Source organism: Scyliorhinus torazame, chromosome 20 (genome assembly GCF_047496885.1).
Source record: "Scyliorhinus torazame isolate Kashiwa2021f chromosome 20, sScyTor2.1, whole genome shotgun sequence".
Lineage (NCBI taxonomy): Eukaryota > Metazoa > Chordata > Chondrichthyes > Carcharhiniformes > Scyliorhinidae > Scyliorhinus > Scyliorhinus torazame.
Window position 1 is genome coordinate 109,767,340 of NC_092726.1, and position 1,153,433 is coordinate 110,920,772.

General features: G+C 50.3%; 1 non-coding gene and 1 pseudogene across 1 annotated transcript; both read right to left on the reverse strand.

Annotated features, from left to right (window-relative positions):
• Positions 1-699,142: 699,142 nt before the first annotated feature.
• Positions 699,143-699,333, reverse strand: LOC140397300 (U2 spliceosomal RNA). The gene has a single exon (XR_011936805.1). It is a non-coding gene; the product is annotated as a U2 spliceosomal RNA (small nuclear RNA).
• Positions 699,334-700,118: 785 nt separating this feature from the next.
• LOC140397152 (U2 spliceosomal RNA) lies at positions 700,119-700,292 on the reverse strand (annotated as a pseudogene).
• Between the last annotated feature and the right edge of the window lie 453,141 nt (positions 700,293-1,153,433).

A 1,153,433-nucleotide genomic window follows, 5' to 3' on the forward strand; every position in this document is an offset into this window, starting at 1 on the left:
GCCCGCGGGGCCGAGCACGGCCGTTTTGAGGCCTTGGATGGCACTGGCCGGGCGCCGGACAGACACCGCCCCACGCTCAGCGAGCTCGTGGGGTGTCAGCCAGCCCGGCCCTCCGCCACCCAGCCCTGCCCACGGCACCCACAGCCCGGCCCTCCGCCACCCAGCCCTTCCCACGGCATCCACAGCCCGGCCCTCCGCCACCCAGCCCTTCCCACTGCACCCACAGCCCGGCCCTCCACCACCCAGCCCTTCCCACGGCACCCACAGCCCTCCGCTCCACCACCCAGCCCTTCCCACGGCACCCACAGCCCGGCCCTCCGCCACCCAGCCCTTCCCACAGCATCCACAGCCCTCCGCCACCCAGCCCTTCCCCCGGCACCCACAGCCCGGCCCTCCGCCACCCAGCCCTTCCCACGGCATCCACAGCCCTTCGCCACCCAGCCCTTCCCACGGCACCCACAGCCCGGCCCTCCCCCACCCAGCCCTTCCCACGGCACCCACAGCCCTCCGCCACCCAGCCCTTCCCACGGCACCCACAGCCCGCCCTCCGCCACCCAGCCCTTCCCAAGGCACCCACAGCCCGGCCCTCCGCCACCCAGCCCTTCCCACGGCACCCACAGCCCTCCGCTCCGCCAGCCACCCGAATGGAGATTGGCGGAGGTGCGGATTCCTGAGCAGCGGCTCCCTTACGACAGCCGCCACTCCTGACGGGGGAGAGCTGCGGCGCGTGGCGACCGTGTTCCAGACTTTGAGGAGGTCCTGGTACAAGACGGGCAGCGCCAACAGAGAGTTCCGCAGACCCTGCTGGTCAACGAACAGGAGCTTCGCGTCGTAGTTCAGGCCGAGCACCTGGGGGAAGAAATCCGTCGCCAGGGCACCACCGTGGAGGAGGCTCAGCGTACAGGTAACGCTGCAGAGTCTGAGGGTGGAAAGTGGCAGTCTGGGTGCGGAGGCAAACCAGCGCCTGACCGCCCTCCGCCATCGGGAGACTCCAGACCTCCGCAGCGACCCCGTGCAGTCGATTGTCCCAGAGGAACCGAAGCTGGGCTCTCTGGATGGTGTGACAAAGCCAGGGGGAGGGGTCAGTGACCAGCCGGGACCACAGCATGGAGGCGATCAGCTGGTTTATGACGAGAACTCGACCCCTGTAGGACAGCTCTCGGAGCCGTCCTGTCCAGCGTTCCAGGCGAGCGGTGACCTTGGTCTCCAGCTCCTGCCAGTTCGCCGTTCAGGCTCCCTCTGCCGGGCAAAGATGGACTCCCAAGTAGAGGCTGTTAGTCCGACTCCAGCTGAAGGGCCCGAGCTCCTCCGGGAGGGGGTCCATCTGCCACGGAACGACCAGGAGTCCGGAACATTTAGCCCAGTTAATCCGTGGGGAAGACGCGGCGGTGTAGACAGCTTGGCTCTCTCGCATCCTCCGCAGGTCACCGGGGTCAGTGACCATGAGGAACACGTCATCAGCGTACACCGAGAGGACCACCCCCACGTCCGGCTCGCGCAGAACCAGCCCCGTTAACCTCCTCAGCAGGAGGCACAGGAAAGGCTCCACGCATAGGGAATAATGTTGACCGGACAGGGGGCAGCCCTGACGCACTCCTCTCCCAAAGCGAAGGGGCGCCGTCAGTGACCCGTTAACCTTAATCAGACTCTCCGAGGCGGCGGACAGTAACCGGATCCGGGCGACAAAATACCAGCCGAACCCGAAAGCTCGCAGAGTCCCGAGCAAATCCCCGGGCCCCATCCTGTCGAGCGCCTTCTCCTGGTCAAGAGACAGGGAGGCGCTCAAAATACCAGTCCCCTGGGTAAAATGAATAATGCCCCGGACCAGGTGGATATTGTCATAGATTGTGCGGTCCGGGACTGTGTAGGACTGGTCAGGGTGGATCATGTGGTCCAGCTCGGGGCCAAGGCGGAAAGTCTGCACCTTGCAAAGATTTTATAGTCCGTGCTGAGGAGGGAGACCGGTCGGCAGTTCTTAAGTCGGCTAATATCCCCTTTCTTGGGCAGCCGGGCAATGACGGCCCTGTGCCACGAAAGGGGCATCTCCCCGGTCGCGATACATTCCCCCAGGACCACCGCATAGTCGCTCCCCAGGACGTCCCAGCACGCCCTGAAGAACTCCACGGTCAGCCCGTCCAGCCCTGGGGATTTGCCCCGTGAGAGGCTGTCCAGGGCGCCGGTCAGCTCTTGGAGGTTGATGGCATTATCGAGCTTCCCGGCGCCCTCCGGGCCGACCTGCGGCAGGTCCTCCCACAGAACTCTGCAAGCGTCCTCGCTGGACGGATCCGGAGAGAAGAGATCGGAGTAGAAATCCCTGATCAGGGTCCTGACCCCCTCCGGATCCGAGACGAGGGACCCGTCGTCGGCCAGCAGCGTAGAAACCTGCCGACGGGCCCCGCGTCCTCTTTCCAGCGAGTAGAAGAAGCGGGAGCCGCGGTCCATGTCCGTTAGGAGACGGATCCGCGACCTCACGTCCGCGCCGCGGGACCCGGCGAGTTGCAAGTCCCGCAGTGCGCCCCTCTTATCCCTGTACACCAGCCCCAGGGCGGGGCCTCATCGGGCTGAGCGAGACGTGACTCCAGGTAGTGGAGTTCCCCAGCCAGGTTGATGATCGTGGAGTTCCGCCCCGCCGTAGACCCCTTCATGTACCCCTGACAGAAGGCACGGATCTGGGCCTTGCCCACATCCCACCGTAGCCTCAAGGAGGGGAAGCCACCCCGCTTCCTTCTCCAGCCGGCCCAGAAACGGCGGAACGAGTCCAGGAACCCGTCCTCCAGCAGCAGGTTGTTAAAGTGCCAGTACGCGGACCGTGTCTGAGCGCGGGACGGGGCGAGACCCGCCCACACCAGGTGGTGATCCGAGCTCGGCACCTGCTCCATGGAGGCCGTCGGAACGCTGGGCAAGTACGTCTTGGAAATGTAAAGACGGTCGATTCTGGACACTCTGAACGGGGGCCGCACAGAGGTGCGCACCCGCAATTCAGGGTGGAGAGTCCGCCAGACATCCACCAAGTCAAAGGACCTAACCAGGTCCCCCAGCTTCACCACCGCCCCCGGGCTGCGCTGGACTCCGCCACGGTCCTTGTCCCGGAGGATGCAATCACAATCCCCTCCGAGGACGATGCACTCGCCCACCGGGATGGTGCCTAGAAGAGTGGACTCCTTTTGGAAGAACGTCGCCTGCTGCGGTCCGGCCACGGGAGCGGATACATTTACAAAGTGAATCACCACTGCCCCGTCCCGGGCCTTTAGGTGCAGCAGACGGCCTGGCACCGGCTCCTTGACCCCCCCCAAGATCTCCGGCTGAAAATGTGGAGCCAACAAGATAGCCACCCCGCCCGAATGTGGGGCCAGGTGACCCATGAAGACTCCTCCTTGCCCCTCCAGGGTCCACTGAGCTTCGTCACCCGGATGGCGCGGGTTTCCTGCAGGATGCACACCCCGCACTTTTCGTCCCGGAGGATAGACAAGAACTGGAAACGGTGCTGAGCGTTGCTGCTGCCGTTGGTGTTTAGGCTGGCCATGGTTAACTATGTGTCAGTAGTATTGTCTATCCGTCACCAATATCTTCAGTGCTCAGAGGGAGGTTCAACGCCCCTTCCACTCCCTCAGGAGTCCCACAAGGAACTGATCAGCTTGGCGCTGCTCCTCCTGGTCTTGATCGAACTTCGGGGCCTCTCTGGCACAGGCCCGGGCGGAGCCAAGGAGCAGCCCCAGATTTCCCCAGCTGCCCGGGGCCAGCCGCACACAGTCTGGGTGACCGTGATGTTTACCCAGAAATGTTTGGAGTTCCCCTGAGTGGATGAGGGGAGACTCGGTGCCGGGTGTGAGTGTGCCCTCTGCCTCGCTGCAGAGAGCGTCTAAATCCTTCTCCTCACCCGCCACCGAGCCGCCTTCCTCCTCCGAAGGCCACCACCTGAACTCGAGTCCCCCGCCAGATGGAGTGTGGGCGGGACGGGCCCACAGGCTAACCCTAGGCCGGGTAGACCCCAACCCCAGGGTCGTCCTTAGGCAGATCCCTCGCAGGCCGCTGGCCTTGGTTTTCTTATTCTGTGCGCAGGGCTGGGTGTCAGGGATGGGAACCAGCACGGTAAACCCCCGCCACCCCCTCACCCGGGGTGGGGGCAGCAAGAGAACCCTCACCGGGGAGGGGGCAGAGAGACCCACCCCCCTCACCCGGGGATGGGGCAGCAAGACCTACCTACCCTCAGCTGGGGAGGGGGCAGCACGACCCACCCCCACTCACTCGGGGAGGGGGCACGAGACCCACCCCCCTCACCGGGGGAGGGGGCAGAGAGACGCACCCCCCCTCACCCGGGGAGGGTGCAGCAAAATCCACCCCCCTCACCCGGGGAGGGGGCAGCAAGACCCACCCCACCCTCACCCGGGGAGGGGGCACAGAGAACCCGCCTCACCGGGGGAGGGGGCAGCAAGAGACCCCTCACCGGGGAGGGGGCAGAGAGACCCACCCCCCTCACCCGGGGAGGGGGCACAGAGAACCCGCCTCACCGGGGGAGGGGGCAGCAAGAGACCCCTCACCGGGGATGGGGCAGAGAGACCCACCCCCCTCACCCGGGGAGGGGGCAGCAAGACCCCCCATTCAGCCGGGGAGGGGGCAGCAAGAACCCCAACTCAGCCGGGGAGGGGGCAGAGAGACCCACCCCCCTCACCCTGGGGAGGGAGCAATGAGACCCACCTCCTCACCCGGGGAGGGGGCAGCGAGACCCACCCCCCTCATACGGGGAGGGGGCAGCGAAATCCACCCACTTCTCCCGGGATGGCAGCAGCGAGGCCCACCCACCTCACTCGGGGAGGGGGCAGCAAGCCCCATCCCCCTCACCCGGGGAGGGGGCAGCGAGACCCCCAGTAGGTTGGGATGGGGAGGAGGAGCTGAGTGGGGAGGGAGGGCGGGACGTTTGATAGAACAACACGTTCTGCGGTGGCCTCCAGCGGCTCCACCGCCACGTGTGTCCCGGCTACCGCGAGCCCCGTTTCCAGGGCCCGGTGGGCCGCCTGCTCGGCCCGCAGGAAGAACCCGGCCTTGCCGTACATCCGCGAGGCGGCTACGATGGCCGAGGGGCCGACAGCCCCGCCCATCGCACGGGTGCACGCCTCAATGGTCATGGTAGGGTGGGCATCGCACTTCACCCCCAGCTGCCGCGTGAGCTGGCGGGAGGGCGAGGACGCCGCGGAGGCAGCTGAGTGACGGGAGGCTGCCGCCCCCGCATAATGTCTTGGCCGCCCTGCCGCCGGCAGGTTGGAGGATGCCCCCGAGGTGCTGGCCATGCCCACCCCTGGTACCACCCGGCCGTGTAAAACGGCAAAGGACAGGGGAGGTGGGGAGGTGGCAGCCTAAATGCAGGAACCACAAGGGAAGGCGCCGCAGGGCAATAGCAGAGCGAGGCAGCATTCTTCAGCCCTGGGGGGGCTTAAAATAATGTCCAAAGCTGCCCCACACCCGCCGCAGGTGGTAAAGCGGGCGGACTACACTCTTCAGCTCTGCCGGAGCCCAAAACAAAGTATTTCGCTGCAGCCCCAGGTGGTCCAACTCCCACCTCAGGCAGAGGAGTGGGAGGACAGGAGGCTGGGCCTGCTGCCCTGAATGGTCCCACTCCCACCTCAGGCAGAGGGGTGGGAGGACAGGAGGCTGGGCCTGCAGCCCTGGATGGCACCACTCCCACCTCAGGCAGAGGGGTGGGAGGACAGGAGGCTGGGCCTGCTGCCCTGGATGGTCCCACTCCCACCTCAGGCACAGGGGTGGGAGGACAGGAGGCTGGGCCTGCAGCCCTGGATGGCACCACTCCCACCTTAGGCAGAGGGGTGGGAGGACAGGAGGCTGGGCCTGCAGCCCTGGATGGCACCACTCCCACCTCAGGCAGAGGGGTGGGAGGACAGGACGCTGGGCCTGCAGCCCTGGATGGTCTCTCTCCCACCTCAGGCAGAGGGGTGGGAGGACAGGAGGCTGGTCCTGCAGCCCTGGGTGTTCCCACTCCCACCTCATGCAGAGGGGTGGGAGGACAGGAGGCTGGGCCTGCAGCCCTGGGTGGTCCCACTCCAACCTCAGGCAGAGGGGTGGGAGGACAGGTGGCTGGGCCTGCAGCCCTGGATGGTCCCACTCCCACCTCAGGCAGAGGGGTGGGAGGACAGATGGCTGGGCCTGCATCCCTGGATGGTCCCACTCCCACCTCAGGCAGGGGGGTGGGAGGACAGGAGGCTGAGCCTGCAGCCCTGGATGGTCCAACTCCCACCGCAGGCAGAAGGGTGGGAGGACAGGAGGCTGGGCCTGCAGCCCTGGATGGGCCACTCCCAACTCAGGCAGAAGGTAGGGAGGACAGGAGGCTGGCCTGCAGCCCTGGATGGTCCCACTCCCAACTCAGGCAGAGGGGTGGGAGGACAGGAGGCTGGGCCTGCAACCCTGGATGGTCCCTCTCCCACCTCAGGCAGAGGGGTGGGAGGACAGGAGGCTGGTCCTGCAGCCCTGGGTGGTCCCACTCCAACCTCAGGCAGAGGGATGGGAGGACAGGAGGCTGGTCCTGCAGCCCTGGGTGGTCCCACTCCCACCTCATGCAGAGGGGCGGGAGGACGGAGGCTGGGCCTGCAGCCCTGGATCGTCCCACTCCCACCTCAGGCAGCGGGGTGGGAGGACAGGAGGCTGGGCCTGCAGCCATGGATGGTCCCACCCCCACCTTGGGCAGAGGGGTGGGACGAAAGGACGCTGGGCCTGCAGCCCTGGATGGTCCCACCCCCACCTCAGGCAGAGGGGTGGGAGGACAGGAGGCTGGGCCTGCAGCCCTGGATGGCACCACTCCCACCTCAGGCAGAGGGGTGGGAGGACAGGAGGCTGGGCCTGCAGCCCTGGATGGCACCACTCCCACCTCAGGCAGAGGGGTGGGAGGACAGGAGGCTGGTCCTGCAGCCCTGGGTGGTCCCACTCCCACCTCAGGCAGAGGGGTGGGAGGACAGGAGGCTGGGCCTGCAGCCCTAGATGGTCTCTCTCCCACCTCAGGCAGAGGGGTGGGAGGACAGGAGGCTGGTCCTGCAGCCCTGGGTGTTCCCACTCCCACCTCATGCAGAGGGGTGGGAGGACAGGAGGCTGGGCCTGCAGCCCTGGGTGATCCCACTCCAACCTCAGGCAGAGGGGTGGGAGGACAGGAGGCTGGGCCTGCAGCCCTGGATGGTCCCACTCCCACCTCAGTTAGAGGGGTGGGAGGACAGGTGGCTGGGCCTGCAGCCCTGGATGGTCCCGCTCCCACCTCAGGCAGGGGGGTGGGAGGACAGGAGGCTGAGCCTGCAGCCCTGGATGGTCCAACTCCCACCTCAGGCAGAGGGGTGGGAGGACACGAGGCTGGGCCTGCAGCCATGGATTGTCCCACTCCCACCTCAGGCAGAGGGGTGGGAGGACAGGAGGCTGGGCCTGTAGCCATGGATGGTCCCACTCACAACTCAGGCAGAGGGGTGGGAGGACAGGAGGCTGGGCCTGCAACCCTGGATGGTCCCTCTCCCACCTCAGGCAGAGGGGTGGGAGGACAGGAGGCTGGTCCTGCAGCCCTGGGTGGTCCCACTCCCACCTCATGTAGAGGGGTGGGAGGACAGGAGGCTGGGCCTGCAGCCCTGGGTGGTCCCACTCCGACCTCAGGCAGAGGGATGGGAGGACAGGAGGCTGGTCCTGCAGCCCTGGGTGGTCCCACTCCCACCTCATGCAGAGGGGCGGGAGGAGAGGAGGCTGGGCCTGCAGCCCTGGATCGTCCCACTCCCTCCTAAGGCAGAGGGGTGGGAGGACAGGAGGCTGGGCCTGCAGCCCTGGATGGTCCCACTCCCACCTCAGTTAGAGGGGTGGGAGGACAGGTGGCTATGCCTGCAGCCCTGGATGCTCCCACTCCCACCTCAGGCAGGGGGTGGGAGGACAGGAGGCTGAGCCTGCAGCCCTGGATGGTCCAACTCCCACCTCAGGCAGAGGAGTGGGAGGACAGGAGGCTGAGCCTGCAGCCATGGATTGTCCCACTCCCACCTCAGGCAGAGGGGTGGGAGGACAGGAGGCTGGGCCTGCAGCCCCCTGGATGGTCCCAGTCCCACCTCAGGCAGACGGGAGGGAGGACAGGAGGCTGGGCCTGCAGCCCTGGATGGTCCCACTCCCACCTCAGGCAGAGGGGTGGGAGAACAGGAGGCTGGGCCTACAACCTTGGATTGTCCCACTCCCACCTCAGGCAGGAGGGGAGCGGGGAGGACAGAAGGCTGGTCCTGCAGCCCTGGAAGTTCCCACTCCCACCAGGCACAACATAAGCTGGGGCAGGTAGGATACGCGAACTCCACTTCCTCACACCACCAACAGCTCTCGCTTCAAGCTCTCTCACTTCAAACTGAAGCTCCACTCAGCAACACACACAGACACACACCGAACAAGAGGGCAATGTTTTCAGTGAAGTGGGAGGATTGGTTTGAGATCTGAATTCCCTCAGACTCATATTTATCCTCAGTGAGCTGTGTGCAAACTCCAGCCCTAGTCTCTGACACGTGTGGAATGTCTGCCTCTGCGGACAGCTCACTATTGACATGTGAATGACTGACAAGAGATACCAATCTCCTTACTGTTGATAAATGACACAGCAATGAAACCAGCAAGCTGCTGTCTTAACACAATCATCCCACATGGACCACAATTCTGTACAACTGTATAATTGAAGCATAAGTTAAAATTCTATTGGAAAATGATTAGAAACAGTATTGGTTGGGATCTCCTCAGAGATCTGTGTGCAAACCGACCCCCTGACTTTCTGTCATGAATGTTTTCAGTCTGTCCGCTGTGATTGTTTACTAAAGATGTGTCTTCACAGGAGAGGCCAGTGGTATTTGTCCTGTCTGTGGTTATGTTAATTCAGGGGACCGCAACAGATCTAGCAATGTCCTGTCCTTACTTCAGTTTTGATGTTAATATTGACACAGGGCTGTGGGGAGAGTGGGATTAGTTTGGGGATTGACACAGGGCTGTGGGGAGAGTGGGATTAGTTTGGGGAGTGACACAGGGCTGTGGGGAGAGTGGGATTAGTTTGGGGATTGACACAGGGCTGTGGGGAGAGTGGGATTAGTTTGGGGATTGACCCAGGGCTGTGGGGAGAGTGGGATTAGTTTGGGGATTGGCACAGGGCTGTGGGGAGAGTGGGATTAGTTTGGGGATTGACACAAGGCTGTGGGGAGAGTGGGATTAGTTTGGGGATTGACACAGGGCTGTGGGGGAGAGTGGGATTAGTATTCGGGATTGTCACAGGGCTGTGGGGAGAGTGGGGTTAGTTTGGGGATTGACACAGGGCTGTGGGGAGAGTGGGATTAGTTTGGGGATTGACACAGGGCTGTGGGGAGAGTGGGATTAGTTTGGGGATGGACATGGCTGTGTGGAGGGTGGGATTAGTTTGGAGATTGACACAGGGCTGTGGGGAGAGCGGGATTAGTTTGGGGATTGACACAGGGCTGTGGGGAGAGTGGGATTAGTTTGGGGATTGACACAGGGCTGTGGGGAGAGTGGGATTAGTTTGGGGATGGACATGGCTGTGAGGAGAGTGGGATTAGTTTGGGGATTGACACAGGGCTGTGAGGAGAGTGGGATTAGTTTGGGGATTAACACAGGGCTGTGGGTGAGAGTGGGATTAGTTTGGGGATTGACACAGGGCCGTGGGGAGAGTGGGATTAGTTTGGGGATTGATACAGAGTAACAGGGAGAGAGTGGGGCAGTGGGATTAGATTGGGTATTGATACAGGGCAATGGGGCGAGAGCCGGGCAATGGGATTAATTTGGGGATTGAAACGGGGCTATGGGGAGAGAGTGGAGCAGTGGGATTGATACAGGGCAATGGGGCTAGATCCGGGCAATGGGATTCGTTTGGGGATTGAAACGGGGCTATGGGGAGAGAGCGGGGCAGTGGGATCAGTTTGGGGATTGAAACGGGGCTGTGGGTAGAGAGCGGTGCAGTGTGGTTAGTTTGGGGATTGATAAGGGGCTATGGTGAGAGAGTGGGGCAGTGGGATTAGTTCAGTGATTAATACAAGGCTATGGGTAGAGAGTGGTGCAGTGGGATTAGTTTGGGGATTGATACAGGGATATGTGGAGAGAGTGGGGCAGGGGGATTAGTTTGGGGATTGATGCAGGGCTATGGGGAGGGAGTGGGGAAGTGGGATTAGTTTGGGGATTAATACAGGGCTGTGGGGAGGGTGGGCAGTGGGTTTAGTTTGGGGATTGATACAGGGCTATGGGGAGAGCGGGGCAGGGGGATTAGTTTGGGGATTGATACAGGGCTATGGGGAGGGTGTGGCAGTGGGATTAGTTTGGGTATTGATACAGGGCTATGGGGAGAGAGTGGGACAATGAGATTAGTTTTGGGATAGACAAAGGGATATGGGGAGATGGGATTAGTTTTGGGGTTGACACGGGCCAATGAATAGAGTGGCACAGTCAGGTAAAGTCGGGAATTGATAAGGGCGGCACATGGCACAGCGGTTAGCAATGCAGCCTACGGCACTGAGCACCCGGGTTCGAATCCCGGCCCTGGGCCCCTGTCCCTGTGGAGTTTGCACATTCTCCCGGTGTCTGCCTGGGTTTCACCCTCGCAACCCAGAGATATGCAGGGCAGGTGGATTGGCCGCGCTAAATTGCCCCTTAATTGGAAAAATAATGATAATTGGGCACTCTAAATTTAAACAAAATAATTGGGGGAATTGATAGAGTGACTTGGGGAAACAGCGGACAGTGGGATTAGTTTCGGGATCGATCTTGGGCTATGGAGAGCCCAAGTGCCATGGGGAGAGAGCGGGACAGTGGGATTAGTTTGGCGATTGGTACAGGGCGATGGGGAGAGAGTGGGTCAGTGGGATTAGTTTGAGGATTGATACAGGGCTATGGAGAGAGAGTGGGGCAGTGGGATTAGTTTTGGGACTGATACAGGGCTATGGGGATATAGTGGGGCAGTGGGGTTAGTTTGGGGATTGACACCGGGCTACGGGAGAGTGGAGCAGTGGGATTAGTTTGGGGATTAATACAGGGCTATGGAGAGAGAGTGGGGCAGTGGGATTAGTTTGGGGACTGATACAGGGCTATGGGGAGATAGTGGGGCAGTGGGGTTAGTTTCGGGATTGACACCGGGCTACGGGAGAGTGGAGCAGTGGGATTAGTCTGGGGATTGATACAGGGCTATGGGCAGAGAGTGGGGAAGTGGGATTAGTTTGAGGATTGATACAGGACTATGGGGAGAGAGTGGGGAAGTGGGATTAGTTTGAGGATTGATACAGGACTATGGGGAGAGAGTGGGGAAGTGGGATTAGTTTGAGGATTGATACAGGGCTATGGGGAGAGAGTGCTGCAGTGCTTTTGGTTTTGAAATTGACACAATACTATGTGGAGAGTGATATTAATTTGGGGCTTGACACAGGGCTATGGGGAGAGTGGGGCAGTGGGATTAGTTTGAGGTTTGATACAGGGCTATGGGGAGAGAGTGGGGCAATGGAATTAGTTTGGGGATTGATACAGGGCTGTGGGGAGAGACTGGGGCAGTGGGACTAGGTTGGGGATTGATACAGGGCAATGCTGAGTGAGTGGGGCAGTAGGATTAGTTTGGGGATTGATACAGGGCTATAGGGAGAGAGTGGGGCAGTGGGATTAGTTTGGGTATTTATACAGGCAAATGGGGAGAGGGCGGGGCAGTGGGATTAGTTTGGGGATTGATACAGGGCAAAGGGGGGAAAGTGAGGCAGTGGGATTAGTTTGGGATTGATACAGTGCTATGGGGAGAGCGCACAGTGGGATTAGTTTGGGAATTGATACAGGGCGATGGGGAAATTGTGGGGCAGTGGGATTACTTTGGGTTAATACAGGGCTATGGGGATAGCGTTGGGCAGTGGGATTAGTTTGGGATTGATACGGGGCTAAGGGGAGAGGGCGGGGCAATGGGATTAGTTTGGGATTGATACAGGGTTATTGGCAGAGAGCGGGGCAGTGGGATTACTTTGGGGATTGATACAGGGCAATGAGGATATTGTGGAACAGTGAGTTTAGTTTGGGATTGATACAGGGATGTGGGGAAATAGCGGGTCAGTGGGATTATTTTAGGGATTGTTGCACGGCTATGTCGAGAGAGTGCGGCAGTGGGATTAGTTTGGGATTGATACAGGTCTATGAGGAGAGAGTGGGACAGTGAGATTAGTTTGGGATTGATACACGGCTATGGGGCCAGGCCGGGGCATTGGGATTAGTTTGCGATTGAGACAGGGCTATGGGGAGAGGATGGGGCATTGGTTTTTCTTTGTGATTGATACAGGGCTATGGGGAGAGAGCGGGGCAGTGGGATTAGCTTGAGATTGATACAGTGCTCTGAGGGAGATAGTAGGGCAGTGTGATTAATTTGGGGATTGATAGGGCTATGGGGAGATAGTAGGGCAATGTGATTAGTTTGGGGGTTAATTCAGGGCTATGGGGAGAGGACGGGGCAGTGGGATTAGTATGCGATTGATACAGCGCTATGAGGATAGAGCGGGACAGTGGGATTAGCTTGGATTGATACAGAGCTATGGGGAGAGGACGGCACAATGGGATTATTTTGTATTAATTCAGGGTTATGTGGAGGGAGTGGGGCAGTGAGATGAATTTGGATTGACACATGGCTCTGGGGACATATTGGGGCAGTAGGATGCGTTTGGATTGACACAAGTCTATGCGGAGAGAGTGGGGCAGTGGGATGAGTTTGGTATTGATACAGGGCTATGCGGAGAGAGGGGAGCAGTGGGATTAGGTTGGCATTGATACAGGGCTATGGGGAGAGAGTGGGGCTGTGGGCCAATTTTGGGATTGTTAGAGAGCTATGTGGAGAGAGAGGGGCAGTCGGATTAGTTTGGGATTGATAGAGAGCTATGCGGAGGGAGTGGGGCAGTGGGATTAGTTCGTCAAACACAGACATATGCGCGAGCACACACTGACAGATACATACACGTGTACAGATACATGCGTACACACACATACACTCCTACATAGACAAATGTGTGCATGCGCGCACACACACACAGTTTTGCTGTGTACATTAGCCCTTTAAGGCAATTTGATAGAATGCTACACATCCTATTTTGCCAATGACATCAAACATTAGACAGCATTGTAAGCAACATTGCTGAACCAAACTGCAGAGAGGTATTAATATTTTGGCTGAAGACTGAACTGGTGGACGCTTTTCAGTGCAGGGAAATGTAAGATGATGTACTTTAGACTTAAAAAGGATAGAACTATGTTCTTTATAAATGATGAGAAGGCAGAAACAGTGGAAGTTTAAACTGTGCAGATATTTCACAGCTGGATTCACACAATACAGACAGCAATGTATCGGAGATTTTGGAAGTGCCACAAATGTTGTCAAATGCAGTACGTGGGGTTCCTCAATGTTTCAATCTTGCTGAGAAACTGTCAGCCCACAGGGACAACATTTCTGTTCAATAGGACTGATGCACAATTTAAAATAGTTCCGTTTCAAAGTTTAAAATAAGCAGTCATTTTTCTGTGCAGCTTTCGGAATCTGTCAGTGGAATTTACTTCATACAGGCAAGTGTTAACAAGTGTATGGGGAACTGATTAGAAGTTTTGATGGAGATATTCCTGTTATGGCAATGTGTGAGATTATTTAGGGTTGGGAAATGGATTGATGATCAAAGGATGCAGTTGTTTGTTAACTACATTAGACTGAGAGCCTTGAAGATTCACAACTTCCATGTGCTGTGAGAAAGGATTGATTAACCAAGGCCTATTATTCAAATACTTCAGACAAGTGAAAAAGCTCCAGGAACATTGCATAGACAGACAGAGACAAGCAGACACCTGTAATCTGAGCTTAAACTTCATGTCTAAATATGAAGGGCTGAAATAAACAAGAGTCCATCCTGGGATTCTGTGCAATTTAAGTTCTGCTTTTCCAAAAAATAAAAATAACTATCTGCAATGAAAAATTCCTTGGACAGGACAGAGGGATTTTGACTCTGTATTTAACCCCAGACAGTATTTGGGTTGTGAGTGTTTGATGGACAGTGTAGGTGAAGCTTTACTCTGAAACACTGGAATTTAGTCTCAGGGGTGATTTAATCAAATACTTCAGAATAATAATTGATGTTGTATATCTCGTGTGTGTCTCAGTGACAGCTCTGAAACATGTACAGCACAATCTCATCCTGTTTCTGTGTGTGTCTTTCTCTCTCTCTGAAAGAAGCTGCTCCATTTCCTAAATTACCACTTTCAAAAGGGATCCATTGCCTGTGAAACAGTTTGTGATACCCAAAGGTTATGAAGTGCATTAGAAATGCCTGTCCCCAAGCTGCTGTGAGGATGTTCAGAGTCAGTGTGTGTCTTGTGTCACACACAGGCCAGGTACACATCTCCAAGTTAAAGGTGGAGAGGTGATCACTCTCCATTTGAAAGATGTATTGACCCAGCCTGTCTGTTTGTGCCTGTGTGTGTGTGCCTCTGTGTGTGACTGTGTGTGTTCCTGTGTGTGTGTGCCTGTGTGTGTGTGCCTGTGTGTGTGTGTGCCTGTGTGTGTGCCTGTGTGTGTGCCTGTGTGTGCTTGTGTGTGTGTGCCTGTGTGTGTGTGTCTGCGTGTGTGCCTGCGTGTGTGTGCCTTTGTGTGTGCCTGTGAATGTGTGTGCGCCTGTGTGTGTGTGCCTGTGTGTGTGTGCGTGCGTGTGTGTGTGTGTGTGCCTGTGTGTGTCCCTGTGTGTATGCCTGTGTGTGTGTGTCTGTGTGTGCCTGTGTGTGCGTGTGTGTGTGTGTGCCTGTGCGTGTGTCTGTGTGTGTTCCTGTGCGTGTGTCTATGTGTGTGCCTGTGTGTGTGTGCCTTTGTGTGTGCCTGTGTGTGTGTGCCTGTGTGTGTGTGCCAAATTGAGTATGTGACTGTGTGTGCGTGCGTGTGTGTGTGTGTGCCAGTGTGTGTCTCTGTGTGTATGCCTGTGTGTGTGTGTGTGCCTGTGTGTATCTGTGTGTATGTGTGTGCCTGTGTGCGTGTGTCTGTGTGTATGTGTGTGCCTGTGTGTGTGTCTGTGTGTTCAGGTGTATCTCAGTTTGACTTTGTTTGGTACTGATTGAAGATAATGAAATAGAAAGTTTGGTAGAAGGTTTGGCAGCATTGTAGGTGAAAACAATAATGACAGAGACAGTGTGAACCCTGAACAGAGCGCCGTACCTAGGCCCACTCCCCTACCCCGCCTCTGTCACCCCACCTAACCTGAACATCTTTAGATACTGTGGCCAATTTTGGGATTGTTAGAGAGCTATGCGGAGAGAGTGGGGCAGTGGGATTAGTTTGGGATTGATGGAGAGCTATGCGGAGGGATTGGAGCAGTGGGATTAGTTCGTCAAACACAAACATATGCGCGTGCACACACTGACAGATACATACACGTGTACACACACATACACTCCTGCATAGACACATGTGTGCGTGCGCACACACACACAGTTTTGCTGTGTACATTAGCCCTTTAAGGCAATTTGATAGAATGCTGCACATCCTATTTTGCCGATGACACCAAACATTAGACAGCATTGTAAGCAACAGTGCTGAACCAAACTGCAGAGAGATATTAATATTGTGGCTGAAGACTGAGCTGGTGGACGCATTTCAGTGCAGGGAAATGTAAGATGATGTACTTTTGACTTAAAAAGATTAGAACTGTTCTGTATCAATGATGAGAAGGCAGAAACAGTGGAAGTTTAAACTGTACAGATATTTCACAGCTGGATTCACACAATACAGACAGCAATGTATCGTAGATTTTGGAATTGCCACAAATGTTGTCAAATGTAGTAGGTGGGGCTCCTCAATGTTTCAATCTTGTTGAGAAACTGTCAGCCCACAGGGACAACATTTCAGTTTAATAGGACTGATGGACAAGTTAAAATAGTTCCGTTTCAAAGTTTAAAATGAGCAGTCATTTTTCTGTGCAGCTTTCGGAATCTGTCAGTGGAATCTACTTCTTACGGGCAAGTGTTAAATTTTGATTTATCTCGGCTAACCCACCTAACCTGCACGTCTCTCGACGGTCGGAGGAATCCGGAGCACCCGGAGGAAACCCACGCAGACACGGGGAGAACGTGCAGACTCCGCACAGACAGTGACCTAAGCCGGGAATCGAACCTGGGACCCTGTAACTGTGAGGCAGCAGTGCTAACCACTGTTCAATACCGGCTCTGAGTCACAGTCCGTGTGGAGTTTGCACATTCTCCCCGTGTTTGCGTGGGTTTCACCCCCACAGCCCAAAGATGTGGAGGGCAGATGGATTGGCCACACTAAATTGCCCCTGAATTGGAAAAACTGAATTGGGCATTCTGAATGTATTGAAAAATCTTTTTACTGCCATTTTCACAATTCTGTGCATTGCGGTTTGCTGCCAATTATCAGAGAGTGAAAAGGCTTTCTCTTACCTTTCTTTACTTACAAACTGTTGCAGTTCAGTTCGGCGTCTCTCAACCTCCGCCCCCCCCCCACCCCCAAGCTCCCCCCAACTCCCCTTTCCCTAACCCTTCCCCTCTCTCCCCCGCAGACCCTCCGTGATGCCATTCCTGGCCGACCTGGTGTGTGAACCTCCTGCTCCTTGTTTACCCCCTTACCCTCCCTTTCTTTTCTCCCTCCATCGGTTCAAACTGTGTTCTGTCAGTGGATTGGGGGATTCCCCCCTCTCCATCCCTCTCGCTGGGGGAGGGGGAGACTTGGAGTTTCAGCGGGAGCGGAGTGCAGAGGCTGCTGGTGGGTGAGTATTGAAGTTTAAAATAACTTACCTTGCAGGAGCATCTCTTGGAGTTCCAGCGGGAGCGGAGTGCGGGGGCTGCTGGTGGGTGAGTATTTAAGTAAACACTTACCTGGTCCCGTTTCTGTTCCTCTTTGCTGTTGTTTGTTTTTATTTTTTAAAACGGGAACAGGAAGTTCGACCCGCGGACTTCGAAGAAGACCCTCACCAATAAATTCTGGTGGAGAGGAAACCCGAGTCACTACACGTGTAGTGTCTCCCACCCGCCCTCCTCTTCTAACCTAATAATAAAACCCATTGGTGTGAGGTAAGTGCCATATTGTATTATTATTAATTTTAAAATTTAGTTGTTAGCCAGATCTTGGTTGAAAGTCAGAGGGATGGCAGGGAAGGACGTGCAATGTTCCTCCTGCACGATGTTTAAGGTGAGGGGTGCCGTTATTGACCCTGCTGATTTTACCTGCAGGATGTGCTGCCATCTCTAGCACCTCCAAGACGGAGTTAGGGGACTGGAGATGGAGTTGGAAGAACTTCGGATCATTCGGGAGGCAGAGGGGGTCATAGATAGCAGCTTCCGGGAATTAGTTACACCACCGATTGGGGATAGATGGGTAACTGTAAGAGGGGCTGGGAAAAAGCAGTCAGTGCACGGATCCCCTGCGGTCGTTCCCCTGAGAAACAAGTATAACGCCTTCGATACTTGTGGGGTGGGGGGGACTTACCAGGGGTAAGCCATGAGGTACGGGCCTCTGGCACGGAATCTGTCCCTGTTGCTCAGAAGGGAAGGGGGGAGAGGGGCAGAGCATTAGTAATTGGGGACTCGATAGTCAGGGGCACAGATAGGAGATTTTGTAGGAGAGACTCACGTTTGGTATGTTGCCTCGCAGGTGCAAGGGTACGTGATGTCTCGGATCGTGTTTTCCGGGTCCTTAAGGGGGAGGGGGAGTAGCCCCAAGTCGTGGTCCACATTGGCACTAACGACATAGGTAGGAAAGGGGACAAGGATGTAAGGCAGGCTTTCAGGGAGCTAGGGTGGAAGCTCAGAACTAGAACAAACAGAGATGCCACGTGATAATGAGATCAGGAATAGGGAGAGAGAGCAATTAAACACGTGGCTACAGGGATGGTACAGGCGGGAGGGAGTCTGATTTCTGGATAACTGGGGCTCTTTATGGGAAAGGTGGGACCGCTACAGACAGGATGGTCTACATCTGAACCTGAGGGGCACAAATATCCTGGGGGGGGGGGAAGATTTGTTAGTGATCTTGGGGTGGGGGGGGGGGGTGGGGGGGGTTAAACTAATGCAGCAGGGGCATGGGAACCTGGATTGTAGTTTTAGGGTACGGGAGAATGAGAGTAATGAGGTCAGGAGCACAGATTTGATGTCGCAGGAGGGGGCCAGAGTTCAGGTAGGTGGTTTAAAGTGTGTCTACTTCAATGCCAGGAGTAGACGAAATAAGGTAGGGGAACTGGCAGCATGGGTTGGTACCTGGGACTTCGATGTTGTGGCCATTTAGGAGACATGGATAGAGCAGGGACAGGAATGGATGTTGCAGGTTCCGGGGTTTAGGTGTTTTAGTAAGATCAGAGAAGGAGGCAAAAGAGGGGGTGGTGTGGCGCTGCTAGTCAAGAGCAGTATTACGGTGCCGGAGAGGATGCAAGATGGGGACTCATCTTCCGAGGTAGTATGGGCTGAGGTTAGAAAGAGGAAAGGAGACGTCACCCTGTTGGGAGTTTTCTATCGGCCTCCAAATAGTTCTAGGGATGTAGAGGAAAGGATGCGAGGATGATCCTGGATAAGAGCGAAAGTAACAGGGTAGTTATTATGGGAGACTTTGACTTTCCAAATATTTACTGGAAAAGATATAGTTCGAGTACATTAGATGGGTCGTTTTTTGTAGTGTGTGCAGAAGGGTTTCCTGACACAATATGTTGACAGGCCAACAAGAGGCGAGGCCATGTTGGATTTGGTTTTGGGTAATGAACCAGGCCAGATGTTGGATTTGGAGGTAGGAGAGCACTTTGGGGACAGTGACCACAATTCGGTGACGTTTACGTTAGTGATGGAAAGGAATCAGTATACACCGCAGGGCAAGAGTTATAGCTGGGGGAAGGGCAATTATGATGCCATTAGACGTGACTTGGGGGGGGGGGGTAGGTTGGAGAAGTAGGCGGCAAGTGTTGGGCACACTGGATAAGTGGAGGTTGTTCAAGGATCAGCTACTGTGTGTTCTTGATAAGTATGTACCGGTCAGGCAGGGAGGAAGGCGTAGAGCGTGGGAACCGTGGTTTACCAAAGAAATGGAATCTCTTGTTAAGAGGAAGAAGGAGGCCGATGTGAAAATGAGGTGTGAAGTTTCAGTTGGGGCGATGGATAGTTACAAAGTAGCATTGGGACAGCACGTTAGCATTGTGGGTAGCACAATTGCTTCACAGCTCCAGTGTCCCAGGTTCGATTCCGGCTTGGGTCACTGTCTGTGCGGAGTCTCCACATCCTCCCCGTGTGTGCGTGGGTTCCCTCCGGGTGCTCCGGTTTCCTCCCACAGTCCAAAGATGTGCAGGTTACTGGTGGGGTTACTGGGTTATGGGGATAGGGTAAAGGTGTTGACCTTGGGTAGGGTGCTCATTCCAAGAGCCGGTGCAGACTCTACGGGCTGAATCGCCTCCTTCTGCGCTGTAAATTTTATGATCTATGAAAAGGTAGCGAGGAAGGATCTAAAGAGAGAGCTAAGACGAGCAAGGAGGGGACATGAGAAGTATTTGGCAGGTAGGATCAAGTAAAACCCAAAAGCTTTCGAGAGCTATGTCAGGAATAAGCGAATGACTAGGGTAAGAGTAGGACCAGCCAAGGACAGGGATGGGAAGTTGTGTGTGGAATCTGAAGAGATAGGCGAGATACTAAATGAATATTTTTCGTCAGTATTCACTCAGGAAAAAGGCAATGTTGTGGAGGAGAATGCTGAGACGCAGGCTATTAGAATAGATGGCATTGATACGTAGGGAAGAGGTGATGGGATTTATCCTTGGATTCTCTGGGAGGCCAGGCAAGAGATTGCTGGACCTTTGGCTTAGATTTTGTATGTCATCATTGGCTACAGGAATAGTGCCAGAGGACTGGAGGATAGTAAATGTGGTCCCTTTGTTCAAAAAGGGGAGCAGAGACAACCCCGGAAACTATAGACCGGTGAGCCTCACGTCTGTAGTGGGTAAAGTCTTGGAGGGGATCGCAAGAGACAAGATTTATAATCATCTAGATAGGAATAATATGATCAGGGATAGTCAGCATGGCTTTGTGAAGGGTAGGTCATGCCTCACAAACCTTATCGAGTTCTTTGAGAAGGTGACTGAACAGGTAGACGAGGGTAGAGCAGTTGATGTGGTGTATATGGATTTCAGTAAAGCGTTTGATTATGTTCCCCACGGTACGTTTTTGCAGAAAATACGGAGGCTGGGGATTGAGGGTGATTTAGAGATGTGGATCAGAAATTGGCTAGCTGAAAGAACACAGAGGGTGGTGGTTGATGGGAAATGTTCAGAATGGAGTGCAGTTACAAGTGGCGTACCACAAGGATCTGTTCTGGGGCCGTTGCTGTTTGTCATTTTTATAAATGACCTCGAGGAGGGCGCAGAAGGGTGGGTGTGTAAATTTGCAGACGACACTAAAGTCGGTGTTGTTGTCTGCAGTGTGGAACGATGTAGCAGGTTACAGAGGGAAATAGATAAGCTGCAGAGCTGGGCTGAGAGGTGGCAAATGGAGTTTAATGTAGAGAAGTGTGAGGTGATCCACTTTGGAAGGAATAACAGGAATGCGGAATATTTGGCTAATGGTAAAGTTCTTGGAAGTGTGGATGAGCAGAGGGATCTAGGTGTCCATGTACATAGATCCCTGAAAGTTGCCACCCAGGTTGATAGGGTTGTGAAGGAGGCCTATGGAGTGTTAGCCTTTATTGGTAGAGGGATTGAGTTCCGGAGTCAGGAGGTCATGTTGCAGCTGTACAAAACTCTGGTCCGGCCGCATTTGGAGTATTGTGTACAGTTCTGGTCACCGCATTATAGGAAGGACGCAGAGGCTTTGGACGGGTGCAGAGGAGATTTACCAGGATGTTGCCTGCTTTGGAGGGAAAATCTTATGAGGAAAGGCTGATGGACTTGAGGTTGTTTTCGTTGGAGAGAAGAAGGTTAAGAGGAGACTTAATAGAGGCATACAAAATGATCAGGGGGTTAGACAGGGTGGACAGTGAGAGCCATCTCCCGCGGATGGAAATGGCTGGCACGAGGGGACATAGTTTTAAACTGAGGGGTAATAGATATGGGACAGAGGTCAGAGGTAGGTTCTTTACGCAAAGAGTGGTGGGGCCGTGCAATGCCCTAACTGCAACAGTAGTGAACTCACCAACATTGAGGGTATTTAAACGTTTATTGGATAAGCATATGGATGATAATGGCAGAGTGTAGGTTAGATGGTATTTGTTTCGGTGCAACATCGTGGGCCGAAGGGCCTGTACTGCGCTGTACCGTTCTATGTTCTATGTTCTATCTCTCTCGTTATCTGCATCTCTCCGTCTCTCTCTCTGGGAATCTGTCAAAACAAAATCCACAATCAGCAGTCGGCCATTTTATATCAGTTCACGGGGGCCATTTTATGTCAGTTCATGGCGGCCATTTTATGTCAGTTCACGGTGGCCATTTTACGTCAGTTCATGGTGGCCATTTTATGTCGGTTCACGGTGGCCGTTTTATGACGGTTCACGGGGGCCATTTTATGTCAGTTCACAATGGCCATAGTGTGTCAGTTCACAATGGCCATTTTATGTCAGTCAACGGGGTCTATTTTATGTCAGTACACGATGGCCATTTTATGTCAGCTCACGAAGTCCATTTTATGTCAGTTCACAATGGCCATTTTATGTCAGTTCACGGAGGCCATTTTATGTCAGTCGACGGGGGCTATTTTATGTCAGTTCACGGTGGCCATTTTATGTCAGTTCACGGTTGCCATTTTATGTCGGTTCACTGGGGCCGTTTTATGTCAGTTTACACAGGCCATTTTATGTCAGTTCACGGTGGCCATTGTATGTCAGTTACCAATGGTCATTTTACGTCCGTTCATGGTGGCCATTTTAGGTCAGTACACGGTGGCCATTTTATGTTAGTTCACGGAGGCCATTATATGTCAGTCAACGGGGGCTATTTTATGTCAGTTCACGGTGGCCATTTTATGTCAGTTCACGGTTGCCATTTTATGTCGGTTCACTGGGGCCGTTTTATGTCAGTTTACACAGGCCATTTTATGTCAGTTCACGGTGGCCATTGTATGTCAGTTACCAATGGTCATTTTACGTCCATTCATGGTGGCCATTTTTGGTCAGTACACGGTGGCCATTTTATGTTAGTTCACGGAGGCCATTATATGTCAGTCAACGGGGGCTATTTTATATCAGTTCACGGTGGCCATTTTAAGTCAGTTCACGGTGGCCATTTTATGTCGGTTCACTGGGTCCATATTATGTCAGTTTGCAATGGCCATTTTAGGTCAGTACACGGTAGCCATTGAATGTCAGTTCACAATGGCCATTTTATGTCGGTTCACGGTGGCAATTTTAGGTCAGTTCACAGTGGCCATTTTAAGCCAGTTTACGGGGGCCATTTTATGTCATTTTACGGTGGCCATTTTATGTCTGTTCACGGCGGCCATTTTATGTCAGTTCACGGTGGCCATTGTATGTTAGTTCACGTAGGCCATTTTATGTCAGTCGATGGGGGCTATTTTATGTCTCTTTGCGGTGGCCATTTTACGTCATTTCATGGTGGCAATTGTATATCAGTTCACGGTGGCCATTGTATGTCAGTTCACAATGGACATTTTATGTCGGTTCACGGTGGCAATTTTAGGTCAGTTCACAGTGGCCATTTTAAGCCAGTTCACGGGGGCCATTTTATGTCATTTTACGGTGGCCATTTTATGTCAGTTCACGGCGGCCATTTTATGTCAGTTCACGGTGGCCATTGTATGTCAGTTCACAATGGCCATTTTATGTCAGTTCACAGAGGGTATTTTATGTCAGTGCGCGGTGGCCATTTTAGGTGGCCATTTTATGTTCGTTCATGGAGGCCATTTTATGTCAGTCGACAGGGTCAATTTTATATCAGTTCACGGTGGCCATTTTATGTCAGTTGACGATGGCCATTTTATGTCAGTTCACAATTGCCCTTTTATGTCAGTTCACGGTGGCCATTGTATGTTAGTTCACGGAGGCCATTTTATGTCAGTCGACGGGGGCTATATTATGTCAGTTCGCGGTGGCCATTTTATGTCAGTTCACGGTGACCATTTTATGTCGGTTCACTGGGGGCCTTTTATGTCAGTTTGCAATGGCCATTTTCTGTCAGTTCACGGAGGCTATTTTATGTCAGTGCACGGTGGCCATTTTATGTCAGTTCACGGAGACCATTTTATGTCAGTCGACGTAAACTGACATTTATGGCGATTTTATGTCAGTCGATGGTGGCTATTTTATGTCAGTTCACGGTGGCCATTTTATGTCAGTTCACGATAGCCATTTTATGTCACTTCACAATGGCTATTTTATGTCAGTACACGGTGGCCATTTTATGTTACTTCACGGAGGCCATTTTATGTCAGTCGACAGGGGCTATTTTATGTCCGTTCCCGGTGGCCATTTTAGGTCAGTTCACCGTGGCTATTTTATGTCCGTTCACGGGGGCCATTTTATGTCAGTTCACAGTGGCCATTTTATCACAGCTTATGGCGGCCATTTTATGTCAGTTCACAATTGCCCTTTTATGTCAGTTCACGGTGGCCACTGTATGTTAGTTCACGGAGGCCATTTTATGTCAGTCGACGGGGGCTATATTATGTCAGTTCGCGGTGGCCATTTTATGTCAGTTCACGGTGGCCATTTTATGTCGGTTCACTGGGGGCCTTTTATGTCAGTTTGCAATGGCCATTTTATGTCAGTTCACGGAGGCTATTTTATGTCAGTGCACGGTGGCCATTTTATGTCAGTTCACGGAGACCATTTTATGTCAGTCGACGTAAACTGACATTTATGGCGATTTTATGTCAGTCGATGGTGGCTATTTTATGTCAGTTCACGGTGGCCATTTTATGTCAGTTCACGATAGCCATTTTATGTCACTTCACAATGGCTATTTTATGTCAGTACACGGTGGCCATTTTATGTTAGTTCACGGAGGCCATTTTATGTCAGTCGACAGGGGCTATTTTATGTCCGTTCCCGGTGGCCATTTTAGGTCAGTTCACCGTGGCTATTTTATGTCCGTTCACGGGGGCCATTTTATCACAGCTTATGGCGGCCATTTTATGTCAGTTCAGGGTGGACATTTTATGTCAGCTCACGGTGGCCGTTTTATGTTGGTTCACGGGGGCCATTTTATGTCAGTTCACAATAGCCATTTTATTTCAGTTCACGGTGGGCATTTTATGTCAGCTAACGGTGGCCATTTTATGTCAGTTCGCAATGGCCATTTTATGTCAGTTCCCGGCGGCCATTTTATGTCAATTCACAATAGCCATTTTATTTCAGTTCACGGTAGGCCATTTAATGTCGTTTCACGGTGGCCATTTTATGTCGGTTCACGGTGGCCATTTTATCAGGGGATTCAATCGTAAGGGGAATAGACAGGCGTTTCTGCGGACGCAAACGAGAATCCAGGTTGGTATGTTGCCTCCCTGGTGCAAGGGTCAAGGATGTCTCGGAGCGGCTGCAGGGCATTCTGGAGGGGGAGGGTGAACAGCCAGCTGTCGTGGTGCATATAGGCACCAACGATATAGGTAAAAAACGGGATGAGGTCCTACAAGCTGAATTTAGGGAGTTAGGAGTTAAACTAAAAAGTAGGACCTCAAAGGTAGTAATCTCAGGATTGATACCAGTGCCACGTGATAGTCAGAGTAGGAATGACAGGATAGCTAGGATGAATACGTGGCTTGAGAGATGGTGCAAGAGGGAGGGTTTCAAATTCCTGGGACATTGGGACCGATTCTGGGGGAGGTGGGACCTGTACAAATCGGACGGTCTGCATCTGGGTGGGACCGGAACCAATGTTCTCGGGGGGGTGTTTGCTAGTGCAGTTGGGGAGGGTTTAAACTAATGTGCCAGGGGGATGGGAACCGATGTAGGAAGTCAGTGGGGACAGAAACAAAAGGCAGGAAGGGAGAGTGTGTAAAGCATGACCAGAGAAAGCAGGGCAGAGAGCAAGGAAGGTCTACATTAAACTGCATTTATTTCAATGCAAGGGGCCTGACGGGCAAAGCGGATGAACTCAGGGCATGGACGGGCACATGGGACTGGGATATTATAGCTATGACTGAAACATGGCTAAGGGAGGGGCAGGACTGGCAGCTCAATGTTCCGGGCTACAGATGCTATAGAAAGGATAGAACAGGAGGTAAGAGAGGAGGGGGAGTGGCGTTTTTGATTAGGGAGAACATCACGGCAGTACTTAGAGGGGATATATCCGAGGGTTCGCCCACTGAGTCTATATGGGTGGAACTGAAAAATAAGAAGGGAGAGATCACCTTGGTAGGACTGTACTACAGGCCCCCAAATAGTCAGCGGGAAATTGAGGAGCAAATATGTAAGGAGATTACAGATAGCTGCAAGAATAATAGGGTGGTAGTAGTAGGGGACTTTAACTTTCCCAACATTGACTGGGACAGTCATAGCATTAGGGGCTTGGATGGAGGGAAATTTGTTGAGTGTATTCAGGAGGAATTCCTCATTCAGTATGTGGATGGACCGACTAGAGAGGGGGCAAAACTTGACCTCGTCTTGGGAAATAAGGAAGGGCAAGTGATAGAAGTGCTAGTGAGGGATCACTTTGGGACAAGTGACCATAATTCCATTAGTTTTAAGATAGCTATGGAGAATGATAGGTCTGGCCCAAGAGTTAAAATTCTTAATTGGGGCAAGGCCAATTTTGATGGTATCAGACAGGAACTTGCAGAGGTAGATTGGGGGAGACTATTGGCAGACAAAGGGACGGCTGGTAAATGGGGGGCTTTTAAAAATGTGTTAACCAGGGTGCAGGGTAAGCACATTCCCTTTAGAGTGAAGGGCAAGGCTGGTAGAAGTAGGGAACCCTGGATGACTCGAGATATTGAGACTCTGGTCAAAAAGAAGAAGGAGGCATATGACGTACATAAGCAACTGGGATCAAGTAGATCCCTTGAAGAGTATAGAGATTGTCGAAATAGAGTTAAGAGGGAAATCAGGAGGGCAAAAAGGGGACATGAAATTGCTTTGGCAAATAATGCAAGGGAGAATCCAAAGAGATTCTACAGATACATAAAGGGGAAAAGAGTAACTAGGGACAGAGTAGGGCCTCTTAAGGATCAACAAGGGCATTTATGTGCAGAGCCACAAGAGTTGGGTGAGATCCTGAATGAATATTTCTCATCGGTATTCACGGTGGAGAAAGGCATGGATGTTAGGAAACTAAGGGAAATAAATAGTGATGTCTTGAGAAGTGTGCATATTACAGAGGAGGAGGTACTGGAAGTCTTAAAGCGCATCAAGGTAGATAAATCCCCGGGACCTGATGAAATGTATCCCAGGATGTTGTGGGAGGCTAGGGAGGAAATTGCGGGTCCCCTAACCGAGATATTTGAATCATCGGCAGCCACAGGTGAGGTGCCTGAAGATCGGAGAGTGGCGAATGTTGTGCCCTTGTTTAAGAAGGGCAGCAGGGAAAAGCCTGGGAACTACAGACCGGTGAGCCTAACGTCTGTAGTAGGTAAGTTGCTAGAAGGTATTCTGAGAGACAGGATCTACAAGCATTTAGAGAGGCAAGGACTGATTCGGGGCAGTCAGCATGGCTTTGTGCGTGGAAAATCATGTCTCACAAATTTGATTGAGTTTTTTGAGGGAGTGACCAAGAAGGTAGATGAGGGTAGTGCAGTAGACGTTGTCTACATGGACTTTAGCAAAGCCTTTGACAAGGTACCGCATGGTAGGTTGTTGCAGAAGGTTAAAGCTCACGGGATCCAGGGTGAGGTTGCCAATTGGATTCAAAATTGGCTGGACGACAGAAGGCAGAGTGTGGTTGTAGAGGGTTGTTTTTCAAACTGGAGGCCTGTGACCAGTGGTGTGCCTCAGGGATCGGTGCTGGGTCCACTGTTATTTGTGATTTATATTAATGATTTGGATGAGAATTTAGGAGGCATGGTTAGTAAGTTTGCAGATGACACCAAGATTGGTGGCATAGTGGATAGTGAAGAAGGTTATCTAGGATTGCAACGGGATCTTGATCAATTAGGCCAGTGGGCCGACGAATGGCAGATGGAGTTTAATTTAGATAAATGTGAGGTGATGCATTTTGGCAGATCGAATCAGGCCAGGACCTACTCAGTTAATGGTATGGCGTTGGGGAGAGTTATAGAACAAAGAGATCTAGGAGTACAGGTTCATAGCTCCTTGAAGGTGGAGTCGCAGGTGGACAGGGTGGTGAAGAAGGCATTCGGCATGCTTGGTTTCATTGGTCAGAACATTGAATATAGGAGTTGGGACGTCTTGTTGAAGTTGTACAGGACATTGGTACGGCCACACTTGGAATACTGTGTGCAGTTCTGGTCACCCTATTATAGAAAGGATATTATTAAACTAGAAAGAGTGCAGAAAAGATTTACTAGGATGTTGGCGGGACTTGATGGTTTGAGTTATAAGGAGAGGCTGGATAGACTGGGACTTTTTTCCCTGGAGCGTAGGAGGCTTAGGGGTGATCTTATAGAGGTCTATAAAATAATGAGGGGCATAGATAAGGTAGATAGTCAACATCTTTTCCCAAAGGTAGGGGAGTCTAAAACTAGAGGGCATAGGTTTAAGGTGAGAGGGGAGAGATTCAGAAGGGCCCAGAGGGGCAATTTCTTCACTCAGAATGTAGTGAGTTTCTGGAATGGGCTGCCAGAGGTAGTAGTAGAAGCGGGTGCAATTGTGTCTTTCAAAAAGCATTTAGATGGTTACATGGGTAAGATGGGTATAGAGGGTTATGGGCCAAGTGCGGGCAACTGGGACTAGCTTAATGGTAAAAAACTGGGCGGCATGGACTGGTTGGGCCGAAGGGCCTGTTTCCATGCTGTAAACTTCTATGATCACAGCTTATGGCGGCCATTTTATGTCAGTTCACAATTGCCCTTTTATGTCAGTTCACGGTGGCCATTGTATGTTAGTTCACGGAGGCCATTTTATGTCAGTCGACGGGGGCTATATTATGTCAGTTCGCGGTGGCCATTTTATGTCAGTTCACGGTGGCCATTTTATGTCGGTTCACTGGGGGCCTTTTATGTCAGTTTGCAATGGCCATTTTATGTCAGTTCACGGAGGCTATTTTATGTCAGTGCACGGTGGCCATTTTATGTCAGTTCACGGAGACCATTTTATGTCAGTTGACGTAAACTGACATTTATGGCGATTTTATGTCAGTCGATGGTGGCTATTTTATGTCAGTTCACGGTGGCCATTTTATGTCAGTTCACGATAGCCATTTTATGTCACTTCACAATGGCTATTTTATGTCAGTACACGGTGGCCATTTTATGTTAGTTCACGGAGGCCATTTTATGTCAGTCGACGGGGGCTATTTTATGTCCGTTCCCGGTGGCCATTTTAGGTCAGTTCACCGTGGCTATTTTATGTCAGTTCACAGTGGCCATTTTATCACAGCTTATGGCGGCCATTTTATGTCAGTTCAGGGTGGACATTTTATGTCTGCTCACGGTGGCCGTTTTATGTTGGTTCACGGGGGCCATTTTATGTCAGTTCACAATAGCCATTTTATTTCAGTTCACGGTGGGCATTTTATGTCAGCTAACGGTGGCCATTTTATGTCAGTTCGCAATGGCCATTTTATGTCAGTTCCCGGCGGCCATTTTATGTCAATTCACAATAGCCATTTTATTTCAGTTCACGGTAGGCCATTTAATGTCGTTTCACGGTGGCCATTTTATGTCGGTTCACGGTGGGCATTTTATGTCAGTTCAAGGGTGCCATTTTATGTCAGTTGATACGGGCCATTTATGTCAGTTCACGGTGGCCATTTTATGTCAGGACACCGTGGCCATTTTATGTCTGTTCGCGGGGGCCATTTTATGTCAGCTCACGTTGGCCATTTTATGTCAGTTTACAGAGGCTATTTTATGTCACTACACAGTGGCCATTTTATGTTAGTTCACAGAGGCCATGTCATGTCAGTCGACGGGGTCTATTTTATGTCAGTTCACGGTGGCCATTTTATGTCAGTTCACGGTGGCCATTGTATATCAGTTCTTGGTGGCCATTGAATGACAGTTCACAATGGCCATTTTATGTCAGTTCACGGTGGCCATTTTATCACAGTTTATGGCGGCCATTTTATGTCAGTTCACGGTGGACATTTTATGTCAGTTCACGGTGACCGTTTTATGTTGGTTCACGGGGGCCATTTTATGTCAGTTCACAATAGCCATTTTATTTCAGTTCACGGTGTCCATTTTATGTCAGCTAACGGTGGCCATTTTATGTCAGTTCGCAATGGCCATTTTATTTCAGTTCACGGTAGGCCATTTAATGTCGGTTCACGGTGGGCGTTTTATGTCAGTTCAAGGGTGCCATTTTATGTCAGTTGCTGGGGGCCATTTATGTCAGTTCACGGTGGCCATTTTATGTCAGGACACCGTGGCCATTTTATGTCTGTTCACGGGGGCCATTTTATGTCAGTTTACGGTGGCCATTTTATGTCAGTTCACAGAGGCTATTTTATGTTAGTTCACAGAGGCCATTTATTGTCAGTCGACGGGGTCTATTTTATGTCAGTTCACGGTGGCCATTTTATGTCAGTTCACGGTGGCCATTGTATATCAGTTCTCGGTGGCCATTGAATGTCAGTTCACAATGGCCATTTTATGTCAGTTCACAGAGGCCATTTTATGTCAGTACACGGTGGCCATTTTATGTTAGTTCACGGAGGCCATTATATGTCAGTCGACGGGGGCTATTTTATGTCAGTTCGCGGTGGCCATTTTATGTCAGTTTACCGTGGCCATTTTCTGTTGGTTCACTGGGGCCATTTTATGTCAGTTTGCATTGGCCATTTTATGTCAGTTCATGGTGGCCATTGTATGTCAGTTCACAATGGCCATTTTATGTTGGTTCACGGTGGCCATTTTAGGTCAGTTCACGGTGACCATTTTATGTCAGTTCAATGGGGCCATTTTATGTCACTTTCCGGTGGACATTTTATGTCAGTTCACGGTGTCCGTTTTATGTTGGTTCACGGTGGCCATTTTATGTCAGTTCACTGAGGCCATTTTTTGTCAGTTCTCAGGGACCATTTTATGTCTGTTCACGGTGGCCAATTTATGTCAGTTCACAGGGGCCTTTTTAGGTCAGTTCACCGTGACCATTTTATGTCAGTTCGCGGGGGCCATTTTATGTATGTTCACGGTGGCCATTTTATCACAGTTCATGGCGGCCAGGAATGGATGTTGCAGGTTCCGGGGTTTAGGTGTTTTAGTAAGCTCAGAGAAGGAGGCAAAAGAGTGGGAGGTGTGGCGCTGCTAGTCAAGAGCAGTATTACGGTGGCGGAGAGGATGCTAGATGGGGACTCATCTTCCGAGGTAGTATGGGCTGAGGTTAGAAACATGGAATGAGAGGTCACACTGTTGGGAGTCTTCTATAGGCCTCCAAATAGTTCTAGGGATGTAGAGGAAATGATGGCGAGGATGATCCTGGATAAGAGCGAAAGTAACAGGGTAGCTATTATGGGAGACTTTAACTTTCCAAATATTGACTGGAAAAGATATAGTTCGAGTACATTAGATGGGTCGTTTTTTGTACAGTGTTTGCAGGAGGGTTTCCTGACACATTTTGTTGACAGGCCAACAAGAGGCGAGGCCACGTTGGATTTGGTTTTGGGTAATGAACCAGGCCAGGTGTTGGATTTGGAGGTAGGTGAGCACTTTGGGGACAGTGACCACAATTCGGTGAGGTTTACGTTAAGGATGGAAAGGGATAAGTATACACCGCAGGGCAAGAGTTAAAGCTGGGGGAAGGGACATTATGATGCCATTAGACGTGACTTGGGGGGGGGGGATAAGGTGGAGAAGTAGGCTGCAAGTGTTGGACACACTGGATAAGTGGAGCTTGTTCAAGGATCAGCTACTGCGTGTTCTTGATAAGTATGTAACGGTCAGGCAGGGAGGAAGGTGCCGAGCGAGGGAACCGTGGTTTACCAAAGAAGTGGAATCTCTTGTTAAGAGGAAGAAGGAGGCCTATGTGAAGATGAGGTGTGAAGTTTCAGTTGGGGCGATGGATAGTTACAAGGTAGCGAGGAAGGATCTAAGGAGAGAGCTAAGACGAGCAAGGAGGGGACATGAGAAGTATTTGGCAGGAAGGATCGAGGAAAATCCAAACGCTTTCTATAGGTATGTCAGGAATAAGCGAATGACTAGGGAAAGAGTAAGACCAGTCAAGGACAGGGATGGGAAGTTGTGTGTAGAGTCTGAAGAGATAGGCGAGAAACTAAATGAATATTTTTCGTCAGTATTCACTCAGGAAAAATATTATGTTGTGGAGGAGAATGCTGAGCTCCAGCTAAATAGATTAGATGGCATTGAGGTACGTAGGGAAGAGGTGTTGGCAATTCTGGACAGGCTGAAAATAGATATGTCCCCGGGACCTGATGGGATTTATCCTCGGATTCTCTGGGAGGCCAGGGAAGAGATTGCTGGACCATTGGCTTTGATTTTTATGTCATCATTGGCTACAGGAATAGTGCCAGAGGACTGGAGGATAGCAAATGTGGTCCCTTTGTTCAAAAAGGGGAGCAGAGACAACCCCGGAAACTATACACCGGTGAGCCTCACACCTGTAGTGGGTAAAGTCTTGGAGGGGATTATGAGAGACAAGATTTATAATCATCTAGATAGGAATAATATGATCAGGGATAGTCAGCATGGCTTTGTGAAGGGTAGGTCATGCCTCACAAACCTTATCGAGTTCTTTGAGAAGGTGACTGAACAGGTAGACGAGGGTAGAGCAGTTGATGTTGTGTGTATGGATTTCAGCAAAGCGTTTGATGAGGTTCCCCACGGTAGGCTATTGCAGAAAATACGGAGGCTGGGGATTGAGGGTAATTTAGAGATGTGGATCAGAAATTGGCTAGCTGAAAGAAGACAGACGGTGGTGGTTGATGGGAAATGTTCAGAATGGAGTTCAGTCACAAGTGGAGTACCACAAGGATCTGTTCTGGGGCCGCTGCTGTTTGTCATTTTTATCAATGACCTAGAGGAAGGCGCAGAAGGGTGGGTGAGTAAATTTGCAGACAATACTAAAGTCGGTGGTGTTGTCGACAGTGTGGAAGGAAGTAGCAGGTTACAGAGGGATATAGATAAGCTGCAGAGCTGGGCTGAGAGGTGGCAAATGGAGTTTAATGTAGAGAAGTGTGAGGTGATTCACTTTGGAAGGAATAACAGGAATGTGGAATATTTGGCTAATGGTAAAGTTCTTGAAAGTGTGGATGAGCAGAGGGATCTAGGTGTCCATGTACATAGATCCCTGAAAGTTGCCACCCAGGTTGATAGGGTGGTGAAGAAGGCCTATGGAGTGTTGGCCTTTATTGGTAGAGGGATTGAGTTCCGGAGTCAGGAGGTCATGTTGCAGCTGTACAGAACTCTGGTACGGCCGCATATGTAGTATTGCGTACAGTTCTGGTCACCGCATTATATGAAGGACGTGGAGGCTTTGGAGCGGGTGCAGAGGAGATTTACCAGGATGTTGCCTGGTATGGAGGGAAAATCTTATGAGGAAAGGCTGATGGACTTGAGGTTGTTTTCGTTGGAGAGAAGAAGGTTAAGAGGAGACTTAATAGAGGCAAAAAAAATGACAAGGGGGTTGGATAGGGTGGACAGTGAGAGCCTTCTTCCGCGGATGCAAATGGCTGGCACGAGGGGACATAGCTTTAAACTGAGGGGTAATAGATATAGGACAGTGGTCAGAGGTATATTCTTTACGCAAAGAGTAGTGAGGCCGTGGAATGCCCTACCTGCTACAGTAGTGAACTCGCCAACATTGAGGGCATTTAAAAGTTTATTGGATAAACATATGGATGATAATGGTATAGTGTAGGTTAGATGGCTTTTGTTTCGGTGCAACATCGTGGGCCGAAGGGCCTGTACTGCGCTGTATTGTTCTATGTTCAATGTACTTTGTTCTATGTCAGTTCACGGTGGCCGTTTTATGTTGGTTCACGGGGGCCATTTTATGTCAGTTTACAATAGACATTTTATTTCAGTTCACGATGGTCATTTTATGTCAGCTAACGGTGGCCATTTTATGTCAGTTCGCAATGGCCATTTTATGTCAGTTCCCGGCGGCCATTTTATGTCAATTCACAATAGCCATTTTATTTCAGTTCACGGTAGGCCATTTCATGTCGTTCTACGGTGGCCATTTTATGTCGGTTCACGGTGGGCATTTTATGTCAGTTCAAGGGTGCCATTTTATGTCAGTTCACAATAGCCATTTTATTTCTGTTCACGGTGGCCATTTTATGTCGTTTCACGGTGGCCATTTTTAGTCGGTTCACGGTGGGCATTTTATGTCAGTTCAAGGGTGCCATTTTATGTCAGTCGATGGGGGACATTTTTGTCAGTTTACTGTGGCCATTTTATGTCAAGTCACGGTGGCCATTTTATGTCTGTTCCCGGGGGCCATTTTATGTCAGTTCACGGTGGCCATTTTATGTCAATTCACAGAGGCTATTTTATGTCAGTATCACAGTGGCCATTTAATGTTTGTTCAGAGAGAACATTTTATGTCAGTCGACGGGGTCTATTTTATGTCAGTTCACGGTTGCCATTTTTATGTGAGCACAGGACGGATAGACCCTGTGTCCTCAGCGCCGGAGGAAGCAGTGCTAACCCCTGTCCCACGTGCCACCCATATTGAGACATTTCGGACAGTTGTACACGTTGGTGTAACAGACATTGAAGGAAAGAGTCATATTAAAAGTCATTTGTTGGGATATGTGAAGGGACTGAGGGATCTGGGTGACCTTGTACACCAGTCAGTGAAAGTGGAGAGGGGGTGCAGCAAGCAGTTAAGAAGTCCAATGATATGTTGGCCTTCATTGAAAGAGTGATTTGAAATCAGGTGGAGATGTCTTACTGCAGTTATACTGGGCCTTGGTGAGACCACACCTGGAGTACTGTGTACATTTTCGGCCTCCCGAACAAAGAAAGGATACAGTTGCCAGAGAGGGAGTGCAGCGGAGGGTCAATCGGCTGATAGGGAGGTTACCGGACTGTCCTGCAAGAAAATAGTGCTCCCCACACAGCCAGCACTGTCAGTGCCGCACCACAGCGCTGCCAATTCTCCCCCACAGCCAGCCCTGCCAGTGCTCCCTTCCCCAAAAGCCAGCGCTGCCAGTGCTCCCTTCCCCAAAAGCCAGCACTGCCAGTGCTCCCCACACAGCCAGCACTCCCAGTTCATCCCCCACACAGCCAGCACTGACAGTGCTCCCCCACACAGCCAGCACTGCCAGTGCTCCCTCACACAGCCAGCACTGAGAGTGCTCCCACCACACAGCCAGAACTGCCAGTGCTACCACCCAAGGCCAGTACTGGCAGTGCTTCCCCACACAGCCAGCACTGTCACTGCTCGCACCACACAGCGAGCACTGTCAGTTCTCCCCTCACAGCCAGCACTGCCAGTGCTCCCACAATAAAGCCAGCACTGTCAGTGATCCCCTCACAGCCAGCACTGCCAGTACTCCCAGCACACAGCCAGCACTGCCAGTACTCCCCTCTCAGCCAAAACTGCCAGTGCTCCCTCACATAACCAGCACTGACAGAGCTCCCACCACACAGCCAGCACGGCCAGTCCCCCCACCACACAGCCAGCACTGCCAGTGTGCCCTTACACAGCCAGCACTGTCAGTGCACCCCCACACAGCCAGTACTGCCAGTGTTATCCCACAGAGCCAGCACTGACAGTGCTCTACCCACACAGTCAGCACAGACAGTGCTCCCGCCACACAGCCAACACTGCCAGTGCACCACTCCACAAAAGCCAGCACTGCCATCACTCCCGCCCAACGCCAGCACTGCCAGTGCACTTCCCATAACTAGCACTGCCAGTGCGACCCCCATAGCCAACACTTCCAGTGCTATCACCCAAGGCCAGTACTGGCAGTGTTCCCCTCCACAACCAGCACTGCCAGTACTCCCCACACAGCCAGCACTGCCAGTGCTCCCACACACAGCCAGCAGTGCCAGTGCGCCCTCACACAGCAAGCACTGACAGTGCTCCCCACAAAACCAGCACTGCCAGTGCTCCACACACGCAGCCAGCACTGTCAGTGCTCCCCTCAAAGCCAGCACTGCCTGTGCTCCCCCACACAGTCAGCACTGCCAGTGCTCCCCTCACAGCACTGCCAGAGTTCCCCTCACAGCCGACATTGCCAGTGCTCCACTCACAGCCAACACTGCCAGTGCTCCCTCACACAGCCAGCACTGCCAGTGCTTCCCACACAGCCAGCACGGCCAGTGCTCCCCCACACAGCCAGCACTGCCAGTGCTCCCCACACCGCCAGCTCTGACAGTGCTCTCCCCACACAGACCGCAGTGTCAATGCTCCCACAATACAGCCAGCACTGACAGTGCTCCACCAGACTGCCAGCACTGTCAGTGCTCCCCCACACAGCCAGCACTGTCAGTGCTCCCGCACACAGCCAGCATTGCCAGTGCTCCCCTCACAGCCTGCACTGCCAGTGTTCCCTCACAAAGCCAGCACTGCCAGTGCTCCACCACACAGCCAGCACTGCTGTGCTCCCACCACACATCCAGCACTGTCAGTGCTGCCCCACACAGCCAGCACCGCCAGTGCTCCCACCATACAGCCAGCACTGTCAGTGCTCCCTTCACAGCGAGCACTGCCATTACCCCCACCACACAGCCAGCACTGCCAGTACTCCACTCACAGCCAACACTGCCAGTGCTCACTCACATAGCAAGCACTGATCCCACCACACAGACAGCACGGCCAGTGCCCCCCCCCCCCAGACAGCCAGCACTGCCAGTGTTCCCTTACACAGCCAGCACTGTCAGTGCTCCCTCACCCGGCCAGCACTGCCAGAGCTCCCCACACAGCCAGCACTGCCAGTGCACCCCCACACAGCCAGTACTGCCAGTGTTCCCCCACAGAGCCAGCACTGACAGTGCTCTACCCACACAGTCAGCACTGCCAGTGCTCTCCCACACAGCCAACACTGCCAGGGCTCCCTCACACAGCCAGCACTGCCAGTGCTCCCCCACACAGCCAGCACGGCAAGTGCTCCCCACGCAGCCAGAACTGCCAGTGCACCCTACACAGCCAGCACTGTCAGTGCTCCCCACACTGCCAGCACTGCCAGTGCTCACCCACACAACCAGCACTGCCAGTGCTCCCCTCACACAGCCAGCACTGCCAGTGCTCCCCCACACAGCCAACACTGCCAGTGCTCCCTCACACAGCCAGCACTACCAGTGCTCCCCCACAGAGCCAGCACGGCAAGTGCTCCCCACGCAGCCAGCACTGCCAGTACTCCCTACACAGCCAGCTTTGATAGGGCGCTCCCCACACAGACAGCAGTGTCAATGCTCCCACCACACAGCCAGCACTGCCAGTGCTCCACCAGACTGCCAGCACTGTCAGTGCTCCCCCACACAGCCAGCACTGTCAGTGCTCCCGCACAGAGCCAGCATTGCCAGTGCTCCCCTCACAGCCTGCACTGCCAGTGCTCCCTCACACAGCCAGCACTGCCAGTGCTCCACCACACAGCCAGCACTGCCACTGCTCCCCTCACAGCCTGCACTGCCAGTGCTCCCCTTACAGCCAACACTGCCAGTGCTCCCTCACACCGCCAGCACTGCCAGTGATCCCCACACAGGCAGCACTGTCACGGCTCCCACACACAGCCAGCACTGTCAGTGCTCACCCTACACATCCAGCACTGCCAGTGCGCCCTCACACAGCCAGAACTGCCAGTGCTCCATCACACAGCCAGCACTGCCAGTGCTCCCACCACACAGCCAGCACTGCCAGTGCTACCCCCACGCAGCCAGCACTGTCCGTGCTCCACCCACACAGACAGCACTGCCAGTGCTCCCCACACAGTCAGCACTGCCAGTGCCCCCTCACAGCCAGCACTGTCAGTGCTCCCCACACAGCCAGCATTGTCAGTGCTCCTCCCACAGCCAACACTGCCAGTTCTCCCTCACACAGCGAGCACCGTCAGTGCTCCCCCACACAGCCAGCACTGCCAGTGCTCCCTTCACAGACAGCTCTGACAGTGCTCTCCCCACACAGACAGCAGTGTCAATGCTCCACCCACACAGCCAGCACTGCCAGTGCTCCCCACACGGCCAGCACTGCCAGTGCTCACCCACACAGCCAGCACTGTCAGTGCTCCCCACACAGCCAGCATTGTCAGTGCTCACCCCACAGCCAACACTGCCAGTGCTCCCACCACACAGCCAGCACTGCCAGTGCTACCCCCACAGAGCCAGCACTGTCCGTGCTCCACCCACACAGCCAGCAATGCCAGTGCTCCACTCGCAACCTGCACTGCCAGTGCTCTCCTCACAGACAGCACTTCCAGTGCTCCCCCACACAGTCAGCACTGCCAGTGCCCCCCTCACAGCCTGCACTGCCAGAGTTCCCCTCACAACAAACACTGCCAGTGCTCCCCTCACAGCCAACATTGTCAGTGCTCCCCCCACAGCCAACACTGCCAGTGCTCCCACCACACAGCCAGCACTGCCAGTGCTACCCCCACATAGCCTGCAATGTCAGTGCTCCCCCACACAACCAGCACTGTCCGTGCTCCACCCACACAGCCAGCAATGCCAGTGCTCCCCTCACAACCTGCTCTGCCAGTGCTCCCCTCACAGACAGCACTGCCAGTGCCCCCCCACACAGTCAGCACTGCCAGTGCCCCCCTCACAGCCTGCACTGCCAGAGTTCCCTCACAACAAACACTGCCAGTGCTCCCCACACAGCCAGCACTGCAAGTTCTCCCTCACACAGCCAGCACTGGCAGTGCTCCCCACACAGCCAGCACGGCCAGTGCTCCCCCACACAGCCCGCACTGCCAGTGCTCCCTTCACAGCCAGCATTGACAGTGCTCCCCCACAGCCAGCACTGCCAGTGCTCCCCTCACACAGCCAGCACTGTCAGTGCTCCCCACACAGACAGCAGTGTCAATGCTCCACCCACACAGCCAGCACTGCCAGTGCTCCCCACACTGCCAGCACTGCCAGTGCTCACCCACACAGCCAGCACTGTCAGTGCTCCCCACGCAGCCAGCATTGACAGTGCTCCCCCACAGCCAGCACTGCCAGTGCTCCCCTCACACAGCCAGCACTGCCCGTGCTCCCCACGCAGCCAGCACTGCCAGTGCTCCCTACACAGCCAGCTTTGACAGGGCGCTCCCCACACAGACAGCAGTGTCAATGCTCCCGATACACAGCCAGCACTGCCAGTTCTCCACCAGACTGCAAGCACTGTCAGTGCTCCCCCACACAGCCAGCACTGCCAGTGCTCCACCAGACTGCAAGCACTGTCAGTGCTCCCGCACAGAGCCAGCATTGCCAGTGCTCCCCTCACAGACTGCATTGCCAGTGCTCCCTCACACAGCCAGCACTGCCAGTGCTCCACCACACAGCCAGCACTGCCACTGCTCCCCTCACAGCCTGCACTGCCAGTGCTCCCCTCACAGCCAACACTGCCAGTGCTCCCTCACACAGCCAGCACTGCCAATGATTCCTACACAGCCAGCACTGTCACGGCTCCCACACACAGCCAGAACTGCCAGTGCTCCATCACACAGCCAGCACTAACTGTGCTCCCCCACACATCCAGCACTGCCAGTGCTCACCCACACAGCCAGCACTGTCAGTGCTCCCCACACCGCCAGCATTGTCAGTGCTCCCCCCACAGTCAGCACTGCCAGTGCCCCCTCACAGTCTGCACAGCCAGAGTTCCCCTCACAACAAACACTGCCAGTGCTCCCCTCACAGCCAACAATGCCAGTTCTCCCTCACAAAGCCAGCACTGCCAGTGCTCCCCACACAGCCAGCACTGCCAGTGCTCCCCACACAGCCAGCACTGCCAGTGCTCCCTTCACAGCCAGCTCTGACAGTGCTCTCCCCACACAGACAGCAGTGTCAATGCTCCACCCACACAGCCAGCACTGCCAGTGCTCCCCACACAGCCAGCACTGTCAGTGCTCCCCACACAGCCAGCATTGACAGTGCTCCCCCACAGCCAGCACTGCCAGTGCTCCCAACACACAGCCAGCACTGCCAGTGCTACCCCCACACAGCCAGCACTGTCCGTGCTCAACACAAAGCCAGCACTGTCAGTGCTCCCACCACACAGCCAGCACTGTCAGTGCTCCCCGCACAACCCGCACTGTCAGCGCACCCGCCACACAGCCAGCATTGTCAGTGCTCCCCTCACACAGCCAGCACTGTCAGTGCTCCCCACAGCCAGAAATGCCAGTTTTTCCCCACACAGCCAGCACTGCCAGTGCTCCCACCACACAGCCAGCACTGTCAGTGCTCCCCCACACAGCCAGTACTGTCAGTGCTCCCCCACACCCCACTACTCTCAGCAGCGGCTGGAGCTCCTGATTGGCTGAGAGGCTGCCAGTCGGAGACTGGTGCTGCTTTTTGGCTGAGAGGTTGTCAATCAGCTGCTGTAGCTCCTGATTGGCTGAGAGGCTGCCAGTCGGCGACTGGAGCTGCTGTTTGGCTGAGAGGCTGTTACTCAGCGGCTGGAGCTGCTGATTGGCTGAGTGTCTGTGAGTCACCGGCTGGAGCTCCTGATTGTCTGAGAGGCTGTCAGTCAGCGTGTGGTGTTCCTGATGGGCTGAGAGGCTGCCAGTCAGTTTTATTTTCACATTAATTTAATAATTGATGTCATCGGATATTTTACCGCGATCTTGATCTGCTCCCTGAACCTGGACTGAGTCACCACATAAATAAATGTGTTTGTGCAGCAATTTAAATCCAGCAGCATAAATCCGACTTGTTGTAAATTATATTGAGGAAGGGTGAGGTAATAAAAATCTGACAAATCGATATAGAAAAATGTAATAACAGACACGGTCCAGAGGAGGATGAAAGTTCCGGAGATGCTGAAGAGTAAAATCATTGACTTCCTTCTGCTCTCCATCTCGGGGTCGGTGCGATTGTCTCCCTGTCTCTGAGCCCTTAGTGCCTTCCGGACCTGACTGCTGAGTAAAATGTGTCGGACTGTCAGAGCGTTGGTCAACAGGATTGAGAAGAACGGGATCAATGGGGTTAAAACCTGAGAAAACCAGTTCTATCCAACCCATCCCGGGTCAGTGAAATAGCTGCTCTTTGTGACGCAGCCCCACTGGACATTGTCGATTATCTCCCAAACGTCCAATGTAAAGTACCCGGGGATGTTTTTCACACAGAGCAGGAGGCCGCTTGTGGACAGAACCACAGCCGCAGTTTTCCCGGTGCAATATTTAGTTTTCAGTTTCTGGCAGCGAATGGCCACAAATCGATCAAAGGAGAAAGTGAGGGTGAACCAGACAGAACAGTCCCTGGCTGCAAAGAGCAGAACAGCGTTAACACGGCACACAGGGGTAAGGGACAGGAAACTCCAGGGGAAATAATAAACATTGATCTTGTTCAGTATGGGGTTAGTGATGATATACAGCAGATCTGCCGTTGCCATAGCCACCAGGTAGCGAGTGGTGCAGGTAGAGAGGCCACACTTCCCCCGACTCAGAATCACAATTCCCAGTAAATTAACTGTCAGAGAGAGAAAGGAGATACGCGGGAAATTATGGGTAATGAATCTCCCTGTCTGAAACAGGACATACAATCAGCATCAATGTAATGGACAGTGGGTGGGTGGGGGTGTTGGGAGAGGAGTGGGCACAGAGATTAACATTGCAGAGAGGGAATTAGGAAATGTAGCTCGAGTGTTAAAGATGGGGAATGGGGGGAAAGTGTGAATTGCAGCCCTGTCAGTTTGATGGCAGTGGTAGGAAAATGTTTATAATTCAGAGACCTTTGGGAGAGGTTACATTTCTCATTTAGTCTAATTTACAGAATTCACTCAGGCCGGCCAGGTTTCCCAAAACGGATACAAACATACCCGAGATTGTCATCCCTGCTCAATTATTGGACCACACCCCGGATTGGACCGTTCCCTGTGCTGGATTTCTGATGGGGTTGAACACCACTCCTGGTTTATTTGAATACTCCAAGACGAATGGAAGAAATAAAACAAACGCAGGACCTTCCGACTTCATAATCATGGGAGGAATATAGAATGTACAGTGCAAAAGGAGGCCATTCGGCCCATCGAATCTGCACCGGCCCTTGGAAAGAGAAAACCAGTTCAGCCCACCCCATCCCCAGAACCCAGTGACCCCATTGAAATTGTTTGGACTCTAAGCACAATTTATCTTGGCCAATCCACCTACCCTGCACATCGTTGGACTGTCGGAGGAAACCGGAGCACGGGGGAGAAAGTGCAGACTCCGCACAGACAGTGACCCAAGCCGGGAATCGAACCTGGGACCCTGGAGCTGTGAATCAACTGTGCCAACCACTGTGCTACCGTGCAGCACAGCCTATCCAGCATCGCGCCTGTCCAGTCTCCAGAAAATTCCGAGGGCGCACCCCTTCCAGGTTTAGTCATTCGTAAAGCACCCGCTCCCAGGAATCCCCCATTGCCATGTCTCGAACATCCCAACATCACTGTTCCTAGGAATCCATCCTCTCCCTCTTTGAAAACAATCCCTGCCAATCTTTTCTCAGGAATATTCCCGCTCCGGCATTGGACATTCCCCAGGGTTCACTTGGCCGGAATAGACTCTCTCCCGATTCGGACTCATTTCATTCGACAAAAAAGTTGTAAATTCCAAAACAAGGGCGTTAAGATGGAGGAGAAAATTCCCAGACTAATGTTGTTTAAATTAAAGTTACGTCCTACGGGCTGTAACATGCTAATTGGACAATGAGATGTTCCTCCTCCAGCTTGCGTTGGGCTTCACTGCATTCTTGCAGCAGGACAAGGACAGACATGTGGGCCTGAGAGCAAGGTGCTGAGTTAACATGGCCACAACAGGAAGGCGGGGGCCATGCTGTGGGCTGAGTGAATGTGTTCCACAAAGCAGTCTCCCAGTCTGCGTTTAGTCTCTCCAATGTACAGGAGACGGCATTGGCAGCAGCGAATACAGTAGAACAAATTGAAGGCAGAGAAGTGAAACGCTGCTTCCCCAGAAAGGAGAGTTTGCTGCTGAGAACCATGAGACGCGAGGAGGGAAAGGGACAGTTGTTGCACCGTCTCTGATTGCAGGGGAAGGTGCTGGGGGAAGGGAAAGGGGTGTGGGGTGTGAGGGGGAAGTGGACAAGGGGGAGGGAGCGGTACCTGAGGAATGCAGAAATTGAGGGTGGTGGTTGGAGAGAGGTGAAGATGTGTTTGGTGGTGACATCATTCTGGAGTTGGCAGAAATGGAGGAGGATTTTCCTTTCAATGGGGAGACTGATGGTGTGGAAAGTGAGGAGTGGGAGACACTATCATGTTACTGGGAGGGAGGGGGATGTGTGAGGACAGAGGTGTGAGAAGTGAATTGAACACGATTGAGAGCCCTGTTAACAAAGGAACGTTGTGGGGACAGCTGGGTAAGGAAAAGACAGACATGCCAGACGGGCTTTTTTCGAAGACGCCATCATCAGAACAGAGGCGATGGAGGCGGAGAAAATGGGAGAATGAACATAGAACATAGAACATTACAGCGCAGTACATGCCCTTCAGCCTCGATGTTGCGCCGACCTGTGAAACCACTCTAAAGCCCATCTACACTATTCCCTTATCGTCCATATGTCTATCCAATGACCATTTGAATGCCCTTAATGTTGGCGAGTCCACTACTGTTGCAGGCAGGGCATTCCACGCCCTTACTACTCTCTGACTAAAGAACCTACCTCTGACATCTGTCTTATATCTATCTCCCCTCAATTTAAAGCTATGTCCCCTCGTGCGAGACATCACCATCCGAGGAAAAAGGCTCTCACTGCTGTCCACCCTATCCAATCCTCTGATCATCTTTCATGCCTCAATTAAGTCACCTCTTAACCTTCTTCTATCTAACGAAAACAGCCTCAAGTCCCTCAACCTTTCCGCCTAAGGTCTTTCCTCCATACCAGGCAACATTCTGGTAAATCTCCTCTGAACCCTTTCCAATGCTTCCACATCCTTCCAATAATGCGGCGACCAGAATTGCACGCAATACTCCAAATGAGGCCGCACCAGAGTTTTGAACAGCTGCAACATGACCTCATGGCTCCTAAAATCAATCCCTCTACCAATAAAAGCTAACACACCGTACGCCTTCTCAACAACCCTCTCAACCTGGGTGGCAACTTTCAGGGATCTATGTACAAGGACAGCGATATCTCTCTGCTCATCCACACTGCCAAGAATCTTACCATTAGCCCAGTACTCTGTCTTCCTGTTATTCCTTCCAAAATGAATCCCCTCACACTTTTCTGCATTAAACTCCATTTTTCACCTCTCAGCCCAGCGCTGCAGCTTATCGATGTTCCTCTGTAACGTGTAACATCCTTCGCACTGTACACAACTCCACCAACTTTAGTGTCGACTTTAATCAGATGCAGTCTTTACAGGAAGCAGGGTATGAGGATCTGTACACAACCCTGCTGTTGGGGAATGGATGTGAAGAGGAATTGGACATCCATTGTGAAGATTAGGCGGTTAGGGCCAGGGACATGGACCTTGTTTACGGCCCCAGAGGAATCAGGAATCATTGAATCCCCACAGTGCAGAAGGAAGTCATTCAGCCCATTAAGTCTGTACCAAACCTCTGAAAGAGTACCTCAACCAAGCTCACTCCCCTGCCTATCTCATTAACCCCTTAATCTAACCTACACATCTTTTTTGACACTGCGGAGTAATTTAGCATGGTCAATCTACCTCACCTGGGCTGTGGGAGGTAACTGGAGCTCCCGGAGGAAACCCACGCATACACGGAGAAAAAGTGCAGGCTCCACACAGACAGTCACCCAAGGTGGGAATTGGTCCGGGGACCCTGCTGCTGTGTGGCAGCAGTGCAAACCACTATTTCTCTGTGCCACCAATGTCTTTGGGAAGGGGCAGAACATGGTAAAGCGGATGGAATCAAGGTAGGAAGAACTTATCTTGATGCGGCTGTAATAGGCCGAAATAATGGGTGTACTGGGACTTTCCTATTTGTGGATTTTGGGAAGGAGGTAGAAGCGGGAGGTTGATGCAGGATGTGTGGGATTGTGGGACTATGATGTCCGAGGCTGTGGACAGAAGATATCCAGAGTCAATAAGGTCAGTGAAAGTCCTGGAAACAATATCATGATGTTTGGTGGTTTGCTGCTGGTCCAGGGGGAGGTAGCAGGATGGGCCTGCTAGCTGACGGTCAGCCTCTGTTGGGAAGAGGTCAGTACACCAGACAATAATGGCACCACCCTTGTGAGCAGCTTAGATCACCAGGCCAGGGTTGGATATTCGAGAGAGGATTGGAGCAAGTTCAGGGTGAGTCAGTATAGAGTTGGTGAGAGGCACAGATCAATTGAGACGGTCGATGTCGCACTGACAGATCTCAATGAAAAGATCAAGAGCTGATAGACTTACGGTGACGGCGGGCGGGAGGCAGCCGCGCGTTGGAGGGCTCCCGTTCTGTAACGGCATTGTCGGGAAGTAACGTCCGGTCCTAGGACCAGCGACGGCAGTAAAAGTCGGGAGACAGCGCACAGAGAAGAAGGATGTCAAAAAACAGTAAAAACACGGACGTGAAAAAAGTGGCTGAAAGTCCGTTGGGAAGTGGAAAGGTCACCGCGGGGTCAGCAAAGAAAATGGAGGCTGGAGCACCAGGAGATGCCGCAGTGCTGACGGCTGAAGAAATGACTACGGTGATGGCTGCGGAATTCGAAAAGCAGTTGGAGCAGATTGCGAAATACATGGAGACGGTGAGGAAGGAGATGAGGGAGGTTTTGAGTGTGCTGGTGGAGGAGGCGGTTTGCCCGGTGAGGAAGGAGGTGGCGAGCGCAGTGGCGGAAGTGCGAGAGCAAGGGGAGGCGCTGAAGGAAGTGGAGGAGACGTTATTGCAGCACGGTGATCAACTTGCCTCGATGGGGAAGGAGATTCGGAAGGTGATGGACACTAACAAGGATCTGCGAGGAAAAATGGAAGTCCTGGAAAACAGATCCAGGTGACTGAATTTGAGGATTGTGGGGCTGCCAGTAGGAGTTGAAGGTCCGAAGCCGACTGAGTATTTTGCCGTGATGCTGGCAAAACTACTGGGGGAGGGGGAGGATCCCCCCGATATGAACTTGATCGGTCGTGGAGGCCTGTAACAAAGGCGAGTGAGCCGTCAAGGGCAGTGACTCTGTGCTTCCGTAGGTACAGGGTGAAGGAGAAGGTCCTGAGCTGGGCCAAGCAGAAGCGGGTGGTGCAGTGGGCCTAAGCTGGCATACGTGTATACCAGGACTTTACGGTGGAGCTGTCGAGGAGGCGGGCTGCCTTCAATCGGGTGAAGAGAGCACTGCACATTAGCAAGGTGCAGTGTGGCATTGTATATCTAGCGAAGGTGAGGGTGACTTACAAGCTCAAGGACTTTTATTTTGGAAATGCGGAAGCAGCGGAGGAGTTTGCGAAAACAGAAGGACTGTGGCAGAACTGAGAAATTGAGGAATGGCCATGTGCCGATGTAACCTCATGACTGTATTTTCTTCTTTTTTTGTATCACTGCGCGCGGGTGTAGAGGCTAAAGGAGCCAATGTTGTATATATTTGGACAAGGGAAGGGACGGGAATTTCACTCGAAATGAGGGCTCTTTGGGGTGTAAATGTAATGTAAATGTAAATTGCTTATTGTCACAAGTAGGCTTCAAATGAAGTTACTGTGAAAAGCCCCTAGTCGCCACATTCCGGCGCCTGTTCGGGGAGGCTGTTACGGGAATTGAACCGTGCTGCTGGCCTGCCTTGATCTGCTTTCAAAGCCAGCGATTTAGCCCTGTGCTAAACAGCCCCTAGCTGGATATGCGGGGTTTGTGTGCTAAAAGGGGATCTTTGGACTTTCCTCGGGCCGGGCAAGGGGGAAAGGGACCGGGGCGCGGGCCTCCACGCTGGCCGGTTTAAGCCGGACAGTGAACGGGAGTGAGGTGGGGGAGGGGATGACGCCATCGGAACCTGGCAGAACAGGGTCCGAGTGGTCTAGCCGGGATGGAAAGTTGGGGTGAGGGAACCGAGGTTGGGAGGAGGAGTTTTACAAGAGGCAGTGGATGGGAGGTGCTGGAGACTTGGGGTGGGGGGGTTCAACTCTGGGGTATCATGTACGGTTACTCTCTCAGAGGCTGGGTGGCGTTGGTTGGGGGTGGGGGGGGAGGGAGCTGTGTAGATTAAGGGTGACTCTGGGTAATCCCTGATTCCTTTTTGTCATTTGTTTATGTAAACATGCGGGCTGATGTTTGGGGGTTGGTGGGCAGATGGGATCGTTGTTGTTATGGGGATTGACATATCTTGCTGATTATTGTTTATTGTTGATGGGTGTAAATGTGGGAGAAAATGTGAAAAAGGAGGAGAACAAAACATTTTTTTTAAAAGAGTGATCGGAGGCCAGAGGGTGGGGTCCAGGTAGAGGGAGATTACTGGAGGCGGGTGGATTTCAACAACAAATATTTATAAAGTAGGCAGTGAGAAACAGCAGAGACAATATTATCTATTCACTGATCACCATCAGAATAATTACCAAAGAATTGAAAAGCAGAAGTCGGTCTCTGTTATTCTTGAATTTAGAACAGAATATAATCAAATCTTCCAGTCACAATGTCAACAATTGGAAAAATGGAATTTGAAGCATGAATTAAAGAAATCCAGTAACAAAGAGTAGACTAAATAGACGGCACATATGCCAAAGCCAACATTATTCCTGACACAATTCATCCAATTATTTCAATAACTACCAGAAATAATTGATCTGAGTAGTATGATGGATGTTAAACAATTTGATTTTCTAAAGGCCGTCAGTAACATCCAACATAACAGACTGATGAGTAATCTCAGAGCCAGTGGAGTTAGGGGACACAGCAGCAGAATGGACACATGCTGGCGACACACACAGAAAACAGGGAGAGGAGTTAAAGGGATTTAGGCTGATTGGTGGAAGGTGGGAAGTGGTGTTCCACAAGGATCAGCACTGGGATCACTCTCCTTCACCATTCCCATCAACAGTATGGGATCGGGAAACAGAATGATAATTACACAATTTACAGACAGGATCAAATTGAGAGTGATAGTGAATACAGAGGAAGAATACAACTAATTACAGGCACACGTCATCATTAATGATGAATTTGCAAAGTGGGTATTTCAATGGGAAATTAATGTTCCGACAGATCAGTGTCCGCTGCTGCATTTTGTTCAGAACAATAAGTCCCCCAATCACTCCTTGGAAAACAAGTATGTGAATGGACTGGAGGGGTTTCTGGGTTCAGGTGAATAGATTCATAAATCGTGTGAAGCAGAAACACAGTTTATAAACACCCATAAAAATTGATCAAACATGTGATTTATTTCAGGATGAATAGAAATGAGAAAGTATCACAAAACCTATTGGAAAGCTGCACTGCTGTGAGTTTTATGAAATATTAGAGTGTGGGTGATATCTGTTCCTGTTGGAGCAGATCAATAGAAAACAGAGATAGAGACATTTCACTTCAGACAATAAATATCAAACATCTTCAAAACACAGCCAAACGCTTCCTGTTTTCAACCTATTCCAAAGTTAAAACACACAGAGAGGACTCCACAGAATGGAGCGACCACTCCCCAATAAAATACATCATTTCAAAAAAGAACCAACTAATTTCAGTCCAGTTACTGACCCACACGCAATACAATTCCACACGGACAGATAGTCCCTGTAATAGATAGATAAATGGATCTGATATTCCACTCTGGTCAGAGACCCAGATTCAGTACAATTCTACACTGACAGATACTTCCAGTAATCCTTGTTCACCACTGTCAGATATTCCACTCTGGTTAGTGATCCACACTCAGTAAAATTATACACTTGCAGTTACTTCCATTAATCCTTGTTCACTGCTGTCAGATATTCCACTCTGGTCAGTGATCCACACTCAGTACAATTCTACATTGACAGATAATTCCAGTAATCCTTGTTCACCGCTGTCAGATATTCCACTCTTGTGTGGGACCCACACTCAGTACAACTCTAAACTGACAGACACTTCCAGTAATACCAATTCACCGCTGTCAGATATTCCACTCTGGTATGGGACCCACATTCAGTACAATTCTACACTGACAGGTACTTACAGTTATCCTTGTTCACCGCTGTCAGATATTCCAATCTGATTAGCGATCCACCCTCAGTGTGATTTCATTCTTACTCCCACTACATCTTCCGTCAGAGAGATTGCCTTCACTGAGATCCAATGTAACATGATACAAGATGGCACTCAATATAACAACTTTATTGATCAGAGATCCGTGAGTTACAAACAGGTTCATTGTTAGTTGATGAAATGGATTCAAACCATAGACATTATGAACGAGATCTGAATTCAGTGAATTATATCGTTGACCAGGTGTCTGTGTAACAGTGAGCACGAGATCAGCGTTAAACATTTTCAGTCCCAGTTTACAATCAGAGAGCCGCTCACACACAGATTTACACAACTTCAATGGTAATAGTCACTTACCAGGAACACCAACAATAGCAAGGATTGGGTAGAATATTTTCTCAGCAATATATATTGGGCCAAGCATTTTCACTGTGAAGTGATCTGTCCCTTCCTGCGATTGGCAATCTCTATGTCTGAAACTCTGAGGTTATATATTCCACAAGCTTTTAATTAATACCCTGTGGAACCACCTCAGGGATATTGAGGTTGTGACATCGTTTAACTTATTTTTCAAAGATGTGAACAAACAGATTCCGATATTTGGTTCAGTGAAAGTAAATATTATTTTAGTGAGTGAGTGACCTCTTTCCAAACGCTGGACTGTGTTGATCACATTGTTCAGCTAACATTAACAGAAAGGATGCTGTCCACTCAGACACCATCAGTCCCATCTCTACATCTCAGATTGTTTCAGTGATATCCCTCACTCCACTGTGACCATTCAGTGATTCAGTACCAATTGTCAGTGTGTTTCTCTGGGTGGGTCCACTGCACTCTCGGATGTAGCTGCCTCTGTAACTGTGACCATTCAGTGATTCAGTTCCAATTGTCAGTGTGTTTCTCTGGGTGGTTCCCCTGCACTCTGGGGTGTAGCTGCCTCTGTAACTGTGACCATTCAGTGATTCAGTTCCAATTGTCAGTGTGTTTCTCTGGGTGGGTCCACTGCACTCTGGGGTGTAGCTGCCTCTGTAAGTGTGACCATTCTGTGATTCAGTTACAATTGTCAGTGTGTTTCTCAAGATGGTTCCACTGCACTCTGGGGTGCAGCTGCCTCTGTAAGTGTGACCATTCCGTTATTTAATTTCAGTAGTTTCTGTTTGTGCATAAGTACCAGATTTCAATGGCTCCACAATCTGGAACTATTTCAAGCGCAAGTATGTGATCCCATATCTAAATCTGATTCAGCCCCTCAAACAAAGAAAACATTTAGCATCATTGGAACCTCAGAAAACTCAGAGGCTGCAGCAGATACAAACTCGTCGCCTCAGAGAGCAGCATTAAAACATATTCAGCTGTGAAAACTAATACCCCGTCCTAACTGATACTGGCCGTCCATCTGATACACACACTTCAACTGGGAGAGAGGCGGTGTGAGAAGTGGAGGAAGAGAGAAATGCTCTGTGAGATGTGCTGATAGAAGACAGGCTGAGAGAGAAAGAGAGTGGGAGGAGATATATTGGGAGGGAAAGAGGGATGGAGAAATAAAGGATAAAACGGGAGAAGGAGATAGATTGTCTGAGAGAAAGGGAAGCAGAGAGTGGAGACCGAGCGGGTGTGGGTGAGGGAGGCAGATTGGGCGAGAAGGATGGTGTATAAAACACTAACATAATCTTAGACATACGTACATGAGAGAGCGACTGAGTGACTGAGGGAGTGGGAGAGGGAAAGATTGTGATAGAAAGTGTGAGGGGGGAAAGAGAGTGAGAAAAAGTGTGAGAGAGGGAAAGAGTGTGAAAGAAAGTGTGCGAGAGGGAAAGAGTGAGAGAAAGTGTGAGAGAGGGAAAGAGGTGAGAGAAAGAGTGACAGATGGAAAGAGAGCGAGAGAAAGTGTGAGAGAGGGAAAGAAAATGAGAGAAAGTTTGAGAGAGCGGAAGAGTGTGAGAGAAAGTGTTAGATAGGGAAAGATGGTGAGAGAAAGTGTGAGAGAGGGAAAGAGAGTGAGAGAAAATGTGAGAGGGAAAGAGTGTGAGAGAAAGTGTAAGAGAGGGAAAGATTGTGAGAGAAAGCGTAAGAGAGGGAAAGAGTGTGAGAGAAAGTGTGAGAGAGGGAATCAGTGTGAGAGAATGTGTGAGAGAGGGAAAGAGAGTGAGAGAAAGTGTGAGAGTGGGAAACAGTGTGAGATAAAGTGTGAGAGAGGGAAAGAGAGTGAGAGAAAGTGTGAGAGACGGAAATAGTGTGGAAGAATGTGTGAGAGTGGGAAACAGTGTGAGAGAGGGAAAGAGTTTGAGAGAAAGTGTCAGTGAGGGAGTTGTGTGAGAGGGAGGGAGGCATGGAGGGAGAGAGATATAGGGATGGAGAGAGAGAGAGAGAGACAGAGTGTGAAAGTGTCTGACGGAGATGTGAGAGAGGGAGGGAGGGAGATATGGAGCAGAGAGAGAGAGAGGTAGGGGGAGAGTGTGAGAGAGGGAGGGAGTGTGAGAGAGGGAGAGAGTGTGAGAGAGGGAGAGAGTGTGAGAGAGGGAGGCAGTGTGAGAGAGGGAGGGAGTGTGAGAGAGGGAGGGAGTGTGAGAGAGGGAGAGAGTGTGAGAGAGGGAGTGAGCGTGAGGGATTGTGAGCGAGGGAGAGTGTGAGAGAGGGAGAGTGCGTGAGACAGGGAGAGAGTATGAGAGAGGGAGAGAGTGGGTCAGAGGGAGGGTGAGTGAGGTATGGAATGTGCCAGAGGGGGAGAGTGTGAAAGGGGAGAGTGTGAGAGAGGCTGAGTGTGCAAGAGAGGGAGAGAGTAAAAGAGTAAAAGAGAGAGAGGTAGTGCGAAAGGGGGAGATTGAGAGACAGTGGGAGAGAGGGATAGAGTGCGAGAGAGGGTGAGAGTATGAGAGAGGGATAGAATGTGAGAGAGTGTATTAGTGGGAAGAAATTTGAGCGAGGGATACTGTGAAGGATGGAGTGTGAGAGAGGGAGGGAGTGTGAGAGAGTGATAGTGTGAGAAATGGAGGAAGAAAGAGGGAGAGAGAGGGGGAGAGAGTGCGAGAGAGAGGGGGGGGTGTGAGAGGGAGAGAGGGGGAGAGAGTGTGAGCGAGGGAGAGAGTGTGAGAGAGTGGTAGCGTGAGAGAGTGAGGATGAGAGAGGGAGAGAATTCAAGGTAGAGATAACGTGCGAGGGAGTGTTCTTGGAGCTATGGGGAACTGGGTATCATGTGGGAAACACAATCCGGATTAATACATTTGCTGAATAAACAAACTTGTTCCAAAATTATAAACTCAGATCCTGGATAAAGTAAATGTCCTTCATGCAGTATTGCACCATTTAAGTTGTGAATAACTGACAGAGTGTGACAGGTCAGTTATTGTGCAGAGCTGGAATAGAACTTGTCTTTCCCCAGTGAGAGGCCAGAAAGCAAACACGTGGCACAGCCGCTTTTAAAAATAATTGTAAAGCAACCTGAAAAAAGATAGACCTCCCTCTAATTATTAAATGTGCGTCTGCTTTTATTGGGAGCAACACAGATGTTTTCAATATTAACAGCACAGGCAGCGCCCAGGGTGAGGCAGATTGGAACTTACAATGACGTTGATGCTGTGAAGTAAGCAGTGAGCTAAAGCAGACGGTGAGTTCACACATGGACACAGTGAATAGAAAGAATTACAGTGAGAATACTCGCGGTGCTGGGGAACTTGGAGGGAACCTGCAGGTGTTGGTCCCATCATCTCACAGCCAAACCACATCCAAAGCCTTGAAAGTGCGTGAAGTCCCGTAGGAGGACATTCAATCCTGGGACTGGTTTAGCACACTGGGATAAATCGCTGTCTTTTAAAGCAAACCAAGGCAGGCCAGCAACACAGTTCAATTCCCGTACCAGCCTCCCCGAACAAGCGCCGGAATGTGGCGACTAGAGGCTTTTCACAGTAAATCATTTGAAGCCTACTTGTGAGAATAGGGGATTTTCATTTCATTTCATTCCGTTTGACCTCAACGGCTCTATAGATGAGCAGATCATTCAATCCGACTGCACCGCCCTTTCCCTGGAGACATACATTTGATTTCTGTCATTCCTACCATTCCCTGTGAAACCACTGTTGTATCTGCCGGCACCAGTGTCCCAGGCCGTGCAGACCAGATCATAACCACTCGCTGTGTAAATCCATTAGAAGCAGTTTTCTCTTCGGGATGATTGGATTGGCTGGGGCTGGGTTATTGGGATTAAAAGACGATGATGTCGGATTCGTTCCACTCATTTAAGATGATATATGTCTTGGATAATCTGGATATAAATGAACTGTTTCCATGAACAATATAAATATCTGTTGGAAAGATGTAACTGAAATATATAATCATGCAGCTACATTCATCAGCGAGTAATGCAGAGCCGGAACTGATAACAAATGACAACTTGGGGAGACTATACGGTCACTCACACCTCCTCCACCATTCAATTTAATCACTGCTCAGCTTCTGCCTCAATGTCATTTCTCGTTTGTTCCTCGCATCCGTTCATTACCTCATTTTCTGTAAGAATAATCGAGGCAGACACCCAAAGCCACATTTCAAACCGAGTTGGACATTTACGGCCATAAGACCATAAGGCACAGGAGCTGAACTTGGTCACTAGGCCGAGCGAACCTGCTCCGCCATTCAAACATGGCTGATATTTTTCTCATCGTCATTCTCCTACCTTCACACCTTCTCCCCATAACCCCCGATCCCCTTATTAACCAAGAACCTATCTGTCTCTGTCTTAAAGACACTCAGTGATTTGGACTCCACAGCTTTCTGCAGCAAAGAGTTCCACAGATTCACTGCCTTCTGGCTGAATACATTTACCCACATCTCTGTTTAAAAGCATCGTCCCGTTAGTCTGAGATGGTGTCCTCTGGTTCTAGTTTTTCCTACAAGTGGAAACATCCTCTCCACATCCACTCTGTCCAGGACTCGCAGTATCCTGGAAGTTTCAATAAGACCGCCCCCCCCCCCCATCCTTCTAAATTCTAACGAGTACAGACCCAGAGGCCTCAACCGCTCCTCATACGACAAGCTCTTCATTCTAGGAATAGTTCCAGTGAACCTCCTCTGGAACTTTTCCAAAGGAAGCATACCCTTCTTCAGATACGGGGCCCAAAACTGCTCGCAATACTCCCAATGGGATCTGACCTGAGACTTATACAGCCGCAGAAATACATCCCTGCTCTTGTACTCTCGCCCTCTCGACATGAATGCTAACATTGCAATTGCCTTCCTAACTGCCGACTGAACCTGCACGTTAACCGTAAGAGAATCGTGAACAAGGCCTCCCAAGTCCTTTTGTGCTTCTGACTTCCGAAGCATTTCCCCATTTAGAGAATAGTCAATTCCTCCATTCCTCCTTCCAATGTGCATAACCTCACACTTTTCCACATTGTATTCCATCTGCCACTTCTTTACACAATCTCCCAGCCTCGTAGACCTTCTGCAGCCTCCCCCCCGCCCCGCCCCCCCCCCACCCCACGCTTCCTCAATACTACCTGTCCCTCTACAGATCTTTGAATCATCTGCAAATTTAGCAAAAGTGCCTTCAATCCCTTCTTCCGGATCATTAATGTATATTTTGGAAAGTTGTGGTCCCAGCACAGACTCCTGAGGCACGCGACTAGACACCGGCTGCCATCCTGAAAAAGACCCCTTTACCGCCAGCCAATCTCTGCCTACTGCCAGTCAGCCAATTCTTTTTCCATCCCAGGATCTTACCCTGAACACCATGGGCTCTTAACCAATTTAACAGTCTGTAATGCGGCACTATGTCAAAGGCCCTCTGGAAATCTAAATACATCACGTCCACTGGTTCTCCTTTATCTAACTTCCTTGTTACTTCCTCAAAGAACTCTAACAGATTTGTCAGACATGACCTCCCCTTGACGAAGCCGTGCTGACTCAGTCATATTTTACCATGCACTTCCAAGTACTCCGCAATCTCATCTTTAATAATAGATCTAAAATCTTACCAATGACCGAAGTCAGGCTAACCGGCCGATAATTTCCCGTCTTCTGCCTCCCTCCCTTTTTAAACAGCGGTGCTACATTAGCCACTTTCCAGTCCTCTGGGACCCTTTCTGCCTTCAGTGATTCTTGAAAGATTCCCGCCACTGACTCCACAATCTCCTCAGCTATCTCTTTTAGAACCCTGGGATGTAGTCCATCCGTCCAGGTCATTCATCCACCTTCAGACCTTTCAGTTTCCGCAGAACTATCTCCTTAGTGATGGCCACGGCACTCCCCTCTGTTCCCTGGTTCTCCTGGAGCTCTGGCATCCCACTGGTGACTTCCACCATGAAGACTGATGCAAAGTAACTATACAGTTCGCCTCCATTTCTTTGTTGCCTATTATAACTTCTCCACTCACATTTCCCAGTGGTCCAATGTCTGTTTCTTGTCTCTCTCTTACCTTTTATATATTGAAAAGAACATCTTCTTATCGCCTTTTACATTACTAACTAGCTTGCACTCATATTTCATCTCCTCCTCCTTGATAGTTATTTTCTGTTGTCTTCTGCTCGCTACTAAAGGCTTCCCGATTTTCTGGCATCCCACTATACTGCGCCACATTGTCTGTTTTTTATTTTGCTGTTCTGCTGTCCTTGACTTCCCTCGTGGTCATGGACTCCTTGTCCTCCCCTTGGTATGTTTCCTCCGCCTTGTGATGAAATTCTGTTGTTCCTCCCGAATAACCCCCCCAAAATCCCTGCCATTGCTGATCCACTGTCTTCCCTGCTAGGCTCCTTTTCCAATCAACTCTGGGCAGCTCCTCCCTCATGTCTTTGCAGTTGCCCCTATTTAATTGTAACACAGTTAATATGAAAGGGGGTGGGAACCAGAGCGGTAGCTCAGCAGGTGTAATAACTGAAGGGGAAATGGAGAACACAAATACCTGAACAACATCACCCTCAGGCAGAGCAAACAAGGTGACACGTGTGAGAAGGGAGGTGCTCAATGCAGGATTGAGGGTGATGGATCTAAATGTGCGCAGTATACGGAACAAGGTAAATTTGCATGTTGCGCACATTGAAATTGGCTGGTACAATGTTGTTGGAATCAGAGACGTGGCTGCAAGCTGATCAGGGCTGGGATCAAAATATGCAAGGACATGTGTTCTATCGAAAGGACAGGCAGATGGCATAGGGGGCGTGGTTCCATTGTTAGTAAGGAATGAAGTTAAATCGATAACAAGGAGCGATATCGGATCAGGAGGCATAGAATCCCTGTGGGCAGAGTTGAGGAATCGAATCGATAAAAAGACGCTGATCGGAGTTATTTGCAGGACCCCGAGCAGTAATCAAGATGTGGAGCAGAAAATAAATCACAGATAGAAAAGGCATGTAAAAAAGGCAATATTACAATAATCATGGGGGACTTCAATACGCAGGTGGACAGGGAAAGTCAGGTTGGTCGTGGATCCCAAGAAAAGGAACTTGTGGAAAGTCTGAGGGATGTGCTTTGTTCTTTATTCTAACTATTTGTATCAGGTATTGCTGAGTCAGGTGTCCAAAATCGCAATCAAGAGTCTATGTTACAAATGTCTGTCTTGAACAACGAACACGAGGTAATGGGACTGAGAGTCTGGAGGAGATAATCCCACACCTTCTGGGCCAGACAGCGGAAGACAAGGCATCATGTGTTCAACAATTAATTTAATAATAATAATCTTTATTAATAATAATAATCTTTATTGTCAGGAGTAGACTTACATTAACACTGCAATCAAGTTACTGTGTTAAAAGTCCCTAGTCGCCACATTCCGGCGCCTGTTCGGGTGAACAGAGGGAGATTTCAGAATGTCCAACTCACCTCACAACACCTCTTTCGGGACTTGTGGAAGGAAATCAGAGCAGCCGGAGGAAACCCACGCAGGCACGGGGGGGCGGGGGGGAACGTGCAGACTCCGTACAGACAGTGGCACAAGCCGGGAATCGAACCTGGGTCCCCGGAGCTGTGAATCCACTGTGCTAACCACTGTGCTATCATGCAGGCCTTCAAATCTGCAATCCTCATGAATTGGGAGAGGGTTGCTATCACGGAGAGCTATGGATCTGCTGTGTAGTACTGAGAAATAAATCAGCAAGACCATAGCAGGGTTTGATTCTCCGACAATCCGCCAGCTCCAATCTGAACCATTACATTAGACCCTGAGAAATCTTAATCCTTTACCCGTCAGCCTGCCCTCAATATAACTCGAGATGGATTTGCAGGCATAGCATTAGTTATTTTTACTTGACTTGCAAGTCTGATTCGTTTCTCACAGACACAGGACACAGAACCAGTCACCTGGACCCCTGGAAAACGAATGAAGGAGACAAAGGGATTTCTGCAATACATTCAAATGGCATCAAGTTTCACATACGCGATTCCCATAGGTCATCCTATACCCCTCCTGACCTGGCCATACATCCTGATTGGCTCACTTCTCATCCCTTCCCCTGGGCTCCTATTACCCAGCATCCTTTTCTCCTCCTTAGCTGGACACCCCTCCCCTTTGCTTTGCCATGTGTCTGTGAACTAATAAAATCAGACCGACCTATCTACATTACAGTAACTAATATCTCAAAAGTATCTATTTTATATCAGATTCGTCAACCCCGGCATTGATTAGTCCATTAAATCTGGGAAACAGACTCTAATTGATGAATAATGAATGGAAACAATGGTTGATCACTCTCTTATTGTGAAACAGTCAGTATTTTCCCGAGGAGAAGCACTAGAGGATACAGAAGGGAACCAAAAGGACCAGTCTCCCCAACAACACCAGCGATATTTCTAGTAATTAATGGAATTAAAACCTGAAAGATAATTGTTGGTACTCATATACATTTCTAAATGCACATTATTGTGAAAAGTATAAAGATTTCTAGATATATTCATTAATCATTGGACTGAAAATAATCATGTTCCCGGCATGATGATTCTATAGAAAGATAATCACAGTTTAGTTAATTGTGAGCAGAAATGTGCATGTTCAGTTTATTGTGTTATTATAGGAAGGTCAGGAATTACTGACTCTCTTTGAAAGAACAATCTTATTATGATTATTGTCTGAACAATATATTATTACGCCTCTGATTACTGGAATAATCAGTCCTTCAATAATCACTTTCAAAGTTGCAATTAAATGTTTGTTCGTTATTTACTGTGTTCAATGGACTGAAAACGAATGTGATGCTTTCTATCAATGTGTGCAAACATGATGGTGTGATATATGTCATCCTGCCTTCCATCATTGGATTTCAGAGATCATAGAATTTACAGTGCAGAAGGAGGCCGTTCGGCCCACCGAATCTGCACCGGCTCTTGGAAAGAGCACCCTACCCAAGCCCACACCTTCATCCTATCCCCATAACCCAGCAACCCCATCCAACCTGAGGGCAATTTCGCGTGGCCAATCCACCTAACCTGCACACCTTTGGACTGTGGGAGGCAATCAGAGCACCCGGAGGAAACCCACGCAGACACAGGGAGAACGTGCAGACTCTGCACAGACAGTGACCCAAGCGGGAATCGAACCTGGGACCCTGGTGCTGTGACGTCGTAGTGGTAACCACTGTGCTACCGTGCTGCCCGATTTGCTCAGTTTTCTTTGGTGGAAACAGGCAGAGAGCATTCTCACCCTATTCAGCCATGGCACAACTATGATTAATGAAATTAAATCCTGAGATATAAATGCTGGTATCCTAGACATGGAAAATATTTCCCAATACATATTATTGTGGGAAGTTAAAAAATTTATTCATACCGTTAGTGATCAATGGATTAATCAGTATCTTGACATGATTTGCTGTGTTTAATGGACTGAAAACTAATTTGTTATTTTATCTCAATGTTGCACAAATAATAATTAGTTGTGTAATGCTTGTTGGACTTTAACATAACGAGCTGTTCACTGATTTAATTCAACCTCGCAATGAATGAATGAGATAATTGTTTATTGGACCAAACAATCAATTCAAGTTCACTCTGATTATTGGGAAGAACTATGTTAACAGGTGATTAATCTTCCACAGAAAATAATTAAATAATTCAAGTAAAAAACACCAGATCCGTCAGACTTTCACCAGTTTAAAGACATTTAATGTTGGGACTCTGGGAATCATTGATTAAAATATCTGAGCCATTTTAACAGCTAGTTCTTCCATATTCGCTTTGATTATTGGGTGTAATGATTAAAAGTTAGTTTATCTAACTCTTGGACTGATGAAGAATTTGCTCTTCACTTTTATACGGAATCCAAGCAGTATAAAAAGTGTTGGCCCTCAGGACAATCTCAACGAAAGGACATTTGAAAAGGGACCTGTTGCAGTGACTGATGTTGTCTCCAAATCCCGCAGCCAACTCACCACTCTCTGGGGTTGGGTGATATCTGGGCTTGGGTGAGATCTGACGTTTGTTGATATCTGGGGTTGGGTGATATCTGGGGTTGGGTCATCTCTGGTGTTGTGTGATATCTGGGGTTGGGTGATATCCGGTGTTGGTTGATCTCTGTGGTTGGGTGAAATCTGGGGTTGTGTGATATCCGGTGTTGGGTAATCTCTGGGGTTGGGTGATATCTGGGGTTGGATGATATCCGGGGTTGGATGATCTCTGGGGTTGGGTGATCTCTGGGGTTGGGTGATATCTGGGATGGGTGATCTCTGGGGTTGGGTGATATCTGGGGTTGGGTGATATCCCGTGTTGGGTGATCTCTGGGGATGGGTGATATGTGGGTTAGGGTGATATCTGGGGTTGGGTAATATCTGGGGTTGGGTGATATCTGGGTTTGGGTGATCTATGGGTTTGCGTGATATCCGGGGTTGGGTGATCTCTGGGATTGGGTGATATCTGGGGTTTGGTGATCTCTGGGGTTGGGTGATATCTGGGGTTGGGTGTTATCCGGTGTTGGGTGATAGAACATAGAATATAGAAAATACAGCACAGAACAGGCCCTTCGGCCCACGATGTTGTGCCGAACCTTTGTCCTAGATTAATCATAGATTATCATTGAATTTACAGTGCAGAAGGAGGCCATTCGGCCCTTTGAGTCTGCACCGGCTCTTGGAAAGAGCACCATACCCAAACTCAACACCTCCACCCAACACCAAGGGCAATTTGGACATTAAGGGCAATTTATCATTGGCCATTTCACATAACCCGCACATCTTTGGACTGTGGGAGGAAACCGGAGCACCCGGAGGAAACCCACGCAGACACGGGGAGGACGTGCAGACTCCGCACAGACAATGACCCAAGCCGGAATCGAACCTGGGACCATGGAGCTGTGAAGCAATTGCGCTATCCACAATGCTACCGTGCTGCCCTCAAGAACAAATAATTCTACACTATATCATTTTACCGTCATCCATGTACCTATCCAATAGCTGCTTGAAGGTCCCTAATGTTTCCGACTCAACTACTTCCACAGGCAGTGCATTCCATGCCCCCACTACTCTCTGGGTAAAGAACCTACCTCTGATATCCCTCCTGTATCTTCCACCTTTCACCTTAAATTTATGTCCCCTTGTAATTGTGTGTTCCACCCGGGGAAAAAGTCTCTGACTGTCTACTCTATCTATTCCCCTGATCATCTTATACACCTCTATCAAGTCGCCCCTCATCCTTCTCCGCTCTAATGAGAAAAGGCCTAGCACCCTCAACCTTTCCTCGGAAGACCTACTCTCCATTCCAGGCAACATCCTGGTAAATCTTCTTTGCACCTTTTCCAGAGCTTCCACATCCTTCCTAAAATGAGGCGACCAGAACTGTACACAGTACTCCAAATGTGGCCTTACCAAAGTTTTGTACAGCTGCATCATCACCTCACGGCTCTTAAATTCAATCCCTCTGTAAATGAACGCGAGCACACCATAGGCCTTCTTCACAGCTCTATCCACTTGAGTGGCAACTTTCAAAGATGTATGAACATAGACCCCAAGATCTCTCTGCTCCTCAACATTGCCAAGAACTCTACCGTTAACCCTATATTCCGCATTCATATTTGTGCTTCCAAAATGGACAACCTCACACTTTTCAGGGTTAAACTCCATCTGCCACTTCTCAGCCCAGCTCTGCATCCTATCTATGTCTCTTTGCAGCCGACAACAGCCCTCCTTACTATCCACAACTCCACCAATCTTCGTATCGTCTGCAAATTTACTGACCCACCCTTCAACTCCCTCATCCAAGTCATTAATGAAAATCACAAACAGCAGAGGACCCAGAACTGATCCCTGCGGTACGCCACTGGTAACTGGGATCCAGGCTGAATATTTGCCATCCACCACCACTCTCTGACTTCTATCGGTTAGCCAGTTCGTTATCCAACTGGCCAAATTTCCCACTATCCCATGCCTCCTTACTTTCTGCATAAGCCTACCATGGGGAACTTTATCAAATGCCTTACTAAAATCCATGTACACTACATACACTGCTTTACCTTCATCCACATGCTTGGTCACCTCCTCAAAGAATTCAAGAAGATTTGTAAGGCAAGACCTACCCCTCACAAATCCGTGCTGACTAACCCTAATCAAGCAGTGTCTTTCCAGATGCTCAGAAATCCTATCCTTCAGTAACCTTTCCATTACTTTGCCTACCACCGAAGTAAGACTAACTGGCCTGTAATTCCCAGGGTTATCGCTAGTCCCTTTTTTGAACAGGGGCACGACATTCGCCACTCTCCAATCCCCTTGTACCACCCCTGTTGACAGTGAGGACGAAAAGATCATTGCCAACGGCTCTGCAATTTCATCTCATGCTTCCCATAGAATCCTTGGATATATCCCGTCAGGCCCGGGGGACTTGTCTATCCTCAAGTTTTTCAAAATGCCCAACACATCTTCCTTCCTGACAAGTATTTCCTCGAGCTTACCAATCTGTTTCACACTGTCCTCTCCAACAATGTCGCCCCTCTCATTTGTAAATACAGAAGAAAAATACTCATTCAAGACCTCTCCTATCTCTTCAGACTCAATACCCAATCTCCCGCTACTGTCCTTGATCGGACCTACCCTCGCTCTAGTCATTCTCATATTTCTCACATATGTGTAAAAGGCCTTGGGGCTTTCCTTGACCCTACCCGCCAAAGATTGTTCATGCCCTCTCTTAGCTCTCCTAATCCCTTTCTTCAGTTCCCTCCTTGCTATCTTGTATCCCTCCAATGCCCTGTCTGAACCTTGTTTCCTCAGCCTTACATAAGTCACCTTTTTCCTCTTAACAAGACATCCAACCTCTCTTGTCAACCATGGTTCCCTCACTCGACCATCTCTTCCCTGCCTGACAGGGACATACATATCAAGGACACGTAGCACCTGTTCCTTGAACAAGTTCCACATTTCACTTGTGTCCTTCCCTGCCAGCCTATGTTCCCAACTTATGCACTTCAATTCTTGTCTGACAACATCGTATTTACCCTTCCCCCAATTGTAAACCTTGCCCTGTTGCAAGTACCTATCCCTCTCCATTACTAAAGTGAAAGTCACAGAATTGTGGTCACTATCTCCGAAATGCTCCCCCACTAACAAATCTATCACTTGCCCTGGTTCATTACCCAGTACTAAATCCAATATTGCCCCACCTCTGGTCGGACAATCTACATACTGTGTTAGAAAAGCATCCTGGACACACTGCACAAACACCACCCCATCCAAACTATTTGATCTAAGGAGTTTCCACTCAATATATGGGAAGTTAAAATCGCCCATGACTACTACCCTATGACTTCTGCACCTTTCCAAAATCTGTTTCCCAATCTGTTCCTCCACATCTCTGTTACTATTGGGGGGCCTATAGAAAACGCCTAACAAGGTGACTGCTCCTTTCCTATTTCTGACTTCAACCCATACTACCTCAATAGGGTGATAGTCCTCGAACTGCCTTTCTGCAGCTGTTATACTATCTCTAATTAATAATGCCACCCCCCCACCTCTTTTACCACCCTCCCTGATCTTATTGAAACATCTATAATCAGGGACCTCCAACAACCATTTCTGCTCCTCTTCTATCCAAGTTTCCGTGATGGCCACCACATCGTAGTCCCAAGTACCGATCCATGCCTTAAGTTCACCCATATTATTCCTGATGCTTCTTGCGTTGAAGTATACACACTTCAACCCATCTCCGTGCCTGCAAATACTCTCCTTTGTCAGTGTTCCCTTCCCCACTGCCTCATTACATGCTTTGGCGTCCTGAATATCGGCTACCTTAGTTGCTGGACTACAAATCCGGTTCCCATTCCCCAGCCAAATTAGTTTAAACCCTCCCGAAGAGTACTAGCAAACCTCCCTCCCAGGATATTGGTGCCCCTCTGGTTCAGATGCAACCCGTCCTGCTTGTACAGGTCCCACCCCCAGAATGCGCTCCAATTACCCAAATACCTGAAGCCCTCCCTCCTACACCATTACTGCAGCCACGTGTTCAACTGCACTCTCTCCCTATTCCTAGCCTCGCTATCACGTGGCACCGGCAACAAACCAGAGATGACAACTCTGTCTGTCCTGGCTTTCAACTTCCAGCCTAACTCCCTAAACTTGTTTATTACCTCCACACCCCTTTTCCTACCCATGTCGTTGATCTCTGGGGTTGGGTGATATCTGGGTTTGGTGAAATCCAGGGTTGGGTGATCTCTGGGGCTGGGTGATATCTGGGGTTGGGTGATATCTGGGGTTGGGTGATCTCTGGGATTGGGTAATCTCTGGGTTTGGGTGATATCTAGGGTTGCGTGATATCTGGGGTTGGGTGATATCTGCGTTTGGGTGATCTCTGGGTTTGGGTGATATCGGGGGTTGGGTGATATCTGGGGTTGGGTGATCTCTGGGGTTGGGTGATCTCTGGGTTTGGGTGATTTCGGGGGTTGGGTGATATCTGGTGTTGGGTGATATCTGGGGTGGATGATATCTGGGGTTGGGTGATATCGGGGATTGGGTGATCTCTGGCGTTGGCTGATCTCTGGGGTTGGGTGATATCTGGGGTTGGGTGATATCTGGCGTTGGGTGATATCTGGGGTTGGGTGATCTCTGACATTGAGTGATATCTGGGGTTGGGTGATATCTGGGGTTGGCTGATCTCTGGGGTTGGGTGATATCTGGGGTTGGGTGATAGCCGGTGTTGGGTGTTATCTGGTGTTGGGTGATATCCGGTGTTTGTTGATCTCTGGGGTTGGGTGATATCCGGTGTTGGGTGATCTCTGGCGTTGGGTGATATCTGGGGTCTGTGATATCTGGGGTTGGGTGTTCTCTGGGGTTGGGTGATATCGGGTTTTGCGTGATCTCTGGGGTTGGGTGATATCGGGGGGGGGTGATATCTGGAGTTGGGTGATATCGGGGGGGGGGAGTGATATCCGGGGGGGTGCAGATAGCCGTTATGAGGTGATGTTTTGCGGGGGGCATGAATTCCAGGCTTGGTTCATATCCGAGGGGGGGGGGGGTTGGATATGATATATTAAGAATAATAATCTCTTATTGTCACAAGTATATTTCACTGAAGTCACTGTGAAAAGCCCCTAGTCTCCATAGTCCGGCGGCTGTTTGTGTACGCCGGCACGGGAATTGATCTCGCGCTGCTCGCTCTTTTCTGCATTGTAAGCAAGCTATTAAGCCCACTGAGCTAAAGCATCCCATGTTGGGTTGGTTTGGGGGTGTGGGGGTGTCATCGGGCGAGTGATCCCCTGCTGGTGTTAATCAGAGTGATAATATCGAGTGTCATTATATCTGGGGGACTGACATATGAGGGTGCGGTGATATTTAAGGGGGTGATATCCGGTTGGGCGGGGTGACATTTGGCGGGCGGCGGTGATCTCTGGGGAAGGGGCGGCGTTGATATCCAAGAGTAGTGACATCTGCCGGTGGGTGATATCGGGGTGGGCGTGATATCGGGATGGTGGTGATATCGGGATGGGGGTGATATCGGGGATAGGGTGATATCGGGGAGGGGTGATATCGGGGAGGGGGTGACATCGGGGTGGGGTTGAAATCGGGGAGTTAGTGATGCCGTGGAGGGGGTGATGTTCGGGAGTCGGTGATATCGGAATGGGGTGATATCGGGCAGGGGGTGATGGGCTAGGAGTGATATCGGGGTGGGGGTGATATCGGGGAGGGTGTGATATCAGGAATAGGGTGATATCGGGGCGGGGGTGATATCGGGAGGGTGATACCGGGGAGGGGGCGATATCGGTGTGGGGATTATATCGGAGAGGGGGTGCTATCGGGGCGAGGGTGATATCGGGGCGGGGGTGATATCGGGGCGGGGGTGATATCGGGAAGGGGGTCATATCGGGGCGGGGTGATATCGGGGCGGGGGTGATATCGGGGAGGGGGTGACATCGGGGTGGGGGTGATATCGGGGAGATGGTGAATTCGGGGTTGGTGATATCGGGGAGGCGGTAATATCGGGGAGGGTGTGATATCGGGGTGGGGGTGATATCGGGGGGGCGATATCGGGGCGTGTGGCAGATAAGGGTGGGGCTGATATCGGGGCGTGGTGATATCGGGGAGGGGGTGACATCGGGGAGGGGGTCAAATCGGGGCGGAGGTGATATCGGGGAGGGGGTGATATCGGGGTGGGGGTGATATCGGGGAGGGGGTGGTATCGGGGAGGTGGTGATATCGGCGCGGGGTGATATCGGGAATGTGGTGATATCAGGGAGGGGGTGATATCGGGGTTGGGGTGATATCGGGGCGGGTGTAATATGGGGGAGGGGGTGATATCGGGGTGGGGGTGATATCGGGGCGGGGGTGGCATCGGGGAAAGCGTGATATCGGGGAGGGAGTGATATCGGGGAGGGGGTGATCTCGGGGTTGGTGATATCGGGGAGGCGGTAATATCGTGGAGGTGGTGATATCGGGGGGGTGATATCGGGATGTGGGTGATATCGGGAGGGCGATACCGGGGCGTGTGGCAGATCAGTGTGGTGCTGATATCGGTGCGTGGTGATATCGAGGAGGGGGTGACATCGGGGAGGGAGTCATATCGGGGCGGGTTGATATCGGGGCGGGGTGATATCGGGGAGGGGGTGATATCGGGGTGGGGGTGATATCGGGGAGGGGGTGGTATCGGGGAGGTGGTGATATCGGCTCGATGTGATATCGGGGATTTAGTGATATCAGGGAGGGATGATATCGGGATGGGGGTTATATCGGGGCGGGTGTGATATCGGGGAGGGGGTGATATCGGGGTGGGGGTGATATCGGGGCGGGGGTGGTATCGGGGAAAGCGTGATATCGGGGAGGGGGTGATATTGGGGAAGCGGTGATATCGGGGAGGGTGTGATAACGGGGAAGGCGTGATATCGGGGTGGGGGTGATGAAAAAATGAAAATGAAATGAAAATCGTTTATTGTCACAAGTAGGCTTCAATGAAGTTACTGTGAAAAGCCCCTAGTCGCTATATTCTGGCACCTGTTCGGGGAGGCTGTTGCAGGAATTGAACCGTGCTGCTGGCCCGCCTTGATCTGCTTTCAAAGCCAGCGATTTAGCCCTGTGCTAAACAGGCCCGTGGTGGGGGTGATATCAGGGAGGGGGTGCTATCGGGGAGGGGGTGATATCGGGGAGCGGGTGATATCGGGGAGGGGGTGATATCGGGTAGGGGATATCTGGGTTGGGAGAGGGGCAGTGTTCCTGTGTCTATTGAGACACATCAATCCCGAAGACCCCCAATGGGGCCAATGGGCAGCAGAAGCCGCCACTGCGCCTGTGCCAACCCATCCCAGCATGCCCTGCGTGCTGGCGGCAGCCATTTTGTGTTGCCAGGGGTATCCCCGACAGCCATCTTGTGTTGCCAGGGGCGTCTCCCGGCAGCCAACTTGTGTTGCCAGGGGACACACCACGCGACCATCTTCTGTTGCCAGGGGAGACTCCCCACAGCCATTTTGTGTTGCCAGGGGAGACCTCCCGCGACCATCTTGTGTTGCCAGTGGAGATTCCAGGTGGCCATCTTTTGTTGCCTGCGGCGAGGGGACAGCGGCCTCTGGCGGCAGGGCGGGGGGACAGCAGCTGGTGAGCAGTGTGTGCGGGTGGAGCTGAGTCTGTCTCTGTCTGTGTCTCTGTCTGAGTCTTTGTGTCTGTCTCTGTGTCTGTCTCTGTCTGTGCCTCTGTCTGTGTCTGTGTGCTTGTCTGTGTCGCAGCCTCTGTGTCTGTCTGTGTCTCAGTCTCTGTCTGTGTCTCAGTCTCTGTGTCTGTCTGTGTCTGTCTGTGTCTCTCTGTACCTCTGTATGTGTCTCAGTCTCTGTCTGGGGCACATTCTGCAGAACAGACTGTGTTTGAGTGTGAGGCACACACCCAGCTGATCGGCAATGGGGGAGTCACACACACCCAGCTGATCGGCAATGGGGGAGTCACACACACCCAGCTGATCTGCATTGGGGGAGTCACACACACCCAGCTGATCGGCATTGGGGGAGTCACACCCACCCAGCTGATCGGCAATGGTGGAGTCACACCCACCCAGCTGATCGGCATTGGGGGAGTCACACACACACAGCTGCTCGTCAATGGGGGTGCTATAACCTGCCTACTGACGATTGGCTGGGGACTAATGATTATCCCACAATCCTATGGGAGTATGAACTTCCCCAATGAGGGGGGCGGAGAAACTACCACTATAAATAAGCTGGCCAGTCCAGGAACCAAGAGGAAGGAGAAGGTAGCAAGGGAAGTTACTGCTACGACTATGTATATATTGTTATAGTAAATAAACTTTATTATTTTGTATCCTTAAAACTCGTGCTGGATTCTTCGGGGCCTTTACAAAACTGGCGACGAAGGTAAAAGTGAATAGCTGTCTACACTGCTGAAGCCACCTCCCTGGATTTTTGTTGGATACAGGTTGGAAGTTGTTTTCTATTATACCATGCCTCTGTACGGACGTTTGGATGTTTTTGATGCTGCGCTGGAAAGCTGGAACCAGTACACGCAACGGATGCGTTACTATTTCCGGGCAAACAATATCACTGAAAACGAGCGCCAGGTGGTCATATTGCTCACCGCCTGCGGGCCGCATACGTTTGGGGTGATTAGGAGCCTTACGTACCCAGCTGCGCCGGACACCAAAACGTTTGACGAACTTGTGAATATAGTGGGGCAACACTTTAACCCAACCCCGTCCACGATAGTCCAGCGTTACCGGTTTAATACCGCTGAGAGGACCCCTTGAGAATCCCTTGCCGATTTTTTATCCAGGCTACGCGGGATTGCGGAATACTGTGACGATGGTGAGACCTTGTCAGAAATGTTACGCGACCGTTTGGTTTGCGGTATTAACAATGTGGCCACCCAGAGAAAGTTGTTAGCGGAGCCAACATTGACTTTTCAACAGGCAATACAAATAGTCTTGTCCCGAGAGAGCGCAGAGCGAGGAGTACAGGAGCTACAGGGAATGGAAGTGCATGCCTTGGGGCGAAACCCTTTCCGCCCAAAAACGTCCCCCCGCACTCCTGCGGTACCTTGGGCGAGGCAACGACCAGACCGACGCCAGTGGCCATCGGACATTCCTCGCCGAAGGGAGCCTTCTCCAGAGCCAATGGATGAGGAGCCATGTCCGTGTCAGACTTGTAGGCGCCGACCCCGTCGCGGACGGCAGTCCTGGGGACGCCAGAGGCGCCGTCGTTCCGACCGAAACTGGGACCAGCCCAGGGGCCGTAACTGGGACCAGCCCAGAGGCCGTACCTTCCATGTGGATTAACCTGCGGCGACCACCCCTGAGGACGTGGAGACGGAGGACGACTGCCTGCAGCTGCATTGTGTGGCAGCTCCCCGTGTGGCCCCCATTAAGGTGACAGTACGGGTCAATGGCCACCCGCTGGAGATGGAGTTGGATACTGGCGCAGCGGTCTCCGTGATCGCCCAGAGGACATTCGACCGCATCAAGCAGGGTATACAGACCCTTACACTAACTGACTCACAGGCCAGGTTGGCCACCTACACGGGGGAACCACTGGACATTGCAGGAACTACAATGACTCCTGTTGTCTATGGACGCCAGGAGGGGCGTTTCCCACTTATCGTAGTGCGTGGCCATGGGCCCAGCCTGTTGGGTCGGGACTGGTTGCGCCATTTGCGGTTGCAATGGCAGCACATCCTCCAAACAGTTTCTGGAGGGTTGACTGAGGTGCTAGGACGATACCCAGAGGTATTCCAGCCTGGTCTGGGGAAAATAAAATGGGCCGTAGCCCGTATCCAAGTTGAACCAGGAGCCACACCGCGCTATTTCCGGGCGCGCCCAGTGCCTTACGCTTTGCTCGAGAAGGTAGAAGGGGAGCTCACTCGTTTGGAGAGTTTGGGTATTATCAGGCCTGTCCGTTTTGCTGACTGGGCAGCACCAATTGTGCCAGTAATGAAGCCAGATGCCACAGTTCGCTTGTGTGGCGACTATAAACTTACAGTGAATACAGTTTCCCGACTCGACCGATACCCAATGCCTCGCATAGAGGATCTCTACGCGAAACCTGCAGGCGGACTCTCATTCACAAAATTAGATATGAGTCACGCCTACCTGCAGTTGGAGCTGGACCCTGCCTCCCGACCATATGTAACAATTAACACACACCGGGGCCTGTATGAATATACACGGTTGCCCCTTGCAGTATCCTCTGCCTGCGCAATTTTTCAACGTGTTATGGAGGGCATTTTGAGAGGTTTACCACGTGTGGCTGTCTACCTAGATGACGTGTTGATTACAGGGACGTCGGAGAAAGAGCATTTGGAAAATCTGGAGGCTGTCCTTAAACGCCTTTCGGAGGCTGGAGTCCGTTTACGTCACACAAAGTGCGTATTTCAGGCAAAAGAAGTAGTCTATCTAGGTTATCGGGTGGACTGCGAGGGTCTGCACTCCGTCGCAGAGAAGGTGCGTGCAATTCAACATGCCCCCACCCCGACTGACACTTCGCATCTTCGTTCTTTTCTCGGTCTCGTAAACTATTACGGGAAGTTCCTCCCCAATCTGGCAACTACGCTGGCCCCCTTACACCTGCTGCTAAAGAAAAATCACACCTGGGTTTGGGGTCAGCCGCAAGAAACCGCTTTCCGGCGGGTAAAGCAACAATTGTCGTCGTCTGGGTTACTAACCCACTATGATCCGGGAAAGCCTTTGCTCGTCACATGTGATGCATCCCCGTATGGTATTGGGGATATCCTGTCCCAAAAGATGGAGAACGGGGCCGAGCGACCGATAGCTTTCGCCTCCCGCACATTGACTGCAGCGGAGAAGAAGTACGCGCAGATCGAGAAGGAGGGCCTGGCAGTGGTTTTCGCGGTGAAACGCTTCCACCAGTATGTGTACGGCCGCCATTTCACTATCGTGACTGATCATAAGCCCCTGCTGGGACTCTTCAGAGTGGATAAGCCGATACCGCCCATTGCTTCTGCACGGATCCAGCGCTGGACTTTGTTGCTTGCTGCATATGAGTATTCTCTGGAGCACAAACCAGGTACGCAGATAGCAAATGCCGACGCACTGAGCCGATTGCCTTTATCGACTGGCCCCATGTCGACCCCCACGACCGGTGAGGTGGTCGCAACCCTAAATTTTATGGACACCTTGCCTGTCATGGCATCACAGATCCGTGAGTGGACCCAGACGGAGCCAGTCCTGTCAAAGGTTCGGCACATAGTCCTGTATGGTGGGCAGCATAGACAGCTCCCAGGCGAGTTACGGGCATTTTCCTCCAAGCTGTCAGAGTTCAGCATGGAAGACGGCATCCTCTTGTGGGGGACGCGTGTGGTTGTCCCGGAAAAAGGCCAGGAGCTGATATTATCAGACTTGCACAATGGGCATCCGGGCGTGACCGAGATGAAAATGTTGGCCCGGAGTTATGTCTGGTGGCCAGGCCTCGACACCGACATTGAGAAGGTGGCCCAAAACTGCTCCATTTGCCAGGAGCATCAGAAGCTTCCGCCGGCCGCGCCCCTACATCACTGGGAATGGCCAGGGCGGCCTTGGGCACGCTTACATGCAGATTTCGCAGGCCCTTTTCAGGGATCCATGTTCCTCCTACTAATTGACGCCCAGTCCAAATGGCTGGAGGTGCATAAGATGCAGGGGACAACGTCCTGCGCAACAATTGAAAAAATGCGTTTATCATTTAGCACGCATGGCCTCCCCGAGGTGCTGGTCACGGATAATGGCACTCCATTCACGAGTGAGGAGTTTGCTCGGTTTACAAAGATGAACGGCATCCGCCATATCCGCACTGCCCCTTACCACCCGGCTTCAAATGGGTTGGCAGAGCGTGCAGTGCAAACATTCAAAAGAGGCCTAAAGAAGCAGTCTTCCGGATCAATGGACACGAGACTGGCTCGGTTTTTGTTTACGTACAGGACCACCCCCCATACAGTGACTGGGGTAGCTCCCGCAGAACTCCTAATGGGCCGGAGACTTCGCACCCGCCTTAGTATGGTCTTCCCGGACATTGGCGCAAAAGTACGCCGCACACAAGACCGGCAGGGACCGGGATTGTCTCAGCATCGTCCGATTCGGCAGTTTGCGCCCGGTGACCCAGTATTCGTGCGGAATTTTGCTGGTGGTGCCCAATGGGTTCCTGGGATTATCTTTCGCCAAACGGGCCCTATATCGTACCAAGTGCAAGCCCAGGGTCGTCTCCAGCGAAAACATGTAGACCACGTCCGGTCCAGAAGATCATCCCCGCAAAAGATTCCCCGCCCCCGGAGCGCAGTTCAACAGCGGCAAAGACCAGAAACAAGGGAAGGTAGTCCTCCAAATCTTCCACTGGTGCCTCACTCAAAGCCTGCGCAGGTCATGACGGGACCGAATGGGGACAGAGACGCTGACATGACGGAGGCAGCAGACTCTGACTCCGAGATGGAGACACAGGATGAATCAGAGGGGGAATCCTCGGGTCCACAGGCCGTGGATGTACAACCGCGCCGTTCATCACGGAAGCGCCGGTCTCCGTCTCGTTATACGCCGCCTGATCCAGCGCCGCGTGCAAATGGCGTCCGGCCTGCGGCCAAACGAGTTCGACGCCTTCCTTCGCCAGGGCCTACGGTGGATTCCTTGGACTTTGGGGGGGGAGGGATGTTATAACCTGCCTACTGACGATTGGCTGGGGACTAATGATTATCCCACAATCCTATGGGAGTATGCACTTCCCCAATGAGGGGGGCGGAGAAACTCCTACTATAAATAAGCTGGCCAGTCCAGGAACCAAGAGGAAGGAGAAGGTAGCAAGGGAAGTTACTGCTACGACTATGTATATATTGTTATAGTAAATAAACTTTATTATTTTGTATCCTTAAAACTCGTGCTGGATTCTTCGGGGCCTTTACAAAAGGGGGAGTCACACCCACCCAGCTGATCGGCATTGGGGGAGTCACACACACCCAGCTGATCGGCAATGGGGGAGTCACACACACCCAGCTGATCGGCATTGGGGGAGTCACACACACCCAGCTGATCGGCATTGGGGGAGTCACACACACCCAGCTGATCTGCATTGGGGGAGTCACACACACACAGCTGATCTGCATTGGGGGAGTCACACACACCCAGCTGACCGGCAATGGGGCAAGCACACACATCCAGCTGATCGGCATTGGGGGAGTCACACATCCTGCTGATTGGCCATGGCGGAGGCACACAACCCGCTGATGGGCAATTGGGCGAAGCACACTCCCAGCTGATCGGCAATGGGAGGAAGCACACCCCCAGCTGTTCGGCAATGGGAGGAAGCACACTCCCCGCTGATCGGCAATGGGGGGAAGCACACTCCCAGCTGATCGGCAATGGGAGGAAGCACACTCCCAGCTGATCGGCAATGCGGGGAAGCACACACACAGCTGATGGGCCATGAGGGAGTCACATTGAACCAGCTGATCGGCCATGGGGGAGTCACACTGAACCAACTGATCGGCCATGGGGGAGTCACACTGACCAGGTTGACCGGCCATGGGGGAGTCACACAGACACAGCTGACCGGCATTGGTGGAGTCACACTGACCCAGCTGATCAGCCGTGGGGGAGTCACACAGACCCATCTGATTGGCCATGGAGAAGTCACACTGACAAGGTTGATCGGCCATGGGGGAGTCACACTGAACCAGCTGATCGGCCATGGGGGAGTCATTCTGACCCAGCTGATCGGCCGTGGGGGAGTCACACAGACCCAGCTGATCCGCCATGGGGGAGTCACACTAACCCAGCTGATCCGCCATGGGGGAGTCACACCGACTGCAGAATGGTAAATCTCTGCCTGTGTCCCTGCCTGTATCTGTCATTCTCTCTCTCTCTGCCTGTGTTTCTGTCTGTTTCTCTGTCTGTATCTCTGTCTGTGCCTGTGTCTCTGTCTGTTCCTGTGTCCCTGTCTCTGTCTGCGTCTCTGTTTGTGCCTATGTCTCTGTCTGTGTCTCCGCCTGTGTCTCTGTCGCTGTCGGTGTCTCTGTCGCTGTCGCTGTCTCTGCCGGCGTCTCTTTATGTGTCTCTGTCTGTGTCTGTCTCTGGCTCTGACTGCGTCTCTGTCTGCGTCTCTGTCTGTGTCTCTGTCTATATCTGTGCCTGTATCTCTGTCTGTGCCTGTGTCGCTGTCTGTGCCTGTGTCCCTGTCTCTGTCGCTGTCGGTGTCTCTGTCGCTGTCGCTGTCTCTTTCTGTGTCTCTGTCTGTATCTCTGTCTGTGTCTCCGTCTGTGTCGGTGTCTGTGTCGTTGCCTGTGTCTCTGTGTCTGCCTGTGTCCCTGCATCTGTCTGTGTCTCAGCCTGGGTCTCTGTCTGTGTCTCTGAATCTGACTGCGTTTCTGTCTGTGTCTCTGTCTTTTTCTCTCTCTCGGTCTGTTTCTGTCTCTGTTTCTGTCTGTGTCTCTGTCTGTGTCGCTCTCTCTGTCTGTGTCTCTGTCTGTGTATCTGCCTGTGTCCCTGTATCTGTCTGTGTCTCAGCCTGGGTCTCTGACTGTGTCTCTGAATCTGACTGCGTTTCTGTCTGTGTCTCTGCCTGTGTCTTTTTCTCTCTCTCGGTCTGTGTCTGTCTGTGTTTCTGTCTGTGTCTCTGTCTGTGCCTGTGCATCTGTGTCTCTGTCTGTGTCTCTGTCTGAGTATGTGTCTGTGTTTCTGCCTGTGTATCTGTCTGTGACTTTGCCTGTGTCTGTGCCTGTACCTGTGTCTCTGTCTCTTTCTGAGTATCTGTTTGTGTCTGTGTCTTTGTCTGTGTCTCTGTCTGTGATTCTTTCTCTGTCTCTGTCTGTGTCTCTGTCTCCGTCTGTGTCTATGGCTCTGCCTGTGTCTCTGCCTGTGTCTGTGTCTATGCCTGTGTCTCTCTCTCTGTGTCTGTGTCCCTGTTGTGTCTGTGTCTATGTCTCTATCTGTGTCTCTATCCGTGTCTCTGTCTGTGTCTCTGTCTGTGTGTCTTTTTTCTGTCTGTGTCTGTCTCTGCATTTCTGTCTGTGTCTCTATCTGTGTCACTACCTCTGTCTCTGTTTGTGTCTGTGTCTCTGTCTGTTTCTGTGTGTGTGTATCTATCTGTGTCTCAGTCTGTGTCTGTGTCTCTGCCTCTGTCTATGTCTGTGTTTCTGCCTGTGTCTCTGTCTGTGTGTGCGTCTCAGCCTCTGTCTGTGTCTATGTCTCTGTCTGTGTCTCTGTCTGTGTACCTGTCTCTGTCTGTGTCTCTGTCTGTGTCTCTGTCTGTGTCTCTCTGTACCTCTGTCTGTGTCTCTGTGTCTGCCTATGTCTCAGTCTCAGTCTCTGTCTGGGGCACATTCTGCTGCACAGACTGTGTTTAAGTGTGAGACACTCACTCAGCTGATAGGCATTGGGGGCGTCACACACATCCAGCTGATCGGCCATGGTGGAGTCAGATACCCAGTTGATCGGCAATGGGGGGAAGTACGCACCCTTCTGATCGGTAATTGGGAGAAGCACACTCCCAGCTGATCGGCAATGCGGGGAAGCACACACCCAGCTGTTCGGCAATGGGGGAAGGACAGACCCAGATGATCGGCAATTGGGGAAGCACACACGCAGCTGACCGGCAATGGGGGAAGCACACACAATAAGCTGATTGGCCATGGGGGACTCACACCCACCCACCCATCGTCCCTCCTGGTAAAGCAGAATGGTAAATCAGGGTGAGGCTGGCTGGGGATGGTCAGTTTTACCCGCAGTGCGAGGAGAGAGATGCCGTGTGGGCGGGGTTTCCTCTCAGGATTCAATGAATTCAAGAATTGAACTGAAGGGACCTTTCATCACATTCTTCAACTGCTGCCTGAACTGAGTCTGTGTCACGGGGTAAATCGCAGTGTTTGTGCAGCAGCTCAGGAGCTGCAGAATGAAGCCCAATTCCATAACATAATAATCTAACCATACAGAGTAATACCCTAGAAGCCACATCCGGCTCCATATATAATAAACCATTACCGTTGACCATAACAGGATGAAATTGGCGGGGATAATGAAGAGTAAAATGATGGATTTGCTCCGACTCTCCATCTCTGGGTCTCTGGGACTGTCCCCACTGCTGTGAGCCCGGAGTCTCCTGCGAGCCCTGCTGCTCAGGACAATGTGTCTGACGGTGAGAACATTGAGCAGCAGAATCAGGGCGAATGGAACAAACGGGGTTAGAATGTTGTGGAGGAACTCGATTCGTCCCCAGACCAGAGAGTACTGAACACCCATTGTGACATCACAAAACCAGGGGTCGTTCCACAGCTGATACCCACCGGACAGCATAACCCCCCCCCCAAGGAAATGTGCTCCAAACAGCTCAGCGCAGCCACTGTTCCCAGAACCACAGCCGCAGTTTTCTCGCTGCAATATTTACTTGTCAGGTTCGGGCAACAAATGGCCACAAATCGATCAAAGGTGAAAGTGACGGTGAACCAGACAGAACAGTCAGTGGCTGCATAAAGCAGGGCGGCGTGGATATTACACACGGGGATGGAACGCAGGAAATAAAACTGTTCAATAAAAACAATGGGAATGTGTCTCAATATCAGGTCGAGAATAACGACCAGTAGATCCCCCACTGCCATGGCCACCAGGTAACAAGTCACACATTTGTACAGCCCACAGTTTCTTCACTTCAGGATCACAATTTTGATAAGGTTCACTGTGAGGAAGGGAAATAAACAATGAAATTATACATCAGCCTGGGAAAGACATCACAAGTATGGTCCACGTGGTGTTGAGGAAGTCAAATAAATATATACACATACACGCATACACACACAGACAGCAACACACTCATGCACATAGAACATAGAACGATACAGCGCAGTACAGGCCCTTCGGCCCATGATGTTGCACCGAAACAAAAGCAATCTAACCTACACTATGCCATTATCATCCATATGCTTATCCAATAAACTTTTAAATGCCCTCAATGTTGGCGAGTTCACTACTGCTGCCGGTAGGGCATTCCACGGCCTCACCACTCTTTGCGTAAAGAACCTACCTCTGACCTCTGTCCTGTATCTATTACCCCTCAGTTAAAAGCTATGTCCCCTCGTGTCAGCCATTTCCATCCGCGGGAGAAGGCTCTCACTGTCCACCCTCTCTAACCCCCTGATTATTTTGTATGCCTCTATTAAGTCTCCTCTTAACCTTCTTCTCTCCAACGAAAACAACCTCAAGTCCATCAGCCTTTCCTCATAAGATTTTGCCTCCATACCAGGCAACATCCTGGTAAATCTCCTCTGCACCTGCTCCAAAGCCTCCACGTCCTTCCTATAATGCGGTGACCAGAACTGTACGCAATACTCAAAATGCGGCCGTACCAGAGTTTTGTACAGCTGCAACATGACCTCCTGACTCCGGAACTCAATCCCTCTACCAATAAAGGCCAACACCATAGGCCTTCTTCACAACCCTATCGACCTGGGAGGCAACTTTCAGGGATCTATGTACATGGACACCTAGACCCCTCTGCTCATCCGCACTTCCAAGAACTTTACCATTAGCCAAATATTCCGCATTCCTGTTATTCCTTCCAAAGTGAATCAACTCACACTCCTCTACATTAAACTCCATTTGCCACCTCTCAGCCCAGGTCTGCAGCTTATCTATGTCCCTCTGTAACCTGCTACATCCTTCCTCACTGTCGACAACACCACCGACTTTAGTCTCGTCTGCAAATTTACTCACCCACCCTTCTGCGCCTTCCTCTAGGTCATTGATAGAAATGACAAACAGCAACGGCCCCAGAACAGATCCTTGTGGTACGCCACTTGTAACTGAACTCCATTCTGAACATTTCCCATCAACCACCACCCTCTGTTTTCTTTCAGCTAGCCAATTTCTGATCCATATCTCTAAATCACCCTCAATCCCCAGCCTCCGTATTTTCTGCAATAGCCTACCGTGGGGAACCTTATCAAACGCTTTACTGAAATCCATATACACCACATCAACTGCTCTACCCTCGTCTACCTGTTCAGTCACCTTCTCAAAGAACTCGATAAGGCTTGTGAGGCATGACCTCCCCTTTACAAAGCCATGCTAACTATCCCTGATCATATTATTCCTATTTAGTTGATTATAAATCTTGCCTCTTATAATCCCCTCCAAGACTTTACCCACTACAGATGTGAGGCTCACCGGTCTATAGTTGCCGGGGTTGTCTCTGCTCCCCTTTTTGAACAACGGGACCACATTTGCTATCCTCCAGTCCTCTGGCACTATTCCTGTAGCCAATGATGACATAAAAATCAAAGCCAAAGGTACAGCAATCTCTTCCCAGGCCTCCCAGAGAATCCTAAGATAAATCCCATCAGGCCCCGGGGACTTATCTATTTTCAGCCTGTCCAGAATTGCCAACACCTCTTCCCTACGTACCTCAATGCCATCTATTCTAATAGCCTGGGTCTTCTACACTAAGACCCCCACACAGACTAACCATCCCTGCACACACTAACCCCCCCACACACACACTAAGTCCCCACATACACACTAACCCCCACACACACTCTAAGCCCCCCACACACACTACCCCCCAAATAAAAACACTAACCCCCCACACAAACTAACACCCCCCCACACACACACAGAGCCCCCCGCCACACACTGACCCCCCACACACACTAACCTCCCACACACACTAACTCCACACACATACAGTAACAGCCCCAACACACACACACTAACCCCCCCCCCCACACACACACACACACTAACCCCCTCACATACACTAACCACCCCACACACACTAAACCCACCCCACTCCCACACTACACCCCCATACCCACACTAACACCGACCCCCACACAAACACACACACTAACTCCCCCCCACACACTATCCATACACACACAGTAACCAACACACACACTTACGCTCGCACACGCATTAGCCATCGACACACACACTAACACCCCCCCCACACACACACTGACCACCACCCCACACAAACACACTAAACCCCCACACAAACACACACTAACTCCCCAACACACACTAACCCACCCACACATATAAACCCTCCCCACACACTGACACCACCCACACACACACTAACCACCCTCACACACATATTAATCCCCCACACAAACGAACACCCCCCACACATACCGATCCCCCACACACACTAACCCCATCAGACACACACTAACCCCCCACCCCACACACACACACTAATCCCCCGCACATACACAAACCCCCACACACACTAACCCCCTATCTCACACACACACTAACACCTCCCCCCACACACAAACACTAACCCCCCATCACGCACATTAACCCTCCCCCTACACACACACTAACCCCTCAACACACACGCCAAATACCCCACACACACTCTCACCCCCACAAACACAACTCCCCCAAACACACTAACCTCCCACACACACAAACCCCCCCACACCCACACTAACCAAACCCACACACACTAACCCACCCCACACACACACAACCCCCACTCCCACACACACACAACCCCTCCACCACACACACACTAACCCCCCTCACACACTCACTAACCCCTCACACATACTAACCCCCCCCCCAAACACTAAATCCCCCTACACACACAAACACCCCCAAACACAAATAATAATCCCCCACACACACACAACCCCACCCCCCCACACACACACACTAACCCTTCCACACACACTAACCCACCCCACACACACACACACACTAATCCGCACGCACACTAACCCCACTCACACACACAACCCCCCAAACACTAACCCCCACCACACACACAAACCCCACCCACACACAGTCACTAACCCCCCCCCCCACACACACAAACGCCCCCATACACACACTAACCCCTCCACACACACTAACCCCCCCTCACACACACTAACCCCCCACATACACACTAACCCCACACACACACACTATCCCCCACACACTAACCCCCACACCCACACTAACCCTCCCACACAGTAACACCCCACACACACTAACCGCCACACACACTAACCCCCCACACACACACTAACCCCCCAATCACACAGTAACCCCACACACACACTAACCCCCCCCCCACATCCACACTACCCACCCACACACACTAATCCCCCACACACACTTAACCCCCACACCTACACTAACCCCCACACGCACTAACCCATCCCCACTCACACTAACCCCCACACACACTATCCCCCCACACACGCAAACTAAACCCCACACGCACGCACTAACCCCCACTCACACTAACCCCCCACACACACTAACCCCTGACACACACACTAAACCCCACCACACACACTAACCACCCACACACACTAACCCCCCCCCCACACACACACACTAACCCTCACACATACAAACCCCTCCACGCACACTAACCCTCACACACACTAACCCCTCCACACACACTAACCCCCAACACACACTAATCCCCCCCACGCACACTAACCCCTCCACACACACTAACCCCCACACACTAACCCCTCCACACACACTAACCCCCCCACACTCAAACTAACCCCCACACACACTAACCCCCCCCCCACACATACTACCCCCCACTCAGACACTGATCCCCCCACACACACTAACCCCACCACACACACTAACCCACCCCCACACACACACTAACCCCCCCACACAAAAAAAACCCTCCACACAAACTAACCGCCCACACACACTAACCACCCCACACATACTAACCCCCCCCCCCACACACACTGATTCCCCCCCCATCCACACTAACCCCCCCCACACACGCACTAGCCCCCCCCCACACACTAACCCTCCCACACACACTAACCTCACCCCACAGACACTGACCCCCCCACGCACTCACTAACCCCCACACACGCACAGTAACCACCCCACACACACACCAACACCCCACGCACCCACTAACCCACCCACACACACTAACCCCCCCCCCACAGATGCAACCCCTCCCCCCCCACACACTAACCCCCCTCACACACACACTAAGCCCCACACACGAACACCCCCCACAGACACTAATCCCCCCCCCCACACACACAGACACACACCGATTCCTCCACACACTATTACCCCCCAGACACTCTAACCCCCCACCACACACCAAACAACCCCACACAAATTGACACCCGAAATACACTAACCTATGCACACACACACTAACCCCCCTGACATACACTATTCACCCACCCCCCACACACACTAACCCCCCTTACACACACACTAACCCCCCTGACATACACACTAACCCCCCTCACACACACACTAACCCCCTCCACACACACTAACCCCCCCCCACACACACACACACACACGAACGCCCCACACACATTAACCGCAACTCACAAACACTAAACCCCACACACACTAAAACCCCTTACACACGCTAACCCGCCCATACACACACTAGCCTCCCACGCACAGACTGACCCTACACACATATTAACACCCCCACACACAGGCACACTAACCCACGTCCCACACACGTACACTAACCCCCCCAACACACACTAAACCCCACACACGCACTGACCACCCCACACTATCCCATCCACACACGCACACACACACTAACCCACCCACACACACTAACCCACCCACCCACACACACTAACCCCTCCCACATACACATGAACCCTCCCATACATGCTAACCACAGCCTCACAAACACACACACTAATCCCCACAGATACTAAGCCTCCACACACATTTGCACCCACACACACACACACTAAACGTAGCACCACGTGTAGCACGTGGCTACAGGGATGGTGCAGGCGGGAGGGTTTCAGATTTTTGGATAACTGGGGCTCTTTCTGGGGAAGGTGGGACCTCTACAGACAGGATGGTCTACATCTGAACCTGAGGGGCACAAATATCCTGGGGGGGAGATTTGTTAGTGCTCTTTGGGGGGGGTTTAAACTAATGCAGCAGGGGCATGGGAACCTGGATTGTAGTTTTAGGGTAAGGGAGAATGAGAGTATAGAGGTCAGGAGCACAGGTTTGACGTCGCAGGAGGGGGCCAGCGTTCAGGTAGGTGGTTTGAAGTGTGTCTACTTCAATGCCAGGAGTATACGAAACAAGGTAGGGGAACTGGCAGCGTGGGTTGGTACCTGGGACTTCGATGTTGTGGCCATTTCGGAGACATGGGATAGAGCAGGGACAGGAATGGATGTTGCAGGTTCCGGGGTTTAGGTGTTTTAGTAAGCTCAGAGAAGGAGGCAAAAGAGGGGGAGGTGTGGCGCTGCTAGTCAAGAGCAGTATTACGGTGGCGGAGAGGATGCTAGATGGGGACTCTTCTTCCGAGGTAGTATTGGCTGAAGTTAGAAACAGGAAAGGAGAGGTCACCCTGTTGGGAGTTTTTTATAGGCCTCCTAATAGTTCTAGGGATGTAGAGGAAAGGATGGCGAAGATGATTCTGGATATGAGCGAAGGTAACAGGGTAGTTATTATGGGAGACTTTAACTTTCCAAATATTGACTGGAAAAGATATAGTTCGAGGACAATAGATGGGTCGTTTTTTGTACAGTGTGTGCAGGAGGGTTTCCTGAAACAATATGTTGACAGGCCAACAAGAGGCGAGGCCACGTTGGATTTGGTTTTGGGTAATGAACCAGGCCAGTTGTTGGATTTGGAGGTAGGAGAGCACTTTGGGGACAGTGACCACAATTCGGTGACGTTTACGTTAATGATGGAAAGGGATAAGTATACACCGCAGGGCAAGAGTTATAGCTGGGGGAAGGGCAATTATGATGCCATTAGACGTGACTTGGGGGGGATAAGGTGGAGAAGTAGGCTGCAAGTGTTGGGCACACTGGATAAGTGGGGCTTGTTCAAGGATCAGCTACTGCGTGTTCTTGATAAGTATGTACTGGTCAGACAGGGAGGAAGGCGTCGAGCGAGGGAACCGTGGTTTACCAGGGAAGTGGAATCTCTTGTTAAGAGGAAGAAGAAGGCCTATGTGAAGATGAAGTGTGAAGTTTCGGTTGGGGCGATGGATAGTTACAAGGTAGCGAGGAAGGATCTAAAGAGAGAGCTAAGACGAGCAATGAGGGGACATGAGAAGTATTTGGCAGGAAGGATCAAGGAAAACCCAAAAGCTTTCTATAAGTATGTTAGGAATAAGCGAATGACTAGGGAAAGAGTAGGACCAGTCAAGGACAGGGATGGGAAATTGTGTGTGGAGTCTGAAGAGATAGGCGAGATACTAAATGAATATTTTTCGTCAGTATTCACTCAGGAAAAAGATAATGTTGTGGAGGAGAATGCTGATCCCCAGGCTAATAGAATAGATGGCATTGAGGTACGTTGGGAAGAGGTGTTGGCAATTCTGGACAGGCTGAAAATAGATAAGTCCCCGGGACCTGATGGGATTTATTCTAGGATTCTGTGGGAGGCCAGGGAAGAGATTGCTGGACCTTTGGCTTTGATTTTTATGTCATCATTGGCTACGGGAATAGTGCCAGAGGACTGGAGGACAGCAAATGTGGTCCCTTTGTTCAAAAAGGGGAGAAGAGACAAACCCGGCAACTATAGACCGGTGAGCCTCACGTCTGTAGTGGGTAAAGTCTTGGAGGGGATTATGAGAGACAAGATTTATAATCATCTAGATAGGAATAATATGATCAGGGATAGTCAGCATGGCTTTGTGAAGGGTAGGTCATGCCTCACAAACCTTATTGAGTTCTTTGAGAAGGTGACTGAACAGGTAGACGAGGGTAGAGCAGTTGATGTGGTGTATATGGATTTCAGCAAAGCGTTTGATAAGGTTCCCCACGGTAGGCTATTGCAAAAAATACGGAGGCTGGGGATTGAGGGTGATTTAGAGATGTGGATCAGAAATTGGCTAGCTGAAAGAAGACAGAGGGTGGTGGTTGATGGGAAATGTTCAGAATGGAGTACAGTCACAAGTGGAGTACCACAAGGATCTGTTCTGGGGCCGTTGCTGTTTGTCATTTTTATCAATGACCTAGAGGAAGGCACAGAAGGGTGGGTGAGTAAATTTGCAGACGATACTAAAGTCGGTGGTGTTGTCGATAGTGTGGAAGGATGTAGCAGGTTACAGAGGGATATAGATAAGCTGCAGAGCTGGGCTGAGAGGTGGCAAATGGAGATTAATGTAGAGAAGTGTGAGGTGATTCACTTTGGAAGGAATAACAGGAATGCGGAATATTTGGCTAATGGTAAAGTTCTTGAAAGTGTGGCTGAGCAGAGGGATCTAGGTGTCCATGTACATAGATCCGTGAAAGTTGCCACCCAGGTTGATAGGGTTGTGAAGAAGGCCTATGGAGTGTTGGCCTTTATTGGTAGAGGGATTGAGTTCCGGAGTCGGGAGGTCATGTTGCAGCTGTACAGAACTCTGGTCCGGCCGCATTTGGAGTATTGCGTACAGTTCTGGTCACCGCATTATAGGAAGGACGTGGAGGCTTTGGAGCGGGTGCAGAGGAGATTTACCAGGATGTTGCCTGGTATGGAGGGAAAATCTTATGAGGAAAGGCTGACGGACTTGAGGTTGTTTTCGTTGGAGAGAAGAAGGTTAAGAGGAGACTTAATAGAGGCATACAAAATGATCAGGGGGTTGGATAGGGTGGACAGTGAGAGCCTTCTCCCGCGGATGGATATGGCTGGCACGAGGGGACATAACTTTAAACTGAGGGGTAATAGCTATAGGGCAGAGGTCAGAGGTAGGTTTTTTACGCAAAGAGTAGTGAGGCCGTGGAATGCCCTACCTGCTACAGTAGTGAACTCGCCAACATTGAGGGCATTTAAAAGTTTATTGGATAAACATATGGATGATAATGGCATAGTGTAGGTTAGATGGCTTTTGTTTCGGTGCAACATCGTGGGCCGAAGGGCCTGTACTGCGATGTATTGTTCTATGTTCTATGTTCTATGTTCTAAACACCGCACACACACAATAACCCACTCGCACACACTAACTCCCCCACACACGTACTCTAAACCCTCCTCCCCACACACACACTGCCCCCTCAAACACACTAACCTCCCACACACACATTAAACCCCCCCCCCACACACAAACGCTAGCTACCCCACACACAATAACCCCCCACACACACTAACACACCCACACACACGTACCACTCGCCAAACACACTTACCCACCCATACACACCACCGAGAACACACACTAAACCCCCCCCCCCACGCTAACTCCCCGCACACACCAACCCCCCACACATACAGTAACCACCCACACACACTAACCACCCCCCACACAGACACTAACTACCCACACACACTTACACCTCCCCCACACACTAACCCACCCACACACACTAACCAACCCCTCCCACACACACTAACCCACACACACACTAACCCCGACACACACACTAACCGCCCACACACACGAACACCAACCCCACACATTATTACCCCACCAGACACACTAACCCCCCACACACTAAACAGCCCCACACACACTGAAACCACACAGACACTAACGTACACACACAGACGTACCCCTCTCACACACAATCTAAACCCCCTTACACACACTAACCCCCTCACACACACGAACCCCTCCCACCCCACATACATACTAACCCCCCTCAAACACACGAAAGCCCCTCACACATACACTAACCCCCTCACACGCTAACTCCCCGACACACACTAAGCCCCGCCAGACACACAACCCTCCCACACACACTAACTCGCCGACACACACTCAGCCCCCCACACACACAACGCCCCCCCCCACGCACACTCACTAACACCCCCACAAACACTAACTCCCCACACACACTGACCCCCCCCCAGACACTACCCCACCCACACACTAACACCCCACACAAACTACCCCCCCCCAAACACACTAACCACCCACACACAAAAAAAACCTCCGCACACAATAACCCACCCACACACACTAACCCCCCGACACATACTATCCCCCCACACACACTGATTCCCCCCCACACAGACTCACCCCCCCCACACACACACTCACCCCCACACACACACGATCCCCCCCCCACACACACACACTAACCGCCCCACACACACTAACCCCACCCCACACACACTAACCCCCAACACACACACTGACTCCCCCATACACACTACCCCCCACACAAACACTAACCCCCCACACACACTAATCCCCCCCCACACACTAACCCCCCTCCCCCCACACACTGACACCCACACACACTAACTCGCCCCCACACACACTAACGCCCCCAAACACAAACCCCCCAAATCATTATCCCCCCACTCACAAAAAAAAACACACACACTAATCCCCCACTCACGCTAATCCCCCACACATACTAACCCCCTCCCCCAGGCACTGAACTCCCCATGCACACTAACCCCCCCCCCCACACACACACACACTAACTCTCCCACACAAACTAACCCCCCCACACACACTGACCACCCCAGACACAGTAACCCCCCCCCCACACACTAAACCTCTCCCACACAAACTAACCCCCCTCACACACTAACCCCCCCCCACAAACACTAACCCCCCTCACACACACACACACTCTAACCACCCACACACACTAACCCCCCACACACACTAACGCCCACACACTAACCTCTCCCCACCCATACTACCCCCACACACACACTGACCCCCACACACACTAACCCCCCCCCCACAGACGCTATCCCTCCCACACACACTAACCCCCCACACACACAAATTTCCCTCACACTCACTAACCCCCCCCCCCACACAGACTAAGCCACCCACAAACACACTACCCCCCCTCACACTAAACCCACACACACACTCTCCCCCACACACACTATCTCCCCCACACACACTACCTCCCCACACTCATACTACCCCCGCCACACACTGACCCCCCACACACACTAACCCTCCCACACACACTAACCCCCCACACACACAATTCCCCCATGCACTCACTAAACCCCCCACACACACAGTAACCCACCCACACACACAAACCACCCCCCACACAGACACTAACTCCCCACACACACTTACACCTCCCCCACACACTAACCCACCCACACACACTAACCAACCCCTCCCACACACACTAACCCACACACACTAACCCCGACACACACACTAACCGCCCACACACACGAACACCAACCCCACACATTATTACCCCACCAGACACACAAACCCCCCACACACTAAACAGCCCCACACCCACTGAAACCACACAGACACTAACCTACACACACAGACGTACCCCTCTCACACACAATCTAAACCCCCTTACACACACTAACCCCCTCACACACACGAACCCCTCCCACCCCACATACATACTAACCCCCCTCAAACACACGAAAGCCCCTCACACATACACGAACCCCCTCACACGCTAACTCCCCGACACACACTAAGCCCCGCCAGACACACAACCCTCCCACACACACTAACTCGCCGACACACACTCAGCCCCCCACACACACAACGCCCCCCCACGCACACTCACTAACACCCCCACAAACACTAACTCCCCACACACACTGACCCCCCCCCCCAGACACTACCCCCACCCACACACTAACACCCCACACAAACTACCCCCCCCCCAAACACACTAACCACCCACACACAAAAAAAACATCCGCACACAATAACCCACCCACACACACTAACCCCCCGGCACATACTATCCCCACACACACACTGATTCCCCCCCACACAGACTCACCCCCCCCCCACACACACACTCACCCCCACACACACACGAACCCCCCCCCCCACACACACACACACTAACCGCCCCACACAAACTAACCCCCCCCACACACACACTAACCCCCAACACACACACTAACTCCCCCATACACACTACCCCCCCACACAAACACTAACCCCCCACACACACTAATCCCCCCCCCACACACTAACCCCCCCACACAGACACTATCCCTCCCACACACACTAACCCCCCACACACACAAATTTCCCTCACACTCACTAACCCCCCCCACACAGACTAAGCCTCCCACACACACACTACACCCCCCTCACACTAACCCCCCACACACACAATTCCCCAATGCACTCACTAAACCCCCCACACACACACTAACCCCCCCCACACACACACACACTAATCCCCCCACACTCTAACCCCCCCACACACACTAACCCCCCCAACACACACTAAACCCCACACACGCACTGACCACCCCACACTATCCCATCCACACACGCACACACACACTAACCCACCCACACACACTAACCCACCCACCCACACACACTAACCCCTCCCACACACACATGAACCCTCCCATACATGCTAACCACAGCCTCACAAACACACACTAATCCCCACAGATAGTAAGCCTCCACACACATTTGCACCCACACACACACACACCAAACACCGCACACACACAATAACCCACTAGCACACACTAACTCCCCCACACACGTACTCTAAACCCTCCTCCCCACACACACACTGCCCCCTCAAACACACTAACCTCCCACACACACATTAAACCCCCCCCCACACACACAAACGCTAGCTACCCCACACACAATAACCCCCCACACACACTGACACACCCACACACACGTACCACTCGCCAAACACACTTACCCACCCATACACACCACCGAGAACACACACTAACCCCCCCCCCCACACTAACTCCCCGCACACACCAACCCCCCCCCCACACACAGTAACCCACCCACACACACTAACCACCCCCCACACAGACACTAACTCCCCACACACACTTACACCTCCCCCACACACTAACCCACCCACCCACACACACTAACCCCTCCCACACACACATGAACCCTCCCATACATGCTAACCACAGCCTCACAAACACACACACTAATCCCCACAGATACTAAGCCTCCACACACATTTGCACCCACACACACACACACTAAACACCGCACACACACAATAACCCACTAGCACACACTAACTCCCCCACACACGTACTCTAAACCCTCCTCCCCACACACACACTGCCCCCTCAAACACACTAACCTCCCACACACACATTAAACCCACACATGCACTCACACCCACACACACGAACCCCCCCCACACACACACACTAACCGCCCCACACACACTAACCCCACCCCACACACACTAACCCCCAACGCACACACTAACTCCCCCATACACACTACCCCCCCACACAAACAGTAACCCCCCCCACACAATAATTCCACCCCCCACACACTAACCCCCCTCCACCCACACACCGACACCCACACACACTAACTCGCCCCCACACACACTAACGCCCCCAAACACAAACCCCCCAAATCATTATCCCCCCACTCACAAAAAACACACACACACTAATCCCCCACTCACGCTAATCCCCCACACATACTAACCCCCCCCCCAGGCACTCAACTCCCCATGCACACTAACCCCTCCCCCACACACACACACTAACTCTCCCACACAAACTAACCCCCCCACACACACTGACCACCCCAGACACAGTAACCCCCCCCCACACACTAAACCTCTCCCACACAAACTAACCCCCCTCACACAATAACCCCCCCCACAAACACTAACCCCCCTCACACACACACACTCTAACCACCCACACACACTAACCCCCCACACACACTAACGCCCACACACACTAACCTCTCCCCACCCATACTACCCCCACACACACACTGACCCCCACACACACTAACCCCCCCCCACAGACACTATCCCTCCCACACACACTAACCCCCCACTCACACAAATTTCCCTCACACTCACTAACCCCCCCCCACACAGACTAAGCCACCCACACACACACTACCCCCCCTCACACTAACCCCACACACACACTCTCCCCCACACACACTATCTCCCCCACACACACTACCTCCCCACACTTATACTACCCCCGCCACACACTGACCCCCCACACACACTAACCCTTCCACACACACTAACCCCCCACACACACACAATTCCCCCATGCACTCACTAAACCCCCCACACACACACTAACCCCCCCCCACACACACACACTAATCCCCCCACACTCTAACCCCCCCACACACACTAAGCCCCCCCACACACACAACCCCATCCACACACACTAATCCCCCCCCACACACACATACACACACTAACCCCACCCCACACACTATTACCCCCAGACACACTTTTTTTTATTCAAAAAAATATACTTTATTCATAAAATTTATCATAAGCATTACAGTACATTTCGAATTGTCTTGACTGTACGTTTATGTCAGAGTAACACATTGCCTTGACTTTCTTCCATTCAATTTTGATAATATTACACAGCCTTTACATTACAATTCCTTCTCATATATTAACATTGTCATGTTTATTTTATACATTGCAGTGTTGGTTGCCCAGACCGAGGGGAGTTTACACTGTTACCCGCCACTCGGTCTACATTTGCTGGAAAGACCTTACACAGTGGTCTTTCCCCATTGCGCCTTGGCGGCAGCTGGCCCAAGCTTGAGTGCGTCCCTCAGCACGTAGCCCTGGACCTTGGAATGTGCCAGTCTGCAACACTCGGTCGAGGACAATTTTTTGCACTGGAAGATCAGCAAGTTTCGGGCAGACCAAAGAGCGTCTTTCACCGAGTTGATAACCTTCCAGCAGCAGTTGATATTTGTCTCGGTGTGTCCCCCTGGAAACAGTCCGTAGAGCACAGAGTCCTGTGTCACAGAGCTGCTCGGGATGAACCTTGACAAATAACACTGCCTCTCTCTCCAGACCTTTTTTGCAAAGGCACATTCCACAAGGAGGTGTGTGACCGTCTCATTTCCCCCACAGCCACTCCGAGGGCAGCGTGCATTGGTGCAGAGCCTTCGGGTGTGCATGAAGAATCTGACAGGGAGGGCCCTTCTCACCACCAGCCAAGCTCGGTCTTGGTGCTTGTTTGAAAGTTCTGGTGATGAGGCGTTCTGACAGATGACTCTGGCAGTCTGCTCAGGGAACCATCCAACGTCCTCCACGGTCTCCTTTTCCCTGAGGGCCTCGAGGACATTACGTGCTGACCACTGCTTCATTGCCTTGTGGTCAAAGGTGATTTTCTTCAGAAACTTTTCCATGAAGGACATTTGGGACGGTACGGTCCAACTACTTGGAGCGTTCCGCGGCAATGAGGCCAGGCCCATCCTTCGTAACACCGGGGACAGGTAGAACCTCAGTATGTAGTGACACTTGGTGTTTGCATACTGGGGGTCCACGCACAGCTTGATATGCTGGACACAAAGGTGGCCAACAGGGTGAGGGCCGCGTTGGGTATGTTCCGCCCTCCCTTCTCCAGAAGTTTGTACATGGTGTCCCTTCGGACACGGTCCATCTTGGATCTCCAGATGAATTGGAAGATGGCTCGGGTGACTGCTGTGGCGTAGGGTCGGGTTATGGGCCAGACCTGCGCCACGTATAGTAGCACCGAGATTACCTCACGCCTGATGACCAGGGGTTTGCCCGCAATGGAGAGGGAGCGTTGCTCGCACCAGCTCAGTTTCAGCCTTGCCTTTGCTAAGCGCTCCTCGCAGGTTTTGGTGCACGCCCCAGCAGCTCCGAACCATGTCCCCAGCACCATCAGGTAATCTGACCTAACAGTGAAGGGGACAAAGGACCGGTCGGCCCAGTTCCCAAAGAACATGGCCTCACTCTTGCCATCATTATCTTGGCTCCCGAGGCCAGTTCAAACTGGTCGCAGGTGGTCAAGAGCCTGCGCACAGACGCACGATCCGAGCAGAAGACGGCAACGTCGTCCATGTACAGGGAGGCCTTGACTTGCATGTCTCCACTGCCTGGGATCGTCACTCCTCTTATACCCGGATCCCTCCTGATGGACTCGGTAAAAGGTTCTATGCAGCACACAAAAAGGGCAGAGGAGAGAGGGCAGCCCTGCCTGACTCCAGATTTGATCTGGACTTTTCTGATTCCACCCATTGATTGAGACTGCGCTATAGATGTTGGTGTAGAGCAGTTTGATTCAATTGAGAATTCCCTCCCCAAACCCCATTTTGGAGAGCACATCCATTATGTAAGTGTGCGATATTCTGTCAAAAGCCTTCTCCTGGTCAAGGCAGATGAGGCAGGTGTCCACCCTCCTGTCCTGCACGTAGGCGATCTTATCCCTGAGTAGCGCGAGGCTATCAGAGATCTTCCTGCCGGGTACAGCACAGGTTTGGTCAGGGTGGATACCCGAATCCAGAGCAGACCTGACCCGATTGGCGATGACCTTGGCTAGAATTTTATAATCCACATTCAATAGTGAAATGGGTCGCCAATTTCGAATTTCTTCCCTTTTTCCCTTCTGCTTGTAGATGAGGGTGATGATGCCTTTCCTCGTGGACTCTGAGATGCTGCCTTCCAGAAGCATACTCTCGTACACTTCCAGCAGGCCTGGGTCCATCCAGTCCCACAGAGCCGAGTACAACTCCACCGGTAAGCCGTCGCTTCCGGGGGTTTTCCTCGTCTCGAAGGACTTGACGGCCTTTGTCAGCTCGTCCAGAGTTAGTGGTTTGTCCAGGTTTTCCAGCTCGCTGTCGCCCATGACGTCCGTGATAGTCGACAGGATGGCCTGGGAAACAGTGCTATCTGTTGGCTTCAGATAATACAGTCCGGCATAAAAGGATTGGCTGATCCTCAGGATGTCAGACTGCGATGACTTTTCAGAGCCATCTTCTTCCTTCAGGCTGCTGATCACAGAGGTCTCTCTGTGCACCTTTTGGAAGAAGAAGCGTGAGCACTTTTCGTCCTGCTCCACGAAGCGGACTCTGGAACGGAAGATAACCTTGGAGGCGTCCGAGGTGTAGAGCGAGGCTTGCTGGCTCTTCACCTCTTGGAGACCCTCCTTGACATCGACCCCCATCGACTGCAGCTGGAGCAAATTCTGCATACTTTTCTGGAGCCTGGACATGACCCCTCGTCCCTCTCTCACCTTTTGAACGCCCTTGAGGATGAAAAACCTCTTGATATTCCCCTTGGTTGCTTCCCACCAGAGATGTGGAGACTCAAAGAGGGGTTTCGCTGTTCTCCAACCTTTGTAATCTCTCCTGAGTTCCTCGAGGTTCTCAGGGGTCAGCAGTTTTACATTCAGCTTCCATGTCCCCCTGCCTACCCCCTGGTCTTCCTGCAGGTGGCAGTCGGCCAGTAGGAGGCAGTGGTCAGAGAAGAATACCGGCCTTACATCGGTGGTCCTGACAGTGAAAGCTCGGGACACAAAGAAGAAGTCTATCCTGGAGCCGACGGACCCGTCTGGCCGTGACCATGTGTATCTACGCTGCGCTCCGTCTGCAGGCTTGCTGCAGACGTCGAGCAGCTTGGCGTCTTTTACCGTTTCCATCAGGAGTCTGGACGTAGCGTTTAGTTTGCTGTCGGCTCTGCTGGATCGTCCAGCCGCATCGATGATGCAGTTGAAGTCACCGTCCAGAATGACCGGCTTGGAGGTGGCCAACAGCAGTGGGAGTTGCTGAAGGACTGCCAGCCGCTCGCCTTTTACGGCCGGGGCGTACACATTAATAAGTCTGAGAGGGGTGCTGTTGTATTTGATGTCTGCTACGAGGAGGCGCCCGGCCACCACCTCCTTAACGTCGGAGATGGTGAAGTTGCCTCCCCGCAGCAGAATACCCAGGCCGGAGGAGCGGCAGTCGTTTCCTCCTGACCAGATGGATGCCCCGTGGGACCACCAGCTCGACCAGCCCCTGTAGTTACACATTGCCTTGACTTTCTTCCATTCAATTTTGAAATTATTATACACATATCACTCTTTACATTACGATTCCTTCTTAAATATTTACATTGTCGTGTTTGTCTTCTACATTGGAGTGTTAGTTGCCCAGACCGAGGGGGGTTTACACTGTTACCCGCCCCTCGGTCTACATTTGCTGGTAAGACTTTACACAGTGGTCTTTCCCCATTGCGCCTTGGCCTCAGCTGCCCCAAGCGAGAGTGCGTCCCTCATCTCGAAGTTATGGACCTTGGAATGTGCCAGTCTGCAACACTCGGTCGACGACAATTATTTGCACTGGAAGATCAGCATGTTTCGTTCAGACCAAAGTGAACTTTCACCGAGTTGATGACCTTCCAACAGCAGTTTATGTTTGTCTCGGTGTGTGTCCCTGGAAACAGTCCGCAGAGCACAGAGTCCTGTGTGACAGAACTGCTCGGTATGAAACTTGACAAGTACCACTGCATCTCTCTCCAGACCTTCTTTGCAAATTGCATTCCACAAGGAGGTGGGTGCCCGGCTCATTTCCCCCACAGCCACTGCGAGGGCAGCGTGCATTGGCGCACAGCCTTCGGGTGTACATGAATTATCTAGCGGGGAGGGCCCATCTCACCACCAGCCAAGCTAGGTCTTGGTGCTTGTTTGAAAGTTCTGGTGATGAGTCGTTCTGCCAGATGACTCTGACAGTCTGCTCAGGGAACCATCCAACGTCCTCCACAGTCTCCTTTTCCCTGAGGGCCGCGAGGAAATTACGTGCTGACCACTGCTTCATTGCCTAGTGGTCAAACGTGTTTTTCTTCAAAAACGTTTCCACGAAGGACAGGTGGTACGGCACGGTCCAACTACTTGGAGCGTTCCGCGGCAACGAGGCCAGGCCCATCCTTCATCACACGGGGGACAGGTAGAACCTCAGTATGTAGTGTCACTTGGTGTGTTGCCTCCCTGGTGCAAGGGTCAAGGATGTCTCGGAGCGGCTGCAGGGCATTCTGGGGGCGTGGGGGTGAACATCCAACTGTCGTGGTGCACATAGGCACCAACGATAGAGGGAAAAACGGGACGAGGTCCTACAAGCTGAATTTAGGGAGCTAGGAATTAAACTAAAAAGTAGGACCTCAAAGGTAATAATCTCAGGATTGCTACCAGTGCCACGAGCTAGTCAGAGTAGGATTGTCAGGATAGAGAGGATGACTGCGTGGCTCGAGAGATGGTGCAAGAGGGAGGGATTCAAATTCCTGGGACATTGGAACCGGTTCTGGGGGAGGTGGGACCAGTACAAACCGGACGGTCTGCACCTGGGCAGGACTGGAACCGATGTCCTAGGGGGGGGGGGGTGTTTGCTAGAGCTGTTGGCGAGAATTGAAACTAATGTGGCAGGGGGATGGGAACCGATGCAGGAAGTTGGAAGGTAGTAAAACAGGGACAGAAATAAAAGGCAGTAAGGGGGAAAGTGTAAGGCAGAGAAGCCATAATCACTAATCAAAAAGTGCGACAGTACAAGGTACAGTGACTGAGGGGAGCTCAGTGAATAGGACCAGGAATACTAAAAGAAATAAAACGGGAAGTGAAAACATTAATGGTAAGCGACGCGGCAGGTTGTTACAGGAAGATGTGGGTTTGACGACAAGTAAAATTAGGAGAAAGGTTAAGAGGAATTATAACTTAGCAGAGGTTACTGATTGAGGTGTTAACATTCAGAACAGAGGTAAAAAAAAGCCAACATAAGTGTACTTTACCTGAATGCTCGTAGTATTCGTAATAAGGTAAATGAGTTGATGGCGCAAATCATCGTGAATGAGTACGATTTAGTGGCCATTACTGAAACATGGTTAAAGGATGGTCACGACTGGGAGTTAAATATCCGAGAGCATCAAACTTTTCGGAAGGACAGAGTGGATGGTAAGGGAGGTGGTGTAGCTCTGATATTTAAGGATGACATCCGGGCAACAGGAAGGGATGACATTGGTGCTATGGAGGAATAGTTTGAATCCATTTGGGTGAAAATCAGATATAGTAAGGCGAAAAAGTCACTGATAGGAGTAATCTATAGGCCACCAAATAATAACATTATGGTGGAGCAGGCAATAAACAAAGAAATAACAGATGCATGTAGAAATGGTTCAGCAGTTATCATGGCGGATTTTAATCTACATGTTGATTGGTTTAACCAGGTCGGTCAAGGCAGCCTTGAGGAGGGGTTTATAGAATGTATCCTCGATACTTTCCTAGAACAGTATGTAATGGAACCTACGAGGGAACAAGCGGTCCTAGATCTGGTCCTGTGTAATGAGACAGGATTGTTTCAGGATCTCATAGTTAGGGATCCTCTCGGAAGGAGCGATCACAATATGTTGGAATTTAAAATACAGATGGAGGTTGAGAAGGTAAAATCAAGCACTAGTGCTTGTGCTTAAACAAAGGAGATTACAATGGGATGAGAGAAGAACTAGCTAAGGTAGACTGGGAGCAAAGACTTTATAGTGAAACAGTTGAGGAACAGTGGATAACCTTCCAAGTGATTTTTCACAGTGCTCAGCAAAGGTCCATACCAACAAAAAGGAAGGACGGTAAAAAGAGGGAAAATCGACCTAAGGAAATAAGGGAGAGTATCAAATTGAAGGAAAAAACATACAAAGAAAAGATCAGTGGGAGACTAGAGGACTGGGAAAGCTTTAGGGGCAACAGAAAGCTACTAAAAAGCTATAAAGATGAGTAAGATAGATTATGAGAGTAAACTTGCTCAGAATATAAAAACAGATAGTAAAAGTTTCTACAAATACATAAAATACATACAACAAAAAAGAGTGGCTAAGGTAAATATTGGTCCTTTAGAGGATGAGAAGGGAGATTTAATAATGGGAGATGAGGACATGGCTGAGGAACTGAACATGTTTTTTGGGTCGGTCTTCACAGTGGAAGACACAAATAACATGCCAGTGACTGATGGAAATGAGGCTATGACAGGTGAGGACCTTGAGAGGATTGTTATCACCAAGGAGTTAGTGATGGGCAAGCTAATGGGGCTAAAGGTAGACAAGTCTCCTGGACCTGATGGAATGCATCCCAGAGCGCTAAAAGAGATGGCTAGGGAAATTGCAAATGCACGAGTGATAATTTACAATAATTCACTAGACTCTGGGGTGGTCCCGGCGGATTGGAAATTAGCAAACGTGATTCCACTGTTTAAAAAAGGAGGTAGGCAGAAAGCGGGTAATTATAGGCCAGTGAGCTTAACTTCGGTAGTAGGGGAGATGCTGGAATCTATCACCAAGGAAGAAATAGCGAGGCATATGGATGGAAATTGTCCCATTGGGCAGACGCAGCATGTGTTCATAAAGGGCAGGTCGTGTCTAACTAATTTAGTGGAATTTTTTGAGGACAGAAACAGTGTGGGAGATAACGGGGAGCCACTGGATGTAATATATCTGGATTTCCAGAAAGCCTTTGACGAGGTGCCACACAAAAGGCTGTTGCATAAGATAAAGATGCATGGCATTAAGGGGAAAGTAGTGGAATAGATAGAGGATTGGTTAATTAATAGAAAGCAAAACGTGGGGATTAATGGGTGTTTCTCTGGTTGGCAATCAGGAGCTAGTGGTGTCCCTCAGGGATCAGTGTTGGGCCCACAACTGTTCACAATTTACATAGATGATTTGGAGTTGGGGACCAAGGGCAATGTGTCCAAGTTTGCAGACGAAAATAAGATAAGTGGTAAAGCAAAACGTGCAGAGGATACTGGAAGTCTGCAGCGGGATTTGGATGGGCTAAGTGAATGGGCTAGGGTCCTGCAGGTGGAATACAATGTTGACAAATGTGAGGTTATCCCTTTTGGTAGGAAAAACAGCAAAAGGGATTATTATTTAAATGATAAAATATTAAAACATGGTAGTGTACAGAGAGACATGGTGTGCTAGTGCATGATTCGCAAAAAGTTGGTTTTCAGGTGCAACAGGTGATTAAGAAGGCAAATGGAATTTTGTCCTTTATTGCTAGAGGGATGGAGTTTAAGACTAGGGAGGTGCTGCTGCAATTGTATCAGGTGTTAGTGAGGCGACACCTGGAGTATTGTGTTCAGTTTTGGTCGCCTTACTTGACAAAGGACTTACTGGCACTGGAGGGTGAGCAGAGATGATTCACTAGGTTAATCCCAGAGCTGAAGGAGTTGGATTACGAGGAGAGGTTGAGTAGACTGGGACTGTACTCGTTGGAATTTAGAAGGATGAGGGGGGGGGGCGGATCTTATAGAAACATATAAGATTATGAAGGGAATAGATAGGATAGATGCGGGCAGGTTGTTTCCACTGGCGGGTGAAAGCAGAACTACGGGGCATAGCCTTAAAATAAGTGGAAGTAGATTTAGGACTGAGTTTAGGAGGAACTTCTTCACCCAAAGGGTTGTGAATCTATGGAATTCCTTGCCCAGTGAAGCAGTAGAGGCTCCTTCATTAAATGTTTTTAAGATAAAGATAGATAGTTTTTTGAAGTATAAAGGGATTAAGGGTGATGGTGTTCGGGCCGGAAAGTGGAGCTGAGTCCATCAATGATCAGCCATGATCGCATTGAATGGTGGAGCAGGCTCGAGGGGCCAGATGGCCGACTCCTGCTCCTAGTTCTTATTTCTTATGTTCACACAGCCAGCACTGTCAGTGCTCCCACCACACAGCCAGCACAGTCAGTGCTCCCACCACACAGCCAGCACTGTCAGTGCTCCCCCACACAGCCAGCACTTTCAGTGCCGCCACCACACAGCCAGTACTGTCAGTGGTCCCACCACACAGCCAGCACTGTCAGTGCTCCCCACACACAGCCAGCACTGTCAGTGCTCCCACCACACAGCCAGCACTGTCAGTGCTCCCACCACACATCCAGCACTGTCAATGCTCCCCCACACAGCCAGCACTGCCAGTGCTCCCCCACACCGCCAGCACTGTCAGTGCTCCCCCACACAGCTAGCACTGTCACTGCTCCACCACACAGCCAGCACTGTCAGTGCTCCGACCACACAGCCAGCACTGTCAGTGCCCCCACCACACAGCCAGCACTGTCAGTGCTCCCCACACAGCCAGCACTGCCAGTGCTCCCACACACCGCCAGCACTGTCAGTGCTCTCACCACACAGCCATCACTGTCAGTGCTCCCCCACACAGCCAGCACTGTCAGTGCTCCCCCACACAGCCAGCACTGTCAGTCCTCCCCCACACAGCCGGTACTCTCAGTGCTCCCACCCCACCGCCAGCACTGTCAGTGCTCCCAACACACAGCCAGCACTGTCAGTACTCCCACACACAGCCAGCACTGTCAGTGCTCCCACCACACAGCCAGCACTGCCAGTGCTCCCACCCCACAGCCAGCACTGTCAGTGCTCCCAACACACAGCCAGCACTGTCAGTGCTCCAACACACTGCCAGCACTACCAATGCTCCCACTAGTCAGCCAGCACTGTCAGTGCTCCCCCCCCCCACAGCCAGGACTGTCAGTGCTCCCCCACACAGCCAGCACTGTCAGTGCTCCCACCACACAGCCAGCACTGCCAGTGCTCCCACCACACAGCCAGCACTGTCAGTGCTCCCCCCCACACAGCCAGCACTATCAGTGCTCCCCCACACAGCCAGCACTGCCTGTGCTCCCACCACACCCCACAACTGTCAGCAGCGGCTGGAGCTGATGATTGGCTGAGAGGCTGTCAGTCAGCGGCTGGAGCTCCTGATTGGCTGAGAGTCTGTGATTTAGCGGCCGAAGATCCTGATTGGCTGAGAGGCTGTCAGTCAGCGGCTGGAGCTCCTGATTGGCTGAGAGGCTGTCAGTCAGTTTATTTTTCTCATTAATTTAAAAATTGATGTAACCGGATATTTCACCGCGATCTTGATCTGCTCCCTGAACCTGGACTGAGTCGCCACATAAATAAGTGTGTTTGTGCAGCAATTTAAATCCTGCAGCATAAACCCGACTTGTTGTAAAGTATATTGAGGAAGGGTGATGTAAAGTAATCCTCTCACATCGATATAGAAAAATTTAATAATAGACACGGTCCAGAGGAGGATGAAAGTTCCGTAGATGCTGAAGAGTAAAATCATTGACTTCCTTCTGCTCTCCATCTCTGGGTCTGTGCGATTGTCTCCCTGACTCTGAGCCCTCAGTGCCTTACGGACCCGACTGCTGAGTAAAATGTGTCTGACTGTCATGGCGTTGGTCAACAGGATTGAGAAGAACGGCATCAATGGGCTTAAAACCTGATCAAACAACTTATATCCAACCCATCCCGGGTCAGGGACAAAGCTGCTCTTTGTGACGCAGCTCCACTGGACATTGTCCATTATCTCCCAAGTTTCATATGTAAAGTACCAGGGGATTTTTTTCACACAGAGCGGGAGGCCGCTTGTGGACAGAACCATAGCCGCAGTTTTCCCGGTGCAATATTTAGTTTTCAGTTTCTGGCAGCGAATGGCCACAAATCGATCAAAGGAGAAAGTGAGGGTGAACCAGACAGAACAGTCCCTGGCTGCAGCGATCAGGGCACCCTTAACACAACACACAGGGGTGATGGACAGGAAATTCCAGGGGAAATAATAACCATTGATCCTGTTCAGTATGGGTTTAGTGATAATAAACAGCAGACCCGCCGTTGCCATGGCTACCAGGTAGCGAGGCCACACTTCCCCGACACAGAATCACAATTCCCAGTATATTAACTGTCAGAGAGAGAAAGGAGTGACGCGGGAAATTAATGAGTAATGAATCTCGCTGTCTGAACCAGAACATAATTTCAGCATCAATATAATGGACAGTGGGCGGGTGGGGTTGTCGGGAGAGGAGTGGGCACAGAGATTAACATTGCAGAGAGGGAAGTAGGAAATGTAACTCCAGTGTTAAAGGTGGGGAATGGGGGGAAAGTGTGAATTGCAGCCCTGTCAGTTTGATGGCAGTGGTAGGAAAATGTTTATAATTCAGAGACCTTTGGGGGAGGTTACATTTCTCATTTAGTCTGATTTACAGGATTCACTCAGGACGGCCAGGTTTCCCAAACCGGATACAAACATACCAGAGATTGTCATCCCAGCTCAATTATTGGACCACTCCCCGGATTAGACCGTTCTGTGGACTGGATTTCTGAAGGGGTTAGACACCATTCCTGGTTTATTTGAATACTCCACGATCAATGGAAAAAAATGAAACAAACGCAGGACCTTCCCACTTCATAATCATGGGAGGAATAGAAATACAGAATGTACAGTCCAAAAGGATGACATTCGGCCCATCAAGTCTGCGCCGGCCCTTGGAAAGCGAAAACCAGTTCAGCCCACCCATCCCCATAACCCAGTGACCCCATCTAAATTGTTTGGAAACTAAACACAATATATCTTGGCCAATCCACCTAACCTGTTCATCTTTGGACTGTGGGAGGAAACCCGGGCACACGGAGGGAACCCACGCACACACGGGGGAGAAAGTGCAGACTCCGCACAGACAGTGACCCAAACCGGGAATCGAACCTGGGACCCTGGAGCTGTGAATCAACTGTGCTAACCACTGTGCTACCGTGTAGCCCAGCCTGTCCAGAATAGGGTCTGTCCAGTCTCCAGAACATTCCGAGGACGCACCCCTCCCAGGTTTAGTCATTCGTTAAGCACCCTCTGCCAGGAATCCCCCATTGCCATGTCTCGAATATCCCAACATCACTGTTCCCAGGAAACCATCCTCACCCTGTTTGAAAACAATTCCTGCCAAGCTGTTCTCAGGAATATTCCCGCTCCGGCATTGGACATTCCCAGAGTTCACTTGGCCGGAATAGACTCTCTCCAGATTCGGACTCATTGCATTCGACACAAAAGTAGGAAAATTCCAAAACAAGAGCGTTAAGATGGAGGAGAAAGTTCCCAGAATAAAGTTGTTGAAATTAAAGTTACGTCCTGCGCGATGCAACATCCGAATTGGACGATAAGATGTTGCTCCTCCAGCTTGCGTTGGGCTTCACTGCATTCTTGCAGCAGGCCAAGGACAGACATGTGGGCCTGAGAGCAAGGTGCTGAGTTAACATGGCCACAACAGGAAGGCGGGGGCCATGCTGTGGGCTGAGTGAAGGTGTTCCACAAAGCAGTCTCCCAGTCTGTGTTTAGTCTCCCCAATGTAGAGGAGACGGTATTGGCAGCAGCGTCTACAGGAGAACAAATTGAAGGCACAGAAGTGAAACGCTGCTTCTCCAGAAAGGAGAGTTTGCTGCTGAGAAGCATGAGGCGGGAGGAGGTAAAAGGACAGGTGTTGCATCGTCTGTGATTGCAGGGGAAGGTGCTGGGGGAAGGGGAAGGGGTGTGGTGTGTGAGGGGGAAGTGGACAAGGGGGAGGGAGCAGTACCTGAGGAATGCACAAATTGTAGGGGGTGGTTGGAGAGAGGTGAAGATGTGTTTGGTGGTGACATCATGCTGGAGTTGGCAGAAATGGAGGAGGATTTTCCTTTCAATGGGGAGGCTGATGGTGTGGAAAGTGAGGAGAGGGAGACACTATCATGTTTCTGGGAGGGAGGGGGATGTGTGAGGACAGAGGTGTGAGAAATGAATTGAACACGATTGAGAGGCCTGTTAACAAAAGGAAGGCAGCCAAGAGACAGCGCGGTTAAGGTAAAGACAGACATGCCAGGCGGGCTATGTTCGAACACGTCACCATCAGAACAGAGGCGATGGAGGTGGAGAAAGTGGGAGATTGAGATGCAGTCTTTACAGGAAGCAGGGAATGAGGATCCCTACACAACCCTCGTGTTGGGGAACGGAGGTGCAGAAGGATTGGACATCCATTGGGAAGATTAGGCTGTTAGGGCCAGGGAAATGGACCTTGTTTACGGCACCAGAGGAATCAGGAATCATAGAATCCCCACAGTGCAGAAGGAGGTCATTCGGCCCATTAAGTCTGTACCAAACCTCTGAAAGAGTACCTCAACCAAGCTCACTCCCCCGCCTATCTTATTAACCCCTTAATCTAACCTACACATCTTTTTGGACACTGCGGAGTAATATGGCGTGACCAATCCATCTAACCTGGACGGTGGGAGGCAACCGGAGCACCCAGAGGAAACCCACGCAGTCACGGAGAAAAAGTTCAGTCTCCACACAGACAGTCACCCAAGGTTGGAATTGATCAGGTGACCCTGGTGCTGTAAGGCAGCAGTGCAAACCACTGTGTCACTGTGATACCAATGTCTTTGGGAAGGGGCCGAACAGGGTAAAGCGGATGGAATCAAGATCGGAAGAAATGGTCTTGGTGGGGCTGGAACAGGCCGAAATAATGGGTGTACTGGGACTTTCCAGTTTGTGGATTTTGGGAAGGAGGTAGAAGCGGGAGGTTGGTGCAGGATGTGTGGGGATGGGGGACTATGATGTCCGAGGCTGTGGACAGAAGATATCCAGAGTCGATGAAAGTCCTGGAAACAATATCATGACGTTTGGTGGTGTGCTGCTGGTCCAGGGGGAGGTAGCAGGATGGGTCTGAGACAATAGTGGCACCACCCGTGTGAGCAGCTTAGATCATCAGGCCAGGGTTGGATATTAGAGAGATGATTGCAGCAAGTTTTGAGTGAGTCAGGATAGAGTTAGTGAGAGGCACAGAGAAATTGAGACGGTCGATGTCGCACTGACAGATCTCAATGAAACGATCAAGAGCATTTAGGAGGCCAGAGGGTGGGGTCCAGGTAAAGGGAGATTACTGGAGGCGGATGGATTTCAACAACAAATATTCATAAAATAGACGGTGAGAAACAGCAGAGACAATATTATCTACTCACTGATCATCATCGGAATAATGACCAAAGAATTGAAAAGCAGAAGTCGGTCTCTGTTATTCTTGAATTTAGAACAGAATATAATCAAATCTTCCAGTCCCAATGTCAACAGTAGGAAAAATGGAATTAGAAGCATGAATTAAAATAAATCCAGTAACACAGAGTATTCTAAATAGTCGGCACATATTCCAAAGTCAGCATTATTCCTGACACATTTCATCCAATTATTTCAATGACTACCAGAAATAATAGATCTGAGTAGTATGATAGATGTTAAACAATTAGATTTTCTAAAGGACGTCAGTAAGATCCGACAATACAGACTGATGGGTAATCTCAGAGCCAGTGGAGTTAGGGGACACAGCAGCAGAATGGACACATGCTGGCGACACACACAGGAAACAGGGAGAGGAGTTGAAGGGATTTAGGCTGATTGGTAGAAGGTGGGAAGTGGTGTTCCTCAAGGATCAGCACTGGGATCACTCTCCTTCACTATTCCCATCAACAGTATGGGATCGGGAAGCAGAATGATAATTACACAATTTACAGACAGGATCAAATTGGGAGTGATAGTGAATACAGAGGAAGAATACAACTAATTACAGGCACACGTCATCATTAATTCTGAATTTGCAAAGCGGGTATTTCAATGGGAAATTAATGTTCCGACAGATCAGTGTCCGCTTCTGCACTTTGATCAGAACAGTAAGTCCCCCAAGCACTCCTTGGAATACAAGTGTGTGAATGGACTGGAGGGGTTTCTGGGTTCAGGAGAATAGATTCACAAATCGTGTGAAGCAGAAACACAGTTTATAAACACCCATAAACATTCATCAACATGTGAGTTCATTTCAGGATGAATAGAAATGAGAAAATATCACAAAACCTATTGGAATGCTGCACTGCTGTGGGTTTTATGAAATATTAGCGTGTGGGTGATACCTGTTCCTGTTGGAGCAGATCAATAGAAAACAGAGATAGAGACATTTCACTTCAGACAATAAATATCAAACATCTTCAAAACACAGCCAAACTCTTCCTGTTTTCAACCTATTCCAAAGTTAAAACACACAGAGAGAACTCCACAGAATGGAGCGGCCACTGCCCAATAAAATACAGCATTTCAAAATAGAACCAACTAATTTCAGTCCAGTTACTGACCCACACACAATACAATTCCACACGGACAGGTAGTCCCAGTAATAGGTAGATAATTGGATCAGATCTTCCAGTCTGGTGAGAGACCCACACTCAATACAATTCCAGACTGACAGATACTTCCGGTAATCCTTGTTCACTGCTGTCAGATATTTCAATCTGATTAGTGATCCACCCTCAGAGGGATTTCATTCTTACTCCCACTAAACCTTCCATCAGAGAGATTGCCTTCACTGAGATCCAATCTAACATTATACAAGATTCCACTCAATATAACAACTTGATTGATCAGAGATTCCGTGAGTTACAAACAGGTTTATTGTTAGTTCATGAAATGAATTCAAACCATGCACATTATTAACGAGATTTGAATTAAGTAAATTATATCATTGACCAGGTGTCTGTGTAACAGTGAGCACGAGACCAGCGTTAAATATTTTCAGTCAGAGTGTAAAATCAGAGAGCCGCTCACACAGAATTCCACAACTTCATTGGTGAAAGTCACTTACCAGGAACACCAACAATTGCAACGATTGGGTAGAATATTTTCTCAGCAGTCTCAACTGGGACAAGCATTTTCACTGTGAAGAAATGTGGCAATCTCTCTGTCTGAAGCTCATAGGTTATATATCCCACAAGCTTTTAATTAATACCATGTGGAGCCACCTCAGGGATATTGAGGTTGTGACATCGTTTAACTTATTTTTCAAAGATGTGAACAAACAGATTCCGATATTGTGTTCAGTGAAAGCAAATATTATTTTTGTGAGTGAGTGACCTCTTTCCAAACACTGGACTGTGTTGATCACATTTTTCAGCTAACATTAACAGAAAGGATGCTGTCCACTCAGACACCATCAGTCCCATCAATACTTCTCAGATTGTTCCAGTGATATCCGTCACTCCACTGTGATCATTCAGTGATTCAGTTCCAGGTGTCAGTGTATTTCTCTGGGTGGTTCCACTGCACTCTGAGATGTAGCTGCCTCTGTAACTGATCATTCAGTGATTCAGTTCCAATTGCCAGTATGTTTCTCTGAGTGGTTCCACTGCACTCTGGGATGTTGCTGACTCTGAAACTGTGACCATTCAGTGATTCAGTTCCAATTGTCAGTGTGTTCTCTGGGTGGTTCCACTGCACTCTGGGGTGAAGCTGTCTCTGTAACTGTGACCATTCACTGATTCAGTTCCAATTGTCAGTGTGTTTCTCTGGGTGGTTCCACTGCACTCTGGGGTGTAGCTGCCTCTGTAACTGTGACCATTCAGTGATTCAGTTCCAATTGTCAGTGTGTTTCGCTGGGTGGGTCCACTGCACTCTGGGAAGTAGCTGCCGCTGTAACTGTGACCATTCAGTGATTCAGTTCCAATTGTCAGTGTGTTTCGCTGGGTGGGTCCACTGCACTCTGGGAAGTAGCTGCATCTAAATGTGAACATTCCTTTATTTCATTTCAGTAAGACAAATGAGCTGAACTTGGTCACTCGGCCCATCGGCTCTGCTCCGCCATTCTATCATGGCTGATATGTTTCTCATCCTCATTCTCCTAATTTCTCTCCTTCTCTCCTTCTCCCCATAACCCCTGATCTCCTTATTCGCCAAGAATCTATCTGTCTCTGTCTAAAAGACACTCAGTGATTTGGTCTCCACAGCTTTCTGCAGCAAAGAGTTCCACAAATTCACTACGTTCTGGCTGAATACATTCCCCACATCTCTGTTTAAAAGCATCGTCCCGTTAGTCTGAGATTGTGTCCTCTGGTTCCAGTTTTTCACTCAAATGGAAACACCCTCTCCACAACCACTCTATCCAGGCCTCGCAGTATCCTGGAAGTTTCATAGAACATAGAGCAATACAGCGCAGTACAGGCCTTTCGGCCCACGATGTTGCACCGAAACTAAAGCCATCTAACCTACACTATGCCATTATCATCCATATGTTTATCCAATAAACTTTTAAATGCCCTCAATGTTGGCAAGTTCACTACTGTAGCAGGTAGGGCATTCCACGGCCTCACTACTCTTTGCGTAAAGAACCTACCTCTGACCTCTGTCCTATATCTATTACCCCTCAGTTTAAAGTTATGTCCCCTCGTGCCAGCCATATCCATCCGCGGGAGAAGGATCTCACTGTCCACCCTATCCAACCCCCTGATCATTTTGTATGCCTCTATTAAGTCTCCTCTTAACCTTCTTCTCTCCAACGAAAGCAACCTCAAGTCCATCAGCCTTTCCTCATAAAATTTTCCCTCCATACCAGGCAACATCCTGGTAAATCTCCTCTGCACCCGCTCCAAAGCCTCCACGTCCTTCCTATAATGCGGTGACCAGAGCTGTACGCAATACTCCAAATGCGGCCGTACCAGAGTTATGTACAGCTGCAACATGACCTCCCGACTCCGGAACTCAATCCCTCTACCAATAAAGGCCAACACTCCATAGGCCTTCTTCACAACCCTATCAACCTGGGTGGCAACTTTCAGGGATCTATGTACATGGACACCTAGATCCCTCTGCTCATCCACACTTTCAAGAACTTTACCATTAGCCAAATATTCCGCATTCCTGTTATTCCTTCCAAAGTGAATCACCTCACACTTCTCTACATTAAACTCCATTTGCCACCTCTCAGCCCAGCTCTGCAGCTTATGTATATCCCTCTGTAACCTGCTACATCCTTCCACACTATCGACAACACCACCGACTTTAGAATCGTCTGCAAATTTACTCACCCACCCTTCTGCGCCTTCCTCTAGGTCATTGATAAAAATGACAAACAGCAACGGCCCCAGAACAGATCTTTGTGGTACTCCACTTGTGACTGTACTCCATTCTGAACATTTCCCATCAACCACCACTCTCTGTCTTCTTTCAGCTAGCCAATTTCTGATCCACATCTCTAAATCACCCTCAATCCCCAGCCTCCGTATTTTTTGCTATAGCCTACCGTGGGGAACCTTATCAAACGCTTTGCTGAAATCCATATACACCACATCAACTGCTCTACCCTTGTCTACCTGTTCAGTCACCTTCTCAAAGAACTCAATAAGGTTCGTGAGGCATGACCTACCCTTCACAAAGCCGTGCTGACTATCCCTGATCATATTATTCCTATCTAGATGATTATAAATCTTGTCTCTTATAATCCCTTCCAAGACTTTACTCACTACAGACGTGAGGCTCACCGGTCTATAGTTGCCGGGGTTGTCTCTGCTCCCCTTTTGAACAAAGGGACCACATTTGCTGTCCTCCAGTCCTCTGGCACTATTCCTGTAGCCAATGATGACATAAAAATCAAAGCCAAAGGTCCAGCAATCTCTTCCCTGGCCTCCCAGAGAATCCTAGGATAAATCCCATCAGGTCCCGGGGACTTATCTATTTGCAGCCTGTCCAGAATTGCCAACACCTCTTCCCTACGTACCTCAATGCCATCTATTCTATTAGCCTGGGGCTCAGCATTCTCCTCCACAACATTATCTTTTTCCTGAGTGAATACTGACGAAAAATATTCATTTAGTGTCTCGCATATCTCTTCAGACTCCACACACAATTTCCCATCCCTGTCCTTGACTGGTCCTACTCTTTCCCTAGTCATTCGCTTATTCCTGACATACCTATTGAAAGCTTTTGGGTTTTCCTTGATCCTTCCTGCCAAATACTTCTCATGTCCCCTCCTTGCTCGTCTTAGCTCTCTCTTTAGATCCTTCCTCGCTACCTTGTAACTATCCATCGCCCCAACCGAAACTTCACACTTCATCTTCACATAGGCCTCCTTCTTCCTCTTAACAAGAGAATCCACTTCCTTGGTAAACCACGGTTCCCTCGCTCGACGCCTTCCTCCCTGTCTGACCGGTACATACTTATCAAGAACACGCAGTAGCTGATACTTGAACAAGCCCCACTTATCCAGTGTGCCCAACACTTGCAGCCTACTTCTCCACCTGATCCCCCCCCCCCAAGTCACGTCTAACGGCATCATAATTGCCCTTCCCCCAGCTATAACTCTTGCCCTGCGATGTATACTTATCCCTTTCTATCATTAACGTAAACGTCACCGAATTGTGGTCACTGTCCCCAAAGTGCTCTCCTACCTCCAAATCCAACAACTGGCCTGGTTCATTACCCAAAACCAAATCCAACGTGGCCTCGCCTCTTGTTGGCCTGTCAACATATTGTTTCAGGAAACCCTCCTGCACACACTGTACAAAAAACGACCCATCTATTGTACTCGAACTATATCTTTTCCAGTCAATATTTGGAAAGTTAAAGTCTCCCATAATAACTACCCTGTTACTTTCGCTCATATCCAGAATCATCTTCGCCATCCTTTCCTCTACATCCCTAGAACTATTAGGAGGCCTATAAAAAACTCCCAACAGGGTGACCTCTCCTTTCCTGTTTCTAACTTCAGCCCATGCTACCTCGGAAGAAGAGTCCCCATCTAGCATCCTCTCCGCCACCGTAATACTGCTCTTGACTAGCAGCGCCACACCTCCCTCTCTTTTGCCTCCTTCTCTGAGCTTCCTAAAACACCTAAACCCCGGAACCTGCAACATCCATTCCTGTCCCTGCTCTATCCATGTCTCCGAAATGGCCACAACATGGAAGTCCCAGGTACCAAGCCATGCTGCCAGTTCCCCTACCTTGTTTCGTATACTCCTGGCATTGAAGTAGACACACTTCAAACCACCTACCTGAACACTGGCCCCCTCCTGCGACGTCAAATCTGTGCTCCTGACCTCTATACTCTCATTCTCCCTTACCCTAAAACTACAATCCAGGTTCCCATGCCCCTGCTGCATTAGTTTAAACCCCCCCCCCAAAGAGCACTAACAAATCTCCCCCCCAGGATATTTGTGCCCCTCAGGTTCAGATGTAGACCATCCTGCCTGTAGAGGTCCACCTTCCCCAGAAAGAGCCCCAGTTATCCAGAAATCTGAATCCCTCCCGCCTGCACCATTTCTGTAGCCACGTCTTTAAATGCTCTCTCTCCCTATTCCTCATCTCACTATCACGTGGCACGGGCAACAACACAGAGATAACAACTCTGTTTGTTCTAGTTATGAGCTTCCATCCTAGCTCCCTGAAAGCCTGCCTGACATCCTTGTCCCCTTTCCTACCGATGTCATTAGTGCCACTGTGGTCCACCACTTGGGGCTGCTCCCCCTCCCCCTAAGGACCCGGAAAACACGATCCGAGACATCACGTACCCTTGCACCTGGGAGGCAACATACCAAATGTGAGTCTCTCACGCTCCCACAAAATCTCCTATCTGTGCCCCTGACTATAGAGTCCCCAATTACTAATGCTCTGCTTCTCTCCCCCCTTCCCTTCTGAGCAACAGGGACAGACTCCGTGCCAGAGGCCCGTACCCCATGGCTTACCCCTGGTAAGTCGTCCCCCCCACAAGTATCCAAAGCGGTATACTTGTTACTCAGGGGAACGACCGCAGGGGATCCCTGCACTGACTGCTTTTTCCCAGTCCCTCTTACAGCTACCCACCTATCTCCAATCTTTGGTGTCACTAATTCCCTGAAGCTGCTATCTATGACCCCTTCTGCCTCCCGAATGATCCTCCACCAGAATTTATTGGTGAGGGTCTTCCCAGACGTCCGCGCGTCGACTTCCTGTTACCGCCTAAAAAACTAATTTAAAAAAAAGAAAATAAAAATTCTCAGCTCCTGCTGAAATTGACTAACCAGCCAGCTCCACTCCCGCCGAAATCGACTGGCCTGCCCCTGCAAAGACAAGTGCTTTTAAAGGCCAGACTTACCTCCCAGCAGCCACTTCCGCACTGCTCCCGCTGAAACTGACTCACCAGCTGTTCTCCTGCCGAAATCGACTGGCCTGCCCCTGCAAAGACAAGTGCTTTTAAAGGCCAGACTTACCTCCCAGCAGCCACTTCCGCACTGCTCCCTCTGAAACTGACTCACCAGCTGTTCTCCCGCCGAAATCGACTGGCCTGCCCCTGCAAAGGCAAGTGTTTTTAAAGGCCAGACTTACCTCCCAGCAGCCACTTCCGCAATGCTCCCGCTGAAACTGACTCACCAGCTGTTCTCACGCCGAAATCACGCTTTCAATAAGATCCCCCCTCATCCTTCTAAACTCCAACAAGTACAGACCCAGCGTCCGCAACCACTCCTCATAAGACAAGCTCTTCATTCCAGGGATATCATAGATTATCATAGAATTTACAGTGCAGAAGGAGGCCATTCGGCCCATCGAGTCTGCACCGGCTCTTGGAAAGAGGACCCTACCCAAGGTCAACACCTCCACCCTATCCCCATAACCCAGTAACCCCACCCAACACTGAGGGCAATTTTGGACACTAAGGGCATTTTATCATGGCCAATCCACCTAACCTGCACATCTTTGGACTTTGGGAGGAAACCGGAACACCCGGAGGAAACCCACGCACACATGGGGAGGATGTGCAGACTCCACACCGACAGTGACCCAAGCTGGAATCGAACCTGGGACCCTGGAGCTGTGAAGCAATTGTGCTATCCACAATGTTACCGTGCTGCCCATATATAAAAAATGTTTTTTTATAATGGTCTATTTTGGATTTAATATATGTCCAAATCAAGCACATGTCAACCCCTTGGAAGAATTAGCCATGTAAAAATCCACCATGACTTTTGGCCGAAAAAGTTGGTCTCAAAAATTAGACTTTGACATAATTATAGACAGCACCTTTATCATTTATATAGCAATCCCAAATTAAATTTCATGTTGCAAGAAGATAATAATGAAAATAACATGTTATGTATCGCTATTATTTTATACTAGGTACTGAAAAATAAATTTGGAGGCAAATAATTACAAGGAGTATGAAGCGTTCAGTCACTCAAAGCCAAAAGTTCGGATTTTAAGAAAATCTGGCAGCATGCTGGACTTTAATATCGGAATACTAAGCTACATTCCTGCACAAATAGGATTGAAGAGAGATAAACATTTTTAAAAATGTATCCTTTTTATTCTCAGGGGGGATTATTATTATTTTTTTTTTTCTAGTTCTAGTGAACCTCCTCTGGACCCTTTCCAAGGGAAGCATATCCTTCTTCAGATACGGGGCCCAAACCTGCTCACAATTCTCCAAATGGGGTCTGACCAGAGACTTATACAGCCTCAGAAATACATCCCTGCTCTTGTACTCTCGTCCTCTCGACATGAATGCTAACATTGCAATTGCCTTCCTAACTGCCGACTGAACCTGCACGTTAACCGCAGGAGAATCGTGAACACGGCCTCCCAAGTCCCTTTGTGCTTCTGATTTCCGAAGCATTTCCCCATTTAGGGAATAGTCAATTCCTCCATTCCTCCTTCCAAAGTGCATAACCTCACACTTTTCACATTGTATTCTATCTGCCACTTCCTTGCACAATATCCGAGCCTCGAAATCCTTCTGCAGCCTCCCCCCCACCCCCCCCACCCCACCGCCCCCCACCCCCCGCTTCCTCAATACTACCTGTCCCTCTACAGATCTTTGTATCATCTGCAAACGTAGCGACAGTGCCTTCAGTTCCTTCTTCCAGATCATTAATGTATAATGTGGGAAGTTGTGGTCCCAGCACAGACCCTTGAGGCACACGACGAGTCACCGGCTGCCATCCCGATAAAGATCCCTTTATCCCCACTCTCTGCCTTCTCCCAGTCAGCCAATTCTTTTTCCATCCCAGGATCTTACCCTGAACACCATGGGCTCTTTCCCAATTTAACAGACTGTAATGCGGCACCGTGTCAAAGGCCCTCTGGACATCTAAATACATCACGTCCACTGATTCTCCCTTGTCTAACGTGCTTGTTACTTCCTCAAAGAACTCTAACAGATTTGTCAGGCATGACCTCCCCTTGACGAAGCCGTGCTGACTCAGTCCTATTTTACCATGCACTTCCAAGTACTCCGCAATTTCATCCTTAATAATGGATCTAAAATCTTACCAATGACCGAAGTCAGGCTAACCGGCCGGTAATTTCCCGTCTTCTGCCTCCCTCCCTTCTTAAACAGCCGTGCTACATTAGCCACTTTCCAGTCCTCTGGGACCCTTTCTGCCTTCAGTGATTCCTGAAAGATTCCCGCCACTGACTCCACAATCTCCTCAGCTATCTCTTTTCGAACCCTGGGATGTAGTCCATCCGGTCCAGGTCATTCATCCACCTTCAGACCTTTCAGTTTCCGCAGAACCTTCTCCTTAGTGATGGCCACGGCACTCCCCTCTGTCCCCTGGTTCTCCTGGAGCTCTGGCATCCCACTGGTGACTTCCACCGTGAAGACTGATGCAAAGTAACTGTACAGCTGGCCTGCCATTTCTTTGTTGCCTATTATTACTTCCCCAATCACATTTTACAGTGTTCCAATGTCTTTTTCTTGTCTCTCTCTTACCTTTTATATATTGAAAAGAACATCTTCTTATCGTCTTTTACGTTACTAACTAGCTTGCACTCATATTTCATCTCCTCCTCCTTTATTGTTTTTTTCAGTTGTCCTCTGCTCGCTATTAAATGCTTCCCAATCTTCTGGGCATCCCACTGCTCCTCGCCACATTGTATGTTTTTTATTTTGCTTTACTGCTGTCCTTGACTTCCCTCGTCAACCATGGATGCCTTGTCCTCCCCTTGGCATGTTCCCTCCTAGAACATAGAACATAGAATAATACAGCGCAGTACAGGCCCTTCGGCCCACGATGTTGCACCGAAACAAAAGCCATCTAACCTAGACTATGCCATTATCATCCATATGTTTATCCAATAAACTTTTAAATGCCCTCAATGTTGGCGAGTTCCCTACTATAGAACATAAATAAATTTAGAGTATCCAATCATTTATTTTTCCAATTAAGGGTCAATTTAGCGTGGCCAATCCACCTAACCTGCACATCTTTGGGTTGTGGGGGTGAAACGCACGCAGACATGGAGAGAATATGCAAATTCCACAGGAACAGTGACCCAGGGCCGGGATTCGAACCTGGATACTCCGTGCTGCAGTCCCAGTGCAATCCACTGCGCCACATGCCGCCCTACTTGGGATGAAATTATGTTGTTCCTCATGAATAAGCCCCCACAACTCCTGCCATTTCTGTTCCACTGTCTTCCCTGCTAGGCTCTATTTCCAATCAACTCTGGCCAGCTCATCCCTCATGTCTTTGTAGTTACCCTTATTTAATTGTAATACTGTTACTTCTGATTGCAGCTTCTCCCTCTCAAACTGCAGGGTAAATTCTAGCATATTGTGGTCACTGCCCCCTCAGGGTTCCTTCACCTTATGTTCACTAATCAAGTCTGCTTCATTACACATCACCAAATCCGGAATTGCCTGTTCCCTAGTCGGCTCTGTCACAAGCTACTAAAAAAAAACATCTCTCAGACTTTCCACAAATGCCTTTTCTTGGGATCCACGACCAACCTGATTTTCCCAGTCCACCTGCATATTGAAGTCCCCCATGATTATTGTAATATTGCCTTTTTTACAGCCTTTTCTATCTCCTGATTTATTTTCTGCTCCACATCTTGGTTACTCCTCCGGGTCCTGCAAATAACTCCGATCAGAGTGTTTTTCTCTATTCGATTCCTCAACTCTACCCACAGAGATTCTATGCCTTCTGATCCTATATTGCTCCTTGCTATCGATTTAACTTCATTCCTTACGAACAATGCAACCCCTCGCCCTTTGCCCATCTGCCTGTCCATTCGATAGAACACATATCCTTGCATATTTTGATCCCAGCCCTGATCACCTTGCAGCCACGTTTCTGTGATTCCCACCACATCGTCCCAGCCAATATTAATGTGCGCAACATGCAACTTTACCTTGTTCTGTATACTGCGCACATTTAGGTCCACCACCCTCAATCCTGCATTGAGCACCTCCCTTCTCACACTTGTCATCTTTTTTGCTCTGCCTGAGGGTGATGTTGTTCAGGTATTTTTGTTCTATATTTCCCCTTCAGTTATTACACCTGCTGAGCTACCGCTCTGGTTCCCACACCCTTTCATATTAGTTTCAATTCTCCCGGGTGACACTAACAATCCTCCCAGCGAGGATAGTGATGCCCCTCCAGTTTAGAAGCTACCCGCCCTTCTTGTCCAGGTCCCACCTGTCCCGGAAGATAGCCCAATGGCCCAGAAATCTGAAATCCTCCCTCCTACACCACCAGTTTAGCCACGTGTTTAGCTGTACCATCCTCTTGTTCCTTGCCTCGCTGTCACGGGGTACAGGGAGTAATCCTGAGATTACAACCCGAGAGGTCCTGCGTTTTAGCTTACTGTCTAACTTCCTGAACTCCTTCTGCAGGACTTCATCTCTCTTCCTGCCGATGTCGTTCGTACCTCTGTGAACTAAGGCCTCTGGCTGTTCACCCTCCCTCTTCAGGACGTCCTGTGTTCGTTCAGCGACAACCTTGACCCTGGCACCAGGGAGACAACATACTAACCTGAAGTATTCTTCCTGTCCACAGAAGCGCCTATCTGTGCCCCTTACTATAAAGTCCCTATACCTATCGCTTTCCTGCACGTTGCCCTCTCCTGCTGAATAACAGAGCCAGTTGTGGTGCCACTGTTCTGGCTGCTGTTGTTTAACCCTGATAGGCTATCCCCTCAACTGTATCCAACACAGTATACATATTAGAGAGGGAGAAAGCCACATGGGATTCCAGCGCTGACAGCCTTCTCTTTCCAGCAGTCATCCACCCAACTATCTGCCTGCACCTTAGATGTGACCACGTCTCCAGAACGTCTGTCTATGATGCTTTCCGCCACCTGCATGCTCCTAAGTGCGTCCAAATGCTGCTCCAACCGAACCACGCGGTCTGTGAGGAGTGGACATCGGCTACATCTACTGCAGACGTAGTCGATCAGAACGCTGGAAGCGTCATGGTTCTCCCACAACTCACAGTTAGAGCACTGCACCCCGCTGAATGACATTTATGCACTGGTTAATTTATTCAATATAATCATTTAATTGTTATCAGATTAAGTTACAATTAACGGTATGGTCCTGGCGCTGGATTCTTACTGTAAATTAAATGTTAAATTCTAATCCCTGCTCTCAGGTTTAGTTACTCCTCTGCCCATTTAATGAATTAGTTGCTGCAGTTGTACAGAACCTTAATTACATGAGTAATACATGAGTAGAATGGGAATACCGGGATACGCACCACAGCAAGTGCAGAAGATTATAGGTTAGATGGGCAGCATGTTCAGCACAGGCTTGAGGGCCGAAGGGTCAATACCTATGCTGTACTTTTATTTGTGCTTTGTTCTTTGTTCTAACTATTTCTATCTGGTATTGCTGAGTCAGGAGTCCAAAATCGCAATCAATAGTCTATGTTGCAAGTGCTTGTCTTCAACAACGAACACGAGGTAATGGGACTGAGAGACTGGAAGAGATAATCCCACACCTTCCGGGCCAGACAGTGGAAGGCAAGGCATCATGTGTTCAACTATTAATAGAATAATAATAATCTTTATTCACAATAAAAATATTTATTGTCGCAAGTAGTCCCACATTGCAATGAAGTTACTGTGAAAACTCCCTAGACGCCACACTCCGGCGCCTGTTCGGGTACACAGAGAGACATTTAAGAATGTCCAACTCACCTCACAACACGTCTTTCGGGACTTGTGGAAGGAAATAAGAGCACCCAGAGGAAACCCACGCAGACACGGGGGACCGTGCAGACTCCACACAGACAGTGACACAAGCCGGGAATCGAACCTGGGACCCCGGAGCTGTGAAGCCACTGTGCTAACCACTGTGCTATCATGCCGGCCTTTAAATCAGGAACCCTGAAGAATTGGGAGAGTGTCGGTATCACGGAGAGCTATGGATCTGCTGTGTAATACTAAGAAATAAATCACCAAGGCCATGGCAGGGTTTGATTCTCCTCCAATCCGCCAGCTCCAATCTTAACCATCACATTAGACCCCGGCATTGCTCAGTCCATTAAACCTGGGGAACAGACTCTAATTGATGAATAGTGAATGGAAACAATGGTTGATCACTCTCTTATTGTGAAACAGTCAGTATTTTCCCTAGGAGCTACACTAGAGGATACAGAAGGGAACCAAAAGGACCAGTCTCCCCAACAACACCAGCGGGAGTTTGTAGTTATCCAGTTGTGGCAGTCAGATAGCCTCAATAATTTAAATAAATATGTAACACAATATATAATAGTTTCTCAGCCCATTACTTCCCGGATTCCATCATTTAAATTGCTGAGACGTCTTCAGTAGAAACAGGCAGAGAGATCACATTGTATTCCACCACATAGCAGCGATATTTCTAGTAATTAATGGAATTAAAACCTGAAAGATAATTACTGGTACTCATCGACATTTACAAATGCATATTATTGTGAAAAGTATAAAGGTTTCTAGACATATTCACTAATCATTGGACTGAAAATAATCATGTTCCTGGCATGATGATATCGGGGAGTGGGTGATATCTGGGAGGGGGTGATATCGGGGATGGGGTGATATCGGGGAGGGGGTGATATCGGGGAGGGGGTGATATCAGGGAGGGGCTGATATCGGGGAGGGGGTGATATCGGGGCGGGATTGATATCGGGGTGGGGGTGACATCGGGGTGGGGTGATATCGCGGAGGGGGTGATATCGGGATGGGGGTGATATCAGGGCGGTGGTGATATCGGGGAGGGGTTATATCGGGGAGGGGGTGATATCGGGGTGGGGGTGATATCGGGAATGGGGTGATATCGGGGATGGGGTGATATCGGGTAGGGTGTGATATCGGGGTGGGGGTCATATCGTGGAGGGGGTGATATCGGGGAGGGGGTGATATCGGGGAGGGTGTGAAATCGGGGAGGGGTGAAATCGGGGAGGGGGTGATATCGGGGAGGCGGTGATATCGGGGAGGGGGTCATTTCGGAGAGGGGGTGATAGAGGGGACGGGGTGATACCTGAGTGGGGGTGATATCGGGGAGGGGGTGATATCTGGGAGGGAGTGGTATCGGTGTGGGGATGATATCGGGTAGGGGTTGATATCGGGGTGGGGTGATATCGGGGCGGGGGTTATATCGGGGAGTGGGTGATCTCGGGGAGGGGGTGATATCGGGGCGGGGATGATATCGGGGAGGGGGTCATATTGGGGAGGGGGTGATATTGGGGAGGGGGTGATATTGGGGAGGGGGTGATATCGGGGAGGGGGTGATATCGGGGAGTGGGTGATATCGGGGTGGCGGTGATAGCGGGGAGTGGGCGTTATCGGGTTGGGGTGATGTCGGGGTGGGGGTAATATTGGGAGGGGTGATTTCGGGCTGATGGTGATATCGCGGTGGGGGTGATATCGGGGAGGGCTTGATATCGGGGAGGGGGTGATATCGGGGAGGGGGTGATATCGGGGTTGGGGTGATATCGGGGAGGGGGTGATAACGGGGTTGGGGTGAATTCGGGAAGAGGGTGATATCGGGGAGGGGGTGATATCGGGGAGGGGGTGATATCGGGGAGGGGGTGATATCGGGTAGGGGTTGATATCGGGGAGGGGGTGACATCGGGGAGGGGGTGATATCGGGGAGGCGGTGATATCGGGATGGGGTGATATCGGGGTTGGGGTGATATCGGGGAGGTGGTGATATCGGGGAGGGGGTGATATCGGTGTTGTGTTGATATCGGGGAGATGGTGATATCGGGGAGGGGGTGATATCGGGGTGGGGGTGACATCGGGGAGGGGGTGATATCGGGGACGGGGTGATATCGGCGAGGGGATGATATCGGGGAGGGGGTGATATCGGGGAGGGGGTGATATCGGGGTGGGGGTGATATTGGGGTTGTGGTGATATCGGGGAGGGGATGATATCGGGGAGGGGGTGATATCGGGGTTGGGGTGATATCGGGAAGGGGGTGATATCGGGGTGTGGGTGATATCGGGGAGGGGGGTGATATCGGGGAGGGGGTGATATCGGGGAGGGCTTGATATCGGGGGGGGCTGATATCGGGGAGGGGGTGATATCGGGGTTGGGGTGATATCGGGGAGGGGGTGATATCGGGGAGGGGGTGATAACGGGGTTGGGGTGAATTCGGGAAGAGGGTGATATCGGGGAGGGGGTGATATCGGGTAGGGGTTGATATCGGGGAGGGGGTGACATCGGGGAGGGGGTGATATCGGGGAGGCGGTGATATAGGGATGGGGTGATATCGGGGTTGGGGTGATATCGGGGAGGTGGATATCGGGGAGGGGGTGCTTTCGGTGTTGTGGTGATATCGGGGAGGTGGTAATATCGGGGAGGGGGTGATATCGGGGTGGGGGTGATATAGTGGAGGGGGTGATATCGGGGACGGGGTGATATCGGCGAGGGGGTGATATCTGGTAGGGGGTGCTATCGGGGTGGGGGTGATATCGGGGTTGGGTGATATTGGGGAGGGGGTGATATCGGTTAGGGGGGGATGTCGGGGCGGGGATGATATCGGGGAGGGGGTGATTTTCGGAGGGGGTAATATCGTGGAGGGGGTGATATCGGGAGCGGTTGATAGCGGGGAGATGGTGATATCGGGGAGGGGCTGATATCGGGGATGGTGTGATCTCGGGTTTGTGGTGATATCGGGGAGGGAGTGATATCGGGGAAGGGGTGACATCGGGGTGTGGGTGATATCGGGGAGGGGTGATATCGTGGTGTGGGTAATATCGGGGAGGGGGTGATATCGGGGAGGGGGTGAAATCGGGGAGGGAGTGATATCGGGGAGGGGCTGATATCGGGGAGGGGGTGATGTGTGGGAGGCGGTGATATCGGGGCGGGGTTGATAGCGGGGTGGGTGTGATATCGGGAAGGGGAGATATCGTGGTGGGGTGATATCGGGGAGGGGTTGATATCGGGAGGGGGTGATATCTGTGAGGGGGTGATATCGGGGAGGGGCTGATATCGGGTAGGGGGTGATATCGGGGAGGGGGTGATATCGGGAGGGCGTGATATCGGGGAGGGGATGATATCGGGGAGGGACTGATATCGGGGAGGGGGTGATATCGGGTTGTGGGTGATATCAGGGAGAGAGTGATATCGGGGAGGGGGTGGTATCGGAGAGCGGGTGATATCGGGGAGGCGGTGATATCGGGGAGGGGGTGATATCGGGAGGGGGTGATATCGGAGATGGTGTGATATCGGGGAGGGACTGAAATCGGGGAGTGGGCGATATCGGGGAGGGGGTGGTATCGGGAGGGGGTGATATCGGGGAGGGGGTGATATCGGGGAGGGGCTGATATCGGGGAGGGTGTGATATCGGGTTGGGGGTGATATCGGGGAGGGGGTGATATCGGGGAGGGACTGATATCGGGGAGGGGGTGATATCGGGTTGGGGGTGATATCAGGGAGGGAGTGACATCGGGGAGGGGGTGGTATCTGGAAGGGGGTGATATCGGGGACGGGGTGATATCGGGGAGGGACTTACATCGGGGACGGGGTGATATCGGGGAGGGACTTACATCGGGGAGGGGGTGATATCGGGTTGGGGGTGATATCAGGGAGGGAGTGATATCGGGGAAGTGGTGGTATGGGGGAGGGGGTGATATCGGGAGGGGGTGATATCGGAGATGGTGTGATATCGGGGAGGGACTGAAATCGGGGAGTGGGTGATATCGGGGAGGGGGTGGTATCGGGAGGGGGTGATATCGGGGAGGGGGTGATATCGGGGACGGGCTGATATCGGGGAGGGTGTGATATCGGGTTGGGGGTGATATCGGGGAGGGAGTGATATCGGGGAAGGGGTGACATCGGGGTGTGGGTGATATCGGGGAGGGGTGATATCGTGGTGTGGGTAATATCGGGGAGGGGGTGATATCGGGGAGGGGGTGAAATCGGGGAGGGAGTGATATCGGGGAGGGGCTGATATCGGGGAGGGGGTGATGTGTGGGAGGCGGTGATATCGGGGCGGGGTTGATAGCGGGGTGGGTGTGATATCGGGAAGGGGAGATATCGTGGTGGGGTGATATCGGGGAGGGGTTGATATCGGGAGGGGGTGATATCTGTGAGGGGGTGATATCGGGGAGGGGCTGATATCGGGGAGGGGGTGATATCGGGGAGGGGGTGATATCGGGAGGGCGTGATATCGGGGAGGGGATGATATCGGGGAGGGACTGATATCGGGGAGGGGGTGATATCGAGTTGTGGGTGATATCAGGGAGGGAGTGATATCGGGGAGGGGGTGGTATCGGAGAGCGGGTGATATCGGGGAGGCGGTGATATCGGGGAGGGGGTGATATCGGGAGGGGGTGATATCGGAGATGGTGTGATATCGGGGAGGGACTGAAATCGGGGAGTGGGCGATATCGGGGAGGGGGTGGTATCGGGAGGGGGTGATATCGGGGAGGGGGTGATATCGGGGAGGGGCTGATATCGGGGAGGGTGTGATATCGGGTTGGGGGTGATATCGGGGAGGGGGTGATATCGGGGAGGGACTGATATCGGGGAGGGGGTGATATCGGGTTGGGGGTGATATCAGGGAGGGAGTGACATCGGGGAGGGGGTGGTATCTGGAAGGGGGTGATATCGGAGAGGCGGTGATATCGGGGAGGGGGTGATATCGGGGACGGGGTGATATCGGGGAGGGACTTACATCGGGGAGGGGGTGATATCGGGTTGGGGGTGATATCAGGGAGGGAGTGATATCGGGGAAGTGGTGGTATGGGGGAGGGGGTGATATCGGGAGGGGGTGATATCGGAGATGGTGTGATATCGGGGAGGGACTGAAATCGGGGAGTGGGTGATATCGGGGAGGGGGTGGTATCGGGAGGGGGTGATATCGGGGAGGGGGTGATATCGGGGACGGGCTGATATCGGGGAGGGTGTGATATCGGGTTGGGGGTGATATCGGGGAGGGAGTGCTATCGCGGAGGGGGTGGTAACGGGGAGGGGGTGATATCGAGGAGGCGGTGATATCGGGGCGGGGTTGATTTCGGGGAGGGAGTGATATTGGGAGGGGGTGGTATCGGAGTGGGGGTGATATCGGGGTGGGGGTGACACCGTGGGGAGGCTAATATCGGGGAGTGGTTGATATTATGGAGGGGGTGTTATCGGGGAGGGCATGATATCGGTGAGGTTGTGATAACGGGGAGCGGCTGATATCGGAGAGGGTGTGATATCGGGGAGGGACTGAAATCGGGGAGTGGGTGATATCGGGGAGGGGGTGGTTTCGAGAGGGGGTGATATCGGGGAGGGGGTGATAACGGGGAGGGCCTGATATCGGGGAGGGGGTGATATCTGGTTGGGGATGATATCGGGGAGAGAGTGATATCGCGGAGGAGGTGGTATCTGGGAGGGGGTGATATCGGGGTGGCGGTGATATCGGGGCGGTGTTGATTTCGGGGAGGGAGTGATATTGGGAGGGGGTGGTATCGGAGTGGGAGTGATTTCGGGGTGGCGGTGATACCGTGGTGAGGCTAATATCGGAGAGTGTTTGATATCATGGAGGGGGTGATATCGGGGAGGGGATGATATCGGGGAGGTTGTGATATCGTGTTCGGGGTGATATCGGGGAGGGAGTGATATCGGGGACGGGGTGGTATCGGGGAGGGGGTGATATCGGCGTGGGGGTGATATCGGGAAGGGGGTGATATCAGGGTGTGGGTAATATCGGGGAGTGGGTGATATCTGGGAGGGGGTGATATCGGTAATGGGGTGATATCGGGGAGAGGGTGATATCGGGGAGGGGCTGATATCGGAGAGGGGCTGATATCGGGGAGGGGGTGATATCGGGGAGGGGGTGATATTGGGTAGGGGGTGATATCGGGGAGGGGGTGATGTCGGGGAGGGGGTGATATCGGCGGGGGAGTGATATCGGTGTTGGTGTGATATCGGTGTTGGTGTGATATCGGGGAGGGGGTGATATCTGGGAGGGGTGATATCGGGGTGATATCGGGGAGGGGGTGATATCGGGGAGGGGATGATATCGGCGGGGGAGTGATATCGGTGTGGGTGCGATATCGAGAAGGGTGTGATATCGGAGAGCGGGTGATATCGGGGAGGCGGTGATATGGGGAGGGGGTGATATCGGGGTGTGGATGATATTGGGGAGGGGGTGATATCGGGGAGGGGGTGATATCGGGGAGGCGGTGATATCGGGGTGGGATTGATATCGGGGTGGGGGTGATATCGGGGAGGGGGTGATATCGGGGAGGCGGTGATATCGAGGCGGGGTTGATATCGGGGTGGGGGTGATATCGGGTGGGGGTGACATCGGGGTGTGGCTAATATCGGGATGGGGTGATATCGGGGCGGGGGTTATATCGGGGAGGGGGTGATATCGGGGAGGGGTCGATATCGGGGAGGGGGTGAAATCGGAGAGGGGTGAATCGGGGAATGGGGTGATATCGGGGAGGCGGTGATATCGGGGAGGGGGTCATTTCGGAGAGGGGGTGATATAGGGGAGGGGTTGATATCGGTGAGGTGGTGATATCAGGGAGGGGGTGATATCTGAGTGGGGTGATATCAGTGAGGGGGTGATACCTGGGAGGGGGTGGTATCGGGGAGTGGGTGAAATCGGGGTGGGGGTGATATTGGGGAGGGGTGATATTGGGGAGGGGGTGATACCTGGGAGGGGGTGATATCGGGGAGTGGGTGAAATCGGGGTGGGGGTGATATTGGGGAGGGGTGATATTGGGGAGGGGGTGATATCGGGGAGGGGTGATATCGGGTAGTGGGTGATATCGGGGTGGCGGTGATATCGGGGAGTGGGCGTTATCGGGGTGGGATGATGTCGGGGTGGGGGTAATATTGGGAGGGGTGATTTTGGGCTGATGGTGACATCGGGGAGGGGGTGATATCGAGGAGGCGGGGATATCGGGGCAGGGTTGATAACGGGGTGGTAGTGATATGGGGGAGGGGTGATATTGGGGAGGCGGTAATATCGGGGAGGGGGTGATATCGGGGAGGGTGTGATATCGGGGAGGGGGTGATATCGGGGAGTGGGTGATATCGGGGAGGGGGTGATATCGGGGTGGGGGTGATATTGGGGTTGTGGTGATATCGGGGAGGGGGTGACATCGGGGTGGGGGTGATATCGGGGTTGGGGTGATATAGGGAAGTGGGTGATATCGGGGTGTGGATGATATCGGGGAGGGGGTGATATCGGGGAAGGGGTGATATCGGGGAGGGCTTGATATCGGGGAGGGGGTGATATCGGGGAGGGGGTGATATCGGGGAGTGGGTGAAATCGGGGTGGGGGTGATATCGGGCAGGGGGTGATATCGGGGAGGGGGTGATATCGGGTAGGGGTTGATATCGGGGAGGGGTGACTTCGGGGAGGGGGTGATATCGGGGAGGCGGTGATATCGGGATGGGGTGATATCGGGGTTGGGGTGAAATCGGGGAGGTGGTGATATCGGTGTTGCGGTGATATCGGGGAGGTGGTGATATCGGGGAGGGGTTGATATCGGGGTGGGAGTGATATCGGGGAGGGGGTGATATCGGGGACGGGGTGATATCAGCGAGGGGGTGATATCGGGGAGGGGGTGCTATCGGGGTGGGGGTGATATCGGGGTTGGGGTGATATTGGGGAGGGAGTGATATCGGGGAGGGGGTGATATTGGGGCGGGGATGATATCGGGGAGGGGGTGATTTTGGGAGGGGGTGATATCGGGGAGTGGGTGATATCGGGAGGGTTTGATATCGGGGAGGATGTGATATCGTGAAGGGGCTGATATCGGGGATGGTGTGATATCGTGTTGGGGGTGATATCGGGGAGGGAGTGAAATCGGGGATGGGGTGACATCGGGGTGTGGGTGATATCGGGGAGGGGGTGAAATCGTGGTGTGGGTAATATCGGGGAGGCGGGTGATATCGGGAGGCGGTGATCTCGGGGAGGGAGTGATATCGGGGAGGGGCTGATATCGGGGAGGGGGTGATGTGTGGGAGGCGGTGATAACGGGGCGGGGTTGATAGCGGGGTGGGTGTGATATCGGGAAGGGGGTGATATCGTGGTGGGGTGATATCGGGAGGGGGTGATATCTGAGAGGGGGTGATATCGGGGAGGGGGTGATGTCGGGGAGGGGGTGATATCGGCGGGGGAGTGATATCGGTGTTGGTGTGATATCGGGGAGGGAGTGATATCTGGGAGGGGTGATATCGGGGAGGGGTGATATCGAGGAGGGGGTGATATCGGGGAGGGGATGATATCGGCGGGGGCGTGATATCGGTGTGGGTGCGATATCGAGGAGGGTGTGATATCGGAGAGCGGGTGATATCGGGGAGGCGGTGATATGGGGAGGGGGTGATATCGGGTGTGGGTGATATTGGGGAGGGGGTGACATCGGGGAGGGGGTGATATCGGGGAGGCGGTGATATCGGGATGGGATTGATATCGGGGTGGGGGTGATATCGGGGAGGGGGTGATATCGGGGAGGCGGTGATATCGAGGCGGGGTTGATATCGGGGTGGGGGTGATATCGGGTGGGGGTGACATCGGGGTGTGTCTAATATCGGGATGGGGGTGATATCGGGGCGGGGGTGAAATCGGGGAGGGGTAATATCGGGGAGGGGGTGATATCGGGGTGGGGGTGATATCGGGGATGGGGTGATATCGGGGATGGGGTGATATCGCTGAGGGTGTGATATCAGGGTGGGGGTCATATCGGGGAGGGGGTGATATCGGTGAGGGGGTGATATCGGGTAGGGGATGAAATCGGAGAGGGGTGAATCGGGGAGGGGTGATATCGGGGAGGCGGTGATATCGGGGAGGGGGTCATTTCGGAGAGGGGGTGATATAGGGGATGGGGTGATATCGGTGAGGTGGTGATATCAGGGAGGGGGTGATATCTGAGTGGGGGTGATATCGGTGAGGGGGTGATACCTGGGAGGGGGTGGTATCGGGGTGCGGGTGATATCGGGGAGGGGGTGATATCGGGGTGGGGGTGATATCGGGGAGTGGGTGATATCGGGGAGGGGGTGATATCTGGGCAGGGATGATATCGGGGGGGGGGTGATATTGGGGAGGGGGTGATATTGGGGAGGGGGTGATATCGGGGAGGGGGTGATATCGGGGAGTGGGTGATATCGGGGTGGCGCTGATATCGGGGAGTGGGCGTTATCGGGGTGGGGTGATGTCGGGGTGGGGGTAATATTGGGAGGGGTGATTTTGGGCTGATGGTGATATCGGGGAGGGGGTGATATCGAGGAGGCGGGGATATCCGGGCAGGAGTGATAACGGGGTGGTAGTGATATGGGGGAGGGGTGATATTGGGGAGGCGGTGATATCAGGGAGGCGGTAATATCGGGGAGGGGGTGATATCGGGGAGGGTGTGATATCGGGGAGGGGGTGATATCGGGAAGTGGGTGATATCGGGGAGGGGGTGATATCGGGGTGGGGGTGATATTGTGGTTGTGGTGATATCGGGGAGGGGGTTATATCGGGGAGGGGATGATATCGGGGTTGGGGTGATATCGGGAAGGGGGTGATATCGGGGTGTGGGTGATATCGGGGAGGGGGTGATATCGGGGAGGGGGTGATATCGGGGAGTGCTTGATATCGGGGAGGGGGTGATATCGGGGAGGGGGTGTTATCGGGGAGGGGGTGATATCGGGGTGGGGGTGATATCGTGGAGGGGTGATATCGGGGAGGGGGTGATATCGGGTAGGGGTTGATATCGGGGAGGGGTGACATCGGGGAGGGGGTGATATCGGGGAGGCGGTGATATCGGGATGGGGTGATATCGGGGTTGGGGTGAAATCGGGGAGGTGGTGATATCGGTGTTGCGGTGATATCGGGGAGGTGGTGATATCGGGGAGGGGTGATATCGGGGTAGGGGTGATATCGGGGAGGGGGTGATATCGGGGACGGGGTGATATCAGCGAGGGGGTGATATCGGGGAGGGGGTGATATCGGGGATGGTGTGATATCGGGTTGGGGGTGATATCGGGGAGGGAGTGATAACGGGGATGGGGTGACATCGGGGTGTGGGTGATATCGGGAAGGGGGTGAAATCGTGGTGTGGGTAATATCGGGGAGGCGGGTGATATCGGGGAGGGGGTGATCTCGGGGAGGGAGTGATATCGGGGAGGGGCTGATATCGGGGAGGGGGTGATGTGTGGGAGGCGGTGATAACGGGGCGGGGTTGATAGCGGGGTGGGTGTGATATCGGGAAGGGGGTGATATCGTGGTGGGGTGATATCGGGAGGGGGTGATATCGGAGAGGGGGTGATATCTGGGAGGGGCTGATATCGGGGAGGAGGTGATATCGGGGAGGGGGTGATATCGGGAGGGGGTGATATCGGCGAGGCGGTGATATCGGGGAGGGACTGATATCGGGGAGGGGGTGATATCGGGTTGGGGGTGATATCGGGAGGGAGTGATATCGGGGAGGGGGTGGTATCGGGGAGGGAGAGATATCGGGGAGGCGGTGATATCCGTGAGTTGGTGATATCGGGAGGGGGTGATATCGGAGAGGGTGTGATATCGGGGAGGGACTGAAATCGGGGAGTGGTGGTATCGGGAGGGGGTGATATCGGGGAGGGGGTGATATCGGGGCGGGGCTGATATCGGGGAGGGTGTGATATCGGGTTGGGAGTGATATCGGGGAGGGAGTGGTATTGCGGAGGGGGTGGTATCGGGGAGGGGGTGATATCGGGGAGGCGGTGATATCGGGGCGGGGTTGATTTCGGGGAGGGAGTGATATTGGGAGGGGGTGGTATCGGAGTTGTGTTGATATCGGGGTGGGTGTGATACCGTGGTGAGGCTAATATCGGGGAGTGGTTGATATCATGGAGGGGGTGATATCGGGGAGGGCATGATATCGGGGAGGTTGTGATATCGCGTTCGGGGTGATATCGGGGAGGGAGTGATATCGGGGATGGGGTGGTATCGGGGAGGCGGTGATATCTGCGTGGGGGAGATATCGGGAAGGGGGTGATATCAGGGGGTGGGTGATATCGGGGAGGGGGTCATATCGGCGACGGAGTGATATCGGGGTGGGGGTGATACCGGGGTGCGGGTGATATCGGGGACGGAGTGATATCGGGGTGGGGGTGATATCGGGGACGGAGTGATATCGGGTTGCGGGTGATATCGGGGACGGAGTGATATCGGGGTGGGGGTGATATCGGGGACGGAGTGATATCGGGGTGGGGGTGATATCGGGGACGGAGTGATATCGGGGTGGGGGTCATATCGGGGAGGGGGTGATATCGGGGAGGGGGTGATATCGGGGAGGGGGTGAAATCGAGGAGGCGGGGATATCGGGGCAGGGGTGATAACGGGGTGGTAGTGATATGGGGGAGGGGTGATATTGGGGAGGCGGTGATATCAGGGAGGCGGTAATATCGGGGAGGGGGTGATATCGGGGAGGGTGTGATATCGGGGAGGGGGTGATATCGGGGAATGGGTGATATCGGGGAGGGGGTGATATCGGGGTGGGGGTAATATTGGGGTTGTGGTGATATCGGGGAGGGGGTGATATCGGGGTGGGGGTGATATCGGGGTTGGGGTGATATCGGGAAGGGGGTGATATCGGCGTGTGGGTGATATCGGGGAGGGGGTGATATCGGGGAGGGGGTGATATCGGGGAGGGCTTGATATCGGGGAGGGGGTGATATCGGTGAGGGGGTGATATCGGCGAGGGGGTGAAATCGGGGTGGGGGTGATATCGGGGAGGGGGTGATATCGGGGAGGGGGTGATATCGGGTAGGGGTTGATATCGGGGAGGGGTGACATCGGGGAGGGGGTGATATCGGGGAGGCGGTGATATCGGGATGGGGTGATATCGGGGTTGGGGTGAAATCGGGGAGGTGGTGATATCGGTGTTGCGGTGATATCGGGGAGGTTGTGATATCGGGGAGGGGGTGATATCGGGGTGGGGGTGATATCGGGGAGGGGGTGATATCGGGGACGGGGTGCTATCAGCGAGGGGGTGATATCGGGGAGGGGGTGCTATCGGGGTGGGGATGATATCGGGGTTGGGGTGATATTGGGGAGGGAGTGATATCGGGGAGGGGGTGATATTGGGGCGGGGATGATATCGGGGAGGGGGTGATTTTGGGAGGGGGTGATATCGGGGAGGATGTGATATCGTGAAGGGGCTGATATCGGGGATGGTGTGATATCGGGTTGGGGGTGATATCGGGGAGGGAGTGATATCGGGGATGGGATGACATCGGGGTGTGGGTGATATCGGGGAGGGGGTGAAATCGTGGTGTGGGTAATATCGGGGAGGCGGGTGATATCGGGGAGGGGCTGATCTCGGGGAGGGAGTGATATCGGGGAGGGGCTGATATCGGGGAGGGGGTGATGTGTGGGAGGCGGTGATAACGGGGCGGGGTTGATAGCGGGTAGGGTGTGATATCGGGAAGGGGGTGATATCGTGGTGGGGTGATATCGGGAGGGGGTGATATCGGAGAGGGGGTGATATCGGAGAGGGGGTGATGTCGGGGAGGGGGTGATATCGGCGGGGGAGTGATATCGGTGTTGGTGTGATATCGGGGAGGGGCTGATATCTGGGAGGGGTGATATCGGGGAGGGGTGATATCGAGGAGGGGGTGATATCGGGGAGGGGATGATATCGGCGGGGGAGTGATATCGGTGTGGGTGCGATATCGAGGAGGATGTGATATCGGAGAGCGGGTGATATCGGGGAGGCGGTGATATGGGGAGGGGGTGATATCGGGGTGTGGGTGATATTGGGGAGGGGGTGATATCGGGGAGGGGGTGATATCGGGGAGGCGGTGATATCGGGATGGGATTGATATCGGGGTGGGGGTGATATCGGGGAGGGGGTGATATCGGGGAGGCGGTGATATCGAGGCGGGGTTGATATCGGGGTGGGGGTGAAATCGGGTGGGGGTGACATCGGGGTGTGGCTAATATCGGGATGGGGTGATATCGGGGCGGGGGTGATATCGGGGATGGGTAATATCGGGGAGGGGGTGATATCGGGGTGGGGGTGATATCGGGGATGGGGTGATATCGGGGATGGGGTGATATCGCTGAGGGTGTGATATCGGGGTGGGGGTCATATCGGGGAGGGGATGATATCGGTGAGGGGGTGATATCGGGGAGGGGGTGAAATCGGAGAGGGGTGAATCGGGGAGGGGGTGATATCGGGGAGGCGGTGATGTCGGGGAGGGGGTCATTTCGGAGAGGGGGTGATATAGGGGATGGGGTGATATCGGTGAGGTGGTGATATCAGGGAGGGGGTGATATCTGAGTGGGGGTGATATCGGTGAGGGGGTGATACCTGGGAGGGGGTGGTATCGGGGTGCGGGTGATATCGGGGAGGGGGTGATATCGGGGTGGGGTGATATCGGGGAGTGGGTGATATCGGGGAGGGGGTGATATCTGGGCAGGGATGATATCGGGGGGGTGATATTGGGGAGGGGGTGATATTGGGGAGGGGGTGATATCGGGGAGGGGTGATATCGGGGAGTGGGTGATATCGGGGTGGCGGTGATATCGGGGAGTGGGCGTTATCGGGGTGGGGTGATGTCGGGGTGGGGGTAATATTGGGAGGGTGATTTTGGGCTGATGGTGATATCGGGGAGGGGGTGATATCGAGGAGGCGGGGATATCGGGGCAGGGGTGATAACGGGGTGGTAGTGATATGGGGGAGGGGTGATATTGGGGAGGCGGTGATATCAGGGAGGCGGTAATATCGGGGAGGGGGTGATATCGGGGAGGGTGTGATATCGGGGAGGGGGTGATATCGGGGAGTGGGTGATATCGGGGAGGGGGTGATATCGGGGTGGGGGTGATATTGTGGTTGTGGTGATATCGGGGAGGGGGTGATATCGGGGAGGGGGTGATATCGGGTTGGGGGTGATATCGGGTTGGGGGTGATACCGGGAGGGAGTGATATCGGGGAGGGGGTGGTATAGGGGAGGGAGAGATATCGGGGAGGCGGTGATATCCGTGAGTTGGTGATATCGGGAGGGGGTGATATCGGAGAGGGTGTGATATCGGGGAGGGACTGAAATCGGGGAGTGGTGGTATCGGGAGGGGGTGATATCGGGGAGGGGGTGATATCGGGGCGGGGCTGATATCGGGGAGGGTGTGATATCGGGTTGGGAGTGATATCGGGGAGGGAGTGATATTGCGGAGGGGGTGGTATCGGGGAGGGGGTGATATCGGGGAGGCGGTGATATCGGGGCGGGGTTGATTTCGGGGAGGGAGTGATATTGGGAGGGGGTGGTATCGGAGTTGGGTTGATATCGGGGTGGGGGTGATACCGTGGTGAGGCTAATATCGGGGAGTGGTTGATATCATGGAGGGGGTGATATCGGGGAGGGCATGATATCGGGGAGGTTGTGATATCGCGTTCGGGGTGATATCGGGGAGGGAGTGATATCGGGGATGGGGTGGTATCGGGGAGGCGGTGATATCTGCGTGGGGGAGGTATCGGGAAGGGGGTGATATCAGGGGGTGGGTGATATCGGGGAGGGGGTGATATCGGGGACGGAGTGATATCGGGGTGGGGGTGATATCGGGGTGCGGGTGATATCGGGGAGGAGTGATATCGGGGTGCGGGTGATATCGGGGACGGAGTGATATCGGGGTGGGGGTGATATCGTGGTGGGGGAGATATCGGGGACGGAGTGATATCGGGGTGTGGGTGATATCGGGGACGGAGTGATATCGGGTTGCGGGTGATATCGGGGACGGAGTGATATCGGGGTGGGGGTGATATCGGGGACGTAGTGATATCGGGGTGGGGGTGATATCGGGGACGGAGTGATATCGGGGTGGGGGTCATATCGGGGAGGGGGTGATATCGGGGAGGGGGTGATATCGGCGAGGGGGTGAAATCGGGGAGGGGTGATATCTGAGTGGGGGTGATATCGGGGAGGGGGTGATATCTGCGAGGGGGTGGTATCGGGGTGGGGGTGATATCGGAGTGGGGGTGATATCGGGGTTGGGTGATATCGGGGATGGGGTCATATCGGGGAGGGGGTGATATCGGGCAGGGGGTGATATCGGGGTGGGGCTGATATCGGGGAGTGGGTGATATCGGGGAGGGGTTGATATCGGGGTGGGGATGATATCGGGGAGGGGGTCATATTGGGGAGTGGTGATATCGGGGAGAGGGTGATATCGGGGAGTGGGTGATATCGGGGTGGCGGTGATATCGGGGAGTGGGCGTTATCGGGGTGGGGTGATGTCGGGGTGGGGGTAATATTGGGAGGGGTGATTTCGGACTGATGGTGATATCGGGGAGGGGGTGATATCGAGGAGACGGGGATATCGGGGCAGGGGTGATAACGGGGTGGTAGCGATATTGGGAGGGGTGATATCGGGGAGGCGGTGATATCGGGGAGGCGGTAATATCGGGGAGGGGGTGATATCGGGGAGGGTGTGATATCGGGGAGGGGGTGATATCAGGGAGTGGGTGATATCGGGGAGGGGGTGATATCGGGGTGGGGGTGATATTGGGGTTGTGGTCATATCGGGGAGGGGGTGATATCGGGGAGGGGGTGATATAGGGTTTGGGTTGATATCGGGAAGGGGGTGATATCGGGTGTGGGTGATATCGGGGACGGAGTGATATCGGGGTGGGGGTGATATCGGGGTGGGGGAGATATCGGGGACGGAGTGATATCGGGGTGGGGGTGATATCGGGGACGGAGTGATATCGGGGTGCGGGTGATATCGGGGACGGAGTGATATCGGGGTGGGGGTGATATCGGGGACGGAGTGATATCGGGGTGGGGGTGATATCGGGGACGGAGTGATATCGGGGTGGGGGTCATATCGGGGAGGGGGTGATATCGGGGAGGGGGTGATATCGGGGAGGGGGTGAAATCGGGGAGGGGTGAAATCGGTGAGGTGGTGATATCAGGGAGGGGGTGATATCTGAGTGGGGGTGATATCGGGGAGGGGGTGATATCGGGGCGGGGATGATATCGGGGAGGGTGTCATATTGGGGAGGGGGTGATATCGGGGAGGGGGTGATATCGGGGAGTGGGTGATATCGGGGTGGGGTGATATTGGGGTTGTGGTGATATCGGGGAGGGGGTGATATCGGGGAGGGGGTGATATCGGGTTTGGGGTGATATCGGGAAGGGGGTGTTATCGGGGTGTGGGTGATATCGGGGAGGGGGTGATATCGGGGAGGGGGTGATATCAGGGTGGGCTTGATATCGGTGAGGGGGTGATATCGGGGAGAGGGTGATATCGGGGTTGGGGTGACATCGGGGAGGGGGTGATATCGGGGAGGCGGTGATATCGGGATGGGGTGATATCGGGGTTGGGGTGCTATCGGGGAGGTGGTGATATCGGGGAGGGGGTGATATCGGTGTTGTGGTGATATCGGGGAGTTGGTGATATCGGGGAGGGGGTGATATCGGGGTGGGGGTGATATCGGGGAGTGGGTGATATCGGGGACCGGGTGATATCGGCGAGGGGTTGATATCGGGGAGGGGGTGCTATCGGGGTGGGGGTGATATTGGGGTTGCGGTGATATTGGGGAGGGGGTGATCTCGGGGAGGGGGTGATATCGGGGCGGGGATGATATCGGGGAGGGGGTGATTTTGGGAGGGGGTGATATCGGGGAGGGGGTGATATCGGGAGGGGTTGATATCGGGTAGGGTGTGATATCGGGAAGGGGCTGATATCGGGGATGGTGTGATATCGGGTTGGGGGTGATATCGGGGAGGGAGTGCTATCGGGGAAGGGGTGACATCGGGATGTGGGTGATATCGGGGAGGGGGTGAAATCGTGGTGTGGGTAATATCGGGGAGGGGGTGATATCGGGGAGGGGGTGATATCGGGGAGGGAGTGATATCGGGGAGGGGCTGATATCGGGGAGGCGGTGATGTGTGGGAGGCGGTGAAAATGGGGCGGTGTTGATAGCGGGGTGGGTGTGATATTGGGAAGGGGGTGATATCGTGGTGGGGTGATATCGGGGAGGGGTTGATATCGGGAGGGGGTGATATCGGAGAGGGGGTGATATCGGGGAGGGGCTGATATCGGGGAGGAGGTGATATCGGGGAGGGGGTGATATCGGGAGGGGGTATATCGGGGAGGGGGTGATATCGGGGAGGGACTGATATCGGGGAGGGGGTGATATCGGGTTGGGGGTGATATCGGGGAGGGAGTGCTATCGGGGAGGGGGTGGTATCGGGGAGGGGGTGATATCGGGGAGGCGGTGATATAGGGGAGGGGGTGATATCGGGAGGGGGTGATATCGGACAGGCTGTGATATCGGGGAGGGACTGAAATCAGGGAGGGACTGAAATCGGGGAGGGGGTGGTATCGGGAGGGGATGATATCGGGGAGGGGGTGATATCGGGGAGGGTGTGATATCGGGTTGCGGGTGATATCGGGGAGGGAGTGATATCGCGGAGGGGGTGGTATCGGGGAGGGGGTGATATCGGGGAGGCGGTGATATCGGGGCGGGGTTGATTTCGGGGAGGGAGTGATATTGGGAGGGGTTGGTATCGGAGTGGGGGTGATATCGGGGAGGGGGTGATACCGTGGTGCGGCTAATATCGGGGAGGGGTTGATATCGGGAGGGGGTGATATCGGAGAGGGTGTGATATCGGGGAGGGACTGAAATCGGGGAGTGGGTGATATCGGAGAGGGGGTGGTATCGAGAGGAGGTGATATCGGGGAGGGGGTGATAACGGGGAGGGCCTGATATCGGGGAGGGTGTGATATCGGGTTGGGGATGATATCGGGGAGAGAGTGATATCGCGGAGGAGGAGGTATCTGTGAGGGGGTGATATCGGGGTGGCGGTGATATCGGGGCGGTGTTGATTTCGGGGAGGGAGTGATATTGGGAGGGGGTGTTATCGGAGTGGGGGTGATATCGGGGTGGCGGTGATACCGTGGTGAGGCTAATATAGGAGAGTGTTTGATATCATGGAGGGGGTGATATTGGGGAGGGGATGATATCGGGGAGGTTGCGATATCGTGTTCGGGGTGATATCGGGGAGGGAGTGATATCGGGGACGGGGTGGTATCGGGGAGGGGGTGATATCGGCGTGGGGGTGATATCGGGAAGGGGGTGATATCAGGGTGTGGGTAATATCGGGGTGGGTGATATCTGGGAGGGGGTGATATCGGTAATGGGGTGATATCGGGGAGAGGGTGATATCGGGGAGGGGGTGATATCGGGGAGGGGCTGATATCGGGGAAGGGGTGATATCGGGGAGGGGGTGATATCGGGTAGGGGGTGATATCGGGGAGGGGGTGATGTCGGGGAGGGGGTGATATCGGCGGGGGAGTGATATCGGTGTTGGTGTGATATCGGGGAGGGGGTGATACCTGGGAGGGGTGATATCGGGGAGGGGTGATATCGGGGAGGGGGTGATATCGTGGAGGGGATGATATCGGCGGGGAGTGATATCGGTGTGGGTGCGATATCGAGGAGGGTGTGATATCGGAGAGCGGGTGATATCGGGGAGGCGGTGATATGGGGAGGGGGTGATATCGGGGTGTGGGTGATATTGGGGAGGGGGTGATATCGGGGAGGGGGTGATATCGGGGAGGCGGTGATATCGGGGTGGGATTGATATCGGGGTGGGGGTGATATCGGGGAGGGGGTGATATCGGGGAGGCGGTGATATCGAGGCGGGGTTGATATCGGGGTGGGGGTGATATCGGGTGGGGGTGACATCGGGGTGCGGCTAATATCGGGGAGGGGCTGCTATCGGGGTGGGGTAATATCGCGGAGGGGATGATATCGGGATGGGGGTGATATCGGGGCGGGGGTGATATCGGGGAGGGGTAATATCGGGGAGGGGGTGATATCGGGGTGGGGGTGATATCGGGGATGGGGTGATATCGGGGATGGGGTGATATCGCTGAGGGTGTGATATCGGGGTGGAGGTCCTATCGGGGAGGGGGTGATATCGGGGAGGGAGTGATATCGGGGAGGGGGTGAAATCGGAGAGGGGTGAATCGGGGAGGGGGTGATATCGGGGAGGCGGTGATATCGGGGAGGGGGTCATTTCGGAGAGGGGGTGATATAGGGGAGGGGGTGATATCGGTGAGGTGGTGATATCAGGGAGGGGGTGACATCTGAGTGGGGGTGATATCGGGGAGGGGGTGATACCTGGGAGGGGGTGGTATTGGGGTGCGGGTGATATCGGGGCGGGGCTGATATCGGGGAGGGTGTGATATCGGATTGGGGGTGATATCGGGGAGGGAGTGATATTGCGGAGGGGGTGGTATCGGGGAGGGGGTGATATCGGGGAGGCGGTGATATCGGGGCGGGCTTGATTTCGGGGAGGGAGTGATATTTGGAGGGGGTGGTATCGGAGTTGGGTTGATATCGGGGTGGCGGTGATACCATGGTGAGGCTAATATCGGGGAGTGGTTGATATCATGGAGGGGGTGATATCGGGGAGGGCATGATATCAGGGAGGTTGTGATATCGGGTTCCGGGTGATATCGGGGAGGGAGTGATATCGGGGATGGGGTGGTATCGGGGAGGGGGTGATATCGGGGTGGGGTGATATCGGGGAGGGACTGATATCGGGGAGAGGGTGATATAGGGGTGGGGGTGATATCGGGGAGGGGGTGATATCGGGGAGGGGGTGATATCGGGGTGGGGTTGATATCGGGGAGGGGTGACATCGGGGAGGGGGTGATATCGGGGAGGCGGTGATATCGGGATGGGGTGATATCGGTGTTGGGGTGAAATCGGGCAGGTGGTGATATCGGTGTTGCGGTGATATCGGGGAGGTGGTGATATCGGGGAGGGGTTGATATCGGGGTGGGGATATCGGGGAGGGGGTGATATCGGGGACGGGGTGATATCAGCGAGGGGGTGATATCGGGGAGGGGTTGCTATCGGGGTGGGGGTGATATCGGGGTTGGGGTGATATTGGGGAGTGAGTGATATCGGGGAGGGGGTGATATTGGGGCGAGGTTGATATCGGGGAGGGGGTGATTTTGGGAGGGGGTGATATCGGGGAGTGGGTGATATCGGGAGGGTTTGATATCGGGGAGGATGTGATATCGTGAAGGGGCTGATATCGGGGATGGTGTGATATCGGGTTGGGGGTGATATCGGGGAGGGAGTGCTATCGGGGATGGGGTGACATCGGGGTGTGGGTGATATCGGGGAGGGGGTGAAATCGTGGTGTGGGTAATATCGGGGAGGCGGGTGATATCGGGGAGGGGGTGATCTCGGGGAGGGAGTGATATCGGGGAGGGGCTGATATCGGGGAGGGGGTGATGTGTGGGAGGCGGTGATAACGGGGCGGGGTTGATAGCGGGGTGGGTGTGATATCGGGAAGGGGGTGATATCGTGGTGGGGTGATATCGGGAGGGGGTGATATCGGAGAGGGGGTGATATCGGGGAGGGGCTGATATCGGGGAGGAGGTGATATCGGGGAGGGGGTGATATCGGCAGGGGGTGATATCGGGGAGGGGGTGATATCGGGGAGGGACTGATATCGGGGAGGGGGTGATATCGGGTTGGGGGTGATATCGGGAGGGTGTGATATCGGGGAGGGGGTGGTATCGGGGAGGGAGTGATATCGGGGAGGCGGTGATATCCGTGAGGAGGTGATATCGGGAGGGGGTGATATCGGAGAGGGTGTGATATCGGGGAGGGACTGAAATCGGGGAGGGGTGGTATCGGGAGGGGGTGATATCGGGGAGGGGGTGATATCGGGGCGGGGCTGATATCGGGGAGGGTGTGATATCGGATTGGGGGTGATATCGGGGAGGGAGTGATATTGCGGAGGGGGTGGTATCGGGGAGGGGGTGATATCGGGGAGGCGGTGATATCGGGGCGGGCTTGATTTCGGGGAGGGAGTGATATTTGGAGGGGGTGGTATCGGAGTTGGGTTGATATCGGGGTGGCGGTGATACCATGGTGAGGCTAATATCGGGGAGTGGTTGATATCATGGAGGGGGTGATATCGGGGAGGGCATGATATCAGGGAGGTTGTGATATCGGGTTCCGGGTGATATCGGGGAGGGAGTGATATCGGGGATGGGGTGGTATCGGGGAGGGGGTGATATCGGGGTGCGGGTGATATCGGGGACGGAGTGATATCGGGGTGCGGGTGATATCGGGGACGGAGTGATATCGGGGTGGGGGGATATCGGGGACGGAGTGATATCGGGGTGGGGGTGACATCGGGGACGGAGTGATATCGGGGTGGGGGTCATATTGGGGACTGGGTGATATCGGGGAGGGGGTGATATCGGGGAGGGGGTGAAATCGGGGAGGGGTGAAATCGGTGAGGTGGTGATATCAGGGAGGGGGTGATATCTGAGTGGGGGTGATATCGGGGAGGGGGTGATATCTGGGAGGGGGTGGTATCGGGGTGGGGGTGATATCGGAGTGGGGGTGATATCGGGGTTGGGTGATATCGGGGATGGGGTGATATCGGGGAGGGGGTGATATCGGGCAGGGTGTGATATCGGGGTGGGGGTGATATCGGGGAGTGGGTGATATCGGGGAGGGGGTGATATCGGGGCGGGGATGTTATCGGGGAGGGGGTCATATTGGGGAGGGGGTGATATCGGGGAGGGGGTGATATCGGGGAGTGGGTGATATCGGGGTGGCGGTGATATCGGGGAGTGGGCGTTATCGGGGTGGGGTGATGTCGGGGTGGGGGTAATATTGGAAGGGGTGATTTCGGGCTGATGGTGATATCAGGGAGGGTGTGATATCGAGGAGGCGGGGATATCGGGGCAGGGGTGATAACGGGGTGGTAGTGATATTGGGAGGGGTGATATCGGGGAGGCGGTGATATCGGGGAGGCGGTAATATCGGGGAGGGGGTGATATCGGGGAGGGTGTGATATCGGGGAGGCGGTGATATCGGGGCGGGGTTGATTTCGGGGAGGGAGTGATATTGGGAGGGGGTGGTATCGGAGTTGGGTTGATATCGGGGTGGGGGTGATATCGGCGTGGGGGTGATATCGGGAAGGGGGTGATATCAGGGTGTGGGTGATATCGGGGAGGGGGTAATATCGGGGACGGAGTGATATCGGGGTGGGGGTGATATCGGGGTGCGGGTGATATCGGGGACGGAGTGATATCGGGGTGCGGGTGATATCGGGGACGGAGTGATATCGGGGTGGGGGTGATATCGGGGTGGGGGAGATATCAGGGACGGAGTGATATCGGGGTGGGGGTGATATCGGGGACGGAGTGATTTCGGGGTGCGGGTAATATCGGGGACGGAGTGATATCGGGGTGGGGGTGATATCGGGGATGGAGTGATATCGGGGTGGGGGTGATATCGGGGACGGAGTGATATCGGGGTGGGGTCATATCGGGGAGGGGGTGATATCGGGGAGTGGGTGATATCGGGGAGGGGGTGAAATCGGGGAGGGGTGAAATCGGTGAGGTGGTGATATCAGGGAGGGGGTGATATCTGAGTGGGGATGATATCGGGGAGGGGGTGATATCTGGGAGGGGGTGGTATCGTGGTGGGGGTGATATCGGAGTGGGGGTGATATCGGGGTTGGGTGATATCGGGGATGGGGTGATATCGGGGAGGGGGTGATGTCGGGGCGGGGATGATATCGGGGAGGGGGTCATATTGGGGAGGGTGTGATATCGGGGAGGGGGTGATATCGGGGAGTGGGTGATATCGGGGTGGCGGTGATATCGGGGAGTGGGCGTTATCGGGGTGGGGTGATGTCGGGGTGGGGGTAATATTAGAAGGGGTGATTTCGGGCTGATGGTGATATCGGGGAGGGGGTGATATCGAGGAGGCGGGGATATCGGGGCAGGGGTGATAACGGGGTGGTAGTGATATTGGGAGGGGTGATATCGGGGAGGCGGTGATATCGGGGAGGCGGTAATATCGGGGAGGGGGTGATATCGGGAAGGGTGTGATATCGGGGAGGGGGTGATATCGGGGTGGGTGATATCGGGGAGGGGGTGATATCGGGGTGGGGGTGATATTGGGGTTGTGGTGATATCGGGGAGGGGGTGATATCGGGGAGGGGGTGATATAGGGTTTGGGGTGATATCGGGAAGGGGGTGATATCGGGTGTGGGTGATATCGGGGACGGAGTGATATCGGGGTGGGGGTGATATCGGGGTGGGGGAGATATCGGGGACGGAGTGATATCGGGGTGGGGGTGATATCGGGGACGGAGTGATATCGGGGTGCGAGTGATATCGGGGACGGAGTGATATCGGGGTGGGGGTGATATTGGGGACGGAGTGATATCGGGGTGGGGTTGATATCGGGGACGGAATGATATCGGGGTGGGGTCATATCGGGGAGGGGGTCATATCGGGGAGGGGGTGATATCGGGGAGGGGGTGAAATCGGGGAGGGGTGAAATCGGTGAGGTGGTGATATCATGGAGGGGGTGATATCTGAGTGGGGGTGATATCGGGAAGGGGGTGATATCGGGGCGGGGATGATTTCGGGGAGGGTGTCATATTTGGGAGGGGGTGATTTCGGGGAGGGGGTGATATCGGGGAGTGGGTGATATCGGGGTGGCGGTGATATCGGGGAGTGGGCGTTATCGGGGTGGGGTGATGTCGGGGTGGGGGTAATATTGGGAGGGGTGATTTCGGGCTGATGGTGATATCGGGGAGGCGGGGATATCGGGGCAGGGGTGATAACGGGGTGGTAGTGATATTGGGAGGGGTGATATCGGGGAGGCGATGATATCGGGGAGGCCGTAATATCGGGGAGGGGGTGATATCGGGGAGGGTGATATCGGGGAGGGGGTGATATCGGGGAGTGGGTGATATCGGGGAGGGGGTGATATCGGGGTGGGGGTGATATTGGGGTTGTGGTGATATCGGGGAGGGGGTGATATCGGGGAGGGGGTGATATCGGGTTTGGGGTGATACCGGGAAGGGGGTGATATCGGGGTGTGGGTGATATCGGGGAGGGGGTGATATCGGGGAGGGGGTGATATCAGGTAGGGCTTGATATCGGGGAGGGGGTGATATCGGGGTTGGGGTGACATCGGGGAGGGGGTGATATCGGGGAGGCGGTGATATCGGGATGGGGTGATATCGGGGTTGGGGTGATATCGGGGAGGTGGTGATATCGGGGAGGGGGTGATATCGGTGTTGTGGTGATATCGGGGAGGTGGTGATATCGGGGAGGGGGTGATAACGGGGACCGAGTGATATTGGCGAGGGGTTGATATCGGGGAGTGGGTGCTATCGGGGTGGGGGTGCTATCGGGGTTGCGGTGATATTGGGGAGGGGGTGATCTCGGGGAGGGGGTGATATCGGGGCGGGGATGATATCGGGGAGGGGGTGATTTTGGGAGGGGGTGATATCGGGGAGGGGGTGATATCGGGAGGGGTTGATATCGGGTAGGGTGTGATATCGGGAAGGGGCTGATATCGGGGATGGTGTGATATCGGGTTGGGGGTGATATCGGGGAGGGAGTGATATCGGGGAAGGGGTGACATCGGGGTGTGGGTGATATCGGGGAGGGGGTGAAATCGTGGTGTGGGTAATATCGGGGAGGGGGTGATATCGGGGAGGGGGTGATATCGGGGAGGGAGTGATATCGGGGAGGAGCTGATATCGGGGAGGCGGTGATGTGTGGGAGGCGGTGATAATGGGGCGGTGTTGATAGCGGGGTGGGTGTGATATTGGGAAGGGGGTGATATCGTGGTGGGGTGATATCGGGGAGGGGTTGATATCGGGACGGGGTGATATCGGAGAGGGGGTGATATCGGGGAGGGGCTGATATCGAGGGAGGAGGTGATATCGGGGAGCTGGTGATATCGGGAGGAGGTATATCGGGGAGGGGGTGATATCGGGGAGGGACTGATATCGGGGAGGGGTGATATCGGGTTGGGGGTGATATCGGGGAGGGAGTGATATCGGGGAGGGGGTGGTATCGGGGAGGGGGTGATATCGGGAGGGGGTGATATCGGACAGGGTGTGATATCGGGGAGGGACTGAAATCAGGGAGGGACTGAAATCGGGGAGGAGGTGGTATCGGGAGGGGATGATATCGGGGAGGGGGTGATATCGGGGCGGGGCTGATATCGGGGAGGGTGTGATATCGGGTTGCGGGTGATATCGGGGAGGGAGTGATAACGCGGAGGGGGTGGTATCGGGGAGGGGGTGATATCGGGGAGGCGGTGATATCGGGGCGGTGTTGATTTCGGGGAGGGAGTGATATTGGGAGGGGGTGGTATCGGAGTGGGGGTGATATCGGGGTGGGGGTGATACCGTGGTGAGGCTAATATCGGGGAGTGGTTGATATCATGGAGGGGGTGATATCGGTGAGGGCATGATATCGGGGAGGTTGTGATATCGGGTTCGAGGTGATATCGGGGAGGGAGTGATATCGGGGAGGGTGTGGTATCGGGGAGTGGGTGATATCGGCGTGGGGGTGATATCGGGGAGGGGGTGATTTCGGGGACGAAGTGATATCGGGGTGGGGGTGATATCGTGGTGCGGGTGATATCGGGGACGGAGTGATATCGGGGTGCGGGTGATATCGGGGACGGAGTGATATCGGGGTAGGGGTGATATCGGGGACGGAGTGATATTGGGGTAGGGGTGATATCTGGGACGGAGTGATATCGGGGAGGGCGTGATATCGGGAGGGGGTGATATCGGGGACGGAGTGATATCGGGGTGGGGGTGATATCGTGGTGCGGGTGATATCGGGGACGGAGTGATATCGGGGTGCGGGTGATATCGGGGACGGAGTGATATCGGGGTAGGGGTGATATCGGGGACGGAGTGATATCGGGGAGGGGGTGATATCGGGAGGGGGTGATATTGGGGAAGGAGTGATATTGGGGAGGGGGTGATATCGGGGATGGGGTTATATTGGGGAGGGGATATCCGGGGTGGGGAGGGGCAGTGCTGCGCTGTCTATTGAGACACAACAATCCCGAAGACCCCCACTGGGGCCAATGGGCAGCAGGAGCCGCCAGTGCGCCTGTGCCACACCCATCCCAGCATCCCCTGCGTGCCGGCGGCAGCCATATTGTGTTGCCAGGAGGACCCTCGGCAGCCATCTTGTGTTGCCATGTGAGACTCCCGGTGGCCATCTTGTGATGCCAGAGGAGACACCAGGTGGCTATCATTTGTTGCCAGCGACGGGAGGACAGCAGCTGGTGAGCAGTGAGTGCGGGTGGGTCTGAGTCTGTCTCTGTCTGTGTCTCTGTCACTGTATCTGTCACTGTCTCTGTCACTGTCTCTGTCTGTGTCTCTGTCTGTGTCTCTGTCACTGTCTGTGTCTCTGTCTGTGTCTCTGTCACTGTCTGTGTCACTGTCTGTGTCACTGTCACTGTCACTGTCTCTGTCACTGTCTCTGTCTCTGTCTGTGTCTCTGTCACTGTCAATGTCTCTTTCTCTGACTGTGTCTCTGTCTGTGTCTCTGTCTGTGTCTGTGTCTCTGTCACTGTCTGTGTCTCTGTCACTGTCTGTGTCTCTGTGTCTCTGTCACTGTCTGTGTCACTGTCTGTGTCACTGTCACTGTCTGTGTCTGTGTCACTGTCTGTGTCTGTGTCTGTGCCTGTGTCACTGTCACTGTCTCTGTCTGTGTCTCTGTCACTGTCTGTGTCTGTGTCACTGTCTGTGTCTGTGTCACTGTCTGTGTCTGTGTCTGTGTCACTGTCACTGTCTCTGTCACCGTCTGTGTCTGTGTCACTGTGTCGGTGTCTGTGTCTGTGTCTGTGTCTCTGTCTGTGTCTGTGTTTCTGTCACTGTCTCTGTCACTGTCTCTGTCACTGTCTCTGTCACTGTCTGTGTCTGTGTCACTGTCTGTGTCCGTGTCTCTGTCACTGCCTGTGTCTCTGTCTGTGTCTGTGTCTCTGTCTCTGTCACTGTCACTGTCTGTGTCTCTGTCTGTGTCTGTGTCTGTTTCTGTTTCTGTGTCTGTGTATGTGTCTGTGTCTGTGCCTGTGTCTCTGTCTGTGTCTCTGTCTCTGTCACTGTCTCTGTCAATGTCACTGTCTCTGTCTATGTCTCTGTCTCTGTCTCTGTCACTGTCTCTGTCACTGTCTGTATCTCTGTCACTTTCTGTGTCTCTGTCAATGTCTCTGTCAATGTCACTGTCTCTGTCAATGCCACTGTCTCTGTCTGTGTCTCTGTCTGTGTCTCTGTCAATGTCACTGTCTCTGTCAATGTCACTGTCTCTGTCACTGTCTCTGTCACTGTCTGTGTCTGCGTCACTGTCTGTGCCTATGTCTCTGTCAATGTCACTGTCTCTGTCGCTGTCTCTGTCTCTGTCACTGTCTCTGTCACTGTCTGTGTCTGTGTCTGTGTCACTGTCTGTGTTTGTGTCTGTGTCACTGTCACTGTCTCTGTCTGTGTCTCTGTCACTGTCTGTGTCTGTGTCACTGTCTGTGTCTGTGTCTCTGTCACTGTCTCTGTCTCTGCCACTGTCTCTGTCTCTGTCACTGTCTGTGTCTGTGCCTCTGCCTCTGTCTGTGTCTGTGTCTCTGTCTCTGTCTCTGTCTGTGTTTGTGTCTCTGTCTGTGTCTCTGCCTCTGTCTGTGTCTGTCTCTGTATCTCTGTCTGTGTCTCTGTCTGTGTCACTGCCTCTGCCTCTGTCTGTGTCTGTGTCTCTGTCTCTGTCTCTGTCTGTGTTTGTGTCTCTGTCTGTGTCTCTGCCTCTGTCTGTGTCTGTCTCTGTATCTCTGTCTGTGTCTCTGTCTGTGTCACTGCCTCTGTCTCTGTCTGTTTTGTGTGTGTGTCTATCCTTGTCTCTGTCTGTGTCTCTGCCTGTGTTTCTGCCTGTGTCTCTGTCTGTGTGTGCGTCTCAGCCTCTGTCTGTGTCTCTGTCTCTGTCTGTGTCCCTGTCTCTGTCTGTGTCTTTCTGTACCTCTGTCTCTGTGTATGTCTGAGTCTCAGTCTCTGTCTCTGTCTGGGGCACATTCTGCTGCACAGACTGTGTTTAAGTGTGAGACACTCACTCAGCTGATCGGCAATGGGGAGAGCCACACATCCGGCTGATCGGCATTGGGGGAGCCACACATATCCAGCTGATCGGCCATGGGGGAGGCACATACCCAGCTTATCGGTAATGGGGGGGGGGGGGGAGGACACACCCAGCTGATCGGCAATGGGGGGAAGCAGGAACCCTGCTGATCGGTAATTGGGAGAAGCACACTCCCAACTGATCAGCAATGCGGGGAAGGACACACCCAGCTGGTCGGCAATGGGCGGAAGCATTCTCCCAGCTGTTCGGCAATGGGGGGAAGGACACACCCAGCTGTTCGACAATGGGGGGGAGCCCACACCCAGCTAATCGGCAATGAGGGGAAGGCACACTCCCAGCTGTTCGGCAATGGGGGGAAGGACAGACCCAGCTGACCGGCAATGCGGGGAAGGACACACCCAGCTGATCGGCAATGAGGGGAAGGACACACCCAGCTGATCGGCAATGGGGGGGAAGCACGCACCCTGCTGATCGGTAATTGGGAGAAGCACACTCCCAACTGATCGGCAATGCGGGGAAGGACACACCCAGCTGGTCGGCAATGGGGGGAAGCACTCTCCCAGCTGTTCGGCAATGGGGGGAAGGACACACCCCGCTGTTCGACAATGGGGGGGGAAGCACACCCCCAGCTGATCGGCAATGGGGGGAAGGCACACTACCAGCTGTTCGGCAATGCGGGGAAGGACAGACCCAGCTGATCGGCAATGGGGGGAAGGACAGACCCAGCTGATTGGCAATTGGGGAAGCACACGTCCAGCTGATCGGCAATTGGGGAAGCACACATCCAGCTGATCGGCAATGAGGGAGGCACACACCCAGCTGATCGGCAAAGGTGGGAAGCCGCACCCCCCAGCTGATCGGCCATGGGGGGAGTCACACCGACCCACTGATAGTCCCTCCTGGTAATGCAGAATGGTAAATCAGGGTGAGGCTGGCTGGGGATGGTCAGTTTTACCCGCAGTGCGAGGAGAGAGATGCCGTGTGGGTGGGGATTCCTCTCAGGATTTAATGAAATGAAGAATTGAACTAAAGGGAACTTTCAGCACATTCTTCAACTGCTGCCTGAACTGAGTCTGTGTCACGGCGTAAATCGCAGTGTTTGTGCAACAACTCAGGAGCTGCAGCATGAAGCCCAATTCCTGAACATAATAATCTAACCATACAGAGTCATACCCCAGATACCACATCCGGTTCCATATATAAAAAACCATTAACGTTGACCATAACAGGATGAAATTGGCGGAGATAATAAAGAGTAAAATGATGGATTTCCTCCGACTCTCCATCTCTGGGTCTCTGGGACTCTCCCCACTGCTGTGAGCCCGGAGTCTCCTGCGGGCCCTGCTGCTCAGGACAATGTGTCTGACGGTGAGAACATTGAACAGCAGAATCGGGGCGAATGGAACACCCGGGGTTAGAATGTGGTGGAGGAACTCGATTGTTGTCCAGACCGGAGAGGTCGGAACATCCCCTGCGACATAACAAAACCAGGGTTCGTTCAGCTGCGAATACCAACCGGTCAGCATAAACCCCCAGGAAATGTCCTTCAAACAGCTCAGCACAGCCACTGTTCCCAGAACCACAGCCGCCGTTTTCTCGCTGCAATATTTACTTGTCAGCTTCGGGCAACAAATGGCCACAAATCGATCAAAGGTGAAAGTGACGGTGAACCAGACAGAACAGTCAGTGGCTGCAAAAAGCAGGACGGCGTGGATATTACACACGGGGATGGACCACAGGAAATAAAACTGTTCCTCAAAAACAATGGGAATGTGTCTCAATATCAGGTCGAGAATAACGACCAGTAGATCCCCCACTGCCATGGCCAACAGGTAACAAGTCACACATTTGGACAGCCCACAGTTTCTTCTCTTCAGGATCACAATTGTGATGAGGTTCACTGAGAGGAAGGGAAATACACAATGAAATTATACATCAGCCTGGGAAAGATATCACAAGTATGGTCGACGTGAAGTTGAGGAAGTCAAATAAATATATACAAATACACTCACACACAAACAGACACTAACACACTTACACATTCAGACACTGACACACACACACACACACACATACAGTAATACACTTACACACACACAGACACTGGCACACACTCACACACACAGACAATAATACACTTACAAACACACAGACAGAGACAGTAATACACACACACACACACAGACACTAACACACTCAAACACACACACACAGACAGTAATACACTCACAATCACACAGACACTAACACACTCATAAAGAGACAGTAATGCACTCACACTCACACAGACACTAACACACTCACACACACAGACAGAGACAGTAATACACTCACACATACACTAACACACTCCCACATATACAGAGACAGTAATACACTCACACACACACAGACACTGGCACACAGACACACACATACAGTAACACACTTACACACACACAGACAGAGACAGTAATACACTCACACACACACACAGACACTAACACACTCACACATACAGTCACTGACACACGAACACACATATACAGATACAGTAAACCACTCACACACACAGGCACTAACACACTCACAAATACAGAACTGACACACAAACACACACATACAGAGACAGTAGCACACTCACACAGACACTAACACACTCACACACACATACAGAGACAGTAATACACTCACACAGACACTAACACACACTCACACACACACATACAGTAATACACTTTTACACACACACAGAGAGACAGTAATGCACTCAGACACACACATACAGTAATATACACACACAGACAGTAATGCACTCACACTCACACAGACACTAACACACACACATACAGTAACACACACATACAGAGACAGTAATACACTCACACTCACACAGACACACACACACTCACACACACACACATTCAGAGACAGTAATACTCACACACTCACTGACAAACACACACACACACACAGACAGAGACAGCAATGCACTCACACAGACACTAACACGCTCACACACACATACAGAGAGTGATACACTCACATGCACACAGACACTAACACACACACACACACAGACAGAGACAGGAATACACTCTCACACACACACACACACAGACGTATCTGATGGGGGTGTGGTACAGCGGCAGTAATGCACTGTACTGTCAGTGGTGTGCGGTGTGCTGGGTGCCTGATGGGGGTGTGGTACATTGTGTACTGTCAGTGGTGTGCGGTGAGCTGGGTTTCTGATGGGGCAGTGGTACATTGTGTACTTTCAGGGGTGTGCAGTATGCTGAGTGTCTGATGGGGCTGTGGTACATTGTGTACTGTCAGTGGTGTGCGGTGTGCTGGGTGTCTGATGGGGCTGTGGTACATTGTGTACTGTCAGTGGTGTGCGGTGTGCTGGGTGCCTGATGGGGGTGTGGTACATTGTGTACTTTCAGTGGTGTGCGGTGTGCTGGGTGTCTGATGGGTCTGTGGTACTTTGTGTACTGTCAGTGGTGTGCGGTGTGCTGGGTGTCTGATGAGGTTGAGGTACATTGTGTACTGTCAGTTGTGTGCGGTGAGCTGGGCGCCTGATGTGGGTGTGGTACATTGTGTACTGTCAGTGGTGTGTGGTGAGCTGGGTGTCTGATGGGGGTGTGGTACATTGTGTACTGTCAGTGGTGTGCGGTGTGCTGGGTGTCTGATGGGGGTGTGGTATATTGTGTACTGTCAGTGGTGTGCGGTGTGCTGGGTGCCTGATGGTGGTGTGGTACATTGTGTACTGTCAGTGTTGTGCGGTGTGCTGGGTGTCTGATGGGTGTGTGGTACATTGTGTACTGTCAGTGGTGGGCGTTGACCTGGGTGTCTGATGGGGGTGTGGTTCATAGTGTACTGTCAGTGGTGTGTGGTGTGCTGGGTGTCTGATGGGGCTGCGGTACATTGTGTACTGTCAGTGGTGTGTGGTGTGCTGGGTGCCTGATGGGGCTGTGGTACATTGTGTACTGTCAGTGGTCTGCGGTGAGCTGGGTGTCTGATGGGGCTGTGGTACATTGTGTATTGTCAGTCGTGTGCGGTGTGCTGGGTGTCTGATGGGGGTGTGGTACATTGTGTACTGTCAGTGGTGTGCGGTGAGCTGGGTGTCTGATGGGGCTGTGGTACATTGTGTACTGTCAGTGTTGTGCGGTGTGCTGGGTGCCTGATGGGGGTGTGGTACATTGTGTCCTGTCAGCGGTGTGCGGTGTGCTGCGTGTCTGATGGGGGTGTGGTGCATTGTGTACTGTCAGTGGTGTGCGGTGTGCTAGGTGCCTGATGGGGGTGTGGTACATTGTGCACTATCAGTTGTGTGCGGTCAGCTGGGTGCCTGATGGGGCTGTGGTACATTGTGCACTGTCAGTGGTTTGCGGTGTGCTGGGTGTCTGATGGGGGTGTGGTACATTGTGTACTGTCAGTGGTGTGCAGTGTGCTGGGTATCTGATGGGGGTGTGTGACATTGTGCACTGTCAGTGGTGTGCGGTGTGCTGGGTGTCAGATGGGGGTGTGTGACATTGTGCACTATCAGTTGTGTGCGGTCAGCTGGGTGCCTGATGGGGCTGTGGTACATTGTGCACTGTCAGTGGTGTGCGTGCGCTGGGTGTCTGATGGGGGTGAGGTACATTGTGTACTGTCAGTGGTGTGCGGTGAGCTGGGTGCCTGATGGGGGTGTGGTACATTGCGTACTGTCAGTGGTGTGCGGTGTGCTGGGTTCCTGATAGGGGTGCGGTACATTGTGTACTGTCAGTGGTGTGCGGTGTGCTAGGTGCCTGATGGGGCTGTGGTACATTGTGTACTGTCAGTGGTGTGTGGTGGGCTGGGTGTCTGATGTGGGTGAGGTACATTGTGTACTGTCAGTGGTGTGCGGTGAGCTGGGTGCCTGATGGGGGTGTGGTACATTGCGTACTGTCAGTGGTGTGCGGTGTGCTGGGTTCCTGATAGGGTTGCGGTACATTGTGTACTGTCAGTGGTGTGCGGTGAGCTGGGTGTCTGATGGGGCAGTGGTACATTGTGTACTTTCAGGGGTGTGCAGTATGCTGAGTGTCTGATGGGGCTGTGGTACATTGTGTACTGTCAGTGGTGTGCGGTGTGCTGGGTGCCTGATGGGGGTGTGGTACATTGTGTACTTTCAGTGGTGTGCGGTGTGCTGGGTGTCTGATGGGTCTGTGGTACTTTGTGTACTGTCAGTGGTGTGCGGTGTGCTGGGTGTCTGATGAGGTTGAGGTACATTGTGTACTGTCAGTGGTGTGCGGTGAGCTGGGCGCCTGATGTGGGTGTGGTACATTGTGTACTGTCAGTGGTGTGTGGTGAGCTGGGTGTCTGATGGGGGTGTGGTACATTGTGTACTGTCAGTGGTGTGCGGTGTGCTGGGTGTCTGATGGGGGTGTGGTATATTGTGTACTGTCAGTGGTGTGCGGTGTGCTGGGTGCCTGATGGCGGTGTGGTACATTGTGTACTGTCAGTGGTGTGCGGTGTGCTGGGTGTCTGATGGGTGTGTGGTACATTGTGTACTGTCAGTGGTGGGCGGTGACCTGGGTGTCTGATGGGGGTGTGGTTCATAGTGTACTGTCAGTGGTGTGTGGTGTGCTGGGTGTCTGATGGGGCTGCGGTACATTGTGTACTGTCAGTGGTGTGTGGTGTGCTGGGTGCCTGATGGGGCTGTGGTACATTGTGTACTGTCAGTGGTCTGCGGTGAGCTGGGTGTCTGATGGGGCTGTGGTACATTGTGTATTGTCAGTCGTGTGCGGTGTGCTGGGTGTCTGATGGGGGTGTGGTACATTGTGTACTGTCAGTGGTGTGCGGTGAGCTGGGTGTCTGATGGGGCTGTGGTACATTGTGTACTGTCAGTGTTGTGCGGTGTGCTGGGTGCCTGATGGGGGTGTGGTACATTGTGTCCTGTCAGCGGTGTGCGGTGTGCTGCGTGTCTGATGGGGGTGTGGTGCATTGTGTACTGTCAGTGGTGTGCGGTGTGCTAGGTGCCTGATGGGGGTGTGGTACATTGTGCACTATCAGTGGTGTGCGGTCAGCTGGGTGCCTGATGGGGCTGTGGTACATTGTGCACTGTCAGTGGTGTGCGGTGTGCTGGGTGTCTGATGGGGGTGTGGTACATTGTGTACTGTCAGTGGTGTGCAGTGTGCTGGGTATCTGATGGGGGTGTGTGACATTGTGCACTGTCAGTGGTGTGCGGTGTGCTGGGTGTCAGATGGGGGTGTGTGACATTGTGCACTATCAGTTGTGTGCGGTCAGCTGGGTGCCTGATGGGGCTGTGGTACATTGTGCACTGTCAGTGGTGTGCGTGAGCTGGGTGTCTGATGGGGGTGAGGTACATTGTGTACTGTCAGTGGTGTGCGGTGAGCTGGGTGCCTGATGGGGGTGTGGTACATTGCGTACTGTCAGTGGTGTGCGGTGTGCTGGGTTCCTGATAGGGGTGCGGTACATTGTGTACTGTCAGTGGTGTGCGGTGTGCTAGGTGCCTGATGGGGCTGTGGTACATTGTGTACTGTCAGTGGTGTGTGGTGGGCTGGGTGTCTGATGTGGGTGAGGTACATTGTGTACTGTCAGTGGTGTCCGGCGTGCTGGGTGTCTGATGGGGCTGTGGTACATTGTGTACTGTCAGTGGTGTGCGGTGTGCTGGATGCCTGATGGGGTTGTGGTACATTGTGTACTGTCAGTGGTGTGCGGTGTGCTGGGTGTCTGATGGGGGTGTGGTACATTGTGTACTGTCAGTGGTGGGCGGTGACCTGGGTGTCTGATGGGGGTGTGGTTCATAGTGTACTGACAGTGGTGTGTGGTGTGCTGGGTGTCTGAGGGGGCTGCGGTACATTGTGTACTGTCAGTGGTGTGCGGTGAGCTGGGCGCCTGATGGGGCTGTGGTACATTGTGTACTGTCAGTGGTGTGCGGTGAGCTGGGTGTCTGATGGGGCTGTGGTACATTGTGTACTGTCAGTGGTGTGCGATGTGCTGGGTGCCTGATGGGGGTGTGGTACATTGTGTACTGTCAGTGGTGTGTGGTGTGCTGGGTGCCTGATGGGGGTGTGGTACATTGTGTACTGTCAGTGGTGTGCGGTGTGCTGGGTGCCTGATGGGGGTGTGGTACATTGTGCACTGTCAGTGGTGTGCGGTGAGCTGGGAGCCTGATGGGGCTGTGGTACATTGTGCACTGTCAGTGGTGTGCGGTGAGCTGGGTGTCTGATGGGGGTGTGGTACATTGTGCACTGTCAGTGGTGTGCGGTGAGCTGGGAGCCTGATGGGGCTGTGGTACATTGTGCACTGTCAGTGGTGTGCGGTGAGCTGGGTGTCTGATGGGGGTGTGGTACATTGCGTACTGTCTGTGGTGTGCGGTGTGCTGGGTGTCTGATGGGGGTGTGGTACATTGTGTACTGTCAGTGGTGTGCGGTGTGCTGGGTGTCTGATGGGGCTGTGGTACATTGTGTACTGTCAGTGGTGTGCGGTGTGCTGGGTGCCTAATGGGGGTGTAGTACATTGTGTACTGTCAGCGGCGTCCGGTGTGCTGCGTGTCTGATGGGGGTGTGGTGCATTGTGTACTGTCAGTGGTGTGCGGTGTGCTGGTGGCCTGATGGGGGTGTGGTACATTGTGCACTGTCAGTGGTGTGCGGTGAGCTGGGTGCCTGATGGGGCTGTGGTACATTGTGCACTGTCAGTGGTCTGCGGTGAGCTGGGTGTCTGATGGGGGTGAGGTACATTCTGTACTGTCAGTGGTGTGCGGTGTGCTGGGTGCCTGATGGGGCTGTGGTACATTGTGTACTGTCAGTGGTGTGTTTTGAAGGGTGACTGATGGGGCTGTGGTACATTGTGTACTGTCAGTGGTGTGCGGTGTGCTGGGTGTCTGATGGGGCTGTGGTACATTGTGCACTTTCAGTGGTGTGTGGTGTGCTGGGTGTCTGATGGGGGTGTGGTACATTGTGTACTGTCAGTGGTGTGCGGTGTGCTGGGTGTCTGATGGGGCTGTGTTACATTGTGTACTGTCAGTGGTGTGCGGTGTGCTGGGTGTCTGATGGGGCTGGGGTACATTATGTACTGTCAGTGGTGTGCGGTGTGCTGGGTGCCTGATGGGGGTGTGGTACATTGTGTACAGTCAGTGGTGGGCGGTGACCTGGGTGTCTGATGGGGGTGTGGTTCATAGTATACTGTCAGTGGTGTGTGGTGTGCTGGGTGTCTGATGGGGCTGCGGTACACTGTGTACTGTCAGTGGTGTGCGGTGAGCTGGGTGCCTGATGGGGCTGTGGTACATTGTGTACTGTCAGTGCTGTGAAGTGTGCTGGGTGTCTGATGGGGGTGTGGTACATTGTGTACTTTCAGTGGTGTGCGGTGTGCTGGGTGTCTGATGAGGCTGTGCTACATTATGCACTGTCAGTGGTGTGCAGTGTGCTGGGTGTCTGATGGGGGTGTGGTACATCGTGCATTGTCAGTGGTGTGCGGTGTGCTGGGTGTCTGATGGGGCTGTGGTACATTGTGCACTTTCAGTGGTGTGTGGTGTGCTGGGTGTCTGATGGGGGTATGGTACATTGTGTACTGTCAGTGGTGTGCGGTGTGTTGGGTGTCTGATGGGGCTGTGGTACATTGTGTACTGTCAGTGGTGTGCGGTGCGCTGGGTCCCTGATGGGGCTGTGGTACATTGTGTACTGTCAGTGGTGTGTGGTGTGCTGGGTGCCTGAGAGGGGTGTGGTACATTGTGTACTGTCAGTGGTGTGCGGTGTGTTGGGTGTCTGATGGGGCTGTGGTACATTGTGTACTGTCAGTGGTGTGCGGTGTGCTTTGTGCCTGATGGGGGTGTGGTACATTGTGTACTGTCAGTGGTGTGCGGTGTGCTGGGTGTCTGATGGGGCTGTGGTACATTGTGTACTGTCAGTGGTGTGCGGTGTGCTGGGTGCCTGGTGGGGCTGTGGTACATTGTGTACTGTCAGTGGTGTGCGGTGTGCTGGGTGCCTGATGGGGTTGTGGTACATTGTGTACTGTCAGTGGTGTGCGGTGTGCTGGGTGTCTGATTGGGGTGTGGTACATTGTGTACTGTCAGTGGTGGGCGGTGACCTGGGTGTCTGATGGGGGTGTGGTTCATAGTGTACTGTCAGTGGTGTGTGGTGTGCTGGGTGTCTGAGGGGGCTGCGGTACATTGTGTACTGTCAGTGGTGTGCGGTGAGCTGGGTGCCTGATGGGGCTGTGGTACATTGTGTACTGTCAGTGGTGTGCGGTAAGCTGGGTGTCTGATGGGGCTGTGGTACATTGTGTACTGTCAGTGGTGTGCGGTGTGCTGGGTGCCTGATGGGGGTGTGGTACATTGTGTACTGTCAGTGGTGTGTGGTGTGCTGGGTGCCTGATGGGGGTGTGGTGCATTGTGTACTGTCAGTGGCGTGCGGTGTGCTGGGTGCCTGATGGGGGTGTGGTACATTGTGCACTGTCAGTGGTGTGCGGTGAGCTGGGAGCCTGATGGGGCTGTGGTACATTGTGCACTGTCAGTGGTGTGCGGTGAGCTGGGTGTCTGATGGGGGTGAGGTACATTCTGTACTGTCAGTGGTGTGCGGTGAGCTGGGTGCCTGATGGGGGTGTGGTACATTGCGTACTGTCTGTGGTGTGCGGTGTGCTGGGTGTCTGATGGGGGTGTGGTACATTGTGTACTGTCAGTGGTGTGCGGTGTGCTGGGTGTCTGATGGGGCTGTGGTACATTGTGTACTGTCAGTGGTGTGCGGTGTGCTGGGTGCCTGATGGGGGTGTAGTACATTGTGTACTGTCAGCGGCGTGCGGTGTGCTGCGTGTCTGATGGGGGTGTGGTGCATTGTGTACTGTCAGTTGTGTGCGGTGTGCTGGTTGCCTGATGGGGGTGTGGTACATTGTGCACTGTCAGTGGTGTGCGGTGAGCTGGGTGCCTGATGGGGCTGTGGTACATTGTGCACTGTCAGTGGTCTGCGGTGAGCTGGGTGTCTGATGGGGGTGAGGTACATTCTGTACTGTCAGTGGTGTGCGGTGTGCTGGGTGCCTGATGGGGCTGTGGTACATTGTGTACTGTCAGTGGTGTGTTTTGAAGGGTGTCTGATGGGGCTGTGGTACATTGTGTACTGTCAGTGGTGTGCGGTGTGCTGGGTGTCTGATGGGGCTGTGGTACATTGTGCACTTTCAGTGGAGTGTGGTGTGCTGGGTGTCTGATGGGGGTGTGGTACATTGTGTACTGTCAGTGGTGTGCGGTGTGCTGGGTGTCTGATGGGGCTGTGGTACATTGTGTACTGTCAGTGGTGTGCGGTGTGCTGGGTGTCTGATGGGGCTGGGGTACATTATGTACTGTCAGTGGTGTGCGGTGTGCTGGGTGCCTGATGGGGGTGTGGTACATTGTGTACTGTCAGTGGTGGGCGGTGACCTGGGTGTCTGATGGGGGTGTGGTTCATAGTATACTGTCAGTGGTGTGTGGTGTGCTGGGTGTCTGATGGGGCTGCGGTACATTGTGTACTGTCAGTGGTGTGCGGTGAGCTGGGTGCCTGATGGGGCTGTGGTACAGTGTGTACTGTCAGTGCTGTGAAGTGTGCTGGGTGTCTGATGGGGGTGTGGTACATTGTGTACTTTCAGTGGTGTGCGGTGTGCTGGGTGTCTGATGAGGCTGTGCTACATTATGCACTGTCAGTGGTGTGCAGTGTGCTGGGTGTCTGATGGGGGTGTGGTACATCGTGCATTGTCAGTGGTGTGCGGTGTGCTGGGTGTCTGATGGGGCTGTGGTACATTGTGCACTTTCAGTGGTGTGTGGCGTGCTGGGTGTCTGATGGGGGTATGGTACATTGTGTACTGTCAGTGGTGTGCGGTGTGTTGGGTGTCTGATGGGGCTGTGGTACATTGTGTACTGTCAGTGGTGTGCGGTGCGCTGGGTCCCTGATGGGGCTGTGGTACATTGTGTACTGTCAGTGGTGTGTGGTGTGCTGGGTGCCTGATAGGGGTGTGGTACATTGTGTCCTGTCAGTGGTGTGCGGTGTGTTGGGTGTCTGATGGGGCTGTGGTACATTGTGTACTGTCAGTGGTGTGCGGTGTGCTTTGTGCCTGATGGGGGTGTGGTACATTGTGTACTGTCAGTGGTGTGCGGTGTGCTGGTTGCCTGATGGGGGTGTGGTACATTGTGCACTGTCAGTGGTGTGCGGTGAGCTGGGTGCCTGATGGGGCTGTGGTACATTGTGCACTGTCAGTGGTCTGCGGTGAGCTGGGTGTCTGATGGGGGTGAGGTACATTCTGTACTGTCAGTGGTGTGCGGTGTGCTGGGTGCCTGATGGGGCTGTGGTACATTGTGTACTGTCAGTGGTGTGTTTTGAAGGGTGTCTGATGGGGCTGTGGTACATTGTGTACTGTCAGTGGTGTGCGGTGTGCTGGGTGTCTGATGGGGCTGTGGTACATTGTGCACTTTCAGTGGTGTGTGGTGTGCTGGGTGTCTGATGGGGGTGTGGTACATTGTGTACTGTCAGTGGTGTGCGGTGTGCTGGGTGTCTGATGGGGCTGTGGTACATTGTGTACTGTCAGTGGTGTGCGGTGTGCTGGGTGTCTGATGGGGCTGGGGTACATTATGTACTGTCAGTGGTGTGCGGTGTGCTGGGTGCCTGATGGGGGTGTGGTACATTGTGTACTGTCAGTGGTGGGCGGTGACCTGGGTGTCTGATGGGGGTGTGGTTCATAGTATACTGTCAGTGGTGTGTGGTGTGCTGGGTGTCTGATGGGGCTGCGGTACATTGTGTACTGTCAGTGGTGTGCGGTGAGCTGGGTGCCTGATGGGGCTGTGGTACAGTGTGTACTGTCAGTGCTGTGAAGTGTGCTGGGTGTCTGATGGGGGTGTGGTACATTGTGTACTTTCAGTGGTGTGCGGTGTGCTGGGTGTCTGATGAGGCTGTGCTACATTATGCACTGTCAGTGGTGTGCAGTGTGCTGGGTGTCTGATGGGGGTGTGGTACATCGTGCATTGTCAGTGGTGTGCGGTGTGCTGGGTGTCTGATGGGGCTGTGGTACATTGTGCACTTTCAGTGGTGTGTGGCGTGCTGGGTGTCTGATGGGGGTATGGTACATTGTGTACTGTCAGTGGTGTGCGGTGTGTTGGGTGTCTGATGGGGCTGTGGTACATTGTGTACTGTCAGTGGTGTGCGGTGCGCTGGGTCCCTGATGGGGCTGTGGTACATTGTGTACTGTCAGTGGTGTGTGGTGTGCTGGGTGCCTGATAGGGGTGTGGTACATTGTGTACTGTCAGTGGTGTGCGGTGTGTTGGGTGTCTGATGGGGCTGTGGTACATTGTGTACTGTCAGTGGTGTGCGGTGTGCTTTGTGCCTGATGGGGGTGTGGTACATTGTGTACTGTCAGTGGTGTGCGGTGTGCTGGGTGCCTGATGGGGCTCTGGTACATTGTGTACTGTCAGTGGTGTGCTGGGTGTCTGATGGGGCTGTGGTACATTGTGTACTGTCAGTGGTGTGCGGTGTGCTGGGTGCCTGGGGGGGCTGTGGTACATTGTGTTCTGTCAGTGGTGTGTGGTGAGCTGGGTGCCTGATGGGGGTGTGGTACATTGTGTATTGTCAGTGGTATGCGGTGTGCTGGGTGTATGATGGGGCTGTGGTACATTGTGTACTGTCAGTGGTGTGCGGTGTGCTGGGTGTCTGATGGGGGTGTGGTAGATTGTGTACTGTTAGTGGTGTGCGGTGTGCTGGGTGTCTGATGGGGGTGTGGTACATTGTGTACTGTCAGTGGTGTGCGTAGCTGGGTGCCTGATGGGGGTGTGGTACATTGTGTCCTGTCAGTGGTGTGCGGTGTGCTCGGTGTCTGATGGGGCTGTGCTACATCGTGTACTGTCAGTGGTGTGCGGTGTGCTGTGTGTCTGATGGGGGTGTGGTACATTGTGTACTGTCAGTGGTGTGCGGTGTGCTGGGTGCCTGATGGGCTGTGGTATATTGTGTACTGTCAGTGGTGTGCGGTGTGCTGGGTGTCTGATGTGTCTGTGGTACATTGTGTACTCTCAGTGGTGTGTGGTGTGCTGGGTGTCTGATGGGGCTGTGGTACATTGTGTACTGTCAGTGGTGTGCGGTGTGCTGGGCGTCTGATGTGGGTGTGGTGCATTGTGTACTGTCAGTGGTGTGCGGTGAGCTGGGTGTCTGATGGGGCTGTGGTACATTGTGTACTGTCAGTGGTGTGCGGTGTGCTGGGCGTCTGATGTGGGTGTGGTGCATTGTGTACTGTCAGTGGTGTGCGGTGTGCTGGGTGCCTGATGGGGCTGTGGTACATTGTGTACTGTCAGTGGTGTGCAGTGTGCTGGGTGTCTGATGGGGCTGTGGTACATTGTGTACTGTCAGTGGTGTGCGGTGAGCTGGGTGCCTGATGGGGGTGTGGTACATTGTGTACTGTCAGTGGTGTGCGGGGTGCTGGGAGCCTGATGGGGCTGTGGTACATTGTGTACTGTCAGTGGTGTGCGGTGTGCTGGGTGTCTGATGGTGGTGTGGTACATTGTGTACTGTCAGTGGTGTGCGGTGTGCTGGGTGTCTGATGGGGGTGTGGTACATCCTGCATTGTCAGTGGTGTGCGGTGTGCTGGGTGTCTGATGGGGCTGTGGTACATTGTGCACTTTCAGTGGTGTGTGGTGTGCTGGGTGTCTGATGGGTGTGTGGTACTGTCAGTGGTGTGTGGTGTGCTGGATGTCTGATGGGGCTGTGGTACATTGTGTACTGTCAGTGGTGTGCAGTGTGCTGGGTGTCTGATGGGGCTGTGGTACATTGTGTACTGTCACTGGTGTGTGGTGTGCTGGGTATCTGATTGGGTGTGGTACATTGTGTACTGTCAGTGGTGTGCGGTGTGCTGGGTGCCTGATGGGGCTGTTGTACATTGTGTACTGTCAGTGGTGTGCGGTGTGCTGGGTGTCTGATGGGGCTGTGGTACATTGTGTACTGTCAGTGGTGTGCGGTGTGCTGGGTGCCTGATGGGGCTGTGGTACATTGTGTACTGTCAGTGGTGTGCGGTGTGCTGGGTGCCTGATGGGGGTGTGGTACATTGTGTACTGTCAGTGGTGTGCGGTGTGCTGGGTGTCTGATGGGGGTGTGGTACATTGTGCACTGTCAGTGGTGGGCGGTGACCTGGGTGTCTGATGGGGGTGTGGTTCATAGTGTACTGTCAGTGGTTTGTGGTGTGCTGGGTGTCTGATGGGGCTGCGGTACATTGTGTACTGTCAGTGGTGTGTGGTGAGCTGGGTGCCTGATGGGGCTGTGGTACATTGTGTACTGTCAGTGGTGTGCGGTGAGCTGTGTGTCTGATGGGGCTGTGGTACATTGTGTATTGTCAGTGGTGTGCGGTGTGCTGGGTGTCTGATGGGGGTGTGGTACATTGTGTACTGTCAGTGGTGTGCGGTGTGCTGGGTGTCTGATGGGGGTGTGTTAATTGTGTACTGTCAGTGGTGTGCGGTGTGCTGGGTGTCTGATGGGGGTGTGGTACATTGTGTACTGTCAGTGGTGTGCGGTGAGCTGCGTGTCTGATGGGGCTGTGTTGCATTGTGTACTGTCAGTGGTGTGCGGTGTGCTGGGTGTCTGATGGGGGTGTGGTACATTGTGTACTGTCAGTGGTGTGCGGTGTGCTGGGTGTCTGATGGGGGTGTGTTAATTGTGTACTGTCAGTGGTGTGCGGTGTGCTGGGTGTCTGATGGGGGTGTGGTACATTGTGTACTGTCAGTGGTGTGCGGTGAGCTGGGTGTCTGATGGGGCTGTGGTGCATTGTGTACTGTCAGAGGTGTGCGGTGTGCTGGGTGCCTGATGGGGGTGTAGTACATTGTGCACTGTCAGTGGTGTGCGGTGAGCTGGGAGCCTGATGGGGCTGTGGTACATTGTGCACTGTCAGTGGTGTGCGGTGAGCTGGGTGTCTGATGGAGGTGAGGCACATTCTGTACTGTCAGTGGTGTGCGGTGAGCTGGGTGCCTGATGGGGGTGTGGTACATTGCGTACTGTCAGTGGTGTGCGGTGTGCTGGGTGTCTGATGGGGGTGTGGTACATTGAGTACTGTCAGTGGTGTGCGGTGTGCTGGGTGTCTGATGGGGCTGTGGTACATTGTGTACTGTCAGTGGTGTGCGGTGTGCTGGGTTCCTGATGGGGGTGTGGTACATTGTGTACTGTCAGCGGCGTGCGGTGTGCTGCGTGTCTGATGGGGGTGTGGTGCATTGTGTACTGTCAGTGGTGTGCGGTGTGCTGGGTGCCTGATGGGGGTGTGGTACATTGTGCACTGTCAGTGGTGTGCGGTGAGCTGGGTGCCTGATGGGGCTGTGGTACATTGTGCACTGTCAGTGGTGTGCGGTGAGCTGGGTGTCTGATGGGGGTGTGGTACATTGTGTACTTTCAGTGGTGTGCAGTGTGCTGGGTTACTGATAGGGGTGCGGTACATTGTGTACTGTCAGAGGTGTGCGGTGTGCTGGGTGCCTGATGGGGCTGTGGTACATTGTGTACTGTCAGTGGTGTGTGGTGGGCTGGGTGTCTGATGTGGGTGAGGTACATTGTGTACTGTCAGTGGTGTGCGGTGAGCTGGGTGCCTGATGGGGGTGTGGTACATTTCGTACTGTCAGTGGTGTGCGTTGTGCTGGGTACCTGATAGGGGTGCGGTACATTGTGTACTGTCAGTGGTGTGTTTTGAAGGGTGTCTGATGGGGGTGTGGTTCATAGTGTACTGTCAGTGGTGTGTGGTGTGCTGGGTGCCTGATGGGGCTGTGGTACATTGTGTACTGTCAGTGCTGTGAAGTGTGCTGGGTGTCTGATGGGGGTGTGGTACATTGTGTACTTTCAGTGGTGTACGGTGTGCTGGGTGTCTGATGTTGCTGTGCTACATTGTGCACTGTCAGTGGTGTGCAGTGTGCTGGGTGTCTGATGGGGGTGTGGTACATCGTGCATTGTCAGTGGTGTGCGGTGTGCTGGGTGTCTGAAATGGCTGTGGTACATTGTGCACTTTCAGCGGTGTGTGGTGTGCTGGGTGTCTGATGGGGGTGTGGTACATTGTGTACTGTCAGTGGTGTGCGGTGTGCTGGGTGTCTGATGGGGGTGTGGTACATTGTGTACTGTCAGTGGTGTGCAGTGTGCTGGGTGTCTGATGGTGCTGTGGCACATTGTGTGCTGTCAGTGGTGTGCGGTGTGCTGGGTGTCTGATGGGGGTGTGGTACATTGTGTACTGTCAGTGGTTTATGGTGTGCTGGGTGTCTGATGGGGGTGTGGTACATTGTGTACTGTCAGTGGTGTGCGGTGCGCTGGGTCCCTGATGGGGCTGTGGTACATTGTGTACTGTCAGTGGTGTGTGGTGTGCTGGGTGCCTGATAGGGGTGTGGTACATTGTGTACTGTCAGGTGTGTGCGGTGTGTTGGGTGTCTGATGGGGCTGTGGTACATTGTGTACTGTCAGTGGTGTGCGGTGTGCTTTGTGCCTGATGGGGGTGTGTTACATTGTGTATTGTCAGTGGTGTGCGGTGTGCTGGGTGTATGATGGGGCTGTGGCACATTGTGTACTGTCAGTGGTGTGCGGTGTGCTGGGTGTCTGATGGGGCTCTGATACATTGTGTACTGTCAGTGGTGTGCGGTGTGCTGGTTGTCTGATGGGGGTGTGGTACATTGTGTACTGTTAGTGGTGTGCGGTGTGCTGGGTGTCTGATGGGGGTGTGGTACATTGTGTACTGTCAGTGGTGTGCGGTGAGCTGTGTGCCTGATGGGGGTGTGGTACACTGTGTCCTGTCAGTGGTGTGCGGTGTGCTGGGTGTCTGATGGGGCTGTGCTACATCGTGTACTGTCAGTGGTGTGCGGTGTGCTGTGTGTCTGATGGGGGTGTGGTACATTGTGTACTGTCAGTGGTCTGCGGTGTGCTGGGTGCCTGATGGGCTGTGGTACATTGTGTACTGTCAGTGGTGTGCGGTGTGCTGGGCGTCTGATGTGTCTGTGGTACATTGTGTACTGTCAGTGGTGTGTGGTGAGCTGGGTGTCTGATGGGGCTGTGGTACATTGTGTACTGTCAGTGGTGTGCGGTGTGCTGGGCGTCTGATGTGGGTGTGGTGCATTGTGTACTGTCAGTGGTGTGCGGTGTGCTGGGTGTCTGATGGGGGTGTGGTACATTGTGTACTGTCAGTGGTGTGCGGTGTGCTGGGTGTCTGATGGGGGTGTGGTACATTGTGTACTGTCAGTGGTGTGCAGTGTGCTGGGTGTCTGATGGTGCTGTGGTACATTGTGTGCTGTCAGTGGTGTGCGGTGTGCTGGGTGTCTGATGGGGGTGTGGTACATTGTGTACTGTCAGTGGTGTGTGGTGTGCTGGGTGTCTGATGGGGGTGTGGTACATTGTGTACTGTCAGTGGTGTGCGGTGCGCTGGGTCCCTGATGGGGCTGTGGTACATTGTGTACTGTCAGTGGTGTGTGGTGTGCTGGGTGCCTGATAGGGTGTGGTACATTGTGTACTGTCAGTGGTGTGCGGTGTGTTGGGTGTCTGATGGGGCTGTGGTACATTGTGTACTGTCAGTGGTGTGCGGTGTGCTTTGTGCCTGATGGGGGTGTGGTACATTGTGTACTGTCAGTGGTGTGCGGTGTGCTGGGTGCCTGATGGGGCTGTGGTACATTGTGTACTGTCAGTGGTGTGCTGGGTGTCTGATGGGGCTGTGGTACATTGTGTACTGTCAGTGGTGTGCGGTGTGCTGGGTGCCTGGTGGGGCTGTGGTACATTGTGTACTGTCAGTGGTGTGCGGTGAGCTGGGTGCCTGAAGGGGGTGTGGTACATTGTGTATTGTCAGTGGTGTGCGGTGTGCTGGGTGTATGATGGGGCTGTGGTACATTGTGTACTGTCAGTGGTGTGCGGTGTGCTGGGTGTCTGATGGGGCTCTGGTATATTGTGTACTGTCAGGGGTGTGCGGTGTGCTGGGTGTCTGATGGGGGTGTGGTACATTGTGTACTGTTAGTGGTGTGCGGTGTGCTGGGTGTCTGATGGGGGTGAGGTACATTGTGTACTGTCAGTGGTGTGCGGTGAGCTGGGTGCCTGATGGGGGTGTGGTACACTGTGTCCTGTCTGTGTTGTGCGGTGTGCCGGGTGTCTGATGGGGCTGTGCTACATCGTGTACTGTCAGTGGTGTGCGGTGTGCTGTGTGTCTGATGGGGGTGTGGTACATTGTGTACTGTCAGTGTTCTGCGGTGTGCTGGGTACCTGATGGGCTGTGGTACATTGTGTACTGTCAGTGGTGTGCGGTGTGCTGGGTGTCTGATGTGTCTGTGGTACATTGTGTACTGTCAGTGGTGTGTGGTGAGCTGGGTGTCTGATGGGGATGTGGTACATTGTGTACTGTCAGTGGTGTGCGGTGTGCTGGGCGTCTGATGTGGGTGTGGTGCATTGTGTACTGTCAGTGGTGTGCGGTGTGCTGGGTGCCTGATGGGGCTGGGGTACATTGTGTACTGTCAGTGGTGTGCGGTGTGCTGGGTGTCAGATGGGGCTGTGGTACATTGTGTACTGTCAGTGGTGTGCGGTGAGCTGGGTGCCTGATGGGGGTGTGGTACATTGTGTACTGTCAGTGGTGTGCGGTGTGCTGGGAGCCTGATGGGGCTGTGGTACATTGTGTACTGTCAGTGGTGTGCGGTGTGCTGGGTGTCTGATGGGGGTGTGGTACATTGTGTACTGTCAGTGGTGTGCGGTGTGCTGGTTGTCTGATGGGGGTGTGGTACATCCTGCATTGTCAGTGGTGTGCGGTGTGCTGGGTGTCTGATGGGGCTGTGGTACATTGTGCACTTTCAGTGGTGTGTGGTGTGCTGGGTGTCTGATGGGTGAGTGGTACTGTCAGTGGTGTGTGGTGTGCTGTATGTCTGATGGGGCTGTGGTACATTGTGTACTGTCAGGGATGTGCGGTGAGCTGGCTGTCTGATGAGGCTGTGGTACATTGTGTCCTGTCACTGGTGTGTGGTGCGCTGGGTATCTGATTGGGTGTGGTACCTTGTGTACTGTCAGTGGTGTGCGGTGTGCTGGGTGCCTGATGGGGCTGTGGTACATTGTGTACTGTCAGTGGTGTGCGGTGTGCTGGGTGTCTGATGGGGCTGTGGTACATTGTGTACTGTCAGTGGTGTGCGGTGTGCTGGGTGCCTGATGGGGCTGTGGTACATTGTGTACTGTCAGTGGTGTGCGGTGTGCTGGGTGCCTGATGGGGGTGTGGTACATTGTGTACTGTCAGTGGTGTGCGGTGTGCTGGGTGTCTGATGGGGGTGTGGTACATTGTGTACTGTCAGTGGTGGGCGGTGACCTGGGTGTCTGATGGGGGTGTGGTTCATAGTGTACTGTCAGTGGTGTGTGGTGTGCTGGGTGTCTGATGGGGCTGCGGTACATTGTGTACTGTCAGTGGTGTGCGGTGAGCTGGGTGCCTGATGGGGCTGTGGTACATTGTGTACTGTCAGTGGTGTGCGGTGAGCTGTGTGTCTGATGGGGCTGTGGTACATTGTGTATTGTCAGTGGTGTGCGGTGTGCTGGGTGTCTGATGGGGGTGTGGTACATTGTGTACTGTCAGTGGTGTGCGGTGTGCTGGGTGTCTGATGGGGGTGTGGCACATTGTGTACTGTCAGTGGTGTGCGGTGTGCTGGGTGTCTGATGGGGGTGTGGTACATTGTGTACTGTCAGTGGTGTGCGGTGAGCTGGGTGTCTGATGGGGCTGTGGTACATTGTGTACTGTCAGTGGTGTGCGGTGTGCTGGGTGCCTGATGGGGGTGTGGTACATTGTGTAATGTCAGTGGTGTGTGGTGTGCTGGGTGCCTGATGGGGGTGTGGTGCATTGTGTACTGTCAGTGGTGTGCGGTGTGCTGGGTGCCTGATGGGGCTGTGGTACATTGTGCACTGTCAGTGGTGTGCGGTGAACTGGGTGTCTGATGGGGGTGAGGTACATTCTGTACTGTCAGTGGTGTGCGGTGAGCTGGGTGCCTGATGGGGGTGTGGTACATTGCATACTGTCAGTGGTGTGCGGTGTGCTGGGTGTCTGATGGGGGTGTGGTACATTGTGTACTGTCAGTGGTGTGCGGTGTGCTGGGTGTCTGATGGGGCTGTGGTACATTGTGTACTGTCAGTGGTGTGCGGTGTGCTGGGTGCCTGATGGGGGTGTGGTACATTGTGTACTGTCAGCGGCGTGCGGTGTGCTGCGTGTCTGATGGGGGTGTGGTGCATTGTGTACTGTCAGTGGTGTGCGGTGTGCTGGGTGCCTGATGGGGTTGTGGTACATTGTGCACTGTCAGTGGTGTGCGGTGAGCTCGGTGCCTGATGGGGCTGTGGTACATTGTGCACTGTCAGTGGTGTGCGGTGAGCTGGGTGTCTGATGGGGGTGAGGTACATTCTGTACTGTCAGTGGTGTGCGGTGTGCAGGGTTCCTGATAGGGGTGCGGTACATTGTGTACTGTCAGTGGTGTGCGGTGTGCTGGGTGCCTGATGGGGCTGTGGTACATTGTGTACTGTCAGTGGTGTGTGGTGGGCTGGGTGTCTGATGTGGGTGAGGTACATTGTGATCTGTCAGTGGTGTGCGGTGAGCTGGGTGCCTGATGGGGGTGTGGTACATTGCGTACTGTCAGTGGTGTGCGGTGTGCTGGGTTCCTGATAGGGGTGCAGTACATTGTGTACTGCCAGTGGTGTGAGGTGTGCTGGGTGTCTGATGGGGGTGTGGTGCATTGTGTACTGTCAGTGGTGTGCGGTGTGCTGGGTGCCTGATGGGGCTGTGGTACATTGTGTACTGTCAGTGGTGTGTTTTGAAGGGTGTCTGATGGGGTTGTGGTACATTGTGTACTGTCAGTGATGTGCGGTGTGCTGGGTGTCTGATGGGGCTGTGGTACATTGTGTACTGTCAGTGGTGTGCGGTGTGCTGGGTGTCTGATGGGGCTGTGGTACAATGTGCACTGTCAGTGGTGCGTGGTGTGCTGGGAGCCTGATGGATGTGTGGTGCATTGTGTACTGTCAGTGGTGTCCGGTGTGCTGGGTGTCTGATGGGGATGTGCTACATTGTGCACTGTCAGTAGTGTGCGCTGAGCTGTGTGTCTGATGGGTGTGTGGTACTGTCAGTGGTGTGTGGTGTGCTGGGTGTCTGATGGGGCTGTGGTACATTGTGTACTGTCAGTGGTGTGCGGTGAGCTGGCTGTCTGATGAGGCAGTGGTACATTGTGTACTGTCAGTGGTGTGTGGTGTGCTGGGTATCTGATTGGGTGTGGTGCATTGTGTACTGTCAGTGGTGTGCGGTGTGCTGGGTGCCTGATGGGGCTGTGGTACATTGTGTACTGTCAGTGGTGTGCGGTGTGCTGGGTGTCTGATGGGGCTGTGGTACATTGTGTACTGTCAGTGGTGTGCGGTGTGCTGGGTGCCTGATGGGGGTGTGGTACATTGTGTACTGTCAGTGGCGTGCGGTGTGCTGGGTGTCTGATGGGGCTGTGGTACATTGTGATCTGTCAGTTGTGTGCGGTGAGCTGGGTGCCTGATGGGTGTGTGGTACATTGCGTACTGTCAGTGGTGTGCGGTGTGCTGGGTTCCTGATAGGGGTGCAGTACATTGTGTACTGCCAGTGGTGTGAGGTGTGCTGGGTGTCTGATGGGGGTGTGGTGCATTGTGTACTGTCAGTGGTGTGCGGTGTGCTGGGTGCCTGATGGGGCTGTGGTACATTGTGTACTGTCAGTGGTGTGTTTTGAAGGGTGTCTGATGGGCTGTGGTACATTGTGTACTGTCAGTGATGTGCGGTGTGCTGGGTGTCTGATGGGGCTGTGGTACATTGTGTACTGTCAGTGGTGTGCGGTGTGCTGGGTGTCTGATGGGGCTGTGGTACATTGTGCACTGTCAGTGGTGCGTGGTGTGCTGGGAGTCTGATGGATGTGTGGTACATTGTGTACTGTCAGTGGTGTCCGGTGTGCTGGGTGTCTGATGGGGATGTGCTACATTGTGCACTGTCAGTAGTGTGCGCTGAGCTGTGTGTCTGATGGGTGTGTGGTACTGTCAGTGGTGTGTGGTGTGCTGGGTGTCTGATGGGGCTGTGGTACATTGTGTACTGTCAGTGGTGTGCGGTGAGCTGGCTGTCTGATGAGGCAGTGGTACATTGTGTACTGTCAGTGGTGTGTGGTGTGCTGGGTATCTGATTGGGTGTGGTGCATTGTGTACTGTCAGTGGTGTGCGGTGTGTTGGGTGTCTGATGGGGCTGTGGTACATTGTGTACTGTCAGTGGTGTGCGGTGTGCTTTGTGCCTGATGGGGGTGTGTTACATTGTGTATTGTCAGTGGTGTGCGGTGTGCTGGGTGTATGATGGGGCTGTGGCACATTGTGTACTGTCAGTGGTGTGCGGTGTGCTGGGTGTCTGATGGGGCTCTGATACATTGTGTACTGTCAGTGGTGTGCGGTGTGCTGGTTGTCTGATGGGGGTGTGGTACATTGTGTACTGTTAGTGGTGTGCGGTGTGCTGGGTGTCTGATGGGGGTGTGGTACATTGTGTACTGTCAGTGGTGTGCGGTGAGCTGTGTGCCTGATGGGGGTGTGGTACACTGTGTCCTGTCAGTGGTGTGCGGTGTGCTGGGTGTCTGATGGGGCTGTGCTACATCGTGTACTGTCAGTGGTGTGCGGTGTGCTGTGTGTCTGATGGGGGATTGGTACATTGTGTACTGTCAGTGGTCTGCGGTGTGCTGGGTGCCTGATGGGCTGTGGTACATTGTGTACTGTCAGTGGTGTGCGGTGTGCTGGGCGTCTGATGTGTCTGTGGTACATTGTGTACTGTCAGTGGTGTGTGGTGAGCTGGGTGTCTGATGGGGCTGTGGTACATTGTGTACTGTCAGTGGTGTGCGGTGTGCTGGGCGTCTGATGTGGGTGTGGTGCATTGTGTACTGTCAGTGGTGTGCGGTGTGCTGGGTGTCTGATGGGGGTGTGGTACATTGTGTACTGTCAGTGGTGTGCGGTGTGCTGGGTGTCTGATGGGGGTGTGGTACATTGTGTACTGTCAGTGGTGTGCAGTGTGCTGGGTGTCTGATGGTGCTGTGGTACATTGTGTGCTGTCAGTGGTGTGCGGTGTGCTGGGTGTCTGATGGGGGTGTGGTACATTGTGTACTGTCAGTGGTGTGTGGTGTGCTGGGTGTCTGATGGGGGTGTGGTACATTGTGTACTGTCAGTGGTGTGCGGTGCGCTGGGTCCCTGATGGGGCTGTGGTACATTGTGTACTGTCAGTGGTGTGTGGTGTGCTGGGTGCCTGATAGGGTGTGGTACATTGTGTACTGTCAGTGGTGTGCGGTGTGTTGGGTGTCTGATGGGGCTGTGGTACATTGTGTACTGTCAGTGGTGTGCGGTGTGCTTTGTGCCTGATGGGGGTGTGGTACATTGTGTACTGTCAGTGGTGTGCGGTGTGCTGGGTGCCTGATGGGGCTATGGTACATTGTGTACTGTCAGTGGTGTGCTGGGTGTCTGATGGGGCTGTGGTACATTGTGTACTGTCAGTGGTGTGCGGTGTGCTGGGTGCCTGGTGGGGCTGTGGTACATTGTGTACTGTCAGTGGTGTGCGGTGAGCTGGGTGCCTGATGGGGGTGTGGTACATTGTGTATTGTCAGTGGTGTGCGGTGTGCTGGGTGTATGATGGGGCTGTGGTACATTGTGTACTGTCAGTGGTGTGCGGTGTGCTGGGTGTCTGATGGGGCTCTGGTATATTGTGTACTGTCAGTGGTGTGCGGTGTGCTGGGTGTCTGATGGGGGTGTGGTACATTGTGTACTGTTAGTGGTGTGCGGTGTGCTGGGTGTCTGATGGGGGTGAGGTACATTGTGTACTGTCAGTGGTGTGCGGTGAGCTGTGTGCCTGATGGGGGTGTGGTACACTGTGTCCTGTCTGTGTTGTGCGGTGTGCCGGGTGTCTGATGGGGCTGTGCTACATCGTGTACTGTCAGTGGTGTGCGGTGTGCTGTGTGTCTGATGGGGGTGTGGTACATTGTGTACTGTCAGTGTTCTGTGGTGTGCTGGGTGCCTGATGGGCTGTGGTACACTGTGTACTGTCAGTGGTGTGCGGTGTGCTGGGTGTCTGATGTGTCTGTGGTACATTGTGTACTGTCAGTGGTGTGTGGTGAGCTGGGTGTCTGATGGGGATGTGGTACATTGTGTACTGTCAGTGGTGTGCGGTGTGCTGGGCGTCTGATGTGGGTGTGGTGCATTGTGTACTGTCAGTGGTGTGCGGTGTGCTGGGTGCCTGATGGGGCTGTGGTACATTGTGTACTGTCAGTGGTGTGCGGTGTGCTGGGTGTCAGATGGGGCTGTGGTACATTGTGTACTGTCAGTGGTGTGCGGTGAGCTGGGTGCCTGATGGGGGTGTGGTACATTGTGTACTGTCAGTGGTGTGCGGTGTGCTGGGAGCCTGATGGGGCTGTGGTACATTGTGTACTGTCAGTGGTGTGCGGTGTGCTGGGTGTCTGATGGGGGTGTGGTACATTGTGTACTGTCAGTGGTGTGCGGTGTGCTGGTTGTCTGATGGGGGTGTGGTACATCCTGCATTGTCAGTGGTGTGCGGTGTGCTGGGTGTCTGATGGGGCTGTGGTACATTGTGCACTTTCAGTGGTGTGTGGTGTGCTGGGTGTCTGATGGGTGTGTGGTACTGTCAGTGGTGTGTGGTGTGCTGGATGTCTGATAGGGCTGTGGTACATTGTGTACTGTCAGGGATGTGCGGTGAGCTGGCTGTCTGATGAGGCTGTGGTACATTGTGTCCTGTCACTGGTGTGTGGTGTGCTTGGTATCTGATTGGGTGTGGTACCTTGTGTACTGTCAGTGGTGTGCGGTGTGCTGGGTGCCTGATGGGGCTGTGGTACATTGTGTACTGTCAGTGGTGTGCGGTGTGCTGGGTGTCTGATGGGGCTGTGGTACATTGTGTACTGTCAGTGGTGTGCGGTGTGCTGGGTGCCTGATGGGGCTGTGGTACATTGTGTACTGTCAGTGGTGTGCGGTGTGCTGGGTGCCTGATGGGGGTGTGGTACATTGTGTACTGTCAGTGGTGTGCGGTGTGCTGGGTGTCTGATGGGGGTGTGGTACATTGTGTACTGTCAGTGGTGGGCGGTGACCTGGGTGTCTGATGGGGGTGTGGTTCATAGTGTAATGTCAGTGGTGTGTGGTGTGCTGGGTGTCTGATGGGGCTGCGGTACATTGTGTACTGTCAGTGGTGTGCGGTGAGCTGGGTGCCTGATGGGGCTGTGGTACATTGTGTACTGTCAGTGGTGTGCGGTGAGCTGTGTGTCTGATGGGGCTGTGGTACATTGTGTATTGTCAGTGGTGTGCGGTGTGCTGGGTGTCTGATGGGGGTGTGGCACATTGTGTACTGTCAGTGGTGTGCGGTGTGCTGGGTGTCTGATGGGGGTGTGGTACATTGTGTACTGTCAGTGGTGTGCGGTGAGCTGGGTGTCTGATGGGGCTGTGGTACATTGTGTACTGTCAGTGGTGTGCGGTGTGCTGGGTGCCTGATGGGGGTGTGGTACATTGTGTAATGTCAGTGGTGTGTGGTGTGCTGGGTGCCTGATGGGGGTGTGGTGCATTGTGTACTGTCAGTGGTGTGCGGTGTGCTGGGTGCCTGATGGGGCTGTGGTACATTGTGCACTGTCAGTGGTGTGCGGTGAACTGGGTGTCTGATGGGGGTGAGGTACATTCTGTACTGTCAGTGGTGTGCGGTGAGCTGGGTGCCTGATGGGGGTGTGGTACATTGCATACTGTCAGTGGTGTGCGGTGTGCTGGGTGTCTGATGGGGGTGTGGTACATTGTGTACTGTCAGTGGTGTGCGGTGTGCTGGGTGTCTGATGGGGCTGTGGTACATTGTGTACTGTCAGTGGTGTGCGGTGTGCTGGGTGCCTGATGGGGGTGTGGTACATTGTGTACTGTCAGCGGCGTGCGGTGTTCTGCGTGTCTGATGGGGGTGTGGTGCATTGTGTACTGTCAGTGGTGTGCGGTGTGCTGGGTGCCTGATGGGGCTGCGGTACATTGTGTACTGTCAGTGGTGTGTGGTGGGCTGGGTGTCTGATGTGGGTGAGGTACATTGTGATCTGTCAGTGGTGTGCGGTGAGCTGGGTGCCTGATGGGGGTGTGGTACATTGCGTACTGTCAGTGGTGTGCGGTGTGCTGGGTTCCTGATAGGGGTGCAGTACATTGTGTACTGCCAGTGGTGTGAGGTGTGCTGGGTGTCTGATGGGGGTGTGGTGCATTGTGTACTGTCAGTGGTGTGCGGTGTGCTGGGTGCCTGATGGGGCTGGGGTACATTGTGTACTGTCAGTGGTGTGTTTTGAAGGGTGTCTGATGGGGTTGTGGTACATTGTGTACTGTCAGTGATGTGCGGTGTGCTGGGTGTCTTATGGGGCTGTGGTACATTGTGTACTGTCAGTGGTGTGCGGTGTGCTGGGTGTCTGATGGGGCTGTGGTACATTGTGCACTGTCAGTGGTGCGTGGTGTGCTGGGAGCCTGATGGATGTGTGGTACATTGTGTACTGTCAGTGGTGTCCGGTGTGCTGGGTGTCTGATGGGGATGTGCTACATTGTGCACTGTCAGTAGTGTGCGCTGAGCTGTGTGTCTGATGGGTGTGTGGTACTGTCAGTGGTGTGTGGTGTGCTGGGTGTCTGATGGGGCTGTGGTACATTGTGTACTGTCAGTGGTGTGCGGTGAGCTGGCTGTCTGATGAGGCAGTGGTACATTGTGTACTGTCAGTGGTGTGTGGTGTGCTGGGTATCTGATTGGGTGTGGTGCATTGTGTACTGTCAGTGGTGTGCGGTGTGCTGGGTGCCTGATGGGGCTGTGGTACATTGTGTACTGTCAGTGGTGTGCGGTGTGCTGGGTGTCTGATGGGGCTGTGGTACATTGTGTACTGTCAGTGGTGTGCGGTGTGCTGGGTGCCTGATGGGGGTGTGGTACATTGTGTACTGTCAGTGGTGTGCGGTGTGCTGGGTGTCTGATGGGGCTGTGGTACATTGTGATCTGTCAGTGGTGTGCGGTGAGCTGGGTGCCTGATGGGGGTGTGGTACATTGCGTACTGTCAGTGGTGTGCGGTGTGCTGGGTTCCTGATAGGGGTGCAGTACATTGTGTACTGCCAGTGGTGTGAGGTGTGCTGGGTGTCTGATGGGGGTGTGGTACATTGTGTACTGTCAGTGGTGTGCGGTGAGCTGGGTGCCTGATGGGGGTGTGGTACATTGCATACTGTCAGTGGTGTGCGGTGTGCTGGGTTCCTGATAGGGGTGCAGTACATTGTGTACTGCCAGTGGTGTGAGGTGTGCTGGGTGTCTGATGGGGCTGTGGTACATTGTGATCTGTCAGTGGTGTGCGGTGAGCTGGGTGCCTGATGGGGGTGTGGTACATTGTGTACTGTCAGTGGTGTGCGGTGTGCTGGGTGCCTGATGGGGCTGTGGTACATTGTGTACTGTCAGTGGTGTGTTTTGAAGGGTGTCTGATGGGGCTGTGGTACATTGTGTACTGTCAGTGATGTGCGGTGTGCTGGGTGTCTGATGGGGCTGTGGTACATTGTGTACTGTCAGTGGTGTGCGGTGTGCTGGGTGTCTGATGGGGCTGTGGTACATTGTGCACTGTCAGTGGTGCGTGGTGTGCTGGGAGTCTGATGGATGTGTGGTACATTGTGTACTGTCAGTGGTGTCCGGTGTGCTGGGTGTCTGATGGGGATGTGCTACATTGTGCACTGTCAGTAGTGTGCGCTGAGCTGTGTGTCTGATGGGTGTGTGGTACTGTCAGTGGTGTGTGGTGTGCTGGGTGTCTGATGGGGCTGTGGTACATTGTGTACTGTCAGTGGTGTGCGGTGAGCTGGCTGTCTGATGAGGCAGTGGTACATTGTGTACTGTCAGTGGTGTGTGGTGTGCTGGGTATCTGATTGGGTGTGGTGCATTGTGTACTGTCAGTGGTGTGCAGTGTGCTGGGTGCCTGATGGGGCTGTGGTACATTGTGTACTGTCAGTGGTGTGCGGTGTGCTGGGTGTCTGATGGGGCTGTGGTACATTGTGTACTGTCAGTGGTGTGCGGTGTGCTGGGTGCCTGATGGGGGTGTGGTACATTGTGTACTGTCAGTGGCGTGCGGTGTGCTGGGTGTCTGATGGGGCTGTGGCACATTGTGTACTGTCAGTGGTGTGCGGTGTGCTGGGTGTCTGATGGGGGTGTGGTACATTGTGTACTGTCAGTGGTGGGCGGTGACCTGGGTGTCTGATGCGGTGTGGTTCATAGTGTACTGTCAGTGGTGTGTGGTGTGCTGGGTGTCTGATGGGGCTGCGGTACATTGTGTACTGTCAGTGGTGTGCGGTGAGCTGGGTGCCTGATGGGGCTGTGGTACATTGTGTACTGTCAGTGCTGTGAAGTGTGCTGGGTGTCTGATGGGGGTGTGGTACATTGTGTACTGTCAGTGGTGTGCGGTGTGCTGGGTGTCTGATGAGGCTGTGCTACATTGTGCACTGTCAGTGGTGTGCGGTGTGCTGGGTGTCTGATGGGGGTGTGGTACATCGTGCATTGTCAGTGGTGTGCGGTGTGCTGGGTGTCTGATGGGGCTGTGGTACATTGTGCACTTTCAGTGGTGTGTGGTGTGCTGGGTGTCTGATGGGGGTGTGGTACATTGTGCACTGTCAATAGTGTGCGCTGAGCTGTGTGTCTGATGGGTGTGTGGTACTGTCAGTGGTGTGTGGTGTGCTGGGTGTCTGATGGGGCTGTGGTACATTGTGTACTGTCAGTGGTGTGCGGTGAGCTGGCTGTCTGATGAGGCTGTGGTACATTGTGTACTGTCAGTGGTGTGTGGTGTGCGGGGTATCTGATTGGGTGCGGTACATTGTGTACTGTCAGTGGTGTGCGGTGTGCTGGGTGCCTGATGGGGCTGTGGTACATTGTGTACTGTCAGTGGTGTGCGGTGTGCTGGGCGTCTGATGGGGCTGTGGTACATTGTGTACTGTCAGTGGTGTGCGGTGTGCTGGGTGCCTGATGGGGGTGTGGTACATTGTGTACTGTCAGTGGCGTGCGGTGTGCTGGGTGTCTGAAGGGGCTGTGGTACATTGTGTACTGTCAGTGGTGTACGGTGTGCTGGGTGTCTGATGGGGGTGTGGTACATTGTGTACTGTCAGTGGTGTGCGGTGTGCTGGGCGTCTGATGTGGGTGTGGTGCATTGTGTACTGTCAGTGGTGTGCGGTGTGCTGGGTGCCTGATGGGGCTGTGGTACATTGTGTACTGTCAGTGGTGTGCGGTGTGCTGGGTGTCTGATGGGGCTGTGGTACATTGTGTACTGTCAGTGGTGTGCGGTGAGCTGGGTGCCTGATGGGCGTGTGGTACATTGTGTACTGTCAGTGGTGTGCGGTGTGCTGGGAGCCTGATGGGGCTGTGGTACATTGTGTACTGTCAGTGGTGTGCGGTGTGCTGGGTGTCTGATGGGGGTGTGGTACATTGTGTACTGTCAGTGGTGTGCGGTGTGCTGGGTGTCTGATGGGGGTGTGGTACATCCTGCATTGTCAGTGGTGTGCGGTGTGCTGGGTGTCTGATGGGGCTGTGGTACATTGTGCACTTTCAGTGGTGTTTGGTGTGCTGGGTGTCTGAAGGGTGTGTGGTACTGTCAGTGGTGTGTGGTGTGCTGGGTGTCTGATTGGGTGTGGTACATTGTGTACTGTCAGTGGTGTGCGGTGAGCTGGCTGTCTGATGAGGCTGTGGTACATTGTGTCCTGTCACTGGTGTGTGGTGTGCTGGGTATCTGATTGGGTGTGGTACATTGTGTACTGTCAGTGGTGTGCGGTGTGCTGAGTGCCTGATGGGGCTGTGGTACATTGTGTACTGTCAGTGGTGTGCGGTGTGCTGGGTGTCTGATGGGGCTGTGGTACATTGTGTACTGTCAGTGGTGTGCGGTGTGCTGGGTGCCTGGTGGGGCTGTGGTACATTGTGTACTCTCAGTGGTGTGCGGTGTGCTGTGTGTCTGATGGGGGTGTGGTACATTGTGTACTGTCAGTGGTGTGCGGTGAGCTGGGTGCCTGATGGGGGTGTGGTACATTGTGTACTGTCAGTGGTGTGCGGTGTGCTGGGTGTCTGATGGGGCTGTGGTTCATTGTGTACTGTCAGTGGTGTGTGGTGTGCTGGGTGCCTGATGGGGGTGTGGTACATTGTGTGCTGTCAGTGGTGTGCGGTGTGCTGGGTGTCTGATGGGGCTGTGGTACACTGTGTCCTGTCAGGGGTGTGTGGTGAGCTGGGTGCCTGATGGGGGTGTGGTACATTGTGTACTGTCAGTGTTGTGCGGTCTTCTGGGTGTCTGATGGGGCTGTGGTACATTGTGTACTGACAGTGGTGTGTGGTGAGCTGGGTACATTGTGTACTGTCAGTGTTGTGCGGTGTGTTGGTGTCTGATGGGGCTGTAGTACATTGTGTACTGTAAGTGGTGCGTGGTGTGTGGTGTGCTGGGTGTCTGATGGGGCTGTGGTACATTGTGTACTGTCAGTGGTGTGCGGTGAGCTGGGTGCCTGATGGGGGTGTGGTACATTGTGTACTGTCAGTGGGGTGCGGTGTGCTGGCTGCCTGATGGGGGTGTGGTACATTGTGTACTATCAGTGGTGTGCGGTGTGCAGTATATAATTAACCATTTACTGTTCAAAAATCCCTGGGAGCAGGGGACAGGCAGTGCGGTCCGGGAGCCCCCAATTAAAAATCTATTTCAGTGACGTCTGTGCTGTATCTTGTTAACCATTTACTGCTCAATAATCCCAGGGAGCAGGGCCAGGCGGTGTGGCCTCGGGACCCGCAATTAAAAAGCTGTTTCAGTGACCTATGTGCCTATATATATAGTTAACCATTTGCTGCTCAATAATCCCTGCGAGCAGTGGACAGGCAGTGTGACCTCGGGAGCCCCCAATTAAAATGCTGTTTCAGAGACCTCTGTGCCTGTATATAGTTAACCATTTACTTCTCAATAATTCCTGTGAGCAGAGGACAGGCAGTGTGGTCCGGGAGCCCACAACTAAAAAGCTGTTTCAGAGACCTCTGTGCTGCATATAGTTAACCATTTACATCTCAATAATCCCTGGGAGCAGGGGACAGGCAGTGTGGCCTCGGGAGCCGCCAATACAAAAGCTGTTTCACAGACATCTGTGCCTGTATACAGTTAACCATTTACTGCTCAATAAACGCTGGGAGGAGGGGACAGGCAGTGTGGCCACGATAGCCCCCAATTAAAAAGCTGTTTCAGAGACCTCTGTGCGGTATATAGTTAACCATTTACTGCTCAATAATCCCTGGGAGCAGGAGACAGGCAGTGTGGCCTCGGGTGCCCCCGATTAAAAAGCTGTTTCAGAGACCTTTGTGCTGTACATAGTTAACCATTTACTGCTCAATAATCCCTGGGAGCAGGAGACAGGCAGTGTGGCCTCGGGTGCCCCCGATTAAAAAGCTGTTTCAGAGCCTTTGTGCTGTATATAGTTAACCATTTACTGCTCAATGATCCCTGGGAGCAGGGGACAGGCAGTGTGGCCTCGGGAGCCCCCAATTAAAAAGCTGTTTCAGAGATCTCTGTGCTGTATATAGTTAACCATTTACTTCTCAATAATCCCTGTGAGCAGAGGACAGGCAGAGTGGTCCGGGAGCCCCCAATTAAAAAGCTGTTTCACAGACCTTTGTGCTGTATATAGTTAATCATTTACTGCTCAATAATCCCTCGAAGGGGGACAGGCAGTGTGGTCCGGGAGCCCCCAATTAAAAAGCTGTGTCAGTGACATCTGTGCTGTATATAGTTAACCATTTACTTCTCAATAATCCCTGGGAGCAGGTGACATGCAGTGTGGCCTTGGGATCACCCAATTTAAAAGCTGTTTCAGAGACCCCTGTGCTGTATATAGTTAACCATTTACATCTCAATAATCCCTGGGAGCAGGGGTCAGGCAGTGTGGCTCCGGGAGCCCCCAATTAAAAAGCTGTTTCAGTGACCTCTGTGCTGTATATAGTTATTCATTTACTTCCTCTCCATAATACCTGGGAGCAGGGAAAAAGCAGTGTGACCTCGGGAGCCCCCAATTAAAAAGCTATTTCAGAGACCTCTGTGCTGTATATAGTTAACCATTTGCTTCTCAATAATCCCTGGGAGCAGGGGACAGGCAGTGTGGCCTCGGGAGACCCCAATTAAAAAGCTGTTACAGAGACCACTGTGCCTCCATATTGTTAACCATTTACTGCTGAAGAATCCCTGGGAGCAGGAAACGAGCAGCGTGATCCGGGAGCCCCCAATTAAAAAGCTGTTTCAGAGAACACTGCTCCGTATATAGTTAACCATTTACTGCTCAATATTCCCTGGGAGCAGGGGACAGGCAGTGTGGCCTCGGGAGCCCCCAATTAAAACGTTGTTTCAGAGACCTCTGTGCTGTATATAGTTAACTATTTACTGCTCAATAATTCCTGGGTGCAGGGGACAGGCTGTGTGGCCTCGGGAGCCCCCAATTAAAAAGCTGTTTCAGAGACCTCTGTGCTGTATATATTTAACCATTTACTGCTCAATAATCCCTGGGAGCAGGGAACATGCAGTGTTGCTACGGGAGCCCCCAATTAAAATACTATTTCAGTGACCTCTGTGCTGTATATAGTTAACCATTTACTTCTCAATAATTCCTGGGAGCAGGGGACAGGCAGTGTGGTCCGCGAGCTCCCAATTAAAAAGCTGTTTCAGTGACCTCTGTGCCTGTATATAGTTAACCATTTACTGCTCAATAATCCTTGGGAGCAGGTGACATGCAGTGTGGCTCTTGGATCCCCCAATACAAAAGCTGTTTCAGAGACCTCTCTGCCTGTATATCGTTAACCATTTATTGCTCAATAATCCCTGGGAGCAGGGGACCGACAGTGTGGTCCGGGAGCCCCCAATTAAAAAGCTGTTTCGGAGACCTCTGTGCTGTATATAGTTAACCATGTAGTTCTCAATAATCCCTGGGAGCAGGAGACAGGCAGTGTGGCCTCGGGTGCCACCAATTAAAAAGCTGTTTCAGAGACCTTTGTGCTGTATCCAGTTAACCATTTACTTTCTCTCAACAATCCCTGGGAGCAGGGGACCGACACTGTGGTCCGGGAGCCCCCAATTAAAAGCTGTTTCAGAGACCTCTGTGCTGTGTATAGTAAACCATTTACTTCTCAATAATCCCTAGGAGCAGCGGACAGGCAATGTGGTCCGGGAGCCCCTAAGTAAAAACTGTTTCAGTGACCTCTGTGCTGTATATAGTTAACCATTTACTGCACAATAATCCCTGGGAGCAGGGGACAGGCAGTGTGGTCTGGGAGCCCCTAAGTAAAAACTGTTTCAGTGACCTCTGTGCTGTATATAGTTAATCATTTACTTCCTCTCCATAATACCTGGGAGCAGGGAAAAAGCAGTGTGACCTCGGGAACCCCCAATTAAAAAGCTATTTCAGAGACCTCTGTGCTGTATATAGTTAACCAATTGCTTCTCAATAATCCCTGGGAACAGGGGACAGGCAGTGTGGCCTCGGGAGACCCCGATTAAAAAGCTGTTACAGAGACCACTGTGCCTCCATATCGTTAACCATTTACTGCTGAATAATCCCTGGGAGCAGGAAACGGGCAGTGTGATCCGGGAGCCCCCAATTAAAAAGCTGTTTCAGAGACCTCTGCTCCGTATATAGTTAACGATTTACTGCTCAATATTCCCTGGGAGCAGGAGACTGGCAGTGTGGCCTCAGGAGCCCCCAATTAAAAAGTTGTTTCAGTGACCTCTGTGCTGTATATAGTTAACAATTTAGTTCTCAATAATTCCTGGGTGCAGGGGACAGGCAGTGTGGCCTCGGGAGCCCCCAATTAAAAAGCTGTTTCAGAGACCTCTGTGCTGTATATATTTAACCATTTACTGCTCAATAATCCCTGGGAGCAGGGAACAGGCAGTGTGGCCTCGGGAGACCCCAATGAAAAAGCTGTGTCAGTGACATCTGTGCTGTGTATATTTAACCATTTACTTCTCAATAATCCCTGTGAGCAGAGGACAGGCAGTCTGGTCTGGGAGCTCCAAATTAAAAAGCTGTTTCAGTGACCTCTGAGCCTTTATATAGTTAAGCATTTACTGCTCAATAATCCCTTGGAGCAGGTGACATGCAGTGTGGCTCTGGGAGCCCCCACTAGAAAAGCTGTCTCAGAGACCTCTGTGCCTGTATATAGTTAACCATTTACTGCTCAATAATCCTTGGGAGCAGAGGACAGGCAGTGTGGTCCTGGAGCTTCCAAATAAAAAGCTGTTTCAGAGACATCTGTGCTGTATATAGTTAACCATTTAGATCTCAATAATCCCTGGGAGCAGGGGCCAGGCAGTGTGGCTCCGGGAGCCCCCAATTAAAAGACTATTTCAGTGACCTCTGTGCTGTATATAGTTAACCATTTACTTCTCAATAATTCCTGGGAGCAGGGGACAGGCAATGTGGTTCGGGAGCTCCCAATTAAAAAGCTGTTTCAGTGACTTCAGTTCCTTTATATAGTTAACCATTTACTGCTCAATAATCCCTGGGAGTAGGGGACAGGCAGTGTGGCCTCGGGAGCACCAAATTAAAAAGATGTTTCAGAGACTTCTGTGCCTGTATATAGTTAACCATGTAGTTCTCAATGATCCCTGGGAGCAGGTGACATGCAGTGTGGCTGTGGGAGCCCCCAATAAAAAAGCTGTTTCAGAGACATCTGTGCCTGTATATAGTTAACCATTTATTGCTCAATAATCCCTGGGAGCAGGGGACCGACAGTGTGGTCCGGGAGCCCCCAATTAAAAAGCTGTTTCGGAGACCTCTGTGCTGTTTATAGTTAACCATGTAGTTCTCAATAATCCCTGGGAGCAGGGGACAGGCAGTGTGGCCTCGGGTGCCACCAATTAAAAAGCTGTTTCAGAGTCCTTTGTGCTGTATCTAGTTAACCATTTATTGCTCAATAATCCCTGGGAGCAGGGGACCGACAGTGTGGTCCGGGAGCCCCCAATTAAAAAGCTGTTTCAGAGACCTTAGTGTTGGGTGGGGTTACTGGGTTTTGGGGATGGGGTGGAGATGTTGACCTTGGTTAAGGTGCTCTTTCCAAGAGCCGTTGCAGACTCGATTGGCCGAATGGCCTCCTTCTGCACTGTAAATTCTATGATAGTCTATGATAATCATTTACTTCTCAATAATCCCTCGGAGCAGCGGACAGGCAATGTGGTCCGGGAGCCCATAAGTAAAAACTGTTTCAGTGACCTCTGTGCTGTGTATAGTTTACCATTTACAGCACAATAATCCATGGGAGCAGGGGACAGGAAGTGTGGTCTGTGAGCCCCTAAGAAAAAACTGTTTCAGTGACCTCTGTGCTGTATATAGTTAATCATTTACTTCCTCTCCATACTACCTGGGAGCAGGGAAAAAGCAGTGTGACCTCGGGAGCCCCCAATTAAAAAGCTATTTCAGAGACCTCTGTGCTGTATATAGTTAACCATTTGCTTCTCAATAATCCCCGGGAGCAGGCGACAGGCAGTGTGGCCTCGGGAGACCCCAATTAAAAAGCTGTGACAGAGACCACTGTGCCTCCATATAGTTAACCATTTACTGCTGAATAATCCCTGGGAGCAGGAAACGGGCAGTGTGATCTGGGAGCCCCCAATTAAAAAGCTGTTTCAGAGACCTCTGTGCTGTATATATTTAACCATTTACTGCTCAATAATCCCTGGGATGCAGGGAACAGGCAGTGTGGCCTCGGGAGTCCCCAATGAAAAAGCTGTGTCAGTGACATCTGTGCTGTGTATAGTTAACCATTTAGTTCTCAATAATCCCTGGGAGCAGAGGACAGGCAGTGTGGTCCGGGAGCTCCAAATTAAAAAGCTGTTTCAGAGACCTCTGTGCCTTTATATAGTTAACCATTTCCTGCTCAATAATCGCTGGGAGCAGGTGACATGCAGTGTGGCTCTGGGAGCCCCCAATAGAAAAGCTGTTTCAGAAACCTCTGTGCTGTATATAGTTAACCATTTACTGCTCAATAATCCTTGGGAGCAGAGGACAAGCAGTGTGGCCTCGGGAGCCCACAATTAAAAAGCTGCTCCAGAGACCTCTGTGCTGTATATAGTTAACCATTTACTTCTCAATAATCCCTGAGAGCAAGAAACAGGCAGTGTGGCCTCGGGAGCCCCCAATTAAAAAGCTGTTACAGAGACCACTGTGCCTCCATATCGTTAACCATTTACTGCTGAATAATCCCTGGGAGCAGGAAACGGGCAGTGTGATCCGGGAGCCCCCAATTAAAAAGCTGTTTCAGAGACCTCTGCTCCGTATATAGTTAACGATTTACTGCTCAATATTCCCTGGGAGCAGGAGACTGGCAGTGTGGCCTCAGGAGCCCCCAATTAAAAAGTTGTTTCAGTGACCTCTGTGCTGTATATAGTTAACAATTTAGTTCTCAATAATTCCTGGGTGCAGGGGACAGGCAGTGTGGCCTCGGGAGCCCCCAATTAAAAAGCTGTTTCAGAGACCTCTGTGCTGTATATATTTAACCATTTACTGCTCAATAATCCCTGGGAGCAGGGAACAGGCAGTGTGGCCTCGGGAGACCCCAATGAAAAAGCTGTGTCAGTGACATCTGTGCTGTGTATATTTAACCATTTACTTCTCAATAATCCCTGTGAGCAGAGGACAGGCAGTGTGGTCTGGGAGCTCCAAATTAAAAAGCTGTTTCAGTGACCTCTGAGCCTTTATATAGTTAAGCATTTACTGCTCAATAATCCCTTGGAGCAGGTGACATGCAGTGTGGCTCTGGGAGCCCCCACTAGAAAAGCTGTCTCAGAGACCTCTGTGCCTGTATATAGTTAACCATTTACTGCTCAATAATCCTTGGGAGCAGAGGACAGGCAGTGTGGTCCTGGAGCTTCCAAATAAAAAGCTGTTTCAGAGACATCTGTGCTGTATATAGTTAACCATTTAGATCTCAATAATCCCTGGGAGCAGGGGCCAGGCAGTGTGGCTCCGGGAGCCCCCAATTAAAAGACTATTTCAGTGACCTCTGTGCTGTATATAGTTAACCATTTACTTCTCAATAATTCCTGGGAGCAGGGGACAGGCAATGTGGTTCGGGAGCTCCCAATTAAAAAGCTGTTTCAGTGACTTCAGTTCCTTTATATAGTTAACCATTTACTGCTCAATAATCCCTGGGAGTAGGGGACAGGCAGTGTGGCCTCGGGAGCACCCAATTAAAAAGATGTTTCAGAGACTTCTGTGCCTGTATATAGTTAACCATGTAGTTCTCAATAATCCCTGGGAGCAGGTGACATGCAGTGTGGCTGTGGGAGCCCCCAATAAAAAAGCTGTTTCAGAGACATCTGTGCCTGTATATAGTTAACCATTTATTGCTCAATAATCCCTGGGAGCAGGGGACCGACAGTGTGGTCCGGGAGCCCCCAATTAAAAAGCTGTTTCGGAGACCTCTGTGCTGTTTATAGTTAACCATGTAGTTCTCAATAATCCCTGGGAGCAGGGGACAGGCAGTGTGGCCTCGGGTGCCACCAATTAAAAAGCTGTTTCAGAGTCCTTTGTGCTGTATCTAGTTAACCATTTATTGCTCAATAATCCCTGGGAGCAGGGGACCGACAGTGTGGTCCGGGAGCCCCCAATTAAAAAGCTGTTTCAGAGACCTTAGTGTTGGGTGGGGTTACTGGGTTTTGGGGATGGGGTGGAGATGTTGACCTTGGTTAAGGTGCTCTTTCCAAGAGCCGTTGAAGACTCGATTGGCCGAATGGCCTCCTTCTGCACTGTAAATTCTATGATAGTCTATGATAATCATTTACTTCTCAATAATCCCTCGGAGCAGCGGACAGGCAATGTGGTCCGGGAGCCCCTAAGTAAAAACTGTTTCAGTGACCTCTGTGCTGTGTATAGTTTACCATTTACAGCACAATAATCCATGGGAGCAGGGGACAGGAAGTGTGGTCTGTGAGCCCCTAAGAAAAAACTGTTTCAGTGACCTCTGTGCTGTATATAGTTAATCATTTACTTCCTCTCCATACTACCTGGGAGCAGGGAAAAAGCAGTGTGACCTCGGGAGCCCCCAATTAAAAAGCTATTTCAGAGACCTCTGTGCTGTATATAGTTAACCATTTGCTTCTCAATAATCCCCGGGAGCAGGCGACAGGCAGTGTGGCCTCGGGAGACCCCAATTAAAAAGCTGTGACAGAGACCACTGTGCCTCCATATAGTTAACCATTTACTGCTGAATAATCCCTGGGAGCAGGAAACGGGCAGTGTGATCTGGGAGCCCCCAATTAAAAAGCTGTTTCAGAGACCTCTGTGCTGTATATATTTAACCATTTACTGCTCAATAATCCCTGGGATGCAGGGAACAGGCAGTGTGGCCTCGGGAGTCCCCAATGAAAAAGCTGTGTCAGTGACATCTGTGCTGTGTATAGTTAACCATTTAGTTCTCAATAATCCCTGGGAGCAGAGGACAGGCAGTGTGGTCCGGGAGCTCCAAATTAAAAAGCTGTTTCAGAGACCTCTGTGCCTTTATATAGTTAACCATTTCCTGATCAATAATCGCTGGGAGCAGGTGACATGCAGTGTGGCTCTGGGAGCCCCCAATAGAAAAGCTGTTTCAGAAACCTCTGTGCTGTATATAGTTAACCATTTACTGCTCAATAATCCTTGGGAGCAGAGGACAAGCAGTGTGGCCTCGGGAGCCCACAATTAAAAAGCTGCTCCAGAGACCTCTGTGCTGTATATAGTTAACCATTTACTTCTCAATAATCCCTGAGAGCAAGAAACAGGCAGTGTGGCCTCGGGAGCCCCCAATTAAAAAGGTGTTTCAGCGATCTCTGTGCTGTATATAGTTAACTATTTACTGCTCAATAATCCCTGGGAGCAGGGGACAAGCAGTTTTGCCTCGGGAGCCCCCAATTAAAAAGCTGTTTCAGAGACCTCTGTGCTGTATATATTTAACCATTTACTGCTCAATAATCGCTGGGAGCAGGAGACAGGCAGTGTGGCCTCGGGAGACCCCAATTAAAAAGCTGTTACAGAGACCACTGTGCCTCCATATAGTTAACCATTTACTGCTAAATAATCCCTGGGAGCAGGAAACGGGCAGTGTGATCCGAGAGCCCCCATTTAAAAAGTTGTATCAGAGACCTCCGCTCTGTATATAGTTAACGATTTACTGCTCAATAATCCCTGGGAGTAGGGGACAGGCAGTGTGGCCTTGGGAGCCCACAATTAAAAAGCTGTTTCAGTGACCTCTGTGCTGTATATAGTTAACAATTTAGTTCTCAATAATTCCTGGGAGCAGGGGACTGGCAGTGTTGCCTCGGGAGCCCACAATTAAAAAGCTGTTTCAATGACATTTGTGCTGTATATAGTTAAACATATACTGCTCAATAATCCCTGGGAGCAGGGGACAGGCAGAGTGGCCTCGGGAGCCCCAATTAAAAAGCTGTGTCAGTGACATCTGTGCTGTATATAGTTAACCATTTACTTCTCAATAATCCCTGTGAGCAGAGGACAGGCAGTGTGGTCCGGGAGCCCCCATTAAAAAGCTGTTTCAGTGACATCTGTGCCTTTATATAGTTAACCAATTACTGCTCAATAATCCCTGGGAACAGGTGACGTACAGTGTGGCTCTGGGAGCCCCCAATAGAAAAGCTGTTTCAGAGACCTGGGTGCCTGTATATAGTTAACCATTTACTGCTCAATAATCCTTGGGAGCAGAGGACAGTCAGTGTGGTCCTGGAGCTCCCAAATAAAAAGCTGTTTCAGTGACCTCTGTGCTGTATATAGTTAACCATTTACTGCTCAATAATCCCTGAGAGCAAGAAACTGGCAGTGTGGCCTCGGGAGCCCCCAATTAAAAAGCTGTTTCACAGACCTCTGTGCTGTATATAGTTAACCATTTACTGCTCAATAATCCCTGAGAGCAAGAAACTGGCAGTGTGGCCTCGGGAGCCCCAATTAAAAAGCTGTTTCACAGAGCTCTGTGCTGTATCTAGTTAACCATTTACTGCTCAATAATCGCTGGGAGCAGGAGACAGGCAGTGTGGCCTCGGGAACCCCCAATTAAAAAGCTATTTCAGAGACCTCTGTGCTGTATATAGTTAACCATTTACTGTTCAATAATCCCTGGCAGCAGCGGACAGGCAATGTGGTCCCCGAGCCCACAATAAAAAGCTGTTTCAATGACCTCTGTACTGTTCTATTGAACCATTTACTTCCTCTCCATAATCCCTGGGAGCACGGAACAAGCAGTGTGACCTGGGGAGCCCCCAATTAAAAAGTGGAGACCTCTGTGACTCCATATAGTTAAACATTTACTGCTGAATAATCCCTGGGAGCAGGAAACAGGCAGAGTGGTCTCCGGGGGCCCCAATTAAAAAGCTGTTTCAGAGACCTCTGTGCCTGTATATAGTTGACCATTTACTGCTCAATAATCCCTGGGAGCAGGGGACAGACAGTGTGGCCTCGGGAGCCCCCAATTAAACAGCTGTTTCAGTGACCTATGTGCCTATATTTAGTTAACCATTTACTGCTCAATAATCCCTGGGAGCAGGGGACAGGCAGTGTGGTGCTGGAGCTCCCAATTAAAAAGCTGTTTCAGAGATGTCTGCTCTGTATATCGTTAACCATTTACTTCTCAATAATCCCTGGGAACAGGTGTCAGGCAGTGTGGCCTTGGGAGCCCCCAATTAAAAAGCTGTTTCAGAGACATCTGTGCTGTATATAGTTAACCATTTACTGCTCAATAATTCCTGGGAGCAGGGGACAGGCAGTGTGGCCTCAGGAGCCCCCAATTAAAAAGCTGTTTCAGTGACCTATGTGCCTGTATATAGTTGACCATTTACTGCTCAACAATCCCTGGGAGCAGGGGACAGGCAGTGTGGCCTCGAGTGCCCCCAATTAAAAAGCTGTTTCAATGACCACTGTGCTGTATATAGTTAACCATTTACTTCCTCTCCATAATCCCTGGGAGCAGGGAACAAGCAGTGTGACCTCGGGAACCCCCAATTAAAATGCTGTGTCAGTGACATCTGAGCTGTATATAGTTAACCATTTGCTGCTCAATAAACGCCTGGAGCAGGGTACAGGCAGTGTGACCTCGGGAGCCCACAATTAAAAAGCTGTTTCAGAGACCTCTGTGCTGTATATAGTTAACCATTTACTGCTCAATAATCCCTGAGAGCAAGAAACAGGCAGTGTGGCCTCGGGAGCCCCCAATTCAAAAGCTGTTTCACAGACCTCTGTGCTGTATATAGTTAACCATTTACTGCTCAATAATCCCTGAGAGCAGGGGACCGGAAATGTGGTCCAGGAGACCCTAATTAAAAAGCTGTTTCAGAGACCTCTGTGCTGTATATATTTAACCATTTACTGCTCAATAATCCTTGGGAGCAGAGGACAGGCAGTGTGGTCCTGGAGCTCACAAATAAAAAGCTGTTTCAGAGACCTCTGTGCTGTATATAGTTAACCATTTACTGCTCAATAATCCCTGGTAGCAGGAAACAGGCAGTGTTGTCTCCGGAGGCCCCAATTAAAAAGCTGTTTCAGAGACCTCTGTGCCTGTATATAGTTAACCATTTACTGCTCAATAATCCCTGGGAGCAGGGGACAGACAGTGTGGCTTCGGGAGCCCCCAATTAAAAAGCTGTTTCAGGGACCTCTGTGCTGTATATAGTTAACCATTTACTGCTCAATAATCGCTGGGAGCAGGAGACAGGCAGTGTGGCCTCGGGAGCCCCCAATTAAAAGCTGTTTCAGTGACCTATGTGCCTATATTTAGTTAACCATTTACTGCTCAATAATCCCTGGGAGCAGGGGTCAGGCAGTGTGGTGCTGGAGCTCCCAATTAAAAAGCTGTTTCAGAGATGTCTGCTCTGTATATAGTTAACCATTTACTTCTCAATAATCCCTGGGAACAGGTGTCAGGCAGTGTGGCCTTGGGAGCCCCCAATTAAAAAGCTGTTTCAGAGACCTCTGTGCTGTATATAGTGAACCATTTACTGCTCAATAATTCCTGGGAGCAGGGGACAGGCAGTGTGGCCTCAGGAGCCCCCAATTAAAAAGCTGTTTCAGTGACCTATGTGCCTGTATATAGTTGACCATTTACTGCTCAATAATCCCTGGTAGCAGGAAACAGGCAGTGTTGTCTCCGGAGGCCCCAATTAAAAAGCTGTTTCAGAGACCTCTGTGCCTTTATATAGTTAACCATTTACTGCTCAATAATCCCTGGGAGCAGGGGGCAGACAGTGTGGCTTCGGGAGCCCCCAATTAAAAAGCTGTTTCAGAGACCTCTGTGCTGTATATAGTTAACCATTTACTGCTCAATAATCGCTGGGAGCAGGAGACAGGCAGTGTGGCCTCGGGAGCCCCCAATTAAAAGCTGTTTCAGTGACCTATGTGCCTATATTTAGTTAACCATTTACTGCTCAATAATCCCTGGGAGCAGGGGACAGACAGTGTGGCTTCGGGAGCTCCCAATTAAAAAGCTGTTTCAGAGATGTCTGCTCTGTATATAGTTAACCATTTACTTCTCAATAATCCCTGGGAACAGGTGTCAGGCAGTGTGGCCTTGGGAGCCCCCAATTAAAAAGCTGTTTCAGAGATATCAGTGCTGTATATAGTTAACCATTTACTGCTCAATAATCCCTGGGAGCAGGGGACAGGCAGTGTGGCCTCGGGTGCCCCCAATTAAAAAGCTGTTTCAATGACCACTGTGCTGTATATAGTTAACCATTTACTTCCTCTCCATAATCCCTGGGAGCAGGGAACAAGCAGTGTGACATCGGGAACCCCCAATTAAAAAGCTGTGTCAGTGACATCTGAGCTGTACATAGTTAACCATTTACTGCTCACTAAACGCCTGGAGCAGGGTACAGGCAGTGTGGCCTCGGGAGCCCACAATTAACAAGGTGTTTCAGAGACCTCTGTGCCTGTACATAGATCACCATTTACTGCTCAATAATCCCTGGGAGCAGGGGACAGGCAGTGTGGCCTCGGGAGCCCCCAATTAAAAAGCTGTTTCACAGACCTCTGTGCTGTAAATAGTTAACCATTTACTGCTCAATAATCCCTGAGAGCAGGGGACCGGAAATGTGGTCCAGGAGACCCCAATTAAAAAGCTGTTTCAGAGACCTCTGTGCTGTATATAGTTAACCATTTACTGCTCAATAATCCTTGGGAGCAGACGACAGGCAGTGTGGTCCTGGAGCTCCCAAATAAAAAGCTGTTTCAGAGACCTCTGTGCTGTATATAGTTAACCATTTACTGCTCAATAATCGCTGGGAGCAGGAGACAGGCAGTGTGACCTCGGGTGCCCCCAATTAAAAAGCTGTTTCAGAGACCTTTGTGCTGTATCTAGTTAACCATTTACTGCTCAATAATCCCTGGGAGCAGGTGACAGGCAGTGTGGCCTCGGGAGCCCACAATTAAAAAGCTGTTTCAGTGACCTCTGTGCCTGTATATAGTTAACCATTTACTGCTCAATAATCCCTGGGAGCAGGGGACAGACAGTGTGGCCTCGGGAGCCCCCAATTAAAAGCTGTTTCAGTGACCTATGTGCCTATATTTAGTTAACCATTTACTGCTCAATAATCCCTGGGAGCAGGGGACAGGCAGTGTGGTGCTGGAGCTCCCAATTAAAAAGCTGTTTCAGAGATGTCTGCTCTGTATATTGTTAACCATTTACTTCTCAATAATCCCTGGGAACAGGTGTCACGCAGTGTGGCCTTGGGAGCATCCAATTAAAAAGCTGTTTCAGAGATATCTGTGCTGTATATAGTTAACCATTTACTGCTCAATAATCCCTGGGAGCAGGGCACTGGCAGTGTGGCCTCAGGAGCCCCCAATTAAAAAGCTGTTTCAGTGACCTATGTGCCTGTATATAGTTAACCATTTACTGCTCAATAATCCCTGGCAGCAGGGGACAGGCAGTGTGGCCTCTGGTGCCCCCAATTAAAAAGCTGTTTCAATGACCTCTGTGCTGTATATAGTTAACCATTTACTTCTTCTCCATAATCCCTGGGAGCAGGGAACAAGCAGTGTGACCTCGGGAACCCCCAATCAAATAGCTGTGTCAGTGACATCTGAGCTGTATATAGTTAACCATTTACTGCTCAATAAACGCCTGGAGCAGGTTACAGGCAGTGTGGCCTCGGGAGCCCACAATTAAAAAGCTTTTTCAGAGACCTCTGTGCCTGTACATAGTTAACCATTTACTGCTCAATAATCCCTGGGTGCAGGGGACAGGCAGTGTGGCCTCGGGAGCCCCCAATTAAAAAGCTGTTTCAGAGACCTCTGTTCTGTATATAGTTAACCATTTACTGCTCAATAATCCCTGAGAGCAAGAAACAGGCAGTGTGGCCTCGGGAGCCCCCAATTAAAAAGCTGTTTCACAGACCTCTGTGCTGTATATAGTTAACCATTTACTGCTCAATAATCCCTGAGAGCAGGGGACCGGAAATGTGGTCCAGGAGACCCCAATTAAAAAGCTGTTTCAGAGACCTTTGTGCTGTATCTAGTCAACCATTTACTGCTCAATAATCCCTGGGAGCAGGAAACAGGCAGTGTGGTCTCCGGAGGCCCCAATTAAAAAGCTGTTTCAGAGACCTCTGTGCTGTATATAGTTAACCATTTACTGCTCAATAACCCCTGGGAGCAGGTGACAGGCACTGTGTCTGGAGCCCACTATTGAAAAGCTGTTTCAGAGACCTCTGTGCTCTATATAATTAACCATTTACTGCTCAATGTTCCCTGGGAGCAGGGAACAGGCACTGTGGTCTCGGGAGCCCCCAATTAAAAAGCTGTGTAAGAGACCTCTGTGCTGTATATAATTAACTATTTGCTGCTCAATAATCCCTGGCAGCAGGGGACAGGCAGTGTGTCCTCGGAAGCCCCCAATTAAAAAGCTGTATCAGAGACCTCTGTGCTGTATATAGTTAACCATTTACTGCTGATTAATCCCTGGGAGCAATTGACAGGCAGTGTGGCCTCGGGAGCCCCCAATGAAAAAGCTGTTTCAGAAACCTCTGTGCCTGCATATAGTTAACCATTTACTGCTCAATAATACCTGGGCCCAGGGGACAGGCAGTGTAGTCCGGGAGGCCCCAATTAAAAAGCTGTTTCAGAGACCTCTGTGCTGAAAATAGCTAACCAATTACTGCTCGATAATTCCTGGGAGCAGTGGACAGGCATTGTGGCCTCGGGAGCCCCCAATTAAAAAGCTATTTCAGAGACCTCTGTGCTGAAAATAGCTAACCAATTACTGCTCGATAATTCCTGGGAGCAGTGGACAGGCATTGTGGCCTCGGGAGCCCCCAATTAAAAAGCTGTTTCAGAGACCTCGGCGTCTGAATATAGTAAACCATTTACTACTCAATAATCCCTGGGAGCGGGGGACAGGCAGTGTGGTCTGGGAGCCCCCAATTAAAAAGCTGTTTCAGAGACCTCTGTGCTGGAAATAGTTAACCATTTAGTGCTCAATAATCCCTGGGAGCAGGGGACAGGCAGTGTGGCCTCGGGAGTTCGAAAATAAAAAGCTGTTTCTGTGACCCCTGTGCCTGTATGTAGTTAACCATTTACTGCTCAATAATCCCTGGGAGCAGGGGACAGGAAGTTTGGCCTCGGGAGCCCCCAATTAAAAAGCTGTTTCAGTGACCTCTGTGCTGTTTATCGTTAACCATTTACTGCTCAATAATCCCTGGGAGCAGGGGAGAGGCAGTGTGGCCTCGGGAGCCCCCAATTAAAAAGCTGTTTCAGAGACTTCTGTGCATGTATATATTTAAGCATTTACTTCCCAATAATCCCTGTGCGCAGGCGTTAGGCAGTGCGGCTGCAGAAGACCCCAATTAAAAAGCAGTTGCAGAGACCTCTGGGCCTGTATATAGTTAACCATTTGCTGCTCAATCATCCCTGGGAGCAGTGGACAGGCATTGTGGCCTCAGGAACCTGCAAGTAAAAAGCTGTTTCAGAGACCTCTGTGCTGTATATCGTTAACCATTTACTTCTCAATAATCGCTGGGAGCAGGGAACACGCAGTGTGGTCCGGGAGCCACCATTAAAAAGATGTTTCAGAGACCTCTGTGCCTGTATATAGTTAACCATTTACTGCTCAATAATCACTGGGAGCAGGGGTCAGGCAGTGTGGTCCGGGAGCCCCAAGTTAAAAAGCTGTTTCAGAGACCTCTGTGCTGTATATAGTTAACCATTTACTGCTCAATAATCCCTGGGAGCAGGGTACAGGCAGTGTGGTCAGGGAGCCCCCAATTAAAAAGCTGTTTCAGAGACCTCAGTGCCTGTATATAGTTAACCATTTACTGCTCAATAATCCCTGGGAGCAGGGGACAGGCAGTGTGGCCTCGGGAGCCACCATTAAAAAGCTGTTTCAGAGACCTCAGTGCATGTATATAGTTAACCATTTACTTCTCAATAATCGCTGGAAGCAGGGAACACGCAGTGTGGTCCGGGAGCCCCCATTAAAAAGCTGTCTCAGTGACCTCTGTGCATGTATATAGTTAACCATTTACATCTCAAAAATCCCTGGGAGCAGGGGTCAGGCAGTGTGGTCCGGGAGCCCCAAATTAAAAAGCTGTTTCAGAGACCTCTGTGCTGTATATAGTTAACCATTTACTGCTCAATAATCCCTGGGAGCAGGTGACAGGCAGTGTGGCCTCGGGAGCCCCCAATTAAAAAGCTGTTTCAGTGACCTCAGCGCCTGTATATATTTAAGCATTTACTTCTCAATAATCCCTGGGAGCAGGGGACAGGCAGTGAGGTCCAGGAGCCCCCAATTAAAAAGCTGTTTCGGAGGCCTCTGTGCCTGTATATTGTAAACCATTTGATGCTCAATAATCCCTGGGCGCAGGGGACAGGCAATGTGGCCTCGGGAGCTCCCAATTAAAAAGCTGTTTCAGTGACCTCTGTGTCTGTATATAGATAACCATTTACTTCTCAATAATCCCTGGGAGCAGTGGACAGACAGTGTGGTCCGGGAGCTCCCAATTAAAAAGCTGTATCAGAGACCTCTGTGCCTGTATATAGTTACCCAATTACTGCTCAATAATCCCTGGGAGCAGGGGACAGGCAGTGTGGTCCGGGAGACCCCTATTAAAAAGATATTTCAGAGACCTCTGTCCTGTATATGGTGAACTATTTACTGCTCAATAATCCCTTGGAGCAGGGGACTGGAAGTGTGGCCTTGGGAGCCACCAATTAAATAGCTGTGTCAGAGACCTCTGTGCCTGTATATAGTTAACCATTTACTGCTCAATAATCCCTGGGAGCAGGGGACAGGCAGTGTGGCCTCGGGAGCACCCAATTAAAAAGCTGTTCCAGTGACCTCTGTGCCTGTATATAGTTAACCATTTACTGCTCAATAATCCCTGGGAGCAGGGGACAGGAAGTTTGGCCTCGGGAGCCCCCAATTAAAAAGCTGTTTCAGTGACCTCTGTGCTGTTTATCGTTAACCATTTACTGTTCAATAATCCCTCGGTTCAGGAGACAGGTAGTGTGGCGTCGGGAGCCCCCAATTAAAGAGCTGTTTCAGAGACCTCTGTGACTGTATATAGGTAACCATTTACTGCTCAATAATCCCTGGGAGCAGGGGCCAGACAGAGTGGCCTCGGGAGCACCCAATTTAAAAGCTGTTTCAGAGACCTCTGTGCCTGTATCAGTTAACCATTTACTGCTCAATAGAACATAGAACATAGAACAAGACAGCGCAGTACAGGCTCTTCGGCCCACGATGTTGCACCGAAACAAAAGCCATCTAACATACACTATGCCAATATCATCCATATGTTTATCTAATAAACTTTTAAATGCCCTCAATGTTGGCGAGTTCACTACTGTAGCAGGTAGGGCCTTCCACGGCCTCACTACTCTTTGCGTAAAAAACCTACCTCTGACCTCTGTCCTATATCTATTACCCCTCAGTTTAAAGTTATGTCCCCTCGTGCCAGCCATATCCATCCGCGGGAGAAGGCTCTCACTGTCCACCCTATCCAACCCCCTGATCATTTTGTATGCCTCTATTACGTCTCCTCTTAACCTTCTTCTCTCCAACGAAAACAACCTCAAGTCCATCAGCCTTTCCTCATAAGATTTTCCCTCCATACCAGGCAACATCCTGGTCAATCTCCTCTGCACCCACTCCAAAGCCTCCACGTCCTTCCTATAATGCGGTGACCAGAACTGTACGCAATACTCCAAATGCGGCCGTACCAGAGTTCTGTACAGCTGCAACATGACCTCCCGACTCCGGAACTCAATCCCTCTACCAATAAAGGCCAACACTCCATAGGCCTTCTTCACAACCCTATCAACCTGGGTGGCAACTTTCAGGGATCTATGTACATGGACACCTAGATCCCTCTGCTCATCCACACTTTCAAGAACTTTACCATTAGCCAAATATTCCGCATTCCTGTTATTCCTTCCAAAGTGAATCACCTCACACTTCTCTACATTAAACTCCATTTGCCACCACTCAGCCCAGCTCTGCAGCTTATCTATATGCCTCTGTAACCTGCTACATCCTTCCACCCTATCGACAACACCACCGACTTTAGTATCGTCTGCAAATTTACTCACCCACCCTTCTGCGCCTTCCTCTAGGTCATTGATAAAAATGACAAACAGCAACGGCCCCAGAACAGATCCTTGTGGTACTCCACTTGTGACTGTACTCCATTCTGAACATTTCCCATCAACCACCACCCTCTGTCTTCTTTCAGCTAGCCAATTTCTGATCCACATCTCTAAATCACCCTCAATCCCCAGCCTCCGTATTTTTTGCAATAGCCTACCGTGGGAAAACTTATCAAACGCTTTGCTGAAATCCATATACACCACATCAACTGCTCTACCCTCGTCTACCTGTTCAGTCACCTTCTCAAAGAACTCAATAAGGTTTGTGAGGCATGACCTACCCTTCACAAAGCCATGCTGACTATCCCTGATCATATTATTCCTATCTAGATGATTATAAATCTTGTCTCTTATAATCCCCTCCAAGACTTTACCCACTACAGACGTGAGGCTCACCGGTCTATAGTTGCCGGGGTTGTCTCTGCTCCCCTTTTTGAACAAAGGGACCACATTTGCTGTCCTCCAATCCTCTGGCACTATTCCTGTAGCCAATGATGACATAAAAATCAAAGCCAAAGGTCCAGCAATTTCTTCCCTGGCCTCCCAGAGAATCCTAGGATAAATCCCATCAGGTCCCGGGGACTTATCTATTTTCAGCTTGTCCAGAATTGCCAACACCTCTTCCCTACGTACCTCAATGCCATCTATTCTATTTGCCTGGGGCTCAGCATTCTCCTCCACAACATTATCTTTTACCTGAGTGAATACTGACGAAAAATATATCCCAGGGAGCAGGGGACAGGCAGTGTGGTCCGGGAGCCCCCAATTTAAAAGCTGTTTCAGAGACCTCTGTGCCTGTATATAGTTCACCATTTACTGCTCAATAATCCCTGGGAGCAGCGGACAGGCGCGTGTGGCCTCGGGAGCCGCCAATTAAAAAGCTGTTTCAGAGACCTCTGTGCCTGTATGTAGTTAACCATTTACTGCTCGATAATCCCTGGGAAGATGGGTCAGGCAGTGTGGTCCGGGAGCCCCCAATTAAAAAGCTGTGTCAGAGGCCTCTGTGCCCGTATACAGTTAATCATTTACTGCTCAATAATCCCTGGGAGCAGGGGACAGGCAGTGTGGCCTCGGGAGCCCCCAATTAAAAAGCTGTTTCAGTGACCTCTGTGCAGTATATAGTTAACCATTTACTTCTCAATAATCCCTGGGAGCAGGGGACAGGCAGTGTGGCTTCGAGAGATCCCAATTAAAAAGCTGTTTCAGAGACCTCTGTGCTGTATATAGTTAACCACTTACTGCTCAATAACCCCTGGGAGCAGGGGACAGGTAGTGTGGCCTTGGGAGCCCCAATTAAAAAGCTGTTTCAGAGACTTCTGTGCTGTATATAGTTAACTATTTCCTGCTCAGTAATCCCTCGGAACAGGGGACAGGCAGTGTGTCCTGGGGAGCCCCCAATTAAAAGCTGTTTCCGTGACCTCTGTGCTGTATATAGTTAACCATTTATTGCTAAATAATCCCTGGGAGCAGAGGTCAGGCAGGTTGTACGGGAGCCCCCCCCCCCATTAAAAAGCTGTGTCAGAGACCTCTGTGCTGTAGATAGTTAACCATTTGCTGCTCAATAATCCCTGGGAGCAGGGGACAGGCAGTGTGGTCTCGGGACCCCCAATCAAAAAGCTGTTTCAGTGACCTCTGTGCTGTATATAGTTAACCATTTACTTTTCCTCAATAATCCCCTTTCGTGTGATACAAGGAGCCCCTGCAGTGTTGCCTCAAACCACCACAGTGTAATGGTCACCATTAATGAGACGAGTTTTTAAATTCCGGACACAGAAACGGACAATGGAGCTGTGACGTTAACAGCCACTGACAGGACCATCCACAGCCTGGTGTCAGGCTCCAAGCCGTGCTGAAGGAGGCGACACCGTTCTGTAACCAGCTCCTTGTTATATCAGATTTGACAGGACCATCCACAGCTTGGTGTCAGGCTCCAGGCTGTGCTGAAGGAGACGACACCGTTCTGTAACCAGCACCTTGTTATATCAGATTTGACAGGACCATCCACAGCCTGGTGTCAGGCTCCAGGCCGTGCTGAAGGAGGCGACACCGTTCTGTAACCAGCTCCTTGTTATATCAGATTTGACAGGACCATCCACAGCCTGGTGTCAGGCTCCAGGCCGTGCTGAAGGAGGCGACACCGTTCTGTAACCAGCTCCTTGTTATATCAGATTTGACAGGACCATCCACAGCCTGGTGTCAGGCTCCAGGCCGTGCTGAAGGAGGTGACACCGTTCTGTAACCAGCTCCTTGTTATATCAGATTTGACAGGACCATCCACAGCCTGGTGTCAGGCTCCAGGCCGTGCTGAAGGAGGTGACACCGTTCTGTAACCAGCTCCTTGTTATATCAGATTTGACAGGACCATCCACAGCCTGGTGTCAGGATCCAGGACGTGCTGTAGGAGGTGAGACCTTTCTGTAACCAGCACCTTGTTATATCAGATTTGAAAGGACCATCCACAGCCTGGTGTCAGGCTCCAGGCCGTGCTGAAGGAGGCAACGCCGTTCTGTAACCATCACCTTTGTATATCAGATTTGACAGGACCATCCACAGCCTGGTGTCAGGCTCCAGGCCGTGCTGAAGGAGGTGACACCGTTCTGTAATCAGCACCTTGTTATATCAGATTTGACACGACCATCCACAGCCTGGTGTCAGGCTCCAGGCCATGCTGAAGGAGGCGACACCGTTCTGTAACCAGCACCTTGTTGTGACAATTTGACAGGACCATCCACAGCCTGGTGTCAGGCTCCAGGCCGTGCTGAAGGAGGCGACACCGTTCTGTAACCAGCACCTTGTTGTGACAATTTGACAGGACCATCCACAGCCTAGTGTCAGGTTCCAGGCCGTGCTAAAGGAGGCGACACCGTTCTGTAACCAGCATCATGTTATATCAGATTTGACTGGACCATTCCAAAGCCTGGTTTCAGGCTCCAGGCCGTGCTGAAGGAGGCCACACCGTTCTGTAACCAGCTCCTTGTTATATCAGATTTGACAGGACCATCCACAGCCTGGTGTCAGGCTCCAGGCCGTGCTTAAGGAGGTGACACCGTTCTGTAACCAGCTCCTTGTTATATCAGATGTGACAGGACCATCCACAGCCTGGTGTCAGGCTCCAGACCGTGCTGAAGGAGGCGACACCGTTCTGTAACCAGCACCTTGTTATATCAGAATTGACTGGACCATCCACAGCCTGGTGTCAGGCTCCAGGCCGTGCTGAAGGAGGCGACACCGTTCTGTAACCAGCTCTTTGTTGTATCAGATTTGACAGGACCATCCACAGCCTGGTGTCAGGCTCCAGGCCGTGCTGAAGGAGGCGACACCGTTCTGTAACCAGCTCCTTGTTATATCAGATTTGACAGGACCATCCACAGCCTGGTGTCAGGCTCCAGGCCGTGCTGAAGGAGGCGACACCGTTCTGTAACCAGCTCCTTGTTGTATCAGATTTGCCTCACACTTTGCCCCTGGGTTAGGACTGGGTTGGTGTGATGACCGGTTACTGGAACACATTACCCTTGTCATCATGTAAGGTGATGTCCCCTTTAAGACCGGACTTGGAACCCTGGGAGACTCCGCCTCCGGCTCCGCCATTCTGGGAGCCGTATATAAGGGGCCGCCTTGTGGGCAGTGCAGCAGTTAGCACACGTCTTAGCTCCAGCCTAGTTCTTAGTTTATTAAAGCCTCCTTTACTGTTTACACTCTCAGCGTCGTTATTGAGCGTACCACAATTTAATAGACTTAACTGGATCAGGATGGACACAGGCCTAAAACCAGAGAAGCTCAATCTGGAAGCACGGACACCGGAGGCAAAGGACATTTTTAAATACTGGCTGCGGTGCTTCGAGGCCTACCTGGACTTTTCAGAGACATCATCCTGGGGCCACGCGAGCTGCGCCTACTCCACGCCCGGGTGAGTCACAGAATCTCCGCCACGCTCGCAAAGGCGACAACTTATGAGGAAGCGATCGAGTTACTCCGCAAGTGGTTTGTCAAACCGATCAATGAGGTTCACGCCCGGCATCTGCTCTCTACCTGCCGGCAGCGCTCGGGGCAATCGCTAGACGAGTTTGTTGAGAAACTCACCGCGCTTTCCAGGGGCTGTGACCACCAGGATGTGACAGGGGAAGTATATATGAACCTGCATATCAGGGACGCTTTCGTGTCCGGCATCCGCTCGACCTACATCCGGCAGCGGCTGCTTGAAAACGGGGCAAACGACCTCCAGGACATGCTAACGCTCGTCTCCTCGCTGGTGGTGGCCCGACAACTTGGGTACGTACCCCGCAGACTCTGCGAGCCCCCCCGGACTTCCTCAGACTCAGCTGTATTACAGGCCTGCGCCACGCGGCGACCCGCTCACCATGGGGGCACACCGTGCTACTTCTGTGGGAAGGGCCAGCATCCACACCCACGCTGCCCAGCACGCTCCGCGATCTGCAGCGACTGCGGGAAGAAAGGGCATTTTGCGAGGGTCAGCCAGACCCAGGGGCCAGAAGAACAAAGAACAGCCGGCCCGAAAATCAGGCTCTCAGGCCCGCAGGTCTCGCAATGCTACTGCCCACCGACCCGACACGCCCCCTTCTGACGCGTCATCAGCCTCGTGCGAATCATGCGAGTGGCCATCTTGTCGGCGGCCATCTTCTCAACCCGACACGTGCGACCGACGGTGGCGGCCATTTTACGAGTCCGACTCGCCTGAGGACTCGGACTACCCTCGAGTGGGTGCGATCACCCTCGACCAAACTCGGCCAAAACACCTGCAGAACTCCATGATGCAGGGCCAGGTCAACGGGCATGACACTGCATGCCTCTTCGACTCCGGGAGCACGGAGAGCTTTATCCACCCTGAAACGGTAAGGCGCTGCTCCTACTCACCCATCCTGCATCCCAAACCATAGCCCCCGTATCCGGGTCCCACTCAGTACAAATCACGGGGTACTGTATCGCGGATCTCTCGATCCAGGGCGCCAAGTACACCCGTTTCAAATTTTATATCCTCCCTCACCTCTGTGCCCCCCTGCTGCTCGGACAGGATTTCCAGTGCAGCCACCGAAGCCTGACACTGAAGTTCGGCGGACCCTTGCCCCCCCCTCACGGTATGCAGCCTTGCGACACTGAAAGTCGCACCCCCCTCGCTATTCGCGAACCTCACTCCCGACTGTAAGCCCGTCGCCACCAGGAGCCGGCGCTACAGTGCCCAAGATATGGCTTTTATCAAGTCAGAGGTCCAGCGTTTACTGGGAGAGGGGGTCATCGAGGCTAGCAACAGCCCTTGGAGAGCGCAAGTAGTGGTGGTCCGGTCCGGGGAGAAGAAACGGATGGTCGTGGATTATAGCCAGACGATAAACCGATTCACGCAGCTTGATGCGTACCCCCTTCCTCGCATCGCGGAAATGGTAAATCGGATCGCCCAATACCGAGTCTTTTCCACGGTCGACCTCAAATCCGCCTACCACCAGCTCCCCATCCGACCAAAAGACCGCCCCGATAGTGCCTTTGAAGCAGCCGGCCGGCTCTTCCACTTCCTCAGGGTCCCCTTCGGTGTCACAAATGGGGTCTCCGTTCAAAGGGCGATAGACCAAATGGTGGACCAGTACGGTTTGCGGGCTACATACCCGTACTTGTACAATGCTGAGACTGCTGAGTAAAGTAAGGGCCCATGGTATTCGAGGCAAGGTACTAACATGGATTGACGATTGGCTGTCCGGCAGAAGGCAGAGAGTTGGGATAAAAGATTCTTTTTCGGAATGGCGACCGGTGACGAGTGGTGTCCCGCAGGGTTCAGTGTTGGGGCCACAGCTGTTCTCTTTATATATTAAACATACAGATGACGGGACTGGGGGCATTCTGGCAAAGTTTGCCGGTGATACAAAGATAGGTGGAGGGGCAGGTAGTATGGAGGAGGTGGGGAGGCTGCAGAAAGATTTAGACAGTTTAGGAGAGTGGTCCAAGAAATGGCTGATGAAATTCAACGTGGGCAAGTGCGAGGTCTTGCACTTTGGAAAAAAGAATAGAGGCGTGGACTATTTTCTAAATGGTGACAAAATTCATAATGCTGAAGTGCAAAGGGACTTGGGAGTCCTAGTACAGGATTCTCTAAAGGTAAACTTGCTGGTTGAGTCCGTAATTAAGAAAGCAAATGCAATGTTGTCATTCATCTCAAGAGGCTTGGAATATAAAAGCAGGGATGTACTTCTGAAGCTTTATAAAGCATTGGTTAGGCCCCATTTAGAATACTGTGAGCAATTTTGGCCCCACACCTCAGGAAGGACATACTGGCACTGGAGCGGGTCCAGCGGAGATTCACACGGATGATCCCAGGAATGGTAGGCCTAACATACGATGAACGTCTGAGGATCCTGGGATTATATTCATTGGAGTTTAGGAGTTTGAGGGGAGATCTAATAGAAACTTACAAGATAATGAAGGGCTTAGATAGGGTGGATGTAGGGAAGTTGTTTCCATTAGCAGGGGAGACTAGGACCCGGGGGCACAGCCTTAGAATAAAAGGGAGTCACTTTAGAACAGAGATGAGGAGAAATTTCTTCAGCCAGAGAATGGTGGGTCTGTGGAATTCATTGCCACAGAGGGCGGTGGAGGCCGGGACGTTGAGTATCTTTAAGACAGAAGTTGATAAATTCTTGATTTCTCGAGGAATTAAGGGCTATGGAGAGAGAGCGGGTAAATGGAGTTGAAATCAGCCATGATTGAATGGTGGAGTGGACTCGATGGGCCGAATGGCCTTGCTTCCACTCCTATGTCTTATGGTCTAATGTCACCATCTGCGGCCATGACCAGCAGGACCATGACGCTGACCTCGAAAAGTTCCTCCAGACCGCCCGAGCCCTTAACCTGACCTATAATGAGGAAAATTGCATTTTCCACACAACCCGGCGAGCCATCCTCGGCTATGTCGTGGAAGACGGCGTCCTCGGTCCCGACCCCGACCGCATGCGCCTCCTAAAGGAACTCTTCCTCCCCCGCAGCCTCAAGGTCCTCAAATGGTGCTTGGGGCTCTTCCCCTACTACGCCCAGTGGGTCCCCAAGTATGGGGACAAAGTCCGCCCACTCATAAAGACCACCACTTTTCCCCTCTCGACTGAGGCTCAATTAGCCTTCAGTCGCATCAAGGCCGATATCGTCAAGGCCGCCATGCACGCGGCGGACGAAACTATCCCCTTCCAGGTAGAGAGCGATGCATCAGACATCGCCCTGGCTGCTACCCAGGCAGGCAGACCAGTAGCGTTCTTCTCCCGGACCCTCACCGCCTCCGAGGTTCGACACTCTGCAGTCGAGAAGGAGGCACAAGCCATTGTGGAGGCTGTGCGGCGCTGGAGGCACTATCTAGCCGGTAGGAGGATCACCCTCATCACCGACCAACGGTCGGTCGCCTATATGTTCGATAACACGCAACAGGGCAAAATAAAAAACGATAACATTTTGAGGTGGTGGATTGAGCTCTCCACCTACACGTATGATATCAAGTATCGTCCAGGGGAGCTCAATGAGCCCCCAGATGCCCTGTCCCGCGGCACATGCGCCAACGCGCATGAGGACCGCCTGCAAGCCATCCACAATGACCTCTGCCATCCGGGGGTTACCCGGCTCGTCCATTTTATCAAGTCCCGCAACCTACCTTACTCAACCAAGGAGGTCAAGGCCATGGGCAGGGCCTGCCAGATATGTGCGGGGTGCAAACCGCACTTCTACCGGCCAGACAAGGTTCGGCTCGTGAAGGCCTCCGGGCCCTTTGAGTGACTGAGAGTGGACTTCAAGGGGCCCCTCCCGTCCACCAATCGTAATGCATATTTCCTCACCGTGATCCATGAGTTCTCTCGTTTCCCATTCGCCGTCCCCTGTCCCGACATGACCTCGTCCACGGTGATTAAGGCACTGCACAGCACCTTCACCCCGTTCGGTTTCCCCGCTTATATCCACAGCGACCGGAGTACATCGTTCATGAGCGATGAACTGCGTCAGTATCTGCTCAGCAAAGACATCGCCTCGAGCAGAACGACCAGTTATAACCCGCGGGAAAACGGGCAGGTGGAGAGGGAGAACGCGACAGTGTGGAAGGCTGTCCTTCTGGCCCTGCGGTCGACAAATCTCCCAACTACCCGCTGGCAGGAGGCCTTGCCCAATGCCTTACACTCCATTAGGTCGCTCCTCTGCACGGCCACGAATGAGACCCCTCACGACCGATTGTTTGTCTTCCCCAGGAAGTCTACCTCCAGGGTCTCGCTTCCACCTTGGCTGACGGCTCCGGGACCTGTTCTTCTCTGGAGGCACACGAGGAGCCATAAAACGGACCCCCTGCTCGAAAAGCTCCGACTGCTCCACGCCAACCCCAGTTACGCCTACGTGGAGTACTCCGACGGCAGGCAACAAACGGTTTCCCTCCGGGATCTGGCACCCGCTGGATCCCTCACTACAGACGCCCCTTCCCGCGCCGCGCCCCTGCAGGACCTGGCGCCCCCTACAATACACCCCCTCCCGGCCCCAACCCCCATTGGTGAGCACCTACCGCGCGGGGCCCCCTCTTTACACACCCCGCCGGCGCCGGCACCGCTACCCCGGCCCCGCCTATTCTCGCTGCGCCATGTTCCCCTGCCCCGACCCGGACCGAATCTCCGACCGCCGTGCTCCCGGATGTACCCTCAACCAGGACGTCCGTGTCCGCCGCACCACCACCCGAACTGAGGAGGTCGATGAGGATGATCCTGCCACCGAGCCGGATGGACCTATGATGGCACTTCACCCCCGCCGGACTCTTTTCTAAACAGGGGGTGAATGTGATGAATGGTTACTGTAACACATTACCCTTGTCATCATGTAAGGTGATGTCCCCTTTAACACCGGGCTTGGAACCCTGGGGAACTCCGCCTCCAGCTCCGCCCACCTGTGACCCGTATATATGGGGCCGACTTGTGGGCGGTGCCTCTGTTAGCACACGTCTCAGCTCGAGTCTAGTTCTTAGCTTGTAAAAGCATTCTTTACTGTTTACACTCTCAGCGTCGTTATTGCGGGTACCACAGTTGTTAAAGTGTTCTTGTAAATCCCCAAGATGCTGGTACAGAGAACTTCCCCCTCTCTCTTTCCAGCCTTTCCCCTCTCTGCAGACTTTGCTCCATTTGTTGGTCATGTTACAGACCCAGATTCAAAGTAACTGCAGTCCCCAGACCTCGTCCAGAACACCGTCACCAAATTATCTGTTCTCACTTAATGTCTGCAGTTACCCATTCTCATCACCTCCACTAATTTCTGTTCTGGGCGAGGCGTTTTCAGAACCCCAAAATGTATCATGGAGTTCAACCAACCTCTTCCTCTAATGGATTTGTTGCTTTTCCGAGCACACGGCTTTTTTCCCAGGTGTGGGATTACAATTATGGACACGTGGGTTTTTAAACACAAAATAATGTTTATTCCATAACTCAACTTAACATCTGAAATAAACATTGGTCTCTAAACACCCCTTACTTCAAAGATAACTCAGAAAATATTGCAACAGTAAATAATTCCTTAAACTGTTCCTTCAAACTTCCAAGAGAATTAATACCTTTAAACAAAATCAGACAGGCTAAAGGCTTTGCAATTATGAGTTTAAATCACCCAAATGATCCAGAGATAGTCTTTCATGGCAGAGATCCAGCTCACTGCAAAACACAGACACACACCCAGCTCTTTTCCTCCAAACAGCAAAACTAAACTGCAAAATGGCTGACCTGACCTCAGCTCCACCCACTCTCTGACATAAGAACATAAGATACGGTTGTATACGGTTGTCTCAGATACAGATCACTGTGTTCTTAAAGGGACATTGTTAAAACATCCATATCGTAAAAGTACTCTCACATGTCACTTCCCAATAACACAACCTCCAGAAACCCATCCATAGCAACTCCAATAATTCCCAATAACACAACCTCCAGAAACCCATCCACATCACCTCGATTTACTTCCCAATAACACAACCTCCAGAAACCCAACCACAGCATCTTCACTAACGTCCCAATAACACAACCTCCAGAAGCACATTCACTTCACCTCCACTAACTTCCCAATAACACAATCTCCAGAAACACATCCTCATCACCTCCACTAACTTCCCAATAACAAAACATTCAGAATCACATCCTCATCACCTCCACTAACTTCCCAATAACAAAATCTCCAGAAACACATCCACATCACCTCAAGAAACCTCCATCTAACACAAACTCCAGAAACCCAACCACAGCATCTCCACTAACGTCCCAATAACACAACCACCAGAAACACATCCTCATCAACTCCACTAACTTCCCAACAACACAACCTCCAGAAACACACACGCATCAAGTCCACTAACTTCCAATTAACACAAACTCCAGAAACACATCCACATCATATCCACTAACTTCCCAATAACACATCTCCAGAAACACATCTATAGCACCTCTGCAAACTTCACAATAACACAAACTCCAGAAACACATCCTCATCACCTCCACATTCTTCCCAAGTACACAACCTCCAGAAACACATCCAATTCACCTCCACTAACATCCCAATACCATAACCTATGATAAAACATCCACATCACCACCACTAACTTCACAATAATACAACCTCCAGGAGCCCATCCACATCACCTCCACTAACTTCCCAATAACACAACCTCCAGAAACTCATCCTCATCACCTCCACTAATTTCTCAATAACACAAACTACAGAAACACATCCACATCACCACAACTAACCTCCAAATAACACAACCTCCAGAAACACATCCACAGCACCTCCACTAACTTCCAAATAACACAACCTCCAGAAACACATCCTCATCACCTCCACTAACTTCCCAGTATCACAACCTCCAGAAACACATCCTCATCACCTCCACTAACTTCCCAGTATCACAACCTCCAGAAACACATCCTCATCACCTCAACTAACTTCCCAATAACAAAACTTCCAGAAACACATCCAAATCACCTCAACTAACCTCCAAATAACACATCTCCAGAAACACATCCACAGCACCTCTGCTAACGTCCCAATAACACAACCACCAGAAAAACATCCACCTCACGTCCACTAACTTCCCAACAACACAACCTCCAGAAACACATCCTCATCTCCTCCACTATCTTCGCAATAACACAACCTCCATTAACACATCCTCATCACCTCCACTAATTTCCCAATAACACAACCTCCAGAAACTCATCCTCATCACCTCCACTATCTTCCCAATAACACAACCTCCAGAAACCATCCACATCACCTCCACTAACTTCCCAATAACACAACCTCCAGAAACACATCCTCTTCACCTCTGCTAACTTCACAATAACACAATCTCCAGAAACACATCCTCATCACCGACTCTAACATCACAATAATACAAACACGAGAAATATATCCACTTCACCTCCGCTAAAGTCCCAATAACACAACCTCCAGAAACACATCCACTTCACCTCCAAAAACTTCCTAATAACACAACCTCCAGAAACTCATCCTCATCACCTCCACTATCTTCGCAATAACACAACCTCCAGAAACAATCCACATCACCTCCACTAACTTCCCAATAACACAACCTCCAGAAACACATCCTCATCACCTCCACTAACTTACCAATAGCACAACCTCCAGAAACCCATCCTCATCACCTCCACTAACTTCCCAATAACACAACCTCCAGGAAAACATCCACAACAGCTCCACTAACTTCCCAATAACACAACCTCCAGAAACCCATCCTCATCACCGACTCTAACTTCACAATAATACAACCTCGAGAAATACATCCTCATCACCTCCACTAATTTCCCAATAACACAACCTCCGGAAACCCATCCTCATCACCTCCACTAACTTCCCAATAACACAACCTCCAGAAACTCATCCTCATCACCTCCACTAAATTACAAACAACACAACTTCCAGAAACACATCCTCATCACCTCCACTAACATCCCAATAACACAACCTCCAGAAATTCATCCTCATCACCTCCACTAATTTCCCAATAACACAACATCCAGAAACTCATCCTCATCAAGTCCACTAACTTCCCAATAATACAACATCCAGAAACTCACCCTCATCACCTACTCTAACTTCCCAATAACACAAACTCGAGAAATACATCCACTTCACCTCCACTAACTTCCCAATAACACAACCTCCAGAAACACAGCCACTTCACCTCCAATAACTTCCCAATAACACAACCTCCAGAAACACAGCCACTTCACCTCCACTAACTTCCCAATAACACAACATCCAGAAAAACATCCTGATCACCTCCACTAACGTCCCAATAACTCAACTTGCAGAAATACATCCACTTCACCTCAACTAACCTCCAAATAACACATCTCCAGAAACACATCCACAGCACCTCTGCTAACGTCCCAATAACACAACCACCAGAAACACATCAACCTCACGTCCACTAACTTCCCAATAACACTACCTCCAGAAACACATCCACTTCACCTCAACTAACCTCCAAATAACACATCTCCAGAAACACATCCACAGCACCTCTCCTAATGTCCCAATAACACAACCTCCCGAAACACATACGCATCAAGTCCACTAACTTCCCAATAACACAACCTCCAGAAATATATCCACATCACGTCCACTAACTTCCCAATGACACAAACTCCAGAAACACATCCACCTCACGTCCACTAACTTCCCAACAACACGACCTCCAGAAATACATCCACATCACCTCCACTAACTTCCCAATAACACAACCTCCAGAAACACATCCTCATCACCTCCACTAACGTCCCAATAACATAACCTCCAGAAACACATCCACATCACCCCAACTTACTTCCCAATAATACAACCTCCAGACACACAATCTTCATCACCTCCACTAACTTACCAATAACACAACCTCCAGAAACACATCGACATCACCGCCACTAACTTCCCAATAACACAACCTCCAGAAACATATCCACCTCACGTCCACTAACATCCCAATAACACAACCTCCAGAAACACATCCACATCACCTCTGCTAACGTCCCAATAACACAACATCCAGAAACACATACGCATGAAGTCCACTAACTTCCCAATAATACAACCTCCAGAAATACATCCACATCACGTCCACTAACTTCCCAATAACACAATCTCCAGAAACACATCCTCATCACCTCCACTACCTTCCCAATAACACAAACTCCAGAAACACATCCTCATCACCTCCACTATCTTCCCAATAACACAACCACGAGAAACACATCCACCTCAGGTCCACTAACTTCCCAACAACATAACCTCCTGAAACACATCCACATCACCTTCACTCACCACCAAATAAGTCCACCTCTAGAAACACATCCTCAACACCTCCACTAACTTCCCAATAACACAACCTCCAGAAACATATCCACATCATCTCCACTAACATCCCAATACCACACCCTCCAGAAACACATCCTCATCACCTCCACTAACTTCCCAATAACACAACCTCCAGAATCACATTCCTCATCACCTCCACTAACTTCCCAATAACACAAACTTCAGAAACACATCCACATCAACGCCACTATCTTCCCAACAACACAACCTCCAGAAACACATCCACATCACCTCCACTCACCTCCCAATAACACCACCTCCAGTAACCCATCCGCATCAGCTCCACTAACTTCCCAATAACACAACCTCCAGAAACTCATCCTCATCACCTCCACTAACTTCCCAATAACACAACCTCCAGAAACTCATCCTCATCACCTCCACTAAATTACAAATAACACAACTTCCAGAAACACATCCTCATCACCTCCACTAACTTCCCAATAACATAACCTCCAGAAACTCATCCTCATCACCTCCACTAATTTCCCAATAACACAACATCCAGAAACTCATCCTCATCAAGTCCACTAACTTCCCAATAATACAACATCCAGAAACTCACCCTCATCACCGACTCTAACTTCCCAATAACACAAACTCGAGAAATACATCCACTTCACCTTCCCTAACTTCCCAATAACACAACCTCCAGAAACACAGCCACTTCACATCCAATAACTTCCCAATAACACAACCTCCAGAAACACAGCCACTTCACCTCCACTAACTTACCAATAGCACAACCTCCAGAAACCCATCCTCATCACCTCCACTAACTTCCCAATAACACCACCACCAGAAACTCATCCTCATCACCGACACTAACTTCACAATAACACAACCTCCAGGAAAACATCCACAACAGCTCCACTAACTTCCCAATAACACAACCTCCAGAAACCCATCCTCATCACCGACTCTAACTTCACAATAATACAACCTCGAGAAATACATCCTCATCACCTCCACTAATTTCCCAATAACACAACCTCCGGAAACCCATCCTCATCACCTCCACTAACTTCCCAATAACACAACTTCCAGAAACACAGCCACTTCACCTCCAATAACTTCCCAATAACACAACCTCCAGAAACACAGCCACTTCACCTCCACTAACTTCCCAATAACACAACATCCAGAAACACATCCTGATCACCTCCACTAACGTCCCAATAACTCAACTTGCAGAAATACATCCACTTCACCTCAACTAACCTCCAAATAACACATCTCCAGAAACACATCCACAGCACCTCTGCTAACGTCCCAATAACACAACCACCAGAAACACATCAACCTCACGTCCACTAACTTCCCAATAACACAAGCTCCAGAAACACATCCACTTCACCTCAACTAACCTCCAAATAACACATCTCCAGAAACACATCCACAGCACCTCTCCAAATGTCCCAATAACACAACCTCCAGAAACACATACGCATCAAGTCCACTAACTTCCCAATAACACAACCTCCAGAAATATATCCACATCACGTCCACTAACTTCCCAATGACACAAACTCCAGAAACACATCCACCTCACGTCCACTAACTTCCCAACAACACAACCTCCAGAAATACATCCACATCACCTCCACTAACTTCCCAATAACACAACCTCCAGAAACACATCCTCATCACCTCCACTAACGTCCCAATAACATAACCTCCAGAAACACATCCACATCACCCCAACTTACTTCCCAATAATACAACCTCCAGGCACACAATCTTCATCACCTCCACTAACTTACCAATAACACAACCTCCAGAAACACATCGACATGACCGCCACTAACTTCCCAATAACACAACCTCCAGAAACATATCCACCTCACGTCCACTAACATCCCAATAACACAACCTCCAGAAACACATCCACATCACCTCTGCTAACGTCCCAATAACACAACCTCCAGAAACACATACGCATGAAGTCCACTAACTTCCCAATAATACAACCTCCAGAAATACATCCACATCACGTCCACTAACTTCCCAATAACACAATCTCCAGAAACACATCCTCATCACCTCCACTACCTTCCCAATAACACAAACTCCAGAAACACATCCTCATCACCTCCACTATCTTCCCAATAACACAACCACGAGAAACACATCCACCTCAGGTCCACTAACTTCCCAACAACATAACCTCCTGAAACACATCCACATCACCTTCACTCACCACCAAATAAGTCAACCTCTAGAAACACATCCTCATCACCTCCACTAACTTCCCAATAACACAACCTCCAGAAACATATCCACATCATCTCCACTAACATCCCAATACCACACCCTCCAGAAACACATCCTCATCACCTCCACTAACTTCCCAATAACACAACCTCCAGAATCACATTCCTCATCACCTCCACTAACTTCCCAATAACACAAACTTCAGAAACACATCCACATCAACGCCACTATCTTCCCAACAACACAACCTCCAGAAACACATCCACATCACCTCCACTCACCTCCCAATAACACCACCTCCAGTAACCCATCCGCATCAGCTCCACTAACTTCCCAATAACACAACCTCCAGAAACTCATCCTCATCACCTCCACTAACTTCCCAATAACACAACCTCCAGAAACTCATCCTCATCACCTCCACTAAATTACAAATAACACAACTTCCAGAAACACATCCTCATCACCTCCACTAACTTCCCAATAACATAACCTCCAGAAACTCATCCTCATCACCTCCACTAATTTCCCAATAACACAACATCCAGAAACTCATCCTCATCAAGTCCACTAACTTCCCAATAATACAACATCCAGAAACTCACCCTCATCACCGACTCTAACTTCCCAATAACACAAACTCGAGAAATACATCCACTTCACCTTCCCTAACTTCCCAATAACACAACCTCCAGAAACACAGCCACTTCACATCCAATAACTTCCCAATAACACAACCTCCAGAAACACAGCCACTTCACCTCCACTAACTTACCAATAGCACAACCTCCAGAAACCCATCCTCATCACCTCCACTAACTTCCCAATAACACCACCACCAGAAACTCATCCTCATCACCGACACTAACTTCACAATAACACAACCTCCAGGAAAACATCCACAACAGCTCCACTAACTTCCCAATAACACAACCTCCAGAAACCCATCCTCATCACCGACTCTAACTTCACAATAATACAACCTCTAGAAATACATCCTCATCACCTCCACTAATTTCCCAATAACACAACCTCCGGAAACCCATCCTCATCACCTCCACTAACTTCCCAATAACACAACTTCCAGAAACACAGCCACTTCACCTCCAATAACTTCCCAATAACACAACCTCCAGAAACACAGCCACTTCACCTCCACTAACTTCCCAATAACACAACATCCAGAAACACATCCTGATCACCTCCACTAACGTCCCAATAACTCAACTTGCAGAAATACATCCACTTCACCTCAACTAACCTCCAAATAACACATCTCCAGAAACACATCCACAGCACCTCTGCTAACGTCCCAATAACACAACCACCAGAAACACATCAACCTCACGTCCACTAACTTCCCAATAACACAAGCTCCAGAAACACATCCACTTCACCTCAACTAACCTCCAAATAACACATCTCCAGAAACACATCCACAGCACCTCTCCAAATGTCCCAATAACACAACCTCCAGAAACACATACGCATCAAGTCCACTAACTTCCCAATAACACAACCTCCAGAAATATATCCACATCACGTCCACTAACTTCCCAATGACACAAACTCCAGAAACACATCCACCTCACGTCCACTAACTTCCCAACAACACAACCTCCAGAAATACATCCACATCACCTCCACTAACTTCCCAATAACACAACCTCCAGAAACACATTCTCATCACCTCCACTAACGTCCCAATAACATAACCTCCAGAAACACATCCACATCACCCCAACTTACTTCCCAATAATACAACCTCCAGGCACACAATCTTCATCACCTCCACTAACTTACCAATAACACAACCTCCAGAAACACATCGACATGACCGCCACTAACTTCCCAATAACACAACCTCCAGAAACATATCCACCTCACGTCCACTAACATCCCAATAACACAACCTCCAGAAACACATCCACATCACCTCTGCTAACGTCCCAATAACACAACCTCCAGAAACACATACGCATGAAGTCCACTAACTTCCCAATAATACAACCTCCAGAAATACATCCACATCACGTCCACTAACTTCCCAATAACACAATCTCCAGAAACACATCCTCATCACCTCCACTACCTTCCCAATAACACAAACTCCAGAAACACATCCTCATCACCTCCACTATCTTCCCAATAACACAACCACGAGAAACACATCCACCTCAGGTCCACTAACTTCCCAACAACATAACCTCCTGAAACACATCCACATCACCTTCACTCACCACCAAATAAGTCAACCTCTAGAAACACATCCTCATCACCTCCACTAACATCCCAATAACACAACCTCCAGAAACACATCCACATCATCTCCACTAACATCCCAATACCACACCCTCCAGAAACACATCCTCATCACCGCCACTAACTTCCCAATAACACAACCTCCAGAATCACATTCCTCATCACCTCCACTAACTTCCCAATAACACAAACTTCAGAAACACATCCACATCAACGCCACTAACTTCCCAACAACACAACCTCCAGAAACACATCCACATCACCTCCACTCACCTCCCAATAACACCACCTCCAGTAACCCATCCGCATCAGCTCCACTAACTTTCCAATAACACAACCTCCAGAAACACTTTCACCTCACCTCCACTAATTTCACAATAACACATCTCCAGAAAGACATCCTCATCACCCCAACTAACTTCCCAATAATACAACCTCCAGACACACAATCTTCATTACATCCACTAACTTCCCAATAACACAACCAGCAAACAGCATCCTCATCACCACCACTAAGGTAGCAATAACACAACCACCAGAAAATCATCCTCATCACCGACACGAACTTCCCAAGAACACAACCTCCAGAAACCCATCCTGATCACCTCCACTAATTTCCCAATAACACAACCTCCAGAAACTCACCCTCATCACCGACTCTAACTTCCCAATAACACAACCTCCAGAAACATATCCACATCACCTCCACTAACCTCCCAATAACACAATCTCCAGAAACACATCCTCATCACCTCCACTAACTTACCAATAACACAACCTCAATAAACACATCCACATCACCTACTCTAACTCCCCAATAACACAAACTCCAGAAACACATCCTCATCACCTCCACTATCTTCCCAATAACACAACCACGAGAAACACATCCACCTCACGTCCACTAACTTCCCAAAAACACAACTTCCTGAATCACATCCACATCACCTTCACTAACCTCCAAATAAGTCAACCTCTAGAAACACATCCTCATTACCTCCACTAACTCCCCAACAACACAACCTCCAGAAACATATCCACATCACCTCCACTAATATCCCAATACCACAACCTCTAGAAACACATCCTCATCACCTCCACTAACTTCCCAACAACACAACCTCCAGAAACATATCCTCATCGCCTCCACTAACTTCCCAATAACACAACCTCCAGAAACACATCCACACCAGGTCCACTAACTTCCCAATAACACATCTCCAGAAACACATCCTCATCACCCCAACAAACTTCCCAATAATACAACCTCCAGGCACACAGTCATCATCACTTCCACAAACTTTCCACAAACAAAATCGCCAGAAAAACATCGACATCACCTCCACTAACTTCTCAATAACACAACCTCCAGAAACACATCCTCATCACCTCCACTAACTTCTCAATAACACAACCTCCAGAAACACATCCTCATCACCTCCACTAACTTCTCAATAACACAACCTCCAGAAACACATCCTCATCACCTCCACTAAATTCCCAATAACACAACCTTTCAGACACACATCCTCATCACCCCAACTAACTTCCCAATAATACACCCTCCAGACAGACAATCTTCATCACCTCCACTAACTTCCCAATAACACAACCTCCAGAAACAGATCCGCTTCACCGCCAATAAGTTCCCAATAACACAACCTCCAGAAACTCATCCTCATCACCTCCACTAACTTCCCAATAACACATCCTCCAGAAACACATCCACAGCACCTGCACTAACTTCGCAAAATCATAACCTACAGAAAACCTTCCACGTCAGCCCCACTGACTTCCCAATAACATAACATTTGGAAAAGCATCCAAATCACCCCCACTATCTTCCAAATAAGTCAAACTCTAGAAACACATCCACATCACATCCACTAACTTCTCAATAACACAACCTCCAGAAACACATCCTCATAACCTCCACTAACTTCCCAATAACACAACCTCCAGAAACACATCCTCATCACCCTAATTAACTTCCCAATAACACATCTCCAGAAACACATCCACTTCACCTCAACTAACCTCCAAATAATACATCTCCAGAAACACATCCACAGCACATCTGCTAACGTCCCAACAACACAACCACCAGAAACACATCCACCTCACGTCCACTAACATCCCAATAACACAACCCCCAGAAATACATCCACTTCACCTCAACTAACCTCCAAATTACACATCTCCAGAAACACATCCACATCACCTCTGCTAACGTCCCAATAACACAACCTCCAGAAACACATACATAGAACATAGAACAATACAGCGCAGTACAGGCCCTTCGGCCCACGATGTTGCACCGAAACAAAAGCCATATAACCTACACTATGCCATTATCATCCATATGTTTATCCAATAAACTTTTAAATGCCCTCAATGTTGGCGAGTTCACTACTGTAGCAGATAGGGCATTCCACGGCCTCACTACTCTTTGCGTAAAGAACCTACCTCTGACCTCTGTCCTATATCTATTACCCCTCAGTTTAAAGTTATGTCCCCTCGTGCCAGCCATATCCATCCGCGGGAGAAGGCTCTCACTGTCCACCCTATCCAACCCCCTGATCATTTTGTATGCCTCTATTAAGTCTCCTCTTAACCTTCTTCTCTCCAACGAAAACAACCTCAAGTCCGTCAGCCTTTCCTCATAAGATTTTCCCTCCATACCAGGCAACATCCTGGTAAATCTCCTCTGCACCCGCTCCAAAGCCTCCACGTCCTTCCTATAATGCGGTGACCAGAACTGTACGCAATACTCCAAATGCGGCCGGACCAGAGTTCTGTACAGCTGCAACATGACCTCCCGACTCCGGAACTCAATCCCTCTACCAATAAAGGCCAACACTCCATAGGCCTTCTTCACAACCCTATCAACCTGGGTGGCAACTTTCAGGGATCTATGTACATGGACACCTAAATCCCTCTGCTCAGCCACACTTTCAAGAACTTTACCATTAGCCAAATATTCCGCATTCCTGTTATTCCTTCCAAAGTGAATCACCTCACACTTCTCTACATTAAACTCCATTTGCCACCTCTCAGCCCAGCTCTGCAGCTTATCTATATCCCTCTGTAACATGCTACATCCTTCCACACTATCGACAACACCACCGACTTTAGTATCATCTGCAAATTTACTCACCCACCCTTCTGTGCCTTCCTCTAGGTCATTGATAAAAATGACAAACAGCAACGGCCCCAGAACAGATCCTTGTGGTACTCCACTTGTGACTGTACTCCATTCTGAACATTTCCCATCAACCACCACCCTCTGTCTTCTTTCAGCTAGCCAATTTCTGATCCACATCTCTAAATCACCCTCAATCCCCAGCCTCCGTATTTTTTGCAATAGCCTACCGTGGGGAACCTTATCAAACGCATGAAGTCCACTAACTTCCCAATAACACAACCTCCAGAAATACATCCACATCACGTCCACTAACTTTCCAATAACACAAACTCCAGAAACACATCCTCATCACCTCCACTAACTTCCCAATAACACGACCACGAGAAACACATCCACCTCAGGTCCACTAACTTCCCAACAACATAACCTCCTGAACCACATCCACATCACCTTCACTAACCACCAAATAATCAACCTCTAGAAACACATCCTCATCACCTCCACTAACTTCCCAATAACACAACCTCCAGAAACACATCCTCATCACTTCCACTAACTTCCCAATAACACAACCTCCAGAAACACATCCACATCATCTCCACTAACATCCCAATACCACACCCTCCAGAAACACATCCTCATCACCTCCACTAACTTCCCAATAACACAACCTACAGAAACACATCCACAGCAGGTCCACTAACTTCCCAATAATACAACCTCCAGGCACACAATCTTCATCACTTCCACAAACTTTCCAAAAACACAATCTCCAGAAAAACATCGACATCACCTCCACTAACTTCTCAATAACACAACCTCCAGAAACACATCCTCATCACCTCCACTAAATTCCCAATAGCACAACCTTTCAGACACACATCCTCATCACCCCAACTAACTTCCCAATAATACACCCTCCAGACATACAATCTTCATCACCTACACACACTTCCCAATAACACAATCTCCAGAAACACATCAACATCACCTCCACGAACTTCCCAACAACACAACCTCCAGAAACACATCCTCATCACCTCCACTAACTTCCCAAGTACACAACCCCCAGAAACACATCCACATCACAACCAGTAACCTCCAAATAACACATCTTCAGCAACACATCCCCATCACCTCCATTAACTTCCCAATAACACAACCTCCAGAAACCCATCCTCATCACCTCCACCAACTTCGCAATATCTCAACCGTCAGAAACACATTCACATCACCTCCACTAACGTCCCAATAACACAACCTCCAGAAACAGATCCACTTCACCTCCACTAACTCCCCAATAACACAACTTCCAGAAACACATCCACCAGCCCTTCCACTAACTTCCCAATACCACTACCTCTGCAAAAACATTCATATCACCACCACTAACTTCCCAATAATCCATCATCCAGTCACCCATCCACATCACCTCCACTCACTCCCCAATAACACAACCTCCATTAACACATCCTCATCAACTCCACTTACGTTCCCATAACACACCCTCCAGAAACACATCCTCATCACCTCCACTAACGTCCCAATAATACAAGCTCCAGAAAGACATCCACATCACCTCCACTAACTTCCCAATAACACAACTTCCAGAATCACATTCCTCATCACCTCCACTAACTTCCCAATAACACAACCTCCAGAAACACATCCACATCACCTCGACTCACCTCCCAATAACACCACCTCCAGAAACCCATCCGCATCACCTCCAGTAACTTCCCAATAACACAACCTCCAGAAACACTTTCACCTCACCTCCACTAATTTCCCAATAACACATCTCCAGAAAGACATCCTCATCACCACAACTAACTTCCCAATAATCCAACCTACAGACACACAATCTTCATTACATCCACTAACTTCCCAATAACACAACCAGCAAACAGCATCCTCATCACCACCACTAAGGTAGCAATAACACAACCACCAGAAAATCATCCTCATCACCGACACTAACTTCCCAATAACACAACCTCCAGAAACATATCCACATCACCTCCACTAACCTCCCAATAACACAATCTCCAGAAACACATCCTCATCACCTCCACTAAGTTCCCAATAACACATCTCCAGAAACAGATCCACAGCACCTCCACGAACTTACCAATAACACAACCTCCAGAAACTCTTCTTCATCACCGACACTAAATTCCCAATAACACAATCTCAATAAACACATCCACATCACCTCCTCTAACTCCCCAATAACACAAACTCCAGAAACACATCCTCATCACCTCCACTATCTTCCCAATAACACAACCACGAGAAACACATCCACCTCACGTCCACTAACTTGCCAACAACACAACCTCCTGAAACACATCCACATCACCTTCACTAACCTCCAAATAAGTCAACCTCTAGAAACACATCCTCATCACCTCCACTAACTCCCCAACAACACACATCCAGAAACATATCCACATCACCTCCACTAATATCCCAATACCACAACCTCTAGAAACACATCCTCATCACCTCCACTAACTTCCCAGCAACACAACCTCCAGAAACATATCCTCATCACCTCCACTAACTTCCCAATAACACAACCTCCAGAAACACATCCACACCAGGTCCACTAACTTCCCAATAACACATCTCCAGAAACACATCCTCATCACCCCAACAAACTTCCCAATAATACAACCTCCAGGCACACAGTCATCATTACTTCCACAAACTTTCCAAAAACACAATCGCCAGAAAAACATCGACATCACCTCCACTAACTTCTCAATAACACAACCTCCAGAAACACATCCACATCACCTCGACTAAATTCCCAATAACACAAACTTTCAGACACACATCCTCATCACCCCAACTAACTTCCCAATAATACAACCTCCAGACAGACAATCTTCATCACCTCCACACACTTCCCAATAACACAATCTCCAGAAACACATCGACATCACCTCCACTAACTTCCCAATAACACAACCTCCAGAAATCCATCCTCATCACCTCCACTACCTTTCCAATAACACAATCTCCAGAAACACATCCACATCACCTCCACTAACTTCCCAATAACACAACCACCAGAAACAGATCCGCATCACCGCCAATAAGTTCCCAATAACACAACCTCCAGAAACTCATCCTCATCACCTCCACTAACTTCCAAATAACACAACCTCCAGAAACACATCCACATCACCTCCACGAACTTCCCAACAACACAACCTCCGGAAACACATCCACAGCACCTCCACTAACCTCCCAATAACACAACCTCCAGAAACACATCCTCATCACCTCCACTAACTTCCCAAGTACACAACCACCAGAAACACATCCACATCACCTCCACTAACCTCCAAATAACACATCTCCAGAAACCCATCCTCATCACCTCCACCATCGTCGCAATATCTCAACCGTCAGAAACACATTCACATCACCTCCACTAACGTCGCAATAACACAACACCTGCTAAAACATTCACATCAACACCACTAACTTACCAATAATACCACCTCCAGGAACCCATCCACATCACCTCCACTACCTTCCCAATAACACAACCTCCAGAAACACATCCTCATCACCTCCACTAACTTCCCAGTAACACATCTCCAGAGACACATCCTCATCACCCCAACTAACTTCCCAATAATACAACCTCCAGACACACAATCTTCATCACCTCCACAAACTTCCCAATAACACAACCTCCAGAAAAAGATCCACTTCACCTCCACTAACTTCCCAATAACACAACTTCCAGAAACACATCCACCAGCCCTTCCACTAACTTCCCAATACCACTACCCCTGCAAAAACATTCATATCACCACCACTAACTTCCCAATAATACATCATCCAGTAACCCATCCACATCACCTCCACTCACTCCCCAATAACACAACCTCCATTAACACATCCTCATCACCTCCACTTACGTTCCCATAACACAACCTCCAGAAACACATCCTCATCACCTCCACTAACGTCCCAATAACACAAGCTCCAGAAAGACATCCACATCACCTCCACTAACTTCCCAGGAACACAACCTCCAGAATCACATTCCTCATCACCTCCACTAACTTCCCAATAACATAAACTCCAGAAACACATCCACATCAACTCCATTAACTTCCCAACAACACAACCTCCAGAAACACATCCACATCACCTCCACTCACCTCCCAATAACACCACCTCCAGTAACCCATCCGCATCACCTCCACTAACTTCCCAATAACACAACCTCCAGAAACACTTTCACCTCACCTCCACTAATTTCCCAATAACACATCTCCAGAATGACATCCTCATCACCCCAACTAACTTCCCAATAATACAACTTCCAGACACACAATCTTCATCACCTCCACAAACTTCCCAATAACACAACCAGCAAACAGCATCCTCATCACCACCACTAAGGTAGCAATAACACAACCACCAGAAAATCATCCTCATCACCGACAGTAACTTCCCAATAACACAACCTCCAGAAACCCATCCTGATCACCTCCACTAACTTCCCAATAACACAACCTCGAGAAACTCACCCTCATCACCGACTCTAACTTCCCAATAACACAACCTCCAGAAACATATCCACATCACCTCCACTAACCTCCCAATAACACAATCTCCAGAAACACATCCTCATCACCTCCACTAACTTCCCAATAACACAACCTCCAGAAACAGATCCGCTTCACCGCCAATAAGTTCCCAATAACACAACCTCCAGAAACTCATCCTCATCACCTCCACTAACATCCCAATAACACATCCTCCAGAAACACATCCACAGCACCTGCACTAACTTCGCAAAATCATAACCTACAGAAAACCATCCACGTCAGCCCCACTGACTTCCCAATAACATAACATTTGGAAAAGCATCCAAATCACCCCCACTATCGTCCAAATAAGTCAAACTCTAGAAACACATCCACATCACATCCACTAACTTCCCAATAACACAACCTCCAGAAACACATGCTCATCACCTCCAATAACTTCCCAATAACACAACCTCCAGAAACACAACCTCATCACCCTAATTAACTTCCCAATAACACATCTCCAGAAACACATCCACTTCACCTCAACTAACCTCCAAATAACACATCTCCAGAAACACATCCACATCACCTCTGCTATCGTCCCAATAACACAACCTCCAGAAACACATACGCATGAAGTCCACTAACTTCCCAAAAGCACAACCTCCAGAAATACATCCACATCACGTCCATTAACTTCCCAATAACACAAACTCCAGAAACACATCCTCATCACCTCCACTAACTTCCCAATAACACGACCACGAGAAACGCATCCACCTCAGGTCCACTAACGTCCCAACAACATAACCTCCTGAACCACATCCACATCACCTTCACTAACGACCAAATAATCAACCTCTAGGAACACATCCTCATCACCTCCACTAACTTCCCAATAACACAACCTCCAGAAACACATCCACATCATCTCCACTAACATCCCAATACCACACCCTCCAGAAACACATCCTCATCACCTCCACTAACTTCCCAATAACACAACCTACAGAAACACATCAACAGCAGGTCCACTAACTTTCCAATAATACAACCTCCAGGCACACAATCTTCATCACTTCCACAAACTTTCCAAAAACACAATCTCCAGAAAAACATCGACACCACCTCCACTAACTTCTCAATAACACAGCCTCCAGAAACACATCCTCATCACCTCCACTAAATTCCCAATAACACAACCTTTCAGACACACATCCTCATCACCCCAACTAACTTCCCAATAATACACCCTCCAGACATACAATCTTCATCACCTCCACACACTTCCCAATAACACAATCTCAAGAAACTCATCCTCATCACCTCCACTAACTTCCAAATAACACAATCTCCAGAAACTCATCCTCATCACCTCCACTAACTTCCCAATAACACAACCTCCAGAAACAGATCCGCTTCACCGCCAATAAGGTCCCAATAACACAACCTCCAGAAACACATCCACATCACCTCCACTAACCTCCCAACAACACAACCTCCAGAAACACATCCTCATCACCTCCACTAACTTCCCAAGTACACAACCCCCAGAAACACATCCACATCAACTCTACTAACCTCCAAATAACACAACCTCCAGAAACCCATCCTCATCACCTCCACTACCTTCCCAATAAGACAACCTCCAGAAACACATCCTCATCACCTCCACTAAATTCCCAATAACACAACCTTTCAGACACACATCCTCATCACCCCAACTAACGTCCCAATAATACAACCTCCAGACAGACAATCTTCATCACCTCCACACACTTCCCAATAACACAATCTCCAGAAACACATCGACATCACCTCCACTAACTTCCCAAAAACAAAACCTCCAGAAACCCATCCTCATCACCTCCACTAACTTCCCAATAACACAACCTCCAGAAACACATCCTCATCACCTCCACTAAATTCCCAATAACACAACCTTTCAGACACACATCCTCATCACCCCAACTAACTTCCCAATAATACAACCTCCAGACAGTCAATCTTCATCACCCCACACACTTCCCAATAACACAACCTCCAGAAACCCATCCTCATCACCTCCACTAACTTCCCAAAAACACATCTCCAGAAACACATCCACTGCACCTCAACTAACCTCCAAATAACACATCTCCAGAAACACATCCACAGCACCTCTGCTAACGTCCCAATAACACAACCACCAGAAACACATCCAGCTCACGTCCACTAACATCCCAATAACACAACTTCCAGAATCACATTCCTCATCACCTCCACTAACTTCCCAATAACACAACCTCCAGAAACACATCCACATCACCTCGACTCACCTCCCAATAACACCACCTCCAGAAACCCATCCGCATCACCTCCAGTAACTTCCCAATAACACAACCTCCAGAAACACTTTCACCTCACCTCCACTAATTTCCCAATAACACATCTCCAGAAAGACATCCTCATCACCACAACTAACTTCCCAATAATCCAACCTACAGACACACAATCTTCATTACATCCACTAACTTCCCAATAACACAACCAGCAAACAGCATCCTCATCACCACCACTAAGGTAGCAATAACACAACCACCAGAAAATCATCCTCATCACCGACACTAACTTCCCAATAACACAACCTCCAGAAACATATCCACATCACCTCCACTAACCTCCCAATAACACAATCTCCAGAAACACATCCTCATCACCTCCACTAAGTTCCCAATAACACATCTCCAGAAACAGATCCACAGCACCTCCACGAACTTACCAATAACACAACCTCCAGAAACTCTTCTTCATCACCGACACTAAATTCCCAATAACACAATCTCAATAAACACATCCACATCACCTCCTCTAACTCCCCAATAACACAAACTCCAGAAACACATCCTCATCACCTCCACTATCTTCCCAATAACACAACCACGAGAAACACATCCACCTCACGTCCACTAACTTGCCAACAACACAACCTCCTGAAACACATCCACATCACCTTCACTAACCTCCAAATAAGTCAACCTCTAGAAACACATCCTCATCACCTCCACTAACTCCCCAACAACACACATCCAGAAACATATCCACATCACCTCCACTAATATCCCAATACCACAACCTCTAGAAACACATCCTCATCACCTCCACTAACTTCCCAGCAACACAACCTCCAGAAACATATCCTCATCACCTCCACTAACTTCCCAATAACACAACCTCCAGAAACACATCCACACCAGGTCCACTAACTTCCCAATAACACATCTCCAGAAACACATCCTCATCACCCCAACAAACTTCCCAATAATACAACCTCCAGGCACACAGTCATCATTACTTCCACAAACTTTCCAAAAACACAATCGCCAGAAAAACATCGACATCACCTCCACTAACTTCTCAATAACACAACCTCCAGAAACACATCCACATCACCTCCACTAACTTCCCAGGAACACAACCTCCAGAATCACATTCCTCATCACCTCCACTAACTTCCCAATAACATAAACTCCAGAAACACATCCACATCAACTCCATTAACTTCCCAACAACACAACCTCCAGAAACACATCCACATCACCTCCACTCACCTCCCAATAACACCACCTCCAGTAACCCATCCGCATCACCTCCACTAACTTCCCAATAACACAACCTCCAGAAACACTTTCACCTCACCTCCACTAATTTCCCAATAACACATCTCCAGAATGACATCCTCATCACCCCAACTAACTTCCCAATAATACAACTTCCAGACACACAATCTTCATCACCTCCACAAACTTCCCAATAACACAACCAGCAAACAGCATCCTCATCACCACCACTAAGGTAGCAATAACACAACCACCAGAAAATCATCCTCATCACCGACAGTAACTTCCCAATAACACAACCTCCAGAAACCCATCCTGATCACCTCCACTAACTTCCCAATAACACAACCTCGAGAAACTCACCCTCATCACCGACTCTAACTTCCCAATAACACAACCTCCAGAAACATATCCACATCACCTCCACTAACCTCCCAATAACACAATCTCCAGAAACACATCCTCATCACCTCCACTAACTTCCCAATAACACAACCTCCAGAAACAGATCCGCTTCACCGCCAATAAGTTCCCAATAACACAACCTCCAGAAACTCATCCTCATCACCTCCACTAACATCCCAATAACACATCCTCCAGAAACACATCCACAGCACCTGCACTAACTTCGCAAAATCATAACCTACAGAAAACCATCCACGTCAGCCCCACTGACTTCCCAATAACATAACATTTGGAAAAGCATCCAAATCACCCCCACTATCGTCCAAATAAGTCAAACTCTAGAAACACATCCACATCACATCCACTAACTTCCCAATAACACAACCTCCAGAAACACATGCTCATCACCTCCAATAACTTCCCAATAACACAACCTCCAGAAACACAACCTCATCACCCTAATTAACTTCCCAATAACACATCTCCAGAAACACATCCACTTCACCTCAACTAACCTCCAAATAACACATCTCCAGAAACACATCCACATCACCTCTGCTATCGTCCCAATAACACAACCTCCAGAAACACATACGCATGAAGTCCACTAACTTCCCAAAAGCACAACCTCCAGAAATACATCCACATCACGTCCATTAACTTCCCAATAACACAAACTCCAGAAACACATCCTCATCACCTCCACTAACTTCCCAATAACACGACCACGAGAAACACATCCACCTCAGGTCCACTAACGTCCCAACAACATAACCTCCTGAACCACATCCACATCACCTTCACTAACGACCAAATAATCAACCTCTAGGAACACATCCTCATCACCTCCACTAACTTCCCAATAACACAACCTCCAGAAACACATCCACATCATCTCCACTAACATCCCAATACCACACCCTCCAGAAACACATCCTCATCACCTCCACTAACTTCCCAATAACACAACCTACAGAAACACATCAACAGCAGGTCCACTAACTTTCCAATAATACAACCTCCAGGCACACAATCTTCATCACTTCCACAAACTTTCCAAAAACACAATCTCCAGAAAAACATCGACACCACCTCCACTAACTTCTCAATAACACAGCCTCCAGAAACACATCCTCATCACCTCCACTAAATTCCCAATAACACAACCTTTCAGACACACATCCTCATCACCCCAACTAACTTCCCAATAATACACCCTCCAGACATACAATCTTCATCACCTCCACACACTTCCCAATAACACAATCTCAAGAAACTCATCCTCATCACCTCCACTAACTTCCAAATAACACAATCTCCAGAAACTCATCCTCATCACCTCCACTAACTTCCCAATAACACAACCTCCAGAAACAGATCCGCTTCACCGCCAATAAGGTCCCAATAACACAACCTCCAGAAACACATCCACATCACCTCCACTAACCTCCCAACAACACAACCTCCAGAAACACATCCTCATCACCTCCACTAACTTCCCAAGTACACAACCCCCAGAAACACATCCACATCAACTCTACTAACCTCCAAATAACACAACCTCCAGAAACCCATCCTCATCACCTCCACTACCTTCCCAATAAGACAACCTCCAGAAACACATCCTCATCACCTCCACTAAATTCCCAATAACACAACCTTTCAGACACACATCCTCATCACCCCAACTAACGTCCCAATAATACAACCTCCAGACAGACAATCTTCATCACCTCCACACACTTCCCAATAACACAATCTCCAGAAACACATCGACAACACCTCCACTAACTTCCCAAAAACAAAACCTCCAGAAACCCATCCTCATCACCTCCACTAACTTCCCAATAACACAACCTCCAGAAACACATCCTCATCACCTCCACTAAATTCCCAATAACACAACCTTTCAGACACACATCCTCATCACCCCAACTAACTTCCCAATAATACAACCTCCAGACAGTCAATCTTCATCACCCCACACACTTCCCAATAACACAACCTCCAGAAACCCATCCTCATCACCTCCACTAACTTCCCAAAAACACATCTCCAGAAACACATCCACTGCACCTCAACTAACCTCCAAATAACACATCTCCAGAAACACATCCACAGCACCTCTGCTAACGTCCCAATAACACAACCACCAGAAACACATCCAGCTCACGTCCACTAACATCCCAATAACACAACTTCCAGAATCACATTCCTCATCACCTCCACTAACTTCCCAATAACACAACCTCCAGAAACACATCCACATCACCTCGACTCACCTCCCAATAACACCACCTCCAGAAACCCATCCGCATCACCTCCAGTAACTTCCCAATAACACAACCTCCAGAAACACTTTCACCTCACCTCCACTAATTTCCCAATAACACATCTCCAGAAAGACATCCTCATCACCACAACTAACTTCCCAATAATCCAACCAACAGACACACAATCTTCATTACATCCACTAACTTCCCAATAACACAACCAGCAAACAGCATCCTCATCACCACCACTAAGGTAGCAATAACACAACCACCAGAAAATCATCCTCATCACCGACACTAACTTCCCAATAACACAACCTCCAGAAACATATCCACATCACCTCCACTAACCTCCCAATAACACAATCTCCAGAAACACATCCTCATCACCTCCACTAAGTTCCCAATAACACATCTCCAGAAACAGATCCACAGCACCTCCACGAACTTACCAATAACACAACCTCCAGAAACTCTTCTTCATCACCGACACTAAATTCCCAATAACACAATCTCAATAAACACATCCACATCACCTCCTCTAACTCCCCAATAACACAAACTCCAGAAACACATCCTCATCACCTCCACTATCTTCCCAATAACACAACCACGAGAAACACATCCACCTCACGTCCACTAACTTGCCAACAACACAACCTCCTGAAACACATCCACATCACCTTCACTAACCTCCAAATAAGTCAACCTCTAGAAACACATCCTCATCACCTCCACTAACTCCCCAACAACACACATCCAGAAACATATCCACATCACCTCCACTAATATCCCAATACCACAACCTCTAGAAACACATCCTCATCACCTCCACTAACTTCCCAGCAACACAACCTCCAGAAACATATCCTCATCACCTCCACTAACTTCCCAATAACACAACCTCCAGAAACACATCCACACCAGGTCCACTAACTTCCCAATAACACATCTCCAGAAACACATCCTCATCACCCCAACAAACTTCCCAATAATACAACCTCCAGGCACACAGTCATCATTACTTCCACAAACTTTCCAAAAACACAATCGCCAGAAAAACATCGACATCACCTCCACTAACTTCTCAATAACACAACCTCCAGAAACACATCCACATCACCTCGACTAAATTCCCAATAACACAAACTTTCAGACACACATCCTCATCACCCCAACTAACTTCCCAATAATACAACCTCCAGACAGACAATCTTCATCACCTCCACACACTTCCCAATAACACAATCTCCAGAAACACATCGACATCACCTCCACTAACTTCCCAATAACACAACCTCCAGAAATCCATCCTCATCACCTCCACTACCTTTCCAATAACACAATCTCCAGAAACACATCCACATCACCTCCACTAACTTCCCAATAACACAACCACCAGAAACAGATCCGCATCACCGCCAATAAGTTCCCAATAACACAACCTCCAGAAACTCATCCTCATCACCTCCACTAACTTCCAAATAACACAACCTCCAGAAACACATCCACATCACCTCCACGAACTTCCCAACAACACAACCTCCGGAAACACATCCACAGCACCTCCACTAACCTCCCAATAACACAACCTCCAGAAACACATCCTCATCACCTCCACTAACTTCCCAAGTACACAACCACCAGAAACACATCCACATCACCTCCACTAACCTCCAAATAACACATCTCCAGAAACCCATCCTCATCACCTCCACCATCGTCGCAATATCTCAACCGTCAGAAACACATTCACATCACCTCCACTAACGTCGCAATAACACAACACCTGCTAAAACATTCACATCAACACCACTAACTTACCAATAATACCACCTCCAGGAACCCATCCACATCACCTCCACTACCTTCCCAATAACACAACCTCCAGAAACACATCCTCATCACCTCCACTAACTTCCCAGTAACACATCTCCAGAGACACATCCTCATCACCCCAACTAACTTCCCAATAATACAACCTCCAGACACACAATCTTCATCACCTCCACAAACTTCCCAATAACACAACCTCCAGAAAAAGATCCACTTCACCTCCACTAACTTCCCAATAACACAACTTCCAGAAACACATCCACCAGCCCTTCCACTAACTTCCCAATACCACTACCCCTGCAAAAACATTCATATCACCACCACTAACTTCCCAATAATACATCATCCAGTAACCCATCCACATCACCTCCACTCACTCCCCAATAACACAACCTCCATTAACACATCCTCATCACCTCCACTTACGTTCCCATAACACAACCTCCAGAAACACATCCTCATCACCTCCACTAACGTCCCAATAACACAAGCTCCAGAAAGACATCCACATCACCTCCACTAACTTCCCAGGAACACAACCTCCAGAATCACATTCCTCATCACCTCCACTAACTTCCCAATAACATAAACTCCAGAAACACATCCACATCAACTCCATTAACTTCCCAACAACACAACCTCCAGAAACACATCCACATCACCTCCACTCACCTCCCAATAACACCACCTCCAGTAACCCATCCGCATCACCTCCACTAACTTCCCAATAACACAACCTCCAGAAACACTTTCACCTCACCTCCACTAATTTCCCAATAACACATCTCCAGAATGACATCCTCATCACCCCAACTAACTTCCCAATAATGCAACTTCCAGACACACAATCTTCATCACCTCCACAAACTTCCCAATAACACAACCAGCAAACAGCATCCTCATCACCACCACTAAGGTAGCAATAACACAACCACCAGAAAATCATCCTCATCACCGACAGTAACTTCCCAATAACACAACCTCCAGAAACCCATCCTGATCACCTCCACTAACTTCCCAATAACACAACCTCGAGAAACTCACCCTCATCACCGACTCTAACTTCCCAATAACACAACCTCCAGAAACATATCCACATCACCTCCACTAACCTCCCAATAACACAATCTCCAGAAACACATCCTCATCACCTCCACTAACTTCCCAATAACACAACCTCCAGAAACAGATCCGCTTCACCGCCAATAAGTTCCCAATAACACAACCTCCAGAAACTCATCCTCATCACCTCTACTAACATCCCAATAACACATCCTCCAGAAACACATCCACAGCACCTGCACTAACTTCGCAAAATCATAACCTACAGAAAACCATCCACGTCAGCCCCACTGACTTCCCAATAACATAACATTTGGAAAAGCATCCAAATCACCCCCACTATCGTCCAAATAAGTCAAACTCTAGAAACACATCCACATCACATCCACTAACTTCCCAATAACACAACCTCCAGAAACACATGCTCATCACCTCCAATAACTTCCCAATAACACAACCTCCAGAAACACAACCTCATCACCCTAATTAACTTCCCAATAACACATCTCCAGAAACACATCCACTTCACCTCAACTAACCTCCAAATAACACATCTCCAGAAACACATCCACATCACCTCTGCTATCGTCCCAATAACACAACCTCCAGAAACACATACGCATGAAGTCCACTAACTTCCCAAAAGCACAACCTCCAGAAATACATCCACATCACGTCCATTAACTTCCCAATAACACAAACTCCAGAAACACATCCTCATCACCTCCACTAACTTCCCAATAACACGACCACGAGAAACACATCCACCTCAGGTCCACTAACGTCCCAACAACATAACCTCCTGAACCACATCCACATCACCTTCACTAACGACCAAATAATCAACCTCTAGGAACACATCCTCATCACCTCCACTAACTTCCCAATAACACAACCTCCAGAAACACATCCACATCATCTCCACTAACATCCCAATACCACACCCTCCAGAAACACATCCTCATCACCTCCACTAACTTCCCAATAACACAACCTACAGAAACACATCAACAGCAGGTCCACTAACTTTCCAATAATACAACCTCCAGGCACACAATCTTCATCACTTCCACAAACTTTCCAAAAACACAATCTCCAGAAAAACATCGACACCACCTCCACTAACTTCTCAATAACACAGCCTCCAGAAACACATCCTCATCACCTCCACTAAATTCCCAATAACACAACCTTTCAGACACACATCCTCATCACCCCAACTAACTTCCCAATAATACACCCTCCAGACATACAATCCTCATCACCTCCACTAACTTCCAAATAACACAATCTCCAGAAACTCATCCTCATCACCTCCACTAACTTCCCAATAACACAACCTCCAGAAACAGATCCGCTTCACCGCCAATAAGGTCCCAATAACACAACCTCCAGAAACACATCCACATCACCTCCACTAACCTCCCAACAACACAACCTCCAGAAACACATCCTCATCACCTCCACTAACTTCCCAAGTACACAACCCCCAGAAACACATCCACATCAACTCTACTAACCTCCAAATAACACAACCTCCAGAAACCCATCCTCATCACCTCCACTACCTTCCCAATAAGACAACCTCCAGAAACACATCCTCATCACCTCCACTAAATTCCCAATAACACAACCTTTCAGACACACATCCTCATCACCCCAACTAACGTCCCAATAATACAACCTCCAGACAGACAATCTTCATCACCTCCACACACTTCCCAATAACACAATCTCCAGAAACACATCGACATCACCTCCACTAACTTCCCAAAAACACAACCTCCAGAAACCCATCCTCATCACCTCCACTAACTTCCCAATAACACAACCTCCAGAAACACATCCTCATCACCTCCACTAAATTCCCAATAACACAACCTTTCAGACACACATCCTCATCACCCCAACTAACTTCCCAATAATACAACCTCCAGACAGTCAATCTTCATCACCCCACACACTTCCCAATAACACAACCTCCAGAAACCCATCCTCATCACCTCCACTAACTTCCCAATAACACATCTCCAGAAACACATCCGCTGCACCTCAACTAACCTCCAAATAACACATCTCCAGAAACACATCCACAGCACCTCTGCTAACGTCCCAATAACACAACCACCAGAAACACATCCAGCTCACGTCCACTAACATCCCAATAACACAACCTCCAGAAATACATCCACTTCACCTCAACTAACCTCCAAATAACACATCTCCAGAAACACATCCACAGCACCTCTGCTAACGTCCCAATAACACAACCTCCAGAAACACATACGCATGAAGTCCACTAACTTCCCAATAACACAACCTCCAGAAATACATCCACATCACGTCCACTAACTTCCCAATAACACAAACTGCAGAAACACATCCTCATCACCTCCACTAACTTCCCAATAACACGACCACGAGAAACACATCCACCTCAGGTCCACTAACTTCCCAACAACATAACCTCCTGAACCACATCCACATCACCTTCACTAACTTCCCAATAACACAACCTACAGAAACACATCCACAGCAGGTCCAGTAGCTTCCCAATAATACAACTTCCAGGCACACAATCTTCATCAATTCCACAAACTTTCCAAAAACACAATCTCCAGAAAAACATCGACATCACCTCCACTAACTTCTCAATAACACAACCTCCAGAAACACATCCTCATCACCTCCACTAAATTCCCAATACCACAACCTTTCAGACACACATCCTCATCACCCCAACTAACTTCCCAATAATACACCCTCCAGACAGACAATCTTCATCACCTACACACACTTCCCAATAACACAATCTCAAGAAACACATCGACATCACCTCCACTAACTTACCAATTCCACTACCTCTGCAAAAACATTCATATCACCACCACTAAATTCCCAATAATACATCATCCAGTAACCCATCCACATCACCTCCACTCACTCCCCAATAACACATCCTACATTAAGACATCCTCATCACCTCCACTAACTTCCCAATAACACATCTCCTGAAATACATCCACAGCACCTCCACTAACTTCCCAATAACACAAGCTGCAGAAACACATCCTCATCACCCCAACTAACTTCCCAATAACACAACCTCGAGAAATACATACACTTCAGCTTGACTAACCTCCCAATAACACAACCTCCAGAAACACATGCTCATCACCTCCACTAACGTCCAAATAACACAACCTCCAGAAACCCATCCTCATCACCTCCAATAAGTCCCCAATATCACAACCTCCAGAAACACGTCCACTTCACCTCCACTAACTTCCCAATAACACATCTCCAGAAACACATCCTCATCACACCAACTAACTTCCCAATAATACAACCTCCAGACACACAATCTTCATCACCTACACACACTTCCCAATAACACAATCTCAAGAAACACATCGACATCACCTCCACTAACTTCCCAATAACAAACCCTCCAGAAACCCATCCTCATCACCTCCACTAACTTCCAAATAACACAATCTCCAGAAACTCATCCACATCACCTCCACTAACGTCCCAATAACACAACCTCCAGAAACAGATCCGCTTCACCGCTAATAAGTTCCAAATAACACAACCTCCAGAAACACATCCTCATCACCTCCACTAACTTCCCAAGTACACAACCCCCAGAAACACATCCACATCAACTCTACTAACCTCCAAATAACACATCTCCAGAAACCCATCCTCATCACCTCCACCAACCTCGCAATATCTCAACCGTCAGAAACACATTCACATCACCTCCACTAACTTCCCAATAACACAACCTCCAGAAACCCATCCTCATCACCTCCACTACCTTCCCAATAACACAACCTCCAGAAACACATCCTCATCACCTCCACTAATTTCCCAATAACACAACCTCCAGAAACCCATCCTCATCACCTCCACTACCTTCCCAATAACACAACCTCCAGAAACACATCCTCATCACCTCCACTAAATTCCCAATAACACAACCTTTCTGACACACATCCTCATCACCGCAACTAACTTCCCAATAATACAACCTCCAGACAGACAATCATCATCACCTCCACACACTTCCCAATAACACAATCTCCAGAAACACATCGACATCACCTCCACTATCTTCCCAATAACACAACCTCCAGAAACAGATCCGCTTCACCGCCAATAAGTTCCCAATAACACAACATCCAGAAACTCATCCTCATCACCTCCACAAACTTCCCAACAACACAACCTCCAGAAATACATCCAAATCACATCCACAAATCTCCCAATAACACAACCTCCAGAAACACATCTTCATCACCTCCACCAACTTCGCAATATCTCAACCGTCAGAAACACATTCACATCACCTCCACTATCGTCCCAATAACACAACACCTGCTAAAACATTCACATCAACACCACTAACTTACCAATAATACCACCTCCAGGAACCCATCCACATCACCTCCACTACCTTCCCAATAACACAACCTCCATTAACACATCCACATCACCTCCACTAACTTCCCAATAACACATCTCCAGAAACACATCCTCATTACCTCCACTAACTTCCCAATAACACATCTCCAGAGACACATCCTCATCACCCCAACTAACTTCCCAATAATACAACCTCCTGACACACAATCTTCATCACCTCCACAAACTTCACAATAACACAACCTCCAGAAACAGATCCACATCACCTCCACTAACTCCCCAATAACACAACTTCCAGAAACACATCCACCAGCCCTTCCACTAACTTACCAATTCCACTACCTCTGCAAAAACATTCATATCACCACCACTAAATTCCCAATAATACATCATCCAGTAACCCATCCACATCACCTCCACTCACTCCCCAATAACACATCCTACATTAAGACATCCTCATCACCTCCACTAACTTCCCAATAACACATCTCCTGAAATACATCCACAGCACCTCCACTAACTTCCCAATAACACAAGCTGCAGAAACACATCCTCATCACCCCAACTAACTTCCCAATAACACAACCTCGAGAAATACATACACTTCAGCTTGACTAACCTCCCAATAACACAACCTCCAGAAACACATGCTCATCACCTCCACTAACGTCCAAATAACACAACCTCCAGAAACCCATCCTCATCACCTCCAATAAGTCCCCAATATCACAACCTCCAGAAACACGTCCACTTCACCTCCACTAACTTCCCAATAACACATCTCCAGAAACACATCCTCATCACCCCAACTAACTTCCCAATAATACAACCTCCAGACACACAATCTTTATCACCTCCACAAACTTCCCAATAACACAGTCTCCAGAAACACATCGACATCACCTCCACTAACTTCCCAATCACACAACCTCCAGAAACATATCTACTTCACCTCCACTAACTTCCAAATAACGCAACCTCCAGAACCACATCCTCATCGCCTCCAATAAGTTCGCAATAACACATCCTCCAGAACCACATCCTCATCACGTCCACGAACTCCCCAATAACACAACCTCCAGAAACAGATCCACTTCACCTCCACTAACTTCCCAATAACACAACCTCCAGAAACTCATCCTCATCACCGACACTAACTTCCCAATAAGACAACCTCCAGAAACTCATCCTCATCACCGACACTTTCTTCCCAATAACACAACCTCAAGAAACACATCCACCAGCCCTTCCACTAACTTCCCAATACCACTACCTCTGCAAAAACATTCATATCACCACCACGAACTTCCCAATAATACATCATCCAGTAACCCATCCACATCACCTCCACTCACTCCCCAATAACACAACCTCCATTAACACATCCTCATCACTTCCACTTACGTTCCCATAACACAACCTCCAGAAACACATCCTCATCACCTCCACTAACGTCCCAATAACACAAATTCCAGAAAGACATCCACATCACCTCCACTAACTTCCCAATAACACAAACTCCAGAATCACATTCCTCATCACCTCCACTAACTTCCCAATAACACAAACTCCAGACACAAATCCACATCAACTCCACTAACTTCCCAACAACACAACCTCCAGAAACACATCCACATCACCTCCACTAACCTCCCAATAACACCACCTCCAGTAACCCATCCGCAGCTCCTCCACTTACTTTCCAATAATACAACCTCCAGAAAAACATCCACCAGCCCTTCCACTAACTTCCCAATACCACAACCTCTGCAAAAATATTCACATCACCTCCACTCACTCCCCAATAACACAACCTCTAGAAACACATCCACATCACCTCCACTAACGTCCGAATAACACAACCTCCAGAAACCCATCCTCATCACCTTCAATAACTCGCCAATATCACAACCTCCAGAAACACATCCACTTCACCTCCACTAGCTTCCCAATAACTTACATCCAGAAACACGTGCACCTCACCTCAACTAACTTCCCAATAACACATCTCCAGAAACACATCCTAATCACCTCCAATAAGTTTGCAATAACACAACCTCCAGAACCACATCCTCATCACGTCCACAAACTCCCCAATGACACAACCTCCAGAAACACATCCACCAGCCCTTCCACTAACTTCCCAATACCACTACCTCTGCAAAAACATTCATATCACCACCACTAACGTCCCAATAATACATCATCCAGTAACCCATCCACATCACCTCCACTCACTCCCCAATAACACAACCTCCATTAACACATCCTCATCGCCTCCACTTACGTTCCCATAACACAACCTCCAGAAACACATCCACATCACCTCCACTTACTTCCCAATAACACAACCTCCAGAAACACATCCTCATCACCTCCACTAACTTCCCAATAACACAACCTCCAGAAACTCATCCACATCACCTCCACTAACGTCCCAATAACAGAAGCTCCAGAAAGACATTCTCATCACCTCCACTAAACTCCCAATAACACAACCTCCAGAAACACATCCACATCACCTCCACAAACTTCCCAATAACACAACCAGCAGAACAACTTCCTCATCACCACCACTAACGCAGCAATAACTCAACCTCCAGAAACTCATCCTCATCACCTCAACTAACTTCCCAATAACACATCTCCAGAAACACATCCACATCACATTCACTAACTTCCAGTTATCACAACCACCAGAACCACATCCTCATCACCACCACTAACATCCCAATGCTACAACCCCTGCTAAAACATTCACATCACCACCACTAACCTCCAAATAACACATCTCCAGAAACACATCCACTGCACCTCTGCTAACTTCACAATAACACAACCTCCAGAAACACATTCGTTTCACCTCCAGTAACTTCACAAAAACACAACCTCCAGAAACACATCCTCATCACCTCCACTAACTTACCAATAACACAACCTCCAGAAACACATGCTCATCACCTACACTAACGTCCCAATAACACAACCTCCAGAAACCCATCCTCATCACCTCCACTAACTTCCCAATAACACATCTCCTGAAATACATCCACAGCACCTCCACTAACTTCCCAATAACACAAGCTGCAGAAACACATCCTCATCACCCCAACTAACTTCCCAATAACACAACCTCGAGAAATACATACACTTCAGCTTGACTAACCTCCCAATAACACATCCTCCAGAAACACATTCGCTTCACCTCCACTAACTTCCCAATCACACAACCTCCAGAAACAGATCTACTTCACCTCCACTAACTTCCAAATAACGCAACCTCCAGAACCACATCCTCATCACCTCCAATAAGTTCGCAATAACACATCCTCCAGAACCACATCCTCATCACGTCCACGAACTCCCCAATAACACAACCTCCAGAAACAGATCCACTTCACCTCCACTAACCTCCCAATAACACAACCTCCAGAAACTCATCCTCATCACCGACACTTACTTCCCAATAACACAACCTCAAGAAACACATCCACCAGCCCTTCCACTAACTTCCCAATAAAACTACCTCTGCAAAAACATTCATATCACCACCACGAACTTCCCAATAATACATCATCCAGTAACCCATCCACATCACCTCCGCTCATTCCCCAATAACACAACCTCCATTAACACATCCTCATCACTTCCACTTACGTTCCCATAACACAACCTCCAGAAACACATCCTCATCACCTCCACTAACGTCCCAATAACACAAATTCCAGAAAGACATCCACATCACCTCCACTAACTTCCCAATAACACAACCTCCAGAATCACATTCATCATCACCTCCACTAACTTCCCAATAACACAAACTCCAGACACAAATCCACATCAAATCCACTAACTTCCCAACAACACAACCTCCAGAAACACATCCACATCACCTCCACTAACCTCCCAATAACACCACCTCCAGTAACCCATCCGCAGCTCCTCCACTTACTTTCCAATAATACAACCTCCAGAAAAACATCCACCAGCCCTTCCACTAACTTCCCAATACAACAACCTCTGCAAAAATATTCACATCACCTCCACTCAATCCCCAATAACACAACCTCTAGAAACACATCCACATCACCTCCACTAACGTCCGAATAACACAACCTCCAGAAACCCATCCTCATCACCTTCAATAACTCCCCAATATCACAACCTCCAGAAACACATCCACTTCACCTCCACTAGCTTCCCAATAACACACCCTCCAGAAAGACGTGCACCTCACCTCAACTAACTTCCCAATAACACATCTCCAGAAACACATCCTCATCACCCCAACTAACTTCCCAATAATACAACCTCCTGGAACCCATCCGCTTCACCTCCACTAATTTGCAAATAACGCAACCTCCAGAACCACATCCTAATCACCTCCAATAAGTTTGCAATAACACAACCTCCAGAACCACATCCTCATCACGTCCACGAACTCCCCAATAACACAACCTCCAGAAACACATCCACCAGCCCTTCCACTAACTTCCCAATACCACTACCTCTGGAAAAACATTCATATCACCACCACTAACGTCCCAATAATACATCATCCAGTAACCCATCCACATCACCTCCACTCACTCCCCAATAACACAACCTCCATTAACACATCCTCATCGCCTCCACTTACGTTCCCATAACACAACCTCCAGAAACACATCCTCATCACCTCCACTACCTTCCCAATAACACAACCTCCAGAAACACATCCACATCACCTCCACAAACTTCCCAATAACACAACCAGCAGAACAACTTCCTCATCACCACCACTAACGCAGCAATAACACAACCTCCAGAAACACGTGCACCTCACCTCAACTAACTTCCCAATAACACATCTCCAGAAACACATCCACATCACATTCACTAACTTCCAGTTCACACAACCACCAGAACCACATCCTCATCACCACCACTAACATCCCAATGCTACAAACCCTGCTAAAACATTCACATCACCACCACTAACCTCCAAATAACACATCTCCAGAAACACATCCACTGCACCTCTGCTAACTTCACAATAACACAACCTCCAGAAACACATTCGCTTCACCTCCACTAACTTCACAATAACACAACCTCCAGAAACCCATCCTCATCACCTCCACTAACTTCCCAATAACACAACCTCCAGAAACACATCCTCATCACCGACACTAACGTCCCAATAACACAACCTCCAGAAACCCATCCTCATCACCTCCACTAACTTGCCAATAACACATCTCCTGAAACACATCCACAGCACCTCCACTAACTTCCCAATAACACAAGCCGCAGAAACACATCCTCATCACCCCAACTAACTTCGCAATAACACAACCTCGAGAAATACATACACCTCACCTTGACTAACTTCCCAATAACACATCCTCCAGAAACACATCCTCATCCCTTCCACTAACATCCCAATAACACAAACTCCTGAAAAATATTCACATCTCCTCCACTAACTTCCCAATACCACAACCTCTGCTAAAACATTCACATCACCACCACTAACTTCTCAATAATACAACCTCCAGTAACCCATCCACATCACCTCCAATAACTCCCCAATAATAGAACCTCCGGAAAGACATCCTCATCACCTCCACTAACCTCCCAATAACACAACCTCCCTTAACACATCCTCATCACCTCCACTAACGTCCCAATAACAAAACATTCAGAATCACATCCACATCACCTCCACTAACTTCCCAATAACACAACCTCCAGAAACTCATCCTCATCACCGGCACTATCTTCCCAATAACACAACCTCCAGAAACTCATCCTCATCACCGACACTAACTTCCCAATAACACAACCTCCAGAAACACAGCCTCATCACTGACACTAACTTCACAACAACACAAACTCTAGAAACACATCCTCATCCCTTCCACTTACCTCCCAATAACACAACCTCCAGAAACACATCCACACCTCCTCCACTTACTTTCCAATAACACAACCTCCAGAAACACATCCACCAGCCCTTCCACTAACTTCCCAATACCACAACCTCTGCAAAAACATTCACATCACTACCACTAACTTCCCAATAATACAACCTCCAGTAACCCATCCACATCACCTGCACTAACTCCCCAATAATAGAACCTCCGGAAACACACCCTCATCACCCCCATTAACCTCCCAATAACACAACCTTCAGAAACACATCCACATCACCTCCACTAACTTCCCAATAACACAAACTCCAGAAACACATCCACATCACCTCCACTAACTTCCCAATAACACAAACTCCAGAAGCACATCCACATCACCCCAACTAACTTCCCAATAACACAACCTCCAGAACCACATCCACATCACATCCACTAACTTCACAATAACACAACCTCCAGAAATCCATTCTCATCACCACCACTAACCTCCCAATAACACCAACTCCAGAAACCCATCCTCATCTCCTCCAATAACTTCCCAATAAAACAACCGCCAGAAACACATCCTCATCACCTCAACGAACCTCCCAATAACACAACCTCCAGAAACTGATCCACATCACCTCCACTAACTTCCCAATTACACAACCACCTGAAACACATGTACATCACATCTAACAAATTCCCAATAACACAAACCCCAGAAACCCATCCACATCACCCCAACTAACTTCCCAATAACACAACCTCCAGTAACTCATCCACATCACCCCAACTAACTTCCCAATAACACAACCTCCAGAAACACATCCACATCACCTCCACTAACTTTCCAATAGCAGAACTGGACATGGAATGAAAATTTACTGTTTTCACTTTCGTTGGAAATGGTATAAATTATTTGTAGAATTTAAATCACAGAATGAGAACATTGATATTGAGAGCTGCCAGATTGGGAACCAATGTAGATCAGTGAGCAGAAGGATGGTACGTGACTGGCGTTGTGTGTTTGTTAGGATATGGACAGCAGAGTTGGGGGTGAACTGTGCTACAGGAAGATTTATAACAGCAATTGGGTGACTAGAAAGTAATCGCAATTGTCGAATCTGGATTTAACAGAGACACAGATGATGGATTATTCTGCAGCTGTGATGAGGCGATGGCAAGTGGGTAGGATTGGGAATAGAAAGAACATCTGGATATAAATAATTTCACTGTCAAAGGGAGCGCGGAGATTGTGACGCCAGTCTCCGATTTCAGCCAGAGAGCGGTGTGTGGATACTGGATAGGGACTGCGATTAGCGACTGGAACTGACGTACATCAGAACATAAGAACTAGGAGCAGGAGTAGGCCATCTGGCCCCTCGAGCCTGCTCCGCCATTCAATGAGATCATGGCTCATCTTTTGTGGACTCAGCTCCACTTTCCGGCCCGAACACCATAACCCTTAATCCCTTTGGTCTTCAAAAAACTATCTATCTTTATCGTAAAAACATTTAATGAAGGAGCCTCTACTGCTTCACTGGGCAAGGAATTCCATAGGTTCACAACCCTTTGGGTGAAGAAGTTCCTCCTAAACTCAGTCCTAAATCTACTTACCCTTATTTTGAGGCTATGCCCCCTAGTTCTGCTTTCACCTGCCAGTGGAAACAACCTGCCCGCATCTATCCTATCTATTCCCTTCATCATCTTATATATTTCTATAAGATCCCCCCTCATCCTTCTAAATTCCAACGAGTACAGTCCCCGTCTACTCAACCTCTCCTCGTAATCCAACCCTTTCAGCTCTGGGATTAACCTAGTGAATCTCCTCTGCACACCCTCCAGTGCCAGTACGTCCGTTCTCAAGTAAGGAGACCAAAACTGAACACAATACTCCAGGTGTGGCCTCACTAACACCTTATACAATTGCAGCATAACCTCTTTAGTCTTAAACTCCATCCCTCTAGCAATGATGGACAACATTCCATTTGCCTTCTTAATCACCTGTTGCACCTGTAAACCAACATGCATTCAATCTTTCCAAGATGGAAATGTCCCGAGCAATAATACACTTAAAGTAGTTTGTACAATAAATAACTGGATAGTGAGACCTACCAGGGACACCAACAACAGCCAGGAGGGGATAATAACCCGCCTGAATTATCCAGAGTACATCTTGGATCCAACCTGCTGAAAGGAAAGGATCTTGAGCAATCCAATCAAGACCTGCGGAAAAACTCCTGTCCATTGCTGTGACGTTCCTGTGGGTAGTTCCCAGATCCTGATCCATTGTTGTAACGTTCCTGTGGGTAGTTCCCAGATTCTGATACATTGCTGTAACATTCCTGTGGATAGTTCCCAGATTCAGATCCATTGCTGTAATATTCCTGTGGGTAGTTCCCAGATTCTGATCCATTGTTATAACGTTCCTGTCGATAGATCCCAGAATCTGACCCATTGCTGTAAGGTTCCTGTGGGTAGTTCCCAGATTCTGACCCATTGCTGTAACGTTCCTGTGGGTAGTTCCCAGATTCTGATCCATTGCTGTAACGTTCCTGTGGGTAGTTCCCAGATTCTGATCCATTGCTGTAACATTGCTGTGGGTAGTTCCCAGATTCTGATCCATTGCTATAACGTTCCTGTCGATAGATCCCAGATTCTGATCCATTGCTGTAACGTTCCTGTGGGTAGTTCCCAGATTCTGATCCATTGCTATAACGTTCCTGTCGATAGATCCCAGATTCTGATCCATTGCTGTAACGTTCCTGTGGGGTTTTCCCAGATTCTGATCCATTGCTGTAACGTTCCTGTGGGTAGTTCCCAGATACTGCTCCCTCCTCTCGGTCTCTCTGGAGCCGCTGATCTCTGGCAGTGTTGGAGTTGACGCTCCCGCTGACTGTTTGGGATAACACAATGAAAGGAATCGCTCATTAATAGCAGAGACAAACCCTCCAGGGACACGGTTAGATCCATAGAGACTGACATTAATCACAGTCACTAAACAAACAGGCTCAGTTAACCCCTTTCAATCCAAAACTCTTTCTATCACAATGAAATAGAAGATTAACTGGGTCTGGATTGGCTGTGTGACAGTGACTGAGGGATGGAGTGTGGAAATAGTGGACACACTGACCCTGATACTCAATCCTCATTGATATCTGAGTGGTTCCAGGGGACTGGGGCATTTTCAATGTCCCATCCTGTTTATAAAAGGAGAGAGAGGGATAAACCCAGCAGTGACAGAGCAGTCAGTATTATGATAGTCACCAAGACATTTCTAGGGGTCAGAACGGAGGCTGCGAGGAAATATTCGCAAGGAGGAAATGGAGCCATCCGTGAGCAGCAGAATCAGGGACTGCATTTCTGCGTGTCTCTGACTGTGTGTATTTGTCTCTGTGTCTGTCTCTGTTTCTCTCTGTCTGTTCTCTCTCTGTCTCTCTCTCTCTCTGTATCCCTCTCTGTATCTCCCACTGTGACTCTCTCTGTGTCTCTCTCTGTATCTCTCTCTGTATCTGTCTCTGTTTCTCTCTATGTATCTCTCTCTGTCTCTCTCTCTGTATCTCTCTCTGTATCACTTTCTGTAGCTCTCTCTCTATCTCTGAATTTCTCACTGTCGCTGTGTCTCTCTGTATCGTACTTTGTATCGTTCTCTCTATCACTCTCTATCTCTCTGTATCTCTCTGTATCTCTCTGTATCTCTCTCAGTATCTCTCTCTGTATCTCTCTCTGTATCATCTCTGACTCCCTCTCTGACTCCCTCTCTGACTCTCTCTCTGTATCTCTCTCTGTATCTCTCTCTGTATCTCTCTCTCTGTCTCTCTCTCTCTGTCTCTCTCTCTCTGTATCTCCCTCTGTACCTCCCTCTGTATCTCCCTCTGTACCTCTCTCTGTATCTCTCTCTGTATCTCACTATGTATCTATCTCTGTATCCCTCTCTCTCTGTATCTCGCTCTGTATCTCACTCTGTATCTTACTCTGTATCTCACTCTATATCTCACTCTGTATCTCACTCTGTATCTCTCGCTGTATCTCTCGCTGTATCTCTCGCTGTATCTCTCTCTCTATATATCCCTCTGTATCTCTCTCTCCATCTCTCTCTGTATCTCTCTGTATTTCTCTCTCTGTATCCCCCTCTGTATCCCCCTCTGTATCCCCCTCTGTATCCCCCTCTGTATCTCCCTCTGTATCGCCGTCTGTCTCTCTCTCTGTCACTCTCTCTGTCTCTCTCTCTGTCTCCCTCTCTGTCTCTCTCTCTGTCTCTCTCTCTGTCGCTCTCTCTGTCTCTCTCTCTGTCTCTCTGTCTGTCTCTCTCTGTATCTCCCTCTGTATCTCTCTGTATCTCTCTGTATTTCTCTGTATCTCTCTGTATCTCTCCCTGTATCTCCCTCTGTATCTCTCTCTGTTTCTGTAACTCTCTGCATCTCTCTCTCTATCTGCAACCATCTCTGTATCTCTCTCTGTATCTCTCTCTGCAACTCTCTCTGCATCTCTATCTGCATCATATCTGTATCTCTCACTGAATCTCACCCTCTCTATTTCTCTCTGTATCTCACTCTGTATCTCTCACTGAATCTCTCTCTCTGTATCAAACTCTGTATCTCTTTCGCGTTGTATCTCATTGTGTTCCTCTATGTATTCCTCTCTGTATATCTCTCGCGCTCAATCTCACTCGCTCTCTGTATCTCTCTGTATCTCTCTCTGGTATCTCTCCTGTATCTCTCTCTGTATCTCCCTCTGTATCTCTCTCTGGATCTCTCTCTGTATCTCTCTCTGTATCTCTCTCTGTATCTCTATGTATCTCTCTGTGTATCTCTCTGTGTATCTCTCTCTGTCTCCCTCTCTGTCACTCTCTCTGTATCTCTCTGCCTCTGTATCTCTCTCTCTATCTCTCACTGTATCTCTCTCCATACCTCTCCCTGTGTCTCTCTCTGCATCTCTCTCTCTCTCTCTCTGTATGTCATTCTGTATCGCTTTCTGTAGCTCTCTCTCTATCTCTGAATCTCTCACTGTCGCTGTGTTTCTCTGTATCGTACTCTGTACCGTTCTCTCTATCTCTCTGTATCTCTCTGTATCTCTCTCTCTATCTCTCTCTGTATCTGTCTCTGACGCCCTCTCTGTATCTCTCTCTGTCTCTCTCTCTGTATCACGCTCTGTATCACCCTCTGTATCTCCCTCCCTCTGTATCTCCCTCTGTATATATCTCTCTGTATCTCCCTCTGTATGTATCTCTCTGTATCTCCCTCTTTATCTCCCTCTGTATCTCCCTCTGTATCTCCCTCTGTATCTCCCTCTGTATCTCCCTCTGTATCTCCCTCTGTATCTCTCTGTATCTCCCTCTGTATCTCTCTCTGTATCTCCCTCTGTATCTGTCTCTGACTCCCTCTCTGTATCTCTCTCTGTATCTCTCTCTGTATCTCCCTCTGTATCTCTCTCTGTATCTCTCTCTGTATCTCCCTCTATATCTCCCTCTGTATCTCCCTCTGTATATATCTCTCTGCATCTCCCTCTGTATCTCCCTCTGTATCTCCCTCTGTATCTCCCTCTGTATCTCCCTCTGTATCTCACTATGCATGTCTCTCTCTCTGTATCTCTCTCTGTATCTCTCTCTCTCTCTGTATCTCTCTCTGTATCTCTCTCTGTATCTCTCTCTGTATCTCTCTGTATTTCTCGTTATCTCTCTCTGTCTCTGTATCTCTCTCTCTGTCTCTCACTGCATCTCTCTCCTCCCTCTCCCTGTAACTCTCTCTGTATCTCTCTCTGTATCTCTCTCTGTCTCTCTCTCGTCTCTCTCTCTGTCTCTCTCTCTGTCTCTCTCTCTGTCTCTCACTCTTTCTCTCTCTCTGTCTCTCTCCTCTGTATCTCCCTCTGTATCTCCCGCTGTATCTCCCTCTGTATCTTCCTCTCTGTATCTCTCTCTGTCTCTCTCTCTGTCTCTCTCTCTGTCTCTCTCTGTATCTCCCTCTGTATCTTCCTCTCTCTAGCTCTCTCTGTATCACCCTCTGTATCACCCTCTGTATCACCCTCTGTATCTCCCTCTGTATCTCCCTCTGTATCTCCCTCTGTAACTCCCTCTGTAACTCCCTCTGTATCTCCCTCTGTATCTCCCTCTGTATCTCTCTGTATCTCTCTGTATCTCTCTCGGTATCTTTCTCTGTATCTCTCTCTGTATCTCGCTCTGTATCTCTCTGTTTCTGTCTCTGTATCTCTCTGTATCTCTCTCTCTATCTCTCTATCTGCAACCCTCTCTGCAACCCTCTCTGCATCTCTCTCTGCATCGCTCTCTGCATCTCTCTCTGCATCTCTCTCTGCATCTCTCTCTCTATCTCTCCCTCTATCTCTCTCTGTATCTCTCTCTGTATCTCTCTCGCGTTCCTCCCTGTATACTTCTCGCATTGAATCTCTCTCACTCTCTATCTCTCTCTGTATCTCTCACTGAATCTCTCTCTCTGTATCAAACTCTGTATCTCTTTTGCGTTGCATCTCATTGTGTTCCTCTATGTATTCCTCTCTGTATATCTCTCGCGCTCAATCTCACTCGCTCGCTGTATCTCTCTGTATCTCCCTCTGTATCTCCCTCTGTATCTCCCTCTGTATCTCCCTCTGTACCTCCCTCTGTTTTTCCCTCTGTATCTCCCTCTGCATCACCCTCTGCCTCTCTCTGTGTATCTCTCTGTGTATCTCTCTGTGTATCTCTCTCTGTCTCACTCTCTGTCACTCTCTCTGTATCTCTCTGCCTCTGTCTCTGTATCTCTCTCTCTATTTCTCACTGTATCTCTCTCCATACCTCTCCCTGTATCTCTCTCTGCATATCTCTCGCTCTCTCTCTGTATCTCTTTCTCTGTACTCTCTATGTCTCTCTATCTCTGTATCTCTCTCTGTATTTCTCTCTGTCTCTCGCTCTGTCTCTCGCTCTGTCTCTCTCTCTGTATCTCTCTCTGTATCTCTCTCTGAATCACTTTCTGTAGCTCTCTCTCTATCTCTGAATTTCTCACTGTCGCTGTGTCTCTCTGTATCGTTCTCTCTATCTCTCTCTATCTCTCTGTATCTCTCTGTATCTCTCTGTATCTCTCTCTGTATCTCTCCCTGTATCTCCCTCTGTATCTGCCTCTGTATCTATCTCTGTATCGATCTCTGACTCCCTCTCTGTATCTCTCTCTGTCTCTCTCTGTATCTCTATCTGTATCTCCCTCTGTATCTACCTCTGTATATCTCTCTCTGTATCCCCCTCTGTACCTCTCTCTGTATCTCTCTCTGTATCTCTCTCTGTATCTAACTCTGTTTCTCACTCTGTATCTCTCTGTATCCCCCTCTGTATCTCCCTATGTATCTCTCTCTGTATCTCTCTCTGTCTCTCTCTCTGTCTCTCTCTCTGTCTCTCTCTCTGTATCTCTCGGTATCTCTCTCTGTCTCTGTATCTCTCTCTCTATCTCTCACTGCATCTCTCTCCTCCCTCTCCCTGTAACTCTCTCTGTATCTCTCTCTGCATCTCTCTCTGTATCTCTCTCTGTCTCTCTCCCTGTCTCTCTCTCTGTATCTCTCGGTATCTCTCTCTGTCTATGTATCTCTCTCTCTATCTCTTACTGCATCTCTCTCCTCCCTCTCCCTTTAAGTCTCTCTGTATCTCTCTCTGTCTCTCTCTCTGTCTCTCTCTCTGTCTCTCTCTCTGTCTCTCTCTGTCTCTCTCTGTATCTCCCCTCTGTATCTCCCTCTGTATCTCTCGCTGTATCTCCCTCTCTATCTCTCTCTGTATCTCCCTCTGTATCTCCCTCTGTATCACCCTCTGTATCTCTCTGTATTTCTCTGTATCTCTCCCTGTATCTCCCTCTTTATCTCTCTCTGTTTCTGTATCTCTCTGTATCTCTCTCTCTATCTGCAACCCTCTCTGTATCTCTCTCTGTATCTCTCTCTGCAACTCTCTCTGCATCTCTATCTGCATCTCTATCTGCATCTCTATCTGTATCTCTGTATCTCTCTCTGAATCTCTCTCTCTATCTCTCCCTCTATCATTCCCTCTATCTCTCTCTGTATCTCACTCTGTATCTCTCTCGCGTTCCTCCCTGTATACATCTCACGTTGAATCTCTCTCGCTCTCTATCTCTCTCTGTATCTCTCACTGAATCTCACTCTCTCTATTTCTCTCTGTATCTCACTCTGTATCTCTCACCGAATCTCTCTCTCTGTATCAAACTGTGTATCTCTTTCGCCTTGTATCTCATTGTGTTCCTCTATGTATTCCTCTCTGTATATCTCTCGCGCTCGATCTCACTCACTCTCTGTATCTCTCTCTGGTATCTCTCCTGTATCTCTCTCTGGTATCTCTCCTGTATCTCTCTCTGTATCTCCCTCTGTATCTCTCTCTGGATCTCTCTCTGTATCTCTGGGTATCTCTCTCTGTATCTTTCTCTGTATCTCTCGGTATCTCTCTCTCTGTATCTCTCTCTCTGTATCTCTCTCTCTTTATATCCCTCTGTATCTCACTCTGTATCTCTCTCTGTATCTACCTCTGTCTCTCTCGCTCTGTATCTCTCTCTGTATCTGTCTCTCTGTATCTCTGCCTGTATCTTTCTCGGTATCTCTCTCTATCTCTTTCTGTATCTCTCCCTGTATCTCACTCTGTATTTATCTCTCGGTATCTCTCTCTCGGTATCTCCCTCTGTATCTCTCTCTATAGCGCTCACTTTATCTATCTCCACACCTCCCTCAGTAACTCTCTCCGTATCTCTGTATCTCTGCCTGTATCTTTCTCGGTATCTCTCTCTCCCTATCTCTTTCTGTATCTCTCCCTGTATTTCTCCCTCTGCATCTCTCTCTGTATCTCTCCCTCTGCATCGCTCGCTGTATCTCTCACTTTATCTCTCACCACACCTCTCCCAGTAACTCTCCCTGTATCTCTCTCTGTCCCTCTGTATCCCCCTCTGTATCTCACTCTGTATCTCTCTCTGGATCTCTATCTGGAACTCTCTCTGGATCTCTCTCTGGATCTCTCTGTCTCTCACTCTATGTTTCGCTGTCTCTCTCGATCTCACTCTCTGTCTCTCTCTCTGTCTCTCTCTTTCTCTCTCTCTCTTTCTCTCTCTCTGTCTCTATCTCCGTCTCTCTCTGTCTCTCTCTCCCTGTCTCTCTCTCTGTCTCTCTATCTGTCTCTAGCTCTCTATGTCTCTCTGTGTCTCTCTGTGTCTCTCTGTGTCTCTGTGTCTCTCTGTGTCTCTCTCTGTGTCTCTCTCTGTGTCTCTCTCTGTGTCTCTCTCTGTCTCTCTCTCTGCCTCTCTCTCTGTATATGTCTCTGTATCTCTCTCTATCTATCTCTGCATCTCTCTCCGTATCTCTCTCTGTATCTCTCTCTCTGTATCTGTCTCTGTATCTCTCTGTTTCTCTCTCTGTACCTCTCTATGTCTCTCTCCTTCTGCCTCTCTTTCTCTGTATCTGTCTCTGTATCTCTCTCTATATCTCCCTCTGTATCTCTCTCTGTATCTCTCACTCTCTGTATCTCTCCCTGTGCCTCTCCCTGTACCTCTCCCTGTACCTCTCTCTGTACCGCTCTCAGTATCGCTCTCTGTACCCCTCATTGTCTCTCTTTCTGTATCTATTTCTCTGTATCTCTCTCTGTACCTATCTCTGTACCTTTCTCTGTCTCTCTCTCTCTGTATCTCTTTCTCCCTATCTCTCTCTGTATCTCTCCCTCTGCATCTCTGTCTGTATCTGTGGACCTCTCTGTGTACCTCTCTCTGTACCTCTCTGTGTAACTCTCTCTGTCTCGCTCTCTGTCTGTCTCTCTCAGTGTCTCTCCCTGTATCTCTCTCTGTATCTCTCTCTCTGTATCTGTCTCTGTATCTCTCTGTTTCTCTCTCTGTACCTCTCTATGTCTCTCTCCTTCTGCCTCTCTTTCTCTGTATCTGTCTCTGTATCTCTCTCTATACCTCCCTCTGTATCTCTCTCTGTATCTCTCACTCTCTGTATCTCTCCCTGTACCTCTCCCTGTACCTCTCCCTGTACCTCTCTCTGTACCGCTCTCAGTATCGCTCTCTGTACCCCTCATTGTCTCTCTTTCTGTATCTATTTCTCTGTATCTCTCTCTGTACCTATCTCTGTACCTTTCTCTGTCTCTCTCTCTCTGTATCTCTTTCTCCCTATCTCTCTCTGTATCTCTCCCTCTGCATCTCTGTCTGTATCTGTGGACCTCTCTGTGTACCTCTCTCTGTACCTCTCTGTGTAACTCTCTCTGTCTCGCTCTCTGTCTGTCTCTCTCAGTGTCTCTCCCTGTATCTCTCTCTGTATCTCTCTCTGTAACTCACTCTGTATCTCTCTCTGTATTTCTCTCTGGATCTCTCTCTGTATCTCTCACTCTCTGGATCTCTCTCTGTAACTCTCTCTGTAACTCTCTCTGTCCACCTCACTCTGTCCACCTCACTCTGTCGATGTCTCTGTAACTCACGCTGTATCTCTCTCTCTATCTCTCTCTGTATCTCTCCCTGTATCTCTCCCTCAGCATCTGTCTCGGTGTCTCTCTCTGTATATCTCTCTGTATCACTCTCTGTACCTCTCGTTGTATCTCCCTGAATCGGCCTCTGTATCTCCCACTCACTGTATATCTCTCTGTATCACGTTTTTTATCTCCCTCGCTCTGTACCCTCTCTGTCTCTCGGTCTGTATCCCTCTCTTTCGAACACTCTCTGTCTCTCTCTCTCTCCCTCTCCCTCCGTATCTGTCTCTGTCTCTCTCTCTCTGTATCTTTCTCTCTGTCTCTCGCTCTCTGCCTCTGTCCCTGTATCTGTCCCTGTATCCGTCTCTGTATCTGTCTCTGTTTCTCTCTCAATATCTGTCTGAATCACTCGCTGCAGCGATCACTACATCTGTCTTTGTATTGCCCTCTGTCTCCCTACCTCTGTCGCTCTTTCTGTCTCTCTCTCTGTATCTCTCGCTGTATCTCTCTATATTTCTCTCTCTTTGTATATCTCTCTGTATCTCTCTCTCCATCTCTCTCTGTATCTCTCTGTATCTCTCCCTGTATCGCTCTCTGTATTTCTCTCTGTATCTCTCTCTGTATCTCTCTCTGTATCTCTCGGAATCTCTCTCTGCCTCTGTCTCTGTATCTCTCCCTGTATCGCTCTCTGTATTTCTCTCTCTGTATCTCTCCGTATCGCCCTCTGTATCTATCTCTGTCTCTCTCTCTCTGTATCTCTCGGTATCTCGCTCTGCCTCTGTCTCTGTATCTCTCTCTGTATCTCTCTCTATCTCTCACTGTATCTTTCTCCTCCCTCTCCCTGTAACTCTCTCTGTATCTCTCTCTGTCTCTCTGTATCTCCCCTCTGTATCTCCCTCTGTATCTCTATCAGTATCTTCCTCTGTATCTCTCTCTCTGTATCTATCTCTGTACCTGTCTCTGTATCTCTCTCTCTGTATCTCTCTCTGTATCTCGCACTGTATCTCTCTGTATCTCTCTCGGTATCTCTCTGTATCTCTCTCTGTATCTCTCTCTGTATCTCTCTATCAGCATCCCTCTCTGTATCTCTCTGTATCTCAATCTGCATCTCTATCTTCATCTCTATCTGTATCTCTCTCTGCATCTCTGTCTCTCAGCATCTCTCTCTGTATCTCTCTCTGAATCTCTCTCTCTCTCCCTCTAACTCCCTCTGTATCTCTCTCTGTATCTCTCTCTGTATCTCTCTCTGTATCTCTCGGTATCTCTCTCTGCCTCTGTCTCTGTATCTCTCCCTGTATCGCTCTCTGTATTTCTCTCTCTGAATCTCTCTGTATCTCCCTCTGTAACTCTCTCTGTCTCTCTCTCTCTCTGTATCTCTCGATATCGCTCTCTGCCTCTGTCTCTGTATCTCTCTCTGTATCTCTCTCTCTATCTCTCATTTTATCTCTCTCCTCCCTCTCCCTGTAACTCTCTCTGTATCTCTCTCCGTCTCTCTGTATCTCCCCTCTGTATCTCCCTCTGTATCTTTCTCTGTATCTCCCTCTGTATCTCTATCTCTGTATCTCTCTCTGAATCTGTCTCTGTATCTCTCTCTCTGTACCTCTCACTGTATCTCTCACTGTATCTCTCTCTGTATCTCTCTATCTGCATCCCTCTTTGTATCTCTCTGTATCTCTCTCTGCATCTCAATCTGAATCTCTATCTTCATCTCTATCTGTATCTCTCTCTGTATCTCTGTCTCTCTGTATCTCTCTCTGTCTCTCTCTCTCTGCATCTCTCGATATCTCTCTCTGCCTCTGTCTCTGTATCTCTCTCTGTATCTCTCTCTCTATCTCTCATTTTATCTCTCTCCTCCCTCTCCCTGTAACTCTCTCTGTATCTCTCTCCGCCTCTCTGTATCTCCCCTCTGTATCTCCCTCTGTATCTTTCTCTGTATCTCCCTCTGTATCTCTATCTCTGTATCTCTCTCTGTATCTGTCTCTGTATCTCTCTCTCTGTACCTCTCACTGTATCTCTCACTGTATCTCTCTCTGTATCGCTCTATCTGCATCCCTCTTTGTATCTCTCTGTATCTCTCTCTGCATCTCAATCTGAATCTCTATCTTCATCTCTATCTGTATCTCTCTCTGTATCTCTGTCTCTCTGTATCTCTCTCTGTATCTCTCTCTGAATCTCTCTCTCTCTCCCTCTATCTCTCTCTGCATCTCACTCTGTATCTCTCTCGCGTTGTATCTCACTGTATTCCTCTCAGCATTCCTCCCTGGATACATATCGCGTTGAATCTCTCTCGCTCTCTATCTCTCTCTGTATCTCTCACTGAATCTCCCTCTCCATCGCTCTCTGTATCTCTCTCTGTATCTCTCTCTGTATCTCTCTGTGTATCTCTATGTGTATCTCTCTGTGTATCTCTCTGTGTATCTCTCTCTGTATCTCTCTGTGTATCGCTCTGTGTATCTCTCTGTGTATCTCTCTCTGTATCTCTCTCTGTATCTCTCTCTCTGTATCTCTCTATTTCCATCCCTCTCTGTATCTCTCTCTGCCTCTGTCTCTGTAGCTCTCCCTGTATCGCTCTCTGTATTTCTCTCTCTGTATCTCTCTGTATCTCCCTCTGTATCTCTCTCTGTCTCTCTCTCTGTATCTCTCGGTATCTCTCTCTGCCTCTGTCTCTGTATCTCTCTCTGTATCTCTCTCTCTAACTCTCACTGTATCTCTCTCCTCCCTCTCCCTGTAACTCTCTCTATATCTCTCTCGGTCTCTCTGTATCTCCCCTCTGTATCTCCCTCTGTATCTCTCTCTGTATCTCCCTCTGTATCTCTCTCTCTGTATCTCTCTCTCAGTATCTCTCTCTGTATCTGTCTCTGTATCTCTCTCTCTGTATCTCTCTCTGCATCTCCCTCTGTATCTCTCTCTGTATCTCTCTCTGTATCTCTCACTGTATCTCTCTCTGTATCTCTCTCTGTATCTCTCACTGTATCTCTCACTGTATCTCTCACTGTATCTCGCTGTGTATCTCTCTCTGTATCTCACTCTGTATCTCTCTCTGTATCTCACTCTGTATCTCTCTCTGTACGTCTCTCTGTATCTCTCTCTGTATCTCTCTCTGTATCCCCCTCTGTATCTCCCTCTGTATCTCCCTCTGTATCTCCCTCTGTATCTCCCAGTATCTCTCTGTATCTCTCTGTATCTCCCCCTGTATCTCCCTCTGTATCTCTCTCTGTTTCTGTCTCTGTATCTCTCTGTATCTCTCTCTCTATCTGCAACCCTCTCTGCATCTCTCTCTGCATCTCTCTCTGCATCACTCTCTGCATCTCTCTCTGCTTCTCTATCTGCATCTCTATCTGCATCCCTATCTGTATCTCTGTATCTTTCTCTGAATCTCTCTCTCTATCTCTCCCTCTATCTCCCTCTGTATCTCACTCTGTATCTCTCTCGCGTTCCTCCCTGTATACATCTCGCGTTGAATCCCTCTCGCTCTCTATCTCTCTCACTGAATCTCACTCTCTCTATTTCTCTCTGTATCTCACTCTGTATCTCTCACCGAATCTCTCTCTCTGTATCAAACTCTGTATCTCTTTCGCATTGTATCTCATTGTGTTCCTCTATGTATCCCTCTCTGTATATCCCTCGCGCTCAATCTGACTCACTCTCTGTATCTCTCTGTATCTCTCTCTGGTATCTCTCTCTGTATCTCTCTCTGTATCTCCCTCTGTATCTCTCTCTGTATCTCTCTCTATATCTCTCTCTGTATCTCTCTCTGTACCTCTGTGTATCTCTGTGTATCTCTCTCTGTCTCACTCTCTGTCACTCTCTCTGTATCTCTCTGCCTCTGTCTCTGTATCTCTCTCTCTATCTCTCACTTTATCACTCTCCATACCTCTCCCTGTATCTCTCTCTGCATTTCTCTCTCTGTATCTCTTTCTCTGTACTCTCTATGTCTCTGCTCTGTATCTCTCCCTGTATCTCCCTCTGTCTCTCTCTCTGTATATCTCTCTGTATCTATCTCTGTCTCTATCTCTGTATCTCTCTCAGTAGCTCTCTCAGTAGCTCTCTCTGTATCTGTCTCTGTATTTCTCACTGTCGCTGTTTCTCTCTGTCTCTGTATCTTACTCTGTATCATTCTCGCTATCTCTCTGTATTCTCTCTGTATCTCTCTGTATCTGTCCCTGTATCTCTCTCTATTTCCCTCTGTATCTCTCTCTGTGTCGCTCTGTATCTCTGTGTATCTCTCTCTGTATCTCTCTCTGTATCTCTCTCTGTATCTCTCTCTGTATCCCTCTCTGTTTCTCTCTCTGTATCTCTCTCTGTATCGCTCTCTCTCGGTATCTCTCTCGGTATCTCTCTCTGGATCTCTCTCTGTATCTCTCTCTCTGTATCTCTCTCTCTGTATCTCTCTCTGTATGTCCCTCTGTATCTCTCTCTCTCTGAATCACTCTCTCTCTCTGTATCACTCTCTCTGTATCACTCTCTGTATCACTCTCTGGATCTCCCTCTGTATCTCTCTCTGTATCTCTCTCTGTATCTCTCTCTGTATCTACCTCTGTCTCTCTCGCTCTGTATCTCTCTCTGTATCTGTATCTCTGCCTGTATCTTTCTCGGTATCTCTCTCTATCTCTTTCTTTATCTCTCCCTGTATCTCACTCTGTATTTATCTCTCGGTGTCTCTCTCTCGGTATCTCCCACTTTGTCTCTCTCTATTGCGCTCACTTTATCTCTCTCCACACCTCTCCCAGTAACTCTCTCTGTATCTCTCTCTGTCCCTCTGTATCTCCCTCTGTTTCTCTCTCTGTCTCTCTCTCTGTCTCACTCTCTGTCACTCTCTCTGTATCTCTCTGCCTCTGTCTCTGTATCTCTCTCTCTATTTCTCACTGTTTCTCTCTCCATACCTCTCCCTGTATATCTCTCTGCATATCTCTATCTCTCTCTCTGTATCTCTTTCTCTGTACTCTCTATGTCTCTCTATCTCTGTATCTCTCTCTGTATCTCTCTCTGTCTCTCGCTCTGTCTCTCGCTCTGTCTCTCTCTCTGTATCTCTCTCTGTATCTCGCTCTGTATCACTTTCTGTAGCTCTCTCTCTATCTCTGAATTTCTCACTGTCGCTGTGTCTCTCTGTATCGTACTCTGTATCTCTCTCTGTATCTCCCTCTGTATCTGCCTCTGTATCTATCTCTGTATCTATCTCTGACTCCCTCTCTGTATCTCTCTCTGTATATCTCTCTCTCTGTATCTCTCTCTGTATCCCTCTGTATCTCCCTCTGTATATCTCACTCTGAATCTCCCTCTGTACCTCTCTCTGTATCTCTCTCTGTATCTCACTCTGTATCTCACTCTGTATCTCTCTGTACCACCCTCTGTATCTCCCTCTGTATCTCCCTCTGTATCTCTCTCTGTATCTCTCTCTGTCTCTCTCTCTGTCTCTCTCTCTGTATCTCTCTCTGTATCTCTCGGTATCTCTCTCTGCCTCTGTCTCTGTATCTCTCCCTGTATCGCTCTCTGTATTTCTCTCTCTGTATCTCTCCGTATCGCCCTCTGTATCTATCTCTGTCTCTCTCTCTCTGTATCTCTCGGTATCTCGCTCTGCCTCTGTCTCTGTATCTCTCTCTGTATCTCTCTCTCGATCTCTCACTGTATCTTTCTCCTCCCTCTCCCTGTAACTCTCTCTGCATCTCTCTCTGTCTCTCTGTATCTCCCCTCTGTATCTCCATCTGTATCTCTATCAGTATCTCCCTCTGTATCTCTCTCTCGGTATCTCTCTCTGTATCTGTCTATGTATCTCTCTCTCTGTATCTCTCTCTGTATCTCTCACTGTATCTCTCTGTATCTCTCTGTGTATCTCTCTGTGTATCTCTCTGTGTATCTCTCTCTGTATCTCTCTATCTGCATCCCTCTCTGTATCTCTATGTATCTCAATCTGCATCTCTATCTTCATCTCTATCTGTATCTCTCTCTGCATCTCTGTCTCTCTGCATCTCTCTCTGTATCTCTCTCTGAATCTCTCTCTCTCTCCCTCTATCTCCCTCTGTGTCTCTCTCTGTATCTCTCTCTGCATCTCTCTCTGTATCTGTCTCTGTATCTCTCTCTCTGTACCTCTCACTGTATCTCTCACTGTATCTCTCTGTGTATCTCTCTCTGTATCTCTGTATCTCTCTCTGTATCTCTCTATCTGCATCCCTCTTTGTATCTCTCTGTATCTCTCTCTGCATCTCACTCTGTATCTCTCTCGCGTTGTATCTCACTGTATTCCTCTCAGCATTCCTCCCTGTATACATCTCGCGTTGAATCTCTCTCGCTCTCTATCTCCCTCTGTATCTCTCACTGAATCTCCCTCTCCATCGCTCTCTGTATCTCTCTGTGTATCTCTCTGTGTATCTCTCTGTGTGTCTATCTGTGTATCTCTCTGTGTATCTCTCTGTGTATCTCTCTGTGTAACTTTTTGTGTATCGCTCTCTGTATCTCTCTCTGTATCTCTCTCTGTATCTCTCTATCTGCATCCCTCTCTGTATCTCTCTCTGCCTCTGTCTCTGTAGCTCTCCCTGTATTGCTCTCTGTATTTCTCTCTCTGTATCTCTCTGTATCTCCCTCTGTATCTCTCTCTGCCTCTCTCTCTGTATTTCTCGGTATCACTCTCTGACTCTGTCTCTGTATCTCTCTCTGTATCTCTCTCTCTATCTCTCACTGTATCTCTCTCCTCCCTCTCCCTGTAACCCTCTCTGTATCTCTCTCGGTCTCTCTGTATCTCCCCTCTGTATCTCCCTCTGTATCTCTCTCTGTATCTCCCTCTGCATCTCTCTCTCTGTATCTCTCTCTCAGTATCTCTCTCTGTATCTGTCTCTGTATCTCCCTCTGTATCTCCCTCTGTATCTCTCTCTGTATCTCACTCTGTATCTCTCTCTGTACGTCTCTCTGTATCTCTCTCTGTATCTCTCTCTGTATCTCCCTCTGCATCTCCCTCTGTATCTCCCTCTGTATCTCCCTCTGTATCTCCCAGTATCTCTCTGTATCTCTCTGTATCTCCCCCTGTATCTCCCTCTGTATCTCTCTCTGTTTCTGTCTCTGTATCTCTCTGTATCTCTCTCTCTATCTGCAACCCTCTCTGCATCTCTCTCTGCATCTCTCTCTGCATCACTCTCTGCATCTCTCTCTGCTTCTCTATCTGCATCTCTATCTGCATCCCTATCTGTATCTCTGTATCTTTCTCTGAATCTCTCTCTCTATCTCTCCCTCTATCTCCCTCTGTATCTCACTCTGTATCTCTCTCGCGTTCCTCCCTGTATACATCTCGCGTTGAATCCCTCTCGCTCTCTATCTCTCTCACTGAATCTCACTCTCTCTATTTCTCTCTGTATCTCACTCTGTATCTCTCACTGAATCTCTCTCTCTGTATCAAACTCTGTATCTCTTTCGCATTGTATCTCATTGTGTTCCTCTATGTATCCCTCTCTGTATATCCCTCGCGCTCAATCTGACTCGCTCTCTGTATCTCTCTGTATCTCTCTCTGGTATCTCTCTCTGTATCTCTCTCTGTATCTCCCTCTGTATCTCTCTCTGTATCTCTCTCTATATCTCTCTCTGTATCTCTCTCTGTACCTCTGTGTATCTCTGTGTATCTCTCTCTGTCTCACTCTCTGTCACTCTCTCTGTATCTCTCTGCCTCTGTCTCTGTATCTCTCTCTCTATCTCTCACGTTATCACTCTCCATACCTCTCCCTGTATCTCTCTCTGCATTTCTCTCTCTGTATCTCTTTCTCTGTACTCTCTATGTCTCTGCTCTGTATCTCTCCCTGTATCTCCCTCTGTCTCTCTCTCTGTATATCTCTCTGTATCTATCTCTGTCTCTATCTCTGTATCTCTCTCAGTAGCTCTCTCAGTAGCTCTCTCTGTATCTGTCTCTGTATTTCTCACTGTCGCTGTTTCTCTCTGTCTCTGTATCTTACTCTGTATCATTCTCGCTATCTCTCTGTATTCTCTCTGTATCTCTCTGTATCTGTCCCTGTATCTCTCTCTATTTCCCTCTGTATCTCTCTCTGTGTCGCTCTGTATCTCTGTGTATCTCTCTGTATCTCTCTCTGTATCTCTCTCTGTATCTCTCTCTGTATCCCTCTCTGTATCTCTCTCTGTATCTCTCTCTGTATCGCTCTCTCTCGGTATCTCTCTCGGTATCTCTCTCTGTATCTCTCTCTCTGTATCTCTCTCTCTGTATCTCTCTCTCTGTATCTCTCTCTGTATGTCCCTCTGTATCTCTCTCTCTCTGTATCACTCTCTCTCTCTGTATCACTCTCTCTGTATCACTCTCTGTATCACTCTCTGGATCTCCCTCTGTATCTCTCTCTGTATCTCTCTCTGTATCTCTCTCTGTATCTACCTCTGTCTCTCTCGCTCTGTATCTCTCTCTGTATCTGTATCTCTGCCTGTATCTTTCTCGGTATCTCTCTCTATCTCTTTCTTTATCTCTCCCTGTATCTCACTCTGTATTTATCTCTCGGTATCTCTCTCTCGGTATCTCCCACTTTGTCTCTCTCTATTGCGCTCACTTTATCTCTCTCCACACCTCTCCCAGTAACTCTCTCTGTATCTCTCTCTGTCCCTCTGTATCTCCCTCTGTTTCTCTCTCTGTCTCTCTCTCTGTCTCACTCTCTGTCACTCTCTCTGTATCTCTCTGCCTCTGTCTCTGTATCTCTCTCTCTATTTCTCACTGTTTCTCTCTCCATACCTCTCCCTGTATCTCTCTCTGCATATCTCTATCTCTCTCTCTGTATCTCTTTCTCTGTACTCTCTATGTCTCTCTATCTCTGTATCTCTCTCTGTATCTCTCTCTGTCTCTCGCTCTGTCTCTCGCTCTGTCTCTCTCTCTGTATCTCTCTCTGTATCTCGCTCTGTATCACTTTCTGTAGCTCTCTCTCTATCTCTGAATTTCTCACTGTCGCTGTGTCTCTCTGTATCGTACTCTGTATCTCTCTCTGTATCTCCCTCTGTATCTGCCTCTGTATCTATCTCTGTATCTATCTCTGACTCCCTCTCTGTATCTCTCTCTGTATATCTCTCACTCTGTCTCTCTCTGTATCTCTCTCTGTATCCCTCTTTATCTCCCTCTGTATATCTCACTCTGAATCTCCCTCTGTACCTCTCTCTGTATCTCTCTCTGTATCTCACTCTGTATCTCACTCTGTATCTCTCTGTACCACCCTCTGTATCTCCCTCTGTATCTCCCTCTGTATCTCTCTCTGTATCTCTCTCTGTCTCTCTCTCTGTCTCTCTCTCTGTATCTCTCTCTGTATCTCTCGGTATCTCTCTCTGCCTCTGTCTCTGTATCTCTCCCTGTATCGCTCTCTGTATTTCTCTCTCTGTATCTCTCCGTATCGCCCTCTGTATCTATCTATGTCTCTCTCTCTCTGTATCTCTCGGTATCTCGCTCTGCCTCTGTCTCTGTATCTCTCTCTGTATCTCTCTCTCTATCTCTCACTGTATCTTTCTCCTCCCTCTCCCTGTAACTCTCTCTGCATCTCTCTCTGTCTCTCTGTATCTCCCCTCGGTATCTCCATCTGTATCTCTATCAGTATCTCCCTCTGTATCTCTCTCTCTGTATCTCTCTCTGTATCTGTCTATGTATCTCTCTCTCTGTATCTCTCTCTGTATCTCTCACTGTATCTCTCTGTATCTCTCTGTGTATCTCTCTGTGTATCTCTCTCTGTATCTCTCTATCTGCATCCCTCTCTGTATCTCTCTGTATCTCAATCTGCATCTCTATCTTCATCTCTATCTGTATCTCTCTCTGCATCTCTGTCTCTCTGCATCTCTCTCTGTATCTCTCTCTGAATCTCTCTCTCTCTCCCTCTATCTCCCTCTGTATCTCTCTCTGTATCTCTCTCTGTATCTCTCTCTGTATCTCTCGGTATCTCTCTCTGCCTCTGTCTCTGTATCTCTCCCTGTATCGCTCTCTGTATTTCTCTCTCTGTATCTCTCTGTATCTCCCTCTGTATCTCTCTCTGTCTCTCTCTCTCTGTATCTCTCGATATCTCTCTCTGCCTCTGTCTCTGTATCTCTCTCTGTATCTCTCTCTCTATCTCTCATTTTATCTCTCTCCTCCCTCTCCCTGTAACTCTCTCTGTATCTCTCTCCGTCTCTCTGTATCTCCCCTCTGTATCTCCCTCTGTATCTTTCTCTGTATCTCCCTCTGTATCTCTCTCTCTGCATCTCTCTCTGTATCTGTCTCTGTATCTCTCTCTCTGTACCTCTCACTGTATCTCTCACTGTATCTCTCTGTGTATCTCTCTCTGTATCTCTCTCTGTATCTCTCTCTGTATCTCTCTATCTGCATCCCTCTTTGTATCTCTCTGTATCTCTCTCTGCATCTCACTCTGTATCTCTCTCGCGTTGTATCTCACTGTATTCCTCTCAGCATTCCTCCCTGTATACATCTCGCGTTGAATCTCTCTCGCTCTCTATCTCTCTCTGTATCTCTCACTGAATCTCCCTCTCCATCGCTCTCTGTATCTCTCTGTGTATCTCTCTGTGTATCTCTCTGTGTATCTCTCTGTGTATCTCTCTGTGTATCTCTCTGTGTATCTCTCTGTGTAACTTTTTGTGTATCGCTCTCTGTATCTCTCTCTGTATCTCTCTCTGTATCTCTCTCTGTATCTCTCTCTGTATCTCTCTATCTGCATCCCTCTCTGTATCTCTCTCTGCCTCTGTCTCTGTAGCTCTCCCTGTATTGCTCTCTGTATTTCTCTCTCTGTATCTCTCTGTATCTCCCTCTGTATCTCTCTCTGCCTCTCTCTCTGTATTTCTCGGTATCTCTCTCTGCCTCTGTCTCTGTATCTCTCTCTGTATCTCTCTCTCTATCTCTCACTGTATCTCTCTCCTCCCTCTCCCTGTAACCCTCTCTGTATCTCTCTCGGTCTCTCTGTATCTCCCCTCTGTATCTCCCTCTGTATCTCTCTCTGTATCTCCCTCTGCATCTCTCTCTCTGTATCTCTCTCTCAGTATCTCTCTCTGTATCTGTCTCTGTATCTCTCTCTCTGTATCTCTCTCTGCATCTCCCTCTGTATCTCTCTCTGTATCTCTCTCTGTATCTCTCACTGTATCTCTCTCTGTATCTCTCTCTGTATCTCTCACTGTATCTCTCACTGTATCTCGCTGTGTATCTCTCTCTGTATCTCTCTCTCTATCTCTCTCTGTATCTCACTCTGTATCTCTCTCTGTATCTCTCTCTGTATCTCTCTCTGTATCTCCCTCTGTATTTCCCTCTGTATCTCCCTCTGTATCTCCCTATGTATCTCCCAGTGTCTCTCTGTATCTCTCTGTATCTCTCTGTATCTCCCCCTGGATCTCCCCCTGTATCTCCCTCTGTATCTCTCTCTGTTTCTGTCTCTGTTTCTGTCTCTGCATCTCTCTGTATCTCGCTCTCTATCTCTCTATCTGCAACCCTCTCTGCATCTCTCTCTGCATCTCTCTCTGCATCTCTCTCTGCATCTCTGTATCTCTCTCTGAATCTCTCTCTCTATCTCTCCCTCTATCTCTCTCTGTATCTCACTCTGTATCTCTCTCGCGTTCCTCCCTGTATACATCTCGCGTTGAATCTCTCTCGCTCTCTATCTCTCTCACTGAACCTCACTCTCTCTATTTCTTTCTGTATCTCACTCTGGATCTCTCACTGAATCTCTCTCTCTGTATCAAACTCTGTATCTCTCTCTCTGTATCTCTCTCTCAGTATCTCTCTCTGTACCTGTCTCTGTATCTCTCTCTCTGTATCTCTCTCTGCATCTCCCTCTGTATCTCTCCCTGTATCTCTCTCTGTATCTATCTCTGTCTCTATCTCTGTATCTCTCTCAGTAGCTCTCTCAGTAGCTCTCTCTCTCTATCTGTCTCTGTATTTCTCACTGTCACTGTTTCTCTCTGTCTCTGTATCTTACTCTGTACCATTCTCGCTATATCTCTGTATTCTCTCTGTATCTGTCCCTGTATCTCTCTCTATTTCCCTCTGTGTCTCTCTCTGTGTCGCTCTGTATCTCTGTGTATCTCTCTCTGTATCTCTCTCTGTATCTCTCTCTGTATCTCTCTCTGTATCCCTCTCTGTATCTCTCTCTGTATCTCTCTCTGTATCTCTCTCTCTCGGTATCTCTCTCTGTATCTCTCTCTGGATCTCTCTCTGTATCTCTCTCTCTGTATCTCTCTCTCTGTATCTCTCTCTGTATGTCCCTCTGTATCTCTCTCTCTCTGTATCACTCTCTCTGTATCATTCTCTGTATCACTCTCTGTATCTCCCTCTGTATCTCTCTCTGTATCTCTCTCTGTATCTCTCTCTGTATCTACATCTGTCTCTCTCGTTCTGTATCTCTCTCTGTATCTGTATCTCTGCCTGTATCTTTCTCGGTATCTCTTTCTATCTCTTTCTGTATCTCTCCCTGTATCTCACTCTGTATTTATCTCTCGGTATCTCTCTCTCGGTATCTCCCACTGTATCTCTCTCTATTGCGCTCACTTTATCTCTCTCCACACCTCTCCCAGTAAATCTCTGTATCTCTCTCTGTCCCTCTGTATCCCCCTCTGTTTCTCTCTCTGTGTGTCTCTCTCTCTGTCTCTCTCCCTGTATCTCTCGCTCTGTATCTCACTCTGTAACTCTCTCTGGATCTGTCTCTGTATCTATCTCTCTGTATCTCTCTCTGCATATCCCTCTGTATCTCTCTCTCTGTATCTCTCACTGTATCTCTCTCTGTATCTCTCACTGTATCTCTCACTGTATCTCTCACTGTATCTCGCTGTGTATCTCTCTCTGTATCTCTCTCTGTATCTCTCTCTGTATCTCACTCTGTATCTCTCTCTGTATCTCTCTCTGTATCTCTCTCTGTATCTCCCTCTGTATTTCCCTCTGTATCTCCCTCTGTATCTCCCAGTATCTCTCTGTATCTCTCTGTATCTCTCTGTATCTCCCCCTGTATCTCCCTCTGTATCTCTCTCTTTTTCTGTCAATGTTTCTGTCTCTGTATCTCTCTGTATCTCGCTCTCTATCTCTCTATCTGCAACCCTCTCTGCATCTCTCGCTGCATCTCTCTCTGCATCTCTGTATCTCTCTCTGAATCTCTCTCTCTATCTCTCCCTCTATCTCTCTCTGTATCTCACTCTGTATCTTTCTCGTGTCCCTCCCTGTATACATCTCGCATTGAATCTCTCTCGCTCTCTATCTCTCTCACTGAATCTCACTCTCTCTATTTCTCTCTGTATCTCACTCTGTATCTCTCACTGAATCTCTCTCTCTGTATCAAACTCTGTATCTCTTTCGCATTGTATCTCATTGTGTTCCTCTATGTATTCCTCTCTGTATATCTCTCGCGCTCAATCTCACTCGCTCTCTGTATCTCTCTGTATCTCTCTCTGGTATCTCTCTCTGTATCTCTCTCTGTATCTCCCTCTGTATCTCTCTCTCTGTATCTCTCTCTGTATCTCTCTCTGTATCTCTGTGTATCTATGTGTATCTCTCTCTGTCTCACTCTCTGTCACTCTCTCTGTATCTCTCTGCCTCTGTCTCTGTATCTCTCTCTCTCTATCTCTCACTGTATCACTCTCCATACCTCTCCCTGTATCTCTCTCTGCATCTCTCTCTCTGTATCTCTTTCTCTGTACTCTCTATGTCTCTGCTCTGTATCTCTCCCTGTATCTCCCCCTGTCTCTCTCTCTGTATATCTCTCTGTATCTATCTCTGTCTCTATCTCTGTATCTCTCTCAGTAGCTCTCTCAGTAGCTCTCTCTCAATCTGTCTCTGTATTTCTCACTGTCACTGTTTCTCTCTGTCTCTGTATCTTACTCTGTATCATTCTCGCTATCTCTCTGTATTAGAACAAAGAACAAAGAACAAAGAACATAGAAATGTACAGCACAGGAACAGGCCCTTCGGCCCTCCAAGCCCGTGCCGACCATACTGCCCGACTAAACTACAAACTTCCTGGGTCCGTATCCTTCTATTCCCATCCTATTCATATATTTGTCAAGATGCCCCTTAAATGTCCCTATCGTCCCTGCCTCCACTACCTCCTCCGGTAGTGAGTTCCAGGCACCCACTACCCTCTGCGTAAAAAACTTGCCTCGTACATCTACTCTAAACTTTGCCCCTCTCACCTTAAACCTATGCCCCCTAGTAATTGACCCCTCTACCCTGGGGAAAAGCCTCTGACTATCCACTCTGTCTATGCCCCTCATAATTTTGTATACCTCTATCAGGTCGCCCCTCAACCTCCTTCGTTCCAGTGAGAACAAACCGAGTTTATTCAATCGCTCCTCATAGCTTATGCCCTCCATACCAGGCAACATTCTGGTAAATCTCTTCTGCACCCTCTCTAAAGCCTCCACATCCTTCTGGTAGTGTGGCGACCAGAATTGAACACTATACTCCAAGTGTGGCCTAACTAAGGTTCTATACAGCTGCAACATGACTTGCCAATTCTTATACTCAATGCCCCGGCCAATGAAGGCAAGCATGCCGTATGCCTTCTTGACTACCTTCTCCACCTGTGTAGCCCCTTTCAGTGATCTGTGGACCTGTACTCCTAGATCTCTTTGTATTCTCTCTGTATCTCTCTGTATCTGTCCCTGTATCTCTCTCTATTTCCCTCTGTGTCTCTCTCTGTGTCGCTCTGTATCTCTGTGTATCTCTCTCTGTATCTCTCTCTGTATCTCTCTCTGTATCCCTCTCTGTATATCTCTCTGTATCTCTCTCTGTATCTCTCTCTCTCGGTATCTCTCTCTGTATCTCTCCCTGGATCTCTCTCTGTCTCTCTCTCTCTGTATCTCTCTCTCTGTATCTCTCTCTGTATGTCCCTCTGTATATCTCTCTCTCTGTATCACTCTCTCTGTATCACTCTCTGTATCACTCTCTGTATCTCCCTCTGTATCTCTCTCTGTATCTCTCTCTGTATCTCTCTCTTTATCTACCTCTGTCTCTCTCGTTCTGTATCTCTCTCTGTATCTGTATCTCTGCCTGTATCTTTCTCGGTATCTCTCTCTATCTCTTTCTGTATCTCTCCCTGTATCTCACTCTGTATTTATCTCTCGGTATCTCTCTCTCGGTATCTCCCACTGTATCTCTCTCTATTGCGCTCACTTTATCTCTCTCCACACCTCTCCCAGTAACTCTCTCTGTATCTCTCTCTGTCCCTCTGTATCTCCCTCTGTTTCTCTCTCTGTGTGTCTCTCTCTCTGTCTCTCTCCCTGTATCTCTCGCTCTGTATCTCACTCTGTATCTCTCTCTGGATCTGTCTCTGGATCTCTATCTGGATCTCTCTCTGGATCTCTCTCTGGATCTCTCTCTGTCTCTCACTCTATGTTTCGATGTCTCTCTCGGTCTCACTCTCTGTCACTCTCTCTCTCTGTCTCTCTCTGTCTCTCTCTCTGTCTCTATCTCTCTCTGTCTCTCTGTGTCTCTCTGTGTATCTCCCTGTCTCTCTCTCTGCCTCTCTCTCTGTTTATGTCTTTGTATATGTCTCTGTATCTCTCTCTATCTCTCTCTGCATCTCTCTCTCTCTATCTCTCTCTATACCTCCCTCTGTATCTCTCTCTGTATATCCCACTCTCTGTATCTCTCCCTGTATCTCTCTGTTTCTCTCTCTGTACCTCTCTATGTCTCTTTCTCCCTGTATCTCTTTCTGTGTATCTCTCTATGTGTCTCTCCTTCTGCCTCTCTTTCACTGTATCTGTCTCTGTATCTCTCTCTATACCTCCCTCTGTATCTCTCTCTGTATCTCTAACTCTCTGTATCTCTCCCTGTACCTCTCCCTGGAGCTCTCTCTGTACCGCTCTCTGTATCTCTTTCTCTCTATCTCTCTCTGTATCTCTCCCTCTGCATCTCTGTCTGTATATCTCTGTGGACCTCTCTGTGTACCTCTTTCTGTACCTCTCTGTGTAAGTCTCTCTGTCTCGCTCTCTGTCTGTCTCTCTGTGTCTCTGCCTGTATCTCACTCTGTAACTCTCTCTGTAACTCTCTCTGTAACTCTCTCTGTCCAACTCACTCTGTCGATGTCTCTGTAACTCACTCTGTATCTCTCTCTGTATTTCTCTCTGGATCTCTCTCTGTATCTCTCACTCTCTGTATCTCTCTCTGTAACTCTCTCTGTAACTCTCTCTGTCCACCTCACTCTGTCGATGTCTCTGTAACTCACTCTGTATCTCTCTCTCTATCTCTCTCTGTCTCACTCTCTGTCACTCTCTCTGAATCTCTCTGCCTCTGTCTCCGTATCTCTCTCTCTATCTCTCCCTGTATCTCTCTCTGCATCTCTCTCTCTCTCTGTATCTCTTTCTCTGTACTCTCTATGTCTCTGCTCTGTATCTCTCCCTGTATCTCCCTCTGTCTCTCTCTCTGTATATCTCTCTGTATCTATCTCTGTATCTCTCTCTGTATCTCTCTCAGTAGCTCTCTCAGTAGCTCTCTCTGTATCTGTCTTTGTATTTCTCACTGTCGCTGTGTCTCTCTGTCTCTGTATCATACTCTGTATCGTTCTCGCTATCTCTCTGTATTCTCTCTGTATCTCTCTGTATCTGTCCCTGTATCTCTCTCTATTTCCCTCTGTATCTCTCTCTGTGTCTCTCTGTATCTCTCTGTGTATCTCTCTGTGTATCTCTCTGTGCATCTCTCTGTATATCTCTCTCTGTATCTCTCTCTGTATCTCTCTCTGTATCTCTCTCTCGGTATCTCTCTTTGTATCTCTCTCTGTATCTCTCTCTGTATCTCTCTCTCTGTATCTCTCTTTCTGTATCCCTCTCTATATATCTCTCACTGTATCACTCTCTCTGTATAACTCTCTGTATCTCCCTCTGTATCTCCCTCTGTATCTCTCTCTGTATCTCTGCCTGTATCTTTCTCGGTATCTCGCTCTATCTCTTTCTGCATCTCTCCCTGTATCTCACTCTGTATTTATCTCTCGGTATCTCTCTCTCGGTATCTCCCACTGTATCTCTCTCTATAGCGTTCACTTTATCTCTCTCCACACCTCTCCCAGTAACTCTCTCTTTATCTCTGTATCTCTGCCTGTATCTTTCTCGGTATCTCTCTCTCCCTATCTCTTTCTGTATCTCCCCCTGTATCTCTCTCTGAATTTCTCTCTTTGTATCTCTCTCTCAGTATCTCCCTCTGTATCTCTCTCTATATCTCTCAATTTATCTCTCTCCACACCTCTCCCAGTAACTCTCTCTGTATCTCTCTCTGTATCTCTCTCTCGGTATCTCTCTCTGTATCTCTCTCTGTATCTCTCTCTGTATCTCTCTCTCTGTATCTTTCTTTCTGTATCTCTATCTGTATATCTCTCTCTGTATCACTCTCTCTGTATCACTCTCTGTATCTCCCTCTGTATCTCCCTCTGTATCTCTCTCTGTATCTCTGCCTGCATCTTTCTCGGTATCTCTCTCTATCTCTTTCTGTATCTCTCCCTGTATCTCACTCTGTATTTATCTCTCGGTATCTCTCTCTCGGTATCTCCCCCTGTATCTCTCTCTATAGCGCTCGCTTTATCTCTCTCCACACCTCTCCCAGTAAATCTCTCTGTATCTCTGCCTGTATCTTTCTCGGTATCTCTCTCTCCCTATCTCTTTCTGTATCTCCCCCTGTATCTCTCTCTGTATTTCTCTCTTTGTATCTCTCTCTCAGTATCTCCCTCTGTATCTCTCTCTATATCTCTCACTTTATCTCTCTCCACACCTCTCCCAGTAACTCTCTCTGTATCTCTCTCTGTCCCTCTGTATCTCCCTCTCTATCTCCCTCTGTTTCTCTCTCTGTCTCTCTCTCTCTCTGTCTCTCTCCCTGTATCTCACTCTGTATCTCTCTCTGGATATCTCTCTGGATCTCTCTCTGGATCTCTCTCTGTCTCTCACTCTATGTTTCGATGTCTCTCTCGGTCTCACTCTGTCTCTCTCTCTCTGTCTCTCTATGTCTGTCTCTCTCTTTCTCTCTCTCTGTCTCTCTCTCTGTCTCTCTCTCTCTGTCTCTATATCTCTGTCTCTCTGTGTCTCTCTCTCTGCCTCTCTCTCTGTATATGTCTCTGTATATGTCTCTGTATCTCTCTCTATCTCTCTCTGCATCTCTCTCTCTGTATCTCTCTCTATACCTCCCTCTGTATCTCTCTCTGTATCTCTCACTCTCTGTATCTCTCCCTGTATCTCTCTGTTTCTCTCTCTGTACCTCTCTATGTCTCTTTCTCTCTGTATCTCTTTCTGTGTATCTCTCTATGTCTCTCTCCTTCTGCCTCTCTTTCACTGTATCTGTCTCTGTATCTCTCTCTATACCTCCCACTGTATCTCTCTCTGTATCTCTCACTCACTGTATCTCTCCCTGTACCTCTCCCTGTACCTCTCCCTGTACCACTCTCTGTATCTCTTTCTCTCTATCTCTCTCTCTGTATCTCTCCCTCTCCATCTCTGTCTGTATATCTCTGTGGACCTCTCTGTGTACCTCTCTCTGTACCTGTCTGTGTAACTCTCTCTGTCTCGCTCTCTTTCTGTCTCTCTGTGTCTCTCCCTGTATCTCTCTCTGTATCTCTCTCTGTATCTCTCTCTGTAACTCTCTCTGTAACTCTCACTCTCTGTATCTCTCTCTGTAACTCTCTCTGTCTCTCTCTCTGTCTCTCTCTCTGTCTCTCTCTCTGTCTCTCTCTCTGTCTCTCTCTCTGTATCTATCTCTGTATCTCTCTCTGTATCTCTCTCTGTATCGCTTTCTGTAGCTCTCTCTCTATCTCTGAATTTCTCTCTGTCGCTGTGTCTCTCTGTATCGTACTCTGTATCGTTCTCTCTAACTCTCTGTATCTCTCTGTATCTCTCTGTATCTCTCTGTGTATCTCTCTCTGTATCTGTCTCTGTATCTATCTCTGTATCTATATCTGACTCCCTCTCTGTATCTCTCTCTGTATCTCTCTCTCTGTCTCTCTCTCTGTATCTCCCTCTGTATCTCCCTCTGTATCTCCCTCTGTATCTCCCTCTGTAGCTCACTCTGTATCTCACTCTGTATCTCACTCTGTATTTCCCTCTGTATCTCTCGCTGTATCTCTCTGTATATCTCACTCTCTGTATATTTCTCTGTATCTCTCTCTCCATCTCTGTCTGTATCGCTCTGTATCTCTCCCTGTATCACTCTCTGTATTTCTCTCTCTGTACCTCTCTGTATCTCCCTCTGTATCTCCCTCTGTATCTCTCTCTGTAACTCTCTCTGTATCTCTCTCTGTATCTCTCTGTCTCTCTCTCTGTATCTCTCGGTATCTCTCTCTGTCTCTGTATCTCTCTCTCTATCTCTCACTGCATCTCTCTCCTCCCTCTCCCAGTAACTCTCTATGTATCTCTCTCTGTATCTCTCTCTGTCTCTCTCTGTATCTCCCCTCTGTATCTCCCTCTGTATCTCTCTCTGTATCTCCCTCTCTATCTCTCCCTGTATCTCTCCCTGTATCTCCCTCTGTATCTCTCTCTGTATCTCACTCTGTTTCTGTCTCTGTATCTCTCTGTATCTCTCTCTCTATCTGCAACCCTCTCTGTATTTCTCTCCGTATCTCTCTCTGCAACTCTCTCTGCATCTCTATCTGCATCTCTATCTGCATCTCTATCTGTATCTCTGTATCTCTCTCTGAATCTCTCTCTCTATCTCTCCCTCTATCATTACCTTTATCTCTCTCTGTATCTCACTCTGTATCTCTCTCGCGTTGTATCTCACTCTGTATCTCTCTCGCATTCCTCCCTGTATACATCTCGCGTTGAATCTCTCTCGCTCTCTATCTCTCTCTGTATCTCTCACTGAATCTCACTCTCTCTACTTCTCTCTGTATCTCACTCTGTATCTCTCACTGAATCTCTCTCTCTGTATCAAACTCTGTATCTCTTTCGCGTTGTATCTCATTGTGTTCCTCCATGTATTCCTCTCGGTATATCTCCCGCGCTCAATCTCACTCGCACACTGTATCTCTCTGTATCTCTCTCTCTGGTATCAATCTCTGTATCTCCCACTGTATCTCTCTCTGTATCTCTCTGTGTATCGCTCTGTGTACCTCTCTCTGTCTCACTCTCTGTCACTCTCTCTGTATCTCTCTTCCTCTGTCTCTGTATCTCTCTCTCTATCTCTCACTGTATCTCTCTCCATACCTCTCCCTGTATCTCTCTCTGCATCGCTCTCTCTCTCTCTGTATCTCTTTCTGTATCACTTTCTGTCGCTCTCTCTCTATCTCTGAATTTCTCACTGTCGCTGTGTCTCTCTGTATCGTACTCTGTATCGTTCTCTCTATCTCTCTCTATCTCTCTGTATCTCTCTGTATCTCTCTGTTTCTCTCTCTGTATCCCTCTCTGTATCTCTCTCTGTATCTCCCTCTGTATCTCTCTCTGTATCTGTCTCTGTCTCTATCTCTGACTCCCTCTCTGTATCTCTCTCTGTATCTCTCTCTGAATCTCCCTCTGAATCTCTCTCTCTCTCTCCCTCTATCTCTCTCTGTATCTCACTCTGTATCTCTCTCACGTTGTATCTCACTGTATTCCTCTCAGCATTCCTCCCTGTATACATCTCGCATTGAATCTCTCTCACTCTCTATCTCTCTCTGTATCTCTCACTGAATCTCTCTCTCTATCTCCCTCTCCATCGCTCTCTGTATCTCTCTGTGTATCTCTCTGTGTATCTCTCTGTGTATCTCTCTCTGTATCTCTCTCTGTATCTCTCTCTGTATCTCTCTCTATACCTCTGTGTATCTCTGTGTATCTCTCTCTGTCCCACTCTCTGTCACTCTCTCTGTATCTCTCTGTATCTGTCTCTGTATCTCTCACTCTGTATCTCTCTCTGTATCTCTAACTGTATCTCTCTGTATCTCACTGTGTATCTCTCTCTGTATCTCTCTCTGTATCTCTCTCTGTATCTCTCTATCTGCATCCCTCTCTGTATCTCTCTCTGCATCTCAATCTGCATCTCTATCTTCATCTCTATCTGTATCTCTCTCTGTATCTCTGTATCTCTCTCTGTATCTCTGTATCTCACTCTGTATCTCTCTCGCGTTGTATCTCACTGTATTCCTCTCAGCATTCCTCCAAGTATACTTCTCGCATTGAATCTCTCTCTCTCTCTATCTCTCTCTGTATCTCTCACTGAATCTCTCTCTCTATCTCCCTTTCCATCACTCTCTGTATCTCTCTGTGTATCTCTCTGTGTATCTCTCTGTGTATCTCTCTGTGTATCTCTCTCTGTATCTCTCTCTGTATCTCTCACTGTATCTCTCACTGTATCTCACACTGTATCTCTCACTGTATCTCTCTGTGTATCTCTCTGTGTATCTCTCTCTGTATCTCTCTCTGTATCTCTCTATCTGCATCCCTCTCTGTATCTCTCTGTATCTCTCTCTGCATCTCAATCTGCATCTCTATCTGTATCTCTCTCTGTATCTCTCTCTGAATCTCTCTCTGAATCTCTCTCTGAATCTCTCTCTCTATCTCTCCCTCTATCTCTCTCTGTATCTCACTCTGTATCTCTTTCGCGTTGTTTCTCACTGTATTCCTCTCAGCATTCCTCCCTGTATACATTTTGCGTTGAATCTCTCTCGCTCTCTATCTCTCTCTGTATCTCTGACTGAATCTCACTCTCTATCTCCCTCTCCATCGTTCTCTGTATCTCACTCTGTATCTCTCTCGCGTTGTATCTCACCGTATCCTCTCAGCATTCCTCCCTGTATACATCTCGCGTTGAATCTCTCTCGCTCTCTATCTCTCTGTATCTCTCACTGAATCTCGCTCTCTCTATTTCTCTCTGTATCGCTCTCTGTATTTCTCTCTGTATCTCTCTCTCTGTATGTCCCACTGCATCTCTCTGTGTATCTCTATCTGTATCTCTCTGTCTCTCCCACTGTATCTCTCTCTGTAACTCTCTCTGTCTCTCTCTGTATCTCTTGCTATATCTCTCTCTGTATCTCTCTCTGCATCACTCTCATTATCTGTCTATGTATCTCTCTCTGTCTCTCTCTGTCTCTCTCACTGTATCTCTTTCTGTATCACTCTCTGTCTCTCTCTGTCTCTGTATCTCTCTCTGTCATTCTCTCTGCATCTCTCTGTCTCTCTCTTTGTAACTATCTCTGTAACTCTCTCTGTCTCTGTATCTCTCTCTGTATCACTTTCTGTATCTCCCTCGCTCTGTATCCCTCTCTGTCTGTCTCTCTGTCTGTCTCTCTGTCTGTCTCTCTCTCTCTGTCTCTCCCTCCGTATCTGTCTCTGTATCTGTCTCGGTATCTGTCTCTGTTTCTCTCTCATTATCTGTCTCTGAATCACTCGCTGCAGCGATCATTACACCTGTCTCTGTAATGTCGTCTGTCTCTCTCTCCCTCTATCGCTCTCTCTGTCGCTCCCTCTGTATCTCTCTCTGTAACTCTCTCTGTCTCTCTCCCTGTATCTCTCGCCCTGTATCTCTCACCCTGTATCTCTATCTTTATCTCTCTCTGTATCTCTCTCTCTGCATGTCCCACTGCATCTCTCTGTGTATCTCTATCTGTATCTCTCTGTCTCTCCCACTGTATCTCTCTCTGTAACTCTCTCTGTCTCTCTCTGTATCTCTTGCTATATCTCTCTCTGTATCTCTGACTGAATCTCACTCTCTATCTCCCTCTCCATCGTTCTCTGTATCTCACTCTGTATCTCTCTCGCGTTGTATCTCACCGTATCCTCTCAGCATTCCTCCCTGTATACATCTCGCGTTGAATCTCTCTCGCTCTCTATCTCTGTCCACCTCACTCTGTCTCTCTCTCTCTGTATTTCTCTCTGTATCTCTCTCTGTATGTCTCTCAGTATCTCTCTCTGTATATCTCACTCTCAGTATCTCTCTCTGTATCTCTCACTCTCTGTCTCTCTCTCTGTATCTCTCACTCTCTGTATCACTTTCTGTATCTCCCTCGCTCTGTATCCCTCTCTGTCTGTCTCTCTGTCTGTCTCTCTGTCTGTCTCTCTCTCTCTGTCTCTCCCTCCGTATCTGTCTCTGTATCTGTCTCGGTATCTGTCTCTGTTTCTCTCTCATTATCTGTCTCTGAATCACTCGCTGCAGCGATCATTACACCTGTCTCTGTAATGTCGTCTGTCTCTCTCTCCCTCTATCGCTCTCTCTGTCGCTCCCTCTGTATCTCTCTCTGTAACTCTCTCTGTCTCTCTCCCTGTATCTCTCGCCCTGTATCTCTCACCCTGTATCTCTATCTTTATCTCTCTCTGTATCTCTCTCTCTGTATGTCCCACTGCATCTCTCTGTGTATCTCTATCTGTATCTCTCTGTCTCTCCCACTGTATCTCTCTCTGTAACTCTCTCTGTCTCTCTCTGTATCTCTTGCTATATCTCTCTCTGTATCTCTGACTGAATCTCACTCTCTATCTCCCTCTCCATCGTTCTCTGTATCTCACTCTGTATCTCTCTCGCGTTGTATCTCACCGTATCCTCTCAGCATTCCTCCCTGTATACATCTCGCGTTGAATCTCTCTCGCTCTCTATCTCTGTCCACCTCACTCTGTCTCTCTCTCTCTGTATTTCTCTCTGTATCTCTCTCTGTATGTCTCTCAGTATCTCCCTCTGTATCTCTCACTCTCAGTATCTCTCTCTGTATCTCTCACTCTCTGTCTCTCTCTCTGTATCTCTCACTCTCTGTATCACTTTCTGTATCTCCCTCGCTCTGTATCCCTCTCTGTCTGTCTCTCTGTCTGTCTCTCTGTCTGTCTCTCTCTCTCTGTCTCTCCCTCCGTATCTGTCTCTGTATCTGTCTCGGTATCTGTCTCTGTTTCTCTCTCATTATCTGTCTCTGAATCACTCGCTGCAGCGATCATTACACCTGTCTCTGTAATGTCGTCTGTCTCTCTCTCCCTCTATCGCTCTCTCTGTCGCTCCCTCTGTATCTCTCTCTGTAACTCTCTCTGTCTCTCTCCCTGTATCTCTCGCCCTGTATCTCTCACCCTGTATCTCTATCTTAATCTCTCTCTGTATCTCTCTCTGTCTCTCACCCTGTGTTTCGATGTTTCTCTCTCTCTGTCTCACTCTCTGTCTCTCTCTCTCTGTCTCTCTCTGTCTGTCTCACTCTTTCGCTGTCTCTGTCTATCTCTCTCTCCCTGTATCCCTCTCTGACTTTCTCTACATCTCTCTCTCTATGTCTCACTCTCTGTCTCTCTCTGACACTCTCTCCCTGTCTCTCTCTCTGTCTCTCTCTCTGCCTCTCTCCCTGTCTCTGTCTCTCTGTGTCTCTCCCTGTATTTATCTCTGTATCTCTCTCTCTCTGTATCTCTCTATGTCTCTCTCTCTGCCTCTCTCTGTATATGTCTCTGTATCTCTCTCTATCTCTCTCTGCATCTCTCTACGTATCTCTCTCTGTATCTCTCTCTGTATCTTTCTCTGTATCTCTCTCTATACCCCCCTCTGTATCTCTCTCTGTATCTCTCACTTTCTGTATCTCTCTGTATCTCTCCCTGTATCTCTCTGTTTCTCTCTCTGTAGCTCTCCCTGTTCCTCTCTATGTCTCTCTCTCTATGTATCTCTTAATGTGTATCTCTCTATGTCTCTCTCCTTCTGCCTCTCTTTCTCTGTATCTGTCTCTGTATCTCGCTCTATACCTCCCTCTGTATCTCTCTCTGTATCTCTCGCTCTCTGTATCTCTCGCTGTATATCTCTCCCTCTATCTCCCTCTGTATCTCTCTCTATACCTCCCTCTTTATCTCTCTCTGTATCTCTCACTCTCTGTATCTCTCCCTGTACCTCTCCCTGTACCTCTCTCTGTACCCCTCATTGTCTCTCTTTCTGTATCTCTTTCTCTGTATCTCTTTCACTGTATCTCTCTCTGTATCCCTCCCTCTGCATCTCTCGCTGTATCTCTCTGTGTACCTGTCTGTGTGCCTCTCTGTGTAACTCTCTCTGTCTCGCTCTCTGCCTGTCTCTCTCTGTGCCTCTCTCTGTATCTCTCTCTGTAACTCTCTTTGTAACTCTCTCTGTCCACCTCACTCTGTCCACCTCACTCTGTCCACCTCACTCTGTCCACCTCACTCTGTCTCTCTCTCTCTGTATTTATCTCTGTATCTCTCTCTGTATGTCTCTCAGTATCTCTCTCTGTATCTCTCACTCTCAGTATCTCTCTCTGTATCTCTCACTCTCTGTCTCTCTCTCTGTATCTCTCACTCTCTGTATCTGTCTCTGTATCTCTCACTCTCTGTGTCTCTCTCTCACTGTATCTCTCTCTGTATCACTCTCTGTACCTCTCGTAGTATCTCCCTGAATCGGCCTCTGTATCTCCCACTCACTGTATATCTCTCTGTATCACGTTTTTTATCTCCCTCGCTCTGTATCCTCTCTGTCTCTCTGTCTGTATCCCATTCTTTCTAACTCTCTCTGTCTCTCTCGCTGTCTCTACCTCCGTATCTGTCTCTGTATCTGTCTCTGTATCTGTCTCTGTATCTGTCCCTGTGTCTGTCTCTGTGTCTGTCTCTGTATCTGTATCTCTCTCTGACTCTCTCTGTCTCTCTATCTCCGTATCTGTCTCTTTCTCTGTATCTCTCTCCCTGTCTCTCGCTCTCTGCCTCTGTCCCTGTATCTGTCTCTATATCTGTCTCTGTTTCTCTCTCATTATCTGTCTAAATCACGCGCTGCAGCGATCACTACAGCTGTCTCTGTATTGCCCTCTTTCTCTCTACCTCTGTCGCTCTCTCTGTCGCTCCCTCTGTATCTCTCCCTGCAACTCTCTCTGTCTCTCCCTCTCTGTCTCTCTCCCTGTATCTCTCACTGTATCTCCCTCTGCCCACCTCTCACGTTCGATGTCTCTATAAATCACTCTGTATCTCTCTCTGTATCTCGCTCTGAATCACTCTCTATATCTCTCTCTGCATCTCTCTCTGTATCTCTCTCTGTATCTCTCTCTGTATCTCGCTCAGTACCTCTCTCTCTATCTCTCGCTGTATCTCTCTCTGTATCTCGCTATGTATCTCGCTCTGTATCTCTCTGTACCTCTGACGAATGTGATATAAAATAGTTACTTTAGAGATATTAGTTCCTGTAATGTAGAGATAGGCCAGTCTCATTCTGGTGAGTTCACAGACAAAGGATTTCAGACCGCATGGCAAAGCAAGGAAGAGGTGTGTCCACCAAAGGAGGAGTAAAGAATGCTGGGTAATAGGGGCCAGAGGAAGGGATTGGAAGTGAGCCAATCAGAATATATATAGAACATAGAATATAGAACAATAGAGCGCAGTACAGGCCCTTCGAAATCGACTGGCCTGCCCCTGCAAAGACAAGTGCTTTTAAAGGACAGACTTACCTCCCAGCAGCCACTTCCGCAATGCTCCCGCTGAAACTGACCCACCAGCTGTTCTCCCGCTGAAATCGACTGGCCTGCCCCTGCAAAGACAAGTGCTTTTAAAGGACAGACTTACCTCCCAGCAGCCACTTCCGCACTGCTCCCGCTGAAACTGACTCACCAGCTGTTCTCCCGCCGAAATAGACTGGCCTGCCCCTGCAAAGACAAGTGCTTTTAAAGGTGGACTTACCTCCCAGCAGCCACTTCCTCACTGCTCCCGCTGAAACTGACTCACCAGCTGTTCTCCCGCCGAAATCGACTCAACAGGTCAGGAGGGATATAGGATGACCTATGGGAAACGTGTATGTGAAACTTGATGCCATTTGAATGTATCAGTACGGACTCCTTTGTTCTACAGCCTCACTTCATTCCAGAAGTCTACGAAGCAGGATGTGCTTCGTGCTCCTGAGAATTGAGGAAAGCTTCCAAGCTAAATAAAATAACCAATGCTGTACCTGCAAATCCATCTCGACTTTTATTGAACCCAAACTGACGGGTAAAGAAATTTGGGATTTGTCACCTCTCTCTATCTCTCGCTGTATCTCGCTCTGTATCTCTGCTCTGTATTTCTCTCTGGATCTCTCTCTAACTCTCGCTGTATCTCGCTCTGTATCCCTCTCTGTCTCTCTCTGTATCTCTCTCTGTGTCAATCTCTCTCTCTCTCTCTCTCTGTATCTCTCTCTGTATCTTTCCCTGTATCTCTCCCTGTATCTCTCCCTGTATCTCCCTCTGTATCTCTCTCTGTATCTCTCTCTGTTTCGCTCTCTGTATCTCCCTGTATCTCGTTCTGTATCTCTCTCTGTTTCACTCTCTGTATCTCTCACTGTATCTCTCTCTGCATCTCTCTCTGTATCTCTCTCTGTATCTCTCTCTGTATCTCTCTCTGTATCTCTCTCTGTATCTCTCTCTGTATCTCTCTCTGTATCTCACTGTATCTCTCTCTGTATCTCTCTCTGTAACTCTCTATGTATCCCTCCCTCTTTATCTCTATTTCTGTCTCTCTAGAGTTGATTTCTCTCTATCTCTCTCTGTATCTGTCTCTGCATCTCTCTATCTGAATCTCTCTCTGTATCACACTCTGTATCTCTCTCTGTATCTCTATCTGTAACTCTCTATGTATCCCTCCCTCTTTATCTCTATTTTTGTCACTCTCTGAGTTGCTTTCTCTCTGTCTCTCTCTGCATCTGTCTCTGGATCTCTCTATCTGAATCCCTCTCTGTACCTCTCTGCATCATTCACTGCACCTCTATCTGCATCTCCACCTGTACCTCTATCCTTATCACTCTCTGTATATCTCTCTGTATCCCCCTCTGCATCACGCTCTGTATCTATCTCTGTATCTCTCTCTGTATCTCTCTTTCGGTCTCTCTCTGTCTATCTCTCTGTATCTCTCTATTTTTCTCTGTGACTCTCTCTCTCTCTGCATCTGTCTCTGTATCTCTCTATGTCTCTCTCTCAGCCTCTCTATCTCTCTCTCTCAGTCACTCTCTCGGTCTCCCTCTCTCTGTCTCTCTCAATTTGGGTCTCTCTGTATCTCACTCTCTGTATCTCTCTCTGTATCTCTCTCTGTATCTCTCTCTGTCGCTCTCTGTCTCTCTCTCTGTATCTCTGTCTCTGCATCTCCCTCTGCATCTCTCTCTGTACTCTCTCTGTATCTCTCTCTGTATCTCTCTATGTATCTCTGCCCTGTATCTCTGTCTGTGTTCTCTCTCTGTATACCTGACTTTGTATCTCTCTCTGTATCTCTCTGCCTCTCTCACTCTCTATCTCTCTTTGTATCTCTCTCTGTATCTCTCTCTCTGTATCTCTCTCTGTATCTCTCTCTGTATCTCTCTCTGTATCTCTCCCTGTCGCTCTCTGTCTCTCTCTCTGTATCTCTCTCTCTGCATCTCCCTCTGCATCTCTCTCTGTATCTCTCTCTGTATCTCTCTGCCTCTCTCTATATCTATCTATCTCTCTATCTGTATCTCTCTCTGTATCTCTCTCTGTATCTCTCTCTGTATCTCTCTCTGTATCTCTCTGTCTCTGTCTATCTCTGTATCTCTCTCTGTATCTACCTCTGTATCTCTCTCGTGTATCTCTCTCGTGTAATACTCTCTGTAGCTCTCTATGTATCTCTCTGTCTCTCTCTGTCTCCCTCACTGTATCTCTCTCTCTGTATCTCCCTCTGCATTTCTCTCTGTATCTCTCTCTGTATCACTCTGTATCTCTCTATGTATCTCTCTCTCTGCATCTCCCTGTGCATCTCTCTCTGTATCTCTCTCTGTATCTCTCTCTGTATCACTCTCTGTATCTCTCTATGTATCTCTGCCCTGTATCTCTGTCTGTGTTCTCTCTCTGTGTACCTGACTTTGTATCTCTTTCTGTATCTCTGTCGCTCTCTCTCTCTGTCTCTCTCTCTCTGTCTCTCTCTCTCTGTCTCTCTCTCTGTCTCTCTCTCTCTCTGTCTCTCTCTCTCTCTCTGTCTCTCTCTGTATCTCCCTCTGTATCTCCCTCTGTATCCCCCTCTGTATCTCTCTCTGTATCTCTCTCTGTATCTCTCTCTGTATCTCGCTGTCTCTGTCTATCTCTGTATCTCTCTCTGTATCTCCCTCTGTATCTCTCTCGTGTATCTCTCTCTGTAATACTCTCTGTATCTCTCTATGTATCTCTCTCTGTCTCTCTCACTGTATCTCTCTCTCTGTATCTCCCTCTGCATCTCTCTCTGTATCTCTCTCTGTATCACTCTGTATCTCTCTATATATCTCTGCCCTGTATCTCTGTCTGTGTTCTCTCTCTGTATACCTGACTTTGTATCTCTCTCTGTATCTCTCTCTGTCTCTCTCACTGTATCTCTCTGTTACTCTCTCTCTGCATCACTCTTATTATCTCTCTGTGTATCTCTCTCTGTCTTTCTCTCTGTATCTCTCTCTGTATCTCTCTTTGTAACTATCTCTGTAACTCTCTCTGTCTCTGTTTCTGTATCTCTCTCTGTATCACTTTCTGTATCTCCCTCGCTCTGTATCCCTCTCTGTCTCTCTGTCTGTCTCTATCTCTGTCTCTCCCTCCGTATCTGTCTCTGTATCTGTCTCTGTATCTGTCTCTGTTTCTCTCTCTGTATCTGTCTCTGAATCACTCGCTGCAGCGATCACTACACCTGTCTCTGTATTCCCGTCTGTCTCTCTCCCTCTATCGCTCTCTCTGTCGCTCCCTCTGTATCTCTCTCTCTAACTCTCTCTGTCTCTCAGTCTGTCTCTGTCTCTGTCTCTATCTCTCTCTGCCTCTCTCTCTCTGTCTCTCTCCCTATATCTCTCTCTGTATCTCGCTATGTATCTCGCTCTGTATCTCTCTGTACCTCTGACGAATGTGATATAAAATAGTTACTTTAGAGATATTAGTTCCTGTAATGTAGAGATAGGCCAGTCTCATTCTGGTGAGTTCACAGACAAAGGATTTCAGACCGCATGGCAAAGCAAGGAAGAGGTGTGTCCACCAAAGGAGGAGTAAAGAATGCTGGGTAATAGGGGCCAGAGGAAGGGATTGGAAGTGAGCCAATCAGAATATATATAGAACATAGAATATAGAACAATAGAGCGCAGTACAGGCCCTTCGAAATCGACTGGCCTGCCCCTGCAAAGACAAGTGCTTTTAAAGGACAGACTTACCTCCCAGCAGCCACTTCCGCAATGCTCCCGCTGAAACTGACTCACCAGCTGTTCTCCCGCTGAAATCGACTGGCCTGCCCCTGCAAAGACAAGTGCTTTTAAAGGACAGACTTACCTCCCAGCAGCCACTTCCGCACTGCTCCCGCTGAAACTGACTCACCAGCTGTTCTCCCGCCGAAATAGACTGGCCTGCCCCTGCAAAGACAAGTGCTTTTAAAGGTGGACTTACCTCCCAGCAGCCACTTCCTCACTGCTCCCGCTGAAACTGACTCACCAGCTGTTCTCCCGCCGAAATCGACTCAACAGGTCAGGAGGGATATAGGATGACCTATGGGAAACGTGTATGTGAAACTTGATGCCATTTGAATGTATCAGTACGGACTCCTTTGTTCTACAGCCTCACTTCATTCCAGAAGTCTACGAAGCAGGATGTGCTTCGTGCTCCTGAGAATTGAGGAAAGCTTCCAAGCTAAATAAAATAACCAATGCTGTACCTGCAAATCCATCTCGACTTTTATTGAACCCAAACTGACGGGTAAAGAAATTTGGGATTTGTCACCTCTCTCTATCTCTCGCTGTATCTCGCTCTGTATCTCTGCTCTGTATTTCTCTCTGGATCTCTCTCTAACTCTCGCTGTATCTCGCTCTGTATCCCTCTCTGTCTCTCTCTGTATCTCTCTCTGTGTCAATCTCTCTCTCTCTCTCTCTCTGTATCTCTCTCTGTATCTTTCCCTGTATCTCTCCCTGTATCTCTCCCTGTATCTCCCTCTGTATCTCTCTCTGTATCTCTCTCTGTTTCGCTCTCTGTATCTCCCTGTATCTCGTTCTGTATCTCTCTCTGTTTCACTCTCTGTATCTCTCACTGTATCTCTCTCTGCATCTCTCTCTGTATCTCTCTCTGTATCTCTCTCTGTATCTCTCTCTGTATCTCTCTCTGTATCTCTCTCTGTATCTCTCTCTGTATCTCACTGTATCTCTCTCTGTATCTCTCTCTGTAACTCTCTATGTATCCCTCCCTCTTTATCTCTATTTCTGTCTCTCTAGAGTTGATTTCTCTCTATCTCTCTCTGTATCTGTCTCTGCATCTCTCTATCTGAATCTCTCTCTGTATCACACTCTGTATCTCTCTCTGTATCTCTATCTGTAACTCTCTATGTATCCCTCCCTCTTTATCTCTATTTTTGTCACTCTCTGAGTTGCTTTCTCTCTGTCTCTCTCTGCATCTGTCTCTGGATCTCTCTATCTGAATCCCTCTCTGTACCTCTCTGCATCATTCACTGCACCTCTATCTGCATCTCCACCTGTACCTCTATCCTTATCACTCTCTGTATATCTCTCTGTATCCCCCTCTGCATCACGCTCTGTATCTATCTCTGTATCTCTCTCTGTATCTCTCTTTCGGTCTCTCTCTGTCTATCTCTCTGTATCTCTCTATTTTTCTCTGTGACTCTCTCTCTCTCTGCATCTGTCTCTGTATCTCTCGATGTCTCTCTCTCAGCCTCTCTATCTCTCTCTCTCAGTCACTCTCTCGGTCTCCCTCTCTCTGTCTCTCTCAATTTGGGTCTCTCTGTATCTCACTCTCTGTATCTCTCTCTGTATCTCTCTCTGTATCTCTCTCTGTCGCTCTCTGTCTCTCTCTCTGTATCTCTCTCTCTGCATCTCCCTCTGCATCTCTCTCTGTACTCTCTCTGTATCTCTCTCTGTATCTCTCTATGTATCTCTGCCCTGTATCTCTGTCTGTGTTCTCTCTCTGTATACCTGACTTTGTATCTCTCTCTGTATCTCTCTGCCTCTCTCACTCTCTATCTCTCTTTGTATCTCTCTCTGTATCTCTCTCTCTGTATCTCTCTCTGTATCTCTCTCTGTATCTCTCTCTGTATCTCTCCCTGTCGCTCTCTGTCTCTCTCTCTGTATCTCTCTCTCTGCATCTCCCTCTGCATCTCTCTCTGTATCTCTCTCTGTATCTCTCTGCCTCTCTCTATATCTATCTATCTCTCTATCTGTATCTCTCTCTGTATCTCTCTCTGTATCTCTCTCTGTATCTCTCTCTGTATCTCTCTGTCTCTGTCTATCTCTGTATCTCTCTCTGTATCTACCTCTGTATCTCTCTCGTGTATCTCTCTCGTGTAATACTCTCTGTAGCTCTCTATGTATCTCTCTGTCTCTCTCTGTCTCCCTCACTGTATCTCTCTCTCTGTATCTCCCTCTGCATTTCTCTCTGTATCTCTCTCTGTATCACTCTGTATCTCTCTATGTATCTCTCTCTCTGCATCTCCCTGTGCATCTCTCTCTGTATCTCTCTCTGTATCTCTCTCTGTATCACTCTCTGTATCTCTCTATGTATCTCTGCCCTGTATCTCTGTCTGTGTTCTCTCTCTGTGTACCTGACTTTGTATCTCTTTCTGTATCTCTGTCGCTCTCTCTCTCTGTCTCTCTCTCTCTGTCTCTCTCTCTCTGTCTCTCTCTCTGTCTCTCTCTCTCTCTGTCTCTCTCTCTCTCTCTGTCTCTCTCTGTATCTCCCTCTGTATCTCCCTCTGTATCCCCCTCTGTATCTCTCTCTGTATCTCTCTCTGTATCTCTCTCTGTATCTCGCTGTCTCTGTCTATCTCTGTATCTCTCTCTGTATCTCCCTCTGTATCTCTCTCGTGTATCTCTCTCTGTAATACTCTCTGTATCTCTCTATGTATCTCTCTCTGTCTCTCTCACTGTATCTCTCTCTCTGTATCTCCCTCTGCATCTCTCTCTGTATCTCTCTCTGTATCACTCTGTATCTCTCTATATATCTCTGCCCTGTATCTCTGTCTGTGTTCTCTCTCTGTATACCTGACTTTGTATCTCTCTCTGTATCTCTCTCTGTCTCTCTCACTGTATCTCTCTGTTACTCTCTCTCTGCATCACTCTTATTATCTCTCTGTGTATCTCTCTCTGTCTTTCTCTCTGTATCTCTCTCTGTATCTCTCTTTGTAACTATCTCTGTAACTCTCTCTGTCTCTGTTTCTGTATCTCTCTCTGTATCACTTTCTGTATCTCCCTCGCTCTGTATCCCTCTCTGTCTCTCTGTCTGTCTCTATCTCTGTCTCTCCCTCCGTATCTGTCTCTGTATCTGTCTCTGTATCTGTCTCTGTTTCTCTCTCTGTATCTGTCTCTGAATCACTCGCTGCAGCGATCACTACACCTGCCTCTGTATTCCCGTCTGTCTCTCTCCCTCTATCGCTCTCTCTGTCGCTCCCTCTGTATCTCTCTCTCTAACTCTCTCTGTCTCTCAGTCTGTCTCTGTCTCTGTCTCTATCTCTCTCTGCCTCTCTCTCTCTGTCTCTCTCCCTGTATCTCTCGCCCTGTATCTCCCAGTATCTCTCTCTGTATCTCTCTCTGACTCTCTATGTTTCGATGTCTCTCTCTCTCTGTCTCACTCTCTGTCTCACTCTCTGACTCTCTCTGTCTAACTCTCTCTTTCTCTCTCTCTCTCTCTCTCTCTGTGTCTCTCCCTGAATCTCTCTCTGACTCTCTCTCCGTCTCTCTCTCGATATATCTCTGTCTCACTGTGTATCTCCCAGTATCTCTCTATGTCTCTCTCTCTGCCTCACTCACTGTATATGTCTCTGTATCTCTCTCTATCTCCCTCTGTATCTCTCTCTGTATCTCTCTCTCTGTATCTCTCTCTGTATACCTCTCCCTGTATCTCCCTCTGTATCTCTCTCTATACCTCCCTCTGTATCTCACTCTGTATCTCTCACTCTCTGTATCTCTCCCTGTATCTCTCTGTATCTGTCTCTGTACCTCTCTCTGTACCTCTCTCTGTCTCTCTCTCTGTCTCTATCTCTGTCTCTCTCTCTGTGTCTCTCTCTATGTCTCTCTCTCTCTGTCTCTCTCTCTATGTCTCTCTCTCTGTCGCTATCGCTCTCTGTCTCTCTCTGTCTCTCACTGTATCTCTCTCTGAATCTCTCTCTGTTCCTCTCTCCGTCCATCTCACTCTGTCGATGTCTCTGTAACTCAGTATGTATCTCTCTCTATCTCTCTCTCTGTATCTGTCACCCTGTACCTGTCTCTGTATCTCTCTCCGTATCTCTCTCTGTATATCTCTCCCTGTATCTGTCTCTGTCTCTCTCTCTATTCCAGCCTCTGTATCTCTCCCTGCATCTCTCTCTGTACCTCTCTCTGTATCTCTCTATTTATCTCTCTCTGCCTCTCCCTCGCTGCCTCTGTCTCTCTGCATCTGTCTCTGTCTCTCTGTATCTCTCTCCGTATCTCTTTCCGTATCTCTCTCTCTGTATCTGTCTCTGTATCTCTCTCTATACCTCCCTATGTATCTCCCTCTGTATCTCTCACTCCATGTATCTCTCTGTTTCTCTCTCTGTACCTCTCTCTGTACCTCTCTCTGTCTCTCTCTCTGTATCTCTTTCTCTGTATCTCTCTCTTTCTCTCTCTCTGTATTTCCCGCTATCTCTCTCTCTGTATCTCACTCTGTATCTCTCACTGAATCTCTCTCTCTATCTCTCTCTGTATCTCACTCTGTATCTCTCTCGCGTTGTATATCTTTGTGTTCCTCTCTGTATTACACTCTGTATTCCTCTCTGTATACCTCTCGCGTTGAATTTCTTTCGCTCTCTGTATCTCTCTGTCTCCCTCTCTCTGTATCTCTCTCTGTATCTCTCTCTGCATTTCTCTCTGTATTTCTCCCTGTATCCCACTCTGTATCCCTCTGTGTATCCCTCTGTGTATCCCTCTGTGTATCCCTCTGTGTATCTCTCTGTGAATCTCTCTGTGTATCTCTCTCTGTCTCACTCTCTGTCTCTCTCTCGGTCTATCTCTCTCTCTATCTCTCTCTCTGTCTCTCTCTCTCTCTGTATCTCTCTCTGTATCTCTCTCTGTATCTCCCTCTGTATCTCTCTGTGTATTTCTCTCTGCATCTCTCACTGTATCTCTCTCTTTGTATCTCTCACTGTCTCTCTCTCCCTCTCTGTATCTCTCTCTGTATCTCTCTCTGTATCTCTCTCTGAATCTCTCTCTGTATCTCTCTCTGTATCTCTCTCTGTATCACTCTCTGTATCTCTCCCTCAGCATCTGTCTCTGTGTCTCTCTCTGTCTCTCTCTCTGTCTCTCTCTCTGTATCTCTCCCTCTGTCTCTCTCACTGTATCTCTCTCTGTATCTCTCTCTGTATCACTCTCTGTACCTCTCGTTGTATCTCCCGGAATCGGTCTCTGTATCTCCCACTCACTGTATATCTCTCTGTATCACGTTCTTTATCTCCCACGCTCTATATCCCTCTCTGTCTCTCTGACTGTATCCCTCTCTTTCTAACTCTCTCTGTCTCTCTCTCGGTCTCTTCCTCCGTATCTGTCTCTGTATCTCTCTCTGTATCTCTCACTGACTCTCTCTGTCTCTCCCTCCGAATCTGTCTCTGTATCTTCTATCTGTATCTCTCTCTCTGTCTCTCGCTCTCTGCCTCTGTCCCATTATCCGTCACTGTATCTGTCTCTGTTTCTCTATCATTATCTGTCTCTGAATCACTCGCTGCAGCGATCATTACATCTGTCTCTGTATTGCCCTCTTTCTCTCCACCTTTGTCGCTCTCTCTGTCGTTCCCTCTGTAACTCTCTCTGCAGCTCTCTCTGTCTTTCTCCCTATGTCTCTATCTCCCTCTGTCTCTCTCTCTCTCTGTCTCTCTCTGAACCTCTCTCTGTCGCTCCCTCTGTATCTCTCTCTGTCACTCTCTCTGTCGCGTTCTCTGTCTCTCTCTATATGTCTCTATCTCTCTCTGTCTCTCGCTCTCTGTCTCTATGTCTATCTATCTGTCTCACTCTCAGTCTCTCTCTCTGTCTCACTCTATGTCTCTCTCTCTGTCTCTCTCTCTGTTTCTCCCTCCATGTCTCTATCTCTCTTTGTCTCTCTCTCTCTCTGTCTCTCTCCCCGTATCTCTCACTGTATCTCACTCTGTCAACCTCTCACGTTCGACGTCTCTATACCTCACTCTGTATCTCTCTCTGCATTTCTCTCTATACCTCCTTCTGTACCGCTCTCTGTTTCTCTCTCTCTGTATCTCTCTCTTTGTAACTCTCTCTCTGCATCTCCCTCTGCATCTCTCTCTGTATCTCTCTCTGTATCTCTCTCTGTATCTCTCTCTGTATCTCTCTGTCTCTGTCTATCTCTGTATCTCTCTATGTATCTCCCTCTGTATCTCTCTCGTGTATCTCTCTCGTGTAATACTCTCTGTAGCTCTCTCTGTATCTCTCCCTCAGCATCTGTCTCTGTGTCTCTCTCTGTCTCTCTCTCTGTCTCTCTCTCTGTATCTCTCCCTCTGTCTCTCTCACTGTATCTCTCTCTGTATCACTCTCTGTACCTCTCGTTGTATCTCCCGGAATCGGTCTCTGTATCTCCCACTCACTGTATATCTCTCTGTATCACGTTCTTTATCTCCCACGCTCTATATCCCTCTCTGTCTCTCTGACTGTATCCCTCTCTTTCTAACTCTCTCTGTCTCTCTCTCGGTCTCTTCCTCCGTATCTGTCTCTGTATCTCTCTCTGTATCTCTCACTGACTCTCTCTGTCTCTCCCTCCGAATCTGTCTCTGTATCTTCTCTCTGTATCTCTCTCTCTGTCTCTCGCTCTCTGCCTCTGTCCCTGTATCCGCCACTGTATCTGTCTCTGTTTCTCTATCATTATCTGTCTCTGAATCACTCGCTGCAGCGATCACTACATCTGTCTCTGTATTGCCCTCTTTCTCTCCACCTCTGTCGCTCTCTCTGTCGTTCCCTCTGTAACTCTCTCTGCAGCTCTCTCTGTCTTTCTCCCTATGTCTCTATCTCTCTCTGTCTTTCTCTCTCTGTCTCTCTCTGAACCTCTCTCTGTCGCTCCCTCTGTATCTCTCTCTGTCACTCTCTCTGTCGCGTTCTCTGTCTCTCTCTATATGTCTCTATCTCTCTCTGTCTCTCGCTCTCTGTCTCTATGTCTATCTATCTGTCTCACTCTCAGTCTCTCTCTCTGTCTCACTCTATGTCTCTCTCTCTGTCTCTCTCTCTGTTTCTCCCTCCATGTCTCTATCTCTCTTTGTCTCTCTCTCTCTCTGTCTCTCTCCCCGTATCTCTCACTGTATCTCTTTCTGTCAAACTCTCACGTTCGACGTCTCTATACCTCACTCTGTATCTCTCTCTGTATCTCTCTCTATACCTCCTTCTGTACCGCTCTCTGTTTCTCTCTCTCTGTATCTCTCTCTTTGTAACTCTCTCTCTGCATCTCCCTCTGCATCTCTCTCTGTATCTCTCTCTGTATCTCTCTCTGTATCTCTCTCTGTATCTCTCTGTCTCTGTCTATCTCTGTATCTCTCTCTGTATCTCCCTCTGTATCTCTCTCGTGTATCTCTCTCGTGTAATACTCTCTGTAGCTCTCTATGTATCTCTCTCTGTCTCTCTCTGTCTCTCTCACTGTATCTCTCTTTGTAACTATCTCTGTAACTCTCTCTGTCTCTGTTTCTGTATCTCTCTCTGTATCACTTTCTGTATCTCCCTCGCTCTGTATCCCTCTCTGTCTCTCTGTCTGTCTCTATCTCTGTCTCTCCCTCCGTATCTGTCTCTGTATCTGTCTCTGTATCTGTCTCTGTTTCTCTCTCTGTATCTGTCTCTGAATCACTCGCTGCAGCGATCACTACACCTGCCTCTGTATTCCCGTCTGTCTCTCTCCCTCTATCGCTCTCTCTGTCGCTCCCTCTGTATCTCTCTCTCTAACTCTCTCTGTCTCTCAGTCTGTCTCTGTCTCTGTCTCTATCTCTCTCTGCCTCTCTCTCTCTGTCTCTCTCCCTGTATCTCTCGCCCTGTATCTCCCAGTATCTCTCTCTGTATCTCTCTCTGACTCTCTATGTTTCGATGTCTCTCTCTCTCTGTCTCACTCTCTGTCTCACTCTCTGTCTCTCTCTGTCTAACTCTCTCTTTCTCTCTCTCTCTCTCTCTCTCTGTGTCTCTCCCTGTATCTCTCTCTGACTCTCTCTCCGTCTCTCTCTCGATATATCTCTGTCTCACTGTGTATCTCCCAGTATCTCTCTATGTCTCTCTCTCTGCCTCACTCACTGTATATGTCTCTGTATCTCTCTCTATCTCCCTCTGTATCTCTCTCTGTATCTCTCTCTCTGTATCTCTCTCTGTATACCTCTCCCTGTATCTCCCTCTGTATCTCTCTCTATACCTCCCTCTGTATCTCACTCTGTATCTCTCACTCTCTGTATCTCTCCCTGTATCTCTCTGTATCTGTCTCTGTACCTCTCTCTGTACCTCTCTCTGTCTCTCTCTCTGTCTCTATCTCTGTCTCTCTCTCTGTGTCTCTCTCTATGTCTCTCTCTCTCTGTCTCTCTCTCTATGTCTCTCTCTCTGTCGCTATCGCTCTCTGTCTCTCTCTGTCTCTCACTGTATCTCTCTCTGAATCTCTCTCTGTTCCTCTCTCCGTCCATCTCACTCTGTCGATGTCTCTGTAACTCAGTATGTATCTCTCTCTATCTCTCTCTCTGTATCTGTCACCCTGTACCTGTCTCTGTATCTCTCTCCGTATCTCTCTCTGTATATCTCTCCCTGTATCTGTCTCTGTCTCTCTCTCTATTCCAGCCTCTGTATCTCTCCCTGCATCTCTCTCTGTACCTCTCTCTGTATCTCTCTATTTATCTCTCTCTGCCTCTCCCTCGCTGCCTCTGTCTCTCTGCATCTGTCTCTGTCTCTCTGTATCTCTCTCCGTATCTCTTTCCGTATCTCTCTCTCTGTATCTGTCTCTGTATCTCTCTCTATACCTCCCTATGTATCTCCCTCTGTATCTCTCACTCCATGTATCTCTCTGTTTCTCTCTCTGTACCTCTCTCTGTACCTCTCTCTGTCTCTCTCTCTGTATCTCTTTCTCTGTATCTCTCTCTTTCTCTCTCTCTGTATTTCCCGCTATCTCTCTCTCTGTATCTCACTCTGTATCTCTCACTGAATCTCTCTCTCTATCTCTCTCTGTATCTCACTCTGTATCTCTCTCGCGTTGTATATCTTTGTGTTCCTCTCTGTATTACACTCTGTATTCCTCTCTGTATACCTCTCGCGTTGAATTTCTTTCGCTCTCTGTATCTCTCTGTCTCCCTCTCTCTGTATCTCTCTCTGTATCTCTCTCTGCATTTCTCTCTGTATTTCTCCCTGTATCCCACTCTGTATCCCTCTGTGTATCCCTCTGTGTATCCCTCTGTGTATCCCTCTGTGTATCTCTCTGTGAATCTCTCTGTGTATCTCTCTCTGTCTCACTCTCTGTCTCTCTCTCGGTCTATCTCTCTCTCTATCTCTCTCTCTGTCTCTCTCTCTCTCTGTATCTCTCTCTGTATCTCTCTCTGTATCTCCCTCTGTATCTCTCTGTGTATTTCTCTCTGCATCTCTCACTGTATCTCTCTCTTTGTATCTCTCACTGTCTCTCTCTCCCTCTCTGTATCTCTCTCTGTATCTCTCTCTGTATCTCTCTCTGAATCTCTCTCTGTATCTCTCTCTGTATCTCTCTCTGTATCACTCTCTGTATCTCTCCCTCAGCATCTGTCTCTGTGTCTCTCTCTGTCTCTCTCTCTGTCTCTCTCTCTGTATCTCTCCCTCTGTCTCTCTCACTGTATCTCTCTCTGTATCTCTCTCTGTATCACTCTCTGTACCTCTCGTTGTATCTCCCGGAATCGGTCTCTGTATCTCCCACTCACTGTATATCTCTCTGTATCACGTTCTTTATCTCCCACGCTCTATATCCCTCTCTGTCTCTCTGACTGTATCCCTCTCTTTCTAACTCTCTCTGTCTCTCTCTCGGTCTCTTCCTCCGTATCTGTCTCTGTATCTCTCTCTGTATCTCTCACTGACTCTCTCTGTCTCTCCCTCCGAATCTGTCTCTGTATCTTCTATCTGTATCTCTCTCTCTGTCTCTCGCTCTCTGCCTCTGTCCCATTATCCGTCACTGTATCTGTCTCTGTTTCTCTATCATTATCTGTCTCTGAATCACTCGCTGCAGCGATCATTACATCTGTCTCTGTATTGCCCTCTTTCTCTCCACCTTTGTCGCTCTCTCTGTCGTTCCCTCTGTAACTCTCTCTGCAGCTCTCTCTGTCTTTCTCCCTATGTCTCTATCTCCCTCTGTCTCTCTCTCTCTCTGTCTCTCTCTGAACCTCTCTCTGTCGCTCCCTCTGTATCTCTCTCTGTCACTCTCTCTGTCGCGTTCTCTGTCTCTCTCTATATGTCTCTATCTCTCTCTGTCTCTCGCTCTCTGTCTCTATGTCTATCTATCTGTCTCACTCTCAGTCTCTCTCTCTGTCTCACTCTATGTCTCTCTCTCTGTCTCTCTCTCTGTTTCTCCCTCCATGTCTCTATCTCTCTTTGTCTCTCTCTCTCTCTGTCTCTCTCCCCGTATCTCTCACTGTATCTCTCTCTGTCAACCTCTCACGTTCGACGTCTCTATACCTCACTCTGTATCTCTCTCTGCATTTCTCTCTATACCTCCTTCTGTACCGCTCTCTGTTTCTCTCTCTCTGTATCTCTCTCTTTGTAACTCTCTCTCTGCATCTCCCTCTGCATCTCTCTCTGTATCTCTCTCTGTATCTCTCTCTGTATCTCTCTCTGTATCTCTCTGTCTCTGTCTATCTCTGTATCTCTCTATGTATCTCCCTCTGTATCTCTCTCGTGTATCTCTCTCGTGTAATACTCTCTGTAGCTCTCTCTGTATCTCTCCCTCAGCATCTGTCTCTGTGTCTCTCTCTGTCTCTCTCTCTGTCTCTCTCTCTGTATCTCTCCCTCTGTCTCTCTCACTGTATCTCTCTCTGTATCACTCTCTGTACCTCTCGTTGTATCTCCCGGAATCGGTCTCTGTATCTCCCACTCACTGTATATCTCTCTGTATCACGTTCTTTATCTCCCACGCTCTATATCCCTCTCTGTCTCTCTGACTGTATCCCTCTCTTTCTAACTCTCTCTGTCTCTCTCTCGGTCTCTTCCTCCGTATCTGTCTCTGTATCTCTCTCTGTATCTCTCACTGACTCTCTCTGTCTCTCCCTCCGAATCTGTCTCTGTATCTTCTCTCTGTATCTCTCTCTCTGTCTCTCGCTCTCTGCCTCTGTCCCTGTATCCGCCACTGTATCTGTCTCTGTTTCTCTATCATTATCTGTCTCTGAATCACTCGCTGCAGCGATCACTACATCTGTCTCTGTATTGCCCTCTTTCTCTCCACCTCTGTCGCTCTCTCTGTCGTTCCCTCTGTAACTCTCTCTGCAGCTCTCTCTGTCTTTCTCCCTATGTCTCTATCTCTCTCTGTCTTTCTCTCTCTGTCTCTCTCTGAACCTCTCTCTGTCGCTCCCTCTGTATCTCTCTCTGTCACTCTCTCTGTCGCGTTCTCTGTCTCTCTCTATATGTCTCTATCTCTCTCTGTCTCTCGCTCTCTGTCTCTATGTCTATCTATCTGTCTCACTCTCAGTCTCTCTCTCTGTCTCACTCTATGTCTCTCTCTCTGTCTCTCTCTCTGTTTCTCCCTCCATGTCTCTATCTCTCTTTGTCTCTCTCTCTCTCTGTCTCTCTCCCCGTATCTCTCACTGTATCTCTTTCTGTCAAACTCTCACGTTCGACGTCTCTATACCTCACTCTGTATCTCTCTCTGTATCTCTCTCTATACCTCCTTCTGTACCGCTCTCTGTTTCTCTCTCTCTGTATCTCTCTCTTTGTAACTCTCTCTCTGCATCTCCCTCTGCATCTCTCTCTGTATCTCTCTCTGTATCTCTCTCTGTATCTCTCTCTGTATCTCTCTGTCTCTGTCTATCTCTGTATCTCTCTCTGTATCTCCCTCTGTATCTCTCTCGTGTATCTCTCTCGTGTAATACTCTCTGTAGCTCTCTATGTATCTCTCTCTGTCTCTCTCTGTCTCTCTCACTGTATCTCTCTCTCTGCATCTCTCTCGTATCTCTCTCTGTATCACTCTGTATCTCTCTATGTGTCACTCTCTGTATCTCGCTATGTATCTCTGCCCTGTATCTCTGTCAGTGTTCTCTCTCTGTATACCTGACTTTGTATCTCTCTCTCTGTATCTCTCTGTCGCTCTCTCTCTGTCTCTCTCTCTCTGTCTCCCCCCCTTCTGCCTCACTCTCTCTGTATCTCCCTCTGTATCTCCCTCTGTATCTCCCTCTGTATCTCCCTCTGTATCTCCCTCTGTATCTCTCTCTGTATCTCTCTCTGTATCTCTCTCTGTATCTCTCTCTGTATCTCTCTGTCTCTGTCTATCTCTGTATCTCTCTCTGCATCTCCCTCTGTATCTCTCTCGTGTGTCTCTCTCTGTAATACTCTATGTATCTCTCTCTGTCTCTCTCACTGTATCTCTCTCTCTGTATCTCCCTCTACGTCTCTCTCTGTATCTCTCTCTGTATCACTCTGTATCTCTCTATATATCTCTGCCCTGTATCTCTGTCTGTGTTGTCTCTCTGTATACCTGACTTTGTATTTCTCTCTGTATCTCTCTCTGTCTCTCTCACTGTATCTCTCTCTGTAACTCTCTATCTGCATCACTCTTATTATCTCTCTGTGTATCTCTCTCTGTCGTTCTCTCTGTATCTCTCTCTGTCTCTCTCTTTGTAACTATCGCTGTAACTCTCTCTGTCTCTGTTTCTGTATCTCTTTCTGTATCACTTTCTGTATCTCCCTCGCTCTGTATCCCTTTCTGTCTCTCTGTCTGTGTCTATCTCTCTGTCTCTCCCTCCTTATCTGTCTCTGTATCTGTCTCTGTATCTGTCTCTGTTTCTCTCTCTGTATCTGTCTCTGAATCACTCGCTGCAGCGATCACTACACCTGTCTCTGTATTCCCGTCTGTCTCTCTCCTTCTATCGCTCTCTCTGTCGCTCCATCTGTATCTCTCTCTCTGTCTCTCAGTCTGTTTCTGTCTCTGTCTCTATCTCTCTCTGTATCTCTCTCTCTGTATCTTGCTATGTATCTCTCTCTGTATCTCTCTCTGTATCTGTCCCTGTGTCTGTCCCTGTATCTGTCCCTGTATCTGTCCCTGTATCTGTCTCTGTATCTGTCTCTGTATCTCTCTCTGACTCTCTCTGTCTCTCTGTCTCTCCCTCCGTATCTGTCTCTGTATCTCAATCTGTATCTCTCTCTCTGTCTCTCGCTCTCTGACTCTGTCCCTGTATCTATCCCTGTATCCGTCTCTGTATCTGTCCCTGTATCTGTCCCTGTATCTGTCCCTGTATCTGTCTCTGTATCTGTCTCTGTATCTCTCTCTGACTCTCTCTGTCTCTCTGTCTCTCCCTCCGTACCTGTCTCTGTATCTCAATCTGTATCTCTCTCTCTGTCTCTCGCTCTCTGACTCTGTCCCTGTATCTATCCCTGTATCCGTCTCTGTATCTCTCTCTGTATCTCTCTCTCTATCTCTTGCTGTATCTCCCTCTGTATCTCTCTGTCTGTATCTCTCTCTGTCTCTCTCTCTGTACTTAGATCTGTGTAGTTCTCTGTATCTCTCTCTGTAACTATATCTGTGTAGTTCTCTGTATCTCTCTCTCTGTATCTGTTTCTGCACCTGTCTCTGTCTCTCTCTCTGTCTCTCTCTCTCTATGTCTCTCTCTCTCTCTCTCTGTCTCGCTCTCTCTGTCTCTCTGTCTCTCTCTGTCTCTCTCTCTGTCTCTCTCTCTCTCTGTGTCTCTTTCTCTGTACCTCTCTGTTTCTCTCTCTCTGCCTCTCACTCTCTGCCTCTGTCTCTCTGCATCTGTCTCTGTATCTCTCTCTGTCTCTCTCTCTGTATTTCTCTCTCTATCTCTCTCTGTATCTCACTCTGTATCTCTCTCGCCTTGTATATCTTTGTGTTCCTCTCTGTATTACTCTCTGTATTCCTCTCTGTATACCTCTCGCGTTGAATTTCTCTCGCTCTCTGTATCTCTCTGTCTCTCTTTCTCTGTATCTCCCTATTTCACTCTCTCTGCCTCTCTCTCTCTGCATCTCTCTCTGTATGTCTCTCTGTATCTCTCTTTGCATTTCTCTCTGTATCTCACTCTGTATCTCTCTGTGTATCCCTCTGTGTATCCCTCTGTGTATCTCTCTGTGTATCTCTCTATGTATCTCTCTCTGTCTCACTCTCTGTCTCTCTCTCGGTCTCTCTCTCTCTATCTCTCTCTCTCTGTCTCTCTCTCTGTCTCTCTCTCTCTCTGTATCTCTCTCTCTGTATCTCCATCTGTATCTCTCTGTGTATTTCTCTCTGTATCTCTCACTGTATCTCTCTCTTTGTATCTTTCTCTGTCTCTGTATCTCTCTCTGTATCTCTCTCTGTATCTCCCTCTGTATCTCTCTCTGTATCACTCTCTGTATCTCTCTCTGTATACCTTACTTTGTATCTCTCTCTGTATTTCTCCCTGTATCTCTCCCTCAGCATCTGTCTCTGTGTTTCTCTCTGTCTCTCTCTCTGTCTCTCTCTCTGTATCTCTCCCTCTGTCTCTGTCACTGTATCTCTCTCTGTATCACTCTCTGTACCTCTCGTTGTATCTCCCGGAATCGGTCTCTGTATCTCCCACTCACTGTATATCTCTCTGTATCACGTTCTTTATCTCCCACGCTCTATATCCCTCTCTGACTGTATCCCTCTCTTTCTAACTCTCTCTGTCTCTCGGTCTCTTCCTCCGTATCTGTCTCTGTATCTCTCTCTGTATATCTCACTGACTCTCTCTGTCACTCCCTCCGTATCTGTCTCGGTATCTTCTCTCTGTATCTCTCTCTCTGTCTCTCGCTCTCTGCCTCTGTCCCTGTATCCGTCACTGTATCTGTCTCTGTTTCTCTCTCATTATCTGTCTCTGAATCACTCGCTGCAGCGATCACTACATCGGTCTCTGTATTGCCCTCTTTCTCTCAACCTCTGTCGCTCCCTCTGTGTCTCTCTCTGCAACTCTCTCTGTCTCTCGCTCTCTGTCTCTATGTCTATCTCTCTGTCTCACTCTCTGTCTCTCTCTCTGTCTCACTCTATGTCTCTCTCTCTGTCTCTCTCTGTTTCTCCCTCCATGTCTCTATCTCTCTTTGTCTCTCTCTCTCTGTCTCTCTCCCTGTATCTCTCACTGTATCTCTCTCTGTCCACCTCTCACGTTCGACGTCTCTATACCTCACTCTGTATCTCTCTCTGTATCTCTCTCTATACCTCCTTCTGTATCTCTCTCTGTTTCTCTCTCTCTGTATCTCTCTCTCTGTATCTCTCTCTGTATCTCTTTCTGTGTCTCTCTCTGTTCCTATCTCCCTAGACCTCTCTCTGTGCCTCTCTGTCCCTCTCACTCTCTGTCTCTCTCTCTCTCTGTCTCTCTCTCTCTGTATCTCTCTCTCTGTCCTTCTCTCTCGCTCCATGTCTCTCTGTCCATCTGTCTCTGTCCATCTCTCTCTGTATGTCTCCGATTCTCACTCTGTTTCTCTCTCTCTGTATCTGTTCCTGCATCTCTCAGTACCTCTCTCAGTATATTGCTCTGTATCTTAACTCTGTATCTCTACTGTATCTCCCTGTATCTCCATAAGACCATAGGAGTGGAAGTAAGGCCATTCGGCCCATCGAGTCCACTCCACCATTCAATCATGGCTGATTTCAACTCCATTTATCCGCTCTCTCTCCATAGCCCTTAAATCCTCCAGAAATCAATAATTTATCAACTTCTGTCTTAAAGACACTCAACGTCCCGGCCTCCACCGCCCTCTGTGGCAATGAATCCCACAGACCCACGCTCTCTGACTGAAGAAATGTCTCCTCATCTCTGTTCTAAAGTGACTCCCTTTTATTCTAAGGCTGTGCCCCCCGGGTCCTAGTCTCCCCTGTTAATGGAAAGAACTTCCCTACATCCACCCTATCGAAGCCATTCATTATCTTGTAAGTAATCTCTCTCTATCTCTCGCTGTATCTCGCTCTATATCTCTCTCTGTATCTCTCTCTCTGTACCTTTCTCTGTACCTCTCTCTGTACCTCTCTCTTTGTACCTCTCTCTATCTTTCGCTGTATCTCGCTCTGTATCTCGCTCTGTATCTCTCCTCAGTAACTCTCTCTCCGTATCTCTCTATGTAACTCTCTCTGTACCTCGCTCTCTATCTCGCTCTGTATCTCTCTCTGTATCTCTCTGTACCTCTCTCTATCTCTCGCTGTATCTCGCTCTGTATCTCGCTCTGTATCTCTCTCTGTATCGGTCTCTATCTCTCGCTGTATCTCTCTCTGTATCTCTCTCTGTCTCTCTCTCTATCTCTCTCTTATCTTTCTCTGTATCTCTCTCTCTGTCTCTCTCTCTCTTTCTTTCTCTGTATCTCTCTCGCTCTCTCTCTCTGTATCTCTCTCTGTATCTCTCTCTGTATCTCTCTCTGTATCACTCTCTGTATCACTCTCTGTACCTATATCTGTGTAGTTCTCTGTATCTATCTCTCTGTATCTGTTTCTGTATCTCTCTCTGCATCTCTCTGTACCTCTCTCTATCTCTCGCTGTATCTCGCTCGGTATCTGTCTCTGTATATCTCTCTGTATCACTCGCTGTATCTCTCTCTGTACCTATATCTGTGTAGTTCTCTGTATCTCTCTCTGTACCTATATCTGTGCAATTCTCTGTATCTCTCTCTCTGTCTCTGTTTCTGCACCTTTCTCTGTCTCTCTTTCTGTCTCTCTCTCTGTCTCTCTCTCTCTGTCTCTCTCTCTCTGTCTCACTCTCTCTGTCTCTCCCTCTCTCTCTGAATCTCCTTCTGAATCTCCCACGCTGGAGCTCTCTGGCACTGTCTGACTCTCTCTCTGTATCTCTCTCTGTTACTGGCTCTATATATATCTCTGTATCTCTCTGTGTATCTCACTCTGTATTTCTCTCTGCATCTCTCTCTATATCTCTCTCTGCATCTCTCTCTGTATCTCTCACTCTGCATCTCTCTGTACCTCTCTCTCTCTGTACCTCTCTCTCTGTACCTCTCTCTGTATCTCTCTCTGTATCTCTCTGTACCTCTCCCTATCTCTCGCTGTATCTCCCTCTGTATCTCGCTCTGTATCTCGCTCTGTATCTCTCTCTGTATCTGTCTCTATCTCTCGCTGTATCTCTCTCTGTATCTCTCTCTGTCTCTCTCTCTATCTCTCTCTTATCTTTCTCTGCATCTCTCTCTCTGTCTCTCTCTCTCTTTCTTTCTCTGTATCTCTCTCGCTCTCTCTCTCTGTATCTCTCTCTGTATCTCTCTCTGTATCTCTCTCTGTATCTCTCTCTGTATCACTCTCTGTACCTATCTCTGTGTAGTTCTCTGTATCTATCTCTCTGTATCTGTTTCTGTATCTCGCTCTGTATCTCGCTCTGTATCTCTCTCTGCATCTCTCTGTACCTCTCTCTATCTCTCGCTGTATCTCGCTCGGTATCTGTCTCTGTATCTCTCTCTGTATCTCTCGCTGTATCTCTCTCTGTACCTATATCTGTGTAGTTCTCTGTATCTCTCTCTGTACCTATATCTGTGCAATTCTCTGTATCTCTCTCTCTGTCTCTGTTTCTGCACCTGTCTCTGTCTCTCTTTCTGTCTCTCTCTCTGTCTCTCTCTCTCTGTCTCTCTCTCTCTGTTTCACTCTCTCTGTCTCTCCCTCTCTCTCTGAATCTCCTTCTGAATCTCCCACGCTGGAGCTCTCTGGCACTGTCTGACTCTCTCTCTGTATCTCTCTATGTTACTGGCTCTATATATATATCTGTATCTCTCTGTGTATCTCACTCTGTATTTCTCTCTGCATCTCTCTCTATATCTCTCTCTGCATCTCTCTCTGTATCTCTCTCTCTGCACCTCTCTGTACCTCTCTCTCTCTGTACCTCTCTCTCTGTACCTCTCTCTGTATCTCTCTCTGTATCTCTCTGTACCTCTCCCTATCACTCGCTGTATCTCCCTCTGTATCTCGCTCTGTATCTCGCTCTGTATCTCTCTCTGTATCTCTCTCTATCTCTCGCTGTATCTCGCTCTGTATTTTGCTCTGTATCTCTCTCTTTATCTCTCTCTGTCTCTCTCTGTATCTCTCCCTCTGTATCTCTCTCTCTGTATCTCTCTGTATCTCCCTCTGCATCTCACTCTGCATAATCTCTCTGCAACTCTCCATCTCTTTCATCATCTCTCTCTCTCTGTATTTCTCTCTTTCCTTCCCTATCTCTCTCTCTCTGTACACCTCTCTGCATGCCTCCCTGTGTACCTCTTTGTATTTCTCTATGTATCTGTCTCTGTATCTCTCTCTATATCTGTCTCTGCATCTCTCCAGGTCCCACTCTGTATCTCCCTTTATCTCCCTCTGTATCTCTCTCTCTGTATCTCTCTCTGCATCTCTCTCTCTCTCTCTCCCTCTGTATATCTCTCTCTGTATCTCTCTCTCTGTATCTCTCTCTCTGTCCTTCTCTCTCGCTCCATGTCTCTCTGTCCATCTGTCTCTGTCCATCTCTCTCTGTATGTCTCCGATTCTCACTCTGTTTCTCTCTCTCTGTATCTGTTCCTGCATCTCTCAGTACCTCTCTCAGTATATTGCTCTGTATCTTAACTCTGTATCTCTACTGTATCTCCCTGTATCTCCATAAGACCATAGGAGTGGAAGTAAGGCCATTCGGCCCATCGAGTCCACTCCACCATTCAATCATGGCTGATTTCAACTCCATTTATCCGCTCTCTCTCCATAGCCCTTAAATCCTCCAGAAATCAATAATTTATCAACTTCTGTCTTAAAGACACTCAACGTCCCGGCCTCCACCGCCCTCTGTGGCAATGAATCCCACAGACCCACGCTCTCTGACTGAAGAAATGTCTCCTCATCTCTGTTCTAAAGTGACTCCCTTTTATTCTAAGGCTGTGCCCCCCGGGTCCTAGTCTCCCCTGTTAATGGAAAGAACTTCCCTACATCCACCCTATCGAAGCCATTCATTATCTTGTAAGTAATCTCTCTCTATCTCTCGCTGTATCTCGCTCTATATCTCTCTCTGTATCTCTCTCTCTGTACCTTTCTCTGTACCTCTCTCTGTACCTCTCTCTTTGTACCTCTCTCTATCTTTCGCTGTATCTCGCTCTGTATCTCGCTCTGTATCTCTCCTCAGTAACTCTCTCTCCGTATCTCTCTATGTAACTCTCTCTGTACCTCGCTCTCTATCTCGCTCTGTATCTCTCTCTGTATCTCTCTGTACCTCTCTCTATCTCTCGCTGTATCTCGCTCTGTATCTCGCTCTGTATCTCTCTCTGTATCGGTCTCTATCTCTCGCTGTATCTCTCTCTGTATCTCTCTCTGTCTCTCTCTCTATCTCTCTCTTGTCTTTCTCTGTATCTCTCTCTCTGTGTCTCTCTCTCTTTCTTTCTCTGTATCTCTCTCGCTCTCTCTCTCTGTATCTCTCTCTGTATCTCTCTCTGTATCTCTCTCTGTATCACTCTCTGTATCACTCTCTGTACCTATATCTGTGTAGTTCTCTGTATCTATCTCTCTGTATCTGTTTCTGTATCTCTCTCTGCATCTCTCTGTACCTCTCTCTATCTCTCGCTGTATCTCGCTCGGTATCTGTCTCTGTATATCTCTCTGTATCACTCGCTGTATCTCTCTCTGTACCTATATCTGTGTAGTTCTCTGTATCTCTCTCTGTACCTATATCTGTGCAATTCTCTGTATCTCTCTCTCTGTCTCTGTTTCTGCACCTTTCTCTGTCTCTCTTTCTGTCTCTCTCTCTGTCTCTCTCTCTCTGTCTCTCTCTCTCTGTCTCACTCTCTCTGTCTCTCCCTCTCTCTCTGAATCTCCTTCTGAATCTCCCACGCTGGAGCTCTCTGGCACTGTCTGACTCTCTCTCTGTATCTCTCTCTGTTACTGGCTCTATATATATCTCTGTATCTCTCTGTGTATCTCACTCTGTATTTCTCTCTGCATCTCTCTCTATATCTCTCTCTGCATCTCTCTCTGTATCTCTCACTCTGCATCTCTCTGTACCTCTCTCTCTCTGTACCTCTCTCTCTGTACCTCTCTCTGTATCTCTCTCTGTATCTCTCTGTACCTCTCCCTATCTCTCGCTGTATCTCCCTCTGTATCTCGCTCTGTATCTCGCTCTGTATCTCTCTCTGTATCTGTCTCTATCTCTCGCTGTATCTCTCTCTGTATCTCTCTCTGTCTCTCTCTCTATCTCTCTCTTATCTTTCTCTGCATCTCTCTCTCTGTCTCTCTCTCTCTTTCTTTCTCTGTATCTCTCTCGCTCTCTCTCTCTGTATCTCTCTCTGTATCTCTCTCTGTATCTCTCTCTGTATCTCTCTCTGTATCACTCTCTGTACCTATCTCTGTGTAGTTCTCTGTATCTATCTCTCTGTATCTGTTTCTGTATCTCGCTCTGTATCTCGCTCTGTATCTCTCTCTGCATCTCTCTGTACCTCTCTCTATCTCTCGCTGTATCTCGCTCGGTATCTGTCTCTGTATCTCTCTCTGTATCTCTCGCTGTATCTCTCTCTGTACCTATATCTGTGTAGTTCTCTGTATCTCTCTCTGTACCTATATCTGTGCAATTCTCTGTATCTCTCTCTCTGTCTCTGTTTCTGCACCTGTCTCTGTCTCTCTTTCTGTCTCTCTCTCTGTCTCTCTCTCTCTGTCTCTCTCTCTCTGTTTCACTCTCTCTGTCTCTCCCTCTCTCTCTGAATCTCCTTCTGAATCTCCCACGCTGGAGCTCTCTGGCACTGTCTGACTCTCTCTCTGTATCTCTCTATGTTACTGGCTCTATATATATATCTGTATCTCTCTGTGTATCTCACTCTGTATTTCTCTCTGCATCTCTCTCTATATCTCTCTCTGCATCTCTCTCTGTATCTCTCTCTCTGCACCTCTCTGTACCTCTCTCTCTCTGTACCTCTCTCTCTGTACCTCTCTCTGTATCTCTCTCTGTATCTCTCTGTACCTCTCCCTATCACTCGCTGTATCTCCCTCTGTATCTCGCTCTGTATCTCGCTCTGTATCTCTCTCTGTATCTCTCTCTATCTCTCGCTGTATCTCGCTCTGTATTTTGCTCTGTATCTCTCTCTTTATCTCTCTCTGTCTCTCTCTGTATCTCTCCCTCTGTATCTCTCTCTCTGTATCTCTCTGTATCTCCCTCTGCATCTCACTCTGCATAATCTCTCTGCAACTCTCCATCTCTTTCATCATCTCTCTCTCTCTGTATTTCTCTCTTTCCTTCCCTATCTCTCTCTCTCTGTACACCTCTCTGCATGCCTCCCTGTGTACCTCTTTGTATTTCTCTATGTATCTGTCTCTGTATCTCTCTCTATATCTGTCTCTGCATCTCTCCAGGTCCCACTCTGTATCTCTCTTTATCTCCCTCTGTATCTCTCTCTCTGTATCTCTCTCTGCATCTCTCTCTCTCTCTCTCCCTCTGTATATCTCTCTCTGTATCTCTCTCTGTCTCTCTCTCTCTGTACCTGTCTCTGTATCTCTCTCTGTATCTCTCTCTGTATCTCTCTCTTTATCTCTCTCTGTCTCTCTCTGTATCTCTCTCTGTCTCTCTCTCTCTATCTCTCTCATCTTTCTCTGTATCTCTCTCTCTGTCTCTCTCTCTCTGTCTCTCTCTACCTCTCTCTTAAATCTCTCTGTATCTCTCCCTGTATCTCTCCCTGTATCTCCCTCTATCTCTCTCTGTATCTCTCTCTGTCTCTCTCTCTCAGTCTCTCTCTGTATCTCTCTCAGTATATCGCGCTCTGGTTGTTCTGATCTATATCTTTGTGTAACTCACTGTAACTCTCCCTGTCTCTCTCTCTGTATCAGTCTCAGTATCTCTCTCTGTCTCGCTCTCTGTCTCTCTGTCTCTCTCTCTGTCTCACTCTCTGTCTTTCTCTCTGTCTCTCTCTCTCTGTGTCTCTCTCTGTATCTCTCCCTGTATCTCTCTCTCTGTATCTCTCTCTGTATTTCTCTCTGTATCTCTCTCTCTGTATCTCTCTCTGCATCTCTGTATCTCTCTCTGTATCTCTCTCTGTATCTCTCTCATATCTCTCTCTGTGTTTCTCTGTATCTCTCTCTGTATCTCTCTTTGTATCTCTCCCTCTGTATCTCTCTCTCTGTATCTCTCTGTATCTCCCTCTGCATCACACTCTGCATAATCTCTCTACAACTCTCCATCTCTTTCATCATCTCTCTCTCTGTATTTCTCTCTTTCCTTCCCTATCTCTCTCTCTCTGTACACCTCTCTGTATGCCTCCCTGTGTACCTCTTTGTATTTCTCTATGTATCTGTCTCTGTATCTCTCTCTATATCTGTCTCTGCATCTCTCCAGGTCCCACTCTGTATCTCTCTCTATCTCCCTCTGTATCTCTCTCTCTGTATCTCTCTCTGCATCTCTCTCTCTCTCTCTCCCTCTGTATATCTCTCTCTGTATCTCTCTCTGTCTCTCTCTCTCTGTACCTGTCTCTGTATCTCTCTCTGTATCTCTCTCTGTATCTCTCTCTGTACCTATATCTGTTTAATTCTCTGTATCTCTCTCTCTGTATCTGTTTCTGCATCTCTCTCTGTCTCTCTCTCTGTCTCTCTCTCTCTGTCTCTCTCTCTCTGTCTCTCTCTCTCTCTCTGAATCTCCTTCTGAATCTCCCATGCAGGAGCTCTCTGTCATTGTCTGACTCTCTCTCTGTATCTCTCTATGTAACTTGCTCTGTATCTCGCCTGGTATCTCTCTCTGTCTCTCTCTCTCTCTGTCTCTCTCTCTGTCCCTCTCTCTGTCACTGTCTCTCTCTCTCTCTGTCTATCTCTCTCTCTCTCTATCTCTCTCTCTCTGTCTATCTCTCTCGCTCTGTCTCCCTCTGAATCTCCCGCGCTTCATCTATCTGGCACTGTGTGACTCTCTCTCTCAGTATCTCTTTCTATGTATCACTCTCTCTATCTCTCTGTGTATCTCTCTCTGTCTCTCTCTCTGTATCACTTTCTCTATCTCTTTATGTATCTCTCTATGTATCTTTTGTCAGGGCCACGAAGAATCCAGCACAAGTTGTAAGGATACAAAGTAATAACATTTATTTGCAATAAACTATATATATATATAAAAGCAGCAAAAACTTCCCTTGCTACATACTTCTTCCTGCTGGTTCCAACGTGGCCAGCTTTAAAAATACATGGGGTTTACTAATGGTTTATCCGCCCTCCTCATTGGGGAAGCTCATACTCCCACAGGATTGTGGGATTATCATTAGTCCCCAGCCAATGGTAAGCATGCTGGTTATAACATCCCTCCCCCCGCCCCCCCCCCCCCCCCCAAAGTCCAAGGAATCCACCGAAGCCCCTGGCGAAGGAGGGCGTCGGACTCGTTCTGCCGCAGGCCGGACACTATTTGCACGTGACGCTGGATCAGGCGGCGTGTAACGAGACGGAGACCGGCGCTTCCGTGATGAACGGCGCAACGGTTGTACATCCACGGACCGTGGACCCGAGGATTCCCCCTCTGACGCATTCTGTGTCTCCATCTCGGAATCAGAGTCTGCTGCCTCCGTCATGTCAGCGTCTCTATCTCCATTCGGTCCCGTAACGACCTGCGCAGGCTTCGAGTGAGGCACCAGTGGAAGATTGTGAGGACTACCTTCCCTTGTCTCTGGTCTCTGCGGCTGTTGAAATGATCTCCGGGGGCGGGGAATCTTTGGAGGGGATAGTCCTCTGGACCGAACGTGGTCTACTTGTTCGCGCTGGAGACGACCCTGGGCTTGCAGTTGGTAAGATATAGGGCCCCTTTGGCGAACAATTACGCCAGGAACCCACTGGGCACCACCAGCAAAATTCCGAACGAATACTGGGTCACCGGGCGCAAACAGCCGAATCGGCCGATGCTGAGACAATCCCTGTCCCTGCCATTCTTGTGTGCGGCGTACTTTTGCCCCAATGTCCGGGTAAACCATACTAAGGCGGGTGCGAAGTCTTCGGCCCATTAGGAGTTCTGCGGGAGCTACCCCAGTCACCGCATGGGAGGGGGTGTGTGTGGGGGGGGTGTCCTATACGTAAATAAAAAGCGAGCCAGTGTCGTGTCCATTGATCCGGAAGACTGCTTCTTTAGGCCTCTTTTGAATGTCTGCACAACCCATTTGAAGCAGGGTGGTAAGGGGCAGTGCGGATATGGCGGATGCCGTTCATCTTTATGAACCTCGCCAACTCCTCACTCGTGAATGGAGTGCCGTTATCCGTGACCAGCACCTCGGGGAGCCATGCGTACTAAACGACAAACGCATCTTTTCAATTGTTACGCAGGATGTTGTCCCCTGCATCTCATGCACCTCTAGCCATTTAGACTGGGCGTCAATTAATAGAAGGAACATGGATCCCTGAAAAGGGCCTGCGAAATCAGCATGCAAGCGTGCCCAAGGCCGCCCTGGCCATTCCCAGTGATGTAGGGGCGCGGCCGGCGGAAGCTTCTGATGCTCCTGGCAAATGGAGCAGTTTTGGGCCACCTTCTCAATGTCGGTGTCGAGGCCTGGCCACCAGACATCACTCCGGGCCAACATTTTTATTTTGGTCACACCTGCACGCCCATTGTGTAAGTCTGTTAGTATCAGCTCCTGGCCTTTTCCGGGACACTCACACGCGTCCTCCACAAAAGGATGGCGTCTTCCACGCTGAATTCTGACAGCTTGGAGGAAAATGCCCGCAACTCGCCTGGGAGCTGTCTTTGCAGCCCACCAGACAGGAATATGTGCCGAACCTTTGACAGGACTGGCTCCGTTTGGGCCCACTCACGGATCTGTGATGCCGTGACAGGCAAGGTGTCCATAAAATTTAGGGTTGCAACCACCTCACGGAGGTGGGGGTCGACATGGGGCCGGTCGATAAAGGCAATCGGCTCAGTGCGTCGGCATTTGCTCTCTGCGTACCTGGTTTGTGCTCCAGAGAATACTCGTATGCAGCAAGCAACAAAGCCCAGCGCTGGATCTGCGCGGAAGCAATGGGCGGTATTGGCTTATCCTCTCTGAAAAGTCCCAGCAGGGGCTTATGATCAGTCACGATAGTGAAATGGCGGCCATACACATACTGGTGGAAGCGTTTCACTGCACAAACCACTGCCAGGCCCTCCTTCTCGATCTGCGCGTACTTTCTCTCCGCTGCAGTCAATGTGCGGGAGGCGAAAGCTATCGGCCGTTCGGCCCCGTTCTCCATCTTGTGGGACAGGACAGCCCCAATACCATACGGGGATGCATCACATGTGACGAGCAAAGGCTTTCCAGGATCATAGTGGGTTAGTAACCCAGACGACGACAATTGTTGCTTTACACGCCGGAAAGCGGTTTCTTGCGGCTGACCCCAACCCAGGTGTGGTTATTCTTTAGAAGAAGGTGCAAAGGGGCCAGCGTAGTTACCAGATTGGGGAGGAACTTCCCGTAATAGTTTACGAGACTGAGAAAAGAACGAAGATGCGAAGTGTCAGTCGGGGCAGGGGCCTGTTGAATTGCACGCACCTTCTCTGCGACGAGATGCAAACCTTCGTGATCCATCCGATAACCTAGGTAGACTACTTCCTTTGCCTGAAATACGCACTTTGTGCGACGTAAACGGAGTCCAGCCTCCAAAAAGCGTCTAAGGACAGCCTCCAGATTTTCCAAATGTTCCTTCTCTGACGTCCCTGTAATCAAAATGTCATCTAAGTAGACAGCAACACGTGGTAAACCTCTCAAAATGCCCTCCATAACACGTTGAAAAATTGCACAGGTAGAGGATACTCCAAAGGGCAACCGTGTATATTCATACAGGCCCCAGTGTGTATTAATCGTTACATATGGTCGGGAGGCAGGGTCCAGCTCCAACTGCAGGTAGGCGTGACTCATATCTAAGTTTGTGAACGAGAGTCCACCTGCAAGCTTCGCGTAGAGATCCTCTATGCGAGGCGTTGGGTATTGGTCGAGTCGGGAAGCCGTATTCACTGTAAGTTTATAGTCGCCACACAAGCGAACTGTGGCATCTGGCTTCATTACAGGTACAATTGGTGCTTCCCAGTCAGCAAAGAGGACGGGCCTGATAATACCCAAACTCTCCAAACGAGTGAGCTCCCCTTCTACCTTCTCCAGCAAGGCGTAAGGCACTGGGCGCACCCGGAAATAGCGTGGCGTGGCTCCTGGTTCGACTTGAATACGGGCTACGGCCCCTTTTATTTTCCCCAAACTAGGCTGGAATACATCTGGGTATCGTCGTAGCACCTCAGTCAACCCTTCAGAAACTGTTTGGAGGATGTGCTACCATTACAAACGCAAATGGCGCAACGAGTCCCGACCCAACAGGCTGGGCCCATGGCCGTGCATCACGATAAGTGTGAAACGCCCCTCCTGGCGTCCATAGACAACAGGGGTCATTGTAGTTCCTGCAATGTCCAGTGGTTCCCCCGTGTAGGTGGCCAACCTGGCCTGTGAGTCGGTTAATGTAAGGGTCTGTACACCCTGCTTGATGCGGTCGAATGTCCTCTGGGCGATCACGAAGACCGCTGCGCCAGTATCCACCTCCATCTCAAACGGGTGGCCATTGACCCGTACTGTCACCTTAATGGGGGCCAGACGGGGACCTGCCACACAATGCAGCTGCAGGCAGTCGTCCTCCGTCTCCACGTCCTCAGGAGTAGTCGCCGCAGTTTCATCCACATGGAAGGTACGGCCCCTGGGCTAGTCCCAGTTACGGCCCCTGGGCTGGTCCCAGTTTCGGTCGGAACGACGGCGCCTCTGGCGCCCCCAGGACCGGCGCCCGCGACGGGGTCGGCGCCTACAATCTGACAAGTACATGGCTCCTCATCCATTGGTTCTGAAGAAGGCTCCCTTCGGGGAGGAATGTACGACGGCCACTGGCGTCGGTCCGGACGTTGCCTCGCCCAAGGTACCGCAGGAGTGCGGGGGAACATTTTTGGACGGAAGGGGTTGCGCCCCAAGGCATGCACTTCCATTCTCTGAAGCTCCTGCACTCCTCGTTCTGCGCTCTCTCGGGACAAGACTATTTGAATAGCCTGCTAAAAAGTCAATGTTGGCTCAGCTAACAACTTTCTCTGGGTGGCCGCATTGTTAATACCGCAAACCAAACGGTCGCGTAACATTTCTGACAAGGTCTGACCATAGTCACAGTACTCCGCAATCCTGCGTAGCCTGGATAGAAAATCGGCAAGGGATTCTCCAGGGGTCCTCTCAGCGGTATTAAACTGGTAACGCAGGACTATCGTGGACGGGGTTGGGTTAAAATGTTGCCCCACTATATTCACAAGTTCATCAAACGTTTTGGTGACCGGCGCAGCTGGGTACGTAAGGCTCCTAATCACCCCAAACGTATGCGGGCTGCAGGCGGTGAGCAATATGACCACCTGGCACTCGTTTTCGGTGATATTGTTTTCCCGGAAATAGTAATGCATCCGCTGTGCGTACTGGTTCCAGCTTTCCAGCGCAGCATCAAAAACATCCAAACGTCCGTACAGAGGCATGGTATAATAGAAAACAACTTCCAACCTGGATCCAACAAAAATCCAGGGAGGTGACTTCAGCAGTGTAGACAGCTATTCACTTTAACCTTCGTCGCCAGTTTTGTGAGGGCCACGAAGAATCCAGTACGAGTTTTAAGGATACAAAGTAATAACATTTATTTGCAATAACATATATAGAAACAGGAGCAGCAACTTCCCTTGCTGCACACTCCTTCCTGCTGGTTCCAAACTGGCCAACTTTATTTATACTAGGAGTTTACTAATGGTTTCTCCGCCTCCCTCATTGGGGAAGCTCATACTCCCACAGGATTGTGGGATTGTCATCAGTCCCCAGCCAATGGTAAGCAGGCAGGTTATAACAGATACCGAATACAGAGAGTAGCAGCAGAACGGTGCTTTTCTGAATGGAAGGCTGTGAGTAATGGCGTTCCACAGGGATCAATTGTGGTGCATTTGTTGTTTGTGGTGTACATCTGAATGATTTGGAAGGAAATGTAGCTTGCCTGATTTGTATGTTCGCAGACGACACAAGAATTGGTGGAGTTGCGGGCAGTGAAGAGGATTGTCCGTGGGTACAGCAAGATATGAACTGGTTGGAGTCTTGGGTGGAAAAATGGCAGATGGACTTCAATCTGGGCAAGTGCGAGGTAATGCACTTGGAACGTCCAATGCATGTAGAAATTTCACATTAAATGGTAGAACACTTGCGAGTACTAACAGGCAGAAAAATCTGTGCGTGCATGTCCACCGATCAACAAACATGTGGATAAGGTGGTCAAGAAGGCTTACGGCATGCTGGCCTTTATAGGTGGAGGGATTGAATATTAAAATTGGCATGTCATGTTGGAGTTGTAAAGGAACTCAGTTAGTCGTCATTTGGAATTTGTGTACAATTCTGGTCGCCACACTACCAAAAGGAGGTGGATGCTTTGGAGAGGCTACAGAAGCGGTTTACTCGGACGTTGTCAGTGATAAAGGGCATTAGCTGTAAAGAGAGAGTGGATAGACACTGTGCTCTCACTGGAATGACTGAGGTTGAGAGGCGAACTGATTGAGGTCTCGGAGATTGAGTGGCATCGGCAGAGTGGACAGTCAGAGTTTTTATTCTAGGGTAAGAGAGTCATGTGCGTGGGGACATGGGTTTAAAGGGCGCGGGGAAACGTTTAGAACAGATGTGCGAGGGAATGTTTTTACACAGATTGAGGTAAGTATATGGAACATGCTGCCTGGGAAGGTGATGGGAGCAGGTACGATAGCGGCATTTAAGGGCATCTAGGCAAATATATGAATAGTATGGGAATGGGCGGATACGGACTCTGTAAGTCCATACGGCTTTACCTTCGGCAGGTATCATGTTCGGCACTGACTTGGAAGGCCAAATGGCCTATTCCTGTGCTATATTGTTCTTTGTTCTTTGGTACCTTCCATCGTAAATACTGATGCAATGTACACTTCAGTTCCTCTGTCATTTTAATGTTCATCATTACCTCTTCTCCAGCATCATATTCGAATGGTCCAATATCCATTATTAATTCTCTCTTTTCGTTTAAATATCCAAAACTACCGCAATCTTATTTTACATTACTAGCTGGCTGACATTTCTGTGCCACCCTATCCCCACTATTGAATATAAAGTTGATCCCTACAGATTTGTATTCGCCCCTTCGGTTACCAACTGCTCAGCTGTCAACTGTCGGTTATCAACAGTCTCCATGTTCTGATCTTGCATTACTTATCTTTTTATCATCCGCCGAATTTTACTGTGAGTATGATTCATCACCCGCTCTCGTGGGTGAACCACATCTATCCTGGTTTACTCGGGGTGAGTCCTTGTCTGGTCGATTCCTCTGAAGACTACACACTGGTTATTAGAACCTCATGGACGTTTAACGCGATGCCTCTCATGTTTTAATCACTAGAATAGGCCGATCAAGGTAACATCTGTTTTCATTATTAAATAATCTCTGTCTAACCCAAAATATACCTCCAACTTTTATCTACCTGTGGCGTTATTTGTCAAATTGTTCCCTGAAAAAACGTTTTGGAATCAATTCTCCTATCTCCCTTTATCTATTATCATGTCCATTTTGTCACGAATTAATTCAGGCTGATGACAGGTATTTGAGGGGTTATCCAGATGTTGGACTTGGGAGCGTCTATGCAGTCAGTTTTCCATGTTCAAGTTGGTGCTTCATGGGAAAAGGTGGCAATTAAGGATACACAGAGCATCGCAGCCGAGGAGGTGGTGCAGAACGTCGCACAACATCTTCGTCCAATCCACTAGCTGGACGATGAACTTCCGATTCTTTCTCAGTTTCATTCTCCACCTTGCTCCAACTCCGACCTTCCGTTCCATGGTCTTCTGGACTGTTCCAGTCAAGCTCAAAGGAAGCTCGATAATCATCGTTATTGTTCAGACTCGGCAATCTCCAGGCTTCTGCCACCAACACTGAGTTCAACAACTTTATCTCATAACCTCGGTCTCCATCTTGTTGCATGTTTTCGATTTCTGTTTGACTTTTTGGGGTTCTTGTATTGTTTTGTTGATTTATCTCATCCTATTACATTCGAATCGGTTCCACCTATCAATAACACTTCGTTTAGACACAACTTGTTTCGTTATTAGTTCTATGACCATTCCCTCTGGCGTTGTATCTTGAAATACTTTGTTCTCCAATGGTTGCTGGTCCCACTCTTTCACAGAGCTTCTCATTTCTCCACCCTGATCCCTCCTTATTTCCACCAGTTTATTAACTCTGACACTTATATCATTCTTCAGTTCAGATGGAAGGATATCTTAAACTGAAATGTTAACCTGGTGTATCTTCATCGATGCTGCCTGACCTGCTCAACTTCCCAAGTATGTACTGTTCCTGTGTCAGATTTCCAGTCCACACAGGATTAGGTTTTGAATTTAATCTTTATGATTAAACCTGACCCGTGCAGTGGAACAGCTCAGTTCACCCGTCTCCATGTTGTTATCTCTGGGTTGTTGCCCGTGCCACGTGATAGTGAGATGAGGAATAGGGAGAGAGAGCATTTAAACACGTGGCTACAGGGATGGTGCAGGCGGGAGGGATTCAGATTTTTGGATAACTGGGGCTCTTTCTGGGGAAGGTGGGACCTCTACAGACAGGATGGTCTACATCTGAACCTGAGGGGCACACATATCCTGGGGGGGGGGGGGGAGATTTGTTAGTGCTCTTTGGGGGGGGTTAAACTAATGCAGCAGGGGCATGGGAACCTGGATTGTAGTTTTAGGGTAAGGGAGAATGAGAGTATAGAGGTCAGGAGCACAGATTTGTCGTCGCAGGAGGGGGCCAGTGTTCAGGTAGGTGGTTTGAAGTGTGTCTACTTCAATGCCAGGAGTATACGAAACAAGGTAGGGGAACTGGCAGCATGGGTTGGTACCTGGGACTTCGATGTTGTGGCCATTTCGGAGACATGGATAGAGCAGGGACAGGAATGGATGTTGCAGGTTCCGGGGTTTAGGTGTTTTAGTAAGCTCAGAGAAGAAGGCAAAAGAGGGGGAGGTGCGGCGCTGCTAGTCAAGAGCAGTATTACGGTGGTGGAGAGGATGCTAGATGGGGACTCTTCTTCCGAGGTAGTATGGGCTGAAGTTAGAAACAGGAAAGGAGAGGTCACCCTGTTGGGAGTTTTTTATAGGCCTCCTAATAGTTCTAGGGATGTAGAGGAAAGGATGGCGAAGATGATTCTGGATATGAGCGAAAGTAACAGGGTAGTTATTATGGGAGACTTTAACTTTCCAAATCTTGACTGGAAAAGATATAGTTCCAGTACAATAGATGGGTCGTTTTTTGTACAGTGTGTGCAGGAGGGTTTCCTGACACAATATGTTGACAGGCCAACAAGAGGCGAGGCCACGTTGGATTTGGTTTTGGGTAATGAACCAGGCCAGGTGTTGGATTTGGAGGTAGGAGAGCACTTTGGGGACAGTGACCACAATTCGGTGACGTTTACGTTAATGATGGAAAGGGATAAGTATACACCGCAGGGCAAGAGTTATAGCTGGGGGAAGAGCAATTATGATGCCATTAGACGTGACTTGGGGGGGATAAGGTGGAGAAGTAGGCTGCAAGTGTTGGGCACACTGGATAAGTGGGGCTTGTTCAAGGATCAGCTACTGCGTGTTCTTGATAAGTATGTACCGGTCAGACAGGGAGGAAGGCGTCGAGCGAGGGAACCTTGGTTTACCAAGGAAGTGGAATCTCTTGTTAAGAGGAAGAAGGAGGCCTATGTGAAGATGAAGTGTGAAGTTTCGGTTGGGGCGATGGATAGTTACAAGGTAGCGAGGAAGGATCTAAAGAGAGAGCTAAGACGAGCAAGGAGGGGACATGAGACGTATTTGGCAGGAAGGATCAAGGAAAACCCAAAAGCTTTCTATAGGTATGTCAGGAATAAGAGAATGACTAGGGAAAGAGTAGGACCAGTCAAGGACAGGGATGGGAAATTGTGTGTGGAGTCTGAAGAGATAGGCGAAATACTAAATGAATATTTTTCGTCAGTATTCACTCAGGAAAAAGATAATGTTGTGGAGGAGAATGCTGAGCCCCAGGCTAATAGAATAGATGGCATTGAGGTACGTAGGGAAGAGGTGTTGGCAATTCTGGACAGGCTGAAAATAGATAAGTCCCCGGGACCTGATGGGATTTATCCTAGGATTCTCTGGGAGGCCAGGGAAGAGATTGCTGGACCTTTGGCTTTGATTTTTATGTCATCATTGGCTATAGGAATAGTGCCAGAGGACTGGAGGACAGCAAATGTGGTCCCTTTGTTCAAAAAGGGGAGCAGAGACAACCCCGGCAACTATAGACCGGTGAGACTCACGTCTGTAGTGGGTAAAGTCTTGGAGGGGATTATAAGAGACAAGATTTATAATCATCTAGATAGGAATAATATGATCAGGGATAGTCAGCATGGCTTTCTGAAGGGTAGGTCATGCCTCACAAACCTTATTGAGTTATTTGAGAAGGTGACTGAACAGGTAGCCGAGGGTAGAGCAGTTGATGTGGTGTATATGGATTTCAGCAAAGCGTTTGATAAGGTTCCCCACGGTAGGCTATTGCAAAAAATACGGAGGCTGGGGATTGAGGGTGATTTAGAGATGTGGATCAGAAATTGGCTAGCTGAAAGAAGACAGAGGGTGGTGGTTGATGGGAAATGTTCAGAATGGAGTACAGTCACAAGTGGAGTACCACAAGGATCTGTTCTGGGGCCGTTGCTGTTTGTCGTTTTTATCAATGACCTAGAGGAAGGCGCAGAAGGGTGGGTGAGTAAATTTGCAGACGATACTAAAGTCGGTGGTGTTGTCAATAGTGTGGAAGGATGTAGCAGGTTACAGAGGGATATAGATAAGCTGCAGAGCTGGGCTGAGAGGTGGCAAATGGAGTTTAATGTAGAGAAGTGTGAGGTGATTCACTTTGGAAGGAATAACAGGAATGCGGAATATTTGGCTAATGGTAAAGTTCTTGAAAGTGTGGATGAGCAGAGGGATCTAGGTGTCCATGTACATAGATCCCTGAAAGTTGCCACCCAGGTTGATAGGGTTGTGAAGAAGGCCTATGGAGTGTTGGCCTTTATTGGTAGAGGGATTGAGTTCCGGAGTCGGGAGGTCATGTTGCAGCTGTACAGAACTCTGGTACGGCCGCATTTGGAGTATTGCGTACAGTTCTGGTCACCGCATTATAGGAAGGACGTGGAGGCTTTGGAGCGGGTGCAGAGGAGATTTACCAGGATGTTGCCTGGTATGGAGGGAAAATCTTATGAGGAAAGGCTGATGAACTTGAGGTTGTTTTCGTTGGAGAGAAGAAGGTTAAGAGGAGACTTAATAGAGGCATACAAAATGATCAGGGGGTTGGATAGGGTGGACAGTGAGAGCCTTCTCCCGCGGATGGATATGGCTGGCACGAGGGGACATAACTTTAAACTGAGGGGTAATAGATATAGGACAGAGGTCAGAGGTAGGTTCTTTACGCAAAGAGTAGTGAGGCCGTGGAATGCCCTACCTGCTACAGTAGTGAACTCGCCAACATTGAGGGCATTTAAAAGTTTATTGGATAAGCATATGGATGATAATGGTATAGTGTAGGGTAGATGGCTTTTGTTTCGGTGCAACATCGTGGGCCGAAGGGCCTGTACTGCGCTGTATTGTTCTATGTTCTATGCTCTATGTGGTCTCCAACTCTAGCAACTGTCCAGATGGATTGAGGATTGTTGTGGGATGGATGTGACTGGAATTGGAAAATAATGAGCTGTTTTTTCTGTTCATTCCGCCATGTGCCACCTCACACAAGGCTAGCATGATTTATCCTTCCCTAGATTTCCCATGAATGCAGTGTCTAACTCGGCAATTTCATAGGGAAGGTCATATTCATCCAGAATTCTGTGGATATTCGGTCACATGTAGACCAGAGCAGGAGCGAATCATCACGCCAAGAAGTAAGGATAGAAATATTTCATCGGCACGGGGCTGACTGCAGTTTGTGTTTCAAAGAACAAAGAAAGAAGAACAAATAAAAATTACAGCACAGGAACAGGCCCTTCGGCCCTCCAAGCCTGCGCCGCTCCAGATTCTCTATCTAAAACTGTCGCCTATTTTCTAAGGATCTGTATCCCTCTGCTCCGTGCTCATTCATGTATCTGTCTAGATACATCTTAAATGGCGCTATCGTGCCCACCTCTACCACCTCCTCCGGCAATGCGTTCCAGGCACCCATCACCCTCTGTGGAAAGAACTTTCCACGCATATCTCCCTTATGCGTTTCCCGTGTCACCTTGAACTCGTGACGCCTAGTAATTGAGTCCCCCACTCTGGGAAAAAAGCTTCTTGCTATCCACGCTGTCTATACCTCTCATGATTTTGTAGACCTCAATGAGGTTCCCCCCTCAACCTCCGTCTTGTACTCAATACCCCTTCCGATGAAGGAAAGCATGCTGTATGCCTTCTTGACCACTCTATCGACCTGCGCAGCCATCTTCAGGTACAATGGAACTGAACACCCAGATCTCTCTATACATCAATTTTCCCCAGGGCTTTTTCATTTACCGTATAGTTCGCTCTTGAATCGGATCTTCCATAATGCATCACCTCGCATTTGCCCGGATTGAACTCCATCTGCCATTTCTCCACCCAACTCTCCAATCTATCTATAGTCTGCTGTATTCTCTGACAGCCCCCTTCACTATCTGCTACTCCACCAATCTTAGTGTCATCTGCAAACTTGATAATCAGACCACCTATACCTTCCTCCAGATCGTTTATGTATATCAGAAACAATAGTGGTCCCAGCACGGATCCCTGGGGAACACCACTGGTTTCTCCATTTTGAGAAACTCCCTTCCACTATTACTCTCTGTCTCCTGTTGCCCAGCCAGTTCTTTATCCATCTAGCTAGTACACCCTGGAACCCATGAGACTTCACTTTCTCCATTAGCCTACCATGGGGAACATGATCATATGCCTTACTGACATGTATATGATATCTACAGCCCTTCCCTCATCAATCAACTGTGTCACTTCCTCAAATAATTCTATTAAGTTGGTAAGACATGGCCTTCCCTGCCCAAAACCATGTTGCCTATCACTGATAACCCCATTTTCTTCCAAATCGGAACAGATCCTCTCCCTCAATATCTTCCCTCGCAGCATGCCTACCACTGGCGCCACGCTCACCGGTCTATAATTACCTGGATTATTCCTGCTACCGTTCTTAAACAAGGGGACAAGATTAGCAATTCGCCAGTCCTCTGCTACCTCGCCAGTGTTCAATGATGCTGCGAAGATATCTGTTAAGGCCCCAGCTATTTCCTCTCTCACTTCCCTCAGTAACCTGGGATAGATCCCATCCCGACCTGGGGACTTGTCCATCATAATGCCTTTTAGAATACCCAACACATCCTCCCTCCTTATGCTGGCTTGATCTAGAGTAATCAAACATCTATCCCTAACCTCAACATCCGTAATGTCCCTCTCCTCGGTGAATACCGATGCAAAGTACTCGTTAAGAATCTCAACCATTTTCTCGGACTCCACGTATAACTTTCCTCCTTTGTCCTTGAGTGGGCCAACCCTTTCTCTAGTTCTCCTGTTGCTCCTTATATAGGAATAAAAGGCTTTGGGATTTTCCTTAACACTGTTTGCTAAAGATATTTCATGACCCTTTTTAGCCCCCTTGATTCCACGTTTCAGATTGGTCCTACATTCCCGATATTCTTCCAAAGCTTCGTCTGTCTTCAGTCGCCTAGACCTAATGTATGCTCCCTTTTTCTTCATAGCTAGTCTCCCAATTTCACCTGTCATCCATGGTTCCCTTACCTTGCCATTTCTATTCCTAATTTTCACAGGGTCATGTCTGTCCTGCACTCTAATCAACCTCTCTTTAAAAGCCTCCCGCATATCAAATGTGTATTTAGCTTCAAACAGCTGTTCCCGATCCACAATCCCCAGCTCATGCCGCATTTTGGTATAGTTGGCCTTCCCCAATTTAGCAATCTTGCTTTAGGACCCTTCTCCTCTTTGTCCGTGAGTATTCCAAAACTTACGGAATTGTGATCGATATTCCCAAATTAATCCCCGACTGAAATTATAACCACCTGGCCGGGCTCATTCCCCAACGCTAGGGCCATTAATGCCCTTTAACGAGTTGGACTATTTACATATTGCTGTAGAAAACCCTCCTGGATGTTCCTTCCAAATTCTGCTCCATCTAGATCTCTGACACTAAGTGTATCCCAGTCAATGTTGGGAAAATTGAAATCTCCTATCACTACCACCCGGTTGCTCCTACATCTTTCCATAATCTGTTTCCATATTTGTACCTCTATCTCACGCTTGTTGTTGGGAGGTATGTAGTACAGCCCCAACATTGTTACCTCACCCTTCCTATTTCTGAGCGCTGCCCATATCGCCTCACTGCTCGAGTCCTCCATAGTGCCCTCTTCAGCACAGCTGTGATACCCTCTCTGTCTAGTAATGCAACTCCTCCACCCCTTTTACCTCCCTCTCTATCCCGCCTGAAGCATCGATACCCTAGGATATTTAGTTGCCAGTCATGCCCTTCCCTCAACCAAGTCTCAGTAATAGCAATAAGATGATACTCCCTGGCACGAATTCAAGCCCTAAGTTCATCTGCGTTACCTACAACACTTCTTGCATTAAAGCAAATGCACCACAGACCACCAGTCACTTTGCGTTCATCATCTGCTCCCTGCCTAATCTTCCGCTTATTCACGCTGACTTCATGATCTAATTTCTTACAGTCTTTAGTTAAACCTCCTTACTGTCCACTAACCTCCTCATTTGGTTCCCATCCACCTGCCGCAATAGTTTAGAACCTCCCCAACAGCGTTAGCAAAAGCACCCCCAAGGACATTGGTTCCAGTCCGGCCCAGCTGTAGACCGTCCAATCTGTAGTAGTGATCCCATGTCCCAAAAATATGAACTCCTTTCTCCTGCACCATCTCTCAAGCCAGACTTTCATTTTGCCTATTCTTTCAGTTATATTCTGTCTACCACGTGGCACTGGTAGCAATCCTGAAATTCCTACCTCTGAGGTCCGACTTTTTAACTTGGCTCCAAACTCACTAAATTCTGCTTGTAGGACGTCATCCCGTTTTTTATCTATATCATTGGTGCCTATATGCACCACCTCAACTGGCTGTTCACCCTCCCCCTTCTGAATATTCTGCAGCCAATCTGAGACATCCCCGTGCACCTGGGAGGCAACATACCATTCGGGAGTCTCGTTTTCGACCACAGAACCGCCTATCTACTCCCCTTACAATTGAGTCCCCTATGACTATAACCCTTCCACTCTTTTCCCCGCCCTTCTGTACAGCAGAGCCAGCCAGGGTGCCATGAACCTGGCGACTGCTGCCTGCCCCTGGAGAGCGATCTCTCCCAACAGTATCCAAAACTGTTTACCTGTTTTGGAGGGAGATGACCGCAAGGGGCACTTGCACTGCCTTCCTGCTTTTCCTCTGCCTTTTGGTCACCCATTCCCTTTCTCCCTCAGCAATCCTAATCTGTGGTGTGACCAATTTGCTAAACGTGCTGTCCACGACCTCGTCAGCATCGCGAATGCTCCAAAGTGAGTCCATCGGCAGCTCCAGAGCCCTAATTCTGTCTAACAAGAGCTGCAGCTGGACACACTTCCCGCACGTGAAGGAGCCAGGGACATCAGCTATGTCCCTGAGCTCCCGCATTGAGCAAATGGAGCATAACATGGGGCTGAGATCTCCTGCCATTTTTAATCTTAAGCTTAACTTAATCCAACTATAATATCAAATAATAGATAAATGAAAAAGGAAAAAAAAGAAAAATTGTTACCAATCACACGATGAAAAAAAAATTGAAATAGAAAAACCTTATCTTATCAACACACCTCAGAGAATAGAAAAACTACTCACCAGTCACCAGCCAATCACTTTCCAGCTGTCTGTGACGTCACGGTCCAACTTCTTTCTACTTCTACCTGCTCTCGAGTCTCCCTCTTGATCTTTACTCGGCTGGATCCTTACAGTGATTGGGATTTTTTTGGCTAGAGGAGAAGGTAGGGAGTGAAACATTGAAGAAGTGTTTAGGGTTTAACTGTCACTTGACCAGAGCTCCTCCACAACCACCTTCTGGATACAGTGACCGCAATGCACTGATGCAAATCTTCTCCGCAACAGTCACTCAGCGGCTCCGCTCTGTTGCCCTCTGCTGGATGCTTGCCTTCACTTGAACATGGAGGGTATCTTGCTCAGGTACACCTTCTGGATACAGTGACCGCAATGCATGATGCAAATTTTCCCCGCAACAGCCAATCAGCGGCTCCGATCTGCTACCCTCTGCTGGATATCCATAAACCATGTCAGTCAAGTTACAGCACAGGCCACATATGTGGGCATAACTATCCCATAGTTTCATTGCTTCTCTCTGAATGTTTCAGAGCGAGCTGTACTGGGACTACTCAGGTCAGTCAGATTTACTGGACAGGCAACGTGTAATTATCTATCCCATGATATTATTGCGTCTCTCTGTCTGTTTCAGATAGAGCGGTACTGGGCCAGAACAGTCAGGTAGAATTACAGGTCAGTCTCTGTTCAAATAGACGTGCATTGTATCATTGCTTCTCGCTGTCTGTTTCAGAGGGACCTGCACTGCGACACCGCAGTTCAGTCAGAATTACTGGACTGTCTCCGTGGAGATATCTCTCCCAGTATTAAATGGCTTCTCTCTGTCTGTTTAAGAGGAGTCCATCAGGTTCAGCACGGGTGAGTGAGAATTACTGGACAGTCTCTGTGATAATATCTACTGCACGTACAATTGCTTCTATCTGACTGTTCCAAAATGAACTGTAATTGGGACAGCAGAGGTCAGTGAGAATTATTGGACCGTCGATAACTGAGCAAATATCTATCCCATGGTCTCATTGCTTCCCTCTGACTGTTTCAGCGGAAGCTGTATTATCACAGCACAGGTCAGTGCGAATTATTGGACAGTCTGCCACTGTACAAATATATATACCATGATATCATAGCTTCTATCTGAATGTTTCAGAGGCAGCTGTGCTGGAACAGGAAAGAACAATGAGAATCACTGGACAGTCTCATTGTAAGTATTTATCCAATGGTATAATTTATTCTCTCTGGCTCTTCCAGCTGTTTTGGGACAACACCGGTCAGTGAGAATTGCTCGACAGTCTGTAAGTGTGTAATTATCTATCCCGTGATATAATCCGGTATGAGCAGAAGAAATGTGAGCAACATTGGGCCATTCGGCTGCTGGATTTTCTTATTAATCAATAACCTATTCATGTCTGTAAAAAGGACACTCTCTGAGTTGGCCTCCAAAGCCTTCCCTCGAGGGCTCTAAAGGCCTCTTCTAGAGACACAGATGCTCACAATATTCCATATGGAATCTGACAACAGTCTTATGCAGCCTCAACAATACATTCCTGCTGTTATAGTCTAGGCCTCTCGCCATGAAATCTAACATTACGTTTGCTTTTTGACGACCAACTGAACCTGCATGGCAATTGTGTCTTGAACAGAATCTTGAAATGAGACTTCTAATTCCCATTTTGTCTCTGATTGCCAAAGCCTTTTCCCATTTAGAAAATAGTATATGAAAGTCTATTTCCCACCACAGTGCATAGACGCACGATTTTCCACATCACATTCTTTCTCATTTCTTTGCCCACTCTCCCAGCCTGCAAACGTCCTTCTGCAGCCTCCGAACTTACCAAAAACTATTTTTCCCTATAAATATATTGGTACCATCAGCAAACGTAGCAATAGTGCCCAGAATTCCTTCTTACAGATCGTTAATATATATCGTGAATAGCTGTGTTCCCAAAACTGACCCGTGCCGAACACTCGTCACGAGCTGCCATCCTAAAATAGAGCAATTCATCCCCAAACTCTGCCTTCTGCCAATAACCAAAGCATATATCCGTGCCAGCAATGTGCCTTAACGCAATGTACGTTCCATTGCCAACGGCCTTCTGGAAATCCAAATCGATCATGTCCACAGGTTCTGACCTGTCTAACTTACTCGTTACTCTTAAAATATAAGAAATGTGTCAGTCATCACTTCCCATTACCGAAACCATGCGGACTCAGCCCTATTTTCACATGCAAGTACTTCACAATATAATTCTTAATAATAGACTCTAAAATCTTACCAGCAACCGAAGTCAGGCCGACCGGCCTATAATTTCCTGTCTTCTGTCTCCGTACCTTCTGAATCAGAGTGTTACATTTGCCATTTTCTGCCCTCTGTGGCCCTTCCAACCGACAGTGATTTCTGAAAGATCACCACCGATGCCGGCACAATCGCGTTACCTAATCCCGTCCAAACCCCGTTGTGTATTGCGCCTGGTCCGGTTGACTATTCAATCTTCAGACCTTTCTTTTTCCCCAGCACGTTATCCTTCGAAAGAACCCTTCACCTACTTCTGCCCCGGACACTCTGGACGTTCTGGTACACACTGCGTCTTCCACCGAGAGGATTGATGTCAATTACCTATTCAGATTCTCTGCCATTTCCATTTCCCAATTACTACTTCCCCAGCCTCATTTTCCAGTGGTCCAATGTCTATTTTCGGCTCTCTCTTATCTTTTATATTTCGAATAATACTCCCGCAATTTTCTTTGACATCACTAGCTAGCTTACACATTTTCCATGTTCTCCCACCAAAAGAATATAAAATTAATCGTTTTATATAACTCAGTAGTCACTTTAGTTATCACCTACTGAGCATTGTTTTCATATTTTGTTGTTCTTTTATGTCAGTTTTCATCATCTGATACCTGTCAACGTCTCTCACCCGCATCTGGCATGGTGAGCCACTACATCCTGGTCAGCTCGGGGTGAGTTTTAGTCGATTTCTCTGAAGACTACACACTGGCCATCAGACTCGCAAGGACGATCACCGGGTGACTCTCATGTTTTGATCACTGAACAAGATGACCAAGGTAGCAAGTGTTATTATTCTTACTTAATATCTGTCTAACCCAAACTAATTCTGCAATCCCTCTCCACATGTGGTGATATGAAGGGCAGCACGGTAGCATTGTGAAGCACAATTGCTTCACAGCTCCAGGGTTCCAGGTTCGATTCCGGCTTGGGTCACTGTCTGTGTGGAGTCTGCACATCTCCCGGTGTGTGCATGGGTTTCCTCCGGATGCTCCGGTTTCCTCCCATAGTCCAAAGATGTGCAGGTTAGGTGGATTGGACATGATAAATATCCCTTAGTGTCCAAAATTGCCCTTAGTGTTGGGTGGGGTTACTGGGTTATGGGGATAGGGTGGAGGTGTGGACCTTGGGTAGGGTGCTCCTTCCAAGAGCCGGTGCAGACTCGATGGGCCGAATGGCCTCCTTCTGCACTGTTAATTCTACGATAACTATGATATTTGTCGAATCGTACTCCGAAATAATGTTTTGTAATTAATTCACCTAATTCCCTTTTTCTTTTACATTGTCTATATTATCAGTTATAAATTCAGGCGAGACCAGAGGGCTTATCCATATTCTGGGGTTCGGAGTGTGTATGCCATTAAGCAAGCGTATTTAAATTGGTGCCTCGTGGGTAAAGGTGGCAGCTGAGGATACATCGAGTTTCGCAGACAAGGAAGTTGTGGCAAAGGCACACAATTCATCTAAACCTCCACAAGCTTGGCCATGAGCTTCCAATTCTTTAAACTCTCCACCTTGCTCTAACTGTAACCGTTCTGTTTTTTGTCCGCTTCAATGTTCCAGTGATGCTCAATGCAATCTCGAGAATCAGCTCCTTATCGTCCAGACTCCCAATCCTCCTATTTGGATGGAAAAGAAACTGGCTTGGCTGTAGAACACAGAGAGTAAGAGTGGACGGGAGTATTTCAGAATGGAGATCTGTAGCCTGTGGTGTTCCACAGCGATCAGAGATGGGACCACTGTTGTTTGCAATACATATAAATATCTGGCCGAAAATGTAGATGGTCTGATTAGTAAGTATGCAGATGGCATTAGGATAGCTAGAGTTGCAGATCGTGAAGGGTCTCTCTGGGAATACAACAGAATATAGATAGATTGGACTGTTAGGCAGATAAATAACAGATGGCGTTCAATCCGGAGAAATGCGAGGTGATGCATTTTGGAAGAGCAAATGGCACAATCCTTCATCATTGACATACAGAGAGATCTGGGCATCAGGTCCATAGTTCCAAGAAGTTAGCAATGCAGTTGGATAAGGTGGTCAAGAATGCATACGGCATGCTTGCCTGAATCGGGACTGGCATTGAGTACAAGAGTTAGCAGGTGATGGTACAGTTGTATAAACTTTAGCTGGGCCACATTTGGAATATTGCGTGCAATTCTCGTCGCCACACGAGGTGGTTGCTTTGGAGAGAGAGCAAATAAGGTTTTCCTGGATGTTGGCTGGTCCGGTGCGTGTTACCTGTGAGGACAGTTTGAATAAACTCGGACTGTTTTATTGTAAAGACGGGAGCTGACGGGTGACCTAACTGATGCCTGTAAAATTACGGGTGATATAGACAGGGTGAATAGTCAGAAGTATTTTTCCCAGGGTGGAAGTCTCAGTTACGCGCGGCGGGCACAGGTTCATGGTGAGAGGGTGTAAGGTTAGGGAGGCTGTGCGGAGAACACATGTATCTTGATAGACGGATGAACGGGTGGGTAATGGTGGGGTACAGATCGTTTGGGCAATATGTAGTAGGCCGAAATAAGGAATCTGGATAGGCGCAGGCTTGGTGGACAGAGGAGCCTGTTCCTACGCTGCAATGTTATTTGTCCTTGGTCCTTTGTATTTCTGGACTCAAAATTGAGTGAAACAACTTTACCCCGGAACCTCTGTTTCCATCTTTCTTTCTGTGTTTGATTTGTGTTTGACTTCGCTGGTCTTGTTTTGTTTCCTTCGCTCATCATGTTACATTCAGATTAGTTTCGTGTATTAATCAGACCTCATTTCGGCACAATCTTTGTTTCATGACTCCATCCATTAACAGTCCCCCTGTCTTTCCATACAGAAATGTATTGTTCTTCAATATTTATTGGGTTCCACCCTCACACACAACTTCTCGGCACGGCGACAAGGTGGCACAATGGCTAGCACTGCTCTCCCACAACTCCAGAGAACCCCAGTTAATTTCTGGCTCGGTTGACTGTCTGTGTGGAGCTTGCACTTTCCCCTCTCGTCAGAGTGGGTATCGTCCAAGTGCTGCGGTTTCATCCCAAGTTCCTTAGGTGTGCAGGTTAGATGGATTGGCCATGCGAAATTGACCCTTAGTGTACACAAAGTGACGTGGGGTTACTGGTAAATAGGGTGGAGGCCACGACATAAGTAGGGCGCTCTTTCCAAGCGCCGGTGCAGACTCGACGGGCCGAAGAGCCTCCTTCTGTACTGTAAATTTATGATCCTGTGATCCTTTTTTAAATTCTTACCACTCCTCACATCCCCTGGTTTGTTAACTCTCACATTTCTATCGGCCTTCAGTTCTGATGGAAGGCCATCTTAACTGAATCCTTAACTGGGCTTATCGTCACCGATGCTTCCAGACCTTCATAACGCCTCAAGTATATAACATTCCGGTTTAAGATTTCCAGTCTACACTGTATTTGGTTTGAATTTAATCTTTGTGATTAAACGTGAGCCGTGTCGTGGAACAGGTCAGTTCACCCGTCTCCAGGTGGTCTACAATTCTAGTATTGTCCAGAGAGTTTGAGGATGGTTGTGGGACAGATGAGATTGGAACTATATATATTTAATTTGAATACTTTGTGTTTGATTGACTGGTATTTTTCTACAGTTGAGCGCTTGGAGAATTGCATGAGCAGGGCTCCAAGGGCAGTGGTATGTTTTTCTATTCGTGTTGTGAACGTGATCGTGTGATCGTGTTTTGGGGCTGGTTTAGCACTCTGGGCTAATTCGCTGGCTTTGAAAGAAGACCAAGGCAAGACAGCAGCAGGGTTCAATTCCCGTACCAGCCTCCCCGAACAGACGCCGGAATGTGGCGACCAGGGGCTTTTCACCGTAACTTCATTGAAGCCTACTTGTGACAATAAGCCATTTTCATTTTCATTTCACAAGAATATGATGAGCTGTTTTTTTGTTCCTTCTGCCATCTGTTATGTCACACAAGGCCAGTATGAATTATCCATCTCTAAATGTCCCCAGAACTCAGTGTCTAACTCGGCAATTTCAGACGGAAGGTAATATTTATCCAGAATTCCGGGAAACTGCAGTCAAATATAATCTATAAGCGATTTTCTTTTCATTTTCATTTCATTTTATTTCATTTCTAGAGCATAAGCCAATGATCAATTTAAACAGGCAAGGTAGAGAGATTTTCTCGGCACAGGGGCTAAGTGCGGCTGCATTTAAACCATAAACTAGGTCATTCCTGTTTCACCAGAGTCCCACCTGTGGAACTCTGATGTAACACGGTATCATCGGCTCTTTTGAATGATTTAGAGGGAGTTGTACTGGGGAAGCATAGGTCAGCCAGAATTACTGGACAGTCTCCGTGTAAATATCTGTCCCATTATTTCACTGCTTCACTCTGTCTTTTCAGGGGGAGCTGTACGGGGTCAGCATAACTCAGTGAGAATTACGGGATAGTCTCTGTGCAGATATCCACCCATGGTATCATTGCTTCTCTCTGACTGTTACAGAGGGAGCTGTGCTGGGATCACAGAGGACTGTACGAATCACTCGATCGGAGATGTGTAAATATTTATCCCAGTTTAGCATTACTTCGCTCTGGCTGTTTCAGAGGGAGCAGTTTTGGGACAGCACAGGTCAGTGAGAATCACTAGACAGTTTGTAACTGTTTAAATATCTATTCCGCAATTTAACCAGGTAAGAAATATGAGCTGTATTGTCAATTCTGCCGTCGGTCTCGTTATTTATCAATAACATATTCATCTATGTCTTAAGGACACTCTCTGAGTTTGCCGCAGAGCCTTCTGCCCTAAAGGATGGTCTTTTAGACGCCTAAAACTACTCACAATATTGCAAATGGAGTCTGAGCAGAGCATTATACAGACTCAACAGTACATCCGTGTCTTGTATTGTAGCCACCTCAACATGAAATCTAACATGTACATTTGCCTTCCCAACTACCAACTGAGCTTCAATGGTAACTTACACAGAATATTTAACTGGGGCTTCTCTTTATGCTTCTGATAGCCAACGATTTTTCCCATTGAGAAAATGGTGCCAGAAAATATTTGCCCCGCCAATGTATTTAAAAGCACGATGTTACATATCATATTTCATTTGCTTCTTCGTTACCCACTCTCCCAGCCTGGTAAAGTCCTTCTGCAGCCTCCCACTTAGAAAAAGTTACTTGTCCCTTTCTATATATTGGAATCATCAGCAAACGTTGCAACAATGCACGCACTTCCTTCTGAAAGATCGCTTGTGTATATCACGAATAGTTGTGGTTCCAACACTGCCCCCTGCGGAACATGCGTCATCACCATGTGCCATCCTGAAAAAGATCACTTTGTCCCCACTCTCTGTCAATGCCAACTATCCAAGCATCTATCCATGCCAGTAACTTGCCCTAATGACATGGGCTCTGATTTAGCGGCTTTCTGTACGGCACATTACCTAAGGTCTTCTGGAAATCTAAATGGCTCAAGTCCTAGGTTCTCTTTTGTCTAACTTACTTGGTGCGTCTTATGAAAATATAAGAGAATTGTCAGGCATGATTTCGCACTAACGAAGCAATGGTGACTCAGTCCTATTTCCCATGCAGTTAGATTGGATTGGATTTGGTTATTATTATGTGGACCGAGGTGCAGTATTTTTCTACGAGCAGCTCAACTAGATCATGAAGTCCATAAGAAATAAAGTAAAAGAAAAGAAAATACATGATCGGGCAACACACGATGCACATGTAAATACATAGACACCAGCGTCGGGTGAAGCATACAGTGGTGTAGTGTTACTAAGTTCAGTCCATCATAGGGCCGTTTAGTAGTCGGTAACAGCTGGGAAGAAGCTATCTTTGATCGTGTTCGTGCATGTTCTCAGATTCTTGTGTCTCCTGCCCGATGCAAGAAGTTGGAAGATTTGAATAAGCCGGGTGGGCGGGGTCTTTGTTTATGCTGCCCGCATTCACCAGTCAGCGATAGGTGTGCATAGAGTCAATGGATGGGAGGCAGGTTCGTGTGATGGACTGGGCTGTCTTCATGACTCTCTGAAGTTTCATGAGGTCTTGGGACGAGCAGTTACCATACCAGGTGTGAGGCAGCCAGATAAGATGCTTTCTATGGTGCATCCATAAAAGGGGGCAGCACGGTAGCATTGTGGATAGCACCATTGCTTCACAGCTCCAGGGTCCCAGGATCGGTTCCGGCTTGGGTCACATGTCTGTGCGGAGTCTGCACATCCTCCCCATGTGTGCGTGGGTTTCCTCCGGGTGCTCCGGTTTCCTCCCACAGTCCAAAGATGTGCAGGTTAGGTGGATTGGCCATGATAAATTGCCCTTAGTGTCCAAAATTGCCCTTAGTGTTGGGTGGGGTTATTGGGTTATGGGGATAGGGTGGAGGTGTTTACCTTGGGATGGGTGCTCTTTCCAAGAGCCGGTGCAGACTCGATGGGCCGAATGGCCTCCTTCTGCACTGTAAATTCTATAATAATCTATGAGTTACTGTGGACATGCGGAATTTCCTTAGCTTTCTGAGGACGTATAGGCGCTGTTGTGCTTTCTTGGTGGTAGCCTCGATGTGGGTGGACCAGGACAGATTTTTGGTGATGTGTGCCTCTAGGAATTTGAAGCTGTTAACCATCAACACCTCGGTCCCGTTGATGCTGACAGGGTTGTGTACAGTAATTTGCTTTCTGAATTCAATGTCTAGCTCTTTAGTTTTGGTGGCATTGAGAGATAGATTGACGTCGTTGCACCACTCCAGTAGGTTCTCAATCTCCCTCCTGTATTCTGACTCGTCGCTATTCGCGATCCGGCCCACCATTGCCGTGTCGTCAGCAAACGTTTAGATGGAGTTTGAACCAAATTGTGCCATGCAGTTGTGTGTGAACAGAGAGTATAGGAGGGGGCTAAGTACACGGCCTTGCAGGGCCCCGGTATTGAAGACCGGTGTGGAGGAGGTGTTGTTGTTTATTCTTACTGATTGTGGTCTGTGGTCAGAAACTTGAGCATGCAATTGCAGAGTGAGGAGCCACGTCCTCGGTTTTGGAGCTTTGATATGAGTTTGGCTGGGATTATGGTATTGAAGGCGAAGCTGTAGTACTCCTCAATGTTATCCTTAATAAATGACTCTAAAACCTTACAAATAACCGAAATCAGGCTAAACGGACGATAATTTTCCGTCTTCTGCCTCCCTCCCTCCTTATTCAGAGTGTTAAATTTGCAATTTTAACCTCCGCAGTGGACCTCACTGCCAATAATAATTCCTGAAAGATCACCACCAATGCCTGCACAATCTCCTCAACTGTTTCCGTCAGAAAGCAAGTGTGTGGTGGAAACGGTCTGGGTGACTAATCCGTCCCCACACCTTTTCTTTTCCCAAACACTGTATCCTTAGTAATGGCCCCTCACTCACTTCTGCCCCCTGATTCTCTAGCCGTTCTCGTGTCTCATTGGTGTCTTCCACTGTGAAGACGGATGCCAAGTAATTGTCAGATTCTCTTCCAATTCCTTTTTCTCAATTAGTACTTCCGCAGCGTCATTTTCCAGTTGTCCAATGTCTATTCTGAGATCTCTTATCTTTTATATTTAGAATAAAACGCATGCAACTTTATTCTATGTTGATAGCTAACGTACACTCATATTAAGTACATAACAACATAAGAACTAGGAGCAGGAGTAGGCCATCTGGCCCCACGAGCCTGCTCCACCATTCAAAGAGATCATGGCTGATCTTTTGTGGAGTCAGCTCCACTTTCCGGCCCGAACACCATAACCCTTAGTCCCTCTATTCTTCAAAAAACTATCTCTCTTTATCTTAAACACATTTAATGAAGGAGTCTCTACTGCTTCACTGGGCAAGGAATTCCATAGATGCACAACCCTTTGGGTGAAGAAGTTCCTCCTAAACACAGTCCTAAATCTACTTCCCCTAATTTTGAGGCTATGCCCCCTAGTTCTGCTTTCACCCGCCAGTGGAGACAACCTGCCCTCATCTGGAAACTCTGGCACCTGGAAAATATTGTATCTACTCCTTCCAAATAAATATGAAATTAATAGTTCTACATATTTTAGTAGTGAATTCAGTTCACAGATACTTAGCATTGTGTCCGTGTTTTGTTCTTTTGTTATTCATTTTTTATCATCTGCTGAATTTTACTTTAAGTGTTGTTTTTTCGCCCACATCAGGTTGGATGAACCACATAAATCATGGGCAGCTCGGGTGAATTTTTGTCTCGTAGATTTCGCTGAAGATTACACATTGGTCATCAGACTCGCAAGGACGATCACGATGATGACTCATGTTTTGATCACTAACGAAGATGACCAAGTTAGCAAGCGAAGAACCTATTCTTTAAGCCACTCTTCACCCGTGGTGATATTTGACGAATCTTTCACTGAACGAACGTTTGGAATCAATTCTCCTCAATCCCTTTTTGTTTTCCACATCTAAGTTATCAGGCATAAATTCACGCGCATCCAGATTTTGAGGTCTGCTCCAAATTTTGGACGTGGAAGTCTGTTTTCAGTTAAGCATCCGTGTTTAAATTGATGCTTCTGGGGCAGAGGCGGCAGCTGAGGATACACAGTGTATCACAGTCGTGGAAGTGGTGAAACGGCACGCAACACCTCCATTCAGACCACAAGCTTGGCTGTGAGCTTCCGATTCATTTAATTCTCTACCTTGTTCAAACTGTGAACTTCTCTGCTTTGCCTGCTGCCCTGTCTCAATGAAATCTCGGGAATCAGCTCCATGTCGAAAAGACTAGGTAATCTAGAGGTTTGGATGAAGAAAGAACTAGATTGGATGTAGAAAACAGAGAGGAACAGTGGAAGGGAGCTTTTCTGAATGTGGATCTGTAGCCACTGGTGTTCCACAGGGATCAGTTTTGGCACCACTGTTTGTAATACATATAAAGAATCTGGAGGAACATGTACAAGGTCTGATTAGAAAGTTTGCAGATGGCATTACATAGCTTGAGTTGAGTCTTTAACCAGGTTTATCTTCACCGACGTGCCTGACCTGCTGAACTGCTCAAGTATGTGTTATTACTGTGTCAGATCTCCAGTATGTGGGTTTGAATTGAACCGTTATTATTAAACCTGCTCCGTGCAGTGGAAAAGTTCAGTTCACCCGTCTCCATGTGCTGTGCAAATCTTGCAATTGTCCAGAATGTTTGAGAATTGTTGTGGGACAGATGAGTTTGGAACTATATATATTTGATTTGAATACATTGTGTTTGATTGATTCTGGTGTTTTTCTACAGACTGGCGCTTGGAGAATTGCATCACCAGGGCTCCCAGGGAAGAGGTGTGTTTTCATATTCGTGTTGTGAAAAAGAATATGATGAGCTGCTTTGTGTTCCTTCTGCCATCCGCTGTGTCACGCAAGCCAGCATGACTTGTCCATCCCTAAATTTCCCGAGAACTCATTGTCCAACTCCGCTATTTCAGAGAAAAGGAAATATTAACCAGGATTCTGGGAATCTGCACTCAAATGTAGTCCAGAGCAGGAGCCAATCATTACTTGAAACAATAAGGAAAGAGAGATTTTCTCGGCACAGTGGCTAACTGCAGTTGCGTTGAAGCCCATAAACTAGATCAGTCATGTTACAGGAGATTCCCCCTTGTGGAACCATCTATCTCATGGTATCATTGTCTCTGTCTGAATGGGCTCCCAGAAAAGAGTTATTTTTATCGTTTACTGCTGTGAACAGAATATAACGAGCTGTTTTTTTGTTCCTTCTGCCATGTGCCATCTTACACATGGCCTGCATAATTTATCCATCCCTAAATTTCCCTAGACATCAATGTCTAACTCGGCCTTTATCTGCGTCCACATTCTCCTGTCACTCACCACCCTCTGTGCAAAATACCTGCCTCGCACAGCTGCTGTAAAAATTGACTCACCCACATTAAAGCTATGACCCCTGGTGACTGACCTCTCCACCCTGGGAATGAGATCCTGCAAGTCCACTCTATCGATGCTTCTCATAACCTTGTAGACCTGTATCAGGTCACACATCAACCTCCGCCGTACTAATGAAAACAATCCGAGTCTATTCAGCCTCTCCGCTTAGCGACCTGCATTGTACACAATATTCCAAATCGGCCATACCAAGTTTCTGGACAACTGTAGCATGACTTGCCAGTTTTTATATTCGATGACCCGTCCAATGAAGGAAAGCATTTCATATGCTTTCTTGACTACCTTTCCACTTGTTTTGCCACTTTCAAAACTCTCTGAACTTTAAGACAGAGATGGAAAGATAATGAAGTCGTTGGGATGATTGGTTCTATGAAGCTCTTATATTTTATAGTTTTAGCGGGTTATATCTCGCGATAGATATTTGCACAGTTACAGGCTGTCCAGTAATCTTCACTGTCTTCTGCTGTCCCAAAACAGCTGTCCATGAGACAGCCAGAGAGAAGCAATGATACAATGAGATAGATATTTGCACATGTAGTGTCAAGTGCTTCGCACTGTCCTCTGCAGTCCTGGTACAGATCCCTCAGCAATAGTTAGAGAGATGCAACAATGCTCTGTGATAGATATTTACACAGACGTTGCCCAGTATTTCTCACTGTCCTGTGCTGTCGCGGTGCCTCTCTGTAACAATAAGAGTGAAGCAATGATACCATGTGATCGATATTTACAAAGTTACAGACTGTCCAGAAATTCCCACTGCCCTTTGCTGTCTCAAGTCAGCTCCCCTGAGGACAACCTGCGAGAAGCAATGGTCCTGTGCGATAGATATTTACACAATGACTGTCCAGTAGTTCTCACTGCGCTGTGTTACCCAGTACAGCCTCGTCTGAAACCGGTACTGCTCAGAGGGATATTTACTGGCACAGCACTGGTCAGTCAGAATTACTGGGCCTTCTCCGTCTTCCATTGCTTCTCTCCGTCTGTTTCAGACGCGCAACAACGCAGAATCGCCGAGCAGAAACTTATCGCCAAGTTCCGCACACATGAGTGCGGCCTCAACCGGGACCTGGGATTCATGTCGCATTACATTCATCCCCCACCATCTGGCCTGCGAAATCCAACCAACTGTCCTGGCTTGACACAATTCACACCTCTTTAACCTGGGGTTACCCCATCTCAGGATCAGTAAAGATTTAATCACCTGCTAATGCTCGCATTCCAAGCATTGCCTGGCATCTTTGAATTTGTCTATAAATGTGTTTCTGAAACATACCTCTTCATTCATCTGAGGAAGGAGCAGCGCTCCGAAAGCTAGTGACATCGAAACAAACCTGTTGGACTTTAACCTGGTGTTGTAAGACTTCGTACTGTTTCAGAGGGGTATTTGCTGGGACAGCACATGCCATTCAGAACTACTGCGCATTCTCCGTGTTCCATTGCTTCTCTCTGTCTGTTTCAGAGGGGTAGTTGCTGGGACAGCACATGCCATTCAGAACTACTGCGCATTCTCCGTGTTCCATTGCTTCTCTCTGTCTGTTTCAGAGGGTGCTGAACTGGGTCAGCACAGGTCAGTGAGAATTACAGCACAGTCTCAGTCTCTATTAAAACATCGAGGATTCTGCGAGGCCTGCATAGAGTGGATTTGGAGAAGATGTTTCCACTTGTACGAAAAACTAGAACCATTGGACACAATCTCAGACTAAATGGGTGATCCTTTTAAACAGAGATGAGGAGGAATTTCTTCATCCAGCGGGTGGTGAATCTGTGGAACTCTGCAGCAGAAGGATGTGGAGGCCAAATAACTGAGTGTCTTTAAGACAGAGATGGATATGCCCTTGATTAATAAGTGGATCACGGGTTCTAGGCAGAAGGGAGGAGAATGGGGATGAGAAAAATAGCAGCCATTCTTGAATGGCGGAGCGGACTCGATGGGCCGAGTGGCCTAATTCTGCTACTATGTCTTATTGTCTTATAGCAAGAAGTCTTATAACACCAGGTTTAAGTCCAACAGGTTTGTTTCGAATCACTAGCTTTCGGAGCGCTGCTCCTTCCTCAGGTGAATCAAGGAGTTGCGCTCCGAAAGCGAGTGATTCGAAGCAAACCTGTTGGACTTTAACACGGTGTTGTAAGACTTCTTACTGTGCACACCCCAGTCCAATGTTGGCACCTCCACATTATGGTCTTATGGTTTTATGCTGCCTCAGGAAACTAAGGAAACTCGGCATGTTGACTCTTACTATTTTTTGCAGATCCATCATGGAAAGCATCTGGTCTGGCTTCGTCACAGCCTGGTATGGCACCTACTCGGCCTAAGACCATAGAAAACTACAGAGAGTCGTGAACACAGCCCAGTCCATCACACGAACCTGCCTCCATCCATTGACTCTGTCGACAGCTGCCGCCTCATTGGCGAAGTGAAGCGGGCAGCATAATCAAAGATCCCCGAGTGGCTTACTCACTCTTATAACGTATTTCACCGGACAGGAGAGTCAGAAGTCTGACACACGCGCTAACAGATTCAAAAACAGCTTATACCCTCAGTTATCAGAATCATGGATGACCCTCTGTGGACTGATCTGTTCTCCTCACACATCTTCTCTACTGAGCAGCACTGCACTCCTGGATACTTCACCCGATGCCTGTGGCTATGTATTTACATTGTGTATTTATGCATGCTCTCTGTTTTTTATGTCTGGAATGATCAGTCTGCACTGTACGCAGCATAATACTTTTCACTGCACTTCGGTACACGTGACAATAAACAAATCCAATCCAATCTCAAGCCACTCTTACACGGCTAAGCTACAGTATGATGTCTTACAGCACCAGGATAATGTCTAACAGGTTTGTTTCCAATCACGATCTTTCGGAGCGCAGCTCCTTCCTCGGGCGTTCTGAACGCCAGTGATTGGAACCAAACCTGGTGGAGTTTAACCTGGCATTGTAAGCCTTCTTACTGTGCAGACCCTTGTCCAACTCCGGCAGCTCCACATCATGGCTCAGCTAGACCGGGTTAATATTCTACTTCATTGTGATGTAAAAAGTGTTGGATTGAAAGGGGTTGGCTGACCCTATTTGTTCAGTGACTGTAATTTATGTCAGTCTCCATGGATCCTAATTGTGTCAGTGGAGGCTTTTCCTCTGCTATTAATAATGGAGTCATTTCAATGTGTTCTCCCAAACTGTAGTGTGGGCACCAGCTTCAACACTGACAGAGATCAGTGGCTTCAGAGATACCGAGAGGAGGGATCCGAATCTGAGATCGATCGAGTGGAATATTCCAGCAATGGACCAGAGTCTGAGAACAATCGATCGGATAGTTACAACAATGGACAGGTGTTTAGCCGAGGGTCTTTTTTTTCTCAAGATTGGACTTTTTTAGCATTCAAAGTTCAATGTGCACTCTTGTGGAAAAAACTAGCCAAAACTTCAAGGTTTCTCAAAGGTCTTTTATTATAACACGAAGTTCGCGGAGGGAGTTAGAGTGACCACCGTCCTTCTAATTGTCCCCACCTTACAAGAGTATAGCAGTACTTTATATGGTTTAATAAGCAATATTTAGAAAAAACGAGGCATTCCTTTGATAAGCCCAGACACAGAAAAGCGAGCAGGATTAAACAACAGGCCTTGAATTCCCAGCCTAAGAACAATAATAATTGTCTACTCTCAGCAAAATGGGCAGCTGTGCACTTGTTTAGATAGTCTGACCTTCTGCCTATTACATGCAGAAATTCTTGACTGAAATAAAGCTAATATTGTCCATCATGCTTTGCCAAGTGCCTATTGCCATGAAATATAGTCAAGCAGCCGGTTAAGAAGGAACACAGGGTACTAAGGCAATTAATCCGCCAACTAAAGTTCCTTCTACAATTCCCTCCTTGTTGATCATATGATCAACGCATTGTTAGTACATCACAGTGTCCTCAGCAGCAAAGGGTGGGTTATAATGTACGGGGAATGGGCGTATGATAGACACCTGTTTGTTAAGAGGCTGGGACCATGGAGGCAAAGCTGACATCCGCGCCCCCATGTCCTGACAACATCCTGAGCAACATTTAAACAGTAACCATACGACAATCAGCATTACAATAATGATTACAATCTAAATCACAAACATCTGTCCGAATGTTCCCAACCATCCAAAGCCAAAGTCCCATCCCTCATCCTCATGCAATCGTGCTACCTCTCGACGAATGTGATCCACCAGGTTATCAATTTTCTCTGAGTTATCAGGGATGTATGTGCAGCAGTCACTGCCAATCAGGGCACAAGTACCTCCTTTCTCTGCTAACAAGAAATCAAGGGCCATCCTATTCTGTAGGGCAACTGCTCTTATAGCAACCATTTCAGTCTCTATTTGATGAACAGCTTCCGCAGTGTCATTAGCTACCTGCTCAAGGATGTCTCTTAATTCACGTAGTTCGTATGCATTCCTAATGGTAGCATCATGATTCCCAGCATTTGTGCCCATGTCATAACACTGCGTGTCGTACTGTGATGTGGATGGTCCTTTAGTTGTTGGACGTGATGTACATAAGGCCCTACGTATCCCAAATAGCAGGAGCCCTCCCAATTTTCTGGTAACCATGGGTACGCCTTGCGTCCACAGATAAAGTATGTGCTGTTATATGCTATATGTTATATGTTATATGTTATATGCGGTCAGTCTAATCGGATCCCCTCCCAGAGGCCTCCATTAGTACGATTTTCAACCGCTAACCAGTCAAAGACGAATAGCCCTTTAACTGTAAGGCGGGGCAGAGGGGGTTGCCAATTCAAGGTCTGGCCGCACTGACTTGTGCCGACTGGGTAGGTCCCATATGTTTTATGTTTCCTAAAGCATATGCTACCTTTTGGAACTCCAGTATAATTGGGAAGGATCAAACAGGGCGGCTGGCGTGTCACATTAAATCTAGGCCACCACCATCCTTTAAACCTAATCACCTCGTATCCAGCTGATCTCCAATCTAACATATCTGTGTATCTTCTCCACGTCCTGTACTATTTTGTCTTAGAGTCCATTCTGCTATCTCTTTACTGCCGAAGGGGATAGGTCGCACAGGGAAGCCCTCCTCCAAGCATCTGGAAATTTGTGTACAAGCCCAACAACTGAATTTATTTACCCTCTCTGTGTATGAGTGAGACATGTATATTAAGGTGACAGTATGCAATTTACCCTCTACGTGATGTTGGAGTAATATGATAATATAAAAACATCAACGCCGTCATTCTCTTCAGGTTAGCGTCTCACTAGTACTCTGAAAGTTCTGTATGATGTAGTTTACACGAGTTGCGTGGATCCCATCTGGCTTTTCTTTTACTTTAACGGCTGTTCGGGTTGTTAGCAGCACTTGGTCGGGTCCATTCCACCTGGGAGAAAAATAATCTTTGTTTAGTGCTTTCACATACACTTGATCTCCAGGTTTTCAGGGTGTCTATTTCACTCTTTTGGACGCATCTGAACCTTTTGCACCTTTTCATGTTGTTGTTTTTCAACGGTTTCACACATGGCCTGGGCATACTTTAGTGATGCCTCATCTGCCCATATTATGGGTACTGCCGCTGGAGTCATTGGGGGTTTAGTTCCAGTTGACATGGGACGTTCCAATTATTTTCTCATCCGGGGTTAAACCCGTATTACGATTTCTCTGATTTCTCAGGGCATACATTACTATGGGTCTGGCATCTGGCCACAGCAGCCCATTTTGTTGACACACTTTTGTAACTGCAGTTTTAATTATTCCATTTGCCCTTTCCACCGTTCCTGAGGATTGGGGCTGATTGGGGATATGCAATTTCCAGTCAAATCGCATGGCTTCTGTTCGGGCTTTGGTCAATTTGCTAGTGAAATGAGTTCCCTGTCACTGTTAATACAATCGCAGGATATTCGACCTTTAACACTTCAGTTGTCTGATTTTCCATTGGCTTATCAACTCCCACCTGCGATCCAGCTCTATCATTACCCAAGATAAACTGTATTCCTGGACACGATAATTTCTCTATTCCTCCTACTACCACTTCGCCACTCTTCGCTGGACTTTCCAACCTCACCTTATATAATGGAACACTACTCCCCTCATCCTGAATTCCACATATTACCACCTTTTCTGGCAACATTGATTCCAGACTACATAACTCCTCATCTCTTACCATCAAATATTGACTAGTTCCCGTATCTCTTAAAATTGTGACTTCTTTGCCTACAGCACCTGATACACATGAGTAAACTTTACCCACACAAGTAAATTCTTTAAAAAGATCTGGCACCTTCTTATCAATCACCTCTTGAACAGGCTGTACAATATTTTGCACCTCCTTCGCTTCACTTGGGCTTTCCTTTACCACTTTATCAAACCCCACTGTCTTATCCTGTTTTACCATATCAGCCTTCCTAGTGCTTTTCTTCAACCACCAACACTGTGACTTCACATGGCCTAGTTTATTACAGTGAAAATAATTGAAACTTTTCACTTATGTTCCACCCTCCTGGATTTCTTTTTAAATCTGAGGTACACTCTCTTTATTGTCTCCCATCACATCACCTTTACCTTTGCCACTTGAGTATTTCTCATGTCCCCCGTTTCTATCCCTCACCAGCTGAAATTGATGTCGGAAGCCAAGCTTTGATTTATGAACTAATTCATAATCATCTGCCATTTCTGCTGCTAATCTCGCAGTTTTAACCCTCTGTTCTTCCATATGAGTTCTCACTACATCAGGAATTGAATTTTTAAACTCCTCCAAAAGTCTAATTTCTCTGTGAGCTTCATACGTTTGGTCTATTTTCAAAGCCCTTAACCATCTAACAAAATTGTCTAGATAGCAACCTGCTTTTAACCAAGAGTGATGCTCCTGTAGGGAGGCTTGCTCCTGTGTCTGTTTTAATTTTGGTTCTGTTATGGTGGATGGAAGTTCAATTACAGCCGCTTGCAGTTGTGGCTGATGTTTGAGAGCCCCTTCCTTTGCTATGTTATAGCAAATCTATTGCCGCATGAGACTTCATCGTCTGCGATAGTATGAGCTTCACACTTTAAAACGGCTATCTTGCTGGGCAGCTGAACCGCATCTAGTAAATTTAAAACCAATTTAGCATGTTTAATAGGTTGGCCGGAGGAAGTTATGAATCCCCTATTTTTCCATAACTGGCCAAAATCATGTACTACCCCAAAAGCGGATCGGGAATCAGTATAACTATTGACTGTTTTATTTCTAGCTCGAATACATGCTTTAGTAAGGGCAAACTATTCGGCCGCTTGAGCAGACGTTCCCGAAAGCAGAGCAAAAGCTTCCACAATCTTGAATGGAGTTACTATTGCGTCACCGGCCAGGAGGGTCATATCATTTGCTCGGTTTGCTGACCCATTGGTGAGAAAGATGAGGTCTGCATTTTCTCGTGGGTGACTCAATAAATCAGGTCGAGATGTTGTGGTGGCTTCAACCAATAGTAAACAGTCATGATCATCCAATTGTTCTGTTTCCGAGGGCGCGGGTAAGAGTGTAGCAGGGTTGACAGCTGGCGCTCGCTTGTAGGTTAAGTTGGTTTTAGAGAGGATTACTTCGTACCCAGTGTGTCGAGCTGCAGTAAAATGCTACGTTGTGGATGAATTAAGCAGCAGCAAAACTGATTTTCTTTCTACTATGGCCGCTGTGGCTGCTACTGCTCTTAAGCAATTTGACATACCCTTTACCACACCGGGTAATAGGCAAGGCGTCTTTTCCCTCCTCAATGCTCTTGCACCAGGACCCCTGTTGCAAATCCCCCTGCTTCATTCACATAAAGAGTAAAGGGCTTGCTGAAAGTAGGAAGTCCCAAGGCAGCGGCGCTAATCATGGCTTGTTTCAAATTACGAAATGCTTGCTCCCTCTCTGGGATCCAGGTAACAACTGAAGGGGCATCCTGTAGGGTAGCCTTTCGCAATACTGTGTCCATCGCTCTATAGTCCGGTATCCACTGCCTGCAATAGCCCACCATTCCGAGGAAGGTAAAGGTTTCATTTTCCGTGCGTGGTGTTGGTACCCTTGCTACAGCCAGTATTCTTTCAGACCCAAGCCTCCGCTGTCCTTGCTGCAGCTGAAATCCAAAATACTGAACTGTCTCCTGACAGAATTGCAGCTTGTCCATTGAGACCCTATGCCCTCTTTCTGCCAGATGTGGCAGAATAACACAAGGGTATTCTGTTGACAAACTAGCCCTCCCTCTGAGGCTATCAATAAACTGTCATCATATTGAGGGACTGTTGAGCCTGCAGACAACTGGCACTCGTCCAAGTCACTTTTAATACTGTTAATTCCGATATGTAGGGCAAAGTGATGTTGACTTTCCGGGTGCAATGGTATGGAGAAAAAGGCTGAAAAGTATCCTTGTTGGTGGTATAGAAGACAAAATGACATTTATGTCCGGCACCAATGGAAAATAGTGATAACAATTTTATTGATGGCTCAAAGATCTTGCACAGACCACCTCTCGTTGGGTCTTCCTACCTTTGGAATGGGGAGTATATGCGTGTTACAAGGGCTTTGTGTTCTCTTCAGCACCCCTTGCTGTAATAGTGCATTGGTCACTCCCTCTATCTCTTTTTCTGCTTCCGGTGCCAACCTGTATAGTTTTAGGCAGGGCAGGGCAACGTTCTTCTGTAGCTGCACCCTATGCGCTGGGGCAGAATGTACTTTTCCAACATGATTTTTATGTTGGGGCCCGTAGATGTGCCAGTACCTGGGCCAGGATTGAAGGGAGCAAATGATGGCTCTCTCGGGGAGGTTGTTGTCTTTCAAATGTAGTGGGTCATTGCTCCTCTTTCAAGGTCACTTTGCCCTCCTGTTTGCCATCAAATTCTATCAGGCAATTTCGTCCGTCCATTTCAATATAAATCCCATGTATTACTTTTGTCCTTTGGCCTCTTTGATCACTTCTCCTATTTGCTTTGTCTTACGGCCAATGTTAAATGGGGTTCTGAAGGTAAACCCATCCTAAAAAGGTCCCTCTGACTATAGGTCAACTGTACTAACATTCCTAATCCCACAACACCGAAAAATAAAAAGGAGTGACATGTAATGAGGTCTGCTTTCCTAAGTGACTTTGTGTTTGTAAATTGTATGCGTGTTCATCCTCACGAGCATACCAAGCCGTGCAATGGGTCACTATATTCTCTCATCTGGACTCTAACAAGTGTTTTAGTAGCTGTGCCCAAGGGCCATTAATCTTTTGTAAGACTTCCTGCAGTTTTTAATTTTTTTTTTAACAGTGGTACTGTAAGGGTTCAAGTTCAGCTTCCAGCATAGAACACAGACACAGAGCGATCGGGCGCAGTCTCAGAAGTTATTACATTTTTCAGCTGATGAGCTCATATTTGAGACAGTTCTATAAACATTCCATTACCAATGCGATGTATTACCCTTCCTAATTTGCAGAGTGCCTGTCTGCCTAATAGGGTCAGGTGTCGCTAGTTGCGGTACATCCTTCCTGGGGGTTAATTGCTCCTTGGCCCCTTGCACGATAGCCTCTTTCCCTTTATTTCCAACCAGTGTTCGAGGGACTCATTTCCTTCATTCAAACGATTATCATTATTGGGAACCCAGCCCCCATTTATGTCGCGTGGGACTGCAATCCCAAAGCTTCAAAGCAAAGATGCACCATAAGAGTACTTTAGAAGCAGCAACACATCCCCTGGGAGGAGGCTATACATAGTACACATTTAAGTCAATTTCCAATGATTGATTTTATAGGCATTACCTAGTCTTCGAGGCGTATATTTTTTCTTTGTCAATTCAGAAAAGATCAACTGTCTGCTGAAATGGTTAATGTTTCCAGCAGAATCTAAGGGGCAGAGAACTTGGCATGATGCCATTTACGTTTTTTCACGTAATCTAAAAACGTATTCATATTCAATTACTTTTATTCGTAAAGGCACTTTCTTTCTTTTAAACTGATCGTAATTTCCAATGTTTCCGTTCATTAGAGAAATCTCAACAAAAATCACTTAAATTATAATCTCTGACTCTGACTCACAATGACAAACGATAAAAAATACAACCCACTTCATGCTTTGACTAAACTTAATTGGTTAAACAAAACACACAGATCCTCACAGCTCACAAATATCACAGTTAACCGTTAGCCTTATCTCACGGCGACAGACAAATCTCGCTTTTACCTTAATCTTCGATTTACTTTTACTCCCCTGTTTTTTTCTCCGAAAGGGGGTCAGCTTCATTAGATTCCGATGCGGGACATATAGGTTCACCTACCTCATTCCGTTGCTTTACGATTGTTTCTTTTCATTGTCTTACTCATTTTGACTCCCTTATCTGTCCTCTTTCAGGAGTTCACCTTCTTTCTCGCTCCGGATATCTTTACCGAGGCTTTGGGACGACCTGTGAGGGAGCGGCGAGTTTAGTGCTCATCGTTCGTTCTGCAAAATGCTTTAGAACATATATATAACAATAACAACAACCGCGGAAATCGGAAATCATTCACAAATACTACAGGGAGCGCACACCGCTGTTTATCATTTCTCGAACCTCGAAGTCTTTTTTTATTTTATTTCAGTCTCTAAGGCACGTTTTTCTTCCCATGCAGCTGTCATTAATTCATTAACTAAGATAACTCTCCGAGCATGAGTCACTGGCCGGTAATTAAGGCTGCCGAGCCGCAGACCCCCCTTTCAGCTGGGGTCGCGCTGTAGCTCTCTCCCTTTCAGCTGAGAGAGTCCTGTTTAGAGATTCGTTTCGGGGTTCACGTCCGGTTAAATTAGGAAAACTGCAATTCTTTTCTGAATTGACAAAGAAAAAATATACGTCTCGAAGAATAGCTAATGCCTATAAAATCAATCATTGGAAATTGACTAAATTTGTCGTGAAAATCATAATAAAGATAAATTCCTCGAGGTTCGATTTAAGGACATTTATTTACACAAATATACTTGTGGAGAGAGATTGTTTCAGCTGCAAAGCCAAGACACTGCACTCTGAGTTCTGCAGTCAAAAACCATTATATTTATAGGTTGAAATAAACAACTTTGAAGAGATAAAGCTTGGGAACATACGCAAGAGGAAATATGAATGTTTTGCCCTTGGTTTAAAAACAATCCGAGTCCGCATTTTGTTGTCCTTCGGAAGAATAACTTATTATCATAATAAGGCCAGTACCACATACTAAGCAGTATTTGGTTTACATTACTTGACCTCCTTATTTTCGCTCAAAAATAGTGTTAAAATATAGTTAATATTCCCAGCATGCTTCTAAATTGGTAACTCATTAACTTCCCTTCCACACTTACCAACACACGAAGAGTTACGTTTCTCCCAGCTACTGCTAATTGGAGCACTTTCCTTCCCAGCCAATCAGGTCACTGCTTTGCTGTGATGTCACTCTTCAAGGTAGGATTTTAAAGTTTTGAAAGAGGAAAACTTACCTTCCTGACAGACCCCTGGCCACTGCTCCTGCCGAAAATCTGACGGCCACTTCTCCGGCAGCTGTGTCCCCGCCGCACTCCTCGCGCTCTTGTATCCTCTCTCCCCACTCCCCTCCTCGGGCCCTTTGATCTTGTGTACCCGCCGCTCTCCTCGCGCTCTTCCACTGTCTCCCCGCCGCGCTCTTTTATCGTGTGTCCCCGTAGCTCTCCTCGCCCTCTTTCCCTGAGTCTCCGCCACTCTCCTCGCCCTCTTTCCCTGAGTCTCCGCAGCTCTCCTCGCGCTCGTTCACTGAGTCTCCGCCGCTCTCCTCGTGCTCTGTCACTGAGTCTCCGCCGCTCTCATCGCGCTCTTTCACTGAGTCACCGCCGCTCTTCTCGCGCTCTTTCACTGAGTCTCCGCCGCTCTCCTCGCGCTCTTTCACTGAGTCCCCGCCGCTCTGCTCGTACTCTTTACCTGAGTCTCCGCCGCTCTCTTCGCGCTCTTTCACTGTGCCTCCGCCGCTCTCCTCGCGCTCTTTCACTGAGTCCCCGCCGCTCTCCTCACGCTCTTTCCCTGAGTCTCCGCCGCTCTCCTCGCACTCTTTCACTGAGTCTCCGCCGCTCTCCTCGCGCTCTTTCACTGAGTCCCCACCACTCTCCTCGCGCTCTTTCACTGTGTCCCCGCCGCTCTCCTCGCACTCTTTCCCTGAGTCTCCGCCGCTCTCCTCGCCGCCCTCTTTCACTGAGTCTCCGCTGCTCTCCTCGCGCTCTTTCACTGAGTCCCCGCCGCTCTCCTCGCGCTCTTTCACTGAGCCTACGCCGCTCTCCTCGCGCTCTTACACTGTGTCCCCGCCGCTCTCCTCGCGCTCTGCAGATCTCCTCGCGCTCTTTCCCTGAGTCCCCGCCATTCTCCTCGCGCTCTTTCACTGAGTCTCCGCCTCTCTCCTCACGCTCTTTCACTGAGTCAACGCAGCTCTCCTCGCGCTCTTTCCCTGAATCTCCGCCGCTCTCCACGCCCTCTTTCACTGAGTCTCCACAGCTCTTCTCGCGTTCATTCACTGAGTCCCCGCCGCTCTCCTCGCGCTCTGCAGATCTCCTCGCGCTCTTTCCCTGAGTCTCCGAAGCTCTCCTCGTGCTCTTTCACTGAGTCCCCGCCATTCTCCTCGCGCTCTTTCACTGAGTCTCCGCCTCTCTCCTCACGCTCTTTCACTGAGTCCCCGCAGCTCTCCTCGCGCTCTTTCCCTGAGTCTCCGCCGCTCTCCACGCCCTCTTTCACTGAGTCTCCACAGCTCTTCTCGCGTTCTTTCACTGAGTCCCAGCCACTCTCCTCGCGCTCTTTCCCTGAGTCTCCGCCGCTCTCCTAGCGCTCTTTCACTGAGTCTCCACAGTCCTCCTCACGCTCTTTTATCCTGTGTCCTCGCCGCTCTCCTCGCGCTCCTTCACTTAGTCTCTGCCGCTCTCCTCGCGCTCTTTCACTGAGTCCCCGCCGCTCTCCTCGCGCTCTTTCACTGAGTCACCGCCGCTCTCCACGCCCTCTTTCACTGAGTCTCCACAGCTCGTCTCGCGTTCTTTCACTGAGTCCCCGCCGCTCTCCTCGTGCTCTTTCCCCGAGTCTCCGCTGCTCTCCTAGCACTCTTTCACTGAGTCTCCGCAGCTCTCCTCACGCTCTTTTATCCTGTGTCCTCGCCGCTCTCCTCGCGCTCCTTCACTTAGTCTCTGCCGCTCTCCTCGCGCTCTTTCACTGAGTCACCGCCGGTCTCCTCGCGCTCTTTCACTGAGTCTCCGCCGCTCTCATCGCGCTCTTTCATTGTGTCCCCGCCGCTCTCCTAGAGCTCTTTCACTGAGTCTCCGCCGCTCTCCTCGCGCTCTTTCACTGAGTCCCCGCCGCTCTCCTCGTGCTCTTTCCCTGAGTCTCCGCCGCTCTCCTCGCGCTCTTTCACTGAGTCTCCGCCGCTCTCCTCGCGCTCTTTCACTAAGTCCCCGCCGCTCTACTTGCGCTCTTTCCCTGAGTCTCCGCTGCTCTCCTCGCGCTCTTTCACTGTGTCCCCGCCGTTCTCCGCGCACTCTTTCCCTGAGTCTCCGCCGCTCTCCTCGCCGCCCTCTTTCACTGAGTCTCCGCTGCTCTCCTCGCGCTCTTTCACTGAGTCCCCGCCGCTCTCCTCGCGCTCTTTCACTGAGCCTCCGCCGCTCTCCTCGCGCTCTTACACTGTATCCCCGCCGCTCTCCTCGCGCTCCGCAGATCTCCTCGCGCTCTTTCCCTGAGTCTCCGACGCTCTCCTCGTGCTCTTTCACTGAGTCCCCGCCATTCTCCTCGCACTCTTTCACTGAGTCTCCGCCTCTCTCCTCACGCTCTTTCACTGAGTTCCCGCCACTCTCCTCGCGCTCTTTCCCTGAGTCTCCGCCGCCCTCCTCGCCCTCTTTCACTGAGTCTCCACAGCTCTCCTCGCGCTCTTTCACTGGGTCCCCGCCGCTCTCCTCGCGCTCTTTCCCTGAGTCTCCGCCGCTCTCCTCGCCCTCTTTCACTGAGTCTCCACAGCTCTCCTCGCGCTCTTTCACTGAGTCCCCGCCGCTCTCCTCGCGCTCTTTGCCTGAGTCTCCGCTGCTCTCCTCGCGCTCTTTCACTGAGTCTCCGCCGCTCTCCTCGCGCTCTTTCACTGAGTCTCCGCCGCTCTCCTCGCGCTCTTTCACTGTGTCCCCGCTACTCTCCTCGCCCTCTTTCACTGAGTCTCCGCAGCTCTCCTCGTGCTCTTTCACTGAGTCTCCGCCGCTCTCCTCGCGCTCTTTCACTGAGCCTCCGCCGCTCTGCTCGCGCTCTTTCACTGTGACCCCGCCGCTCTCCTCGCCCTCTTTCACTGAGTCTCCGCAGCTCTCCTCACGCTCTTTCACTGAGTCTCCGCCGCTCTCCTCGCGCTCTTTCACTGCAGGCTGTGACGTCAAAGTTTAACTCCTTTCCACTTCTTCCTGCCCTCGATTCCCCCTCTTGATCTTTACTCGGCGAGGATCCTTACAGTGATTGTCTTTCTTTCGGTGAGAGGAGGAGGTAGGGAGGGAAACACTGAAGAATTGACTCGGGTTAACTGTCACTTGACAACAGCTCCTCCACAAACCACCTTCAAAGTGTACAGAGCTGGACTCGAACTTGTGTTTCCGCAGTGTGAGATCAGAAAGTAAACACGTGGCGCAAGCCCCTTTTCAAAACAATGAATGCAACCTCTAAACAAAATACACCCACTTCTAATTATAAATGTGCTGCTGCTTTTATTTATGCAACACATGTTTTGGAAATAATAAAATCTCCAGGCAGCGCCCACGGTGAGACAGGTTCGAACTTACAATTAAGTTGATGCTGTGAAGTAACCAGTGAGCTAAAGCTGACGCTGGTCACAAGCATGGACACATTGTATATGACGGATTACCGTGATCACACTCGCCGTGGTGGGTAGCATTGACGGGAACTCCAGTGTGTTGGTGCATATCATCTCACAGCCAGACGTGACTAAAAACTTAAAAGTGCGTGAAGTACCGACAGAGGCCATTCATTCCGATTAACCTCAGCGGCTCTGTAGATTAGCAGATCATTCAATCCCACTCGGCCGACCTTTTCCCAGAGGCATGCAATTGATTGCTGTCGTTTCTCATATTGACATTTGAAAACCACTGTTGTATCTGCCTCCACCAACCTCAGAGGCTGTGCAGACAAGATAACTGAACTGTATCCCCGAACATTGAATTAATTGATGGAAAGATGTAACTTAAAAATCTTATCGCGCAGTTATAATCATCTGCGAGTACTGTGGCAACTGAAACTGGTAGTAAATGACAACATAGTGAGACGACACGGCCACTCACTCCTGCCCCAACATCCAGTTTGATCGCAGCTGAGCTTCGGCCTCAATGTCATTTCCTGCCTGTTTCTCAGATCCTTTCAATCACTCAGGGATCATTGTCCATGAGAAAGATAGAGGCAGACGCCCATAGGAAAATTTCAAAATCACTTGGACATAGAGATGGAGTGCTCGAATCTGCAGCGTGACAGAGCTGGAAGATGGGATAGGGTCACAGAGTGCGAGAGATTTACAGCATGGAAATAGGCCCTTCGGCCCAACTTATCCATGCCGCCATTCTTCTGCATTCTCCCCATAACCCCTGATCCCTTTAATAAGACAACATTGTACCCGCTTTTATTACTTCATCTGGAAACTCTGTCCAGACACTCAGCGCACTATTTGTGAAGACATTACTCTCTGGAGCCTTTTGTGTGCCTCCTCTCTAACTTTAAACCTACACCCACTTGTTTTACTCTCCCCTATCTTTGGGAAAATAAGTTGACGATCTACATTACCTCTGCCCTATTAACTTGATAGACCTCGAGAATTTCTCCCCTATGCCTCCTACACTCCAGGGGAAATTGTCCCAGCGGACCAAACGCACCTTATAACTCAAAATATCAATTTCCGGTAGCATCCTGGTAAAACGTTTCAGCACTATTTCTAGTTGAATAATATTATCTCTATAATAGTGAGACCAGAACTGTACACAGTATTCCAAGTGTAGACTTACTTATGTCTTGTACAACTTCAACAAGGCGTCCAAACTCCTATTTCCAATGTTCTGACCATGTGTCTGTATAACAGTAATGATGGGCACAGACGCTGTAATGATGGAGCAAATACCCACCTTCGTGTCATGTAGTGCCAATTATCCTTCATGTTTGCAATGGTTCCACAAAGTAACAAAGTCGCAAAATATGTCTTACTGAACAGAAAATATGGTACAATATTCTGCTCAACATAAACCTTTTCCCGAAACCAAGAGATACAAAACAGAAACAGAACAAAGGAGTGTGTTAAAGAGAGAAAGGGGGAGAAAGTGTTTAAATCCATGATAGATTGCACAACACTCCGTTCCACCTTACTGCCGCAACCGCATTGTTTCTGTTTTCCTGGATTCATGCTGTTAGAAATACCTTAGATCCAGGTTCCTCTGAAGCAGAAGATATATGATGAACTCTACCGTAATAATGGGAATCAGTTCATCCCATGTTCCAGAAATTCAAAGCATCAATGCTATAAAAAGTTTACTTTTACGGGATTTGCGAGTTTCTGGTTCGGGCAGCATTTAATTCCCATCCCGAATTGCCCTTGAGTCGGTGGCGGTGAGCTGCCTTGTTGATCCGCTGCTGTCAATGAGGTGAGGGTACACCCAACGTGCTTTTATGGAGTTCTTGTCCTTCAAGATGATAGTGTTTGTACGATTGGAAGTTGATGTCTAAGGAACCTTGGTGAGTTACTGCAGTGCATTTTGGGATGGTAAACAGGGCGTTTGTGGTGCAGGGATTGATTGTTTCTGGAAGGGGGAGCAATCAAGCGGGATACTTGGTCCAGGATGGTGTCGAACTACTTGAGTGCTTTTCGTGATATGTGGAATACTGTATCACGTACAAAACACAAAATAGATAATTGCATTTGCCTGAGTAAATAATTGTTATAGGCCAGGGTTAAGAAACTCCAAACAATGTTATGAAGTCCAACTGACCGACAAGCTTTATGTTGAATTTGGCTAGGATGAACAAAAGAGCCTTCCCTTCAGGTGTGATTCAACAGTCTTCCTAAACACTTTAATCAACACAAGCTTTATTCTAAAAACCCGTGGGGCAGCACGGTAGCATTGTGGGTAGCATAATTGCTTCAGAGCTCCAGGGTCCCAGGTTTGATTCCGGCTTGGGTCACTGTCTGTGCGGAGTCTGCACATCCTCCCCGTGTGTGCGTGGGTTTTCTCCGCGTGCTCCGGTTTCCTCCCACAGTCAAAAGATGTGCAGGTTAGGTGGATTGGCAATAATAAATTGCCCTTACTGTCCAAAATTGTCCTTAGTGTTGGGTGGGGTTACTGGGTTATGGGGATAGGGTGGAGGTGTTGACATTGGATAGGGTGCTCTTTCCAAGAGCCGGTGCAGACTCGATGGGCCGAATGGCCTCCTTCTGCACTGTAAATTCTATGATAATCTATGCAGCTTAGTTAACATATGTATATAAACAAACACAGCAAGAATGATTATCAATTACAAACAGAACGATACCATATACCTACAGTAACCTATGCATAATACATAATGAAACCCCCCTTAACTGTTCCAAATCCAAATCCAAATCCCATGAACGAAAAACCAAATTTCAAGGCCGTGGCAGCACTCTGCATTCTCACCTGAATAAGACTGATTTTTCCTGAGAATTTAATTTCGTCTCACCAGCAGGTTTAAAACCATTCCGGAGAGAAAACTATATGTTTTTGATTTACCAAAGCAGATAACTATAACCAATGTTTTTCTTGTACTAAGTCCGATCTTAACAGTGAAAATAGATAAACTGACGAAAACACTTCTTTTCTCTGTCTGAGTCCACAATAATCAAAATTGAAAGCGAAAGTAAAAACATCACACAACCACAGCTCAGCTTCACTCACAAAATGACATCACTGAAGCCATGTGATGAGGCAAAAACCTTTATTAAAGGCACACTCCCACGACATAATATTGTTTCTCAATGATAAAATCAGATAATCAATAAAGTAAGTTTTGCTCATGCACATTTCCTCCATTTAAGTTGTGAATAATTGATAAAGTGTGATAGAGAATATGGTAAACTGGTGCACGAAAATAATCTTTCCCTCAATGTCAACAAAACGAAGGAGATTGTCATCGACTTCAGGAAGCGTAGTGGAGAACATGCCCCGGTCTACATCAATGGGAATTAAGTACAAAGGCTTCAATCATTTAAGTGTCCAGATCACCAACATCCTGCCCTGGTCCCCACATGCCGATACTGTAGCTAAGAAAGCTCACCAAAGACTCTACTTTCTCGGAAGACTAAGGAAATTTGGCATGTCAGCTGCGACTCTCACCAACCTTTACAGATGCACTATATAATGCATTCTTCCTGGTTGTATCACAGCTTGGTATGGATCCTGCTTTTCCCCAAGACAGCAGGAAACTACAAAAGGATGTGAATGTAGCCCAATCCATCACGCAAACCAGCCTCCCATCCATCGACTCTATCTATAATTCCCGCTGTCTTGGAAATGCAGCCAGCATAATTTAGGACCCCACACACCGCGCACATACCATCTTCCACCTTCTTCCGGCTGTAAAAATATACCAAAGTTTGAGTTCACGTACCAACCGGCTCAAGAACAGCTTCTTCCCTGCTGCCATCAAACTTTTAAATGGACATACCTTGTATGAAGTTGATCTTTTCTCTACACCAGAGCTATAACTGGAACATTACATTCTGCAGTCTCTCCTTCCTTCCATATGTACGGTATGCGTTCTCTGTACAGCATGCAAGAAACAATTCTTTTCACTGTAGAGTAATAATGTGAGACTAATAAATCAAATCAAAGAGCTCAGTTATTGTGCAGAGCTGGAATCGAACTTGCCTTTCCTCAGTGAGAACCAGAAAGTAAACACGTGGCACCAGCCGCATTAAAAAATAATTATAGTGCGACCTCTAAAAAACACACCTACTTCTAATTTAGAAATCTGGGTCTGCTTTTAATCGTTGCAAACACGTGTTTTGGAAATATTAAAAACGCCAGGCAGCGCTCATGGCGAGACAGGTTTGAACTTACAATTACGTTGATGCTGTAAATTAGCCAGTCAGCTAAAGCTGACCCTGGATTCCGGCACGGATACAATGTACATAAAGCAGGCATTTTCAAAGTCGAGGTGGCAACACGCAGGTGGGTCGCGGGCAGGTGTCGGGAGGGTCACGGGGCCAGCCGTTGCGGCGTTCATCAGTGCTCATGCGGCCCGGAGTGTTGGGACCTGAACCTGGGGTCAAAGTGCGATCGCGGATGGTGGCAGCTGAAGGCGCGGTGATCACTGATGATGAACAAGGCTATTATCTCGATCTTTTTGGCATCCCTAAACATTACTCAAGTGATCTGGAGAGAGTCTATATCCCTCATAGTCTCACCATGCACTGAACTGAACGTTTGGCAAGGGATATAATGAGAGCCATTGGAATTCATCACATCGTCGCCCTCGAAGGATGGCTGAAAGTGTTTTGCTGACCATTAAAACTACATTAAAGCATTGAATAGATACAGCGATCAGTCAAACACAATGACGGTTGGCATCATCCGCTTGAAGAGTTACTGTAATGATCACTGAACAAGGGAGATATTCTGAGTTTACGAACTGAGGTCCGAATTCCACACTTTCCTCCTCGAGAAATTGTCCTCTCTGCTGATTCGATTGCTGATGAAATTTGGAGGCTAACTATCATCTTTTCAATTCTAAATGAACTGAACCTCAAATAGCAAGAGAAGGATGGTGATTGCTTTCGGCTCTGTGAATAAATCGCAGCTTTCCAAAACCCATTGAAAGTTTGGAATTGCGATGCAAAGCCAAAATCACCAGATGTCCCCCCCACTGCACCGGGACATCAAAGAAAACAGCATTAGTAAGGAAAGTGTAGATGGACTGGATAGGCTGACTCCAAATGAAGCTGACTGGACTTCTGCGCCTCAGTTTTGACAGCGCATTAAAAACACGGCACGATTCAATCAAACTGTCAACATTTTGGAGTAGCATCTCCGAGGAGTATCGGGATCTGAGTAAAACAAGCATTTTGTTGCTTTTGCCCTTCACAACGACCTCCGTGTACGAGGTTGGATTTTCCGTCCTCACTAAGATGACGGCGCAAAGGGGCAGCACGGTAGCATTGTGGATAGCACACTTGCTTCACAGCTCCAGGGTTCCAGGTTCGAATCCGGCTTGGGTCACTGTCTGTGCGGAGTCTGCACATCCTCCCCGTGTGTGCGTGGCTTTCCTCCGGGTGCTCCGGTTTCCATCCACAGTCCAAAGATGTGATGATTGGGTGGATTGGCCATGATAAATTGCCTGTAGTGTCCAAAATTGCCCTTAGTGTTGGGTGTGGTTACTGGGTTATGGGGATTGGGTGGAGGGGTTGACCTTGGGGAGGTTGCTCTTTCCAAGAGCAGGTGCAGACTCGATGGGCCGAATGGCCTCCTTCTGCACTGCAAATTCTACGAAAGGACCCGGCTGAATCCAGCACCCGGAATGTGCAGAGCCCTCTCCCCCTGTGAACCTGCTTGGAGTGAGATTGTGAGGACCAAGCAGGCTCAGCTCTCGCATTAAAGGTAAGCACAAATGGTGGGTCACGAATGACTGCCTTCCTGGGTCACGAAGGTCGGCCGGAGTGGGTCCCGAAGGTTGGTCGTTTGCTAAAAATGAGTCCATGTATAAAAAGTTTGAAAAACAGTTAAGAAGGCAAATGCAATGTTAGCATTCATGTCAACAGGGTTAAAATAAGACCAGGGATGTACTTATGAGGCTGTATAAGGCTGCATTTCGAGTACTGTGAGCAGATTTGGGCATATCTAAGGAAGGATGTGCTGGCCTTGGAAAGGGTCCAGAGGAGGTTCACAAGAATGATCCCTGGAATGAACAACTTGTCGTATGAGGAACGTTTGAGGACTCTGGGTCTGTACTCGTTGGAGTTTAGAAGGATGAAATGTGATCTCATTGAAACGTACAAGATACTGCGAGGACTGAATAGAGTGGACGTGGAGAGGATGTTTCCACTTGTAGGAAAAACTAGAACCAGAGGACACCATCTCAGATTGAAGGGACGATCCTTTAAAACAGAGATCAGGAGGAATTCTTTCAGCCAGAGGGTGGTGAATCTGTGGAACTCTTTGCTGCAGAAGGCTGTGGAGGCCAATTCACTGAGTGTCTTTAAGGCAGAGATAGATAGATTCTTGTTTAATAAGGGGATAAGGGTTATGGGGAGAAGGCAGGAGAATAGGGATGAGAAAAATATCAACCATGATTGAAGGGCGGAGCAGACTCGATGGGCCGAGTGGCCTAATTCTGCTCCTATGTCTTATGGTCTTATGGTCTCATTGCCGTGATCATACTCACGTGGTGGATAACATCGAGGGGAAACTCCAGGTACTGGCCCCTACCATCTCACAGCCAGGCGACACCTAACAACTTAAAAGTGCGTGGCGTAGCTACGGAGGACATTCATTCCGTTTGACCTCAGCGCCAATATAGATTTATCAGATCATTCAATCTCATTCGACCGCCTTTCCCCAGAGGGATGCATTTTATTATTGTCACTCCCATTCCCTTTTGAAACCACTGTTGTATCTGCCTCCACAGAAATCCCAGGCCGTGCAGACCAGATCAGAACCACTCGCTGTGGGAATCGGTTAGTCGTTCCCCGTTCGGGATGCTGGGATACGCTGAGGCTGCGTTATTGGATATAAAAGGTGAAGATGTGAGATCCCTTCGACACATCTAAAATGACGTTAGGTCCGCATAATGTGGCTCTAAATGAACTGTATCCATGAATATAGAAATAACTCTTGGATGTAACTTAGAAATCTTATCTTGCAGCCATATCCATCAGCAAGTAATGTGACAACTGGACTGATAACCAATGACAACATGGGGAGACTACACGGCCACTGACTCCTCTTCCACCATTCAACTTGATCATAGCTGTGCTTCTGCCTGAATGTCATTTCCTGCCTGTTCCTCAGATCCTTTCATTCTCTTAAAGATCATTGTCATAAAAACATTTCAAACCGATTTGGCCAGACAGAGGATGTGCTCGAATCTGCTGCATTCCAGAGATGGAAGGTGGGATAGAGTCATACAGGTTTGCAGCATGGAAACAGGCCCGTAGGTTCAACTTGCAAATGTCGCTCAGTTTTTCCCACTAAGCCTGTCCCAATTGCCCTCATTTCGCCCATATCCCGCTGTACTCATCTTACCCATATAACTATCAAAACGCTCTGTAAAAAGCAAAATTGTAACCGCCTCGATTACTGCCAATTACAGTTCCAGACACTCACCGCCTTCAGTGTGAACAAATTGCCGTCTGTACACTTTTGCATATCTCCCGTCTCACCTGAAACCTATTCCCTCTAGTTGTCACATCCCTCCCTCTGGGGGAAAAGTGTTGTCTATGTACCTTATCTATGCCCTTCATTATTTTATAGACCTCTGTATGTTCACCCCTGAAACTCCAAAGATCCTCGGGAAAAAGACCCATTCGATCCAGTCTTTCCTGACAACTCAAACCATTAAGTGCCGATAGCGCCCTTGTCAATCTTTTCAGCCCTTTTTCTGGTTTAATAATGTCGTTTGAATAAAAGAACTATACACCGTATTCCAAGTGTGACCTTACTAATGTCGTTTAAAACTTCAACAAGACGTCCCAATCCTGTATTCAGTATCCTAACCATGTGCCTGTATCACAGTAATGATGGGCACAGACACAGTAATGATGGAGAAAATATCCTGTTGTGAAATTCCAAGTACACTTCATGTTTGCAGTGGTTCCAAAAAGCAACAATGTCACAGAATGTGTCTGACTGGAAAAAGATGTGGAAGAATATTCTGCTCACGAGAACTGCAGCAAATCAAACCTTCACCCGTTACCAAGAGAAAGAAAACAGAAACAGAAACAGAACGAAGGAGAGTGTTAAAGGGAGAAAGGGGGAGAGCGTTTGAAGCCAGGTTAGATTGCACCCCACACCCTTCCACTTTACTGCATCAAGCACATTGTTTCTGTGTACCAGGAGTCCTGTTGTTAGAAATACCATAGAACCAGATTCCTCCGAAGCTGAAGTAACATGATGCACTCCACCGGAAGAATTGAGAACAGTTCATAATAATAGCAATCGCTTATTGTCACAAGTAGTCTTCAATGAAGTTACTGTGAAAAACGCCTAGTTGTCACATTCCGGCGCCTGTTGGAGGAGGCCGGTTCCAGAATTGAAGCCGCGCCGCTGACATTGTTCGGCATTAGAAGCCAGCTGATTAGCCCACTGTGCTAAACCAGCTCCCAGAAATTCAAAGACTTAGAGAGATCACTGTTCTGGGATTTGCGAGTTGCTGGTTTGGGCAGTATTTAATTCCCATCTCTAGTTCTTCTCGAGAAGGAGGTGGTGTGCTGCCTTCTTGAACCGCTGCAATCCATGAGATGCAGGTGCACCCACCGTGCTTTTAGGGGGGGAGTTTCAGGAAGTTTTCCCGGTGCCGTGAAGGAACGATTCTATGATCCCAAGTGGGAGTTTTGTGTGACTTGAGGGAAGACCTCCACCTACGGCCTTTTGCTGTCCTTCCAGAGGATAGTGGTTGTGGATTTGGAAGGTGCTGGCTCAGGAACCTTGATGAGTTACCGCAGTGCATTTTGGGATGGATTGCAGCGCTGCTACTGTGCGTCCGCGGTGGAGGGTGTCAGTGCTTCCGGAAGTGGGCGCAATCAAGCGGGATGCTTGGTCCTGGATGGTTCAGGGGCTGATTACCACAGGGCTAAATCGCTGGGTTTGAAAGCAGACCAAGGCAGGCCAGCTGTGCGGTTCAATTCCCGTAACAGCCTCCCCGAACAGGCGCCAGAATGTGGCGACTAGGGGCCTTTCACAGTAACTTCATGTGAAGCCTACTTGTGACAATAAGCGATTTTCATTTTTTTCAATTTTCAGAACGTCTTGAGTGTTCTTGCAGATATGGGGTAGAGTGTGTCACGTGAAAACACAAAATGGATTCATTAATTTGCTTTAGTAAACGTCCCCTTCTTCAATTAAAAATTAGGGAATCTCCTTAATCCAAACAAAATTGCATTCGCCCAAGCTTTTACAATGCCTAATTGCTTTTCAACCTAAGATTTTTCTTTCTCCATGACTGCAGCAGCAGCGCACATCCTGGACCCCAGGCTTTTGGTTATTGGGCAGAGATGGATTGGATTGGAATGGTTTATTGTCACCTGCTCCGGGGTACAGTGACAAGCATTGTTCTGCGTACAGTTCACACAGATTATTCCGGAAATGAAAAGAAAATACATCGGGTAAACATAAACTACACCATGTAAATACATAGACACTGACATCGGGTGAAGCATACAGGTGTAGTACTGCGCAGTAGAGAAGCGTGCGAATAGATCAGACCAGTCCATAAGAGGTTCGTTTAGGAGTCTGGTAACAGTGGGTAAGAAGCTGTTTTTGAGTCTGTTCGTGCGTGTTCTCAGACTTTTGTACCTCCTGCCAGATGGAAGAGGTTGGAAGAGTGAGTAGACCGGGTGTTAGGGGGATCGGATTCTGCTGCCCACTTTCCCAAGGCAGCGGTAGGTGTAGACAGAGTAAATGGACGGGAGGCGGGTTTGTGTGATGGACTGGATGTGTTCACGACTGTTTATAGTTTATTACGTTCTTAGGCCGAGTAGGTGATATACCAGGCTGTGATGCAGCTAGATAGGATGCTTTCTATGGTGTATCTACTAAAATCGGTAAGAGTCAGTTTGGACATTCCGAATTCTCTTTGTTTCCTGAGGACGTATAGGCGCTGCAGTGCTTTCTTGGTCTTAGCGTCAACCAAGGACATATGATCTGTATGTGCACACCTAATGATTTGAAGCTGTCAACCATCCCCACCACTGCTTCGTTGATGCAGAGAGGGGTATATAAAATACTTCACCTCCTGAAGTCAATGACCAGCTCTTCAGTTTTGCTAACATTGAGGGTGAGATTATTGTCGTTCAACCACACCACTGGGTTCTCTATCTCCGTCCAGTATTCTGTCTCATCGCTGTTCGAGATCCTACCCACTACAGTTGTATGGTCAGCAATCATGTATGGCACTGTTTACGCAGACTCTTTTTACAGCAGGGTGCGGTTCACATAAACACTGTTTACAGTACGCACTGTTTGCATATACTATTTATAGCAGTGTACGGTTTATATAAACACTGGTTACTGTAGGGCACTGTTTACGTCGACTTTACAGCAGTGTACGGTTTACATACACACTGTTTACTGCAGTGCGCTGTTTACATAGACTATGTTTACAACAGTGGTACGGTTCCCATAAACAATGTTTACTGCAGGTCCAGTTCACATAGACTCTGTTTACAGCAATGTCCGGTTTAAATATTGTTTACTGCTGGGCACTGTTTAAATTGACTCTGTTTACTTTAGGCACTGTTTACATAGACTGTTTGCAGCAGTGTACGGTTTACATTAACACTGTTTACTGCAGGACACTGCTTACGTAGACTATTTACAGCAGTGTACGGTTTACATAAAGACTGTTAACTATCCGGCACTGTTTATATAGCCTGTTTACAACAGGGCACTGTTTTCTAGACTGTTTCCAGTGTGTACCGTTTATATAAACACTGTTTACTGTAGTGCTATATTTACATAGACTCTGTCTTCAGTAATGTACGGTTTACATAAACACAGATAACGTAGGTCACTGTCTACAGAGACAATTTACAGCAGTGTACGGTTTACAATGAGACTGTTTACTGTACGGCACTGTTTCCATAGCCTCCGTTTGCAGAAATGTACGGTTTAAGTATAGTGTTTAATGCAGGACACTATTTAAATAGACTATATAAACTACAGGGCACATGCACAAAGATTGTTTGCAGTAGTGTACGGTTTCCATAAACATTGGTTACTATAGCGTACTGTTACGATGACTGCTTAGTGTGGGGCACTGTTTACATAGTCACTGTTTACAGCAGTGTCCGATTTACAGAAACACTGTTTACTGTAGGCCACAGTTTACATAGACTCTGTTTACAGAAGTGTATGGTTAACTTTCACCCTCTTTGCTGTAGGACACTGTTTACATAGACTCTGTTACTGTCGGGCACAGGTTAAATTTTGTTTACGTTAGTGCACTGTGTACATAGTCTTTGTTTACAGCAGTGTACGGTTTACATTAACACGTTTTACTAGAAGGTACAGTTTACAAAGGGTCTGTTCACTTTAATGTAAGGATTACTTTCAATCTGTTTACTGTATGGTGCTGTTTAAATACTGTTTACTGGAGGTAAGTTTTACATAGACTGTTTCCAGTAGTGTACGGTTTAATTACTCTGTTTACTGTAAGGCACTGTTTTCACTGACTTTCCTTCCAGCAGTGTACATTTTACATACACACTGACTTCCGGGTGCGGCGATGCAGAGTTAGGTCGCATATTCGGCAGCTCCCGCTTGGAACGGACTTTTGGGCTCTTTTCCAGGGCCCCCATGGCATTTGTTTGACATTTCCCGGCGTGGGAAGAAGACTGCAGCATTCCCCTGACAGTGTCCCCCAGGAATGTTAAGCCTTTTGACTACCAGACCCGGCAGAAACAGTAAAAGATTTGGCTTGAGCTGCAGCAATAGACAAAGGCCTCTTCCAGCATGCAGGCGGGGGAAGGGCAAGCTTAAAGCTGCAATCTGACTTGACTCTATCAAAGGTGAATCCTAGCAGCAGAGGGAACAACTGTGAAAAGATCTACCAAGGCCATTGAAGAAGCAGGGACGAGGCTTCTGGTCGTGGCCATGGAGGAGTAGGTCGCGCATTTGGCAGCTCCCGTCTGGAACCGACTCTCAGACCGTTTTCAGGAGTTTCCATAGACTTTTTGGGGCAGACTGGTGAAGCAAACACTGCCAACTTCTATGAAAAGGACCAGAAGTGTAACGGCCAAAGGAGCGGCACTGGAGCAACGGGAGAAGCGAGGGAAAGAAAACAAAATGGCGGCGACCAGGGACAAAGGGGAGCTGCAGGAGTTCATCAAGCGCTGATTCGAGGAGCAGCGCGAGGAGATGCGCAAAGAGATGTTGGCGCCTATGCTTTCGGCAATTGAAGGTCATGGGATCACGCAGAAGGCCCACGAATCTAAGATCCAGGCGGTACAGAAAAGAGTCAGTCAGAACGAGGACGAGCTCGTGGGCCTGGCGGTGAGAGGGGAGCAGAACGAGGCGCTACACAAGAGGTGGGCGGGAAGACTCGAGGACCTGGAGAACAGGTCGAGGAGAAAGAATCTGTGAATCCTGGGTCTCCCTGAGGGAGTGGAGGGGGCTGATGCAGGGGCATACACGAGCACGATGCTCGAGGCGATGATGGGCACGAAGGCCCCTTGGAGGCTGCTGGAGTTGGACGGGGCACACCGGGTGCTGGCCAAGAAGCCCCAGGCAAATGAGCTGCCAAGGGCGATGGTGGTGAGGTTCCACCGGTTCACGGACAGAGAGTGGGTCCTGAGATGGGCCAAGAAGGAGCGGAGCAGTAAATGGGACAATGCAGAGATCCGACTATACCCGGACTGGAGCACGGAGGTTGCAAAGCGGAGAGCGGGTTTCAACCGGGCCAAAGCGGCGTTGTACCGGAAAGAAGTGAAATTCGGAATGCTGCAGCCAGCGCGGCTGTGGGTCACATACAAGGGCCAACACTATTACTTCAAAACGCCTGAAGAGGCGTGGACCTTTGTACAAGCCGAAAAGTTGGACTCTAACTGAGGGTTTGTGAGGGTGGGGGGGATGTTTTGGGGTTTGATGTGTGATGGTTGTTGTATATAGGGGGTCAATCATGCGCAGGAAATGTTACATGGGCTGGGGGAGAGAGACAAGGCTGCGACAGGAACTGCACCGGAGGGGGTGGAGCGAGCTTTGGAAAGTGCGGGTTTTTTTCCCACGCGCGGGAAGAAAGGCGGGAAGGGGAACAAAGGAATGCATATGGATTGGGAGACTACCACGTGGGGAGGTCAATGGGACGGCGGGGGAAGCTGGGGTCATCAGGCGTCAGCTGACTTATGGGAGTGACATGGGGGGAGCAAAAAAGCTAGACAGGGGTCTAGCGGGGGGGGGGGGGAGGGGAGGGGGGGGAGGGGGAGAAAAAGGGTTGCTGCTGCACTGGACGAAAGGGAATGGGACACAGAAGAGGTAGACGGGACCGGGGTCCCCCCTCTGGGGGACTGGTGGGTGAGGGAGGCGTGGACACGGAACTGGCCCAGAAAAGTAGATGGCTAGTCGGCGGGGCGTGGGGGGGTTGGGGGGGTGGGGGGTGGGGGTGGTGAGAGCCCCTCCAATCCGGCTGATAACGTGGAACGTGAGGGGCCTCAATGGGCCGGTGAAGAGGGCTCGAGTGTTCGTGCACTTAAAGGGACTGAAGGCGGACGTGGCCATGCTCTAAGAGACACATCTGAAGGTGGCGGACAAGGTCAGGCTAAGAAAGGGATGGGTAGGACAGGTATTCCACTCAGGAATGGACGTGAAGAATATAGGGGTGGCAATATTGGTGGGAAAGCGGGTGTCATTTGAGGCCAAGACTATTGTAGCGGACAATGGAGGGCGATATGTAATGGTGAGCGGTCGGCTGCAAGGGATGATGCAGGATTCATGAAGCGCATGTTGGGGCGCATTCCGGACCTGGAGATAGGAGGCCTGATAATGGGAGGGGACTTCAATACAGTGTTGGATCCAGCACTGGACCGCACCAAATCAAGGACTGGAAAGAGGCCAGCGGCAGCCAAGGTACTTAGGGTTTTTTTTGATCAGATGGGGGGAGTGAACCCATGGCAGTTTGCAAGGCCGCAGGCCAAGGAATTTTCTTTCTTCTCCCATGTACACGAAGCCTACTCCCGGATAGACTTCTTTGTTCTGGGTAGGGCGCTCGTCCCGAGGGTGGAGGGGACGGAGTATTCGGCTATAGCTGTTTCGGACCATGCCCCGCACTGGGTGGAACTGGAGCTGGGAGAGGAGAGGGTCCAACGCTCGTTGTGGCGGCTGGATGTGGGACTGCTGGCGGACGAGGTGGTGTGTGGGAAGGTGAGGGGGTGTATCGACAGGTACTTGGAGGCCAACGACAATGGGGAGGTGCGGGTGGGGGTGGTGTGGGAGGCGTTGAAGGTGGTGATGAGGGGGGAGCTAATTTTCATTCGGGCTCACAGGGAGAAGACAGAGGGTATGGAAAGGGAGCGGTTAGTGGGGGAGATTTTGAGAGTGGACAGGAGATACACAGAGGCCCCGGAGGAAAGATTACTTGGGGAAAGACGATGGCTCCAGACGGAGTTTGACCTGTTGACCACAGGGAAGGCGGAGGCACAGTGGAGGAAAGCGCAGGGGGCGACCTACCAGTATGGGGAAGAGGCTAGTCGGATGCTGGCACACCAGCTCCGTAAGAGGATGGCAGCGAGGGAAATAGGGGGAGTCAAAGATGGAAGGGGAGCCACGGTTCGGAGTGCGACGAAAATAAACGAGGTATTCCAGGCCTTTTATGAAGAGCTGTACAGATCCCAGCCCCCAGCGGGGGAAGAGGGGATGAGACGATTACTAGATCAGCTGAGATTCCCGAGGGTGGAGGAGCAATAGGTGGCTGGTTTGGGGGCTCCGATTGGGTTGGAGGAGCTGAGCAAGGGTTTGGGGAGCATGCAGGCGGGGAAGGCCCCGGGACCGGACGTATTCCCGGTGGATTTCTACAGGAAGTACGCAGACCTGTTGGCCCCGCTACTGGTGAGGCAAGAGAAGAGGGTACCATGCCCCCGACAATGCCGGAAGCGACAATTGCGTTGATCCTAAAGCGGGACAAGGACCCACTGCAATGTCAATCGTACAGGCCGATCTCGCTCCTCAATGTGGATGCAAAGTTGCTGGCAAAAGTGCTGGCCACGAGGTTCGAGGACTGTGTCCCGGGGTTTATCCACGAGGACCAGACGGGATTTGTAAAGGGCAGGCAACTAAACACCAATGTGCGGCGGCTCTTAAACGTGATAATGATGCCATCGGAGGAGGGAGAGGTGGAGATAGTGGCAGCTATGGACGCGGAGAAGGCCTTTGACCGAGTAGAGTGGGAGTACCTCTAGGAGGTGCTGCGTAGGTTTGGGTTCGGGGTAGGGTTTATCAATTGGGTTAAACTCCTTTATTGAGCCCCGATGGCGAGTGTAGTGACGAACCGGCGGAGGTCGGAGTACTTTCGACTGTACCGAGGGACGAGGCAGGGGTGCCCCCTGTCCCCCCTGTTGTTCGCATTGGCGATCCAACCATTGGCCATGTCATTGTGGGAGTCTAATAAATGGAGGGGAGTGGTCCGAGGGGGAGACGAGCATCGGGTGTCGCGATATGTGGCTGACCTGTTGCTGTACGTGGCGGATCGAATGGAGGGGATGGTGGAGGTCATGCAGACTCTATGGGAGTTTGGGGAGTTTTCGGGCTATAAGCTCAATGTAGGGAAGAGTGAGCTCTTTGTATTACAGGCGGGGGACCAAGAAAGAGGGATAGGGGACCTACCGCTGAGGAGGTTGGAGGGGAACTTTCGGTATCTGGGGATCCAGATAGCCAGGAGTTGGGGGACCCTACATAAACTGTATCTGACGAAGTTGGTGGAGCAAATGGAGGAGGATTTCAAAAGATGGGACATGTTACCGCTCTCGCTGGTGGGTAGAGTGCAGTCGGTCAAAATGGTGGTCCTTCCGAGGTTTCTGTTTGTGTTTCAGTGCCTTCCCATCGTGATCACTAAGGCCTTTTTTAAGAGAGTAGGCAGGAGTATTATGGGGTTTGTGTGGGCGAAAAAGACCCCGAGGGTAAGGAGAGAGTTCCTGGAACGCAGTAGGGACCGAGGAGGGCTGGCGCTGCCAAACCTGGGGAGCTACTACTGGGCAGCAAATGTGGCGATGATCCGCAAGTGGGTTATGGAGGGAGATGGAGATGGCGCCCTGTAAAGAACGAGCATGCCGCTCTCGCCGACAAAGTATACAACGAGCCCGGTGGTGGCGGCAACGCTAAGGATCTGGGGCCAGTGGAGACCGCACCGGGGTGCATTGGGAGTATCGGTGTGGTCCCCGATCAGGGGTAACCACCGGTTTGTCCCGGGGAAGATGGACGGAGGGTTCCAGAGCTGGCATCGGGAGGGGATTGGAAGAATGGGGGACCTGTTCATCGATGGGACGTTTGCGAGCCTAGGGGCACTGGAGGAGAGGTTCGAGTGACCCCCCGGGAAATGCCTTTAGATATATGCAGGTGAGGGATTTTGTGAGGCGACAGGTGAGGGAATTCCCGTTGCTCCCGGCACAAGACGTTCAAGATCGGGTGATCTCGGGTGTATGGGTCGGGGAGGGCAAGGTGTCGGAAATACACCAGGAGTTGAAAGAAGAGGGGGACGCGCTGGTAGAAGAGTTGAAGGGTAAATGGGAGGAGGCGCTGGGGGAGGAGATGGAGGAAGGTCTGTGGGCCGATGCCCTAGGTAGGGTTAATTCCTCCTCCTCGTGTGCCAGGCTCAGCCTGATACAATTTAAGGTGGTCCACAGAGCGCACTTGACGGGGGCGAGATTGAGTAGGTTCTTTGGGGTCGAGGACAGATGTGGAAGGTGCTCAGGGAAACCGGCGAACCATGTCCATATGTTTTGGTCATACCCGGCACTGGAGGGGTTCTGGAGAGGAGTGGTGGGAGCAATATCTCAGGCGGTGAAAGTCCGGGTCAAGCCAAGCTGGGGGCTAGCAATATTCGGAGTAGTGGACAAACCGGGAGTGCAGGAGGCGAAAGAGGCCGGCATTCTGGCCTTTGCGTCCTCAGTAGCCCGGCGAAGGATCTTGCTAATGTGGAAGGAGGCGAAGCCCCCCAGCGTGGAGGCCTGGATAAATGATATGGCTGGGTTCATAAAGTTGGAGAGGATAAAGTTCGCCTTGAGAGGGTCTGCGCAGGGGTTCTACAGGCGGTGGCAACCGTTCCTAGACAATCTCGCGGAGCGTTAGAGGAAGGTCGGTCAGCAGCAGCAGCACTGGGGGTGGGGGGGGTGGAGGGGACGTCCGGAGAGGGGGGGAAGGGGGGGGGAAGGGGTGACTGCCTGGGTGGGTGTGCATGAGCAAGAGATAACATGAAGGGTTTGGGAAACTGGCACGTACGGGTGAGGGCCAGTGTACAAAGCTGTGTAGATATATCATTTTGCCATGTTTCTATCTTGCTTTGCGCGATTTCTCGTTTTTTTTTGTTCCGGGGTGGGGGGGGGGGCGGGGGGGGTATTGTTTGTAAGGGACAAAAACTGTGTTAAAAAATGTAATGAATATATTTTTTTAAAAAGATTGGGATTGACACAGGACAATGGGACTGGGGCCGGGAAATGGGACTAGTTTGGGATGGAAACGGGGCTATGGGGGAGAGCGGGGCAATGGGATTAGCTTGACATGGATACAGGGCTATGGGGAGATAGCGGCTCAGTGGGATTAGGTTGGGGATTGATACAGGGCTATGGGGAGAGAGCGGGGCAGTGGGATTAGTTTGGGATTGATACAGGGGTATATGGAGTGTGTGGGGAAGTGGGATTAGTTTGGGGATTGATACAGGGCTATGGAGAGAGAGCTGGGTAATGGGATTAGTTTGGGATTGACACTGGACAATGGGGCGAGAGCCGGGCAATGTGATTAGCTTGGGAATGAAACGGGGCTATGGGGAGAGAGCGGGGCAATGGGATTAGATTGGGGATTGAAACGGGGCTATGGGGAGAGAGCGGGGCATTGGGGTTAGTTTGGGATTGACACTGGACAATGGGGCGAGAGCCGGGCAATGGGTTTAGCTGGGGAATGAAACGGGGCTATGGGGAGAGAGCGGGGCAATGGGATTAGATTGGGGATTGAAACGGGGCTATGGGGAGAGAGCGGGGCAATGGGATTAGATTGGGGATTGAAACGGGGCTATGGGACGAGAGCGGGGCAATGGGATTAGATTGGGGATTGAAACGGGGCTATGGGGCCAGAGCGGGGCAATGGGATTTGATTGGGGATTGAAAAGGGGCTATGGGGAGAGAGCGGCTCCATGGGATTAGTTTGAGGCTTGATACAGGGCTATAGGGAGAGAGCGGTGCAGTGAGATAAGTTTGGGATTGATACAGGGCTATGGGAGAGAGTGGGGCAGTGGGATTAGCTTGGCATTGATACAGGGGTATATGGAGAGTGTCGGGAAGCGGGATTAGTTTCGGGATTGATACAGGACTATGGGGAGAGAGCGGGGCAGTGAGATTAGTTTGGGATTGATACAGGGCTATGGGAGAGAGTGGGTATGTGGGATTAGCTTGGCCTTGATACCGGGGTATATGGAGAGTGTCGGGAAGTGGGATTAGTTTCGGGATTGATACAGGGCTATGGGGATAGAGCGGGGCAGTGAGATTAGTTTGGGATTGATACAGGGCTATGGGAGAGAGTGGGGCAGTGGGTTTAGCTTGGCATTGATACAGGGGTATATGGTGAGTGTCGGGAAGTGGGATTAGATTGGGATTGATACAGAGCTATGGGGAGAGAGTGGGGCAGTGGGATTAGTTTAGGATTGATACAGGGCTATGGGGAGAGAATGGGCCAGTGGGATTAATTTGAGGATTGATACAGGCTATGGGGAGAGAGCGGGGCAGTGAGGTTAGTTTGGGATTGATACAGGGCAATGGGACAAGAGCCGGGCAATGGGATTAGTTTGGGGATTGAAAAGGGGCTATGGGTGGAGAGTGGACAGTGAGATTAGTTTGGGATCGCTATCGGGCTATAGGGAGAAAGTGGGGCATTGAGAATAGTTTGGGCTAGACACAGCGTTATGGGGAGAGAGCGGTGCAGTGGGATTCGTTTTGGGATTGATACAGGGGTATGTGGAGAGGGTGTGGCAGTGGGATTAGTTTGGGAATAGATACAGGGATATGTGGAGAGAGTGCGGCAGTGGGATTAGTTTGGGAATTGTTACAGGGATATGTGGAGAGGGTGGGGCAGTGGGATTAGTTTGGGGATTGGTACAAGGCTATGTGGAGAGAGTGCTGCAGTAGGATTAGTTTGGGAATTGATACAGGGCTATGTGGAGAGAGTGGGGCTGTGGGATTAGTTTGGGGATTGGTACAGGGCTATGAGGAGAGAGTGGGGCAGTGGGGTTAGTTTGGGGATTGGTACAGGTCTATGGGGAGAGAGTGGGGCAGTGGGATTAGTTTGGGGATTGACACTGGGCTATGTGGAGACAACGGGGCAGTAGGATTAGTTTGGGGATTGATACAGGGCTATGGGGAGAGCAGGGCAGTGAGATTAGTTTGGGATTGATACAGGGCTATGGGGAGAGAGCGGGGCAGTGGGATAAATTTGGGGATTGATACAGGGCTATGGGGAGAGATAGCGGCAGTGAGATTAGTTTGGGGATTGATACAGGACTGTGGGGAAAGAGCGGGGCAGTGGGATTAGTTTGGGGATTGATACAGGGCTATGGGGAGGGAGTGGGGCAGTGGGATTAGTTTGGGGATTGATACAGGGCTATGGGGAGAGAGTGAGGCAATGGGATTACTTTGGGGATTGACACAGGGCTATGGGGAGAGAGCTGGTCATTGGGATAAGTTTGAGGATTGATACAGAGCTATGGGGAGAGAGCGGGGCAGTGTGATTAGTTTGGTACTGACAGAGGGCTATGTGGAGAGAGTGAGGCAGTGAGATTAAGTTGGGGATTGATACAGGGCTATGGTGGGTGAGTAGGCAGTGATATTAGTTTGGGGTTGACTCTGGTCTACGGGAAATGTGGGGTAGCGGATTAGTTTCGGGATTGATACAGGGCTATGGGGAGAGTGACAGTGGCATTAGTTTGAGGTTTCGTGCAGGGAAATGGGGAGAGAGCGGGGCAATTGAATTAGTTTGGGGATTGAAACGGGGCTATGGGGAGAGGGCGGGGCAATGGAATTAGTTTGGGGTTGATACAGGGCTTTGGGGAGAGAGCGGGGCAATGGGATTAGTTTGGGGATTGAAACGGGGCTATGGGGAGAGAGCGGGGCAGTGAGATTAGTTTGGAGATATATACAGGGCTACGGGGAGAGAGTGGAGCGGTGGGATTAGTTTGGGAATTGATACAGTGCTATGGGGAGAGAGCGGGGCAATGGAATTAGTTTGGGGATTGATACAGGGCTATGTGGAAAGCGCGGGGCAATGGAATTAGTTTGGGGATTGAAACGGGGCTATGGGGAGTGAGTGGGCAGTGAGATTAGTTTGGGATTGATAGAGGGCTACGGGAGAGAGTGGGGCAGTGGGGTTAGGTCAGTGATTGTTAGAGGGCTTTGAGGAGAGTGCGGGGCAGTGGGGTTAGTTTGGGGATTGATACAGGGCTATGGGGAGAGAGCGGGGCAGTGGGATTAGTTTGGGGATTGAAACAGGGCTATGGGGAGAGAGTGGGACAGTGGCATTCGTTTGGGGATTGATACAGGACTGTGGGGAGAGAGTGGGACAGTGAGATTAGTTTGTAGATTGATACAGGGCTATGGGGAGAGAGCGGGGCAGTGAGATTACTTTGGGGATTGACACTTGGCTACGGGGAGGGTGGGATTAGATTGCGGATTGATGCAGGGCTACGGGGAGGGTAGAATTAGTTTGGGGATTGACACCGGGCTATGGGGAGGGTGGGGCAGTGGGATTAGTTTGGGGATTGATACAGGGCAATGAAGAGAGTGTCGCAGTGGGATTAGTTAGAGGTTTGATATAGGGCTATGCGAAGAGAGTGGGGCAGTGGGATTAGTTTTGGGATTGATACAGGGCTATGGGGATAGAGTTAGGCAGTAAGATTAGTTTGGGGATTGATACAGGGCTATGCAGAGCATGGGGCAGTGGGATTAGTTTGGGGATTGATACAGGGCTATGGGGAGGGAGTGGGGCAGTGGGATTAGTTTGGGGATTGATACAGGGCTATGGGGAGAGAGTGAGGCAATGGGATTACTTTGGGGATTGACACAGGGCTATGGGGAGAGAGCTGGTCATTGGGATAAGTTTGAGGATTGATACAGAGCTATGGGGAGAGAGCGGGGCAGTGTGATTAGTTTGGTACTGACAGAGGGCTATGTGGAGAGAGTGAGGCAGTGAGATTAAGTTGGGGATTGATACAGGGCTATGGTGGGTGAGTAGGCAGTGATATTAGTTTGGGGTTGACTCTGGTCTACGGGAAATGTGGGGTAGCGGATTAGTTTCGGGATTGATACAGGGCTATGGGGAGAGTGACAGTGGCATTAGTTTGAGGTTTCGTGCAGGGAAATGGGGAGAGAGCGGGGCAATGGAATTAGTTTGGGGATTGAAACGGGGCTATGGGGAGAGGGCGGGGCAATGGAATTAGTTTGGGGTTGATACAGGGCTTTGGGGAGAGAGCGGGGCAATGGGATTAGTTTGGGGATTGAAACGGGGCAATGGGGAGAGAGCGGGGCAGTGAGATTAGTTTGGAGATATATACAGGGCTACGGGGAGAGAGTGGAGCGGTGGGATTAGTTTGGGAATTGATACAGTGCTATGGGGAGAGAGCGGGGCAATGGAATTAGTTTGGGGATTGATACAGGGCTATGTCGAAAGCGCGGGGCAATGGAATTAGTTTGGGGATTGAAACGGGGCTATGGGGAGTGAGTGGGCAGTGAGATTAGTTTGGGATTGATAGAGGGCTACGGGAGAGAGTGGGGCAGTGGGGTTAGGTCAGTGATTGTTAGAGGGCTTTGAGGACAGTGCGGGGCAGTGGGGTTAGTTTGGGGATTGATACAGGGCTATGGGGAGAGAGCGGGGCAGTGGGATTAGTTTGGGGATTGAAACAGGGCTATGGGGAGAGAGTGGGACAGTGGCATTCGTTTGGGGATTGATACAGGACTGTGGGGAGAGAGTGGGACAGTGAGATTAGTTTGTAGATTGATACAGGGCTATGGGGAGAGAGCGGGGCAGTGAGATTACTTTGGGGATTGACACTTGGCTACGGGGAGGGTGGGATTAGATTGCGGATTGATGCAGGGCTACGGGGAGGGTAGAATTAGTTTGGGGATTGACACCGGGCTATGGGGAGGGTGGGGCAGTGGGATTAGTTTGGGGATTGATACAGGGCAATGAAGAGAGTGTCGCAGTGGGATTAGTTAGAGGTTTGATATAGGGCTATGCGAAGAGAGTGGGGCAGTGGGATTAGTTTGGGGATTGATACAGGGCTATGGGGATAGAGTTAGGCAGTAAGATTAGTTTGGGGATTGATACAGGGCTATGCAGAGCATGGGGCAGTGGGATTAGTTTGAGGATTGATACATGGCTATGGGGAGAGAATGGGGCAGTGGGATTAGCTTGGATATTGATATAGGGCTATGGGCAGGGCACGGGGCAGTGGGATTAGTTTGGGGATTGACACAGGACTATGGGAAGAGCGGCCAGTGGGATTTGTTTGGGGATTGATACAGGGCTAAGGGGAGAGAATGGGGCATTGGGATTAGTTTGGGATTGATACAGGGCTACGGAGAAAGAGTGGGGCAGTGAGATTAGTTTGGGATTGGTACTGTCTATGGAGAGTGAGTGGTCAGTGGGATTAGTTTGGGGATTGATAGATGACTATGGGGAGCGGGAGGGGCAATGTGTTTAGTCTGGGGATTGATACAGGGCTATGGAGAGAGAGAGGGGCAATGGGTTTTATTTGGGGATTAATACTGGGCAATGGAGAGAGAGAGGGGCAATAGGTTTAGTTTGGGGATTGATACAGGGCTACGGGGAGAGAGCAGGGCAGTTAGATTAGTGTTGGCATTGATACATGGCTATGGGAGAGAGTGGCGCAGTGGGAATAGTTCAGTGATTGATACAGGGCTGTGGGGAGAGAGAGGGGCAATGGGATTAGTTTGGGGATTGATAGATGACTATGGGGAGCGGGAGGGGCAATGGGTTTAGTCTGGGGATTGATACAAGGTTATATAGAGAGAGAGGGGCAATAGGTTTAGTTTGGGGATTGATACAGGGCTACGGGGAGAGAGCAGGGCAGTTAGATTAGTGTTGGCATTGACGCAGGGATATGGTGAGATGGGATTAGTTTTGGAATTGACACAGCTATGGGGATATGGATTTCGTTTGGGATTTGACACAGGCCTGTGGGGAGAGTGGGACAGTCACATAAAGTTGGGATTGATAAGCGGCACGTGGCACATTGGTTAGCACTGCAGTCTACGGTGCTGAGCACCTGGATTCGAATCCCGGGCCTGGGTCACTGTCTCTGTCGAGTTTGCACATTCCCCCGGAGTCTGCCTGGGTTTCACCCCCACAACCAAAAGATGTTCTGGGTAGGTGGATTGCCCACGCTAAATTGCCCCTCAAATGGAAAATAATGATAATTGCGCACTCTAGATTTAAACAACAAAATTGGGGGAATTGATAGAGGGACTTGGGGAGAGAACGGACAGTGGGATTAGATTCGGGTTCGATCGACGGCTATGGAGAGAGTGGGCAGTGGGATTAGTTTGGGGATTGATACAGGGCTGTGGGGAGACTGGGATTAGATTGGGGATTGACACAGGGCTGTGGGGAGAATGGGATCAGTTTAGGATTGGCACAGGGCTGTGGGGAGAGTGGGATAAATTTGGGGATTGATACAGGGCTATGGGGAGAGCGGGACAGTGGGATTAGTTTGTGATTGATACAGGGCAATGGGGAGGGAGCTGGGTAATGGGATTAGTTGGGGAATTGATACAGGGCTATGGGGAGAGAGCGGGGCAGTAGGATCATTTTGGGATTGATACAGGGCTATGGGGAGAGAGCGGGGCAGTGGGATCATTTTGAGATTGATACAGGGCTATGGGAAAGAGCGCGGAGGTGAGATTAGTTTGGGGATTAATACAGGGCTATGGGGATAGTGAGGTAGTGAGATTAGTTTGGGGATTGACACAGGGCTATGTGGAGCCAACGGGGCAGTAGGATTAGTTTGGGGATTGATACAGGGCTATGGGGAGAGAGCGGGGCAGTGGGATTAGTTTGGGGATTGATACAGGGCTATGGGGTGAGATAGCGGCAGGGAGATTAGTTTGGGGATTGATACAGGGCTGTGGGGAAAGAGCGGGGCAGTAGGATTAGTTTGGGGATTGATACAGGGCTATGGGGAGAGATCGGGGCATTGACATTAGTTTGGGGATTGATACGGGGCTGTGGGGAGGGAGTGGGGCAGTGGGATTACTTTGGGGATTGACACAGGGCTATTGGGAGAGCGGGTCATTGGGATTAGTTTGTGGATTGATGCAGGGCAATGGGACAAGAGCCGGGCAATGGGATCAGTTTGGGGATTGAAAAGGGGCTATGGGGAGAGAGAGGACAGTGAGATGAGTTTGGGATTGATGCAGGGCTATGGGAGAGTGTGGGGCAGTGGAAATAGTTCAGTGATTGATACATGGCTAAAGGGGGAACTGACATGAAAATCGCTTATTTTCACAAGTAGGCTTCAATGAAGTTACTGTGAAAAGCCCCTAGTCGCCACATTCCGACGCCTGTTCAGGGAGGCTGTTACGGGAGGCTGCCTTGGTCCGCTTTCAAAGCCAACGATTTAGCCCTGTGCTAAACAGCCTCTTAGAGAGTGGGGCAGTGGGATTAGTTTGAGGTTTGATACATGGCTATGGGGAGAGAGTGGGACAGTCGGATTAGTTCAGTGATTTATACATGGCTATGGGGAGAGAGAGGGGCAGTGGGATTAGTTTGGGACTGATACATGGCGATGGGGAGAGAGTGGGACAGTGGGATTAGTTCAGTGATTTATACATGGCTATGGGGAGAGAGTGGCGCAGTGGGATTAGTTCAGTGATTGATACAGGGCTATGGCGAGAGAGAGGGGCAATGGGATTAGATTGGGGATTGATACATGACTATGGGGAGAGATAGAGGGGCAATGGGTTTAGTTTGTGAATGGATACAGGTCTGTGGGGAGAGAGTGGGGCAGTGGGATTACTTTGGGTATTGATACAGGGCTATGGGGAGAGAGCGCGGCAGTGGCATTAGTTTGGGGATTGATACAGGGCTACAGTGAGAGAGTGTGGCAGTGAGCTTAGTTTGGGATTGATACAGGGCAATGGGACAAGAGCCGGGCAGTGGGATTAGTTTGGGATTGATACATGACAATGGGAGAGAGTTGCGCAGTGGGATTAGTTCAGTGATTAATACATGGCTATGGGGTGAGAGCGGCAGCGGGATTAGTTTGGAATGAATACATGGCTATTGGGAGAGAGTGGCGCAGTGGGATTAGTTCAGTGATTGATCCAGGGCTGTGGGGAGAGAGAGGGGCAATGGGATTAGTTTGGGGATTGATACATGACTATGGGGAGAGAGTGGGGCAGTGGGATTACTTTGGAGATTGATACAGGGCTACAGTGAGAGAGTTGGGCAGTGACCTTATTTTGGAATTGATACAGGGCAATGGGAGAGAGTTGCGCAGTGGGATTAGTTCAGTGATTAATACATGGCTATGGGGTGAGAGCGGCAGCGGGATTAGTTTGGGATTGATACATGGCTATGGGGAGAGAGCGGCAGCGGGATTAGTTTGGATTTAATACATGGCTATGGGGAGAGAGAGGGGCAATGGGATTAGTTTGGGGATTGATACATGACTATGGGGAGAGAGAGAGGGGCAATGGTTTAGTTTGTGGATTGATACAGGGCTATGGGTAGAGAGTGGGGCAGTGGGATTACTTTAGGGATTGATACATGACTATGGCGAGAGAGTGGTGCAGTGGGATTACTTTGGGAATTGATACACGGCTATGGGGAGAGAGCGGGGCAGTGGCATTAGTTTGTGGATTGATACAGGACTACAGTGAGAGAGTGGGGCAGTGAGCTTAGTTTGGGATTGATACAGGACAATGGGAAAAGAGCCGGGCAGTGGGATTATTTTGGGATTGATACATGGCTATGGGAGAGAGTGGCGCAGTGGGAATAGTTCAGTGATTGATACAGGGCTGTGGGGAGAGAGAGGGGCAATGGGATTAGTTTGGGGATTGATAGATGACTATGGGGAGCGGGAGGGGCAATGGATTTAGTCTGGGGATTGATACAGGGCTATATAGAGAGAGAGGGGCAATAGGTTTAGTTTGGGGATTGATACAGGGCAACGGGGAGAGAGCAGGGCAGTTAGATTAGTTTTGGCATTGACGCAGGGATATGGGGAGATGGGATTAGTTTTGGAATTGACACCGCTATGGGGATATGGATTTCGTTTGGGATTTGACACAGGCCTGTGGGGAGAGTGGGACAGTCACATAAAGCTGGGATTGATAAGCGGCACGTGGCACATTGGTTAGCACTGCAGTCTACGGTGCTGAGCACCTTGGTTTGAATCCCGGGCCTGGGTCACTGTCTCTGTCGAGTTTGCACATTCCCCCGGAGTCTGCCTGGGTTTCACCCCCACAACCAAAAGATGTTCTGGGTAGGTGGATTGCCCACGCTAAATTGCCCCTTAAATGGAAAATAATGATAATTGCGCACTCTAGATTTACACAACAAAATTGGGGGAATTGATAGAGGGACTTGGGGAAAGAACGGACAGTGGGATTAGATTCGGGTTCGATCGACGGCTATGGAGAGAGTGGGCAGTGGGATTAGTTTGGGGATTGATACAGGGCTGTGGGGAGAGTGGGATTAGATTGGGGATTGACACAGGGCTGTGGGGAGAATGGGATCAGTTTAGGATTGACACAGGGCTGTGGGGAGAGTGGGATAAATTTGGGGATTGATACAGGGCTATGGGGAGAGCGGGACAGTGGGATTAGTTTGTGATTGATACAGGGCAATGGGGAGGGAGCTGGGTAATGGGATTAGTTGGGGAATTGATACAGGGCTATGGGGAGAGAGCGGGGCAGTTGGATCATTTTGGGATTGATACAGGGCTATGGGGAGAGAGTGGGGCAGTGGGATCATTTTGGGATTGATACAGGGCTATGGGAAAGAGCGCGGAGGTGAGATTAGTTTGGGGATTAATACAGGTCTATGGGGATAGTGAGGTAGTGAGATTAGTTTGGGGATTGACACAGGGCTACGTGGAGCCAACGGGGCAGTAGGATTAGTTTGGGGATTGATAAAGGGCTATGGGGAGAGAGCGGGGCAGTGGGATTAGTTTGGGGATTGATACAGGGCTATGGGGTGAGATAGCGGCAGGGAGATTAGTTTGGGGATTGATACAGGGCTGTGGGGAAAGAGCGGGGCAGTGGGATTAGTTTGGGGATTGATACAGGGCTATGGGGAGAGATCGGGGCATTGACATTAGTTTGGAGATTGATACGGGGCTGTGGGGAGGGAGTGGGGCAGTGGGATTAGTTTGGGGATTGACACAGGGCTATGGGGAGAGAGCGGGGCAGTGAGATTAGTTTGGTATTGACACAGGGCTATGTGGAGAGAGTGAGGCAGTGATATTAAGTTGGGGATTGATACAGGGCTATGGTGGGTGAGTAGGCAGTGATATTAGTTTGGGGATTGACTCTGGTCTACGGGAAATGTGGGGTAGTGGATTAGTTTCGGGATTGATACAGGGCTATGGGGAGAGTGATAGTGGCATTAGTTTGAGGTTTCGTGCAGGGATATGGGGAGAGAGCGGGGCAATGGAATTAGTTTGGGGATTGAAACGGGGCTATGGGGAGAGGGCGGGGCAATGGAATTAGTGTGGGTTTGATACAGGGCTATGGGGAGAGAGCGGGGCAATGGGATTAGTTTGGGGATTGAAGCGGGGCTATGGGGAGAGAGCGGGGCAGTGAGATTAGTTTGGAGATATATACAGGGCTACGGGGAGACAGTGGAGCGGTGGGATTGATTTGGGAATTGATACAGTGCTATGGGGAGAGAGCGGGGCAATGGAATTAGTTTGGGGATTGATACAGGGCTCTGGGGAATGCGCGGGGCAATGGAATTAGTTTGGGGATTGAAACGGGGCTATGGGGAGTGAGTGGGCAGTGAGATTAGTTTGGGATTGATAGAGGGCTACGGGATAGTGCGGGGCAGTGGGGTTAGTTTGGGGATTGATACAGGGCTATGGGGAGAGAGCGGGGCAGTGGGATTAGTTTGGGGATTGATACAGGGCTATGGGGAGAGAGAGAGGGGCAATGGTTTAGTTTGTGGATTGATACAGGGCTATGGGTAGAGAGTGGGGCAGTGGGATTACTTTAGGGATTGATACATGACTATGGCGAGAGAGTGGTGCAGTGGGATTACTTTGGGAATTGATACACGGCTATGGGGAGAGAGCGGGGCAGTGGCATTAGTTTGTGGATTGATACAGGACTACAGTGAGAGAGTGGGGCAGTGAGCTTAGTTTGGGATTGATACAGGACAATGGGAAAAGAGCCGGGCAGTGGGATTATTTTGGGATTGATACATGGCTATGGGAGAGAGTGGCGCAGTGGGAATAGTTCAGTGATTGATACAGGGCTGTGGGGAGAGAGAGGGGCAATGGGATTAGTTTGGGGATTGATAGATGACTATGGGGAGCGGGAGGGGCAATGGATTTAGTCTGGGGATTGATACAGGGCTATATAGAGAGAGAGGGGCAATAGGTTTAGTTTGGGGATTGATACAGGGCAACGGGGAGAGAGCAGGGCAGTTAGATTAGTTTTGGCATTGACGCAGGGATATGGGGAGATGGGATTAGTTTTGGAATTGACACCGCTATGGGGATATGGATTTCGTTTGGGATTTGACACAGGCCTGTGGGGAGAGTGGGACAGTCACATAAAGCTGGGATTGATAAGCGGCACGTGGCACATTGGTTAGCACTGCAGTCTACGGTGCTGAGCACCTTGGTTTGAATCCCGGGCCTGGGTCACTGTCTCTGTCGAGTTTGCACATTCCCCCGGAGTCTGCCTGGGTTTCACCCCCACAACCAAAAGATGTTCTGGGTAGGTGGATTGCCCACGCTAAATTGCCCCTTAAATGGAAAATAATGATAATTGCGCACTCTAGATTTACACAACAAAATTGGGGGAATTGATAGAGGGACTTGGGGAGAGAACGGACAGTGGGATTAGATTCGGGTTCGATCGACGGCTATGGAGAGAGTGGGCAGTGGGATTAGTTTGGGGATTGATACAGGGCTGTGGGGAGAGTGGGATTAGATTGGGGATTGACACAGGGCTGTGGGGAGAATGGGATCAGTTTAGGATTGACACAGGGCTGTGGGGAGAGTGGGATAAATTTGGGGATTGATACAGGGCTATGGGGAGAGCGGGACAGTGGGATTAGTTTGTGATTGACACAGGGCAATGGGGAGGGAGCTGGGTAATGGGATTAGTTGGGGAATTGATACAGGGCTATGGGGAGAGAGCGGGGCAGTTGGATCATTTTGGGATTGATACAGGGCTATGGGGAGAGAGTGGGGCAGTGGGATCATTTTGGGATTGATACAGGGCTATGGGAAAGAGCGCGGAGGTGAGATTAGTTTGGGGATTAATACAGGTCTATGGGGATAGTGAGGTAGTGAGATTAGTTTGGGGATTGACACAGGGCTACGTGGAGCCAACGGGGCAGTAGGATTAGTTTGGGGATTGATACAGGGCTATGGGGAGAGAGCGGGGCAGTGGGATTAGTTTGGGGATTGATACAGGGCTATGGGGTGAGATAGCGGCAGGGAGATTAGTTTGGGGATTGATACAGGGCTGTGGGGAAAGAGCGGGGCAGTGGGATTAGTTTGGGGATTGATACAGGGCTATGGGGAGAGATCGGGGCATTGACATTAGTTTGGAGATTGATACGGGGCTGTGGGGAGGGAGTGGGGCAGTGGGATTAGTTTGGGGATTGACACAGGGCTATGGGGAGAGAGCGGGGCAGTGAGATTAGTTTGGTATTGACACAGGGCTATGTGGAGAGAGTGAGGCAGTGATATTAAGTTGGGGATTGATACAGGGCTATGGTGGGTGAGTAGGCAGTGATATTAGTTTGGGGATTGACTCTGGTCTACGGGAAATGTGGGGTAGTGGATTAGTTTCGGGATTGATACAGGGCTATGGGGAGAGTGATAGTGGCATTAGTTTGAGGTTTCGTGCAGGGATATGGGGAGAGAGCGGGGCAATGGAATTAGTTTGGGGATTGAAACGGGGCTATGGGGAGAGGGCGGGGCAATGGAATTAGTGTGGGTTTGATACAGGGCTATGGGGAGAGAGCGGGGCAATGGGATTAGTTTGGGGATTGAAGCGGGGCTATGGGGAGAGAGCGGGGCAGTGAGATTAGTTTGGAGATATATACAGGGCTACGGGGAGACAGTGGAGCGGTGGGATTGATTTGGGAATTGATACAGTGCTATGGGGAGAGAGCGGGGCAATGGAATTAGTTTGGGGATTGATACAGGGCTCTGGGGAATGCGCGGGGCAATGGAATTAGTTTGGGGATTGAAACGGGGCTATGGGGAGTGAGTGGGCAGTGAGATTAGTTTGGGATTGATAGAGGGCTACGGGATAGTGCGGGGCAGTGGGGTTAGTTTGGGGATTGATACAGGGCTATGGGGAGAGAGCGGGGCAGTGGGATTAGTTTGGGGATTGATACAGGGCTATGGGGAGAGAGTGGGACAGTGGAATTAGTTTGGGGATTGATACAGGACTGTGGGGAGAGAGTGGGACAGTGAGATTAGTTTGTAGATTGATACAGGGCTATGGGGAGAGAGCCGGGCAGTGAGATTATTTTGGGGATTGGCACCTGGCTATGGGGAGGGTGGGACAGTGGGATTAATTTGGGGATTGATACAGGGCAATGAAGAGAGTGTCGCAGTGGGATTAGTTAGTGGTTTGATATAGGGCTTTGCGGAGAGAGTGGGGCAGTGGGATTAGTTTGAGGATTGATACATGGCCATGGGGAGAGAATGGGGCAGTGGGATTAGTTTGGATATTGATACAGGGGTATGGGCTGGTAACGGGGCAGTGATATTAGTTTCGGGATTGATACAGGGCTATGGGGATAGAGCCGGGCAGTGGGATTAGTTTGAGATTGATACAGGTCTAAGGAGAGTGAGTGGTCAGTGGGATTAGTTTGGGGATTGATCCAGGGCTATGGGGAGAGAATGGGGCAGTGGGAATAGTCTGGATATTGATACAGGGCTATGGGCAGAGAACGGGGCAGTGATATTAGTTTCCGGATTGATACAGGGCTATGGGCATAGAGCCGGGCAGTGGTATTTGTTTGGTATTGATACAGGGCTATGGGGAGTGAGCTGGGCAGTGGGATTGGTTTGGGGATTGATACAGGACTATGGGGATAGAGTGGGGCAGTGAGATTAGAATAGGGATTGAAACAGGACTATGTGGCGAGAGTGAGGCAGTGATATTAGTTTGGGGATCGATACAGGGCTATGAGGGAGACAGCGAGGCGGTGGCATTAGATAGGGGATTGATACAGGGCTATGGTGGGAGAGATTGGGACAGTGAGTTTAGTTTGGGGATTGATACAGGCCTATGGGGAGAGAGTGAGGCAATGAGATTAGTTTATGGGGTTGACAGAGGGCTATGGGGAGAGAGCGGGGCAGTGGGATAAGTTTGAGGATTGATACAGGGCTATGGGGAGAGAGCGGGGCAGTGAGATTAAGTTGGGGATTGATACAGGGCTATGGTGGGTGAGTAGGCAGTGATATTAGTTTGGGGATTGACTCTGGTCTACGGTAAATGTGGGGTAGTGGATTAGTTTCGGGATTGATACAGGGCTATGGGGAGAGTGACAGTGGCATTAGTTTGAGGATTCGTGCAGGGATATGGGGAGAGAGCGGGGCAATGGAATTAGTTTGGGGATTGAAACGGGGCTATGGGGAGAGGGCGGGGCAATGTAATAAGTTTGGGGTTGATACAGTGCTATGGGGAGAGAGCGGGGCAATGGGATTAGTTTGGGGTTGATACAGTGCGATGGAGAGAGAGCGAGGCAATGGGATTAGTTTGTGGTTGATACAGTGCTATGGGGAGAGAGCGGGGCAGTGAGATTAGTTTGGAGATATATGCAGGGCTATGGGGAGATAGTGGGGCGGTGGGATTAGTTTGGGAAATGATACAGGGCTATGGGGAGAGAGTGGGGGCAGTGGGATTAGTTTCGGGATTGATACAGTGCTATGGGGAGAGCGCGGGGCAATGGAATAAGTTTGGGGATTGAAACGGGGCTATGGGGAGTGAGTGGGCAGTGAGATTAGTTTGGGATAGATACAGGGCTACGGGAGAGCGTGGGGCAGTGGGGTTAGTTCAGTGATTGTTAGAGGGCTATGGGGAGAGAGCGGGGCAGTGGGGTTAGTTTGGGGATTGATATAGGGCTATGGGGAGAGAGTGAGGCAGTGATATTAGATTGGGGATTGATACATGGCTATGGGGAGAGAGTGAGGCAGTGAGATTAATTTGGGGATTGACACAGGGCTATGGGGAGACAGCGGGGCAGTGAGATTAGTTTGGGATTGACACAGGTCTATGTTGAGAGAGTGAGGCAGTGATATTAATTTGGGGATTGATCCAGGGGTATGGGGTGAGTGCGGGGCAGTGAGATTAGTTTGGGATTGACACCGGGCTATGAGGAGAGAGTGAGGCAGTGATATTAATTTTGTGATTGATACTGGGATAATGTGGGTGAGTAGGCAGTGATATTAGTTTGGGGATTGATTTAGGGCAACGCGGAGGTTGGGGCATTGGGATTAGTCGAGGGATTGTTACAGGGCTATGGTGAGAGTGGATAGTGGAATTAGTTTGTGGATTGGTACAGGGCTATGCGGAGAGAGGGGGCAATGGAATTAGTTTACATAGAACATAGAACATAGAACAATACAGCGCAGTACAGGCCCTTCGGCCCACGATGTTGCACCGAAACAAAAGCCATCTAACCTACACTATGCCATTATCATCCATATGTTTATCCAATAAACTTTTAAATGCCCTCAATGTTGGCGAGTTCACTACTGTAGCAGGTAGGGCATTCCACGGCCTCACTACTCTTTGCGTAAAGAACCTACCTCTGACCTCTGTCCTATATCTATTACCCCTCAGTTTAAAGTTATGTCCCCTCGTGCCAGCCATATCCATCCGCGGGAGAAGGCTCTCACTGTCCACCCTATCCAACCCCCTGATCATTTTGTATGCCTCTATTAAGTCTCCTCTTAACCTTCTTCTCTCCAACGAAAACAACCTCAAGTCCGTCAGCCTTTCCTCATAAGATTTTCCCTCCATACCAGGCAACATCCTGGTAAATCTCCTCTGCACCCGCTCCAAAGCCTCCACGTCCTTCCTATAATGCGGTGACCAGAACTGTACGCAATACTCCAAATGCGGCCGGACCAGAGTTCTGTACAGCTGCAACATGACCTCCCGACTCCGGAACTCAATCCCTCTACCAATAAAGGCCAACACTCCATAGGCCTTCTTCACAACCCTATCAACCTGGGTGGCAACTTTCAGGGATCTATGTACATGGACACCTAGATACCTCTGCTCAGCCACACTTTCAATAACTTTACCATTAGCCAAATATTCCGCATTCCTGTTATTCCTTCCAAAGTGAATCACCTCACACTTCTCTACATTAAACTCCATTTGCCACCTTCAGCCCAGCTCTGCAGCTTATCTATATCCCTCTGTAACCTGCTACATCCTTCCACACTATCGACAACACCACCGACTTTAGTATCGTCTGCAAATTTACTCACCCACCCTTCTGCGCCTTCCTCTAGGTCATTGATAAAAATGACAAACAGCAACGGCCCCAGAACAGATCCTTGTGGTACTCCACTTGTGACTGTACTCCATTCTGAACATTTCCCATCAACTACCACCCTCTGTCTTCTTTCAGCTAGCCAATTTCTGATCCACATCTCTAAATCACCCTCAATCCCCAGCCTCCGTATTTTTTGCAATAGCCTACCGTGGGGAACCTTATCAAACGCTTTGCTGAAATCCATATACACCACATCAACTGCTCTACCCTCGTCTACCTGTTCAGTCACCTTCTCAAAGAACTCAATAAGGTTTGTGAGGCATGACCTACCCTTCACAAAGCCATGCTGACTATCCCTGATCATATTATTCCTATCTAGATGATTATAAATCTTGTCCCTTATAATCCCCTCCAAGACTTTACCCACTACAGACGTGAGGCTCACCGGTCTATAGTTGCCGGGGTTGTCTCTGCTCCACTTTTTGAACAAAGGGACCACATTTGCTGTCCTCCAGTCCTCTGGCACTATTCCTGTAGCCAATGATGACATAAAAATCAAAGCCAAAGGTCCAGCAATCTCTTCCCTGGCCTCCCATAGAATCCTAGGATAAATTCCATCAGGTCCCGGGGACTTATCTATTTTCAGCCTGTCCAGAATTGCCAACACCTCTTCCCTCCGTACCTCAATGCCATCTATTCTATTAGCCTGGGGCTCAGCATTCTCCTCCACAACATTATCTTTTTCCTGAGTGAATACTGACGAAAAATATTCATTTAGTATCTCGCCTATCTCTTCAGACTCCACACACAATTTCCCATCCCTGTCCTTGACTGGTCCTACTCTTTCCCTAGTCATTCGCTTATTCCTGACATACCTATAGAAAGCTTTTGGGTTTTCCTTGATCCTTCCTGCCAAATACTTCTCATGTCCCCTCCTTGCTCGTCTTAGCTCTCTCTTTAGATCCTTCCTCGCTACCTTGTAACTATCCATCGCCCCAACCGAAACTTCACACTTCATCTTCACATAGGCCTTCTTCTTCCTCTTAACAAGAGATTCCACTTCCTTGGTAAATCACGGTTCCCTCGCTCGACGCCTTCCTCCCTGTCTGACCGGTACATACTTATCAAGAACACACAGTAGCTGGTCCTTGAACAAGCCCCACTTATCCAGTGTGCCCAACACTTGCAGCCTACTTCTCCACCTTATCCCCCCCAAGTCACGTCTAATGGCATCATAATTGCCCTTCCCCCAGCTATAACTCTTGCCCTGCGGTGTATACTTATCCCTTTCCATCATTAACGTTAACGTCACCGAATTGTGGTCACTGTCCCCAAAGTGCTCTCCTACCTCCAAATCCAACACCTGGCCTGGTTCATTACCCAAAACCAAATCCAACATGGCCTCGCCTCTTGTTGGCCTGTCAACATATTGTTTCAGGAAACCCTCCTGCACACACTGTACAAAAAACGACCCATCTATTGTACTCGAACTATATATTTTCCAGTCAATATTTGGAAAGTTAAAGTCTCCCATAATAACTACCCTGTTACTTTCGCTCTTATCCAGGATCATCCTCGCCATCCTTTCCTCTACATCCCTAGAACTATTAGGAGGCCTATAAAAAACTCCCAACAGGGTGACCTCTCCTTTCCTGTTTCTAACTTCAGCCAATACTACCTCGGAAGAAGAGTCCCCATCTAGCATCCTCTCCGCCACCGTAATACTGCTCTTGACTAGCAGCGCCACACCTCCCCCTCTTTTGCCTCCTTCTCTGAGCTTACTAAAACACCTAAACCCCGGAACCTGCAACAGCCATTCCTGTCCCTGCTCTATCCATGTCTCCGAAATGGCCACAACATCGAAGTCCCAGGTACCAACCCACGCTGCCAGTTCCCCTACCTTGTTTCGTATACTCCTGGCATTGAAGTAGACACACTTCAAACCACCGACCTGAACGCTGGCCCCCTCCTGCGACGTCAAATCTGTGCTCCTGACCTCTATACTCTCATTCTCCCTTACCCTAAAACTACAATCCAGGTTCCCATGCCCCTGCTGCATTAGTTTAAACCCCCCCAAAGAGCACTAACAAATCTCCCCCCCAGGATATTTGTGCCCCTCAGGTTCAGATGTAGACCATCCTGTCTGTAGAGGTCCCAACTTCCCCAGAAAGAGCCCCAGTTATCCAAAAATCTGAAACCCTCCCGCCTGCACCATCCCTGTAGCCACGTGTTTAAATGCTCTCTCTCCCTATTCCTCATCTCACTATCACGTGGCACGGGCAACAACCCAGAGATAACAACTCTGTTTGTTCTAGTTCTGAGCTTCCATCCTAGCTCCCTGAAAGCCTGCCTGACATCCTTGTCCCCTTTCCTACCTATGTCGTTGGTGCCAATGTGGACCACGACTTGGGGCTGCTCCCCCTCCCCCCTAAGGACCCGGAAAACACGATCCGAGACATCACGTACCCTTGCACCTGGGAGGCAACATACCAAACGTGAGTCTCTCACGCTCCCACAAAATCTCCTATCTGTGCCCCTGACTATAGAGTCCCCAATTACTAATGCTCTGCTCCTCTCCCCCCTTCCCTTCTGAGCAACAGGGACAGACTCCGTGCCAGAGGCCCGTACCCCATGGCTTACCCCTGGTAAGCCGTCCCCCCCACAAGTATCCAAAGCGGTATACTTGTTTCTCAGGGGAACGACCGCAGGGGATCCCTGCACTGACTGTTTTTTCCCAGTACCTCTTACAGTTACCCACCTATCTCCAATATTTGGTGTAACTAATTCCCTGAAGCTGCTATCTATGACCCCTTCTGCCTCCCGAATGATCCGAAGTTCTTCCAACTCCAGCTCCAGTTCCCTAACTCGGTCTTGGAGGAGCTGGAGATGGCAGCACTTCCTGCAGGTAAAATCAGCAGGGACACTAACTGCATCCCTCACCTCAAACATCCTGCAGGAGGAACATTGCACTCCCTTCCCTGCCATTCCTCTAACTTTCTACCAAGATCTGGCTCACAACTAAATTAAATTTTTATAAAAAATAATAATAATATAATAAAAATATGGTACTTACCTCAGACCAATGGGTTTTATTATTAGGTTAGAGGAGGAGGGCGGGTGGGAGACACTACACGTGTAGTGTCTCGGGTTTCCTCTCCACCAGAATTTATTGGTGAGGGTCTTCCCAGACGTCCGCGGGTCGACTTCCTGATCCCGCCTAAAAAACTAATTTAAAATTAGTTTTTGGGGATTGGGGTTTGGGGATTGAAACGGGGCTATGGGGAGTGAGTGGGCAGTGAGATTAGTTTGGTATTGATACAGGGCTATGGGGCGAGAGCTGGGCAATGGAGTTAGTTTGGGGATTGATACAGGGCTATGGGGAGTGAGCGGGGCAGTGGGATTAGTTTGGGATAGATACAGGGCTATGGGGAGAGAGTGGGGCAGTGGGATTAGTTTGGGGAATGACACTGGATTACGGGGAGGGTGGGATTAGTTTGGGGATTGACACCGGGCTATGGGGAGGGTGGGGCAGTGAGACTAATTTGGGTATTAATACAGGGCTATGGGGAGACAGTGGGGCAATGGGATTAGTTTGGGATTGATACAGCGCTATGGGGAGAGAGCGGGGCAGTGGGATTAGTTTGGGATTGACACAGGGCTATGGGGAGAGAGGCCAGTGGGATTTGTTTGGGATTGATACAGGGATCTGGGTAGACAGTGGGGCAATGCGAATAGTTTTCGGGATTGATACAGGGCTATGGGGAGAGAATGGGGCAGTGGGATTAGTTTGGGATTGATAGAGGGCTACGGGGAAAGAGTGGGGCAGTGAGATTAGTTTGGGATTGGTACAGGGCTATTTGGAGAGAACGGGGCAGTGATATTTGTTTTGGGATTGATACAGGGCTATGGGGATAGAGCAGGGCAGTGGGATTTGTTTGGGATTGATACAGGGCTATTTGCAGAGAACGGGGCAGTGATATTAGTTTCGGGATTGATACAGGGCTATGGGGTAGAGCCGGGCAGTGGGATTTGTTTGGGATTGATACAGGGCTATGGGGAGAGAGTTAGGCAGTATGATTAGTTTGGGGATTGATACAGGACTATGCGGAAGGTGGGGCAGTGGGATTATTTTGAGGTTTGATACAGGGCTATTGGGAGAGTGAGGCAGTGGAATTAATTTGGGGATTGACACAGGACTATGGGAAGAGCGGCCAGTATGATTAGTTTGCGGCTTGATTCAGAGCTATGGGTAGACAGTGGGGCAATGCGAATAGTTTTCGGGATTGATACAGGGCTATGGGGAGAGAATGGGGCAGTGGGATTAGTTTGGGATTGATACAGGGCCACGGGCAAAGAGTGGGGCAGTGAGATTTGTTTGGGATTGGTACTGTCTATGGAGAGTGAGTGGTCAGTGGGATTAGTTTGGGATTGATACAGTGCTATGGGGAGAGAGTGGGGCAGTGGAATTAGTTTGTGGATTGATACAGGGCTATGGGCAGAGAACGGGGCAGTTATATTAGTTTCGGGATTGATACAGGGCTATGGGGATAGAGTGGGGCACTGAGATTAGATTGGGGATTGATACAGGCCTATGTGGAGAGAGTGAGGCAGTGATATTAGTTTTGGATCGATACAGGGCTATGCTGGGAGACAGCGAGGCGGTGGGATTAAATTGGGGATTGATACAGGGCTATGGTGGGCGAGAGCGGGGCAGTGGGATTAGTTTGGGGATTGATTTAGGGCTATGGGGAGAGAATGGGGCAGTGGGAATAGTCTGGATATTGATACAGGGCTATGGGCAGAGAACGGGGCAGTGATATTAGTTTCCGGATTGATACAGGGCTATGGGGATGGAGCCGGGCAGTGGTATTTGTTTGGTATTGATACAGGGCTATGGGGAGAGAGCGGGGCAGTGGGATTAATTTGGGGATTGATACAGGGCTATGGGGATAGAGTGGGGCACTGAGATTAGATTGGGGATTGATCCAGGCCTATGTGGAGAGAGTGAGGCAGTGATATTAGTTTGGGGATAGATACAGGGCTATGCTGGGAGACAGCGAGGCGGTCGGATTAGATTGGGGATTGATACAGGGCTATGGTGGGAGAGATTGGGACAGTGAGTTTAGTTTGGGGATTGATACAGGCCTATGGGGAGAGTGTGAGGCAATGAGATTAGTTTATGCGGTTGACAGAGGGCTATGGGGAGAGAGCGGGGCAGTGGGATAAGTTTGAGGATTGATACAGGGCTATGGGGAGAGAGCGGGGCAGTGAGATTAAGTTGGGGATTGATACAGGGCTATGGTGGGTGAGTAGGCAGTGATATTAGTTTGGGGATTGACTCTGTTCTACGGGAAATGTGGGGTAGTGGATTAGTTTCGGGATTGATACAGGGCTATGGGGAGAGTGACAGTGGCATTAGTTTGAGGATTCGTGCAGGGATATGGGGAGAGAGCGGGGCAATGGAATTAGTTTGGGGATTGAAACGGGGCTATGGGGAGAGGGCGGGGCAATGGAATAAGTTTGGGGTTGATACAGTGCTATGGGGAGAGAGCGGGGCAATGGGATTAGTTTGGGGATTGAAACGGGGCTATGGGAAGAGAGTGGGAAAGTGAGATTCGTTTGGGGTTGATACAGTGCTATGGGGAGAGCGGGGCAATGGGATTAGTTTGGGGTTGATACAGTGCGATGGGGAGAGAGCGAGGCAATGGGATTAGTTTGTGGTTGATACAGTGCTATGGGGAGAGAGTGGGGCAATGGAATTACTTTGGGGTTGATACAGTGCTATGGGGAGAGAGCGGGGCAATGGGATTAGTTTGGCGATTGAAACGGGGCTATGGGGTGAGGGCGGGGCAACGGAATTAGTTTGGGGTTTGATACAGGGCTATGGGGGGAGAGCGGGGCAGTGAGATTAGTTTGGAGATATATGCAGGGCTATAGGGAGATAGTGGGGCGGTGGGATTAGTTTGGGAAATGATACAGGGCTATGGGGAGAGAGTGGGGGCAGTGGGATTAGTTTGGCGATTGAAACGGGGCTATGGGGTGAGGGCGGGGCAACGGAATTAGTTTGGGGTTTGATACAGGGCTATGGGGGGAGAGCGGGGCAGTGAGATTAGTTTGGAGATATATGCAGGGCTATAGGGAGATAGTGGGGCGGTGGGATTAGTTTGGGAAATTATACAGGGCTATGGGGAGAGAGTGGGGGCAGTGGGATTAGTTTCGGGATTGAGACAGTGCTATGGGTAGAGCGCGGGGCAATGGAATAAGTTTGGGGATTGAAACGCGGCTATGGGGAGTGAGTGGGCAGTGAGATTAGTTTGGGATAGATACAGGGCTACGGGAGAGCGTGGGGCAGTGGGGTTAGTTCAGTGATTGTTAGAGGGCTATGGGGAGAGAGCGGGGCAGTGGGGTTAGTTTCGGGATTGATACAGGGCTATGGGGAGAGAATGAGGCAGTGATATTAGATTGGGGATTGATACAGGGCTATGGGGAGAGAGTGAGGCAGTGAGATTAATTTGGGGATTGACACAGGGCTATGGGGAGACAGCGGGGCAGTGAGATTAGTTTGGGATTGATGCAGGGCTATGGCGAGAGAGTGGGGCAGTGGGATTAGTTTGGGGAATGACACTGGATTACGGGGAGGGTGGGATTAGTTTGGGGATTGACACCGGGCTATGGGGAGAGTGGGGCAGTGAGACTAATTTGGGTATTAATACAGTGCTATGGGGAAACAGTGGGGCAATGGGATTAGTTTGGGATTGATACAGCGCTATGGGGAGAGAGCGGGGCAGTGGGATTAGTTTGGGATTGACACAGGGCTATGGGGAGAGAGGCCAGTGGGATTTGTTTGGGATTGATACAGGGCTCTGGGTAGACAGTGGGGCAATGCGAATAGTTTTCCGGATTGATACAGGGCTATGGGGAGAGAATGGGGCAGTGGGATTAGTTTGGGGTTGATAGAGGGCTACGGGGAAAGAGTGGGGCAGTGAGATTAGTTTGGGATTGGTACAGGGCTATGGGGATAGAGCCGGGCAGTGGGATTTGTTTGGGATTGATACAGGGCTATTTGCAGAGAACGGGGCAGTGATATTAGTTTCGGGATTGATACAGGGCTATGGGGATAGAGCCGGGCAGTGGGATTTGTTTGGGATTGATACAGGGCTATGGGGAGAGAGTTAGGCAGTATGATTAGTTTGGGGATTGATACAGGACTATGCGGAAGGTGGGGCAGTGGGATTATTTTGAGGTTTGATACAGGGCTATTGGGAGAGAGAGGCAGTGGAATTAATTTGGGGATTGACACAGGGCTATGGGAAGAGCGGCCAGTATGATTAGTTTGCGGCTTGATTCAGGGCGATGGGTAGACAGTGGGGCAATGCGAATAGTTTTCGGGATTGATACAGGGCTATGGGGAGAGAATGGGGCAGTGGGATTAGTTTGGGATTGATACAGTGCCACGGGCAAAGAGTGGGGCAGTGAGATTTGTTTGGGATTGGTACTGTCTATGGAGAGTGAGTGGTCAGTGGGATTAGTTTGGGATTGATACAGTGCTATGGGGAGAGAGTGGGGCAGTGGGATTAGTTTGTGGATTGATACAGGGCTATGGGCAGAGAAGGGGGCAGTGATATTAGTTTCGGGATTGATACAGGTCTATGGGGATAGAGCGGGGCACTGAGATTAGATTGGGGATTGATACAGGCCTATGTGGAGAGAGTGAGGCAGTGATATTAGTTTGGGGGTCGATACAGGGCTATGCTGGGAGACAGCGAGGCGGTGGGATTAAATTGGGGATTGATACAGGGCTATGGTGGGCGAGAGCGGGGCAGTGGGATTAGTTTGGGGATTGATACAGGGCTATGGGGAGAGAGCGGGGCAATGGGATAATTTTGGGGTTTGACACTGGGCTACGGGGAGGGTTGGATTAATTTGGGGACTGATATAGGGCTATGGGGAGAGAGCGGGGCAGTGGGATTAGTTGGGGATTGATACAGGGCTATGGGGAGAGAGCGGGGCAGTGGGATTAGTTGGGGATTGATACAGAGCGACGGGGGGAGAGTGGGGCAGTGGGATTAGTTTGGGGATTGGTACAGGACTATGGGGAGAGTGTGGGACAGTGAGATTAGTTTGGGGATTGATACAGGGCTATGGGGAGAGAGCGGGGCAGTGAGATTAGTTTGGGGATTGACACTGGGCTACGGGGAGGGTGGGATTAGATTGCGGATTGATACAGGGCTACGGGTAGGATTGAATTAGTTTGTGGATTGATACAGGACTATGCGGAGGGTGGGGCAGTGGGATTATTTTGAGGTTTGATACAGGGCTATGGGGAGAGTGAGGCAGTGGGATTAGTTTGGGATTGATATAGGGCTATGGGGAGAGAATGGGGCAGTGGGATTAGTTTGGGGTTGATCCAGGGCTACGTGGAAAGAGTGGGGCAGTGAGATTAGTTTGGGATTGGTTCAGGTCTATGAGGAGAGAGTGGGGCAGTGGGATTAGTTTGGGATTGATACAGGGCTACGGGGAAAGAGTGGGGCAGTGAGATTAGTTTGGGATTGGAACAGGGCTATGGGAAGATTGTGGGATTAGTTTGGGATTGATACAGGGCTGTGAGGGTAGAGTGGAGCAGTGGGATTTGTTTGGGATTGATACAGAGCTCTGGGGAGATAGTAGGGCAGTGTGATTAGTTTGGGGATTGATACAGGGCTATGGGGAGAGGATGGGGCAGTGGGATTATTTTGAGGTTTGATACAGGGCTATGGGGAGAGTGAGGCAGTGGGATTAGTTTGGGATTGATATAGGGCTATGGGGAGAGAATGGGGCAGTGGGATTAGTTTGGGGTTGATCCAGGGCTACGTGGAAAGAGTGGGGCAGTGAGATTAGTTTGGGATTGGTTCAGGTCTATGAGGAGAGAGTGGGGCAGTGGGATTAGTTTGGGATTGATACAGGGCTACGGGGAAAGAGTGGGGCAGTGAGATTAGTTTGGGATTGGAACAGGGCTATGGGAAGATAGTGGGATTAGTTTGGGATTGATACAGGGCTGTGAGGGTAGAGTGGAGCAGTGGGATTTGTTTGGGATTGATACAGAGCTCTGGGGAGATAGTAGGGCAGTGTGATTAGTTTGGGGATTGATACAGGGCTATGGGGAGAGGATGGGGCATTGGGATTAGTTTGAAATTGATACAGCGCTATGAGAATAGAGCGGGACAGTGGGATTAGCTTGGATTGATACATGGCTATGGGGAGATAGTAGTGCAGTGTGATTAGTTTGGGGATTGCTACAGGGCTATGGGGAGATAGTAGTGCAGTGTGATTAGTGTGGGGATTGATACAGGGCTATGTGGAGAAAACTGCGCATTGGGATTAGTTTGTCAAACACAACCACATGCGCGTGCACACACTGACAGATACATACACGTGTACAGATACAGGTGTACACACACATACACTCCTACATAGACACATGTGTGCGTGCGCACACACGCACACGCACAGTTTCGTTATGTAAATTAGCCCTTTAATGCATCCTATTTTGCCAATGACACCAAGCATTAGACATCATTGTAAGCAACATTGCTGAACCAAATTGCAGAGAGATATTCATATTTTGTCTGAAGACTGAACTGGTGGACTCATTTCAGTGTAGGGAAATGTAAGATGATGTAATTTAGACTTACAAAGATTAACTCTGTCTTCTTTATCAATGAGAGAATGCAGAAACAGTGGAAGTTTAAACTGCAGATATTTCACAGCTGGATTCACACAATACCGACAGCAATGTATCATAGATTTTGGAAGTGCCACAGATGTTGTCAAATGTAGTACGTGGGGTCCCTCAATGTTTCAATCTTGCTGAGAAACTGTCATCCCACAGGGACAACATTTCTGTTTAATATGACTGATGGACAAGTTAAAATAGTTCCGTTTCAAAGTTTAAATTAACCAGTCATTTTTCTGTGCAGCTTTCGGAATCTGTCAGTAGAATTTACTTCATACAGGCAAGTGTTAACAAGTGTATTGTGAACTGATTCGAAGTTTTGATGGAGATATTCCTGCATTATGGAAATGTGTGAGATCTATTTAGGGTTGGGAAATGGATTGCTGATCAAAGGATGCAGTTGTTTGTTAACTACATTAGACTGAGAGCCTTGAAGATTCACAACTTCCATGTGCTGTGAGAAAGGATTGATTAACCAAGGCCTATTATTCAAATACTTCAGACAAGTGAAAAAGCTACAGGAACATTGAATTTCCAGACAAGCAGACACCTGTAATCGGAGCTTAAACTTCATGTTTAAATGTGAAGTGCTGAACTCATGATTGCAATAAACAAGAGTACACCCTGGGATTCTGTGCGATTTAAGTTCTGCTTTTCCAAAAAATAAAAATAACTATCTGCAATGAAAAATTCCTTGGACAGGCCAGAGGGATTTTTACTCTGTATTTAACCCCAGACAGTTGTGAGTGTTTGATGGACAGTGTAGATGAAGCTTTACTCTGAAACACTGGAATTTAGTCTCGGGGTGATTTAATCAAATGCTTCAGAATAATAATTGATATTGTACATCTCATGTGTGTCTCAGTGACAGCTCTGAAACATGTCCAGCACAATCTCATCCTGTTTCTGTGTCTCTCTCTCTCTCTGAAATTAGCTGGTCCATTTCCTAAATTACCACTTTTCAAAAGGGCTCCGTTGCCTGTGAAGCAGTTTGTGATACCCAAAGGTTATGAAAAGTGCTTTAGAAATGCCTGTCCCCAAGCTGTTGTGAGGATGTTCAGAGTCAGTGTGTGACTTGGGTCACACACAGGCCAGATACACCTCTCCAAGTTAAAGGTGGAGATGTGATATCTCTCCATTTGAAAGATGTATTGACCCAACCTGTCTGAGTTTGAGTATGTGTTTTTCTGTGCGCGTGTGTGTGTGTGTCTGGGCGAGGGGGGGGGGGTGTATGTGTGTCATTCTTTACACGGCACTGTAAGTTACACGGTAGCACAGTGGGTAGCACTGCAGCTTCACAGCTCCAGGTCCCAGGATCGATTCCCGGCTTGGGTCACAGTCTGTGCGGAGTCGGCACGTTCTGCCCTTGTCTGCGTGGGTTTCCTCCGGGTGCTCCGGTTTCCTCCCTGACGTCCCGAAGGTTTGGTGAATTGGACATTATGAATTCTCCCTCAGTGTTACCGAACAGGCGCCAGAGTTTGGCGACTAGGGGATTTTGTCAGTAACTTCATTGCAGTGTGTGTGCCTGTGTGTGTGTGTGTGCGTGTGCCTGTGCGTGTGCCTGTGTGTGTGTGTGTGTGTGCCTCTGTGTGTGTGTGTGTGCCTCTGTGTGTGTGTGTGTGCCTCTGTGTGTGTGTGTGTGTGTGCCTGTGTGTGTGTGTGCCTGTGTGTGTGTGAGCTCCCCACACACGGCCATCACTGCCAGTGCCTCCTCACAACAGCCAGCACTGCCAGTGTTCCCTCGTCCAACACTGCCAGCGCTCCCCACAGGCAACCCTGCCAGTGCTCCCCACAGCCAGCATTGCCAGTGCTTCCCCACAGCAAGCACTGCCAGTGGTCCCCAAACCAGCACTACCAGAGCATCCGCGCATGTTCAGCACAGCCAGTGCACCCCCACAGACAGCACTGCCATTGCTCCCCTCTCGGCCAGCACTGCCTGTACTCCCCCCACAGCCAGCAGTGCAGAGTGCTCAACTCACATCAGCACTCCTAGTGCTCCCCCTACAGTCTGCACTGCCACTGCTCCCCACAGCCAGCACTGCCAGTGTGCCCCCCCATAACCAGCACTGCCCGTGCTCCCACAGAGAGCAAGCATTGCCAGTGCTCCTCCCACATCCAGCACTGCCTGTGCAACCCACACACAGCCAGCACTACCAGTTTTTACTCCACAGCCCGCACTGCCAGTGCTCCCTACCATTCAGCCAGCACTGCCAGTGCTCCCACAGCCAGCACTTCCCGTGCTCCCCATATCCAGCACTGCCAGTGCTCATCCCCACACACATACTGCACTACCAGTGCTCCCCACACAGACAATACCGGCAATGCTACCCTACACAGCCAGTGCTCTCCTCCACAGGCAGCACTGCCAGTGCACCCCCACAGCCAGCACTGCCAGTGCACCCCCCATAGCCAGCACTGCCAGAGCTCCCCCACAGCCAGCACTGCCTGTCTCTCCCCCACAAGGCCAGCACTGGCAATGCTCCCCTCCACAGACAGTGCCCCCCTCCACAACTCGCACTGCCAGTGCTCCCCTCCACAACTCGCACTGCCAGTACTCCCCACACACGGCCATCACTGCTAGTACCCCCTCACAACAGCCAGCACAGCAAGTGCTCCCTCCTCCCACATCCAACACTGCCAGCGCTCCCCCACAGAAAACCCTGCCAGTGCTCCCCACAGCCAGCATTGCCAGTGTTTCGCCCCACACAGCCAGCACTGCCAATGGTCTCCCAACATCCAGCACTGCCAGTGCTCCCCACAGTAAGCACTGCCAGTTCTCACAAAACCCACAGCCAGCACTGCCAGTGCTCCCCCACACAGCCAGCACTGTCAGTGTCCCCACCACACAACCAGCACTGTCGGTGCACCCCCCACACAGCCAGCACTGTCAGTGCACCTCCCACACAGCCAGCACTCTCAGTGCTCCCACCACACAGCCAGCACTGTCAGTGCTCCCCCACACAGCCAGCACTGTCAGTGTCCCCACCACACAGCCAGCACTGACAGTGCTCCCACCACACAACCAGCACTGTTGGTGCACCCCCCACACAGCCAGCACTGTCAGTGCACCTCCCACACAGCCAGCACTCTCAGTGCTCCCACCACACAGCCAGCACTGTCAGTGCTCCCCACACAGCCAGCACTGTCAGTGCTCCCACCACACAGCCAGCACTGTCAGTGCTCCCCACACAGCCAGCACTGTCAGTGCTCCCACCACACAGCCAGCACTGTCAGTGCTCCTCCTCACATCCAGCACTGTCAGTGCTCCAACCACACAGACAACACTGTCAGTGCTCCCCCCACACAGCCAGCACTGTCAGTGCTCCCCCACACAGCCAGCACTGTCAGTGCTCCCCACACACAGCCAGCACTGTCAGTGCTCCCCCCACACAGCAAGCACTGTCACTGCTCCCAACACACAGCCAGCACTGTCAGTGCTCCCCCACACAGCCAGAACTGTCAGTGCTCCCCTCACACAGCCAGCACTGTCAGTGCTCCCACCACACAGCCAGCACTGTCAGTGCTCCCACCACACAGCCAGCACTGTCAGTGCTCCCCCACACAGCAAGCACTGTCACTGCTCCCAACACACAGCCAGCACTGTCAGTGCTCCCCCACACAGCCAGCACTGTCAATGCTCCCACCACACAGCCAGCACTGTCAGTGCTCCCCCCACACAGCAAGCACTGTCACTGCTCCCAACACACAGCCAGCAATGTCAGTGCTCCCCCACACAGCCAGCACTGTCAATGCTACCACCACACAGCCAGCTCTGTCAGTGCTCTCCCACACAGCCAGCACTGTCAGTGCTCCCCCACACAGCCAGCACTGTCAGTGCTCCCACCACACAGCCAGCACTGTTAGTGCACCCCTCACACAGCCAGCACTGTCTGGTGCTCAAATCACACAGCCAGCAGTGTCAGTGCTCCCCCCACACAGCCAGCACTGTCTGTGCTCCCACCACACAGCCAGCACTGTCAGAGCTCCCCCCACACAGCCAGCACCGTCAGTGCTCCCAACCACACAGCCAGCACTGTCAGTGCTCCCACCACACAGCCAGCACCGTCAGTGCTCCCACCACACAGCCAGCACTGTCAGTGACTCACCCCCCACACAGCCAGCACTGTCAGTGCTCCCCACACACAGCCAGCACTGTCAGTGCTCCCCCACATAGACAGCAATGTCAGTGCTCCCCACACACAGCCATCACTGCCAGTGCTCCCCACACAGCCAGTACTGTCAGTGCTCCCACCACAAAACCAGCACTGTTAGTGCTCCCCCCACACAGCCAGCACTGTCCGTGCTCGCCCACACAGCCAGCACTGCCAGTGCTCCCACACAGCCAGCACTGTCAGTGATCCCACCACACTGCCAGCACTGCCAGTGCTCCCCACACAGCCATCACTGTCAGTGCTCCCCCAAACAGCCAGCACTGTCAGTGCTCCCCCACACAGCCAGCACTGTCAGTGCTCCCCACAGCCAGCACTGTCAGTGCTCCCACCACACAGCCAGCACTGCCAGTGCTCCACCCCGACAGCCAGCACTTCCATTGCTCCCGCTTGCAGCCAGGACTGCCATTGCTCCCCATAGCCAGCAGTGCCACTGCTCCCCACAGCCAGCACTGCCAGTGGGTCCCCCGCAAGCAGCACTGCCAGTGCTCCCCACAGCCAGTACTGCCAGTGCTCCTCCATTGCCAGCACTGCCAGTGTTCCCAATCAAGTGCAGTAGTGTCTGTGTTCCCCTCCACAGGCAGCACTGCCAGTGCTCCCTTCCACACAGCCAGCACTGCCAGTGCTACCCCACAGCCAGCTCTTCTTGTGATCCCCCCATTGCCAGCACTGCCAGTGTTCCCACCCAAGTGCAGTAGTGGCAGTGTTCCCCTTCACAGGGAGCACTGCCAGTGCTCCCTTCCACACAGCCGGCACTGTCAGTGCTCCCCCCACACTGCCAGCACTGTCAGTGCTCCCACCACACAGCCAGCACTGTCAGTGATCCCCCCACACAGCTGGCACTGTCAGTGCTCCCCCACACAGCCAGCACTGTCAGTGCTCCCCACACAGCCCGCACTATCAGTGCTCCACTCACAGCCAGCACTGTCAGTGCTCCCCCACACAGCCAGCACTGTCAGTGCTCCCCCCACACTGCCACCACTGTCAGTGCTCCCACCACACAGCCAGCACTGTCAGTGATCCCCCCACACAGCTGGAAATGTCAGGGCTCCAACACACAGCCAGCACTGTCAGTGCTCCCACCACACAGCCCACACTGTCAGTGCTCCCACCGCACTGCCAGCACTGTCAGTGATCCCCCCACACAGCTGGAACTGTCAGGGCTCCCACACACAGCCAGCACTGTCAGTTCTCCCAACACACAGCCAGCACTGTCGTGATCCCCCCACACAGCTGGCACTGTCAGTGCTCCCCCACACAGCCAGCACTGTCAGTGCTCCCCACACAGCCAGCATTGTCAGTGCTCCCCCACACAGCCAGCACAGTCAGTGCTCCCACCACACAGTCAGCACTGCCAGTGCTCCCCACACAGCCAGCACTGTCAGTGCTCCCACCACACAGCCAGCACTGCCAGTGCTCCCACCACACAGGCAGCACTGTCAGTGATCCCCACACACAGACAGCATTGTCAGTGCTCCCCCACACAGCCATCACTGTCAGTGCTCCCACCGCACAGCCAGCACTGTCAGTTCTCCCACCACACAGCCAGCACTGCCAGTGCTCCCACCACACAGCCAGCACTGTCAGTGCTCCCACCAGACAGCCAGCAGTGTCAGTGCTCCCACCACACAGCCAGCACTGCCAGTGCTCCCCACAGCCAGCACAGCCAGATCTCCCCCCATTGCCAGCACTGCCAATGTTCCACACAAGTGAAGTAGTGGCAGTGTTTCCCTCCACAGGCAGCACTGCCAGTGCTCCCTTTCACACAGCCAGCATTGCCAGTGCACCCACCACACAGCCAGCACTGTCCGTGCTCCCTCAAACAGCCAACACTGTCAGTGCTCCCACCACACAGCCAGACCTGTCAGTGCTCCCACCACACAGCCAGCATTGTCAGTGCTCCCCCACACAGCCAGCACTGCCAGTGCTCCCCACACAGCACGCACTGTCAGTGCTCACCCACACAGCCAGCACTGTCAGTGCTCCCCCCACACTTCCAGCACTGTCAGTGCTCCCTCCACACAGCCAGCACTGTCAGTGATCCCCCACACAGCCAGCACTGTCAGTGCTCCACCCACACAGCAAGCACTGTCAGTGCTCCCCACACAGCCAGCACTGTCAGTGCTCCCCCACACGGCCAGCACTGTCAGTGCTCCCACTAAACAGCCAGCACTGTCAGTGCTCCCCACACACAGCCCGCATTGTCAGTGCTCCCCCACACAGCCAGCACTGTCAGTGCTCCTACCGCACAGCCAGCACTGTCAATGCTCCCACCACACAGCCAGCACTGACAGTGCTCCCACCACACAGCCAGCAGTGTCAGTGCTCCCACCACACAGCCAGCACTGCCAGTGGGTCCCCCACAAGCAGCACTGCCAGTGCTCCCACAGCCAGGACTGCCAGTGCTCCCTTCTCAGACAGCACTGCCAGTGCTCCCCATCAGCACTCCTAGTTCTCCCCCCCCCCACAGCCAGCACTTCCATTGCTCCCCCATTGCCAGCACTGCCAGTGTTCCACACAAGTGCAGTAGTGGCAGTGTTCCCCTCCACATGCAGCACTGCCAGTGCTCCCTTCCACACAGCCAACACTGCCAGTGCTCCCCTACAGCCAGCACTGCCAGTGCGCACCCAATAACCAGCACTGCTAGTTCTCACACACACAGCCAGCAATGCCAGTGCTCCTCACATCCAGCACTACCGGTGCTCCACCCACACAGCCAGCACAGCCAGTGCTCCCCACAGCCTGCACTGCACTGCATTGGCTGAGGGGCTGTCACAGCGGCTGGAGATGCTGATTGGACAGGAGGCTGTCAGTCAGGCACTGGAGCTGCTGATTGGCTGAGAGGCTGTCAGTCAGGCGCTGGACATGCTGATTGGTTGAGAGGCAGTGAGTCAACGGCTGGAGCTTTTGATTCGCTGAGAGGCTGTCAGTCAGGAGCTGGAGCTGCTGCTTGGCTGAGAGGCTGTGAGTCAACGGCTTGAGCTCCTGATTGGCTGAACGGCTGTCAGTCACATTTATTTTCTCATTAATTTAATAATTGATGTAACCGGATATTTCACCGCGATTTTGATCTGCTCCCTGAACCTGGACTGAGTCACCACATAAATAAATGTGTTTGTGCAACAATTTAAATCCTGCAGCATAAATCCGACTTGTTGTAAATTATATTGAGGAATAGTGATGTAAACTAATCCTCTCACATTGATATAGAAAAATTTAATAACAGACATGGTCCAGAGGAGGATGAAAGTCCCGGAGATGCTGAAGAGTAAAATCATTGACTTCCTTCTGCTCTCCATCTCTGGGTCGGTGCGATTGCCTCCCTGACTCTGAGCCCTCAGTGCCTTCCGGACCCGACTGGTGAGTAAAATATGTCTGACTGTCAGAGCGTTGGTCAACAGGATTGAGAAGAACGGAATCAATGGGGTTAAAACCTGATCAAACCAGTTATACCCAACCCATCCCGGGTCAGTGTAATAGCTGATCTTTGTGACGCAGCTCCACTGGACATTGTCGAATATCTCCCTAGGTTCATATGTAAAGTACTGGGGGATGTTTTTCACACAGAGCAGGAGGCCGCTTGTGGACAGAACCACAGCCGCAGTTTTCCCGGTGCAATATTTAGTTTTCAGTTTCTGGCAGCAAATGGCCACAAATCGATCAAAGGAGAAAGTGAGGGTGAACCAGACAGAACAGTCCCTGGCTGCAGAGATCAGGACAGAGTGAACACTACACACAGGGGTGAGGAACAGGAAATTCCAGGGGAAATAATAACCATTGATCCTGTTCAGTATGGGTTTAGTGATAATAAACAGCAGATCCGCCGTTGCCATGGCCACCAGGTAGCGAGTGGTGCAGGTAGAGAGGCCACACTTCCCCCGACACAGAATCATAATTCCCAGTATATTAACTGTCAGAGAGAGAAAGGAGAGACACGGGAAATTACTGGGTAATGAATCTCCCTGTCTGAACCAGGACACAATTTCAGCATCAATATAATGGACAGTGGGCGGGTGGGGGTGTTGGGAGAGGAGTGGGCACAGAGATTAACATTGCAGAGAGGGAAGTAGGAAATGTAACTCCAGTGTTAAAGGTGGGGAATGGGGGGAAAGTGTGAATTGCAGCCCTGTCAGTTTGATGGCAGTGGTAGGAAAATGTTTATAATTCAGAGACCTTTGGGAGAGGTTACATTTCTCATTTAGTCTGATTTACAGGATTCACTCAGGCCGGCCAGGTTTCCCAAACCGGATACAAACATACCAGAGATTGTCATCCCAGCTCAATTATTGGACCACTCCCCGGATTGGACCGTTCCCTGGACTGGATTTCTGATGGTGTTGGACACCACTCCTGTTTTATTTGAATACTCCACGATCAATGGAAAAAATAAAACAAACGCAGGACCTTCCCACTTCATAATCATGGGAGCAATAGAAATATAGAATGTACAGTGCAAAAGGAGGTCATTCGGCCCATCGAGTCTGCACCGGCTTTTGGAAAGAGAAAACCAGTTCAGCCCACCCCATCCTCATAACCAAGTGACCCCATCGAAATTGTTTGGAAACTAAACACAATTTATCTTGGCCAATCCACCTAAACTGCACATCTTTGGACTGTGGGAGGAAACCGGATCACCCGGAGGAAACCCACGCACACACGGGCGGAGAAAATGCAGACTCAGCACAGACAGTGACCCAAACAGGGAATCGAACCTGGGACCCTGAAACTGTGAATCAACTTTGCCAACCACTGTCCTACCGTGCAGCCCAGCATGTCCAGAATAGGGTCTGTCCAGTCTCCAGAACATCCCGAAGGGTCACCCCTCCCAGGTTCTCATCCTCTCCCTGTTTGAAAACAATCCCTGCCAAGCTTTTCTCATGATGTGGAGATGCCGGCGTTGGACTGGGGTGAGCACAGTACGAAGTCTTACAACACCAGGTTAAAGTCCAACAGGCTTGTTTCGATGTCACTAGCTTTCAGAGCGCTGCTCCTTCCTCAGGTGAATGAAGAGGTATGTTCCAGAAACACATATATAGACAAATTCAAAGATGCCAAACAATGCTAGGAATGCGACCATTAGCAGGTGATTAAATCTTTACAGATCCAGAGATGGGGTAACGCCAGGTTAAAGAGGTGTGAATTGTATCAAGCCAGGACAGTTGGTAGGATTTCGCAGGCCAGATGGTGGGGGATGAATGTAATGCGACATGAATCCCAGGTCCCGGTTGAGGCCGCACTCGTGTGTGCGGAACTTGGCTATAAGTTTCTGCTCGGCGATTCTGCGTTGTCGCGCGTCCTGAAGGCCGCCTTGGAGAACGCTTATCCGGAGATCAGAGGCTGAATGCCCTTGACTGCTGAAGTGTTCCCCGACTGGAAGGGAACATTCCTGCCTGGTGATTGTTGCACGATGGCCGTTCATTCGTTGTCGCAGCGTCTGCATGGTCTCGCCAATGTACCACGCTTCGGGACATCCTTTCCTGCAGCGTATGAGGTAGACAACATTGGCCGAGTCGCACGAGTATGTACCGCGTACCCGGTGGGTGGTGTTCTCACGTGTAATAGTGGTATACATGTCGATGATCTGGCACGTCTTGCAGAGATTGCCATGGCAGGGTTGTGTGGTGTCGTGGTCACTGTTCTGAAGACTGGGTAGTTTGCTGCACACAATGGTTCGTTTGAGGTTGCGCGGTTGTTTGAAGGCAAGTAGTGGGGGTGTGGGGATGACCTTGGCAAGATATTCATCGTCATCAATGACGTGTTGAAGGCTGTGAAGAAGATGACGTAGTTTCTCCGCTCCGGGGAAGTACTGGACGACGAAGGGTATTCTGTCGGTTGTGTCCCATGTTTTTCTTCTGAGGAGGTCGGTGCGGTTTTACGCTGTGGCGCGTTGGAACTGTCGCTCGAAATGTCGAGTGCCATATCCCGTTCGTAAGAGGGCATCTTTCACTGTCTGTAGATGTCTGTTACGCTCCTCCTCGTCTGAGCAGATCCTGTGTATACGGAGCGCTTGTCCATAGGGGATGGCTTCTTTAATGTGTTTTGGGTGGAAGCTGGAGAAGTGGAGCATCATGAGGTTATCCGTGGGTTTGCGGTAAAGCGAAGTGCTGAGGTGACCGTCCTTGATGGAGACGAGTGTGTCCAAGAATGCAACTGATTTTGGAGAGTAGTCCATGGTGAGTCTGATGGTTGGATGGAACTTATTAATGTCATCGTGTAGTCGTTTCAGTGATTCTTCGCCGTGGGTCCAAAGGAAAAAAATGTCATCGATGTATCTGGTGTATAACGTTGTTTGAAGGTCCTGTGCGGTGAGTAGGTCCTGTTCAAACTTGTGCATGAAGATGTTGGCGTATTGGGGTGCGAATTTGGTCCCCATGGCTGTTCCGTGCGTCTGGATGAAGAACTTGTTGTCGAAGGTGAAGACGTTGTGATCCAGGATGAAGCGGATGAGTTGCAGAATTGCGTCTGGAGATTGGCAGTTGTCGGTGTTGAGTACTGAGGCTGTTGCAGCAATGCCGTCGTCATGGGGGATGCTGGTGTAGAGTGCCGAGACGTCCATTGTGACGAGGAATGTTCCTGGTTCAACTGGTCCATGGGTGCTGAGTTTCTGTAGGAAGTCCGTCGTGTCGCGACAGAAGCTGGGTGTACCTTGTACGATGGGTTTCAAGGTGCCCTCGATGTAGCCAGAGAGGTTCTCACACAGGGTCCCATTGCCTGAAACGATAGGGCGGCCTGGTGTGTTGGCCTCATGTATCTTCGGGAGGCAGTAGAGATCTCCAATGCGAGGAGTACGTGGGATGAGAGCACGTAGGGTGCTCTGAAGATCTGGATCCAAGGTCTTGATCAGCCTGTTAAGTTGGCGGCTGTGTTCCTTGGTCGGATCTGCGGGTAACTGTCTATAGTGTTCTTGGTTGTTCAGTTGTCGGCATACTTCTTTGCAGTAGTCCGTTCTGTTCAGTATGACAGTGGCCCCCCCTTTGTCTGCTGGTTTGATGACGATGCTGCGGTTGGTCTTGAGAGCGCGGATGGCATTGCGTTGTGCTTGGGTGACGTTCGGGGCTGTCTTGTGAATGCGACTGATGAATCTGGCATTGACTCGACTCCTGATGGCTTCAGCATACATGTCGAGTCTAAGGCAGTGGCCTTCCGGCGGGGTCCAATTCGACTCTTTCCTCTTCGGTTGCCGCACCGCAGATCTCTCGGTCTGCTGTTCCGGTTCATTGATAGTCTGCTTGAGTTCGCTGTTGGCCTCTTGGGGTCTGTGGAAGAATTCCCGGAGCCTCATTCGCCTGATGAATTCCTCCGTGTCTGCCGCAAGACTGATGGGGTCCATTTTGGTGGTGGTGCAGAAATTGAGCCCTCTGCTGAGGACTTCGATTTCGTCTGGTAAAAGGGTGGAGTCTGACAAGTTGACAATAGATTTCCCTGTATTGTTTTCTACTGTGACACCGGGGGTGGCTTGGTTGCTGCCGGTGGTGATGCCAAGTTTCTCAAGCTTTCTGTTCTTGGTATGCATATAGGTGGCATAGAATTGTTGTCTCACAACGTCTTCACCTTCGACAACAAGTTCTTCATCCAGACGCACGGAACAGCCATGGGGACCAAATTCGCACCCCAATACGCCAACATCTTCATGCACAAGTTTGAACAGGACCTACTCACTGCACAGGACCTTCAACCGATGTTATACACCAGATACATCGATGACATTTTTTTCCTTTGGACCCACGGCGAAGAATCACTGAAACGACTACACAATGACATTAATAAGTTCCATCCAACCATCAGACTCACCATGGACTACTCTCCAAAATCAGTTGCATTCTTGGACACACTCGTCTCCATCAAGGACGGTCACCTCAGCACTTCGCTTTACCGCAAACCCACGGATAACTTCATGATGCTCCACTTCTCCAGCTTCCACCCTAAACACATTAAAGAAGCCATCCCTTATGGACAGGCGCTCCGTATACACAGGATCTGCTCAGACGAGGAGGAGAGTAACAGACATCTACAGACGTTGAAAGATGCCCTCGTACGAACGGGATATGGCACTCAACTCATCGATCGACAGTTCCAACGCGCCACAGCGAAAAACCGCACCGAGCTCAACTGAAGACAAACACAGGATACAACCGACAGAATACCTTTCGTCGTCCAGTACTTCCCCGGAGCGGATAAACTACGTCATCTTCTTCACAACTTTCAACACGTCATTGATGACAATGAACATCTTGCCAAGGTCATCCCCACACCCCCACTACTTGCCTTCAAACAACCGCGCAACCTCAAACAAACCATTGTTTGCAGAAAACTACCCAGCCTTCAGAACAGTGACCACGACACCACACAACCCTGTCATGGCAATCTCTGCAAGACGTGCCAGATCATCGACATGGATACCACTATTACACGTGAGAACACCACCCACCAGGTACGCGGTACATACTCGTGCGACTCGGCCAACGTTGTCTACCTCATACGCTGCAGGAAAGGATGTCCCGAAGCGTGGTACTTGGCGAGACCATGCAGACGCTGCGACAACGAATGAGCGGCCATCGTGCAACAATCACCAGGCAGGAATGTTCCCTTCTAGTCGGGGAACACTTCAGCAGTCAAGGGCATTCAGCCTCTGATCTCCGGGTAAGCGTTTTCCAAGGCGGCCTTCAGGACGCGCGACAACGCAGAATCGCCGAGCAGAAACTTATAGCCAAGTTCCGCACACATGAGTGCGGCCTCAACCGGGACCTGGGATTCATGTCGCATTTCATTCATCCCCCATCATCTGGCCTGCGAAATCCTACCAACTGTCCTGGCTTGATGCAATTCACACCTCTTTAACCTGGAGTTACCCCATCTCTGGATCTGTAAAGATTTAATCACCTGCTAATGGTCGCATTCCGAGCATTGTTTGGCATCTTTGAATTTGTCTATATATATGTTTCTGGAACATACCTCTTCATTCACCTGAGGAAGGAGCAGCGCTCTGAAAGCTAGTGACATCGAAACAAGCCTGTTGGACTTTAACCTGGTGTTGTAAGCTTTTCTCAGGAATATTCCCGCTCCGGCAGTGGACATTCCTCAGGGTTCATTTGGCCGGAATAGACTCTCTCCAGATTCGGACTCATTGCATTCGACACAAAAGTAGGGAAATGCCAAAACAAGAGCATTAAGATGGAGGAGAAAGTTCCCAGACTAAAGTTGTTTAAATTAACGTTACGTCCTGCAACATCCTAATTGGACGATGAGATATTGCTCCTCCAGCTTGCGTTGGGCTTCACTGCATTCTTACAGCAGGCCAAGGACAGACATGTGGGCCTGAGAGCAAGATGCTGAGTTAACATGGCCACAACAGGAAGGCTGGGGCCATGCTGTGGGCTGAGTGAAGGTGTTCCACAAAGCAGTCTCGCAGTCTGCGTTTAGTCTCGCCAATGTAGAGGAGACGGTATTGGCTCCAGCGAATACAGTAGAACAAATTGAAGGCACAGAAGTGAAACGCTGCTTCCCCAGAAAGGAGAGTTTGCTGCTGAGAACCATGAGATGGGAGGAGGTAAGGGGACAGTTGTTGCACCGTCTCTGATTGCAGGGGAAGGTGCTGGGGGAAGGGAAAGGGGTGAGGGAGGGGTACCTGAGGAATGCAGAAATTGAGGGTGGTGGTTGGAGAGAGGTGAAGATGTGTTTGGTGGTGACATCATGCTGGAGTTGGCAGAAATGGAGGAGGATTTTCCTTTCAATGGGGAGGCTGATGGTGTGGAAAGTGAGGAGAGGGAGACACGATCATGTTTCCGGGAGGGAGGGGGTGTGTGAGGATAGAGGTGTGAGGAATGAATTGAACACGATTGAGAGGCCTGTTAACAAAAGGAAGGCAGCCCGGGGACAGCCCGGTTAAGGAAAAGACAGACCTGCCAGACGGGCTATGTTCGAACACGTCATCATCAGAACAGGCTGTGAGGGGGAAGTGGACAAGGGGGAGGGAGCGGTACCTGAGGAATGCAGAAATTGAGGGTGGTGGTTGGAGAGAGGTGAAGATGTGTTTGGTGGTGACATCATGCTGGAGTTGGCAGAAATGGAGGAGGATTTTCCTTTCAATGGGGAGGCTGATGGTGTGGAAAGTGAGGAGAGGGAGACACGATCATGTTTCCGGGAGGGAGGGGGTGTGTGAGGATAGAGGTGTGAGGAATGAATTGAACACGATTGAGAGGCCTGTTAACAAAAGGAAGGCAGCCCGGGGACAGCCCGGTTAAGGAAAAGACAGACCTGCCAGACGGGCTATGTTCGAACACGTCATCATCAGAACAGAGGCGATGGAGGCGGAGAAAGTGGGAGAATGAGATGCAGTCTTTACAGGAAGCAGGGAATGAGGATCTGTACACAACCCTTGTGTTGGGGAACGGAGGTGCAGAGGGATTGGACACCCATTGTGAAGATTGGGCGGTTAGGGCCAGGGAAATGGACATTGTTTACGGCACCAGAGGAATCAGGAATCATAGAATCCCCACAGTGCAGAAGGAGGTCATTCGGCCCATTAAGTCTGTACCAAACCTCTGAAAGAGTACCTCAGCCAAGCTCACTCCCCCGCCTATCTCATTAACCCTTTAATCTAACCTACACATCTTTTTGGACACTGTGGAGTAATTTAGCATGACCAATCCACCTAACCTGGACTGTGGGAGGTAACCTGAGCACCCGCAGGAAACCCACGCAGACACGGAGAAAAAGTGCAGTCTCCACACAGACAGTCACCCAAGGTGGGAATTGATTTTGGGGTCATGGTGCTGTGAGGCAGCCGTGCAAACCACTGTGTCACTGTGACACCAAAGTCTTTGGGAAGGGGCAGAACAGGGTAAAGCGGATGGAATTAAGATCGGAAGAAATGATCTTGGTGTGGCTGGAACAGGCCGAAATAAGGGTGTACTGGGACTTTCCTGTCTGTGGATTTTGGGAAGGAGGTTGATGCAGGATGTGTGGGGTTGTGGGGTTATGGTGTCCGAGGCTGTGGACAGAAGATATCCAGAGTCAATGCGGTCAGTGAAAGTCCGGGAAACAATATCATGATGTTTGGTGGAGTGCTGCTGGTCCAGGGGGAGGTAGCAGGATGGGTCTGAGAGTTGACGGTCAGCCTCTGTGAGGAAGAGGTCAGGACACCAGACCGGAAGCCTTGTGGATAGCACAATTGCTTCACAGCTCCAGGGTCCCAGGTTCGATTCCGGCTTGGGTCACTGTCTGTGCGGAGTCTGCACATCCTCCCCGTGTGTGCGTGGGTTTCCTCCGGGTGCTCCGGTTTCCTCCCACAGTCCAAAGATGTGCAGTTTAGGTGGATTGGCCAAGATAAATTGTGTTTAGTTTCCAAACAATTTCGATGGGGTCACTTGGTTATGAGGGTGTTGGGTGGGGTTATGGGGATAGGGTGGGGGTGATGACCTTGGGTAGGGTGCTCTTTCCAAGAGCCGGTGCAGACTTGATGGGCCGAATGGCCTCCTTCTGCACTGTAAATTCTATGATTCTATGAATAATGGCACCACCCTTGTGAGCAACTTAGATCATCAGGCCAGGGTTGGATGTTAAAGAGAGGATTGGAACAAGTTTAGAGTCAGTCAGGATAGAGTTGGCGAGAGGCACAGAGAAATTGAGTCGGTCGATGTTGCACTGACAGATCTCAATGAAAAGATCAAGAGCTGATAGGAGGCCAGAGGGTGGGGTCCAGGGAGAGGGAGATTACTGGAGGTGGATGGATTTCAACAACAGATTTTCATAAAATAGACAGTGAGAAACAGCAGAGACAATATTATCTATTCACTGATCACCATCAGAATAATTACCAAAGAATTGAAAAGTAGAAGTCGGTTTCTGTTATTCTTGAATTTAGAACAGAATATAATAAAATCTTCCAGTCCCAATGTCAACAGTTGGAAAAATGGAATTAGAAGTCTGAGATAAAAGAAATCCAGTAACACAGAGTACACTAAATAGTCGGCACATATTCCAAAGTCAACATTATTCCTGACACATTTCATCCAATTATTTCAATAACTACCAGAAATAATATTTCTGAGTAGTATGATAGATGTTAAACAATTAGATTTTCTAAAGGCCGTCAGTAAGATCCGACATAACAGACTGATGGGTAATCTCAGAGCCAGTGGAGTTAGGGGACACAGCAGCAGAATGGACACATGCTGGCGACACACACAGAAAACAGGGAGAGGAGTTGAAGTGATTTAGGCTGGTTGGTAGAAGGTGGGAAGTGGTGTTCCACAAGGATCAGCACTGGGATCACTCTCCTTCACTATTCCCATCAACAGTATGGGATCGGGAAGCAGAATGATAATTACACAATTTACAGACAAAATCACATTGAGACTGACAGTGAATACAGAGGAAGAATACAACTAATTACATTCACACATTCATCATTAATTATGTATTTGCAAAGTGGGTATTTCAATGGGAAATTAATGTTCTGACAGATCAGTGTCCGCTGCTGCATTTTGATCAGAACAATAAATCCCCCATTCACTCCTTGGAAAACAAGTGTGTGAATGGACTGGAGGGGTTTCTGGGTTCAGTTGAATAGATTCACAAATCGTGTGAAGCAGAAAAACAGTATACAAACACCCATAAAAATTGATCAAACATGTGAGTTCATTTCAGGATGAATAGAAATGAGAAAATATCACAAAACCTATTGGAATACTGCACTGCTGTGGGTTTTATGAAATATTAGAGTATGGATGATATCTGTTCCTGTTAGAATAGATCAATAGTAAACATAGATAGAGACATTTCACTTCATACAATAAGTATAAACATCTTCATAACACAGCCAAACTCTTTCTGTTTTCAACCTATTCCAAAGTTAAAACACACAGCGAGAACTCCACAGAATGGAGCGACCACTCCCCAATAAAATACAGCATTTCAAAACAGAACCAACTAATTTCAGTCCAGTTACTCACCCACACACAATACAATTCCAGACGGACAGATAGTCCCAGTAATAGATAGATAATTGGATCGGATATTTCACTCTGGTAAGAGACCCACATTCAGTACAATTCTACACTGACAGATACTCCCAGTAATCCTTGTTCACCGCTGTCAGATATTTCAATCTGATTAGTGATCCACCCTCTGTGTGATTTTATTCTTACTCCCACTAAACCTTTCTTCAGAGAGATTGCGTTCACTGAGATCCAATCTAACATTATACAAGATTCCACTCAATATGACAACTTTATTGATCAGCGATCCCGTGAGGTACAAACAGGTATATTGTTAGTTGATGAAATGGATTCAAACCATATACATTATTAACGGGATTTGTATTAAGTGAATTATATCGTTGACCAGGTGTCTATATAACAGTGAGCACGAGATCAGGATCAGATATTTTCAGTCGCAGTTTAAAATCAGAGAGCCGCTCACACACAGATTTACACAACTTCAATGGTGACAGGCACTTACCAGGAACACCAACAATAGCCAGGATTGGGTAGACTATTTTCTCAGCAATTTCAATTGGATAAAGCATTTTCACTGTGAGGTGATGTGTCCCTTCCTGCGATTGGCAATCTCTCTGTCTGAAACTCTGAGGTTATATATTCTCCAAGCTTTTAATTAATACCCTGTGGAGCTACCTCAGGGATATTGTGGTTGTGACATCGTTTAACTTATTTTTCAAAGATGTGAACAAACAGATTACGATATTTGGTTCAGTGAAATAAAATATTATTTTTGTGAGTGAGTGACCTCTTTCCAAACACAGGCCTGTGTTGGTCACACTGTTCAGCTAACGTTAACAGAAAGGTTGCTGTTCACTCAGACACCATCAGTCCCATCTCTACATCTCAGATTGTTTCAGTGATATCCCTCACTCCACTGTGACCATTCAGAGATTCAGTTCCAATTGTCAGTGTGTTTCTCTGGGTGGGTTCACTGCACTCTGGGGTGTAGCTGCCTCTGTAACTGTGACCGTTCAGTGATTCAGTTCCAATTGTCAGTGTGTTTCTCTGGGTGGTTCCACTGCACTCTGGGGTGTAGCTGTCTCTGTAACTGAGACCATTCAGTGATTCAGTTCCAATTGTCAGTGTGTTTCCCTGGACGGTCCACTGCACTCTGGGGTGTAGCTGCCTCTCTAACTGTGACCATTCAGTGATTCAGTTCCAATTGTGTTTATCTGGGTGGTTCCACTGCACTCTGGGGTGTACCTGTCTCTGTAACAGTGACCATTCAGTGATTCAGATCCAAATGTGAGTGTGTTCCTCTGGGTGGTTCCACTGCACTCTGGGGTGTAGCTGCCTCTGTAACTCTGACCATGTGGTAGTATGCATTAGGGGTCATGTGGGACTGTGAAGCCGTGATGTCATTGGCTGACAGATCCCGGGTCCTGGTTGGTGTTGACCTCTAGCTCCGCTCTCAAAGCGGAGTATAAGAACCAGGAGTCCTCCCCCGCAGGCAGTCTACTACTGAACTGCGGGGGAACAGTCACGCTTAATAAAGCCTCATCGACTTCACTCTATTCGTCTCTCGGAGTCTTTGTGCGCTACAATGACCATTCAGTGATTCAGTTGCAATTGTCAGTGTGTTTGTCTGGGTGGTTCCACTGCACTCTGGGGTGTAGCTGCCCCTGTAACTGTGACCATTCAGTAATTCAGTTGCAATTGTCAGTGTGTTTCTCTGTGTGGTTCCACTGCATTCTGGGGTGTAGCTGTCTCTGTAACTGAGACCATTCAGTGATTCAGTTGCAATTGTCAGTGTGTTTCTCTGTGTGGTTCCACTGCATTCGGTGTGTACCTGCCTCTGTAACTGACAATTCAGTGATTGAGCTCCAATTGTCAGTGTGTTTCTCTGGGTGGTTCCACTGCACTCTGGGGTGTAGCTGCCTCTGTAACTGTGACCACTCAGTGATTCAGATCATATTGTCAGTGTGTTTCTCTGGGTGGTTCCACTGCACTAGGGGTGTAGATGTCTCTGTAACTGTGACAATTCAGTGATTCAGATCCAATTGTCAGTGTGTTTCTCTCTGTGGTTCCACAGCACTCTAGGGTGTAGCTGTCTCTGGAACTGTGACCATTTAGTGATTCAGTTCCAATTCTCAGTGTGTTTCTCTGGGTGGTTCCACTGAACTCTGGGGTGTAGCTGTCTCTGTAACTGAGACCATTCAGTGATTCCGTTCCGATTGTCAGTGTGTTTCTCTGGGTGGGTCCACTGCACCTGGGGGTGTAGCTGCCTCTGTAACTGTGACCATTCAGTGGTTCAGTTCCAATTGTCAGTGTGTTTCTCTGGGTGGTTCCACTGCACTCTGGTTTGTAGCTGCCTCTGTCACTGTGACCATTCAGTGATTCAGTTCCAATTGTCAGTGTGTTTCCCTGGGTGGTTCCACTGAACTCTGGGGTGTAGCTGTCTCTGTAACTGAGACTATTCAGTGATTCAGTTCAAATTGTCAGTGTGTTTCCCTGGACGGTCCATTGCACTCTGGGGTGTAGCTGCCTCTCTAACTGTGACCATTCAGTGATTCAGTTCCAATTGTCAGTGTGTTTCCCTGGGTGGTTCCACTGCACTCTGGGGTGTAGCTGCCTCTGTAACTGTGACCATTCAGTGATTCAGTTCCAATTGTCAGTGTGTTTCCCTGGGTGGTTCCACTGCACTCTGGGGTGTAGCTGCCTCTGTAACTGTGACCATTCAGTGATTCAGTTCCAATTGTCAGTGTGTTTCTCTGGATGGTTCCACTGCACCCTGGAGTGTAGCTGTAACTGTGACCATTCAGTGATTCTGTTCCAATTGTCAGTGTGTTTCTCTGATTGGTTCCACTGCACTCTGGGGTGTAGCTGTCACTACCTGTGACCATTCAGTGCCAATTCTCAATATGTTTCTGTGGGTGGTTCCACTGCACTCTGGGATGTAGCTGTCTCTGTAACTGTGACCATTCAGTGATTCAGTTCCAATTGTCAGTGTGTTTCTCTGGGTGGTTCCACTGAACTCTGGGGTGTAGCTGTCTCTGTAACTGAGACCATTCAGTGATTCAGTTCAAATTGTTAGTGTGTTTCCCTGGACGGTCCATTGCACTCTGGGGTGTACCTGCCTCTCTAACTGTGACCATTCAGTGATTCAGTTCCAATTGTCAGTGTGTTTCTCTGGGTGATTCCACTGCACTCTGGGGTTTAGCTGCCTCTGTAACTGTGACCATTCGGTGATTCAGTTCATATTGTCAGTGTGTTTAGCTGTTTGGTTCCACTGCACTCTGGGGTGTAGCAGCCTCTCTAACTATGCCATTTAGTGATTCAGTTCCTATTGACAGTGAGTTTCTCTGGGTGGTTCCACTGCACTCTGGGGTGTAGCTGCCTCTGTAACTGTTACCATTCAGTGATTCAGTTCCAATTGTCAGTGTGTTTCTATGGGTGGTCCCGCTGCACTCTGGGATGTAGCTGCCTCTATAACTGAGAACATTCAGTGATTCAGTTCAAATTGTCAATGTTTTTCCCTTGCTGGGTTCACTGCACTCAGGGGTGTAGCTGTCTCTGTAACTGACCATTCAGTGATTCAGTTCCAATTGTCAGTGTGTTTCTCTGGGTGGTTCCACTGCACTTTAGGGTGTAGCTGTGTCTAACTGTGACCATTCAGTGATTCAGTTCCAATTGTCAGTGTGTTTCTCTGGATGATTCCACTGCACCCTGGAGTGTAGCTCTAACTGTGACCATTCAGAGATTCTGTTCCAATTGTCAGTGAGTTTCTCTGGGTGGTTCCACTGCACTCTGGGGTGTAGCTGTCTCTACCTGTGACCATTGAGTGATTCAGTTCTAATTGTCAGTGTGTTTCTCTGGGTGGTTCCACTGCACTCTGGGGTGTAGCTGTCTCTGTAACTGTGACCATTGAGTGATTCAGTTCCAATTGTCAGTGTGTTTCTCTGGGTGGTTCCACTGCACTCTGGGGTGTAGCTGTCTCTGTAACTGTGACCATTGAGTGATTCAGTTCCAATTGTCAGTGTGTTTCTCTGGGTGATTCCACTGCACTCTGGGGTTTAGCTGCCTCTGTAACTGTGACCATTGAGTGATTCAGTTCTAATTGTCAGTGTGTTTCTCTGGGTGGTTCCACTGCACTCTGGGGTGTAGCTGTCTCTGTAACTGTGACCATTGAGTGATTCAGTTCCAATTGTCAGTGTGTTTCTCTGGGTGATTCCACTGCACTCTGGGGTTTAGCTGCCTCTGTAACTGTGACCATTCGGTGATTCAGTTCATATTGTCAGTGAGTTTAGCTGTTTGGTTCCACTGCTCTCTGGGGTGTAGCAGCCTCTCTAACTATGCCATTTAGTGATTCAGTTCCTATTGACAGTGAGTTTCTCTGGGTGGTTCCACTGCACTCTGGGGTGTAGCTGCCTCTGTAACTGTTACCATTCAGTGATTCAGTTCCAATTGTCAGTGTGTTTCTATGGGTGGTCCCGCTGCACTCTGGGATGTAGCTGCCTCTAACTGTGACCATTCAGTGGTTCAGTTCCAATTGTCAGTGTGTTTCTCTGTGTGGTTCCACTGCACTCTGGGGTGTGGCTGTCTCTGTAACTGTGACCATTCAGTTATTCAGTTCCAATTGTCAGTGTGTTTCTCAGGGTGATTCCACTGCACTCTGGGGTGTAGCTGTCTGTAACTTTGACCATTCAGTGATACAGTTCCAGTTGTCAGTGTGTTTCTCTGGGTGGTTCCACTGTACTCTGGGGTGTAACAGCCTCTCTAACTATGCCATTTAGTGATTCAGCTCCTATTGACAGTGAGTTTCTCTGGGTGGTTCCACTGCACTCTGGGGTGTAGCTGTCTCTGAAACTGTTACCATTCAGTGATTCAGTTCCAATTGTCAGTGTGTTTCTCTGGGTGGTTCCACTGCACTCTGGGGTGTAGCTGTCTCTGTAACAGAGATCATTCAGTGATTCAGTTCCAATTGTCATTGTGTTTCTCTGTGTGGTTCCACTGCACTCTGGGATGTAGCTGCCTCTTTAACTCTGACCATTCACTGATTCAGTTCCACTAGCCATTGCGTTACTCTGTGTGGTTCCTGTGCCCACTGGGGTGTAGCAGCCTCTGTAACTGTGACTATTCAGTGATTCACATCCAATTGTCAGTGTGTTTCTCTGGGTGGGTTCACTGCACTCTGGGATGTAGCTGTCTCTGTAACTGAGATGATTCAGTGATTCAGTTCCAATTATCAATGTGTTTCTCTGTATGGTTCCACTGCACTCTGGGGTGTAGCTGTCTCTCGCGGTGCGCAGGGGCCTTCTGGGAGGTGAGTAGTGAATTTAAAAAGCCTTAGCTTTACAGGAGCAGCCCTTTGCATTTCGGCGGCAGTGGTGCGCAAGGGCCTTCTTGGAGGTGAGTAGTGAATTTAAAAAGCCTTACCTTTACAGGAGCAGCCCTTTGGATTTCGGCAGCAGGGGTGCGCAGGGGCCTTCTTGGAGGTGAGTAGTGAATTTAAAAAGCCTTGCCTTTACAGGAGCAGCCCTTTGGATTTCGGTGGCAGCGGTGCGCAGGGGCCTTCTCGGAGGTGAGTAGTGTATTTAAAAAGCCTTACCTTTACAGGAGCAGCCCTTTGCATTTCGGCGGCAGCGTTGCGTAGGGGCCTTCTTGGAGGTGAGTAGTGTATTTAAAAAGCCTTACCTTTACCGGAGCAGCCCTTTGGATTTCGGCGGCAGCGGTGCGCAGGGGCCTTCTTGGAGGTGAGTAGTGAATTTAAAAAGCCTTACCTTTACAGGAGCAGCCCTTTGGATTTCGGCGGCAGCGGTGCGCAGGGGCCTTCTTGGATGTGAGGAGTGAATTTAAAAAGCCTTACCTTTACAGGAGCAGCCCTTTGGATTTCGGAGGCAGCGGTGCGCAGGGGCCTTCTGGGAGGTGAGTAGTCTATTTAAAAAGCCTTACCTTTACAGGAGCAGCCCTTTGGATTTCGGCGGCAGCGGTGCGCAGGGTCCTTCTTGGAGGTGAGTAGTGAATTTAAAAAGCCTTACCTTTACAGGAGCAGCCCTTTGGATTTCGGCGGCAGCGGTGCGCAGGGGCCTTCTTGGATGTGAGGAGTGAATTTAAAAAGCCTTACCTTTACAGGAGCAGCCCTTTGGATTTCGGCGGCAGCGGTGCGCAGGGGCCTTCTGGGAGGTGAGTAGTATATTTAAAAAGCCTTACCTTTACAGGAGCAGCCCTTTGGATTTCGGCAGCAGCGGTGCGCAGGGGCCTTCTTGGAGGTGAGTAGTGTATTTAAAAAGCCTTACCTTTACAGGAGCAGCCCTTTGGATTTCGGCGGCAGCGGTGCGCAGGGGCCTTCTTGGAGGTGAGTAGTGTATTTAAAAAGCCTTACCTTTTCTTTAACAGAATCGGCAAATTCATCTACAGAAAATCAAGTTACAGCACAAGATTGGTTCAGTTATATTTTTAATAAGTTATTGTATTTGATATTTTAAAATAAATGTTTGGAATTAGCCTGGAAATTAAAACTTCAAACAATGTGGAAGCTGGTTTAAAAAAAAACCAACAATCTTTGATTAAAAGCCAAAAGAACAGGTTGTTCAAAGAAATTTGATAACGGGAATTTGGCAGCAATCCAACTTTTACTCCCAGTCCATTTGAGTGACAAAAAAAAAAGTTTAAAGATGCGAATGGCATCATTCCAAGCTATACGCCTCTTTTGTCTCTGTAAGAAAATTAACCCTTTCAACAAGCTTTTGTGTATTATCCAGAAGATGTCAAAGACTTGACATCAATTTCGATAATCATTTTACCATTTATTACTAGATCATATGTTCAACTTTCATTGTATAATAATTTTAATAATTATTTTGAAATGCCTGTTGCAATGTTAATTCCATTTTATTGTTTAAAACTGCAATGATTCTTTGCGCTTTTACCTATCCTATCGCATTAATGATGTATTTTAATCTTTTCTGATATATCTCAATTTTTTGATTTATCAAAGGGCCGACTGTAGAAGCCAAGTATTTCAAATACAACTAATATAGGTAAAAGATAGCTGTTTAAGCATACATGTTGAGCCCCAGTTTTAAATACCCATTTATACAGCATAATTCACTTTTACTGAAGTCCGTTGTTCTGGCAAATGCATATTTTCAAGATAATGACACTGTCTTGTGCTAATTGTCAAGGACAGGGACTGAATACACAGCAACATTGTTCACAATGCAGATAACAGCTGGGTCAGAAAAGCTGATGTTGCACATTGAGGATGGACGGCTTGCCATCAAATCAAATGTGTTTAAGTCTAACCCAAACCAATTAGGATTATATTGGGGTGTAATTAGACGACTTAAGGCAGATATGAAAGTGTATAACTAAAAAGTTTTCTCCCGGCCATTTTAAGTTAGGTTGGGTTTTGTTGTCTTTGTGAGTATTGTCTTTGTAGCTTAAGTTTTGTTTTAGTGTTTAGTTTAGTCAGTTTTGTCCTTTATAGTCTCCATTTTAGGTTAGGTTTGGGGGTTCTGTCAGTCTACCAGTCTGTGTCAGTGATGTTAGTCCACTTTTGACTTTGAGTTTGAGTTTAGCTGAAGATTAGCTTTCTCTCTCTCTTCATGTTTCATTGCCAGACTTTGACCTTTAAAAAGTTACTTTTGAGCTGTCTGCCTAAGCAAAGAAAGATAATGGGCGAAATTCTCCGTTATCGGCGGAAACTCCGCCGATCGGCGCAAAAAACGGCGCAAATCCCACTTGCGTCACGTCATAAAAATGGGCCGATAGTCTGCGGCCCGAAATGGGCTAGCAGCGACGTAACGGGATCCGCGCTTGCGCAGTGGTTCACGCCGTGCAGCGTCATACGCGCTGCACGGCGTGACGGCTCATAAGGCCGCGCAGCTCCCCCCCCACCCGACCGGAACAGCCGACCGCAACACCCGACTTGATGGCTGGCCGTCGCTCAGCCCCGAGGTTCGAGTCACGCGATGTGGAGGCGCTCCTGGATGCGGTGGAGCAGAGGAGGGACGCCCTGTATCCCGGGCACGGCCGCAGAGTTGCCCCACGCCACAGCCGGCGTCTGTGGAGGGAGGTGGCAGAGGCCGTCACCGCTGTGGCCCTGACACCACGGACAGGCACCCAGTGCCACAAGAAGGTGAACGACCTCGTCAGAGCAGGCAGGGTGAGCGTCCCCCATATCCCCCATATCCCCTCTCCCCCAAATCCCCCCCTCCCCCATATCCCCCATATCCCCCCTCCCCCATATCCCCCATATTCCCCCCTCCCCCATATCCCCCCCTCCCCCATATCCCCCATATTCCCCCCTCCCCCATATCCCCATATCCCCCCTCCCCCATATCCCCCCTCCCCCATATCCCCCCCTCCCACATATCCACCCTCCCCCATATCCCCCCTCCCCCATATCCCCCATATCCCCCCTCCCCCATATCCCCCCCTCCCCCATATCCCCCCTCCCCCATATCCCCCCTCCCACATATCCCCCATATTCCCCCCTCCCCCATATCCCCCATATTCCCCCCTCCCCCATATCCCCATATCCCCCCTCCCCCATATCCCCCCTCCCCCATATCCCCCCCTCCCACATATCCACCCTCCCCCATATCCCCCCTCCCCCATATCCCCCATATCCCCCCTCCCCCATATCCCCCCCTCCCCCATATCCCCCCTCCCCCATATCCCCCCTCCCACATATCCCCCATATTCCCCCCTCCCCCATATCCCCCCTCCCCCATATCCCCCATATCCCCCCTCCCCCATATCCCCCATATCCCCCCTCCCCCATATCCCCCATATCCCCCCTCCCCCATATCCCCCCTCCCCCATATCCCCAAGTGAATCCAGCCCTAACCTTAACCTCTGCAATGCACGCGCAACCGATGGCGTGCATTCATATACCTGCCTAACACTGTTGCCTTTTACCCCTGCCACCACCCCCCCCCCCCCCCCAGGAGAAGCGCGCACACAACAATAGGGAGCATGTGAGGACTGGAGGAGGGCCCGCTGATGAGAGGCCACTGACCGTACACGAGGAAAGGGCCCTGGAACTGGCTGGCGGACCTGACGACCGGGAGGTTGCTGATGCAGAGGTCGGGGCCCCACGAGCAAGTGAGCCACCAACAGCCCGTCCCCATATCCCCCCTCCCCTATATCCCCCTCTCCCGTATCACCTGATCACTGCCTGATGTCTAACCATGCATGCTTCATTGTGTATCGCAGGACCAAACGTCCAGGCACCCATCCCCGCAGATGCAGACCGCCCGCAGGATGCCCCTCGGAGACCACGGGAGACGGAGAGACCCGAACCCTCCGGCATGCGACGCCCGCAGGATGCCCCTCGGAGACCACGGGAGACGGAGAGACCCGAACCCTCCAGCATGCGACGCCCGCAGGATGCCCCTCGGAGACCACGGGAGACGGAGAGACCCGAACCCTCCAGCATGCGACGCCCGCAGGATGCCCCTCGGAGACCACGGGAGACGGAGAGACCTGGAGCAACAGGGAGACGACACCCCCGTCACGTGCGGGAGCGACCACCCAGCGATGAGGGGGGCAGCCACAGGCCCCCGTCACATCCGAGCCAGGACACCACTACCCAGGACACCACTATCCAGGACACCCCTACCCGGGACACCACTACCCAGGACACCCCTACCCGGGACAGCACTACCCGGGACAGCACTACCCAGGACACCCCTACCCGGGAAGACGAAATACCGGACAGTGACTCAGAGTGGATGGGTGGAGACGAACCCCCACCCCAAAGTGCCATGGACTCAGAGTGGGACGAAGAGCACGACACAACGCCACTGCTGTCACCAACACCCTCCACCATCGCAGAAACACTCACCACGGTTGGGCACTTTAGTGATGAGGCGTCTGGTACACTCACTGGTGCGCACAACACAGCCGTCCCGGTACAGCAGGTGGAGGTAGGAGCAGCAGAGGGACCGGGCGGTCGGAGGGCAGCCCAGGCCAAGCGAACATCTGCCGCCCAGATGGATCCCGGGTTCCTGCAGTTACCACACCCACACATAGATCCGATGCAACCACCGACACGGAGACGAGCGAATAGGGTGACGGGTGGCTTGCGGCGGCTGCGGTCGCAGGTGGAGGAGTCCACCCGCGTCCAGGAGCTGGGAGTGGTCCCGGTCATGCGTGCCACCCAGGCTGACACCGCACGGGTGGCGTCCGCGGTGGAGGCAATGGGTGCGACGGTGTCAGACATGGGGAACGGTTTGCGAGGCCTGGGGCCTTCCGTGCAGGCGGCGTCTGTGGCCCAGGAAATGGCTGCCCTCTCACAGGAGGCCATGAGCCAGTGCCAGCGCCAGATGGCAGAGGCGCTCAACGCCATAGCCCAGTCCCAGCAGGCCATGGCCCAGTCTCAGCAGGCCATAGCCCAGTCTCTGCAGGCCATGGCCCAGTCTCTGCAGGCCATGGCCCAGTCTCAGCAGGCCATCGCTGAGGGCATCGGCGCCAGTGGCCATGTGCGAGCTGGCGTCGCACTGTCGCAGACAGGGTTCGACAACCCCCTGGGCTCCATGGCTGCAAACCTGCAGACCCCTGTCGATACCAGCACGGGCCTCCAGGACTGGCAGCGCCAGATGTCGGGGGCGCGTCGGATGGCCAGTCCGTTCGCATCCCCCACCCATGTAGAGGCCTGGGGGCCATCGGGCACCCCGAGGGAGGAGGAGGTGGTGTGGTCCATCCCGGCTCCCTCTGTAGGGGAGGTCCCGGTACACCGCGACACCTCGGACTCCCCCCCTTCCGTCCCAGGTGCATCGGGTGGGCAACGGGCAGGACAGGCTGGCAGCTCGCCATCCCAGTCGCCCGGGCCGCAGCCTGGCCCATCTAGGCCAGGACGCCCCAGGAAACGGCCGCCAAAGGGATCCAGTGTCAGAGGGCAGGAATCACAGGAGTCCACCTCCAGTTCTGCTGTACCGTCTGGGGAACCACGTAGACGTAGTCAAAGGGCCCGTAAGGCCAAACAATTAGACACTGAGTAAGTTGGCACGGGTGCAGGGCACAGATGAGTTTTAGGCGCTAGGGCACATGCATGAACTCCTTTGGTTATTAAAGTCAATGTTACACCTACCGAAGCTGCCTTTATGCTCTGTCCAAAGTGTGCGGGGGTGTCATGTACGTTGAGCGCAAGTGTGTGTGTGAGGGGTGGTCTTACCTCAGCCCCAGGTGAGTCTGCCCCCTTCCCCCTGGGCCGCCATCAACATCCCCCGGGCAGAGGACGGGACCGTGCGCTGCAGTATCACAGCCGCATGCAGGGATGGTCCGGGTGGATGGTGGTACTGTGGCCATGGGTCAGACATAGTCCAACGATGTAGAGCCAGGAGCTCATCGGAGGCGGGCTGTCATCATTCTCCATGGCCTGCGATAGACACGCGTCCACCCGCAACTGGGTGAGCCCGGCCCGTTGTGCCGCCGGTGGATCGGCAATTGGGAGTGGGGGGGTGGTGTGCATGCGGGTGGGGTGTGTGGGGTTGGGGAGGGGGGTGATGGTGCTGGGTGGATGGATGGGTGGGGGGTGTGGGTGGTCGGCTGTTGTCATGGTGTGCGGTCTGTGGCCATACTACCCGATTCCCACGCCCATCTAGTCAGTGAAGCGGGCGTCTATCAGTCTGTCCCGTGCCCGCTGGGCCAGCCGGTAACGGTGGACAGCCACCCGTCTGTGTCTACCCCGTCTGCCCTGACCATTGCCCCCATCCCCCTCATCTGGGGAGGACTGGGCCTCTTCCTGCTGCTCCTCCACTCCGCCCTCCTCTGCCTGCGGCACATCGCCCCTCTGCTGGGCTATGTTGTGCAGGACGCAGCACACCACAATGATGCGGCCGACCCTATCTGACCGATACTGGAGGGCGCCCCCAGAGAGGTCCAGGCACCTGAAACGCATCTTCAGCACGCCAAAGCACCTCTCGATCACTCCCCTTGTCGCTACATGGGCATCATTGTAGCGGTTCTCCGCCTCATTGCGTGGCCTCCGTATAGGCGTCATCAGCCACGATCGCAATGGGTAGCCCCTGTCGCCCAGCAACCAGCCCCTCAGCCGGGGATGGCGTCCCTCGTACATGCCGGGGATGGATGACCGCGACAACACGAATGAGTCGTGTACACTGCCTGGGTAACGGGCGCAGACGTGCAGGATCATCATGCGGTGGTCGCAGACCACCTGTACGTTCATCGAATAGGTCCCCTTCCTATTAGTGAACACGGCCCTGTTATCTGCAGGTGGCCGCACGGCGACGTGCATCCCATCGATCGCGCCCTGGACCATGGGGAACCCGGCAATGGCAGAGAAGCCCACGGCCCGGGCATCTTGGCTGGCCCGGTCCACGGGGAAGCGGATGTAGCGGTGCGCCATGGCATAAAGGGCATCTGTCACTGCCCGGATGCACCGATGCACCGATGTCTGCGATATGCCGGACAGGTCCCCACTCGGTGCCTGGAATGACCCCGTTGCATAAAAGTTCAGGGCCACCGTAACCTTGACGGACACGGGGAGAGGGTGTCCCCCGCCAGTGCCACGCGGTGACAGGTGTGCCAGCAGGTGGCAGATGTGTGCCACGGTTTCCCGGCTCATCCGGAGTCTCCTCCTGCATTCCCGGTCCGTGAGGTCCTGGTATGACTGCCGGGGCCGGTACACACGGGGCGCCCTCGGGTGCCTCCGTTGCCGTGGGGCCGCGACGTCCTCCTCCCCCTCCTCGTCCTGTCGGTCAGGTGTCCCTCCAGCCTGGGCGGCTGCCGCCTGCCCCTCTGCGGCAGCCTGCGCCGCCTCTCTGGCACGCTCCTCCTCCTCCTCCTCCTCCTCCTCCTCCTCCTCCTCCTCATCCAGGGCAACATAGACATGAGCGGCTGCCACCACGGCGGCCAACATCGCTGGATGATCTGAAAACATGACGACCTGGTGGGGGGGAGGGGAACGACGACATGTCATCATTGCCCATATCCCCTCCTCCCCCCAGCCAGGTGGCATGGACCGCATGGGTCCAACTGTTGGAGGCTGGCACCTGGCCAGGTGGACCAACTCATTTGCCCTCCCATCACCCACCCCGGCACGGACCCCCCCCCCGCCCCAACCTCCACCCCAGCACGGACCCCCCCCCAACCTCCACCCCGGCACGGACCCCCTCCACAACCCCCAACCTCCACCCCGGCACGGACCCCCTCCCGGCACTCCCCCGGAGCCCAGCCTACTCTAACCACCCCCCCCCCCCCCCCCGCCGCACACACACACAAGCCGAGACACACCTCTTCTCAGGCAATCAGTCTGCGGCCACGCCATTTCCTGCCCAGAGCCAACCCCCCAGGCCGTCACTCACCTCCTCGCTGGTCGGCGTGAGCCTGGAGCACCGGGTCACGCCGATGAAAAGGAGGTTTGATTGACGTCGACGTGAACGGTCATCACGTCGACGGGACTTCGGCCCATCCGGAAGGGAGAATATCGGCAGGCCGAAAATCGGCTGCCTTGCGCAGGCCCGTGACATTCTCCGCGGCAGCGGCGCCATTAACGCCCCGCCGACTTTTCTCCCTTCGGAGACTTCGGCGGGGGCGGGGGCGGGATTCACGGCGGCCAACGGCCATTCTCCGACCCGGCGGGGGGTCGGAGAATGACGCCCCATGTCTGTAATTCTCTGAAAGCTTCGAAATGTCTACGAATTGCCTTTTAAATGACTCTCAAATTGTAATCAAGCGACTACAAATAAAACAATTCTTTTTGGCACCTGAGGAGTTTATACTGCAAATTTCAGCTGAGTTCCAGTATTCGCAAAGTGCTACTGATAACCGAATAGCAGAGATGATATAAATTCCTTCAACTATACACAGTCGAATAATAGAAGGAATCGAACAACTTAACACAGTCTACAAATAGTAAAAATCTTACAACTTGTCGTATTGCGCCAGGACTTGATTCATCAACTAAGCTTCCCCCAAACTTGGCGTAGTTCGACAGGTTAAGATCCTTAAATTAAAGTTTCCTTTACCTTTACAGGAGCAGCCCTTTGGATTTCGGCGGCAGCGGTGCGCAGGGGCGTTCTTGGAGGTGAGTAGTGAATTTAAAAAGCCTTACCTTTACAGGAGCAGCCCTTTGGATTTCGGCGGCAGCGGTGCGCAGGGGCCTTCTTGGAGGTGAGTAGTATATTTAAAAAGCCTTACCTTTACCGGAGCAGCCCTTTGGATTTCGGTGGCAGCAGTGCGCAGGGGCCTTCTTGGAGGTGAGTAGTGAATTCAAAAAGCCTTACCTTTACAGGAGCAGCCCTTTGGATTTCGGCGGCAGCGGTGCGCAGGTGCCTTCTTGGAGGTGAGTAGTGTATTTAAAAAGCCTTACCTTTACAGGAGCAGCCCTTTGGATTTTGGCGGCAGCGGTGCGCAGGGGCCTTCTTGGAGGTGAGTAGTGTATTTAAAAAGCCTTACCTTTACAGGAGCAGCCCTTTGGATTTCGGCGGCAGCGGTGCGCAGGGGCCTTCTTGGAGGTGAGTAGTGTATTTAAAAAGCCTTACCTTTACAGGAGCAGCCCTTTGGATTTCGGCGGCAGCGGTGCGCAGGGGCCTTCTTGGAGGTGAGTAGTATATTTAAAAAGCCTTACCTTTACCGGAGCAGCCCTTTGGATTTCGGCGGCAGCGGTGCGCAGGGGCCTTCTTGGAGGTGAGTAGTGAATTTAAAAAGCCTTACCTTTACAGGAGCAGCCCTTTGGATTTCGGCGGCAGCGGTGCGCAGGGGCCTTCTTGGAGGTGAGTAGTATATTTAAAAAGCCTTACCTTTACCGGAGCAGCCCTTTGGATTTCGGCGGCAGCGGTGCGCAGGGGCCTTCTTGGAGGTGAGTAGTGAATTTAAAAAGCCTTACCTTTACAGGAGCAGCCCTTTGGATTTCGGCGGCAGCGGTGCCCAGGGGCCTTCTTGGAGGTGAGTAGTGTATTTAAAAAGCCTTACCTTTACAGGAGCAGCCCTTTGGATTTTGGCGGCAGCGGTGCGCAGGGGCCTTCTTGGAGGTAAGTAGTGTATTTAAAAAGCCTTACCTTTACAGGAGCAGCCCTTTGGATTTCGGCGGCAGCGGTGCGCAGGGGCGTTCTTGGAGGTGAGTAGTGAATTTAAAAAGCCTTACCTTTACAGGAGCAGCCCTTTGGATTTCGGCGGCAGCGGTGCGCAGGGGCCTTCTGGGAGGTGAGTAGTATATTTAAAAAGCCTTACCTTTACCGGAGCAGCCCTTTGGATTTCGGCGGCAGCGGTGCGCAGGGGCCTTCTGGGAGGTGAGTAGTGTATTTAAAAAGCCTTACCTTTACAGGAGCAGCCCTTTGGATTTCGGCGGCAGCGGTGCGCAGGGGCCTTCTTGGAGGTGAGTAGTGAATTTAAAAAGCTTTACCTTTACAGGAGCAGCCCTTTGGATTTCGGCGGCAGCGGTGCGCAGGGGCCTTCTTGGAGGTGAGTAGTGTATTTAAAAAGCCTTACCTTTACAGGAGCAGCCCTTTGGATTTTGGCGGCAGCGGTGCGCAGGGGCCTTCTTGGAGGTGAGTAGTGTATTTAAAAGGCCTTACCTTTACAGGAGCAGCCCTTTGGATTTCGGCGGCAGCGGTGCGCAGGGGCCTTCTTGGAGGTGAGTAGTGTATTTAAAAAGCCTTACCTTTACAGGAGCAGCCCTTTGGATTTCGGCGGCAGCGGTGCGCAGGGGCCTTCTTGGAGGTGAGTAGTGAATTTAAAAAGCCTTATCTTTACAGGAGCAGCCCTTTGGATTTTGGCGGCAGCGGTGCGCAGGGGCCTTCTGGGAGGTGAGTAGTGTATTTAAAAAGCCTTACCTTTACAGGAGCAGCCCTTTGGATTTTGGCGGCAGCGGTGCGCAGGGGCCTTCTTGGAGGTGAGTAGTGAATTTAAAAAGCCTTACCTTTACAGGAGCAGCCCTTTGGATTTCGGCGGCAGCGGTGCGCAGTGGCCTTCTTGGAGGTGAGTAGTGTATTTAAAAAGCCTTACCTTTACAGGAGCAGCCCTTTGGATTTCGGCGGCAGCGGTGCGCAGGGGCCTTCTGGGAGGTGAGTAGTATATTTAAAAAGCCTTACCTTTACCGGAGCAGCCCTTTGGATTTCGGCGGCAGCGGTGCGCAGGGGCCTTCTTGGAGGTGAGTAGTGAATTTAAAAAGCCTTACCTTTACAGGAGCAGCCCTTTGGATTTCGGCGGCAGCGGTGCGCAGGGGCCTTCTTGGAGGTGAGTAGTATATTTAAAAAGCCTTACCTTTACCGGAGCAGCCCTTTGGATTTCGGCGGCAGCGGTGCGCAGGGGCCTTCTTGGAGGTGAGTAGTGAATTTAAAAAGCCTTACCTTTACAGGAGCAGCCCTTTGGATTTCGGCGGCAGCGGTGCCCAGGGGCCTTCTTGGAGGTGAGTAGTGTATTTAAAAAGCCTTACCTTTACAGGAGCAGCCCTTTGGATTTTGGCGGCAGCGGTGCGCAGGGGCCTTCTTGGAGGTAAGTAGTGTATTTAAAAAGCCTTACCTTTACAGGAGCAGCCCTTTGGATTTCGGCGGCAGCGGTGCGCAGGGGCGTTCTTGGAGGTGAGTAGTGAATTTAAAAAGCCTTACCTTTACAGGAGCAGCCCTTTGGATTTCGGCGGCAGCGGTGCGCAGGGGCCTTCTGGGAGGTGAGTAGTATATTTAAAAAGCCTTACCTTTACCGGAGCAGCCCTTTGGATTTCGGCGGCAGCGGTGCGCAGGGGCCTTCTGGGAGGTGAGTAGTGTATTTAAAAAGCCTTACCTTTACAGGAGCAGCCCTTTGGATTTCGGCGGCAGCGGTGCGCAGGGGCCTTCTTGGAGGTGAGTAGTGAATTTAAAAAGCTTTACCTTTACAGGAGCAGCCCTTTGGATTTCGGCGGCAGCGGTGCGCAGGGGCCTTCTTGGAGGTGAGTAGTGTATTTAAAAAGCCTTACCTTTACAGGAGCAGCCCTTTGGATTTTGGCGGCAGCGGTGCGCAGGGGCCTTCTTGGAGGTGAGTAGTGTATTTAAAAGGCCTTACCTTTACAGGAGCAGCCCTTTGGATTTCGGCGGCAGCGGTGCGCAGGGGCCTTCTTGGAGGTGAGTAGTGTATTTAAAAAGCCTTACCTTTACAGGAGCAGCCCTTTGGATTTCGGCGGCAGCGGTGCGCAGGGGCCTTCTTGGAGGTGAGTAGTGAATTTAAAAAGCCTTATCTTTACAGGAGCAGCCCTTTGGATTTTGGCGGCAGCGGTGCGCAGGGGCCTTCTGGGAGGTGAGTAGTGTATTTAAAAAGCCTTACCTTTACAGGAGCAGCCCTTTGGATTTCGGCGGCAGCGGTGCGCAGGGGCCTTCTTGGAGGTGAGTAGTGAATTTAAAAAGCCTTACCTTTACAGGAGCAGCCCTTTGGATTTCGGCGGCAGCGGTGCGCAGTGGCCTTCTTGGAGGTGAGTAGTGTATTTAAAAAGCCTTACCTTTACAGGAGCAGCCCTTTGGATTTCGGCGGCAGCGGTGCGCAGGGGCCTTCTGGGAGGTGAGTAGTGTATTTAAAAAGCCTTACCTTTACAGGAGCAGCCCTTTGGATTTCGGCGGCAGCGGTGCGCAGGGGCCTTCTTGGAGGTGAGTAGTGAATTTAATAAGCCTTACCTTTACAGGAGCAGCCCTTTGGATTTCGGTGGCAGCGGTGCGCAGGGGCCTTCTTGGAGGTGAGTAGTGAATTTAAAAAGCCTTTCCTTTACAGGAGCAGCCCTTTGGATTTCGGCGGCAGCGGTGCGCACGGGCCTTCTGGGAGGTGAGTAGTGAATTTAAAAAGCCTTACCTTTACAGGAGCAGCCCTTTGGATTTCGGCGGCAGCGGTGCGCAGGGGCCTTCTTGGAGGTGAGTAGTGAATTTAAAAAGCCTTACCTTTACAGGAGCAGCCCTTTGGATTTCGGCGGCAGCGGTGCGCAGGGGCCTTCTGGGAGGTGAGTAGTGAATTTAAAATGCCTTACCTTTACAGGAGCAGCCCTTTGGATATCGGCGGCAGCGGTGCGCAGGGGTCTTCTTGGAGGTGAGTAGTGAATTTAATAAGCCTTACCTTTACAGGAGCAGCCCTTTGGATTTCGGCGGCAGCGGTGCGCAGGGGCCTTCTTGGAGGTGAGTAATGTATTTAAAAAGCCTTACCTTTACAGGAGCAGCCCTTTGGATTTTGGCGGCAGCGGTGCACAGGGGCCTTCTGGGAGGTGAGTAGTGAATTTAAAAAGCCTTACCTTTACAGGAGCAGCCCTTTGGATTTCGGCGGCAGCGGTGCGCAGAGGCCTTCAGGGAGGTGAGTAGTGAATTTAAAAAGCCTTACCTTTACAGGAGCAGCCCTTTGGATTTCGGCGGCAGCGGTGCGCAGGGGCCTTCTTGGAGGTGAGTAGTGAATTTAAAAAGCCTTACCTTTACAGGAGCAGCCCTTTGGATTTCGGAGGCAGCGGTGCGCAGGGGCCTTCTGGGAGGTGAGTAGTGAATTTAAAAAGCCTTACCTTTACCGGAGCAGCCCTTTGGATTTCGGAGGCAGCGGTGCGCAGGGGCCTTCTTGGAGGTGAGTAGTGAATTTAAAAAGCCTTACCTTTACCGGAGCAGCCCTTTGGATTTCGGAGGCAGCGGTGCGCAGGGGCCTTCTGGGAGGTGAGTAGTGTATTTAAAAAGCCTTACCTTTACAGGAGCAGCCCTTTGGATTTCGGCGGCAGCGGTGCGCAGGGGCCTTCTTGGAGGTGAGTAGTGAATTTAAAAAGCCTTACCTTTACAGGAGCAGCCCTTTGGATTTCGGCGGCAGCGGTGCGCAGGGGCTTTCTTGGATGTGAGTAGTGAATTTAAAAAGCCTTACCTTTACAGGGGCAGCCCTTTGGATTTCGGCGGCAGCGGTGCGCAGGGGCTTTCTTGGATGTGAGTAGTGAATTTAAAAAGCCTTACCTTTACAGGGGCAGCCCTTTGGATTTCGGCGGCAGCGGTGCGCAGGGGCCTTCTTGGAGGTGAGTAGTGTATATTAAAGCCTTACCTTTACAGGAGCAGCCCTTTGGATTTCTGCGGCAGCATTGCGCAGGGGCCTTCTTGGAGGTGAGTAGTGTATTTAAAAAGCCTTACCTTTACAGGAGCAGCCCTTTGGATTTCTGCGGCAGCGGTGCGCAGGGGCCTTCTTGGAGATGACTAGTGAATTTAAAAAGCCTTACCTTTACAGGAGGAGCCCTTTGGATTTCGGCGGCAGCGGTGCGCAGGGGCCTTCTTGGTGGTGAGTAGTGTATTTAAAAAGCCTGACCTTTACAGGAGCAGCCCTTTGGATTTCGGCGGCAGCGGTGCGCAGGGGCCTTCTTGGAGGTGAGTAGTGTATTTAAAAAGCCTTACCTTTACAGGAGCATCCCTTTGGATTTCGGCGGCAGCGGTGCGCAGGGGCCTTCTTGGAGGTGAGTAGTGTATTTAAAAAGCCTTACCTTTACAGGAGCAGCCCTTTGGATTTCGGCGGCAGCGGTGCGCAGGGGCCTTCTTGGAGGTGAGTAGTGTATTTAAAAAGCCTTACCTTTACAGGAGCAGCCCTTTGGATTTCAGCGGCAGCGGTGCGCAGGGGCCTTCTTGGAGGTGAGTAGTGTATTTAAAAAGCCTTACCTTTACAGGAGCAGCCCTTTGGATTTCGGCGGCAGCGGTGCGCAGGGGCCTTCTTGGAGGTGAGTCGTGAATTTAAAAAGCCTTACCTTTACAGGAGCAGCCCTTTGGATTTCGGCGGCAGCGGTGCGCAGGGGCCTTCTTGGAGGTGAGTAGTGAATTTAAAAAGCCTTACCTTTACAGGAGCAGCCCTTTGGATTTCGGCGGCAGCGCTGCGCAGGGGCCTTCTTGGAGGTGAGTAGTGTATTTAAAAAGCCTTACCTTTACAGGAGCAGCCCTTTGGATTTCGGCGGCAGCGGTGCGCAGGGGCCTTCTTGGAGGTGAGTAGAGTATTTTAAAAAGCCTTACCTTTACAGGAGCAGACCTTTGGATTTCGGCGGCAGCGGTGCGCAGGGGCCTTCTGGGAGGTGAGTAGTGTATTTAAAAAGCCTTACCTTTACAGGAGCAGCACTTTGGATTTCGGCGGCAGCGGTGCGCAGGGGCCTTCTTGGAGGTGGGTAGTGTATTTAAAAAGCCTTACCTTTACAGGAGCAGCCCTTTGGATTTCGGCGGCAGCGGTGCGCAGGGGCCTTCTTGGAGGTGAGTAGTGTATTTTAAAAAGCCCCACCTTTACAGGAGCAGCCCTTTGGATTTCGGCGGCACCAGAGCGCAGGGGCCTTCTTGGAGGTGAGTCGTGAATTTAAAAAGCCTTACCTTTACAGGAGCAGCCCTTTGGATTTCGGCGGCAGCGGTGCGCAGGGGCCTTCTTGGAGGTGAGGAGTGTATTTAAAAAGCCTTACCTTTACAGGAGCAGCCCTTTGGATTTCAGCGGCAGCGGTGCGCAGGGGCCTTCTTGGAGGTGAGTAGTGAATTTAAAAAGCCTTACCTTTACAGGAGCAGCCCTTTGGATTTTGGCGGCAGCGGTGCGCAGGGGCCTTCTTGGAGGTGAGTAGTGAATTTAAAAAGCCTTACCTTTACAGGAGCAGCCCTTTGGATTTTGGCGGCAGCGGTGCGCAGGGGCCTTCTTGGAGGTGAGTCGTGTATTTAAAAAGCCTTACCTTTACAGGAGCAGCCCTTTGGATTTCGCCGGCAGCGGTGCGCAAGGGCTTCTTGGAGGTGAGTAGTGTATTTAAAAAGCCTTACCTTTACAGAAGCAGTCCTTTGGATTTCGGCGGCAGCGGTGCACAGGGGCCTTCTTGGAGGTGAGTAGTGTATTTAAAAAGCCTTACCTTTACAGAAGCAGCCCTTTGGATTTTGGCGGCAGCGGTGCGCAGGGGCCTTCTTGGAGGTGAGTAGTGTATTTAAAAAGCCTTACCTTTACAGGAGCAGCCCTTTGGATTTCGGCGGCAGCGGTGCGCAGGGGCCTTCTTGGAGGTGAGTAGTGTATTTAAAAAGCCTTACCTTTACAGGAGCATCCCTTTGGATTTCGGCGGCAGCGGTGCGCAGGGGCCTTCTTGGAGGTGAGTAGTGTATTTAAAAAGCCTTACCTTTACAGGAGCAGCCCTTTGGATTTCGGCGGCAGCGGTGCGCAGGGGCCTTCTTGGAGGTGAGTAGTGTATTTAAAAAGCCTTACCTTTACAGGAGCAGCCCTTTGGATTTCGGCGGCAGCGGTGCGCAGGGGCCTTCTCGGAGGTGAGTAGTGTATTTAAAAAGCCTTACCTTTACAGGAGCAGCCCTTTGGATTTCGGCGGCACCGGTGCGCAGGGGCCTTCTTGGAGGTGAGTCGTGAATTTAAAAAGCCTTACCTTTACAGGAGCAGCCCTTTGGATTTCGGCGGCAGCGGTGCGCAGGGGCCTTCTTGGAGGTGAGTAGTGTATTTTAAAAAGCCTTACCTTTACAGGAGCAGACCTTTGGATTTCGGTGGCAGCGGTGCGCAGGGGCCTTCTGGGAGGTGAGTAGTGTATTTAAAAAGCCTTACCTTTACAGGAGCAGCCCTTTGGATTTCGGCGGCAGCGGTGCGCAGGGGCCTTCTTGGAGGTGGGTAGAGTATTTAAAAAGCCTTACCTTTACAGGAGCAGCCCTTTGGATTTCGGCGGCAGCGGTGCGCAGGGGCCTTCTTGGAGGTGAGGAGTGTATTTAAAAAGCCTTACCTTTACAGGAGCAGCCCTTTGGATTTTGGCGGCAGCGGTGCGCAGGGGCCTTCTTGGAGGTGAGTAGTGAATTTAAGAAGCCTTACCTTTACAGGAGCAGCCCTTTGGATTTTGGCGGCAGCGGTGCGCAGGGGCCTTCTTGGAGGTGAGTAGTGTATTTAAAAAGCCTTACCTTTACAGGAGCAGCCCTTTGGATTTCGCCGGCAGCGGTGCGCAGGGGCCTTCTTGGAGGTGAGTCGTGAATTTAAAAAGCCTTACCTTTACAGGAGCAGCCCTTTGGATTTCGGCGGCAGCGGTGCGCAGGGGCCTTCTTGGAGTTGAGTAGTGTATTTAAAAAGCCTTACCTTTACAGGAGCAGCCCTTTGGATTTCGGCGGCAGCGGTGCGCAGGGGCCTTCTTGGAGGTGAGTAGTGTATTTAAAAAGCCTTACCTTTACAGGAGCAGCCCTTTGGATTTCGGCGGCAGCGGTGCGCAGGGGCCTTCTTGGAGGTGAGTAGTGAATTTAAAAAGCCTTACCTTTACAGGAGCAGGCCTTTGGATTTCGGCGGCAGCGGTGCACAGGGGCCTTCTTGGAGGTGAGTAGTGTATTTAAAGAGCCTTACCTTTACAGGAGCAGCCCTTTGGATTTCGGCGGCAGCGGTGCGCAAGGGCTTCTTGGAGGTGAGTAGTGTATTTAAAAAGCCTTACCTTTACAGAAGCAGTCCTTTGGATTTCGGCGGCAGCGGGGCGCAGGGTCCTTCTTGGAGGTGAGTAGTGTATTTAAAAAGCCTTACCTTTACAGAAGCAGCCCTTTGGATTTCGGCGGCAGCGGTGCACAGGGGCCTTCTTGGAGGTGAGTAGTGAATTTAAAAACTCTTATCTTTACAGGAGCAGCCCTTTGGATTTCGGCGGCAGCGGTGCGCAGGGGCCTTCTTGGAGGTGAGTAGTGTATTTTAAAAGCCTTAACTTTACAGGAGCAGCCCTTTGGATTTCGGCGGCAGCGGTGCGCAGGGGCCTTCTTGGAGGTGAGTAGTGTATTTAAAAAGCCTTACCTTTACAGGAGCAGCCCTTTGGATTTCGGCGGCAGCGGTGCGCAGGGGCCTTCTTGGATGTGAGTAGTGAATTTAAAAAGCCTTACCTTTACAGGAGCAGCCCTTTGGATTTCGGCGGCAGCGGTGCGCAGGGGCCTTCTTGGATGTGAGTAGTGAATTTAAAAAGCCTTACCTTTACAGGAGCAGCCCTTTGGATTTCGGCGGCAGCGGTGCGCAGGGGCCTTCTTGGAGGTGAGTAGTGTATTTAAAAAGCCTTACCTTTACAGGAGCAGCCCTTTGGATTTCTGCGGCAGTGGTGCGCAGGGGCCTTCTGGGAGGCGAGTAATGAATTTAAAAAGCCTTACCTTCACAGGAGCAGCCCTTTGGATTTCGGCGGCAGCGGTGCGCAGGGGCCTTCTTGGAGGCGAGTAGTGAATTTAAAAAGCCTTACCTTCACAGGAGCAGCCCTTTGGATTTCGGCGGCAGCGGTGCGCAGGGGCCTTCTTGGAGGTGAGTAGTGTATTTAAAAAGCCTTACCTTTACAGGAGCAGCCCTTTGGATTTCGGCGGCAGCGGTGCGCAGGGGCCTTCTTGGAGGTGAGTAGTGAATTTAAAAAGCCTTACCTTTACAGGAGCAGCCCTTTGGATTTCGGCGGCTGCGGTGCGCAGGGGCCTTCTTGGAGGTGAGTAGTGAATTTAAAAAGCCTTACCTTTACAGGAGCAGCCCTTTGGATTTCGGCGGCAGCGGTGCGCAGGGGCCTTCTTGGAGGTGAGTAGTGTATTTAAAAAGCCTGACCTTTACAGGAGCAGCCCTTTGGATTTCGGCGGCAGCGGTGCGCAGGGGCTTGGAGGTGAGTAGTGAATTTAAAAAGCCTTACCTTGACAGGAGCAGCCCTTTGGATTTCGGCGGCAGCGGTGCGCAGGGGCCTTCTTGGAGGTGAGTAGTGTATTTAAAAAGCCTTACCTTTACAGGAGCAGCCCTTTGGATTTCGGCGGCAGCGGTGCGCAGGGGCCTTCTTGGAGGTGAGTAGTGTATTTAAAAAGCCTTACCTTTACAGGAGCAGCCCTTTGGATTTCGGCGGCAGCGGTGCGCAGGGGCCTTCTTGGAGGTGAGTAGTGAATTTCAAAAGCCTTACCTTCACAGGAGCAGCCCTTTGGATTTCGGCGGCAGCGGTGCGCAGGGGCCTTCTTGGAGGTGAGGAGTGAATTTAAAAAGCCTTACCTTTACAGGAGCAGCCCTTTGGATTTCGGCGGCAGCGGTGCGCAGGGGCCTTCTTGGAGGTGAGCAGTGAATTTAAAAAGCCTTACTTTACAGGAGCAGCCCTTTGGATTTCGGCGGCAGCGGTGCACAGGGGCCTTCTGGGAGGTGAGTAGTGTATTTAAAAAGCCTTACCTTTACAGGAGAAGCCCTTTGGATTTCGGCGGCAGCGGTGCGCAGGGGCCTTTTGGAGGTGAGTAGTGTATTTAAAAAGCCTTACCTTTACAGGAGCAGCCCTTTGGATTTCGGCGGCAGCGGTGCGCAAGGGCTTCTTGGAGGTGAGTAGTGTATTTAAAAAGCCTTACCTTTACAGAAGCAGCCCTTTGGATTTTGGCGGCAGCGGTGCGCAGGGGCCTTCTTGGAGGTGAGTAGTGTATTTTAAAAGCCTTAACTTTACAGGAGCAGCCCTTTGGATTTCGGCGGCAGCGGTGCGCAGGGGCCTTCTTGGAGGTGAGTAGTGTATTTAAAAAGCCTTACCTTTACAGGAGCAGCCCTTTGGATTTCGGCGGCAGCGGTGCGCAGGGGCCTTCTTGGATGTGAGTAGTGAATTTAAAAAGCCTTACCTTTACAGGAGCAGCCCTTTGGATTTCGGCGGCAGCGGTGCGCAGGGGCCTTCTTGGATGTGAGTAGTGAATTTAAAAAGCCTTACCTTTACAGGAGCAGCCCTTTGGATTTCGGCGGCAGCGGTGCGCAGGGGCCTTCTTGGAGGTGAGTAGTGTATTTAAAAAGCCTTACCTTTACAGGAGAAGCCCTTTGGATTTCTGCGGCAGTGGTGCGCAGGGGCCTTCTGGGAGGCGAGTAATGAATTTAAAAAGCCTTACCTTCACAGGAGCAGCCCTTTGGATTTCGGCGGCAGCGGTGCGCAGGGGCCTTCTTGGAGGCGAGTAGTGAATTTAAAAAGCCTTACCTTCACAGGAGCAGCCCTTTGGATTTCGGCGGCAGCGGTGCGCAGGGGCCTTCTTGGAGGTGAGTAGTGTATTTAAAAAGCCTTACCTTTACAGGAGCAGCCCTTTGGATTTCGGCGGCAGCGGTGCGCAGGGGCCTTCTTGGAGGTGAGTAGTGAATTTAAAAAGCCTTACCTTTACAGGAGCAGCCCTTTGGATTTCGGCGGCTGCGGTGCGCAGGGGCCTTCTTGGAGGTGAGTAGTGAATTTAAAAAGCCTTACCTTTACAGGAGCAGCCCTTTGGATTTCGGCGGCAGCGGTGCGCAGGGGCCTTCTTGGAGGTGAGTAGTGTATTTAAAAAGCCTGACCTTTACAGGAGCAGCCCTTTGGATTTCGGCGGCAGCGGTGCGCAGGGGCTTGGAGGTGAGTAGTGAATTTAAAAAGCCTTACCTTTACAGGAGCAGCCCTTTGGATTTCGGCGGCAGCGGTGCGCAGGGGCCTTCTTGGAGGTGAGTAGTGTATTTAAAAAGCCTTACCTTTACAGGAGCAGCCCTTTGGATTTCGGCGGCAGCGGTGCGCAGGGGCCTTCTTGGAGGTGAGTAGTGTATTTAAAAAGCCTTACCTTTACAGGAGCAGCCCTTTGGATTTCGGCGGCAGCGGTGCGCAGGGGCCTTCTTGGAGGTGAGTAGTGAATTTCAAAAGCCTTACCTTCACAGGAGCAGCCCTTTGGATTTCGGCGGCAGCGGTGCGCAGGGGCCTTCTTGGAGGTGAGGAGTGAATTTAAAAAGCCTTACCTTTACAGGAGCAGCCCTTTGGATTTCGGCGGCAGCGGTGCGCAGGGGCCTTCTTGGAGGTGAGCAGTGAATTTAAAAAGCCTTACTTTACAGGAGCAGCCCTTTGGATTTCGGCGGCAGCGGTGCACAGGGGCCTTCTGGGAGGTGAGTAGTGTATTTAAAAAGCCTTACCTTTACAGGAGAAGCCCTTTGGATTTCGGCGGCAGCGGTGCGCAGGGGCCTTTTGGAGGTGAGTAGTGTATTTAAAAAGCCTTACCTTTACAGGAGCAGCCCTTTGGATTTCTGCGGCAGCGGTGCGCAGGGGCCTTCTTGGAGGTGAGTAGTGTATTTAAAAAGCCTTACCTTTACAGGAGCAGCCCTTTGGATTTCGGCGGCAGCGGTGCGCAGGGGCCTTCTTGGAGGTGAGTAGTGAATTTAAAAAGCCTTACCTTTACAGGAGCAGCCCTTTGGATTTCAGCGGCAGCGGTGCGCAGGGGCCTCTTGGAGGTGAGTAGTGTATTTAAAAAGCCTTACCTTTACAGGAGCAGCCCTTTGGATTTCGGCGGCAGCGGTGCGCAGGGGCCTTCTTGGAGGTGAGTAGTGAATTTAAAAAGCCTTACCTTTACAGGAGCAGCCCTTTGGATTTCGGCGGCAGCGGTGCGCAGGGGCCTTCTTGGAGGTGAGTAGTGTATTTAAAAAGCCTTACCTTTACAGGAGCAGCCCTTTGGATTTCGGCGGCAGCGGTGCGCAGGGGCCTTCTTGGAGGTGAGTAGTGTATTTAAAAAGCCTTACCTTTACAGGAGTAGCCCTTTGGATTTCGGCGGCAGCGGTGCGCAGGGGCCTTCTTGGAGGTGAGTAGTGAATATAAAAAGCCTTACCTTTACAGGAGCAGCCCTTTGGATTTCGGCGGCAGCGGTGCACAGGGGCCTTCTTGGAGGTGAGTAATGTATTTAAAAAGCCTTACCTTTACAGGAGCAGCCCTTTGGATTTCGGCGGCAGCGGTGCGCAGGGGCCTTCTTGGAGGTGAGTAGTGAATATAAAAAGCCTTACATTTACAGGAGCAGCCCTTTGGATTTCGGCGGCAGCGGTGCGCAGGGGCCTTCTTGGAGGTGAGTAGTGTATTTAAAAAGCCTTACCTTTACAGGAGAAGCCCTTTGGATTTCGGCGGCAGCGGTGCGCAGGGGCCTTTTGGAGGTGAGTAGTGTATTTAAAAAGCCTTACCTTTACAGGAGCAGCCCTTTGGATTTCGGCGGCAGCGGTGCGCAAGGGCTTCTTGGAGGTGAGTAGTGTATTTAAAAAGCCTTACCTTTACAGAAGCAGTCCTTTGGATTTCGGCGGCAGCGGTGCACAGGGGCCTTCTTGGAGGTGAGTAGTGTATTTAAAAAGCCTTACCTTTACAGAAGCAGCCCTTTGGATTTTGGCGGCAGCGGTGCGCAGGGGCCTTCTTGGAGGTGAGTAGTGTATTTAAAAAGCCTTACCTTTACAGGAGCAGCCCTTTGGATTTCGGCGGCAGCGGTGCGCAGGGGCCTTCTTGGAGGTGAGTAGTGTATTTAAAAAGCCTTACCTTTACAGGAGCATCCCTTTGGATTTCGGCGGCAGCGGTGCGCAGGGGCCTTCTTGGAGGTGAGTAGTGTATTTAAAAAGCCTTACCTTTACAGGAGCAGCCCTTTGGATTTCGGCGGCAGCGGTGCGCAGGGGCCTTCTTGGAGGTGAGTAGTGTATTTAAAAAGCCTTACCTTTACAGGAGCAGCCCTTTGGATTTCGGCGGCAGCGGTGCGCAGGGGCCTTCTTGGAGGTGAGTAGTGAATTTAAAAAGCCTTACCTTTACAGGAGCAGCCCTTTGGATTTCGGCGGCTGCGGTGCGCAGGGGCCTTCTTGGAGGTGAGTAGTGAATTTAAAAAGCCTTACCTTTACAGGAGCAGCCCTTTGGATTTCGGCGGCAGCGGTGCGCAGGGGCCTTCTTGGAGGTGAGTAGTGTATTTAAAAAGCCTGACCTTTACAGGAGCAGCCCTTTGGATTTCGGCGGCAGCGGTGCGCAGGGGCTTGGAGGTGAGTAGTGAATTTAAAAAGCCTTACCTTTACAGGAGCAGCCCTTTGGATTTCGGCGGCAGCGGTGCGCAGGGGCCTTCTTGGAGGTGAGTAGTGTATTTAAAAAGCCTTACCTTTACAGGAGCAGCCCTTTGGATTTCGGCGGCAGCGGTGCGCAGGGGCCTTCTTGGAGGTGAGTAGTGTATTTAAAAAGCCTTACCTTTACAGGAGCAGCCCTTTGGATTTCGGCGGCAGCGGTGCGCAGGGGCCTTCTTGGAGGTGAGTAGTGAATTTCAAAAGCCTTACCTTCACAGGAGCAGCCCTTTGGATTTCGGCGGCAGCGGTTCGAAGGGGCCTTCTTGGAGGTGAGGAGTGAATTTAAAAAGCCTTACCTTTACAGGAGCAGCCCTTTGGATTTCGGCGGCAGCGGTGCGCAGGGGCCTTCTTGGAGGTGAGCAGTGAATTTAAAAAGCCTTACTTTACAGGAGCAGCCCTTTGGATTTCGGCGGCAGCGGTGCACAGGGGCCTTCTGGGAGGTGAGTAGTGTATTTAAAAAGCCTTACCTTTACAGGAGAAGCCCTTTGGATTTCGGCGGCAGCGGTGCGCAGGGGCCTTTTGGAGGTGAGTAGTGTATTTAAAAAGCCTTACCTTTACAGGAGCAGCCCTTTGGATTTCTGCGGCAGCGGTGCGCAGGGGCCTTCTTGGAGGTGAGTAGTGTATTTAAAAAGCCTTACCTTTACAGGAGCAGCCCTTTGGATTTCGGCGGCAGCGGTGCGCAGGGGCCTTCTTGGAGGTGAGTAGTGAATTTAAAAAGCCTTACCTTTACAGGAGCAGCCCTTTGGATTTCAGCGGCAGCGGTGCGCAGGGGCCTCTTGGAGGTGAGTAGTGTATTTAAAAAGCCTTACCTTTACAGGAGCAGCCCTTTGGATTTCGGCGGCAGCGGTGCGCAGGGGCCTTCTTGGAGGTGAGTAGTGAATTTAAAAAGCCTTACCTTTACAGGAGCAGCCCTTTGGATTTCGGCGGCAGCGGTGCGCAGGGGCCTTCTTGGAGGTGAGTAGTGTATTTAAAAAGCCTTACCTTTACAGGAGCAGCCCTTTGGATTTCGGCGGCAGCGGTGCGCAGGGGCCTTCTTGGAGGTGAGTAGTGAATATAAAAAGCCTTACATTTACAGGAGCAGCCCTTTGGATTTCGGCGGCAGCGGTGCGCAGGGGCCTTCTTGGAGGTGAGTAATGTATTTAAAAAGCCTTACCTTTACAGGAGCAGCCCTTTGGATTTCGGCGGCAGCGGTGCGCAGGGGCCTTCTTGGAGGTGAGTAGTGTATTTAAAAAGCCTTACCTTTACAGGAGAAGCCCTTTGGATTTCGGCGGCAGCGGTGCGCAGGGGCCTTTTGGAGGTGAGTAGTGTATTTAAAAAGCCTTACCTTTACAGGAGCAGCCCTTTGGATTTCGGCGGCAGCGGTGCGCAAGGGCTTCTTGGAGGTGAGTAGTGTATTTAAAAAGCCTTACCTTTACAGAAGCAGTCCTTTGGATTTCGGCGGCAGAGGTGCACAGGGGCCTTCTTGGAGGTGAGTAGTGTATTTAAAAAGCCTTACCTTTACAGAAGCAGCCCTTTGGATTTTGGCGGCAGCGGTGCGCAGGGGCCTTCTTGGAGGTGAGTAGTGTATTTAAAAAGCCTTACCTTTACAGGAGCAGCCCTTTGGATTTCGGCGGCAGCGGTGCGCAGGGGCCTTCTTGGAGGTGAGTAGTGTATTTAAAAAGCCTTACCTTTACAGGAGCATCCCTTTGGATTTCGGCGGCAGCGGTGCGCAGGGGCCTTCTTGGAGGTGAGTAGTGTATTTAAAAAGCCTGACCTTTACAGGAGCAGCCCTTTGGATTTCGGCGGCAGCGGTGCGCAGGGGCTTGGAGGTGAGTAGTGAATTTAAAAAGCCTTACCTTTACAGGAGCAGCCCTTTGGATTTCGGCGGCAGCGGTGCGCAGGGGCCTTCTTGGAGGTGAGTAGTGTATTTAAAAAGCCTTACCTTTACAGGAGCAGCCCTTTGGATTTCGGCGGCAGCGGTGCGCAGGGGCCTTCTTGGAGGTGAGTAGTGTATTTAAAAAGCCTTACCTTTACAGGAGCAGCCCTTTGGATTTCGGCGGCAGCGGTGCGCAGGGGCCTTCTTGGAGGTGAGTAGTGAATTTCAAAAGCCTTACCTTCACAGGAGCAGCCCTTTGGATTTCGGCGGCAGCGGTGCGCAGGGGCCTTCTTGGAGGTGAGGAGTGAATTTTAAAAGCCTTACCTTTACAGGAGCAGCCTTTTGGATTTCGGCGGCAGCGGTGCGCAGGGGCCTTCTTGGAGGTGAGCAGTGAATTTAAAAAGCCTTACTTTACAGGAGCAGCCCTTTGGATTTCGGCGGCAGCGGTGCACAGGGGCCTTCTGGGAGGTGAGTAGTGTATTTAAAAAGCCTTACCTTTACAGGAGAAGCCCTTTGGATTTCGGCGGCAGCGGTGCGCAGGGGCCTTTTGGAGGTGAGTAGTGTATTTAAAAAGCCTTACCTTTACAGGAGCAGCCCTTTGGATTTCTGCGGCAGCGGTGCGCAGGGGCCTTCTTGGAGGTGAGTAGTGTATTTAAAAAGCCTTACCTTTACAGGAGCAGCCCTTTGGATTTCGGCGGCAGCGGTGCGCAGGGGCCTTCTTGGATGTGAGTAGTGAATTTAAAAAGCCTTACCTTAACAGGAGCAGCCCTTTGGATTTCAGCGGCAGCGGTGCGCATGGGCCTCTTGGAGGTGAGTAGTGTATTTAAAAAGCCTTACCTTTACAGGAGCAGCCCTTTGGATTTCGGCGGCAGCGGTGCGCAGGGGCCTTCTTGGAGGTGAGTAGAGAATTTAAAAAGCCTTACCTTTACAGGAGCAGCCCTTTGGATTTCGGCGGCAGCGGTGCGCAGGGGCCTTCTTGGAGGTGAGTAGTGTATTTAAAAAGCCTTACCTTTACAGGAGCAGCCCTTTGGATTTCGGCGGCAGCGGTGCGCAGGGGCCTTCTTGGAGGTGAGTAGTGTATTTAAAAAGCCTTACCTTTACAGGAGTAGCCCTTTGGATTTCGGCGGCAGCGGTGCGCAGGGGCCTTCTTGGAGGTGAGTAGTGAATATAAAAAGCCTTACCTTTACAGGAGCAGCCCTTTGGATTTCGGCGGCAGCGGTGCACAGGGGCCTTCTTGGAGGTGAGTAATGTATTTAAAAAGCCTTACCTTTACAGGAGCAGCCCTTTGGATTTCGGCGGCAGCGGTGCGCAGGGGCCTTCTTGGAGGTGAGTAGTGAATATAAAAAGCCTTACATTTACAGGAGCAGCCCTTTGGATTTCGGCGGCAGCGGTGCGCAGGGGCCTTCTTGGAGGTGAGTAATGTATTTAAAAAGCCTTACCTTTACAGGAGCAGCCCTTTGGATTTCGGCGGCAGCGGTGCGCAGGGGCCTTCTTGGAGGTGAGTAGTGTATTTAAAAAGCCTTACCTTTACAGGAGAAGCCCTTTGGATTTCGGCGGCAGCGGTGCGCAGGGGCCTTTTGGAGGTGAGTAGTGTATTTAAAAAGCCTTACCTTTACAGGAGCAGCCCTTTGGATTTCGGCGGCAGCGGTGCGCAAGGGCTTCTTGGAGGTGAGTAGTGTATTTAAAAAGCCTTACCTTGACAAAAGCAGTCCTTTGGATTTCGGCGGCAGCGGTGCACAGGGGCCTTCTTGGAGGTGAGTAGTGTATTTAAAAAGCCTTACCTTTACAGAAGCAGCCCTTTGGATTTTGGCGGCAGCGGTGCGCAGGGGCCTTCTTGGAGGTGAGTAGTGTATTTAAAAAGCCTTACCTTTACAGGAGCAGCCCTTTGGATTTCGGCGGCAGCGGTGCGCAGGGGCCTTCTTGGAGGTGAGTAGTGTATTTAAAAAGCCTTACCTTTACAGGAGCATCCCTTTGGATTTCGGCGGCAGCGGTGCGCAGGGGCCTTCTTGGAGGTGAGTAGTGTATTTAAAAAGCCTTACCTTTACAGGAGCAGCCCTTTGGATTTCGGCGGCAGCGGTGCGCAGGGGCCTTCTTGGAGGTGGGTAGAGTATTTAAAAAGCCTTAGCTTTACAGGAGCAGCCCTTTGGATTTCGGCGGCAGCGGTGCGCAGGGGCCTTCTTGGAGGTGAGGAGTGTATTTAAAAAGCCTTACCTTTACAGGAGCAGCCCTTTGGATTTTGGCGGCAGCGGTGCGCAGGGGCCTTCTTGGAGGTGAGTAGTGAATTGAAGAAGCCTTACCTTTACAGGAGCAGCCCTTTGGATTTTGGCGGCAGCGGTGCGCAGGGGCCTTCTTGGAGGTGAGTAGTGTATTTAAAAAGCCTTACCTTTACAGGAGCAGCCCTTTGGATTTCGCCGGCAGCGGTGCGCAGGGGCCTTCTTGGAGGTGAGTCGTGAATTTAAAAAGCCTTACCTTTACAGGAGCAGCCCTTTGGATTTCGGCGGCTGCGGTGCGCAGGGGCCTTCTTGGAGGTGAGTAGTGAATTTAAAAAGCCTTACCTTTACAGGAGCAGCCCTTTGGATTTCGGCGGCAGCGGTGCGCAGGGGCCTTCTTGGAGGTGAGTAGTGTATTTAAAAAGCCTGACCTTTACAGGAGCAGCCCTTTGGATTTCGGCGGCAGCGGTGCGCAGGGGCTTGGAGGTGAGTAGTGAATTTAAAAAGCCTTACCTTTACAGGAGCAGCCCTTTGGATTTCGGCGGCAGCGGTGCGCAGGGGCCTTCTTGGAGGTGAGTAGTGTATTTAAAAAGCCTTACCTTTACAGGAGCAGCCCTTTGGATTTCGGCGGCAGCGGTGCGCAGGGGCCTTCTTGGAGGTGAGTAGTGTATTTAAAAAGCCTTACCTTTACAGGAGCAGCCCTTTGGATTTCGGCGGCAGCGGTGCGCAGGGGCCTTCTTGGAGGTGAGTAGTGAATTTCAAAAGCCTTACCTTCACAGGAGCAGCCCTTTGGATTTCGGCGGCAGCGGTGCGCAGGGGCCTTCTTGGAGGTGAGGAGTGAATTTAAAAAGCCTTACCTTTACAGGTGCAGCCCTTTGGATTTCGGCGGCAGCGGTGCGCAGGGGCCTTCTTGGAGGTGAGCAGTGAATTTAAAAAGCCTTACTTTACAGGAGCAGCCCTTTGGATTTCGGCGGCAGCGGTGCACAGGGGCCTTCTGGGAGGTGAGTAGTGTATTTAAAAAGCTTTACCTTTACAGGAGAAGCCCTTTGGATTTCGGCGGCAGCGGTGCGCAGGGGCCTTTTGGAGGTGAGTAGTGTATTTAAAAAGCCTTACCTTTACAGGAGCAGCCCTTTGGATTTCTGCGGCAGCGGTGCGCAGGGGCCTTCTTGGAGGTGAGTAGTGTATTTAAAAAGCCTTACCTTTACAGGAGCAGCCCTTTGGATTTCGGCGGCAGCGGTGCGCAGGGGCCTTCTTGGAGGTGAGTAGTGAATTTAAAAAGCCTTACCTTTACAGGAGCAGCCCTTTGGATTTCAGCGGCAGCGGTGCGCAGGGGCCTCTTGGAGGTGAGTAGTGTATTTAAAAAGCCTTACCTTTACAGGAGCAGCCCTTTGGATTTCGGCGGCAGCGGTGCGCAGGGGCCTTCTTGGAGGTGAGTAGTGAATTTAAAAAGCCTTACCTTTACAGGAGCAGCCCTTTGGATTTCGGCGGCAGCGGTGCGCAGGGGCCTTCTTGGAGGTGAGTAGTGTATTTAAAAAGCCTTACCTTTACAGGAGCAGCCCTTTGGATTTCGGCGGCAGCGGTGCGCAGGGGCCTTCTTGGAGGTGAGTAGTGTATTTAAAAAGCCTTACCTTTACAGGAGCAGCCCTTTGGATTTCGGCGGCAGCGGTGCGCAGGGGCCTTCTTGGAGGTGAGTAGTGAATTTAAAAAGCCTTACCTTTACAGGAGCAGCCCTTTGGATTTCAGCGGCAGCGGTGCGCAGGGGCCTCTTGGAGGTGAGTAGTGTATTTAAAAAGCCTTACCTTTACAGGAGCAGCCCTTTGGATTTCGGCGGCAGCGGTGCGCAGGGGCCTTCTTGGAGGTGAGTAGTGAATTTAAAAAGCCTTACCTTTACAGGAGCAGCCCTTTGGATTTCGGCGGCAGCGGTGCGCAGGGGCCTTCTTGGAGGTGAGTAGTGAATTTAAAAAGCCTTACCTTTACAGGAGCAGCCCTTTGGATTTCAGCGGCAGCGGTGCGCAGGGGCCTCTTGGAGGTGAGTAGTGTATTTAAAAAGCCTTACCTTTACAGGAGCAGCCCTTTGGATTTCGGCGGCAGCGGTGCGCAGGGGCCTTCTTGGAGGTGAGTAGTGAATTTAAAAAGCCTTACCTTTACAGGAGCAGCCCTTTGGATTTCGGCGGCAGCGGTGCGCAGGGGCCTTCTTGGAGGTGAGTAGTGTATTTAAAAAGCCTTACCTTTACAGGAGCAGCCCTTTGGATTTCGGCGGCAGCGGTGCGCAGGGGCCTTCTTGGAGGTGAGTAGTGTATTTAAAAAGCCTTACCTTTCCAGGAGTAGCCCTTTGGATTTCGGCGGCAGCGGTGCGCAGGGGCCTTCTTGGAGGTGAGTAGTGAATATAAAAAGCCTTACCTTTACAGGAGCAGCCCTTTGGATTTCGGCGGCAGCGGTGCACAGGGGCCTTCTTGGAGGTGAGTAGTGAATATAAAAAGCCTTACATTTACAGGAGCAGCCCTTTGGATTTCGGCGGCAGCGGTGCGCAGGGGCCTTCTTGGAGGTGAGTAATGTATTTAAAAAGCCTTACCTTTACAGGAGCAGCCCTTTGGATTTCGGCGGCAGCGGTGCGCAGGGGCCTTCTTGGAGGTGAGTAGTGTATTTAAAAAGCCTTACCTTTACAGGAGCAGCCCTTTGGATTTCGGCGGCAGCGGTGCGCAGGGGCCTTCTTGGAGGTGAGTAGTGAATATAAAAAGCCTTACCTTTACAGGAGCAGCCCTTTGGATTTCGGCGGCAGCGGTGCGCAGGGGCCTTCTTGGAGGTGAGTAATGTATTTAAAAAGCCTTACCTTTACAGGAGCAGCCCTTTGGATTTCGGCGGCAGCGGTGCGCAGGGGCCTTCTTGGAGGTGAGTAGTGTATTTAAAAAGCCTTACCTTTACAGGAGCAGCCCTTTGGATTTCGGCGCCAGCGGTGCGCAGGGGCCTTCTGGGAGGTGAGTAGTGTATTTAAAAAGCCTTACCTTTACAGGAGCAGCCCTTTGGATTTCGGCGGCAGCGGTGCGCAGGGGCCTTCTTGGAGGTGAGTAGTGAATATAAAAAGCCTTACCTTTACAGAAGCAGCCCTTTGGATTTCGGCGGCAGCGGTGCACAGGGGCCTTCTTGGAGGTGAGTAGTGAATTTAAAAAGCCTTACCTTTACAGGAGCAGCCCTTTGGATTTCGGCGGCAGCGGTGTGCAGGGGCGTTCTTGGAGGTGAGTAGTGAATTTAAAAAGCCTTACCTTTACAGGAGCAGCCCTTTGGATTTCGGCGGCAGCGGTGCGCAGGGGCCTTCTTGGAGGTGAGTAGTGTATTTAAAAAGCCTTACCTTTACAGGAGCAGCCCTTTGGATTTCGGCGGCAGCGGTGCGCAGGGGCCTTCTTGGAGGTGAGTAGTGTATTTAAAAAGCCTTACCTTTACAGAAGCAGCCCTTTGGATTTCGGCGGCAGCGGTGCGCAGGGGCCTTCTTGGAGGTGAGTAGTGTATTTAAAAAGCCTTACCTTTACAGGAGCAGCCCTTTGGATTTCGGCGCCAGCGGTGCGCAGGGGCCTTCTTGGAGGTGAGTAGTGAATATAAAAAGCCTTACCTTTACAGAAGCAGCCCTTTGGATTTCGGCGGCAGCGGTGCACAGGGGCCTTCTTGGAGGTGAGTAGTGAATTTAAAAAGCCTTACCTTTACAAGAGCAGCCCTTTGGATTTCGGCGGCAGCGGTGTGCAGGGGCGTTCTTGGAGGTGAGTAGTGAATTTAAAAAGCCTTACCTTTACAGGAGCAGCCCTTTGGATTTCGGCGGCAGCGGTGCGCAGGGGCCTTCTTGGAGGTGACTCGTGAATTTAAAAAGCCTTACCTTTACAGGAGCAGCCCTTTGGATTTCGGCGGCAGCGGTGCGCAGAGGCCTTCTTGGAGGTGAGTAGTGTATTTAAAAAGCCTTACCTTTACAGAAGCAGCCCTTTGGATTTCGGCGGCAGCGGTGCACAGGGGCCTTCTTGGAGGTGAGTAGTGAATTTAAAAAGCCTTACCTTTACAGGAGCAGCCCTTTGGATTTCGGCGGCAGTGGTGCGCAGGGGCCTTCTTGGAGGTGAGTAGTGTATTTAAAAAGCCTTACCTTTACAGGAGCAGCCCTTTGGATTTCGGCGGCAGCGGTGTGCAGGGGCGTTCTTGGAGGTGAGTAGTGAATTTAAAAAGCCTTACATTTACAGGAGCAGCCCTTTGGATTTCGGCGGCAGCGGTGCGCAGGGACCTTCTGGGAGGTGACTCGCGAATTTAAAAAGCCTTACCTTTACAGGAGCAGCCCTTTGGATTTCGGCGGCAGCGGTGCGCAGGGGCCTTCTTGGAGGTGAGTAGTGTATTTAAAAAGCCTTACCTTTACAGGAGCAGCCCTTTGGATTTCGGCGGCAGCGGTGCGCAGGGGCCTTCTTGGAGGTGAGTAGTGTATTTAAAAAGCCTTACCTTTACAGGAGCAGCCCTTTGGATTTCGGCGGCAGCGGTGCGCAGGGGCCTTCTTGGAGGTGAGTAGTGTATTTAAAAAGCCTTACCTTTACAGGAGTAGCCCTTTGGATTTCGGCGGCAGCGGTGCGCAGGGGCCTTCTTGGAGGTGAGTAGTGAATATAAAAAGCCTTACCTTTACAGGAGCAGCCCTTTGGATTTCGGCGGCAGCGGTGCACAGGGGCCTTCTTGGAGGTGAGTAATGTATTTAAAAAGCCTTACCTTTACAGGAGCAGCCCTTTGGATTTCGGCGGCAGCGGTGCGCAGGGGCCTTCTTGGAGGTGAGTAGTGAATATAAAAAGCCTTACATTTACAGGAGAAGCCCTTTGGATTTCGGCGGCAGCGGTGCGCAGGGGCCTTCTTGGAGGTGAGTAATGTATTTAAAAAGCCTTACCTTTACAGGAGCAGCCCTTTGGATTTCGGCTCCACCTTCTTGGAGGTGAGTAGTGTATTTAAAAAGCCTTACCTTTACAGGAGCAGCCCTTTGGATTTCGGCGGCAGCGGGGCGCAGGGGCCTTCTTGGAGGTGAGTAGTGTATTTAAAAATGCCTTACCTTTACAGAAGCAGCCCTTTGGATTTCGGCGGCAGCGGTGCACAGGGGCCTTCTTGGAGGTGAGTAGTGAATTTAAAAACTCTTATCTTTACAGGAGCAGCCCTTTGGATTTCGGCGGCAGCGGTGCGCAGGGGCCTTCTTTGAGGTGAGTAGTGTATTTTAAAAGCCTTAACTTTACAGGAGCAGCCCTTTGGATTTCGGCGGCAGCGGTGCGCAGGGGCCTTCTTGGAGGTGAGTAGTGTATTTAAAAAGCCTTACCTTTACAGGAGCAGCCCTTTGGATTTCGGCGGCAGCGGTGCGCAGGGGCCTTCTTGGATGTGAGTAGTGAATTTAAAAAGCCTTACCTTTACAGGAGCAGCCCTTTGGATTTCGGCGGCAGCGGTGCGCAGGGGCCTTCTTGGATGTGAGTAGTGAATTTAAAAAGCCTTACCTTTACAGGAGCAGCCCTTTGGATTTCGGCGGCAGCGGTGCGCAGGGGCCTTCTTGGAGGTGAGTAGTGTATTTAAAAAGCCTTACCTTTACAGGAGCAGCCCTTTGGATTTCTGCGGCAGTGGTGCGCAGGGGCCTTCTGGGAGGCGAGTAATGAATTTAAAAAGCCTTACCTTCACAGGAGCAGCCCTTTGGATTTCGGCGGCAGCGGTGCGCAGGGGCCTTCTTGGAGGTGAGTAGTGAATTTAAAAAGCCTTACCTTCACAGGAGCAGCCCTTTGGATTTCGGCGGCAGCGGTGCGCAGGGGCCTTCTTGGAGGTGAGTAGTGTATTTAAAAAGCCTTACCTTTACAGGAGCAGCCCTTTGGATTTCGGCGGCAGCGGTGCGCAGGGGCCTTCTTGGAGGTGAGTAGTGAATTTAAAAAGCCTTACCTTTACAGGAGCAGCCCTTTGGATTTCGGCGGCTGCGGTGCGCAGGGGCCTTCTTGGAGGTGAGTAGTGAATTTAAAAAGCCTTACCTTTACAGGAGCAGCCCTTTGGATTTCGGCGGCAGCGGTGCGCAGGGGCCTTCTTGGAGGTGAGTAGTGTATTTAAAAAGCCTGACCTTTACAGGAGCAGCCCTTTGGATTTCGGCGGCAGCGGTGCGCAGGGGCTTGGAGGTGAGTAGTGAATTTAAAAAGCCTTCCCTTTACAGGAGCAGCCCTTTGGATTTCGGCGGCAGCGGTGCGCAGGGGCCTTCTTGGAGGTGAGTAGTGTATTTAAAAAGCCTTACCTTTACAGGAGCAGCCCTTTGGATTTCGGCGGCAGCGGTGCGCAGGGGCCTTCTTGGAGGTGAGTAGTGTATTTAAAAAGCCTTACCTTTACAGGAGCAGCCCTTTGGATTTCGGCGGCAGCGGTGCGCAGGGGCCTTCTTGGAGGTGAGTAGTGAATTTCAAAAGCCTTACCTTCACAGGAGCAGCCCTTTGGATTTCGGCGGCAGCGGTGCGCAGGGGCCTTCTTGGAGGTGAGGAGTGAATTTAAAAAGCCTTACCTTTACAGGAGCAGCCCTTTGGATTTCGGCGGCAGCGGTGCGCAGGGGCCTTCTTGGAGGTGAGCAGTGAATTTAAAAAGCCTTACTTTACAGGAGCAGCCCTTTGGATTTCGGCGGCAGCGGTGCACAGGGGCCTTCTGGGAGGTGAGTAGTGTATTTAAAAAGCCTTACCTTTACAGGAGAAGCCCTTTGGATTTCGGCGGCAGCGGTGCGCAGGGGCCTTTTGGAGGTGAGTAGTGTATTTAAAAAGCCTTACCTTTACAGGAGCAGCCCTTTGGATTTCTGCGGCAGCGGTGCGCAGGGGCCTTCTTGGAGGTGAGTAGTGTATTTAAAAAGCCTTACCTTTACAGGAGCAGCCCTTTGGATTTCGGTGGCAGCGGTGCGCAGGGGCCTTCTTGGAGGTGAGTAGTGAATTTAAAAAGCCTTACCTTTACAGGAGCAGCCCTTTGGATTTCAGCGGCAGCGGTGCGCAGGGGCCTCTTGGAGGTGAGTAGTGTATTTAAAAAGCCTTACCTTTACAGGAGCAGCCCTTTGGATTTCGGCGGCAGCGGTGCGCAGGGGCCTTCTTGGAGGTGAGTAGTGAATTTAAAAAGCCTTACCTTTACAGGAGCAGCCCTTTGGATTTCGGCGGCAGCGGTGCGCAGGGGCCTTCTTGGAGGTGAGTAGTGTATTTAAAAAGCCTTACCTTTACAGGAGCAGCCCTTTGGATTTCGGCGGCAGCGGTGCGCAGGGGCCTTCTTGGAGGTGAGTAGTGTATTTAAAAAGCCTTACCTTTACAGGAGTAGCCCTTTGGATTTCGGAGGCAGCGGTGCGCAGGGGCCTTCTTGGAGGTGAGTAGTGAATATAAAAAGCCTTACCTTTACAGGAGCAGCCCTTTGGATTTCGGCGGCAGCGGTGCACAGGGGCCTTCTTGGAGGTGAGTAATGTATTTAAAAAGCCTTACCTTTACAGGAGCAGCCCTTTGGATTTCGGCGGCAGCGGTGCGCAGGGGCCTTCTTGGAGGTGAGTAGTGAATATAAAAAGCCTTACATTTACAGGAGCAGCCCTTTGGATTTCGGCGGCAGCGGTGCGCAGGGGCCTTCTTGGAGGTGAGTAATGTATTTAAAAAGCCTTACCTTTACAGGAGCAGCCCTTTGGATTTCGGCGGCAGCGGTGCGCAGGGGCCTTCTTGGAGGTGAGTAGTGTATTTAAAAAGCCTTACCTTTACAGGAGCAGCCCTTTGGATTTCGGCGGCAGCGGTGCGCAGGGGCCTTCTTGGAGGTGAGTAGTGAATTTAAAAAGCCTTACCTTTACAGGAGCAGCCCTTTGGATTTCAGCGGCAGCGGTGCGCAGGGGCCTCTTGGAGGTGAGTAGTGTATTTAAAAAGCCTTACCTTTACAGGAGCAGCCCTTTGGATTTCGGCGGCAGCGGTGCGCAGGGGCCTTCTTGGAGGTGAGTAGTGAATTTAAAAAGCCTTACCTTTACAGGAGCAGCCCTTTGGATTTCGGCGGCAGCGGTGCGCAGGGGCCTTCTTGGAGGTGAGTAGTGTATTTAAAAAGCCTTACCTTTACAGGAGCAGCCCTTTGGATTTCGGCGGCAGCGGTGCGCAGGGGCCTTCTTGGAGGTGAGTAGTGTATTTAAAAAGCCTTACCTTTACAGGAGTAGCCCTTTGGATTTCGGCGGCAGCGGTGCGCAGGGGCCTTCTTGGAGGTGAGTAGTGAATATAAAAAGCCTTACCTTTACAGGAGCAGCCCTTTGGATTTCGGCGGCAGCGGTGCACAGGGGCCTTCTTGGAGGTGAGTAATGTATTTAAAAAGCCTTACCTTTACAGGAGCAGCCCTTTGGATTTCGGCGGCAGCGGTGCGCAGGGGCCTTCTTGGAGGTGAGTAGTGAATATAAAAAGCCTTACATTTACAGGAGAAGCCCTTTGGATTTCGGCGGCAGCGGTGCGCAGGGGCCTTCTTGGAGGTGAGTAATGTATTTAAAAAGCCTTACCTTTACAGGAGCAGCCCTTTGGATTTCGGCGGCAGCGGTGCGCAGGGGCCTTCTTGGAGGTGAGTAGTGTATTTAAAAAGCCTTACCTTTACAGGAGCAGCCCTTTGGATTTCGGCGGCAGCGGTGCGCAGGGGCCTTCTTGGAGGTGAGTAGTGAATATAAAAAGCCTTACCTTTACAGGAGCAGCCCTTTGGATTTCGGCGGCAGCGGTGCGCAGGGGCCTTCTTGGAGGTGAGTAATGTATTTAAAAAGCCTTACCTTTACAGGAGCAGCCCTTTGGATTTCGGCGGCAGCGGTGCGCAGGGGCCTTCTTGGAGGTGAGGAGTGTATTTAAAAAGCCTTACCTTTACAGGAGCAGCCCTTTGGATTTCGGCGCCAGCGGTGCGCAGGGGCCTTCTGGGAGGTGAGTAGTGTATTTAAAAAGCCTTACCTTTACAGGAGCAGCCCTTTGGATTTCGGCGGCAGCGGTGCGCAGGGGCCTTCTTGGAGGTGAGTAGTGAATATAAAAAGCCTTACCTTTACAGAAGCAGCCCTTTGGATTTCGGCGGCAGCGGTGCACAGGGGCCTTCTTGGAGGTGAGTAGTGAATTTAAAAAGCCTTACCTTTACAGGAGCAGCCCTTTGGATTTCGGCGGCAGCGGTGTGCAGGGGCGTTCTTGGAGGTGAGTAGTGAATTTAAAAAGCCTTACCTTTACAGGAGCAGCCCTTTGGATTTCGGCGGCAGCGGTGCGCAGGGGCCTTCTTGGAGGTGAGTAGTGTATTTAAAAAGCCTTACCTTTACAGGAGCAGCCCTTTGGATTTCGGCGGCAGCGGTGCGCAGGGGCCTTCTTGGAGGTGAGTAGTGTATTTAAAAAGCCTTACCTTTACAGAAGCAGCCCTTTGGATTTCGGCGGCAGCGGTGCGCAGGGGCCTTCTTGGAGGTGAGTAGTGTATTTAAAAAGCCTTACCTTTACAGGAGCAGCCCTTTGGATTTCGGCGCCAGCGGTGCGCAGGGGCCTTCTTGGAGGTGAGTAGTGAATATAAAAAGCCTTACCTTTACAGAAGCAGCCCTTTGGATTTCGGCGGCAGCGGTGCACAGGGGCCTTCTTGGAGGTGAGTAGTGAATTTAAAAAGCCTTACCTTTACAAGAGCAGCCCTTTGGATTTCGGCGGCAGCGGTGTGCAGGGGCGTTCTTGGAGGTGAGTAGTGAATTTAAAAAGCCTTACCTTTACAGGAGCAGCCCTTTGGATTTCGGCGGCAGCGGTGCGCAGGGGCCTTCTTGGAGGTGACTCGTGAATTTAAAAAGCCTTACCTTTACAGGAGCAGCCCTTTGGATTTCGGCGGCAGCGGTGCGCAGAGGCCTTCTTGGAGGTGAGTAGTGTATTTAAAAAGCCTTACCTTTACAGAAGCAGCCCTTTGGATTTCAGCGGCAGCGGTGCACAGGGGCCTTCTGGGAGGTGAGTAGAGTATTTAAAAAGCCTTACCTTTACAGGAGCAGCCCTTTGGATTTCGGCGGCAGCGGTGTGCAGGGGCGTTCTTGGAGGTGAGTAGTGTATTTAAAAAGCCTTACCTTTACAGGAGCAGCCCTTTAGATTTCGGCGGCAGCGGTGCGCAGGGGCCTTCTTGGAGGTGAGTAGTGTATTTAAAAAGCCTTACCTTTACAGAAGCAGCCCTTTGGATTTCGGCGGCAGCGGTGCACAGGGGCCTTCTTGGAGGTGAGTAGTGAATTTAAAAAGCCTTACCTTTACAGGAGCAGCCCTTCAGATTTCGGCGGCAGCGGTGCGCAGGGGCCTTCTTGGAGGTGAGTAGTGTATTTAAAAAGCCTTACCTTTACAGGAGCAGCCCTTTGGATGTTGGCGGCAGCGGTGCGCAGGGGCCTTCTTGGAGGTGAGTAGTGTATTTAAAAAGCCTTACCTTTACAGGAGCAGCCCTTTGGATTTCGGCGGCAGCGGTGCGCAGGGGCCTTCTTGGAGGTGAGTAGTGAATTTAAAAAGCCTTACCTTTACAGGAGCAGGCCTTTGGATTTCGGCGGCAGCGGTGCACAGGGGCCTTCTTGGAGGTGAGTAGTGTATTTAAAAAGCCTTACCTTTACAGGAGCAGCCCTTTGGATTTCGGCGGCAGCGGTGCGCAAGGGCTTCTTGGAGGTGAGTAGTGTATTTAAAAAGCCTTACCTTTACAGAAGCAGTCGTTTGGATTTCGGCGGCAGCGGGGCGCAGGGGCCTTCTTGGAGGTGAGTAGTGTATTTAAAAATGCCTTACCTTTACAGAAGCAGCCCTTTGGATTTCGGCGGCAGCGGTGCACAGGGGCCTTCTTGGAGGTGAGTAGTGAATTTAAAAACTCTTATCTTTACAGGAGCAGCCCTTTGGATTTCGGCGGCAGCGGTGCGCAGGGGCCTTCTTTGAGGTGAGTAGTGTATTTTAAAAGCCTTAACTTTACAGGAGCAGCCCTTTGGATTTCGGCGGCAGCGGTGCGCAGGGGCCTTCTTGGAGGTGAGTAGTGTATTTAAAAAGCCTTACCTTTACAGGAGCAGCCCTTTGGATTTCGGCGGCAGCGGTGCGCAGGGGCCTTCTTGGATGTGAGTAGTGAATTTAAAAAGCCTTACCTTTACAGGAGCAGCCCTTTGGATTTCGGCGGCAGCGGTGCGCAGGGGCCTTCTTGGATGTGAGTAGTGAATTTAAAAAGCCTTACCTTTACAGGAGCAGCCCTTTGGATTTCGGCGGCAGCGGTGCGCAGGGGCCTTCTTGGAGGTGAGTAGTGTATTTAAAAAGCCTTACCTTTACAGGAGCAGCCCTTTGGATTTCTGCGGCAGTGGTGCGCAGGGGCCTTCTGGGAGGCGAGTAATGAATTTAAAAAGCCTTACCTTCACAGGAGCAGCCCTTTGGATTTCGGCGGCAGCGGTGCGCAGGGGCCTTCTTGGAGGCGAGTAGTGAATTTAAAAAGCCTTACCTTCACAGGAGCAGCCCTTTGGATTTCGGCGGCAGCGGTGCGCAGGGGCCTTCTTGGAGGTGAGTAGTGTATTTAAAAAGCCTTACCTTTACAGGAGCAGCCCTTTGGATTTCGGCGGCAGCGGTGCGCAGGGGCCTTCTTGGAGGTGAGTAGTGAATTTAAAAAGCCTTACCTTTACAGGAGCAGCCCTTTGGATTTCGGCGGCTGCGGTGCGCAGGGGCCTTCTTGGAGGTGAGTAGTGAATTTAAAAAGCCTTACCTTTACAGGAGCAGCCCTTTGGATTTCGGCGGCAGCGGTGCGCAGGGGCCTTCTTGGAGGTGAGTAGTGTATTTAAAAAGCCTGACCTTTACAGGAGCAGCCCTTTGGATTTCGGCGGCAGCGGTGCGCAGGGGCTTGGAGGTGAGTAGTGAATTTAAAAAGCCTTCCCTTTACAGGAGCAGCCCTTTGGATTTCGGCGGCAGCGGTGCGCAGGGGCCTTCTTGGAGGTGAGTAGTGTATTTAAAAAGCCTTACCTTTACAGGAGCAGCCCTTTGGATTTCGGCGGCAGCGGTGCGCAGGGGCCTTCTTGGAGGTGAGTAGTGTATTTAAAAAGCCTTACCTTTACAGGAGCAGCCCTTTGGATTTCGGCGGCAGCGGTGCGCAGGGGCCTTCTTGGAGGTGAGTAGTGAATTTCAAAAGCCTTACCTTCACAGGAGCAGCCCTTTGGATTTCGGCGGCAGCGGTGCGCAGGGGCCTTCTTGGAGGTGAGGAGTGAATTTAAAAAGCCTTACCTTTACAGGAGCAGCCCTTTGGATTTCGGCGGCAGCGGTGCGCAGGGGCCTTCTTGGAGGTGAGCAGTGAATTTAAAAAGCCTTACTTTACAGGAGCAGCCCTTTGGATTTCGGCGGCAGCGGTGCACAGGGGCCTTCTGGGAGGTGAGTAGTGTATTTAAAAAGCCTTACCTTTACAGGAGAAGCCCTTTGGATTTCGGCGGCAGCGGTGCGCAGGGGCCTTTTGGAGGTGAGTAGTGTATTTAAAAAGCCTTACCTTTACAGGAGCAGCCCTTTGGATTTCTGCGGCAGCGGTGCGCAGGGGCCTTCTTGGAGGTGAGTAGTGTATTTAAAAAGCCTTACCTTTACAGGAGCAGCCCTTTGGATTTTGGCGGCAGCGGTGCGCAGGGGCCTTCTTGGAGGTGAGTAGTGAATTTAAAAAGCCTTACCTTTACAGGAGCAGCCCTTTGGATTTCAGCGGCAGCGGTGCGCAGGGGCCTCTTGGAGGTGAGTAGTGTATTTAAAAAGCCTTACCTTTACAGGAGCAGCCCTTTGGATTTCGGCGGCAGCGGTGCGCAGGGGCCTTCTTGGAGGTGAGTAGTGAATTTAAAAAGCCTTACCTTTACAGGAGCAGCCCTTTGGATTTCGGCGGCAGCGGTGCGCAGGGGCCTTCTTGGAGGTGAGTAGTGTATTTAAAAAGCCTTACCTTTACAGGAGCAGCCCTTTGGATTTCGGCGGCAGCGGTGCGCAGGGGCCTTCTTGGAGGTGAGTAGTGTATTTAAAAAGCCTTACCTTTACAGGAGTAGCCCTTTGGATTTCGGAGGCAGCGGTGCGCAGGGGCCTTCTTGGAGGTGAGTAGTGAATATAAAAAGCCTTACCTTTACAGGAGCAGCCCTTTGGATTTCGGCGGCAGCGGTGCACAGGGGCCTTCTTGGAGGTGAGTAATGTATTTAAAAAGCCTTACCTTTACAGGAGCAGCCCTTTGGATTTCGGCGGCAGCGGTGCGCAGGGGCCTTCTTGGAGGTGAGTAGTGAATATAAAAAGCCTTACATTTACAGGAGCAGCCCTTTGGATTTCGGCGGCAGCGGTGCGCAGGGGCCTTCTTGGAGGTGAGTAATGTATTTAAAAAGCCTTACCTTTACAGGAGCAGCCCTTTGGATTTCGGCGGCAGCGGTGCGCAGGGGCCTTCTTGGAGGTGAGTAGTGTATTTAAAAAGCCTTACCTTTACAGGAGCAGCCCTTTGGATTTCGGCGGCAGCGGTGCGCAGGGGCCTTCTTGGAGGTGACTCGTGAATTTAAAAAGCCTTACCTTTACAGGAGCAGCCCTTTGGATTTCGGCGGCAGCGGTGCGCAGGGGCCTTCTTGGAGGTGAGTAGTGTATTTAAAAAGCCTTACCTTTACAGAAGCAGCCCTTTGGATTTCGGCGGCAGCGGTGCACAGGGGCCTTCTTGGAGGTGAGTAGTGAATTTTAAAAGCCTTACCTTTACAGGAGCAGCCCTTTGGATTTCGGCGGCAGTGGTGCGCAGGGGCCTTCTTGGAGGTGAGTAGTGTATTTAAAAAGCCTTACCTTTACAGGAGCAGCCCTTTGGATTTCGGCGGCAGCGGTGTGCAGGGGCGTTATTGGCGGTGAGTAGTGAATTTAAAAAGCCTTACCTTTACAGGAGCAGCCCTTTGGATTTCGGCGGCAGCGGTGCGCAGGGACCTTCTGGGAGGTGACTCGTGAATTTAAAAAGCCTTACCTTTACAGGAGCAGCCCTTTGGATTTCGGCGGCAGCGGTGCGCAGGGGCCTTCTTGGAGGTGAGTAGTGTATTTAAAAAGCCTTACCTTTACAGGAGCAGCCCTTTGGATTTCGGCGGCAGCGGTGCGCAGGGGCCTTCTTGGAGGTGAGTAGTGTATTTAAAAAGCCTTACCTTTACAGAAGCAGCCCTTTGGATTTCGGCGGCAGCGGTGCACAGGGGCCTTCTTGGAGGTGAGCAGTGAATTTAAAAAGCCTTACCTTTACAGGAGCAGCCCTTCAGATTTCGGCGGCAGCGGTGCGCAGGGGCCTTCTTGGAGGTGAGTAGTGTATTTAAAAAGCCTTACCTTTACAGGAGCAGCCCTTTGGATGTTGGCGGTAGCGGTGCGCAGGGGCCTTCTTGGAGGTGAGTAGTGTATTTAAAAAGCATTACCTTTACAGGAGCAGCCCTTTGGATTTCGGCGGCAGCGGTGTGCAGGGGCCTTCTGGGAGGTGAGTAGTGTATTTAAAAAGCCTTACCTTTACAGGAGCAGCCCTTTGGATTTCGGCGGCAGCGGTGTGCAGGGGCGTTCTTGGAGGTGAGTAGTGAATTTAAAAAGCCTTACCTTTACAGGAGCAGCCCTTTGGATTTCGGCGGCAGCGGTGCGCAGGGGCCTTCTTGGAGGTGAGTAGTGTATTTAAAAAGCCTTACCGTTACAGGAGCAGCCCTTTGGATTTCGGCGGCAGCGGTGCGCAGGGGCCTTCTTGGAGGTGAGTAGTGTATTTAAAAAGCCTTACCTTTACAGAAGCAGCCCTTTGGATTTTGGCGGCAGCGGTGCGCAGGGGCCTTCTTGGAGGTGAGTAGTGTATTTAAAAAGCCTTACCTTTACAGGAGCAGCCCTTTGGATTTTGGCGCCAGCGGTGCGCAGGGGCCTTCTTGGAGGTGAGAAGTGAATATAAAAAGCCTTACCTTTACAGAAGCAGCCCTTTGGATTTCGGCGGCAGCGGTGCACAGGGGCCTTCTTGGAGGTGAGTAGTGAATTTAAAAAGCCTTACCTTTACAAGAGCAGCCCTTTGGATTTCGGCGGCAGCGGTGTGCAGGGGCGTTCTTGGAGGTGAGTAGTGAATTTAAAAAGCCTTACCTTTACAGGAGCAGCCCTTTGGATTTCGGCGGCAGCGGTGCGCAGGGGCCTTCTTGGAGGTGACGCGTGAATTTAAAAAGCCTTACCTTTACAGGAGCAGCCCTTTGGATTTCGGCGGCAGCGGTGCGCAGGGGCCTTCTTGGAGGTGAGTAGTGTATTTAAAAAGCCTTACCTTTACAGAAGCAGCCCTTTGGATTTCGGCGGCAGCGGTGCACAGGGGCCTTCTTGGAGGTGAGTAGTGAATTTTAAAAGCCTTACCTTTACAGGAGCAGCCCTTTGGATTTCGGCGGCAGTGGTGCGCAGGGGCCTTCTTGGAGGTGAGTAGTGTATTTAAAAAGCCTTACCTTTACAGGAGCAGCCCTTTGGATTTCGGCGGCAGCGGTGTGCAGGGGCGTTATTGGAGGTGAGTAGTGAATTTAAAAAGCCTTACCTTTACAGGAGCAGCCCTTTGGATTTCGGCGGCAGCGGTGCGCAGGGACCTTCTGGGAGGTGACTCGTGAATTTAAAAAGCCTTACCTTTACAGGAGCAGCCCTTTGGATTTCGGCGGCAGCGGTGCGCAGGGGCCTTCTTGGAGGTGAGTAGTGTATTTAAAAAGCCTTACCTTTACAGGAGCAGCCCTTTGGATTTCGGCGGCAGCGGTGCGCAGGGGCCTTCTTGGAGGTGAGTAGTGTATTTAAAAAGACTTACCTTTACAGAAGCAGCCCTTTGGATTTCGGCGGCAGCGGTGCACAGGGGCCTTCTTGGAAGTGAGCATTGAATTTAAAAAGCCTTACCTTTACAGGAGCAGCCCTTCAGATTTCGGCGGCAGCGGTGCGCAGGGGCCTTCTTGGAGGTGAGTAGTGTATTTAAAAAGCCTTACCTTTACAGGAGCAGCCCTTTGGATGTTGGCGGTAGCGGTGCGCAGGGGCCTTCTTGGAGGTGAGTAGTGTATTTAAAAAGCATTACCTTTACAGGAGCAGCCCTTTGGATTTCGGCGGCAGCGGTGTGCAGGGGCCTTCTGGGAGGTGAGTAGTGTATTTAAAAAGCCTTACCTTTACAGGAGCAGCCCTTTGGATTTCGGCGGCAGCGGAGCGCAGGGGCCTTCTTGGAGGTGAGTAGTGTATTTAAAAAGCATTACCTTTACAGGAGCAGCCCTTTGGATTTCGGCGGCAGCGGTGCGCAGGGGCCTTCTGGGAGGTGAGTAGTGTATTTAAAAAGCCTTACCTTTACAGGAGCAGCCCTTTGGATTTCGGCGGCAGCGGTGCACAGGGGCCTTCTTGGAGGTGAGTAGTGAATTTAAAAAGCCTTACCTTTACAAGAGCAGCCCTTTGGATTTCGGCGGCAGCGGTGCGCAGGGGCCTTCTTGGAGGTGACTCGTGAATTTAAAAAGCCTTACCTTTACAGGAGCAGCCCTTTGGATTTCGGCGGCAACGGTGCGCAGGGGCCTTCTTGGAGGTGAGTAGTGAATTTAAAAAGCCTTACCTTTACAGGAGCAGCCCTTTGGATTTCGGCGGCAGCGGTGCGCAGGGGCCTTCTTGGAGGTGACTCGTGAATTTAAAAAGCCTTACCTTTACAGGAGCAGCCCTTTGGATTTCGGCGGCAGCGGTGCGCTGGGGCCTTCTTGGAGGTGAGTAGTGTATTTAAAAAGCCTTACCTTTACAGAAGCAGCCCTTTGGATTTCGGCGGCAGCGGTGCACAGGGGCCTTCTTGGAGGTGAGTAGTGTATTTAAAAAGCCTTACCTTTACAGAAGCAGCCCTTTGGATTTCGGCGGCATTGGTGCGCAGGAGCCTTCTTGGAGGTGAGTAGTGAATTTAAAAAGCCTTACCTTTACAGGAGCAGCCCTTTAGATTTCGGCGGCAGCGGTGCGCAGGGGCCTTCTTGGAGGTGAGTAGTGTATTTAAAAAGCCTTACCTTTACAGGAGCAGCCCTTTGGATTTTGGCGGCAGCGGTGCGCAGGGGCCTTCTTGGAGGTGAGTAGTGTATTTAAAAAGCATTACCTTTACAGGAGCAGCCCTTTGGATTTCTGCGGCAGCGGTGCGCAGGGGCCTTCTGGGAGGTGAGTAGTGTATTTAAAAAGCCTTACCTTTACAGGAGCAGCCCTTTGGATTTCGGCGGCAGCGGTGCGCAGGGGCCTTCTGGGAGGTGAGTAGTGTATTTAAAAAGCCTTACCTTTACAGGAGCAGCCCTTTGGATTTTGGCGCCAGCGGTGCGCAGGGGCCTTCTTGGAGGTGAGAAGTGAATATAAAAAGCCTTACCTTTACAGAAGCAGCCCTTTGGATTTCGGCGGCAGCGGTGCACAGGGGCCTTCTTGGAGGTGAGTAGTGAATTTAAAAAGCCTTACCTTTACAAGAGCAGCCCTTTGGATTTCGGCGGCAGCGGTGTGCAGGGGCGTTCTTGGAGGTGAGTAGTGAATTTAAAAAGCCTTACCTTTACAGGAGCAGCCCTTTGGATTTCGGCGGCAGCGGTGCGCAGGGGCCTTCTTGGAGGTGACGCGTGAATTTAAAAAGCCTTACCTTTACAGGAGCAGCCCTTTGGATTTCGGCGGCAGCGGTGCGCAGGGGCCTTCTTGGAGGTGAGTAGTGTATTTAAAAAGCCTTACCTTTACAGAAGCAGCCCTTTGGATTTCGGCGGCAGCGGTGCGCAGGGGCCTTCTTGGAGGTGAGTAGTGAATTTTAAAAGCCTTACCTTTACAGGAGCAGCCCTTTGGATTTCGGCGGCAGTGGTGCGCAGGGGCCTTCTTGGAGGTGAGTAGTGTATTTAAAAAGCCTTACCTTTACAGGAGCAGCCCTTTGGATTTCGGCGGCAGCGGTGTGCAGGGGCGTTATTGGAGGTGAGTAGTGAATTTAAAAAGCCTTACCTTTACAGGAGCAGCCCTTTGGATTTCGGCGGCAGCGGTGCGCAGGGACCTTCTGGGAGGTGACTCGTGAATTTAAAAAGCCTTACCTTTACAGGAGCAGCCCTTTGGATTTCGGCGGCAGCGGTGCGCAGGGGCCTTCTTGGAGGTGAGTAGTGTATTTAAAAAGCCTTACCTTTACAGGAGCAGCCCTTTGGATTTCGGCGGCAGCGGTGCGCAGGGGCCTTCTTGGAGGTGAGTAGTGTATTTAAAAAGCCTTACCTTTACAGAAGCAGCCCTTTGGATTTCGGCGGCAGCGGTGCACAGGGGCCTTCTTGGAAGTGAGCATTGAATTTAAAAAGCCTTACCTTTACAGGAGCAGCCCTTCAGATTTCGGCGGCAGCGGTGCGCAGGGGCCTTCTTGGAGGTGAGTAGTGTATTTAAAAAGCCTTACCTTTACAGGAGCAGCCCTTTGGATGTTGGCGGTAGCGGTGCGCAGGGGCCTTCTTGGAGGTGAGTAGTGTATTTAAAAAGCATTACCTTTACAGGAGCAGCCCTTTGGATTTCGGCGGCAGCGGTGTGCAGGGGCCTTCTGGGAGGTGAGTAGTGTATTTAAAAAGCCTTACCTTTACAGGAGCAGCCCTTTGGATTTCGGCGGCAGCGGAGCGCAGGGGCCTTCTTGGAGGTGAGTAGTGTATTTAAAAAGCATTACCTTTACAGGAGCAGCCCTTTGGATTTCGGCGGCAGCGGTGCGCAGGGGCCTTCTGGGAGGTGAGTAGTGTATTTAAAAAGCCTTACCTTTACAGGAGCAGCCCTTTGGATTTCGGCGGCAGCGGTGCACAGGGGCCTTCTTGGAGGTGAGTAGTGAATTTAAAAAGCCTTACCTTTACAAGAGCAGCCCTTTGGATTTCGGCGGCAGCGGTGCGCAGGGGCCTTCTTGGAGGTGACTCGTGAATTTAAAAAGCCTTACCTTTACAGGAGCAGCCCTTTGGATTTCGGCGGCAGCGGTGCGCAGGGGCCTTCTTGGAGGTGAGTAGTGAATTTAAAAAGCCTTACCTTTACAGGAGCAGCCCTTTGGATTTCGGCGGCAGCGGTGCACAGGGGCCTTCTTGGAGGTGAGTAGTGTATTTAAAAAGCCTTACCTTTACAGAAGCAGCCCTTTGGATTTCGGCGGCATTGGTGCGCAGGAGCCTTCTTGGAGGTGAGTAGTGAATTTAAAAAGCCTTACCTTTACAGGAGCAGCCCTTTAGATTTCGGCGGCAGCGGTGCGCAGGGGCCTTCTTGGAGGTGAGTAGTGTATTTAAAAAGCATTACCTTTACAGGAGCAGCCCTTTGGATTTCTGCGGCAGCGGTGCGCAGGGGCCTTCTGGGAGGTGAGTAGTGTATTTAAAAAGCCTTACCTTTACAGGAGCAGCCCTTTGGATTTCGGCGGCAGCGGTGCGCAGGGGCCTTCTGGGAGGTGAGTAGTGTATTTAAAAAGCCTTACCTTTACAGGAGCAGCCCTTTGGATTTCGGCGGCAGCGGTGCGCGGGGGCCTTCTTGGAGGTGAGTAGTGAATTTAAAAAGCCTTGCCTGGTCCCGTGTCTGTTCTTCTTTTCTGTTTTATTTGTTTTTATATAAGGCGGGAACCGGAGGTTCGACCTCTGGCAAGTCCCCCCCCCCCCCCCCCCAACCAATAAATTCTGGTGGAGAGGAAACCCGAGACACTACACATGTAGTGTCTCCCACCCGCCCTCCTCCTCTAACCTAATAATAAGACCCATTGGTGGAAGGTAAGTGCCAGATTATATTATTATTATATTAGCATTGTGCAGGTCAAGGATTGGAGGTGGAGGAGCAGTCTCTGTCAGCGAGAGAACCTGAGAACATCTCAGACACTCAGAGGTAAGAAGGTAAGTAAGTGATTTTTACTTTTATACCTTTTTTCAAATTGTGTGTGTCGGGGGGAAACTGAAGTGACATCACAGAAAAGCTGTGGCCAGAGTGGCTGGTCGGGATTCTAACCTAAATTTTTTTTAAAATGTGAGTATTTAGGAACGAATTAAACATAATAACTTAATTATAATTTGGAGGATATCTAAGCCAGAGATCGGAGAGTATTATAGTTAGCTATCGCATTTCTATTAGAAATCTAGTGCGAGGAAACAGATAGTTGACAGTAACTTTGCAATTTTTAAAAAAGTATTAAAAAAAAAGACAAATTTTAATTTTAATTAATTGACGCAATGTCAGTTAGAGGGGTGCTGTGCTCTGACTGAGATGTGGCAGGTCCGGGAGGCTTCCAGCGTCCCGGATGGTTTCATCTGCAGAAAGTGCACCCAACTGCAGCTCCTCACAGACCGCATGGTTCGGTTGGAGCAGCAATTGGATGCACTTAGGAGCATGCAGGTGGCGGAAAGCGTCATAGATCGCAGTTATGTAAATGTGGTCACACCCAAGGTGCAGGCAGAGAAATGGGTGACCACCAGAAAGGGCAGGCAGTCAGTGCAGGAATCCCCTGTGGTTGTCCCCCTCTCGAACAGATATACCCCTTTGGATACTGTCGGGGGGGGGATAGCCTATCAGGGGAAAACAGCAGCAGCCAGAGCAGTGGCACCACGGCTGGCTCTGATGTTCAGAAGGGAGGGTCAAAGCGCAGAAGAGTAATAGTAATAGGGGACTCTATAGTCAGGGGCACAGATAGGCACTTCTGTGGACGTGAAAGAGACTCCAGGATGGTATGTTGCCTCCCTGGTGCCAGGGTCCAGGATGTCTCCGAATGGGTAGAGGGAATCCTGAAGGGGGAGGGCAAACAGGCAGAGGTCGTTGTACATATTGGTACTAACGACATAGGCAGGAAGGGGCATGAGGTCCTGCAGCAGGAGTTCAGGGAGCTAGGCAGAAAGTTAAAAGACAGGACCTCGAGGGTTGTAATATCGGGATTACTCCCTGTGCCACGTGCCAGTGAGGCTAGAAATAGGAAGATAGAGCAGACAAACACGTGGCTAAACAGCTGGTGGAGAAGGGAGGGTTTCCGTTATCTGGACCACTGGGAGCTCTTCCGGGGCAGGTGTGACCTGTATAAGATGGACGGGTTGCATCTAAACCGGAGAGGCATAAATATCCTGGCCGCAAGATTTGCTACTGTCACACGGGAGGGTTTAAACTAGTATAGCAGGGGGGTGGGCACGGGAGCAATAGGTCAGAAGTTGAGAGCATTGAGGGAGAACTAGGGAATAGGGACAGTGTGGCTCTGAGGCAGAGCAGACGGGGAGAAGTTGCTGAACACAGCGGGTCTGGTGGCCTGAAGTGCATATGTTTTAATGCAAGGAGCATTACGGGTAAGGCAGGTGAACTTAGAGCTTGGATTACTACTTGGAACTATGATGTTGTTGCCATTACAGAGACCTGGTTGAGGGAAGGGCAGGATTGGCAGCTAAACGTTCCAGGATTTAGATGTTTCAGGCGGGATAGAGGGGATGTAAAAGGGGAGGCGGAGTTGCGCTACTTGTTCGGGAGAATATCACAGCTATACTGCGAGAGGGCAGTGAGGCTATATGGGTATAGATCAGGAATAAGAAGGGTGCAGTCACAATGTTGGGGGTATACTACAGGCCTCCCAACAGCCAGCGGGAGATAGAGGAGCAGATAGGTAGACAGATTTTGGAAAAGAGTAAAAACAACAGGGTTGTGGTGATGGGAGACTTCAACTTCCCCAATATTGACTGGGACTCACTTAGTGCCAGGGGCTTAGACGGGGCGGAGTTTGTAAGGAGCATCCAGGAGGGCTTCTTAAAACAATATGTAAACAGTCCAACTAGGGAAGGGGTGGTACTGGACCTGGTATTGGGGAATGAGCCCGGCCAGGTGGTAGATGTTTCAGCAGGGGAGCATTTCGGTAACAGTGACCACAATTCAGTAAGTTTTAAAGTACTGGTGGACAAGGATAAGAGTGGTCCGAGGATGAATGTGCTAAATTGTGGGAAGGCTAATTATAACAATATTAGGCGGGAACTGAAGAACATAGATTGGGGGCGGATGTTTGAGGGCAAATCAACATCTGACATGTGGGAGGCTTTAAAGTGTCAGTTGAAAGGAATACAGGACAGGCATGTTCCTGTGAGGAAGAAAGATAAATACGGCAATTTTCGGGAACCTTGGATGACGAGTGATATTGTAGGCCTCGTCAAAAAGAAAAAGGAGGCATTTGTCAGGGCTAAAAGGCTGGGAACAGACGAAGCCTGTGTGGCATATAAGGAAAGTAGGAAGGAACTTAAGCAAGGAGTCAGGAGGGCTAGAAGGGGTCATGAAAAGTCATTGGCAAATAGCGTTAAGGAAAATCCCAAGGCTTTTTACACGTACATAAAAAGCAAGAGGGTAGCCAGGGAAAGGGTTGGCCCACTGAAGGATAGGCAAGGGAATCTATGTGTGGAGCCAGAGGAAATGGGCGAGGTACTAAATGAATATTTTCATCAGTATTCACCAAAGAGAAGGAATAGTTAGATGTTGAGTCTGGAGAAGGGGGTGTAGATAGCCTGGGTCACATTGTGATCCAAAAAGACGAGGTGTTGGGTGTCTTAAAAAATATTAAGGTAGATAAGTCCCCAGGGCCTGATGGGATCTACCCCAGAATACTGAAGGAGGCTGGAGAGGAAATTGCTGAGACCTTGACAGAAATATTTGGATCCTCGCTGTCTTCAGGGGATGTCCCGGAGGACTGGAGCATAGCCAATGATGTTCCTCTGTTTCAGAAGGGTAGCAAGGATAATCCCGGGAACATCAGGCCGGTGAGCCTTACTTCAGTGGTAGGGAAATTACTGGAGAGAATTCTTCGAGACAGGATCTACTCCCATTTAGAAGCAAATGGACGTATTAGTGAGAGTCAGCACGGTTTTGTGAAGGGGAGGTCGTGTCTCACTAACTTGATAGAGTTTTTCGAGGAGGTCACTAAGATGATTGATGCAGGTAGGGCAGTAGATGTTGTCTATATGGACTTCAGTAAGGCCTTTGACAAGGTCCCTCATGGTAGACTAGTACAAAAGGTGAAGTCACATGGGATCAGGGGTGAACTGGCAAGGTGGATACAGAACTGGCTAGGCCATAGAAGGCAGAGGGTAGCAATGGAGGGATGCTTTTCTAATTGGAGGGCTGTGACCAGTGGTGTTCCACAGGGATCAGTGCTGGGACCTTTGCTCTTTGTAGTATATATAAATGATTTGGAGGAAAATGTAACTGGTCTGATTAGTAAGTTTGCAGACGACACAAAGGTTGGTGGAATTGTGGATAGCGATGAGGACTGTCTGAGGATACAGCAGGATTTAGATTGTCTGGAGACTTAGGCCGAGAGATGGCAGATGGAGTTTAATCCGGACAAATGTGAGGTAATGCATTTTGGAAGGGCTAATGCAGGTAGGGAATATACAGTGAATGGTAGAACCCTCAAGAGCATTGAAAGTCAAAGAGATCTAGGAGTACAGGTCCACAGGTCATTGAAAGGGGCAACACAGGTGGAGAAGGTAGTCAAGAAGGCATACGGCATTCTTGCCTTCATTGGCCGGGGCATTGAGTATAAGAAATGGCAGGTCATGTTGCAGCTGTATAGAACCTTAGTTAGGCCATACTTGGAGTATAGTGTTCAATTCTGGTCGCCACACTACCAGAAGGATGTGGAGGCTTTAGAGAGGGTGCAGAAGAGATTTACCAGAATGTTGCCTGGTATGGAGGGCATAAGCTATGAGGAGCGATTGAATAAACTTGGTTTGTTCTCACTGGAACGAAGGAGGTTGAGGGGCGACCTGATAGTGGTCTACAAAATTATGAGGGGCATAGACAGAGTGGATAGTCAGAGGCTTTTCCCCAGGGTAGAGGGGTCAATTACTAGGGGGCATAGGTTTAAGGTGAGAGGGGCAAGGTTTAGAGTAGATGTACGAGGCAAGTTTTTTACGCAGAGGGTAGTGGGTGCCTGGAACTCACTACCGGAGGAGGTAGTGGAAGCAGGGACGATAGGGACATTTAAGGGGCATCTTGACAAATATATGAATAGGATGGGAATAGAAGGATATGGACCCAGGAAGTGTAGAAGATTGTAGTTTAGTCGGGCAGTATGGTCGGCACGGGCTTGGAGGGCCGAAGGGCCTGTTCCTGTGCGGTACATTTCTTTGTTCTTTGTTCTTTGTTCGAACTGTGGCCATTCAGTGATTCAGTTCCAATTGTCAGTAAGTTTCTGTGGGTGTTTCCACTGCACTCTGGGGTGCAGCTGTCTCTAACTGTGACCATTCAGTGATTCAGTTCCAGTTGTCAGTGTCTTTCGCTGGGTGGTTCAACTGCACTCTGGGGTGTAGCTGCCTCTAACTGTGACCATTCAGTGATTCAGTTCCAATTGTCAGTGTGTTTCTCTGTGTGGTTCCACTGCATTCTGGGGTGTAGCTGCCTCTGTAACTGTGACCATTCAGTGATTCAGTTCCAATTGTCATTGCGTTACTCTGTGTGGTTCCAGTGCCCTCTGGGGTGTAGCAGCCTCTGTAACTGTGACCATTCAGTGATTCAGTTCCAGTTGTCAGTGTCTTTCGCTGGGTGGTTCAACTGCACTCTGGGGTGTAGCTGCCTCTAACTGTGACCATTCAGTGATTCAGTTCCAATTGTCAGTGTGTTTCTCTGTGTGGTTCCACTGCATTCTGGGGTGTAGCTGCCTCTGTAACTGTGACCATTCAGTGATTCAGTTCCAATTGTCATTGCGTTACTCTGTGTGGTTCCAGAGCCCTCTGGGATGTAGAATCCTCTGTAACTGTGACCATTCAGTGATTCAGTTCCAATTGTCAGTGTGATCCTCTGTGTGGTTCCACTGCACTCTAGGGTTTAGCTTCCTCTCTAACTGTGGCCATTCAGTAATTCAGTTCCAATTGTCAGTGTGTTTCTCTGGGTGGTTCCACTGCACCCTGGGGTGTAGCTGCTTCTGTAACTGTGACCATTCAGTGATTCAGTTCCAATTGTCAGTGTGTTTCTCTGTGTGGTTCCACTGCACTAGGGGTGTAGCTGTCTCTGTAACTGAGAGCATTCAGTGGTTCAGTTCCAATTTCAGTTTGTTTCTCTGTGTGGTTCAACTGCACTCTGGGGTGGAGCTGCCTCCAACTGTGACCATTCAGTGATTCAGTTCCAATTGTCAGTGTGTTTCTCTGTGTGCTTCCACTGCACTCTGGGGTGTAGCTTCCTCTGGAACTGTGACCATTTAGTGATTCAAGAACAAGAACAAAGAACAAAGAAATGTACAGCACAGGAACAGGCCCTTCGGCCCTCCAAGCCCGTGCCGACCATGCTGCCCGACTAAACTACAATCTTCTACACTTCCTGGGTCCGTATCCTTCTATTCCCATCCTATTCATATGTTTGTCAAGACGCCCCGTAAATGTCCCTATCGTCCCTGCTTCCACTACCTCCTCCGGTAGCGAGTTCCAGGCACCCACTACCCTCTGCGTAAAAAACTTGCCTCGTACACCTAATCTAAACCTTGCCCCTCTCACCTTAAACCTATGCCCCCTAGTAATTGACCCCTCTACCCTGGGGAAAAGCCTCTGACTATCCACTCTGTCTATGCCCCTCATAATTGTGTATACCTCTATCAGGTCGCCCCTCAACCTCCTTCGTTCCAGTGAGAATAAACCGAGTTTATTCAACCGCTCCTCATAGCTTATGCCCTCCATACCAGGCAACATTCTGGTAAATCTCTTCTGCACCCTCTCTAAAGCCTCCACATCCTTCTGGTAGTGTGGCGACCAGAATTGAAAACTATACTCCAAGTGTGGCCTAACAAAGGTTCTATACAGCTGCAACATGACTTGCCAATTCTTATACTCAATGCCCCGGCCAATGAAGGCAAGCATGCCGTATGACTTCTTGACTACCTTCTCCACCTGTGTTGCCCCTTTCAATTACCTGTGGACCTGTACTCCTAGATCTCTTTGACTTTCAATACTCTTGAGGATTCTACCATTCACTGTCTATTCCCTACCTGCATTAGACCTTCCAAAATGCATTACCTCACATTTGTCCAGATTAAACTCCATCTGCCATCTCTCCGCCCAAGTCTCCAGACAATCTGAATCCTGCTGTAACCTCCGACAGTCCTCATCGCTATCCGCAATTCCACCAACCTTTGTGTCGTCTGCAAACTTACTAATCAGACAAGTTACATTTTCCTCCAAATCATTTATATATACTACAAAGAGCAAAGGTCCCAGCACTGATCCCTGTGGAACACCACTGGTCACAGCCCTCCAATTAGAAAAGCATCTATCCATTGCTGCTCTCTGCCTTCTATGGCCTAGCCAGTTCTGTATCCACCTTGCCAGCTCACCCCTGATCCCGTGTGACTTCACCTTTTGTACTAGTCTACCATGAGGGACCTTGTCAAAGGCCTTACTGAAGTCCATATAGACACCATCTACTGCCCTACCTGCAGCAATCATCTCAGTGACCTCCTCGAAAAACTCTATCAAGTTAGTGAGACACGAACTCCCCTTCACAAAACCGTGCTGCCTCTCACTAATACGTCCATTTGCTTCCAAATGGGAGTAGATCCTGTCTCGAAGAATTCTCTCCAGTAATTTCCCTACCACTGAAGTAAGGCTCACCGGCCTGTAGTTCCCGGGATTATCCTTGCTACCCTTCTTAAACAGAGGAACAACATTGGGTATTCTCCAGTCCTAAGGGACATCCCCTGAAGACAGCGAGGATCCAAATATTTCTGTCAAGGCCTCAGCAATTTCCTCTCCAGCCTCCTTCAGTATTCTGGGGTAGATCCCATCAGGCCCTGGGGACTTATCAACCTTAATATTTTTTAAGACACCCAACACCTCGTCTTTTTGGATCACAATGTGACCCAGGCTATCTACACCCCGTTCTCCAGACTCAACATCCACCAATTACGTCTCTTTGGTGAATACTGATGCAAAGGGGTGAATACTGATGGAAATTAGTAAGTTTGCAAATACTGATTCATTCAAATTGTCAATGTGTTTCTCTGTGTGGTTCCACTGCACTCTGGGTGTAGCTGCCTCTGCAACTGTGACATTTCAGTGATTCAGTTTCAATTGTCAGTATGTTTCTCTGGGTGGTTCCACTGCAATCTGGGGTGTAGCTGCCTCTGTAACTGTGACCATTCAGTGATTCAGTTCCAATTGTCAGTGTGTTTCTCTGGGTGGTTCCACTGCACTCTGGGGTGTGGCCGCCTCTGTAACTGTGTCCATTCACTGATTCAGTTCCAATAGTCATTGCGTTACTCTGTGTTGTTCCTCTGCCCACTGGGGTTTAGTTGCCTCTGTAACTGACCATTCAGTGATTCAGTTCCAATTGTCATTGCGTTACTCTGTGTGGTTCCAGTGAACTCTGGGTGTAGCAGCCTCTCTTGTGTGCCATTAAGTGGTTAGGTTCCAGTTAACAGTGTGTTTCTCTGGGTGCTTCCACTGCACTCTGGTGTGTAGCTGCCTCTGTAACTGTGACCATTTAGTGATTCAGTTCCAATTGTCAACGTGTTTCTCTGTGGTTCCACTGCACTCTGGTGTGTAGCTGTCTCTATAACTGAGACCATTCAGTGATTCAGTTCCAATTATCAATGTGTTTCTCTGTATGGTTCCACTGCACTCTGGGGTGTAGCTGTCTCTGTAACTGTGACCATTCAGTGATTCAGTTCCAATTGTCAGCGTGTTTCTCTGGGTGGGTTCACTGCACTCTGGGGTGTAGCTGTCTCTATAACTGAGACCATTCAGTGATTCAGTTCCAATTATCAGTGTGTTTCTCTGTATGGTTCCACTCCACTCTGGGGTGTAGCTGTCTCTGTAACTGTGACCATTCAGTGATTCAGTTCCAATTGTCAGTGTGTTTCTCTGTGTGGTTCCACTGCACTCTGGGGTGTAGCTGTCTCTGGAACTGTGACCATTCAGTGATTCAGTTCCAATTGTCAGTGTGTTTCTCTGGGTGGTTCCACTGCACTCTGGGGTGTAGCTGTCTCTAAAAGTGCCCATTCAGTGGTTCAGTTCCAATTGTCATTGTGTTTCTCTGTGTGGTTCCACTGCACTCTGGTGTGTAGCTGCCTCTGTAACTGTGACCATTCAGTGATTCAGTTCCAATTGTCAGCGTGTTTCTCTGGGTGCTTCCACTGCACTCTGGGGTGTAGCTGTCCCTGTAATTGTGACCATTCAGTGATTCAGTTCCAATTGTCATTGCGTTAATCTGTGTAGTTCCAGTGACCTCGAGGGGTGTAGCAGCCTCTCTTGTGTGCCATTAAGTGATTAAATTCCAGTTGTCAGTGTGTTTCTCTGGGTGCTTCCACTGCACTCTGGGGTGTCGATGCCTCTGTAACTGTGACCATTTCGTGATTCAGTTCCAATTGTCTGTCTGTTTCTCTGGGTGGTTCCACTGCACTCTTGGGTGTGGCTGCCTCTGTAACTGTGACCATTCAGTGATTCAGTTCCAATTGTCAGTGTGTTTCTCTGGGTAGTTCCACTGCACTAGGGGTGTAGCTGTCTCTGTAACTGAGAGCATTCAGTGATTCAGTTCCAATTGTCAGTGTGTTTCTCTGGGTGGTTCCACTGCACTCTGGGGTGTATCTGTCTCTAACGCTGACCATTTGGTGATTCAGTTCCAATTGTCAGTGTGTTTCACTGTGTGGTTCCACTGCACTCTGGGGTTTAGCTGCCTCTGTAACTGTGACCATTCAGTGAATCAGATCCAATTGTCAGTGTGTTTCTCTGGGTGATTCCACTGCACTCTGGGGTGTAGCTGTCTCTGTAACCTGAGACCATTCAGTGATTCAGTTCCAGTTATCAATGTGTTTCTATATATGGTTCCACTGCACTCTGGGGTGTAGCTGTCTCTGTAACTGTGACCATTTAGTGATTCAGTACCAATTGTCAGTGTGTTTCTCTGGGTGGTTCCACTGCACTCTGGGATGTAGCTGCCCCTGTAACTGTGACCATTCAGTGATTCAGTTCCAATTGCCAGCGTGTTTCTGTGGGTGGTTCCACTGCACTCTGGGGTGTAGCTGTCTCTAACTGTGACCATTCAGTGATTCATAGAACATAGAACAATACAGCGCAGTACAGGCCCTTCGGCCCACGATGTTGCACCGAAACAAAAGCCATCTAACCTACACTATGCCATTATCATCCATATGTTTATCCAATAAACTTTTAAATGCCCTCAATGTTGGCGAGTTCACTACTGTTGCAGGTAGGGCATTCCACGGCCTCACTACTCTTTGCGTAAAGAACCTACCTCTGACCTCTGTCCTATATCTATTACCCCTCAGTTTAAAGTTATGTCCCCTCGTGCCAGCCATATCCATCCGCGGGAGAAGGTTCTCACTGTCCACCCTATCCAACCCCCTGATCATTTTGTATGCCTCTATTAAGTTTCTAGGCGTCCCTATAGCTCCAGGTTCTATCCTCACAATCTGCCTGACTCCAAGGAGGATTTATTTCTGGCCTACTTCTGCCAGTTGGATGCAGGGCACTCGGTACGAGTTACCAAGCCGTCCTGCAGACGTTTACTCAGGGTTCGTATCTTCTAGTCTACTAACACTCGCACCCAACTGAGTTTTATGTCCCCAAGATCCTACAGAATCCTTCGAAGTCAATCACCCATGACTTATCAAACCAAACTCGGCCGGTATAGTTTGCTCGCCGAGGAACTACTAATCGTCCAGGCGGCCCCGCTCAACCAGAAACTTCTAATAGTCTAGCCTCGCCTCGCCTAGAGACTTCAATATTCTAGGCGGCCCCGCTCAACTAGAAACTTCCAATAGTCTAGCCTTCCCTCGCCTAGAAACTTCAATATTCAAGGCGGTCCAACCTAGAAACTTCGAATATTCTAGGCGGTCCAACCTAGAAACTTCGAATATTCTGGGCCTCCACGCCGGGTGCCAAGGAGTAATTTAGAATGACCCGCTGGGCCCTGAAGCCCCACAAACTTTCAACTTTGAAAATCAACCAGGTTTGGGCGCCATGTAGTGTTTACCTCACCACTATTAGAATTCCCTCGATACCAAAAAAGGGGTCAATTTATTCTGGGGATTCTCACTCCCCGACTCCTACGCAGACTTTAGCGGCTGCTATTCGGGTCAAACTAGTGTTTCAAGTTACCCCCCGGTATAACCCGTATCTTCGTAGAAGAATTTTATTTACTTACCACTTAGTAACTTACACACGGGTCCAGCTTGCTAAGTGAAGTAAAGTAATCTTTTTAAAGAAAATAATAACAACCACTCTTTCAGGTTATCAATTTCAACTTGACTTTATTTTCAAGTTAAAAGAGAATAACTACTTTTACAGAAAGGGTGAAAGATCTTTTCTTGTTCGGACCAGTTGCAGACTTTCAAGTCTCTCTTGACAATCAGTTTTCTTTAACTTTTGGTCTTCTGCTGACTTCTCTGGGCTGCTCGGTCTGTCGTTGTTGCTCGTCCCATCACCGAGGAAGATTCTCTGATTATTTGCTCATTTCCCCCAGTTTTTATAGCCATTTGGGGCCCCTTAACCTCTGCACCTGGCACCCTTCAGACTGTCTCCTTGACAGCTTGAACGCTAGGTTTTAGCAGTTTAGCAGCTTCACCAGCGACAGCGCAGCTTCATCCTCACCAGCTCGCCATCCTGGACTGGACCTTTCTCGCTTTGCTTGCATGTAATTAATTTGTCTGTGCCTTATTTCGCACTCTTTTGGTTTTATGTCTTTTTCAATGAGTTCTCTCAGTTTCGACCCGGGTCATCTTCAGGTTAAGCTAATGTCATGTTTGGGTTACCGCCCCCCCCCCCCCCCCGAGTCTAACTTTATCTGCTTTGGCCATCTTCCAAAGGGTTTTAACTTCAAATGTGATGTACCTAATAATGTAACCTTGTCACCTTCTAGTTCATTTAATTTGTAAATCCGTTGTTTCACTTTATTACCAGTGTCAGCAACTTTTCACACTTAACAGTTGTTCCTCATCGTATACTTTATATTCTGTCTGCTTTTCCAAATTGTTCAATAAAATAATTCATTACTTAAAGATTTGTGAAATACTGTTCCCTTTCACAGAACTTTAAGAGTTTCTAAATCAATCAAATGTATTTTCTAACTTGTGAATTAAAATGAAGTTCCTATCCGTTTTCTTTGCTCTGTGAAGTTGTCAGCGCTAAAAACAGGCTGCTGCTGTTAACCCCTTGTGGGACTTCTCCCTTTCATTTAAAAGCCTCAGGCATTCTCAGTGTTGATTTCATGTTTCACATGTCATATTCTTCTGAGTTTGCACAACACCCTGAAACAATCCCAAACTAATACCACTGTCCGCGCTCTCCCCATAGCCCTGTAACAATCCCGAAACTAATCCCACTGCCTCACTCTCTCCCCATAGCCCTGTAACAATCCCGAAACTAATCCCACTGCCCCACTCGCTCCCCATAGCCCTGTATCCATCCCAAACTAATCCCACCGCCCCGCTCTCTCCCCATAGCCCTGTAACAATCCCCAAACTAATCCCACTGCCCCACTCGCTCCCATTAGTCCTGCATCAATCCCCAAACTAATCCCACTGCCCCACTCTCTCCCCATAGCCCTGCAACAATCCCCAAACTAATCGCACGGCCCCGCTCTCTCCCCATAGCCCAGTATCAATCTCCAAACTAATCCCACTGCCCCAGTCTCTCCCATTAGACCAGTATCAATCCCAAAATAATCCCACTGCCCCACTCTCTCCCCATAGCGCTGTATCAATCCCAAACTAATCCCACTGCCCACTCTCTCCCCATAGCCCGTATCAAGCCCCAAACGAATCCCACTGTCCCACTCTCTCCCCATAGCCTTGTAACAATCCCCAAACTAATCCGACTGCCCCACTCTCACCCCATAAACCTGTAACAATCTCAAAACTAATCCCACTGCCCAACTCTCTCCCCATAGCCCTGTAACAATCACAAACTAACCCCACTGTCCCACTCTCTGCCCATAGCCCTGTAACAATCCCCAAACTAATCCCACAGCACCACTCTCGCACCACAGCCTTCTGTCAATTTCCAAACTAATTTCACGGCCCCGCTCTCTCCCCATAGCCCTGTATCAATCCCAAACTAATCCCACTGCCCCGCTCTCTCCACATAGTCCTGTATCAATCCCCAAACTAATCCCACTGTCCCACTCTCTCCCCATTGCCCTGTAACAAGCCCCAAACTAATCCCATTGCCCCACTCTCTCCCCATAGCCAAGTATCAATCCCCAAAGTAATCTCACGACCCCGCTCTCTCCCCATAGCCCTGTATCAATCCCCAAAATATTCCCACTGCCCCACTCTCTCTCCAGAGCTCTGTATGAATCCCCAAACTAATCCCACTGTCCCTCTCCCTCGCTTGAGCCCTATTTCAATCCACATACTAATCCCACTGTCCCACTCTGTCGCCTTAGCCCTGTATCAATCCCAAAATAATTCCATCGCCCCACTATTTCCCCATAGCCCTCTAACAATCCACAAACTAACCCCACTGCCCCACTCTCTCCCCATGGCCGTGTATCAATCCCCAAACTAATCCCACTGCCCCGCTCTCTCGCCATAGCCCTGTATCAATCCACAAACTAATCCCACTGCCCCGCTCTCTCCCCACAACCCTGTATCAATCCCCAAACTAATCCCACTGCCCCGCTCTCTCCCCATAGCACTGTTTCAATCCACAATCTAATCCCTCTGCCCCGCTCACTCCCCATAGCCCTGGAACAATCACAAACTAACCCCACTGTCCCACTCTCTGCCCATAGCCCTGTAACAAGCCACAAACTAATCCCACTGTCCCACTCTCTCCCCATAGCCCTGTAACAATTCCCAATCTAATCCCACATCACCACTCTCGCACCACAGCCCTCTGTCAATTCCCAAACTAATCTCACGGCCCCACTCTCTCCCCATAGCCCTGTATCAATCCCAAACTAATCCCACTGCCCCGCTCTCTCCCCATAGCCCTGTATCAATCCCCAAACTAATCCCACTGTCCCACTCTCTCCCCATTGCCCTGTAACAAGCCCCAAACTTATCCCATTGCACCACTCTCTACCCATAGCCAAGTATCAATCCCCAAAATATTCCCACTGCCCCGCTCTCTCCCGAGAGCTCTGTATCAATCCCCAAACTAATGCCACTGTCCCACTCCCTCGCTTGAGCCCTATTTAAATTCACATACTAATCCCACTGTCCCACTCTGTCGCCTTAGCCCTGTATCAATCCCAAACTAATTCCATCGCCGCACTATATCCCCATAGCCCTCTAACAATCCACAAACTAATCCCACTGCCCCACTCTCTCCCTATGGACGTGTCTCTATCCCCAAACTAATCCCTCTGCCCCGCTCTCTCGCCATAGCCCTGTATCAATCCACAAACTAATCCCACTGCCCCACTCTCTCCCTATGGCCGTGTATCAATCCCCAAACTAATCCCACTGTCCCATTCTCTCCCCATAGACCTGTATCAATCCCAAAACTAATCCCACTGCCCCGCTCTCTCCCCACAACCCTGTATCAATCCACAAACTAATCCTACTGCCCCGCTCTCTCCCCATAGCCCTGTATCAATCCACAAACTAATCCCACTGCCCCGCTCTCTCCCCACAACCCTGTATCAATCCACAAACTAATCCTACTGCCCCGCTCTCTCCCCATAGCACTGTTTCAATCCACAAACTAATCCCTCTGCCGCGCTCTCTCCCCATAGCCCTGTATCAATCCACAAACTAATCCCTCTGCCCCGCTCTCTCCCCATAGCCCTGTATCAATCCACAAACTAATCCCACAGCCCAACTCTCCCCAATAGACCTCTATCAATCTACAAACTAATCACACTGCACGAGTCCCTCCCCAGAGCCCCGTATGAATCCACAAACTAAACCCACTGCTCGACTCCCTCACCATAGCCTTCTATTAATCACAAACTAATCCAACTGCTCGACCCCCCCTCCCCAGAGCCCTGTATCAATCCACAAACTAATCCCACTGCCCCACTCTCTCCCCATAGCCCTGTAACAATCCCCAAACTAATCCCACTGCCCCGCTCTCTCCCCATAGCCCTGTATCAATCCACAAACTAATCCCACTGACGCGCCCTCCCCCATAGCCCTGTATCAATCCCTAAACTAAATCCACTGCTCGGCTCACTCCCCAAAGCCATGCATCAATCCGCAAATTAAACCCACTGCTCCACTCCCTCCCCATAGCCCTGTATCAATCCACAAACTAATCACACTGCCCTCCTCTCCCCCTCCATTGTCCTGTATGAATCTCCAGACTTTTCCCACTGCCCCACTCTCCCCCGTAGCCCTGTGTCAATCCACAAACTAATCCCACTGGCCCACTCTCTCCCCGCACAAACGAATCCCACTCCCCCAGCCTCTCCCTGTTGCCCTGGACCATTCCACAAACTGATCCCACATCTCTAGCCTCTCCCTATTGTCCTGGATCATTCCACATATAGTTCCCACTGCCCCAGCCTCTCCCTATTGGCCTGGATCATTCCACAAACAGATCCCACTGCCCCAGACTCTCCCTATTGTACTGGATCATTCTACAAACGGATCCCACTGGCCCAGCCTCTCCCTATTGTCCTGGATTATTACAGAAACAGATCCCACTGCCTCAGCGTCTCCCTAATGTCCTGGATAATTCCACAAACAGGCCCCACTGCCCCAGTCTCTACCTATTGTACTCGATCATTCCACAAACAGGTCCCACTGCCCTAGCCTCTCCCTATTGTCCTGGAAAGTTCCACAAACAGACCCCACTCCCTCAGCCTCTCCCTAAAGTCCTGGATAATTCCACAAACAGATCCCACTGCCCAGACTCTCCCTATTGTTCTGGATCATTCCAGAAACAGGTCCCATTGTCTATGGCTTCTCCCTCTGGCTCTGGATCATTCCACAAATAGATTGGACATCAAAGGTAGTGATCTCAGGATAGCTCCCGGTGCTACGTGCTAGTCAGAGTAGAAATGACAGGATATATAGGGTGAATACGTGGCTGAATAGATGGTGTCAGGAGGGGGATTTCAGATTCCTGGCGAATTGGGACCGCTTCTGGTGGGTGCGGGACCTGGAAAACCGGACCGGTTAAACCTGGGCAGGTCTGGAATTGATGTCTGCTGAGTGTGTGTGTGTGTGGGGGGGGGGGGGTGGGTGGGGGGGGGGGGTGGGGGAGAGGTATTTCCTAGACAGGTTGGGGACGGTTTAAACTAATATGCCAGGGGATGTGAACCCATGCAAGGAGACAGAGAACGAAGGAGCAAGGGCAAAAGCAAAAGGTAGAAAAGTGAATGAGAAAAGTGATAGTTGGAGAAACCAAGGCCAAAATACAAACAGGGCAGTAGAGAATAATATTGGGAGCAAGAAAAACATTGTGAAAAAGACCAACTTTAAGGCTCTGTGCCTTAATGCACGTAGCATTTGCAATAAAGTGGATGAACAATCGTGCAGATCGATATAAATGCGCATGATATAATTGGGACTACGGAGATATGGCTGCAGGGTGAACACGGATGGGAACTGATGTCCTAGGGTTCTCAGTATTTAGGGAGAACAGGTATAAAAGAAAAGGGCCTGGCGTGGCACTGCAGGTTAAAGAGGAAATTAACACAATAGTGAGAAAGGATATAGCTCTGACAATGTAGAATCTGTATGAGCTCAGAAATACCAAGGGACAAAAATAATTCGTGTGTGTCATATATAGTTGATTCGGAGACTAGTGTGCTGAATCAGAATAAAGGGAACTATGAGGATATGAGCCGTGAGTCGGCCTTGATGGATTGGGGAGAGTTACGTTAAAGGATGACAGTGGATAGACAATGGCAAACATTCAAGAAATGCATGGATGAACTACAGCAACTGTTCATTCCTGTCTGGCACAAAAGGAAAGCGGTAAGAGGGCCAATCCATGGGTTACAAAGGAAATTATGAATAGCATACGATACAAGGAAGAATCCTTGATCGGCCAAGAAAAATAATAGGGCTGAGGATTGGGAGCAGTTTAGAATTCAGCAAAGAAGGACGAAGGGATTGATGAAGAAGGGGAAAGTACAATAGGAAAGGAAGCTAGAAGGGACCATAAAGACTGGCGCTTAAGGTTTTGACAGATATGTGAAGAGAAAGAGATTGGTAAAATGAAATGTAGGCCCACTACAGACAGAAACAGGGGAATGCATAATGAGGGACAAAGAAATGGCTCAGCAATTGAATACATAATTTGGTTCTATATTCACAAACGAGGACACAAATCATTTCCCCGAAATGTTCGAGAATGAAAGGTTTAGTAAGAGGAAGAACTAAGGGAGATAAACATTAGTAGAGAAATGTTGCTGCGAAAACTGATAGAATTGAAGGTGGACAAACCCCCAGGGCCTGAGAATCTGCATCCCGGAGTGCTTAAAGAGGTGGCTGTGGAAACAGTGGATGTATTGGTGGTCATCTTCCGGGATTCTATAGACTCTGGAACTGTCCTGCAGATTGGAGGGCAGCTCACGCCCCTCCCATATTCAAAATGGGAGGTAGAGAGAAAGCTGGGAATTATAGGCCAGTAAGCCTAAGATCGGTAGTGGAGAAAATGCTTGAATCCATTATCAAGGGCTTAATAGCGGAATATTTAGAAAACAGTGGCAGGATCAGTGAGACTCAGCATGGAGTTATGAAGGGAAAGTCATGCTTGATTAATCTATTATAATTTTTGAAGAGGTCACCAGTACAGTTGACAAGGGCGAGCCAGTCAATGTGGTATATTTGGACTTTCAGAAGGCGTTTGACAATGTCCCGCATGACAGATTATTGTGCAAAATTAAAACGCATGGGATTGGAGGACGTGTATTGAGGTAGATAGAAAACTGATTGGCAGAGATGAAACAAAGACTAGGGGTTGATAGGTCCTTTTCATGTTGGCAGACAGTGACCAGTGGGATATCACAGGGATCGCTGCTGGGACCCCAGCTATTCACAATATATATCAATGGTTTGGATGAGGGAACAAAATGTAACACATCAAAGTTTGCAGAGGATACCAAATTAGGTGGGACGGTAAATTGTGACGAGAATGCAGGGGTCCTACAGCAAGATCTGGAGGTTGGGCGAGTGGACAAACTAATGGCAGATGCAGTATAATTTGGATAAGTGTGAGGTTATTCATTTTGGAAGTAAAAACAGAAAGGCACATTACTACCTGAATGGTTGGGAGAGGGGAGTGCGCAGTGGGGCCTGGGTGTTCCTGCGCACCATTCGCTGAAGGCAAGCATGCTTGTGCAGCAGGCGTTAAAGAAGGCTCATGGTGGGCAGCACGGTGGCGCATGGTAGCACTGCAGTCTCACGGCGCCGAGGTCCCAGGTTCGATCCCGGCTCTGGGTCACTGTCCGTGTGGAGTTTGCCAATTCTCCCCGTGTTTGCGTGAATTTCGCCCCCACAACCGGAATATGTGCAAGGTAGTTGGATTGAACACAACAAATTGTCCCTTACCTGGAAAAATGAATTGGGTACTCCAAATTTAAAAAAAAGAAGGCTAATGGTATGTTGGCCTTCATTGCGAGAGGTTTCGAGTATAGAAGCAGGGATGTGTTGCTGCAATTGTACAGGGCCTTGGTGAGGCCACACTTGGAGTATTGTGTGCAGTTTTGGTCTCCTTCTCTGAGGAAGGATGTTTTTGCTCGCGAGGGATTGCAGCGAAGGTTTACCAGTTTAATTCCAGGGATGGCGGGACTGTCATGTGAGGAGAGTTTGACTAGGTTGGGATTGTTCTCGCTGGATTTCAGAAGAATGAGGGGGGATCTCATAGAGACTGATAAAATATAACAGGACTAGACAGGGTAGATGCAGCGAAGATGTTACCAATGGTGGGTGTGTCCAGAACCAGGGGTCACAGCCTGAGGATTCAGGGTGAACCATTTCGGACAGACATAAGGATACATTTCTTCACACAAACAGTGGCGAGCCTGTGGAATTCACTACCACAGGCAGTAGTTGATGCTAAAACTTTGAATATATTCAAGTGGCGGCTGGATATAGCCCTTGGGGAGAATGGGATCAAAGGCTATGGGGAGAAAGCAGGATTAGGCTCTTGAGTTGGATGATCAGCCATGATCGCGATGAATGGCGGAGCGGGCTCGAAGGGACAAATGTTCTCTTCCTGCTCCTATCTTCTATGTATTCTATATGTATCTAAACACCCCGTCTGTACCTGCACCCTGCTTCCCCAAACACCATTCACTCTCTCCTATATACGTCCACCTCCAACTGCTTAAATCCTTCTGTTCTGTCTATTCCCAAGTCCATAGTCCACTGGCATCCAGACGCTCCCCAGCACAATCTGTCCAATCAGTCCTAGCATGGTCCTGTACAAAAACCCTCAACGCCTTGGCCTTCTGTTGTCACACCCCTTCCCCCATACATACCTTCACACTGCACATCATCGTCGTCGGTTACCCTCCATACCTATCCACACCCTCTGTCTCATATCTTCAAGTAATCTATTAACCCCTCCAAATAATCAGCCATCCTGTCCACAAAACACTTGACCAAAACTTTCCACACCACCGCTCCTAATGTCACTCCCTGTCCACACCCACACTTGCACTCTCTCCACACAACAATGCCTTAATCCGTTCCCTTACGGCTACCAAACCTTAGAAACTCGAATATACGCAATTATAGCCACGCCGTTTCATTGCCTTCATTATCCACTTTTTCACCTCTTCTGCCTACTCAATAACCACCTCCACACCTCCACTATCATTCTTCCACTCATCATGCAACATCCATCTCATTTTCGTCCCTTCACCGGACCATTTTCAAGCTCTCCAAGGAACCCGCAGCTTGGCCTACTCCCAATGACGTATCTCTCCAGCAATTACTATTCGATATTGACCACCGCCGATCCACTTCAACATATTGTTGCCCTCCCCCAGAAGCTATTACAATGAGGGTCTACAGCGTTAACCACGTGGGAGTTCAGCACCCTCCCCCATTTCATCTCCATCACGTGTTCATCCTGCAGCACAATGCAACTGATGATTCTCTTCTCTGCGGCAATGTTTCAATTCCATCGCTACTACCCGTCCGGCTTCTGGCATCTCGAACCATATTCTAAATCAGCCCACATAGACTGAGCATGTCAGTTTGAACTGCTCCTCTGAACTGCCTCATTCGCTGTTTCTTTCTGTTATTAGAATAACACCTTGACTTCAAATATAATGACCATTGTTGCAGATCGACAAAAAAAATGTTTGAAGTGTAAGCATGTTCTCAGGACAATCAATACTGGGGGCTGGAGTCTCTAATCCCACGGCCGTGTCCACGCCATCGTAAACGCCATCGCAATTTACGTGAATGGGTCGCTCTCATGTCTAATTCTGGCCCCAACAGGCGCTGGAGCGGTACGCGCCACTCCAGCTGCAGATTCCGCCGCGAACTGGGCACCACAGGGTCCGCGCATGCGCAGATGCACCGGCACAAACGAGGACATGCACAGTGACGCCAGGGCCAAATTGCGCATGCGCAGTGGCCTCCTTCAATGCGCCGGACGCGATGCAACATGGCACAGGGCTGCAGGAGCCGGCGCGCAGGAAAGGAGGCCCCCAGCCACATAGGCCGAACCGCCGATCAGTGGGTCCCGATCGCGGGCCAGGCAACATCGGAGTTCCCCCCTGGGGGCGGAACCCCCTCCCCCCTGATGAGCCATCAATGAACACAAGACGAGTAGTGAACGTAACTGAGGCTGTAATAGACTAAACAGAAAGCCTCCTGGCCTCTGATCCTGGACTGGGTCAGAGGCGGAGACCAGCCACCTTTATACTGAGCGCGAGGGGAGGCGGAGCCAGCCACCTTTATACCGCGAGCGAGGGGCGGCGGAGACCTCGGGCAGTGGTTTGCCACATTACATGTAATGCAGTAGCCGTTTACCACAATACACATATTATACACTCCAGCGGTTTACCACATTCACCCCCTATTAAAAAGAAGAGTCCAGCGGGGGTGAAGTGGACTTAAAGATTAATTCTGTCGGGGGCCTTGATCGTCCGCCGTGATCGCCTCAGCCCCGGCTGTGGTGTGGGCACCGGTGTCGAGATGTACACCAGGAGCGTGTTGTCCTCTTCCTCACCCAGTAGTTGAGTAGATGGAGGGCGGGGTGGGGGGGGGGAGATGTATGGGCGGGGGTGGGGGTGATGGTTGCCGGTGGGCCTGTGGGTGCCAGTTCTTTAGGTAGGTGGGTAGAGGTGGGGGAAGACGGTGTAGGGTCGGGGGTGGTGGTTATGGTCGTTGGGGAACCTGCAAATGCTAAATCCCGGAGGGAACCTGTGTCCTGTCGCCCGTCATGATGTGCCACGTAGACATATTGTGGATTGGCCTGGAGGAGCAGGACCTTCTCGATGAGGGGATCTGATTCATGGCGCCTTGCATGCTTCCCGAGATGGACGGGCCCTGGGACTGTCAGCCAGGACGGAAGCGAGACCCTGGAGGTGGACGACGTGGGGAAGGCAAACATATGTTTGTGAGGGGTCTCGTTGGTGGCAGTGCACAGTGACCGGATGGAGTGCAGCGCATCGGGGAGGACCTCTTGCCAGCGGGAGTCGAGGAGACTTCTAGACCGTAGGGCCAGGAGGACGGCCTCTCTGACCATCGCATCTCCCTCTCCACCTGTCTGTTGCCCCGGGGGTTGTAGCTGGTCGCCCTGCTAGAGGCGATGCCGTGGCTAAGCAGGAACTGACGTAACTCGTCGCTCATGAAGGAGGAACCCGGATCGCTATGGATGGAGGTGGGGAATCCAAACAAGATGAAAAGACTGTGTAGGGCCTTGATGACGGTGGCAGCGGTCATGTCAGGGCATGTTATGGCGAAAGGGAAACCTGAGTACTCATCAATGACGTTGAGGAAGTACATGTTACGGTCAGTGGAGGGGCCCTTTGAAGTCGATGCTGAGGCGCTCAAAGTGGCGAGACGCCTTTACCAGGTGCGCTCTTCCTGGCCGATAGAAGTGTGGTTTGCAGTCTGCGCAGACCTGGCAGTCCCTGGTCACGGTCCTGATCTCCTCGGTGGAGTAAGGCAGGTTGCGAGCCTTGATAAAGTGAAAAAAACTGATGACCCCTGTGTGATGGAGGTCATTGTAGAGGGCCCGACGTTGGTCTACTTGTGCGCTGGCACATGTACCGTGGGATAAGGCATCTGGGGGCACATTGAGCTTCCCAGGTCGATACAAGATATCGTAGTTGTAGGTGGAGAGCTCGACCCTCCACCACAGAATCTTGTCGTTCTTGATTTTGCCCTGCTGTGTATTGTTAAACCTGAAGGCAACCGACCGTTGGTCAGTGAGAAGAGTGAATCGCCTGCCGGCCAGGTAATGCCTCCAATGTCGCACAGCTTCCACAATGGCTTGGGCCTCCTTTTTGACGGAGGAGTGTCGACTTTCGGAGGCATGGAGGGTACGGGAGAAGAAAGCCACGGGCCTGCCCGCCTGGTTGAGGGTAGCGGCGAGAGCAAAGCCAGACGCATCGCTCTCCACCTGGAACGGAATGGACTCATCCACAGCGTGCATCGCGGCTTTGGCAATATCTGTCTTGATGCGGTTGAAGACCAGGCGGGCATCAGCCGTCAGGGGAATAATGGTGCATTTAATAAGGGGACGGGCCTTGTCCGCATAATTGGGGACACACTGATCATAGTAAGAGAAAAACCGCAGGCATGTCTTCAGGGTCTTGTGGCAGTGGGGGAGGGGTAGTTCCAAGAGGGGGCGCATGCGGTCGGGGTCGGGCCCTAGGACTCCGTTTTCTACAACTTAGCCAAGGATGGCGAGGCGGGTTGTGCAGAAAACGCTTTTTTCCTTATTATCGGTGAGGTTCAGGGGTTTAGGGGTGTGGAGGAAGTGCTGGAGGTTTTTGTAATGGTCCTGCTAGTCATGACCGCAGATGGTGACATTATCTAATTACGGGAACGTGGCCTGCAGCCCGCACTGGTCAACCATTCGGTCCATTTCTCGTTGGAAAACCGAGACCCCATTGGTGACGCCGAAGAGAACCCTGAGGAAGTGGTAGAGTCGGCCATCGGCCTCAAAGGCAGTGCATTGGCGGTCATCCAGGGAGATAGGGAGCTGGTTCTATGTGGACTTCAAGTCAACTGGATGAAGCTGTCTGTGCTCCGGGAGTCGGAAAGGCAGGACCGTCTCGTGCCCCTTGATCCGGACGGTCATTTTAGATTTTGTGGGCTGAGGAGGCCGCGACTGGTCGAGCGTGATGGCAGCGAGCTTCAGAAGGTGACGGGTAGGCCTGTCGGAGGTAGAGGCGGCCAGTATACTACCGGGTGAGCAGAACTCGCGGGAGGCTGCATAGTGGTCCCAAGATGGCGGCCCCCATGAGTCGCGCATGGCGGGTGGCATCGGAGATGGCGTCAAAGATTGTGGCCCCCCTGGTTCGCGCGTGGCGGGTGGTGTAGAAGATGGCAGCAAAGAAGTCGGCCCCATGGTTCCCACGTGGCGGGCGAAATCAAAGATGGCGCAAAGATGGCAGCGCCCACAGGTCGCACAAGGCGGGTGGCGCGGCAGCTAGGGGCTGCTCCAAAGGGCAGCAGGCATCGCTGCTTGGCCTAGGTGTTTTAGGGAGATCTCGGACCTGGAAGGCTTTTGCAAAGCGGCCATTCCTCCCACAGCCGTTGCAAGTCGCGTTCCGTGCAGGGCAGCGTTGTCTGGGAAGCTTACCCTGGCCGCAAAAGTAGCACTTCGGGCTTCCGGCGTTGGCAGGCTGCTGTGCAGCAGATGATTGGGCCGCACTCGAGTCGGATGATGGCGGCGCCCACGAGGTCCACGGGGGTGCCGTGTGGTCGGAGGTGTAGGCCTCCATGTTCTGGAAGGCGACAGAACAGTTTGAGAGCTGCACTGTCTCTGGGAGGCCGAGTGTACAATCTAGCAATCGCTGGCGGATGTAATTCGATTTCATATCTGCGACATAGCCGTCCCTGATCAGCAGCTCTGTTGTTGGGCAGCCGATACCGCCTGGCAAGCACAGTTCCGGCCGAGTACCCGCAAGGCATGCAGGAATTCGGCTCATAATTCCCAAAGGCGTTGTCGCCTCGTGGCAAGGACGTGCCTCGCATACACCTCGTTTACAGACTTTACATATTGTCCCTTCAGCAGTATTATCGCCTCCGAATACGAGGGGCGTCTCTGATGAGAAGGAAATCTTGCGGGCTCATCCGTGTGTTGAAATTCTGCTGCTTTTGGAGGTTGGTGAAGTCTTCGGTGGCGGATCTGAGGTACGCTTCGAAGCACCAGTGCTCGAATGTTGCAGTGGCGTCGGCTGCCTGTGGGTCCAGCTCCAGGCCTGAGCGATGAATTCATCTTAGACGTTTAGTCCATTAAATTGATGTGCCATCAATGAACACAAGACGAGTGGTGAACGTATCCGAGGCTTTAATAGACTAAACATAAAGCCTCCTGGCCTCTGATCCCGAACTGGGTCAGAGGCGGAGACCAGCCACCTTTATCCCGAGCCCGAGGGGAGCCGGAGCCATCGGACAGTGGTTTACCACATTACATGTAATACAGTCGCTGATTACCACAATACACATATTATATACTACAGTGGTTTACACCCCCCCCCACCCCCCACAAGCCGATAGCCGACCCTTACACGCCGAGGACCCGCCGGCTCAGAGCGTTTATTCTGTATTTTCTTTTATTCCCTTTTCTTCTCATGTACTTAATGATCTGTTGAGCTTCTCGCAGAAAAATACTTTTCACTGTACCTCGGTACACGTTACAATAAACAAATCCAAATCCAAATCCAAGTGAGAACAGCGCAGGCAGCACTCGGCTCCTTTCTTATGGCCGATCCAGGCCGGAGAATCGCCAGGCCGTCCACGTAGAGTGGCCCGCGACCGGCTTCGCGCCAACCACGCTGGCGCCAATGGCGCCGATTCTCTGCACTGCGGAGAACCACGTGCCGGCATCGGGTGGCGTGGCCCGTTCGCGGGGATTCTCTGGCCTGGCGCCGGGCAGGGAGAATCCTGACACACACATTTTTCTTTAAAATTGTCGAACATTTATTAAATTATTACAGGTACTGAATAATGAGTGTGTGTTAAGTAAACTCATAAATAAGTGAAGAGGATGACTGAAAAATGGGCCATGAACTGGGATTAATTAGTAGAGTGGTTCGGTGGAAATAAGCATCAATATCCAATTGGACCCATTTGATTTTTACATTTTTTTCAGTGTTGTGAAGTAATTTGACAAATGAACAAATTTCAGTATTTGAGTGGGCTTCGCGTATTGGATGTAATTTCTTCACTCATTGGATTGCAGATATTGGTCAATTGAGCGCTGGTTAATTTTTACAACAAATAGATTATTTTAAAACATCAGTTAAAATTATTTGACCTTCTGCTGATTGGATTTTGTAATGTTGGATGATAATTGTAATGTACTTGAAATGGGACAAGGAGAATGGGAGTCCCGTCTTCAGTAATGTTTCCCCCAACATTTCGCTAATTTCCCTATCAGTGTAAAGGGATATTTGATCGCACTGAGCAGCAGGTTTCTGAACTTTCTCTGGGTGATTGTGTAAATAGCTGTGTTGGTGCAGGAGCTCAGAAGCTGCAGTATAATCCCAGCCTGTTGAAAATGAGGAAAGGTAGCAAGTCGGGATCTGCTCTTGAAGGCCGACGTAATTCTAACGTAGATGAAATATATAACTGTTGTCATCCAGAGCAGGATAAAACTACTGGATATTGCAAAGAGTAACACAATGGATCGTCTCCGGTTCATCAGCTCAGGATCCTTTTCATCCCTGTCGCTGCTGTGCTGCCGGAGGCTCATTCGGCTGCGACTGGCGATTGAAATGCGTCTGACGGTGACAATATTAAAGAACACAATCAGAAAGAATGGAATCACTGGGATTAGCAGCTGCTCAATCCAAGAGTATGCTATCCAAATCGGCTCAATGAAAAATTCTGTGGACAGCTGGCATCCCCACGGCATCCAGTTGTAATAGGAGGAATACAGGAAGGGCCAGGGAATGTTCTTCAAGCAGAGCAGCGAGCTCACAGTGGTGATAACAACAACAGCGGTTTTCTCGGTGCAGTATTTGGTTTTCAGCTTCTGACAGCAAATGGCCACCAGGCGATCAAAGGTAAAAGAGACCGTCAACCAAACAGAAATGTCGATTGCGGCGGGAGACATGAAGAGAATGAATCTGCACACGGGAGTGTACAGCAGGAAAGTGTAATACCAATATATTTTAGTAATGCGATGTAAGATTACATTCCAGACAATAACCATGAGATCGGCTGCCGCCATCGCTACCAGATAGCGGGTGATGCATTTGGAGAGGCCACAGTTTTTGAAAGACAGGATTGCGATTGTGACGATGTTCACTGTGAGAAGGAGAATAGAAACCAGTTAGAATAATAATGTCACAAGCAGGCGCACATGAACACTGCGATGAGGTAACTGTGGAAGTCGCCACATGTTCCGGTACACAGAGAGAAAATTCACAAAGTCAAATTCACATGTAACACACACATATTTCGTGACTTTCGGGAGGAAACCGGTGCATCCGGAGGAAACCCACGTGGACACGGGGGGAACGTGCAGACTCCACGCAGACAGTGATCCAAGCCGGGAATCGAACCTGAGACTCTGGAGCTGTGAAGCAACAGTCTTGATGACTGTGTTACCGCCAGGTTATAGTCCGGGAAGAACATAACATAAGAACATAAGAATTAGGAGCAGGAGTAGGCCATCTGGCCCCTCGAGCCTGCTCCACTATTCAATGTGACCATGGCTGATCTTTTGTGGACTCAGCTCCACTTTCCGGCCGGAACACCATAACCCTTAATCCTTTTCTTCTTCAAAAAACGATCTATCTTTATCTTAAAAACATTGAATGAAGGAGCCTCTACTGCTTCACTGGGCAAGGAATTCCATAGATTCACAACCCTTTGGGTGCAGACGTTCCTCCTAAACTCAGTCCTAAATCTACTTCCCCTTATTTTGAGGCTATTCCCCCTAGTTCTGCTTTCACCCGCCAGTGGAAACAACCTGCCCGCATCTATCCTATCTATTCCCTTCATAATCTCATATGTTTCTATAAGATCCCCCCCTCATCCTTCTAAATTCCAACGAGTACAGTCCCAGTCTATTCAACTTCTCCTCGGAATCCAATCCCTTCAGCTCTGAGATTAACCTAGTGAATCTCCTCTGCACACCATCCAGTGCCAGTACGTCCTTTCTCAAGTAAGGAGACCAATACTGAACACAATACTCCAGGGTGGCCTCACTAACACCTTATACAATTGCAGCAGAACCTCCATAGTCTTAAACTCCACCCCTCTAGCAATGAAGGACAAAATTCCATTTGCCTTCTTAATCACCTGTTGCACCTGAAAACCAACTTTTTGCGACTCAGGCACTAGCACACCCAGGTCTCTCTGCACAGCACCATGTTTTAATATTTCATCATTTAAATAATAATCGATTTTGCTGTTATTCCTACCAAAATGGATTACCTCACATTTGTCAACATTGTATTCCATCTGCCAGACCCTAGCCCATTCATTTAGCCTATCCAAATCCCTCTGCAGTCTTCCAGTATCCTCTGCACTTTTTGCTTTACCACTTATCTTAGTGTTGTCTGCAAACTTGGACACATTGTCCTTGGTCCCCAACTCCAAATCATCGATGTAAATTGTGAACAGTTGTGGGCCCAACACTGATCCCTGAGGGACACCACTAGCTTCAGACTGCCAACAAGAGAAACACCAATTCATCCCCACTTTTTGCTTTCTATTAATTAACCAATCCTCTATCCATGCTACTACTTTCCCCTTAATGCCATGCATCTTTATGTTATGCAACAACCTTTTGTGTGGCACCTTGTCAAAGGCTTTCTGGAAATCCAGATATACCACATCCATTGGCTCCCCGTTATCTACCGCACTGTTAATATCCTCAAAAAATTCCACTAAATTAGTTAGGCACGGCCTGCCCTTTATGAACCCATGCTGCGTCTGCCCAATGGGACAATTTCCATCCAGATGCCTCGCTATTTCTTCCTTGATGATAGATTCCAGCATCTTTCCGACTACCGAAGTTCAGCTCACTGGCCTATAATTACCCACTTTCTGCCTACCTTCTTTTTTAAACAGAGGTGTCACGTTTGCTAATTTCCAATCCGCCGGGACCACCCCAGAGTCTTGTGAATTTTGGTAAGTTATCACGAGTACATTTGCAATTTCCCTCGCCATCTCTTTTAGCACTCTGGGATGCATTCCATCAGGTACAGGAGACTTGTCTACCTTTAGCCACATTAGCTTGCCCATCACTACCTCCTTGTTGATAACAATCCTCTCAAGGTCCTCACCTGTCATAGTCTCATTTCCACCAGTCACTGGCATGCTATTTGTGTCTTTCACTGTGACGACCGACCCAAAAAACCTGTTCAGTTCCTCAGCCATTTCCTCATCTCCCATTATTAAATCTCCCTTCACATCCTCTAAAGAACCAATCTTTACCTTAGCCACTCTTTTTTGTTTTATGTATTTGTCGAAACATTTACTATCTGTTTTTATATTCTGAGCAAGTTTACTCTCGTAATCTATTTTACACATCGTTATAGGTTTTTTTAGTTGCTTTCTGTTGCCCCCTAAAGATTTCCCAGTCCTCTAGTCACCCACTGATCGTTGCTACTTTGTATGTTTTTTCCTTCAATTTGATACTCTCCCTTATTTCCTTAGATATCCACTGTCGATTTTCCCTCTTTATACGGTCTTTCCTTTTTGTTGGCATAAAACTTTGCTGTGCACTGTGAAAAATCTCTTGGAAGGTTCTCCACTGTTCCTCAACTGTTTCACTATAACGTCTTTGCTCCCAGTCTACCTTAGCTAGTTCTTCTCTCGTCCCATTGTAATCTCCTTTGTTTAAGGACAAAACACTAGTGCTTGATTTTACCTTCTCACCCTCCATCTGTGTTTTAAATTCCACCATATTGTGATCGATCCTTCAGAGAGGATCCCTAACTATGAGATCCTGAATCAATCCTGTCTCATTACACAGGACCAGATCTAGGACCGCTTGTTCCCTCGTAGGTTCCATTACATACTGTTCCAGGAAACTATCGCGGATACATTCTATAAACTCCTCCTCAAGGCTGCCTTGACCGACCTGGTTAAACCAATCAACATGTAGATTAAAATCCCCCATGATAACTGCTGTACCATTTCTATATGCATCTGTTATTTCTTTGTTTATTGCCTGCCCCACCATTATGTTACTATTTAGTGGCCTATAGATTACTCCTATCAGTGACTTTTTCGCCTTACTATTCCTGATTTCCACCCAAATGGATTCAACCTTATCCTCCATAGCACCGATGTCATCCCTAACTGTTGCCCGGAAGTCATCCTTAAATAACAGAGCTACACCACCTCCCTTACCATTCACTCTGTCCTTGCGAAAAGTTTGATACCATCGGACATTTAACTCCCAGTCGTGACCATCCTTTAACCATTTTTCAGTAATGGCCACTAAATCATAGTCATTCACGATGATTTGCGCCATCAACTCATTTACCTTATTCCGAATACTACGAGCATTCAGGTAAAGTACACTTATGTTGGCTTTTTTTACCTCTGTTCTGAATCTTAACACCTCGATCAGTAACCTCTCCTAAGTTATATTTCCTCTTAACCTTTCTCCTAATTTTCCTTGTCGTCGAACCCATATCTTCATGTAACAACCTGCCGCGTCGCTTACCATTAATGTTTTCACTTCCCGTTTTATTTATTTTAGTATTCCTGGTCCTATTCACTGAGCTCCCCTCAGTCACTGTATCTTGTACTCTGCCCTTTTTGATTTTTGATTCTGTCTTCTCTGCCTTACACTTTCCCCCTTACTGCCTTTTATTTCTGTCCCTGTTTTACTACCTTCCAACTTCCTGCATCAGTTCCCATACCCCTGCCACATTAGTTCAAACTCTCCCCAACAGCTCTAGCAAACATCGGTTCCAGTCCTGCCCAGGTGCAGACCGTCCGGTTTGTACTGTTCCCACCTTCCCCAGAACCGGTTCCAATGTCCCAGGAATTTAAATCCCTCCCTCTTGCACCATCTCTCGAGCCACGTATTCATCCTCTCTATCCTGACATTCCTACTCTGACTAGCTCGTGGCCCTGGTAGCAATCCCGAGATTACTACCTTTGAGGTCATACATTTTAGTTTATCTCCTAGCATCCTAAATTCAGCTTGTAGGGCCTCGTCCCGCTTTTTTACTATCGTTGGTGCCTATGTGCACCACGACAGCTGGCTGTTCCCCCCCCCTCCCAGACTGTCCTGCAGCCGCTCCGTGACGTCCTTGACCCTTGTATCAGAGAGGCAACATACCATCCTGGTCTCGATTGCGTCCGCAGAACCGCCTGTCTATTCCCCTTACAATTGAGTCCCCTATCACTAAAGCCCTGCCATTCTTCTTCCTGCTCAGCTGCGCTGCAGAGCCAGCCACGATGCCATGAACCTGGCTGCTGCTGCCTTCCCCTGGTGAACCATCTCCCTCAAAAGTATCCAAAGCGGTGTCTCTGTTTTGCAGGGGGATGACCGCAGAGGACACCTGCAATGCCTTCTTACTTTTGCTCTGTCTTTTGGTCACACATTTTCTATCTCCCTCAGTACCTTTCACCTGCGGTGTGACCAACTCGCAAAACGTGCTATCCAGACGTCCTCAGCATCGCGGATGCTCCAAAGTGAGTCCATCCGCAGCTCCAGAGCCGTCAAGTGGTCTAACATGAGCTGCAACTGGACACACCTCTTGCACGTGAAGGAGCCAGGGACAGTGGACGTGTCCCTGAGCTCCCACATCGCACACGAGGAGCATGACACGGGTCTGAGATCTCCTGCCATGTCTTAAACCTTCGGTTAACTTCAACAATTACAATTCCCCCCCCCCCCCACCAAAAAAAAATTAAATAAGTAAATAATCAACAAAGAACAAAATAAATAAATATGCCAATGAAAAGAAAAAGAAAACAGAAACACTACTTACCAGTCACTTACCAGGGATAAAAAGAACGTCCTCCCCACCCAGCTTCGAATTCCCACCTAGATTCGAATTCCCAAACTCACTCTTTGCTGTCTCACTCCTGGCTGTCTTCTCTCTTGCTCACTGGGAGAACTCATTGGGAGTGAGTTTACAAGTTGCTCTTTTTAAACTGTCCTGAATTGATTCCCCTCCCCCACCTGCTTTTCGATCAAGGTAGATTTACGTGACTGACACTTAACTGCCAACCAGTTATGTGAGTGGGTGAGGCAGCCCTTGTTAACCCACACTGCACAATAGTAGCTTAATTTAAATTAATTTAAACTCCTGAAATTTAAAAGGAGCTGCCTTACTGATTCAATTCAATTCCCACCTAGATTCAAGTTCCCAAACTCACTCTTTGCTGTCTCACTCTGGCTGTCTTCTCTCTGGCTCACTGGGAGAACTAAGGTGATAATACGAAAAGAACGGCGCGGTAGCATAGTGGTTAGCACTGTTACTTCACCGCGCCAGGGTCCCAGGTTCATTTCTCGGCTTGGGTCACTGTCTGTGCGGAGTCTGCACACTCTCCCCGTGTGTGCCTGGGTTTCTTCCGGGTGTTCCGGCTTGCTCCCACAGTCCAAAGATGTACAGGTTAGGTGGATTGGCCATGATAAATTGCCCTTAGTGTCCAAAAACGGTTAGGTTGGATTACTGGGTTACGGAGATAGGTTTAAGTGGGCTGCTCTTTCCAAGGGTCGGTGCAGACTCGATGGGCTGAACGGCCTCCTTATGCACTGTAAACTCTATGATTCTATGATATTATTCTGTGATTCTGTCACTGGTCAACACTCAATATAGAGAATCTGCTACAGTCAGGTTAAGTTGAAGTATCCAAGGTTTGATAGCCACACACCCGGCGTGCTGCAATAATCTCCTGAATACCCAGTGCTTGGTGTTGTCGTACATTGTGGATTATCACCTCTCAGCTGTAATGCTGTGTTTGAGACGTCAGATGGCGTTGGATTAGCTGTTTCAATGGATACATTAAAGCTGGGGAGAAAGCCGAGTTGCAAAGCCGATAATATCCACGGTTAATGGTTTGAGGGGACAGAAAATAAGAATGATGAACAGACCGTCAGGGAACAAACCAATGATTAAAATGAGCAGTCTGGTCAACCGCTCTGGAAAGATGACAGGAAACGGAGCGGAAAGGAGCAGAAAGAAAACACTGCGCTACATTTGAAAGGCAGTTCATCATTAAACATGAAGCTGGTCGGAGGTAAGAGAGTCCAAAGGGGCGGAAAAGGGTGTTGCAGAATATCTGACAAATATAAATTATCAGAAGAAAACATATCAAAATGCAAATGTCTGTTAATAAAAAAAAGTATCCGCACTGTAATGCAATGGGACAGAGGACGCATTCAGAGATAATCTACAATGAGTTTTCCAGATCAGATAGTTATTCTAATGTTCAAACTGAAGAGCATTAAAAAATCATCACCATGTTTAGCTCAAAATTGAAGGTCAACGCATTACATTTGGCCGGTTTTGAAAATTATACAGAAACAAGTTCAAAATGTCAAGATCTAAAAGTAATTTACCAGGAACGCCGACCGTTGCGAGTACAGGATAGTACACAGCTGCTGACTCGGAAGATTTTGTCCAACGCATTTTCTGTGTCAAGGAATCGTGCTGGTGTTGGTGAAGATATGTCCCCTGGTGTTTGACGCAGTAAAGGGTCATGAACGGTTTATTTATATTAAACTGGATGATCAGTGATGCGAGGTCTGTACATTCCTAATGATGTTTTTCACAGGTTGCTCAACAAAGAAGTTTCTGAGGGCAGCTGCGCTCTCACTGTAAGTCTCATTGGGGATTACATCACAATCTTAGGATCAGGCTCGAAGCTCGAAGATGCCGACTAAAGTTAACTATACAATGTTGCTCATTTCAAAACCGGGGCGAGCAACACCGTTTTTGCATTTGAATACTGGGCACGTATTGCCTATTCCCTCGCATCATCCCCTCACTCACAATGTCGCGCTCACAGTCCTTATTCTTATTAAAGATTCCTCTCCTTTCTTTCTTTCAATTTCCCCAGATTATCTTTTTCTGGACCTTCCCCATTCACGTTTCCAAAACTATTTTCTCTCTTATTCTGTCTTCCTTTTTATCGCAAATCGATTTCACTTTGCCCCATCTTCAATTTACCTCCACTCTTTGCGTCACTGTTATTTGTTTGTGGCTCTAATTCTCACATCTCTTCTCTGCTCGGCCCTGCTCACGCTGCAATAACTTGGAGGACAAGTGGTGAGGGTGGAACAGAGTTACAGAGGGACATAGACAGATTGGGTGAATGAACAAAGGCTTGACAGATGGAATATCATGTCGGGAAAAGTGATGTTATACATTGCTGGGCTGAATAAAGGTCCTGAATATTATTCAAATGCAGAAAGACAGCATAAATATGCAGCACCGAGGAGTTTGATGAGAGGTGGGGGTCCTCGTGAATCAGACATTAAAAGCCAGCATGCAAGTTGAGCAGGTAATAGGTGCGTAAAATGGAATGTTGCTCTTTGTTTCGCAGACAGGTGAGTACACATACAGGGAAATCTTGTTACACCTGGACAAGGCACTGAATAGAGCACAACAGGATTAGTGGTTCCATGTGATGGCACTGAATTCAGTGATGTGTCAGGCAGAGCAAGGCCAGAAAGAGACTTCCAAACACTTGTTGGAAAGTGCCATTGTTGTTTCTGTTTTTTCTTTGTGCCTGGGGAATATCTATATAGGTCAGTGAAAATACTAACTTCGAAAACGTTGTTTCAAGTGGTCTAGGAGGGCAGATATTTTGGCTCAGTTAAAATTCGCCAGAGTGGGAGGACGAAACAAGGTCAAGGTTGCATTGATTTGGCCAGGAGGTGCAACATGATTGAGATAGGAACTTCGGAAATAGATCGACAGATTTAATTACTGGATTGGTTATGAGTGTAATTAAATGATTTCCTCCCAGAATAATAAATAGGAAATTTCAGCTCAGAGGAAGATGTGATCGATTCAGACGCTCCAAACAGTTCTATGCAACCTCATAACCTTTCACCGCTGTTTGTCTCTGTGATACATTTAATGATTGTCTCAAGTCTGTTTCCATTCATACCGAACGTTCAATGGAGTTAGTTTCTACCAATATAGCAAACGTCTCCCTGAACCCCCGCGCCAAATCAATATTATAAGACCATAAGTCTATTAGATATAGGAACATAATTAGTCCATTCGCCGAATGAGTCTGCTCCGCCATTTAGTCATGGTTGTTATGTTCTTCCGTGCCTTGACCACCTTCTTAAACAAGAACCTACCTAGTCTGCCTTAAAGACACTCAGTGATTTGGCCTCCACAACCTTCTGCGGCAAAGAGTTCCACAGATTCAGCACCCTCTGGCTGAAGACGTTTCTTCTCATCGCAACAAAACAAACAAAGAACAAAGAAATGTACAGTACAGGAACAGGCCCTTCGGCCCTCCAGGCCCGTGCCGACCATGCTGCCCGACTAAACTACAATCTTCGACACTTCATGGATCCGTATCTCTCTATTCCCATCCTATTCATGTATTTGTCAAGATGCACCTGAAATGTCACTATCGTCCCTGCTTCCACCACCTCCTCCGGTAGCGAGTTCCAGGCACCCACTACCCTCTGCGTAAAAAACATGCCTCGTACATCTACTCTAAACCTTGACCCTCTCACCTTAAACCTATGCCCCCTAGTAATTGACCCCTCTACCCCGGGAAAAAGCCTTTGACTATCCACTCTGTCTATGCCCCTCATAATTTTGTAGACCTCTAGCAGGTCGCCCCTCAACCTCCTTCGTTCCAGTGAGAACAATCCGAGTTTATTCAATCGCTCCTCATAGCTAATGCCTTCCATACCAGGAAGCATTCTGGTAAATCTCTTCTGCACCCTCTCTAAAGCCTCCACATCATTCTGGTAGTGTGGCGACCAGAATTGAACACTATACTCCAAGTGTGGCCTAACTAAGGTTCTATACAGCTGCAACATGATTTGCCAATTCTTATACTCAATGCCCCGGCCAATGACGGCAGGCATGCCGTATGCCTTCTTGACTACCTTCTCCATCTGTGTTGCCCCTTTCAGTGACCTGTGGACCTGTACTCCTAGATCTCTTTGACTTTCAACACTCTTGAGGGTTCTACCATTCACTGTATATTCCCTACCTGCATTAGACCTTCCAAAATGCATTACCTCACATTTGTCCGGATTAAACTCCATCTGCCATCTCTCCGTCCAAGTCTCCAAACAATGTAAATCCTGCTGTATCCTCTGACAGTCCTCATCGCTATCCGCAATTCCACCAACCTTTGTGTCGTCTGCAAACTTACTAATCAGACCAGTTACATTTTCCTCCAAATCATTTATATATACTACAAACAGCAAAGGTCCCAGCACTGATCCCTGTGGAACACCACTGGTCACAGCCCTCCAATTAGAAAAGCATCCTTCCATTGCTACTCTCTGCCTTCTATGACCTAGCCAGTTCTGTATCCACCTTGCCAGCTCACCCCTGATCCCGTGTGACTTCACCTTTTGTACTCGTCTACCATGAGGGACCTTGTCAAAGGCCTTACTGAAGTCCATATAGACAACATCCACTGCCCTCCTGCATCAATCATCTTAGTGACCTCCTCGAAAATCTCTATCAAGTTAGTGAGACACGACCTCCCCTTCACAAAATCATGCTGCCTCTCACTAATACGTCCATTTGCTTCCAAATGGGAGTAGATCCTGTCTCGAAGAATTCTCTCCAGTAATTTCCCTCCCACTGAAGTAAGGCACACCGGCCTGTAGTTCCCGGGATTATCCTTGCTACCCTACTTAAACAAAGGAACGACATTGGATATTCCCCTGTCCTCCGGGACATCACCTGAAGACAGTAAGGATCCAAAGATTTCTGTCAAAGCCGCAGCAATTTCCTCTCTAGCCTCCTTCAGTATTCTGGGGAAGATCCCATCAGGCCCTGGGGACTTATCTACCTTAATGTTTTTTAAGGCACCCAACACCTCGTCTTTTTAGATCTCAATGTGACCCAGGTTATCTACACACCCGTCTCCACACTCAATATCTACCAATTTCTTCTCTTTGGTGAATACTGATGCAAAGTATTCATTTAGTACCTCGCCCATTTCCTCTGGTTCCACACATAGATTCCCTTGCCTATCCTTCAGTGGGCCAACCCTTTCCCTGGCTCCCCTCTTGCTTTTTATGTATGTGTAAAAAGCCTTGGGATTTTCCTTAACCCTATTTGCCAATGACTTTTCGTGACCGCTTCTAGCCCTCCTGACTCCTTGCTTAAGTTTCTTCCTACTTTCCTTATATTCCACGCAGGCTTCGTCTGTTCCCAGCCTTTTAACCCTGATAAATGCCTCCTTTTTCTTTTTGACGAGGCCTACAATATCGCAGTTTTATAGTATCGTCCCTTTAGTCTGATACTGTGTCCTCGGGTTCTAGTTTTCCTAACGCTGGAAACATCCTCTCAACGACCAATCTATCCAGGCTGCTCAGTGTTCTGTAAGTTTCAAAAAGGTCCCCCTCATCCTTCTAAACTCCAACGAATACAGATCCAGAGTCCCCAACTGCTCCAAACGGCAGGCTCTCCATTCCAGCGGTCATCCGTGCGAACCTCCTCTGGACTGTTTCCAAGACGAACACATACTGCCTTAGATATTAGGCCCCGGACTTCTCACAATACTCCTAATGGGGTCTGACCATAACCTTCTACAGGGACAGACGTACATCACTGCTCTTGTATTCTATCCTCTCAACATTAATGCTACCATTGCATTTGCCTTCCTAACTGTCGACTGAACCTGCACGTTAATGTTCAGGTAATCTTCGGCTCGGACTTGTGCTTCTCGTTTTCTCAGCATTTCTACATTTAGAAAATACTCTATGCCTCCATTCTTCCTACTAAAGTGCATGACCTCACTCTTTTCCCCATTGTATTCAATCTGCTACTTCTTGGCCCACCTCCTAGCCTGCCCAAGATTTCTGTCACCCCCCTGTTTCCTCAATAGTGCCTGTGCCTCCGCATACCTTTGGATGATAATCAATTTCATATTGATTATCTTCCTTCAATGTTGTTCCATCTTCAACGTTTCATGGAAAACATTCAAAGTCTCTGAATTATTGCCAGGCAAAGTACTTTCATAATGGACCTGTGGTATTAACTGAAAGATATTTACGTTGGTCATAAATCGTGGTGTTTACAATTGGAAACGACTCTGAAATAGTTGAATAGCAGGCTATGTATAAATACTTCTCGTAATGTAAATAGTGTTGTTGCCAAATATATATCACGCTTTGTGTGAAACAATAGTTTAAATTGGCAACTTTAGCATTATGATGCCTCTTTTGAGTCTTTCAAACAAAATCCGTCACTTTATACTACCACTCATTAAATATTACTTGACCTCCCTGCGTCTACCCCGCCCCGTGGAGTCTGTTCCGATCTTCCTCCTCTTTACATTTATACATTTTACATTTGCAAATTCTAGTCGAACTGAGAGTTGAATAAAAAGAGATGAGGGTAGAGTAATGGGCATTAGAGAGGTGGGGAGAAGAAAGGAAATATATTGAGAGGAAAGGAAAGTGTACGAGATGAATAGATTGATGTGGGAGGAGATTGAAAGAGTGCAACTTGTCGGGAAGGACACAGAGTGGATTGCTGGCAACTGAAGAGTGGCTGGGAGGTAAAGTAAGGAGTGGAACCGAGAGGTTGAAAAAAGGTTTGGAGAATGAAGGCGGAAAAGGAGATGAGAGATGAGGGGAACAGAACAGAATTGTGAAGAAGTGAAAGTAGTGGACGGTAATTTAAGGTGTGGAGAGGGAATTTAGTTTAGAAAATGTGGAGTATTATATTTGCAATTAAAGAGGGAATAAGACCATAAGACATAGGAGCAGAATTAGGCCACTCGGCCAATCGAATCTGCTCCGCCATTCAATCATGGCTGATATTTCCCCATCCCCATTCTCCTGCCTTCTACCCATAACCCCTGATCACCTTATTGATCAAAAATCTATCTATCTCTGTCTTAAAGACACTCAATGATTTGGCCTCCACAGCCTTCTGCGGCAAAGAGTTCCACAGATTCAACACCCTCTGGCTGACTAAATACCTCCTCATCTCTGTTTTAAAGGATCGTCCCTTTAGACTGAGATAGTGTCCTCTGGTTCTAGTTTTTCCTACAATTGGAAACATCCTCCCCACGACCACTCTATCCAGGCCTCGCAGTACTTTGTATGTTTCAATAAGATCTCCTCTCATCCTTCTAAACTCCAACGAGTACAGACACAGAGCCCTCAAACGTCCCTCATTGGACAAGTTCCCCAATCCACGGGTCATTCTTGTGAATCTCCTCTGGACCCTTTCCAAGGCCAGCACGTCCAACCTTAGATACGTAAAACTGCTCACAATACTAGAAATGGGGTCTGACCAGAACCTTATACAGCCCCAGAAGCCTCAGAAACACAACCCTGGTCTTGCATTCTTGCGCTTTGACATGGATGCTAGCATTACATTTGCCGTCTTAACTGCCCACTGGACCTGAACGTTAAACTTAAGAGAACCGTGAACAAGGACTGCCAAGTCCCTTTGTGCTTCTGATTTCCGAAGCATTTCCCCATTTAGAAAATAGTCTATGCCCAACTTCCTCCTTCCAAAGTGTATAACTTCACACTTTTCCACATGAAGTCCCCTTGCTTCCTCTATACTACCCGTCCCTCTAAAGATCTCTGTTTCATCTGCAAACCTGGCAACAGTGCCTTCAGTACCTTCTTCCAGATCATTAATCTATATTGTACAAATTTGGGACCACCAGTCATAATCAGGGGGAATCAGCAGATTAGGAAAGACGCAGCATGCATCTCATTCAAGGACAGTTTTTCTGTTTTGAAAACGCTGGAAGCGACGTTTAATCTGGGGAATGCACCAGAAACAAGGTCATTGCGCTGTGAGAAGTCCAATGAGCGTTTCTGCTGCCGTATCTCTGATTCCAGGGTGGCATTTGGCCTGACTGGTGCCAGTGTCATGAATATCGGCAAACCCTTGCAGGGCATTCTGAAGGTGGAGTGGGAACAGACAAAGGTCGTGGGTTACATTGGTACCAACGACAGAGATAGAAAAAGGGACGAGGTTCTGCGTCAATAATTTACAGTTATCCGAGCAGATTGAAAAGAATGACGTCCGAGGTTAATATCTCCAGATCCTTGACAGCGAGGATTGGATGAAGGGGGGGGGTATAGCAGATGAATGGTTGCCACAGAGATGGTGTGGGCGAATAGGCTTTAGTTTCGCGGCCACTGATTCCGTTCCTGGGTACGGCGCAACCTTTAAATCTCGGATGAGTTGCACCTGAATGGGAATAGAATCAACAACTTTGCCGTGGATTTTCTAAGACTGTTCGAGGGTGTGACAACTAGATTGGCTAGGAGAATGGGTCACAGTGAGCAGGTTCAGTAGGGGGTCACATCCAGATAAATACAGAAATAAAAACAAGTCAGTCTGGATGGGAGAGCAAAGATAAACTTGCTAGGGCACAAGGGAATCCAAAAATGTACAGGTTAGTTTGATAGGCTATGATCAATGATTTACACATGCCAGTAATCTAACTGGAACGAAGGAGGTTGAGGGGCGACCTGTTAGAGGTCTACAACATTATGAGGGGCATAGATAGAGTGGATAATCTGACACTATTTCCCAGGGTATTGGGGCCAATTACTAGGGGACATAGGTTTAAGGTGCGAGGGGCAAGGTTGAGAGGAGATGTACGAGGCAATTATTTTTACACAGAGGGTAGTGGGTCCTGGAACTCGCTGCCGGAGGAGGTGGTGGAAGCAGGGACGATAGTGACGTTTGAGGGGCATCTTGACAAATAGATGAATAGAATGGGAATAGCGGGATACGGAACCCGGACGTGTAGAAGATTTTAGATAATACGGGCAGTATGGTCGGCGCAGGCATGGAGGGCCGAAGGGCCTGTTCCTGTGCTGTTCTTTTCTTTCTTCTTGTTCTTGTTCTTTGTATATCGGGATTCACTTTCACATCAGAGTATAATTCCCCTTTGAATTCTTCCTATCGAACCGGTCATCGCCACACACTCAGGCAGGGGATTTCCCATCCTCAGTACTCGCTGTGTGAGAAAGTCCTAGTTTATATCATCATTGCTTCATTTACTCAATCCTTTCATCCAGAGCTGCTCATCCTCAATCTTTTCACCAATGTGAACGCTTCTCCCCAACTCAGGTTGAGAGGGTTGTTCAGAAGGCGTATGGTGTGTTAGCTTTTATTGATAGAGGGACTGAGTTTCGGATCCATGAGGTCATGTTGCAGCTGTACAAAACTCTGGTGCGGCCGCATTTTGAGTATTGCGTGCAATTCTGGTAGCCGCAGAAACTCAATCCCTCTACCAATAAAAGCTAACACACCGTACACCTTCTTATCAACCCTCTCAACCTGGGTGGCAACTTTCAGGGATCTTATGGACATCGAGACCGAGATCTCTCTGCTCATCCACACTGCCAAGAATCTTACCATTTGCCCAGTAAACTGTCTTCCTGTTATTTCTTCCAAAATGAATCAGGTCACACTTTTGTGCATTAAACTCCATTTGCCACCTCTTAGCCCAGCGCTGCAGCTTATCTATGTCCCTCTGTAATTTGTATCATCCTTCCGCACTGTCCACAACTCCACCGACTTTAGTGTCATCTGCAAATTTACTCACTCATCCTTCAACGCCCTCCTCCACGTCATTTATAAAAATGACAAACAGCAGTGGCCCCAAAACAGATCCTTGTGGTACACCACTAGTAACTGGACTCAAGTCTGAACATTTCCCATCAACCACCACCCTTTGTCTTCTTCCAGCTAGCCCATTTCTGATCCAAAATGGACTGTTAATTGTAGGATGCTGTGTAAATAGACAGGGTTCAGAATGATTAGTGGGATGCTGTTTAAGTAGGCTATGTTTACTGGAGGACAATGTTTAAATAGTATGTTTACTGTAGGCTACTGTTTCAATAGAATGTTTACTGTAGGGAACAGTGCAAATAGATTGATTACTGCCAGACACTGTGCAAATAGCCTGTTTACTGTGGGACACTGTTTAACTAGACTGTTGAAAGAACAAAGAATAAAGAACAAAGAACAAACACAAGTACAGTACAGGAAGAGGTCCTTTGGCCCTCCAAGCCTGTGCCGACCATGCCGCCTGTCCAAACTTACATTTTCTACACTTCCTGGGTGCGGATCCATCTATTCCTATGCCAGTCATGTATTTGTCTAAATGCCCCTTAAATGTCACTCTCGTCTCTGCTTCCATCACCTCCTCCGGCAGCGAGTTCCAGGCATCCACTGCACTCTGTGTAAAAACTTGTCTCGTACAACTCCTCTAAACCTTGCCCCTCGCACCTTAAACCTATGCACCCACCGCCCCCCCCCGTAATGGACGCTTCTATCCTGGGAAAAAGCCACCGACTATATACTCTGTCTATGCCCCTCATAAATTTGTAGACCTCAATCAGGTCGCCCCTCAACCTCCGTCGTCCCTGTGAGAAAACAACGAGTTTATTCAACCGCTCCTCATAGCTAATGCCCTCCATAGCAGGCAACATTCTGGTAAATCTCTTCTGCACCCTCTCTAAAGCCTCCGCATCCTTCTGTTGTGTGGCGATCAGAAATAAACACTCTACTCCAAGTGTGTCCAAACTAAGGTTGTCTACAGCTGCAACATGCTTTGCCAATTATTATACTCAATGCCCCGGCCAATGAACGCAAACATGCTGAATGCCTTCTTGACTACTTTCTCCACCTGTGTTGCCCCTTTCAGTGACCTGTTGGCCTGTACACCTAGATCTCTCTGACTGTCAATACTCTTCAGTGTTCTACCATTCACTGTATATTCCCCACCTGCATTGGAACTTCCAAAATGCATTAACTCACATTTGTCCGGATTAAAATTCATCTGCCATCTCTCCGCCCATGTCTCCAACCGATCTAAATCCTGCTGCATCCTCTGAGAGTCCGCATCGCTATCCGCAATTCCACCAACCTTTGTGTCGTCTGCAAACTTACTCATCAGACCAGTTACATTTTCGTCCAAATCATTCATTTATACTACGAACAGCAAAGGTCCCAGCACTGATCCCTGCGGAACACCACTAGTCAAAGCCCTCCAATTAGAAAAGCACACTTCCATTGATTCTATCTGCCTTCTATGACCTAGCTAGTTCTGTATCGATCTGGCCAGCTCACCCCTGATCCCGTGTGACTTCACCCTTTGTACAAGTCTGCCAAGAGGGACCTTCTCAAAAGCCTTAATGCAGTCCATATGGATAACATCCACTGCCCTCCCTGCATCAATCATCTTTGTGACCTCTTCGAAAAACTGTATCAAGTTAGTGAGACCCCTCTTCCCCTTCAAAAACCGTGCTGCCTCTCGCGAAGACGTCCATTTGCATCCAAATGGGAGTAGATCCGGTCTCGTAATTTCCCTACCACTGATGTAAGGCTCACCGGCCTGTAGTTCCCTGGATTATCCTTGCTACCCTACGTAAACAAAGGAACGACATTGGATATTCTCCTGTCCTCCGGGACATCACCTGAAGACAGTAAGGATCCAAAGATTTCTGTCAAAGCCGCAGCAATTTCCTCTCTAGCCTCCTTCAGTATTATGGGTTAGATCCCATCTGGCCCCGGCGACTTATCTACCTTCATATTTTTCAAAACGCCCAACACCTCGTCTTTTTGGATCTCAGTGTGACCCAGGCTATCTACACACCCTTCTCCAGAATCAACATCCACCAATTCCTTCTCTTTGGTGAATACTGACACAAAGTATTCATTTAGTACCTCGCACATTTCCTCTGGCTCCGCACATAGATTCCCTTGCCTGTCCTCCTGTGGGCCAACCCTTTCCCTGGCTACCTCTTGCTTTTTACGGACGTGTAAAAAGCCTTGGGATTTTCCTTCACCCTATTTGCCAATGACTTTTCGTGACCCCAACTAGCCCTCCTGACTCCTTGCTTCAGTTCCTACCGATGTTCCTAATATTCCACAAAGGCTTCGTCTGTTCCCAGCCTTTTAGCCCTGACACATGCGTCATTTTACTTTTTGACGAGGCCTACAATATCTCTCGTTATCGAAGGTTTCCGAAAATTGCCGTATTTATCCTTCTTCCTCACAGGAACATGGCGATCCTGAATTCCTTTCAACTGACATTTGAAAGCCTTCCACATGTCAGATGTCGATTTACCATCACACATCCGCTCCCAATCTAGTTCTTCCGTTGTCGCCTAATATTGTTACAATTAGCCTTCCCCCAATTTAGCACATTCACCCTAGGACCACTCTTATCCTAGTCCACCAGCACTTTAAAACTTACTGAATTGTAGTCACTGTTCCCGAAATGCTCCCCTACTGAAACATCTACCACCTGGCCGGGCTCATTCCCCAATACCAGGTCCAGTACCGCCCCTTCCCTAGTTGGACTGTCGACATATTGTTTGAAGAAGCACTCCTAGATGCTCCTTACAAACTCTGCCCCGCCCAAGCCTCTAGCACTGAGTGAGTCCCAGTAAATATTGGGGAAGTTGAAGTCTCCCATCAAAACAACCCTCTTGCTTTTACTCCATTCCAAAATCTGTCTGGCTATCTGCTCCTCTATCTCCCGCTGGCTGTTAGGAGGTCTGTCGTAAACCCCCAACGCTGTGACTGCACCTTTCTTATTCCTGATCTCCAACCATAGAGGCTCGCTGCCCTCTGAATTGTCCTCCCGTAGTACAGCTGTGCCATTCTCCCTGACCAGTAGCACAACTACGCCACTCTTTTGTATCCCCCTCTATCCCTCCGAAACATCTAAAACTTGGAACGTTTAGCTTCCAATCCTATCCTTCCCTCAACCAGGTCTCTGTAATGGCAAAACCATCATAGTTAGAAGTACTAATCCAAGCTCTAAGTTCATCTGCCTTACCCGTTATACTTCTTGTATTAAAACATATGCGCTTCAGACCACCAGTCCCGCTGTTTGCAGCAACATCTCCCTTTCTGCTCTTCCCCACAGCCATAATGGCCCTATTCCCTGGTTCTCCCTCAATGTTTTCACCTTCTAACCTATTGCTCCGGTACCCACCCCCCGCCATGCTAGTTTAAACCCTCCCGTGTTTACTATTGGGCACTGTTTAAATCGACGGTTTACTGTAGGCTACTGTTTAAATAGACTAAGTTTACTGTTGCACACTGTTCAATAGACTGTTTACTGTAGGGCTCTGTTTAAATATACTGTTTACTGTAGGCTACTGTTTAAATAGACGAAGTTTACTGTCGGGTTCTGCTTAAATAGACTTTACTGTAGGGCACTGTTTAAATAGACTGTTTATGTAGGGCACGTTTTATAGTCTCTGTTGACTGTAGCGAACTGTTTCAATAGACTGTTTCGTGTAGGGCACTGTTTAAATAGACGTTTTGCTGTAGGGAACTGTTTAAATAGACTAAGTTTACTGAAGGTTGATGTTGCAATAGACTGTACTGTAGGGCATTGTTTAAATAGATTGTGTTTACTTTCGTACACTGTTAAAATAGACTGTTTACTGTAGGACACTCTTTAAACAGACTGTTTACTGTAGGGCACAGTTTAAGTAGGTTGTTTACGGAGGACACTGTTCTCTAAGATGTTTAAAATTCAGCCATGCAGGGCAGCACGGTGGCGCAGTGGGTTAGCACTGCTGCCTCTCGGCGCCGAGGTCCCATGTGTGATCCCGGCTCTGGGTCACTGTCCATGTGGAATTTGGGCATTCTCCCCGAGTTTGCCTCGGTTTCACACTCACAACCCAATGATGTGCAGGGTAGGTGGTTTGGCCATGCGAAATTTATTGATAAAACATTTTTTGAAAAAATTCTGCCATGCTCGACCTCTAAGAGTTTTAAAATGTAGTCATTCTCGGCCTCAAAAATGATTACAATTAGCCATGCGAGGCCTTGAGAATGTTTGAAATTTAGCCATGCTCGGCCCTGATGATGTTTAGAATTTTGTCATGCTCTGGAATCGAAGACGTTTAAAATTTAGCCAACTCGGCGTCTATGGTGTTTAAATTTTAGTCATGCTCGACCTCTAATGTGTTTAAAATTTACCTATTCTCTGCCTAGAAGATGTTTACATATTAGCCATGCTCAGCCTGGAATGTGTACAAAATGTTGCCAATCTCGGCCTCGAAGATGTTTAAAATTTAGCCACGCTCGGCCTCGAAAATGTTCAATGTTTCCAGACTCGGCAGCAAGACGCATAAACTTTAGCCATGTTTGGTCCCTAAGACGTTTAAAATTTAGCAATGCTTGGCTTCGAAGATGTTTAAAATTTAGCTTTTCTCGGCCTCGAAGATGGTTAGCATTTTGCCATCCTCCGCCGCAAAGACTTATAAATGTAACCATGCTCGTCCTCTAAGAAGTATGAATTTAGCCTTGCTCAACTTCTAAGACGGTTAATGTTCAGCCATTCTCGGCCTCGAAGATGTTGAAAATTTATCCGTGCTCGGCCTCGAAAATGTTCAATATTTACACATACTCGGCCTCGAAGATGTTGAAAATTTAGCCACGCTCGCCCTTAAAATTTAGCCACGCTTAAAATTTAGTTATGCTCGGCCTCTACGGTGCTTAAAATTTCCCCATGCTCGGCCTGAAAGATGTTTCAAATTTTGCCACCTTCGGCCTCGAAAATGTTTTAAATTTCGCCATACTAGGCCTCGAATATGACTACAACTTAGCCATGCTCGGCCTTTTAGATGTTGACTATTTCTACATACTCGGCCTAGAAGATGTTTAAAATGTAACCATGCTCTGCCTCTGAGGCGTTTAAAATTGAGCCATGCTCGGCCTCGAAGATGTTTAAAATTTAGTCGTGCTTGGCCGAGAAGACGCTTAACAATTAGCCATGCTCGGCGTCCAAGTCGTTTAAACTTTAGCCGTGTTTGGCCTCTAAGACGTTTGAAACTGAGCCATGCTTGGCCTCGAAGATATTTAAAATTTAGCCATCCTCTGCCTTGAAGATGTTTAATATTTACACATGTTCGGCCTCGACGATGTTGCAAATTTAGCCATGTTCGGCCGGGAATATGTCGAAACTTTAGCCGTGCTCGGCATCTTAGATGTTTAATATTTCGACATACTCTGCCTCGCAGATGTTTATAATTTAGCCATGCTCCGCCTCTACTTTGTTTAAAATTTCGCCATGGTCTGTCTCGAAGATGTTTAAAACTTAACCATGCTCTGCCGCAGACGTTTAAAGTTGAGCCATGCTCAGCCTCGAAGACAGATAAATTTAACCACATTCCGCGTCGAAGGCGTATATAATTTAGCTTTGCTTGACCTGTCATGGGCCAGAGTTTAGAGAACCCCAAAGTCCATCATGGAGTTCACTTGACCCACAACTTTTAATAGATTGTGGTGTGGGGAGCACACAGCCCACTCTACAGGTGTGGTACAGCAGAAATGGAAAAGTATTTTTAAAGCAAAACAATGTTTATCCTATGAACTCAAGTTAACCTTTTTCAAACATTCAATGAACACCTTAGCAACCATCAATTCAAATACAACCACCAAGGAATACAACACTAAGTAATCCTTAAGTTGTCATTTTAACATCCATAAGTTGCAGGAGTGTACCGGCAGACAGAAAGGTGGTTTAAAGTTTGTCTACTTCAATGCCAGGAGCATCCGGAATAAGGTGGGTGAAATTGCGGCATTGGTTGGTACCTGGGACATCGATGTTGTGGCCATCTCGGAGACATGGATAGAGCAGGGACAGGAATGGTTGTTGCAGGTGCCGGGGGTTAGATATTTCAGTAAGGTCAGGGAAGGTGGTAAAAGAGGGGGAGGGGTGGCATTGTTAGTCAAGGACAGGATTCCGGTGGCAGAAAGAACGTTTGATGAGGACTCGTCTCCTGAGGTAGTATGGGCTGAAGTTAGAAACAGGAAAGGTGAAGTCACCCTGTTAGGGGTTTTCTATAGGCCTCCGAAAAGTCCCAGAGATGTAGAGGAAAGGATTGCAAAGGTGATTCTGGATAGGAGCGAAAGTAACATGGTAGTTGTTATAGGGGACTTTAACTTTCCAAATATTGACTGGAAACGCTATAGTTCGAGTACATTAAATGGGTCCGATTTTGTCCAATGTGTTCAGGAGGATTTCCTGACGCAGTGTGTAGATAGGCCAACGAGAGGCGAGGCCATATTGGATTTGGTACTGGGTAATGAACCAGGACAGGTGTTAGATTTGGAGGCAGGTGAGCACTTTGTTGATAGTGACCACAATTCGATTACGTTTACTTTAGTGATGGAAAGGGATAGGTATATACAGCAGCGCAAGAGTTATATCTGGGGGAAAGGCAACTACGATGCGATAAGGCAATACATAGGATGCATTGGATGGAGAGGAAAACTGCAGGGGATGGGCACAATAGAAATATGGAGCTTGTTCAAGGAACAGTTACTGCGTGTCCTTGATAAGTATGCACCTGTCAGCCAGGGAGGAAGTCGTCGAGCGAGGGAACCGTGGTTTACTAAAGCAGTTGAAACACTTGTCAAGAGGAAGAAGGAGGCTTATGTAAAGATGAGACATGAAGGTTCAGTTAGGGCGCGCGAGAGTTACAAGTTAGCTAGGAAGGAAATAAAGAGAGAGCTACCAAGAGCCAGGAGGGGACATGAGAAGTCTTTGGCAGGTAGGATCAAGGATAACCCTAAATCTATCTATAGATATGTCAGGAATAAAAGAATGACAAGGGTAAGAGTAGGGCCAGTTAAGGAAAGTAGTGTGAAGTTGTTCGTTGGGTCCGAGGAGATAGGAGAGGTGCTACATTAATCGTTTTCGTCAGTATTCACACAGGAAAAGGACAATGTTGTCGAGGAGAATCCTGAGATACAGGCGACTAGACTAGAAGGGCTTCAGGTTCATAAGGAGGAGGTGTTAGCAATTCTGGAAAGGGTGCAAATAGATAAGTTCCCTGGGACGGATGGGATTTATCCGAGGATTCTCTGGGAAGCTAGGGAGGAGATTGCTGAGCCTTTGGATTTGATCTTTAAGTCATCTTTGTCTACAGGAATAGTGCCAGAAGACTGGAGGACGGCGAATGTTGTCTCCTTGTTCAAGAGGGAGAGTAGAGACAACCCCGGTAACTATAGACCAGTGAGCCTTACTTCTGTTGTGGGCAAGGTCTTGGAGAAGTTTATAAGAGATAGGATGTATAATCATCTGGAAAGGAATAATTTGATTAGACACAGTCACACGCTTTTGTGAAGGGTAGGCCATGCCTCACAAACCTTATTGAGTTCTTTTAGAAGGTGGCCAAACAGGTGGATGAGGGTAAAGCCGTTGATGTGGTGTATATGGATTTCAGTAAAGCGCTTGACAAGGATCGCCACGGTAGGCAATTGCAGAAAATACGGAGGCATGGGATTCAGGGTGATTTAGCAGTTTGGATCAGAAATTAGCTAGCTGGAAGAAGGCAAAGGGTGGTGGTTGATGGGAATTGTTCAGACTGGAGTCCAGTTCCTAGTGGTGTACCACAAGGATCTGTTTTGGGGCCACTGCTGTTTGTCATTTTTATAAATGACCTGGAGGTGGGCGTAGAAGGATTGGTGAGTAAATTTGCAGATGACACTAAAGTCGGTGGAGTTGTGGACAGTGCGGAAGGATGTTACAAGTTACAGAGGGACATAGATAAGCTGCAGAGCTGGGCTCAGAGATGGCAAATGGAGTTTAATGCAGAAAAGTGTGAGGTGATTCATTTTGGAAGGACTAACAAGAAGACAGTGTACTGGGCTAATGGTCAGATTATTGGTAGTATGAATGAACAGATAGATATCGGTGTCCATGTACATAGATCCCTGTAAGTTGCTGCACAGGTTGAGAGTGTTGTTAAGAAGGGAGACGGTGTGTTAACTTTTATTGTTAGAGGGATTGCGTTTCGGAGCCATGAGTTCATGTTGCAGCTGTACAAAACTCTTGTGCGGCCGCATGTGGAGTATTGCGTGCAATTCTGGTCGCCGCATTATAGGAAGGATGTGGAAGCATTGGAAAGGATGTGCAGAGGAGATTTACCGGAATGTTGCCTGGTTTGGAGGGTAGATCTTATAACGGAAGGCTGAGGGACTTGAGGCTGTTTTCCTTAGAGAGAAAAAGGTTAAGAGGTGACTTAATTGAGGCATACATGATGATCTGAGGATTAGATTGGGTAGACAGTGAAAGCCTTTTTCCTCGGATGGTGATGTCTAGCACGAGGGGACATAGCTTTAAATTGATGGGAGATAGATACAGGACAGGTGTCAGAGGTGGGTTCTTTACTCAGAGAGTAACAAGGGAGTGGAATGCCCTGCCTGCAACAGCAGTGGACTCGCAAACATTAAGTTCATTCAAAAGATCATTGGGTAGACATATGAACGATAAGGGAATAGTATAGATGGGCTTTAGAGTGGTTTCACAGGTCGGCGCAACATCGAGGACCGAAGGTCCTGTCCTGCGCTGTAATGTTCTATGTTCTAAGTCTTGAAAAAAACTTTAAACAGAAGCACATAAGGTTAAAATCACGACTGAGAGCACTTATTAGTTTAAAATCACCAAAGGATCGACTTACAGTCTTTAGATTACAGATGGAGAGACTAATACCCCTTCTGGCTGTGACTGCAGCTATCCAGCTCTGAAAACGAAACTAAAACATACCTTGCAGCAAATCGATTAAAATCAAAGTAAAAAGCTGAAGGACAGCCCAGCTCCACCCACAATCTGACATCACTGATAAACACCCACTTCTTCAATGTACATTTCTTAAACACCCATTTCTTAAAGCTACTCTACATGACACCTCCCCCAAGAAAAAAAGCCCATCAACTTCAAGATGGTTTCTTTTTTCACCTATTCACTTTCCTTTAAGAAATGCACACAGTAAATATACTTTTTCGCTTCAAAAAAACAACACAGACAAACAGATACAATAATACAGTCCATATTTTTTCTTCTCCCTCCAACTGAAATCCTTCTCGATTGACAGTCACTTTGAACAAGAATGTCCTTGCACGATCCGTCCATTTGTCTATGCATCTGCATTTCTCTTTAAAGTCAGATACATTAGTTCAATCTGATCACAGAGTTCCCTGAAGTTCTCCAACACAGGAGCATTGGTTATCACAGTTTCAGGCTGTCAAATGCCTGTTGAAAGTCCGCTGACAACTTAAATTTTCGACGTTTGTTCAGCAAGTCCACCAGTGGAGCAACAACGCTGCAAATATTCGATTCAAATTTCCGGTAAAATCCACTCCTACCATGAGATCTAATTATTTCCGGTCGTGTGGAGAGTATCGGAAACTCCGAATAGTTGTTGGTTTAACATCCCGTGTGACCATTCGACCCTGTCCGATTGTACGGCCAAGGAAAGTGACTTGGGCTTTTCCAGATCCCCATTGGCTAGGTATATCACCAAACCCGCCCCCTGAAGTCGATCGGATAACTCCATCAGATGTTTTAAATGTTCTTTCCATGTCTGGCTGCAAATTACCAGATCGTTGATGGATACCGCACAATTGGGTAATCCTGAAACAACTTTGTTAGTTAACCGTTTGAATGTGGCTGGGGCGTTTTTCATGGCAAATGGCATAACGTTGAATTGTTATACAGCATCTGGAGTCACAAAAGCTGAAATCTCCTTCGCCCTTTCGGATAAAGGCACCTGCCAGTAACCTTTATGTAAACCAAGTTTGGAAATAAATGCTCATTGTCCAACAATCTTCTCAATACAATCTTCCAAACGTGGGTAGGATAAGAGTCCGTTCTTGTAACTGCATTAACCTTTCTATGGTCCACACACATCCGTTGCGTACCGTCTGGTTTTGGTACCATCACTATGGGTGAGCTTCATTGGCTGCAACCCACTTCAATTATGCCATTTTTAAGCATACTCTCAATCTCTCTGTTAACCTGTGCCACTTTTAAAGAGTTAAGTCTGTATGGATGTTTTTGATTGGAACAGCATTTCCCACATCTATAGCCATTTTAGTGCTTCCCAATTTATCGCCACAAACTTGCCCATGTGATATCAATAAATCTTTCAGGTCAGTTCGTTTTTCCTCTGGAAGGTAACTTAGCAATTTAGCACCATTTTGAGGAACATCCTCGTTTTCCAATTTAATTTGAGGTATGTCAAATTCACAGTCACCTGGATTTGGTTCGTGACTTTTAGTTAGACTACTTACAACCTCATTTTTCTCTCCTTCCATTTCAAAGTACCCTTTAAGCATATTCACATGACACTCTCGGTGAGTCCTACTTCTATCTGGTGTTTTTAACCACATAATTCACCTCACTTAATTTCCTCTCATTCTGATATAGTCCACAAAGCCTTACTTTTAAAGGTTCACCTACCACTGGTAACAATACTAAAACTTTATCTCCACAGGCAAAACTACGAACTTTGGATTTATTGTCCGCTATCCGTTTCATCACATTTTGTGCACCTTTTAAATGTTGTCTAGCCAATTCACCTGCTCTATTTAATCGTTCCCTATAGTTTGACACATCATCCAATAATGTAAGTTCCGATTTCTCACTCGCCAATTTTTCCTTAATCAATTTAAGTGGTCCTCTTACCTCATGACCAAAAACTGGTTCAAAAGGACTACATTTGGATGACTCATTAGGTGCATTCCTAATTGCAATCAGTACGAATGAAATTCTTTATCCAAATCCTCTGGATAATCCTAACAATACGCCCTCAACATTGTCTTTAATGCCTGATGCCACCTTTCTAATGCTCCCTACGATTCTGAATGGTACGCAGTTGATTTAAATTGTTTTATTCCTCAGCTATCCATAACTTCTTTGAATAACCTTGAGGTAAAATTTGATCCTTCATCCGATTGCATTTCTGTGGGCAGTCCAGATCTCGTAAAAAAAATTAAGTAATTCCTCCACAATCGTTTTAGCTGTACTATTACGTACTGGGATGGCTTCTGGAAACCGAGTTGACACATCCATTGTAGTCTAAAGATATTGATTTCCACTTTTCGTTTTATGAAGCGGTCCTACGCAATCAATTATGACCCTTGTAAAAGGTTCCACAAATGCTGGAATGGGTATTAAGGGCGCTGGTTTTATCATCGCTTGAGGTTTCCCTCTCACTTCACATGTGTGACATGATTGACAAAATTTAACTACATCTGTATGTAGTCCAGGCCAATAAAAATGTTTTTGTAGTTTAGCTTGAGTTTTCCGTATTCCTAAATGACCTCCCACTGGTACCTCATGTGCAACTCGCAACACCTCCTTTCTACCGGCAATACTACTTGATGAACTTCTGCCCACTTTTCATCCGCCTGCATATGTAATGGTCTCCATTTTCTCATCAAGACATCACTTTTACGGTAATAACACTCTGGTTTATACTCAGATTCCTCTTCCGTGTGTGCTTTCTGATACATCCGTTTTATTTCTATATTATTTTGTTGTAACTCCGCCAATTTTCCAGAACTTAAAATATCCGCCTCATCCTCCACCTGTTCATGTTATTTTTCAACCACCTGATCAAAAATCGTTTCTGATAATTGCACTTCAACTTCATCTTCACTCATTGATTTCTCCTCTTGTCTCAACCTCTGACTTTGCGACCTTGTCACTACACAATCCGGAAAAATTCCAGGATATTCGTCCTTCAACACTTCAGTTGTCTGATTTTCCACTGGCTTATCAACCACAGTAGGCAGCACTCCCACCTGCGATCCAGCTGTATCGTTACCCAAGACAAACTGTATTCCTGGACAAGATACTTTCTCTATTACTCCTACTACCACTTCACCACTCTTCACTGGACTTTCCAACATTACCTTATACAATTGACTACTCCTCTCGCCCTGAATTACACATATTACCACCTTTTCTGGCAACATTCATCCCAAACTACATAACTCCTCATTTCTTCCTATTAAAGATTGTCTAGCTCCCGTATCTCTTAAATTTGTGAATTCTATACCTACTCCTCCTGATACACATGAGTAAACTTTACCCACGCAAGTAAATTATTTCAAGTGACCTGGCATCTCTTTCATCAATCACCTCTTCATCAGGCTGTATAATCTTTTGCACCTCCTTCGCTTCACTTGGGCTTTCCTTTACCACTTTAACAAACACCACTGTCTTATCCTGTTTTACCACATCAGTCTTCCCAGTGCTTTTCTTCAACCACCAACACTGTGACTTAATATGGCTTTGTTTATTACAGTGAAAACATTTGAAACTCTTCATTTCGTTTCCACCCTACTGGATTTCTTTTTTAATCTGAGGTACACTCTCCTTTATATCGCCCATCAGATCACCTTTACTTTTACCACTTGAGTATTTCTCATGTCCCCAGTTTCTCTCTCTCACAGGCTGAAACTGATGTCGGAAACCAAGCTTTGATTTATGAACTAATTCTGCTTTTCTGCTGCTAATCTCTCAGTTTTAACCGTCTGTTCTTCCAGATGAGTCCTCACTACATCAGGAATTGAATTTTTAAATTCCTCCAAAAGTATAATTTCTCCGAGAGCTTCAAATGTTTTGTTTATTTTCAAAGCCATGATCCACCTATCAAAATTACTCTGTTTGAACCTTTGAAACTCCATGCACGTTTGACCAAATTCTTTCCTTAAAATTCTAAACCTTTGTCTGGAGGCTTCAGGCATTAGTTCATATGCACCCAAGATGGGCATTTTCACCTCCTCATACGGCCCAGATACCTCCTCCGGTATTGATGCAAACACTTCACTAGCTTTGTTTGAGTCAGTAATACCCGCATGTGCTGTGACCATTTCATTTGTACAGCCACCTTCTCAAATGAACTGAAAAAGGCTTCTACCTCCTTCTCTTCAATCCTTGGCAATGCTTGGATATATTTAAATAGATCCCCACAAAACCTTCAACTATGACGCTCTTTCCCACCATCCTCATCACTATCATCCAACTGTACGTTTCCCTTTACGATTGCTAATTTTAACTGAGTATCATGTTTCATGGCCATTTTCTGAAGTTCAACCTCTATCTCTTTAACTTTTTGCCTGATCTGTATCTCCCTTTCTCTTTCTTTTTCCTCTCTATCTCTTTCGTATTCAAGCTGCTTTAATTCTTTCACATGTTCCATTTGTTTAATTTGCAACTGCATTTGTGCCATTTCCAATGAGTCAAACTGTATCTCAGGCAACTTTCCAATGCTTAGCCACCGCAGTAGTTCCCTCATCTTTTCGCATTTTCATAGATTATCATAGATTATCATAGAATTTACAGTGCAGAAGGAGGCCATTCGGCCCTTCGAGTCTGCACCGACTCTTGGAAAGAGCACCATACCCAAGGTCAACATCTGCAACCTATCCCAGTAACCCCACTCAACACTAAGGGCAATTTTGGACACGAAGAGCAATTTGCCATGGCCAACCCACCTAACCTGCACATCTTTGGACTGTAGGAGGAAACCGGAGCACCAGGAGGAAACCCTCGCACACACGGGGAGGATGTGCAGGCTCCGCATAGACAGTGACTCAAGCCGGAATCGCACCTAGGACCCTGGAGCTGTGAAGCAATTATGTTATCCACAATGCTACCGTGCTGCCCCATTTTGTCAGGAAATGTTAACTGCAATGTTTTTGCCAAATCTAACAGTCTGCTTTTAGTCTCTGTCCGTAAGGTACTGTGTGTGACCGTCGCCACCCCCAAAGACGCCAGGGCCTCTGAAAGAGCCATTGTCCACAACACACTCCACAAAAAACTAGAATACCACCCTTGATAAGCAACCACAATATGCTCACCCCTCACTGTGTTTAAGTTCACTAAACCAATCCAATAAGCAGACTTTTATTGCGGACGAGCCCCCAATTTGTTTTGCCCCCAAAGTATATCGTGGAGTTCACCTGAACCCTCAATTTTACTAATTGTGGTATGGAGAGCACACGGCCCTCGACAGGAGTGGTACAGCAGGAATGGGAAAGTATTTCTTAAAGCTAGACAATGTTTATTCAATAAACTCAAGTTAACCTTTTTAAAACAAACAGTGAACATCTGAGCAACCATTAATTCAAATACAATCCCCAAAGAATTCAACACTGAGTAATCCATAAGCTGTCTTTTTAACATCCTGAAGGTTAAGGCACCTTTTACCAGAAGCACCTTCAGTTGACATTCACTACTGAGAACATTTATAATTCTGAATTCACCAAATGATCAAGAGATAGTCTTTTGATGGCAGAGAGAACAGCAGTACACCAGCTTGGTCTGGCGTCAGCTCCAACAATGAAAACGAAACTAAAACACACCCTGCAGAAAGCAGCCAAAAACGAAAGTAAAATGCTGACACAGCCCAGCCCCACCCACTTTCTGGCATCACTGCAGTAATACGCACCCATTTCTTAAAGGTACTCTCACCACATATATTTACAAACACACACATTTATAAACACCCATTTCTTAAAGGTACTCTCAAATTACAATATACTGCCCAGGGACCAGAGTATTTTAATGATAAACTACCCAAGAACCACTGTAAATAATGGTCTCCTGCCCAGGGCTCAGTGTATTATAATAATATACTACCGAGGAACCACGGAAAATAATGATAAACAGCTTCGTGTCCACTGTACCTAATGATAAACTACAAAGGGAAAACTGGAAATAATGGTATCATGCCCAGGGACTTCAGTAAAGAATGACATTCTATCGAGGGAACAATGTAAATACTGATACGCTATCCAGGACCACGCCAACACGTAATATACTGCAGAGGTACACCTACAAATATAGATAGACAATCAAGGAACCACTGTGAATAATGATATACTACACAGGGACCACTGTAAAGAATGATGTACTCCACACAGAACACTGACAATAAAGATATTTCACTTAGGAACCACTGTAAATAACGATATACGACCAAGGGAGCACTGTAAATAAATATATACGACCCAGTGAGCACGGTAAATAATGAATATGGTCCACAGAAACCACTGAAAACGATGCTATCCATTTTAGGAACCACTGTAAAAAATTATACGTTGCCCAGGCACCACTGTAAACAATGAAATAGTACCAAGGAACCACTATAAACAATGATATACTGCAAAGGGACCACTGTAAGTAACGATGTACTATCCTGCGACCACTGTAAACAATGGCGGACTATCCAGGGATAAATAATGATATACTGCACAGGGAATAATGTAAATAATGATATAAAATAAAAGGGCCACTGTAAATAATAGTATCCTACACAGGGTCCATTGTAAATAATGATATAATACCCAGGGAAGATTCTAAGTAATATTATACTACACAGGGGACACTGTAAATAATGATATATCATCCAGCAACCACTGCAAAAAGTGAAACACTGCCCAGGGCCACTATGAATAATAATATATAACGCAACGACCTCTGTAAATAATGATATACTGCACAGGGATCACTGTAAATAATGATATACTAACCAGGGACCACTGCAAATAATGATAAACTACAGAGGGGCCACTGTAAATAATGATATACTACCCAGGGATCACAGTAAATAATGATAGATTGCAAGGGACCGCTGTAAATAGTGATATAATGCCAGGGACCACTGTTAATAATATCATACCACATAGGGACAACTGTAAATAAAAATATATTACTCAAGGACCACTGTAAATAATAGCATACTGCCCAGGGTCCACTGTAAATAATGGCATACTACCTAGGGACCACTGTAAGTCATGAAATTCCACTCTGGGATCGTTGTAAATAATTATGTATTACCCAGGGACCACAGTAAGACATAATATACTGCCCAGGGAACACTGTAAATAATGACATACTGCCCAAAGACCACTGTAAAAATTGATATACTACCGAGGGACCACTATAATTGATATTCTACACAGGGACCACTGTAAATAGTGACATGCTGCCAGGGACTTATGTAAATAATGATATACTGCACAGGGACCACTGTAAATAATGATATTCCACCCAGCAAAAACTGTAAATATTGATATACTACCCAGGGCCACTGTAAATAATGATATACAATCCAGGGACTACTGTGAATAATGAAATTCCACCCTGGGACCGTTGCAAATAATCGTCCACTACATCGGGACCACTGTAAATAATGACGTACTGCACAGGGAACTCTGCAAATAATAATTTACTACCAAGGGACCACTGTAAATAATCATAAACTACCCAGGGACCACTGTAAATAATGATAAATTACCCAGGGACCACTTTAAATAACGATATACGACCAAGGGATCACTGCAAATAATGATATACTAGCCAGTGAGCACAATAAATTATGGTATACGACCCAGGGACCACTGTAAATCATGATACACTATCCAGGGACCACTGTAAAATAAGATGACCTCTGCAAGGACCACTGTAAATAATGATATTCCACCCAGCAAAAACTGTAAATATTGATATACTACCCAGGGACTACTGTGAATAATGAAATTCCACCCTGGGACCGTTGTAAATAATAGTGCACTACATCGGGACCACTGTAAATAATGACGTACTGCACAGGGATCTCTGCAAATAATAATTTACTACCAAGAGACCACTGTAAATACTTATATGCGAGTCAGGGACGACTGTCAATAAGGGCTTACCATCCAGAGCCAACTGGAAATAAAGATATACTACCCAGGGACGACTGTAAATGATGACATGCTACACAGGGACAAATGTAAATAATGATATACTATCCAGGGACCTCTGTTAATAGTGACATTTCACCCTAGGACCGATCAAAATAATGATATACTACCCAAGGTCCATTGATAATAATGATGTACTGCATAGGGGTCACTGTAAATAATGAAATTGCACCCTGGGACCGTTGCAAATAATGAGGTACTGCACAGGGACAACTGAAAATAATCACATACTCCCCAGGGACCACTGTAAATAGTAATATACTATCCCGGAACCACTGTAAATAATGATATACTGCCCAGAAACAACTGTAAATAATGAAATTCCACCCTGGGACCGTTCTAAATAATGATGTACTACCCAGGGACCGCTGTAAATAATTGTTAACTGCCAAAGGACCACTGTAAATAATGACATTCTACACTGGGACCGTTGTAAATAATATTGTACTGCACAGGGCCCACTGAAAATAATGACATACAACCCAGGGACCACTGTAAATAATGATATTCTACCCAGGGACCACTGTAAATAATGATATATTCCCCAGGGACCACTATAAATAATGATATACTATCCAGGGACTACTGTAAATATTGTAATTCCACCCTGGGACCGTTGTAAATAATGATGTACTACACAGGGAACACTGTAAATGACATTCTGCCCAGCGACCACTGTAATTAATGATATACTACACAGGGACCACGGTACAGAATGATATACTATCCAGGGCCAATGTAAATAATGAAATGAAATACCACCCTGGGACCGTTGTAAATAATGATGTACTACCCAGGGACCACTGTAAATAATCATAAACTACCCAGGGATACCTGTAAGTAATGACAAATTACCAAGGGACCACTGTAAATAAAGATGAACACTCCAGGGACCACTGTAATTAATGAAATTCTCCGCATGGAGCGTTGTAAATATTGATGTACTACACAGGTATCACTGTAAATGATGATATACCGCCCAGGGACCACTGTAAATAATGGTATTCTGTCGAGGGACCACTGTAAACATTGATAAACTACACAGGGATCATTGTAAACAATGACGGTCTTCCCAGGGATCTCTGTAAATAATGATATACTGCACAGAGACCACTGTAAATAATGATATACCACCCAGGGACCACTTTATATAATGATATACGACCAAGGGACCACTGCAAATAATGATATACTAGCCAGTGAGCACAGTAAATAATGATGTACTACCCAGGGACCACTGCAAATCATGATACACTATCCAGGGACCACTGTAAATTAAGATGACCTCTCCAAGGACCACTGTAAATAATGAAATTCCACGCTGTGACCGTTGTAAATAATGATATCGACACAGGGTCCAGTGTAAATAATGACATGCTGCCCAGGGACCACGACAAATAATGATATACTACACAGGGACCACTGTAAATAGTTATTTACTGCCCAGGGACCACTGTAAATAATCATATACTACCCAGGGGCCACTGTAAATAATGAAATTCCACACTGGGACAGTTGTAAATAATAATATACTACACAGGGACCACTGTAAATAGTGGCATACTGTCCAGGGACTATTACAAATAATGACATACCACACAGGGACCACTGAGATAAATTGTATACTGACCAGGGACGATTGTAAATAATGATCTTCTACACAGCAACCACTGTAAATATTGAAATTCCACCCTGTGACTGTTGTAAATAATGATATACGTCACAGGGAACACTGTCAATAGTGACATACTGCCCAGGTACCACTGCAAATAATGACGTACTACCCAGGGAACATTGTAAAACATTATCTCCCGCCCCGGGACCACTGTAAATAATGATATACCACCCAAGGACCACTGTAAATAACGATATACAATCCAAGGACCTCTGTGAATAATGAAATTCTACCCTGGTTCCGTTCAAAACTATTATATACTATGCAGGGGGCATTGTTTCTAAGGATATACAACCCAGGGACCGCTGTAAATAATGAATTTCCACGCTGGGACCGTTGTAAATAATGATGAACTGCACAGGGACCACTGATAATAATGACATACTGCCCAGGGGCTACAGTAAATAATGATATACTACCCAGGAACCGCTGTAAATAATGATATACTCACCAGGGACCACTGCAAAGAACGAAACACTACCGAGGGACCACTGTAAATAATTATATGCTACCCAGAGATAACTGTAAACAATGAAAATCCATCGTGGGACAGTTGTAAAGAATGATGTACTACACAGTGACCACTGTAAATGACACACTGCCAAGCGACACATAAATATTGATATCATACCCAGGAACCACTGTTAATAATGATATAATATCCAGGGACCACATGTAAATAATGATATCATACCCAGGAATCACTGTTAATAATGATATAATATCCAAGGACCACTGTAAATAATGACATACTAACTAGGGACCACTATAAATAATGGTATACTATCGAGGGACCACTGTAAATAATGATAGACTACACAGGGACCACTGTAAATAATGACATATTGCCCAGGACCACTGTATATAATGATGTACTACCGAGGGACCAGTGTAAATAATGATATACTACCAAGGGACCACTGTAAATAATGATATACTATCCAGGGCCACTGTAAATAATGAAATGAAATACCACCCTGGGACCGTTGTAAATTATGATGTTCTACCCAGGGAGCACTGTACATAATGATAAACTCGCCAAGGATACGTGTAAATAATGATATACTACCGAGGGACCACTGTAAATAATGATATACTACACAGGGACCAGTGTAAGTAATGACATACTGGCGAGGGACCAGTGTAAATAATGATATGCTGCACAGAGACCACTGTAAATAATGATATACTACCCAGGGACCACTGTAAATAAAGATATACTATCCAGGGCCACTGTAAATGATCATAAACTGCCAAGAGATCCCTGTAAATAATGATAAATTACCCAGGGACCACTGGAAATAAAGATGAACTCCCAGGGACCACTGTAAATAATGAAATTCTACGCATGGACCGTTGTAAATAATGATGGACTACACAGGGACCACTGTAAATAATGATATACCGTCCAGGGACCACTGTAAATAATGATATCCTACCGAGGGACCACTGTAAATAATGACGTACCACCCAGGGACCACTTGAAATAATGATATACGGCGAAGGGATCACTGCAAATAATGATATACTAGCCAGTGAGCACAGTAAATAATGAGATACTACCCAGGGACCACTGTAAATCATGATACACTTTCCAGGGACCACTGTAAATTAAGTTGACCTCTCCAAGGACCACTGTAAATAATGATATTCCACCCAGCAAAAACTGTAAATATTGATATACTACCCAGGGCCACTGTAAATAATGATATACAATCCAGGGACGACGGTGAATAATGAAATTCCACCCTGGGACCACTGTAAATAATGACGTACTACACAGGGAACTCTGCAAATTATAATTTACTACCAAGGGACCACTGTAAATACGTATATGCGAGTCAGGGATGACTGTCAATTAGTGCATACCATCCAGAGACCACTGCAAATAAAGATATACTACACAGGGACAACTGTAAATAATGAGACACTTTCCAGGGACCACTGTAAATATTGAAATTTCACCCTGGCACCGTTGTAAATAATGATGTACTACACAGGAACCACTGAAAATAATAATCCACTGTCCCGGGACCACTGTAAATAATGATATACTGCCCAGGGACCTCTGGAAATAATGACATACTACCGAGGGACCTCTTTAAAAAATGAAATACTATCCAGTGGCCACTGTAAATAATGATACCTAACCAAGGTCACTGTAAATAATGATATTCTAGACTAATGTAAACGATGATATACTGCACAGGTACCATTGTATAAAATGGTATCCTGCTCAGGGACCACTGTAAATAATGATATTCTGCTCAGGAGCCACTGTAAGTAATGATACTCTACCCAGGGCACCTGTAAATAATGATTCACTGCCCATGGACTACTGCAAATTAAGATATACTATCCAGGACCACTGTAAATAATGATATACCACGCAGGGACCAGTGTATATCCGAATATACTGCACAGGGATCACTGTAAATAATGATATTCTACTCAGGGACCTCTGTAAATAATGATATACTACCCAGGGGCCACTGTAAATAATGATATGCTATCCCGGGACCAATGTAAATAATGATATAATACCCAGTGACCACTTAAAATAATGATGCCTACTCGAGGCCACTGTGAATAATGAGAGAGATGCAGAGAGAGGGGAACGGAGATAGAGGAACAGAGAGAGAGTTACAGAGCGAGAGGATAAGAGAGAGATACAGAGAGATAGGAAGATACAGAGAGATATAGGTGGAGGGATACAGAAAGAGATACAGGGAGAGAGATTCTGAGAGAGAGTTATGATAGAGTAACAGAGAGAGGGAGGTACAGAAGGAGGGAGAGAGAGAGACACAGGAAGAGGTACAGATTGAAAGCACGATACAGAAAGATTGGATTGGACTGAATTTGGTTTGCTTTTTGATTATTGTCCCGTGTACCTAGATAGAGTGAAAAGTTCTCAGCTCAACAGATCATTGAGTACATGGAAAGAAATGAAAAACGATACAGAGAGAGAGATACAGAGAGGGAGAATGGTACGGAGAGGTGCAGAGAGAGAGATACAGTGAGGGAGGTACAGAGAGAGACAGATACAGAGCTATACAGAGAAAGCGTTACAGAGAGACATATAGAGCTAGAGATAGGGAGAGCGTTACAGAGTGAAATACGGAGAGCGTTACAGAGAGAAATATGGAGAGAGATACGGAGAGAGATTGGGAGAGAGATATGGAGAGAGATACAGCGAGAGATACGGCGTGAGATACGGCGAGAGTTACAGAGACAGATACAGAGAGAGAGATACAGAGAGAGACAGAGAGAGAGATATAGAGACAGATACAGAGAGAGATACAGAGAGGGATACAGAGAGAGATACAGAGAGAGATACAGAGAGATATACAGAGAGATATAGCGAGAAATACAGCTAGAGATACAGAGAGACACACAGAGAGACACAGAGAGAGATACAGAGAGAGATACAGAGAGATATACAGCGAGAGATACAGCGAGAGATACAGCAAGAGATACAGAGAGAGAGATACAGAGAGAGGGAGAATGGTACGGAGAGATACAGAGAGAGAGACACAGAGAGAGCGATGCAGAGAGAAATAGAGAGAGAAGTAGAGAGAGAGATTGAGAGAGAGATGCAGAGAGAGATGCAGAGAGAGAGAGAGTGACTGAAAGTGATACAGAGAGAGATGCAGAGAAACGGAGAGAGATACAGAGAGAGATACAGGGGGAGTACAGCGAGAGATACAGCGAGAGATACAGAGAGAGACAGAGAGAAAGAGGGAGAATGGTACGGAGAGATACAGAGAGATACAAAGAGAGCGATACAAAAAGAGGGATACAGAGAGAGAGATACAGAGACAGATACAGAGAGAGATACAGAGAGAAAATACAGAGGGAGATACAGAGAGAGATGCGGAGAGAGGGAGAGATTCTGAGAGAGATTCTGAGAGGATACGGAGAGAGATAAAGAGAGAGTTACAGAGAGAGAGATACAGAGAGATAGATACAGAGAGAGAGATACACAGAGAGAGAGAGTGGTACAGAGAGACACAAAGAGAGAGATACAGAGAGAGAGAGAATGGTCCGGAGAGATACAGCTGAATGGGAGCAGAGTCGGAGGGCGGTGGTCCAGTTGGTCCACTGGGCAGGTATATTCTGTAAGGTAAGAGGGGATGGTAGCAAGGCCAGTTGTAATCTCCTCCTGCAGGATGTGGGTGGTGAGGGATATCCCCGGTGTCACAGCTGACTATACCTGCGGGAAGTGCACCCAACTCCAGCTCCTCAAAGACCGTGTTAGGGAAATGGAGCTGAAGCTGGATGAAGTTCGGATAATCCGGGAGGCAGAGGGGGTGATTGAGAAGAGTTACAGGGAGGTAACCACACCCAAGGTACAGGACAAGAATAGCTGGGTGACAGTCAGGGGGAAAAAAACAAACAGGCAGTCAGTGCAAATACCCCTCGTGGCCGTTCCCCTTCAAAACAAGTATACCGTTTTGGATGCTGTTGGCGGGGCGGGGAGGGGGGAGGGGAGACCTACCGGGGGAAGGCCCTAACGGCCAGGTCTCTGGCATTGAGTCTGGCTCTGGGGCTCAGAAGGGAAGGAGGGAGAATAGAAAAGCAATAGTTGTAGGAGATTAAATGGTTAGGGGAATATATAGGAGATTCTGTGGTCGCGAGCGGGACTCCCGGAAGGTATGTTGCCTCCCGGGTGCCAGGGCCAGGGATCTCTCGGATCGTGTCTTCAGCATCCATAAGGGGGAGGGGGCAGGCAGAAGTCGTGGTGCACATTAGTACCAACGACGTAGGTAGGAAAAGGGGTGTGGAGGTAATAAACGAGTTTAGGGAGTTAGGCTGGAAGTTGAAAGCCAGGACAGACAGAGTTGTCATCTCTGGGTTGTTGCCGATGCCACGTGATAGCGAGGCTAGGAATAGGGAGAGAGTGCTGCTGAACACGTGGCTGCAGGAATGGTGTAGGAGGGAGAGCTTCAGGTATTTGGATAATTGGAGCGCATTCTGGGGAAGGTGGGACCTGTACAAGCAGGACGGGTTGCATCTGAACAAGAGGGACACCAATATCCTGGTAGGGAGGTTTTCTAGTACTCTTCGGAAGGGTTTAAACTAATTTAGAAGGTGAATGGGAACCGGATTTGTAGTCCAGCAACTAATATAGCCGATATTCAGGACGCCAAGGCATGTCATGAGGCAGTGAAGGAGGGAATACTGACAAAGGAGATTACTTGCAGACACGGAGATGCGTTGAAGTGTGTATACTTCAACACAAGAAGCATCAGGAATAAGCTGGGTGAACTTAAGGCATGGACCGGTACTTGGGACTACGATGTGATGGCCATCACGGAAACTTGGATAGAAGAGTGGCAGAAATGGTTGTTGGAAGTAAATCGTTAAAGATGTTTCAATTGGATTTCGGCGGGAGCGGTGCGCAAGTGATTTCTGGGAGGTAAATTTCTCCTTTAACAACACTTACCTTCACAGGAGCAAGCCATTGGATTTCGGCGGGAGCAAGTGATTTCTGGGAGGTAAGTTTCTCCATTGAAAACATTTACCTTCACAGGAGCAGGCCATTGGATTTCAGCGGGAGCGGTGCGCAAGTGATTTCTGGGAGGTAAGTTTCTCCTTTGAAAAACACTTCTTTTCTGTTTTATTTTTTTCGACCCGCGGACTTCTGGGAAGAGCCCCCCCCCCCAACCAATAAATTCTGGTGGAGAGGAAACCCGAGACACTACACGTGTAGTGTCTCCCACCCACCCTCCTCCTCTAAACTAATAATAAGATCCATTGGTGTGAGGTAAGTACCATATATTATTATTAGCATTATTATATTATATTATTAGCATTGCGCAGGTCAAGGAGACACAGCCGGAGTGAGAGAGATACAGACAGTGAGAAGTTGGTAGTTTGGTGCAGTAAGGCAACCAGGAAAGGTAAGTGGTTGATCTAATTGTGTTGTTTTTCAGTTAAAAGTGCAGGGTAGGGTCTGATTGGCTGAAGCTGTCCCCACCATAAAATTAAATTAAACTAATTAATTAATTAGTGATGGCTGGCCAGGTGATGTGCTTGAGCTGCTTGATGTGAGAGCTGGCAGATCCCATTGCGAGCTGCACCGACCACATCTGCAGTAAGTGTTGGCTGCTCGAAGAGCTCCGGCTCAGAGTTGATGAGCTGGAGTCTGAGCTTCAAACACTGAGGCACATCCGGGAGGGGGAGACTTACCTGGACACTGTGTTTCAGGAGGCAGTCACACCTGTCAGAGTAAGTAGTTTAAACCCTGCTAGTGGCCAGGGACAGCAGGGTGTGACTGCAAGTCAGGCAGGTAAAGGGAACCAGCAGTCAGGAACTCAGGAGCCTCAGCCCTTGACTCTGTCCAACAGGTATGAGGCACTTGCGCCCTGTGTGGATGGCGAACAGGGTTGCAGGAAGAATGAGTCAGCTAACCAAGGCACCATGGTTCATCAGGCCATTCAAGGGGAGGGAGTAAATAGGCAAGTTGTAGTTGTAGGGGATTCTATTATCAGGGGGATAGATAGTATCCTTTGTGAGCAGGATAAAGAGTCCCGCATGGTATGTTGCCTGCCCGGTGCTAGGGTGTGGGACATCTCTGACCGGCTTGAAAGGATACTGAAGAGGGAGGGGGAGGATCCAGTTGTTGTGGTCATGTCGGTACCAACAACATAGGCAAGTCTAGGAAAGATGACCTGTTTAGAGATTATAAAGAGCTAGAATTCAAATTAAAAACCAGGTCCTCAAGGGTTATAATCTCCGGATTACTGCCCGAGCCACGTGCAAATTGGCATAGGGAGGCAAGAATAAGGGAAGTTAACACGTGGCTGAAAGAGTGGTGTTGGAGTAAGGGGTTCCTTTTCATGGGACACTGGCATCAGTGTTGGGACAGGGGGGACCTATACCGTTGGGATGGTCTCCACCTGAACCGAGCTGGGACCAGTGTTCTGGCGAAAAGAGTAAATAGGGTGGTCAATAGGACTTTAAACTAGAGATGGGGGGGGGGGGGAGGGAAAGTCAGGGAACCAAGAGGTGAAGTAATCAGCGGGGAGCGTAGCTGCTTAGGAATTTAAAAAAAACACGAACAGACAAAACTCAAGAGTGGTTACGATTGTCCCAATCCCATAAAATATGACACAGTGTATGGAAAGGCTCAGTAAATCAAGGTCCACCACACTAAGAAAACAAAAAGGGATGGTCAATAGAGAATGAAAGGTGCTATATTTAAATGCGCGCAGTGTACGGAACAAGGTAGATGAGCTTGTGGCCCAGATTGTGACTGGCAGGTATGATGTGGTAGGCATCACAGAGACATGGTTGCAGGGGGTTCAGGACTGGCATTTAAACATCCAGAGATTCACAACCTATCGAAAAGACATAGAGGTGGGCAGAGGGGGCGGGGTTGCCTTGTTAATTAGGAATGAAATTAAATCAATAGCACTAAACGACATAGGGTCGGATGATGTGGAGTCTGTGTGGGTAGAGTTGAGGAACCACAAAGGCAAAAAAAACCATAATTGGAGTTATGTACAGGCCTCCTAACAGTGGTCAGGACCAGGGGCACAAAATGCACCACGAAATAGAAAGTGCATGTCAGAAAGGCAAGGTCACAGTGATCATGGGGGACTTTAACATGCAGGTGGACTAGGTAAATATTACTGCCAGTGGACCCAAGGAAAGGGTATTCATTGAATGTTTACAGGAGGGCTTTTTGGAACAGCTTGTGATGGAGCCCACGAGGGAACAGGCCATTCTGGACTCAGTGTTATGTAATGAGCCAGACTTGATTAAAGATCTTAAAGTGAGGGAGCACTTAGGAGGCAGTGATCATAATATGGTCGAATTCAATCTCCAATTTGAAAGAAAGAAGGTAGAATCAGATGTAAAGGTGTTACAGTTAAATAAAGGTAACGACAGGGGCATGAGGGAGGAACTGACGAAAATCGACTGGGAGCAGAGCCTAGTGGGAAAGACAGTAGAACAGCAATGGCAGGAGTTTCTGGGAGTAATTGAGGACACAGTACAGAGGTTCATCCCAAAGAAAAGAAAGGTTATCAGAAGGGGGATTAGGCAGCCATGGCTGACAAAGGAAGTTAGGGAATGCATCAAAGCAAAAGAGAAAGCCTACAATGTGGCAAAGAGTAGTGGGAAGTCAGAAGATTGGGAAGGCTACAAAAACAAATAGAGGATAACAAAGAGAGTGATAAGGAAAGAGAGGATAAAATTTGAAGGTAGGCTAGCCAGTAACATTAGGAATGATAGTAAAAGTTTATTTAAATACATTAAAAACAAACGGGAGGCAAAAGTAGACATTGGGCCGCTCCAAAATGACGCTGGTAATTTTATGATCGGAGACAAGGAAATAGCCGAGGAACTGAATAAGTACTTTGCGTCAGTCTTCACAGTAGAAGAAAGGAGTAATATCCCAACAATTCTGGAGAGTCAGGGGACAGAGTTGAATATGGTAGCCATCACAAAGGAGAAAGTGCTAGAGAAACTAAGAGGTCTAAAATTGATAAATCTCCGGGCCCAGATGGGCTACATCCTAGAGTTCTAAACGAGATAGCTGAAGAAATAGTGGAGGCGTTGGTGATGATGTTTCAAAAGTCACTGGAGTCAGGGAAAGTACCACAGGATTGGAAAATCGCTGTTGAAACCCCCTGTTCAAGAGGGAACAAAGAAACAGATGGGAAATTATAGGTCAATTAGCCTAACCTCGGTTGTTGGCAAGATTCTAGAATCCATTGTTAAGGATGAGATTTCTAAATTCTTGGAAGTGCAAGGTGGGATTAGGACAAGTCAGCATGGATTTAGTAAGGGGAGGTCGTACCTCACAAACCTGTTAGAGTTCTTTGAAGAGATAACAAATAGGTTAGACCAAGGAGAGCCAATGGATGTTATCTATCTTGACTTCCAAAAGGCCTTTAATAAGGTGCCTCACGGGAGACTGCTGAGTAAAAGAAGGGCCCATGGTATTCGAGGCAAGGTACTAACATGGATTGACGATTGGCTGTCAGGCAGACGGCAGAAAGTTGGGATAAAAGGTTCTTTTTCGGAATGGCAACCGGTGGCGAATGGTGTCCCGCAGGGTTCAGTGTTGGGGCCACAGCTGTTCTCTTTATATATTAACGATCTAGATGACGGGACTGGGGGCATTCTGGCTAAGTTTTCCGATGATACAAAGATTGGTGGTGGGGCAGGTAGTATGGAGGAGGTGGGGAGGCTGCGGAAAGATTTAGACAGTTTTGGAGAGTGGTCCAAGAAATGGCTGATGAAATTGAACGTGGGTAAGTGCGAGGTCTTGCACTTTGGAAAAAAGAATAGAGGCGTGGACTATTTTCTTAACGGTGACAAAATTCATAATGCTGAACTGCTAAGGGACTTGGGAGTCCTAGTCCAGGATTCTCTAAAGGTAAACTTGCAGGTTAAGTCCGTAATTAAGAAAGCAAATGCAATGTTGTCATTCATCTCCATTGGCTTGGAATATAAAAGCAGGGATGTACTTCTGAAGTTTTATAAAGCATTAGTTAGGCCCCATTTAGAATACTGTGAGCAATTATGGGCCCCACACCTCAGGAAGGACATACTGGCACTGGAGCGGGTCCAGCGGAGATTCACACGGATGATCCCAGGAATGGGAGGCCTAACATACGATGAACGTCTGAGGATCCTGGGATTATATTCATTGGAGTTTAGGAGGTTGAGGGGTGATCTAATAGAAACTGACAAGATAATGAATGGCTTAGATAGGGTGGATGTAGGGAAGTTGTTTCCATTAGCAGGGGAGACTAGGACCCGGGGGCACAGCTTTAGAATAAAAGGGAGTCACTTTAGAACAGAGATGAGAAATTTCTTCAGCCAGAGAGTGGTGGGTCTGTGGAATTCATTGCCACAGAGGGCGGTGGAGGCCGGGACGTTGAGTGTCTTTAAGACAGAAGTTGATAAATTCTTGATTTCTCGAGGAATTAAGGGCTATGGAGAGAGAGCGGGTAAATGGAGTTGAAATCAGCCATGATTGAATGGTGTAGTGGACTCGATGGGCCGTTTTGTAAGGGCCCCGAAGAATCCAGCACGAGTTTTAAGGATACAAAATAATAAAGTTTATTTACTATAACAATATATACATAGCAGTAGCAGTAACTTCCCTTGCTACCTTCTCCTTCCTCCTGGTTCCTGGACTGGCCAGCTTATTTATAGTAGGAGTTTCTCCGCCCCCCTCATTGGGGAAGTTCATACTCCCATAGGATTGTGGGATAGTCATTAGTCCCCAGCCAATCGTCAGTAGGCAGGTTACAACATCCCTCCCCCCCAAAGTCCAAGGAATCCACCGTAGGCCCTGGCGAAGGAAGGCGTCGAACTCGTTTGGCCGCAGGCCAGATGCCATTTGCCTGCGGCGCTGGATCAGGCGGCGTAGAACAAGACGGAGACCGGCGCTTCCATGATGAACGGCGCGGTTGTACATCCACGGCCTGTGGACCCGAGGATTCCCCCTCTGATTCATCCTGTGTCTCCATCTCGGAGTCAGAGTCTGCTGCCTCCGTCATGTCAGCGTCTCTGTCCCCATTCGGTCCCGTCATGACCTGCGCAGGCTTTGAGTGAGGCACCAGTGGAAGATTTGGAGGACTACCTTCCCTTGTTTCTGGTCTTTGCCGCTGTTGAACTAAGCTCCGGGGGCGGGGAATCTTTTGCGGGGATGATCTTATGGACCGGACTCGTGGTCTACATGTTTTCGCTGGAGACGACCCTGGGCTTGCACTTGGTACGATATAGGGCCCGTTTGGCGAAAGATCACCCCAGGAACCCATTGGGCACCACCAGCAAAATTCCGCACGAATACTGGGTCACCGGGCGCAAACTGCCGAATCGGACGATGCTGAGACAATCCCGGTCCCTGCCGTTCTTGTGTGCGGCGTACTTTTGCGCCAATGTCCGGGAAGACCATACTAAGGCGGGTGCGAAGTCTCCGGCCCATTAGGAGTTCTGCGGGAGCTACCCCAGTCACTGTATGGGGGGTGGTCCTGTACGTAAACAAAAACCGAGCCAGTCTCGTGTCCATTGATCTGGAAGACTGCTTCTTTAGTCCTCTTTTGAATGTTTGCACTGCACGCTCTGCCAACTCATTTGAAGCCGGGTGGTAAGGGGCAGTGCGGATATGGCGGATGCCGTTCATCTTTGTAAATCTAGCAAACTCCTCACTCGTGAATGGAGTGCCATTATCTGTGACCAGCACCTCGGGGAGGCCATGCGTGCTAAATGATAAACGCATTTTTTCAATTGTTGCGCAGGACGTTGTCCCCTCCATCTTATGCACCTCCAGCCATTAGGACTGGGCGTCAATTAGTAGAAGGAACATGGATCCCTGAAAAGGGCCTGCGAGATCTGCATGTAAGCGTGCCCAAGGCCGCCCTGGCCATTCCCAGTGATGTAGGGGCGCGGCCGGCAGAAGCTTCTGATGCTCCTGGCAAATGGAGCAGTTTTGGGCCACCTTCTCAATGTCGGTGTCGAGGCCTGGCCACCAGACATAACTCCGGGCCAACATTTTCATCTTGGTCACGCCCGGATGCCCATTGTGCAAGTCTGATAATATCAGCTCCTGGCCTTTTTCCGGGACAACCACACGCGTCCCCCACAAGAGGATGCCGTCTTCCACGCTGAACTCTGACAGCTTGGAGGAAAATGCCCGTAACTCGCCTGGGAGCTGTCTATGCTGCCCACCATACAGGACTATGTGCCGAACCTTTGACAGGACTGGCTCCGTCTGGGTCCACTCACGGATCTGTGATGCCGTGACAGGCAAGGTGTCCATTAAATTTAGGGTTGCGACCACCTCACCGGTCGTGGGGGTCGACATGGGGCCTGTCGATAAAGGCAATCGGCTCAGTGCGTCGGCATTTGCTATCTGCGTACCTGGTTTGTGCTCCAGAGAATACTCATATGCAGCAAGCAACAAAGCCCAGCGCTGGATCCGTGCAGAAGCAATGGGCGGTATCGGCTTATCCTCTCTGAAGAGTCCCAGCAGGGGCTTATGATCAGTCACGATAGTGAAATGGCGGCCGCACACATACTGGTGGAAGCGTTTCACCGCGAAAACCACTGCCAGGCCCTCCTTCTCGATCTGCGCGTACTTCTTCTCCGCTGCAGTCAATGTGCGGGAGGCGAAAGCTATCGCTCGCTCGGCCCCGTTCTCCATCTTGTGGGACAGGACAGCCCCAATACCATACGGGGATGCATCACATGTGACGAGCAAAGGCTTTCCCGGATCATAGTGGGTTAGTAACCCAGACGACGACAATTGTTGCTTTACCCGCCGGAAAGCGGTTTCTTGCGGCTGACTCCAAACCCAGGTGTGATTTTTCTTTAGCAGCAGGTGTAAGGGAGCCAGCGTAGTTGCCAGATTGGGGAGGAACTTCCCGTAATAGTTTACGAGACCGAGAAAAGAACGAAGATGCGAAGTGTCAGTCGGGGTGGGGGCATGTTGAATTGCACGCACCTTCTCTGCGACGGGGTGCAGGCCCTCGCGGTCCACCCGATAACCTAGGTAGACTCCTTCTTTTGCCTGAAATACGCACTTTGTGTGACGTAAACGGACTCCAGCCTCCGAAAGGCGTTTAAGGACAGCCTCCAGATTTTCCAAATGCTCTTGCTCCGACGTCCCTGTAATCAACACATCATCTAGGTAGACAGCCACACGTGGTAAACCTCTCAAAATGCCCTCCATAACACATTGAAAAATTGCGCAGGCAGAGGATACTCCAAAGGGCAACCGTGTATATTCATACAGGCCCCGGTGTGTGTTAATTGTTACATATGGTCGGGAGGCAGGGTCCAGCTCCAACTGCAGGTAGGCGTGACTCATATCTAATTTTGTGAATGAGAGTCCGCCTGCACGTTTCGCGTAGAGATCCTCTATGCGAGGCATTGGGTATCGGTCGAGTCGGGAAACTGTCTTCACTGTAAGTTTATTGTCGCCACACAAGCGAACTGTGGCATCTGGCTTCATTACTGGCACAATTGGTGCTGCCCAGTCAGCAAAACGGACGGGCCTGATAATACCCAAACTCTCCAAACGAGTGAGCTCCCCTTCTACCTTCTCGAGCAAAGCGTAAGGCACTGGGCGCGCCCGGAAATAGCGCGGTGTGGCTCCTGGTTCAACTTGGATACGGGCTACGGCCCCTTTTATTTTCCCCAGACCAGGCTGAAATACCTCTGGGTATCGTCCTAGCACCGCAGTCAACCCTCCAGAAACTATTTGGAGGATGTGCTGCCATTGCAACCGCAAATGGCGCAACCAGTCCCGACCCAACAGGCTGGGCCCATGGCCACACACAGTACAATTAATGGGAAACGCCCCTCCTGGCATCCATAGACAACAGGGGTCATTGTAGTTCCTGCAATGTCCAGTGGTTCCCCCGTGTAGGTGGCCAACCTGGCCTTTGAGTCAGTTAGTGTAAGAGTCTGTATACCCTGCTTGGTGCGGTCGAATGTCCTCTGGGCGATCACGCAGACTGCTGCGCCAGTCTCCAACTCCATCTCCAGCGGGTGGCCATTGACCCGTACTGTCACCTTAATGGGGGCCACACGGGGAGCTGTCACACAATGCAGCTGCAGGCAGTCGTCCTCCGTCTCCACGTCCTCAGGAGTGGTCGCCGCAGCTTCATCCACATGGAAAGTACGGCCTCTGGGCTTGTCCCAGTTACGGCCCCTGGGCTGGTCCCAGTTTCGGTCGGAACGACGGCGCCTCTGGCGTCCCCAGGACCGCCGTCCGCGACGGGGTCGGCGCCTACAAGTCTGACACGGACATGGCTCCTCATCCATTGGCTCTGGAGAAGGCTCCCTTCGGGGAGGAATGTCCGATGGCCACTGGCGTCGGTCTGGTCGTTGCCTCGCCCAAGGCACCGCAGGAGTGCGGGGGGGACGTTTTTGGGCGGAAAGGGTTTCGCCCCAAGGCATGCACTTCCATTCCCTGTAGCTCCTGTACTCCTCGCTCTGCGCTCTCTCGGGACAAGACTATTTGTATTGCCTGTTGAAAAGTCAATGTTGGCTCCGCTAAAAACTTTCTCTGGGTGGCCACATTGTTAATTCGGCAAACCAAACGGTCGCGTAACATTTCTGACAAGGTCTCACCATAGTCACAGTATTCCGCAATCCCGCTTAGCCTGGATAAAAAATCGGCAAGGGATTCTCCAGGGGTCCTCTCAGCGGTATTAAACCGGTAACGCTGGACTATCGTGGACGGGGTTGGGTTAAAGTGTTGCCCCACTATATTCACAAGTTCGTCAAACGTTTTGGTGTCCGGCGCAGCTGGGTACGTAAGGCTCCTAATCACCCCAAACGTATGCGGTCCGCAGGCGGTGAGCAATATGACCACCTGGCGCTCGTTTTCAGTGATATTGTTTGCCCGGAAATAGTAACGCATCCGTTGCGTGCACTGGTTCCAGCTTTCCAGCGCAGCATCAAAAACATCCAAACGTCCATACAGAGGCATGGTATAATAGAAAACAACTTCCAACCTGTATCCAACAAAAATCCAGGGAGGTGGCTTCAGCAGTGTAGTCAGCTATTCACTTTTACCTTCGTCGCCAGTTTTGTAAGGGCCCCGAAGAATCCAGCACGAGTTTTAAGGATACAAAATAATAAAGTTTATTTACTATAACAATATATACATAGCAGTAGCAGTAACTTCCCTTGCTACCTTCTCCTTCCTCCTGGTTCCTGGACTGGCCAGCTTATTTATAGTAGGAGTTTCTCCGCCCCCCTCATTGGGGAAGTTCATACTCCCATAGGATTGTGGGATAGTCATTAGTCCCCAGCCAATCGTCAGTAGGCAGGTTATAACAGGCCGAATGGCCTTACTTCCGCTCCGATGTCTTATGGTCTTATGGTCTTAATAAGATTAGGGAGGGTGGTAAAAGAGCTGGGGGGTGGCATTGTTAATTAGAGATAGTATAACAGCTGCAGAAAGGCAGTTCAAGGAGTATCGGGCAGCACGGTAGCATTGTGGATAGCACAATTGCTTCACAGCTCCAGTGTCCCAGGTTCGATTCCGGCTTGGGTTACTGTCTGTGCGGAGTCTGCACATTCTCCCCGTGTGTACATGGGTTTCCTCCGGGTGCTCCGGTTTCCTCCCACAGTCCAAAGATGCGCAGGTTAGGTGGATTGGCCATGATAAATTGCCCTTAGTGTCCAAAATTGCCCGTAGTGTTGGGTGGGGTTACTGGGTTATGGGGATAGGGTGGAGGTGTTGACCTTGGGTAGGGTGCTCTTTCCATGAGCCGGTGCAGACTCGATGGGGCGAATGATCTCCTCCTGCACTTTACATTCTATTAAAATTATATCTGCCTACTGGGGTAGTATGGTTTGAAGTCAGAAATAGGAAAGGAGCAGTCACCTTGTTAGGAGTTTTCTATACTGTGGAGGAACAGATTGGGAAACAGATTTTGGAAAGGTGCAGAAGTCACAGGGTGATAGTCATGGGTGATTTCAACTTCCTCAAACATTGAGTGGAAACTCTTTCGATCAAATAATTTGGATGGGGTGGTGTTAGTGCAGTGTGTCCAGGAAGATTTTCTAACACAGTATGTAGATTGTCCGACCAGAGGGGAGGCAATATTGGATTTGGTACTTGGTAATGAACCAGGGAACGTGATAGATTTGTTCGTGGGGGAGCATTTTGGAGATAGTGACCACAATTCTGTGACTTTCACTTTAGTAATGGAGAGTGATAGGTGCGTGCAACACGGCAAGGTTTACAATTAGGGGAAGTGTAAATACGATGTTGTCAGACAAGAATTGAAGTGCATCAGTTGGGAACATAGGCTGTCAGGGAAGGACACACGTGAAATGTGGAATGTGTTCAAGGAACTGGTACTACGTGTCCTTGACATATATGTCCCTGTCAGGCAGGGAGGAGATGGTCGAGTGAAGGAACCATGGTTGACAAGAGAGGTTTAATGTCTTGTTAAGAGGAAAAAGGACACTTATGGAAGGCTGAGGAAACAAGGTTCAGACAGGACGCTGGAGGGATACAAGATAGCCAGGAGGGAAATGAAGAAAGGGATTAGGAGAGCTAAGAGAGGGCATGAACAATCTTTGGCGGGTAGGATCAAGGAAAACCCCAAGGCCTTTTACACATCTGTGAGAAATATGAGAATGACTAGAGCGAGGGTAGGTCCGATCAAGGACAGTAGCGGAAGATTGTGTATTGAGTCTGAAGAGAGAGGAGAGGTCTTGAACGAGTACTTTTCTTCTGTATTTACAAATGAGAGGGGCCATATTGTTGGAGAGGACAGTGTGAACCAGACTGGTAAGCTCGAGGAAATACTTGTTAGGATGGAAGATGTGTTGGGCATTTAGAAAAAGTTGAGGATAGACAAGTCCCCCGGGCCTGACGGGATATATCCAAGGATTCTATGTGAAGCAAGAGATGAAATTGCAGCGCCGTTGGAAATGAACTTTTCGTCCTCACTGTCAACAGGGGTGGTACCAGGGGATTGGAGAGTGGCGAATGTCGTACCCCTGTTCAAAAAAGGGACTAGGGATAACCCTGGGAATTACAGGCCAGTTAGTCTTACTTCGGTGGTAGGCAAAGTAATGGAAAGGGTACTGAAGGATATGATTTCTGAGCATCTGGAAAGACACTGCTTGATTAGGGATAGTCAGCACGGATTTGTGAGGGGAGGGTCTTGCCTTACAAGTCTTATTGAATTCTTTGAGGAGGTGACCAAGCATGTGGATGAATGTAAAGCAGTGGATGTAGTGTACATGGATTTTAGTCAGGCATTTGATAAGGTTCCCCATGTTAGGCTTATGCAGAAAGTAAGGAGCGTAGGAAAGTGGGAAATTTGGCCAGTTGGATAACGAACTGGCTAACCAATAGAAGTCAGAGAGTGGTGGTGGACGGCAAGTATTCAGACTGGATCCCAGTTACCAGTGGCGTACCGCAGGAATCAGTTCTGGGTCCTCTGCTGTTTGTGATTTTCATTAATGGCTTGGATGAGGTAGTCGAAGGATGGGTTAGCGTTCATTAACAGAGGGATTGAATTTTTGAGCCGCGAGGTGATGATGCAGCTGTACAAAACTTTGGTAAGGCCACATTTGGATTACCGTGTACAGTTCTGGTCGCCTCATTTTAGGAAGGATGTGGAAGCTTTGGAAAAGGTGCGTAGGAGATTAACCAGGATGTTGCCTGGAATGCAGAGTAGGTCTTACGAGGAAAGGTTGAGGGTGCTAGGCCTTTTCTCATTGGAACGGAGAAGGATGAGGGGCGACATGATAGAGGTTTATAAGATGATCAGGGGAATAGATAGAGTAGACAGTCAGAGACTTTTTCCCAGGGTGGAACGAACCATTACAAGGGGACATAAATTTAAGGTGAATGGTGGAAGATATAGGGGGGATGTCAGAAGTATGTTCTTTACCCAGAGAGTAGTGGGGGCATGGAATGCACTACCTGTGGAAGTAGTTGTGTCGGAAACATTAGGGACCTTCAAGCAGCTATTGGATAAGTACATGGATTACGGTAGAATGATATAGTGTAGATTAATTTGTTCTTACAGGCGGCAGGATTGCATTGTGGCTAGCACAATTGTTTCACAGCTCCAGGGTCCCGGGTTCGATTCCGGCTTGGGTCACTGCCTGTGCGGAGTCTGCACATCCTCCCCGTGTCTGCGTGGGTTTCCTCCGGGTGCTCCGGTTTCCTCCCACAGTCCAAAGATGTGCAGGTTAGGTGGATTGCCCATGGTAAATTGCCCTTAGTGTCCAAAATTGGCAGAAGTGTTGGGTGTAGGTGTTGACCTTGGGTAGGGTGCTCTTTCCAAGAGCCGTTGCAGACTTGATGGGCCGAATGGCCTCCTTCTGCAATGTAAATTCTATGATAATCTATGATTAATCTCGGACAAACGTTCGGCACGACATCGCGCGCCGAAGGGCATGTTCTGTGCTGGATTTTTCTATGTTCTATGTTCTGTACAGAGAGAGAGAGTGAGAGAGATACAGAGATACAGAGAGAGATACATAGAGAGAGAGAGATACAGAGAAGGAGATACAGAGAGAGATATATAGAGAGAGAAATACAGAGATATACAGAGAGAGAAAGATACAGAGAGAGAGAGATACAGGGAGAGAGATGCAGAGAGAGAGTTAGACACAGTCATAGAGATGCACACAGAGAGGAAGAGGGAGATGCAGAGAGAATGATACGGAGAGAGATACAGAAATGCAGAGAGAAGTACAGGGAGAATACAGTGAGAGATACGGAGAGAGATACGAGAGAGTTACAGAGAGATATGCACAGAGATATGCACAGAGTGATGCTGAGAGAGGGGAATAGAGCGATATTCAGAGAGAGGTGGAGAGAGATATAGCGGGGGGGGATACAGAGAGAGAGGCAGGGAGAAAGAGTTAAATAAAGTCAGAGAGATACACACAGAGAGGTCGAGAAATGCAGAACAAATGATACGGAGAGACATACAGAGATACAGAGAGAGGTACAGAGAGAGAGATGCAGTCACAGAGATGCACACAGAGAGGTAGAGAGATGCAGAGCAAATGATACGGAGAGAGATACAGAGATACACAGAGGGGGAGAATGGTACGGACAGATACAGAGGGAGAGAGATACTGACTCAAAGATACAGAGATGCAGTCTTAGACATGCACACAGAGAGGTATAAAGAACAACAAAGAACAAAGAAATGTACAGCACAGGAACAGGCCCTTCGGCCCTCCAAGCCCGTGCCGACCACGCTGCCCGACTAAACTACAATCTTCTACACTTCCTGGGTCCGTATCCCTCTATTCCCATCCTATTCATGTATGTGTCAAGATGCCCCTTAAATGTAACTATCGTCCCTGGTTCCACCACCTCCTCCGATAGCGGGTTCCAGGCACCCACTGCCCTCTGCGTAAAAAACTTGCCTCGTACATCTACTCTAAACCTTGCCCCTCGCAGCTTAAACCTATGCCCCCTTGTAAATGACCTCTGTACCCCTGGGAAAAGCCTCTGACTATCCACTCTGTCTATGCCCCTCATAATTTTGTAGACCTCTATCAGGTCGCCCCTCAACCTCCTTCGTTCCAGTGAGAAAATGGTAGAGCGATGCAGAGAGAATGCTACGGAGAGAGATACAATGAGAAAGAGCCGCAGAGAGAGGTACAGGGAGAGATTGAGATTGAAATAGAGAGAGATGGAGAGATAAGACCGAGACAATGGGAGATGCAGAGCGAGGGATAATCAGAGAGTTGTAGGGAGAGAGATTCCGAGAGAGATGTATAGAGAGAGATAAACAGAGAAATAGGCAGTGAGAGATCAATACAGCGGAGACAGAGAGATTCAGGGAGAAAGATACAGAGCGAGAAACAGAGGCAGACCGAGTCAGATACAGGGAGAGATACAGAGAGCGATACAGAGAGAGAGAAACAGAGAGAGATGCAGAGAGAGAGATACAGAGACAGAGATACAGAGACCGATAGCTCCAGAGACAGAGAGATACAGCGACAGATGCAGAGAGAGATACAGGGATAGGTACAGAGAGAGACATACAGAGACAGAAATATACTGAGAGAGATACAGAGAGAGAAATACAGAGGGAGAAATACAGAGAGAGAGATACAGAGAGAGAGATATATAGAGGGATACAGATAGAAAAACCGAGATAGATACAGAGAGTGACAGAAAGAGAGATACAGAGACAGATAAAGAGAGAGGAAGAAGGTACAGAGGGAGATAGAGAGAGAGGTGCAGAGAGAGAGATGCAGAGAGATACAGAGAGAGGTACAGATACAGAGATAAAAACCGAGAGTGATACAGAGAGTGACAGAGAGATACCGAGACAGATACAACGGGAGATACAGAAACAGAAGATACAGAGAGAGATACGGAGATACAGAAACAGAAGATACAGAGAGAGATACGGAGATACAGAGAGAGATACAGATGAGAGATGCAGAGAGAGAGATACTGATACAGAGAGAAAACCCCCAGAGAGATACAGAGAGTGACAGAGAGGGAGATACAGAGATAGATACAGTGACAGAATGTGCAGAGAGAGGTACAGAGAGAGATACAGAGGGAGATAAAAAGGGAGATACAGAGAGAGATGCAGAGAGATAGGTACAGAGAGAGAGATACAGAGAATGGTGCAGAGATAGGTACAGAAACTCAGAGTGAGAGACAGAGAGAGAGACACAGAGAGATACAGATAGGGTGATACAGAGAAAGATAAAGATACAGAGAGATGCTTAGAGAGATACAGAGAGAGTGATACAGAACGAGATACGGAGAGAGATTCAGAGAGAGGTATAGGGAGTGGTACAGAGAGAGATACAGAAAGAGAGTGAAACAGGGAAAGATACAGAGACAGGGAGATACTTCGAGAGATACAGAGAGACAGATACATAGATCGAGATACAGCGAGAGAGATACAGAGAGAGATACAGAGAAAGAGCGATACAGAGAAAGATAGAGACAGAGAGATGCTTAGAGAGATGCAGAGAGACAGATACCGAGAGAGATGCAGACAGAGATTCAGACAGAGAGATACAGAGACAGAGAGATACAGAGACAGAGATACAGAGACAGAGAGATACAGAGACTGATGCAGAGAGAGACACAGAGAGAGATACACGGAGAGGTACAGGGAAAGAAATACAGAGACAGAGAGATAATAAGAGAGATACAAAGAGAGAGATACAGTGAGAGAAATAGAGAGAGAGAAACATAGTGAGAGATACAGAGAGAGAGATAAATATCCAGAGAGAAAAACCGAGAGAGATACAGAGAGAGACAGAGAGAGAGTTACAGAGACAGATACAGAGAGAGATACCGAGACAGAGAAGTACAGAGACTGATACAGAGACAGATACGGAGAGACAGAGCGAGGGAGAGAGGTGCAGAGAACGAGATACAGAAACAGCGAGATACTTAGAGATAGAAAGAGATACAGAGGGAGATACAGAGAGAGAGGTACTGAGAGAGAGGAACAGAGAGAGATACAGAGAGAGAGATACAGAGAGAGAGTAAGAGAGAGACAGAGACAGAGAGACAGAGAGACAGAGAGAGTTACAGAGTGACATACAGAGACAGATACAGAGAGAGCGATACATTGAGTGAGATACAGAGACAGATAGAAATACAGAGAGAGAGATACAAAGAGAGAGAGATACAGAGACAGAGAGATACAGAGACAGATAGATACAGAGACAGAGAGATACAGAGGCAGATGCAGAGACAGAGAGAGATACAGGGAGAGGTACAGAGAAAGACATACAGAGACAGAGAGATACGGAGAGAGATACAGGGAGAGATAGAGAGAAAAATAAAGAGACAGATACAGAGAGAGAGATACAGAGAGAGATATACAGGTACAGAGAGAAAAACCGAGAGAGATACAGAGAGTGACAGAGAGAGTGATACAGGGACAGATACAGAGAAAGATACAGAGACAGAAGGTACAGAGAGAGATACAGAGAAAGAGATGTACAGATACAGAGAAAAAAACGCAGAGAGCTACAGAGGGTGACAGAGAGAGAGATACAAAGATAGATACAGAGAGAGATACAGAGACAGAACGTATAGAGAGAGATAAACAGAGAGAGAGAAACAGAGCGAGAGATACAGAAGGAGAGAAATGAAATGAAATGAAAATCACTTATTGTCACAAGTAGGCTTTAGTGTAGTTACTGTGAAAAGCCACGAGTCGCCACATTGCGGTGCCTGTTCGGGGAGACTGTTACGGGAATTGAACCATGCTGCTGGCCTGCCTTGGTCTGCTTTCAAAGCCAGCGATTTAGCCCTGTGCTGGATTGTATTCCTGGAGCAGAGGAGACTGAGGGGTGACAGGAGTGAAATGTATAAAATTCTGTGGGGCATAGATTATTCATAGAATTTACAGTGTAGAAGGAGGCCATTCGGCCCATCGAGTCTGCACCGGCTCTTGCAAAGAGCACCCTACCCAAGCTCAACACCTCCAACTGATCGCTATAACCCAGTAACCCCACCCAACACTGAGGGCAATTTTGGAAATTAAGGGCAATTTATCATGGCCAATCCACCTAACCTGCACATCTTTGGAATGTGGGAGGAAACCGGAGCACCCGGAGGAAACCCACGCACACAAGGGGAGGATGTGCAGACTCCGCACAGACAGTGACACAAGCCGGAATCGAACCTGCGACCCTGGAGCTGTGAAGCAATTGTGCTATCCACAATGCTACCGTGCTGCCCATCGCAGAGGTAGACAGAAATAAACTTTTCCCTTTGGTGGAGGAATCAATGACCAGGGGGCATGGATTGAAGGTAAGGAAGCAGGAGGTTCAGAGGGGATGTGAGGAACAACCTTTTCACCCAGAGAGTGATGGGAGTCTGGAACTCTCAGCATGAATAGGTGGTGGAGGCAGAGGCCTTTATAACATTTAAGAAGTATTTAGTTGTGCACTTGCGATTCCAGGCCATACAAGGCCATGGGCCACGTGCTGGAGAATGGGATTAGAATAGTTAGGTGGTTGTTTTTGACCAGTGCAGTCGTGATGGGCCGAACGGCCTTTTCTGTGCTGTAGACCTCCGTGACTCTATAAAGTGACTCTTCTTTGGGTTATTCCTGACATACCTATAGAAAGCTTTTGGGTTTTCCTTGATCCTTCCTGCCAAATACTTCTCATGTCCCCTCCTTGCTCTTCTTAGCTCTCTCTTTAGATCCTTCCTCGCTACCTTGTAACTATCCATCGCCCCAACCGAAACTTCACACCTCATCTTCACATAGGCCTTCTTCTTCCTCTTAACAAGAGATTCCACTTCCTTGATAAACCACGGTTCCCGCGCTCGACGCCTTCCTCCCTGCCTGACCGGTACATACTTATCAAGAACACGCAGTAGCTGATCCTTGAACAAGCCTCACTTATCCAGTGTGCCCAACACTTGCAGCCTACTTCTCCACCTTATCCCCCCCCAAGTCACGTCTAATGGTATCATAATTGCCCTTCCCCCAGCTATAACTCTTGCCCTGCGGTGTATACTTATCCCTTTCCATCATTAACGTAAACGTCACCGAATTGTGGTCACTGTCCCCAAAGTGCTCTCCTACCTCCAAATCCAACACCTGGCTTGGTTCATGACCCAAAACCAAATCCAACGTGGCCTCGCCTCTTGTTGGCCTGTCAACATATTGTTTCAGGAAACCCTCCTGCACACACTGTACAAAAAACGACCCATCTATTGTACTCGAACTATATCTTTTCCAGTCAATATTTGGAAAGTTAAAGTCTCCCATAATAACTACGTTATTACTTTCGCTCTTATTCAGAATCATCTTCGCCATCCTTTCCTCTACACCCCTGGAACTATTAGGAGGCCTATAAAAAACTCCCAACAGGGGGACCTCTCCTTTCCTGTTTCTAACTTCAGCCCATACTACCTCGGAAGAAGAGTCCCCATCTAGCATCCTCTCCGCCACCGTAATACTGCTCTTGACGAGCAGCGCCACACCTCCCCTCTTTTGCCTCCTTCTCTGAGCTTATTAAAACACCTACACCCCGGAACCTGCAGCAACCATTCCTGTCCCTGCTCTATCCATGCCTCCGAAATGGCCACAACATCGAAGTCCCAGGTACCAACCCATGCTGCCAGTTCCCCTACCTTGTTTCGTATACTCCTGACATTGAAGTAGACACACTTCAAACCACCTACCTGAACACTGGCCCCCTCCTGCGACGTCAAATCTGTGCTCCTGACGTCTATACTCTCATTCTCCCTTACCCTAAAACTACAACCTAGGTTCCCATGCCATGTTGGTTAGTGTGTGTGTGCTGGTGGGTTATTGTGTGTGTGTGGGGGGGGTCTACTGTAAGTGGGGTTTAAACATTTGTGTGTGGGGCTTAAGTGTTTGCCTGTGTGGGGGGGGGGGATTAGTATGCGTGGGAGGGGTCAGTGTGTGCGTGGGGGGTTAGTGTGTGTGGGGGGTTAATATGCGTGTGGGCTGAGTGTGTGGAGGGCGGTTAGTGCGTGTGTGGGGTTAGTGTGTGTGTGGGGGGGGTGTTAGTTCACGTGTGGATGGTTAGTCTGCGTGGGGGGCATAGTGTGTGCGTGGGGAGGGTTAGTGTTTGTGGGGGGGGGTTCGTGTATGTGTGTGGTGTTTGTGTGCGGGGGGGGGGTCGGTGTTAGTGTGTATGGGATTAGTCTCCGTGTTGGGGGTTAGTATGCTTGTGCGGGGGTTAGTGTGTGGGGCGGTTACTGTGTGTGGGGCGGTTTGTGCGTGTGTGGGTGAGTGTTAGTGTGTGTGTGTGGGGGGGGGGCGGGCTAGTGTGTGTGGAGCGATTAGTGTGTGTGGGGGTTTAGTGTTTTTGTGTTGAGGGGTTGGCGTGTGCGTGGGGAGTTGGTGTGTGTGTGGGGAGCGTTGGTTTGTGTGTGGGGCGGGGTTAGTGTGAGCGTGAGTGTGGGGAGGCTAGGTTAGTGTGTGTGTTGGCGGGGTAGTGTGTGTGTGGGTTGGTTATTGTGTGTGTGGGGGGTTGTTGTGTGTGGGGATTTATCGAGTGTGTGTGAGGTTTAGTGTGGTTGTGTGGGGGGGGGGGGTTAGTGTGCGTTGGAGCGGTAACTGTGTTTGTGGGGGGTCATTATGTGTTAGTGTGTGTGGGTTAGTGTGCGGGGGTGTTTGTGGGGGTCATAGTGCATGTTTTGGGGGGTCGTCTGTGTGGGGGGTGTGGTGTAAGTGTGTGAGTGGGCGGGGGTTAGTGTGTGTGGGGTGTTAGTGTATGTGTGTTGAGGGGTTCGTGTGGGTGGTTAGTGTGTGTGGGGGGGTTAGTGTACGTGTGTGGGGGGGGTTAGTGTGTGTGTGTGTGGGGGGGGGGTGTTAGCGGATGTGTGTAGGGGTAAGTGTGTAATGTAGGGGATTAGTGTGTGTGTGTGCCGGAGGGGGATTAGTGTGTGTGTGGTGGGTTAGTGTGCGTGCGCAGGGTTAGTGTGTGTGGTGGGCGGTTAGTGTATGTGGGGGTGGTAGTGTGCGGGGGTTTAGTGTGTGTGGGGTATTAGTGTGTGTGGGTGGGTAGTGTGTGTGTGGGGGGCAAGTGTATGTGGGGACCTTTGTATGTGTGTGAGGGGGGGTTAGTGTGTGTGTGGGGGGGGGGGCATAGTGTGTGTGTGTGGGGGGTAGTGTGTTTGTGGGGTTAATGTGTGTGTGGGGTTCGTGTCTGTGTGTGCGAGGTTAGTGTGTGGGGGTTTGTGCGCGTGTGAGGGGCTTAGTGTGTGTGGGGTGGTTAGTGAGTGTGGGGGTGGTTAGTGTGTGTGTGTCGGGGATTAGTGTATGTGTTGTGGGAGTTAGTGTGTGTGTGTCGGGGGTTTGTGTGTGTGTGGGGGGCTTTATTAGTGAGCCTGGGGTGGGTTATTGTGTGTGCGCGCGCGCGGGGATTTATTGTGTGCGTTGGGGTTAATGTGTGTGGAGTGTTTAGCCTGTGTGTGAGGGTGCGGTGTGGTTAGTGTGTGTGGGGGGTTTAGTGTGTGCCTGTGCCGCGGGTTAGTGTGTGTGGGAGGGGTTAGTGTGTGTGTGCCTGTGGGGGGCGGGGGTTAATGTGTTTGTGTGTGGGGGGGAGGGGCTAGTGTGTGTGAGCGGGGGGGGGGGGGTCAGTGTTTGTGTGGGTGCAGGAGTTAGTGTGTGTTTGTGGGGGGTTAGTGTATTTGGGTGCTTAATGTGTGTGTGGGGTCAGTGTCTGTGTGGGGGGTTAGTGTGTGGGACGGGGTTAGTGTGTGGGGGGGGGGGTTAGTGTATGGCGGGTATTTGTGTGTGTGGGGGAGTAGTTTGTGTGTGTGGGGATGGTGTGTGTGTGTGTGTGAGGCGTTAATGTGTGTGTGGGGGGTGGGGGTTAGTGTGCGTGTGGGGGTGGTAGCGTGTGGGGGGGGGGTTCGTGTGTGTCGAGGGGATAGTGTGTGCGTAGGGGGTTAGTGTGTGTGGACGGGAGTTAGTGTGCGTGTGGGGAGGGTTTTTGTGTTTGGGGTTCAGTCTGTGGGGGTGTTGTGGGGGTCTGTGTGTGTGTTGGTGGTTAGTGTGCTTATGAGGGCGGTAGTGTGTGTGGTGTCTGTGTGCGTGGGGAGATTAGTGTTTGTGGAGGGTTAGTGTGTTTGTCTGTGGATCGTTAGTGTGTGTGTGGGCGGGGGAGTTAGTGTGTTTGTGTATAGGGGGATTGTGTGTGTGGTGGTCAGTGTTTGCGGTAGGTTACTGTGTGTGGGGCGTTAGTGTCCGTGTGAAGAGGGGTTAGTGTATGTGGGGTGCGTTAGTCTGTGTGGGGGGTGCGGTTAGTGCATTTGGGGGGTTAATGTGTGTGAGGGGTTAGTGTCTGTGTGAGGGTTTAGTGTGTGTGTGTGTGGGGGGGGGAATTAGTGTGTGTCGGGGGTGTTTAGTGTGTGTTTGGAGGGGTTAGTGTGTGGGGGGGGTAGGGTGTGTGTGGGTGAATAGTGAATGTGTCTGGGGGTTGGTTTGTGTGTGGGGTTGTTTGTAAGGGGGTTAGTTTGTGTGTGGGGTGGGGGTTATTGTGCGTATGGGGGCGGTTAGTGTGTGGGTGTGGTTAGTGTGTGGGTGTGGGGGTTAGTGTCTGTTTGGGAGGTTAGTGTGTGTGGGGAGGGGGGTTAATGTATGTGTCGGGGGGGGGGGGTTAGTGTGTGTGGGGGAGTTAGTGTGTGGCGGGTGTTTGTGTGTGTGTGTGGAGGTGTTAGTTTGTGTGTGTGGCGGGCGGGTTAGTATGTATGGGGGGTTAGGGTGTGTGAGGGATAGTGAGTGTGTCGGGGGGTGTAGTGTGTGGTGGGGGGGGCTGAGTGTGTGGGGGCGTTAGTGTGTGTGGGGGGGATTTATTTAGTGTGTGTGTGTGTGTTGGGTGTTAGTGTGCTTATGGGGGCGGTAGTGTGTGTGGTGTCTGTGTGTGTGGAGAGATTAGTGTGTGTGGGGAGGGGGTTAGTGTGAGTGGGGGGGTTAGTGTGTGTGGGTGGGTGTTAGTGAGTGTGTGGGGCGGAGGGCGTTAGTGCGTGTGGGGGGTTTCGTGTGCATGGGGGGTTTAATGTGTGCGTGCGGGGAAGCTGGTTAGTGTTTGGGAGGGTTTGTGTGTGTGGGGGGAGTTCGTGTGTCTGGGGGGTTAATGCGAGTGTGTTTGTCTGTGTGTAGGTATGTGTCAGTACGGGTGTGTTTGTGTGTGTTGGGATTGCCTGAGTATGGGTGGGCATGGGCGTGTATGTGTGTGGACGTGTGAGATTGTGTGTAGTTGTGAGTTGTTGGCACGCGGTTGGGTGTGTCTGGGTGCACTCATTGTTGTGTGTCTGTATAGGTATCTGTGTGGGTGTGTTGGCGTCTGGGTATGAGCGTGTATGTGTGCACATTTTTGCATGTGCGGATGTGTGTTGGAGTGCGTCTGTGTGAGTGAGTGTTGGAGCCTGTGTGTCATTTGAGTGTGTGAGTGGACTGTGTATCAGTGTGTCTTAGTATGTGTTTATATGAGTGTCAGTGTCTATGTGGGAGTGCGTGTTGGCTTGCGTGTGTGGATCCATGTGTGTGTGCGTGCGCATTTGTGTCTGTGTGTGAGTCTGTGTGTGAGTGTGAGTATGTGCGTAGGTGAGAGTTTGTGTGCAGGTTTTGGTGTGTGAGTGAATGTGTATTTGTATACATCGTTGTGTGCGTGTGCATGTGTCGGTGTGTTTGTTAGCTTGTATTTGTGGGAACGTTTGCTTTTGGTGTATTTATGGGTGTACGTGTGTGATTGTGTGTGTGCATAAGCGAGTTAATGTGCGTGTGGATGTATGATTGTGCGTGAGTGTGTGCCTGTGTGGTTGTGTTTCTGTGTGGGGGTGCGAGGGTGTATGTGTGTGTGTGGGTAAGTATGTGGCTGTCTGCATGTGGGTTTGTGAGAGTGGGAGTGTCTGTGTGCCGGCAATGTGTGTGCATGAGGATGTATATGTTTGCTGTCTGGGTGTGGGTGTATCCGTCTAAGTGTGGTTATATTTGTGTGTGGTGTCTGTATGTGTGGATTGTGAGTGCGTGTGCGTGTGTTAAGTGTATATGTGTGGGTGGGTGTTGGTGTCATTCTGGGTGTGCATGTGTGTGTAGGTGTGGGTGTGTCTGCGTGTACGGGAGTGAGTGCCAGTGAGTGTTTGGGTCAGTATGTGTGTGGGAGTGGTGTGAGGAGGTGTGATAAGGTGTGTGAATGTGTTTTTTAGTCGGTAATTGCGTGTGTGAATAAGTGTATCTCTGCGTGATTTTGCATGGCTATGTCTGTAGATCGGTGTCTGAGGGTGTGGGGGAGTATGTATGGATGTGTGTGTAGGTGTACGGAGGTGTGTATGTGTGCTTGAGAGTGCTTGCACGAGTGAGTGTGTTTGTGTATGGCAGTTGTAAATGTTTGTGCTGGTGTGCGTGGGAATGCGTGCGTACCTCAGTACTCTGAGTGTCTCTCTGTGTATCTGTGTGTGTGTGTAAGTTTGACTGAGTGGATTTGTGTGTGTCTGTGGGTGTGTGGGAGAAGGCGAGTTTGAGGCTGTTTATGTGCGTGTGGCAGTGTTTTGATTGATGCCAGTGAGTATATATATGTGTGTTTCTCTGTGTTTGTGAGTGTGTGTATTTGTGACTCTGTGAGTCTGTGTATTAGTGTCTGTGTGTGTGTGCATTAGTGTCCCTTTGTGTCTCTGTGAGTTTGTGTATTTGTATCTCTGTGTGTCAGCGTTTGTGTGTATGCCTGCTGTGTGTGAATTTGAGTGTTACTCTGTCTGTCAATGTGTGGACAGAAAAGCGTGAATAACAGGAACACAGAGTACTGGGCTAATGGTAAGATTCTTGGCAGTATGGATGAGCAGATAGATCTCTGTGTCCATGTACATAGATCCCTGAAAGTTGCCACCCAGGTTGAGAGGGTTGTTAAGAAGGCGTACGGTGTGTTATCTTTTATTGGTAGAGGAATTGAGTTTCAGAGCCATGAGGTCATGTTGCAGCTGTACAAAACTCTGGTGCGGCCGCATTTGGAGTATTGCGTGCAATTCTGGTCGCCGCATTATAGGAAGGATGTGGAAGCATTGGAAATGGTGCAGAGGAGATTTACCAGAATGTTGCCTGGTATGGAGGGAAGATCTTATGAGGAAAGACTGAGGGACTTGAGGCTGTTTTCGTTAGAGAGAAGAAGGATAAGAGGTGACTTAATTGAGGCATACAAGATGATCAGAGGATTGGATAGGGTGGACAGTGAGAGCCTTTTTCCTCGGATGGTGATGTCCAGCACGAAGGGATATAGCTTTAAATTGAGGAGAGATAGATATAAGACAGATTTCAGAGGTAGGTTCTTTACTCAGAGAGTAGTAAGGGCATGGAATGCCCTGCCTGCAACAGGAGTGGACTCGTCAACACCAAGGGCATTCAAATGGTCATTGGATAGACATATGGGCGATAAAGGAATAGCGTAGATGGGCTTTAGAGTGGTTTCACAGGTCGGCGCAACATCGACGACCGAAGTGCCTGTACTGCGCTGTAATGTTCTATGTTTTATGTTCTATGTCTCTGTGAATATGTGTATTATTGTCTCTGTGTCTGTGTGTATTAGAGTCTGTGTGTGTGTGAGTGTGTGTATCAGTGTCTCAGTGTGCCTGTGAGTGTGTGTATTAGTGACTCTTTGTGTGAGTGTGTGTATTAATGTCTCTGTGTATGTGAGTATGCGTATTACTGTATCTGTGTGTGTCTGTGAGTGTGTGTATTGGTGCCTCCGTTTGTCTGTGAGTGTGTGCATTATTGTCTCTGTGTGTGTGAGTGTGCACATTACTTTATCTGTGTGTGTCTGTGAGTGTGTTTATTAGAACAAACAAAGAACAGAGAAATGTACAGCACAGGAACAGGCCCTTCGGCCCTCCAAGCCCGCGCCGACCATGCTGCCTGACTAAACTACAATCTTCTACAGTTCCTGGGTCCGTATCCCTCTATTCCCATCCTATTCATGTATTTGTCAAGATGCCCCTTAAATGTCACTATCGTCCCTGCTTCCACCACCTCCTCCGGTAGCGAGTTCCAGGCACCCACTACCCTCTGCGTAAAAAACTTGCCTCGTACATCTACTCGAAACCTTGCCCCTCTCACCTTAAAACTATGCCCCCGAGTAATTGACCCCTCTACCCTGGGGAAAAGCCTCTGACTATCCACTCTGTCTATGCCCCTCATAATTTTGTATACCTCTATCAAGTCTCCCCTCAACCTCCTTCGTTCCAGTGAGAACAATCCGAGTTTATTAAACCGCCCCTCATAGCTAATGCCCTCCATACCAGGCAACATTCTGGTAAATCTCTTCTGCACCCTCTCTAAAGCCTCCACATCCTTCTGGTAGTGTGGCGACCAGAATTGAACACTATACTCCAAGTGTGGCCTAACTAAGGTTCTATACAGCTGCAACGTGACTTGCCAATTCTTATAATCAATGCCCCGGCCAATGAAGGCAAGCATGCCGTATACCTTCTTGACTACCTTCGCCACCTGCGTTGCCCCTTTCAATGACCTGCGGACCTGTACTCCTAGATCTCTTTGACTTTCAATACTCTTGAGGGTTCTACCATTCACTGTATATTCCCTACCTGCATTAGACCTTCCAAAATGCATTACCTCACATTTGTCCGGATTAAACTCCATCTGCCATCTCTCCGCCCAAGTCTCCAAACAATCTAAATCCTGCTTTATCCTCCGACAGTCCTCATCGCTATCCGCAATTCCACCAACCTTTGTGTCGTCTGCAAACTTACTAATCAGACCAGTTACATTTTCCTCCAAATCATTTATATATACTACAAAGAGCAAAGGTCCCAGCACTGATCCCTGTGGAACACCACTGGCCACAGCCCTCCAATGAGAAAAGCATCCTTCCATTGCTACTCTCTGCCTTCTATGGCCTAGCCAGTTCTGTATCCACCTTGCCAGCTCACCCCTGATCCCGTGTGACTTCACCTTTTGTACTAGTCTACCATGAGGGATCTTGTCAAAGGCCTTACTGAAGTCCATATAGACAACATCCACTGCCCTACCTGCATCAATCATCTTAGTGACCTCCTCGAAAAACTCTATCAAGTTAGTGAGACACGACCTCCCCTTCACAAAACCGTGCTGCCTCTCACTAATACGTCCATTTGCTTCCAAATGGGAGTAGATCCTGTCTCGAAGAATTCTCTCCAGTAATTTCCCTACCACTGAAGTAAGGCTCACCGGCCTATATTTCCTGGGATTATCCTTGCTACCCTTCTTAAACAGAGGAACAACATTGGCTAATCTCCAGTCCTCCGGGACATCCCCTGAAGACAGCGAGGATCCAAAGATTTCTGTCAAGGCCTCAGCAATTTCCTCTCCAGCCTCCTTCAGTATCCTGGGGGAGATCCCATCAGGCCCTGGGGACTTATCTACCTTAATATTTTTTAAGACACCCAACACCTAGTCTTTTTGGATCTCAATGTGACCCAGGCTATCTACACACCCTTCTCCAGACTCAACACCTACCAATTTCTTCTCTTTGGTGAATACTGATGCAAAGTATTCATTTAGTACCTCGCCCATTTCCTCTGGCTCCACACATATATTCCCTCGCCTATCCTTCAGTGGGCCAACCCTTTCCCTGGCTAACCTTTTGCTTTTTATGTACGTGTAAAAAGCCTTGGGATTTTCCTTAACCCTATTTGCCAATGACTTTTCGTGACCCCTTCTAGCCCTCCTGACTCCTTGCTTAAGTTCCTTCCCACTTTCCTTATATTCCACGCAGGCTTCGTCTGTCCCAGCCTTTTAGCCCTGACAAATGCCTCCTTTTTCTTTTTGACGAGGCCTACAATATCTCCCGTCATCCAAGGTTCCCGAAAATTGCCGTATTTATCCTTCTTCCTCACAGGAACATGCCGGTCCTGAATTCCTTTCAACTGCCACTTGAAAGCCTCCCACATGTCAGATGTTGATTTGCCCTCAAACATCCGCCCCCAATCTATGTTCTTCAGTTCCCGCCTAATATTGTTATAATGAGCCTTCCCCCAATTTAGCACATTCATCCTAGGACCACTCTTATCCTTGTCCACCAGTACTTTAAAACTTACTGTATTGTGGTCACTGTTACCGAAATGCTCCCCTACTGAAACATCTACCACCTGGCCGGGCTCATTCCCCCATACGAGGTCCAGTACCGCCCCTTCCCTAGTTGGGCTGTCCACATATTGTTTTAAGAAGCCCTCCTGGATGCTCCTTACAAACTCCGCCCCGTCTAAGCACCTGGCACTATGGCACTAAGTGAGTCCAAGACAATATTGGGGAAGTTGAAGTCTCCCATCACCACAACCCTGTTGTTTTTACTCTTTTCCAAAATCTGTCTACCTATCTGCTCCTCTATCTCCCGCTGGCTGTTGGGAGGCCTGTAGTAAACCCCCAACATTGTGACTGCACCCTTCTTATTCCTGATCTCTACCCATATAGCCTGACTGCCCTCTGAGGTGTCCTCTCGCAGTACAGCTGTGATATTCTCCCGAACCAGTAGCGCAACTCCGCCTCCCCTTTTACACCCCCCTCTATCCCGCCTGAAACATCTAAATCCTGGCACGTTTAGCTGCCAATCCTGCCCTTCCCTCAACCAGGTCTCTGTAATGGCAACAACATCATAGTTCCAAGTACTAATCCAAGCTCTAAGTTCATCTGCCTTACCCGTAATACATCTTGCATTAAAACATACGCACTTCAGGCCACCAGAACCGCTGTGTTCAGCAACTTCTCCCTGTCTGCTCTTCCTCAGAGCCACACTGTCCCTATTCCCTAGTTCTCCCTCAATGCTCTCACCTTCTGACCTTTTGCTCCCGTGCCCACCCCCCTGCCATACTAGTTCAAACCCTCCCGTGTGACACTAGCAAACCTCACGGCCAGGATATTTATGCCTCTCCGGTTTAGATGTAACCCGTCCTTCTTATAGAGGTCACACCTGCCCCGGAAGAGCTCCCAGTGGTCCAGATAATGGAAACCCTCCCTCCTACACCAGCTGTTTAACCACGTGTTTAGCTGCTCTATCTTCCTATTTCTAGCCTCACTGGCACGTGGCACAGGGAGTAATCCCGAGATTACAACCCTCGAGGTCCTGTCTTTTAACTTTCTGCCTAGCTCCCTGAACTCCTGCTGCAGGACCTCATGCCCCTTCCTGCCTATGTCGTTAGTACCAATATGTACAACGACCTCTGCCTGTTTGCCCTCCCCCTTCAGGATGCCCTCTACCCGTTCGGAGACATCCTGTACCCTGGCACCAGGGAGGCAACATACCGTCCTGGAGTCTCTTTTACGTCCACAGAAGCGCCTATCTGTGCCCCTGACTATAGAGTCCCCAATTACTATTACTCTTCTGCGCTTTGACCCTCCCTTCTGAACATCAGAGCCAGCCGTGGTGCCACTGCTCTGGCTGCTGCTGTTTTCCCCTGATAGGCTACCCCCCCCCCCCGACAGTATCCAAAGGGGTATATCTGTTCGAGAGGGGGACAACCACAGGGGATTCCTGCTCTGACTGCCTGCCCTTTCTGGTGCTCACCCATTTCTCTGCCTGCACTTTGGGTGTGACCACATTTACATAACATATTGGTGCCTCCATTTGTCTGTGAGTGTGTGTGAGTGTATGTATTACTGTCTGTGTGCATGAGTGTGTGTATTTGTGTTGCTGTGTGCCTGTGAGTGTGTGTATTAGTGTCTCTGTGTCTGAGTGTGTGTACTCCTTTCTAAGTGTGTGTGAGAGTGTGTGTATTAGTGTCCCTGTGGCTGTCAGTGTGTGTATTACTGTCGATGTGTTTGAGAGAGTGGGAATTCGTGTCTGTGTGTGTATATTACTGTCAACCTGTATGAGTGAATGTTTATTATTTTCTCTATGTCTCTGACTGTGTGTATTCGAGTCTGTATATGTCTGTGTGTGTGTGTATTAGAGGCTCTGCGTGAGTGTGAGTGTGTGTTAGTGTCTCTGTGTGTCTGTGAATGTGTTAGTGCCTCTGTTTGTCTGCGAGTATATTCGTGTCTCTGTGTTTCTGTGAGTATATGAATTAGTGTTATTATCGGCCAGGGTTTAGAGAACCCCAAAGTGTATCATGGAGTTCCCCAGGCCCACAATTTTAGTAGATTGTGGTATGGGGAACACAAAGCCACTCTACAGGTGTGGTTGAGCAGAAATTATAAAGTATTTTTCAAAGCAAAACAATGTTTATTCTATGAACTCGATTTAACCTTTTTAAAACATACAGTGAACAACTTAGCAACCATGAACTCAAATTCAACCCCCAAAGAATAAAACACGAATTAATCCGTAAGATGTCCTTTTAACATCCAGAAGACTTAAGCAACACATTTTAATAGAAGCACATTAGGTTCACATTCATTACTTTGGAACTTTTATAATTCTGAATTCACCAAATGGTCCACAGATATTCATTTCATGGCAGAGAGAACAGCAGCGCACCTTCTCTGTCTGGCTTCAGCTCCATCACTGAAAACAAAACTAAATACACACCCTGCAGCAAAGAGCCTAAAACGAAAGTAAAAATCAGACAGACAGTCCAGCTCCACAAATTCTCTGACATCCCTGCATTAATGAACACCCATTTCTTGAAGGCACTCTCACTACAGATATTATATTCACACCCATTTATAAACACCCATTTCTTACAGGTACTCTCACATGACAGCCTCTCTGTGCATCCGTGAGTGTGCGTATTAGTGACTGTCTGTGCGTGTGATTAAGTGCATTAGGGTCTACATGTGTCTGCGAGTGTGTAGTTAGTGCATCTATGTGTGCGTGAGTTGCGTATTAGTGTCTGTGTATGTCTGTGTGTGCGTGCATTAGTGTATCTGTGTGTTGCTGTGTGTGTTTGTGCATTCGTACCTGCCTGTGTCTTTGAGTGGGTGCATTCGGGTCTGTGTATGTGTGTGTATTAGTGTCAGTGTATGATTATGAGTGCGTGCATTAGTGCCAGTATGTATCTGTGAGTGCGTGTATTAATGTCTATGTGTGTGTGAGTGTGTGTATTAGTGTCTGTATGTGTGTATGTGGGTCGGTATTAGTGTATCTATGTGTTAGTGAGTGTCTGTATTGGTGTATTTGTGTGTGTATGTGAGTTTATGTATTAGAGTCTCTCTCTGTATCTTTGAGTGTGTGTATTACTATTTGTATGTGTGAGTATGTGTATTAGTGTCTGTGTGTGTGTGTGACTTTGTGTATTAGTGTGTCTGCGTGTCAGTGAGTGTGTGTATTAGTGTCTGTGTGTGAGTGGGAGTATTAGTGCCTCTGTCTGTCTGTGTGCGTGTGTATCAGTGTCTCTGCGTGTCTTTGAGTTTGTGCATTAGTGTCTCTGTGTGTCTGTGTGTGTGTATTAGTGTCTGCGTGTGTGAATGTGTGCATTAGTGTATTTATTAGTGTCTCTGTGTGTCAGTGACTGTCTGTGTTCGCGTCTTGGAGCCTGTGTGTATATTTCTTTCTCTGCGTGTCTGTGAGTGTGCGTATTAGATTTTCTGTGAGACTGCGAGTGTGTGTTTTAGTCCATTTGTGTGTCTGCGACTGTGTGTATCAGTCTCTCTTCTTGTCTGCGAATGTGTGTATTGGAGTCTCTGTGTGTGAGTGTGTGTATTAGTCTCGCTGTGTGTCTGTGAGTGTGTGTTAGTCTTTATGTGTGTCTGCGAATGTGAATTAGCGTCTCTGTAAGTGTGTGTATTAGTGTTGTTATGGCCAGGTTTTATAGAACACCAAAGTGTATCATGCAGTCCCCATGACCCACAACTTTTAGTAGATAGTGGTATGGGGAGCACACGGCCCACTCCACAGGTGTGGCACAGCAGCAATGGAAAATTATTTTTCAAAGCGAAACAATGTTTATTCTATGAACTCAAGTTATCCTTTTTAAAACATACAGTGAAAAACTTCGCAACCATTCATTCAAATTCAACTCCCAAAGATACAACACTAAGTAATCAGTAAGCTGTCATTTTGACATCCAGAAAACTTAAGAAACACTTTTTACCAGAAGCACATTAGGTTTACATTTATTACTGAGACCATTTATAATTCTGAATTCACCAATTGATCAAGAGATAGTATTTTCATGTCGCAGAGATCAACGCTACACCTGCTCTGTCTGGCTTCAGCTCCAACACTGAAAACAAATCTAAAACATACCGTGGAGCAAACAGCCTAAAACGAAAGTAAAAAGAAGACAGACAGCCCAGCTCTACTCACACTCTGACATCACTGCATTAATAAACACCCATTTCTTAAAGATACTCTCACTACAGATATTTATACACATACCCATTTATAAACACCCATTTCTTAAAGGTACTCTCACATGACAGTATCTCTGTGTGTCTGTGAGTGTGCGTATTAGTGACTGTCTGTGTGTATGGTTAAGTGCATTAGAGTCTCCCTATGTCTGTGAGTGTGTATTAGTGCCTGTATTTGTGTGAATTAGTGTCACCATGTGTCTGTGGGTTTGATTATTTGCGTATGTGAGAGCGTGAATTAGTGTCTGTGTGTGTGAGTGTGTGCATTAGTGTCTCTTTGTGTGTCAGTGAGTATGTGTATTACAGTATGTGTGTTTCTGTGTGTATTAATGTATCTGTGAGAGTTTGTGTGATGTGTGCATTAATGCCTGGGTGTATGTGAGTGCAGTAGTACCAGTGTGCGTGAGTGTCTCTATTAGTGTGCGTGAGTGTGTGTATTAGTGTATCTGTCTGTCTGTGAGCTGTGTGCTAGTCTCTGTGTGCGTGTGAGTGTGTGTATTTGTGTCGCTCTATGTGTGTTTGTTTAGTGTCTGTGTGTCTCTGAGTGTGTGGATTAGTGATTCCGTGTGTGTGTGCGAATGTGTGTATTAGTGTTTCTGTGTGAGTGTGTGTATGTGTGTCTGTGACTGTGTGTATTACTGTATTTGTATATGTCTGTCACTGTGTATTATTGTCTTTGTGTGTGCATGTGAGTGTGTGTATCATTGTCTCTGTTTCTGTGACTGTGTGCGTTAGTCTCTCGGTGTGTCTGAAAGTGTGTGAATTTGTGTCTGTGTGTGACTGTTTGTGTGTGAATGTATGTATTAGTGTCTATGTGTGTTTCTGTGAGTGTGTGTATTAGTGTATCTGTGTGTCTGTGAGTGTGTGTGTTTGTGCCTGGGTGAGTGTTTGTATTTCTGTCCCATGTGAGTAGCATTGTATCTGTGTGTGTCTGTGTGTGTTTAAGTGTCTCTGTGTATCTACGTGTGTACATTAGTGCATGTCTGTGTCCGTGAGTGTGTGTATTAGTGCATTTGTGAGTCTGTGATTGTGTGTATTACTGTCCCTATGTGTGTATCATTGTATCTGTGTGCGTCTGTCTGTGTGTTTTAGTGTCACTGTCTATGTAAATGTGTATATTAGTATTTGTGTGTCAGTGAGTGTGTGCATTGTGTCTCTGTATGTCTGTGAGTGTGTGTATTAGTGTATGTGTGAGTGGGTGTATTATTGTCCCTGTGTGTCTGTGTGTGTTTATTAATGTCTCTGCCTGTGTCTTTGAGCGTGCCTTTTACTACCTGTGTGTATTACTGTGTGTATTAGTGTCTCCATGTGTTGTGTGAGTGTGTGGATTAGTGTGTCTGAGTGTCAGTGAGTGTGTGTATTCGTGAATGTGTGTCAGTGGGTGTATTAGTGTCTCAGTTTTTTTGTGTGTGTGTCAGTGTCTGTGAGTGTGCCTTCGAGTTTGTGCATGAGTGGATGTCTGTGTCTGCGTGTGTGTATTAGTGTCTGTGTGGGGCAGCCCGGTGGCGCAGTGGGTGAGCCGTGTTGCCTCATGGCACCGAGGTCCCAGGTTCGATCCCGGCTCTGGGTCACTGTCCGTGTGGAGTTTGCACATTCTCCCCGTGTTTCCGTGGGTTTCGCCCGCACAACCCAAAAGAGGTGCATGGTAGGTGGATTGGTCACGCTAAACTGTCCCTTAATTGGAAAAACTGAATTGGGTACACGAAATTAAAAAAAAAAAAAACAGTGTCTGTGTGTGAGTATGTGTCTGTGTTTGTGTGAGTGTGTGTATTAGTGTCTTTTTGTGTGTCTCTGAGTGTGTTTATTCGTGTCTCTGTGTGTCAGTGAGTGCCTGTATAAGGGTCTGGGACAGTGTGTATATATTCGTGTCTCTGTGTGTCTGTGACTCTGTGTATTAGTCTCTCTGTGTGTCCGCGAGTGTGTATTAGTGTCTCTGTGAGTGTGTGTATAAATGTTGTTATGGGCCAGGGTTTAGATAACCTGGAGTGCCCCTGACGCACAATTTTAACAGATTGTGGTATGGGGAGCACACGGCCCAATCTACAGGTGTGGTTGAGCAGAAATTAAAAAGTAATTTTCAAAGCAAAACAATGTTTATTCGATGAACTCGATTTAATCTTTGTAAAACATACAGTGAACAACTTAGCAAGCATTAATTCACATTCAACCCCCAAAGAATACTACACTAAGTAATCCGTAAGATGTCCTTTCAACATACAGAAGACTTAAGCAACACCTTTTACCAGAAGAACATTAGGTTCTCATTCACTACTGAGAACTTTTATAATTCTGAATTCACCAAATGATCAAGATATATTATTTTCATGGCAGAGAGATCAACAGCACACCCGCTCTGTTTGGCTTCAGCTCCAACACAGAAAACAAACCTAGAACACACCCTGCAGCAAACAGGCGAAAACGAAAGTAAAACGCTGACAGACAGTCCAGCTCCACAAATTCTCTGACATCACTGCATTAATGAACACCCATTTATTGAAGGCACTCTCACTACAGATATTATATACACACCCATTTCTAAACACCAATTTCTTACAGGTACTCTCACATGACAGTCTCTCTCTATGTCGGCGAGTGTGCGTATTAATGACTGTCTGTGTGTGTGATTAAGTGCATTAGAGTCTCCGTGTGTCTGTGAGTGTGCATTAGTGTCCGTGTGTGTGAATTGGAGTTTCCATGTGTCTGTGGGTATTGGTGTACCTGTGAGTGTTTGTGAAATGTGTGCATTAGTGCCTGTGTTTGTGTGTGTGAGTTCAGCAGGGCCTGTGTGTGTGAGTGACTCTATTAGTGTGTGTGAGCGTGTGCATTCGTGTATCTGTTTGTCTGTGAGCTTGTGCCAGTGTCTGTGTGTGTGAGTGTGGGTATCCGTCTCGCTGTGTATGAGTGTGTGTATTAGTGTCTGTGTGTGAATGAGAGTCTCCATGTGTCTGTGCGTGTGTGTATTTGTGTCTGTGAGAGTGTGAATTAGTGTCTCTGTGTGTGCGTGTGAGCATTAGTGTCTCTTTGTGTGTCAGTGTGTGTATTCGAGAATGTGTGTCTGTGTTTATGAGTGTATTAGTGTATCTGTGAGTGTTTGTGAGATGTGTGCAGTAGTGCCTGTGCATATGTGTGTGAGTGCAGTAGTGCCTGTGTGTGAGTGCCTCTATTAGTGTGTGTGAGTGTGTGTATTAGTGTATCTGTCTGGCTGTGAGCTGTTTGATAGTGCCTGTGTGTGTGTGAGTGTGTGTATTCGTGTCGCTGTGTGTCAGTGTGTGTATTAGTGGCTGTGCGTGTCTCTGAGCGCGTGTATTAGTGTCTCTGTGTGATTGTGTGTTTGTGTGTCTGTGAGTGTATGTATTACTGTCTTTGAATGTGTCTGTGGCCGTGTATTATTGCCTTTGAGCCTTTCGATGAGTGTGTGTATCATTGTCTGTGTTTCTGTGACTGTGTGCATTAGTCTCTGTGTATGTCTGAAAGTGTGTGAATATGAGTCTTTGTGTGACTATTTGTGTGTGAATGTATGTATTAGTGTCTCTGTGTGTCTGCGAGTGTGTGTGTTTGTGCCTGGGTGAGTCTGTGATTGTGTGTATTACTGTTCCATGTGTGTATCATTGTCTCTGTGTGTGTCTCTGTCTGTGTATTTAAATGTCTGTGTATATAAGTGTGTGCATTAGTGCCTCTGTGTGTCAGTGAGTGTGTGTATTAGTGCCTCCATGTGTGCGTGTGAGTGTGTGAATTAGTGCCTGTGTGTGAGTTTTTATATTACTGTTTCTGTCTGTGTGTGAGTGTGTGTATTATTGTCTCAGTATTTGTGAATGTGTGCATTAGAGTCTCCGTGTGTCTGTGAGTGTGTATATTACTGTCTCTATGTGTCAGTGAGTGTGTATATTAGTGTCTGCGTGTGTGTATTAGTGTCTGTGCGTGTTTGTGATTGTGTGAATTAGTGTTTGTGTGTGAGAGTGCGTCTCTTAGTGTGTGTGTGTCTGTGAGTTTGTAATAGTGTATCTGCGTGTCAGTGAGTGTGTGCACTAGTATCTCTGTTTGTCATTGAATGTGTGTATTAGTGTCTGCTTCACTGTGAGTGTGTGTATTAGTGCCTCTGTGTGTGCGTGAGTTGCGTATTAGTATCTGTGTATGTCTGTGTGTGCGTGCATTAATGTATCTGTGTGTGGCTGTGTTTGTTTATGAGTTTGTGTATTCGTGCCTCTGTGTCTTTGAGTGTTTGTATTAGTTTATATGTGTGTGTGTAAGTGTTTGTATTACTGTCTGTGAGTATGTCTGTGAGTGTGTGTATCACTGTCTCTGTGCGAGTGAGTGTGTATCCGTGTATATGTGTGTCTGTGAGTGTGAATTAGTGTCTCTGTGTGTGTGCCAGTGAGTGTGTGCATCAGTGTCTATTTATGAATATGTAAGTATGTGTATTTGTGTCTGTGTCTGTGAGTGTGTGTATTACTCTATGTGTGTCTATGTGTGTATTAGTGTCTCTGTTTTTGTGAGAGTTTGTATTCGTGTATGTGTGTGTCAGTGAATGGGTGCATTAGTGCCAGTGTGTTTGTGAGTGTGTATTAGTGCATGTGTGTGTCAGTGAGTGGGTGTATTAGTGTCTGTTTGTGCACGTGTGTGCATTAGTGTCAGTGTGTGTGAGTGTGCGTATCACTGTCTGTGTGTGTCTGTGAGTGGGTGTATACATGGCTGTGTGTGAGAGTGTGCGTATTAGTGTCTTTGTGAGTGTGTGTGTGTATTAGTATCTCTGGGTAGGTCTGTGAGTCGGTTTATTAGCGTCTGTGTGAGTCAGTGACTGTGTGTATTAGTGTATCTGTGTGTGAGTGTGTGTATTAGAGTCTCAGTGTGTCTGTGAGTGTGTATGTGTATATGTGTGTGAGTGTGGTATTATTGTCTCTGTGCCTGTGAGTGTGTTCATTTGTGTCTCTCTGTGTGTGAGGGTGTGTATTAATGTCAGTGTGTGTCTGTGTACATAGTTCTGTCTCTATGGGTCAGTGAGTGTGTATTAGTGTCTGTGTGTGTTCGTGTCTGTGGTAAGTCTGTGAATGTGTGTATTAGTGTTTGTGTGTATGCATTAGTTAGTGTGTGTATTTCTCACTGTACGTGTGTGTATTATTGTCTCTGTGTCAGTGAGAGTGTGTATTAGTGTATGTTTGTGTGAGTGTGTGTATTAGTGTCAGTGTGTCTGTGAGTGTGTGTATTAGTGCATATGTGTGTCTGTGAGTGTGCATATTAATGTATCTGTGTGTGTATTACTGTCTATTTGTGTGAGTGAGTGTGTGTATTTATTGTCTCTGTTTAGGTGTATGACTGTGTGTGTATTAGTGTATCTGTGTGTGCGAGATTGTGTGCATTAGTGACTTTGTGTGTTTGAGTGAGTGTGTGCATTAGTGTCTGTTTGTGCGAGTGTGTGTATTAGTGTTAGTTTGTATGTGATTGTGCGTATCTCTGTGCGTGTCTGTGAGTGTGTATATTCATGTCTGTGTGTGTGACTATGTGTATTAGTATCTTTGTGAGTGTGTGTGCGTATTAGTATCTCTGTATAGGTCTGTGAGTGTGTCTATTAGTTTCTGTGTGTTTATATTCGTGTCTCTGTGTGTCTGTGAGTGTGTGTATTCGTGTCTGTGTGAGTCAGTGATTTTGTGTATCAGTGTATCTCTGTATGTAAGTGTGTGTATTAGTGTTGCTGTGTAACTGTGCGAGTGTATTCGTGTCTGTGTGTGAGCGCGTGTATTATTGTCTCTGCGTGTCTTTGAGTGTGTGCATTAGTGTCTCTGTTTCCGTGAGTGTTTGTATCAGTGTCTCCGTGTGTCTGTGAGTATGTGTATTCGTGTCTGTGTGTGTGAGTGTGTATTAGTGTCCTGTTTCGGCATGCGGGTATGTGTACTCGTGTCTCTGTTTAAGCATGTGAGTTAGTGTGCATTAGTGTATCCGTGTGTGATTGTGTGCTTTGGTGTCTTTGTGTGTGTGATTGAGTGTGTGCATTAGTGTCTATCTGTGTGTATGTGAATGTGTGTATTTGTGTTTGTGTGTGTCTTTAAGTGTGTGTATTACTGCCTGTGTGTCTATGTGTGTATTAGTGTATCTGTTTCTGTGAGTGTTTGCAGTAGTGTACGTTTGTCAATTTGTATCAGTGCATCTGCGTGTCAGTGATTGTGCGTATTAGTGTCTCTGTGTGTCTTTGAGTGTGTGTATTAGTGTCTCTGTGAGTGTTTGTATCAGTGCATCTGTATCAGTGAGTGTGTGTATTAGTGTTTGTTTGTGTCAATGTGTGCATTTGTGTCTGTGTGTATTAGTGTCTCTGTGTGTGGCAGAATGTGTCTCTTAATATATATGTGTTTTACTTTGTCAACACCACATCGACAATACTTGTAATGCTTTTCCCAGGCTGATGTATAATTTCATTGTTTATTTACTTTCCTCACAGTGAACCTCATCACAATTGTGATCCTGAAGAGAAGAAACTGTGGGGTGTCCAAATGTGTGACTTGTTACCTGTTGGCCATGGCCGTGGGGGATCTACTGGTCGTTATTCTCGACCTGATATTGAGACACATTCCCATAGTTTTTAATAGACAGTTTTATTTCCTGTGGGACATCCCCGTGTGTAATATCCACGCCGCCCTGCTTTATGCAGCCACTGACTGTTCTGTCTGGTTCACCGTCACTTTCACCTTTGATCGATTTGTGGCCATTTGTTGCCCGAAGCTGAAAAGTAAATATTGCAGCGAGAAAACGGCGGCTGTGGTTCTGGGAACAGTGGCTGTGCTGAGCTGTTTGAAGGACATTTCCTGGGGGTTTATGTTCTCAGGTCTGTATCGGATGGCAAACGACCCCTGGTTTTGTGATGTCACAATGGGTGTTCAGAACTCTCCCGTCTGGGGACCAATCGAGTTCCTCCACCACATTCTAACCCCGTGTGTTCCATTCGCCCTGATTCTGCTGCTCAATGTTCTCACCGTCAGACACATTGTCCTGAGCAACAGGGCCCGCAGGAGACTCCGGGCTCACAGCAGTGGGCACAGTCCCAGAGACCCAGAGATGGAGAGTCGGAGGAAATCCATCATTTTACTCTTCATTATCTCCGCCAATTTCATCCTGTTATGGTCAACGTTAATGATTTATTCTATATGGAGCCGGATGATGTATCTGGGGTATAAAGATGTATGGCTAGAGAATTATGTTCGGGAATTGGGCTTCATGTTGCAACTCCTGAGTTGCTGCACAAACACTGCGATTTACGCCGTGACACAGACTCAGTTCAGACAGCAGTTGAAGAATGTGCTGAAAGTTCCCTTTAGATCAATTCTTCAATTCATTAAATGCTGAGAGGAAACCCCACCCACACGGCATCTCTCTCCTCCCACTGCCGGTCAAACGGACCCTCCTCAGCCAGCCTCACCCTGATTTACCATTCTGCATTACCCAGCAAGGTTTCCCATTTGTGTTACCATTGGAGATGGTCTCCGACCACTTTGAGTTTTGTGTGTGCATGTGCGTGGCAGGCTGACTCGGGAGTGCGGGAGCAAGAGGTTACTCCAGGAGGAGCAGCAGCGACCGCAGATAGAACTGTAGCGCCCTGGGAATCGGGAGGATCAGGAGTGGGAACACCAGCAGCTACAATGGGGAAAAGACTGGAAAAGATCTCAAATGAAATAAATTCAGTGGCACAATCATTTTTTAAATGTTTTCAAAATTATTGAAACCTCCAACTTCATGAAATATATAAACTCCCCTTTTAAGACATTAAAAATATTCAAAGAACTAATTACTGACATTCTGAATAATAGGGCAGCATTACCTTGGCCCACTCACCTGCTCCATATCCGTAACCCCAAGTAACCTCCAATAACCCTCCTAATCCTTCATAACCCCCCCCCCCCCCCCCCCCCCCACTGAGCTGTGGGGACTCTATCAGCCGCTGCATAAACGTTCGGCCTGGAAGCGGAGGAACCCAGCAGGGTTCGATCGGGAAGTTTCTCACCGTATTGTAAATGAATCTAAGCAGTGTGTCCTTACTGAAGGGATGTTCCTCCATTCGACCTGCTGTTTAGCGTGGAATTATTTTGGAACAATTACTTTCCCACTATAAAAATAGTTCTTCAAAAACATTTGCTTCCGCTGCCAAATCCGTCATTAGCGATCAGGTGGGTCTGTGTGATCGCCCCCATGGCCGATTCGCTGGGTGAGTGGAGCTCCACCCATGGCCAATCAGCTGGGTGGATGGAGCTCTCCCCATGTTCGATCAGCTGGGTCTGTGTGATTTTCCGATGGTCCATCAGCTGGGTCTGTTTCTATCCCACCACCCCCCCCCCCCCTTGGCGGATCAGATGATTCTGTGTGATTGCCGCCATCGGTGATAAGGTGGTTCTGCGTGATTCAACCATGACCGATCAGCTGGGTGTGTGTGCCTCCATTCCATGGTCGATTAGCTGTGTTTTTGTGCCTCACCCTATGGCCGATCAGCTGGGTGTGTGACTCCTCCAAGGCCGATCAGCTGGGTGATTGAGCCTCCCACCGTGGCCGATCAGTTGGGTGATTGCGCCTGCCCACATGGCTGATCAGCTGGATGAATGTGTCTCCCCTAAATCGCCGAGAGATTTAGTTTTTAAAAGGTTACTCTCAAAACCTTATTGTTATTAACCTGTCCTGCGACGACAGGATCTTAGGCCACTTCACACACAGGGTGGTGAGGATGGTCCAGGGATATGTGTGTGTCAGGTGCAGTGTGGGAGGGAGATTGCAGCAGGTGTGAGGATGTGGGTCCGCAAGGAGCTGGCGCGGGGTGGAGCGCAGGACGGTAGTGCCTCATTTGGTTAGGTTCAGATTTATGCTGCAGAGGGATCTTGCTATGCACGACCTGGCCCCTGGCCTTTGCCCGCACAGCAACAATGACCACAACATTTTAAAAAAAAATAGCTCACGGACTTCAAAATAGATTGAAAGGTCTCGAATTTTAAAGTTTTAAACTTGAATGATTGGAAATGAGGCAGTTAATGAACACTTTCCATAAGGCCATAAACATAGGAGCAGAATTAGGCCACTCGGCCCATCGAGTCTGCTCCGCCATTCAATCATGGCTGATATTTTCTTATCCCGATTCTTCTGCCCTAATCCCATATGCCCTGATTAACCAAGAACCTATCTATATCTGTCTTGAAGACACTCAGTGATTTGGCCTCCACAGCCTTCTGCGGCAAAGAGTTCCACAGATTCACCACCCTCTGGCAGAAGAAATTCCTCCTCATCTCTATTTTAAAGGAACGTCCCTTTACTCTGAGATTGTGACATCTGGTTCTAGTTTTTCCGACAAGTGGAAACATCCTCTCCATGTCCACTCTATCCAGGCCTCGCAGTATCCAGTAAGTTCCAAGTGGACTGAAGAGATGTTCACCCGTGATCACATTGCCGCTTGTGGTCATCACTATTCCTGTCGTCAGTTTGTATGTTACAACAATGGTGCACAAAGAGAGAGTGAGAGAGGAAAATCATCACAAACTCTGACCTCAATTTTGAAAGCGTCACAATTGTTCACAGAACAACATAGAACATAGAGTACAGAAGGAGGTCATTCGGCCCATCGAGTCTGCACCAACCCACTTAAGCTCTCACTTCCACCATATTCCCGTAACTCAGTAACCCCTCCGAATCATTTTTGGTCAGGAAGGGCAATTTAGCATGGCCAATCCACCTAACCTGCACTTTGGACTGTTGGGGGAAACCAGAGCACCCGGAGGAAACCCACGCAGACAAATGGAGAACGTGCAGACTCCGCACAGACAGTGACCTCAGCCGGGAATCGAACCAGGGACCCTGGCGCTGTGAAGCCACAGTGATACCTATTGTGCTACCGTGCTGCCCGTTAACGGCAATCTCCCTGTGAAAAGGTTGCGTCCAAAGTAACCTAAATTAGCACAGTGTGTTCACTTTAAAAATTCTTTAATTGACATTAAAGTATTCTTCATATCCCAGAATGAATGTCCTTTAGCTTAAAGTGGGTAGAATTCTGTAAAAAAAAAGCTTGTGTTTTGGGCCGAGACTGAAAAGTGAGGGTGAAATGAAATTCACAGGGCGCCATTTGAATTCTGTTCAAACAAAGAACAAAGAACAATACAGCACAGGAACAGGCCCTTCGGCCCTCCAAGCCTGTCCTGACCGTGGTACCTGCCTAAACTAAAACCGTCTGCACTTACGGAGTCTGTATCCTTCCATTCCCACCCTATTCATATATTTGTCTAGATGCCGCTATCGCACCTGCTCCCACCACCTCCCCAGGCAGCGCGCTCCATATATTTACCACCCGCTGTGTAGAAATATCTTGCCTCGCACATCTGTTCTAAACTTTTCCCCACGCACTTTATACCTAAGCCCCCTAAAACTTGACTATTCTCAACTAGGAAAGAGCATCTGACTATCCACTCTGTCCATGCCACTCATAATCTTTTCAACGTCTATCAGGTCACCTCTCAACCTCCGTCGTTCCAGTGAGAACAGAACGAGTTTATCGAACCTCTCTTCATAGCCAATGCCCTCCAAACCAGGCAACATCCCAGTAAACCGCTTCTGTACCCTCTCTAAAGCATGCACATCCTTATGGTGTGTGGCGGCCAGAATTGTACAAAATATTCCAAATGAGGCCAAATTAAGGCCCTGTACAGCTGCAACATGACTTGCCAATGTTTTTTTTAAAAGCACCGACTGATGACGGCCAGCATGCCCTATGCGTTCTTGCCCACCGTATCCACATGTGTTGCCACTTTCAGCAATCGGTGGACATGCACGCCCACATCTTAAATACGTTTCAGCACTCGCCAGGATTGTACCATTTATTGTGTAATTCCTACATGCAGTGGACCTCCCAAAGTGCATGACGTCACATGTTCCCGGATTAATCTCCATCTGCCATTGCAACAACCAAGACTCCAACCACGTGATATCCTGCTCCATCCTCTGACAATCCTCTTCACTATCCGCACCTCCACCAATTTGTGTGTCATCTGCGACTTACTAATCAGACCAGCTATATTTTCTTCCAAATCATTTATCTACACCATGAACAACAAAGGTCCCACAACTGATCACTGTGGAACTCCGCTCGTCACAGCCTTCCATTCAAAAAAGCACCCTTCTACTCCTACCCTCTGTCTTCTGTACCCAAGCCAGTTCTATATCCAACCTGCCAGGTCTCCTCTGATCCTATGTAACTACGCCTTTTGTACCAGTCTACAAAGAACAAAGAACAACGAAAAGTACAGTGCGGGGACAGACACTTGGGCCCTCCAAGCCCGTGCCGACCATGCTGCTTGTCCAAACTAAAATCTTCTGCACTCCCGGGGTCCGTATCCCTCTATTCCCATCCTATTCCTGTATTTGTCAAGATGGCCCTCTAATGTCACTATCGTCCCTGCTTCCATCACCTCCTCCGGTAGCGAGTTCCAGGCACCCACTACCCTCTGTGTAAAAACATTTCCTCTACATCTCCTCTAAACCTTGCCCCTCGCACCTTAAACCTATGCCCCCTAGTAATTGACCCCTCTACACTGGGGATAAGCCTCTGACATTCCACTCTGTCTATGCCCCTCATAATGTTGTAGACCTCTATCAGGTCGCCCCTCAACCTCCTTCGTTCCAGTGAGAACAAACCGAGTTTATTCAACTCTCCTCATAGCTAATGCCCTCCATACCAAGAAACATCCTGGTAAATCTCTTATGCACCGTCTCTAAAACCTCCACATCCTTCTGATAGTGTGGCGACCAGAATTGAACACTATACTCCAAGTGTGGCCTAACTAATCTGTTTTACAGCTGCAACATGACTTGCCAACTCTGATACTCAATGCCCGGCCAATGGAGGCAAGCATGCCGTATGCCTTCTTGACTACCTTCTCCACCTGTGTTGTCTCTTTCAGTGACCTGTGGACCTATACACCTAAATCTCTCTGACTGACAATACGCTTGAGGGTTCTACCATTCACTGTATATTCCCTACCAGCATTAGACATTGCAAAAGGCATTCCCTGACATTTGTCTGGATTAAACTCCATCTACCACCTCCCCGCCCAAGTCTCAAAACAATCTAAATCCTGCTGTATCCTCTGACAGTCCTCATCGCTACCCGCAGTTCCACCAACCTTTGTGTCGTCTGCAAAATTACTAATCAGACCAGTTACATTTTCCTCCAAATCATTTATGTATACTACGAACAGCAAAGGTCCCAGGACTGATCCATGAGGAACATCACTAGTCTCAGCCCTCCAATCAGAAAAGGACCCCCCCATTGCTACTCTGTGCCTCTACCATGAGGAACCTTGTCTAAGGCTTTACTGATGTCCATGTATACAACATCAACTGCCTTCTCCTCATCTATCATCTATGTTACTTCATCGAAAAACTCAATCAAATTAGTGAGGCATAACCTCCCCTCCCACTATTCAATGGTAATCAGGGAGAAAGTTCACCACTGGTTGGAGTCATGTCTGGGACAAAGATGCTTCTGGTGGTTGGAACTCAGGCGGCTCAGCTCCTGTACCAGCCTCACCGAGCAACTGCCGGTATGTGGCGACTAGGAGCTTTTCACACTAACTTCATTTGAAGCCTACTTGTGACAATAGGCGATTTTCATTTCATTTTTCACATAGCTGCAGGAGTTCCAGAGTGTAGAGTCCAAGGCCCAACCATCTCTGCTGCTGCATCAAAGGCGTTCGTTCCAACATAACGTCAACAGAGGGGACATTCGCTGTTTGTCGCACAGTGTTCAGCACTATTCTCCATTCCTGAAACAATCCACATGCAAATGCAGCAAAACCTGGAGAAAATCCAGGCATAGGCTAACACGTGGGAATTAACATTTGTGCATAAAAAATGCCACGCAAGGGCCACCTCCAAAAGAGAACATCAAACTATCGCCCCAGGACGTTCAATGGTATTTACCATTACGGAATCCTCCACTATCAACAACCTGGAGGTTAGCATTTGTCCCGCGACCCAGGTGAACCACAATCTGAAGTCCGTTTGTCCGATGATTATACCACATTGGGAACAGTGTCCTCAATTCTAGTGTCTGTCTCCCTCGGTTGGAAATCACGCAGAGCGCCGCGCACAATGGTGGTCCCGATATCCTCCAGTTAGACCACACTCGTTGGATTGTGCACAGTTTAGTCTCTGCATTCCTCTTTAGACCAGAGTTGGAGTGCTTAAGGGAAGGCGACACTGGGAGTGCTGTGCACAGTTCTGGACCCTGAATTCCTCGGTTTGACCATACTTTGTATATCGTGCACAGTTTAAGACTCCTCATCCCACGTTTAGACCACACTTGGGGAACAATTCACACTACTGGTCTCGGTATCCCTCGGATAAACGACACTTGGTTGACCGGGCACTGTCCTGTTCTCTGTATCCCTCGGTTAGAACACACTTGGAGAACGTTGCAAAGTCCTTGTCTCTGTATCCCTCAGTTAGAACACACAATGCATTATTCCAGTTTCCGTAACCCTTATCGAATCTGCACTCGGAGAACTGAGCACAGTTCTGGTCCCGGTGTCACTCCATTTGAGCACATTTGGAAACTTTTCGGAATTATATGATTTGTGTTTGTTGAGAAAAGATAGGATGGTGTTGCGGGCGGCGTACTTCACACTGGCGTAATGCATAAACTGTTTGAATTTTGGAGCGGACCCAAGTGTGGAGAGGTCTTCCTGGGTTCTTTCCTGCTAACAGCGAGATTCAGGAGAAAGCAGGGATTCAGCAGCAGCTTCCATAGGAATTCCAGAACCGAGCAATCATCTGTATGAGATCAATGAGGAGTGGCAAAATCATTAACAAGGGAGAAATATATTCATCAGACAGCAGGTTGCAATGGAAGGACTGGCAGGACCTGTGGACCTCTAAAAGCTTTCCAATTCCTCTCATAATGGCGCTCCAGGAAGTGATGACACTATCATCTGGTCAGGAGCGACAGGGGAAGGACGGAAGCCGTCTCACCGTGTTCAGCAAAAACATCTCCTCTAGTGGAATATGGAATCCGGAGTCTGAAGAGCTGCGACAAATGTAGCCAGAATATTCAACAGTCTTCCAACGTGCAATGACTGTTGTTTTCCACTGTGCAAATATACCAGCTGTTAACAATTATTTTTGGCAGTCCCCAACAGACGTACAAAGAGTGGAATATAAAAAGTTGAGAAATGAAAAATGAAATTAATAATGAAATGAAAATCGCTTATTGTCATAAGTAGGCATCAAATGAAGTTACTGTGAACAGCTCCTAGTCGCCACATTCCGGCGCCTGTTCGGTGAGGCTGGTACAGGAATTTAACCCACGCTGCTGGCCTGCCTTGGTCTACTTTCAAAGCCAGTTGCTTAGCCGTGTGCGAAACCAGCCCTAAATGGAGGAGCTGATGATGAGTTCCCCAAATTCGAACAACAATCTGCCTTACTGTCAAGTGGAACTCTGCTAGTAACGCCAGGTAACGGAATATAACTGAATTATTGAAGACGGTTTATTTCGGGAAAGTATGGAGGCTATCTCAGAGATCACCTTTGTGTTTGATAATACCTGGGCCTCTTGGACAGATCTGATGCAAAAATTGGTCCAAAAGAAAATGTGATTACTGATCATAATGACGCGATGTTTGCTTGTTTACCAAATGACATGATATACATTGTATAGAATGCAAATTTAATAGAATCTTAAGAACTGTTTAAAGTTGGAAAGTATTGAGATATGAAAGCATCTGTGTATATTGATGGTTAATTATTTTGCAGGAGGGAGGTGTTGCAATAGGGAAATGTTGGACTATCAGTTCCGGAAATTGGGTCGAAGCTGCAGTGGCCTTTTAGGGGTTACCAGACTGAGGGTAAAAATGTTACAATTGTATCGAAGATACACGCCCACAACTCGCCTCAGTTACATTGTCTCACGCAGACGTGCCCTTGTTGGTGGGAACGGACAGGATGCCCCTTTTCTGCCGGGTGATTCACTCAAGATTCCTCGTCCTCCTGGACACCCTGATCTGATTCGCGTTTAGCGCAGTAAAGAGTCTGATTCTCTCTGAAGTACGAGAATTGCAGGTTAATTGCATACTCATAGCTTGCCCCTGTTTATTTGTGCAAAGGGGAGTGGGCAATCAAGCGGCCAGATAGCGATGATGAGGTCAAGGCTGGACAGCCAGTACAGACCATTCTATGTGTGGCTGGGTGAAGCTCAGGGAAATAAATCAATCCTGTTTGAACAGGTGGGAAGAGAAGGTTTGGGAAAGTGACAGGCAGAAGTCCGATGAACTGGTACTGAGAAAAACTATCGAAAAGGGGTCTGATGGAGCTGCACAAACAGCAGTAACATGTTCTGTGAATGCAAATAGAACTGTTCCTTGCCCACCTAAGTGGAGTTTCGAGCTGTCTGTTCATGGCACGTGCTGTTTCGTGGCTAATCGCATATTCGGCTTAAGATATAACATGCAAGCTTTTCTTGTTAGGATTGAAGTTTACATATTGTTTAACTTTACTTCAAATAACGTTTTATTCAAACAAATAACCAAACCCTATTTGTTATGCCACCACGCCTGGAGCGAAACACGGCCATTCTGGTCCAGTATCTGAGCCACTGTTGAGCTCTGACGAGTCGGCTTGAACAGTAGGATGTAGCTGAAATCACACAGGCGGTTTTCCAACAGAAGACTCGCCGTTGTCTGATCTCCTGACAGTGAATGCCCGTTGGACTGGAATGAGCCTGTAGTGAACTAAAACAGGAATTGACCGAGGCCCCACTCGGACAAGTGCCGGATCCAGAATCCCCTTTAGCCAGTGAAGTAGAAGCGACGGGCGATACTATGTCTGCCGTTCTATCACAGGAAAGGCACGGGGGAATGGAACTGGCTGGCTCTGCTTCCCCACTCACGTGTCCGGGAGAACTCATTTTTTGGGGTGCAAACGCAACCTCACGGCTGTTTCTTGGCCTGTCCAAAATTATTCCTGTATTATTAAACTCACTCCACTAAGTAGTGCCAGATGGACGAAAACAATATGTAATTATTGGTCAGAATTGCATAGCCGGATGGACCTCATGTTACAAGGGAAGGACGTGTCTGTTGAAACGACTAAAACACCCACGTTCCCTGCAGAGAGCATCAGTTCCAGCGGGGAACTGCTGGGGCAGCACGGTAGCATTGTGGATAGCACAATTGCTTCACAGCTCCAGGGTCCCAGGTTCGATACCCGGCTTGGGACACTGTCTGTGCGGATTCTGCACATCCTCCCCGTGTGTGCGTGGGTTTTCTCCGGATGCTCCGGTTTCCTCCCACAGTCTAAAGACGTGCAGGTTAGGTGGATTGGCCATGATAAATTGCCCTTAGTGTCCACAATTGCCCTTAGTGTTGGGTGGGGTTACTGGGTTGTGGGGTTATGGGGATAGAGTGGAGGTGTTGACCTTGGGTAGGGTGCTCTTTCCAAGAGCCAGTGCAGACTCGATGGGCCGAATGGCCTCCTTCTGCACTGTAAATTCTATGATCTATGATACTGTATACAAGCAAAGTACTGCGGCTGCTGGAATCTGAAACGAAAGAGAAAATGCTGGAAAATGCTGGAAGCAAGTCTAGAGAGACAAGAACCAACGTTTCGAGTCCGATGACTCTTTGTCAAAGCTTTCTCTCCCGACAGATGGTGCCAGACCTGCTGAGATTATCCAGCATTTTCTCTTTCACACGAATACTGTAGTGATCTTTGTGTGTGCATGTACAGAAGGGGTAAATGAGTAATCAGCAGCACCAGATGAGCACTAGAGGGCCGACCCAACAGGCGTATAAAAGGCAGTCACACTGGGCCTTCGGCAGTTGCTCTCTCTCTCTCTCCCGTGCACTGTGATCAGGGCAATATCAGAATTTTTCAGCTGTTAGTGAAGTTGTGTATCGTCACTGTTGTTAGATCATGTTAACCTTATCACTAGTATCAAAGTTAAAGTAAATAACTCATGCACTTGGTGTTTTAGTTACTCAATAAACCTTTGTTGTTTCTCGATGAGTTTGAGTCTTCTTCATCGAGATTCAGAATACCTCACCATCAACCAAGGATTGAGTAGCACGAGTTACCTACCACACCGGTAACAAGACATGGTACCAGGCGTGTTGGCTTTAAAAGAGCTAGTTAGATAAGATTACACATCAAGGGAAGAAACATACGGATAGATATTGGACAACGGCAGTCTTTGCAGCACTCGGATCTCTCGGGCAAGAAAAAAATAGCGGTAAGATGGACTCACTTCCAGCACCACAGCAACTCAGAACCTCTAGTAATCTCCAGTATACTTGGAAAATATTCCTTCAACAATTTAATCTATTTATGGAAATTAAGGACATGGCCACAGTGGCATATTCTAAAACAAAATGCCTATCTCTTATCTGCGGGAGGGGAACAGGCCATGGAGATATATAATTCATTCACTTACACGGACATTCGACAACCACTGCAAATATGCGGTGAATGAGACATTTGAAAGCTTTAAATTCACCAGGCTGCTACAAAAACAAGGAGGCTCGTTCAGCAGTTTTGTCACTGACTTAAAGCTGATGGCCAAATCCTGCAATTATGAAAACCTCCGTGACTCCCACATCAGAGACCAAATTGTCAGTGGCATCTCTGATGAGGGACTCAGAAAGTCTCTCCTAAAATACAGAAATCTGACCTTTGAAATTACCATTTAATTACTGAAGCACAGTATGAACAATTTACTCACCGGGAACAAGGCCTCCACAACGTGGTTGGATCCTTCAAAATGGTACCCAAGCTTCTAGAAGGCGTTCCTCCACCGGCAATCCCGCGCGCGCGAACCTGGAAGTGGCAATCAAACATGCGCAGTTCGCCCGAAGATTGGAACCGGATAACAAATGCACAAGCGAGGCGGGGCAGCGTGATGACGTGTCTTCACTGCGACAAGCCCATTTGAAAGGGCAACGTCCGGCTTTTGGCAAGCAGTGCAAGAGGTGTCGAAGATACAACCACTATGCCACTAAAGGTAGACCTGTGCTTCACATGACGTCCACAGGGCAAAAACTGAGGCCCTGTGACGATAGGAACGTTGCACCAATGGAACACAAACCAACCTACGGTGATTACTTAGCAGAGCATGATGACCAAGCCTGTGACTACTCATGCGGTGTGGACACGGTTGAGTCAACTGAGAAACCGCATCCGAAATGTCCGAAAATAAGCAACAAGAGTTTTACAGTTACAAAACACAAAATAATATTCTCCAGCGACAGAATGTTGTCCGTGCCTCCACCCACAATTAAAGATTACCGCCACACCACCCTGGAACAAGCAGCTTGCAACACCCAAAGAGGAGATCACAATGACAAATTCAGAGCAAAAGATTTGTTCATTGACGATGATTACTCAGGAGATAAGTTCCTCATTGGACAAATAGAGCACCATGGCACATCCTCAGTAGAAGAGATGATTTGCTCGCTGAAAAATTCTACACAGCCATGGATGACTTCATCGGATCTGATGATCATTGCAACAGCAACATGGGTGCCAAGTTCAATATGAGTCTAATGGTAGAGAAATTCCAGTACCATGACGACATGGCAGATCGTCGATACAATGGATGACAGCCACTTGTCAAAGATACAAGAAGAAGGCGACGCCACGCAGAGAGCACAGATGGACTCCACAGAGAGGGTGATACCAGCATCCACAGCGAGCTCGTTGACAGACTCCAGAATGGACGCAAATAAAGACTCCGGAGTGACAACAATGCACGTGGAAGACTATAACGGGCTATCCGTCTTATATGAGCAATCAGCAGCAGGCTATGAAAATCCATGTCATCAACATGCAAAAAACAGTGACAAAGTGATAACACTCCACATCCAGTGTGTGCAGGATCACAGCGAGACTGGCAGATCTCAGGTCGTCTGTACGGAAGCACAGAGTAGGTCTACTCTTGGTCCAGTGAGACCACGTCATTTGTAATCTTGAAAATATTGACTCCAGAAGAGGAGCACCAAGAAACCAAAGGCGATTCAAATGAAACGAAAATAACTCATGAAGAGGAGCATAACGAGATCACAGATGAATCCAATATACCGGCAATGTCTCCAGAACAGGAGCACCAAGGAAGGACAGAAGGGCAATCAAATTCACCACAAATGACTAATGTCACCAACATCAATGCAACATCAGATCATTCTCACAACTCTAAAAACAAAACGCTCAACAAAACATTGGCTAACAAAAAGGGGACTGACATAAAATACCTTTGAGTATGACTCGAATAATACAGATGGGACAGTCAGCAAGCAAAACTGTAACAACAACACCAACAAGACCCACAACGGTGTCAACAACGACAGAAGCCACTGGTATGGACAAGGCTTTTCAGAACCCCAAAATGTATCATGGAGTTCAACCAAGCTCACCCTTTAATGGACTTGTTGCTTTTCCGAGCACACGTCTTTTTCCCTACGGGTTACAATTATGGACACGTGGGTTTTTAAACAAAAAACACTGTTCAATCCATGAACTCAACATGGAACTAAAATTAATTAAACATTGGATCTCTTAACACCCCTTACTTCAAAGATAACTCAGAAATTATTGCAACAGTAGATACTTCATTAAAATGTTCCTTCAAACTTCCAAGAGACGTAACACAGTTCAACAGAACCACATCAGGTTAAAGGACATATATATATTTTGTAGAATGGCAGAGACTGTCGGAAACTGGCTTTCTACTTTTAAACTGCTCTCAGCAAAACCAGTCAGGCACTTTTAAACAGCTCTCAGCAAAACCAGCCAGGCACTTTTAAACTGCTCTCAGCAAAACCAGCCAGGCACTTGTAAGCTGCTCTCAGCAAAACCAGCCAGGCACTTTTAAACTGCTCTCAGCAAAACCAGCCAGGCACTTTTAAACTGCTCTCAGCAAAACCAGCCAGGCACTTTTAAACTACTCTCAGCAAAACCAGCCAGGCACTTTTAAACTACTCTCAGCTAAACCAGCCAGGCACTTTTAAACTGCTCTCAGCAAAACCAGCCAGGCACTTTTAAACTACTCTCAGCTAAATCAGCCAGGCACGTTAAACCTGCTCTCAGCAAAACCAGCCAGGCACTTTTAAACTGCTCTCAGCAAACCCAGCCAGGCACTTTTAAACTGCTCTCAGCAAAACCAGCCAGGCACTTTTAAACTGCTCTCAGCAAAACCAGCCAGGCACGTTTAAACTGCTCTCAGCAAATCCAGCCAGACTCTTTTAAACTGCTCTCAGCAAAACCAGCCAGGCACTTTTAAACTGCTCTCAGCAAAACCAGCCAGGCACTTTTAAACTGCTCTCATCAAAACCAGCCAGGCACTTTTAAACTGCTCTCAGCAAAACCAGCGAGGCACTTTTAAACTGCTCTCAGCAAAACCAGCCAGACACTTTTAAACTGATCTCAGCTAAACCAGACAGGCACTTTTAAACTGCTCTCAGCGAAACCAGCCAGACACTTTTAAACTGCTCTCAGCAAAACCAGCCTGGCACTTTTAAACTGCTCTCAGCAAAACCAGCCAGGCACTTTTTAAGCTGCAAAACCAAATTGCAAACTTGCAGCGCTCTGGAAACACACAGACAGCTTTTAAACTGAAACTAAAAACCTGCAAAATGGCTGAACTGACCTGAGCCCCACCCACTCTCTGACATCACTGTTTTCCTAAAGGTACATTGCTTACACATCCTTTTCTTAAAGGTACCCTCACATGACATCTACCCCCAAGAAAAAAAAATAAACCATCAACTTCAAGATGGTTTCATTTTTCACTTTTGCACCATCCATTAAGAAATGTACACAGTAAATATACCTTTTCGTCTTTAAAAAAACCCACAGGAGCATTGCTGATCACAGCTTTCATGCAGTCAAATGCCTGTTGAAAGTCGGCTGTCCATTGAAATTATTTCCGTTTCTTCAGCAATTCCATCCGTGGAGTAATCACGCCACAAAGATTTTGCACAACTGTTTGATCAAATTCATTCATGCAAGGAGATCGCATTATTTCCATTCGTCTTGAGGGTAACGGAAACACCGCAAATAAATTTATTCGGCCTTCTCCAGATTCACTTTCGCCTAGGTTATCACCAAACCCGCCTCCTGAAGTCGACCGAAGAACTCCATACGATGTTTTAAATGTTCTCTCCAGGTCTGGAAATTGGAAATAAAAGCAGATTGTCCCACTTTCTCAATGCAATCCTTCAATGGTGGGACAGGATAAGAGTCCGTTCTTTAACTGCATTCACCTTTCTATAGTCCACACACAATTGTTGGGTACCGTCTGGTCTAGGTACCATCACTATGGGCGAGCTCCATTAGCTGCAACCCACTTCAATTATGCCATTTGTAATCATACTCCCAATCTCTCTGTTAACCTGTGCCAATTTTAAAGGATTAAGTCTATATGAATGTTGTTTGATAGGAACAGCATTTCCCACATCTACATCATGTATAGCCATTTTAGTAGCTCCCAATTTATCTCTACAAACTTGCCCATGTGATATAAATAACTCTTTCAGGTCAGTTCGTTTTTCCTCTGGAAGGTAACTTAACAATTCATCCCAATGTTTAAGAACATCCTCGTTTTCCAATTTAATTTGAGTTATGTCAAACTCACAGTCATCTGGATTTGGCTCGTCACTTTGAGTTAGAATCATTAAAACCTCCTTTTTCTCTCCTTCCCTTTCAAAGTACCTTTAAGGCATATTCACATGACACACTCAGTGAGTCTTCCTTCTATCTGGTGTGTTTACCACATAATTAACTTAATTGCCTTTCAATCTGATACGGTCTATTAAACCTAGCTTTTAAAGGCTCCCCTATCACTGGTAACAACACTAAAATGTTATCCCCACTGGCAAAACTACGAACTTTGGATTTCTTGTCCGCTACCCGTTTCATCATATTTTGTGCAACTTTTAAATGCTGTCCAGCCAATTCGCCTTCTCTATTTTCTCGTTCCCTAAAATTTGACACGTAATCCAATTGTGTAATTTCCGATTTCTCACCCACCAATTTTTCCTTAATCAATTTAAGTGGCCCTCTTACCTCATGACCAGAAATTAGTTCAAAATGACTAAATTTGGTTGACTCATTAGGTGCATCCCAACTTGCAAACAATGGAATTCCTTCATCCCAATACTCTGGATAATCTTGACAATACGCCCTCAACATTGTCGTTTATGTCTGATGCCATATTCCTGACGCCCCCTGCGATTCTGGATGGTACGCAGTTGATTTAAATTGTTTTATTCCGAAGCTATCCATAACTTATTTGAATAACATTGAAGTAAAATTCGTTCCTCGATCGATTGAATTTCTGTGGGTAGTCGATATCTCGTAAAGAATTCAAGTAACTCGTCCACAATCAAAACTTCAAAACAAGTGTACCGTTTTGGATAATGTTGGGGGGGGGGGGGAGGGGGGGGTGACCTACTGGGGGAAGGCCATAGCGGCCAGGTCTCTGGCACTGAGTCTTGCTCTGGGGCTCAGAAGGGAAGGGGGGAGAATAGAAAAGCAATAGTTGAAGGAGATTCAATGGTTAGGGGGATAGATCGGAGATTCTGTGGTCGCGAGCGAGACTCTCGGAAGGTATGTTGCCTCCCTGGTGTCAGGGCCAGGGATGTCTCGGATCGTGTCTTCAGCATCCTTAAGGGGGAGGGGGAGCAGCCAGAAGTCGTGGTGCACATTGGTACCACGACGTAGGTAGGAAAAGGGGTGTGGAGGTAATAAACGAGTTTAGGGAGTTAGGCTGGAAGTTAAAAGCCAGGACAGACAGAGTTGTCATCTCTGGTTTGTTGCCGGTGCCACGTGATAGCGAGGCTAGGAATAGGGAGAGAGTGCAGCTCAACACGTGGCTGCAGGAATGGTGCAGGAATTAGGGCTTCAGGTATTTGGATAATTGGAGCGCATTCTGGGGAAGGTGGGACCTGTACAAGCAGGACGGGTTGCATCTGAACCAGAGGGGCACCAATATCCTGGGAGGGAGGTTTTCTAGTACTCTTCGGGAGGGTTTAAACTAATTTGGCAGGAGAATGGGAACCGGATTTGTAGTCCAGCTACTAAGATAGCCGATATGCAGGACGCCAAAGCGTGTAATGAGGCAGTGAGACAGGGAACACTGACAACGGAGAGTACTTGCAGGCACGGAGATGGGTTGAAGTGTGTATACTTGTTAGGAAGGAAGATGTGTTGGGCATTTTGAAAAACTTGAGGATAGACATGTCCCCCGGGCATGACGGGATATATCCAAGCATTCTATGGGAAGCATGAGATGAAATTGCAGAGCCGTTGGAAATAATCTTTTCGTACTCACTGTCAACAGGGGTGGTAACAGAGGATTGGAGAGTGGCGAATGTCGTACTCCTGTTCAAAAAAGGGACTTGGGATAACCCTGGGAATTACAGGCCAGTTAGTCTTACTTCGCTGGTAGGCAAAGTTAAGGAAAGGGTACTGAAGAATTAGATTTCTGAGCATCTGGCAAGACACTGCTTGATTGGGGATAGTCAGCGCGGATTTGTGAGGGGTAGGTCTTGCCTTACCAGTCTTATTTAATTCTTTGAGGAGGTGACCAAACATGTGGATGAAGGTAAGCAGTGGATGTAGTGTACATGGATTTTAGTACGGCATTTGATAAGGTTCCCCATGGTAGGCTTCTGCATAAAGTAAGGAGTCATGGGGCAGTGGAAAATATGGCCAGTTGGATAACGAACTGGCGAACCGATACAAGTCAGAGAGTGGTGGTGGATGGCAAATATTAAGCCTGGATCCCAGTTACCAGTGGCGTACCGCAGGGATCAGTTATGGGTCCTCTGCTGTTTGTGATTTTCATTAATGACTTGGATGAGGGAGTTGAAGGGTGGGTCAGTAGATTTGCAGACGGTACGAAGATTGGTGGAGTTGTGGATAGTGAGGAGGGCTGTTGTCGACTGCAAAGAGACATAGATATGATGCAGAGCTGGGCTGAGAAGTGGCAGATGGAGTTTAACCCTGAAAAGTGTGAGGTTGTCCATTTTCGAAGGACAGATATGAATACGGAATACAGGGTTAACGGTAGAGTTCTTGGCAATGTGGAGGAGCAGAGAGATCTTGGGGTCTATGTTCATACATCTTTGAAAGTTGCCACTCAAGTGGATAGAGCTGTGAGGAAGGCCTATGGTGTGCTAGCGTTCATTAAACATAAGGATTGAATTTAAGAGCCGTGAGGTGATGATGCAGCTGTACAAAACATTGGGAAGGCGACATTTGGAGTACTGTGTACAGTTCTGGTCGCATCATTTTAGGAAGGATGTGGAAGCTTTGGAAAAGGTGCAAAGGAGATTTACCAGGATGTTGCATGGAATGGAGAGTAGGTCTTACGAGGAAAGGTTGAAGGTGCTAAGTGTTTTCTCATTCGAACGGAGAAGGATGAGGGGCGACTTGATAGAGGTTTATAACATAATCAGGGGAATAGATAGAGTAAACAGTCAGAGACCTTTTCCCCGGGTGGAACAAAGCATTACAAGGGGACATACATTTAAGGTGAATGGTGGAATATATAGGGGGGATGTCAGAGGTAGGTTCTTTACCCAGAGAGTACTGGGGGCATGGAATGCACTGACTGTGGAAGTAGTTGAGTCTGAAATATTAGGAACCTTTAAGCAGCTATTGGATAGGTACATGGATTATGGTAAAATGATATAGTGTAGATGTTTTTGTTCTTAAGGGCAGCACGGTAGCATTGTGGATAGCACAATTGCTTCACAGCTCCAGGGTCCCAGGTTCGATTCCGGCTTGGGTCACTGTCTGTGCGGAGTCTGCACATCCTCCCCGTGTCTGCGTGGGTTTCCTCTGGGGGCACCGGTTTCCTCCCACGGTCCGAAGATGCGCAGGTTAGGTGGATTGGCCATGATAAATTGCCGTTAATGTCCAAAATTGCCCTTAGTGTTGGGCGGAGGTGTTGACTTTGGGTAGAGTGCTCTTTCCAAGAGCCGTTTCACACTCGATGGGCCGAAAGGTCTCCTTCTGCACTGTAAATTCAATGATAATCTATGATTAATCTAGGACAAAGGTTCGGCACAACAGGGCCTGTTCTGTGCTCTATTTCTCTATGTTCTATGTTCTAATCCTTTTAGCTGTTATATTACGTACTGGAATGGCCTCTGGAAACCTAGTAGACACATCCATTACAGTCAAAAGATATTGATTCCCACTTTTTGTTTTATGAAGATTGTTTTACACAATCGATTAGGACCATTGTAAAAGGTTCCTCAAATGCAGGAATGGGTATTAAGGGCGCTGGTTTTATCACTGCTTGAGGTTTCCCTATCACTTGACATGTGTGACATGATTGACAAAATTTAACTACATCTTTATTTAGTCCAGGCCAATAAAAATATTTCTGTATTTTAGCTTGAGTTTTCCTTATTCCCAAATGACCTTCCACTGGTACCTCATGTGCAACTTGCAACACCTCCTTTGTATAAATTACCGGCAATACTACTTGATGAATTTCTGCCCACTTTTCATCATCCTACATATGTAAAGGTCTCCATTTTCTCATCAAGACATCATTTTTACGGTCATAACACTTTGGTATCCTCTCAGATTCCTCTTCCGTATATGCTTTCTGCAATCCGTTTTATTTCTACATCTTTCTGTTGTGACTCCGCCAATTTTCCTGAATTAAAAATATCCGCCTCATCCTCCACCTGTTCTTGTTTTTTTTTCAACTATATGATCAAAAATCGTTTCTGATAATTGCACTTCAACTTGAACTTCACTCTTTGATTTCTCCTCTTGTCTTAACCTGTGACTTTGCGACCTTGTTACTACACAATCCTGAAAAATCTTAGGATATTCGACCTTCAACACTTCAGTTGACTGATTTTCCAATGGCTTATCAACACAGTGGGCATCACACTCACCTGCGATCCAGCTATATCGTTACCCAAGATTAACTTTATTCCTGGACAAGATAGTTTATCTATTACTCCTACTACCGCTTCACCACTCTTCACTGGACTTTCCGACCTTACATAGAACATAGAACATAGAACAATACAGCGCAGTACAGGCCCTTCGGCCCACGATGTTGCACCGAAACAAAAGCCATCTAACCTACACTATGCCATTATCATCCATATGTTTATCCAATAAACTTTTAAATGCCCTCAATGTTGGCGAGTTCACTACTGTAGCAGGTAGGGCATTCCACGGCCTCACTACTCTTTGCGTAAAGAACCTACCTCTGACCTCTGTCCTATATCTATTACCCCTCAGTTTAAAGTTATGTCCCCTCGTGCCAGCCATATCCATCCGCGGGAGAAGGCTCTCACTGTCCACCCTATCCAACCCCCTGATCATTTTGTATGCCTCTATTAAGTCTCCTCTTAACCTTCTTCTCTCCAACGAAAACAACCTCAAGTCCGTCAGCCTTTCCTCATAAGATTTTCCCTCCATAACAGGCAACATCCTGGTAAATCTCCTCTGCACCCGCTCCAAAGCCTCCACGTCCTTCCTATAATGCGGTGACCAGAACTGTACGCAATACTCCAAATGCGGCCGGACCAGAGTTCTGTACAGCTGCAACATGACCTCCCGACTCCGGAACTCAATCCCTCTACCAATAAAGGCCAACACTCCATAGGCCTTCTTCACAACCCTATCAACCTGGGTGGCAACTTTCAGGGATCTATGTACATGGACACCTAGATCCCTCTGCTCAGCCATATGAGATCCCTCTTCCATTACCTTATGTAATGGAAGTCTACTCCCCGACCCTGAATTCCAACCTTACCTTATATAATGGAATGCTACTCCACTTACCCTGAATTCCACATATCACAACCTTTTCTGGCAGCATTCTTCCCAAACTACATAATTCCTCATCTATTACCATTAAAGATTGACTAGCCCCTGTATCTCTTAAAATTGCGACATCTTTACCTGCTCCTCCTGATACACATGAGTAACTTTACCCACACAATTAAATTCTTTAAAGACATCTGGCACCTTCTTAACAATTACTTGTTGAACAGGTTGTACAATCGTTTGCACCTCCTTCGCTTCCCTTGGGCTTTCCTTTACACTTTAACAAACCCCACTGTCTTACCCTGTTTTACCACATCAGCCTTCCCAGCGTTTTCTTTTCAACCACCAACACTGTGACGTTACATGACCTAGTTTATTACAGTGAAAACATTTGAAACTTTTCATTTCTTTTCCACCCTCCTGGATTTCTTTGTTAATCTGAGGTACACTCTCTTTATTGTCTACCATCAGATCAGCTTTACCTTTACCACTTGCGTATGTCTCATGTTCCCAGTTTCTATCCCCCACCAGCTGAAACTGATGTCGGAAACCAATCTTTGATTTATGAACTAATTCATAATGATCTGCCATTTCCGCTGCTAATCTCGCAATTTTAACCCTCTGTTCTTCCACATGAGTTCTCAATGCATCAGGAATTGAATTTTTAAACTCTTCCAAAAGTATAATTTCATGAGAGCTTCAAACGTTTGGTCTATTTTCAAAGCCCTTCTCCACGTATCACAATTACTCTGTTTGAGCCTTTCAAACTCCATGGATGTTTGATCAAATTATTTCCTTAAATTTCTAAACCTTTGTCTGTAAGCTTCAGGCACTAGCTCATATGCACTTAAGATGGATTTCTTCACCTCCTCATACGTTCCAGATACCTCCTCCGGTAGTGATGCAAACACTTCACTAGCCCTACCTACCAGCTTTATTTGTATCAGTAACACCCACGTGTCCTGTGGCCATTTCGTTTGTTTAGCTACCTTCTCAAAAAAACGAAAAAGGCTTCCACTTCTTTCTCGTCAAACCTTGGCAATGCTTGGTCATATTTAAGTAGATTCCCACCAAGCCTTCGACTATGAAGCTCTTTCTCACTCTCCTCATCACTATCATCCAACTGTACGTTTCCCTTTATGTCTGCCAATTTTAACTGTTTGTCATGTTTCATGGCCATTTTCCGAAGTTCAAACTCCCTCTCTTCATCTTTCTGTTTTGCTCGGGCTATTCGTTCTTTTCTCCTTTCTTCGCTCTCCTTTTCTTCTTCCTCTCTCTCTCTCGTTCTCTTTTTTTCCTCTCTCTCACTTTCTCGTATTCCAGCCTCTATAATTATTTCTGATGTTCCATTTGTTTAATTTGCAACTAACTTTTTGCCATTTCCCATGAGTCAAACTCTATCTGAGGCAACTTTAAATGCTTAACCATCGGCATAATTACCTCATCTTTTCGCATTTTATCATTTAAGGTTAACTGCAATGTTTTTGCCAAATCAACAGTCTGCGTTTCGTTTTCGACCGTAAAGCACTACGTGTGACATTACGTCTGAGCATCTAAAAGAGTCATTTTTCACAACACTCTCCCCACTTAACCTAAAATACCACACCGGAAATCAACAATCCTTCACTGTATTTAAGTTCACAAAACCTAATCCAATCGATAGACTTTTATCCCGCTTGAGCCCCCAATTGTTATGGGCGATGCTTCTCAGAACCACAAAATGTATCATGGAGTTCAACCAACCTCATGCTTTAATGGATTTGTTTCTTTTCCGAGCACTCGGCTTTTTCCCTTGGTGTGGGATTACAATTATGGACTTTTAAGCACAACATACTGTTTATTCCATGAACTCAACGAAACATCTTAAATAAACATTGGATCTCTTAACACCCCTTACTTCAAAGATAACTCAGAAATTATTGCAACAGTAAATACTTCCTTAAAATGTTCCTTCAAACTTCCAAGAGACGTAACACCTTTCAACAGTATCACACCAGGTTAACGGACATATAAATATATATTGTAGAATGGCAGAGACTGTCGCAAACTGGCTTTTTACTTTTAAACTGCTCTGAGCTAAACCAGCCAGGCACTTTTAAACTGCCCTCAGCAAAACCAAACTGCAAGCCTTGCAGTTCTCTGGCAACACACAGGCACTGCTTTTAAACTGAAACTAAAAACCTGCAAAATGGCTGACCTGAGCTAAGTTCCACCGACGCTATGACATCACTGTTTACTTAAAAGTAAATTGCTTAAACATCCAGTTCTTAAAGGTACCCTTACATGACACCACAAGTACAACAACAATGAAACATCGACCTCTACATCATATGACAACTCCACCCATAAATGACAATGTACCAGCACAGTTCCAAATGGTGCTAAGTCTACAAACATTACATTCCATAACAATAAATCTCTCGATTTCATAACTGCACCACAGCAACCAGCCAACCCAGCTTTGAAGAACGGGGACCTACGGAGTCAATCCCGCAAGCACAAAAAAAAGTACCCGGCCTGACCACAAGCTGCTTCGACCATTCGAACACCTCATGATGACTTGCTGGTCACTTACACACATGAACACTGACGATGTTCTCAACGAAATGACGACATCAACTTTGCCACCTCGGCGACAGAAGAAGAAAGCAACCCAACCCAAATTCATAAACTTTGGACTCACAAATGTTCTTGTTAACATTGATCTCTTTAAACACTGATTAGCGTTGTACTGTCATCATTGCCATCACAGATTGTACACAGCGTTATTTGTCTTACCTATCTCCAGTTAACTGCATTACGTATATTTGTTCAATCTTCTTTACAACATACAGAAAATATTTAACACGAGAAAGAGGGGGGATGTAGTGATTTCTGTATGTGCATGTTCACAAGGGGTTAATGTGCAATCAGCAGCACCACATGATGACTAGAGGGCAGGACCAACGTGGGTATAAAAGCCAGGCACATTGGGTCTTGGGCAGTTGCTCTCTCTCTCGGGTACACTGTGATCAGGGCAATATCAGAATAGTTCAGATAGTTAGTGGAGTCACGTATAGTTACTGTAGGTAGATCTTGTTTACCTAATCACTAGTATCAAAGTTAAAGTAAAGAACTCATGCACTGATTGTTTTAGCTACTCAATAGCCCTTTGTTGTTACTGGACGAGCTCGAGTCTTGTTCATCGAGATTCAGAATACCTCACCATCAACCAAGGATTGAGGAGCACGAGTTTCCTACCACGCAGGTAACAAGTCAAATACCAGCTGTGGCAGCAGCCGGTCCCAAGGGAATGTTTGTGCTGAAACGAAAGGGAGAAGCAGGGGTTCTCCAAAAGGCGGAGCACAACCCAGTGAACAACCGGCAGACATAAAAATCACAATTTTTCTTTGTGGACGGCTCATCGATGGCTGAGGACAGAGTGATAAAAGTGGTATTTCGCAATTATAGGGAAACAATGAAACACAGGTACAGGAAGAACTAATATTGGACTTAGCCGGAACCATGAGCCTTCAGAGAGCTGAAGTAGCAGCAGTAGAAATATACCCGGAATATTTAGCTGCAACACTTGACATTTATCCAGGAGCATATGTGTATGAAATAGCCTGACTGTGTTGATGAGGATGAGCCAGTCAATGTGCATTAATTGAATTTTAAGAAGGCTTTGCAAAAAGTCCCACATAAGACATTCCAGTGTAAAAGTAAAGCGCAGTCGAGTAGGGTAATGTATTGATGGTTAGAAAACTGATTGGCATACAGAAAACAAAGAGCAGGAATTACTGGGTATTTTACAGATGGCAGGCAGTGGTTCCTGGGGTTTCAGAGGGAGCCGTGCTGGGGCCCCGGATAGTCACACTATATATTAATGAGTTAGATGAGAGAACGAAATGTAACATCTCAAAATTTACAGATGACTCAAAGTTGAGTTGACTTGTGAGCTGCCCGGGTTCCTGCAGTGTGATTCGGAGTTGGCAAATGAATGGTAGATGTAGTGTAATTTGGATAATTGTGAGGCGGTATGGTAGCACAGTGGTTAGCCCTGTTGCTTCACAGCGCCATGGTCCCAGGTTCGATTCCCGGCTTGGGAGACTGCCTGTGCGGTGTCTACACGTTCTCCCCGTGTCTGCGTGGATTTCCTCCGGTTTCCTCCCACAAGTCCCGAAAGACGTGCTGTTAGGTGAATTGGACATTCTGAATTCTCCCTCAGTGCGTGTGGCGACCAGGGGATTTTCGCAGTAACGTTATTGCCGTGTTAATGTAAGCCCACTTGCAGTTGTGACAATGATAACGATTATGGTTATTCATTATTATTATTTTTCCTGTGATAGCAAAATCGGGCGGCGGATTATTAGCTGAAATGAGCATAAATTAGGAGAAAGGAATGTGCAACTCGACCTGGCTGTCATCGTATACCAGTCGCTCAAGGTAAATATGCAGGTACAACAGGCAGTAAGAAGGGAAATTGTATTTTGACCTTCATAGCGAGAGGATTCGACGACAGGGGTAGGGATGTCGGCCTTCAATTATAGAGTGAGATCACACCTGGAATATTGGGAGCAGTTTTGTTCTCCTTATCTACGGAAGGATCGCCTTGTTCGAGAGCGAGTGCAGTGGAGGTTTCCAGACTGATGGCATGGCTGGACTGACGTATGCGGAGAGGTTGATTCGATTAGAAACATATTGGCTGGAGTCCAGAAGAATCAGGAGGGACCTCATAGATACCGATAATATTCTATCAGGACAAGACAGGGTGGATGCAGGAAGGGTGTTCGCGATGGTGGCTGTGTCTATATTCGGGGACACAGTCTGAGGCTACGTGGTAGACCATTTAGGACAGAGATGAGCAGGGACGTTTCACCCAGAGGTGAGGCTGTGGCATTCGGAACGACAGGAAGTAGCTGAGGCAAAATCATTGTATGAGTTCAAGAAGAAGTTCGAGGTAGCACTTGGAGCGAAGGGGGTGAACGGGTTTGGGCGAAGGGCGGTTAGGATGTTGAGTTGGCTGATTAGCCATGGTCAGAACGAATAGTGTAGAAGGGTCGAAAGGTCAAATGGCCTCTACTCGCTCCTGTTTTCTATCTTTCTATGTTTGACAGACATGGAAGCTGGAGGATGTGTGTCTGCTGATGGAAAGACACTCCCCTAAGCCACATTATTATAATATATAATCCAGATAGTCCAAGGAAAACAATATGGTGTAATTATGGTAAAGGCTCACCCCCATCCTCCCCAACAGACATTATAAACACAGGTGAGTTCGGGTGGCACGGTGGCGCAGCTGTGGTCACTGGGCCTAGGGACCCAGGTTCTACTCCCACCTTGGGTGACTGGCTGGATGTTCCGTGTGTGCGCATGGGTTTCCTCCAGATGCTCGAGTTTTCTCTTACAGTCACATCGATGTGCAAGTTAGGGTAATTGACCACGGTAAATTATCCCTCATTGGACAGAGATATGCAGGTTAGGTGGGGTAACAGAGACTGAGTGCGGTGTCGCTCTGTGTACAGTGCTCTTCCAGAGGTTCCGAGCAGATTCGATCAGTTACATGGCCTCCTTCCCCACTGTAAGTATTCTAAGAAACGGACCAGGGAAGGCATTCCTATGAAATCCCAAATAACGAGGAAATAGCGCTCTTCGTGTATGTGAGAGTAAATATGAGGATCATATTCCATGCCAAAGTCAAGATAATGATTTGAAACAGATTAGAGAAGGATCAGACCCATTCCCATTATCATATAGGAAGTGGATAAACAAGCGTGATGTCAAGGACGGAGGACTTGTTAAAGAGGGCCGATACATGCTTCCAACCCCAGATTGCCACCATGGATTGTGCAATGTCATGGCGTTCCGCGTAATCCATGACTAGAAACTACTGCGGAAATTATTAAGAATTTATCTTTTTGGCGAAATTTGTGTGAAGATATCAAACATTATGTTGAAAATTGCTTGATATGTGCCGAAAAGAATCACGATCGATGTGCTCAAAATTGGGATCTCAGACAAACCAGGCCTGTAGATGGACCCTGGACGAATTTACAAATTGATTATGTGGGACCTTTGCCCCCATGTAAGTCGGGTACAAATATATCATATTAATTATTCAATGAATGAGTAGAAACTTTTCCCACAATAGCCAAAAGCACAAAGTTGACTGCTGATACACTGGTACAACAGGTATTCACCCAGTGGAATAACCCAAAGTGGAGAATCCGTCACTGCCCAGTTTATGCCCAATGGCATCACCATATCGGACTAAACCAAAAACAAAATGACAGTGCGTACCACCCACCGTCCAATGAAATTGCGGAATGATTGGATAGAACCCTGAAAACCAGGATCGGGAAAACAGTACAACAAAATGACAACACAGGGAATGTAGTGTTGCGTTTTGTTCCAATGTTAGTACCTGGTTTCTTGTCCGAAGCCAATGGATTCACTCCCCATGCCTTGGTGACAGCGCGTTCCAGAAAAGGACGACAGACCCTCATGGGACTGGACTTTTTGGAAGCGGATTTGTCAGCTTTCAGGCACTAGAAAGAAGTACAGCAGATATTGAGCAATGTGCAAGCAGCACACATATCTATAGATATGTCCGGAATAGCCGAATGACTAGGGTAAGAGTAGGGCCAGTCAAGCACAGTCGTGGGAAGTTGTGCTTGGAGTCCGAGGAGATAGGAGAGGTGCTAAATGAATATTTTTCATCAGTATTCACACAGGAAAAAGACAATGTTGTCGAGAAGAATACTGAGATTCAGGCCACTAGACTAGAATAGCTTCAGGTTCATAAGGAGGAGGTGTTAGCAATTCTGGAATGTGTGAAAATAGATACGTCCACTGGGCCGGATGGGATTTATCCTAACATTCTCTGGGAAGCTAGGGAGGAGATTGCTGAGCCTTGGCTTTGATCTTTAAGTCATCTTTGTCTACAGGAATAGTGCCAGAAGACTGGACGATAGCAAATGTTGTCCCCTTGTTCAAGAAGGGGAGTAGAGACAACCCCGGTAACTATAGACCAGTGAGCATTACTTCTGAAGTGGGCAAAATCTTGGAAAGGTTTATAAGAGATAGGATGGATAATCATCGGGAAAGGAATAATTTGATTAGAGATAGTCAACACGGTTTTGTGAAGGGTAGGCCGTGCCTCACAAACCTTATTGAGTTCTATGAGAAGGTGACCAAACCGGTGGATGAGGATAAAACAGTTGATGTGGTGTATATGGATTTCAGTAAAGCGTTTGATAAGGTTCCCCACGGTAGGCTACTGCAGAAAATACGGAGGCATGGGATTCAGGGTGATTTAGCAGTTTGGATCAGAAATTGGTGAGCTGGAGGAAGACAAAGGGTGGTGGTTGATGGGAAATGTTCAGACTGGAGTCCAGTTACTAGTGGTGTACCACAAGGATCTGTTTTGGGGCCACTGCTGTTTGTCATTTTTATAAATGACCTGGAGGAGGGCGTAGAAGGATGGGTGAGTAAATTTGCAGATGACACTAAAGTCGGTGTTGTGGACAGTGCGGAAGGATGTTACAAGTTACAGAGGGACACACATAAGCCGCAGAGCTGGGCTGAGAGGTGGCAAATGGAGTTTAATGCAGAAAGGTGTGAGGTGATTCATTTTGGAAGGAATAACAGGAAGACAGAGTACTGGGCTAATGGTAAGAATCTTGGCAGTGTGGATGAGCAGAGAGATCTCGGTGACAATGTACATAGAGCCCTGAACGTTGCCACCCAGGTTGAGAGGGTTGTTAAGAAGGTGTACGGTGTGTTAGCTTTTATTGGTAGAGGGATTGAGTTTCGGAGACATGAGGTCATGTTGCAGCTGTACAAAACTCTGGTGCAGCCGCATTTGGAGTATTGCGTGCAATTCTGGTCGCCGCATTATGGGAAGGATGTGGAAGCATTGGAAAGGGTGGAGAGGAGATTTACCAGGATGTTGCCTGGTATGGAGTGAAGATCTTATGAGGGAAGGCTGAGGGACTTGAGGCTGTTTTCCAGAAGACCATAAGACATAGGAGTGGAAGTAAGGCCATTCGGCCCATCGAGTGCACTCCACCATTCAATCATGGCTGATTTCAACTCCATTTACCCGCTCTCTCTCCATAGCCTTTAATTCCTCGAGAAATCAAGAATTTATCAACTTCTAATAAGATCATAAGAAAGTTTTCGTTGGAGAGAAGAAGGTTAAGAGGTGATTTAATTGAGGCATAAAAGATGATCAGAGGATTGGATAGTGTGGACAGTGAGAGCGTTTTTCCTCAGATGGTGATGTCTAGCACGAGGGGACATAGCTTTAAATTGAAGGGAGATAGATATAAGACAAATGTCAGAGGTAGGTTCTTTACTCAGCGAGTAGTAAGGGCGTAGAATGTCCTGCCTGCAACAGTAGAGGACGTGCCACCACTAAGAGCATTCAAATGGTCATTGGATAGACATATGGATGATAAGGGAATACAGTAGAAGGGCTTTAGTGTGGTTTCACAGGTCGGCGCAACATCGAGGGCCGAAGGGCCTGTACTGCGCTGCAATGTTCTATGTTCTACACATGACTGCGGCTGTTGATGGGCTAGAAACAGAACAAAAAGTGTTTGGCATACTTTGATGGTGAAGTTTTACCAGTAGATTACGAGGTGTGACAAAATGTCATGATGCAGGTACACAAACGTGGATGATATATATCCGCAAAATACGAAGGCCGTTCCTCAATTGTGGATAAAGTAAGCCCGCCTGTCTGGAAGGTTGTTTCAGAAACCGGGTTAAGCGGATCGTACCATGTCAATCAGTTTAAAGCGTATGGTGCACAGGCAGGTCGCCGTTCACACGTGGGGCTGGTTTAACACAGTGGACTAAACAGCTGGCTTGCAATGCAGAACAAGACTAGCAGCGCGGGTTCAATTCCCGTACCAGCCTCCCCGAACAGGCGCCGGAATGTGGTGACTAGGGGCTTTTCACAGTACCTCCATTGAAGCCCACTTGTGACAATAAGCGATTGTTATTATTATTATATAGGATGCTGGAGAGGCGCAAGTGAACGCTCGCCCTGAGGTGTCTGCTTCAGTACCAGTTGTTCCACACGAGGTCCGACGGGCACCAGTAGTTGGATCAGCTCCGGGTAACCACCAAATAACAAAGAACGCGAGGCACATAGGGGGAAATGGACAGGCATGTTCCAGGATTTTGACCCAGCGAAATTGAAGGAACGGCGATATATTTCTGAAATCGACTCGGAGCAGCCGACCAGGTACGAGCAGCTGCCCGAGTCGCAGGCCAGGGAATCCCCCTACAGCCGCTGCCAGAGACCGGGGAAACGTCCTAGAAGCCTGAGCCTTCACTCTACTGGCTCCCAGAGACCTGGAAAACAACACAGAAGCCGGGACCACCACTATGCTGCCCTCCAACGACTAGACCAGCATCGCAGCAGCTGCATCCCTCCCCCCTCCACCCCCCAGCTCCCAACCCCACTGACCCAGAGAGCTGCGACCCCCTGCAGGCCCCAAGCACTCCTTCCACCCCCCCGCCACCCCCCTCTACAGTCGCCCCACACTCCTAAAACTCAACTCCCACAGCCTAACAATCACTAATACTGCTCTTTTAAATTTACTTGCAGGCCTAGAGGTCGCCGTCCTCTGAAGGAAGACAGCGATCTGGAAAGGACGCTGCGGACCCCAACAAACGGACCTGGCCATCGCCTCATCCGCAACCGCGATCCCAGAGACGCCATCCACTTACCGGCCTTCGCCCCAGAGCAAGGTCTGGGCATCCACCGACCTGTGAAGACAAACCGCAGCCCGATGGCGAGCTGGAACGCTCGGCCGAGCAGACCAACTTACCGCCGCAGGAACCGCAAGCAAGGCCACAAATCCTCCATCCACACACCGACCACAGTGAATAACCTCATTGGACACAACTATTCGCTGAACACTGCATACTCTCACCGTCTCCCAGGCTCGAAAAGAAGCAGTCACTTCAGGAAGCGGGGAGAACGCACAGGTCTGCAGGGGAGAGTGAAACAACACGGCCCGAAAGCCCCTCTGCCCAGCTCACTCCCAGCTAATGTCCAATCTCCAGAAAACAAGCCAGACGAACTTCAAGCCAGACTCACTTTTCAAACAGAACTGAGGGACTTCTGTGTGCTCTGTTTCACGGAGACATGGCTCACTCCTGCTTCACCGGACTGTGGCCTACAACCAGAGGGCTTCTCGATCCACCGAATGGACCGTACGGCGCCCTCAGGCAAGACAAGTGGAGGTGGGGGTCTGCCTCCTAATCAACACCTCCTGGTGCCGAGGTGTAGCAACACTGGCGAGTTTCTGCTCCCCGGACCTGGAATACCTGACGCTAAAATGCCTACCATACTTCCTTCCGCGGGAGTTCAGCTCCGTTATCCTGACGGCAGATTACATCCCACCCCATGCAAATGTGAAAATCGCACTGAACTAAATATTCAGCACCACAAATAGCCTTGAAACGAAACATCCCGAAGCCTTGTTCATTGTAGCTGGGGACTTCAATCAGGCCAAGCTCAGTGGCGTACGACCAAGTTACCACCAACACGTCACCTGTCCACCAGAGGCCCAAACTTCCTGGACCACTGCTACACAAATATCAAACATGCCTACCGCTCTATCGTCCGCCCACACTTTGGCAAATCTGGCCACAAGGCTGTACTCCTGCTCCCGACTTATTTGCAAAAACTGAAGCGGCAGAATTCGTCAAAGAAAGTCGTGCATTGTTGGTCTGAGGAATCGGATGATCTCCTGCGGGACTGCTTAGAGTCAGTGGACTGGTCAGTATTTAAAAACTCTGCGACTAGGCTGAACCAGAACGCCACTACAGTAACTGACTTCATTAGTAAGTATCTAGGAGACTATGTGCAACAGAAGCAAATCCGCGTGTTTCCCAACCGGAAACCCTGGATGAACAGGGATATCCTCTGCTTACTGAAGTTTAGGTCTGAGGTGTTCAAGTCAGGCGACCCTGACCTCAACAAGAAAGCCAGATATGATCTAAAGAAATCCATCAACGATGCCAAAAGACAGTCCCGGACCAAGCTCGAGTCCCAGACTAGCCACACGGACCCCGCTGTATATGGCAAGGTCTGCAAGACATAACAGGCTACAAGATGAAGGCATGTAAAATCGACGGCTCCAACGCACCCCTCCCTGATGAGCTCAACGCATTCTATGCCCGATTTGAGCACGAGGTCAGCGAGAGCGAGCCCTCCACCCCAGAAGCCTCGGATGAACTTGTATCTGAGATCACCACTGCAGACATCAGAGCAGCCTTCTCAAAGGTCAACCCCAGGAAAGCCACTGGCCCGGATGGGGTACCCGGACGAGCACTCCGGTCTTGCGCGAATCAGCTGGCGGGAGTATTTGCAGACATCTTCAACCTCTCTCGACAACAATCTGCGGTTCCTATCTGCTTCAAGAAGACGACGTTCATCCCTGTATCAAAAGAAAAGTCAAGCAGCGTGCCTTAATGGCTGTCGTCCAGTGGCTCTGACATCCATCATCATGAAGTGCTCTGAAAGGTTAGTCGTGGCTTGAATCAACTCCACCCTCCCAGATTGCCTTGATCCCTGGAACAACTGGATAACAAAGACACCTATGTCAGACTCCTATTTATCGACGACAGCTCAGCCTTCAACACCATCATTCCGACGAAACTCATCTCCAAATCCGTGGCCTGGGCCTCGGCTCCTCCCTCTGCGACTGGATCCTGAACCTTCTAACCCACAGACCACAATCAGTAAAGATAGGCAACTACATCTCCTCCACGATCATCCTCAACACCGGTGGCCAACAGGCTATGTCCTCAGCCCCCTACTATACTCCTTATACACCTATGACTGTGTGACTAAATACCCCTGCAACTCGATCTTTAAATTTGTTGATGACACCATCGTAGTGGGTCGGATTTCAGACAAAGACGAGACAGAGTATCGGAATGAGGTAGAGAATCTGGTGAACTGGTGCGATGACAATAATCTCTCCCTCAATGTCAACAAAACGAAGGAGATAATCATCGACGTCAGGAAGCGTAGTGGAGAACATGCCCCTGTCTACATTAATGGGAACGAAGTAGAAAGTGTCGAGAGCTTCAACTTTTTAGGTGTACAGATCACCAACAGCCTGTCTGCTCCCCACGGCGACACAATAGATAAGAAAGCCCACCAACGACACTACTTTCTCAGAAGACTGAGGAAATTTGGCATGTCAGCTACGACCCACACCAACTTCTACAGATACCCCATGGAAAGCATTCTTTCTGGTTGTATCACAGCTTGGTATGGAGCCTGCTCTGCCCAAGACAGCAGGAAACTACAAAAGGTCGTGAATGTAGCCCAGTCCATCACGCAAACCGGCCTCCCATCCATTGACTATCTACAATTCCCGCTGCTTCAGAAAGGCAGCCAGCATAATTAAGTACCCCACGCACCCCGGACATACTCTTTTCCACCTCCTCCCGTCAGGAAAAAGATAACAAAGTTTGAGGTCACGTACCAACCGACACAAGAACAGCTTCCTCCCTGCTGCAATCAGACTTTTGAATGTATATACCTCATATTAAGTTGATCCTTTCGCTACACCTTGTTTTATCTGTAATAATATATTCTGCAGTCTCTCCTTCCTTCCTTATGCAATGTTTGTACAGCATGCAAGAAACACTACTTTTCACTGTATACTAATACCTGTGACAATAATAAATCAAATCAAATCAAAACAAAAATAACAAAGGTCTTAACTTTTAAATTTGTGCTGCATTTTTTGCGTACTTTTTTCAAAATAAGTTATCCCTTCCTGTTATTATTTCCTATCTATGTCTTTGATCCATTCAGTACATCTTCATCTTACAACACCTCGCTGTCAGCACGATCTGGAGAGAAATTGTCCTGTCATATCACATTGATCTATCGGTTAGGGTAGCACGGTGGCAGAGCGCTGAGCACAGTTCCGTCACAGCTCAAGGATCCCAGGCTCGATTCCCGGCTTGAGTCACTGTCTGTGCGGAGTCTGCATCGTTCTCCCCGTGTCTGTGTGGGTTTCCTCCGGGTGCACACGTTTCCTCCCAGAATCTAAAGTTTGCAGGTTAGGTGAATTGGCCGTGAGAAATAGCCCTGAGTGTCCCAAAGGTTTACGTGGGGTTACGGGGATAGCGTGGAGGTGTGGGCTGAAGTAGAACCGCTGCAGAATCGATGGGCTGACTTGCCTCCTTCTGCGCTGTAACTTAACTGATTCTGTAATCGACGCCGTAAAGTCTCCATCAATGAATTTTCATGCTGCCCCTGGACCGTTTTATTTGGGCTTCTCACAGAAACCCCTCTTCAGCCTCAATACGATTTTCTTATAGGTGCTGTGACGGATCGGAAGAAGAGAAACTCGGTTCATTCCCCTTATGCCACTTTCGCGTAAGTAGCAGTATATAGAAATTTGTGTGGTCATATGATCATAGAATCATAGAACTTACAGTGGAGAAGGAGGACATTCAGCCCATCGAGTGTGCACAGGCTCTGAGAAAAGCAGACGACTCAACCTCAGGCTTCCAACCTGTCCGCGTAACGTAGGAACCCGACCCAAACTTTTGAACACCAAGGGACAATTTAGCATGACCAATCCACCAAACGTGCACATCTTTGGACTGTGGGGAAACCGGAGCAACCGGAGGGAACCCAGTCACACACGGGGAGAAAGTAAAAATTCCATGCAACGGCCTCGGATGGAATTGAACCATCCGAGGCCGGAATTGAACATTGGGACCATGGAGCTGTGAGGCAGCAGTGCGAACAACTGTGCAACCATGCGCACGCGAGGGAACGAAAACATCGCAAACTCTATTTATGAACATATTGGAAGACTAAATTCTATCAAATTTATAGGTGCAGGTGAGGGAGCGGCCGGACGGGATAATTTTCCATAACCTCACACACATAGTCATAATATAATAATGATTAAAATAATTATAAATATCTTTATTGTCACAAGTCGGCTGACATTAACACTGCAATGAAGTTACTGTGAAAAGCCCCTGGTCGCCACATTCCTAACTTTTGGGAACTGTGGGAAGAAACAGGAGCCCCCGCAGGACCCCCTCGTAGACAGGGAGAAAACGTGCAGACTCTCTACAGACAGTGACCCAATTCTGGATTCGAAACTCGGACCCTGATGGAAGGCTTGAGGTGCCGCAGTATCGGGCAGGTGTGCACAAAGTCACACACACTCACAGTAAAGCGTGGGAGTAGGAACCGGCTGGATGGGCCAGATGTTCGCAACGTCACACACACTCACAATAAGCTGGCGGTTGACGAGCCCAATGGATGGGGCAGGAGTTGACAACCTCACACACACACTGACAATAAGTTAGAAGGTGTAAAAAGAACAAAGAAAAGTACAGCACAGGAACAGGCCCTTCGGCCCTCCAAGCCAGTCCCGACCATGCAGACCGACTAAACTACAATTTTCTACACTTCCTGGGTCCGTATACCTCTATTCCCATCCTATTCATGTTTTGGCAAGGTGCCCCTTAAATGTCACCATCGTCCCTGATTCCAACACCTGCTCCGGCAGCGAGGTCCAGGCACGCACTATCCTCTGTGTAAATAACTTGCCTCGTACAGCTCCAGTAAACCTTGCCCCTCGCAACTTAAACCTATGCCCCCTAGTAATTGACCCCTCTACCCTGGGGAAGAGCCTCTGAATATCCACTCTGTAATGCCCCTCATAACTTTGTAGACCTCTATCAGGTCGCCCCTCAACCTCCGTCGTTCTAGTGAGAACAAACCGAGTTTATTCAACCGCTCCTCATAACTAATGCCCTCCATACCAGGCAACATCCTGGTAAATCTCTTCTGCACCCTCTCTAAATCCTCCACATCCTTCTGGTAGTGCGGCGACCAGTATTGAACACTATACCCCAAATATGGCCTAACTAATGTTCTTTTTAGCTGCAACATGACTTGCCAATTCTTCTCTTCAGTGCCCCGGCCAATGAAGGCAAGTATGTCGTATGCCTTCTTGACTATCTTCTCCACCTGTGTTGCCCCTTTTAGTGATCTGTGGACCTGTACTCCTAGATCTCTCTGACTTTCAATACTCTTGAGGGTTCTACCCGTCACTATATATTCCCTACCTGCATTAGACTTTCCAAAATGCATTACCTCACCTTTGTCCGGATTAAACTCCATCTGCCATCTCTCCGCCAAAGTCTCCACACGATGTAAATACTGCTGTATCCTCTGACAGTCCTCATCCCTATCCGCAATTCCAACAGCCTTTGTGTCGTCTGCAAACTTACTACTCAGACCTCTTACATTATCCTCCGAATAATTTATATATACTACGAACAGCAAAGGTCCCAGCACTGATCCCTGTGGAACACCACTGGTCACAGCCCTCCAATTAGAAAAGCACCCTTTCATTGCTATTCTCTGCCTTCTATGAAGTAGCCAGTTCTGTATCCACCTTGGCAGCTCACCCCTGATCCCATGTGACTTCACCTTTTGTACCAGTCTGCCATGAGGGACCTTGTCAAAGGCCTTACTGAAGTCCATATAGACAACATCCACTGCCCTACCTGCATAAATCATCTTTGTGACCTCTTCTAAAAACTTTATCAATTGAGTAAGACACGACCTCCCCTTCACAAAACTATGCTCTCTCACGTCCATTTGCTTCTAAATCGGAGTCGATCCTGTCTCGAAGAATTCTCTCCAGTAATTTCCTTACTACTGACGTAAGGCTCACCGCCTATAGTTCCCTGGATTATCCTTGCTACCCTTCTTAAACAAAGGATCAAGATTGGCTATTCTCCAATCCTCCGGGACATCACCTGAAGACTGTGAGGTTCCAAAGATTTCGGTCAAGGCCTCAGCAATTTCCCCTCAAGCCTCCTTCAGTATTCTGGGGTAGATCCCATCCGGCCCTGGGGACATATCTACCTTAAAAGTTTTCAAGACGCCCAACACCTCGTCTTTTTGGATCTCAATGTGACCCAGGCTATCTACACACCCTTCTGCCGACTCAACATCCACTAATCCCTTCTGTTTGGTGAATACTGATGCAAAGTATTCATTTAGTACATCGCCCATTTCCACTGGCTTCACACATCGATTCCCTTGCCTATCCTTCAGTGGGCCAATCCGTTCCCTGGCTACCCTTTTGCTTTTTATGTGCGTGTAAAAAGCCTTGGGATTTTCCCTAACCAGATTTGTCGTTCGGGGCAGTTGGACAGAATACTTGTCCACAACCTCACACGCTCACAATACAGTCGGCTGATATGCCTTTGGGAGGGGCAGCTTTGCACCACATCAATACCCTCACGCTGAGGTGGAGGGAGTTGTGACGAGGGCGGTTGGACCCGGCAGTTGTTCTCAACCTCACACTCACTCTCAATAATATGGATGGAGTTATGACGCCGCGGCTGTATGGGGAATTGTTCTCAACCTCACACTCTCATAACATATTGGATATGCTGAAGTGTCGATTGAACGGGGAAATAGATCACAACTTCACACACATGATCACTATCAGTTGAAGGGGACGGTGAGGTTGCGGCGGGCGGAACAATTGTTCCCCAATTCACACACTAACTCTCTCACAGTCATTTAGAAGGGCAGACGTAGGAACGATTGTACGTGCTAATTTTTCACAACCTCATACGCACTCACAGTAAAGTAGGGAGGCGATGCGGAGGTCATGTGGTGGGTTAATAGTTCACAACCTCACACACCTGTTCACAATAACTTAGAGGGTGTGGAGAGTGGGCGGACAGAAGTGTTCGGTGTTCACAACCTCACACACACACATTCACAATATGGTGGCGATGGTGAGGGGGGGCCTGGACGGGGCAATTGTTCACACAGTTTCAATAAGGTGGAGGTGTTGTTGAATGGGAGAGGGATATTTTGCAACTACTGAAAAAAATAATAAAATATCCAGAAAGAAGAAGAACCAGACAACTTGCCTCAAAGGCTACCGTCCGTTGGCCTTGACATCGATCGAAGTGAAGTGCTTCGAGATTTTGGCCATGAAGCACATCAACACCACACTCCTCGGATGCCTCGATCCACGACAATTTGCATAGTGTCGCAACCGGTCCTCAGCAGACGCCATCTCACTGGCCCGACACTCATCGCTGGAACATCTCCACAACAAGGACTGCTACGTCAGACTCATATTCATTGACTAACGCTCCGCTTTCGAACACAATGATTTTGACCTTCTCCACGATTGTTCTCATTACCGGTGCCCAGAACGCTGCGTGCTTAGCCCTGTACGACACTACCTATACAGCCAGGACGTGTGGCAATATATGGCTCCAACTCCATTTAAAGTTTGCTGCTCGGTCAGATCTCGAGCAACGATAAGTCATAATACGGGAGGGGGTAGAGAATCCAGTAGAGTGGTGCAGCGACAACAATCTCTCCCTCAATGACGGGAAACGAAAGATCTGGTCATTGTTTTTAGGAATCTAAGTACTGTACACACTACTGTGTGTATCAGCGGGGCCGGGGTGGAGATGCTTGATAGCTTCAAATTCCTTGTTGTGCACATCACCAAAAATCTGTCTGCTCCAAGCACGTCGACGCTACCACTAAGAAATCACAACAGGGCCTATACTTCCTCATGAAACTAAGGAAATTCGGCATGTCCCCACTGTCTCTTACCAACGTTTACAGGTGCAGCATCGAACGCATCCTATCTGGCTGCATTACAGCGTTGTATAGCAATTGCTCAGCCTAAGATCGCAAGAAACATTGAAGAGTCGTGAACACCGCCTCGTCCATCAGACAAACCCACCTCCCATCCATTGCCTTTATCTACTGCTGCCTTGGGGAAGCGGGCAGCATAATCAAAGAGCCATCCAACCTGCTTACTAACTCCGCAAACTTTTGCCATCGGTCAGGAGATACAAAAGTCTGAGAACACGCAGAAACAGATTCAAATACAGCTTCTTCCCCGCTGTTACTGGACTGCGAAACGACCCTCTTCTGGACTGATCTGATTACTACTACTCCTGGATGCTTCACTCGATGCCGGTGTCTCGGTATTTGCAGTGTGGACCTTTTGTTGCCCTATTACGTACTTTGGTTTCTTTTCATCGACTAAATGGTCTGTTAGATCTGTAATCGAAAATTAATTGTAACTGTACCTCGGTACACGTTACAACAAACAAATCCAAATCCTATCCGGAGTTCAGATATTAAATATCTTGAAACCGGTGAAATTATGACAGATGGAGTGTTCATTACTTGAACTATTTAATTATTTTCTGTCGAAGATCAGTCACCTGTTAACGTAATTTATCCCAATAATTAGAATGAATTCGAACTCACTGCTTGGTCGAATAAACAATTAACTCATACATTCATTACGTGTTTGTTCATTATGTTGAAGTTCAACAAACATTACAACCAATTATTATTTCGCAACATCAATAGAAAATAGAAAATTATTTTTCAGTCCATTAAACACAGCAAATGACTGAAAACATTTCATTGCATCCTTCTCTGTGATTGCCGAAGGATTGTTCATTCCAATAATAACATACAGTTTCTAATTATTGTTTATACAATAATGACATTGAGATTGTTATTCAATGGAATAGAATCTGTAATTCCTGACCACACAACGATAATAACATCAATTAAAAATGCATTTGTTCAGCTCACAATCCCAATCAATGGGATTCTCCCTCGGCAGGATCCTCCACTTCGCCGGCAGCGCTCCCATGTCCGCGGGTTTCCCGACGCCGTGGGGTGGCCACAGCGGGAAACCTCATTGACCGGCTGCGGGAATGGAGAATGCCGTGCGCAGCTTCGGAAACCGGACCTGATGGAACTGAGAACCAAACACAGACCATTAAAACGCTGATAATATTCCGACAGAATGCTCATGGGAAGGAACTGATTACATTCAATCCATTGATCACTAACGATATGTATTAATTTTTTTTAACTTGCTACAATAATATGCATTTTGAAATATTTTGCATGTCGCTGACATTAACAATTATATCTCAGGTTTTAATTCCAGTAATCATTGTTGTGACATGAGCCAACGGTCTAGGTCTTCCAGCGCGAGATGGACCGAATGGTTGACCGGTATGGTTTACCGGCAACATTACCGTATCTCTATAATGTCACAATCTGCGGCCATGACCAACAGGACATCACCAACCTCCGAAAATTTCTCCAGACCGCTAAAATCCTTAACCTTACATACAACAAGGATAAATCTGTGTTTAGCACCGACCATCTAGCCATCCTCGGCTACGAGGTGCGAAATGGATTTATAGGCCCAGACCCTGCACGCATGCGCCCCCTTATGGAGTTCCCCCTCCCTCACTGCTCCAAGGCCCTGAAATGTTGCCTCGGGTGTTTTAGCTACTATGCCCAGTGGGTCCCCAACTACGCAGAAAAGGCCCGTCCCCTGATCCATTCCACAGTTCTTCCCCTGTCGATAGAGGCCCGCAGGGCCTTCAGCAACATCAAAGCAGACATTGCAAAGGCCACGATGCACGCCATCGATGAGTCCCTCCCCTTCCAGTTCGAGAGCGATGCGTCCGACGTAGCTCTGGCGGCCACCCTCAACCAAGCAGGCAGACCCGTGGCCCTCTTCTCCAGTACCGTCCATGCCTCCGAAATCCGCCACCCCTCAGTCGAAAAGGAGGCCCAGGCCATAGTAGAAGCTGTGCGACATTGGAGGCATTACCTGGCCGGCAGGAGATTCACTCTCCTCACTGACCAACGGTCGGTTGCTTTGATGTTTAATAATGCACAGCGGGGCAAGATAATAAATGACAAGATCTTGTGGTGGAGGATCGAACTCTCCACCTACAATTCCGAGAGCTTGTATCGTCCCGGAAAGCTAAACGAACCTCCTGACGCCCTGTCCCACGGCACATGTGCCACCGAACAAGTGGACAGCCTCCGTGCCCTCCACGAGGACCTCTGCCACCCAGGGGCCACTCACCTTTTCCATTTTGTCAAGACCTGCAACCTGCCCTACTCCATCGAGGTTGTCAGGACAGCCACTAGGGACTGCCAAATCTGCGCGGAGTGCAAACCGCACTTCTAACGGCCAGAGAGGGTGCACCTGATAAAGGTGTCCCGTCCCTTTTAACGCCTCAGCATGGACTTCAAAGGCCCCCTCCACTCCACCGACCGCAACACGTACTTCCTGAACGTGATTAACGAGGACTGTTCCCGTTCGCCATCCCTTGCCCCGACATGACCGCAAACACCGTTATCAAGGCCCTCCATAGTATCTTTGCACTGTTCGGGTTCCCCGCTTACATACACAGTGATAGGGGGTCCTCCTTTCTGAGCGGCGAACTGCGTCAATACCTGCTCAGCAAGGGCATCGCCTCGAGCAGGACGACCAGTTACAACCCCCGGGGTAACGGACAGGTAGAGAGGGAGAAGGGAACCGTCTGGAAGACCGTCCTACTGGCCCTACAGTCCAGGAACCTCCCAGTCTCCCGCTGGCAAGAAGTCCTCCCGGATGCCCACTCCATCCGGTCACAGCTTTGTACCACAACCAACCAAACACCTCACGAACGTCTCCTTGTCTTCCCCAGGAAATCCTCCTCTGGGACCTCGCTCCCGACCTGGCTGGCAGCGCCCTGTCCCATCCTACCCTGAAAACACGTGCGGGCACACAGGTCGGGCCCGTTGGTCGAGAGGGTCTATCTGCTCCATGCTAACCCCCAGTACGCCTACGGTTCGTACCCCGACGGCCGACAAGATACGGTCTCCCTATGGGACCTGGCGCACGCCGGAACCCCACGCACATTCCAGCCCCCAGACCGACCCTCCCCTCCACGGCAGCACCTTACCGGAGGCTCGGGCCTTCCACCGGTCCTGCCGTGCCCCCCACCCCCACCCACCGACGCCCCCCGCAGGCGCTCCCTTCCCAGGACAACCGTTTTCTCCACCAGCGCCATCTAGGGGTGCCGAAGCAGCCATCGAGATCGAAGCCACGCTCCCAGAGTCTCAGACGCCCGAGACTCCACCGCAGTCAAAAAAAGCTCCGACGATCACAGAGGACGGCAAGGGCCCCCGATCGACTGATTGCTTCATTTTAATTGTAATCTGTAAATATAAACCATCAAATGTACAGAGCTATCAGACTTGTAAATAGTTTCTAAACACTGTACGGAGGTATTACGGTACCTCCATAACTAATTATACCATGTTGCCATGTTTTGTAGTTTGGGGCCACCACCCCCGCCGGACTCTTTTTTAACAGGGGGTGAATGTGGTATTATAGGTATTACGGTGCCTGATAGGCTGAAGCACCATTGGTGGAAACTGTATGCTTTCTATTGGTTAGAATGTATGAAAGCTCCGCCCTGAAAAGCGGGGTATAAGAAACCGTGCCGCCCCAACCTGAGCTGCTGGGGGAAACGTCTAGCTTATTAAAGCCTTCAGTTGGACTACAACCTCGCTTCAGTGGTCATTGCTCGTGCATCAGTGTGCAAAGGAGATTTACCAGGCTGCTGCCTGGTTTGCAGGATAGGTCTTATGAGGAAAGTTTGAGGGAGCTAGGGCTTTTCTCTTTGGCGCAGAGGAGGATGAGAGGCGACTTAATAGAGGTTTATAAGATGATGAGGGGTATAGAGAGAGTGGGCGTTCAGAGACTATTTCCGCGGGTGGATGCAGCTGTTACAAGGGGCATAACTATAAGATTCAGGGTGGGAGATATAGGAGAGATGTCCGAGGTAGGTTCTTTACTCAGGGAGTGGTTAGGGTGTCGAATGGACTGCCAGCTGTGATAGTGGAGTCGGACACTTTAGGAACTTTCAAGCGGTTATTGGATAGGCACATGTAGTACACCAGAATGACAGGGCGTGGGATAGCTTGACGTTGGTTTCGGACAATGCTCGGCACAACATCGAGGGCCGAAGGGCCGGTTCTGTGCTGTACTGTGTTATGTTCTATGTTCTATTCCAATGTGTTTACTGTTTCTGGAGAGAGAGAGAAAAAGACGGGTGGGGAGGAGATAGAGGGAGTGACTGGTAGAGACAGAAAGGCAGGAGCGGAGGGAGAGAGAGAGGTAAAGAGAGAGAGAGAGACAGTCAGAGAGAGAGAGAGGGAGAGAGAGTGAGGGAGAGACTGGCAGAGACATAAACGCAGGGACGGAGTGAGAGAGAGAGAGAGGTAAAGAGAGAGAGAGACAGTCAGAGAGAGAGAGAGAGAGAGAGACAGAGTGAGGGAGAGACTGACAGAGATATAAAGGCGGGGGCGGAGGGAGTGAGAGAGGTAAAGAGAGAGAGAGAGACAGACAGTCAGAGTGAGAGAGAGGGAGGGAGAGTGAGGGAGAGACTGGCAGAGACATAAACGCAGGGACGGAGGGAGAGAGAGAGAGGTAAAGAGAGAGAGAGACAGATAAAGAGAGAGAGAGAGAGACAGTCGGAGAGCGGGAGACAGGGAGAGCCAGACAGTCAGAGAGAGGCAGAACGTGACAAAGACTGAGGAGGAAATAGAGAGAGACATGGGGAAAGAGAAAGAGAGACAAAGGGACAAATTGAAAGTCAGCCTGTCACTAAATATCAATTCAAACTGATTCCTGTACCTGTCACTAAAGCCTCACTTCATCGCAATGTATAAACCTGCCAGCATGAATCCAGAATGCAGTCTGGTGTTAAACAACTTTAAACTCAGCTTCCGCTAACGTCTCCCACTTTCTGCACCTGATTTGGGAATAGAAATTTTTGCTGGAAGGGCGATTGGAAAAAGACTCCTAAAGGAATGGGCAGCTGAGTTGTCAGTGTGAAGTGGTCAGGGTAACTTTTTCTGGGGGCAGAGGGGATGTGTCTGCAGACTGGCAATACAGATGCTGTTCACGGGTGGGGTGGGGGGGTGTACAGAGAGAGGGTGGAGAAAACGTGGGTGAGTGAGGGAGGATGACAGCAAGCGGGGAAGAAAAGTATGTTTCCCACCTCCTCATCCGGATAGGATCACATTGCTGTCTGTGGGATCCTGCTTTGCACCAATGGCCTGCAGCCTTTCCTGGACTGTCAGCTTAGTGACCACACACAATGTCAAATTAAACTAGTTCATAGACTGTAAAACACCTTTTGGGGAGGGGGGGGAGATATAACCTAACCCCTCCCCTGCCCCACCCCCCTTAGACTGGGAGCAGGGCACTGACTCCACACTGGAGACCCCCAGATACTGTGTGCCTACCCCCCCCCCTCCCCATCCCCTCTTTGACCCTCCCATCAAACTCCACCTCTATTCTTCTCTCTATTCCTGTTTCCCTCGCTCTCTCCCCTCCTTCGCCACTCTCTCTTCACCCATTTCTCTGACTCGGGGAGTAAGACGGGGAAAGAGACAAAGAATCTGACAAGCAGAAACTTTGTCAAAGTCAATTCAAACGCTGCCCTGGGCTTTTCCACACACAACACTGACATTCCAGTAAAACACGGGCACTGTCCAATTGGCAAATTGTCTCAATGAAATGAAATGAAAGTCCCTCTTTAAAACTGGCAGTGAGGCGGGGGGAGTGGGGGAAAGTTTGGAGACTTTGGAGAACTCGGTGACTGAATTACCCCCCCCCCACACACACACACACACACATGCACCCCCCTCCCCATCACCAACACGTCACTAATCAGCCCATCTTCAGCACAGGAGATATTATGGGATTAGAAACAATCCCTCACACAGCCTCACATTTACAACTTCAATTCCAGCACCTCGGCAACATTAGGAAAGGCGATGTGTTCACGTTTACATGTTGCAGTGTGCACAGCAGGATCCCACAATAAATAAACATGATGGAGACAGGAGCCCAGTCCATAATCCTGTGTCTCTCTTAACAACCTCCCACTCAACCCCCCTCTCACCTCCACGCCCCCCCCCCACCCACACACATTCCCCACCCCCGCCTGCCCCCCATTCAAATAACGACAAATCACATTGGTGTTTCTATCATTTTATTGGAAGAGGAAATATAGAGAGAAGTAGCTGGAGAGAGAGAGCGGCTGGTGGTGGGGGAAGGGGAGGTGCGGTGGGGGAGGAGGAGGTCCGGTGGGGGAGGGGGGAGGTGCGCTGGGGAAGAAAGAGACAGGGAATTTCTCCCACACTCCCTCCCTTTTTCTCTCTGGGCTTCTTTCCCCCAGGAAACATTTTCAAATCGACTGTCTCAGGATTGGAGTTTGTGTAAAATCGCACTTTCTAAAACAAAATGTAACTGGGCCGTGCTTGACTGCACACAGCAGAACTCCACCCACAGATCCTGTCTTTTACACCCTATCTCTCTCTGTCTTTCTCTCTCCACCTCTCTTTTTCTCTCCATCTCCCTCCGACCTCTCTCCTCTCTATTTTTCTCTCGCTCTCCCTCCCCCCCCTCTCTCCCCCCTCTCTTTTTCTCTCTATCGCCTCCCCACCCTCTCTCTCCCCCTCTCTTTTTCTCTCGCTCTTCCTCCCCCTCTCTCCCCCCTCTTTTTCTCTCGCTCTCCCTCCGACCGACCTCTCCCCTTTCTTTTTCTCTCTATCTCCCCCCATCCTCTCTCTCCACCTCTCTTTTTCTCTCGCTCTCCCTCCACCCTCTCTCTGTTTCCCCTCTCCCTCTCTCTTATCTCTCGTCAAATCGCATTGGGATTTTCTTTTATATTTATTACAAGGTGAAATATAGAAAAAAATGGCTGGAAAGAGGGAGAGATTGGAAAGAGGGCGAGATTGGAAAGAGGGAGAGATAGGAAAGAGAGAGATAGAAAGCTGGAGGGATAGAGACAGGGATATTTCACCACAAACCCCAATCAGAAATCCTTCCAATCCCACCGCCCTGTCTAAAGCACAAACACCACTCTGGGCTTGAGGACAAACCTTTACCCAGGCTGCGGCCTATTCATTTCAGACCCAGTCCCTCACCTCCTCCCGACTGCTTTACACTCAGACAACTAGTTTAATTTTAAATTTGTATGGTCTCTAAGTTGAAGTTCAGGAAATGCAGCAGGCCATTGATGCACAGCAGGATCCCACACACAGCAATGTGATCCTGTCAGGGACAGGCAGGTGAGCAGGGGGGAGGGTCATGTTCCTTCCATTGCCTGCTATATTATTTCTTCCATCTCCACCTACGCCCCTATATTCCCACCCCTGAACACCATGGGTATTCCGAGTCTGGAGACACATCCACTGTCCCCAGAAAGAGTTAAACACCCCTCTTTAAACTGGGAAACCCACTGACCGGTCCGTTCGGAGGCTTTTTAAAATCGTCCTCCCAGCATTTATTTCTATTCTATTCCCAAATCAGGGTATCCCCAGAAAGATGTGATGAGATTCCCCATTGCAGTTTGTGGGGTGGTTTTCATAGATTAAAGGTTTAAAGAGACACTAAAATGCTGGAGAGAGATGGACAGATATCGGCAGAACGCTGGGAAGACAGAGAGAATGAGACAAGAATGGAAAGAAGGGAGAGAGGGAGAGAAAGCCTCTCATTTTCACAGCCTCCCTCTCCCTTCATCCTCTCTCTGTCTTTCTCCTCTCACTCTCTCTAATGTCCCTCCCCCTCCCCCCCCCCCCCCCCAATACACACTCTTTCTGTACTTCGCTCTCTCTCTCTCTCTCTCTCTCTCACCCCTGTTCCCCAGTAGTTGGGAAGGAGAGAGAGAGAAAGGGTCAGGCACAGGAATCCAACTATCACAACCACAGTAACCTGAATTCAAATGGCCCTCTGCGGATGGAATTTCACCCTCATATTTATGTCTCGGCCTAAAATACAGGCTTCATTCCAGAATTATATCCGCTTCAAGTTAAGGGACTTTTATTCCGGGCCATCGAGAAAACTTTACAGTCGATGAATTTGTTTTGAAAGTGACCCCACTATTTATTTTATTTTTATTATTCTTTTTATAAATTTAAAATACCCAATTCATTTTTTCCAATTAAGGGGCAATTTAGCGCGGCCAATCCACCTACCCTGCACAACGATGGGTTGTGGGGGTGAAACCCACGCAAGCACGGTGAGAATGTGCAAACTCCACACGGACACTGACCCAGAGCCGGGATAGAACCTGGGATCTCGGCGGCGTGAGGCTGCAGTGCTAACCCACTGCGCAACCCTGCTGCCCTAAATTGACCCCACTCGTATTAATTTTGTGAATTCTGCTGGCAACGTGTGCACAGGGAGATCCCAAAAATGATACCACTTTCAAAATTGAGTTCAGATTTTCTGATCTGGGATTTCTCTCTCTCTCTCTTTCTCTGTTTCTGCACCATTGTTGTATTGTACACACTGACGGCAGTATTGATTACACAGTAAGATCCCACACGCAGCAGTGTGATCCTGGCTGAATATCCCCTCAGTCCCCTGTGAAAACGGTTCATCAACTCACTCACTCCTAAGACTTTGAAATGTGAGACCTTGGAACCCACTTTGCAGTCCATGTACTATTTTAATTTAAGAATTGTGATCACAATTACTTTGCGGGCAAAGTCCACAGGCCTGTGCATGAACAGCAAGATCCCACAGCAGCAGCAATGTGAACCTAACCAGGTGGGATGCTGTCTGTCCTCTCCCCCACCCTCTCACTCCTGCTACGAGCCCCATCCCCGCCTGGATCTAAACCCCTTCCTCCCCCATCATCCTGTGTGTGTGGATTGGACCAAGTCTAAAGAACTCCCTTCAACCCTCTGAAAGAGTTAAACTGCCTCTCAAAACTGAGAAAAATCTTTTTAAAACAAAATCCATTGGTACACAGAAAGATCCCAGAAGGTGCTGTCAGCAGTGTTGAGTGTCGTTTAAAATAGTTAACAGGTTATACGGAGAGTGAATGGGGCTCAGGCAATGAAACCAACCCCCCCCCCTTTTCAGGACACCCAGATTTCAAAGAACCCTGTTATTTTGGATTCATAAACAAAATTTAGACAGCTTCATAATTTTTATTTTACACATTGTCACCCACCAAAGGGTTAATGTGTTTGTGTCTAAGTGCAAGGCCGGGGCGGCAATACAGAGACAACTCACGTGAGTGCGGCCTGTGGAGTGGGCCTCAGTCCATCCACTTGTCCTCTGTAGAAAATCCCTTGTCCAAAGATTCCTGCTCACATTGCAGTCTTCAAAATTCAAATTCCTGGGGAAAAGAGGGAGAAAGTTAACTAATAGGCAGGAAAATGTTTAAACTAGAAACACAGCAAGAGGCCAAGATTCTCCCTCTCAGTTACACAAACTCGCAGCACCTTTTATAAGGTGTTACTGCTATAAATTATACATTTAAGGCCAAAGAAGGCAAAAACAAATAATGTGTTTTATCCCCCTCCTGTGAGGTGAAGCCCGGCCACATTTATCTCCATGCAGCAGGGGACTAGTGTGCTGCATGATGCCTATTGTAGCAACTGAGTAAAAGAACACAAAGTAACTGAGGGAGAAAGAAAAGGGGGTGGACTCCAAAACGACGAGCGGAGCACAACCCAAAAAGAACAAAAAGGAGAAACAAAAACTTAACAAAACGCCGTCAAATGAAAGTGTGAGAATCGGGGTCAGTTCGGCAGCCCAACCCCTACGGGCCCCACCGAGCCCGGAGAGATTTGAGTGCGCCCGTGGACAGCGCATGCTCCCGCTCCAGGGACACCCGGCCGCCAACCAGGCCGCGGAAGAGGGGCAGACAGCCGGGCCGGACGGCCCCCTCAGTCGCCCGCTACCTGGACCTAGAAATGGGAAGTTTGGCCCGGCCCAGGAGCAGGTTCACGGGGAGATCCTCCGCCTTCCCCGCCCCCCTCCGCTCCGGATGTCCGTAGATCAGGAGCGTGGGGCTGAAGTGCAAAGAAAACCTCAACAACAACGTTGTCAAGAAATCAAAGCGGGAGAGCAGCCGAGGACAGACAACATGGACAAGCTCCACGGTCCCCACCAGGCCGCGGGAGAGGCAGGTCTGTGGGGAGGGCGAGAAGTGATAGACTCTGTGATCGGGCGGCACTGCCGTGTGCAGCACCCTCCACCCCAGCTCCCCCAGTTTTATGGGGAGGACACCTCCGTAGAGGGCCCCCCAGCAGGGACCTCCGCTGCCGGACGCCAAGGCGTGTCGGGACGGCGGGCGGGGTAAAGGAGGTGGAAGGTGTGCAGCAGCAGGCCGTACAGGAAACCCCTCCGCGCAGTGCGGAGAGGCACGGAGGGTATTTCCGTGAGGCGGCTGCGGCTGTGGGGCGCCGGCGCCCGGCGGGTGCACCGGGGCCTGGGACCAATGTGGAATTCCGTCCGAGCAGGGGTTCGCTCAGACGGGATGCCAACCTCACAACCACGCCGCCTCTAGCTCCAGTGTGCCCGCGGGGCCGGGCACGGCCGTTTTGAGGCTTGGATGGCACTGGCCGGACGCCGGACAGACACCGCCCCGCGCTCAGCGAGCTCGTGGGGTGTCAGCCAGCCCGGCCCTCCGCCACCCAGCCCTTCCCACGGCACCCACAGCCCGGCCCTCCGCCACCCAGCCCTTCCCACGGCACCCACAGCCCGGCCCTCCGCCACCCAGCCCTTCCCCCGGCACCCACAGCCCTGCGCCACCCAGCCCTTCCCACGGCACCCACAGCCCTCCGCCACCCAGCCCTTCCCACGGCACCCACAGCCCTTCGCCACCCAGCCCTTCCCACGGCACCCACAGCCCTCCGCCACCCAGCCCTTCCCACGGCATCCACAGCCCTCCGCCACCCAGCCCTTCCCACGGCACCCACAGCCCTCCGCCACCCAGCCCTTCCCACGGCATCCACAGCCCTCCGCCACCCAGCCCTTCCCACGGCACCCACAGCCCTCCGCCACCCAGCCCTTCCCACGGCACCCACAGCCCTCCGCTCCGCCAGCCACCCGAATGGAGATTGGCGGAGGTGCGGATTCCTGAGCAGCGGCTCCCTTCCGACAGCCGCCACTCCTGACGGGGGAGAGCTGCGGCGCCTGGAGACCGTGTTCCAGACTTTGAGGAGGTCCTGGTACAAGACGGGCAGCGCCAACAGAGAGTTCCGAAGACCCTGATGGTCAACAGCCAGGAGCGGCACGTCGTAGTTCAGGCCGAGCACCTGGCAGAAGAAACCCGTCGCCAGGGCCCCACCGTGGAGGAGGCTCAGCGTACAGGTAACGCTGCAGAGTCTGAGGGTGGAAAGTGGCAGTCTGGGTGCGGAGGCACACCAGCGCCTGACCGCCCTCCGCCATCGGGAGACTCCAGACCTCCGCAGCGACCCAGTGCATCGATTGTCCCAGAGGAACCGAAGCTGGGTTCTCTGGATGCGTGTGACAAAGCCAGGGGGAGGAGTCAGTGACCAGACGGGACCACAGCATGGAGGCGATCAGATGGTTTATGACGAGAACTCGACCCCTGTGGGACAGCACTCGGAGCAGTCCTGTCCAGCGTCCCAGGCCAGCGGTGACCTTGGTCTCCAGCTCCTGCCAGTTCGCCGGCCAGGCTTCCTCTGCCGGGCAAAGATGGACTCCCAAGGAGAGGCTGTTGGCCCGACTCCAGCTGAAGGGCCCGAGCTCCTCCGGGAGGGGGTCCATCTGCCACGGACCGACCAGGAGTCCGGAACATTTAGCCCAGTTGATCCGGGCGGAAGACGCGGTGGAGTAGACAGCTTGGCACCCTCGCATCCTCCGCAGGTCACCGGGGTCAGTGACCATGAGGAACACGTCATCAGCGTCCGCCGCGAGGACCACCCCACGTCAGGCTCGCGCAGAACCATCCCGTTAACCTCCTCCGCAGGAGGCACAGGAAAGGCTCCACGCATAGGGAATAATGTTGACCGGACAGGGGGCAGCCCTGACGAACTCCTCTCCCAAAGCGAAGGGGCGCCGTCAGGGACCCGTTAACCTTAATCAGACTCTCCGAGGCGGCGGACAGTAACCGGATCCGGGCCACAAAATGCGCCCTGAACCCGAAAGCTTGCCGAGTCCCGAGAAAATCCCCGTGCCCCATCCTGTCGAACGCCTTCACCTGGGCAAGAGACAGGGAGGCGTTCGACATACCAGTCCTCTGGGAAAAATGAATATTGTCCCGGGCCAGGTGGATATTTTCATAGATTGTGCGGTCCGGGACTGTGTAGGACTGGTCAGGGTGGATCATGTGGTCCAGCTCGGGGCCAAGGTGTAAATACAACACCTTGCAAAGATTTTATAGTCCGTGTTGAGGAGGGAGACCGGTCGCCAGTTCTTAAGTCGGCGGAGATCCCCCTTGCTGGGCAGCAGGGCAATGACGGCCCTGCGCCCCGAAAGGGGCATCTCCCCGGTCGCGATACATTCCCCCAGGTACCCCGCATAGTCGCTCCCCAGGACGTCCCAGCACGCCCTGAAGAACTCCACGGTCAGTCCGTCCAGCCCTGGGGATTTGCCCCGTGAGAGGCTGTCCAGGACGCCGGTCAGCTCTTGGAGGTTGATGTCATTATCGAGCTTCCCGGCGCCCTCCGGGCCGACCTGCGGCAGGTCCTCCCACAGAACTTTGCAAGCGTCCTCGCTGGACGGATCCGGAGAGAAGAGGTCGTGACCGCCTCCGGATCCGAGACGAGGGACCCGTCGTCGGCCAGCAGCGTAGAAATCTGCCGAAGGGCCCCGCGTCCTCTTTCCAGCGAGTAGAAGAAGCAGGAGCCGCGGTCCATGTCCGTTCGGAGCCGGATCCGCGACCTCACGTACGCGCCGCGGGACCCGGCGAGTTGCAGGTCCCGCAGTGCGCCCCTCTTCTCCCTGTACACCAGCCCCAGGGCCGGGTCCTCATCGGGCTGAGCAAGACGCGACTCCAGATCGAGGAGTTCCTCAGCCAGGTAGGCGATCGTGGAGTTCCGCCCCGCCGAAGAACCCTTCATGTACCCCTGACAGAAGGCACGGTTCTGGGCCTTGCCCACATCCCACCGTAGCCTCAAGGAGGGGAAGTCACCCCGCTTCCTTCTCCAGCCGGCCCAGGAACGGCGGAACGAGTCCAGGAACCGCCCGTCCTCCAGCAGCAGGTTGTTAAAGTGCCAGTACGCGGACCGTGTCTGAGCGCGGGACGGGGCGAGACCCGCCCACACCACGTGGTGATCCGAGCTCGGCACCTGCTCCATGGAGGCCGTCGGAACGCTGGGCAAGTACGTCTTGGAAATGTAAAGACGGTCTATTCTGGACACTCTGAACGGGGGCGCACATAGGTGCGCACCCGCAATTCAGGATGGAGAGTCCGCCAGACATCCACCAAGTCAAATGACCTAACCAGGTCCCCCAACTTCACCACCGCCGCGCTGCGCTGGACTCCACCACGGTCCTTGTCCTGGAGGGTGCAACTAAATCCCCTCCGAGGACGATGCACTCTGCTTTTGAAAACTCACCACTATTCTTAGAATTCCCCCTATACCAAAAAGGGCCGAGATTCTAAATGGTGATCACGGATTCTCACTCCCAGACTCCAATACAGGCTTCAGTGGGTGCTATTCAGGTCAAACTATGTTTTCAAGTTATCCCCCGATATAACCCATACCTCACCGAAGCTGCAAATACTTTCTTGACAGGAAGGAAACAGATCTTGCTTCTGGGTCCTTCTGGTTGGTTGAAGGGACCTTCAGGCCCAACTTGACAATCGATCTTCTTTAAATTCAAGTCTTCCTGAGATGTATTCGCTGTTTTAGCTCGGCTGCTCTGCCTTATCTTTCCCATGGCCGAGCTGACTGTAATCTGACTCTGAGCTGCTTGTTCCTTCTCTGCTTCTCTCTCTCTCCCTCTGAGTTCTGGTTCTGGTAGTTCCTGCCCTGGTCTCTGGGTTTATATATTTTTCTAACAGTTATCTAGTTTTTATGACTATATTGTAAAGTAACTTATTTCACTTTGATTGTAAAAAGTATCTTTGATCTAAACCTTCTAATCCAACTAAGTATTCATTTTGACATTGCTTCATCTCATAGATCTGATTACAGTGTTTCCTTTGTGATGATCAAAATGCTTTGGGTTCAATAGAGGTGTTACTTTTAATTCCTGTCATTTCTGTAGTTTTATTTTCCAATTGTGTCCTCAGCTCGTAATTTTGACTTTGATTTTGGCTTTGAATTATGTTTCTCCTCGACTGATAGTCTCCAGTTTTCTTTAATTTACCCGTTTAGCAACTTTTCAAACCTAGAAATATCACCAAATTCAACTGAACCTCATCCTTTTTTTCCAGCTGCGAACTAAGATAGTTACTTTCAATGAAGTTGTGAGCCATTGTTTTTGGCTTCATTCAAAATCCTGTTTGTCTTGTTTGCTCAGCCTGCTTGAGCAAGATTATCTGGATTTTACAATCCTCTCCTGGCAGCTGCTGTTAACCATTTGTGGGATATTTCCCTGTATCTTCTCATGTTTCTCCCTGACCAGATATTGCCAGATTTCAATGTTTCAAATGACACATCTTTCCATATTTTCAATAACACCCCCTGTTGACATTTGAAAGATAACTATATCATTTGGTCAATAATCCCCCCCCCCATCCAATTGTACTGACGACATTTATACCCGATCTTTCTCATTTGTATGTACATGTTTTGTGATTTTAAATTGTGCATCGAAATCAATTTGTAAATGTATCCATATCACAGACCAGTGTGTTTTTTCGTTCTTTCCTCAAGTCCAATTACCGTGAACCATAGCCGCAGCCGCTCAGGAAGGTAACTCAATAGCTATATCCGTGTGTTCCACTACCTCCAAAGCATGTGACTTCCTTGGGGTAGCAGCACCGTAGAAGCTTCCGCATGTCCCTTAGAAACAGCACACAACTCAGTCCATCAGTAACCAAAAAGGCCATTTGTCCATCACTGGCTGTTTCGTGTCCATTTTTCTGTCACCCAAATTGCTTTCCGTTTCTCATCGGAATGGTAAATTATGACATCATGTACCACCCACTGATTCCCTTGCTTCATTAATTTAAAAGGTTCAATTGATCCTGCTTCTAACCCTGACTTCCCCATATTAATGTCTAATATTGTTCTGAACCATGTATGTCTGCCAGCCCCTGGTGTACAGGAGGGAATATCATTCTGACAAACTTCCTTCAAATCCCTTTCGTCTGCTATAATTTCCCTTACAACATTTGCAATACAATATGCCGACAGTATTCGCAAAACCACATCGAACTGTCACTTTTTCCAAGTAAATTCTCCCTATTGTTAAATACACAGTAAAAAAAAATGAAGTCTTATCTTAACACATTACTCATCACCAAACCACTCAAATAGACCGTGTGTTACAACTTCACATAATTGCAACTGTTATCACAATTTCAATACAAAAAATAAAGTACAATATCGACACATCTCTTCGTGGCTTTGGAAGCAATAGTCAGTACATACTAAATATGGCGTGTTAGCAACATCAATATTATTTGTGATGTTCTATGCAGTTAAATCAAGAAAGCACACTGAACTTCCACTATTCCCCCTCTATTAAAACATTCACACAGTTTAAAAATCCTGATCAAGTTCTTGAACGGCACACATACCCCCATTGTCATACATACACAACAGTGCCTACCAGTTGACATGATATTTCTTTCTTAATAATGTTTACAGCTCGACAATGCAATATTGTTTGCTGCATTGTTAATAATTTTCCCGCGGTGGCATCAAGCTACAAAAATTCTTAAACTATTGTCATTTATCATGTTGGGGTTCCTCGTCAGTCGCTGCTGTCAGCCGAGACCCTTAATAACTCCACCACATAGTACATACCCCTTGGAGACCGCAGATCATCCATCAGCTGATGTCCAGTTAGAGATGTCTGACCGGAGGTTTCACTGTTCAGTAATAATTTGATATTTTGATTTGTTTCTAACGCGTAAAATTTTCCTTCGGGCTCTTGTTATTTAATTCCCTCAAATATGTAGGCGATTGTATCATTAGTTCCGCCCCCCCCCCCAATCCGGTCTAAAACATTTCTTTCTGGAGTGCAGTTCTCTTCCTTCTTGTGAACTGGTTTGTCTGTAATTTACTTTTTCCATCTGAAAAATCAAATGAGCAGGTCAAGGGTGGAGAGGGCCCTATTCTTTAATTTGTACTTTCTATCTTCGTTTGAACTCTCCAGAAGTGCCCTCTCCAGGACTTCCGGATTTCTTTTGCTACCATTTCTTTCCTTTTTTTCCTTTTTTTTTTGAACTGGTTTATTTTCCTTATCATTGATGTACATCATACAATGAAGGTCTATTCAGCCTCCTCCTTCTGCCATTGCACACCTGAGTGAGATTCGAAGAATCTCAAACTCCTCCTCTTTTGCTCACTCAGTGATCCAATCATTGAAACCTTACCCTGATACATTCCTGATATTGCGACTACATTTACTTCACTTACTTTATTTTGATTACGGCCGGATTTTTATGAAGGTAAGTTCCAAACATGACATTTTAACTTCATGATCTGTCCAATCAATGGTGCTAACGGGTTTTAATTCACTGTCGTCCCACCAATTGGGTCATGTGTTTTAATTGTGATATAATTTATTTTGCTCCAGACACCATGCTTCTCTAAGTCAACTGTATGTTCACCCAGATTCTGAACAAACTTGTCTTCATATTTTACAGCTTCACTGATTATTTGCCCTGCAGGTTTCGTTGGTAGCTTCACCCAAACTTCCGCTGTGTTATCAATTGTTTTAATATCTTAATTTTACCTGCGTCTATTTTTATCAAATCTTTTCCTGCCATCAGATTCTCATTTCCTTATACTGCAAGTAATTCTCTTAATCTAACTTTTGATCCAAATTATTTATTCTCTAAAGCCCCTTCTTCAATGTATTTAACATTCTAAACATCATTATTTCTGCTGGTGACAATATTGTGCTCATCGGGCACTAGGACCCTGCGGAGCTATGCAGTGTCAATTTCAACACTCAGTTTCAAAGCCTGCAAGCAGCTGACTGCTGCCCAGTACAAACTCTTTATCTGTTTATTCTGAGACGAATTTAGTTCTGAACATACTGATTTACCACCTCATAATACTGATCACATTTCTACCTGCCATTGAAACTTCCAATTGATGTGAAACTCGGGTTTGCAAACATTTTTTTAAAAATACAAACACCAAAGGAAATTCACAATTCCTTATTAGACATACACACACTCATTCATCCACTCAGATCTTGGATCTCTACTTTGTTGGGCTTTAGTTACTTTTGAGACCCCTCCATGATGATAAAGTTTCACTTATGCAGGAGTTTTTTGCCTCTGTTAATTTCTTCCACTCTGGTTCTTTGCTTCAACTCTCTTGACCGTGTTTCAGAGCAAGAGGATTATTCTAATTGCCATTTTTCGGAATTCTAAGTTCTGTTCCTGGTTGTCCCTTTCAGTTGCAATCTGAAATTAAGGATAAGTACCCTTTCTGGGCCCTATTCTAGACTAACTAAGGCACTATCTTCCTGTTTTAGTTAAAGCTCGATTGGTTATTGGTCTCGAAAGATTCTAGGCGTCCTCTATTTCTGTCGGATTTAACCTCACAATCTGCCTTACTCTAAGGATGATTTATTTTTTGACCTCCTTTTATACGGGGCTGTTTAGCACAGGGCTAAATCGCTGGATTTGAAAGCAGGCCAAGGCATGCCAGCAGCACGGTTCAATTCCCGTAACAGCCTCCCCGAACAGGCGCCGGAATGTGGCGACTAGGGGCTTTTCACAGTAACTTCATTTGAAGACTACTTGTGACAATAAGCGATTTTCATTTTCATTTCATTTCAGTAATGGATGCAAGATTTTTAGTGCTCTCACCAAGATGTGTTGCAGACTTTTTCTCAGGGTCAGCATCTTCTAGTCTGCTGGTTTCACACCCAAACGGAGTTTTATGTCCCCTCGGTCCACAGAATATCCTTACAAAAGTCAATCACATGACTTTCCAGACTAAACTCGGCAGGTAAAGTCTGACTCACAATAGACTAGAAACTTCTAATATTCTCGCCTTTGTGCCGGTTAGAAACTTCGAATATTCCAACCGATTGTTGGGAACTATTAACTTCTAATATTCTAGCCTTTGTGCCGGTTAGAAACTTCTAATTTTCCAACCGATTGTTGGGAACTAGAAACTTCTAATATTCTAGCCTTTGTGCCGGTTAGAAACTTCGAATATTCCAACCGATTGTTGGGAACTAGAAACTTCTAATATTCTAGCCCCCACTCTGCTCAACTAGAAACTTCTAATAATCTAGTCTCGCTTTACCAAGAAACTTCTAATATTCCAGGTCTCCGCGCTGGATGCCATGGAGAAAGCAAAACAACCGTCTGGGCGCAATTCACACGGTGTTAACACGACGGCTGCCATGTAGAAAATAAAGCAACCGGCTAGGCATAATTAACAGGGTTTTAATTAAAACGTTGGGCGCCATGCTTTTGAAAACTCACCACTATTCTTAGACGTCCCCCTATACCAAAAAGGGCCGACATTCTAAATGGTGATCAGGGATTATCACTCCACGACTCCGATGCAGGCTTTAGTGGGTGCTATTCAGGTCAAACTAGCTTTTCAAGTTATCCCCCGGTATAACCCACACCTTCACCGAAGATTTCATCTACTTACCACTTATCAGCATCGATCCTATTGCCCGCATTGCTAAGTAAGTAAAGTAGACTTTGGAATAACCACTATTTCAGGTTAAATTGAGTTATTTTATTATTATATATTTTTCTTTTAAAAGCTGCAAGTACTTTTTTTACAGAAAGGAAAAAAATCTTGCTTCTGGGTCCTTCTGGTTGGTTGAAGGGACCTTCAGGCCCAATATGACAATCAATCTTCTTTAAAGTCTGGTCTTCCTGAGAATATTAGCTGTTTTAGCTGGGCCGCTCTGCCTTATCTTTCCCATGTACCGAGCTGTGAGAGCTGACTCTGCTGGCTATTTCTGAGCTGACTCTGAGCTGACTCTTTAAAGTCTGGTCTTCCTGTGATGTATTCGCTGTTTTAGCTCGGCTGCTCTGCCTTATCTTTCCCATGGCCGAGCTGACTGTAATCTGACTCTGAGCTGCTTGTTCCTTCTCTGCTTCTCTCTCTCTCCCTCTGAGTTCTGTTTCTGGTTCTCGTAGTTCCTGCCCTGGTCTCTGGGTTTACATATTTTTCTAACAGTTATCTAGTTTTTATGACTTTATTGTAAAATAACTTATTTCACTTTCATTGTAAAAAGTATGTTTGATCTAAACCTTCTAATCCAACTAAGTATTCATTTTGACATTGCTTCATCTCATAGATCTGATTACATTGTTTCCTTTGTGATGTTCAAAATGCTTTGGTTTCAAGAGGTGTTACTTTTAATTCCTGCAATTTCTGTAGTTTTATTTTCCAATTGTGACCTCAGCTCATAATTTTGGCTTTGATTTTGGCTTTGAATTATGTTTATCGTAGACTGATAGTCTCCAGTTTTCTTTAATTTACCTGATTGAGCAAATTTTCACACCTAGAATTATCACCAAATTCAACTGAACCTTATTCTTTTTTCCAGCTGCTAACTAAGATAGTTACTTTCAATGAAGGTGTGGGCCATTGTTTTTGGCTTCATTCAAAATCCTGTTTGTCTTGTTTGCTCAGCCTGCTTGAGCAAAGTTATCTGCATTTTACAATCCTTCCCTGCCAACTACTGTTAACCATTTGTGGGATCTTTCAATGTACCTTCTCATGTTTCTCCCAGACCAGATATTGCCAGACTTCCGTGTTTCAAATGACACATGTTTCTATATTTCCAATAACAACTCGCCCAGCGGGATGGTGGCTAGAAGAGTGGACACCTTTTCGAAGAAAGTCGTTTGCTGCGGTCCGGCCACGGGAGCGGGTACATTTACAAAGTGAATCACCACTGCCCCGTCACGGACCTTTAGGTGCAGCAGACGGCCTGGCACCGGCTCCTTGACCCCCCCCCCCCCCCCCCCCCCGCCCCCCCCCCCCCCCACGATCTCCGGCTGAAAATATGGAGCCAACAAAATAGCCGCCCCTCCCGAACGTGGGGCCAGGTGACCCATGAAGACTCCTCCTTGCCCCTCCAGGGTTCACTGAGCTTCGTCACCCCGATGGCCTGGGTTTCCTGCAGGAAGCACACCCCGAACTTTCCGTCCAGGAGGATAGTAAAGAACTGGAGCCGGTGGTGTGCGTTGCTGCTGCCGTTGATGTTGAGGCTGGCTATGGTTACCTCCGTGTCAGTAGTATTGTCTGTCCGTCACCATCACCTTTAGTGCTCAGAGGGAGGGGCAACGCCCGCTCCACTCCCTCAGGAGTCCCACAAGGAACTGAGCAGCTTGGCGCTGCTCCTCCTGTTCTTGATCGAACTCCGGGGCGTCTCTGGCACAGGCCCGGGCGGAGCCAAGGAGCAGCCCCAGAAATTTTGGAGATCCCCTGGGGGGATGAGGGGAGACTCAGTGCTGGGTGTGAGGGTGCCCTCTGCCTCGCTGCAAAGAGCGTATAAATCCTCCTCCTCACCCGCCACCGGGAAGCCTTCCTCCTCCGAACGGTCACCACCTGAACTCGAGACTCCGGCACATCGAGTGTGGGCGGTACGGGCCCACCGGTTAACCCTAGGTGCGGGTCGACCCCACCACCAGGGTCGTCCTCAGGCAGGTCCCTCGCAGGTCCCCCCGGCCTTGCTTTTCTGTTTTCTGTGCGCAGGGCTGGGTGTCGGGGGGATGGGAAACAGCACGGGAGAACCCCCCCTCACCCGGGGAGGGAGCAGCAAGACCCACCCCCCTCACCCGGGCAGGGGGGCAGCAAGACCCAATCCCCCCTCACCCGGACAGGGTCAGCAAAACCCACCCCCCTCACCCGGAGAGGGAGCATCAAGACCCAACCCCTCACCAGGGGAGGGGGCAGCATGATCCATCCCCCTCACACGGGGAGGAGGCAGCAAGACCCACCCCCCTCACCCGGGGAGGGGGCAGCGAGACACACCCCCCTCACACGGGGAGGGGGCAGCAAGACCCTCCCACTCACAGGGGGAGGGGGCAGCATGACCCATCCCCCTCACACGGGGAGGGCGCAGCGCGACCCACCCGCCCTCACCCGGCGAGGGGGCAGCAAGAGCCCCCTCACCCGGGGAGGAGGCAACAAGACCCACCCCCCTCACCCTGGGAGGGAGCAGCGAGACCCCTAGTAGGTTGGGATGGGGGAGGAGCTGAGCGGGGAGGGAGGATGGGACGTTTGATAGAACAATTCTTGAGTATAAGAATTGGCAAGTCATGTTGCAGCTGTTTGAGTATAAGAATTGGCAAGTCATGTTGCAGCTGTTTGAGTATAAGAATTGGCAAGTAATGTTGCAGCTGTTGAGTATAAGAATTGGCAAGTCATGTTGCAGCTGTTTGAGTATAAGAATTGGCAAGTCATGTTGCAGCTGTTTGAGTATAAGAATTGGCAAGTCATGTTGCAGCTGTATAGAACCTTAGTTAGGCCACACTTGGAGTATAGTGTTCAATTCTGGTCGCCACACTACCAGAAGGATGTGGAGGCTTTAGAGAGGGTGCAGAAGAGATTTACCAGAATGTTGCCTGGTATGGTGGGCATAAGCTATGAGGAGCGATTGAATAAACTCGGTTTGTTCTCACTGGAACGAAGGAGGTTGAGGGGCGACCTGATAGAGGTATACAAAATTATGAGGGGCATAGACAGAGTGGATAGTCCGAGGCTTTTCCCAGGGTCGAGGGGTCAATTACTAGGGGGCATAGGTTTAAGGTGAGCGGGGCAAGGTTTAGAGTAGATGTACGAGGCAAGTTTTTTACGCAGAGGGTAGTGGGTGCCTGGAACTCACTACCGGAGGAGGTAGTGGAAGCAGGGACGATCGGGACATTTAAGGGGCATCTTGACAAATATATGAATAGGATGGGAATAGAAGGATACGGACCCAGGAAGTGTAGAAGATTGTAGTTTAGTCGGGCAGTATGGTCGGCACGGGCTTGGAGGACCGAAGGGCCTGTTCCTGTGCTGTACATTTCTTTGTTCGAACACGTTCTACGGTGGCCTCCAGCGGCTCCACCGCCACGTGTGTCCCGCCCACCGTGAGCCCCCTTTCCAGGGCCCGGTGGGCCGCCTGCTCGGCCCGCAGGAAGAACACGGCCTTGCCGTACATCCGCGAGGCGGCTACGATGGCCGAGGGGCCGACAACCCCGGCCATCGCACGGGTGCCCGCCTCAATGGCCATGGTAGGGTGGGCATAGCACTTCACCCCCAGCTGCCGCGTGAGCAGGCGGGAGGGCGAGGGCGCCGCGGAGGCAGCGGAGGGACGGGAGGCTGCCGCCCCCGCATAATGTCTTGGCCGCCCTGCCCCCGGCAGAGTGGAGGATGCCCCCGAGGTGCTGGCCATGCCCACACCTGGCAAGACCCGGCCGTGTAAAAAGGCAAAGGACAGGGGAGGTGGGGATGTGGCAGCCTATATGCAGGGAAGGCGCCGCAGGGCAATAGCAGAGCGGGACAGCGTCCCTCAGCCCTGGAAGGGCCTAAGGTAATTCAAAGCTGCCCCACACCCGTCGCAGGTGGTAAAGCGGGCGGACCACATCCTCAGCTCTGCCGGAGCCCAAAACAAAGTTTTTCGCTGCAGCCCTGGGTGGTCCCAGGCCCACCTCAGGCAGAGGGGTGGGAGGACAGGAGGCTGGGGCTGCAGCCCTGGATGATCCCACTCCCGCCTCAGGCAGAGGGCTGGGAGGACAGGAGGCTCGGCCTACAGCCCCACGTGGTCACATTCCCTCCTCAGGCAGAGGGGTGGGAGGACAGGAGGCTGGGCCTGCAGCCCTGGATGGTCCCACTCCCATCTCAGGCAGAGGGGTGGGAGGACAGGAGGCTGGGCCTGCAGCCCTGGATGGTCCCACTCCCACCTCAGGCAGAGGGGTGGGAGGACAGGAGGCTGGGCCTGCAGCACTGGATGGTCCCAGTCCCACCTCAGGCAGAGGTGTAGCAGGACAGGAGGCTGTGGCTGCTGCCCTGGATGGTCCCACTCCCACCTCAGGCAGAGAGGCAGGAGGACAGGAGGCTGGGCCTGCAGCCCTGGTTTGTCCCACTCCCACCTCAGGCAGAGGGGCAGGACGACAGGAGGCTGGGCCTGCAGCCCTGGATGGTCCGACACCCACCTCAGGCAGAGGGGTGGGAGGACAGGAAGCTGGGTCTGCAGCCCTGGATGGTCCCACTCCCACCAGGCACAACACAAGCTGGGGCAGGTAGGATCGGGGAACTCCACTTCCTCACACCACCAACAGCTCTCGCTTCAAGCTCTCTCACTTCAAACTGAAGCTCCACTCAGCAACACACAAAGACACTCACTGAACAAGAGGGGCAATGTTTTCAGTGAAGTGGGAGGATTGGTTTGAGAACTGAAGTCCCTCAGACTCAGATTTATCCTCAGTGAGCTGTGAGCAAACTCCAGCCCGAGTCTCGGACACGTGTGGAATGTCTGCCTCTGAGGACAGCTCACTATTGTAAATGACTGACAAGAGATACCAATCTCCTTACTGTTGATAAATGACACAGCAATGGATCCAGCAAGGTGCTGTCTTAACACAATCCTCCCACAGGGACCACATTTCTGTACGACAGAATTGAAGCAGAAGTTAAAATGCAGTTGGAAAATGATTAGAAACAGTATTGTTTGAGATATCCTCAGAGATCTGTGTGCAGAACTACCCCCTGACTTTCTGTCATGAATGTTTTCAGTCTGTCAGCTGTGATTGTTTACCAAAGACGTGTCTTCACAGGGGAGACCAGAGGCATTTGTCCTGTCTGTGGTTATGTTAATTCAGGGCACAGCAACAGATCTAGCAATGTCCTGTCCTTACTTCAGCCTTGATGTTAATATTTAATTCCCCCTGTGTTTCTGACTAGTTTGGGATGTCTATTCGTCTGTCTCCCAAGGAGGGCTTTGTATGCAATGAGTAAAGACCGGCAAGGAACCCCAGGACGTTGCTGGGGTTCCAGGGCTGTCTTGGGAGTCTTTGATGGGGACAATCTTATTCTGTTCCTCACAGACAGATTTTTTCCAGTGAGCTGCTCAATAAATTTGGATTCAACTTGATTTTTCACACTGGGAGATGTAAAGTTTATTCCAGAATTGTCATCGTCACCGGGTCATCGGCAACAACGTAATTTTATTAGACAGGGCGGTTCAATGGGGTTTTTCCCTGAAATCCTCTGATGTCAATTGCTGAGATTAGAATTTATATTGAAGCAATTTAGATTAAATTAAACCGGTCTGTTTGATAACCCTAACTAGGGAGGTTCAATGGGGTTTTTCACTGAAATCCTCAGAAGTCAATTGCTGAGATTAGAATTTATACTGAAACAATTTAGATTCAATTAAACCGGTCTGTTTGATAACCGTAACTGATTTCTGTTAACGCTCCTCTCTCACCATGTTTATAATCTGGGGAATTCTGCAGGCAGCTTGTGCACAGGAAGAGTCCAAAAATGGGGCACATTCAAAATTAAATTCAGACTCTCTGAAGATGGATTTTTATCTCTCTTTCTACTCAAAGGTGTACAAACTGACAGCAGGCAGATTGATTGCACAGTAAGATTCCATCATCAGAAATGTGATCATGATGGAAAATTCCACACAGGGCTGTGGGGAGAGTGGGATTAGTTTGGGGATTGACCCAGGGCTATGGGAGAGTGGGATTAGTTTTGGGATTGACATAGGGCTATGGGAGAGTGGGATTAGTTTGGGGATTGACCCAGGGCTGTGGGGAGAGTGGGATTAGTTTGGGGATTGACACAGGGCTATGGGAGAGTGGGATTAGTTTGCGGATTGACACAGGGCTGCGGGGAGAGTGGGATTAGTTTGCGGATTGACACTGGGCTGTGGGGAGAGTGGGATTAGTTTGGGGATTGACCCAGGGCTATGGGAGAGTGGGATTAGTTTGGGGATTGACACAGGGCTATGGGAGAGTGGGATTCGTTTGGGGATTGACACAGCGCTGTGGGGAGAGTGGGATTAGTTTGGGGATTGACACAGGGCTGTAGTGAGAGGGGGATTAGGTTTTCACGGCCCTGAGCACCCGGGATCGAATCCCGGCCCTGGGTCTCGGTCCCTGTGGAGTTTCCACGTTCCCCCGGTGTCTGCCTGGGTTTCACCCTCGCAACCCAAAGATGTGCAAGGTAGGTCGATTGGCGACGCTAAATTGCCCCTTAATTGGAAAAAAAAATCATAATTGGGCACTCTGAATTTAAAGAAAAAAATTGGGGGAATTGGGAGAGGGACTTAGGGAGAGAGCGAACAGTGGGATATGTTTCGGAATCGATCGACGGTTATGGAGAGATTGGGCAGTGGAATTAGTTTCGGGTTGCTGCAGGGTATGGGGAGATTGGGATTAATTTGGGATTGATACAAGGTTGTGGGGAGATTGCGATTACTTTGGAGATTGACACAGGGCTATGGGGAGAGTGGGGAAGTGGGATTAGATTGGGGATTGACACAGGACTGTGGGGAGAGCGGGATTCCTTTGGGGATCGCCACAGGGCTGTGGGGAGAGTGGGATTAGTTTGGGGATTGATCCTAGGCTATCGGGAGAGACTGGGGCAGGGGGATTCGTTTGGACATTTATATAGGGCTATGGGGGGAGGAGGGATTAGTTTGGGGATTGACACAGGGCTGTGGGGAGAGTGGGATTAGTTTGGGGATTGATACAGGGCTATGGGGCAGAAGTTTAAGTATTGGGGATTGACACACGGCTGTGGGGACAGAGGGATCAGTTTGGGGATAGATACAGGGCAGTGGAGAGAGTACGGTTAGTTTGGGGATTGCCACAGGGCTGCGGGAAAGTCGGATTAGGTTGCGGTTGACACAGTGCTGTGGGGAGAGTGGGATTAATATTGGGGATTGACACGGGGCTGTGGGGAGAGTGGGATTGGTTTAGGGATTGACACGGGGCTGTGGGGAGAGTGGGATTAGTTTGCGGATTGACAGAGGTCTGTGGGGAGAGTGGGATTAGTTTGGGGATTGATACAGAGCTGTGGGGAGAGTGGGATTAGTTTGGGGATTGACAGAGGGCTGTGGGGAGAGTGGGATTAGTTTGGGGATTGACACAGGGCAGTGGGGAGAGTGGGATTAGTTTGGGGATTGATACTAGGCTGTGGGGAGAGTGGGATTAGTTTGGGGATTGACAGAGGGCTGTGGGGAGAGTGGGATTAGTTTGGGGATTGACACAGGGCTGTGGGGAGAGTGGGTTTCGTTTGGGGATTGACACAGGGCTGTGGGGAGAGTGGGAGTAGTTTGGGGATTGACACTGGGCAGTGGGGAGAGTGGGATTAGTTTGGGGATTAACACAGGGCTGTGGGGAGAGTGGGATTAGTTTGGGGATTGACACAGGGCTGTGGGGAGAGTGCGATTAGTTTGGGGATTGACAGAGGGCTGTGGGGAGAGTGGGATTAGTTTGGGGATTGAAACAGTGCTGTGGGGTGACTGGGATTAGTTTGGGGATTGACACAGGGCTGTGGGGAGTGTGGGATTAGTTTGGGGATTGAGACAGGGCTGTGGGGAGAGTGGGATTAGTTTGGGGATTGACACAGTGCTGTGGGGAGAGTGGGATTAGTTTGAGGATTGACACAGGGCTGTGGGGAGAGTGGGATTAGTTTGGAGATTGACACGAGGCTGTGGGGAGAGTGGGATTACTTTGGGGATTGACACAGGGCTGTGGGGAGAGTGGGATTAGTTTGGGGATTGACACAGGGCTGTGGGGAGAGTGGGATTAGTTTGAGGATTGACACAGGGCTGTGGGGAGAGTGGGATTAGTTTGGAGATTGACACGAGGCTGTGGGGAGAGTGGGTTTACTTTGGGGATTGACACTGAGCTGTGGGGAGAGTTGTATGAGTTTGGGGATTGACATAGGGCTGTGGGGAGAGTGGGATTACTTTGGAGATTGACACGAGGCTGTGGGGAGAGTGGGATTATCTTGGAGATTTACACAGCGCTGTGGGGAGAGTGGGATTATTTTGCGGATTGACCCAGGGCTGTGGGGAGTGTGGGTTTAGATTGGGGATTGACACAGGACTGTGGGGAGAGTGGGATTAGTTTGCGGATTGACACAGGATTGTGGGGAGAGTGTTATTAGTTTGGGGATTGACACTGGGCTGTGGAGAGAGTGGGATTAGTTTGGGGATTGACACTAGGCTGTGGAGAGAGTGGGATTAGTTTGGGGATTGATACATGTCTGTGGGGAGAGTGGGATTAATTTAGGGATTGATCCAGTGCTGTGGGGAGAGTGGGATTAGTTTGCGGATTGACACTGGGCTGTGGGGAGAGTGGGATTAGTTTGGGGATTGACACAGGTCAGTGGGGAGAGTGGGATTAGTTTGGGGATAGACACAGGTCAGTGGGGAGAGTGGGATTAGTTTGGGGATAGACACAGGGCTGTGGGGAGAGTGGGATTAGTTTGGGGATTGACACTGGGCTGTGGGAGAGTGGGATTCGTTTGGGGATTGACACAGGGCTGTGGTGACAGGGGGATTAGGTTTTCACGGCCCTGAGCACCCGGGTTCGAATCCCGACCCTGGGTCACTGTCCCTGTCGAGTTTCCACATTCCCCCGGTGTCTGCCTGGGTTTCACCCTCGCAACCCAAAGATGTGCAAGGTAGGTCGATTGGCGATGCTAAATTGCCCCTTAATTGGAAAAATAATCATAATGGGGCACTCTGAATTTAAACAAAATAATTGGGGGAATTGGTAGAGGGACTTAGGGAGAGACCGGAAAGTGGGATAAGTTTCGGGATCGATCGACGGTTATGGAGAGATTGGGCAGTGGAATTAGTTTCGGGTTGCTGCAGGGTATGGGGAGATTGGGATTAATTTGGGATTGATACAGGGCTGTGGGGAGATTGCGATTAGTTTGGAGATTGACACAGGGGTATGGGGAGAGTGGGGCAGTGGGATTCGATTGGGGATTGACACAGGACTGTGGGGAGAGCGGGATTCCTTTGGGGATCGCCACAGGGCTGTGGGGAGAGTCGGATTAGTTTGGGGATTGATCCTAGGCTATCGGGAGAGACTGGGGCAGGGGGATTAGTTTGGGCATTTATACAGGGCTATGGGGGGAGGAGGGATTAGTTTGGGGATTGACACAGGGCTGTGGGGAGAGTGGGATTAGTTTGGGGATTGACACAGGGCTGTGGGGAGAGTAGGATTAGTTTGGGGATTGACACACGGCTGTGGGGACAGTGGGATCAGTTTGGGGATAGATACAGGGCAGTGGGGAGAGTAGGATTAGTTTGGGGATTGACACAGGGCTGTGGGGAGAGTGGGATTAGTTTGGGGATTGACACAGGGCTGTGGGGATAGTGGGATTATTTTGGGGATTGACCCAGGGCTGTGGGTAGAGTGGGATTATTTTGCGGATTGACATTCGGCTGTGGGGAGAGTGGTATTAGTTTGGGAATTGCCACAGAGCTGTGGGGAGAGTGGGGTTAGATTGGGGATTGACACAGGACTGTGGGGAGAGTGGGATTAGTTTGCGTATTGTCACAGTTTGTGGGGAGAGTGGGATTCGTTTGGGGTTTGATACAGGGCTATGGGGAGAGAATAGAGCAGTGGGATTAGTTTGGGAATTGATACTGGGCTATGGGAAGAGACCGGGTCAGAGGGATTAGTTTGCGGATTGATACAGGTCTATGGAGAGAGAGTGGGGCAGTGGTATTAGTTTGGGTATTGATACAGGACAATGGGGAGAGAGTGGGGCAATGGGATTAGTTTGGGGATTGATCCTAGGCTACGTGGAGAGACTGGGGCAGGGGGATTAGTGTGGGGATTTGTACAGGGCAATGGGGAGAGAGCGGGACAATGAGATTAGTTTGCGGATTGATACTAGGCTATGGGGAGAGTTCGGGGCAGTGGGATTAATTTGGGGTTTGATACAGGGCTATGTGGAGGAGGTGGGGCAGTGGGATTATTTGGGGATTGATACCGGGCTATGGGGAGAGAGTGTGGAAGTGGGATTAGTTTGGGACTGATACAGGGCTATGGGGAGTGAGTGGGGCAGTGCGATTAGTTTGGGATTGACACAGGGCTATGGGGAGAGAGCGGTGCAGTGAGATTAGTTTGGAGATTGATACAGGGCTATGGGGAGAGAGTGGGACAATGAGATTAGTTTGGGATTGATACAGGGCTATGGGGAGAGAGTGGGGCATTGGGATTAGTTTGAGGATTGATACGAGGCTATGGGGAGAGAGTGGGGCAATGGGATTAGTTTGGGATTGATCCAGGGCTGTGGGGAGAGAGCGGGACAGTGAGATAATTTTGTGGATATTTACAGGGCTACAAGGAGAGAGTGGGGCAGTGGGATTAGTTTGGGGATTGACACTGGGCTGTGGAGAGAGTGGGATTAGTTTGAAGATTGACGAAGGGCTGTGTGAAGAGTGGAATTAGTTTGGGGATTGACACTGGGCTGTGGGGAGAGTGGGATTAGTTTGGGGATTGATACAGGGCTGAGGGGAGAGTGGGATTAGATTGGGGATTGACACTGGGCTGTGGGGAGAGTGGGATTAGTTTGGGCATTGACTCAGGGCTATGGGGAGAGTGGGGTTAGTTTGGGGAATGACCCAGGGCTATGGGGAGAGTGGGATTAGTTTGGGGATTGACACAGGGCTGTGGGGAGAGTGGGATTAGTTCGGGGATTGACACAGGGCTGAGGGGAGAGTGGGATTAGTTTGGGGATTGACTCAGCGCTGTGGGGAGAATGAGATTAGTTTGGGGATTGACTCAGGGCTGTGGAGAGAGTGGGATTAGTTTGGGGATTGACACAGGGCTGTGGGGAGAGAGGGATTAGTTTGGAGATTGACACAGGGCTGTGGGGAGAGTGGGATTAGTTTGGGCATTGCCACAGGGCTATGGGGAGAGTGGGATTAGTTTGGGGAATGACCCAGGGCTATGGGGAGAGTGGGATTAGTTTGGGGATTGACACAGGGCTGTGGGGAGAGTGGGATTAGTTTGGAGATTGACACAGGGCTGTGGGGAGAGTGGGATTAGTATTGGGGATTGACACAGGGCTATGGGGAGAGTGGGATTAGTTTGGGGAATGACCCAGGGCTATGGGGAGAGTGGAATTTGTTTGGGGATTGACACAGGGCTGTGGGGAGAGTGGGATTAGTTTGGGGATTGAGACAGGGCTGTGGGGATAATGGGATTAGTTTGGTGATTGACACAGGGCTGTGGGGAGAGAGGGATTAGTTTGGGGATTGACCCAGGGCTGTGGGGAGAGTGGGATTAGTTTGGGTATTGACACAGGGCTGAGGGGAGAGTGGGATTAGTTTGGGGATTGACACTGGGCTGTGGGGTGAGGGGATTAGTTTGGGGATTGACACAGGGCTGTGGGGAGAGTGGGATTTGTTTGGGGATTGTCACAGGGCTGTGGGGAGACTGAGATTAGTTTGGTGATTGACACAGGGCTGTGGCGAGACTGGGATTAGTTTGGGAATTGTCACAGGGCTGTGGGGGGAATGGCATTAGTTTGGGGATTGACTCAGGGCTGTGGAGAGAGTGGGATTAGTTCGGGGATTGGCCCGTGGCTGTGGGGTGGGTGGGATTAGTTTGGGGGTTGGCACAGTGCTGTGGGGAGAGTGGGATTAGTTTGGGGATTGACACAAGGCTGTGGGGAGAGTGGGATTAGTTTGGGGAGTGACCCAGGGCTGTGGGGAGAGTGGGATTAGTTTGGGGATTGACACAGGGCAGTGGGGAGAGAGGGATTAGTTTGGAGATTGACACTGGGCTTTGCGGAGAGTGGGATTAGTTTGGGCATTGTCACAGGGCTATGGGGAGAGTGGGATTAGTTTGGGGAATGACCCAGGGCTATGGAGAGAGTGGGATTAGTTTGGGGATTGACACAGGGCTGTGGGGAGAGTGGGATTAGTTTGGAGATTGACACAGGGCTGTGGGGAGAGTGGGATTAGTATTGGGGATTGACACAGGGCTATGGGGAGAGTGGGATTAGTTTGGGGAATGACCCAGGGCTATGGGGAGAGTGGAATTAGTTTGGGGATTGACACAGAGCTGTGGGGAGAGTGGGATTAATTTGGGGATTGACACAGGGCTGTGGGGAGAATGGGATTAGTTTGGGGATTGACTCAGGGCTGTGGAGTGGGTTTAGTTTGGTGATTGACACAGGGCTGTGGGGAGAGAGGGATTAGTTTGGGGATTGACCCAGGGCTGTGGGGAGAGTGGGATTAGTTTGGGTATTGACACAGGGCTGAGGGGAGAGTGGGATTAGTTTGGGGATTGACACTGGGCTGTGGGGTGAGGGGATTAGTTTGGGGATTGACACAGGGCTGTGGGGAGAGTGGGATTTGTTTGGGGATTGACACTGGGCTATGGGGTGAGTGGGATTATTTTGGAATTGACACAGGGCTGTGGTGAGACTGAGATTAGGTTGGGGATTGACACAGGGCTGTGGCGAGACTGGGATTAGTTTGGGAATTGTCACAGGGCTGTGGGGGGAATGGGATTAGTTTGGGGATTGACTCAGGGCTGTGGAGAGAGTGGGATTAGTTTGGGGATTGGCCCGTGGCTGTGGGGTGGGTGGGATTAGTTTGGGGGTTGGCACAGTGCAGTGGGGAGAGTGGGATTAGTTTGGGGATTGACACAAGGCTGTGGGGAGAGTGGGATTAGTTTGGGGATTGATTCAGGGCTGTGGAGAGAGTGGGATTAGTTTGGGGATTGACACAGGGCTGTGGGGAGAGTGGGATTAGTTTGGGCATTGTCACAGGGCTATGGGGAGAGTGGGATTAGTTTGGGGAATGACCCAGGGCTATGGGGAGAGTGGGATTAGTTTGGGGATCGACACAGGGCTGTGGGGAGAGTGGGATTAGTTTGGAGATTGACACAGGGCTGTGGGGAGAGTGGGATTAGTATTGGGGATTGACACAGGGCTATGGGGAGAGTGGGATTAGTTTGGGGAATGACCCAGGGCTATGGGGAGAGTGGGATTAGTTTGGGGATTGACACAGGGCTGTGGGGAGAGTGGGATTAGTTTGGGGATTGACACAGGGCTGTGGGGAGAATCGGATTAGTTTGGGGATTGACTCAGGGCTGTGGAGAGAGTGGGTTTAGTTTGGTGATTGACACAGCGCTGTGGGGAGAGAGGGATTAGTTTGGGGATTGACCCAGGGCTGTGGGGAGAGTGGGATTAGTTTGGATATTGACACAGGGCTGAGGGGAGAGTGGGATTAGTTTGGGGATTGACACTGGGCTGTGGGGTGAGGGGATTAGTTTGGGGATTGACACAGGGCTGTGGGGAGAGTGGGATTTGTTTGGGGATTGACACTGGGCTATGGGGGGAATGGCATTAGTTTGGGGATTGACTCAGGGCTGTGGAGAGAGTGGGATTAGTTTGGGGATTGGCCCGTGGCTGTGGTGTGGGTGGGATTAGTTTGGGGGTTGGCACAGTGCTGTGGGGAGAGTGGGATTAGTTTGGGGATTGACACAAGGCTGTGGGGAGAGTGGGATTAGTTTGGGGAGTGACCCAGGGCTGTGGGGAGAGTGGGATTAGTTTGGGGATTGACACAGGGCAGTGGGGAGAGAGGGATTAGTTTGGAGATTGACACTGGGCTTTGCGGAGAGTGGGATTAGTTTGGGCATTGTCACAGGGCTATGGGGAGAGTGGGATTAGTTTGGGGAATGACCCAGGGCTATGGAGAGAGTGGGATTAGTTTGGGGATTGACACAGGGCTGTGGGGAGAGTGGGATTAATTTGGAGATTGACACAGGGCTGTGGGGAGAGTGGGATTAGTATTGGGGATTGACACAGGGCTATGGGGAGAGTGGGATTAGTTTGGGGAATGACCCAGGGCTATGGGGAGAGTGGGATTAGTTTGGGGATTGACACAGGGCTGTGGGGAGAGTGGGATTAATTTGGGGATTGACACAGGCTGTGGAGAGAATGGGATTAGTTTGGGGATTGACTCAGGGCTGTGGAGAGAGTGGGTTTAGTTTGGTGATTGACACAGGGCTGTGGGGAGAGGGGGATTAGTTTGGGGATTGACCCAGGGCTGTGGGGAGAGTGGGATTAGTTTGGGGATTGACACAGGGCTGTGGGGAGAGTGGGATTTGTTTGGGGATTGACACTGGGCTATGGGGTGAGTGGGATTAGTTTGGGATTGACACAGGGCTGTGGTGAGACTGAGATTAGTTTGGGGATTGACACAGGGCTGTGGCGAGACTGGGATTAGTTTGGGAATTGTCACAGGGCTGTGGGGGGAATGGGATTAGTTTGGGGATTGACTCAGGGCTGTGGAGAGAGTGGGATTAGGTTGGGGATTGGCCCGTGGCTGTGGGGTGGGTGGGATTAGTTTGGGGGTTGGCACAGTGCTGTGGGGAGAGTGGGATTCGTTTGGGGATTGACACAAGGCTGTGGGGAGAGTGGGATTAGTTTGGGGAGTGACCCAGGGCTGTGGGGAGAGTGGGATTAGTTTGGGGATTGACACAGGGCAGTGGGGAGAGTGTGATTAGTTTGGGGAATGACCCAGGGCTGTGGGGAGAGTGGGATTAGTTTGGGGATTGACACAGGGCTGTGGGGAGAGAGTGGGATTAGTTTGGGGATTGACACAGGGCAGTGGGGAGAGTGGGATTAGTTTGGGGATTGACACAGGGCTGTGGGGAGAGTGGGATTAGTTTGGGGATTCATACAGGGCTATGGGGAGAGAGTGGCGCAGTGGGATTAGTTTAGGATTGATACAGTGCGATGGGGAGAGAGGGGGAAGTGGCATTAGTTTGGGATTGATACTGGGCAAAGGGGCGAGAGCCGGGCAATCTGATTAATTTAGGGATTGATACAGGCCTGTGGGGAGAGAGCGGGGCAATGGGATTTGTTTGAGGATTAATACAGGGCTATGGTGAGAGAGTGGGGCAGTGGGATTGGTTTCGGGATTGAAAAGGGGCTATGGGGAGAGAATGGCGAGGTGGGCTTAGTTTGGGATTGATACAGGGCTATTGGGAGAGAGGGGGGCAGTGGGATTAGTTTGCGGATCGATACAGGGCTATGGGGATAGAGCGGGGCAGTGGGATTAGTTTGGGGATTGACTAAGGGCTGTGGGGAGAGTGGGATTAGTTTGGGGATTGACACAAGGCTGTGGGGAGAGTGGGATTAGTTTGGGGATTGACACAGGGCTGTGGGGAGGGTGGGATTAGTTTGGGGATTGACACAGGGCTGTGGGGAGAGAGGGATTAGTTTGGGGATTGACACAGGGCAGTGGGGAGAGTGGGATTAGTTTGGGGATTGACACAGGGCAGTGGGGAGAGTGGGATTAGTTTGGGGATTGACACAGGGCTGTGGGGAGAGAGGGATTAGTTTGGGGATTGACACAGGGCAGTGGGGAGAGTGGGATTAGTTTGGGGATTGACACAGGGCTATGGGGAGAATGAGATCAGTTTAGGATTGACACAGGGCTGTGGGGAGAGTGGGATGAGTTTGGGATTGACACAGGGCTGTGGGGAGAGTGGGATTAGTTTGGGGATTGACACAGTGCTGTGGGGAGAGTGGGATTAGTTTGCGGATTGACACAGGATTGTGGAGAGAGTGGGATTAGTTTGGGGATTGATACAGGGCTATGGGGAGAGAGTACAGCTGTGGGATTAGTTTGGGAATTGATACTGGACTATGGGGAGAGACAGGGGCAGGGGGATTAGTTTGGGGATTGATACAGGTCTATGGGGGGAGAGTGGGACAGCGGGATTTGTTTGCGCATTGATACGGGGCTATGGTGAGAGAGTGGGGCTGTGGGATTAGCTTGGGGATTGATCCTAGGCTACGGGGAGAGACTGCGGCAGGAGGATTAGTTTGGGGATTTGTACACGGCTATGGGGAGAGAGTGGGACAATGAGATTAGCTTGGGGATTGATCCTAGGCTACGGGGAGAGACTGCGGCAGGGGGATTAGTTTGGGGATTTTTACAGGGCTTTGGGGACAGAGCCGGGCGGTGAGATTAGTTTGGGGATTGATGAATGGCTATGGGGAGAGAGCGGGGCGGTGGGATTAGTTTGGGGATTGGTGAAGGGCCAAGGGGAGAGCGTGGGCCAGTGGGATTAGTTTGGGGATTGATACAGGGCTATGGGGAGAGAGTGGGACAGTGGGATTAGTTTAGGTATAGATACAGGGCTATGGGGAGAGAGTGGGGCAGTGGGATTAGATTGGGGATTGATACAGGGCTATGGGGAGAGAGTGGGACAGTGGGATTAGTTTAGGGATAGATACAGGGCTATGGGGAGAGAGCGGGGCACTGAGATTAGATTGAGATTGATACAGGCTAATGGGGAGAGAGTGGGGGAGTGGGATTAGTTTGGGGATTGAAAAGGGGCAATAGGGAGAGAGCGGAGAAGTGGGATTAGTTTGGTGATTCATTCAGGGCTATGGAGAGAGAGTGGCGCAGTGGGATTAGTTTGGGATTGATACAGGGCAAAGGGGCGAGAGCCGCGCAATCTGATTAATTTAGGGATTGATACAGGCCTATGGGGAGAGAGCGGGGCAATGGGATTTGTTTGAGGATTGATACAGGGCTATGGTGAGAGAGTGGGGCAGTGGGATTAGTTTGGGGATTGAAAAGGGGCTATGGGGAGAGTGGGATTAGTTTGGGGATTGACACTGGGCTGTGGGGAGAGTGGGATTAGTTTAGGTATAGATACAGGGCTATGGGGAGAGAGGGGGGCAGTGGGATTAGTTTGGGATTGACACTGGGCTATGGGGAGAGTGGGATTTGTTTGGGGATTGACACTGGGCTGTGGGGAGAGTGGGATTAGTTTGGGGATTGATACAGGGCTATTGGGAGAGAGGGGGGAAGCGGGATTAGTTTGCTGATTGATACAGGGCTATAGGGATAGAGCGGGGCAGTGGGATTACTTTGGGATTGACACAGGGATATGGGGAGAGTGGGATTTGTTTGAGGATCGACACAGGGCAGTGGGGAGGGTGGGATTAGTTTGGGGATTGACACAGGGCTGTGGGGAGAGAGGGATTAGTTTGGGGATTGACACAGGGCAGTGGGGAGAGTGGGATTAGTTTGGGGATTGACACAGGGCTATGGGGAGAGTGGGATTAGTTTGGGGAATGACACAGATCTGTGGGGAGAGAGTGGGATTAGTTTGGGGATTGACACAGGGCTGTGGGGAGAGAGTGGGATTAGTTTGGGGATTGACACAGGGCAGTGGGGAGAGTGGGATTAGTTTGGGGATTGACACAGGGCTGTGGGGAGAGTGGGATTAGTTTGGGGATTGATACAGGGCTGTGGGGAGAGTGGGATTAATTTGGGGATTGAAAAGGAGCAATAGGGAGAGAGCGGAGAAGTGGGGTTAGTTTGGTGATTCATACAGGGCTATGGGGAGAGAGTGGCGCAGTGGGATTAGTTTAGGATTGATACAGTGCGATGGGGAGAGAGGGGGAAGTGGCATTAGTTTGGGATTGATACTGGGCAAAGGGGCGAGAGCCGGGCAATCTGATTAATTTAGGGATTGATACAGGCCTGTGGGGAGAGAGCGGGGCAATGGGATTTGTTTGAGGATTAATACAGGGCTATGGTGAGAGAGTGGGGCAGTGGGATTAGTTTCGGGATTGAAAAGGGGCTATGGGGAGAGAATGGCGAGGTGGGCTTAGTTTGGGATTGATACAGGGCTATTGGGAGAGAGGGGGGCAGTGGGATTAGTTTGCGGATCGATACAGGGCTATGGGGATAGAGCGGGGCAGTGGGATTAGTTTGGGGATTGACTAAGGGCTGTGGGGAGAGTGGGATTAGTTTGGGGATTGACACAAGGCTGTGGGGAGAGTGGGATTAGTTTGGGGATTGACACAGGGCTGTGGGGAGGGTGGGATTAGTTTGGGGATTGACACTCGGCTGTGGGGAGAGAGGGATTAGTTTGGGGATTGACACAGGGCAGTGGGGAGAGTGGGATTAGTTTGGGGATTGACACAGGGCAGTGGGGAGAGTGGGATTAGTTTGGGGATTGACACAGGGCTGTGGGGAGAGAGGGATTAGTTTGGGGATTGACACAGGGCAGTGGGGAGAGTGGGATTAGTTTGGGGATTGACACAGGGCAGTGGGGAGAGTGGGATTAGTTTGGGGATTGACACAGGGCTGTGGGGAGAGTGGGATTAGTTTGGGGATTGACACAGGGCTGTGGGGAGAGTGGGATTAGTTTGGGGATTGACACAGGTCTGTGGGGAGACTGGGATTAGTTTGGGGATTGACAGTTGGCTGTGGGGAGAGTGGGATTAGTTTGGGGATTGACACAGGGCTGTGGGGAGAGTGGGATTAGTTTGGGGAGTGACTGAGGGCTGTGTGGAGAGTGGGATTAGTTTGGGGATTGACACAGGGCTGTAGGGAGAGTGGGATTAGTTTGGGGATTGACACAGGGCCGTGGGGAGAGTGGGATTAGTTTGGGGATTGACACAGGGCTGTGGGGAGAGTGGGATTAGTTTGGGGATTGACACAGGGAAGTGGGGAGAGTGGGATTAGTTTGGGGAATGAACCAGAGCTTTGGGGAGAGTGGGATTAGTTTGGGGATTTACACAGGGCTGTGGGGAGAGTGGGATTAGTTTGTGGATTGACACAGGTCTGTGGGGAGAGTGGGATTAGTTTGGGGATTGTCACAGGGCTGTGGGGAGAGTGGAATTTGTTTCGGGATTGACCGAAGGCTGTGGGGAGAGTGGGATTAGTTTGGGGATTGACACAGGGCTGTGGGGAGAGAGGGATTAGTTTGGGGATTGACACAGGGCTGTGCTGAGAGTGGGATTAGTTTGGGGAATGACACAGGGCTGTGGGGAGAGTGGGATTAGTTTGGGGATTGACACAGGGCTGTGGGGAGAGTGGGATTAGTTTGGGGTTTGACACAGGGCTGTGGGGAGAGTGAGATTAGTTTGGGGATTGTCACAGTGCTGTGGGTAGAGTGGGAATTAGTTTGGGGATTGACACAGGGCTGTGGGGAGAGTGGGATTAGTTTGGGGATTGACACAGTGCTGTGGGGAGAGTGGGATTCGTTTGGGGATTGACACACGGCTTTGGGGAGAGTGGGATTATTTTTCGGATTGACACAGGATTGTGGGGAGAGTGGGATTAGTTTGGGGATTGATACAGGGCTATGGGGAGAGAGTAGAGCTGTTGGATTAGTTTGGGAATTGATGCTGTACTATGGGGAGAGACAGGGGCAGGGGGATTAGTTTGGGGATTGATACAGGGCTATGGGGAGAGAGTGGGGCAGGGGGATTCGTTTGGGAATTGATACAGGGCTATGGGGAGAGAGTGGGGCAGTGGGATTAGTTTGGGGATGGATCACAGGCTACGGGGAGAGACTGCGGCAGGGGGATTAGTTTGGGGATTGAGACAGGGCTTTGGGGACAGAGCCGGGCGGTGGGATTAGTTTGGGGATTGATGAACTGCCAAGGGGAGAGAGTGGGCCATTGGGATTAGTTTGGCGATTGATACAGGGCTGTGGGGAGAGAGTGGGACAGTGGGGTTAGTTTGGGATTGATACAGGGCAAAGGGGCGAGAGCCGGGCAATCTGATTAATTTAGGGATTGATACAGGGCTATGGGGAGAGAGCGGGGCAATGGGATTTGTTTGGGGATTGATACAGGGCTATGGGGAGAGAGTGGGGCAGTGGGATTAGTTTGGGGATTGAAAAGTGGCTATGGGGAGAGAATGGCGCAGTGGGATTAGTTTGGGATTGATACAGGGCTATTGGGAGAGAGGGGGGGCAGTGGGATTAGTTTGCGGATTGATACAGGGCTATGGGGATAGAGCGGGGCAGTGGGATTAGTTTCGGATTTACACAGGGCTATGGGGAGAGAGTGGGGCAGTGGGATTAGTTTGGGGATTGATACATTGCTATGGGGAGAGAGTGGGGCAGTGGGATTAGTTTGGGATTGATACATGGCTTTGGAAGAGAGTGGGGCAGTGGGAATAGTTCAGTGATTGATACATGGCTATGGGGAGAGAGTGGGGCAGTGGGATTAGTTTGGGATTGATACAGTGCTATGAAAATAGAGTGGGGCAGTGGGATTAGTTTGGCATTGATACAATGCGATGGGGAGAGGACGGGGCAGTGCGATTAGTTTGGGATTGATGCAGGGCTTTGGGAAGATAGTGGGGTAGTGGAATTAGTTTGGGATTGATACAGGCCTGTGAGGGTAGAGTGGGGCAGTGGGATTAGTTTGGGATTGATACAAGGCTATGGGGAGAAGACGCGGCAGTGCGATTAGATTGGGGATTGATGCAGGGCTATGGGGAGAGAGTGGGGCAGTGGGATTAGTTTGTATTAATCCAGGGTTATGTGGAGGGAGTGGGTCAGTGGGATAAGTATGAATTGACACATGGTTTTGGGGACATACTGGGGCAGGAGCATATGTTTGGATTGACACAAGGCTATGCGGAGAGAGTGGGGCAGTGGGATTAGTTCGTCAATTAGGGGATTAGGGGCTGGTTTAGCATACCGTGCTAAATCGCTGGCTTTGAAAGCAGACCAAGGCAGGCCAGCAGCACGGTTCTATTCCTGTACCAGCCTCCCCGAACAGGCGCCGGAATGTGGCGACTAGGGGCTTTTCACAGTAACTTCATTTGAGGCCTACTTGTGACAATAAGTGATTTTCATTCATTCATTTTCAAACACAAACACATGCGCGTGCACACACTGACAGATACATACACGTGTACAGATACATGCGTACACACACCTCCACTCCTACAGAGACACATGTGTGCGTGTGCACACACACACAGTTTTGCTGTGTACATTAGCCCTTTAAGGCAATTTGATAGAATGCTACACATCCTATTTTGCCAATGACACCAAGCATTAGACAGCATTGTAAGCAGCATTGCTGGAACAAATTGCAGAGAGATATTAATATTTTGTCTGAAGACTGAACTGGTGGACGCTTTTCAGTGTAGGGAAATGTAAGATGATGTACTTTAGACTTTGAAAGGATAGAACTGTGTTCTTTATAAATGATGAGAAGGCAGAAACAGTGGAAGTTTGAACTGTACAGATATTTCACAGCTGGATTCACACAATACAGACAGCAATGTATCGTAGATTTTGGAAGTGCCACAAATATTGTCAAATGTAGTACGTGGGGTCCCTCAATGTTTCAATCTTGCTCAGAGACTGTCATCCTACAGGGACAACATTTCTGTTTAATAGGACTGATGGACAAGTTAAAATAGTTCCCTTTCAAAGTTTAAAATAACCAGTCATTTTTCTGTGCAGCTTTCGGAATCTGTCAGTGGAATTTACTTCCGACAGGCAAGTGTGAACAAATGTATGGGGAACTGATTAGAAGTTTTGATGGAGATATTCCTGCATTATAGAAATGTGTGAGATCTATTTAGGGTTGGGAAATGGATTGATGATCAAAGGATGCAGTTGTTTGTTAACTACATTAGATTGAGAGCCTTGAAGATTCACAACTTCCATGTGCTGTGAGAAAGGATTGATTAACCAATGCCTATTATTCAAATACTTCAGACAAGTGAATAAGCTACAGGAACATTGAATATGCAGACAGAGACAAGCAGACATCTGTAATCGGAGCTTAAACTTCATGATTAAATGTGAAGGGCTGAACTCATGATTGCAATAAACAAGAAACCACCCTGGGATTCTGTGCAATTTAAGTTCTGCTTTTCAAAAAAATAAAAATAACTATGTGCAATGAAACATTTCTTGGACAGGAGAGAGGGATTTTGACTCTGTATTTAACCCCAGACAGTATTTGGGTTGTGAGTGTTTGATGGACAGTGTAGATGAAACTTTACCCTGAAACACTGGAATTTAGCCTCAGAGGTGATTTAATCAAAATGCTTCAGAATAATAATTGATATTGTACATCTCGTGTGTGTCTCAGTGTCAGCTCTGAAACATGTACAGCACAATCTCATCCTGTTTCTATGTCTCTCTCTCTCTCTGAAATTAGCTGGTCCATGTCCTAAATTACCACATTTCAGACGGGCTCCGTTGCCTGTGAAGCAGTTTGTGATACCCAAAGGTTATGAAAAAGTGCTTTAGAAATGCCTGTCCCTAAGCTGCTGTGAGGATGTTCAGAGTCAGTGTGTGACTTGGGTCAGACACAGGCCAGATACACCTCTCCAAGTTCAAGGTGGAGAATGGATCTCTCTCCATTTGACCCAGCCTGTCTGAGTTTGAGTTTGTATTTTTCTGTACACATGTGTGTGTGTGTGGGGGGGGGGGGGGGCGGGCGTTGTATGTGTGGCATTCTTTACGCGGCACTGTAAGTTAATGGTAGCACAGTGGGTAGCACTGCGGCTTCACAGCTCCAGAGTCCCAGGTTCGAATCCCGGCTTGGGTCACAGTCTGTGCGGAGTCTGCACGTTCTCCCCTTGTCTGTGTGGGTTTCCTCCGGGTGCTCCAGTTTCCTCCCTGACGTCCCGAAGGACGTGCTGTTTGGTGAATTGGACATTATGATTTGTCCCTCAGTGTACCCAAACAGGCGCCAGAGATTGGCGACTAGGGGCTTTTCTCCTTAACTTCATTGCAGTGTGTGCCTGTGTGCGTGTGTGCCTGTGTGTGTGTGTGCCTGTGTGTGTGCCTGTGTGTGTGCCTGTGTGTTTGCCTGTGTGTTTGCCTGTGTGTGTGTGCGTGTGTGTGTGTGCGTGTGTGTGTGCGCCTGTGTGCGTGCGCCTGTGTGTGTGTGCCTGTGTGTGTGCGCCTGTATGTCTGTGCGTGCCTAAGTGTGTGCCTGTGTGCCTGTGTGTGTGTCTGTGTGTGTCTGTGTGTGTGCCTGTGTGTGTGCGCCTGTGTGTGTCTGTGTGCCTGTGCGTGTGCCTGTGTGTGAGCCTGTGTGTGTGCCTGTGTGACTGAGAGCCTGTGTGTGTGCCTGTGTGTGTGTCTGTCAGTGTGTGTGCGCATGTGTGTGTATCTGTGTGTGTGCGCATGTGTGTGTGTCTGTGTGTGTGCGTGTGTGTGTGTCTGTGCGTGTGCCTGTGTGCCTGTGTGTGTGTGCCTGTGTGTCTGTCTGTGTGTCTGTGTCTGTGTGTGTCTGTGTGTTTCTATGTGTGTATGAGCCTGTGTGTGTGCCTGTGTTGAGGTGTATCTCAGTGTGACTTTGTTTAGGACTGATTGAAGATAATGAGATAGAAAGTTTGGTAGAAAGTTTGGCAGCATTGAATGTGTAAACAATAATGACAGAGACAGTGTGAACCCTGAAGAGAGCGCCATACCTAAGCCCACTCCCCTATTCCGTCTCTGCCACCCCACCTAACCTGAACATCTTTAGATACTGTGGGCAATTTGGATTGATCACGGCCAACCCACCTAACCTGCACGTCTTTCACGGTGGGAGGAAACCGGAGCACCCGGAGGAAACCCACGCAGACACGGGGAGAACGTGCAGACTCCGCACAGACAGTGACCTAAGCCGGGAATCGAACCTGGGACCCGGTAGCTGTGAGGCAGCAGTGCTAACCACTGTACAATCCCGGCTCTGTGTCACTGTCCGTGTGGAGTTTGCACATTCTCCCCGTGTTTGCCTGGGTTTCGCCCCACAACCCAAAGATGTGCCGGGCAGGTGGATTGGCCACACTAAATTTCCCCTGAATTGGAAAAAAATCGTGTTATTGGCATTTCCACAATTCTGTGCATTGCGGCTTGTTTACATTTAGCAGAGAGTGAAAAAGCTTTTGCTTACGTTTCTTTAATTACAAACTGTTGCCGTTCAATTCGGCGGGTCTGACCCCCCCCCCCCCCCCTCCAGCTCCCCCCCCCCCCCAAACCCCCTTTCCCTAACTGTTCCCCTCTCTCCGCCACAGACCCTCCGTGATGCCCTTCCTGGCCGGCCTGGTGTGTGACCCCCTACTCCTTGTTGACCCCCTTAACCCCCCTTTCTTTTCTCCCCCCATTGGTTTCAGCCGTGTTCTTTCAGTGGATTGCGGGGTTACCCCCTCTCCATCCCTCTCGGTAGGCGGGGTTCCCCCCTCTCCATCTCTCGGTGTGGGAGGGGGGGTTCCCCATCTCCGTCTCTCTCGGTGGGGGGGGGGGGTGTTCCCCCTCTCCATCTCTCTCGGTGGGGGGACGTCCGCCCTCTCCATCCCTTTCGGTGGGGGGGGATTCCCCCTCTCCATCTCTCTCGGTGGTGGGGGGGGGTATTCCCCCTCTCCATCATTCGCGGTGGGGCGGTGGGTTCCCACTCTCCATCTCACTCGGTGGGGGGGCGGGGTACACCCCTCTCCATCTCTCTCGGTGGAGGTAGGTCCCCCCTCACCATTTCTCCCGGTGGGGGTGTTCCCCCTCCCCCTCTCTCTCATAGAACATAGAACAAAGAACATTACAGCGCAGTACAGGCCCTTCGGCCCTCGATGTTGCGCCGACCTGTGAAACCGCTCTTAAGCCCATCTACACTATTCCCTTATCGCCCATATGTCTATCCAATGACCATTTGAATGCCCTTAGCGTTGGCGAGTCCACGACTGTTGCAGGCATGGCATTCCACACCCTTACTACTCTCTGAGTAAAGAACCTACCTCTGACATCTGTCTTATATCTATCTCCTCTCAATTTAAAGCTATGTCCCCTCGTGTAAGACATCACCATCCGCGGAAAAAGGCTCTCAATGTCCACCCTATACATTCCTGTGATCATCTTGTATGCCTCAATTAAGTCACCTCTTAACCTTGTTCTCTCTAACGAAAACAGCCTCAAGCCCCTCAGCCCTTCCTCACAAGATCTTACCTCCATACCAGGCAACATTTTGGTCAATCTCCTCTGCACCCTTTCCAATGCTTCCACATCGTTCCTATAATGCGGCGACCAGAATTGCACCCAATACTCCAAATGCGGCCGCACCAGAGTTTTGTACAGCTGCAATATGACCTCATGTCTCCGAAACTCAGTCCCTCTACCAATAAAAGCTAACACACCGTACCCCTTCTTAACAACCCTCTCAACCTGAGTGGCAACTTTCAGGGATCTATGAACATGGTCACCGAGAACTCTCTGCTCATCCACACTGCCAAGAATCGTACCATTAGCCCTGTACTCTGTCTTCCTGTTATTCCTTCAAAAATGAACCACCTCACACTTTTCTGCATTAAACTCCATTTGCCACCTCTCAACCCAGCGCTGCAGCTTATCTATGTCCCTCGGTAATTTGTAACATCCTTCCGCCCTGTCCACAACTCCACCGACTTTAGTGTCATCTGCAAATTTATTCACCCATCCTTCTACGCCCTCATCCAGGTCATTTATAAAAATGACAAGCAGCAGTGGCCCCAAAACAGATCATTTTGGTACACCACTAGTAACTGGACTCCAGTCTGAACATTTCCCATCAACCACCACCTTTTGTCTTCTTCCAGCTAGACAATTTCTGATCCAAACTGCTAACTCACCCTAACTCCCATGCCTCCGTATTTTCTGCAGTAGCCTACCGTGGGGAACCTTATCAAACGCTTTACTGAAATCCATATACACCACATCAACTGCTTTACCCTCATCCACCTGTTTGGTCACCTTCTCAAAGAACTCAATAAGGTTTGTGAGGCACGACCTACCCTTCACAAAACCGTGTTGACGATCTCTAATCAAATTATTCCTTTCCAGATGATTATACATCCTATCTCTTATAAACCTTTCCAAGATTTTGCCCACAGCAGAAGTAAGGCTCACTGGTCCACAGTTGCTGGGGTTGTCTCTACTCCACTTCTTGAACAAGGGGACAACATTTGCTATCCTCCAGTCTTCTGGCTCTATCCCTGTAGACAAAGATGACTTAAAGATCAAAGCCAAAGGCTCAGCAATCTCCTCCCTAGCTTCCAAGAGAATCCTACGATAAATCCCATCCAGCATAGGGGACTTATCTATTTTCACACTTTCCAGGATTGCTAACACCTCCTCCTCATGAACCTCAAGCCCTTCTAGTCTAGTCGCCTGAATCTCAGTATTCTCCTCGACAACGTTGTCTTTTTCCTGTGTAAATACTGACGAAAAATATTCATTTAGCGCCTCTCCTATCTCCTCGGACTCCAAGCACAACTTCCCACTACTGTCCTTGACTGGCCCTACTCTTACCCTAGTCATTCGTTTATTCCTGAGATATCTATAGAAAGCTTTCGGGTTATCCTTGATGCTACCTGCCAAAGACTTCTCATGTCCCCTCCTGGCTCTTCTTAGCTCTCTCTTTAGGTCATTCCTAGCTAACCTGTAACTCTCGAGCGCCCCAACTGAACCGTCATGTCTCATCTTTACATAAGCTTCCTTCTTCCTCTTGACAAGTGTTTCGACTGCTTTAGTAAACCACAGTTCCCTTGCTCGACCACTTCCTCGCTGCCTGACAGGTACAAACTTATCAAGGACACGCAGAAGCTGTTCCTTGAACAAGCTCCACATTTCCATTGTGCCCATCCCCTGCAGTTTTCCTCTCCATCTCGGTGGGGGGGGGGTGTCCCCCCTCTGCATCTCTCTCGGTGGGGGGTCCCCCCTCTCCATGTCTCTCGGTGGGGGTGTCCACTCTCTCCATCTCTCTCTCTCTGGGGAGGGGTTCCCCCCTCTCCATCTCTCTCGGTGGGATGGGGGAGGGTCCCCCCTCGCCACCTCTCTCGGTGGGGGGGGGGGGTTCCACCCTCTCCATCGCTCTCGGTGGGAGGGGGGGTTTCCCCCCTCTCCATCTCTCTCGGGGGGGTGTTCCCCATCTCCATCTCGCTCGATAGGGGGGTGTCCCCTTCTCCATCTCTCTCGGTGGGGGGGGGGGGGGGTTCCTCCCTCTCGATCGATCTCGGTGGGGGGCGGGCGATCGCCCCTCTCCACCTCTCTCGGTCTCTGCGTCTCTCCGTCTCTCTCTGAGAATCTGTCAGAACAAAATCCACAATCAGCAGTCGGCCATTTTATGTCAGTTCACGGCGGCCATTTTATGTCACTTCACGGCGGCCATTTTATGTCAGTTCACGGTGGCCATTTTATGTCTGTTCACAGTGGCCATTTTATGTCACTTCATGGTGGCCATTTTATGTCTGTTCACGGTGGCCATTTATTTCAGTTCAGGGTGGCCATTTTATGTCACTTTGACCAATGTGATGTAAAATAGTTACTTTAGAGATATTAGTTACTGTAATGTAGAGATAGGCCAGTCTCATTCTGGTGAGTTCACAGACAAAGGATTTCAGACCGCATGGCAAAGCAAGGAGGAGGTGTGTCCACCAAAGGAGGAGAAAAAGATGCTGGGTAATAGGGGCCAGAGGAAGGGATTGGAAGTGAGCCAATTAGAGTATATGGATAGGTCAGGAGGGGTAGAGGATGACCTATGGGAATCGGGTATGTGAAACTTGATGCCAGTTGTGTGAGTAGTAGAGATCCCTATGTCCTACAGACTCACTTGATTCCGGAGGTGTACGAAGCAAGATGTGCTTTGTACTTGCTGTGAATTGAGAAAGGCTTGCAAGCCAAATAAAATAACTAATGCTGTCCCTGGAAATCCATCTCGACTTTTATTGAGGCCAGACTGACGGGTGAAGAAATTTGTATTTTGTCAACTTCACGGTGGCCATTTTAATGTCAGATCATGGTGGCCATTTTATGTCAGATCACAGTGGCCATTTTATGTCAGTTCACGGTGGCCATTTTATGTCGGTTCACGGTGGCCATTTTACATCAGTTCGCGGTGGCCATTAGTATGTCAGTTCACAATGGCCATTTTATGTCAGTTCACGGGGGCCATTGTATGTCAGTTCACAATGGCCAGTTAATGTCAGTTCACGGGGGCCTTTTGATGTCAGTTCACAATGGCCATTTTATGTCAATTCACGGTGGCCATTTTATGCCGGTTCATGGGGACCATTTTATGTTAGTTCGCAATGGCCATTTTATGTCAGTTCACGGTGGCCATTTTATGTCAGTTCACAATGGCCATTTTATGTCAGTTCACAATGGCCATTTTATGTCAGTACACAATGGCCATTTTATTTCAGTTCACGGTGGCCATTTTATCTCAGTTCACGGTGGCCATTTTATGTCAGTTCACGGGGGCCATTATATGTCAGTTCACAATGGCCAGTTTATGTCAGTTCACGGGGGCCTTTTAATGTCAGTACACAATGGCCATTTTATGTCAGTTAACGGTGGCCATTTTATGTCAGTTCACAATGGCCATTTTATGTCAGTTCACAATGGCCATTTTATGTCAGTTCACGTCAGCCATTTTATGTCAGTTCACGGGGGCCATTTTATGTCAGCCCACGGCGGCTATTTCATGTCAGTTCACGGTGGACATTTTATATCAGTTCCCGGTGGCCATTTTATCTCAGTTCACTGTGGCCATTTTATGTCAGTTCACGGGGGCCATTGTATGTCAGTTCACAATGGCCAGTTTATGTCAGTTCACGGGGGCCTTTTAATGTCAGTACACAATGGCCATTTTATGTCAGTTAACGGTGGCCATTTTATGTCAGTTCACAATGGCCATTTTATGTCAGTTCACAATGGCCATTTTATGTCAGTTCACGTCAGCCATTTTATGTCAGTTCACGGGGGCCATTTTATGTCAGCTCACGGCGGCCATTTCATGTCAGTTCACGGTGGACATTTTATATCAGTTCCCGGTGGCCATTTTATGTCAGTTCACGGTGGACATTTTATATCAGTTCACGGTGGCCATTTTACGTCAGGTCACGGTGGCCATTTTATGTCAGTTCACAGTGGTCATTTTATGTTCGTTGACGGGGGCCATTTCATGGCAGTTCGCAATGGCCATTTTCTGTCAGTTCACGTGGGCCATTGTATGTCAGTTCACGGCGGCCATTTTATGTCAGGTAACGGGGGCCATTTTATGTCAGCTCACGGCGGCCATTTCATGTTAGTTCATGGGGACCATTTTATATCAGTTCACGGTGGCCATTTTATGACAGTTCACGGTGGCCATTTTATGTCAGTTTACGGTGGCCATTTTACATCAGTTCACGGTGGCCATTTTATGTCAGATCACAGTGGCCATTTTATGTCAGTTCACGGTGGCCATTTTATGTCGGTTCACGGTGGCCATTTTACATCAGTTCGCGATGTCCATTAGTATGTCAGTTCAAAATGGCCATTGTATGTCAGTTCACGGGGGCCATTGTATGTCAGTTCACGGTGGCCATTTTATGTCAGTTCACGGTGCCCATTAGTCTGTCAGTTCACAATGGCCATTTTATGTCAGTTCACGGGGGCCATTGTATGTCAGTTCACAATGGCCAGTTTCTGTCAGTTCACGGGGGCCTTTTAATGTCAGTACACAATGGCCATTTTATGTCAGTTAACGGTGGCCATTTTATGTCAGTTCACAATGGCCATTTTATGTCAGTTCACAATGGCCATTTTATGTCAGTTCACGGCGGCCATTTTATGTCAGTTCACGGTGGCCATTTTATGTCAGTTCACGGGGGCCATTGTATGTCAGTTCACAATGGCCATTTTATGTCAGTTCACGGTGGCCATTTTATGTCAGTTCACGGTGGTCATTTTATGTTGGTTGACGGGGGCCATTTTATGGCAGTTCGCAATGGCCATTTGATGTCCGTTCACGGTGGCCATTTTATGTCGATTCACGGGGACCATTTTATGTCAGTTCACGGTGTCCATTTTCTGTCAGTTCACGGCGGCCATTTTACGTCAGGTCACGGTGGCCATTTTATGTCAGTTCACAGTGGTCATTTTATGTTCGTTGACGGGGGCCATTTCATGGCAGTTCGCAATGGCCATTTGATGTCAGTTCACGGTGGCCATTGTATGTCAGTTCACGGCGGCCATTTTATGTCAGGTAACGGGGGCCATTTTATGTCAGCTCACGGCGGCCATTTCATGTTAGTTCATGGGGACCATTTTATATCAGTTCACGGTGGCCATTTTATGTCAGCTCACGGTGGCCATTTTATGACAGTTCACGGTGGCCATTTTATGTCAGTTTATGGTGGCCATTTTACATCAGTTCACGGTGGCCATTTTATGTCAGATCACAGTGGCCATTTTATGTCAGTTCACGGTGGCCATTTTATGTCGGTTCACGGTGGCCATTTTACATCAGTTCGCGATGTCCATTAGTATGTCAGTTCACAATGGCCATTGTATGTCAGTTCACGGGGGCCATTGTATGTCAGTTCACAGTGGCCATTTTATGTCAGTTCGCGGTGCCCATTAGTCTGTCAGTTCACAATGGCCATTTTATGTCAGTTCACGGGGGCCATTGTATGTCAGTTCACAATGGCCAGTTTCTGTCAGTTCACGGGGGCCTTTTAATGTCAGTACACAATGGCCATTTTATGTCAGTTAACGGTGGCCATTTTATGTCAGTTCACAATGGCCATTTTATGTCAGTTCACAATGGCCATTTTATGTCAGTTCACGGCGGCCATTTTATGTCAGTTCACGGTGGCCATTTTATGTCAGTTCACGGGGGCCATTGTATGTCAGTTCACAATGGCCATTTTATGTCAGTTCACGGTGGCCATTTTATGTCAGTTCACGGTGGTCATTTTATGATGGTTGACGGGGGCCATTTTATGGCAGTTCGCAATGGCCATTTGATGTCCGTTCACGGTGGCCATTTTATGTCGATTCACGGGGACCATTTTATGTCAGTTCACGGTGGCCATTTTCTGTCAGTTCACGTGGGCCATTGTACGTCAGTTCACAATGGCCATTTTATGACAGTTCACGGTGGCCATTTTATGTCAGTTCACGGTGGTCATTTTATGTCGGTTGACAGGGGCCATTTTATGGCTGTTCGCAATGGCCATTTGATGTCAGTTCCCGGTGGCCATTGTATGTCAGTTCACGGCGGCCATTTTATGTCAGGTCACGGTGGCCATTTTATGTCAGTTCACGGTGGTCATTTTATATCGGTTGACGGGGGCCATTTTATGGCAGTTCGCAATGGCCATTTGATGTCAGTTCACGGTGGCCATTGTATGTCAGTTCACGGGGCCATTTTATGTCATGTCACGGTGGCCATTTTATGTCAGCTCACGGCAGCCATTTTATGTCATGTCACGGTGGCCATTTTATGTCAGCTCACGGCAGCCATTTTATGTCAGTTCATGGGGACCATTTTATATCAGTTCACGGTGGCCATTTTATGACAGTTCACGGTGTACAGTTGTGCACCTTGATGTAAAATACATTGAAGGAAAGAGTCATATTAAAACAGTGATTTGTTGGGATATGTGGAGGGACAGACGGATCTGGGTGTCCTTGTACACCAGTCAGTGAAAGTGGAGAGGGGGGAGCAGCAAGCAGTTAAGAAGGCCAATGATATGTTGCCCTTCATTGCAAGAGGGATTTGAGTTCAGAAGTGGAGATGTACTGCTGCAGTTATACAAGGCCTTGGTGAGACCACACCTGGAGTACTGTGTACAGTGTGAGATTTCCGGACTGTCTGCAAGAAAACGGTGCTCCCTTCACAGCCAGCACTGCCAGTACTCACCCCACAGCCAACACTGCCAGTGCTCCACTCACAGCCAGCACTGCCATAGCTCCCCCAACAGCCAGCACTGCCAGTACTCACCCCACAGCCGACACTGCCAGTGCTCCACTCACAGCCAGCACTGCCATAGCTCCCCCAACAGCCAGCACTGCCAGTGCTCCCCACAGCTGGCACTGCCAGTGCTCCCCAGACAGCCAGCATTGCCAGTTCACCCCTAAACTCCCAGCACTGTCAGTGCTCCCACAAAGCCAGCACTGCCAGTGCTCCCCACACAGCCAGCACTGTCAGTGCTCCCCACACAGCCAGCACTGTCAGTGCTCCCACACACAGCCAGCAATGCCACTGCTTCCCCACACAGCCAGCACTGTCAGTGCTCCCACCACACAGCCAGCACTGTCAATGCTCACGACACAGCCAGCACTGCCAGTGCTCCTCCAAGCAGCGAGCACTGTAAGTGCTCCCACCACCCAGCCAGCACTGCCACTGCTTCCCCACAACCAGCACTGCCAGTGCATCCGCGCACTACCAGCACTGCCAGTGCTCGCCGCACAGCCAGCACTGTCAGTACTTCCCTCTCGGCCAGCACTGCCAGTACTCCCCGCACTGCCAGCACGGACTGGGCTCCCTCCACACCCAGCCAGCACTGCCAGTGCTACCCATACAGACAGCACTGCCTGTGCTCCCCATAGCCAGCACTGCCAGTGCTCCCACAGCCAGTACTGCCAGTGCGCCCCCCACAGACAGCACTGCCAGTGCGCCCTCCCCATAGCCAGCATTTCCAGTGCTACCACCCAAGGCCAGAACTGGCAGTGTTCCCCTGGACAGCCAACACTGCCAGTGTTCCCTTCTACACAGCCAGCACTGCCAGTGCTCCCCACATTCAGCACTGCGAGTGCTCCCACGCACAGCCAGCATTGCCAGTTCACCCCACAACCAGCACTGCCAGTGCTTCCCACAATCAACACTGCCAGTGCTCCCTTTGACACAGTGAGCACTGCCAGTGCTCCCCTTGACACAGCCAGCACTGCCAGTGCTCCCCAATACCAGCACTGGCAGTGATCCCACCACACAGCCATCACTGCCAGTGCTCCCCACGCAGCCAGCACTGCCAGTGCTCCCCACAGCCAGCACTGTCAGTGCTCCCACCACACAGCCAGCACTGTCAATGCTCACGCCACAGCCAGCACTGCCAGTGCTCCTCCACACAGCGAGCACTGTCAGTGCTCCCACCACCCAGCCAGCACTGCACCTGCGTCCCCACAACCAGCACTGCCAGTGCATCCGCGCACTACCAGCACTGCCAGTGCTCCCCGCACAGCCAGCACTGCCAGTGCTCCCCGCACAGCCAGCACTGTCAGTACTTCCCTCTCGGCCAGCACTGCCAGTACTCCCCGCACTGCCAGCACTGACTGGGCTCCCTCCACACCCAGCACTGCCTGTGATCCCCCACACCCAGCACTCCCTGTGATCCCCCACACACAGCACTGCCAGTGCTCCCCTGACATCAGCACTTCTATTGCTTCCCCACAGCCAGCACTGCCAGTGCGCCCCCCATAACCAGCACTGCCAGTGCTCCCCACACCCTGCACTGCCAGTGCGCCCCACAACCAGCACTTACAGTGCTCCCCTCCCAAGACCAGTACTGGCAGTGTTTCCCTCCACAGCCAGCACTGCCAGTGCTCCCTTCCACACAGCCAGTACTGCCAGTGCCCCCCTACTGCCAGCACTGCCAGGGCTTCCCCCACAGCCAGAACTGCCACTGCTGCCCCACAACGAGCACTGCCAATGCTGACCGCACAGCCAGCACAGCGAGTTCTCCCTCCCACAGCCAGCACTGCCAGAGCTCCCCACAGCCAGCACTGCCAGTGATCCCCACAGGCAGCACTGCCTGTGCTCCCCCCTCAATGCCAGCACTGACAGTGCTCCCCACAGCCAGCACTCCATCCCGAAAGTCTAGCACTGCCAGTGCTCCCCATACAGACAGCACTGCCTGTGCTCACCCCCGAAGGTCAGCACTGACAGTCCTCCCCTCCAGAGCTAGCACTGCCAGTGCACCCCTCACAGCCAGCACTGCCAGTACTTACCCACAGCCAGCACAGCCAGTGCTCCGCATACAGACCGCACTGCCAGTGCTCTCCCCCCAAAGGCCAGTACTGCCATCACGCCCCCCCGCCAAAGCGAGTACTGCCAGTGCACCACCCACTACCAGCACTGCCAGTGATCCCACACACAGCCAGCATTGCCAGTGCTTCCCCCAAAGCCAGCACTGCCAGTGCTGCCCCACAACCAGCACTGCCAGTGCTGCCCTCACAGCCAGCACAGCGGGTTCTCACCCCCACAGCCAGAACTGCCAGTGATCACACAGCCAGCACTGCCAGTGATCACACAGCCAGCACTGCCGGTGCTTCCCTCCACACAGCCAGCATTGCCAGTGCTCCCACATCCAGCACTGCCTGTGCTCCCCCCTCAATGCCAGCAATGGCAGTGCTCCCCCACAGCCAGGCTGTGTGTGGTCCCACACACAGCCAGCACTGCCAGTGCTTCCCCCAAAGCCAGCACTGCCAGTGCTGCCCCACAACCAGCACTGCCAGTGCTGCCCTCACAGCCAGCACAGCGGGTTCTCCCCCCCCACAGCCAGCACTGCCAGTGATCACACAGCCAGCACTGCCAGTGATCACACTGCCAGCACTGCCGGTGCTTCCCTCCACACAGCCAGCATTGCCAGTGCTCCCACATCAAGCACTGCCTGTGCTCCACCCTCAATGCCAGCAATGGCAGTGCTCCCCCCACAGCCAGCGCTCCATCCCGAAAGCCAGCACAGCCTGTGCTCCCCATACAGACAGCACTGCCTGTGATCCCTGTGCTCCCCCATAGCCAGCAGTGCCTGTGCACCACCCCAACACAGCCAGCACTGCCAGTCCTTTTCCCACAGCCAGCACTGACACTGCTCCCCCACAATCAGCACTGCCAGTGCTCCGCTCACAGCCAGCACTGCCATTGCTCCCCACAGCCAGCACTGCCAGTGCTCCCCTTCACAGATAAAACTGCCAGTTCGCCCCAAAATCTCACACTGTCAGTGCTCCCCCTCACATCCAGCTCTGTCAATGCTCACCCACAGCCAGCCCTGCCAGTGCTCCCACAGTCAGCACTGCCAGTGCTCCCCTTGACACAGTGAGCACTGCCAGTGCTCCCTTTACACAGCCAGCACTGCCAGTGCTCCCCAATGCCAGCACTGGCAGTGATCCCCTCCACAGCCAATACTTGCAGTGCTCTTCACACAGCCAGTGCTCCATCCCCAAAGCCAACACTGCCAGTGCTCCCCCGCACAGCCAGCACTGCCTGTGCTCCCCCCATAGCCAACCCTGCCAGTGCTCCCCCACAGGCAGCTCTGCCAGTGCTCTCCCCATTGTCAGCTCTCTCCAGAAAAGCACTGCCAGTGCTCCCCACAGCTGGCACTGCCAGTGCTCCCCACACAGCTAGCATTGCCTGTGCTCCCCTACACTCCCAGCACTGCCAGTGACCCCACAGCCAGCACTGCCAGTGTGCACTCACAGTCAGCACTGGCAGGGCTTCCCCACAGAGCCAGTACTGTCAGTGCTCCCACCACCCAGACAGCAATGCCAGTGCTGCCCCACAACCAGCACTGCCAGTGCTGCCCTCACAGCCAGCACAGCGGGTTCCCTCCATAGCCATCACGGCTAGTGCACCACACCACAGCCAGCACTGCCAGTGGTCCCCAAACCAGCACTGCCAGTGCATCCCCGCACTACCAACACTGCCAGTGCTCCCCGCAAAGCCAGCACTGCCAGTAATCCCCCTCTCGGCCAGCACTGCCAGTAATTCCCCGACTGCCAGCACGACTTGTGCTCCCTCCACACCCAGCACTGCCTGTGCTCCCCCACACACTGCACTGCCAGTGCTCTCCTGACATCAGCACTTATATTTCTCCCTCACAGCCAGCACTGCCAGTGCTCCCACAGCCAGCACTGCCTGTGCTCCCCCTCAATGCCAGCACTGGCAGTGCTCCCCCACAGCCAGCACTCCATCCCGAAAGCCAGCACTGCCAGTGCTCCCCATACAGACAGCACTGCCTGTGCTCCCTGTGCTCCCCAATAACCAGCACTGCCAGTGCTCCCCACAGCCAGCACTGCCAGTACTCCCCATACAGACAGCACTGCCTGTGCTCCCTGTGCTCCCCATAGCCAGCACTGCCAGTGCTCCCACAGCCAGCACTGCCAGTGCGCCCCCCACAGACAGCACTGCCAGTGCGCCCTCCCCATAGCCAGCATTTCCAGTGCTACCACCCAAGGCTAGAACTGGCAGTGTTCCCCTGGACAGCCAGCACTGCCAGTGTTCACTTCTACGCAGCGAGCACTGCCAGTGCTCCCCACATTCAGCACTGCGAGTCCTCCCACGCACAGCCAGCATTGCCAGTTCACCCCCACAACCAGCACTGCCAGTGCTTCCCACAATCAACACTGCCAGTGCTCCCTTTGACACAGTGAGCACTGCCAGTGCTCCCCTTGACACAGCCAGCACTGCCAGTGCTCCCCAATACCAGCACTGGCAGTGATCTCTTCCACAGCCAATACTTGCTCTCCTCTTCACACAGCTAGTGCTCCATCCCGAAAACCAACACTGCCAGTGCTCCCACACAGCCAGCACTGCCTGCGCTTCCCCCCACAGCCAGCACTGCCAGTGCTCCCCACAACCAGCACTGCCAGTGCTCCCCACAGCCAGCACTGCCAGTGCTCTCTCCTTTGTCAGCTCTAGCCAGACCAGAACTGCCAGTGCTCCCCACAGCTGGCACTGACAGTACTCCCCCCACAAAGCTAGCATTGCCTGTGCTCCCCCTACACTCCCAGCACTGACAGTGCTCCCCTCACAGCCAGCACTGATAGTGCTCCCCACACATCCAGCACTGACAGTGCTCCCCACAGCCAGCACTGCCAGTGTGCCCCCACAGCCAGCACTGCCAGTGCTCCCCACAAAGCCAGCATTGTCATTGCACACGACACAGCCAGTTCTGCCACTGCTTCCCACACAGCCAGCCCTGTCAGCGCTCCCACCACCCAGCCAGCACTGCCTGTGCTGCCAACACACAGCCAGCACTGTTAGTGCTGCCACCACACAGCCGGCAATGTCAGTACTCCTCCACACATCCAGCACTGTCAGTGCTCCCCTCACAGCCAGTACGGTCAGTGCTCCCCACACAGACAGCACTGTCAGTGCTCCCACCACACAGCCAGCACTGTCAGTGCTCCCACCACACATCCAGCACTGTCAGTGCTCCCCCACACTGCCAGCACTGCCAGTGCTCCCCACACACCCAGCACTGTTAGTGCTGCCATCACACAGCCGGCAATGTCAGTACTCCCCCACACATCCAGCACTGCCAGTGCTCCCCTCACAGCCAGCACTGTCAGTGCTCCCCGCACTGCCAGTGCTCGCACCACACATCCAGCACTGCCAGTGCTCGCCACACATCCAGCACTGCCAGTGCTCCCCTCACAGCCAGCACTGTAAGTGCTCCCCAAACAGTCAGCACTGCCAGTGCTCCCACCACACAGCGAGTACTGCCAGTGCTCCCACCACCCAGCCAGAAATGCCAGTGCTACCCCACACTGCCAGCACTGCCAGTGCTCAACATACAGCCAGCACTGCCAGTGCTCACCCACCACCAGCACTGCCAGTGCTCCCACCACACAGCCAGCACTGCCAATGCTCCCACCACACAGACAGCAATGTCAGTGCTCCCCACACAGCCAGCACTGCCAGTTCTCCCACCACAGAGCCAGCACTGTCAGTGCTCCCACCACACAGCCATCACTGCCAGTGCTCCCCACACAGCCAGAAGTGCCAGTGCTCCCCACGCAGCCAGCACTGCCAGTGCTCCCCACAGCCAGCACTGTCAGTGCTCCAATCACACAGCCAGCACTGTCAATGCTCACGACACAGCCAGCACTGCCAGTGCTCCTCCACACAGCGAGCACTGTCAGTGCTCCCACCACCCAGCCAGCACTGCCACTGCTTCCCCACAACCAGCACTGCCAGTGCATCCGCGCACTACCAGCACTGCCAGTGCTCCCCGCACAGCCAGCACTGTCAGTACTTCCCTCTCGGCCAGCACTGCCAGTACTCCCCGCACTGTCAGCACTGACTGGGCTCCCTCCACACCCAGCACTCCCTGTGATCCCCCACACACAGCACTGCCAGTGCTCCCCTGACATCAGCACTTCTATTGCTTCCCCACAGCCAGCACTGCCAGTGCGCCCCCCATAACCAGCACTGCCAGTGCTCCCAACACCCTGCACTGCCAGTGCGCCCCACAACCAGCATTTACAGTGCTCCCCTCCCAAGACCAGTACTGGCAGTGTTTCCCTCCACAGCCAGCACTGCCAGTGCTCCCTTCCACACAGCCAGTACTGCCAGTGCTCCCCTACTGCCAGCACTGCCAGTGCTTCCCCCACAGCCAGCACTGCCACTGCTGCCCCACAACGAGCACTGCCAATGCTGACCGCACAGCCAGCACAGCGAGTTCTGCCTCCCACAGCCAGCACTGCCAGAGCTCCCCACAGACAGCACTGCCAGTGATCCCCACAGGCAGCACTGCCTGTGCTCCCCCCTCAATGCCAGCACTGACAGTGCTCCCCACAGCCAGCACTCCATCCCGAAAGTCCAGCACTGCCAGTGCTCCCCATACAGACAGCACTGCCTGTGCTCACCCCCGAAGGTCAGCACTGACAGTCCTCCCCTCCAGAGCTAGCACTGCCAGTGCTCCCCTCACAGCCAGCACTGCCAGTACTTACCCACAGCCAGCACAGCCAGTGCTCCGCATACAGACCACACTGCCAGTGCTCTCCCCCCAAAGGCCAGCACTGCCATCACGCCCCCCCAAAGCGAGTACTGCCAGTGCACCACCCACTACCAGCACTGCCAGTGGTCCCACACACAGCCAGCACAGCCAGTGCTCCGCATACAGACCCCACTGCCAGTGCTCTCCCCCCCCCAAGGCCAGCACTGCCATCACGCCCCCCCAAAGCGAGTACTGCCAGTGCACCACCCACTACCAGCACTGCCAGTGGTCCCACACACAGCCAGCATTGCCAGTGCTTCCCCCAAAGCCAGCACTGCCAGTGCTGCCCCACAACTAGCACTGCCAGTGCTGCCCTCACAGCCAGCACAGCGGGTTCTCCCCCCCACAGCCAGCACTGCCAGTGATCACAGCCAGCACCGCCAGTGATCACACAGCCAGCACTGCCGGTGCTTCCCTCCACACAGCCAGCATTGCCAGTGCTCCCACATACAGCACTGCCTGTGCTCCCCCCTCAATGCCAGCAATGGCAGTGCTCCCCCCACAGCCAGCGCTGTGTGTGGTCCCACACACAGCCAGCATTGCCAGTGCTTCCCCCAAAGCCAGCACTTCCAGTGCTGCCCCACAACCAGCACTGCCAGTGCTGCCCTCACAGCCAGCACAGCGGGTTCTCCCCCCCCCCCACAGCCAGCACTGCCAGTGATCACACAGCCAGCACTGCCAGTGATCACACAGCCAGCACTGCCGGTGCTTCCCTCCACACAGCCAGCATTGCCAGTGCTCCCACATCCAGCACTGCCTGTGCTCCCCCCTCAATGCCAGCAATGGCAGTGCTCCCCCACAGCCAGCGCTCCATCCCGAAAGCCAGCACAGCCTGTGCTCCCCATACAGACAGCACTGCCTGTGATCCCTGTGCTCCCCCATAGCCAGCAGTGCCTGTGCACCACCCCAACACAGCCAGCACTGCCAGTGCTTTTCCCACAGCCAGGACTGACACTGCTCCCCACAACCAGCACTGCCAGTGCTCCCCTCACCGCCAGCACTGCCATTCCTTCCCACAGCCAGCACTGTCAGTGCTCCCCTTCACAGCTAGAACTGCCAGTTCGCCCCAAAATCTCACACTGTCAGTGCTGCCCCTCACATCCAGCTCTGCCGATGCTCACCCACAGCCAGCCCTGCCAGTGCTCCCACAGTCAGCACTGCCAGTGCTCCCCTTGACACAGTGAGCACTGCCAGTGCTCCCTTTACACAGCCAGCACTGCCAGTGCTCCCCAATGCCAGCACTGGCAGTGATCCCCTCCACAGCCAATACTTGCAGTCCTCTTCACACAGCCAGTGCTCCATCCCCAAAGCCAACACTGCCAGTGCTCCCCCGCACAGCCAGCACTGCCTGTGCTCCCCCCATAGCCAACCCTGCCAGTGCTCCCCCACAGGCAGCTCTGCCTGTGCTCCCCACAGTCAGCACTGCCAGTGCTCTCCCCATTGTCAGCTCTCTCCAGAAAAGCACTGCCAGTGCTCCCCACAGCTGGCACTGCCAGTGCTCCCCACACAGCCAGCATTGCCTGTGCTCGCCTACACTCCCAGCACTGCCAGTGACCCCACAGCCAGCACTGCAAGTGTGCACTCACAGTCAGCACTGGCAGGGCTTCCCCACAGAGCCAGTACTGTCAGTGCTCCCACCACCCAGCCAGCAATGCCAGTGCTGCCCCACAACCAGCACTGCCAGTGCTGCCCTCACAGCCAGCACAGCGGGTTCCCCCCCATAGCCATCACGGCTAGTGCACCACACCACAGCCAGCACTGCCAGTGATCCCCAAACCAGCACTGCCAGTGCATCCCCGCACTACCAACACTGCCAGTGCTCCCAGCAAAGCCAGCACTGCCAGTAATACCCCTCTCGGCCAGCACTGCCAGTAATTCCCCGACTGCCAGCACGACCTGTGCTCCCTCCACAACCAGCACTGCCTGTGCTCCCCCACACACTGCACTGCCAGTGCTCTCCTGACTTCAGCACTTATATTGCTCCCTCACAGCCAGCACTGCCAGTGCTCCCACAGCCAGCACTGCCTGTGCTCCCCCTCAATGCCAGCACTGGCAGTGCTCCCCACAGCCAGCACTCCATCCCGAAAGCCAGCACTGCCAGTGCTCCCCATACAGACAGCACTGCCTGTGCTCCCTGTGCTCCCCAATAACCAGCACTGCCAGTGCTCCCCAATAACCAGCACTGCCAGTGCTCCCCACAGCCAGCACTGCCAGTGCTCCCCATACAGACAGCACTGCCTGTGCTCCCCGTGCTCCCCATAGCCAGCACTGCCAGTGCTCCCACAGCCAGCACTGCCAGTGCGCCCCCCACAGACAGCACTGCCAGTGCGCCCTCCCCATAGCCAGCATTTCCAGTGCTACCACCCAAGGTCAGAACTGGCAGTGTTCCCCTGGACAGCCAGCACTGCCAGTGTTCCCTTCTACACAGCCAGCACTGCCAGTGCTCCCCACATTCAGTACTGCGAGTGCTCCCACGCACAGCCAGCATTGCCAGTTCACCCCCACAACCATCACTGCCAGTGCTTCCCACAATTAACACTGCCAGTGCTCCGTTTGACACAGTGAGCACTGCCAGTGCTCCCCTTGACACAGCCAGCACTGCCAGTGCTCCCCAATACCAGCACTGGCAGTGATCCCTTCCACAGCCAATACTTGCTCTGCTCTTCACACAGCTAGTGCTCCATCCCCAAAACCAACACTGCCAGTGCTCCCACACAGCCAGCACTGCCTGTGCTTCCCCCCACAGCCAGGACTGCCAGTGCTCCCCACAACCAGCACTGCCAGTGCTCCCCCACAGCCAGCACTGCCAGTGCTCTCTCCTTTGTCAGCTCTCGCCAGACCAGCACTGCCAGTGCTCCCCACAGCTGGCACTGACAGTAATCCCCCCACACAGCCAGCATTGCCTATGCTCGCCCTACACTCCCAGCACTGACAGTGCTCCCCTCACAGCCAGCACTGATAGTGCTCCCCACACATCCAGCAATGCCAGTGATCCCACATCCAGCACTGCCAGTGTGCCCCCACAGCCAGCACTGCCAGTGCTCCCCACAAAGTCAGCATTGTCATTACTCACGACACAGCCAGTTCTGCCACTGCTTCCCACACAGCCAGCCCTGTCAGCGCTCCCACCACCCAGCCAGCACTGCCTGTGCTGCCAACACACAGCCAGCACTGTTAGTGCTGCCACCAGACAGCCGGCAATGTCAGTACTCCCCCACACATCCAGCACTGTCAGTGCTCCCCTCACAGCCAGCACGGTCAGTGCTCCCCGCATTCAGCCCTGCGAGTGCGCCCCCTCCCATTAACCAGCACTTCCAGTGCTCCCAACCACAGCCAGCATTGCCAGTGCACCCCGACAACCAGCACTGCCAGTGCATCCCTCACAGCCAGCACTGCCACTGCTCCCCACAGCCAGCACTGTCAGTGCTCCCCACACAGCCAGACCTGCCAGTGCTCCCCACACAGCCAGCACTGTCAGTGCTCCCCACACAGCCAGCACTGCCATTGCTCCCACACAGCCAGCACTGCCAGTGCTCCCGCACACAGCCAGCCCTGCCAGTGCTCCCGACACAGCCAGCACTGACAGTGCTCCCATCCACTCAGTCAGCACTGCCAGTGCTCCCCACAGCCAGCACTGCCTGTGCTCCCACACAGCCAGCACTGTCAGTGCTCCCCACACAGCCAGCACTGTCAGTGCTCCCCACACAGCCAGCACTGACAGTGCTCCCATCCACACAGTCAGCAATGTCAGTGCTCCCAACAGCCAGCACTGCCTGTGCTCCCCCCTCAATGCCAACACTGGCAGTGCTTCCCACAGCCAGCACTCCATCCCGAAAGCCAGCACTGCCAGTGCTTCACCGTACAGACAGTATTGACTGTGCTCCCTGTGGTCCCCAATAACCAGCACTGCCAGTGCTCCCCCTTAGCCAGCGCTGCCAGTGCTCCCGCAGTCAGCACAGACAGTGCTCCCCTTGACACAGTGAGCACTGCCAGTGCTCCCTTTACACAGCCAGCACTGCCAGTGCTCCCGAATGCCAGCACTGGCAGTGATCCCTTCCACAGCCAATATTGCAGTGCTCTTCACACAGCTAGTGCTCCATCCACAAAACCAACACTGCCAGTGCTCCCCACACAGCCAGCACTGCCTGTGCTCCCCCCATAGCCAGCCCGGCCAGTGTTCCCCACAGCCAGCACTGCCTGTGCTCTCTCCTTTGTCAGCTCTCGCCAGACCAGCACTGCCAGTGCTCCACCACAGCTAGCACTGCCAGTGCACCCACGACACAGCCAGCACTGTCAATGCTCCCACCACACAGACAGCACATCAGTGCTCCCCACACAGCCAGCACTGCCAGTGCTCCCACCACACAGCCAGCACTGTCAGTGCTCCCACCACACAGCCATCACTGCCAGTGCTCCCCACACAGCCAGAACTGCCAGTGTTTCCCACGCAGCCAGCACTGCTAGTGCTCCCCCGCACAGCCAGCACTGACGGTGCTCCCCTCACAGCCAGCACTGCCAGTGCTCCCAACACAGCCAGCACTGCCAGTACTCCCTCACACAGCCAGCACTGCCAGTGCTCCTCACACAGCCAGCACTGCCAGTGCTCCCCACATTCAGCACTGCGAGTGCTCCCACGCACAGCCAGCATTGCCAGTTGACCTCCACAACCAGCACTGCCAGTGCTTCCCACAATCAACACTGCCAGTGCTCCCTTTGACATAGTGAGCACTGCCAGTGCTCCCCTTGACACAGCCAGCACTGCCAGTGCTCCCCAATGCCAGCACTGGCAGTGATCCCTTCCACAGCCAATACTTGCTCTGCTCTCTCCTTTGTCAGCTCTAGCCAGACCAGAACTGCCAGTGCTCCCCACAGCTGGCACTGACAGTACTCCCCCCACACAGCTAGCATTGCCTGTGCTCCCCCTACACTCCCAGCACTGACAGTGCTCCCCTCACAGCCAGCACTGATAGTGCTCACCACACATCCAGCACTGCCAGTGCTCCCACAGCCAGCACTGCCAGTGTGCCCCCACAGCCAGCACTGCCAGTGCGCCCCACAAAGTCAGCATTGTCATTGCTCACGACACAGCCAGTTCTGCCACTGCTTCCCACACAGCCAGCCCTGTCAGCGCTCCCACCACCCAGCCAGCACTGCCCGTGCTGCCAACACACAGCCAGCACTGTTAGTGCTGCCACCACACAGCCGGCAATGTCAGTACTCCCCCACACATCCAGCACTGTCAGTGCTCCCCTCACAGCCAGCACGGTCAGTGCTCCCCACACAGCCAGCACTGCCAGTGTTCCCCTCCACACAGCCAGCACTGACCGTGCTTCCCACAGCCAGCAATGCCTGTGCTCCCCCCTCAATGCCAGCACTGGGAGTGCTCCCCCCACAGACAGCACTCCATCCAGAAAGCCAGCTCTGCCAGTGCTCCCCATACAGACAGCACTGCCTGTGCTCCCTGTGCTCCCCAATAACCAGCACTGCCAGTGCTACCCACAGCCAGCACTGCCAGTGCGCCCCCCACAGACAGCACTGCCAGTGCTCCCCATGCAGACAGCACTGCCTGTGCTCCCTGTGCTCCCCCATAGCCAGCACTGCCAGTGCTCCCCACAGCCAGCACTGCCAGTACGCCCCCCACAGCCAGCACTGCCAGTGCGCCCTCCCCACAGCCAACATTTCCAGTGCTACCACCCAAGGCCAGAACTGGCAGTGTTCCCCTGCACAGCCAGCAATGCCAGTGTTCCCTTCTACACAGCCAGCACTACCAGTGCTCCCTACATTCAGCACTGCGAGTGCGCCCCCTCCCATTAACCAGCACTTCCAGTGCTCCCAACCACAGCCAGCATTGCCAGTGCAACCCCACAACCAGCACTGCCAGTGCATCCCTCACAGCCAGCACTGCCACTGCTCCCCACAGCCAGCACTGTCAGTGCTGCCCCTCACAGCTAGAACTGCCAGCATTCCCCCCCACAGCCCACACTGTATGTGCTCTCCCTCACATCCAACACTGCCAATGCTCCCCATAGCCAGCCCTGCCAGTGCTCCCCACAATCAACACTGCCAGTGCTCCCCTTGACACAGCCAGCACTGCCAGTGCTCCCGAATGCCAGCACTGGCAGTGATCCCTTCCACAGCCAATACTTGCAGTGCTCTTCACACAGCTAGTGCTCCATCCCCAAAACCAACACTGCCAGTGCTCCCACACAGCCAGCACTGCCTGTGCTCCCACCCATAGCCAGCCCTGCCAGTGCTCCCCACAGCCAGCACTGCCACTGCTCTCTCCTTTGTCAGCTCTCGCCAGACCAGCACTGCCAGTGCTCCACCACAGCTAGCACTGCCAGTGCTCCCACCACACAGCCAGCACTGTCAAAGCTCCCACCACACAGACAGCACTGTCAGTGCTCCCCACACAGCCAGCACTGTCAGTGCTCCCACCACACAGCCATCACTGCCAGTGCTCCCCACACAGCCAGAACTGCCAGTGCTCCCCACGCAGCCAGGCATGCCAGTGCTCCCCCCACAGCCAGCACTGCCAGTGCTCCCCACACAGCCAGCACTGTCAGTGCTCCCCACACAGCCAGCACTGCCATTGCTCCCACACAGCCAGCAATGCCTGTGCTCCCCCCTCAATGCCAGCACTGGGAGTGCTCCCCCACAGACAGCACTCCATCCAGAAAGCCAGCTCTGCCAGTGCTCCCCATACAGACAGCACTGCCTGTGCTCCCTGTGCTCCCCAATAACCAGCACTGCCAGTTCTCCCCACAGCCAGCACTGCCAGTGCGCCCCCCACAGACAGCACTGCCAGTGCTCCCCATACAGACAGCACTGCCTGTGCTCCCTGTGCTCCCCCATAGCCAGCACTGCCAGTGCTCCCCACAGCCAGCACTGCCAGTGCGCCCCGCACAGCCAGCACTGCCAGTGCGCCCTCCCCACAGCCAACATTTCCAGTGCTACCACCCAAGGCCAGAACTGGCAGTGTTCCCCTGCACAGCCAGCAATGCCAGTGTTCCCTTCTACACAGCCAGCACTACCAGTGCCCCCCACATTCAGCACTGCGAGTGCGCCCCCTCCCATTAACCAGCACTTCCAGTGCTCCCAACCACAGCCAGCATTGCCAGTGCACCCCCACAACCAGCACTGCCAGTGCATCCCTCACAGCCAGCACTGCCACTGCTCCCCACAGCCAGCACTGTCAGTGCTCCCCCTCACAGCTAGAACTGCCAGCATTCCCCCCACAGCCCACACTGTCAGTGCTCTCCCTCACATCCAACACTGCCAATGCTCCCCATAGCCAGCCCTGCCAGTGCTCCCCACAATCAACACTGCCAGTGCTCCCCTTGACACAGCCAGCACTGCCAGTGCTCCCGAATGCCAGCACTGGCAGTGATCCCTTCCACAGCCAATACTTGCAGTGCTCTTCACACAGATAGTGCTCCATCCCCAAAACCAACACTGCCAGTGCTCCCACACAGCCAGCACTGCCTGTGCTCCCACCCATAGCCAGCCCTGCCAGTGCTCCCCACAGCCAGCACTGCCAGTGCTCTCTCCTTTGTCAGCTCTCGCCAGACCAGCACTGCCAGTGCTCCACTAAAGCTAGCACTGCCAGTGCTCCCACCACACAGCCAGCACTGTCAATGCTCCCACCACACAGACAGCACTGTCAGTGCGCCCCACACAGCCAGCACTGCCAGTGCTCCCACCACACAGCCATCACTGCCCGTGCTCCCCACACAGCCAGCACTACCAGTGCTCCCCACACAGCCAGCACTGCCAGTGCTCCCCACAGCAAGCACTGCCAGTGCTCCCACCACAGAGCCAGCACGGTCACTGCTCCCGCTCACAGCCAGCACTGCCAGTGCTCCCCACACAGCCAGCACTTTCAGTGCTCCCCACACAGCCAGCACTGCCAGTGCTTCCCACACAGCAAGCACTGCCAGTGCTCCCCACACATCCAGCACTGCCAGTGCTCCCACCTTACAGCCAGCACTGTCAGTGCTGCCACCACACAGCCAGCACTCTCAGTGCTCCCCACACAGCCAGCACTACCAGTGCTCCCCACACAGCCAGCACTGCCAGTGCTCCCCACAGCAAGCACTGCCAGTGCTCCCACCACACAGCCAGCACGGCCACTGCTCGCGCCACACAGCCAGCACTGTCAGTGCTCCACACACTGCCATCACTGCCAATGTTCCCTCCACACAGCCAGCACTGTCAGTGCTCCCACCGCACAGCCAGCACTGCCAGTGCTCTCCACACAGCCAGAACTGCCAGTGCTCCCCACACATCCAGCCCTGCCATTGCTCCCCACACAACCAGCACTGCCAGTGCTTCCCCCACACAGCCTGAACTACCAGTTGCTCCCCACACAACCAGCACTGCCAGTACTACACCCACACAGCCAGAACTGCCAGTGCTCCCCACACAGCCAGCACTGCCAGTGCTCCCAACACATCCAGCACGGTCAGTGCGCCCCCCACACAGCCAGCACTGCCAGTGCTCCCCACACAGCCAGCACTGTCAGTGCTCCCCACACAGCCAGCACTGCCATTGCTCCCACACAGCCAGCACTGCCAGTGCTCCCGCACACAGCCAGCACTGCCAGTGCTCCCGACACAGCCAGCGCTGACAGTGCTCCCATCCACACAGTCAGCACTGCCAGTGCTCCTCACAGCCAGCACTGCCTGTGCTCCCCCCTCAATGCCAGCACTGTCAGTGCTACCGCCACACAGCCAGAACTGCCAGTGCTCCCCACACAGCCAGCACTGCCAGTGCTCCCAACACATCCAGCACGGTCAGTTGGCCCCCCACACAGCGAGCACTGCCAGTGCTCCCCACACAGCCAGCACTGCCAGTGCTCCCGCACACAGCCAGCACTGCCAGTGCTCCCGACACAGCCAGCACTGACAGTGCTTCCATCCACACAGTCAGCAATGCCAGTGCTCCCCACAGCCAGCACTGCCTGTGCTCCCCCCTCAATGCCAACTCTGGAAGGGCTTCCCACAGCCAGCACTCCATCCCGAAAGCCAGCACTGCCAGTGCTTAACCGTACAGACAGCATTGCCTGTGCTCCCTGTGGTCCCTAATAACCAGCACTGCCAGTGCTCCCCCTTAGCCAGCGCTGCCAGTGCTCCCACAATCAGCACAGACAGTGCTCCCCGTGACACAGTGAGCACTGCCAATGCTCCCTTTACACAGCCAGCACTGCCAGTGCTCCCGAATGACAGCACTGGCAGTGATCCCTTCCACAGCCAATATTGCAGTGATCTTCACACAGCTGGTGCTCCATCCACAAAACCAACACTGCCAGTGCTCCCCACACAGCCAGCACTGCCTGTGCTCCCCACACAGCCAGCACTGCCTGTGCTCCCCCCATAGCCAGCCCTGCCAGTGCTCCCCACAGCCAGCACTGCCTGTGCTCTCTCCTTTGTCAGCTCTCGTCAGACCAGCACGACCAGTGCTCCACCACAGCTAGCACTGCCAGTGCTCCCACCACACAGCCAGCACTGTCAATGCTCCCACCACACAGCCAGCACTATCAGTGCTCCCCACACAGCCAGCACTGCCAGTGCTCCCACCACACAGCCAGCACTGTCAGTGCTCCCACCACACAGCCATCACTGGCAGTGCTCCCCACACAGCCAGAACTGACAGTGCTCCCACGCAGCCAGCACTGCCAGTGCTCCCCACACAGCCAGCACTGCCAGTGCTCCCCACACAGCCAGCACTGCCAGTGCTACCCCCACACAGCCAGAACTGCCAGTGCTCCCCACACAGCCAGCACTGCCAGTGCTCCCCACAGAGCCAGCACTGTCAGTACTCCCCACACAGCCAGCACTGCCAGTGCTCCCACACAGCCAGCACTGACGGTGCTCTCCTCACAGCCAGCACTGCCAGTGCTCCCAACACAGCCAGCACTGCCAGTACTCCCGCACACAGCCAGCACTGCCAGTACTCCCGCACACAGCCAGCACTGCCAGTGCTCCTCACACAGCCAGCACTGCCAGTGCTCCCCACATTCAGCACTGCGAGTGCTCCCACGCACAGCCAGCATTGCCAGTTCACCCCCCACAACCAGCACTGCCAATGCTTCCCACAATCAACACTGCCAGTGCTCCCTTTGACACAGTGAGCACTGCCAGTGCTCCCATTTGACACAGCCAGCACTGGCAGTGATCCCTTCCACAGCCAATACTTGCTCTGCTCTTCACACAGCTAGTGCTCCATCCCGAAAACCAACACTGCCAGTGCTCCCACACAGCCAGCACTGCCTGTGCTCTCTCCTTTGTCAGCTCTAGCCAGACCAGCACTGCCAGTGCTCCCCCACAGCCAGCACTGCCAGTGCTCTCTCCTTTGTCAGCTCTAGCCAGACCAGCACTGCCAGTGCTCCCTACAGCTGGCACTGACAGTACTCCCCCCACACAGCTAGCATTGCCTTTGCTCCCCCTACACTCCCAGCACTGACAGTGCTCCCTTCACAGCCAGCACTGAGAGTGCTCCCCACACATCCAGCACTGCCAGTGCTCCCCACAGCCAGCACTGCCAGTCTGCCCCAACAGCCAGCACTGCCAGTGCTCCCCACAAAGTCAGCATTGTCATTGCTCACGACACAGCCAGTTCTGCCACTGCTTCCCACACAGCCAGCCCTGTCAGCGCTCCCACCACCCAGCCAGCACTGCCCGTGCTGCCAACACACAGCCAGCACGGTTAGTGCTGCCACCACACAGCCGGCAATGTCAGTACTCCCCCACACATCCAGCACTGTCAGTACTCCCCTCACAGCCAGCACGGTCAGTGCTCCCCACACAGCCAGCACTGCCAGTGCTCCCCTCCACACAGCCAGCACTGACCGTGCTTCCCACAGCCAGCAATGCCTGTGCTCCACCCTCAATGCCAGCACTGCGAGTGCTCCCCCCACAGACAGCACTCCATCCAGAAAGCCAGCTCTGCCAGTGCTCCCCATACAGACAGCACTGCCTGTGCTCCCTGTGCTCCCCAATAACCAGCACTGCCAGTTCTCCCCACAGCCAGCACTGCCAGTGCGCCCCCCACAGACAGCACTGCCAGTGCTCCCCATACAGACAGCACTGCCTGTGCTCCCTGTGCTCCCCCATAGCCAGCACTGCCAGTGCTCCACACAGCCAGCACTGCCAGTACGCCCCCCACAGCCAGCACTGCCAGTGCGCCCTCCCCACAGCCAACATTTCCAGTGCTACCACCCAAGGCCAGAACTGGCAGTGTTCCCCTGCACAGCCAGCAATGCCAGTGTTCCCTTCTACACAGCCAGCACTACCAATGCTCCCCACATTCAGCACTGCGAGTGCGCCCCCCTCCCATTAACCAGCACTTCCAGTGCTCCCAACCACAGCCATCATTGCCAGTGCACCCCCACAACCAGCACTGCCAGTGCATCCCTCAAAGACAGCACTGCCACTGCTCCCCACAGGCAGCACTGTCAGTGCTCCCCCTCACAGCTAGAACTGCCAGCATTCCCCCACAGCCCACACTGTCAGTGCTCTCCCTCACATCCAACACTGCCAATGCTCCCCATAGCCAGCCCTGCCAGTGCTCCCCACAATCAACACTGCCAGTGCTCCCCTTGACACAGCCAGCACTGCCAGTGCTCCCGAATGCCAGCACTGGCAGTGATCCCTTCCACAGCCAATACTTGCAGTGCTCTTCACACAGCTAGTGCTCCATCCCCAAAACCAACACTGCCAGTGCTCCCACACAGCCAGCACTGCCTGTGCTCCCACCCATAGCCAGCCCTGCCAGTGCTGCCCACAGCCAGCACTGCCACTGCTCTCTCCTTTGTCAGCTCTCGCCAGACCAGCACTGCCAGTGCTCCACCACAGCTAGTACTGCCTGTGCTCCCACCACACAGCCAGCACTGTCAATGCTCCCACGACACAGACAGCACTGTCAGTGCTCCCCACACAGCCAGCACTGCCAGTGCTCCCACCACACAGCCAGCACTGTCAGTGCTCCCACCACACAGCCATCACTGCCAGTGCTCCCCACACAGCCAGAACTGCCAGTGCTCCCTACGCAGCCAGGCATGCCAGTGCTCACCCCACAGCCAGCACTGCCAGTGCTCCCCACACCGCCAGCACTGTCAGTGCTCCCCACACAGCCAGCACTGCCATTGCTCCCACACAGCCAGCACTGCCAGTGCTCCCTCACACAGCCAGCACTGCCAGTGCTCACGACACAGCCAGCACTGACAGTGCTCCCATCCACACAGTCAGCACTGCCAGTGCTCCCCACAGCCAGCACTGCCTGTGCTCCCCCCTCAATGCCAGCACTGTCAGTGCTACCGCCACACAACCAGAACTGCCAGTGCTCCCCACACAGCCAGCACTGCCAGTGCTCCCACACAGCGAGCACTGTCAGTGCTCCCCACACAGCCAGCACTGCCAGTGCTCCCACACAGCCAGCACTGCCAGTGCTCCCGCACACAGCCAGCACTGCCAGTGCTCCCGACACAGCCAGCACTGACAGTGCTCCCATCCACACAGTCAGCAATGCCAGTGCTCCCCACAGCCAGCACTGCCTGTGCTATCCCCTCAATGCCAACACTGGCAGTGCTTCCCACAGCCAGCACTCCATCCCGAAAGCCAGCACTGCCAGTGCTTCACCGTACAGACAGCATTGCCTGTGCTCCCTGTGGTCCCCAATAACCAGCACTGCCAGTGCTCCCCCTTAGCCAGCGCTGCCAGTGCTCCCACAATCAGCACAGACAGTGCTCTCCTTGACACAGTGAGCACTGCCAGAGCTCCCTTTACACAGCCAGCACTGCCAGTGCTCCCGAATGCCAGCACTGGCAGTGATCCCTTCCACAGCCAATATTGCAGTGCTCTTCACACAGCTCGTGCTCCATCCACAAAACCAAAACTGACAGTGCTCCCCACACAGCCAGCACTGCCTGTGCTCTCCCCATAGCCAGCCCTGCCAGTGCTCCCACAGCCAGCACTGCCTGTGCTCTCTCCTTTGTCAGCTCTCGTCAGACCAGCACTGCCAGTGCTCCACCACAGCTAGCACTGCCAGTGCTCCCACCACACAGCCAGCACTGTCAATGCTCCCACCACACAGACAGCACTATCAGTGCTCCCCACACAGCAAGCACTGCCAGTGCTCCCACCACACAGCCAGCACTGTCAGTGCTCCCATCACACAGCCATCACTGCCAGTGCTCCCCACACAGCCAGAACTGCCAGAGCTCCCCACGCAGCCAGCACTGCCAGTGCTCCCCACACAGCCAGCACTGCCAGTGCTCCCCACACAGCCAGCACTGTCAGTGCTACCCCCACACAGCCAGAACTGCCAGTGCTCACAACACAGCCAGCACTGCCAGTGCTCCCCACACAGCCAGCACTGTCAGTGCTCCCCACACAGCCAGCACTGCCAGTGCTCCCACACAGCCAGCACTGACGGTGCTCCCCTCACAGCCAGCACTGCCAGTGCTCCCAACACAGCCAGCACTGCCAGTACTCCCGCACACAGCCAGCACTGCCAGTGCTCCTCACACAGCCAGCACTGACAGTGCTCCCCTCCACACAGCCAGCACTGCCAGTGTTCCCTACAGCTGGCACTGCCCGTCCTCCCACAGTGCCAGCACTGCCAATGCTCAACCCACATCCAGCACTGCCAGTGCCCCCACCACACAGCCAGCACAGTCAATGCTCCCACCACACAGACAGCACTGTCAGTGCTCCCCACACTGCCAGCATTGCCAGTGCTCCCACCACACAGCCAGCACCGTCAGTGCTCCCACCACACAGCCATCACTGCCATAGCGCCCCACACAGCCAGCACTGCCAGTGCTCCCCACATAGCCAGCACTGTCAGTGCTCCCCACACAGCCAGCATTGCCAGTGCTCCCACCACACAGCCAGCACTGACAGTGCTCCCACCACACAACCATCACTTCCAGTGCTTCGCACACTGCCAGAACTGCCAGTGCTCCCCCACACAGCCAGAACTGCCAGTGCTCCCCAGACAGCCTGCACTGCCAGTGCTCCCTACACAGCCAGCACTGCCAGTGCTTCTCTCCTTTGTCAGCTCTCGCCAGACCAGCACTGCCAGTGCTCCACCACAGCTAGCAGTGCCAGTGCTCCCACCACACAGCCAGCACAGTCAATGCTCCCACCACACCGACCGCACTGTCAGTGCTCCCCACACAGCCAGCACTGCCAGTGCTCTCTCCTTTGTCAGCTCTCGCCAGACCAGCACTGCCAGTGCTCCACCACAGCTAGCAGTGCCAGTGCTCCCACCACACAGCCAGCACAGTCAATGCTCCCACCACACCGACCGCACTGTCAGTGCTCCCCACACAGCCAGCACTGCCAGTGCTCCCACCACACATCCAGCACTGTCAATGCTCCCACCACACCCATCACTGCCAGTGCTTCCGCTCACAGCCAGCACTGCCAGTGCTCCCCACACAGCCAGCACTTTCAGTGCTCCCTACACAGCCAGCACTGCCAGTGCTTCCCACACAGCAAGCACTGCCAGTGCTCCCCACACAGCCAGCACTGCCAGTGCTCCCACCACACAGCCAGCACTGTCAGTGCTCCCACCACACAGCCAGCACTCTCAGTGCTCCCCACACAGCCAGCACTGCCAGTGCTCCCCACACAGCCAGCACTGCCAGTGCTCCCCACAGTCAGCACTGCCAGTGCTCCCACCGCACAGCCAGCACTGCCAGTGCTCCCACACAGCCAGAACTGCCAGTGCTCCCCAAACATCCAGCCCTGCCAGTGCTCCCCACACAACCAGCACTGCCAGTGCTTCCCCCACACAGCCAGAACTACCAGTTGCTCCCCACACAACCAGGACTGTCAGTACTACCCCCACACAGCCAGAACTGCCAGTGCTCCCCACACAGCCAGCACTGCCAGTGCTCCCAACACATCCAGCACGGTCAGTGCGCCCCCCACACAGCCAGCAATGCCAGTGCTCCCCACGCAGCCAGCACTGCCAGTGCTCCCCACACAGCCAGCACTGACAGTGCACCCCACACAGCCAGCACTGCCAGTGCTCCCGCACACAGCCAGCACTGCCAGTGCTCCCTTCCACACAGCGAGCACTACCAGTGCTCCCGCACACGGCCAGCACTGCCAGTGCTCCCCACACAGCCAAAACTGCCTGTGCTCCCCCAAAGAGCCAGCACTGCCAGTGCTCCCCACACAGCAAGCACTGCCAGTGCTCCGCACACAGCCAGCACTGCCAGTGCTCCCACCACACAGCCAGCACTGCTAGTGCTCCCTTTCACACAGGCAGCACTGCCAGTGCTCCCACACTGCCAGCATTGCCAGTGCTCCCCACACAGCCAGCACTGCCAGTGCTTCCTTCCACACAGCCAGCACTGCCAGTGCTCCCCACACAGCCAGCACTTCCAGTGCTACCCCACACCCCACAACTGTCAGCAGCGGTTGGAGCTGTTGATTGGCTGAGAGGCTGTCAGTCAGAAACTGGAGCTGCTGATTGGTTGAGAGTCTGTCAATCGGGGGCTAGAGCTCTTGATTGGGTGAGAGGCTGTGAGTTAGCGGCTGAAGCTCCTGATTGGCTGAGAGGCTGTCAGTCAGCGAGTGGACCTCCTGATTGGCTGAGAGGCTGTCAGTCAGCGAGTGGACCTCCTGATTGGCTGAGAGGCTGCAATTCAGTTTAATGTTCTCATTAATTTAATAATTGATGTAACCGGGTATTTCACCGCCATCTTGATCTGCTCCCTGAACCTGGACTGAGTCACCACATAAATAAATGTGTTTGTGCAGCAATTTAAATCCAGCAGCATAAATCCGACTTGTTGTAAAGTATATTGAGGAAGGGTGATGTCAACTAATCCTCTCAAATCCAAATAGAAAAATTTAATAACATTCACGGTCCAGAGGAGGATGAAAGTTCCGGAGATGCTGAAGAGTAAAATCATTGACTTCCTTCTGCTCTCCATCTCTGGGTCGGTGCGATTGTCTCCCTGACTCTGAGCCCTCAGTGCCTTCCGGACCCGACTGCTGAGTAAAATGTGTCTGACTGTCAGAGCGTTGGTCAACAGGATTGAGAAGAACGGCAACAATGGGGTTAAAACCCGATCAAACCAGGTATATCCACCCCATCCCGGGTCAGTCCAAACGCTGCTCTTTGTCCGACAGCCCCACTGGACATTGTCGATTATCTCCCTAGGTTCCAATATAAAGTACACTGGGATGTTTTTCACACAGAGCAGGAGGCCGCTTGTGGACAGAACCACAGCCGCAGTTTTCCCGGTGCAATATTTAGTTTTCAGTTTCTGGCAGCGAATGGCCACAAATCGATCAAAGGAGAAAGTGAGGGTGAACCAGACAGAACAGTCCCTGGCTGCAGTCTGCAGGACAAAGTTAACAGCACACACAGGGGTGATGTACAGGAAACTCCGGGGGAAATAATAAACATTGATCATGTTCAGTATGGGACGAGTGATAATAAACAGCAGATCTGCCGTTGCCATGGCCACCAGGTAGCGAGTGGTGCAGGTAGAGAGACCACACTTCCCCCGACACAGAATCACAATTCCCAGTATATTAACTGTCAGAGGGAGAAAGGAGAGACGCGTGAAATTACTGGGTAATGAATCTCCCTGTCTGAACCAGGACATCATTTCAGCATCAATATAATGAACAGTGGGTGGGTGGGGGTGTTGGGAGAGGGGTGGGAACAGAGATTAACATTGCAGAGAGGGGAGTAGCAAATGTAACTCCAGTGTTAAAGATGGGAAATGGGGGGAATGTGTGAATGGCAGCCTATCAGTTTGATGGCAGTGGTGGGAAAATGTTTATAATTCAGAGACCTTTGGGAGAGGTGACATTTCTCATTTAGTCTGATTTACAGGGTTCACTCAGGCCGGCCAGGTTTCCCAAACCGGATACAAACATACCAGAGATTGTCATCCCAGCTCAATTACTGGACCACTCCCCGGATTGGACCGTTCCCTGGACTGGATTTCTGATGGGGTTGCACCCCACTCCTGGTTTATTTGAATACTCCACGATCAATGGAAAAAATAAAACAAACGCAGGACCTTCCCACTTCATAACCAGGGGAGGAATAGAAATATAGAATGTCCAGTGCAGAAGGAGACCATTCGGCCCATCGAGTCTGCACCGGCCCTCGGAAAGAGAAAACCAGTTCAGTCCACCCCATCCCCATCGCCCAGTGACCCCATCTAAATTGTTTGGAAACTAAACACAATTCATCATGGCCAATCCACCAACCTGCATATCTTTGGACTGTGGGAGGAAACCGGAGCACCCGGAGAAAACCCACGCACACACGAGCGAGAAAGTGCAGACTCCGCACAGACAGTGACCCAAGCCGGGAATCGAACCTGGGACCCTGGAGCTGTGAATCAACTGTGCCAACCACTGTGTTACCGTGCAGCCCAGCCTGCCCAGAATAGAGTCTGTCCAGTCTCCAGAACATCCCGAGGGATCATCCCACCCAGGTTTCGTCATTCGTAAAGCACCGGCTCCCAGGAATCCCCCATTGCCATGTCTCGAACATCCCAACATCATTGTTCCCAGGAATCCATCCTCTCCCTTTTTGAAAACAATCCCTGCCAAGCTTTTCTCAGGAATATTCCCGCTCCGGCATTGGACATTCCCCAGGGTTCACTTGGCCGGAATAGACTCTCTCCAGCTTCGGACTCATTGCATTCGACAAGAAAGTAGGAAAATTCCAAAACAAGAGCGTTAAGATGGTGGAGAAAGTTCCCAGACTGAAGTAGTTGAAATTAAAGTTACGCCCTGCTGGATGCAACATCCGAATTGGACGATGAGCTGTTGCTCCTCCAGCTTGCGTTGGGCTTCACTGCATTCTTGCAGCAGGCCAAGGACAGACATGTGGGCCTGAGAGCAAGGTGCTGAGTGAACATGGCCACAACAGGAAGGCTGGGGCCATGCTGTGGGCTGAGTGAAGGTGTTCCACAAAGCAGTCTCCCAGTCTGCGTTTAGTCTCCCCAATGTAGAGGAGACGGTATTGGCAGCAGCGAATACAGTAGAACAAATTGAAGGCACAGAAGTGAAACGCTGCTTCCCCAGAAAGGAGAGTTTGCTGCTGAGAACCATGAGACGGGAGGAGGTAAAGGGACAGTTGTTGCACCGTCTCTGATTGCAGGGGAAGGTGCTGGGGGAAGGGAAAGGGGTGTGCGGTGTGAGGGGGACGTGGACAAGGGGGAGGGAGCGGTACCTGAGGAATGCAGAATTGAGGGGGGTGGTTGGAGGGAGGTGAAGATGTGTTTGGTGGTGACATCATGTTGGAGTTGGCAGAAATGGAGGAGGATTTTCCTTTCAATGGGGAGGCTGATGGTGTGGAAAATGAGGAGAGGGAGACACTATCATGCTTCCGGGAGGGAGGGGGATGTGTGGGGACAGAGGTGTGAGAAGTGAATTGAAGACGATTGAGAGGCCTGTTAACAAAGGAAGGTGGTGGGGACAGTCCGGTTAAGGAAAAGACAGACATGCCAGAGGGGCTATTTTCAAATACTTCATCAACAGAACAGAGGCGATGGAGGCGGAGAAAGTGGGAGAATGAGATGCAGTCTTTAAAGGAACCAGGATATGAGGATCTGAACACCACCCTCGTGTTGGGGAACGGAGATGCAGAGGGATTGGACATCCATTGTGAAGATGAGGCGGTTAGGGCCAGGGAAATTGACATTGTTTACGGCACCAGAGGAATCAGGAATCATAGAATCCTCACAGTGCAGAAGGAGGTCATTCGGCCTATTAAGCCTGTACCAAACCTCTGAAAGAGTACCTCAAACAAGCTCATTCCCCCGCCTATCTCATTAACCCCTTAATCTAACCTACACATCTTTTTGGACACGACGGAGTAATTTAGCATGGCCAATCCACCTAACCTGGACTGTGGGAGGGAACCGGAGCACCAGGAGGAAATCCACGCAGACACGGAGAAAAAGTGAAGTCTCCACACAGACAGTCACACAAGGTAGGAATTCATCCGGGGACCCTGGCGCTGTGAGGCAGCAGTGCAAACCACTGTGTCACTGTGCCATCAATGTCTTTGGGAAGGGGCCGAACAGGGTGAAGCGGATGGAATCAAGATAGGAAGAAATGATCTTGGTGGGGCTGGAACAGGCCGAAATAATGGGTGTACTGGGACTATCCTGTTTGTGGATTTTGGGAAGGAGGTAGAAGCGGGAGGTTCATGCAGGATGTGTGGGATTGTGGGACTATTATGTCCGAGGCTGTGGACAGAAGATATCCAGAGTCAACGAGGTCAGTGAAAGTCCTGGAAACAATATCATGATGTTTGGTGGTGTGCTGCTGGTCCAGGGGGAGGTAACAGGATGGGCCTGAGAGCTGACGGTCAGCCTCTGTGAGGAAGAGGTCAGGACACCAGACAATAATGGCACCCCCCTTGTGAGCAGCTTAGATCATCAGGCCAGGGTTGGATATTCGAGAGGGGATTGGAGCAAGTTTAGAGTGAGTCAGGATAGTGTTGGTGAGATGCACAGAGAAATTGAGACGGTCGATGTCGCACTGACAGATCTCAATGAAAAGATCAAGAGCTGATAGGAGGCCAGAGGGTGGGGTCCAGGTAGAGGGAGATTACTGGAGGCAGATGGATTTCAACAACAAATATGCATCAAATAGACAGTGAGAAACAGCAGAGACAATATTATCTATTCACTGATCATCATCAGAATAATTACCAAAGAATTGAAAAGCAGAAGTCGGTCTCTGTTATTCTTGAATTTAGAACATAATATAATCAAATCTTGCAGTCACAATGTCAACAGTTGGAAAAATGGAATTAGAAGCATGAATTAAAGAAATCCAGTAACACAGAGTACACTAAATAGTCGGCACATATTCCAAAGTTAGCATTATTCCTGACACATTTCATCCAATTATTTCAATAACTACCAGAAATAATAGATCTGAATAGTGTGATGGATGTTAAACAATTTGATTGTCTCAAGGCCGACAGGAAGATCCGATAAAACAGACTGATGAGTAATCTCAGAGACAGTGGAGTTAGGGGACACAGCAGCAGAATGGACACATGCTGGCGACACACACAGAAAAAAGGGAGAGGAGTTAAAGGGATTTAGGCTGATTGGTGGAAGGTGGTAAGTGGTGTTCCACAAGGATCAGCACTGGGATCACTCTCCTTCACCATTACCATCAACAGTATGGGATCGGGAAGCAGAATGATAATGACACAATTTACAGACATAATCAAATTGAGAGTGATAGTGAATACAGAGGAAGAATACAACTAATTACAGACACACATCATCATTAATTCTGAATTTGCAAAGCGGGTGTTTCAATGGGAGATTAATGTTCCGACAGATCAGTGTCATCTGCTGCATTTTGTTCAGAACAATAAATCCCCCAATCACTCCTTGGAAAACAAGTGTGTGAATGGACTGGAGGGGTTTCTGGGTTCGGATGACTAAATCGTGCGAAGCAGCAACACAGTTTAAACACACCCATAACAATTGATCAAACATGTGTGTTCATTTCAGGATGAATAGGAATGAGAAAATATCACAAAACCTATTGGAATGCTGCACTGCTGTGGGTTTTATGAAATATTAGAGTGTGGGTGATATCTCTTCCTGTTGGAGTAGGTCAAAAGAAAACAGAGATAGAGACATTTCACTTCATACAATAAATATCAAACATCTTCAAAACACAGCCAAACTCTTCCTGTTTTCAACCTATTCCAAAGTTAAAACACACAGAGAGAATTCCACAGAATGGAGCGACCACCCCCCAATAAAATACATCATTTCAAAACAGAACCAACTAATTTCAGTCCAGTTACTGACCCACACTTAATACAATTCAACACGGACAGATAGTCCCAGTAATAGATAGATAATTGGATCAGATATTCCACTCGGGTGACATACCCACATTCAGGACAATTCCACACTGACAGATACTTCCATTAAGCCTTGTTCACCGCTGTCAGATATTCCAATCTGATTAGTGATACACTCTCAGTGTGATTTCATTCTTACTCCCACTAAACCTTCCTTCAGAGCGATTGCCTTCACTGAGATCCAATCTAACATTGTGCAAGATTCCACTCAATATAATAACTTCACCGGTCAAAGATCCAGAGAGTTCCAAACAAACAGGTGTATTACAAAGAACAACAAAGAACAAAGAAATGTACAGCACAGGAACAGGCCCTTCGGCCCTCCAAGCCCGTGCCGACCATACTGCCCGACTAAACTACAATCTTCTACACTTCCTGGGTCCGTATCCTTCTATTCCCATCCTATTCATATATTTGTCAAGATGCCCTTAAATGTCCCTATCGTCCCTGCCTCCACTACCTCCTCCGGTAGTGAGTTCCAGGCACCCACTACCCTCTGCGTAAAAAACTTGCCTCGTACATCTACTCTAAACTTTGCCCCTCTCACCTTAAACCTATGCCCCCTAGTAATTGACCCCTCTACCCTGGGGAAAAGCCTCTGACTATCCACTCTGTCTATGCCCTTCATAATTTTGTATACCTCTATCAGGTCGCCCCTCAACCTCCTTCGTTCCAGTGAGAACAAACCGAGTTTATTCAATCGCTCCTCATAGCTTATGCCCTCCATACCAGGCAACATTCTGGTAAATCTCTTCTGCACCATGAAATGGATTCAAACCACAGATATTATTAACGAGATTTGAATTAAGTGAATTATATCGTTGACCAGGGGCCTATAAAACAGTGAGCACGAGATCAGGATCAGATATTTTCAGTCACAGTTTAAAATCAGAGAGCCGCTCACACACAGATTTACACAACTTCAATGGGGACAGTCACTTACCAGGAACACCAACAATAGCCAGGATTGGGTAGAATACTTTTTCAACATGATTAACTGGAAGATGCATTTTCAGTGTGAAGTGATGTGTCCCTTCCTGCGATTGGCAATCTCTCTGTCTGAAACTCTGAGGTTATATATTCTCCAAGCTTTTAATTAATACCCCATGGAAGCACCTCAGGGATATTGAGGTTGTGACATCGTTTAACTTATTTTTCAAAGATGTGAACAAACAGATTAAGATATTTGGTTAAGTGAAATAAAATATTATTTTTGTCAGTGAGTGACCTCTTTCCATACACTGGACTGTGTTGGTCACGTTGTTCAGCTAACATTAACAGAAAGCATGCTGTCCACTCAGACACCATCAGTCCCATCTCTACATCTCAGATTGTTTCAGTGATATCCCTCACTCCACTGTGACAATTCAGAGATTCAGTTCCAATTGTCAGTGTGTTTCTCTGGGCGGTTCCAATGCACTCTGGGGTGTAGCGGCCTCTGTAACTGTGACCATTCAGTGATTCACTTCTAATTGTCGGTGTGTTTCTCTGGGTGGGTACACTGCACTCTGGGATGCAGCTGCCTCTGTAACTGTTACCATTCAGTGATTCAGTTCCAATTGTCAGTGTGTTTCTCTGGGTGGTTCCACTGCACTCTGGGGTGCAGCTGCCTCTGTAACTGTGACCATTCCGTTATTTAATTTCAGTAGGTTCTGTTTGAGCAGAAGTAGCAAATTTCAATGCCTCCAAAATCTGGAACAATTTAAAGCGCAAAGTATGTGATCCCATTTCTAAATCTGATTCAGCCCCTCAAACTAAGAAAACATTTAGAATCATTGGAACCTCAGAAAACTCAGAGGCTGCAGCAGATACAATCTCATCACCTCAGAGAGCAGCATTAAATCATATTCAGCTGTGAAAACTAATACCCCGTCTCTAACTGATACCGGCCGTCCATCTGATACACACACTTCAACTGGGAGAGAGGCGGGGTGAGATGTGGAGGAAGAGAGAACTGGTCTGTGAGATGTGCTGATAGAAGACAGGGTGAGAGAGAAAGAGGGTGGGAGGAGATAGAATGGGAGAGAAAGAGACTGGGAGAAATAAAGGATAAAACGAGAGAAGGAGGTAGATTGTCTGGGGGAAAGGGAAGCAGAGAGTGGAGACCGAGCGGGTGAGTGGATGAGAGAGGCAGATTGGGTGAGAAGGATTGTGTATAAAATACTAACATAATCTTAGAAATAAGTGAAGGAGAGAGGCACTGAGGGAGTGGGAGAGGAAAATATTGTGAGGGAAATTGTGAGGGGGAAAGAGTGTGAGTGAAAGTGTGAGAGTGGGAAAGAGTGTGAGAGAAAGTGTGAGAGAGGGAAAGAGTATGAGAGAAAGTGTCAGTGAGGAAAAGCGTGTGAGAGAAAGTGTCAGTGAGGGAGTTGTGTGATCGGGAGGGATGCATGGAGGGAGAGTGATATACGGATGGAGAGAGTGTGAGAGGGAGACAGAGTGTGAGAGAGGGAGAAAATGTGAGAGAGGGAGAGAGTGGGAGAGAGGGAGAGAATGGGAGATAGGGAGAGAGTGTGAGAGAGTGCGAGAGAGGGAGAATATGTGAGAGAGTGTGAGAGAGGGAGAGAGTGTGAGCGAGGGAGAGAGTGTGAGAGAGGGAGAGAGTGGAAGATAGGGAGAGAGTGTGAGAGGGGGAGAGAGTGTGAGAGAGGGAGAGAGTGGGAGAGAGGGAGAAAGTGTGAGAGAGGGAGAGAGTGGGAGAGAGGGAGAGAGTGGGAGATGGGGAGAGAGTGTGAGAGAGTGCGAGAGAGGGAGAGAGTGTGAGCGCGTGTGAGAGAGGGAGAGAGTGTGAGCGAGGGAAAGAGTGTGAGAGAGGGAGAGAGTGCAAGGGAGAGATAGAGTGCGAGGGAGTGTTCTTGGAGATATGGGGAACTGGGTATCATGTGGAAAACACAATGCGGTTTAATACATTTGCTGAATAAACAAACTTGTTCCTAAATTATAAACTCAGATCCTGGATAAAGTAAATGTCCTCCATGCAGTATTGCACCATTTAAGTTGTGAATAACTGACAGAGTGTGACAGGTCAGTTATTGTGCAGAGCTGGAATAGAACTTGTCTTTCCCCAGTGAGAGGCCAGAAAGCAAACACGTGGCACAGCCGCTTTTAAAAATAATTGTAAAGCAACCTGAAAAAAGATAGACCTCCCTCTAATTAGTAAATGTGCGTCTGCTGTTATTGGGAGCAACACAGATGTTTTCAATATTAACAGCACAGGCAGCGCCCAGGGTGAGGCAGATTGGAACTTACAATGAAGTTGATGCTGTGAAGTAAGCAGTGAGCTAAAGCGGACGCTGAGTTCACACATGGACACAGTGAATAGAAAGGATTACAGTGAGAATACTCGCGGTGCTGGGGAACTTGGAGGGAATCTGCAGGTGTTGGTCCCATCATCTCACAGCCAGACCACATCCAAAGCCTTAAAAGTGCGTGAAGTACCGAATGAAGGCATTGATTCCGTGTGACCTCAGCGGCTCTATAGATGAGCAGATCATTCAATCCTACTGGAGCGCCCCTTCCCTGGAGACATACATTTGATTTCTGTCACTCCTACCATTCCCTGTGAATCCACTGTTGTATCTGCCGGCACCAGTGTCCCAGGCCGTGTAAACCAGATCAGAACCACTCGCTGTGTGAATCGTTCAGAAGCAGTTTTCCCTTCGGGATGATTGGATTGGCTGGGGCTGGGTTATTGGGAATAAAATACGATGGTGTGAGATTTGTTCGACACTTTTAAGATTCTATAAATTTTGGATAATCTGGATGTAAATGAACTGTTTCCATGAACTGTTTACACGTACATAAAAAGCAAGAGGGTAGCCAGGGAAAGGGTTGGCCCACTGAAGGATAGGCAAGAGAATCTATGTATGGAGCCAGAGGAAATGGGAGCGGTACTAAATGAATACTTTGCATCAGTATTCACCAAAGAGAAGAAATTGGTAGATGTTGAGTCTGGAGAAGGGTGTGTAGATAGCCTGGGTCACATTGAGATCCAAAAAGATGAGGTGTTGGGTGCCTTAAAAATATTAAGGTAGATAAGTCCGCAGGGCCTGATGGGATCTACCCCAGAATACTGAAGGAGGCTGGAGAGGAAATTGCTGAGGCCTTGACATACATCTTTGGATCCTCACTGTCTTCAGGTGATGTCCCTGAGGACTGGAGAATAGCCAATGCTGTTCCTCTGTTTAAGAAGGGTAGCAAGGATAATCCAGTGAACTACAGGCCGGTGAGCCTTACTTCAGTGGTAGGGAAATTACTGGAGAGAATTCTTCGAGACAGGATCTATTCCCATTTGGAAGCAAATGGACGTATTAGTGAGAGGCAGCATGGTTTTGTGAAGGGGAGGTCGTGTCTCACTAACTTGAAAGAGTTTTTCGAGGAGGTCAGTAAGATGATTGATGCAGGTAGAGCAGTGGATGTTGTCTATACGGACTTCAGTAAGGCCTTTGACAAGGTCCCTCATGGTAGACTATTACAAAAGGTGAAGTCACACGGGATCAGGGGTGAGCTGGCACGGTGGATACAGTACTGGCTAGGTCATAGAAGGCAGAGAGTAGCAATGGAAGGATGCTTTTGTAATTGGAGGGCTGTGACCAGTGGTGTTCCACAGGGATCAGTGTTGGGACGTTTGCTGTTTGTAGTATATATAAATGATTTGGTGGAAAATGTAACTTGTCTGATTAGTAAGTTTGCAGACGACACAAAGGTTGGTGGAATTGCGGATAGCGATGAGGACTGCCAGAGGATACAGCAGGATTTAGATTGTTTGGAGACTTGGGCGGAGAGATGGCAGATGGAGTTTAATCTGGACAAATGTGAGGTAATGCATTTTGGAAGGTCTAATGCAGGTAGGGAATATACAGTGAATGGTAGAACCCTCAAGAGTATTGGAAGTCGAAAAGATCTAGGAGTACAGGTCCACAGGTCACTGAAAGGGGCAACACAGGTGGAGAAGGTAGTCAAGAAGGCATACAGCATGCTGGCCTTCATTGGCTGGGGCATTGAGTATAAGAATTGGCAAGTCATGTTGCAGCTGTATAGAACCTTAGTTAGGCCACACTTGGAGTATAGTGTTCAAATCTGGTCGCCACACTACCAGAGGGATGTGGTGGCTTTAGAGAGGGTGCATGAGAGATTTACCAGAATGTTGCCTGGTATGGAGGGCATTAGCTACGAGGAGCGGTTGAATAAACTCGGTTTGTTCTCACTGGAACGAAGGAGGTTGAGGGGCGACCTGATAGAGGTCTACAAAATTATGAGGGGCATAGACAGAGTGGATAGTCGGAGGCATTTCCCCGGGGTAGTGGGGTCAATTACTAGGGGGCATAGGTTTAAGTGATAGGGGCAAGGTTTAGAGTAGATGTACGAGGCTAGTTTTTTACGCAGAGGGTAGTGGGTGCCTGGAACTCGCTACCGGAGGAGGTGGTGGAAGCAGGGACGATAGCGACATTTAAGGGGCATCTTGACAAATACATGAATAGGATGGGAATAGAGGAATACGGACCCAGGAAGTGTAGAAGATTGTAGTTTAGTCGGGCAGCATGGTCGGCACGGACATGGAGGGCCGAAGGGCCTGTTTCTGTGCTGTACTTTTCTTTGTTCTTTGTTCTATGAGCAATATAAATGTCTGTTGGAAAGATGTAACTGAAATATATAATCATGCAGCTGCATTCATCAGCGAGTATTGCAGAGCCGAAACTGATAACAAATGGCAACATGGGGAGACTACACGGTCGCTCACACCTCCTCCGCCATTCAATTTAATCACTGCTCAGCTTCTGCCTCAATGTCATTTCCCGCTTGTTCCTCACAGCCTTTCCAACCGACCTGGAGATTTGCGGCCAAAAGACCATAAGACAAAGGAGCTGAACTTGGTCACTAGGCCCAGCGAGCCTGCTCCGCCATTCAATCATGGCTGATATGTTTCTCAACCTCATTCTCCTACCTTCTCACCTTCTCCCGATAACTCCTGACCTCCTTATTAACCAAGAACCTATCTATCTCTGTCTTAAAGTCACTCAGTGATTTGGCCTCCACAGCCTTTGCAGCAAAGAGTTCCGCTGATTCACTGCCCTCTGACTGAATGAATTCCTCCACATCTCTGTTTTAAAGCATCGTCCCGTTAGTCTGAGATGGTGTCCTCTTGTTCTAGTTTTTCCTACAAGTGGAAACACCCTCTCCACATCCACTCTATTCAGGGCTCGCAGTATCCTGGAAGTTTCTATAAGATCCCCCCTCATCCTTCTAAAGTCCAACGAGTACAGACCCAGAGTCCTCAATCGTTTCTCATACGACAAGCTCTCCATTCCAGGATCGCTCTAGTGAACCTCCTTTGCACCCTTTCCAAGGGAAGCATATCCTTCTTCAGACACGGGGCCCAAAACTGCTCACAATACTCCAAATGGGATCTGACCAGAGACTTATACAGCCTCAGAAATACATCCCTGCTCTTGTGTACTAGCCTTCTCGACATGAATGCTAACATTGCAATTGCCTTCCTAACTGCCGATTGAACCTGCACGTTAACCGTAAGAGAATCGTGAACAAGGCCTCCCAAGTCCCTTTGTGCTTCTGATTTCCGAAGCATTTCCCCATTTGGAGAATAGTCTATGCATCCATTCCTCCTTCCAAAGTGCATAACCTCACACTTTTCCACATCGTATTCCATTGCCACTTCTTTACACAATCTCCCAGCCTCTGAGTCCTTCTGCAGCCCACCCCCCCCGCCCCCCCCCCCCCTTCCCCACCGATTCCTCAATACTACCTGCCGCTCTACAGATCTTTGTATCATCTGCAAACGTAGCAACAGTGCCTTCGGTTCCTTCTTCCAGATCATCAATGCACATTGTGGAAAGTTGTGGTCCCAGCACAGACTCCTGCGTCACACCACTAGTCACCGGCTGCCATCCTGAAAAATACCCCTTTATCCCCACTCTCTGCCTTTTGCCAGTCAGCCAATTCTTTTTCCATCCCAGGATATTACCCTGATCACCATGGGCTCTTAACCAATTTAACAATCTCCTATGCGGCACTATGTTAAAGACCTTCTGGAAATCTAAATGAATCACGTCCACTGATTTTCCCTTGTCTAACTTCCTTGTTATTTCCTCAAAGAACTCTAACTGACTTGTCAGACATGATCTCCCCTTCACGAAGCCATATCTGACTCAGTCATATTTTACCATGCACTTGCAAGTACTCCGCAATCTTATCTTTAATAACAGACTCTAAAATCTTACCAATGACCGAAGTCAGGCTAACCGGCCGATAATTTCGCATCTTCTGCCTCCCTCCCTTTTTAAACAGCGGTGCTACATTAGCCACTTTCCAGTCCTCTGGGACCCTTTCTGCCTTTAGTGATTCCTGAAAGATTCCCGCCACTGCCTCCACAATCTCCTCAGCTATCTCTTTTAGAATCCTCGGGTGTCGTCCATCCGTCCAGGTCATTCATCCACCTTCAGACCTTTCAGTTTCCGCAGAACCTTCTCCTTAGTGATGGCCACGGCACTCCCCTCTGCCCCCTGGTTCTCCTGGAGCTCTGGTGACTTCCACCGTGAAGACTGGTGCAAAGTAACTATACAGTTCGCCTGCCATTTCTTTGTTGCCTATTATTACTTCCCCAATTACATTTCCAGTGGTCCAATGTCTGTTTCTTGTCTCTCTCTTACCTTTTATATATTGAAAAGAACATCTTCCTATCGTCTTTTACATTACCAGCTAGCTTGCACTCATACTTCATCTCCTCCTCCTTTATTGTTTTTTTCAGTTTTCCTCTGCTCGCTATTAAAGGCACCCCAATCTTCTGGCATCCCACTACTCCTCGCGACATTGTATGCTTTTTATTTTGCTTTACTGCTGTCCTTGACTTCCCTCGTTAGCCATGGATGCCTTGTCCTCCTCTCAGCATATTTCCTCCTCCTTGGGATGAAATTCTGTTCTTCCTCCCGAATAACCCCCCAAAACTCCTGCCATTGCTGTTCCACTGTCTTCCCTGCTAGGCTCTTTCTCCAATCAACTCTGGGCAGCTCCTCCCTCATGTCTTTGTAGTTGCCCCTATTTAATTGTAATACCGTTACATCTGGTTCCAGCTCCTCCCTCTCAAACTGCAGGGTAAATTCTATCATATTGTGGTCACTGCTCCCTTAGGGTTCCTTCCCCTTAAGTTCCCAAATCAAGTCTGCCTGATTACACATCACCAAATCAGGAATTGCCTGTTCCCTAGTCGGCTCTGTCACAAGCTGCTCCTAAAAATATCTTAGACTTTCCACAAATCCCTTTTCTTGGGATCCACGACCAACCTCATTTTCCCAGTCTACCTGCATATTGAAGTCCACCATGATTATTGTAATATTGCCTTTTTAACATGCCTTTTCTATCTCCTGATTTAATTTCTGCTCCACATCCTGACCACTGCTAGGGGCCCTGCAAATATCTCCCATCAGGGTCATTTTATCTTTTCGATTCCTCAACTCTGCCCTCAGAGATTCTATGCCTTCTGATCGTATATCGCTCCTTGCTATCGATTTAACTTAATTCCTTACTAACAATGCAGCCCCGCACCCTTTGCCCATCTCCCTGTCCTTTCGATAGAACACATATCCTTGCATATTTTGATCCCAGCCCTGATCACCTTGCAGCCACGTCTCTGTGATTCCAACAACATCGTAACAGCCAATTTCAATGTGCGCAACATGCAAATTTACCTTGTTCCGTATACTGCACACATTTAGGTCCATCACCCTCAATCCTGCATTGAGCACCTCCCTTCTCACCCTCGGCACCTTTTTTGCTCTGCCTGAGGGTGATGTTGTTCAGGTATTTGTGTTCTCCATTTCCCCTTCAGTTATTACACCTGCTGAGCTACCGCTCTGGTTCCCACCCCCTTTCACATTAGTTTCAAATCTCCCGGGTGACTCTAACAACCCTCCCAGCGAGGATAGTGATGCTCCTCCAGTTTAGAAGCTACCCGCCCTTCTTGCCCATATCCCACCTTTCCCGGAATGTCGCCCAATGGCCCAGAAATCTGAAATCCTCCCTCCTACACCACCAGTTTAGCCACGTGTTTAGCTGTACTATCCTCTTATTTCTAGCCGCACTGTCACGGGGCACAGGGATTAATCCTGAGATTACAACCCGAGAGGTCCTGCTTTTTAGCTTAATGCCTAACTCCCTGAACTCCTACTGCAGGACCTCATCGCTCTTCCTGCCGATGTCGTTAGTACCTCTGTGAACTAAGACCTCTGGCTGTTCACCCTCCCTCTTCAGAACGTCCTATGCTCGTTCAGAGACAACCTTGACCCTGGCACCAGGGAGACAACATACCAACCTGGAATCTCTTTCTTGTCCACAGAAGCGCCTATCTGTGCCCCCCCACTATACAGTCCCTGTAACTATCGCTTTCCTGCACTTTGCCCTCTCCTGCTCAGTAACAGGGCCAGTTGTGGTGCCACTGTTCTGGCTGCTGTTGTTTTCCCCAGATAGTCTATCCTCCCAAATGTATCCAACACAGTATACCTATTAGAGAGGGGGCGGCTACAGGGGATTCCAGCGCTGACTGCCTGCCCTTTCCAGCAGTCATCCACCCAACAATCTGCCTGCACCTTAGGTGTGACCACGTCTCCAGAAGGTTAATCTCTGCTGCCTTCCGCCACCTGCATGCTCCTCAGTGCATCCAAATGCTGCTCCAACAGGACCACACCGTCTGTGAGGAGCTGCCATCGGCTAGACCTGCTGAAGACGTAGTCGACCAGAACGCTGGAAGTGTCACGGTTCTCCCACATCTCACAGTTAGAGCACTGCACCCCGCTGAGTGACATTTATGCACTAGTTAATTCATTCAATATAATCATTTGAGTGTTATCAGATTAAGTTACAATTAACGGTATGGTCCTGGCGCTGGATTTTTACTGTAAATTAAATGTTAAATTCTAATCCCTGCTCTCAGGTTTCGTTACTCCTCTGCCCATTTAATGAATTAGTTGCTGCAGTTGTACAGAACCTGAATTATATGAGTAATACATGAGTAGAATGGGAATACCGGGATACGGACCACAGGAAGTGCTGAATATTATAGGTTAGATGGGCAGCATGTCCAGCACAGGCTTGAGGGCTGAAGGGCCAATACCTATGTTGTACTTTTATTTGTGCTTTGTTCTTTGTTCTAACTATTTGTATCAGGTATTGCTGAGCCAGGAGTCCAAAATCGCAATCAATAGTATATGTTATAAGTGTTTGTCTTGAACAACGAACAGGAGGTAATGTTACTGAGAGTCTGGAGGAGATAATCCCACACCTTCTAGTCCAGACAGCGGAAGACAAGGCATCATGTGTTCAACAATTAATTTAATAATAATAATCTTTATTAATAATAATAATCTTGATTGTCAGGAGTAGTCTTACATTAACACTGCAATCAAGTTACTGTGAAAAGCCCCTAGTCGCCACATTCCAGCGCCTGTTCGGTGAACAGAGGGAGATTTCAGAATGTCCAACTCACCTCACAACACGTCTTTCGGGACTTGTGGAAGGAAATCAGAGCAGCCGGAGGAAACCCACGCAGACACGGGGGGAACGTGCAGACTCCGCACAGACAGTGACACAAGCCGGGAATCGAACCTGGGTCTCCGGAGTTGTGAATCCACTGTGCTAACCGCTGTGCTATCATGCAGGCCTTCAAATCTGCAATCCTCATGAATTGGGAGAGTGTCGTTATCACGGAGAGCTATGGATCTGCTGTGTAATACTGAGAAATAAATCAGCAAGGACATGGCAGGGTTTGATTCTCCTACAATACGCCAGCTCCAATCTGAACCATTACATTCGACCCTGAGAAATCTTAATTCTTTACCCATCAGCCTGGCCTCAATAAAACTCGAGATGGATTTGCAGGCATAGCATTAGTTGTTTTTATTTGACTTGCAAGTCTGATTCGTTTCTCACAGACACAGAACACAGAACCAGTCTCCTGGACCCTTGGAAAACGAATGAAGAAGGAGACAAAGGGATTTCTGCAATACATTCAAATGGCATCAAGTTTCACATACGCGATTCCCATAGGTCATCCTATACACCTCCTGACCTGGGCATACATCCTGATTGGCTCACTTCTCATCCCTTCCCCTGGCCTCCTATTCCCCGGCATCCTTTTCTCCTCCTTAGCTCGACACCCCTCCCCCTTGCTTTGCCATGTGTTCTGAAATCTTTTGTCTGTGAACTAATAAAATCAGACCGTCCTATCTACATTACAGTACCTAATATCTCAAAAGTAACTATTTTATATCACATTCGTTAACCCCAGCATTGATTAGTCCATTAAATCTGGGAAACATACTCTAATTGATGAATAATGAATGGAAACAATGGTTGATCACCCTCTTATTGTGAAACAGTCAGTATTTTCCCGAGGAGAAACAATAGAGGATACAGAAGGGAACCAAAAGGACCAGTCTCCCCAACAACACCAGCGATATTTCCAGTAATTAAGGGAATTAAAACCTGAAAGGTAATTGTTGTAGACATTTCTAAATGCACTTTATTGTGAAAAGTATAAAGATTTCTAGATATATTCATTAATCATTGGACTGAAAATAATCATGTTCCTGGCATGATGATTCTATAGAAAGATAATCACAGTTTAGTTAATTGTGAGCAGAAATGTGCATGTTCAGTTTATTGTGTTATTATAAGAAGATCAGGAATTACTGACTCTCTTTGAAAGAACAATCTTATTATGATTATTGTCTGAACAATATTTATTTACGCCTCTGATTACTGGGATAATCAGTCCTTCAATAATCACTTTCAAAGTTGCAATTAAATGTTTCTTCGTTATTTACTGTGTTCAATGGACTGAAAACGAATGTGGTGCTTTCTATCAATGTGTGCAAACATGATGGTGTGATATATGTCATCCTGCCTTCCGTCATTGGATTTCAGAGATCATAGAATTTACAGTGCAGAAGGAGGCCGTCCGGAACACCGAATCTGCACCGGCTCTTGGAAAGAGCACCCTACCCAAGCCCACACCTCCATCCTATCGCCATAACCCAGCAACCCCATCCAACCTGAGGGCAATTTCGCGTGGCCAATCCACCTAACCTGCACACCTTTGGACTGCGGGAGGCAATCAGAGCACCCGGAGGAAACCCACGCAGACACGGGGAGAACGTGCAGACTCCGCACAGACAGTGACTCAAGCGGGAATCGAACCTGGGACCCTGGCGCTGTGACGTCATAGTGGCACCACTGTGCTACCGTGCTGCCCGATTTGCTCAGTTTTCTTTGGTGGAAACAGGCAGAGAGAATTCTCACACTATTCAGTCCTGGCACAACTATGATTAATGGAATTAAATCCTGAGATATAATTGCTGGTATCCTAGACATGGGAAATATTTCCCAATACATATTATTGTGGGAAGTTAAAAGATTTATTCATACCGTTAGTGATCAATGGATTAATCAGTATCTTGCCATGATTTGCTGTGTTTAATGGACTGAAAACGAATTTGTTATTTTATCTCAATGTTGCACAAATAACAATTAGTTGTGTAATGCTTGTTGGACTTTAACATAATGAGCTGTTCACTGATTTAATTCAACCTCGCAATGAATGAATGAGATAATTGTTTATTGGACCAAACAATCAATTCAAGTTCACTCTGATTATTGGGAAGAACTATGTTCACCGGTGGTTAATCTTCCACAGAAAATAATTAAATAATTCAAGTAAAAAACACCAGATCCGTCAGACTTTCACCAGTTTAAAGACATTTAATGTTGGGGCTCTGGGAATCACTGATTAAAATATCTGAGCCATTTTAACAGCTAGTTCTTCCATATTCGCTTTGATTATTGGGTGTAATGATTAGTAGTTAGTTTCTCTAACTCTTGGACTGATGAAGAATTTGCTCTTCACTTTTATACGGAATCCAAGCAGTATAAAAAGTGTTGGCCCTCAGGACAATCTCAACGAAAGGACATTTGAAAAGGGACCTGTTGCAGTGACTGATGTTGTCTCCAAATCCCGCAGCCCAATCATCCCTCTCTGGGGTTGGGTGATATCTGGGCTTGGGTGGTATCTGACGTTGAGTGATCTCTGGAGTTGGGTGATATTTAGGGTTGGGTAATCTCTGGGGTTGGGTGATCTCTTTCATTGGGTGATATCTGGGGTTGGCTGATATCTGGGGTTGGGTCATCTCTGGTGTTGGGTGATATCTGGTGTTGGGTGATATCCGGTGTTGGTTGATCTCTGGGGTTGGGTGAAATCTGGGGTTGTGTGATATCCGGTGTTGGGTAATCTCTGGGGTTGGGTGATATCTGGGGTTGGATGATATCCGTGTCTCTGTCTGTGTCTCTGTCTGTGTGTCTTTTTCTGCCTGTGTCTGTTTCTGTATCTCTGTCTGTGTCTCTGGCTGTGTCACTGCCTCTGTCTCTGTTTGTGTCTGTGTCTGTGTCTCTGTCTGTTTCTGTGTGTGTGTCTCTATCTGTGTCTCTGTCTGTGTCTGTGTCTCTGCCTCTGTCTATGTCTGTGTTTCTGCCTGTGTCTCTGTCTGTGTGTGCGTCTCAGCCTCTGTCCATGTCTATGTCTCTGTCTGTGTCTCTGTCTGTGTCCCTGTCTCTGTCTGTGTCTCTGTCTGTGTCTCTCTGTACCTCTGTCTGTGTCTCTGTGTCTGCCTATGTCTCAGTCTCTGTCTGGGGCACATTCTGCTGCACAGACTGTGTTTAAGTGTGAGGCACACACCCAGCTGATCGACATTGGGGAGAGGCACACATCCAGCTGATCGGCATTGGGCGAGTCACACTCATCCAGCTGATCGGCCATGGTGGAGTCACATACCCAGCTGATCGGCAATGGGGGGAAGTACGCACCCTTCTGATCGGTAATTGGGAGAAGCACATTCCCAGCTGATCGGTAATGCGAGGAAGGACACACCCAGGTGATCGGCAATGCGGGGAAGCAGACACCAAGATGTTCGGCAATGGGGGGAAGGACAGACCTAGCTGATCGGCAATTGGGGAAGCACACACGCAGCTGATCGGCAATGGGGGAAGCACAAACAATCAGCTGATTGGCCATGGGGGGCTCACACCCACCCACCCATGGGGGGCTCACACCCACCCACCCATCGTCCCTCCTGGTAAAGCAGAATGGTAAATCAGGATGAGGCAGGCTGGGGATGGTCAGTTTTACCGGCAGTGCGAGGAGAGAGATGCCGCGAAGGCGGGGTTTCCTCTCAGGATTTAATGAATTGAAGAATTGAACTAAAGGGACCTTTCATCACATTCTTCAACTGATGCGTGAACTGAGTCTGTGTCACGGGGTAAATCGCAGTGTTTGTGCAGCAGCTCAGGAGCTGCAGCATGAAGCCCAATTCCATAACATAATAATCTAACCATACAGAGTAATACCCTAGAAGCCACATCCGGCTCCATATGTAATAAACCATTAACGTTGACCATAACAGGATGAACTTGGCGGTGATAATGAAGAGTAAAATGATGGATTTGCTCCGACTCTCCATCTCTGGGTCTCTGGGACTGTGCCCACTGCTGTGAGCCCGGAGTCTCCTGCGGGCCCTGCTGCTCAGGACAATGTGTCTGACGGTGAGAACATTGAGCAGCAGAATCAGGCGAATGGAACACACGGGGTTAGAATGTTGTGGAGGAACTCGATTGGTCCCCAGACCCGAGAGTACTGAACACCCATTGTGACAACACAAAACCAGGTGTCGTTCTCCAGCCGATACCCACCGGACATCATAAATCCCCAGGAAATGTCCTTCAAACAGCTCAGCACAGCCACTGTTCCCAGAACCACAGCCGCCGTTTTCTCGCTGCAATATTTACATTTCAGCTTCGGGCAACAAAAACCCACAAATCGATCAAAGGTGAAAGTGACGGTGAACCAGACAGAACAGTCAGTGGCTGCAAAAAGCAGGGCGGCGTGGATATTACACACGGGGATGGACCGCAGGAAATAAAACTGTTCAATAAAAACAATGGGAATGTGTCTCAATATCAGGTCGAGAATAACGACCAGTAGATCCCCCATTGCCATGGCCAACAGGTAACAAGACACACATTTGGACAGCCCACAGTTTCTTCTCTTCAGGATCACAATTGTGATGAGGTTCACTGTGACGAAGGGAAATAAACAATGAAATTATACATCATCCTGGGAAAGACATCACAAGTCTGGTCCACGTGGTGTTGTGGAAGTCAAATAAATATATACACACACACATATACACACACACACACACACAGACAGTAACACACTCATACACATAGAACATAGAACATAGAACGATACAGCGCAGTACAGGCCCTTCGGCCCACGATGTTGCACCGAAACAAAAGCAATCTAACCGACACTATGCCATTATCATCCATATGCTTATCCAATAAACTTTTAAATGCCCTCAATGTTGGCGAGTTCACTACTGTTGCAGGTAGGGCATTCCACGGCCTCACCACTCTTTGCGTAAAGAACCTACCTCCGACCTCTGTCCTGTATCTATTACCCCTCAGTTCAAAGCTATGTCCCCTCGTGCCAGCCATTTCCATCCGCGGGAGAAGGCTCTCACTGTCCACCCTCTCTAATCCCCTGATCATTTTGTATGCCTCCATTAAGTCTCCTCTTAACCTTCTTCTCTCCAACGAAAACAACCTCAAGTCCATCAGCCTTTCCTCATAAGATTTTCTCTACATAAGCAGGCAACATCCTGGTAAATCTCCTCTGCACCCGCTCCAAAGCCTTCACGTCCTTCCTATAATGCGGTGACCAGAACTGTACGCAATACTCCAAATGCGGCCGTACCAGAGTTTTGTACAGCTGCAACATGACCTCCTGACTCCGGAACTCAATCCCTCTACCAATAAAGGCCAACACTCCATAGACCTTCTTCACAACCCTATCGACCTGGGAGGCAACTCTCAGGGATCTATGTACATGGACACCTCGATCCCTCTGCTCATCCACACTTCCAAGAACTTTACCATGAGCCAAATATTCCGCAATCCTGTTATTCCTTCCAAAGTGAATCACCTCACATTCCTCTACATTAAACTCCATTTGCCACCTCTCAGCCCAGCTCTGCAGCTTATCTATGTCCCTCTGTAACCTGCTACATCCTTCCTCACTGTCGACAACACCACCGACTTTAGTCTCGTCTGCAAATTTACTCACCCACCCTTCTGCGCCTTCCTCTAGGTCATTGTTAAAAATGACAAACAGCAACGGCCCCAGAACAGATCCTTGTGGTACGCCACTTGTAACTGAACACCATTCTGAACATTTCCCATCAACCACCACCCTCTGACTTCTTTCAGCTAGCCAATTTCTGATCCATATCTGTAAATCACCCTCAATCCCCAGCCTCCGTATTTTCTGCAATAGCCGACCGTGGGAAACCTTATCAAACGCTTTACTGAAATCAATATACACCACATCAACTGCTCTACCCTCGTCTACCTGTTCAGTCACCTTCTCAAAGAACTCGATAAGGTTTGTGAGGCATGACCTCCCCTTTACAAGGCCATACTGACTATCCCTGATCATATTATTCCTATCTAGATGATTATAAATCGTGCCTCTTATAATCCCCTCCAAGACTTTACCCACTACAGACGTGAGGCTCACCAGTCTATCGTTGCCGGGGTTGTCTCTGCTCCCCTTTTTGAACAACGGGACCACATTTGCTATCCTCCAGTCCTCAGGCACTTTTCCTGTAGCCAATGATGACATAAAAATCAAAGTCAAAGGTCCAGCAATCTCTTCCCTGGCCTACCAGAGAATCCTAAGATAAATCCCATCAGGCCCCGGGGACTTATCTATTTTCAGCCTGTCCAGAATTGCCAACACCACTTCCCGACGTACCTCACGGCCATCTATTCTAATAGCCTGGGTCTCATACACTAAGACTCCCACACAGACTAACCATCCCCACACACACTAACCCCCCCCCCCCCCACACACACACACACACTAAGCCCCCACATACACACTACCTCCCCCCCCACACACACACTCTAAGCCCCACACACATACTAAACCCCCCCACAAACACTAACCCCTCACACAAACTAACTCCCCCCCCCACACACACAAACTGAGAAACCCGCCACACACTGACTCCCCCCCCCCCCACACAGACACTAACCTCCCACACACACTAACTCCACACACATACAGTAACACCCCCAACACGCACACACTAACCCCCCCCACACACACACACTTATCCCCCTCACATACACTAACCACCCCACACACACACTAAACCCACCCCACTCCCACACTGCCCCCCACACCCACACTAACCCCGACCCCCACACAAACACACACACTAACTCCCCCCACACACTAGCCACACACGCACAGTAACCAACACACACACTTACGCCCGCACACGCATTAGCCCTCTACACACACACTAACAAGCCCACAAACACACACTAACCCCCCCCACACACACACACTATCCCCCCTACACAAACACACAATAGCTCCCCCACACACACTAACCCACCCACACATACAAACCCTCCCCACACATTGACACCACCCACACACACACTAACTGCCCTCACACACATATTAATCCCCCACAGAAACGAACACCCCCACACATACCGATCCCCCACACTCACTAACCCCCATCAGACACACACTAACCCCCCCCCACACACACACTAATCCCCCGCACATACACAAACCCCCACACACACGAAACCCCTATCTCACACACACTAACACCTCCCCCCACACACAAACACTAACCCCCCATCACGCACATTAACCCTCCCCTACACACACACTAACCCCGCAACACACACGTCAAACACCCCAAACACACTACCACCCCCACAAACACAACTCCCGCAAACACACTCAACTCCCACACACACAAACCCCCACACCCTCACTAACCAAACCCACACACACTAACCCACCCCACACACACACAACCCCCACTCCCACACACTAACCCCCCTCACACACTCACTAACCCCACACACAGACTAACCCCTCCAAACACTAAAACCCCCACACACACAAACACCCCCACACACAGACAATAACCCCCCACACACACAACCCCCACTACCACACACACACACACTAACGCTTCCACACACAGTACCCCCCCCCACACACACACACTAATCCCCACACACACTAACCCCCCACACACACACAACCCCCCCCACACACACACACTAACGCTTCGACACACAGTACCCCCCCACACACACACACACTAATCCCCACACACACTAACCCCACACACACACACAAACCCCCAAACACTAACCCCCCCCCCACACACACACACAACCCCCCGCACACACAGACACTAACCCCCCCCCACACACACACAAACCCCCCCACACACACATTAACCCCTCCACACACACTAACCGCCCTCACACACACTAACCCCCCCCCCACACACACACACACTAACCCCACACACACACAATATCCCCCACACACTAACCCCCCACACCCACACTAACCCTCCCACACAGTAACACACCCACACACACTAACCCCCACACACTAAACCCCCGCACACACACTAACCCCCCAAATCACACAGTAACCCCCCACACACACTAACCCCCCACACCCACACAACCCACCCACACACACTAATCCCCCACACACACTAACCCCCCACATCCACACTAACCCCCACACACACTAACCCATCCCCACTCACACTAACCCCCACACACACTATGCCCCCACAAACGCACACTAAACCCCACACGCACACACTAACCCCCCACACACACTAACCACCCACACACACTAACCCCCCCACACACACACTAACCCCCCACACAGACAAACCCCTCCACGCACACTAGCCCTCACACACACACTAACCCCTCCACACACACTAACCCCCCACACTCACACTAATCCCCCCCACACACACTAACCCCTCCACACACACTAACCCCCACACACACACTGACCCTTCCACACACACTAACCCCCCACACTCACACTAATTCCCCCCACACACTAACCCCTCCACACACACTTATCCCCACACACACACTAACCCCTCCACACACACTAACCCCCCACACTCAAACTACCCCCCACACACACTAACCCCCCCACACATACTACCCCCCCAAGACACTGATCCCCCCCCACACACACTAACCCCACCGCACACACTAACCCTCCCACACACACACTAACCCCCCACACAAAAAAAACCTCCACACAAACTAACCCCCCACACACACTAACCACCCCACACATACTACCCCCCCACACACACTGATTCCCCCCACACACACTAACCACCCCACACACACACACTAACCCCCCACACACACTAACCCTCCCACACACACTAATCCCCCCCAACAGACACTGACCCCCCCACGCACTCACTAACCCCCCACACACGCACAACCCTCTACACACACACACACAAATCCCCCCACGCACTCACTAACCCCCCCCCCCACACACACACACCAACACCCCACGCACACACTAACCCACACACACACACTAACCCCCCCCCCACAGATACAACCCCTCCCCACACACACTAACCCCCCTCACACACACACTAACCCACACACACGAACACCCCCCACACACACTAATCCCCCTCCACACAGACAGACACACACCGATTCCCCCCCACTCACTATTACCCCCCAGACACTCTAACCCCCCATCACACACTAAACAACCCCACACAAACTGACACCCGAAAGACACTAACATATGCACACACACACTAACCCACCTCACACACACTCTCCCCCTCACACACACTAACCCCCCTTACACACACACTAACCCCCCTCACATACACACTAACCCCCCTCACACACAGACTAACCCCCTCCACACACACTAACCCCCCCCCCACACACACACACACACGAACGCCCCACACACACAACCCCCAACTCACAAACACTAAACCCCACACACACTAAAACCCCTTACACACGCTAACCCGCCCACACACACACTAGCCTCCCACGCACAGACTGACCCTACACACATATCAACACCCCACACACAGGCACAGTAACCCACGCCCCACACACATACACTAACCCCCCCCAACACACACTAAACCCCACACACGCACTGACCACCCCACACTATCCCATCCACACACACACACACTAACCAACCCACACACACTAACCCACCCACACACAACACACTAACCCCTCCCACACACACATGAACCCTCCCACACATACTAACCACAGCCTCACAAACACACACATTAACCCCCACAGATACTAAGCCTCCACACACATTTGCACCCCCACACATACACACACTAAACACCGCACACACACAATAACCCACTCGCACACACTAACTCCCCCACACACGTACTCTAAACCCCCCCACACACACTGCCCCCTCAAACACACTAACCCCCCCCCCCACACACACACATTAAACCCCCCCCACACAAACGCTAGCTATCCCACACACAATAAACCCCCACACACACTAACACCCCCACACACAAGTACCACTCGCCAAACACACTTACCCACCCACACACACCACCGACAACACACACTAACCCCCCCCCACACTAACTCCCCGCACACATCAACCCCCCACACACACAGTAACCCACCCACACACACTAACCACCCCCATACAGACACTAACTCCCCACACACACTTACACCTCCCCACACACTAACCCACCCACACACACTAACCAACACCTCCCACACACACACTAACCCACACACACACTAACCCCAATACACACACTAACCGCCCACACACACTAACACCACCCCCACACATTATTACCACACCAGACACATTAACCCCCCACACACTAAACAGCCCCCCACACACTGAAACCACACAGACACTAACCTACACACACAGACGTGCCCCCCTCACACACAATCTAAACCCCCTTACACACACTAACCCCCTCACACACACGAACCCCTCCCACCCCACACACATACTAACCACCCTCAAACACACGAAACCCCCTCACACATACACTAGCCCCCTCACACGCTAACCCCCCGACACGCACTAATCCCCGCCAGACACACAACCCTCCCACACACACTAACTCCCCGACACACACTCAGCCACCCACACACACAACGCCCCCCCTCCCACGCACACTCACTAACACCCCCACAAACACTAACTCTCCACACACACTGACCCCCCCCCCCACAGACACAGCCCCCACCCACACACTAACACCACACACAAACTAACCCCCCCACACACTAACCACCCACACACAAAAAAAACCTCCACACACAATAACCCACCCACACACACTAACCCCCCACACATACTATCCCCCCACACACACTGATTTCCCGCACACACACTCACCCCCCACACACACTCACCCCCACACACACACACTAACCCCCCACACACACATTAACCCCCACACATTAAGCCCCCCCACACACACTAACCCCCACAGACACTAACCCCCACACACACTAACCCCCAACACACACACTAACTCCCCCATACACACTCTAACCCCACCCACACACTAACGCCCCCCCCCACACACACATACTAATCCCCCCACACACACTTACCACCCCACACACACTAATACCCCCCAAACACTAACCCCCCACACACTAACCCCCCCCACACACACTAACTCCCCCACACAGACACTAACCCCCACACACACTAACCCCCCACACACGCTACCCCCCACACACAAACACTAACACCCCACACACACTAATCCCCCCCCCACACACTAACCCCCCACACACACTGACCCCCACACAGACACTAACTCGCCCCCACACACACTAACCCCCCCATGCACTAACCCTCCCCAAAACATTACCCCCCCCACTCACAACAAAAAACCCCACACACTAAACCCCCACACACGCTAACCCCCCACACATACTAACCCCCCCAGACACTGAACTCCCCATACACACTAACACTCCCCACACACACTAACTCTCCTACACAAACTAACCCCCCACCAAACACAGTGACCACCCCAGACACACTAACCCCACTCCCCCACACACTAAACCTCTCCCACACAAACTAACCCCCCTCACACACTAACCCCCCACAAACACAACCCCCCCCCACACACACACACTCTAACCACCCACACACACTAACCCCCAAACACACTACCCCCCCCCACACAAACACTAACACCCCACACACACTAATCCCCCCCCCACACACTAACCCCCACACACACTGACCCCCACACAGACACTAACTCGCCCAACACACAATAATCCCCCCCAAGCACTAACCCCCCCCAAAACATTACCCCCCACCCCACTCACAAAAAATAAACCCACACACTAAACCCCCACACACGCTAACCCCCCACACATACTAACCCCCCCAGAAACTGAACTCCCCATACACACTTACACCCCCCACACGCACTAACTCTCCCACACAAACTAAACCCCCCAAACACAGTGACCACCCCAGACACACTAACCCCCCTCCCCCACACACTAAACCTCTCCCACACAAACTAACCCCCCTCACACACTAACCCCCCCACAAACACTAACACCCCACACACACACTCTAACCACCCACACACACTAACCCCCACACACACACTGATGCACACACAGACTAACCCCTCCCCACCTATACTACCCCCCACACACACTGACCCCCCACACACACTAACCCCCCCCCCACACTAACCCTCCCACACACACTAACCCCCCCCCCACACACAAATCTCCCACGCACTCAGTAACCCCCCCCCCCACACACACAGACTAACCCCCCCCCACACACAGACACACAGTAAACCCCCCCCACACACACTAACCCCACACACACACTCTCCCCCCACACACACTACCCCGCACACTCATACTACCCCCCCCCACACACACTTAGCCCCCACACACACTAACCCTCCCACACACACTAACCCCCCACACACACAATTCCCCCATGCACTCACTAACCCCCCCCACACACACACAATAACCCCCCCCCCACACACAAACACACTAACCCCCCCCCCCACACTCTAATCCCCCCCCACACACTAACCCCTCCACACAAACAACCCCTCCCCACACACACTAATACCCCCCCCCACACACACACTCACACGCTGACCCCACCCCACACACTATTACCCCCAGGCACACTTTTTTTTAATTCAAAAACATATACTTTATTCATAAAATGTATCATAAGCATTACAGAACATTTCGAATTGTCTTGACTGTACATTTATGTCAGAGTAACACATTGCCTTGACTTTCTTCCATTCAATTTTCATAATATTACACACCCTTGACTCCAGATTTGATCTGGAATTTTTCTGATTCCCACCCATTGATTGAGACTGCGCTATAGATGTTGGTGTAGAGCAGTTTGATCCAATTGAGAATTCCCTCCCCAAACCCCATTTTGGAGAGCACATCCATCATGTAGGGCCTGTACTGCGCTGTATTGTTCTATGTTCTATGTAGGTGTGCGATATTCTGTCAAAAGCCTTCTCCTGGTCAAGGCAGATGAGGCAGGTGTCCACCCTCCTGTCCTGCACGAGGCTATCAGAGATCTTTCTGTCGGGTACAGCACAGGTCTGGTCAGGGTGAATCACCGAATCCAGAGCAGACCTGACCCGATTGGCGATGACCTTGGCTAGAATTTTGTAATCCACATTCAACAGTGAAATGGGTCGCCAATTTCGAATTTCTTCCCTTCTCCCCTTCTGCTTGTAGACGAGGGAGATGATGCCTTTCCTCATGGACACTGACATGCTGCCTTCCAGAAGAATACTCTCGCACACTTCCAGCAGGTCTGGGCCCATCCAGTCCCACAGAGCCGAATACAACTCAACCGGTAAGCCGTCGCTTACGGGGGTTTTACTCGTCTCGAAGGACTTGACGGCCTTAGTCAGCTCGTCCAGAGTTAATGGTTTGTCCAGGTTTTCCAGCTCGCTGTCGCCTATGATCTCCGTGATAGTCGACAGGATGGCCTGGGAAACAGTGCTATCTGTTGGCTTCAGATCATACAGTCCGGCATAAAAGGATTGGCTGATCCTCAGGATGTCAGACTGCGATGACTTTACAGAGCCATCTTCTTCCTTCAGGCTGCTGATCACAGAGGTCTCTCTGTGCACCTTTTGGAAGATGAAGCGTGAGCACTTTTCATCCTGCTCCACGGAGCGGACTCTGGAACGGAAGATGACCTTGGAGGTCTCCGAGGTGTAGAGCGAGGCTTGCTGGCACTTCACCTCTTGGAGATCCTCCTTGACATCCACCCCCATTGACTGCAGCTGGAGCAAACTCTGCATTCGTTTCTTGAGCCTGGACATGACGATTCGTACCACTCTCACCTTTTGAACCCCCTTGAGGATGAAAACCTTTTGATGTTCCCCTTGGTTGCTTCCCATCATAGATGTGGAGACTCAAAGAGGGGTTTCGCTGTTCTCCAACCTTTGTAATCTCTCCTGAGTTCCTCGAGGTTCTCAGGGGTCAGCAATTTTACATTCAGCTTCCATGTCCCCCTGCCTACCCCCTGTTTTTCCTGCAGGTGGCAGTCGGCCAGTAGGAGGCAGTGGTCAGAGAAGAATACCGGCCTTACATCGGTGGACCTGACCGTGAAAGCTCGGGACACAAAGACGAAGTCTAATCTGGAGCGGACGGACCCGTCTGGCCGTGACAATGAGTATTTACGCTGCGCTCCGTCTGCAGGCTTGCTGCAGACGTCGAGCAGCTTGGCGTCTTTTACCGTTTCCATCAGGAGTCTGGACGTAGCGTTTAGTTTGATGTCGGCTCTGCCGGATCGTCCAGCCGCATCGATGATGCAGTTGAAGTCACCGCCCAGAATGACCGGCTTGGAGGTAGCCAACAGCAGTGGGAGTTGCTGAAGGCCTGCCAGCCGCTCGCTTTTTACGGCCGGGGCGTACACATTAATTAGTCTGAGAGGGGTGCTGTTGTATTTGATGTCTGCTACGAGGAGGCGCCCGGCCACCACCTCCTTAACGTCGGAGATGGTGAAGTTGCCTCCCCGCAGCAGAATACCCAGGCCGGAGGAGCGGCAGTCGTTTCCTCCTGACCAGATGGATGGCCAGTGGGATGACCAGCTCAACCAGCGCCTGTAGTTGCTGAGGTGCGGAATTCCGCACTCCTGCAGGAACAGTAGGTCAGCTTTCACATTTGCTAAATAGTTGAGTGTGGCTACTCACCGCAAAGTATCGATGATGCTTCGCACATTTATGGATGCAATTTGAAAACCCATTATAAAAAGGGAGATTTACCAGTCTCAGAGTCCATAGTCTATACAGTTGGCTGTTCCAGCTGCTGGATGTTCCCCAGCATGCCGGGGGTGCTCGCAAACTGTTGCACAGTTGCAGGGCTGAGAAAACTGTCCTGGTCCGCACTGGTCCCGTGAACCTGATGCAGATGCATTGCGGGGGTGGTGTTGGGGTTGCAGGCCGGTCTTCGCCTGGGTTGTTGCTGCTTGTTACTTTCGGGGGTTGGTCTTTGACCTTGTTTTCGATGTCCGGCGTTTGGTGGCCGTTGGTCGTATTGCTGTTCCCATGAGCCAGAGGTTGCTTGTGTCGGCGTGTTGTATTTTCTTCCCTGTCTGTGGTCTGGGGGGTCTGTGCATCCCGTTCCACATTGGTGCTTTGCCTCTTTATTTGAGGCCGATTCTTGTCTTGTTTTCCCTCATCGGAGGAGGTGTCGGCACTAAGTGCGCTGGCTGAAAGGTGTCGCTTTTTGCCACTCCCCCTCTGGGAGTTCTTCAGTTTGTTTTTTTGTTTCCTCTTCCGTTTGTCCCTGTTCACTGCTTCCCAGGGTCTTTATACTTCGTCCCAGCCTCTTCCATTGAGTGTTCCTCGTCAGATGAGGCTGGGGTTGAGTTGTCCGGTCGTTCTGGGGCCTACTCTTTTTGTTGGGGGCCCTCCTGTTGCTTTTCCGCATTCTGTGCTGTGGTGTCTTTTTCGGTGGAGGGTGTATGAACCTCCTCTCTGGTCGCCTTTTTAACTCCGCTGCTGATGATCTGTGCATATGTCGCCCCGCGTTTCGGGCAGGCCCTGTAAAGATGGCTGACCTCCCCACACAGGTTGCAGCACTTGTCTTCTTTGCAGTCCTTAGTCGTGTGTCCCTCCTGCCTGCAGTTTTTGCAGAAGGTCACGCTGCAGTTTGCGGCAACATGCCCGTTTTGCCACATACTCGTGGCAGTCCCACGTAGTAGAGGTAGCCACGATTTCGTCCAATGGCGAAACTGGAGGGGGGATGCAGGATGGTTCCGTTGCCGTCTGTTCTCAGAGTCACCTTGATCTGGTGCTCATTTGTCCAGATGCCGAAGGTGTCTTTCACTTGCACGCTGTCACTTTTCAGCTTAGCGTACCTGGCGAGGAACGTGAGCACATCAGACACGGGGACGTGGGGGTTGTACGTGTGCAGTGTAACAACCCGAGTTTGCTGCGACGGTATCGTAAACAGAGGCTCCGCAGTCATGATCGACAGGGGACGCTGGTTACCTTTTTCCTTGAAGACGTTCAAGAATCTGATGCACGCTGCGACGCTCATGAAGGTGACATCAAAATATCCACTGTTGGGGAAGTTTTGCAAGCAGAAGATCTCTGTTGCTTTGAACCCATAACACTCGAGCAGCACCCGCTTCACGAAGAGTTTCCGGTCCAAAGGTGACTCCCCTTCCGTTTTCTTCACTGTGACTTGGACAGTGTTTCGCAGTCCCCAGCCTGGTGGTTGGGATGCAGCTGCATCCATAGCTCGAACGTTGGGTCTTAACTGTATCGTAGTTGGCTTTGGGCAGCATGCAGATCCACCAATAGCAGCCGAGCTCCAAACGTTACCTCTTTGACGACTTCAATCCCTCCGAGTTCTCCAGTCCACGATCGACATCGAAATCCTCAGGTTCCCTCGATTAAATGAGACTACACTTGATCTTAGCCAAAATGCCGAGCAGCGACAGCCCAGAATTTCCGGCTATGACTCTTGTCCTCCTCGTCCACCGACATTCAGGTGCACCTTGCTGCGCTCGACTGTGCTTTGGAACTTTTAGTCTACGGTCACTGTTGGTCAAGAGACCTCCAGCTTGGCCGAGCACGGTGGAGTCTGTGTTTGCAGAACCAGTAAAACAGGGTGACATTGTCTGGCACGCCTTCCACTGTCATCACCAGAAGAAATGGAGACGCTGTTCATGCTTAGTGACACCCAACGCAGGGAGTCGAAGAAACCTCCAGCTTTGCCGAACAAAGGGCAATCCGTGCAAGCAGCAAGTACTGGCGGAATCCAACATGGGGCAATGTCTAGTCTCCCTGAGCTCCACCCTGGCGTGTTGGTCGTGGAGTCAGGATACCGAAAAGAGACGCCGTGAAGGTACACCTACATCCAAATCAGGATGCCATTCAGTCTGTCGCCACACTTCCCCGTTGTGCAGGATGAAGGGATGTGGTAACTGAAATGAGGAGAAGGCAAGTCGCCATCCTGGGGTGAGAGGGAGTGGCCTGGAAAAAGCAGCAGGAAATCTGTGTGGCATATCAGCTGAAAACGGAGCCTGGCAGCTACAAGTCCGCGAGTCATTCGGCTCGCAAGATTAGTGCACTAAGCGCCCGCCAGCAGAAAAGCTAGCAATGCTTTGGAGCCTGAAAGGCCATAAATTGGTCAGGATGAGACAACTGGACAAGAGAGAAAAGGGGAAACCACGTTTTGCGCCATTTTCTGCTTTTGTACTTTTTGCTCCCCAAAGCGGGCTGAAGGCACCATTCCTGGAAGCATTGCAAGACCAGGTTGATGCGTGGAGCGGAAGGAGCAAGCCCCTGATCCATCTCCGAGTCCCAAAAATTAATTTAATATTCGGTCCCCAGATAGAGGACATATCAGATATTAAACTGATAAGAACAGATACTACACTTGATCTGAGCCAAAAGGCCGAGAAGCGATAGCCCATATTTTCCGGCTATGGCTCTTGTCCTCCTCGTCCACCGAGATTCAGGTGCACCTTGCTGCGCTCGACTGTGGTTTGGAACTTTTAGTCTAAGGTCACTGTTGGTCAAGAGACCTCCAGCTTGGCCGAGCACGGTGAGTCTGTGCATGCAGAACTAGTAAAACACAACAGGGAGACATCGTCTGGCGCGCCTTCCACTGTCGTCACAGGAATAAATGGAGACGCTGTGAAGGACCAGTGACACCCAACGCAGGGAGTCGAAGAAACCTCCACCTTTGCCGAACAAAGGGCAATCCGTGCAAGCAGCAAGTACTGGCGGAATCCAACAGGGGGCAATGTCTAGTCTCCCTGAGCTCCACCCTGGCGTGTTGGTCGTGGAGTCAGGAGAGCGAAAAGAGACGCCGTGAAGGTGTGCCTACATCCAAATCAGGTTGCAGTTCAGTCTGTCGCCACACGTCCCTGTTGTGCAGGATGAAGGGCTGTGGTACCTGAAGTGAGGAGAAGGCAAGTCGGCATCCGAGGGTGAGGGTGAGTGGCCTGTAAAAACCAGCAGGAAATCTGTGTGGCATGTTAGCTGAAAACGGAGCCTGGCTGCCGTAAGTCCGCGAACATTCGGCTCGCAACATTAGTGCACGAAGCGCCCGCCAGCAGAAAAGGTAGCAGTGCTTTGGAGCCTGAAAGGCCATAAATTGGTCAGGATGAGACAACTGGACAAGAGAGAAAAGGGGAAGCCAGGTTTTGCGCCATTTTCTGCTTTTGTACTTTTTGCTCCCCTATGCGGGGTGAAGGCACCATTCCTGGAAGCATTGCAAGACCAGGTTGATGCGTGGAGCTGAAGGAGCAAGCCCCTGAACCATCTCCGCGTCCCAAAAATCAATTTGATATTCAGTCCTCAGATAGAGAACATATCAGATATTAAACTGATAAGAACAGATTTTTTTTTTCAAAAAAATATACTTTATTCATAAAAATTTATCATGAGCATTACAGAAACATTTCAAATTGTCTTGACTGTACATTTCCGGCAGGGTTACATGTTGCCTTGACTTTCTTTCATTCAATTTTGATATTGTCATACACATATCACTCTTTACATTACTATTCCTTCTTAAATATTTACAGTGGAATGTTTGTTTTTGTACATTGGAGTGTTGGTTGCCCAGACCGAGGGGCTTTATACTGTTACCCGCCCCTCGGTGTACATTTGCTGGAAAGACTTTACACAGTGGTGTTTCCCCATTGCACCTTGGCGGCAGCTGCCCCAAGCTTGAGGTGCGTCCCTCAGCACGTAGTCCTGGACCTTGGAATGTGCCAGTCTGCAACACTCGGTCGAGGACAATTCTTTGCACTGGAAGATCAGCAAGTTTCGGGCATACCAAAGATCGTCTTTTACCGAGTTGATGACCTTCCAGCAGCAGTTGATATTTGTCTCGGTGTGTGTCCCTGGAAACAGTCCGTAGAGCACAGAGTCCTGTGTCACAGATCTGTTCGCGATAAACCTTGACAAATACCACTGCATCTCTCTCCAGACCTTCTTTGCAAAGGCACATTCCACAAGGAGGTGTATGACCGTCTCATTTCCCCCACAGCCACTCCGAGGGCAGCGTGCATTGGCGCAGAGCCTTCGGGTGTGCATGAAGAAACTGACAGGCTGGGCCCTTCTCACCACCAGCCAAGCTAGGTCTTGGTGCTTGTTTGAAAGTTCTGGTGTTGAGGCGTTCTGACAGATGACTCTGGCAGTCTGCTCAGGGAACCATCCAACGTCCTCCACGGTCTCCTTTTCCCTGAGGGCCTCGAGGACATTACGTGCTGACCACTGCTTCATTGCCTTGTGGTCAAAGGTGTTTTCCTTCAAAAACTTTTCCACGAAGGACAGGTGGTACGGTACGGTCCAACTACTTGGAGCGTTCCGCGGCAATGAGGCCAGGCCCATCCTTCACAACACCGGGGACAGGTAGAACCTCAGTATGTAGTGACACTTGGTGTTTGCATACTGGTGGTCCACGCACAGCTTGATGCAGCTGGACACAAAGGTGGCCAACAGGATGAGGGAGGCGTTGGGTACATTCCGCCCTCCCTTCTCCAGAGGTTTGTACATGGTGTCCCTTCGGACACGGTCCATCTTGGATCGCCAGATAAATTTGAAGATGGCCCGGGTGACTGCTGCGGTGTAGGGTCGGGTTATGGGCCAGACCTGCGCCACGTACAGTAGCACCGAGAGTACCTCACACCTGATGACCAGGGGTTTGCCCGCAATGGAGAGGGAGCGTTGCTCCCACCAGCCCAGTTTCTGCCTTGCCTTTGCTAAGCGCTCCTCGCAGGTATTGGTGCATGCCCCAGCAGCTCCGAACCATATCCCCAGCACCATCAGGTAATCTGACCTGACAGTGAAGGGGACAAAAGACCGGTCGGCCCAGTTCCCAAAGAACATGGCCTCGCTCTTGCCACGGTTTATCTTGGCTCCCGAGGCCAGGTCAAACTGGTCGCAGGTGGTCAAGAGCCTGCGCACAGACGCAGGATCCGAGCAGAAGACGGCAACGTCGTCCATGTACAGGGAGGCCTTGACTTGCATGCCTCCACTGCCTGGGATCGTCACTCCTCTTATACCCGGATCCCTCCTGATGGACTCGGCAAAAGGTTCGATGCAGCACACAAAAAGGGTAGAGGAGAGAGGGCAGCCCTGCCTGACTCCGGATTTGATCTGGAACTTTTCTGATTCCCACCCATTGATTGAGACTGCGCTATAGATGTTGGTGTAGAGCAGTTTGATCCAATTGCGAATTCCCTCCCCAAACCCCATTTTGGAGAGCACGTCCATCATGTAGTTCGGGAGAGAGAGAGAGAGCCGGGATTTTGGAAACAGCGCGGGAGTTTGAAAAATCGCGGGAGCTGCGAGGCAGAGGGGACAGTTTAAAAGGTCGCTGCGTGGGTGAGGTAAGTACTGCTTAACAACTTCCTTACCTTGCAGGTCAGCTGTTAGTTCGGGAGAGAGAGAGAGAGCCAGGACCTTAAAAACAGCGCGGGAGTTTGAAAAAGCGCGGGAGCTGCGAGGCAGAGGGGACAGTTTAAAAGGTCGCTGCCTGGGTGAGGTAAGTACAGATTAACAACTTACTTACCTTGCAGGCCCAGTCGATTTCAGCAGGAGCGGAGCAGGCTAGTCCATTTCAGCGGTGGCAGTGCGTAAGTGATTTCTGGGAGGTAAGTCTCTCCTTTAAAGACACTTACCTGGTCCCGTTTTCGGTCCCTCTTTGCTGTTTTTAAAAAAATTGTTTAGTGTTTAAGGCGGGAACAGGAAGTCGACCCGCGGACTTCTGGGAAGACCCTCACCAATAAATTCTGGTGGAGAGGAAACCCGAGACACTACACGTGTAGTGTCTCCCACCCGCCCTCCTCCTCTAACCTAATAATAAAAACCCATTGGTGTGAGGTAAGTACCATATTTTATTATTATTTTTTTTTAAATAAAAAGATGTAATTTAGTTGTTAGCCAGATCTTGGTAGAAAGTTAGAGGGATGGCAGGGAAGGGAGTGCAATGTTCCTCCTGCAGGATGTTTGAAGTGAGGGATGCCGTTAGTGTCCCAGCTGATTTTACCTGCAGGAAGTGCTGCCATCTCCAGCTCCTCCAAGACCGAGTTAGGGAACTGGAGCTGGAGTTGGAAGAACTTCGGATCATTCGGGAGGCAGAGGGGGTCATAGATAGCAGCTTCAGGGAATTAGTTACACCAAAGATTGGAGATAGATGGGTAACAGTAAGGGGGACTGGGAAAAAGCAGTCAGTGCAGGGATCCCCTGTGGTCGTTCCCCTGAGAAACAAGTATACCGCTTTGGATACTTGTGGGGGGGGGGGGGGACTTACCAGGGGTAAGCCATGAGGCACGGGCCTCTGGCACGGAGTCTGTCCCTGTTGCTCAGAAGGGAAGGGGAGAGAGGAGCAGAGCATTAGTAATTGGGGACTCGATAGTCAGGGGCACAGATAGGAGATTTTGTGGGAGCGTGAGAGACTCTCGTTTGGTATGTTGCCTCCCAGGTGCAAGGGTACGTGATGTCTCGAATCGTGTTTTCAGGGTCCTTAAGGGGGAGGGGGAGCAGCCCCAAGTCGTGGTCCACATTGGCACTAACGACATTTGTATGAAAGGGGATAAGGATGTCAGGCAGGCTTTTAGGGAGCTAGGATGGAAGCTCAGGACTAGAACAAACAGAGTTGTTATCTCTGGGTTGTTGCCCGTGCCACGTGATAGTGAGATGAGGAATAGGGAGAGAGAGCAATTAAACACGTGGCTACAGGGATGGTGCAGGCGGGAGGGATTCAGATTTCTGGATAACTGGGGCACTTTCTGGGAAAGGTGGGACCTCTACAGACAGGATGGTCTACATCTGAACCTGAGTGGCACAAATATCCTGGGGGGGGGGGGGGGAGAAGTGTTAGTGCTCTTTGGGGGGGGGGGGTTAAACTAATGCAGCAGGGGCATGGGAACCTGGATTCTAGTTTTAGGGTAAGGGAGAATGAGCGTATAGAGGTCAGGAGCTCAGATTTGACGTCGCAGGAGGGGGCCAGTGTTCAGGTAGGTGGTTTGAAGTGTGTCTACGTCAATGCCAGGAGTATACGAAACAAGGTAGGGGAACTGACAGCATGGGTTGGTACCTGGGACTTCGATGTTGTGGCCATTTCGGAGACATGGATAGAGCAGGGACAGGAATGGATGTTGCAGGTTCCAGGGTTTAGGTGTTTTAGTAAGCTCAGAGAAGGAGGCAAAAGAGGGGGTGGTGTGGCGTTGCTAGTCAAGAGCAGTATTACGGTGGCGGAGAGAATGCTAGATGGGGACTCTTCTTCCGAGGTAGTATGGGCTGAAGTTAGACACAGGAAAGGTGAGGTCACCCTGTTGGGAGTTTTTTTATAGGCCTCCAAATAGTTCTAGGGATGTAGAGGAAAGGATGGCGAGGATGATCCTGGATATGAGCGAAAGTAACAGGGTAGTTATTATGGGAGACTTTAACTTTCCAAATATTGACTGGAAAAGATATAGTTCGAGTCCATTAGATGGGTCGTTTTGTGTACAGTGTGTGCAGGAGGGTTTCCGGACACAGTTTGTTGACAGGCCAACAAGAGCTGAGGCCACGTTGGATTTGGTTTTGTGTAATGAACCAGGCGAGGTGTTGGATTTGGAAGTAGGAGAGCACTTTGGGGACAGTGACCACAATTCGGTGACGTTTACGTTAATGATGGAAAGGGATAAGTATACACCGCAGGGCAAGAGTTATAGCTGGGGGAAGGGCAATTATGATGCCATTAGACGTGACTTGGGGGGGATAAGGTGGAGAAGTAGGCTGCAAGTGTTGGCCACACTGGATAAGTGGAGCTTGTTAAAGGATCAGCTACTGCGTGTTCTTGATAAGTATGTACCGGTCAGGCAGGGAGGAACGCGTCGAGCGAGGGAACCGTGGTTTACCAAGGAAGTGGAATCTCTTGTTAAGAGGAAGAAGGAGGCCTATGTGAAGATGAGGTGTGAAGTTTCAGTTGGGGCGATGGATAGTTACAAGGTAGCGAGGAAGGATCTAAAGAGAGAGCTAAGACGAGCAAGGAGGGGACATGAGAAGTATTTGGCAGGAAGGATCAAGGAAAACCCAAAAGCTTTCTATAGGTATGTCAGGAATAAGCGAATGACTAGGCAAAGAGTAGGACCAGTCAAGGACAGGGATGGGAAGTTGTGCGTGGAGTCTGTAGAGATAGGCGAGATACTAAATGAATATTTTTCTTCTGTATTCACTCAGGAAAAAGAGAATGTTGTGGAGGAGAATGCTGAGACCCAGGCTAAAAGATTAGATGGCATTGAGGTACTTAAGGAAGAGGTGTTGGCAATTCTGGACAGGCTGAAAATAGATAAGTCCCCGGGACCTGATGGGATTTATCCTAGGATTCTCTGGGAGGCCAGGGAAGAGATTGCTGGACCTTTGGCTTTGATTTTTATGTCATCATTGGCTACAGGAATAGTGCCAGAGGACTGGAGGATAGCAAATGTGGTCCCTTTGTTCAAAACGGGGAGCAGAGACAACCCCGGCAACTATAGACCGGTGAGCCTCACGTCTGTAGTGGGAAAAGTCTTGGAGGGGATTATAAGGGGCAAGATTTATAGTCATCTAGATAGGAATAATATGATCAGGGATAGTCAGCATGGCTTTGTGAAGGGTATGTCATGCCTCACAAACCTTAACGAGTTCTTTGAGAAGGTGACTGAACAGGTCGACGAGGGTCGAGCAGTTGCTGTGGTGTATATGGATTTCAGCAAAGCGTTTGATAAGGATCCCCACGGTAGGCTATTGCAGAAAATACGGAGGCTGGGGATTGAGGGTGATTTAGAGATGTGGATCAGAAATTGGCTAGCTGAAAGAAGACAGAGGGTGGTGGTTGATGGGAAATGTTCAGAATGGAGTTTAGTCACAAGTGGAGTACCACAAGGATCTGTTCTGGGGCCGTTGCTGTTTGTCATTTTTATCAATGACCGAGAGGAAGGCGCAGAAGGGTGGGTGAGTAAATTTGCAGACGATACTAAAGTCAGTGGTGTTGTCGATAGTGTGGAAGGATGTAGCAGGTTACAGAGGGATATAGATAAGCTGCAGAGCTGGGCTGAGAGGTGGCAAATGGAGTTTAATGTAGAGAAGTGTGAGGTGATTCACTTTGGGAGGAATAACACGAATGCGGAATATTTGGCTAATGGTAAAGTTCTTGAAAGTGTGGATGAGCAGAGGGATCTAGGTGTCCATGTACGTAGATCCCTAAAAGTTGCGACCCAGGTTGATAGGGTTGTGAAGAAGGCCTATGGAGTGTTGGCCTTTATTGGTAGAGGGATTGAGTTCCGGAGTCAGGAGGTCATGTTGCAGCTGTACAGAACTCTGGTACGGCCGCATTTGGAGTATTGCGTACAGTTATGGTCTCCGCATTATAAGAAGGACGTGGAGGCTTTGGAGCGGGTGCAGAGGAGATTTACCAGGATGTTGCCTGGTATGGAGGGAAAATCTTATGAGGAAAGGCTGATGAACTTGAGGTTGTTTTCGTTGGAGAGAAGAAGGTTAAGAGGAGACTTAATAGAGGCATACAAAATGATCAGGGCGTTGGATAGGGTGTATAGTGAGAGCCTTCTCCCGAGGATGGAAATGGCTGGCACGAGGGGACATAGCTTAAAACTGAGGGGTAATAGATATATGACAGAGGTCAGAGGTAGGTTCTTTACGCAAAGAGTAGTGAGGCCGTGGAATGCCCTACCTGCTACAGTAGTGAACTCGCCAACATTGAGGGCATTTAAAAGTTTATTGGATAAACATATGGATGATAATGGCATAGTGTAGGTTAGATGGCTTTTCTTTCGGTGCAACATCGTGGGCAAAGGGCCTGTACTGCGCTGTATTGTTCTATGTTCTATGTTCTATGTAGGTGCGCGATATTCTGTCAAAAGCCATCTCCTGGTCAAGGCTGATGAGGCAGGTGTCCACCCTCCTGTCCTGCACGTAGACGATCGTATCCCTCAGTAGCGCGAGGCTATCAGAGATCTTCCTGCCGGGTACAGCACAGGCCTGGTCAGGGTGGATCACCGACTCCAGAGCAGACCTCACCCGATTGGCGATGACCTTGGCTACAATTTGTAATCCACATTCAACAGTTAAATGCGTCGCCAATTTCGACTTTATTCCCTTTCCACCTTCTGCTTGTAGATGAGGGTGATGATGCCTTTCCTCATGGACACTGAGATGCTCCCTTCCAGAAGCATACTCTCGTACACTTCCAGCAGGTCTGGGCCCATCCAGTCCCACAGAGCCGAATACAACTCCACCGGTAAGCCGTCGCTTCTGGGAGTCTTACTCGGCTCGAAGGACTTGACGGCCTTTGTCAGCTCATTCAGAGTTAATGGTTTGTCCAGGTTTTCCAGCTCGCTGTCGCCTATGACCTCCGTGATAGTCGACAGGAAGGTCTGCGAAACAGTGCTATCTGTTGGCTTCAGGTCATACAGTCTGGCATAAAAGTATTGGCAGATCCTCAGGATGTCAGACTGCGATGACTTTACAGAGCCATCTTCTTCCTTCAGGCTGCTGATCACAGAGGTCTCTCTGTGCACCTTTTGGAAGAAGAAGCGTGAGCACTTTACGTCCTGCTCCACGGAGCGGACTCTGGAACGGAAGATAACCTTGGAGGCGTCCGAGGTGTAGAGCGAGGCTTGCTGGCTCTTCACCTCTTGGAGATCCTCCTTGACATCCACCCCCATCGACTGCAGCTGGAGCAAATTCTGCATACTTTCTGGAGCCTGGACGTGACCCCTCGTCTCTCTCTCACCTTTTGAACGCCCTTGAGGATGAAAAACCTCTTGATATTCCCCTTGATTGCTTCCCACCAGAGGTGTGGGGCCTGAAAGAGGGGTTTCACTGTTCTCCAACCTTTGTAATCCCTCCTGAGTTCCTCGAGGTTCTCAGGTGTCAGCAGTTTTACATTTAGCTTCCATGTCCCCCTGCCTACCCCCTGGTCTTCTTGCAGGTGGCAGTCGGCCAGTAGGAGGCAGTGGTCAGAAAAGAACACCGGCATAACGTCGGTGGACCTGACCGTGAAAGCTCGGGACACAAAGAAGAAGTCTATCCTGGAGCGGACGGACCCGTCTGGCCGTGACCATGTGTATCTGCGCTGCGCTCCGTCTGCAGGGTCGCTGCAGGCGTCGAGCAGCTAGGCGTCTTTTACCGTTTCCATCAGGAGTCTGGACGTAGCGTCTAGTTCAACTGATAAGAACAGATTTTTTTTTTCCCCAAAAATATACTTTATTCATAAAATTTATCATAAGCATTACAGAACATTTCAAATTGTCTTGACTGTATATTTCCGGCAGGGTTACATGTTGCCTTGACTTTCTTCCATTCTATTTTGATATTATTATACACATATCACTCTTTACATTACGATTCCTTCTTAAATATTTACATTGTCGTGTTTGTCTTCTACATTGGAGTGTTGGTTGCCCAGACCGAGGGGGGTTTACACTGTTACCCGCCCCTCGGTCTACATTTGCTGGTAAGACTTTACACAGTGGTCTTTCCCCATTGCGCCTTGGCCCCAGCTGCCCCAAGCGAGAGTGCGTCCCTCATCTCGAAGTTATGGACCTTGGAATGTGCCAGTCTGCAACACTCGGTCGACGACAATTATTTGCACTGGAAGATCAGCATGTTTCGGGCAGACCAAAGTGAACTTTCACCGAGTTGATGACCTTCCAGCAGCAGTTGATATTTGTCTCGGTGTGTGTCCCTGGAAACAGTCCGGAGAGCACAGAGTCCTGTGTGACAGAACTGCTCGGTATGAAACTTGACAAGTACCACTGCATCTCTCTCCAGACCTTTTTTGCAAAGGCACATTCCACAAGGAGGTGGGTGCCCGGCTCATTTCCCCCACAGCCACTGCGAGGGCAGCGTGCATTGGCGCAGAGCCTTCGGGTGTACATGAAGTATCTAGCGGGGAGTGCCCATCTCACCACCAGCCAAGCTAGGTCTTGGTGCTTGTTTGAAAGTTCTGGTGAGGAGGCGTTCTGCCAGATGACTCTGACAGTCTGCTCAGGGAACCATCCAACGTCCTCCACAGTCTCCTTTTCCCTGAGGGCCGCGAGGAAATTACGTGCTGACCACTGCTTCATTGCCTAGTGGTCAAACGTGGTTTTCTTCAAAAACGTTTCCACGAAGGACAGGTGGTACGGTACGGTCCAACTACTTGGAGCGTTCCGCGGCAACGAGGCCAGGCCCATCCTTCATCACACGGGGGACAGGTAGAACCTCAGTATGTAGTGTCACTTGGTGTGTTGCCTCCCTAGTGCAAGGGTCAAGGATGTCTCGGAGCGGCTGCAGGGCATTCTGGGGGCGTGGGGGTGAACAGCCAACTGTCGTGGGGCACATAGGCACCAACGATAGAGGGAAAAACGGGACGAGGTCCTACAAGCTGAATTTAGGGAGCTAGGAATTAAACTAAAAAGTAGGACCTCAAAGGTAATAATCTCAGGATTGCTACCAGTGCCACGAGCTAGTCAGAGTAGGATAGTCAGGATAGAGAGGATGACTACGTGGCACGAGAGATGGTGCAAGAGGGAGGGATTCAAATTCCTGGGACATTGGAACCGGTTCTGGGGGAGGTGGGACCAGTACAAACCGGACGGTCTGCACCTGGGCAGGACTGGAACCGATGTCCTAGGGGGGGGGGGGGTGGGGGGGGGGTTGCTAGAGCTGTTGGCGAGAATTGAAACTAATGTGGCAGGGGGATGGGAACCGATGCAGGAAGTTGGAAGGTAGTAAAACTGGGACAGAAATAAAAGGCAGTAAGGGGGAAAGTGTAAGGCAGAGAAGCCATAGTCACTAATCAAAAAGTGCGATAGTACAAGGTACAGTGACTGAGGGGAGCTCAGTGAATAGGACCAGGAATACTAAAAGAAATAAAACGGGAAGTGAAAACATTAATGGTAAGCAACGCGGCAGGTTGTTACAGGAAGATGTGGGTTTGGCGACAAGTAAAATTAGGAGAAAGGTTAAGAGGAATTATAACTTAGTAGAGGTTACTGATTGAGGTGTTAACATTCAGAACAGAGGTAAAAAAGCCAACATAAGTGTACTTTACCTGAATGCTCGTAGTATTCGGAATAAGGTAAATGAGTTGATGGCGCAAATCATCGTGAATGAGTATGATTTAGTGGCCATTACTGAAACATGGTTAAAGGATGGTCACGACTGGGAGTTAAATATCCGAGAGCATCAAACTTTTCGGAAGGACAGAGTGGATGTGTAAGGGAGGTGGTGTAGCTCTGATATTTAAGGATGACATCCGGGCAACAGGAAGGGATGACATTGGTGCTATGGAGGAATAGGTTGAATCCATTTGGGTGGAAATCAGATATAGTAAGGAGAAAAAGTCACTGATAGGAGTAATCTATAGGCCACCAAATAATAACATTATGGTGGAGCAGGCAATAAACAAAGAAATAACAGATGCATGTAGAAATGGTACAGCAGTTATCATGGGGGATTTTAATCTAAATGTTGATTGGTTTAACCAGGTCGGTCAAGGCAGCCTTGAGGAGGGGTTTATAGAATGTATCCTCGATACTTTCCTAGTACAGTATGTAATGGAACCTACGAGGGAACAAGCGGTCCTAGATCTGGTCCTGTGTAATGAGACAGGATTGTTTCAGGATCTCATAGTTAGGGATCCTCTCGGAAGGAGCGATCACAATATGTTGGAATTTAAAATACAGATGGAGGTTGAGAAGGTAAAATCAAGCAGTAGTGCTTGTGCTTAAACAAAGGAGATTACAATGGGATGAGAGAAGAACTAGCTAAGGTAGACTGGGAGCAAAGACTTTATAGTGAAACAGTTGAGGAACAGTGGATAACCTTCCAAGTGATTTTTCACAGTGCTCAGCAAAGGTCCATACCAACAAAAAGGAAGGACGGTAAAAAGAGGGAAAATCGACCTAAGGAAATAAGGGAGAGTATCAAATTGAAGGAAAAAACATACAAAGTAAAGATCAGTGGGAGACTATAGGACTGGGAAAGCTTTAGGGGCAACAGAAAGCTACTAAAAAAGCTATAAAGATGAGTAAGATAGATTTTGAGAGTAAACTTGCTCAGAATATAAAAACAGATAGTAAAAGTTTCTACAAATACATAAAATACATACAACAAAAAAGAGTGGCTAAGGTAAATATTGGTCCTTTAGAGGATGAGAAGGGAGATTTAATAATGGGAGATGAGGACATGGCTGAGGAACTGAACAGGTTTTTTGGGTCGGTCTTCACAGTGGAAGACACAAATAACATGCCAGTGACTGATGGAAATGAGGCTATGACAGGTGAGGACCTTGAGAGGATTGTTATCACCAAGGAGTTAGTGATGGGCAAGCTAATGGGGCTAAAGGTAGACAAGTCTCCTGGACCTGATGGAATGCATCCCAGAGCGCTAAAAGAGATAGCTAGGGAAATTGCAAATGCACTAGTGATAATTTACAAGAATTCACTAGACTCTGGGGTGGTCCCGGCGGATTGGAAATTAGCAAACGTGACTCCACTGTTTAAAAAAGGAGGTAGGCAGAAAGCGGGTAATTATAGGCCAGTGAGCTTAACTTCGGTAGTAGGAAAGATGCTGGAATCTATCATCAAGGAAGAAATAGCGAGGCATATGGATGGAAATTGTCCCATTGGGCATGCGCAGCATGTGTTCATAAAGGGCAGGTCATGTCTAACTAATTTAGTGGAATTTTTTGAGGACAGAAACAGTGTGGGAGATAACGGGGAGCCACTGGATGTAGTATATCTGGATTTCCAGAAAGCCTTTGACGAGGTGCCACACAAAAGGCTGTTGCATAAGATAAAGATGCATGGCATTAAGGGGAAAGTAGTAGCATAGATAGAGGATTGGTTAATGAATAGAAAGCAAAACGTGGGGATTAATGGGTGTTTCTCTGGTTGGCAATCAGTAGCTAGTGGTGTCCCTCAGGGATCAGTGTTGGGCCCACAACTGTTCACAATTTTCATAGATGATTTGGAGTTGGGGACCAAGGGCAATGTGTCCAAGTTTGCAGACGAAAATAAGATAAGTGGTAAAGCAAAACGTGCAGAGGATACTGGAAGTCTGCAGCGGGATTTGGATCGGCTAAGTGAATGGGCTAGGGTCCTGCAGGTGGAATACAATGTTGACAAATGTGAGGTTATCACTTTTGGTAGGAAAAACAGCAAAAGGGATTATTATTTAAATGATAAAATATTAAAACATGCTAGTGTACAGAGAGACATGGTGTGCTCGTGCATGATTCGCAAAAAGTTGGTTTTCGGGTGCAACAGTTGATTAAGAAGGCAAATGGAATTGTGTCCTTCATTGCTAGAGGGATGGAGTTTAAGACTAGGGAGGTGCTGCTGCAATTGTATCAGGTGTTAGTGAGGCCACACCTGGAGTATTGTGTTCAGTTTTGGTCTCCTTACTTGACAAAGGACTTACTGGCACTGGAGGGTGTGCAGAGGAGATTCACTAGGTTAATCCCAGAGCTGAAGGGGTTGGATTACGAGGAGAGGCTGAGTAGACTGGGACTGTACTCGTTGGAATTTAGAAGGATGAGGGGGGGGGGGAGGATCTTATAGAAACATATAAGATTATGAAGGGAATAGATAGGATAGATGCGGGCAGGTTGTTTCCACTGGCGGGTGAAAGCAGAACTACGGGGCATAGCCTTAAAATAAGTGGACGTAGATTTAGGACTGAGTTTAGGAGGAACCTCTTCACCCAAAGGGTTGTGAATCTATGGAATTCCTTGCCCAGTGAAGCAGTAGAGGCTCCTTCATTAAATGTTTTTAAGATAAAGATAGATAGTTTTTTGAAGTATAAAGGGATTAAGGGTGATGGTGTTCGGGCCGGAAAGTGGAGCTGAGTCCACAAAAGATCAGCCATGATCTCATTGAATGGTGGAGCAGGCTCGAGGGGCCAGATGGCCTATTCTTGCTCCTCGTTCTTATTTCTTATGTTCACACAGCCAGCACTGTCAGTGCTCCCACCACACAGCCAGCACAGTCAGTGCTCCCACCACACAGCCAGCACTGTCAGTGCTCCCCCACACAGCCAGCACTTTCAGTGCTGCCACCACACAGCCAGTACTGTCAGTGGTCCCACTACACAGCCAGCACTGTCAGTGCTCCCCACACACAGCCAGCACTGTCAGTGCTCCCACCACACAGCCAGCACTGTCAGTGCTCCCACCACACATCCAGCACTGTCAATGCTCCCCCCACACAGCCAGCACTGCCAGTGCTCCCCCACACCGCCAGCACTGTCAGTGCTCCCCACACAGCTAGCACTGTCACTGCTCCACCACACAGCCAGCACTGTCAGTGCTCCTACCACACAGCCAGCACTGTCAGTGCCCCCACCACACAGCCAGCACTGTCAGTGCTCCCCACGCAGCCAGCACTGCCAGTGCTCCCCACACACCGCCAGCACTGTTAGTGCTCTCACCACACAGCCATCACTGTCAGTGCTCCCCCACACAGCCAGCACTGTCAGTGCTCCCCCCACACAGCCAGCACTGTCAGTGCTCCCCCCACACAGCCAGCACTGTCAGTGCTCCCACCACACAGCCAGCACTGTCAGTGCTCCCCCACACAGCCGGTACTGTCAGTGCTCCCACCCCACAGTAGCACTGTCAGTGCTCCCAACACACAGCCAGCACTGTCAGTACTCCCACACACAGCCAGCACTGTCAGTGCTCCCACCACACAGCCAGCACTGCCAGTGCTCCCACCCCACAGCCAGCACTGTCAGTGCTCCCAACACAGCCAGCACTGTCAGTGCTCCCACACACAGCCAGCACTACCAGTGCTCCCACTAGTCAGCCAGCACTGTCAGTGCTCCCCCCCACACAGCCAGCACTGTCAGTGCTCCCCCACACAGCCAGCACTGTCAGTGCTCCCACCACACAGCCAGCACTGCCAGTGCTCCCACCACACAGCCAGCACTGTCAGTGCTCCCCCCCACACAGCCAGCACTGTCAGTGCTCCCCCACACAGCCAGCACTGCCTGTGCTCCCCCCCACACAGCCAGCACTGTCAGTGCTCCCCCACACAGCCAGCACTGCCTGTGCTCCCACCACACCCCACAACTGTCAGCAGCGGCTGGAGCTGATGATTGGCTGAGAGGCTGTCAGTCAGCGGCTGGAGCTCCTGATTGGCTGAGAGTCTGTGAGTTAGAGGCTGAAGATCCTGATTGGCTGAGAGGCTGTCAGTCAGCGGCTGGAGCTCCTGATTGGCTGAGAGGCTGTCAGTCAGTTTATTTTTCTCATGAATTTAAAAATTGATGTAACCGGATATTTCACCGCGATCTTGATCTGCTCCCTGAACCTGGACTGAGTCGCCAAATAAATAAGTGTGTTTGTGCAGCAATTTAAATCCTGCAGCATAAATCCGACTTGTTGTAAAGCATATTGAGGAAGGGTGATGTAAAGTAATCCTCTCACATCGATATAGAAAAATTTAATAATAGACACGGTCCAGAGGAGGATGAAAGTTCCGTAGATGCTGAAGAGTAAAATCATTGACTTCCTTCTGCTCTCCATCTCTGGGTCTGTGCGATTGTCTCCCTGACTCTGAGCCCTCAGTGCCTTCCGGACCCGACTGCTGAGTAAAATGTGTCTGACTGTCATGGCGTTGGTCAACAGGATTGAGAAGAACGGCATCAATGGGCTTAAAACCTGATCAAACAACTTATATCCAACCCATCCCGGGTCAGGGACAAAGCTGCTCTTTGTGACGCAGCTCCACTGGACATTGTCCATTATCTCCGAAGTTTCATATGTAAAGTACCAGGGGATTTTTTTCACACAGAGCAGGAGGCCGCTTGTGGACAGAACCATAGCCGCAGTTTTCCCGGTGCAATATTTAGTTTTCAGTTTCTGGCAGCGAATGGCCACAAATCGATCAAAGTAGAAAGTGAGGGTGAACCAGACAGAACAGTCCCTGGCTGCAGCGATCAGGGCACCCTTAACACTACACACAGGGGTGATGGACAGGAAATTCCAGGGGAAATAATAACCATTGATCCTGTTCAGTATGGGTTTAGTGATAATAAACAGCAGACCCGCCGTTGCCATGGCTACCAGGTAGCGAGTGGTGCAGGTAGAGAGGCCACACTTCCCCGACACAGAATCACAATTCCCAGTATATTAACTGTCAGAGAGAGAAAGGAGTGACGCGGGAAATTAATGGGTAATGAATCTCGCTGTCTGAACCAGAACATAATTTCAGCATCAATATAATGGACAGTAGATGCGTGGCAGTGTTGGGAGAGGTGTGGGCACAGAGATTAACATTGCAGAGAGGAAAGGAGGAAATGTAACTCCAGTGTTAAAGGTGGGGAATGGGGGGAAAGTGTGAATTGCAGCCCTGTCAGTTTGATGGCAGTGGTAGGAAAATGTTTATAATTCAGAGACCTTTGGGGGAGGTTACATTTCTCATTTAGTCTGATTTACAGGATTCACTCAGGACGGCCAGGTTTCCCAAACCGGATACAAACATATCAGAGATTGTCATCCCAGCTCAATTATTGGACCACTCCCCGGATTGGACCGTTCTCTGGACTGGATTTCTGAAGGGGTTGGACACCATTCCTGGTTTATTTGAATACTCCACGATCAATGGAAAAAAATGAAACAAACGCAGGACCTTCCCACTTCATAATCATGGGAGGAATAGAAATACAGAATGTACAGTCCAAAAGGATGACATTCGGCCCATCAAGTCTGCGCCGGCCCTTGGAAAGCGAAAACCAGTTCAGCCCACCCATCCCCATAACCCAGTGACCCCATCTAAATTGTTTGGAAACTAAACACAATATATCTTGGCCAATCCACCTAACCTGTTCATCTTTGGACTGTGGGAGGAAACCCGGGCACACGGAGGGAACCCACGCACACACGGGGGAGAAAGTGCAGACTCCGCACAGACAGTGACCCAAACCGGGAATCGAACCTGGGACCCTGGAGCTGTGAATCAACTGTGCTAACCACTGTGCTACCGTGCAGCCCAGCCTGTCCAGAATAGGTTCTGTCCAGTCTCCAGAACATTCCGAGGACGCACCCCTCCCAGGTTTAGTCATTCGTTAAGCACCCTCTCCCAGGAATCCCCCATTGCCATGTCTCGAATATCCCAAAATCACTGTTCCCAGGAAACCATCCTCTCCCTGTTTGAAAACAATTCCTGCCAAGCTTTTCTCAGGAATATTCCCGCTCCGGCATTGGACATTCCCAGAGTTCACTTGGCCGGAATAGACTCTCTCCAGATTCGGACTCATTGCATTCGACACAAAAGTAGGAAAATTCCAAAACAAGAGCGTTAAGATGGAGGAGAAAGTTCCCAGAATAAAGTTGTTGAAATTAAAGTTACGTCCTGCGCGATGCAACATCCGAATTGGACGATGAGATGTTGCTCCTCCAGCTTGCGTTGGGCTTCACTGCATTCTTGCAGCAGGCCAAGGACAGACATGTGGGACTGAGCGCAAGGTGCTGAGTTAACATGGCCACAACAGGAAGGCGGGGGCCATGCTGTGGGCTGTGAAGGTGTTCCACAAAGCAGTCTCCCAGTCTGTGCTTAGTCTCCCCAATGTAGAGGAGACGGTATTGGCAGCAGCGTCTACAGGAGAACAAATTGAAGGCACAGAAGTGAAACGCTGCTTCTCCAGAAAGGAGAGTTTGCTGCTGAGAAGCATGAGGCGGGAGGAGGTAAAGGGACAGTTGTTGCACCGTCTCTGATTGCAGGGGAAGGTGCTGGGCGAAGGGGAAGGGGTGTGGTGTGTGAGGGGGAAGTGGACAAGGGGGAGGGAGCGGTACCTGAGGAATGCACAAATTGTAGGGGGTAGTTGGAGAGAGGTGAAGATGTGTTTGGTGGTGACATCATGCTGGAGTTGGCAGAAATGGAGGAGGATTTTCCTTTCAATGGGGAGGCTGATGGTCTGGAAAGTAAGGAGAGGGAGACACTATCATGTTTCTGGGAGGGAGGGGGATGTGTGAGGACAGAGGTGTGAGAAATGAATTGAACACAATTGAGAGGCCTGTTAACAAAAGGAAGGCAGCCAGGAGGCAGCCCGGTTAAGGTAAAGACAGACATGCCAGGCGGGCTATGTTCGAACACGTCACCATCAGAACAGAGGCGATGGAGGTGGAGAAAGTGAGAGATTGAGATGCAGTCTTTACAGGAAGCAGGGAATGAGGATCCCTACACAACCCTCGTGTTGGGGAACGGAGGTGCAGAAGGATTGGACATCCATTGGGAAGATTATGCTGTTAGGGCCAGGGAAATGGACCTTGTTTACGGCACCAGAGGAATCAGGAATCATAGAATCCCCACAGTGCAGAAGGAGGTCATTCAGCCCATTAAGTCTGTACCAAACCTCTGAAAGAGTACCTCAACCAAGCTCACTCCCCCGCCTATCTTATTAACCCCTTAATCTAACCTACACATCTTTTTGGACACTGCGGAGTAATTTAGCGTGACCAATCCATCTATCCTGGACGGTGGGAGGTAACCGAAGACCCGGAGGAAACCCACGCAGTCACGGAGAAAAAGTTCAGTCTCCACACAGACAGTCACCCAAGGTGGGAATTGATCAGGGGACCCTGGTGCTGTAAGGCAGCAGTGCAAACCACTGTGTCACTGTGATACCAATGTCTTTGGGACGGGGCAGAACAGGGTTAAGCGGATGGAATCAAGATCGGAAGAAATGGTCTTGGTGGGGCTGGAACAGGCCGAAATAATGGGTGTACTGGGACTTTCCAGTTTGTGGTTTTTGGGAAGGAGGTAGAAGCGGGAGGTTGGTGCAGGATGTGTGGGGATGGGGGACTATGATGTCCGAGGCTGTGGACAGAAGATATCCAGAGTCGATGAAAGTCCTGGAAACAATATCATGACGTTTGGTGGTGTGCTGCTCGTCCAGGGGGAGGTAGCAGGATGGGTCTGAGACAATAGTGGCACCACCCGTGTGAGCAGCTTAGATCATCAGGCCAGGGTTGGATATTAGAGAGATCATTGGAGCATGTTTTGAGTGAGTCAGGATAGAGTTAGTGAGAGGCACAGAGAAATTGAGACGGTCGATGTCGCACTGACAGATCTCAATGAAAAGATCAAGAGCTGATAGGAGGCCAGAGGGTGGGGTCCAGGTAAAGGGAGATTACTGGAGGCGGATGGATTTCAACAACAAATATTCATAAAATAGACGGTGAGAAACAGCAGAGACAATATTATCTACTCACTGATCATCATCGGAATAATGACCAAAGAATTGAAAAGCAGAAGTCGGTCTCTGTTATTCTTGAATTTAGAACAGAATATAATCAAATCTTCCAGTCCCAATGTCAACAGTAAGAAAAATGGAATGAGAAGCATGAATTAAAATAAATCCAGTAACACAGAGTATTCTAAATAGTCGGCACATATTCCAAAGTCAGCATTATTCCTGACACATTTCATCCAATTATTTCAATGACTACCAGAAATAATAGATCTGAGTAGTATGATAGATGTTAAACAATTGGATTTTCTAAAGGCCGTCAGTAAGATCCGACATAACAGACTGATGGGTAATCTCAGAGCCAGTGGAGTTAGGGGACACAGCAGCAGAATGGACACATGCTGGCGACACACACAGAAAACAGGGAGAGGAGTTGAAGGGATTTAGGCTGATTGGTAGAAGGTGGGAAGTGGTGTTCCTCAAGGATCAGCACTGGGATCACTCTCCTTCACCATTCCCATCAACAGTATGGGATCGGGAAGCAGAATGATAATTACACAATTTACAGACAGGATCAAATTGGGAGTGATAGTGAATACAGAGGAAGAATACAACTAATTACAGGCACACGTCATCATTAATTCTGAATTTGCAAAGCGGGTATTTCAATGGGAAATTAATGTTCCGACAGATCAGTGTCCGCTTCTGCACTTTGATCAGAACAATAAGTCCCCCAATCACTCCTTGGAAAACAAGTGTGTGAATGGACTGGAGGGGTTTCTGGGTTCACGAGAATAGATTCACAAATCATGTGAAGCAGAAACACAGTTTATAAACACCCATAAACATTCATCAACATGTGAGTTCATTTCAGGATGAATAGAAATGAGAAAATATCACAAAACCTATTGGAATGCTGCACTGCTGTGGGTTTTATGAAATATTAGAGTGTGGGTGATATCTGTTCCTGTTGGAGCAGATCAATAGAAAACAGAGATAGAGACATTTCACTTCAGACAATAAATATCAAACATCTTCAAAACACAGCCAAACTCTTCCTGTTTTCAACCTATTCCAAAGTTAAAACACACAGAGAGAACTCCACAGAATGGAGCGGCCACTGCCCAATAAAATAAAGCATTTCAAAACAGAACCAACTAATTTCAGTCCAGTTACTGACCCACACACAATACAATTCCACACGGACAGGTAGTCCCAGTAATAGGTAGATAATTGGATCAGATATTTCACTCTGGTGAGAGACCCACACTCAATACAATTCCAGACTGACAGATACTTCCAGTAATCCTTGTTCACTGCTGTCAGATATTTCAATCTGATTAGTGATCCACCCTCAGAGGGATTTCATTCTTACTCCCACTAAACCTTCCTTCAGAGAGATTGCCTTCACTGAGATCCAATCTAACATTATACAAGATTCCACTCAATATAGCAACTTGATTGATCAGAGATTCCGTGAGTTACAAACAGGTTTATTTTTAGTTCATGAAATGAATTCAAACCATGCACATTATTAACGAGATTTGAATTAAGTAAATTATATCATTGACCAGGTGTCTGTGTAACAGTGAGCACGAGACCAGTGTTAAATATTTTCAGTCAGAGTGTAAAATCAGGGAGCCGCTCACACAGAATTCCACAACTTCATTGGTGAAAGTCACTTACCAGGAACACCAACAATTGCAACGATTGGGTAGAATATTTTCTCAGCAGTCTCAACTGGGACAAGCATTTTCACTGTGAAGAAATGTGGCAATCTCTCTGTCTGAAGCTCTGAGGTCATATATCCCACAAGCTTTTAATTAATACCATGTGGAGCCACCTCAGGGATATTGAGGTTGTGACATCGTTTAACTTATTTTTCAAAGATGTGAACAAACAGATTCCGATATTTGGTTCAGTGAAAGCAAATATTATTTTTGTGAGTGAGTGACCTCTTTCCAAACACTGGACTGTGTTGATCACATTTTTCAGCTAACATTAACAGAAAGGATGCTGTCCACTCAGACACCATCAGTCCCATCAATACTTCTCAGATTGTTCCAGTGATATCCGTCACTCCACTGTGATCATTCAGTGATTCAGTTCCAGGTGTCAGTGTATTTCTCTGGGTGGTTCCACCGCACTCTGAGATGTAGCTGCCTCTGTAACTGATCATTCAGTGATTCAGTTCCAATTGCCAGTATGTTTCTCTGAGTGGTTCCACTGCACTCTGGGATGTTGCTGCCTCTGAAACTGTGACCATTCAGTGATTCAGTTCCAATTGTCAGTGTGTTTCTCTGGGTGGGTCCACTGCACTCTGGGAAGTAGCTGTCTCTGTAACTGTGACCATTCAGTGATTCAGTTCCAATTGTCAGTGTGTTTCTCTGGGTGGTTCCACTGCACTCTGGGATGTAGCTGCCTCTGTAACTGTGACCATTCAGTGACTCAGTTCCAATTGTCAGTGTGTTTCTCTGGGTGGGTCCACTGCACTCTGGGAAGTAGCTGCATCTAAATGTGAACATTCCTTTATTTCATTTCAGTAAGACAAATGAGCTGAATTTGGTCACTCGGCCCATCGGCTCTGCTCCGCCATTCTATCATGGCTGATATGTTTCTCATCCTCATTCTCCTAATTTCTCTCCTTCTCCCCATAACCCCTGATCTCCTTATTCGCCAAGAATCTATCTGTCTCTGTCTTAAAGACACTCAGTGATTTGGCCTCCACAGCCTTCTGCAGCAAAGAGTTCCACAAATTCAGTACGTTCTGGCTGAATACATTCCCCACATCTCTGTTTAAAAGCATCGTCCCGTTAGTCTGAGATTGTGTCCTCTGGTTCCAGTTTTTCACTCAAATGGAAACACCCTCTCCACAACCACTCTATCCAGGCCTCGCAGTATCCTGGAAGTTTCATAGAACATAGAACATAGAACAATACAGCGCAGCACAGGCCCTTCGGCCCACGATGTTGCACCGAAACAAAAGCCATCTAACCTACACTCTGCCATTATCATCCATATGTTTATCCAATAAACTTTTAAATGCCCTCAATGTTGGCAAGTTCACTACTGTAGCAGGTAGGGCATTCCACGGCCTCACTCCTCTTTGCGTAAAGAACCTAACTCTGACCTCTGTCCTTTATCTATTACCCCTCAGTTTAAAGTTATGTCCCCTCGTGCCAGCCATATCCATCCGCGGGAGAAGGCTCTCACTGTCCACCCTATCCAACCCCCTGATCATATTGTATGCCTCTATTAAGTCTCCTCTTAACCTTCTTCTCTCCAACGAAAACAACCTCAAGTCCATCAGCCTTTCCTCATAAAATTTTCCCTCCATACCAGGCAGCATCCTGGTAAATCCCCTCTGCACCCGCTCCAAAGCCTCCACGTCCTTCCTATAATGCGGTGACCAGAGCTGTACGCAATACTCCAAATCCGGCCGTACCAGAGTTCTGTACAGCTGCAACATGACCTCCCGACTCCGGAACTCAATCCCTCTACCAATAAAGGCCAACACTCCATAGGCCTTCTTCACAACCCTATCAACCTGGGTGGCAACTTTCAGGGATCTATGTACATGGACACCTAGATCCCTCATCTCATCCACACTTTCAAGAACTTTACCATTAGCCAAATATTCCGCATTCCTGTTATTCCTTGCAAAGTGAATCACCTCACACTTCTCTACATTAAACTCCATTTGCCACCTCTCAGCCCAGCTCTGCAGCTTATGTATATCCCCGTGTAACCTGCTACATCCTTCCACACTATCGACAACACCACCGACTTTAGAATCGTCTGCAAATTTACTCACCCACCCTTCTGCGCCTTCCTCTAGGTCATTGATAAAAATGACAAGCAGCAACGGCCCCAGAACAGATCTTTGTAGTACTCCACTTGTGACTGTACTCCATTCTGAACATTTCCCATCAACCACCACTCTCTGTCTTCTTTCAGCTAGCCAATTTCTGATCCACATCTCTAAATCACCCTCAATCCCCAGCCTCCGTATTTTTTGCTGTAGCCTACCGTGAGGAACCTTGTCAAACGCTTTGCTGAAATCCATATACACCACATCAACTGCTCTACCCTTGTCTACCTGTTCAGTCACCTTCTCAAAGAACTCAATAAGGTTCGTGAGGCATGACCTACCCTTCACAAAGCCGTGCTGACTATCCCTGATCATATTATTCCTATCTAGATGATTATAAATCTTGTCTCTTATAATCCCTTCCAAGACTTTACTCACTACAGACGTGAGGCTCACCGGTCTATAGTTGCCGGGTTGTCTCTGCTCCCCTTTTGAACAAAGGGACCACATTTGCTGTCCTCCAGTCCTCTGGCACTATTCCTGTAGCCAATGATGACATAAAAATCAAAGCCAAAGGTCCAGCAATCTCTTCCCTGGCCTCCCAGAGAATCCTAGGATAAATCCCATCAGGTCCCGGGGACTTATCTATTTTCAGCCTGTCCAGAATTGCCAACACCTCTTCCCTACGTACCTTAATGCCATCTATTCTATTAGCCTGGGGCTCAGCATTCTCCTCCACAACATTATCTGTTTCCTGAGTGAATACTGACGAAAAATATTCATTTAGTATCTCGCCTATCTCTTCAGACTCCACACACAATTTGCCATCCCTGTCCTTGACTGGTCCTACTCTTTCCCTAGTCATTCGCTTATTCCTGACATACCTATTGAAAGCTTTTGGGTTTTCCTTGATCCTGCCTGCCAAATACTTCTCATGTCCCCTCCTTGCTCGTCTTCGCTCTCTCTTTAGATCCTTCCTCGCTACCTTGTAACTATCCATACCCCCAACCGAAACTTCACACTTCATCTTCACATAGGCCTCCTTCTTCCTCTTAACAAGAGATTCCACTTCCTTGGTAAACCACGGTTCCCTCGCTCGACGCCTTCCTCCCTGTCTGACCGATAAATACTGATCAAGAACACGCAGTAGCTGATACTTGAACAAGCCCCACTTATCCAGTGTGCCCAACACTTGCAGCCTACTTCTCCACCTTATCCCCCCCCCCAAGTCACGTCTAACGGCATCATAATTGCCCTTCCCCCAGCTATAACTCTTGCCCTGCGGTGTATACTTATCCCTTTCCATCATTAACGTAAACGTCACCGAATTGTGGTCACTGTCCCCAAAGTGCTCTCCTCCCTCCAAATCCAACAACTGGCCTGGTTCATTACCCAAAACCAAATCCAACGTGGCCTCGCCTCTTGTTGGCCTGTCAACATATTGTTTCAGGAAACCCTCCTGCACACACTGTACAAAAAACGACCCTTCTATTGTACTCGAACTATATCTTTTCCAGTCAATATTTGGAAAGTTAAAGTCTCCCATAATAACTACCCTGTTACTTTCGCTCATATCCAGAATCATCTTCGCCATCCTTTCCTCTACATCCCTAGAACTATTAGGAGGCCTATAAAAAACTCCCAACAGGGTGACCTCTCCTTTCCTGTTTCTAACTTCAGCCCATACTACCTCGGAAGAAGAGTCCCCATCTAGCATCCTCTCCCCCACCGTAATACTGCTCTTGACTAGCAGCGCCACACCTCCCTCTCTTTTGCCTGCTTCTCTGAGCTTACTAAAACACCTAAACCCCGGAACCTGCAACATCCATTCCTGTCCCTGCTCTATCCATGTCTCCGAAATGGCCACAACATCGAAGTCCCAGGTACCAAGCCATGCTGCCAGTTCCCCTACCTTGTTTCGTATACTCCTGGCATTGAAGTAGACACACTTCAAACCACCTACCTGAACACTGGCCCCCTCCTGCGACGTCAAATCTGTGCTCCTGACCTCTATACTCTCATTCTCCCTTACCCTAAAACTACAATCCAGGTTCCCATGCCCCTGCTGCGTTAGTTTAAACCCCCCCAAAGAGCACTAACAAATCTACCCCCAGGATATTTGTGCCCCTCAGGTTCAGATGTAGACCATCCTGTCTGTAGAGGTCCACCTTCCCCAGAAAGAGCCCCAGGTATCCAGAAATCTGAATCCCTCCCGCCTGCACCATCCCTGTAGCCACGTGTTTAAATGCTCTCTCTCCCTATTCCTCATCTCACTATCACGTGGCACGGACAACAACACAGAGATAACAACTCTGTTTGTTCTAGTTATGAGCTTCCATCCTAGCTCCCTGAAAGCCTGCCTGACATCCTTGTCCCCTTTCCTACCCATGTCATTAGTGCCAATGTGGACCACCACTTGGGGCTGCTCCCCCTCCCCCCTAAGGACCCGGAAAACACGATCCGAGACATCACGTACCCTTGCACCTGGGAGGCAACATACCAAACGTGAGTCTCTCACGCTCCCACAAAATCTCCTATCTGTGCCCCTGACTATAGAGTCCCCAATTACTAATGCTCTGCTCCTCTCCCCCCTTCCCTTCTGAGCAACAGGGACAGACTCCGTGCCAGAGGCCCGTACCCCATGGCTTACCCCTGGTAAGTCGTCCCCCCCACAAGTATCCAAAGCGGTATACTTGTTTCTCAGGGGAACGACCGCAGGGGATCCCTGCACTGACTGCTTTTTCCCAGTCCCTCTTACAGTTACCCACCTATCTCCAATCTTTGGTGTAACTAATTCCCTGAAGCTGCTATCTATGACCCCTTCTGCCTCCCGAATGATCCTCCACCAGAATTTATTGGTGAGGGTCTTCCCAGACGTCCGTGGGTCGACTTCCTGTTACCGCCTAAAAAACTAATTAAAAAAAAAGAAAATAAAAATTCTCAGCTCCTGCTGAAATTGACTAACCAGCCAGCTCCACTCCCGCCGAAATCGATTGGCCTGCCCCTGCAAAGACAAGTGCTTTTAAAGGCCAGACTTACCTCCCAGCAGCCACTTCCGCAATGCTCCCGCTGAAACTGACTCACCAGCTGTTCTCCCGCCGAAATCGACTGGCCTGCCCCTGCAAAGACAAGTGCTTTTAAAGGCCAGACTTACCTCCCAGCAGCCACTTCCGCACTGCTCCATCTGAAACTGACTCACCAGCTGTTCTCCCGCCGAAATCGACTGGCCTGCCCCTGAAAAGACAAGTGCTTTTAAAGGCCAGACTTACCTCCCAGCAGCCACTTCCGCAATGCTCCCGCTGAAACTGACTCACCAGCTGTTCTCACGCCGAAACCACGCTTTCAATAAGATCCCCCCTCATCCTTCTAAACTCCAACAAGTACAGACCCAGCGTCCGCAACCACTCCTCAGAAGACAAGCTCTTCATTCCAGGGATATCATAGATTATCATAGAATTTACAGTGCAGAAGGAGGCCATTCGGCCCATCGAGTCTGCACCGGCTCTTGGAAAGAGGACCCTACCCAAGGTCAACACCTCCACCCTATCCCCATATCCCAGTAACCCCACCCAACACTGAGGGCAATTTTGGACACTAAGGGCATTTTATCATGGCCAATCCACCTAACCTGCACATCTTTGGACTGTGGGAGGAAACCGGAGCACCCGGAGGAAACCCACGCACACATGGGGAGGATGGTCAGACTCCACACCGACAGTGACCCAAGCTGGAATCGAACCTGGGACCCTGGAGCTGTGAAGCAATTGTGCTATCCACAATGTTACCGTGCTGCCCATTTTTAAAAAATGTTTTTTTATAATGGTCTATTTTGGATTTAATATATGTCCAAATCAAGCACATGTCAACCCCTTGGAAGAATTAGCCATGTAAAAGTCCACCATGACTTTTGGCCGAAAAAGTTGGTCTCAAAAATTAGACTTTGACATAATTATAGACAGCACCTTTATCATTTATATAGCAATCCCAAATTAAATTTCATGTTGCAAGAAGATAATAATGAAAATAACATGTTATGTATCGCTATTATTTTATACTAGGTACTGAAAAATAAATTTGGAGGCAATTAATTACAAGGAGTATGAAGCGTTCAGTCACTCAAAGCAAAAGTTCGGATTTTAAGAAAATCTGGCAGCATGCTGGACTTTAATATCGGAATACTAAGGTACATTCCTGCACAAATAGGATTGAAGAGAGATAAACATTTTTAAAAATGTATCCTTTTTATTCTCAGGGGGGATTATTTATTTTTATTTTTTTTTCTATTTCTAGTGAACCTCCTCTGGACCCTTTCCAAGGGAAGCATATCCTTCTTCAGATACGGGGCCCAAACCTGCTCACAATTCTCCAAATGGGGTCTAACCATAGACTTATACACCTTCAGAAATACATCCCTGCTTTTGTACTCTCGCCCTCTCGACAGGAATGCTAACATTGCAATTGCCTTCCTAACTGCCGACTGAACCTGCACGTTAAACGCAAGAGAATCGTGAACACGGCCTCCCAAGTCCCTTTGTGCTTCTGATTTCCGAAGCATTTCCCCATTTAGGGAATAGTCAATTCCTCCATTCCTCCTTCCAAAGTGCATAACCTCACACTTTTCACATTGTATTCTATCTGCCACTTCCTTGCACAATATCCGAGCCTCGAAATCCTTCTGCAGCCTCCCCCCCATCCCCCCCACCCCCACCCCACCGCCCCCCCCCCCACCCCCACACCCCGCTTCCTCAATACTACCTGTCCCTCTACAGATCTTTGTATCATCTGCAAACTTAGCGACAATGCCTTTGGTTCCTTCTTCCAGATCATTAATGTATAATGTGGGAAGTTGTGGTCCCAGCACAGACCCTGTGGCACACGACGAGTCACCGGCTGCCATCCCGATAAAGATCCCTTTATCCCCACTCTCTGCCTTCTCCCAGTCAGCCAATTCTTTTTCCATCCCAGGATCTTACCTTGAACACCATGGGCTCTTTCCCAATTTAACAGTCTGTAATGCGGCACCGTGTCAAAGGCCCTCTGGACATCTAAATACATCACGTCCACTGATTCTCCCTTGTCTAACGTGCTTGTTACTTCCTCAAAGAACTCTAACAGATTTGTCAGGCATGACCTCCCCTTGACGAAGCCGTGCTGACTCAGTCCTATTTTACCATGCACTTCCAAGTACTCCGCAATCTCATCCTTAATAATGGATCTAAAATCTTACCAATGACCGAAGGCAGGCTATCCGGCCGATAATTTCACGTCTTCTGCCTCCCTCCCTTCTGAAACAGCGGTGCTACATTAGCCACTTTCCAGTCCTCTGGGACCCTTTCTGCCTTCAGTGATTCCTGAAAGATTCCCGCCACTGCCTCCACAATCTCCTCAGCTATCTCTTTTCGAACCCTGGGATGAGGTCCATCCGGTCCAGGTCATTCATCCACCTTCAGATCTTTCAGTTTCCGCAGAACCTTCTCCTTAGTGATGGCCACGGCACTCCCCTCTGCCCCCTGGTTCTCCTGGAGCTCTGGCATCCCACTGGTGTCTTCCACCGTGAAGACTGATGCAAAGTAACTATACAGTTGGCCTGCCATTTCTTTGTTGCCTATTATTACTTCCCCAATCACATTTTACAGTGTTCCAATGTCTTTTTCTTGTCTCTCTCTTACCTTTTATATATTGAAAAGAACATCTTCTTATCGTCTTTTACGTTACTAACTAGCTTGCACTCATATTTCATCTCCTCCTCCTTTATTGTTTTTTTTCAGTTGTCCTCTGCTCGCTATTAAATGCTTCCCAATCTTCTGGGCATCCCACTGCTCCTCGTCACATTGTATGTTTTTTATTTTGCTTTACTGCTGTCCTTGACTTCCCTCGTCAACCATGGATGCCTTGTCCTCCCCTTGGCATGTTCCCTCCTAGAACATAGAACATAGAACAATACAGCGCAGTACAGGCCCTTCGGCCCACGATGTTGCACCGAAACAAAAGCCATCTAACCTAGACTATGCCATTATCATCCATATGTTTATCCAATAAACTTTTAAATGCCCTCAATGTTGGCAAATTCCCTACTATAGAACATAAATAAATTTAGAGTATCCAATCATTTATTTTTCCAATTAAGGGTCAATTTAGCGTGGCCAATCCACCGAACCTGCACATCTTTGGGTTGTGGGGGTGAAACACACGCAGACATGGGGAGAATATGCACATTCCACAGGGACAGTGACCCAGGGCCGGGATTCGAACCTGGGTACTGCGTGCTGCAGTCCCAGTGCAATCCACTGCGCCACATGCCGCCCTACTTGGGATGAAATTCTGTTGTTCCTCATGAATAAGCCCCCACAACTCCTGCCATTGCTGTTCCACTGTCTTCCCTGCGAGGCTCTATTTCCAATCAACTCTGGCCAGCTCATCCCTCATGTCTTTGTAGTTACCCTTATTTAATTGTAATACTGTTACATCTGATTGCAGCTTCTCCCTCTCAAACTGCAGGGTAAATTCTATCATATTGTGGTCACTGCCCCCTCAGGGTTCCTTCACCTTATGTTCACTAATCAAGTCTGCTTCATTACACATCACCAAATCCGGAATTGCCTGTTCCCTAGTCGGCTCTGTCACAAGCTACTAAAAATAAACATCTCTCAGACTTTCCACAAATGCCTTTTCTTGGGATCCACGACCAACCTGATTTTCCCAGTCCACCTGCATATTGAAGTCCCCCATGATTATTGTAATATTGCCTTTTTTACAGCCTTTTCTATCTCCTGATTTATTTTCTGCTCCACATCTTGGTTACTGCTCCGGGTCCTGCAAATAACTCCGATCAGAGTGTTTTTCTCTATTCGATTCCTCAACTCTACCCACAGAGATTCTATGCCTTCTGATCCCATATTGCTCCTTGCTATCGATTTAACTTCATTCCTTACGAACAATGCAACCCCTCACCCTTTGCCCATCTGCCTGTCCATTCGATAGAACACATATCATTGCATATTTTGATCCCAGCCCTGATCACCTTGCAGCCACGTTTCTGTGATTCCCACCACATCGTCCCAGCCAATATTAATGTGCGCAACATGCAACTTTACCTTGTTCTGTATACTGTGCACATTTAGGTCCACCACCCTCAATCCTGCATTGAGCACCTCCCTTCTCACACTTGTCATCTTTTTTGCTCTGCCTGAGGGTGATGTTGTTCAGGTATTTTTGTTCCATATTTCCCCTTCAGTTATTACACCTGCTGAGCTACCGCTCTGGTTCCCACCCCCAATCATATTAGTTTCAATTCTCCCGGGTGACACTAACAAACCGCCCAGCGAGGATAGTGATGCCCCTCCAGTTTAGAAGCTACCCGCCCTTCTTGTCCAGGTCCCACCTGTCCCGGAAGATAGCCCAATGGCCCAGAAATCTGAAATCCTCCCTCCTACACCACCAGTTTAGCCACGTGTTTAGCTGTACCATCCTCTTGTTCCTTGCCTCGCTGTCACGGGGTACAGGGAGTAATCCTGAGATTACAACCCGAGAGGTCCTGCTTTTTAGCTTACTGTGTAACTTCCTGAACTCCTTCTGCAGGACTTCATCTCTCTTCCTGCCGATGTCGTTCGTACCTCTGTGAACTAAGGCCTCTGGCTGTTCACCCTCCCTCTTCAGGACGTCCTGTGTTCGTTCAGCGAGAACCTTGCCCCTGGCACCAGGGAGACAACATACTAACCTGGAGTATCCTTCCTGTCCACAGAAGCGCCTATCTGTGCCCCTTACTATAAAGTCCCTATACCTATCGCTTTCCTGCACTTTGCCCTCTCCTGCTGAATAACAGAGCCAGTTGTGGTGCCACTGTTCTGGCTGCTGTTGTTTAACCCTGATAGGCTATCCCCCCAACTGTATCCAACACAGTATACATATTAGAGAGGGGGAAAGCCACATGGGATTCCAGCGCTGACAGCCTTCTCTTTCCAGCAGTCATCCACCCAACTATCTGCCTGCACTTAGATGTGACCACGTCTCCAGAACGTCTGTCTATGATGCTTTCCGCCACCTGCATGCTCCTAAGTGCGTCCAAATGCTGCTCCAACCGAACCACGCGGTCTGTGAGGAGTGGCCATCGGCTATATCTGCTGCAGACGTAGTCGATCAGAACGCTGGAAGCGTCATGGTTCTCCCACAACTCACAGTTAGAGCACTGCACTCCGCTGAATGACATTTATGCACTGGTTAATTTATTCAATATAATCAGTTAATTGTTGTCAGATTAAGTTACAATTAACGGTATGGTCCTGGCGCTGGATTCTTACTGTAAATTAAATATTAAATTCTAATCCCTGCTCTCAGGTTTAGTTACTCCTCTGCCCATTTAATGAATTAGTTGCTGCAGTTGTACAGAACCTTAATTACATGAGTAGAATGGTAATACCGGGATACGGACCACAGGAAGTGCAGAAGATTATAGGTTAGATGGGCAGCATGTTCAGCACAGGCTTGAGGGCCGAAGGGCCAATACCTATGCTGTACTTTTATTTGTGCTTTGTTCTTTGTTCTAACTGTTTGTATCAGGTATTGCTGAGTAAGGAGTCCAAAATCGCAATCAAGAGTCTATGTTGCAAGTGCTTGTCTTCAACAACGAACACGAGGTAATGGGACTGAGAGACTGGAGGAGATAATGCCACACCTTCCGGGCCAGACAGTGGAAGGCAAGGCATCATGTGTTCAACTATTAATAGAATAATAATAATCTTTATTCACAATAAAAATATTTATTGTCGCAAGTAGTCCCACATTGCAATGAAGTTACTGTGAAAACTCCCTAGACGCCACACTCCGGCGCCTGTTCGGGTACACAGAGAGACATTTAAGAATGTCCAACTCACCTCACAACACGTCTTTCGGGACTTGTGGAAGGAAATAAGAGCACCCAGAGGAAACCCACGCAGACACGGGGGACCGTGCATACTCCACACAGACAGTGACACAAGCCGGGAATCGAACCTGGGATCCCGGAGCTGTGAAGCCACTGTGCTAACCACTGTGCTAACATGCCGGCCTTTAAATCTGCAATCCTCAAGAATTGGGAGAGTGTCGGTATCACGGAGAGTTATGGATCTGTTGTGTAATACTGATAAATTAATCACCAAGGCCATGGCAGGGTTTGATTCTCCTACAATCCGCCAGCTCCAATCTTAACTATCACATTAGACCCCGGCATTGATCAGTCCATTAAACCTGGGAAACAGACTCTCATTGATAAATAATGAATGGAAACAATGGTTGATCGCTCTCTTATTGTGAAACAGTCTGTATTTTCCCGAGGAGAAACATTAGAGGATACAGAAGGGAACTAAAAGGACCAGTCTCCCCAACAACAACAGCGAGAGTTTGTAGTTATACAGTTGTGGCAGTCAGATAGCCTCAATAATTTAAATAAATATGTAACACAATATAGAATTGTTTCTCAGCCCATTACTTCCCGGATTCCATCATTTAAATTGCTGAGACGTCTTCAGTAGAAACAGGCAGAGAGATCACATTGTATTCCACCACATAGCAGCGATATTTCTAGTAATTAATGGAATTAAAACCTGAAACATAATTACTGGTACTCATCGACATTTCCAAATGCATATTATTGTGAAAAGTATAAAGGTTTCTAGATATATTCACTAATCATTGGACTGAAAATAATCATGTTCCTGGCATGATGAGTCTACAGAAAGATAATCACAGTTTAGTTAATTGTGAGCAGAAATGTGTATGTTCAATTCATTGTGTTATTGTAGGAAGGTCAGGAATTACTGACTCTATTTGAAAGAGCAATGTTATTATGATTATTGTCTGAAAAATATTTATTTTCGCCTGTGATTACTGGAATAATCAATCCTTCAATAAACACATTCAAAGTTGCAATTAAATGTTTTCGTTATTTACTGTGTTCAATGGACTAAAAACGAACGTGATACTTCCTATCAATGTTGTGCAAACATGATGGTGTAATGTATGACATCCTGCCTTCCATCATTAGATCTCAGAGATCATACAATCGACAGTGCAGAAGGAGGCCATTCGGCCCATCGAGCCCTCACCGGCTCTTGGAAAGAGCACCCTACCCAAGGCCACACCTCCACCCTATCCCCATAACCCAGCAACCCCATCCAACCTGAGGGCAATTTAGCGTGGCCAATCCACCTAACCTGCACATCTTTGGACTGTGGGAGACAATCAGAGCACCCGGAGGAAACCCACGCAGACACGGGGAGAACGTGCAGACTCCGCACAGACAGTGACCCAAGTGGGAATCGAACCTGGGACCCTGGCACTGTGACGTCATAGTGGCACCACTATGCTACCGTGCTGCTCGATTTGCTCAGTTTTCTTTGGTAGAATGAGGCAGAGAGAATTCTCACACTATCCAGACATGGCGCAACTATGATTAATGAAATTAAATCCTGAGATATAATTGCTGGTATCATAGACATGGGAATTATTTCCCAATACATATTATTGTGGGAAGTTAAAAGATTTATACATCTCGTTAGTGATCAATGGATTAATCAGTATCTTGCCATGATAGTTATCTTGGACAATAATCATCGGTTTAATGCCCTGTACCCGGTTCTCCGTCTCGCCAGTCCCGTTATCCGGCGCGGCGCACCCACCGCCACAACGGGATTCTCCGTTCCCGCAGCCGGTCAATGAGGTTTCCCATTGTGACCACCCCACGCCAAGGAGAAACCCGCCGACATGGGTGTGCTGCGGGCGGAATTGGAGGATGCTGCCGAGGGAGAATCCCATTGATTGGGATTGTGAGCTGAACAAATGCATTTTTAATTGATGCTATTATTGTTGTGTGGTCAGGAATTACAGATTCTATTCCACTGAATAACAATCTCCATTTGATTATGGTCTGAACAGTAATTAGAATCCGCCTATGATTATTGCAATGAACAATCCTTTGACAATCACAGTGAAAGATGCAATGACATGTTTTTACTTATTTGCTGTGTTTAATGGACTGAAAACTGATTTGGTATTTTCTCTCAATGTTGCACAAATAATAATTAGTTGTGTAATGCTTGTTGGACATTAACATAATGAGCTACTCACTGACTTAATTCAACCTCGCAATGAATGAATGAGATAATTGTTTATTGGACCAAACAATCAATTCAAGTTCACTCTGATTATTGGGATGAACTACGTTAACAGGTGATTAATCTTCCACAGAAAATAATTGAATAATTCAAGTAAAAATCACCAGATCCGTCTGAATTTCACCAGTTTAAAAACATTTAATGTTGGGATTCTGGCAATCATTGATTAAAATATCTGAAACATTTTAACAGATAGCTCTTCCATATTCGCTTGATTATTGGGTGTAATGATTAAAAGTTAGTTCCTCTAACACTTAGGGTTGGGTGATATTTGGGATTGGGTGACCTCTGGCATTGGGTGATATCTGGGGTTGGGCGATCTCTGGCGTTGGGTGAACTCTGGGGTTGGGTGATCTCTGGGGTTGGGTGATCTCTGGGGCTGGGTGATCTCTGGCGTTGGGTGATCTCTGGGATTGGGTGATCTCTGTCGTTGGGTAATCTCTGGAGTTGGGTGATCTCTGGCCTTGGGTGATCTCTGCCGTTGGGTGATATCTGGAGTAGGTGATATCTGGGATTGGGTGATATCTGGTGTTGGGTGATCTCTGGGGTTGGGTGATATCTGGGGTTGGGTGATATCTGGGGTTGGGTGATATCTGGGGTTGGGTGATATCTGGGTTTGGGTGATATCTGGGTTTGGGTGATATCTGGTTTTGGGTGATCTCTGGGGTTGGGTGATATCTGGGTTTGGGTGATATCTGGAGTTGGGTGATATCAGGGGTTGGGTGATATCTGGGGGTGGGTGATATCTGGGGTTGGGTGATATCTGGGGTTGGGTGATATCTGGGGTTGGGTGATATCTGGGGTTGGGTGATCTCTGGTGTTGGGTTATCTCTGCCGTTGGGTGATATCTGGTGATGGGTGATTTCTGTGGTTGGGTGATATATGGGGTTGGGTGATCTCTGTGGGTGGGTTATCTCTGGGGTTGGGTTATCTCTGGGGTTGTGTGATATCTGGGGTTGGGTGATCTCTGGGGTTGGGTGATATCTGGGGATGGGTGATATCAAGGGTTGGGTGATTATATGGGGTTGGGTGATATCTGGGGTTGGGTGATATCTGGGGATGGGTGATATCTGGGGCTGGGTGATATGTGGGCTTGGTTGATATCTGGTGTTGGTTGATATCTGGGGTTGGGTGAAATTTGGGGTTGGGTGAATTCTGGTGTTGGGTGATATCTGGTTAAGGGTGATATCTGGGGTCGGGTGTTCTCTGGAGTTGAGTGGTATCTGTGATTGGGTGATCACTGGGGTTGGGTGATATCTGAGGTTGGGTGATATCTGGGGATGGGTGATATCAAGGGTTGGGTGATTATATGGGGTTGGGTGAAATCTGTGGTTGGGTGATATCTGGGGATGGGTGATATCTGGGGTTGGGTGATATCTGGGGTTGGTTGATATCTGGGGTTGGGTGAAATTTGGGGTTGGGTGAAATCTGGTGTTGGGTGATATCTGGGATAGGGTGATATCTGGGGTCGGGTGTTCTCTGGAGTTGAGTGGTATCTTTGATTGGGTGATCCCTGGGGTTGGGTGATATCTGGGTTTGGGTGATATCTGTGGTTGGTTCATATCTGGGTTGGGTGATATCTGTGGTTGGGTGATCACTGTGGTTGGGTGATATTTGGGGTTGGGTGATAACTGGGGTTGGGTGATATCTGGGGTTGGGTGATATCTGGGGTTGGGTGATAAGACCATATGACCATAAGACATAGGAGCGGAAATAAGGCCATTCGCCCCATCGAGTCCACTCCACCATTCAATCATGGCTGATTTCAACTCCATTTACCCGCTCTCTCTCCGTAGCCCTTAATTCCTCGAGAAATCAAGAATTTATCAACTTCTGTCTTAAAGAAACTCTGTGGCAATGAATTCCACAGACCCACCACTCTCTGGCTGAAGAAATTTCTCCTCATCTCTCTTCTAAAGTGACTCCCTTTTATTCTAAGCCTGTGCCCCCGGGTCCTAGACTCCACTGCTAATTGAAACAACTTCCCTACGTCCACCCTATCTAAGCCATCCATTATCTTGTACGTTTCTATTAGATCTCCCCTCAACCTCCTAAACTCCAATGAATATAATCCCAGGATCCTCAGATGTTCATCGTATGTTAGGCCGACCATTCCTGGGATCATCCGTGTGAATCTTCGCTGGACCAGCTCCAGTGCCAGTATGTCCTTCCTGAGGTGTGGGGCCCAAAATTGCTCACAGTATTCTAAATGGGGCCTAACTAATGCGTTATAAAGCTTCAGAAGTACATCTCTGCTTTTATATTCCAAGCCTCTTGAGATAAATGACAACATTGCATTTACTTTGTTAATTACGGACTCAACCTGCAAGTTTCCCTTTAGAGAATCCTGGACTAGGACTCCCAAGTCCCTTTGCACTTCAGCATTATGAGTTTTGTCACCGTTTAGAAAATAGTCCATGCCTCTGTTCTTTTTTCCAAAGTGCAAGACCTCGCACTTGCCCACATGGAATTTCATCAGCGATTTCTTGGACCACTCTCCAAAACTGTCTAAATCTTTCTGCAGCCTCCCCACCTCCTCCATACTACCTGCCCCTACACCTATCTTTATATCATCGGCAAACTTAGCCAGAATGCCCCCAGTCCAGTCATCTAGATCGTTAGTATATGAAGAGAACAGCTGTGGCCCCCAACACTGAACCCTGCGGGACACCACTCGTCACCGGTTGCCATTCTGAAAAAGAACCTTTTATCCCAACTCTCTGCCTTCTGCCTGACAGCCAATCATCAATCCATGTTAGTACCTTGCCTCGAATACCATGGGCCCTTATTTTACTCAGCAGTCTCCCGTGAGGCACCTTATCAAAGGCCTTTTGGAAGTCAAGATATATAACATCCATTGGCTCTCCTTGGTCTAAACTATTTGTTATCTCTTCAAAGAACTCTAACAGGTTTGTCAGGCACGACCTCCCCTTACTAAATCCATGCTGACTTGTCCTAATCCGACCCTGCACTTCCAAGAATTTAGAAATCTCATCCTTAACAATGGATTCTAGAATCTTGCCAACAACCGAGGTTAGGCGAATTGGCCTATAATTTTCCATCATTTTCCTTGTTCCCTTCTTGAACAGGGGGGTTACAACAGCGATTTTCCAATCCTCTGGGACTTTCCCTGCCTCCAGTGACTTTTGAAAGATCATAACTAACGCCTCCACTATTTCTTCAGCTATCTCCTTAGAACTCTAGGATATAGCCCATCTGGGCCCGGAGATTTATCAATTTTTAGACCTCTTAGTTTATGTAGCACTTTCTCCTTTGTGATGGCTACCATTTTCAACTCTGCCCCCTGACTCTCCGGAATTGTTGGGATGTTACTCATGTCTTCTACTGTGAAGACTGGGGCAAAGCACTTATTTAGTTCCTCAGCTATTTCCTTGTCTCCCATCACTAGATTACCAGCGTCATTTTGGAGCGGCCCAATGTCTACGTTTGCCTCCCGTTTGTTTTTAATGTATTTAAAGAAACTTTCACGATCATTCATAATGTTACTGGCTAGCCTACCTTCATAATTGATCCTCTCTTTCCTTACTTCTCTCTTTGTTATCCTCTGTTTGTTTTTGTAGCCTTCCCAATCTTCTGACTTCCCACTACTCTTTGCCACATTATCGGCTTTCTCTTTTGCTTTGATGCATTCCCTAACTTCCTTTGTCAGCCATGGCTGCCTAATCCACCCTCTGATAATCTTTCTTTTCTTTGGGATGAACCTCTGTACGGTGTCCTCAATTACTCCCAGTAACTCCTGCCATTGCTGTTCTACTGACTTTCCCACTAGGCTCTGCTCCCAGTCGATTTTTGTCAGTTCCTCCCTCATGCCCCTGTAGTTACCTTTATTTAACTGTAACACATTTACATCTGATTCTACCTTCTTTCTTTCAAATTGGAGATTGAATTCTACCATATTATGATCACTGCGTCCTAAGTGTTCCCTTATTTTAAGATCTTTAATCAAGTCTGGCTCATGACAGAACACGAATAAGTCCAGAATGGCCTGTTCCCTCGTGGGCTCCATCACAAGCTGTTCCAAAAAGCCCTCCTGTAAACGTTTAATGGATTCCCTTTCCTTGGGTCCACTGACAGCATTATTTACCCAGTCCACCTGCATATTGAAGTCCCCCATGATCACTGTGACCTTGCCTTTCTGACATGCACTTTCTATTTCGTGGTGCATTTTGTGCCCCTGGTCCTGACCACTGTTAGGAGGCCTGTACATAACTCCCATTATGTTTTTTTTGCCTTTGTGCTTCCTCAACTCGACCCACACAGACTCCACATCATCTGACCCTATGTCGTTTAGTGCCATTGATTTAATTTTATTCCTAATTACCAAGGCAACCCCGCCCCCTCTGCCCACCTCTCTGTCTTTTCGATAGGTTGTGAATCCCTGGATGTTTAAATGCCAGTCCTGAACCCCCTGCAACCACGCCTCTGTGATGCCTAGCACATCATACCTGCCAGTCACAATCTGGGCCACAAGCTCATCTACCTTATTCCGTACACTGTGCGCATTTAAATATAGCACCTTTAATTCTCTATTGCCCGTCTCTTTTTGTTTTCTTAGTGTGGTGGACCTTGGATTACTGAGCCTTTCCATACACTGTGTCCTATTTTGTGGGATGGGGACTATCGTAACCTCTCCTGAGTCTTGTCTTTTCGTGCTTTTTTGTATTCCTAAGCAGCTACGCTTCCCATTGATTACTTCACCTCTTGGTTCCCTGACTTTCCTTTCCCCCCCCCCCCCATCTCTCGTTTAATGTCCTATTGACCACCCTATTTACACTTTTCGCCTGATCACTTGTCCCAGCTCGGTTCAGGTGGAGACCATCCCAACGGTATAAGTCCCCCCTGTCCCAAAACTGATGACAGTGTCCCATGAAAAGGAAATCCTCTTTCCCAAACCACTCTTTCAGAGGTGTTGAGTTTGGGTAGGGTGCTCTTTCCAGGAGCCGGTGCAGACTCGAGGGGCCGAATGGCCTCCTTCTGCACTGCAAATTCAATGATAATCTATGATTAATCTAGGACAAAGTTTCGGCACAACACCGTGGGCCGAAGGGCCTGTTCTGTGCTGTATTTTCTATGCTCTATGTTCTATGTTCCCTTATTCTTGCCTCCCTATGCCAATTTGCACGTGGCTCGGGGAGTAATCCGGAAATTATGACCCTTGAGGGGGGCCTGTTTTTGAATTTGAATCCTAGCTCTTCATAATCTCTAAACAGGTCATCTTTCCTAGACTTGCTATGTTGTTGGTGCTGACATGGACTACAACAACTGGATCCTCCCCCTCCCTCTCCAGTATCCTTTCAAGACGGTCAGAGATGTCCCGCACCCTAGCACCGGGCAGGCAACATACCATGCGGAACTCTTCATCCTGCTCACAAACGATACCATCTATCCCCCTGATAATAGAATCCCCTACATCTACAACTTGCCTGTATAGCCCCTCCCCTTAAATGGCCTGCTGAACCACGGTGTCTTGGTCAGCTGACTCATCCTTCCTGCAGCCCTGTTCGCCATCCGCACAGGGAGCAAGTGCCTCATACCTGTTGGACAGCGTCAAGGGCTGAGGCTCCCGAATTCCTGACTGCTGGTTCCTTTTACCTGCCTGACTTGCAGTCACAGCCTGCTGTCCCTGGCCACTGGCAGGATTTAAACTACTTACTCTGACAGGTGTGACTGCCTCCTGAAACACAGTGTCCAGGTAAGTCTCCCCCTCCCGGATGTGCCTCAGTGTTTGAAGCTCAGACTCCAGCTCATCAACTCTGAGCCGGAGCTCTTTGAGCAGCCAACACTTACTGCAAATGTGGTCGCTGCAGCTCGCAATGGGATCTGCCAGCTCCCACATCAAGCAGCTCAAGCACATCACCTGACCAGCCATCACTAATTAATTAATTAGTTTAATTTAAGTTTACGAGTTTAGCTATGTGGTTTGTTTTTTTAATTTGGGGCAGATTTGCTATCAACCAATCAGATCACAGCTTCCCTCTGACGTCACCTTGGGGGGGGGGGTGGAAACTGGAAAACATGAAGTTACCGTTAGGTTTTTTTACTCACAGTCTGCTCCTCCTCCTCAGAATGGCTCCCGAAATTAGGCCCGAAGAAAGAGAGAGAACAAATCAGTCGGGACAAAGCACCTTCTCCCACTCTTCACCGAATTACCTCACTGCACCAAATTACCAAAGTCTCACTCTGTCTGTGTCTCACTCACTCAGGCTGTGTTCCTTTGACCTGCGCAACGGTTACTAAGTGCGCTTTCTGTCTGTCTTTTATACAGACTTCAGGACGACTCACACTAAAACTTCAACGAGAAGAATACAATGTGTACCTTTGTGCCCCTTAAAAGGCCTCAGGTGACGGCCAGATAACTGCCTCTCAGCAATTAGTGTGGGGGCAGCTTCAGCCAATCAGACACTACTCTACACTGAGAGTAGTGTTTCTTAACTGAAAAACAGCACAATTAGATTTATCACTTACCTTTCTTGGTTACCTCACTGCACCAAATTCTCACTCTGTCTGTGTCTCTGGGGTTGGGTGATATCTGGGGTTGGCTGACATCTGGGGGTTGGGTGATATCTGTGGTTGGGTGATCACTGTCGTTGGGTGGTACCTGGGGTTGGGTGATCCCTGGGGTTGGGTGATCTCTGGGGTTGGGTGATATCTGGGCTTGGTTGATATTTGGGGTTGGGTGATATCTGGGGTTGGGTGATACTGGGGTTGGGTGATATCTGGGTTTGGGTGATATCTGGGGTTGGATGATGTCTGGGGTTGGCTGATCTCTGGGGTTGGGTGATATATGGGGACGGGTGATCTCTGAGGTTGGGTGATCTCTGCCGGTGGGTGATATCTGGGGTTGAGTGATATCTGGGGTTGGGTGATATCGGGGTTGGGTGATGTCGGGAATTGGGTGATATCTGGGGTTGTGTGATATCGGGGGTTGGGTGATATCTGGGGTTGGGTGATATCTGCCGTTGGGTGATCTCTGGGATTGGGTGATATCTGGGGTTGGGTGATATCTGGGGTTGTGTGATATCTGGGGTTGGGTGATATCGGGGATGAGTTGATATCGGGGATTGGTTGATATCTCGGGTTGGGTGATCTCTGGAGTTGGGTGATCTCTGCGGTTGGGTGCTAACTGGGGTTGAGTGATATCTGGGGTTGGGTGATCTCTGGGGTTGGGTGATATCTGGGGTTGGGTTATCTCTGGGGTTGGGTGATATCTGGAGTTGGGTGATATCTGGGGTTGGGTGATCTCGAGGTTTGGGTGATATCTAAGGTTGAGTGTTATCTGGCTTTGGGTGATATCTGGCGTTGGGTGATATCGGGGGGGGGGGGCTGATATCCAGTGGGTGCTGATATCCGTTCTGCGGTGATGTTTGGTGGGGGCATGAATTCCAGGGTCGTTTCATATCCGAGGGGGGGTGATATCACGGTGGGTGCGATGTCGTGGAGGCGGTGATATCAGGGTGTGGAGGTGATATCGGGGAGGGGGTGATATTGGGCTGGGGATGATATCGGGGTGGGGGTGATATCGGTGAGGGGGTGATTTCGGTGAGGTGGTGATATTGAGGAGGGGTGATATCGGGGAGGGGGTGATATCGGTATTGGGGGAATATCGGTTAGGTGGTGATATTGGAGAGGGGGTGATATCGTGGAGGAGGTGTTATCGGTTAGGGGTGATATCGGGAAGAGTGTGATATCGGATAGGGTGTGATATCGGGGAGGGGGTGATATCAGGGTGGGGGTGATATCGGGGAGGGAGTGATATCGGGGAAGGGGTGATGTCAGGGAGGTGGTGATATCGGGGGGGGGGATATCAGGGTGGGAGTAATATCGGGGAGGGGGTGATATCAGGGTGGTGCTGATATCGGGGAGAGAGTGATATCGGTAAGGGGGTGATGTCGGGGAGGGGGTGATATCGGGCTGGGAGTGATATCGGGGAGAGCGTGATATCGGGGAGGGGGAGATGTCGGGGAGGGGATGAAATCGGGGGGGGGGGGTGGGTGATATCGTGGAGGGGTGATATCAGGGTGTGGAGGTGATATCGGGGAGGGGTGATATTGGGGTGGGGATGATATCGGGGTGGAGGTGATATCGGTGAGGGGGTGATTTCGGTGAGGTGGTGATATTGGGGAGGGGTGATATCGGGGAGGGGGTGATATCGGTGTTGGGGGGCTATCGGTTAGGTGGTGATATTGGGGAGGGGGTGATATCGGGGAGGGGGTGATATCGGTTAGGGGTGATATCGGGAAGAGTGTGATATCGGATAGGGTGTGATATCGGGGAGGGGGTGAAATCAGGGTGGGGGTGATATCGGGGAGGGAGTGATATCGGGGAGGGGGTGATGTCAGGGAGGGGGTGATATCGCGGGTATATCAGGGTGGGAGTGATATCAGGGAGGGGGTGATATCAGGGTGGTGCTGATATCGGGGAGAGAGTGATATCGGTAAGGGGGTGATGTCGGGGAGGGGATAATATTGGGGAGGGGATGATATCGGGGGGGGGGTGATATCGTGGAGGGGGTGATATCGGGGTGGGTGTGATATCGGGGAGGGGATGATATCCGGGGGGGTGATATCGAGGTGGGGGGGGATATCGAGGAGGTGATGTCGGGGATTGGATGATGTCGGGGAGAGGGTGATATCGGGCAGCGGTAATATCGGGGAGGAGGTGATATCGGGGAGGTGGTGATATCGGGATGAGGCTGATATCGGGGAAGTGGTAGTTTTGGGGAAGTGGTGATATCGGGGAAGGGGTGATATCGGGAAGGGGGTGATAGCGGGGTGGGAGTGATATCGGGCAGGGGGTGATATCGGGATGGGGTGATATCGGGGAGGTGATGATATCGGGTTGGGGGTGATATCGGGGAGGGGGTGATATCGGGGAGGGAGTGATATCAGAGAGGGGGTGATATCGGTTTGGGGGTGATATCGGGGTGGGGTGATATCGGGGTGGGGGTGATATCGGGTTGGGGTGATATCGGGGAGGAGGTGATATCAGGGTGGGGTGATATCGGGGAGGGAGTGATATCGGGGAGGGGTTGATGTCAGGGAGGGGGTGATATCGGGGTGGGGGTGATATCAGGGTGGGAGTGATATCGAGGTGGGGGTGATATCGAGTGGTGATGTCGGGGATTTGATGATGTCGGGGAGGGGGTGATATCGGGGAAGGGGTGGTTTTGGGGAAGGGGTGATATCGGGGTGGGGGTGATATCGGGGAGGGGGTGATATACGGGGGCGTGATATCGAAGTGGGGGTGATATCGAGGCGGTAATGTCGGGGATTGGATGAAGTCGGGGAGGGATTGATATCAGGCAGGGGGTAATATCGGTGAGGGGGTGATATCAGGGAGGGGGTGATATCGAGGTGGGGGTGATATCGGGGAAGGGGTGGTTTTGGGGAAGGGGTGATGTCGGGGAAGGGGTGATATCGGGAAGGGGGTGAGAGCGGGGTGGGTTATATCGGGAAGTGGGTGATATCTGGGTGGGGGTGATGTCTGGGAGGGGGTGATATCGGGCAGGGAGTGATATCAGAGCGGGAGTGATACCGGTGTGGGCGTGATATCGGGGTGGGTTGATATCGGAGTGGGGGTGATATCGGGTTGGGTGTGACATCGGGGAGGGGGTGATATCGGGTAGGGAGTGATATCAGAGCGGGGGTGATATCGGTGTGGGCGTGATATCGGGGTGGGGTGATATCGGGGTGGGGGTGATATCGGGTTGGGTGTGATATCGGGGAGGGGGTGATATCGGGGAGGGGGTGATATCGGGGAGAGGCTGATATCGGGGTGAGGGTGGTGTTGGGGTGGGAGTGGTATTGGGGAGGGGTTGATATCGGGGAGGGGGAGGTATCGGGGAGGGGTGATATCGGGGAGGGGGTGATATTGGGGAGGGGATATCCTTGGTGGGGGAGGGGTAGTGCTGCGATGTCTATTGAGACACAACAATCCCGAAGAGCCCCAATGGGACCAATGGGCAGCAGGAGCCGCCAGTGCGCCTGCGCCACACCCATCTCAGCATCCCCTGCGTGCCGGTGGCGGCTATCTGGTGTTGCCAGGGGAAACTGCCGGTGGCCATCTTGTGTTGCCAGTGTAAACTCCCGCGGCAGTCTTGAGTTGCCAGGGGAGATTCCCCGCGACCACCTTGTGTTGCCAGGGGAGACTGCCGGTGGCCATCTTGTGTTGACAGGGGAGACTCCCCGTGATCATCTTGTGTTGCCAGGGGAGTCTCCCGGCAGCTATCTTGTGTTGCCAGGGGAGACGATGCCAGTCAGTGTGTAGCCCTCGCACTGCCTACTTGGACAGTAACTCTCCCGCACATGCGCACGGACAGCTCTGTGTGAAGCCTCCATTGTCTGAAGCATTATTACTGCCATAAGACCCTGAGTCCACAACCGTTCCTAATAAGACAAACTCGTCTCTGCTTTCAGACTCCGGCTTCACTCTCGGTTCTGAAACACCTATTCCCCTTTCCTTGGAGGGTCAGCGGCCTCTGGCGGCGGGGTGACAGCTGCCTCTGGGGGCGGGGGGACAGCGGCCTATGGCGGCAGGGGGACAGCGGCCTCTAGCGGCGGGGGGACAGCGGCCTCTGGCGGCGGCGGGACAGCGGCCTCTGGCGGCGGCGGGACAGCGGCCTCTGGCGGCAGGGGGACAGCGGCCTCTAGCGGCGGGGGGACAGCGCTCTCTGGCGGCAGGGGGACACCGGCCTCTGGCGGCGTGGTGACAGCGGCCTCTGGCGGCGTGGTGACAGCGGCCTCTGGCGGCAGGGGGTCGGCGGCCTCTGGGAGCTACGGGACAGCGTCCTCTGGCGCCGGGTGGACAGCGGCCTTTGGCGGCGGGGGGACAGCGTCCTCTGGCGGCGGGGGGACAGAGGCCTCTAGCGCCGGGGGCACAGCGGCCTCTGGCGACAGGTGGACAGCGGCCTCTGGCGTCAGGCGGACAGCGGCCTCTGGCGACAGGGAGGGGGACAGCAGACTCTGGCGGTAGGGGGATAGCCGCCTCTGGCGGCGGGGGGACAGCGGCCTCTGGCAGCGGGGGGACAGCAGCCTCTGGTTGAGGTAGGACATTTGCCTCTGGAGGCGGGGGGGACAGCAGCCTCTGGCGGCGGGGGGACAGCGGCCTCTGGCGGCGGGGGGTCAGCGGCCTTTGGCGGCGGGGGGTCAGCGGCCTCTGGCAGCGGGGGGACAGCAGCCTCTTGTGGCAGTAGGACAGTGGCCTCTGGAGGCGGGGGGACAGCGCCCTCTGGCGGCGGGGAGACAGCGGCATCTGGCGGCGGGGGGACAGCGGCCTCTGGCGGTGTGGTGACAGCGGCCTCTGGCGGCAGGGGGACAGCGGCCTCTGGCGGCGTGGTGACAGCGGCCTCTGGCGGCAGGGGGTCGGCGGCCTCTGGCGTCAGGCGGACAGCGGCCTCTGGCGACAGGGAGGGGGACAGCGGACTCTGGCGGTAGGGGGATAGCCGCCTCTGGCGGCAGTGCGACAGTGGCCTCTGGCGGCGGGGGGGACAGCGGCCTCTGGCGGCGGGGGGACAGCGGCCTCTGGCGGCAGGGGGACAGCAGCCTCTGGCGGCGTGGTGACAGCGGCCTCTGGAGGCAGGGGGACAGCGGCCTCTGGCGGCAGGGGGACAGCGGCCTCTGGAGGCAGGGGGACAGCGGCCTCTGGAGGCAGGGGGACAGCGTCCTCTGGCGCCGGGTGGACAGCGGCCTTTGGCGGCGGGGGACAGCGGCCTCTGGCGGCAGGGGGACAGCGGCCTCTGGCGGCAGGGGGACAGCGGCCTCTGGCGGCAGGGGCACAGCGGCCTCTGGCGGCAGGGGGACAGCGGCCTCTGGAGGCAGGGGGACAGCGGCCTCTGGCGGCAGGGGGACTGCGGCCTCTGGCGGCAGGGGGACAGCGGCCTCTGGCGACAGGTGGACAGCGGCCTCTGGCGTCAGGCGGACAGCGGCCTCTGGCGACAGGGAGGGGGACAGCGGACTCTGGCGGTAGGGGGATAGCCGCCTCTGGCGGCAGTGCGACAGTGGCCTCTGGCGGCGGGGGGGACAGCGGCCTCTGGCGGCGGGGGGACAGCAGTCTCTGGTGGAGGTAGGACATTTGCCTCTGGAGGCGGGGGGACAGCAGCCTCTGGCGGCGGGGGGACAGCGGCCTCTGGCGGCGGGGAGACAGCGGCATCTGGCGGCGGGGGGACAGCGGCCTCTGGCGGTGTGGTGACAGCGGCCTCTGGCGGCAGGGGGACAGCGGCCTCTGGCGGCGTGGTGACAGCGGCCTCTGGCGACGGGGGGACACCGTCCTCTCGGGGCAGGGGGACACCGGCATCTGGCGGCGGGGGGTCAGCGGCCTCTGGCGGCGGGGGGTCAGCGGCCTCTGGCAGCGGGGGGACAGCTGCCTCTTGTGGCAGTAGGACAGTGGCCTCTGGAGGCGGGCGGACAGCGGCCTCTGGCGGCGGGGGGACAGCGGCATCTGGCGGCGGGGGGACAGCGGCCTCTGGCGGCAGGGGGACAGCTGCTGGTGAGCAGTGAGTGCGGGTGGGGCTGTATGTCTCTGTCTGTGTCTCGGTCTGTGTCTGTGTCTCTGGCTGTGTCTCTCTCTGTGTTTCTGTCTCTGTGTCTCTGTCTCTGTCTGTGTCTCTGTCTCAGGCTGTATCTCTGTGGCTCTGTGTCTCCGTCTGTGTCTTTGTCAGTATTTGTGTCTCTGTCTGTGTCTGTGTCTGTGTCTGTATCTGTGTCTTTGTCTGTGTCTCTGTCTCTGTCTCTATCTGTGTCTCCATCTGTGTCTGGGTCTGTGTCTCTGTTTCTATCTTTGTCTGTGTTTCGCTCTGTGTCCGTATCTGCGTCAGTGTCAGTGTATTTTTCTCTGTCTGTGTCTGTGTCTCTGTCTGGGTCTCTGTGTGTGTCTCTGTGTGTGTCTCCGTCTGTGCCTCTGCCTGTATCTGTGTCTGTGTCGGTGTCTGTATCTGTGTCCCTGTCTGTGTATGTGTCTCTGTCTGTGTCTATCTTTGTGTTTCTTGTGTCTCTGTCTGTCTCTCTAGTCTGTGATTATGTCTGTGTTTCTGTCTGTTTCTCTGTCTCTGTCTGTGTGCCTATCTGTGTCTCTGTCTGTGTCTTTGTCTGTGTCGGTGTATGTGTCTCTGTGTCTGCTTGTGTCCCTGTCTGTGTCTCAGTCTGGGTCTCCATCTGTGTCTCTGAATCTGACTGCGTTTCTGTCTGTGTCTCTACCTGTGCCTGTGTCTATTTCTGTGTCTCTGTCTGTTTCTATGCCTGTGTCTCTGTCTATGTCTGTGTCTCTGCCTGTGTATCTGTCTGTGTCTGTCTGTGTCTGTGACTCTGTCTGTATGATCTGTATGTTTCTGTGTCTGTGTCTCTGTCTGTGTCTCCGTCTGTGTCTCCGTCTGTGTCTCTGTCTGAGTCTCTATTTGTGTATGTGTCTTTGTCTGTGTCTCTGCCTGTGTCTGTGTCTATAACTGTGATTCTGTCTCTGTTTGTGTCTCCTTCTGTGTCTGTGTCTCCGTCTGTGTCTGTATCTCTGTCTGTGTCTCTGACTGTTTCTGTGCCTCTGTCTGTGTCTGTGTCTCTATCTGTGATTCCGTCTCTGTCTGTGTCTCTGTCTGTGTCACTGCCTCTGTCTCTGTCTGTGTCTGTGGCTCTGTCTGTTTCTGTGTTTGTGTCTCTGTGCCTCTGCCTCTGTCTGTGTCTCTCTCTGTATCTCTGTCTGTGTCTCTGTCTGCTTCGGTGTTTGTATCTCTATCTGTGGCTGTATGCGTCTCTGTGTCTCTGTCTCTGTCCGTGTATCTGTCTATGTCTCTGTCTGTATCTCTGTCTGTGTCTCTGTCTGTGTCTCTGTCTGGGGCACATTCTCCTGCACAGACTGTGTTTGAGTGTGAGACACGCACCCAGCTGATCTGCCATGGCGGAGGCAAACAAACCAGCTGATCGGCAATTGGGGGAATCGCACTCCCAGCTGATCGGCATTGCGGAGAATCACGCACCCAGCTGATCAGCAATGCGGGGAAGCACATACCCAGCTAATCGGCAATGCGGGGAAGAACAGACCCAGGTGATCGGAAATGGGGGAAGGTAGACACCCAGCTGATCGGCAATGGGGGGAAGCACACACCCAGCTGATCGGCAATGGGGAGAGGCGCACAACCAGCTGATTGGCAATGGGCGGAGACACACATCCAGCTGATCAGCCATGGGAGGGGAGCACACTCAGCTGATTGGCCATGGGGGTGGGGGGGGGGAGGCACACCTCCAGCTGATCGGCAATGCGGGGAAGGACGCACCCAGCTGCTCGGCAATGCGGGGAAGCACACACCCAGCTGATCCGCAATGCGGGGAAGGACACACCCAGCTGTCGGCAATGGGGGAGGCACACACCCAGCTGATCGGCAAAGGTGTGAAGCCGCACACCCAGGTGATTGGCCATGGGGGGAGTCACACCCACCCACCGATAGTCCCTCCTGGTAATGCAGAATGGTAAATCAGGTTGAGGCTGGCTGGGGATGGTCAGTTTTACCGGCAGTAAGAGGAGAGAGATGCCGCGTGGGTGGGGTTTCCTCTCAGGATTTAATGAATTGAAGAAGTGAACTAAAGGGAACTTCCAGCAGTATCTTCAACTGCTGCCTGAACTGAGTCTGTGTCACGGCGTAAATCGCAGTGTTTGTGCAGCAACTCAGGAGCTGCAGCATGAAGCCCAATTCCTGAACATAATAATGTAACCATACAGACTCATACCCAAGATACCACATCCGGTTCCATATAGAATAAACCATTAACGTTGACCATAACAGGATGAAATTGGCGGAGATAATAAACAGTAAAATGATGGATTTCCTCCGACTCTCCATCTCTGGGTCTCTGGGACTGTCCCCACTGCTGTGAGCCCGGAGTCTCCTGCGGGCCCTGCTGCTCAGGACAATGTGTCTGACGGTGAGAACATTGAGCAGCAGAATCAGGGCGAATGGAACACACGGGGTTAGAATGTGGTGGAGGAACTCGATTGGTCCCCAGACCGGAGAGAACAGAACATCCTCTGTGACAGCACAAAACCAGGGGTCGTTCCACAGCCAATACCCACCGGTCATCATAAACCCCCAGGAAATGTCCTTCAAACAGCTCAGCACAGCCACTGTTCCCAGAACCACAGCCGCCGTTTTCTCGCTGCAATGTTTATTTTTCAGCTTCGGGCAACAAATGGCCACAAATCGATCAAAGGTGAAAGTGACGGTGAACCAGACAGAACAGTCAGTGGCTGCAAAAAGCAGGGCGGCGTGGATATTACACATGGGGATGGACCGCAGGAAATTAAACTGTTCCTTAAAAACAATGGGAATGTGTCTCAATATCAGGTCGAGAATAACGACCAGTAGATCCCCCACTGCCATGGCCACCAGGTAACAAGTCACACATTTGGACAGCCCACAGTTTCTTCTCTTCAGGATCACAATTGTGATGAGGTTCACTGTGAGGAAGGGAAATTCACAATAAAATTATACATCAGCCTGGGAAAGACATCACAAGTATGGTCGGTGTGGTGTTGAGGAAGTCAAATTAATATACACAAATACACTCACACTCACACACATACAGTAATACACTCAGACACACAGGCACTAACACACACTCACACACACATAGACAGTAACACACACACACAGACGCTAACACACACACACTCACACACATACAGAGACAGTAACACACTCACACATACACAGAGACAGTAACACACACACACACACAGACAGTAACACATTCTCAGACACGCAGAAACTAACACACTCTCACACAGACATTAATACACTCACATACACACAGACACTAACACACACACATACTGAGACAGTAACACACTCACACATACACAGAGACAGTAACACACACACACACACAGTCAGTAACACACTTTCAGACACACAGACACTAACACGCTCACTCACACACAGACATTAACACACTCAAACACACACACTAACACACACACACTCACACACATACCGAGACAGTAACACACTCACACATACACAGAGACAGTAACACACACACACACACAGTAACACACTCTCACACACACAGACACGAACACACTCTCTCACACACACACAGACAATAACACAGTCTCACACACACAGGCACTGACACACACACACAGCTCACGCATACATTAACACACACACAGTAACACACTCATACAATAATACACACACAGTAACACACACACATACATTAACACACACATACAGTAATACACTCACACATACTTTAACACACACACACAGACAGTAACACACTGACACACATACAGAGACAGTAATACACTCACACACACAGACACTGACACACACTCACACACACATACAGAGACAGTAATACACTCACACATGCACTGACACTAACACACTGACAGACACACACAGACAATAATACACTCACACATACATTAATACACACACACAGACAGAGATAGTAATACACTCATACAGACACTAACACACGCATAGTAATACACACAGAGTAATAAACTCAGACAGACACTAACACACACACACATACAGAGACAGTAATACACTCACAGTCACACGTACACTAACCACACCCACACAAACAAACCCCTCACAAACAACCTAACACGTCACACACAACCTAACCCCTCACATACAAACTAACCCCTCAAACACAAACTAACCCCTCACACACAAAGTAACGTCTCACGCACAAACTCACCCCTCACACACACACACTAACAACCCCAACACACACTAACCCCCCTCTCACACATACTAACCTCCCACACACAATACACCCCCCACTACCAACGCAGAATACCCCACCCCACACACGCACTCAACCCACTCACACACGCACAGTCAATTCCCCTCACACACCCATTTGTGAGGGGTGTGTGATGTATTATGTGGCTAACTGGGTTATGGTACAATGAGTATGTGAGGGGTGTGTGGTGTTCTGGGTGACTGACTGGGCTATGGTACATTGCGTATGTGAGGCGTGTGTTGTTTACTGGGTGACTGACTGGGCTATGGTTCATTGCATATGTGAGGGGTGTGTGGTTTACTGGGTGACTGACTGGGCTATGCTACATTGCGTATGTGGGGATTGCTGGGTGACTGAATGGGCTATGGTATATTGCGTATGTGAGGGGTGTTTGGTTTACTGGGTGTCTACTGAGCTATGGAACGTTGCCTCTGCGAGGGGTGTGTGTTGAATTGTGTGGCTAAGGAATAGGGTACATAGTGTATGTGAGGGGGGGGGGGGTGGTGTACAGGTGACTGACTGGGCTGTGGTACATTGCGTATGTGAGGGGAGTGTGTTTTACTGGATGGCTGACTGGGCTATGGTACATTGCATGTGTGAGGTATGTGTGGTTTACTCGCTAAAAGACTGCAATATGGTACATTGAGTATGTGAGGGATGTGTGGTGTATTGTGTGGCTGACTGGGATTTGGGACATTGCGTATGTAAGGTGTGTGGAGTATTGTGTGGCTAACTGAGTAATGGTTCATTGCATATGTGAGGGGTGTGTGTTTTACTGGGGGACTGACTGAGCTATGGTGTGTGGTTTACTGGGCGGCAGACTGGGCTATGGTAAATTGCGTATGTGAGGGGTGTGTAGTTTACTGGGCGACAGACTGGGCTATGGTAACTTGCGAATGTAAGGGGTGTGTGGTTTACTGGTTGACTGACTAGGCTATGGTACATTGCGTATGTGAGGGGTGCGTGGTCTATTGTGTGGCTAACTGAGCGATGCTACATTTCGTCTGTAATGGGTGTGTGGGGAATTGTTTGGCTAACTGGGCTATGGTACATTGTGCATGTGAGGGGTGTGTGGTCTGCTGGGTCACTGACTGGGCTATGGTACATTGCGTATGTGAGGGGTGTCTGGTTTGCTGGGTCACTGACTGGTCTATGGTACATTTCGTGTGTGAGGGGTGTGTTGTTTGCTGCATGACAGACTGGGCAATGGTACATTGCGTATGTGAGGGGTGTGTGGTTGGCTGGGTGACTTGCTGGGCTATGAAACATTGAGTATGTGAGGGGTGTGTGGTTTGCTGGGTGACTGACTGGGCTATGGTATGTTTCGTATGTGAGAGGTGTGTGGTTTGTTGGTGACTGACTGGGCTATGGTACATTGCGTGTGTGACGTGTGTGTGGTTTATTCGCTGCAAGACTGCATATTGGTGCATTGCGTTTGTGAGGGAGGTGTGGTGTATTGTGTGGATAACTGGGCTATGGCACATTGCGTATCTGATGGGTGCGTGGTTTGCTGTGTGACAGACTGAGCTATCGTCCATTTCGTAAGTGAGGGGTGTATGGTTTGCTGGGTGTCTACTGGGTTATGGTGCTTTTCGTTTATGAGGGGAATGTTGTGAATTGTGTGGCTGACTGGGCTATGGTTCATTTCGTATGTGAGGGGGGCTGTATAGTTGGGTGACTGACTGGGCTATGGTACATTGCGTCTGTGAGTTGTGTGTATTACATTGCGTATCTGAGGGATGTGTGGTGTATTGTGTGGATAACTGGGCTATGGTGCATTACGTATGTGAGGGGTGTGTGGTTTGCTGGGTAACTGACTGTGCTGTAGTATATTTCGTATGTGAGAGTTGTGTGGTTAACTGAGTGACTGACTGGGCAATGGTACATTGCGTATGTGAGGGGTGTGTGGTTTACAGTGTGACTGACTGGCCCATGGTACATTACGTCTGTGAAGAGTGTGTGGTTTACTGGGTGACGGACTGGGCAATGGCATATTTCGTATTTGAGGGCTGTGTGGTCTACTGGGTGTCTGACTGGGCAATGGTACATTGCGTATGTGAGGGTTGTGTGGTTACTTGTGTGACTGACTGGTCTATGGTACATTGCGTTTGTGAGGGGTGAGAGTTTTGCTGGGAGACTGACTGGGCTATGGTACATTGCGTATGTGAGGGGTGTGTGGTTTACTGAGTGACTGACTGGGCTATGGTACATTACGTCTGTGAGGGGTGTGTGGTTTGCTGGGTGACTGACTGGGCTATGGTGTATTGCGTATGTGAGGGGTGAGTGGTTACTTGGGTGACTGACTGGGCTATGGTACATAGCGTCTGTGAGTGGTGTGTGGTGTATTGTGTGGCTAACTGAGCGATGGTACATTGCTTCTTTGAGGGGTGTGTTGTTTGCTTGCTGACTGACAATGGTCCATTGCGTATGTGAGGGGTGTGTGCTTTACTGGGAGACTGACGGGGCTGTGGTACATTGCGGAAGTGAGGTGTGTGTGGTTTGCTGGGTGACTGACTGGGCTGTCGTACATTGCGCATGTGTGGGGTGTACGGTTTACTGGGTGACTGTCTGGGCTAAGAAACATTGCGGAAGTGAGGGGTGTGTGGTGTGCTGGGTGACTGACTGGGCTATGGTACACTGCGTATGTGAGGGGTGTGTGGTTTACAGAGTGACTGACTGGCCCATGGTACTTGCGTCTGTGAAGAGTGTGTGGTTGAGTGGGTGGCTGACTGGGCAATGGCAAAATTTCGCATCTGAGGGGTGTGTGGTGTACTGGGTGTCTGACTGGGCTATGGTACTTTGCGTATCTGAGGGTTGTGTTGTTACTTGGGTGACTGACTGGTCTATGGTACATTGCGTATGTGAGGAGTGAGAGGTTTGCTGTAGTATATTGCGTATGTGATGCGTGTGTGGTGTATTGTGTGGATAACTGGGCTTTGGTACATTGCATATGTGAGGGGTGTGTGGTTTGCATGGTGACTTGCTGGGCTATGGTACATTGCGTCTGTGAGGGGTGTGTGGCTTACTGTGTGACTGACTGGGCAATGGGTCATTGCGTCTATGAGGGGTGTGTGGTTTATTGGGTGACTGACTCGGCTATGGTACATTGCGTATGTGAGGGGTGTGTGGTTTACTGGGTGACTGACTGGGCTGTGGTACATTGCGGATGTGAGGTGTGTGTGATTTACTGGGTGACTGACTCGACTGTGGTACACTGCATATATGAGCGGTGTGTGGTTTGCTGGGTGACTGACTGGACTATGGTACATTGCGCATGTGAGATGTGTCTGGTTTGCTGGGTAACTGATTGGGCTATGGTACATTGCGAATGTGAAGGGTGTGTGGTTTGCTGGGTAACTGGCTGGGCTATCGTCCATTGAGTATTTGAGGATTGTGTGGATTACTGGGTGACTGACTGGGCTGTGGTCCATTACGTATGTGAGGGGTGTGTGGTTGCTGGGTGACTGACTGGGATATGGTACAATGCGTATGTGAGGGGTTTGTGGTTAGCTGGGTGACTGCCTGTTGAATGGTACATTGAGTATGTGAGGGGTGCGTGGTTTGCTTGGTGACTGACTGGGCTATGGTATAATGCGTATGTGAGGGGCGTGTGGTTGCTGGGTGACTGACTGGGCTATCGTCCAATGCGTATGTGAGGGGTTTGTGGTTAGCTGGGTGACTGCCTGTTGAATGGTACATTGAGTATGTGAGGGGTGCGTGGTTTGCTTGGTGACTGACTGGGCTATCGTCCAATGCGTATGTGAGGGTTGTGTGGTTTACTGAGTGACTGACTGGGATATGGTACATTGCGTATGTGAAAGGTGTGTGGTACACTGGGTGACTGACTGGGCTGTGGTACATTGCGTATGTGAGGGGTGTGTGGTTTACTGGGTTACTGACTCGACTGTGGTACACTGCATATATGAGGGGTGTGTGGTTTGCTGGGTGACTGTCTGGGCTATGGTACATTGCGTTTGTGGCAGGTGTGTGGTGTATTGTGTGTCTCACTGGGCTGTGGTACATTGCGTATGTGAGGGGTTAAGGGTTTGCTGGGTGACTGCCTAGGCTATGGGACATTGCGTATGTTAGGGGTGTGTGGTTTGCTGTCTGACTTGCTGGGCTATCGTCCAGTCCGTATGTGAGGGTTGTTTGGTTTACTGAGTGACTGCCTGTTCAATGGTATATTGCGTATGTGAAGGGTGTGTGGTTTACTGGGTTACTGACTCGCCTATTGTTCATTTCATATGTGAGGGGCGTGTGGTTTGCTGGGTGACTGACTGGGCTGTGGTACATTGCGTATGTGAGGGGTGTGTGGTTTACTGGGTGACTGACTGGGCTGTGGTACATTGCGAATGTGAGGGGTGTGTAGTTTGCTGTGTGACTTGCTGCGCTATCGTTCATTGCGTATGTGAGGGTTTTGTGGTTTACTGAGTGACTGCCTGTTCAATGGTATATTGCGTATGTGAAGGGTGTGTGGTTTACTGGGTTACAGACTCGACTATTGTTCATTTCATATGTGAGGGGCGTGTGGTTTGCTGGGTGACTGACTGGGCTGTGGTACATTGCGTATGTGAGGGGTGTGTGGTTTACTGGGTGACTGACTGGGCTGTGGTACATTGCGAATGTGAGGGGTGTGTAGTTTGCTGTGTGACTTGCTGCGCTATCGTTCATTGCGTATGTGAGGGTTTTGTGGTTTACTGAGTGACTGCCTGTTCAATGGTATATTGCGTATGTGAAGGGTGTGTGGTTTACTGGGTTACAGACTCGACTATTGTTCATTTCATATGTGAGGGGCGTGTGGTTTGCTGGGTGACTGACTGGGCTGTGGTACATTGCGAATGTGAGGGGTGTGTAGTTTGCTGTGTGACTTGCTGCGCTATCGTTCATTGCGTATGTGAGGGTTTTGTGGTTTACTGAGTGACTGACTGGCTATAGGTCTGTGAGGGGTGTGTGGTTTGCTGGATAACTGACTGGGCTATGGTACATTGCGTATGTGAGAGGTATTTGGTTTGCTGGGTAACTGACTTGGCTATCGTCCAATGCGTATGTGAGGGTTATGTGGTTTACTGTGTGACTGACTGGTCTGTGGTACATTGTGTATGTGAGGGGTGTGTGGTTTGCTGGGTGACTACAAGTTCAATGGTACATTGTGTATGTGAGGGGTGTGTGGTTTGCTGGATGACTGACTGGGCTATGGTACATTGCGTATGTGAGGGGTGTGTGGTTTGCTGGGTGGCTGAATGGGCTGTGGTACAATTCGTATGTGAGGTGTGAGTGGTTTACTCGCAGAAAGACTGCACTCTGGTACATTGCGTATGTGAGGGGTGTGTGTTCTATTGTGTGGCTAACTCAGCGATGGTTCATTGCATATGTGAGGGGTGTGTACTTTACTGGGCGAATGAATGGGCTATGTTACATTGCATATTTGTGGGGTGTGTTGTCTATTGTGTGGCTAACTGAGCGATGGTTCCCTGCATATGTGAGGGGTGTGTGCTTTACTGGGTGACTGAATGGGCTATGTTACATTGCGTATGTGAGGTGTGTGTGGTCTATTGTGTGGCTATCTGAGCGATGCTTCATTGCATGTGTGAGGGGTGTGTGCTTTGTTGGGCGACTGACTGGGCTATGGCCCATTGCGTATGTGCGGGGTGAGTGGTTTGCTGGGTGATTGCCTGGGTTATGGTATATTGCGTGTGTGATGCGTGTGTTGTGCATTGTGTGGCTCAATGTGCTATGGTACATTGAGTGTGTGATGAGTGTGTGGTGTATTGTGTGGATAACAGGGCTATTATACATTGCGGATGTGAGGGGTGTGTGGTTTACTGGGTGACTTGCTGGGCTATGGTACATTGTGTATGTGAGGGGCGAGTGGTTTGCTGGGTGACTGCCTTGGCTATGGTACATTGCGTATCTGATGCGTGTGTGGTGTATTGTGTGGATAACTGGGCTTTGGTACATTGCGTATGTGAGTGGTGTATGGTTTACTGGGTGACTGACGGGGCTATGGTACATTGCGTATGTGAGGGGTTTGTGGTTTGCTGAGTGACTTGCTGGGCTATGGTGCATTGCGTCTGTGAGGGGTGTGTGGCTTACTGGGTGACTGACTTGGCTATGGTACATTGCGTCTGTGAGGGGTCTGTGGTTTACTGGGTTACTGATTCGACTATGGTACATTGCGTATGTGAGGGGTCTGTGGTTTACTGGGTTACTGATTCGACTATGGTACATTGCGTATGTGAGAGGTGTGTGGTTTACTGGGTGACTGACTGGGCTGTGGTACATTGCATATGTGAAAGGTGTGTGGTTTGCTGGGTGACTGACTGGGCTATGGTACATTGCGTATGTGAGAGGTGTTTGGTTCGCTGTTTAACTGACTGGGCTATGGTACATTGCGTATGTGAGGGATGTGTGGTTTGCTGGGTAGCTGACTGGGCTATGGTTCATTGCGTATGTGAGAGGTGTGTGGTATACTGGGTGACTGACTGGGCTGTGGTACATTGCGCATGTGAGGGGTCTGTGGTTTGCTGGGTGACTGCCAGTTCAATGGTACATTGCGTATGTGAGGGGTGTGTGGTTTGCTGGGTGACTGACTGGGCTATGGTACATTTCATATGTGAGGTGAGTGTGGTTTGCTGAGTGACTGACTGTGCTGTTGTATATTGCGTATGTGAGGGGTGTGTGGTTTGCTGGGTGACTGTCCGGGCTATGGAATATTGCGTGTGTGAGAGGTGTGTGGTGTATTGTGTGTCTCACTGGGCTATGGTACATTGCGTATGTGAGGGGTGTGTGGTTTGCTGTGTGACTTGCTGGACCATCGTCCATTGCCAATGTGAGGGTTGTGTGGTTTACTGAGTGACTGACTGGGCAATGGAACATTGTGTCTGTGAGGGGTGTGTGGTTTACTGGGTGACAGACTGGGCTATGGTACATTGCGCATGTGAGATGTGTGTGGTTTTCTGGGTAACTGGCTGTGCTATGGCACATTGCGTATGTGAGGGGTGTGTGGTTTGCTGGGTAACTGACTGGGCTATCGTCCATTGCGATTTGAGGGTTGTGTGGTTGACTGAGTGAATGACTGGGCTATGGTACATTGCGTATGTGAGAGGTGTGTGGTTTACTGGGTGACTGACTGGGCTGTGGTACATTGCGTATGTGAGGGGTGTGTGGTTTGCTGGGTGACTGACTGGGACATGGTACAATGCGTATGTGAGGGGTGTGTGGTTTGCTGCGTGACTGACTGGACTGTGGTACATTGCATATGTGAGCGGTGTGTGGTTTGCTGGGTGAATGTCTGGGCTATGGTACATTGCGTATCTGAGGGGTGAGTGGTTTACTGGTTTACTGACTCGACAATGGTACATTGAAGATGTGATGGGTGTGTGGTTTGCGCGGGGACTGTCTGGGCTGTGGGACATTGCGTTTGTGAGAGGTGTGTGGTTTACTGGGTGACTGACTGTGCTATGGTACATTGCGTATCTGAGGGGTGAGTGGTTTGCTGGGTGACTGTCTGGGTTATGGTACATTGCGTGTGTCATGCGTGTGTGGTGTATTGTGTGTCTCACTGGGCTATGGTACATTGCGTATGTGAGGGTTGAGTGGTTTGCTGGGTGACTGCCTTGGGTATGGTACATTGCGTATGTGATGCGTGTGTGGTGTATTGTGTGGATAACTGGGCTTTGATACATTGCGTATTTGAGGGGTGTATGGTTTACTGGGTGACTGACTGGGCTATGGTACATTGCGTATGTGAGGGGTGTGTGGTTTGCTGTGTGACTTGCTGGGCTATGGTGCATTGCGTCTGTGAGGGGTGTGTGGCTTACTGGGTTACTGATTCGACTATGGTACATTGCATATGTGAAGGGTATGTGGTTTGCTGGATGACTGACTGGGCTGTGGTACATTGCGAATGTGAGGGGTGTGTGGTTTGCTGTGTGACTTGCTGGGCTATCGTCCACTGCGTATGTGATGGTTGTGTGGTTTACTGAGTGACTGACTGGGCTATGGTACATTGGGTCTGTGAGGGTGTGTGTGGTTTACTGGGTGACTGACTGGGCTATGGTACATTGCGTATGTGAGAGGTGTTTGGTTTGCTGGGTAACTGACTGGGCTATGGTTCATTGCGTATGTGAGAGGTGTGTGGTTTACTGGATAGCTGACTGGGCTATGGTACATTGCGCATGTGAGATGTGTGTGGTTTCATAGATTATCATAGAATTTACAGTGCACAAGGAGGCCATTCGTCCCATCGAGTTTGCACCGGCTCTTGGAAAGAGCACCCTCCCCAAGATCAACGCCTCCACCCTACCCCCATAATCCAGTAACCCCACCCAACACTAAGGGCAATTTTGGACACTAAGGGCAATTTATCATGGCCAATCCATCTAACCTGCACATCTTTGGGCTGTGGGAGGAAACCGGAGCACCCGGAGGAAACCCACGCACACACAGGGAGGATGTGCAGACTCCACACAGACAGTGACCCAAGCCGGAATTGAACCTGGGACCCTGGATCTGTGAAGCAACTGTGCTAACCACCATGCTACCGTGCTGCGCGTAATCAGCAAACTCAGTTTGCTGAGTGACTGACTGGGCTGTGGTATATTGCATATGTGAGGGGTGTGTGGTTTGCTGGGTGACTGACTGGGCTATAGTACATTGCGTATGTGAGGGGTGAGTGGTTTGCTGGGTGACTGACTGGGCTATGGTACATTGGGCCTGTGAGGGGTGTTTGGCTTACTGGGTGAGTGACTGGGCTATCGTCCATTGCGTATGTGAGGGGTGTGTGTTTTACTGGGTGGCTGACTTGGCTGAGGTGCATTGCTTATGTGAGGGGTGTGTGTATTACTGGGTGACTGACTGGGCTATGGTACATTGTGTATGTGAGGGGAGTGTGGTTTACTGGGTGACTGACTGGCCGATGTTACATTGCGGAAGTGAGGGGTATGTGGTTTACTGGGTTACTGACTCGACTATGGCACATTGCATATGTGAGGGGTGTGTGGTTTGTTGGGTGAGTGACTGGGCTGTGGTACATTACGTCTGTGAGAGGTGTGTGGTTTACTGGGTTACTGACTCGACTATGGTACATTGCATGTGTGAGGGGTGTGTGGTTTACTGGGTTACTGACTCGACTATGGTACATTGCATATGTGAGGGGTGTGTGGTTTACTGGGTTACTGACTCGACTATGGTACATTGCATATGTGAGGGGTGTGTGGTTTGCTGTGCGACTTGCTGGGCAATGGTATATTGCGTTTGTGAGGGGTGTGTAGTTTACTGGGTGACTGACTGGGCTATGGTACATTGCGTCTGTGAGGGGTGTGTGGTTTCCTGGGTTACTGACTCGACTATGGTACATTGCATATGTGAGGGGTGTGTGGTTTGCTGTGTGACTTGCTGGGCTATCGTCCATTGCGTATGTGAGGGTTGTGTGGTTTACTGAGTGACTGACTGGGCTATGGTACATTGGGTCTGTGAGGGGTGTGTGGTTTACTGGATGACTGCTGGGCTATGGTACATTGCGTATGTGAGAGGTGTGTGGTTTGCTGGGTAAATGATGGGCTATCGTCCATTGCGTATGTGAGGGGGGTGTGTTTACTTGGGTGACTGACTGGGCTATGGTACATTGCGCATGTGAGGAGTACGTGGTTTACTGGGTGACTGACTGTGCTATCGTCCATTGCGTATGTGAGGGGTGTGTGGTTTGCTGGGTGACTGACTGGGCTGTGATACATTGTGTATGTGAGGGGTGTGTGGTTTACTGGGATACTGACACGACTACGGTACATTGCATATGTGAGGGGTAAGTGGTTTGCTGTGTGACTGCCGCGGCTACGGTACATTGCATATGTGAGGGGTGTGTGGTTTGCTGTGTGACTTGCTGGGTAATCGTCCATTGCGTATGTGAGGGTTGTGTGGTTAACTGAGTGACTGACTGGGCTATGATACTTTGGGTCTGTGAGGGGTGTGTGTATTACTGGGTGACTGACTGGCTGATGGTACATTGCGGAAGTGAGGGGTATGTGGTTTACTGGGAGACTGACTGGGCAATGGTACATTGCGTATGTGAGGGGAGTGTGGTTTACTGGGAGACTGACTGGTCTATGGTACATTGCGTATGGGAGGGGTGTGTGGTTTACTGGGTGACTGACTGTGCTGTTGTATATTGCGTATGTGAGGGGTGTGTGGTTTGCTGGGTGACTGTCCGGGCTATGGTACATTGCGTATGTGAGGGGTTTGCTGGGTGACTGCCTAGGCTATGGTACATTGCGTATGTGAGGGGTGTGGTTTGCAGGGTAACTGACTGGGATATGGTACATTGCGTAATTGAGAGGTGTGTGGTTTGCTGGGTAGCTAACTGCGCTATCGTCCATTGCATATGTGAGGTTTGTGTGGGTTACTGAGTGACTGACTGGGCTATGGTACATTGCGTATGTGAGAGGTGTGTAGTACACTGGGTGACTGACTGGGCTGTGGTACATTGCATATGTGAGGGATGTGTGGTTTTCTGGGTGACTGCCTGTTCAATGGTACATTGCGTATGTGTTGGGTGTGTGGTTTGCTGGGTGACTGACAGGGCTATAGTAAATTGCGTATGTGAGGTGTGTGTGGTTTACTGGGTGACTGCCTGTTCAATGGTACATTGCGTATGTGAAGGGTGTTTGGTTTACTGGGTTACTGACTCGACAATTGTTCATTTCATATGTGAGGGGTGTGTGGCTTGCTGGGTGACTGACTGGGCTTTGGTATATTGCGTATGTGAGAGGTGTGTGGTTTACAGGGTGACTGACTTGGCTATCGTCCATTGCGTATGTGAGGGGTGTGTGGTTTGCAGGGTAACTGACTGGGATATGGTACATTGCGTAATTGAGAGGTGTGTGGTTTGCTGGGTAGCTAACTGCGCTATCGTCCATTGCATATGTGAGGTTTGTGTGGGTTACTGAGTGACTGACTGGGCTATGGTACATTGCGTATGTGAGAGGTGTGTAGTACACTGGGTGACTGACTGGGCTGTGGTACATTGCATATGTGAGGGATGTGTGGTTTTCTGGATGACTGCCTGTTCAATGGTACATTGCGTATGTGTTGGGTGTGTGGTTTGCTGGGTGACTGTCAGGGCTATAGTAAATTGCGTATGTGAGGTGTGTGTGGTTTACTGGGTGACTGCCTGTTCAATGGTACATTGCGTATGTGAAGGGTGTTTGGTTTACTGGGTTACTGACTCGACAATTGTTCATTTCATATGTGAGGGGTGTGTGGTTTGCTGGGTGACTGACTGGGCTTTGGTATATTGCGTATGTGAGAGGTGTGTGGTTTACAGGGTGACTGACTTGGCTATCGTCCATTGCGTATGTGAGGGTTGTGTGGTTAACAGAGTGACTAACTGGGCTGTGGAAAAATTGCGTGCGTGAAGGGTGTGTGGTTTACTGGGTTACTGACTCGACTATGATACATTGCAGATGTGATGGGTGTGTGGTTTGCGGGGGGACTGTCTGGGCTGTGCTCCATTGCGTTTGTGAGAGGTGTGTGGTTTACTGGGTGACTGAATGTGCTATGGTACATTGCGTATCTGAGGGGTGAGTGGTTTGCTGGGTGACTGTCTGGGTTATGGTACATTGCGTGTGTCATGCGTGTGTGGTGTATTGTGTGTCTCACTGGGCTATGGTACATTGCGTATGTGAGGGTTGAGTGGTTTGCTGGGTGACTGCCTTGGCTATGGTACATTGCGTATGTGATGCGTGTGTGGTGTATTGTGTGGATAACTGGGCTTTGATACATTGCGTATTTGAGGGGTGTATGGTTTACTGGGTGACTGACTGGGCTATGGTACATTGCCTATGTGAGGGGTGTGTGGTTTGCTGTGTGACCTGCTGGGCTATGGTGCATTGCGTCTGTGAGGGGTGTGTGGCTAACTGGGTGACTGACTGGGCTATGGTACATTGCGTCTGTGAAGGGTGTCTGGTTTACTGGGTGACTGACTGGGCTGTGGTACATTGCGTATGTGAGGCGTCTGTGGTTTACTGGGTTACTGATTCGACTATGGTACATTGCATATGTGAAGGGTGTGTGGTTTGCTGGATGACTGACTGGGCTGTGGTACATTGCGTATGTGAGGGGTCTGTGGTTTGCTGTGTGACTTGCTGGGCTATCGTCCATTGCGTATGTGATGGTTGTGTGGTTTACTGAGTGACTGACTGGGCTATGGTACATTGGGTCTGTGAGGGTGTGTGTGGTTTACTGGGTGACTGTCTGGGCTATGGTACATTGTGTATGTGAGAGGTGTTTGGTTTGCTGGGTAACTGACTGGGCTATGGTACATTGCGTATGTGAGAGGTGTGTGGTTTACTGGATAGCTGACTGGGCTATGGTACATTGCGCATGTGAGATGTGTGTGGTTTCATAGATTATCATAGAATTTACAGTGCACAAGGAGGCCATTCGGCCCATCGAGTTTGCACCGGCTCTTGGAAAGAGCACCCTACACAAGATCAACGCCTCCACCCTACCCCCATCATCCAGTAACCCCACCCAACACTAAGGGCAATTTTGGACACTAAGTGCAATTTATCATGGCCAATCCACCTAACCTGCACATCTTTGGGCTGTGGGAGGAAACCGGAGCACCCGGAGGAAACCCACGCACACACAGGGAGGATGTGCAGACTCCACACAGACAGTGACCCAAGCCGGAATTGAACCTGGGACCCTGGAGCTGTGAAGCAACTGTGCTAACCACCATACTACCGTGCTGCGCGTAATCAGCAAACTCAGTTTGCTGAGTGACTGACTGGGCTGTGGTATATTGCGTCTGTGAGTGGTGTGTGGTTTGCTGGGTGACTGACTGGCCGATGGTACATTGCGGAAGTGAGGGGTATGTGGTTTACTGGGTTACTGACTCGACTATGGTACATTGCATATGTGAGGGGTGTGTGGTTTGTTGGGTGAGTGACTGGGCTGTGATACATTACGTCTGTGAGAGGTGTGTGGTTTACTGGGTGACTGACTGTACTGTGGTACATTGCATGTGTGAGGGGTGTGTGGTTTACTGGGTTACTGACTCGACTATGGTACATTGCATATGTGAGGGGTGTGTGGTTTACTGGGTTACTGACTCGACTATGGTACATTGCATATGTGAGGGGTGAGTGGTTGGCTGGGTGACTGCCTAGGCTATGGTACATTGCGTATGTGAGGGGTGTGTGGTTTGCTGTGCGACTTGCTGGGCAATGGTATATTGCGTCTGTGAGGGGTGTGTAGTTTACTGAGTGACTGACTGGGCTATGGTACATTGCGTCTGTGAGGGGTGTGTGGTTTCCTGAGTTACTGACTCGACTATGGTACATTGCATATGTGAGGGGTGTGCGGTTTGCTGGGTGACTGACTGGGCTATGGTACATTGCGTATTTGAGAGGTGTGTGGTTTACTGGTGACTGACTGGACTGTGGTACATTGCATATGTGAGGGGTGTGTGGTTTGCGGGGTGACTGTCTGGGATATGGTACATTGCGTATCTGAGGGGTAAGTGGTTTTCTGTGTGACTGCCTAGGCTATGGTACATTGCATATGTGAGGGGTGTGTGGTTTGCTGTGTGACTTGCTGGGCTATCGTCCATTGCGTATGTGAGGGTTGTGTGGTTTACTGAGTGACTGACTGGGCTATGGTACATTGGGTCTGTGAGGGGTGTGTGGTTTACTGGGTGACTGCTGGGCTATGGTACATTGTGTATGTGAGAGGTGTGTGGTTTGCTGGGTAACTGATGGGCTATCGTCCATTGCCTATGTGAAGGTTGTGTGGTTTACAGAGTGACTAACTGGGCAGTGGTAAATTGCGTGCGTGAAGGGTGTGTGGTTTACTGGGTTACTGACTCGACTATGATACATTGCAGATGTGATGGGTGTGTGGTTTGCGGGGGGACTGTCTGGGCTGTGGTACATTGCGTTTGTGAGAGGTGTGTGGTTTACTGGGTGACTGACTGTGCTATGGTACATTGCGTATGTGAGGGGTGAGTGGTTTGCTGGGTGACTGTCTGGGTTATGGTACATTGCGTGTGTCATGCGTGTGTGGTGTATTGTGTGTCTCACTGGGCTATGGTACATTGCGTATGTGAGGGTTGAGTGGTTTGCTGGGTGACTGCCTTGGCTATGGTACATTGCGTATGTGATGCGTGTGTGATGTATTGTGTGGATAACTGGGCTTTGATACATTGCGTATTTGAGGGGTGTATGGTTTACTGGGTGACTGACTGGGCTATGGTACATTGCGTATGTGAGGGGTGTGTGGTTTGCTGTGTGACTTGCTGGGCTATGGTGCATTGCGTCTGTGAGGGGTGTGTGGCTAACTGGGTGACTGACTGGGCTATGGTACATTGCGTATGTGAGGGGTGTGTGGTTTGCTGTGTGACTTGCTGGGCTATGGTGCATTGCGTCTGTGAGGGGTGTGTGGCTAACTGGGTGACTGACTGGGCTATGGTACATTGCATATGTGAAGGGTGTGTGGTTTGCTGGGTGACTGACTGGGCTATGGTACATTGAATATGTGAAGGGTGTGTGGTTTGCTGTGTGACTTGCTGGGCTATCGTCCATTGCGTATGTGATGTTTGTGTGGTTTACTGAGTGACTGACTGGGCTATGGTACATTGGGTCTGTGAGGGTGTGTGTGGTTTACTGGGTGACTGACTGGGCTATGGTACATTGCGTATGTGAGAGGTGTTTGGTTTGCTGGGTAGCTGACTGGGCTATGGTACATTGCGCATGTGAGATGTGTGTGGTTTCATAGATTATCATAGAATTTACAGTGCAAAAGGAGGCCATTCGGCCCATCGAGTTTGCACCGGCTCTTGGAAAGAGCACCCTACACAAGATCAACGCCTCCACCCTACCCCCATAATCCAGTAACCCCACCCAACACTAAGGGCAATTTTGGACACTAAGGGCAATTTATCATGGCCAATCCATCTAACCTGCACATCTTTGGGCTGTGGGAGGAAACCGGAGCACCCGGAGGAAACCCACGCACACACAGGGAGGATGTGCAGACTCCACACAGACAGTGACCCAAGCCGGAATTGAACCTGGGACCCTGGAGCTGTGAAGCAACTGTGCTAACCACGATGCTACCGTGCTGCGCGTAATCAGCAAACTCAGTTTGCTGAGTGACTGACTGGGCTGTGGTATATTGCGTGTGTGAGGGGTGAGTGGTTTGCTGGGTGACTGACTGGGCTATAGTACATTGCGTATGTGAGGGGTGAGTGGTTTGCTGGGTGACTGACTGGGCTATGGTACATTGGGCCTGAGAGGGGTGTTTGGCTTACTGGGTGAGTGACTGGGCTATCGTCCATTGCGTATGTGAGGGGTGTGTGTTTTACTGGGTGGCTGACTTGGCTGAGGTGCATTGCTTATGTGAGGGGTGTGTGTATTACTGGGTGACTGACTGGGCTATGGTACATTGTGTATGTGAGGGTTGTGTGATTTACTGGGTGAATGACTAGCCGATGGTAAATTGCGAAAGTGAGGGTTATGTGGTTTACTGGGTTCCTGACTCGACTATGGTACATTGCATATGAGAGTGGTGTGTGGTTTGCTGGATGACTGACTGGGTGTGTACATTGCGTATGTGAGGGGTGTGTGGTTTGCTGTGTGACTTGCTGGGCTATGGTATATTGCGTCTGTGAGGGGAGTGTGGTTTACTGGGTGACTGACTGGCCGATGGTACATTGCGTCTGTGAGGGGTATGTGGTTTACTGGGTTACTGACTCGACTATGGTACATTGCATATGTGAGGGGTGTGTGGTTTGTTGGGTGAGTGACTGGGCTGTGATACATTACGTCTGTGAGAGGTGTGTGGTTTGCTGGGTGACTGTCTGGGTTATGGTACATTGCGTGTGTCATGCGTGTGTGGTGTATTGTGTGTCTCACTGGGCTATGGTACATTGCGTATGTGAGGGTTGAGTGGTTTGCTGGGTGACTGCCTTGGCTATGGTACATTGCGTATGTGATGCGTGTGTGATGTATTGTGTGGATAACTGGGCTTTGATGCATTGCGTATTTGAGGGGTGTATGGTTTACTGGGTGACTGACTGGGCTATGGTACATTGCGTATGTGAGGGGTGTGTGGTTTGCTGTGTGACTTGCTGGGCTATGGTGCATTGCGTCTGTGAGGGGTGTGTGGCTAACTAGGTGACTGACTGGGCTATGGTACATTGCGTCTGTGAAGGGTGTCTGGTTTACTGGGTGACTGACTGGGCTATGGTACATTGCGTATGTGAGGCGTCTGTGGTTTACTGGGTGACTGACTGGGCTGTGGTACATTGCGTCTGTGAGAGGTGTTTGGTTTGCTGGGTAGCTGACTGGGCTATGGTACATTGCGCATGTGAGATGTGTGTGGTTTCATAGATTATCATAGAATTTACAGTGCAAAAGGAGGCCATTCGGCCCATCGAGTTTGCACCGGCTCTTGGAAAGAGCACCCTACACAAGATCAACGCCTCCACCCTACCCCCATAATCCAGTAACCCCACCCAACACTAAGGGCAATTTTGGACACTAAGGGCAATTTATCATGGCCAATCCATCTAACCTGCACATCTTTGGGCTGTGGGAGGAAACCGGAGCACCCGGAGGAAACCCACGCACACACAGGGAGGATGTGCAGACTCCACACAGACAGTGACCCAAGCCGGAATTGAATCTGGGACCCTGGAGCTGTGAAGCAACTGTGCTAACCACCATGCTACCGTGCTGCGCGTAATCAGCAAACTCAGTTTGCTGAGTGACTGACTGGGCTGTGGTATATTGCGTGTGTGACGGGTGTGTGGTTTGCTGGGTGACTGACTGGACTGTACTATATTGCATATGTGAGGGGTGTGTGGTTTGCTGGGTGACTGACTGGGCTATAGTACATTGCGTATGTGAGGGGTGAGTGGTTTGCTGGGTGACTGACTGGGCTATGGTACATTGGGCCTGAGAGGGGTGTTTGGCTTACTGGGTGAGTGACTGGGCTATCGTCCATTGCGTATGTGAGGGGTGTGTGTTTTACTGGGTGACTGACTTGGCTGAGGTGCATTGCTTATGTGAGGGGTGTGTGTATTACTGGGTGACTGACTGGGCTATGGTACATTGTGTATGTGAGGGTTGTGTGGTTTACTGGGTGAATGACTAGCCGATGGTAAATTGCGAAAGTGAGGGTTATGTGGTTTACTGGGTTCCTGACTCGACTATGGTACATTGCATATGAGAGTGGTGTGTGGTTTGCTGGATGACTGACTGGGTGTGTACATTGCGTATGTGAGGGGTGTGTGGTTTGCTGTGTGACTTGCTGGGCTATGGTATATTGCGTCTGTGAGGGGAGTGTGGTTTACTGGTGACTGACTGGCCGATGGTACATTGCGTCTGTGAGGGGTATGTGGTTTACTGGGTTACTGACTCGACTATGGTACATTGCATATGTGAGGGGTGTGTGGTTTGTTGGGTGAGTGACTGGGCTGTGATACATTACGTCTGTGAGAGGTGTGTGGTTTACTGGGTGACTGACTGTACTGTGGTACATTGCATGTGTGAGGGGTGTGTGGTTTACTGGGTTACTGACTCGACTATGGTACATTGCATATGTGAGGGGTGTGTGGTTTACTGGGTTACTGACTCGACTATGGTACATTGCATATGTGAGGGGTGAGTGGTTTGCTGGGTGACTGCCTAGGCTATGGTACATTGCGTATGTGAGGGGTGTGTGGTTTGCTGTGCGACTTGCTGGGCAATGGTATATTGCGTCTGTGAGGGGTGTGTAGTTTACTGGGTGACTGACTGGGCTATGGTACATTGCGTCTGTGAGGGGTGTGTGGTTTCCTGGGTTACTGACTCGACTATGGTACATTGCATATGTGAGGGGTGTGTGGTTTGCGGGGTGACTGTCTGGGATATGGTACATTGCGTATCTGAGGGGTAAGTGGTTTTCTGTGTGACTGCCTAGGCTATGGTACATTGCATATGTGAGGGGTGTGTGGTTTGCTGTGTGACTTGCTGGGCTATCGTCCATTGCGTATGTGAGGGTTGTGTGGTTTACTGAGTGACTGACTGGGCTATGGTACATTGGGTCTGTGAGGGGTGTGTGGTTTACTGGGTGACTGCTGGGCTATGGTACATTGCGTATGTGAGAGGTGTGTGGTTTGCTGGGTAACTGATGGGCTATCGTCCATTGCCTATGTGAAGGTTGTGTGGTTTACAGAGTGACTAACTGGGCTGTGGTAAATTGCGTGCGTGAAGGGTGTGTGGTTTACTGGGTTACTGACTCGACTATGATACATTGCAGATGTGATGGGTGTGTGGTTTGCGGGGGGACTGTCTGGGCTGTGGTACATTGCGTTTGTGAGAGGTGTGTGGTTTACTGGGTGACTGACTGTGCTATGGTACATTGCGTATGTGAGGGGTGAGTGGTTTACTGGGTGACTGACTGTGCTATGGTACATTGCGTATGTGAGGGGTGAGTGGTTTGCTGGGTGACTGTCTGGGTTATGGTACATTGCGTGTGTCATGCGTGTGTGGTGTATTGTGTGTCTCACTGGGCTATGGTACATTGCGTATGTGAGGGTTGAGTGGTTTGCTGGGTGACTGCCTTGGCTATGGTACATTGCGTATGTGATGCGTGTGTGATGTATTGTGTGGATAACTGGGCTTTGATACATTGCGTATTTGAGGGGTGTATGGTTTACTGGGTGACTGACTGGGCTATGGTACATTGCGTATGTGAGGGGTGTGTGGTTTGCTGTGTGACTTGCTGGGCTATGGTGCATTGCGTCTGTGAGGGGTGTGTGGCTAACTGGGTGACTGACTGGGCTATGGTACATTGCGTCTGTGAAGGGTGTCTGGTTTACTGGGTGACTGACTGGGCTATGGTACATTGCGTATGTGAGGCGTCTGTGGTTTACTTGGTTACTGATTCGACTATGGTACATTGCATATGTGAAGGGTGTGTGGTTTGCTGGGTGACTGACTGGGCTGTGGCACATTGCGTGTGTGAGGGTTGTGTGGTTTACTGGGTGACTGACTGGGCTATGGTACATTGCGTCTGTGAGGCGTCTGTGGATTACTGGGTTGCAGATTCGACTATGGTACATTGCATATGTGAACGGTGTGTGGTTTGCTGGATGACTGACTGGGCTGTGGTACATTGCGTATGTGAGGGGTGTGTGGTTTGCTGTCTGACTTGCTGGGCTATCGTCCATTGCGTATGTGATGTTTGTGTGGTTTACTGAGTGACTGACTGGGATATGGTACATTGCGTATGTGAGAGGTGTTTGGTTTGCTGGGTAGCTGACTGGGCTGTGGTACATTGCGCATGTGAGATGTGTGTGGTTTCATAGATTATCATAGAATTTACAGTGCACAAGGAGGCCATTCGGCCCATCGAGTTTGCACCGGCTCTTGGAAAGAGCACCCTACCCAAGATCAACGCCTCCACCCTACCCCCATAATCCAGTAACCCCACCCAACACTAAGGGCAATTTTGGACACTAAGGGCAATTTATCATGGCCAATCCATCTAACCTGCACATCTTTGGGCTGTGGGAGGAAACCGGAGCACCCGGAGGAAACCCACGCACACACAGGGAGGATGTGCAGACTCCACACAGACAGTGACCCAAGCCGGAATTGAACCTGGGACCCTGGAGCTGTGAAGCAACTGTGCTAACCACCATGCTACCGTGCTGCGCGTAATCAGCAAACTCAGTTTGCTGAGTGACTGACTGGGCTGTGGTATATTGCGTGTGTGAGGGGTTTGTGGTTTGCTGGGTGACTGACTGGGCTATGGTACATTGCGTATGTGAGAGGTGTGTGGTTTGCTGGGTGACTGACTGGACTGTACTATATTGCATATGTGAGGGGTGTGTGGTTTGCTGGGTGACTGACTGGGCTATGGTACATTGGGCCTGTGAGGGGTGTTTGGCTTACTGGGTGAGTGACTGGGCTATCGTCCATTGCGTATGTGAGGGGTGTGTGTTTTACTGGGTGGCTGACTTGGCTGAGGTGCATTGCTTATGTGAGGGGTGTGTGTGTTACTGGGTGACTGACTGGGCTATGGTACATTGTGTATGTGAGGGGGGTGTGGTTTACTGGGTGAATGACTAGCCGATGGTAAATTGCGAAAGTGAGGGTTATGTGGTTTACTGGGTTCCTGACTCGACTATGGTACATTGCATATGAGAGTGGTGTGTGGTTTGCTGGATGACTGACTGGGTGTGTACATTGCGTATGTGAGGGGTGTGTGGTTTGCTGTGTGACTTGCTGGGCTATGGTATATTGCGTCTGTGAGGGGAGTGTGATTTACTGGGTGACTGACTGGCCGATGGTACATTGCGGAAGTGAGGGGTGTGTGGTTTACTGGGTTACTGACTCGACTATGGTACATTGCATATGTGAGGGGTGTGTGGTTTGTTGGGTGAGTGACTGGGCTGTGGTACATTACGTCTGTGAGAGGTGTGTGGTTTACTGGGTGACTGACTGTACTGTGGTACATTGCATGTGTGAGGGGTGTGTGTTTTGCCGAGTGACTGACTGGCTATGGTACATTGCGGTTGTGAGGGGTGTGTGGTTTGCTGTGCGACTTGCTGGGCAATGGTATATTGCGTCTGTGAGGGGTGTGTAGTTTACTGGGTGACTGACTGGGCTATGGTACATTGCGTCTGTGAGGGGTGTGTGGTTTGCTGGGTGACTGACTGGGCTATGGTACATTGCATATGTGAGGGGTGTGTGGTTTACTGGGTGACTGACTGGACTGTGGTACATTGCATATGTGAGGGGAGTGAGGATTGCGGGGTGACTGTCTGGGATATGGTACATTGCGTATGTGAGGGGTAAGTGGTTTTCTGTGTGACTGCCTAGGCTATGGTACATTGCATATGTGAGGGGTGTGTGGTTTGCTGTGTGACTTACTGGGCTATCGTCCATTGCGTATGTGAGGGTTGTGTAGTTTCCTGAGTGACTGACTGGGCTATGGTACATTGGGTCTGTGAGGGGTGTGTGGATTACTGGTTGACTGCTGGGCTATGGTACATTGCGTATGTGAGAGGTGTGTGGTTTGCTGGGTAACTGATGGGCTATCGTCCATTGCCTATGTGAAGGTTGTGTGGTTTACAGAGTGACTAACTGGACTGTGTTAAATTGCGTGCGTGAAGGGTGTATGGTTTACTGGGTTACTGACTCGACTATGATACATTGCATATGTGATGGGTGTGTGGTTTGCTGGGTGACTGACAGGGCTATGGTACATTACGTCTGTGAGAGGTGGGTGGTTTACTGGGTGACTGACTTGGCTGTGGTACATTGCGTATTTGAGGGGTGTGTGGTTTGCTGGGTGACTGACTGGGCTGTGGTACATTGCGTATGTGAGGGGTATGTGGTTTGCTGTGTGACTTGCTGGGCTATGGTATATTGCGTCTGTCAGGGGAGTGTGGTTTACTGGGTGACTGACTGCGCGATGGTACATTTGACTGTGAGGGGTTTGTGGTTTACTGTGTGACTGACTGGGCTATGGTACATTGCGTATGTGAGAGGTGTGTGGTATACTGGGTGACTGACTGAGCTGTGGTACATTGCGTATGTGAGGGGTGTGTGGTTTGCTGGGTGACTGATTGTGCTATGGTACATTGCGTATGTGAAGGGTGTGTGGTTTGCAGCGTGACTGCCTGTTCAATGGTACATTGCGTATGTGAGGGGTGTGTGGTTTACTGGGTTACTGACTCGACTATGGTACATTTCATATGTGAGGGGTGTGTGGTTTGCTGGGTGACTGACTGGGCTGTGGTACATTGCGTATGTGAGGGTTGTGTGGTTTGCTGGGTGAATGACTGGGCTATGGTACATTGCGTATCTGAGGGGTGAGTGGTTTACTGGGTTACTGACTCGACTATGCTGCATTGCAGATGTGATGGGTGTGTGGTTTGGGGGGTACTGTCTGGGCTGTGGTACATTGCGTATGTGAGGGGTGTGTGGTTGACTGGGTGACTGACTGTGCTATGGTAAATTGCGTATGTGAGGGGTGAGTGGTTTGCTGGGTGATTGTCTGGGTTATGGTACATTGCGTGTGGCATGCGTGTGTGGTGTATTGTGTGGATAACTGGTCTTTGGTACAATGCGTATTTGAGGGGTGTATGGTTCACTGGGTGACTCACTGGGCTATGGTATATTGCGTATGTGAGGGGTGTGTGGTTTACTGGGTGACTGACTGGACTGTGGTACATTGCGTATGTGAGGGGTAAGTGGTTTGCTGGGTGTCTGCCTTGGCTATGGTAATTTGCGTATGTGAGGGGTGTGAGGTTTGCTGTGTGACTTGCTGGGCTATCGTCCATTGCGTATGTGAAAGGTGTGTGGTACACTGGGACTGACTGGGCTGTGGTACATTGCGTATGTGAGGGGTGTGTGGTTTCCTTGGTGACTACCTGTTCAATGGTACATTACGTATGTGAGGGTTGTGTGGTTTACTGGGTGACTGACTGGGCTATGGTACATTGCGTCTGTGAGGAGTGAGTTGTTTGCTGGGTGACAGCCTAGGCTATGGTACATTGCATATCTGAGGGGTGTGTGGTTTGCTGGGTGACTGCCTGTTCAATGGTATATTGCGTATGTGAGGGGTGTGTGGTTTACTGGGTTACTGACTCGACTATTGTTCATTTCATATGTGAGTGGCGTGCGGTTTGCTGGGTGACTGACTGGGCTATGGTACATTGCGTATGTGAGGGGTGTGTGATTTGCTGGGTGACTGACTGGGCTGTGGTACATTGCGAATGTGAGGGGTGAGTTGTTTGCTGGGTGACAGCCTAGGCTATGGTACATTGCATATCTGAGGGGTGTGTAGTTTGCTGTGTGACTTGCTGCGCTATCGTTCATTGCGTATGTCAGGGTTGTGTGGTTTACTGAGTGACTGATTGGGCTATGGGTCTGTGAGGGGTGTGTGGCTTACTGGGTGACTGACTGGGCTATGGTACATTGCGTATGTGAGAGGTGTGTGGTTTGCTGGGCAACTGACTTGGCTCTTGTCCAATGCGTCTGTGAGGGTTGCGTGGTTTACTGAGTGACTGACTGGGCAATGGTACATTGCGGATATGAGAGGTGTGTGGTTTTCTGTGTGACTGACTGGTCTGTGGTACATTGCGTATGTGTGGGGTGTGTGGTTTGCTGGGTGACTACATGTTCAATGGTACATTGCGTATGTGAGGGGTGTGTGGTTTGCTGTGTGACTGACTGGGCTATGGTACATTGCGTATGTGAGGGGTGTGTGGTTTGCTGGATGTCTACTGAGCTATGGAACATTTCCTCTGTGAGGGCTGTGTGGTGAATTGTGTGGCTAAGGGATAGGGTACATAATGTAAGAGGGGTGTGTGGTGTACTGGGTGACTGACTTGGCTGTGGTACTTTGCGTAAGTGAGGGGTATGTGGTTTACTGGGCGAATGAATGGGCTATGTTACATTGCGTATGTGAGGTGTGTGTTGTCTATTGTGTGGCTAACTGAGCGATGGATCATTGCATATGTGAGGGGTGTGTGCTTTACTGGGCGGCTGAATGGGCTATGTTACATTGCGTATGTGAGGGGTGTGTGGTCTATTGTGTGGCTATCTGAGCGATGTTTCATTGCATGTGTGAGGGCTGTGTGCTTTGTTGGGCGACTGACTGGGCTATGGTACATTGCGTATGTGCGGGGTGAGTTGTTTGCTGGGTGATTGCCTGGGTTATGGTATATTGCTTGTGTGATGCGTGTGTTGTGGATTGTGTGGCTCATTGGGCTATGGTACATTGAGTGTGTGATGAGTGTGTGGTGTATTGTGTGGATAACTGGGCTATTATACATTGCGGATGTGAGGGGTGTGTGGTTTACTGGGTGACTTGCTGGGCTATGGTACATTGCGTATGTGAGGGGTGTGTGTTTACTTGGGTGACTGACTGGGCAATGGTACATTGCGCATGTGAGGGGTACGTGGTTTACTGGGTGACTGACTGTGCTATCGTCCATTGCGTATGTGAGGGGTGTGTGTTTTACTGGGTGGCTGACGTGGCTGTGGTACATTGCGCATGTGAGGGGTGTGTGGTTTGCTGCATGACTGCCTGTTCAATGGTACATTGCGTATGTGAGGGTATGTGGTTTGCTGGGTGACTGCCTGTTCAATGGTACATTTCATATGTGAGGGGTGCGTGGTTTGCTGAGTGACTGACTGGGTATGGTATATTGCGTATGTGAGGGGTGCGTGGTTTGCTGGGTGACTGACTGGACTGTGGTATATTGCATATGTGAGGGGGGTGTGGTTTGCTGGGTGACTGACTGGGCTATGGTACATTGGGTCTGTGAGGGGTGTGTGGTTTGCTGGGTGACTGTCTGGGATATGGTACTTTGCGTATGTGAGGGGTAAGTGGTTTGCTGTGTGACTGCCTAGGCTATGGTACATTGCATATGTGAGGGGTGTGTGCTTTGCTCTGTGACTTGCTGGGCTATCGTCCATTGCGTATGTGAGGGTTGTGTGGTTTACTGAGTGACTGACTGGGCTATGGTACATTGGGTCTGTGAGGGGTGTGTGGTTTACTGGGTGCCTGCTGGGCTATGGTACATTACGTATGTGAGAGGTGTGTCGTTTTCTGGATAACTGACTGGTCTATCGTCCATTGCCTATGTGAGGGTTGTGTGGTTTACAGAGTGACTGACTGGGCTGTGGTAAATTGCGTGCGTGAGGGGTGTGTGTGGTTTACTGGGTGACTGACTGGGCTGTGGTACATTGCGCATGTGAAGGGTGAGTGGTTTACTGGGTTACTGACTCGACTAAGGTACATTGCATATGTGAGGGGTGTGTGGTTTGCTGGGTGACTGACAGGGCTGTGGTACATTACGTCTGTGAGAGGTGTGTGGTTTACTGGGTGACTGACTGTACTGTGTTACATTGCATATGTGAGGGGTGTGTGGTTTGCTGCGTAACTGACTGGGCTATCGCCCATTGTGTATGTGATGGTAGTGTGGTTTACTGAGTGACTGAATGGGATATGGTACATTGCGGATGTGAGAGGTGTGTGGTTTACTGTGTGAATGACTCATCTGTGGTACGTTGTGTATGTGATGGGTGTGTGGTTTGCTGGGTGACTGACTGGGCTATGGTACGTTGCGTATGTGAAGGGTGTGTGGTTTGCTGGGCGTCTACTGAGCTATGGAACGTTGCCTCTGTGAGGGCTGTGTGGTGAATTGTGTGGCTAAGGAATATGGTACATAATGTATGAGAGGTGTGTGGTTTACTGGATGATTGACTTGGCTGTGGTACTTTGCGTAAGTGAGGGGTGTGTGGTTTACTCGCAGAAAGACTGCACTCTGGTACATTGCGTATGTGAGGGGTGTGTGGTCTATTGTGTGGCTAACTGAGCGATGGTCCATTGCATATGTGAGGGGTGTGTGCTTTAATGGGCGAATGAATGGGCTATGTTACATTGCGTATGTGAGGGGTGTGTGGTCTATTGTGTGGCTATCTCAGCGATGTTTCGTTGCATGTGTGAGGGGTGTGTGCTTTGTTGGGCGACTGACTGGGCTATGGTACATTGCGTATGTGCGGGGTGAGTAGTTTACTTGGTGACTGACTGGGCTATGGTACATTGTGTATGTGAGGGGTGTGTTGTTTACTGTGTGACTGACTGGACTGTGGTACATTGCATATGTGAGGGGTAAGTGGTTTGCAGTGTGACTGCCTAGGCTATGGTACATTGCATATGTGAGGTGTGTGTGGTTTGCTGGGTGACTGACTGGGCTGTGGTATATTGCGTATGTGAGAGGTATGTTGTTTACGGGGTGACTGACTGGACTGTGGTACATTGCGTATGTGAGGGGTGTGTGGTTTGCTGTGTGACTTGCTGGGCTATCGTCTATTGCGTATGTGAGGGTTGTGTGGTTTACTGAGTGACTGATTGGGCTCTGGTACATTAGGTCTGTGAGGGGTGTGTGGTTTACTGGGTGAATGCTGGGCTATGGTACATTGCATATGTGAGAGGTGTGTGATTTACCGGGTGAATGAGTGGGCTATGGTACATTGTGAATGTGAGGGTTGTGTGTTTACTTGGGTGACTGACTGGGCAATGGTACATTGCGCATGTGAGGGGTACGTGGTTTACTGGGTGACTGACTGGGCTGTGGTACATTGCTTATGTGAGGGGTGTGTGTATTGCTGGGTGACCTGCTGGGCTATCGTCAATTCGTATGTGAGGGGTGTGTGTTTTACTTGGTGACTGACTTGTCTGTGGTGCATTGCGTATGTGAGGGGTGTGTGTATTACTGGGTGACTGACTGGGCTGTGGTACATTGCGTATGTGAAGGGTGAGTGGTTTGCTGGGTAACTGACTGGGCTGTGGTACATTGCGGATGTGAAGGGTGAGTGGTTTGCTGTGTGACTTGCTGTGCTATTATACATTGCGCATGTGAGGGGTGTGTGTTTTACTTGGTGACTGACTTGGCTGTGGTGCATTGCGTATGTGAGCGGTGTCTGTATTTCTGGGTGACTGACTGGGCTATGGTACATTGCGTATGTGAGGGGTGAGAGGTGTACTGGGTTACTGACTCGACTATGGTACATTGCAGATGTGAGGGGTGTGTGGTTTGCTGGGTGACTGTCTGGGCTGTGGTACATTGCGTATGTGAGGGGTGAGTGGTTTGCTGGGTGACTGCCTTGGCTATGGTACATTGCGTATGTTATGCTTGTGTGGTGTATTCTGTGGATAATTGGGCTTGGGTACATTGCGTATTTGAGGAATGTGTGGTTTACTGTGTGACTGACTGGGCTATGGTACATTGCGTCTGTGAGGGGTGTGTGGTTTACTGGTTTACTGACTCGACTATGGTAATTTGCATATGTGAGGGGTGTGTGGTTTGCTGGGTGACTGACTGGGCTATGGTACATTGCATATGTGAGAAGTGTGTGGTTTGTTGGGTAACTGATTGGGCTATTGTACATTGCGTATGTGAGAGGTGTGTGGTTTGCTGGGTAACTGCCTGGGCCATGGTACATTGCATATGTGAGAGATGTGTGGTTTGCTGGGTAACTGACTGGGCTATGGTACATTGCCTATGTGAGGGGTGTGTAGTTTGCTGGGTGACTGCCTGTTCAATGGTACATTGCGTATGTGAGGGGTGTGTGGTTTGCTGGGTGACTGACTGGGCTATGGTACGTTGCGTATGTGAAGGGTGTGTGGTTTGCTGGGTGTCTACTGAGCTATGGAACGTTGCCTATGTGAGGGCTGTGTGGTGAATTGTGTGGCTAAGGAATAGGGTATATAATGCATGTGAGGGGTGTGTGGTGTACTGGGTGACTGACTTGGCTGTGGTATATTCCACTCTCCCCACAGCCCTGGGTTATTCCCCAAACTAATCCTGCTCTCCCCACAGCTCTGAGCCAATCCCCAAACGAATCCCACTCTCCCCACAGCCCTGTGTCAATCCCCAAACGAATCCCACTCTCCCCACAGCCCTGTGTCAATCCCCAATACTAATCCCACTCTGGGTCATTCCCCAAACTAGTGAGGTGTGTGTGGTTTACTCGCTGAAAGACTGCACTCTGTTACATTGCGTATGTGATGGTTGTGTGGTCCATTGTGTGGCTAACAGAGCGATGGTTCATTGCATGTGTGAGGAGTGTGTGCATTACTGGGCGACTGAATGGGCTATGTTACGTTGCGTATGTGAGGGATGTGTGGTCTATTGTGTGGCAATCTGAGCGATGTTTCATTGCATATGTGAGGGGTGTGTGCTTTAGGCCGACTGACTGGGCTATGGCCCATTGTGTATGTGAGGGGTGAGTGCTTTGCTCGGTGATTGCCTGGGTTATGTTATATTGCGTGTGCGATGCGTGTGTGGTGCATTGTGTGGCTCAATGGGCTATGGTATATTGCGTGTTTGAGGGGTGTGTGGTTTGCTGGGTGAGTTGCTGGGCTATGGTACATTGCGTATGTGTGGGGTCTGTGGTTTACTGGGTGACTGACTGGGCTGTTGTACATTGCTTATGTGAGGGGTGTGTTTTACTGGATGACAGACTGGGCTATCGTCCATTGCATATGTAAGGGGTGTGTGTTTTACTTGGTGGCTGACTTGACTGTGGTGCATTGCGTATGTGAGGGGTGTGTATTACTGGGTGACTGACTGGGCTCTGGTACATTGTGTATGTGAGGAGTGTATGTTTTACTGGGTGACTGACTGGGCAATGGTACATAGCGTCTGTGAGTGGTGTGTGGTGTGGCTAACTGAGCGATGGTACATTGCGTATGTGAGGGGCGTGTGGTTTACTGGGTGACTGACTGGGCTATGGTATCTTTAGTATGTGAGGGGTGTGTGGTGTATTGTGTGTGTAACTGGGCTATGATACATTGCATACATGAGGGGTGTGTGGTTTACTAGGTGACTGGCTGGGTCATAGTACATTGCGTATGTGAGGGATGTGTGGTCTATTGTGTGGCTAACTGGGCGATGGTTCATTGCGTCTGTAATGGGTGTGTGGTGAATTGTGTGGCTAACTTGTTCTATGGTACATTGCGGATGTGAGGAGTGTGTGGTTTACTGGGTGACTGACTTGGCTGTGGTACATTGCTTATGTGAGGAGTGCGTGGTTTGCTGGGTGACTCACTGGGCTATGGTATATTGCGTATGTGAGGGGTGTGTGTTTTGCTGGGTGACTTCCTGGGGTATGGTACATTGCATATGTGAGGGGTGTGTGGTTTACTGGGTGACTGACTGGGCTGTGGTTCATTGTCACTCTGATGGATGTGTTTTTTACTGAGTGATATGAGGGGTCAGCCCGTTAGCATTGTGGATAGCACAATTGCTTCACAGCTCCAGGGTCCCAGGTTCGATTCCGGCTTGGGTCACTGTCTGTGTGGAGTCTGCACATCCTCCCCGTGTGTGCGTGGGTTTCCTCCGGGTACTCCGGTTTCCTCCCACAGTCCAAAGATGTGCAGGTTAGGTGGATTGGCCATGACACATTGCCCTCAGTGTCCAAAATTACCCTTATTGTTGGGTGGGGTTACTGTGTTATGGGGATAGGGTGGAGGTGTGGACCTTGGGTGCGGTGCTCTTTCTAAGAGCCGGTGCAGACTTGATGGGCTGAATGGCCTCCTTCTGCACTGTAAATTCTATGCAAAGATGTGTCGATCATTTCGCTCACTTTGACCACCCAAGTGAAGTTATTTGCCGTCTTGCCACACTGCCGCCATGTTGGTGAAGCCATGCGCTGAACATTAATATCCCGCAGAATCGGTACCACTTCCCTTTGTAAGGTCAGTACAAAGACTTCCTGTGTCCTCTTACGAAACTGACATCTAAAGTGTAATATCCGAACCATACTGGATTCTAAACATTTATACTGTTTGACCCTCCATGCCATTCATTGCACACAGTCGGTGGTGTTGACAATATCGGATGAACAACAGCTGACCAAGTTATACATGCACACCGTGAAGCATAAAAATGATGATTGTGTCCTCATCATGGTGGTGGTATGAAGGGGCATTACTGTGGGTCTGGAGTCACACCGAGGTCAGACTGGGTAAGGATGGCAGACTTCCTTCCCGAAAGGACATCAGTAAACTATATTGATGATTACAACAATCAATGATAGTTTCTGAGGCAAATGGGCTCCTGAAATCAGAGCCCGCTCACATCTCCCATCAACCATGTTGCCTTCCCATTCAATCGCACAAGGTGTAACACCTGCACCTTTAGCTCTTCCATGCTTAACATCGCAGGCCCAAAACACTAATTCCAGGTTAAGAAGCGTTTCACTTGCATCTCTTCCAATTTGTTCTATTGCATTCGCTGCTCCCAATGTGGTCTCCTCTATCTCGGAGAGACCAAACGCAGACTGGGTGATCGCTTTGCTGAGCATCTTCGGTCTTTGCGCACTCAGGACCCTGACGTCCCTGTTGCTTGCCATTTTAACAAATGACCCTGCTCCCATGCCCACATGTCTGCCCTTGGCCTGCTGCAATGTTCCAGTGAAGCTCAACGCAAACTGGAGGAACAACATCTCATCTTCCGGTTAGGCACGCTACAGCTTCCGGTCTGAACATCGAATTCAACAACTTCAGATGATCAGCCCCACCTCGACCCATTTGTTTTCATTTCATTTTAATTGTCTTTTACAATTTCTTTCTTTCCTAATATTCATTTAATTCCCCCCACCTAATCTTATCCACCTTTCCTTCACCTTGTCCTCTTTGCTTCCCCCTTCCCCTCCCCCCACATCTACAGTTCATCCTCTGATGTTAGTTTCTCTGCTGTTTGACCTTTCACATCTTTTGTCCTCTCTGGGGACTGCCATTAGCACTCTGTTCCGTTGGTTTCTGTGGCCATTAGCGCTCTTTCCCCTTGGTTTCTATGGCCAATAGCACCCAGTTTCCCTGGGTTTCTGTGGCTATGACGCATCTTTCATTGTCACTCTACAGTATAGATACTTCTCACTTTCTCTGTCTGTTAGCTTTGACAAAGAGTCATTGGACTTAAAACGCTCCATCTTTTCTCTCCCGACAGATGCTGCCAGACCTGCTGAGAGTTTCTAGAATTTTCTCTTTCGGCCCCTCACTGTTCACGTGACCAATTCGGCACCTATTGTGTGTGAGCACGCGAATCACAACATAAGATCAGAAGAACATACGAACTAGGAGCAGGAGTAGGCCACCTGGCCCCTCGAGGCTGCTCCACCATTCAATGAGATCATGGCTGATCTTTTGTGGACTCAGCTCCACTTTCCGGCCCGAACACAATAACCCTTAATCCCTTTATTCTTCAAAACCTATCTATCTTTATCTTTAAAACATTTAATGAAAGAGCCTCAACTGCTTCACTGGGCAAGGAATTCCATAGATTCACAACCCTTTGGGTGAAGAGGTTCCTCCTAAACTCAGTCCTAAATCTACTTCCCCTTATTTTGAGGCTATGCCCCCTCGTTCTGCTTTCACCCGCCAGTGGAAACAACCTGCCCACATCTATCCTATCTATTCCCGACAACCAATGGGAAAAAAACGCGGTTCTCTGGGAGCAGGGGCCAGGCAGTGGGCACCTGGGTGTTGCAGAATGAAAACGTGTTCAGTTTTCTGAGTGGGCAGTCCCCAACATCCCTGTGTTGAAGCCTAATCACTTTGTCAGAATTTGTGGGCACAATAAGCTTCCGATTAACCAGCTGCCCAAATTACTAAGTGCCCAATTCCCCAGACAGAGGAACTTTGTACGACGTTGGTGGTGACCCTCAGATTTACATAGTTTGTCTTAAGTCACGTGTCTTTACCATTGGAACAGGACGAGGATTCCGGGAATAATGAGGCCATTAATACACACAACAAACTTTTTAATCCTCCGGATTAACTTTGGGAATCTTTTCGACCTGCGCAATGTTTCAATGCACAATGGAAACACTGTTCCAACGCGTCCCAAAGGCTGTAGTCTACCTCGATGATGTTTCAGTGAGAGGAACAACACAGAAAAACACTTGGCCAGTTTAGAAGCGGCAGTAAGATGATTCAAAGATGCTGGCAACGGATTGTAGAGCGCAAAGTGTAGTTTCCAGGCCAGTGAGGTCACACAGTGTAGCCACCTAAATTGGCCAACTCCCGATTTAAAATGGCGAACGGCAAAGGCTGATGGAAAGTCAGCCAACATAGACAGAAACCAGCAGCTGCAGGTTTGCTGTGTATTTACCTCTGCAAAGGCCAGACAACGTCGATACCAGTGACCATCAGCATAACAAAGCAACAGCCATCTGCATACTGATGAGCAATCCCCGGGAACAATAAGTAACATTTTGGACACACAAAGCAAAGCCAAACTCCTCGGCGCCAGCAGGAGCCAACACAAAGGAGGTGAACGAGCACCTCAAGACCGCCCATCGATCAGGGAACTGCTCCAGTATTGGAGAAATTGAACCAAGCGATTGGGACAAAGTCCAATCACTTGGGACCAGGTACAGGGTCCGCCCCGAAAGGCGGGAAGGCCCTGGGGATTATAAGAGTTGAGCCCCAAGTTCAAATCGCTCTCTCTTCACCTCTGCGTCCTGCCCGGGTCACCCAGCAACACAAACCAACATTGACCGTGACAGGTGCAGTGCCCCCCGAACAAAGTAAGTCTTAATTCAACGCTCGCTGCGAGATAGGCGCTCCTAGCTACCATTCCGTACCAACTTCGAATCCCGCAGACTCAGAACCCGAACGAAAGGCCATTTGTTCCCCTGACCTGGTGGGCCAGTCCGAAGTTAAGTATAGGCCTGTTAGTTATAGAAGTAGTTTCAACGTAGAATTTGTGCATGAGTAGCGATTACTGTGTATAATGAATGTGCTTTGATTTAAATCTTACTAATCGGTGTATTGGATTATTGATCATGACTCGGACTTGAACCTCGTGGCGGTATCATAAAAATACCTGGCGACTCGAGAGCAAAGGTAATAAAAGGGGCAGCACGGTAGCCTTGTGGATAGCACAATTGCTTCACAGCTCCAGGGTCCCAGGTTCGAATCTGGCTTGGGTCACTGTCTGTGCGGAGTCTGCACATCCTCCCCGTGTGTGCGTGGGTATCCTCCGGGTGCTCCGGTTTCCTCCCACAGTCCAAAGATGTGTGGGTTAGGTGGATTGGCCATGATAAATTGCCCTTAGAGTCCAAAATTGCCCTTAGTGTTGGGTGGGGTTACTGTGTTATGGGGATAGGGTAGCGGTGTTGACCTTGGGTAGGGTGCTCTTTCCATGAGCCGGTGCAGACTCGATGGGCCGAATGGCCTCCTTCTGCACTGTAAATTCTATGAAAACACAGCAATTGAACCAAGAAGAAAGTTAGCAACAACACTTAGGATTGAAAAGGCCTGCACAGTCTGAGGACAAGGAGAGGGACAGAAAAGAAGAGCTCCCACCCAATAATGTGGCAGAAATAAAATGTTTTTAGGGATTGGAAACTGCTATGGTCAGTTCATCCGCAATCTGACCCCCACATTGGCTGCACGGCAGCTCCTGTTAAATACACAGCAGTTCAGGCATTGGAAATAACCACAAGAATTGGATTTCCAGCACGTCAAGCAGGCCCGACAGTCACCCATCCTGGATGTGCACTTTGATCACAGTAAACTGATCAGCCTGTCCTGCGGCACTTCGTCTTGTTGAATAGGTGTGGTCATGTCTCATGGGGTGGAGGGTGACTCAAAGAGACCGAGTGCCTTTGTCCCCCGAACTGTCACCGACTCCGAATCGAAGTGTGCACAGATTGGGAGAAGGCGGGCATGCTGTAAATAATGCTTTGAATAAATTCCACCAGTCCATGCAGGGCCGCGCTTTAATCATCTAACAGACTCTCAGTCACTGCTGGGGCTCTTGGGTGAAGACAAGCCAATTCCCACAATTGCGTCAGTCAAGGTCCGGCGGTGAATTTGAGTTTGGCGGCCTCCAGCTCCATTTCCCAGCATCAGCCGGGGATGCAGATCACCAACACCGATGTCCAGAGTCGGCTCCAGCTTCCCAAAGGTTCGACTTGCAAATACGTCCGGCGCGAGATTGTCCGGCTGGGTACTTTTACAGACACCCCCTGGCCACACAGAGATGGGAATGTTGACCAGGAGCTGCAGGGGTTATACAGAGCACACCCTGGCCACACAGAGATGGGAATGTTGACCAGGAACTGCAGGGGTTATACAGAACACGCCCTGGACACACAGATATGGGAATGTTGACCAGGAGCTGCAGGGGTTATACAGAGCACAACCTGGCAAAACAGGGATGGGAATGTTGACCAGGAGCTGCAGGGGTTATACAGTGCACACCCTGGCCACACAATGATGGGAATGTTGAACAGGAGCTGCACGAGTTATACTGAGCACACCCTGGACACACACACAGATGGGAATGTTGAGCAGGAGCTGCAGGTGTTATACTTTGCACACCCTGGCCACACAGAGATGGGTATGTTGACCAGGAGCTGCAGGAATTATACAGAGCACACACTGGCCACCCAGAGATTGGAATGTTGACCAGCAGCTGCTGGGGTTATACAGAGAACACCCTGGCCACACAGAGACGGGAATGTTGACCAGGCGCTGCAGGAGTTATACAGAGCACACCCTGGCCACAGACAGAGTTGGTAATGTTGGCCAGGAGCTACAGGAGTTACACAGAGCACACCCTGGCCAGACAGAGTTGGGAATGTTGACCAGGACCTGCAGGGGTTATACAGAGCACCCTCTGGCGACACAGAGATGGGAATGGTGACCAGGAGCTGCAGGGGCGAGACAGAACACACCCTGGCCACGCAGAGATGGGAATGATCACCAGGAGCTGCAGCGGTTATTCAGTGCACACCCTGGCCAAACACAGATGGGAATGTTGACCAGGAGCTGCAGGGGTTAGAGAGAGCGCACCCTGGCCACACAGAGATGGGAATGTTGACCAGCAGCTGTAGGGGTTACACAGAGCACACCCTGGCCACGCAGAGATGGGAATGTTGTCCAGGAGCTGCAGGGGTTAGACGGAGCTCAGCCTGGCCACAGACAGGTGGGAATGTTGACCAGGAGCAGCAGGCGTTATACAGAGAACACGCTGGCCACACAGTGATGGGAATGTTGACCAGGAGCTGCAGGGGTTTGACAGAGCTCACCCTGGCCACAGACAGGTGGGAATGTTGACCAGGAGCAACAGGGGTTATACAGAGAAGACCCTGGCCACGCAGAGATGGGAATGTTGACCAGGAGCTGCAGGGGTGACACAGAGCACACCCTGGCCACACAGAGATGGGAATGTCGTCCAGGGGCTGCAGGGGTTATACAGAGCACGCCCTGGCCACACAGAGATGGAAATGTTGACCAGGAGCTGCAGGAGTTATACAGAGCACACCCTTTCCACACAGAGATGGGAATGTTGACCTGGAGATGCAGGTATTATACAGAGCACACCCTGGCTACACAAAGATGGGAAAGCTGACCAGGAGCTGCAGGGGTTGTACAGAGCACAACCTGGCCACACAGAGATGGGAATGTTGACCAGCAGCTGCAGGGGTCATACAGAGCTCACACTGGCCACGCAGAGATCGGATTGTTGACCAGTAGCTTCAGGGGTTAGATAGAGCACACCCTGGCCACACAGAGATGGGAATGTTGACCTGGAGCTGCATGGGTTATACAGGGCACACCCTGGCCACACACAGACGGGAATGTTGACCAGGAGATGCAGGGGTTATACAGAGCAGACCCTAGCCAGATACAGAGATGGGAATGTTGACCAGGAACTCCAGGAGTTATACTGAGCACACCCTGGCCATACAGAGATGTGAATGTTGACCAAGAGCTGCTCTGCTTATACAGAGCACAGACTGGCCACACAGAGATGGGAATGTTGACCAAAAGCTGCTGGTGTTATACAGAGCACACCCTGGCAAGAAAGAGATGGGAATGTTGACCAGGAGCTGCAGGGTTTATACAGAGCATACCATGGCCACACAGAGATGGGAATGTAGACCAGGAGCTGTTGGGGTTATACAGAGCACACCTGGGCCACACAGGGATGGGAATGTTGATCAGGAGCTGCAGAGGTGATACAGAGCACACCTTGGCCACACTGAGATGGAAATGTTGTGCAGGAGCTTCCGGGGTTATACAGTGCACACCCTGGCCAAATACATATGGGATTGTTGACCAGAAGCTGCCGTAGTTATTCAGTGCACACCCTGGTCTCACACAGATGGGAATGTTGACCAAGAGCGGCAGGAGTTAAACAGAGCACACCCAGGCCACACAGAGATGGGAATGTCGACCGGGAGCTGCAGGGTTTATACAGAGCACACCCTGAGCACATACAGAGATCGGAATGTTGACCAGGAGCTGCAGGGGTTTCCAGAGCACACCCTGGCCACACAGAGATGGGAATGTTCACTAGGAGCTGCAGGGGTTATACAGAGCACACGCTGGCCACACACAGAGGTGGTAATGTTGACCAGGAGCTACTGGAGTTATACAGAGCTAACCCTCGCCACACAGAGATGAGAATGTTGACCAGGAACTGCAGGGGTTACACAGAGCACACACTGGCCACACAGAGATGGGAATATTGACAAGGAGCTGCAGGGATTATATAGAGCACACCCTGGCCACACTGAGATGGGAATGTTGACCTGAAGCTGCATGGGTTATACAGGGCACACCTTGGACACACACAGACGGGACTGTTGACCAGGAGATGCAGGGGTCATACAGAGCACACCCTGACCACACACAGATGGGAATGTTGACCAATAGCTTCAGGGGTCAGACAGAGCTCACCCTGGCCACACAAAGCTGGGAATGTTGACCTGGGGCTGCATGGGTTATACAGGGCACACCCTGGCCACACACAGACGGGAATGTTGACCAGGCGATGCAGGGGTTATACAGAGCAGACCCTAGCCACATACAGAGTTGGGAATGTTGACCAGGAACTCCAGGAGTTATACTGAGCACACCCTGGCCACACAGAGATGGGAATGTTGACCAGGAGCTGCTGGTGTTATACAGCGCACACCCTGGCCACACAGAAATGGGAATGTTGACCAGGAGCTGCAGGGGTTATCCAGAACACACCCTGGCCACACAGAGATGGGAATGTTGACCAGGAGCTGCAGGGGTTATCCAGAACACACCCTGGCCACACAGAGATGGGAATGTTGACCAGGAGCTGCAGGGGTTTTATAGAGCACACTCTGGCCACACAGATATGGGAATGTTGACCAGGAGCTGCAGGGTTTATACAGAGCATACCATGGCCACACAGAGTTGGGAATGTGGACAAGGAGCTGTTGGGGTTATACAGAGCACACCTGGGCCACACAGGGATGGGAATGTTGATCAGGAGCTGCAGAGGTGATACAGAGCACACCTTGGCCACACTGAGATGGAAATGTTGTGCAGGAGCTTCCGGGGTTATACAGTGCACACCCTGGCCAAATACATATGGGATTGTTGACCAGAAGCTGCCGTAGTTATTCAGTGCACACCCTGGTCTCACACAGATGGGAATGTTGACCAGGAGCGGCAGGAGTTAAACAGAGCACACCCAGGCCACACAGAGATGGGAACGTCGACCGGGAGCTGCAGGGTTTATACAGAGCACACCCTGAGCACATACAGAGATCGGAATGTTTACCAGGAGCTGCAGGGGTTATACAGAGCACCCGCTGGCCACATACAGAGATGGTAATGTTGACCAGGAGCTACTGGAGTTATACAGAGCTAACCCTCGCCACACAGAGATGGGAATGTTGACCAGGAACTGCAGGGGTTACACAGAGCACACACTGGCCACACAGAGATTGGAATGTTGACCAGGAGCTGCAGGGGTTATACAGAGCACACCCTGGCCACACAGAGATGGGAATGTTGACTAGGCTGCAAGAGTAGTTCAGAGCACACCCTGGGCACACAGAGAAGTGAATGTTGACCAGGAGCTGCAGGGGTTATACAGAGCACACTCTGGTCACACAGAGATGGGAATGTTGACACAACGCTGCAGGGGTTATACAGAGCACACCCTGGCCACACAGAGATGGGAATGTTGACCAGGAGCTGCAGGGTTTATACAGAGCATACCATGGCCACACAGAGATGGGAATGTAGACCAGGAGCTGTTGGGGTTATACAGAGCACACCTGGGCCACACAGGGATGGGAATGTTGATCAGGAGCTGCAGAGGTGATACAGAGCACACCTTGGCCACACTGAGATGGAAATGTTGTGCAGGAGCTTCCGGGGTTATACAGTGCACACCCTGGCCAAATACATATGGGATTGTTGACCAGAAGCTGCCGTAGTTATTCAGTGCACACCCTGGTCTCACACAGAGATGGGAATGTTGACCAGGAGCGGCAGGAGTTAAACAGAGCACACCCAGGCCACACAGAGATGGGAATGTCGACCGGGAGCTGCAGGGTTTATACAGAGCACACCCTGAGCACATACAGAGATCGGAATGTTGACCAGGAGCTGCAGGGGTTTCAAGAGCACACCCTGGCCACACAGAGATGGGAATGTTCACTAGGAGCTGCAGGGGTTATACAGAGCACACGCTGGCCACACACAGAGATGGGAATGTTGACCAGTAGCTGCAGGGGTTATACAGAGCACACCCTGGCCACACAGAGATGGGAATGTCGACCGGGAGCTGCAGGGTTTATACAGAGCACACCCTGAGCACATACAGAGATCGGAATGTTGACCAGGAGCTGCAGGGGTTTCAAGAGCACACCCTGGCCACACAGAGATGGGAATGTTCACTAGGAGCTGCAGGGGTTATACAGAGCACACGCTGGCCACACACAGAGGTGGTAATGTTGACCAGGAGCTACTGGAGTTATACAGAGCTAACCCTCGCCACACAGAGATGGGAATGTTGACCAGGAACTGCAGGGGTTACACAGAGCACACACTGGCCACACAGAGATGGGAATATTGACAAGGAGCTGCAGGGATTATATAGAGCACACCCTGGCCACACTGATATGGGAATGTTGACCTGAAGCTGCATGGGTTATACAGGGCACACCTTGGACACACACAGACGGGACTGTTGACCAGGAGATGCAGGGGTCATACAGAGCACACCCTGACCACACAGAGATGGGAATGTTGAGCAGTAGCTTCAGGGGTCAGACAGAGCTCACCCTGGCCACACAAAGCTGGGAATGTTGACCTGGGGCTGCATGGGTTATACAGGGCACACCCTGGCCACACACAGACGGGAATGTTGACCAGGCGATGCAGGGGTTATACAGAGCAGACCCTAGCCACATACAGAGTTGGGAATGTTGACCAGGAGCTCCAGGAGTTATACTGAGCACACCCTGGCCACACAGAGATGGGAATGTTGACCAGGAGCTGCTGGTGTTATACAGAGCACATCCTGGCCACACAGAAATGGGAATGTTGACCAGGAGCTGCAGGGGTTATCCAGAACACACCCTGGCCACACAGAGATGGGAATGTTGACCAGGAGCTGCAGGGGTTATCCAGAACACACCCTGGCCACACAGAGATGGGAATGTTGACCAGGAGCTGCAGGGGTTTTATAGAGCACACTCTGGCCACACAGATATGGGAATGTTGACCAGGAGCTGCAAGGTTTATACAGAGCATACCATGGCCAGACAGAGATCGGAATGTTTACCAGGAGCTGCAGGGGTTATACAGAGCACCCGCTGGCCACATACAGAGATGGTAATGTTGACCAGGAGCTACTGGAGTTATACAGAGCTAACCCTCGCCACACAGAGATGGGAATGTTGACCAGGAACTGCAGGGGTTACACAGAGCACACACTGGCCACACAGAGATTGGAATGTTGACCAGGAGCTGCAGGGGTTATACAGAGCACACCCTGGCCACACAGAGATGGGAATGTTGACTAGGACTGCAAGAGTAGTTCAGAGCACACCCTGGGCACACAGAGAAGTGAATGTTGACCAGGAGCTGCAGGGGTTATACAGAGCACACTCTGGTCACACAGAGATGGGAATGTTGACACAACGCTGCAGGGGTTATACAGAGCACACCCTGGCCACACAGAGATGGGAATGTTGACCAGGAGCTGCAGGGTTTATACAGAGCATACCATGGCCACACAGAGATGGGAATGTAGACCAGGAGCTGTTGGGGTTATACAGAGCACACCTGGGCCACACAGGGATGGGAATGTTGATCAGGAGCTGCAGAGGTGATACAGAGCACACCTTGGCCACACTGAGATGGAAATGTTGTGCAGGAGCTTCCGGGGTTATACAGTGCACACCCTGGCCAAATACATATGGGATTGTTGACCAGAAGCTGCCGTAGTTATTCAGTGCACACCCTGGTCTCACACAGAGATGGGAATGTTGACCAGGAGCGGCAGGAGTTAAACAGAGCACACCCAGGCCACACAGAGATGGGAATGTCGACCGGGAGCTGCAGGGTTTATACAGAGCACACCCTGAGCACATACAGAGATCGGAATGTTGACCAGGAGCTGCAGGGGTTTCAAGAGCACACCCTGGCCACACAGAGATGGGAATGTTCACTAGGAGCTGCAGGGGTTATACAGAGCACACGCTGGCCACACACAGAGATGGGAATGTTGACCAGTAGCTGCAGGGGTTATACAGAGCACACCCTGGCCACACAGAGATGGGAATGTCGACCGGGAGCTGCAGGGTTTATACAGAGCACACCCTGAGCACATACAGAGATCGGAATGTTGACCAGGAGCTGCAGGGGTTTCAAGAGCACACCCTGGCCACACAGAGATGGGAATGTTCACTAGGAGCTGCAGGGGTTATACAGAGCACACGCTGGCCACACACAGAGGTGGTAATGTTGACCAGGAGCTACTGGAGTTATACAGAGCTAACCCTCGCCACACAGAGATGGGAATGTTGACCAGGAACTGCAGGGGTTACACAGAGCACACACTGGCCACACAGAGATGGGAATATTGACAAGGAGCTGCAGGGATTATATAGAGCACACCCTGGCCACACTGATATGGGAATGTTGACCTGAAGCTGCATGGGTTATACAGGGCACACCTTGGACACACACAGACGGGACTGTTGACCAGGAGATGCAGGGGTCATACAGAGCACACCCTGACCACACAGAGATGGGAATGTTGAGCAGTAGCTTCAGGGGTCAGACAGAGCTCACCCTGGCCACACAAAGCTGGGAATGTTGACCTGGGGCTGCATGGGTTATACAGGGCACACCCTGGCCACACACAGACGGGAATGTTGACCAGGCGATGCAGGGGTTATACAGAGCAGACCCTAGCCACATACAGAGTTGGGAATGTTGACCAGGAGCTCCAGGAGTTATACTGAGCACACCCTGGCCACACAGAGATGGGAATGTTGACCAGGAGCTGCTGGTGTTATACAGAGCACATCCTGGCCACACAGAAATGGGAATGTTGACCAGGAGCTGCAGGGGTTATCCAGAACACACCCTGGCCACACAGAGATGGGAATGTTGACCAGGAGCTGCAGGGGTTATCCAGAACACACCCTGGCCACACAGAGATGGGAATGTTGACCAGGAGCTGCAGGGGTTTTATAGAGCACACTCTGGCCACACAGATATGGGAATGTTGACCAGGAGCTGCAAGGTTTATACAGAGCATACCATGGCCAGACAGAGTTGGGAATGTGGACAAGGAGCTGTTGGGGTTATACAGAGCACACCTGGGCCACACAGGGATGGGAATGTTGATCAGGAGCTGCAGAGGTGATACAGAGCACACCTTGGCCACACTGAGATGGAAATGTTGTGCAGGAGCTTCCGGGGTTATACAGTGCACACCCTGGCCAAATACATATGGGATTGTTGACCAGAAGCTGCCGTAGTTATTCAGTGCACACCCTGGTCTCACACAGATGGGAATGTTGACCAGGAGCGGCAGGAGTTAAACAGAGCACACCCAGGCCACACAGAGATGGGAACGTCGACCGGGAGCTGCAGGGTTTATACAGAGCACACCCTGAGCACATACAGAGATCGGAATGTTTACCAGGAGCTGCAGGGGTTATACAGAGCACCCGCTGGCCACATACAGAGATGGTAATGTTGACCAGGAGCTACTGGAGTTATACAGAGCTAACCCTCGCCACACAGAGATGGGAATGTTGACCAGGAACTGCAGGGGTTACACAGAGCACACACTGGCCACACAGAGATTGGAATGTTGACCAGGAGCTGCAGGGGTTATACAGAGCACACCCTGGCCACACAGAGATGGGAATGTTGACTAGGACTGCAAGAGTAGTTCAGAGCACACCCTGGGCACACAGAGAAGTGAATGTTGACCAGGAGCTGCAGGGGTTATACAGAGCACACTCTGGTCACACAGAGATGGGAATGTTGACACAACGCTGCCGGGGTTATACAGAGCACACCCTGGCCAAATACAGAAGGGACTGTTGATCCGACTCTGCCGGAGTTATTCAGTGCACACCCTGGCCACACACAGATATAATGTTGACCAGGAGCTGCAGGAGTTATGCAGAGCACACCCAGGCCACACAGAGATAGGAATGTTGACCAGGAGCTGCAGGAGTTATTCAGAGCACACACTGGCCACCCAGAGAAGGAAATATTGATCAGGAGGTGCCAGGATTATACAGTGCACACCCTGGGAACACACATATGGGTATGGTGAACAGGAGACGCAGGGGTATACAGAGCACTCCCTGGCCACACAGAGATGGGAATGTTGATCAGGAGCTGCAGGGGTGATATAGAGCACACTCTGGCCACACAGATATGGGAATGTTGACCAGGAGCTGCAAGGTTTATACAGAGCATACCATGGCCAGACAGAGTTGGGAATGTGGACAAGGAGCTGTTGGGGTTATACAGAGCACACCTGGGCCACACAGGGATGGGAATGTTGATCAGGAGCTGCAGAGGTGATACAGAGCACACCTTGGCCACACTGAGATGGAAATGTTGTGCAGGAGCTTCCGGGGTTATACAGTGCACACCCTGGCCAAATACATATGGGATTGTTGACCAGAAGCTGCCGTAGTTATTCAGTGCACACCCTGGTCTCACACAGATGGGAATGTTGACCAGGAGCGGCAGGAGTTAAACAGAGCACACCCAGGCCATACAGAGATGGGAACGTCGACCGGGAGCTGCAGGGTTTATACAGAGCACACCCTGAGCACATACAGAGATCGGAATGTTTACCAGGAGCTGCAGGGGTTATACAGAGCACCCGCTGGCCACATACAGAGATGGTAATGTTGACCAGGAGCTACTGGAGTTATACAGAGCTAACCCTCGCCACACAGAGATGGGAATGTTGACCAGGAACTGCAGGGGTTACACAGAGCACACACTGGCCACACAGAGATTGGAATGTTGACCAGGAGCTGCAGGGGTTATACAGAGCACACCCTGGCCACACAGAGATGGGAATGTTGACTAGAACTGCAAGAGTAGTTCAGAGCACACCCTGGGCACACAGAGAAGTGAATGTTGACCAGGAGCTGCAGGGGTTATACAGAGCACACTCTGGTCACACAGAGATGGGAATGTTGACACAACGCTGCCGGGGTTATACAGAGCACACCCTGGCCAAATACAGAAGGGACTGTTGATCCGACTCTGCCGGAGTTATTCAGTGCACACCCTGGCCACACACAGATATAATGTTGACCAGGAGCTGCAGGAGTTATGCAGAGCACACCCAGGCCACACAGAGATAGGAATGTTGACCAGGAGCTGCAGGAGTTATGCAGAGCACACACTGGCCACCCAGAGAAGGAAATATTGATCAGGAGGTGCCAGGATTATACAGTGCACACCCTGGGAACACACATATGGGTATGGTGAACAGGAGACGCAGGGGTATACAGAGCACTCCCTGGCCACACAGAGATGGGAATGTTGATCAGGAGCTGCAGGGGTGATGCAGAGCCAACCCTGGCCACACACAGTGATGGGAAACCTGAGCAGAAGCTGCCGGGGTTATACAGTGCACGCCTTGGTCACACAGAGATGGGAATGTTGACCAAGAGCTTCAGGGGTTTTCCCGAGCACACCCTGGCCACACAGAGATGGTAATGTTGACCAGGAGCTGCAGGAGTTATGCAGAGCACACCCAGGCCACACAGAGATGGGAATGTTGACCAGGAGCTGCAGGAGTTATGCAGAGCACAAACTGGCCACGCAGAGAAGGAAATATTCATCAGGAGGGGCCAGGATTATACAGTGCACACCCTGGGAACACACATATGGGTATGGTGAACAGGAGACCCAGGGGTATACAGAGCACACCCTGGCCACACGGAGATGGGAATGTTGATCAGGAGCTGCAGGGGTGATGCAGAGCCTACCCTGGCCACACACAGTGATGGGAATCCTGAGCAGAAGCTGCCGGGGGTATACAGTGCACGCCTTGGCCACACAGAGATGGGAATGTTGACCAAGAGCTTCAGGGATTTTCCCGAGCACACCCTGGCCACACAGAGATGGGAATGTAGACCAGGAGCTGCAGTGGTTATATAGTGCACACCCTGGTCACAGACAGATGGGAATGTTGACCAGGAGCTGGAGAGGTTATACAGTGCACACCGTGGGCACACACATATGGGTATGGTGAACAGGAGCTTTAGGGGTTATACAGAGCACACCCTGGCCGCACACAGAGATGGGAATGTTGACCAGGAACTGCTGGGGTAATACAGAGCACGCCCTGGCCACACATAGAGGTGAATGTTGACCAGGAGATGCAGGTGTTATACAGAGCACAACCTGGCCAGACAGAGATGGGAATGTTGACCAGAAGCTGCAAGGGTTATACAGAGCACAACCTGGCCAGACAGAGATTGTAATGTTTACCAGGAGCTGCAGGGGTTATACAGAGCACACACTGGCAACACAGAGATGGTAATGTTGACCAGGAGCTGCAGCGATTATACAGAGCACACCCTGGCCAGACAGAGATGGGAATGTTGACCAGTAGCTGCAGGGGTTATACAGAGCACACCCTGGCCACACAGAGATGGGAATGTCGACCGGGAGCTGCAGGGTTTATACAGAGCACACCCTGAGCACATACAGAGATCGGAATGTTGACCAGGAGCTGCAGGGGTTTCAAGAGCACACCCTGGCCACACAGAGATGGGAATGTTCACTAGGAGCTGCAGGGGTTATACAGAGCACACGCTGGCCACACACAGAGGTGGTAATGTTGACCAGGAGCTACTGGAGTTATACAGAGCTAACCCTCGCCACACAGAGATGGGAATGTTGACCAGGAACTGCAGGGGTTACACAGAGCACACACTGGCCACACAGAGATGGGAATATTGACAAGGAGCTGCAGGGATTATATAGAGCACACCCTGGCCACACTGATATGGGAATGTTGACCTGAAGCTGCATGGGTTATACAGGGCACACCTTGGACACACACAGACGGGACTGTTGACCAGGAGATGCAGGGGTCATACAGAGCACACCCTGACCACACAGAGATGGGAATGTTGAGCAGTAGCTTCAGGGGTCAGGCAGAGCTCACCCTGGCCACACAAAGCTGGGAATGTTGACCTGGGGCTGCATGGGTTATACAGGGCACACCCTGGCCACACACAGACGGGAATGTTGACCAGGCGATGCAGGGGTTATACAGAGCAGACCCTAGCCACATACAGAGTTGGGAATGTTGACCAGGAGCTCCAGGAGTTATACTGAGCACACCCTGGCCACACAGAGATGGGAATGTTGACCAGGAGCTGCTGGTGTTATACAGAGCACATCCTGGCCACACAGAAATGGGAATGTTGACCAGGAGCTGCAGGGGTTATCCAGAACACACCCTGGCCACACAGAGATGGGAATGTTGACCAGGAGCTGCAGGGGTTATCCAGAACACACCCTGGCCACACAGAGATGGGAATGTTGACCAGGAGCTGCAGGGGTTTTATAGAGCACACTCTGGCCACACAGATATGGGAATGTTGACCAGGAGCTGCAAGGTTTATACAGAGCATACCATGGCCAGACAGAGTTGGGAATGTGGACAAGGAGCTGTTGGGGTTATACAGAGCACACCTGGGCCACACAGGGATGGGAATGTTGATCAGGAGCTGCAGAGGTGATACAGAGCACACCTTGGCCACACTGAGATGGAAATGTTGTGCAGGAGCTTCCGGGGTTATACAGTGCACACCCTGGCCAAATACATATGGGATTGTAGACCAGAAGCTGCCGTAGTTATTCAGTGCACACCCTGGTCTCACACAGATGGGAATGTTGACCAGGAGCGGCAGGAGTTAAACAGAGCACACCCAGGCCACACAGAGATGGGAACGTCGACCGGGAGCTGCAGGGTTTATACAGAGCACACCCTGAGCACATACAGAGATCGGAATGTTTACCAGGAGCTGCAGGGGTTATACAGAGCACCCGCTGGCCACATACAGAGATGGTAATGTTGACCAGGAGCTACTGGAGTTATACAGAGCTAACCCTCGCCACACAGAGATGGGAATGTTGACCAGGAACTGCAGGGGTTACACAGAGCACACACTGGCCACACAGAGATTGGAATGTTGACCAGGAGCTGCAGGGGTTATACAGAGCACACCCTGGCCACACAGAGATGGGAATGTTGACTAGGACTGCAAGAGTAGTTCAGAGCACACCCTGGGCACACAGAGAAGTGAATGTTGACCAGGAGCTGCAGGGGTTATACAGAGCACACTCTGGTCACACAGAGATGGGAATGTTGACACAACGCTGCCGGGGTTATACAGAGCACACCCTGGCCAAATACAGAAGGGACTGTTGATCCGACTCTGCCGGAGTTATTCAGTGCACACCCTGGCCACACACAGATATAATGTTGACCAGGAGCTGCAGGAGTTATGCAGAGCACACCCAGGCCACACAGAGATAGGAATGTTGACCAGGAGCTGCAGGAGTTATGCAGAGCACACACTGGCCACCCAGAGAAGGAAATATTGATCAGGAGGTGCCAGGATTATACAGTGCACACCCTGGGAACACACATATGGGTATGGTGAACAGGAGACGCAGGGGTATACAGAGCACTCCCTGGCCACACAGAGATGGGAATGTTGATCAGGAGCTGCAGGGGTGATGCAGAGCCAACCCTGGCCACACACAGTGATGGGAAACCTGAGCAGAAGCTGCCGGGGTTATACAGTGCACGCCTTGGTCACACAGAGATGGGAATGTTGACCAAGAGCTTCAGGGGTTTTCCCGAGCACACCCTGGCCACACAGAGATGGTAATGTTGACCAGGAGCTGCAGGAGTTATGCAGAGCACACCCAGGCCACACAGAGATGGGAATGTTGACCAGGAGCTGCAGGAGTTATGCAGAGCACAAACTGGCCACGCAGAGAAGGAAATATTCATCAGGAGGGGCCAGGATTATACAGTGCACACCCTGGGAACACACATATGGGTATGGTGAACAGGAGACCCAGGGGTATACAGAGCACACCCTGGCCACACGGAGATGGGAATGTTGATCAGGAGCTGCAGGGGTGATGCAGAGCCTACCCTGGCCACACACAGTGATGGGAATCCTGAGCAGAAGCTGCCGGGGTTATACAGTGCACGCCTTGGCCACACAGAGATGGGAATGTTGACCAAGAGCTTCAGGGATTTTCCCGAGCACACCCTGGCCACACAGAGATGGGAATGTAGACCAGGAGCTGCAGTGGTTATATAGTGCACACCCTGGTCACAGACAGATGGGAATTTTGACCAGGAGCTGGAGAGGTTATACAGTGCACACCGTGGGCACACACATATGGGTATGGTGAACAGGAGCTTTAGGGGTTATACAGAGCACACCCTAGCCGCACACAGAGATGGGAATGATGACCTGGAGCTGCAGGGGTTATACAGAGCACACCCTGGCCACACAATGATGGCAATGTTGACCAGGAGCTGCAGGGTTTATACAGAGCACACCCTGGCCAAACACAGATGGGAATGTTGACCAGGAGCTGCAGGTGTTTTATAGAGCACACCCAGGCCACACAGACATGGGAATGTTGACCAGGAGCTGCAGTGGTTATATAGTGCACACCCTGGTCACACACAGATGGGAATGTTGACCAGGAGCTGGAGGGGTTATACAGTGCACACCGTGGCCACACAGAGATAGGAATGTTTACCAGGAGATGCTGGGGTTATACAGAGCACACCCTGGCCACACAGAGATGGGAATGTTGACCAGCAGGTACTGGGGATATACAGAGCACACCCTGGCAACACAGAGATGGGAATGTTGACCAGCAGGTGCTGGTGTTATACAGAACACACCTTGGCCACACAGAGATGGGAATGTTGACCAGGAGATGCTGAGGTTATACAGAGCACACCCTGGCCACACACAGACGGGAATGTTGACCAGGAGCTGCAGGGGTTACACAGAGCACACGCTGGCCTCACACTGAGATGGGAATGTTGACCAGGAGCTGCAGGGGTTATACAGAGCACATCCTGGCCACACAGAGATGGGAATGTTGACCAGCAGGTGCTGGGGTTATACAGAGCACACCCTGGCCACACACAGACGATAATGTTGACCAGGAACTGCAGGGTTTACACAGAGCACACGCTGGCCACACGGAGATGGGAATGTTAACCAGTAGTTGCAGGGATTATACAGAGCACACCCCGGCCAAACACAGACGGGAATATTGACCAGTAGCTGCAGGAGTTATACAGAACACACACTGGCCATACAGAGATTGGTATGTTGACCAGGAGCTGCTGGGGTTATACAGAGCACACCCTGGTCACACAGAGATGGGAATGTTGACCAGCAGGTGCAGGGCTTATCCAGATCACACCCTGGCCACGCAGAGATAGGAATGTTGAACAGGAGCTGCAGGGGTTGTACAGAGCACACCCTGGCCACTCAGAGATGGGAATTTTGACCAGGAGCTTCAGGGGTCATGCAGAGCACATCCTGGCCACACAGGATGGGAATGTTGACCAGGAGCTGCAAGCGTTATACAGAGCATACCCTGGTCACACACAGAGATGGTAATGGTAACCAGGAGCTGCCGGAGTTATATTGAGTACACACTGGCCAGACAGAGATGGGAATGTTGACTAGGAGCTGCAGCGATTATACAGAGCACACCCTGGCCACATAGAGATGGGAATGTTGACCAGTAGCTGCAGGGGTTATACAGAGCACACCCTGGCCACACAGAGATGGGAATGTTGACCAGGAGCTGCTGGGGATATGCAGAGCACACACTGTCCTCATACAGAGATGTGAATGTTGACCAGGAGCTGCAGGAGTTGTACAGAGCAGACCCTGGCCACACAGAGATGGGAATGTTGATCAGGAGCTGCAGGGGTTAGACAGAGCACAACCTGGCCACACACAGATCGGAATGTTGACCAGTAGCTGCTGGGGTTATACAAAGCACACCCTGGCCGCACACAGAGATGGGAATGTTGATCAGGAGCTGCCCGGGTTATACACTGCACACCCTGGCCACACAGAGAAGGGAATGTTGAGCAGGAACTGCAGGGGTTATACAGAGCACAACCTGGCCACACAGAGATGGAAATGATGTCCACGAGCTACTGGTGTTATACAGTGCACACCCTGGCCACACAGAGATGGGAATGTTGATCAGGAGCTGCCCAGGATATACAGTGCACACCCTGGCCATACAGAGAAGGGAATGTTGAGCAGGAACGGCAGGGGTTATACAGTGCACACTCTAGCCACACAGAGTAATGGGAATGTTGAACAGGAGCTGCACGGGTTATATAGAGCACACTTTGGCCATACACAGAGATGGGAATGTTGATCAGGAGCTGCAGGGGTTATACAGAGCACACACTGGACACAAAGAGCTGGGAATGTTAACCAGGAGCTGCAGAAGTAATACACAGCGCACCATGGCCACACAAATATGGGTATGGTGAACAGGAGTTCAGGGGTTCGACAGAGCACACCCTGGCCACACATAGGGAAGGGAATGTTGACCAGGAGCTTCAGGGGTTATACAGAGCACACCCTGGCCACACAGAGATGTGAATGTTGACCAGGAGCTGCAAGGGTTATACAGAGAACATCCTGGCCACGCACATATGGGTATGGTGAACAGGAGCTCAGGGGTTCGACAGAGCACACACTGGCCGCACACAGAGATAGGATTGTTGACCTGGAGATGCAGGGATTATACAGTGCACACCCTGGCCAAACACAGAGATGGGAATGTTGACCACGAGCTGCAGGGGTTATACACAGTTCACCCTGTCCACTCAGAGATGGGAATGTTGACCAGGAACTGCTGGGGTAATACAGAGCACGCCCTGGCCACACATAGAGGTGAATGTTGACCAGGAGCTGCAGGTGTTATACAGAGCACAACCTGGCCAGACAGAGATGGGAATGTTGACCAGAAGCTGCAAGGGTTATACAGAGCACAACCTGGCCAGACAGAGATTGTAATGTTTACCAGGAGCTGCATGGGTTATACAGAGCACACACTGGCAACACAGAGATGGGAATGTTGACCAGGAGCTGCAGCGATTATACAGAGCACACCCTGGCCACACAGAGATGGGAATGTTGACCAGTAGCTGCAGGTGTTATACAGAGCACACCCTGGCCACACAGAGATGGGAATGTTGACCAGGAGCTGCTGGGGATATGCAGAGCGCACCCTTTCCTCATACAGAGATGTGAATGTTGACCAGGAGCTGCAGGAGTTGTACAGAGCAGACCCTGGCCACACAGAGATGGGAATATTGACCACGAGCTGCAGGGGTTATACACAGTTCACCCTGTCCACTCAGAGATGGGAATGTTGACCAGGAACTGCTGGGGTAATACAGAGCACGCCCTGGCCACACATAGAGGTGAATGTTGACCAGGAGCTGCAGGTGTTATACAGAGCACAACCTGGCCAGACAGAGATGGGAATGTTGACCAGAAGCTGCAAGGGTTATACAGAGCACAACCTGGCCAGACAGAGATTGTAATGTTTACCAGGAGCTGCAGGGGTTATACAGAGCACACACTGGCAACACAGAGATGGGAATGTTGACCAGGAGCTGCAGCGATTATACAGAGCACACCCTGGCCACACAGAGATGGGAATGTTGACCAGTAGCTGCAGGGGTTATACAGAGCACACCCTGGCCGCACAGAGATCGGAATGTTGACCAGGAGCTGCTGGGGATATGCAGAGCACACCCTGTCCTCATACAGAGATGTGAATGTTGACCAGGAGCTGCAGGAGTTGTACAGAGCAGACCCTGGCCACACAGAGATGGGAATGTTGATCAGGAGCTGCAGGGGTTATACAGAACACACCCTGGCCACACACAGATCGGAATGTTGACCAGTAGCTGCTGGGGTTATACAAAGCACACCCTGGCCTCACACAGAGATGGGAATGTTGATCAGGAGCTGCAGGGGTTATACACAGTTCACCCTGTCCACTCAGAGATGGGAATGTTGACCAGGAACTGCTGGGGTAATACAGAGCACGCCCTGGCCACACATAGAGGTGAATGTTGACCAGGAGATGCAGGTGTTATACAGAGCACAACCTGGCCAGACAGAGATGGGAATGTTGACCAGAAGCTGCAAGGGTTATACAGAGCACAACCTGGCCAGACAGAGATTGTAATGTTTACCAGGAGCTGCAGGGGTTATACAGAGCACACACTGGCAACACAGAGATGGGAATGTTGACCAGGAGCTGCAGCGATTATACAGAGCACACCCTGGCCACACAGAGATGGGAATGTTGACCAGTAGCTGCAGGGGTTATACAGAGCACACCCTGGCCACACAGAGATGGGAATGTTGACCAGGAGCTGCTGGGGATATGCAGAGCGCACCCTGTCCTCATACAGAGATGTGAATGTTGACCAGGAGCTGCAGGAGTTGTACAGAGCAGACCCTGGCCACACAGAGATGGGAATATTGACCACGAGCTGCAGGGGTTATACACAGTTCACCCTGTCCACTCAGAGATGGGAATGTTGACCAGGAACTGCTGGGGTAATACAGAGCACGCCCTGGCCACACATAGAGGTGAATGTTGACCAGGAGCTGCAGGTGTTATACAGAGCACAACCTGGCCAGACAGAGATGGGAATGTTGACCAGAAGCTGCAAGGGTTATACAGAGCACAACCTGGCCAGACAGAGATTGTAATGTTTACCAGGAGCTGCAGGGGTTATACAGAGCACACACTGGCAACACAGAGATGGGAATGTTGACCAGGAGCTGCAGCGATTATACAGAGCACACCCTGGCCACACAGAGATGGGAATGTTGACCAGTAGCTGCAGGGGTTATACAGAGCACACCCTGGCCACACAGAGATGGGAATGTTGACCAGGAGCTGCTGGGGATATGCAGAGCACACCCTGTCCTCATACAGAGATGTGAATGTTGACCAGGAGCTGCAGGAGTTGTACAGAGCACACCCTGGTCTCACACAGAGATGGGAATGTTGATCAGGAGCTGCCCGGGTTATACAGTGCACACCCTGGCCACACAGAGAAGGGAATGTTGAGCAGGAGCTGCAGGGGTTATACAGAGCACAACCTGGCCACACAGAGATGGAAATGTTGTCCACGAGCTGCTGGTGTTATACAGTGCACACCCTGGCCACACAGAGATGGGAATGTTGATCAGGAGCTGCCCAGGATATACAGTGCACACCTTGGCCATACAGAGAAGGGAATGTTGAGCAGGAACGGCAGGGGTTATACAGTGCACACTCTCGCCACACAGAGTAATGGGAATGTTGATCAGGAGCTGCAGGGGTTATACAGAGCACACACTGGACACAAAGAGCTGGGAATGTTAACCAGGAGCTGCAGAAGTAATACACAGCGCACCATGGCCACACAAATATGGGTATGGTGAACAGGAGCTCAGGGGTTCGACAGAGCACACACTGGCCGCACACAGAGATAGGATTGTTGACCTGGAGATGCAGGGATTATACAGTGCACACCCTGGCCAAACACAGAGATGGGAATGTTGACCACGAGCTGCAGGGGTTATACACAGTTCACCCTGTCCACTCAGAGATGGGAATGTTGACCAGGAACTGCTGGGGTAATACAGAGCACGCCCTGGCCACACATAGAGGTGAATGTTGACCAGGAGATGCAGGTGTTATACAGAGCACAACCTGGCCAGACAGAGATGGGAATGTTGACCAGAAGCTGCAAGGGTTATACAGAGCACAACCTGGCCAGACAGAGATTGTAATGTTTACCAGGAGCTGCAGGGGTTATACAGAGCACACACTGGCAACACAGAGATGGGAATGTTGACCAGGAGCTGCAGCGATTATACAGAGCACACCCTGTCCTCATACAGAGATGTGAATGTTGACCAGGAGCTGCAGGAGTTGTACAGAGCAGACCCTGGCCACACAGAGATGGGAATATTGACCACGAGCTGCAGGGGTTATACACAGTTCACCCTGTCCACTCAGAGATGGGAATGTTGACCAGGAACTGCTGGGGTAATACAGAGCACGCCCTGGCCACACATAGAGGTGAATGTTGACCAGGAGCTGCAGGTGTTATACAGAGCACAACCTGGCCAGACAGAGATGGGAATGTTGACCAGAAGCTGCAAGGGTTATACAGAGCACAACCTGGCCAGACAGAGATTGTAATGTTTACCAGGAGCTGCAGGGGTTATACAGAGCACACACTGGCAACACAGAGATGGGCATGTTGACCAGGAGCTGCAGCCATTATACAGAGCACACCCTGTCCTCATACAGAGATGTGAATGTTGACCAGGAGCTGCAGGAGTTGTACAGAGCAGACCCTGGCCACACAGAGATGGGAATATTGACCACGAGCTGCAGGGGTTATACACAGTTCACCCTGTCCACTCAGAGATGGGAATGTTGACCAGGAACTGCTGGGGTAATACAGAGCACGCCCTGGCCACACATAGAGGTGAATGTTGACCAGGAGCTGCAGGTGTTATACAGAGCACAACCTGGCCAGACAGAGATGGGAATGTTGACCAGAAGCTGCAAGGGTTGTACAGAGCACAACCTGGCCAGACAGAGATTGTAATGTTTACCAGGAGCTGCAGGGGTTATACAGAGCACACACTGGCAATACAGAGATGGGAATGTTGACCAGGAGCTGCAGCGATTATACAGAGCACACCCTGGCCACACAGAGATGTGAATGTTGACCAGTAGCTGCAGGGGTTATACAGAGCACACCCTGGCCACACAGTGATGGGAATGTTGACCAGGAGCTGCTGTGGATATGCAGAGCACACCCTGTCCTCATACAGAGATGTGAATGTTGACCAGGATCTGCAGGAGTTGTACAGAGCAGACCCTGGCCACACAGAGATGGGAATGTTGATCAGGACCTGCAGGGGTTATACAGAGCACACCCTGGCCACACACAGATCGGAATGTTGACCAGTAGCTTCTGGGGTTATACAAAGCACACCCTGGCCTCACACAGAGATGGGAATGTTGATCAGGAGCTGCCCGGGTTATACAGTGCACACCCTGGCCACACAGAGAAGGGAATGTTGAGCAGGAGCTGCAGGGGTTATACAGAGCACAACCTGGCCACACAGAGATGGAAATGTTGTCCACGAGCTGCTGGTGTTATACAGTGCACACCCTGGCCACACAGAGATGGGAATGTTGATCAAGAGCTGCCCAGGATATACAGTGCACACCCTGGCCATACAGAGAAGGGAATGTTGAGCAGGAACGGCAGGGGTTATACAGTGCACACTCTAGCCACACAGAGTAATGGGAATGTTGAACAGGAGCTGCACGGGTTATATAGAGCACACTTTGGCCATACACAGAGATGGGAATGTTGATCAGGAGCTGCAGGGGTTATACAGAGCACACACTGGACACAAAGAGCTGGGAATGTTAACCAGGAGCTGCAGAAGTAATACACAGCGCACCATGGCCAAACAAATATGGGTATGGTGAACAGGAGCTCAGGGGTTCGACAGAGCACACCCTGGCCACATATAGGGAAGGGAATGTTGACCAGGAGCTTCAGGGGTTATACAGAGCACACCCTGGCCACACAGAGAAGGGAATGTTGACCAGGAGCTGCAAGGGTTATACAGAGAACATCCTGGCCACGCACATATGGGTATGGTGAACAGGAGCTCAGGGGCTCGACAGAGCACACACTGGCCGCACACAGAGATAGGATTGTTGACCTGGAGATGCAGGGATTATATAGTGCACACCCTGGCCAAACACAGAGATGGGAATGTTGACCACGAGCTGCAGGGGTTATACACAGTTCACCCTGTCCACTCAGAGATGGGAATGTTGACCAGGAACTGCTGGGGTAATACAGAGCACGCCCTGGCCACACATAGAGGTGAATGTTGACCAGGAGCTGCAGGTGTTATACAGAGCACAACCTGGCCAGACAGAGATGGGAATGTTGACCAGAAGCTGCAAGGGTTATACAGAGCACACCCTGGCAACACAGAGATGGGAATGTTGACCAGGAGATGCAGGGGTTATACAGAGCACACTCTGGTCACACAGAGAAGGGAATGTTGACCAGATGCTGCAGGGCTTATACAGAGCACACCCTGGCCACACAGAGATGGGAATGTTGACCAGGAGCTGCTGGAGTTATACAGAGCACATCCTGGCCACACAGAGAAGGGAATGTAGAGCAGGAACTGCAGGTGTTATACAGTGCACACTTTGGCCATACTCAGTGATGGGAATGTTGAACAGGAGCTGCAGGAGTAATACACAGCGCACCATGGCCACACAGAGATGGGAAAGTTGACCAGGAGCTGCAAGGCTTATACAGAGCACTCGCTGGCCACACAGAGATGGGAATGTTAACCGGGACCTGCTGGGGTTAGACAGAGCAGACCCTGGCCACACAGAGAAGGGAATGTTGACCAGGAGCTGCAGGGGTTATACAGAGCACACCCTGCCCACACAGAGATGGGAATGTTGATCAGGAGTTGCGGGGTTATACAGTGCACACCCTGGCCACACAGAGAAGGGAATGTTGAGCAGGAACTGCAGGGGTTATACAGGGCACACTTGGCTACACAGAGAGATGGGAATGTTGAACAGGAGCTGCAGGGGTTATACAGAGCACACCCTGGCCACACAAAGATGGGAATGTTGACCAGGAGCTGCTGGGTTTATACAGAGCACACCCTGGCCACACAGAGATGTGAATGTTGATCAGGAGCTGCGGGGTTATACAGTGCACAACCTGGCCACACTCGGAGATGGGAATTTTGAACAGGAGCTGCAGGGGTTCTACAGAGCACACTCTGGCCGCGCCGAGCTTGGAATGTTGACCAGGAGCTGCAGGAGCAAAACAGAGCTCACCATGGCCACACAGAGATGGGAATGTTGGCCAGGAGCAGCAGGAGTTATACAGAGCACACCATGGCCACAGAGATAGGGGTATGTTGACCAGGAGCCCCTGGGGTCCCAACTATACAATCTCCTGAAACACTTCCATCTCCCCTCCAGTAACTCCCCAATAACACAACCTCCAGAAACACATCCGCATCTCCTCCACGAACTTCGCAACACAACCTCCAAAAACCCATCCTCATCACCTCCACTAACTTTCCACTAACACAACCTCTCCTAAAGCATTCACATCATCTCCACTAACTTACAAATAATAAAACCTCCAGTAACCCAATGACAACTCCTCCACTATCTTCCCAATAACACAATCTCCAAAAACCCATCCCCATTACCTCCACTGACGTCCCAATAACACAATTTCCAGAAACACATCCACTTCACCTCCACTAACTTCCCCATAACCCAACCTCCATACACATACTCACTTCACCTCCACTACCCTCCCAATAACACAACCTCCAGAAACACATTCTCATCACCTCCACTATCTTTCCAATAACACAATCTCCAAAAACCCATCCTCATCACCTCCACTAACTTCTCAATAACACAACCTCCAGAAAGACATCCAGTTCACCACCACTAACTTACCAATAACACATACTACAGAAACACATCCACATCACCTCCACTAACTTTCCAATAACACAACCACCAGAACCACATCCGCATCGCCACCACTAACTTCCCAATAACACAACCTCCAGAAACACATCCTCATCAACTCCACTAACCTCCCAATAAAACAACCTCCAGAAACACATCCTCTTCACCTCCACTAACTTCCCAATAACACAACTTCCAGAATCACATCCTCACCCCCCCCCCCACTAACTTTCCAATACCACAACCTCCAGATATACATTCACTTCAGCTCCACTGACGTCCCAATAACACAACTTCTAGAAACACATCGTCATCACCTCCACTAACGTCCCAATAACACAACCTCCAGAAACACATTCATTTCACCTACACTAACTTCCCAATAACACAACCTCCAGAAAACCATCCTCATCAACTCCACTAACTTCCAAATGACACAACCTCCAGAAACCTATGCAGCTGCACCTCCACTACCTTCCCAATAACACAACAACTGCTAAAGCATTCACTTCACCTCCACTAACTTCCCAATAACACAACCTCCAGAAACATATTCACTTCACCTCCACTAACTTCCCAATAACACAAACTCCAGAAACACATCCACATCACCTCCACTAACCTCCCAATAACAAAACCACCAGAACCGTATCCTCATCACCAACACTAAGTTCCCAATAACGCAACCTCCAGAAAAACATCCACATCACCTTCACTAACCTCCCAATAACACAACCTCCAGAAACACATCCACATCACCTCCACTAACCTCCCAATAACACAACCTCCAGAATCACATCCTCATCACCTCTACTAACTTCCCAATTACACGAACTCCAGAAATACATCCACATCACCTCCACTAACTTCCCAATAACACAAACTCCAGAAATACATCCACATCGCCTCCACTAACTACCCAATAGCACAACCACCAGAACCGCATCATCATCACCACCACTAACTTCCCAATAACGCAACCTCCAGAAACACATCGACATCACCTCCACAAACCTCCCAATAACACATCTCCAGAAAGACGTCCATAGCACCTCAACGAACTTCCCAAAAACACAACCTCCAGAAACGGATCCTCATCACCTCCATTAACTTCTCAAAAACACAAACTCCAGAAACACATCCTCAACACCTCCACTAACTTCCCAATAACACAACCTCCGGAAAAAAATCCTCATCACCCCCACTAACTTCCCAATAACACAGCCTCCAGAAACCCATGCACCAGCACCTCCACTAACTTCCCACTAACACAACCTCTGCTAAATCATTCACATCATCTCCACTAACTTCCCAATAATACAACCTCCAGTAACCCATTCACTTCGCCTGCACTAACTCCCCAATAAGACAACCCCAGATACACATTCACCACCTCCACGAACTTCCCAACACAACCTCCAGAAACCCATCCTCATCACCTCCACTAACATTCCAATAACACAACCTCCAGAAACACATCCGCATCATCTCCATTAATTTCCCAATAACACAATCTCCGGAAACACATCCGCATCACCTCCACTATCTTCCCAATAACACATCCTCCATAATCACAACCATATCACCTCCACTAAATTCCCAACAACACAAACTCCAGAAACACATTCACTTCACCTCCACTAATTTCCCAATATCCACAGAACCTCCACTAACGTCCGAATAACACAACCTCTGCTAAAACATTCACATCACCTCCACTAACATCGCAATAACACAACCTCCAGAAACACATCCACATCACCTCCACTCACTTCCCAATAACACACCATCCAGAAACACATCCTCATCGCCTCCATTAATTTCCCAATAACACAATCTCCCGAAACACATCCACATCACCTCCACTAACTTCCCAACAACACAAACTCCAGAAACACATTCACTTCACCTCCACTAACCTCCCAATAACACATCTCCAGAAAAACCTCAACTGCACCTCCACTAACTTCCCAAGAACACAACCTCCAGAAAAACATCCTCATCACCCCCACTCACTTCCCAAGAACACAACCTCCATAAACACATTCACTTCACCTCCACTAACTTCCCAATAATACAACCTCCAGAAACACATCCTCATCTCCTCAACTAACTCTCCAACACAACGTCCAATAATCCATTCTTATCACCTCCACTAACTTACTAATGACCCAAACACCAGTAACCCATGCTAATCACCTCCACTAACTTCCTAAAAAGACAATCTCCAGAAACACATCCTCATCACCTCCATTAACTTCCCAATAACACAAACTCCAGGAACACATCCTCAGCACCTCCACTAACTTCCCAACAACACAACCTCCAGAAACACATTCACTTCATCTCCACTAACTTCCCATTGGATACAAACTCCAGAAACCCATCCTCATCACCTCCACTAACTTCCCACAAACACAATCTCTGCTAAAGCATTCACACCATCTCCACTACCTTCCCAATAATACAACCTCAAGTAACCCATTCACTTCACATCCACTAACTCCCCAATTAGACAACCTCCAGAAACACATCCACATCACCTCCATTCACTCCCCAATAACACAAACTCCAGGCATCCACTCTCATCACCTCCACTAACCTCCCAATAACACAACCTCCAGAAACACATCCACTTCACCTCCACTAACTTCCCATTAACACAACCTCCAGGAACATATTAAGTTCACCTCCACTACCTTTCCAATAACGAAACCTCCAGAAACACATCCCCTGCAGCTCCACTTACTTCCCAATAACACAACCTCCAGAAACATATTCAGTTCACCTCCAATATCTTCCCAATAACACAACCTCCAGAAACTCATCCACTTCACATTCACTAACTTCCCAATAACAGAACCTCCAGAAACATATTTCGTTCACCTCCACTACCTTCCCATTAACAAAACATCCAGAAACACAACCTCATTTAACTTCCCAATAATACAAACTCCAGAAACACATCGTCATTACATCCATTAGCTTCCCAATAACACAAGCACCAGAAACACATCCACATCACCTCCACTAACTTCCCAATAACACACCTTCCAGAAACACATCCTCATCACCTCCATTAACTTCCCAATAACACAACCGCCAGAAACACATCCACATCACCTCCACTAACTTCCCAATGACACAACCTCCAGAAACACACCCACATCACCTCCACTTACTTCCCAATAACACAACCTCCAGAAACACATCCACTTCACCTCCACTAATTTCCCAATAACACAAACTCCAGAAAATCATCCACATCACCTCCACTAACTTCCCAATAACACAACCACCAGAACCACATCCTAATCACCACCACTAACTTTCCAATAACACAACCCCCAGAAACACATCCTCATCACCTCCACTAACTTCCCAATAACACAACCTCCAGAAACACATCCTCATCAACTCCATTAACTTCCCAATAACAGAAACTCCAGGAATACATTCTCAACACCTCCACTAACGTCCCAATAACACAACCACCAGAACCACATCCTCATCACCACCACTAACTTCCCAATAACACAACCCCCAGAAACACATCGACATCACCTCCACTAACCACCAAATAACTCATATCCAGAAACACATCCTCATCACCCCTACTAACTTCCCCAAAACACAATCTCCAGAAACCCATCCTCATCTCCTCCACGAACATCTCAACACAACCTCCAGAAATCCTTCCTCGTCACCTCCACTAACTTCCAAATGACACAACCCCCAGAAACCCATGCACCAGCACCTCAACTAACTTACCACAAACTAAATCTCTGCTAAAGCATTCACATCATCTCCACTAACGTCCCAATAATACAACCTCCAGAAACACATTCACTTCACCTCCACTAACTTCCCAAGAACACAACCTACAGGTACACATTCACTTCACCTCCACTAACTTACCAATAATACAACCTCCAGAAACACATCCTCAACTCCTCCACGACCTTCCCAACAAACCTCCAGAAACCCATCCTCATCAACTCCACTAACTTCCAAATGACACAACCTCCAGGAACCCATGCACCAGCACATCCACTAACTTCCCAGAAACACAACCTCTGCTAAAGCATTCACATCATCTCCACTAACTTCCCAATAACACAACCGCCAGTAACCCATTCACTTCACCTCCACTAACTTCCCAATAATACAACCTCCAGAAAAGCATCCTCATCTCCTCCACGAACTTCCCAACACAACGTCCAGAAATCCATTATCATCACCTCCACTAATTTCCTAATGACCCAAACACCAGAAAGCAATGGTGATCACCTCCACTAACTTCCCAACATCACATCCTCATAAACTCCACTGAGTCCACAATCATAGAAGCACCAGAAACCAATCCACTTCATGTCCACTAGCTTCCCAATAACTTAACCACCAGAAACCCATCCTCATCACCTCCACGAACATTCCAATCACGCAATCTCCAGAAACCTATCCACAGAACCACCGCTAACATCCCAAGAACACAACCTCCAGAAACACATCCTCATCACCTCCACTAACTTCCCAATAACACATCTTCCAGAAACACATCCTCATCACCTCCACTAATTTCCCAATAATACAACCTCCAGAAACACATCCTCATCACCTCCATTAACTACCCAATAACACAAACTCCAAGGAACACATCCACAACACCTCCACAAACTTGTCAATAATACAACCTCCATAAACACATCCTCATCACCTCCATTAACTTCCCAATAACACAGCCTCCAGAAACACATCCACATCACCTCCACTAACCTCCCAATAACACAACCTCCAGAAACACATCCACATCACCTCCACTAACCTCCCAATAACACAACCTCCAGAAACACATCCACAACGCCTCCACTAACTTCACAATAACACAAGCTCCAGAAACACATCCACATCACCTTCACTAATTTCCCAAGAACACAACTTCCAGAAACACATTAATTTCATCTCCACTAACTTCCCAATAACACAACCTCCAGATACACATTCACTTCATCTCCACTATCTTCCCTATGATACAACCTCCAGAAACACATCCTCATCTCCTCCACGAACCTCCCACCACAACCTCCAGAAACCCATCCTCATCACCTCCACTAACTTCCCACGAACACAATCTCAGCTAAAGCATTCACATCATCTCCAATAACCTCCCAATAATAAAACCTCAAGTAACCCATTCACTTCACCTACACTAACTCACCAATTAGACAACCTCCAGAAGAACATCCAAACCACCTCCATTACCTTCACTAATTTCCCAAGAACACAACCTCCAGCAACACATTCACTTCATCTCCATTAACGTCCCAATAACACAAACTCCAAGAACACATTCTCAACACCTCCACCAACTTTCAATAACACAACCACCAGAAGCACATCCACATCACCTCCATTAACTCCCCAATAACACAACCTCCAGACATCCATTCTCATCACCTCCACTAACCTCCTAATGACCCAAACTACAGAAAGCAATGCTGATCACCTCCACTAACCTCCCAATAACACAACCTCCAGAAACACATCGTCATTACATCCATTATCTTCCCAATAACACAAGCTCCAGAAACACATCCACATCATCGCCACTAACTTCCCAATAACACACCTTCTAGAAACACATCCTCATCACCGCCATTAACTTCCCAATAACACAACCTCCAGAAACACATCCACATCACCTCCACTTACTTCCCAATAACACAACCTCCAGAAACACACCCTCATCACCTCCACTAACTTCCCAATTACACATCATCCGGAAACACACCCTCATCGCCTTCCTTAACTTTCCAATAACACAACCTCCAGAAACACATCCACTTCACCTCCACTAATTTCCCAATGACACAAACTCCAGAAACACATCCACACCACCTCCACTAACTTTCCAATAACACAACCCCCAGAAACACATCCTCATCACCTCCACTAACTTCCCAATAACACAAGCCCCAGAAACACATCCTCATCAACTCCATTTACTTCCCAATAACATAAACGCCAGGAACACATCCTCAACACCTCCACTAACTTCCCAATAACACAACCACCAGAACCACATCCTCATCACCACCACTAACTTCCCAACAACACAACCCCCAGAAACACATCGACATCACCTCCACTAACCTCCAAATAACACATCTCCAGAAACACATCCTCATCACCCCCAGTAACTTCCCAAAAACACAACCTCCAGAAACCCATCCTCACCTCCTCCACGAACATCTCAACACAACCTCCAGAAACCCATCCTCGTCACCTCCACTAACTTCCCAATAACACAACCCCCAGAAACCCATGCACCAGCACCTCCACTAACTTCCCACAAACACAATCTCTGCTAAAGCAATCACATCATCTCCACTAACGTCCCAATAATACAACCTCCAGAAACACATTCACTTCACCTACACTAACTCCCCAATAACACAACTTCCAGCAACACATTCACTTCTCCTCCACTAACTTCCCAATAACACAACCTCCAGAAATACATTTACTTCACCTCCACTAACTTCCCAAGAACACAACTTCCAGCAACACATTCACTTCACCTCCACTAACTTCCCAAGAACACAACCTACAGGTACACATTCACTTCACCGCCACGAACTTCCCAACACAACCTCCTGAAACCCATCCTCATCACCTCCACTAACTACCAAATGACACAACCTCCAGAAACCCATGCACCAGCACATCCACTAACTGCCCACATACACAATCTCTTTCCAATAACACAACCTCCAGAAACACATCCACTTCACCTCCACGAACTTCCCAACACAACCTCCAGAAGTCCATTCTCATCACCTCCTCTAACTTCCTAATGACCCAAACTCCAGAAAGCAATGCTGATCACCGCCACTAACTTCCCAACAACACAAACTCCAGAAACACATCCTCATCAACTCCACTAAGTCCACAATTATAAAAGCACCAGAAATCCATCCTCTTCATGTCCACTAGCTTCCCAAAAACTCATCCCCTAGAAACCCATCCTCATTACCTCCACCAGCATCCCAAGAACACAACCTCCAGAAACACATCCTCGTTACCTCCATTAACTTCCCAGTGACACAGCCTCCAGAAACACATCCTCATCACCTCCACTAACTTCCCAACAACACAACCTCCAGAAACACTTTCACTTTACCTCCACTAACTTCCCAATAACACAACCCCCAGAAACACATCCACATCACCTCCATTAGCTTCCCAATCACACAACCTCCAGAAACACATCCTCATCACCTCCACTAACTTCCCAATAACACAACCCCCAGAAACACATCCTCATCAACTCCATTTACTTCCCAATAACACAAACTCCAGGAACACATCCTCAACACCTCCACTTACTTCCCAATAACACAACCACCAGAACCACATCCTCATCACCACCCCTAACTTCCCAATAACACAACCCCCAGAAACACATCGACATCACCTCCACTAACCTCCAAATAACACATCTCCAGAAACACATCCTCACCACCCCCACTAACTTCCCAAAAACACAACCTCCAGAAACCCATCCTCATCTCCTCCACGAACACCCCAAGAACACAATCTCCAGAAACACATCCTCGTTACCTCCATTAATTTCCCAATAACACAACCTCCAGAACCACATTCACTTTACCTCCACTAACTTCTCAATAAAACAACCTCCAGATACACATTCACTACATCTCCACTAACCTCCCAATGATACAACCTCCAGAAACACATCCTCATCTCCTTACCGAACCTCCCTCCAAAACCTCCAGAAACCCATCCTCATCACCGCCACTAACTTCCCACAAACAAAATCTCAGCTAAAGCATTCACATCATCGCCACTAACCTCCCAATAAAACAACCTGAAGGAACCCATTCACTTCACCTCCACTAGCTCCCCAATTAGACAATCTCCAGAAACACATCCACATCACCTCCATTAACTCCCCAATAACACAACATCCAGGGACATACTACGTTGACCTCCACTACCTTCCCATTAACTAAACCTCCAGAAACACATCCTCATTACCTCCATTAACATCCCAATAACACAACCTCCAGATACACATTCACCTTACCGCCAATATCTTTCCAATAGCACAATCTCCAGAAACAATCCTCATTACCTCCATTAACATCCCAATAACACAACCTCCAGATACACATTCACCTTACCGCCACTATCTTTCCAATAACACAACCTCCAGAAACACATCCTCGTCTCCTCCACGAATTTCCCAACACAACCTCCAGAAACCCGCCCTCATCGCCTCTGATATCTTCCCAATGACACAACCTCCAGAAACCCATTCACAGGCACCTCCACTAACTTCCCAGTAACACAACCTCTGCTAAAGCATTCACATCATCTCCACAAACGTCACAAAAATACAACCTCCAGTATCCCATTCACATCACCTCCACTAACTCCCCAAAAGACAACCTCCAGAAACACATCCACATCACTTCCATTAACTCCCCAATAAAACAACCTCCAGAAATCCATTCTCATCACCTCCACTAACTACCACATGACCCAAACTCCAGAAACTCATCCACTCAACTCCACTTAGTCCTCGAATATAGAATCGCCAGAAATCCCTCCGCTTCAACTCCACTTTCTTCCCAATAACTCAACCTGCAGAAACCCATCCTCATCACCTCCACTAACTCCCCAATAACACAACCTCCAGAAACACATCTTCATTACCTCCATTAACTTCCCAATAACACAACCTCCAGAAACACATCCACTTCACCTCCACTAACTTCCCAATAACACAACCACCAGAACCACATCCTCATCACCACCACTAACTTCCCAATAACACAACCCCCAGAAACACATCGACATCACCTCCACTAACTTCCCAAAAACACAACCTCCAGAAACCCATCCTCATCACCTCCACTAACTACCAAATGACACAACCTCCAGAAACCCATGCACCAGCACATCCACTAACTGCCCACATACACAATCTCTTTCCAATAACACAACCTCCAGAAACACATCCACTTCACCTCCACGAACTTCCCAACACAACCTCCAGAAGTCCATTCTCATCTTCCTCTAACTTCCTAATGACCCAAACTCCAGAAAGCAATGCTGATCACCGCCACTAACTTCCCAACAACACAAACTCCAGAAACACATCCTCATCAACTCCACTAAGTCCACAATTATAAAAGCACCAGAAATCCATCCTCTTCATGTCCACTAGCTTCCCAAAAACTCATCCCCTAGAAACCCATCCTCATTACCTCCACCAGCATCCCAAGAACACAACCTCCAGAAACACATCCTCGTTACCTCCATTAACTTCCCAGTGACACAACCTCCAGAAACACATCCTCATCACCTCCACTAACTTCCCAACAACACAACCTCCAGAAACACTTTCACTTTACCTCCACTAACTTCCCAATAACACAACCCCCAGAAACACATCCACATCACCTCCATTAGCTTCCCAATCACACAACCTCCAGAAACACATCCTCATCACCTCCACTAACTTCCCAATAACACAACCCCCAGAAACACATCCTCATCAACTCCATTTACTTCCCAATAACACAAACTCCAGGAACACATCCTCAACACCTCCACTTACTTCCCAATAACACAACCACCAGAACCACATCCTCATCACCACCCCTAACTTCCCAATAACACAACCCCCAGAAACACATCGACATCACCTCCACTAACCTCCAAATAACACATCTCCAGAAACACATCCTCACCACCCCCACTAACTTCCCAAAAACACAACCTCCAGAAACCCATCCTCATCTCCTCCACGAACATCCCAAGAACACAACCTCCAGAAACACATCCTCGTTACCTCCATTAATTTCCCAATAACACAACCTCCAGAACCACATTCACTTTACCTCCACTAACTTCTCAATAACACAACCTCCAGATACACATTCACTACATCTCCACTAACCTCCCAATGATACAACCTCCAGAAACACATCCTCATCTCCTTACCGAACCTCCCTCCAAAACCTCCAGAAACCCATCCTCATCACCGCCACTAACTTCCCACAAACACAATCTCAGCTAAAGCATTCACATCATCTCCACTAACCTCCCAATAAAACAACCTGAAGGAACCCATTCACTTCACCTCCACTAGCTCCCCAATTAGACAATCTCCAGAAACACATCCACATCACCTCCATTAACTCCCCAATAACACAACATCCAGGGACATACTACGTTGACCTCCACTACCTTCCCATTAACTAAACCTCCAGAAACACATCCTCATTACCTCCATTAACATCCCAATAACACAACCTCCAGATACACACTCACCTTACCGCCAATATCTTCCCAATAGCACAATCTCCAGGAACAATCCTCATTACCTCCATTAACATCCCAATAACACAACCTCCAGATACACATTCACCTTACCGCCACTATCTTTCCAATAACACAACCTCCAGAAACACATCTTCGTCTCCTCCACGAATTTCCCAACACAACCTCCAGAAACCCGCCCTCATCGCCTCTGATATCTTCCCAATGACACAACCTCCAGAAACCCATTCACAGGCACCTCCACTAACTTCCCAGTAACACAACCTCTACTAAAGCATTCACATCATCTCCACAAACGTCACAAAAATACAACCTCCAGTATCCCATTCACATCACCTCCACTAACTGCCCAAAAGACAACCTCCAGAAACACATCCACATCACTTCCATTAACTCCCCAATAAAACAACCTCCAGAAATCCATTCTCATCACCTCCACTAACTACCACATGACCCAAACTCCAGAAACTCATCCACTCAACTCCACTTAGTCCTCGAATATAGAATCGCCAGAAATCCCTCCACTTCAACTCCACTTTCTTCCCAATAACTCAACCTGCAGAAACCCATCCTCATCACCTCCACTAACTCCCCAATAACACAACCTCCAGAAACACATCTTCATTACCTCCATTAACTTCCCAATAACACAACCTCCAGAAACACATCCACTTCACCTCCACTAACTTCCCAATAACACAACCACCAGAACCACATCCTCATCACCACCACTAACTTCCCAATAACACAACCCCCAGAAACACATCGACATCACCTCCACTAACTTCCCAAAAACACAACCTCCAGAAACCCATCCTCATCTCCTCCACGAACATCCCAAGAACACAACCTCCAGAAACACATCCTCGTTACCTCCATTAATTTCCCAATAACACAACCTCCAGAACCACATTCACTTTACCTCCACTAACTTCTCAATAACACAACCTCCAGATACACATTCACTACATCTCCACTAACCTCCCAATGATACAACCTCCAGAAACACATCCTCATCTCCTTACCGAACCTCCCTCCAAAACCTCCAGAAACCCATCCTCATCACCGCCACTAACTTCCCACAAACACAATCTCAGCTAAAGCATTCACATCATCTCCACTAACCTCCCAATACAACAACCTGAAGGAACCCATTCACTTCACCTCCACTAGCTCCCCAATTAGACAATCTCCAGAAACACATCCACATCACCTCCATTAACTCCCCAATAACACAACATCCAGGGACATACTACGTTGACCTCCACTACCTTCCCATTAACTAAACCTCCAGAAACACATCCTCATTACCTCCATTAACATCCCAATAACACAACCTCCAGATACACATTCACCTTACCGCCAATATCTTCCCAATAGCACAACCTCCAGAAACAATCCTCATTACCTCCATTAACATCCCAATAACACAACCTCCAGATACACATTCACCTTACCGCCACTATCTTTCCAATAACACAACCTCCAGAAACACATCCACTTCACCTCCACGAACTTCCCAACACAACCTCCAGAAGTCCATTCTCATCTTCCTCTAACTTCCTAATGACCCAAACTCCAGAAAGCAATGCTGATCACCGCCACTAACTTCCCAACAACACAAACTCCAGAAACACATCCTCATCAACTCCACTAAGTCCACAATTATAAAAGCACCAGAAATCCATCCTCTTCATGTCCACTAGCTTCCCAAAAACTCATCCCCTAGAAACCCATCCTCATTACCTCCACCAGCATCCCAAGAACACAACCTCCAGAAACACATCCTCGTTACCTCCATTAACTTCCCAGTGACACAACCTCCAGAAACACATCCTCATCACCTCCACTAACTTCCCAACAACACAACCTCCAGAAACACTTTCACTTTACCTCCACTAACTTCCCAATAACACAACCCCCAGAAACACATCCACATCACCTCCATTAGCTTCCCAATCACACAACCTCCAGAAACACATCCTCATCACCTCCACTAACTTCCCAATAACACAACCCCCAGAAACACATCCTCATCAACTCCATTTACTTCCCAATAACACAAACTCCAGGAACACATCCTCAACACCTCCACTTACTTCCCAATAACACAACCACCAGAACCACATCCTCATCACCACCCCTAACTTCCCAATAACACAACCCCCAGAAACACATCGACATCACCTCCACTAACCTCCAAATAACACATCTCCAGAAACACATCCTCACCACCCCCACTAACTTCCCAAAAACACAACCTCCAGAAACCCATCCTCATCTCCTCCACGAACATCCCAAGAACACAACCTCCAGAAACACATCCTCGTTACCTCCATTAATTTCCCAATAACACAACCTCCAGAACCACATTCACTTTACCTCCACTAACTTCTCAATAACACAACCTCCAGATACACATTCACTACATCTCCACTAACCTCCCAATGATACAACCTCCAGAAACACATCCTCATCTCCTTACCGAACCTCCCTCCAAAACCTCCAGAAACCCATCCTCATCACCGCCACTAACTTCCCACAAACACAATCTCAGCTAAAGCATTCACATCATCTCCACTAACCTCCCAATAAAACAACCTGAAGGAACCCATTCACTTCACCTCCACTAGCTCCCCAATTAGACAATCTCCAGAAACACATCCACATCACCTCCATTAACTCCCCAATAACACAACATCCAGGGACATACTACGTTGACCTCCACTACCTTCCCATTAACTAAACCTCCAGAAACACATCCTCATTACCTCCATTAACATCCCAATAACACAACCTCCAGATACACACTCACCTTACCGCCAATATCTTCCCAATAGCACAATCTCCAGGAACAATCCTCATTACCTCCATTAACATCCCAATAACACAACCTCCAGATACACATTCACCTTACCGCCACTATCTTTCCAATAACACAACCTCCAGAAACACATCTTCGTCTCCTCCACGAATTTCCCAACACAACCTCCAGAAACCCGCCCTCATCGCCTCTGATATCTTCCCAATGACACAACCTCCAGAAACCCATTCACAGGCACCTCCACTAACTTCCCAGTAACACAACCTCTACTAAAGCATTCACATCATCTCCACAAACGTCACAAAAATACAACCTCCAGTACCCATTCACATCACCTCCACTAACTGCCCAAAAGACAACCTCCAGAAACACATCCACATCACTTCCATTAACTCCCCAATAAAACAACCTCCAGAAATCCATTCTCATCACCTCCACTAACTACCACATGACCCAAACTCCAGAAACTCATCCACTCAACTCCACTTAGTCCTCGAATATAGAATCGCCAGAAATCCCTCCACTTCAACTCCACTTTCTTCCCAATAACTCAACCTGCAGAAACCCATCCTCATCACCTCCACTAACTCCCCAATAACACAACCTCCAGAAACACATCTTCATTACCTCCATTAACTTCCCAATAACACAACCTCCAGAAACACATCCACTTCACCTCCACTAACTTCCCAATAACACAACCACCAGAACCACATCCTCATCACCACCACTAACTTCCCAATAACACAACCCCCAGAAACACATCGACATCACCTCCACTAACTTCCCAAAAACACAACCTCCAGAAACCCATCCTCATCTCCTCCACGAACATCCCAAGAACACAACCTCCAGAAACACATCCTCGTTACCTCCATTAATTTCCCAATAACACAACCTCCAGAACCACATTCACTTTACCTCCACTAACTTCTCAATAACACAACCTCCAGATACACATTCACTACATCTCCACTAACCTCCCAATGATACAACCTCCAGAAACACATCCTCATCTCCTTACCGAACCTCCCTCCAAAACCTCCAGAAACCCATCCTCATCACCGCCACTAACTTCCCACAAACACAATCTCAGCTAAAGCATTCACATCATCTCCACTAACCTCCCAATACAACAACCTGAAGGAACCCATTCACTTCACCTCCACTAGCTCCCCAATTAGACAATCTCCAGAAACACATCCACATCACCTCCATTAACTCCCCAATAACACAACATCCAGGGACATACTACGTTGACCTCCACTACCTTCCCATTAACTAAACCTCCAGAAACACATCCTCATTACCTCCATTAACATCCCAATAACACAACCTCCAGATACACATTCACCTTACCGCCAATATCTTCCCAATAGCACAACCTCCAGAAACAATCCTCATTACCTCCATTAACATCCCAATAACACAACCTCCAGATACACATTCACCTTACCGCCACTATCTTTCCAATAACACAACCTCCAGAAACACATCCTCGTCTCCTCCACGAATTTCCCAACACAACCTCCAGAAACCCGCCCTCATCGCCTCTGATATCTTCCCAATGACACAACCTCCAGAAACCCATTCACAGGCACCTCCACTAACTTCCCAGTAACACAACCTCTGCGAAAGCATTCACATCATCTCCACAAACGTCACAAAAATACGACCTCCAGTATCCCATTCACATCACCTCCACTAACTCCCCAAAAGACAACCTTCAGAAACACATCCACATCACTTCCATTAACTCCCCAATAAAACAACCTCCAGAAATCCATTCTCATCACCTCCACTAACTACCACATTACACAAACTCCAGAAACTCATCCACTCAACTCCACTTAGTCCTCGAATATAGAATCACCAGAAATCCCTCCACTTCAACTCCACTATCTTCCCAATAACTCAACCTGCAGAAACCCATCCTCATCACCTCCACTAACTCCCCAATAACACAACCTCCAGAAACACATCTTCATTACCTCCATTAACTTCCCAATAACACAACCTCCAGAAACACATCCACTTCACCTCCACTAACTTCCCAATAACACAACCACCAGAACCACATCCTCATCACCACCACTAACTTCCCAATAACACAACCCCCAGAAACACATCGACATCACCTCCACTAACTTCCCAAAAACACAACCTCCAGAAACCCATCCTCATCTCCTCCACGAACATCCCAAGAACACAACCTCCAGAAACACATCCTCGTTACCTCCATTAATTTCCCAATAACACAACCTCCAGAACCACATTCACTTTACCTCCACTAACTTCTCAATAACACAACCTCCAGATACACATTCACTACATCTCCACTAACCTCCCAATGATACAACCTCCAGAAACACATCCTCATCTCCTTACCGAACCTCCCTCCAAAACCTCCAGAAACCCATCCTCATCACCGCCACTAACTTCCCACAAACACAATCTCAGCTAAAGCATTCACATCATCTCCACTAACCTCCCAATACAACAACCTGAAGGAACCCATTCACTTCACCTCCACTAGCTCCCCAATTAGACAATCTCCAGAAACACATCCACATCACCTCCATTAACTCCCCAATAACACAACATCCAGGGACATACTACGTTGACCTCCACTTCCTTCCCATTAACTAAACCTCCAGAAACACATCCTCATTACCTCCATTAACATCCCAATAACACAACCTCCAGATACACATTCACCTTACCGCCAATATCTTCCCAATAGCACAACCTCCAGAAACAATCCTCATTACCTCCATTAACATCCCAATAACACAACCTCCAGATACACATTCACCTTACCGCCACTATCTTTCCAATAACACAACCTCCAGAAACACATCCACTTCACCTCCACGAACTTCCCAACACAACCTCCAGAAGTCCATTCTCATCTTCCTCTAACTTCCTAATGACCCAAACTCCAGAAAGCAATGCTGATCACCGCCACTAACTTCCCAACAACACAAACTCCAGAAACACATCCTCATCAACTCCACTAAGTCCACAATTATAAAAGCACCAGAAATCCATCCTCTTCATGTCCACTAGCTTCCCAAAAACTCATCCCCTAGAAACCCATCCTCATTACCTCCACCAGCATCCCAAGAACACAACCTCCAGAAACACATCCTCGTTACCTCCATTAACTTCCCAGTGACACAACCTCCAGAAACACATCCTCATCACCTCCACTAACTTCCCAACAACACAACCTCCAGAAACACTTTCACTTTACCTCCACTAACTTCCCAATAACACAACCCCCAGAAACACATCCACATCACCTCCATTAGCTTCCCAATCACACAACCTCCAGAAACACATCCTCATCACCTCCACTAACTTCCCAATAACACAACCCCCATAAACACATCCTCATCAACTCCATTTACTTCCCAATAACACAAACTCCAGGAACACATCCTCAACACCTCCACTTACTTCCCAATAACACAACCACCAGAACCACATCCTCATCACCACCCCTAACTTCCCAATAACACAACCCCCAGAAACACATCGACATCACCTCCACTAACCTCCAAATAACACATCTCCAGAAACACATCCTCACCACCCCCACTAACTTCCCAAAAACACAACCTCCAGAAACCCATCCTCATCTCCTCCACGAACATCCCAAGAACACAACCTCCAGAAACACATCCTCGTTACCTCCATTAATTTCCCAATAACACAACCTCCAGAACCACATTCACTTTACCTCCACTAACTTCTCAATAACACAACCTCCAGATACACATTCACTACATCTCCACTAACCTCCCAATGATACAACCTCCAGAAACACATCCTCATCTCCTTACCGAACCTCCCTCCAAAACCACCAGAAACCCATCCTCATCACCGCCACTAACTTCCCACAAACACAATCTCAGCTAAAGCATTCACATCATCTCCACTAACCTCCCAATAAAACAACCTGAAGGAACCCATTCACTTCACCTCCACTAGCTCCCCAATTAGACAATCTCCAGAAACACATCCACATCACCTCCATTAACTCCCCAATAACACAACATCCAGGGACATACTACGTTGACCTCCACTACCTTCCCATTAACTAAACCTCCAGAAACACATCCTCATTACCTCCATTAACATCCCAATAACACAACCTCCAGATACACACTCACCTTACCGCCAATATCTTCCCAATAGCACAATCTCCAGGAACAATCCTCATTACCTCCATTAACATCCCAATAACACAACCTCCAGATACACATTCACCTTACCGCCACTATCTTTCCAATAACACAACCTCCAGAAACACATCTTCGTCTCCTCCACGAATTTCCCAACACAACCTCCAGAAACCCGCCCTCATCGCCTCTGATATCTTCCCAATGACACAACCTCCAGAAACCCATTCACAGGCACCTCCACTAACTTCCCAGTAACACAACCTCTACTAAAGCATTCACATCATCTCCACAAACGTCACAAAAATACAACCTCCAGTATCCCATTCACATCACCTCCACTAACTGCCCAAAAGACAACCTCCAGAAACACATCCACATCACTTCCATTAACTCCCCAATAAAACAACCTCCAGAAATCCATTCTCATCACCTCCACTAACTACCACATGACCCAAACTCCAGAAACTCATCCACTCAACTCCACTTAGTCCTCGAATATAGAATCGCCAGAAATCCCTCCACTTCAACTCCACTTTCTTCCCAATAACTCAACCTGCAGAAACCCATCCTCATCACCTCCACTAACTCCCCAATAACACAACCTCCAGAAACACATCTTCATTACCTCCATTAACTTCCCAATAACACAACCTCCAGAAACACATCCACTTCACCTCCACTAACTTCCCAATAACACAACCACCAGAACCACATCCTCATCACCACCACTAACTTCCCAATAACACAACCCCCAGAAACACATCGACATCACCTCCACTAACTTCCCAAAAACACAACCTCCAGAAACCCATCCTCATCTCCTCCACGAACATCCCAAGAACACAACCTCCAGAAACACATCCTCGTTACCTCCATTAATTTCCCAATAACACAACCTCCAGAACCACATTCACTTTACCTCCACTAACTTCTCAATAACACAACCTCCAGATACACATTCACTACATCTCCACTAACCTCCCAATGATACAACCTCCAGAAACACATCCTCATCTCCTTACCGAACCTCCCTCCAAAACCTCCAGAAACCCATCCTCATCACCGCCACTAACTTCCCACAAACACAATCTCAGCTAAAGCATTCACATCATCTCCACTAACCTCCCAATACAACAACCTGAAGGAACCCATTCACTTCACCTCCACTAGCTCCCCAATTAGACAATCTCCAGAAACACATCCACATCACCTCCATTAACTCCCCAATAACACAACATCCAGGGACATACTACGTTGACCTCCACTACCTTCCCATTAACTAAACCTCCAGAAACACATCCTCATTACCTCCATTAACATCCCAATAACACAACCTCCAGATACACATTCACCTTACCGCCAATATCTTCCCAATAGCACAACCTCCAGAAACAATCCTCATTACCTCCATTAACATCCCAATAACACAACCTCCAGATACACATTCACCTTACCGCCACTATCTTTCCAATAACACAACCTCCAGAAACACATCTTCGTCTCCTCCACGAATTTCCCAACACAACCTCCAGAAACCCGCCCTCATCGCCTCTGATATCTTCCCAATGACACAACCTCCAGAAACCCATTCACAGGCACCTCCACTAACTTCCCAGTAACACAACCTCTGCTAAAGCATTCACATCATCTCCACAAACGTCACAAAAATACGACCTCCAGTATCCCATTCACATCACCTCCACTAACTCCCCAAAAGACAACCTTCAGAAACACATCCACATCACTTCCATTAACTCCCCAATAAAACAACCTCCAGAAATCCATTCTCATCACCTCCACTAACTACCACATTACACAAACTCCAGAAACTCATCCACTCAACTCCACTTAGTCCTCGAATATAGAATCACCAGAAATCCCTCCACTTCAACTCCACTATCTTCCCAATAACTCAACCTGCAGAAACCCATCCTCATCACCTCCACTAACTCCCCAATAACACAACCTCCAGAAACACATCTTCATTACCTCCATTAACTTCCCAATAACACAACCTCCAGAAACACATCCACTTCACCTCCACTAACTTCCCAATAACACAACCTCCAGAAACACATCCACATCACCTCCACTAACTCCTCAATAATGAAACCACCAGAAACACATCCAAATCACCTCCACTAATGTCCCAATAACAACCACCAGATACACCTCTACATCACCTCCTCTAACTTCCCAGTAACACAACATCCAGAAACACATCCACATCACCTCCACTAACTTCTCAATAACACATCTCCAGAAACACATCCTCAAAGCCTCCACTACCTTCCCAATAACACAACCTCCAGAAAGATATCCACTTCACCTCCACTAACTTCCCAGTAATACAATCTCCAGAAACACATCCTCATCACTTCCACGAACTTCACAATAACACACCGTCGAGAAACCCATCCACATCACATCCACTAACTCCCCAATAACACAACCTCCAGAATCCCATCCACACCACCTCCACTAACTTCCCAATAACACAATCTCCAGAAACACATCCACATCACCTCCACTAACCTCCCAATAACACAACCACAAGTACCACAGCGTCATCACCACCAACTTCCCAATCACACAACCTCCAGAAACGCATCCACATCAGCTCTACGAACCTCCCAATAACACATCTCCAGAAATACATCCACAGCACCTCTACTAACTTCCCAATAATACAACCTAAAGAAACACATCTTCATTACCTCCATTAACTTCCCAATAACACAACCTCCAGAAACACATCCACATCACCTCCACTAACTTCTCAATAACACATCTCCAGAAACACATCCTCAAAGCCTCCACTACCTTCCCAATAACACAACCTCCAGAAAGATATCCACTTCACCTCCACTAACTTCCCAGTAATACAATCTCCAGAAACACATCCTCATCACTTCCACGAACTTCACAATAACACACCGTCGAGAAACCCATCCACATCACGTCCACTAACTCCCCAATAACACAACCTCCAGAATCCCATCCACACCACCTCCACTAACTTCCCAATAACACAATCTCCAGAAACATATCCACATCACCTCCACTAACCTCCCAATAACACAACCACAAGTACCACAGCCTCATCACCACCAACTTCCCAATAACACAACCTCCAGAAACGCATCCACATCAGCTCTACGAACCTCCCAATAACACATCTCCAGAAACACATCCTCATCACCTCCACTAACATCCCAATAACACAACCTCCAGAAAGATATTCACTTCACCTCCACTAACTTCCCAATAACACAATCTCCAGAAACACATCCACATCACCTCCACTAACTCCTCAATAATGAAACCACCAGAAACACATCCAAATCACCTCCACTAAGGTCCCAATAACACAACCACCAGAAAAACATCTACATCACCTCCTCTAACTTCCCAATAACACAACCTCCAGAAACACTTCCACATCACCTCCACTAACTTCTCAATAACACATCTCCAGAAACACATCCTCAAAACCTCCACTACCTTCCCAATAACACAACCTCCAGAAAGACATCCACTTCACCTCCACTAACTTCCCAATAACACAATCTCCAGAAACACATCATCATCACCTCCATTAACTTCCCAATAACGCCACCTCCAGAAACACATCCTCATCACCTCCACTACCTTCCCAATGACACAACCTCCAGACACACATCCTCATCACCTCCACTAACTTCTCAATAACACATCTCCAGAAACACATCCTCAAACCCTCCACTACCTTCCCAATAACACAACCTCCAGAAAGATATCCACTTCACCTCCACTAACTTCCCAATAACACAATCTCCAGAAACACATCCTCATCACCTCCATTAACTCCCCAATAACACAACCTTCAGAAACCCATCCACATCACCTCCACTAACTTCCCAATAACACAACCTCCAGAAACCCATCCACACCACCTCCACTATCTTCCCAATAACACAATCTCCAGAAACACATCCACATCACCTCCACTAACTTCCCAATAACACAACCTCCAGAAACGCATCCACATCAGCTCCACGAACCTCCCAATAACACATCTCCAGAAATACATCCACAGCACCTCTACTAACTTCCCAATAACACAACCTCCTGAAACACAGCCTCATCACCTCCACTAACTTCCCAATGACACAACCTCCAGAAACCCATGCACCAACACCTCCACTAACACAACCTCTGCGAAAGCATTCACATGACCTCCACTAATTCCCCAATAAGATAACCTCCAGAAACATATGGACATCACCTCCATTAATTCCCCAATAACACAACGTCCAGAAATCCATTCTCAACACCTCCCCTAACTTTCTAATGACCGAAACTCCAGAAACCATCCTGATCACCTCCACTAACTTCCCAATAACTCAACCTCCAGAATCCCATCCACATCACCTCCACTATCTTCCCAATAACACAAACTTCAGAAACGCATCCACATTACCTCCACTGACTTCCCAATAACACAAACTCCAGAAAATCATCCGCATCACCTCCACTAACTTTCCTGTAGCAGAACTGGACATTGAATGAAAATTAACTGTTTTCACTTTCGTTGGAAATGGTATAAATTATTGTGTGAGACTGTGGAGAATTTCAATCACAGAATGAGAACATTGATATTGAGATGCTGCCAGATTGGGAACCAATGTCGATCAGTGAGCAGAGGGATGGTTCGTGACTGGCATCGGGTGTGGGTTAGGATATGGGCAGCAGAGTTGGGGGTGAACTGTGCTTCATGAAGATTTATAACAGCAATTGGGTGACTAGAATTTAATCGCAATAGCCGAGTCTGGATTTGACACAGACACAGATGATGTAATATTCTGCGGCTGGGATGAGTCGATGGCAAGTGGGCAGTATTGGGAATAGATAGAACATCTGGATATACATAATTTCAGTGTCAAAGGGAGCACGGAGATTGTGACCCCAGTCTCCGATTTCTGCCAGAGAGCGGTATGTGGATACTGGTTAGGGACTGAGATTAGTGACTGGAAGTGAAGAACATGCATTCAATCTTTCCAAGATGGAAATCTCCAGAGCAATAATACACTTAAAGTAGTTTATACAATAAACAACTGGATAGTGAAACTTACCAGGGACACCGACAACAGCAAGGAGGGGAAAATAAATCGCCTGAATTATCCAGAGTACATCTTCGATCCAACCTGGTGAAAGGAAAGTATCTTGAGCAATCGACTTAAGACCCCAGGATAAACTCCTGTCCATTGCTGTAACGTTCCTGTGGATCGTTCCCAGATTCTGATCCATTGCTGTAACGTTCCTGTGGATAGTTCCCAGATTCTGATCCATTGCTGTAACGTTCCTGTGGATAGTTCCCAGATTCTGATCCATTGCCGTAACGTTCCTGTGGATAGTTCCCAGATTCTGATCCATTGCTGTAACGTTCCTGTGGGTAGTTACCAGATTCTGATCTATTGCTGTAACGTTCCTGTGGGTAGTTTCCAGATTCTGATCCATTGCTGTAACGTTCCTGTGGTAGTTCCCAGATTCTGCTCCCTCCTCTCGGTCTCTCTGGAGCCGCTGATCTCCGGCAGTGTTGGAGTTGACGCTCCCACTGACTGTTTGGATAACGGAGTGAAATGAATCGCTTATTAATAGCAGATAGAAACCCTCCAGTGACACGGTTAGATCCATAGAGACTGACATTAATCGCAGTTACTGAACAAACAGACTCAGTTAACCCCTTTCATTCCAACAATTTTTATATCACAATGAAATAGAAGATTAGCCGGGTCTGGATTGGCTGTGTGACAGTGACTGAGCGATGGTGTGTGGAAATAGTGGACACACTGACACTGATACCCAATCCTCATTGATATCTGAGTGGTTCCAGGGGACTGGGGCACTTTCACTGTCCCATCCTGTTTATAAAAGGAGAGAGAGGGATAAACCCTGGTGTGACAGAGCAGTCAGTATAATGTTAGTCACCAGGACATTTCTAGGGGTCAGAATGGACAACAGGAATATTGCCCCTTCGCGAGGAAATGGTGTTATGTGACCAGAAACACGGCGACATTCGTGGGAACACATCGCATGTTGTTATTGCAGTTATATTTCAAAATAACTGGAGGATTAATGAGGGAACTGATATGAACTTATGTACTAGACCATATTGTGATCAAATGTAATTTGTTAAAGTTGTTATCGAGTCCCAAAGCCGTGGATTAAAGGGTCTGTGACTGTGACAGTGTGAATGTGATATTGGCAAAGAAACAGAAAGCAGAGAGAAGCGGTGAATGATAGTTATTCAGACAGGAGGGGAGGAGACATTGATGTTCACTCGGGATCCACATGCGAACAATTGCTCTTCAAGCTACAATTCGCTGAAATAGGCTTCAATGGAAAGAATTGCAACATTCACAAATGACAGACACTCAGCAATGACACAGTGAGCAGGGTAGCAGCAATCTTCAGCAGCTTGTTCCCAGATCTGTGAAAGGGAGAGTCACGGGGAAAGTAAATTTAAATCACTGTCGTGTGGGTGATGCATTAGGGAGGAGGTCTGAGGACAGGAAATATAAACCAAACGGGACACGTTTAAAAAGTGTACAGGAAGGGAGCGTGTCCATGTCGACACTTTGCACTGGAAGGTCATGGTGATAAGATTGGAAAAACCTCAGAAGATATTTAACTTGATCAATAGAGGCGGAGACTCCTAGAAGAAGGATGTTCGGATCATAGAGTCATCGAGGTCCAGAGCACAGAAAGGCCATTCGGCCCATCTGGACTGCGCAGGTCAAAAACAACCACCTGAGTATTTGAAGCCCACTTTCTAATACTTTGCCAATAGCCTATAGAGTTATAACTAGGTTTATAGATAGGACCATAAGTGAGAAATTGCTTCTTGTTCTGCCGCTAAATATACAAAAGGATGTGAGGATCGGATCTTGGAGACAAAACAAAGGATTTCATAGAATATAGAGTGCAGAAGGAAGCCATTCGGCCCATCGAGTCTACACCAGCTCTTGGAAAGAGCACCCTACCCAAGCCCAGACCTCCACCCTATCCCCATAACCCAGTAACCCCACCCAACACTAAGGGCAATTTTGGACACTCAGGACAATTTAGCTTGGCCAATCCACCTAACCTGCACATCTTTGGACTGTGGGAGGAAACCGGAGCACCCGCAGGAAACCCACGCACACACGGGGAGAACGTGCAGGCTCCGCACAGACAGTGACCCAAGCTGGGAATCGAACCTGGAACCCTGGAATCCTGGGGTTGTGAAGCAACAGTGTTAACCACCATGCTACCGTGCTGGATATTTAATGGAGTGCTGTCAGGGATGGAGGATTTCAGTTAAATATGGGGATTAGTGAACTGGAATTGTAATCTGTAGATCAGTTTAATTTAAAGAGCAATTTCACAGAGGACTCCAAATTAGGAAGGAGTTTAGAGAGAGTGAGCAGAAAGGGTTCCACTGGAACAGCACCAGTAACAAGATTTACAATAATTCATCAAAGACGGCGTGAGCATATTGATAGGACATTTAATACAGAGTTGTTGGATCTGGGATACACTGTCTGAAAACACGATGAGAGCAGTTTCAACTGAAAGTTTCACAATGGAACTGGACAAATACTGACAGAGGATTGTTATAATCTGGAATACACTGTCTGAAGACAGGCTGGGAGATGATTCACTAGTAAATTTCACACTGGAACTGGATAAATGCTGACAGGGGATTGTTATTATCTGGAATACGCTGTCTGAAGACAGGCTGGTAGCAATTTCAGTAGTAAATTTCACAATGGAACAGGATAATCATCATACCGGGCTACAAAGCGAAGCTGAACAGAATGTCCAGCAGCAGCGCCCCATCCCTGATGAGCTCAATGCATTCTATGCTCGGTTCGTGCAGGACACCATCAAAGCGCTGCCGACTGTCCCAGCAACCCCGGTCACACCAAACACAACGTCACACCTTCCTAAATCAGATCGGCGAACTTAAAGGTGAACCCTCGGAAGGCGACGGGCCCGGACGGGGTCCCTGGTCGTGCACTCAGATCCTGCGCGGACCAGCTGGCAGATTAGTTCAAGGACATCTTCACCCGCTGCATACTCCGCTCCGAGATCCCCACCTGCTTCAAGAAGACCACCATCATGCCGGTGCCAAAGACGTGCCAGGTAACGTGCCTCAAGGACAATTGTCCACTGGCCCTGGCATCGAACGCAATGAAGCGCTTCGAGAGGGTGGTCACATGAACTCCATACTCCCAAAATGCCTACATCCACTGCAATTCGCCCATCACCGCAGCCGGTCCACAGCAGACGACTTCTCCATGGGCCGACACTCATCCCTGGAGCATCTTGATAGCAGGGACTCCTACATCAGACTCCTGTTCATTGACTACAGCTCTGCATACAACACCATAATCCTATCCAAGCTCATATCAAAGCTCTAAAACCTAGGACTTGGCTCCTCTCTCTGCAACTGGATCCTCGACTTTCTGACCCACAGACCACACTCAGTAAGAATAAACAACAGCACCTCCTTCACAATAGTTCTCAATACCGGGGCCCGCAAGGCTGTGTACTTAGACCCCTGCTATACTCCCTGCTCATACACGACTGCGTGACAAGATTTGGCTCAAACTTAATCTGCACGTTTGCTGACGACACGACCATAGTGGGCCGGATCTCAAACAACGATGAGACAGAAAACAGGAGGGCTATAGAGAGTCTAGTGGAGTGGTGAAGCGACAACAACCTATCCCTCAACACCAGCAAAACTAAAGAGCTGATTATTGATTTCAGGAAGCAAAGTGCCCCTGTCAGTATCAACGGGGCCGAGGTGGAGATGGTTAACAGCTTCAAATTCCTAGGTGTAAACATCATCAACAATCTGTCCTGGTCCACCCACGTCGACGCTACGTCCAAGAAAGAACAACAACGCCTATCCTTCCTCAGGAAACTAAGGAAATTCGGAATGTTTGCAGAATGTGCAAACTCCACACGGGCAGTGACCCAGAGAAGGGATTGAACTTGGAACATCGGCGCCCTGAGACAGCTGTGCTAACCACTGCACCACCCTGCTGCCTTTCTCAATTTCTTTCTGATAATGGGGGAGGGGGGTGAGGAGGTCCCATTCCTCTCTTGGTTCACAGGTCTTCCAGGGAGGGTGGGTCTGCTCGTGACCTCGGTTTCTCTTCGTGTAGGGTCCAGGGAGGGTGGGTCTGCTTGTTACCCCGGTTTCTCCCCGTGTAGGGTCCAGGAAGGATGGGTCTGCTTGTTACCCCGGTTTCTCCCCGTGTAGGGTCCAGGGAGGGCGGGTCTGCTTGTGACCCCGGTTTCTCCCCGTGTAGGGTCCAGGAAGGATGGGTCTGCTTGTTACCCAGGTTTCTCCCTGTGTAGGGCCCCGGGAGGGTGGGTCTGCTTGTTACCCCGGTTTCTCCCCGTGTAGGGTCCAGGGAGGGCGGATCTGCTTGTTACCACGGTTTCTCCCCGTGTAGGGTCCAGGGATGGTGGGTCTGATTGTTATCCCGGTTTCTCCCTGTGTAGGGTCCAGGGAGGGTGGGTCTGCTTGTTACCCGGGTTTGTCACTGTGTAGGGTCCAGTGAGGGTGGGTCTGCTTGTTACCCCGGTTTGTCCCCGTGTAGGGTCCAGGGAGGGTGGGTCTGCTTGTTACCCCGGTTTGTCCCTGTGTAGGGTCCAGGGAGGGTGGGTCTGCCTGTTACCTCGGTTTGTCCCTGTGTAGGGTCCAGGGAGGGTGGGTCTGCTTGTTACCCCGGTTTCTCCCTGTGTAGGGCCCCGGGAGGGTGGGTCTGCTTGTTACCACGGTTTATCCCCGTGTAGGGTCCAGGGAGGGCGGGTCTGCTTGTTACCACGGTTTCTCCCCGTGTAGGGTCCAGGGATGGTGGGTCTGATTATTATCCCGGTTTCTCCCTGTGTAGAGTCCAGGGAGGGTGGGTCTGCTTGTTAACCCGGTTTCTCCCCGTGTAGGGTCCAGGGAGGGTGGGTCTGCTTGTTTTCCCGGTTTCTACTCGTGTAGGGTCCAGGGAGGGCGGGTCTGTTTGTTACCCCGGTTTCTCTCTGTGTAGGGCCCCGGGAGGGTGGGTCTGCTTGTTACTCCGGTTTCTCCCTGTGTAGGGAACAGGGAGGGTGGGTCTGCTTGTTACCCCGGTTTCTCCCCGTGTAGGGTCCAGGGAGGGTGGGTCTGCTAGTTACCCCGGTTTCTCTCTGTGTAGGCCCCCGGGAGGGTGGGCCTGCTTGTTACTCCGGTTTCTCCCTGTGTAGGGAACAGGGAGGGTGGGTCTGCTTGTTACCCCGGTTTCTCCCCGTGTAGGGAACAGGGAGGGTGGGTCTGCTAGTTACCCCGGTTTGTCCCTGTGTAGGGTCCTGGGAGGGTGGGTCTGCTTGTTACCCCGGTTTCTCCCTGTGTAGGGTCCAGGGAAGGTGGGTCTGCTTGTTACCCCGGTTTCTCCCCGTGTAGGTTCCAGGGAGGGTGGGTCTGCTCGTTACCCCGCTTTGTCCCTGTGTAGGGTCCTGGGAGGGTGGGTCTGCTTGTTACCCCGGTTTTTCCCTGTGTAGGGTCCAGGGAGGGTGTGTCTGCTTGTGACCCGGTTTCTCCCTGTGTAGGGTCCAGGGTGGGTGGGTCAGCTTGTTACATCGGTTTGTCCCTGTGTAGGGTCCAGGGAGGGTGGGTCTGCTTGTTACCCCGGTTTCTCCCTGTGTAGGGTCCAGGGAGGGTGGGTCTGATTGTTACCCCGGTTTGTCCCCGTTTCGGGTCCAGGGAGGGTGGGTCTGCTTGTTTTCCCGTTTTCTCCTCGTGTAGGGTCCAGGGAGGGCGGGTCTGCTTGATACCCCGGTTTCTCCCTGTGTAGGGTCCAGGGAGGGTGGGTCTGCGTGTTACCCCGGTTTGTCCCTGTGTAGGGTCCAGGGAGGGTGGGTCTGCTTGTTACCCCGGTTTGTCCCCGTGTAGGGTCCAGGGAGGGTGGGTCTGCTTGTTACCCCGGTTTCTCCCTGTGTAGGGTCCAGGGAGGGTGGGTCTGCGTGTTACCCCGGTTTGTCCCTGTGTAGGGCCCAGGGAGGGTGGGCCTGCTTGTTACCCTGGTTTGTCCCCTTGTAGGGTCCAGAGAGGGTGGGTCTGCTTGTTACCCCGGTTTCTCCCCGTGTAGGGTCCAGGGAGGGTGGGTCTGCTTGTTACCGCGGTTTGTCCCTGTGGAGGGTCCAGGGAGGGTGTGTCTGCTCGTTACCCCGGTTATTCCCCGTGTAGGGTCCAGGGAGGGTGGGGCTGCTTGTTACCCCGGTTTCTCCCCGTGTAGGGGAGGCCTGCACTCCCTCCAATAAATGGCCTTCCTCCAGCCCCCACCCCGGTTGGCTGCTGGCTGCAAACAGGCCTGGAGATAGGCTTGTGAATTTGCTGCCTGTGCTGTGGAATCCCGGCTCAGACCCTCCTATTTCTAATGTTATTTTCTCCAGCCTCAGGAATTCGACGAGATCTGAGAGTCATTCTTAGCCCCGGGGGGGGGGCGCTGCCGTCTCCCCCCCCCTCCCCCCACTCCTCCGGCAGGAGTCTCTGCCTGATGATCAGTGAGGCGAAGGCCAGGGCGTCCTCCTCTCTCTCTGACCAGAGCTCCGGCTGCTCTGTCACCCCGAAGGCCAGGGAGTCCACCTCTCTCCCTGACCAGAGCTCCGGCTGCTCTGACACCCGAAGGCCAGGGAGTCCCCCTCTCTCCCCGACCAGAGCTCCGGCTGCTCTGACACCCCGATGGCAAGGGAGTCCCCCTCTCTCCCTGACCAGAGCTCCGGCTGCTCTGACACCACGAAGGCCACGGAGTCCCCCTCTCTCCCTGACCAGAGCTCCGGCTGCTCTGACACCCCGAAGGCCAGGGAGTCGCCCTCTCTCCCTGACCAGAGTTCCGGCTGCTCTGACACCCCGAAGGCCTGGGCGTCCCCCTCTCTCCCTGACCAGAACTCAGGCTGCTCTGTCACCCCGAAGGCCAGGGAGTTCCCCTCTCTCCCTGACCAGAGCTCCGGCTGCTCTGACACCCCGAAGGCCAGGGCGTCCCCCTCTCTCCCTGACCAGAAGTCTGGCTGCTCTGACACCCCGAAGGGCAGGGCGTCCTCATCTCTCCCTGACCAGAGCTCCAACTGTTCTGACACCCCGAAGGCCAGGGCGTCCCCCTCTCTCCCTGACCAGAGCTCCGGCTGCTCTGACACCCCGAAGGCCAGGGCGTCTCCCTCTCTCCCTGACCAGTGCTCCGGCTGCTCTGACACCCCGAAGGCCAGGGAGTCGCCCTCTCTCCCTGACCAGAGCTCCGGCTGCTCTGACACCCCGAAGGCCAGGGCGTCCCCCTCTCTCCCTGACCAGAACTCTGGCTGCTCTGTCACCCCGAAGGCCAGGGAGTTCCCCTCTCTCCCTGACCAGAGCTCCGGCTGCTCTGACACCCCGAAGGCCAGGGCGTCCCCCTCTCTCCCTGACCAGAAGTCTGGCTGCTCTGACACCCCGAAGGGCAGGGCGTCCTCATCTCTCCCTGACCAGAGCTCCAACTGTTCTGACACCCCGAAGGCCAGGGCGTCCCCCTCTCTCCCTGACCAGAGCTCCGGCTGCTCTGACACCCCGAAGGCCAGGGCGTCCCTCTCTCTCCTTGACCAGAGCTCCGGCTGCTCTGGCACCCCGAAGGCCTGGGCGTCCCCCTCTCTCACTGACCAGAGCTCCGGCTGCTTTGATACACCGAAGGTCAGGGAGTCCTCCTCTCTCCCTGACCAGAGCTCTGTCTGCTCTGACACCCCGAAGGCCATGGCCTCTCCCTCTCTCCCTGACCAGAGCTCTCTCTGCTCTGACATCCCGAAGGCCAGGGCGTCCCCCTCTCTCTCGCTGACCAGACCTGCGGCTGCTCTGACACCCCGAAGGCCTGGGCGTCCCCCTCTCTCCCTGACCTCCGGCTCCGGAGCTCCGGCTGCTCTGACAACCCGAAGGCCAGGGCGTCTCCCTCTCTCCTTGACCAGAGCTATCTCTGCTCTGACACCCCGAAGGCCAGGGCGTCCCCCTCTCTCCCTGACCAGAGCTCTGGCTGCTCTGACATCCCGAAGGCCAGGGCGCCTCCCTCTCTCCCTGACCAGAGCTCTCTCTGCTCTGGCACACCGAAGGCCATGGCGTCTCCCTCTCTCCCTGACCAGTGCTCCTGATGCGCTGACACCCCCAAGTCCACCAGTGTCGGGTATAACTCCATCCCGACTCCCACCACCTTGGACACAGCCTCGAAGATGGCCGTGCAGAATTCCCTGAGTCTGGGCAGGACCAGCACATGCGGGTGCTGGTTCCCCCGGGAACATCTCGCATTGTCCACCAGCTCCGGGAAGAACCCGCTCAGACGCGGCTTTGTGAGGTCGCTCTGTGCACCACCTTGAGCTGCATCAGGCTGAGCCCGGCGCAGGAGGAGGTGGAGTTGACTCTGTGCTGCGCCTCGATCCAGAGTCCCCTCCCTCTCTCTGTCCAGTTCCCCCCCAATTTTGTCCGGTCCCCTCCAGTGGAGTCCTGACGTGTTCTACCTGTCTCCTGTATATCTGGCCGCATTTGCCGTCCCCTAACTAATCCAGTCCTGTCACCGTGTCCAGGAATGTGTGTGTTTCTGGGGGAAGGTTTACACCTCCTTGTGGGGGAGGTTACACAGCTGCAGCAATCTGAGGCTGTTTCCTCGAGAGTTGGAGCTTGTCTGTGAGATTCCCAGAATCGACAGCCTGTCGGGTGCGGACATGTCCTCAACCGTCAGCATCCCTCTGTCTCCCCCCCGCACATCTAAAATGTACCGTCCATCGCTTCCGGCCCGAACCTGTACTGTGCCGAAAGGAGGGCCCGCGGGCCTCTCGCCCAGTTCAATAATAATAATCACGTATTGTCACAAGTAGGCTTCAATGACGTTACTGTGAAAAGCCCCTAGTCACTACATTCCGGCGCATGAATTGTTTCCACGTCATTAAGATGGCTCTTACCACTGGGCTCCTCAGTGTGTGTGTGGGCTGGCCGGGAGTGGCCTGGCCTGTTGTGTGTGTGTGGGCTGGCCGGGAGTGGCCTGCAGTGTGTGTGCGGGTTGGTCGGGAGTGACCTGGCCTGGAGTGTGTGTGGGCTTGCCGGGAGTGGCCTGGAGTGTGTTTGTGGGCTGGCAGGGAGTGGCCTGGAGTGTGTCTGTGGGCTGGCTGGGATTGGCCTGGCCTGGATTGTGTGTGTGGGCTGGCAGGGAATGGCCTGGAGTGTGTGTTTGGGCTGGTCGGGAGTGGACTTGTATCCAGCGCTCAGAGTGAGTTACCCGTGCAGGTGGCTCCTCCATTCAGACCCAGTCCACCTCCAGCTCCCTTAAACATCCCTTCACCCTCTCTGCGCTGGCTGCCCAGTGATACAACAGAATACAACAGGAACCACTGTAGAAAATGATATTCTACCCAGGGACCATTAAAATACAGCTCAGAACAGGCCCTTCGGCGCACGATGTTGTGCCGAACTTTTGTCCTAGATTAATCATAGATTATCATAGCATTTACAGTGCAGAAGGAGGACATTTGGCACATTGAGTCTCCACCGGCTCTTGGAAAGAGCGCCCTACCCAAGGTCAACACCTCCACCCAACACTAAGGGCAATTTTCTACACTAAGGGCAATTTATCATGGCCAATCCCCCTAACCTGCCCATCTTTGGACTGTGGGAGGAAACCGGAGCACCCGGAAGAAACCCATGCACACACGGGGAGGATGTGCAGACTCCGCACAGACAGTGATCCATGCCGGAATCGAACCTGGGACCCTGGAGCTGTGAAGCAATTGTGCTATCCACAATGTTACTGTGCTGCCCTTAAGAACAAATGAATCTACACTGTGTCATTCTACCGTAACCCATGTACCTATCCAATAGCTGCTTGAAGGTCCCTAATGTTTCCGACTCAACTACTTCCACAGGCAGTGCATTCCATGCCCCCACTACTCTCTGGGTAAAGAACCTACCTCTGACATCCCCCTTATATCTTCCACCATTCACCTTATATTTATGTCCCCTTGTAATGCTTTGTTACACCTGGGGAAAAAGTCCCTGACTGTCTACTCTATCTATTCCCCTGATCTTCCAATAAACCTCTATCAAGTCGCCCCTCACCCTTCTCCGTTCTAAAGAGAAAAGGCCTAGCACCTCAACCGTTACTCGTAAGACCTACTCTCCATTACAGGCAACATCCTCGTAAATCTATTTTGCATCTTTTCCAAAGCTTCCACATCCTTCCTAAAATGAAGCAACCAGAACTGTACACAGTACTCCAAACGTGGCCTTACCAAAGTTTTATACAGCTGCATCATCACCTCACGGGTCTTAAATTCAATCCCTCTGTTAATGAACGCTAGCACACCATAGGCCTTCTTCATAGCTCCATCCACTTGAGTGGCAACTTTCAAAGATGTCTGAACATCGATCCCCAAGATCTCTCTGCTCCTCCACATTGCAAAGAGGACCTGTTTAGGGATTATCAATCACTAGGGACTAAATTAAAGAACAGATCCTCCAGGGTTATGATCTCTGGATTACTACGAGCCACGTGCCAATTGGCATAGGGTTGAGAAAATTAGAGAAGTTAATACGTGGCTAAAGGAGTGGTGCGGGAAAGAGGGATTCCATTTCATGGGGCATTGGCATCAGTACTGGGGCAGGAGGGACCTGTACCTTTGGGACGGTATTCACCTGAACCATTCTGGGACCAGTGTTCTGGCAAATAGGATAAATAGGTTGGCCACAAGGACTTTAAAGTAGCAAGTTGGGGGAAGGGAAGTGTAAAGCGCTGGACAGTATAATGGTTAATGGAGATCAAGGCAGCAGGTTACGTGACAGGTTATTATGTAGAGATATGGGTTCAAAGACAAGGAAAATTAGGAGAAAGGGTAAGAGGAAAAATAAGTTGTGAAAAGTTACTGATCAAGGTGTTAGGATTCATAACAAAGAGATAAAAAAACAGCATAAGTGTACTTTACCTGAATGCTCGTAGTATACAAAATAAGGTAAATGAGTTGATGGCGCAAATCATCGTGAATGACTATGATTTAGTGGCCATTACTGAAACATGGTTAAAAGATGGTCATGACTGGGAGTGAAATACCCAAGGGTATCAGACTATACGAAAGGACAGAATGGACGGTAAGGGCGGTGGTGTAGCTTTGTTGTTTCAGGATGGGATCCGGGCAATAGTAAGGGATGATATTGGTGCTATGGAGGACAAGCTTGAATCAATTTGGGTGGAAATCAGGAATAGTAAGGCGAAAAGGTCACTGATAGGAGTAGTCTATAGGCCACCAAATAGTAACAGGATGGTAGGGCAGGCAATAAGCAAAGAAATAACGGATGTATGTAGAAATGGTACAGCGGTTCTCATGGGAGATTTTCATCTGCATATCGATTGGTTTAACCAGGTTGGTAAAGGCAGCCTTGAGAAGGAGTTTATAGAATGTGCCCGGGATAATTTCGTGGAAAAGTATGTAATGGAACCTACAAGAGAACAACCGTCCTAGATCTGGTCCTGTGTAATGAGGCAGGATTGATTAATGATCTCATAGTTCGAGATCCTCTTGGAAGGAGCGACCACAATATGGTGGAATTTAAAATATAGTTGGAGGATGACAAGGTAAAATCAAACACGAGTGTTTTGTGCTTAAACAAAGGTGATTACAATGGGAGGAGAGAAGAACTAGCTAAGGTAGACTGGGAGCAAAGACTTCATGGTGAAGCAGTTGAGGAACAGTGGAGAACCTTCCGAGCAATCTTTCACAGTGTTCAGAAAAGGTTCATACCGACAAAAAAGAAAGACGGTAGAAAGGGGAAAAATCGACCGTGGATATCTAAGAAGGTGAGGGAGAGTATGAAATTGAAGGAAAAAACATACAAAGTGGCAAAAATTCGTGGGAGACTAGAGGACTGGGAAGTCTTTAGGGGACAACAGAAACCTACTAAAAAAGCAATAAAGAAGAGTAAGGTAGACTATGAAAGTAAACTGGCTCAGAAAAGAAAAGCAGATAGTGAAAGCTTCGACAAATATATAAGACAAAAAAGAGTGGCTAAGGTAAATATTGGTCCTTTGGACGATGAGAAGGGAGATTTAATAAGAGGAGGCGGGGAAATGGCTGAGGAGCTGAACAGGTTTTTTGGGTCAGTCTTCACAGTGGAGGACACAAATAATATGCCAGTGACTGATGGAATAAGGATATGATAGGTGAGGACCTTTAGATGATTGTAATCGCTAAGGAGGCAGTATTCGGCAAGCTAATGGGGCTAAAGATAGACAAGTCTCCTGGCCCTGATGGGATGCATCCCAGAGTGTTAAAAGAGATGGCTAGGGAAATTGTAAACGCACTAGTGATAATTTATCAAAAGTCACTAGGCTATGGGGTGGTCCCAGAGGATTGGAAAGTAGAAAACGTGACACCACTGTTTAAAAAAGGAGGTCGGCAGAAAGCGGGTAATCATAGGCCGGTAATCTTAACTTCGGTTGTAGGGAAAATGCTGGAATCTATCATTAAGGAGGAAATAGCGGGGCACCTGGAGGGAAATTGTCCCATTGGGCAGACGCAGCATGGGTTCACAAAGGGTAGGTCGTGTCTGACTAATGTGGTTCAATTTTTTGAGGACGTTACCAGTGCAGTAGATAACGGGGAGCCAATGGATGTGGTATATCTGGATTTCCAGAAAGCCTTTGACAAGGTGCCACACAATAGGTTGCTGCATAAACTAAAGATGCACGGCATTGAGGGTAAAGTGGTAGCATGGGTAGAGGATTGGTTAACTAACAGAAAGCAGAGTGTGGGGATAAATGGGTGTTTCCCTGGTTGGCAACCTGTAACTAGTGGGGTCCCTCAAGGATCAGTGTTGGGCCCGCAGTTGTTCATACTTTACATAGACGATTTGGAGTTAGGGACCAAGTGCAATGTGTCAAAGTTTGCAGACGACACGAAGATGAGTGGTAAAGCAAAAAGGGAAGAGGATACCGGAAGTCTGCAGAAGGATTTGGATATGTTAGGTGATTGGGCTAGGGTCTGGCAGATGGAATTCAATGTTGCCAAGTGTGAGGCTATCCATTTTGGGAGGAATAACAGCAGAATGGATTATTATTTAAACGGTAAGATGATAAAACATGCTGCTGTGCAGAGGGACCTGTGTGTGCTGGTGTACGAGTCGCAAAAAGTTGGTATGCAGGTGCAACAGGTGATTAAGAAGGCTAATCGAGTATTGTCTTTCATTGCTAGAGGGATGGAGTTCAAGACTAGGGAGGTTATGCTGCAATTGTATAGAGTGTTGGTGAGGCCGCATCTGGAGTCTTGTGTTCAGTTTTGGTCTCCTTACCTGAGAAAGGACATATTGGCACTGGAGGGAGTGCAGAGGAGATTCACTAGGTTGATTCCAGAGTTGAGGGGATTAGATTATGACGAGAGGTTGAGTAGACTGGGACTGTACTCATTGGAGTTTAGAAGGATGCGGGGATATCTTATTGAGACACATAACATTCTGAAGGGAATAGATAGGATAGATGCGGGCAGGTTGTTTCCACTGATCGGGGAAAGCAGAACTAGGGGGCATAGCCTTAAAATAAGGGGAGTTAGATTTAGGACGGAGTGTACGAGGAACGTCTTCACCCAAAGGGTTGTGAATCGCTGGAATTCCTTGCCCAGTGAAGGAGTTGAGGCTCCTTCTTTAAACGTTTTTAAGAAAAAGATAGATGCCTTTTTAAATAATAAAGGGATTCGGGATATGGTGTACGGGCCGGAGAGTGGAGCTGAGTCCACAAAGATCAGCCATGATCTCATTAAATGGCGGAGCAGGCTCGAGGGGCCAGATGGCCTACTCCTGTTCCTAGTTCTTATGTTCTTATAACACTAAGTAATCCTTTAAGCTGTCCATTTAACATCCAAAAGTCTGAACACACCCTTCAACAGGAGCACATTAGGTTGACATTCACTATTGAGAACACATACAATTCTGAATTCACCAAGTGGTCCAGAGATAGTCTTTGGCTGGCAGAGATCAACAGGACCACTCTTTGTTTAACTTCAGCTCCAGCTCACAGGAAGAATCAAGCTTTTTCTCAAAGTAAAACTAAAAAGCAGAACCAGAGCTCAGCGCCACCCACACTCTGACATCACTGCAGTAACATGAGCAGCTAACCATTCCTTAAAGCGACATTCTCATGACACCTCCCCCCAAGAAAAAAGAATAAAGCATCAACTTCAAGATGCTTTTCACCATCCTTTAAGAAATGCACACAGTAAATATACTTTAGCGTTGCAAAAAACAACACACGCAAACTGGTATAATGATAGTCCATTTTTTTTCGTTCTTCTTCCTCCAACTGAAATCCTTCTCTTCATCACATTCGTGACAAAGCATCGGCTGTTACGTTTCCCCGTCCTGCCACATGTACTATTTTTAAATGAAATGGCTGAAACACCAAACTCCAGCGAAACAGCCGCGCATTGTTATTCCAGAATCGCTCAAAAAACGTTAACGGATTATGATCAGAATATATAATGGTGTCAGGTGGATTGCTGGCCACATAAATGTGAAAATGTTGTAAAGCCAGCACCAAACTCAAAGTCTCCTTCTCAATCGTCGAATACTTCTTCTGGTGAGAATTCAATTTCTTTGAAAAATAACCAATAGGCCGCTCACGCCCTTCGTCGTTGTCTTGTAGAAGCCCCGCACCTACGCCCACATCGCTCGCATTAGCAGCCACTTTGAATGGTTTGGTATAATTTGGGATGACTAACACAGGAGCAGTGGGTAACACAGCCTTCAGGCCGTCAAATGCCCGTTGACACTCCGCTGTCCACTGTAATTTGTTACGCTTCTTGAGCAAGTCCGTCAGTGGAGCGACCACACTGCTAGAATTTGGTACAAATTTCCCGTAAAATCTACTCATACCAAGAAATCGCATTATTTCCCGTCGTGTCGAGGGTATCGGAAACTCCCCAATAACTTTTGTTTTTACGTCCCGTGACCAGTCGATCCTGTCCGATTGTATGGCCAAGGAAAGTGACTTGGGCTTTTCCAAATTCACTTTTAGCTCGGTTTATCACGAAACCCGCCTCCTGAAGTCGATCGAATAACTCCCTCAGATGATTGACATGTTCTTTCCATGTCTGGCTGAAAACTACCAGATCGTCGATGTATACCTCACAATTGGGTAATCCTGAAACGTCTGGATTCCTTAACCGTTAAAATGTGACTGGGGCGTTTTTCATGCCAAATGGCATAACTTTGAATGGATATATACCATCTGGAGTAACAAAAGCTGAAATCTCCTTCGCCCTTTCGGATAAAGGTACCTGCCAGTAACCTTTAAGTAAATCCAAAGTGGAAATAAAATCTGATTGTCCCACTTTCTCAATGCAATCCTCCAAACGTGAGATAGGATAAGACTCCGTTCTTGTAACTGCATTAAACTTTCTATAGTCCACACACAGCAGTTCGGAACCGTCTGGTTTAGGGACCGTCACTATGGGTGAGCTACATTGGCTGCAACCCACTTCAATTATGCAATTTTTAAGCATACTTTCAATCTCTTTGTGAACCTCTGCCAATTTTAAAGGATTAAGTCTACATGGATGTTGTTTGATTGGAACAAGATTTCCCACATCTACATGCTGTATAGCCATTTTAGTACTTCCCAATGTATCTCCACAAACGTGCCCATCTGATATAGACAGGAATAGACAGGCGGTTCTGCGGACGAAATCGAGACTCCAGGACGGTATGTTGCCTCCCTGGGCCAAGGGTCAAGGATGTCTCGGAGCGGCTGCAGGACATTCTGGGGGGGCGGGGGGGTGAACAGCCAGCTGTCGTGGTGCACGTAGGCACCAACGATATAGGTAAAAAACGGGACGAGGTCCTACAAGCTGAATTTAGGGAGCTAGGAGTTAAACTAAAAAGTAGGACCTCAAAGGTAGTAATCTCAGGATTGCTACCAGTGCCACGAGATAGTTAGAGTAGGAATGTCGGGATAGAGAGGATGAATACGTGGCTCGAGAGATGGTGCAAGACGGAGGGATTCAAATTCCTGGGACATTGGAACCGATTCTGGGGGAGGTGGGACCAGTACAAACCGGACGGTCTGCACCTGGGCAGGACTGGAACCGATGTCCTAGGGGGGTGGGTTGTTTGCTAGAGCTGTTGGGGAGAGTTTATACTAATGTGGCAGGGGAATGGGAACCGATGCAGGAAGTTGGAAGGTAGTAAAACAGGGACAGAAATAAAAGGCAGTAAGGGGGAAAGTTTAAGGCAGAGAAGCCATATCAAAAATCAAAAAGGGCGACAGTACAAGGTACAGTGACTGAGGGGAGCTCAGTGAATAGGACCAGGAATACTAAAAGAAATAAAACGAGAAGTGAAAACATTAATGGTAAGCGACGCGGTAGGTTGTTACAGGAAGATGTGGGTTCGACGACATGGAAAATTAGGAGAAAGGTGAAGAGGAAATATAACTTAGGAGAGGTTACTGATCGAGGTGTTAAGATTAAGAACAGAGGTAAAAAAGCCAACATAAGTGTACTTTACCTGAATGCTCGTAGTATTCGGAATAAGGCGGGAGAATCAGCTGGTGAGTCAGCTTCAGCGGGAGCATTGCGGAAGTGGCTGCTGGGAGGTGAGTCAACCTTTAAAAGCACTTGTCTTTGCAGGGGCAGGCCAGTCGATTTCGGCGTGAGAACAGCTGGTGAGTCAGCTTCAGCGGGAGCATTGCGGAAGTGGCTGCTGGGAGGTGAGTCAACCTTTAAAAGCACTTGTCTTTGCAGGGGCAAGCCAGTCGATTTCGGCGTGAGAACAGCTGGTGAGTCAGTTTCAGCGGGAGCAGTGCGGAAGTGGCTGCTGGGAGGTGAGTCAACCTTTAAAAGCACTTGTCTTTGCAGGGGCAGGCCAGTCGATTTCGGCGTGAGAACAGCTGGTGAGTCAGTTTCAGCGGGAGCATTGCGGAAGTGGCTGCTGGGAGGTAAGTCAACCTTTAAAAGCACTTGTCTTTGCAGGGGCAGGCCAGTCGATTTCGGCGGGAGTGGAGCTGGCTGGTTAGTCAATTTCAGCAGGAGCTGAGAATTTTTCTTTTTTTTAAATTAGTTTTTTAGGCGGGAACAGGAAGTAGACCCGCGGACGTCTGGGAAGACCCTCACCAATAACTTCTGGTGGAGAGGAAACCCGAGACACTACACGTGTAGTGTCTCCAACCCGCCCTCCTCCTCTAACCTAATAATCAAACCCATTGGTCTGAGGTAAGTACCATATTTTATTATATTATTATTATTTTTTATAAAAATTTAATTTAGTTGTTAGCCAGATCTTGGTAGAAAGTAAGAGGAATGGCAGGGAAGGGAGTGCAATGTTCCTCCTGCAGGATGTTTGAGGTGAGGGATGCAGTTCGTGACCCTGCTAATTTTACCTGCAGGAAGTGCTGCCATCTCCAGCTCCTCCAAGACCGAGTTAGGGAACTGGAGCTGGAGTTGGAAGAACTTTGGATCATTCGGGAGGCAGAAGGGGCCATCGTTAGCAGCTTCAGGGAATTAGTTACACCAAAGATTGGAGATCGGTGGGTAACTGTAAGAGGGACTGGGAAAAAGCAGTCAGTGCAGGGATCCCCTGCGGTCGTTCCCCTGAGAAACAAGTATACCGCTTTGGATACTTGTGGGGGGGACGACTTACCAGGGGTAAGCCATGGGGTACGGGCCTCTGGCACGGAGTCTGTCCCTGTTGCTCAGAAGGGAAGGGGGGAGAGGAGCAGAGCATTAGTAATTGGGGACTCTATAGTCAGGGGCACAGATAGGAGATTTTGTGGGAGCGTGAGAGACTCACGTTTGGTATGTTGCCTCCCAGGTGCAAGGGTACGTGATGTCTCGGATCGTGTTTTCCGGGTCGTTAGGGGGAGGGGGAGCAGCCCCAAGTCGTGGTCCACATTGGCACTAACGACATAGGTAGGAAAGGGGACAAGGATGGCAGTCAGGCTTTCAGGGTGCTAGGATGGAAGCTCAGAACTAGAACAAACAGAGTTGTTATCTCTGGGTTGTTGCCCGTGCCACGTGATAGTGAGATGAGGAATAGGGAGAGAGAGCATTTAAACACGTGGCTACAGGGATGGTGCAGGCGGGAGGGATTCAGATTTCTGGATAACTGGGGCTCTTTCTGGGGAAGGTGGGACCTCTACAGACAGGATGGTCTACATCTGAACCTGAGGGGCACAAATATCCTGGGGGGGGAGATTTGTTAGTGCTCTTTGGGGGGGGCGGTTTAAACTAATGCAGCAGGGGCATGGGAACCTGGATTGTAGTTTTAGGGTAAGGGAGAATGAGAGAATAGAGGTCAGGAGCACAGATTTGACGTCGCAGGAGGGGGCTAGTGTTCAGGTAGGTGGTTTGAAGTGTGTCTACTTCAATGCCAGGAGTATACGAAACAAGGTAGGGGAACTGGCAGCATGGGTTGGTACCTGGGACTTCGATGTTGTGGCCATTTCGGAGACATGGATAGAGCAGGGACAGGAATGGTTGTTGCAGGTTCCGGGGTTTAGGTGTTTTAGTAAGCTCAGAGAAGGAGGCAAAAGAGGGGGAGGTGTGGCGCTGCTAGTCAAGAGCAGTATTACGGTGGCGGAGATGATGCTAGATGGGGACTCTTCTTCCGAGGTAGTATGGGCTGAAGTTAGAAACAGGAAAGGAGAGGTCACCCTGTTGGGAGTTTTTTATAGGCCTCCTAATAGTTCTAGGGATGTAGAGGAAAGGATGGCGAAGATGATTCTGGATATGAGCGAAAGTAACAGGGTAGCTATTATGGGAGACTTTCACTTTCCAAATATTGACTGGAAAAGATATAGTTCGAGTACAATAGATGGGTCGTTTTTTGTACAGTGTGTGCAGGAGGGTTTCCTGAAACAATATGTTGACAGGCCAACAAGAGGCGAGGCCACGTTGGATTTGGTTTTGGGTAATGAACCAGGCCAGGTAGGATTTGGAGGTAGGAGAGCACTTTGGGAACAGTGACCACAATTCGGTGACGTTTACGTTAATGATGGAAAGGGATAAGTATACACCGCAGGGCAAGAGTTATAGCTGGGGGAAGGGCAATTATGATGCCATTAGATGTGACTTGGGGGGGGGGGGGTGGGTGGTTTAAGGTGGAGAAGTAGGCTGCAAGTGTTGGGCACACTGGATAAGTGGGGCTTGTTCAAGGATCAGCTACTGCGTGTTCTTGATAAGTATGTACCGGCCAGACAGGGAGGAAGGCGTCGAGCGAGGGAAACGTGGTTTACCAAGGACGTGGAATCTCTTGTTAAGAGGAAGAATGAGGCCTATGTGAAGATGAAGTGTGAAGTTTCGGTTGGGGCGATGGATAGTTACAAGGTAGCGAGGAAGGATCTAAAGAGGGAGCTAAGACGAGCAAGGAGGGGACATGAGAAGTATTTGGCAGGAAGGATCAAGGAAAACCCAAAAGCTTTCTATAGGTATGTCAGGAATAAGCGAATGACTAGGGAAAGAGTAGGACCAGTCAAGGACAGGGATGGGAAATTGTGTGTGGAGTCTGAAGAGATAGGCGAGATACTAAATGAATATTTTTCGTCAGTATTCACTCAGGAAAAAGATAATGTTGTGGAGGAGAATGATTAGCCCCAGGCTAATAGAATAGATGGCATTGAGGTACGTAGGGAAGAGGTGTTGGCAATTCTGGACAGGCTGAAAATAGATAAGTCCCCGGGACCTGCTGGGATTTATCCTAGGATTCTCTGGGAGGCCAGGGAAGAGATTGCTGGACCTTTGGCTTTGATTTTTATGTCATCATTGGCTACAGGAATAGTGCCAGAGGACTGGAGGACAGCAAATGTGGTCCCTTTGTTCAAAAAGGGGAGCAGAGACAACCCCGGCAACTATAGACCGGTGAGCCTCACGTCTGTAGTGGGTAAAGTCTTGGAGGGGATTATAAGATACAAGATTTATAATCATCTAGATAGGAATAATATGATCAGGGATAGTCAGCATGGCTTTGTGAAGGGTAGGTCATGCCTCACAACCCTTATTGAGTTCTTTGAGAAGGTGACTGAACAGGTAGACGAGGGTAGAGCAGTTGATGTGGTATATATGGATTTCAGCAAAGCGTTTGATAAGGTTCCCCACGGTAGGCTATTGCAAAAAATACGGAGGCTGGGGATTGAGGGTGATTTAGAGATGTGGATCAGAAATTGGCTAGCTGAAAGAAGACAGAGGGTGGTGGTTGATGGGAAATGTTCAGAATGGAGTACAGTCACAAGTGGAGTACCACAAGGATCTGTTCTGGGGCCGTTGCTGTTTGTCATTTTTATCAATGACCTAGAGGAAGGCGCAGAAGGGTGGGTGAGTAAATTTGCAGATGATGCTAAAGTCGGTGATGTTGTCGATAGTGTGGAAGGATGTAGCAGGTTACAGAGGGATATAGATAAGCTGCAGAGCTGGGCTGAGAGGTGGCAAATGGAGTTTAATGTAGAGAAGTGTGAGGTGATTCACTTTGGAAGGAATAACAGGAATGCGGAATATTTGGCTAATGGTAAAGTTCTTGAAAGTGTGGATGAGCAGAGGGATCTAGGTGTCCATGTACATAGATCCCTGAAAGTTGCCACCCAGGTTGATAGGGTTGTGAAGAAGGCCTATGGAGTGTTGGCCTTTATTGGTAGAGGGATTGAGTTCCGGAGTCGGGAGGTCATGTTGCAGCTGTACAGTACTCTGGTACGGCCGCATTTGGAGTATTGCATACAGTTCTGGTCACCGCATTATAGGAAGGACGTGGAGGCTTTGGAGCGGGTGCAGAGGAGATTTACCAGGATGTTGCCTGGTATGGAGGGAAAATCTTATGAGGAAAGGCTGATGGACTTGAGGTTGTTTTCGTTGGAGAGAAGAAGGTTAAGAGGAGACTTAATAGAGGCATACAAAATTATCAGGGGGTTGGATAGGGTGGACAGTGAGAGCCTTCTCCCGCGGATGGATATGGCTGGCACGAGGGGACATAACTTTAAACTGAGCGGTAATAGATATAGGACAGAGGTCAGAGGTAGGTTCTTTACGCAAAGAGAAGTGAGGCCGTGGAATGCCCTACCTGCTACAGTAGTGAACTCGCCAACATTGAGGGCATTTAAAAGTTTATTGGATAAACATATGGATGATAATGGCATAGTGTAGGTTAGATGGCTTTTGTTTCGGTGCAACATCGTGGGCCGAAGGGCCTGTACTGCGCTGTATTGTTCTATGTTCTAAGGTAAATGAGTTGATGGCACAAATCATCGTGAATGACTATGATTTAGTGGTCATTACTGAAACATGGTTAAAGGATGGTCATGACTGGGAGTTAAATATCCGAGGGTATCAAACTTTTCGGAAGGACAGAGTGGATAGTAAGGGAGGTGGTGTAGCTCAGTTATTTAAGGATGACATCCGGGCAACAGTAAGGGATGACATCGGTGCTATGGAGGATAAGGTTGAATCCATTTGGGTGGAAATCAGGAATAGTAAGGCGAAAAAGTCACTGATAGGAGTAATCTATAGGCCACCAAATAGTAACATTATGGTGGGGCAGGCTATAAACAAAGAAATAACAGATGCATGTAGAACTGGTACAGCAGTTATCATGGGGGATTTTAATCTACATGTTGATTCGTTTAACCAGGTCGGTCAAGGCAGCCTTGAGGAGGAGTTTATAGAATGTATCCGCGATAGTTTCCTCGAACAGTATGTAATGGAACCTACGAGGGAACAAGCGGTCCTAGATCTGGTCCTGTGCAATGAGATAGGATTGATTCAGGATCTCATAGTTCAGGATCCTCTCGGAAGGAGCGATCACAATATGGTGGAATTTAAAATAAAGATGGAGGGTAAGAATGTAAAATCAAGCACTAGTGTTTTGTGCTTAAACAAAGGAGATTACAATGGGATGAGAGAAGAACTAGCTAAGGTAGACTGGGAGCAAAGACTTTATGGTGAAACAGTTGAGGAACATTGGAGAACCTTCCAAATGATTTTTCACAGTGCCCAGCAAAGGTTTATACCAACAAAAAGGAAGGACGGTAAAAAGAGGGAAAATCGACCGTGGATATCTAAGGAAATAAGGGAGAGTATCAAATTGAAGGAAAAAACATACAAAGTAGCAAAGATCAGTGGGAGGCTAGACGACTGGGAAATCTTTAGGGGGCAACAGAAAGCTACTAAAAAAGCTATAAAGAAGAGTCAGATAGATTATGAGAGGAAACTTGCTCAGAATATAAAAACAGATAGTAAAAGTTTCTACAAATACATAAAACAAAAAAGAGTGGCTAAGGTAAATATTGGTCCCTTAGAGGATGAGAAGGGAGATTTAATAATGGGAGATGAGGAAATGGCTGAGGAACTGAACAGGTTTATTGGGTCGGTCTTCACAGTGGAAGACACAAATAACATGCCAGTGACTGATGGAAATGAGGCTATGACAGGTGAGGACCATGAGAGGATTGATATCACCAAGGAGGTAGTGATGGGCAAGCTAATGGGGCTATAGGTAGACAAGTCTCCTGGCCCTGATGGAATGCATCCCAGAGTGCTAAAAGAGATGGCTAGGGAAATTGCAAATGCACTAGTGGTAATTTACCAAAATTCACTGGACTCTGGTGTGGTGCCGGCGGATTGGAAATTAGCCAACGTGACCCCACTGTTTAAAAAAGGAGGTAGGCAGAAAGTGGGTAATTATAGGCCAGTGAGCTTAACTTCGGTAGTAGGGAAGATGCTGGAATCTATCATCAAGGAAGAAATAGCGAGGCATCTGGATGGAAATTGTCCCATTGGACAGACGCAGCTTGGGTTCATAAAGGGCAGGTCGTGCCTAACTAATATAGTGCAATTTTTTGAGGACATTAACAGTGCGGGAGATAACGGGGAGCCAATGGATGTGGTGTATCTGGATTTCCAGAAAGCCTTTGACAAGGTGCCACACAAAAGGTTGTTGCATAAGATAAAGATGCATGGCATTAAGGTGAAAGTAGGAGCATGGATAGAGGATTGGTTAATTAATAGAAAGCAAAGAGTGGGGATTAATGGGTGTTTCTCTGGTTGGCAATCAGTAGCTAGTGGTGTCCCTCAGGGATCAGTGTTGGGCCCACAACTTTTCACAATTTACATAGATGATTTGGAGTTGGGGACCAAGGGCAATGTGCTCAAGTTTGCAGACAACACTAAGATAAGTGGTAAAGCAAAAAGTGCAGAGGATACTGGAAGTCTGCAGAGGGATTTGGACAGGCTAAATTAATGGGCTAGGGTCTGGCAGATGGAATACAATGTTGGCAAATGTGAGGTTATCCATTTTGGTAAGAATAACGGCGAAAGGGATTATTATTTAAATGATAAAATATTAAAACATGCTGCTGTGCAGAGAGACCTGGGTGCTCGTGCATGAGTCGCAGAAAGTTGGTTTTCAGGTGCAACAGGCGATTAAGAAGGCAAATGGAATTTTGTCCTTCATTGCTAGAGGGATGGAGTTTAAGACTAGGGAGGTTATGCTGCAATTGTATAAGGTGTTAGTGAGGCCACACCTGGAGTATTGTGTTCAGTTTTGGTCTCCTTACTTGAGAAAGGACGTACTGGCACTGGAGGGTGTGCAGAGGAAATTCACTAGGGTAATCCCAGAGCCGAAGGGGTTGGATTACGAGGAGAGGTTGAGTAGACTGGGACTGTACTCGTTGGAATTTAGAAGGATGAGGGGGGATCTTATAGAAACATATAAAATTATGAAGGGAATTGATAGGATCGATGCGGGCAGGTTGTTTCCACTGGCGGGTGAAAGCAGAACTAGGGGGCACAGCCTCAAAATAAGGGGAAGTAGATTTAGGACTGTGTTTAGGATGAACTTCTTCACTCAAAGGGTTGTGAATCTATGGAATTCCTTGCCCAGTGAAGCAGTAGAGGCTCCTTCATTAAATGTTTTTAAGATAAAGATAGATAGTTTTTTGAAGAATAAAGGGATTAAGGGTTATGGTGTCCGGGCCGGAAAGTGGAGCTGGGTCCACAAAAGATCAGCCATGATCTCATTGAATGGCAGAGCAGGCTCGAGGGGCCAGGTGGCCTACTCCTGCTCCTAGTTCTTATGTTCTTATGTTCTTATATCAATAACTCTTTCAGGTCAGTTCGTTTTTCCTCTGGAAGATAACTCAACAATTTATGCCAACTTTTAAAGACATCCTCATTTTCCAATTTCATTTTAGGTATGTCAAATTCACAGTCATCTGGATTTGGTTCGTCACTTTGAGTTAGAATCATTAAAACATACTCCTTTTTCTTTCCTTCCCTTTCAAAGTTCCTTTTAAGCATATTCACATGACACACTCGGTGAGTCTTCCTTCTATCTCGTGTTTTACCACATAATTCACGTCACTTAATTTCCTTTCAATCTGATAAGGTCCACAAAACCTAGCTTTTAAAGGCTCCCTTACCACTAGTAACAACTCTGAAACTTTATCCCCACTGGCAAAACTATGAACTTTGGATTTCTTGTCCACTACCCGTTTCATCACATTTTGTGCAACTCTCAAATGTTGTCCAGCCAATTCACCTGCTCTAGTTTCTCGTTCCCTAAAATTTGACACTTAATCCAATCGTGTAACTTCCGATTTCTCACCCACCAATTTTTCCTTAATCAATTTAAGTGGTCTTCTTGCCTCATGACCAAAAATTGGTTCAAAAGGACTAAATTTGGTTTACGCATTAGGAGCATCCCTAATTGCAAACAGTATGAATGGAATTCCTTTCTCCCAATCCTCTGGATAATCTTGACAATAAACCTTCAACATTGTCTTTAATGTCTGATGCCACCTTTCTAACGCTCCCTGCGATTCTGGATGGTACGCAGTTGATTTAAATTGTTTTATTCTTAAGCTACCCATTGAAAAACGGCTTGAAAGGATTTTGGAGAGGGAGGGGGAGGATCCAGTTGTTGTGGTCCACGTTGGGACTAACAACATAAGTAAGACTAGGAAAGAAAACCTGTTTGGGGATTATCAAACACTAGGGGCTAAATTAAAGAACAGGTCCTCCAGGGTTATAATCTCTGGATTACTACGCGAGCCACGTGCCAATTGGCATCGGGTTGTGAAAATTAGGGAAGTTAACACGTGGCTGAAGGAGTGGTGCGGGAAAGAGGGAGTCCATTTCATGGGGCATTGTCATCAGTACTGGGGCAGGCGGGACCTGTACCGTTGGGACGGACTTCACCTGAACCATTCGGGGACCAGTGTTCTAGCAAATAGGATAAATAGGTTGGTCACAAGGACTTTAAACTAGCAAGTTGGGGGGAAGGGAAGGGTAAAGCTATGGACAGTATAATGGTTAATGAAGATCAAGGCAGCAGGTTACGTGACAGATTATTATGCAGAGATATGGGTTCAAAGACAAGGCAAATTAGGAGAAAGGGTAAGAGGAAACATAATTTGCGAAAAGTTACAGATCAAGGTGTTAGGATTCATAACAAAGACATAAAAAACAGCATAAGTGTACTTTACCTGAATGCTCGTAGTATACGGAATAAGGTGAATGCGTTGATGGCGCAAATCATCGTGAATGACTATGATATAGTGGCCATGACTGAAACATGGTTAAAAGATGGTCACGACTGGGAGTTAAATATCCAAGCGTATCAGTCTCTACGAAAGGATAGAATGGACGGTAAGGGCGGTGGTGTAGCTTTGTTGTTTGAGGATGGCATCCGGGCAATAGTAAGGGATGATATTGGTGCTATGGAGGACGAGTTTGAATCAATTTGGGTGGAAATCAGGAATAGTAAGGCGAAAAGATCACTGATAGGAGTAGTCTATAGGCCATCAAATAGTAACAGGATGGTAGGGCAGGCAATAAGCAAAGAAATAACGGATGCATGTAGAAATGGTACAGTGGTTATCATGGGAGATTTTAATCTGCATGTCGATTGGTTTAATCAGGTTGTTCAGGAAAGATTCATACCGACATAAAAGAAATAAGGTAGAAAGGGGAAAAATCGACCGTGGATATCTAAGGAGGTGAGGGAGAGTATCAAATTGAAGGAAAAAACATACAAATTGGCAAAAATTAGTGGGAGACGAGAGGACTGGGAAGTCATTAGGGGACAACAGAAAGCTCTTGAAAAAGCTATAAAGAAGAGTAAGGTAGACTATGAAAGTAAACTGGCTCAAAACATAAAAGCAGACAGTAAAAGCTTCTACAAATATATAAGACAAAAAAGAGTGGCTAAGGTAAATATTGGTCCTTTGGAAGATGAGAAGGGAGATTTAATAATAGGAGACGGGGAAATGGCTGAAGAGCTGAACAGGTTTTTTGGGTCAGTCTTCACAGTGGAGGACACAAATAATATGCCAGTGACTGATGGAAATAAGGATATGATAGGTGAGGACCTTGAGATGATTGTAATCTCTAAGGAGGCAGTATTGGGCAAGCTAATGGGGCTAAAGGTAGACAAGTCTCCTGGCCCTGATGGGATGCATCTCAGAGTGTTAAAATAGATGGCTAGGGAAATTTTAAAAGCACTAGTGATAATTTATCAAAATTCACTAGACTCTGGGGTGGTCCCAGAGGATTGGAATGTAGCAAACGTGACACCACTGTTTAAAAAAGGAGGTCGGCAGAGAGCGAGTAATTATAGGCCGGTAAGCATAACTTCGGTTGTAGGGAAAATGCTGGAATTTATCATTAAGGAGGAAATAGCGGGGCACATTGAGGAAAATTGTCCCAATGGGCAGACGCAGCATGGGTTCATAAAGGGTAGGTCGTGACTGACTAATGTGGTTCAATTTTTTGAGGACGTTACCAGTGCAGTAGATAACGGGGAGCCAATGGATGTGGTATATCTGGATTTCCAGTAAGCTTTTGACAAGGTGCGACACAAAAGGTTGCTGCATAAACTAAAGATACATGGCATTGAGGGTAAAGTGGTAGCATGGGTAGAGGATTGGTTAACTAACAGAAAGCAGAGAGTTGGGATAAATGGCTGTTTCTCTGGTTGGCAACCTGTAACTAGTAGGGTTTCTCAAGGATCAGTGTTGGGCCCGCAGTTGTTCACAATTTATATAGATGATTTGTAGTTGGGGACCAAGTGCAATGTGGCAAAGTTTGCAGATGACACTAAGATGAGTGGTGAAGCAAAAAGTGCAGAGGATACCGGAAGTCTGCAGACGGATTTGGATAGGTTAGGTGAATGGGCTAGGATCTGTCAGATGGAATGCAATGTTTCCAAGTGTGAGGCTATCCATTTTGGGAGGAATAACAGCAGAATGGATTATTATGTAAATGGTAAGATGTTAAAACCTGCTGCTGTGCAGAGGGACCTGAGTGTGCTGGTGCACGAGTCGCAAAAAGTTGGTGTGCAGGTGCAACAAGTGATTAAGAAGGCTAATCGAATTTTGTCTTTCATTGCTAGAGGGATGGAGTTCAAGGCTAGGGGGGTTATGCTGCAATTGTATAATGTGTTGGTGAGGCCACATCTGGAGTATTGTGTTCAGTTTTGGTCTCCTTACCTGAGAAAGGGTATCTTGGAACTGGAGGCAGTGCAGAGGAGATTCACTGGGTTGATCCCCGAGTTGAGGGGATTAGATTTTGTCGAGAGGTTGAGCAGACTGGGACTGTACTCATTGGAGTTTAGAAGGATGCGGGGGGGGGGGGGGATCTTATTGAAACATATAAAATTATGAAGGGAATAGATAGGATAGATGCGGGCACGTTGTTTCCACTGATCGGAGAAAGCAGAACTAGGGGGCACAGCCTCAAAATAAGGGGAAGTAGATTTAGGACCGTGTTTAGGAGGAACCTCTTCACCCAAAGGGTTGTGAATCTCTGGAATTCCTTGCCCAGTGAAGCAGTTGAGGCTCCTTCTTTAAACGTTTTTAAGAAAAAGATAGATCCCTTTCTAAAGAATAAAGGGATTAGGGGATATGGTGTACGTGCCGGAGAGTGGAGCTGAGTCCACAAAGATCAGCCATGAACTCATTGAATGGTGGAGCAGGCTTGAGGGGCCAGATGGCCTGCTCTGTTCCTAGTTCTTATGTTCTTATGTTCTTATGTAAAAGTTGATCCTTGATCCGGTTGTATTTCTGTGGGAAATCCATTCTCGTAAAAAATTTAAGTAATTCCTCCACAATCTTTTTTAGCTGCAATATTACGGACTGGAATGGCCTCTGGAAACCTAGTAGACACATCCATTATAGTCAATAGATATAGATTCCCACTTTTAGTTTTCGGAAGCGTTCCTACGCAATTAGGACCCTTTGTAAAAGGTTCATCCAATGCTGGATTGGATATTAAGGGCGCTGGGTTTATCACTGCTTAAGGTTTCCCTGTCACTTGACATTTGTGACATGATTGTCAAAATTTTACTACATCTTTATATAGTCCAGGCCAATAAATGTTTCTGCATTTTAGCTTGAGATTTCTTTCTCCCCAAATGACCTCCCACTGGTACCTCATGTGCAACTCGCAACACCGCCTTGCTATACCCTGCCGGCAATACTACTTGATGAACTTATGCCCACTTTTCATCCGCCTGCATTTTTAAAGGTCTCCATTTTCTCATCAATAATCACGGTAATAACACTCTGGTTTATACTCACATTCCTCTACCGTATATGTTTTCTGATATATCCGTTTTATTTTTATATCTTTCTGTTGTAACTCCGCCAATTTTCCTGAACTAAAAATAACCGCCTCATCCTCCTCCTGTTCTTGTTCTTTTTCAACCATCTGATCAAAAATCGTTTCTGATAATTGCACTTCAACTTCATCTTCAATCTTAGATTTCTCCTCTTGACGTAACCAATGACTTTGCGACCTTGTTACTACACAATCCGGAAAAATCCCAGGATATTAGTCCTTCAACGCTTCAGGTGTCTGATTTTCCACTGGCGTATCAACCACATTAGGCATCACTCCCACTTGCGATCCAGCTATATCATTACCCAAGGTAAGCTGTATTCCTGGACAAGATAGTTTCTCTATTACTCCTACTATCACTTCACCGCTCTTCACTGTAATTTCCAACCTTACCTTGTATAATGGAACGCCACTCTTCTCAGCCTAAATTCCACATATTACCACCTTTACTGGCAACATTCTTCCGAACGTACATAACTCATCATCTCTTACCATTAAAAATTGCCTAGTTCCCGTATCTCTTAAAATTGTGACTTATTTACCTCCTCCTCCTGATACACGTGAGTAAACTTTACCCACACAAGTAAATTCTTGAAACACATCTGGCACCTTCTTATCAATCACCTCTTGAACAGTCTGAGCAATCTATTGCACCTAATTCGTTTCCCTTGGGATTTCCTTTACCACTCTAACAAACCCTTACCCTGTTTTACCACATCAACCTTCCCAGTGCTTTTCTTCAGCCACCAGCACTGTGACTTTACATGGCCTAGTTGATTACAGTCGAAACATTTGAAACTTTTCATTTATTTTCCACCCTCCTGGATTTCAATTTAAATCTGAGGTATACTCTCCTTTTTATCTCCCAACAGATCACCGGTACCTTTACCACTTGAGTATTTCTCATGTCCCCAGTTTCTATCCCTCACAGGCTGAAACTGATGTCGGAAACCAAGCTTTGATTTATGAACTAATTCTTAATCATCTGCCATTCCCGCTGCTAATCTCGCAGTTTTAACCCTCTGCTCTTCCACATGAGTTCTCACTATATGAGGAATTGAATTTTTAAACTCCTCCAAAAGTATAATTTCTCTGAGAGCTTCATACGTTTGGCCTATTTTCAAAGTCCTTATCCACCTATCAAAATTACTGGTTGACCCTTTCAAACTCCATGTATGTTTGACCAAATTATTTTCTTAATTTTCTAAACCTTTGTCTGTACGTTTCAGGCACTAGTTCATATGCACTTAAGATGGATTTTTTCACCACCTCATACGTCCCAGATACCTCCTCCGGTACAGTGGGTTAGCACTGCAGCCTCACGGCGCCGAGGTCCCAGGTTCGATCCCGGCTCTGACTCACTGTCCATGTGGAGTTTTCACATTCTCCCCGTATTTGCGTGGGTTTCGCCCCCACAACCCAAATATGTGCAGGGTAGGTGGATTGGCCATGCTAAATTGGCCCTTAATTGGAAAAAATCAATTTGGTACTCTAAATTTATGTATTTATAAAACAAAAAAAAAAGGAATGATGACTCAGGTGCAGGAAATATTGGACAAACCTGGTGGGACAACCTAACCGAGGTACATAAGTAAAACGCAGCGTAAGTTCGAAAGCCGATGCCAATCGTGTCCTGTTTGGCACAGTTGCGAGGCACAGATTTAAAAAGCGCGGGAGCTGCGTGTCGGAGTGGAGATTTAAAAAGCGCGGGAGGTGCAAGTTGGAGGGGAGATTTAAAAAGCGTGGGAGCTGCGAGTCGGAGCGTAGATTTAAAAAGCGCGGGAGCTGCGAGTCGGAGCGGAGATTTAAAAAGCGCGGGAGCTGCGAGTCGGAGTGGAGATTTAAAAAGAGCGGGAGCTGCGAGTCGGAGCGGAGATTTAAAAAGCGCCGGGTGAGATTTAAAAAGCGCCGGAGCTGCGAGTCGCAGCGGAGATTTGAAAAGCGCGGGAGCTGCGAATCGGTGCGGAGATTTAAAAAGCGCGGGAGCTGCGAGTCGGAGCGTAGATTTAAAAAGTGCGGGAGCTGGGAGTCGGAGCGTAGATTTAAAAAGCGCAGGAGCTGGGAGTCGGAGCGGAGATTTAAAAAGAGCTGGAGCTGCGAGTCGGAGCAGAGATTTAAAAAGAGCGGGAGCTGCGAGTCGGAGCGGAGATTTAAAAAGTGCGGGAGGTGGGAGTCGGAGCGGAGATTTAAAAAGCGCGGGAGGTGGGAGTCGGAGCGTAGATTTAAAAAGCGCAGGAGCTCCGAGTCGGAGCGGAGATTTAAAAAGCGTGGGAGCTGCGAGTCGGAGCGGAGATTTAAAAAGAGCAGGAACTGCGAGTCGGAGCGGAGATTTAAAAAGCGCGGGAGCTGCGAGTCGGAGCGGAGATTTAAAAAGCGAGGGAGCTGCGAGTCGGAGCGGAGACTTAAAAAGCACCGGAGCTGCGAGTCGGAGCGGAGATTTAAAAAGAGCGGGAGCTGCGAGTCGGAGCGGAGATTTAAAAAGCGCGGGAGCTGCGAGTCGGAGCGGAGATTTAAAAAGAGCGGGAGCCGCGACTCAGAGCGGAGATTTAAATAGCGCGGGAGCTGCGAGTCGGAGCAGAGATTTAAAAAGAGCGGGAGCTGCGAGTCGGAGCAGATATTTAAAAAGAACGGGAGCTAGGAGTCGAAGCGGAGATTTACAAAGAGCGGGAGCTACGAGTCGGAGCGTAGATTTAAAAAGTGCGGGAGCTGGGAGTCGGAGCGTACATTTGAAAAGCGCAGGAGCTGGGAGTCGGAGCGGAGATTTAAAAAGAGCAGGAGCTGCGAGTCGGAGCAGAGATTTAAAAAGCGCGGGAGCTGCGAGTCGGAGGGGAGATTTAAAAAGCGCCGGAGCTGCGAGTCGGAGCGGAGATTTAAAATGAGCGGGAGCTGCGAGTCGGAGCGGAGATTTAAAAAGCGCGGGTGCTGCGAGTCGGAGCGGAGATTTAAAAAGAGCGGGAGCCGAGAGTCGGAGCGGAGATTTAAATAGCGCGGGAGCTGCGAGTCGGAGCGGAGATTTAAAAAGAGCGGGAGCTGCGAGTCGGAGCGGAGATTTAAAAAGAGCGGGAGCTGCGAGTCGGAGCGGAGATTTACAGAGAGCGGGAGCTACGAGTCGGAGCGTAGATTTAAAAAGCGCAGGAGCTGGGAGTCGGAGCAGAGATTTGAAAAGAGCAGGAGCTGCGAGTCGGAGCAGAGATTTAAAAAGCGCGGGAGCTGCGAGTCGGAGGGGAGATTTAAAAAGAGCAGGAACTGAGAGTCGGAGCGGTGATTTCAGAAGCGCGGGAGCTGCGAGTCGGAGCGGAGATTTAAAAAGCGGCGGAGCTGCGAGTCGGAGCGGAGATTTAAAAAGAGCGGGAGCTGCGAGTCGGAGCGGAGATTTAAAAAGAGTGGGAGCCGCGAGTCGGAGCGGAGATTTAAATAGCGCGGGAGCTGCGAGTCGGAGCAGAGATTTGAAAAGAGCAGGAGCTGCGAGTCGGAGCAGAGATTTAAAAAGCGCGGGAGCTGCGAGTCGGAGGGGAGATTTAAAAAGAGCAGGAACTGAGAGTCGGAGCGGTGATTTCAGAAGCGCGGGAGCTGCGAGTCGGAGCGGAGATTTAAAAAGCGGCGGAGCTGCGAGTCGGAGCGGAGATTTAAAAAGAGCGGGAGCTGCGAGTCGGAGCGGAGATTTAAAAAGAGTGGGAGCCGCGAGTCGGAGCGGAGATTTAAATAGCGCGGGAGGTGGGAGTCGGAGCGGAGATTTAAAAAGAGCGAGAGCTGCGAGTCGGAGCGGAGATTTAAAAAGAGCGGGAGCTGCGAGTCGGAGCGGAGATTTATAAAGAGCGGGAGCTACGAGTTGGAGCGTAGATTTAAAAAGTGCGGGAGCTGGGAGTCGGAGCGTAGATTTAAAAAGCGCAGGAGCTGGGAGTCGGAGCGGAGATTTAAAAAGAGCAGGAGCTGCGATTCGGAGCAGAGATTTAAAAAGCGCGGGAGCTGCGAGTCGGAGGGGAGATTTAAAAAGAGCAGGAGCTGCGAGTCGGAGTGGAGATTTAAAAAGCGCAGGAGCTGCGAGTCGGAGCGGAGATTTAAAAAGCGCGGGAGCTGCGAGTTGGAGCGGAGATTTAAAAAGTGGCTGAGCTGCGAGTCGGAGCGGAGATTTAAACAGAGCGGGAGCTGCGAGTCGGAGCGGAGAGTTAAAAAGCGCGGGAGCTGCGAGTCGGAGTGGAGAATTAAAAAGAGCGGGAGCCGCGAGTCAGAGCGGAGATTTAAATAGCGTGGGAGCTGCGAGTCGGAGCGGAGATTTAAAAAGAGCGGGAGCTGCTAGTCGGAGCGGAGATTTAAAAAGAGCGGGAGCTGCGAGTCGGAGCAGAGATTTAAAAAGAACGGGAGCTACGAGTCGGAGCGGAGATTTACAAAGAGCGGGAGCTACGAGTCGGAGCAGAGATTTAAAAAGAGCGGGAGCTGCGAGTCGTAGCGGAGATTTAAAAAGATCGCGGCCTAGTTTCGGGAGCCGTGCGGAGGAGGAGCATTCTCTGCCAGGGAGAGAACCTGAGAACATGTTAGGCCCTCAGAAGGTCAGTAAGTGATTTTTACTCATTTTTAATTTTATTACCTTTTCAAATTGTGTGTGTGTGTGAGGGGGGGGGGGGGGGGTGGGGGAGGGGGGGAACTGAAGTGACATCACATAAAAGCTGAGACCTGAGTGGCTGGTTGGGAATCTACACTAAATTTAAAAAAATTCAGCATTGCTAACTAATTAAACATAATGTGGAGATGCCGGCGTTGGACTGGGGTGACTGGGGTGACTGTAATTAAACATAATTGCTTAATTATAATTCAGAGGGGTATCTAAGCCAGAGATGGGAGAGTACTATATTTAGCTTTCACATTTATAGTAGAAATCTAGTGCTAGGACACAGATAGTTAACAGTAACTTTTTTGTTAAAAAAAAATTTAACTTTTAATTTTAATTTACAAATTAATTGACGCAATTTCAGTTACAGGGGTGCAGTGCTCTGACTGTGAGATGTGGCAGAGATGTCCGGAAGGCTTCCAGCGTCCCTGATGGCTTCATCTGCAGAAAGTGCACCCAACTTGGAGCTCCACACAGACCGCATGGTTCGGTTGGAGAAGCAATTGGATGCACTTAGGAGCATGCAGGTGGCGGAAAGCGTCATAGATCGCAGTTATATAAATGTGGTCACACCCAAGGTGCAGGCAGAGAAATGGGTGACCACCAGAAAGGGCAGGCAGTCAGTGCAGGAATCCCCTGTGGTTGTCCCCCTCTCGAACAGGTATACGCCTTTGGATACTGTCGCGGGGGATAGCCTATCAGGGGAAAACAGCAGCAGCCAGAGCAGCGGCACCACGGCTGGCTCTGATGTTCAGAAGGGAGGGTCAAAGCGCAGAAGAGCAATAGTAATAGGGGACTCTATAGTCAGGGGCACAGATAGGCTCTTCTGCGGACGTGAAAGAGACTCCAGGATGGTATGTTGCCTCCTTGGTGCCAGGGCGCAGGATGTCTCCGATCGGGTAGAGGGCATGCTGAAGGGGGAGGGCAAACAGGCAGAGGTCGTTGTACATATTGGTACTAACGACATAGGCAGGAAGGGGCATGAGGTCCTGCAGCAGGAGTTCAGGGAGCTAGGCAGAAAGTTAAAAGACAGGACCTCGAGGGTTGTAATCTCGGGATTACTCCCTGTGCCACGTGCCAGTGCGGATAGAAATAGGAAGATAGAGCAGACAAACACGTGGCTAAACAGCTGGTGTAGGAGGGAGGTTTTCCGTTATCTGGACCACTGGAGCTCTTCCGGGGCAGGTGTGACCTATATAAGAAGCACGGGTTGCATCTAAACTGGAGAGGCATAAATATCCTGGCCGCGAGGTTTGCTAGTGTCACACGGGAGGGTTTAAATTAGTATGGCAGGGGGGTGGGCACGGGGGCAATAGGTCAGAAGTTGAGAGCATTGAGGGAGAACTAGGGAATAGGGACAGTGGGGCTCTGAGGCAGAGCAGACAGGGAGAGGTTGCTGAACACAGCGGGTCTGGTGGCCTGATGTGCATATGTTTTAATGCAAGAAGTTTTACGGGTAAGGCAGATGAGCTTAGAGCTTGGATTAGTACTTGGAACTATGATGTTGTTGCCATTACAGAGACCTGGTTGATGGAAGGGCAAGATTGGCAGCTAAACGTTCCAGGATAGAGATGTTTCAGGCGGGATAGAGAGGGATGTAAAAGGGGTGACGGAGTTGCGCTACTGGTGAGTAAGAATATCACAGCTGTACTACGGGAGGACACCTCAGAGGGCAGTGATGCTATATGGGTGGAGATCAGGAATAAGAAGGGTGCAGTCACAATGTTGGGGGTTTACTACAGGCCTCCCAACAGCCAGCGGGAGATAGAGGAGCAGATAGGTAGCCAGATTTTGGAAAAGAGTAAAAACAACAGGGTTATGGTGATGGGAGACTTCAACTTCCCCAATATTGACTGGGACTCATTTAGTGCCAGGGGCTTCGACGGGGCAGAGTTTGTAAGGAGCATCCTGGAGGGCTTCTTAAAACAATATGTAGAGAGTGCAACTAGGGAAGGGGCGGTACTGGACCTGGTATTGGGGAATGAGCCCGGCCAGGAGTTAGAAGTTTCAGTAGGGGAGCATTTCGCAAACAGTGACCACAATTCAGTAAGTTTTAAAGTGGTGGTGGAGAAGGATAAGAGTGGTCGTAGGATGCATGTGCTAAATTGGGGGAAGGCTAATTCTAACAATATTAGGAGGGAAAGGAAGAACATAGATTGTGGGCGGATGTTTGAGGGCAAATCAACATCTGACATATGGGAGGCTTTCAAGTGTCAGTTGAAAGGACCGGCTTGTTCCTGTGAGGAAGAAGGATAAATACGGCAATTTTCGTGAACCATGGATAACGTGAGATATTGTAGGCCTCGTCAAAAAGAAAAAGGAGGCATTTGTCAGGGCTAAAATGCTGTGAACAGACGAAGCCTGTGTGGAATATAAGGAATGTAGGAAGTAACTTAAGCAAGGAGTCAGGAGGGATAGAAGGGGTCACGAAAAGTCATTGCCAAATAGGGTTAAGGAAAATCCCAAGGCGTTTTACACGTACATAAAAAGCAAGAGGGAAGCCAGGGAAAAGGTTGGCCCACTGAAGGATAGGCAAGGGAATCTATGTGTGGAGCCAGAGGAAATGGGCGAGGTACTAAATGAATATTTTGCATTAGTATTCACCAAAGAGAAGGAACTGGTGGATGTTGAGTCTGGAGGAGGGTGTGTAGATAGCCTGGGTCACATTGAGATCCAAAAAGACGAGGTGTTGGGCGTCTTAAAAAATATTAAGGTAGATAAGTCCCCAGGGCCTGATGGGATCTACCCCAAGAAAACTGAAGGAGGCTGGAGAGGAAATTGCTGAGGCCTTTACAGAAATCTTTGGATCCTCACTGTCTTCAGGTATTGCCCCGGAGGACTGGAGAATAGTCAATGTTGTTCCTGTGTTTAAGAACGGTAGCAAGGATAATACAGGGAACTACAGGCCGGTGAGCCTTACTTCAGTGGTAGGGAAATTACTGGAGATAATTCTTCGAGACAGGATCTACTCCCATTTGGAAGCAAATGTACGTATTAGTGAGAGGTAGAATGGTTTTGTGAAGGGGAGGTCGTGTCTCACTAACTTGATAGAGTTTTTCTAGGAGGTCACAAAGATGATTGATGCAGGTAGGGCAGTGGATGTTGTCTATATGGACTTCAGTAAGGCCTTTGACAAGGTCCCTCATGGTAGACTACTACAAAAGGTGAAGTCACACGGGATCAGGGGTGAGCTGGCAAGGTGGATACAGAACTGGCTAGGTCACCGAAGGCAGAGAGTAGCAATAGAAGGATGCTTTTCTAATTGGAGGTCTGTGACCAGTGCTGATCGCAGGGACCAGTGCTGGGACCGTTCTGTTTGCAGTATATATAAATGATTTTGAGGAAAATGTAACTGGTCTGATTAGTAAGTTTGCAGGCGCCACAAAGGTTGGTGGAATTGCGGATAGCGATGAGGACTGTCAGAGGATACAGCAGGATTTAGATTGTTTGGAGACTTGGGCGGAGAGATGGCAGATGGAGTTTAATCCGGACAAATGTGAGGTCATGCATTTTGGAAGGTCTAATGCAGGTATGGAATATACAGTGAATGTTAGAACCCTCAAGAGTAATGAAAGTCAGAGAGGTCTAGGAGTACAGGTCCACAGGTCACTGAAAGGGGCAACTCAGGTGGAGAAGGTAGTCAAGAAGCAGACGGCATGCTTCCCTTCATTGGCCAGGGCATTGAGTATAAGAATTGTCAACTCATGTTGCAGCTGTATAGAACCTTAGTTACCTCACTTGGAGTATAGTGTTCAATTCTAGTCGCCACACTACCAGAAGGATGTGGGGGCTTTAGAGAGGTTTCAGAAGAGATTTACCAGAATGTTGCCTGGTATGGCGGGCATTAGCTATGAGGAGCGGTTGAATAAACTCGGTTTGTTCTCAGTGGAACGAAGGAGGTTGAGGGAAGTCCTGATAGAGGTCTACAAAATTATGAGTGGCATAGACAGAGTGGATAGTCAGAGGCTTTTCCCCAGGGTAGAGGGTTCAATTACGAGGGGGCATAGGTTTAAGGTGAGAGGGGCAAGGTTTAGAGTAGATGCACGAAGCAAATTTTTTTACGCAGAGGGTAGTGGGTGCCTGGAACTCGCTACCGGAGGAGGTGGTGGAAGCAGGGACGATAGTGACATTTAAGGGGCATCTTGACAAATACATGAATAGGATGGGAATAGAGGGATACGGACCCAGGAAGTGTCGAAGATTGTAGTTTAGTCGGGCAGCATGGTCGGCACGGGCTTGGAGGGCCGATGGGCCTGTTCCTGTGCTGTACATTTCTTTGTTTTACGTTCTTTGTTCAGAGGATGTGTGAGGACGCTCCGCAGACAGCTAGTTGGGAAAGAGACAAATGAGGGGAACTATAGTGAATGTGAAAAGATTAATGAGCACTCCGGGAACAATTGGCAGCTAAAGATAAAGAGATGGCTGATGTGAAACGGGCACACCAATCTTGTTTACTTCACCTTAGCAGCTTTCAGACCCAGTACGATAAAGCCGACCAAGATACACAGCGCGCAGTCCTGGTACGAGACGAGACAGAACAGCAGGTAGCACAGTTAACGAGACAGTGTGCGGATTTGAAGGCAGCTTTACGAGCACTCCATAGCTCCACCACAGAACAAAGACAGAGCACAGTAGATCACGCGAAATGGAGACGACAAATAGAGAAGTTGCAGTCACTGTTGTCAGTGCAAAACGGATTCAGAGATACCTTTGGACAAGGGTTAGATGAGGAGAATGGCCCCAATTGGCAAGAACTAAATGAAACCGCCCATAGATATGTGGAGGATACCGAAAATCACAATAGAGCCCCCGGCCCCGAAAAGGAAAGCACCCGCATCACCGACTGCACAGGCAGCACACACACCCATGAATCCAGTCAACAAAACAGCGCAGGTCATCGGATCGGGATGAGCCTGACTTTGTGTACACCACCCCACTAACCATCACCCAATTGAGAGATGCCTGCGCCAAAATTGAACCAATCGAACCCACAGCAGACCCACATAATTTATTTGAGAGAGTACGATGGCAAACGGTTATGTACGGTCTGCACGAAAGGGAGGAAGTTAAGCTTACAACCATGAGCCTTGACCCGTCCGTTAGCTCAGCTTTACCAGAACCACAGAATGTAGGAGGAGAACCTCTACAAGAAATGAAAACAGCTATTTTAGATCCGATTGTACAACAAGGGAGACCCCATAGAATGTTTGAACCGCAGTAAGGAAAAGAAGGGAGAGCATCCGACTGCATTTGCAGGTCGCCGCTGGATCCATTTTAAAGCCGTATTTGGGGATTTGACCCACGCACACTTAGATTCCGACGACACAATTAAATGGGCTCGCACTTCTGTCTCCCACGCCCCAGAAGCAGGTAAAAAGGCTTGTGTAAATTACCACCCCGCAGACGCCACACATAATGAAGCTTGGGTGTTAAAGCGACTCTCCAGAGTTTGGGGATAATCCCTACATAGGAAGGCAGATCAGGAAAAGGCAGAGGCGAATATGCACCCAGTCCGGACTAATCAGGACACAGCATGGGTAAAAGAGAGCGGACATGAAGGACAGCATCCCAGAGAACAGGCACCACCAGGTTGCTGTAACTGTGGACACATGGGACATTACGTCCGCTAATGCAGACAAAACCCCCGAACCAGCAATGGCACCAGCAATCGAACGCCCCAACTCGGAACAATGTTAGGCCCATACATTGCATCAGCGCCCGTTCAGATAATGCATTAATCATCACCACAGATTGACGGTGTTCGGACTCTCCAACTTGGGTCTGCGACACACTCTGGACAAATCAGGCGGACCAGAAGTCACAGGCACAGTCCGGGGACACCAGTAGGACATTCCTTTGGGACACAGGAGGGTTCTGCACCACTTTAAACTCCTCCGCAATGTTTCAGTGCGACACATGGCCCACCACAGACACCATCACCCTTAGTGGATTTACAGGACATTACAGCAGGGATAGATATTCCCCCGTAGATATTCAGATAGGAACCAGAAACACCAGGCACTCCGTTGTTTTGTCGACTTGCCCCAAATAGCCGAGCACATTCTAGGAATCGACTATATGAGCTTCCACAACATTTCCATTGACCCCGTGAATTGGTGTGTATGGAAAATGGCCAAAACAGCGGGAGCCCTCCCCACGCTCACAGTCGGGGACTACGAACATAGGATTTTCTCAGTAGGAGACTATTGGTTTGGTCCGCAAACAATTAGTACAGACCAGACAATTAGAGAGGTCCTGAGAAAACATAAAGCATCCTTCGCCGAACACAAACACGATTGTGGGACGATCTCTGGCATGGTCATAATTTCAGGTCCCGATCCCAAGTCCCAGAAGCAATACGGTTTCCCACAGCAAGCCGAAGGTGAGATCTGAAAAGTCATCAATAGCTTACTAGATCAAGGAATAATTCGGCCCGTAGCCTCAACAAACAATGCCCCAATTTGGCGCGTAAAGAAACCCGACGGTTCATGGAGATTAATCATTGACTACCGAGAGCTCATTTAGGTCACGCCATGAGCATCCCCCACCGTTGCCACGGGTCACGAAACCATGTTCAAACAGGGGGTACACGCAAAGTACTTTACAGTGCTGGACATTAGCAATGGCTTCTGGCCCATCCCCTTAGATAAGGCCTGTCAATACAAGTTCGCGTTCACATTTCAAGGGCAGAAGTATACGTGGACATGTCTGCCGCAAGGTTTCCACAACTCCCCCTCCGTTTTTCACCGACATTTGGCCAACGAACTTTCCAATTTTTCCCGCCCCGACTGCCTTATTCAGTATGTGACCGACTTACTCCTACAGATGGACACAAAGGAAGTGCATGTTAAGCTTCTTTCAGAATTGCTAGGTCTCTTACAATCAATTGGATGCAAGGTTTACCCGAAAAAATCCCAGATCCTAAAATGAAAGGTCCTTTATTTAGGCACCATTAGGTTAGGCACTTCTCTACCCACGGGTATAGAGAGATTGAACAAACTAATTGAGTCAATATTTAAATTGCCCCGCCCCACAATGTCACTGCACTCCGGTCATTCTTAGGAATAGTTGGATATAGTAGGAACTGCATAGATGGTTTTGCCACAAAAGCAGCCCCACTCTCAGAGCTCCTTAAAAAGAACGCCCCATGGGAATGGCTTCCTCAGCACACGGACGCCATCGATGAATTAAAAGGCGCCCTGGGCAGAGCCACCGCTTTGCAAGTTCGAAACACACATTCTCCCTACGCCATAGTAGTAGCGACCATCGACCTAATCTATCAGCAATACTCCTACAGGAAAGACATGACTGCTTAGGACCCGTAGCCTATGCCTCACGAATTTTGGATCCTGTAGAGCAAGGATTATCAGCCTGCGAGCGGCACTTGCTCGCAGTCTTTTGGGCAGTGCAGTATTTTGATTATATCAAAGGCCTTAACCCAGTAAGGGTTTTAACTGAGCACACCCCAACGCAGCTGTTGTTTGATAGTAGGTTAAAGGGCGGTTCAGTCAGCAGGATTAGAGCAGGTGGCTGGCCAATGTTGTTACAGGGAAGGGACATGACAGTTAAACGTACAAAGACCCACACATTGTTAGTAGACAACCGTCAGTATGCAGGATCCCCACATGAGTGCCAGATCATTGCAGCCAAACACCACACAGGAACCTTTATTCCGAAGTCGCTACACTCACGAGCAAGCATCAGAACACAGAATCCCCAGACCACGGACAACACTTTAAAAATTTACTTAGGCTGTTCCTTCACCATTGTGAATGGAAAGAGAATGATTGGTTGTGGGATGTATGAGGAAGACGCCCAGGGAAGCGCATTAGAGGAAATTTCCGAAAAATTACTCGGCCACCAAGGATCACAAGCAGCCGAGTTAGCAGCTGTAGCATATGTAGTGCAGCAGCCAGATTCATTTCCGAGTCCAGCGGACATACATCCAGACAGGTTATATATCTGCAATAGTCTGACAGAATTCCTGCCCCTATGGGAATCTCGAGGATTCGTATCCGCTGATGGTAAACCACTACCCTCAGCCCCATTGTTGGAGCATATCCTTAAGACAGCAAGAGACCGCCCATATGGCATAATCAAAGCGAGAATCCATCATCGTTCCTCCCCATCGGGTAACGTAAAGGACTTAGCCAAGTCAGGATCACACCACGGACACTTTTTGTAACCCCCCCAAAAGTGAACTGATACACGCAGTCCAGGTTTAACAGACAAATATCGAAGATTTAGCCCAGGCCCAAAAGGCAGACGACACTCTAAAGCAGGTTTTAGACAGGGTAGCACGGTAGCATTGTGGATAGCACAATTGCTTCACAGCTCCAGGATCCCAGGTTCGATTCAGGCTTGGGACACTGTCTGTGCAGACTCTGCACATCCTCCCTGTCTGTGCGTGGGTTTCCTCCGGGTGCTCCCGTTTCCTCCCACAGTCCAAAGATGTGCGGGTCAGATGGATTGGTTGTTCTAAATTGCCCTTAGTGTCCAAAGTTGCCCTTAGTGTTGGGTGGTGTTGCTGGGTTATGGGGATGGGGTGGAGGTGTTGACCTTGGGTAGGGTGCTTTTTCCAAGAGCTGGTGCAGACTCGATGGGCCGAATGGCCTCCTTCTGCACTGTAAATTATGTGTAATGTCCCAGCCCCCTACGACAAATTCAAGGACACACTGACGGTACAGGACGGAATAATTTTGAAAAATAGAATTTATGTGGTCCCCACCCAGGACAGAAACCAGATAATTTACCAGTTTCGTGACGGACACGGACATCAGGAGATAGACAATACAATTGCCCATTTAAGACCTTTGTGCTAATCCCTCATTTAAAAGCCGACGTCATGCATTATGTTGAGAATTGTTTAATCTGTGCACAGAACAATTCTGAAAGGTACTTAAAGGAAGGACAATTGAGGAATACCCGACCTGTTAATGGGCTATGGGCAAATTTACAGTTCAACTACATTGGTGTCCCCCCGTTCCCCCCCCCCCTCCCCCCGCAGAAATGGTGTAAATATGTATTAGTAGTCATCAACACCTTTACAAAATGGGTAGAAGCATTACATCCCGGACGAACACAGCGAAAGCAGGAGCTAAGATTTTGACCCAACAGATATTTACGCGCTGTGGTATTCCCGCAGCATTGAGTCAGACACAGGTTCCCATTTCACCGGCAGAGCCATGCTAAATGTCCTAACGATTTTTGGAATCACGAAAAATTTCACATAGCGTATCACCCCAATCCAGTGGCATTGTTGAACGAATGAATCGCACCTTGAAAGTTACTATTAGGAAAATGGTGCAATAGCCTATCACCACATGGGACAAAGTCCTCCCATTCGTCCTCATGTTTATTAGGAACACATTATCCAGTTCCAGAGGTTTCACCCCCCACACTCTCATGACCGGACGGCCCTTGAAAGGAACTGAATATTTATTAGGTCTCGATTTGGCAAGCCCCACAGTCACCGCCCTCCCCAGGAAAACGCAGTCCATCAAGTCACGGAAAATATTAAAGAAGCACAGCTCGCTGCAGCTGTCCGAATCGGCGCTAGGAAAAAGCAGAGTAAGGCCTGCATTGATAAAACAGTCCACCCGTAGACTATACAATGAGCAAATGATAGTTTCCGTGTACAATCCCATGTCGTACGTCTCCTCTAAATTTGCAGGACCCTACTCCATTTCGGACAAAGTGAGCCCCTCTGTGTACAACATAACATTAGCCAATTGTAAACCGGGTTGGTTCCACATCAACCACCTCAAAGTCGATGGAACCCAATGTAGCCACTCCCACTACGTCTCCTTGGCAATAGCAGACGGTTCCGCCCCGCCCATCGACAACCTAGTCCAACCCTCCCCCAGCCATGACAGCACGTCCACGCCCACGGACCAGACCTTGTCTCTGCCCACACGTATCACTTTCCACCTTGAGCTTGATTCAGACGATAGCGCCAGCCTTCCCGGATTGACCACGATCACTGACCACTGGTACAACCTCCCCGGCCCCAGTCACTCCAGCCCCTGGAACCAAGACCAGGACATGTTTGGCCCCCAATATTCCCTTCCAACGCCAGAGTCACCGCCACCGCGAGACAACAGTAAATTTCCCTTTGCTGATACCACCTCTCAAGACAAGTGAACCCCTCTTTGGCAGCGCGACAACTTTTGTAGACTCGTAAGACATGACGATTCGGATTCCACGACGGCCCACGCGGCCACGGCACGAAAACGGCAGACTCGAGTCTGTCAACCGAGAGATGGTGACGATTCCGAGTCTTCATCCCGTTACGGTTACCCTTTTACAACGCTTTTTGATACAGAACCCTATGGTGTCAGGATGATGAGGAAAAAGGAGCAGCATAAGAATTAAGGTGGCCTACTTCCTGATGGAGCCTGCCCGCCTTATTTCCTTCTATCTTTCCTATTGCGACATGGTTATAATTAATGTCGGCCAAACACGCAATTTCTTGATACAGTCATACTTACTCTTCCGATGTAATTTACTGACCAATGGCCGTTAAACGAACAATTGTTGGATCTCACATGTATTACAAATTCTTTCCGCTCGTTTCGGTCACCCAGGTAGTGGAGTAACGGCACTAATCCCCGGCCTGCCTGAGGACAACAAGTGCATCCGGCCAGTTAAGCTCGGGTATGGAGCAACGGCACTGACCACCGCCCGACACGGAAATCCCACCCAGTCTAGCCCTGCCGCGGCCCTCACCTACCTCATGTTCCCGTCACTTTGAGTACTCCGAAATGGTTCTTTACACTTTGCACTGTCTTTTGCGGGTCTTAGTATTCCCTGCTCTGCTCTTTATTGAGGTTTAAAGAATGCCCTTTGCCACAGTTTGTGCACTCATCCCTTTACCTTCCGCGACCCTCTGGTCGTTCCCCACCTGCTATTTACACGTTTGACACACTTGGTTGCCACAGATTCTGCTGTACGCGAACCACCTCTGGACCCTGGGACGAAGAAACTTTATAAAACAGGCCGCCCTAAAATTCGGCGAGTTAAGAATGAGCCTCAATCATCAATGGTTTTCGTAAAGAAAAGACTGGACAGTGAAATTGTCCACCCACTCCCCGCATCGACCACAAGCTGCGAGATTCTCTGCACTGAAAAGGACTTTTTTTTTCGCGTGCCTTTTCTCTAAAAAACGTTATTTCTAAAGAAAAAAAATGAGGGAGTCACACATGGTGACCAATCTAACGGGTAATTGAAGTTCTGACAGGAACAGAAATAAAACGAGATGTTAACCAACGATAATAACAGATATTATGCTTGCACCCCCAGGAATATATGAAGAACGGAAGACAGAAGAAGACAGGAATGATTGTGATCATGGCTGGGCTCCTACAGCTGCGTGCGTTACAAGCCTCTGTACCCTACACTACACCAGCCCCGAACATGACCACGCAACATGATACCGCTAGCCCGGAAACCACACCACAAATAGAGAGAAACACTGAAAGCCCCACTTAGTACGATAACATTGTTAAATGACATTCCCTTTCCTGCACACGATAACCTGCAGTGTCATCCAGACACTTAGACTCCGCAAATGGCGAAAAAGAGCCTCCGGCTTCCCGATATATACACCCCCAGCCCCCTTCTTCGGAATTCACCCAACCCAACAAACAATGTCACCACCGATAAAAATAAAGATTGTACATCTGTCATGCGAGAGTGCCTTTAAGAACTGGATGTGTAAGCAATGTAACTTTAAGAAAACAGTGATGTCATAGAGTGGGTGGAGCTCAGCTCAGTTCAGCCATTTTGCAGTTTAGTTTAGTTTTGCAGTTGGGAGGAAAAGAGCTGTGTGTGTGTCTGTCTTTTGCAGTGAGCTGGATCTCTGCCATGAAAGACTATCTCTGGATCATGTGGGTGATTTAAACTTGTAATAGTGAAGCCTTTAACCTGATGTGATTTTGTTTAAAGGTGTTCAGTCTCTTGGAAGTTTGAAGGAACATTTTCATGAATTATTTACTTTTGCAATATTTTCAGAGTTACCTTTGAAGTAAGGGGTGTTAAGAGATCCAATGTTTATTTAAGATGTTAAGTTGGGTTCATGGAATAAACAGTGTTTAGGGAAAAACCCGTGTGCTAGGAAAAGCAACAAATCCATTAAAGGGAGAGATTGATTGAACTCCATGACACATTTTGGGTATCTGAAAACGCCTCACCCATAACAAATGGGAGCTCGTCCGGGATAAAAGTGTATCTATTGGATTGTCTTTTGTGAACTTAAAGACAGTGAAGGATTGTTGCTTTTCCAGTGTGGTAATTTAGTTTACGTGGGGAGGGTGTTGTCAACAATGGCTCTTTCAGAGGCGCAGACGTTTTTGAGGGTGAAGAATGTCACATGTAGTACTTTACGGACAGAAACGAAAAGCAGACTGTTAGATTTGGCAAGAACATTGCAGTTCACATTACCTGACAAAATGCGAAAAGATGAGGTAATTATGGCGGTGGTTAAGCATTTCAAATTGCCTGAGAAAGAGTTTGACTCATTGGAAATGGCAAAAATTCAGTTGCAAATTAAACAAAGGGAACATGAGAAAGAATTAAAGCGGCTTGCATACGAGAGTGAGAGAGAGGAAAACGAAATAGAAAGAGAGAGTGAGGAAAAAGAAAAGGAGAGAGAAGAAAGGAGAAAAGAAAGAATGGCTCAAGCAGAATAAAAAGAAAAAGAAAGGGAGATACAGATCAGGGAAAAAGATAAAGAGAGGGAGTTTGAACTTCAGAAAATGGCCATGAAACATGACAATCAGTTAAAATTGGTAGACGTCAAGGGAAACGTACAGTTGGATGATAGTGACGAGGATAGTGAGAAAGAGCGTCATAGTCGAAGGCTTGGTGGGAATCTATTTAAATATGTCCAAGCATTGCCAAGATTTGACGAAAAGGAATTGGTAGTCTTTTTCATTTCATTTGAGAAGGTAGCTAAACAAATGAAATGGCCACAGGACATGTGGGTGTTACTGATTCAAACAAAGCTGGTACTTAGAGCTAGTGAAATGTTTGCATCACTACCGGAGGAGGAATCTGGAACGTATGAGGAGGTGAAGAAATCCATCTTAAGTGCATATGAGCTAGTGCCTGAATCTTACAGAAAAAGGTTTAGAAATTTAAGGAAAGAATTTGGTCAAACGTTCATGGAGTTTGAAAGGCTCAAACAGAGTAATTTTGATAGGTGGATAAGGGCTTTGAAAATAGACCGAACGTATGAAGCTCCCACAGAAATTATACTTTTTGAGGAGTTTAAAAATTCAATTCCTGATGTAGTGAGAACTCATGTGGAAGAACAGAGGGTTAAAACTGCGAGATTAGCAGCGGAAATGGCAGATGATTATGAATTAGTTCATGAATCAAAGATGGGTTTCCGACATCAGTTTCAGCCGGTGAGGGATAGAAACTGGGGACATGAGAAATACTCAAGTAGTAAAGGTAAAGGTGATCTGATGGGAGACAATAAAGAGAATGTATCTCAGAATAACAAAGAAATCCAAGAGGGTGGAAATAAATGAAAACCTTCACATATGTTCACTGTAATAAACCAGGCCATGTAAAATCACCATAAGACCATAAGACACAGGAGCGGAAATAAGGCCATTCGGCCCATCGAGTCCACTCCACCATTCAATCATGGCTGATTTCAACTCCATTTACCCGCTCTTTCTCCGTAGCCCTTAATTCCTCGAGAAATCAAGCATTTATCAACTTATGTCTGAAAGACACTCAACGTCCCGGCCTCCACCGTCCTCTGTGGCAATGAATTCCACAGACCACCACTCTCTGGCTGAAGACATTTCTCCTCATCTCTGTTCTAAAGTGACTCCCTTTTATTATAAGGCTGTGCCCCCGGGTCCTATTCTCCCCTGCTAATGGAAACAACTTCCCTACGTCCACCCTATCTAAGCCATTCATTATCTTGTAAGTTTCTATTAGACCTCCCCTCAACCTCCTAAACTCCAATGAATATAATCCCAGGATCCTCAGATGGCCATCGTATGTTAGGTCTACCATTCCTGGGATCATCCGTGTGAATATCCGCTGGACCCGCTCCAGTGCCAGTATGTCCGTCCTGAGGTGTGGGGCCCAAAATTGTTCACAGTATTCTAAATGGGGCCTAACTAATGCTTTATAAAGCTTCAGAGGTACATCCCTGCATTTATATTCCAAGCCTCTTGAGATAAATGACAACATTGCATTTGCTTTCTAAATTACGGACTCAACCTGCAAGTTTACCTTTAGAGAATCCTGGACTAGGACTGCCAAGTCCCTTTGCACTTCAGCATTATGAATGTTGTCACCATTTAGAACATAGTCCATGCCTCTATTCTTTTTTCCAAAGTGCAAGACCTCGCACTTGCCCACGTTGAATTTCATCAGCCATTTCATGGACCACTCTCCTAAACTGTCTAAATATTTCTGCAGCCTCCCCACCTCTTCCATACTACAAGCCCCTCCACCTATCTTTGTATCATCGGCAAACTTAGCCAGAATGCCCCCAGTCCTGTCATCTAGATCGTTAAGAAACAAAGAGAACAGCTGTGGCCCCAACACTGAACCCTGCGGGACACCACTCGTCACCGGTTGCCATTCCGAAAAAGAATCTTTTATGCCAACTCTCTGCCTTCTGCCTGACAGCCAATCGTCAATCCATGTTAGTACCTGGCCTCGAAAACCATGGGCCCTTATTTTACTTAGCAGTCTCCCGTGAGGCACCTTATCAAAGGCCTTTTGGAAGTCAAGATAGATAACATCCATTGGCTCTCCTTGGTCTAACCTATTTGTTATCTCTTCAAAGACCTCTAACAGGTTTGTCAGGCACGACCTCCCCTTACTAAATCCATGCTGACTTGTCCTAATCCGACCCTGCACTTCGCAGAATTTAGAAATCTCATCCTTAACAATGGATTCTAGAATCTTGCCAACAACCGAGGTGAGGCAAATTGGCCTATAATTTTCCATCTTTTTCCTTGTTCCCTCCTTGAACAGGGGGGTTACAACAGCGATTTTCAAATCCTCTGGGACTTCCCTTGACTGCACTGACTTTTGAAAGATCATAACTAAAGCATCCACTATTTCTTCAGCTATATCCTTTAGAACTCTAGGATGTAGCCCATCTGGGCCCGGAGATTTATCAATTTTTAGACCTCTTAGTTTCTCTAGCACTTTCTCCTTTGTGATGGCTACCATATTCAACTCTGCCCCCTGACTGTCCTGAATTGTTGGGCTATTACTCATGTCTTCTACTGTGAAGACTAATGCAAAGTACGCATTTAGTTCCTCAGCTATTTCCTTGTCTCCCATCACGAGATTACCAGCGTCATTTTGGAGCGGCCCAATGTCAACTTTTGCCTCCCGGTTGTTTTTACTGTATTTAAAGACAATTTTACTGTCATTCCTAATGTTACTGGCTAGCCTACCTTCATAATTGATCCTCTCTTTCCTTATTTCTCTCTTTGTTATCCACTGTTTGTTTTTGTAGCCTTCTCAACCTTCTGACTTCCCACTACTCTTTGCCACATTATAGGGTTTCTCTTTTGCTTTGATGCATTCGCTGAATTCCTTTGTCAGCCATGGCTGCCTAATCCCCCTTCTGAAAACCTTTCTTTTCTTTGGGATGAACCTCTGTACTGTGTCCTCAATTACTCCCAGAAACTCCTGCCATTGCTGTTCTACTGTATTTCCCAATAGGCTCTGCTCCCAGTCGATTTTCGTCAGTTCCTCCCTCATGCCCCTGTAGTTACCTTTATTAAACTGTCACACCTTTACATCTGATTCTACCTTCTTTCTTTCAAATTGGAGATTGAATTCTACCATATTATGATCACAGCCTCCTAAGTGCTCCCTTACTTTAATATCTTTAATCAAGTCTGGCTTATTACATAACACTAAGTCCAGAACAGCCTGTTCCCTGGTGGGCTCCATCACAAGCTGGTCCAAAAAACCCTCCTGTAAACATTCAATGAATTCCCTTTCCTTGGGTCCACTGGCAGCATTATTTACCCAGTCCACCTGCATATTGAAGTCCCCCATGATCACTGTGATCTTGCCTATCTGGCATGCACTTTCTATTTCGTGGTGCATTTTGTGCCCCTGGTCCTGACCACTGTTAGTAGGCCTGTACATAACTCCCATTATGTTTTTTTTGCCTTTGTGGTTCCTCAACTCTACACACACAGACTCCACATCATCTGACCCTATGTCGTTTAGTGCGATTGATTTAATTTCATTCCTAATTAACAAGGCAACCCCGCCCCCTCTGCCCACCTCTCTGTCTTTTCGATAGGTTGTGAATCCCTGGATGTTTAAATGCCAGTCCTGAACCCCCTGCAACCACGTCTCTGTGATGCCTACCACATCATACCTGCCAGTCACAATCTGGGCCACAAGCTCATCTACCTTGTTCCGTACACTGCGCGCATTTAAATATAGCACCTTTAATTCTCTATTGAACAACCCTTTTTGTTTTCTTAGTGTGGTGGACCTTGGTTTACTGAGCCTTTCCATACACTGTGTCATATTTTGTGGGATGGGGACTATCGTAACCTCTCCTGAGTTTTGTCTTTTCATGCTATTTTGTATTCCTAAGCAGCTACTCTTTCCACTGATTACTTCACCTCTTGGTTCCCTGACTTTCCCTCCCCCCCCCCCCACCCACCCCCTACCAATCTCTAGATTGAACTCCTATTGACCACCCTATTTACTCTTTGCGCCAAAACACTGGTCCCAGCTCGGTTCAGGTGGAGACCATCCCAACGGTATAGGTCCCCCCGTCCCAAAACTGATGACAGTGTCCAATGAAAATGAACCCCTCTTTCCCACACCTCTCTTTCAGCCACGTGTTAACTTCCCTTATTCTTGCCTCCCTATGCCAATTTGCACGTGGTTCGGGTAGTAATCCGGAGGTTATGACCCTTGAGGACCTGCTTTTCAATTTGAATCCTACCTCTTTATAATCTCTAAACAGGTCCTCGTTTCTAGTCTTGCCTATGTTGTTGGTACCGACATGACCACAACAACTGGATCCTCCTCCCTCCCTCTCCAGTACCTTTTCAAGCCGGTCAGAGATGTCCCGCACCCTAGCACCGGGCAGGCAACATACCATGCGGGACTCTTTATCCTGCTCACAAAGGATACTATCTATCCCCCTGATAATAGAATCCCCAACAACTATAACTTGCCTATTTACTCCCTCCCCTTGAATGGCCTGCTGAACCATGGTGCCTTGGTCAGCTAACTCATCCTTCCTGCAGCCCTGTTCACCATCCACACAGGGAGCAAGTGCCTCATACCTGTTGTACAGGGTCAAGGGCTGTGGCTCATGAGTTCCTGACTGCTGGTTCCCTTTACCTGCCTGACTTGCAGTCACACCCTGCTGTCCCTGGCCACTGGAAGGATTTAAACTACTTACACTGACAGGTGTGACTGTCTCCTGAAACACAGTGTCCAGGTAAGTCTCCCCCTCCCGGATGTGCCTCAGTGTTTGAAGCTCAGCCTCCAGCTCATCAACTCTGAGCCGGAGCTCTTCAAGCAGCCAACACTTACTGCAGGTGTGGTCGCTGCAGCGCGCAATAGGATCTGCCAGCTCCCACATCAAGCAGCTCCAGCACATCACCTGACCAGCCATCACTAATTAATTAATTACTTTAATTTAAGTTTACGAGTTTAGCTGTGTTTTTAAAAAAATTTGGGGCAGATTTGCTATCAACCAATCAGATCACAGCTTCCCTCTGACATCACTTTTGGTTAAAAAAAATGGGAAACAGGAAGTTACCATTAGGTTTTTATCCACACAGAGACTGGTCCTCCTCCTCCGAACGGCTCCCGAAATTAGGCCCGGAGAAAGAGAGAGAATAAAACAGTAGGGAAAAAGCACCTTCTCCCACTCTTCACCGAATTACTTCACTGCACCAAGTTAACAAACTCTCACTCTGTCTGTGTCTCACTCACTCAGGCTGTGTCTCTTTGACCTGCGCAATGCTGGTGTTATGGCGCAATCACAGTGTTGGTGGTTGAAGAAAAGCACTGGGAAGGCTATTGTGGTAAAACAGGATAAGACTGGGATTTGTTAGAGCGGAAAAGGAAAGCCCAAGGGAAGCGAATGAGGTGCAAACGATTGTACAGCCTGTTCAAAAAGTAATTGTTAAGAAGGTGCCAGATGTGTTTAAAGAATTTACTTGTGTGGGTAAAGTTTACTCATGTGTATCAGGAGGAGCAGGTAAAGAAGTCACAATTTCGAGCGAGCGAGGGAACCGTGGCTTACCAAAGAAGTGGAACTCTTGTTAAGAGTAAGAAGGAGGCCTATGTGAAGATGAGGTGTGAAGTTTCAGTTGGGGCTCTTGATAGTTACAAGGTAGCGAGGAAGGATCTAAAAAGAGAGCTAAGACGAGCAAGGAGGGGATATGAGAAGTATTTGGCAGGTAGGATCAAGGAAAACCCAAAAGCTTTATATGGGTATGTCAGGAATAAAAGAATGACTAGTGTAAGAGTAGGGCCAGTCAAGTACAGGAATGGGAAGTTGTGTGTGGAGTCTGAAGAGATAGGCGAGATACTAAATGAATATTTTTCGTCAGTATTCACTCAGGAAAAAGAGAATGTTGCGGAGGAGAATTCTGAGACCCAGGCTATTAGAATAGATGGCATTGAGGTACGTAGGGAAGAGGTGTTGGCAATTCTGGTGAACAGGCTGAAAATAGACAAGTCCCCGGGGCCTGATGGGATTTATCCTAGGATTCTCTGGGAGGCCAGGGAAGAGATTGCTGGGCCTTTGGCTTTGATTTCTATGTCATCATTGGCTACAGGAATAGTGCCAGAGGACTGGAGGATAGCAAATGTGGTCCCTTTGTTCAAGAAGGGGAGTAGAGACAACCACGGCAACTATAGACCGGTGAGCCTCACGTCTGTTGTGGGTAAAGTCTTGGAGGGGATTATAAGAGACAAGATTTATAATCATCTAGATAGGAATAATATGATTAGGGATAGTCAGAATGGCTTTGTGAAGGGTAGGTCATGCCTCACAAACCTTATCGAGTTCTTTGAGAAGGTGACTGACCAGGTAGACTAGGGTAGAGCAGTTGATGTGGTGTACATGGATTTCAGTAAAGCGTTTGATAAGGTTCCCTACGGTAGGCTATTGCAGAAAATACGGAGGCTGGGGATTGAGGGTGATTTAGAGATGTGGATCAGAAACTGGCTAGCTGAAAGAAGACAGAGGGTGGTGGTTGATGGGAAATGTTCAGAATAGAATTAAGTTACAAGTGGCGTACCACAAGGATCTGTTCTTGGGCCGTTGCTGTTTGGCATTTTTATAAATGACCTAGAGGAGGGCTCAGAAGGGTGGGTGAGTAAATTTGCAGACGACACTAAAGTCGGTGGTGTTGTCGACAGTGCAGAAGGATATTGCAGGTTACAGAGGGACATAGATAAGCTGCAGAGCTGGGCTGAAAGGTGGCAAATGGAGTTTAATGTAGAGAAGTGTGAGGTGATTCATTTTGGAAGGAATAACAGGAATGCGGAATATTTGGCTAATGGTAAAGTTCTTGGAAGTGTGGATGAGCAGAGGGATCTAGGTGTCCATGTACATAGATCCCTGAAAGTTGCCACCCAGGTTGATAGGGTTGTGAAGAAGGCCTATGGAGTGTTGGCCTTTATTGGTAGAGGGATTGATTTCCGGAGTCAGGAGGTCATGTTGCAGCTGTACAGAACTCTGGTACGGCCGCATTTGGAGTATTGCGTACAGTTCTGGTCACCGAATTATAGGAAGGACGTGGAAGCTTTGGAACGGGTGCAGAGGATATTTACCAGGATGTTGCCTGGTATGGAGGGAAAATCTTATGAGGAAAGGCTGATGGACATGAGGTTGTTTTCGTTGGAGAGAAGAAGGTTAAGAGGAGACTTGATTGAGGCATACAAAATGATCAGAGGGTTACATATGGTGGACAGTGAGAGCCTTCTCCCGCGGATGGAAATGGCTAGCACGAGGGGACATAGCCTTAAACTGAGGGATAATAGATATAGGACAGAGGTCAGAGGTAGGTTCTTTACGCAAAGAGTGATGAGGCCGTGGAATGCCCTACCTGCAACAGTAGTGAACTCGCCAACATTGAGGGCATTTAAAAGTTTATTGGATAAGCATATGGATGATAATGGCATAGTGTAGGTTAGATGGCTTTTGTTTTTTGACTTCCCATGTGGGTGCAACATCGTGGGCCGAAGGGCCTGTACTGCGCTGTATCGTTCTATGTTCTATGTTCTAATTTTAAGAGATACAGGGGCATATCAATCTTTAATGGTAAAAGATAAGGAATTATGTAGTTTGGGAAGAATGTTGCCAGAAAAGGTGGTGCTATGTGGAATTCAGGGTGAGAGGAGTAGCGTTCCATTGTCTAAGGTAAGTTTGTAAAGTCCAGTGAAGAGTGGTGAAGTGGTAGAAGGAGTAATAGATAAACTATCTTGTCCAGTAATACAGTTGATCTTGGGTAATGATATAGCTGGAGCGCAGGTGCGAGTGATGCCTACTGTGGTTGATAAGCCAGTGGAAAATCAGTCAACTGAATTGTTGAAGTACGAACATCCTGGGATTCTTCCGGATTGTGTAGTAACAAGGTCGCAAAGTCACAGGTTAAGACAAGAGGAGAAATCAAAGAGTGAAGATGAAGTTGAAGTGCAATTATCAGAACCGAGTATTGATCAGACAGTTGAAAAAGAACAAGAACAGGTGGAGGATGAGGCGGATATTTTTAGTTCAGGAAAATTGGCGGAATTACAACAGAGAGATGTAGAAATAAAAGGTATATATCAGAAAGCATATACGGAGAGGAATCTGAGAGTATACCATAGTGTTATTACCGTAACAATGATGTCTTGATGAGAAAATGGAGACCTGTACATCTGCAGCCGGAAGAAAAGTGGGCAGAAGTTCACCAAGTAGTATTGCCGGTAGGGTATAGAAAGGAGATATTGCGAGCTGCACATGAGGTACCAGTGGGAGGTCATTTGGGAATAAGGAAAACTCAAGCTAAAATCCAGAAATAGTTTAGTTGGCCTGGACTACATAAAGATGCAGTTAAATGTTGTCAATCATTTCACACATGTCAAGCGATAGGGTAATCTCAAGCAGTGATAAAACGAGCGCCCTTAATCCCCATTCCAGCATTTGAAGAACCTTTTCCAAGGTTCCTAATCGATTGTATCGGACCGCTTCCTAAAACAAAAAGTGGGAATCAATATCTTTTGACTATAATGGATGTGTCTACTAGGTTCCCAGAGGCCCTTCCAGTGCATAATATTACAGCTTAAAGGATTGTGGAGTAGTTACTTCAATTATTTACTGGATATGGACTACCCACAGAAATTCAGTTGGATCACGGATCAAATTTTACTTTAAAGTTATGCAAATGATATATGGATAGCTTAGGAATAAAACAATTTAAATCAACTGCGTACCACCCAGAATCGCAGGGAGCGTTAGAAAGGTGGCATCAGGCATTAAAGACAATGTTGAGGGCTTAGTGTCACGATTATCCAGAGGATTGGGATAAAGGAATCCCATTCGTATTGTTTGCAATTAGGGATGCACCTAATGTGTCTCCCAAATTTAGTCCTTTTGAACAAATTTTTGGCCATGAGGTAAGAAGACCAGTTAAATTGATTAAGGAGAAATATTTGGGTGAGAATTCGGAAATTACATTATTGGATTCCGTGTCAAATTTTAGGGAACGAGAAAATAGAGAAGGTGAATTGGCTAGACAACATTTGAGAGTTGCACAAAATGTGATGAAACGGGTAGCGGACAAGGAATCCAAAGTTCGTAGTTTTGTCAGTGGAGATAAAGTTTTAGTGTTGTTATCAGTGGTAGGTGAGCCTTTAAAAGCTAGGTTTTGTGGACCTTTTCAGATTGAAAGGAAATTAAGTGAGGTGAATTATGTGGTAAAACACGAGAAGAAGGAAGACTCGCCGAGTGTGTCATGTGAATATGCTTTAAAGGTACTTTGAAAGGGAAGGAAAGAAAAAGGAGTATGTTTTAATGATTCTAACTCAAAGTGACGAACCAAATCCAGATGACTGTGAATTTGACATACCTCAAATTAAAATTGGAAAATGAGGATGTTCTTAAAAATTGGGATGAATTTTTAAGTTACCTTCCAGAGGAAAAACAAACTGACCTGAAAGCGTTATTGATATCAGATGGGCAGGTTTGTAGAGATAAATTGGGAAGTACTAAAAATGGCTCTACATGATGTTGATGTGGGAAATGCTGTTCCCATCAAACAACATCCATGTAGACTTAATCCTTTAAAATTGGCACAGGTTAACAGAGAGATTGAGAGTATGCTGAAGAATGGCCTAATTGAAGTTGGTTGCAGCCAATGGAGCTCACTCATAGTGATGGTACCTAAACCAGATAGTACCCATTGGTTGTGTGTGGACTATAGAAAGGTGAATGCAGTTAGAAGAACGGACTCTTATCCTGTCCCACCATTGAAGGATTGCATGGAGAAACTGGGACAATCTGCTTTTATTGCCAATTTCCAGACATGAAAAGAACATTTAAAACATCGTATGGAGTTCTGCGGTCGACTTCAGGGGGCGGGTTTGGTGATGAACCGAGCAGAAAGTGAATTTGGAGAAGCGCGAGCACTTTCCTTGAGGAGTTTCCAATACCCTCAAGACGAAGTTAAATAATGAGATTTCTTAACATGAATGAATTTGATCGAACAGTTGTGCAAAAGTTTTGGGCGTGATTATTCCACCAATGGAATTGCTGAAGAAACGGAAAACGTTTCAATAGACAGCCGACTTTCAACAGGCATTTTACTGCCTGAAAGCTGTGATCACCAATGCTTGGGGGGATGTGTCATGCGAGAGTGCCTTTAAGAACTGGGTGTTTAAGCAATGTACCTTTAAGAAAACAGTGCTATCATAGAGTGGGTGGAGCTCAGCTCAGTTCAGCCATTTTGCAGTTTAGTTTAGTTTTGCAGTTGGGAGGAAAAGAGCTGGGTGTGTGTCTGTGTTTTGCAGTGAGCTGGATCTCTGCCATGAAAGACTATCTCTGGATCATGTGGGTGATTTAAACTTGTAATAGTGAAGCCTTTAACCTGATGTGATTGTGTTTAAAGGTGTTCAGTCTCTTGGGAGTTTGAAGGAACATTTTAAGGAATTATTTACTGTTGCAATATTTTCAGAGTTACCTTTGAAGTAAGGGGTGTTAAGAGATCCAATGTTTATTTAAGATGTTAACTTGAGTTCATGGAATAAACAGTGTTTTGTGTTTAAAAACCCACTTGTCCATATTTGTAATCCCACACCTAGGGAAAAAGCCGTGTGCAAGGAAAAGCAACAAATCCATTAAAGGGAGAGGTTGGTTGAACTCCATGGTACATATTGGTGTTCTGAAAACGCCTGGCTCATAACACACCTCTGTAACGTTGATAAGTTAAGTAGAAATGTGAAGCTGCCGTTGGTTTAAACATTTTGTATTGTACATAATGTCCAATTTATATTTGCCAGCAGCATGAGAGTACCTTAGATAGTGATGGGTAGATATTCCCTTTTGCGAATATGTAAAATGTGTAATAGTTAAACGTTTTAGAATGACCCCTTAGAGATTAGGAACGTATGATGTGTTAATAAAACTTAAGTAAACGCTCCAAAACATAGGACAGAGAAGTATAGAAACTGTCCTTGACCAAGGGTAACCGGCAGCCCAAGGACGGATGAGAGATCAACAGTGTAATCCACCACGCTTTGCGTTCAACATCAGGAGGGCGGGATGTAGCCATCTCAGATGGCCACCTGCAAAGGACCATGGGAATTATGGCCAACCCAGGGCTCAGACACACTCAGAGCTTGTGTGTGTATTTGTAACCCAGATAGCTAGACGCGATCGAAACACCCGCTCGTGTGCATTCTAATGGCCCATTTACCCAGAACAAAAGGACTGTACTCGATACAGATGCAGATTAAATGGCGCCACGCCCTTTGCTAAGAAAGCCCAAACTACCAAGTTCAATGACCGCTCAGGACACGCCCAGCAATCAAGGTACCCGCCCCTTTATTGGCCAAAATCGAAGGCAGTGATCGAAGCATTTCGAATTATTGGGTCGAAAGCTAAGGACCGCCCCAAAGAGCGCGAAATCCTACTCCTATAATCAAGTACAGCATTACGACCAGAAGACAAGTTCAAGACCAACGATCGCTACCAGACGGATGAGCCCAGGAGAAACGAAGCCACTTCTTCTACCCAGCCACGCAAGATCCGAACAAAGGCCTTGTCCATCTGAAAAGAGCCGGTTGCCCTGAAGTTAAGTTTAGGTTATTGTAGTTGTTAGGTGTAGTTTAACTTATATTGTTTTATGTTGCGTGTCGAAGTAATCCTTGTGTGTAAATAAACTATCTTGGAACTTGAACTGACTAACTGGTTGATTGGACTTTGATCGATATCCGGTAAAGCCTTATGGTGGTATCATTTGATACATGGCGACTCCGAAAAGCAATATTATCATTGCTAACTGCCATATCTAGTTAGTTTGCCAACACTGGCTAGGGGGATCACTGGCAGGGCTGTCTGGCCTGGGGGGGGGGAAACTGACAGGGATAGCTGGGAAGCACTGACAGGGCTGGCGGGCAGGGCACTGGCAGAGCTGGCTGGGGGTTCTCTGGCAGGGATTCCTGGGTGAGGGGGCATTTGCAGGGCTGGCTGGAGGGAGGTGGAGGCACTGGCATGGATGGCTGGGAGGCACTGGCAGGTCTGGCGAGTGTGTTCTGGCAGGGTTGGTTGCGGGCACTGACCGGGATGTCTGGGGGCACTGGCAGATGTGGCTGGAAGCACTCGCAGGGGTGGATGGGGGACTGGCAGGGATGGCTGGGGGCGCTGGCAGGGGTGGCTGGGGGCACTGTCAGAGATGGCTAGGGGCACAGTCAGGGATGGCATGGGGCACTGGCAGGGATCGCGGGCGGCACTGGCAGGGTTGCCTGGGGCCACTGGTATGGGTTGCTGAGGGCAGTGGCAGGGATGGCTAGGCGCACTGGCAGGGATGGCTGGGGCACTGGCAGTGATGGCTGGGGGCACTGGCAGCGGTGGCTGTGGGCACTGGCAGGGGTGGCTGTGGGCACTGGCAAGGATGGCTAGGCGCACTGGCAGAGAAGGCTGGAGGAAATGGCAGGCGTGGCTGGGGACACTGCCAGTGATGGCTGGGGGCACTGGCTGGGGTGGATGGGGGCACTGGCATGGGTGGCTGGCGGCACTGGCAGGGATGGCTAGGGACACTGCCAGTGATGGCTGGGGGCACTGGCTGGGGTGGGTGGGGGCACTGGCAGGGATGGCTTGAGAGGGTACGCCTACACTCCAGCTCCTCACCCTCCACACCATGCCATATCCCCCCGCACAACCTGCTGGCACCCACCAGTGGTGCAGCACACGACCTACCTAATGCAAAGCCCACAATTGTCCCTACAGGAGGGCGCCGGACAGGGGCTGCAGAATGTTACGCTGGGTAGTTCCAGACAACGGCACCCCTGGGTGCACGGATGTCCCACGGCCTGAGGCCCCCACGGTGGCCGGGCACCAACAGATCCACGGGTGCGGAGGTCAGGGTGCTCGGGATGAGCAGGGGCGTGGGAATTGGGAATGGTGGAGGGGTACATGCGGGGACAGTATGTGAAGTGCTGGCCGGGATCACCATGTAGCCCGCTGGACCTGGTTGGGCCGTGTGTACTCTCCATGTTAACATGTCTGCCTGTCATCCCCTGCAGTCAATAGACTTGGGAATCCAAGCTGGCATGCAAGCCTTTTTTCTGGCCGCCCAACAGGCCGAGTGGGAGATGGGAAGGAGGCACTGCATTAGGCTTCATGTGTACCGGCAGCGCCTGTCATTCGAGGACCTGCCGTTTCGGGCACACCGTCCAAGATTTCGGATGAGCAAGGGAACAGTCCAGCCTATCTGCCAGATGATGGCGCACTGGCACCGCGGAGGTATCGGGCGGGGTGAGGTGGGGGGAGGCGGGGGGGAGGGGTGGAACTCACTCCCCGTGGCCGCCAGGGCGAAGGTCTCCATAAACATTGATACCACGGGCCCCTTCCAGGACCTGTTCGGGATCTCGTGGCCTCAGTGCACAGGTGCATCCTCGCTGTCACGGATGCTCCAGATGACCGTTGGCCACAATATAGCAAACTCACTGAGGGCCGAGCCCAACAGGATTCCCGCGGCGCGTGGTTCGCTACCATCGCCGAGACACCTTAGGTCCAGGGGGCAATCGAAAGGATGCATGTTCCCCTCCGAGCACCTGCCTTTGACAGGCCGCTGTACACAAAGGGAAAGGGACTCCACTCGATGACCATAAGCTGGTTTGTAATCATGAGATGCGCATCGTGTACGTTTGTGCCCGGTATCCGGGCAGCGCGCATTAACCCCTCAACTAGCCGGTTCCTGGCCTTTCGGAGGTGCACTCCCAGCTGACGGGTTGACTCCTCAGCGACACGGGGATACCTGCTGTGGTCATAGCTGATGACGCCTATCTGAGGACACAGACCGACGCGGAGACCCGCCACAACTCCGCCCACCCCTCCTTGCAGCGATCAGGGGCACGATCGAGCTGTGCTTCGGCCTCCTGAAGATGTGGTTGACGTGTCTGGACCGCCTGGGGTAGGGGCCCTTCAGTATAGGGTTAGAGTTTTCCACAGCAGGGTGGAATGCTGCATCATCGACAACATTGCACAGCGAGGGGGGGGGGGGGGCATGAGGAGGAACGCCAGGGCTCGTGCGATGATGCGCGGTCGAGGGCGAGGATGGGCAGGGCATGAGTCGTGGACAGTCACAGGAGGCAGTACAAATTGTGCACCTCGGCTAGCGGAGAAGATACGCAGTAATCGGATCCAGGTTCCATATAGATTACATAGATTACATAGAACATACAGTGCAGAAGGAGGCCATTCGGCCCATCGAGTCTGCACCGACCCACATTAATCCCTCACTTCCACCTTTTCCCCGCAACCCAATAACCCCTCCCAACCCTTATGGACACTACGGGTAATTTAGCATGGCCAATCCACCTAACCTGCACGTCTTTGGACTGTGGGAGGAAACCGGAGCACCCGGAGAAAACCCACGCACACACGGGGAGAACGTGCAAACTCCGCACAGACAGTGACCCAGCGGGGAATCGAACCTGGGGCCCTGGCGCTGTGAAGCCACAGTGCTAATCACTTGTGCTACCGTGCTGCCCTGAATAGGTCGCCTGGACAGGTTCCCTGAATAGGTCGCCTGGACAGCAGCAATCACAATTACGGTAACCCCACACACACACACCCAACCGCGCAGGGCAGATCAATTCCACGATGGACATGCTCCATGCCTCAACTCTTGCAACCCTTTCCGTGATTCCTACCTGCCTTAGCGCCGGGTGCGGGTCCTGGGTTGGCAGCAACAGTCGATCTGGCCCATGGGATGGACGATGAATATACCCAGCTCTGTGCTGAGCTCTGCTGCTCCACATTATCCAAGAACGTCTGTCACCAGCTCATAGTTACACATCCGCCATCCAGCAGGCTGATCCGTACATGCGAGCTGGCCATTCTGTCACACTGTCCCCATCCATCTGGGTGATCCCTGCATGTGAGCTGGCCAGTCTATCACACTGTCCCCATCCACCTGGGTGATTCCTGCATGCGAGCTGGCCATTCTGTCACACTGCCCCATCCACCAGGGTGATCCCTGCATGTGAGCTGGCCAATATATCACACTGTCCCCATCCACCTGGGTGATCCCTGCATGCGAGCTGGCCATTCTGTCACACTGTCCCCATCCACCTGGGGGAACCCTGCATGAGAGCTGCCCATTCTGTCACACTGTCCCCATCCACCTGGGTGATCCCTGCATGCGAGCTGGCCATTCTGTCACACTGTCCGCATCCACCTGGGGGAACCCTGCATGAGAGCTAGCCATTCTATCACACTGTCCCCATCCACCTGGGGGAACCCTGCATGAGAGCTGCCCATTCTGTCACACTGTCCCCATCCACCTGGGTGATCCCTGCATGCGAGCTGGCCATTCTATCACACTGTCCCCATCCACCTGGGTGATCCCTACATGCGAGCTGGCCATTCTGTCACAATGTCCCCATCCACCTGGGTGATCCCTGCATGCGAGCTGTCCATTCTATCACACTGTCCCCATCCACCTGGGTGATCCCTACATGCGAGCTGGCCATTCTATCACACTGTCTCCATCCACCTGGTTGATCCCTGCATGCGAGCTGTTCATTCTATCACACTGTCCCCATCCACCTGGGTGCTCCCTACATGCAAGCTGGCAATTCTGTCACACTGTCCCCATCCACCTGGGTGATCCCTACATGCGAGCTGGTCATTCTATCACACTGTCCCCATCCACCTGGGTGATCCCTGCATGCGAGCTGGCCATTCTATCACACTGTCCCCATCCACCTGGGTGATCCCTACATGCGAGTTGGTCATTCTATCACACTGTCCCTATCCACCTGGGTGATCCCTGCATGCGAGCTGGCCATTCTGTCACACTGTCCCCATCAACCTGGGTGATCCCTGAATGAGAGATGGCCATTCAATCACTGTCCCCATCCACCTGGGTGATCCCTGCATGCGAGCTGGCAATTCTATCACACAGATCCCATCCACCTGGGTGATCCCTGCATGCAAGCTGGCCATTCTATCACACTGTCCCCATCCACCTGGGTGATCCCTGAATGAGAGATGGCCATTCAATCACTGTCCCCATCCACCTGGGTAATACCAGCATGCGAGCTGGCCATTCGATCACACTGTCCCCATCCACCTGGGTGATCCCTGCATGCGAGCTGGCCATTCTGTCATACTGTCCCCATCCACCTGGGTGATCCCTGCATGCGAGCTGGCCATTCTATCACACTGTCCCCACCCACCTGGGTGATCCCTGCATGCGAGCTGGCCATTCTGTCACACTGTCCCCATCCACCTGCGTGATCCCTGCATGCGAGCTGGCCATTCTGTCACAGTGTCCGCATCCACCTGGGGGAACCCTGCATGAGAGCTGGCCATTCTGTCACACTGTCCCCATCCACCAGGGTGATCCCTGCATGCGAGCTGGCCATTCTGTCACACTGTCCCCATTCCACCTGGGGGAACCCTGCATGAGAGCTGCCCATTCTGTCACACTGTCCCCATCCACCTGGGTGATCCCTGCATGCGAGCTGTCCATGCTATCACACTATCCCCATCCACCTGGGTGATCCCTGCATGCGAGTTGGCCATTCTGTCACACTGTCCCCCATCCTGCTGGGTGATCCCTGCATGCGAGCTGGCCATTCTGTCTCACTGTCCCCATCCACCAAGGTGATCCCTGAATGAGAGCTGGCCATTCAATCACACTGTCTCCATCCACCTGGGTGATCCCTGCATGCGAGCTGGCCATTCTATCACACTGTCCCCATCCACCTGGGTGATCCCTGAATGAGAGATGGCCATTCAATCACTGTCCCCATCCACCTGAGTGATACCTGCATGCGAGCTGGCCATTCGATCACACTGTCCCCATCCACCTGGGTGATCCCTGCATGCGAGCTGGCCATTCTATCACACTCTCCCCATCCACCTGGGTGATCTCTCCATGCGAGCTGGCCATTCTGTCACACTGTCCCCACCCACCTGGGTGATTCCTGCATGCGAGCTGACCATTCTGTCACACTGTCCCCATCCACCTGGGTGATCCCTGCATGCGAGCTGACCATTCAATCACACTGTTCCACCACCTGAGTGATCACTGCATGCGAGCTGAGCCATTCTGTCACACTGTCCCCATCCACCTGGGTGATCCATGCATGCGGGTTGGCCATTCTATCACAGTGTCCCCAACCACCTGGGTGATCCCTGCATGCGAGCTGGCCATTTTATCACACTGTCCCCATCCACCTGGGTGATCCCTGCATGCGAGCTGGCCATTCTATCACACTGTTCCACCAACTGAGTGATCACTGCATGCGAGCTGAGCCATTCTATCACACTGTCCCCATCCACCTGGGTGATCCATGCATGCGGGTTGGCCATTCTATCACAGTGTCCCCAACCACCTGGGTGATCCCTGCATGCGAGCTGGCCATTTTATCACACTGTCCCCATCCACCTGGCTGATCCCTGCATGCGAGCTGACCATTCTGTCACACAGTCCCCATCCACCTGGGTGATCCCTGCATGCGAGCTGACCATTCTATCACACTGTCCCCATCCTCCTGGGTGATCCCTGAATGAGAGATGGCCATTCTATCACACTGACCCCATCCACCTGGGTGATCCCTGCATGCGAGCTGGCCATTCTATCACACTGTCCCCACCCACCTGGGTGATTCCAGCATGCGAGCTCACCATTCTATCACACTGTCCCCACCCACCTGGGCGATCCCTGCATGAGAGCTGGCCATTCTGTCACACTGTCCCCATCCACCTGGGTGATCCCTGCATGCGAGTTGGCCATTCTGTCACACTGTCCCCATACACCTGGGTGATCCCTGCATGCGAGCTGGCCATTCTATCACACTGTTCCACCACCTGAGTGATCACTGCATGCGAGCTGGCCATTCTATCACACTGTCCCCATCCACCTGTGTGATCCCTGCATGCGAGCTGCCCATTCTGTCACACTGTTCCCATCCACCAGGGTGATCCCTGCATGTGAGCTGGCCATTCTATCACACTGTCCCCATCCACCTGGGTGATCCCTGCATGCGAGCTTGCCATTCTGTCACACTGTCCCCATCCACCTGGGTGATCCCTGCATTCGAGCTGCCCATTCTATCACACTGTCCCCATCCTCCTGGGTGATCCCTGAATGAGAGATGGCCATTCAATCACTGTCCCCATCCACCTGTGTGATCACTGCATGCGAGCTGGCCATTCTATCACACTGTCCCCACCCACCTGGGTGATTCCTGCATGAGAGCTGGCCATTCTGTCACACTGTCTCCATCCACCTGGGTGATCCCTGCATGCGAGCTGGCCATTCTGTCACACTGTCCCCATCCACCTGGGTGATCCCTGCATGCGAGCTGGCCATTCTATCACACTGTTCCACCAGCTGAGTGATCACTGCATGCGAGCTGGCCATTCTTTCACACTGTCCCCATCCACCTGGGTGATCCCTGCATGCGAGCTGCCCATTCTGTCACACTGTCCCCATCCACCAGTGTGATCCCTGCATGTGAGCTGGCCAATCTATCACACTGTCCCCATCCACCTGTGTGATCCCTGCATGCGAGCTGGCCATTCTATCACACTGTCCCCATCCACCTGGGTGATCCCTGCATGCGAGCTGCCCATTCTGTCACACTGTCCCCATCCACCAGCGTGATCCCTGCATGTGAGCTGGCCATTCTATCACACTGTCCCCATCCACCTGGGTTATCCCTGCATGCGAGCTGGCCATTCTGCCACACTGTCCCCATCCACCTGGGGGAACCCTGCATGAGAGCTGCACATTCTGTAACACTGTCCCCATCCACCTGGGTGATCCCTGCATGCGAGCTGGCCATTCTGTCACACTGTCCGCATCCACCTGGGGGAACCCTGCATGAGAGCTTGCCATTCTGTCACACTGTCCCCATCCAACTGGGGGAACCCTGCATGAGAGCTGCCCATTCTGTCACACTGTCCCCATCCACCTGGGTGATCCCTGCATGCGAGGTGTCCATTCTGTCACACTATCCCCATCCACCTGGGTGATCCCTGCATGCGAGTTCGCCATTCTGTCACACTGTCCCCATCCTGCTGGGTGATCCCTGCATGCGAGCTGGCCATTCTGTCTCACTGACCCCATCCCCCAAGGTGATCCCTGAATGAGAGCTGGCCATTTAATCACACTGTCCCCATCCACCTGGGTGATCCCTGCATGCGAGCTGGTCATTCTATCACACTGTCCCCATCCACCTGGGTGATCCCTGAATGAGAGATGGCCATTCAATCGCTGTCCCCATCCACCTGGGTGATACCTGCATGCGAGCTGGCCATTCGATCACACTGTCCCCATCCACCTGGGTGATCCCTGCATGCGAGCTGGCGATTCTATCACTCTCTCCCCATCCACCTGGGTGATCTCTCCATGCGAGCTGGCCATTCTATCACACTGTCCCCATCCACCTGGGTGATCCCTGCATGCGAGCTGCCCATTCTGTCACACGGTCCCCATCCACCAGGGTGATCCCTGCATGTGAGCTGGCCATTCTATCACACTGTCCCCATCCACCTGGGTGATCCCTGCATGCGAGCTGGCCATTCTGTCACACTGTCCCCATCCACCTTGGGGAACCCTGCATGAGAGCTGCCCATTCTGTCACACTGACCCCATCCACCTGGGTGATGCCTGCATGCGAGCTGGCCATTCTGTCACACTGTCCGCATTCACCTGGGGAACCCTGCATGAGAGCTGGCCATTCTGTCACACTGTACCCATCCACCTGGGGGAACCCTGCATGAGAGCTGCCAATTCTGTCACACTGTCCCCATCCACCTGCGTGATCCCTGCATGCGAGCTGGCCATTCTGTCACAGTGTCCGCATCCACCTGGGGGAACACTGCATGAGAGCTGGCCATTCTGTCACACTGTCCCCATCCACCAGGGTGATCCCTGCATGCGAGCTGGCCATTCTGTCACACTGTCCCCATTCAACCTGGGGGAACCCTGCATGAGAGCTGCCCATTCTGTCACACTGTCCCCATCCACCTGGGTGATCCCTGCATGCGAGCTGTCCATGCTATCACACTATCCCCATCCACCTGGGTGATCCCTGCATGCGAGTTGGCCATTCTGTCACACTGTCCCCCATCCTGCTGGGTGATCCCTGCATGCGAGCTGGCCATTCTGTCTCACTGTCCCCATCCACCAAGGTGATCCCTGAATGAGAGCTGGCCATTCAATCACACTGTCCCCATCCACCTGGGTGATCCCTGCATGCGAGCTGGCCATTCTATCACACTGTCCCCATCCACCTGGGTGATCCCTGAATGAGAGATGGCCATTCAATCACTGTCCCCATCCACCTGAGTGATACCTGCATGCGAGCTGGCCATTCGATCACACTGTCCCCATCCCCCTGGGTGATCCCTGCATGCGAGCTGGCCATTCTATCACACTCTCCCCATCCACCTGGGTGATCTCTCCATGCGAGCTGGCCATTCTGTCACACTGTCCCCACCCACCTGGGTGATTCCTGCATGCGAGCTGACCATTCTGTCACACTGTCCCCATCCACCTGGGTGATCCCTGCATGCGAGCTGACCATTCTATCACACTGTTCCACCACCTGAGTGATCACTGCATGCGAGCTGAGCCATTCTGTCACACTGTCCCCATCCACCTGGGTGATCCATGCATGCGGGTTGGCCATTCTATCACAGTGTCCCCAACCACCTGGGTGATCCCTGCATGCGAGCTGGCCATTTTATCACACTGTCCCCATCCACCTGGGTGATCCCTGCATGCGAGCTGACCATTCTGTCTCACTGTTCCAATCCACCTGGGTGATCCCTGCATGCGAGCTGACCATTCTATCACACTGTCCCCATCCTCCTGGGTGATCCCTGATTGAGAGATGGCCATTCAATCACTGTCCCCATCCACCTGGGTGATAACTGCATGCGAGCTGGCCATTCAATGACACTGTCCCCATCCACCTGGGTGATCCCTGCATGCGAGCCATTCTATCACACTGTCCCCATCCACCTGGGTGATCCCTGCATGCGAGCTGGCCATTCTATCACACTGTCCCCACCCACCTGGGTGATTCCTGCAAGCGAGCTGGCCATTCTATCACACTGTCCCCATCCATCTGGGTGATCCCTGCATGCGAGCTGGCCATTCTATCACACTATCCCCACCCACCTGGGTGATTCCTGCATGCGAGCTCACCATTCTATCACACTGTTCCACCACCTGAGTGATCACTGCATGCGAGCTGGCCATTCTATCACACTGTCCCCATCCACCTGGGTGATCCATGCATGCGGGTTGGCCATTCTATCACAGTGTCCCCAACCATCTGGGTGATCCCTGCATGCGAGCTGGCCATTCTATCACACTGTCCCCATCCACCTGGGTGATCCATGCATGCGGGATGGCCATTCTATCACAGTGTCCCCAACCATCTGGGTGATCCCTGCATGCGAGCTGGACATTCTATCACACTGTCCCCATCCACCTGGGTGACCCCTGCATGCGAGCTGCCCATTCTGTCACACTGTCCCCATCCACCAGGGTGATCCCTGCATGCGAGTTGGCCATTCTATCACTCTGTCTCCATCCACCTGGGTGATCCCTGCATGCGAGCTGGCCATTCTGTCACACTGTCCCCATCCACCTGGGGGAACCCTGCATGAGAGCTGCCCATTCTGTCACACTGTCCCCATCCACCTGGGTGATCCCTGCATGCGAGCTGGCCATTCTGTCACACTGTCCGCATCCACCTGGGGGAACCCTGCATGAGAGCTGGCCATTCTGTCACACTGTCCCCATCCACTTGGGGGAACCCTGCATGAGAGCTGCCCATTCTGTCACATTGTCCACATCCACCTGGATGATCCCTGGATGCGAGCTGGCCATTCTATCACACTATCCCCATTCACCTGGGTGATCCCTACATGCGAGCTGGCCATTCTATCACACTGTCCCCATCCACCTGGGTGATCTCTGCATGCGAGCTGGCAATTCTATCACACAGATCCCATCCACCTGGGTGATCCCTGCATGCAAGCTGACCATTCTATCGCACTGTCCCCATCCACCTGGGTGATCCCTGAATGAGAGATTGCCATTCAATCACTGTCGTCATCCACCTGGGTGATACCTGCATGCGAGCTGGCCATTCAATCACACTGTCCCCATCCAACTGGGTGATCCCTGCATGCGAGCTGGCCATTCTATCACACTGTTCCACCACCTGAGTGATCACTGCATGCGAGCTGGCCATTCTATCACACTGTCCCCATCCACCTGGGTGATCCATGCATGCGGGTTGGCCATTCTATCACAGTGTCCCCAACCATCTGGGTGATCCCTGCATGCGAGCTGGCCATTCTATCACACTGTCCCCATCCACCTGGGTGATCCATGCATGCGGGATGGCCATTCTATCACAGTGTCCCCAACCATCTGGGTGATCCCTGCATGCGAGCTGGACATTCTATCAAACTGTCCCCATCCACCTGGGTGACCCCTGCATGCGAGCTGCCCATTCTGTCACACTGTCCCCATCCACCAGGGTGATCCCTGCATGCGAGTTGGCCATTCGATCACTCTGTCTCCATCCACCTGGGTGATCCCTGCATGCGAGCTGGCCATTCTGTCACACTGTCCCCATCCACTTGGGGGAACCCTGCATGAGAGCTGCCCATTCTGTCACATTGTCCACATCCACCTGGGTGATCCCTGCATGCGAGCTGGCCATTCTATCACACTATCCCCATTCACCTGGGTGATCCCTACATGCGAGCTGGCCATTCTATCACACTGTCCCCATCCACCTTGGTGACCTCTGCATGCGAGCTGGCAATTCTATCACACAGATCCCATCCACCTGGGTGATCCCTGCATGCAAGCTGACCATTCTATCGCACTGTCCCCATCCACCTGGGTGATCCCTGAATGAGAGATTGCCATTCAGTCACTGTCGTCATCCACCTGGGTGATACCTGCATGCGAGCTGGCCATTCAATCACACTGTCCCCATCCACCTGGGTGATCCCTGCATGCGAGCTGGCCATTCAATCACACTGTCCCCATCCACCTGGGTGATCCCTGCATGCGAGCTGGCCATTCTATCACACTGTCCCCATTCACCTGGGTGATCCCTGCATGCGAGCTGGCCATTCTATCACACTGTTCCACCACCTGAGTGATCACTGCATGCGAGCTGGCTATTCTGTCTCACTGTCCCCATCCACCAAGATGATCCCTGAATGAGAGCTGGCCATTCAATCACACTGTCCCCATCCACCTGGGTGATCCCTGCATGCGAGCTGGCCATTCTATCACACTGTCCCCATCCACCTGGGTGATCCCTGAATGAGAGATGGCCATTCAATCACTGTCCCCATCCACCTGAGTGATACCTGCATGCGAGCTGGCCATTCGATCACACTGTCCCCATCCACCTGGGTGATCCCTGCATGCGAGCTGGCCATTCTATCACACTCTCCCCATCCACCTGGGTGATCTCTCCATGCGATCTGGCCATTCTGTCACACTGTCCCCACCCACCTGGGTGATTCCTGCATGCGAGCTGACCATTCTGTCACACTGTCCCCATCCACCTGGGTGATCCCTGCATGCGAGCTGACCATTCTATCACACTGTTCCACCACCTGAGTGATCACTGCATGCGAGCTGAGCCATTCTGTCACACTGTCCGCATCCACCTGGGGGAACCCTGCATGAGAGCTGGCCATTCTGTCACACTGTCCCCATCCACTTGGGGGAACCCTGCATGAGAGCTGCCCATTCTGTCACATTGTCCACATCCACCTGGATGATCCCTGGATGCGAGCTGGCCATTCTATCACACTATCCCCATTCACCTGGGTGATCCCTACATGCGAGCTGGCCATTCTATCACACTGCCCCCATCCACCTGGGTGATCTCTGCATGCGAGCTGGCAATTCTATCACACAGATCCCATCCACCTGGGTGATCCCTGCATGCAAGCTGACCATTCTATCGCACTGTCCCCATCCACCTGGGTGATCCCTGAATGAGAGATTGCCATTCAATCACTGTCCTCATCCACCTGGGTGATACCTGCATGCGAGCTGGCCATTCAATCACACTGTCCCCATCCACCTGGGTGATCCCTGCATGCGAGCTGGCCATTCTATCACACTGTTCCACCACCTGAGTGATCCATGCATGCGGGTTGGCCATTCTATCACAGTGTCCCCAACCATCTGGGTGATCCCTGCATGCGAGCTGGCCATTCTATCACACTGTCCCCATCCACCTGGGTGATCCATGCATGCGGGATGGCCATTCTATCACAGTGTCCCCAACCATCTGGGTGATCCCTGCATGCGAGCTGGACATTCTATCAAACTGTCCCCATCCACCTGGGTGACCCCTGCATGCGAGCTGCCCATTCTGTCACACTGTCCCCATCCACCAGGGTGATCCCTGCATGCGAGTTGGCCATTCGATCACTCTGTCTCCATCCACCTGGGTGATCCCTGCATGCGAGCTGGCCATTCTGTCACACTGTCCCCATCCACTTGGGGGAACCCTGCATGAGAGCTGCCCATTCTGTCACATTGTCCACATCCACCTGGGTGATCCCTGCATGCGAGCTGGCCATTCTATCACACTATCCCCATTCACCTGGGTGATCCCTACATGCGAGCTGGCCATTCTATCACACTGTCCCCATCCACCTTGGTGACCTCTGCATGCGAGCTGGCAATTCTATCACACAGATCCCATCCACCTGGGTGATCCCTGCATGCAAGCTGACCATTCTATCGCACTGTCCCCATCCACCTGGGTGATCCCTGAATGAGAGATTGCCATTCAATCACTGTCGTCATCCACCTGGGTGATACCTGCATGCGAGCTGGCCATTCAATCACACTGTCCCCATCCACCTGGGTGATCCCTGCATGCGAGCTGGCCATTCAATCACACTGTCCCCATCCACCTGGGTGATCCCTGCATGCGAGCTGGCCATTCTATCACACTGTCCCCATTCACCTGGGTGATCCCTGCATGCGAGCTGGCCATTCTATCACACTGTTCCACCACCTGAGTGATCACTGCATGCGAGCTGGCTATTCTGTCTCACTGTCCCCATCCACCAAGATGATCCCTGAATGAGAGCTGGCCATTCAATCACACTGTCCCCATCCACCTGGGTGATCCCTGCATGCGAGCTGGCCATTCTATCACACTGTCCCCATCCACCTGGGTGATCCCTGAATGAGAGATGGCCATTCAATCACTGTCCCCATCCACCTGAGTGATACCTGCATGCGAGCTGGCCATTCGATCACACTGTCCCCATCCACCTGGGTGATCCCTGCATGCGAGCTGGCCATTCTATCACACTCTCCCCATCCACCTGGGTGATCTCTCCATGCGATCTGGCCATTCTGTCACACTGTCCCCACCCACCTGGGTGATTCCTGCATGCGAGCTGACCATTCTGTCACACTGTCCCCATCCACCTGGGTGATCCCTGCATGCGAGCTGACCATTCTATCACACTGTTCCACCACCTGAGTGATCACTGCATGCGAGCTGAGCCATTCTGTCACACTGTCCCCATCCACCTGGGTGATCCATGCATGCGGGTTGGCCATTCTATCACAGTGTCCCTAACCACTTGGGTGATCCCTGCATGCGAGCTGGCCATTTTATCACACTGTCCCCATCCACCTGGGTGATCCCTGCATGCGAGCTGGCCATTCTATCACACTGTTCCACCACCTGAGTGATCACTGCATGCGAGCTGAGCCATTCTATCACACTGTCCCCATCCACCTGGGTGATCCATGCATGCGGGTTGGCTATTCTATCACAGTGTCCCCAACCACCTGGGTGATCCCTGCATGCGAGCTGGCCATTTTATCACACTGTCCCCATCCACCTGGCTGATCCCTGCATGCGAGCTGACCATTCTGTCACACAGTCCCCATCCACCTGGGTGATCCCTGCATGCGAGCTGACCATTCTATCACACTGTCCCCATCCTCCTGGGTGATCCCTGAATGAGAGATGGCCATTCAATCAATGTCCCCATCCACCTGGGTGATAACTGCATGCGAGCTGGCCATTCTATCACACTGTCCCCATCCACCTGCGTGATCCCTGCATGCGAGCTGGCCATTCTATCACACTGACCCCATCCACCTGGGTGATCCCTGCATGCGAGCTGGCCATTCTATCACACTGTCCCCACCCACCTGGGTGATTCCAGCATGCGAGCTCACCATTCTATCACACTGTCCCCACCCACCTGGGCGATCCCTGCATGAGAGCTGGCCATTCTGTCACACTGTCCCCATCCACCTGGGTGATCCCTGCATGCGAGCTGGCCATTCTGTCACACTGTCCCCATCCACCTGGGTGATCCCTGCATGCGAGCTGGCCATTCTATCACACTGTTCCACCACCTGAGTGATCACTGCATGCGAGCTGGCCATTCTATCACACTGTCCCCATCCACCTGTGTGATCCCTGCATGCGAGCTGCCCATTCTGTCACACTGTTCCCATCCACCAGGGTGATCCCGGCATGTGAGCTGGCCATTCTATCATACTGTCCCCATCCACCTGGGTGATCCCTGCATGCGAGCTGGCCATTCTGTCACATTGTCCCCATCCACCTGGGTGATCCCTGCATTCGAGCTGCCCATTCTATCACACTGTCCCCATCCTCCTGGGTGATCCCTGAATGAGAGATGGCCATTCAATCACTGTCCCCATCCACCTGTGTGATCACTGCATGCGAGCTGGCCATTCTATCACACTGTCCCCACCCACCTGGGTGATTCCTGCATGCGTGCTGACCATTCTATCACACTGTCCCCACCCACCTGGGTGATCCCTGCATGAGAGCTGGCCATTCTGTCACACTGTCCCCATCCACCTGGGTGATCCCTGCATGCGAGCTGGCCATTCTGTCACACTGTCCCCATCCACCTGGGTGATCCCTGCATGCGAGCTGGCCATTCTATCACACTGTTCCACCAGCTGAGTGATCACTGCATGCGAGCTGGCCATTCTTTCACACTGTCCCCATCCACCTGGGTGATCCCTGCATGCGAGCTGCCCATTCTGTCACACTGTCCCCATCCACCAGTGTGATCCCTGCATGTGAGCTGGCCAATCTATCACACTGTCCCCATCCACCTGTGTGATCCCTGCATGCGAGCTGGCCATTCTATCACACTGTCCCCATCCACCTGGGTGATCCCTGCATGCGAGCTGCCCATTCTGTCACACTGTCCCCATCCACCAGCGTGATCCCTGCATGTGAGCTGGCCATTCTATCACACTGTCCCCATCCACCTGGGTTATCCCTGCATGCGAGCTGGCCATTCTGCCACACTGTCCCCATCCACCTGGGGGAACCCTGCATGAGAGCTGCACATTCTGTAACACTGTCCCCATCCACCTGGGTGATCCCTGCATGCGAGCTGGCCATTCTGTCACACTGTCCGCATCCACCTGGGGGAACCCTGCATGAGAGCTTGCCATTCTGTCACACTGTCCCCATCCAACTGGGGGAACCCTGCATGAGAGCTGCCCATTCAGTCACACTGTCCCCATCCACCTGGGTGATCCCTGCATGCGAGGTGTCCATTCTGTCACACAATCCCCATCCACCTGGGTGATCCCTGCATGCGAGTTGGCCATTCTGTCACACTGTCCCCATCCTGCTGGGTGATCCCTGCATGCGAGCTGGCCATTCTGTCTCACTGACCCCATCCCCCAAGGTGATCCCTGAATGAGAGCTGGCCATTTAATCACACTGTCCCCATCCACCTGGGTGATCCCTGCATGCGAGCTGGTCATTCTATCACACTGTCCCCATCCACCTGGGTGATCCCTGAATGAGAGATGGCCATTCAATCGCTGTCCCCATCCACCTGGGTGATACCTGCATGCGAGCTGGCCATTCGATCACACTGTCCCCATCCACCTGGGTGATCCCTGCATGCGAGCTGGCTATTCTATCACACTCTCCCCATCCACCTGGGTGATCTCTCCATGCGAGCTGGCCATTCTATCACACTGTCCCCATCCACCTGGGTTATCCCTGCATGCGAGCTGGCCATTCTGCCACACTGTCCCCATCCACCTGGGGGAACCCTGCATGAGAGCTGCACATTCTGTAACACTGTCCCCATCCACCTGGGTGATCCCTGCATGCGAGCTGGCCATTCTGTCACACTGTCCGCATCCACCTGGGGGAACCCTGCATGAGAGCTTGCCATTCTGTCACACTGTCCCCATCCAACTGGGGGAACCCTGCATGAGAGCTGCCCATTCAGTCACACTGTCCCCATCCACCTGGGTGATCCCTGCATGCGAGGTGTCCATTCTGTCACACAATCCCCATCCACCTGGGTGATCCCTGCATGCGAGTTGGCCATTCTGTCACACTGTCCCCATCCTGCTGGGTGATCCCTGCATGCGAGCTGGCCATTCTGTCTCACTGACCCCATCCCCCAAGGTGATCCCTGAATGAGAGCTGGCCATTTAATCACACTGTCCCCATCCACCTGGGTGATCCCTGCATGCGAGCTGGTCATTCTATCACACTGTCCCCATCCACCTGGGTGATCCCTGAATGAGAGATGGCCATTCAATCGCTGTCCCCATCCACCTGGGTGATACCTGCATGCGAGCTGGCCATTCGATCACACTGTCCCCATCCACCTGGGTGATCCCTGCATGCGAGCTGGCTATTCTATCACACTCTCCCCATCCACCTGGGTGATCTCTCCATGCGAGCTGGCCATTCTATCACACTGTCCCCATCCACCTGGGTGATCCCTGCATGCGAGCTGCCCATTCTGTCACACTGTCCCCATCCACCAGGGTGATCCCTGCATGTGAGCTGGCCATTCTATCACACTGTCCCCATCCACCTGGGTGATCCCTGCATGCGAGCTGGCCATTCTGTCACACTGTCCCCATCCACCTGAGGGAACCCTGCATGAGAGCTGCCCATTCTGTCACACTGTCCCCATCCACCTGGGTGATGCCTGCATGCGAGCTGGCCATTCTGTCACATTGCCCGCATCCACCTGGGGAACCCTGCATGAGAGCTGGCCATTCTATCACACTGTACCCATCCACCTGGGGGAACCCTGCATGAGAGCTGCCAATTCTGTCACACTGTCCCCATCCACCTGCGTGATCCCTGCATGCGAGCTGGCCATTCTGTCACAGTGTCCGCATCCACCTGGGGGAACCCTGCATGAGAGCTGGCCATTCTGTCACACTGTCCCCATCCACCAGGGTGATCCCTGCATGCGAGCTGGCCATTCTGTCACACTGTCCCCATTCCACCTGGGGGGACCCTGCATGAGAGCTGCCCATTCTGTCACACTGTCCCCATCCACCTGGGTGATCCCTGCATGCGAGCTGTCCATGCTATCACACTATCCCCATCCACCTGGGTGATCCCTGCATGCGAGTTGGCCATTCTGTCACACTGTCCCCCATCCTGCTGGGTGATCCCTGCATGCGAGCTGGCCATTCTGTCTCACTGTCCCCATCCACCAAGGTGATCCCTGAATGAGAGCTGGCCATTCAATCACACTGTCCCCATCCACCTGGGTGATCCCTGCATGCGAGCTGGCCATTCTATCACACTGTCCCCATCCACCTGGGTGATCCCTGAATGAGAGATGGCCATTCAATCACTGTCTCCATCCACCTGAGTGATACCTGCATGCGAGCTGGCCATTCGATCACACTGTCCCCATCCACCTGGGTGATCCCTGCATGCGAGCTGGCCATTCTATCACACTCTCCCCATCCACCTGGGTGATCTCTCCATGCGAGCTGGCCATTCTGTCACACTGTCCCCACCCACCTGGGTGATTCCTGCATGCGAGCTGACCATTCTGTCACACTGTCCCCATCCACCTGGGTGATCCCTGCATGCGAGCTGACCATTCTATCACACTGTTCCACCACCTGAATGATCACTGCATGCGAGCTGAGCCATTCTGTCACACTGTCCCCATCCACCTGGGTGATCCATGCATGCGGGTTGGCCATTCTATCACAGTGTCCCCAACCACCTGGGTGATCCCTGCATGCGAGCTGGCCATTTTATCACACTGTCCCCATCCACCTGGGTGATCCCTGCATGCGAGCTGACCATTCTGTCTCACTGTCCCAATCCACCTGGGTGATCCCTGCATGCGAGCTGACCATTCTATCACACTGTCCCCATCCTCCTGGGTGATCCCTGATTGAGAGATGGCCATTCAATCACTGTCCCCATCCACCTGGGTGATAACTGCATGCGAGCTGGCCATTCAATGACACTGTCCCCATCCACCTGGGTGATCCCTGCATGCGAGCCATTCTATCACACTGTCCCCATCCACCTGGGTGATCCCTGCATGCGAGCTGGCCATTCTATCACACTGTCCCCACCCACCTGGGTGATTCCTGCAAGCGAGCTGGCCATTCTATCACACTGTCCCCATCCATCTGGGTGATCCCTGCATGCGAGCTGGCCATTCTATCACACTATCCCCACCCACCTGGGTGATTCCTGCATGCGAGCTCACCATTCTATCACACTGTCCCCATCCACCTGGGTGATCCCTGCATGCGAGCTGGCCATTCTATCACACTGTTCCACCACCTGAGTGATCACTGCATGCGAGCTGGCCATTCTATCACACTGTCCCCATCCACCTGGGTGATCCATGCATGCGGGTTGGCCATTCTATCACAGTGTCCCCAACCATCTGGGTGATCCCTGCATGCGAGCTGGCCATTCTGTCACACTGTCCCCATCCACCTGGGTGATCCATGCATGCGGGATGGCCATTCTATCACAGTGTCCCCAACCATCTGGGTGATCCCTGCATGCGAGCTGGACATTCTATCACACTGTCCCCATCCACCTGGGTGACCCCTGCATGCGAGCTGCCCATTCTGTCACACTGTCCCCATCCACCAGGGTGATCCCTGCATGCGAGTTGGCCATTCTATCACTCTGTCTCCATCCACCTGGGTGATCCCTGCATGCGAGCTGGCCATTCTGTCACACTGTCCCCATCCACCTGTGGGAACCCTGCATGAGAGCTGCCCATTCTGTCACACTGTCCCCATCCACCTGGGTGATCCCTGCATGCGAGCTGGCCATTCTGTCACACTGTCCGCATCCACCTGGGGGAACCCTGCATGAGAGCTGGCCATTCTGTCACACTGTCCCCATCCACTTGGGGGAACCCTGCATGAGAGCTGCCCATTCTGTCACATTGTCCACATCCACCTGGATGATCCCTGGATGCGAGCTGGCCATTCTATCACACTATCCCCATTCACCTGGGTGATCCCTACATGCGAGCTGGCCATTCTATCACACTGTCCCCATCCACCTGGGTGATCTCTGCATGCGAGCTGGCAATTCTATCACACAGATCCCATCCACCTGGGTGATCCCTGCATGCAAGCTGACCATTCTATCGCACTGTCCCCATCCACCTGGGTGATCCCTGAATGAGAGATTGCCATTCAATCACTGTCCTCATCCACCTGGGTGATACCTGCATGCGAGCTGGCCAATTAATCACACTGTCCCCATCCACCTGGGTGATCCCTGCATGCGAGCTGGCCATTCTATCACACTGTTCCACCACCTGAGTGATCACTGCATGCGAGCTGGCCATTCTATCACACTGTCCCCATCCACATGGGTGATCCATGCATGCGGGTTGGCCATTCTATCACAGTGTCCCCAACCATCTGGGTGATCCCTGCATGCGAGCTGGCCATTCTATCACACTGTCCCCATCCACCTGGGTGATCCATGCATGCGGGATGGCCATTCTATCACAGTGTCCCCAACCATCTGGGTGATCCCTGCATGCGAGCTGGACATTCTATCACACTGTCCCCATCCACCTGGGTGACCCCTGCATGTGAGCTGCCCATTCTGTCACACTGTCCCCATCCACCAGGGTGATCCCTGCATGCGAGTTGGCCATTCTATCACTCTGTCTCCATCCACCTGGGTGATCCCTGCATGCGAGCTGGCCATTCTATCACACTATCCCCATTCACCTGGGTGATCCCTACATGCGAGCTGGCCATTCTATCACACTGTCCCCATCCACCTGGGTGATCTCTGCATGCGAGCTGGCAATTCTATCACACAGATCCCATCCACCTGGGTGATCCCTGCATGCAAGCTGACCATTCTATCGCACTGTCCCCATCCACCTGGGTGATCCCTGAATGAGAGATTGCCATTCAATCACTGTCCTCATCCACCTGGGTGATACCTGCATGCGAGCTGGCCATTCAATCACACTGTCCCCATCCACCTGGGTGATCCCTGCATGCGAGCTGGCCATTCAATCACACTGTCCCCATCCACCTGGGTGATCCCTGCATGCGAGCTGGCCATTCTATCACACTGTCCCCATTCACCTGGGTGATCCCTGCATGCGAGCTGGCCATTCTATCACACTGTCCCCACCCACCTGGGTGATCCCTGCATGCGAGCTGGCCATTCTGTCATACTGTCCCCATCCACCTGGGTGATCCCTGCATGCGAGTTGGCCATTCTATCACACTGTTCCACCACCTGAGTGATCACTGCATGCGAGCTGAGCCATTCTATCACACTGTCCCCATCCACCTGGGTGATCCCTCCATGCGAGCTGGTCATTCTATCACACTGTCCACATCCAGCTGGGTGATCCCTGCATGCGAGCTGGCCATTCTATCACACTGTCCCCATCCACCTGGGTGATCCCTGCATGCGAGCTGGCCATTCTATCACACTGTCCCCACCCACCTGGGTGATTCCTGCATGCGAGCTGGCCATTCTATCGCACTGTCCCCATCCATCTGGGTGATCCCTGCATGCGAGGTGGCCATTCTATCACACTGTCCCCACCCACCTGGGTGATTCCTGCATGCGAGCTCACCATTCTATCACACTGTACCCACCCACCTGGGTGATCCCTGCATGCGAGCTGGCCATTCTATCACACTGTTCCACCACCTGAGTGATCACTGCATGCGAGCTGGCCATTCTGTCACAGTGTCCCCAACCATCTGGGTGATCCCTGCATGCAAGCTGGCCATTCTATCACATTGTCCCCATCCACCTGGGTGATCCATGCATGCGGGATGAACATTCTATCACAGTGTCCCCAACCATCTGGGTGATCCCTGCATGCGAGCTGGACATTCTATCACACTGTCCCCATCTACCTGGGTGATCCCTGCATGCGAGCTGCCCATTCTGTCACACTGTCCCCATCCACCAGGGTGATCCCTGCATGTGAGCTTGCCATTCTATCACTCTGTCTCCATCCACCTGAGTGATCCCTGCATGCGAGCTGGCCATTCTGTCACACTGTCCCCATCCACCTGGGGGAAGCCTGCATGAGAGCTGCCCATTCTGTCACACTGTGCCCATCCACCTGGGTGATCCCTGCATGCGAGCTGGCCATTCTGTCACACTGTCCGCATCCACCTGGGGGAACCCTGCATGAGAGCTGGCCATTCTGTCACACTGTCCTCATCCACCTGGGGGATCCCTGCATGAGAGTTGCCCATTCTGTGACACTGTCCCCATCCACCTGGGTGATCCCTGCATGCGAGCTGGCCATTCTATTACACTATCCCCATTCACCTGGGTGATCCCTACATGCGAGCTGTCCATTCTATCACACTGTCCCCATCCACCTGGGTGATCCCTGCATGCGAGCTGGCAATTCTATCACACAGATCCCATCCACCTGGGGGAACCCTGCATGAGAGCTGGCCATTCTGTCACACTGTCCCATCCACCTGGGGGATCCCACCATGAGAGCTGCCCATTCTGTCACATTGTCCCATCCACCTGGGTGATCCCTGCATGCGAGCTGGCCATTCTATCACACTATCCCCATTCACCTGGGTGATCCTACATGCGAGCTGGCCATTCTATCACACTGTCCCCATCCACCTGGGTGATCTCTGCATGCGAGCTGGCAATTCTATCACACAGATCCCATCCACCTGGGTGATCCCTGCATGCAAGCTGACCATTCTGTTACACTGTCCCCATCCACCTGGGTGATCCCTGAATGGGAGATGGCCATTCAATCACTGTCCTCATCCACCTGGGTGATACCTGCATGCGAGCTGGCCATTCAATCACACTGTCCCCATCCACCTGGGTGATCCCTGCATGCGAGCTGGCCATTCTATCACACTGTCCTCATTCACCTGGGTGATCCCTGCATGCGAGCTGGCCATTCTATCACACTGTCCCCACCCACCTGGGCGATTCCTGCATGCGAGCTGGCCATTCTGTCACACTGTCCCTATCCACCTGGGTGATCCCTGCATGCGAGTTGGCCATTCTATCACACTGTTCCACCACCTGAGTGATCACTGCATGCGAGCTGAGCCATTCTATCACACTGTCCCCATCCACCTGGGTGATCCATGCATGCGGGTTGGCCATTCTATCACAGTGTCCCCAACCACCTGGGTGATCCCTGTATGCGAGCTGGTCATTCTATCACACTGTCCCCATCCAGCTGGGTGATCCCTGCATGCGAGCTGGCCATTCTATCACACTGTCCCCATCCACCTGGGTGATCCCTGCATGCGAGGTGGCCATTCTATCACACTGTCCCCACCCACCTGGGTGATTCCTGCATGCGAGCTGGCCATTCTATCACACTGTGCCCATCCATCTGGGTGATCCCTTCATGCGAGTTGGCCATTCTATCACACTGTCCCCACCCACCTGCGTGATTCCTGCATGCGAGCTCACCATTCTATCACACTGTACCCACCCACCTGGGTGATCCCTGCATGCGAGCTGGCCATTCTATCACACTGTTCCACCACCTGAGTGATCACTGCAGGCGAGCTGGCCATTCTGTCACAGTGTCCCCAACCATCTGGGTGATCCCTGCATGCAAGCTGGCCATTCTATCACATTGTCCCCATCCACCTGGGTGATCCATGCATGCGGGATGGACATTCTATCACAGTGTCCCCAACCATCTGGGTGATCCCTGCATGAGAGCTGGACATTCTATCACACTGTCCCCATCCACCTGGGTGATCCCTGCATGCGAGCTGCCCATTCTGTCACACTGTCCCCATCCACCAGGGTGATCCCTGCATGTGAGCTGGCCATTCTATCACTCTGTCTCCATCCACCTGAGTGATCCCTGCATGCGAACTGGCCATTCTGTCACACTGTCCCCATCCACCTGGGGGAACCCTGCATGAGAGCTGCCCATTCTGTCACACTGTATCCATCCACCTGGGTGATCCCTGCATGCGAGCTGGCCATTCTGTCACACTGTCCGCATCCACCTGGGGGAACCCTGCATGAGAGCTGGCCATTCTGTCACACTGTCCCCATCCACCTGGGGTAACCCTGCATGAGAGCTGCCCATTCTGTGACACTGTCGCCATCCACCTGGTTGATCCCTGCATGCGAGCTGGCCATTCTATCACACTATCCCCATTCACCTGGGTGATCCCTACATGCGAGCTGGCCATTCTATCACACTGTCCCCATCCACCTGGGTGATCCCTGCATGCGAGCTGGCAATTCTATCACACAGATCCCATCCACCTGGGTGATCCCTGCATGCAAGCTGGCCATTCTATCACACTGTCCCCATCCACCTGGGTGATCCCTGAATGAGAGATGGCCATTCAATCACTGTCCCCATCCACCTGGGTGATACCTGCATGTGAGCTTGCCATTCTATCACTCTGTCTCCATCCACCTGAGTGATCCCTGCATGCGAGCTGGCCATTCTGTCACACTGTCCCCATCCACCTGGGGGAAGCCTGCATGAGAGCTGCCCATTCTGTCACACTGTGCCCATCCACCTGGGTGATCCCTGCATGCGAGCTGGCCATTCTGTCACACTGTCCGCATCCACCTGGGGGAACCCTGCATGAGAGCTGGCCATTCTGTCACACTGTCCTCATCAACCTGGGGGATCCCTGCATGAGAGCTGCCCATTCTGTGACACTGTCCCCATCCACCTGGGTGATCCCTGCATGCGAGCTGGCCATTCTATCACACTATCCCCATTCACCTGGGTGATCCCTACATGCGAGCTGGCCATTCTATCACACTGTCCCCATCCACCTGGGTGATCCCTGCATGCGAGCTGGCAATTCTATCACACAGATCCCATCCACCTGGGGGAACCCTGCATGAGAGCTGGCCATTCTGTCACACTGTCCCCATCCACCTGGGGGATCCCACCATGAGAGCTGCCCATTCTGTCACATTGTCCCATCCACCTGGGTGATCCCTGCATGCGAGCTGGCCATTCTATCACACTATCCCCATTCACCTGGGTGATCCCTACATGCGAGCTGGCCATTCTATCACACTGTCCCCATCAACCTGGGTGATCTCTGCATGCGAGCTGGCAATTCTATCACACAGATCCCATCCACCTGGGTGATCCCTGCATGCAAGCTGACCATTCTGTCACACTGTCCCCATCCACCTGGGTGATCCCTGAATGGGAGATGGCCATTCAATCACTGTCCTCATCCACCTGGGTGATACCTGCATGCGAGCTGGCCATTCAATCACACTGTCCCCATCCACCTGGGTGATCCCTGCATGCGAGCTGGCCATTCTATCACACTGTCCCCATTCACCTGGGTGATCCCTGCATGCGAGCTGGCCATTCTATCACACTGTCCCCACCCACCTGGGCGATTCCTGCATGCGAGCTGACCATTCTCTCTCACTGTCCCCACCCACCTGGGTGATCCCTGCATGCGAGCTGGCCATTCTGTCACACTGTCCCTATCCACCTGGGTGATCCCTGCATGCGAGTTGGCCATTCTATCACACTGTTCCACCACCTGAGTGATCACTGCATGCGAGCTGAGCCATTCTATCACACTGTCCCCATCCACCTGGGTGATCGATGCATGCGGGTTGGCCATTCTATCACAGTGTCCCCAACCACCTGAGTGATCCCTGTATGCGAGCTGGTCATTCTATCACACTGTCCCCATCCAGCTGGGTGATCCCTGCATGCGAGCTGGCCATTCTATCACACTGTCCCCATCCACCTGGGTGATCCCTGCATGCGAGCTGGCCATTCTATCACACTGTCCCCACCCACCTGGGTGATTCCTGCATGCGAGCTGGCCATTCTATCACACTGTGCCCTTCCATCTGGGTGATCCCTGCATGCGAGGTGGCCATTCTATCACACTGTCCCCACCCACCTGGGTGATTCCTGCATGCGAGCTCACCATTCTATCACACTGTACCCACCCACCTGGGTGATACCTGCCTGCGAGCTGGCCATTCTATCACACTGTTCCACCACCTGAGTGATCACTGCAGGCGAGCTGAGCCATTCTGTCACAGTGTCCCCAACCATCTGGGTGATCCCTGCATGCAAGCTGGCCATTCTATCACATTGTCCCCATCCACCTGGGTGATCCATGCATGCGGGATGGACATTCTATCACACAGATCCCATCCACCTGGGTGATCCCTGCATGCAAGCTGGCCATTCTATCACACTGTCCCCATCCACCTGGGTGATCCCTGAATGAGAGATGGCCATTCAATCACTGTCCCCATCCACCTGGGTGATAACTGCATGTGAGCTTGCCATTCTATCACTCTGTCTCCATCCACCTGAGTGATCCCTGCATGCGAGCTGGCCATTCTGTCACACTGTCCCCATCCACCTGGGGGAAGCCTGCATGAGAGCTGCCCATTCTGTCACACTGTGCCCATCCACCTGGGTGATCCCTGCATGCGAGCTGGCCATTCTGTCACACTGTCCGCATCCACCTGGGGGAACCCTGCATGAGAGCTGGCCATTCTGTCACACTGTCCTCATCAACCTGGGGGATCCCTGCATGAGAGCTGCCCATTCTGTGACACTGTCCCCATCCACCTGGGTGATCCCTGCATGCGAGCTGGCCATTCTATCACACTATCCCCATTCACCTGGGTGATCCCTACATGCGAGCTGGCCATTCTATCACACTGTCCCCATCCACCTGGGTGATCCCTGCATGCGAGCTGGCAATTCTATCACACAGATCCCATCCACCTGGGGGAACCCTGCATGAGAGCTGGCCATTCTGTCACACTGTCCCCATCCACCTGGGGGATCCCACCATGAGAGCTGCCCATTCTGTCACATTGTCCCATCCACCTGGGTGATCCCTGCATGCGAGCTGGCCATTCTATCACACTATCCCCATTCACCTGGGTGATCCCTACATGCGAGCTGGCCATTCTATCACACTGTCCCCATCCACCTGGGTGATCTCTGCATGCGAGCTGGCAATTCTATCACACAGATCCCATCCACCTGGGTGATCCCTGCATGCAAGCTGACCATTCTGTCACACTGTCCCCATCCACCTGGGTGATCCCTGAATGGGAGATGGCCATTCAATCACTGTCCTCATCCACCTGGGTGATACCTGCATGCGAGCTGGCCATTCAATCACACTGTCCCCATCCACCTGGGTGATCGATGCATGCGGGTTGGCCATTCTATCACAGTGTCCCCAACCACCTGGGTGATCCCTGTATGCGAGCTGGTCATTCTATCACACTGTCCCCATCCAGCTGGGTGATCCCTGCATGCGAGCTGGCCATTCTATCACACTGTCCCCATACACCTGGGTGATCCCTGCATGCGAGCTGGCCATTCTATCACACTGTCCCCACCCACCTGGGTGATTCCTGCATGCGAGCTGGCCATTCTATCACACTGTGCCCTTCCATCTGGGTGATCCCTGCATGCGAGGTGGCCATTCTATCACACTGTCCCCACCCACCTGGGTGATTCCTGCATGCGAGCTCACCATTCTATCACACTGTACCCACCCACCTGGGTGATACCTGCCTGCGAGCTGGCCATTCTATCACACTGTTCCACCACCTGAGTGATCACTGCATGCGAGCTGAGCCATTCTGTCACAGTGTCCCCATCCATCTGGGTGATCCCTGCATGCGGGATGGACATTCTATCACAGTGTCCCCAACCATCTGGGTGATCCCTGCATGCGGGATGGACATTCTATCACAGTGTCCCCAACCATCTGGGTGATCCCTGCATGAGAGCTGGACATTCTATCACACTGTCCCCATCCACCTGGGTGATCCCTGCATGCGAGCTGCCCATTCTGTCACACTGTCCCCATCCACCAGGGTGATCCCTGCATGTGAGCTGGCCATTCTATCACTCTGTCTCCATCCACCTGAGTGATCCCTGCATGCGAACTGGCCATTCTGTCACACTGTCCCCATCCACCTGGGGGAACCCTGCATGAGAGCTGCCCATTCTGTCACACTGTATCCATCCACCTGGGTGATCCCTGCATGCGAGCTGGCCATTCTGTCACACTGTCCGCATCCACCTGGGGGAACCCTGCATGAGAGCTGGCCATTCTGTCACACTGTCCCCATCCACCTGGGGTAACCCTGCATGAGAGCTGCCCATTCTGTGACACTGTCGCCATCCACCTGGGTGATCCCTGCATGCGAGCTGGCCATTCTATCACACTATCCCCATTCACCTGGGTGATTCCTACATGCGAGCTGGCCATTCTATCACACTGTCCCCATCCACCTGGGTGATCCCTGCATGCGAGCTGGCAATTCTATCACACAGATCCCATCCACCTGGGTGATCCCTGCATGCAAGCTGGCCATTCTATCACACTGTCCCCATCCACCTGGGTGATCCCTGAATGAGAGATGGCCATTCAATCACTATCCCCATCCACCTGGGTGATACCTGCATGCGAGCTCGCCATTCAATCACACTGTCCCCATCCACCTGGGTGATCCCTGCATGCGAGCTGGCCATTCTATCACACTGTCCCCATTCACCTGGGTGATCCCTGCATGCGAGCTGGCCATTCTGTCACACTGTCCCCATCCACCTGCATGATCCCTGCATGCGAGTTGGCCATTCCATCACACTGTTCCACCACCTGAGTGATCACTGCATGCGAGCTGAGCCATTCTATCACACTGTCCCCATCCACCTGGGTGATCCATGCATGCGGGTTGGCCATTCTATCACAGTGTCCCCAACACCTGGGTGATCCCTGCATGCGAGCTGGTCATTCTATCACAATGTCCCCATCCACCTGGGTGATCCCTGCATGCGAGCTGGCCATTCTATCACACTGTCCCCATCCACCTGGGGGATCACTGCATGCGAGCTGGCAATTCTATCACACTGTCCCAATCCACCTGGGTGATCCCTGAATGAGAGATGGCCATTCAATCACTGTCCCCATCCACCTGGGTGATACCTGCATGCGAGCTGGCCATTCAATCACACTGTCCCCATCCACCTGGGTGATCCCTGCATGCGAGCTGGCCATTCTATCACACTGTCCCCATCCACATGGGTGATCCCTGCATCCGAGCTGGCCATTCTATCACACTGTCCCCACCCACCTGGGTGATTCCTGCATGCGAGCTGACCATTATATCACACTGTCCCCACCCACCTGGGTGATCCCTGCATGCAAGCTGGCCATTCTGTCACACTGTCCCCATCCACCTGGGTGATCCCTGCATGCGAGTTGGCCATTCTATCACACTGTTCCACCACCTGAGTGATCACTGCATGCGAGCTGAGCCATTATATCACACTGTCCCCATCCACCTGGGTGATCCCTGCATGCGTGCTGGTCATTCTATCACAATGTCCCCATCCACCTGGGTGATCCCTGCATGCGAGCTGACCATTCTGTCTCACTGTCCCCATCCACCTCGGTGATCCCTGCATGCGAGTTGACCATTCTATCACACTGTCCCAATCCTCCTGGGTGATCCCTGAATGAGAGATGGCCATTCAATCACTGTCCTCATCCACCTGGGTGATAACTGCATGCGAGCTGGCCATTCTATCACACTGTCCCCATCCACCTGGGTGATCCATGAATGAGAGATGGCCATTCAATCACTGTCCCCATCCACCTGGGTGATCCCTGCATGCGAGCTGGCCATTCTATCACACTGTCCCCATCCACCTGGGTGATCCCTGCATGCGAGCTGGCCATTCTATCACACTGTACCCACCCAGCTGGGTGATTCCTGCATGCGAGCTGACCATTCTATCACACTGTCCCCACCCACCTGGGTGATCCCTGCATGCGAGCTGGCCATTCTATCACACTGTTCCACCACCTGAGTGATCACTGCATGCGGGTTGGCCATTCTAGCACAGTGTACCCAACCACCTGGGTGACCCCTGCAAGCGAGCTGGTCATTCTATCACAATGTCCCCATCCACCTGGGTGATCCCTGCATGCGAGCTGACCATTCTGTCTCACTGTCCCCATCCACCTGCATGATCCCTGCATGCGAGCTGGCCATTCTATCACACTGTCCCCATCCACCTGGGGGATCACTGCATGCGAGCTGGCAATTCTATCACACTGTCCCAATCCACCTGGGTGATCCCTGAATGAGAGATGGCCATTCAATCACTGTCCCCATCCACCTGCGTGATACCTGCATGCGAGCTGGCCATTCAATCACACTGTCCCCATCCACCTGGGTGAACCCTGCATGCGAGCTGGCCATTCTATCACACTGTCCCCATCCACATGGGTGATCCCTGCATCCGAGCTGGCCATTCTATCACACAGTCCCCACCCACCTGGGTGATTCCTGCATGCGAGCTGACCATTCTATCACACTGTCCCCACCCACCTGGGTGATCCCTGCATGCGAGCTGGCCATTCTGTCACACTGTCCCCATCCACCTGGGTGATCCCTGCATGCGAGTTGGCCATTCTATCACACTGTTCCACCACCTGAGTGATCACTGCATGCGAGCTGAGCCATTATATCACACTGTCCCCATCCACCTGGGTGATCCCTGCATGCGTGCTGGTCATTCTATCACAATGTCCCCATCCACCTGGGTGATCCCTGCATGCGAGCTGACCATTCTGTCTCACTGTCCCCATCCACCTCGGTGATCCCTGCATGCGAGTTGACCATTCTATCACACTGTCCCAATCCTCCTGGGTGATCCCTGAATGAGAGATGGCCATTCAATCACTGTCCCCATCCACCTTGGTGATAACTGCATGCGAGCTGGCCATTCTATCACACTGTCCCCATCCACCTGGGTGATCCCTGAATGAGAGATGGCCATTCAATCACTGTCCCCATCCACCTGGGCGATAACTGCATGCGAGCTGGCCATTCTATCACACTGTCCCCATCCACCTGGGTGATCCCTGCATGCGAGCTGGCCATTCTATCACACTGTACCCACCCACCTGGGTGATTCCTGCATGCGAGCTGACCATTCTATCACACTGTCCCCACCCACCTGGGTGATCCCTGCATGCGAGCTGGCCATTCTATCACACTGTTCCACCGCCTGAGTGATCACTGCATGCGGGTTGGCCATTCTAGCACAGTGTACCCAACCACCTGGGTGACCCCTGCAAGCGAGCTGGTCATTCTTTCACAATGTCCCCATCCACCTGGGTGATCCCTGCATGCGAGCTGACCATTCTGTCTCACTGTCCCCATCCACCTGCATGATCCCTGCATGCGAGCTGGCCATTCTATCACACTGTCCCCATCCACCTGGGGGATCACTGCATGCGAGCTAGCAATTCTATCACACTGTCCCAATCCACCTGGGTGATCCCTGAATGAGAGATGGCCATTCAATCACTGTCCCCATCCACCTGGGTGATACCTGCATGCGAGCTGGCCATTCAATCACACTGTCCCCATCCACCTGGGTGATCCCTGCATGCGAGCTGGCCATTCTATCACACTGTCCCCATCCACCTGGGTGATCCCTGCATGCGGTTTGGCCATTCTATCACACTGTCCCCAACCACCTGGGTGATCCCTGCATGCGAGCTGGTCATTCTATCACAATGTCCCCATCCACCTGGGTGATCCCTGCATGCGAGCTGACCATTCTGTCTCACTGTCCCCATCCACCTGGGTGATCCCTGCATGCGAGTTGGCCATTCTATCACACTGTTCCACCACCTGAGTGATCACTGCATGCGAGCTGAGCCATTATATTACACTGTCCCCATCCACCTGGGTGATCCATGCATGCGGGTTGGCCATTCTATCACAGTGTCCCCAACCACCTGGGTGATCCCTGCATGCGAGCTGGTCATTCTATCACAATGTCCCCATCCACCTGGGTGATCCCTGCATGCGAGCTGACCATTCTGTCTCACTGTGCCCATCCACCTGGGTGATCCCTGCATGCGACCTGACCATTCTATCACACTGTCCCCATCCTCCTGGGTGATCCCTGAATGAGAGACGGCCATTCAATCACTGGCCCCATCCACCTGGGTGATAACTGCATGAGAGCTGGCCATTCTATCACACTGTCCCCATCCACCTGGGTGATCCCTTCATGCGAGCTGGCCATTCTATCACACTGTCCCCATCAACCTGGATGATCCCTGCATGCGAGTTGGCCATTCTATCACACTGTCCCCACCCACCTGGGTGATTCCTGCATGCGAGCTGACCATTCTATCACACTGTCCCCACCCACCTGGGTGATCCCTGCATGAGAGCTGGCCATTCTGTCACACTGTCCCCATCCACCTGGGTGATCCCTTCATGCGAGCTGGCCATTCTATCACACTGTCCCCATCAACCTGGATGATCCCTGCATGCGAGTTGGCCATTCTATCACACTGTCCCCACCCACCTGGGTGATTCCTGCATGCGAGCTGACCATTCTATCACACTGTCCCCACCCACCTGGGTGATCCCTGCATGAGAGCTGGCCATTCTGTCACACTGTCCCCATCCACCTGGGTGATCCATGCATGCGGGTTGGCCATTCTATCACAGTGTCCCCAACCACCTGGGTGACCCCTGCAAGCGAGCTCGTCATTCTATCACACTGTCCCCATCCACCTGGGTGATCCCTGCGTACGAGCTGGTCATTCTATCACACTGTTCTTATTCACCTGGGTGACCCCTGCATGCGAAATGGTCATTCTTTCACACTGTCCCCATCCACATGGGGGATCCCTGCATGAGAGCTGGTAATTCTATCACACTGTCCCCATCCACCTGGGTGATCCCTGCATGCGAGCTGGCCATTCTATCACACTGTCCCCACCCACCTGGGTGATTCCTGCATGCGAGCTGACCATTCTATCACACTGTCCCCACCCACCTGGGTGATCCCTGCATGCGAGCTGGCCATTCTGTCACACTGTCCCCATCCACCTGGGTGATCCCTGCATGCGAGTTGGCCATTCTATCACACTGTTCCACCACCTGAGTGATCACTGCATGCGAGCTGGCCATCTATCACACTGTCCCCATCCACCTGGGTGATCCCTGCATGCGAACTAGCCATTCTATCACACTGTCCCCACCCACCTGGGTGATTCCTGCATGCGAGCTGACCATTCTATCACACTGTCCCCACCCACCTGGGTGATCCCTGCAAGAGAGCTGGCCATTCTGTCACACTGTCCCCATCCACCTGGGTGATCCCTGCATGCGAGCTGGCCATTCTATCACACTGTTCCACCACCTGAGTGATCACTGCATGCGAGCTGGTCATTCTATCACACTGTTCTTATTCACCTGGGTGACCCCTGCATGCGAGATGGTCATTCTTTCACACTGTCCCCATCCACATGGGGGATCCCTGCATGAGAGCTGGTCATTCTATCACACTGTCCCCATCCACCTGGGTGATCCCTGCATACGAGCTGGTCAGTCTATCACACTGTTCTCATTCACCTGGGTGACCCCTGCATGCGAGATGGTCATTCTTTCACACTGTCCCCATCCACATGGGGGATTCCAGCTTGAGAGCTGGTCATTCTATCACACTGTCCCCATTCACCTGGGTGACACCTGCATGCGAGCTGGTCATTCTATCACACTGTCCCCATCCAATAGGGTGATCCCTGCATGCGAGCTGGCTATTCTATCACACTGTCCCTATCCACCTGGGTGATCCCTGCACGCGAGTTGGCCATTCTATCACACTGTTCCACCACCTGAGTGATCACTGCATGCGAGCTGAGCCATTCTATCACACTGTCCCCATCCACCTGGGTGATCCATGCATGCGGGTTGGCCATTCTATCACAGTGTCCCCAACCACCTGGGTGATCCCTGCATGCGAGTTGGCCATTCTGTCACACTGTCCCCATCCAACTGGGTGATCCCTGCATGCGAGCTGGCCATTCTATCACACTGTCCCCATCAACCAGGGTGATCGCTGCATTCGAGCTGACCATTCCGTCACACTCTCCCCACCGACCTGGCTGCAGAGTACCGGGCTGCAGAGGACTGAGCTGCAAAGGTACGGGCTGCAGAGGACCGAGCTGCAGAGGGCCGTGCAGTAGAGGACCGAGCTGCAGAGAAACAGGCTGTCGAGAACAGTGCGGTAGACGAGCGGGCTGCAGTGGACCGGGCTGCAGAGGACAGGGCTGCAGAGGACCGGGCTGCAGAGAACCGGGCTGCAGAGGATCGAGCTGCAGAGGACCGTGCAGTAGAGGACCGAGCTGCAGAGAAACAGGCTGTCGTGAAACGTGCGGTAGAGGACCGGGCTGCAGAGGGCCGGGCTGCAGAGGACCGGGCTGCAGAGGACCGGGCTGCAGAGGACCGGGCTGCAGAGTACCGGGCTGCAGAGGACCGGGCTGCAGAGGACCGTGCTGCAGAGGACCGGACTGCAGTGGACCAGGCTGCAGAGGACTGGGCTGCAGAGGACCAGGTCGCAGAGGACCGGGTTGCAGAGGAGCGGGCTGCAGTGGACCGAGCTGCAGAGGACCGGGCTGCAGAGGACGGGGCTGCAGAGGTCCGGGATGCAGAGGACCGGACTGCAGAGGACCAGGCTGCAGAGAACCGAGCTGCAGAGGACCGAGCTGCAGAGGACCGGGCTGCAGAGGACCGGGCTGCAGAGGACCGGGCTGCAGAGGACCGAGCTGTCGAGGACCGGGTTGCAGAGAATCGGGCTGCAGAGGACCGGGATACAGAGGACCGGGCTGCAGAGGACCGAGCTGCCGAGGACGGGGCTTCAGAGGACCGGGCTGCAGAGGACCGAGCTTCCGAGGACCGGGCTGCAGAGAATCGGGCTGCAGTAGACCGGGCTTCAGTGGACCGGGATGCAGAGGACCGGGCTGCAGAGGACCGAGCTTCAGAGGACCGGGATGCAGAGGACCGAGCTGCAGAGGATCGGGCTGCAGAGGATCGGGCTGCAGAGGACCGGGCTGCAGAGGACAGGAATGCAGAGGACCAGGCTGCACAGGACCGGGATGCAGAGGACCCGGCTGCAGAGAACCGGGCTGCAGGGGACCGGGCTGCAGAGGACCGAGCTGCAGAGGACAGAGCTGCAGGGGACCGTGCTGTAGTGGACCGGGTTGCAGAGGACCGGGCTGCAGAGAATAGGGCTGCAGAGGACCGGGCTGCAGAGGACCGGGCTGCAGAGGATCGGGCTGCAGAGGATCGGGCTGCAGTGGACCGGGATGCAGAGGACAAGGCTGCAGAGGACCGGGATGCAGAGGAGCGGGCTGCAGTGGACCGGGCTGCAGAGGAGCGGGATGCAGAGGATCGGGATGCAGAGGACCGGGATGCAGAGGACCGGGCTGCAGAGTACCAGGCCGCAGAGGACCGGGCTGCAGAGGACCAAGGATGCAGAGGACCGGGACGCAGTGGACCGGGCTGCAGAGAATCGGGCTGCAGAGGACCGGGCTGCAGAGGACGAGGATGCAGAGGACCGGGCTGCAGAGGACCGGGCTGCAGAGGACCAGGCCGCAGAGGACCTGGCTGCAGAGGACCAAGGATACAAAGGACCGGGACGCAGAGGACCGGGCTGCAGAGAATTGGGCTGCAGAGGACCGGGCTTCAGAGGACCAGGATGCAGAGGGCCGGGCTGCAGAGTACCGGGTTTCAGAGGACCGAGATGCAGGGAACCGGGTTGCAGAGGACCGCGCTGCAGAGGACCGAGCTGCAGAGGACCGGGATGCAGGGAACCGGGTTGCAGAGGACCGCGCTGCAGAGAACCGCGCTGCAGAGGACCGGGCTGCAGAGGACCGGGCTGCAGTGGTCTGGGCTGTAGAGAACCGGTCTGCAGGGGAACGGGCTGCAGGACCGAGCTGCAGAGGACCGAGCTGCAGGGGAGCGAGATGCAGGGGACCGGGTTGCAGAGAATCGGGCTGCAGAGGACCGGGCTGCAGAGGACCCGGCTGCAGAGGACCAGACTGCAGAGGACCGGGCTGCAGAGGACCCGGCTGCAGAGGACCAGACTGCAGAGGACCGGGATGCAGAGGACCGGGCTGGAAAAGACCGGGCTGCAGAGGACCAGACTGCAGAGGCCGGGATGCAGAGGAGCAGACTGCAGAGTACCGGGCTGCAGCGGACCGAGCTGCAGGGGACCGAGCTGCAGGGGACCGGGTTACAGAGAACCGGGCTGCAGAGGACTGGGCTGCAGAGGACCGGACTGCTGAGGACCGGGCTGCAGAGCACCAGGCCTCAGAGGACCTGGATGCAGAGGGCCGGTCTGCAGAGGACCGGGCTGCAGCGGACCGTGCGGTAGATGACCGAGCTGCAGAGACGCAGGCTGTCGAGAAACGTGCGGTAGAAGACCGGGCTTCATAGGACCGGGCTGCAGAGGACCGGGCTTCAGAGGACCGGGGTGCAGAGGACCGGGCTGCAGAGGATCGGACTGCAGAGGATCGAGCTTCAGAGGACCGGGATGCAGAGGACCGAGCTGCAGAGGATTGGGCTGCATAGGATCGGGCTGCAGAGGACCGGGCTGCAGAGGACCGGGCTTCAGAGGACCGGGATGCAGAGGACCGGGCTGCAGAGGACCGGACTGCATAGGACCGAGCTTCAGAGGACCGGGATGCAGAGGACCGAGCTGCAGAGAATCGGGCTGCATAGGATCGGGCTGCAGAGGACCGGGCTGCAGAGGACCGGAATGCAGAGGACCAGGCTGCAGAGGACCGGGCTGCAGAGGACCGGGCTGAAGAGGGCCGGGCTGCAGAGGACCGGGCTGCAGAGGACCGGGCTGCAGAGGACCGGGCTGCAGGGGACGGAGCTGTAGAGAAACGGCCTGCAGTGGACCGGGCTGCAGAGGACCCAGCTGCAGAGAATGGGTCTGCAGGAGACCGGGCTGCAGAGGACCGAGCTGCAGAGGACAGAGCTGCAGGGGACCGTGCTGTAGTGGACCGGGTTGCAGAGGACCGGGCTGCAGAGAATCGGGCTGCAGAGGACCGGGCTGCAGAGAATCGGGTAGCAGAGGACCGGGCTGCAGAGGACCGGGCTGCAGAGGACCGGGCTGCAGAGGATCGGGCTGCAGTGAACCGGGATGCAGAGGACCAGGCTGCAGAGGACCGGGATGCAGAGGACCGAGCTGCAGGGGACCGTGCTGCAGAGGACCGGGTTGCAGAGGACAGGGATGCAGAGGACCGGGTAGCAGAGGACCGAGCAGAAGAGGACCGGGCTGCAGAGGACCGGGCTGCAGAGGATCGGGCTGCAGAGGACCGGCATGCAGAGGACAAGGCTGCAGAGGACCGGGATGCAGAGGGGCGGGCTGCAGAGGGTCGGGCTGCAGAGGACCGGGATGCAGAGGACCGGGCTGCAGAGGACCAGGCCGCAGAGTACCGGGCTGCATAGGACCAGGATGCAGAGGACCGGGACGCAGAGGACCGGGCTGCAGAGGACCAGGCTGCAGAGGACCCGGCTGCAGAGGGCCGGGCTGCAGAGGACCGGGTTTCAGAGGACCGGGATGCAGGGAACCGGGTTGCAGAGGACCGCGCTGCAGAGGACCGGGCTGCAGTGGTCTGGGCTGTAGAGAACCGGTCTGCAGGGGAACGGGCTGCAGATGACCGAGCTGCAGAGGACCGAGCTGCAGGGGTGCGAGATGCAGGGGACCGGGTTGCAGAGAATCGGGCTGCAGAGGACCGGGCTGCAGAGGACCCGGCTGCAGAGGACCGGGCTGCAAAGGACCGGAATTCAGAGGACCGGGTTGTAGAGGACCGTGCTGCAGAGAACGGGTCTGCAGAGGACCGGGATACAGAGGACCGGGTTGTAGAGCACCGTGCTGCAGAGAAAGGGGCTGCAGAGGACCGGGATGCAGAGGACCGGGTTGTAGAGCACCGTGCTGCAGAGAACGGGTCTGCAGAGGACCGGGATACAGAGGACCGGGTTGCAGAGGACCAGGATGCAGAGAACCGGGCTGCAGAGGACCGGGCTGGAGAGGACCGGGCTGCAGAGGACCGGGCTGCAGAGGAACAGACTGCAGAGGACCGCGATGCAGAGGAGCAGGCTGCAGAGGACCGGGCTGCAGCGGACCGAGCTGCAGGGGACCGAGCTGCAGGGGACCGGGTTGCAGAGGACAGGCCTCATCGGACCGAGCTGCAGGGGACCGAGCTGCAGGGGACCGGGTTGCAGAGGACCGGGCTGCAGAGGACCGGGCTGCAGAGGACCGGGCTGCAGAGGACCGGGCTGCAGAGGACCGAGCTGCAGGGGACCGAGCTGCAGCGGACCGGGTTGCAGAGGACCGGACTGCAGAGAATCCGGCGGCAGAGGGCCGGGCTGCAGAGGAGCAGACTGCAGAGGACCGGGCTGCAGCGGACCGAGCTGCAGGGGACCGAGCTGCAGGGGACCGGGTTACAGAGGACCGGGCTGCAGAGGACTGGGCTAGAGGACCGGGCTGCTGACGACCGGGCTGCAGAGCACCAGGCCGCGGAGGACCGGGCTGCAGCGGACCGTGCGGTAGAGGACCGAGCTGCAGAGAAGCAGGCTGTCGAGAAACGTGCGGTAGAAGACCGGGCTGCAGAGCACCAGGCCGCAGAGGACCGGGCTGCAGCGGACCGTGCGGTAGAGGACCGAGCTGCAGAGAAGCAGGCTGTCGAGAAACGTGCGGTAGAAGACCGGGCTGCAGAGGACCGGGCAGCAGAGGGCCGGGATGCAGAGGAACGGGTTGCAGGGGACCGGGCTGCAGGGGGCCGGTCTGCTAAGCACCGGGCTGCACAGGACCGTGCAGCAGGGGACCGGGCTGCTGAGGACCAGCTGCAGAGGACCGGGCTGCTGAGGACCGGGCTGCAGAGGGCCGGGCTGCAGAGTATCGGGCTGCAGAGTACCGGACTGTAGAGGACCGGACTGCAGGGAACCGTGATGCAGAGGACCGGGCTGCAGAGGATCGGGCTACAGAGAATCGGGTTGCAGAGGACTGGGCTTTAGAGGACCGGGCTGCAGAGGACCGAGCTGCAAAGGACTGGGCTGCAGTTGACAGGACTGCAGAGGAACGGGTTGCAGAGGACCGGGATGCAGAGGACCGGGTTGCAGAGGAGCGGAATGCAGAGGACCGTGCTGCAGAGGACCGCGCTGCAGAGGACCGGGATGCAGAGGAGCGGGCTGCAGAGGACCGGGATGCAGAGGACCGAGCTGCAGGGGACCGAGCTGCAGGGGACCGGGTTGCAGGGGACCGGGCTGCAGAGAATCGGGCTGCAGAGGACCGAGCTGCAGGGGACCGGGTTGCAGGGGAGCGGGCTGCAGAGAATCGGGCTGCAGAGGACCGAGCTGCTGATGACCGGGATGCAGAGGACCGGGATGCAGAGAACCGTGCGGTAGAGGACCGAGCTGCAGAGAAACGGGCTGTCGAGTACCGTGCGGTAGAAGACCGGGCAGCAGAGGACCGGGCTGCAGGGGACTGGGATGCAGAGGACCAGGCCGCAGAGGACCGGAATGCAGAGGACCGGGCTGCAGAGGACCGGTTTGCAGGGGTCCGGGCTGCAGGGGCCCGGTCTGCAGAGCACCGAGCTGCAGAGGACCCGGCTGCAGAGGACCGGGATGCAGAGGACCGCGCTGCAGAGGAGCGGACTGCAGTAGACCGGGCTGCAGAGGACCAGGCCGCAGAGGACCGGTTTGCAGAGGACCGGGATGCAGAGGACCGGGTTGAAGAGGAGCGGGCTGCAGAGGACCGGGCTGCAGAGGACCGTGCAGTAGAGGACCGCGCTGCAGAGGACCTGGATGCAGAGGAGCGGGCTACAGAGGACCGTGCAGTAGAGGACCGCGCTGCAGAGGACCGGGATGCAGAGGAGCGGGCTGCAGAGGACCGGGATGCAGAGGACCGAGCTGCAGGGGACCGAGCTGCAGGGGACCGGGTTGCAGGGGACCGGTCTGCAGAGAATCGGGCTGCAGAGGAACGGGCTGCAGAGAATCGGGCTGCAGAGGACCGAGCTGCAGAGGACCGGGCTGCAGAGGACCGAGCTGCAGACGACTGAGCTGCTGATGACCGGGATGCAGAGGACCGGGATGCAGAGGACCGAGCTGCAGGGGACCGAGATGCAGGGGACCGCGTTGCAGGGGACCGGGCTGCAGAGAATCGGGCTGCAGAGGACCGAGCTGCAGCGGGCCGGGCTGCAGAGGACCGAGCTGCAGACGACTGAGCTGCTGATGACCGGGATGCAGAGGACCGGGATGCAGAGAACCGAGCTGCAGTGGACCGAGCTGCAGAGGACCGTGCGGTAGAGGACCGAGCTGCAGAGAAACGGGCTGTCGAGTACGGTGCGGTAGAAAACCGGGCTGCAGAGGACCCGGCTGCAGAGGACCGGGCAGCAGAGGACCGGGTTGCAGAGGACTGGGATGCAGAGGACCAGGCCGCAGAGGACCGGAATGCAGAGGAACGGGCTGCAGAGGACCGGTTTGCAGGGGACCGGGCTGCAGGGGCCCGGTCTGCAGAGCACCGAGCTGCAGAGGACCGGGCTGCAGAGGACCGGGATGCAGAGGACCGCGCTGCAGAGGGCCGGACTGCAGTGGACCGGGCTGCAGAGGACCGGGCTGCAGAGGACCGGGATGCAGAGGACCGCGCTGCAGAGGACCGGACTGCAGTGGACCGGGCTGCAGAGGACCGGGATGCAGAGGACCGGGTTGCAGAGGACCGGGCTGCAGAGGACCGGGCTGCAGTGGACCGGGCTGCAGAGGACCGGGATGCAGAGGACCGGGTTGCAGAGGACCGGGCTGCAGATGACTGGGTTGCAGGGGACCGGACTGCAGAGGACCGGGCTGCAGAGGACCGGACTGCAGAGGACCGGGCTGCAGAGGTCCGGCCTGCAGAAGACCGGGCTGGAGAAGACCGTATCCAGGGACCGAGCCGGTACACAGGAGGTGCCGCATGAGGTCGAGTGTGTACCGGTACAGCCCGTCATTAGACGGCCTGCTGGACCGGGCATGCCGTCAGAGCCTCTCGCTAAGCAGAGAGACAGTGTGGCCCATCTGCAAGATGATGGAACACGTGGCAACGCGGGGCTATGGGGCTGGACGCACGTTACCGGTATCCGTCAAGGTGACTGTCGCCCTGAAGTTGTACGTGATACAGTCATTGCATGGCGCTAAGTGGGGACCTGTCCGGGGTCTCAAAGACCTCGGTGCGCAGGTACGTCACGTTGTCACGTAGCCCTGGCGCCTCAATACATCCATTTCCACGTGGACTGAGCCCATCAGGTTACCCGGGTATGGGGTTTGCAGCCTTCCCTGAGACACCCCGTGTCCAGGGGACGAGCGACGTGATGCATTTCGCCTGCTGCGTTCTCCACAACATCGCATTGCAGAGGGGCGATGTGATGATGGAGCAGGGTGAACGCCAACCCTCGTCCAATGAAGAGGATGCTGCGGATGGGGAGGATGGGCAGAACATGGGGCCTAGGCGGAGCACCGGAGGCCACACAACATGTCTTCCAGAGCCAACATGCACGAAATGCTCTGATTGCCTCCAGGTTCATTGACTAGAAAGGGGTGGAGGATTGGGGGCTGGCCAGAGGCATGGACACTGCATCCCAGCCTCTCACTCCACTTCCCGCCTGCAACCCCCTTTGTGATACATTGCAGCCACACAATCTGATGGGGGCCCTGGATTGGCAGTAACAGAGTTTCTGGTCCATGGGAAGGAGGAGGGTGACACACCGCTCTGCTCTGTGCTCCGCCTGGATTGGCAGTAACAGAGTTTCTGGTCCATGGGAAGGAGGAGGATGACACACCGCTCTGCTCTGTGCTCTGCCTGGGTTGGCAGTAACAGAGTTTCTGGTCCATGGGAAGGAGGAGGATGGCACACCGCTCTGCTCTGAGCTCTGCCTGGATTGGCAGTAACATAGTTTCTGGTCCATGGGAAGGAGGAGGATGGCACACCGCTCTGCTCTGAGCTCCGCCTGGATTGGCAGTAACAGAGTTTCTGGTCCATGGGAAGGAGGAGGATGACACACCGCTCTGCTATGAGCTCTGCTGCTCCGTATTGTATGACAACGTCTGATTCTGATTCCTGCCCAAGGTAGCACTTCCCCAGACAACTTGGGAGATCCCTGCATGCGAGCCGGCCAGTCCATCACACGGTCCCATCGAATCCATACGGTGACGTTTGTGGGGAGGGTGGGAGCACGGACCTTCCATAGGGGATGCACCATTCGCCTGATCCCCGCACCCCGCCCAGCCCAGACCAGCCCCACACCCATCAAATGGAGCACTGAGGCAGGTTGTAACGGTGGTGACAGGTGTTAATTCAAAACAAATAATTACACATCTGTGCCCCAGTCACTATGAACAAACTGTGCCCCGCACGGGCGCCAACCTTACTGGTGTCCAGGTCTCTGGCCTTCATCGAGGTGGTTCCCCATACGGTACCACAGGAGTGCAGGTGCCCTGCTGTGACCCCTGCCCTGCGACATGGTTCCCCGTTGGCGCACATCTTCTGGGGCGATCGGGCGGGAATGGGCCCGGTTGCTGTTCGGTTGCTCCAGATGGCCCGGGTGCCGCACTGTTCTGTCCGCTGCCCACAATATGCAACAGGGGCTGGAGGGGAGGGGGGAATCTGTGATGCCGCGGTTTTACAGCCCCTCCGCTGCAGGAGTCACTGGCACGGGTCTCACCATCTCCTACTCCCTCGGGATGCGCGGTGGCCTCCGGGTTACTGTATGGGACGGGGATGCGAGCGGGGCCATCCCCTGTAAACGGTCACCTGGAACTACCAGTCTTGGAGGCCCGGCTCTGCTTTCGACCAGGGTCTGTATACTCTTGGCTATGGAGCACAGGGAGTGGACCATCGCTGCCTGAGAATGCGCCAGATAATGCTGCTACAGTGCGACCACCTTCCGGGTCAGCCAGTGAATGGGCCAGCTCCTTTTGGGACTAGGACACCTCCCTCTGTGTCTGGGCCATGCCGGCTAGCGTCTCGGCAATGCCGCCGCCGTTCCTAGCCATAGCCTGCTGTGACTGGGCCGTGCTGAGGAGCGCCGCAGCAATGTCCAAGTAGCTTTGGCACGTGTCTGCCTATGAGGCGGCAACTCTGTTCTGGGCCGCGGACACCGGCTCCACAGAATGCCCCAGGCCTTGGACATGCTGATGCAAAGCCGGAACTGTCTCGACCACGGCCTGCACCGTGCTGTGTTGGCCTGGGCGACACCCATGTTCGGCACCACCTCCAGCTCCTGCGATGCATTTTGACTCCTCCACCTGCGCCCGCTGGTGCTGGATGCTCGCCAACATCCTCTCATGTGGTCCCTAGCTCACTGACTGCATCTCCAATGTCCTTCGAACTGAGTGTTCCAGGAGTCCGGGATCCGTTTGGTCGGCCGCAAGCTTGACGGGTCGGTATGCCCTCCGAACGTCCGAACCTTCGGGTGCTCCTACATCCACCTGCTGTACCGTTGTGACTGTGGGATGCGCAAAACAGAGTGTCCCAAGAGCTTCTCCACCAAAGTTCCCAACGGAGGGGAGTGTCTCTGGGGTGCTGGAGGATGTTGGAGACAGCTGTGGCCGAAATTCACTGTCAACGTCTTACCCTATCTCCGGGTCGCCTGAGTCTCGAAACGAGATCCTGGTGTGACTGTATCGCAACATGTCCACACGTACCTGGGACCACCGATGGCCTTTCACTCCCATTTTAGCTAAGATTCCATCGAGCTCTTCTTTAAAAACATTCAAACATTTTGCTTCCTCTGCGTTGAAAAAATCGAGTTCCAGCGACTGAGGGCCCTCCAAGGAAAACGAAATAATTCTTCTAATTTCTGTTTTGAATGAGCGACCATTTATATATAAAAAGTGAACATATTCTCTGACAAGTGGAAACAGCCTCTTCACATTCCCACTGTTAATATCCCAAAGGATCTTCAAGGATTCGATAAAATCGTCTCTTACTCTTCTGAGCTCTATTTGGTACAAACCTGACATTTCCATCCTTCCAAATCAGCCAATTCACCCATTCCCGGTATTAATGCTTCTCTGATCTGCTTCTTACACATTGGCTTCAATGCACAGTGGGCCATAGGATTCCGTGGACAGGGAACAGAGCCTGCGTTTCAAGCCCGGATGACTCTGTGTCAAAGCAGGAAGACGGCGTTATTCTCTTGCGGATGAGGAATGGTAAATGGGCATTGGATTGAGGCACTTAAACATTTTCGAGTGAGTCGCCGAAGAAGCTGATAGAAAAACTTGAGAGAGACTGTTTTCATTTCCAAAAAAGACAAGAACTGGAGGAGGACGATAGACGGTAACAGTTAAAAAATAAATGCGGAGCATAGGTGATCTGAGCAGATTGTCGTATTCACAACATTTTGAATTCTGGTGCATGACATAAGGGCAGGCGAATGCGCTGAGATACGAAACTGGGTTTGTCATGAAACAAATCGTCTTTACACACATTGATGTTCGATTTCTCAATGCGTTGATATTGGAGAAAACACAGCAAGATAATCGCTGCCATGAACCATAGAACCATAGAATTTACAGTACAGAAGGAGGCGATTCGGCCCAGCGATTCGGCACCGGACTTACAAAGAGCACCAGACTCAAGCCCACGTACCTACCCTATTCCCGTAACCCAGTAACCCCCACTTACCTTTTTCTGGACATCATGGGCAATTTATCATGGCCAGTTCACCTATCCCGCACATCTTTGGACTGTGAGAGGAAACCGGAGCACCCGAAGGAACCCGATACAGACACAAAGAGAACGTGCAGACTCCGCACAGACAGTGACCCAGCCGGGAATCGAACCTGGAATCCTGGATCTAGTGCTGTGCCTCAGGGGTCTGTGCTGGGACCACAACTTTCCACATTATACATTAATGATTTGGAAGAAGGAACTGAAGGCACCGTTGCAGAGTTTGCAGATGATACAAAGATCTGTAGAGGGACAGGTAATATTGAGGAAGCAATGGGGCTGCAGAAGGACTTGGACAGGCTAGGAGAGTGGGCAATGAAGTGGCAGATGAAATACAATGTGGAAAAGTGTGAGGTTATGCACTTTGGAATGAGGAATTTCGGCATAGACTATTTTCTAAATGGGGAAATGCTTAGGAAATCAGAAAGGGACTTGGGAGTCCTTGTTATCGATTCTCTTAAGGTTAACGTGCAGGTTCAGACGGCAGTTAGGAAGGCAAATACAATGTTAGCATTCATGTCAAGAGGGCGAGAAGACAAAACCTGGGATGTACTTCTGAGGCTGTATAAGGCTCTGGTCAGACCCCATTTGGAGTATTGTGAGCAGTTTTGGACCCCGCATCTAAGAAAGGATGTACTGGCCATGGAAAGACTCCAGAGAGGTTCACAAGAATGATCCCTGGAATTACGAACGTGTTGTATGAGGAGCGGTTGAGGACTCTGGGTCTGTACTCGTTGGAGGATGAGGAGGGATCTTATTGAAATTTACAGGATATTGCGGGGCCTGGATAGAGTGGATGTGGGGAGGATGTTTCCACTTGTAGGAAAAACTAGAACCAGAGGACACAATCTCAGACTAAATGGACAATCCTTTAAAACAGAGATGAGGAGGAATTTCCTCAGCCAGAGGATGGTGAATCTGTGGAACACATTGCCGCAGAAGGCTGTGGAGGCCAAATCACTGAGTGTCTTTAAGACAGAGATAGATAGGTTCTTGATTAATTAGGCGATGGTAGATGGCAATTAGTGGTTATGTGGAGAAGGCAGGAGAATGGGGATGAGAAAATATCAGCCATGATTGAATGGCGGAGCAGAGTCGATGGGCCGAGTGATCGAATTCTGCTCCTATGTCACATGATCTCATGGTCTGATGGTATTATGTTATTATATTCTCTTAGAAACATACAAAGTTCTAACAGGACTATATAGGGTAGATGCAGGATTGATATTCCCGATGGTGGGTCACTGGGCGTCACCGATTCAGGCTATGGAGTCGATCAGAGGACAGAATTATGGGGATTTCCTTCAGCCAGAGAGTGGTGAGCCTGTGGAATTCGTTACCACAGGATGTTGTTGAGGCCAAAATATGATTCAAGAAGCAGTTAGATATAGGACTTAGTGCGAGGATTATCAAAAGTTGTACAGGGAAAGCGGCATTAGGCTGTCGAGTTGGATGACGGAGCAGGTTGGAAGGGCCGAATGGACTCCTCCTGCTCCTAGTTTCGATGTTGTTATGTTTTGAACACTGGGCTTCGGGGAGTGCGGCTCGATCCGGGCTCGCCAAAACAAAGTTGGTGCTTGACAATTGAAAAGATGATCTCACAATGGGTGAGTGACGGGGCAGGGCCAGACACGTTCTACCAGTTTGTCTGTGTGTTGTGTATTTAATTTTTGGCAAAGTCCGAATTCCTAGCAGCTTACCTGAGGTTTAAAGTTCCCAGTCGTTAATTTAATATATCTAACTCACCCAAAGTCACGAAAAGACAATTCCGGAAGCTGACCAAAATTTTCCCCAAATCCAGATATATCCCTTACTTAGCATTCCTCTTCTTAATTCCTCTGTGCCCCGGCCATCTCCGATTATGTCTTTTCTTTCGTAAAATTAGAGCATCCAATTCATTTTTTCCAATTCAGGGGCAATTTAACGTTGCCAATCTACCTACCCTGCATATATTTGCGTTGTGGGGGCGAAACCCACACAAGCACGGGGACAATGTGCAAACTCCAAACTGACAGTGATCCAGAACCGGGATCGAACCTGAGACCTCGGCGCCGGGAGGCAGCAGTGTTAACCCACTGTGCCACCGTGCTGCCCGTCTACGATTAATTCAATCCTCCTTCAATATCCCCCTGCAGCCTGAACATCTCCATTTATTCTGTTTATCTTGAACTGTGCGTTTCCTGGTACAACTTGTTTCCCAATTAATCTGCAGGATAATCCATAAAACATAGGATCAGAATAAGGCCACAAGGCCCATCGAGTGTGCTCCGCCTTTCAATCATGGCTCATATTTTCCTCATCCCCATTCTCCTGCCGTCACCCCATAACCCCTGATCTCCTTAGTGATCAAGAACCTATCTATCTCTGTCTTAAAGATACTCAGTGCTTTGGCCTCCAGAGCCTTCTGCGGCAAAGAGTTCCACAGATTCACCACCCTGTCGCTGAAACAAATCCTCCTCATCTCTGTTTTAAAGGATTGTTCCTGTAGTCTGAGATTGCGTACTCTGGTTCTAGTCTTTCCTACGAGTGGAAACATCCTCTCCACGTCCACTCTATCCAAGCCTCGCAGTATCCGGTCAGTTTCAATTAGAACCCCCTCATCCTTCAAAATTCCAACAAATACAGACCCAGAGTCCTTAACCGTCCTCATACGACAAGCTCTTCATTCCAGGGATCATTCTTGTGAACCTCCTCTGGACCCTTTCCAAGGTCAGAACATCCTTCCGCAGATATGGGGTGCAAAACTGCTCACAATACTCCAAATAGGATCTGATTTGAGCCTTCTACAGCCTCAGGTACATCCCTAGTCTTGTACTCTCGCCCTCTCGACATGAATGCTAACATTGCATTTGCCTTCCTAACTGCCGACTCAACCTGCACGTTAACATTAAGAGACTCGAGAAAACGACTCCTAAGTCCCTTTGTGCTTCTGCTTTCCTCAGCATTTCACAATTTAGAAAATAGCAAATGCCTCCATTCCTCTTTCCAAAGTGCAGAACCTCACATTTCTCCACATTGTATTCCATCTGCCACTTCTTTGCCCACTCTGCTAGCCTGTCCAAATCATGCTGCAGCCCCCTGCTTCCTAAATACTACCTGTCCCTCAACAGATCTTTGTATCGCCTCGAAACTTAGCAGCAGTGCATTCGGTTCCTTCTTCCAGATCATTAATGTATATTGTGGAACTTTGTGGTCCCAGCACCGACCCTTGAGGCACACCACTAGTCACCGGCTTCCATCCTGAAAAAGACACCTTTTTTCCCACTCTATGCCTTCTGCCAGTCAGCCAATCCTCTCACAATGCCAGGATATTACCCTCAACACCATGGGCACTTCACGTATTTTCCAGTCTCCTGTGCGACATTATTTCCACTTCACAAAGTCATGCTGACTCTGTCCGTCCTTGGCACTATTTTCTAAGTTTTATGTTTTGTGCTCAGTTTACTAACTGCCCTGTTCACACAGTTACCTGATATTCAAATAACGTAGAAGCCGGCGGATGCCAAGGATTATCGCAGGAGTAATTACGCAGGTGCCTGAAGATGCGGGTATCTGCCCAATTCAAATATTACACCGCTCTGTTCACTCAAGGTTTTTTTTCCAGATCTCTTCACAATCCAGGAGAACAAAGGACATCGTAAATATATAATAAAATCAATTTTAATGACCAAACACAATATTTAACCCTTCAATTAACCCACATAAAAATGCAAGAGATACCCAAGATTCGGTAATACTACCCGTAAAGATGGCTTCTTCGAACCGTGTGTCCGATCCTCGAGCCTCTCTGGTCCACCATCTAGAAGGTGTGTCTCGCTGGATGCTTTCTTTCTTCGTCCTCTGGTCAGTGTTCTGGATGGTCAAGGTCACTTCCCACGCCGAATCCTCACTCCTGTGAGGTCTTTGGCCTCTACCTTTAGCCCCCTCCCTTGACACCTTTCTGGAAGCTTCTCTGGCTTTCTGCCATGAGGCCGCAGAAAGGGGGTCCCAACACCCAATACATTCCGTGATGGCTACTTGGCAGAACATTGGGAGGCCGCACCAAGTGTCCATCTCCGGAGGTGTAGTTTGCACATATCTTGTTGCCATACAATGTGACTCTGGGTGCCAGAGAGTGTAGCTCGATCTCGTCTACCAAAAATAAAATTGGTGCATAACAGTCGCAACGATGATCTCCTGATGGGTGAGTAACGGGAGAGGGCCAGGCAGGGTCTGGCAGGTTGTCTGGGTGATATCCTGATGGGTGAGTAACGGGAGAGGGCCAGGCATGGTCTGGCAGGTTATCTGGGTGATCTCCTGATGGGTGAGTAACGGGGCAGGGCCAGGCAGGATCTGGCAGGTTGTCTGGGTGATATCCTGATGGGTGAGTAACGGGGCAGGGCCAGGCAGGATCTGGCAGGTTGTCTGGGTGATATCCTGATGGGTGAGTAACGGGAGAGGGCCAGGCAGGGTCTGGCAGGTTGTCTGGGTGATCTCCTGATGGGTGAGTAACGGGGCAGGGCCAGGCATGGTCTGGCAGGTTGTCTGGATGTTGTGCATTTCATTATGTGTCAAGTCAGAATTCCAAGCCCGATTGAGTGTTCACTCTTGTTTGATATACAGTGCCCAATACTTAATTATACATTTTACAATTTAATCAGGCCTAAATCGAGGCGAGGCCCAGTGACCACAAAAGATGTTTCCGCTTTCAAAGGATATCACTAAGAGCGTGTATATTTTTCACTGTGAAATTACACTGAGAATATAGACTCTTCACGAAGCATTGTTGTCGATTATGTTTACTGCTTAACACCTGTAGTGAATACAATTCCACAATGAAAATGGCTCCCAAACAAGTGTTAAGATTAGAAATTGATCTGATCAATAATGAAATGTCAGTGGGATTTTGTATTTGTGTCATTGGTTGAATTCACTCATGTGTTCTAGGAGTTTTTGTAATTCGATCTTTCCCATATCGCACCACCCTCCTCAGCTCTGCCCTGAATTTTGATTGGGTGAGAGCGTACATACACGTACTCGTAGAGCAGTTCAGTATACTGAGCATATCGGCGATTTCATGAATAACGGCGACGGGGTCTTTGAAGTCGTGGAAACTGTAGGTTGCAGTGATCCGCGAGAAAAGAAAGAGGCAGATCGTCGGCATCCACAGCAAGATGAAGCTGGCGGAGGCCGCAATAAGCAAAACCAGGGCCTTCTTCCGATTCTGCATCTCGGGGTCCCTTGTACTCTGACCATCTGCCCGGAATCCGCGCCGGACCCGACTAGCCGCAAGGACGTGTCTGACCGTCAAAAGGTTGAGCAGCATCACGGCGAAGTAGGGAACCAATGGATTTAAAATTAGCTTTACCCAGTAAAACACCCTCCAGGCGTGAATTGAATCTGTGCTGGGAGCATCTCTGCTTTCCTTCTCCAGTTCTTCGTGATCATAGTAATGAACATTTGTGAAGAAATTGGGGATGCTTCTCACATATGTCCCAAGATAAATCGCTCCAACGACCAGAGCTGCAGATTTGGGGGCACAGAAGCGTCTTTTAAAACTCTGACAACAGATCGCCACGAAGCGATCACAGGTGAAGGACACAGTCAGCCAGACTGAGCAGTTGGTCACAGCGACACTCATGAGGGAGTTCAGACCAGATACTAAGATGTTAAGGAAAAGTGCCTGTGGTAAACGAGGCGCCAGTACATAGTTGATCAGAACAAGAAATATAAGGACCATCAGGTCGGATGAGACCATGGCTACCAGGTAGATAGTTGTTCTCTTGCACAGACCGCAGTCCCTGAATCGGAGGATCAGCAGAGTGACTATGTTGGCTGGAATAAAGACAGGAAAACGTGGATTACACATAACAGCCAAGGAAATATTTGTGAGTTTAGCACGGAACGTCAGCCTCTTTAGCGATCTTTCTCATTCCCCTGTTTATAAGTTTGTAATAGCCCCTGCCCTACAGTCCAAAGATGTGTCATTCAGGTGGATTGGCCATGCTGGATTGGTGTCCAGTGGTTGCGGGGGATTACAGGGTTACGAAGATAATGCGGGGGAGTGGTCCTAGGTTTGTGTACTTCCAGAGGGTCGGTGCAGACTCGGTGGACCGAAAGGCCTCCTTCAACACTGTATTCTATAGATGACAACTAACTCCAGCCTTTCTCTTCCATTACTTTTATTCCGTGTCCATGTTTCAATTGATTCATCGATAAGTTATTGAATTCCCTGCTTAAACAGCACCGTTCTCTTCTCATTCGAAATGCCCGTTAAAATGCCTTGCTCTCCTGTTAAACTCTCTTGCTATCGTATATGTATCAAGCTCTCCTTCCGATATGTATTCGCTGTGAAAGTTTCAGAACAATTGCAACTAGTTGCCGTAATCCACAGAGAAAAGACATACATTTAGAACAATGGACAAAAATATTCTGCAGCAAAATTATGCAACTATAAACGAAACTAAGCTGCATCCGGAAAGAATCAGGAACTATTCTGGCATTCAACGTAAATCTGCTGAATTAAACTCTTTGAGGGTATCTCAAATACGTAAAGAGGGAGGAAGGGACGGATATGTCTAGGGAGAGATGTCCCGAGTGGGAGGACTTGTTCGCTGAAAAAACTGAACGGAGAATGGACTGAGTAAATCTGGGATTCTCAGCGGATGAATGCAGATATCACTGATTGTGCTGGCGTTGTATTTAATTAATGAGGACAGCGGGGCCATGACATGGAATAGTTTGCAGAAACAATATAGATTTTGATGTGTTTCTCTAACGGGGTGCATACTGGTCAGAGAGCACAGGGGTTGTCAATGTGCCCGGTCGGACATGAACACCTGAATTGCGAAACACATAATGTTTGAGGAAGGAGGGAAATTGGAAGTTAGCCAGGAAATCTTTGATTGACAGACGGTTTCAAGACGAAGTGGCGTTATGAGTGCATCAGAACACGAAGAAATAATGATATAAAGAGGTAAAGAATTGCTGTTAGACGAACGGAAATCAGCAAGCTTAGTCACGGCATTCTTTGCAACTTCACAAATTTATCAGTACAGTTCATTACAAGCGAAGACCGCCGCACCTATCCTGCTAAACCACCAATCTCAGCCTTCCGTCTGTGAAAATGGCCCACATTGCGTATTTTCTGCCCCATGTATTTTCGTCAATTATCTCTCCATGGTAAGTCGTCACCCTAAATCGATCCTGTCCATCAACCTTGCAGGTTGCACCTTTTAATCCAGTACCAGTAAAGGTAGTGCTTCCCTATTACCAACCAGTCCTGGTACATCGGTGTCAGTGTTGACAAATCATATAGCAATTAACGAATTATAGTTTGGGTCAGGCGTTACCATGGAATCATAGAATTCCTACAGTGGAGAAGAAGGCCATGAGGTCCAACGAGTCTGCACCGACCCAGTGAAAGAGCAATCTATACAGAACCACTCCCCGGCCCTATCCCCGCATCCCACCTAGGTGCAACTGAGCAGAGACAATCCAACTAACCTGCACATCTTTGGACTGTGGGAGGAAACTGCAGCACTCAGAGGAAACCCACGCTGACACGGGAAGAATGTGCAGACACCACACAGACAGTCATCCGTGGTCGGAATCGAACCCGGGCCCCTGGCGCTTTGAGGCAGCAGTGATAACCACTGTGCCACAGGGCCACCTCAAATGTGGTTTCAAATTTATTGATGCCCAAAATATTTTTTCCGTATCACAGTGTGACGGCGATACAACGATTCCAAAAAAGGAACGTAGATCGTGAGTTCGAAATAAATGGCAGATCGAACATAATGTGCGAAAAATTCGTAAGAGCAAGATCACAATATATTATTTGATGGATATACTGAAGGAAGAAGCAAGACAGAGGCATGTCGGAAGATGACACTAAAATAGGTGGAACTGCAGGCAGTGAGGAAGGATATCAAAATTGCAGCAGGATCTTGAGCAGCTGGGAAAGTGGGCCGAGAAGTGGCAAATGGAGTTCAATACAGGTAAGTGTGAGATGTTACATTTTGGAAAGTCAAATCAAGGTTCTTTCAAGGTGAATAGTAGGACCTTAAGGAGTATCCTCGAACAGAAGGACCTTGGAGTTCAGGTGCACGGTTCTCGAAAGGTGGAGACACAGCTAGGTTGGGCAGTGACGAACGCTTTTGCTATGCTGGCCTTGATGAGTCAGGGCATTGAGTATAGCAGTTGGGAAGTTATGTTGCAGTTGTACAGGGCTTGGTGAGGCTGCACCTTGAGTAATGTGTTCAGTTTTGATCGCCTGGCTATAGGATAGATATTATTATACTGGGACAAGTGCAGAAGAGATTTATAAGGATTTTGTCAGGACGCAAGGGACTGAGTTACAGGGTCAGATTGGACAGGCCAAGACTTTTTTCACTGGAGCGTAGGAGACTGAGTTGTGATCTTATAGAGGAGTAAACATCACAAGAGGCATGGGCAGGGTGAATGCACTTATTCCCAGGGTTGATGAAACTTAAGAGGTGAAAATATTAATGGAAACCTGAGGAGCAACGTTTTAGACAGAGGTTGGTATGTACGTGGAATGAGCTGTCGGAGGACGTGGTTGAGGCAGGGGCATTAGCAACATTTAAAGGGCATTTGGACAGGTACATGGATAGGAAAGCTTTGGAGGGATATGGGCCAAATGCAGGCAAATGGAGTTAGCTTAGATGGGCTGTTTGGTTGGCGTGGACCAGTTTGGGCCGAAGGGCCTGTCTCCGTGACGTAGATTTTACGATTCTATAATAAAATGTCAACGTGCATTTTTAGGGAGCATATAAGAAGGTCAGTGGAGTGTTCACCTTGGAACACAAGATGTACTAGCTGTAAATTAACGAGAAATCAGTTTCAGATGCATTTCGTGGCAGAAGGAGAAATCTTCAGAATCATGTCTTTATGCTGCTAGGAGGAGGGTGATGAAGCTCTTGGCACATGATAAAAATCAGGAACACTATAACAGGTACAACATTGGCCCCGTGGGCTTCGATTAAATTAATACCTTGTATTCACTGCACAGAACCTTCCCTTCCCTAATTTAGGTGGGCCAAGCACAGCTTGTGTATTTGCTTTGCGGACCACACCTGATCTTCAAGCATAAATTAGAGATTCCGGGTATCAATCGCCAAATTTTGTTCTAAGCCATATCCAGCGCTTACAGCTTTGTTCAAATGAAGCAAACGCAAAATGGTTGGACATCACGTTCTCTGTCAGTTACAAACTTTGCAGCCTTCAGAACTCATCATTCAGTTCAAGACGTCAAACCAGATTGGCTCATGAACCGCTACCAAATGTCGTCGTTCTCCCAAACATCTTCCAACTTGCATGTCTTTTATTTTGGACAAAGGTGTTCATTCTTCACACTGGGTAAAACCTTTGTTCATTGACTGCAACATTTGCCGCTCCAAATACATTTTGCAGCATGGCAACTTTTGTAATTTTACCTCTTCCCCTTACACATTTACAGGTTGTGCCTTTTCTACTCTCAACACTTTCACTTGCACAATGCTCATCACACGTCACTCTTCCTGAAGAATATGCCTTTGACCTGAAACGTTCAGTTGGAAGAGCTCTCTGCCGAAGGTTCCAGATCCGTTGTGTACATGCTGCGTTCTATTTTTGTTCCTATGTCAGACGATAGAATCAAATAATCCCACAATGCTGAACGAGGCCATTCGGCCCATGAAGTCTGCACCGACACTTGGAAGGGCCACCCTACCAAGGCCCATCCTCTGACCCAGTCCCTGTAACTCAGTAACCGAGCTGCTAACCTTTTGGTCACTGACGGGCAATTCAGCATGACTATTCCACCTAACCTGCACGTCTTTGGTCGTTTGGAAGTTAAACATCAACATGCGACAAGAGAGAATATTCAAACTGCGCCAACAGTACCCTCCACATAAACCGAACACTAAAATAGAGTTTAAATGATCCATACCCACGATAATTAGAGTTTAGATAACTAACATACTGCAGCCGAAATTGGCGAATGTAAACAGCACACAATACTAGTTAGTGTTTAATAACTGACTCGAAACCATGCCCAATTAGCCATTAACTACTGCAATGCAATCTAGTTAACCATTAACTACTACACATTGTGTATACAGGAACACTTTATTGAAGCACGCGAATCCCAGAAGCTAACTAATTTAAACAATCTGCTGAAACAGAAACCCTAAAAGGACAGAATATGCTTGCACAAACTTTCTCTATCTAACGTCACTACAGCCATTGCTGACCCAGTAAAAAGGACGCTGCCAGAAAGAGATTTGATATAAACAAAACCGTGTACTTCCTGGACTGTTGCTGTTCAAAGTTTCTCGGCTCATTTATTATTACTTAAAAATATATATCTACATGAACCTAAGTTCTTCATGGAACAATAGTAACGTCTCTGGTAAACAGCTGTGGAGTTTGTCAACAAAGTATATCGATTTTAAGACTGTAACGCAAAGAACATTTTACCAGAGAAATCAGCGTTGTCTGTTAAATCAATGAGAACTTTTCAAAAAATATTCGTTTGCATCCAGCACAGATAGACTCAATCAATTATTATCCTCAAAACCTGAGTTATGGATCTTAAATTAGCAGGAAGTGAATCTGTCTGAAACAAGGTTTTGATGGAATGTGATTTTGCACTCGATTCAGAATACTCACTTCCTCCTTCCACTTTCCGAAAAGGTCGAGACGGTCCCGGAACCAGAAGGGTATTGGCAGTATGGATTTTAAATTCAACTGATTTTGAATAGCTTTCCCACTTTACACTCAAGCTGGAGGACTAAGTTAGATCAACTCATTAAACGAGCAAACTGTGATGGTCTGTTTTAGCGATGGGGCCCATATTGATCTTGTCAACCCAAATGCCTTGATACACTCGTCTGTTGAAACAACCTTCAACAAAATAAAATCCTTTTTCTAGTGCCACAGGCACGTTCTCGTTTCAGTAACAACAACTTGTAGCTGGAATTTGCATTTCACAGAGTAAAACAATTATGATCCAAAAATCTGAAAAATTACAACAATTAATATTCTGCCACAGAATGTGATTTTCAAATAGAAGGTAAATAGCTTGATGAAATATGTAAATTGTGCGGAGAATGTAAAAGGAAAATGAATTCAAAATGCATGGCAAGTTAGTAATCTTAAATAAGACTTAAAATACTGGTGAAAAATCTCTTTAAATCAGGCAGCAGCTGTGGAGAGGAACATAGTTAATAATTCACTTCCGTATGCTTGGGTTTGGGGAGAAAGCGGACAGTGTCACCGCCACGATGTTTAGATCCAGGGTAGTGCTCTGCGATTCCAGTTCGAGTCACACTTCCAGTACATGGTAACATTTGAAAACAATAGAAATTTGGAAACAATTGTCGAAGCATGACCTTTAAATCATTGTTACAAAAACAACACCCGTTTCACTTCTGTCCTTCAAGGAAGGAAATGTACTGTTGTTGTTACATTTAACCCCAGGTCCACAGCTAAATTAGGAATAGGCAACGGAATCTGGTACAGCCAGCCAGGCCCGTATGCAATGAATAGAAACAAAATGTCCAGCATTTTCACGTTGAATTGCACTTTCGTAACTATCCTCAAATCGCAATTATTGTCTGGAGTCACACCGAAACATTAGCTATCCACAGGTGCTGCCAGAGAGGCCGAGTGTTTATAAAATTTACTGTTTCTATTGTTAAAGAAAATATTTAAATGTAGACATTGAATTGCGGAGCTCCAGGGCTAAGCCGTTGAAAGTATAATAACCAAGAGAATTAACATGAATCCATGATTATGAAAAAATAATTGTAGGAAATCGAGACCTCGGGTGGTCACGGTTGAGCAACTGGTTACTGACAACACGAGAGTGATTATTTTCACTTCAGGATTTTAGAATGGAGACTTTCCTGCCGCGGGAAGCAATGCTGGTCGGAGAACATAAAGGAGGCTGGTGAAATCACGGCAGCAGATTTCTGATAAGTTAAAATTTACAGCCAAACAAATAAAAAGGAACTAAGATTTATATAAGGATAGAAAGATAGTTCTATACCAATGGGCAGGAGAGAGGATATATCCAATGGAGTTAACAATGATTTGAACATATTTACCATCCTACCTGGTATACCCAATACTGCAAGAGTATGAAAGAAAACATCTTCGATCTGAAGAATTATTTCTTTCTCCATTCTGTTCTCATTTTCTGGGCGTTTCCTGTCTGTTTTACGCGATATGCTGCTTTGTTAGAGGCAACCCCCTACTTATATAACACATATCTTTCCACTGGGACACATGGTTGGGGAGTTCGGGCATCAGTTCCAGGCCATTTAACAAACATTTACATTCTGATCAGCACTGTTATGTGTCCGTCAAGTTGGTTTAATGGAAGTTCCACAATCCAGGGCATGGGAGATTCAGCCATTTGCAGATCACACGTTAGCATTGTTTGCATTTCACTGTTAAATTAGAAGCGTTTGCTTTGCAGCTCTCATAATATTTGTGCAAATATCTACTTTCCCATCACGAAGCATTGCGACAATTCACCAATTCATGACCAATGGAGAAACATGATAACGTGCACATTAAGGCCGTGTACATAGATCTAAGGTTCTGTACACTCAAATTTGCCGATGGCGTTAACAATAGGAGGCAAATTGCTTTTTGGTAATCGGATTAGAAATCTGAGAAATGTACAGATTGAAATACAAATGACTGTTGAAAAGCGCTCCCAGGTTATGCAGAAACGGAAAGTGTTTTGTCACAAGTCATCAAATGAGAGAAGTCTGGCATTGCTTGCCAGCCCGTTGTTCAGGGGTGGAACTTTCACCGGCTGGCTGGGAGCATTGAAATCGCCAGGCAGAGAGCTGATAGAAAACTGTGTTTTACCCGCGTGTTGCAGCTCTGGAGTTCTAAACAAAACTGAATTAAAATGGAGACTACTCCCTTCTTCCATAAGCTGCCGATGGCTCTGCCCAACAGACTTGAGGATTGGATAGGATGGCTGCTAGCCGCGTCCTGCGGAATAAAATCACGGGGCCCTGCCACAGAGCACACTGTTCCAAGCGGAGTCTTTGGCCAGTTCAAGTGACAGTTTAGATCAGGGGTGTGTCAAGTTAAAACTACAGTTTTCAGTAGTTAATCAGCCAGCAGCCCAGATATTAAAAAGGAAAGAAGGGGGCAGACAACGATTTAAAAGAGGTCCCTTCAAATAAATAAACCCACATAAGCAGATGAGTGAAATCCATTCCTCTGGCAAAAAAGGATAATTGGAAAATGTAAAAAGGAAGAGTGACATTTCTCACCAACGTGCTGAGATTACAACTAACAAGTGATGAATTGTTGCTCCAGTTCTCCCAGAGCCTATTGGAACGCCAACTGGAGTTTAAGACTCAATGATTTGACTCAATTCTGTGATGAGTAAAACTTTTATGAGCATTATAGACATGGTGAGGCCACATCTGGAGTACACTGTGCAAATCTGGTCGGGGGATTATAAGAATTATGTAATTGCACTGGAGGGGGTCAGAAATGATTGAACAAAATGATGCCTGGGATGGAACATTTAAGTTAGATAGCGAGGATGGATAGGCTTATGTAGTTTTCTCTGGAGCAGAGAGGACTGAGGGGTGACCTGATTGAAGTGTACAAGATTATGAGGGCATGGACAGCGTGGATGTGGACCAACTGTTCCCCTTAGTTGAAGGGTCAGTTACGAGGAGAAACAAGTTCAAAGTGACGGGTGGGAGGTTCAGGGAGGATTTGAGGAACAAACGTTCTACCCATTGGGGGGGGGGGGGGTAACTGTTTGGCATGCACTGACTGGGAGGGTGGTCGCGTTGGATACCTCACGTCCTTCAAAAAATACTTGGGTGAGTACTTGGCACGGCCTATCATTCAATGCTATCGGCCCAGTGGTGACAAATGGCATTAGGTTGGAAGGTCATGGCTTTTCATGCCTCGGTGCACACGCGATATGCCGAAGGTTCTGTTCTAAACTGTAGTATTTTGTGATTATGTGAAGGCAGATAAAAGTAGAATGGGTTTTTGCAGAGGTGCAAGGCCAAGGCCAAGTCAACAATGCAGCTGTAATAATGGAGGAAATGCTAAATGAAGGTTTCAAAGGTAAATTTTCCATTCCATCCATTGACAACTAATACGTGAAATAATCGGTGTGTGCTAATGTAAAGGATTAAAGACGCTGATCAACTGAGAAAACGAAACATTACTCTTGCATAATGAAGATCAAAAATTAAAACCGGAATTAATGCCGTTCAAAATGACATATCTATTTCTTCCAGACAAATGGCGAAATAAAATATTTACCTCAAACTGTTCCAGAACTCCTCAAAATCCTCGGGTATCATTTTATACTGTGGTGAATCTCTTTTCATGGCGACTTAGTCCATCTGAATCAGCCCGAAAGATAAATCTCCCCGCTATGGGGACGCACCCATAGCCACAACCAATTCACATGATTGCGACCTTGAACGTTGTCGCGAAATTATCCGGCCACTGTAATTGGTTCATTACTTTGGGTCTTCGACGGCACTTTTTTGAACCCATCACATTTGGATCTTTCAGTACTCATTCGATCGTGGCGAACGTGTGGTCTGAAGTTTGGAATCAATTTTGGAAGGGGCTTGGCAAACATAATATCTAAATGAAGGAGTGAATTAATTAATTTAAATGTTCAATTCAATGTTTGGTGCTTAATTGGAAGATGAGGTCCCGTTGCTCCAATTTGTTTTGTTTCACCAGAACATTGCAGTCGGCCAATGTTTGACATGTAGACAACGGAGTAAGAGAGTGAATTGATTGAAATGCGACAGGACATTTAGCGTTATGCTTGCCCGCTGGACGACCCTGTTCCTGATTGTGGTCACCCAGTTTACACAGAATAAGCTTCCATTGTTCTGCTCCAGCGACAGCACCTCTCTCCCACTATTGAATCCATTGCATTTCTATCCCTCCACAGCTTAAATGAAGAGGTTAATGACTCGGAACATTAGCCCTGTCTCTCTTTCTCTCCAAAGATGCTTCCAGACAGGGTGGGTATTTTCCGTACTTCCTGTTTAGATTTGAGGAAAAAAACATTGCTCCCCTAACTGGATTTTCTGTTTAAAATTTGGAATGCATTGCACGTTCGCCATATTTTGCTGCTGATGTGGAATTTGTTTTTTTATTGGTCTTATGTTCAGCTTGGAACTTCTTACAAACACGACTCCTGCACGAAGAGCGACAAATACGAGCGACCAAGAGAGATAGGGCGATGGGAGCCAGATAACCAGCGGATAGAAAAAAGAGGAGAAAAACGCATCGTATGAGAGCGAGATGGAGAAGGGAGGAATGAGCGGCACAGTGTTTGGGAGACAGAAAGTGACGAGTGAGACAAAGAGAGAGACCGAATGTGAGTGATAGAGATAACGGAACTGAGGTTAGAGATAACGGATCTGAGTGAGGACGGTTCTTCAGGGAGGGAGCAATTGTGGTTCAGCATCATTCATTCGAAGTTTCGGTCTGGCGACTGTTGTAAACTATACAACCGTAGTTTATGCACGAATGTGGTGGCCTCGAACGTAAGTGCGGATGGGGATATTTGTACAACCTTCTCCAGTCTCTTGTTTCATTGTCCACCACCATTCACGACTTTATGTGGCAGGACTATTGATGAGGGCAGGGCGGTAGACGTAGTCTCCATGGATATCAGTAAATCCTTTGATAAGGTTGCACGTGGTAAGCTGCACTCAAAGGTTAGATCATCTGAAACCCAGGGAGAGCTGGCAAACGGGATGTACAATTGCCTTGATGGTTGGAAGAAAATGGCAATGGTGGAAGGATACTTGGACTGGAGGGCTGTAACTAATGGTGTGCCTCGGGGGTCAATGCTGGGCCCATTTCTGTTTGTTATCTCTATGAACGATATTTATGAGAATGTACAAGGCATGATCGGTAAGTTTGCAGATGATACTGAAATAGGTGGTATTGTAGACCGTATGGAATGTTATCACATTTTGCAGCAGGATCTTGATCAGCTCTGAAGTTGCCGAGAAATGGAGTTCGATACAGATCAGTGTGAGGTGTTGCATTTTGGAAAGTCAAATCAAGGTAGGATTTTCAAGGTGAATGGTAGGACCTTAGGGAGTATCGTGGGAAGACAGACCTTCGAGTTCAGGTGCACGGTTATCTAAAGGTGGAGTCACAGTTAGATAGGGCAGTGAAGAACGTTTTTGGCATGTTGGCCTTAATCAGTCAGGGCGTTGAGTACAGAAGTTGGGAAGGTATGTCGCAGCTGTACAGGACGTTGGTGACGCCGTATCTGGAGGATCGTGTTCAGTTTTAGTCGCCTTGCTATTGGAAAGCTGTTATGAAACTGGAGGGAGTGCAGACGAGATTTAAAAGGATGTTGCCAGGACCCAAGGAACTGAGTTAGAGGGAGAGATAGGACAGGGGAGTGATTTTGTCTTTAGAGCGTAGGAGATTGAGTGGTGATCTTATTGCGGAGTATAAGATGATGAGAGGCATGGACAGGATGAATGCACTCCGTCTTTTCCCCAGGTTTTGGGAATCGAGAACTAAAGGGCATAGGTTTAATTTAAGAGGCGATATAATTAATGGTAACCTGAGGAGCAACTCTTTTACACAGGGGGTGCTGCGTATGTGGAATGGGCGGATGGAGGAAATAGCTGAGGAGGGACACTCTCAACATTTAAAAGAGATTTGGACAGATACATGGATAGAAAACGTTTAGAGGAATATGGACCAAATGCAGGTAAATGCTTTGATAGGATTTCTTCAGAAGCATGGACCAGGTTGGGCCGAAGGGCTTGTTTTTGTGCGTAGGTTTTATGATTTTCTGAAGGAGATGAAGATGGTTGGGCCGAGGATACTGTGCTGAGGCACTCTGGCAGTGATGTCGGAACGGAAATGATTGCATTTGACACAAATGGCATATTGGTGCAAATGTTGAAGACCAGTGGATGCGGATTTAAGGTAGATACCAACAGAAGGAATATGAGGTAATGTTTTTAACGTAGTGAGTGGCTGGTATCTGCAATGGACTGCCTAATTGTGAGGTGGAAACAGATTCCATCGTGAACCTCGAGGGCAAAATGCATGGCCAACTGAAGGGAACATATTTACAGTGTGCCACTGAAAGAATGGAGGAGACGGAATAGTGTAATTGATCTTGCAGGGTGTCGATACTGGCCTGACGGACTGTAACTTAACCGTGTATACTTTTGCAAAACCTTTCCGCAAGGGATTACTCTGCATCCCACGCCGTGCTGCCCCTGCGCTGCCAGTACTTGAAGGCGACAGTGTAGAGGGAGGTTGTCCATATCATTGTTGCACCAGTTGTAGGAGTGATTGATGGGCCAGCATGGAGAGTGTTATGCTCAGAATTGAACACTATATTCCAAGTGCGGTCTAATTATGGTTCCACAAAGCTGCAACATGATGTGCGAATTTTTAAAAACAATGCCCCGGCCGATGAAGGCAAGTATGCTGTATGCTTTCCTGGCCAACTTCTCCACCAGCGTTGCCACTTTCAGTGACCTGTGTACCTGCACACCCAGACCCCTTTGCATATCAATACGCCTAAGGGCTCTGCCATTACCTGTATATTTCCCATCAGCATTGACCTTCCAAAATGCATTACTTCACATTTGTCCGGATTAAACTCCATCTGCCATCTCTCCGCCCAAGTATTCAACCGATGTAGAGTCTGTTGTACCCTCTAACGGCCCTCATCGCTAACTGCAATTCCACCAACATTTATGTCGTCCGTAAACTTACTAATCAAACAGTTACATTTTCCTCCAAATCATTTAAATAAATTGCAAACAGCAAAGGTCATGTGGTTCGTCAATACTTATCTTACATTTTGAATATACACTGACAACTCTTGGTTATATGTTGTGTTACTGGTTGTTTTGAATGACATTATTGAATGGAGATTCCCTGTCCGTTCCCATCATTTCCGGTTTGCTAACGCGGTTGTTGAGTTTTTTTTAAGTGTTCACCTTCTAATTATTATAATTAGCATATTATTAATACTGGATTCCGTGAGTCAGCTGAAAATATAATATCAAGTATTTATAACAGTTTCTATAATTATTTATTTGCATGCAACTGCGATTCTTTGTTTTCGCTCGCTCTTTCGGCATGTGGGATGCACTGCGTACACAAATAGATATTTACCCTCGCATTAGTTCGTTGTACATATGCTTCCTACGTTGCCCCTTTAAATTTGCTATCTTTCCGTTTACTCTTTACTGTACTCGCTGATAAGTTTATCTTCTCAGAGGCCTCTCTTCCGTCTTCCGATTCGGATAGTTTACCCACTCATTCGTTTTTCTCCCATTCTGGCACAACGCAAGACATGTTCCTCATTGTCAGCCTGAAACTGCGCTCCAGAAGCAAATGGCCATTTCTCTCTGAATCATCTTCCCTAATGGTCACTTTCAGGAAATTACCTGGAGTGTTTTCTTCCACTATATCTTCCTGGGGTCGCCTTAGTTTTTTCGTGCACGACACGATTATTTACGCTGGCATAATTCTCTTCTTGGCAATCTTTGATTTGGGCATGAAACCCTGGCAGGTAAGCTATAATACCACCTATGCATTGTTGCAAATGAAAATGAGGTAGCATTCGGCTTTCAACATTGGAATGTTGCAGACTACATGATTTTCGCTCAATCCCAATTTGGTTACGATTAGTTTCCGAGTCGGATGTGTGGACCATTCTTCGTACAAAATCAAACTGTGTTCCGCTCTTACAAAAAAAGTACCCCGATAAAGATAAGTTAACACCGGCCCTTGGGCCATTTTCCTCTTTTGACTTGTTCGGAAATTAAAACACACTTCCTTCTGAATAGTCTCCATTCTCCACATTCGCATGATTTCCACCTGACCTTTCATTTTCATATATAGGCTTTTCCAATATAGGCTTGTCTATCTCAATTTCTGCCGTTTTAATAGCCTCCTAGTATGTACTGTAATCTATCTGAACGCGTTGTTCGCCTGGATAACAGATGGTCGGGTGGACCCGAACCAGGTGTGATAATTTAAGGATCTGGGATAAACCTTTTAGTACTGAGATGGCGACAAATATCTAACACAGAGAGTGCCACGCGAGCGGAATTCGCTACCACAGAAAGCAGTTGATACAAAAACATTGTATATTTTCATGAAGGCGTTAGACGTATCTCCAGTAGCTAAAGGGGTCAAAACATATGGAGGTTAGTGAGTTGCTTCATCAGTCATGATTTTATTGAATAGCGGAACAGGCTAGAAGGGCCAAATGGCATACACCTGCTCGTATTCCCTGTGGTTACTCCCCTCCCATAAGCAACAGACGGCTGGAGCAGGCACAGTTGGAGCCAGTCCCGAATGTTGCATTAGCGTTTGAGCTGCTCTTGAAACGCCAGTTGCAATTAGTTCTGCGCGCGCTTCTGATGTGGGAGATCTTTCGATTAGCCTGAATCCAAGATTAATCTGATCCAGTGTTTTACAGAATAATACGTCATTGGTCTGGAGGGTATCGCAAAACATAATGTACAATCCCCGGAAAGGTGGAAAATTCGTGGATAAAAAGATTCTGATTTCCAATGATTACAACATAGTTACGATTCATATTGCACATTTAATGTGATAGAATATTGCAGACACTTCACAGGAGCCGTACACAACACAGTATGGCGCAGATCCAAATTCCAATCTGTACAGGTGCGTTGGCAGGATTGCTCTTGGCCAAATGGATGTTTTCCAATAAACAGCAAATGGGAATATTGTGCGTCTGTGCGCGTTTGGGTCTGTTATTGTTATTGTGGTCGAGAAGATTGCTTTCAGCGGGGGGGGGGGGGGGGGGGGGGTTGCTGTATCAGTTGCTCACACCGTATGTCCTTCGGGAAATATGTCCCAGGACAGCGGATGCTGTGAGTGTGTCCGCGGTTAATGGGGATTACTCTCACAGAGGCAATGTTGAGACCAGTCTGATTACACTTTACGTGAGTAGGTGTATGTATTTATTGAACTGTGGGAATGTGTGAGTTTGTGTGAATGTGTGGTTCGAGCGCCGGTGTGTGTGTGTGTGTTTGTGAGCGTGGACTTTTCAATGTGTGTATGTGGACTTTGGGTGTGAATGTGTGTAAGTGTGTGTGTCTGAGTCTTTGAGTATGTGACTGTGCTTGTTTGTATGAAAGTTTGAGTATGTGAGCATGAGATGGGGTCAGTGTATTTGGGTGTGTGCTTGTGTGGGTGCGAGTGTGCGTATGAGTCTGTGGTTCAGAGTCTGAGTGTGTTTGGGTGTGGGAAAGCGTGTATTTGTGTGTTTCTGTGCGTGTGAATGTATCTTTGCTTTTCTGTGTGTGTATTTGTTGGTGTGAGTATATGTGAGTGTGTTTGCAAGTGTGTATGTGTGTGTGTGGGGCCGAGTTAGTCTGGGTGTGAGTATATGTGAGTGTGTTTGTGAGTGTGTATGTGTGTGTGGGGGGCAGAGTTAGTCTGGGTGTGAGTATATGTGAATGTGTTTGCAAGTGTGTATGTGTGTGTGTGGGGCAGAGTGAGTCTGGGTGTGAGTATATGTGAGTGTGTTTGCGAGTGTGTATGTGTGTGTGGGGGGCCGAGTTAGTCTGGGTGTGAGTATAAGTGAGTGTGTTTGCAAGTGTGTATGTGTGTGTGGGACCGAGTTAGTCTGGGTGTGAGTATATGTGAGTGTGTTTGTGAGTGTGTATGTGTGTGTGTGGGGCAGAGTTAGTCTGGGTGTGAGTATATGTGAGTGTGTTTGCAAGTGTGTATGTGTGTGTGTGGGGCAGAGTGAGTCTGGGTGTGAGTATATGTGAGTGTGTTTGCGAGTGTGTATGTGTGTGTGTGGGGCCGAGTTAGTCTGGGTGTGAGTATATGTGGGTGTGTTTGTGAGTGTGTATGTGTGTGTGGGGGGCAGAGTTAGTCTGGGTGTGAGTATATGTGAGTGTGTTTGCAAGTGTGTATGTGTGTGTGTGGGGCAGAGTGAGTCTGGGTGTGAGTATATGTGAGTGTGTTTGCGAGTGTGTATGTGTGTGTGTGGGGCCGAGTTAGTCTGGTTGTGAGTATATGTGAGTGTGTTTGTGAGTGTGTGTGTGTGTGGGGCCGAGTTAGTCTGGGTGTGAGTATATGTGAGTGTGTTTGTGAGTGTGTGTGTGTGGGGCCGAGTTAGTCTGGCTGTGAGTATATGTGAGTGTGTTTGTGAGTGTGTGTGTGTGGGGCCGAGTTAGTGTGGGTGTGAGTATATGTGAGTGTGCTTGTGAGTGTGTATGTGTGTGTGGGGGGCAGAGTGAGTCTGGGTGTGAGTATATGTGAGTGTTTTTGCAAGTGTGTATGTGTGTGTCTGGGGCCGAGTTATTCTGGGAGTTAATGTGCCTCCGCTGTGGGTGGAGGGATCACAACATGTGGTGTGCAGAGGAGGCGGTGCTTGCAGATGTTCGAGCATAGTTTATGCTTGTAGTCAGTTCCTGGTGGGGAGAGTGGTGGTTTGACTGAATGTTTCGGGAGGAGAGCTAGTAATGGCTCATTCTATTGTATTGAAGCGGAAGTGCGGCGTGTGACCGTCAGTCATGTCTGTAGGGAAGGGAGCTTCATAGAGTTTTCTGTTTTCTTGGCAATTGAGGGTCGGCATGGTGGTGCAGTGGTTCGCACTGCTGCCTCACGCCTCCGAGGACCCGCGTTCGATCCGTGTTGACAATCACCCCCTGTCTGCATGGGTCTCACCCCCACGCCCGAAAAGAATGTGCAGGGTAGGGTAATTAGCCACGTTACATTTCCCCTTAATTAGAAAAAGAAGAATTGGGAACTCTAAATTTATTTATTATAATTTTGGAATTTGAGGAGCTTGGCCGGTACGCCACTGGCCATGAAATGTCGCGCATTAGTTTCTAAACATGGCCGGAAGACCTCCACTTTCCGAATGTCACGATTGACATATAATGCATGGGAGTAGGAAACGGCTTTATCAGTACAAATGTCCAGTCGAAGATTATAACGGACTTGTGACGTTACCTTCATTCGTTTCTCTCCACGGAAGCTGCCTGTTGAGTTACAGGAATCAACCGCTGTTGAGTTTTTCAACATTTTCGTTCCTTTTCCAGATTTTCTGCGCTTTTGGTATTTTGTTTTTATTGTCCGGCGCATTCTCTGTTTATATATTATAAAAATGTAACAATTATATGTTGAACGGCAGCAATCAAATTTCTTCCATTGACAGTTTCACATTGTTTACGAAGCATTGAACTGGGATCAAATTGTTTGGAAAGCAGTGCCTTAATATGATTTCATCCGTCCAAATTTAGATCCTTCACAAAGGACAATAACCTATCCGCATTTTCGTTGTAAGTGTCCCCGAGAATTTCACATGTTGCAGTGCAATCAGCTCCCATTCGTCCAAGCTTTGGAGTATGTGTCAAATTGCTCAACCTTTCCTTAAAATGCAGAAACTATACCCCAATTATCAACCGCATGACTGTTCCCTGAAACAGTGCTTCCAGTTCACAAACCCCTGCCTGAAATATGACAGAGCCGAAAGCTCCGACTCCAATTCATCAATTCATACCCAAGTTCCTGACATTGTAGATATTTAATGCAGGTATAATTGCGATGAATCACTTTGGCATCCAGCAGGTATCAAATGTTCCATCTGCAAACATCACCTCCCCTGTCGTAGATATTCTACTCATTTAAATGATTATGTTTTCAATTAAAGAAATACAGCTCCCAACAATTTTACTAAAATCGCAAAATGTAACTAATCCAGCTCCAGAATTCTGGAAGTCTCCCCGCTCTTTTTTTTCTAGCCTGCTTTCCAAATATATGGGGAGATGAACAAGAAAATGTTACCAATAGAAATTGCCTGTAGACCTGACTAAATGTACTGGACCGGAGCTATCAGGTTCCGCTGTCTGTCTCGCTATCTCTCTGAAAGTTGTTTCATTGCAAAGCACCAATGCAGCACTTCGACCCACAATGTCAATTTTGCTCACTCCCTAAATTGCTCACTTCTATTGAGGTTGTGTTCCGCAATTCGGTAATCTGTGTGACTGACTGATACAGAGTGTTTGGCAAAGCAGATGGGTAGTATTAAAAGGAGGTAACGAGTTACTCGCAGATGTGAAGTCTGACCGTCTTGCAATGTCTCGCATTCACAAAATCAGCAGTGGTTATTAAGCCAATATATTAGCTACTGTGTTAAGTTTAACATTTTAGAATTGAACTCTGAGGCATTTCTAACCAACCAATTAAATTGTCTTCACCCTTCCCCTACAGAGACTGTTAGATACAGAGAAAGTTTGATCACGAGTTGTAAAGTGAAATGAGAAAAGATGATATTTGAATCATAAAGGTGTGACAGAACCCGAAGGAAGATGAGAAAAAGCACGCAAAAATCTCACAAAGGGTTAACAGCATTCAGAAAAGAGGGTTTGAGATGCAAATAACCTTTACCAACTTGAGACATCTGATGCCGTCCTTTCAAGTTAAACAAATGCTCGCAAATTAAGTTTTAGTTACATGAAGGGAACAATTGTTCACACTTACATAGAAGTGACTTATTTTAGTAAGCAGTTGAATAAGAATGGCCATGATTTTATGTTTGAACTAAATGGCAATAAAGTGTATGAGTAAAATCCTGCTGACACTAGTTGGATGTGGGAATTTGTAGATAACAAATTCACTGAGGCATAAATTAACACCAAGAAGGAGTCAGTAAAACATGACGAGAACAGGAGGTATCACTCCTCTAAGATTTGAAAAACATTAAAGCATTTTGAACATTGCTTATCATTGAAACATCCTCTGGCCAGACATGATGGAAACTAGATGTGTACAATGGACGAACAAAAATTGGATAAATGAGCAGAAGATATTATTTAAAGGTAATAAGATGTAACCAACATGGCTGTGAGAAGGGGATACAAAATCCTGAATCACTAGCAGCCGACTTTCTGCTCTCAGATCACAGAGCTGCTTCCGTATATGGGAGAGATTGAAAACGAGCGCCGAACAGAACAGCGAATAAACTAGGAGAAACCCAACCGATAGAGAAGAATGGTTGTCAAGGAGGCCCGGAAGGTCTGATCAACCGGCAAAGAGAATTCAGAAGCAAGATCTTGAAATGAAATGAAATGAAAATCGCTTATTCTTACAAGAAGGCTTCAAATGAAGTTACTGTGAAAAGCCCCCTTTTTCCTTGTTGTAAAGACAGTGATGTTATTTTTTTTTAGTAAAATAAACCAAGTTTTAAATTTACCGTAACCTGAACAGTGGCTCTTACAAAATATCGATACATCTCCTGTATCGATATTTTCAGAACAAGGCGGGACCCGGGATCGAAGCTATTAAGTGGTAAGTAGATAAAAGTTTATTTGAAGATATAAGTTATGCCGGGGATAACTTGAAACACTGGTTTGACCTGAATAGCACCTACTTAAGTCTGCAAAGGAGTCAAGGAGTGAAACTCCTTGTGCACCAATTAGAAGATCCGATTGACCATTTTTAGTACATGGGGAGTTTTAAGAATAGTGATAATTTAACTTCAGAGTCCATCAGCCTGCCCTTTTCTCTATTTAAATTAGTTCTGTGGCGATTGCGATCCTGTCTCGGGGAAAATGCGGCCTTCCCGCCTTCAAGACTCGCTACCTGGTGGCCATGGCGACTGCAGATCTACTTGTAATTATCGCTGATGTCATTCTCTATCGGATCAGTGATTACTGTTAGAACATTCAGAACATACAGTGCAGAAGGACGTCATTCGGCCTATCGAGACTGCACCAACCCACTTAAGCCCTCACTTCTACGCTTTCCCCGGAACCCAATACATCCTTCGAAACCTTTTGGCCACTAAAAGCAATTTATCGTGGTCAATGCACCTAACCTGCACGACTTTGGACGGTGGGAGCAAACCGGAGCTCCCGGAGGAAAGCCACGCAGACACGGGGAGAACGCGCAGGCTCCGCACAGACAGCGACCGAGCAGTGAACCGAAACTGGGACTGTGGCGCTGTGAAGCCACAGTGCGATCCACTTGTGCTACCGTGCTGCCCTTGATTTCACTGGATCGTTCCTGGACATCGCTCCTGTGCATAGTGGCATTTTTATCATTAGTCGCTCAGCCGTAGACTGTTCCGTATTGTTCACCGTCACTTTCACTTTGGATCGATGTGTTGCCATTTGTTGCCGGAAGTTGAAAATAAAATATTGCCCGGACAACACTGCAACTGTGGTTGTAGCAACAACCTGCATTTTATCTGTTTATAGAACGTCCCTTTCTTCTTTATATTTGAACCTGGAGATATAATCAACAACGCAGCATGGTTTTGTTATGGGAAGCCAAGCTACTTAACGGGGCCAGGATGGGTGGCTTTTGATTGGTTTGATACTGTCTTAACACCATCGTTTTAATTATGTTGCTCGATGCTGTAACAGTCAGGTACATTATATAAGCCAACCGAGTTCGTAAGGAACTGATGCGTCAAAGAAATGGAGAGAATCACAGTGACCCAGAGACAGAAAGTCGGCAGTTGTCCGTGGCATTACCCTTCTCCATTTCTGTCCGTGTCATACTTCTGTGGTTGACATTTGTTCTAGAGTCCCTGTATTATGTAATTGCAGAAAAAGATCCTGCCAATTACAATAATTCTGAATCTAATTTTCCACAAGTCGGATCCATGCTGAGGAGTTTAAGTGGCTGCACCAACACTTTTATTTATGTGGTGACTCAGGCCAAGTTCCGGGAACAGTTCAACAGGGCATTTAGATATCCAGTTACATTAGTTATGCAGTTATTAATAAACAGGGCAACTAAAAGGAGTTCAGCTGATTTTCCCCCTGTTTCCAACTCATGTGTTTATTAAACATTGATCGATTGAACAGCAGAAAACATGGAGTTGATCTTGAGACACCAGGCGCGCCGTGATTAGCATGAGGGTTGTTTAATGATCAACATGTGATGCTCAGTTCCCCGTATGTGCTGACAAAGAATTAAACCTGTCATTGCAATAGTGGAATTCCGCAGTTCGTTGAAATCATCTGTCCAAATTGAAAATTAATACCATATTTGAAAATACACGAATGGAGTTTTCAACACATTAATATTATAGTTGAATGAGCAAGTTCTCTGACTTTAAAATTGTTTATTTTTTTCTGAAAGCAAGTACCATGGCGTTTATGTACCTGGGCTGTGAATTTAACAGGAAGCGTGGTAATGGGACGACGAAGTCATACAGAAGGGCGATGGATTCTCTTTTCCTGAGGCGAAGTGTTGACGCGGATCAGAATTGGTGGATTTTCACGACGGCAAAACAGGCGCCGAACCTCAATCGATTCAACTGCTGTGGAGGGGTTAGCATATATACATAGATACATAGAAGATAGGAGCAGGAACAGGCCTTTTACTGTCCCTCCATTCATCAAGATCATGGCTGATCATCTACCTCAATAGCCAAATTCTGCTTTCTCCCAATAACATTTGATCCAATTCTCCCCAAGTGCTCTCTCTAGCCGACGCTTGAATGTATTCAATGTTTTAACATCAACTACTTTCTAAAGTAATGAACTCCACAGGCTCACCACTCTTTGGTTGAAAAAATGTCTCCTCCTTTCTGTCCGAAATGAAACCTCAGACTGTGACCCCTGGTTCTGGACACACCCATCATTGGTAAAATCTTCCCTGTAACTATCCTATCTAGTCCTGTTAGAATGTATTAAGTCTCTATGAGATGCCCCTCTCATTCTTCTGAACTCCAGCGAGACCAATCCTAACCTATTCAATCTCTCCTCATATGACAGTCCCACCATCCCTGGATCAGCCTGGTATACCTTAGCTGCACTACCTCTAGGTCGAGAACATTCTTCCTCAGAAAAAGAGACCAGAACTGCACACAACATTCTATTTGATGCCTCACCAAGGCCCTGTATAATTGCAACACCACATCCCTGCCCCTGTACTCGAAACCTCTCGCAATGAAGGTCAACATACCATTAGCCTTCTTTACCACCTGCTGCACCTACATGCTTACCTTCAGCGACTGGTGCACAAGGACTGCCCTCTCGCAATTTATAACCGTTCAGGTAGTAATTTGCCTTCCCGTTTTTTCTGCCAAAGTGAATAGCCTCACACTTATCCAGATTATACTGCACCTGGCAATCCTTTGCCCACTCGCCCCATCTGTCCATATTATGATGTAGGATCTTTGCATCCTTCTCACCGTTCACCCTCCCATCCAAATTAGTATCATCTGCAAATTGTTGAGATTTTCCCTCATCCAAATCATTAACATATTCTGTGAAGAGCTGAGATCCCAGCACTGATCCCTGTGGCACCAAACTAGTAACTGCCTGCCAATTTGAAAAGGAACCATTAATTACTGATGTTACCTCTCTGCCAACCAGTATTCGATCCACCTCAATGCACTTCCCCCAATCCCATTCGCTTTATCATTGCACAATAATCTCTTACGGGGGACTTTGTCAAACGCCTTCTGAAAGTCCAAATATACCACAACAACCGGCCCCCCCTTGTCAACTGCACGAGTTGCATCTTCAAAGAATTCCAACAGATTTGTCAAGCATGACTTCCCCTTCATAAATCCATTATGAATCTGAGTGATCCTGTCACTTTTTTCTAAACTTCCGCTATAAATCCTTGACAATGGTTCAATAATTTTCCCCACTGCCGATGTTAGGCTTACCGATCTATAATCCCCTGTTTTCTCTCTACGTCCATTTTTGAATATTGGAGTGACATTAGCTACCTTCCAATCGGCAGGGACTATTCCAGAGTCTATAGAATCCCGCACGATGACCACCAATGCGTCCACTATTTCCAGAGACGCCTCCTTAAGCACTTTGGGATGCAGATTCTCAGGCCCTGGGTACTTAATGTCATCAATTCTCCCAGCCCCATTTCTCTACCAATATTGATCTCCCTCAGTTATTCAAAGAACAACCAACAAAGAACAAAGAAAAGTACAGCACAGGAACAGGCCCTTCGGCTCTCCAAGCCTGCGTCGACCAGGCTGCCCGACTAAACTACAATATTCTACACTTCCTGGGTCCTTATGCCTCTATTCCCATCCTATTCATGTATTTGTCAAGATGCTCCTTAAATGTCACTATCGTCCCTGCTTCCACCACCTCCTCCGTCAGCGAGTTCCAGGCACCCACTACCCTCCGTGTAAAAAGGTTGCCTCGTACATCTTGTCTAAATCTTGCCCCTCGCACCTTAAAGCTGTGCCCCCTAGTAATTGACCCCTCTGCCCTGCGGAAAAGCCTCTGACTATCCAATCTGTCTATGCCCCTCATAATTTTGTAGGCCGCTCTCAGGTCGCCCCTCAACCTCCGTCGTTCCAGTGAGAACAAACCAAGTTTATTCAACCTCTCCTCATAGCTAATGCCCTCCATACCAGACAACATACTGGTAAATCTCTTCTGCACCCTCTGTAAAGCCTCCACATTCTTCTGGTAATGTGGCGACCAGAATTGAACACTATACTCGAAGTGTGGCCTAACATAAGTTTCAATACAGCTGCAACATGACTTTCCAATTTTTATACTCAATGGCCCGGCCAATGCAGGCATGCATGCCGTATGCCTTTTTGACTAATATCTCCACCTGTGTTGCCCCTTTCAGTGACCTGTGGACCTGTACATCTAGATCTCTCTGACTTCCAATAATCTTGAGGGTTCTACCATTCACTGTATATTCCCTACCTGTATCAGACCTTCCAAAATGCAGTTCCTTTACATTTTTCCGGATTGAACTCCATCTGCCATCTCGTCGCCCAACCCTCGAAACGATCTAAATCCTGCTGTATCGTCTGACAGTTCTCATCGCTATCCACAATTCCACCAACCTTTGCTTCGTCCACAAACTTACTAATCAGACCAGTTACATTTTCTTACAAATCATTTATATATACTACAAACAGCAAAGGTCCCAGGACTGACCACTGTAGAACACCACTGGTCACAGCCCTCCAATCAGAAAAGCACACTTCCATTGCTACTCTCTGCCTTCTATGATCTAACCAGTTCTGTATCCATCTTGCAGCTCACCTCTGATCCCGTGTGACTTCACCTTTTGTACCAGTATGCCATGAGGGCCCTTGTTAAAGGCCTTACTGAAGTCCATATAGACAGCATCTGCTTCCCTACCTGCATCAATCATCTTTGTGACCTCGGCTCATCAGAGGCAACAAATCACGAAGGCCATGGATGATGTCCGGTCAGGCCAACTGATAACATGCAAACGGTGTATACTGTACGCGCGTTCCAGACCGCATTGGTGCCGCTGTCGAGGTGACAGTGAATTGCGATTTGGCATCAAATCGGCGCCTGACGCATTCTACTCTCCGCCCAATCGATTTTCGCGATTCTGGCGTCAGCCGACGGATAATCCCGTCGATTGTATCCATTGAGTGTTCTGTATCAGTTAACGGGTCCTTATCGATCGGAGGTTCAAAATACTGAAACGTTGTATATTAATTGGAGGTACCGTTTGGATTGGAATGACGACTCACTTGCAGCCCTGAATTTGGGAGATATCTTTTATGTTTCAATTTAGCACTCCGGATTTGACCCAAAACTTAAGTGGACTAGCCATGTAAATTATGTAGCTACAAAAGAAGGTCAAAGGCTGGGAATCCTGCGGAGAGTAACTGAACTGCTGCCCCACCCCACCCCACATACACACCCCGGCCCCCAAGCATGTCCATAAGGCACAGTGAAGCAGTGTGATAACATAGCCCTGACTGGCCTAAATGGGAACAGCTCCAACAACACTCAAGAATCTCGACACCATCCACAACAAAGCAGGTTGTCTGATTGGCACTCCTTCCGCAAACAAGCAGCACCGCCACCACCGACACACAGGGGCGGCGTCTGTACCATCTACAAGATGCATTGCAGAAACGCACCAAAACCCCTTCAACAGCACCGCCCAAACCCACGACCAGTATAATCTAGAAGGACAGGGTGTTTCTCTGGGTTAATGGGTGTTTCTCTGGTTGGCAATCAGTAGCTAGTGTTGTCCCTCAGGGATCAGTGTTGGGCCCACAACTGTTCACAATTTACATAGATGATTTGGAGTTGGGGACCAAGGGCAATGTGTCCAAGTTTGCAGACGACACTAAGATAAGTGGTAAAACAAAAACTGCAGAGGATACTGGAAGTCTGCAGAGGGATTTTGATCGGCTAAGTGAATGGGCTAGGGTCTGGCAGATGGAATACAATGTTGACAAATGTGAGGTTATCCATTTTGGTAGGAATAACAGCAAAAGGGACTATTATTTAAATGATAAAATATTGAAACATGCTGCTGTGCAGAGAGACCTGGGTGTGCTAGTGCATGAGTCGCAAAACGTTGGTTTTCAGGTGCAACAGGTGATTAAGAAGGCAAATGGAATTTTGTCCTTCATTGCTAGAGGAATGGAGTTTAAGACTAGGGAGGTTCTGCTGCAATTGGATAAGGTGTTAGTGAGGCCACACCTGGAGTATTGTGTTCAGTTTTGGTCTCCTCACTTGAGAAAGGGCGTACTGGCACTGGAGGGTGTGCAGAGGAGATTCACTAGGTTAATCCCAGAGCTGAAGTGGTTGGATTACGAGGAGAGGTTGAGTAGACTGGGACTGTACTCGTTGGAATTTAGAAGGATGAGGGGGGTTCTTATAGAAACATATAAGATTATGAAGGGAATAGATAGGATAGATGCGGGCAGGTTGTTTCCACTGGCGGGTGAAAGCAGAACTAGGGGGCATAGCCTCAAAATAAGGGGAAGTAGATTTAGGACTGAGTTTAGGAGGAACTTCTTCACCCAAAGGGTTGTGAATCTATGGAATTCATTGCCCAGTGAAGCAGTAGAGGCTCCTTCATTAAATGTTTTTAAGATAAAGATAGAAAGTTTTTTGAAGAATAAAGGGATTAAGGGTTATGGTGTTCGGGCCGGAGAGTGGAGCTGAGTCCACAAAAGATCAGCCATGATCTCACTGAATGGTGGAGCAGGCTCGAGTGGCCAGATGGCCTACTGCTGCTCCTAGTTCTTATGCTCTTATGTTCTTATGACAGTAGATAACTGGAATCGCCACCATCTGGAGGTTTCGCAGACCATCCTGCCTTATAAATATATTGTCGTTTCTTCACTGTGTCTGTGGTAAATTTGAACCTCGCTCTCTAAAAGCATAGTGGACTTTCTGACACCACAGGGACTGAAGTGGTTCAAGCAGGCAGCTCACCACCAGCATCTGAAGGGAAATTAGGGATGGGAAACATATGTTAGACTCGCCAGCGAAGACGACATTCCGGAAAAATTAAAAGGAGAAAAAAAGACGACGAGGGATTTTCGGGGTTAATAATTGTGATCAGAAATGTCCACTGCTTTCATCTATCGTAGATCATTGAATTTACAGTGCAGAAGGAGGCCATTCGGCCCCTCGTTACTGCCCAGGCCCTTGGAAAGAGCACCCTACCCAAGCCCACACCTTCACCCTCTCCATGCAACACAGTAACCCCACCTATCCTTTTCTTTGCACACGAAGGGTAATTTGACATTGCCAATCCAGACATCCTGCAGATCATTGGACTTTCCAACCACATTTATTTCGCAACTCGATGTCGTAATCCGTTGTTCAGTTGTTTGAAAAGAAAAGATCTTGAAGGATGTCGCAAGTTCAATATCCCCATGGAGATCACACAAGATATATATTGAATGATTGAAAGTGTATCACCAAAGTGACGAACCGCCACACGAAGGGGCAGAGAGCTGAGCACCGAAAATGCTTGTCGCATTTCGCAGTGTAGATAAAATCTTCTACACATTCCTGGCTGCCATTGGTATTCCAGGTACGTGATTATAGCAATTATGTTCCTGGCAATAGGCATTGTGATCAGACTTATTTTACTCTGCTAATTATAATTTCACCAGCAGGATATTTGTCACCACTCCACAGGCACCAGAATAGTGATGTCCATTGATACATGCAAATGTTTTGATTTATTGCTGTGGTAATGTTTTGTTACCTCACTCATGGAGATCATTGTTTGTAACTCGCAGCTTCTCGAAGTTAATATGTCCTTGCATTGCGGGGAATATCACGCTCTGTTGTATGACAGCACAGTGAAGGACAACTCTTTCAGTAAGGTATGAGTGGGAGACATACTTAAATTAAATGAAGTGGGAATCGCTGAACGCCGTGCGTGAGATGACTCGAGTGAGAATATGCTCCTGGAAAAATTACCCAACGTGAATTATATTGAACGTGTGTGAGTGACCAGAGTAAACTATCTGACTAACCATTACTGGGAATATGTTTCAGTGTAAAATTCATGGACCGGCGCTTACCAATCAGCTTGTTGCATGTTATTCCTGTGGCCACATATCTGTGCCTGTATAATCTGAATCACGAATTTAATTGAAATAAGATCCGTTGTTTGAATCTGCCCTTGTGTGGCATACTTCCAATAGATTGGCAATAGAATATATGTCGCTAATGGTTGAAGGCGTTTTGGAATGGTTCTGTACAATGGTCTATTTCGATTCGGTGGCACAGTGGTTGGCAATGTTGCCCCACAGTGCTAGGGACTCGAGTTCAATCCTCGCCTTGGGGTACTGTTTAGAGTTAGCACACCCTCGCTTGGTCAGCGTGGGTTTCCTCCGGGTGCTTCAGCTTGCTCCCACAGTCCAAAGATGTGCAGTTTAGGTGGAGTACATTGGCTAAATTGCCCCTTGGTGTCAGAAACTGTGCAGGTGCGGTGCGGGTACGGGGATAGGGTGGAGGAGTTGGTCTAGATCGCATACTTCTTGGAAGGGACCGTGCCACTCGATGGCACTATCTCCTCGTTCTGCACTGATCTTTCATTATTTTCTGTTTTCCGAGCCATAATAAAGGATATTCTAGTTACCGGCAGTTAAACAGTTCGGCGGCACTGTTACCATAACCACATTCATTTGATAATCACGTATTCTAACTCTGACTATTGTTTCTGTAAACGTTCCATTTGTTTTCATTTCAAATACCCTCCTCCCCAGGCAAAGGTTCCTGAGAACCTGTGGGCCTTGAGTACTCAATTCCAATTTCTGACTTTTACTCGGGATCACCATTCAAATGGGAGCATTTCACCGTTCAATTCGGAATGATTATTATTTTTATCATCAATTCTGATCAATGTTTCAAAGAGTTTAAATATATCACCTGTACAAGATCTGTGACGTGTGTCCCAGTGAGAAGGGGGACCTGAAACTGAAGATACGCCACATTTTTTCCGAACACAGGGATTAGTCGGAGGGATGTGTTGAGCTTTGGATGAGGAAAATCTTATTTCAGAACTCTCAGTTCTATCAGCATTCTGATCATAATCATTTTCACCCTATACAGAGCATCATTTCATGTAAGAGGGGGAACGCACAGAAAGAGCTAATTTAGTGTAGTCAAAACCAAACTGTGAGCTGTTTAGTGCCAGCTCCATTTTTTAAAAAATCCATTCACCTTTGATATATATACTCTTCTTCCGGATTGATGCTGCTGCAAATATTTTGTGAAACGAGGACTGTTTTGGAAAGGTATTGCTTCAACAAAAATACATCAGCTGGCGTTTAGCTACGTTGAAATGAATTAATTGTCATTGGAATGTCACTTGTGCACGTTCTGTGATTATTATTAATATACTCACGTGTTCTGTTCCTGTTTCCTGTGTGATTAATACGTTCTCAAGTTGGATTTGCCATTAAAATTGGACTTTGTGATTCTGCTTCCCAACTCCACATTGTTGATGAAGGGCAGAAATGCCGGCGCTCATTCTTGTGGAATGTCACTTCCCACGCCCCAATAAACTGAAGAAATCGCTTCAACGTCTACACCTTGTGTTATAGAAACATAGAGAGTATGAGCAGGACGATACCCGTATCGTCTTCCATCATTGACTTTGTCGATATGTATGCTTCAGGAACCCACCTCTTCATTCACCTGAGGAAGGTGCAGTGCTCCGAAAGCTAGTGATTCGAAACTTACCTGTTGGACTTTAACCTGGTGTTGTAGGACGTCTTACTGTGCTCACCCCCGTCCAACGCCGGTATTATGATCTTATGATCACGGCTGATCATGCAGCTCAATAGCCTGATGTTGCCTTTCATCCTCTTCGCCCCAAGTGCTAAATCTAACTGCTCCTTGAAAACATAGTATTTGGTTTCAACTAATTTCTGGGGCTGCGAGTTGATCAGGTCGACCACTCTCTGGGTGATTTTCTGTTGCATTCCATTCTGCAACTTTTCCCCATAACTTCTACTTGCTCCAAAGTTAGTGCCGAGTTTGCTAAGCGGCACCTTATGCAAGGCTTTTGTGTAGTAAAATGATTGCGTACCTGTCCTACAAAACTGTTCTACAATTCATCGAAATTATTAAAATACTTCCAAAAATATATTCAAGTATGATTTTCTTTCCTCTATTCGTAACTCTATCCTGTGCGTCTGCGCTGCACCAATATTTTATTTTGATTTTATAATATTTCGGACCTCTGGGGTGTGTTCCTGCTGTAAAGTGTTTTTGGGAAGGAGGTCAGATGTCAGAGAGGTCGCGTCATTCTCTGTGACATCGCATTCGTGATCAAATCCTTTGCGTACCCCCATGGCAATGGCAGGTATGGCATTACGGGGTCGAGCACATGGACTGAAATTCTGTCAATAGATTCGATACAACCGGGACCGATGTAAAGAGCGGGAGACCTCCCTCTTTGTTGATTTCATTGTGCAGCCACAGAGTAACTGGGAATATTTAAATCATAAAGAGCTGCATTTCCTCCATGCGCACAACTTGGCTAAAGCTGCTGGTAGCAGGCGGCGCGAACACAAGAACGTTTTTTTCATTTTCATGGAGCTTGAGTTTGAAAAAAGTGCAAGGAGCTGGGACTGACGTCCGGGAGGGTGAACAAGTGGGTTGCAGAATTTAGCAGAACCATCAGCAGCATAGAGACAGAGCACGTTCCGATCTTGAGAAGCATCACATCGTGAAGAAGAAGCAAATGACGTGTTTTATGACAGCCGGATTCGCTTGCCCATCCTGTCTCTGTATGGGTGTGTGGTCTCATGGAAATTAGGGGTTACCAGTAATAAACGTGTGGAACGGCTTAAATCAGATAGCTTCAGTCTGAGGACAGGTATACAATGCCAAGAAATCTCGTCAGAGTAACTGTAGGTATTTTTGCGAGTTGAGGTCTGTAACTACTGGTGTTCCACAGGGGTCAGTACTTCGACCTCTGCTCTTTGCAATATATAAATAGATTGGAAGAAAACTTAGCGGGTATGATTAGCAAGCGTGCGGATGATACATAGATTGCAGGCATTTCGGATAGTGATGAAGCTTGTCAGAGAATACAACAGGAGAGGGATAGACTGCAAAATTGGGAGGAGAGATGGTAGATGGAATTTATCCCGGACGAATGCGAAGTGATGCATTTTGGTAGATCCAATTCAGGTGGGATCTATAAAATAATTAGCAGAACCATCAGAAGCATAGAGACACAGGTAGATCTGAGCGTGCAGTACCACACAGCCTTAAAAATGACAACACAGGTGGAAATGGTAGTAAAGAAAGCATATGGCATGCTTGCCTTCATAGGACGGGGTATCAACTATAAAAGGTCGAAAATTATGTTGCAGTTCTATAGAACGTTGGTAAGGCTGTGTCGAATTCTGGTCACCGCACTACCAGAACGACTTGGAAATTATTAACGGTATAGATAGGGTGAACAATTGGAGGCTTTTTCTCAGGGCGGAATTAAAAATTACAAGGGCGCCCAAGTTCAAGGTGAGGGGGGAAAGGTTCAGTGGAGATGTACGGGGGAATTCTTTTACGCAGAGTATGGTGGTGGCCTGGAATGCACTGCCAATTGAGGTGGTTGTGGCAGATACGCTAGCGACCTATAAGAATTATCTGGATAGGCACATGAAGAGACGGGGTACAGAAATATACAGGCGGTTGGTCTAGATAAGGCACGTGATTGGAGCTTGCTTGGAGGAGCGAAAACCCTGTTCCTGTGCTGTCTTATTCTTTGTTGTTGTTTCTTCTCAATCCTTAGCCCACTAAACTTGGAGCTCGTCTGGATTGGGGGTAGGTTAGTGTCCTGGTATTTGTTTTAAATTATTGCCTCTCATCGCCGCTGTCCTACCTTGTTTCATGTTAAGATCCAGTCTTTCGTTCCTGTGTCACTCACAGAGAATGTTTTATCAGCATTTTCCCTTCTCTCTCTTACAGTTAACTTGCTGGCCATCTTAATCCTGTCCCGGAGAAAGTGCGGTCTCTCCAGCTGTACAACTCGTTACCTGCTGGCCATGGCACTGTCAGATCTATTCGTCATTATCACTGAGGTTATACTTATGCAGATCAATCATTACTATTTTCCAATCTGTTTCCTAGACATCACCCCTATATGCAGCGTTAATGCTGTCCTGCGAGGGGCAGCCAGAGACTGTTCGGTGTGGTTCACTATCACTTTCTCCTTTGATCGATTTGTGGCTATTTGTTGCCAGAAGCTTAACGCCAAATATTGCACAGCTAAAACAGCGGCAGTGGTTCTAGCAACATTCTGCATTTTTCTGTGTTTCGCCAACATCCCCATCTACTTCACCTATGAACCCGAAAGCATTACTGACAATGTGCCGTGGTTCTGTCATACAAAGCCAGACTTCTATTCAGAGACCGGATGGGTGAGATACAATTGGTTTGATAGATTTCTAACCCCTTTGCTCCCATTTGCTTTAATTGTGTTGATCAACGCCCTGACGGTCAGACACATTTTAGTGGCCAGTCGGGTCCGAAAGGGACTGAAGGGTCAGAGGAAGGGAGACAACCACCGTGACCCAGAGATGGAGAGCAGAAGGAAGTCTCTGATTTTACTCTTCTCCATATCCGGCAGCTTCATAATTCTGTGGCTGGTAAATGTTATAGAATTCTTATATTACAACCTTGCAGGAATAGATCCCAATGATTACAGCGAGGCTGAATATATATTCCAGCAAGTTGGAATTATGCTGCGGAACTTAAGTTGCTGCACGAACACGTTTATTTATGCGGCGACTCAGTCCAAGTTCAGAGGAAAAATCAAGGCCGCTTTGAGCTTCCTAGTTACATAAGTTATTCAACTTGTGAATAAACCAAACATGTGCGAGCAGTGTTTCCAGTTCCATAATGGAACATGGATGCCAGTCTCCCAAATAGCAAATAACAAGAGCAGGGCACTATTGAGGCAAAAAGCCGATGCATCCCCCATAAATGGGAAGGAGAGAAAGAACGAGGACAGGTGTTCAAACAGCTGCCACACTATTTCCCCCAGCTGTTTGATCCTCATTTTCTGAGATCTCTGGACGAACTTCTTCTGAAAAGAACGTGCTCGCCGTGATGACAATATTTTAATGTGGATTCCTTCTTATTACAGATTGTTTTTATTGTTTTCTGTGTTCGTTTTGGAGTCACCATATCCTGGAATTTCAACCTATCTTTACCTTCAAAGTCCTTGAGCGTGTTGCGGCCTCCGAACCATGTCTCACTTATCGGTTCAAAATAAAGGCGAACTGCCTCGAATTATTTTTCCACCTCTGCCTCCCATGGGCGCTCCCCTCCCTCTAGTCCGTGCAGATTGTCCCTCATCCCCCTCCCTCGTACAGAATAAACACCAATCCCTTTCCGTCCCCTGATACCACTCCCAATCTTGGCCAGTTCCATACACCCTCTGCTTGAAAAGGCGATACTCCCCTGCAATAACTGAACATGGAATTTATACAGTGCAGAAGGGGAATCTTCGACCTATCATGCCTGCAGTCTACCCAGGCCCATAGCCAAACCCTATCTCCGTATCCCCATGCGTTGGCCATGGTAAATCCACGTAACATCCACATATTTAGACTCAAAGTGTAAATTTTCCTTGACAAATCCACCTAACCGACATATCGTTCGAATGTTAGAGGAAGCCGGGTCACCCAACAGGGAACCCACCCAGTCACGGGGAGAACTTGCAAGCTCCACAGTCACCCAAGGCTGGAATGGAATCCAGCTCCCTGATGCTGAGAGGCAGCAGTACTAACCACTGAGTCAGCGTGTCGCAACCCCATCGCATTGGTCTCTCCCCTTGTCCTTTACCTCTGACACACACAAAGGATTGTGCCAGGAGCCACCTTCATCAACTGGCATTACGCCAATACCACTTATCCGTCGACCTGTCTTTCCTTCGAATATGGCCCTGCCAAGTAAACGAGTTCCGCTTTCCATCAGCCCATTGGGGTGACAGTCTTTAACCCAACCAGATTCCTCACCACAGAAACAAACCAACACTTTGGATGCAAAACAGATTCACAGTTTTAATACTTTCCCCCAGGGCTGTGGTTGAGGGTGGTGATGGTGGGAAGAGGTGGTTGGGGAAAATAATCTGTAATGTCCGAGAGACCTCCAGGCGAATGAAGCTACTGACTGTTGTCAGCTACCATTCATATTCGTTGCAGACGTAGTTTCTTAATTAAATGCATTATCTGCCTTGTTGTTTCCCAGAAACATACCTGATTTAACATGGATACACTCGGCAAACTCAAAGCTGTACTACAATTCCCAGGGGGTGGGGGTCGTGTGTGTGTGTGTATGTGTGCGTCGATCTATCATCCACTCTTCTTGGAGTTGGTCACAGTTTGCACTTGTGTGAAAACACGTCAACATCAGTTGCCACTTCTCAGCCCAAGCCTGAATGTTATCCAGGTCTTACTGCATGTTGAGATGCCCACTGAATCCCAACATTGCAGACTGAGGCCCTTCGGCCAATCAAGTCTGCAACGATCTTTTGAAAGAGCACCCTACCTATTCCAATCCGCAGCCCCATCATCGTAACCCCACCTAACCTGCACATACCTGTACACCAAATGGAAATTTGCCACAGACAATCCACCTAACCTACACAGAAAACGTGCAAACTCCACATGGAAAGTCATCCAAGGCGGGAACTAAAATCTGTTCGCTTTTCCTGTGAGCCAACGGTGCTAACCCCGTGCCACAGTGCTGCCATGGACGCTGCAAATTGCAGGGATCGTTAACCAACACAATTAACTTGAAATAGTCTCTGCATTGTGCCATGCATTTTACTTTAGTCTGGCGATCGGATATTGTTAGTTTGAGTCGTGTGCGACAAGAGGATTTTCAAAGTAACTTCATTACAGTGTTAAGGTATGCCTACTTGTGACAATAATAAAGATTATTATACGAGACCTGGGGAGGACATCAAGGGAAGTAATACAGATCACGGCCATGGGTAGCACAAGGAGGGGGATACCAGGAATATCCAGAGTCTGGTTTTGTATTTTCACTAATTTTCACTTAATTGCAAAGAACTTCCCTGATTTTAGATAACAACTATTAATGCGATTATGCCACATTATAAATTTGCACGAGATTAATATAACACTCAGTTCAGAAGTGTCGATGATGTTTGCTGCACATGAAGATGGTTTTGGACATTACATCTTTGAAATCATGTTATTCATTGAATTTGCTTGTGGCTGATTTTCAGTTCGAATCCATTTCCTCACTCCTCTGCCAAATCCCGATAAGCCCTTTCCAAAAAAAGATATTGATGTCGGTGTTAGGTCATTATCTTCTGCGGCTGGGCAGAAGCTACCGTATTTCGATGTGTTCCCACGTGGCCTGTTCTACTTTTGAAGACATGCCCTTCTTCTTCTGTATCCCACTGAAAGGTGAGTTTTCCAATCCCCAAACGTTGCACGATCAGAACAATTAAAGTAACTCTGATAAATCATGCTTCAACCGTCTATAATCAGGGGAACAAAAGCTAAGATTCCTCCATTAGACTTTAGATATTTACGTGTAATCTGATTAATGTCGTCTCCAAAGGCTATATGCCTTCTCAATTCTGATGATGCAAAATCTGAATGCTCTATTCCCAAAGTAGACCTAATCCAAATTCGGAAAACCCAAATCAAAATTGGCCCACGATTGTCTGTCAACACTGGGCATGATAATCTTTAGTCCTGAGCGATCTTATTTTGAGAAATGCCACGGAATTTCTCACCGAATAAACGATATCAAAAATAGGCCCAGAATGAACAATGGGATACAACTGTAGAATATTGCAAAACCATATAATATTAATCCTCCATTTGCGTGAAATAACATTACTTCGAATGAGGACAACTGGTGCAGCTTTTGCAGACGTTGAAAATATATTATGACGTTCAGTAACATGCGACAATGCTGATGCACCACGATGGGATAGAGTTCTGATTGTCACAGAAAATTATGATATTCAACCAGAACCACGATCAATATAAACGACAAAAGGACTAAATAAATCACTGCCTCCCCCACCCTCCAACATAGCATTTAGCATCGAAACGTTTGTTGAGGTGATGAGTTTGAAGAACGATCTGATGGATGTTGGACCTTCAGAATTCTTTTCCTACAAATACATTTAGATTACATTATGTGCGCATAATTCCGCCTATAAAACTGCAACACAGCATAAAAACAGAAACGAACTAAACGATCGCACATAGTTAGTTGAACAATAATTAAAATGCTCATCACCGGCTTGGTGTCAGACATGGGAATGGAACACAAACTGCTAACTTCGAAAATGATTATTAATGCAAAATGAACCTTCCAGTTGGATTTTAGTGTGTATTCACACTGAGTTCGTTGAAAGAATATAGAATAATTTCATGGCTTGCATCCTTTTGTTTTCAAAATCGTTCTGGAGAATTGCAACTTTAACAGCTGATATATTAGTGTTTGACATTGAACATTTCTCCGAAGACTCATGTACAACATTCATTAGCTCCCAGTCGGTCAAATCCTTTGCAGTATACTTGAGAATTCTTTATCTGAAATGAAGTTGCCAAGCCCACGAAGACCACAGGGCACTTGGCACATGTTATTAATTCGTTGCGGCGGTGAATCACTTTGGATACAAATGAAAATGGCTTATTGTCACAAGTCGGCTTCAAATGAAGTTACTGTGAAAAGCCCCTAGTCGCCACATTCCGGCGCCTATTCGGGGAGGCTGGTACGGTAATTGAACCGTGCTGCAGGCCTGCCTTGGTCTGCTTTCAAAGCCAACGATTTAGCCCAGTGTGCTAAACCAGCCCCGACGATTGAATTAACAGGATGAGGATTCCATAACGAAGCTCGTTCGGCATAATATTCAATACATAACATTGAAGCAAGATGGGAAGAAACCTCTTCGAAAAGAACATTGCTCCATGCCGGTGTTCACTTCGCGTGTTAATGATTGAGGATCAAAGTGAGTCAATATTCAAAGTATATTGCATATGCAGATAGAAGGAGAAGTAATAATGTGTTGTTGAGGAAGGAGGAATAAAAATGATTGGAAATTATTTCCATCCGTAAAATTTATTAAAATATTTTGATTCAAATGATTACATATTTTCAACAACCCCCCCCCCCTTACAGACAAAAGAAAAACAAAGATCACATAAATAAACATCTTACCACTACATCACGAATTCCCCCAATATACAAATCCCCCATTAAGTAATAATAAACACAGGAGTAAACTCAAAGTACAACCCCTCCTACCCCTCATTACAAATGAGAGGGGCGATATTGTTGGAGAGGACAGTGTGAAACAGATTGGTAAGCTCGAGGAAATACTTGTTAGGAAGGAAGATGTGTTGGGCATTTTGAAAAACTTGAGGATAGACAAGTCCCCCGGGCCTGACGGGATATATCCAAGGATTCTATGGGAAGCAAGAGATGAAATTGCAGAGCCGTTGGCAATTATCTTTTCATCCTCACTGTCAACAGGGGTGGTACCAGGGGATTGGAGAGTGGCGAATGTCGTGCCCCTGTTCAAAAAAGGAACTAGGGATAACCCTGGGAATTACAGGCCAGTTAGTCTTACTTCGGTGGTAGGCAAAGTAATGGAAAGGGTACTGAAGGATAGGATTTCTGAGCATCTGGAAAGACACTGCTTGATTAGGGATAGTCAGCACGGATTTGTGAGGGGTAGGTCTTGCCTAACAAATCTTATTGAATTCTTTGAGGAGGTGACCAAGCATGTGGATGAAGGTAAAGCAGTGGATGTAGTGTACATGGATTTTAGTAAGGCATTTGATAAAGTTCCCCATGGTAGGCTTATGCAGAAAGTAAGGAGGCATGGGATAGTGGGAAATTTGGCCAGTTGGATAACAAACTGGCTAACCGATAGAAGTCAGAGAGTGGTGGTGGATGGCAAATATTCAGCCTGGATCCCAGTTACCAGTGGCGTACCGCAGGGATCAGTTCTGGGTCCTCTGCTGTTTGTGATTTTCATTAATGACTTGGATGAGGGAGTTGAAGGGTGGGTCAGTAAATTTGCAGACGATACGAAGATTGGTGGAGTTGTGGATAGTAAGGAGGGCTGTTGTCGGCTGCAAAGAGACATAGATAGGATGCAGAGCTGGGCTGAGAAGTGGCAGATGGAGTTTAACCCTGAAAAGTGTGAGGTTGTCCATTTTGGAAGGACAAATATGAATGCGGAATACAGGGTTAACGGTAGTGTTCTTGGCAATGTGGAGGAGCAGAGAGATCTTGGGGTCTATGTTCATACATCTTTGAAAGTTGCCACTCAAGTGGATAGAGCTGTGAAGAAGGCCTATGGTGTGCTCACGTTCATTAACAGAGGGATTGAATTTAAGAGCCGTGAGGTGATGATGCAGCTGTACAAAACTTTGGTAAGGCCACATTTGGAGTACTGTGTACAGTTCTGGTCGCCTCATTTTAGGAAGGATGTGGAAGCTCTGGAAAAGGTGCAAAGAAGATTTACCAGGATGTTGCCTGGAATGGAGAGTAGGTCTTACGAGGAAAGGTTGAGGGTGCTAGGCCTTTTCTCATTAGAGCGGAGAAGGATGAGGGGCGACTTGATAGAGTTTTATAAGATGATCAGGGGAATAGATAGAGTAGACAGTCAGAGACTTTTTCCCCGGGTGGAACACACCATTACAAGGGGACATAAATTTAAGGTGAAAGGTGGAAGATATAGGAGGGATATCAGAGGTAGGTTCTTTACCCAGAGAGTAGTGGGGGCATGGAATGCACTGCCTGTGGAAGTAGTTGAGTCGGAAACATTAGGGACCTTCAAGCAGCTATTGGATAGGTACATGAATAACGGTAAAATGATATAGTGTAGATTTATTTGTTCTTAAGGGCAGCACGGTAGCATTGTGCATAGCACAATTGCTTCACAGCTCCATGGTCCCAGGTTCGATTCCGGATTGGGTCATTGTCTGTGCGGAGTCTGCACGTCCTCCCCGTGTCTGCGTGGGTTTCCTCCGGGTGCTCCGGTTTCCTCCCACAGTCCAAAGATGTGCGGGTTAGGTGAATTGGCCAATGATAAATTGCCCTTAATGTCCAAATTGCCCTTGGTGTTGGGTGGAGGTGTTGAGTTTGGGTAGGGTGCTCTTTCCAAGAGCCGGTGCAGACTCAAAGGGCCGAATGGCCTCCTTCTGCACTGTAAATTCAATGATAATCTATGATTAATCTAGGACAAAGGTTCGGCACAACATCGTGGGCCGAAGGGCCTGTTCTGTGCTGTATTTTCTATGTTCTATGTTCTACCCCCCTCCTACTTCCCCCTCCTACCCCCTCCCCTACCCCCTCCTACACCCCTCGTACCCCACCCTAACCCCCTACCCCTCACCCTCCCCCCCCCGGTTTGCTGCTGCTGACCACCTCCTAACACTCCGCTAGCAAGTCTAGGAACCGTTGTCACCGCCTGAAGAACCCTTGCACAGACCCTGTCAAGGCAAATCTTACCCTCTCCAATTTAATGAACCCTGCAATGTCGCTGATCCAGGCTTACACGCTCGGGGGCCTCGCATCTTTCCCCTGTAGCAGAATCCTCCGCCGAGCTACCAGGGATGCAAAGGCCAGAATGCCGGCCTCTTTCGCCTCCTGCACTCCCGGCTCATCCGATACCCCAAATAGTTCTAACCCCCAGCTCGGCTTAAACTGGGTGTTCACCACCTTAGACATTGTCCTCGCAATACCCCTCCAGAACCCATCCAGCGCCGGGCACGCCCAGAACATGTGGGTGTGATTTGCTGTGCTCCCCGAGCACCTCCCACACCTGTCTTCCACCCCAAAGAACCTGCTCAGCCTCGCCCCTGTCATATGCGCTCTGTGAAGAACCATAAATAGTATCAGTCTAAGCCTGGCATAAGAGGAGGAAGAATTACCCCTACCCAGGGCGTCCGCCCACGTACCCTCTGTGGTGGTATGTATTAGGGGTCATGTGGGACTGTGAAGCCGGGATGCTATTGGCTGACAGATCCCGGGTCCTGGTTGGCTGTTGACTCCTGGCTCCGCCCTGAAGGCGGAGTATAAGATCCCGAGCTTCTCCCCGCTGCTTCATTCTGTTGCTGAACTGCTGGGGACAAGTCTCGCTTAATAAAGCCTCATCGACTTCATCACTACTCGTCTCTCTCGTAAATCATTGTGCGCTACAATTTATTAAGCGAGCTTAAAGGACTATGTAGCTCCGGATCGCCCGGAATGCCTGCGGATCAGCCCCCACGCAGCGAACTCGGCAGCAGTTTTTAAACACTGGCAAGCTTGTTTTGAAGGCTACCTCCGAACGGCCCACGGCCGGATCACAGAAGACCAGAAAATGCAGGTAATGCATTCGAGGGTAAGCCCGGAAATTTACCCTCTCATAGAAGACGCAGAGGATTTCCCGACGGCGCTCGCAGCACTGAAGAGCATCTACGTTCGCCCCGTGAACCAGGTCTACGCACGCTACCAACTCGCAACGAGACAGCAACGTCCCGTAGAATCGTTAGAAGAATTCTACGCTGCGCTGCTAATTTTGGGACGGGGCTGCAGCTGCCCGCCGGTGAACGCGATCGAACACATGGACATGCTAATTCGCGATGCGTTTGTGGCAGGTATGAACTCTCCCCAGCTCCGCCAAAGACTTTTGAAAGAGAGTCGCAAAACGCCCGCGCCTACGGCCCCGACTGCGCGGCAGCCCCTTGGGCTCCATGGACCCCCGTCGCGACAACCCCCTCCCCTCCCTCACAGGCTTGCGCGGTTAAATCGCCAGACTATCCCAGGGAGGCCCGCTGCTAGTTCTCTGGGCAAGTGAAACACTGCCGGCAGCGCTGCCCGGCTCGCGCAGCTATATGCAAAAGCTGCGGCAAGAAGGGCCATTACGTGGCTGTGTGCCGGTCCCGGGGGGGTCGCCACAATCCCCGGAGAAGAACGAGCCCAGCCCATCCCAAACGCTCCCCACCCCCCCCCCCTCCCCCAGCGCCCCATGTGTGACCCGCGGGCGCCGCCATTTTGGGTCCCGGGCACCACGAGGGGAGGATGGGCGCCGCCATCTTGTGACCCCCCCAGCCACGTGCGATTCATGGGGGCGGCCATTTTGTCCACCCCCGACCACGTGCTATCCATGGGGGCGGCCATTTTGTCCAACCCCGGCCGCGTGCGATTCATGGACGCCGCCATCTTGGATGACAACAAATGTCCCCAGCATCGACGGCTCCACGGGGTCCGAAGAAGACGCCGAGACACTACGACCACGACTGGCTTCGGTGACGCTGGATCAATCATGGCCCCGGACGCTCCAGACGACGACAACAACGGTGCTGATCAACGGACACGAGACATCATGCCTGATCGACTCCGGGAGCACCGAAAGTTTCATTCACCCAGACACGGTAAGACGCTGTTTTCTGACCATCCATCCAAGTACGCAAAAGACTTCCCTAGCTGCAGGATCCCACTCCCTAGAGATCAAAGGGTTCTGCATCGCGAACCTAACGGTGCAAGGGAGGGAGTTTGAAAACTACAGGCTGTACGTCCTTCCCCAACTCTGCGCGCCCACATTACTGGGATTAGATTTCCAGTGTAACCTGCAGAGCCTAACATTTCAATTCGGCGGCGCAATACCCCCACTCACTATCTGCGGACTAGCAACACTCAAGGTTGAACCGCTGTCCTTGTTTGCAAACCTCACCCCGGACTGCAAACTCGTTGCCACTAGGAGCAGACGGTACAGCGCCCAGGATCGGATATTTATTCGGTCTGAAGTCCAGCGGTTGCTGAAGGAAGGCATAATCCAGGTCAGTAATAGTCCCTGGAGAGCACAGGTGGTAGTAGTAAAGACCGGGGAGAAGCAAAGGATGGTCATAGACTATAGCCAGACCATCAACAGGTACACACAGCTAGATGCGTACCCTCTCCCCCGCATATCCGACATGGTAAATCGGATTGCCCAGTATAAGGTTTTCTCCACCGTGGACCTCATGTCCGCCTACCACCAGCTCCCCATCCGCCCAGGTGACCGCAAGTACACAGCCTTCGAGGCAGATGGGCATGTATACCACTTCCTAAGGGTCCCATTTGGTGTCACGAACGGGGTCTCAGTCTTCCAACGGGAGATGGACTGAATGGTTGACCAGCACGGGTTGCAGGCCACGTTCCCGTATCTCGACAACGTAACCATCTGCGGCCACGATCAGCAGGACCACGACGCCAACCTCCAAAAATTCCTCCAGACCGCTAACGCCTTGAATCTCACATACAACGAGGAAAAGTGCGTTTTTAGCACAAACCGGTTGGCCATCCTGGGATACGTAGTGCGCAATGGGATAATAGGCCCCGACCCCGAACGCATGCGCCCCGTTATGGAATTTCCCCTCCCCCACTGCTCCAAAGCCCTGAAACGTTGCCTGGGGTACTTTTCATATTACGCCCAGTGGGTCCCCCAGTATGCAGACAAGGCCCGCCCGCTAATACAGACCACTACCTTCCCCCTGTCGACAGAGGCTCGCCAGGCCTTCAGCCACATCAAAGCGGATATCGTAAAGGCCACGATGCGCGCCATCGATGAGTCCCTCCCCTTCCAGGTCGAGAGCGACGCCTCCGACGTAGCTCTGGCGGCCACCCTTAACCAAGCGGGCAGACCCGTGGCCTTTTTCTCCCGAACACTCCACGCCTCCGAAATCCGCCACTCCTCAGTGGAAAAGGAAGCCCAAGCCATAGTGGAAGCTGTGCGACATTGGAGGCATTACTTGGCCGGCAGGAGATTCACTCTCCTCACCGACCAACGGTCGGTAGCCTTCATGTTCGATAATGCACAGCGGGGCAAAATTAAAAATGACAAGATCTTAAGGTGGAGGATCGAGCTCTCCACCTTCAACTACAAGATCTTGTACCGTCCCGGAAAGCTGAACGAGCCGTCCAATGCCCTATCCCGCGGCACATGTGCCAACGCACAAATAGACCGTCTCCAAGCCCTCCACGAGGACCTCTGCCACCAGGGGGTCACTCGGTTCTACCATTTTATAAAGTCCCGCAACCTCCCCTACTCTGTGGAGGAGGCCCGTACAGTCACCAGGAACTGCCACATCTGCGCGGAGTGCAAACCGCACTTTTTCAGGCCGGATAGAGCGCACCTGATCAAGGCTTCCCGCACGTTCCCTTTGAACGCCTCAGTCTGGATTTCAAAGGGCCCCTCCCCTCCACCGACCGCAACACATACTTCCTGAACGTGGTGGACGAGTACTCCCATTTCCCCTTCGCCATCGCCTGCCCCGACATGACAGCGGCCACAGTTATTAAAGCCCTTGGCACCATATTCACACTGTTCGGTTGCCCCGCATATATCCATAGCGACAGGGGGTCCTCCTTCATGAGTGACGAGCTGCGCCAGTTCCTGCTCAGCAAAGGCATAGCCTCGAGCATGACGACCAGCTACAACCCCCGGGCGAGCGGGCAAGTAGAGAGGGAGAACGGCACGGTCTGGAAGACCGTCCTACTGGCCCTACGGTCCAGGAATCTCCCAGTTTCCCGGTGGCAGGAGGTCCTCCCGGACGCTCTCCACTCCATCCGGTCGCTGCTGTGTACCACCACTCACCAAACGCATCACGAGCGCCTCCTTGTCTTCCCCAGGAAGTCCTCCTCCGGAACGTCGCTGCCGACCTGGCTGGCGGCCCCAGGACCCATCTTGCTGTGGAAACATGTGCGGGCGCACAAGTCGGACCCGTTGGTCGAGAGGGTTCACCTTCTCCACGCGAACCCGCAGTACGCCTACGTGGCGTACCCCGACGGCTGACAGGACACGGTCTCCCTGCGGGACCTGGCGCCCGCCGGCAACACACACACGTCCCCGACACCGATCGTCCCCTCCCTGCCACCGGCGCACCCCGCGACCGCCCCCTTCCCGGGAGGATCGGTCCTCCTCCCGTGCCCGCCCAGGAGTAAAACAGGAACAAACACCGAAACGCTCCCGGAGCGACAACGCCGGGACAAGCACCTGCACCATCACCGGGGCTGAGGCGATCGACGAGGAAGACCAGACCGCCCGCTCGACTTGTGGCATCGGCGTGAAACCAAGAATGTTGTTGGACTGTAACAAAAAAAAATTCTCTTACGAATATTGTAAATAGTTCCACAAACCTTGTACATAGCCCAGTGTAGGGCTACAACTGTAAAAACTTGCCCGAAATTTTCCTCACAGGACCAGCCTTGTAAACCCCTACCACCATACGAACCACCACCCCGCCGGGTTCATTTTTAGCAAGGGGTGAATGTGGTGGTATGTATTAGGGGTCATGTGGGGCTGTGAAGCCGTGATGCAATTGGCTGACAGATCCCGGGTCCTGGTTGGCTGTTGACTCCTGGCTCCGCCCTGAAGGCGGAGGATAAGAACCCAAGCTTCTCCCCGCCGCTTCATTCTGTTGCTGAACTGCTGGGGACAAGTCTCGCTTAATAAAGCCTCATCGACTTCATCACCACTCGTCTCTCTCGTAAGTCATTGTGCGCTACACCTCATCTATCTCCTCCCCAAGCTCCTCCTCCCATTTACCCTTTAGCTCCTCCACCAAGGTCTCCTCCTCCTCCTGCATCTCCTGGTAGATCGCCGAGACCTTGGCTTCTCCAACCCACAACCTCGAGAGCACCCCATCCTGGATCGAGCGTGCTGGAAGCAGCGGGAACTCCCTCACCTGCCGTCTTACAAACGCCCTTACCTGCAAGTACCTGAAGGCATTTCCGGGGGCAAGCCCGAATGTTTCCTCCAGCGCCCCAAGGCTCGCAAACGTCCCATCTAAAAACAGGTCCCCGATCCTTCTAATTCCTGCTCTGTGCCAGTTCAGGAACCCTCCATCCATTCTCCCCGGGATAAACCGATGGTTCTCCCGGATCGGGAACCAAACCAAAGCCTCAACCTCAAGCCTGTGGCGCCTCCACTACCCCCAAATTTTCAAAGTCGCCGCCAACACCGGACTCATGGTGTACCTAGTCAGTGGGAGCGGCAGCGGTGCTGTCACCAGCGCTTCCAGACTCGTGCCCACACTGGATGCCATCTCCAGCCTCTTCCACGCCGTCCCCTCCCCCTCGATTACCCACTTGTGTATCATCGCCACATTGGCAGCCCAGTAATACCCACACAGATTAGGTAATGCTAACCCTCCTCGGTCCCTACTCCGCTCCAGAAACACCCTTCTCACCCTCGGGGTTGTTTTCGCCCACACGAATCCTATGATGCTCCTACTGACCCGCTTAAAAAAGGCCTGAGGGTTCAGGATGGGGAGGCACTGGAATATAAAAAGGAACCTCGGGAGCACCGTCACCTTCACCGACTGCACCCTACCCGCCAGGGAGAGTGGCAGCATATCCCACCTTTTAAATTCCTCCTCCATCTGCTCCACCGGCCTCGTCAAGTTGAGCTTGTGTAGGGCCCCCCAGCACCTGGCCACCTGGATCCCCAGGTACCGAAAACCACTTTCCGCCCTCTTCAGTGGAAGCTCATCTATCCCCCTTCCCTGGTCCCCTGGGTGTATCACGAAGAGCTCACTCTTCCCCACGTTGAGCTTATATCCGGAAAAGTCCCCAAACTCCCTGAGGAACCGCATCACCTCCGGTATCCCCCCCCCCACTGGGTCCGCCACATACAGTAACAGGTCATCGGCATACAACGATACCCGGTGTTCCCCCCCCCCCCCCGGACCAGCCCCTCCAGTTCCTGCACTCCCTAAGAGCCATAGCCAAAGGCTCAATTGCCAATGCAAATAGCAAGGGGGATAGGGGGCACCCCTACCTCGGCCCCCGGCACAGCCGAAAGTATTCCGACCTCCTCCGATTCGTGGCCACACTCGCCACTGGGGCTTTGTAAAGTAGCCTAACCCAACTAATGAACCTCTCCCCAAAGCCAAACCTCCTCAACACTTGCAGAGGTACCCCCACTTCACCCTATCGAAGGCCTTCTCCGTGTCCATCGCCGACACAATCTCCGCCTCCCCCTCCACTGTAGGCATCATGATTACGTTAAGGAGCCTCCGCACATTGGGATTCAGCTGCCTTCCCTTAACAACACCCGTCTGGTCCTCGTGAATCACCCTCGGGACACAGTCCTCAATTCAGGTAGCCAACACTTTCGCTAGCAGCTTCGCGTCCATGTTGAGGAGAGAGATTGGCCAATACGACCCCCCTAGCTCCGTTGCTCCCCCCAAAGCACTCCCGTAAGTCAGTTGACTCTGCCTGCGTCTCTGACACAGACACACACACAGACTCTGCCTGTCTCTCTGACACAGACACACACACAGACTCTGCCTGTCTCTATGACACAGACACACACACAGACTCTGCTTGTCTCTCTGACACAGACACACACAGACTCTGCCTGTCTCTATGACACAGACACACACACAGACTCTGCTTGTCTCTCTGACACAGACACACACAGACTCTGCCTGTCTCTCTGACACAGACACACACACAGACTCTTTCTGGCCTGGTTCTCTCTCTGCCTTAATCTCTCTCTCTTTCTCTCTCTGACTCGCTCCTCTCTAACAGCCACGCACACACAAATATTATGACACACAAGACTAACTAGGATTCACCCACACTCTCTATCAGACACACACACACAGACACAGACTCTGTCTCACTCTGGTTCTATCAGACACACAGACTGACAGTCTCTTTCTGTCTCACATTCACTCTTTCTATCAGACACACACATCTGACAAAGATTTTCTCTGTATTATTCTCTTACACGCTCTGGATGAGACACACGCATGCAGAAACATACCATCTCTGTCTCATTTTCTAACCCTCTATCAGACACACATACAGACTCTTTCTGCCTCACTCACTCTTCCGACGCGCACATACAAACACAGACACTCTCACTTTCTCTCTCCCACTATTTCTCTCTGCCTCTCCCTCCTCTCTCTCGTTCTCTCTCTCTCTCTCTCTCTTTCCCGTTCTCTCTCTCTCTCAGACACAGCCACATACTCTTTCTGGACAGGTATGTCTCGCTCAGCCTCTCAGTTATAGACTGTTCCTGCTTCACTCTTGCACTGTTTCAGGCACACACATAGAGACACAGACTGCCTCTCTCTCGCTCTCTCTACCACCCTCCCCTTCTCTCTCACACACACACATATACACATCGACATAGCCACAGAAAGAGAGAGAAAGAATGAGGTAGAGAGAGACAGAAAGAGAAAGAGGCAGAAAGCTCTCTGTCCCTCTCGCTCTCTCTCTTTTTCTCTTTCTCTCTCCCCCCGCCCACCCCCCTCCCCTCACACTCTCGTCTTTGTCTCTGAATATTCTAAAACTTATGGAATTGTGATCGCTATTCCCAAAGTAATCACCGACTGAAACTTCAACCACCTGTCCGGGATCATTCCCCAATACCAGGCCCAGTATGGCCCCTTCCAGAGTTGGACAATTTACATTCTGCTCTAAAAAAAACACTCCTGGATGCTCCTTACAAATTCTGCTCCATCTACGCCTCCAACACTACATGAGTCCCATTCAATGTTGGGGAAGTTAAAATCTCCCATTACGATCATCCTATTTCTCCTACATTTTTCTATAATCTGTCTACATATTTGTACCTCTACTTCACGCTCGCTTTTGGGAGGCCTGTCGCAAAATCCCAACAATGTTACTGTCCCCTCCCTATTTCTTAGCTCTACCCATATTGCCTCAGTGCTCGAATCCGCTATAGCGCCCTCCTTAATCACAGCGGTAAGATCATCTCTGACCAGTCGTGCAACTCCTCAACCCCTTTTACCTCCCTCTCTCTCCAGCCTGTGTGATGGGACCGGCGTTTTCAGAACCTCAAAATGTATCATGGAGCTCAACCAACGTCTTCTTTTAATGTTTTGTTATTTTTGAAGCACACAGCTTCGTCTCCAGGTGTGGTATAACAATTATGCATTACCTCCCTCTCTATCCCTCCTGAAGCATCTGTACCCTGGGATATTTAGTTGCCAGTCTTGCCCTTCCCTCAACCAATAGAACATAGAACATAAACATAGAACATTACAGCGCAGTACAGCCCCTTCGGCCCTCAATATTGCACCGACCTGTGAAACCACTCTATAGCCCATTTACACTATTCCCTTATCGTCCATATGTCTATCGCATGACCATTTGAACGCCCTTAGTGTTGGCGAGTCCACTACTGTTGCAGGCAGGGCATTACACGCTCTTACTACTCTCTGAGTAAAGAAGCTACCTCTGACATCTGTCTTATATCTATCTCCCCTCAACTTAAAGCTATGTCCCCTCATGCTAGACATCACCATCCAAGGAAAAAGGCTCTCACTGTCCACCCTATCCAATCCTCTGATTATCTTGTGTGCCTCAATTAAGTCACCTCTTAACCTTCTTCTCTCTAACGAAAACAGCCTCAAGTCCCTCAGCCTTTCCTCATTAGATCTTCCCTCCATACCAGGCAACATTCTGGTAAATCTCCTCTGCACCCTTTCCAATGCTTCCACATCCTTCCTATAATGCGGTGACCAGAATTGCATGCAATACTCCAAATGCGGCCGCACAAGAGTTTTGTACAGCTGCAACATGACCTCATGGCTCCGAAACTCAATCCCTCGACCAATAAAAGCTAACACACCGTACGCCTTCTTAACAACCCTCTCAACCTGGGTGGCAGCTTTCAGGGATCTATGTACATGGAAACCGAGATCTCTCTGCTCATCCACACTGCCAAGAATCTTACCATTAGGCCAGTACTTGTCTTCCAGCTATTCCTTCCAAAATGAATCACCTCACATTTTTCTGCATTAAACTCCATTTGCCACCTCTCAGCCCAGCGCTGCAGCTTATCTATGTCCCTCTGTAACTTGTAACATACTTCCGCACTTTCTACAACTCCACTGACTTTAGTGTCATCTGCAAATTTACTCACCCATCATTCTACACCCACCTCCAGGTCATTTATAAAAATGACAAACAGCAGTGGCCCCAAAACAGATCCTTGTGATACACCACTAGTAACTGGACTCCAGTCTGAACATTTCCCATCAACCACCACCCTTTGTCTCCTTCCAGCGAGCCAATTTCTGGTCCAAACTGCTAAATCACACTGAATCCCATGCCTCTGTATTTTCTGCAATAGCCTACCATGGGGAACCTTATCACACGCTTTACTGAAATCCATATACACCACATAAACTGCTTTACCCTCATCCAACTGTTATGTCACCTTCTGAAAGAACTCAATAAGGTTCGTGAGGCACGACCTACCCTTCACAAAACCGTGTTGACTACCTCTAATCAAATTATTCCTTTACAGATGATTATACATCCTATCTCTTATAAACCTTTCCAAGATTTTGACCACACCAGAAGTAAGGCTCACTGGTCCATAGTTACTGGGATTGTCTCTACTCCCAATCTTGAACAAGGGGACAATATTTGCTATCCTCCAGTCTTCTGGCACTATTCCTGTCGACAAAGATGACTTAAAGGTCAAAGCCAAAGGCTCAGCAATCTCCTCCGTAGCTTCACAAAGAATCCTCGGATAAATCCCATCCGGCCCAGGGGACATCTGTTTTCACACTTTCCAGAATTGCTAACACCTCCTCCTTATGAACCTCAAGCACTTCTTGTCTAGTAGCCTGAATCTCAGTATTGTCCTCGACAACATTGTCTTTTTCCTGTGTGAATACTGACGAAAAATATTCATTCAACACCTCTCCTATCTCCTCGGAGTCCAAACACAACTCCCCACTACTGTCCTTGACTGGCCCTACTCTTACCCTAGTCATTCGTTTATTCCTGACATATATATAGAAAGCTTTATGGTTATCCTTGATCCTACCTGCCAAAGACTTCTCATGTCCCCTCCTGGCTCTTCTTAACCCTCTCTTTAGGTCCTTCCTAGCTAACTTCTAACTCTCGAGCGCCCTAACTGAACCTTCATGTCTCATCTTTACATAAGCCTCCTAATTCCTCTTGACAAGTGTTTCGACTGCCGTAGTAAACCACGGTTCCCTTGCTCGACCATTTCCTCCCTGCCTAACAGGTACATACTTATCAAGGACACGCAGTAGCTGTTCCTTGAACAAGCTGCACATTTCCATTGTGCCCATCCCCTGCAGTTTTCCTCTCCATCTGATGCATCCTACGTCTTGCCTCATCGCATCATAATTGCCTTTCCCCCAGATACAACTCTTGCCCTGCGGTATATACCTATCCCTTCACTATCACCAAAGTGCTCACCTACCTCCAAATCTAACACCTGACCTGGTTCATTACCCAGTACCAAATCCAATATGGTCTCACCTCTCGTTGGCCTATCTACAGGAAACCCTCTTGCACATATTTCACAAAAACGGACCCATCTAAAGTACTCGAACTACAGCGTTTCCACTCAATGTTTGGGAAGTTAAAACCCAACTACCCTGTTGATTGCGCTCCTATTCACAATCATCTTTGCAATCCTTTCCTCTACATCTCTGGAACTTTTCGGAGGCCTATAGAAGACCCCGAACAGGGTGACCTCTCCTTTCTTGTTTCTAACCTCAGCCCATAGTATCTCAGTAGACGTGTCCTCATCAAACGTGCTTCCTGCCACCGTACAACTGCCCTTGACTAACAATACCACCCCTTCCCCTCTTTTACCACCTTCCCTGCGCTTACTGAAATATCTAAACACCGCCACCGGCAACAACCATTCCTATCCCTGCTCTATCCATGTCTCCGAAATGGCCACAACATCGAAGTTCCAGATACCAACCCATGCCGCACATTCACCCACCTTATTCCGGATGCTCCTGGCATTGAAGAAGACACACTTTAAACCACCTTCCTGCCTGCCGGTATACTCCTGCAACTTTGAAACCTTACACATGACCTCACTACTCTCAACCTCCTGTATACTGGAGCTACAATTCAGGTTCCCAAGCCCCTGCTGAACTAGTTTAAACCCTCCCGAAGAGCATCAGCACATATCCCCCCCCCCCAAGTCTCAGTAATACCAATAACATCATATTCACAGTACCCGGTTGAGCCTCTGGCCTCCGGGTAAGCGGTTTCCAAGGCGGCCTTCAGGACGCGCGACAACGCAGAATCTCCGAGCAGAAACTTATAGCCAAGTTCCGGGACCTGGGATTCATGTCGCATTACATTCATCCCCCACCATCTGGCCTGCGAAATCCTAACAACTGTCCTGGCTTGATACAATTCACACCTCTTTAACCTGAGGTTACCCCATTTTTGGATCTGTAAAAATTTAACCACCTGCTAACGCTCGCATTCCAAGCATTGTCTGGCATCTTTGAATTTGTCTATATATTTGTTTCTGGAACATACCTCTTCATTCACCTGAGGAAGGAGCAGCGCTCCGAAAGCTAGTGACATCGAAACAAACCTGTTGGACTTTAACCTAGTGTTGTAAGACATCGTACTGTAAATAATGACATACTACACAGGGACCACTGTAAATAAGGATATACTACCCAGGGACCACTGTAAATATGTATGTACTACTCAGGGAGCACTGTAAATGATGAGATACTATCCAGGGACCACTGTAATTGATGAAATTCCACTCCGGGACCGTTGTACATGATGATGTACTACACAGGGAAATAATGTAAATAATGACATACTGCCCAGGGACGACTGTGAATAATGATGAACTACCCATGGACCATTGTCAATAATGATATTATACCCAGGGAACACTGTAAATCATGATACACTATCCAGGGATCACTGTAAGTAATGACATTCCTCCATGGGACCGTTGTAAACAATGATTTACTACACAGTGACCACTGCAAATAATCACATACTGTCCAGGGACCACTGCAAATAAGATGTTATATCCAGGGACAACTGTAAATAATGATAAAAAATCCAGGGACCACTGTCAATAACAACATTCCAACATGCGGCTGTTGTAAATAATGATGTATTACACAGGGACCACTGTAAAAAAGAAATTCCAGCCTGGGACCGTTGTAAGTTATGATGTACTATCCAGAGACCACTGTAAATAATGATATACTATCAAGGAGCCACCGCAAGTGATGATATAATATCTAGGGACCACTGTAAATAATGATCTACTATCCAGGGACCACTGTAAATTATGAAATCCCACACTGGGTCCATTGTAAACAATGATGTACTATACAAGTAACACTATACATAATGACATATTCCCCAGGGACAACTGTAAATAATGATATGCTACCCAGAGACCACTGTGATTAATGATATATTTCCCAGGGACCACTGTAAATAATGAAATACTATACAGGAACCACTGTAAATAATGATCTACTACCCAGGGCCCACGGTAAATAATGAAATACGACACAGGGACCACTGCAAATAATGATACTCTACTGTAAATAATGATATACTACCCAAGGGCCACTGTACATTATGATATACTATCCAGGGATCATTGTAAATAATGAAATTCCACCCTGGGACCGTTGTAAATCGTGACGCACTAATAATGAGGGACTATCCAGGGCCCACTGTAAATGATTATACACTACCTAGGGGCCTCTGGAAATAATGATATACTACCCAGCAACCACTGTAAATAATGCGATATTATCCAGGGACCACTGTAAATAATGAAATACTACACAGGAACCACTGTAAATAATGAAATCCTGCCCAGGGACTATTATAAATAATGATATACTACCCAGGGACTATTGTAAATAATGAAATGCAACACAGGAACCAGGGTAAATAACGGAATACTACACAGGGACCACTGTAAGGAATGATATACTACACAGGGACCACTGTAAGTAATGATATACTGCACAGGGACCAGTGTAAGTAATGATATACTGCACAGGGACCACTTTACATGGTGATATACTGCCCAGGGACCACTGCAAATGATGTTACCTAGCCAAGGTCGCTATAAATAATGATATACTTCCCATGGACTACTGTAAATAATGATATACTACCCGAAGCCACTGTAATAATGATCTTCTACCCAGGGACCACTGTAAATTATGAAATTCTTCCCTGGGACTACTGTAATAAATAGGGAGAGTGTCTAGAAAACGCAAATCCATTCTACAACGAAGGTGTCACAGTGGAGGCCTGTCCCTGGTATACAGTGGTTCTTTTATAGTATTTCATTTTTTACAGTGGTCCCTTGGTATTATATCATTTTTTACAGTTGTCCCAGGGTAGCATATCTTGGCAATGTGGAGGAGCAGAGAGAGATCTTGGGGTCTATGTTCATACATCTTTGAAAGTTGCCACTCAAGTGGATAGAGCTGTGAAGAAGGCCTATGGTGTGCTAGCGTTCATTAACAGAGGGATTGAATTTAAGAGCTGTGAGGTGATGATGCAGCTGTACAAAACTTTGGTAAGGCCACATTTGGAGTACTGTGTACAGTTCAGGTCGCCTCATTTTAGGAAGGATGTGGAAGCTTTGGAAAAGATGCAAAGGAGATTTACCAGGATGTTGCCTGTGATGGAGAGTAGGTCTTTCGAGGAAAGGTTGAGGGTGCTAGGCCTTTTATCATTAGAACGGAGAAGGATGAGGGGCGACTTGATAGAGATTTATATGAAGATCAGGGGAATAGATAGAGTAGACAGTCAGAGACTTTTTCCCCAGGGTAACAAAGCATTACAAGGTGACATAAATTTAAAGTGAATGGTGGAAGATATAAGGGGGATGTCAGAAGTAGGTTATTTACCCAGAGAGTAGTGGGGGCATGGAGTGCTCTGCCTGTGGAAGTAGTTGAGTCGGAAACATTAGGGACCTTCAAGCAGCTATTGGATAGATACATGGATTACGGTAGAATGATATAGTGTAGATTACTTTGTTCTTAAGTCAGCACGGTAGCATTGTGGATAGCACAATTGCTTCACAGCTCCAGGGTCCCAGGTTCGACTCCGGCTTGGGCCACTGTCTGTGCGGAGTCTGCACATCCTCCCCATGTGTGCGTGGGTTTCCTCTGGGTGCTCCGGTTTCCTCCCACAGTCCAGTGATGTGTAGGTTAGGTGGATTGGCCATGATAAATTGCCCTTAGTGTCTAAAATTACCCTTAGTGTTGGGTGGAGGTGTTGACCTTGGGTAGGGTGCTCTTTCCAAGAGCTGATGCAGACTCAATGGGCCGAATGGCCTCCTTCTGCTCTGTGAATTCAATGATAATCTATGATTAATCTGGGACAAACGTTTGGCACAACATTGTGGGCCGAAGGGCCTCTTCTCTGCTGTATTTTTCTATGGTGTATATAGTGGTCCCTGGGTAGTATATCATTTTCTACAGTGGTTCCAGTAGTATTCTGTTGTATCACTGGGCAGCGAGCGCAGAGAGGGTGAAGGGATGTTTAAGGGAGCTGGAGGTGGACTGGGTCTGAATGGAGGAGGCCACCTGCACGGGTAACTCACTCTGAGCGCTGGATGCAAGTCCACTCCCGGCCAGCCACTCACTCCAGGCCAGGCCACTCCCGACCAACCCGCACACACTGCAGGCCACTCCCGGCCAGCCCACACACACACTCCAGGCCAGGCCACTCCCGGCCAGCCCACACACACACTCCAGGCCACTCCCGGCCAGACCACACACAATCTCCAGGCCACTCCCGGCCAGCCCAAACACATACTCCAGGCCACTCCCCGCCAGCCCACACACACACTCCAGGCCACTCCCGGCCAGCCCACACACACACTCCAGGCCAATCCCGGGCAGCCCACACATACACTCCAGGCCACTCCCGGCCAGCCCACACACACACTCCAGGCCACTCCCGGCAATCCCGCACACACACTCCAGGCCACTCCCGGGCAACCCACACACACACTCCAGGCCTCTCCCGGCCAGCCCCCACACACACTCCAGGCCACTCCCGGCCAGCCCACACACACACTGCAGGCCACTCCCCGCCAGCCCGCACACACACTCCAGGCCACTCACGGCCAGCCCCCACACACACTCCAGGCCACGCCCCGCCAGCCCGCCCACACACTCCAGGCCACTCCCGGCCAGCCCACACACACACTCCCGGCCACTCCCGGCCAGCCCACACACAATCTCCAGGCCACTCCCGGCCAGCCCAAACACACACTACAGGCCACTCCCCGCCAGCCCACACACCCGCGCCAGGCCACTCCCGGCCAGCCCACACACACACTCCAAGCCACTCCCGGCCAGCCCACACACACACTCCAGGCTAATCCCGGACAGCCCACACACACACACCAGGCCAGTCCCGGCCAGCCCACACACACACTCCAGGCCACTCCCGGCCAGCCCACACACACATCCAGGCCACTCCCGGCCAGCCCACACACACACGCTCCAGGCCACTCCCGGCCAGCCCACACACACATTCCAGGCCACTCCCGGCCAGCCTACACACACATTCCAGGCCACTCCCGGCCAGCCCACACACACACTCCAGGCCAGGCCACTCCCGGCCAGCCCACACACACACTCCAGGCCACTTCCGGCCAGCTCCCACACACACTCCAGTCCACGCCCGGCAAGCCCCCACACACACTCCAGGTCACTCCCCGCCAGCCCGCACACACACTCCAGACCACTCCCGGCCAGCCCACACACACACTCCCGGCCACTCCCGGCCAGCCCACACACACACTCCAGGCCAATCCCGGACAGCCCACACACACACACCAGGCCAGTCCCGGCCAGCCCACACACACACTCCAGGCCACTCCCGGCCAGCCCACACACACACTCCAGGCCACTCCCGGCCAGCCCACACACAATCTCCAGGCCACTCCCGGCCAGCCCAAATACATACTCCAGGCCACTGCCCGCCAGCCCACACACACACTCCAGGCCACTCCCGGCCAGCCCACACACACACTCCAGGCCACTCCCGGCCAGCCCACACACAATCTCCAGGCCACTCCCGGCCAGCCCAAATACATACTCCAGGCCACTCCCGGCCAGCCCACACACACACTCCAAGCCACTCCCGGCCAGCCCACACACACACTCCAAGCCAATCCCGGTCAGCCCACACACACACACCAGGCCAGTCCCGGCCAGCCCACACACACACACCAGGCCAGTCCCGGCCAGCCCACACACACACTCCAGGCCACTCCCGGCCAGCCCACACACACACTCCAGGCCACTCCCGGCCAGCCCACACACACACTCCAGGCCACTCCCGGCCAGCCCACACACACTCTCAGGAGCGCAGTGGTAGGAGCCACCTTATGACGTGAAACAATTCCTGTGCGGGGCGCCAGAATGTGGCTACTTGGGGCTTTTCACAGTAACTTCATTGAAGCCGACTTGTGACAATAAGTGATTATTATTATTGAACTGGGCGAGAGGCCCGCGGGCCCTTCTCTCTGCACAGTACAGGTTCGGGCCGGCAGGGATGGACGGTACATTTTGAATGTGGGGGGGGGGGGGGTGACAGAGGAATGCTGACGGTTGAGTACATGTCCGCACACGACAGGCTGTCGATTCTGGGAATCTCACAGAGAAGCTCCAACTCTCGAGGAAACAACCTCAGATTGCTGCAGCTGTGTAACCTCCCCCACAAGGAGAAGGAAACCCTTCCCCCAGAAACACACACATTCCTGGACACGGTGGGACGACTGGATTGGTTATGGGACGGCAAATGCGGCCACATATACAGGAGACAGGTAGAAAACGTCAGGACTCCACTGGAGGGGACAGGACAAAATTGGGGGGGGGAACTGGACAGAGAGAGGGAGAGGACTCTGGATCGAGGCGCAGCACAGAGTCAACTCCACCTCCTCCTCCGCCGGGCTCAGCCTGATGCAGCTCAAGGTGGTGCACAGAGCGACCTCACAAAGCCGCGTCTGAGCGGGTTCTTCCCGGAGCTTCTGGACAATGCGAGAGGTTCCCGGGGGAGGAGGGCGGCCAACCACACCCGCATGTTCTGGTCCTGCCCCAGACTCAGGGAATTCTGCACGGCCACCTTCGAGTCTGTGTCCAAGGTGGTGGGAGTCGGGATGGAGTTATACCCGACACTGGTGGACTTGGGGGGTGTCAGAGCATCCGGAGCTCTGGTAAGGGAAAGAGGGGGACGCCCTGGCCTTCGGGGTGTCAGAGCAGCCGGAGCTCTGGTCAGGGAGAGAGGGAGGCGCCCTGGCCTTCGGGGTGTCAGAGCAGAGAGAGCTGTGGTCAGGGAGAGAGGGAGACGCCCTGGTCTTCGGGTTGTCAGAGCAGCCGGAGCTCTGGTCAGGGAGAGAGGGGAGCGCCCTTGCCTTCGGTGTGTCAGAGCAGAGAGAGCTCTGGTCAGGGAGAGAGGGAGGCGCCCTGGCCTTCGGGGTGTCAGAGCAGCCGGTGCTCTGGTCAGGGAGAGAGGGAGACGCCCTGGCCTTCGGGGTGTCAGAGCAGAGAGAGCTCTGGTCAGGGAGAGAGGCAGACGCCCTGGTCTTCGGGTTGTCAGAGCAGCCGGAGCTCTGGTCAGGGAGAGAGGGGAGCGCCCTGGCCTTCGGTGTGTCAGAGCAGAGAGAGCTCTGGTCAGGGAGAGAGGGAGACGTCCTGGCCTTCGGGGTGTCAGAGCAGCCGGTGCTCTGGTCAGGGAGAGAGGGAGACGCCCTGGCCTTCGGGGTGTCATAGCAGAGAGAGCTCTGGTCAGGGAGAGAGGGGGACGCCCTGTCCTTCGGGGTGTCAGACCAGCCGGAGCTCTGGTCAGGGAGAGAGGGAGACGCCCTGGCCTTCGGGTGTCAGAGCAGCCGGAGCTCTGCTCAGGGAGAGAGGGGGACGCCCTGGCTTTCGGGGTGTCAGAGCAGCCGGAGCTCTGGTCAGGGAGAGAGAGGGACGCGCTGGCATTCGGGGTGTCAGAGCAGCCGGAGCTCTGGTCAGGGAGAGAGGTGGACTCCCTGGCCTTCGGGGTGTCATAGCAGCCGGAGCTCTGGTCAGGGAGAGAGGGAGACGCCCTGGCATTCGGGGTGTCAGAGCAGAGAGAGCTCTGGTCAGGGAGAGAGGGAGACGCCCTGGCTTTCGGGGTGTCAGAGCAGCCGGAGCTCTGGTCAGGGAGAGAGGGAGACGCCCTAGCCTTCGCCTCACTGTTCGTCAGGCGGAGACTCCTGCCGGAGGAGTGGGGGGGGGGGGTGGGGGGGGGGGGGAGAGACGGCAGCGCCCCCCCCCCCCCCGGAGGCTCAGAATGACTCTCAGATCTCGCCGAATTCCTGAGGCTGGAGAAAATAACATTAGAAATAAGAGGGTCTGAGCCGGGATTCCACAGCACAGGCGGCAAATTCACAAGCCTATCTCCAGCCCTGTTTGCAGCCAGCAGCCAACCGGGGTCGGGGCTGGGGGAAGGCCATTTATTGGAGGGAGGGCAGGCCTCCCCTACACGGGGAGAAACCGGGGTAACAAGCAGACCCACCCTCCCTGGGCCCTACACGGGGAGAAACCGGGGGAACAAGCAGACCCACCCTCCCTGGACCCTACACGGGGAGAAACCCGGGTAACAAGCAGACCCACCCTCCCTGGAAGACCTGTGAACCAAGAGAGGAATGGAACCTCATCACCCCCTCCCCCACTATCAGAAAGAAATGGACAAAGGCAGCAGGGTGGCGCAGTGGTTAGCACTGCTGCCTCAGGGCGCCGAGGTTCCAGGTTCAATCCCGGCTCTGGGTCACTGCCCGTGTGAAGTTTGCACACTCTGACCGTGTTAGCGTGGGTTTCGCTTCCACAACCCGAGGATGTGCAGTTTAGGTGGGTTGGAGAAATTAATTCGGTTCTCTCCATTTATTTTATTTTTAAAGAAAGAAGTCTGCAGACAAACAAGGGGAGGAACGCTGAGCGCCAAGACACAGGAGGGGGAAACTGGGGACAACCACTATCGCCAAGCGGCAGGGGCCCCAGTGGAACCCCAGTGGACAGGGTCAACAAATACACAGCAATGTGAAACTGTCAGTAATATCCGGCATCAGAGACCAGTCACGGCCATGGTGACAGCGGGGGCTCAGGGCAGGAGGTTGTGAGATATGTAACTTTCTTTTTGATCGTTGTTTAATATTCAATGTGAGAAACTCTTTTTCTTTTCTATTCTGTAACTGTTCCTTGAAACAGCAAAATAAACATTTTGTCTTTCAATTGCACCGACCGGAATCTCTTGTGTAAAGTCTCCATCTGATGTTGGAAGGTGAGAATTGTACTGACCTGTGTGAATCCATTCCCCAGAGCCATTCAGAGAAAACCAGCGCCTAAAAATGCCATAACCGGAACAGCGCAGATTCATCTCGAACCCTCCCCTTTAATTCCAATTATTCTGATTCCTCCCCAACCTCTTCACCGTGTGGCTGTCTGATGCGTGTCTGGGTGGAGGGTGGGACGGGGTTTTCCCCAAATAGGGAGATTATTTCCTTCAAACGCTGATAAATAGTGTATTAATATTTTAACTATCAATCTTGTGTCAGTAGCTCAGTGGAGAAGTCAATGGTTAAAACCCTTTGGAAAACACACTAATGATTGGTTGATTCACTCCTGTTGGGACTCCGGGGTCTGTGGGACCGGAACTGGCCGCACGCTCGCCCAGGAGGTCGCAACAATATTCGCTCCACTTCAGAATAATGAGAGGGGCTGGACCATAGAAACCTATGAAAAAGGTGAACGTAGGAATGATGTTCCGGATGGCACAGGGGACCGGAACTAGGGGCACAGTCTGAGGATACGGACAGGCATTTAAAACTGATAGAAGGAGACATTTCCTCACACAGAGAGCTGCGAGCCTGTGGAATTCTCCACCACAGAAAGTAGTTGGAGCTGAAACATTGCATATTTTCAAGGAAAAGTTGTTTATGGGACTTGGGGCTAACGGGATCCAAGGATAGGGAGGGAAGCAGGAACATGTTAGTGAGTCGGATGATCAGCGATGTACACAATGCATGTGGAGCAGACTGAAAGGGCCGAATGGCCTGCTCCTGCTCCCATGCTCCATGTTTCTATATAACAATCCCCTGTCAATAATGTCCCAACACCCACTGGACTTAGCGGTGGGAATGATTGTCTTTCCCAAGACCCTTGCAGAGTGCGAGCTCCCTAGTTAATGTGACAGGGGGAACTCAATCTCTGTTGTCTGCAAGGTCAGCAGTTCGGCAGCGGCCTGTTGGTTTGCGCCATTGTCACGTGTACCGAGAAGCAGTGAAAAGGATTGTTCGACGTGTAACTCAGGCAGATCATTCCGCACATAAAAATAAAATACACAATAGGGCAAACACAAGGTACACAATGCAAATACAGAGACACAGGCCTCGGCTGAAGCATACAGAGCGCAGTACAGCTCAGGAGAGAAGATGTCTGAAGAAATAAGATCAGTCTATAACCCCATCAGTCCATAAGAGGGCCGTTTAGGAGACAGGTAACAACGGGGAAGGAGCTGGTGTTGGACCTGTTCGTGCGTGTTCTCAGACTTTTGTATCTCCTGCCCAATGGGAAAATCTGTAAGAATGAGTAAGCAGGGTGGGAGGGATCTTTGATTATGCTTCCCGCTTTCCCCAGCCAACGGGAGGTGCAGATGGAGTCAATGGATGGGAGGCAGGTTCGTGTGATGGACTGGGCGGTGTTCAGGACTCTCCCAAGTGTTTTTGCGGTCCTGGGCCGAGCAGTTGCCATACCAGGTTGTGATGCAGCCCAATAGGATGCGTTCTATGGTGCATCTGTAAAAGTTGGTCAGGGTTAATGTGGACATTCCGAATTTCCTTAGTTCCCTGAGTAAGTATAGGCGCTGTTGTTCTTTCTTGGACATTGCGTCGACGTGGGTGAACCAGGACAGATTGTTGCTGATTTCACAGCTAGAAATTTGAAACTGTCAACCATCTCCACCTCGGCCCCGTTGATGCTGACAGGGGTGTGTACAGTACTTTGCTTCCTGAAGTCAATGATCAGCTCTTTAGTTTTGCTGGTGTTGAGGGATAGGTTGTTGTCGCTACACCACTCCACTAGATTCTCTATAGCTCTCCTGTTTTCTGACTCATCGTTGTTCGAGATCCGGCCCACTATGGTCGTGTCGTCAGCAAACTCTCAGATGTAGTTGGAGCCAAATTTTGCCTCGCAGTCGTGTATGAGCAGGGAGTATAGTAGTGGGCTAAGTACACAGCCTTGTGGGCCCCGGTATTGAGAAACATTGTGGAGGAGGTGTTGTTCTTTATTCTTCCTGAGTGCGGTCTGTGGGTCAGAAAGTCGAGGATCCAGTTGCAGAGAGAGGAGCCAAGTCCTAGGTTTTGGAGCTTTGATAGGAGCTTGGCTGTGATTATGGTGTTGAATGCGGAGCTGTAGTCAATGAACAGGAGTCTGATGTAGGAGTCCCTGTTGTCAAGATGCTCCAGGGATGAGTGTCGGGCCATGGAGATGGTGTCTGCTGTGGACCGGCTGCTGTGATGGGCGAAATGCAGTGGATGTAGGCATTTTGGGAGTATGGTGTTCATGTATTTCATGACAAACCTCTCGAAGCGCTTTATTACTTTCGAAGTCAGGGCCAGTGGACAATTGTCCTTGAGGCACGTTACCTGGCTCTTCTTTGGCACCGGAATGATGGTGGTCTTCTTGAAGCAGGTGGGGATATCAGAGCAGAGTATGCAGAGGTTGAAGATGTCCTTGAACTAATCTGCCAGCTGCTCCGCGCAGGATCTGAGTGCACGACCACGGACCCCGTCCGGGCCCGTCGCCTTCCGAGGGTTCACTTCGAAGTTCACCGATCTGATTTAGGAAGGTGTGACGTTGTGTTTGGTGTGACCGGGGCTGCTGGGACAGTCGGCAGCGCTTTGATGGTGTCCTGCACGAACCGAGCATAGAATGCATTGAGCTCATCAGGGACAAGGCCGCTGCTGCTGGACATTCTGTTAAGCTTCGCTTTGTAGCCCGGTATGATGATTATCAAGTTCCATTGTGAAATTTACTGTTGTAACAGTACTGCGCTGTAATGTTCTATGTTCTATGAAACTGCTCCCAGCCTGTCTTCAGACAGTGTATTCCAGATTATAACCATCCCCTGTCAGTATTTATCCAGTTCCATTGTGAAATTTACTGTTGAAACTGCTCCCAGCCTGTCTTCAGACAGTGTATTCCCGATTATAACAATCCCCTAGCAGTATTTATCCAGTTCGATTGTGAAATTTACTGTTGAATGGGCTCCCATCGTTTCTTCAGACAGTGTATTCCAGATTATAAGCATCCCCTGTCAGTATGTCTCTAGTTCCATTGTGAAACTTTCAGTAGAAGCTGCTCCCATCGTGTCTTCAGACAGTATATTCCAGATTCTAACAGCTCTGTATTAAATGTCCTATCAATATGCTCACACCATCTTTGATGAATTATTGTAAATCTTGTTACTGGTGCTGGGTCCAGTGGAACACTTTCTGCTCACTCTCTCTACACTCCGTCCTCATTTGGAGTCCTCTGTGAAATTGCTCTTTACTTTAAACTGATCTACAGATTACAATTCCAGTTCACTAATCCCCATATTGAACTGAAATCCTCCATCCCCGACAACACTCCATTAAGTATCCAGCACGGTAGCATGGTGGTTAGCACTGTTGCTTCACAGCCCCAGGATTCCAGGGTTCGAGGTTCGATTCCCGGCTCGGGTCACTGACTGTACGGAGTCTGCACGTTCTCCCCGTGTGTGCGTGGGTTTCCTCCGGGTACTCCGGTGTCCTCCCACAGCCCAAAGATGTGCAGGTTAGGTGGATTGGACATGCTAAATTGCCCTCAGGTTGGATGGGGTTACTAGATAATGGAGATAGGGTGGAGGTGTTGACCTTGGGTGGGGTGCTCGTTCCAAGAGTCTGTGTTGACCCGATGGGACGGATGGCCTGTAAATTCTATGAAATCCTTTGTTTTCTCGCCAAGATCCTCACCTCCTTTTGTATATTTAGCGGCAGAACAAGAAGCAATTCCTCAGCTATGGCCCTATCTATAAACCTAGTTCTAACTCTATAGGCTATTGGCAAAGTATTAGAAAGTGGGGTTCAAATACTCAGGTGGATGTTTTTGACCAGCCCAGTCCAGATTGGCCGAATGGACTTTCTGTGCTCTGGACGTCGATGACTCTATGATCCTAACCCTTCTTTTAGGAGTCTCCGCCTCTATTGATCAAGTTAAATATCTTCTGAGGTTTTTCCAATCTTATCACCATGATCTTCCAGTGCAAAGTGTGGACATGTCCCCGCTCCCTTCCTGTACACTTTTTAAATTGTCCCGTTTAGTTTATATTTCCTGTCCTCAGCCCTCCTCCCTCATGCATCACATACACGACAGTGATTTAAATTTACTTTCCCCGTGACTCTCCCTTTCACAGATCAGGGAACATCCTGCTGAAGATTGCTGCTTACCCTGCTCACTGTGTCATTGCTGAGTGTCTGTCATTTGTGAATGTTGAAATTCTTTCCATTGAAGCCTATATCAGTGAATTGTATCTTGAAGAGCAATTTTCCTCATGTGGACCCCGAGTGAACATCAATGTCTCCCCCCTCCTGCCTGAATAACTATCATTCACCGCTTCTCTGTGCTTCCTGTTTCTTAGCCAATATCACATTCTCACTGTCATAGACCCTTTAATCCACGGCTTTGGGACTCGACAACAACTCTAATCAATGACATTTGATCACAATTTCTTCCAGTACATAAATTCATATCAGTTCCCCCATTAATCCCCCAGTTATTTTGAAATATAACTGCAATAACAACATGCGATGTGATTTCCCACGAATGTCGCCGTGTTTCTGGTCAGATAACACCATTTCCTCGCGAAGGAGCAATATTCCTGTTGTCCATTCTGACCTCTAGAAATGTCCTGGTGACTAACATTATAGTGACTGCTCTGTCACTCCAGGGTTTATCCCTCTCTCTCCTTTTATAAACAGAATGGACATTGAAAATGCCCCAATCCCCTGGAACCACTCAGATATCAATGAGGATTGAATATCAGGGTCAGTGTTTGCACTATTTCCACACTCCATCCCTCAGTCACTGTCACACAGCCAATCCAGACCCGGCTAATCTTCTATTTCATTGTGATAGAAAGAGTATTGGATTGAAAGGGGTTAACTAAGCCTGTTTGTTTAGTAACTGTGATTAATGTCTGTCTCTATGGATCCTAACCGTATCACTGGAGGGTTTGTCTCTGCTATTAATAAGCGATTCCTTTCATTGTGTTATCCCAAACTGTCAGCGGGACCGTCAACTCCAACAGTGCCAGAGATCAGCGGCTCCAGAGAGACCGAGAGGAGGGAGCAGAATCTGGGAACTACCCACACGAACGTTAAAGCAATGGATCAGAATCTGGGAACAAACCACAGGAACATTGCAGCAAACGATCAGAATCTGGGAACTACCCACAGGAACGTTACAGCAATGGAGCAGAATCTGGGAACTATCCACAGGAACGTTACAGCAATGGATCAGAATCTGGGAACTAGCCACAGGAACGTTACAGCAATGGATCAGAATCTGGGAACAAACCACAGGAACATTGCAGCAAACGATCAGAATCTGGGAACTACCCACAGGAACGTTACAGCAATGGAGCAGAATCTGGGAACTACCCACAGGAACGTTACAGCAATGGAGCAGAATCTGGGAACTATCCACAGGAACGTTACAGCAATGGACAGGAGTTTATCCTGGGGTATTTACTATATGTCTCTCCAGTCTTTACCAGAGCGGATCCGCGGCGCACTGATGATAACGCAAGTGGGTTACTATCCCCTCCTGGCTGTTGTAGGCGTCCCTGGTAAGTCTCCCTGTCCAGTTATTTATTGTATAAACCACTTTAAGTGTAATATTGCTCTGGTCATTTACATGTTGGAAAGACTGACTCCACGTTCTTCAGTTCAGAAGTTTGTAAGTTCATAAGGTCCAGGAGCAGAATGAGGCCATGTGGTCCATCGCGTCTGCTCCGTCATTCGGTCTTAGCTGATCTCATCCTCGGATTAACGCCGTCGTCCTGCCTATTATCCAATATTCTCAACCCATTGCCAATTCAACATCTACCTAACTGCTCCTTAAATTTACTCACTGTCCCAGCATGCACCGCACTCTGGGGTAGCGAATTCCACAGGTTCACATCCCATTAGGAGAAGTAGATTCTCCTCAGCTCTGATTCACATTTGCTTCCTGTTATCCTGAGATGATGACCTCTCGTTCTAGAATGCCCCACAAGAGAAAGCATTCGCTCCATTTCCACTTTACCCACACCTTTAAACATTTTATAAACCACAATTTGATCTCTAATCCTTCTTTACAACTCTCTTGATAAGACAAAGCCCTCATCTCTGCGATCAATCTACTCAACCTCCTGTGAACTGCCTCTAAAGCCACTCCATCTTTCCTCAAATAAGGGGCCAGAACTGTGCAATGCTCCAGGTGCGGTCTGACCAACATCTGGAATAGTTGTAATAACACTTCCTTACCTTGAAGCTCTGTGCCTTTAGCTATAAATATCAACATCGATTCCAGTCACTGAGGTCATTCCTTATCCAGTGGCTCCACTCGCTCTCTGGTTAATATCGGAAGCTGTTCACAATCCCTGCTCTCCCTTTGACAGTAAAATTTTTATTGCCAGACGCTCTCTCCATTCCCAATCCCGTTCACTTGCCATCACCAACTCTGCTTCATCTCAGCTGCAGAATAAATCATCATCTGTGTCTTTGTGAAATCCACACTCGACTAATCCAATGGTATTCTGTCACACAATTTCTGATACAAATCTTAATGAAGTGCAGCTGATCTCCAACTCTGCTGCCATATTCTAACCCTCACCCAATCCCAGTCACCTATTATCCCTGTGCTCACTGCTGTAGATTGGTTCCCAGTCTGGATCCTAACCCTCACCCAATCCCAGTCACCTGTCATCCCTGTGCTCACTGATGTAGATTGGTTCCCAGTCTGGCAGCATCTCACTATCTGAATTCTCATTCAGTGATTGGAATTCTCCACAGTCTCACTCAATGAAATTAGACCAAGCCCATGTCTATTTTCAATGAACGTGGAAATGAGTTATATCTATTACTTTTACAATTCTGTTGTTGGAATGTGAGTGGAGATGCTCAGGATGGGTTTCTGCAGGTTGTGTTATTGGGAGGTGAGTGGAGATGCTGAGGATGGGTTTCTGCAGGTTGTGTTATGGGAAGGAGAGTGGAGATGCTGAGGATGGGTTTCTGCCGGTTGTGTTATTGGGAGGTGAGTGAAGATGCTGAGGATGGGTTTCTGCAGGTTGTGTTATTGGGAGGTTAGTGGAGATGCTGAGGATTGGTTTCTGCAGGTTGTGTTATTGGGAGGAGAGTGAAGATGCTGAGGATGGGTTTCTGCAGGTTGTGTTTTTGGGAGGTGAGTGAAGATGCGGAGGATGGGTTTCTGCAGGTTGTGTTATTGGAAGGTGAGTGAAGATGCCGAGGATGGTTTTCTGCAGGTTGTGTTGTGAGCTGTTGCAGACATTAAGGGAGAACAGATAATTTGGTCACCCAGCTCTGAACGAGGTCTGGGGACTGTAGTTACCGTGAATCTGGGTCTGGAACATGACCAACAAATGGAACAAAGGCTGCAGAGAGGGAAGAGCCGAACAGATAGAGGAGAATGGTCTTTGTACCAGCATCTTGGGGAATTACAAGAACACTTTACCAACCTACTCCGAACCCAGGAGCAAAGTGTGAGGCAATCTGATATAACAAGGAGCTGGTTACAGAACGGTGTCGCCTCCTTCAGCACGGCCTGGAGCCTGATACCAGGCTGTGGATGGTCCTGTCAAATCTGATACAACAAGGTGCTGGTTACAGAACGGTGTCGCCTCCTTCAGCACGGCCTGGAGCCTGACACCAGGCTGTGGATGGTCCTGTCAAATCTGAGATAACAAGGAGCTGGTTACAGAACGGTGTCGCCTCCTTCAGCACGGCCTGGAGCCTGACACCAGGCTGTGGATGGTCCTGTCAAATCTGATAAACAAGGAGCTGGTTACAGAACGGTGTCGCCTCCTTCAGCACGGCTTGGAGCCTGACACCAGGCTGTGGATGGTCCTGTCAAATCTGAGATAACAAGGAGCTGGTTACAGAACGGTGTCGCCTCCTTCAGCACGGCCTGGAGCCTGACACCAGGCTGTGGATGGTCCTGTCAAATCTGATATAACAAGGTGCTGGTTACAGAATGGTGTCGCCTCCTTCAGCACGGCCTGGAGCCTCACACCAGGATGTGGATGGTCCTGTCAAATCTGATATAACAAGGTGCTGGTTACAGAACGGTGTCGCCTCCTTCAGCACGGCCTGGAGCCTGACACCAGGATGTGGATGGTCCTGTCAAATCTGATATAAGAAGGAGCTGGTTACAGAACGGTGTCGCCACCTTCAGCACGGCCTGGAGCCTGACACCAGGGTGTGGATGGTCCTGTCAAATCTGATATAACAAGGAGCTGGTTACAGAACTGTGGTCGTTTGTGGCAACACTGCAGGGGCTTATTGTATAACAAGAATGGGGTTAATTGAGAAGAAGTAAATGGTTAACTATATACAGTTACAGAGGTCTCTGAAACAGCACTTTAACTGGGGGCTCCCGGACCACACAGCCTGTCCCCTGCTCCCAGGGATTATTGAGAAGATAATGGTTAACTATGTCCAGCACATAAATCTCTGAAACAGCTTTTTAATTGGAGGCTCCCGAGGCCACACTGCCTGTCCTCTGCTCCCATGGATTATTGAGAACATAAGAACATAAGAACTAGGAGCAGGAGTAGGCCATCTGGCCCCTCAAGCCTGCTCCGCCATTCAATGAGGTCATGGCTGATCTTTTGTGGAAACGGCTCCACGGTCCCGCCCGAACACCATCACCCTTAATCCCTTTATTCTTCAAAAAACTATCTATCTTGATCTTAAAAACATTTAATGAAGGAGCCTCATCTGCTTCACTGGGCAAGGAATTCCATAGATTCACAACCCTTTGGGTGAAGAAGTTCCTCCTCAACTCAGTCCTAAATCACCTTCCCCTTATTTTGAGGCTATGCCCCCTAGTTCTGCTGTCACCCGCCAGTGGAAACAATCTGCCCGCATCTATCCTATCTATTCCTTTCATAATTTTATATGTTTCTATAAGATCCCACCTCATCCTTCTAAATTCCAACGAGGATAGTCCCAGTCTACTCAACTTCTCCTCTTAATCCAACCCCTTCAACTCTGGGATTAACCTCGTGAATCTCCTCTGCACACCCTCCAGTGCCAGTACGTCCTTTCTCAACTAAGGAGACCAAAACTGAACGCAATACTCCAGGCGTTGCCTCACTAACACCTTATACAATTGCAGCATAACCTCTTTAGTCTTAAACTCCATCCCTCTAGCAATGAAGGACAACATTCCATTTGCCTTCTTAATCACCTGTTGCACCTGTAAACCAACATTTTGCGACTCATAGATTATCATAGAATTTACAGTGCAGAAGGAGGCCATTCGGCCCATCGAGTCTGCACCGGCTCTTGGAAAGAGCACCCTACCCAATGTCAACACCGCTACCCTATCTCCATAACCCAGTCACCCCACCCAACACTAAGGGCAATTTTGGAAACTAAGGGCAATTTATCATGGCCAATCCACCTAACCTGCACATCTTTGGACTGTGGGAGGAAACCGGAACACCCGGACGAAACCCACGCACACACGGGGAGGATGTGCAGACTCTGCACAGACAGTGACCCAAGCAGGAATCGAACCTGGGACCCTAGTGCTGTGAAGCAATTGTGCTATACACAATGCTACTGTGCTGCCCTACACATTGCGTATGTGAGGGGTGTGTGGTGTACTAGGTGACTGACTGTGCTGAGGTACATTGCGTATGTGAGGGGTTTGTGGTTTTCTGGGTGACTGACTGGGCTATGGTAGACGGTGTATGTGAGGGGTGCGTGGTTTACTGGGTGACTGACTGGGCTTTGGTACATTGTCTATGTGAGGAGTGTGCGGTTTACTGGGTGGCTGACTGGGCTATGGTACTTTGCGTATGTGAGGGATGTGTGGATTGCTGGGTGACTGACTGGGCTATCGTCCATTGCGTATGTGAGGGGTGTGTGGTGTACTGGGTGACTGACTGGGGTATGGCGCATTGCGTCTGTGAAGAGTGTGTAGTTTAATGCCTGACGGATTGGGATATGGTACATTGCGCATGTGACGGGTGTGTGGGATTGTGTGGCTAACTGAGCGATGGTACATTGCATATGTGAGGGGTGTGTGATTTACTGGGTGACTGACCTTATCTATGGTACATAGCATGTCTGGATGGTGTGTGGTGTATTGTGTGGCTAACTGAGCGATGGTACATTGCATTTGTGAGGGGTGTGTGATTTACTGGGTGACTGACTGTGCTGCAGTACATTGCGTATGTGAGGGGTGCGTGGTTTACAGGGTGACTGACTCCGCACAGACAGTGACCCAAGCCGGAATCGAACCTGGGACCCTGGAGCTGAGAAGCAATTGTGCTCTCCACAAGGCTACCGTGCTGCCCCTATGCATTAGCACACCCAGGTCTCTCTGCACAGCAGCATGTTTTAATATTTCATCATTTAAATAATAATCCCTTTTGCTGTTATTCCTCCCAAAATGGATAACCTCACATTTGTCAACATCGGATTCCATCTTCCAGACTGCAGCCCATTCACTGAACCTATCCAAATCCCTCTGCAGATTTGCAGTATCCTCTGCACGTTTTGTTTTACCACTCATCTTAGTGTCGTCTGCACACTTGGGCACATTGCTCTTGGTCCCCAACTCCAAATCATCTGTGTAAATTGTGAACAACTGTGGGCCCAACACTGATCCCTGAGGGAGACCACTAGCTACTGATTGCCAACCAGAGAAACACCCATTAATCCCCACTCTTTGCTTTCAATTAATTAACCAATCCTCTATTCATGCTCCTACTTTCCCCTTAATGCCATGCATCTTTATCTTATGCAGCAACCTTTTGTGTGGCACCTTGAGAAAGGCTTTCTGGAAATCGAAATATACCACATCCATTGGCTCCCCTTTATCTAACGCACTGGTAATGTCCTCAAAAAATTCCACTAAATTAGTTAGGCACGACCTGCCCTTTATGCCGCGTCTGCGCAGTGGGACAATTTCCATCCAGATGCCTCGCTATTTCTTCCTTGCTAATAGATTCCAGCATCTTCCCGACTACCGAAGTTAAGCTCACTGGCCTATAATTACCCGCTTTCTGCTTACCTCCTTTTTTAAACGGTGGTGTCACGTTTGCTAATTTCCAATTCGCCGGGACCACCCCAGAGTCTAGTGATTTTTGGTAAATTATCACTAGTGCATTGTCAATTTCCCTAGCCATCTCTTTTAGCACTCTGGGATGCATTCCATCAGGGCCAGGAGACTTGTCTACCTTTAGCCCCATTAGCTTGCCCATCACGACCTCCTTAGTGATGGTAATCCTCTCAATGTCCTCACCTGTCATAGCCTCATTTCCATCAGTCACTGGCATGTTATTGGTGTCTTCCACTGTGAAGACCAACCCAAAGAACCTGTTCAGTTCCTCAGCCATTTCCTCATCTCCCATTATTAAATCTCCCTTCTCATCCTCGAAAGGACCAGTATTTACCTTAGTCACTCTTTTTTATTTTATTTATTTGTAGAATCTTTTACTATCTGTTTTCATATTCTGAGCAAGTTTACTCTCATAATCTATCTTTCTCAGCAGTGTGAAAAATCGCTTGGAATTTTATCCACTGTTCCTCAACTGTTTCACCAGAACGTATTTGCTCCCAGTCTACCTTAGCTAGTTCTTCTCTCATCCCATTGTAATCTCCTGTGTTTACGCACAAAACACGTAATCAAAAAGATTTGATTTTACCTTCTCATCCTCCATCTGTATTTTAAATTCCACCATATTGTCATCGCTTCTTCCGAGAGGATCCCTAACTATGAGATCATCAATCAATCCTGTCTCATTACACAGGACCAGATCTAGGACCGCTTGTTCCCTCGTAGGTTCCATTACATACTGTTTTGGAAACAATCGCGGATATCTTCGATAAACTCCTCCTCAAGGCTGCCTTGACCGACCTGGTTAAACCAATCGTCATGTAGATTAAAATCCCCCATGATAACTGCTGTACCATTTCTACATGCATCCGTTATTTCTTTGTTTATAGCCTGCCCCGCCAAAATGTTACTACTTGGTGGCCTACAGACTACTCCTATATGTGACTTTTTCGCCTTACTATTCCTGATTTCCACCCAAATGGATTCAACCTTATCTTGCATTGCACCGATGTCAGCCCTTACTGTTGCCCGGATGTCATCCTTAAAGAACAGAGCTACACCGCCCCCCATACCATCCACTCTGTCCTTACGAATAGTTTGATTCCCTTGGATATTTAACTCCTAGTCTTGACCATCCTTTAACCATGTTTCAGTAATGGCCACTAAATCATAGTTATTCACGATGATTTGCGCCATCAACACATTTACCTGATTCCGAATACTACGAGCATTCAGGTAAAGTACACTTATGTTGGCTTGTTTACCTCTCTTCTGAATCTTCACACCTCGATCAGTAACCTCTCCTAAGTTATATTTCCTCTTAACTTTTCTCCTAATTTTCCTTGTTGTTGAACCCATAACTTCATGTAACAACCTGCCGCGTCGCTTACCATTAATGTTTTTACTTACCGTTTTATTCCTTTTAGTATTACTGGTCCTATTCACTGAGCTCCCCTCAGTCACTGTACCTTGTACTGTCGCCCTTTTTGATTTTTGACTATGGCTTGTCTGCCTCACATTTTCCCCCTTACTGCCTTTTGTTTCTGTCCCTGTCTTACTACTTTCCAACTTCCGGCATTGGTTCCCATCCCCCTGCCACATTAGTTTAAACTCTCCCCACCAGCTCTAGCAACCCCCCCCCCACCCCCCACCCCGCCCCCTAGGACATCGCTTCCAGTCCTGCCCAGGTGCAGACTTCCGGTTTGTACTGGTCCCACCTCCCCCAGAACCGGTTCCAATGCCCCAGGAATTTGAATCCCTCCATCTTGCACCAACTGTCGAACCACGCATTCATCCTATCTATCTTGACAGTCCTACTCTGACTAGCTCGTGGTAGCTATTCCTGAAATTACTAACTTTGAGGTCCTACGTTTTAGTTTAACTCCTAACTCCCTGAATTCAGCTTGTAGGACCTCGTCCCGCATTTTACCTCTATCTTTTATGCCTATGTGCACCACGACAGGTGGCTGTTCACCGCCCCCCCCCCCCCCAGAGTGTCCTGCAGCCGCTCCGAGACATCTTTGAACCTTGCATCAGGGAGGCAACATACCATCCTGGAGTCTCGATTGCGTCCGCAGAACTGCCTGTATATTCTCCTTACGATTGAGTCCCCTATCACTATAGCCCTGCCATTCTTCTTCCTGCCCAGCTGCGCAGCAGAGCCAGCCACGGTGCCATGAACCTAGCAGCTGCTGCCTTCCCCTGGTGAGCCATCTCCCTCAACAGTATCCAAAGCGGTATATCTGTTTTGCAGGGAGATGACCGCAGGGGACACCTGCACTGCCTTCCTACTCTTGCGCTGTCTCTTGGTCAACCATTCTCTGTCTCCCTCAGTACCTTTCACCTGCGGTGTGTTCAACTCACTAAACGTGTAATCCACGACGTCCTCAGCATCGCGGGTGCTCCAACGTGAGTCCATCCGCAGCTCCAGAGCCGTCAAGCGGTCTAACAGGAGCTGCAACTGGACACACTTCTTGCACGTGAAGGAGCCAGGGACAGTGGACGTGTCCCTGAGCTCCCACAGCGCACACGAGGAGCATGCCACGGGTGTGAGATCTCGTGCCATGTCTTAAACCTTAGGTAAATGTACACAACTACAATTCCAAAAAACCAAAGAACAAATCAATTAATTGGACAATGAAAAAGAAAACTACGTACCAGTCACTTACCAGGGGAAAAATGCACCTCCTCCCCACCCAGCTTCGAATTCCCATCTAGATTCAAATTCCCAAACTCACTCTTTGGTGTCTCACTCTGGCTGTATCCTCTCTGGTTAAAAAAAAGAGAAGTAAATGGTTAACTATATAAAAGCACAGAGGTCACTGAAACAGCTTTTTAATTGGGGGCTCCCGAGGCCACACTGCCTGTCCCCTGCTCCCAGGGATTATTGAGCAGTAAATGGTTAACGATATACAGCACAGAGGTCTCTGGCACAGCTTTTTAACTGGGGCTCCCGGAGCCACACTGCCTGTCCCCTGCTCCCAGGGATTATTGAGCAGTAAATGGTTAACTATATACAGCACAGAGGTCTCTGAAACAGCTATTAACTGGGGGCTCCCGGAGCCACACTGCCTGTCCCCTCCTCCCAGGGATTATTGAGCAGTAAATGGTTAACGATATACAGCACAGAGGTCTCTGAAACAGCTTTTTAATTGGGGGCTTACGGAGCCTCACTGCCTGTCCCCTGCTTCCAGGGATTATTGAGCAGTAAATGGTTAACTATATGCAGCACAGAGGTCTCTGAAACAGCTTTTTAAATGGGAGCTCCCGAGGTCACACTGCCTGTTTCCTGCTCCCAGGCATTATTCCCCATTAGTCGGGGTTGACACACTCACACACGATGGGCCCCGAGCGCGTAACGTGGACCACATGGAATCACCCCTGAAATATGCAGCGGCATCAGATTCCTCCCCTTACGTCCCTCAGTAACATCTAAACAACTTGAGTCATTTACAGTGAACTGTGTACAAGAAAGATGGAGACATTGAAAAGGGACAGATTAGAAGAGTCCTTCACAGGGGTACTCTGAGGCATGGTGGCTCACCCTGGACCCTATCCGGCCCCTTCACCAATGGGATGGTGTTGTTGTCAGCAGCAAGATGTTGCCGCGAGGATTCTACACCACTTCGGGGACTCTCCGTCTCCAGATCCATTGGAGTCAACGCTGAGTTCCACCGGATTGAGCTGAGGAAGGAACTGCGCTCCGAAAGCTAGTGACTCGAAAAGAAACTTGGTGGACTTTACCCTGGTGTTGTAAGACGTCTTGGTATACTCTGCGGAACTCTCTGGGTCCCTCGGTTCCGGTTCTGCCGTGTCGCAGTGTTGATGCTAGCTGGCTACAACTGTTCAGACATTGGCTGTGTGACCTCCCTGCTTCTTAAATGGTCAACGTACTTCCTCACTCGTCTGCCGTGAAATTCCACCCTGTCTGACACTGGATCGTCTGTCTGGCAATTCCACCATGTCTGGCACTGGACCATCTGCCTTGTAATTCCACCATGTCTGACACTGGACTGTCTGCATGGCAATTCCACCATGTCTGACACTGGACCGGCTGTTTGGCAACCACCATGCCTGAAACTGGACCGTCTGCCTCGTAATTACACCATGTCTGAAACTGGACTGTCTGCCTGACAATTGTACCAGGTCTGACACTGGACTGTCTGCCTGACAATTGTACCATGTCTGACTGGACGTCTTCCTGGCAATTCCACCATGTCAGACACTGGACCGTCTGCCTTGTAATTCCACCATGTCTGACACTGGACCGTCTGCCTGTCAATTCCACCATGTCTGACACTGGAGCGTCTGCCTGTCAATTCCACCATGTCTGACACTGGACCGTCTGCCTGGCAATTCCACCATGTCTGACACTGGACCGTCTGCCTGTAAATTCCACCATTTCTGACACTGGACCGTCTGCGTGGACAATCCACCATGTCTGACACTGGACCGTCTGCCTGGCAATTCCACCATGCCTGACACTGGACCGTCTGCCTTGTAATTCCACCATTTCTGACACAGGACCGTCTGCGTGGGAATTCCACCATGTCTGACACTGGACCGTCTGCCTGGAAATTCCACCATGGCTGAAACTGGACCGTCTGCCTGGCAATGCCACCATGTCTGACACTGGACCGTCTGCCTTGTAATTCCACCATGTCTGACATTGGACCGTCTGCGTGGCAATTCCACCATGTCTGACACTGGACCATGTGCCTGGCAATTCCACCATGTCTGACACTGGAAAGTCCGCCTGGCAATTCCACAATGTCAAACACTGGACTCTCTGCCTGGCAATTCCACCATGTCTGAAACTGGACCGTCTGCATTGTAATTGCACCATGTCTGACACTGGACACTGGCAATTCCACCATGTCTGAGACTGGACCGGCTGCCTTGTAATTCCGCCATGTCTGACACTGGACCGTCTGCCTGGCAATTCCACCATGTCTGACACTGCACCGTCCGCCTGTTAATTTCACCATGTCTGACACTGGATCCTCTGCCTGGCAATTCCACCATGTCTGACACTGGACTGTCTGCCTGACAATTGTACCATGTCTGACTGGACGTCTGCCTGGCAATTCCACCATGTCAGACACTGGACCGTCTGCCTTGTAATTCCACCATGTCTGACACTGGACCGTCTGCCTGTCAATTCCACCATGTCTGACACTGGAGCGTCTGCCTGTCAATTCCACCATGTCTGACACTGGACCGTCTGCCTGGCAATTCCACCATGTCTGACACTGGTCCGTCTGCCTCTCAATTCCACCATGTCTGACACTGGACCGTCTGCCTGGCAATTTCACCATGCCTGACATTGGACCGTCTGCCTTGTAATTCCACCATTTCTGACACAGGACCGTCTGCGTGGGAATTCCACCATGTCTGAAACTGGACCGTCTGCCTGGCAATGCCACCATGTCTGACACTGGACCGTCTGCCTTGTAATTCCACCATGTCTGACATTGGACCGTCTGCCTGGCAATCCAACCATGTCTGACACTGGACCATGTGCCTGGCAATTCCACCATGTCTGACACTGGACAGTCCGCCTGGCAATTCCACCATGTCAAACACTGTACTCTCTGCCTGGCAATTCCACCATGTCTGAAACTGGACCGTCTGCATTGTAATTGCACCATGTCTGACACTGGACACTGGCAATTCCACCATGTCTGACACTGGACCGCCTGCTTGGCAATTCCACCATGTCTGACACTGGACCGTCTGCCTGTCAATTCCACCATTTCTGACACTGGACCGTCTGCGTGGATAATCCATCATGTCTGACACTGGACCGTCTGCCTGGAAATTCCACCATGCCTGACACTGGACCGTCTGCCTGGCAATTCCACCATTTCTGACACAGGACCGTCTGCGTGGGAATTCCACCATGTCTGACACTGGACCGTCTGCCTGGAAATTCCACCATGTCTGAAACTGGACCGTCTGCCTGGCAATGGCACCATGTCTGACACTGGACCGTCTGCCTGGCAAACCCACCAAGTCTGACACTGGACCATGTGCCTGGCAATTCCACCATGTCTGACACTGGACCGTCTGCCTGGCAATTCCACCAGGTCTGACACTGGACCGTCAGCCTTGTAATTCCAGCATGTCTGACACTGGACCGTCCGCCTGGCAATTCCACGATGTCTAACACGAGACCGACTGCCTGGCAATTCCACCATGTCTGACACTGGACAGACCGCCTGGCAATTCCACGATGCCTGACACGGGACTGTCTGTCTGGCAATTCCAGCATGTCTAACACTGGACAGCCTGCCTGGCAATTCCACCATGTCTGACACTGGACCGCCTGCCTTGTAATTCCACCATGTCTGACACTGGACCGCCTGCCTTGTAATTGCACCATGTCAGACACTGGACCGTCTGCCTGGAAATTCCACCATGTCTGACACTGGACCGTCTGCTTGGCAATTCCACCATGCCTGAAACTAGACCGTCTGACTCGTAATTACACCATGTCTGAAACTGGACTGTCTGCCTGACAATTGTACCATGTCAGACACTGGACCGTCTGCCTGACAATTCCACCATGTCTGTGACTGGACCGTCTGCCTGGCAAGTCCACAATGACTGACACTGGACCGTCTGCCTTGTAATTCCATCATGACTGACTGTGGACCATCTGCCTGGCAATTCCACCATGTCTGACACTGGACCGTCTGTCTGGTAATTCCACCATGTCTGACACTGGGCCGTCTGCCTGGCAATTCCACCATGTCTGACACTGGACCGTCCGTCCTGAAATTCCACGATGTCTGACACTGGACTGTCTGCCTGGCAGTTCCACCATGCCTGAAACTAGACCGTCTGCCTCGTAATTACACCATGTCTGAAACTGGACTGTCTGCCTGACAATTGTACCATGTCTGACACTGGAATGTCTGCCTGACAATTGTACCATGTCTGACACTGGACGTCTGCCTGGCAATTCCACCATGTCAGAAACTGGACCGTCTGCCTTGTAATTCCATCATGTCTGACACTGGACCGTCTGCCTGTCAGTTCCACCATGTCTGACACTGGAGCGTCTGCCTGTCAATTCCACAATGTCTGACACTGGACCGTCTGCCTGGCAATTCCACCATGTCTGACACTGGCACGTCTGCCTGTCAATTCCACCATATCTGAGACTGGACCGTCTGCCTGGTAATTCTGCCATGTCTGACATTGGACCGTCTGCCTGGCAATTCCACCATGTCTGACACTGGACCGTCTGCCTGTCAATTCCACCATGTCTGAGACTGGACCGTCTGCCTAGTAATTCCGCCATGTCTGACATTGGACCGTCTGCCTGGCAATTCCACCATGTCTGAAACTGGACCGTCTGCCTGGAAATTCCACTATGTCTGACACTGGACCGTCTGCCTGGCAATTCCACCATGTCTGAAACTGGACCGTCTGCCTGGATATACCACTATGTCTGGCACTGGACCGTCTGCTTGGCAATTCCAACCTGCCTGAAACTGGACCGTCTGCCTCGTAATTACACCATGTCTGAAACTGGACTGTCTGCCTGACAATTGTACCATGTCTGACACTGGACTGTCTGCCTGACAATTGTACCATGTCTGACACTGGACGTCTGCCTGGCAATTCCACCATGTCAGACACTGGACCGTCTGCCTTGTAATTCCACCATGTCTGACACTGGACCGTCAGCCTTGCAATTCAACCATGTCTGAAACTGGACCGTCTGCCTGACAATTGTACCATGTCAGACACTGGACCGTCTGCCTGACAATTCCACCATGTCTGTGACTGGACCGTCTGCCTGGCAAGTCCACAATGTCTGACACTGGACCGTCTGCCTTGTAATTCCATCATGACTGACTGTGGACCATCTGCCTGGCAACTCCACCATGTCTGACACTGGACCGTCTGTCTGGTAATTCCACCATGTCTGACACTGGGCCGTCTGCCTGGCAATTCTACCATGTCTGACACTGGACCGTCTGTCTTGAAATTCCACGATGTCTGACACTGGACTGTCTGCCTGGCAATTCCACCATGCCTGAAACTAGACCGTCTGCCTCGTAATTACACCATGTCTGAAACTGGACTGTCTGCCTGACAATTGTACCATGTCTGACACTGGACTGGCTGCCTGACAATTGTACCATGTCTGACACTGGACGTCTGCCTGGCAATTCCACCATGTCAGACACTGGACCGTCTGCCTTGTAATTGCATCATGTCTGACACTGGACCGTCTGCCTGTCAGTTCCACCATGTCTGACACTGGAGCGTCTGCCTGTCAATTCCACAATGTCTGACACTGGACCGTCTGCCTGTCAATTCCACAATGTCTGACACTGGCACGTCTGCCTGTCAATTCCACCATATCTGAGACTGGACCGTCTGCCTGGTAATTCCGCCATATCTGACATTGGACCGTCTGCCTGGCAATTCCACCATGTCTGACACTGGACCGTCTGCCTGTCAATTCCACCATGTCTGAGACTGGACCGTCTGCCTAGTAATTCCGCCATGTCTGACATTGGACCGTCTGCCTGGCAATTCCACCATGTCTGAAACTGGACCGTCTGCCTGGCAATTCCACCATGTCTGAAACTGGACCGTCTGCCTGGATATTCCACTATGTCTGGCACTGGACCGTCTGTTTGGCAATTCCACCATGTCTGACACTGGACCGTCTGCCTGGCAATTCCACCATGTCTGAAACTGGACCGTCTGCCTGGATATTCCACTATGTCTGGCACTGGACCGTCTGCTTGGCAATTCCACCATGCCTGAAACTGGACCGCCTGCCTCGTAATGACACCATGTCTGACACTGGACTGTCTGCCTGACAATTGTACCATGTCTGACACTGGACTGTCTGCCTGACAATTGTACCATGTCTGACACTGGACGTCTGCCTGGCAATTCCACCATGTCTGACACTGGACCGTCAGCCTTGCAATTCAACCATGTTTCACACTGGACCGTCTGCCTGTCAATTACACTATGCCTGATAATTCCACCATGTCTGACACTGGAAGGTCTGCCTGTCAATACCACCATGTCTGAGACTGGACCGTCTGCCTAGTAATTCCGCCGTGTCTGACACTGGGCCGTCTGCCTGGCAATTCCACCATGTCTGACACTGGACCGTCTGCCTTGTAATTCCACCATGTCTGACACTGGACCGTCCGCCTGGCAATTCCACGATGTCTGAAACTGGACCGTCTGCATTGTAATTGCACCATGTCTGACACAGCACACTGGCAATTCCACCATGTCCGACACTGGACCGCCTGCCTTGTAATTCCGCCATGTCTGACACTGGACCGTCTGCCTGGAAATTCCACACATGTCTGACACTGGACCGTCTGCCTAGAAATTTCACCGTGTCTGACACTGGACCGTCTGCCTTGTAATTCCATCATGTCTGACTATGGACCATCTGCCTCGCAATTCCATCATGTCAATTTCACAATGTCTGACACTGGGCCGTCTGCCTGGCAATTCCACCCTGCCTGACACTGGACCGTCTGCCTGGCAATTCCACAATGTCTGACACTGGACCGTCTGCCTGGCAATTCCACCATGTCTGAAACTGGACCATCTGCCTGGCAATTCCACCATGCTGACACTGGACCGTCTGCATTGTAATTCCACCATGTCTGACACTGGACCGTCTGCCTGGCAATTCCACCATGTCAGATACTGGACAGTCTGCCTGGCAATTCCACCATGTCTGACACTGGACCGTCTGCCTTGTAATTCCACCATGTCTGACACTGGACCGTCTGCCTGGCAATTCCACCATGTCTGAAACTGGACCATCTGCCTGGCAATTCCACCATGTCTGAAACTGGACCATCTGCCTGGCAATTCCACCCTGTCTGACACTGGACCGTCTGCCTGGCAGTTCCACAATGTCTGACACTGGACCGTCTGCATTGTAATTCCACCATGTCTGACACTGGACCGTCTGCCTGGAAATTCCACCATGTCAGATACTGGACAGTCTGCCTGGCAATTCCACCATGTCTGACACTGGACCGCCTGCCTTGTAATTCCACCATGTCTGACACTGGACCGTCTGCCTGGCAATTCCACCATGTCTGACACTGGACCGTCTGCCTTGTAATTCCACCATTTCTGACACTGGACCGTCTGCCTGGCAATCCCACCATGTCTGTGACTGGACTGTTTGCCTGTCAATTCCACCATGTCTTTCACTGGGCACATGCCTGGCAATTCCACCATGTCTGACACTGGAACGTCTGCCTTGTAATTCCAACATGTCTGACACTGGACCGTCTGCCTGTCAATTCCACCATGTCTGAGACTGGACCGTCTGCCTAGTAATTCCGCCATGTCTGACATTGGACCGTCTGCCTGGCAATTCCACCATGTCTGAAACTGGACCGTCTGCCTGGCAATTCCACCATGTCTGAAACTGGACCGTCTGCCTGGATATTCCACTATGTCTGGCACTGGACCGTCTGTTTGGCAATTCCACCATGTCTGACACTGGACCGTCTGCCTGGCAATTCCACCATGTCTGAAACTGGACCGTCTGCCTGGATATTCCACTATGTCTGGCACTGGACCGTCTGCTTGGCAATTCCACCATGCCTAAAACTGGACCGCCTGCCTCGTAATGACACCATGTCTGACACTGGACTGTCTGCCTGACAATTGTACCATGTCTGACACTGGACTGTCTGCCTGACAATTGTACCATGTCTGACACTGGACGTCTGCCTGGCAATTCCACCATGTCTGACACTGGACCGTCAGCCTTGCAATTCAACCATGTTTCACACTGGACCGTCTGCCTGTCAATTACACTATGCCTGACAATTCCACCATGTCTGACACTGGACCGTCTGCCTGTCAAAACCACCATGTCTGAGACTGAACTGTCTGCCTAGTAATTCCGCCATGTCTGACACTGGGCCGTCTGCCTGGCAATTCCACCATGTCTGACACTGGACCGTCTGCCTTGTAATTCCACCATGTCTGACACTGGACCGTCCGCCTGGCAATTCCACGATGTCTGAAACTGGACCGTCTGCATTGTAATTGCACCATGTCTGACACAGGACACTGGCAATTCCACCATGTCCGACACTGGACCGCCTGCCTTGTAATTCCGCCATGTCTGACACTGGACCGTCTGCCTGGCAATTCCACCATGTCTGACACTGGACCGTCTGCCTAGAAATTTCACCGTGTCTGACACTGGACCGTCTGCCTTGTAATTCCATCATGTCTGACTATGGACCATCTGCCTCGCAATTCCAGCATGTCAATTTCACAATGTCTGACACTGGACCGTCTGCCTGGCAATTCCACCCTGCCTGACACTGGACCGTCTGCCTGGCAATTCCACAATGTCTGACACTGGACCGTCTGCCTGGCAATTCCACCATGTCTGAAACTGGACCATCTGCCTGGCAATTCCACCATGCTGACACTGGACCGTCTGCATTGTAATTCCACCATGTCTGACACTGGACCGTCTGCCTGGCAATTCCACCATGTCAGATACTGGACAGTCTGCCTGGCAATTCCACCATGTCTGACACTGGACCGTCTGCCTTGTAATTCCACCATGTCTGACACTGGACCGTCTGCCTGGCAATTCCACCATGTCTGAAACTGGACCATCTGCCTGGCAATTCCACCATGTCTGAAACTGGACCATCTGCCTGGCAATTCCACCCTGTCTGACACTGGACCGTCTGCCTGGCAGTTCCACAATGTCTGACACTGGACCGTCTGCATTGTAATTCCACCATGTCTGACACTGGACCGTCTGCCTGGAAATTCCACCATGTCAGATACTGGACAGTCTGCCTGGCAATTCCACCATGTCTGACACTGGACCGCCTGCCTTGTAATTCCACCATGTCTGACACTGGACCGTCTGCCTGGCAATTCCACCATGTCTGACACTGGACCGTCTGCCTTGTAATTCCACCATTTCTGACACTGGACCATCTGCCTGGCAATCCCACCATGTCTGTGACTGGACTGTTTGCCTGTCAATTCCACCATGTCTTTCACTGGGCACATGCCTGGCAATTCCACCATGTCTGACACTGGAACGTCTGCCTTGTAATTCCAACATGTCTGACACTGGACCGCCTGCCTTGTAATTCCACCATGTCTGACACTGGACAGTCTGCCTGACAATTCCACCATGTTTGACACTGGACAGTCTGCCTTTTAATTGCACCATGTCTAACACTGGGCCGTCTGTCTTTCAATTCCACCATGTCTGACACTCGACGGATCCTGGCAACTCAACCATTTCTTACGATCGACTGTCTGCTGGCAATTCCACCATGCCTGACACTGGACCGTCTGCCTGTCAATTCCACCATGTCTGAAACTGGACCGTCTGCCTGGCAATTCCACCATGTCTGACAATGGATCGCCTGCCTGTCAATTCCACCATGTCTGTCACTGGGCTCTTGCCTGGCAATTCCACCCTGTCTGACACTGGAACGTCTGCCTTGTCATTCCACCATATCTAACACTGGACAGTCTGCCTTCTAATTCCACCGTGTCAGACACTGGACATTTTGCCTGGTAATTCCTCCAAGTCTGAAACTGGACCAACTGCCTTGTAGTTCAAAAATGTCTGACACTGGACCGTATACCCGGCAATTCCAACATGTCTGACACTGGACCGACTGCCTTGTAATTCCACCATGTCTGACACTGGACCGTCTGCCTGTCAATTCCATCATGTCTGACACGGGACCGTCTGTCTTCTAATTCCACCATGTCTGACACAGGACCGTCTGCCTGGCAATTCCACCATGTCTGACACTGGACCGTCTGTCTTGTAATTCGACCATTTCTGACACTGGACCGTCTGCGTGGCAATTCCACCATGTCTGACACTGGACGGTCTGCCTGGCAATTCCACCATGTCTGACACTGGACCGTCTGCTTGGCAATTCCACCATGTCTGACACTGGACCGTCTGCCTTGTAATTCCACCATTTCTGACACAGGACCGTCTGCGTGGCAATTTCACCATGCCTGACACTGGACCGTCTGCCTGGCAATTCCACCATGTCTGACACTGGACCGTCTGCCTTGTAATTCCACCATGTCTGACACTGGACCGTCTGCCTTGTAATTCCACCATGTCTGACACTGGACCGTCTGCCTGGCAATTCCACCATGTCTGACACTGGACCGTCTGCCTTGTATTTCAAAAATGTCTGACACTGGACCGTCTGCCCGGCATTTTCCACCATGTCTGACACTGGACCGCCTGCCTGACAATTCCACCATGTCTGACACTGGACCGCCTGCCTGTCAATTCCACCATGTCTGACACTGGGCTCTTGCCTGGCAATTCCACCATGGCTGACACTGGAACGTCTGCCTTGTCATTCCAACATATCTGGCACTGGTCAGTCTGCCTTCTAATTCCACCGTGTCAGACACTGGACAGTCTGACTGGCAATTCCACCATGTCTGACACTGGACCGTCTGCCTGTCAATTCCACCATGTCTGACACTGGACCGTCTGCCTTGTAATTCCAACATGTCTGACACTGGACCGTCTGCCCGGCAATTCCAACATGTCTGACACTGGACCGTCTGCCTTGTAATTCCACCATGTCTGACACTGGACCGTCTGCCAGGCATTTTCCAACATGTCTTACACTGGACCATCTGCCTAGCAATTCAACCATGTCTGACACTGGACCGTCTGTCTGGCTAGTCCACAATGTCTGACACTGGACCGCCTGCCTTGTAATTCCATCATGTCTGAATATGGACCATCTGCCTGGCAATTCCACCATGTCTGACAGTGGACTGTCTGCCTGACAATTCCACCATGTCTGATACTGAACCGTCTGCCTGACAATTCCACCATGTCTGACACTGGGCCGTCTGTCTTGCAATTTAACCATGTCAGACACTGGACCGCCTGCCTTGTAATTCCATCATGTCTGACTCTGGACCATTTGCCTCGCATTTCCAGCATGTCTGACAGTGGACCGTCTGGCTTGTAGTTCCACCATGTTGGACAGTGGACCGTCTGCCTGACAATTCCACCATGTCTGACACTGGACAGTTACCTTATCATTACACCATGCCTGACACTGGACCGTCTGCCTGGCAATTCCACCATGTCTGACACTGAACCGTCTGACTGGCAATTCCACCATGTCTGACACTGGACCGTCTGCCTGGCAATTCCACCATGTCTGACACTGGACCGTCTGCCGTTTAATTCCTCCATGTCTGACAGTGGACCGCCTGCCTTGTAATTCCACCATGTCTGACAATGGACCGTCTGCCTGGCGATTCCACCAAGTCTGTCACTGGGCCAACTGACTTGTATTTCAAAAATGTCTGAAACTGGACCGTCTGCCTTCTAATTCCACCGTGTCAAATACTGGACAGTCTGCCTGGCAATTCCACCAAGTCTGACACTGGGCCAACTGTTTTGTGATTCCACCATGCCTGACACAGGACCATCTGCCCGGCAATTCCACCATGTCTGACACTGGACCGCCTGCCCGGCAATTCCACCGTGTCTGACACTGGACAGTCTGCCTTGTAATTCCACCATGTCTGACACTGGGCCGTCTGCCTGACAATTCCACCATGTCTGACACTGGACAGTCTGCCTTTTAATTGCAAAATGTCTGACACTGGGCCGTCTGTCTTTCAATTCCACCATGTCTGACACTGGACCGTCTGCCTTGTAATTCCACCATGTCTGACACTGGACCGTCTGTCTGGCAATTCCACCATGTCTGACACTGGACCGTCTGCATTGTAATTCCAACATGTCTGACACTGGACCGCCTGCCTTTTAATTGCACCATGTCTAACACTGGGCCGTCTGTCTTTCAATTCCACCATGTCTGACACTCGACGGATCCTGGCAACTCAACCATTTCTTACGATGGACTGTCTGCTGGCAATTCCACCATGCCTGACCCTGTACCGTCTGCCTGTCAATTCCATCATGTCTGAAACTGGACCGTCTGCCTGGCAATTCCACCATGTCTGACACTGGACCGTCTGCTTTGTAATTCCACCATGTCTGATACTGGACACTAGCAATTCCAACATGTCTGACACTGGACCGTCTGCCTTGTAATTCCACCATGTCTGACACTGGACAGTCTGCCTGGCAATTCCACAATGTCTGACACTGGACCGCCTGACTTGCAATTCCATCATGTCTGACTGTGGACCATCTGCCTCGCAATTCCAGCATGTCTGACAGAGGACCGTCTGCCTTGTAATTCCACCATGTTGGACAGTGGACCGTCTGCCTGACAATTCCACCACGTCTGACACTGGACAGTTAACTTATCAATACACCATGTCTTACACTGGACCGTCTACCTGTCAATTCCACCATGTCTGACACTGGACCGTCTGCCTGTCAATTCCACCATGTCTGTCACTGGGCTCTTGCCTGGCAATTCCACCATGTCTGACACTGGAACGTCTGCCTTGTCATTCCATCATATCTGACACTGGACAGTCTGCCTTCTAATTCCACCGTGTCAGACACTGGACATTCTGCCTGGTAATTCCTCCAAGTCTGAAACTGGACCAACTGCCTTGTAGTTCAAAAATGTCTGACACTTGACCGTATGCCCGGCAATTCCACCATGTCTGACACTGGACCGTCTGCCTGGCAATTCCACCATGTCTGTGACTGGACCGTCTGACTGAAAATTCCACCATGTCTGACACTGGACAGTCTGCCTTTTAATTGCACCACGTCTAACACTGGGCCGTCTGGCTTTCAATTCCACCATGTCTGAAACTGGACCGTCTGCCTTGTAATTCCACCATATCTGACACTGGACCGTCTGCCTTGTAATTCCAACATGTCTGACACTGGACCGTCTGACTGAAAATTCTACCATGCCTGACACTGGACAGTCTGCCTTTTAATTGCACCACGTCTAACACTGGGCCGTCTGTCTTTCAATTCCACCATGTCTGAAACTGGACCGTCTGCCTTGTAATTCCACCATATCTGACACTGGACCGTCTGCCTTGTAATTCCAACATGTCTGACACTGGACCGTCTGACTGAAAATTCCACCATGCCTGACACTGGACCGTCTGCCTTTTAATTGCACCACGTCTAACACTGGGCCGTCTGTCTTTCAATTCCACCATGTCTGAAACTGGACCGTCTGCCTGGCAATTCCACCGTGTCTGACACTGGACCGTCTGCCTGTCAATTCCACCGTGTCAGACACTGGACCGTCTGCCTGGCAATTCCACCATGTCTGACACTGGACCGTCTGCATTGTAATTCCACCATGTCTGATACTGACACTGGCAATTCCACCATTTCTTACACTGGACCCTCTGCCTTGTAATTCCACCATGTCTGACATTGGACCGCCTGCATTGTAATTCCACCATGTCTGACACTGGACCGTCTGCCTGGCAATTCCACAATGTCTGACACTGGACCGCCTGACATGTAATTCCATCATGTCTGACTATGGACCATCTGCCTCGCAATTCCAGCATGTCTGACAGTGGACCGTCTGCCTTGTAATTCCACCATGTTGCACAGTGGACCGTCTGCCTGACAATTCCACCATGTCTGACACTGGACCGCCTGCCTGTCAATTCCACCATGTCAGTCGCTGGGCTCTTGCCTGGCAATTCCACCATGTCTGACACTGGAACGTCTGCATTATAATTCCACCATGTCTGATACTGACACTGGCAATTCTACCATGTCTGACACTGGGCTCTTGCCTGCCAATTCCACCATGTCTGACACTAGATCGTCTGCCTGGTAATTCCACCATGTCTGACACTGGACCGTCTGCCTGGCAATTCCAACAAGTCTGACAATGGGCCAACTGACTTGTATTTCAAAAATGTCTGAAACTGGACCGTCTGCCTTCTAATTCCACCGTGTCAAATACTGGACAGTCTGCCTGGCAATTTCACCATGTCTGACACAGGACCGTCTGCCCGGCAATTCCACCATGTCTGACACTGGGCCGTCTGCTTGGCAATTACACCATGTCTGACACTGGGCCGTCTGTCTTTCAATTCCACCATGTCTGACACTGGACCGACTGCCTTGTAATTCCACCATGTCTGACACTGGGCCGTCTGCCTGGCAATTCCACCATGTCTGACACTGGACCGTCTGCCTTGTAATTCCACCATATCTGACACTGGGCCGTCTGCCTGGCAATTACACCATGTCTGACACTGGGCCGTCTGCCTGACAATTCCAGCATGTCTGACACTGGACAGTCTGCCTTTTAATTCCACCGTGTCTGACACTGGGCCGTCTGCCTGGCAATTCCACCATGTCTGACACTGGACCGTCTGCCTTTCAATTCCACCATGTCTGACACTGGGCCGTCTGCCTGGCAATTCCACCATGTCTGACACTGGACCGTCTGCCTTGTAATTCCACCACGTCTGACACTGGGCCGTCTGCCTGGCAATTACACCATGTCTGACACTGGACAGTCTGCCTTTTAATTGCAAAATGTCTGACACTGGGCCGTCTGTCTGACAATTCCACCATGTCTGACACTGGACCGTCTGCCTTGTAATTCCACCATATCTGACACTGGACCGTCTGCCTGGCAATTCCACCATGTCTGACACTGGGCCGTCTGCCTGGCAATTCCACCATGTCTGACACTGGACCGTCTGCCTTGTAATTCCACCATGTCTGACACTGAGCCGTCTGCCTGGCAATTCCACCATGTCTGAGACTGGACCGTCTGGCTTGTAATTGCACCATGTCTGACACTGGACCGTCTGCCTTTCAATTCCACCATGTCTGACACTGGGCCATCTACCTGGCAATTCCACCATGTCTGACACTGGACCGTCTGCCTTGTAATTCCACCATATCTGACACTGGACCGTCTGCCTGGCAATTCCACCATGTCTGACACTGGGCCGTCTGCCTGGCAATTCCACCATGTCTGACACTGGACCGTCTGCCTTGTAATTCCACCATGTCTGACACTGGGCCGTGTGCCTGGCAATTCCACCATGTCTGACACTGGACCGTCTGCCTTGTAATTCCACCATATCTGACACTGGACCGTCTGCCTGGCAATTCCACCATGTCTGACACTGGACCGTCTGCATTGTAATTGCACCATGTCTGACACTGAACACTGGCAATTCCACCATGTCTGAAACTGGACCGCCTGCCTTGTAATTCCACCATGTCTGACACTGGACCGTCTGCCTGGCAATTCCGCCATGTCTGACACTGGACCGTCTGCCTGGCAATTCCTCCATGTCTGACACTGGACAGTCTGCCTTTTAATTGCACTATGTCTAACACTGGGCCGTCTGTCTTTCAATTCCACCATGTCTGACACTCGACGGATCCTGGCAACTCAACCATTTCTTACGATGGACTGTCTGCTGGCAATTCCACCATGTCTGACACTGGACCGTCTGCCTGTCAATTCCACCATGTCTGACACTGGACCGTCTGCTTTGTAATTCCACCATGTCTGATACTGGACACTGGCAATTCCACCATGTCTGACACTGGACCCTCTGCCTTGTAATTCCACAATGTCTGACACTGGACCGCCTGCCTTGTAATTCCACCATGTCTGACATTGGACCGCCTGCCTTGTAATTCCAGCATGTCTGAAACTGGACCGTCTGCCTGGCAATTCCACAATGTCTGACACTGGACCGCCTGACTTGTAATTCCATCATGTCTGACTATGGACCATCTGCCTCGCAATTCCAGCATGTCTGACAGTGGACCGTCTGCCTTGTAATTCCACCATGTTGCACAGTGGACCGTCTGCCTGACAATTCCACCATGTCTGACACTGGACAGTTACCTTATCATAACACCATGTCTGACATTGGACCGTCTGACTGGCAATTCCAACATTTCTGACACTGGACCGTCTGCAAAGACAACTCCACCATGTCTGACACTGGACCGTCTGCCTGTCAATTCCACCATGTCTGACTGTGGACCATCTGCCTCGCAATTCCAGCATGTCTGACAGAGGACCGTCTGCCTTGTAATTCCACCATGTTGGACAGTGGACCGTCTGCCTGACAATTCCACCACGTCTGACACTGGACAGTTACCTTATCAATACACCATGTCTGACACTGGACCGTCTGCCTGTCAATTCCACCATGTCTGACACTGGACCGTCTGCCTGTCAATTCCACCATGTCTGTCACTGGGCTCTTGCCTGGCAATTCCACCCTGTCTGACACTGGAACGTCTGCCTTGTCATTCCACCATATCTAACACTGGACAGTCTGCCTTCTAATTCCACCGTGTCAGACACTGGACATTCTGCCTGGTAATTCCTCCAAGTCTGAAACTGGACCAACTGCCTTGTATTTCAAAAAATGTCTGACACTGGACCGTATACCCGGCAATTCCATCATGTCTGACACTGGACCGTCTGTCTTTCAATTCCACCATGTCTGAAACTGGACCGTCTGCCTGGCAATTCCACCGTGTCTGACACTGGACCGTCTGCCTGTCAATTCCACCGTGTCAGACACTGGACCGTCTGCCTGGCAATTCCACCATGTCTGACACTGGACCGTCTGCATTGTAATTCCACCATGTCTGATACTGACACTGGCAATTCCACCATTTCTTACACTGGACCCTCTGCCTTGTAATTCCACCATGTCTGACATTGGACCGCCTGCATTGTAATTCCACCATGTCTGACACTGGACCGTCTGCCTGGCAATTCCACAATGTCTGACACTGGACCGCCTGACATGTAATTCCATCATGTCTGACTATGGACCATCTGCCTCGCAATTCCAGCATGTCTGACAGTGGACCGTCTGCCTTGTAATTCCACCATGTTGCACAGTGGACCGTCTGCCTGACAATTCCACCATGTCTGACACTGGACCGCCTGCCTGTCAATTCCACCATGTCAGTCGCTGGGCTCTTGCCTGGCAATTCCACCATGTCTGACACTGGAACGTCTGCATTATAATTCCACCATGTCTGATACTGACACTGGCAATTCCACCATGTCTGACACTGGGCTCTTGCCTGCCAATTCCACCATGTCTGACACTAGATCGTCTGCCTGGTAATTCCACCATGTCTGACACTGGACCGTCTGCCTGGCAATTCCAACAAGTCTGACAATGGGCCAACTGACTTGTATTTCAAAAATGTCTGAAACTGGACCGTCTGCCTTCTAATTCCACCGTGTCAAATACTGGACAGTCTGCCTGGCAATTTCACCATGTCTGACACAGGACCGTCTGCCCGGCAATTCCACCATGTCTGACACTGGGCCGTCTGCTTGGCAATTACACCATGTCTGACACTGGGCCGTCTGTCTTTCAATTCCACCATGTCTGACACTGGACCGACTGCCTTGTAATTCCACCATGTCTGACACTGGGCCGTCTGCCTGGCAATTCCACCATGTCTGACACTGGACCGTCTGCCTTGTAATTCCACCATATCTGACACTGGGCCGTCTGCCTGGCAATTACACCATGTCTGACACTGGGCCGTCTGCCTGACAATTCCAGCATGTCTGACAATGGACAGTCTGCCTTTTAATTCCACCGTGTCTGACACTGGGCCGTCTGCCTGGCAATTCCACCATGTCTGACACTGGACCGTCTGCCTTTCAATTCCACCATGTCTGACACTGGGCCGTCTGCCTGGCAATTCCACCATGTCTGACACTGGACCGTCTGCCTTGTAATTCCACCACGTCTGACACTGGACCGCCTGCCTTGTAATTCCATCATGTCTGACTATGGACCATCTGCCTCGCAATTCCAGCATGTCTGACAGTGGACCGTCTGCCTTGTAATTCCACCATGTTGGACAGTGGACCGTCTGCCTGACAATTCCACCATGTCTGACACTGGACAGTTACCTTATCATTACACCATGTCTGACACTGGACCTTCTGCCTGGCAATTCCACCATGTCTGACACTGGACCGTCTGACTGGCAATTCCACCATGTCTGACACTGGACCGTCTGCCTGACAATTCCACCATGTCTGACACTGGACCGTCTGCCTGTCAATTCCTCCATGTCTGACAATGGACCGCCTGCCTGTCAATTCCACCATGTCTGTCACTGGGCTCTTGCCTGGCAATTCCACCATGTCTGACACTGGAACGTCTGCCTTGTCATTCCATCATATCTGACACTGGACCGTCTGACTGGCAATTCCAACATGTCTGACACTGGACCGTCTGCCTCGTAATTCCACCATGTCTGACACTGGACTCTCTGCCTGACAATTGTACAATGTCTGACACTGGACTGTCTACCTGACAATTGTACCATGTCTGACACTGGACGTCTGCCTGGCAATTCCACCATGTCAGACACTGGACCGTCTGCCTTGTAATTCCACCATGTCTGGCACAGGACCGTCTGGCTGTCAATTCCACCATGTCTGAAACTGGACTGTCTGCTTGGAATTTCCATCATGTCTGACACTGGAACGTCTGCCTGGTATTCCACCATGTCTGACACTGGACCGTCAGCCTGGCACTTCAACCATGTCTGACACTGGACCGTCTGCCTGGCAATTCCACCATGTCTGACACTGGACCGTCTGTCTGGCAATTCCACCATGTCAGATACTGGACAGTCTGCCTGGCAATTCCACCAATACTGACACTGGACCGTCTGCCTTGTAATTCCACGATGTCTGACACGGGAAAGTCAGCCCGGCAATTCCAACATGTCTGACGCTGCACTGTCTGCCTGGATATACCGCTATTCTAACACTGGACTTTCTCCCTGGCAATTCCACCATGTCTTACACTGGACCGTCTGCCTGGCAATTCCACTAGGTCCGACACTGGACCATTTGCCGGGCAATTCCACCATGGCTGACACTGGACGGTAACTGCAATTCAACCATTTCTGAGGATGGACCGTCTGCCTGGCAATTGCAGCATGTCTGATACTGGACCGTCTTCCTTGTAATTCCACCATGTTTGACACTGGTCAGTCCGCCTGGCAACTCTACCATGTCTCACTCTGCACCGTCTGCCTGGCAATTCCACAATATCTGAGACTGGACCGTTAGCCTCGTAATTCCAACATGGCTGACACTGGACCGTCTGCCTGACAATTCCACCATGTCTGACACTGGACCGTCTGCCTGGCAATTCCACCATGTCTGACACTGCACCGTCCGCCTGTCAATTTCACCATGTCTGACACTGGATCCTCTGCCTGGCAATTCCACCATGTCTGACACTGGACCGTCTGCCTGGCAATTCCACCATGTCTGATACTGGACCGTCTGCCTGGCAATTACACCATGTCCGGCACAGGACCATCTCCGTGGCAATTCCACCATGTCTGACATTGGACCGACTGCCTGGCAATTCCACCATGTCTGACACTGGACCGCCTGCCTTGTGATTCCACCATGTCTGACACTGGACCGTCTGCCTTGTAATTCCATCATGTCTGACATTGGACCGTCTGCCTGGCAATTCCACCATGTCTGACACTGGGCCATCTGCCGAGCAATTCCACCCTGTCTGACACTGTACCGTCTGCCTTGTAATTCCACCATGTCTGAGACTGGACCATCTGCCTAGCAATTCGATCATGTCTGACACTGGACCGTCTGCCTGGCAATTCCACAATGTCTGATACGGGACCGACTGTCTGGCAATTCCACCATGTCTAAAACTGGACAGTCTGCCTGGCAATTCATTGCAGATCCTGGTCAAAATTCCCATCTCTGTGTGGCCAGGGTGTGCTCTGTATAACCCCTGCTCCTGGTCAACATTCTTATCTCTGTGTGGCCAGAGTGTGCTCTGTATAACCCCTGCAGCTCCTGGTGAACATTCCCATCCCTGTGTGGCCAGATTGTGCACTGTATACCCCCTGCAGCAGTGGCTGCCTCGCTGGGGTTTGAATCCCCTCCCGGCAGGCCAGAGGAAGACTCTGTCCTCACAGGACTCTGTCCTGACACTGGACCGTCTGCCTGTCAATTCCTCCATGTCTGACAATGGACCGCCTGCCTGTCAATTCCACCATGTCTGTCATGGTTTCTGATGAGGTGGGGCCTTAGCTGGTCTGAATTGTCTGGATGCCATCCGGTGAGGATCATTCGCTTGTCCCTGGAAAGGACCGGATCGCGGTGAGTCCAGTTCTTTATCTGGACGAACGAGCCCAGGGGGTGGCTGTATAGGCTTCCAGCCGGACAATCTCCTGCTGGGCGGGTTTGGATGTCAAACATTTGGGAGCTGGAGCCCACTCTGGACATCGGTGTTTGTGATTTGCATCCCCGTCTGCTGCTGGGCAATGGAGCTGGAGGCCGCCAACACCAATCCACAGCCGGACCCTGACTGAGGCAATTGTGGGAATTGGCTTGTCTTCACCCAGGAGCCCCAGCAGTGACTGAGAGTCTGCTAGATGGTTAAAGCCCGGCCCTGCATGTACTGGTGGAATTTATTCACAGCATTATTTACAGCGAGGCCGTCTTCTCTCAATCTGTGCACACTTCCATTCGGAGTCGCTGACAGTTCGGGGGACAAAGGCACTCGGTCTCTCTGAGTCATCCTCCATCCCATGAGACAGGACCACACCTATTCAATAAGGCGAAGTGCCGCAGGACAGGCTGATCAGTTTACTGGGATCAAAGTGCACATCCAGGCTGGGTGACTGTCGGGCCTGCTGGACGTGGTGTAAATCATGTTCTTGTGGTTCTTTCCAATGCCTGAACTGGTGTTTATTCAACAGGAGCTGTCGGGCAGCCAATGTGCGGGTCAGATTGCGGATGAACTGACCACAGCAGTTTCCAATCCCTAAAACCATTTTATTTATGCCACAGTATTTGGTAAGAAGTCTTACAACATCAGGTTAAAGTCCATCTGGTTTGTTTCGATGTCACTAGCTTTCGGAGCGCTGCTCCTTCCTCAGGTGAATTCATCAAAACAAACCTGTTGGACTTTAACCCGGTGTTGTAAGTCTTCTTACAGTGCTCACCCCAGTCCAACGCCGGCATCTCCACATCGTGGCTACCATCGACACATTATTGGGTGGCAGCTCTTCCTTTCGGTCCCTCTCCTTGTCCTCAGACTGTGCAGGCCTTTTGAGGCTACTTTGAATCCTAAGTGTGTGACCTCACTGGCCTGGGAACTACACTTTGCGCACTTCAATCCGATGCCAGCATCTTTGAATCATCTTACTGTCTCTTCTGAATTGACCAAGTGTTTTTCTGTGTTGTTCCTCTCACTGAAACATCATCGAGGTAGACTACAGCCTTTGGGACGCGTTGGAACAGTGTTTCCATTGTGCCTTGAAACATTGCGCAGGTCGAACAGATTCCCAAAGTTAATCCGAAGGATTAAAAAGGCTGTTGTGTGTATTAATTGCATCATTATTCCCGGAATCCTCGTCCTGTTCCAATAGTAAAGAAGCGTGACTTAAGACAAACTATGTAAACCTGAGGGCCACCACCAACACCGCACAAAGATCTTTTGTCTGGGGAATTGGACACTTTGTAATTTGGGCAGCTGGTTAATTCGAATCTTATTGTGCCCACAGATTCTGACAAAGTGATCAGGCTTCAACACAGGGACGTTGGGGACTGCCCACTCAGAAAACGGAACACGTTTTCATTCTGCAACACCCAGGTCCCCACTGCCCGCCTCCTGCTCCCAGCGAACCGCGCTTTTCCCCCATTGGTTGTCGGGAATAGATAGGATAGATGCGGGCAGGTTGTTTCCACTGGCGGGTGAAAGCAGAACTAGGGGGGCATAACCTCAAAATAAGGGGAAGTAGATTAAGGACTGAGTTTTGGAGGAACTTCTTCACCCAAAGGGTTGTGAATCTATGGAATTCCCTGCCCAGTGAAGCAGTTGAGGCTCCTTCATTAAATGTTTTTAAGATATAGATAGTTTTTTGAAGAATAAAGGGATTAAGGGTTATGGTGTTCGGGCCGGAGAGTGGAGCTGAGTCCACAAAAGATCAGCCATGATCTCATTGAATGGCGGAGCAGGCTCGTGGGGCCAGATGGCCTACTCCTGCTCCTCGTTCTTATGTTCTTATGTTGTGATTCGCGTGCTCACATACAATAGGTCCCGAATTGGTCACGTGGACCGTGAGGGGCCGAAAGAGAAAATGCTAGAAAATCTCAACAAGTCTGGCAGCATCTGTCGGGAGAGAAAAGATGGAGCGTTTTGAGTCCGATGACTCTTTGTCAAAGCTAACAGACAGAGAAAGTGAGAAGTATCTATACTGTAGAGTGACAATGAAAGATGCGTCATAGCCACAGAAACCCAGGGAAACCGGGTGCTAATGGCCACAGAAACCAAGGGGAAAGAGTGCTAATGGCCACAGAAACAAAGGGGAAAGAGCGCTAATGGCAGTCCCCAGAGAGAACAAAAGGTATGAAAGGTCAAACTGCGGGGAAACTAACATCAGAGGGTGAACTGTAGATGTGGGAGAGGGGGGCGGGGAAGCAAAGAGGACACGGTGAAGGAAAGGTGGATAAGATTTGGTGGGTGGGGGGGGTGGATTAAATGAATATTAGGAAAGAAAGAAGTGGTAAAAGACAGTTAAAATGAAATGAAAACAAATGGGTCGAGGTGGGGCTGATCATCTGAAGTTGTTGAATGCAATGTTCAGGCCGGAAGGCTGTAGCGTGCCGAACCGGAAGATAAGATGTTGTTCCTCCAGTTTGCGTTGAGCTTCACTGGAACATTGCAGTAGGCCAAGAACAGACATGTGTGCATGGGAGCAGGGTCTTGTAAAATGGCAAGCAACAGAGACGTCAGGGTCCTGAATGCGCACAGATCGAAGGTGCTCAGCAAAGCGACCACCCAGTCTGCGTTTCGTCTCTCCGAGAGAGAAGACCACATTGGGAGCAGCGCACGCAGTAGAACAAATTGGAAGAGATGCAAGTGAAACGGTGCTTAACCTGGAATGAGTGTTTTGGGCCTGGGATGTTAAGCATGGAAGAGCTACAGGTGCAGGTGTTACACCTTCTGCGATTGAATGGGAAGGCGCCATGGTTGATGGGAGAGGTGAGCGGGCTCTGATTCCAGGAGCCCCATTGCCTCAGAAACTATCATTGATTGTTGTAATCATCAATATAGTTTACTGATGTCCTTTAGGGAAGGAAGTCTGCCATCCTTACCCAGTCTGACCTCTGTGTGACTCCATACCCACAGAAATGCCCCTTCATACCACCACCATCATGAGGGTACAATCATTATGTTTGTGCTTCACAGTGTGTATGTATAACTTGGTTAGCTGTTGTTCATCCGATATTGTCAACAGCACCGACTGTGTGCAATGGCATGGAGGGTCAAACAGTATAAATGTTTAGAATCATAGATTATCATAGAATTTACAGTGCAGAAGGAGGGCATTCGGCCCATGGAGTCTGCACCTGCTCTTGGAAAGAGCACCTTACCCAAGGTCAACACATCCACCATATCCCCATAACCCAGTAGCCCCACCCAACACTAAGGGCAATTCTGGACACTGGGGGCAATTTATCATGGCCAATCCACCAAACCGGCACATCTTTGGACTGTGGGAGGAAACCGGAGCACCCGGAGGAAACACACGCACACACGGGGAGGATGTGCAGACTCCGCACAGACAGTGAGCCAAGCCGGAATCGAACTTGGGACCCTGGAGCTGTGAAGCAATTGTGCTAACCACTGTGCTACCGTGCAGCCCTGTATGGTTCAGATGTTACACTTTAGATGTCAGTTTAAGTAGGAGGACACAGGACGTCTTTGTACTGACCTTACAAAGTGAAGTGGTTCCGATTCTGCGGGATATTAATGTCCAGCGCACGGCTTCGCGAACATGGCGGCAGTGTGGCAAGGCGGTAAATAACTTCAGTTGGGTGGTCAATGTGAGCGAAATCATCGACACATCTCATCTCACACTCAGTAAACAACACACCCCTCACATACGCAAAGTACCAGAGCCCAGTCAGTCACCCAACAAAACACACACCCCTCACATACACAATGTACCATTGCCCAGTCAGTCACCCAGTAAACCACACACCCCTCACATACACAATGTACCATAGCCCAGCCATTCACCCAGTAAACCACACACCCTTCACATACGCAATGTCCAGTCAGTCACTCAGTAAATCACACACCCCTCACATAAGCAATGCAATGCACCCCAGACAGCCACACAGAAAACAACACACCACTCACATACGCAATGTGCCATTGCCCAGTCAGCCAGACAATACACCACACACCCTTCACATAATCAATGTACCATAGTCCAATCAGTCACCCAACAAACCACACACACCTCACATACGCAATGTACCACAGCCCAGTCAGCCACTCAGTAACCCACACACCCCTTACATACGCAATGTACCATAGCCCAGTACCCAGTAAACAACACACACCTCACACACGCAATATGCCATAGCCTAGTCAGTCACCCAGTATATCACACACCCCTCACACACGCAATGTACCATAGCCCAATCAGTCACCCAGTAAACTACACCCCCCTTACACACGCAATGTGCCACAGCCCAGTCAGTCACCCAGTACACCACACACCCCTCACATATGCAATGTACCATCGCTCAGTTAGCCACTCAATTCACCACACACCCATTACACACGCAATGAACCATAGCCCATTCAGCCACACAATTGACCACACACGCCTCACACACGCAATGTATCTTACCGAGTCAGTCACCCTGTAAACCACGCACCCCTCACATACGCAATGTACTGCAGAACAGTCAGTCACCCAGCAAATCAAACACCCCTCACAAACGCAATGTACCATCGCTCAGTTAGCCACACAATACACCACACACCAGCCACACATGCTATGTAACTTAGCCAAGTCAGTCACCCAGTAAACCACACACCCTTCACATACGCAATGTACCATAGCCCAGGAAGCCAACCAGCAAACCATACACCCTTCACATACGCAATGTGCCAGTCAGTCACTCAGTAAATCACACACCCCTCACATAAGCAATATAATACAGCCCAGTCAGCCACACAATACACCACACACCCCTCACATACGCAATGTACCATAGCCCAGTAAGCCACACAATACAGCACACACCCCTCACATACGCAAAGTCCCATTGCCCAGTCAGTCACTCAGTAAACCACACTCCCCTCACATAAGCAATGTACCGCAGCCAAGACAGCCACACAGAAAACACCACACCACTCACATACGCAATGTACCATAGCCCAGTCAGTCACCCAGTAAACCACACACACCTCACACACGCAATATGCCATAGCCCAGTCTGTCACCCAGTACATCACACAACCCTCACATACGCAATGTACCACAGCCCAGTCAGTCACCCAGTAAACCACACACCACTCACATATGCAATTTACCATCGCTCAGTTAGGCACACAATTCACCACGCAACCATGACAGATGCAATGAACCATAGCCCAGTCAGCCAAACAATAGACCACACACCCCTAACACACGCAATGTGCCTTACTGAGTCAGTCACCCTGTAAACCACGCACCCCTCACAAACGCAATGTACCATCGCTCAGTTAGCCACACAATACACCACACACCAGCCAGACATGCTATGAACCATAGCCAAGTCAGTCACCCAGTAAAACACACACCCCTCACATATGCAATGTACCATCGCTCAGTAAGCCACACAATACAGCACACACCCCTCACATACGCAAAGTCCCATTGCCCAGTCAGTCACTCAGGAAACCTCACACACATCACATACGCAATGTACCACAGCACAGTCAGTCACACAGTAAACCACACACCCCTCACATACGCAATGTACCATAGCCCAGTCAGTCACCCATTAAACCACACACACCCCTCACATATGCAATGTGCCACAGCCCAGTCAGTCACCCAGTAAACCACACACCCCTCACATATGCAATGTGCCACAGCCCAGTCAGTCACCCAGTACACCACACACCCATCACATATGCAATGTACCATCGTTCAGTTAGCCACACAAATCACCACACACCAATTACAGACGGAATGAACCATAGCCCAGTCAGCCACACAATAGACCACACACCCCTCACACACACAATGTACCTTACCGAGTCAGTCACCCTGTAAACCACGCACCCCTCACATACGCAATGTACTGCAGCACAGTCAGACACCCAACAAACCACACACCCCTCATACACGCAATGTACCATCGCTCAGTTAGCCACAGAATACACCATACACCACCCACACATGCTATATACCATAGCCAAGTCAGTCATCCAATAAAACTCACACCCCTCGCATATGCAATGTACCATCGCTCAGTTAGCCACACAATACCATACACCCCTCACATGCGCAAGGTACCATATCCCAATCCGTCACTCATTAAACTACACACTCTTCACGGACGCAATGTGCCATACCCCAGTCAGTCACCCAGTACACCACATACCCCTCACATACGCAATGGACGAAAGCCCAATCAGTCACCCAGTACACCATACACCCCTCACATATGCAATGACCATCGCTCAGTTAGCCACACAATACACCACTCACCACACACACATGCTATGTACCATAGCCCAGTCAGTCACCCAGTAAACCACACAACCTTCGCATACGCAATGTACCATTGCCCAGGCAGCCACCCAGAAAACCACAAAAGCCCTCACAGGCTCAATGTACCATAGCCCAGGAAGCCAACCAGCAAACCAAACACCCTTCACATACGCAATTTGCCAGTCAATCACTCAGTAAATCACACACCCGTCACATAAGCAATATACCACAGCCCAGTCAGCCACACAATACACCACTCACCCCTCACATACGCAATGTAGCATAGCTCAGTAGCCACAAAATACAGCACACACCCCTCACATACGCAAAGTCCCATTGCCCAGTCAGTCACTCAGTAAACCACACTCCCCTCACATAAGCAATGTACCGGAGTCCAGACAGACACACAGAAAACAACACACCACTCACATACGCAATGTACCATAGCGCAGTCAGTCACCCAGTAAACCACACACACCCCTCACGCACGCAATTTACCACAGCCCAGTCAGTAACCTAGGAAACCGCACAACCCTCACATACACAATGTGCCATTGCCCAGTCAGCCAGACAATACACCACACACCCCTCACATAAGCAATGTACCATAGCCCAGACAGCCACACAGAAAACCACGCACCCCTCACTTACGCAATGTACCATAGCCCAGTCGTTCACCCAGTAAACCGCACACTCCTCACATCGACAATGTACCAAAGGCCAGTCAGTCACCCAGCAAACCACGCACCCCTCACATACACAGTGTACCATAGCCCAGTCAGTCACCCTGGAAACCACAAACCCCTCACATACGCAATGTACCTCAGCACAGTCAGTCACCTAGTACACCACACACCCCTCACATACGCAATGTGTAGGGCAGCACGGTAGCATTGTGAATAGCACAATTGCTTCACAGCACCAGGGTCCCAGGTTCGATTCCTGCTTGGGTCACTGTCTGTGCGGAGTCTGCACATCCTCCCCGTGTGTGCGTGGGTTTCCTCCGGGTGCTCCGGTTTCCTCCCACAGTCCAAAGATGTGCAGGTTAGGTGGATTGGCCATGATAAATTGCCCTTAGTGTCCAAAATTGCCCTTAGTGTTGGGTGGGGTTACTGGGTTATGGGGATAGGGTGGAGGTGTTGACGTTGGGTTGGGTGCTCTTTCCATGAGCCAGTGCAGACTCGATGGGATGAATGGCCTCCTTCTGCGTTGTAAATTTTATGATAATGTACCATTGTCCAGTCAGTCACCCAGAAAACCACACACCCCTTACATACGCAATGTACCATTGCCCAGTTAGCCACACAATACACACACACCCCTCACATAAGCAATGGAACATCGACCAGTCAGTCACCCGGTACACCACACACCCCTCGCATGCGCAATGTACTGTAGCCCAGTCTGTCAGCCAGAAAAAAACACAACCCCCTCACACACGCCATGAACCATAGCCCAGACAGTCACCCAGTACACCACACATCCCTCACATACGCAATGTACCATTGCCCTGTCAGTCACCCAGTAAACCACAGACCCCTCACACACGCAATGAACCATAGCCCAGTAAGTCACCCAGTAAATCACTCACACACGCAACGAACGATAGTCACATAGACTGATTGTGCTTGGCCCAGTCAGTTACCCAGTAAACCATACACCCCTGACATACGCAATGTACGATCGCCCAATCAGTCACTCAGTAAACCACTCACCTCTCGCGTACGGAATGTACCGTAGCACAGTCAGCCACCCAGGAAAGTACACACCCCTCACATACGCAATGTACCGGAGCCCAGCGAGCCACACAATAAACCTAGCACACCTGACATATACAATGAACCATTGCCCAGTCAGTCATCCAGTAAACCACATACCCCTCACCTACGCAATGTACGATTGCACAGTTAGAGACAATAAACCACACACCACTCACATACGCAATGTATCATCGCCCATTCAGTCATCCTGTACACCCCCCCCATCAAATGCGCAATATAAGATCGTCCAATTAGTCACCCATTACGCCACACACCCCTCACATACACAATGGACCATAGACCAGTCAGTCACACAATACACCACACACCCCTCACATACGCATTGTACGATCCCACAATTAGTCAGCCGATACACCACATACCCCTCACATACGCAATGTACCATAGCGCAGACAGTCACCCAGTAAACCACACACCCCTCATATTCGCAATGTACCATGTCCCAATTAGTCACCCAGTAAACCACACACCCCTCACATACGCAATGTGCCATTGCCCTGTCAGTCAGCCAGTACACCGCACACCCCTCATATACGCAATGTACCATAGTCCAGTCAGTCACCCAGTAAACCACACACCCCTCACATACTCAATGTACCATTGACCATAGGCTGGTTAACCACACAATACACCACACACCTATCACATACGCATTGTACGATCCCACATTTAGTCAGCCAATACACCACATACCCCTCACATACGCAATGTACCATAACGCAGACAGTCACCCAGTACACCACACACCCCACACATACAAAATGTACCAAAGCCCAGTCAGTCATCCAGTAAACCGCACACTCCTCACATACACAATGTGCCAAAGCCCCGTCAGTCACCCAGCAAACCACGCACCCCTCATATACATAGTGTACCATAGCCCAGTTAGTCACCCAGTAAACCGCACACTCCTCACATACACAATGTGCCAAAGACCCGTCAGTCACCCAGCAAACCACATACCCCTCACATACGCAATGTACCATAGCCCAGTTAGTCACCCAGTAAACCACACAACACTCACATACGCAATGGACCGTAGCCCAGTCAGTCACCCAGCAAACCACACACCCCTCACATACGCAATGTACCATTACCCTGTCAGTCAGCCAGTACACCGCACACCCCTCACATACGCAATGCACCATAGTCCAGTCAGTCACCCAGTAAACCACACACCCCTCTAATACCCAATGTACATTGACCATAGGCTGGTTAACTACACAATACACCACACACCCCTCACATACGCATTGTACGATCCCACAATTAGTCAGCCGATACACCACATACCCCTCACATACGCAATGTACCATAGCGCAGTAAGGCTATATTTCGAGTACATTAGATGGTTCCGTTTTTGTCCAATGTGTGCAGGAGGGTTTCCTCACACAGTATGTAGATAGGCCAACGAGAGGCGAGGCCATATTGGATTTGGGACTGGGTAATGAACCAGGACAGGTGTTAGAGTTGGAGGTAGGTGAGCACTTTGCTGATAATGACCACAATTCGATTACGTTTACTTTAGTGATGGAAAGGGATAGGTATATACCGACGGGCAAGAATTATATCTGGGGGAAAGGCAATTATGATGCGATGAGGCAAGACGTAGGATGCATCGGATGGAGAGGAAAACTGCGGGAGATGGGCACAATGGAAATGTGGAGCTTGTTCAAGGAACAGCTACTGAGTGTCCTTGATAAGTATGTACCTGTCAGGCAGGAAGGAAGTGGTCGAGTGAGGTAACCGTGGTTTACTAAACCAGTCGAAACACTTGTCAAGAGGAAGAAGGAGACTTATGTAAAGATGAGACATGAAGGTGCAGTTAGGGCGCTCGAGAGTTGCAAGTTAGCTAGGAAGGACCTAAAGAGAGAGCTAAGAAGAGCCAGGAGGGGACATGAGAAGTCTTTGGCAGGTAGGAACAAGGATAACACTAAAGCTTTCTATAGATATGTGAGAAATAAAAGAATGACAAGGGTAAGAGTAGGGCCAGTCAAGGACAAGTGGCGGGAAGTTGTGCTTGGAGTCCGAGGAGATAGAAGAGGTGCTAAATGAATATTTTTCGTCAGTATTCTCACAGGAAACAGACAGTGATGTCGAGGAGAATACCGAGATACAGGCTACTAGACTAGAAGGACTTGAGGCTCATAAGGAGGAGGTGTTAGCAATTCTGGAAAGTGTGACAATAGATAAGTCACCTGGGCCAGTTGGGATTTATCCTAGGATTCTCTGGGATGCTAGGTAGGAGATTGCTGAGCCTTTGGCCTTGATCTTTAACTAATCTTTGTCTACAGGAATAGTCCCAGAAGACTGGAGGATAGCAAATGTTGTCCCCTCGTTCAAGAAGGGGAGCAGAGATAACCCCGGTAACTATAGACCAGTGAGCCTTACTTCTGTTGTGGGAAAAATATTGGAAAGGTTTATAAGAGATAGGATGTATAATCATCTGGAAAGGAATAATTTGATTAGAGATAGTCAACACGGTTTTGTGAAGGGTAGGTCGTGCCTCACAAAACTTATAGAGTTCTTTGAGAAGGTGACCAAACAGGTGGATGAGGGTAAAGCAGTTGATGTGGTGTATATGGATTTCAGTAAAGCGTTTGATAACGTTCGCCATGGTAGGCTACTGCAGAAAATACGGAGGCATGGGATTCAGGGTGATTTTGCAGTTTGGATCAGAAATTGGCTAGCTGGAAGAAGACAAAGGGTGGTGGTTGCTGGGAAATGTTCAGACTGGAGTCCAGTTACTAGTGGTGTACCACAAGGATCTGTTTTGGGGCCACTGCTGTTTGTCATTTTTATAAATGACCTGGAGGAGGGCGTGGAAGGATGGGTGAGTAAATTTGCAGATGACACTAAAGTCGGTGGAGTTGTGGACAGTGCGGAAGGATGTTACAAGTTACAGAGGAACACAGATAAGCTGCAGCGCCTGGCTGAGAGGTGGCAAATGGCGTTTAATGCAGAAAAGTGTCAGGTGATTCATTTTGGAAGGAATAACAAAAAGACTGAGTTCTGGTCTAATGGTAAGATTCTTGGCAGTGTGGATGAGCAGAGAGATCTCGGTGTCCATGTACATAGATCCTGAAAGCTGCCACCCAGGTTGAGAGGGTCGTTAAGAAGGCGTACGGTGTGTTAGCTTTTATTGGTAGAGGGATTGAGTTTAGGAGCCATGAGGTCATGTTGCAGCTATACAACACTCTGCTGCGACCGCATTTGGAGTATTGCGTGCAATTCTGGTCGCCGCATTATAGGAAAGATGTGGAAGCATTGGAAAGGGTGCAGAGGAGATTTACCAGAATGTTGCCTTATATGGAGGGAAAGTCTTATGAGGAAAGGCTGAGGGACCTGATGCTGTTTTCGTTAGAGAGAAGAAGGTTAAGAGGTGACTTAATTGAGGCATACAAGATGATCAGAGTATTGGATAGGGTGGACAGTGATAGCCTTTTTCCTATGATGGTGATGTCGAGCACGAGGGAACATATCTTTAAATTGAGGGTAGATAGATATAGGACAGATGTCAGAGGTAGGTTCTTTACTCAGAGAATAGTAAGGGCGTTGAGTGCCCTGCCTGCAACAGTAGTGGACTCGCCAAACCAAAGGGCATTCAAACGGTCATTGGATAGAAATATGGACAATAAGGGAATAGTGTAGATGGGGTTTAGCGTGGTTTCACAGGTCGGCGCAACATTGAGGGCCGAAGGGCCTGTTCTGCGCTGTAATGTTCTATGTTCTATGTTTAAACCTCACACACCTAGCACACGCAATGTACCATAGCCCAGTCTTTCACCCAGTAAACCACACACCTCTCACATACGCAATGTACCACAGCCCAGTCAGTCACCCAGTAAACCACTCACCCCTGACATACGCAATGTACCAAAGCCCAGTCAGCCACCCAGCAAAACACACACACCTCACATACGCAACTTACCACAGCCCAGTCAGTCACACTGCAAACCACTCATCCCTCACTTACGCAATGAGCCATAGCCCAGTCAGTCATCCAGGATTCCACAAACCCGTCAGATACGCAATGAACCATAGCCCAGTCAGACACACATTACACGACACACCGCTCACATGCGCAATGTACCATAGCACAGTTAGGCACACAATACACCTCACACGCCTCGCATACGCAATGTACGATAGCCCAGTCACTCACCCAGTAAACCACACACCCTTCACATACGGAATGTACCACAGCCCAACCAGTCATACAATGAACCACATACCCCTCACATACGCAACGGACCATTGCGCAGTCAGTCACCCAGTAAACAACGCACCCCTAACATCGCAATGTACCATATCCGAGCCAGTCACCCGGTAAACGACACACCCCTCACATAGGCAATGTACCATAGCCCAATCAGTCACCCAGTACACCAACACCCCTCACATACGCAACGTACCCTCGCCCTTAGGCACACAATACACCACACACCCCTCAAATATGCTATATACAATAGCCTAGTTGTCCACACATTACACCACATACCTCTCACATACTCAAAGTACCATGGCCCTGCAGACACCCAGCAAACCAGACACCTGCCACATACTCAATGTACCATTGCCCAGTCAGCTACACAATACAGTACACACCCTTCACATACGTAATGTACCAACGCCCAGTCAGTCACCCATTAAGCCACACACCTCTCACCTACGCAATGGACCATAGCCCAGTCAGTCACCCAGTAAACTGCACACCTCTCACATACGCAAAGTACCATAGCCCAGTCAGTCACCCAGAGCGCCACACACCCCTCACATACGCAATGTACCATATCACATTCAGTCACCCAGTAAACCACACACCCCTTACATACGCAATGTGCCTTAGCCCAGTCAGCCACACAATTCACCACACACCCCTGACATGCGCAATGTACAATACCCCAGATAGTCACCTGGTATAACACACCTTCATATACGAATTGTACAATAGCCCAGTGAGTCATAGAACATAGAACATAGACAATACAGCACAGAACAGGCCCTTCGGCCCACGATGTTGTGCCGAACCTTTGTTCCAGATTAATCATAGATTATCATTGAATTTACAGTGCAGAAGGAGGCCATTCGGCCCTTTGAGTCTGCACCGGCTCTTGGAAAGAGCACCCTACCAAAACTCAACACCTCCACCCAACACCAAGGGCAATTTGGACATTAAGGGCAATTTATCCTTGGCCAATTCACCTAACCCGCACATCTTTGGACTGTGGTAGGAAACCGGAGCACCCGGAGGAAACCCACGCAGACACGGGGAGGACGTGCAGACTCCGCACAGCCAGTGACCCAAGCCGGAATCGAACCTGGGACCATGGAGCTGTGAAGCAATTGTGCTATCCACAATGCTACCGTGCTGCCCTTAAGAACAAATAAATCTACACTATATCATTTTACTTAATCCATGTACCTATCCAATAGCTGCTTGAAGGTCCCGAATGTTTCCGACTCAACTACTTCCACAGGCAGTGCATTCCATGCCCCCACTACTCTCTGGGTAAAGAACCTACCTCTGATATCCCTCCTATACCTTCCACCTTTCACCTTAAATTTATGTCCCCTTGTAATGGTTTGTTCCACCCGGGGAAAAAGTTTCTGACTGTCTACTCTATCTATTCCCCTGATCATCTTGTAAACCTCTATCAAGTCGCTCCTCATCCTTCTCCGCTCTAATGAGAAAAGGCCTAGCGCCCTCAACCTTTCCTCGTAAGACCTACTCTCCATTCCAGGCAACATCCTGGTAAATCTTCTTTGCACCTTTTCCAGAGCTTCCACGTCCTTCCTAAAATGAGGCGACCAGAACTGTACACAGTACTCCAAATGTGGCCTTACCAAAGTTTTGTACAGCTGCATCATCACCTCCCGGCTCTTAAATTCAATCCCTCTTTTAATGAACGCGAGCACACCATAGGCCTTCTTCACAGCCCTATCCACTTGAGTGGCAACTTTCAAAGATGTATGGACATAGACCCCAAGGATCTCTCTGCTCCTCCACATTGCCAAGAACTCTACCGTTAACCCTGTATTCCGCATTCATATTTGTCCTTCCAAAATGGACAACCTCACACTTTTCAGGGTTAAACTCCATCTGCCACTTCTCAGCCCAGCTCTGCATCCTATCTATGTCTCTTTGCAGCCGACACCACTATCCTTACTATCCACAATTCCACCAATCTTCGTATCGGCTGCAAATTTATTGACCCACCCTTCAACTCCCTCATCCAAGTCATTAATGAAAATCTCTAACAGCAGAGGACCCAGAACTGATCCCTGCGGTACGCCACTGGTAACTGGGATCCAGGCTGAATATTTGCCATCCACCACCACTCTCTGACTTCTATCAGTTAGCCAGTTCGTTATTCAACTGGCCAAATTTCCCACTATCCCATGCCTCCTTACATTCTGCATAAGCCTATCATGGGGAACTTTATTAAATGCCTTACTAAAATCCATGTACACTATATCCACTGCTTTACCTTCATCCACATGCTTGGTCACCTCCTCAAAGAATTCAATAAGACTTGTAAGGCAAGACCTACCCCTCACAAATCCGTGCTGACTATCCCTAATCAAGCTGTGTCTTTCCAGATGCTCAGAAATCCTATCCTTCAGTACCCTTTCCATTACTTTGCCTACCACCGAAGTAAGACTAACTGGCCTGTAATTCCCAGGGTTATCCCTAGTTCCTTTTTTGAACAGGGGCACGACATTCGCCACTCTCCAATCCCCTGGTACCACCCCTGTTGACAGTGAGGACGAAAAGATCATTGCCAACGGCTCTGCAATTTCATCTCTTGCTTCCCATAGAATCCTTTGATATATCCCGTCATGCCCGGGGGACTTGTCTATCCTCAAGTTTTTCAAAATGCCCAACACATCTTCCTTCCAAACAAGTATTTCCTCGAGCTTACCAATCTGTTTCACACTGTCCTCTCCAACAATATTGCCCCTCTCATTTGTAAATACAGAAGAAAAGTACTCGTTCAAGACCTCTCCTATCTCTTCAGGCTCAATACACAATCTCCCGCTACTGTCCTTGATCGGACCTACCCTCGCTCTAGTCATTCTCATATTTCTCACATATGTGTAAAAGGCCTTGGGGTTTTCCTTGATCCTACCCGCCAAAGATTGTTCATGCCCTCTCTTAGCTCTCCTAATCCCTTTCTTCAGTTACCTCCTGGCTATCTTGTATCCCTCCAATGCCCTGTCTGAACCGTGTTTCCTCAGCCTTGCATCAGTCACCCTTTTCCTCTTAACAAGACATTCAACCTCTCTTGTCAACCATGGTTCCCTCACTCGACCATCTCTTCCCTGCCTGACAGGGACATACATATCAAGGACACGTAGCACCTGTTCCTTGAACAAGTTCCACATTTCACTTATGCCCTTCCCTGCCAGCCTGCGTTCCCAACTTATGCACTTCAATTCTTGTCTGACAACATCGTATTTACCCTTCCACCAATTGTAAACCTTGCCCTGTTGCACGTACGTATCCCTCTCCATTACTAAAGTGAAAGTCACAGAATTGTGGTCACTATCTCCAAAATGCTCCCCAGTAACAAATCTATCACTTGCCCTGATTCATTACCCAGTACTAAATCCAATATTGCCCCTCCTCTGGTCGGACAATCTACATACTGTGTTAGAAAAGCTTCCTGGACACACTGCACAAACACCACCCCATCCAAACTATTTCATCTAAAGAGTTTCCACTCAATATTTGGGAAGTTAAAGTCGCCCATGTCTACTATCCTATGACTTCTGCACCGTTCCAAAATCTGTTTCCCAATCTGTTCCTCCACATCTCTGTTACTATTGGGGGGGTGGGCGGGGGGGGGGGGGGGTGCTATAGAAAACTTCTAACAAGGTGACTGCTCGTTTCCAATTTCTTCACCAGGCAAACCATACATCCATCACATACGCAATGTGCGATCGCCCAATCAGTCACCCATTAACACCACAAAACCCTTACATACGCAATACACCATAGCCCAGTCAGTCACCCACTAAACCACACAGTCCTCACATACGCAATGTTCCATAGCTCAGCCAGTCACTCAGTCAACCACACACCGCTCACATACGCAATGTGCCATAGCCCAGTCAGTCACCCAGCAAACCACACACCCCCACAAACCCAATGTACCATAGCCCGGTTAACCACATAATACAACACATACCCCTCACATATGGAATGAACCATAGCCCACTCAATCACCCAACAAACCTCACACACCTCACATGCGCAATGTACGATCGCCCAATTAGTCACCCAGTGCACCTCTTACATATGCAATGTACCATAGTCATGTCAGCCATACAATACACCACACTGCCCTCAATGCGCAATGTACCATAGCATAGTCAGTCTCTCAGTAAACCAGTCATCTCTCACATACACAATGTACCATAGCCTAGTCAGTCACTCAGTAAACCACAAACCCCTCACACGCGCAATGTATCGGAGCCCAGTAAGCCGCACAATAAACCCAGCACACATCACATATGCAATGAACCATAGCCCAGTGAGCCACACAGTACACCACACACCCCTCAGGAACAGGAATGTGGAATATGTGGCTAATGGAAAAGTTCTTGAAAGTGTGGATGAGCAGAGGGATCTAGGTGTCCATGTACATAGATCCCTGAAAGTTGCCACCCAGGTTGATAGGGTGGTGAAGAAGGCCTATGGAGTGTTGGCCTTTATTGGTAGAGGGATTGAGTTCCGGAGTCAGGAGGTCATGTTGCAGCTGTACAGAACTCTGGTACGGCCGCATTTGGAGCATTGCGTACAGTTCTGGTCACCGCATTATAGGAAGGACGTGGAGGCTTTGGAGCGGGTGCAGAGGAGATTTACCAGGATGTTGCCTGGTATGGAGGGAAAATCTTATGAGGAAAGGCTGATGGACTTGAGGTTGTTTTCGTTAGAGAGAAGAAGGTTAAGAGGAGACTTAATAGAGGCATACAAAATGATCAGAGGGTTAGATAGGGTGGACAGTGAGAGCCTTCTCCCGCGGATGGAAATGGCTAGCACGAGGGGACATAGCCTTAAACTGAGGGGTAATAGATATAGGACAGAGGTCAGGGGTAGGTTCTTTACGCAAAGAGTAGTGAGGCCGTGGAATGCCCTACCTGCTACAGTAGTGAACTCGCCAACATTAAGGGCATTTAAAAGTTTATTGGATAAACATATGGATGATAATGGTATAGTGTAGGTTAGATGGCTTTTGTTTCGGTGCAACATCGTGGGCCGAAGGGCCTGTACTGCGCTGTATTGTTCTATGTTCTATGTTCTCACATAAGCAATGTACCATAACCCAGTTAGTCACACTGTACACCACACACCCCTAACATAAGCAATGTACCATAACCCAGTTAGTCACACTGTACATCACACTCCCCTCACATAGGCAATGTACCATATCCCAGGCAGTCAAACAATAAAGCTCTAACCCCTCACTAACGCAATTTACCATAGCACAGTCAGTCACCCTGCAAACCACACAACCTCACACACGAAATGCACCATAACCCGGTTAGACACAATACACCACCCACCCTACGCATACGAAATATACAATCCCACAATCAGTCACCCAATACACCACACACCCCTCAGATCTGGAATGTACCATAGCCCAGACAGTCACCTAGTAAACCACTCACCCTCACATATGCAATGTAACATAGCCCAGGCATTCACGTAGTAAACCACACATCCCTCACACACGCTATGTACCATAGCCTTGTCAGTCAGTCAGTAAACCACTCACCCCTCAGGTACGCAATGTACCAGAGCCCAGTCAGCCACCCAGCAAAAGACACACACCGCACATACGCAAAGTACCATAGCACCGTCAGTCAATCTGCAAACCACGCACCCCTCACGTACGCAATGCACCATAGGCCAGTAAGTCACACAATACACCACACCCCACATACGCAATTTGCCATGGCCCAGTCAGTCACACAATACACCATACTCCTCTCACATCCGCAATGTTCCCTAGCCCAGTCAGTCACCCAGTATACCAGACGCCCCTCACATACGGAATGTACCACAGCCCAGTCCGTCACCCAGCAAACCACACACCCCTCACACACGTAATGTACCATAACCCGGTTAACCACACAATACACCACACACCCGACGCATACGCAATATACGATCCCACAATCAGTCACCCAATACACCACACACCCCTGACATATGGAATGTACCATAGCCCAGACACTCACCTAGTAAACCACTCACCGTCACATACGCAATGTACCATAGCCCAGGCAATCATGCAGTAAATCACACACCCCTCACACACGCTATGTACCATAGTCTTGTCAGTCACTCAGTAAACCACTCACCCCTCAGGTACGCAATGTACCATAGCCCAGTCAGTCACTCAGTGACCACCCACCGTTCACATACGCAATGTACCACAGCCCAGCCAGTCACCCGTTAAACCACACAGCGCTCACATGTGCAATGCACCATAGCTAAGTCAGCTACACAATACACCACACACCTCTCACATATGCAATGCACCATAGCACAGTCAGTCACTCAGTAACCACACACCCTTCACATACGCAATGTATCATAGCCCAGTCAGTTGCCCAGTAAACCACACACCCCTCACATACGCAATGTACGATCCCACAACCAGTCACCCAGTACACCACGCACCACTCACATACGTCATGTTCCATAGGCCAGGCAGTCATTCTGAAAACCACGCACCCCTCACATACGCAATGTACCATAGCCCAGTTAGCCACACAATACGCCGCACCCCTCACAACCGCAATGTACCCTAGCACAGTCAGTCACTCAGTAAACCACACACCCCTCACATTTGCAATGTACCATGGCACCGTCAGCCACCCAGTAAACCACACACCTCTCACAGACGGAATGCACCATTGCCCAATCAGTCACCCAGTAAACCACACACCCCTCAGATATGCAATATGTCATTGCCCAGTCAATCACCGAGCAAACCACACACCCCTCACACATGCAATGTACCATAGCACGGTTAACCACACATTACACCACACACCCCTCACACAGGCAATGTGCAATAGCCCAGTCAGTCACCCAGTAAGCACACCGCTCACATACGCAATGTACCATCGCCCATTAAGCCATCCAGCAAACCACACACCCCTCACAAACGCACTGTACCGTAGCCCAGTCAGTCACCCAATGCAACACACACTACTCACATACACATGGTACCATAGCCCAGTCAGTCACCCCGAAAACCACACACCCCTCACATACGCAATGTACCATCGCCCAGTCAATCACCCTGTACACCACAGCACCTCTCACATATGCAATGGACCATAGCCCAATTAGTCACCCAACAAACCACACACCCCTCACATACACAATGTACCACAGCCCAGTCAGTCACCCAGATCACCACAACACCTCTCATATATGCAATGTACCATAGCCCAGTCAGCCACACAATACACCACACACCCCTCACATGGGCAGCTCGGTAGCATTGTGGATAGCAGAATTGTTTCAAAGCTCCAGGGTCCCAGATTCGATTCCGGATTGGGTCACTGTCTGTGCGGAGTCTGCACATCCTCCCCTTGTGTGCGTGTTTTTTTCTCCTTGTGCTCCGGTTTCTATCACAGTCTAAAGATGTGCAGGTTAGGTGGATTGGCCATGATAAACTACCCTTCGTGTCCAAAAGTGCCCTTAGTGTTGGTTGGGGTTACTGGGTTATGGAGATAGGGTGGAGGTGTTGACCTTGTGTAGGGTGCTCTTTCGAAGAGCCGGAGCAGATTCGATGGGCCGAATGGCCTTCTTCTGCACTGTAAATTCTACGTAAATATGAAATGCACCATATCCTAGTCAGTCACTCAATCAACCCACACCCCTCACACACTCAATGTACCATAGCCCAGTCAGTCACCCAGTAAACCACACACCCCTCACATGCTGAATGTACCTTAGCCCAGTCAGTCAACCAGAAAACCACACACCCATAAGACCATAAGACATAGGAGCGGAAGTAAGGCCATTCGGCCCATCGAGTCCACTCCACCATTCTTCCATGGCTGATTTCAACTCCATTTACCCGCTCTCTCTCCATAGCCCTTAATTCCTCGAGAAATCAAGAATTTATCAAATTCTGTCTTAAAGAATCTCAACCTCCACCGCCCTCTGTGGCAAAGAATTCCACAGACCCACCACTCTCTGGCTGAAGAAATATCTCCTCATCTATGTTCTAAAGTGACTCCCTTTTATTCTAAGGCTGTGCCCCCGGGTCCTAGTCTCCCCTGCTAATGGAAACAACTTCCCTACATCCACCCTATCTAAGCCATTCATTATCTTGTAAGTTTCTATTAGATCTCCCCTCAACCTCCTAAACTCCAATGAATATGATCCCAGGATCCTCAGACGTTCATCGTATGTTAGGCCTACCATTCCTGGGATCATCCGTGTGAATGTCCGCTGGACCCGCTCCAGTGCCAGTATGTCCTTCCTGAGGTGTGGGGCCCAAAATTGCTCACAGTATTCTAAATGGGGCCTAACTAATGCTTTATAAAGCTTCAGAAGTACATCCCTGCTTTTATATTCCAAGCCTCTTGAGATGAATGACAACATTGCATTTGCTTTCTTAATTACGGACTCAACCTGCCAGTTTACCTTTAGAGAATCCTGGACTAGGACTCCCAAGTCCCTTTGCACTTCAGCATTATGAATTTTGTCACCGTTTAGAAAATAGTCCATGCCACTATTCTTTTTTCCAAAGTGCAAGACCTCGCACTTGCCCACGTTGAATTTCATCAGCCATTTCTTGGACCACTCTCTTAAACTGTCTAAATCTTTCTGCAGCCTCCCCACCTCCTCCATATTATCTGCCCCTCCACCTATCTTTGTATCATCGGCAAACTTAGCCAGAATGCCCCCAGTCCCGTCATCTAGATCGTTAATATATAAAGAGGACAGCTGTGGCCCCAACACTGAACCCTGCGGGGCACCACTCGTCACCGGTTGCCATTCCGAAAAAGAACCTTTTATCCCAACTCTCTGCCTTCTGCCTGACAGCCAATCGTCAATCCATGTTAGTACCTTGCCTCGAATACCATGGGCCCTTATTTTACTCAGCAGTCTCCCGTGGGGCACCTTATCAAAGGCCTTTTAGAAGTCAAGATAGATAACATCCATTAGCTCTCCTTGGTCTAACCTATTTATTATCTCTTCAAAGAACTCTAACAGGTTTGCCAGGCACGACGTCCCCTTACTAAATCCATGTTGACTTGTCCTAATCCGACCCTGCACTTCCAAGAATTTAGAAATCTCATCCTTAACAATGGATTCTAGAATCTTGCCAACAACCGAGGTTAGGCTAATTGGCCTATAATTTTTCATCTTTTTCCTTGTTCCCTTCTTGAACAGGGGGGTTACAACAGCGATTTTCCAATCCTCTGGGACTTTCCCTGACTCCAGTGACTTTGGAAAGATCATAAATAACGCATCCACTATTTCTTCGGCTGTCTCCTTTAGAACTCTGGGATGTAGCCCATCTGGGCCCGGAGATTTATCAATTTTTAGACCTCTTAGTTTATCTAGCACTTTCTCCTTTGTGATGGCTACCATACTCAACTCTGCCCCCTGACTTTCCGTAATTGTTGGGATATTACTCATGTCTTCTACTGTGAAGACTGACGCAAAGTACTTATTCAGATCCTCAGCTATTTCCTTGCCTCCCATCACAAAATTACCAGTGTCATTTTGGAGCGACCCAATGTCAACTTTTGCCTCCCGTTTGTTTTTAAAGTATTTAAAGAAAATTTTACTATCATTCCTAATGTTACTGGCTAGCCTATCTTCATATTTGGTCCTATCTTTCCTTATTTCTCTCTTTGTTATCCTCTGTTTGTTTTTGTAGCCTTCCCAATCTTCTGACTTCCCACTACTCTTTGCCACATTATAGGCTTTCTCTTTTGCTTTGATGCATTCCCTAACTTCCTTTGTCAGCCATGGCTGCCTAATCCCCCCCTCTGTTAACCCTTCTTTTCTTTGGGATGAACCTCTGTATTGTGTCCTCAATTATTCCCAGAAACTCCTGCCATTGCTGTTCTACTGTCTTTCCCACTAGGCTCTGCTCCCAGTCGATTTTCGTCAGTTCCTCCCTCATGCCCCTGTAGTTACCTATTTTTAACTGTAACATCTTTACATCTGATTCTACCTTCTTTCTTTCAAATTGGAGATTGAATTCTACCATATTATGACCACTGCCTCCTAAGTGCTCCCTTACTTTAAGATCTTTAATCAAGTCTGGCTCATTACATAACACTAAGTGCAGAATGGCCTGTTCCCTACTGGTCTCCATCACAAGCTGTTCCAAAAAGCCCTCCTGTAAACATTCAATGAATTCCCTTTACTTGGGTCCACTGGCAGCATTATTTACCCAGTCCACCTGCATATTGAAGTCCCCCATGATCACTGTGACCTTGCCTTTCTGACATGCACTTTCTATTTCGTGGTGCATTTTCTGCCCCCTGTCCTGACCACTGTTAGGAGGTCTGTACATAACTCCCATTATGTTTTTTTTGCCTTTGTGATTCCTCAACTCTACCCACACAGACTCCACATCATCTGACCCTATGTCGTTTAGTGCTAGTGATTTAATTTCATTCCTAATTAACAAGGCAACCCCGCCCCCTCTGCCCACCTCTCTGTCTTTTCGATAGGTTGTGAATCCCTGGATGTTTAAATGCCAGTCCTGAACCCCCTGCAACGATGTCTCTGTAATGCCTACCACATCATGCCTGCCAGTCACAATCTGGGCCACAAGCTCATCTACCTTGTTCCGTACACTGCGCGCATTTCAATATAGCACCTTTAATCCTCTATTGACCGTCCCTTTTTGTTTTCTTAGTGGGGTGGACCTTGGTTTACTGAGCCTTTCCATACACTGTGTCATATTTTGTGGGATGGGGACAATCGCAACCTCTCCTGAGTTTTGTCTTTTCGTGCTTTTTTGTATTCCTAAGCAGCTACGCTTCCCACTGATTATTTCACCTCTTGATTCCCTGATTTCCCCCTCCAACCCCCCAATCATTAGTTTAAAGTCCTATTGATCACCCTATTTACTCTTTTCGCCAGAAAACTAGTTCCAGCTCGGTTCAGGTGGAGACCATCCGAACGGTATAGGTCCCCCCTGTCCCAAAACTGATGCCAGTGTCCCATGAAAAGGAACCCCTCTTTCCCACACCACTCTTTCAGCCACGTGTTAACTTCCCTTATTCTTGCCTCCCTATGCCAATTTGCACGTGGCTCGAGCAGTAATCCGGAGATTATGACCCTTGAGGACCTGTTTTTTAATTTGAATCCTAGCTCTTTATAATCTGTAAACAGGTCCTCTTTCCTCGACTTGCCTATGTTGTTGGTACCACCATGGACCACAACAACTGGATCCTCCCCCTCCCTCTCCAGTATCCTTTCAGGCCGGTCAGAGATGTCCCGCACCCTAGCACCGGGCAGGCAACATACCATGCGGGACTCTTTATCCTGCTCACAAAGGATACTATCTATCCCCCAGATAATAGAATCTCCTACAACTACAACTTGTCTATTTACTCCCTCCCCTTGAATGGCCTGCTGAACCATGGTGCCTTGGTCAGCTGACTCATACTTCCTGCAGCCCTGTTCGCCATCCACACAGGGAGCAAGTGCCTCATACCTGTTGGACAGAGACAAGGGCTGAGGCTCCTGAGTTCCTGACTGCTGGTTCCCTTTACCTGCCTGACTTGCAGTCACACCCTGCTGTCCCTGGCCACTAGCAGGATTTAAACTACTTACTCTGACAGGTGTGACTGCCTCCTGAAACACAGTGTCCAGGTAAGTCTCCCCCTCCCGGATGTGCCTCAGTGTTTGAATCTCAGACTCCAGCTCATCAACACTGAGCCAGAGTTCTTCGAGCAGCCAACACTTAATGCAGATGTGGTCGGTGCAGCTCGCAATGGGATCTGCCAGCTCCCACATCAAGCAGCTCAAGCACATCACCTGACCAGACATCACTAATTAATTAATTTAATTTAATTTTATGGTGGGGGCAGCTTCAGCCAATCAGACACTACCCTGCACTTTTAACTGAAAAACAACACAATTAGATTAACCACTTACCTTTCCTGGTTACCTTACTGCACCAAACTAGAAAATTCTCACTGTCTGTATCTCTCTCACTCAGGCTGTGTCCCTTGACCTGCGCAATGCTAATAATATAATATAATAATGCTAATAATAATAATATAATATGGCACTTGCCTTACACCAATGGGTCTTATTACTTGTTTAGAGGAGGAGGGTGGGTGGGAGACACTACACGTGTAGTGTCTCAGGTTTCCTCTCCACCAGAATTTATTGGCAGGCGGGCGGGGGGGGGGCGGCTCTTGCCAGAAGTCCGCGGGTCGAAAAAAAATAAAGCAGAAAATAAGTGTTTCTTTTTAGAGAAACTTACCTCCCAGAAATCACTTGCGCACTGCTCACGCTGAAATCAACTCTATCGAATCTGTCAGTGTCCTTGCTGTTGTCTCTCAGTTACCCAGCCGGCCCAGACTGCTCCCACTGTCACTCTGTCAGTGTCCTTGCTGTTGTATCTCAGTTACCCAGCCGGCCCAGACTGCAGCCACTGCCACTCTGTCAGTGTCCTTGCTGTTGTCTCTCAGTTACCCAGCCGGCACAGACTGCTCCCACTGTCACTCTGTCACTGTCCTTGCTGTTGTCTCTCAGTTACCCAGCCGGCCCAGACTGCTCCCACTGTCACTCTGTCAGCGACCTTGCTGTTGTCTCTCAGTTACCCAGCCGGCCCAGACTGCTCCCACAGTCACTCTGTCAGTGTCCTTGCTGTTGTCTCTCAGTTACCCAGCCGGCCCAGACTGCTCCCACTGTCACTCTGTCAGTGTCCTTGCTGTTGTCTCTCAGTTACCCAGCCGGACCAGACTGCTCCCACTGTCACTCTGTCAGTGTCCTTGCTGTTGTCTCTCAGTTACACAGCCGGCCAAGACTGCTCCCACTGTCACTCTGTCAGTGCCCTTGCTGTTGTCTCTCAGTTACCCAGCCGGCCCAGACTGCTCCCACTGTCACTCTGTCAGTGTCCTTGCTGTTGTCTCTCAGTTACCCAGCCGGTCCAGACTGCTCCCGCTGTCACTCTGTCACTGTCCTTGCTGTTGTCTCTCAGTTACCCAGCCGGCCCAGACTGCTCCCACTGTCACTCTGTCAGTGTTCTTGCATGTTGTCTCTCAGTTACCCAGTCGGCCCAGACTGCTCTCACTGTCACTCTGTCACTGTCCTTGCTGTTGTCTCTCAGTTACCCAGCCGGCCCAGACTGCTCTCACTGTCACTCTGTCAGTGTTCTTGCTGTTGTCTCTCAGTTACCCAGCCGGCCCAGACTGCTCTCACTGTCACTCTGTCAGTGTTCTTGCTGTTGTCTCTCAGTTACCCAGCCGGCACAGACTGCTCCCACTGTCACTCTGTCGCTGTCCTTGCTGTTGTCTCTCAGTTACCCAGCCGGCCCAGACTGCTCTCACTGTCACTCTGTCACTGTCCTTGCTGTTGTCTCTCAGTTACCTAGCCGGCCCAGACTGCTCCCACTGTCACTCTGTCAGTGTCCTTGCGGTTTTCTCTGAGTTACCCAGCCAGCCCAGACTGCTCCCACTGTCACTCAGTCAATGTCCTTGCTGTTGTCTCTCTGTTACCCAGCCGGTCCAGACTGCTCCCACTGTCACTCTGTCACTGCCCTTGCTGTTGTCTCTCAGTTACCCATCCGGCCCACACTGCTCCCACTGTCACTCTGTCACTGTCCTTGCTGTTGACTCTCAGTTGCCCATCCGGCCAAGACTGCTCCCACTGTCACTCTGTCAGTGTCCTTGCTGTTGTCTCTCAGTTACCCATCCGGCCCAGACTGCTCCCACTGTCACTCTGTCAGTGTCCTTGCTGTTGTCTCTCAGTTACCCAGACGGCCCAGACTGCTCCCACTGTCACTCTCTCACTGTCCTTGCTGTTGTCTCTGAGTTACCCAGCCGGACCAGACTGCTCCCACTGTCACTCTGTCAGTGTCCTTGCTGTTGTCTCTCAGTTGCCCAGACGGCCCAGACTGCTCACACTGTCCCTCTGTCACTGTCCTTGCTGTAGTCTCTCAGTTACCCAGCCGGCCCAGACTGCTCCCACTGTCACTCTGTCAGCGTCCTTGCTGTTGTCCCTCAGTTACCCTGCCGGCCCAGACTGCTCCCACTGTCAATCTGTCAGTGTCCTTGCTGTAGTCTCTCAGTTACCCAGCCGGCCCAGACTGCTCCCAATGTCACTCTGTCAGTGTCTTTGCTGCTGTCTCTCTGTTACCCAGCCGGCCCAGACTGCTCCCACTGTCACTCTGTCAGTGTCCTTGCTGTTGTCTCTCAGTCACCCAGCCGGCCCAGACTGCTCCCACTGTCACTCTGTCAGTGTCCTTGCTGTTGTCTCTCAGTTACCCAGCCGGCCCAGACTGCTCTCACTGTCACTCTGTCAGTGTCCTTGCTGTTGTCTCTCAGTTGCCCAGCCGGCCCAGACTGCTCCCACTGTCACTCTGTCAGTGTCCTTGCTGTTTTCCCTCAGTTATCCAGCCGGCACAGACAGCTCCCACTGTCACTCAGTCACAGTCATTTATATTGTCTCTCAGTTACCCAGCCGGCCCTACTGCTCCCGCTGTCACTCTGTCACTGTCCTTGCTGTTGTCTCTCAGTTACCCAGCCGGCCCAGACTGCTCCCACTGTCACTCTGTCACTGTCCTTGCTGTTGTCTCTCAGTTACCCAGCCGGCCCAGACTGCTCCCACTGTCACTCTGTCAGTGTCCTTGCTGTTGTCTCTCAGTTACCCAGCCGGCCCACACTGCTCCCACTGTCACTCTGTCAGTGTCCTTGCTGTTGTCTCTCAGTTACCCAGACAGCCCTGACTGCTCTGACATTCATTCTGTCAGTGTCCCTGCTGTTGTCCCTCAGTTACCTAGTCGATACAGACTGCTCCCACTATCACCCTGTCGCATCTTTGCTGTTGCCCCTCAGTTAAACAGCCGGCCCAGCCTGTTGCCTCTGTCACTCTGTCAGTGTCCTTGCTGTTGTTTCTCAGTTACCCAGCCGGCCAAGACTGCTCTCACTGTCACTCTGTCAGTGTTCTTGCATGTTGTCTCTCAGTTACCCAGCCGGCCCAGACTGCTCTCACTGTCACTATGTCACTGTCCTTGCTGTTGTCTCTCAGTTACCTAGCCGGCCCAGACTGCTCCCACTGTCACTCTGTCAGTGTCCTTGCGGTTTTCTCTGAGTTACCCAGCCAGCCCAGACTGCTCCCACTGTCACTCAGTCAATGTCCTTGCTGTTGTCTCTCTGTTACCCAGCCGGACCAGACTGCTCCCACAGTCACTCTGTCAGTGTCCTTGCTGTTGTGTCTCAGTTACCCATCCGGCCCAGCCTGTTGCCTCTGTCACACTGTCAGTGTCCTTGCTGTTGTCTCTCAGTTACTCAGCCGGCCCAGACTGCTCCCACTGTCACTCTGTCAGTGTCCTTGCTGTAGTCTCTCAGTTACCCAGCCGGCCCACACTGCTCCCACTGTCACTCTGTCACTGTCCTTGCTGTTGTCTCTCAGTTACACAGCCGGCCCACACTGCTCCCACTGTCACTCTGTCACTGTCCTTGCTGTTGTCTCTCAGTTACACAGCCGGCCCAGACTGCTCTCACTGTCACTCTGTCAGTGTCCTTGCTGTTGTCTGTCAGTTACCCAGCCGGCCCAGACTGCTCCCACTGTCACTCTGTCAGTGCCCTTGCTGTTGTCTCTCAGTTACCCAGCCGGCCCAGACTGCTCCCACTGTCACTCTGTCACTGTCCTTGCTGTTGTCTCTCAGTTACACAGCCGGCCAAGACTGCTCCCACTGTCACTCTGTCAGTGTTTTTGCTGTTGTCTCTCAGTTACCCATCCGGCCCAGACTGCTCCCACTGTCACTCTGTCAGTGTCCTTGCTGTTGTCTCTCAGTTACCCAGCCGGCCCAGACTGCTCCCACTGTCACTCTCTCACTGTCCTTGCTGTTGTCTCTGAGTTACCCAGCCGGACCAGACTGCTCCCACTGTCACTCTGTCAGTGTCCTTGCTGTTGTCTCTCAGTTGCCCAGACGGCCCAGACTGCTCACACTGTCCCTCTGTCACTGTCCTTGCTGTAGTCTCTCAGTTACCCAGCCGGCCCAGACTGCTCCCACTGTCACTCTGTCAGCGTCCTTGCTGTTGTCCCTCAGTTACCCAGCCGGCCCAGACTGCTCCCACTGTCAATCTGTCAGTGTCCTTGCTGTAGTCTCTCAGTTACCCAGCCGGCCCAGACTGCTCCCAATGTCACTCTGTCAGTGTCTTTGCTGCTGTCTCTCTGTTACCCAGCCGGCCCAGACTGCTCCCACTGTCACTCTGTCAGTGTCCTTGCTGTTGTCTCTCAGTTACCCAGCCGGCCCAGACTGCTCCCACTGTCACTCTGTCAGTGTCCTTGCTGTTGTCTCTCAGTTACCCAGCCGGCCCAGACTGCTCTCACTGTAACTCTGTCAGTGTCCTTGCTGTTGTCTCTCAGTTGCCCAGCCGGCCCAGACTGCTCCCACTGTCACTCTGTCAGTGTCCTTGCTGTTTTCCCTCAGTTATCCAGCCGGCACAGACAGCTCCCACTGTCACTCTGTCACAGTCATTTATATTGTCTCTCAGTTACCCAGCCGGCCCCTACTGCTCCCGCTGTCACTCTGTCACTGTCCTTGCTGTTGTCTCTCAGTTACCCAGCCGGCCCCTACTGCTCCCACTGTCACTCTGTCACTGTCCTTGCTGTTGTCTCTCAGTTGCCCATCCGGCCCAGACTGCTCCCACTGTCACTCTGTCAGTGTCCTTGCTGTTGACTCTCAGTTACCCATCCGGCCCAGACTGCTCCCACTGTCACTCTGTCAGTGTCCTTGCTGTTGTCTCTCAGTTACACAGCCGGCCCAGACTGCTCCCACTGTCACTCTGTCAGTGTCCTTGTTGTTGTCTCTCAGTTACCCAGCCGGCCCAGACTGCTCCCACTGTCACTCTGTCAGTGTCCTTGCTGTTGTCTCTCAGTTACCCATCCGGCCCAGCCTGTTGCCTCTGTCACACTGTCAGTGTCCTTGCTGTTGTCTCTCAGTTACTCAGCCGGCCCAGACTGCTCCCACTGTCACTCTGTCAGTGTCCTTGCTGTAGTCTCTCAGTTACCCAGCCGGCCCACACTGCTCCCACTGTCACTCTGTCACTGTCCTTGCTGTTGTCTCTCAGTTACACAGCCGGCCCACACTGCTCTCACTGTCACTCTGTCACTGTCCTTGCTGTTGTCTCTCAGTTACACAGCCGGCCCAGACTGCTCTCACTGTCACTCTGTCAGTGTCCTTGCTGTTGTCTCTCAGTTACCCAGCCGGCCCAGACTGCTCCCACTGTCACTCTGTCAGTGCCCTTGCTGTTGTCTCTCAGTTACCCAGCCGGCCCAGACTGCTCCCACTGTCACTCTGTCACTGTCCTTGCTGTTGTCTCTCAGTTACACAGCCGGCCAAGACTGCTCCCACCGTCACTCGGTCAGTTTCCTTGCTGTTGTCTCTCAGTTACCCATCCGGCCCAGACTGCTCCCACTGTCACTCTGTCAGTGTCCTTGCTGTTGTCTCTCAGTTACCCAGCCGGCCCAGACTGCTCCCACTGTCACTCTCTCACTGTCCTTGCTGTTGACTCTGAGTTACCCAGCCGGACCAGACTGCTCCCACTGTCACTCTGTCAGTGCCCTTGCTGTTGTCTCTCAGTTGCCCAGACGGCCCAGACTGCTCACACTGTCCCTCTGTCACTGTCCTTGCTGTAGTCTCTCAGTTACCCAGCCGGCCCAGACTGCTCCCACTGTCACTCTGTCAGCGTCCTTGCTGTTGTCCCTCAGTTACCCAGCCGGCCCAGACTGCTCCCACTGTCAATCTGTCAGTGTCCTTGCTGTAGTCTCTCAGTTACCCAGCCGTCCCAGACTGCTCCCAATGTCACTCTGTCAGTGTCTTTGCTGCTGTCTCTCTGTTACCCAGCCGGCCCAGACTGCTCCCATTGTCACTCTGTCAGTGTCCTTGCTGTTGTCTCTCAGTTACCCAGCCGGCCCAGACTGCTCCCACTGTCACTCTGTCAGTGTCCTTGCTGTTGTCTCTCAGTTACCCAGCCGGCCCAGACTGCTCTCACTGTCACTCTGTCAGTGTCCTTGCTGTTATCTCTCAGTTGCCCAGCCGGCCCAGACTGCTCCCACTGTCACTCTGTCAGTGTCCTTGCTGTTTTCCCTCAGTTATCCAGCCGGCACAGACAGCTCCCACTGTCACTCTGTCACAGTCATTTATATTGTCTCTCAGTTACCCAGCCGGCCCCTACTGCTCCCGCTGTCACTCTGTCACTGTTCTTGCTGTTGTCTCTCAGTTACCCAGCCGGCCCCTACTGCTCACACTGTCACTCTGTCAGTGTCCTTGCTGTTGTCTCTCAGTATCCAGCCGGCCCACACTGCTCCCACTGTCACTATGTCAGTGCCCTTGCTGTTGTCTCTCAGTTACCCAGACAGCCCTGACTGCTCTGACATTCATTCTGTCAGTGTGCCTGCTGTTGTCCCTCAGTTACCTAGTCGATACAGACTGCTCCCACTATCACCCTGTCGCATCTTTGCTGTTGCCCCTCAGTTAAACAGCCGGCCCAGCCTGTTGCCTCTGTCACTCTGTCAGTGTCCTTGCTGTTGTTTCTCAGTTACCCAGCCGGCCAAGAATGCTCTCACTGTCACTCTGTCACTGTCCTTGCTGTTGTCTCTCAGTTACCCAGCCGGCCCAGACTGCTCTCACTGTCACTCTGTCAGTGTTCTTGCATGTTGTCTCTCAGTTACCCAGCCGGCCCAGACTGCTCTCACTGTCACTATGTCACTGTCCTTGCTGTTGTCTCTCAGTTACCTAGCCGGCCCAGACTGCTCCCACTGTCACTCTGTCAGTGTCCTTGCGGTTTTCTCTGAGTTACTTAGCCAGCCCAGACTGCTCCCACTGTCACTCAGTCAATGTCCTTGCTGTTGTCTCTCTGTTACCCAGCCGGTCCAGACTGCTCCCACTGTCACTCTGTCACTGCCCTTGCTGTTGTCTCTCAGTTACCCATCCGGCCCACACTGCTCCCACTGTCACTCTGTCACTGTCCTTGCTGTTGTCTCTCAGTTGCCCATCCGGCCCAGACTGCTCCCACTGTCACTCTGTCAGTGTCCTTGCTGTTGTCTCTCAGTTACAGAGGCAGCCCAGACTGCTCCCACTGTCACTCTGTCAGTGTCCTTGCTGTTGTCTCTCAGTTACCCAGCCGGCCCAGACTGCTCCCACTGTCACTCTGTCAGTGTCCTTGCTGTTGTCTCTCAGTTACACAGCCGGCCCAGACTGCTCCCACTGTCACTCCCTCAGTGTCCTTGCTGTTGTCTCTCAGTTACCCAGCCGGCCCAGACTGCTCCCACTGTCACTCTGTCAGTGTCCTTGCTGTTGTCTCTCAGTTACCCATCCGGCCCAGCCTGTTGCCTCTGTCACACTGTCAGTGTCCTTGCTGTTGTCTCTCAGTTACTCAGCCGGCCCAGACTGCTCCCACTGTCACTCTGTCAGTGTCCTTGCTGTAGTCTCTCAGTTACCCAGCCGGCCCACACTGCTCCCACTGTCACTCTGTCACTGTCCTTGCTGTTGTCTCTCAGTTACACAGCCGGCCCACACTGCTCCCACTGTCACTCTGTCACTGTCCTTGCTGTTGTCTCTCAGTTACACAGCCGGCCCAGACTGCTCTCACTGTCACTCTGTCAGTGTCCTTGCTGTTGTCTCTCAGTTACCCAGCCGGCCCAGACTGCTCCCACTGTCACTCTGTCAGTGCCCTTGCTGTTGTCTCTCAGTTACCCAGCCGGCCCAGACTGCTCCCACTGTCACTCTGTCAGTGTCCTTGCTGTTGTCTCTCAGTTACCCAGCCGGTCCTGATTGCTCCCGCTGTCACTCTGTGACTGTCCTTGCTGTTGTCTCTCAGTTACCCAGCCGGCCCAGACTGCTCCCACTGTCACTCTGTCAGTGTTCTTGCATGTTGTCTCTCAGTTACCCAGCCGGCCCAGACTGCTCTCACTGTCACTCTGTCACTGTCCTTGCTGTTGTCTCTCAGTTACCCAGCCGGCCCAGACTGCTCTCACTGTCACTCTGTCAGTGTTCTTGCATGTTGTCTCTCAGTTACCCAGCCGGCCCAGACTGCTCTCACTGTCACTCTGTCACTGTCCTTGCTGTTGTCTCTCAGTTACCTAGCCGGCCCAGACTGCTCCCACTGTCACTCTGTCAGTGTCCTTGCGGTTTTCTCTGAGTTACCCAGCCGGCCCAGACTGCTCCCACTGTCACTCTGTCAGTGTCCTTGCTGTTGTCTCTCTGTTACCCAGCCGGTCCAGACTGCTCCCACTGTCACTCTGTCACTGCCCTTGCTGTTGTCTCTGAGTTACCCAGCCGGCCCAGACTGCTCCCACTGTCACTCAGTCAATGTCCTTGCTGTTGTCTCTCTGTTACCCAGCCGGTCCAGACTGCTCCCACTGTCACTCTGTCACTGCCCTTGCTGTTGTCTCTCAGTTACTCATCCGGCCCACACTGCTCCCACTGTCACTCTGTCACTGTCCTTGCTGTTGTCTCTCAGTTGCCCATCCGGCCAAGACTGCTCCCACTGTCACTCTGTCAGTGTCCTTGCTGTTGACTCTCAGTTACCCATCCGGCCCAGACTGCTCCCACTGTCACTCTGTCAGTGTCCTTGCTGTTGTCTCTCAGTTACCCAGCCGGCCCAGACTGCTCCCACTGTCACTCTGTCAGTGTCCTTGCTGTTGTCTCTCAGTTACCCAGCCGGCCCAGACTGCTCTCACTGTCACTCTGTCAGTGTCCTTGCTGTTATCTCTCAGTTGCCCAGCCGGCCCAGACTGCTCCCACTGTCACTCTGTCAGTGTCCTTGCTGTTTTCCCTCAGTTATCCAGCCGGCACAGACAGCTCCCACTGTCACTCTGTCACAGTCATTTATATTGTCTCTCAGTTACCCAGCCGGCCCCTACTGCTCCCGCTGTCACTCTGTCACTGTTCTTGCTGTTGTCTCTCAGTTACCCAGCCGGCCCCTACTGCTCACACTGTCACTCTGTCAGTGTCCTTGCTGTTGTCTCTCAGTATCCAGCCGGCCCACACTGCTCCCACTGTCACTATGTCAGTGCCCTTGCTGTTGTCTCTCAGTTACCCAGACAGCCCTGACTGCTCTGACATTCATTCTGTCAGTGTGCCTGCTGTTGTCCCTCAGTTACCTAGTCGATACAGACTGCTCCCACTATCACCCTGTCGCATCTTTGCTGTTGCCCCTCAGTTAAACAGCCGGCCCAGCCTGTTGCCTCTGTCACTCTGTCAGTGTCCTTGCTGTTGTTTCTCAGTTACCCAGCCGGCCAAGAATGCTCTCACTGTCACTCTGTCACTGTCCTTGCTGTTGTCTCTCAGTTACCCAGCCGGCCCAGACTGCTCTCACTGTCACTCTGTCAGTGTTCTTGCATGTTGTCTCTCAGTTACCCAGCCGGCCCAGACTGCTCTCACTGTCACTATGTCACTGTCCTTGCTGTTGTCTCTCAGTTACCTAGCCGGCCCAGACTGCTCCCACTGTCACTCTGTCAGTGTCCTTGCGGTTTTCTCTGAGTTACTTAGCCAGCCCAGACTGCTCCCACTGTCACTCAGTCAATGTCCTTGCTGTTGTCTCTCTGTTACCCAGCCGGTCCAGACTGCTCCCACTGTCACTCTGTCACTGCCCTTGCTGTTGTCTCTCAGTTACCCATCCGGCCCACACTGCTCCCACTGTCACTCTGTCACTGTCCTTGCTGTTGTCTCTCAGTTGCCCATCCGGCCCAGACTGCTCCCACTGTCACTCTGTCAGTGTCCTTGCTGTTGTCTCTCAGTTACAGAGGCAGCCCAGACTGCTCCCACTGTCACTCTGTCAGTGTCCTTGCTGTTGTCTCTCAGTTACCCAGCCGGCCCAGACTGCTCCCACTGTCACTCTGTCAGTGTCCTTGCTGTTGTCTCTCAGTTACACAGCCGGCCCAGACTGCTCCCACTGTCACTCTGTCAGTGTCCTTGCTGTTGTCTCTCAGTTACCCAGCCGGCCCAGACTGCTCCCACTGTCACTCTGTCAGTGTCCTTGCTGTTGTCTCTCAGTTACCCATCCGGCCCAGCCTGTTGCCTCTGTCACACTGTCAGTGTCCTTGCTGTTGTCTCTCAGTTACTCAGCCGGCCCAGACTGCTCCCACTGTCACTCTGTCAGTGTCCTTGCTGTAGTCTCTCAGTTACCCAGCCGGCCCACACTGCTCCCACTGTCACTCTGTCACTGTCCTTGCTGTTGTCTCTCAGTTACACAGCCGGCCCACACTGCTCCCACTGTCACTCTGTCACTGTCCTTGCTGTTGTCTCTCAGTTACACAGCCGGCCCAGACTGCTCTCACTGTCACTCTGTCAGTGTCCTTGCTGTTGTCTCTCAGTTACCCAGCCGGCCCAGACTGCTCCCACTGTCACTCTGTCAGTGCCCTTGCTGTTGTCTCTCAGTTACCCAGCCGGCCCAGACTGCTCCCACTGTCACTCTGTCAGTGTCCTTGCTGTTGTCTCTCAGTTACCCAGCCGGTCCTGATTGCTCCCGCTGTCACTCTGTGACTGTCCTTGCTGTTGTCTCTCAGTTACCCAGCCGGCCCAGACTGCTCCCACTGTCACTCTGTCAGTGTTCTTGCATGTTGTCTCTCAGTTACCCAGCCGGCCCAGACTGCTCTCACTGTCACTCTGTCACTGTCCTTGCTGTTGTCTCTCAGTTACCCAGCCGGCCCAGACTGCTCTCACTGTCACTCTGTCAGTGTTCTTGCATGTTGTCTCTCAGTTACCCAGCCGGCCCAGACTGCTCTCACTGTCACTCTGTCACTGTCCTTGCTGTTGTCTCTCAGTTACCTAGCCGGCCCAGACTGCTCCCACTGTCACTCTGTCAGTGTCCTTGCGGTTTTCTCTGAGTTACCCAGCCGGCCCAGACTGCTCCCACTGTCACTCTGTCAGTGTCCTTGCTGTTGTCTCTCTGTTACCCAGCCGGTCCAGACTGCTCCCACTGTCACTCTGTCACTGCCCTTGCTGTTGTCTCTGAGTTACCCAGCCGGCCCAGACTGCTCCCACTGTCACTCAGTCAATGTCCTTGCTGTTGTCTCTCTGTTACCCAGCCGGTCCAGACTGCTCCCACTGTCACTCTGTCACTGCCCTTGCTGTTGTCTCTCAGTTACTCATCCGGCCCACACTGCTCCCACTGTCACTCTGTCACTGTCCTTGCTGTTGTCTCTCAGTTGCCCATCCGGCCAAGACTGCTCCCACTGTCACTCTGTCAGTGTCCTTGCTGTTGACTCTCAGTTACCCATCCGGCCCAGACTGCTCCCACTGTCACTCTGTCAGTGTCCTTGCTGTTGTCTCTCAGTTACCCAGCCGGCCCAGACTGCTCCCACTGTCACTCTCTCACTGTCCTTGCTGTTGTCTCTGAGTTACCCAGCCGGACCAGACTGCTCCCACTGTCACTCTGTCAGTGTCCTTGCTGTTGTCTCTCAGTTGCCCAGACGGCCCAGACTGCTCACACTGTCACTCTGTCACTGTCCTTGCTGCAGTCTCTCAGTTACCCAGCCGGCCCAGACTGCTCCCACTGTCACTCTGTCAGCGTCCTTGCTGTTGTCCCTCAGTTACCCAGCCGGCCCAGACTGCTCCCACTGTCAATCTGTCAGTGTCCTTGCTGTAGTCTCTCAGTTACCCAGCCGGCCCAGACTGCTCCCAATGTCACTCTGTCAGTGTCTTTGCTGCTGTCTCTCTGTTACCCAGCCGGCCCAGACTGCTCCCACTGTCACTCTGTCAGTGTCCTTGCTGTTGTCTCTCAGTTACCCAGCCGGCCCAGACTGCTCCCACTGTCACTCTGTCAGTGTCCTTGCTGTTGTCTCTCAGTTACCCAGCCGGCCCCTACTGCTCCCACTGTCACTCTGTCAGTGTCCTTGCTGTTGTCTCTCAGTTACCCAGACAGCCCTGACTGCTCTGACATTCATTCTGTCAGTGTCCTTGCTGTTGTCTCTCAGTTACCCAGACAGCCCTGACTGCTCTGACATTCATTCTGTCAGTGTCCCTGCTGTTGTCCCTCAGTTACCTAGTAGATACAGACTGCTCCCACTATCACCCTGTCGCATCTTTGCTGTTGCCCCTCAGTTAAACAGCCGGCCCAGCCTGTTGCCTCTGTCACTCTGTCAGTGTCCTTGCTGTTGTTTCTCAGTTACCCAGCCGGCCAAGACTGCTCCCACTGTCACTCAGTCAATGTCCTTGCTGTTGTCTCTCTGTTACCCAGCCGGCCCAGACTGCTCCCACTGTCACTCTGTCAGTGTCCTTGCTGTTGTCTCTCAGTTACCCATCCGGCCCACACTGCTCCCACTGTCACTCTGTCACTGTCCTTGCTGTTGTCTCTCAGTTGCCCATCCGGCCCAGACTGCTCCCACTGTCACTCTGTCAGTGTCCTTGCTGTTGTCTCTCAGTTACCCATCCGGCCCAGACTGCTCCCACTGTCACTCTGTCAGTGTCCTTGCTGTTGTCTCTCAGTTACACAGCCGGCTCAGACTGTTCCCACTGTCACTCTGTCAGTGTCCTTGCTGTTGTCTCTCAGTTACCCATCCGGCCCAGCCTGTTGCCTCTGTCACACTGTCAGTGTCCTTGCTGTTGTCTCTCAGTTACTCAGCCGGCCCAGACTGCTCCCACTGTCACTCTGTCAGTGACCTTGCTATAGTCTCTCAGTTACCCAGCCGGCCCACACTGCTCCCACTGTCACTCTGTCACTGTCCTTGCTGTTGTCTCTCAGTTACACAGCCGGCCCACACTGCTCCCACTGTCACTCTGTCACTGTCCTTGCTGTTGTCTCTCAGTTACACAGCCGGCCCAGACTGCTCTCACTGTCACTCTGTCAGTGTCTTTGCTGTTGTCTCTCAGTTACCCAGCCGGCCCAGACTGCTCCCACTGTCACTCTGTCACTGTCCTTGCTGTTGTCTCTCAGTTACCCAGGCGGCCCAGACTGCTCCCACTGTCACTCTGTCTGTGTCCTTGCTGTTGTCTCTCAGTTACCCAGCCGGCCCAGACTGCTCCCACTGTCACTCTGTCAGTGTCCTTGCTGTTGTCTCTCAGTTACCATGCCGGCCCAGGCTGCTCCCACTGTCTCTCTGTCAGTGTCCTTGCTGTTGTCTCTCAGTTGCCCAGCCGGCACAGAATGCTCCCACTGTCACTCTGTCTGTGTCCTTGCTGTTGTGTCTCAGTGACCCAGCCGGCCCAGACTGCTCCCTCTGTCACTCTGTCAGTGTCCTTGATGTTGTCTCTCAGTCCCCTGCCGACCCAGACTGCTCCGACTGTCACTCTGTCAGTGTCCTTGCTGTTGTCTCTCAGTTACCCAGCCGGCCCAGACTGCTCCCACTGTCACTCTGTCAGTGTCCTTGCTGTTGTCTCTCAGTTACCCAGCCGGCCCAGACTGCTCCCACTGTCACTCTGTCAGTGTCCTTGCTGTTGTCTCTCAGTTACCATGCCTGCCCAGACTGCTCCCACTGTCTCTCTGTCAGTGTCCTTGCTGTTGTCTCTCAGTTGCTCAGCCGGCACAGACTGCTCCCACTGTCACTCTGTCTGTGTCCTTGCTGTTGTCTCTCAGTGACCCAGCCAGCCCAGACTGCTCCCTCTGTCACTCTGTCAGTGTCCTTGCTGTTGTCTCTCAGTCCCCTGCCGACCCAGACTGCTCCGACTGTCACTCTGTCAGTGTCCTTGCTGTTGTCTCTCAGTTACCCAGCCGGACCAGACTGCTCCCACTGTCACTCTATCTGTGTCCTTGCTGTTGTCTCTCAGTTACCCAGCCGGCCCAGACTGCTCCCACTGTCACTCTGTCAGTGTCCTTGCTGTTGTCTCTCAGTTACCCAGCCGGCCCAGACTGCTCCCACTGTCACTCTGTCAGTACCCTTGCTGTTGTCTCTCAATTACCCAGCCGGCCCAGACTGCTCCCACTGTCACTCTGTCAGTGTCCTTGCTGTTGTCTCTCAGTTATCCAGCCGGCCCAGACTGCTCCCACTGTCACTCTGTCAGTGTCCTTGCTGTTGTCTCTCAGTTACCCAGCCGGTCCAGACTGCTCCCGCTGTCACTCTGTCAGCGTCCTTGCTGTTGTCTCTCAGTTACCCAGCCGGCCCAGACTGCTCCCACTGTCACTCTGTCAGTGTTCTTGCATGTTGTCTCTCAGTTACCCAGCCGGCCAAGACTGCTCTCACTGTCACTCTGTCACTGTCCTTGCTGTTGTCTCTCAGTTACCCAGCCGGCCCAGACTGCTCTCACTGTCACTCTGTCAGTGTTCTTGCATGTTGTCTCTCAGTTACCCAGCCGGCCCAGACTGCTCTCACTGTCACTATGTCACTGTCCTTGCTGTTGTCTCTCAGTTACCTAGCCGGCCCAGACTGCTCCCACTGTCACTCTGTCAGTGTCCTTGCGGTTTTCTCTGAGTTACCCAGCCAGCCCAGACTGCTCCCACTGTCACTCAGTCAATGTCCTTGCTGTTGTCTCTCTGTTACCCAGCCGGTCCAGACTGCTCCCACTGTCACTCTGTCACTGCCCTTGCTGTTGTCTCTCAGTTACCCATCCGGCCCACACTGCTCCCACTGTCACTCTGTCACTGTCCTTGCTGTTGTCTCTCAGTTGCCCATCCGGCCCAGACTGCTCCCACTGTCACTCTGTCAGTGTCCTTGCTGTTGTCTCTCAGTTACCCATCCGGCCCAGACTGCTCCCACTGTCACTCTGTCAGTGTCCTTGCTGTTGTCTCTCAGTTACGAAGCCGGCCCAGACTGCTCTCACTGTCACTCTGTCAGTGTCCTTGCTGTTGTCTCTCAGTTACCCAGTAGGCCCAGACTGCTCCCACTGTCACTCTGTCAGTGTCCTTGCTGTTGTCTCTCAGTTACCCAGCCGGCCCAGACTGCTCCCACTGTCACTCTGTCAGTGTCCTTGCTGTTGTCTCTCAGTTGCCCAGCCAGCCCAGACTGCTCCCACTGTCACTCTGTCAGTGTCCTTGCTGTTTTCCCTCAGTTATCCAGCCGGCACAGACAGCTCCCACTGTCACTCTGTCACAGTCATTTATATTGTCTCTCAGTTACCCAGCCGGCCCCTACTGCTCCCGCTGTCACTCTGTCACTGTCCTTGCTGTTGTCTCTCAGTTACCCAGCCGGCCCCTACTGCTCCCACTGACACTCTGTCAGTGTCCTTGCTGTTGTCTCTCAGTTAGCCAGCCGGCCCACACTGCTCCCACTGTCACTCTGTCAGTGTCCTTGCTGTTGTCTCTCAGTTATCCAGACGGCCCAGACGGATCCCACTGTCACTCTGTCACTGCCTTGCTGTTGTCTCCCAGGTTCCCAGCAGGCCCAGACTGCTCCCACTGTCAATCTGTCAGTGTCCTTGCTGTTGTTTCTCAGTTACCCAGCCGGTCCAGACTGCTCACACCACTGTCACTCCGTCAGTGTCGTTGCTGTTGTCTCAAAGTTACCCAGCAGCCCCAGACTGCTCCCACTGTCACTCTGTCCGCGTCCTTGCTGTTGTCTCTCAGTTAACCAGCCGTCCCAGACTGCTCCCACTATCACTCTGTCTGTGTCCTTGCTGTTGTCTCAAAGTTACCCAGCCGGCCCAGACTGCTCCCACTGTCACTCTGTCAGTGTCCTTGCTGTTGTCTCTCAGTTATCCAGACGGACCATGCTGCTCCCACTGTCACTCTGTCAGTGTCCTTGCTGTTGTCTCTCAGTTACCCAGCCGGCCCAGACTGCTCCCACTGTCACTCTGTCAGTGTTCTTGCTGTTGTCTCTCAGTTACCCAGCCGGCCCACACTGCTCCCACTGTCACTCTGTCACTGTCCTTGCTGTTGTCTCTCAGTTACACAGCCGGCCCAGACTGCTCCCACTGTCACTCTGTCAGTGTCCTTGCTGTTGTCTCTCAGTTGCTTAGCCGGCCCAGACTGCTCCCACTGTCACTCTGTCAGTGTCCTTGCTGTTGTCTCTCAGTCCCCTGCCGACCCAGACTGCTCCGACTGTCACTCTGTCAGTGTCCTTGCTGTTGTCTCTCAGTTACCCAGCCGGCCCACACTGCTCCCACTGTCACTCTGTCTTACCCAGACGGCCCAGACGGAATCCACTGTCACTCTGTCACGGTCCTTGCTGTTGTCTCTCAGGTTCCCAGCCGGCCCAGACTGCTCCCACTGTCAATCTGTCAGTGTCCTTGCTGTTGTTTCTCAGTTACCCAGCCGGTCCAGACTGCTCACACCACTGTCACTCCGTCAGTGTCGTTGCTGTTGTCTCAAAGTTACCCAGCAGCCCCAGACTGCTCCCACTGTCACTCTGTCAGCGTCCTTGCTGTTGTCTCTCAGTTAACCAGCCGTCCCAGACTGCTCCCACTATCACTCTGTCTGTGTCCTTGCTGTTGTCTCAAAGTTACCCAGCCGGCCCAGACTTCTCCCACTGTCACTCTGTCAGTGTCGTTGCTGTTGTCTCTCAGTTATCAAGACGGACCATGCTGCTCCCACTGTTACTCTGTCAGTGTCCTTGCTGTTGTCTCTCAGTTACCCAGCCGGCCCAGACTGCTCCCACTGTCACTCTGTCAGTGTCCTTGCTGTTGTCTCTCAGTTACCCAGCCGGCCCAGACGGCTCCCACTGTCACTCTGTCAGTGTTCTTGCTGTTGTCTCTCAGTTACCCAGCCGGCCCACACTGTTCCCACTGTCACTTTGTCACTGTCCTTGCTGTTGTCTCTCAGTTACACAGCCGGCCCAGACTGCTCCCACTGTCACTCTGTCAGTGTCCTTGCTGTTGTCTCTCAGTTGCCCAGCCGGCCCAGACTGCTCCCAATGTCACTCTGTCAGTGTCCTTGATGTTGTCTCTCAGTCCCCTGCCGACCCAGACTGCTCCCACTGTCAGTCTGTCACTGTCCTTGCTGTTGTCTCTCAGTTACACAGCCGGCCCAGACTGCTCCCACTGTCACTCTGTCAGTGTCCTTGCTGTTGTCTCTCAGTTGCCCAGCCGGCCCAGACTGCTCCCACTGTCACTCTGTCAGTGTCCTTGCTGTTGTCTCTCAGTTGTCCAGACGGACCATGCTGCTCCCACTGTCACTCTGTCAGTGTCCTTGCTGTTGTCTCTCAGTTACCCAGCCGGCCCAGACTGCTCCCACTGTCACTCTGTCAGTGTCCTTGCTGTTGTCTCTCAGTTGCCCAGCCGGCCCAGACTGCTCCCACTGTCACTCTGTCAGTGTCCTTGCTGTTGTCTCTCAGTCCCCTGCCGACCCAGACTGCTCCGACTGTCACTCTGTCAGTGTCCTTGCTGTTGTCTCTCAGTTACCCAGCCGGCCCAGACTGCTCCCACCACTGTCACTCTGTAAGTGTCCTTGCTGTTGTCTCTCAGTTACACAGCAGGACCTGACTGCTCCCACTGTCACTCTGTCAGTGTCCTTACTGTTGTCTCTCAGTTACCCAACCGGCCCAGACTGCTCCCACTGTCACTCTGTCAGTGTCCTTGCTGTTGTCTCTCAGTTACCCAGCCGGCCCTCACTGCTCCAACTGTCACTCTGTCACTGTCCTTGCTGTTGTCTCTCAGTTACCCAGCCGGCCCAGACTGCTCCCACTGTCACTCTGTCACTGTCCTTGCTGTTGTCTCTCAGTTACCCAGCCGGCCCCAACTGCTCCCGCTGTCACTCTGTCAGTGTCCTTGCTGTTGTCTCTCAGTCCCCTGCCGACCCAGACTGCTCCGACTGTCACTCTGTCAGGGTCCTTGCTGTTGTCTCTCAGTTACCCAGCCGGACCCTACTGCTCCCACTGTCACTCTGTCAGTGTCCTTGCTGTTGTCTCTCAGTTACCCAGCCGGCCCAGACTGCTCCCACTGTCACTCTGTCAGTGTTCTTGCTGTTGTCTCTCAGTTACCCAGCCGGTCCAGACTGCTCCCACTGTCACTCTGTCACTGTCCTTCCTGTTGTCTCTCAGTTTCCCAGCCGGCCCAGACTGCTCCCACTGTCACTCTGTCAGTGTTCTTGCTGTTGTCTCTCAGTTACCCAGCCTGTCCAGACTGCTCCCACTGTCACTCTGTCACTGTCCTTCCTGTTGTCTCTCAGTTACCCAGCCGGCCCAGACTGCTCAAACTGTCACTCTGTCAGTGTCCTTGCTGTTGTCTCTCAGTTACCCAGCCGGTCCAGACTGCTCTCACTGTCACTCTGTCAGTGTCCTTGCTGTTGTCTCTCAGTTACCCAGCCGGTCCAGACTGCTCCCACTGTCACTCTGTCAGTGTCCTTGCTGTTGTCTCTCAGTTACCCAGCCGGCCCAGATTGCTCCCACTGTCAATCTGTCAGTGTCCTTGCTGTTGTCTCTCAGTTACCCAGCCGGTCCAGACTGCTCCCACTGTCACTCTGTCAGTGTCCTTGCTGTTGTCTCTCAGTTACCCAGCCGGCCCGACTGCTCCCACTGTCACTCTGTCAGTGTTCTTGCATGTTGTCTCTCAGTTACCCAGCCGGCCCAGACTGCTCTCACTGTCACTCTGTCACTGTCCTTGCTGTTGTCTCTCAGTTACCCAGCCGGCCCAGACTGCTCCCACTGTCACTCTGTCAGTGTCCTTGCGGTTTTCTCTGAGTTACCCAGCCAGCCCAGACTGCTCCCACTGTCACTCAGTCAATGTCCTTGCTGTTGTCTCTCTGTTACCCAGCCGGTCCAGACTGCTCCCACTGTCACTCTGTCAGTGCCCTTGCTGTTGTCTCTCAGTTACCCAGCCGGCCGAGACTGCTCTCACTGTCACTCTGTCAGTGTCCTTGCTGCTGTCTCTCAGTTGCACATCCGGCCCAGACTGCTCCCTCTGTCACTCTGTCAGTGTCCTTGCTGTTGTTTCTCAGTTACCCATCCACCCAGACTGCTCCCACTGTCACTCTGTCAGTGTCCTTGCTGTTGTCTCTCAGTTACCCAGCCGGCCCAGACTGCTCCCACTGTCACTCTGTCACTGTCCTTGCTGTTGTCTCTCAGTTACCCAGCCGGACCAGACTGCTCCCACTGTCACTCTGTCACTGTCCTTGCTGTAGTCTCTCAGTTACCCAGCCGGCCCAGACTGCTCCCACTTTCACTCTGTCAGTGACCTTGCTGTTGTCCCTCAGTTACCCAGCCGGCCCAGACTGCTCCCACTGTCACTCTGTCACTGTCCTTGCTGTTGTCTCTCAGTTAGCCAGCCCGCCCAGACTGCTCCCACTGTCACTCTGTCAGTGTCTTTGCTGCTGTCTCTCTGTTACCCAGCCGGCCCAGACTGCTCCCACTGTCACTCTGCCAGTGTCCTTGCTGTTGTCTCTCAGTTATCCAGCCGTCCCAGACTGCTCCCACTGTCACTCTGTCAGTGTCCTTGCTGTTGTTTCTCAGTTACCCATCCTCCCAGATTGCTCCCACTGTCACTCTGTCAGTGTCCTTGCTGTTGTCTCTCAGTTACCCAGCCGGCCCAGACTGCTCCCTCTGTCACTCTGTCACTGTCCTTGCTGTTGTCCCTCAGTTGCCAAGACGGCCCAGACTGTTCCCACGGTCACTCTGTCACTGTCCTTGCTGTAGTCTCTCAGTTACCCAGCCGGCCCAGACTGCTCCCACTGTCACTCTGTCAGTGTCTTTGCTGCTGTCTCTCTGTTACCCAGCCGGCCCAGACTGCTCCCACTGTAACTCTGTCAGTGTCCTTGCTGTTGTCTCTCAGTTATCCAGCCGGCCCAGACTGCTCCCACTGTCACTCTGTCAGTGTCCTTGCTGTTGTCTCTCAGTTACCCAGCCGGCCCAGACTGCTCCCACTGTCACTCTGTCAGTGTCCTTGCTGTTGTCTCTCAGTTACCCAGCCGGCCCTGACTGCTCCCACTGTCACTCTGTCAGTGTCCTTGCTGTTGTCTCTCAGTTACCCAGCCGGCCCAGACTGCTCCAACTGTCACTCTGTCACTGCCCTTGCTGTTGTCTCTCAGTTACCCGGCCGGCCCAGGCTGCTCTCACTGTCACTCTGTCAGAGTCCTTGCTGTTGTCTCTCAGTTACCCAGCCGGCCCAGACTGCTCCCACTGTCACTCTGTCAGTGTCCTTGCTGTTCTCTCTCAGTTACCCAGCCGGCCCCTACTTCTCCCGCTGTCACTCTGTCACTGTCCTTGCTGTTGTCTCTCAGTTACCCAGCCGGCCCCTACTGCTCCCACTGTCACTCTGTCAGTGTCCTTGCTGTTGCCTCTCAGTTACCAATCCGGCCCACACTGCTCCCACCATTGTCACTCTGTCAGTGTCCTTACTGTTGTCTCTCAGTTCCCCAGCCGGCCCACACTGCTCCCACTGTCACTCTGTCAGTGTCCTTGCTGATGTCTCTCAGTTACCCAGCCGGCCCAGACTGCTCCCACTGTCAATCTGTCAGTGTCCTTGCTGTTGTCTCTCAGTTACCCAGCCGGTCCAGACTGCTCACACCACTGTCACTCTGTCAGTGTCGTTGCTGTTGTCTCAAAGTTACCCAGCAGGCCCAGACTGCTCCCACTGTCACTCTGTCAGTGTCCTTGCTGTTGTCTCTCAGTTACCCAGCCGGCCCAGACTGCTCCCACTGTCACTCTGTCAGTGTCCTTGCTGTTGTTTCTCAGTTATCCAGACGGACCATCCTGCTCCCACTGTCACTCTGTCAGTGTCCTTGCTGTTGTCTCTCAGTTACCCAGCCGGCCCAGACAGCTCCCACTGTCACTCTGTCAGTGTCCTTGCTGTTGTCTCTCAGTTAACCAGCCGGTCCAGACTGCTCCCATTGTCACTCTGTCAGTGTCCTTGCTGTTGTCTCTCAGTTACCCAGCCGGCCCAGACTGCTCTCACTGTCACTCTGTCAGTGTCCTTGCTGTTGTCTCTCAGTTAACCAGCCGGTCCAGACTGCTCCCACTGTCACTCTGTCAGTGCCCTTGCTGTTGTCTCTCAGTTACCCAGCTGCCCCAGACTACTCCCACTGTCACTCTTGCAGTGTCCTTGCTGTTGTCTCTCAGTTACCCAGCCGGTCCAGACTGCTCCCACTGTCACTCTGTCAGTGCCCTTGCTATTGTCTCTCAGTTACCCAGCCGCCCCAGACTACTCCCACTGTCACTCTGTCAGTGTCCTTGCTGTTGTCTCTCAGTTACCCAGCCGGCCCAGACTGCTCCCACTGTCACTCTGTCACTGTCCTTGCTGTTGTCTCTCAGTTACCCAGCCGGCCCAGACTGCTCCCACTGTCACTCTGTCACTGTCCATGCTGTTGTCTCTCAGTTGCCCAGACGGCCCAGACTGTTCCCACTGTCACTCTGTCACTGTCCTTGCTGTAGTCTCTCAGTTACCCAGCCGGCCCAGACTGCTCCCACTGTCACTCTGTCAGTGTCTTTGCTGCTGTCTCTCTGTTACCCAGCAGGCCCAGACTGCCCCCACTGTCACTCTGTCAGTGTCCTTGCTGTTGTCTCTCAGTTACCCAGCAGGCCCAGACTGCTCCCACTGTCACTCTGTCACTGTCCTTGCTGTTGTCTCTCAGTTACCCAGCCGGATCAGACTGCTCCCACTGTCACTCTGTCACTGTCCTTGCTGTAGTCTCTCAGTTACCCAGCCGGCCCAGACTGCTCCCACTTTCACTCTGTCAGTGACCTTGCTGTTGTCCCTCAGTTACCCAGCCGGCCCAGACTGCTCCCACTGTCACTCTGTCAATGTCCTTGCTGTAGTCTCTCAGTTACCCAGCCGGCCCAGACTGCTCCCACTGTCACTCTGTCAGTGTCTTTGCTGCTGTCTCTCTGTTACCCAGCCGGCCCAGACTGCTCCCACTGTCACTCTGTCAGTGTCCTTGCTGTTGTCTCTCAGTTATCCAGCCGGCCCAGACTTCTCCCACTGTCACTCTGTCAGTGTCCTTGCTGTTGTTTCTCAGTTACCCATCCACCCAGACTGCTCCCACTGTCACTCTGTCAGTGTCCTTGCTGTTGTCTCTCAGTTACCCAGCCGGCCCAGACTGCTCCCACTGTCACTCTGTCACTGTCCTTGCTGTTGTCTCTAAGTTGCCCAGACGGCCCAGACTGTTCCCACTGTCACTCTGTCACTGTCCTTGCTGTAGTCTCTCAGTTACCCAGCCGGCCCAGACTGCTCCCACTGTCACTCTGTCAGTGTCTTTGCTGCTGTCTCTCTGTTACCCAGCCGGCCCAGACTGCTCCCACTGTCACTCTGTCAGTGTCCTTGCTGTTGTCTCTCAGTTATCCAGCCGGCCCAGACTGCTCCCACTGTCACTCTGTCACTGCCCTTGCTGTTGTCTCTCAGTTACCCGGCCGGCCCAGACTGCTCTCACTGTCACCCTGTCCGAGTCCTTGCTGTTGTCCCTCAGTTACCCAGCCGGCCCCTACTGATCCCGCTGTCACTCTGTCACTGTCTTTGCTGTTGTCTCTCAGTTACCCAGCCGGCCCAGACTGCTCCCACTGTCACTCTGTCAGTGTCCTTGCTGTTGTCTCTCAGTTACCCAGCCGGCCCCTACTGCTCCCACTGTCACTCTGTCAGTGTCCTTGCTGTTGTCTCTCAGTTACCCAGCCGGGCCAGACGGATCACACTGTCACTCTGTCACTGTCCTTGCTGTTGTCTCTCAGTTACCCAGCCGGCCCAGACTGCTCCCACTGTCAATCCTTAAGTGTCCTTGCTGTTGTTTCTCAGTTACCCAGCCGGTCCAGACTGCTCACACCACTGTCACTCTGTCAGTGTCGTTGCTGTTGTCTCAAAGTTACCCAGCCGGCCCAGACTGCTCCCACTGCCACTCTGTCAGCGTCCTTGCTGTTGTGTCTCAGTTACCCAGCCGGCCCAGACTGCTCCCACTGTCAATCTGTCAGTGTCCTTGCTGTTGTTTCTCAGTTACCCAGCCGGTCCAGACTGCTCGCACTGTCACTCTGTCAGCGTCCTTGCTGTTGTCTCTCAGTTATCCAGACGGACCATGCTGCTCCCACTGTCACTCTGTCAGTGTCCTTGCTGTTGTCTCTGAGTTACCCAGCCGTCCCAGACTGCTCCCACTGTCACTCTGTCAGTGTCCTTGCTGTTGTCTCTCAGTTACCCAGCCGGCCCAGGCTGCTCCCACTGTCACTCTGTCAGTGTCCTTGCTGTTGTCTCTCAGTTAACCAGCCGGCCCAGACTGCTCCCACTGTCACTCTGTCAGTGTCCTTGCTGTTGTCTCTCAGTTATCCAGACGGACCATGCTGCTCCCACTGTCACTCTGTCAGTGTCCTTGCTGTTGTTTCTCAGTTACCCAGCCGGTCCAGACTGCTCACACTGTCACTCTGTCAGTGTCCTTGCTGTTGTCTCTCAGTTACCCAGCCGGCCCAGGCTGCTCCCACTGTCACTCTGTCAGTGTCGTTGCTGTTGTCTCAAAGTTACCCAGCAGCCCCAGACTGCTCCCACTGTCACTCTGTCAGCGTCCTTGCTGATGTCTCTCAGTTAACCAGCCGTCCCAGACTGCTCCCACTGTCACTCTGTCAGTGTCCTTGCTGTTGTCTCTCAGTTACCCAGCCGGCCCAGGCTGCTCCCACTGTCACTCTGTCAGTGTCCTTGCTGTTGTTTCTCAGTTACCCAGCCGGTCCAGACTGCTCACACCACTGTCACTCTGTCAGTGTCGTTGCTGTTGTCTCAAAGTTACCCAGCAGCCCCAGACTGCTCCCACTGTCACTCTGTCAGCGTCCTTGCTGTTGTCTTTCAGTTAACCAGCCGGCCCAGACTGCTCCCACTGTCACTCTTTCAGCGTCCTTGCTGTTGTCTCTCAGTTACCCAGCCGGCCCAGACTGCTCTCACTGTCACTCTGTCAGTGTCCTTGCTGTTGTCTCTCAGTTACCCAGCCGGTCCAGACTGCTCCCACTGTCACTCTGTCAGTGCCCTTGCTGTTGTCTCTCAGTTACCCATCCGGCTCAGACTGCTCCCACTGTCAGTCTGTCAGTGTCCTTGCTGTTGTCTCTCAGTTACCCAGCCGGCCCAGACTGCTCGCACTGTCACTCTGTCACTGTCCTTGCTGTTGTCTCTCAGTTACCCAACCGGCCCAGACTGCTCTCACTGTCACTCTGTCACTGTCCTTTCTGTTGTCTCTCAGTTACCCAGCCGGCCCAGACTGCTCCCACTGTCACTCTGTCAGTGTCCTTGCGGTTTTCTCTGAGTTACCCAGCCAGCCCAGACTGCTCCCACTGTCACTCTGTCAGTGTCCTTGCTGTTGTCTCTCAGTTACCCAGCCGGTCCAGACTGCTCTCACTGTCACTCTGTCAGAGTCCTTGCTGTTGTCCCTCAGTTACCCAGCCGGCCCCTACTGCTCCCGCTGTCACTCTGTCACTGTCTTTGCTGTTGTCTCTCAGTTACCCAGCCGGCCCAGACTGCTCCCACTGTCACTCTGTCAGTGTCCTTGCTGTTGTCTCTCAGTTACCCAGCCGGGCCAGACGGATCCCACTGTCACTCTGTCAGTGTCCTTGCTGTTGTCTCTCAGTTACCCAGCCGGCCCAGACTGCTCCCACTGTCACTCTGTCTTACCCAGACGGCCCAGACGGATCCCACTGTCACTCTGTCACTGTCCTTGCCGTTGTCTCTCAGTTACCCAGCCGGCCCAGACTGCTCCCACTGTCAATCTGTCAGTGTCCTTGCTGTTGTTTCTCAGTTACCCAGCCGGTCCAGACTGCTCACACCACTGTCACTCTGTCAGTGTCGTTGCTGTTGTCTCTCAGTTACCCGGCCGGCCCAGACTGCTCTCACTCTCACTCTGTCAGAGTCCTTGCTGTTGTCCCTCAGTTACCCAGCCGGCCCCTACTGCTCCCGCTGTCACTCTATCACTGTCTTTGCTGTTGTCTCTCAGTTACCCAGCCGGCCCAGACTGCTCCCACAGTCACTCTGTCAGTGTCCTTGCTGTTGCCTCTCAGTTACCCAGCCGGCCCCTACAGCTCCCACTGTCACTCTGTCAGTGTCCTTGCTGTTGTCTCTCAGTTACCCAGCCGGGCCAGACGGATCCCACTGTCACTCTGTCACTGTCCTTGCTGTTGTCTCTCAGTTACCCAGCCGGCCCAGACTGCTCCCACTGTCAATCTGTCAGTGTCCTTGCTGTTGTTTCTCAGTTACCCAGCCGGTCCAGACTGCTCACACCACTGTCACTCTGTCAGTGTCGTTGCTGTTGTCTCAAAGTTACCCAGCCGGCCCAGACTGCTCCCACTGTCACTCTGTCAGTGTCGTTGCTGTTGTCTAAATGTTACCCAGCCGGCCCAGACTGCTCCCACTGTCACTCTGTCAGCGTCCTTGCTGTTGTCTCTCAGTTAACCAGCCGGCCCAGACTGCTCCCACTGTCACTCTGTCAGTGTCCTTGCTGTTGTCTCTCAGTTATCCAGACGGACCATGCTGCTCCCACTGTCACTCTGTCAGTGTCCTTGCTGTTGTTTCTCAGTTACCCAGCCGGTCCAGACTGCTCACACCACTGTCACTCTGTCAGTGTCGTTGCTGTTGCCTCAAAGTTACCCAGCAGCCCCAGACTGCTCCCACTGTCACTCTGTCAGCGTCCTTGCTGTTGTCTCTCAGTTAACCAGCCGGCCCAGACTGCTCCCACTGTCACTCTGTCAGCGTCCTTGCTGTTGTCTCTCAGTTACCCAGCCGGCCCAGACTGCTCTCACTGTCACTCTGTCAGTGTCCTTGCTGTTGTCTCTCAGTTACTCGGCCGGTCCAGACTGCTCTCACTGTCACTCTGTCAGTGCCCTTGCTGTTGTCTCTCAGTTACCCAGCCGCCCCAGACTACTCCCACTGTCATTCTTTCAGTGTCCTTGCTGTTGTCTCTCAGTTACCCAGCCGGTCCAGACTGCTCCCACTGTCACTCTGTCAGTGTCCTTGCTGTTGTCTCTCAGTTACCCATCCGGCTCAGACTGCTCCCACTGTCAGTCTGTCAGTGTCCTTGCTGTTGTCTCTCAGTTACCCAGCCGGCTCAGACTGCTCCCACTGTCACTCTGTCAGTGTTCTTGCATGATGTCTCTCAGTTACCCAGCCGGCCCAGACTGCTCTCTCTGTCACTCTGTCACTGTCCTTGCTGTTGTCTCTCAGTTACCCAGCCGGCCCAGACTGCTCCCACTGTCACTCTGTCAGTGTCCTTGCTGTTGTCTCTCAGTTACTCAGCCGGCCCAGACTGCTCCCACTGTCACTCTGTCACTGTCCTTGCTGTTGTCTCTCAGTTACCCAGCCGGATCAGACTGCTCCCACTGTCACTCTGTCACTGTCCTTGCTGTAGTCTCTCAGTTACCCAGCCGGCCCAGACTGCTCCCACTTTCACTCTGTCAGTGACCTTGCTGTTGTCCCTCAGTTACCCAGCCGGCCCAGACTGCTCCCACTGTCACTCTGTCACTGTCCTTGCTGTAGTCTCTCAGTTACCCAGCCGGCCCAGACTGCTCCCACTGTCACTCTGTCAGTGTCTTTGCTGCTGTCTCTCTGTTACCCAGGCGGCCCAGACTGCTCCCACTGTCACTCTGTCAGTGTCCTTGCTGTTGTCTCTCAGTTATCCAACCGGCCCAGACTGCTCCCACTGTCACTCTGTCAGTGTCCTTGCTGTTGTCTCTCAGTTACCCAGCCGGCACAGACTGCTCCCACTGTCACTCTGTCACTGTCCTTGCTGTTGTCTCTCAGTTACCCAGCCGGACCAGACTGCTCCCACTGTCACTCTGTCACTGTCCTTGCTGTAGTCTCTCAGTTACCCAGCCGGCCCAGACTGCTCCCACTTTCACTCTGTCAGTGACCTTGCTGTTGTCCCTCAGTTACCCAGCCGGCCCAGACTGCTCCCACTGTCACTGTCCTTGCTGTAGTCTCTCAGTTACCCAGCCGGCCCAGACTGCTCCCACTGTCACTCTGTCAGTGTCTTTGCTGCTGTCTCTCTGTTACCCAGCCGGCCCAGACTGCTCCCACTGTCACTCTGTCATTGACCTTGCTGTTGTCTCTCAGTTATCCAACCGGCCCAGACTGCTCCCACTGTCACTCTGTCAGTGTCCTTGCTGTTGTTTCTCAGTTACCCATCCACCCAGACTGCTCCCACTGTCACTCTGTCATTGTCCTTGCTGTTGTCTCTCAGTTACCCATCCACCCAGACTGCTCCCACTGTCACTCTGTCAGTGTCTTTGCTGCTGTCTCTCTGTTACCCAGCCGGCCCAGACTGCTCCCACTGTCACTCTGTCAGTGTCCTTGCTGTTGACTCTCAGTTATCCAGCCGGCCCAGACTGCTCCCACTGTCACTCTGTCAGTGTCCTTGCTGTTGTTTCTCAGTTACCCATCCACCCAGACTGCTCCCACTGTCACTCTGTCAGTGTCCTTGCTGTTGTCTCTCAGTTATCCAGCCGGCCCAGACTGCTCCCACTGTCACTCTGTCACTGTCCTTGCTGTTGTCTCTCAGTTGCCCAGACGGCCCAGACTGTTCCCACTGTCACTCTGTCACTGTCCTTGCTGTAGTCTCTCAGTTACGCAGCCGGCACAGACTGCTCCCACTGTCACTCTGTCAGTGTCCTTGCTGTTGTCTCTCAGTTACCCAGCCGGCCCAGACTGCTCCCACTGTCACTCTGTCACTGTCCTTGCTGTTGTCTCTCAGTTACCCAGCCGGCCCTGACTACTCCCACTGTCACTCTGTCAGTGTCCTTGCTGTTGTCTCTCAGTTACCCAGCCGGCCCAGACTGCTCCCACTGTCACTCTTTCACTGCCCTTGCTGTTGTCTCTCAGTTACCCGGCCGGCCCAGACTGATCTCACTGTCACTCTGTCAGAGTCCTTGCTGTTGCCCCTCAGTTACCCAGCCGGCCCCTACTGCTCCCGCTGTCACTCTGTCACTGTCTTTGCTGTTGTCTCTCAGTTACCCAGCCGGCCCAGACTGCTCCCACTGTCACTCTGTCAGTGTCCTTGCTGTTGTCTCTCAGTTATCCAGCCGGCCCACACTTCTCCCACTGTCACTCTGTCAGTATCCTTGCTGTTGTTACTCAGTTACCCAGCCGGCCCAGACTGCTCCCACTGTCACTCTGTCAGTGTCCTTGCTGTTGTTTCTCAGTTACCCATCCACCCAGACTGCTCCCACTGTCACTCTGTCAGTGTCCTTGCTGTTGTCTCTCAGTTACCCAGCCGGCCCAGACTTCTCCCACTGTCACTCTGTCACTGTCCTTGCTGTTGTCTCTCAGTTACCCAGCCGGACCAGACTGCTCCCACTGTCACTCTGTCACTGTCCTTGCTGTAGTCTCTCAGTTACCCAGCCGGCCCAGACTGCTCCCACTTTCACTCTGTCAGTGACCTTGCTGTTGTCCCTCAGTTACCCAGCCGGCCCAGACTGCTCCCACTGTCACTCTGTCTTACCCAGACGGCCCAGACGGATCCCACTGTCACTCTGTCACTGTCCTTGCCGTTGTCTCTCAGTTACCCAGCCGGCCCAGACTGCTCCCACTGTCAATCTGTCAGTGTCCTTGCTGTTGTTTCTCAGTTACCCAGCCGGTCCAGACTGCTCACACTCTCACTCTGTCAGAGTCCTTGCTGTTGTCCCTCAGTTACCCAGCCGGCCCCTACTGCTCCCGCTGTCACTCTGTCACTGTCTTTGCTGTTGTCTCTCAGTTACCCAGCCGGCCCAGACTGCTCCCACTGTCACTCTGTCAGTGTCCTTGCTGTTGCCTCTCAGTTACCCAGCCGGCCCCTACAGCTCCCACTGTCACTCTGTCAGTGTCCTTGCTGTTGTCTCTCAGTTACCCAGCCGGGCCAGACGGATCCCACTGTCACTCTGTCACTGTCCTTGCTGTTGTCTCTCAGTTACCCAGCCGGCCCAGACTGCTCCCACTGTCAATCTGTCAGTGTCCTTGCTGTTGTTTCTCAGTTACCCAGCCGGTCCAGACTGCTCACACCACTGTCACTCTGTCAGTGTCGTTGCTGTTGTCTCAAAGTTACCCAGCCGGCCCAGACTGCTCCCACTGTCACTCTGTCAGTGTCGTTGCTGTTGTCTCAAAGTTACCCAGCCGGCCCAGACTGCTCCCACTGTCACTCTGTCAGCGTCCTTGCTGTTGTCTCTCAGTTAACCAGCCGGCCCAGACTGCTCCCACTGTCACTCTGTCAGTGTCCTTGCTGTTGTCTCTCAGTTATCCAGACGGACCATGCTGCTCCCACTGTCACTCTGTCAGTGTCCTTGCTGTTGTTTCTCAGTTACCCAGCCGGTCCAGACTGCTCACACCACTGTCACTCTGTCAGTGTCGTTGCTGTTGCCTCAAAGTTACCCAGCAGCCCCAGACTGCTCCCACTGTCGCTCTGTCAGCGTCCTTGCTGTTGTCTCTCAGTTAACCAGCCGGCCCAGACTGCTCCCACTGTCACTCTGTCAGCGTCCTTGCTGTTGTCTCTCAGTTACCCAGCCGGCCCAGACTGCTCTCACTGTCACTCTGTCAGTGTCCTTGCTGTTGTCTCTCAGTTACTCGGCCGGTCCAGACTGCTCTCACTGTCACTCTGTCAGTGCCCTTGCTGTTGTCTCTCAGTTACCCAGCCGCCCCAGACTACTCCCACTGTCATTCTTTCAGTGTCCTTGCTGTTGTCTCTCAGTTGCCCAGCCGGTCCAGACTGCTCCCACTGTCACTCTGTCAGTGTCCTTGCTGTTGTCTCTCAGTTACCCATCCGGCTCAGACTGCTCCCACTGTCACTCTGTCAGTGTTCTTGCATGATGTCTCTCAGTTACCCAGCCGGCCCAGACTGCTCTCTCTGTCACTCTGTCACTGTCCTTGCTGTTGTCTCTCAGTTACCCAGCCGGCCCAGACTGCTCCCACTGTCACTCTGTCAGTGTCCTTGCTGTTGTCTCTCAGTTACTCAGCCGGCCCAGACTGCTCCCACTGTCACTCTGTCACTGTCCTTGCTGTTGTCTCTCAGTTACCCAGCCGGACCAGACTGCTCCCACTGTCACTCTGTCACTGTCCTTGCTGTAGTCTCTCAGTTACCCAGCCGGCCCAGACTGCTCCCACTTTCACTCTGTCAGTGACCTTGCTGTTGTCCCTCAGTTACCCAGCCGGCCCAGACTGCTCCCACTGTCACTCTGTCACTGTCCTTGCTGTAGTCTCTCAGTTACCCAGCCGGCCCAGACTGCTCCCACTGTCACTCTGTCAGTGTCTTTGCTGCTGTCTCTCTGTTACCCAGGCGGCCCAGACTGCTCCCACTGTCACTCTGTCAGTGTCCTTGCTGTTGTCTCTCAGTTATCCAACCGGCCCAGACTGCTCCCACTGTCACTCTGTCAGTGTCCTTGCTGTTGTCTCTCAGTTACCCAGCCGGCCCAGACTGCTCCCACTGTCACTCTGTCACTGTCCTTGCTGTTGTCTCTCAGTTACCCAGCCGGACCAGACTGCTCCCACTGTCACTCTGTCACTGTCCTTGCTGTAGTCTCTCAGTTACCCAGCCGGCCCAGACTGCTCCCACTTTCACTCTGTCAGTGACCTTGCTGTTGTCCCTCAGTTACCCAGCCGGCCCAGACTGCTCCCACTGTCACTCTGTCACTGTCCTTGCTGTAGTCTCTCAGTTACCCAGCCGGCCCAGACTGCTCCCACTGTCACTCTGTCAGTGTCTTTGCTGCTGTCTCTCTGTTACCCAGCCGGCCCAGACTGCTCCCACTGTCACTCTGTCATTGTCCTTGCTGTTGTCTCTCAGTTATCCAACCGGCCCAGACTGCTCCCACTGTCACTCTGTCAGTGTCCTTGCTGTTGTTTCTCAGTTACCCATCCACCCAGACTGCTCCCACTGTCACTCTGTCATTGTCCTTGCTGTTGTCTCTCAGTTACCCATCCACCCAGACTGCTCCCACTGTCACTCTGTCAGTGTCTTTGCTGCTGTCTCTCTGTTACCCAGCCGGCCCAGACTGCTCCCACTGTCACTCTGTCAGTGTCCTTGCTGTTGTCTCTCAGTTATCCAGCCGGCCCAGACTGCTCCCACTGTCACTCTGTCAGTGTCCTTGCTGTTGTTTCTCAGTTACCCATCCACCCAGACTGCTCCCACTGTCACTCTGTCAGTGTCCTTGCTGTTGTCTCTCAGTTATCCAGCCGGCCCAGACTGCTCCCACTGTCACTCTGTCACTGTCCTTGCTGTTGTCTCTCAGTTGCCCAGACGGCCCAGACTGTTCCCACTGTCACTCTGTCACTGTCCTTGCTGTAGTCTCTCAGTTACGCAGCCGGCCCAGACTGCTCCCACTGTCACTCTGTCAGTGTATTTGCTGCTGTCTCTCTGTTACCCAGCCGGCCCAGACTGCTCCCACTGTCACTCTGTCAGTGTCCTTGCTGTTGTCTCTCAGTTACCCAGCCGGCCCAGACTGCTCCCACTGTCACTCTGTCAGTGTCCTTGCTGTTGTCTCTCAGTTACCCAGCCGGCCCAGACTGCTCCCACTGTCACTCTGTCAGTGTCTTTGCTGTTGTCTCTCAGTTACCCAGCCGGCCCTGACTACTCCCACTGTCACTCTGTCAGTGTCCTTGCTGTTGTCTCTCAGTTACCCAGCCGGCCCAGACTGCTCCCACTGTCACTCTTTCACTGCCCTTGCTGTTGTCTCTCAGTTACCCGGCCGGCCCAGACTGATCTCACTGTCACTCTGTCAGAGTCCTTGCTGTTGCCCCTCAGTTACCCAGCCGGCCCCTACTGCTCCCGCTGTCACTCTGTCACTGTCTTTGCTGTTGTCTCTCAGTTACCCAGCCGGCCCAGACTGCTCCCACTGTCACTCTGTCAGTGTCCTTGCTGTTGTCTCTCAGTTATCCAGCCGGCCCCTACTGCTCCCACTGTCACTCTGTCAGTGTACTTGCTGTTGTCTCTCAGTTACCCAGCCGGCCCACACTTCTCCCACTGTCACTCTGTCAGTATCCTTGCTGTTGTCTCTCAGTTACCCAGCCGGCCCAGACTGCTCCCACTGTCACTCTGTCAGTGTCCTTGCTGTTGTTTCTCAGTTACCCATCCACCCAGACTGCTCCCACTGTCACTCTGTCAGTGTCCTTGCTGTTGTCTCTCAGTTACCCAGCCGGCCCAGACTGCTCCCACTGTCACTCTGTCACTGTCCTTGCTGTTGTCTCTCAGTTACCCAGCCGGACCAGACTGCTCCCACTGTCACTCTGTCACTGTCCTTGCTGTAGTCTCTCAGTTACCCAGCCGGCCCAGACTGCTCTCTCTTTCACTCTGTCAGTGACCTTGCTGTTGTCCCTCAGTTACCCAGCCGGCCCAGACTGCTCCCACTGTCACTCTGTCACTGTCCTTGCTGTTGTCTCTCAGTTAGCCAGCCCGCCCAGACTGCTCCCAGTGTCACTCTGTCAGTGTCTTTGCTGCTGACTCTCTGTTACCCAGCCGGCCCAGACTGCTCCCACTGTCACTCTGCCAGTGTCCTTGCTGTTGTCTCTCAGTTATCCAGCCGTCCCAGACTGCTCCCACTGTCACTCTGTCAGTGTCCTTGCTGTTGTTTCTCAGTTACCCATCCTCCCAGACTGCTCCCACTGTCACTCTGTCAGTGTCCTTGCTGTTGTCTCTCAGTTACCCAGCCGGCCCAGACTGCTCCCTCTGTCACTCTGTCACTGTCCTTGCTGTTGTCTCTCAGTTGCCAAGACGGCCCAGACTGTTCCCACGGTCACTCTGTCACTGTCCTTGCTGTAGTCTCTCAGTCACCCAGCCGGCCCAGACTGCTCCCACTGTCACTCTGTCAGTGTCTTTGCTGCTGTCTCTCTGTTACCCAGCCGGCCCAGACTGCTCCCACTGTCACTCTGTCAGTGTCCTTGCTGTTGTATCTCAGTTATCCAGCCGGCCCAGACTGCTCCTACTGTCACTCTGTCAGTGTCCTTGCTGTTGTCTCTCAGTTACCCAGCCGGCCCAGACTGCTCCCACTGTCACTCTGTCAGTGTCCTTGCTGTTGTCTCTCAGTTACCCAGCCGGCCCTGACTGCTCCCACTGTCACTCTGTCAGTGTCCTTGCTGTTGTCTCTCAGTTACCCAGCCGGCCCAGACTGCTCCAACTGTCACTCTGTCACTGCCCTTGCTGTTTTCTCTCAGTTACCCGGCCGGCCCAGGCTGCTCTCACTGTCACTCTGTCAGTGTCCTTGCTGTTGTCTCTCAGTTACCCAGCCGGCCCAGACTGCTCCCACTGTCACTCTGTCAGTGTCCTTGCTGTTGTTTCTCAGTTATCCAGACGGACCATCCTGCTCCCACTGTCACTCTGTCAGTGTCCTTGCTGTTGTCTCTCAGTTACCCAGCCGTCCCAGACAGCTCCCACTGTCACTCTGTCAGTGTCCTTGCTGTTGTCTCTCAGTTAACCAGCCGGTCCAGACTGCTCCCATTGTCACTCTGTCAGTGTCCTTGCTGTTGTCTCTCAGTTACCCAGCCGGCCCAGACTGCTCTCACTGTCACTCTGTCAGTGTCCTTGCTGTTGTCTCTCAGTTAACCAGCCGGTCCAGACTGCTCCCACTGTCACTCTGTCAGTGCCCTTGCTGTTGTCTCTCAGTTACCCAGCCGCCCCAGACTACTCCCACTGTCACTCTTGCAGTGTCCTTGCTGTTGTCTCTCAGTTACCCAGCCGGTCCAGACTGCTCCCACTGTCACTCTGTCAGTGCCCTTGCTATTGTCTCTCAGTTACCCAGCCGCCCCAGACTACTCCCACTGTCACTCTGTCAGTGTCCTTGCTGTTGTCTCTCAGTTACCCAGCCGGCCCAGACTGCTCCCACTGTCACTCTGTCAGTGTCCTTGCTGTTGTCTCTCAGTTACCCAGCCGGCCCAGACTGCTCCCACTGTCACTCTGTCACTGTCCATGCTGTTGTCTCTCAGTTGCCCAGACGGCCCAGACTGTTCCCACTGTCACTCTGTCACTGTCCTTGCTGTAGTCTCTCAGTTACCCAGCCGGCCCAGACTGCTCCCACTGTCACTCTGTCAGTGTCTTTGCTGCTGTCTCTCTGTTACCCAGCAGGCCCAGACTGCCCCCACTGTCACTCTGTCAGTGTCCTTGCTGTTGTCTCTCAGTTACCCAGCCGGCCCAGACTGCTCCCACTGTCACTCTGTCACTGTCCTTGCTGTTGTCTCTCAGTTACCCAGCCGGACCAGACTGCTCCCACTGTCACTCTGTCACTGTCCTTGCTGTAGTCTCTCAGTTACCCAGCCGGCCCAGACTGCTCCCACTTTCACTCTGTCAGTGACCTTGCTGTTGTCCCTCAGTTACCCAGCCGGCCCAGACTGCTCCCACTGTCACTCTGTCAATGTCCTTGCTGTAGTCTCTCAGTTACCCAGCCGGCCCAGACTTCTCCCACTGTCACTCTGTCAGTGTCTTTGCTGCTGTCTCTCTGTTACCCAGCCGGCCCAGACTGCTCCCACTGTCACTCTGTCAGTGTCCTTGCTGTTGTCTCTCAGTTATCCAGCCGGCCCAGACTTCTCCCACTGTCACTCTGTCAGTGTCCTTGCTGTTGTTTCTCAGTTACCCATCCACCCAGACTGCTCCCACTGTCACTCTGTCAGTGTCCTTGCTGTTGTCTCTCAGTTACCCAGCCGGCCCAGACTGCTCCCACTGTCACTCTGTCACTGTCCTTGCTGTTGTCTCTAAGTTGCCCAGACGGCCCAGACTGTTCCCACTGTCACTCTGTCACTGTCCTTGCTGTAGTCTCTCAGTTACCCAGCCGGCCCAGACTGCTCCCACTGTCACTCTGTCAGTGTCTTTGCTGCTGTCTCTCTGTTACCCAGCCGGCCCAGACTGCTCCCACTGTCACTCTGTCAGTGTCCTTGCTGTTGTCTCTCAGTTATCCAGCCGGCCCAGACTGCTCCCACTGTCACTCTGTCAGTGTCCTTGCTGTTGTCCCTCAGTTAACCAGCCGGCCCAGACTGCTCCCACTGTCACTCTGTCAGTGTCCTTGCTGTTGTCTCTCAGTTACCCAGCCGGCCCTGACTGCTCCCACTGTCACTCTGTCAGTGTCCTTGCTGTTGTCTCTCAGTTACCCAGCCGGCCCAGACTGCTCCCACTGTCACTCTGTCACTGCCCTTGCTGTTGTCTCTCAGTTACCCGGCCGGCCCAGACTGCTCTCACTGTCACTCTGTCCGAGTCCTTGCTGTTGTCCCTCAGTTACCCAGCCGGCCCCTACTGATCCCGCTGTCACTCTGTCACTGTCTTTGCTGTTGTCTCTCAGTTACCCAGCCGGCCCAGACTGCTCCCACTGTCACTCTGTCAGTGTCCTTGCTGTTGTCTCTCAGTTACCCAGCCGGCCCCTACTGCTCCCACTGTCACTCTGTCAGTGTCCTTGCTGTTGTCTCTCAGTTACCCAGCCGGGCCAGACGGATCACACTGTCACTCTGTCACTGTCCTTGCTGTTGTCTCTCAGTTACCCAGCCGGCCCAGACTGCTCCCACTGTCAATCCTTAAGTGTCCTTGCTGTTGTTTCTCAGTTACCCAGCCGGTCCAGACTGCTCACACCACTGTCACTCTGTCAGTGTCGTTGCTGTTGTCTCAAAGTTACCCAGCCGGCCCAGACTGCTCCCACTGTCACTCTGTCAGCGTCCTTGCTGTTGTGTCTCAGTTAACCAGCCGGCCCAGACTGCTCCCACTGTCACTCTGTCAGTGTCCTTGTTGTTGTCTCTCAGTTACCCAGCCGGCCCAGACTGCTCCCACTGTCAATCTGTCAGTGTCCTTGCTGTTGTTTCTCAGTTACCCAGCCGGTCCAGACTGCTCGCACTGTCACTCTGTCAGCGTCCTTGCTGTTGTCTCTCAGTTATCCAGACGGACCATGCTGCTCCCACTGTCACTCTGTCAGTGTCCTTGCTGTTGTCTCTGAGTTACCCAGCCGGCCCAGACTGCTCCCACTGTCACTCTGTCAGTGTCCTTGCTGTTGTCTCTCAGTTACCCAGCCGGCCCAGGCTGCTCCCACTGTCACTCTGTCAGTGTCCTTGCTGTTGTCTCTCAGTTAACCAGCCGGCCCAGACTGCTCCCACTGTCACTCTGTCAGTGTCCTTGCTGTTGTCTCTCAGTTATCCAGACGGACCATGCTGCTCCCACTGTCACTCTGTCAGTGTCCTTGCTGTTGTTTCTCAGTTACCCAGCCGGTCCAGACTGCTCACACTGTCACTCTGTCAGTGTCCTTGCTGTTGTCTCTCAGTTACCCAGCCGGCCCAGGCTGCTCCCACTGTCACTCTGTCAGTGTCGTTGCTGTTGTCTCAAAGTTACCCAGCAGCCCCAGACTGCTCCCACTGTCACTCTGTCAGCGTCCTTGCTGTTGTCTCTCAGTTAACCAGCCGTCCCAGACTGCTCCCACTGTCACTCTGTCAGTGTCCTTGCTGTTGTCTCTCAGTTACCCAGCCGGCCCAGGCTGCTCCCACTGTCACTCTGTCAGTGTCCTTGCTGTTGTTTCTCAGTTACCCAGCCGGTCCAGACTGCTCACACCACTGTCACTCTGTCAGTGTCGTTGCTGTTGTCTCAAAGTTACCCAGCAGCCCCAGACTGCTCCCACTGTCACTCTGTCAGTGTCCTTGCTGTTGTCTTTAAGTTAACCAGCCGGCCCAGACTGCTCCCACTGTCACTCTTTCAGCGTCCTTGCTGTTGTCTCTCAGTTACCCAGCCGGCCCAGACTGCTCTCACTGTCACTCTGTCAGTGTCCTTGCTGTTGTCTCTCAGTTACCCAGCCGGTCCAGACTGCTCCCACTGTCACTCTGTTAGTGCCCTTGCTGTTGTCTCTCAGTTACCCAGCCGCCCCAGACTACTCCCACTGTCACTCTTTCAGTGTCCTTGCTGTTGTCTCTCTGTTACCCAGCCGGTCCAGACTGCTCCCACTGTCACTCTGTCAGTGTCCTTGCTGTTGTCTCTCAGTTACCCATCCGGCTCAGACTGCTCCCACTGTCAGTCTGTCAGTGTCCTTGCTGTTGTCTCTCAGTTACCCAGCCGGCCCAGACTGCTCCCACTGTCACTCTGTCACTGTCCTTGCTGTTGTCTCTCAGTTACCCAGCCGGCCCAGACTGCTCTCACTGTCACTCTGTCACTGTCCTTTCTGTTGTCTCTCAGTTACCCAGCCGGCCCAGACTGCTCCCACTGTCACTCTGTCAGTGTCCTTGCGGTTTTCTCTGAGTTACCCAGCCAGCCCAGACTGCTCCCACTGTCACTCTGTCAGTGTCCTTGCTGTTGTCTCTCAGTTACCCAGCCGGTCCAGACTGCTCTCACTGTCACTCTGTCAGAGTCCTTGCTGTTGTCCCTCAGTTACCCAGCCGGCCCCTACTGCTCCCGCTGTCACTCTGTCACTGTCTTTGCTGTTGTCTCTCAGTTACCCAGCCGGCCCAGACTGCTCCCACTGTCACTCTGTCAGTGTCCTTGCTGTTGTCTCTCAGTTACCCAGCCGGGCCAGACGGATCCCACTGTCACTCTGTCAGTGTCCTTGCTGTTGTCTCTCAGTTACCCAGCCGGCCCAGACTGCTCCCAGTGTCACTCTGTCTTACCCAGACGGCCCAGACGGATCCCACTGTCACTCTGTCACTGTCCTTGCCGTTGTCTCTCAGTTACCCAGCCGGCCCAGACTGCTCCCACTGTCAATCTGTCAGTGTCCTTGCTGTTGTTTCTCAGTTACCCAGCCGGTCCAGACTGCTCACACCACTGTCACTCTGTCAGTGTCGTTGCTGTTGTCTCTCAGATACCCGGCCGGCCCAGACTGCTCTCACTCTCACTCTGTCAGAGTCCTTGCTGTTGTCCCTCAGTTACCCAGCCGGCCCCTACTGCTCCCGCTGTCACTCTGTCACTGTCTTTGCTGTTGTCTCTCAGTTACCCAGCCGGCCCAGACTGCTCCCACTGTCACTCTGTCAGTGTCCTTGCTGTTGCCTCTCAGTTACCCAGCCGGCCCCTACAGCTCCCACTGTCACTCTGTCAGTGTCCTTGCTGTTGTCTCTCAGTTACCCAGCCGGGCCAGACGGATCCCACTGTCACTCTGTCACTGTCCTTGCTGTTGTCTCTCAGTTACCCAGCCGGCCCAGACTGCTCCCACTGTCAATCTGTCAGTGCCCTTGCTGTTGTTTCTCAGTTACCCAGCCGGTCCAGACTGCTCACACCACTGTCACTCTGTCAGTGTCGTTGCTGTTGTCTCAAAGTTACCCAGCCGGCCCAGACTGCTCCCACTGTCACTCTGTCAGTGTCGTTGCTGTTGTCTCAAAGTTACCCAGCCGGCCCAGACTGCTCCCTCTGTCACTCTGTCAGCGTCCTTGCTGTTGTCTCTCAGTTAACCAGCCGGCCCAGACTGCTCCCACTGTCACTCTGTCAGTGTCCTTGCTGTTGTCTCTCAGTTATCCAGACGGACCATGCTGCTCCCACTGTCACTCTGTCAGTGTCCTTGCTGTTGTTTCTCAGTTACCCAGCCGGTCCAGACTGCTCACACCACTGTCACTCTGTCAGTGTCGTTGCTGTTGCCTCAAAGTTACCCAGCAGCCCCAGACTGCTCCCACTGTCACTCTGTCAGCGTCCTTGCTGTTGTCTCTCAGTTAACCAGCCGGCCCAGACTGCTCCCACTGTCACTCTGTCAGCGTCCTTGCTGTTGTCTCTCAGTTACCCAGCCGGCCCAGACTGCTCTCACTGTCACTCTGTCAGTGTCCTTGCTGTTGTCTCTCAGTTACTCGGCCGGTCCAGACTGCTCTCACTGTCACTCTGTCAGTGCCCTTGCTGTTGTCTCTCAGTTACCCAGCCGCCCCAGACTACTCCCACTGTCATTCTTTCAGTGTCCTTGCTGTTGTCTCTCAGTTACCCAGCCGGTCCAGACTGCTCCCACTGTCACTCTGTCAGTGTCCTTGCTGTTGTCTCTCAGTTACCCATCCGGCTCAGACTGCTCCCACTGTCAGTCTGTCAGTGTCCTTGCTGTTGTCTCTCAGTTACCCAGCCGGCCCAGACTGCTCCCACTGTCACTCTGTCAGTGTTCTTGCATGATGTCTCTCAGTTACCCAGCCGGCCCAGACTGCTCTCTCTGTCACTCTGTCACTGTCCTTGCTGTTGTCTCTCAGTTACCCAGCCGGCCCAGACTGCTCCCACTGTCACTCTGTCAGTGTCCTTGCTGTTGTCTCTCAGTTACTCAGCCGGCCCAGACTGCTCCCACTGTCACTCTGTCACTGTCCTTGCTGTTGTCTCTCAGTTACCCAGCCGGACCAGACTGCTCCCACTGTCACTCTGTCACTGTCCTTGCTGTAGTCTCTCAGTTACCCAGCCGGCCCAGACTGCTCCCACTTTCACTCTGTCAGTGACCTTGCTGTTGTCCCTCAGTTACCCAGCCGGCCCAGACTGCTCCCACTGTCACTCTGTCACTGTCCTTGCTGTAGTCTCTCAGTTACCCAGCCGGCCCAGACTGCTCCCACTGTCACTCTGTCAGTGTCTTTGCTGCTGTCTCTCTGTTACCCAGGCGGCCCAGACTGCTCCCACTGTCACTCTGTCAGTGTCCTTGCTGTTGTCTCTCAGTTATCCAACCGGCCCAGACTGCTCCCACTGTCACTCTGTCAGTGTCCTTGCTGTTGTCTCTCAGTTACCCAGCCGGCCCAGACTGCTCCCACTGTCACTCTGTCACTGTCCTTGCTGTTGTCTCTCAGTTACCCAGCCGGACCAGACTGCTCCCACTGTCACTCTGTCACTGTCCTTGCTGTAGTCTCTCAGTTACCCAGCCGGCCCAGACTGCTCCCACTTTCACTCTGTCAGTGACTTTGCTGTTGTCCCTCAGTTACCCAGCCGGCCCAGACTGCTCCCACTGTCACTCTGTCACTGTCCTTGCTGTAGTCTCTCAGTTACCCAGCCGGCCCAGACTGCTCCCACTGTCACTCTGTCAGTGTCTTTGCTGCTGTCTCTCTGTTACCCAGCCGGCCCAGACTGCTCCCACTGTCACTCTGTCATTGTCCTTGCTGTTGTCTCTCAGTTATCCAACCGGCCCAGACTGCTCCCACTGTCACTCTGTCAGTGTCCTTGCTGTTGTTTCTCAGTTACCCATCCACCCAGACTGCTCCCACTGTCATTCTGTCATTGTCCTTGCTGTTGTCTCTCAGTTACCCATCCACCCAGACTGCTCCCACTGTCACTCTGTCAGTGTCCTTGCTGTTGTCTCTCAGTTACCCAGCCGGCCCAGACTGCTCCCACTGTCACTCTGTCACTGTCCTTGCTGTTGTCTCTCAGTTACCCAGCCGGACCAGACTGCTCCCACTGTCACTCTGTCACTGTCCTTGCTGTAGTCTCTCAGTTACCCAGCCGGCCCAGACTGCTCCCACTTTCACTTTGTCAGTGACCTTGCTGTTGTCCCTCAGTTACCCAGCCGGCCCAGACTGCTCCCACTGTCACTCTGTCACTGTCCTTGCTGTAGTCTCTCAGTTACCCAGCCGGCCCAGACTGCTCCCACTGTCACTCTGTCAGTGTCTTTGCTGCTGTCTCTCTGTTACCCAGCCGGCCCAGACTGCTCCCACTGTCACTCTGTCAGTGTCCTTGCTGTTGTCTCTCAGTTATCCAGCCGGCCCAGACTGCTCCCACTGTCACTCTGTCAGTGTCCTTGCTGTTGTTTCTCAGTTACCCATCCACCCAGACTGCTCCCACTGTCACTCTGTCAGTGTCCTTGCTGTTGTCTCTCAGTTATCCAGCCGGCCCAGACTGCTCCCACTGTCACTCTGTCACTGTCCTTGCTGTTGTCTCTCAGTTGCCCAGACGGCCCAGACTGTTCCCACTGTCACTCTGTCACTGTCCTTGCTGTAGTCTCTCAGTTACGCAGCCGGCCCAGACTGCTCCCACTGTCACTCTGTCAGTGTATTTGCTGCTGTCTCTCTGTTACCCAGCCGGCCCAGACTGCTCCCACTGTCACTCTGTCAGTGTCCTTGCTGTTGTCTCTCAGTTACCCAGCCGGCCCAGACTGCTCCCACTGTCACTCTGTCAGTGTCCTTGCTGTTGTCTCTCAGTTACCCAGCCGGGCCAGACGGATCCCACTGTCACTCTGTCACTGTCCTTGCTGTTGTCTCTCAGTTACCCAGCCGGCCCAGACTGCTCCCACTGTCAATCTGTCAGTGCCCTTGCTGTTGTTTCTCAGTTACCCAGCCGGTCCAGACTGCTCACACCACTGTCACTCTGTCAGTGTCGTTGCTGTTGTCTCAAAGTTACCCAGCCGGCCCAGACTGCTCCCACTGTCACTCTGTCAGTGTCGTTGCTGTTGTCTCAAAGTTACCCAGCCGGCCCAGACTGCTCCCACTGTCACTCTGTCAGCGTCCTTGCTGTTGTCTCTCAGTTAACCAGCCGGCCCAGACTGCTCCCACTGTCACTCTGTCAGTGTCCTTGCTGTTGTCTCTCAGTTATCCAGACGGACCATGCTGCTCCCACTGTCACTCTGTCAGTGTCCTTGCTGTTGTTTCTCAGTTACCCAGCCGGTCCAGACTGCTCACACCACTGTCACTCTGTCAGTGTCGTTGCTGTTGCCTCAAAGTTACCCAGCAGCCCCAGACTGCTCCCACTGTCACTCTGTCAGCGTCCTTGCTGTTGTCTCTCAGTTAACCAGCCGGCCCAGACTGCTCCCACTGTCACTCTGTCAGCGTCCTTGCTGTTGTCTCTCAGTTACCCAGCCGGCCCAGACTGCTCTCACTGTCACTCTGTCAGTGTCCTTGCTGTTGTCTCTCAGTTACTCGGCCGGTCCAGACTGCTCTCACTGTCACTCTGTCAGTGCCCTTGCTGTTGTCTCTCAGTTACCCAGCCGCCCCAGACTACTCCCACTGTCATTCTTTCAGTGTCCTTGCTGTTGTCTCTCAGTTACCCAGCCGGTCCAGACTGCTCCCACTGTCACTCTGTCAGTGTCCTTGCTGTTGTCTCTCAGTTACCCATCCGGCTCAGACTGCTCCCACTGTCAGTCTGTCAGTGTCCTTGCTGTTGTCTCTCAGTTACCCAGCCGGCCCAGACTGCTCCCACTGTCACTCTGTCAGTGTTCTTGCATGATGTCTCTCAGTTACCCAGCCGGCCCAGACTGCTCTCTCTGTCACTCTGTCACTGTCCTTGCTGTTGTCTCTCAGTTACTCAGCCGGCCCAGACTGCTCCCACTGTCACTCTGTCAGTGTCCTTGCTGTTGTCTCTCAGTTACTCAGCCGGCCCAGACTGCTCCCACTGTCACTCTGTCACTGTCCTTGCTGTTGTCTCTCAGTTACCCAGCCGGACCAGACTGCTCCCACTGTCACTCTGTCACTGTCCTTGCTGTAGTCTCTCAGTTACCCAGCCGGCCCAGACTGCTCCCACTTTCACTCTGTCAGTGACCTTGCTGTTGTCCCTCAGTTACCCAGCCGGCCCAGACTGCTCCCACTGTCACTCTGTCACTGTCCTTGCTGTAGTCTCTCAGTTACCCAGCCGGCCCAGACTGCTCCCACTGTCACTCTGTCAGTGTCTTTGCTGCTGTCTCTCTGTTACCCAGGCGGCCCAGACTGCTCCCACTGTCACTCTGTCAGTGTCCTTGCTGTTGTCTCTCAGTTATCCAACCGGCCCAGACTGCTCCCACTGTCACTCTGTCAGTGTCCTTGCTGTTGTCTCTCAGTTACCCAGCCGGCCAAGACTGCTCCCACTGTCACTCTGTCACTGTCCTTGCTGTTGTCTCTCAGTTACCCAGCCGGACCAGACTGCTCCCACTGTCACTCTGTCACTGTCCTTGCTGTAGTCTCTCAGTTACCCAGCCGGCCCAGACTGCTCCCACTTTCACTCTGTCAGTGACTTTGCTGTTGTCCCTCAGTTACCCAGCCGGCCCAGACTGCTCCCACTGTCACTCTGTCACTGTCCTTGCTGTAGTCTCTCAGTTACCCAGCCGGCCCAGACTGCTCCCACTGTCACTCTGTCAGTGTCTTTGCTGCTGTCTCTCTGTTACCCAGCCGGCCCAGACTGCTCCCACTGTCACTCTGTCATTGTCCTTGCTGTTGTCTCTCAGTTATCCAACCGGCCCAGACTGCTCCCACTGTCACTCTGTCAGTGTCCTTGCTGTTGTTTCTCAGTTACCCATCCACCCAGACTGCTCCCACTGTCACTCTGTCATTGTCCTTGCTGTTGTCTCTCAGTTACCCATCCACCCAGACTGCTCCCACTGTCACTCTCTCAGTGTCCTTGCTGTTGTCTCTCAGTTACCCAGCCGGCCCAGACTGCTCCCACTGTCACTCTGTCACTGTCCTTGCTGTTGTCTCTCAGTTACCCAGCCGGACCAGACTGCTCCCACTGTCACTCTGTCACTGTCCTTGCTGTAGTCTCTCAGTGACCCAGCCGGCCCAGACTGCTCCCACTTTCACTTTGTCAGTGACCTTGCTGTTGTCCCTCAGTTACCCAGCCGGCCCAGACTGCTCCCACTGTCACTCTGTCACTGTCCTTGCTGTAGTCTCTCAGTTACCCAGCCGGCCCAGACTGCTCCCACTGTCACTCTGTCAGTGTCTTTGCTGCTGTCTCTCTGTTACCCAGCCGGCCCAGACTGCTCCCACTGTCACTCTGTCAGTGTCCTTGCTGTTGTCTCTCAGTTATCCAGCCGGCCCAGACTGCTCCCACTGTCACTCTGTCAGTGTCCTTGCTGTTGTTTCTCAGTTACCCATCCACCCAGACTGCTCCCACTGTCACTCTGTCAGTGTCCTTGCTGTTGTCTCTCAGTTATCCAGCCGGCCCAGACTGCTCCCACTGTCACTCTGTCACTGTCCTTGCTGTTGTCTCTCAGTTGCCCAGACGGCCCAGACTGTTCCCACTGTCACTCTGTCACTGTCCTTGCTGTAGTCTCTCAGTTACGCAGCCGGCCCAGACTGCTCCCACTGTCACTCTGTCAGTGTATTTGCTGCTGTCTCTCTGTTACCCAGCCGGCCCAGACTGCTCCCACTGTCACTCTGTCAGTGTCCTTGCTGTTGTCTCTCAGTTACCCAGCCGGCCCAGACTGCTCCCACTGTCACTCTGTCAGTGTCCTTGCTGTTGTCTCTCAGTTACCCAGCCGGCCCAGACTGCTCCCACTGTCACTCTGTCAGTGTCTTTGCTGTTGTCTCTCAGTTACCCAGCCGGCCCTGACTACTCCCACTGTCACTCTGTCAGTGTCCTTGCTGTTGTCTCTCAGTTACCCAGCCGGCCCAGACTGCTCCCACTGTCACTCTTTCACTGCCCTTGCTGTTGTCTCTCAGTTACCCGGCCGGCCCAGACTGATCTCACTGTCACTCTGTCAGAGTCCTTGCTGTTGCCCCTCAGTTACCCAGCCGGCCCCTACTGCTCCCGCTGTCACTCTGTCACTGTCTTTGCTGTTGTCTCTCAGTTACCCAGCCGGCCCAGACTGCTCCCACTGTCACTCTGTCAGTGTCCTTGCTGTTGTCTCTCAGTTATCCAGCCGGCCCCTACTGCTCCCACTGTCACTCTGTCAGTGTACTTGCTGTTGTCTCTCAGTTACCCAGCCGGCCCACACTTCTCCCACTGTCACTCTGTCAGTATCCTTGCTGTTGTCTCTCAGTTACCCAGCCGGCCCAGACTGCTCCCACTGTCACTCTGTCAGTGTCCTTGCTGTTGTCTCTCAGTTACCCAGCCGGGCCAGACGGATCCCACTGTCACTCTGTCACTGTCCTTGCTGTTGACTCTCAGTTTCCTAGCCGGCCCAGACTGCTCCCACTGTCAATCTGTCAGTGTCCTTACTGTTGTTTCTCAGTTACCCAGCCGGTCCAGACTGCTCACACCACTGTCACTCTGTCAGGGTCGTTGCTGTTGTCTCAAAGTTACCCAGCCGGCCCAGACTGCTCTCACTGTCACTCTGTCAGCGTCCTTGCTGTTGTCTCTCAGTTAACCAGCCGTCTCAGACTGCTCCCACGGTCACTCTGTCAGTGTCCTTGCTGTTGTCTCTCAGTTATCCAGACGGACCATGCTGCTCCCACTGTCACTCTGTCAGTGTCCTTGCTGTTGTCTATCAGTTACCCATCCACCCAGACTGCTCCCACTGTCACTCTGTCAGTGTCCTTGCTGTTGTCTCTCAGTTATCCAGCCGGCCCAGACTGCTCCCACTGTCACTCTGTCACTGTCGTTGCTGTTGTCTCTCAGTTGCCCAGACGGCCCAGACTGTTCCCACTGTCACTCTGTCACTGTCCTTGCTGTAGTCTCTCAGTTACCCAGCCGGCCCAGACTGCTCCCACTGTCACTCTGTCAGTGTATTTGCTGCTGTCTCTCTGTTACCCAGCCGGCCCAGACTGCTCCCACTGTCACTCTGTCAGTGTCCTTGCTGTTGTCTCTCAGTTACCCAGCCGGCCCAGACTGCTCCCACTGTCACTCTGTCAGTGTCCTTGCTGTTGTCTCTCAGTTACCCAGCCGGCCCAGACTGCTCCCACTGTCACTCTGTCAGTGTCCTTGCTGTTGCCTCTCAGTTACCCAGCCGGCCCCTACTGCTCCCGCTGTCACTCTGTCACTGTCTTTGCTGTTGTCTCTCAGTTACCCAGCCGGCCCAGACTGCTCCCACTGTCACTCTGTCAGTGTCCTTGCTGTTGTCCCTCAGTTATCCAGCCGGCCCCTACTGCTCCCACTGTCACTCTGTCAGTGTACTTGCCGTTGTCTCTCTGTTACCCAGCCGGCCCACACTTCTCCCACTGTCACTCTGTCAGTATCCTTGCTGTTGTCTCTCAGTTACCCAGCCGGCCCAGACTGCTCCCACTGTCACTCTGTCAGTGTCCTTGCTGTTGTCTCTCAGTTACCCAGCCGGGCCAGACGGATCCCACTGTCACTCTGTCACTGTCCTTGCTGTTGTCTCTCAGTTTCCCAGCCGGCCCAGACTGCTCCCACTGTCAATCTGTCAGTGTCCTTACTGTTGTTTCTCAGTTACCCAGCCGGTCCAGACTGCTCACACCACTGTCACTCTGTCAGTGTCGTTGCTGTTGTCTCAAAGTTACCCAGCCGGCCCAGACTGCTCCCACTGTCACTCTGTCAGCGTCCTTGCTGTTGTCTCTCAGTTAACCAGCCGTCTCAGACTGCTCCCACTGTCACTCTGTCAGTGTCCTTGCTGTTGTCTCTCAGTTATCCAGACGGACCATGCTGCTCCCACTGTCACTCTGTCAGTGTCCTTGCTGTTGTCTATCAGTTACCCAGCCGGCCCAGACTGCTCCCACTGTCACTCTGTCAGTGTCCTTGCTGTTGTCTCTCAGTTACCCAGCCGGCCCAGACTGCTCTCACTGTCACTCTGTCAGTGTCCTTGCTGTTGTCTCTCAGTTACCCAGCCGGTCCAGACTGCTCCCACTGTCACTCTGTCAGTGTCCTTGCTGTTGTCTCTCAGTTACCCAGCCGCTCCAGACTACTCCCACTGTCACTCTTTCAGTGTCCTTGCTGTTGTCTCTCAGTTCCCCAGCCGGCCAAGAGTGCTCCCACCATTGCCACTGTGTCAGTGTCCTTGCTGTTGTCTCTCAGTTACCCAGCCGCCCCAGACTGCTCCCACTGTCACTCTGTCAGTGTCCTTGCTGTTGTCTCTCAGTAACCCAGCCGGTCCAGACTGCTCCCACTGTCACTCTGTCACTGTCCTTGCTGTTGTCTCTCAGTTACCCATCCGGCTCAGACTGCTCCCACTGTCAGTCTGTCAGTGTCCTTGCTGTTGTCTCTCAGTTACCCAGCCGGCCCAGACTGCTCTCACTGTCACTCTGTCAGTGTTCTTGCATGTTGTCTCTCAGTTACCCAGCCGGCCCAGACTGCTCCCACTGTCACTCTGTCACTGTCCTTGCTGTTGTCTCTCAGTTACCCAGCCGGCCCAGACTGCTCCCACTGTCACTGTGTCGCTGTCCTTGCTGTTGTCTCTCAGTTACGCAGCCGGCCCAGACTGCTCCCACTGTCACTCTGTCAGTGTCCTTGCGGTTTTCGCTGAGTTACCCAGCCAGCCCAGACTGCTCCCACTGTCACTCAGTCAATGTCCTTGCTGTTGTCTCTCTGTTACCCAGCCGGTCCAGACTGCTCCCACTGTCACTCTGTCAGTGCCCTTGCTGTTGTCTCTCAGTTGCCCATCCGGCCCAGACTGCTCCCACTGTCACTCTGTCAGTGTCCTTGCTGTTGTTTCTCAGTTGCCCATCCGGCCCAGACTGCTCCCACTGTCACTCTGTCAGTGTCCTTGCGGTTTTCGCTGAGTTACCCAGCCAGCCCAGACTGCTCCCACTGTCACTCAGTCAATGTCCTTGCTGTTGTCTCTCTGTTACCCAGCCGGTCCAGACTGCTCCCACTGTCACTCTGTCAGTGTCCTTGCTGTTGTCTCTCAGTTGCCCATCCGGCCCAGACTGCTCCCACTGTCACTCTGTCAGTGTCCTTGCTGTTGTTTCTCAGTTACCCATCCACCCAGACTGCTCCCACTGTCACTCTGTCAGTGTCCTTGCTGTTGTCTCTCAGTTACCCAGCCGCCCCAGACTGCTCCCACTGTCACTCTGTCAGTGTCCTTGCTGTTGTCTCTCAGTTACCCAGCCGGCCCAGACTGCTCTCACTGTCACTCTGTCAGTGTTCTTGCATGTTGTCTCTCAGTTACCCAGCCGGCCCAGACTGCTCCCACTGTCACTCTGTCACTGTCCTTGCTGTTGTCTCGCAGTTACTCAGCCGGCCCAGACTGCTCCCACTGTCACTCTGTCAGTGTTCTTGCATGTTGTCTCTCAGTTACCCAGCCGGCCCAGACTGCTCTCACTGTCACTGTGTCACTGTCCTTGCTGTTGTCTCTCAGTTACCCAGCCGGCCCAGACTGCTCCCACTGTCACTCTGTCAGTGTCCTTGCGGTTTTCGCTGAGTCACCCAGCCAGCCCAGACTGCTCCCACTGTCACTCAGTCAATGTCCTTGCTGTTGTCTCTCTGTTACCCAGCCGGTCCAGACTGCTCCCACTGTCACTCTGTCAGTGCCCTTGCTGTTGTCTCTCAGTTGCCCATCCGGCCCAGACTGCTCCCACTGTCACTCTGTCAGTGCCCTTGCTGTTGTTTCTCAGTTACCCAGCCGGCCCAGACTGCTCCCACTGTCACTCTGTCAGTGTCCTAGCTGTTGTTTCTCAGTTGCCCATCCGTCCCAGACTGCTCCCACTGTCACTCTGTCAGTGTCCTTGCGGTTTTCGCTGAGTTACCCAGCCAGCCCAGACTGCTCCCACTGTCACTCAGTCAGGTCCTTGCTGTTGTCTCTCTGTTACCCAGCCGGTCCAGACTGCTCCCACTGTCACTCTGTCAGTGTCCTTGCTGTTGTCTCTCAGTTGCCCATCCGGCCCAGACTGCTCCCACTGTCACTCTGTCAGTGTCCTTGCTGTTGTTTCTCAGTTGCCCATCCACCCAGACTGCTCCCACTGTCACTCTGTCAGTGTCCTTGCTGTTGTCTCTCAGTTACCCAGCCGGCCCAGACTGCTCCCACTGTCACTCTGTCACTGTCCTTGCTGTTGTCTCTCAGTTACCCAGCCGGACCAGACTGCTCCCACTGTCACTCTGTCACTGTCCTTGCTGTAGTCTCTCAGTTACCCAGCCGGCCCAGACTGCTCCCACTTTCACTCTGTCAGTGACCTTGCTGTTGTCCGTCAGTAACCCAGCCGGCCCAGACTGCTCCCACTGTCACTCTGTCACTGTCCTTGCTGTAGTCTCTCAGTTACCCAGCCGGCCCAGACTGCTCCCACTGTCACTCTGTCAGTGTCTTTGCTGCTGTCTCTCTGTTACCCAGCCGGCCCAGACTGCTCCCACTGTCACTCTGTCAGTGTCCTTGCTGTTGTCTCTCAGTTATCCAGCCGGCCCAGACTGCTCCCACTGTCACTCTGTCAGTGTCCTTGCTGTTGTCTCTCAGTTACCCAGCCGGCCCAGACTGCTCCCACTGTCACTCTGTCAGTGTCCTTGCTGTTGTCTCTCAGTTACCCAGCCGGCCCTGACTGCTCCCACTGTCACTCTGTCAGTGTCCTTGCTGTTGTCTCTCAGTTACCCAGCCGGCCCAGACTGCTCCCACTGTCACTCTGACACTGCCCTTGCTGTTGTCTCTCAGTTACCCGGCCGGCCCAGACTGCTCTCACTGTCACTCTGTCAGTGTTCTTGCATGTTGTCTCTCAGTTACCCAGCCGGCCCAGACTGCTCCCACTGTCACTCTGTCACTGTCCTTGCTGTTGTCTCGCAGTTACCCAGCCGGCCCAGACTGCTCCCACTGTCACTCTGTCAGTGTTCTTGCATGTTGTCTCTCAGTTACCCAGCCGGCCCAGACTGCTCTCACTGTCACTGTTTCACTGTCCTTGCTGTTGTCTCTCAGTTACCCAGCCGGCCCAGACTGCTCCCACTGTCACTCTGTCAGTGTCCTTGCGGTTTTCGCTGAGTTACCCAGCCAGCCCAGACTGCTCCCACTGTCACTCAGTCAATGTCCTTGCTGTTGTCTCTCTGTTACCCAGCCGGTCCAGACTGCTCCCACTGTCACTCTGTCAGTGCCCTTGCTGTTGTCTCTCAGTTGCCCATCCGGCCCAGACTGCTCCCACTGTCACTCTGTCAGTGTCCTTGCGGTTTTCGCTGAGTTACCCAGCCAGCCCAGACTGCTCCCACTGTCACTCAGTCAATGTCCTTGCTGTTGTCTCTCTGTTACCCAGCCCGTCCAGACTGTTCCCACTGTCACTCTGTCAGTGTCCTTGCTGTTGTCTCTCAGTTGCCCATCCGGCCCAGACTGCTCCCACTGTCACTCTGTCAGTGTCCTTGCTGTTGTTTCTCAGTTGCCCATCCACCCAGACTGCTCCCACTGTCACCCTGTCAGTGTCCTTGCTGTTGTCTCTCAGTTACCCAGCCGGCCCAGACTGCTCCCACTGTCACTCTGTCACTGTCCTTGCTGTTGTCTCTCAGTTACCCAGCCGGACCAGACTGCTCCCACTGTCACTCTGTCACTGTCCTTGCTGTAGTCTCTCAGTTACCCAGCCGGCCCAGACTGCTCCCACTTTCACTCTGTCAGTGACCTTGCTTTTGTCCGTCAGTAACCCAGCCGGCCCAGACTGCTCCCACTGTCACTCTGTCACTGTCCTTGCTGTAGTCTCTCAGTTACCCAGCCGGCCCAGACTGCTCCCACTGTCACTCTGTCAGTGTCTTTGCTGCTGTCTCTCTGTTACCCAGCCGGCCCAGACTGCTCCCACTTTCACTCTGTCAGTGACCTTGCTGTTGTCCCTCAGTTACCCAGCCGGCCCAGACTGCTCCCACTGTCACTCTGTCACTGTCCTTGCTGTAGTCTCTCAGTTACCCAGCCGGCCCAGACTGCTCCCACTGTCACTCTGTCAGTGTCCTTGCTGTTTTCTCTAATTTATCCAGCCGGCCCAGACTGCTCCCAGCACTGTCCCTCTGTCAGTCTCATGGCTGTTGTCTTTCAGTTACCCAGACAGCCCTGACTGCTCTCACATTCATTCTGTCAGTGTCCCTGCTGTTGTCCCTCAGTTACCTAGTCGATACAGACTGCTCCCACTATCACCCTGTCGCATCTTTGCTGTTGCCCCTCAGTTAAACAGCCGGCCCAGCCTGTTGCCTCTGTCACTCTGTCAGTGTCCTTGCTGTTGTTTCTCAGTTACCCATCCGGCCCAGACTGCTCCCACTGTCACTCTGTCAGTGTCCTTGCTGTTGTCTCTCAGTTACCCAGCCGGGCCAGACTGCTCCCACTGTCATTCTGTCAGTGTCCTTGCTGTTGTCTCTCAGTTACCCAGCCGGCCCAGACTGCTCCCACTGTCACTCTGTCAGTGTCCTTGCTGTTGTCTCTCAGTTACCCATCCGGCCCACCCTGTTGCCTCTGTCACACTGTCAGTGTCCTTGCTGTTGTCTCTCAGTTACTCAGCCGGCCCAGACTGCTCCCACTGTCATTCTCTCACTGTCCTTGCTGTTGTCTCTCAGTTGCCCAGACGGCCCAGACTGCTCCCACTGTCACTCTGTCACTGTCCTTGCTGTTGTCTCTCAGTTGCCCAGACGGCCCAGACTGCTCCCACTGTCACTCTGTCAGTGTCCTTGCTGTTGTCTCTCAGTTACCCAGCCGGCCCACACTGCTCCCACTGTCACTCTGTCACTGTCCTTGCTGTTGTCTCTCAGTTACACAGCCGGCCCAGACTGCTCCCACTGTCACTCTGTCAGTGTCCTTGCTGTTGTCCCTCAATTACCCAGCCGGCCCAGACTGCTCCCACTGTCACTCTGTCAGTGTCCTTGCTGTTGTCTCTCAGTTGCCCAGACGGCCCAGACTGCTCCCACTGTCACTCTGTCAGTGTCCTTGCTGTTGTCTCTCAGTTACCCAGCCGGCCCACACTGCTCCCACTGTCACTCTGTCACTGTCCTTGCTGTTGTCTCTCAGTTACACAGCCGGCCCAGACTGCTCCCACTGTCACTCTGTCACTGTCCTTGCTGTTGTCTCTCAGTTACCCAGCCGGCCCAGACTGCTCCCACTGTCACTCTGTCAGTGTCTTTGCTGCTGTCTCTCTGTTACCCAGCCGGCCCAGACTGCTCCCACTGTCACTCTGTCAGTGTCCTTGCTGTTTTCTCTAATTTATCCAGCCGGCCCAGACTGCTCCCAGCACTGTCCCTCTGTCAGTCTCATGGCTGTTGTCTTTCAGTTACCCAGACAGCCCTGACTGCTCTCACATTCATTCTGTCAGTGTCCCTGCTGTTGTCCCTCAGTTACCTGGTAGATACAGACTGCTCCCACTATCACCCTGTCGCATCTTTGCTGTTGCCCCTCAGTTAAACAGCCGGCCCAGTCTGTTGCCTCTGTCACTCTCTCAGTGTCCTTGCTGTTGTTTCTCAGTTACCCATCCACCCAGACTGCTCCCACTGTCACTCTGTCAGTGTCCTTGCTGTTGTCTCTCAGTTACCCAGCCGGCCCAGACTGCTCTCACTGTCACTCTGTCAGTGTTCTTGCATGTTGTCTCTCAGTTACCCAGCCGGCCCAGACTGCTCCCACTGTCACTCTGTCACTGTCCTTGCTGTTGTCTCGCAGTTACCCAGCCGGCCCAGACTGCTCCCACTGTCACTCTGTCAGTGTTCTTGCATGTTGTCTCTCAGTTACCCAGCCGGCCCAGACTGCTCTCACTGTCACTGTGTCACTGTCCTTGCTGTTGTCTCTCAGTTACCCAGCCGGCCCAGACTGCTCCCACTGTCACTCTGTCAGTGTCCTTGCGGTTTTCGCTGAGTTACCCAGCCAGCCCAGACTGCTCCCACTGTCACTCAGTCAATGTCCTTGCTGTTGTCTCTCTGTTACCCAGCCGGTCCAGACTGCTCCCACTGTCACTCTGTCAGTGCCCTTGCTGTTGTCTCTCAGTTGCCCATCCGGCCCAGACTGCTCCCACTGTCACTCTGTCAGTGTCCTTGCTGTTGTTTCTCAGTTGCCCATCCGTCCCAGACTGCTCCCACTGTCACTCTGTCAGTGTCCTTGCGGTTTTCGCTGAGTTACCCAGCCAGCCCAGACTGCTCCCACTGTCACTCAGTCAATGTCCTTGCTGTTGTCTCTCTGTTACCCAGCCGGTCCAGACTGCTCCCACTGTCACTCTGTCAGTGTCCTTGCTGTTGTCTCTCAGTTGCCCATCCGGCCCAGACTGCTCCCACTGTCACTCTGTCAGTGTCCTTGCTGTTGGTTCTCAGTTGCCCATCCACCCAGACTGCTCCCACTGTCACTCTGTCAGTGTCCTTGCTGTTGTCTCTCAGTTACCCAGCCGGCCCAGACTGCTCCCACTGTCACTCTGTCACTGTCCTTGCTGTTGTCTCTCAGTTACCCAGCCGGACCAGACTGCTCCCACTGTCACTCTGTCACTGTCCTTGCTGTAGTCTCTCAGTTACCCAGCCGGCCCAGACTGCTCCCACTTTCACTCTGTCAGTGACCTTGCTGTTGTCCGTCAGTAACCCAGCCGGCCCAGACTGCTCCCACTGTCACTCTGTCACTGTCCTTGCTGTAGTCTCTCAGTTACCCAGCCGGCCCAGACTGCTCCCACTGTCACTCTGTCAGTGTCTTTGCTGCTGTCTCTCTGTTACCCAGCCGGCCCAGACTGCTCCCACTGTCACTCTGTCAGTGTCCTTGCTGTTGTCTCTCAGTTATCCAGCCGGCCCAGACTGCTCCCACTGTCACTCTGTCAGTGTCCTTGCTGTTGTCTCTCAGTTACCCAGCCGGCCCAGACTGCTCCCACTGTCACTCTGTCAGTGTCCTTGCTGTTGTCTCTCAGTTACCCAGCCGGCCCTGACTGCTCCCACTGTCACTCTGTCAGTGTCCTTGCTGTTGTCTCTCAGTTACCCAGCCGGCCCAGACTGCTCCCACTGTCACTCTGTCACTGCCCTTGCTGTTGTCTCTCAGTTACCCGGCCGGCCCAGACTGCTCTCACTGTCACTCTGTCAGTGTTCTTGCATGTTGTCTCTCAGTTACCCAGCCGGCCCAGACTGCTCCCACTGTCACTCTGTCACTGTCCTTGCTGTTGTCTCGCAGTTACCCAGCCGGCCCAGACTGCTCCCACTGTCACTCTGTCAGTGTTCTTGCTGTTGTCTCTCAGTTACCCAGCCGGCCCAGACTGCTCTCACTGTCACTGTGTCACTGTCCTTGCTGTTGTCTCTCAGTTACCCAGCCGGCCCAGACTGCTCCCACTGTCACTCTGTCAGTGTCCTTGCGGTTTTCGCTGAGTTACCCAGCCAGCCCAGACTGCTCCCACTGTCACTCAGTCAATGTCCTTGCTGTTGTCTCTCTGTTACCCAGCCGGTCCAGACTGCTCCCACTGTCACTCTGTCAGTGCCCTTGCTGTTGTCTCTCAGTTACCCAGCCGGCCCAGACTGCTCTCACTGTCACTCTGTCAGTGTCCTTGCGGTTTTCGCTGAGTTACCCAGCCAGCCCAGACTGCTCCCACTGTCACTCAGTCAATGTCCTTGCTGTTGTCTCTCTGTTACCCAGCCGGTCCAGACTGCTCCCACTGTCACTCTGTCAGTGCCCTTGCTGTTGTCTCTCAGTTACCCAGCCGGCCCAGACTGCTCCCACTGTCACTCTGTCAGTGTCCTTGCGGTTTTCGCTGAGTTACCCAGCCAGCCCAGACTGCTCCCACTGTCACTCAGTCAATGTCCTTGCTGTTGTCTCTCTGTTACCCAGCCGGTCCAGACTGCTCCCACTGTCACTCTGTCAGTGCCCTTGCTGTTGTCTCTCAGTTACCCAGCCGGCCCAGACTGCTCTCACTGTCACTCTGTCAGTGTCCTTGCTGTTGTCTCTCAGTTGCCCATCCGGCCCAGACTGCTCCCACTGTCACTCTGTCAGTGTCCTTGCTGTTGTCTCTCAGTTACCCAGCCGGCCCAGACTGCTCCCACTGTCACTCTGTCACTGTCCTTGCTGTTGTCTCTCAGTTACCCAGCCGGACCAGACTGCTCCCACTGTCACTCTGTCAGTGTCCTTGCTGTTGTCTCTCAGTTACCCAGCCGGCCCAGACTGCTCCCACTGTCACTCTGTCAGTGTCCTTGCTGTTGTCTCTCAGTTACCCAGCCGGCCCTGACTGCTCCCACTGTCACTCTGTCAGTGTCCTTGCTGTTGTCTCTCAGTTACCCAGCCGGCCCAGACTGCTCCCACTGTCACTCTGTCACTGCCCTTGCTGTTGTCTCTCAGTTACCCGGCCGGCCCAGACTGCTCTCACTGTCACTCTGTCAGTGTTCTTGCATGTTGTCTCTCAGTTACCCAGCCGGCCCAGACTGCTCCCACTGTCACTCTGTCACTGTCCTTGCTGTTGTCTCGCAGTTACCCAGCCGGCCCAGACTGCTCCCACTGTCACTCTGTCAGTGTTCTTGCTGTTGTCTCTCAGTTACCCAGCCGGCCCAGACTGCTCTCACTGTCACTGTGTCACTGTCCTTGCTGTTGTCTCTCAGTTACCCAGCCGGCCCAGACTGCTCCCACTGTCACTCTGTCAGTGTCCTTGCGGTTTTCGCTGAGTTACCCAGCCAGCCCAGACTGCTCCCACTGTCACTCAGTCAATGTCCTTGCTGTTGTCTCTCTGTTACCCAGCCGGTCCAGACTGCTCCCACTGTCACTCTGTCAGTGCCCTTGCTGTTGTCTCTCAGTTGCCCATCCGGCCCAGACTGCTCCCACTGTCACTCTGTCAGTGTCCTTGCGGTTTTCGCTGAGTTACCCAGCCAGCCCAGACTAATCCCACTGTCACTCAGTCAATGTCCTTGCTGTTGTCTCTCTGTTACCCAGCCCGTCCAGACTGCTCCCACTGTCACTCTGTCAGTGTCCTTGCTGTTGTCTCTCAGTTGCCCATCCGGCCCAGACTGCTCCCACTGTCACTCTGTCAGTGTCCTTGCTGTTGTTTCTCAGTTGCCCATCCACCCAGACTGCTCCCACTGTCACTCTGTCAGTGTCCTTGCTGTTGTCTCTCAGTTACCCAGCCGGCCCAGACTGCTCCCACTGTCACTCTGTCACTGTCCTTGCTGTTGTCTCTCAGTTACCCAGCCGGACCAGACTGCTCCCACTGTCACTCTGTCACTGTCCTTGCTGTAGTCTCTCAGTTACCCAGCCGGCCCAGACTGCTCCCACTTTCACTCTGTCAGTGACCTTGCTGTTGTCCGTCAGTAACGCAGCCGGCCCAGACTGCTCCCACTGTCACTCTGTCACTGTCCTTGCTGTAGTCTCTCAGTTACCCAGCCGGCCCAGACTGCTCCCACTGTCACTCTGTCAGTGTCTTTGCTGCTGTCTCTCTGTTACCCAGCCGGCCCAGACTGCTCCCACTGTCACTCTGTCAGTGTCCTTGCTGTTGTCTCTCAGTTACCCAGCCGGCACAGACTGCTCTCACTGTCACTCTGTCAGTGTCCTTGCTGTTGTTTCTCAGTTACCCATCCACCCAGACTGCTCCCACTGCCACTCTGTCACTGTCCTTGCTGTTGCCTCTCAGTTACCCATCCGGCTCAGACTGCTCCCACTGTCAGTCTGTCAGTGTCCTTGCTGTTGTCTCTCAGTTACCCAGCCGGCCCAGACTGCTCCCAATGTCACTCTGTCAGTGTTCTTGCATGTTGTCTCAGTTACCCAGCCGGCCCAGATTGCTCCCACTGTCACTCTGTCACTGTCCTTGCTGTTGTCTCTCAGTTACCCAGCCGGCCCAGACTGCTCCCACTGTCACTCTGTCAGTGTTCTTGCATGTTGTTTCTCAGTTACCCATCCACCGAGACTGCTCCCACTGTCACTCTGTCAGTGTCCTTGCTGTTGTCTCTCAGTTACCCAGCCGGCCCAGACTGCTCCCACTGTCACTCTGTCACTGTCCTTGCTGTTGTCTCTCAGTTACCCAGCCGGACCAGACTGCTCCCACTGTCACTCTGTCAGTGTTCTTGCATGTTGTCTCTCAGTTAGCCAGCCGGCCCAGACTGCTCTCACTGTCACTCTGTCACTGTCCTTGCTGTTGTCTCTCAGTTACCCTGCCGGCCCAGACTGCTCCTACTGTCACTCTGTCAGTGTCCTTGCGGTTTTCGCTGAGTTACCCAGCCAGCCCAGACTGCTCCCACTGTCACTCAGTCAATGTCCTTGCTGTTGTCTCTCTGTTACCCAGCCGGTCCAGACTGCTCCCACTGTCACTCTGTCAGTGCCCTTGCTGTTGTCTCTCAGTTACCCAGCCGGCCCAGACTGCTCTCACTGTCACTCTGTCAGTGTCCTTGCTGTTGTCTCTCAGTTGCCCATCCGGCCCAGACTGCTCCCACTGTCACTCTGTCAGTGTCCTTGCTGTTGTCTCTCAGTTACCCAGCCGGCCCAGACTGCTCCCACTGTCACTCTGTCACTGTCCTTGCTGTTGTCTCTCAGTTACCCAGCCGGACAAGACTGCTCCCACTGTCACACTGTCAGTGTCCTTGCTGTTGTCTCTCAGTTGCCCATCCGGCCCAGACTGCTCCCACTGTCACTCTGTCAGTGTCCTTGCTGTTGTCTCTCAGTTACCCAGCCGGCCCTGACTGCTCCCACTGTCACTCTGTCAGTGTCCTTGCGGTTTTCGCTGAGTTACCCAGCCAGCCCAGACTGCTCCCACTGTCACTCAGTCAATGTCCTTGCTGTTGTCTCTCTGTTACCCAGCCGGTCCAGACTGCTCCCACTGTCACTCTGTCAGTGCCCTTGCTGTTGTCTCTCAGTTACCCAGCCGGCCCAGACTGCTCTCACTGTCACTCTGTCAGTGTCCTTGCTGTTGTCTCTCAGTTGCCCATCCGGCCCAGACTGCTCCCACTGTCACTCTGTCAGTGTCCTTGCTGTTGTCTCTCAGTTACCCAGCCGGCCCAGACTGCTCCCACTGTCACTCTGTCACTGTCCTTGCTGTTGTCTCTCAGTTACCCAGCCGGACCAGACTGCTCCCACTGTCACTCTGTCACTGTCCTTGCTGTAGTCTCTCAGTTACCCAGCCGGCCCAGACTGCTCCCACTTTCACTCTGTCAGTGACCTTGCTGTTGTCCCTCAGTTACCCAGCCGGCCCAGACTGCTCCCACTGTCACTCTGTCACTGTCCTTGCTGTAGTCTCTCAGTTACCCAGCCGGCCCAGACTGCTCCCACTGTCACTCTGTCAGTGTCTTTGCTGCTGTCTCTCTGTTACCCAGCCGGCCCAGACTGCTCCCACTGTCACTCTGTCAGTGTCCTTGCTGTTTTCTCTAATTTATCCAGCCGGCCCAGACTGCTCCCAGCACTGTCCCTCTGTCAGTCTCATGGCTGTTGTCTTTCAGTTACCCAGACAGCCCTGACTGCTCTCACATTCATTCTGTCAGTGTACTTCCTGTTGTTTCTCAGTTACCCATCCGGCCCAGACTGCTCCCACTGTCACTCTGTCAGTGTCCTTGCTGTTGTCTCTCAGTTACCCAGCCGGGCCAGACTGCTCCCACTGTCATTCTGTCAGTGTCCTTGCTGTTGTCTCTCAGTTACCCAGCCGGCCCAGACTGCTCCCACTGTCACTCTGTCAGTGTCCTTGCTGTTGTCTCTCAGTTACCCATCCGGCCCACCCTGTTGCCTCTGTCACACTGTCAGTGTCCTTGCTGTTGTCTCTCAGTTACTCAGCCGGCCCAGACTGCTCCCACTGTCACTCTGTCACTGTCCTTTGTGTTGTCTCTCAGTTACCCAGCCGGACCAGACTGCTCCCACTGTCACTCTGTCAGTGTTCTTGCATGTTGTCTCTCAGTTAGCCAGCCGGCCCAGACTGCTCTCACTGTCACTCTGTCACTGTCCTTGCTGTTGTCTCTCAGTTACCCAGCCGGCCCAGACTGCTCCCACTGTCACTCTGTCAGTGTCCTTGCGGTTTTCTCTGAGTTACCCAGCCAGCCCAGACTGCTCCCACTGTCACTCAGTCAATGTCCTTGCTGTTGTCTCTCTGTTACCCAGCCGGTCCAGACTGCTCCCACTGTCACTCTGTCAGTGCCCTTGCTGTTGTCTCTCAGTTACCCAGCCGGCCCAGACTGCTCTCACTGTCACTCTGTCAGTGTCCTTGCTGTTGTCTCTCAGTTGCCCATCCGGCCCAGACTGCTCCCACTGTCACTCTGTCAGTGTCCTTGCTGTTGTCTCTCAGTTACCCAGCCGGCCCAGACTGCTCCCACTGTCACTCTGTCACTGTCCTTGCTGTTGTCTCTCAGTTACCCAGCCGGACAAGACTGCTCCCACTGTCACTCTGTCAGTGTCCTTGCTGTTGTCTCTCAGTTGCCCATCGGGCCCAGACTGCTCCCACTGTCACTCTGTCAGTGTCCTTGCTGTTGTCTCTCAGTTACCCAGCCGGCCCAGACTGCTCCCACTGTCACTCTGTCACTGTCCTTGCGGTTTTCGCTGAGTTACCCAGCCAGCCCAGACTGCTCCCACTGTCACTCAGTCAATGTCCTTGCTGTTGTCTCTCTGTTACCCAGCCGGTCCAGACTGCTCCCACTGTCACTCTGTCAGTGCCCTTGCTGTTGTCTCTCAGTTACCCAGCCGGCCCAGACTGCTCTCACTGTCACTCTGTCAGTGTCCTTGCTGTTGTCTCTCAGTTGCCCATCCGGCCCAGACTGCTCCCACTGTCACTCTGTCAGTGTCCTTGCTGTTGTCTCTCAGTTACCCAGCCGGCCCAGACTGCTCCCACTGTCACTCTGTCACTGTCCTTGCTGTTGTCTCTCAGTTACCCAGCCGGACCAGACTGCTCCCACTGTCACTCTGTCACTGTCCTTGCTGTAGTCTCTCAGTTACCCAGCCGGCCCAGACTGCTCCCACTTTCACTCTGTCAGTGACCTTGCTGTTGTCCCTCAGTTACCCAGCCGGCCCAGACTGCTCCCACTGTCACTCTGTCACTGTCCTTGCTGTAGTCTCTCAGTTACCCAGCCGGCCCAGACTGCTCCCACTGTCACTCTGTCAGTGTCTTTGCTGCTGTCTCTCTGTTACCCAGCCGGCACAGACTGCTCCCACTGTCACTCTGTCAGTGTCCTTGCTGTTTTCTCTAATTTATCCAGCCGGCCCAGACTGCTCCCAGCACTGTCCCTCTGTCAGTCTCATGGCTGTTGTCTTTCAGTTACCCAGACAGCCCTGACTGCTCTCACATTCATTCTGTCAGTGTCCCTGCTGTTGTCCCTCAGTTACCTAGTAGATACAGACTGCTCCCACTATCACCCTGTCGCATCTTTGCTGTTGCCCCTCAGTTAAACAGCCGGCCCAGTCTGCTCCCTCTGTCACTCTCTCAGTGTCCTTGCTGTTGTCTCTCAGTTACCCAGCCGGGCCAGACTGCTCCCACTGTCATTCTGTCAGTGTCCTTGCTGTTGTCTCTCAGTTACCCAGCCGGCCCAGACTGCTCCCACTGTCACTCTGTCAGTGTCCTTGCTGTTGTCTCTCAGTTACCCATCCGGCCCACCCTGTTGCCTCTGTCACACTGTCAGTGTCCTTGCTGTTGTCTCTCAGTTACTCAGCCGGCCCAGACTGCTCCCACTGTCACTCTGTCACTGTCCTTGCTGTTGTCTCTCAGTTGCCCAGACGGCCCAGACTGCTCCCACTGTCACTCTGTCACTGTCCTTGCTGTTGTCTCTCAGTTGCCCAGACGGCCCAGACTGCTCCCACTGTCACTCTGTCAGTGTCCTTGCTGTTGTCTCTCAGTTACCCAGCCGGCCCAGACTGCTCCCACTGTTACTCTGTCAGTGTCCTTACTGTTGTCTCTCAGTTGCCCAGCCGGCCCAGACTGCTCCCACTGTCACTCTGTCAGTGTCCTTGCTGTTGTCTCTCAGTTACCCAGACGGCCCAGACCGCTCCCACTGTCACTCTGTCAGTGTCCTTGCTGTTGTCTGTCAGTTACCCAGCCGGCCCAGACTGCTCCCACTGTCACTCTGTCACTGTCCTTGCTGTTGTCTCTCAGTTACCCAGCCGGCCCAGACTGCTCCCACTGTCACTCTGTCAGTGTCCTTGCTGTTGTCTCTCAGTTACCCTGCCGACCCAGACTGCTCCCACTGTCACTTTGCATTTAAATGTAGCACCTTTAATTCTCTATTGACCGTCCCTTTTTGTTTTCTTAGTGGGCTGGACCTTGGTTTACTGAGTCTTTCCATCCACTGTGTCATATTTTGTGGGATGGGGACTATTGTAACCTCTCCTGAGTTCTGTCTTTTCGTGCTTTTTTGTATTCCTGAGCAGCTACGCTTCCCACTGATTACTTCATCTCTTTGTTCCCTGACTTTTCCTCCCCCGCCCCGCCCAATCTTTAGTTTAAAGTCCTATTGACCACCCTATTTACTCTTTTCGCCAGAACACTGGTCCCAGCTCGGTTCAGGTGGAGACCATCTCAACGGTATAGGTCCCCCCTGTCCCAAAACTGATCCCAGTGTCCCATGAAAAGGAACCCCTCTTTCCCACACCACTCTTTCAGCCACGTGTTAACTTCCCTTATTCTTGCCTCCCTATGCCAATTTGCACGTGGCTCGGGCAGTAATCCGGAGATTATCACCCTTGAGGACCTGTTTTTTAATTTGAATCCTAGCTCTTTATAATCTCTAAACAGGTCCTCTTTCCTAGACTTGCCTATGTTGTTGGTACCGACATGGACCACAACAACTGGATCCTCCCCCTCCCTCTCCAGTATCCTTTCAAGCCGGTCAGAGATGTCCCGCACCCTAGCACCGGGCAGGCCACGTACCATGCGGGACTCTTTATCCTGCTCACAAAGGATACTGTCTATCACCCTGATAATAAAATCCCCTACAACTACAACTTGCGTATTTACTCCCTCCCCTTGAATGGCCTGCTGAACCATGGTGCCTTGGTCAGCTGACTCATCCTTCCTGCAACCCTGTTCGCCATCCACACAGGGAGCAAGTGCCTCATACCTGTTGGACAGAGTCAAGGGCTGAGGCTCCTGAGTTCCTGACTGCTGGTTCCCTTTACCTGCCTGACTTGCAGTCACACCCTGCTGTCCCTGGCCACTGGCAGGATTTAAACTACTTACTCTGACAGGTGTGACTGCCTCCTGAAACACAGTGTCCAGGTAAGTCTCCCCCTCCCGGATGTGCCTCAGTGTTTGAAGCTCAGACTCCAGCTCATCAACTCTGAGCCGGAGCTCTTCGAGCAGCCAACACTTAATGCAGATGTGGTCGCTGCAGCTCGCAATGGGATCTGCCAGCTTCCACATCAAGCAGCTCAAGCACATCACCTGACCAGCCATCACTAATTAATTAATTGAATTTAATTTTATGGTGGGGGCAGCTTCAGCCAATCAGACCCTACCCTGCACTTTTAACTGAAAAACGACACAATTAGATTAACCACTTACCTTTCCTGGTTGCCTTACTGCACCAAACTAGCAAATTCTCACTGTCTGTATCTCTCTCACTCCGGCTGTGTCTCCTTGACCTGCGCAATGCGAATAATATAATATAATAATGCTAATAATAATAATATAATATGGCACTTACCTTACACCAATGGGTCTTATTATTTATTTAGAGGAGGAGGGTGGGTGGGAGACACTACACGTGTAGTGTCTCGGGTTTCCTCTCCACCAGAATTTATTGGCAGGCGGGGGGGGGGGGGGGTGGTGTTGGTGGGCGGGGGGGGGGGTGGGGGGGGTGGCTCTTGCCAGAAGTCCGCGGGTCGAAAAAAAATAAAGCAGAAAATAAGTGTTTCTTTTTAAAGGAGAAACTTACCTCCCAGAAATCACTTGCGCACTGCTCACGCTGAAATCGACTCTATCGAATCTGTCAGTGTCCATGCTGTTGTCTCTCAGTTACCCAGCCGGCCCAGACTGCTCCCACTGTCACTCTGTCAGTGTCCTTGCTGTTGTCTCTCAGTTACCCAGCCGGCCCAGACTGCTCCCACTGTCACTCTGTCAGTGTCCTTGCTGTTGTCTCTCAGTTACCCAGCCGGCCCAGACTGCTCCCACTGTCACTCTGTCAGTGTCCTTGCTGTTGTATCTCAGTTACCCAGCCGGCCCAGACTGCTCCCACTGTCACTCTGTCAGTGTCCTTGCTGTTGTCTCTCCGTTACCCAGCCGGCCCAGACTGCTCCCACTGTCACTCTGTCAGTGTCCTTGCTGTTGTGTCTCCGTTACCCAGCCGGCCCAGACTGCTCCCACTGTCACTCTGTCAGTGTCCTTGCTGTTGTCTCTCAGTTACCCAGCCGGCCCAGACTGCTCCCACTGTCACTCTGTCACTGTCCTCGCTGTTGTCTCTCAGTTACCCAGCCGGCCCTGACTGCTCCCACTGTCACTCTGTCAGTGTCCTTGCTGTTGTCTCTCAGTTACCCAGCCGCCCCAGACTGCTCCCACTGTCACTCTGCCAGTGTCCTTGCTGTTGTCTCTCAGTTACCCAGCCAGCCCAGACTGCTCCCACTGTCACTCAGTCAATGTCCTTGCTGTTGTCTCTCTGTTACCCAGCCGGTCCAGACTGCTCCCACTGTCACTCTGTCAGTGTCTTTGCTGTTGTCTCTCAGTTGCCCATCCGGCCCAGACTGCTCCCACTGTCACTCTGTCAGTGTCCTTGCTGTTGTTTCTCAGTTACCCATCCACCCAGACTGCTCCCACTGTCACTCTGTCAGTGTCCTTGCTGTTGTCTCTCAGTTACCCAGCCGGCCCAGACTGCTCCCAGTGTCACTCTGTCACTGTCCTAGCTGTTGTCTCTCAGTTACCCAGCCGGACCAGACTGCTCCCACTGTCACTCTGTCACTGTCCTTGCTGTAGTCTCTCAGTTACCCAGCCGGCCCAGACTGCTCCCACTTTCACTCTGTCAGTGACATTGCTGTTGTCCGTCAGTAACCCAGCCGGCCCAGACTGCTCCCACTGTCACTCTGTCACTGTCCTTGCTGTAGTCTCTCAGTTACCCAGCCGGCCCAGACTGCTCCCACTGTCACTCTGTCAGTGTCTTTGCTGCTGTCTCTCTGTTACCCAGCCGGCCCAGACTGCTCCCACTGTCACTCTGTCAGTGTCCTTGCTGTTGTCTCTCAGTTATCCAGCCGGCCCAGACTGCTCCCACTGTCACTCTGTCAGTGTCCTTGCTGTTGTCTCTCAGTTACCCAGCCGGCCCAGACTGCTCCCACTGTCACTCTGTCAGTGTCCTTGCTGTTGTCTCTCAGTTACCCAGCCGGCCCTGACTGCTCCCACTGTCACTCTGTCAGTGTCCTTGCTGTTGTCTCTCAGTTACTCAGCCGGCCCAGACTGCTCCCACTGTCACTCTGTCACTGCCTTTGCTGTTGTCTCTCAGTTACCCGGCCGGCCCAGACTGCTCTCACTGTCACTCTGTCAGAGTCCTTGCTGTTGCCCCTCAGTTACCCAGCCGGCACCTACTGCTCCCGCTGTCACTCTGTCACTGTCTTTGCTGTTGTCTCTCAGTTACCCAGCCGGCCCCTACTGCTCCCACTGTCACTCTGTCAGTGTCCTTGCTGTTGTATCTCAGTTCCCCAGCCGGCCCAGACTGCTCCCACTGTCACTCTGTCACTGTCCTTGCTGTTGTCTCTCAGTTACCCAGCCGGCCCAGACTGCTCCCACTGTCACTCTGTCAGTGTCCTTGCTGTTGTCTCTCAGTTACCCAGCCGGGCCAGACGGATCCCACTGTCACTCTGTCACTGTCCTTGCTGTAGTCTCTCAGTTTCCCAGCCGGCCCAGACTGCTCCCACTTTCACTCTGTCAGTGACCTTGCTGTTGTCCCTCAGTTACCCAGCCGGCCCAGACTGCTCCCACTGTCACTGTCCTTGCTGTAGTCTCTCAGTTACCCAGCCGGCCCAGACTGCTCCCACTGTCACTCTGTCAGTGTCTTTGCTGCTGTCTCTCTGTTACCCAGCCGGCCCAGACTGCTCCCACTGTCACTCTGTCAGTGTCCTTGCTGTTGTCTCTCAGTTATCCAACCGGCCCAGACTGCTCCCACTGTCACTCTGTCAGTGTCCTTGCTGTTGTTTCTCAGTTACCCATCCACCCAGACTGCTCCCACTGTCACTCTGTCATTGTCCTTGCTGTTGTCTCTCAGTTACCCATCCACCCAGACTGCTCCCACTGTCACTCTGTCAGTGTCCATGCTGTTGTAGCTCAGTTACCCAGCCGGCCCAGACTGCTCCCACTGTCACGCTGTCACTGTCCTTGCTGTTGTCTCTCAGTTACCTAGCCGGACCAGACTGCTCCCACTGTCACTCTGTCACTGTCCTTGCTGTAGTCTCTCAGTTACCCAGCCGGCCCAGACTGCTCCCACTGTCACTCTGTCAGTGACCTTGCTGTTGTCCCTCAGTTACCCAGCCGGCCCAGACTGCTCCCACTGTCACTCTGTCACTGTCCTTGCTGTAGTCTCTCAGTTACCCAGCCGGCCCAGACTGCTCCCACTGTCACTCTGTCAGTGTCTTTGCTGCTGTCTCTCTGTTACCCAGCCGGCCCAGACTGCGACCACTGTCACTCTGTCAGTGTCCTTGCTGTTGTCTCTCAGTTATCCAGCCGGCCCAGACTGCTCCCACTGTCAATCTGTCAGTGTCCTTGCTGTTGTTTCTCAGTTACCCATCCACCCAGACTGCTCCCACTGTCACTCTGTCAGTGTCCTTGCTGTTGTCTCTCAGTTATCCAGCCGGCCCAGACTGCTCCCACTGTCACTCTGTCACTGTCCTTGCTGTTGTCTCTCAGTTGCCCAGACGGCCCAGACTGTTCCCACTGTCACTCTGTCACTGTCCTTGCTGTAGTCTCTCAGTTACCCAGCCGGCCCAGACTGCTCCCACTGTCACTCTGTCAGTGTATTTGCTGCTGTCTCTCTGTTACCCAGCCGGCCCAGACTGCTCCCACTGTCACTCTGTCAGTGTCTTTGCTGCTGTCTCTCTGTTACCCAGCCGGCCCAGACTGCTCCCACTGTCACTCTGTCAGTGTCCTTGCTGTTGTCTCTCAGTTATCCAGCCGGCCCAGGCTGCTCCCACTGTCACTCTGTCAGTGTCCTTGCTGTTGTCTCTCAGTTACCCAGCCGGCCCTGACTGCTCCCACTGTCACTCTGTCAGTGTCCTTGCTGTTGTCTCTCAGTTACCCAGCCGGCCCAGACTGCTCCCACTGTCACTCTGTCACTGCCTTTGCTGTTGTCTCTCAGTTACCCGGCCGGCCCAGACTGCTCTCACTGTCACTCTGTCAGAGTCCTTGCTGTTGCCCCTCAGTTATCCAGCCGGCCCAGACTGCTCCCACTGTCACTCTGTCAGTGTCCTTGCTGTTGTTTCTCAGTTACCCATCCACCCAGACTGCTCCCACTGTCACTCTGTCAGTGTCCTTGCTGTTGTCTCTCAGTTATCCAGCCGGCCCAGACTGCTCCCACTGTCACTCTGTCACTGTCCTTGCTGTTGTCTCTCAGTTGCCCAGACGGCCCAGACTGTTCCCACTGTCACTCTGTCACTGTCCTTGCTGTAGTCTCTCAGTTACCCAGCCGGCCCAGACTGCTCCCACTGTCACTCTGTCAGTGTATTTGCTGCTGTCTCTCTGTTACCCAGCCGGCCCAGACTGCTCCCACTGTCACTCTGTCAGTGTCTTTGCTGCTGTCTCTCTGTTACCCAGCCGGCCCAGACTGCTCCCACTGTCACTCTGTCAGTGTCCTTGCTGTTGTCTCTCAGTTATCCAGCCGGCCCAGACTGCTCCCACTGTCACTCTGTCAGTGTCCTTGCTGTTGTCTCTCAGTTACCCAGCCGGCCCAGACTGCTCCCACTGTCACTCTGTCAGTGTCCTTGCTGTTGTCTCTCAGTTACCCAGCCGGCCCTGACTGCTCCCACTGTCACTCTGTCAGTGTCCTTGCTGTTGTCTCTCAGTTACCCAGCCGGCCCAGACTGCTCCGACTGTCACTCTGTCACTGCCTTTGCTGTTGTCTCTCAGTTACCCGGCCGGCCCAGACTGCTCTCACTGTCACTCTGTCAGAGTCCTTGCTGTTGCCCCTCAGTTACCCAGCCGGCACCTACTGCTCCCGCTGTCACTCTGTCACTGTCTTTGCTGTTGTCTCTCAGTTACCCAGCCGGCCCCTACTGCTCCCACTGTCACTCTGTCAGTGTCCTTGCTGTTGTATCTCAGTTCCCCAGCCGGCCCAGACTGCTCCCACTGTCACTCTGTCACTGTCCTTGCTGTTGTCTCTCAGTTACCCAGCCGGCCCAGACTGCTCCCACTGTCACTCTGTCAGTGTCCTTGCTGTTGTCTCTCAGTTACCCAGCCGGGCCAGACGGATCCCACTGTCACTCTGTCACTGTCCTTGCTGTAGTCTCTCAGTTACCCAGCCGGCCCAGACTGCTCCCACTTTCACTCTGTCAGTGACCTTGCTGTTGTCCCTCAGTTACCCAGCCGGCCCAGACTGCTCCCACTGTCACTGTCCTTGCTGTAGTCTCTCAGTTACCCAGCCGGCCCAGACTGCTCCCACTGTCACTCTGTCAGTGTCTTTGCTGCTGCCTCTCTGTTACCCAGCCGGCCCAGACTGCTCCCACTGTCACTCTGTCAGTGTCCTTGCTGTTGTCTCTCAGTTATCCAACCGGCCCAGACTGCTCCCACTGTCACTCTGTCAGTGTCCTTGCTGTTGTTTCTCAGTTACCCATCCACCCAGACTGCTCCCACTGTCACTCTGTCATTGTCCTTGCTGTTGTCTCTCAGTTACCCATCCACCCAGACTGCTCCCACTGTCACTCTGTCAGTGTCCTTGCTGTTGTAGCTCAGTTACCCAGCCGGCCCAGACTGCTCCCACTGTCACTCTGTCACTGTCCTTGCTGTTGTCTCTCAGTTACCTAGCCGGACCAGACTGCTCCCACTGTCACTCTGTCACTGTCCTTGCTGTAGTCTCTCAGTTACCCAGCCGGCCCAGACTGCTCCCACTGTCACTCTGTCAGTGTCCTTGCTGTTGTCTCTCAGTTACCCAGCCGGCCCAGACTGCTCCGACTGTCACTCTGTCACTGCCTTTGCTGTTGTCTCTCAGTTACCCGGCCGGCCCAGACTGCTCTCACTGTCACTCTGTCAGAGTCCTTGCTGTTGCCCCTCAGTTACCCAGCCGGCACCTACTGCTCCCGCTGTCACTCTGTCACTGTCTTTGCTGTTGTCTCTCAGTTACCCAGCCGGCCCCTACTGCTCCCACTGTCACTCTGTCAGTGTCCTTGCTGTAGTATCTCAGTTCCCCAGCCGGCCCAGACTGCTCCCACTGTCACTCTGTCACTGTCCTTGCTGTTGTCTCTCAGTTACCCAGCCGGCCCAGACTGCTCCCACTGTCACTCTGTCAGTGTCCTTGCTGTTGTCTCTCAGTTACCCAGCCGGGCCAGACGGATCCCACTGTCACTCTGTCACTGTCCTTGCTGTAGTCTCTCAGTTACCCAGCCGGCCCAGACTGCTCCCACTTTCACTCTGTCAGTGACCTTGCTGTTGTCCCTCAGTTACCCAGCCGGGCCAGACTGCTCCCACTGTCACTGTCCTTGCTGTAGTCTCTCAGTTACCCAGCCGGCCCAGACTGCTCCCACTGTCACTCTGTCAGTGTCTTTGCTGCTGCCTCTCTGTTACCCAGCCGGCCCAGACTGCTCCCACTGTCACTCTGTCAGTGTCCTTGCTGTTGTCTCTCAGTTATCCAACCGGCCCAGACTGCTCCCACTGTCACTCTGTCAGTGTCCTTGCTGTTGTTTCTCAGTTACCCATCCACCCAGACTGCTCCCACTGTCACTCTGTCATTGTCCTTGCTGTTGTCTCTCAGTTACCCATCCACCCAGACTGCTCCCACTGTCACTCTGTCAGTGTCCTTGCTGTTGTAGCTCAGTTACCCAGCCGGCCCAGACTGCTCCCACTGTCACTCTGTCACTGTCCTTGCTGTTGTCTCTCAGTTACCTAGCCGGACCAGACTGCTCCCACTGTCACTCTGTCACTGTACTTGCTGTAGTCTCTCAGTTACCCAGCCGGCCCAGACTGCTCCCACTGTCACTCTGTCAGTGACCTTGCTGTTGTCCCTCAGTTACCCAGCCGGCCCAGACTGCTCCCACTGTCACTCTGTCACTGTCCTTGCTGTAGTCTCTCAGTTACCCAGCCGGCCCAGACTGCTCCCACTGTCACTCTGTCAGTGTCTTTGCTGCTGTCTCTCTGTTACCCAGCCGGCCCAGACTGCGACCACTGTCACTCTGTCAGTGTCCTTGCTGTTGTCTCTCAGTTATCCAGCCGGCCCAGACTGCTCCCACTGTCACTCTGTCAGTGTCCTTGCTGTTGTTTCTCAGTTACCCATCCACCCAGACTGCTCCCACTGTCACTCTGTCAGTGTCCTTGCTGTTGTCTCTCAGTTATCCAGCCGGCCCAGACTGCTCCCACTGTCACTCTGTCACTGTCCTTGCTGTTGTCTCTCAGTTGCCCAGACGGCCCAGACTGTTCCCACTGTCACTCTGTCACTGTCCTTGCTGTAGTCTCTCAGTTACCCAGCCGGCCCAGACTGCTCCCACTGTCACTCTGTCAGTGTATTTGCTGCTGTCTCTCTGTTACCCAGCCGGCCCAGACTGCTCCCACTGTCACCCTGTCAGTGTCCTTGCTGTTGTCTCTCAGTTACCCAGCCGGCCCAGACTGCTCCCACTGTCACTCTGTCAGTGTCCTTGCTGTTGTCTCTCAGTTACCCAGCCGGCCCAGACTGCTCCCACTGTCACTCTGTCAGTGTCCTTGCTGTTGTCTCTCAGTTACCCAGCCGGCCCTGACTACTCCCACTGTCACTCTGTCAGTGTCCTTGCTGCGGTCTCTCAGTTAGCCAGCCGGCCCAGACTGCTCCCACTGTCACTCTGTCACTGCCCTTGCTGTTGTCTCTCAGTTACCCGGCCGGCGCAGACTGATCTCACTGTCACTCTGTCAGAGTCCTTGCTGTTGCCCCTCAGTTACCCAGCCGTCCCCTACTGCTCCCGCTGTCACTCTGTCACTGTCTTTGCTGTTGTCTCTCAGTTACCCAGCCGGCCCAGACTGCTCCCACTGTCACTCTGTCAGTGTCCTTGCTGTTGTCTCTCAGTTACCCAGCCGGCCCCTACTGCTCCCACTGTCACTCTGTCAGTGTACTTGCTGTTGTCTCTCAGTTACCCAGTCGGCCCACACTGCTCCCACTGTCACTCTGTCAGTATCCTTGCTGTTGTCTCTCAGTTACCCAGCCGGCCCAGACTGCTCCCACTGTCACTCTGTCAGTGTCGTTGCTGTTGTCTCAAAGTTACCCAGCCGGCCCAGACTGCTCCCACTGTCACTCTGTCAGCGTCCTTGCTGTTGTCTCTCAGTTAACCAGCCGTCTCAGACTGCTCCCACTGTCACTCTGTCAGTGTCCTTGCTGTTGTCTCTCAGTTATCCAGACGGACAATGCTGCTCCCACTGTCACTCTGTCAGTGTCCTTGCTGTTGTCTATCAGTTACCCAGCCGGCCCAGACTGCTCCCACTGTCACTCTGTCAGTGTCCTTGCTGTTGTCTCTCAGTTACCCAGCCGGCCCAGACTGCTCTCACTGTCACTCTGTCAGTGTCCTTGCTGTTGTCTTTCAGTTACCCAGCCGGTCCAGACTGCTCCCACTGTCACTCTGTCAGTGTCCTTGCTGTTGTCTCTCAGTTACCCAGCCGCTCCAGACTGCTCCCACTGTCACTCTGTCAGTGTCCTTGCTGTTGTCTCTCAGTTCCCCAGCCGGCCAAGAGTGCTCCCACCATTGTCACTGTGTCAGTGTCCTTGCTGTTGTCTCTCAGTTACCCAGCCGCCCCATACTGCTCCCACTGTCACTCTGTCAGTGTCCTTGCTGTTGTCTCTCAGTTACCCAGCCGGCCCAGACTGCTCCCACTGTCACTCTGTCAGTGTCTTTGCTGCTGTCTCTCTGTTAACCAGCCGGCCCAGACTGCTCCCACTGTCACTCTGTCAGTGTCCTTGCTGTTGTCTCTCAGTTATCCAGCCGGCCAAGACTGCTCCCACTGTCACTCTGTCAGTGTCCTTGCTGTTGTCTCTCAGTTACCCAGCCGGCCCAGACTGCTCCCACTGTCACTCTGTCAGTGTCCTTGCTGTTGTCTCTCAGTTAATCAGCCGGCCCTGACTGCTCCCACTGTCACTCTGTCAGTGTCCTTGCTGTTGTCTCTCAGTTAACCAGCCGGCCCAGACTGCTCCCACTGTCACTCTGTCACTGCCCTTGCTGTTGTCTCTCAGTTACCCGGCCGGCCGAGACTGCTCTCACTGTCACTCTGTCAGAGTCCTTGCTGTTGCCCCTCAGTTACCCAGCCGGCACCTACTGCTCCCGCTGTCACTCTGTCACTGTCTTTGCTGTTGTCTCTCAGTTACCCAGCCGGCCCCTACTGCTCCCACTGTCACTCTGTCAGTGTCCTTGCTGTTGTATCTCAGTTCCCCAGCCGGCCCAGACTGCTCCCACTGTCACTCTGTCACTGTCCTTGCTGTTGTCTCTCAGTTACCCAGACGGCCCAGACTGCTCCCACTGTCACTCTGTCAGTGTCCTTGCTGTTGTCTCTCAGTTACCCAGCCGGGCCAGACGGATCCCACTGTCACTCTGTCACTGTCCTTGCTGTTGTCTCTCAGTTACCCAGCCGGACCAGACTGCTCCCACTGTCACTCTGTCACTGTCCTTGCTGTAGTCTCTCAGTTACCCAGCCGGTCCAGACTGCTCCCACTTTCACTCTGTCAGTGACCTTGCTGTTGTCCCTCAGTTACCCAGCCGGCCCAGACTGCTCCCACTGTCACTCTGTCACTGTCCTTGCTGTAGTCTCTCAGTTACCCAGCCGGCCCAGACTGCTCCCACTGTCACTCTGTCAGTGTCTTTGCTGCTGTCTCTCTGTTACCCAGCCAGCCCAGACTGCTCCCACTGTCACTCTGTCAGTGTCCTTGCTGTTGTCTCTCAGTTATCCAACCGGCCCAGACTGCTCCCACTGTCACTCTGTCAGTGTCCTTGCTGTTGTTTCTCAGTTACCCATCCACCCAGACTGCTCCCACTGTCACTCTGTCATTGTCCTTGCTGTTGTCTCTCAGTTACCCATCCACCCAGACTGCTCCCACTGTCACTCTGTCAGTGTCCTTACTGTTGTAGCTCAGTTACCCAGCCGGCCCAGACTGCTCCCACTGTCACTCTGTCATTGTCCTTGCTGTTGTCTCTCAGTTACCCAGCCGGACCAGACTGCTCCCACTGTCACTCTGTCACTGTCCTTGCTGCAGTCTCTCAGTTACCCAGCCGGCCCAGACTGCTCCCACTTTCACTTTGTCAGTGACCTTGCTGTTGTCCCTCAGTCACCCAGCCGGCCCAGACTGCTCCCACTGTCACTCTGTCACTGTCCTTGCTGTAGTCTCTCAGTTACCCAGCCGGCCCAGACTGCTCCCACTGTCACTCTGTCATTGTCTTTGCTGCTGTCTCTCTGTTACCCAGCCGGCCCAGACTGCTCCCACTGTCACTCTGTCAGTGTCCTTGCTGTTGTCTCTCAGTTATCCAGCCGGCCCAGACTGCTCCCACTGTCACTCTGTCAGTGTCCTTGCTGTTGTTTCTCAGTTACCCATCCACCCAGACTGCTCCCACTGTCACTCTGTCAGTGTCCTTGCTGTTGTCTCTCAGTTATCCAGCCGGCCCAGACTGCTCCCACTGTCACTCTGTCACTGTCCTTGCTGTTGTCTCTCAGTTGCCCAGACGGCCCAGACTGTTCCCACTGTCACTCTGTCACTGTCCTTGCTGTAGTCTCTCAGTTACCCAGCCGGCCCAGACTGCTCCCACTGTCACTCTGTCAGTGTATTTGCTGCTGTCTCTCTGTTACCCAGCCGGCCCAGACTGCTCCCACTGTCACCCTGTCAGTGTCCTTGCTGTTGTCTCTCAGTTACCCAGCCGGCCCAGACTGCTCCCACTGTCACTCTGTCAGTGTCCTTGCTGTTGTTTCTCAGTTACCCATCCACCCAGACTGCTCCCACTGTCACTCTGTCAGTGTCCTTGCTGTTGTCTCTCAGTTATCCAGCCGGCCCAGACTGCTCCCACTGTCACTCTGTCACTGTCCTTGCTGTTTTCTCTCAGTTGCCCAGACGGCCCAGACTGTTCCCACTGTCACTCTGTCACTGTCCTTGCTGTAGTCTCTCAGTTACCCAGCCGGCCCAGACTGCTCCCACTGTCACTCTGTCAGTGTATTTGCTGCTGTCTCTCTGTTACCCAGCCGGCCCAGACTGCTCCCACTGTCACCCTGTCAGTGTCCTTGCTGTTGTCTCTCAGTTACCCAGCCGGCCCAGACTGCTCCCACTGTCACTCTGTCAGTGTCCTTGCTGTTGTCTCTCAGTTACCCAGCCGGCCCAGACTGCTCCCACTGTCACTCTGTCAGTGTCCTTGCTGTTGTCTCTCAGTTACCCAGCCGGCCCTGACTACTCCCACTGTCACTCTGTCAGTGTCCTTTCTGCGGTCTCTCAGTTAGCCAGCCGGCCCAGACTGCTCCCACTGTCACTCTGTCACTGCCCTTGCTGTTGTCTCTCAGTTACCCGGCCGGCGCAGACTGATCTCACTGTCACTCTGTCAGAGTCCTTGCTGTTGCCCCTCAGTTACCCAGCCGTCCCCTACTGCTCCCGCTGTCACTCTGTCACTGTCTTTGCTGTTGTCTCTCAGTTACCCAGCCGGCCCAGACTGCTCCCACTGTCACTCTGTCAGTGTCCTTGCTGTTGTCTCTCAGTTACCCAGCCGGCCCCTACTGCTCCCACTGTCACTCTGTCAGTGTACTTGCTGTTGTCTCTCAGTTACCCAGTCGGCCCACACTGCTCCCACTGTCACTCTGTCAGTATCCTTGCTGTTGTCTCTCAGTTACCCAGCCGGCCCAGACTGCTCCCACTGTCACTCTGTCAGTGTCGTTGCTGTTGTCTCAAAGTTACCCAGCCGGCCCAGACTGCTCCCACTGTCACTCTGTCAGCGTCCTTGCTGTTGTCTCTCAGTTAACCAGCCGTCTCAGACTGCTCCCACTGTCACTCTGTCAGTGTCCTTGCTGTTGTCTCTCAGTTATCCAGACGGACCATGCTGCTCCCACTGTCACTCTGTCAGTGTCCTTGCTGTTGTCTATCAGTTACCCAGCCGGCCCAGACTGCTCCCACTGTCACTCTGTCAGTGTCCTTGCTGTTGTCTCTCAGTTACCCAGCCGGCCCAGACTGCTCTCACTGTCACTCTGTCAGTGTCCTTGCTGTTGTCTTTCAGTTACCCAGCCGGTCCAGACTGCTCCCACTGTCACTCTGTCAGTGTCCTTGCTGTTGTCTCTCAGTTACCCAGCCGCTCCAGACTGCTCCCACTGTCACTCTGTCAGTTTCCTTGCTGTTGTCTCTCAGTTCCCCAGCCGGCCAAGAGTGCTCCCACCATTGTCACTGTGTCAGTGTCCTTGCTGTTGTCTCTCAGTTACCCAGCCGCCCCAGACTGCTCCCACTGTCACTCTGTCAGTGTCCTTGCTGTTGTCTCTCAGTTACCCAGCCGGCCCAGACTGCTCCCACTGTCACTCTGTCAGTGTCTTTGCTGCTGTCTCTCTGTTAACCAGCCGGCCCAGACTGCTCCCACTGTCACTCTGTCAGTGTCCTTGCTGTTGTCTCTCAGTTATCCAGCCGGCCAAGACTGCTCCCACTGTCACTCTGTCAGTGTCCTTGCTGTTGTCTCTCAGTTACCCAGCCGGCCCAGACTGCTCCCACTGTCACTCTGTCAGTGTCCTTGCTGTTGTCTCTCAGTTAATCAGCCGGCCCTGACTGCTCCCACTGTCACTCTGTCAGTGTCCTTGCTGTTGTCTCTCAGTTAACCAGCCGGCCCAGACTGCTCCCACTGTCACTCTGTCACTGCCCTTGCTGTTGTCTCTCAGTTACCCGGCCGGCCGAGACTGCTCTCACTGTCACTCTGTCAGAGTCCTTGCTGTTGCCCCTCAGTTACCCAGCCGGCACCTACTGCTCCCGCTGTCACTCTGTCACTGTCTTTGCTGTTGTCTCTCAGTTACCCAGCCGGCCCCTACTGCTCCCACTGTCACTCTGTCAGTGTCCTTGCTGTTGTATCTCAGTTCCCCAGCCGGCCCAGACTGCTCCCACTGTCACTCTGTCACTGCCCTTGCTGTTGTCTCTCAGTTACCCAGACGGCCCAGACTGCTCCCACTGTCACTCTGTCAGTGTCCTTGCTGTTGTCTCTCAGTTACCCAGCCGGGCCAGACGGATCCCACTGTCACTCTGTCACTGTCCTTGCTGTTGTCTCTCAGTTACCCAGCCGGACCAGACTGCTCCCACTGTCACTCTGTCACTGTCCTTGCTGTAGTCTCTCAGTTACCCAGCCGGCCCAGACTGCTCCCACTTTCACTCTGTCAGTGACCTTGCTGTTGTCCCTCAGTTACCCAGCCGGCCCAGACTGCTCCCACTGTCACTCTGTCACTGTCCTTGCTGTAGTCTCTCAGTTACCCAGCCGGCCCAGACTGCTCCCACTGTCACTCTGTCAGTGTCTTTGCTGCTGTCTCTCTGTTACCCAGCCAGCCCAGACTGCTCCCACTGTCACTCTGTCAGTGTCCTTGCTGTTGTCTCTCAGTTATCCAACCGGCCCAGACTGCTCCCACTGTCACTCTGTCAGTGTCCTTGCTGTTGTTTCTCAGTTACCCATCCACCCAGACTGCTCCCACTGTCACTCTGTCATTGTCCTTGCTGTTGTCTCTCAGTTACCCATCCACCCAGACTGCTCCCACTGTCACTGTCAGTGTCCTTGCTGTTGTAGCTCAGTTACCCAGCCGGCCCAGACTGCTCCCACTGTCACTCTGTCATTGTCCTTGCTGTTGTCTCTCAGTTACCCAGCCGGACCAGACTGCTCCCACTGTCACTCTGTCACTGTCCTTGCTGCAGTCTCTCAGTTACCCAGCCGGCCCAGACTGCTCCCACTTTCACTTTGTCAGTGACCTTGCTGTTGTCCCTCAGTCACCCAGCCGGCCCAGACTGCTCCCACTGTCACTCTGTCACTGTCCTTGCTGTAGTCTCTCAGTTACCCAGCCGGCCCAGACTGCTCCCACTGTCACTCTGTCATTGTCTTTGCTGCTGTCTCTCTGTTACCCAGCCGGCCCAGACTGCTCCCACTGTCACTCTGTCAGTGTCCTTGCTGTTGTCTCTCAGTTATCCAGCCGGCCCAGACTGCTCCCACTGTCACTCTGTCAGTGTCCTTGCTGTTGTTTCTCAGTTACCCATCCACCCAGACTGCTCCCACTGTCACTCTGTCAGTGTCCTTGCTGTTGTCTCTCAGTTATCCAGCCGGCCCAGACTGCTCCCACTGTCACTCTGTCACTGTCCTTGCTGATGTCTCTCAGTTGCCCAGACGGCCCAGACTGTTCCCACTGTCACTCTGTCACTGTCCTTGCTGTAGTCTCTCAGTTACCCAGCCGGCCCAGACTGCTCCCACTGTCACTCTGTCAGTGTATTTGCTGCTGTCTCTCTGTTACCCAGCCGGCCCAGACTGCTCCCACTGTCACCCTGTCAGTGTCCTTGCTGTTGTCTCTCAGTTACCCAGCCGGCCCAGACTGCTCCCACTGTCACTCTGTCAGTGTCCTTGCAGTTGTCTCTCAGTTACCCAGCCGGCCCAGACTGCTCCCACTGTCACTCTGTCAGTGTCCTTGCTGTTGTCTCTCAGTTACCCAGCCGGCCCTGACTACTCCCACTGTCACTCTGTCAGTGTCCTTGCTGCTGTCTCTCAGTTACCCAGCCGGCCCAGACTGCTCCCACTGTCACTCTGTCACTGCCCTTGCTGTTGTCTCTCAGTTACCCGGCCGGCCCAGACTGATCTCACTGTCACTCTGTCAGAGTCCTTGCTGTTGCCCCTCAGTTACCCAGCCGGCCCCTACTGCTCCCGCTGTCACTCTGTCACTGTCTTTGCTGTTGTCTCTCAGTTACCCAGCCGGCCCAGACTGCTCCCACTGTCACTCTGTCAGTGTCCTTGCTGTTGTCTCTCAGTTACCCAGCCGGCCCCTACTGCTCCCACTGTCACTCTGTCAGTGTACTTGCTGTTGTCTCTCAGTTACCCAGCCGGCCCACACTGCTCCCACTGTCACTCTGTCAGTATCCTTGCTGTTGTCTCTCAGTTACCCAGCCGGCCCAGACTGCTCAAACCACTGTCACTCTGTCAGTGTCGTTGCTGTTGTCTCAAAGTTACCCAGCCGGCCCAGACTGCTCCCACTGTCACTCTGTCAGCGTCCTTGCTGTTGTCTCTCAGTTAACCAGCCGTCTCAGACTGCTCCCACTGTCACCCTGTCAGTGTCCTTGCTGTTGTCTCTCAGTTATCCAGACGGACCATGCTGCTCCCACTGTCACTCTGTCAGTGTCCTTGCTGTTGTCTATCAGTTACCCAGCCGGCCCAGACTGCTCCCACTGTCACTCTGTCAGTGTCCTTGCTGTTGTCTCTCAGTTACCCAGCCGGCCCAGACTGCTCTCACTGTCACTCTGTCAGTGTCCTTGCTGTTGTCTTTCAGTTACCCAGCCGGTCCAGACTGCTCCCACTGTCACTCTGTCAGTGTCCTTGCTGTTGTCTCTCAGTTACCCAGCCGCTCCAGACTACTCCCACTGTCACTCTGTCAGTGTCCTTGCTGTTGTCTCTCAGTTCCCCAGCCGGCCAAGAGTGCTCCCACCATTGTCACTGTGTCAGTGTCCTTGCTGTTGTCTCTCAGTTACCCAGCCGCCCCAGACTGCTCCCACTGTCACTCTGTCAGTGTCCTTGCTGTTGTCTCTCAGTTACCCAGCCGGTCCAGACTGCTCCCACTGTCACTCTGTCACTGTCCTTGCTGTTGTCCCTCAATTACCCATCCGGCTCAGACTGCTCCCACTGTCAGTCTGTCAGTGTCCTTGCTGTTGTCTCTCAGTTACCCAGCCGGCCCAGACTGCTCCCACTGTCACTCTGTCACTGTCCTTGCTGTTGTCTCTCAGTTACCCAGCCGGCCCAGACTGCTCCCACTGTCACTCTGTCAGTGTTCTTGCATGTTGTCTCTCAGTTACCCAGCCGGCCCAGACTGCTCTCACTGTCACTGTGTCACTGTCCTTGCTGTTGTCTCTCAGTTACCCAGCCGGCCCAGACTGCTCCCACTGTCACTCTGTCAGTGTCCTTGCGGTTTTCGCTGAGTTACCCAGCCAGCCCAGACTGCTCCCACTGTCACTCAGTCAATGTCCTTGCTGTTGTCTCTCTGTTACCCAGACGGTCCAGACTGCTCCCACTGTCACTCTGTCAGTGCCCTTGCTGTTGTCTCTCAGTTACCCAGCCGGCCCAGACTGCTCTCACTGTCACTCTGTCAGTGTCCTTGCTGTTGTCTCTCAGTTGCCCATCCGGCCCAGACTGCTCCCACTGTCACTCTGTCAGTGTCCTTGCTGTTGTTTCTCAGTTACCCATCCACCCAGACTGCTCCCACTGTCACTCTGTCAGTGTCCTTGCTGTTGTCTCTCAGTTACCCAGCCGGCCCAGACTGCTCCCACTGTCACTCTGTCACGGTCCTTGCTGTTGTCTCTCAGTTACCCAGCCGGACCAGACTGCTCCCACTGTCACTCTGTCACTGTCCTTGCTGTAGTCTCTCAGTTACCCAGCCGGCCCAGACTGCTCCCACTTTCACTCTGTCAGTGTACTTGCTGTTGTCCCTCAGTAACCCAGCCGGCCCAGACTGCTCCCACTGTCACTCTGTCACTGTCCTTGCTGTAGTCTCTCAGTTACCCAGCCGGCCCAGACTGCTCCCACTGTCACTCTGTCAGTGTCTTTGCTGCTGTCTCTCTGTTACCCAGCAGGCCCAGACTGCTCCCACTGTCACTCTGTCAGTGTCCTTGCTGTTGTCTCTCAGTTATCCAGCCGGCCCAGACTGCTCCCACTGTCACTCTGTCAGTGTCCTTGCTGTTGTCTCTCAGTTACCCAGCCGGCCCAGACTGCTCCCACTGTCACTCTGTCAGTGTCCTTGCTGTTGTCTCTCAGTTACCCAGCCGGCCCTGACTGCTCCCACTGTCACTCTGTCAGTGTCCTTGCTGTTGTCTCTCAGTTACCCAGCCGGCCCAGACTGCTCCCACTGTCACTCTGTCACTGCCCTTGCTCTTGTCTCTCAGTTACCCGGCCGGCCCAGACTGCTCTCACTGTCACTCTGTCAGAGTCCTTGCTGTTGCCCCTCAGTTACTCAGCCGGCACCTACTGCTCCCGCTGTCACTCTGTCACTGTCTTTGCTGTTGTCTCTCAGTTACCCAGCCGGCCCCTACTGCTCCCACTGTCACTCTGTCAGTGTCCTTGCTGTTGTATCTCAGTTCCCCAGCCGGCCCAGACTGCTCCCACTGTCACTCTGTCACTGTCCTTGCTGTTGTCTCTCAGTTACCCAGCCGGCCCAGACTGCTCCCACTGTCACTCTGTCACTGTCCTTGCTGTTGTCTCTCAGTTACCCAGCCGGCCCAGACTGCTCCCACTGTCACTCTGTCACTGTCTTTGCTGTTGTCTCTCAGTTACCCAGCCGGCCCAGACTGCTCCCACTGTCACTCTGTCAGTGTCCTTGCTGTTGTCTCTCAGTTACCCAGCCGGGCCAGACGGATCCCACTGTCACTCTGTCACTGTCCTTGCTGTTGTCTCTCAGTTACCCAGCCGGTCCAGACTGCTCACACCACTGTCACTCTGTCAGTGTCGTTGCTGTTGTCTCAAAGTTACCCAGCCGGCCCAGACTGCTCCCACTGTCACTCTGTCAGTGTCCTTGCTGTTGTCTCTCAGTTACCCAGCCGCTCCAGACTACTCCCACTGTCACTCTGTCAGTGTCCTTGCTGTTGTCTCTCAGTTCCCCAGCCGGCCAAGAGTGCTCCCACCATTGTCACTGTGTCAGTGTCCTTGCTGTTGTCTCTCAGTTACCCAGCCGCCCCAGACTGCTCCCACTGTCACTCTGTCAGTGTCCTTGCTGTTGTCTCTCAGTTACCCAGCCGGTCCAGACTGCTCCCACTGTTACTCTGTCACTGTCCTTGCTGTTGTCCCTCAGTTACCCATCCGGCTCAGACTGCTCCCACTGTCAGTCTGTCAGTGTCCTTGCTGTTGTCTCTCAGTTACCCAGCCGGCCCAGACTGCTCTCACTGTCACTCTGTCAGTGTTCTTGCATGTTGTCTCTCAGTTACCCAGCCGGCCCAGACTGCTCCCACTGTCACTCTGTCACTGTCCTTGCTGTTGTCTCTCAGTTACCCAGCCGGCCCAGACTGCTCCCACTGTCACTCTGTCAGTGTCCTTGCGGTTTTCGCTGAGTTACCCAGCCAGCCCAGACTGCTCCCACTGTCACTCAGTCAATGTCCTTGCTGTTGTCTCTCTGTTACCCAGCCGGTCCAGACTGCTCCCACTGTCACTCTGTCAGTGCCCTTGCTGTTGTCTCTCAGTTACCCAGCCGGCCCAGACTGCTCTCACTGTCACTCTGTCAGTGTCCTTGCTGTTGTCTCTCAGTTGCCCATCCGGCCCAGACTGCTCCAACTGTCACTCTGTCAGTGTCCTTGCTGTTGTTTCTCAGTTACCCATCCACCCAGACTGCTCCCACTGTCACTCTGTCAGTGTCCTTGCTGTTGTCTCTCAGTTACCCAGCCGGCCCAGACTGCTCCCACTGTCACTGTCACTGTCCTTGCTGTTGTCTCTCAGTTACCCAGCCGGACCAGACTGCTCCCACTGTCACTCTGTCAGTGTCTTTGCTGCTGTCTCTCTGTTACCCAGCCGGCCCAGACTGCTCCCACTGTCACTCTGTCAGTGTCCTTGCTGTTGTCTCTCAGTTATCCAGCCGGCCCAGACTGCTCCCACTGTCACTCTGTCAGTGTCCTTGCTGTTGTCTCTCAGTTACTCAGCCGGCCCAGACTGCTCCCACTGTCACTCTGTCAGTGTCCTTGCTGTTGTCTCTCAGTTACCCAGCCGGCCCAGACTGCTCCCACTGTCACTCTTTCAGTGTCCTTGCTGTTGTATCTCAGTTACACAGCCGGCCCTGACTGCTCCCACTGTCACTCTGTCAGTGTCCTTGCTGTTGTCTCTCAGTTACCCAGCCGGCCCAGACTGCTCCCACTGTCACTCTGTCACTGCCCTTGCTGTTGTCTCTCAGTTACCCGGCCGGCCCAGACTGCTCTCACTGTCACTCTGTCAGAGTCCTTGCTGTTGCCCCTCAGTTACCCAGCCGGCACCTACTGCTCCCGCTGTCACTCTGTCACTGTCTTTGCTGTTGTCTCTCAGTTACCCAGCCGGCCCCTACTGCTCCCACTGTCACTCTGTCAGTGTCCTTGCTGTTGTATCTCAGTTCCCCAGCCGGCCCAGACTGCTCCCACTGTCACTCTGTCACTGTCCTTGCTGTTGTCTCTCAGTTACCCAGCCGGCCCAGACTGCTCCCACTGTCACTCTGTCAGTGTCCTTGCTGTTGTCTCTCAGTTACCCAGCCGGGCCAGACGGATCCCACTGTCACTCTGTCACTGTCCTTGCTGTTGTCTCTCAGTTACCCAGCCGGCCCAGACTGCTCCCACTGTCACTCTGTCAGCATCCTTGCTGTTGTCTCTCAGTTAACCAGCCGTCCCAGACTGCTCCCACTGTCACTCTGTCAGTGTCCTTGCTGTTGTCTCTCAGTTATCCAGACGGACCATGCTGCTCCCACTGTCACTCTGTCAGTGTCCTTGCTGTTGTCTCTCAGTTACCCAGCCGGCCCAGACTGCTCTCACTGTCACTCTGTCAGTGTCCTTGCTGTTGTCTCTCAGTTACCCAGCCGGTCCAGACTGCTCCCACTGTCACTCTGTCAGTGTCCTTGCTGTTGTCTCTCAGTTACCCAGCCGCCCCAGACTACTCCCACTGTCACTCTGTCAGTGTCCTTGCTGTTGTGTCTCAGTTACCCAGCCGGCCCAGACTGCTCCCACTGTCACTCTGTCAGTGTTCTTGCATGTTGTCTCTCAGTTACCCAGCCGGCCCAGACTGCTCCCACTGTCACTGTCACTGTCCTTGCTGTTGTCTCTCAGTTACCCAGCCGGCCCAGACTGCTCCCACTGTCACTCTGTCAGTGTTCTTGCATGTTGTCTCTCAGTTACCCAGCCGGCCCAGACTGCTCTCACTGTCACTCTGTCACTGTCCTTGCTGTTGTCTCTCAGTTACCCAGCCGGCCCAGACTGCTCCCACTGTCACTCTGTCAGTGTCCTTGCGGTTTTCGCTGAGTTACCCAGCCAGCCCAGACTGCTCCCACTGTCACTCTGTCAGTGCCCTTGCTGTTGTCTCTCAGTTACCCAGCCGGCCCAGACTGCTCTCACTGTCACTCTGTCAGTGTCCTTGCTGTTGTCTCTCAGTTGCTCATCCGGCCCAGACTGCTCCCACTGTCACTCTGTCAGTGTCCTTGCTGTTGTTTCTCAGTTACCCATCCACCCAGACTGCTCCCACTGTCACTCTGTCAGTGTCCTTGCTGTTGTCTCTCAGTTACCCAGCCGGCCCAGACTGCTCCCACTGTCACTCTGTCACTGTTCTTGCTGTTGTCTCTCAGTTACCCAGCCGGACCAGACTGCTCCCACTGTCACTCTGTCACTGTCCTTGCTGTCGTCTCTCAGTTACCCAGCCGGCCTAGACTGCTCCCACTTTCACTCTGTCAGTGACCTTGCTGTTGTCCCTCAGTTACCCAGCCGGGCCAGACTGCTCCCACTGTCACTCTGTCACTGTCCTTGCTGTAGTCTCTCAGTTACCCAGCCGGCCCAGACTGCTCCCACTGTCACTCTGTCAGTGTCTTTCCTGCTGTCTCTCTGTTACCCAGCCGGCCCAGACTGCTCCCACTGTCACTCTGTCAGTGTCCTTGCTGTTGTCTCTCAGTTATCCAGCCGGCCCAGACTGCTCCCACTGTCACTCTGTCAGTGTCCTTGCTGTTGTCTCTCAGTTACCCAGCCGGCCAAGACTGCTCCCACTGTCACTCTGTCAGTGTCCTTGCTGTTGTCTCTCAGTTACCCAGCCGGCCCTGACTGCTCCCACTGTCACTCTGTCAGTGTCCTTGCTGTTGTCTCTCAGTTACCCAGCCGGCCCAGACTGCTCCCACTGTCACTCTGTCACTGCCCTTGCTCTTGTCTCTCAGTTACCCGGCCGGCCCAGACTGCTCTCACTGTCACTCTGTCAGAGTCCTTGCTGTTGCCCCTCAGTTACTCAGCCGGCACCTACTGCTCCCGCTGTCACTCTGTCACTGTCTTTGCTGTTGTCTCTCAGTTACCCAGCCGGCCCCTACTGCTCCCACTGTCACTCTGTCAGTGTCCTTGCTGTTGTATCTCAGTTCCCCAGCCGGCCCAGACTGCTCCCACTGTCACTCTGTCACTGTCCTTGCTGTTGTCTCTCAGTTACCCAGCCGGCCCAGACTGCTCCCACTGTCACTCTGTCACTGTCCTTGCTGTTGTCTCTCAGTTACCCAGCCGGCCCAGACTGCTCCCACTGTCACTCTGTCACTGTCTTTGCTGTTGTCTCTCAGTTACCCAGCCGGCCCAGACTGCTCCCACTGTCACTCTGTCAGTGTCCTTGCTGTTGTCTCTCAGTTACCCAGCCGGGCCAGACGGATCCCACTGTCACTCTGTCACTGTCCTTGCTGTTGTCTCTCAGTTACCCAGCCGGTCCAGACTGCTCACACCACTGTCACTCTGTCAGTGTCGTTGCTGTTGTCTCAAAGTTACCCAGCCGGCCCAGACTGCTCCCACTGTCACTCTGTCAGTGTCCTTGCTGTTGTCTCTCAGTTACCCAGCCGCTCCAGACTACTCCCACTGTCACTCTGTCAGTGTCCTTGCTGTTGTCTCTCAGTTCCCCAGCCGGCCAAGAGTGCTCCCACCATTGTCACTGTGTCAGTGTCCTTGCTGTTGTCTCTCAGTTACCCAGCCGCCCCAGACTGCTCCCACTGTCACTCTGTCAGTGTCCTTGCTGTTGTCTCTCAGTTACCCAGCCGGTCCAGACTGCTCCCACTGTTACTCTGTCACTGTCCTTGCTGTTGTCCCTCAGTTACCCATCCGGCTCAGACTGCTCCCACTGTCAGTCTGTCAGTGTCCTTGCTGTTGCCTCTCAGTTACCCAGCCGGCCCAGACTGCTCTCACTGTCACTCTGTCAGTGTTCTTGCATGTTGTCTCTCAGTTACCCAGCCGGCCCAGACTGCTCCCACTGTCACTCTGTCACTGTCCTTGCTGTTGTCTCTCAGTTACCCAGCCGGCCCAGACTGCTCCCACTGTCACTCTGTCAGTGTTCTTGCATGTTGTCTCTCAGTTACCCAGCCGGCCCAGACTGCTCTCACTGTCACTGTGTCACTGTCCTTGCTGTTGTCTCTCAGTTACCCAGCCGGCCCAGACTGCTCCCACTGTCACTCTGTCAGTGTCCTTGCGGTTTTCGCTGAGTTACCCAGCCAGCCCAGACTGCTCCCACTGTCACTCAGTCAATGTCCTTGCTGTTGTCTCTCTGTTACCCAGCCGGTCCAGACTGCTCCCACTGTCACTCTGTCAGTGCCCTTGCTGTTGTCTCTCAGTTACCCAGCCGGCCCAGACTGCTCTCACTGTCACTCTGTCAGTGTCCTTGCTGTTGTCTCTCAGTTGCCCATCCGGCCCAGACTGCTCCAACTGTCACTCTGTCAGTGTCCTTGCTGTTGTTTCTCAGTTACCCATCCACCCAGACTGCTCCCACTGTCACTCTGTCAGTGTCCTTGCTGTTGTCTCTCAGTTACCCAGCCGGCCCAGACTGCTCCCACTGTCACTGTCACTGTCCTTGCTGTTGTCTCTCAGTTACCCAGCCGGACCAGACTGCTCCCACTGTCACTCTGTCAGTGTCTTTGCTGCTGTCTCTCTGTTACCCAGCCGGCCCAGACTGCTCCCACTGTCACTCTGTCAGTGTCCTTGCTGTTGTCTCTCAGTTATCCAGCCGGCCCAGACTGCTCCCACTGTCACTCTGTCAGTGTCCTTGCTGTTGTCTCTCAGTTACTCAGCCGGCCCAGACTGCTCCCACTGTCACTCTGTCAGTGTCCTTGCTGTTGTCTCTCAGTTACCCAGCCGGCCCAGACTGCTCCCACTGTCACTCTGTCAGTGTCCTTGCTGTTGTATCTCAGTTACACAGCCGGCCCTGACTGCTCCCACTGTCACTCTGTCAGTGTCCTTGCTGTTGTCTCTCAGTTACCCAGCCGGCCCAGACTGCTCCCACTGTCACTCTGTCACTGCCCTTGCTGTTGTCTCTCAGTTACCCGGCCGGCCCAGACTGCTCTCACTGTCACTCTGTCAGAGTCCTTGCTGTTGCCCCTCAGTTACCCAGCCGGCACCTACTGCTCCCGCTGTCACTCTGTCACTGTCTTTGCTGTTGTCTCTCAGTTACCCAGCCGGCCCCTACTGCTCCCACTGTCACTCTGTCAGTGTCCTTGCTGTTGTATCTCAGTTCCCCAGCCGGCCCAGACTGCTCCCACTGTCACTCTGTCACTGTCCTTGCTGTTGTCTCTCAGTTACCCAGCCGGCCCAGACTGCTCCCACTGTCACTCTGTCAGTGTCCTTGCTGTTGTCTCTCAGTTACCCAGCCGGGCCAGACGGATCCCACTGTCACTCTGTCACTGTCCTTGCTGTTGTCTCTCAGTTACCCAGCCGGCCCAGACTGCTCCCACTGTCACTCTGTCAGCATCCTTGCTGTTGTCTCTCAGTTAACCAGCCGTCCCAGACTGCTCCCACTGTCACTCTGTCAGTGTCCTTGCTGTTGTCTCTCAGTTATCCAGACGGACCATGCTGCTCCCACTGTCACTCTGTCAGTGTCCTTGCTGTTGTCTCTCAGTTACCCAGCCGGCCCAGACTGCTCTCACTGTCACTCTGTCAGTGTCCTTGCTGTTGTCTCTCAGTTACCCAGCCGGTCCAGACTGCTCCCACTGTCACTCTGTCAGTGTCCTTGCTGTTGTCTCTCAGTTACCCAGCCGCCCCAGACTACTCCCACTGTCACTCTGTCAGTGTCCTTGCTGTTGTGTCTCAGTTACCCAGCCGGCCCAGACTGCTCCCACTGTCACTCTGTCAGTGTTCTTGCATGTTGTCTCTCAGTTACCCAGCCGGCCCAGACTGCTCCCACTGTCACTGTCACTGTCCTTGCTGTTGTCTCTCAGTTACCCAGCCGGCCCAGACTGCTCCCACTGTCACTCTGTCACTGTTCTTGCATGTTGTCTCTCAGTTACCCAGCCGGCCCAGACTGCTCTCACTGTCACTCTGTCACTGTCCTTGCTGTTGTCTCTCAGTTACCCAGCCGGCCCAGACTGCTCCCACTGTCACTCTGTCAGTGTCCTTGCGGTTTTCGCTGAGTTACCCAGCCAGCCCAGACTGCTCCCACTGTCACTCTGTCAGTGCCCTTGCTGTTGTCTCTCAGTTACCCAGCCGGCCCAGACTGCTCTCACTGTCACTCTGTCAGTGTCCTTGCTGTTGTCTCTCAGTTGCTCATCCGGCCCAGACTGCTCCCACTGTCACTCTGTCAGTGTCCTTGCTGTTGTTTCTCAGTTACCCATCCACCCAGACTGCTCCCACTGTCACTCTGTCAGTGTCCTTGCTGTTGTCTCTCAGTTACCCAGCCGGCCCAGACTGCTCCCACTGTCACTCTGTCACTGTTCTTGCTGTTGTCTCTCAGTTACCCAGCCGGACCAGACTGCTCCCACTGTCACTCTGTCACTGTCCTTGCTGTCGTCTCTCAGTTACCCAGCCGGCCTAGACTGCTCCCACTTTCACTCTGTCAGTGACCTTGCTGTTGTCCCTCAGTTACCCAGCCGGGCCAGACTGCTCCCACTGTCACTCTGTCACTGTCCTTGCTGTAGTCTCTCAGTTACCCAGCCGGCCCAGACTGCTCCCACTGTCACTCTGTCAGTGTCTTTCCTGCTGTCTCTCTGTTACCCAGCCGGCCCAGACTGCTCCCACTGTCACTCTGTCAGTGTCCTTGCTGTTGTCTCTCAGTTATCCAGCCGGCCCAGACTGCTCCCACTGTCACTCTGTCAGTGTCCTTGCTGTTGTTTCTCAGTTACCCATCCACCCACAGTGCTCCCACTGTCACTCTGTCACTGTCCTTGCTGTTGTCTTTCAGTTACCCATCCGGCTCAGACTGCTCCCACTGTCAGTCTGTCAGTGTCCTTGCTGTTGTCTCTCAGTTACCCAGCCGGCCCAGACTGCTCCCACTGTCACTCTGTCAGTGTTCTTGCATGTTGTCTCTCAGTTACCCAGCCGGCCCAGACTGCTCCCACTGTCACTCTGTCACTGTCCTTGCTGTTGTCTCTCAGTTACCCAGCCGGTCCAGACTGCTCCCACTGTCACTCTGTCAGTGTCCTTGCTGTTGTCTCTCAGTTACCCTGCCGACCCAGACCGCTCCCTCTGTCACTCTGTCAGTGTCCTTGCTGTTGTCTCTCAGTTACCCAGCCGGCCCAGACTGCTCCCACTGTCACTCTGTCAGCATCCTTGCTGTTGTCTCTCAGTTAACCAGCCGTCCCAGACTGCTCCCACTGTCACTCTGTCAGTGTCCTTGCTGTTGTCTCTCAGTTATCCAGACGGACCATGCTGCTCCCACTGTCACTCTGTCAGTGTCCTTGCTGTTGTCTCTCAGTTACCCAGCCGGCCCAGACTGCTCTCACTGTCACTCTGTCAGTGTCCTTGCTGTTGTCTCTCAGTTACCCAGCCGGTCCAGACTGCTCCCACTGTCACTCTGTCAGTGTCCTTGCTGTTGTCTCTCAGTTACCCAGCCGCCCCAGACTACTCCCACTGTCACTCTGTCAGTGTCCTTGCTGTTGTGTCTCAGTTACCCAGCCGGCCCAGACTGCTCCCACTGTCACTCTGTCAGTGTTCTTGCATGTTGTCTCTCAGTTACCCAGCCGGCCCAGACTGCTCCCACTGTCACTGTCACTGTCCTTGCTGTTGTCTCTCAGTTACCCAGCCGGCCCAGACTGCTCCCACTGTCACTCTGTCAGTGTTCTTGCATGTTGTCTCTCAGTTACCCAGCCGGCCCAGACTGCTCTCACTGTCACTCTGTCACTGTCCTTGCTGTTGTCTCTCAGTTACCCAGCCGGCCCAGACTGCTCCCACTGTCACTCTGTCAGTGTCCTTGCGGTTTTCGCTGAGTTACCCAGCCAGCCCAGACTGCTCCCACTGTCACTCTGTCAGTGCCCTTGCTGTTGTCTCTCAGTTACCCAGCCGGCCCAGACTGCTCTCACTGTCACTCTGTCAGTGTCCTTGCTGTTGTCTCTCAGTTGCTCATCCGGCCCAGACTGCTCCCACTGTCACTCTGTCAGTGTCCTTGCTGTTGTTTCTCAGTTACCCATCCACCCAGACTGCTCCCACTGTCACTCTGTCAGTGTCCTTGCTGTTGTCTCTCAGTTACCCAGCCGGCCCAGACTGCTCCCACTGTCACTCTGTCACTGTTCTTGCTGTTGTCTCTCAGTTACCCAGCCGGACCAGACTGCTCCCACTGTCACTCTGTCACTGTCCTTGCTGTCGTCTCTCAGTTACCCAGCCGGCCTAGACTGCTCCCACTTTCACTCTGTCAGTGACCTTGCTGTTGTCCCTCAGTTACCCAGCCGGGCCAGACTGCTCCCACTGTCACTCTGTCACTGTCCTTGCTGTAGTCTCTCAGTTACCCAGCCGGCCCAGACTGCTCCCACTGTCACTCTGTCAGTGTCTTTCCTGCTGTCTCTCTGTTACCCAGCCGGCCCAGACTGCTCCCACTGTCACTCTGTCAGTGTCCTTGCTGTTGTCTCTCAGTTATCCAGCCGGCCCAGACTGCTCCCACTGTCACTCTGTCAGTGTCCTTGCTGTTGTTTCTCAGTTACCCATCCACCCACAGTGCTCCCACTGTCACTCTGTCACTGTCCTTGCTGTTGTCTTTCAGTTACCCATCCGGCTCAGACTGCTCCCACTGTCAGTCTGTCAGTGTCCTTGCTGTTGTCTCTCAGTTACCCAGCCGGCCCAGACTGCTCCCACTGTCACTCTGTCAGTGTTCTTGCATGTTGTCTCTCAGTTACCCAGCCGGCCCAGACTGCTCCCACTGTCACTCTGTCACTGTCCTTGCTGTTGTCTCTCAGTTACCCAGCCGGCCCAGACTGCTCCCACTGTCACTCTGTCAGTGTTCTTGCATTTTGGCTCTCAGTTACCCAGCCGGCCCAGGCTGCTCTCACTGTCACTCTGTCACTGTCCTTGCTGTTGTCTCTCAGTTACCCAGCCGGCCCAGACTGCTCCCACTGTCACTCTGTCAGTGCCCTTGCTGTTGTCTCTCAGTTACCCAGCCGGCCCAGACTGCTCTCACTGTCACTCTGTCAGTGTCCTTGCTGTTGTCTCTCAGTTGCCCATCCGGCCCAGACTGCTCCCACTGTCACTCTGTCAGTGTCCTTGCTGTTGTTTCACAGTTACCCATCCACCCAGACTGCTCCCACTGTCACTCTGTTAGTGTCCTTGCTGTTGTCTCTCAGTTACCCAACCGGCCCAGACTGCTCCCACTGTCACTCTGTCACTGTCCTTGCTGTTGTCTCTCAGTTACCCAGCCGGACCAGACTGCTCCCACTGTCACTCTGTCACTGTCCTTGCTGTAGTCTCTCAGTTACCCAGCCGGCCCAGACTGCTCCCACTTTCACTCTGTCAGTGACCTTGCTGTTGTCCCTCAGTTACCCAGCCGGCCCAGACTGCTCCCACTGTCACTCTGTCACTGTCCTTGCTGTAGTCTCTCAGTTACCCAGCCGGCCCAGACTGCTCCCACTGTCACTCTGTCAGTGTCTTTGCTGCTGTCTCTCTGTTACCCAGCCGGCCCAGACTGCTCCCACCGTCACTCTGTCAGTGTCCTTGCTGTTGTCTCTCAGTTATCCAGCCGGCCCAGACTGCTCCCACTGTCACTCTGTCAGTGTCCTTTCTGTTGTTTCTCAGTTACCCATCCACCGAGACTGCTCCCACTGTCACTCTGTCAGTGTCCTTGCTGTTGTGTCTCAGTTACCCAGCCGGCCCAGACTGCTCCCACTGTCACTCTGTCACTGTCCTTGCTGTTGTCTCTCAGTTGCCCAGACGGCCCAGACTGTTCCCACTGTCACTCTGTCACTGTCCTTGCTGTAGTCTCTCAGTTACCCAGCCGGCCCAGACTGCTCCCACTGTCACTCTGTCACTGTCCTTGCTGTTGTCTCTCAGTTACCCAGCCGGCCCAGACTACTCCCACTGTCACTCTGTCAGTGTCCTTGCTGTTGTCTCTCAGTTATCCAGCCGGGCCTGACTGCTCCCACTGTCACTCTGTCAGTGTCCTTGCTGTTGTCTCTCAGTTACCCAGCCGGCCCAGACTGCTCCCACTGTCACTCTGTCACTGCCCTTGCTGTTGTCTCTCAGTTACCCGGCCGGCCCAGACTGCTCTCACTGTCACTCTGTCAGAGTCCTTGGTGTTGTCCCTCAGTTACCCAGCCGGCCCCTACTGCTCCCGCTGTCACTCTGTCACTGTCCTTGCTGTTGTCTCTCAGTTACCCAGCCGGCCCCTACTGCTCCCACTGTCACTCTGTCAGTATCCTTGCTGTTGTCTCTCAGTTACCCAGCCGGCCCACACTGCTCCCACTGTCACTCTGTCAGTGTCCTTGCTGTTGTCTCTCAGTTACCCAGCCGGCCCAGACTGCTCCCACTGTCACTCTGTCACTGTCCTTGCTGTTGTCTCTCAGTTTCCCAGCCGGCCCAGACTGCTCCCACTGTCACTCTGTCAGTGTCCTTGCTGTTGTCTCTCAGTTATCCAGCCGGCCCAGACTGCTCCCACTGTCACTCTGTCATTGTCCTTGCTGTTGTCTCTCAGTAACCCAGCCGGCCCAGACTGCTCCCACTGTCACTCAGTCAATGTCCTTGCTGTTGTCTCTCAGTTACCCAGCCGGCCCAGACTGCTCCCACTGTCAATCTGTCAGTGTCCTTGCTGTTGTTTCTCAGTTACCCAGCCGGTCCAGACTGCTCACACCACTGTCACTCTGTCAGTGTCCTTGCTGTTGTCTCAAAGTTACCCAGCCGTCCCAGACTGCTCCCACTGTCAGTCTGTCAGTGTCCTTGCTGTTGTCTCTCAGTTATCCAGACGGACCATGCTGCTCCCACTGTCACTCTGTCAGCGTCCTTGCTGTTGACTCTCAGTTACCCAGCCGGCCCAGACTGCTCCCACTGTCACTCTTTCAGTGTCCTTGCTGTTGTCTCTCAGTTACCCAGCCGGTCCAGACTGCTCCCACCATTGTCACTCTGTCAGTGTCCTTGCTGTTGTCTCTCAGTTACCCAGCCGGTCCAGACTGCTCCCACTGTCACTCTGTCAGTGTCCTTGCTGTTGTCTCTCAGTTACCCAGCCGGCCCAGACTGCTCCCACTGTCACTCTGTCAGTGTCCTTGCTGTTGTCTCTCAGTTACCCATCCGGCTCAGACTGCTCCCACTGTCAGTCTGTCAGTGTCCTTGCTGTTGTCTCTCAGTTACCCAGCCGGCCCAGACTGCTCCCACTGTCACTCTGTCACTGTCCTTGCTGTTGTCTCTCAGTTACCCAGCCGGCCCAGACTGCTCCCACTGTCACTCTGTCAGTGACTATGCTGTTTTCTCTAATTTATCCAGCCGGCCCAGACTGCTCCCAGCACTGTCCCTCTGTCAGTCTCATGGCTGTTGTCTTTCAGTTACCCAGACAGCCCTGACTGCTCTCACATTCATTCTGTCAGTGTCCCTGCTGTTGTCCCTCAGTTACCTAGTAGATACAGACTGCTCCCACTATCACCCTGTCGCATCTTTGCTGTTGCCCCTCAGTTAAACAGCCGGCCCAGCCTGTTGCCTCTGTCACTCTGTCAGTGTCCTTGCTGTTGTCTCTCAGTTACCCAGCCGGCCCAGCCTGTTGCCTCTGTCACTCTGTCAGTGTCCTTGCTGTTGTTTCTCAGTTACCCATCCGGCCCAGACTGCTCCCACTGTCACTCTGTCAGTGTCCTTGCTGTTGTCTCTCAGTTACCCAGCCGGCCCAGTCTGCTCCCACTGTCATTCTGTCAGTGTCCTTGCTGTTGTCTCTCAGTTACCCAGCCGGCCCAGACTGCTCCCACTGTCACTCTGTCAGTGTCCTTGCTGTTGTCTCTCAGTTACCCATCCGGCCCACCCTGTTGCCTCTGTCACACTGCCAGTGTCCTTGCTGTTGTCTCTCAGTTACTCAGCCGGCCCAGACTGCTCCCACTGTCACTCTGTCACTGTCCTTGCTGTTGTCTCTCAGTTGCCCAGACGGCCCAGACTGCTCCCACTGTCACTCTGTCACTGTCCTTGCTGTTGTCTCTCAGTTGCCCAGACGGCCCAGACTGCTCCCACTGTCACTCTGTCAGTGTCCTTGCTGTTGTCTCTCAGTTACCCAGCCGGCCCACACTGCTCCCGCTGTCACTCTGTCACTGTCCTTGCTGTTGTCTCTCAGTTACACAGCCGGCCCAGACTGCTCCCACTGTCACTCTTTCAGTGTCCTTGCTGTTGTCTCTCAGTTGCCCAGCCGGTCCAGACTGCTCCCACTGTCACTCTGTCAGTGTCCTTGCTGTTGTCTCTCAGTTACCCTGCCGACCCAGACCGCTCCCTCTGTCACTCTGTCAGTGTCCTTGCTGTTGTCTCTCAGTTACCCTGCCGACCCAGACTGCTCCGACTGTCACTCTGTCAGTGTCCTTGCTGTTGTCTCTCAGTTACACAGCAGGCCCAGACTGCTCCCACTGTCACTCTGTCAGTGTCCTTACTGTTGTCTCTCAGTTACCCAACCGGCCCAGACTGCTCCCACTGTCACTCTCTCACTGTCCTCGCTGTTGTCTCTCAGTAACCCAGCCGGCCCAGACTGCTCCCATTGTCAATCTGTCAGTGTCCTTGCTGTTGTCTCTCAGTTACCCAGCCGGCCCAGACTGCTCGCACTGTCACTCTGTCAGTGTCCTTGCTGTAGTCTCTCAGTTACCCATCCAGCCCAGACTGCTCCCACTGTCACTCTGTCAGTGTCCTTGCTGTTGTCCCTCAGTTACACAGCCGGCCCTCACTGCTCCCAATGTCACTCTGTCAGTGTCCTTGCTGTTGTCCCTCAGTTACCCAGCCGGCCCCTACTGCTTCCGCTGTCACTCTGTCAGTGTCCTTGCTGTTGTCTCTCAGTTACCCAGCCGGCCCAGACTGGGTTGTTTTCTCTCAGTTACCCAGCCGGCCCAGACTGCTCCCACTGTCACTCTGTCAGTGTCTTTGCTGCTGTCTCTCTGTTACCCAGCCGGCCCCTACTGCTCCCACTGTCACTCTGTAAGTGTCCTTGCTGTTGTCTCTCAGTTATCCAGCCGGCCCAGACTGCTCCCACTGTCACTCTGTCAGTGTCCTTGCTGTTGTTTCTCAGTTACCCATCCACCCAGACTGCTCCCACTGTCACTCTGTCACTGTCCTTGCTGTTGTCTCTCAGTTACCCATCCGGCTCAGACTGCTCCCACTGTCAGTCTGTCAGTGTCCTTGCTGTTGTCTCTCAGTTACCCAGCCGGCCCAGACTGCTCCCAATGTCACTCTGTCAGTGTTCTTGCATGTTGTCTCTCAGTTACCCAGCCGGCCCAGACTGCTCCCACTGTCACTCTGTCACTGTCCTTGCTGTTGTCTCTCAGTTACCCAGCCGGCCCAGACTGCTCCCACTGTCACTCTGTCAGTGTTCTTGCATGTTGTCTCTCAGTTACCCAGCCGGCCCAGACTGCTCTCACTGTCACTCTGTCACTGTCCTTGCTGTTGTCTCTCAGTTACCCAGCCGGCCCAGACTGCTCCCACTGTCACTCTGTCAGTGTCCTTGCTGTTGTCTCTCAGTTACCCAGCCGGCCCAGACTGCTCCCACTGTCACTCTGTCAGTGTCCTTGCGGTTTTCGCTGAGTTACCCAGCCAGCCCAGACTGCTCCCACTGTCAGTCAGTCAATGTCCTTGCTGTTGTCTCTCTGTTACCCAGCCGGTCCAGACTGCTCCCACTGTCACTCTGTCAGTGTCCTTGCTGTTGTCTCTCAGTTGCCCATCCGGCCCAGACTGCTCCCACTGTCACTCTGTCAGTGTCCTTGCTGTTGTCTCTCAGTTACCCAGCCGGCCCAGACTGCTCCCACTGTCACTCTGTCACTGTCCTTGCTGTTGTCTCTCAGTTACCCAGCCGGACCAGACTGCTCCCACTGTCACTCTGTTACTGTCCTTGCTGTAGTCTCTCAGTTACCCAGCCGGCCCAGACTGCTCCCACTTTCACTCTGTCAGTGTCCTTGCTGTTGTCTCTCAGTTATCCAGCCGGCCCAGACTGCTCCCACTGTCACTCTGTCAGTGTCCTTTCTGTTGTTTCTCAGTTACCCATCCACCCAGACTGCTCCCACTGTCACTCTGTCAGTGTCCTTGCTGTTGTCTCTCAGTTACCCAGCCGGTCCAGACTGCTCCCACCATTGTCACTCTGTCAGTGTCCTTGCTGTTGTCTCTCAGTTACCCAGCCGGTCCAGACTGCTCCCACTGTCACTCTGTCAGTGTCCTTGCTGTTGTCTCTCAGTTACCCAGCCGGCCCAGACTGCTCCCACTGTCACTCTGTCAGTGTCCTTGCTGTTGTCTCTCAGTTACCCATCCGGCTCAGACTGCTCCCACTGTCAGTCTGTCAGTGTCCTTGCTGTTGTCTCTCAGTTACCCAGCCGGCCCAGACTGCTCCCACTGTCACTCTGTCACTGTCCTTGCTGTTGTCTCTCAGTTACCCAGCCGGCCCAGACTGCTCCCACTGTCACTCTGTCAGTGACTATGCTGTTTTCTCTAATTTATCCAGCCGGCCCAGACTGCTCCCAGCACTGTCCCTCTGTCAGTCTCATGGCTGTTGTCTTTCAGTTACCCAGACAGCCCTGACTGCTCTCACATTCATTCTGTCAGTGTCCCTGCTGTTGTCCCTCAGTTACCTAGTAGATACAGACTGCTCCCACTATCACCCTGTCGCATCTTTGCTGTTGCCCCTCAGTTAAACAGCCGGCCCAGCCTGTTGCCTCTGTCACTCTGTCAGTGTCCTTGCTGTTGTTTCTCAGTTACCCATCCGGCCCAGACTGCTCCCACTGTCACTCTGTCAGTGTCCTTGCTGTTGTTTCTCAGTTACCCATCCGGCCCAGACTGCTCCCACTGTCACTCTGTCAGTGTCCTTGCTGTTGTCTCTCAGTTACCCAGCCGGCCCAGTCTGCTCCCACTGTCATTCTGTCAGTGTCCTTGCTGTTGTCTCTCAGTTACCCAGCCGGCCCAGACTGCTCCCACTGTCACTCTGTCAGTGTCCTTGCTGTTGTCTCTCAGTTACCCATCCGGCCCACCCTGTTGCCTCTGTCACACTGCCAGTGTCCTTGCTGTTGTCTCTCAGTTACTCAGCCGGCCCAGACTGCTCCCACTGTCACTCTGTCACTGTCCTTGCTGTTGTCTCTCATTTGCCCAGACGGCCCAGACTGCTCCCACTGTCACTCTGTCACTGTCCTTGCTGTTGTCTCTCAGTTGCCCAGACGGCCCAGACTGCTCCCACTGTCACTCTGTCAGTGTCCTTGCTGTTGTCTCTCAGTTACCCAGCCGGCCCACACTGCTCCCACTGTCACTCTGTCACTGTCCTTGCTGTTGTCTCTCAGTTACACAGCCGGCCCAGACTGCTCCCACTGTCACTCTTTCAGTGTCCTTGCTGTTGTCTCTCAGTTGCCCAGCCGGCCCAGAATGCTCCCACTGTCACTCTGTCAGTGTCCTTGCTGTTGTCTCTCAGTTACCCAACCGGCCCAGACTGCTCCCACTGTCACTCTGTCACTGTCCTTGCTGTTGTCTCTCAGTTACCCAGCCGGACCAGACTGCTCCCACTGTCACTCTGTCACTGTCCTTGCTGTAGTCTCTCAGTTACCCAGCCGGCCCAGACTGCTCCCACTTTCACTCTGTCAGTGACCTTGCTGTTGTCCCTCAGTTACCCAGCCGGCCCAGACTGCTCCCACTGTCACTCTGTCACTGTCCTTGCTGTAGTCTCTCAGTTACCCAGCCGGCCCAGACTGCTCCCACTGTCACTCTGTCAGTGTCTTTGCTGCTGTCTCTCTGTTACCCAGCCGGCCCAGACTGCTCCCACCGTCACTCTGTCAGTGTCCTTGCTGTTGTCTCTCAGTTATCCAGCCGGCCCAGACTGCTCCCACTGTCACTCTGTCAGTGTCCTTTCTGTTGTTTCTCAGTTACCCATCCACCGAGACTGCTCCCACTGTCACTCTGTCAGTGTCCTTGCTGTTATGTCTCAGTTACCCAGCCGGCCCAGACTGCTCCCACTGTCACTCTGTCACTGTCCTTGCTGTTGTCTCTCAGTTGCCCAGACGGCCCAGACTGTTCCCACTGTCACTCTGTCACTGTCCTTGCTTTAGTCTCTCAGTTACCCAGCCGGCCCAGACTGCTCCCACTGTCACTCTGTCACTGTCCTTGCTGTTGTCTCTCAGTTACCCAGCCGGCCCAGACTACTCCCACTGTCACTCTGTCAGTGTCCTTGCTGTTGTCTCTCAGTTATCCAGCCGGGCCTGACTGCTCCCACTGTCACTCTGTCAGTGTCCTTGCTGTTGTCTCTCAGTTACCCAGCCGGCCCAGACTGCTCCCACTGTCACTCTGTCACTGCCCTTGCTGTTGTCTCTCAGTTACCCGGCCGGCCCAGACTGCTCTCACTGTCACTCTGTCAGAGTCCTTGGTGTTGTCCCTCAGTTACCCAGCCGGCCCCTACTGCTCCCGCTGTCACTCTGTCACTGTCCTTGCTGTTGTCTCTCAGTTACCCAGCCGGCCCCTACTGCTCCCACTGTCACTCTGTCAGTATCCTTGCTGTTGTCTCTCAGTTACCCAGCCGGCCCACACTGCTCCCACTGTCACTCTGTCAGTGTCCTTGCTGTTGTCTCTCAGTTACCCAGCCGGCCCAGACTGCTCCCACTGTCACTCTGTCACTGTCCTTGCTGTTGTCTCTCAGTTTCCCAGCCGGCCCAGACTGCTCCCACTGTCACTCTGTCAGTGTCCTTGCTGTTGTCTCTCAGTTATCCAGCCGGCCCAGACTGCTCCCACTGTCACTCTGTCATTGTCCTTGCTGTTGTCTCTCAGTAACCCAGCCGGCCCAGACTGCTCCCACTGTCACTCAGTCAATGTCCTTGCTGTTGTCTCTCAGTTACCCAGCCGGCCCAGACTGCTCCCACTGTCAATCTGTCAGTGTCCTTGCTGTTGTTTCTCAGTTACCCAGCCGGTCCAGACTGCTCACACCACTGTCACTCTGTCAGTGTCCTTGCTGTTGTCTCAAAGTTACCCAGCCGTCCCAGACTGCTCCCACTGTCAGTCTGTCAGTGTCCTTGCTGTTGTCTCTCAGTTATCCAGACGGACCATGCTGCTCCCACTGTCACTCTGTCAGCGTCCTTGCTGTTGACTCTCAGTTACCCAGCCGGCCCAGACTGCTCCCACTGTCACTCTTTCAGTGTCCTTGCTGTTGTCTCTCAGTTACCCAGCCGGTCCAGACTGCTCCCACCATTGTCACTCTGTCAGTGTCCTTGCTGTTGTCTCTCAGTTACCCAGCCGGTCCAGACTGCTCCCACTGTCACTCTGTCAGTGTCCTTGCTGTTGTCTCTCAGTTACCCAGCCGGCCCAGACTGCTCCCACTGTCACTCTGTCAGTGTCCTTGCTGTTGTCTCTCAGTTACCCATCCGGCTCAGACTGCTCCCACTGTCAGTCTGTCAGTGTCCTTGCTGTTGTCTCTCAGTTACCCAGCCGGCCCAGACTGCTCCCACTGTCACTCTGTCACTGTCCTTGCTGTTGTCTCTCAGTTACCCAGCCGGCCCAGACTGCTCCCACTGTCACTCTGTCAGTGACTATGCTGTTTTCTCTAATTTATCCAGCCGGCCCAGACTGCTCCCAGCACTGTCCCTCTGTCAGTCTCATGGCTGTTGTCTTTCAGTTACCCAGACAGCCCTGACTGCTCTCACATTCATTCTGTCAGTGTCCCTGCTGTTGTCCCTCAGTTACCTAGTAGATACAGACTGCTCCCACTATCACCCTGTCGCATCTTTGCTGTTGCCCCTCAGTTAAACAGCCGGCCCAGCCTGTTGCCTCTGTCACTCTGTCAGTGTCCTTGCTGTTGTCTCTCAGTTACCCAGCCGGCCCAGCCTGTTGCCTCTGTCACTCTGTCAGTGTCCTTGCTGTTGTTTCTCAGTTACCCATCCGGCCCAGACTGCTCCCACTGTCACTCTGTCAGTGTCCTTGCTGTTGTCTCTCAGTTACCCAGCCGGCCCAGTCTGATCCCACTGTCATTCTGTCAGTGTCCTTGCTGTTGTCTCTCAGTTACCCAGCCGGCCCAGACTGCTCCCACTGTCACTCTGTCAGTGTCCTTGCTGCTGTCTCTCAGTTACCCATCCGGCCCACCCTGTTGCCTCTGTCACACTGCCAGTGTCCTTGCTGTTGTCTCTCAGTTACTCAGCCGGCCCAGACTGCTCCCACTGTCACTCTGTCACTGTCCTTGCTGTTGTCTCTCAGTTGCCCAGACGGCCCAGACTGCTCCCACTGTCACTCTGTCACTGTCCTTGCTGTTGTCTCTCAGTTGCCCAGACGGCCCAGACTGCTCCCACTGTCACTCTGTCAGTGTCCTTGCTGTTGTCTCTCAGTTACCCAGCCGGCCCACACTGCTCCCGCTGTCACTCTGTCACTGTCCTTGCTGTTGTCTCTCAGTTACACAGCCGGCCCAGACTGCTCCCACTGTCACTCTTTCAGTGTCCTTGCTGTTGTCTCTCAGTTGCCCAGCCGGTCCAGACTGCTCCCACTGTCACTCTGTCAGTGTCCTTGCTGTTGTCTCTCAGTTACCCTGCCGACCCAGACCGCTCCCTCTGTCACTCGGTCAGTGTCCTTGCTGTTGTCTCTCAGTTACCCTGCCGACCCAGACTGCTCCGACTGTCACTCTGTCAGTGTCCTTGCTGTTGTCTCTCAGTTACACAGCAGGCCCAGACTGCTCCCACTGTCACTCTGTCAGTGTCCTTACTGTTGTCTCTCAGTTACCCAACCGGCCCAGACTGCTCCCACTGTCACTCTCTCACTGTCCTCGCTGTTGTCTCTCAGTAACCCAGCCGGCCCAGACTGCTCCCATTGTCAATCTGTCAGTGTCCTTGCTGTTGTCTCTCAGTTACCCAGCCGGCCCAGACTGCTCGCACTGTCACTCTGTCAGTGTCCTTGCTGTAGTCTCTCAGTTACCCATCCAGCCCAGACTGCTCCCACTGTCACTCTGTCAGTGTCCTTGCTGTTGTCCCTCAGTTACCCAGCCGGCCCTCACTGCTCCCAATGTCACTCTGTCAGTGTCCTTGCTGTTGTCCCTCAGTTACCCAGCCGGCCCCTACTGCTTCCGCTGTCACTCTGTCAGTGTCCTTGCTGTTGTCTCTCAGTTACCCAGCCGGCCCAGACTGGGTTGTTTTCTCTCAGTTACCCAGCCGGCCCAGACTGCTCCCACTGTCACTCTGTCAGTGTCTTTGCTGCTGTCTCTCTGTTACCCAGCCGGCCCAGACTGCTCCCACTGTCACTCTGTAAGTGTCCTTGCTGTTGTCTCTCAGTTATCCAGCCGGCCCAGACTGCTCCCACTGTCACTCTGTCAGTGTCCTTGCTGTTGTTTCTCAGTTACCCATCCACCCAGACTGCTCCCACTGTCACTCTGTCACTGTCCTTGCTGTTGTCTCTCAGTTACCCATCCGGCTCAGACTGCTCCCACTGTCAGTCTGTCAGTGTCCTTGCTGTTGTCTCTCAGTTACCCAGCCGGCCCAGACTGCTCCCAATGTCACTCTGTCAGTGTTCTTGCATGTTGTCTCTCAGTTACCCAGCCGGCCCAGACTGCTCCCACTGTCACTCTGTCACTGTCCTTGCTGTTGTCTCTCAGTTACCCAGCCGGCCCAGACTGCTCCCACTGTCACTCTGTCAGTGTTCTTGCATGTTGTCTCTCAGTTACCCAGCCGGCCCAGACTGCTCTCACTGTCACTCTGTCACTGTCCTTGCTGTTGTCTCTCAGTTACCCAGCCGGCCCAGACTGCTCCCACTGTCACTCTGTCAGTGTCCTTGCTGTTGTCTCTCAGTTACCCAGCCGGCCCAGACTGCTCCCACTGTCACTCTGTCAGTGTCCTTGCGGTTTTCGCTGAGTTACCCAGCCAGCCCAGACTGCTCCCACTGTCACTCAGTCAATGTCCTTGCTGTTGTCTCTCTGTTACCCAGCCGGTCCAGACTGCTCCCACTGTCACTCTGTCAGTGTCCTTGCTGTTGTCTCTCAGTTGCCCATCCGGCCCAGACTGCTCCCACTGTCACTCTGTCAGTGTCCTTGCTGTTGTCTCTCAGTTACCCAGCCGGCCCAGACTGCTCCCACTGTCACTCTGTCACTGTCCTTGCTGTTGTCTCTCAGTTACCCAGCCGGACCAGACTGCTCCCACTGTCACTCTGTCACTGTCCTTGCTGTAGTCTCTCAGTTACCCAGCCGGCCCAGACTGCTCCCACTTTCACTCTGTCAGTGTCCTTGCTGTTGTCTCTCAGTTATCCAGCCGGCCCAGACTGCTCCCACTGTCACTCTGTCAGTGTCCTTTCTGTTGTTTCTCAGTTACCCATCCACCCAGACTGCTCCCACTGTCACTCTGTCAGTGTCCTTGCTGTTGTCTCTCAGTTACCCAGCCGGTCCAGACTGCTCCCACCATTGTCACTCTGTCAGTGTCCTTGCTGTTGTCTCTCAGTTACCCAGCCGGTCCAGACTGCTCCCACTGTCACTCTGTCAGTGTCCTTGCTGTTGTCTCTCAGTTACCCAGCCGGCCCAGACTGCTCCCACTGTCACTCTGTCAGTGTCCTTGCTGTTGTCTCTCAGTTACCCATCCGGCTCAGACTGCTCCCACTGTCAGTCTGTCAGTGTCCTTGCTGTTGTCTCTCAGTTACCCAGCCGGCCCAGACTGCTCCCACTGTCACTCTGTCACTGTCCTTGCTGTTGTCTCTCAGTTACCCAGCCGGCCCAGACTGCTCCCACTGTCACTCTGTCAGTGACTATGCTGTTTTCTCTAATTTATCCAGCCGGCCCAGACTGCTCCCAGCACTGTCCCTCTGTCAGTCTCATGGCTGTTGTCTTTCAGTTACCCAGACAGCCCTGACTGCTCTCACATTCATTCTGTCAGTGTCCCTGCTGTTGTCCCTCAGTTACCTAGTAGATACAGACTGCTCCCACTATCACCCTGTCGCATCTTTGCTGTTGCCCCTCAGTTAAACAGCCGGCCCAGCCTGTTGCCTCTGTCACTCTGTCAGTGTCCTTGCTGTTGTTTCTCAGTTACCCATCCGGCCCAGACTGCTCCCACTGTCACTCTGTCAGTGTCCTTGCTGTTGTTTCTCAGTTACCCATCCGGCCCAGACTGCTCCCACTGTCACTCTGTCAGTGTCCTTGCTGTTGTCTCTCAGTTACCCAGCCGGCCCAGTCTGCTCCCACTGTCATTCTGTCAGTGTCCTTGCTGTTGTCTCTCAGTTACCCAGCCGGCCCAGACTGCTCCCACTGTCACTCTGTCAGTGTCCTTGCTGTTGTCTCTCAGTTACCCATCCGGCCCACCCTGTTGCCTCTGTCACACTGCCAGTGTCCTTGCTGTTGTCTCTCAGTTACTCAGCCGGCCCAGACTGCTCCCACTGTCACTCTGTCACTGTCCTTGCTGTTGTCTCTCATTTGCCCAGACGGCCCAGACTGCTCCCACTG